Source organism: Penicillium citrinum (assembly GCF_028827155.1).
Source record: "Penicillium citrinum strain IBT 23319 chromosome Unknown utg000001l:1.0-4955037.0:1.0-4956770.0, whole genome shotgun sequence".
Taxonomy (NCBI): Eukaryota; Fungi; Ascomycota; class Eurotiomycetes; order Eurotiales; family Aspergillaceae; genus Penicillium; species Penicillium citrinum.
In genome coordinates, this window is record NW_026622686.1 from 1,579,101 (window position 1) to 2,664,337 (window position 1,085,237).

A 1,085,237-nucleotide genomic window follows, 5' to 3' on the forward strand; every position below is an offset into this window, starting at 1 on the left:
ACAATTTTTTTGTAAATATTTTGCACATAAAATATTTGTAACGGTACTAAGATACAAGCTAGCACTTTTTGACTAGGTGAGAGGATAATGGAAGAAGAAGAACAGGAGATCAATTAAATCACTTAGTAGGATATACAGAGAGACTGTTCTTGACAAGCAATCAGGATAACACAAGCGATGTCATTCAACCTTTTCCTCACGTGCCTTCTTCGAGGAAGAAGCGGTGTCGAATCGGTGTCACGGGGTTAGAAATATACAACACCCCGAGCACTCGATATCGGTCCGAAGTCTAAACCCTTTCGAATCACCTGCATATAGAGGCCCACCCGAACCCTAGTGTATATAAGATCACACACATGTTCAGAATTCTTGAGCTCTTCAAGAATCAGTCTGTGTACCAATCTATCCTACCTGGTCCCTACCATCTGATATCCTTGCCTAGTCATAGGTCTCTAGCCTGACAACTTAGTAACCATTACAATCGGGTTCGAAGCGTGAAGATCAGTAGCTTCACCGAAAGAGGTAAGCTCTATGGCTTCACCGTATTATCCTTCAGATTCTTTGTCAGGATCCCGTGACAGTACAGAATAACTGAAAAAATTTGCTGTCAGTAATAGCAATTGCAATCAATAATTGTAATATCAGATCAATAGAAATAATTTTTATATAAATTGTTGACAATTTGAAATTTTTTTTAATTGAAATAGATAACAAAGTATAATAGCAGATAGATAGAATGCTAGAAATATATACGAAATACAGAAAATATAGAATACTAGTAAAATAGACAAACTTTACAGAATCTATATAGAAATCTCTAGAAAACATACATTTTAGATATATTTGAAATCCAATACGGTAGTTTTTGGCCACAAATCAGATTCTACCGAGAAGATTAGCGAAAAATATTTTATGTCGAATAGATTGTTTATATCTATTTAGAAGAGAAAAGATACTGTAACAGATCAGAATTCGATATAGGGTCATATATATACTATATAATCTTGTTGAATTTATTTTTATTCCAGATGCCTTCGGAACGGGAACAATGTAGTACTGAAGCTATACTGTATCTAATTCGCGTCGGCCACTGTATTTATATTTCTTCAAGTTTGACAATAACAGTTTGCAGACAATGAATTGTTGAAATTAAATCTTGTCTTAGCCCTTCACAATATCTGTATAAAAAACTACAAAATTGAAAGTGTATTTTTTGGAAAAATTCTCATTTAAAGAATTTGATTTCCGTTGTCTATTTTTCTGCTATCTACAACAATTTCTGAAATTGACTGGTTATTTTATAAATTTGTGAAGACTAGTAGTAGGGATGACTAATAGTCTTAGTAGCAGAGGGGAGTAGTCCCAAATAGGAAATTTTCAAATTGTCAAGATTGAAATAAAATAGAGAAGATGGTTCTAATCATCTAGGCTGGGGTGATGGCCCTATTTATGTTAATTTGATGATAGTGAATAGAATGGTCATTTGACCTAAATTGCCACATAGTGGCAATTAATGATATCACTATCGGTAGTTGCAGTGAATACTATAGCCGATATAGTATACTATAGTATTATATAATATATATAATATAATATTCAGAGCCCCCCTTAATCTTTATTTTATATTATTTGTTTATTATAGTATAATATAATACTATAGATATAGTAAAATATAATATAATATAAAGATTATAGTGAATATTATATTTGCCATATTATTTTAGGGCATAACAAATTAAACACATTTTTAGTAGTGTTTTTTGTTATAATATCGGCAATATTATCTTTTGTTGGTATTGGTACAATTTTAATCATATTGTTTTGTATAGCATCTCTGGTATAATGATATATAATATCAATATGCTTAGAGCGTTTGTGGAATTCAGGATTTTCAGCCAGTTTTTTGGCACTTTCATTATCCACTAATATAATAGGTATACTATTAGTAGTATAGTCTAATTTTAGTATATTATTAAAATAATTTAGCATATTGTTCAAATAGATAGCTTCTTTGGTAGCTTCTTTCAATGCCATATATTCTGATTCACATGTTGAGAGGGCAACTGTTGTTTGTAATTGGCTATTCCATGATATAGGATTTGTTATTCCTAGATCATTTGATAAACTGAATAGATAGCCAGTAGTAGATCTTCTATTATTAAGATCATTGCCCCAATCAGCATCACAATAGCCCTTGATATATAAATTATTACCACTACAATTATAGATAATGCCATAATTGCTATGGTGTAAGAGATAACACCAAATATTGGCTAAAGCATCAAAATGATGTGAATCAGGATTTGACATAAAACGGGCACAATTTATAACAGCAAATGTTATATCAGGTCTAGTTTTTAATGCCAAATATAGTAGCGAACCAATTTGTTTTTGGTAGTTTTTAATATCAATATTACTGGCCTGTGTTATATTTTTATAGTATTTAACACCAGGCTTGCCAGGTAGATTGGTTGGTTTATATAATTTGTTATTAATAACAATATTATTATTGTTATTATTGTTATTATTGTTATTATTGTTATTATTGTTATTATTGTTATTATCAATATCACTAATATTATCAATAAATTTATTTAGTATTTTATTGGTATAATTGATTTGTGATATTGTTAGTTGTTTGGTTTTATAGTTTATATTAATATCATTACCTAGAAAGGTAGTAATTTGGCCAATTTCATCTAATTGAATAGTATTAGATATTTGATTGGCCAATTCTTTGATATAAACCAAATCTTTGTGTAATATTAAAATATCATCCACATGGCATATTATAATACAGCCATCTTGTGAATTAATATAAATCCCTTCATCATATATAAATACTTTAAATTGTAAAGCATTTAATATATTTTTTAGATATTTATTCCATAAACGAGGGGATTGTTTTAGGCCATATAGTGCTTTATTTAGTTTAGCACATTTATTGTTATATTGTTTGTTATTGTATAGGCCAATTGGTAGTATTGTATAAATTTCAGTGTCAATATTAGCATGGCAAAACGCATTTTTAACATCATATTGCCATATATATAGCCCTTTGTTAACGGCTATTAATAATAGCATATGCCAGGTTTCTGTTCGGCATGTTGATGAAAAGGTCTCTAAGAAATCGATACCTAATTTCTGATTGAAACCCTGAATAACCCATCTCGCTTTATAGCGAATAGTGTTATTTTTATTTGTAATATAGCTTTTGTTATTATTATTAATTCTCTTTATAATGGGTTTCATCTTGAATACCCAACGGCCTGATATCGGTTTAATATTGAATGGTATGTCAACAATATCCCAGGTATGTTGATTGACTAAGGCTGTATTTTCTTCTAAACAAGCCTTCTCCCAATATGGCCAATCAGGGCTCTTCATAGCATCTTTTAGATTGCTAGGCTCTTGAAGGTTGGCTATTGTTAGAATGAATGGTAATGGGCTTTTAGCCATTGGCCGGCAAATGTCATCAATAATAATAGTATCAGATATAGTATATATATATTGTTTTATACTATTATCATTATTATTGTTATTATTATTATTATCACTACTATTATCAGTAGTAGTATAAATAGTGTTAATATTATTGGTATCTTTTGGTATATGAATTTCAATTTGATGATTTGGATCACTTGCAATTTTAGCATCAACCTGTGCCCTAGTTTTAATATAGGGTTGTTGATTTATTAATTTAGATTTTCTAGATTTAATATCTAGATCTAAATTTATTGATTTATTATTATTATTATTATTGTTATTGTTATTTGATATTGAATCAGCATAAAATTTGTTATTAATAATAGTAGTATCTCTTACTATTATTGTTATTCTTTTATTTGGTATATATAATTTATAGTGACCAAAGTGAGTATAACCCACTAATATAGCTGATTCTTGTTTATTATTCAATTTATTAATCTGTTGATTAATAGTGTAATAAGCAAGTGAACCCCAGGTTTTGATATTATTATATATATTGATACTGGGTTTTATATTATAGTATAATTCAAACGGTGTTTTGAATTTTAATGCTGAATGGGGTGTTATATTACATATATATGTAGCAGCCAGTAAGGCCTCACCCCATAAATAGCTAGGTAATTTGCTATTTATCAGCATTGCCCTGACTTTATTCATTAAAGTAAGATTTATTCGTTCAATTAGGCCATTTGGCTCTTTGGTATAAGCAGGGCTTGTTGAATGAATAATACCCCTTTTGGTAGTAAATTCATTTAACATTTTATTGATATATTCAGTGCCATTGTCAGTAAATAATTCTTTGATATTAACACCAGTTTGATTTTTTATTAATATGGCAATCTTTTTGAATGCTAATAAAGCATCATTTTTGCTTTTTAGTAAACTGACAAATAAATATCTTGATGTTTTATCAACAAATGTTATATAGTATTTGTAATGATTATAGGTAAGTGGATTTATTGGGCCACCAATATCAGAGTGTATTCTTTCACCTATTTTATATATCAAATTGTTATTTGATTGTTTGTTGATATACCGTTTGGCTTTGGCTTTTAAACAAGTATCACAATCATATAATATATTATATAGTATATTATATGGTATATCTTTATTATATATATATTTTATAATATAGGATAATGGCTTAGGGCCTAGATGGCCTAATTTATTATGCCAATCCTTAATATCAGTATTATTACCGATATTATTATTATTATTATTATTATCTAATAACAATAATTTATTTGGTATAGTATTAATAGCATTGTTAGGGTTATTAGATATAGGATATAATATTTTAGTATTGGTATAATATAAATTTGTTTTATAACCCCTTATTGTGCAACGAGTGTCTCTGAATAGAGATACACTGTTGGCTTTAAAAATAGCAATACTATTCAATTTAGTAGTGCTTAATATATTCATACCTAATTCAGGCATGTATAATACATTATGTATTATATATATAAAGTTTTGGTTTGTTAATATAGCAATTGATCCTTTTATATTGATTTGTTTATTTAGCATTTTGCCCCAACGAACAGTTTGTTTTGTTGGTTTTTTAGCATAAAAATAGTTAATATCACTAATAACAGATACAGTAGCAGCCGTATCAATAACAAATTGACAGATTGGACCAATTTTATAAATAGAATCACCATTTTGGTAGATTAAATTATCTGATATTTGGTTATTATTAATATCAATTTGTTTGTTATTAGTATTTGAGATTGTGCTTACTTCAGCATCAATATCAAGCAGCATATTGTCAATATCCATATCAAATTCGTTTTCATTTTGTATAACTGGCTCAGTTTGATCTGTTTGGCCTGATTGGCCTGATTGGCCTGATTGGTCTGATTGGCCTGATTGGCCTATTTGGCCAGTATTATTAGTAGGACTGCTATCATTTAATATAGTATTAATGATAGCCTGGTTCCTTTTCTGATTTTCGAGACTGTACTCGGATTTTGGATATTTTGTTTTGTTTGTATTGTTTGTTCTGTCATTCCACCAGGAAGGACGTTTGTCAGGATATAGATAAAAGCATTGATCTGTCATATGATTAGTCATATGGCAGTTCTGGCAAAATTTACCTTTATAGGGTTGCTTTTTCCATATTCTGCTATTTGACCTAGATTTACCATTAGCCCTAAAAGATTTAGGGTTTAGGGTTTTAGGTCTAGGGTTTTTGTTGTTATTCTTTTTGTTAATACTGTTAATAGTATCAACTTCTTTGCCACGTGATTCATCAATCAAACATTTAACTAATGAATCAAACGTATAGGCAGCAGGATTATCACGTAATGATTGTGTGATATGTTGAATGAAAGCAGTATAATTGTCATCCAAACTGTTCAATACCCATGCTATTATAACCTGATTAGGTAGTATAATATTTTTGGATATTAAATCATTGATTAGCAACTTGATTTCATTCAGATAGGCCTCCATACTGTCGTAATCGGCCAATGAAATATTAAAGAATTGTTTCAATGTGAGGTATTCAGTTGTAAAACCCTTTGGATTATAGATATCTCTTAGGGTTTGCCAAGCTCTAATTGCATTTGTTTCATCCTTTATATACAATAAAGGACTATCCTCACATAACAATTTTATGATAGCTAATGCCATTTGCTGGCACATTATCAAAACCTAGATCATCTTTAACTAATAGAGCATATGCCCTAATAGCCCAAGTGGTATAGTTGTCAGTGCCACTCAATTTGGTAACCTCTATTTTAGGTAGGGTTGCCATATTAATATATATATCGATAGAGATATATATATATATAAAAGGTGATATAATATTATATATATAGATATATATAATATTAGGCTGATATATTATTATATATATATATAATAATAGTTATTGACAGTATCAAGTTTTGATCTTAGATAAGATTAACTTTCAGGTAAGTTTAACCTTAGATAAGATTAACTTTCAGATAAGTTTAACCTTAGATAAGATTAACTTTTAGATAAGATTAAACTTTTAAAATAAAGTTCAACCTTCCGGTAGAATATCGGATAAATAGCGGAGATATATCGGAGAAACTGTGATTGTTCCTCAACTGGAAAACTATATCACACTATATATATCGTGATATATATTGTAGATATAACTTCACAATTGCCTAAATAGGAAATAGTAGATTAGCAGTAGCAATCCGGGCTCATAACCTGTGAAGACTAGTAGTAGGGATGACTAATAGTCTTAGTAGCAGAGGGGAGTAGTCCCAAATAGGAAATTTTCAAATTGTCAAGATTGAAATAAAATAGAGAAGATGGTTCTAATCATCTAGGCGGGGGTGATGGCCCTATTTATGTTAATTTGATGATAGTGAATAGAATGGTCATTTGACCTAAATTGCCACATAGTGGCAATTAATGATATCACTATCGGTAGTTGCAGTGAATACTATAGCCGATATAGTATACTATAGTATTATATAATATATATAATATAATATTCAGAAAATTGTATATTGATTGATAATACAGAAATATAGTTTTCTTCTGTCTGAAATACTATTGGACTGCTGTTCAGTATTATAATATTTTTATTTTACAATATAACCAACAGAACAATCAATACATTATACAGTATAAACTGGTCACTGTAAACTAATATTTTGTAATTCTAATATATATCTCAAATCTACTGATTTACAATTGTACTGTTGCTGTACTAAAATTTAGACAGATTCAGACCTGTAGGATAAATTTTGTAGATATATCAGTTGATAATATCAACTGATATATATCAAATAGATCAGTCCAAAGAACTTCTCTATTCCTAGAATATGATACTGATATTGGTAGAATAATATTTATATTTATATTTATGCCAACTGTTACTTTTTCAAGTACGGTATAAGATACAACAGTTGATAGAAAACTGTTTTCCACTTCTTTTGTTCTGTCTAGCTATATATGTGACTCCAAATCACTATAGTTTGGTTGGCCCTCGGTGGCCCATCCGTAAGTTGCGGTTCCTTGTCGCGGGTTCTGTAACATTTCTGAGTTGATATTGTATAGTTTTTGTATGGTAAATCTACTATAATATTGTATTCAATTAATTTGAATTCGAAACGTCCTGGCATCGAGACAGCCATGAGATCGTTGCCAATTGGGTGATTGGCAGCAAAGTCATAGGGATCTGGCTCGAAATCAGATGGTTGAGTTTCCTCCATATGGATTTCAGTATTAGGGTTCTTGAAATGGATGGGTCCAAACTTGCCTGGTGCAAATCTAGCTGCATGCCTGCGAGCCCACAGGTCAGCCCTTAAAAAAGGTTCTTTGCAGTATCTGTACATTTTCATAGTAGGTATCCGAGACAGCTAAGATGGCCACATCATCCACCCACCCACAACCTTCTGTTTGGCCACGCAGCCGGCCAATCCCACTGGGATTGCAGCATGCCTTCACTAGGGGGGTCATTAAACAGCAAGAAGAGGATAGGGGAGATGGGGAGCCCTGAGGGATACCAGTTGGCGTAAGAAAGGTGCTCACTCAAATAGCCAGGAAGCTTGATCCTGGTGCTTCGTCCTGTTAAGAATTACAGTACCCAGGGGGCCAACTGCCCTAGACCCAGGTCTCTGATATTGGCTATCAACCGTTCGTGGGTTTGTAATAGCTAATATTTTTGTAATCAGGAATCGGACTTTTTGTAAAAGGATTCCATTGAATTTGCAAAATTAATGTGGGACCTGTTTATACTGGAAAATCTTCGACAACAATCAGATCAGGAGTCTCTTTACCAATGTAAAAAACTCTGGAATTTGATTCTAGATTAATAGAAAAGGCTATATGACGATATTAGATCAACATCCAATAGATTTTATTGACCAAAAATTATTATTTACTAAATCTGGCAATAAGAAAACGGACCAAAATCACAATACAGAAAACATTGTTTTACAAAAACAGAATGTTAGAATAAAATTGCCAATTTGAAAACACATAATTCCAAATAGTTTCCAACAACAAATTATTCAAGAATATAGAAAGTTATTCCAGGCAAATAGATATAATATTTCCAGAATATTATGTACAACAGTTGTATAATTAATCATTATGAAAAGAAAATACTAATTCAATTCTGTGTAGATCTAGCAAAATTCAATAGAAACTTTTTTTCGAATCAGTACTATTGAGATAGATTAATATAGGTATACAAACAAAAGAAATTGTAAACTATTTTTTTTGATATCGAAAATAGATTGAAGACTGGATAGAGACATTACAATGTATATATATATATATATATACCCCGTCTATTGACTGAAATCCCGAAGAAAGTTGTCGTAGATTTTCCAAGATGTGCTTCCCCCATTTTCGAATCCCGATGATCCAAGATCTAACTCGTCCCAGACATTTGACCAGAAGTCAAGTGAAACGGAATGACCTGTATCATGAGCAAGCTTTTTGAAGAGATTCGTGTTCGATTTTGAACCCAGTGAAAGGGGGCGAAGTGATCGAGCTTCGAATGCGGTAAGGTCAGCCTCATCTGCAGCACTGCCGCATGACGGTCGGGCCGTCAATTCAGCAACGCCATGACCTAGGTCTTGGCTTTTCTTCGCTCCAATTTCACTCATCAGACTTTCCATGGGTTTTCGTACATTTCCACTCTGTGTATCATTGATGAATGAGCTAGATACAGAGTAGGCCTGCTTCAAAAGTGGGAAATATTGTGCTATAGTGGCCGGATCTTCACACATGCGTAATTCCATCGTGGCCACAGCAAGTCCGTGCCACGGAATCCACATGGATTGAAACCATGCCCACCCAGATGCGCGGGGGTTGCTATATCCCTCTTGCATCCTCTGAATGGTATCAGCGGCGAGTCTCAGCAAGCCATCTCTAGGAATTGTAGGAGGTATGAAGCTCCTACTTTTTATCAATGGTCGAAAAGATATAAGTTGTAACCATGAGTTGATAGTTCGTGCAGATTCTTTCGTGTACCACTGAAAACTCCCCAAGCCTGGGCTGCATCCTTGGAGCAATCTTGAAGCCGACTGTTGGAAACCATGAATAAGACGATGGCGCAAGGCCAGATGTTCTATGGTAGGCTCTGTAAACTCGGAGAAGCCCAGAGATCTGGTGGCTTTTTGAGCCGCTGAGAGGATCAAGGAAAAAGACATGTCTGTGAAAATGCTGTCATCCATTTCCTGGACTGGTCCATCCATATCAAACCAGATGTCATCATCGTTAAGATTGCAAGGTGGGTATGACTGCAACCAGTCGGTCTTCATCATTGGTTCAGTTGCTCGGTTTAGCGACACAGACACGTCCAGTAATCCTATGGCTAACCAGAGCCGTCGACGCATTTCCTGTTCAAAGGGAGACACAGGATATGGAGGGAACGGCATATGCAAATATAGTGCCTGGGCCATTCGCAGAGCCATGCTGAGCATGGTCCATACTCGCCGGCTTTGATCGTAGGAGTAAGTAGCAAGCTAGAAAGTTTGGTCAAACCTTTTTCAAACCATTTCCCGTTTACTCTTAAAGATGAGGTCAAAACAAAGACTGAAAAGGAATATATCTTACTAGGGAGAGAACATATGCTTGTAAGACAGTCAAATGGTTAGATGTAGCGCAGTCTGCCTCCACGAGGGATGCCTCTGTTTGCCTTCGTAATAGTGCCACCATCGTTCCTTTATCTTTGTCGAACAAAAACTGGCATTCTGAATTGCCAAGGGAACAAATGGCGGCAAAGTAAAGAGCTGAGGCAAGTGTAGAGGGCACTGGATGGTTTTTTTCATAGTCAAGGTAGCATTCCCCATCGAGAAGATATTTTTGCACTGAGGGCCGATGGAGGACTTTGAACAAAGGATCAACATTGCGGAAATAAATCTTACAGAGGGTTTGACGCATTTCGGGAGGCAGATGTGGTTCTGTAATTTGATGGTCTGAGGGAAAGGCCGCATCAGTAGACAGGGAACTAGCAAGAAAGACTCCGAACCCTACGTTCATATTTCCTTGTCTCTTCGCGGCAGCGTCAGAGAAAGCACAAAGATGATGACGAAAAATAGAATTTCGGAACAACTTACCTGTCGGGCTGGATACTCATTGTTTGAAAATTCCAAGTCATCCCTCTTCTCTGTCCTATGACTGGTCTCGTCGGCTTTTGTTTGTAACGCCCCGATTCCCTTCGTCAAATGATCCTTTTCTATGGTATCGATTCGGCGAGAACCGGTCATCTCGAGAAGCTGCTGCTCCAGTCTATCTACCCTTTTTAACAGTTCAGAGCTCGAATTGCCCGGCTGATTTCCTGCAGCATTTCTCGTCCGACCTCGTGGTAGGTGGGCCCGCTCAATGGGCACGCAGCGCGCACCAAATCGAAGACAATTCGTACAAGGGTTAGATTTGTCACATCTCGCCTTGCGCTGATAACATCTCTCACATGTAAGTCGTACCAGTGGCCCAGGAGACCTCGAATATGCTGTCGAATAAGCCGAAGCATTTCCATTTTTAGCTTCCTGATCGGGCAGATCACTCATGATGCACACGCTGCCGTTAACGCAACTACAATCACGGATCGAATTGAGATAGAGAGGAAGACCTATCATAAAAGAATAGCGAGCTTAGTGCTGGTACTTTCAGTGTAGTGAGAAGCGTGCCCCCTTGATAAATATGTAACACATAAATAACATGTTGACATCTTACATAACTTACAGTCTAGTTCCAAATATAAGATAGGCCAAGTCTCATTCGCAGGATTGTATTGATATCCGCCGACCGCGGGTTGAAAAATGTACTCCGTTGAGCATAGGACTATCCAAATTTCTAGGCAGTCGAAAAGGTAAAGCGACGGACTTGGGGGGTGGCAGGGCATTAGGAAATGCACGGACTTTCAGGTTTGAGTATGCACACTGTTAGTAAGGAAAAAAGAAGAGAAGAAGAAAAAAGTGGCAGTGTAAGCCTTGTCAAAAGTTCCACTTCAATGGGGGCCTTTGGCAGCTAGGGTGCTAAAATACTTGAGTTGATTACGTTCTCAGAAGCAGGCGGAAGAGATGATGGGTTCAGCTTTCATGCAAGAGGTTGGCCCTAAATTTGCCCGATCTCTAGACCGGCCTATTACGATGACTGAAAGGACAACGCCAAAAGATGCGAGCTAGGGGATGTGTGTAACCTTCCACTTCCGACACCAGTATTTGATAGTGCTGCGTCCATGATTAGGGTGACTATATGAATCTCAGGTAGCTTCAAACTGGACATATCTGGTTTGCTATAGATTGGTATATCATTGAGGTAGAAGTATAAAATCTAAAATGGAACCTGCATTGCTCTCGTAAATTTGAAAATTCAACTAGAACAGAACTATCTAGGTTCAGGAAGGACTCTTTATTTATTCTGCCATGACAATGAAATGCGTAAACGACGTAAACTGGCGATCTTTTCATCCTAGCGAAGTCTACCCACAATCTCTGCCGAGAGGGTACGGAGACGCTTTCGTAAATCGCTCTCAAACTGCTCTAACATATAACGAGGGAAGGGGAACAACCTCTCCATATAAAATAAATTGTCCGAGTTGTCTGATTCGGGGAGATTCCGGCTTTCCCCAGCTCCGCCGTCGGCTTGAAAGCATTGGGAGAGGATGTTCACCACACGTTGCACGCGGTGGAGCTGGCCAAGAACCTGCTGCGCGACTTTCCGGCTTTGCTCCTCACTGTCAGTGCAAGAGGTATTTTCCAACCATGCCATCTGCTCTGAGCCTGGTGAATTCTGGTCGTAACCGTCGTCATCTAATCCCGGTGTTTGGCGCAACACCGCGGCATACCGGGTCAGCACTTTCAAGATGATGACTGATAGTACCGCCAGTAGATACCCATCTTCCGCAGGCTTCTCTTGTAAAATATCACTAATCACCTGGATTGTCTGCTCGTTCTGGGTCATGACGGATCGAACGCTCCGTATGGAGCGGAGTCCGGTATGGCTTTCCACTGGCACTTGGTTCAACGAGGAGGCTGGGGAGGGTGGATCTTTGAGAAGTGTTAGGGCTCGAGCAAAGCTGCAAATCTGCCCCGAGCTCAGCCCTTCGACCGAAGCAGGTCGGATGTTTGTCAGATTTTGCGGCGGAGCAACGTTTGGAGCGACGGCCGCATCAACGGAGGACGAGTCCGTAGGCAATGTGGTAGCCCGACCCCAATCGGATAAATTGTTGGCTCCGTACGGATGATGAAAATGGGACGGATCTATTAGGTTATTCATCGAAAATGAAACACCGGAGGTGGAAAATTCGGCCAAATTGAAGTCCAAGGTGGCCGGAGTCGAGATCGTCGGATCTCCCAAGGATCCTTCTAAGGAAGAAGGCCCCGAAAATATGTCTGGAAAGTCTCCCGGTGGTGATACAGGAGACATCTGCATCATATCCGGCTCCGACAGATCGTTTGTCCAAATAGGTGCCGCCGTTGTGGTCGTCGCCGTCGCCGTCGCCGTCGCAGTCAATGCTGCTATGGTCGTTGGTATCGTAGCCGGTACATCCTGATCCCGGGACACTGGTGGCACGGTAGATTGTGATACTCGGCGCCCGGGTTTGCGGCCTGCACGTTTAGTAGCAAAGTATTCACATGGCCTGCCTTGCTTTGCGCAGCGAGAACAGGTCGGCTTTTCCTTGCTGCATTTGATCTTCGATGCGGCACAGCGGTTGCAGCTATCCCGCAGTTTGAGACTGGTCGGCTCAACACTAGTGCGACAAGGAGTGCGTGGGGATCGCGTTGTGTCCATTTCTAAATCCATGTCTGAAAGATCTGTTCATGAACGCACATATACATAGCAATGGAACCAGACGGCGGCATGTTGAGAGCTCGAAAATAGATGCCACGAAAAAAGGTCAGCGAGCTCGTGGCTTCTCGTAACTTCTGATTGCGCTAGCAAGGGTATAATCCTCTTCAGAGAAATGGCTGCGACCGGTGGGGGCGAAGACGTGAGTAAAAGCCAATATGGAAAAGAAGCATCTTACTCGTTAGGGCCTTCGCCCCCAGAATCACAGGCATGAGAGAGCGGGCCATCAGCAATTGAGATAGAACACTCATTCATGGTACTTCTGACTTTATCATCGTCAGCCTCACGAGATCGTCATCATGTATCGTAATATTCTCATAGCTCCAACACTCCCATATTGAGAAATACCGGAATGTGAGCTTAGGTCTGCTGAGAAAGTCGAACAAGGTTCGTTTTCATGACAGGACAGTACATGAAGGATTGATCTGGGTTATCTCCGAGCCAAGAAACTAACGGAGTACATTTGCAGTTTTGGTGATAGGAACCCTCGAGGCCTGCAGGATTGGGGCGAACAACAATTAATTCTTGATAGACCAACGTGTATGAAATCTTGCGTGATTCGCAGTGCTTACCCCCTCCGGCTACATAAGGTACTTCCCAGATGCTACCATAATATTCGTCATGCAGATCGCTTATGCACATTTGGCTAAATTGTTGCAGATCGCCAATGCATGTTCTATTAGTACTTGACTCGTGTATGCCGTATGTTCAGTCTTGTACTTTCTATTTGTGTGCCTAGGTAGCGTACAGAGAGGGGTTTGGTGCTTCATGACCAATCAGAAACCGTCTGTTCCTCAGTAATCAATAATTTAAATAGTAAGCTGCAGCTCTAGACTCTTTAGACTTGGAATTCCACAGCCATGCCAAGCCCGTCAACAACGGAAGAGGCTGAGAGCCTCGGGGCCAACCGCTGTTGCTTGGCTACTTAATATCCCGAGGTCCCCACAGTTATGCATTTGAGTAGGTAATGATAAGCATGATTCTCCAATTTCAACGTTGTATTGTTCTACTGTGGTATCTTTGATTGGCTACTTTATTGCTCAGCCTCATGAATACGCATGTACATTCCCAACGCAAAGGAATATATAATGTAATGGTATCAGTAATTGTAATTTGATTTCAATATTATTGTTCTTTCATGGATCGTTCACAATATCTATCGGATAATATGTATGTCTCTATCTAATGGTCCGTATATGCCTGATACTTGATCTCCAGCGCGACGGTACCGTGCTTCCCCGGCGACTTGACCCGATTCACCAGTACTAGCCTCCCCTCGCTGTCACTCACCCCACTCAATAGATTGACTACCTTCGAGATCTCTAGTTCCTGATCATTAAATAATTGTAATAATGACAGGTCTCGAATCCGCATCAGGGTTACCGCTTCCGTGCTCTCATGGCTGCCCTCAGATAGGAAAGGAACGATGAGAACCATGGTGGCTGACCGATTCATTCGAAGTACATCCAAGTGGGCCTTAAGCTCGGCACTCGTTTGCGTTACCAAAGAGGGGGATTCTATTCCCGGTATCGGTAAGGGTAAGTTGACGATGTAGATTGCGGCATCGAAGATGATTTGATGGGACCCGAGGACTCGCTGCTGGACGGCCACGCGGGGTGTAGGGCGCACTTGTCGCGCCTTGTCGAAGTCTGAAGATATACTCCCATTTTTGATCGCGGAAAGGTCCCCTATATGGTTCAATTGAACCGTGAAGCACAGTGTAGGGTATTGACTGGCAAGGGCGATTGCGCGCTCGGTGGATCGCGCCCCGACCTGCATGCGTGAAAGAATTGGTTAGAGATAAGGTGCAGAGCTCATGATGACAACAGGAAGAAAGTAGTACCTCTACAACGGTCGCATTGGCCATTCGAAAAGGCTCAAGGCAGGTTAGAACATCCGTAGCCATATCACACGGATGTCCCGTTCCATGACGGAGATATGCATGCCATTGACGCTGCAGTCGGGGCAGACGAATCTCTTCTGGTACGGCACAGACAGTCCAATTAGATATGTTAGAGTCGATATGATGGGATTGTTGAGTCAATTCCTTGGATGACATTGAGCACTGCTTCGTGGTTTCTGCCATTCCCAACGCGGCCGGAGCCACCCGTTCGGCCAGGAATATAGTGGCATCCAGATAGGATGGTTGTAGGACAAAAGACGCAGATAGACTGCTATGGGATACATGACCTGGCTGACATTCTTGTAAAAACCCAGCTGTCGCAACCATTCGTATTACTCGAGTGAGTTGACTCTCAGGAATGCCTATGAGATCTGATACGTCTTTAATCATGGCACTGCCGTCCAGCGGAATGCACGCGGGAACCTGGAACTCTCCCAGCCATTGCACACATGCAAGAAGCTGTGTCTATTAGGACTCAATCAGCTAGCTGCTTCTTCTCACTGAATACATCTTGGAATAATGCTAGGCCGCGAGAAAGGGAGAAGAAAAATTGATGATTTACCTGACTGGCCAATTGCTTTAAGAAGTCGTTTGGGCCAGCCAGCATGACTTGAAGTCTGCTGATAATCGCCAAAACCGACTCTCGAGCTCGATGGACCTCTGCTGGAGCTCCATGTGGGATAATTTGTGGTGGCTTCCCCTGTACTGTACCGTTGGCATAAAGTTGTGCTCTCTGGCAATGTGCTATGAGGTTCTCAATTGCAGAGGAAAGTTCCTTGCTTTGAGACTCGAGTTCTGCTAGAACTTGCATCGCGTGTTTCGTATTTCCAAGTAGAAAAAGTTGTGTTTCGCAGGCAGAACCCGAGTCTCATCTCTAACAGATTGTTCTAAACTTTTAGCCCCCGGGCTATTACTAGTTTGTAGGTCTATGGCTATGTCGGATTTTGAAAATGATCTTGTTCTCTCCCGGATGGAGAGCCATACTAATCAATGATACGGTAAGAACTATAATACGGTAACAACTAGTATTCGTAAGCAACAAATGTCCCGAGGAGTGGATTGAAGATTTGATATACGTATATGCATCATTTAGTATAGCCGAGTAAGGAAACAAGCTGCGAGGAGTAATACTGCATAAAATTGATCATCCCGGCAGAAATTGCCCCAGGAAATCCTCTATCCTAGTCAGTGATATGCCGCGGAAAAATGATATCATGCCTAAATTTATGAGCGATACCGTAGACCATTTTAAGTGGACAGTAGAGAAGAGAGAGTAACATGGATGTTTCAAACTAATGCAACGCCACGCGAACCGCCCCCGGATCCCGCCCCGCCCCGCCATGGGCGTCCCGCCTGATTGTATGTATGTAGACATCGGCCAAACCCGTCCGACCCACAATCCATTGTAGATTTTGGGTCCAACTCTTCAAGCTAGTGCAGATTTTTCCAAATCCAGAATCTACTAAGGAGGCTCGGTAAAAGTCAATTTGATTATTAACAGAGCAGATCGATAACTATATCTCATCTAAAATTAAACATCAAAAGCTATTGAATTTTGGATCAGGATGTTCAATCTATTGTAGATTCTACCAATATTTATACCTGGTATACTAGTAAATCTTAATTTGCATGTTAGGGACTTTATTGACAGAAATATCAGACTGAAATCTATGTGAGGAAACAATCTAGCTGTAATACTCCTCCAGCCAACTCCGCAAGTCTCCAATCGTTGGGTACTCCAGGAAAAGACTTCCCCCGACTACTACCCCAAGATCCGCCCGCAACTTTTCTGCAATCACCAAACTCATCAAGGAATCGACGCCTAAGTCCGCAAAGCTAGCGTCATCGGTGAGATCCGCCAGATCCTGTCCGGACTCCGAGGCGATAACGAGGAGCGCCTTGGCAGTCGTGGTATCCGAGCTCACATCAACCGGCTCTGCGCCATTAGTGCTATTATTTTCTTTGGTGACGGATATAGCTTTCGTATCATTGATGCTGTTGATACCGTTGGTACCAGTGATACCGTTGGTGCCGTTGACGACGGGCGATTCTACCCTCGGGACCAAGGGCTTAGAAGAAGAAGACGCCGTTGCCACAGGTGGCGCATTGGCATCGTCGGGTGCAGAGAAGAAACGGCTGAGTAGGATTCGTGGATACTGACGGAATTTAATTCCACCGACCATGCCGACGATGGTTTCATCTTGAAGAATGTAGACGTCGCCGAGGTACACATTCGGGTCATCGGCGGTTGGAATCATCTTGACGTACGAACGGTACTTGCCTCCTGGCACGAGAGGTTTAGCAAAGCGCATCGAGTGCCAACCTGGCGTGACACAGAAATTATTCTTTGCATCCCCGGCGTCCGTTACGTTCATGATAAAACCAGCAAGATGAGCGACGCTATCAATGAAATTCGGAGGTACTGTCCAGTTGCCGCCTGTCTCGCTAGAGAGCTCGATATCGGCGAACGCCTCGTATTCATGTAGGACCACCGATTGCATTCCCCGATATTTCTTGGCGTAGTTTACTAGGCTGTTTGCGAAAAGAAGATAGGCCATGCCGTTGTTGAAGCGGTTTGCGGTACCCGTTATCGCAAGTCTTTCAAGGTCTTCGACACGACCTTTGATCAGATGGGTGATAGGAACCCAAGAAGCAAGCCATTCCTCTGAATCCCCATAGTAAATAGTTGCAGTAGCGAAAGGTTCATCCAAGGTACCACCGGCTTGCACGTTATACCAAGTCAGCTCTGCTCTGTTGGTGTCAAGGCGGCTCGTTGCCGTGACTTGGATGAGCTGCTGGGAATTAGGGTTTTTGTTGGCAACGAGTCCCTTGCGAACATCCAGGTTGGTGATATTCATGTGAACGTCTTTAGCCTTTGGTCTGAGCTTCTTGTAAATGTATTCACCCAGGGTGAATGAAATATCAGCGTGGATAGACTGCATATAAAGTTAGCTCAATTGGCGACGATAGTTATCAAATCTTCAGGGTGACCTACCGACGTAACCACCCCACAACCGTTCATCTCATGGCCATAAGCGGCAGCGCGGAAATCAGACTGCATCAAGTCAGACTGCATGACAACTGTACCTGATGTCGCGTCGAAGCTTTCATCGATGATGCGATGAACGCTCGACGTGCTGAGACCGGACTTGGGGGGGTTGGACGGAAGCCAGGCCCTTTTCTTTATCGTAGAAATTATTTCCCTTGGTGAGGGACCAGTCGCCCTCATATTGGATCCAGTAGAGTTTCTCATTCCACGCGTATGTTGGGAGATCCAAGAGTCGCAGGTTTCTTTCAAATGGCCTATGGAACGCATTCCAATCGACCGCCACCCCGGCTAGATGGAGAGATGAAAGGCTCTGGGCTAGAGTGGTCCAGTTGTCCTCGCCACGCCGGAGCGATGGGACAGCCACATTAATGGGCGAGAGTGTGGATTTGATAAAGGCGACACTGACGGGATGAGGTCCAATTTCCATCCAGACAGTCTCATTATTCACGATGTCGATCTTTTGTGCCGCTTCCAGAGCTTCTAGGAAGTTGACAGTCTCGCGAGTAGCCCGGCGCAAGTAGTTAGCATTGATGCTCTTATTGTCAAAGATGACCTTGCTGAGCAAAGGGGAGATGACGGGGATATGAGGTGTCTGGAAGACAACGCCACTAGCGAGTGCTTCGAACTCCTCTAGAACGGGATCGGTCTGGGCAGAATGGAATGCAAAGGCAACATCCAAACTAAAGCATTTGTACCCCTCGGCCTCGAGGATAGGGATGATGGCATCCATATCCTGGATTGGGCCACTGAGAACCGTTTCTTTTGGGCCATTAATGCATGCAATCTCATAAGGTTTTTCGTTGGCGGTCTTCTCAATTTGAGTAACAGACGCTCGTACAGCCACCATCTTGTGATCACCCGCATGACATTTCTTTTGAAGTAGCGCGGCTCGCTGGCCAACGAGGAAGATGGCATCGCTAGCTGAAAGGACTCCCGCAACATGTAAAGCCGCGTATTCCCCTAGGCTATGTCCGACAACAACGTCAGGCCTCACGCCTAAAGTGTCCCAGTACTTTGCCAGAGCAATTTCCGTGCAGACTAATGCGAGTTGTGTTTGGACTTGCGAGTGCTGATACTCCTTTTCAAAGCTTCCATCAATCACAGGAACAAAGGAGGGAAATCCCTGGCCTTGAGCAATGGTATCCAAGTGTAGGATTTGGGACCGGAAGTAGGGCGAGTAATGGAACAGCTCGAAATTGGAGGACTTATACATCGCCCCCTGTCCGGTGAAAGCAAATGCTACTGGAGGCGCTCCAGTGCTTGGGATGGGTTTATGAGTTTCGACCGATCCAAGCGCGGTATTCAGTTGCTTCCGAACCTGAGATATACTGGACGCGGCAATGGCCACGCGGTGATTGTGGTGGTATCGGCGGGCAGTGGTAGTGTAGGATAGATGCGCCAGGGAGACCTCAGGGCTTCCCTCCAGATACGCAAGAATTCTTTCAATATTCCCACGGAGAGACACCTTGCTTTTGGCTGACACGGCAACTACATGAGTAGATCGAGGGTCTGGCTTTGCAGCATCCTGCCTTTCGGGAGCATCTTCCAGTAGAATGCTGGTGTTACCTCCAGCCGCACTGAAGTTGTTGACGGCAGCCCTTCGCTTCGTCCCAGGTAATCTAGGCCACTCAGTCTTCTCATATGGGATACGAACTTGGCGCTGGTCCAAATCCTTGGGGAAAATGGGGTTTAGCTTATTCTTGATACCAACATGTGGTGGAATAGCATTCTTCTGCAGCATCAGTAGGACCTTCAATAGAGCCGTTATGCCGGCACCCGCTTCACTATGCCCTACATTTGCCTTGACTGCGCCAATGTAGAGTGGATTTTTCGAGGTGCGGCGCTTGGTATTAGGTGCGTAGACTGCAGTGACAGACTGGATCTCTTCGGCGTCACCCGCCTGGGTACCGGTACCATGCATCTCGACGAAGCCGACATCAAGGGGGTCCACGCCAGCTTGGCTGGCAACAAGCTTGCCTAGGTACGCTTGGTGACCCGCATGAGGATGGGTGATGGAGATTGCTTCGGCGGAGTGATTGGTGGCCGCGCCTACAATAACCCCGAGAATGTTGTCGTTATCGGCCTCGGCATCCTCAAGACGCTTCATGACCACAGAGCCGACGGCATCCGCTCGGACATAACCGTCTGCCTCACTGTCCCATGTCTTGCATGCGTTTGGTGTTTTGGAAAGGAAATGGCCATGACTGAGACCGGCAAAGGCGTCCGAGTTAGTCAAGACATTTGTTCCACCAGCCACCGCAGTATCTAGCTCGCCGTTCCACAATGCGGTGCAGGCAGACTTTAAACGATTGTCAATATTAGTTTTTAATAAGTTAAACCCCTGGGAATGGATCTGGAGCTTACCTGGATAGTTGCTAAACTGGAAGAGCATGCGGTGTCAATGCTGTAGCTCGGCCCAGAGAACTTGAAGAAATAATTAATTCGTCCCGGACCGAATGCACGACATCCACCAGGAATAAAATAAGTGCTGATATGTTGTCCTGTGTTGACTTCTCGATAATCGTCACTCGCCTGTCCATAAAATGTCCCAATGCGGCGTAAATCTGTGGCGGCAGTCCTATTTGCTGTATAGCCAGCTCGTTCAAGTGCCTCGTATGCGGTGACAAGAACAAGTCGCTGCATGGGATCAGTTTGCTCTGCTTCACGTGGCGACATGTTGAAGAATGCGGCATCAAAGAGCCCCGGCTCGTCGATGAAACAGCCGTATGGGGTATGGCTGGCGTTAACTCTCTTTCCGGCAGGGTCGTAGTGGGAATCAACATCGAACCGGTCAGCTGGGATTTTCCTATGAACATCCAAGCCCCTTTCGAGCATATCCCAGAATTTCTCAGTGTCTGTTGCACCACTGGGCATCCTGCAGGACATGCCAACAATGGCGATCTTCGATTGCTGGGGCCGTGATGGTCCACCGTCGTCGTGACGCTGGTTATTGTGCACCCATGGCATGATCTCCTCAGTTGAAATTTCTAAGCTAGTGGAGCTTTTCAACGTTTTGGAAAGATCATGAATAGGAAGTGAAGTTCTAAACACGACAACTTTGCACTCAGTCGCTCTCAGATTCTTGGCCAGCTGAGTCATTCCCTGTGTGACCTTGTCCCATTGGATAGCTTGAGTGAGAATCTCTGTGATAATCCCCTCGAATATTTGGATCGCATTGTCGGCGGGAAACGGTAGGCCAGTACTGGTGGAGTAAATGGGTAAACGTGGTAAGAAGCGAGAGTTCACCACTTTCATCGAGCTTGTGTGTACAATTTCTTTCACATTTTGAGGAGTGTATATGTGCTTTGCGTGGCACAAGCCTCCGTATACTGGCAGGGGATGCACTTGTGATTGTGGAAGAATTGAGCCGTACGGAACATGGACTTCAGCCTTGCCGGTGGACCACTGATAGTTACTGATGTGGCACTCAAAGCGCTAATAAAGATCTTGGCCGTCTCATGAACCCTCTATATATCCAGTCAGAGTTTGAAGAATCCAAGGATACATGTCTAGTATGCAACTTACCTCTTTAGCTTGGAGCAAGTCAAGCTCCTTTTGAACCTCATCGGCAGACACATTAGCCACAACATAGGCCCAAGTATCTGGTGAGCTAGTATCCGTCAAGTCTCTAGTCTCCAGGTTCTGGGAAACTTCGTTGACAAGGACTCCGAGACGGAAAGCCTGCCGAACAACCTGAGCACCCGTAATAGAGATGTCCGCTATCGAAGAGGCCAATGAGACGGCAGCGGTAGCCAAAAGCCCTATTCCTAGGCCGGCCAAAGCTGTATTGGCACTGGAGTTGTCAAAAGCACTGGGGTAGTTCTCATAGTACCTACAGATTCCAGTTACTATATATGATCTTGGAGATCATGTGAAGTTGAGTTGTTTCACTTACCCAATGAGAGTTCCCACTTCAATGACACAGAGGAGGATACCATCTATAGCTCCACAAAGGGGACCGCTTCGCAGTTCGGAAAAATCCGCAAAGTTCAAAATCGTGTTAAAGGGAGGGACCAGTTTCCTTAGAGCCGTGGGCAATTGCCGCAATTCTTCCCGAATAGCGATGGTGGCCTCCTCTAGAAATCGGGCGAGAGTTGAATGTTTTCTATCTTTGCTGTGGTTATGGAGTTCTCGGAAAATAGTTTGTAGGTCATCCTGGGGAAACTCATTACTGAAGTAGATGAGCTTCATCTTGCTGGGGACAGTAGTGTTATTCCTCATGATCAGGGATTGTACCTATTGAACTCTCAAAGAATCTAATGGCCAGCACCATAGTAGACTCGGACGCTAAGAAGTTTTATACCTAGATATACCATAGACAGTCTAGGCCATGTCGGTGTCAATGACGGGGCTAATATGTCTTATACACCGCACTCTTTGCCGATCTCCGAGTGCTGGGGCCTCCAAAAGATAGAAAGATATGGGACTAGATTCATTGTTTCGGGGCATTTCAATGCATACTTGCCATGTAAGGCCAACATACAATTACAGTTGGTAATATTATGCCAAAGGGGCTTAGTTACATTTCACTTTTGCGATATACAGGCTACGATTTTCCTACGCTGTGGGCGTGACTCTAAAAAGCCTTTCGGGACGTATTAACGAATAGAGTACGCTGAGATTTGAGCCCTCCAATCTATGTAGATTATTAGCTAGTTGGTGTATTGCAGCTATCGTAGTTACAAGTATTTACCCGGGGTATGAGAAGGGGCCAGGTCAAAGCGATCTGAGTAGAATCCGAGCGGTTGGTTGGTTCAGGTTTCCCGTAGTCCGAACGAAAGTTGAAGTGTCGTTAGTTTCGCCACCATATATTCAGTATTAAAAGAGCTATGAGCTGGCATAGATTGCTGAACACCATTTTTCAGCGGAGGCTAAAACTATTTAGAAACATGGCATCCATATCCAACAAAGATATGATATGTGGCTAAGTGAATCTAGTCGCGGAGATATGTAATACAGGAGACGGCCCTTTCTCTAATGAAACTACACTTCTTGAGAAGAACGACGGGAGGAATATATATGAAGTGTCTAATTCATAGAGCTATGCCTAAAAATCTTCGAAGCCGTTCACAACCTCACCGTCTCGGATGTACTCTTCGACCCACCCAATTGTCATCCTGCAAAGTGTTAGAAAACTTGGAAAAGCTTCATTAGCAGTAAACGAAAGCGGCACATACATGCTCTTCTTTGTATCAGCAAATTTCTCATGATCCCCCGCCAGATGTTCCTTGTACCACGGATCTTGCTTCATGCGCTTGTAATCCTCAACATTTTTGAAGAAGACCTGACTGAAACAGTCAAAATCGGCCATATTGACCATCTGGTGGTCGAAAAGTTGTGCCATCATGGCCCTTGTCGCGGCTTGGTTGTGAATCTATTTTGTTTTGCTAGTCAGCCATCGACGAAGGGGAAGAATTACGGATTGTACGTCGTACCTGGGTCCATCGTTTGACATTGTACTTGACCATGAGTTCCTTGGTCATAGGTGCAGAAATATTGACCATATGATTACGGTAATCTTCTTCACTCATACCCGGCTTGCGGTAGCCGCAGATAGTCAGGCAGAGATACCGGTTCTCCGTCGACTCTGTCTGCTTCTGAAACTCAGGGTCGCGACAATGTGCCATTATTCACGATGCTGTATTCAATACTTCTTTATTAAAAGATGGGAATAGAATCAAACTGTCAATAGTCTAATAATCGAGGAAGGAGGAAGAGGGAGGTATTCTGGCATTCGGACAGATGTTTCAACCCGAACATTACTATTCCGATAATATACCCGAACAGGCTCGAGCCCATTGATCGGACCTTTCAAAGCTATAACTCAACGAACGATGGTTCTCTACGAAAAAAGACGAGAAAAATAAGATCAAGGTCTTTACAATCCCCAAGCAAAAATGCCGTTTCCAACTGATTCAGTGCCGAGTGTTGGGCCTCAGGCAGCTGCTGTGATCGGTGGCTCTTTTCTCACAGGTGAGTATTCAAACTGTTGCTTCACCTTCACGTAGCTACTGGCATATTAATGTGACATTTTAGGAGCCATGGCCTGCCTTTCAGGTGTAGTAATTCCTGTCTTTCTCGACACAGACACGGATTCCGCCCACCTCCTTCGGCAATGGGTTCGCGTCTATCATTACGGCCATATCTATATGCCAACGCTCTGTGTCGGCACCTTTGGGCTCTACCAGTATACTGCGCTGCACAAGTATCGGAAAAATGGGGATTGGCTCCTTTACGCCGTGGCTGGGGCGACGACGATCGCCATGGTACCGTTCACTTGGATTTTCATGGCGCCCACAAATAACGTTTTATTTGGACTGGATAAATCGGCAACGACATCAACGTTGGTGGAAAATTTTGCTTCCGTGCAGAATATTGTTGTAAAATGGTCATGGTTGCATGATTTCCGCTGCATATTTCCGTTTGTCGGTGTTTTGCTTGGTTTTCGGGGTATTTTGCGGGAGCTCGGTGCTTAGTGAGACCGGAGGTGGAGCACGTCAGGATCGGGGAGAGGCTTTTGAATACCGACTTTCGCAGTCACAATCGGAAGAATTGTTCCAATATTATACCTGCAACTTGGTATCTCCATTCTTATTTTGTGATGCTCGTACCAGTCGCGATATAGTTCAATGTACCATCCTTGTCGGCCTCCCATGCGGAGCATTTAGATGTATATGGACCACCGACAATCAAATCATAACTCTATACTTTAAGAGTAGAACTAAAATCTTCCAAGCCATCACTTATTTTAGAAAACACAAATTTTGAGACAGCATTTGAGCATATTGCCTTCTCTCTGTTCTTTTCTTCCCTCGTCGTTCATTGCAACCCTTCCAAATATCTTCCTGGTAGATTCAGGTCAGCAAAAATGAACCATAACGGTACAATTTTCAAGCAAGACAAGGCTTTCTGGAATAATTACTTGAAAGGTCGACCTCATGCCCCCGACTCTTTCTTCGAACGCATTTTCAGCTACCATGAAGCCCACGGTGGATCTTTTGGCAAAGCCCACGACGTCGGTGCCGGCAACGGTCCTTATTCCGAGACACTACGTTCCAGATTTGAACATGTAATCGTGTCAGATATCGTAGCCAAAAACATCGAATTGGCCCAGGATCGTCTTGGCACCTCTGGATTCAGCTATCGCGTCGCCAAGTTAGAGGAAGTGGATGACATCCCTGCCGAAAGCGTGGATATGGTATTTGCAACAAATGTTATGCATTTCCCTGACCAGGAAGTGGCAATCGCTGCTATATTGAAGCAGCTGAAACCAGGTGGAACTTTTGCCTGTGCAACATTTGGGCCTGCTCGTTTTGCGGATGAGAAACTACAGGATTTGTGGCAGCGTATCAGTTACCAAGGTGGTCGAGAGCTTCTCAAAAAGTCGGAGAACACCACGCAGGTCATTGGTGTTATGGCCAGAACACAGGATGACGCCAATATTGCTCCTCTGAACCCGCAATTCTTTGCACCAGGGGCGAAGCGTTTGCACTTGAATATGGCCAATGGGGGGATTGTTGGACTCCTGCCACCTGAAAAAGCGCATCTAAACAGCGAGCCAAATTATACAGGGGCTGATGATGAGATCTTGTACGAGGAAGAAGATGGATGGAGCTTTGAGAAGGACTTGGGTGGCGTCAAAGAGCATATCTGCTCGTTTCCGTTTATATCTGAGAATCTGGACGCTTTCACAGACCTCTTTGCGGAACTGGACGATATGCTCGGAGATGGGAGATTGGTCAGAGGTTATTGGCCTGCGAAGATAGTACTAGCAACGAAGCTTTGAGAGAATGGGCCTTGGCTTTCATTCAACTTGCGTTCTCTGATTATAGTATACAAAAGTGTCTAAACATTCATTATCTATGTTTGAATCTTTCCTCTGTATGATTGTGAATCTCAACGCAACCAACTTCTCGTAGTGAGCTCTATGACTATGGTTCAACAGAAAGCAACAAGAATAAACAAGCTAACGAGATACAATGTGTTGAATGCTACTTGGATGATAGAGAGACCGAGACAAACGGGAAAGTGGAAAGGCTAGGCCATGGAAATACCATGGACACGGCTGTGCCTGAAACGAGACAGGTTTTCTGGCTCATTCTGTAGTGATATATAGCTGTTAGGTAGTGCAGTCCTTGAGCACCAACCCTTGCTTGCTTGACTCGTCTCACTATCCGTGACCCGTAGTAATTACGTTAGGAAAGGGTTGGGAGGGGGCCACGTAGACTAACTAAATGAACGCTGAGCTGGGAATACCGAAATATATTGGGAAACTTGCTTCATTACCTTTTGGCAGCGAGATTGAAGACCCACATGGACAGATCGGAACATTATCGCGAGGAGAAAGCTTTTGAAATATGCCGGTTTTATAATTGGCCGTGAGTATCGGAATTCGATCATCTAGCCCAGTGGGGGATCCTAGCGCCGCAAGATCTCATTTGGCCGAGGATCCTGTCCTAGAAGTGATTTTAAGGCTAGGCTATGAAAACGCAACTGTAAAAGTGCTTACTGTGGAGCATATCCTTTGCTTATGTCTGAGTATTCACCACGGACGATTCCGTGAGCATCGGTGCCCGCGAGAACCTGCAAGTGCCACCATGATCTAGAGATCTATTATTTTATATGACTCGATTAACTCACTCACTTCCGGACATCGAGGATTCCCAGTTGCCACAAGAACATTTCCAGCCACAAATAGGCAGCTAATGGCCACTTACGCCGTCTTAGGTTCCACTGGGAACTGTGGTACCGCGTTAATTCAATGTCTTCTCCAGCGTCCCGACGTCAACATCAATGCCTATTGCCGCAGTAAAGCGAAGCTGGTGCGCCTCATTCCCGAGGTCCAGGACAACAAGCGGGTAAAAATCTTCGAGGGCAGTATCCACGATGGAGAAGTCCTCACAGCTTGCCTTCGAGACTGCCGTGCTGCCTTCTTGTGTGTCTCGACAAATAATAACCTCCCCGGGTGTCGTCTCGCTCAAGACACGGCCATCAGCGTCATTCAAGCACTCCAAAATATCAAGCAAGCCCCCAAGCTGATCCTACTTTCATCGGCTACAATTGACGACCACTTTTCCCGCCACGTCCCATTCGTTTTAAGGCAAATCCTGTTTCGCTCGGCCTCGTACGTCTACAACGATCTTCTGGAGACTGAAAGGCTTCTCCGTGCAGAGAGTCATTGGTTGACCACGATCTACATGAAACCGGGGGCGTTATCAGTGGACAAGCAGCGAGGCCATGCTTTGAGTCTGACGGAGGAAGGGAGTCCCCTTTCGTACCTCGATCTTGCTGCGGCTATGGTGGAAGCTGTTGACGATCCGGACGGCCGCTACGATATGAAAAACGTCAGCGTGGTGAATACAAACGGACGGGCAAAATTTCCTACTGGCACCCCAATGTGTATTCTTATGGGGCTTATAAGTCATTTCTTTCCATTCTTGCATGTGTATCTGCCATCGACTGGTCCTGGATAAGGTTTCTGCTCGTTGGCTTCAATGAAATTGATCTCGAAATAGTTTAGAAGAATATAAAGCCAGACCGTATGATTCGAAACGTTCTAGTTAAAATGTTATAGTAGTAATAATGTAGCGCTGCAAGCAATCAGTATCCTTAAAACGACATTATATGGTTCGAAATATTCTAATTGAGTCTTTATACTAGTAAGCACGTAGCACTACGACCAATCGCCATCTAGCAAGTCCTCCACTCGTTTCCCTTCAGCAATTTGCTGATGGATCTCTTCAATTGTCCAGGGCAAGAATTTGTGTCCCGAGGGAAAGTTGGTGTTTTGAAATTCAGCACCAGAAATCAAATGAGCAAAAGCCTGCCCGTACTTTTCGTAGGCATAAGCCTCAGGATCATGTCGAAACATCCACTTGGGAAATCGCAGGCGTACCTGCTTCGGATCCTTTTGAATGGCATCCCAATCTGTGGTGGAAGCATTCAGAAGCTGCGAGTTGACGAATGCCATTTTCTGCGTGCAGCTAACACGTTGGTACCGCAGTAGATTGTAGATTTTCGCACCCAGGGGTGCGCCCGCCGAGCCTCCTACCGAGGTAGCAAGTTGCAGACACGAAGCAAGTGTAATAGCGTCCTCAATTGCCAGTGTGGCCCCAGCAGCGGATGCAGGCACACTAGAATGAGCGGCATCACCAAGTTGAACGACGCGTCCACCCTTAGATGTCCATTCGGGGCGCAGGTTGCGCCAGAGCAGCGGCCAGTGAATGACAGTGCCTCGGGGAGCTCGTTTGACCAAGGCCTCGATGGCCGGGTCCCAATCAGGCACTCGCTGTAGCACCTTAATCACCTCGTCTGGGTTCACATCGGGGTCCCATGATTCAACTGGAGGGGTGCTACCCTCTAACAAGAAGCTATCCCGTGGCGTCAGCCCGAAAGCCACCACCTCTGGCGAAATGAAGACACCCATGTGCATTCCCGGCCCGAGCCAGTACTCCTTTGTGGACGCATCGCTGGGCCAGCGCTTCTGCACCACCTCATCTTCTAGAGTCAACTCGCGTGGGTAGACACTACGGTAGACCGACATGCCGCTAGGTCGCGTGGGCATATGCTCACCGGCAACAAGTAGCTCAGAACGAGAGCGGAAAGCATCAGCTGCAACCACGAGATGCGCAACTCGGACTGAGCCGTCGTCGAGCACCACACCACCGAGCCCAGCTGCCTCATCTTCGAAATAACGGTCCACTCGTCGGCCATAATCCACTCGGAGACCAATCTTGGCGAGTTGCCGCAGGAGCATCTGGAAGTACTTTTTGCGAATCTGAACTGGTCCCACGAACGGATAGCCTTCTCGCTCCGCAAGGTGTTCGGGGTCATTGTAGCTGGGGACAGAGGGCCCGTAGATGATTTGGCCGTTGTGCCTCACGTAGTAGCTGGCCGCATCAACTTTGTCTTCCTCCAGCTCGCGGTACATATCGGGCCAGTGACGCATCACGGCAACCGCCGAGGGCTGGATGATGATCAAGTCCCCTATACGATCATAAATATGAGCCCATGCCAACTATGTATATGTAAGGGTATATCTAACCGCTATAATTGGGACCCTGACTTCGTTCGAGGATTCCCACCACATTGTGTCCCTTTCTCCAACACTCCAGCGCCGTCATCAATCCGCCGAAGCCCGCACCAACGATCAACACGTTGACATGTGTTTCTGGGCTACGTTTGGGAAGCGCATTCGAGGAGCTTGACCACTTTTCCGGATCATATTCATGCGGATCACCAGCGACAATAAATTGGTGTTTCGACATTCTTTTGGTATGTGCTTTCACAGTCTGAAATGGCAAACGGATAATATATTGGTACGGTGGAATTTCTATCAGAACTAAGTAAATAGCAGACTTTAAAAAGAACATCACTAGTAGAAAACCCTCGCGGGTTGCTGGTCTTCCAAAACAGGTGCCGAAGGTTCGGGAACATGGCAATGGGCCGATATTTTTAAATGGGGCATAAGCATCCATCGGGATATTTGGTGCTCGGTGCAAAGATACTATATAGTATACTTTGCCAAGCTGTAAATTACAAACTCTCATGTTGCTTGTCTCTTGAGGCCCATGCAGGCCTTTTGAACTTCTTGGACTTTTCCCTGTATTAAAAAATTCATCATTGGCTCGGGTCATCAGTACTTAAGATAGGCATCTTATGATGTTTGGTTCCACGTACGGAGGATGGGCACAGTTAGCACAGTGAACGGCAACGGAAGCCCGGAGCAATCGATCAAAAAGAAGGTGTGTGTTGTATAACTAGGGCGGTTATTACAATTTATAACGAATACATTTCCTTCTAATCAATTGAAGCGAAGACATCCCCCAATACCCAATACCCAGAATGAATCTATTCGTACTAGTTCGTATAGAACCGTGGAGTATTGCCAAGTTACCAATAGACCAGCCTGTATAATTGTTTCCCATTTATAAATTAAAGAACTGCTTTTTGTTCAGCAAGGTTACACAAAACAAGCTGGTCACCCTAAGCAGCCTCGGTCTTTCACGATCGCCTTTTTTGGCCATTTAACGTAGAAGACTCTCATTGTGAGAACAACTCGGCTCGATGTAAAGGCTAATATGTGGTAGGAGTCAAAATTAAAGAATCCCAAAGTGTCCTGAATTCTACAGTTGGATCTAATCTATCACTTGGTAGACGGGTTCTGAACGGCAAAGACTCAACAACGGGGCGTCCTAGTCTCTTCTGTCCCTTCTAATATGCTTTCAAACGCTCCCAAACCAACAACGGGAAGACAAACGTCAAGTCTGGGATGATTGAATCAATAGTGGACCCAAAATTAATACAATAACGGTATTCCTGATATGCATGGCTTGATTCGTTCCCTTCGGATGCGCATACAGAACCTTGGTATCAGCGATGCCCGCCCAAGACCAGCACATCAGGAAAATGCCCAACACCATCCTCTCGCGAAGTATAATCATGGTCCAGACAAAGAATCCAGCACCAAGGTTTCGGCCTGTCGCGCTAGGGAAAAGCACTACATTCTCTGGAGTTGCCGTGGGAAGCCCGAACCCTTTCGCCCCTATTGAAAGCATACGCATCAGCTCGAGGTTTTAGGGGCAGATAGACGATACAAGACCGGCCGGAATGAATCTACTCACAAGCAAGAGGGTCAACAAACGTTCCTTTTACCCCCGAATAGATCAGCAGGGAGCCGATGGCGCAAGTGGCAGCGTCGAGGACATAAGGCAGATATGTTAGGGATCCTGAGCCAGACATAATATAAGAGCTCTTTAGTGAAAGACGCCAATATCAGAAGGTCGATTTTGCTTGAAGAATTCTTTTTCTCGGCACACAAAAAGCCGGAACCTCCGTGTATAAAGGGAATGGGGGCTAATTATACACTTCTGGCATCCAGCAGCCCGCCTCATGCAGGATCGGGATTCGGGGAATTTCAAGGAGTCACTAGTACTACTAGTAGATATAGTATGTCTAGGCAAATAAGAAATAGATTAATCACTGACATACTAGGTATCAGCATTGGTTCTGTTCTAGGTGGATTAACTATTTATCTGTGTATCTAAACCCCTCCGGTACGCTAGTTGACCCCATTCGGTGAGTTGATCTGCGGTTGTTTTTTGCTTGATGTGCTCAGGGTTCATGTGCCCTGCATGATAGTTCAAGAGGCCTTGGCTGCTGCCTCCTTATCCTCAGCTTTCTTGGTCTCGTGAGAAGGAAGTCTCGTGAATGGAATCAAAAGGGCAAGGACTACAGTGAGTGCAGTACCGGCCAGGGCGAATGCAAAGACATCCTTGATTCCAACCATATATGCGTCTCGAATCACAGCCAGCTCCTCCCCTTCGTAGACATTTGCAAGTTCCGACACTCCAATGAACAAGATATCCGCCGAATCAATTTGAGGAGCAGTTCGTGCCAAAGCCTGTAGTAGGTAGTTGTCGAAGATAGAGTTGGCGGAAGTAACAAAATAGGCTCCGCTGATAGATTGCGCCACTGAGAAAGAGTATTAGCGGAGATCATTTATACTAATGGGGTTTGTTAAGGCTCACTGAAAGCTACTCCCATTGTCGCCGCGACTGTTTCCGGCGTCGCGAATCCTTGTAATGCCGTCACTGGAACTTGATTCCCAAGACCGATTCCAAGCCCAAAGGGAATCTGAGCACCGATGTACCACGCCTTCGAGGTATCAACGTCGATGCAGTAGATTAGGGCGCCGCCAAGAACAGCTATGAGTGCACTACCAAGCTCTATTGGCTGCAGGAAACGAGTCTTCCCAACAAGCATACCGCTGAGTACAGCCCCGAAGGTATAGAAAGCCATGAAGGGAAGGCAATAGACGCCACTCTTGATAGCGGACATTCCATGAACGGCCTGGAAGTAGATAGGGAGATAAAACAGTATTTGGAAGTTTGCAAGGTTGGCACTGCCGAACGTAATCACAAGTTAGCTCCGTTGACATCAAAGCAAACATGCCTTTTGTGCAAAGCTAAGTCCAGCATTTACTCACACAAATGCATATAAGAGGTTGGACCACGTAATACGACCAGCCAACATTTTCAAGGGCATGATGGCATAGTCGCCCTGAAACCACTCGACAACCACGAAAGCAATAGTCAAGGCAACCCAAACGGTCAAGGTGGCGATGACAGAGCCATCAGACCATGGTTTCTCCAGGCCTCCCCATTGCAGAGCCAAGGTGAGGCAGATAACCGAGGTGAACAGCAAACTCCAGCCGGGAAGATCAAGATGCAGTAGAATCTCCTTCCACGTCGCGGGAGTGGGCTTAATGTGCTTCGGCATGCGCAAAAAGAGGAATTGAAGTACGAGAGCTGTACCTCCTACCGGGAGATTCACCCAGAAACACCATCTCCATGAGACCTCACTTGTGAATACGCCGCCGATTAGGGGTCCAATGGTTGTGGCTATCATAAAAACGCCCATCCAAAGGCCGATGAGTAGAGGGCGAGTCTTAGGCTGGGCCGTAAAATTAATGATTAGGACAGAACCGCCGAGTGTGCCCGCACATCCCCAGCCTTGTAGAGCTCGGCCCACGATCAACGCAATGCTGTTAGGGGCGGTAGCGGCCACGATACTCCCAATCAGGTACAAGGCAAGTGCCGTCATATATGTCCATTGAGCCGAGAAATATTTGTACATCTTACCCCACGGGGCGGAGGTCGTACCGACGAGAAGGAAGCAGGCGCCGCTATACCATCCAATATCGCCGAGCGCGTGAAAGTCACTGGTGATCTTTGGGATAGCCGTGGCAACGATACCCTGTGGACCAAATTGTTCGAATTAGTTACTTTTTGTACCATGCATAAAGAGGGAAGTCGTATAGGTGTGGATAATACTGACAAGGTCCAAAGCTGCGATTAGAGTACTCAGACTCAAAGTGGCCATGATGATGATCAAACGGAAGGATGTCGCATATTCCGGCTCTTTCTCCTGGTCCAGGTCCTGGCTAAAGCCGCCACTCCCCTCAGTATCATCGCTTCCACGCTCCTTGTCCCTGAGGCTGGAATTATCAGGCGAATTGCCTGCTTCGTCCTTGCTAAGCGTTGGATCGGAAGTGGTTGCCGACATATTGGCTGCGTGATGATAGTAGAGAAATACTGAGAGGTATCAGGCATGTTGAGATATCCATGAGGAAAGCTGTTTATATTTCTACAGCCCCTTAATCACCCAATCACCCCAAATCACCCAAATCCCCCGAAACCCCATGGCGGCGGACGAATATCGTGATTGAATGCCATGCAGGGATCTGTTCCGCCGATATCACGGCGGAGTATTGTAACTGTCAAACACGGCCGCTCCGGGCTTGGCGTGGGTTGCAAAGTGTTAAAGGCTGAATATTACCGGTGCTTTTGTAAGATACGGTCACAAAGATCAGAAAGAAAGATGACAAATCACTGTCGCTCCGCCGACTTTCCGGACTTCCAGGACTATACAACTTCCTTTGACCTTATTTCCCATTTCCCATATCTGAATCGTCTTCCTGCGGACAAAATAACTTGCCAGACAGGCCATACGATCTATTTGTGTTGTCCATCAAGGTGTAACTTGAACAAAGCAGCCAGACCGACCAAACCTATCATGGACGCTGCCTCTGCCCAGCGTATGGCACAGGGTCGGAGGAGTCCCGCCCTCGACCTAGATGATTGGGATTCGGTGCCCCCTTCGAAACGTAAAAAGCTTCGAAGAGGAACTCGCAGCTGCTGGGAATGTAAGCGACGGAAGATGAAATGCGTATTTGAAAGTCCCGATGACGCTGTCTGTGTTGGCTGTCATCGACGTTGGACCAAATGTGTTAGCCAGGAGTTCCCGGAGAAAGTGGGCACCCCCTTAGACAACAGCCGCCATCTAAGGGATCGCTTGCGACGAGTGGAGTCTCAACTTGACCAATTTCTCCGTGAGAAAGATGATGGCCAAGCGATAACGATCGAAGACGGCCCGGGCCGGCCACCAAATCATGGCATCCCCACTCCAGCCTCGATGTATAAAAACGACGCCTCTCCTGCATCGCATCTGCCCATTAACACCCCGGCCGAGGACGAAAATCTTCAGCACCAACTTGTTTTTAACCAACCTTCATCCTCTGCACTGCTAGCCGGTGATATAGGTGCATCCGGGACTGATCCATTGTCCCGGACTCTCTACGATGCCTTGCCCTCGCGGCAAGATACCGCCAAAATATACAAGGCTAGCGGTGGCCATCATTCAATCCCATTCCATGAAATCCTAACTACCCCATACAATATTCTCGAAAGGGATGGTCTTCGGTCGCAAAGTCGCCTACTCGAGATTCCGCGCCCGAACGCACATCCGGTTCTGATAGCGCGTCACATGCTGCATCTAGCAAGCTTCCTCCAGCACCTGCATCCCGATCTTGATGAAGAGATCCGGGGTCTTTCGGAGCCTTCACACGTAATACGGGAACGACTAGCAGATAAAGCGATCAATTTGGTGACCACCAATGACAAGTTCATGGGTAGCATTGAATTTCTGGAATGCATTATGATCACCAGCCTTTATCAAGCTAATTGCGGATATCTACGACGAAGTTGGGTTACTGCGCGGCGAGCCATGGCTATTGCGCAATCGATGGGCTTTCATCGGCCAGGGGCTCGACTCCAATACAAGGTGCTCCACCCTGAGACCAAGGCATACCCACACTTCATGTGGTTTCGCATTGTCTTCTACGATCGACAAATGTGCCTTTTGATCGGTATGCCGCAAGGAACCACTGATCGAAGTATGGCGTCTGATATGATGCTCGCCAAGGATTCGGCTAGCGGTCGTCTTGAGCGAATCCATTGTGTTATCGCATCGCAAATTTTGGAGCGCAACGAATCTTACTCAACTAACTATGATTACGCCTGGACGCAGAAGCTTGATAAGGAACTCCAGCGTTCGGCCCGGAGCTTGCCAAGTCGATGGTGGCTGGTCCCAAACCTCAGCGGCGAGACGAAAGGCTCGCAGGCTTTGTTCTGGGAAATGCGGCGACTATCTCAACAATTATTCCATTACAACCTTCTCAACCAGCTTCACCTTCCCTACATGCTTCGCGACTCGGCCGAGCGCAAATTTGATTACTCCCGAATCACTTGTGTCAACGCCTCGCGAGAGATCTTATCCCGCTTTATCATGCTGCGTCGCTGGAATCAAGTATCTTTTAGCTGCCGCACTATCGACTTTACTGCTCTTATGGCCGCCATGACTCTGTTACTGGCTCATCTGAATAGTCACCGCTCCTCGCAAGCTGACAATTTCCTCGCCGCCCAATATTTAGGGGACCGTGCCATGATCGAGCAGGCACAGGAAAATATGGAGGGGCTGAACCGTCTGAACTCAGACACTCTGAGTGCACGAAGTGCCCAGTTGCTGAGACGATTGCTCGCCATCGAGGCCAAGGCAGCTGAAGGTGACCTCCAAAGTGCCCAAAGCGTAAGCGTACAAGGGCCGGAGACCGAGGACTCACAATCAGACGAGTCAACTAACCCTGGCAAACACGTCTATATTCCATATTTTGGCCTCATTAAAGCTGTGGGAGATAGCCATGCTGACGGGATGATTTCCCAAGCGCAACACGTACCACCGGCATTCAACCAACAGAGCCAACCTCAGGTTGCCATACGAACAGGACAGGAGGCAGAGATGCAAATACAGTCGACCTCTCTTACGACATCAATACCCCCAGATTCCTATAACAACCATTCTCGTAATAAATTCAACAGCAACAGCACCAGCACCAATAATGACGTAACTGCTCTCTTTGCGCCACTACTCTCGGAGGTTCTCTCGGATGATCCCATGCAGCATTTTGAATACCCTGGGACGGCAGCTAAAGTCGATGACAATGCATTTCAGGATTTGGACTTGACCTTCTTGGATAACTTGCTCAGAGGCGCCGGGGAAGATGGACAAGGCGGCACGGAATGGGCCGCGGCATGAGTCAACGCAGCATTCAACCAGTCTGCATTTAATCTTTAGGGTTTGACGTCTATATGACCACATCCACAAGTATCAGCCAACAGCACATGGACTAAAGGGTGTATTGAGAACCGAGAAATTAAGGCATTTACGCAATATATCTATTTCATTTCTGCTTTGTGTTCCAAGCAGCAAGATATTGATTGAATATATTAGGTACTTATTTCGCCATCTCCTCAGATTCGAACCTCGTTCTTTTTCACAAAGATAGAGAACTACTAGACCCATTCTGTATACTGCATTGACATTCCATTGTATAACCCCCAGATGGGACGCCCTAGCGCCCTGAGGTTGGAACCGAGCGCTCGGTGTATTATAAGACAAGGGGAAAATATTACCAGGCACGAGATCCAGGTTAATTTTGGTATTCTTTAGCATTCCATGGTCGGGGTATTTGCATGAATTAGCCCGTGCTCTTGGCATTCATCGGGGGATTGCGAGACCGACTCATTTCAAAGCAGATTCAATGATTAAAGTTGTGGTGATATCAGTTATCGTGTGATTGCACTGGATTCATTCCTCTAGATCTGTAAAAGATAATACCAGTCTGTATCTCAGTTGAACACATTTTTGAGGGCTAAAGGAGTCCGTCTTGGGGTAACTATTTGAAATTCGCATTTTACCGAACCCTGAAGTGCACCAGTCGAAGTGCGTGCGTAGACCTAAAATCCAGATTTAGCGTCATTTAAATGTCCAATCTTCCGCAGCTAAAATCTATACCGAAAAAAAGGAATTGTTTAAGAAGTCCAACTGGGAAATCGAGGATCCACCTCAGTATTCTTCTGGCATACTCCAGATTTGAATTAGATACTGGATACGAAAAGTTCCGTCTTTGGCATAGTGTCCCGTCGGCGAAGGAACAAGAACCAGGTGAAAAGAAAGGACAAGAGTCCGACATGCCGTCGCCGGCCCACATTCAGGCGGCTACACTCCAGAAATTTCTCGCAGGATGGAAGAAATTCACAGCCGAAGAGTGGATGGCTACCTGGTCTACAGACAGTAGACAGAAGCTCCTACCTTTTAGCTTGGGTGTACCGTCGCGCTCGCGGACCGAGGTGCAGCAAGTCTTACCAAAGCTCATTGGTGTTTTGAACAACTATGAAGTGAGTGATATAGGAGACTTTTCAGCTCCACTAAAGTGGCAATTGCTAATTCCACTTTAGATGGAGATTCACGAGGTGGTGCACGATGCTTCCAAGGGTAAGGCTGCTGTCTACATCATATCAAAAGCCGACACCCCCTTTGAAGGGAATTTTAAGTGGACAAACGAATACGCGGTCTTTCTCACATTTACCGAGGATGGACAGGAAATATGCAAGATGGAAGAAATGGTAGATACAGCTTTTTATCAGGAGTTTTTCCCCAGGTTTCAGAAATATTTGACTGAACAGGGGTTGTCTCATTAGAATTTATACATAGCTCAGTCGTCCAACCAGAATGTAGTTTACGTTACCTCGCTTCAAGCGTTTAAGATCACAGTTCAATTTCTCATTTGCAGGATGGAGTAAACTCGACAATCTTCGGTGCTTGCCCAGTGGTAATCCCGGGCTAGAATGTGCTATTAATATCCCGAAGTCGGTCTACGTTATCGACTTCATAGGGTTGTAGCCTCCTTTGTTCTCGGCTATGTCTCGTACGACCCCGATTCCGAATTCCTGAATCGGGAGTATAACTGGGGACTATCAGCCCTGGAAAAACTGACATAGGACCATATATTACTCGCTCGTATCTTCACATATCTCGCTCACAAATTCCAAAACGGCTATAAGGTTATAGCCGTTTTATGGTAAATATCTCACTCCAGCCTTTACGCTGCTATCAGCCAAAGCTCTGTGATCATGGCATCACCATCAAATCCCGTGAACGTCGCGATAATCGGCAGTGGCTTTGCTGGCCTCACTCTCTTGATTGGCCTTCAGAAATACCCACACATCAACGCACATGTCTACGAGTCAGGACTCAAATTTTCTGAGCTTGGCGCTGGTGCCGTCCTTGGTCCTAATTCGCAGCGAGCAATGAAGCTGATTGACCCTCGCATCCATGAAGGATTCGAGCGACGTGCTGCCTTTGATCCGGAAGATGCAGACGAAAATGGCCTTTACCCGTGGGTATCAGTGGCCAAGGGACAGGAGCCGGATTTAGGCGAGAAAGTTGTCGAGTACAAGCATGAGATCAAAGGCTCGACCATTCACCGAGCCCATTTCCTTGATGAGCTGGTCAAGCTTGTCGAGCCGCATCGCGCTCACTTCGGGAAGCGTCTGGTCGAAATTCACGAGAAAGGCGACGCGGACCCAATCACGCTTCATTTCAAGGACGGTACTACTGCCACCGCCGATATTGTCGTTGGTGCCGACGGAATTCACTCGGTGACTCGCAAGCATATTCTTGGAGACCACCCAGCCGCAAGCGCTTTCTTCACCGGTGCCATTATCAACCGTGCGACAGTGCCAATGGAACAGGCAGAGGCCAAATTAGGCGACGTAAAGTCGAAATTTGGCATTCGATGCGGAAAGGATGGTCTCATCTTCGGTTTTCCAATGTCCGAGAGAAGTCTATACTACCTTGGCATAACTACCTTTAACAACGACCCGGTCCCGCATGATGAGTGGGTTCTGCCAGTAGATGTCACAAAACTCAGGAAGACATTCGCCAACTACGGTGACTATGTCCGAAAGCAAGTGGAACTTGTTCCAGATGACGGCACCGCGTTGGGGTGGTCAATCTGGGAAATGCCTCCTGCTCCAACATATTACAAGGGTCGAGTGGTTCTGATGGGCGATGCGGCTCATGCGTCAACTCCATTCCAAGGAGCAGGTGCTGGCCAGGCAATAGAAGATGCGCTAGTACTCGAGAAACTCTTGGGCAAGTACCTGGATACCACCAAGGAGAGTATCTACAGGTTCAGCCCGGTCCAGACAGTTGTGTTGGCTTTACAATCGTACGACACAGTTCGTCGCTTCCGGAGCCAAAAGGTCGTTACTACGAGTGCCGAGACTGGTCGGCTTATAAGCGGCAACGAGCCTAGTGTATCAATGGAAGCACCGGAGCTCCGCGTGCTATTGAAAGGCCGAGAGGACTGGATATGGGATTGTGACCAGCAGCAACAAGTCAAAGACGCCATGCAGATATTTGAAGAAGCCCAAATTGCCGCGGCACGCAGGGCGCTTTAAGGTGCTGCTTGAAACATTTTTGCCTTTTTCCTCTTCATCGGGAGCTAGACAAAACTTTTGGATCTAGATTCCTATATACATCTAAAAATGCAAAGAATTGTTCCTCTGCCCCCTTGACCGGCACTAGTCAGTAAACCCTGGCCATGTCGAAACTGCCCCGTCGAAACATGTCTGCATATCCCATGTTTGAACTTCAATAAAAACGTTGAATGTAAAAAGTCATTGTGAATGGATAGCTAGCTATTCGCCTAGGCGTATTGGGATGAGCGGATATAGTGCTTCATTGAATTAAAGGACCAAACGTTCGGAAGGTCATTGTTCATTTGGAGGCCAAAAATACTCTCAGAATATTCAACACAGTTTCAGTACATCTACAACTGACAGACCATCAAAGAAACATCATTGACAAAGAGCACATATGAAGGGATCCAATCCACAGTATCCGGGAGTATATTCCTTGCAGGATTATCCGCGGAAATTGCCCTTTAAAAACTCTCCAGCAATAATACTGAAGTGAATACAAATCGTAATATACATTATCTTAGGTGCGCCGACAGAAGCATGGGCAGGTGTCGGTAATCGGGGTTCGGACCGGCGAAAATCATACAACACTAGCCCCATCCTCCAGCCAGTAAATGCCCGAAACATAAACAATAGCCCCGACAGTGCAATGCTATATTACGCTCCAGTGGCTCCCGCAAATTGCAAAGCTGAATTATCGAAACAGTACTGGGACTCGACTGAAACCTTAATCGAAGACCTTCTACGATGACTTCCAATATTCAACTTTCTCCTACCTCTCTGGGCATCTTCAAGGCCGCAGATATCGCCCCAGGTTCGATAGAAAAATGTAACACTCTCTTGGATATCAATCATGAAAAATATCATATCTTTTTTCAGGACCCGGCGTTTCATAATCATATGGCACATAGTCTACTCACCAACCTTTCTTTGGGCGCTACACCTCAGGAAATTGAAGACCGGTTTAACGATCTTGTCCCAATTCAGCGCGAAATTCCAGACATTGACCAGGTTTTGTTGAAAGACCTGGGGAATCCGGAAAGCTTTTACAATGCGATTGGTCAAATTCATCAGTACCACACCTTCCTCGAGTTTTTTAAAGGAGAGATTCTGGTTAAAGGATGGAAGGAAGTTCTTCAAACTTTTCTCTTTGCTCGCACGAAGCTAGCCAATCGGATGTTAGCGCAGCTCCTGGAGGGTGTCTATCATCCTCTCATCCACCTGGGCTTTGGAGTGGAATTCGAGCAACCAGCGATCATCGCTGAAGCGCTCGCCCAAGCTGCGTCGCATGACAGGATGAACATCGAGGACCTGTTTTTCGAAGCAGAGAACCTCGCTAGCAAAACCAAGGCACAACAGATCCAAAAACCAAAACCACTCATTGAACTACTCTCCGAGGTACGTGCCAGCGAGACTATCCGTAACGGACCTCGCTGGTCTGACCTTGGGGGAAAGATGAAGAACGGTGTTATAGGTCGTGCTGGAGATGCGTTGGCCAAGATTGCAAGCCAGTTTGCCATTCGCGACGATGATCACGAGGATCTAGAGAGACGAACTGCCGAGATGATCAGTGTCTGCGCGTACCTAGTGGGGTCTGTACTACGCAAAGACCGGAAAAGAAAACTCGACTTTTTCGTCATGCATGCCGTCAACAGCAGCATCTTTTGTACTGTCCTGATCCGCCAAGATTGGATCAAATTGGAAGACAAGATAAGATTAATTGAGTGGAAAGGGAGATTGGACCTGGCTTGGTATGCGGCAGAAGGATGTCCCTCTTTGGATGATGTGGCAATCTCCAACTACACGGGCAGCAGTGAGATGGATTGGCAAGATCTCTATAGCGCTGCTAGGAACGAATGCGACGATGGACATGTCTCTAAGTTTGTTCGGGCACTCAAGCATGGGGAGAATGAGACAAAACCTTACGAGGATGGAGAATGGGGTACCTACTTTCCCATGAAGGGTGATATGTGGCTTAAGTTGGCCAGAATCTGCCTTGATACGACGAAGGGTCTCCCCTGGGAGGTCAAATGGGTATGGTTCGCGGGATTCAATGAAGCGTGGCAGCGACCGGATCTTCAACTTTAGAGAGCTTTCTTTTCCTCAATTTATTGCATGACTTGTTCAATACTCTGAAAAATTTAAACAACCAGGAAAATTCCAAGTGCTTTTGGTCATAGAGTGATTGATGTGATCAGCACTGTATTTTATCAAGCGTAGAGAGTTGCACCAGAAAACCCTAAACCCTGCCCTAGGAGATAAAGGGTTGAACCTTGTAGAATCGCAAATATTTGATGTCTGGTGAAAGAAAATTTTCTATTTAATGCTCTTATTTCAAGCAACGAGCTGAAAATGTCTCTCGGTACCTTATATAAAGAAGACTATCACGCTACCGTGGGGGTGGATGGTAACCTCAAGCAGACTTTTCCTTAGCAGTAGGAATACCCTTAGCAGCAGGAATACGTTGGAAATAAAATTCATCGACGTGATATAGAACTATATGACTCCCATATTACTCCCAGATCTTATCATGGTCATATTCCGACCAACGGATGTCTGGTTGAATCCCAGCAAACCGCCAGTCTCCCTCAACTTTCCGATACCATATAGTGGCCTTGCCATGTGCATGGCCTTTAACTGCAACCTCCTTCAAATCATCATCACCATATTTCTGATGCGCCACTCTCATCTGGTGATATCCTGTTATCTCATCTTCGCCATTCTGAACCCACTTTGTTGCACCGACAAAGTGTTGAGTCTTCAGGCGTTGGTTACCAAGAAACCTCTCGTGGGATGCCATACCAAGAAACTCTTGCGCCGGCATACTTTCCCAGACCTTATTTAGAAATGCACTATAGTCTATCTAAAAAGGGCCCAGTAGAGATATTAGCGCTGAATAAAGTAAGAGGACCTTGGGTTAGCCTACATGGAGAGTAGGTGCAATACACTTAGAGAGACGATCCCAATCTTTTGTGTCGTAGCTCTCGGCCCATTCGTACAAGGCAGCCTGACACCCTAAGACATCTATTTCCTATTAGTAACTTTCCCGACATTTTAAAAAGAAAGCAGGGTACATTCTACCTTGATAATGAGGCTGTTTGGCCATTCTGGAGTGTAGCTTGAAAGAGACCCGGGTGCTTGCAATCACAAATTCGTGAAATCCCTGACGTTGGAAGAAAATCGTTTTTGAGTATTACTGAGGCATCTGCCTTTACACCCATGATATAAATTATGTATTGACCTCAGAAGCGTTGTCATTATTTTATTCCTCGGGACTCATCTCATTTTCCGGGCACCGATGCGGGCCCATTCGGGCAATTCGGACAATTGTTATAAAACAGCTCCATGAACTGTACCGAAGTGGGTTACTCCAACTTTGAAGCAGTTTGTGGTACCTAGTTTATCTCTCCATGGCTTGCGGGGGCTGAGTTTATAACATGGTTCAAAAAGACAACATCACGCACTATAAATCAGAGAGTCAAAGAACAATCGAAAACATCCTCTTCTCTTTCTATACAAAACCACAGCAAGAGTATTGAATTGCCTTATCAACACGCAATAATGACCATCGAGCATATTCCCTATCGTTTAGATAACAAGGTCGCCCTTGTGACTGGTTCTGGTCGAGGCATAGGTGCCGCCATAGCTACGGAGCTGGGCCGTCTGGGTGCGAAGGTCGTTGTCAACTATGCGAACTCGGCAGAATCAGCAGAGAAAGTAGTGGCTGGAATCAAAAGCCTTGGATCTGATGCCATTGCTTTCAAGGCTGATGTCCGTCAAGTCTCCCAAACCGCAAAGCTCATGACCGACGCCGTGGCCCACTTTGGGGGGGCTTGATATCGTTTGTAGCAACTCGGGCGTTGTCAGCTTTGGTCATCTTGCTGACGTGACGGAGGTAAGTACCTTTTTCTAGAGCCCTTAAGCTTTTACAGCGGATATCTATCTTGAAATTATCAGTAATTGTCAAGAAACATCTAACACTCCATCGTTGGCCATAGGAAGAGTTCGACCGCGTCTTCAGCCTAAACACCCGTGGACAGTTCTTTGTCGCTCGAGAGGCGTACAAGAATCTCAATGAAGGTGGACGCATCATCCTAACATCTTCTAACACGTCCAAGGATTTCAGTGTGCCGCGACACTCACTCTATTCCGGGTCTAAAGGCGCAATTGACTCTTTTGTCCGCATTCTGTCCAAAGACTGTGGAGATAAAAAGATCACGGTCAATGCTGTGGCTCCTGGTGGTACTGTCACTGACATGTTCCATGATGTCTCTCATCATTATATCCCTAACGGGGAAAAGTACTCGGCGGAGGAACGTCAACAGGTAAGTTACCCCGGTAGAGTTGCCTTGGGTCAGACTCGAGCTCACCAAGCATCTGTGATTCCAGATGGCAGCACATGCGTCTCCTCTGATCAGGAATGGATTTCCCATCGATGTCGCTCGGGTTGTTTGTTTCTTGGCCAGCGATGAGGCGGAGTGGGTCAATGGGAAAGTCTTGACTCTGGATGGTGGTGCGGCTTGAAGCAGATCACAGTACTTTTCGCAGTATAAAGTACTATCAAATTGTTCTAGAGGCTCTAGATAAACGTTCAGAGATTTGATCACTTGTTCTGTACTTTTGGAGGACTAACCAAGATCCACCCTCGTAATGCGTATTTTAGAAGTCTTTCAATATATAAAATCTTCGCGCCCCATGTCCATAGGGCTTCTACTTTATGTCCTCCAAGACATCTGATTTTCTAGCACCTACCTTAGTAGGTACTAGGTTAGTAAGATTTCTGAATATCCACATCTAGACTCTATTCCCACGAACCCATGAGCATATGATAATATTGTATTGCTCATGCTTGAGAAAATTAATTCTATTCAACTTTGCTCCGTATTATCCATTAACTGGCCGATTGAACGAATCTCAACCACTTAGCTTCTTACACCTGGCTGAATCTACTATAGACATATGGCGCGTGGAGTTTGCTTCTGTTCATCGGATGACAGTCCTGGCCGACCTTCCACCATATGCTTGAGTCCCTGGGTCGTTTTGATATTTCAACATTGTATTTCAAGACATGCAGCCTCAGGCGCAGCTGACATCAACCTCAGTACCCCCACGTTGAATTCCCCCAAACGCAGATTACGGGTATTTCGGGGATGATCTGGGGAAATGGTTTTCTAGGCATAGGAGCTGGGAGATTTTGCAATTCAATATATTTTGGTTGCCTTCACAGTATGCTATTCATAGACGTCTACAGGTACATTGTCAAGTGCAAAAACTGTTTAACGGAAAACTGTTTGGAGGTAAGGCGTTTGTAAGGGCTCTATGTCTTGTATATTGATCACCTGCATACTAGTAAAGCATTTCGACGAGTTTCATGGCCCCCATAGGACGATTATTGGGGGCTTATCAAGACCGATTGGTGGCTGTATTACCCCGATACCTAAGATACATAACTGCCCGATTACCCGAAGGTCTAGAGTATATCGGACACCGGGATATAATATTAGCATACTCTCACCCCACCGTGGAAATTTGTCTCTTCTTGCCATTATAAATAATTACTCTAAGATCTAATCTCCCAAGCTAACTGAAGATCCCTCCGAACTCTGGCATGTGACTTCATCTGCTCTATGCACAATGGGCGAAGGAGGATACCAGCAAATCAACAAAAGCTTGAATGCTTGTGCATTCGATGATTACCTGAACGCTCAGCAGTCGCGTCTCCCTAAGTTACTCGATGTCGATCAACTTAGTCCTCGCGTTCTCCGTATCCTCGGACAGAACGCCGGAAAGGTAAATACAATAAGACGGATTTCTTGATGTCAAACTAACGGCGCTTTTGTCAATAGTTCACACTTCAAGGCACAAACACGTATATTGTCGGTACTGGAAGGCAGCGGCTTATCATAGACACCGCGCAAGGGTACCGCGCATGGGCGGACTTGATTGAAGAAACATTACATGAGCGATCTATCGAATTATCTCATGTATTCCTGACACATTGGCATGGTGATCACACCAAAGGCGTACCGGACTTGCTCCGCCTGTACCCATACTTGGCTGATAGCATATACAAGAATTCTCCTGACAACAGCCAGCAGCCAATTGAGGACGGCCAAATTTTCGCTGTCGAGGGGGCCACGATTCGCGCGGTTCACGCTCCGGGTCACTCGCATGATCATATGTGTTTTGTGCTTGAGGAAGAAAATGCCCTGTTTACGGGCGACAATGTTCTCGGACATGGAACGAGTGCAGTGGAGCATCTGGGCGTGTACATGGACGCATTGCGAAAGATGCAGGCGCAGGGCTGTGTGGTGGGATACCCGGCACATGGTGCGGTTATATCTGATTTACCGGGAAAGATCGAGGCGGAAATTGGGCAGAAGACACGCCGCGAGAAGCAATGCCTCGTCGCGCTGGACCGGCTTCATCGAGAGAAAGGATCGGTTGGACAAGCGGGTAGCGTTACGGTTAACGAGCTGATTGATACGATTCATGGTAACCAGCTAAATGAACAGGTACGGACGAAGGTAATAGGCCCGTTTATGGATGAAGTCCTCTGCAAGCTGGCTGAGGATGGCAAAGTAGGATTTTGTGTGCGGAAGGGAGTAAAGAAATGGTTTTCCCTGATTACAGGATAACACAAGACGATGAATTATGATGCTGTGAAACAAAATTTTGGCGCTCAAGTGTTATGCTCTCCACAAATGGATTTTTGAACAACTGTTCTACAATTAGATATACTGTCATAGGGCCATCAGGTAGGTATTTATATGAGACTCAAGTTACAATCATTACCGGCTTCCTCTATTTCAAAGTTCCATCCATACTACAAATCCAGTTCACACAGAATGGCACAATATGAAATGATATACCAAGCTCGCCTGAGGGACACAGTCGTCTATTGAAACGATTGAAAAGAAATTATCTACCCTAGAAAGTCGAGCTTAATGCCCCATAGGTATATCCATTAGCCATGCTAGTAATTGACTAGGAGTTGCTCGTGGATCCCATTTTATAAGAAATGTCCCGAGTGGCTAATCAACTATTATCCGAGACCCCAGACATTCGCGCACGATCTTCCAAATACGCCGCATGTCTCTATAAATATCAGGTTTAGGACTGACCCTCCTTTTCATAATCCTGAAAATTGCCAGCATCAGCTTCGATCTGTCCTGCTGTGTATTCATAAATATAATCCACGTCGCTATATACGCCATCCAGCTCTACACCCAGTATGCCTGCCTCCCGAGATATCCAGGCAGCTACGCTGCAAAAGTTCATCGACGGGTGGAAGAAGTGGAATGCTGAGGAATGGATGTCCACTTTCGCCGATGACTTCACCCAAGTCACTCTCCCCTTTCAGCTTGGTGTCCCCAACAGAACGCGGACACAAGTTGACCACATTCTTCCCGCTCTCATCGCTACAGTTCAATCATACGAGGTAAGAGGGACCATTGTCATCGTAAACCTGGAGGTAGACTAATTGGATCTTGTCCAAACAAAGCTCACAGTTCACCATGTTGTACACGATCCCGATAGAAACAAAGCCGCAGTATACGCCTTGTCAAAAGGGACCCTTCCATGGGGGCCCTGGCAGCTAGAATACTCGGTGTTTATTACATTCTCGGAAGAAGGTGATAAGGTGGCGGTTCTCGAAGAAATGATGGATTCGGCCTTCTTGCAAGACTTTGGTCCTAAGTTTACCCAATATCTAGAGGATAATGGCGGGCCTATTGCGGTTGCTGCGAGAGCAAGATCGACAGCTTTGAGCTAAGGGATATATAGAAGGGTTTACTTCTAGTATCGTGATGTTGAGAAAAGGCTCTTAGACTAACATAAAGCCTATATCGGTTTTTACATCTGAATATTGAATCTCTGTTAAAATACCAAATTGCTGACATTCAACAACATACATAGCAGAGACGTACATAATACATGTTCCTCCAGATTAAACAATTAAAACTTTGGTATAACCACCTTTGTCCTTAGCTTCTACACTACAACATAATGTATTCTTCACCGCTTTCCCCACACACTTTCATTAACTCTCGGCCCCTTGCGGACGATCATCTTATTTCACTCCACTCCTTTCTTTAATTTAATTTAATGCCAGATTGACATTCGGAGCTAGTGCTAGGAGATCCTGTTTACGATCTCCCGGTCGATCTTGATGATGTCCAGTTGATATTGGAATCAATTTCATTTGATTTTTCTCGCATGATGCAGTTACTAACTTCGTTCTGGCTGACGTATATGTTGATATGACATTCCTCTTTCTTATGCTCTCTTCAAGAATACAGAAGGGTCATGAATTGATTTTGGATACGTACATACAGTACTACTCCAACACTACTGTAAGTACAATGACTACCGAGCATGAGCAAGGGGATCTTCCTTTATACACTCCTTCTTATATCCCAATTGGTGCCAAGGGTATGTCCACCGACTTGCACTGGAGCCTGGACCCCAGGACAACGCCTGCAGATGATAGCTGATGATCCTTGCATGGTCTCCTAGCCGACATGATCCCCGTCTACAACTGAGACGCGGTTTCATCTCGACCTACTGCCCGCATTCCATGCCCTCGGATGATTTTTATCCACTTTTCTTTTTTTCCTTTTCCTTTCCCCCCCCCCCCAATGACACTTGGATCACCGCGCATCCGACTATTACGTATATCAAACCGCAAACTAGACAGATAACAGCAACTCCGTAGAAATTTGCACTCTTTGCACTGTTTATTCTCGCAATCCGAGCGCGAATGGACTACAAAATGGATCTGCGAATTGAACCCACATTAACTTGCTGTACTGTACTATTGACTCTGCAGACCGCAACGGAAGATTCACGGACCACATGGGATGAAAAGGGAGACTACAGGATTGGTTCACCCTCAATTTCCACGTTGACGTATCGGCAAGGTCGCCCTGGTCTAGGATGAGACCTGTACAAAGGTCTAGTTGCGTTGCCAATCCTGCATTGACACAGCCTGCGTCGAACTTTTAATGCCTCTTCTTCCCCCTCCCTCCGCTGAAAATTTATGCTTGATTGTAATGTGATCGCAGCTATCCCCCCCCTGCTCTTTATTATTTCCCACTCTCTTCATTCGTTTCTTACTCTATTAATCTGACTATATACCCCCCCTAATGTCTACATTTTTTAATCCACCCGAGCAACCCAAAGAGGGGATAGTGCTCGGGAATAATACAGCTTCCGACTCAGATAGTCACAGTCGACCACAATCGAAGGGGAAATCCTCAAGAGCAGCAAGTGAGAAGAGTACATTGATTGAAGAGCCGAGAAGTCCCCATGCTGCAGCTGAGGATACAAACAAAGAGGCTACCACTTCCGAATCTCCTAAACAAAAGGAGGTCATTCCCAACGAACATGAAGACTCCAACAAGGAGACTGCCGTCAAAGATGAGGCTGAGAAGGAAGTTAAGGCGGGAGAAAATAAAGAAGACAGCGATACTGATGGGGAAAAGACTGAAGAGCCTGAGATCGAGTATCCAGCCGCTTGGAGATTGACTCTGATTACCATTGCGCTCTGCTTTTGCGTACTTTGCGTGGCATTGGTAAGAACCATTTATTATCCGTCATTCAAGTGATCAATCATTCTAACAATTTCTAGGATAACACCATTCTGGCAACTGCCATCCCTAAAATCACCGATGAATTCAACTCCCTGGAAGATGTTGGCTGGTATGGAAGTTCATACTTGCTCACTACTTGCGCGGTCACTTTGATATTCGGGAAATTCTACACCTACTTTTCTATCAAATGGATTTATCTCGGCGCTCTATCCGTTTTCGAAATTGGATCTCTCGTCTGTGCTACGACTCCCACTTCTGTCGGTCTCATCTGTGGTCGTGCTGTCGCTGGTCTCGGTGCGGCAGGTCTATTCTCTGGATCTGTTTTGATCATCAGCCAAACCGTTCCACTGGACAAACGACCCATGTATACGAGTCTGATCGGTGCCATGTTTGGCGTTGCCAATGTTGCTGGTCCTCTGTATGACTACCTTCCTATCCTAGAAACGATATTCCACTGCTAATTTGATTTATAGTTTGGGAGGTGCTTTCACTGATCGAGTGACCTGGCGTTGGTGCTTTTATATCAATCTGCCAATTGGAGCCGTGACCTTCTTTTTCGTCCTCTTTTTCCTTCCAGCAAACAAAGCTTACAAGCAAATGACATCTTGGAAACAGCTATTGGCTGAGTTTGATATAGCTGGAACAGTCGTCTTTCTGCCATCCGTCATCTGTCTTCTTCTGGCTCTTCAATGGGGCGGTACTAAGTACCCTTGGAGCAATGGACGCGTCATCGCGCTCTTTGTGGTCTTTGGTGTTCTCATGATCGCCTTCCTCTTCCTGCAATGGCATGGTCAGGAGCGAGCCACTGTTCCTCCTCGCATGATGAAGAATCGTAATGTCTGGGGTTCAGCGTGGTATGCGGCTGCTTTGGGTGGTGCATACTTTGTTCTGACCTACTATGTGAGTTTTTCCCAAGTTTTTTACATAGGACATGCAAAATGCTGATAGCCTCACAGCTCCCTATCTGGTTCCAAGCCATCAAAGACGCATCCCCTATCAAGTCTGGTATCATGAATCTGCCAATGATTCTCGCTGTCGTCGTCGTTTCTCTCCTGGCAGGTGGACTTGTCTCAGCCTGTGGCTACTACACACCGTTCATGATCGCCTCTTCTATCATCATGACCATCGGTGCAGGTCTCCTCACCACTTTGGAGGTCGACTCCGGTCACCCCAAATGGATCGGCTACCAGGCTTTATTCGGTATTGGTCTTGGACTGGGTATGCAACAGCCGATGATTGTCATGCAGACGGCGCTGAAATCCGTGGATGTCCCCTGTGGTACAGCGATTGTTATGTTCTCGCAGACTTTGGGAGGTGCCATTTTTGTCTCTGTCGGACAAAATGTCTTCCAGAATCAACTTTTTCAGAATATCGCACACTACGCACCTGATGCTAATGCTGTGAAAGTACTTTCTGCTGGTGCGACCATGGTGCGCAGTGTTGTATCCGGGGCTGCATTGGAGCGTGTTCTTTATGCATATAACGAGGCCATTATGCAGACTTTCTATGTTTCTGTCGCGATGAGCGCCTTGACGCTCGTTGGTCCGATCTTCATTGAGTGGCTTTCTGTGAAGGGCAAGAAGATTGAGATGCCAGCTGCATGAGCAATCTCCTCCACCCTAATGTCTCTCCTTCATGCATATTTTTTTTTTCTTATTTATTTCCTTTTGGCTTGCGGGGTTCGGGTCTCGTCAGGGATAGTATAATATGGGGTTTATATGCCTATGTATTGGCTTGAGTAGTAATACAGTGAATTATGAAAAAGAAAAATCACAATGAAATCCATATCTAAATTTATGCCCGCTGAGATTAACGCTAGAAAAGAAACATTGAGATAAATCAAGACGAAGAGAAAGGTGAGTATCACCATTAAACAGCCGCGTATAAACTGAGATAAACTCCCCAAATAACACCACAGGCGCTGCCAAAAACGACGCGCCGATCAACAGGGATGACAGTGTACATCAGTGTTGACACGACGGGGCGATACTTAAATCGAGCGATCATGATAGGACGAAAATCCTATTCCATGGTTAGTTTCGAAACTCGAGAAGCGACGAAACGCACCAAAATCAAGCTCTCAAGGAACTCAAATACAAACAAAGGCAGATCAAAATGCACAGATGGGTTACAAGTAAACATACCTCAAGAACCAACTCCCACACCCTCCCAAAAGAAGCCCCCTTCAAAAGATTAATCAAAGCAACGAACAAAACAATATTGACCACTCCCGCAATGGTCTGATCGAAAAGAAACTTCATCATAAACGCATGTAGACCCGACTTTCTCACCCGAGGCGCCCACCGACTCGATCCTTGACCCTGAATCTCAGCCATCTTCTCCTTCTCCTTGTCCTGATGATGCGGAAGCGAGACATCACTTGAACCAGCGGACCAAGGCCAAAGAGAACATAAAAAGGCGCGTATAGATGCAAGTGAGAAGAATGTTCTGCATGAACGCGTTGAAAAGAGTGTTGATATTTCTGCGCGCGAGGGAAATCCTGGATATTGGGTTTCCAGGGCGCGTTGCCAGTAAAAGTTCAGGGGCACGATTAAAATGCCATAAGTGATGAACTGTAGTAGAGCCAATGTATTTACTTTGAATGGTGTCTGTGAACAGATTAGCTTGGATCATTTCATTTCTTTTCTTTTCTTTCCCTGATCGAATTCTTTGGGATTCTGGTTATGTGCAGAATGGGGTTGAGGTTTGTTGGGCATGGGAGGAGATTTACGGTGTTGTTGCGCTGATCAATTAACTGTGCTAGAATGTTGGAAATAGCATTTAGCACAGTCGACTGCACAAATGTGATTGTGAGTGCAGATGGCATGATCTTTGAGATGCCATCAAGTTGGTTCTTTGAATATCAAATTGATTCTATTGGAAAGTTAAAGTTGAAGTTGAAGTTGAAGTTGGTCGCGGGCGGTTCTGCTAAACGCGGGCTGCCAAGACGCGCAACCGTGTCCTTGGGGATCGACATGCATTTATGGGTTGAGGTGGTGATTGATTTAATAGGTGAATATAGTCGAATTCTCAGTAGGTTTTATGTATTTTAATTGAATTTATACTTAATATAATTCACGAATTGATCTTGTTATGATTTGTTTTGGTTAGCTGTGATTTTGGTAGTATTTGGTGCTACCCTGGCTCTGATTCAACGTCCAAGGTTCATCTTGGACGTTCCATCACCGTATACTTACTAGTATATATATTGCATTGCATGTACAATTCTATCTGGCTGTAGTTCTAGTAGTCATTATAGTTGAGTAGTAGAAAACTAACTTTGGAGATATATGAGGCGCAAATATCCATGAATTTAAAAGAGCCATTTACTACTATCAACATGCATGTAAAAGGGCATTGGAATACAACACTCTTGTAGTGTACTCTTGAACGGAATGAAACCGCGACGACTCCGAAAAGAATTAAAATATACGAATATAATCCTTACTATGAATCCCAAACAGATTCAACGACCTGCTCCAGATCTACCGTTAAAAATAATAGATCCTGCTCCGCGGCCATGCCGGTATCCATTGGTCTTAGCATCAAGGTTTCAAAGGGAATTCGGAACGGGAGGTTTCCGGTCACGATTGGCCGATTTTTTGGTGTAACTCGAGCGAAGACCACTTGGTTGCGGCGGATGCGAATCCGTTCGTTGTTGTCCTCTGCCCCTTGTCGTATCCAGCTCTCCATACGAAATTCCTTATTTGCCCGGTCAAGACGGATCGTCAAACACATTTTGACATTTCCATCAGTTGGACTCAACCAATAGCGAACATCCAGGTTGAGTTTCTCGTCAGACTCAATGTAAGCTACTTCAAGTGCGACTGAAGGTTTTTTAGGTTCAGCGGGACGAGATTGATGAGGTGGTCTCTTAGGACCCCAACCATAATCAGGCTGTTTGCCTCTATGGCTTGTCTTGCCAATTCTCGTAACCCCTGGAAACCCATGAACAGCATTATAAAGTCCCATAGGCAGCAATTTTTGTCTGATTAGGGTATCCATTTCGTCAGAGGCGAACCCGTGGGCTTAGGATGGCATTTTGAAAAGTACGAGTTTCTCAGCCAGGTCGAAAGATGAGACAAGGCGGGTGGAGCGAGTATTCGATGATAGACATGAACGATAGTTTCAACTGAAGCTTTTCCGGGGTATAGAAGGAAGAAGTCCTGGGTGGCATTTGCAATCTTAGAGTCAATGAGATCTAACAATTGAAGCTCCCCATCGTAGGCGTATGATTTGGTGAATGGGATTAGATGTGTGAGGAAACTTTCACCAAGAATATCCAGCTCTGGGGCATAGCATTCACTGTCAAGTTGATTGTTCATTGTATTGACTATCGTGCTTCTTCACTGAACTGAGTAAGAACGTAATGTGATGAAGGTGGGAGGAAAGGACATCCGATGTTTGAGCCAACGATGACCGTTTTAGCCTCCTATTCATCAGACGTCGTCAGGACTAGGGCTGCGTGCGCGCTTTTTAACCTAGTGACGTACTTTTGACACATTCTTGGTTCGACAGTTATAAACCCGGATGGATATGTTTAAACCATGGATGGTTTAGAAGATATCCGGGTTGATTGTTTAGATGGATCTATACAAGATCTATCACAGTCAAGTTTGAATTTACATAAATGGAGAAAACACCTTGAGAAATATCATGATACTATCATGGTATTATAGTATAATACAGAATCAAAAAAAAAGTGATTGCAGAAAGATCTACCTCTAAACATTCTCTGAGAATGACAACTTATCGGACTTACAACTGCTGATATACTCTACATCCATATACTTCTCATACCACGTCAGACATGTAAATTTTGATAATATTCACCAAGCACATCATATACAAGTACCAACTAACAAACAGGTACAATTTTCCGAAACTCAACATTAGGCCCATCCTTTGCACTAGTAAAATGATCCACAAGAGCCAAATGACCTTTTTCATCTTCACCCCTCCGATCCGCCAAACTCATATCAAATAAGAACACCAATCTCGCCAAGGTCAATCTCATTTCCATAAAAGCCATACTCTTCCCAATACATCCTCGAGGTCCAATACTAAAAGGACAAAATGCCCGACGAGCCGTCTCAACATCTTCTTTACTCGTTTCCCAACTTTGATTTTCGGGTCCGGTACAGGTTTCTCCTTCGATCCAGCGTTCGGGGATATATTGCTGTGCTTCACGGTAATATTTTTCTTGTCGATGAATTGAATATGTAGGTGTTCCACAATCTGTACCAGCAGGTAGGAAAACACCATCGACGACTGCTCCACCTTCCATAACTTCACGGGGTGGTGCACCAGGAACAGCGGGAGCGAGACGAAGAGCCTCGTCAATACAGGCTTTGAGGTAGATTAATTCATTCAATCTGGTTCCACTGACGATATCTTCTACCTCAGTGAAAGCGTTTCGAATTTCCGTCGTCAATTTTTTAAGGGCTGCGGGTGATCGGACGAGGTAGAAGAGGGTTGCGGCGAGGGTGGTGGATGTTGTATCACTTCCTGCAATCATGAGGACATTTGCTTCGCCCCATAGTTCGGGTGTACTTAGACCCTTTCCTGTTTCGGGATCTTTTGCGTTGAGAAGGTAATAGAAGAAATCTTTCTTTGCTTCACGACCCGCTGAGGCTCGTTCTTGGGCACGTTTGTTTGCTTCGACGCGAGAGTTCATGATGAAATTCCAGCGGTCTTGAGTGAGGCGACGAATGAGGATTTGATCGAGGTTCCAGCGGTCCAGAGGCATCCAAAGACCACACTAATTTTTTTTAAATTCCCTTTTGTTAGAGATGAACCAATCCCAATGACCGACTGAAGGAAAGAGACTCACCACATAATGCCGATTCGCAGCACGATCAACCAATCCAATCATATGTCGACGGCTATCAGAAATCAACATATCGAAACTTTTTCCAAAACAAAGTTCACCCATAACATCATAAGAAAGATAACTAAACCAATTTCCCATATTACGCACCAACCCTTTCCTATCCTGATCCTGATCCTGAACCACATCTGCCTCAAATCCATCTCCCGCCAATACAGCACAGAGTTGTCGTACATGTAAAAGCATGACATCTTCCATACCCTTCAACGCGGCGTCAGAAAAAGCCTGACTTAAAACTCTTCTTTTCCGACCATGCATCGTTTTATCAATTGCATTGTGGGTATTGTATACGCCCTTGATGGCCGGGAAAGCATTATAAAAATCCGCCTTTTGCAGACGTTTTCCATGTCCGTAGATATCGTGTAGACCACGGTCGGTATTTACCGAGACAAAGTTTGGTGCGACACGTACATGACTACCGTATTTTTCGTGACACTCGTCGAGCCAGAGGTGTCGATCACCTTTTAGACCGTGGTATAGTTGGACCCAGGGAGTGATGGATGCTAAGTATGGACCTGGAATATGACGGAGTGGATGGACGAATCGATTGTAGAGGATATAAGCAATAGTCTGAACATATCAGTTTGACAGTCTGAATCTGAGTCTGAATCTGACCGAAGGGACAATATCATTTGTGGAGATGGTGGGGGAAGACATTGGGGTTATGGGGGGGGAATGAAGGAGTAGCTTACCAGTACTACCAGCACTGCAGCCAGATCCCTCAGTATCCGATCAACAGTGAGATGATTGAGTACAGGTTCAGCAAGCATGATGCTAAATGCTGTTCTGAAATCCCTGAATATTCCTCCTTAATTTTAAGATGACAATGAAAAGGTCAGCATGAGGTTGTCTCTTCTCTTTGTATTTCCGTCTTTTGTAGGGTTGAAATGTACTTTATACTCGCCGCACCCGCAAATACCCGCGCCCAGCCGAATGTCGATGACGGAATCTGCCAGGAGCGGCGCGGCGCTTAAAAAAAGAGACGAAAAAGGACGAAAAGAGAAAAGAAGGCGGTTGCACGGCTATGACCGGGTATTTTTGATTGGTTTCTTTTTCTTTTCAATCTTGGAAGTACTTTAGACGGGGTGATGTTTTGATGTGGTGGGGGAATGCTGGAATGCTGGGAACTCTGGGGAAGTTATTGTACTTAAATGATGAAAGAAATGGCTAGAATTGACTCAAAGAATATTGGCTAGTAGTACACAGTATATTCAAGTAAGCAATACTACATGGATCAAGGGAACAGTGGCTGAATGGCGTATGCATGGCTTGTAAGAACTACCTTAGGTCTCACTCAGATATCATATCAAGGAAATCTTATAGGTCATCGGTATACAAAGATAGAAATGACCATAGACCGAGACAAACAACCCCTCCAAATAGTTTCCACTCCACCACGGCTGGGGGTGGATTTCACTCCACGGGAGACCGCCAATATCCGTTTTTGATATTGTGGGGATTGGCCTCGATGGAGCATCGACTCAGCAAACTTGCAGTTGGCTCTGCACCTCTCTCTTATCGGTAACGTCAAGAGGGAGATTGGTCTGTTTGATATATTCGCTGCATCTTCTGTTCCGTTCACTGAATGAGGAGTAACCGATAGAGATCCGAGATGTTAGGCTTTTCCAAACATAACCCAGCATAAAGTTGGCAGTCTTCTCAAAGCAGAATTCATCGAGGCTAGGGATAAAAGGAATTGCAGTCTGACTTCAAGTATCATTAAACTGCTAGCTCACGTAGTGAGTACCCGAAAAAGTACTGCCATGTCTCAGAATTCTGGGAAATCCATCAAAAGCCATCTGGATAGCCCGGGGTCCACACTTTCAAGAGAGGCCAGCTTCATCAGGACAGATATAGCAACCCTGTCAGACTCATCCTGATGAAAAACCAATTGGCATTTAGCCAAAGTAAAAAAAACAGGATATTATGTACTATATCCATGTGCTCCACCATCCAAGATCCATTGTTCGTTATCGTCATTGTCATCCTGCACCCGTCTCCATGTTTGTTTTCGCTCGGTCCGCGCCGCCGCGTCGACAGCAGTCTTACTATCTGGAGCCTTCCAGACCGGACGCATGAGCCCGCCCGATGCCAGAAGAGGATTGTTGCTGAATGCATGTCCAGTAGAAGATTGCACAGGCGCAGCATCTTCAACATCCTCTGCAGGCTCTGGTTCGCTGGGTTCAGGGGTGGCCTCGGTTGCAGCAGTATGATATACTCGTCGAACTTTACCTCCCTTAATATCTAAACTCATGAAACTTTTCTTTTTCTCCCACTCCGGTCGGGCCTTTTCTTCCATCTCGCGTTGAATACGCTGTTGCTTCTTAAGCGCTAGTGCTCTTTGCGCGGGACTCATCCAAAGAGTGGAGGCAACATTGGGAGTCTCAAAATCAGCAGCTTCGTCAACAACCTTTGTTCGACGGGCATTCTGGGCCTGGAATGAGAGAAGTTTATCACGATGTGCCTTGGCAGCATCGAGTTTGCTGGGAGATGCGGACCCAGAACCAACCGGACGCGGTCCTCCGGTATGATGAACGCCCTCATTATGAGCACGCATCTTCTCTTGTCCGCGTTCCGCTCGTAATTCTTTAATCATATCCTGCACTTCCTCTGCGGAGAGCAGGGGTGTACCGCAAAATGAGCAGGGTTGTAGTCCCTCTAACGAACAGATGATCTTGCCACAATTCAAGCAATTCGGAGCGGGATCAAATAATGAGTGAATCGAAGCGTAGCAATTGCACTTTCGCTTTTCGCCTAATGTTGGGTTGGTCGATACTTCCAAAGCAGCAATGGCAGCTGTCAGATCGGTGATATCATTTGTTGTGAGAGCCGCGCCACCTTTAGACGCATTGGCAGCCGAGCTCGTTTGTCGAGACTGTTTGCTCACCTTCGACCGTACATTTGGTAGCATATCTGACAGGACTGGGCCGGAGGCTGACGGAGGCGCTTTGGAAGATGCCGAAGGCATGGGCGATTGGGCACGAGACGATCCCGAAGAGCCGGGGTTCGAGGACTGAGGTGGAGGTTGCAAGGTAGATTTGCTGGCTGACATGTAATCCTCTTCATCCTTCTTCATATAGCCACCGCCCACATCGCCATAGTTCTCCGGCCGGCGTGGTGGACCGGCGCTATGTAGCGGAGCCTTTTGCTTCTTTCCTCTCCCCTTCGGTCGGTCTCCCTTTGAGGCATATGTATCATCATTCCGGGAAGAGCTGGTAGCAGGAGGTTGTCGATTATTTTGACGGGAATTGCGGCGGGCGTTAAAGGAGGAAATGAATTCGAAAGCAGCAGGGGAGTCTCCGAGGAGGTTTTTGAGGTGATCGGCACAGGCGTCTGAGGGAAGAGAGGCGGAATACTCGATGACTTGTTTGAGGGATTCTTCATCGAGGGGGAGTAGTTGACTCAGTCGCGGAATAGCCCAGGCTGAGAGGTCGGCCATGGTGAGGAGCGAGGAGTTGAAGAGTTGAAGAGTTGAAGTTGGAGAAAGTCAAAGTTCCCCGCGGGTGGTGGAGCCCCATTTTGGTATTGATTGTGGAACTCTTGAACTTCTTTGATTATACGTAAAATAAGGATGAATCATTTGAATGATCATTACTTGGCTGTTGGTATATTAAACAATTGTAGAGGTGCAGCATAAATTATGTTCTATTCAAATAGTTTGAATAACTGTCATAAGTACGGTGGCACTAAGTATTTCTTGTATAATCTGGGAGATCTCTAAGTATACACTGACGCTCAGATTGATAATTAAATTTTCTATCCATCGACCCTCGTTTACCAATGATCAATAGACAGCCTTGTTGTCAAGAATTAATTTACAACCAGTTCAAATTGCAGATCCTTCGAATATATAGATTTTAGATGCGGGATCTAGGGGTCTAAGAAGCCCTGTATAATCCATACATATATATATATATATCAATCTATTGATACAGACAGAAATGTAGTATTGTAAGATTAGTTTGAAACTCCTCTTGTCTGCTATTCTTTCTACATCTGTCCTCTCAAACTTATAGTACACCACTGTACAGACGGTGATATATAGGAATTACTAACTTGTGCAACATGGCGGCTAAGTTTTCATATTTCTGACCCAATTTGGGCAAAGTGAATTTATGCACAAACTCTATATGAAGCTAGGCCAAATTGGGACAACCATGGACAGATCATATAGAGTAATCTTCTCAGCAATCGTCCTACTACATCTTTTATTACTTTCACTTCTCATTTCCCTTTCCCTTCATCTCTACCATTATCGCAAGAAGCGTTGACGCCTCGAGTTTTTTCTTTTCTTTTTCTTTGTAACATCAATTCCCTGCTGGCAAACGTGATACAAGATGGAAAAGCCCACCGACCCCCCCGATTATACCACGACGAATCTCTTCTTTACTCCCAAAGCACCTTCAGACCGCGTTGGAGACGGAGAAAGTGAGGTCCGTGAGTGCAGCGTCCCGGCTCTCTGAGATGTCGGTGGAGTCATCGATCTCCGACGTTCTTGATGTGAAACTCGAAGCATTAGAAACCGAGCTTGACTACTTTCGTTGTGTCCGAGATGGCCTCACTGAGGCTCGCGAAACTGCAAAAATATCCCACGACGACTTCCAGCGAGAGATTGCCCCCTTATTGAAGTCGTTCCGCTCGTCATCCCAGACCCTCCACGTACTGAAAACTCAACGCCCACTGATCGTTGAGGATATAGACGAAGAGTGCTCAGCAAAACGTCAGAGAGTGGAAGGTCCAGTCGATCAAACTTTACTCGAGCATGCCTATAGGGACGCCATCATTTCCCGTGTGTTGAGTGCCACTGCTAAAAAAAAATCATCCAAGTTTGACCAGTCGGCATTCAAGAAGAAAGTATATTCGTATTACGGGGTCAATGAGGGTTGTCGTCCTGGTTTTGGATGGTGTCATGTACTGGGGATGCCCCTCCCCGAAGAGAATATAAAATCGGCGCATCTGGTTCCAAAGTCAATGTCCCCAAAGGATATTACGCATTTGTTTGGGGTTAGTGATGGTGTGCTAGAAGACCCACGCAACGGTAAGAACATTCTTCTTGTGACCAAAGCATTGACTGACTTGCACAAACCAGGAATCACACTGGCTAGTAGTATCGAATTGCTCTTCGATCAGGGAACGATCGCGATCGTCCCAACGCCGGGTCCGCTGAAAAACCCTACGCGTTGGAGATGTGTCGTCCTAGACGAATCGAAGATGGAGTACACAATCGGTTCCTGGAACCTTCGCGAAAATTGTAGTGACCCTCCTTACACGAAACTAAAGGTTAGTTGTGGAAGAACCACACTTGGAATATTGTACTGATCATATAATAGGAGATTGACAACAGAGAATTGAAATTTTTAACCGACAACCGTCCACGTCGGAGATATGTATACTTTTGTTTTCTCGTGGCCTACCTACAGGCGAAAATGCGGGGCTGTAACAATGCAGTTACTGAGAAGTGCGAAGCGACTAGATTCTGGCCATCAGCGGGAGAGTATCTCAACAAATCGACACTTGTTACTCTTGCTCGCTGCGTATCAGGATCGGAATTGCCTCAAGGTCTCGTGCACAACAAAACCTTCGACTCTGGAGATACCACAAGCCGAGATGAAGACGCTGGTACTGTATTAGGGGCTGATCTCCGCGATGCCACTCTTCCATTCAGAGAATCTTGAATCCTGGATGGCCGGCGGACGAAGGGAATCTTCATGTTGTTTGCTCGATCCCTCCAATGCTTCATATCAATGATTCTTACCACCCCATTGCTTCAACATGGTTTAGCAGAAACCATGATCCTTGCAATTATATTTCTTATTAACAGACATAGGACTGGAACTTCGATTAATGCTCTCATCAATCTATGTACATTGAACTCTGCGTAGCCCACTACACTAGTTTGTAGATATCCGAGATCAAGAGCTTGAGAGTGACCGAGAAATTGTTGTCGCGAGTAAGAAAGTCTCTGCTGCTGTTTTTTCAATGATTTTGCAGTATACAACACAATATCTTGCAGACTAGCTAGTATCATATAGACCTAGGCACAAAAACCCAATAACTTGAATGCAATTAACCTATTTCAAGCCTGAAAGTAATCGAATCAAAGAAATGCACCGTCTACAGCAATGCCAGCTGTAGCCCAGTGCTTAGTATGAAGTAATATACAAGATCCATCCCTCCCGTATCATCATCGTCGTCTATGCAAACTCTTATGTAGAACAGACGAACCCCGAGACGCCATAAATAAACCCCGAAGCAAAGCCCAGAAAAAAAAACGCCCATGAGACCGCGATGCCGCAGAAAAGTAGTAAAAGTGAAGATAATTCTGGGACAGCCTCAGCCATCGGCATTCTCGCTCTTGATATCATCGTCATTCTCCTCTGCCGTAAATGAGTTCTTTAACTTGCTCGGTCCGGGTTTATTGGTAGAGCCCTTCTTATTAGAACCGCTGAGCTTCTTCTTCTTTGTTGGGCTGGGACTACCCTCATCATCGTTATCATGTGGGCGCTTCGGTGCTGAAGATGTCGGACTACTGGCACCACTATTGCCGCTGTCTGTCGGTGTTTTATTGCGAGTACTATTGCGACCAGAAATGTTCATACAGCGATCCAAATGCTGCGCAACTCTGTTCATGACGAAGTATCGCGGACAAATCGGACACTTGCTGGTCGGTATCTCGGGAATGGTACTATCTTTCTGATCTTTTCGTTTCTTAGGATTCGGCATGATGGCGAATAGTTTCCCGTGAACATCATGTCCGGGTAGGGTAATCATCGGTCCATTCTTGCAGTATTTCTTGTTTGGATCTGGGGGTGGCCGATGTCCTGCCCCCACCGGAGGATACGATAGACGTGGTAGACGACAGTCCGGACAGATGATCTCCTTCACAGTATGCAATGGATTTCCCTTGAGGTGTACTTTTCCGTGATCGAAGATAGCGGCATCGGTCTCGAGTCGTGTATTTGCAAGCTTATGAGCATCAATGACAACCTCCCTCGTTTGGTCAGTCACGGATTTGCTGGCGGTCTCCTCGGGAACAGTTGCTTCTTCCTCGGCCCTTTGCCGAGCAACCACGACTGCGGAGCGCATTCGCGCCACCTTTTCTTCGCGATGGACCTTTGCGACGAGATCATGGATGATATTGTGAAAGGTTTCGTTCAATATATCGGTAGACTAGACAAACAAAACAACAGTTAGAAATCAACGCAAGTTCCCTCATCACTGTTTTTTTTTCCGGCAAATCATACCACTTTCGCGATGGTACCGGCAGGATAACTTGGCCGCTGGGCCACGGCATTGGAATCGGTCATCTTCGGAGTCGTCCAATAATGTCGGTCTTCAATATCCAATGTTCAATTTCCGACAACTGTGTCTACCCGCACGACACAGTCAAAACCCTTCTCGCGCCGATACGGGGGCTAGTTCTCCATATGCTGGAAATCTATGCAGAGGTTATGTCCACCGGGTACTAATTAAAACAACCAAGTCGAGATCGGAATCGGTCCGAGGGGAAGGATATCATATAACATAGGATACAAAAAGGAGGGCCACGAGTTGGTTCGGTCTCTACCCTTCACGTAGTCGGGATAGTATATCAGCATCAGTTCACGGGTAAGTGTCTCGGGTATGAAGGTTGAGGCTCAGCCACCTGATCCAACAGGGGTGAGAGAGTCGAGAAAACAACAGTAAGAGAATATCTCGAAGAATATCCCATAGGAGCCATTCAATAAAGGAAAGAGACTCACCCTACCGATTGAGGGAACCTGGACACTTGATCCTTTTTTTTTGTTCTGCTGGACTTGAAGAGAGTCGAAGTTGGGGTTGAAACGAGACTGGCCGAAGTCGATCCGCTCTTATCGGCTTATCGTCTCTCCGCATCCAATTTGGACGAACTTCAACTTTGCAACTTGCAACACTCTTTCATATTCATTCCAGACGAGTATTTATTTAGGGGGGAGGGAAAAGATGACTTCTCATTTATTCTCCAAAGGTCGATCTCAACCCCCAATTCACCCTCCACCAATACAACCTCCAAAGTCTGCCGTCGCAAAGTCACTCCCAAACACCAACAAACCCTCCTTCATACCTTACCCCGATCCTATTCCGGCCCATTATGAGACACCCCACCCTCATGTTACGGTTGAAGCTATAGGGACAGCGCATATACCTTCTCTGACGCGTATTACGGGGTTACTATTACCCATCCGCTACCCAAATTCATTCTACACGGCCACTATAACCGACCCAGTCATCGCGTCTCTATCACGCGTCGCAATCTACCATGATCACCCGGTGGTCTCGACTACGAATATCACAAATGCGATCTCTTCAAAAGGGACAGATAAAGTAATTGGGGGAATTCGGTGTCGACTGGAAGAGATTCCGGGTGGACAAGAAACGAATCTATATATTCAAACACTACACCTTCTTTCGCCGTATCGGGGACATGGCGTGGCAGCGGCATTGTTGAACTCGCTCTTATTTCAAACTCCGCCGAAATCAAAGACACCAAGCCGTATCTCAAAATTGGTCAAACATTACCGCATTCGCTCGGTCACAGCTCACGTCCATGAAGCAAATGAGGATGGTCTAAGGTGGTATATTGCTCGTGGTTTTAAGGTCCAAGACGGTGTCGTGGAAGGGTATTATCGACGTCTAACCCCATCTGGTGCGAGGATTGTTACGTTGGACGTAGACTGGCAGCAAGATGGCCAGTCGAATTCGGTTGAGTCTGCTACAATCCAAAATGAGAGCTCTCAAAGTACAAATCGCAGTGATCCTGATGATGGAGGTTGGGAGAAGATTGAGGCTAAAGACGGTGATGAAGGTGATCATGGAGTTCAACTTTTACCCGACTCTCAATCTTTTGAAAGCGATGATACTCCCTCGCGTAAGCGTAAGGCTGAGGATGATTCGGAGAAGGAGAATGTGTCGCAGAGAAGGTGAAAGCATCATGTGCTCAGGCCGCGCTTTTGACGATTTATATACATCTGATACCCAGACAGTCCAATTAGATATCTACTTGCATGATTCAACAATGCATTCAAGTTTATTAGTGAGACATCCTTTCTACATGATACTGGGAAGATAGGTTGATCGTATAAGGGCAGTACAGTAGTAAATGTAGGCATGGTATTGGGCATGGTTACGTAGGTAATAGTACATGCGGACTAAAAGGTATAAAGCAAAGCTAACAACGCCACGGGTATCGAATCAACATATACAGCATGAAAAGGAGCACCCAAGATGCCCCGTCGCTAAATTAGATGTTATAATTCTCTGCATGTAGGAAAATCTCATCCTGAGAAGAGCCAAACATGACTTGCGTCTGTAATTGGGCCACAGTCCTAGCCACCTCAATACGCATCTCCGGAGGACCACAGACAAAGACACAAGCACGTCGACCGAAGTTCTTGGAATAATCACGAAGTATCTGGGAGATATTGGGCCGGAAGTAATCTGTCTTCCAATTCTCTCTGCGTAGTGGAGGTTGATAATAAGCATAGCGTGGTGTGACGTTTCTCTGAGGCGCATTTTGGATTGATTGACTACCAAATCCAAAATCGAATCCTGGTGAGCTAGCGCCTGAGTGAGGGGCCATTTGAGGGTGTTGGTAATGTCGACTATTGGCAATATGTGAGGCAGTGTATGCATTTGGCAAGGCAGCCAGTCCATCTTCGTTCTCGCGACGTAATTGTTTCTCGATTTCGGCATCACCAGCTGCTTCTTCACGAATGTATGCTGAGTTGCGCTTATCAATTCCTTGTAACATGCCATAAATCTTTTCTTGAACCATATCCCTTCCTGCTTGGTCTTCTTTACCGACGCCAGTGAGGAAGAAATGGCAATTCACAATGTTAGATGGTGCGCTGTCTCGGCAGATGCGTAGTTCTTCTTGAAACCATTCCATCGTCTCTGCTGTTTTCAAGGCCCAAATTACTTTCACTGATTTGGTCACGGCTTTCCCGTCACGAATCTTCTTGATCAAATCCAGGAGTTGACTGGCGATCGCTGTGATTCCACTTCCACCAGCGAAGAAGACCACATCGTCAAAGGCGGCCATTTGACGTTGCATTCCACCATAAGGTCCTTCCAAGAGAGCTGAATAGATTTTATACGGCCCATTTTCCAATGATTTCTTGAAGACTTTTCGTGTGAAGCCCTTAAATGGTCGGAACACTAGCGTTAGATCACGGTATTCTTCACCGTACTCGGATGGAAAGTCGTCACTGCAAAGCGAGGAGATTGTGAAAGGATGACTTTCGAAAAATGCCATTCTAGGCATGCGCAAGAAGACGTATTGACCAGGTCGCCAGCGCATTTTGGTGGGCACAGTCACCTTCAATGCACCTTGCGGGAGAAGAGTGACAGCTGACTCCTCTCCAATCATGAATGAATCCGTGTTGAAGGGATTTGACCAATTCAAATAGAATACTCGGATAATATAAGTGATGATCCAAATGACAACCGTTGCCCAAAGGTAGCCCCAGGAGGAGAGGAAATTCTTCGTATGCCAAAAGAGCATAGCCACAAAAATCCAGGATACTGGGATATGGATCACGATGAACAGCTCGTACATTTTGTGGCGTATAAAGGGGAGAGAATGAATGCAAAGGATGAAAAGAGGAATAATGGCCGCAAGGCCGGTTCCATAGACGTACATAGGCAAAGTGATGAATGTACGGTAGTTAATCATTGCGCCATTCTCCCAGATGGGCGTGATATAGAACGGAATCATGTGCACCAGACTCAAGAAAAGACAAATGTAGGCAGACCAGCGATGCAGTCCATTCAATCGCTCCGGTCCCAGTCCAGTGAGCATACTGATGAAGTTTGCCTTTGTAGCGAGAGCAACAATCCAAGGCACCATGGCGACTGACAGCATGCCAGCACGAATTGCGACTGGTGGTGATCCCAGGGCGATGGAGTAGTAGTAAAGCGGTTGGGGGAGGAAGCAGTATAAAGCGACAAAAATCAAAGCAATTGATACAATCGCAGTTACTGCCAATGAAGGGAAGACCAATTCAAGTTTCCCGATCTTAATCACTGGCATAGGTCGGTAAAAGATCCATCGCATCAAAGCAATCACCTTCTTGAGCGGTACAAATCTTTGGAGGACAGATTCTCGTCGTTTTGGTGGAGCTGGTATTGATGCAGGTGGGAAGAAATGTGCACTTGAAGCATCAGTTCCTGCGCTGGGTAGCTCATATTCCTCCACTATTTCTGACGCTGCTGGCTGTAGATGTGGTCGATGTTCCTTGTGTTCCTTATAATAAGCGATACGCATTTTGTCGCCCCAAATATGATAGAATCGAATAAGCGAAGTACTGACCAGCAGTACTACAGCGAAATAAACAAAGCCATATCCATATTTGCCCGACTGCGACCATAGATCTCGTTGCATTTCAGCAAGCTCTTTTCCTGTCGTCGATGCGGTGATTGGGACATTGACCCGTTTGACGAGGGAAAGGATTGGATTCCGCATGATGATGGATTGATCGATGGCAGACTTGGTGGTTTTCGTTTCGTTCCCTTTCTTCAAGTAAATCTTGTGAGCTCCCATTGCTTCGTAATATCCCAAAGAAGATGGACTTACTATGTTATTGACTACAAGATCGCGCTGCGATTCAATAAATGCACACCCTCGTAGATATTAAACCATCAAAGAGCTCATCTCTTCCCCAGGACCTTTAGCTTGAGCTTGTACAGTATGACTGTCATCAAATTGAAAGCACGGCGAGAAATAAATCACGAGGGGGGGTAATCTGGACTACATGTATGGAACCACAGCCAGTGGGGGGGTCACACTAAATGTGCTCTCACGCTGTGACCAGCTGCACTGATTAGCCATTCCCTCTCACAAAGAACCAATCGACGGTCTTCAAGAGCTCAGCGAGCAGCGTCTCGCCAGGACAACCGTAATAAGTGGTGGTGCGGAGGGATTTCCCCAGTGAAGTGTGATGAATTAGCGCCGTCTGAACTGATCTGCACCAATCGTAGAAGCCATCGCGGTGACTGGGGGTGATCGGGCCGCATTAGCGTGGTGGGTACAATTGAAGAAGTAGTCAAACCATTGCAACATTTTGGTAATGCTGAATTATTATTAGTATCACTATGTAGTTCCCATGAAAAGTAGAGTTCCAAGGTTCGGCCGGTACTTGGCTTAGTTTCTATCACTCGGGAATATCTGCCCGAAATCTTCTCGAAGGGATCCGTAGATAAGATTTGTGCTGTATTTAGTTCCTCGTTCTCGAGAACTGATGGGTAAAGTACCTCGGGTGAAAATCCTTGACCGGTGTGACGATGTGATGAAGACGAGCGAGAGGCAGGAAGAGCGCCTTCGTCAGCCACAGGCTAAAAAATGATAAAATTAGATATTCACCAGAGTTTTGCGATGCCTATGGTGTATTATAACTTTACTAAGTCAAATATTGAGGGATCTTCATCATAAATAAGGCAAACTTGAACTCCTGGAATATGCCAAAAGCTTTGGTATGAGCACAGCTCATCACTAGTTAGTCAGAGCATCTATGTAACTATAACTACGAGTAGTAAATGGCAGACCGAGCCAGGAAGATGAAATGTTCGAAAGAAAATGTAGTAGATACGAGGTCAACTATGAGATTGAAACTAACCAAAGTTCTGCTAAATGGACCATCTCTTTTGCTCCTTGGACCATGGTCTTAGCAATGATAGTATAGTATTAGCCATACAAACCTTTCAAAAGACGTTCCAGATCATCGGCCTTGTTGCTGGTTGTTTCCATAGTAGGGTCTCGTTTTGAGGGCTCCTCAGGACGCCAGCCATCATTCGAGACTTGTTGGTATGAGCGCTTAGTCCTTGTGGCGGAGAAAGCGGCTGCTATGTCGATCGAACTCAGGATAGATATCTTCAACAACAAGTTGTTGGGTGGAGAGCGAATAGTAGTAGTGGGGGTTAAAACGATTCTACTGAAGGGTAGAAGTCTGATTCTGCTAGGCAAATGCCGGAATTGGCTGATTTGCTCTTGAAAACATTCTTCGTTACCTTCAAAAGCTACAGGTGATGTGATCCATCACCATGAATGGTGACGAACGGAGCAAGTTTAGCGCGGTATTAGTGTCGATTTTCACGTACTTCAACACTCCGATTACTCCGAACATTCCGTACTCTATACTCCGATGACTTCTCAAAGCACTTGATCCTCTATTCAATGGAAATAAAAATTCACCGTCATACTTATCACTTCATAATCATCCCTGTTGATTGGATGACTGAAAAAAGATTGATAAAAAAGGGTGAGCCTCTCGGCTATGAATCTGTGCAGCATGAATTTGGCTGATAGCAGCAGGAAAAAGCCGAGCTTATCAAAGATGACACTACTCGCAAAAGCGAAACAATCTATTGGGCGTGAAGAACAACTTCGAGCTAAAATAATCCTTGATCGTGGGCACAATCCCTTTTTTTTTCGGGTGAAGTTGTCTCTGAATATTGCGAAATAGACAGCTTGCAAGAAATCGAGTTTGTTGAAGCTATCATTTCACTGGAGGGTAAGTCATTGATCTCTGTTACCCATCTACATTCGTTTCTAAGGCTTCTAGGGGCTGCTTTTGTCGAAATCATTCGCCCTGGGGAGGTTGCTCGAAGTGCTGTATTCTCATCAGAAGAACAAATGATCTTAAAGCAGGAGCAGCAATTTGCCTGTAATCGGAAATGACCTCCCAAGTTCACAGCCAAAGAGGAGCGCAAAATAATGAGGTTCGAGCTTTGGAATTCCAACGACTGCAAACGGGACATACACTTACTCCATTGTTGACGAAGTGCTCCAAGAAGAGCATCGTCATCTTCCTCCTTCTTTGGCAATTGAGGGTCCGGACACAGTGAAAATCCAATACCAGATCCATTTTACCTGCCAGATTAGATCTGTGGAGAGTCCGATTGCTACGCAGTTTGTGGCTCGTCGCTCAATTACTGTGGCTCCTATACAATACACTCTTCCAATCCCCCCAATCTCAAGATCCGAGGGTCAAAGTATCAAGTTTACGAAGTAAATTTGGTATATCAAAATTGGGCACAATAAAAGTTACCGCATATCAGCCACCAGCAATTGTGCTTAATTCCAGAGAGACAATTCCGTCTCCACCGAAGGCAACGGCTGTGAGCTTGGTATTAGAAGTCACATCTAAGGCCAGAGCAGAACTCCCTCGGCTGTTGAATGTGAAAAACGTGGAATAGTGCAAAAGGATTTCAAATTATCTGAATTCAAACCATCACATGTCTCTTGGAAAAAGCTGAACGTGGATCTTTCAGGGAAAGGAGAGAATGAAAATGAAATATCCCACATGTGTCATTTAACTATCCCTATCCTTCCACCTACCGATTTGGACATGATTCCAACGTTTAACTCCTGTTTGGCTCAATAATAGGTCAACCCTATATATATATATATATATATAAGAACAAAACTCATTGCTAAATCCAGTGAGGGCTCCGGGAGCAAATATTCGATTTCGATCACACAATCAAAAACAATATGACTAAGCACTTGATAAAATGAACCTTTCAATTGGCGTCAAGTATAGGGCCCTTTTTTAGTGGTTCGATTGACCGTCAATTAACATTGTGATGCAGTGCTGCATAAAACTATTTACAATCTACATCCAAGCCCTAAGCTACTTGCCTAATTGGGTCATTCATATAATGCCTACAGTATTAGGCACTAATACTCACCGCCCGATAATGGAAAATATTCTGCCAGTCAATTGGTCTTTTCGAAGAACCTGCCGATCTTCCAATCTTCTCAATTTACAAAAAGCCTCTCTAGAAGTTCTTAACCATGGCTTCTACAGCTGCTCCCCCAGCAGCTCCAAACTCACTTTCCCTTCCACCATCACAATTCGCCCGTCTTCAACCACATGCCTACCTTCTCGCCCACCTTTCCCCTCCACCCGCAACCAATCAACCCTCCATTCGCGCCAATGGTCGTGCCGCCTCTCAATTCCGAGTCACATCTGCGAATGCAGGTTCCCTGACTCATACAAATGGTAGTGCTGTTGTTCGTATCGGAGATACGACCGCTGTCTGTGGCGTTCGGGCCGAAATTCTTCATACCGATGATATTGCCTCGTGGAGTGTTTCGCAGTCCGAAAATGCCAATAAGCGACGACGTCTTGCAGATTCCGAGAAATCGAGTGATGAATCTCAAGACGAGGATGAGGATGATAGTGCTCACGTTGAAGATTTGAACTTACTTGTCCCGAATATCTCGTTGAGTACCGGGTGTGCACCGGGCTTTATTCCCAGTGCACCACCTTCTGCGCTCGCCCAATCACTTTCCCACCAAATCCTCTCCCTCTTGCACACTACCCGTATGGTTCGGGCAGAAGATCTGCGTATCTGGTACCAACCGCCAAACCTGGGCCCGGAAGAATTGGAACGGCATAATGAGGAGGAACAAATGGATATGGACGCTGGATCAGGCGTCGAGGAGGAAAGCAAACCTGCCGAGATCAAGGCTTTCTGGGTCCTCTACATCGATATTATGCTCATCTCGTTAGCCGGAAACCCATTCGACGCAGCCTGGGCGGCTGTCCTAGCTGCTTTACGTGATACGAAGCTTCCTCAGGCATGGTGGGATGTCGATAATGAAACAATTATCTGCTCGGATAAGATTTCGGAATCTCGCAAGCTCTCTTTACGTGGTCTACCTATTGCCAGTTCATTTTGTGTTTTTGAGGCGGACGCTGCGGCGGGCTGGCGTTCCGTTGTCATTCCTGATGCTGAGGAGCAAAAGGTCCGAGAGAAGAAGGGGTCGCAGCAAAAGTGGATTCTTGCTGATCCAGATGGTTATGAAGAAGGGTTGAGTCAGGAGCGGGTTTGCATTGTTGTGGATAAAGAGAAGAATGGTGAGGGGAAGATGGTTGTTGTGAAGATGGAAAAGCATGGTGGTTGGACGGTTGATAGTGATGACCTCCGACAATTAGTTGATGTTTCTGCTTCGAGATGGGAGGAGATGAAGCGGATATTGGATCAATGTTAACAGTAGTACGAGAATATGATACCACTTGGAAATGTTTATGATGTTTGACTCCAGGGTGCACCGCCTAGTAAATCCATACAGCAACATTGGAGTCCAATATTGCTCTATTAGTCTCGATAGATACTACAAAGCTAACAGGTTATAAGTCTCTGAGGGTCATATTTATAACTATAGCAATGGAAGGAGTTTGATCGAATGGCCATAGATATTGCTTGGCCGTGTAGATTTCATGTAAGAGGTTGTTCATTGAATATTCCCGTTCATAGCTATGATTTCTTCACAATGATTTATTTCTTTCGAGGAGAGCCACGTCGCCTTTTGGCTGGTGGTTCCTCATCTCGTCCATCAACCGGAGTGATGGAAATCTCGTCCTTCTGAAGGTTTGTGGAATCGATTTGAGAATCCTTCTTAGAGGCAGCACCGCGTCGGAATGATAACGAGAATGTGACCAAATCGAGATCGTCTTCCTTCTTTTCCTGCTTCCCTTTCTTGTCATCACCGTCCTTCTTCTTTTCCGCCCCGTCCTTCTCGAAACTAGAAGCCTGTGTGCCTTCGTCCTCGGAGGGTGTATCTTTGTTGGCTTTCTGATCTTTATCCTGAGTATTCGATGACGAACCTCCAGCTTTTAGTGCCTTAAGATCCCCAGATAGGATCCGCATGAACAGGCTCTTGTTTTCTTGGGCAGGCTCACTTTTCTTCTCCTCGTCCGATTGAGCATCTTTTTCATTCGTGGGCTTTTCTTCATCTTCATCCTCATCCTCCTCTGCGTCAGAAAAGTTCCACATAAGATGGAGTTCACCCTTGAAGAGGGCAGTGCCCCAGAGAGAGATCAAGACACCAGGGACTAGGTAAAGGAGGGCTGGTTGGGCATGATTGGAATACTGCATGGCGAGGAGGGTGGTGACCATTCCAAGCACGTATCCGACTATACTTGCTTTAAAGTACGTCTTGGAGAAAGCTCGAGCATCATGGTAGGGAGGCTGGACTTCTGGTATCTGCGATGCCCTGGTTGGCGCCCAGAAACGCTCGCCCCAGGAACCAGTCGCAGCTTGATACTGAGGCTTCACGATTGACTCACTCTCTTCGATTTGGGCCTTCTGAATTCCCTTTCGATGATAATAGAGGAAAAGGTCAAATCGTAGCGCCAGCCCCGCCATCATCCCAGGAATGACAATGTCTCCAAGTCCCAGCATTGCCAATGCTTGAACGGTAGGGTCATCATTCGGCCCAGCTGGACGCGGGAAAAGCAACTTGATGGGAACATCCAATTTTGTTGCGACTGTAACCATCAGCGGGGTGAAGAATACAAAATAGATGTCATAGAAGAAGAGGGATCCTAGAATCAAAGTTCCGGTCCAAAATGTCGATGGAGACATAAACTGCAGAGCGCCGTAGCTAAAGCAGAACCCAAGGAAGTTGGTCAGCCACCACGGTTTTGTAATGAATGCAAAATAGCCGACAGCGCCTAGAGCAAAAAGTCCACTAAACAAGTCGAGAAGGCCTATAAGTCCCTTGCCGTCAATGATGCCCCGAACATGAAGACGCAACTGGAGTCGTTGATAGGAGGCATTTCGAGTAGACCACAACAAGGACAGAATCTTGCCTGGTAGCGGGATCCGCCCAAAGATACCAGGAAGTGGTGAGTGTCGGACTTGGCCATCAGCCTGGAAAACACGCTTAGATTGGTTAACACGCCAGAGCTTCCCACCAGACCGATAATATCTCGGAAAAACAAATGATCGAAATATTAACAGAGCATCCTTCAAAAACGCAACGGCGAAAAAAATACCCATCTGCGAGAAGTAGAAGCTGAGAATCTTGTTCAAGATGGCGGGATCTTCCAACCATTTGATCACCAAATACAATCCACCAAGTGTCAGACCAGCGGTCAAGGGAAACATCAGGGCATCCGATGGCTCTAGACCCTCCATCTTCTGAGCAGGTCCTGCCTCCTCCTCATCATCATCCTCGTCTTCAGTGTCATCTCCTTTGTCTTCGTCTTTCTTCGGCGGTTTGGCGGCAGATGAGGGTCTTTGGAGGGAAGCATGTGCGCCGATCCAGATGGGGAAAAGAGCGGATACAAGTAAATGGCCGTATGTCGGGAGAAGAGGTCTCATGCGGTCGAAATGATAGAGTGCTTCACCCAAGACCTCTGCGAGGGGGGCTCACATCATGGACATCAGCCATGTTGTTTTTGTCACGCGAGTGAATAGCTTTGTGTACAAAATGAATGAATTGGGATGAAGGAAAGAGTAGCAATTTAGTCCATGGCGAACGGAACAAAATGAAAGAAGTTGATCAAAAGGTGATTGAAAGATGTTTTGAGGTTGAAATGTCCAAAATGGAAGCTGCCGTGCCAAGCTTTCTTCTTCCGCCTTTCGTTCTTTTCTTTCCCCGCGAACTTCCTCTTCAACAGCAAAAAGAAGCGCCCATCAGCATTTTAAATACGGCAAGATTCTTTGAAAATGGCAACTGACGTGGCGTTTGATACCTCTATGGTAAGAACTTCTTGTTATGGCTCCGTCTCGAGGTTCAGGCTTCTAACTTTCGCAGGGCTCCTTTACAGTTGAGCTCTACAACACTCATGCGCCCAAGGTAAGCCATTGCCCTTTCAAATAATCACCGGCCTGCTATGTACTGATACTTGATTGTTTAGACCTGCAAGAACTTCGCGACTCTGGCACAGAGAGGCTACTACAATGACGTCGTCTTCCATCGTATCATCCCCAACTTCATGGTCCAAACCGGCGATCCTACCGGCACCGGTCGAGGAGGAAGCTCCATCTACGGCGAAAAGTTCGAAGACGAGATCCGTGATGAACTGAAGCATACTGGTGCGGGTGTTCTGAGCATGGCGAACAGTGGTCCCAATACAAACGGCAGTCAATTTTTCGTGACCCTTGCACCTACACCTTGGTTGGATGGAAAACACACGATATTCGGGCGTGTCAAGAGTGGAATGCGAGTCATTCAAAGGATGGGTCTGGTCAAGACTAATGGGGAGGACCGCCCAATGGACGAAGTTAAGATCATTCGTGCTAGGGTGGTGGAAGGTAGTGAGGAGTGAAGCACACATAAAGCCGTAGATAGTACATGCGTTTAAGGCTCGCATGTACTTCGACGTCTCTACGGGCTTGCCACCATCGGATTTGCAATTCCTCCTTGATAAAAGGAATCAAAGCGAGCGTTTGGCCCAGGGACAGCAATATCTGTACCTCCACCTTCAGCACGACTTGAGCTACCGTGTTCTCGAGCTATGAGGCATCGCTCTCACGCCCACAAGAGCATCATCAAGTATGACTCGGGGCTATGCCCATTAATTATAGCTTACTAAGTTGATCGAACTAAAGCGACACCGATATAGATCCAACTATAACCAATACCAATATCATAATAGGCGAAGTAATGTGTCACTACAAAACGAACCGCTTCTATCAAATGAAACCATCTAGAGCAGCAGATACAGAGTGATTATTCTTCTCTCACCCCCATAACAGTTACCAGTGAAGGTTCCCGTCATGAAACCTAAGTCTGTTATGAAATGACAGTCAGGCTGTGCAAGCACTGGGGGTGGGCGTGGAGAAGAAAAGTTGTCGCGCTGCAAAATTTCGTTTTAAGCCGCGATCCACGTGTTGCTGAGTAATCGGTCACGTGGTATCTATGGACTGCGACCGTCTTGATTCAAGTAGAAGTTGGTTGGACTTTATATATACTCTGTGTCTCTAGAGCAGAAGAACCTTATAGTAAGCATATTCTAACGATTTCGGACCATTCCTGTAGTCAGCGGCGGAAGGTGGAAGCCAGTGTAGGGCATACCAAGTTGTTACCTACTCTTTTCAAAGACTACAAGACTTACAAGATCTTTCTCAGCTTTTTTGGTGGAAAAAGAATATTAATTTAAGTCCATTCAACTAATTGACTTGCTATCGCCAATCAATCTATCCAATGCATGCTGAAATGCGCCTCAAAAATTCATCGTGCGATCATTGAAATATCCAATCCAGTCAATGACAAGAATTGTAAATCAAGAAGATCCCGTAACACTCTCTGCATGATATGGTGTAGCTATCTCCCCAGAATCGAAATTTTGACAAAAGGAAGATAATATATCATCGAATTCCTCTGTGCCTGACATAACATGTCCATCAGGATCTGATGTTGAAACAATGTTGATAGGCACAGTTGCTTCTTTGGGCTTACCACCCATGTGTAGATTCATTTCATTTCCAGTCTTCACCTCTAATGTTCTGAATTTCCAGACCTCCTTGTATCTTTTAGTTTGAATTAGCTTGTTTATCTTTATAAAAGGTGTTTCTGCTAATGACTCGGGCCACTCACACAATCCGCTTCCAATTTTCAACGGTTGTTTGCGTATTGTCGAAGGACCAATCGAAAGTTTCCTTGACGACTGGCTCATCGGTTGGATCGTGATATAGTCTCAAGTATGGATGCGACAGAGCGTCTCTTGCGTTAATTCTTTCATTCACATCGAAGACGAGCATCCTCTCAAGTAGATCGTTGGCTTTTCAGATAATTTGTCAATTCCAATTTCATTTTGGATCTAGCGATTCCCGGGTACATACCATCCTTGGCAAAATTGGGGAAAACATCCGCAAATGACCTACGCGGGCATTTTGGTAAACAATCAATGAATCCCCTGGTCTATATGCCCATTAGTCTTGTACTCAATTTTGACGGGGATCTGGTCTCTTCCGAGACCTCAATTCCAGACTTACGTTGGAGTTCGTAACCATATCCCTAATCCACACAGGCGGATTTCCCAAAAGCTTCACAATCTGCTGAAACTGTTCCGCATGGCTAGTAGCAGGGAAGATCGGCTTCCCTAGTAGCATTTCGGCGATAATACAAGCTGAACTCCAAACATCCACCTTGGCAGAATACTTCTGCCAAGTGAGCATGATCTCGGGTGCGCGATACAATCTTGTCACGACATATCCGGTCATCTGTGGCCCTTGCAATCTTGCATGTTCGAAGCCACTTATTTTCAAATCGCAATTTTCATTGACTAGTATACTGCTTGGCTTAAGGTCTCGATGAATGATCCCCGCCGAATGGACATATTTCAGTCCTCGCTGTGAGCATGATCAGTAATATGTAAATTACTTCATTTATTAAAGTTCAGGACGCACCAGAATCTGATAGCTGAAGTACCTCGCAAAGGCGTCTTCCATGGGACCTCGCTCGATGAGTCTTTGTAAGTTTGTCCACATGAGTTCTGTCACAAAATAACTATGAATGAATATTAGCAACGGAGTCAAAGGGTGGAAGAAACTGGAAAATGAGAAAATGCTTGGTTTTCTTTGTTCACGTACAGATCTTCCGCAGGAGATATGAAAATATCATTCAACCCGACAATCTAATTGCTGGTCAGTCTGTGGTAAACTCAATATAATAATATTTGAAATCTCGAACATTTTCATGTCGCAAATATCGAAGTAACTTAATTTCACGAAGGGCTCGCTTTGCAAGAATGGAAGAACCAAAAGGTTTTGTGACCTTTCGAACAGCGACCACACTTCGTAAGATAGAGTCTTCCGCAGAGCTAAAAGTATCCTTGTTAGATTTCTGCTGCTTTTTCATTTGATTTGATTTGATTTGATTCTTTTTTCTCCTCTTCGAACACGGGACTGAACATACCATACAAGTCCATCAGCATCCAGTTCAACCGCCTGCGGTTCAACATATCTGCGACCGAGTTAATGTTTTCCATATAGGCATAACAAAAAAATATGCCAAAATGGCGTGTCAATCATGGTCTTACCTGGTCGGGATGTCGAATGATACACCCATTACCTGGGAGTTGGTAAAATCGGCCATTTTGGGAGAGGGACAAGACAATTAGCCACCCTCCGATTAACGCCTCTCAACGACACCGTAAGATTAGAAGATTAAGGAATGTTAAAAAAAGAAGCTAGAATGAATGACGATCAAAGAGCAAAAGAAGCTTAGGAGTGCAAAAGGAAGGGTGAGGGGCTGGAACGGAGAGAGGAGGTTGCAGCGGAGCCCAGACTCACAAGCTTGTTGGAAGGCCCCGGTATGCCCTAGGCCCTAAACCACCTTCTAGCCCAATGGACTGGCATTGGATTCAGCTAATGAGCTTGCATGTTGTACAAAGATTATTCTATGAACTTCTAAGCTCTCGTTCGTCGGTTTGAAATGATTTGAGGTAATCAATGGCACTTCTACAGGTTCAAATTACAGAATACAGGTAGACATGACGAAGTGCACGATTCTAACAATACAGGACTTATACATATTGCTGAGGCTGCAGACGAGTACTTCCGCTGCTTAGATTCAGCCACCTGATATCAGACAATGCTCCCCCTCTATCGCCACAAGTCATTTGTCCTTCCCTTCCTATTTCCGGTGGATCAGGCCAACCAGAGCCGTTCGAATGAGTGGCAAAGCCGAGATTCGAGCGAGAGAACCCATGGGGGTCCATGGATTTGACAGATTCGATACAGTATAGTGTACTACACTCCGTAGAAGATACCCCGATTGCTATTTTCGATGTGATGATGAAGTCAGACAACATGATCGGCATGCCGCAACGTTAGCTTCATATCCTTGTGAATCAAATGATGATCTAGAACCACGAAGAGGGTAACTCATAAAGAGGTCCTGACCCTTCCGAATCTTCCGGTATCCACGAACTATCATTCTATATCATTCTTGTTCTTCTTCCCTTCTTGTTCCATTTCCCTTTCAAATGAAAATGTTGTTTCTTCTTCACAGGATACTGTACAGTAAACAATAGAAACATACTAACACTGATTCTGTTATATTCCATTGTCCACTTGAGCTTCTCTAGATCGTCCAATACTCTACTCTGATTGGCGGAATGTCAACCCGGCCGTCCAGCACTGTTCAACGACGACGCGGAGATCGCCAATGCGCCAAACTACACTGAGACATGGCATCTCCACGCGTTTCGTCATATTTCTTGGTTCAAACCCCCCTTCCATTCCGATTCTTGGGTCGTCTATACACCAGCCCCCTTTGAGGCGTTCCTCTTATATGCTGAGTTGAACCCACGAATCAGATTTTGTGAATGTTGGTTTTCCGTCTTCATGTACCGCGTAGTACCGAGAACCACATCGAGTACCATCCTGCAAATTTTCTTCCCCAATTCGAAGGAATTTATGATGTTAGAATGCATATGGGGTACCTCAGTATAACCGCCACAGACCCCTGAGTGGCTGGAGACTTTACCATTAGTCCCTGTACAGTATGTGTACAAGTATTTGTAGGAATAAAATTGACTACAGTACACATAGGGTTCCATGTTGGAGAACAGTTCCATTTTGTACCCTAACAAAAGACTCCGTCCACTTTCTCCGGAGTCTCCTTTATAATAATTTTTGACCGTTAATTTAGCCCCTCGGTGCTAGCGCTCCCTTTAAACCGCTTTTTAAATCTTGCTTCTACTAATTCCTTTCCATACGTCAATCCATTCTGATCGCCCGATCAGATCGGCAAATCTCACTTGTTACATACCCCTCCTTCTTTACGGAGTATTTGCTACTGTATAGAGCTTAACTACTTACATCTTCGACCTTGGCATGGACCTGGGGCTTATTACACTAGTGAAGTGTAGGGATTTACTCTTCTATTGCAACACGATTGTCCTCGGACATACAATAACCCAGGATGGAAGAAGACCCCCCTCCGGCGATTATTGAGAGCGATCACAGCGCAGGTCGTCGGGCTCGTGAGGTATATCGGTACTTTAAGCCCGAGCGACTGTCCGCCATCTACGGCGATGCTTCTCCATCTAGTAGTACATCTTCAAGTTCTCGGCGGGGACGAGATTCTCGCGGGAGCTTTGCTACTCATCAGCGCAATGTTCCCTCTGTGTCACCACAGCCAAGCACCTCACTAAACTCGCAAGATTCCACGACATGTGCTCCATTAGAACCTCTCGGGGAGTCGATGACTTTGGGAGATCCTAGTTCGACATTAAATTCATTTGCTCAATTGGCTGCACTTCGATTGGATGTCGATCGCGTCTTCATTAGGTAAGAAATATCATGGAATAATGTGAGCTCAGATAATGGCAGATTGTGTACTCACTAACAATTGATCTTTAGTGTCTCTGATCGTGATTCTCAGTTCATAGTAGCTCAAGCTGCACAGAATTCAGGACATGACAAATATGATTTCCTTGGTGGTGGAGTTTATAATGGTTGCTCGACACTTGACGCTAGCTCATGGAGCATGTGCAGAGTGAGTATTATTCCTACTTTACTGAACCCTACAGTTTTCAAAAGACGTTGCTCCTCTTTGCGGCGTAATACCTGCTAAGTATTCATAGGATACTATTGCACTGGCTCCATCTAATCGATTAAGTGGCGAATACAATTTCCTGGTATCAAACGACCTTAGCCAGGATGATCGCTATAAAGACCTACCTTTTGTTCAAGAAGAGCCAAAGTTCCGTTTTTATGCCGGAACACCTCTTACTACAGAAAGCAACATCAATATGGGCTGCTTTTTTGTACTAGATACTAAACCCCATGATGAATTCACCTTTCTCGAAAGAGAGACCATGGGACACATGGGTATGCTCATTATGGACTTCCTCAAGACTAGTCGGTTGGCTGCTGAAGGTCACCGAGCTACGCGATTATCCCATGGCTTAAGTTTATTTGTGGAGGGTCGCTCGGCCTTCGCAGATGATTCACAAAGCCCAGTTACTGAAAATGCCGATCAGACATCACTATCTGAGAAGAATACAAGTCGCAGCCCCAGGAATCGATCTCGGACCAGCGATACCTCATCCAGTCGATCTCCTTCTCGAAGCAATGGTATCAAGTCCTTTGACTTCGCCTCTGGACAGGAAAACGAAGAATCAACCGTGCCCAGCTTGACTTCCACCCATGAGAATAGGTCACACCAATCAAAAGCGAAATTAAACCGAGAAACTCAGCGCGGAAATACTTGGACATTTCGACGAGCAGCTAATTTGATTCGCGAAAGTCTCGAACTCGATGGGAATGATGGAGTTGTCTTCGTGGAAGCCGGTAATGATCCCATACCTCAAAACGGATCTGACAGCGACCGTTCCAGTTCGTTTGACTCGGCCGACACGAACAAGGCTGTCCATGTTTTAGCATTATCAACAGAATCGGAGAACAACTTCGATGGGATGAAGAATAAATCTCCAGTTCACTGCTCCATTTCCAATCTTGATGAGGATTTTCTACGCATTTTGCTTCGTCGATACAACAAAGGCCGTATCTGGTCCATACATCGGGATGGCATGTTGTCCAGCTCGGACAGTGAAGAGACAGACGCGCCACCGGATGGTCAGGAAACGAAGAGCTCATCGTCAAGACAGATCAAGCTGAACAGGAGGAAAACCAGGGAGACCTCTATGCTCAACAAATGTTTCCCAGGAGCAACTCAAGTTCTTTTTGTGCCTTTATGGAATTCTGCCAGTTCGCAATGGTTTGGAGGCTTTTTCTGTTGGAACACGGTGGAAAGCAATGTGTTTAACCCATGCGTGGAACTTAGTTCTTTGTTAGGATTTGGGTCTTCGATCATGTCAGAATGCAATAGGGTTGATTCCCTCATCGCTGACCGACAGAAGGGTGACTTCCTGGGCAGTATTTCGTATGATTGATCGTCGTCACACCCCCTTCTTAATATGAACTAATTTGAACTTGCAGCCACGAATTACGGAGTCCTCTCCATGGCGTATTAGCAGCAGCAGAGATCATGCAGGGCACAGAGTTAACCCCATTTCAAGCTTCACTTATGGAAACCATCGATGCGTGCGGTCGAACCCTGCTCGACACGATGAACCAAGTCCTGGACTATAGCAAGATTGTGTCACTCGAAAGACAATTTCGATCCTTGAACAAGAAACGAGGAGACCGATCACCCAAGCGTCGATACAAGCATCGCTCTGCTGCTCATCTTGATGCATATAAGGTGACTGACGTGTCAGTCCTGGCTGAAGAGGTGGTAGAAGGCGTGTGTCTCGGGCATCTTCAAATGGCGAAACCTCTGGGTTTCCAGACACCTCTTCCGAACGAAAATAATGATCTTGATCTTTCTCGCCCTCCAGTCAAGGTAGATCTCAATTTTGCAAATCACGATTGGGTCTATCAAACCGCGCCGGGTGCTCTCCGACGCATAATAATGAATATATTCAGCAACTCAATGAAATACACCACTCAAGGTCAAATATCACTCCGGCTCGACGTGAACGAGTCTTCTGAAAGTGGACATCAGCAAGGTCAAAAGACTGATCTGGTGACTTTGACGGTATCTGATACTGGCAAGGGCATCTCTGATGATTTCCTACGCGGGAGACTATTTGTCCCGTTCGCGCAGGAGAATACACTTGCCAGTGGATCTGGTCTTGGCCTTTCTATTGTTCGCAGTCTTCTCAAATCATTGGGAGGAAATATAAATGTTCAATCGCAACCAGGTAATGGGACTACTGTCAAAGTGACAATTCCACTGTCCCGTGCAGAGCCAGAGGATTGTGCAGATAATCAAAGCTCAGTGGACCCGATGGAGAAAGAGTCTACGACGAACGATTTGAGACACATGGGAAGGGATTTTCCAGGACGCAAGATTGCAATTTGGGGACAAGAGCCTGAAAATGCTTCAAAACACCCGTTCTGGTCAGCTGTATACTTCTATTTGACCGATTGGTACGGTCTGGAAGTAGTCTCACCATCATCGGGAGAGACTATTGACCTCCTCTTGGCCGAGGAGGTTCCTTCGGAGAATGATTTTAACGAACATCTCGCTTGTAAACCCTCGGTCTTGGTTATGAGTAGTAATGGGGCTGGACACGAAACTATGAGGGTCAATTGGCTACCAGCCACCAAAACTGTGAACATCATCCATCGTCCTTTTGGTCCAAACAAATTTGGAAAGATTCTTCGAAAATGCCTTGAGGAACAAGTCTTGCCTCCTATTGATGCCGAATCATCTCATGTGTCCGAATTGCCAGAAAGGCCGCAAACTCACGAGCAAGACGAGACAAATCACAGCGTCATCACACAATCAGAAGCCAGCAGCAACACCACACCTCTCACACCTCCCACTGACAACGATCAATCGAATGAATCAACCAAAGTCTCGGAAACCAAGCCCGAAGCACGTATCCTTGTTGTTGAAGACAATATCGTCAATCTCAAATTAATGCTCACCTTCCTCCAAAAACGCAAGATCCCGACTCTCGACTCGGCTGAGAATGGTGAAATGGCCGTTGCAGCTGTAAAGAAGGGCCTTCAAAACTATGATATCATCTTCATGGGTAAGTGTTGTTCACCGATGCTAGAGAAGGAAAGCCGATGGAAAGCTAAAGCTAATCATTCCATGAACAGATATTTCGATGCCTGTGATGGACGGGTTTGAAGCAACACGCAACATCCGAGCAATCGAAAAAGCGCGTAATGGTGGTGGAAAGCCCGCCACCATCATTGCTTTGACGGGTTTAAGCAGTGAGAAGGACGAATCTGCCGCTTTAGAGTCCGGGATGGATCTGTTTTTGACGAAGCCGGTGACATTCAAACAAGTCACCAAGTTGCTCAACGAATGGGAAGAGTCCAATTCAGAGAAACAAGGTTAGACCTTGGCAGTATAGGCTTTTCTGTTCTCTGTTTTCATGAGCTTTCATCTTGTATATAATAGCATTTGCTTACTACTATGTGATACCCAGCATGGCAATTTTCACGATCGTTGCATTATCTGATCCCCTTATGATACCGACTCGGGTGTAGACAACATCAATATTCTAGCTGCACATATTGATTAGTGTCAGAACAGTAAATTACAACATATTCGACTCACCAATTTTTAGTCAATAGTCGTCAACTATCCATTAGCAATTCTGACTGTACATAGATGTGTAGATATTTAGATGAAGTGAATATCTCGTCTGTTTACTCCACCGCTATCCTCACCGCTTTCCCACACAAAAGAGCTCCGCCTCGATTTTTCTTTCTTCCTTTTTTTCCCCTCCACTCACTGCCAAACAGCTTCCCTTTTTCTCTTCGGAACTTGGGGTTGCTCGTCAGGGCTTGGATCATCATTTTCTGAAGATTATGAGATAGATGGTGAAGAACACTGTAGATCTCTTATTGACCTGGTACAGCTCAAGCCCTGAATCGTGATACTCCGCCATAATGGAGTCTCTGGCTGACACCACTTGGGATGTCATAATTGCAGGCACTGGGCTGTCCCAGTCCCTGTTGGCATTGTGAGATTCTCATCTTCCTGTTGAGGTGAAAATTCACAGCTACTGACTCCGCTCAGGGCACTCTCGAGATCTGGGAAGAAAGTTCTTCAATTGGACCAGAATCCACACTATGGAGGACCGGACGCGGCGTTCAGTCTGGATGAGGCTCAAGAGTGGGTGACCAGCGTCAATCAACGTGGGTAAACTACATAATGTGTCTTTCATCTCGGCCTGTCGCTGATTTCTGTCCTCTGGTGTAGATCCGGGTCGGTCTCCGTTTGAAGATGCCAAGATATGCACATATCAACACCCCCCGGATTCTCCGCGTTCGCCTCAATCGCAGAATGATTCGGAGGGGAGTGAACGTCCAGCAGGCACACCAGATATTCGCCCCAAGCTGGCTGCCAGTCGGACCTATACACTTTCCTTGTCCCCCTATTTCCTCTACACCCGCTCAGCACTAATCTCCATCCTGGTTTCCTCTAAGGTCTATCGCCAGCTCGAATTCGTTGCACTGGGTAGTTGGTGGATTCACACTGGCATTCAGGCTGCTGATGCGAATCAGTCCGGTGCTACAAGCATCTTTCACCGTGTGCCTGGTAATCGGGAGGATGTCTTTGCTGATACACATATCAGTATGAAGTCCAAGAGGACCTTGATGCGGTTCTTGCGACACATCAGCAAGTCCCCAGATGATGGCGACCGTGACTCGGCCGAGGAATTGTCGGTACCGTTTAGCGAATATCTGTCTTCTAAGTTCAGCGTTCCGGGTGATCTACTTCATGCACTGCATTCGTTGTCGCTATCCCAGAAGTCTACCCAGGATACATCTGCGGAATATGCTGTCCCTCGAGTACAGCGACATCTGTCATCCATAGGAACTATGGGACCTGGCTTTGGAGGTGTGGTTTCAAAATACGGTGGTGCTTCCGAGATTCTTCAGGTTGCTTGTCGTGCTTGTGCCGTTGGCGGAGGTGCCGTTGCCCTAGCCATTGGGATTCAATCGTTGAAAGATGAGGCCTCGGCTGATGAAGAGCACCCAGTCGAGGTGCAGCTCACCACCGGAGAATCGGTACGGAGTAAAATTGTCGTTGGCTCTGTCTGGGATCTCCCCGGTCAAGAACAATCACTTCCTAGTGCTCAAGTGGCCCGCTCGATTACTATTGTCTCTTCGAGCTTCACATCATTGTTTCCTATTACTACCGAGGGTCAACCTCTCCCAGCCAGTACCATCCTCATGTTCCCTGGCGATACATTAAGCCATCCACAGTCGCCTCCAGTGTACCTCCAGATCAATTCGAGTGACACGGGCGACTGTCCTCGTCAACAGAGTAAGTATCCAGTTCCCTCACTGTCGAACCATTCTTCACCATTACCTTCCACCTCATACTCAGCTCGTATGATGACTACCTTTTACTTATCTACATTGCCTGTAATTGCATTGATGAAACCAATCTATCATCAACTGATCACGAGCCCACCCATTACCATATCATCACTACATAATTTATCGGTTTGGTTCATGGCTAACGTAAGTCATTAGGTGTTATCTACGGCAGTGTCGCCCTTCCAGGACCAGAAGGTCATACTCTCCTCGAATGTGCAGTAGACCGACTTCTCCGCGCCGAGGGTTCCCAGTCTATGATCCTCTGGTCTATGCGATACACTCAATCAGGTCGATTCAGTAATGATGGATCCTTACCTACCATTCACAAACGCTCTGCCCATGTCTACTGTTTTCCGCCATCCAACCTTGACCTTTCATGGGAGGATGAGGTTATTGATATGGTTAAGGAAGCTTGGATTAGGATCGTAGGGGATGAGGTGGATCATGATGATTTTATGATATTTGAGGATCGTGAAGGTACCTCTGACGATTAATTATAGCATAGTTCCATAGTTTCACTGTCATCTTGACGACTTGTACACAATGATACCTAAATATGATAAGACTATAATTTAATGCTTGTCCAATCAAGTAATCCTCTAGCAATTTCTTGATAAGCAAGTCTCGCTACCCATGAATTAAAAAACCTGCACATTCTCAAACACCCCCGAAATAAATCCTTGACTCTGATCGCTCAGGGCAATTCCCAATACAAGGACGACAAGACCCATCCCGATTCCCCATTTCTTCCAACTACGAATAGATAAATCATTGCCCTCACGATCAAAACCAGGCTTAACTGGCGGGAATAATTTCTCCAACTTCATATCTGAGTAAGGAGGATATCTCGTCGCCATCACACCCTCCATCCAAGCAGGAAGAGCATTCGTGTACGTTCTCAAATGTGAGAATTCTCTAATGCCATACGGACCGTGATAATATCCATGACCACTACCACCCGTGCCTCCGAATGGTGCGTCCTTGGCAATAACATGCAATGTACAATCATTGAACGTGACGCCGCCAGACTGGGTCTCGGAGAGGATGCGTTGCTTCTCTGTTTCGTCTTGAGTGAAGCCGTAGATTGCGAGGGGAATCTCTGTCTGTTTTGTGAAGCTGATTGCCTGGTCAAGGGTTGATTCGAGAATTGGGAGGATGGGACCGAATAGTTCTGTTGTGAGGAGAGGATCATTCGGTTGAAGATTTGTAACTATCGTCGGGGCGAAGAAGCGAGTTTCGCGATTTCGATGTCCGCCATAAACTATTGTGCCATTTGTCTCGTTGAGAAGTGTGTCGAGGCGATCGAAGTTGCGTGTGTTTATGATATGGGTGTAGTATTCCGGCTGCGGTTCACTGCCCATGAATACGGTGAAATGCTTGATCAAGCTGGTTATCAAGGCCTCTTTAATGGTAGGATCGACGAGAACATGATTGACGTTGAGGCAGATCTGCCATATTCGAAGCTAATCAGATATATCTTCAATGAGCTCTGGGGACATGTTGTGCATACCTGTCCAGCATTGGTAAATTTTGTGGCAGCGATATGCTTGGCTGATAATTCGACGTCGGCGGATGCTGTGACAATTGCCGGTGCAAGGCCTCCCAGCTCGAGTGTAGTCGAAGTAAGATGCTTTGCAGCTGCTGCATGCACAATCTTGCCTACGTTGGCAGAGCCTGTATAGAATATATGGTTGTAACGCTGCTCCAGTATATGCTGCATCTCTTTTGGTCCGGCACTAATGCAGCGAATGGAGTCACGGTCCAAGTACTGTGGAATGATCTTCATAAGCAAGTCTTGCGTGGCAGGTGCCATATCCGAAGGCTTCAGAATCACAGCACAGCCCCCAGCGATGGCGGCAACCATCGGCTGTAGGAGAAGCAAGATGGGGAAATTCCAAGCACCGATAATGAGAGCAACTCCCTTCGGTTCTTGACGTATGACTGTTCCACCCATGAAATTGATCAAGTCTCGCCTTGTTGGCTTTTCATCCTTGGTCCATTCGTCGAGTTGGTTGAGGGTATGCAGGATATCGGCTTGGACCATGGCGAGGTCTGAGAGGAAGCTTTCTTGTCGGTGTCGATGGAGGTCGGTATAGAGAACGTTGCAGATCTCGTCTTTGTTATCTTCAATCATCCACCAGGTGCGTTTGAGCTGTTGTCGTCTCCAATTTTTGTTTCTAGTCGCTCCTGTTGCGAATGCATCGTGTACACTTTTATAGGCCTGGTAGAGTCAACTTGTGGATCTGGGGACTTTGAAGCTATCACGCTCACTTGATCAAATTCTTGTACTGTGCTGAAGCCCATGTTGATCAAAGGATTGCAAAACTGTTAACTTTGAGATGTGAGTGGAAGTTGAAGAAGGTACTGCGTAGTCGATGGAAGGAGCCATAAATGAGGGGACGCTTCTTAGTAGTACATAGTACTAATATACATGATATTTGGTGTATGTACTCATTGGAATCACTTTGCATATATTCTTCATTCATTATCATGTATAATTAAAGAGGAGTAGGTATCGCATGGCCGAGGCAAAAATGTGCATTCATCCGAGCGGACCGAGCTTGAGTATGGCGGATGCACATGCATATACGTAGCCGTACTCCATGCACGATTCAGGCTGTTTTTTTACAAGATCGAGCATTCTATGAAAGTATTGACATGATACGAGGATGCGAGAAGATTAATAAATAGAAAGGGTGTTAGTTTGAAGCTATTGATACCACCCCGAGTTGAAGTACTATAAAATATAAAATGCGCCACTACCAGGAAGTAGACTGGAGATAATGTTGTATATATTGCTATAATGCGTACTAATTGATGGAGTCACTCAAGATGCATAATTCATTCAAAGATGTTAAATGCGATCTTACCGAAAAATATAATAGAATTCTTACAGTACAGCCAAAGGGAGCGCGTTCATTCAGAGCTGACCAGTGAGGTTTCCTTGTATATAAATAACTTGTCTATCTAAAATATATCCATAGGCCACATGGATATAGCGGCAGAGACACGACACATGAGGAAGATGAAAATCTCTTCGTGATCATGACTATATCTTCAGCATTGCGTTGTACTGTAGACTAAGGGAGTCTACTAGTAAATGTTAACGTCAAAATTCTCTTGGATTATTTTGTACATAGTACATAAAAGTAGCACTGTACTGTATACCATCTGAACCTTGGAATATTCTGATATCACTTAAGAATGAACTGTCGCTAAATCCAATAAGATCAATCCTCAAATCTGCAAAATCCACCCACGCCAACTGCGATTGAAGCAAACCATCCTCAACTGAAACACCCGCCCGCACCAATCATCAGATATAGATGACTGCCGAAGCAGCAGCAGCAGGCTCCGCCGCACAGTGGGACAATGGGCAAAGCTTCATTTCCGGTGACAGGGTGAGCACCAATGATAATCTCGGAGTCATTCATCTACCCGGACCATGGTGGGACTGACGAACGCTGATGGTTCCCCGACATTTTGGAATGGATGGATATTTTATTAACTGCAGATAACGGACTTTGGGAATACAGTAGACTGGTTTGAAATTTATCCTTCTGAATACTTCTGTGTAATATTTTTGAGTCTATGTCTATATATTCGTGCGAGTCATTCATCACAACTAGAGATATAGTAGGTAAATTGATTCATTTGTCCTTTCTGTATCATATACTATATGTATCATGCAGTATTTGCATGGCCATCGCACATACTATGTACAATACAGTAGTTTATTCCTGGTATCAACGAACATCCAAGTGGGGGCTTTCCTGTAAGCACCAGACCTAAGCGGGTTAAAAGCCCTGAATACGCCCATGCACAAACGGATGTGCGTGATAAAGGCGTCAGTTGGCGACGAATGGCATCATTGATTGGACCAATTTCGAATGATCCCACTATCATTTGCTGGTTTGGGTTTACAGGGCCGAGATGATTGTCGAAGTATTCTACCGATATCGTCTACATAGTACACTATATACATAGTAGTACCCTAAATTTATGTATACTAACTACTTCGCCAACCCTTGCTGTACATATGTACTGTACACAAGAATACTGATCAGACGGATCCACATGTCGGTTCCGACCCGACCACTGGCATCAGCCCTGGAATATTCGAAGGGCAAAGGAAGGGGACTGACGATCAGGGGCTGAGGTCCACTTAGTCGTAGACTTTTTCAGGGTCTGACCGAATCTTCTCTGCCGTTTCAAGCGGGTCGTCGCCGCTAAACCCCTGAAATTCCTTTTTTCTCTCCCCTCTAATACGGAGTAAATGTGTACTGTACCATAGATTCTGTGTATCTTTAATTTCCCTTTTTTTCTCCTTTCTTTTCCACATTGACAGCATTGCCAAGAACCGTGGCGCTTCGAGCTTAACTTTCCTTCGCACCGTTCAGCGTGTGGTCCGGGAGACTATGCAATACAGAGATCAGGATTGTACTAATGATGCATGTAGTGAGTGCATTTCAAGTTGAAAATACTGATGTGCTCTGTAGTGGTTGGTATTTGGAGGTATTTTCATGATAATTTCCTCAAAATAGTAGACGGAACTGCCAAGTGATCTAATTACTTGGCCACTTGGCTGGTTGAAGTGGCCAGTGACGCCTGCATCGTGCAGTCGTTAAGGTTAAACGTCGCTTAGACTCTCGAACGACTCTAGTATGGAAAGGGAATAGTGAATCTTCCAGTCTGTTTAGTACAGTATTCAATCTAGTCCTTCATCTTATTCAAGTATAGTATGTACTGTACCATCTGTACGTACAGAGTAAGAAGGAAGACTGAAGGATCTAGGCTGTGAAACGAGCCGCCACCAGGTTTAATATATATAGAACAGTGTGATCACGACGCCCATGACGCAGCTGTCTCAATGGCAATGAGGCCGAGGGTCTCATGGCCTGAGCCCAGGGGAGTGAAATGGTGCCTGTGTCGATCGCGACCCACCCAACAAGTACAGGAAGACCAAAGACCACGGCTGAAGAGTCGCCACTGAAGAGGAGCTGACCTGAGTACGGAGTACATACAATACTCCTGAGGTGAGTGGATGTACAGGACAGTAAAGCGAAATGAGAATGGCAAATGGCAATGGACCACTCCGTCGGATAAGCTTTCAGGGTCTCTCACTTCATGGCCACGCAGACACATTGTTCCACCAGGTGAGAGAGTCGTTTGAAGGGGAGCCCTGAAGGACACGCGTCGGTGGGGATGAAGCTGGCCACTCTGGGGCCTCCGGGTGGATTCTTGTTGGTCGAGGCGGTTGGACGCCAGGGCGATCGACTTCAGATCATTTCCTGTACGACGATGTAATGTAAGGACAATACATTTAGTACATATCACTAGATTATGTATCTATCTATATATACATACATACATAGTATATATGTCTGTACATGTTGACATTGGGTATCCATGATGCATTTACATTCTAGGTCATCGATAATAACCATTTAACAGATATATATGTATATACTAGGTAGTATATAGTATATAGTAAGTGGACTAGGTATTTAATGACGTATCAACTTGATATCCGCGCATCATCATGATGCCCTCCTTGAAGGGCCGGAACTCATCACCTGAACATTACCTGGTACCCTATATTACAAGTAATACTATAGCTATACTGTAGATACTATGTATATCATTATCTACAGGACAATCTTGATCGTCCAGAACGGTCCCGGTGATCTCTGGACTCCGTACGGAAGACTCCGTAGCCAAAGTTACATACTCCGTGCAGTATATTGGAGTGGATGAACAGAAAGTATTGTACACTGTACAGTTACGCTGAAGGATCATCATCGCTATAATAGGCCGCGGAGATAGAACTTAGAATAGACAGATCGAACAAGCCAGCTGGTCGATTCGATCCAGCAAGTTGTTTGTCGATCTTTATTGTCTGCATTCCACGAGCACGGAGAATAAACAGAAGAACAGAATAATAGAGAGAAGTATACAGAGTACTTCAACTCCTATGTATACTTACGATCATGATCAATCATAGATTAATATCTATTCTTTATTATACTTACTATATCATTCTCTATAGTATACGATATAGTTGAGATTTGTATACTCAACTGTATAACTGTATAATGTAGACATATAATATAGTAAATTACCGTACGCGTATTCCCCCGTAATAACGTGACCCCCCCCCCCCCCAAAATCCCCCGGCGATTCAAAGTTGACCTGCTCGTCTCCCTTTTTTTCCCTCTTCAACCTTCAACCTCCTCCTTCTCTCCTCCCTCCTCCTCAGTCAAAGCATTGCTTTCGCTTCTGGACAGTGCGTCCAGCCGAGTTGAGATCTCTCGACTCGACTTTGTCTTCCCCTCCCTTTCTACCTAGTTCTACTTTCCCGGCCTCTCTATCTACAAACCTGGTGTCGCAGGTCCCGACGCTGCCAGCCTCTCGTTGATCCCCGGCATTTGATCTGCCAGCCATTCTTTACCAAATAAGAGAGAGAAAAGAAAAAAAAAGCCACGCTTCGGTACATTCTTTCTCGACTTCGGGATTACATTCCTCTCGTTAAGTCTATTTACTACACGAAATCCTTATCTCCCAATTTCCATTTTCAATTCTCCGCCGAATTTGGAACACGCCACGATCCGTTTTTGGCTTCTTCCTCCCCCATCGCCGAATATCACCTTAAAGAGTCTTCCGCTCTCAAAGGGTGTAACCTTCCCCCCCAAAAAATCCGAAAGTCATTCGTCTTCACATCTTTCCCCCCAATTTCGAGTACATGTTTGAGAAGTCGTCGCCATCGACCGTCAAGATGCCTCTCTTTCGGCTCAAGACGGTATTCCCGTTGATTGCTTTGGTGTCGATTGGTGTGTTCTTCTGGTGTATGGAACGCTACGATCGAACCGCCTTCATTCGCTTCAAGAACCCCATTGATCGCGTCAATTTGGCGACCAGCAACACTCCCAACTTAGATCCCTCCAGTCAAGCCACGCTAGACACTGCATCCAACACTTGCGAGGTCGACCCTAAGTTGGCCGCCCCCCCTTCCTTTCTCCGAATGGCTTCCACGCAAGAATTACACTCGCGCCTACTTCCGTCCTCGCCATGTGAACCCCGATGCGGAATTCCACACTTTGGAGGATATTGAGAAACCTGTTCTGCCTCCCATGGTCCAGATGGAACGCGGTATGGTTGTCTCCCCGGTCAATAAGCAGGAGAGTTTCATCTGCCCTGAGATCATTGATGTCGATGTCGCCGCCGATGATGATGTCGAGGAAACCTCCAAGCTGCTGTTTGGTCTGGCGACCACCGTGGACCGTCTCGATCGCTTGCTCCCCTCTCTGCTCTATACCTATGGTAACACCAAGGCTGGTCTGATTGTTCTGGTTCCTGAATCCGACGATGACCTGGAGAAGCAGGAGACCTACTTCCGTAACCGCGGTCTTGATCTGACTCTGATCGCCTCTCCCCTGGACTTCACTGCTCGTTACTTCGGTATGGTCGAGGCGTTCATCGAGCACATCCGCAAGCACCGCCCCCACACCACCTGGGTTGGTTTCAGCGATGATGACACTTTCTTCCTCTCCCTGCCTACAATTGCGAAGGAACTGAAACTTTTCGATGAGAAGAAGAAGCACTACATTGGTTCTCTGTCCGAGGCCAGCTGGCAGGTCGACACTTTCGGCCACATCGCTTTCGGTGGTGCCGGCGTGTTTGTGTCCAAGCCTTTGCTCGATGTCCTCTGGAAGTACTACGATGAGTGCCAGTCTTGGGGTGAGCAGCCCGGTGACCAGAAGCTTGGACAGTGTATCCAGCGATTCGGTGACACCCCTCTGACCCTCTGGCCCTCGCTCTACCAGATGGATATGACCGACCCTGTTGACGGTGTGTACGAGTCTGGTCGCAAGATCGAATCCATGCACCACTGGAACAGCTGGTACTCCAAGGATGTTGTGAAGATGACCACTGTGGCTGCTGCGGCGGGCCGTAAGTCCGTTCTGCGCCGCTGGGTGTTCGACCAAGAGGAGATTGTCGACCCATCTTCTGGTGAGAAGGTTCGCCATTTCTGGGTCTTGACCAACGGTTATTCCCTGGTGAAGTACACCTATGGTAAGAACGTGCCTGATGATGCCATCAACTTTGATGCGACCGAGAAGACCTGGCCCGAGGACCCCCGTGGTTTCGAGGAGCGCCTGGGTCCTCTGCGTCCCGCCGAGAACGAGGGTATCGCCAAGGACCGGTGGTTGCTCTCCAACGCCTACGTGGTTGGTGACAACGTCCACCAATTCTATGTTCGTGAGGAAGATGAGGGCCACAGTGTGATTGAAATTGTCTGGCTCGGCCCCAAGGGTGGCGGTGGTGGTGGTATCAGCGACCACTATATCCAGGGTACCAAGCAGCAATGATCTCATTTCACTGTTCTATTATATTTTCTTCGGCTGATTTACTCGTTGCTCCCCGTTGAAGATAAAAAGCCCCCACCAGTAACTAAAGGCTGGTCCTTGGGTGTTTTCCTATTTCCTCTTCTTTTTTTTTTCACGGCTGTTCGACATCTTCACTTCGCTGCACATGATTCCAGTTCCCTTTACTATTATTTTTTTCCTTATCCCTTATTTACCTTTCTTTTCACCACCCATTTTCTCTATTTTTTCTCCCTACACATCACGACGACAATTCATTTGCATCGACCAAGCCTTCTTATCTAAACCCTCAATATTCGACCTCAACCTCAAAAAACCACCCCCCAACCTATCTCTTTTACCGGATGAGACTCGTGATCGTGACCTGAATTCCGCGTCCTCCAGTTTCTGATATGTCCATTTATCCGGCGTTAGCATTGGCGGAGTCCATTCTGGTGCAGGAACCATGTGGAAATTTATGTACTTCCCTATATCCCGGCCTTGAGTGCCCAAACTGTCTACTCTGAGATCATCGTCTAGTATCGCTTGCTTTGATCTTCGCAGGGACTTGCTTCTTTTCGTCCTTCCTTGTGGTTCTTTTTCAAACCTTTCTTATCTTGGTCGTCTCTTTCTCCATTTATTTTGTCTGGACTTTCCTCGTGAAAGTGATGGACAAACTGCATTTGTAAAAATAGACTTGAACCGGAGACTTTATTTGGTCTTCGTTGGTGATTAGCGTTGAACTGTTGTTCATTATGCCAGAATATGATGAGTCTGCTCGATAATATTGCTATTTCCTTTCCAAATCTTACTCCTACTGTAGTCATATCATCTTTCAACAAGCTATATATAGTCAAGATTCCGGATCGGCCCGCGTGGATAGGCGAGCCACAAGCCATATGAAGAACGGAACTTTCTATACACAATGCACTAGTTACTAGTTACACTAGTAGAGTCCACTACTTGTAAGGTTAACCTTGACGTGGGCACCCGTCTGTCGCTGATAATCCTCCGATGCACTGAGTGTTGTGATACTAGTAACTACCACTGGGCAGTGGTAGTACAACCCGGCCAGCAAGTATATGTGGGCGTCACCAGTACACAAGCAAGCACAATATCACGTATTTGTATTTGTGTACTAGTATTTATTATCTCATCTGAACAGACTGATTCTGTCTGACTCCTTACTAGTGTACCTATCTTTCAATCTAATAGTAGTTGTAATGAATCATTGTGTTATCTATTTATCCATAGTCTCGTTGGCATGTTTGAAATACCCAGTGCATAGTAATAGTATGAGTACCGTGGTATGCTTAATCCGAAGACAAAGGAAATCGACATCCACAAGCTGTAGTACTAATTATTTCTAGAGTAGATTATAGTATAATTGTTATATTTACTGCCAATGAATGAATCAAGTTATCTGCAGGTACATGGTATCTGATGCTGCAGACATGAATATTTCTATACTTAGATACAGTGTGTACATACATACATAGTTTTGGTAGTTAGTACATAGTTCTTCCGCAAGCGGACGATCTCCGGCAGGAGGCGTGCTAGTATTTCCACACATTCCGCGTGAGTAATGTTATACTACCATGTACAGTATTTAGCATGTCAATGTAATATGGATATATTATTAGTGTATATATGAATAATGTAATACTTCAATATTATTTTACCTCTTTGCTAATATATTATATTGTTGATATATACTACTTTACTCTACTCTACATACACTAATTAACTACTAGGATGTACACCCACTGCGGGGCTGGCACGGTCTGGACTGTTCCCGGTGGGGGCCAAATGAGTGCGGCGGAATGCAGAATGCCAGATACTTCCACTCCAGAGTACGGTATTGTATACAAGTGATTTGGTACTTAGTGTTCAGTATGAAGTATGAGTATACTTTATACTTAATACTAGTATTATTTCTTTATTACTCTGTAGATATGATCTTATACTATATCATCATATATTATTACTGTATGAATACGCACAGCTGTAGGATCTATACTGAGTGGACCCAGAGGGGAAAGACACAATACCGTACTGAAACCGACCGCGTTGAATGTCCCAGCACTGAAAATGTAAATTACCGCGTGTTCAATGTAATCGAAGTGTTCTGCCGCTGATACTGAGCTTACCGCCCACTCACCGCCTACCCAGAATCAACCGCACTTTGCCTTCTTCGCTCATCTTTCCCCTCTTCCCTCCCAAATTCATTCAAACTCCCCGACTTTCCTTCTTTTTAACCCTGCGAAGTTCCCCCCCAAAAACGCGTTACTCGATTGGGTATCTACGATTCCCTTCCCCTTTTGGCTATCCTCGAATCTTCTTTCCTCTCCTCCTTTCTACGACTCCAATCTTCTTGTCTATTTTATATCCTCTTTTCTCTCTCTCTTCCTCTTCCCCATCATGGCCGACTTGGCTGCTGTCGACGAGAAACTCTCCCCTGGTCACGATGACCTGCAACAGCCCGGCAACGGCGCTGATGCCCGTGGTACCAAGCGCGGCCGCATTAGTGCCGAAGACGACGACGATGATGATGATAAACCCGGTCGTGAGCGTCGCAAGATTGAGATCAAGTTCATCCAGGATAAGTCGCGTCGCCACATCACCTTCTCCAAGCGCAAGGCCGGTATTATGAAGAAGGTACGCTCGCGTTTCCCCTCTCGGGCCCACCCTATATACAGTACATCTCTATATCTACTCCCCATCTCCAACCAACATCCACCCCCCCCAATCTATATACTTATTACCCACCGCCAACGTGTCTCGACTCTTTTAAAAAAACATTTTATATTCTCGCGTTCATCTGATTTGCATTTAAAACCAAATTAGCTAACTTCTTACCCACTCCCCAGGCATACGAATTGTCGGTCCTCACTGGCACTCAGGTCCTTCTCTTGGTCGTCTCCGAGACCGGCCTGGTCTATACTTTCACCACCCCTAAGCTGCAGCCGCTCGTCACCAAGGCTGAGGGTAAGAACCTAATTCAGGTAAGCTTTGTCTTTTTTATTTTTTATTTTTTTTTTATATTTCTTGCTCCTGTCCTCCTGGCCGCATTTTTTGAGCATCCATCTGACCATACTATTTCCAGGCCTGCTTGAACGCTCCCGACCCTACAACCAGCGAGAATGGCGTCGACGCTGCCGATGTTCCCCCCGAGGCCCCCGAGGACGTGGCGCACAACAATGTCAACGCTCCTCAGCCCAACATGGGTCGCCCCGGAATGCACCCTGGCTATATGACCAACGAGCAGCAGCAACAGATGGCCTACTACCAGAACCTCCAGCAGCAACAGCAAGCCGGTGGTCAATACCCTGGCATGCCCGTGGGCAACCGTATGCCCCCGCAGCACCAGCCTACCGCATAAGCGTTTGACTTTCCCCTTCTTCTTTTGCTGCGCATTGCGGTTCAGAGGGTCTCGGATTGTTGCCTTCTCTTCTCGTCCCTTTCTTTGCGCCAATCTCTCGCGTTCATTTGATACCCGTCACCCGTCCCTCTTGTGCTGATCCTTCCCTCTCCCTCTCCACTTAACCTCTCTCTTACTCTCTTTCTTCCCTAGTGGGACCATACGATTCCCGCCTTGCCCTGTGCGTATGTGTGTGTGTGTGTGTGTGTTTGTGTGCGATGACTTCCATTCTACCAATCCTGTGAAGTGTACATTCTCTCTGGAAACGGTTTACAGAAATCATTTGGCCTTTCACCAATGTTGTGTTCCAACACTGTTTGAACAAGTCGAACAACATGAGTGAATGTCCATCAGCAAAACACACCCCATTTGTCCCTATTTTCGACTTCTTGCTTCCAGTCATGGAAACCCTCGAAAGAAACAAACACGAAAAAAAGAAACGAAAAAAAAGAGAGAAACGAAGAAAAAAAAAGAAGAAACAGAGAAACACGCTTCCAATTTCCCTCGCAATCCAACCCTGTTTGAAAATAAGAGAGATCAAGTGCGCAAGCAAACCAAGCAAACGCAAATTCAGATCTTCAAACGCTATTCTAGCAATGATCTGGTTTTTCTACCCTTTCCCCCTCCTTTATCCCCCTCTCCACTAGACAGTATGGCTGAGGTTGGTGGTGTTCGTGGTGCATTGATTTGTTGGCGTGGTTTACCAGCCCTTCGGAGGGATTCTGGCTTTTCCAAATGGTCTTTTATTATGTCTTTTTTATTTTTTTTATTATCCTATGTTCCATTTTGAAATCTTGTCTTGTTTTTATCTCATATGACCCTCTCCCCCTTCCATTATTTGACTGGTATTATTTCCACCTCTTTCTCGAGTCTAATCCCAACTATGTTTCTTTGAGATTTCCATATTCCTGTTTGCGTCTGTGCTTTTTTTATTGGATTTGGTATGGTATCGTACTATATTTGGTGTAGTTCAAATTGGTTAAGTTTACAAGGTTGTATCTCGTGGTTAGGATTGAGAATTGAGAATCGATGGGTGTATAGTGTATACGATGTATAATTCGGATCAATCAATGCAATCAATCCTTATCCCTTGGAATATTACTGTAATTGACAATTGAAAAGAGTAAAAGGTAAAAGAAGACCCGGTTTATTAATTATTTTCACAAATGGCAGATAAAGAGATGGTATTGGTATCGTAGACGGAAGCAACTTCACTTCATATATGATATAAGAGAATGAGAATGGGAATGCAATGGAACGATCTGCTTTGTCCCTACTGTACAGGCGGGAATGGATTCGAATGAACCGAGGATATATATAAGGAAATGATCTCGTGGATACGGGTCTGATCTAGAGTGATGAGGGCATTTCCTCTGAATCTCTATCTTGTGATGATACCCATGGACAGGCCTCGCGGGCCTCGATACGAGGTAATAATGGTGATGAAGCTTCGTTCTCAATTCGTCTTATTCGACTACCCGCCTGCGGGTTAGTCCGAGAGAAATAATTTCGACCTTGTTGCCAGATTCCCAGTAATGATCTTCTCGGACCTGCGAGAAAACCGGTGGGTGTATTTCGTTGTTCGCCTGGTCTGTGCTGATTGGTTTCGATTTCTTCGAGGGTTCCGTATCCGTTTATTCCTTGTGAATTGGATGAGGGTAATTGGGTTGATATTGCACGTCTGCGTTGGGAACCTATTAATCCGGATAACGGTCCGGAAGCTCGACGCCAGACGTTGTTTTGGTTTACTGGAGTTGAGCGACGATTTCCTCGTCGGCGATGTTGAGGGATTGGACCAATGGTTGAATGACGAGAGAGCCCGTGGCGTCGTCCTACTCCGTTGCTTGAGCTACCCCGGCGAGTTTGAGAGTCGGCAAATTCGTAGTCGGAGTCATCTAGTTCAGCCCAGATGGAGGCTGCATTCAGGTCTGCAGCTTCATGTTTATCGATTGATGGGATATGTGGAAGACTAGGTGCGCGTGTGCGTTGGAATGTAGAGAAATGTCGAGGTCGGATGGAACCGTGGAGGAGAGACTCTCGTTCTCCTGTTTGATCACCTATCCTTGATTCTTCGTCCTCTCTGCCATCCAGTAGACCAGACGCCGAGTCTTGTTCCTCGACAACGGCCATTCCGGGTCCAAGACCGGTTTGTGTAGGCCCCACAACAGTGACGGCGGCATGACTGTCGATATCCTCGAGACGCCAGGATAGACAGAGGACACCGGCCAACAAAATCACTGTTCCTAGGGCAATTAACCCTGCATGGAGTCCCGATAGGTCTCCGAGTTGACGGAAGTAGATCAGGCCATCCATGATGGCGATGACATTGTAAATGCAAAAAACAAACGGATATAAAACACTGGTACTGCACAGCTTCAATCCGCGATGTAGGTAGAACAGTTGTGTTAGAGCTAAGAAAATCATGCCCAGCAAGATCACCCATGACTGCCAGCGATTAAACTGGTTCACGCGATCGACGATCGTGCGTACCAATAGCTCCACCGCTGACTTGGCCAGCAGCAGCGAGTGGGCTGATAGTATTCCACTGACAGAGCCATAACACATACCCCGAAACAGCTTCATACGACTCTGTGCGCGCAAGTTGTGGGCTGTGAAATGTCCGCCTGCGACGGGTTTCGACCGGGATCCTGGAAGACATGTCTTCAACAGTTTTGATCCGATGAGAATAAGGACTACCAAGACAAGTGTGGCTACCATCCATATCAGAAATGGTTGACCATGCAAGAGCTTTAGCAGTTGGTTGAGTGTATGTGCAGGTTCTCCAATAGCGCCGAATGTTGCGATCAAGATAGCACCGATGCAGACTAGGAAGGTCCCAGCAAAAGAATAGCGAGTGAAGGGTTCGCCCAGAATGAGAGTAGCGAAAATAGTATTAAATACGAGTCCAGACTATTTCCCCGGTGATACGTATTAGTCTCGAAATCCGAAATCCCCGATCAAAGGAGAAAGGGGGATGGAGGAGAGAGAACTATTGACTGACCGCTTGAAGTGTAGATAGCACCGGAAGTGGAAGAGTGGTAATTTGGATTGTACTGCCGACAATATTCGAGATGACGAACATAGTCATACCTAACTGCCATCGACGGCGCTTATATGGAGGACGGCGCACATCGTAGAGAGGTTTTTCATCTTCAAGTAGGTGGGATTTGCGCTGAAGGGTGAGTCCGATGGCCTGCAGACTGGTTGAGATGAGCCCCACGATAATGCCGACCTGTAGATATTAGCCAAGACTGTCCATATTGTATTCTCTTATACATATACATATATAGATATATATGTATTCACGGATCTAGTCCACTCACAGCGACACTACCCTGTGGTGACAAGTTCCCCAGGTTTCCCATCTTCACAGTATCCGGAGTATCACGCATGGACCGGGGTCGAAAACAAGACGGATGAGGTGGGACCAATAAATGGAAAGTCGAAGCTACCGGAGCACGGAATCCATTTTAAAGATTTCAACTGAGGGTGAAAAGGGCGAAAAAAGGAACCCAAGGGTTGAGTTAAATTTTCAAAAGGAGGTTGAAGGGGAATGAGAAGAGAAAGAAGAGAAGTTGAAAAGGGAAGAAGAGCAGTTCAAAGGCTTGGCGGGAGGCGGAGAGAGCTTCTCCAAAAGGCGGACGATTTGCACCTTTCAACCTCTCTTCTTCCTCTTCTCATTCCCAACGTCATTCCATCCACTTTTTATATCACAACTTTCTACTTCCACATATTTTCTCTATTCATCATGTCGCAACATGCACTCTCGGATGACCAGGTAAGTCATTTGGTGATACCCCTGCCATTCCAAAACCCTGCAAGGACTAGTTCCGAAGCTGACCCCGTGGTCTTAATTTACCCCCCCAATCTAGGTCGCGGGCGAGCTCCGTAAGATGACCGCCTTCATCCGACAAGAAGCCATGGAAAAGGCTCGAGAGATTCAACTCAAGGCCGATGAGGAATTCGCAATTGAGAAATCGAAACTAGTCCGCCAGGAGACCGCCGCCATCGATACCCTCTACGAGAAGAAGTTTAAACAGGCCGCCATGTCTCAACAGATTACTCGGTCCACTCTGGCGAATCGGACTCGTCTCCGTGTATTGGGTGGTCGTCAGGAACTTCTGGATGAACTGTTTCAAAAGGCTCGCGATCAAGTCTCTAAGGTTGCGGCAAGTGACAAGAAGAAGTATGAAGGCATGCTGCAGAGTCTCATCGTGGAGGGTTTGTACTATCTGAATGAGGATAAGGCTGAGGTCCGCGCACGTAAGAAGGATTATGATAGCGTTAAGAAAGCGTTGGAGGGGGCTGCGAAGGAATTCCAGAAGAATGTTGGTAAAGAGGTTGCTCTCTCTATCGATGAGTCGGAGCCTTTACCGGAGGGGTCGTAAGTGACCACGTCTCAAATTGATCTCTTGGTATTTTTTTTTGGGTCATGGGCTAACTTTTGTACAGCGCTGGTGGTGTGGTTGTTGTTGGTGGACAGGGTAAGATCGAAATCAACAATACCTTTGAGGAGCGTTTGCGATTGTTGGAGATTGATGCTCTCCCCGTCGTTCGGGAGACGCTCTTTGGAAAGAATGAGAACCGTCGGTTCTTTGATTAGTCTGTGTTGTTTGATTATACCTTTTTTTTTCCGGCTTGCCCGGTTTTGTTTCTCTTTTTCCTCTCTTGTTCTATAGTTCCGGGCTCCTACGTTACTCCTCTGGTTGTTTTCCATAGAGAGGGAGGTTTCTTTGCACATCTCATGACCGACCTATCCCACAAGGTCAACTTCTCTCTGAGCGTTCATCTGATTCTCATATCTGGAATAAACTTTTTACAGAAATCTCGGTCTCACAATTGCATGTAAGCAAAAACACTTCAAGCTACTCTGTTCTCTTGATGATCATAAAGTCGTCACGTTCATTAGCCATATGTTCATCCTCCCGGTGTAGTACTATCTATATGCGAGTGTCCTCATCCAAACACCATCAACTCATAGTAATCAATTCGGATGTCAATGTCACCGGAAAGGCATTGTTGTAGGATCCCTTCCAGCACTAGCGCTGGTTTTGTTGAAATAATTGTTAATGCTGCCCCCTTCCTTGGCGAAAGATTTGAATGGCGTCTTCTTGGGTGGTGGCTTAGATCGAACGGAGTAAACCAGTCGATAATGAAGGGTTTCAAGAGCTCCCTTGGCTAGCATTCGTTTAAGATGCGAAGCTCCAGATTCCTTCATCGCGCTAAAGTTTTTCTTGAGTTGCATTGCTAACTGATCAATGGCGGCATTGAACTCCTTTTCCGTGTCGGCCTGTTTGTAACGGATATCGTACAATGAGGTGTTAAGGGCCACTTCGAGAAGTTGGGAAAGGGCAATCACCACACCATAGTCGCAGTCGACTTCATTCCCTTTGTCTATATTAATTTGAAATCGGGGATCTCGGATGATCTGTGTAAGTCTTTCAGGGTTGAGAACCTCCTCGACGGACTCGTTGAGGGGGGGCAGGATCTTGGAGCAAAAATGATACAGCAAGGCGATATCGAAGAAGCGAAATCCAAGGCGATGTAGGCAAGATATGCTGTATCATGCGACTTTGGAACTGTGCATCTTTAACGGTGTTGTAGAGATTGGTACTAAGTTGACGTTCCTGGAGTCAATTAGTGAATATCCTTTGAAAGAAAAGGCGTCGAAGGGTTTGTGCATACCATATCGTCAATATCCACTTCGGAAACATTTTCTAGTAGTGCAGTCAAGGCACTCTGCAGTTTGGCATGGATGGTATAGTCGTGTGCCAACGAATTGTCTAGGGAAATTCGCAACAGAATATGACTTGCATGCGCTCTAACATCGACCGAAAACCTGCATACTGTGAGTCGTAGCCAGCGAGGCTGCACTTGGGAGAAAGCTCACAGCTCAGAAGCGTCTTGAATAAAACATAAAATGGAGAGTAGATTTGGTCGGGCTTTGAAGCGGGAATCGTAGGGCAATTCTAATGATAAGGGAAAAATCAGAACGTTCGCGAATCAGACAAAAATCCGCCGGCAGGTCTTACGATCCACAGGCTCTTCGACAACAACAGTGGTAAGCTCGAGAGCTTGAGGTTTCGCCCCTAATTGTCTAAACAGGGTATCTATATCATTCGGGCGAATATGCGTTTGGATAAACTTGCGGGGAACATTCTATCTCGGTCAGTATCGGGAATAGAGACTCTGGAAGAATGGACTTACTACAATGATTCGGTAATATGCTTTCCTTAGAGCATCGCGAGACTCGTGGGGAACTGTTTGCATGTCAGTTCCACGATCGAAGCAGACAATCGTGGAATTCAATACTCACTGGACCAAAAAAGCCAGAGGATGAATTCATCTGGGAGACGCCCAAGTGAAGCTGCGAATTCAAGAGTGCCCGATAAAATCATACGTGTACGGGACTCGGGCTCTGCACACATCAGTAAAAACTTCAATCCCAACGTTTCATTGAAGCTGACCTCGGAGCGCTGCCAAATTAGACCCTGGTGGAAAACAATGATTCGGAAAGTCGAGTGTGGTAGAGATCTTGGGATCGTGGTCGAAGAATCGCCAAACTCGATCTTGGTCGAGAGCTTCTGTTCTCCGAACAGCTTTCAGTAGACGCTGTAGTCCGGGGCCATCTTCTTCCTCGACATCGCCTAATGCAGACGTCAACATGCCTTCATTGATGCCCGTGCTGTCTCCTGCATTTTCGGGGGTGGCGAGTTTCTTTTTGGGCTGAGCAAAGCTTGCCTTGATCTTGGCGACTTTCGCCTCGATCTCGTCATCATCCACGGCATCGTGAACAAGGGTGTTGATGTCGTTCTTGTATTTCTTTTGCGCCGTAAGCTGGGCGAGGTATGCTCTGTCTGATCGTATGGGCTTTGAAGCGGCGGGCTCAGTCTTCGAAGCGGGCTTTGGCGACGATGCAAAAAGCGTGGATGGGTCTTCAAGATCTTCTAACTCGTCCGTCTCTTCGCCATCGGAGCTAATGACGACCTCCTTCCCTCCTTTGATGATGCGCTGGGAGCTGGCGTCGAAGGTAGACGAGAGCCCAGTCGATGCGGTACTCAGGAAGCTATCTTCTCGAGGGGACGGTCTCGGTACATGATCTGATAGGTTTCTATTTAGAGATTCATGCAGTTGAGCGCTTGGGCCACTTGAAGAATCTGGGATCGGGGTCGATATCGTCGCATTCGAGGATGGTGGGGGATCAGATAGCGGGGACGAGGAAGGTTGGACAGTTGAATCTTCAATCTCAAGGGCACCTTTCTTCCCAGAAGTTACTCCCGTTCGAGTCGCATCGTAAGAAGGTGGAGCAAAATAGCTCTTCAGCGATCTCATCGCGAGAAACATTCAAAGTTGTGAATGAGGAGAATCCAAAGTGCTCACTGCAAGTTGCGACGCTGTTGGATTTACTCCGCGTCGCGCAGCGCGAAGTCACCTGACCGGTCTTTACCAAGTACCCGCACTTACAAAATAATATGGAAAGGTACATCCAGGAGAAACTAAACCATTAAATACTATATACACTATGGATATAAGGTCTAGAAATTCAATTATAATGATAATAGACCTCTATTATCATCTATCATTGAATACGAAGTAAGAAGTAAGAACCTTTAATACTTTTATACTAGAAATTAGAATATTATTACTAATAATTAGTAGTGATGGCACGTAAACATGGATTTGCATATATTTCCAACGCTGAATATCTATATCGATGAACAAGGACTAACTAACCACTACAATGCAACACCATCTTCAATACTTCACATCTACCATTCTCCGCCAAAACCACTTCGAGTTCAAATTCAATTCGAATCTACTACTACCATGTATTGTACTATGTACTCACTAATACTACTATGTATGGATAGTACTGACACTCATCCAGACGTTCAGGGGCAATTACCGTCGATCCGATTTAACTTTACGAATCGCACCGTCTTGCTCCACCGTGGTTCATGGCCGATCCGCGCGGGCTGACGACGCTCTGTCATGTTTTGATTGAACTGAATGGAGATGTCAGGTTTCTATTTGAAGCCAAGTGTCCTGCAATCTCATCCTCCCTTGCAACCTGATCAAAAGTGACCCGCTCCATCTCTTGGTGTTTGCCAACGTGGGTGCCTGTTCAACATCACTCAACACTGCCCGCCTGCTACTATGTACATACATAGTAAGGAGTACAGAAATACATACGGATCCCAGACAGTATGGAGCATAGGATACAGGGATACATAATACGGGGACAAAGGTTTCCGACTGGAGCTACAGGAGCCGGCAAGTTACAGTGATCAACATCGGGGTCCGCTTTGCCTGAGGGGGCCACTGCCACACGATGGATTTTTTTCAGGACAATGGTTTGGAGCCAAGAAGGAACAGTGCATCCATCGTGTGGAAGACAGAAAAGAAACACAACCCCCCCCCCCGGGGGGAAAAAAGGGGTAAAGGGGAGGGGAAAAGGGTAAGACCGACATGATCTATCTAGAGGAGTCTACGGATTCTGCAAAATATTCTCCACGATTGATTTGATTCAATTGTCTACGGAGTACATCTCCGTATAATGAATGCAGTTGCTGTGCAATGCAATGCATATTAACCCAGACAAGAGGCTCCGCTCTGAAAGATCCAGTTTGCGCTAACCGATGACTTGCCCAGAATTCTGCCCAGAAGGGAATGACATTGGACCACCAATGACAACATCTCAAAACCTTCCACATCGAATCTATGGGTGGAGTCGACATGATGAGTCAGGTGGAGTGGACGCTCGTGCCGTGTCGCCGGTCGTTTCAGGTGTGATGCTCCGACCGAGACAGACAGAGAGAGAGGGAGAGAGAGCAAAACATCTTGAACAGCAAGGTGGCCTTTGCGCTTCTGAGGTTATTCCGGGGGTCCGTCTAATACTGAGTCTACATACTCACATACAGAGGGACTATTCGGACTACCGAAGGGATTAAGTCGGTGAAGCTCGGACGAAGTTATAATGTTGCCGAGATGCGCCCCTGTCTAGACCCGATAGTTTGATCCGGTAGACTCGATGGTACTCCGGATGGAGGACGGACCCGGATCTAGAGGAGATTCCAGACGGGGCCGTACGGAGAGGTTGTGGTGAATTGCAGAATACATAGTACATAGTACAACGGAGATAACGGTCTACCTTGTACATAAAAAATTCATACTCCGGACTCCGTACATAACGTGGTAACTAATATGCATATACATAGTATGTACACAATGTATGTCCTATGTATGCACATGGTAGTGCTTAGTGAGGCAGATTAACCAGCTGGCAATACGAGGCTGTGTGCCTCCGCAGAAGGGGCCATTCCCAAAATAACCTGGAGTACATGGTACATTTCATACATTTCACTGCAGAGAGAGAGAGAGATGTGAAGATGTAAACCCCGGAACAACCCTCCCAAGCGTACATCCATAAGGCGTTCAATGCCGAAGATCACCTCCGTTGCCACAGCCAAAAATTCTGTAGATGTGAACCAGACATGAGGCCGGGAGGCTGGTAAAACCCTTTCATACCGGAGTTACGGTATTATTATATTATCAGCATTCATATCTATCAGCGTCGATTAGTATATATTATTATCATTATTATCATGATTGAATATTGACATACTGAACCAATTCAATTAGATAGAGTCAAATAAAATTATGAATACATCTAATATCTCATTAAATAGTGATTACTGATTGCTGATGGATGCTATATTCAATAGTAACAAGCCGCTGACCAAGCCGGCATGTCAGCACCGTTTACAATACGGTACCATACCAACATTGCATTTCCAAGCCGGACAATCTTCACTTTCTGCTCGCCCCTCGAAATTCCCCCATCTTCTTCCATCTCTTCTTTTTGCTTGTTCATCATCCCCTCCTCTCTTTCACTATCCCAACCCCTTTCCCCTTCTATTTTCGACTAGATTGTATGGCCCCGTGTGGGTGATTCAGTATCCTCCCCGTCAATCGTCGACTTCCTTTCTTTCAACTTATACTCGATTCCCCTTGGAACCCGCTCGTATCCGCGCGTTCTTACAATTTCCACCCCCCCCAATACTCGCGACTTCTTCCACTCCCCCCTCCTCCACAAATGATCTCGAACCTATCATCATTTGTTTCTCGGTGAATATTTAAGCTTTACAATCGACGACTCGGCTATATTCGCCATTCGATTTCCGATACCTACAGTGGATGGTCGTCCGTGTCGGATTCCCAAGGACAACATCGTCAAGTTTTATGCCCCCGTTGGGCGCAACAGTAGCCTAGATGGCTTCCGTGCATTTTCCTGGGGATAATAATAATGATGGAGGAGCAGGTGATATTCAGGAAGTTCCAAGTAATGTTCCGAGTAACATTTCGAAGCCAACCAAGCGACAAAGATGGGCTACCACGCGCCAGGCCGGCACCGGTGGCGTGCGGAAACGAGTCTCCATTATTGATCGTTTCCATAAACGATCTGAATTGAGAGATGAGAAGCGAAAGTCCAATGCTACAAGTTCAGCTGGTGACAATGCGTCAACGACGGGGGAAGTTCAACCAGAGAATGAGAATCGAACGATTTACTTCAACATCCCGATCCCTGAATCCGAACGCGATGAAGAAGGACAGTTGAAGATGGCCTATCCCAGAAACAAGATTCGCACCGCTAAATACACCGCGCTTACTTTCGTCCCAAAGAACATCTTTCTGCAGTTCCATAACATCGCCAATATTTACTTCTTGTTTGTTATTATTCTCAACGTACGTCACCCAGAGCTACGAAAACGATCTGGCCCTTCGCTACTCCCCTTTGATCAATTATTTTCTTGCTAACTTAAACTATTGTATTTAGTTCTTCCCCATTTTCGGTGCCAACAACCCTGGTCTCAACGCCGTCCCCTTGATTGTGATTATCGTGGTCACTGCCATTAAGGACGCAATTGAAGATTGGGGACGAACCGTCTCTGACAACCAAGTCAACAACTCACCGGTATATCGCCTGATCGACTGGACAAATGTCAATTCGACCGAGGACAATATTGGCCCATGGCGCCGCTTCAAGAAGGCCTGCACTCGGGGTACAATTTCCTCTTACAAGTGGATGAAGGCCCAATTCAAGAAGAGCCAGGAGTCGGAGGAGGAGGGAGCTGGTCAGCGTCGTGATTCATTCATGACCACTGCTACTCCGCGCCAATCGGGAATGTACTCAAACCGCGATTCGATGGTTACAGGCGAGGTCGCCATTCCAATGACCGATGTGCAGTCGCCCCAGCACGAAGCCCGTGAAGCATGGCCGGCTGCGAGCGAGAACAAGTTCCTTTCTCCCGAAAGCGCCAATCGAGACAATTTGATGTCCCCAACCCATCCCGACAAGAAATCTGGATCAGTGGTTGACTCGTCCAAGCAGACCACCGGCAAGGGACGTTTCAAGCGGGACACATGGAAAAACATTCAAGTCGGTGATTTTGTTCGGTTGTATAACGAAGATCCAATTCCCGCCGATATTGTGATTCTCTCCACATCCGATCCCGATGGCGCGTGTTACGTCGAGACCAAGGGACTGGATGGTGAGACGAATTTAAAGGTCCGTCACGCTCTTCACTGTGGTCGCCAAGTTCGTCATGCCCGAGACTGCGAGAAATCCGAGTTCACCATTGAGAGTGAGGCTCCACACCCTAATCTTTACGCCTATAATGGTGCGATTCGTTGGGACCAGCGTGATCCCAATTATCCAGAAGCCCCTCGCAAGGAAATGGTCGAGCCTATTACCATCAACAATATGCTTCTCCGTGGATGTTCGCTCCGCAGCACTGAATGGGTCCTTGGTGTTGTTGTCTTTACTGGTGGAGAGAGTAAAATCATGCTCAACTCCGGAGCTACCCCTGCTAAGCGTGCCCGCCTTGCGAAGGATCTCAACTGGAATGTCATCTACAACTTCATCATCCTTTTCATCATGTGTCTTGTCGCGGGTATCGTGAACGGTATTGCGTGGGCTGCCCCAGACAAATCGTTGGATTTCTTCGACTATGGTTCTTACGGAGGCACTCCCCCCGTCACTGGTATCGTCACATTCTGGACAGCTGTTATTCTTTTCCAGAACTTGGTTCCCATTTCGCTCTATATCTCACTTGAGATTGTTCGCACGATTCAGGCCGTCTTCATCCATAGTGATTTGTACATGTACTACGAGCGGCTGGGTCTCTACTGTGTACCCAAATCGTGGAACATTTCAGATGACGTTGGCCAAGTCGAGTATATCTTTTCGGACAAGACTGGCACTCTCACGCAAAACGTCATGGAGTTCAAGAAAGCAACGATCAACGGCACTTCCTATGGTGAAGCGTACACTGAAGCACAAGTCGGAATGCGGCGTCGCGAGGGCGTCAATGCCGACGAAGAGGCTGCTCAAGTCCGAGCGCAAATCGCTGCTGATAGCGTGACTATGCTTGACGGTCTGCGCCGTATCCATGATAACCCCTATCTGAAAGATGAGAACCTGACTTTTATCGCTCCGAACTTCGTTACCGACATCTCTGGACAATCTGGCGATGAACAGAAGAAGGCTGCGGAACACTTCATGCTTGCTCTTGCCGTCTGCCATACTGTCATTACAGAGCACACTCCTGGTGATCCCCCTCAAATTGAGTTCAAGGCGCAGTCACCCGATGAGGCGGCTCTTGTCAGTACCGCTCGCGATTGTGGCTTTACAGTTCTTGGTCGCGCTGGCGATGACCTGCTTTTGAATGTCATGGGAGAAGAGCGTACCTATACCGTTCTGAACACTCTTGAGTTCAACTCATCGCGTAAGCGTATGAGTGCGATTATCCGCATGCCAGATGGTACTATTCGTCTCTTCTGCAAGGGTGCCGATAGTATTATCTATTCTCGCCTCGCTCGTGGAAAACAACAGGACCTCCGACGAAAGACGGCAGAGCATTTGGAAGAATATGCCAAGGAGGGTTTGAGAACTTTGTGCATTGCCGATCGTCTCCTTAGTGAGGAGGAGTATCAGGCTTGGAACCGTGAACACGACGTCGCTGCCGCAGCGATTGAGATGCGCGAGGAAAAGCTGGAGAAGGTCTCAAGCCAGATCGAGCAGGAGCTTATGCTTCTTGGTGGTACTGCAATCGAGGATCGTCTACAGGATGGCGTGCCAGATACAATTCAACTGCTCGCGGATGCTGGTATCAAGCTTTGGGTTCTTACTGGCGACAAAGTCGAGACTGCTATCAACATTGGTTTCTCTTGTAATCTGCTGAACAACAACATGGATCTGATTGTCCTCAACGTCGGTGAGGGCCAGAATGACCAGGCATCCGCAGAGCTGGATAAGCATCTTCAAACCTTTGGACTGACCGGTTCGGACGAGGAGCTCATTGCTGCGCGTCAGGATCATACTCCACCTGAAGCTACTCACGCAGTCATTGTGGACGGCGAAACCCTCAAGTTGATGCTCACGGACGAATTGAAGCAGAAATTCCTGCTGCTTTGCAAGCAGTGCAAGGCGGTTCTCTGCTGTCGTGTCAGTCCATCGCAAAAGGCTGCCGTCGTCAATATGGTCCGACATGGTCTGAACATTATGGCCCTCTCCATTGGTGACGGTGCCAACGATGTGGCTATGATTCAAGAGGCTGATGTTGGTGTTGGTATTGCTGGTGAAGAAGGTCGACAGGCTGTGATGTCTTCGGATTACGCTATTGGACAGTTCCGATTCCTTCAGCGTCTGCTTCTTGTCCATGGAAGATGGTCATACCGCCGTTTGGGTGAGTGTACTGCCAACTTCTTCTACAAGAACTTGGTTTGGACATTTGCCCTTTTCTGGTACTGTGTATACAACGATTTCGACGGCTCGTACCTCTTCGACTATACTTACATCATTCTTGTCAACCTGGCATTCACTTCTTTGCCTGTTATTTTCATGGGTATCTTCGACCAAGATGTTGATGACAAAGTTTCTCTTGCAGTGCCTCAGCTTTACATGCGTGGTATTGAGCGCAAGGAATGGTCGCAGTTGAAGTTTTGGATGTATATGGCCGATGGTCTGTACCAGTCAATCATCTGCTTCTTCATGCCTTATGAGCTCTATGCAGTTGCAAACTTCGCCACTGAAAACGGACGCGATATCGCCGACCGCACTCGCATGGGTGTCCTCGTTGCCTCTTGTGCCGTTATCGCAAGTAACGTCTATATCATGATGAACACTTACCGCTGGGACTGGTTCACTTGCCTGATCAATGCTATCAGTTGTCTGCTGATCTTCTTCTGGACTGGTATCTACTCTTGCTTCACTGCCTCTGGTCAATTCTACAACTCGGCTGCTGAGGTTTACGGGGCTCTGAGCTTCTGGATCGTCTTGTTGCTTACTTGCATGATATCTCTGCTGCCTCGCTTCACTTATAATGCCGTTCAAAAGGTATTCTTTCCCCTGGACGTCGATATCATTCGTGAACAGGTCACGCTCGGCAAGTTTAAGCATTTGGAAGATCAGGACGACATCGTTTCCCCAAAAGTGGAGGCCGGGAAGGTCGCACCGAGTGATGACTCGGCGGCCTCTTCAGAGCTGGCTAAGCCGATCCAGCCGCAAATGAAGCAAGACCCCGGCATCCCCGATGACGAGCGGCCTTTTTATCCACCAGCTAGTGTTCATCAAAATGGTCATAACCCGCGCAGCCAGAATGGTAGCAACGGAACCAACTATACTGCAAGTCTCGATCAGTATCCGCGACCCCAGTCAGTGGACTATGTTCGACGTTCCCACGAACGGACGCGACATTCCTTTGAACGTGTGCGACAAAGTTTCGAACAGAGCAATGATTTCACATCAGCTGCTATGCTTCAGCGGATGGAGTCCAGTCACGGACAAGAGCCCGTTCAAGATCCGTTCCGTGCCCCTGGGGAGCCCGTTGCTCATGCGTTCTAAGGATACTTCGGACCTTGTCTTGATCTAATTTGATGATTTGCCAATGACGACCTCCCATCTCTACTTTGGTGACTGGTGTGATCCCTGTCTCTTCGCAGACTCTGTTGATCCCTCCTTTACCATCTTCTCATGAGCAAAATGCTGTGCGATATTCTATTTTTTGCGTTCTTCCTTTCTGCAGTCCGCTTCACTTCATTTCTTCGCCCTTTCCCTTATATTCACACAGCCTTGATATTCCCCCAATAGAAAGCAGGCGTTTGGTATACCTCCACCTGGCGGTGGTTCGGCGCATTTCCTTTTCATTTCTTTCTTCTCACTCCTCTTTCTTTCCCCCTTCCTTTTTTTTTTCTTTTTCATTTCCCATTCCCTCTACATGGAAACCCATGGCGGTTCCTTTTCCTTATTGTCATTTGCATGTCTCATATTGCTCTCTCTCTTTGTACAAAAGCATTGTCGCTCTCCTCCCTCTCTCTATTGTCCTCGACAAAAACATCTCCATCTCCTCCCTCCCGTTTCATCTGAGGTTATTTCCTAAGAGATTTCTTCCTGTGCTTCTTTCCCTTTTGCTTTTTACTTTTGACCGAGTTCATTTTCCCTTGAAGTTGAGGGGGGTGGCCGGTTTGGTTCGGGGATGGTATTCATGTATTCTATTCTATGCCCTTAATGGGGAGAGTTACTTAATGCGAATATCTCATGATAAACATCATCCAGGTAATTATTCATTCATTTACATTTGTAGTTCTCTAATAAATCAGCCCATTAAGATCTTCATTCTATAGATTGATAGTCTAATCTTGTCCATTTCCAACTTGAGTAAAATCGCTCTGGCGCGTCGCGTAGTCACCGCCTTAGTCCCGTGCAGTTGCGTTCTGCCCGCGTTTTGTTGGTGATTTTTGTTCGATTCGACTTCAAAGCAGGAAGGTCTTTGACCAGCTTGACTTGGTGGGTTGATTATACGGCCTTGACTTGTTGTATTGGTTAGTGGGGCTACATCTTTGAGTTGAATTCATGTTATTGTTAATTGCCACTGACAAATGACTGGGGTTTTGTGCAGACATTCACTGCAGTTGATCTGATCTGATCTGATCTACTTTGGCTTAAAAGAGAGCTACTGCAACTGGGGATTTGGAGAAAGAAGATCTTCTTCTTATTGCTTGGGTGGACGCAACCAATAATTATCTCCCTCACTCCATCTTTTCTCGATTCGTTCGTCCGCCAAACGCCGTCGCACAACACAAGCTCATATCCTTTCATTCACAAAGACAATTCTCCGCCACCATTCAGTGAAATGTGTTAGGAGAAACCTGGTCGGAGAAGGGAACATTTGTCGAATGTTGGAGGTTTCAAGTTGATCCCATTTCTTGAGTTTTCCAGCATGGAATTCGTGGATGCTATTGGGTAAGTGCCTCTAGTCTGATTGGACTTCAGTTCCCTCACACTGCTAACTACTGCTGCTTTTTGATAGAGAGTTGAAAGCTCTTCCGGAGGGAACTCACCTCTTATGTCCGCGCCAGAATGACGACGACTACGGCCGATACGATAATCTAGACCATATCGATGAGCAGGGGAAGAGCATCAAGGAGCAAGTGGAGGTGGCAACAGCTCGAAAAGAGAAGTTCCTTTCCTGTATGCGTATTCTCGCATACAACGCAGAGGGTGTCGAAGAACTACAAAGCTGGGTTTTGACTAAGCTCGACGAGAACCTGGAAAAATGCGACCTCTGCATTAAGCAATACTACACGGGGAAAATCTGGCTCATGGATCAGCTTAAGATGGACTATGACGACGGGGATATCGAGACTTTCTTTCAAAGGGTCGATGAGTGGGATATCAAGCGTATCACTCGTAACTTGAGTGCGGCAAGTACTCAGTTGAAAAGTGTACCTGCGGCGCAGATCGCTTTGGATGTCTTGGAGCGAGCAGCTTTGCTTTCAATCTTTGAGACTTTGAGTTGTGATGCAATGTTGCGCAATGATAGTCTCTTGACCGAGCACTTTGACGAGCCCTTTAAATTGATACAGACTAAGCGGACGCTGAAGATTTCAGACTATGTGCCGGCTGTCACTCGATTTCTTTTCGACTCTAATCAACTCCGCAGCTTTTGGGCCATTTCTACTTGGACTCGGTATGCGCGTCCTCCAACGTCCTTGGAATTCGACTGGGCCATTCGTGATGGTCTCCTCAGTGCTTTGCAAGCTGCATCTATTCAACCGCCGCAACTAGCTGTCATCCAACGGCTATGGCGTGGTATGCAATTAATCGTCAGGAAGCTTGATAAAGAGCAAATTACTCACAAACTTCGCGCTCTTGACATTGATCCTCTCCGTCTATCGGTGGATCATCTGAGTTTTCCGACTCCTGGCCTGCGTTTTCTCTTAAACACCATTCAAACGTTCCTGGAGAAGGCCCCAGCTGATTTCTGGGACGCCATGCAGACGATTTCCCCACAGGCCCTCATGGAACACACATTCTTCAACACTCAATTCAACACTTTCTTGATGCAGACCACCGATGGCGAACCTTACGAAAAGTCTGCAATGAAGGACATGCTCTCCTGGATTGATCCGTTTCTGTCATCGTTGAAACCCGCTCATTCGCCTGCTGCATCGCGCTTCCTGGCATTGCAACTTCTGAGACGTCTACAGAATCCTCAATATCCTCAATTATCTCGATATCATTGCTTCCGTGTTGGCCTTACGAGTATTCTCCATACTTTACGCCGGTTTACCGATAATGAAGCCTCCCGAAGCTCCGTGGATCATATTGTGCTGGAAACTACCATGAGTGTTCTTTGTGAGATCATTGAAGTCATCCTCAATACACCGACGTTCGATATTGAGCAAAGCCGCCAACAAGAAATTGTCAGTTTGTGTATGGATGTCGTTCGCAACACCCTTGCCTTGGAATGCCAGTCATTAAAGAGTGATTATGAGGTTATTCTTAAACACGGAACTCTTTCTCACAGAGTATCAACTTACTCCCCTCCGATTTGGGGTGCGGTTGTCAAGCATCTTCACCAAGATAATCCCGCTCTTTCGACAGCTGCTTTGCTTGGAATTCTCCCCCTTGTTGGTCTAGAGAAATTCCCCGTCAAAAGTGAAGACAAGCAGAAGGGCACATTCAATGAAACATACGATAATCTTACGCGGCTTTCCTGCCAAATCATCGAACGCCTGGCGGAATTCAAGCCAGAGCATCTGGAGTCGCTCTTTAAAAGTCAGGATACCAGCAGTGCCCTCGTTTCAACTCTCTTTGCAGCCGATGTGCATACCTATCAGGCTTCTGTCGATTTGATCAAGAACGTTAGCGGTCATTCTGCTCGACGAGATGCTATTTCGTATCTACTACAGACGGCATTCACGACAACCATGTATGGCCTTAGCTGGTCTTTCCGGAGAATATCGAACATGAAAACTTTTGCCCCGGCTCCGCGAATGCTTCATACAGGCACTGACATTGTAGAGATTCTATGTAACAGCCAGACTGGTATGTTACGTACTCGAAATCTCGCCGATCGCCGCGAGGTGCTGTCACTACAAAAACTTTGGGAATTTCTTTGGCAGGCATTGACTACAATCTTTAACGAGACTGAGGCTTGGCATCTTCGGGGTAATGACAAGTCCGTAATGCTCGAGTTCTGTCGAGATACGATCCAATTTGCCGATTTCCTGTTTGATCAGTATGGTGTCTTTCTTGGTGCAGTAGGAGATGCGGATCCTGGTCAGAAGTCAGTATCGGAGAACTTTCTCAAGCCCCCGACGACTACAATGAGTGCGATGGTCAAATGGTTGAGGCTGAAGGATGAATACCTGGCCAATACTTTGGTTGGCCTTGTATCAAAGCTTCTTCGTAGGCTGGGGAGCTTGGATGTTACCACCGTACGCCCGGATGCGTTGGAGTTTATTGAAGGCGTGTCAGTCAATGGTAAAATCCGGACAATCCTGACAACTCGCGATAAGGCCGAATTGGTTCGTTCTTTGGAGGCCTATTACAAAAAGCCAGTTGTCACAGCTTCTACTGCTGCTTTGAAAAAGCAGAGTTCTATCACTGCTTCCTTTTCCAGGACGTCTGACTTCCCCAGCCCGTCATCTCGACCTGCAAGTGCTGCGCCAAGTGACGACGATTTTGAGGAGATCCCTGATAGCACATTGCTTGACCTTTCTCGTTCCGTGGAGCTTAATAAAAATCGCCTGGCCGCTGAAGCTAAGCGTAAAGCTCAGCTGCAGGCGGGCAAAACGTCGTTGGTTGCTCCGAGAGTTCGGCCTCCCATTTCTCAACAGATTGCTGCGCAGCGCCCCAAGGATGATGCTAGCAGCGTTTTGTCATTCCGTGAGAAGCGTGAACGTGAGAAGGAAGCCAAGAAGAAGCGTGATCTGGAGATAGCCGCGCGGTTGAAGAAGAACCTTCCTGCACGTGGTGTTGCGGAGCAGACTGCGGAGCAAGGCTCTGGTCTTAAGGGTATCGGTGTGAAAGGAAAGGACCATGCCCTCCCTGCTGATAGTATGATGGTATCTTCTGGATCAGACACAGACTCCGAGAGCGAAGATGAACTCGACAAGGAGCTGTTTGGAGCGAAGGCAAAGAAGCCCGATGCCGTGGCAGCCTATGAGCTCAGCAAGAAACAGTCACTGCAGCAGCAGCCGGTCAAGAAGACTAAACGCCAACGTTCGGTCAAGGATATGCGTGCTCGGCTGGCACCAGATCTTTCTGGTCTTCACCATTCCATCCTTGCTTGGGATTTCTTCTCAACTGGTGATCTACCCCCCTACGTCTGGTCGCTCCGACTATTCCCTCGTGTCTAGTACATTCCGCACCTCCACTGAATACCAGAACACCTTCGAGCCATTGTTGATACTGGAAGCCTGGCAAGGCTTCCAACAAGCCAAGGAGGAGGGCGGTTTTCGTCCCTTCGAAGTTAAGATTATGTCTCGCCTGACTGTCGATACATGGATCGAGTTCAGTACACAGCCCGTCGGAATGCCCCTCAAAGACTTCAATATGGGTGAAGGCGATCTTGTCTTATTTTCCAGCTCATCAAACCCCACCGGTGACCCTAACGTGGGCCATGTACTCGCTCGCGTAGCTGGAATCAACCGTAAAGGTGGCAAGCAAGAAGTCACATATCGAATGAACATTGGAAACAGCAAGTTCCACTCTTCATTTGGTACTGGCTCAACGGCGTGGGGCGCCAAAATCACATCATTGATTCCCGTTGAACGAGAGTATGGCGCTCTCATGGCTCTGCAGTACTATGATTTATGCGATGAAGTTGTCCAGGCAAAGCCTTCACCTATACTTCCCTACGGTGATGCTAAACTTGACCCCCTGATGAAGAATTACTCAGTCAATCGTGCTCAAGCCAAGGCAATCAGACATGCCATGGATAATGATGCCTTTACTCTGATCCAGGGTCCTCCAGGTTCCGGTAAAACCAAGACAATTACCGCCCTTGTTGGGAGTCTCTTGAGCAATGTCCTCGGCAAGAATTCTGTTTCTATCGGACCAGGGTATCACGCCAACCAGCCAAAGGCGCCTGGAAAGAAGATTTTAATATGTGCACCGAGTAACGCCGCCGTTGACGAGTTGGTGATGAGATTGAAGGAGGGCGTCAAGACGGTTAACGGTAATCATGAACGCCTTTCAGTTGTTCGCTTGGGCCGAAGTGATGCGATCAATTCTAAAGTGCTGGATGTCACCCTTGACGAAATGGTGACTGCACGGCTTAGCCAAAATCCTGGCTCCAAAGATGGCGTTGATATGCAGAAGCTGTATGAGCAGCACAAGGCTACGGATAATCGATTTAAAGAGATTCGCTCTTCGCTGGATGATTGCAGAGCAAAGGGTCTTCCCGCTCCTGAGGAGCTCGAGCGCGAGTTCGAATTGACGAAAAAGAAGAGATCTCAATTGAGTACGGATATTGACAAGTCTCGAGATCAAATACACACTCAGAACCGAAATGCGGAGCTCAACAAGCGACGTGTTCAACAAGAGATTATCGACGGAGCTCACGCTATCTGTACTACTCTCAGCGGCTCTGGACACGAAATCTTCCAGGGAATGAATGTTGAATTCGAAACCGTCATCATTGATGAGGCAGCACAGTGTATCGAGCTGAGTGCTTTGATTCCTCTGAAGTACGGTTGCTCTAAGTGTATTCTCGTTGGTGACCCGAAGCAATTGCCACCTACTGTTCTCTCGAAGATGGCTTCTTCATTCCAGTACGAGCAGAGCTTGTTCGTCCGTATGCAGAAGAACCATCCAAAAGATGTACATTTGCTTGATGTCCAGTATCGTATGCATCCAGAAATCAGTCGTTTCCCCAGTCTCACATTCTACGATGGAAAACTGCAAGATGGCGCCGATATGGCAAAGCTTCGACGACGCCCTTGGCATCAAAGTGATCTGCTTAGTCCCTATCGCTTCTTCGACGTTCAGGGCATGCACCAGAGTGCGACCAAGGGCCACTCTTTGATCAACTATGCAGAATTGCGAGTAGCAATGCAGCTCTATGACCGACTCACCACGGATATGAAGAGCTACGATTTTACTGGCAAAATTGGTATCATCACTCCGTACAAGGGTCAATTGCGAGAAATGAAGATCCAATTCGCTGCCAGATACGGCGAGGAAATTCTTAACAAAGTCGATTTCAACACCACAGATGCCTTCCAAGGCCGCGAGAGTGAAATCATCATCTTTTCCTGTGTCCGTGCTTCGAACAAAGGTATTGGTTTCTTGTCTGATATTCGACGTATGAACGTTGGTCTGACTCGTGCCAAATCATCACTTTGGGTTCTGGGTAATTCCCAGTCGCTGATGCAGGGCCAGTTCTGGAATAGTCTCATTCAGGATGCACGTGGACGACAGGTCTACAGTGAAGGCGATATTTTGCGTATGCTTGATCGTCCGCAGTTTACTGGCTACAAAGAAGTTGAGATGACAGATGTCGACGTGCCTGCTGTACAGTCAATTGAAGAAGCGCCGACGACCGAAGCGCCTGCAGTGACAACCCCCGAGTCACCCGCAGCGGACTCGCCAGCGCCGCCCATTTCCCAACCATCCTCGGCGTCTATTGGGCTCGATTCTCGTTCGGTGTCGGTGTCGGTCTCCGGCCGAGGCACCCCGAATCTCCCACCAGAGGGACCATCAGGTGGCAGAATGGGCTTAGACACCACAAAGAATTGTGGCATCTGCGGCAGCAACGAGCATTTCACCATGAATTGCGACGACGCCGAGGCCAAAGAAGCTGCACGAGGCAAATGTTTCCGATGTGGATTAACTGGTCACTCGAAAGCCTATTGCACAGCTGAACTGTGTGTCCGCTGTGGACAATTTGGCCATTTGACTTCTCAATGCAATTCAAAGATGCTATCCAAGCCGGATCGACAGCGTCTCCAAAACCAAGAACGAAGACATGTCGAGCTGCGAATGCAAACATCCGAACGTCAGCAGCAGAAACAGGTTGCCCGCGCAAATCCACAAGTACCCGTTGTGAAGGTCACAAATGATACGCCAAATGTCAAGACCCAAGAGGGTAATTCCAAAGGTCAACAGAAGCGCAAGCGTAATGATTCGGCGCCTGATGCTCCACAAGCAATGCGACAGCGCACCGATGGGCCTTCGAAGGCTCCGAAAGAACCCAAGGACCACAAAGCCCCTCCAAACCCTCCGAGGGCTCCTAAAGGCCCCAAGGGACTCAACGCTCCTAATGGACCTCACAATCCAGCCCCACCAAGCGTAAGTCACATAATCTGGGAGTACTTTGCACACAGCCTCCGCCACTGACACTGAGTTATAGGATCTCATCAAACCCTCCCGTGACGGACCAGCATATGGACCGACAGGAAAAACACATCCGGTGGGAATCAAGGCGCCAAGTGGGCCATCGGCTGCCAGAGCCGGAGAGGTAAGCATCGATTTGATAGAGATTTCTTTCATCTCTTCTTTTTTTATGATCTATCGCTGATCTGATCTGATTTTAATCTATTTAGGCCCCGCCCAAACCCAGACCACCGCCCATGATGCGCAAGAAGAAAGACGTCGACCCATTTATACGTCCCAAACAGCGACGTAACTAGATGTCGCATGTCTCACAGCCTTGGTCCTACTGTCGCTAGACATTTCCCTTCTCTGTCCCATATTCATTTGCTAGAGAGAGCCACTCTGTTCTAGATGTTCCATCTCTCCGATCGACTTATCCTCCTTGACCAACGAACACGCCACGAACCTGTTCACCCTCCACACCTTGACCCTTGGTCCCACTTGCATTTGCATCGTTCCTCTTTGATTTTTCTTTGTTTGTGTGTTTATGCTGACTTGTGACGACCTCAAGTTGGTAGCATCCGCCATGTAAGCATTAGAAGGCGTCTCCAACAGCCTGGATTGGCCCGGGTTCTTCTCTTCATGTACCCTGTATGTACAATTAACTTCATTCATCGTGGGGGTTTAAAATTCCGCACGGCTACTTTTCTTCTTTATAAATGGGTTGGGTCTTGTAGAACCATGGCCCGTAGGTCATGTTGATTCTGTGACAGACGGGGATTGACAGATCGTCTGGTGTTGTGCAGGAGTGGATATTGGCATGTTTGCCCATCTTTTCGTACTTTTCCCTCTTTCTGCATGATTCCCACTCTGCTATTTTTTTCCATTTTCTTCACATCACTCGGCTTCATCATGTTCGGTCTGTTCCGGCTACGCCACCCGGACGATGCAACAAAATCCAGGAACGACGCGTGAATCATGCAGTATCCGCAAGACCGTTCTCGGAGAATAAAAGCGATGAAGGAGTGTGTGCGAGATCCAAACGCAAGGGCTGGTGGATCCTCCAATGTGGGCTATCAACTGGATATCCTCAATAATCGGCGACACTAAGGTTCGCGGGCATACATCACCTCCTTCCGCTTCTCTATTTGCTCCATGCTGCTAGACTGAAATTATCCAAAGGCGCAGATGGCCTTGTACTTTTCAAAACGAATGACCAACAGGGAATGCAGCTCATCATGATCGACGTTGTCTACCCGCTCCGGGGATCCTTGGGATCTGCGGGTGAAGTCCCGGAGTGGAGAACTGATACCTCACATCTTGACGTCGCTTATACTTTTTCAAAGAGGAGGGGGCAGAAGGAACCCAATGGTTTGGTTCATTTGGCTTAGACCCCTTACATTTTCAACAACTGGGGAACCCCTAAGCAAAGATTAAAAACAAAAAAGACGACGAGAAAGGGCTCATGACTTCAGCTGCTGGAGGTCGTACAATGCAATGCCCACGAAGGGGATTGTGCTGCAGCAGGGCTCGGTGCTTTTGGTGAACTCATTAAATGCCAATCAGAACAGGTGATGAAGGCCGAGGTCAGTCGAAGTCGAAATAGTTTGTCAATCCATCCAAATGCTGTGTCATATTGGCGGCGCTCCGATCCCGAACCACGCCGTGCAGGGTCACACATCCAGATGACCAGGAGCTAACCATGGCCAAGCGTCCTGTTCTCCAGGAACTCGCCCTTGTGTACCCCCTCCCTCACAATGTGAAGGTACTAATGATTTTAGCTTCAACTATATCGGTACCCTTTCCAGGCTATCTGCTTTCGGAGAGCGGGCCCGAACTACTCCTGCGTCTGGATCGTCGATTCTAGGATGGCGTTGACGCCCCTCTTCTCGCTCAAGGAGATGCGACAGCTCAACTCTAAAATCCTGCAGCTTTCTCGCACTTAAACCCGGTTATTTCTCCCTTTCGGTTGCCTCGTCTCAGCTGCGCGTTTTGCTTTCTTTCTTTTCTTTCCACTTTGTGAGCCTTCGCCTCAGACGCCACCCTTTTACCTCGTCTGTATATAGTGGCTTGTGTCTGTACATATTAGTATACCTGTCATTCTGCATTTGCATATGTGCATATATCTGTCTCGCCACAGCCCCCCCTATTCAGCTTGGAGACTTGCCTCTTTCATAATTAGGTGAGCTTTGCCTCGCAGGCATCTTAATTATTCAGAATATCTTGTTCTAATGAAGTAACAGCTTCGTCAATTCTTGCAGACTGCATTTTGCAGACCCTTATGAGCCCGGCGACTAGCCGGATTGCAAAGGCAACCAACTGATGCCCTTATGCATCAGTGGGATCCTGCGTATGAGAGTGATACTAGTATAGCACCAAGTCCTATCGTCAGGACTTACCGGCCAGATCCTCCATCGAAACCAAAGTCCAAACACAGGCATTCCAGCATGTCTACCGGGGGCTCTGGTTCTCCAGAGTCAACCCGTCCCCGAGGAGTAAGCTCCCCAAAGCCCCAAGCCCGCTCTGCGGGCATGGCTGAAAGGGCTCCTCGGAATGAAAGTCTAACGGATCTTGTACGCTTTTTTCAAACTCAGAATGCTCCTGCGGATAGTACTACAGCGCTGCCGATTGTTCAATCACCTGAAAGACCCGACCCTCCTCAAGAGCCGCTCCCAAAGGAAAAGGAAATAAAACCTTTCCATCGACGCCTACTTCACTTCACTCAACGTCCAAAGAAAGAATCGACCCCTAGGACCAAGGAGGAAGAGAAAGCTCGACAAATGGCTGCCCTTCAGCGAGAAGGGTATCTTTTACCAGTGTCCAAAGCGAAAAGCTCCAAGAGTAGCCTTGACCGAACTCTGTCGAAAACGTCAAGGTCCTCGAGGTCATCAACAACTTCTTCGAAGAAGCAAGATATTGAAAAGATTGGACGACCTTGGCTGGAGAATAAGGGTCACAGCAAGCAATCATCTACAGATACGAGAAGTCGCTTAGCCTCTTTTGACCTTAGTGACTTCGGATCACTGGTAGATGTCGCAGTTTCCATGACTGAGTTCAGTGAAAAATCACCTTCGCCATATCCATCTTCGACTACCAGCGGGCCTGCGGCTCGAAGTGATATTGCAATTCAAAGCAATAAAAGCCACAACTCACCACCAGCATCAGCACCAGCACCAGTCCCAGTACCAGCTACGAACCCATCGGGTACTCACCACGCCAGTATCGATCTCCCGGCTTCTTCGACTTCAATGGTAGCCACTCAGGGTAGTGGCTCGAGTAGTTACCATGTTAGACGACCTTCAAACTCCAGCAATTCAAGCAACCGCATCATCGACGAAGATAGAGGCACTATGAAATCAGAGGGCCAACCCCTCCCAGCCAGTATCGACAAACCAGTATCGACAGATAAGTCCAGCGAGGATGTTTCCACTCCAGCTAAAGTCTCAGAGCTGCCCAGATCAAATTCCGAGACATCGACAGCTATCGCCTCTACCGGAGCCCCTTCACAACGCTCATTGAAGCTATTCCCAGATGTTGCGCCACCACGCATGTCCAGTAAGAATGCTTGGAGACTTTCGTCGGTTCCTCAATATCAGAGACCTCCTAGCTATGCACCGTCAGTGAGATCAAATATTTCAACTGAGGCAAAAGATTTAGCCAAACCCGTGGACGAACAGCAGCATAAGTCTGAAGCCCCAGCAATGGCTTCAAAGAAAGAGAAAGAAATAATCTCATGCAATGGAGCACTTATGTCCTCCGAAAATTTGACCGAGTCAGCCCCTGCTGCTGCTAATTCCTCGAAGCCTGTTCAAAAATTACAGAACCAATCTCGACCTTCGTCGTTAGCTTTAGGAACCCTTCAGGCTTTCCCTCTCCCAGCACCTACGAGGCCTTTGCCTTCAATCCCCAAACCTTCTCGTGCGCCACCTGTTGCTCCTGACAAATCCAGTCTCTCGGTACAGGTGGCTCGGCACAAGTCAAAGGGAATGGATCTGCCACCTGGCCAACCTTCCCCTATTGCAGAAGACCCCCATGAACCCGAAAGCCAAGACACACGACCAGCAACTGCATTGGGATTTGCTGGAGAGGTAGACTCTGCAATCGATGAGAATGATGAAAGCCAGTCACCTGCCTCGATTGAAAGACCGCATTCGACATCACCCGAACAGCTATCCCCGAGGAAACGTGCTTCCAGCGTACGCCTCCCCAAGATGCAAGAGTCGCCCAGTCCGGAAGGAAATCCAATTGCCGATTCGCCTGTTCTGGGTCAAATAACACCAGTGAAGCAGCGTGGAAAACGGGCTCCTCGAAAGAGCCTCCAGATCAACTCGAATGTCGATCGTAAGAACCTTCCTTTTGGTCTTCCTTCTCCTCCACCAAGTGGTGCACTTCCACCAGATCCATCAGCACAAATGACCAGCAGCCGTGCCATGGCTCAGCGGAATATCACTGCACCAACAGGAGCCCCTTCTAGGTCATTAGAGGCATCGTTTGGTCCAGCCCACCACCGAGCCTCCATGGTATCACGCAGCAGTAGCTCGCGCAGCAGTCTTCGCCATGAGAGTATTCCTGAGTCATACGAGCCTAGTCGACCTGAATCTCCGCTTCCATCCTCGGACGATGAGGGATTTGGACCGGCTGCAGACACCATTCGCCCTCGTCGCCAGGCCGAAAAACAAAGCAAGCGAGCTTACCCTATCCGCCACAAATACGATACAGTGGATGGGCGCACCGGGCATACCCGGCCTCGCTACGAGCACGTCATGCGGTCACAAACACCGCAAGGTCGTAGCTCCCATGAAGTGGACCAGCTCGCATCTCCAAGATCAATTAATTCACAATCCACTTTCCGTTCGAGAGAGATTCGGAGCAGTCAATGCATTCCACAAGAGCCAAATCATTTCCTCGAAGACCGCGTCGCGAACTTGGAACGTCAGAATCAAATCCTGCAAGCGGCTCTCCTCGCTGCCCTCAACGCCGGCGTCAAAGACAGCGGGATGGAAGGCTTACAGGCTGCATTATCTCCTCTCTCAGCAGCCCCTTCAAATGCTTATCAGCGTCAGGGTCGGTATCATCAACAACAATATACTCATGGTTCTCGCCCAGACAGCTGGGTGAGTTCTTCTCGCAGCAGTGAGCATAGCGGACTCGAAACACCAGGTTCCGTGAGGGACAGCCGTGCGAACATTCGTCAGCTGGACAATATGATTGAGGATATTGAGGCTGGTTGGCTATCTGATAAGTCAACTTTGAGCGCACCTCGTGCCGCTCGCAATCATTAAATTCTATTCCGGCCAACCTTGCTGAAAATTTGGCTCTTTTTCTTTCTTTCTATATCTTTTACTCCACCTTCTTACCACTTACCGTTCTTTCTCATGCCCTGATATGATATTTCGATACCTGAACCACAGTGTTGACGATCTTTTGCGTTCCCCTTTTTTTTCTTTGGTCTAATTTTGACTCTTACCATCTTGACGATACCATTTCTTTCTAATGCAACTGGCTTGCAATTGACTTGAATACAAGCCATCTTTTTGTCTCCTCCATATTTTGACTTGAAGTAATATTTCTGCGTAATAGTATAAGTAGTGGTTTATTAATTGCGCCTTGGCAACTTGAAAGATGTGGAATGTAACCAGTTTCTTCTGAATACATGAAATTTAGCCTGATAGTAAGAGCCTCATCGTAAATGATTCCAGTCTCAAGAGGGACTATCTTCGAGTGTCAGAGCCAACACTTGGAAACAGTCTATAACAATTCAAGCTAAATTATATCTCGTAACATCCCTTGAGCTCGATTGATATTACTTTGAATCAAATTCCATGCTGAATGCATAAAATATAGCAAACTCACTGCCAAGTGGTGGAGATTGATAAGGCTAGACAGGATGCCTGAAACATTGAACTCATGCATTAAATTGAGGCGCATGATTTCTATTTAAAGAATACAAATCTTCAAATCTCTTCACGGTTTGAAAGATCTACAAGTTTAAACCAGCCTCCTCTCCAGATCTTTCTCAATTCCTTTTATTGGCGTTGCTTAGGCCCCCAGTAAAGGCGTCCAGCCTTCTTCACTACATCCACCTTCCTTTGCCCTAAAGACATTCTGATTTGCCAATCCCCAATTTACACAAATTCATAGATGTTGTTCTCTTCTGAAAGGTCTTTTGGTCATGACTTTTGTTCATGACTTTTCTTTTTACTTGTCTGGTTCATCTCCAGTCAAGATACCGTCTATCCCAGCTATAAATTCGCGAAATCCCTCTCTGCCATCCCTCTCTGCCATCCCTCTCTGCCTTCCATCATATCCATTGAATTATATCTTCACAACAGTTTCCCATTCCATCCGAGACTTCAATACCTCACAATGAAGACCACCACCATTTCGGCTATGCTTCTTGCTGCTGCCAGCAGTGCTTCAGCCACGCCCAGCGGGTTCAAGCGCGAAATCAAGCGCGACGCTCAACCTATCCGTATCACAGATATCGACGCCTACATATACGAGCAGTCAGAACCTGCGACGCACTTCGTAAGGCTTAACTTCACAGACCCTATCGGATCTGTCTCAAGCAACTGTCAAGGGTCCTGGTGAGTCTAACCCAACTCTCTTTTTCTCTATGATCAACTCGCTAGACACCTGAAGCTAACTGGTAACTGAATATAGGGCCGATTCTCAAGGACAGCACCCGGATCATTGCACGGATACAAGATACCTGGTTGATTTCCCCAATGGTATCTTTAGTATTGACGATTTCGTACTTCGTGTCTATAGTGAGAACGGCTCTGCGGATTCAAAGGGGTATATTGGTGGCTCGAAATGGAAATGTGAGGCCCGCAATGATCAAACTCCGATAAAGAAGACTTGTAAGTGGATTGGAGGTGACTTCAATCTTGAGTGAGGATAAATTTTTCTGTTTCAAATTACTCGTTAGATCTGATTACTTCCGTCGAGTCTGAGTCGAAGTACAATCACGCTTCACGGAGTCAACAAGCTAAAACCCCATGTATTGACATGCATTAGCTTGAGTGTTTAATTATGTCGTGCGGGTTATTTCTTTTGCAGTCTAGTAGATCTGAAAATTTGCTTTTTTCTCAATTTACTACAGTTTAATCGGACAATTGAATTGTGATGTGTTTTGAAAGTCAATGCCGTATATACTCCACTACTAGGCTAGTAATATCAATAACACGAAGGGATTGTATAACTTAATCCTAATATATTACGTCTTATTATCTTATTTCCAGTCTCGTTATAACTTTGCGCGCCTGTTATTTCCTCAAATAAGTATAGAATGCCATTTGCCCCGCAAGTCTAGAGCCTCTTAGTAAAAACTACTCGTCGTGTTAGCAGATTCGGATCCATTATTGTGCATTAGTCCTTGAAAGGATCTTCGGGGGTAAAAACCAAAGTCTAGGCCAGGCTGGGGGGTAAAAGCCAGCACGGACTTCTGAATACTTTATTTACTAGGTACTACCTAGTAATGGTAACCTAGTAATGATCATCTCTGCACAGAAGTATCAAATGATGCGTTTTACAGCATTTTTATGTGTCTGGCCTACTTCTACTCCTGCAGGAGCAGCAGTATAGTGGTGGTAGTAGGGATTTTCTGATTTTTGTTCAGTAATTTCGAGTTCAAATAGATCGAAGTCTTGTGGCCCGCTTGTCATCCACTCTTCATGGTTCTCAGCCCGTTTACTTAGTTCGGCTTGGTCCCAAGACGTACATTAGCCGATACTTAGTTACTAGGCAGTACTAATGCCCTTTGTACTCCTTAGCTGTTCCAAAGTTGTCCGGGTCATGGGAAGTGGGTTCCGATAGCATTGTATACCCTCAAGCTCGCTGGATTTTCTGAATGTTATCTACTTCGTACATTTCCGTGGCTAGTAGCTAGGATAAATGGTACTACTCAGTGAATGGTAATACAAATTATTGAATAGTTTGAATTCCATTCCATTCCGTTGCATGTATGTAGTAGTACTGATGAGATCTTGGTCTGGTCGTGAGACTTTCGACATGATATCCATGTCACACATCCATATCAAGCTAGTAATAAGGGTTTTCAGCAGATCAAGCCGGTTGTGGGTATCGATATCTTGCACGGTCCATTATTCTCCGTTGGCCAAAGCACCGAAATGGATATAGCTGCGTAATTACTGCTCCTTTTGTGGATGAATGTCAGTGCATCATGTGGAGGTGGCGTTTGATCTATCCACAGCCTCACCACCAGAGTGGATCATTTTATCTTCCGCATATCGCGGCTAGAGCGGCTAGTAAATCAAATGGAACTCGGCCCACAAGATTGAAGGGACGAACCGACCACGATCGTCATAGTTGGTATTCGAATACTACTTTGTCGGGTGTGGTCTCCGAGTTTATGCACTGTATTGAATCGACTACGGTATGTATTCTATATTATCTTCAACTTTGCTTCTCCTTCGTCTGCGAATTGGTCATAGCTTACTTGGAATAGTCCACGCTTCTATAAAGTCCCTTGTGCACGGCCTAATTTGTACTTTATAAACCAGCAGCTCAGCCCAATCTGTACCCACTGGGTAGGACTTTTGGTTGAACTTTGAGTAGAGTCGTGCAATGAACATGGACTTCTTTTACCAAAGTGGATTTGTATTGTAAGTGATTGTACAGAGAATCCCACTTATGTGTCAAAGAAAGACCCGGCCTTGAGCCGTTGCACTAAGTAATTATTATAAGAAGCTAGAAAATTTCTTTTGTGGTATCATTCTTCTACATTTTATCCTTCCTACCTTCACCTATACCGTTTATCCGAAAGAATCACGCAAGAGAATCAAGCTTGCATATTTTTACCCTTCCATATTGACCTTGGAATGTCTCTGATCTCGAATAAAAAATACATCTTCCTCTACGCATTTGCCGAAAGAGTCGACCGACTTTCTAGCCTGCATGAAATATCTGCAGGAAACATATCTCAACTTCCTACTATTTCAAATGAGAACTTTCGACCCAGTAGTACCAGGACAGAGGTTACGTTTGGCGTCGAGGATGGCCTTTCGAGTATTATGGAACAGATTTACTCTCTTCATTTTACTTCCCGGGAAATGCCAAATCTAGAATCACGATTGATTGTGGATGCAGTAGAAATTTGGAAAGATCTTGATGAATCAAAGCCTAAATCCCCTCTTGATACTGAGGATTACTCTGATCTACATGCCTCTTGCGTGTCATCACTTTATACATGGCTCTATCTTGTCATTCACCCTAATGGGATGGAAGATGCAAAACTGCAGTCTGCAGTCCAGGATGGTCTGGCTAGTGCTGAGAATCTTATTTCTTCGAAACTTTCCCCGTTTTTGTTCATTCCAGCATTTTGTATTGGCTTGGCAGCTATCCATCAGAATGATAGGGATTCTGTCAAAGCTATTTTTGAAGATATTGGGCAAATTGCTGCTTTTATCGATATAAGACCATATCGAGGTATTGTGGAAAGCAGTTGGCGCAGGTGGGATAGGGGTGACAAAAGGAGCTGGAACTGGACAGATTAGTTTTAGATTCCAGTCCAACTAATCAGATAATCCCTGGTGGATAAAAAAACTTCGTTCTATTTGTCAGACTGCGCACATTCGGCCACAAAGTCATGATACAAGTAGTATTTGGAGCATAACCCCAAGGAAAAGTTCAACGAAGGATATTGCCCTTAAAAGCTTCGTTATGTGGTCAACATATGAATGAAATGATGTAGGATTTTAAGTCCAATGATACTTATGTGGTAATTTATAACTACTTAAATTTAATAGATCAACGGGGAGCAATAGAGATACTGCTATAGTAGAAGTCGTAGGAGTATCAGCAACAACTGCAATAATTGAACCTTACTAGTACTACTAATAGCCCTAACTACCCAACACAATCTACTAAGTACCCTTCGTTTAAACAAACCTGGAATATAGTTGATTCCCTTGCCATGTGAATATTCATCTTCCTCTACTTCTAGTCGTGCCCTAATGTACGCAATAGCGACACTTGAACTATCTAGGTACCAATCTAACTGAAATTGAAGATTGTATACGATACATCCTTGACTGCTGTTCTACGAGATCTCGGCCGACATTACAAACCTCGGAATAGACCTTCTGCTAGTAAATGAGTCAGATTATCACCGGAGAGCAACGAAAAGGTGGGGTGGATGTTCGGAGATACACGGAGGTGCGATCGAATCACAAACTGCCAATTCCTTGCAGCCCCGCGGAAGGATTGATACACCCAACATTATTTAAACCCGGCAAAGGTGAAGTTGTTTGAATTATATAGCCAGATTTCATCTAAACCTCTGCAATAATACTTCCATCTCGAAAAAATAACAATGGCAAGACCACGGGGTCCTCTAGTCTCTCTCCCTAAGGCTTTATTGCCGTCGAATAGGGCCGTCCTAACAGGACAAACGATCGCTCTGGAGAAGCTCGAACCAAAACATGCGAAAGACCTTTTTGATCTTGTGGGAGGTGATGATGCTACTCGGACTTCTCTTTGGGATTACATGGGAGATGGACCGTACACCGAATTGAATGCTTTCGAAAAGGCCGTCGCAGCAAAGTCAGCCTCCCTCGATCCATTCTTCTTCGCAATCATCGATAAGCGCAGCTCAGCACCTACTGCGGGTAAGCCCATTGGATACTTGACTCTAATGCGTATAACTCCTGAGATGTGGGGTGTTGAGGTTGGAAATGTCATGTATTCGCCTGTGCTTCAACGAACCACGGCTGCCACGGAAGCCATTTACCTCTTGGCACGATATGCCTTTGAGGAATTGAATTATAGACGATTCGAGTGGAAATGTGATTCTCTCAATGCTCCTTCACGCAGAGCTGCCATGCGATTGGGGTTTACTTTTGAGGGTATCTTTAGACAGCATATGGTTGTCAAAGGCCGAAGCAGAGACACTGCCTGGTTCTCTATTGTGCGAGATGAATGGGATGGCAGTGTCAAGGCTGCATTGGAAAAGTGGTTGGATGAAGGGAATTTTGATCAAGATGGTAACCAGAAAAGAACGCTTCAGGAACTGAGATCGGAGTTTACAAGTAAGTAGGGTGAATTTTGTCAGTACCTTAGCGCGCACGCAGCAGACATGATAGTACCTTAGATGCGTGTACTATGATATCCAGGTGTTACATAGATATGATTTATGACGAGAGTTACAAAGTTGAATCAACAATAGGCGAGATGAGAAGATTATTACTGGTAATCCAATCAAGAAAATAGTCTCAAACATTTTGAAGAATGGTGTCTTAATCACCTAGTGCTTTGATTGAAGCTCATATACGGTCTGGTCCAAGAGTACTGCCCAGGAGTGTCCGTCCTGGCTCGAAAGAGTCCAACTTCTATGCTATAATTCAACATCTTCTGTTGACGCAAAAAGCAGTGAGAAGTTAATAATATCCCTCTGCGACACCCGGCAGTTTTCTCATGTCTGCTTCAATGTGGACTTCACATTCAGCAATCAGACCTTTTCGCGCCCACCCCAGGCCCCGCCTCATGCATGACAACGTATAGGAAAAAGTGGGCTAAAGTTCTGAAGGCGACTAGGCAGTGCAAATAGCTAGAGCCCGATCAGTATGTCTTATGAAATTTAGGGTTAAACTGCTTCGATAATGGTATGCCCGAGAATACTCGTAGATCACCTTTGTGAAGATCAAAACTAAGAGCATAAGCAATGATTGCACAACTTTCAAATTGAGGCCGATCTGATTTGATCTGATCTGATCTATCGATCCAATCTCGGATCGACCTGCCAAAGACAGTTTAGTAAGAGTTCTGTGATTGACAACCTAGCCAATCAATTTCTTATAAAAGACGGATGTCCTACGGTAGAAATGTCAATGCATTTATTTCTACAATACTTTTTGATCTTCAATATTCATGTTACAATATGACGACTTCTACTTCTGAACTTAACGCTGATCAAATCAATCAATACTTCACACGAATTGAATTACCCATCAAATTTCACAACGTCTCACCGAATTTAGAACTTCTCACTACTCTCCATGTTCATCATATTTCCAGTATTCCATACGAGAATGCCGCTCTGCATTATACCACGAAACCACATATCTCGTTAGCGATCCCGGATCTGTATCATAAGTTTGTTGAAAGATCGCGAGGAGGGTATTGTATGGAGAATAATATTTTCTTTCATCATGTTCTTCGTTTTCTTGGTTTTCAGGTTTATCTTACTGGGGCCCGTTTATATCGGGAGTCCACGTCTTCTCTTCCGGGGTGGTCAGGTTGGTATGTTTCAATGCGCTTTTTTTTCTTTTCTTTTCTGTTGATTGACTTTAGAAATTGAAGCTGATTATTAATTGTTGTGTTGTGTATGAAAGGGAACATTCTGTAAATATCATCACTATTGATGGCATCAAATACTTGAGTGATGTAGGATACGGAGGTGATGGACCTGGAATGCCGATGCCTTTAATTAAACAATCTACAATCATCCATAATATCGGAACGCAAGAGATCCGACTTTTGCATGGAAGCATGCCTGGCCTCGTGGAAGGCCACGAGGATCTTTGGACATTTCAATTTCGAAATTCCGTCGAGAAACCCTGGCGATGTGGATATGGTTTTTATGAATTGGAATTCTTCCAGCGCGATTTCGAAATCTCGAGTTTCTATTGCAGTCAGAACCCGGCATGTTTCCTTACTTTCAATCTTCTTGTGATGAGGTTCTTACGAGATGAGGGTAAAGTTTATGGGAAAGTGATTTTGGAGCAGAACAAGTTAAAGGAAAATTTGGGTGGAAAGTCAGTACTCGTTCAGACCTGCCAGACTGAGGCAGAGCGGCAAAAGGTATTATCTGATCGATTTGGTATTGTTTTGACTGCAGAGGAGCGGTCTGGAATTGTTGGAAGAAGCACTGCACTTACTGGTTAAGAAGTGTTTGTCTCATTCAATTCACTTCATTATTACCAATATTATTTAGAAGTTCTCTTCATTTTTATCTTCAATCTTCTTTGATATTTCTTTGTATACTTCCTGCCCATGTGATTGCTGAGTCATCCGTGTTTATCAACCTCATTTTAAAGCAATTTCAACTATTTCCCCGTGAAAAATAGCGGCAATTCCATTTAAATAATCCATAACAACAGGTTCAATAGCTATAATCCCCGATTGTAGTTTTATATGACCAGATAACCCAGTTGTGGACGATGAAGTACTCAACTTCTCATTAAATCCACCACTGCTTCACCTCCAACCACCGCTTCTCCGCCTCGTCGAATTCCTTCAACCCTTTTCTCTCCTCCACAAAATATGGCCAACCCACCCCAGGTAAATTTCAGATCACCCATTTTATTCAGATCTGATGTTGTTACTTCACGCTAACATTTTATCCCTTTCCAGCGCTCACAGCAGGTACCTCAACATGTCACCGCGTTACTCTCCCACCTCACCTCCCGCCCAGGGGTGCAATCCACCTTAATTCTCGCCCGGAAAGATGGATCAATCATTCAAAGCACTGGACTCCTCGCACCCCCAGAAAATGGCACCACGACACCACGCTCAAATCCAAATGCCCAAATCACCACCGAACAACCCCTCACACAACCAACCGACCCCTCGTCCCCATCATCTCCAACCCAACCGTCCCCTTCCACATACCAGCCCTCGCAAGCAGAGACGTTAGCAGCGCATATTTTCAATTTCGTTTCTAGCGCCTCTGCTTTGGGAATTTCGCTTTCACGACCATCACTGAAGAATGATGAGCGTGGTCCCGTCAGTATGGAGGCTGGGTATAACTCTGCTGTTAATGGGACGAGTACACCCCGTGAAGAAGTGGATGGAAATGCGGAACGAGATGAAGATGATGAGGTGAAATTATTACGGATGCGTACGCGGAAACATGAGATTGTTGTTGTGCCTGATCGGAAATATTTACTTTGTGTTGTACATGATGCGAACAGTGCTAGTGGTGGGTCTGGGGCTGGAGGTGCTCGATCTCGATGAATCTCGAGGGGATTAATTGAACATATATTCTCTGGTTCTGTCTTTTCTTATTACATGCTGTTTCACTGTCTTGCCCAGTTGTGATGTCTTGTCTGGGGTGACTCGGGGTTTGTTGTCTTTCTACGTGGGCTTTTTGCTTTTGGATTTTACGACTATACCCGATTACGCATGGTTTTCGCATTCATTGTGATCTTGAGTTGGCTCTGTAAAGGGTAATTATTGTATACACTAGTATAAAAGGAAGTTTATCTTCTGCAGTAGTAGTACTAGTATTTGTAGAACAGAGTGCCAATGATATATACTCAAACAGTTCCAGTATATAGCAATGTAAAAGAACTAATCAACTTGTACGGAATATTCACTTATGGAGAAGTGAATAAAAGCACCCGTCTGGTCCATTCCATCGAGTACTATCGCCCTGGATAAAATCAGGTACACGCACTATCAGATCAAATATTTGTCAATGCAGAGAATTGGCGTCTAGACGATGGTTCAAATCGCAGATGCTACGCTGTTCGACGTGGAATGCGTTGGGCAATTCTCCGGGGTAATTTTAAATACGACTCGAGATTTCTTGGGCAAACTTACTCTGCTTCTTAGCCGGAAATGGAGAGATCTGAGAGTCCCAATTCCATAGCAGACAGCGCGTTATTCCAGGGCCAATTCAAACAATCTTTTCTGTCTAGGCTGGACAGAATCTTTGCATATTTCAAGTTGTAGGTGCACACGGCGACTGTCTCATTATCTTCAGATATAGTAATGGGCAGGCAGGTGACAGGAGATGGATAGATACCATAGAGAATGTCCCGCCCAGGTGACAGTACCAATATTCAGCGAGCCAACCTGGAGTATCCTAAAGGTTGTAATAAATTGTCGTGATGAGACTTCTCGTGTCATTCACAGTACCTCTTCAGTTTGCTCCATCATTTGTAGAAGGACAGGAGTTTGATTTCTCCGGTCGAGACTCATAATCAGATAAGACTTTCGGACAGAGTCTGGGATGATACGTCCACTGCCTGTGCGCATCGTCTGAAACCAGGCGCTTCTTCTCCTGCCAGGATCGAGTGTCCTTCTCGCCGTCCATAGCCACTCTTCTTGTCCTTGACTTTTGTATATCCCCAGACAAAGGAACCGGCCGAGAGTTTTGTTGTTTTTTCTGAAGGAGGGGAAAGGTCAATCAGGGGAGGACTCCCCGGAGGAGTACTAGGGGATAAAGCAGAGAGAGGTGACTGTGGCATTACTAGAAGATAGACATTAGTATCGACATCGCGAAAAATGGGAATTCGATGGCTACGTACCGGTTGAGAAGAGTTCGTTCTGCCACTGCAGCACTTGCATGACCTCCTCGTAGTGAGCCTGTTGACGGGACAAGATCTCTGCCTGTCCATCCTGTAGGATCTTCAAGTCTTCATCTTGTCGCGTTTGCCGCTCGAGTAATTTTATCTGTTGATCTCGTAGGGCCCTCAACTCAGCCTGTTGGGTCTCTTGGCGGTCAATTATTTCCGCAAGCTCATCTTGTATTTGCCTCAATAGTGTAAAGATAAGAGGAGCCAAGTCGGTGTTTGAAGAAAGAAACCTCGGGTCCATGGATCAGCTGTTTGACAGGCTGATATTCAAGTAGTTCAATGAAGTGTAGTGGAAATGTAAAGCCAGATTTGTTTAAGTTTGGAATATCCAGCAGACTGTAAGTGCTGATAGACAATGCTGTTTCACCAAAATGAGGATGAGAAAGAAGAGGAAGTTGAAGAAAGAAAAGTGAAGGGTGAGTCCGAGTTGAACTCGGAGGGAAGGAGGGCAACCAAGAACCAACCCTAAGATGAAATACATAAGATACGAGTATAGAATACGATTATAGTGAATCACGCTACACATCTTACCAGTTTATATTATTCTAGACAAATATGCAATATTCAAGATAGGAAAGGCATATCAGATTAATCATCACTATACTTCATATTGACTCCTCTCGACCGGAGTACATCCGGCATCAGATTAGCATCACTCGGTTATCCAGGCACAATGCCTGGCAATATTGCAGAATGATTATCGGAAACTACGGCTCGTTACGACGACATAATTGGACCCTTGTCGAGTATCTTCTGGCTCCAAGGACTGGAGTTCTTGAATGAATTGATTGATGGCCCGGCATATGCTCTGGAGGACGAGATCGTGAATCCACCCCCAAGTTTTCGAACGCCTACCTCGACATCTGACTAAGGTAGCCCTTTCTGGGCAAGATTGTGATACCACTGTCTGTTTTTGGATAGGAGATCCGTTGAGTTCGCCCAGAAAGCAGAGTGCCAGCAATGTGGCAGACAGCAGCAGATATCTTCGAGGGGCAAATTTCTGTAGCTGCGTCAAGTCGGGATTCACGGCGAATTCCAAGACCTGATACACAAGTTGTTGGCATTTCGTTAGAATCTTTCAGAGCATTTCGCTCGGTCATCGAAATGGTCATTTGGGTTGAATAGCTTGGTGATTTTGAAGACAGATATTTTTCTTGTCGTTTCTTTCTGGAAAGAGTCTCACGGCGATCGTTTTCTCTTCTTTGTACTACGTAACTGTCGAATAGTATGCTTCTTTCGTTTTGCTTATGATCAAATGTATCTCCGAATCAGATTGTTTCTGAGTCTTGCTAGCGTGCGAAGATCTCGTATTCAAGTTCTAATCGTAATTTAAAGTGATGGGATTAGGATTTGCGGCCCGCGTAGTGTTCTATTTTCATCGTTTGGATCGAGTATTCCTTTGCTAATTGTAATAGTCAATGGATTGATACTTACTGTTGGAAACCACGGGTTGTACGTAGTACTATTGCAACCAGTCATAATTGGTATGGATTAGTTGGTGGCTATTTTAGGAACCACCATCAACTGGATTCAATTGCTTCGCCTCGGGCTACTAAATATCTCAGGAATAAGTAAAAGTGTACTAACTGTAGATGCAGGTCTTTGAGAAACCTCTATATGCTCACCGCTACGTATTATAGAGTCAAGGTGCTTGCAGGTAAACAAGATTCAGAGCGTGATGCCGTTGCCGGGAATCCCTGGGCAAATGGATCTATGTTTTGGGTACTAGTACTATACAATAGTCAGTACTGGCTGTTGGAAATTATCCTCAGATATTGTTCAGTTAAATAGTTTTCCAGCAAAGGGAGAAGAATATCCTACAGTAAAGACAACCGCTGAATCTACCTCTCAATTCTTCAATATATACAGTCACCAATAAAGACGAACAAACCGTATTCCTCAGTCTGATGGCCTTTGAAAATGATGATTTCCAGTGTTTTTTTCTTTCCCTTGGGTTTATAGATTCCTTGCAGGGTTCGCTCGTATTTGATCAACATGAACATCCAGCTTGGCGCAACATATAAGATTTCCCAAGCTTCCACGACCGGATTCTCCAATGGATACCGCAGCGCAGTAAGTTTCATTAATGCCCAACCCGAGGAGATATACTGAGCCGAGATCAAACGGTCAGCAAATAACTTTGAAACTGATCAACTAATGCGAGTTAGATTAATCTCGGTGTATTAACGACCCAACTCCTCCACCAATCTTTTCACAGCCTTGCAATTTCAACTCGACGAAGAAATCATAGTCTCGAAACTTAACCATGAAGCGAATACTGCGCCGTGGGTACGTATTGGAGAACGATTAGGATTGACGGTGAAATACAGTACTGGGCATCTTCGCACCCAACGAACCCAACGTGCGATGTGGCCGAATTAAAGACGCTACTTTTTCGGATAAGATTCTATTGGTGACTTGTCCGCATGCATCAAATATCACCGGTACGATTAGTCCAATCCGGAAGATCGCCAATGCAGTTCATGTTCACCCACGCATATATTGTGCTTCATGGTTCATGATGTGGTTATTTACATAGTAGCTCGTTACTGGGTGTACTGTGCTAACATTGGGTATCATTAGGCCTTGTTATGTGTGGATGGGGTTGCTCTCGCACCACACCGACAGGTGGATGTTTAGGCATTAGATGTGGATTTCTACGTGAGTACCTTTCTCTACCTAGTACTCCGTACTCCGCATGACCACTGCATCAAGTAGTTATTCTCGGGAGTAATGAAGTACAAGGTAAGACTGGTGATTGACTACCGGATACTCCTGTAGGCCTTTTCGTGATACAAGGTGTATGGTCCTCACATCGCACAACTGTATGCCTTGTCTCGAATTCACGACCAGATCGATTCATTGGCACACCTTTTTCAACCCGACCGATACAATAGATCTCAGGCCTAATCTCGCTTCTACCAACTATGAGCTTCCGAATAGAATTCCCGCGGTAGTGAAGTACTTTGGGGGAAAGGTTCAGCCACGATGGGCAGAGATTGCGGAGTATGAGGAGCGACTACAGAAGATTCTGTTAAATTGTTTGTGCGGGGAATAAACGCATCACGATTATAGGGGAGAATCGGGTGAGTAAGGAGGTTCGGGTGTTGGGTGATTAGTTTTACGGTGGCTGGAGTGGGGGAGTCAACAGTTGGTGGAGGCGGTGGAGAGATAGATGATCGGTGTATGGATTGCCGGAGTGGGCATATGTACAGCCACCGGTTGTTGAAGGAGGTGGAAGCTGTGAAGGATGAAAGTGGTGAGGGTATAATACTGGTGAGTTCTGTCCTTTCACTAGGATATCATTATTATTGTGTATACAGTATACAGTAGTATGTGCAAGTCACGTGATAATAGGCAGCAGGGGTAGATGTGGAGGGGCTCGTTGGAGTTTTGCAGGTCTGAATGAGTACAGCTAGATATATATTATCATTAGAGTAGTATATTTACTGTATTAGGGTCATACTATGACTGTGCTACAGTAGAATATACTATTAGATACTTTGGTATACATGTATACATTCTGGAGTATTAAGTATTCAGAGAACACTACATAGTATACATATATGGTCATGGACACTCTGTACTAGTACCGAGTGCTTGTGAGATACAGGTTTCACAAAACCTTTTGTTAATCCACTGAGTCATTACCGATACTGTAGACTAGTAAGTTGCCACCGTCATGACTACATCCATACTGTATGTACTGTAGATTGCCACTATTGAATCACTGAAGAGAGTGTTGAATGCAAATTTTATGCCCAAACCGGCCAATCGGAGGCCACCTAATCTTGCCACTGTGACTCATTAGGTACATACTGTACAGTCCTCAATATTCAGCAATGAACACAGTATCATGAACAATGTAATAATAATTAACAATCATTTGATATATAATATAATATAATAATAAATAGTCACAATATAATAAGAGTCATACTTTAATACAGTACCTGTATACTATATACGGTGTATAAGTGTATAAGTGTATACAGTAGTGTACTGGGCGACCCTATAATTAATTGCCACTCTTAGTCATTCGAAATCCTCAACTCTCCCCGATTTCGCATCCCCTCTAACTCTCATCTCTCTCTCCTCTCCTCTTCCCTTCTCTCTACACCTCTCCTCTCTTCTCTCCTCTCCTCTATCCTATCCTATCGACTCTCGACTCTCTGTATTTTCATTCACTTCATCCTCTACTTCCGCCCACTTTCACCTTCCCGACCTTCCCGGATACCTGACTGGGCTCTCCAGTCATCCATCCGCAGCCTAGTCACCAAACGCCTGCCTGAACAGTAGCAGCCTTTCTTAGGTCTGCCTGTCCATGCTCCGTTAGGTGCCTTGATCCTTTTCTCTTTTTACTCTTCTGATTCAAAATGTATACTGTCGTCTCTGACCCGATCGCCCGTGTTGCCGCTATCGACTCCCGCCTGATCGTTACCGTCTAAACTTCGGTCGAGTCATCCTCTTTGCCACTTCCGGGGATAGCCTCAACACTGGTCTGATCGGTCCCTGACTCTTTTAATATTTGCCTCCCCTTCTTTCTTCCTTTCACTTTTTTTAAACTTAACTTCCCCACTGTGACTCTTACTCTATTCCCCCCCACTGGTTATTGTCTGCTTCTGCACTTTACTTCTTCACTTCTTCTCTTCTCTCACTACCCTTATCAACCTGGCGCTTCTTTACTAAAGGCTTCACCGTCGCCTCACGCCCAAAGACGGTATCTTGTCTCCTCGGCTTTCGTTCCCGGTTCCTTGCTTAACGGTATCTTGACAACTTCAAACAAAACGGTTCGAAATCGGATCATCCTCTACCTCGGTCGCGCCGATCTACTCTTGAATCTCCGAAATCCTATATTTTACACCATATCACTTTTCTGGTCTTCATGAATCCCTCCGCGCCTCCGGATATGTCGGGGATGGACGTCTTGGGTCTACACATTTCTAACCCAAGCTCAAAAGCGTCTCACGCTCATCCCTATGCCTCCTCGATCTCCTCGTCCGCCTCTTCCTCCTCTTCCTCCGTCTTCTCCCTCGATGCCTCTCAAAGTTCCATCTCTTCTACGGCCACCAACCCGGTCGATGTGATCTGGGAGAATGATGCTGAGGGTCAACAGGCGACGAGACCCGCGGTCGCATGCCCGCGTGCCTTCGTTAAGGGAGCTCATCCCAAAATCGATGGCCCGGTCCCGCCAGAGATGCGGATGCATCCCCGGCGCACTAACACTGCGGCTAGTGGCCCCGCCGCGCGTCCGCCACCCTGTCTGCTTCGCCAGTCGGAGCGCAAAGTCAGCTTCGTCGATAACCTCGTCGGTAAGTCATGCTGGGTGATGTTTCCTGCATTCGTTGGTTCCTCTAGCTAAAGTACATGTGTCCGAAGATACGGCATCGCAAATCGTCGAAAACATCTGGCCGCTCTCTGCCGCCGCATCCCGCTGTGATGCTGCTACTGGCTCTAAAGGTGTCCTGCCTCTCCGGACGTTCATCCAAGAGACTCTTCGTCGGTCGCGTACTAGCTACAGTACTCTCCAAGTGGCCCTTTACTACTTGATTAAGATTAAGCCCCACGTGCCCTGTAATGATTTTACCAAGGAACAATCTCGGGAACAGTCAAAGAATCGGGCCATGCAGTGCGGCCGCCGTATGTTTTTGGCGGCTTTGATCCTTGCCTCTAAGTATCTTCAGGACCGTAACTACTCCGCACGAGCCTGGAGTAAAATTTCGGGCCTGAACACCCTCGAGATTAACCAGAACGAGCTCATGTTCCTTCAAGCGGTCGGCTGGCGTCTGCATATCTCAGAGGCAACCTTCCAGCGATGGACAGACCTGGTTCTCAAGCTGACTCCTGGTGCCGGTGGCCCTCCCGCCAGTGAGGGTCAGTGCTGGCGGACAGTTCTTCCGCGGTTGACCCCGGAGCTGGATTCCGTTGACCCAGCGCCGATGACTCCAGTCTCAGCCATGGGTGGAATGGATTTAGGTCTTTCTGACTCGCCCTCCCCGCGCAGTTCGGCAAGCAATGAGTCGATCCGATCGACTTCGCGCGATCAAACTCCGACCTGCCCGCGCAGTCTGCCCCGGACTTTGGAGCCGACCCCTCGCATGGACTTTGTCAACCTTCCTATGCCATCTCTCCCGCGACCACAGATGCTGCCCACTCCCCAGATGACCCCCCAGACTCACCTTGCTTGCACTCCTGCCGCGAGTGCAGCAACATGCGGTCCCCGTCGCCCTTCTATCGGTACGGCGATGTCCCAAGCGCAAAACATGGGTATGGCGCGATCCACTTTGGATCAGCGCCCGCCCTTCATGTTCTGCCCCCGGACTCAGTCGTTTGACGGTAGATATCCTGCAACGGCCCGTCGGTCCTCTCTGGCTCGGTCGACATCATCAGCCTCGTCGCCAGACTCGATGGTCTCGGATGTTTCCACATTGTCCTCGCGCTCGTCTCGTTCGTCATCAGTCTCATCCAACGCCTCGGGGGCAGGTGCTCCTGCTCCATCCCGACTCGCTGTCAAGGCTACTCTACGTTGCACCAGCAATTCGTTCAAGGAGAACCGCAAGGCTCTGGCCATTGCTTCTCCGATCGATGAAAGCTCGTTGGCTGATCTCCACAGCTCGCCTGAATATTCCGTTACGATGGGCTCAGCACCCGATCTGTCTCAATATTCTTTGGACTCCAGCCTGAGCGCTGCAGCACAAAGTTTGTGCGAGCTCTCTGGTGCAACCCCGGAACGCCGACAGTCGCGCAAACGGGGACGCACTGGTTCTGATGATCTTCTTCTCCAAAATCACGTTCGTAATCTCATTGATGCGGGCGCCACTGGTGGTGTTCCTTCTATTCTTCCAGATGGAAACCTGGCGAACTCATTTCTGATGACAAATGGGCCTTCAGTATCGGGTCCGGCGGGTATGAAAAGAGCCTGCTGCGGCAGTGAAGCGCGAAAGGTCGCTCTCAACCCAAGCATCCGCGCGGACTTGTTAAATTGATTGGAGCTTACAGCAGTTCCTGTTCCTTTTCCTTTGTGCTGAGGTTTAGAAAAAGCAAAGCCCGTCTACTTTAATGATTTGTGTCGGTCGTTTACTTCCTCCTCTTGGCGACCGAACCCGGATTGTCTCTGCTTGTACATATCCCATACCCCCCCCCTTCGTGATTCATCTATTTGAATCTGCTTTCCATTCGGGCTCTCGGTCGCCATGCTAGTCTTACCTTATCTACGGATCTGGTTGACTATGCAAATATGTACGATGTACGTTGGTTTATTCCCCTCGTCATCTTTATCTTCTTGTCCTTTCTTTCCCCCTTTTCATTTTACATTTTATTTTATGTTGCGTACGGAGTGTGTTGGGCATGGGACGGTTTTGTTTTATTTACCCAAGGATATCCACTTTTGAAGGGGGTTAGGACATGGTGAACTTGTGTGCTTCATCTTCTCTTCCTCTTGGCGCTGTGGGCGTCTATGAGGAGATCGGTGTCCGGACCATCTTTCGGAAAGATTCGCATATCGGATAGCCAATCGTACAGTTTTCTTTTCAAATGCTGCACTGCATAGTACTACATAATATTCAACCGTGACTTGAACCCGACTTCTCGTCGTATCTTAGATCGTTGGACTACGCCACTTCAAATTGATGGCTCCGCTGTGACTCACTCGGTCAGCTGGTCCGATCTCGGTTGCCACAATGTTCTAGTCATGTTGATAGTATTTGCTGAACAACATCCGGTTGAGTCATAATAGTTGAGAGATATCGCTGCCTAATTTCTTGAGGATCTACAACCGTGGAAGAGCATCATAAGTATCAAGGGTATACTCTATATTGGAAATGACTCGATATAACCGCCCCACCAATAAGGCAGTGCAGGGCAGTGTTAGGCAGGGATATGGCAGGACTCAAGTAAGCCCTTGCTTTAATGCAGAAGAAATGTCATGCATGCAGTAAGTCATGGTTGCTTAATATGTGGATCTGTCTATACATAGTACTGTACGTATATGGGAGTGTAATATGTCTGATTAACCTAGAAGTAGATGCTAATATAGGTAGGTGGACAGGGTACTAACATGAATCTATAATTAATGACCAACTAACCACTAACTACTAACTTAAGTGTATGCAGGAGTAACTAGGTTAATTCCAAGTCTACAGCTTAATCAATCCATGAATCCATCTAGCGCCTTTCTCATACCAATTTCAAGTGCATTAATTTCTATAGTCTGGGAATATCTGTTTGAATATTGAGGGTTGTAAAAAAATCACCTGACCATTATTATCCTCTTCACTTCATTTCCTTCCTTAACGCAATCCCAAATCCTCCACAGCTCATGCAAAACTCCACACTCCATCAAACCATTCAATCTAGATCCGTCAACTAATCCAACAAGATGCCCGCAACTGACGCACTACGTAAGATTGATCGCTCTGTTCCAAAAGTAAACAAACTAACATGCATAGAACCAATCCTCACCCCCGAACAACGTACCATCGTCAAACAATATGGCGGCTGGACTGCGTTCATGCAATGTTTCGGATTGAAGCCATGGGAGGATGATGATGTCCAGGAGGGTTTGGCTATTCTTCGAGCATTTGCAACTGATGATGACGATGATGATGAAAAATAGGAGGGATATACTACATAGCAATCTTTTCTATCGATGGGCTGGGGTGATATGGTAATTTATGCTTTTGTATGGGATAAGGAGTCAAGGAGTTTTGTCTAGGGCTAGTATTATCATTCCATGGATTGTTTAGTGCAGATATTCTTTTTTTGCTAGTGGTGCTAGTGCTAGTGCTAGTGCTTGGACTCTTATCACCAATTTTAAGATTTATCTTCACTATGTCCAGCCTTACATCCCTCACATAACCATCAATTATGAGGACCATTACTCTTACCAGAGTAATTAGGAACCTCCATCTGAATACCTTCCCATCTTTGGAGACGATATACTACTCGAGTCATCGCGAAAGGGTCTGCTGAGACTATTACTGGATTTACACCGTTGGTGATAAACCCTGGCATTATATTGGTGGCCGTGGTATTTCCGGATGGTGATTGCTAATTTTTTACTGGACCAGCCATTTGGTTTGCAAGACGGGTTGTTGCAAGTGAATTTTCCCATTATGAAGGTGTCGTAGGTTTCAGAAGCTGCTGCATCGTTATCGTTGCGGTAGAATCGATAGATGAGGTTCTCTTCTGCGAGGAGGTTTGCGATTGATGTGCGGAGGGATGGGTACATGGGCCATCTTCTTGATTCTTTATTTTGTCTGTTTCGGGGCATGCTGACTGTAGTGCACTAGCCATGGGTGTGATATTTGAAGATGAGGAAGATGGATAAGATTGGTACTTATTCAAGATTATCGCCGAGGATTTAATACTAGCCGTATAGTCATTGACAAAGAAGTGCTATTTGCAGTGAGTATACTTAGACATACTAGCATACACGCATTGTAATCTTAATGAATTATTCCGAAGTCTACGAGTACCTGGCAGGACAAACGGTGTACAGTGTACACTGTTTGCATGATGGGCATCATGCAAGAGAATACCAATACAATGAACCTTATTATTGACTTGGCTATATGATATCCGATACTGTATATATTATGATATACTAAATATATGCTGAATACACGATATAATATAATTTGGAAACATAAAGAGTATGTACAGCTGATATTTCCCAAAACGGAACGATCTGATAAGATCAGCCGACGCGGGCCGGCGAGATTCTCCGCACCCCACCTTTTCTTCTCTTTCTTCCTTTCTCCTCTTTTCTCTGTTCTCGCTCTTGTTCCCTTCATTCTCTTCTATGACTACTCCAGTTATTGCTGGCTAGTCTAAGCATCATGATCTACAAACCATCTCTTAAGCTGTTCACCGGGCTGCTCGCCTTAGTCACTGCGACCCTCACTTCTGCCTCGGTCATACCACCCAACTCCAAACAGGCCCCTCTACACGAGACAAGCTCTCACTTGCTTCACGAACCCGAAACCCTCAGCCGACCAACATGGTTTGAGTCTGCTCTGATGGCCCGTCGTCTACTTGCCCTCGCACCATCAGGTGTGATCTCGACTGTGTTCCCCGATTCCATCCCTCCCAACTCGCGTACTCCAAGCTCGGTAGCTGGACTTCCCATCGGCCTACGCGAGTACATCGCCGACTGTGGTAGCGCCCTCCCCAAAGAAGTTTCAAATGAAGACAACGGCGACCCTACTATCCTCGCTCTACGCATCGCCACAACCTTCAGGAATATTGGCGCTGGATCTAATCTCTCCCTTGAACTAGACTGGTGGGACCATCTCGACGAGGCCGTGCCAGTTTACCCCGGTTTACCCAGGAGCCCGGCCGCTCTTCCTCGCGTCACCTTATTCGGATACCTGGATCCTCTCCCATCTCTTTCACATCAGGATACAGCGGCTTTGGAGGAATGTTTCTCGCAGTCGCACCCGGATGCGAAGGCGTGGTTCCCCGGTGCATCGGACTCGCCGCATGCTAGTTTCTGGGCTCGGATGGTGGTTACACAAGCGTATTGGATCGGCGGATTTGGTGATGTGCAGCAGATTGGATGGATGGATGTGACGGAGTGGAAGGGAATTCGCCGATGGAAGAGTAGTGTCGGAGATGGACGTGGTTGGGAGGATGTTCGACTCCCGGGAGAATAAGCAGATATTGCTATCAATGTATCTGAATTCCATCAATCAAGGTGGATTGACTTTAACTACACCTTTAATAGTATTATCGTATATCCAAATACTTCGATGTCGTCCAATAAACGCGCGCATCTGAGCTTATCTTCTTATCTTCTCCAATTCTTTTAGGGCTTCCATCTTCCATCTTCTCCTCTCCTCCTTCTTTTCGTTTCTTTTTTTTTGCATGATTTAGTATTCTCCTCATGGTCTCTGCCATTTTTTCGCAAATAATTTGATCCGCTTTTCAACTCCATAAACCATGCCCATACAGCTTCGTCTCTCGCGGCCACATCTCCGCGTTACCCAGCATCGCTCGGCCTTCGCAGAGGGAAATGCTCGCTGGACGAATCAAGATCTCGATCCAATCTCTCGTGCTAATCGTAAATGGGGAGTTGCCAGCTTGATAGGTAATTACCTGCCCTATTCCCCGACTTACACCCCTTAACTTGAACAACCCTGCAGCTGAACGGTTGACTGATGTCATCCCTAGCTTACTGGATCTCCGATGCTTTTAACGCTGCAACCTGGCAGTTCGCCAGCAGTATCATCGCAGTTGGCCTAACCTATCGTGAAGCCCTTGCTATCGTAGCAATCGCCTTCTTCATCATGTCCTTCGTCATTGCAGGAAATGGCGCGGTCGGAGTAATCTACCACGTCCCCTTCCCTGTCATTGCGCGTGCCAGCTGGGGGTTCTGGGGATCTTATATTGCGATTATCTCTCGACTCATTCTGGCGGTCTTTTGGTTTGCCATTCAAAATATGAATGGAGCTTATGCGGTTCAAGTTATGATCGGCGCGATTTGGCCCAGCTTTTTGACTTTGCAGAATCATATCCCCGAATCCCAGGGTATTACTACCAGTACTATGATCGCTTTATTGATCTATTGGATCGTTCAATTTCCTTTTCTCTGCTTGCATCCTAATAAACTCCGCTGGTTATTCACTGTGAAATCGGTGTTGGTTCCCATCGCTTGGATCGCCATTCTGATATGGGCTTTTGTTGCTGAAAAGGGTGCAGGGGGTATCTTCCAACAGCAGAAGGCAACGGTCTCAGGATCCAAGTATAGTTGGTTATTCCTTGCCAACTTGACGAGTGTACTTGGGAACTATGCTACTCTCAGCGTCAATCAAGTAAGTCGGCGGGTCTCTTCGTCTCCACTTGAATTAAGCTTAAATCCGGAGGATCCCCTTCGAGATGTCTGAGATATCGTCACCTTTCGTCTTCCACCCAGCTAACAAGTGCCTAGTCGGATTTCTCTCGTTATTCACGAGTAAGCCCACGATGGCAACTCCTCTATATCCCCATGTTGCCAATTGTCTTCACTTTCATCTCCTTCATTGGCATCGCTGCTTCATCAGCCGGCCAGACCCACTATAACCTGGCGGAAATCCCATGGAATCCAACAGTTCTTATTAGTTACTGGCCTAATAGAGCCTGTCGATTTTTCGGAGCAGCTTCATTCGCACTGGCATCTCTGGGCGTGAATATCTCTGCAAATTCCCTTTCAGCTGCAAACGATTTCACCGCGCTGGCCCCTGAAATCCTCAATATCCGTCGTGGTCAAATTCTATGTGCCCTGTTATCTTGGGCTCTGGTACCCTGGAAAATCCTCGAATCAGCAGGGAATTTCCTCACTTTCATGTCTGCTTATGCAATCTTCCTCGGTCCCATTGCTGCGATCATGCTGTTTGATTTTTGGGTCATTAATCGTCGTCGATATGATTCACTTGCTTTATATCAACCTTCGAACCCGATTTACAGATATACTTGGAGAATTCCCGGTTTTTCAGGACGTTCAATCTCAGGCGTAAATTGGCGTGCGATAGTCGCTTTTCTCGTCGGGGTCGCGCCGAATTTACCTGGTTTGATTAATGCAGTCAATGCAAAGATTGATGTTGGGGTTGGTATTCATCCATTTCAATTTGGTTGGTTATTGGGCTTCTTTGCAACTGCGCTGGTGTATGTATGTCTTTCTTGGTGTTTTCCTGTTGAAGAAACCAAGATAGACTGTGCGATTTTACCAGATGAAATTTACGAAGGGGGACCAGGGACTGTCGTCGAGAGAGTGGAGAGCAACGATAATGAACAATCAGATTTCATGAAGGAGAAGGTGTGAATGTTGAATTGGGTTGGACTTGGACTACTATATATACAAGTGTTGACATTTTCAGGTTATGATACTTCAGTAAATAGAACCTGAAAATGTATCAAGCAAGTCGTTGATCGACTTCGCTGTCAACTGTAATCTATGCATTGCTTTTTGTATATGCACTATAATGGGTATCTTTTGGTTGATTGGCTTGCTCGACTCAGCACTTCTAGATCAGCGAGCGTGTATCGTAGCCAACAAGTGTAGAATAGCTAGATTGAGGCTTCTTTCAAGCATTCGGCGCGTATCCTCCGGCTGCATTGCTTTAGGAGAATGAAGAGCGAAGTCGAATGAGAAAAAATCAATTTTGCTTCATGGCTCATCATAGCTGTAAAACTCAAGCTTCGAGGCCATATGAGCTCGCTTCCTTGAGTACTTTGCTCACTCCAGACGAAGCACGGCCCAATTCTCCACCTTCTTCTCTGGCACTCTTTACGCCACGCTGGATCGCAGGCAAAAAGCGACTGGCGAATACCCGGGCCCGATCCTCGCGTGTCTCGTACATCTCGCCTTCTTCATCACGCGGTTGTCCGAACAGATTCAGATATGCGTATGGCGCAGACGAGTCGGAGATCATATGTTGACCAGTGCATGACAGCGGGAAAGGCCAGGATGAATTGTATTCAGCACCTGCTGATTCATCATCGGCGCTAGGTTGTCCAATTCCAGCCTCGAGAAATTCAGCCAGGGCGCCGAGGACCTTCACCATTGGTCGACCTTGACTTCCAGACTTGCCGAATGAAGCACGATTCGACGACCACCTTGATGACTCTTCTGTGTGCCATCCTAGCACAGAGAGGAAACAATTGAGCGTTTTGATCCATCCACCTGCGCAGGAGACAACTTGTTCACCGGCGGCCTCGACCATCCAGGAAAGAATTTCCACGGCAGATACTCGGATGTCTGCTGCAAGATGGGTCATTCCGGCACGAATATACGGGAGGAGTTGAGCGACGTGGTCCTGGACGTCGTTGCGTGGTAGGGTGCGGAGGAGTTTGAGAAGTTGAGTACGGACATTGCTATTTCCGTCGAGGATGAGAGGGAGAAGTGATGGGAGCATAACGCTGACTGGTTGAGGAAGAGAAGAGTTCACTGGTCTTGAGGCGATCGAGGTAGTAAGATGTGCGAGGGAGTCCCGACGCTGGCTATCGGATTTGGAGGAGAGGAGGGAGAGATGGTGAGTAAATTGACTGTTGGAGGAGGGAGCGGCGACATGCAGAGATTGTTGATTAAGGACAATGGCTATGAGTGAGTTAGAATTGAGCAACACGAGCCCGTGAATATATCCCAGGTGCATACCCTTTGACCGAAAGCTGGTATCGGTGAAGTTCTCCGGTTTGGCCTTGGCCTTGCCGACCTTCAGCTTCGGTTTCTGCGAGCTGTCAGTATGGCTTGTTCAGTTCGCGATGATGATCCTCATTGATTCTCCTACTTGGAAGTCCTTCTGCTTCTCCTTCTTCCGTTTCGAACTGTTTCCCATGATTGCGATCTGATTTTGTGGTGGAGACCATCGAACGCCGCGGAGCTTTTTTTTTTTTGGAGATAGACTCACGTGACTGATAACGGCCTGAGGCATATGTGCATAACACTGTGCAAAAGATTGTGTACATAAGTGTATACTTCAATTGCTTCAACCTTTTGTATTCTTTGAATAGTTCTGTATCTTGTTGATAATATAGATAAGCTGATTAATGCAGAAATTTCTTTTGTCATCTGGAAGCTTGACAGTTTTATTCAAAGTGCCAAACCAAGGATATGCACCCAATCGGAGGCCACTTGGACATCATAGGTTCTAGTAAGATAGACAGAAGCGTTGATGTGTTCTCCTACTCAGATCACGCAGACTGGAAAATACACCGGGAAAATAGGCCTTAAAAGAGAAACTAGACTGATTCAAACCATCTATCTTGGGAGTTTCCACAAATATTGAAACCTACCTCACGCCGAACTGAGCCTTTCTCGGCTATGTAGTGAAATCCAGTGGATCACTGCGCCAGGACGATATTTATAAACTGAGTATTCTAATAATGTAGATACGATCACAGGCCGGCGCTCGTTTCTGCTGTCGAGTACAATCTTTTTCTACAACTCCGAAATATTTAGTGGAATTAGATCTTGCCCGGAGTAATTCTTGTTCAATTCCGGAGCAAGCGTTCCACTCCTTATATCTGATCCTGTGTAAAGGAAGTTTGGCTACTCAAGAAGACGAGAATGAGGAACCCTCCTCATCCTCATCTTTCTCTTCATCCTGGAGGATGAAGAGGGTAAGTGGAAAGTAAAGAGAAGAAGATCAGATCTCTACTGGGAAAATCTATATTCATTCTCTTCTCTTACGAAGATAATACTATATTTTAGTATTCCTTTAGATATTTCATCAATATTCAGTATATTTTAATAATAGATATTCAGACTCTGGTAAATTTTGGCGCAGAAATCAACTTCTATCGTGGAAGTCATACTGCAAAACCCACTTCCATCAGATTATACCAGCACAAGATAGCATAGCCCGAACATTGAAATTGATAATCCACCATTTTTTATAGCTGTGAAATATGGACACACTGAATTAGTCGACAAGTTACTCGAATATGATACTGATCCATAGCGGTATACCCCTTCGCCCGTATACCGCGCGGTTGAAGATAATCATCTGGATATAATATCTGTTCTACTGAAAAGGGATGAACGATCCAAGAGATCAGCTTTGAAACTTGCTGTATTACGAAAGAACTATTCTATAATTGAATGTCCTTTTGTACAATACTTTAGATATTTCAGAACATGGACATACTGGTCTATATATTGTAGAAATGAAAGTGGAAAGTATAAGACAGAGACGGTACTGATCGCCCGTGATATGTGTGGAGCTCTGTTCCATCCTCATACAGGAGAATATCCTGATGAATCTGACTTGTCAGAAATAGAGTCCAGAAATTGTAGAATAGGTTCCAGTGGCTCATAATCTCTTACATTCCGCGGTCGTTGAATCCGAGCACATAGACTTCAGAGCGAGGTCGTAGGCAACCGCCGATCAATGCTGTGACCTAGTAAGAATTTAAATATTGATCATGCAGATACGATCTGTAAATCACTATCTGATTGGACGGGGAACTGCTCCTCAACGTAACCCTTAATACTGTATTGTTGTATTTATCGGTTGCAAAACAAAAGCACGAATCATGCGGATGTATAGCAGAGGTGGCGGTCAGAATAAAACAATTAGATTGTGAAGCTATGATTAAGCTGTTGACTAGTAGGACTGGGATATCAGCGATAATCCCAATAGGAATGAGTGGAACATCTCCTGCAGAGGCAAAGTAGGCTGTCTTGCAGTGCGTCTTCGTGCAATATTTGCAAAAATATGGCTGAACAATTTGGTTTTTGATTGTCTTTCGGTTGTTCGAGTCGATATAAGTCTCCTCGATGTATCAGTGATATCATGATGTACCTGAAAATCCCCGATTGGCACTGCGACTGCGACTTCGTATTCAGGGTTGGGAGGAGGTTAGTGTCATGATGTCCTTTGAATACCATTTTGAGAGCGAATCATGCAGCTTTATCTTCGAACCAATCTGGAACAGAGCGAACGAATAATGGACAAGATAGTCATAACAATCATCAAATTGAGGTCTAAGATAAAAGATTTAGAGAAATCACAAACACACCAGGCTTGCATTGCCCAAGTACCATAAGACATAACCAAAGAAAACCAAGAAAGAAAAAAAAGGAATAAAATATCAAAACCAGAAAGATGCGCACTTCTGACCGGACCCGAGACTGCACAAAAGAAACATTGAAAATAAATAAAAAGCAGAACAGGACAATCAGCTCGGGAACCGGACAGACGCGGTTGTATCAATCAAAACACATAGATCATCAAGCAGACGTAACATGAGGACAAAAATGGGGAAGAGATAAAAAGAGGAGAAATAAAAAAGAAGACACGGCTCAAACCAAAAAGATAAATGGGAGTAAGGGAAATTGAGAAAACGTAGGGATCGCAGATGAGGAATGCCAAAGTGGTCCACCAAAAAAAAAGGACATTATTTCGTGTATGGATGAGATTAGAAGATTGGTGGTCCAGCCCCATCACCTCGAGATCTCGATATACCCAGAAAAAAAATAATTAAAATTGAAACCACTTTCACAGACTCATCGTGAGCCATTCCCATTCCTGGCTTGCACCTTGTCCACCTGCAATACTGTGGTTGGCAGGGTTGGCAGCAGCTGGTGGCATGGCTGGAGCAAGTGGCACCACCTTGGAACGACTGGGTGGAGCGCTCGTCTTGGGGCTTTCTTCATTATCTTGATCAATGCCTGTAGGAGCCTTTTCAAGGCGGCGCTGGCGACGAGGAGCCACTTGAACTCCAGCGCGAGCCTGCGCAACACCAGCCGGGGGTCCGGCCTTGGGTGGAGCAGCGGCGATCGGAACAACGCCTGGTTTGGTTGCTGCGCTAGAGCCAGCGACTGCGGGTGGCGATTCAGATGCATTGTTACTTGAGGCGCGCGAGGCAGCCGAGTTGATAGAAGCCTGCTGTATGGAGTTCTTCCGGGAGGTTTTCTTAGACGAACGAGAAGAGCCAACAGCCAAGGTATTGGCACTGCTGCGGTTTCGCTTCTTGATGACATCCGTTTTCAGGGACAATGGACGGACAACACCGTGAAGCTTCAGGAACAGACCACAGGCATTGCATAGTGGCTGACCTTCAGGGTTACGGCGCCAAAGTGGAGTGGTCGACGTGAAGCAGTTCGTGCACGTAGTGGGACCTGCATTGGGGTCTCCATTCTTAGAACCACCGGGACTGGCTGGACGTGATGGTGCAGTGCTGCTAAGACCGGACTCAGGTGGAGTGCTGGGGGATGGATGGTTGGTGGGAGGTCCACTGATCTGTCCATTCATACTCTGCCGAAGTAATTGCTGTGTATTAGGAGTGGATGAGGTTCGGGCAATTTTCTGCTGGCGGTCGCGATTACGCGCATCGCTGACTGAAGCCGCTGAACCATGTCCACGTCCCAAGCTTCCAGCATGCTGCCAGTCCGCGGGACCGTCGATCATGTCGGTCGAGCCAATGGTAACATGCTTGCGATGCTGACCACCAAAGGCTGGCAAGGACTGAACCGATCCGGAGAATCCTGCATCCCATGTTAACCCCGCACCCATGTCGTTAGGGTCGTCCATAGACGAGAAGTCATTGGGCATAGCGATTCCTCCACGCTCAAATGTGTGGGTGTCATCGTCCTCATTGTCTGAATCACCACCGAAACTGAACATATTGCCCGAGGGAGCAGTGGTGGAATATTCGCCACCGCCAAGCACTTGGGAGGGATCGACATGCTGCTGGGGCATCGAAAAACCGGCTGAGTGCATGTTCGATGGACCCGAAATATTAGACTGGTACTCCCCGTTGGTCGAATTAAAAAGATGGCGCGGTTGCAGGGATGCAGACAGGTTAGATGACCGTTGCTGGATATAGTTGGGAACACGGCGATGAGGCTGAGAATCCGCCGTCGGCGCATCATTAAAGAACAAAGATTGCTCTCCTTCGTAGATTGGCTGAGGGGTTGATACGGCGGATTGATAGCCCGATGGTGGCGGAGAAAAGAACTCGGTCGAGTTCAGCGAAGATGCAAGAGGTGTTTGTGCATATAGATTCGAGAACGGGTTACTGGCGTTCATGGGGGAGTCGGATGGAGAGAACGTGAAGTGCTGCTGGTACGGTCCGGCAGAGTTCATCCCGGCCTCCTCGCCTAAGCCAAACGTATCGAGACTGAAGGGGATGCCCGAGGCTGTATGGTGATGCTGATGACGACGTGGACCACCGCCTACAGTGCCGTTTCCAGGCATTGCGAAGGCGGATGGAGGATCCAAAGAATAGTCGGGCAAGCCAGCTGACAGTCCGGAGTGCTGGGCCATCATGGCATTCGAGACTGGCGGAACTTGAGGAGAAGCGTCTGCAGGTCGTTTCCTGCCAGGCACAGCCAGTCCAGCAAAGAACTGTCTTTCATCCACGCTGGTCTTGCGCACTCGACGAGGTACATAACCAAACTCGCTGTTCTTGCGTTGATCCTGCGGAGGGTGAGGAAATGAGGCCGCAACGGCGGAATCGACCATTTGCTGCGGATGATCCTTACGGGACTTGATGGGGATCGACGCCGTAGGAGTCGCCGTGAAGTGGCGGTCAACCGTAGGTTGGGAAGAATAGTCGACGGGCGAATCGAAAGGGACAATAAAGTCATCCAGGTTCATGGGATCGGACGTAGAATCATCCATTTCTCTCTGGGGGTCCCGGTCGGACAATCGTAACTGCGCAATGCCACTGGGGGCGGGGCTATCGTCCTGCTGCTGGTTTGCTTGTGCGGCGCTGCGGGCGAGATAAGTAAATGCGTCCAACCTGGTCTTTCGCACGGAAGGGAGAAGAGCAAAAGAGGGGGGAAAATAAAAGAGCGGGAGAGGGGAGATTATTATTTCTTCGAGAGGAAGAAAAAGGATGAGGAATATGAGGGAGCACATACCGAGCCTGCTGAGCCAACTGTTCTCTCTCTTTTCGTTTTAAACTCATAGCCATCATCCTCCAGGTCAAATTCTCCATGCGCTCCTGGTTGGGAAGCTGAGATTTTGTTCGAGTGTAGAGCCTCCAGATCTGAGCAGCCAAGGGATCTTGTTTCTGCAAATCATCGGGGTTATCGCCACCGCGCGGGGCGCCGGTTTTCCACTCCGGAAAGATGGGGTCTTGCAGGAAATTATCGTTATTGTTGGAAGTAGTCGGACTAAAAGGCGAACTGAGGGAAAGGTCGTCGGACATCATTTGAGAATCCGAGTCGAGGCCGAAGAAAGGCAGACCGGAATGCTGCGGTCGGGCGGCCCCATTCCCACCATGATTCATGCCCTCCATGGAAGCGGGGGACAAGGAGAGAGAGAAAAAAAGGGTAAGATGATATTTAATAGACAGATCAGAGAGGAGGAGGAGGGAGTGGATAGAAAGAATAATGCTGTCGCGAATAAGAAGTTGGAATACGGCGTGAAATGAAATTCCCCCGTACCCGCCGTAGACGAGACCCTTGTCAAGAAGAACAGTGATCGAGTGACGCCAAGCGAGGCGATTGGCAGAATGGCGCAGCCCGCGACCAGGGTCGACAGCAAAAAGTCCAATCGGTCTTGAAAGAGAGTCTTCTATCTGTTATATCCGCCACTTGATAAAAACACACAATATCAATATGGGAAACTGGTTTATATTCGAGTCGTTGGAGGGGGGGGCTAGACCCTCCAGACGCTCATGCCCCGGTAGAAGATGCGACAGAAGTGGTGTGCGCAGAAAAGAGAAGGACGGGTCCAAAGTGACAGCAGAGAGAGTACAATTGAGTCAACCGAGGGACATCAATTGAGAGAGAGGGAGAGAGAGGGAGAGAAAAAGAAGAGAAGAGGAAGACAGAGATGGATGGAAAAGGGAGAGAAGTGAGAGTAAAAAAGAAGAAAGAGTAGAAGTGATAGTTACGGAGGAGTACGGAGGAGTACAAGACTCCAACAGTCCAACTGGGCGAGGTTTCCGCTTTCGTCACAGCGTGACTGTAAATTACAGTCATATCAATACGCATATTACATCCCATACTATATTACATAGTGAACTATGTACTTAAGTAAAATTAATTAATTCGTTAGTTAGCAGTAGAGTATCCGATTTACGGCAGTTATGTGGAAGATCCCACTTGATCATTATACAGAGTAACGCGTATGTACAGAACTACATAGTGCCCTGACTGCAACGAATCGGAGGAAGTGGATTTGAGGCTAAATTATCTCGCCGCTTGGTCTAGGCTTCGGGCCGAGTCCGAAGATATCGACATATTACATAGTTACATATTGCATAGTATAGAAATGAATAGAGTCTCCGGAGTACTTACTATGTCCATACTAGTAACTATGTACTCCATAGATAGGAACTGTTGTTCTGCGTGTATATCAAGAACCGTCATGACTACATACTTAGTGTATGCTGACTGCGCTAACAAGTAGATACCGGTGGAGTTGGTGGGTCTCAAGTCCGAGTCCTAACTCCGTTCTCGATGTGTCTATCCTGTCACTAACTACCAGTAAACAGTACATCCCACAGTACATAGTAGTCTTTTAATGGAGTAGAATAATAAAAGAATAGAATAATATATATAGACTATATGAATATACTACATTGATATACTATATAGTATAATATATAGTATACTAGTGAGTTAGCATGGGATATGAGTATACTGTATACTCAGACTCATATCCTGCTAGGTAATGCGATATCAAATCGGCGGAATCTTCAGTTGATAAGAATGTTCTTCGGTGCTTCCTAGCGGATCCGCAGTCAATTCACTCCCGTTGTTTGGCGGACAACATCACACCGGGTTCCTAGATTACCCGAAAATACCAGCTGAGTACCATTTGGTACGAGTCAGTACACCAAATACACCCAATACACTCAGTGCAGCAAGTCACAGTAAGTACTTTCCAAGTCAGCAGTTAGGGTACTTCATTTCAATACCCTAATACATACCATATCAACTTCCATTGTATTCCAACTCAAAATCTCTTTCCAATTCATAGCCCTTTCTCACACTCATCATCTCATGACCTCTGTATAATACTCTCATGTTGCCATCACTCAGATCGTACAATAGTACCCAGTACAAGATGCACCTCGAATCCTGCCCAATCCAATATCGGCCTGGATATGCCCCACCAACTCCACCATGGGGCATTGTCCAAGATAAGCCCGTGATAAGAGCGAATCCAACTGCTAATTAGCCGTGGTCATCCTGATAGGCGCGATGATCTTCCATTTCAGTCCAACCGGCTTGCATCTTATCAATGTGGGGGGGGTTCCCAAGTCATCGTGGGAGACCACAACCGGTAATCCGTACATAGTAGTCCGCGGCCAATTTGATACACCACTTTCTCTGATACCGGTTGTTTTGTCCGCTGAATATCATCTTCTCCTGGCTGGTTGTTTCCCCTCCTCTTACTGTACGGTAGCCCCCTGCTCCAGGTGTGGGCCGTCGTGTGCCTTTCGTACTTGTGTCGACAGGATGTTCTGGTGTTGCATGGTGGAAGACTGACAGGGGGGGTGGCTTCGGAACGGGACAGAAGAGGGGGACTCTCATCTCCTAGAGGACACATACCACTTTTTTTTTCCATCGGCTTCTGCGGTTATTAGTGAATATATGGGTTGTCAAGAGATGAAAAAGAGATGACAGGTTCCATATGAGAAATGGATTATCCTCTCCTGAATTTCTCTCGCCACTGCACATAGTTATGTATCACCCACACAAAGCCTGTACTGAGTGTCCTTCCCCATTGGCAGTTAACAGTCCAGCCCAACACCGAGTCTTTGCCTCCTGATAAATAGGAGTACTATTCAACTCTCGCCTCTCCTCTCCTTGAATAAATCATGAGAATGTATCAGATCACCTAGGCAGCCTCGAGAAGTACATTGGAAACCCTAACATGGTATGCCTCCTGGGGAACCGCCCTTTATATGTATGCTTCGGCCGTGCGTTTATCACCCAAAGGCGTTTTGATAAGGTGTGACTCTGCCCAAACAGCAGTGCGAGGCCGACGGTTGGTAGATCCGACGTGTCCTCACAGCCAAGATAAGTTCCCACATTGCATATCTCAGATAACACTCGTAGTTGTCCAGGGTTGGAGTGTTAGTGTTACAGGGTCCAGGGATGATCAATCCTTCACCGACAAATCCCCGTCCCCTTTCAAACTTTCTCCTTGTCAGTCCTCATGAAAAGTGGAAGGATCGTTATCTTTTGACGTGTCCAGAATCTCCATAATCCTAACATTGACAACTCTTCACGATTGAACAAAAAGAAAGACACGTACTCACCGGAATGCCTCCCGATATCATCGACGGAAGGATTCATCCCTTGATAGGCAGCCTCATTCCAAGAGGATAGGCTGTCATTACTACTGTGGCATCGCCTATCTCCAGGTTTCAACCCCAGGATTGTGCCCCGACGGATCCCCCGGGTGATCCACACTGCTTCGCGGCTCAGGCCTTATCTCTCTTGAAGCAGTTCAAGTGATTTGGTAGGTGATGCAGATACGATAATGAAGGCCCAAACTTAGTATTATCGATATTGATAGATTTCGGTGTGTCGTATTGTTTGAACGAAGTTATCATCGGATCTAAGATATTGAAGCAAGGATTGCAGAAGATATGATAAAGAGTGAATATGACGCCATTCACAAGTTCAGCAAATAAGCGTGATGAATATCTCCTCGGAGGTAAACAATTACTTTGTCGCGGGCTTCTTAATGGTTTCTCATAGGTCGATAGATAGTCCCCTATTCCCTATCATGTTGTCACATTCGCTTTTACATAGTAGATACTTGCACTGCGTTCTCAATGCATTTTATAGTAATCTTTCGTAGGATCTCATCGAACTTATCTACCAAGATAGATATCTACGGAGTACAGAGATTTAATTCACGACGGAAAGAAACTGAACATTTAGAGTACTGTGTCCCGGCACTCCCCGATCTCCTTTCTACGTGATTATCAACTTGAAGTCTGTGTCGATAGATATACATACAGCGATTCGATCGGCAGGTATACACCTTCTCCCGTTCACTAAAATCCTTACTGGCGCTATTCAAGATTGATTTTTTCTTTTCCCGAGGCTGGATACATAATATTCGAAAGACTAAAAAGGAAAGACAGGAAAGACAGGAAAGACAGGAGAGAAAGGAGAGAAAGGAGAGAAAGGAGAGAAAGGAGAGAAAGGCGCAGCACACGCCCAATGCCCGATTCTACCACTGGGCATGAACAGGTGACGAAAGCGATCAGCCCCGAAGTTGACCCAGAATCTTACCCTGTCCCCCGGAGAAATATCTCAAATCAGTATTGATGGGCTGTAATCGTCATTGTAAACTGTCCCCTTTATTTGTTGATATGGAGTATGAGATCATAAGAACCGTGCTGAAGACAGCTATCCCTATTGAGGATGGCACCGAGGGCTACGGAGTACTCGGTGCAACATTTGTCTCAGTGTGGCAGTGTTCTTATCTGCAATTAAGTTTATATCCAGCTCCACTTAAATTGGAGATTAGATTCAGAGGGACTTTGATGCACTGGGTCACTATTCCGTTCTCCACGGAGTTTACGGAGTCCTAAGTACTATTGGAGATATACTCTATCATCATCAAGTAGATAAATTTAAAGTAAACACGAAGATCCAGATCCATGAAGAGAATGATAATATATACAATGATGCAATCCCAATCGAGCTCAATCAATAATGTCGTAACATGGCTGTCTCCATTGGAGTGGCTCATAACGGCGTCTTCGGTCTCCGTATCAGCCTTGATGGAATCTGTAGAACTCCAACCATCTTACCGAATGGTAAATGATATTCCATAGCTAACGAAGAACCATGGAGAGGGCGATTCCAGAGACATGCAGATAGAAGATAAGAAATAGAACAGGTCAGAAAAAGAAAGTCTATATGGTGCCCGAAACAAGATTTCCCATGAGACCAGGTGAGGAATGATCACGGGTGAAAAGTGAGAGGTGAAAAAGTAAAATATAAAATGCAAAAAAAAAGAAATCCTCCGGTGCAAATGGGATGAGAAAAGAAACCCGTTAGATAAAGATTGGGCCATGCCATGTGTAATAAATATAGAAAATGCCACCCGAAAACCCTTGCGCCCGCTAATGACTAGCTGCGAAAGCAGATCCGCCACGGTGTATGAGGATAAGGCGAAGAAAATGATAAAAGAAATGGTTGAAAAGGTGGGAAAAGAAGATTGTTGTGAAGATGAAAAGAAAAAAAAAGGCAAATATATCCCACGGGGTATTAGAAATCAAGAAAAAGCCGTCTAGGAATGGTGAAACGTAAATAGAAGACCGGGCCCGAAGAGAAGGAGATTGAGTAGAGAGGGAAAAAAAGGTGAAATTGACCAGCTTTTTTAGGACTCTCTAAAGACTTCCGGAGGATATTTGAATGTGATGAATGGTTGAGAGGGAGCAAATCTCGGATTTCAAACACATGGTGCTTTATAAAATCCAAGATTCGACTCGTGTTAGGGACCTGATCGACCTGGTGGATGTCCCATTGGTGGATTAGGGTAAGGTGGTTGTTGAACCGCTTCGCCGCTATACATTGGGTATGGAACGACGTTCATTCCGGGGTTCATGGCGTTCATTGGCCACTGAGGATATCCCATGCCTGCTTGCGGAGGGTAAGAAACTGCGCCTGGACCGGCTTGCAATTCAGGATTGGATCCGGTAGGGTGCGCTGGAGTTGTCATTCTCCGCTTCAAATCTGGAGGTATCTGTTGCTGTTGGGGAAATTGGGTTGGGTATGAGGAACTCATGTCTGCTTGACCGGGATAACTCATTGTTCGTGATGGTTGTTGTGGAGGGACTGGCCAAACTGAGCCATCAGGTTGCATAGTGTATGTTGGAGTAGATGGGTTCATGGATTGCGCTTGACCGGCCATTGGTGATGTTGGTGGTAAACCTGAAGCTGCAGGCATAGCATTGGGATTCCATACACCAGGTGTGAGATTCATCATTTGCCCTTTATTGGCTGCCATTGTGGCCATCAACTGCGGGTCTGATATTGTTGTGAATTCATCCCAGGGTAATCCTGTTTCCATTGTTGGGTGTCCTGGATATTCGCCGGTAGCCATTGTTGGATCTAGATCAAATTGTCAGTTACAATATAAAACCAGGGACTTAATACGCGCAATTTGAAATTATTGCGCAATTAATAACTCCACCTACCAGGTTGAAATCCGGACATTGGTGTCGCGGGGAATCCACCAGTATTGAAGCCCGTCATATCCTGTCCAGACGAAGCACTCAATGAAATTGGCGAATATGGGTAAAACGCATCAACAGACTCCGGGTTCAAATTAGATGGAGAAGACGAAATTGGTGTTGTCACTGGACGTTCCCCCGGTTGCGACCCCAATCGTGAATTTGGGCGCGATTTCTTCTCAATTGGTGGTTGTTGATCAACTGGGAAGAATTGACATTCTTTGCGCAGTCGTATACAATTCTCACATCGACCTTGCGTATCATCCGCTGCGACTAGACATCGAATCTTGCGACGACGACAATGCACTATAAAGGATGATAATGTATGAGCATGATGATGCACAGAAATGGCGTGCTTAGATATAGGGAAATTCGCATCGCATTTCTCGTATCCGTCGAAAGATAGGTAGAACATGCGCGCAAGAAAACAATAGAAGTAAACAAAGACACAGGATGGAGACTGACCACATGCGACAGACGTTCGATGATACCCCAACTTGTTTCGTTTCTTATCACCATCCATGGCTCCAGAATTCGGTGTTGATGCCATTGCCTCGACGACTGCGGGCATAGCTCCCACGAGCGAAAGCGTAAGATATCACCACCACTTTAACTCGATGCGCATTAAACGCGCGCTCGAGAAGGTAATGAAAATTGAAGATGAGTGAGCGGGACGAAAAAGGTGGGCCATACAGGCCTCTCTGACACACGACGGGAGGAAAGAAGTTGGGGATAGTCGAGGATGGAGGAATAGAAAGATGCGCCGGATTAACCCCCTCTCCAATTATCTTGAATATTACCCCAAGATCCACCGGAAAGTCAAAAGCGACAATGTCTTAATTATTGAGTGTTTCAGATGTTTGTCGTTGTGTATCGCAATGAGCGACAGGGAGTGGACTGAAGAAGGGGGGGAGAAGTCAAGAAGTACACCGTTGGACGATGAGATGAGGGGGGGGTGGACTCCGCCGTGTTTCGAGAGTAAAAGGCGTTGACGATGGAAAATAGTGGTCGAGGATAAATTGAATTGGCCCGTAAAATCCCCGTTGATACCGTAGTACTCTCAAAAATTAATCAATGGGTAATTATAGAGTATATAATTGGGGAAATGGTCATTGAGAGAGGAAGAGGTTGGTTAGGGTCTAGATTGGCGCGTGTGATGGTTGAAGATCGAACAGTTTCAAACGAGAACAATAACCCAGAAGAAGATTAGTAAGGGCTTTAAAAAAATAAGAATAATAAAAAAAGGATATAAAATGAAAATCAGATGATATCAAGAGCCAAAGGAGTGAACGAAGTGGATGGGCAAGCGGAAAAAAAAGGTAAAAAAGAAAAGAGAAAAAAAAAGGTGGAATGGAAAGGATGCCCTATAGTAGAGAGAGTCGAAGAAGAAGAAGAAGAAGAACAAGAAGAAGCTAATCGCGGGGTGAAACGCCTCCAAAAGGCTGGTTGTGTTTTTTGTTTTATTTTATCTTATTTTTTTAAATTATTTTCTATTATTTTCTTTTTGGGAAGACGAGGGGGGGGGGAGTACATTGCTGTTCAAAGAAATATAAAATGATTTTTTTATTCTCAAAAGGAGAAAAAAAAAGGAAAAATGAAAGAGGGAAAAAAAAAGAAATAATAAAAAATTGAAAAAAAAAAAGATTCCACAGTTCTATTCCACTCAGACGTGGAACAGCCTCTGCATCAGACCGACACTAAGACGAAGAGGGATGTATCGACTTGGCCCAATTCAACTACAGGTCATGGAGCGATGATCTCAGGGGAACGTTTGATGACGCTTCATGTGGTTTACTCCGGAGATGTGAATAGTACATTGACTATAGAAAAGTAGTGTATAAAAGGGGGAATTCAAGTAGTATACGCATGTATCATTTTATTTCCATGAATGCTATTTTTAATATCAACCACTGTACTATGTAGACTATACATAGAATAGATTAAATGACTGCATTGTTTCATGTTTCTACTACAATTTGAAGTGAAACTCCAGATGATGAACATTAGCTGCAACGAATAATGCCATGGCCCGATTAGGTAAACCCCAGTAGCCCCTGATTGCGTACGATAGACCCCCAGGGCTGGTTCATGGCAAATGAGGCGAGAAGGAACCATGGTCTGGGAGCCCTGACACAGTGGGGGGGAAGAGTGGATGCATTTGTGGTCAAAGAGACCTTTCCCTTTTTCTCTTTTTTTTTTTTATTCTGCCAGAACAAACTCTAGCTGGATTTTATGCACCTGTCAATCCTTGATGAACTGGGGAATATTTCCATCAAAGTCCCCGGTTGATTGGCGAAGCGAGCTTAGGTCGGCTCTTCGAACCAATGAGATTGCTATTTAAGGGGACCCTCTTCTTTCAAAGAACCTTCTCTCTCTGGTTATTTCCGGAGGTGATCACACGCTAAACTAGAACCTTGGTGGCTTCGAGAAGACAGTTTATCGGTAAACCGGTCTATGCAACACATATTATGACATAGTACACTAGAAGCAGATGTTTTTTGATTCTCATGTGTAGGCAAACCTCCATCAATCCCCGATGAATTGCGTGTATTTAAGATCCTCTGGTACATCGGAGTCCGCCGTGGAGAAAAATTCAAACGGAAAATCCACCATAGCCGAACCAAGAGATGTGATGCTAAAAACAGATTCAGGGTCCACGGCTGATGTTGTATCAGCTCCAAGCCCAGCACGCAATGGATCAGATCGTTTAATTGAGCCTACGTGGTCCTTGTTTTCTCGAATACTACTGGGCTACTGTATGTATGTAAAATGATTAAATTTCTCAGTGATAATGGATACTCCGTCCTCCGTACTGTGCAGTTGTAGGGTTTGCGTAGAAAGGAGATTACCTTCCACTCTTCTTCCCATTTGGCAAAGTCTAGCCTATGCTAACCCCTTTTTCGACGGAGCTTCTTTTCGTTTTCGAAACTTTGAACCGGAGGTGTACTCTTGTAGCTTAATTTCTTTAGTGGATGTCGATGACATCGCCCTCCGTTGGAGAACAAGGTTCGAACTCGTGTATGTAGTTACTCCATAATCCTGTACATACATAGTACAAGAGTACATTTCTGATCTGTCCCCCTCCACGCATCAACTTCCAACTACGGAATACAGTATACACTTGAGGTAAGTCTTTTGCCAACAGCTTCTCCAATTTAATCGCCAATAAGGAAAGTTCGCTACTGCACCTTGCACTGTAGAAGAATATCCGCATACGGAGTCCTGTACCCGCAAGAGTTACGCGGAACCTCCATCGGCCCCCGGTTGTACCTTGGATTGACGGGCTCCAGTCAGTCAATCAGGTAAATCCTAATATCGAATCTACGTACAGTACTGTCCATAGTACAGTAGACGGAGTCCTCACACAGCTAGTCTCCCTTCTACAGTCGTATTATGTACGGAGCACCGTAGAAAGTACTCCGTAGTCTGACATGAAATTCGGAGTATTTTCATAAGGAGCAGTCTAGAGCGCATTCTCAATTGATTTAGTTCGCTTTAGTTCATGGAGGGAATCGAGTATGAAGTCACAATGGGAAACATTTACACTTCGTAGACTACGCCCAAGTTGGAGATCTTTCCGAACGCCTCAAAGGAAGTCATTGGCCACTACTTTCACGCATCAAATTCACTCGCAATGCAGAGAGAGGGGGGGGGGCAACTTGGAGCAACAGATGCAGGAAACGATCGAGTCTGAGTCTGTAACAAGGTCCCACATTGGTGGGTCTAGTGCTTCAAGGTTTAATTAAGGATCGTCACAACGTGGTAGCGTGTTACAGAATTGACCCTTGGCACCCGTCGGAAGAAGGAAAAGGTGTTCCACGATCGTCGTTCTTTTTGGGTTCTTCGAAGCCTCAAGCGAGCTTCCATTTTCCATGGAGCTGACACGAGGAAAGCTGCCTCGGAAGGAAAAGGAAGATTCTACGATCCGACTATCACTGGTACCTCGTTACTACAAAGTACTGTACATACCATACTACTGGGCAGTCCTGTATCTCGTGGAAAGGGGCTAATGATCTGCGATGGAGTCAACCGAAGAAGGGATAAAGTGTGGCAAAGCCTTGCTGTCAGTTCCTCAAATCATAACCCAAAGAGTAAAGAAAAAAAAAGGAAAAAGGGGTGGACATCGGCGAAGTTCCATCTGTCTGTCTCTACTCCGTATAGTCAGAGTAGTATTGTCTACATGCTGTCCAGTGTACTGTACTAGCCCTGGTTGCAGGACAAAGTTGAATCAACAGCCTCTTCGACGAGTTGATCTGCGCCGGTAGTACTATTCAGATGATGATCATGTTATGGTAAATAATTGTTTGGCCTTGGGGTTGATTACATCTGCACTCCATTCTCGTGTATGTCCACCTAGTATATCCTAACTATACATTGTGTGTACAAACGTACTTAGGGTTGAATCCATCAGCTTATGCTTTTTCCTCTCCCACCGCCCTTTGGGAGTCTGTGAGAAGCCCCGCATGGCCACGTTGTAGGTGCACGATCGACAATAACCTGAAGCCAGAAGTCCTGAGATGATTGGTTCTTACGAGGGGCAAATGTCCCAAGAGGTTGGGGTGCATTTGCAGGTGCATGTTGACGCGAGATCTGGCGTGGGACCTTTCCGGTACATCTCCGTATGATGCAAGTACATAGTACTGTAGAATATACTACACTACATACTAGTCAGTCTGTAACTATAGGAAATTGAGTTAGTACAGATAAGTCAAATAGAAAGAATGAATACTAACCACATAGTACATACTGTTGACAGGCAAATGGATACGATTCGGCCTCGGTTGAAACGTGGATCGATTAATGAAACAGGGTCCAGGGCTGAGTCAGATCGCTGGGAGAATCTGAGACAATTCGATAGACTCTACTTTAACTATTGCAGGTATCTCCGTGGCATGGGGACATCTATCCATGTAAAAGTAAGTACCTGCTGAGGAAAATTGGAAGATCAAGATTAAGCATTTCAGTATTCTGTAGGACTCTGGATTAGAGCAATACTGTATATTATGATTCATAGATATACTTGATAGCATCCTTATTAACTACTATGGAGTATTAGGAGTATGTAGTACTTCAACAGATGAATTCTCTTCCACCCAACGAAACGTTTTACCAGGAGATTAGTCGAAGTGGATGGTATTACACCCAAAGATAAAGGCAATCATATCATAAAAATGCAAACTGTAGAATCATCTACTCCGTATACAGAAAATATCTCCGTCCATGGCTGACGTCGACATCTTTGACCCTCTCACTAAACCAGAAATGGTTTAGTAACACTCGCTGTCTGCCCATTTCAACTGCCGGGCGCGGTATTTCTTCTTTTGTATAAGGCCTCCATTTCAACATGGTCTTGTTTTCCCACCAGAAAGTCTCACCTGCCCATCTTTTTCAAGGATCCTTCGGGGTTGGTACTACTTTTAGAGATGAATGTCCGGTGTCTCTTATCCTTGTCCACTGCATAGAACGGACAACTTCCTATAGACTTTTGAGATGTTAATGTCTCTGAACCAAATGCCATTCGTGGGGGTAAATTTCGGATGCTGTTCGGAAGTCCAGATGTTCAACTACATCGGATGCCACGAGACGAGATGTATTGTAGTGTAGTTCCACTAGCGGAGTATACATAAGACATGACCAATGTACATAGTATGTACATCGGAGTAGTCAATATCAGATGATGAAGTATAGTATTCTTACAAAGTATATCAAACAAAACCACTTTCAACAATATCCCACCGTTCATAGAACTTGCTATGTATACTCCGTGCATACTTACCACTAATAGTCTAGTCTACTAAGTCCAATTCTCACACTCTAATTTCCAACTCGCATCTATACGCCCTCTACGGAAAAATACAAGTACATCTACAGTAGTTCAGATCTCCGGCTATTCCGATCGTAGTGGACCCTAATTCCAAAACCCTCACTGGTCCCTATTCGTGGGTCCAACGGGGAATCCGGCGTTTCACCATCTTCGGGCCCTTGTCCCTTTTCAGTCTTTTCGTGTAAACTTGCTACTCGCACTTACGCGTCCTCCTCCCCCCCCCCCTCAAAGGAAGAAAAATTTTCCTCTGGGTCTTGCACTGCCCTATGCGTGGAGCCTACTTATGAGCGTCTGTTGTGGAGGGGGCTTCTTTTTTCCTTGTGATGTTTGATTCGTTTATCTTCTGATATTATCTGTGGGAGTTATGTATGTAGAGTATATGTACAGTACGGAGAAGCGCCAGTGCACGATACGGGTGTTCTGGAACTTCGGTTATTTGGAAATTTTCTTCCTTTCGGGTGTTGCGCGCGTTTAGGAGTACTATGTACAACATAGGGAAACTTCCACACAAGAGAAAGAATCCTTGGACTTTTGGTTCTGTAGACAAAGATTTATGTCCGACTGGTCCGGGTAAAAAAGTGTGGATGACCTCAAAAAATAGGGGGGGTCTCCCGGCGAAATGCCGAAGGTTCCCCACGAACTCAAAACGGGCAAAGAGCCAAGACTGTTGATTGTTGATAATGCATTGCTGCTATGGCACATGTACTGTGAAACTGCTCCAGCTGTATACAACTCTCCATTTTGCCACCGAGTGAGGCCTTTTTTTGCCTTTCAAGCAGTCATCTGGAAGTGATCGTCGTTGGGGAGGGGATGTGGAGGGGAGATCATACTTTGTCCACACTTGTACTGTACTGTAGAGAGGAGATGAATGAGAGTGGAATGGAAGGGAGCAAGTTGATGGCTATGTACAGTACTGTATTCCGTACTGTACTGTACATATCAATGTCCCGAGGGGCAGGCGAAGAATGATGGAGTGATCGCTGGAATGCTCACTCCCCAACTCGCACCACAACTTGAACATCCACAGCTTTCGCCTCTCGTACACAACATGCCACGCATGTTCGCCCCGCCCGTCCGATGAGCGCATGGCTGCCAATTGAAGCGCACCAGGCTCGCACAAAAGTTTCCTTTGTTCGATCTCCGCGAGCATCAATGACGAGCACTTCCTTGTCGGTGCTACTGGTGTCGGTGTCGGTGTTAGACCCTGCGCCTTGCGGACCCTTGTGATTGGGGAGAGCATCCAGTGGCACATGTTTGTACACGAAAGACCGGTGTAAGGGATGCCCGGGGAGACGTATATACTTTCCCCATGGTGAATATGGCTCTTGGCCGTTATCAGCCGCAGCTCCCTCCTCCAATAAGTGGCCGTGCTGCTGCTTCTGCTGCTGTTGGCGTGACGCGAATCCTAATGGTGGACGACATGCATGCGCTGATATAAATCTTACATTATGTTTGAGTGGAAAAGATACTGCAGTCGAGGCCTTGTGTCCTCCTTTTCTTCTCCATGCAAGGTAAAAGAAAGCGATGTATCGTCACTGGTTGTGATGCCTCGTTTGATCAAAGTGCTGACTGACAAGGTTAATGCACCCAAGCTGACGGTAGATGTCGCCGGCGTTGGCAGGTCAGTCGGTAAAGTAAATGCATCGGCTGTGATATCTCCTATCCCCAAAGGTGTAGATTCCGCCGCAAGTTTTCCTCCTTGCTTGATTCTTGGTTTTCCCGACCGCTCAAATGCCTCTTTGACTGTCACTTCAAACCATCCTTCTTCAAAAGTTTCCAGTGTAGTCGCATCTCGGGGAAGTATATTCGCTCCAACCCATCCCATACTTGTCGAAGCACCTTCTAGACTGGAAAGTACACGTCCAACAATGCATGCTTTACTCCACCAACTGCGTCCTGCGTAAGCGAAGCCACCATATAGATTGGCTTTCGTGCCAAGTTGCTGCACCGCCTTCGTATCGTTTTCCAGTAAAGTTCCAATCAATATGTGACAAATAGATTCCCCGGGAATCACGAATCCGGATAGCCAGCTTCGTGATATCCAGCCAAGTGGCTCTTGGTCGTGGATGTCGCCATCTTCCGCGCATGTACTGTGAAGCTGAACGCATCGACGGGATGCACTATAGGAGTACATCTCGTTCTTGGTCAATCGTGTTGCCAATGGCTCGCGAGATGAATTTTCTTTGCGAGCGTTGATGGTGTTTGGCCGAGTCAAGAATAAATGGTCTTTGTTCTGCAACTTCTTTTCAAAAGTAGATCGAAGTGCGTCTATGTCTGGCCATCCGATATTCTCGGCAAAGTTATATAGCCCTTCGAGTTGCTGTCGGGTATGAGGCGAGCTTATATGACAATCCCAGGCGGATTTCAAGTCGGATGGTTCTGTTGAAGATGATATGTGTCGACCAAGTGACTGGAATAGAGAGAACCCGCGCGACTTAATGGGTGATGTTGCGCTAGATTCTTGATTCGGAGGTGTAGCGGTTGGTGATGGTGATGGCGATGGCGATGGCGATGGGCCAGCGATTTCGAGATTGTCAAGAAAACGACGTACAACGATGAGATCCCAGTTGACCTTCCCCTCTCGCAACTTATCAAAATGATACATCTCTTGAGCGGTCATATGGTCGCCTTGGGGGTCATGCAGCATACCGATTCTCACAAAAGCATCTAGGCGGAATAGCAGTTCGGCTGCAAGAAGCAATTGAACAAGCAACCACTTTCTCTCCATGCCATCATTTATCCATGAACCTTTGGATGTCCTCGAGGTCGCTCCATTGCATTCGTTAAGATTAATGAATTGACCATCTCCATGAGGTGGCGTTTCCCACAGCAATTGACCAGCTCGGAAACGCCATTCGGGCACACTAAAATCTACCCAAGCCCCCGGTGTAGCTAACACAGTAGTTAACGTTTTAATTTGAGACTTAAGGCTCTGCGGATGTGCTGGCATCACGTCCGCGAGCGGCGGGCGTGGGTAGAGAAATTGTGAATGCAAGATGTTATGTTGTTCGTGGGCCGATTCGTAGTCGAGCAAGGTCACCGCTGAACCGTCTCGTAAAATACCAAGCCGTATTTGTCGCAGGTATTCAAGTCGTTTGATCAAGGATCGTATATTGATATCGCGCACTCCAATTCGTTTCCAGGCATTGGGGCCATCTCGGATTAATTGCCGTCTATCATAGACAGCACCGCTCAGACATTGCGAGTATGGCTTGTCGTAATTCACCATCAAGTCAAATGCCTCAGTTGCCGGTAAAGATGAGACGCGTTTCAAATCAGGTGCCTCTTGAGGTTCTTTCGGCCCTGTATAACATTTTGCATCCGCCAGAGGAAACTCGAGGAAATGGCGAAACCCGACGGTCCCGGGTTCTCTGCCATTATTCCCGAGCATGTTGGGAACTTCGAATATACCGACATCAAATGTGGCTCGTTTATAAGCGTCACTTTTCCCCCAATCTTCGATTGGAGTTGGAACACCGCCTCTCACCCGCCAGTCGTCCGGTACCGGGAGATGCGCATGAAGAGTGCACAGTGTGAATGCGGGATGAGAAAGGGGTTTGCGATCCAGCATGCGTTGAATAGACGGATTATGTTCATCCCATGGGAAAATCACTTGCGGGTACCATCTTTTATGCTTCCCACGTTCCAACAAGAAATGTGGTGCCCCGGAAAACATCGCCTTGATCTCTTTCTTGGTAAGAATATTCTCAGAAGCAGGGCAGTCATCGGCATTCTCTTTAGGCTTGCTGGCCATGTCTAGTCGGTACTCTAGATAGTCTTGTATATTCCCTGGTTGCTTTGGCTCGGGGTGCATCGCAGACTCTGGTGCTCCTAGAGTCCCTAGAGTGGAATCTCCGCTCCGGCGAGATTCATCCCGACTTTTTCGCCTGGATGAGTCTAGATTCAACGAGCTATCGCTTCTTCTGCGAAATATACCATGGAAGATGCTATGGTTTGAATCACTTGAGTGAGATCCTGAAGGTGGATGTTCCGCAAGCTCTTGTTGTTGTTGCTGTTGCGGTAGCTGCTGCTCTCCAGCGAGGTGCTCATCGGCCAACGATTGAGAGCGACGTCGCCCGAAGAGAGGCATTATGAATGTTCCAGGATCATGGCAAGAGTTTACTGTCCAGTAATAGTGTCAAATATATGCAGAATGGAAATTGAATGGAAATGACTTTTCTTCTCGAGGGGAGTTGAAGTAGTCAAGTTTGCAAGGCGGAAGGGCCCCACTGATCTTCGGCAATCGGCGGAACGGCACAACGGCAGTTTTCATTGAGACAATTACAATTACAGTTGCAGTTGCAGTTACAGTTATTAGTTGGTGAATATGAATGTATTATATGGTAACTAGTATAAAGATATAAGTATGATCTATAGCATGTCATCAATGTGGATGCTATATGGCACATTCATCAGTCACAGCCGGAAATTTAGTATGATCGCATATACATATATAGGAAGATGGTATATACAATGGTTGATCTACATTGACTCTGAAATCATTACTACTCAGTATTAGGACACAACGAATTCAGCATTCATTCATTCATTAAATTGCAGTACTCAGGTGGACGATCGGCAATTTCTCATCGTATCCATCCCAGCTACCGAACAATTGAGTTGCGTTCATTTTTAAGCGTGCTGGTGGAAGAAATCCAGCACGGTCTTGTAACCACGCTCATACTCCTTGACAACCTCGGGGTCTTCCAGGTTCGAACGAGCGGCCATCCAGCCATGAATCTGTGTCGGGAATGTCTCGACATGGTTGGGAACGGTGAGATTAGCCTTGAAGGCACTGACATCATTGGCTGGTTCGTCCTTGGAGGCCAGGCACGCGAAAGGCACGTTGATGGTTTTGGCGTCGTTGGGGTCGACCATGGCAGGGTGAGCTTGGGCGGCGGCCTTGAAGATCTTGTTGTCAGCGCCCGCGGAGAGAGCGGCGATCTTTCCACCCCAGCAGAAACCCAGGATGGACCAGGATTGGAATGCACCGCCTGGGGCAGACTGGTTGGCCTGCTTCACGATCTCAGGGATCTTTGAGAGAGTCTTGGGCGGGGCGGCTTGGGTGGAGAAGAAGTTGCCGAGCTTCTCCTTGTGCTCATCGGTGGTCGGGGGATACCAGGAGATATCGGCGGGGCTGCCTTCAAAGAAATCAGGCATGAAGACGCGGTATTTCTGGTCGTTGGAGGTAGCGAGGATATCGGCGCCTTGAATGGTTTGGTCGAAGAAACCGAAGATGTCTTAAGGAAGTCAGCCGTTGATCAAGGCGGTCGATTCTATGAATGACTGCTATACTCACCGTAGACGACGAGGATGGCTTTGGTGGCCGTCTCAGGGCCAGTAACGTCTGAATGAGTTAGTTTGGTTGAACTGAACATGGGATTGATATGAAACGTACAGGTCTTCAAGCCATTGATAGTTTGGTAGCTTCCCTTGGCGGAGTAGCCCTTAGCCACGACAGGAGGGATACTGGAGCCACATTAGTAGGATGATAGTAAGGGTGGAGGTGTGGACGGACGAGCAGCAGGCCTTGCTAATTCCAGACATGGTGATGCGGTAGTGAACTGGGTATCAATTGAAGTCGAGAAGTGAAAGAAGTTGAAAGAAGAGAAGAAACGAAGGGAAGAGAAAAGGACGAGTTAAACGGAGACCCCGCGATGACATCATCCGAGCAATATTCGGCTATTTGAAGATGCGACAATTCTTTATCATTAATCATTTTATTATTGATGATTTTATTCAAATGAAGTAATGATCAACGAAGAATGAATGAATGAAGGGAATATCAAGAGATATCTACAATTGTAAAGAGTGTACTCTGGTTCAGGAGTTGACTGTTGACCCCGACTTGAGCTATAGCTATGGAATATATATTAATATGATACCACCTAGAACATAAAGTAGGTACTCAAAAGGTTTTACCACCACTAGTAATCGATTAGCAATGTGACTGGAGACTTTTAAAATAAGCTTAACAATACCGAGGTGGACATGTGCGACATTTTTTAAGTAGCATGTACTAGTAAGTAACTATGTTTATAGATACACTGCGTTAGACTGCGCCGCGGTTTTGGTTAGGTCTTAGTTTAACCGCAAACACCGCAGCTAGTGCCGCAGTCTACCTAGACCAAGGTAGCTATAAGTGGATGTATAGTATATATCCACTATATCTACCATTCGTACTAGAAGTACTAGTAGTGTACATGAGAACTAAAGAAAGTAACTAAAACTCCGATGCAAATTGACTTGTAGATATATATACTGCGTGACTGTACCACAACGAGGTGTATCATTGAGGTTTTCTTTGTAGAGGTATTACAGTGACGGATTTTATAAACGGTCTTAACTATTTAGGTAGTGATAGAAGACGAGAATGCAGAGAATACAATCAATCAACAGATGGTGGCAATGGCTACTGCATCAGACTCTTATAAACGAGCGATGAATGGGCCTGGCTGAGCTGGCAACGAGCCTCGGTACTTGGTGGATTCGAAAAGATAGAGGGTGCAAAACCAGTCACATCTTTAATCTCCGGATCTGCGCCGGCCGACAATAGTAAATTAGCTATTTTGGTTATTTGTTCAGTATAGTGCTATGAAGAGGGATATATTTCCAAATATATAAGATAAGGTTATCTTTCTTGCCAACAAATTCTGTATAAATGCTGCAAAATAGTATTTTGGTATATTCATAGTATGCAGCAAAATATATCAGAGTTATACAACTATTGTTGTATATATTTATTTTAATTTTAGGATATACAAAAAGTATTCTGATTATATATGTATATCTGTATTTATTACAATGAACGTTTGAACTAGCGTCGAGTGTTGTCGTTCTGGGCGTTCGATTTACTGCCACTTAGTGTTGTGGCGTAGTCAGTATTCATGGCAGATATTTTCTGATTTAGGGTTATTCTGCGGGTGGCGAGTGTGCCACTTAAAAGTAATTGGTAGAATGGAAATACAGTAGTACTATGTATGCGACCGGTGAAGGTTGAATGTGCTCGGCTAATGCTCGTACTCTGCTGATAAGATGATGGATTTTATTGCCAGCTTTACGGAGAGTTGCCTATTAGTAATGTACATACTAGCATGTGCATATACTATTAGTTATAACTAGAGACTGTGCTGATGCAGGTGACCAGTCTAGGGGTGCAGGTGTATACATACAGTACGGAGTATGTATGTATGTACATAGTGAAGTCAGCTAGAAGGAGGCAAATGACTGGTCTACTGCAGTCTCCACTGTTCAGCTTGAGTGGATAGAAGAATCTGCTAGCCGGACTAGTGGGGGGAGAAAGAAAAAGAAGAAAAAGAAAAGGAGCAAAAGAGGCGATTCTGTAGTACGGAGTACACACTAAGTACATAGTCCATAGTGGTGTTGGTAGTAGTAGGGGATGTACACAGGAGTACTATGGTGAGACATGCTAGAGATAGTAGAGACTAGTAGTTCGGTTAGACGGATCTTATGCCCGATATACCACACATTAATTATCATAAAATACTTACTACGAGTACATATACATAGCATAGTATATACTGTGTATATACATATATACTACTAAATGAACTGATGATACTAACTGACACTGACAGACTCCATACTGATCAAAGCCACTCGCCGATCTCCCGGCTGGATGGCTGTCTGGTGGCAGCGGCTCTGGCAGGGCTCGATCGACGATCGATCCACTGACCTGCATATCTGGATTCTGTACTTATATAGTGAACTGGATATATAATACTAACACTAATGCTAATAAAACAACTAATACTCAGACTCAGCATGTAATAAAAACTAATATTAATGCAATACTATGTAATCACGCTGACTCCGTTCTCGATTCGATTAGTTGACCGAGAATGTCGGTGGAATCCGGCTAGCGGGACTATTGGTAGCGCTAAAATTAGACAGTACATACCTCTGTGCTAGTAGTTCATTACTCAGTATCTATAGTATATCTCTCTCTCTCTATATAGAGTATATATATTTTATAGTAATATTATATAGATAGTATATAGTATATAGTATATACTATGGTATATACTATGCTATCTATATAGTATACAGTATACAGTACAGTACAGGGTGTATACTGTACACACATACTGAATGGGCTTTTCTGATTGGCTCGGCTTGAATTGCAGTGGGGACAGGCAGATGACCGGCGAAATTTGGTTGACCAATCAGATCTGGCCTTCCTCGCTTGGGATGTCTGCTTTGGCATTTCGTATTGACTGAGATATTCCTAGATAAATCACGATGAGTATCTTCATTAGATAGGGAATAGAGAATCAGTGATCGAATATAGAGTATATATATATATATACATATTAGTGTACACTATATATTGTATATTGTATACTGTATATTGTACATTGTACATTGTATACAGTGTATAATGGATACTGTGTTTACTACCATAATAATCAAATAATAATAAAAGTAAATGTCAACCACGTTCCAGACCCGACCGTGGGACTGTCACTACCAAATAATACTAGAAAACTAAACTAAAAGGTCTAGTCCATTCCATCTAATTTATTCTCGTATCAGTCGCGCTTTCCTTTTCTATAAACTCCTCTCCTTCCCCTTCTTCCCCCGCGACGCCACACTCCACTCTTCTTTCTCTTTCCTTTTACATCTCATCTTCTCTCATCTTCTCTTCTCTCATCTCCCTCTTTTCCTCTCTCCCTCTCTCCCACCCCTCAACTCATCTCCCTCATTAATCACACACTTACCTGAATACGATATGATCTTCCCCTGATCGATCGCAACCCTCCGCGATCGACACCGCCCCTCCTGGATCCTTCGAGCCCTTCGGGGGTCCTGCCTGAAGGTCGAGACTGGTCCCTACACCCGGCTTCCTCGTATCCTCTCCCACCAGGTGCTGCCTCCTCGGCCATTCCCGACGAGCTTTTTGCTCGTGAAAATTCCACCCTGGCGACTCTGGCTGTCAATCCGACTCCTGCGATGGGGTCGGGACTGGAACTGTCGGCCCAGTCTTTGAATACTCGTCGTCCCGCGGCTCCAACTCTCCCCAGTTTTGAGTTGCCTCCACCTCCATTCACCAATAACAACATCAACAACAACAATAACCATAACAACCCTCTACACCAACACCAACAACACCAAAATCAAACCTCATCTTCCAAGTGGCCAATCGCAAATACTCATCCCTTGCCACCTGCTTCTCATCCACATCTACCCGCCAATGTGAGTGTGGGCAATTTGCTGACACCCCCGGCCTCAAATCAGTCCGGTGAGACCGCCGTCTCATCTCACCCGTTAGGTCCAGGTCCCGGTCCCGTCTCTGGCATCTCGTCCGATCTCTCCTCTTCATATTGGGGTACTACGCCGACGGGGACCGGCAGTGGAAGTGCCAGTGCTGCAAGTGTACAGAATCCTACCACTCCGTGGGCTTCCGCCTACACACTGCGCAACTCCTACTCACCCTCGGGCATGGTGGGTCGTTCGGCCACCGCGACTGTGATCCCCCAAGTCTCGTCTACGGATGGTCTATCGCAGCCATTCGAGGCTCCTTCATTGACTTTCCCACAGGCTTTGCCCGCTCCCCTTCTTCTATGGCACTCTATCATCCTTCGTCGGGTCACGCCACTTCTCCCGCTCCGTTGCCATCTAACGATCCATATGCGACGCAAAAAGGGCCACCTCCAATGTATGGTGCACCACCTCCCCATATGCCCAGTCCCCATCAAACGGGCTTTTCACCCATGTATGGTCCTCCCGCGATTAGTCCGGCCGGACTAGGCATTCATCCACAAGCACGAATGTCCGCGCAAAGTCCCGGGGGCCAGCCCCCGCTCGCCTTTCCACGTCAACCGTGGCCCTCGTATTCGTTGCCCGCGATGAATGGACCCGTCATGACCAATGTACATAGTCCTAACAGTCCCATGTCGATGATGGGCGGCGGCATGCAACCAGGGCTATTGCCCGGGTTCAACAGCGGCCATGTCGCAAGTACACAACATCTCTATGGGGCACATCCACCACCGCATGGAATGGCTGCTCCGGCCGCAGATCGACCATTTAAATGCGATCAATGCCCGCAAAGTTTCAATCGAAATCACGATCTGAAGCGACATAAGCGAATTCACCTGGCTGTGAAACCTTTCCCTTGTTCTCACTGTGATAAAAGCTTCTCCCGAAAGGATGCCCTTAAGGTATTTCCCCTATTTTCCTCCTTCCTCCCCCTGTCTAACTCGCCAGAAACTAATACATGTTCTTTTTCTGTTTCAGCGCCACATCTTAGTCAAAGGATGTGGCAAAGATGGCGATTCCGATTCGACCAATCACACAACCGAACCCAAGGAAGTGCGCAGTGAAGATGGTAGCCCCGTCCTCAATGGGCGGGTCTAAGTGAATACAGTTCTGCATTCCTGTGGTTCCCATCCACATCTCGCCCCGACCTGTATCTATTCTCATCTATGGGGAAACAGTCATGATGTGGACTGGGGGGACCACAGCGGCCTGGGAGTCGGGAAGGATTTTGATTTAAGTTTGATCTTGGATTGTTTGATTAATTTGCAATTTTTCTTTGTTTGTTCTGGCGAAGGGCGGGCATATTGGGCTGGGCTATGTTCTGTTTTTATTCTGGATTATTTTTGATTTCTAGCCTGACGAGTGACGAGTGTATCTGTTTACTTGACCTGAACACGAAGTTGTTCGATGGTATATAGCAACTGCATGAATGTCTACACATCATGATTACATTCTCTCTTCTCCTCTTCTCCTCTTCTCTCCTATTCTACACGAATAGCTGACTATGCCGAGTTTTAACAATGAAAGAATCTCCACAAATCTCCGAGGTCCCCGAAAACTAAGACCTCTCACAGTCAAATAGTAACGTTATCAGTTCGGATGTTTAAGGTTGTGGCACTATCAATTCAACAGGTTTAGAGGCCTGATTGTCTTATTATGTACTTAGTACTACACGGAATATAAAATATCATATTTTAGGATGATCCCTCCCTGAATCTTCCAGATATCATTTCTCAACAAAGAATCCCCCCCTCAATATCACAATGTATACCCTCAGCTGGACCCTCCTTCGATCAGTCGCATATCTTACATTTGCATTTACGTTTGTATCATCAGCAGGACTCTCCACTTCTTCACTCCATCAGACCTATCGTATTCCCTCGAAAGTCCAGAATGGCACGGCCCATGCAAGATTCGAAGTTGATACTTTTGGTGGAAATCTTAGTCTATCCAGCCGACAGAGTTTCGATGCACCACAAGTTAATCGAATCAATTCTGACTCCTTTGACTGGTGGTATTTCGATGTTGTTGACGAATATAATCCACTTATCTCGCTTGTTGTGACTTTTTTTACGTCTTCTGCGAGTGCGTTTCCATTTTTAGATCCTAATGAGGATTCCGTGCTGACTGCTTATGTCTGGGTTTCGTTTGGGAATGGTTCGTCTTGGGCTGGATATTTACCTGCTTCATTGGCTTTGGTGGATATTGGTGGGAAACAGGCGAGTTTGGGGATATGGGAGGGAAATGGATTTCAATGGAATGCTGTGAAGGAAGATCTTTCTGCTTATGAAGTTGTTATTGATGCACCTGAACTTGAGATTAAGGGGAGGTTGGACTTAGTCGCGGTCAGTATTATTCTTTTTTGGATGATTTTGTTTTGTTACGGGCTCTAATTAAGAGATATTGTAGAGATCACCTCTTCATTTACCTTGTGGTATTCGAGAGAATATTACTTCTTTACAGATAGCTCCTCATATAGGATGGGTTAGTCTTGTTCCTGATGCTGTTGGCTCTGTGGATATGACTATCCTAGATACGCAGATGAAGTTTCAAGGCGTGGCCTATCATGACAAGGTGAGAATAGTTACCAAAATGCGTACTTTGGATTTATTGATGAATTGATTGAAATAGAATTGGTCCGATCGAAACTTCACCGATTCCGTACGAAGCTGGTACTGGGGCCATGGTCGACTGGGCTTATACTCGATTGTCTGGTTCAGCTACCTCGCCATCAATGATCCAACCAACACGACCTACGTGAGCAGCTATGTTGCTCATAATGGAGAGGTCTTGATATCGGAATGTGATGATTCGCTTCTTACCGTTCGTCCGACGGGTCGCTCGAATACAACTGGTGATCGATACCCTGCGTTCGTTGGTGATCTTCCTGATGGATTTAAGCTGGACTTTGTTTTGCCAGAGAATACCAGATTGAGGGTCAATGTATCCACGAGAGTTAAGGTTGCAGGCGATGGAGAATATTATATGCGATGGACTGGGAATATGACAGGCGAAGTGGTAGAGATGAATCCATCGCCTGTCATACAAGAATCTTCCTTGACTGGAGTGGCTGTCTTTGAACAATTTCACATGCAGGAACAAGATCCTTGACTTGTGTAAGTCTTATATAGTCTTGGTTAAAGTGTTTACCAAGTCAATTAGTACATTTTGTACCATGGAAGAGCCTTTGAAGAGCCATTTGGCTGCACTGTTCTTGGAAATGAAGTCTATATCGAGATTCTGTCAAAGTACTTCAAGTTGAAATAGTAACATAATATGGGTATCTCGCGGAATGCGCGAAAAAATGAAAATGAAAAACGAAAAGAGAGAAACCAAAAGAGATACGATACATTATAGACCATGTGATTATTCTTCTCCTACTCACTTCGTGCAAGTCTTTGCCTTCCACTCATCAACCAAACCTCGATAATCCTCAGTACCATATGGATCGAAGCATCGAGCGAGAACACCCTTCTTTCTCTCTGTGGGTAAGCCGAGATCACGCAGCATCAAATCGATGAATGGGATCGCATCAAAGACGAAATCCGGATTTCGACGGCCAAACCCGCCAGGGTAGCGATATTTGCCAAATTCAGAATGTAAAGCAGTTTCCCATGCCAGGTTGAGGTCATTCACGCCCTCATTCTTGGGATCCAGGCTGGAGCGTACGGATTCTGGACATTTCTCTGCAGCGGTAGGAGTAAGATGACCCCCAAAGTATGCTGCGATCCACAATGCCTGAGTCTGCGCGATCAATGTCGTGTTGATTGTCATTGTGATACCCATAAATGCGAGAGATCGATCTTGGACCTGTGAGAGAGGGACCATGAATCGTGCAAGACGGAATGGATGTGGTACCGATGCCTCGGCTTCCTGATTCAATGGGTGATATTTCGGATTCGGCGGAGGGCCATTGCGAAGGCGAGGGAAACGGTTCAAGATCTCTTCATCGGCGGCCTTGACTAGCTTCTCATCCAGAGGATCTTCACTCCATGGAAATCCTAGCTGTCGATCGATGCCTTCGGGTAAGAATCGAAGATTGGGGGTTGCTCGCCAGCCAGTTGAGCAGATCAATGCAGAGGTAGAAAGTGTCTCGCCGGTAGCGAGGTGAACTTTATGATCGGAGAGATGGTCGAGCTCACCAATATGCACTTTGATTGTGCCATCTTTGACGAGATCAAAGAAGTTGGTTGGATAGTTGAGAATACTGAGCGACGAGGCAATCCAGAATGGGCTCACCCATGGCTGCAACTTCTTGACTTCGTCATGTTTATTATATCCATTCAATTGGATCACATCATCTGCTAAAACTGCCCAGAAGGCATCGACAATCTTCCGACCTAACCAGGTTCCATGTAAGAAATTCCGAATCCGAGGATATCCATCGGCTGAGCCCCAAATGCATGGACTGAACCAGGTCAGGAACCGCGTTGTCACCAATTTCTCCAGCCATTTCTTCAAAGGCGTCACATATGGTGGGGCCATCCAATTAGGACCGTGACCAGATTCACGAATAATCCAGTCCACTTTCATTCCCGATGTTGCACAGGCATACGCTGCATCCCAGGCCGATTTGGTACCACCGAAGATCGTCACGCGCTCCCCTTCGTGAAGAATGGTATCTTCGTGTTGGAGGAGATCGCGACAATGAATTAGCGGGGCACCAAAACTTTCTTGACCGGTGAAAGTGGGAAGATAAGCTTGCGAGGTGACCCCAGTTGCGACGATCAATTTCTTCGTGTCGATGGTGACGGAAGATGGAGAGGATGCGGATGGATCATCGTGCAACACCACCAGCTGCCAGCTACCATCCAAGCCATGTTCCGCACTTTCGACTCGGTGATTCAGTCGAATACGATCGAGGAACCCAAATTCCTTAGAATATGCCTCCATATATTTCTGGACGATCTCGCCGGGGATATGTTCGCCGGGCTTGACACCAAAAGTAGCCTCGTCCATGGGGAAATCACTGAACTCATATGTTCCCAACATATTATTTGATTTCAACCCTTTGTATAGTCGGTGCTTTGCCCAGACTCCTCCAATAGAGCTGGCAGCCTCCAGGAGAAGAACATTGCTGTCGGGGTTCAATTCACGATAAGTCTTGACAGCAGCCAGCCCGCTCCAGCCTGTTTGACGGACACCGGTTAGATATCATGATATTGCAAGGTTCACGGGAAGAAAAAAAAATGCGACAGGAAATTCGCCGAGAAGCAGATTGAAATTATTGGGCCTAGGAACATGAGGTTTGAGCTTAACAGGAACCACTCACCAGCGCCAATGACTACAAGATCCAAAACTTCCATCTTTCCAAGGGTTGTAAACTAGGAGTCAACCGACCCGTGCAAAGGAAAATAAGACGGCGAACAAACAGGGTCACTACGAGACTTTTGAAAGTCCGATGAGCCCCGTGGGAGCACAAATGCGCAAGGCTCGAACTAAACCGTCTAGACTTGAGGTAGGACGGTCCCTTTACGGGGTCAGTGGGCCTGTCAATAGGCAATCACCGGGGAAATGAGTCTGACAGTCTTGAATTGGGGCTTGGTCTGGTGTATCCACAGGGGCAAGATGGGCGCAACGAGTTCAACTTTCTTTACGGAGGACTCTGGATTTGATAGTGGTATTTTGTTCACCAACTCAGGAGTTAAGGAGGAGGCTACAATCTGGAGGTTGTGTGGAATGAAGGGCATTCCCCTCCAACAAACAAAGGAGAGAGAAAAAAGAAAAAGAAAACAAGACTATCTGTGTGCCAGTATGTGCCAGTGTGCGAGTGCAAGCAGGGGGGAGGGGGGGGCTTTACTTTCCCCCTGGCTACACTATGCACATCGCTGAATTTGTACCGAGAGAATATGGTAAAAAACCATCATCCTTGGCCTCATTTGAGGGAATCCACACTTTCAAAAAATTCGATCGGCTGTTCGCTTATAAGTCAAAGTCAATTCTTCCTCCGGCGTTTGACATGCACAAGCGTACCGGAGTAGACCCGCCTACTTTCTTGATCCTATTTTTTTTTATTTTCCCTTTTTTTGGGGTCTTTTTCTTTCATTGACACACCACGGGCGTTGCGCTAGCACTTTTAGTCCACTTTTTAGCGCATTTCTCGGAGGCTGTCATTTTGTGGTCCACGAGGAGTAGGGTTATTGCTGTGGGCCTTCATCCCTTCTTTGAAAACTCAAATCCTCAAACTGGTTCGGAGTCAGAAGTGGGGGGGTCATGATTCTGCTTGTACATAATTAAAAGAGCGAGGTACATTGTCTAATTGCTTATTGAACTAACTAGGAGGAATTGAAATTGGGTCTGGGTTGAAGAGATTCGGATGTGGGTTCCCCCTTTCTCCAGGGAGCTCAGACCTCAATCTACCGTACATATCAAGATCCCGGGAATCTACGGAATATCTTTTGATACTAGTACGGAGTATAGCCTCGATTGCATGCTGATCAGATCAGAATGACTGAAATAAACCGCAATTTGGGGACTCAACGGCGCGGGAAGTGCAGGTGCCGGAATTGCGCTCGTCGTTCGCTCCACGGCGGGTCCTAAGCTGCTCCACTGGGCTTGTTTGACTGGATGAACGGGGGGATTCTCCGCCTGTCATGGAATAGGAAGCTTTGCCTTCCGTTCTGAAACATGGAACCTGGTAAGGTTGGGATGGAGAGGGACGGCAAGATTGTTTACATAGTACTATGTACATACATAGAATGACAATTGTGTTGTCGGTGATATCGTAAGAATTTGAAGCTTCAACTGGCCAGGTGAAACTCTGTAAAATTCCATTTTATACTGAAAATTCCAGCAATGATAAAGGGTTTAGATCATTGCAAATTTCAAAAGGAAATATCAGAAAGTATTGGTTGTACTCCGTCATGGAAGCCCACATCCCGAGGTCCGTGAACAACCATCCAGCTTCTTGTATCTGGGACTTTTGCCTGGAATATCTTCCCTAAATTTAATACGATCCACTTCCAGTTACCGGGTCGTTGGATATTCTTAGCGCGCTCACACACACACTCATACACACGAGGTTCCGCGCTCTACTATTTACAGGAAATTCTACTTTCGGATAAAAGTACGTAGCTCATCAATATCAGTTCTATGTAATCTGTCAAACCAACGAATTGCGAGATCTATGACTGGCCCGGGTATTGACAGCTGACCAACGGGTCGCCCTCAGACATAGAAAATCTCATTCCAATCCCAGTTGCAGTTTATCTTTTGTCGGTGTAACCGATTGCATCCGAAGGGATCTGAGTGCTGTCCAGGGACTCTTGAGGTGGAACGGTCCGTTTGAGAGCTGTCAAATCTTCTTCTGCAATGTCGATCGTGCGCTTATGGGGAAATTGGCAGGTCGACCTCGGAAGAACAAGGTGGAGTATTTTCTACTGTACATACCTACTATGTACTTGACTTGCAACGCATCCACTTCCCAAGAACCCGTTAGTCGGGAAAGAAAATATTCCCAGATCAGGCCTGGACCTGGACCTCGAACTCTTGGCCGATACCTTGAAAAGATCCACGGTGGATGGATGGATGTATTCCGCACGGTAGGACGAGTGGACCACTGATCTGTCACTGTCGGTCATTGGACTTGATCTATCTGGGTCCCACGTTGCGTGTTTAGCACGACGCCATCACTCCATGAAGAAAATCTCATTTTTCCAGTGTTCTCCATCCAGAGAAAACGGTTTCAACCTCTACCCGTGGCGGCTAAGCGGCTGGGATCCATTTCTGGGTTATCTTATCCTTGATTAACTGTGCTGTTTATAAATCGACCGGGGGTGCGGACTTGCTTCTTTGTCCGGACTGGTTCCAATGACAAGAGGGCGGAGGGGAACTTGTTCTTTTTCTTTTTGCTTGTACTCCGGTCTCTTTTCATCCTTTATCTGAAGCACGCCTGAATGTGAAACTTTGGAAAGAATACCCCCCCTTCCAAGAATCATGGGTGACTTCAACACAGAGGCATTCACACTACTGGCGGTGGCCATTGTGGTCATTGGTCTGCGTACCACAGCACGATGGATCATGGTTGGACCACGGAATTTCCAACCAGATGACTATCTGATGCTTTTGGCGTGTGTGAGTGGCGCAATGATTTGAAGACTCGATTAATTTGCTGTTGTAGTGCTGATAGATGAGATAGGTGGTGTATGGCCTCGAGACTGGCGCCGCGTATATGGTCGGTGCATGGTTTATGGGACTTGCAAACAATGCAATGACCGACGAGCAGCGCAGGACGCTCTCCCCTAACTCTGAGGAGTATCGCTTGCGTGTCGGGGGCTCGAAGGTGCAGGTAACTGGCTGGTCTTTGTATACACTCCTTTTATGGCTGCTGAAGACCTGCATGGCCATTTTTTATTCTCGATTGACGTGAGTTTCCATGATGAAAGAGAATAGACGTGATATTTGGGATTTTTATTGTTACTGACTGGTACATTAGAGCGGGACTGATCAATATGCGCGTTCGAATTCATGTCGCCTATGTACTGATCGGCGTAACTTATATTGCGACTATTTGTTCAATTCTCTTCGGCTGCCATCCTATGCACAAGAACTGGCAGATATATCCTAATCCCGGGAGTGAGTCACTATTCCCATTCTGAGTGATCGCATATCGGAGACGATGCTTACCATTGATAGACTATTGCCAGCCAGCAGTATCCAAGATTGATATCTATGTGACTGTGGTGCTCAATGTTGCGACCGACATTTACTTAATCAGCATTCCGGCTCCAGTATGTACAGATAGGAACGTATAAGAGTTGCCATATCTCTAATTGCCCCTTAGATGCTATTCAAGGCTCGACTGCGCTGGAGGGAAAAGTTGGAGCTCCTCGTCTTATTTAGTGGCGGTCTGTTTGTTATGATGGCTGGCATTTTGCGGTGTGTTTTGATTTTGACAGTGAGTGAATCTCTCGATGCCTCAAGAGGTAAACTTACTGACATGTAATACTCTTAGGCCGGTGCAAACGGTGCTCAGCAAGCTGGTAGCTGGGCTTGCCGCGAAACCTTCGTGGCGGTCGTCATCGGAAACGTCCCAATGATATATCCACTCTTTCGTCGAGTCGCACGTCGCGCGGGACTATACCTGACAACCAAAAGTGATTCACAGAGTTATCCTGCATATCCATTATCTGAAGGAGAAAACATCAGCGGATATGCCAAACGAAAGAAGTTCCGTCATCCATTATCCATCCCCGCCGATACGCAATGGAACACCACAAGTGATGAACAAATGATCCTTCCGACTTCACGACAACAACCTCCAACATGTACGGCTGGTGATGGTGACTGGGATTCCCAGAGTCATCGCAGTGCTGGTGGGGGAATCAAGGTCATTCACGAAACTATCATACATAGTGCAGAGAAAGGATCCCGGCTATAGATATCAGGAAGTAATATCAAGCAAAACCCTGAATTTTGAACGACCGGAACTGTTGTACTGCTGGTAAAACTTCTGATCGCCATAGTGATGTTTAGTATAAGTCAGTCGTAGGGGGTGAAGGTTGATTGAATCTAAAGCATAAACTTGATGTTTATTGGCGTAGAGTGTACATAGACTAGAAACGACGCGAGGATAAGAAAAAAGATCAATTAAACACACTGATTTACTCACGGCACATGTGGACAGCAATTTTCACTCACTGACGATTGGTTCAATACTATTGAATCCAATAGATATCGATTGAAATCTGCTGAGATAGGAACTCGAAGTCTGCTCTGCTACAACTTTATGCAATAATGCCATGCAAAAGGACTATGATCTTCAGCGCAAGTTTGAATGACATAGATATCTTTATAGATAAATCAAGTTTTTTTCATAGTATGTACTGGGAACTTGAATGGCCTCTCATTTAGAGTGCTTGCAAGGTTGTCCTCATGTCGAATAGTCTAAAATTCCCCGCGCTGCCTTTAAATTCCGTCGAACGCCGAACATTCCGAAACTTCCGTCGTCCCCACTTGAGAGAAAGAAAAGATCCGATCCCGAACCTCCAACTGTCAATGTGGGCAACGGACACCAAGGTGATACTAGCAGGTTGAGCTTTATCGGATCAAGGAAATCAAATCATAGAGTCTATTTGTTCGAGCTCCAATGCCATGCAATGTGCCAATTCTGGTCGTGAATACCAGGATTCGAGTCAGCCACCTCCAAAACGATCCAAAAGGGGCCGATATGCATCAAAAGCCTGGTATGGAAAGAATGAATGCATTAAGTTAAAAACTTTATATGAGAATGGATACTGACTTGAGTGTCAGTGACCAATGCCAGCGCCGGAAAATTAGGGTATGTATATCAACGGCTCTTAGCGAGGAGATGGATAGAGCCTGGCTGAATTCTTAAAGTGTGATGAAAACACTCCTTGCCAGCCCTGCTTAGGCAGAGATCTTGATTGTCAGCGAAACGGAACTGACATGAGAGGGAGATGGCGAACTAGTACTAGCACTCATTTAAATCTGGCAAAGGATGAGCTAGGTTCTCGCTTGACTCGATTGGAGAATGAGATGAACTCGATCAAAAAGCTCGAGTCGAATATTACTGAAACAGGGCATCAGAATCATGATGAGCGCAGCCAGATTGATGTATCAAAAGAAACCGAGAGAAACGAAGTGATTCCTACAAATTCGAATTCTTCACGCAAAGTACAAACCTTCTCCGGGGAAACATCTCTCGCCCATAATCTGACTGTGGTTGAAGGACGCCTGGAGCAGATGGGTGTTGAATATTCACGCTTCAGATCTGATTCACCGAATGGCCAATATAGGTCCAATTTAACACCCTCGCCGGAATTATCACTCCGTCAGTTTCCGGGTAAAGAAATAAGTCTGATCCATAGGGTCTTACGGAACTATGCAATAATTCCGAATAGGGGACAATGGGAAGTCATCATGCATACTTTCTGTGACGAGGTCCACGTTCTTGTCCCCTTTCTACATCTTCCGGGTATGTGGAAAGTCTATGAAAAAACCTGGGAAGTGTCATTTGATCAAATTTCAAGCGGTTATGATCTTGATGGAACTCATCGGATACAGACAGCTCACATTTTGTTGTGCCTTGCAAATGGTAAATGCGTCGAATCATCGCGGTTCGAAGGAGATGAAGGTCCATATTCCGCAGGATGGAGCTTTTATAGCGCTGCAAGGGATATCTTCGGCGATTTGATAGATGGGTTTGGCCAATGTGGGGATCAGATTTTCCTTCTGCAAACCGTGGTCTTAATGGTAAGATGGCCTATTCATACTCCGCGGGATTAAGAAGCTTATCAGTGAATGTAGGTAATATATCTCTTCCGCATCGATTCCCATGGACCTGCCGAAAAAATTTTGGCCCTGTCAATATCTCATGCACACCATCTTGGCCTTCACCGGGAAAAGGTAGTAGAATCAATGAATCCGTTCGAGAGAGAAATGGCTCGTCGAATTTGGTGGTGCATCTACCTATTAGACCGGAGACTAGCAATTGAGACTGGTCGACCGTTCCTCATTCAGGATGTGAATGTTGACGTTGGACTCCCTCGCAACATCAGCGATGAAAGGCTGGAATGTCTGAGAAGAGCCCCGAGATCTACTAGACTGGAGAATATGACTGAGGAACCCACTGCAGTACCCTACTTAATAGCCATGACAAGCTACTCTAGGGTTATTGGGAAGGTCTGGGAGGCTCTTTATGGCGCTGCCACATCTGATAAAACCTCAACAACGCTGCTAAATGAGTATCTTGAGCATCTTATCACGCAGTCTCAGAAATCTATTCAGCATGAGTTTGCCTACGATCCCCTCAACCCAGGCAATGACAGCTCAGAGACATTGGCTTGGTGGCAAGTCAAGCAGCAATTCATAATGCGCATAGTCAGTATCTTCCGTGAAAGCAATTTGCTTCATCTGAAAAGAAGAAGAAACGCTAATAATTTCTCATAGCGTTGGTCATCCATCCATTTACTAATTAGGAAACCAATGCTTCAAAGGTCATGGCGTATCGATCAACCCGAGGCCGTCGAAAATGAAGTGATATGCATGCGAATAGCCCAACGTATAATTGTTGACTTCAGGAACGTTCCTGAGAAACATCCGAAATATACATTTCCGTTCTTGCATTACTTGACCAACGCTACTATTATCGCATTGGGTTTGATAATCAAACAGTCGGCTTTCAGGGACACATATGGAGCAGTGACGATGGAGGCTGCAAAAGCACTCAAAGAGCACTGTCGCAAGACCTGGACGTCCTCGAAGCTATTACGAGCCGTTTGGAGACTAAATGAAATGGCCGAAGCAACCCTATCCACATATGATAAATCCTCTGACGATCCAGGGGTTTTGATGAATAAATCACATTTTCCGTCTTCTTGGAACCATTCTCATTGCATCAACTTAACAGAGGGATCAGTAAGCTCGAATAAGTTTGCAAATAACAGTGAGTCCCTCGGAGGTTGCATTCATTCCACAAAATTGCGGTAAATCTGACTGAATCCAAGTTGATAAGTCCAATTCTAATGCCCGGTTATGCAAAAATGTCAATAAGCAAACGCACCAAGCGACTCGAACATCAACAACAATAAATTCCACCCATTCGGACGCCCAGCAATCAATCGGTCTCCCAAAACACTCGGGCTGTGGAGTCATTCCACGCGGACCTATCGAGGCCGAAGTCGATGATGAATTGCGTACTTTTCGGGGTGATACAAGATATATTCCAGCCAGCCAAATTGGTTCGCTGGAGCCCGAGACCAACACTCATTTTTCAGGGGAAATGATAGATGATGGAATGGAATGGCTTCGGTCACTTTTCGAAAATGATGTTGACACCAATCTTCCTCCTGTCTGGGATTAAATTGGGACGATGGAAAATGAAGTAAAGACTCATCTGCTAGCAAATTCGCTCTTAATTTCTCTTTTGGCTTTTTTTTGGAATACCCTGGATGGAAAGATTCTTTACTATGTACTATTATAGAAGAAATTTGCTTTCTTGCATTCCTCAAACTGAGAGAGCGTCATGCTGCAACTGTTATTTATCTTTGAAGGGAAAATATCCCAAGCTTAGACCCCCTTTGTGATCATTGGACTTTTAAGTCGAATTTTATGACCATTTCGGTAGAAGTAGAAAGGGATTGGGATTAATGCAAATTCAATCAGAGCAAGCATCGTTCCAGCCCAATTTGCCCCCAAGGTGGTATACATTTTTGACCCGGCAAGGGGTAATACACCGGCAAGCCCATATCGAATGATGGAATTACCAGATAATGCTGATGCTGCATAGATTGTGTAACTTCCGGCCAAATAATTTGTAGCGTAAATGAATGTTAATCCATTACCCAGACCAAAAGGCAACCCTGCAAGGATCGGGCAAATCCAATGGACAGATGGACTTGCTGTCCATGCAAACCATATCTCTCCAATTGGAATGAGCAGGCTTCCAACGCAGACTGCGAATACAGCTGCTTCCGGAGGCGGCCTTCCTGATTGCGGGTCATTGGGGTGCAAGGAAATTATCTTTCGAATCAATGGCTCCAGCATCACAGCAATTGCAGTACCTATTCCTATGCCACAGTAACTGAGCCCTGCAAGTCCGGGTGTCCAACCGCGCATTTCCCCAAATACAATTGGGTATGCCACAAAACAAAGGAAGAGAACTGCATAGACTACTCCCACGTAAAGATTCCAAAAGACGCTGGAAACACTTGATGTTAGTATGCCATATCTTCGGGGTTTGAGATGGGATGGTGCTTTCGCATCCGTTGGGGACAAAATACCAGATAGGTTCGAGCACAATCATTCGTACTGGCCTGACGAGGTTAGTCTTCAGCCTTTGAAAGCCGCTATCTTTATGGTCGTATATGCACCACCATCTCTCATCACCGCTTTCAATTTGCAACTTTCTTGTTTTTGCTCGGAGAAGAGCAGGTGCATATGTCTCTTTCACAAGCAGCATTAAGAGCAATGAGACGCCTGTGCAGATGAGGACAAGCCAGTTTATCCATCTCCAACCAAGATACTGATATACAAAGCCGCCAATTATCGGACCTATATGAGTTGTTTATGTGAGTATTCATCATGAAGAACGGAGGACACGGTTTGCTGTTGAGCAGCGTGAGAATACCTAAGACTGGTCCATTCATCGTTCCAAGGCTCCAGCAACTCAGAGCAAGGGCACGATAGCGATCGTCAGTTACATCAGTGACACTTCCAGGAGCACTTGCAATCATCACTCCTCCGAAAAATCCCCCGAAGAATCTGCTTGTTAATACAGCTCCAATATTCTTGGCGAGAGCCACGGGCAGAATTAAGAGACCGAATAACAGAACAGATACTAAGTAAACAGGCCGTCGGCCATAGATCTCCGACAAGGATGAAAGCACAACAGAGCCAAGAGCCAGACCGAAGAGATTTGTTGTCAGCCCTAAAAGAACAACAATCTCGGATGAAATGTCAAAGGCCTCCTGCATCCCTTTTACTCCTGATGTATACATCGTTGTATATATGACCCTGCGGATTTGTTAAGTAAATAAATGTGAGCTTGAGCGACTACATAAAGAAATCAAATAGCAAAGGTGGAATTTCATACACAACTGTTGTCGAGAATGACATGGATGCCACAATGAAGCTTCTGTACCAAACAGGCCATGTCCGTGGGTTTTGTCGGTCGGAGGCTTCCCATGTTACTTCAAATTGTCGATCTCGCGTGAGAGTACGATCATCGTCATTTTGCACGATCATGATTGAATTTTTAGAATTTTCCATTTTATCAAGACATGACTTCGTTTAAAGGAGAATGGAGACTATAAAAGTCCCTGCGGGGAAAGGAAATCTCGGAATCTTAAGATTCCGTTCGGCCAACGAGAGAGTCTCGATGGATAATTTTTCTAGTTATATGTGATATTCGAAGTTTTTTTTTCCTTTTCTACTATCATTCGCCTGGTGTGTATTATTTTGGTCAGTCGAGACTGAGGATGTATCTATTATGAAACGACTTAGAAGATAAGAATCGAGTCATGCATCGAGTTGATCCAAGACATATATGTCTCTTTCGAAATTCCAGCTGCAAAAGGCATTGGATCATAGGTGGGAACAGAAGCTGAAAATTTCAAGAGACCTGCCCAGGAACCATACTGAATGGAGTCCGACCTTCAGAAACAGACGCTAAAGAGCATATGTGAAGAAAGGGTTCTGTCCATCAGTAAGATCATCGAAAGCAATCTTATCACGTTGCACTTCGTCCAACTCCAACAGAGCCCGCTTTCGATTTTCCCTCCATAGAATTACGTATAGCACAACAGCTGCAGCTATCGTTATGCAATAACTGTTGCAATGTTAGATATGCAAAATCCCGTAGATATCGGCAATGTATGTATAACGCACCAGATGATCAGACCCTCCCATAATTCAGGGTAATGCTGAGACTTGGTATTACTCTTGACCAGTTGCGGGCCAATAATGTTGCCTACAGTGTATGCAACGAAGGTGCTACTAGCCATGATAGACTTTTTCGTTGCACCAGCAACATTGCTAGCACCGATCGTAATAATAAGACTTACCACGGGACCAAAAAACCCCGTTAATGCATATCCCACGACTGGAGTTGCAGGCTGATATCCCCAGTCTGATTTCCAGATCATAACGCAGCCAGCAATCACTGGAAGACAACAAGCAATGAGCATGGGAATGCGCGTGTTTGGCACCACAGTTGGGACATAGCCGCAGAGCGGAATAAAAATGATACACACGGCCCCAACTGGAAACTGAAATAAAATGGAGTCTAGAGTATTGTATCCAAATGTTGAGACGATCAGAGGACCAAATCCAGATATGGCACCATTTATTGTGTAGCTGAGAGTCCATTAGAAGAGACAAATATATAACAAGAGGGTCGATGACTTACGCAGCGGCCATCATGATGGCAACTAAGTATAGTTTCGCATCAGTGGCTGCTTCTTTCACGTGGCTCATCTTGATCTGGTGGCATCGGACACCAGTTTGGCCTTTCCGTAGACGCTCTACAGCCACCTTACGTTCTTCAGCAGTCAGGAACCAAGCTGAGACAGGAGAATTTGGCATAGTACAGCACCAAAGACCAAACAGAAAGGTCAATCCGCCAGCAAGAATGTAGATGTACTGCCATCGTGCCAATGACCCCGACGTAATCTGGCCAAACCCGTAGTTCAGAGCGCCACCAATTATGGTAAACCATCCAACGCCAGAAAACCACCAGGCCTGTCGTAGAGCTTGCTCTTTTTGGGTATAATAGCTACTGACAATAGTCATGAAAGCAGTTGGAATGACACTTTCGATGACACCTATAGGCCGTAAGTACAAATTCCTTCTCGCATACTCCAGAAAAGAGACCCACCAAGGAAGAATCGTTGGACAAACAGGCCTTGCCAACTTGTCACCCCCGCAGTCGCCGCACAGGTAATAGCCCAGACCAGCACGACTGGCCCAAGAACATAACGAGTATGGAAGCGTTGGAGAATAAGAGTCATCGGATAGAGGCCTGCCAACATCCCAAAGTAGAATATAGAAGTGGCCCAGCTTAGACGCGAGGTGTCTACCGATGGAGGAGATGTTGAATTGTCAACAACTTGCAACTCTAGATCTGTGGTCATTCCGAACAGAGTCGCACTCCCTAAGATAGCCTAAATTGGTATTCATTAGTACTGAGTCGGAGTTCAATCTCTCAAGGTTATCATGTATTTATCTCACTTTGTCATAGTAAACTATGCCATATCCTGATGTGATCTCTCTTGTTAGCAGCTAGATTTATCAATTGAAGAAAAGAATGGTCCTCGTACCGATTAGCATCGCTGGCATGAAATATAAATCAATTTTTCGCAGTACTCTTTTAGCAATGACTGGGTCGACCTCTATCGCCACATCGCTGACCACTGCTAAGGCAGCATCCTTCTCAGTATCCTGTGCTCGCGTGCTGGCACTACTCAAACCACTAATCTCCATCATCTTGGGGAAAATTGAGATCTTCTCAGGACGGAAGAATCTTCAATATTTCTCCTTTAATAACCTCTTCAAATCAACCAAGCGCCAAATAGACTTTTCTTAGGGCGAGCTTCCCAATCTGGCTGTCCGATATCGCGATTTTCACCGCTTGCAGAATGTCCGGCAGAATTGACTCCGTAGCGAGAATTGGCCAAAGGCGGAAGAATTCAAACTGAAAGACCGAAAAAAGAAGAGTAACTATAGTAAAAATGTATATCACTTTCCAATTGACATTCGAGTAGGGACTGTTAGTTGTGAACGCAAAAATTCCGTTTATCTTGGTTATCGAGCCGAATGCTAGCTTGTAGGCCGACGACTTTCAATACTATTTCTGTGAGAGGCTAAATACGCTATTGACATTTATGCTAGCTCAGTACTCATGGCTATAAGTAAATTAATTTGACGGACCAGATGTGTACCCGTCAGAATATTCGACTGCCTCGTCATATTCCTCCGGCTGGAGCCTCCTCAAATATCCCCCTTCCAGCAAGCCCATGACATTGGTATAGGTAACAAACTGAGTTCCCATACCGGGCTGCTCAAACCAAGGGGCAATAGGGCCCAATCCAACAACAAAGCTTTTCGTCACTTGATAAACATGATAATTGAAAGGATAGTCACCGTCGTAAGTGATAAGATTGCTTGGGGGCAGTGAGCGTTGGATATATGGCGCACCCAGCGGCGCCAAGAAGGATCCATATTCAGACCCGAAACGATCAACTTTTTGCCCAACAGGTAGAGTTGCATTGCCTATGATTGCATCCCCTTTTGTGTTCTCGACATAGCCGTTGGATGGGGGGTACTCGTATGAATCATTAGCATCGGGTGAACCGGCCCATTTTGTGAGGAATTCCGCTGGGCAGAGCGCGCCAAATCGTGCGTAGGTGCGAAGTTGGTTGTTCAATGGGAATTTCTTCGGTACATTGATAGGCCCCAGTCGAGGATCTCCACAAACGTAGGTTTTATTTTGAGACGTGATTCCAGCACAGGGATCTGGGTAGCAGTGAGATGGAAATTGAAACTGTGATTGAACTCTGATTAACTTACAGCCCAATGAAAGAAATATGAGAGAAGTTTTACCTGAGTATCATTGGCATTTCTGGTCTCCCGGGCATGAGGGATGGCCATAGCAGGGAGGGCGAGAGCCAGGATGGCGCTGAGTGTGAAGAATTGCATGGTCCCAGTACTAGTCCTGACACGGAGTATATAGGAGAGCAGCCCTGGGTTTGAAGGGACTGGCCTTGTCAATTGATTTGCACAAGCGTTGCTTAAGACCGTCAAAATGTATTAAGGCTCTCCTTGTTTATATAGTACTCACCACGCTTTCAACTGCACGGCTGGAAATCACTTGGCATCTCACTAGTAAGACTATCATGCATTCAGGTCGCTTGGCACGAGCTCGGATCGAAGATCGAGTTCGTACATGGTGGAGATTTTTTGGCTATACCAAAATGCAATAGGACAGGTACGAAGCTGAATACAAACCTGTGGGCTAGGATCGTCTTAAAAAATTCTACATTACATTAAATAGTAGCGGGTCAAGATCGTCAAGCGGCACAAGGGATCGTCGCATATTTCTCCCTCTGAAGAACTCTGGCGACCGCAAGTGGGGAGGCGCAGCTGAAGGCTTACAAAAGAAATTGAAAAAAAGTCCACTCATGCAGTCATGCTGTGCTGAAGGGCATTTTCACTTTCTGTAGACAGAGTGACACTGCTTGCAATCACTGTACTCATGAAGAGGACATGTTTCCCGACTTCTACATAGATAGTCAATTTGACGGTACTTCGTCATGTCGGTAGACTCAGCCCAGCAGTTAGGTACCCTAGAAGCCATGGCAAGTATGTACAATACCATTGCAAAGGGACGAGGGGCTAGTGCATACTATGTACGAGCTACTGCATCTATCCCATCTAGGAAATACTGATATGTGAGAAATACTACGGAGTACATAGTGCTATGAACATACTATGTACTGTAGGTAAAACTTCGCAAGAATGGCAATCCCGCCGAGTAGAAATCGGATTCAGTAGAATCGGCGACATTAGCGATCAAATAGTGCCATTGCTTTTTTTTTCTTTTGAATTGCACTTACAGGTCGAGACCCGTACCCCAGAAAATACATTCAATGATGTTCAAGAAAGTGTTGGTACTTATCCACGCTTTCGTCTAAGTAGCAAACTAGGTAGTTTGCGGCATATAAGTTAAGATCGCAATATTTGTGCTAGCTCATCAGAAGCTACTGGGCTGTCCCCACAACCCGCAGAAATTTTACTTCTTCAAAGTTCAAGTTGCGATATACGAGTTATTGAATGTCCAGTCGCAGAATTTACAATCCTCAAGCTGCCTTCATCTCGAATGTTCAATTCAAATAAGAGCAATCCATGAGGCATGGCTCTCGTCAACGATTCTGCGATGTCTACTAGGAGATATAGGTATTGCCAGATCTACAGAGCCTTGCCTGGGTCTTAGTTTGTGGAATACAATATGTGGAATCCTTGAGGTGTCGACACAAACGTGGAGCTCTAGATTCATTTGTCACTTTTAAATTGGGATGCAGGGAGTGTGGTGTTTAATAATGAATTTTAAGAGAGGCCGATTTCCACAAACATGTCTAGAATTCCCCGGATACCAAGCAAGACATCAAAATTCAAGGATATCCATCAAAGAAAAACGTTTCAAGGATGAAAGTGTCAAATTAGAGCACCAAATATCCTAGTACCTCCCCATAAGGGCATATTAGCCTCACAACAGCAAACTGCCAGCGAGCTTGAATACATCAACTTTGGTGTCGAACGTTGTTAAATTCGACGATACTAGATTACTATTACTAAACTATCGGCGGAATCAGTCATCACTCCCTTGATACCAAATTGTAGGGCGATTGACAAGAATGTAAGCTCCCAGGAGTGTATAATTTATGGTACACCAACATAGACGTGGAATTAGGATCTGTTTCTAGACGGGTGCCATGTTTACAATCTTTTTGTAAAACCCGCATTATCTAGCCATGCCACAGCACGTGTATGAGCATCCGAATCCACTTATTCAAACAATCTTATTCAGTGACTAAAAGTGATGGGAATATCGAGAAGTCGTCACTTAGTTCTCAGCGGGGGCATATGTAATACCGAAATTGACACTCTTGACAGTATCATAGCCCTTAGGAGAGTGTCGGTCGCCGAAGATCTTCAGAGCACGCACAACCATAGAGTAGTTACCCGGAGGGACGTAAGAGCCATTAGCCAGCTGACCGGTCCAAGAAGTAGAAGAAGGACCACTGATGCCATCGACAGTCCGAGCAACGGCGGTTGACTCGGAGATTGAGAAGATAGCGTGGCTGTTGGCTGGCTTAACACCAACGAGGAGCAAATCTGTGCCCATAGAAAGTTTAGTCTCAAAGATAGGATAGCTGGTGTTCGCGCGGTCCATTGGATCATTCACTCCAGGCAGAGTGAACTGGTGATCGGCCTGAATAGGCTCGTTATCACTACTGTCCACAATGGCGTTGCTTCCGTCAGAGGTATCTAGAATAGTGACATTACGCATATCAGTGGAGACACCCAGGTAGGGCACAGAGAAATGGTCGTTGGGTGAGGTTCCATTGAAGGTGATGTACCCGCTGTAGACAGGAATACGCTGTTCATCGATACCTCTAGGGGGAGTAGCAGTGACGATGAGCACAGCAGATTTGCCAGCACCGATGCTAAGTGTGGAGGAGCTGAAATTCAAAGAGGCCCCATTGGTCGTACGATCAGCGAAATCTCCGAGGTTATTTTCCTGTGGAATAGAACCATTTGTTGAGAGAGTGTACACGGTAGCCGCACCACGGTGACCAATGGTGTAGATATGGGGAGAGCTATCAGTGTTGTTGATCTGGATGTAGGCCGGGGCAATATGAGCAGTGTCATTGAAGGAGATACTGCTGACATTAAACATGGTGGTAGTGTGAACAAGCTTGTAAGCGTCGAGGAGACCACCGCCTTGCTGGGCAACAGATCCCAAGAAAGGCGAAGCAGTGACACCATCGTGGAAAGCGTTGGGATTGGCAGTGGTAGATAGCAGAGACTTGATTTCAGCTGGAGTCACCTTGCCTTTACCGCGGGCCTCCATCAGAAGAGCAATGCAGCCAGCAACGTAGGGGGTGGCCATCGAAGTGCCACTCTCCACGGCATAACTGCCCTCAAGAACAGGCCAAGTCGACAGCATAAACCCACCGACGCCCGAGACAGCAGTGACCGGAAGGATCTCATTGCTAGGACCCCACTGAGTGAACTCACTGATCTGGCCACCGGACTGCGTATTGGTCTCGTTGATGAAAATTGTTTTACCACATTTCTCGCTAGTCATATGCAAGGTGATATTGACACCGGACGCGGCAAGCTGAACCCATTTCTCGCCAGTCTGAGCCGAAACCATTCCAAGCCCGGTAAGACTGTCGTTTACGACAGAAAAAGCATAGGTACCCGGTTCATTGTAGTAGAACAAGATGTTCTTCGCGCCGGCCTTGACCGCGTTTGCTTGTTGCTTACTGCCACGGCAGCCACCGTAGCGGATCAAAACAATTTTGTCCTCTAAGTCGGGGTGATTGCCGGTCCAAGGCTCACAGGAGTCTCCAACGACAGATGAGTTGAGACTGCTAGGATACAGGGAATAAGAGCCGTTCTTGAAGTCGGAAGTTTCGGCTGCTTGCCAGCCAAATACGTGAGTGCCGTTGGGTGTGGAGTAGGTAGCGCCGGTCAAGAGCAAAGGGCTATACTTGTTGTTGAACGACCCGATTCCGATGCCCGCAGAGTTGTCGATACCGTTTGAGGCGAGGAACAAGCCCAAGCTTCCATCATTTCCACTAGCAATGATCGAGGGAAGACCTGCATCCGCCAGCCTCTGGACCAGCTGGCCCCAAGGCTCATCACTCCAACCCCTATAAGTTCCGAAAGAGGCAGAGATGATATCGGCCTTGTCTTCATAGGCTTTCTTGAACGCAGCACTGACAAGATCGGTGCCGAGCTTGACTTTCGGGGTACCCAAAATCTTGTAGTGACCGAGAGTGACATTGGGAGCAACGCCAGTGAAACCATAAGGATTAGGCTGGGCAGCGATAAGTCCGGAGACGTGAGTTCCTGAGGGAATTTAGCAATTGAACCACCAAAAAGTCAGATTAAGTAGAATATACCGTGCCCGCTGTGGCCCTCCCAGGGATCAGTGGTATTTTCCAAGAAATTGAAACCAAACTCGACCAAGCAGCCCTTGCCGAAGCAGCCACCAAGAGCAGGGTGCTTATAATCGACTCCGGAATCGACGACAGCCACGCGAATCCCGGTCCCCAAGTAGCCCTCGCGACGTAACTTGTCTACTCCGGTCATGACATGAGGGTAGTCATTGCTTTCGTGTCCAGCGGTGTCACGGCGGCGAAAGCTGTGAGTATCACGGCGGACAAGTGTGTCGTGGGCCACATTCGAGACTCCTCTCTCAACCTGGTGGATCTCACGAACGGGAGAGATTTTCTTGACGGTAGACCATGAGGAGATTTGCTTCACAATAGCGGCCTGGTTCTTTTCATCATCGAGTTTGAATGAAGCTCCGTGGAAAAGTGCGAAAGAAAGGTCGTGGTTCAAAGTAGCAGAGACACCATGACTGTTCAGGGTGGAGAGAAAAGAAGAAGTAGACTTTATATTAATTTATTAGCATACTACTAGGGAATCACAAGGCGTTCAATAGTTCTCTGGACTGACAGTGTGAGGATCTGCAAACTCGACGATATAGTTCTGGCTGATAGGGTCGCCATGTCCTGCCATAGCTACTGGTAGGGCTGCCAGAATGGCGCCCAACCATGACCGGAGAGGGGCCATGGTGGAACGATCAGATTAATGGTCCTGAAGTAGGAAAAGAGTGACTGAGAACGATATCAAGAAAATAAAGAAGGTCAAGAGTTGGACATGGACAAATTAAGAAAAAAATACTATGCAGTCGTCAAGATCACTCTCGCGATGGGGGCTCATGTTTTCTTTTTATACACTCCGCCCATGTGCCGAAGAAAAAATCGAGAAGAGCCGAATGAAGTTCGTCTGATTTGTGTGCTAATGGAGCCCATCGATGGGATATTGTCCCCGTATTGACTGTGATCAACGGAAATAGTCGTCGATCAGCATCTATTCAGGCTAGTGAATCGGACCCGAGGGAGTGGAACTGGCAATGATTAGCTCTTCGGAGATTAAGACCCTACCACTTCGATCTATCGTTCGATCGTTTGATTTCTCCGTAAAATCTACTGTTTCTCGGCATGGCCGGACCACAAAACCCCTGAGACCCCTGGTGAATTTATTGGTGAGTATGAAAAGCTTTCGATGAGTGCACGGGTACTCTTCAAACACTCCGAGAATGACATGGTACTCTGCTAAATAGTTTAAAGTCAGTGACAGTTCGTTCATCTCAATAGATGGTCAGTTGTACGCAGCAAAAAGAAAGGAAAAAGAAATGACTATAACACAATCTTGAAGAATTGGAGGCATCTTTGTAAAGAAGGGCCTTTATACAGTAAACTCAAGCAGGATGGAGAACTTGACTAACGCGAACCGCATTATGCTCGTGTTGTTCCACCCAAGATGGTGGCCAATCACGAAACCCGCTGTTGGAGAATGTTCTTCGATTCCAGAAATTCATGGATTTGCATGTTATGTATGGAGTATAATACCCTTATTTCATCTCTGTCGAATAGACCTACATAACCTGCTGCAAGTACACCTGACAAACTTACACAGTGCTGGCCTCTATTTCTTGCCTTTCTCGTGAAGACAGAATGGTAGTAACTTTGCTAAGAAAATTGTTGGAATAATACTATATCTCAATCATCAATGGACTCGTTGTTGGGAACATTAGGTTGGGCTTTGTTTGCATACCCTACTCCAACGCCATTTAACAGCGGAGGTGTTACCAGTAGATGACTATACTAGGTGACCCAAAATATGATCATTTACCCGGAGAGCATTTTCCAATTCGGAGAAATACTATGTATACTTAAAAGCAAAGTTTTCCATAATTTCTGTCGCATGTACTACTCTTTGATTTATATCCTCCCCATCAAGGCTCCTGTGCAGATCCACTGTCTTTGCATATTCAGGTAGGATTGCCATCTTTAGCACTACCGAGTACATACGGAACTAATTGAATTGATTGAATTGATTGAACTGATTGAACTGATTGAATTGATTGAATTGATTGAATTGATTGAATTGATTGAATTGATTGAATTGATTGAATTGATTGAATTGATTGAACTGATTGAATTGATTGAATTGATTGAATTGATTGAATTGATTGAATTGATTGAATTGATTGAATTGATTGAACTGATTGAACTGATTGAACTGATTGAACTGATTGAATTGATTGAATTGATTGAACTGATTGAATTGATTGAATTGAGTGAATTGAACTCCAATACAGGGCTGTATACTGTCTAATTTCCAATTGCACTCGCTTAGTAATTTTCACCCAGAAGCAATCCACATGAGCTCGCTGCAATTCCGGTTTCTGCTTTCGTGCGGGTCTGCTGCGTTGGGAGTATCAAATGTATGACCTCACCATTTAACACCACAATTCATCAAGTCATCTTTATCCCATACAAAGACTGCAAAAGCTCTGACAAACCCTGCTCAATTTTGTTCATAGTCTTCTACCTCACCTTTGGCTCTTTCGGCCAAATCTAGTCAATTTGCGGCGAAGTTAGACGCGATGGCTGCCAATGGTATCTGTAGCCCATTGGACTTTGAGAAGGTCTCGGGAATTGCATCACAGACTGTAACCCTCTTAACGGCCGTATGTTTTGAGGAAACCCCAAATCGAAGGAGTAGCCTTGTCGAATCCTGTTCATTGTCTCCATGGTGACGTAAAGAAGCTAGGAGCAGATAGCTGGAACGATATAAGTGGGCTGGATGTCCTCCTTTGAATGCGTAGCTAGCACGAACACTTAGAGTTATCTGCTGCTATATTCTGATTCATTCACCAACCATGCCGATCGAATTTACCGTATTCAAGGGGTCCAAAGATGGCTCCATTCGCGAGGAAAAGACCCGCCGTGATGACCTCAAACACGATGATGTCCTTGTCCGTGTGACCCACTCTGGCGTCTGTTTCACTGATGTTCATTATCGCAACTCGGACATGGCCTTGGGCCACGAAGGAACCGGTGTGGTGGAGGCAATTGGCCCAGATGTGAAGCTATTGAAGAAGGGCGACCGCGTAGGCTGGGGATACGAACATGACTGCTGTGGCCACTGCCGACAGTGCTTGACGGGCTGGGAGACTCTCTGCCCTGAGCGCAAGATGTATGCCATGGCGGACCTTGATCAGGGTTCCTTCGCTAGCCATGCAGTTTGGCGTGAAGCCTTCCTTTTCCAGATTCCCGATGGAATCGCACCTGAAGATGCTGGTCCCTTGATGTGTGGAGGCTCCACCGTATGGAATGCGCTCCACGTCGCTCAGGTCCGCCCGACTGCGCGGGTGGGAATTGTTGGTGTGGGTGGGTTAGGTCATTTGGCCATACAATTTGCAGCTAAAATGGGCTGTCAAGTCATTGTCTTCTCAGGAACCGATAGCAAGAAAGAAGAAGCTTTGAAGCTTGGTGCAACAGAGTTCTTGGCGACAAAGGGCGCAAAGGAATTGAAACTTGAGAAGCCGATTGATAATCTCATTGTCACCACGAGCAGTCAACCGGACTGGCAATTGTACCTCAATGTGATGGCCCCGAATGGTGTCATTTCTCCCTTGTCCGTGGACGCCGGCGACCTCAAGATTCCTTATATGCCGTTGTTGGTGAATGGTCTTCGAGTTCAAGGAGGAATCGTCTCTGCGCGTCAAGTTCATCGGGATATGCTCGAGTTCGCGGCTGTACATGGTATCAAGCCTGTCAAGATGACCTTCCCATTGACCTTGGAAGGTGTCAAGGATAGTCTCAAGACTTTGGAGGACGGTAAAATGCGGTATAGAGGAGTTCTTGTCGCAGGAAAATAGAGAGAAAGGCTCATGTCTAATCTGATTATCCAAGTTCACGATGTCCATTTCAGGATTAAGTGTCGTCGGAATCAGAAGCAATAGTTCCAGAAATGCACCGTTTATACTCAAGACTCCCCGACGAGAGTGAGATTAAGGAAGACAAAATCTAGAAATAGGCGGAAATGATGCATTTATATGAATTGAAGGATTGTGCAAGGATGCGAAATGGATGATGTCAAAATGAGGACCTTGATCGATAGTATCTACGTAGAATAGTACAGTATTTCCGTCTTTGAACCACGGGATAGAACAACATTCCATTGGTAGTTAATTGGGATAATCTGAGTAACTAATAATTGGAGGTGGATTTGAATGATTGGAAAATTTGAGGTTGTCTTGCGTAGAAACTCCAGTGGTATCGTCTGGTTATATTCATAACCGATGTCCATTATGTTTCAACCGTTTGGTGACAAGATCTATAGCTTCACGAGAATTCTCTAGATTCTTCCAAAAGGCAGGGAGTGTCTTTGCGATTTGGATTAGATTTTTCAATCCTTGAATTCCTCTGGCGGCATGAGATGCTGGAATTTCGTTGCCAGCCTCATTCAAAGAGTTATTAAAAACCTCAAGAGAGATAGGGCCTTGGTAACCTGTTGCCAACACAGCAGCTGTGACTAGCTCCACCGGCATATAACCACCTCGATCCTGCTCCAGTGGATAAAGTCGATGTCCTCGGGACCATGGCAGAAGAGAATGGATTGTGGGATCAGACGGTGGAGAGAAAGTTGCAGAGTTCATGAGCTCTGCGTCACCGCATTGATAGAAAAAGATTCGATCTCCGGGTACAGTCAGGGCGAGTGATGTAAGTGAGTCAGTCAGGATTTGTAGAGACTGTTGTAAGCTGGAATAAATTCGTCCATGCCCTTCCTGGTTGTAAGGGTCTGCAAATTCAACTGCTAGGATGTTGAATGCATCTAGAATCAAGCCCACATTAGGGCGATTGGCAAATCTCACGACTTCCCATGAAGAAGACCAGGTGTTTCTAGTTGCCCATGATAGTCCCTCATATCCAATTTTCAGCATCTGGCCACCGTCTGCTTTTGCATAGGCAGCTGCCATGTCACCGAGTTCAGCCAGATCACGGGCCACGGTTTTCAAATCCGAAGTGACCCCAGAGTCGGTACGAATATTGGCACACATGAATACAAGGTCCGTATCAAAGGCTCGCATGAAGGGAAATCGCTTGGCGACCAGATTTAATGTTTCTTGACGTTCGACTGGATCTTTGATTCCTTCGATTTGACGGAGTGGCTGAGTGCAGGCGATTCTCATGCCTAGCGATTTGACAAGATCCCCGAGTTTACGAGCCACTTGTAGATTCTGAGGAGTGGCCTCCCATAACTGATCCCCGGGCAAGCCATGCTCTTCCAGATAAGCCGCCCAACATTCATCGAAGAGGTCGATCCATTGATAGCCAGATTTGGCAGCGGCCTGAAGTCGGGGTTCAAGACGATGTCTTCTCCAATTACCAAGAGACAAGGTGGCAATGCCAAGCTGGTGCGCTTCAGACGACTTAGCCATTATTGAGTTAATCGTACGTGTAGTGGTATGAGAACAATCCTCTTTTGAGGCATGGACTGCATCTTGATTGAAATAGGAAGATGGATGATCGAATACCCGCTGAACCCGTCTTGATTGGAGACTCCACCCCATCAACCCGGGGGCTGTTGATAATCCGGGGTTTAAATTAAGTCTCCGACCATCCCCGAAATCTTTCATTCTATATTGCAGGATGAACAGAGAGAGTGTGTCAAAACTTCGATATATACGTAATCAAAGGTTACCAAATGGAGAAGAACATTCAAAGGTTCATTTGTCAACAATATATATCATTAATTTACTCTACCTAGGCAGAGAGCAGCTTCGTGCAGAGAGTTCCGAAGGTTCAGCGCCTACGCTCTCCCGAGTTACTTCGACCCATGGGGTTTAGACTACAACAAGTACTATTCAAACCGTAACAGTACTGCTTGAGGCAGAAGCAGCTCCTACAGTGGACACACCCACCGTGTCAAGATACCAAAATTGCATGGCCGATACTACGGTCATCACCTCCCAATCCTCGCCCAAGGTCCCAGTCAACCCAGTACCAAAAAATACAAACCGGAAGCCTTTGTTCATGCTCATTGAAGCGTTGTGTGCCATCACAGCTACAATTTCTCGCCTGTCGCTGGAAATACCGACGTCGCGGTCTTTTCTACTACCCCCTGCACCGTGGACTGGCCCTGTCAGCCGCACTAATTTCCAGCCGTACGAATGCCCAGTAGCGAGTTGTTTGATCTCGTTACCGTGACTGCTCCGCCATTCAAATCGTTCACGTTCGGTTCCCTTACAGTCAGTATTGACCTCGAAGGTGAATGCCGCGGACGTGCGACTGGTGGAAGAAGGGATCAGGTGCTCCGTGGAATCGGAGGATCGAGAGTTGCCGGGACGGGGACAAAGGGTGATTTCAATGGGCTTTAAGCGACCCCATTTGTCGCTTCGAGATGTGACTAGGGCTGGGTGTTTATTGGTAGGTCCATCATGAAGGATAATAGAAGGTTTACTGTTGAAAAGACCGGCTGGAAGTGAAACGGCGAAAAGCTTCTCCTCCGCGGTCGGACCGAGATGGAATGTGGTAGTGGATTTCCAGTTGAAGTAGCCATTCATGGCTGGTGGAAATTTGATCGTTGCACTTTGGAGGACTTTCGACCCAGAGGCATCACATTCAAGGGTTTGCCCCGAGTTTGTACTGCCTGGGTGATTTTGATGAATATCATGTTCGGAGTAAGGCGGGGGTAGGGTGTCGTCTGGGTAAGGATGATCTAACAAAGGTGGAATACTGTCAGTTGAATTGTGCATGCTAGACTCAGCAAAACTCTGTCCCATCATCAGTACCCGATCGTGGGAATGCAATTTTTCCATCAAAATGCACGTTCAATTGGAACTGAAGATGAAAAGTCGAAGAGTTGGGGTAACCAAGGTCAGCTGACATGATATTACTAGATTCAGTCATTGGTATTTCTACACATTAAACTGCCTTTAGAGTAGAAGGTACGGGATGAAGAGTAGGAAATACTTAGGTTATTGTTTTAAATGTAAGGAAGTTGAACAGGAGTGGACTGTTTCAATACCACAAAAGTAACAATAACTGGCGGACTATGTACAAACACTCTTGGAGAGGAAACCTTGTCATATTGCATGTGCCAGCTTGCTACTCTCAGCTATATCAAGCCAAACCTGGTTAGGCAATACGAGCAGAGCCCGAGTGGGATATCATTTACTATTGGACGATATCCGGATTGGTGACTGGTTCATTAGAACACCACGAGGTGATCAGACCATCGATTTGACCACTGTTCCAACCCCAGAAAATCTGGATATCAACAAATGAAGAATGATGCCGTGGCTGCACGCCATGTTGCGGAAGGATTCTCGAATAGCTCGAGCCAAGTGTACTCGGCGGCGCCATGTGTCGAAGTGGCTTACGGATAATGTGACATTCACTCCACTATAAGTTGCGTTGTGACATGCGGCCTGACCATTGACAGATCACAGAGACATGCGCGCACTGTACTCCGTACTTTATACGAGATCACACCAGTCGCGTTGCTTGAGACAAGTCGATGTGGAAGAGCTTCGAGATGCCGCGCTTCCCGGAACCTGCGTCGAGATTTGCGAGTATGGGTCGGTAGTCCATCTTTTGAAATGGCTAACCTGACCTATCCTGATCTATTATATGGCTAGAATTTCCAGCAGTAAAAGGTCAGTTACAAGATAAAACGAAACCACGATTTCCTCTTTAGCCTCGCGTTACTCCGCGCGGTAGTCGATTCTCGAGCAACCCCTCATCCGAGTATGAAAAGGGGTTTTAAGAGAACACCCATCAGTACTCTTGATTCAGTCAAAGAGAAGAGTCAGCCATGATTATTGGTGGCTTGGTGGCTGGAAAAGAATTTTCTAGTCGCAGATCCTATACCGATCGGGGGATGGAAGGGACAAACCAGACATAAAGAACTAAAGGGGTGTAACAAATGAGTCTGGCGTCCAATGACACAGCCTTGCCGAGATTTTGGCCAAGTCACCCCGGGCCGGGATATTGGTGTCAGCTCCAATGAGATTAGGACAACCAGCATTGCTGATTTGTCCGTTGTGGATGGCTGCATGATGAGTACTATATTGGATCAAGGGTCTTGCACGGTTCGGGAATAAGTTGACTACCTTTCATTGTCCACCCTCACCTATTGATTTAGAAATTCACCTAAACTCCGATCCTCGAACAGAAACATGTTGTAGAACGACTCGATGAAACCATGTGGCGCTGGCAGTCGACCTTCGAAGTTGCATGCGCGCGTAGGCCCAAGCGGGAGAGAGAGTAAGCTAATTGGATGTATGGCCAAGAAACTCAGATAGACTCGGTAGTGGAACGCTTTTTGGCTGGAGAACGACAGTGTGACCTGGAAGAAGCAAGAGACCCCGGAAAACAGGGTATTCTGGGGAAGTCTGGGGAGGACAGCGGCAGCAAAGTCTGGGGAAATCCTGCGTTAGTTCATGTTGATGGCCAAGTCTATATACGAGTATCCTCGATCTCTTCAGTCAGACTGGCTACGTCCGGCATAGTGTCTTCGCCTCCCAGACAATGACCAAACTTCGATAAGATCATCTGAATGTATTGATATGATTATGTTGTATACGATCAGACAATCGTGCACTTCCGCCCCCGCATGTCCGGAAATTGCCTTGGTCGCGTTTACCATGTTGAGTTAGGCTAATTTTGAAGTCCTGCACCCATTCGCGAGCTGATTTGATGCTTTCTGCGGTAAAGCAGCGTGATGTATCATTATTCTCGGTTTCTTTTAATCAAAATGTCTCGTGATTCATGGAATTAGTGGAGACCCTTATTCTATACTTCAACCCCGTCTGTTCCTGCTCGTCACTGGCTTTTTCCTTTTTTTATCACTCTGATTGCTGCTTCCCTACCATTATCCTCGAGCTCCTGGGCTTTAGAGACTATCAACATGGGGTACACGATCGGGAACATTTATGTGATTACCACAGTGGCCGTCATTGGCGGTGCATTGTTTGGTTTCGATATTTCCTCCATGTCAGCCATGTAAGTTCAGCCATACTAATCACATTGATTTCTGAATACATTGAGATTCGCCTCTTCTAACAGCATCCATTTGTATAGCCTTGGCACGCAGCAGTACAGATGCTTCTTTAACCAGACTGGAGTCAATAAGAAAGGCGAATGTGGAGGGCCTACCTCGAGCACCCAGGGTGGCATCTCCGCTGCGATGCCTGGTGGTTCTTTCGTTGGTGCCCTGGTATCTGGTATTCTGACAGACTGGCTTGGTCGACGACGTGCTATTCAAGTCGGTTCTATTATTTGGTGCATTGGATCTGCTATTTCGTGCTCATCATTCAGTATCGGCCAACTCGTCGTTGGCCGCTTCATCAATGGACTCTCCGTTGGAATTTTGAGTGCCCAAGTCCCTGTATATGTCGCTGAACTAGCCCAGCCTAGCAAGCGTGGAACTGTTGTTGGTGCTCAACAATGGGCAATTACATGGGGTATTCTGATCATGTTCTATGTCTCCTACGGGAGTAGCTTTCTTGACGGTCCATCAGCCTGGCGTCTGCCCTGGGGACTACAAATGATTCCTGCAGTGTTCCTTTTCTTCATGGTATTCATCATGCCTGAGTCCCCTCGTTGGCTTGCCAAACATGATCGTTGGGAGGAAGCCCACGAGGTACTCGCTCTGGTTCACGCAAAGGGTGATCGCAATGACACTTTCGTTCAAACCGAACTTCAAGAGATCCGGGACATGGTAGAGTTCGAGCGCCAAAACTCCGATGCCTCATACTTGGATTTGTTTAAGCCAAACATGATTTATCGCACCCACATTGGAATGTTCACTCAAATCTGGTCTCAGCTAACTGGAATGAACGTTATGATGCTTTATATCACGTAAGTCCATGCTCCAAGTTCCCCTCTTGCCGTGGAATAAATTAACAGTTTGGAAATAGCTATGTATTTGGCATGGCTGGTCTCTCCGGTAATGCCAATTTAGTCGCCTCCTCTATTCAATACGTGATCAATGTTGTGATGACCATCTTTGCATTGCTTTTCATCGATCGATGGGGTCGTCGAGTCCCATTGCTTGTCGGATCGACTTTAATGATGACCTGGATGTTTGCCAATGCCGGCATCATGGCTTCTTACGGCAAACCGGCCCCTCCTGGTGGCTTGAATAATACCCGTGAACAGTCATGGGACCTGGGCGACTCTCCTGCTGCGGCTAAGGGTGTCATTGCCTGCACATACCTCTTTGTTGCAAGTTTTGCACCAACATGGGGCCCAGTTAGTTGGATTTACCCTCCTGAGCTGTATCCTCTCCGACTCCGTGGTAAAGCTGTGGCAGTTTCAACCGCGTCAAATTGGATTTTCAATTTCGCCTTGTCATACTTCGTGCCACCTGCATTTGAAAATATCAAATGGAAGGTCTACCTTGTTTTTGGAGTATTTTGCTTCGCAATGACGATCCATGTCTTCTTTGCATTCCCGAAACGGCCGGCAAAACTCTTGAAGACGTGGATCTTATGTTCACAACTCCGGGCCTCAAGCCTTGGAAAACAAGCGTCCAATTCAAGCACGTTCGACAGCTTGAGACGGGTGCTATCCAGTCGGAGAAAATGGCAGAATTTCGCGAGGAAAGGGCTGGGTCATTGGGCAAAGACACTGCCCCAGTATCCAAGGCAGAAGTCTAGATTCGAAGAAATTCTGGCCCGATATTGGGCTCATGTCCATTCATTCATGTTATTATGCTTATCGAGTAGTCTCAAAGGGTTTGAGAGTTGCCCTCTGTCAATTGTGCACTTTAATTAATACTAAAGACCCGAGCGTCGCTTGAAGGTCTATCGTTTCTTTAATCCGCGTTCAAGTTTGAGTCATGGCCTGGAGCGCAGTATAATTGCTAATACTATGGCTTTCCCATTTTGTATAGTTACACCCAATGACTTGCATTGAAAGCTGCTACGTAAATTAAATTGTAAACTCAGGTCTCTCACATCGGGAATGCAAGCTTCTGTAGTATTTCGGACAGATCAGACCCATGTACCCTAAACAAAACGTTCACAGGGCTTCCAGGCTGGGAGAAGGAGATATGGAGGATGGTATGTGATGCTTCATTTACTGGAGCAAAGTTCTATTAAGTCCTATAGTCGTAGCTGGGTTTTGATCCTATGCCTGGGTGTACTGATACGTCGTCCGGTAGACGGAGAGCATGGTAGTCATTCATAGCTACTTTATTTGAGAAATGAGTTCGCAGTACCAGATTTAATATAATTCAAAATAATTTACGTTTTCAAGATATTTATTCGTGCCTGGGATTTCCGACCGAAGCAGATAATATCGTAGGCGTAGTTGTACGGTCCAAGAATGACCCTTAATGGGCAACCGGGGGCTACCTAGGCATCACAAGTACTGTTGTTCTGTTAGTAAAACGATGAGAAAATCGACGAATCCGACGGCATGGGTCTAGGAGTAAATGGTTCTTGGACTATCACAGCCGTCCAAGTCTGTCGTTGACTGTATGTACATATCTATCACCTGGCAATCATCGGTCATCTTATTGGACCCCGTGCCACACAAGTACACCTCCGTGTGCGCCCTCGATATTGGATTTGACACCTAACCCTTGGACATAAGACATAATTGCAAAGTCAGTTGATTCTTACCGTGAGACACTCGTCAGTCAATGCTAGTACCATTTTTGAAGGCGTCCCAATTCACGCTCAATACCAACTTGAAGGTGGTGTATATTGTGGCTCAACAGGCACCTGACAAATCACAGGTCGAAATAGACGCATGCCTTGTGTATGTCACGCAGTTATATGGCCGACTGGAGGCTTATAAAGGTGCAAAATATTGCATTTCGGTCATCGATATTAAAACTACCAAAGGGTATGATTTCACCCGTGTTCAAAAAGACCGACCGCAATACTGTTTTAGAACAACTGGAATTTCGACCCTCAAAATGCAGACTATCCTATTATATCTTCTTCAAGCAATGCTGGTGCATGCTGCGATGGCCCATCCAGCCATTTATTTCATCCGGCACGGTGAGAAGCCAAAGGACGGGGGTGATGGCCTAAGTGCAAAAGGCCTGGAGCGTGCTCAATGTCTTCGTCAAGTTTTTGGTGCAGGTTCGGGATATAACATCGGACTCATCATGGCACAGAGGCCGAAACCAAGTCTGGAATAAGAGCACATACACGTAAAATAAACATCGGAATCGAAATTCTAACCCCGTTATAGATGGCAAAAGGGCGCGACCATATCAGACTGTCGCTCCATTAGGTAAAGACCTAGGAATTGCAGTTGACATATCCTGCGAGAGGAATGATTACAAATGCGTCAAAAGTCTGGTTGAAAACTATGAAGGAGATGGAAATATCTTGGTTTGCTGGGAACATCGCCGACTATCGCGTATAATAGAAGAGCTGGGGGGGCCACGGCCTTGAAGCCCCTAAATACCCGGAAGATCGGTAGGCTCATCGAGCTAGATATTAAGATAAAAGGCTGAGAATAGGAACTATATACAGTTTTGACATTATATGGACCGATCCCAGTCCGTATAGTGAGATCACGTTGGAGGATAGCGAACGATGCCCCGGCCTCGACCAACCCCATCTCCTTCTACGAGAAGTATGACGGTCTGTGCCAGCGAGCCCGAATACTTGTAAAGATGAATGAGTTGCCTTACACGATTCTTTGAATATTCTTCAGATAGGCGAGACTAAAAATAATCATATCTCTCGGCTATACTACTCGTTGTATTGATGGCCTAGTCATGCGATCTTACTAGTACGGAACGGGAACTGAGAAAAGCTGCTATATCCTAATGTTGTAATGCACTTCCTTTGATGAAGTATCACCAATACCACTGCTCACCACTAGTAAAAGGGACATTTCCATGGATATGCCTCTTCAAGTCCGATTGGGCATCGTAATTCATTAATTGATTACAATGAAACATACTCTTTCACATTGGTTGGAGGGGCAAGCCATTTGAAGCATATTCCTCAGTATTCTTCAAAGCCATTTGACAAGGATATCGTAGAACTTCTAGTCACGTAGACAATGAAAAGGAGACGCGGACCCAGGGACGACTTGTTTCAGACTCAGCATGAAAGATAGAGCTGAGCTTTGTAGAACGAGAAAGCTAGCGTTCGGAGCGGGATAGAATATAAAAGAGACAAGGTACTCGCAGCAATCAGAGCCAACACAGATGTCAATGATGTACCCAATCACTTCAGCCATTATTTCTCAAATGCTCATTCTATTGGCTCTATGTGGGCTCATGCTCACTCTTCCTGCCCACGCTGAGTTCCAGAACACCGAAAGGGGGGGCTGTCAACGTTTACAATGCCGGAGATCGCGAAGGCCAGCACGCCCCTATGGAAACGAATCCTATCATAAACAAGGGAAAACGAGAAGATTCATCCTGGGTACTTTCAATCTACACGGGAGCCAGTTGCGATGATGACTATTATTTTATCGAGGGAAATAATGTGAAAAATCCCGCCAAATGCTTAGATTTGATTGGAGGAATAGACTCTACATATACCGACAGCGGGGTATTCTGTAAATACTATACAGATGGCGGTTTTGACTCGGTGTCTTGCAAAAATAGCATTGCCGTGCCGATAAGATCATGGAGATTGAAAGGTGGGATCTGCATGACCTCAGAGCACAATTGCACTGCATCAGGAGGAGGGGGCATGCTGATGAGACCAACAAGCGGATGTCAAAGGACTGGAGGCGATCTTAGCTCCTACATCACCGTTGAGTCGCTGAGATGCTTTCCGCATTGGTAGAAAGTCCGAGTCAAAAAGGGAATAGGTGTGGCTTGAAGGTGCAGACGGTAGTCTTTCCTTCACCTTGATTAAACTTATAGGTGAACTTGCAAGGGTTTCCTTTCTAATGACATTTCAATTTGAATTTGGAACCATGAGATTGAGAGATCTTAGTCGTATAGTCTACACGACTGAGTTCCATCTGGCCTTACATGAAAAATTGAATTTGCTTATGATCCATCTAATAATCAAGAATATTATTAGTACTAGTAGTAGCTTCGGTGTTTTATACACGAAGTCCGAGGTTCAGTATGAGAAAAGCGTAGATCTAAGCCATCTAAAAATCATCGACCTTCGAAATCTGCCAATTCAAGCTAGGGACATTATAATCAAAGACGTTTGAATTATAATTAGATGAGCCTAAACTCTACGTTCGCTGCTCATCTTCCAGAATCGCCTCATTCCCCCCAAAACGTTCTCTCTCATCCGCGCTGAGACTCGTATTCGAGATCTCAGATCCATGGCGCACCCTCTGGGAGCCGTGTTGATGAAATGTTTCTTGGAAATAGGAAGCTCGCCCAGTGACGACGTTATCTATGGACTGAGATGGTAAAATCGATAATGAAGAAGGCCTCCTGTGGTGCCCTTGCTGGTAGGAATGCCCAGACTCAGATTCTGAAGGGCTTTGCGCAGAGACCGGAGAGTCACATTCGGGCACAGAACTGGGTGGTGGTGGTGGTGGTGCTGCTGTAGGATAGGATGATGAAACGTTGAATTGAGTGGGAAGCTCAGCAGGAGATGAATCTTGAAGTGAACAAAAGTATCGCTATCAGCAATGGAGACTTATGCGCAATTATGGATATCGACTCTTTCTTACCGTGCATTTCATATACTGCACCGCCGCCGGACTCGACCGTTCGCGGGGAGATCGATGTGTTGATTGAGTCCTGCATCATTGAATCATTCGTGCGCGTTTCAATTCCGGTAGAATTAGATACAGGACCCGGGCCTGGAGATGCCGGGCCACTTGCATACATTATTTTTCGCTCTTCGTTGTTGTCAATAGCATGGATATTGTCTGGCTTGGAGGATAGAGGTCCATGGCCACGTCTCCGTCGAAGATAAAACCAAATAGCTGCAAGGATGACACCGACTCCAAATAGCCCGCAAAGTACACCAATAACCGCAGCTGCCCAAGTGGGAAGCCCATGATCTTTCGTTTGCGGTGTTGTGCCTTTTGAAGTACCATAAGGCCAGTATGTTGTGATTGGCTTTGAGTATTTGGTCTGGAAGATGCTTTCAAGGCTTTTGTTGCCCCATGAAGATGGCGCAGTGGTAGTTGCGCCTCCTGAAGTACTAAATGTATATAAGCATTGGTCTGGTTCGTTGAGATGGTACACTTACTCTCCACCGATCTGGGATGTAATTAATCCAGGCACACGATATTCGCTCCACTTCGCGGGATTATAGCTCTCCTCAAAAACTAGCTTGTTCAGGTTGAAGTTTGCCAAAAGCCCACCCTCCAAACATTTTGTACTGTCAATATGTTGACCTCCTATGGCAAACATTTGATCAGGGTATATCTTTATACATCGATGACCACTTCGACCGTGTGTGCTTGTCCCATTATAAACCTTGATCCATTTGAATGACGGTATAGATAAGATATGAACATCATCTGAGGGATTTGAGTCGTACTCAAGCCCATTATAACCACCGTAGATATAAATATTATGGGATGACCCATCGGAGGCACTGGCTAAAACAGAGCAAAATTGTGTGAGCTGTGGAGGTATATCGCCTGTTGTATTCTGCAAATACCAGGCTTTGGAGTCGACATCATAGATCGTGACAGTCTCCATAAACGACGGGCTAGTTCTTTCACTTTTGGATATTTGCTGATCATTTAGATCGGTAGTGCGCCAGAATTCGACTGGCTCGACGACACCTCCGATCGCGACCAACACACCTGATTTCGACACAGGAAGCCAAACAAGCTCCCCCTTCGACCGACCGGCTACATAGTCCGGTAGTGTGTAGTTCACCCATTTTCCTTTGCCCATCTCGGCCATGTTGACCGTGATAAGTGTATCGGCTGTTGTGTTGGATTCCATATCGTCGTAGGTGAATGAACCCCAGTCCGGAGAACGCATACCACTAAAATAGAACCCCATATTTTCGCTTGGCGCAGACACGCCAGCACCATTGGTGATATATCGGGTAACACCAGAGGGAAGATCTTCCGAGAACCACTTAGGTGCCCACATTGAAGCATCGGAATTGTATTGATAGGCTTGATACCCGAGAACGGTATCATCGGCTGGCTCATCGGTGACATTTGTAGACCTCATCATTCCTCTTTATATTGCGAGTTAAAGTGTTGTCAGCTCATACGTGTTGTTTGAGTCTGATCGTTGGATAGAATTAGAGGAAAGCAAGGACTGACTGACCCGTAAAGATAGAATTCTTCTTGATTGGAAAACATTACACCGTCAATATAATTAGGTGCGATATTACTGGCGGCGCCTCCAGCGATGGTACTATTGTCAAGAATTGCAATGAAGTCTGAGGTGTCATTGAATGGTGTGGAAAGATTGAATGAGTAGATGTAACCGCGGAAATTTCCTAAAACATTTTCAAATGATTAGCTCCAAGGGACCTCAGTCATTAGAATAGCAGCAGTGGCCTATATTATCCTAGTAGCACCATGAAAATCTGGGTGGAATTACATACCATCGTTTATCTGGTTGACACAACCGTCATCGTATCCTCTGAACCTGTTAGCAATTTTGACGGGATGCGAGAATAGAAGGGTTGCACGTCGTACTGCTGCAGCCATAAGGAGCCACCGTCTATGTATATGGTATCATGGAGTATATTGGCTAGTTTTGATATCAGCTGATGAAAATTTGGGCCATGTGAATTACTACTAGTTAGGGGAAACGGTATGAAGACATCACGTACCTCGAAGGCCCTGCCAGTTGCACATTGTTAGGTTAACCTGTTTCTGCACGGCATTACACATCGCGGCAGCGCTTTCGAGCATGAAAACAAGCAGTGCGAGTAGAATCCGCGTATGAAACTTCATATCGAGTCTGCTTTCACACTCACTCTACTCACGAAAAGACAACGCTGTGATCAGAATTGACAGGTGAACGCTTCCAAATCCATTGAAAAAGCATAGAAAATGTCCCGGAAGGCAATTCGCGAGTTGCAGACACCGCAGCAACAGAGGAGTAACCGGGCACTCATCGCCAGCCTTAATGGAAACAACAATGAAGAGGGGCACAGCATCCTTTTTTCGCCATATCCTGCGAGAGCCGTCGTAGCTCAGTCAAACCTTGTCAAGTGCGAGTTCTTTGACAAGAGTCCCCACTAGCGCAGCCTCGTCTGCGCTGGACCAGCCAACTGTCAAAGAAATCCAATGCACGGACTCGATCTCTTTCTAAGAAAACTCCCAAGAAGTTCGTTTTTTAAAAGGTGTCCCCACCTAGACTAAGCTCCGCATGTAATACGTTCAAGATCCCGTTCTCTAGTTCATCACTGTGTGGTTTACAAGCATTGTTCGAGCCAAATTGCTAGTGGGGAAATACGAGACTGGACGCCTTACTTGCTGGGCAGTAGAGACAATGGAGTAGAAAAGTACTGGTTAGTGAAAAGCAGAGGGATGAGATTCGTCTAGTTGGCATAGTGTTCAGGCAGGACTGTCGATCAATTGACTCATTGAGAGGCCTGGGAACCCCTCATATGTGCCATGCGGCTGAATTGGCCGGCTTGCGTCTACTAGCTGCATGGAGAACTGCATGAAAAGTTGCCGAGCCGTCAACTTAGCGGCGGTCTGGAATGCCCGATTCGTCGTTGCACTGACCAGGATGCATCCGTTGAATGACAACAATGTAGCGACAAACATTTTTGGTCCATGCAATATTGGCGGTGTCGAGGTTTATTAGGTCTTTCTTTCAAACGAAAAGGGCGTTCTTTCAGCCTCGCACATTCGAGTAATTTCCGGACAGAAAGAAATATTCTGCGGGCTGTGCATACACTCTGGGTTTTCTGTCCCCATGTCCCATGCTCGCCGTGATAATTCTTTGTTTTAATCGCTATTAAGCTCAAGTTCTGCCTGCATCTTTTGCAGCTGGAGGAAAAATGAGACCTTACATTGCATGGCTGTCATTATTAGCAGTTCACGGAGCTGCGATATCTACATCCACAACCTCCAGCAATGATCCAGTTCCCACCACTCTTTCGCTCCAACCAGCGACAACTGCACGTCCCGTGCCTCGGGGACTGTGCCTTCCAGGAACTGTGACAGTTACAGTGACAATTGGTGTTACTATCGGTATTGGAGAGGAAGTAACTCGCACAGTTACTACCACAGCGACGGATACAATTACTGAGAGAGTGACTGATACAACCATCAATACTGTGACTACGAGAATCACTGAAACTATAAGCGCAAGTCAAACCGAAACTGTTACTGATACCTACACCAAGACAGTCAGCACCGGAGAAAGCACAATAGTCACGGATACAATCACCGACACCATTACAGAAACTACTACAAAGACTGAAGCTCAAGGTAGTGGTACCTCTATTGTGACAGTGACGGAGACCATCAACGCACCCGGAAAGACAATTACAGACGTATCCTCGTCAACTATCACAATAGGGGGTTCAACGGTCACTGAAATTTCACCATCGACAGTGACTGTGGATCAAGAGACCCTAACTCTACCAGCATCGACAATCACAATTTCTGGATCACCTTCAGAAAGGATTTCCACCTTGACAGTGACTGCTGATGGATCAACTATAAGTGCTCCAAGGGAACCAGTGGTTGGACCGACCGTCATTGGAACAGAAACTCTGCCAGGAACAACATCAACAATTCCAGCTTCGACAGTAACAACCGTGACGACTATTCCTGCTAGCACTATTACCCTTCAAGAAGGTACTAGCATTATCCCTGGCTCAAGTAAAACCATAGTCATTGCTCAACCTCCCAGCACTGTTACTGTTCCAGGTATTTATAGTCCATCTGTTGCTTCTGCGCTACAGTTAATTGACCCAATGGTTCCAAGGCAGTACAAGGACGGCTACAGTAACTATCATCAACACAACGGGAAGTTCGGGTCCTGAAAATACTCAGACCGTGAGCGCAGGTAGCACTGTGACTCTCCGCGCGTCCGTCTGCTCAACACTGATAGCCAATCCGACCTATACACCCAAGTCTCAGTTACCCAGTGACTATACCTGGGGCTGCCCGCCGGGCTTTCTTTGCTGGCCATCTCGTAACGGTGGCCGAAAGGGATGCAATGTCGAAGCTGGACTCCCGGCCGAGGGATATGTCTGTAATCCTTCGGATTGCATCCTCGCTCCGCCGTTGGTATTGAATCAATCCTGGGCCTTGGACGCAGAGGGCCACCACTACAACTTTTCTCGGGATTATTATAACCTGAGCCCGGAAGATTTCGGCTTGAGGTACGACATATTCGAGACAGCGAGAGAGCATAATGCCACTCAAAGCAAACGTAGTATTCTTTCTTCTGGAAATGATCCGAGGTTATTTGAGACGCCTATTGAGAAGAGAGACTTATCGGACATTCCCGGAGTCTGCTATAATGATTGCAATGATGCTGCCTTGGAACAACAAGCCACGGGAAAAAAGCCGTCACTCTGTGAGAGTGACTCGGCATATCTACTTGACATAGAGAACTGTAAAACATGTATCAGCCACCATGCAGATTCTCACTCGGACGCTTTCTCGTCATCCTTGTTACCATCGTTCGCACAATTTTTGAATTATTGTTCCGACTTGAGTACAACGTCAACCTCTATAACAAGCCAAACGAGTACGACCCAGTCGAGGGCTACAGCAACAACAAGCGAGGAAGAATCAAAAACATCAACGCCGCCAGTCTCAAGCAGCAACAGCCCGGAAACTACAGCTGTATCTACCACAGGAACCACTACATCGACAACAACAACAAATAATGGAATGACAACAATTAGTGAGACGGATACTGCAACGGAGTACGCCAGTACTAGCCAATTGACTGACTCAAGCACTACAATCGGATCCGCCAAAATTGTTGTATCAGTCACGATTCCAAGCTCAAGTACGATCACTGGACCAATGACTATCTTTGGCTTTGAAACCGTAGAAAGTACTACGCCTATCGAATCGACAACTCAGCCCTCCAGTCTGGGTCAAGGTAATACAAAATCCATTTCAACGAATACTGAAAGCAAGACCACAACAATTGAAATCACCGATGGGAGTCAGTCAATATCGGCGACTACGGATACTACTGGCGGTTCGCGAGATTTGCCCACTGAGGTGTCGGAAACACCAAGTCTAACTGGAGGAGAGGAATCGCCTACGACAACAATATCGTTCAATTTGGGAGTTCAAACTTTGCAGCCGCCTCTTGGACTTCTTTTGATGCTTTCCCTGACTTCCCTGGCTCTTTTAACTTAGAAATGTTGGGCGCATGATTGACAAGTCCCAATGAGACTTCGCTCTGTCATCATACACCAAGCCGCAGTTGAGTAATATAATTCAGTTTGAACACAAGTTAATCATATTAGCCGTAATCTGTCTGTGTTTCCTATTCGAGGCTTTAGCATAAAAATTAAAGGATCACATATATTCGAAGGTTATGTGTGCGTTCTACTGACTTCAAGTTGCGAATGCAAATCACAACTCTGACAGTGGACTGATATCCATGTACTTCACTACTAGCAGCTAATTATTGGTTGTGAGGCTCGGAGTGCCTTGACGCCGTTATAAAAGCCTAAGAAGACCAGCGTTGGGAGAGACAAACGATGACAGAGGTAGATCTAGACTTCAAGTCAGAGTCAGGGCAAAATATAATTTCAAAATTTCGTAACTGCTGAAATTTGGCTATTAATAAAAATACGATGAGGTTTGTTTCGATATACTTTCCATATGGTCAGTAATGACCAGTGTTTGTTATCCAGGTTGAAGACCTGCTGAATCCCCTGTTTATTAGCTTCGATATTTATGGCACAGTTCCATGAACATTGTATGTATTCTTCAACTACTTTGTCTACTATGACTAGCCTTCTCATAACTCATTTACACTACCTCAAGCTTAACACTATTGCAGCCGTACCTCAGCCTTCTTGGCCTCGTCCTGGATCTTGCTAACATCTTTGCCCGTAGTCTGCAGGAGCCCAAGCCGCTCCTCATGCTGACAAGCCAACACAGCAAGTGTCGAAGACTTCCACAGGGGAACGCGGCGGCTCTGGCGATTGCTAAAAATACTCAAGATGGCGAACAAAATGGCGAACCCCTCAGTCACAATCGGAACGACAAAGTACCCCCAGCGAATTGAAACAAATGGCTCGCGTTTTACTATCTCTCCATATGCAGATTGGGTATTCGGGCCATATCGTAGATAGTCCGTCATGGCAGTCGCCATTTTGTCGAACCGGTCACTAATGTCCACGTCGCCAGATAGAGCAGCAGCGACACCAAGGTTCGTATTGGCAAAGTTCCCTGCGACCCACTCAGTAACTATTGTCGTAGATTCGAAGAAAGTTTCCAGCGCGGCGAGGCTGGCATAGCTCATTTCAAGCGCAGGAATATGGATATCACCCCTCGTCGACTCGTTGGTGTACATGCGCTCGAATTTCATTTCGGTTGCTTCAGTCCCAAGCGTCCAGGGGTTCTTTACGCCAAAATTGACCTCACGCGTGCTAGCAAAGGAGAAATCGCTACCATTGGCCTTGGCACCTGCGTATTCGTAGGCCATGATAGAGAGCGAGCAGTCTGTGATGTTAATGTCGTGCATTCGGAAATTGCTGTCCGGTGTCGATCTATAGATTGCGAATCGCGTGATTTCGGGAAATGTATCAGGCAATTCAGTTGCCGATGTATTCATAAGCAGTGAGGATGCGTTCATGTAGTATGCTGTCGCCAAATCTGTAAACACATCGCGAGTTGCAAGTCTGACTCCGCCTGGTGTGGTCATGTTGCATTGCCGCAAGGAATCTTCGTCACCGTTGCAGGTTGCCGCTTGCAATGTTTCATGAGTGACGTTTCTGCACTCGGCCTTGAACCCAAGTGACACATACGATTCGGTCCAGCGACATGCCCCGGGGCAGTTAAAAGGTTCAGTGGTGTTGATGCCATATAGACCCCGAATGATGGCGGATTGCATACCGGGATCCTGCGGGATGCTCTCTAGTCAAAATCATGTTAGCTGCACTTATGTTTATGGTTGTATAGATTGGCAACGATACTTACCGATGCCAGAGTTTGCCAGGTCATTCATTATACTCCGGCTGTAATTGTGCGCATATCCGAAGGTCGCGTTGTCGGCAAAAAAGGTGATGTCTCGCTGCTCAATCAGAACTACCTGTTGGGCGAATGGCGAGAAAGCAAGTCGCAAGAGCGTGATGAATGCGCCGATGGTGGCTAGATTCCACTTGACTGTGGTAAGTAGTAGAATAGACCCCCAAACACCGCGACTCGCTCCGTCAAATGTTTCAAAGTCAGCAAGTTTGTGAGGCCCATTCTTGAAGTGAAGCCATTTAGACTGTCCAATAAATGTGCTAACCCCGTGCATCAACGCCGTAGTGCATGCAGTTGTTAGGATAGAAATTGTCGCGTTGAGAGAGACGCGGCCGCGCCAGGCAGACAGAGGCTTGTTGTCCATATACCAGAAGATGATAACAATGCCAATGAGGAGGCCCAAGGCCAACATCGAACTGATCAATTCAAAAAGCCATTCGTGAGGGGAGTACATTGGATGGCGCTTATGCTCAGTGGTTGTCGCAGCCTGTGGCTCGGAGGCTACTACTTCTGTGACCTGAGCAGGTTCATCTGGGTGAGCTTTTGGGTTACTGTCAACTCCGGCCATAGTGACAGCCCGTGGCGATTGGTCTGTGATTGGGATTCTTTTCGACCGATTGTAATCAACATAGAAACGAGAGAACCCGATCGACTGCGGAGCGTCGCCGAAGGGCGGCTAGTTTGATTTATGCCTAGCTTCTCCTTTTGACACGTACATTTTGAATTTTCGGGATTTAGTATCAGCATTCAGGCTGTTAGTTAAGTGATTTTGAGAGGACTCTTAGTCAGAACGTTCGTACATTTGTCCATCTGGTGGAACCTGCCTGGATTCGGCTCCTTCACATTACTTTAGCCTGCCCTCAAAGATCCGACGAATCAGCAACAACGAGCCTCCCGCCCAGACGCGGCCCTAGTCGCGCCTAGAGGCCCTCTGATTTGCGGCACATACAGTACAGGCAATATCACAGCTTTTGTTACTTCCCTGAAGTGCACACACGCTGGTTACTTCTAATCTACTGAAGATTAAAACTTGGCCGCCCCTACCGCCCGGTTGGAGTGTGCGCTTTTCTTCGCACTTGAAAAGGTGAAACTGGATCCAAACGCCAAGAGGTCAGCTGTGCTTATGTCCCTACCGAAGTAGGGGCAAATTATCTTTAATTCGTGGTAGGAAGTTCTGAACCGACCCTCCATGCTGTGAGAAGACAAGCCTAAGAAAATATTTCCCGTTGGTTCTCGTATTGCCCCACCCCACCCGGCAATGCCAGATGCTATAGCGACTGTCTTTCCTCTTTTCGGGTTCGCATTGCCACGTCAACCTCTCAGCGATGGTTGTTTACCCATAAAAAGGGCCAAACGGCTTCACTGGAGTTATCTGAGGCGTTAACTCCGAAAATTTTACCTTACAATTGCTCCAACACCTTTTGTGTCGTCTAACTTATTATAGCCAGTGAGTTGGGTGCAAATGCATCTACCAAGCTAGAGAACTCTTTAGGTCCAATTTGATGAATCAGGCCTTCAATTCGCGGGTGAGCGAAACGAAGCAAGTTCCTGATGGATGACGACAGGTCGCACCCCTCCAGGAATTTCGCGTTACTCGACCTAGTTTTCTTTTATAATGTTCATAGTATTAGAGACCGGAGTTAAATTTCCTTTTTAGGGTTTGGATGGGGTCTTTCAGTTGCTCAGGTCTCAGGCATAAAAGTGTCTTCGAAAGGGGGCCAAGATCAATGCATAAGCGGAAGGTGTGGCTAGGTAAGTCGCAACAAGACCTGCATTAGCATACAGGGGTTAACCTAATTAAACCCCGAAGTAGCGTATATCCGGCGTGTCACGGTGAAGTGATAAGTTAGTGAAGGTCCACGAACCCTAGTTAGGTCAGCAACGCTGTCCAAGCGCAGCCCTGTTCTTGTCATTGGATGAAAATCGAGTGACATTATCCCCTTCCCATCGGCATGCCCTCTGGCTATTTCTAATTCAGGTTAATTACACCACGGGGGAATGACTAGTCGGTGCTGACGCCCTCCGATTGAAGCGGCAGCTAGACCTCTGTCCGCTTGCCAAGTGAGTCGACTCAGCCTTGATTGCTCTGTTCTGTAGCCATGTGCCAGTATTCTCAGCGACAATGCATGATTTAAGCCGCGTTTGCCGGGCCGTTCAGTATTTCAACAGAAAGTGCCCGTACCTGAAAAGTGATAAAATACTCTCAATAAAGTCACATTTGAGGTGCACTCTTCACCGGTGGATTCTTTAGATCAATAGAAGCGACCATGCTACTCTTTCTGCACTACCTCGTGGTGTTTGCCCTTTTACATTTACAGGGTGCAGCAGCACTTCCACAGAGAATAACCCCATCCGAATTTTCGAGCGTAACATCAGCTACACCCACAGGAACGTCCGTTGTAGAGAATGAAGGGACCTGTAGCTTTAACACTATGAACGATTTCTTCGATTATGCCAACAAGAACGATCTAAACATCACCGTGGAGGTCCAGAACTGCCAGAATCTGTGTCTGCTCACATATGGGGTGGGAAACCCTGATCTTTCTGGGATCGGCGTAAGTTCGCAAACACAGGGGTTCTCCATTTTCTCCACAAACGTCGTAGCTAATCGATTGTGCCTCCTTCTAATCTAGATGATGTATGCATATAGCATACAAACCGGACTTACCATCCTCATCGGTCCTGTTTATCGTATACTCTATCTCACCCTGGCGCCAGTGAGCAGCTTCGTCCGAGACTTAAAAGACATTCAAACGAATTTCTTCTCCTCGAATGGCTTTTTCGTCGGTTCTTCCGCCCTAGCCACGCTGGCAAACCTGTCACAGAACCCAGCCACCTTTGAAGTCGCCGAGATGCAGGCTATGGCATTCCTACAAGTCAACAGCATCCTCGTGACCTTCTTCTGCCTAGTCGTCGCGCAACCAATATCCCGTTGGGCCGCGCGAGTGCTGCTCTATTTTGCAGTGTTTGTCCTAGTGATCGTCGCCTTAGGAAAGAGCCACCTGGGCAGTGATAGCAAGGAAAACTGGAGACTTGCTTCTGATGGCTGCGCACACACCTCAAAGGACTACAGCGTCATCAACCCCGTCCCGTATCCATCATGGACTGTCGCTATCTTTGCCGTCGCGGGTACGATTGCATTCTGGATACAGTCTCTCAAGGAGAAATTCCAGGCAGACAAGTTGCACAAGTCGCTGTTTAGGTTATTGATGCTGTTTTGGGTCTTGTTGATTGGACTCTTGACTGCGGGCATGGTGGTCGGCCTGACGATGATGTGGCGACAACGAAGGCATCTGCGAAGCTTGGCGAGAGACCAATTTGAGGATGATCAGTGGGGGTTCGGGCAAATTGCTGCCTTGACGATCTGGGCACCAATACTTGTTGAATTGCTCTATATTCTGAATGGTGAGGAGCTCTTTAAGACTTATTAGTGGTAGTTTGGTCAAGCTGACACGTGCACATTGTTACAGACTTGGTCCAACGGAAGTCCGAAAGATGGAATCGCTTGAATCAGGCTATTAGCATTTTCTTCTCCCCAAAAGCTTCGCAGGAAGACAAAGCTACTTCCAGGTGCAACCCGCAACCTGAAATCAAGGATCAGGGTAGGAGTGGAACGGTGACCATGGTTGCTTGTAGCTAAGCAAATCATGTTGCAAGTGATGACAAGCGCACAGGCCACATAGGGGGGAAAGGAGACTGGAGGTCCCCCAGCAGATCATCAAGGGACTAGACACGCTCTCCCTTCGTTCGTTTCAGGGGACAAGGTTAATTCGCCAATGTATTGTAGTTATGAATCACTGATACATACGCCGATCCTATGGGCCCCGTTCCAGTGAGCCTCACTGGAGGGCGGTCTGGCGGCTTAACTATGGGCAGTATTTGGATCCACCACCCTCACTGGAGCTGATTTTCCCAGGTTGACTGGAAGCACTTTTTGTCATACGATTTATATAAAATGTTGGCCAGTTATAATATTTTTATTGAATTTGTCCCCATCAAAATTTCAGGTCAAACAGTCTATCAGATAGTTATACAATCAAATTCTAATTGTTCTGTTTGTCTAATTCTTTTTGATTGTCACGGGATTCCTGACAAAGGATGTGGAGGATGATACGGTGAAGCTATAGAGCTTATTTCTTTTGGTGAAGCTACTGATCTTCACACTTCGAACCCGATTCGACACCGCTTCTTTCTCGAAGAAGATATGTGAGAAAAAGGTTGAATGACTTCGCTTATGTTATCCTGATTGTTTGAGGACTCTTCAAGAATCAGTCTCTGTGTATTCTACGAAGTGATTGAATTGATCTTCTATTCTTTTTTTTTCTATTATTCTCTTATCTACTTAACAAGTATTAGTTTGTATCTTAGTATTATTACAATTTTGATTCTTTCTTTGACTATCTGAGAAAAATAATAGTACTCTTGATCTGTTGCAATTCTACCACTGATTCTGAGATCTCTACTAAGACTGTATCGATAATCCGACAGAGATTGTATTCGATTTGTATCTAATCTGATCTGATCTCTAAGTCCGAAATTGAATTAGTATCTAAGATTAATCTTGAAAGAGCTATTTAATTATTAATCTGGATATTTTGATTCAATAATAGGGTAATGGTTACTAAGTTGTCAGGCTAGAGACCTGTGATTAGGCAAGGATATCGGACGGTAGGGATCAGGTAGGATGGATTGATACATAGACTGATTCTTGAAGAGCTCAAGAATTCTGAACATGTGGGTGATCTTATATACATTAGGGTTCGAGTGGACCTCTACATGCAAGTGATTCGAAAGGGTTTAGACGTCGGACCGATATCGAGTGCTTGGGGTGTTGTATACTTCACACCCCGTGACAGTCAATAGCAAACAAAGTAGTTTATTTTCGCAATTACTGCCGAATTATATATATTCCATTGGAACTTTCATACTGAAATATCTCGCTAGGGATTCTGCGAAGGACAAGATAGACAGAGATTAGATAGATATTTTCGATTTATTTATTCAAGCAGTCAATCGATACACTGCAAAATAAGATTATTTTTATTTTTTCTCTATAAGTCTGGTCAAGCTCTGTATATACTACTCTAGCTATTCAATAGCCCATAGATAAGAAAGTATTGTAGCTACAAGAGAAAAAATTCAGCCCAGATCAAAAAAAAAGATCACTCAATTAGCTCAATTCAAAATAGTTATTTCTAGATACTTATATTGTAACGGGTCAGAACCCGATATAGGGTCCCGTGTACCACGTGACCTTGTCGTCGTGTTTACCTTTTACCCCAGATGCTGTCGAAACGGAACAATGTAGCACCGAAGCTGCACCGTATCCAAATCGCGTCGGCCACTGTATTCACATTTCTTCAAGTTTTGAGAGGTTTGAGTAATATCGTTTACCGAGATAACCCTTCAATAAAAAATAGGAATTTCATTGGTCATGTAATCCCTTGCTGCGTTAATATTGTTTTATCGATCTTTTGACAATATATGATGAGGAGCCCGACCTGTTGTGTACTTATGCTAATTATAGGAGGATCATCTTCCTTATCAAGAAAGCATACTTGGCGTAAGTCCTTAAAGGATGGACCAGACAAAATAACAGAATAAATCACAGATCAGCTGGGCCACTGCCTGGGCACTTGTGGAAATGATAAAATCGAAAAGAAGTTTCTCTGTGCCGCCTTTTACCTTCCTGAAATGCCACTAGTGCGGCGACGAAGAGACGACAAGCAGCTGAAAGCGTCGGGATACATTTTCAGAAGACCATAACAATACAGGCCAAATTTTGCCTCATTTTGTAGGCCTCGATTTTGATAATCCTATCCGTCCGTGCCGTCAATCAGTCTTGATCATAGCAGTTCTTATAGATCGCTGAGCATAAAACATATGCGATTTTGCAGGGTGGGTATTAGAAGCGAAGTAAATACGCCTTCTGGGGCAACTAAGTGAATGAATATTCAGAGATTAAGGCCTGTGGTAATACTTAAATAGAGTAGTACTTTGTTTCCTTGCCTTGAAACAACTAAATGTAACATAAATCATTGGATTGTCAGTACCCTGTACAAGACACAGATATATCTTGTCATGGTAGTGCTCCATAGAAGACCTCAACAGTACAACTAATGCTTAGTGCTCCTTACTCAATACCACAAGCAAATTACGTTACGATACATAGCAAGCAAATATTTGGTTTACATGGATAAGAATGAATGTCAAGATGCTTGCCATTACCAAGATACGGGAATGAACGTGAACTAGCCAATTAATCCGTGATTTTAATTACACCAAAATCTCATCTTTTTTCAAAGCCAAACTGTCATTCTAATTTCAAGGATGCTTGGCCCTTGTCAAAGATAGACTTCTGGATTTTCTCTTGGTCAAGCCCGACCATCTTTTTCACGGTGCTGTCGAATATCTTTCTCCATCCAACAGCATTCAAGAACCAAATCAACGTAGCTTTGCTGCCTTTCCACAAATACTCACCTTGTCCGTATCTAGGGTTCTTCACCACTAGTTCCTCGACAATTTGTTTGGCAAAAACTTCTGGTTGCAGACTGTTTTTGGAATGTTCTTGACTTCTTTCTTTGGTCCTCTCTTCAGCATCGATGTATATGCTCTTGGAGCCGAAGGAGATATTTTCAGATAACATGAGATTCGTGGCCACTTCACCCATGAATACTGTGACCACTTTAATACCGAGTGGATTAAGCTCGATTCTGAGAGTGTCGCTGTAGGAAGCCACAGCTGCTTTGGAGGCGTTATATGCCGCCGAAAAGACAAACGGAATGCGTGACAGTATTGATGAGGTATTGATGATGACAGGTGGTTTTTGCGTATTCGAAGCGGAGGCTAGAAGAAGAGGAGTAAAGGTTGAAACCATATCAAACAAGCCGAAGACATTGGCATCAAACATCGCACGAGTACGGGCAGGATCGGCTTCGATTGCCGGCGCTTCATACACTGTTAAAGCAAAGAATTCGGTCAGAAGCTGAAAACTATACAGACAAGTACCAGGATGTCAAAAGACCATGCGGAATCACAAGTGGGACATACTTGTGCCGGCATTGTTGAACAGCATATCCAATTTGCCGCCCGTCCGCTTCACAATTTCGTCCCTGAGTGCTGCAATGCTTGCCGCATTCGTCACGTCGAGAGCAAAGGTCTCAATCCCCATATCTTCTAAATTAGATAGGGATCCAGTGGATCGCGCAGTTGCGAAGACGCGCATGCCGTGGGCGGCAAATTCAAGCGCCAGAGCATTTCCCACTCCCCCGCGTGAGCACCTACTCGAAGTAATGTTAAACAGCCCAATTCATTATATAAAAAAAAAGGCAATTTAAAGTGATTTCCATTCAGAGTTACGTACCCAGTGATAAGGATGGAGCGTTTTGGTGAAGTCATTCTGTCTCGAATAATAGGCGAGACCGAGGGTGTTGAAGTCGGGTCTGTATTTGCAGATGGCGGGCGTTTACTGACCTATGTATTTATCGTACGGAAAAAGGCTACTTCTGCGCCGGTTGGAGATTGGTGGCATTATCAAACTAATCTAGAGGCATTGCAACCGGTCAATATATGAGCATAATCGATTTCCCACGGACACATTGATATTTGGAACACCGGCAAACTTTTAAGTTTTGGTCGGCCTCGATTAGTGATCCCACAAAAAGACTGCTAGGCTACTTTAACTATCTCCTTACATAGTCCACATGCTGGTATACTCCCCACTAAACTAGTTAGTTGGTTAGTTATTCATATTCGATTAGTCAACCATCCGTTGGATGATCAAGCAGTATGGTATTTCACTACCGAGTGGATCAGCTCCTCCGACCTTAAAAAAAGCTTACTTGAAAACCTGGCCCACAGGGAGGGTCGGGTTAGGTCTTAGTCAGCAAACAAGTTGGTTTATTAAGTGATGCTTCAATGCTCATGTTATTTTGTGGAGTTGCTTGTCTGTTATCTAAAATACAAGTGAAGTGAGAAGTAGGTTAATGTATGCACGTGATTATAGCCTCATTAATCTCTCAGCAACTGGGATATTCCAACAGGAATGGCTGGAGTGGAGTCGGAAGTGGTGAAATTGTTGGGCGAATATCACATACAATGTTCTGGTTTGTAAGAACGTCATCTTATCCTAGTTGGATTCTAGCAATTTTAATTTTCCGCGCCTCTAAATTTTGTCTGTAACTAGGTTTTAGAACTGCAATCCTCAGTACCGTACTGCTCAACTCTTTTTCACTCCTGCATATCTATTCAACGATCTTCAAGATGGCCGATGCTGAACAGATCTGCCTTACTATCTCAATTGCTGAAAGACTACAGTACTGTACCATATTCAACTACACAATGTTCCTTAATGAACATTGAAAGCTCCCTATCACCCATGAGAGCGAAAGAGATAAGAGACTATGAATATATGAAGTTCTATCTGATGAAAAGGGGGCATATAACACCATTTGTGATGGGAGGTCGCCGTGATCTAATGTTGATCAAAACACCAGGAATAACAAATACCAGAATGGCCCAACTAGGGCTCACCGTATTGTGACAGCCGGGTACTGCTCTTAATTGAGTAAGCTATCTACAGACTGTGATGTTTCTCTGACCAACACAGCCTCTAGACGATGATTGAGCGTCGAGCCGACCTGTGAACTACACCAACGCCCTGTTACTTTAAACTCTGCACCATTTGCTCCCACAAGCCATTTTCGAGGCATCCATGACCATCTTTGCTTTTCCACACAACCAACAAGTCATCCATGACCATGCCTGTCTTTCTCAAGTAGCCACAGAACGCTACGTTCCCGTGCACGGCGACCGGTGTTTTCGTGCCCAGCTTGTATTCAAAAATGGGATGACCTGCCCAAGACGTGACGACAAAATGAGCATCTCTCGCCGCGAAATGCCTAAAGATCATAGGCTTGCCACTTAGAAAGGTATGTTGGCCAATGATTTGGCTGACACACACTGGATTTCTAGCCGAATTGATTGTATGACGAATATGATGAGCCACATTGCTCAGTGAGTCTCTAGTGTTCACTGCTTCAATGGGATCAGAATACCGCGACACTGGCACAAGGATCCATGGATTACCAAAACCTGCATCATTCTGGAGCTGGAGCTGGCGCTGGACATTCATCGTAATACCAAAGTTCGGCGGGGGGTGCACCGTCTTTTGCAAAGTGTCGGTACAGAAAGGATAAAATCAGATCGTGCTCGGTAACATGGTCATCACGTCTCTGGGCTTCGTTGGTCCATTTGTTGATTTGTCTTCGGGGAATTAAAAGCGTCTTTGCAATTCAACGAGATGAGCTATTCATGTAAACTCGAGATTTTTGTCTCCAAGCGCTTTTCAAAAACGAGGCCCAGCCTGCAGCACTTGATTCAGCGTGCAACTTTGCGATTGGATGGACAGAGGTGGCCTCGCCCTGGCCCTCCCCCTCAAGTGGAATCCCTGGTTTCATCTTTAATGGTGACAGAATTAATGACACCGGACCAACAAATCCCTTGTCCACTAAGGTACAGTAAGCCTTAGCTATTTTCATCATTGCTAGGTGTAAAGCGACATGGATTAGCATGGCTCGGAAAATATCCTATCAAAGAAAACGATACCATTTACATCCCCAAAAGAATGCTGAAGCTTGAATCCTATGATACATGCATCGCGCAAGACAACCGTTCTGATAGCGAGGATGTCCTGACGCAAGTGCCAACCGAGTCCGTCATCCGTAATCGACCAAACGCTCCAGGGAGCTAGGATCAAAGAGCTGGACATCTTCATCCTGCTGTGGAAGTTTTGCCATTTCATCTATCCGTTGGTCACATGTCTTGCCTTTCCATATACCACGTGAGGTGTCTTTACGGTCAGTAGGTAGTAGTGATGTGCGCTGAGGACTCGTTAACATAGACCCAAAAGTATAGCCAAACCACAAGGGACCATCCGCACCAGAAAGTCCAACCTGGCGCCTAAAGCAGGCCATTGGAGAATTAGAGCTTTCGCAGCTGTTTTGAATTGTTCTAGGTCGATTTTAATCCTCCATACGACGACGAAATTGTGTTCCAGAAACCGGAAAATACCCAGGTCCAATGCGTTCAACTTTTGATCCATTGGTAGATTTTCGAAACGTTACTGGCCGAGACGCAATGAGGTGGTAACAATTTGCTCTAATGATATGAAATATCGTGGCAACATCGGCAACAAATAGTTAATTTTGGTTCGTCTGATCTATATTCATATTTACGCAACTCCACCCAGTGCTGGAAGGACATGATAATACTAGTGGTTTGAGTCAACTCCCCAACTATTTCTGATTGTCATTTCACGCAAGGGACTTACGATACCCTCAGCAAGATTGAGTAATCGAAAGAGGTATGAATTTTATTCTTGCCAGTGTCTCTCCACCGGAGAAGGATGAATAATCAACCAGACGGCCCGATGAATAAACAAACAAATACACTTTCTCCAAGTAATGGCTGCGCTAAAATGTAACATCTCCTAATGAGCTTAGAGTCGAATTTGGAGATCTTGCTGCTCGGCTTTTTCTGTTTCTTTCGACAGAAAAAGCTTCAGAAGGTCTGTTGGTTTTTGCCTATTCATTCTACGACCTGCTATCATGCCAGAACATATAGCGCCTGTGCTGGTGACTGGCGCCGCAGGCCAAGTTGGAGGAGTGGCAGGCCGTGTTGTCGAACTTCTGAGATCCTCTGGTATACCCGTGCGTGCGCTGGTTCGTCGCCAGGACGAACGTGCTACGCGACTTCAGGAACTCGGCGCGGAAATTGTGGTCGCTGATCTCACCAAATCGGAAGAAATATTTCCGGCTGTCCAAGGCTGTAAATGCATTTTTTTCAGCATGAGTGTATCTTCACAGTACCTGGAGGCATCCACGGTGATGGCCGCGGCTGCGCGAGCCAGTTCCGGGATCAGACTACTGGTCAACATGTCCCAGATGACTCTCTCCGAGATGGACCTTACGCATGTCACCGAATCGCCTCAACACAGATTGCAGTGGCTGAGTGAACAGGTGCTCAATTGGTCAGGAGTGCCTGTGGCTCATCTACGACCGACAGTTTTCCAGGAAAACCCTCTTTTCTGGGTATTTGCGGCCCGGTCTATTGAGAAGTCTGGAGCAATTCGTCTGCCTTTCGGAGAAAGTCGCACGTCTCCAGTAGCCGCCCAGGATGTTGCGGAAGTAGCCGTTAAAGTGTTACTCGACCCTCTTCCATATGTGGGACGAATCTTGGAGATCACTGGCCCCCGTTCCGTTGACTTGAACAGTATAGCAGAGGAGTATTCTGCTGCTCTGGGACGCTCCGTTAACTACGTGAACATCTCGTTTGAGACTTGGGAAGAGGAAACGCTTAAGAAGGCTGATATTCCTGAACATGTTTACCGGCACATTCGGACTATGGCAAGTCTCCATGCTGCAGGGTGCTATGATCGACATACAGACACTGTCGGCCAAATTCTCGGTCGACCGGCCACAAGCTTAGCGGCAACGATCAAGAATGGTGGCAGTCATTTCTCCTTCGTCCCAAATGGCCAATGAATGCGGATTGGATCTACGCTCCAAACACATCGAAGTTGATACTCGACCCCTTCGTTCCACAAATCTCCAGGAAATTCGACTCTGACGTTCCACACTTGCTTCTTTTCTTCTTTTCTTTTTATTATTGGAGAGAAAGCTAGATCAAACAAAAACCTACCGAGGGCCACAAGTTTATCCTATACGTAGCGACGTCCATATCTTGCTAATCGGACGTGCAGTCGGGTTCCAAATCCGGAATTGCTTCCTTTTCCTTTCCTACTACATGTCGTCTAGAACCTACATTCTATAATCTCAGGAATTCTGGACGATATAAATGTAAATGGGAAATAACCGATGGGAAGTTTAGGGCAAGAAGTTGTTGCATAGCGAATGTAAGTTAGTGGTAGACAGTTTCCCCGAAGCCCCAACAGCTACTGCAGAAGAAACACCCTTCTCGGTGATAAGGCTTGAACCGAGGGTTGTCCCTTGCTATCGACATTACCGAAATAACTCCCCTAACCATGCGTGTGTCGGGTGATAATCAAGTAAAGAGGCCTATCCACCTTTTAATGAAAAGCACAAAGTAACAATTTGGATTTTATCACGACGCAATAAATTAGATACATGGATGAGCGTCATCATCTATCACTAGCTAGTTCTTATAAGCCTAATCCCTAGGAGTAGCCAAGCCTGCCTGGTCATGTGTACTCGTTTCCTAGAATGATGGTAGATCTGGCACTCACCCACGGGTAACCCTCCGGACCCTCTACTCTACACGCACCGCGGGTGGGTAAGCGCCTAGTTTATCGACCTGGGGTCGCATAACTAGTGAGGTCCAACCCTAAGAGGGGTACCCACGGGCGAATCTCAGGGTCTACAAACAGAAGAAACAGACAAAAACCGTGACTTATCGCTATTCATAGATTTTGCAAATTAAGAGAGATTTGCTATGTATTTAATTGTAGTTTATAATACAGCAGGGGAGTTCAAAAGCAATGAATAAAACGATACAAGCTTGTTTTCGGGATTGTGTGACATGTTGAAGGGTTAAGCAACGACCGATGTACCCACACTCTGTTGAAACGTATGATTTCCGTGGCTTCACTATTTCAAAGATTAACAAGTGTATCTTATTGATCCAGTTAATTTGAATCAATAACAAGTTGCGCTCGAAAATAATCAGTTCCTATATTTTTATTAGGCTCAGCAGCCAAGTATGAGTAATCTCGATTCGCTAGTTATCTACAAAACATGATTATTCTCTCAATCGAACGCCGAGGCTCTCGTACGACGGAAGTTTTTAATCAACTTCCTCTGTTTCTTCAATTGACAATAGTTAGAGTACTATGAAGTTAGTTTGCTAACCGAGGTTTACCATCCTGATTTTCGCGCACTTATTTTTGCGCTTGAACCACGCCAATTCCTGCTGCAAGGTCATCTCAATTGTAAATTGCGATTGAGAGCTCAGCACCTCGGCGTGATCACTAATCAACCATCTTTGCCAGGGGTTGCCATCCTTTGTCAACTTTATTAATTGAATTGCGGAGTATCATACAAGAAAACCACCTTTTAGCTTCTCCGATTTTGTTACTGCCTTATATGAAGTTTAGAGTCGTTCGACGATGACTGGCAAATCTACCTTCCCAGCTATTGATATTCCAGAGTTCGATCTCTGGACGTTCTTTTTCGAGCGAGAAGACCGAACCTATCCGGACACTAAGGGTAAGGCCTCTAACGAATATCGGATGCAGCGTTTGTGGATTTCTGTAATAACTGTCAACAGTTCTGTGGCAAGATGCCGACACCAGGAGAACGTACACATATGGGCAGACTAAAGATGCGGCCATTGCTTTTGGACGGAGCCTCCGGACACATTTCGGCTGGAAATCCGGTGATACCATGGCTTTATTCACTGTCAATTCTATTGACACTCCGGTTGTCACATTTGGCACTCTATGGGCCGCGGGAATTGTGTCTCCTGCCAGCCCAAGATACACCGCAGAGGAACTTGCTTCCCAATTGAAAGACTGCAGCGCCGCAGCGATTATTACGCAATTCCCGATGCTCAAAATAGCTCTACAAGCAGCAAAGGTAGTTGGCATTCCACGTGAACGCATCATCCTCATCGGCGATGTCCGAGATCCAGAGGCTCGAGTCAGGCATTTCACAGACTTATGCGGTGGCTCGAATTCAGAAGCACAGGAGAGACCTCCTATAACCCCGAAGAAAGACGCGGCGTATCTTATGTACTCTTCAGGTACTACGGGGTACCCGAAGGGCGCATTGCTCTCGCACTACAACATCGTGTCGAATGTGCTTCAAACCCAGGCAGTGGAGGGTCACCAACTTACGCACAATGGTGGAAAAGATGGAAGAGGGGATATGGTCTTGATCTTTCTGCCACTTTTCCATATATACGGTGAGAGGTTGTTCTCAAATCACTGTACCTATAGAAAAGCTGACGCGCAAGTAACAGGGCTGGCATGCGGTGTACATTCTCCCCTGTACAGTGGGTTTCAGGTCGTACTTATGGCTACATTCGACATTCAGAAATTCTGCATTCACGTGCAAAACTTCCAAATCACATATGCGCATATTGTGCCGCCAGTCGCCCTTGCCTTGGGCAGCCTTGATATCATAAGAAAATATGATCTGTCTAGTCTCCGGATGCTGAACTCTAGTGCCGCACCTTTGTCTGCCTCAACGATTCAACGGGCTTCCTCCCGGATCAAAGTAGGTTTAAAGCAGAGTTATGGCCTTACTGAGGCTAGCCCAGCCTCTCATGTACAACCATGGGGAGACTGGGACAGGGCGGCAGGCTCCGTAGGGAAATTGCTACCTAACATGGAGGCAAAGTATATGACAATCCCAGAAAACGACACCGTATCTGTTGAAGTCCCAAGTGGCGAAGTTGGAGAACTATATATTCGTGGGCCCAATATTTTCATGGGATATCATGGTCATCATCAACCCACACTCTCGCCAGACGGATGGTTTAAGACCGGGGATGTCGGCTTCCAGGACATCGATGGGAACCTCTACATCACCGATCGGGTCAAGGAACTCATAAAATATAAAGGCTTCCAGGTAGCACCGGCAGAGCTGGAAGGTATTCTCCTTCAGCATGATGCGATCAGTGATGTCGCGGTCATCGGCGTGAATAGTCCAGAGGAGGGAACAGAGTTACCACGGGCATATGTCGTCCGCAGCTCGAGGATCAAGTCGCGAAACACAGGCCAACAAGTGGAGGCGGAGAAGCTCAGCATAATTAAGTGGTTTGATGGTAAGGTGGCACCCCATAAGCGTCTCCGTGGTGGAATTCGCTTTGTGGATGAAATCCCCAAAAACCCAACCGGAAAGATCCTTCGGCGACAGCTCAGAGAGCTAGCAGAGAAGGAAGAGACTCAAACACCTTCGAAGCTGTAGAACGCCCTCTTGGTTTTGTATTACAAAGCATCCCAATTTACATTTTTCTTTCTCCCATACTTGTCACTTCCATCCCATTCAGATCTAATTCAAAGTCTGTTTCAAAGAAGTGTGACACTACTATATCATCAGTTAGGAAAACCACAGTCCCGTTCGTATGTTTTAAGAACTAAGTCAGGATATTACGTACGCGGTCGGCTCTAATGTGCGTAAGCTAGATCTACTGAATAGCTCTCATAATTTTCTATGCAGTTGGGATGAATGTTCCGGAGGGAATGGGGTGACGGGCGTGAAGGGGACATAGAGGTGTTGAAAATTATAATCCCATCAGTCACTACGTAGAGAATTAGTTTCGCAACAGGTATCATCATGGTTACTTGTCGCTTTGGAGGAGCAGCCTTTCCAATATGTGAACAAAATTCTGATTTTCTTTGTCCTTTGTTCAAACCAGAATCAGAACCGGCGTGGAACAATATAAACCGCGGAACAGCGAGTATTTGGGAATTTATATTTCGGAGCCCTTAGCAGCAATTCTGGGATATAATCTTAGTCTTTATATGAATAGTAGGATGCTTGGTTCCCATCTAGGGTAATGTGAACGGAACCTCAGAGGTAAGAGCAAATATGTATTCCTAAACTTTTTTACAGATCTTCAAGATATTAAACAGCACTTCCGGAAATTTTCTAAATTGACATGGTCACACATTGTTCACTAATCTATTTTGTAAACCTCGGCAGCGAAATTTCAGGAGAGAGTTTCGGTTAGCAAATGATTAGGAAGGACGCCGATCACTGTAAGCTACGTGAAGTGCGAGCTACCAGATAGTTTCTGTATTAGCGTCTTTCAGAGTGGTCTTGCGGATTAGTTCTATGCTTGTCTATACGTAGGAACCCGGAACTTATGTACAGAGTGCATATTCACCATACGATAGGTGGTCTTGTAGCTGAGATAAATAATAATATGAACTAAGAACTGGACTAGACATATCAAAGAGTTTTCTAACTTTGTCACAGTCTACTGCGTAGCTCCTCTTGCATCACGCATTGTGAGAGACCCGAGAGGACCCCCATCGCTTCCCTTTCAATACGTTTCATAAGCTGAGCGCAGGTTGGAATGTCATGTATCAACCCCATCACCTGCCCAGCATACCAGACCTTTTTCTCAGTCAGCTCATCTAATTCCGAAACTTGGAGTGACCGGGGTGTGTATCCTCACTCCATGTTGAATATCTCCGTGCAAAAGAACTTCTCTCCCACGGAATCCACTAACGATAGGGGCAACTTCGATAAATTCTCCACTAGAACTTGTGGACTCGATTTCGATCGCTTTTTCCGTCATTTGGTTAGAGTACATCCGACTCGTGTTCTTCCACCGCCTCAAGATGAGACTTGTTTGATGCTCGTCGGCATTGACGATTGCGAGCTTCACGTTCATGTGGATTGGAGCTTCTATTGTGCACATAAAGCGAGTGCCCATATTGATTCCCGCAGCTCCCAGACTTAGAGCTGCCATCAACCCATACCCATCCGCGAAGCCGCCTGAGGCGATAAACGGAGTGTCACCGAGTTCTTGCCTTGCGCGACCGTTCAGGATTAACGAAGCAATGTCAGACTCGCCGACATGGCCAGCACACTCGAAACCATCGATTGAGAGGATATCGGCCCCGAGTTTGATAGCGGCTTTGGCGTGTCGGATCGTTGTTGCTTTATGGATGATGATTACGCCTGCAGCTTTCAGCTGCTTCATGACGGGGCCCGGGCTGTTTCCTGCAGTTTCGACAATGTTGATCCCTTCATCGATAATTGCCTGTACAAATGCAGGGTAGTCGGGAGGACTCAGAGCGGGGAGAAGGGTAATATTGACACCAAAGGGATTTTTCGTTAGAGACCTGGTTTTTCTGATCTCTTGACGGAGGTGCTCGGGATCCGGTTGTGTCAGGGCATTTATTATGCCCAGTCCTCCGGCATTACTCACCGCAGCAGCGAGTTCAGCGTAGGCGACCCATTGAAGCCCACCTTGCACGACGGGCACTCGGATCCCCAAAGCCCTAGTTAAAGAAGTGTCGAACGGCATACTGGGGGCCAGAAAGGAATAGGGCGGCAAACCAATGGCAGTTGTTTGCTTGGAGGAAGAGTAGTTTAAGAAATGTTGATACACATAGACGAATATAGAATTCGTTTATGTATTAAAATAGACGCCTCCCCTGAAAGGGACATGAACCAAGACCGAGGTGAAAAAGATTCTTCTGCTCACGTCTATCACTAATCAAACTATCTTCGGCTGCATCCTCCTTCGGATTACCGGGTCTTGGAGAAGGAAACAAGGTCCTAGTTATCACCCCTGGTTTGTGATATCGTAATCCATTTATTGCTTTTCTCACAACCCTAGAATAGCTTCGCCCTAAATATAGTCCCTCCCAACACCGGGGATCCAAAGGGGTTGACCCACTTGACAACAACAACAACAACAACAACAACAACAACCCCCTCTAAGTACCTTAAAACATTGGGATTTTTTGATCGGGCCTTTGCAAAATTGTCAATTATGGTCCTGGTTTTGCTGACTTTGCTAATTCGATGGAAAGAAATGTAGCTGAGTAACGACGTTCTCATTGAGCGTACCGTCCCCACCAACGCCTGTGACGGTGAGCTTTACCTGGCCACACCGAGCATTTGGGCTTCTCTCCACCAGCTTCGTCTCGTTTCTGAATCTGGCGCAATTTGGGTGCCATATACTATGATGTTCTGGAACCATATTTTGATACATTTTCTGTATTCTCTTCGATATCCGCTGGCCTCGGAGATTGAGGACTCCGCTACTATATTTGATGCACCAGAGGCCATGTTCGAAGGCAGATGAACGTGGTAAAGATATGAGCGTTTTGAACTGTTCAAGCAGATACCAAATTGCGAAATAATCAGACAATGTCCAGAAAATCAAAGGATGTGGGATCTGTGGTATTATATCTATTATATTGCTTTCTGATCCGGTCAATTCGGATTCATTTTCCAGTTGTAAAATATATATCCGGTGCAACAATCAAGAGAGTTCTTCAACAGTCGCGGCACAAAGATATTTAGTTTCAATTAGTTATAGCATTAAAATCATCAGCAACTGATGGCGCGACAAGTTATTTGACTGTTTTTGTTAGATTTTGAGATATGTTCGATCGGAGTGATTATTATACATTCCAGGGTCGACCTAGTTTACAAAATTACTAGTTCTTGATTGCTGGAACCGTGAGATTGAGTGGATCTTAATCTTAATCTAATCGGCCCCTTGGATTCCAGATGTCTTCTACGGTGGTACTTACTAATCAATGATAACTTCTAAGTTAGGTTAACTATCCACTTTTGAGCGGATTGAGTATATTCATGATTGCCAGCCACACCGATAGTTCCATACCTTTGAGAAGATTTGACGGTGACTCGGCGACGATATATGGCATTTGAAAAAAGAATTCCAATGTTAGATATATAATAATGTATTTGGGATAATTGAAGTTTGACAAATATAGTACATTGTCGTAACAAGGTTATACTGATCTATGATTATGTCCAGTTCTGTCCAGATATCGTGAGCAGTTCCCTTGTCCATAATCTGCGCATAAGAGACCTATTGAAGCTCCGGTTAGTATCAATGCTAAATACCTTCGAACAGTTTACATCCATTGGTAAAGTCAACACTACCAATATTGTAATGAGTACTAGTGTAGTGGGGAGTATCGGCCTGCCTGCCAGTAGGAGGATTATGTAAGAGAATTGGCCTAATTTGGAAGGGGGGTTATATACATTCATTTAGATAGTATCTTTAGCAACATACACACAGCATCAATTACACGAGTTCTAGCCTATACGAGAGAGTACTAGCAGATAGCCCTTGTTGGGGTGTTGTTTACCCTCATCCTTCTGCCCCATTCGACCTGCACGTACTGACCGTGCTGCCTCGAGCATCCTATCCCGCTTCACTAGGAGTTGAATCAAATACCAATTTATCTTGGGCAGCTTCTTTTCTTCGGTACTGCTGAAACTTGCCCGCGCTCGCATGAGATTGGCATTATAACCAGGGACCTCATCACCATAATATTCATAAAGCGAGTCATTTATTACGGCTAACACGGTGGAAAATTAGGTACTGAAAGTAACTAATCACTATCAAGAACCTGAGATTGGTCATTTGTGACATTGAACACGCTTGTCGTCTTTTCTCGGTGTTTTCTAGTTCGGTGACGATTAGAACAATCGGAATCTGTGAGAAGTTGACTCAAATTTGATGGGGATGTCCTGGCACACTCAACTTATTTATCGACTATATACATAAAATACAAATCGCGACAAGGATGAGAATTAGTCGATGGAGATGGCGACGGCGCAAACACGGAGTATTATTTAGCGCCAGTCAAGCTTCGAATCATAACTCAATATCATAAAAATCAGGCTTGCAAGAGCTGACCCTTCAATTGCGCAGTACAATTTCTTGATAACATTTTCTCTTTGAATTAAGAAATTGGTAAATGCAGCTCAAATGATAGAACCCTAATTCCTATATCGGGGATATTTACGGATATTACGAGCTACAAAACTATCGTCATTTAACCGGAGTCTTTCTTATCAGACAGAGATCTTCGAATAGTAACACTACTTGTATCTCAGCGATTAACCGGTAGTGACGGGCACACAATAATGGCTCATTCAGCGCTGGAATCCTTATTCTAGGTAGGAAAATCGACCAAACTTTTGATTTTTCCTGGGAACCAAAACTTATAAAAAATAGTATTAGATATTTGGCTAATAATTACTACGAATTTATCTTCCAACTCTTTTTATCTACTTCCCTTATTTTGTTTTCTGGATTCAAATTGTTGATACCTGGACTGACAGAATCCGGAGCCTATTCTAGATGGTCTGAATTGATCAAAGAATATAGTGGACATATCAGCACTAGACCGCGGATCTTTGTATTTGTACTTATAATTGTAATAAAGATGTGCTATCGAGATAAATTCTCTGTCAATTCTCTATCGAATTGGCTTAGAAATAGTTATCTTCTGCTGCTATTGTCTGGATCTGGTTCGAGGGATAGCTTGAAGGAGAAATACTGTATGTATATCATATTTCAATTATTCCGCTCAAAGATAAGATATAAATAAATAACGCTCAATATCAAATCAAACAGATATATATCCCTAGTACAGCGATTATAACATCTACGTTTCAAAGTGACTCTCTACAAACACCACACAACCAATGTATCACCGCGAGACTCAATCTAGTGTAAGCTCCCAATTATAACCTCCAGGATTTTGTCATGAATCCCCATCGATATCCATTGGATCATCATCGAAGCCATTAGTTAAATCCGAGGTAGTAGTAGTAGTAGTAGTAGCAGTAGTGTGTAACGAAACGGGTACTGATGGTTTGTCCGAATGGGAGGATTGTTGAGTCTTTAATGCTCTGGCCCTTGCTCTTGACTCGATAATTGCCTTTCTTACACTATCTTGTTCCCTCGGAACCGAAAGTGACGAAGGTTCAGTATAAAGTACCAACTCCTTCCCTCGTGACGTATCACGATCATCGTTTAATATAGACTCTGGCACGGTAAGCATGCGTTCAGCAAGCGGCATCAGAATCAGAGCTCCAGGTGGAGAATCCGACTCGATCAATTCCCGATCCAAATCGTGAATATAAGTGGTATGTTTTGTATCGTCTAAGAGCATGGAATCGTTGTGTTGAGGTTGAATTGGTGGACAATGCGGGAAGGGATTCTTCGAATTCTGCCGATCCGATTCAACGTCTGCAAAGAAACAGCAGCAAGACACGGTCAGTTCTGTCCAACTCCACGAAACCACACACACACCATCATCTCTTTATTTTTTTTTTTTCACGTAATAAGAGTCACCTACCTAACTGAAGTCGCCCGAATCTCTTGGTCAGTGGTTGCGCGCCATCCGGGTCACCCTCCGCGGGACGCTTTCTGCCATACTGCGGTCTCTCATCACTCGCCATCCACGACACCCCCTTCTTTAAATCTTTTCAAACGATCACGAGATAGGATATCCTCTCCTAGATCCTTTTTATTGTTGCAGATATAAGGAAGAGAGGGAGAGAGAGAGAGGTGGGTGTGGTAGAGAATATCGATGTGGGTGTCCTTAATAAAAAGGGAGGCGGCTTTGAGTCGGAAAGTCTTTGAACGACAAACTCCCAGAACTTTCCATTCTTCTTCTTCTCGCTTTGTCCACTCCGCTTCTTCTTTACTTTTTCAGCCAACTTTCCCCATGGCTACTAATACTTCTCCTCCTGTTGAGTGGTCTGCTCCACGAGTGAGAGAGACTTTTCTTAATTTCTTTAAGGAAAATGGTCATACTTTTGGTGAGTGAATCATCTTTATCTCTCTTCCCCCCACTATCTCTGATTCTTGTGCCCCTCGTTTGCCCCTCGTCCCCCTCGGTCCCCCTTCGATGTTCTTTGAAGATTTATATATCTATATATCTATAATCTTATGGATCACGGCTAATCGCGCACTTTTTTTTTCACTCTTCTAGTCCCCTCCTCGGCTGTTGCGCCTCTGTCCGATCCTACTCTTCTCTTCACCAATGCTGGTATGAACCAGTTCAAGTCCATCTTCCTCGGCACCGTGGACCCGCAGTCAGACTTTGCAAAGTTGCGCAGTGCTGTCAATTCGCAAAAGGTAGACAGTGCCTGGATATATTCTGCGACGAACATCTTGCGCTAACACTTCTTTCTAGTGTATCCGTGCCGGTGGCAAACATAATGTGAGTAGGAGGAATTCGGAATCGCCAAACTCTACCATATCCCTTTCAGCTTGTTGATCGCCTGTTACTTTTTAGGATTTGGATGATGTGGGCAAGGACAGTTACCACCATGTGAGTATCATGAGTATCAGTTTTCTGGATTGTGTATCTACCTAGGTATGACTAACATCGCATCCCAATCTAGACCTTCTTCGAGATGCTCGGTAACTGGAGTTTTGGCGACTATTTCAAAAAAGAAGCTATCTCATACTCGTGGACTCTTCTCACAAAGGTCTATGGTCTCCAGCCGGACCGTCTTTATGTCACCTACTTCGAGGGTGATGCCGCCGGCGGCTTGGAACCTGACCTCGAGGCCAAGGAGCTCTGGAAGTCTGTCGGTGTTCCCGAATCGCAAATCCTCCCCGGAAACATGAAGGATAACTTCTGGGAAATGGGTGATCAAGGCCCTTGTGGACCTTGCAGTGAAATCCACTATGACCGTATCGGCGGCCGCAATGCTGCTCACCTAGTCAACATGGATGACCCTAATGTGCTGGAGATCTGGAACAACGTTTTCATTCAATATAACCGTGAGGCCGATCGATCCTTGAAATCTCTCCCCAACAAGCACGTCGACACCGGCATGGGTTTCGAGCGTCTGGTCTCAATTCTCCAGGATAAGTCATCCAACTACGACACCGACGTCTTCACTCCCATCTTCCAAGCCATTCAAAATACCACAGGTGCTCGAGAATACCGTGGTAAGTTCGGCGCCGAGGATCCTGATGGTATTGACACTGCCTATCGTGTGGTGGCCGATCATGTGCGTACTCTCATGTTCGCCATCTCTGATGGCGTCGTCCCCAACAACGAGGGTCGTGGATATGTTATTCGTCGCGTTCTTCGCCGAGGAGCTCGATTCGCTCGTAAATATTTCCAGGTCGAGATTGGCAGTTTCTTCTCCAAGCTTGTCCCCACTGTTGTCGATCAGCTGGGTGAGATGTTCCCTGAGCTGAAGAGAAAGCAGCAGGATGTCATGGAGATTCTGGATGAAGAAGAACTTTCCTTCGCTAAAACTCTTGATCGGGGTGAGCGCCAGTTTGAACAATATGCCCAGCAGGTCAAGGCCAAGGGAGGTGACAAACTCCACGGTGCTGATGTGTGGAGATTGTATGATACTTTCGGTTTCCCCGTTGATCTGACCCAAATCATGGCTGAAGAGCGTGGTCTGCGTATCGATGATGCTGAGTTCGAGGAGGCCCGTTTGAAGGCCAAGGAAGCCAGTAAAGGACAGAAGAAGGCTGCTGCTAATGCTGTCAAGCTCGACGTTCATGACTTGAACAACCTGGAGAAGATGGGCAATGTTTCCAAGACTGATGACTCTGCTAAATTTGGCCGAAGCAACATCACCGCCCATGTCAAGGCCATCTACCACAGCAGAAGCTTCCACGACAACACCGATAAGATCCCTGAAGGCGAACAACTGGGTATAATTCTTGATTGCACCAACTTCTATGCTGAGCAAGGTGGCCAGGAAAGCGATACTGGTAAGATTGTCATTGACGGTCAGGCTGAACTGGAGGTTGGTGATGTCCAGACATATGCGGGATACGTTCTCCACACTGGATTCATGAAATATGGTAAACTCTCCGTCGGTGACTCCGTCATCTGCGAATATGACGAGCTCCGCCGCTGGCCAATTCGGAACAACCACACCGGTACCCATATCCTCAACTTTGCACTGAAGGCAGTCCTAGGCGATGGGATTGACCAGAAGGGCTCCCTGGTCGCGGCCGAGAAGCTCCGATTTGACTTCTCTCACAAAGCTGCCGTCTCAGATGCTGATCTGGAGAAGATCGAAGCAAAGTCCACCGAGTACATCCGTCAAAATTGTACTGTCTATTCACAAGAGGTTCCCCTCGCCACCGCTCAGCAGATTTCTGGTGTCCGCGCCGTCTTCGGCGAAACGTACCCGGATCCTGTCCGTGTAGTCTCTGTCGGTGTTGAGCTGGAAGAGATCCTGCGGGATGTGAAGAACCCCCACTGGAACGACGTCAGTATCGAATTCTGTGGTGGAACCCACGTTCAAAAGACCGGGGATATCAAAGACTTGATCATCTTGGAAGAAAGTGGTATTGCTAAGGGAACTCGCCGTATCATTGCTGTCACCGGCGAGGAGGCCCACGAGGTCCAACGTCTTGCGCAGGAATTCGGACAGCGTCTGGATCGATTGGACGCCATGCCTCTTGGCTCCGAGAAAGAGCGCGAGGCTAAGCAAGTTCAAGTTGACCTTAACCAGCTTGTGATTTCGGCTGTTCAGAAGGCACGACTCCGTGAGCGCTTTACCGCTATCAACAAGCAGGTCCTTGATGGCCAGAAAGCCCAGCAGAAATTGGAAGTCAAGCAGGCCGTTGAAGCGATCACCACCTATTTCCAATCTCCGGATAGCAAGGACTCTTCATGGCTTGTTGTGAAGCTGCCCAACCCTGCAAGCGCTAAGGCTGTCAGTGAATCCATCAACCACGTCAAGTCGAAGATGCAGAACAAGAACGTGTATGTGATGGCTGTGGATTCTGAGCAAACCCGTGTTGCTCACGGCTGCCACGTATCTAAGGTAAGTCTACGTCTTGAAATGCTGAATGTGGAATCCAGAATCCAAATAGGGACTAATCTTGAACCTGTAGGAACTTGGCGAGCAAGGTGCCTCCGCAACCGAATGGGCCGCTGTTGTTTCTGGCGTTGTCGGTGGCAAGGCCGGAGGTAAAGGACCAACCTCCCTTGGCAATGGCACCAACCCAGACAAGGTGGATGAAGCTGTCTCGCTTGCGTCTGAATATTTGAGCAAATTCAAGCTCTAAATTGATTTGATGATATCTCTAGTTATGTCATTATTTTGGGGGTCAAATTGTACCTTATCAAAAATTATCAGAAAGTTTGGGAATATTTAAGCATGAATTCTGGTGAATAGCTAGATTCCGGTTGGAGTTTATTATGTTTCTTCTTTTCTTCTTCTTGTTTAGATAGATATTCGGTAGATTGGGAAATAAAAAAGCAAGACCAAGTATATACCCATTACATCTCTCCACATTGCACAATCGAAACATCTTGATTGGGCTTGTCACGATTGGTACGAGTATGTTCAATCATACGAACAACATCCATCCCATCAATGACTTGACCAAAAACAACATGTTTGTTGTTTAGAAACGGAGTTGGAACAGTCGTAATAAAGAATTGACAACCATTCGTATTTGGGCCAGAATTCTACCAACATCATTAGCTTATTCTCTGCGAAATAGCTGCGGGGAAGAAGAAGAAAAGAGGTAGGATCTCAATCTTACAGCCATGCTCAACAAACCAGGACGATCATGCTTCAATGAGAAATTTTCATCTGCAAATTTGGGAGTACCATAGATGGTACAACTTCCCGTACCATCACCATTGATGAAATCACCTCCTTGAATCATAAAATCTTTAATCTATAGATAAATTAGTGATTCTGTCCATGTCCAGTGTTGAATTCGCCATGCTGATGATAATAACAGAAGGGATATATGATTCACGTACAACCCGATGAAACTTGCACCCTTTGTACCCTTGAGGTTGACCCTTTGAATTCTTGCTCTCTCCTGTACAAAATTGTCGGAAATTTTCTGCGGTTCGAGGAGTTACATTGGCGAATAGTTCCATTTTGACTCGACCGAGTGGCTCGCCTGTGGATGTTAGCTGGATGTTTTTGTCTTTTCACTTTATTAAACCCAAACCTACCTGCCAGGGCAATGTCGAAGAAGACTACCGGGTTGGTAGCTTCAGATGGAGTGATAGCTTCGGTCATGGTTGACAATTGCTGGGTGTTAAGAAATAGCAGCGAAGTTTCCAATATCAAAAAGGGAAAAAAAAGGGTTGGAGGAGGTTTCCCTTGCCGCCTTTTCAATTCAATCTTGACGTTTACACTTTGCTCTACTCTACACTATACAACACTCTACAATCTACACTCTACACATTATCATACACATATATTATTATTCTCTGTAATAATAATTATTATTATTATAATAAATGATTTATCTCTATATTCCCCCGCCCTTCCGCCCTTCCAACTTCCTCTTCCCCGTCGATTCGCTCAATCCCAGCCAAGATCCCGTGACCTCAGCCTCAGGCCTCAAACTAGTCCAGCCTTCTTTTTGCTCTCCTCTTTCTCTTTGAACGAACTCCACTCTTGACCAAAAAAGAAGAGAAAAAGAGAGAGAGAGAGAGAGAGAGAGATGAGGACGTCACTGGGTTGATTCAAAAGAGGTTGGAGTCATTTCAAGCCTTGCGCATCCTTTCTTCAACTCTCCATCAATATCATTATTATCTCCATCCTTCCCTGCTTTACCCCGACCGTCTCCTGCATGCAGCGAGCTGCACCGGCATAAGCAGCACTCAACCACCGACCTCCAACCAGCCACAGTTCTTGGGAAATAACCCCCCCCCTTGAAACAACTCGATAATACCTCGTCGACACTGTATACATCGAACAATCTTATTGAAACCAACGCCGGGAGGAATGATTATCGAGTATCTTGTCATCCTGATACCCGGTGGGACTTAAGCATTTGATTTGCATTTGCATCCCTGCGATCTCCCATAAACCACCAACCCCTACCTTTTCTTACTTCCAAAATGTCCCCGTCGACCACCACCGCTGCGAGTGCTGCTGCGACTACAACTAGCAGCAGTGGAAACTCTGGGGGCTCTGGTGCAACAAGTTCGCCTCTTCTGTTCTTCGTTGCGCTAGGGTTTGGCGTCGTCTTCACCAATCTATGGTATGTCAAAACAAGTCTACAGGCTTTCCTGCAATCGCCTTCCCCCGCCTCTTTGTCCCCCTTTTTGCCTGTGCGTATTTCAAGTGACTAACTGATATATTCCTGGTAGGATTATTGTTGGTGTAAAATACTGCTTTCGATATAATCAGCGAAACCGTCGATTACGCGGCGAGGAGACTGGCGACCCAATCGATCTGGTAGCTATGCCACGTCCACATCGGCGCCGCCGCGAGAAGAAGTTGATGTCGATGGATGAAGTAAATGAGCGATTCCCTTTGGTCAAGTACAAAGTATGGAGATCATCTCGTGCCAATGAGGGTCTTCCAACTGAAGGTGGTATCACGGCCCCGACTAGTAGGCCCCAAAGTCTGGATGCCGACAGTGGTACTATTTCTGCCCCGATTACAACTACTGCAACTGCGCAAACGAATTCGAGTTCGGTAAAGGATGCTACACTGGTACCATCTCATTCCCATGACGACTCTTCACCTACACACCTTGACCCAACTTCACACCCAACTGGAGGGAAATCCGTACCAGCCACAGAAGTATCGCCAACTCGCCCCGACAAAGATACAGCCGTTGAAGAAGAACAATGGCGACACTCTTTAGTAAAAGAAGGCATTGAGGCGGAGGAAGATGAAGAAGAAGATGGTGATCACATTCGAAAAGCTGTTCCTTCGGAGCTACTTCCCAACCCCGGTGATACATGTGCAATCTGTCTAGATATTATCGAAGACGACGATGATATTCGTGGATTAACCTGTGGACATGCTTTCCACGCCTCATGCGTCGATCCGTGGTTAACCAGTAGAAGGGCCTGCTGTCCTCTGTGCAAAGCCGACTACTACGTCCCTAAACCTCGGACGCAAGCACCCGAAGGAACTTCCAATACAGATCGTAATGGACGACGTGCTGCATCAAGTGGTGTCGAACTTCTCGCCAGACCTTCACGCACAGCACAGCCTGGTAGTCGATCAAGTCCATTACGATTACACATGATATTTCCCAGTCGATTTTTCCAACCTTCCTCCCCATCCCAATACCCACCAGATGATACTCCGCGAGCAGGCACTCGCGCAACACCGGAAACAACCAACGCGAATAATACCTCACAATCAAGATGGAATCGTGTAATTCCATCTCGTCTTCGTCGTTCTTCACCAGCCCCAATCACAACTACAAACCATGGTGAATCATCACCAGGACAATCCACTGATAATCGAACTCCTGCACAACTTGAAGCCGGTACAACTTGATAATTGGCCCATAATAATGAATTCAAATATCCCCCATTTTATTCCATGGGAAATCATCTACGACTTATTGATGTCAACAAAAAAACACTTTGCATATCCAATCAACATCTGGAATGTATGGATTATGGCAAATGATTCCCCTGTTCATGTCTTCTATTTCCATTTCTTTGACTCTTTATGTAATTAGTCGATTTCGGTCTATAGCATGTACACACATCCTTGCGAAAGTAGGGAAATTCGTGATCTTTCGCTTGTGTTTGGAGGGAAGGGTAGTTTTGGTCTCAAACTCCTGCAAATATAGCCATTTCTTAACAGTTCAATGGTTTCCTCTGTAATTATGATCTAGATTGGATCTTTTTACCTATTTACTGAAATACTGTTGTGCTATCTGTCAATGTATATTTATGCTGAAGAATACAATTCAATAATTCTAAGCTGTTACATGATATAGATTCGGATTGCGTACATGTCCAGAGAAAGCAAAGCAAATCACCCAATCCACATATAAAAAAGAAACAAACAAAGAAACCGAACACCGAAACATCCCACTAGGGATTCATCACAATCAAGTCTGTGTCTTCGAAGTTCCAACTCCCGCTCCAATCACACTAGGAAGTTCCTCACTACCCATACTAAACAACATCCCGATAGCACTACCAACCAGAATAATAGCAAAGACAGTGACACCAGCAATCAGGAAGAAAGGAGAACTAATATCCTCCTTCTGACAAGCAACACCACCCCACTGAATCTTCTTGGTAGTTCCGTCACTATTCTTAACGGTTGTAGACTTGCATCGACAAGCGTAGCAATCACTGGCGGAATCATCCTTCTTACCAGAACTATACTTCAGATAACAAGATCCGTGACCGGAGCAGTTGTTTGTTGCCTCTGCACAGGAAGAGTTGGAGGCGTGGCAGACAGGTGCCAAATTTGAGTGTAAGAAACCTGATTCGGATCTTGACAGATCTTCACTTGCATCGGAGCGAACTTGCACACTCCGTCGCTGGACACGAGACGAAGTCTCGATGTTTTCGATGGTGGGGAAAGTCACGACTGTGATCTCAGTGTTTGTTGACTGGGCTTTCTTGACAAGGTCGGCGAAGATCAGGTCAAGGGATTTGGTGATCTTTGGGTTTTGACTAGACTTTTTTTAGGACGGTAAGTTAGCTATAAGCCCCCCCTATTTGGTGGTCGTTGTGGATATATGAAGATCGTTCTTACCTCAAAGACAAATCTTGAAGTAGTCAATTTCGAGTCCTGGCTTACGGATGTATCCATTGAGTCGACCAGGTCTAGAAGGTCCTGACTCAAAATACCATTATCATTGGACAACACGGGGTTGTTGGCGAGACATTCTCGAAGGGGCTAGAATTAGAATATCAGCCAACCATCCCAATTCGTGAAAAGCGAAATAGATATTTCGATACCTGAGTGTTTTCACCGCCATCCTTATTATATGTGCAAAGTTTCCCCCTCTTCATGTTCAAGGGCTCTAGAGCCTCACTAACTAGCTCAGAGGAAGTCTGCGGAACAAAAATGCTATCGTACTGAGCTTTGCGAAGGGTCGAGGCTATTGATAAAATCAACTTGTAAGCTAACCAGTTCTTAACACGAATCTCGATCCATACATACCAACTTCAGAATCAAGTCCCTCCAAAAAGATTATGTTTCGACCAGCCAGCTCTTGTGAATCAGTTCCTCCAAAAAGAGCGTACTGTGAATCCGCATATTGATTCAAATGGCCCACAACATCAGGTTCCATGCTCCCTAACTTCGAATGCGAAGGTGACCTCATACGTAGCTCCAGGATAAGTCGAGCCATATCCTCCGAAACAGTCTCACGTTCAACGACAGATTTGTCTGAGATCTGGTCACCGGCATGGAATGTGAAAATCGAAGTTTCAAAAGCATTTGTCCCTACTGCACTCGTGGCCGCCAGGGCCAGGAGCTTCGAAAACCAATGCATTGCGCAATCAACTCAAGGGGTTTCAGGAAAGCCAGGTTATTCAGCGAGGAGAGATTGTCGTAGCATCCAGACAAGAACCCTCAATCCTGAACTGACGGGAAGACAGTCTTTCGAAATAGATGAACAACTCAAGAGGAAGCAATAAAGTCCAAAGTGTAGCTTGGCCGGGCGGGAGTTGCGATAACGCGTCACGTGGTTATCGCCCCGTGATCGGCGGCTTTCTGCCCGTTCTCTTTTTGATATTCTCGATCCCATTTGTCTATTTATCCATCTATTTCCTTTAATGTCAATAACCCGTGGAGATTCTTGTGGTTGAGGGATTTTCGGACGGATTTTCTCAATGCTTCGGCTCAGGCACATTCTGCGAAGTAAAGCACGTCCCTCTCGCTTTTATACTGGGCCTCAAACGATCACCGCTCCCCCCGCGATTCGACATGTGAGATTTCGACGACCATGGTTGAGGTGAGTAGTATTTGTTGTATAGAGGGACTCATACACGCTTGTGCTGTTGGGATCGGGTCTATTTTGCTTGTTCAAGACGTCTTCTGTTCTTGGTCTAGACTCTGTTGACCCGCTTATGCCCATTTTCCTGAAGAATAAGCCGAGTGAAGGAGTGCGTGGGCAGCCTTTTGAGAGTCTGCTTCGCGGTTGAGACAAAAATCAGTTTCTTATTGATTCATTGGAGAATATTTCCTCGCTGACAACTATGCAATAGGTCCTTTATAGGGAAATGTTTACTTTACGGCGCGGCCTTCCACCTTTGGAGCTCCTTTGTTTTACTTCGATTCGACGATGATACACAAGACGATGAGTCATCCACTCAAAAAACCATCGAAGCAAATGATTCACGGGAATCTCTTCGTCGAAATCAGGGCAAAGAGGGGCAACAAGAAGAGGATGATGACCTTTTATTCATTCCACTCTCTTGGTCTCGTGTAGAGGAGGATGAAGTCTATTCCACATCAGGCCCGGAATGGCAAGAGTTCTGCAAGATATCCGGTGATGAAGAGAAATACAAAAAGTTGAAAAGTACGTCTCAGATTGTCTATCGGAGTTGGGATTAAGTCGATACTTACTTGTTTTGCTAGATGAACTTTTGGCCATCATACTCAAGACCGCCACGGAACAAATGCAGCCTTTTCTCGGAAGTCCATTGGCATTAACTGCAGATTGGTTACAACCCAACTTTCCATCCCGTCCTCCTCCAGGATACATGCGCTCAGGGTATGTCTCGCCCAGGGTAAAACGGTTAGCTGCAATCACACTGACTCTATTTAGTATCGCACTTACAGATGATGGGATATCATGGGTGACGCAGCCTCTAGATCCTGAGATAGGCGATAGACTGCAAACCTTCATGAAACCAGTCCATGTGGCGCTCGCGATCAAAGATGCCTATTATGTTCTATTAAAGAGACAAATGGACCGACTAAGGAATCCTGACGGACAACCGGGCTCGGTAAAGTTGCTGGACGGAAGGGTAACTCTCTCAGGCCATGAAAGGACCAATGCTCTAAGTACCCAAGAACAAGCCAAGCTGCAACCGCCAGTATCTGATGCCCCGACGGAAACCGTCTCGAACGATGAACCACAACTCCACCCATCGTCTATCATCTCATTCCTGCAACGATTACCCTTACCTGACCTAGGACCAGGGTCTGATTTGCATTTGGCATCTATAGCATTCAAGTTACGTCTCCATGAACATCAAGCCAAGTCTCCCCGGACACCGAACCGAGGCTCTTTCTTCCTTGTCGGGCCGGTAGGCTTACAAGGGCCAAAGGGGGCTTGTAGATTTGAAGTACGAGGCGAGTATGATCCAGCGAAGCCCGGGTGGCGAACAGTGGACATGAAACTTCGAGACTGGAGCTACTACGTGCACAAGCCGCGCAGGTGAGGATGAAAGCAATACAGAGTATATCTGGTCTTGATCTTCCTGGTGGATTCGATTTGACCGGAAGGCATATATCATGTACACAGAAGGTGGAAACTAGCTGAAGAATACCTCTTATACCCAAGATCATGTACATTTGCATTGAATCAATCTACTCCAAATATCATCAAGTCTTTCACTTAGGTGATCATCAGTAGGACTGGTCCTGCCTCCATAGTAGCATACTATCCTAGTATGGATGATATATATCATGGTCAATAAATCGATTGATGATCTACCATCTGTGTATATTTGAACAGTCGATTCAGTAGTATACCATTAACTAATTATTAATTCCTTGAATCAGGATATCCCTACGAGTATATATTGTAAAAAATATCATGATGCTCATTATATACTTATAGCACTGTAATACTGCGGGGTAATCAAGTATGACGCGATATCCACCCACTTCTTTATCAACTTGCAACTTGCAACTTTCAACTTTCAACCCTCGACTTACTTTCTCTCAATTCTCAAGCACACATTACACCATCGTCATGTCTGTCCCTCCTCAATATGCCGGGATCAAGCTCTCTGGAAGCACTCCTCAAGAGACACAGCATACACTTGAATTATGTACGTTGGTTTATACTTTTCATAACGGAAACTCACGCTAACCAAAGCTTAGATCTTGACTATGTTTGTCCGGTTAGTATTATCCTACGTCTCTTTAAACCAGAACAATCTAACTAATATCTTCATTTAGTTTTCCGCTAAAATGTTCAACACATTCTATTCTCTAAGTGATACAATTGCCCAACGATACGGCTCCCAACTTCGAGTAGTCTTCAGGCAACATATCCAACCCTGGCACCCATCCTCTACACTTACCCACGAAGCCGGTGCCGCCGTTCTTCGCCTGGCACCAGAGAAATTCTGGGAATTCAGTTCTGCTCTCTTCAAAGCGCAGACAGAATTCTTCGACGTGAGCGTTGTGAACGAGACTCGTAATCAGACATATGCACGATTGGCTCGACTTGCAGGATCCGTTGGTGTGGATGAAAAGAAAGTATTGGATCTCTTGAAGATCCCCGATACACCCGGAGAAAACGGACAATTGAATTCGGGTAATCAAGTCACGAATGACATCAAGTGGATCGTCAAAGTTGGTCAAACCTTTCGCTTTCCTTTTCCTCCCTCGATATTTGTTCCCGCATCGGAAGATCTGACTATTTTTAGACGGACCGAGTCATTGGTGTTCATGTATCGCCGACTGTATTTTTCAACGTAAGGCAATCCCTCGAAAACAAAGAAAAGCACGAATCAGTATTAACACTTGATCACTTGATCCAGGGAGTCGAAGAACGTGGAATCAGCAGTGGTTTCAGTACAGCTCAGTGGGAAGAATGGTTGGCGAAGAACGTGGTGTAAAGGTGCATATAGGCTACCTGGAGCGAAGAGACACATTCTCCATCCCTGTACACATTCGAAATTCAGACCGGCGCCTGTTCATAGAAATTTCAAGGGAGGAAAAAAGAATCATATCTCATTCCGGAACTTCCATTACGAAGCTGATGTGGGCCCTAGTGAACATACAAGCTATGCATGTCCATGCAAATCATAAGAAAAGAAGAAGAAAATAAAAATAATAAACAAACAAAATCGGAAGACCACAGTCGAGCGTCTGCAAGGTGCAGGAGGGGAGTAAATTTTCCAAATGCAACAACATGAATTCGTAAGGTGACGAGCTTATTGAGCCATCGGAGGCTGGTAATTAAGAGGACGCCTAAAAGAAGGACTAGTTAATCGAAAAAAATTCCTAGTCCATAGTCCAGAGTCCTTTTGAGAATTGCGATTTCACTTACTTGAAAAGCAGAATATGAGGCTCCGGTTCATGCACCTCGTAATGTTCCCATCCCAAGCTCTAAAACGGTAAAAGAGATATGTGAGCTAGATGACCCTCTATTCATCCATCAATCTTTCCCATTCGAATCAACGCACCTGTGTAATACCCAATGCTCGCCACTCTTCCTCCCAAAGCAACTTCAACGTTCCCTTCGCACTATCGAAATAATCTTGGGGGATTTTCTTGAGCATGTTCTTCGGCAGCTGGACGTGTCGGTATTCGAATTTATCATCGGAATAACTGAACTGAGTCAATAAAAAAAAAACAGATCCCCCAAAAAAGAATACAACCACCCAGGTCATAACGGATCATGTCAATTCCATACCGGGCAGAGTAATGAATAGAATCAATGAACTCATCGAGGCGCTCACGCTCAGACTCCAACAGGAGACGAGGCTTCTTGTTTCGTCGGACAGGATCGATATCCATTGAGAAAAGTGGACAAGCTCGAGGCTTGGTGGAATGTTCGGAGGAGGGGGAGGGGGGATTGGAATCTGTAACCGCACGTGGCAGAGGTTAATCGGATGGGTTCACGAGAAACAATAAGAGGATGGGGTGGCGCCAGCTTACGAGAGGAAGAACTCCAATAGATAAGAATTCTAAAGGAAGGTATGAGAAATCCCTGGGGAAATGTGGGTGGGGGGAAAAGAGGAAGAAGAGAGAAAGATGGGGTTCGCGTTTTGCGTTGTTTTCGGGAGGGTAAATAGTGCCTGATATTTAAGGCATCAGGTCTGGTAACTACGTAAGTTAACTAAGTAACTAGTCAACTAGGTTAGTATAGACAGTAACTATAGACCGTATAACTATATCATATGCTGGAGAGATAGAGAAAATAGCCTATTTTGTCGTATCTGATTGTTAAGATCAGAGTAATTATAGGCAAATACAATGATACATGATCACTACATATATTAGAGCCGCAATAATGAACTATCTGATATAGCCTTGTTCTCTTTCTGAATGTATCTGAGTACATACGAGGTATACTATATTTCTGAATACTGATTCTATCATTTCATGAACCTCACCTACAACAATCCCACTGTTTTACTATTACGCTGTTTACTGTACTATGTAACTAACTATGTATACCATAGTTAGTAGTACTGTAATGCCTTAAATGCCACTTACCTAAGGCGGCGAGTGGGCCCGGGCAGATCGCCGCGCGCGCGTCTGCTGCACCCCTCGAGGTATGATAACCCTCGTCATTCAGTACTTTGACATATAACCAGATCCTGCGCATTGAGTGTCAGTCTGTACAATGAGTACAAAACGACGTTCGGCGGTTGCTGCCTCACCAGAAGTGAAGGTCCGCAGTGGAAAACGACGTAAGGTGTCTGTAAGTCATTACGCGCTCCCCCGACGTTTAAGTGCCTGTTTGTTGCGGCGTTGCTGCGGACCCTGACCGCAGTGGACTGTCTCTTCATTGAGATTTGCCCAGGCACGGGTATCGGGCTTCCTCCCATTATGCGACTCTGCTTTGCGACGAGCTCCGACCACGTCAAGCCCAGACTTGACGACCCCCCCCTCCCCCATCCTCTCCTCTATTGCGATGTTCTCTGTCGTGTGTCGCATTGTGAAAGAAATGGAAACTAATACTTCAAGCGTTATAACAGGACGAAAGTATTGTGGAACCGGAAGACTTCCAACTAGCGGACGAAGCAGATGATGCAGAGGAGGAAGACTTAAAATCGGAAGAGGAAGGTGACCCAGAGAGCTTCGAGGGCAATACGATCCAAGCTGCGCAGGATAAGATTGTTTCGGAATTGACCAGGTTGAAGGATTCCGAGTAAGCAATTTTTTTCCTCATGAGTGCGTGAGGATGAAGTTGAGGCTAACTCTTCTCGGCAGTGGTGAAGAAGTAGCATACCCGTTTGTTGGCAAGCCGGACCGAAATTTGTACCGCGACTATTACGAGATTATCCAACATCCGGTTTCGTTGCGAAGTATACAAGCCAAAGTGCGCGGCAATGATAGTCGCAAAAATCCTACCAGAATAACCGCATTTCCCACTTGGCAATCCTTTGAAGAGGAGGTCAGTTATCTTTGGCGAAATGCTAGGGAATATAACGAAGAAGGTAGCGATATAACAGTCCTTGCGGGAATTCTCGAGGTGAGATTTGTCTATGTCTTGTACACTCGCGACGCATATAACTAACACCAAACCAGGACTATTTCAAACGAAGGGTGATTGAAGCCAAAAAGCTAGTGCCGGATTCCATTCAGGTAGATGGTGACCCCGAAACACCTCGAATCAAGTTAAAAATGGGTACAAAAGATTCGGAGCCCTCAGCGCAAAGGTTAACATTAAAGATGTCTGGCCAGACCTCCGAGACCCCATCCAAAGAAAAGCCACCGTCCGGCGTTGCTGTTGATAACGATGCCCTTAAACGCCAAAAAGAACATGTGAGGACTGGATCGACTAGTCAAGATATCGAGGCACCACGTTCTCCTCGAACAAGGTCTCTTCGACGACATCCCGCTAGCCCTCGATCAAGTGTAGCCACTACACCATCCGCTTCCGAGCAACCCTCAAATGGACGGGCCAGCGCACACGTAAAAGACGAAAGTGTCGCGACTTCGTCTCAGCAACCTGACACCCGTTCTTCTCATGGCCCTCAAGGCACTTCTCACGGGTCCACCGGTGGACTTCCTCCACATGAAGGTACAGTAATACACCCGCTGACGATTGCAATAGCAATATAAGTTCAATTTGGCTGACTTTGAACGTTGCCCAGCTCCAGTTCCCGTACCAGCTCCAGTCCAACCACCCCCGGAAGTATCACCATTGGACTCGATCTGGAGACGCCCGGGTCAAAGTAAGCACCGGAATACCGAACCGGCCGAAAGAAATCAAAATCAATTTACTAACAATGATATAGATGCAAGCGCTGCTTTGATTCAGAATGTGCAGATATCGACGCACCCATCATTATCTCTTCGACAAGATCTATGTTTGGAGATCCCACCCTCGGCCACAGTCCGCCAACAAACAATCACAATTACACTTCCACCATCACACCGCATATTGACGGTCAAACCCACACTGATAGCCAGTACAGCAGAAAGACAAACCAAACTTGTGGCTCTGATGGGCACGCATCGACTTCACTCATCTGGAGATGCATCTACGCTGGCGTACGACATCCAACTCCACCCGGGCACTACAAAGGTTGATCTTGAGGCGATTGCCGGACCGCCAAGAGGTGCACCGAAAACCGGACCCCCGGGCTCAGATTTGGATTACGAGCGGGTCACTATTTTCTTCAACTTACTTCGGTGAGGCCCACTGTATAACATTTTGGATAGAAACAGAATTCCGAAAATGGGGTTTGCATGGAAGTTCCAGCGAACTTCTATCAAGCAGCAGTTCTGTGTGTTTTTTCTCCTTTCTTTTTTCTCTCATGCTGTTTAGTTATTTTTTTCTCCCTCGTTTGCTCTATGAATTTGGTCTGCAATATAATTTTAAACTCTCTCCAATTCTTCCATAAAATTTCCAATCTCATATCCAAATCCCAACTGTCTAGTTTTTTACCCGAGCGCTCCCCCATAAACACGTGACTCACCGCTCCCGCAAAATTTTCTGCCCTTTCGATGTGCGGCGCTGCGTTTATAAAAAATTTCGACCCGTCACCAACCCCTCTTTCCCACCTATTCCCACTCTCTCATTTCCACTACATATCTTTCACAATGGCCGAGTCTGAGGTCTACGACGGGGCGATCGGTATCGATCTTGGTATGAATTGCTGCTCTTTTGCCTAAATTTTGATTGGAATTGGTCACTAATTGGAATTTTTTTTCTTTTGTGCGCAGGTACCACCTACTCTTGCGTTGCCAACTATGAGGGCACCAACGTTGAGATCAGTGCGTTTTGAATCGACAACCTAATACAATCCTTCTCGTTCTTCCAAACTAACCTGCAAATCAGTCGCCAACGACCAGGGTAGCTACACCACCCCCTCTTTCGTTTCCTTCACCGAGAAGGAGCGTCTGATTGGTGAGGCCGCCAAGAACGCTGCTGCTATGAACCCGAAGAACACCATCTTCGATATCAAGTGAGTGCTAGAAGAATACCTGCAATTTTTTCTCTTTAAGGATTATCCTTGAAAATAAGTGGAAAATTGAAAGAATAAAATTTCTGACTGGAATTTTCCCAGGCGTCTGATTGGTCGCCGTTTCGATGACCCCATTGTCAAGAAGGATGTTGAGTCCTGGCCCTTCAAGGTCGTTGACCAGGGTACCTCCCCTGCCGTCGAGGTCGAGTACCTCGGTGAGAACAAGACCTTCACTCCCCAGGAGATCTCCTCCATGGTCCTCATGAAGGCAAGTTTTCCCCATAACCTCGGCTCAAGTTCCATTCCAACCAGACCACAATTTACTAACAAATCAAACAGATGAAGGAGGTTGCTGAGACCAAGCTCGGCAAGAAGGTTGAGAAGGCCGTCATCACTGTCCCCGCCTACTTCAACGACAACCAGCGTCAGGCTACCAAGGATGCCGGTGCCATTGCTGGCCTGAACGTTCTCCGTATCATCAACGAGCCCACTGCTGCCGCTATTGCTTACGGTCTGGGCTCCGGCAAGTCCGACAAGGAGCGCAACGTCCTCATCTACGATCTGGGTGGTGGTACTTTCGATGTTTCCCTGCTGAACATCCAGGGTGGTGTCTTCACCGTCAAGGCCACCGCTGGTGACACTCACCTTGGTGGTCAGGATTTCGACACCAACCTCCTTGACCACTTCAAGAAGGAGTTCCAGCGTAAGACCAAGAAGGATCTGTCCGGCGATGCCCGTGCCCTTCGTCGTCTCCGTACCGCCTGCGAGCGTGCCAAGCGTACTCTCTCCAACGCTACCCAGACCACCGTCGAGATTGACTCTCTCTTCGATGGTGAGGACTTCAACTCCTCCATCACCCGTGCCCGTTTCGAGGACCTGAACGCCAAGTCCTTCTCCGGCACCCTTGACCCTGTCCAGCAGGTCCTGAAGGACTCTGGTATCGAGAAGTCCAAGGTCGATGAGATCGTCCTTGTCGGTGGTTCCACCCGTATCCCCCGTATCCAGAAGCTCCTGTCCGACTTCTTCGATGGCAAGAAGCTCGAGAAGAGCATCAACCCCGATGAGGCCGTTGCCTACGGTGCCGCCGTCCAGGCCGGTATCCTCTCCGGCAAGGCTACCTCCGCCGAGACCCAGGACCTTCTGCTTCTGGATGTCGTTCCTCTCTCCCTTGGTGTCGCCATGGAGGGCAACATCTTCGCCCCCGTCGTTCCCCGTGGCCAGACCGTCCCTACCATCAAGAAGCGTACCTTCACCACTGTTGTTGACAACCAGAGCACCGTCCAGTTCCCCGTCTACCAGGGTGAGCGTACCAACTGTGCCGACAACACCTCCCTGGGAGAGTTCACCCTCGCTCCCCTTCCCCCCATGCGCGCCGGTGAGGCCGCTCTGGAGACCGTCTTCGAGGTTGATGTCAACGGTATCCTGAAGGTCACCGCCACTGAGAAGTCCTCCGGCCGTACCGCCAACATCACCATCTCCAACGCTGTCGGCAAGCTGTCCAGCGGTGAGATCGAGCAGATGATTGACGACGCCAACAAGTTCAAGAGCTCCGACGAGGCTTTCACCAAGAAGTTCGAGTCCCGCCAGCAGCTCGAGTCCTACATCTCCCGTGTTGAGGAGATGATCTCCGAGCCTACCCTGGCCATGAAGCTGAAGCGTGGCAACAAGGAGCGCATCGAGTCTGCTCTTTCTGACGCCATGGCCCAGCTTGAGGTTGAGGACTCCACCCCCGAGGACCTCAAGAAGAAGGAGCTTGCTCTCAAGCGTCTCATGACCAAGGCTATGTCTACCCGCTAAGCGAAGCGATGAACATAGGATCGGCCAACATATGAACCCCTTCCTCGGATACCGGAAGGTCTGCGCCGCATAGATCTTGGGGCAGTGTTGGCCCATGCTTTTTGTGTTTAAAGCCGGGCACACTTGGGCGCAGTATTTCTTTTTTACCCCTTTCCATTTGTCTTTAAAAAGTATGCTTCCTGTAGACGAAGATTTAACGTTGCAAATTTAATGTGTGACGACCTGTTCTACGTGTTCCTGTTCACTGTAGCATAATCAATAAAGGTTACTTGCACTTTCATAAAAGGGTAATCAACCAACATCTAAAAACAACTACATCGATAGTAGACTATCAATTGACTTGAGTTAATTGACTGAAGTTTGTAACTATACCAAGTTGACAAGTAGACCGCCTTCCCAATATATCTTTCTGCCATCCGGGGTCCAACAGTAGAACAACTTCATTCTCCCTCCAAACATATTCCAAATCTCAATCCATACCATTGTTACCCACCATGCTACGAATTGTGACTCGTTTACCGAGCCGCCTGACCTATCAATGTCGCCCTAATAGACAACTGACTCTCCCACTCTTGAACTCCACGCCCGCTTCGCAAGCCCGTACCTTCGCAAATTCACCAATCCTATACAAAAAGAAAGACAAGGGCAAAAAGGCGCCCGCTGCCTCTGAAACACAATCGAGTCCCGCTACACCTTCCGAGGACCCATTCGATCTTACACCCCTTCAAACGGGTATATCAAACGCCGTCTCACGATTGAAGGATGACCTCTCGAAACTTCGCGCCGGAGGTCGATTCAATACCGCTAATCTTGAAGGGCTAAAGGTCCAACTGAGCAAGGACAGTCATGATACAGTTAAATTGGGCGATCTAGCACAAGTCGTTCCCAAGAGCGGAAGAATGGTTACCATCCTAGCGGCCGAAGAGGAGGTAAGTTTAATACCTTCACATTCTTCAATTCAATCTTTTACAAGAATTATCCCAAGGCTAATTGAATCTACTCGGGAGTACAGCATATCAAACCCGTTTCTTCAGCAATCGTCTCATCAAATCTATCTCTCACTCCACAATCAGATCCTCACAATCCACTTCAACTGAATATTCCCATTCCCCCACCAACCAAAGAATCCCGCGATCAAAGCGTCAATATCGCCAAGCAGGCCTTTGAAAAGGCTGCTAATACAGTCCGCGATGCACGAGGTAGCATGCACAAAAAGCTACAAGATATGCAAAAGAAGAAAACAGCCCGACCAGATGACGTTCGCAAGGCCCATGATCAAATGGAAAAGGCTACAGAAAAGGGTCACAAAGAAGTTAAGGATCTATTTGAAGCTGCGAGAAAAACATTGGAACAGGCGTGATTGGGGGGGGAGTGAAATTCAATGTTGACTATAGCTTTCTGAGTGGTACAGTGGGAAGTATGTAAATCTAGATACATGAAAGCCATGCTAGGAGCAAAGAGTATCACGCCGGATGGGAAAAAAAGGAGACAGAAGAAAATGGAAACAAGAGAACCCCATGTATAATACAAAAGCACAAATGGCATCAAAAAGGAACATACAACCCCAAATCCATCGTCTCAAGTACGCTTCACACGACTAGATGAGAGCAAAGATTCCACCTTCGCAATAAACTGCGGCCGTTTACCCGCCGTCTCATAAGTCCCATTGTTCCGAAGATTCCTCAAAACATCTCCCATGGCAGCTGGTTGATCCTTTCCAACTGTCAGGGCAGGATACTTCCCTTGAGCCCATTTCTCAATCAAAATCTTCGAATCCTCAGCACTAACAGGACTAAATTTAACCTCCTTAGGCTCAACAAGTTCCCCCTTCTTCTGAGAAATCTTATCAGCCCGAACCTGAGACAACCTCTTAACCTCCGCCAAAGCCTCGGATCGCTCAATCTCATTCTCAAAAAGAACACTCTCCCCCTTCCAAACTCGTCGACCAAGTTCATAAGGCGGGATATACCCATTCGCATAACGATCACTCAATCCAGAAAGTTTCTGCAACACAGCAACAGAGCGCGCATTCGCATCGGATGGGATAGAAGGCCAGGTAGCCTTCAACGAAGCAAAGTCAATATCCCGAGGTTCATAACGAACAGGAACAGGACGTTCTTTCAAAGCCTGATCCTGTTCAATCTGATTGATAGCAGCTTCTTCTGCTTCTTCAAGGGCAATATCACCATCATCCTTCTTCGCCTCACGAGGCCGACGTTGACGGGGTTTCTGATTTTTGCCCTTACCCTTAGCCATGGGCTTACGTGGACCTTGACCTGGGCCCTGATTCCCACGGACATTTCGTAGTCTAGGACTCCGGATGATACGGGGTTGGTCTGTTCCTGCAGTGGGAGCAGCGAATGATCTCGCATCAATTGGTTTTGCAGGACGACGATTCGGGGGACCGGATGGACCACGCGATTGTGTTGGATTCTTGCGCGGCGTATTGGGGATATTCTTTCTCTGTGCGGGTGAACCTATTACAAAACCAGAAAGATATATTAGAACTTGATCAATTGCACATTACTTCGTAGGCCAATGGCTTATACTCGAGTATAAATATGATGTATTTGGGGGATGAATGACTTACTTGAGGGTTTACTCTTGTCTTCCAAAGCAACGGAAGAAACAGAGAAAGGACGGACCGAAGCAGCGAGACCCAGCCTCACGGATTCCGTGTGCTGGAATAGCTGCCTGAGCTGTGGCCGCATCATCTTGGGTGCAGTTGAGGAGATGGTGGAAATCCAACGGGGAACAACTTTTGGAAAAGACTCAGTTGGGGTCTCACCGCTTTGGTCGCCGCTTTCTTACTGCGTGATTGTATTCAGCCATACTTATATAGTATATTAATCAATATTGTACAATATCATTAATCATTTTAATTCTTCTCATATCCTGCGATTGCATTAATTAGGTTTTAAAGCTGCTAACAGGGAGGTTTCTAGGAATTGTAGGTAAAAATATCTTTCTAGCTCAGTTTATAGGCGTAGCATAGTAGTGGCTGTTACTATGCACATACTTCTACATAACATGTAAGTATGTAGTTATCTCAAACACTTAACCAATATATTTTAGAATTTCCAGATTAAATCCAAATCTACCAGTTTAGCCTTCACCCGATCAAGACAAATCAACAACACCAGCTAACACCAACTAAACATCCATAATCACACACAAAACCGAATCCGCCAAACCGGCAGAAAATAATCCGCACATGACTAACCCACCGCCGCATAACCACAACACCAAATCATCTCTCTACACCATAAACAGACAAAGAACAGTCCATTCCAGTCCAGTCCAGTCCACAACACTCAACCCAACCAATCAAAACCAAGGAATAAACCAAAACGAAAGAGAATATACTTCATACTCAAAATGCTCCGCCGAAAACCCACCGCTATAACAATCACAATCGAAGACATCGCCTCATTCGAAGAATCCCGACTCCGCAAACAAGAAGAAAACAGACAACCAGAAAAAGGACAAATAAACCCAACTTACGACCCAAGTGATGAATTAAAACCTCTTCCGGGAGATAAAGCACGAATTGTACGTTCTCGCGAGGAGAGGATTGGACTTGGTCGACATGGGTGATATACAGTATATTACGACTATGTGATGATACATCTGGGTTTTCTTTTTTTTTTATTTCATTGGAACTTTGGATAATATCTTTGGACGATGAATTTGGGGGGTTATGATTTGGGGAATTCGAAATTTGGAATTCGATTTCATGTTTGATTCATTTTGATTTGAGATTTTGCATCATGGCTAGACTGTGAAATGCCATTGAACGAAAATAAATACAGACAAGCACATCAAGATTGGACACATTGCTGGAATACTCGCTACGTTTTACACTATATTGGAAAATCCAGGAAATGTTGAAAATGAACCAATATCCCGTCTTTTAACAGACGAGACATTTAAGGAAAAAAAGAGCATATTTTGTTCAGTTCATGATATACAAGGGTGTTTGAACAATGGATATTTCAAATCCATAACTTCCACTCCAGCCAAATTAATGGCGGGTATTTTAGACAAAATAAACCTTCACATCACTTTTATGTACCCGTCATTTTCGTAAATCCATAACACCGCGCATCGTATTATGCGATGTCGAATAAAAGTGTAAATATGAACACAAGACCAAAATTCCATGGTGATGAATGGAAATGAAGAAGGTTGAATGGCGGAGGATATTTTCGAAATGATGATTGTGAAGAAAGACAAGAAGATTGAGATGTGAAAACTGTCTCAACCTCTTTGTCGCTTTGACATGTTGTCAGAGGTCATATCAACGGAGTAATTCCAGCGTCGTTTCAATCCCTGCGGGTCAAATACACTGGCTACACTTTGTTGCCAATCTCTGGCGCTAAAGACGACGGGGGGAGCCTGGAATTGAGGCGGGGAAACTGATTGTGTTGGTGGGACGGTTCTGGAGGGTGAATCGTACTGTATAGGATATTGTTGATTGACCATGTTGCCCATTGGTTGTGTAGTATTGCTCATGTTCATCGGAGGTGAGTTGGTGCTGACGGTTGAAGGATTGACGGAGAATGCCATGTCCCATTGACTAAGAAGTAAAGAGATCATCATAAGTAAATGCGATTGTATCATAGCCAAGCATGTGGCTAGCGGTATCAAAGATGGACATACTTGATAATGCGGGTTGGGTCCCAGCTATTTTCATCCACCAAGGGAGCAGCATCAAGGGGATGGGTTGAGGGTGGTTGGTGAGGGACCATTCCTAAGGACTGCAACTGAGAGGATGTGTCGGACTTCGAATCTTCAGCAACAATAGATATCGGAGGAGTAATTGGATGTGCGTTGGGACCCACTCTGGATTGGACATTGCTTAGATGCGGATGATAATGTGCGTCCATTGGAGGACTGGGCTGATATGGCTCTGACGGACTACCATAGGGGAAGCTAGGTTTGAGCTCGAATGGTCGATGAGTGTCGGCAGAGAACGCTAGTCTCAAGGAATCGATTTGTGCTTGGATTTCAGGCATAGGCCAGGCGGTCGAACAACGTTCCAATATGCGCATATGACGCGTGAAGAACTCTCTGGCATCGGAATTGAATTCGGGATCCGGTGACGTGATAGCAACCTATTCAATAGTTTAATGTTAGAGAGGACTTTGCCGGAGAAGAGTTCGACATCGTCGTTCAAATCACATACCAAGTGTAACATGGTACAAGTCAGAATACAGTAGATAGCGAAATTGATCCCACGTTGCATGTAAAGGAGCCCAGAAAGTCCAAACCGCTCAAGAATAGCTTCTTGAAGACGGCAAATATTCTTAGCTGAGGCATAGCACAGCGAGAAGTGTATCTTCCATTCACCACCTGCCGCAAAGGACTGAGACGCCACAAGTTGCGGGCGATGCAACAAAATGATAGCCAAATGACAGTGGGAATGCATATTACCCACAAAGTGAGACGGAATCCAAGGTGGAGAGCCATCGGCTGGATAATTCACTTGAAGATCAGGTGGTAGGCTGTGCAGCCAGTCTGCAAAAAGCGGATTCTTTTGCGCAAACTGGGGGGTTGGCACCCCAGTCTTTCTGCTTTTTGATCTTATGATATATGTCCGTGATAATCCGAATATGATGGGCGTTGCGAACGAAATATGCATATTGCCTTGACCGATCTGTTTCATACGCATCAAGACCCCTAATATCGAGCGTAGTGCGCATATCCACAGTTTCGGTATCAACTCCATAGTCAGAACGACCTGATGTCATAAGTCAGCCATTGATCAGCCAGTCTTCCATAAGAACGCAACTTGATTGCTTACCCTGAGGGGCCCCAATCATTATCTCCACTACCAAAATAGCTTGCCAGACTCGAGTATGAATCAAGCATTCAATCGGGCTCAAATCGCATGGTCTTCCTTCGGCGTGAGTGCTGTAATGTTCATGGATATCTAAATCCTTGGCCATTGATACTATGGTTTTCACCGTCTGCCAGGATCGGTAGTAATAACCCTTCTTGGGTAGAGACTCTCGTGCTTTCAATAAAAGCAGTAATGCCTGAATAGTACTTAAACGGGGGACATCCATGAAGCTGGTCTCGTGTCCTTGAAATCGAAATTAGTACGACGCGCAATGAATTAATGAATGATCGGTAGAGCTGAGCTTACTATTTGCTAAAGCAAGCCATTGAGCACCTTCTGCAGGCTCATCCGACAAGCGTCCAGCACATGCAAATAAGGCTTCGAGGAGGAGAGGAGAGATGGAGCGGCGATCATTCTGCCATTGGTAATATAAATGCGCACGTGGTATGATGGGAAGGTAGGGATGAATCTCGTCGAAATAGATTTTGAAATAGTTCATCACGTCTTCTTCGTCGGGCATCAGTTCGGGTGGGATTCGGATCATGGCGCCGGCTCCTGTGCTCAGGGGTGGGAGTCTTTCCTCCACATCTTCTTGTATGGGTACTTCGGGTTCAACACGGTCTGTCCTTTGTCGCCGAATATATGGAGCTAGTATTTGTGAGCAACTCAACTGCTGTGCAAGGAGAAATTAAAAAGGGAACAAAAGTTCCATACCAATTCCCGTCTCGTCAATCTTCAATTCTCCAAGGACATCACTCAAATTCTCGGCTGTAGACGGTTCACTCTCCGCATATACTCCTCTATCTGCAGTCCCTAGCGATGGATGTTGCGTCCTTTGGTAGATTTGGGGTTGCTGGTAAGACTGTGGAGGCATGACCATTGGTGGTGATCGCATCTCATTATATAGCCCATGTTGACTCGGTGGCGCTTGAACGAATTGTGAATACATTCCCATTGATTCATATGAAGGCACGGAGGTCATCGTCGGCTGGTTTCCATCTCTATATGTCGGAGGTACCGGGAAGGAATGATGAGAAGGCTCGGAAGTGTTGGAAGGTCCGCCCATATCTTGTTGAACCGACTCTCCACCTTGTCCATCCAGAAATTCACCATCCTGTCCGATCGTAGGAGGGACACAGACAAGCTTAAGGCGCGTGCAAGCGGAACAAGGCCATGTATTTGTAGTCGCAGCATCGCATTTAATTTTTCTCTTCCGGCAACCATTGCATGCGCGCATCACTGTTCAGAGTGAGCATTTACATCGACAATGGAAGTAAAACAAGCACAATATCACCTACCCTTGAGTCTTTTGTGTCGATTATGCTCATCAACAAACACGTAGTCTAAAACGTCCAAAAATTAGCATTCGTTTCACATCAACCCCAGTGGAGACTCAATATGCGGGATAATCTACTTTTTTGGCCTTCTCGAGGAGGCCCCGACGGAGGGGCAAACGAGTAACCCTGCATTTCTTTCTCCGAAATCTCCAGAAAGAAAAAAAAAAAGGAAAGGGGGAGGAGTTTCGAAAGTCGAATTATAAGTATAAGTTGAGATGGGCCACAACCAGAAGAGAAGAGAGACGAGAGAGAATCAAAAAGAAAGGCCCGCAACCCCGGCTAAATCGATCTACAAGGACCTGCCTCGAGACCGGGAACGATAGTGAGTGGTATCAAATGGAGAAAGAAAAATAAGAAAAAAGCACATCAACAAGAAAGAAAAGATGAAGGCTATCGTCGAAGAAAAGAGATTCACAAAATGAATTGCGAATGGAACTCCCAAGTCGGCACGAGCGGTAAACCAACAGAGCTGACACGGGGGAAAGTAAAAGGAATAGCGTCTTCGTAGCGCGCAAAAGGGTGGTCCGGGCGATGGGAGAGTCAAACAGCTAGCTTGACTAGCGAACTGTAAGATCAGACAATGCCGGCGCTATGGGCCGGCGCAAGTCGGGGGTGTGTGTGAAAGTGTGTGTGTGTGTGTGTCGCACCAGCCTCCGCAATGATTCCCGAATTTCCAAGATTGGCGTACTTTAACAGTATCAGTCTGGGCCATGTGCATGTGCGCAATGCAATTCGCACGTCCTCGAGATCGATTTGCAAAAATAATGGGAAAAAGCGGAAAATGAGGACTGGAATAGTAAGAGATACAACGAGTTAGCGAGTCATGCGATCGATGCATCCAGAGATGATGATTTAATTGATTGGATTGAAGCAGGATGGGAGGGGAGAGGAGATGATACGTACCGTTTAGATTAAAGTCGATGGGGATGACGAAACGGCGAAAAGGACATAGAGCATCGTGACGAAGTGGGGGGTTTAGATATTTTACAATAGAAAGAAGAGGAGAACAAAAGCTGAGGGAAGAGGAGAGGAGAGGAGAGGGGTGGATGCCAAGACTGATGGATGAACATCCAATAGTGCCGACTTTCTGCTTAAAGTGGAGAAGGGCGATCAAAAGATGGTCCGTAATAAATGATTTGTTAAGCCCTATAATCATCAAATAATAAATTAGGAAGAGGATCCTCCCCCCGAACTCCACGAGGGTCAAACACATGGCCAATTATTAACGAAATCCGCTCAGTGTATCCTGCTGGAGTCGATGGATCTTTATTTCTTAGCCTGTTCTACTAGTACGGAGTCCACGGATAATATCGATTATCTTACCTTATGTTAATTTCAGTTATTTTTAACCCTTAGTATCTTACATAGTACATCGTCAATTTATTTCCGTTCATTTCTCCATTTGTGAGATGTACAACGTACTACTGTACAATGTATTCTCTGTATGGATGAATTGGATAGGCACTGGGATATGGGATATCACTAAGGTTCATTCGGGATATGGATATGAAAGACTCCTCATTCAGTTGAAACACTTCAAACACTCCTAAACCCCCCTCCCCTCTTCCCTGGTTCTTAGGATTGGTGCCCTGGGTTTCACAAAACCCTAGGCCGCGAGACATGCAGAACTAAAAAGATGAGGAGTGGAGACAGGCAGATTCTGGAAGGCCACGAACTGGAACGACCACGGTTACAAGCCGGGTTCGGTGGGTGGAGGTCCATGCAGCAATCCTGATCGACTTCGGTAACTTGCCCAGGTCAAAATACCCGACCTTGTTAAACCCTTGTCGATCCCAAACCCAAGCTTTCGGGACGTGGGGAGTGCGCGCGTGTGTGTGTATGTTGTGTGGTAGTTAGTGTCTGCGTGTGTGCGTATGTATGTGGGAGACAGACATAATTTGAAATCGCAAAAGGGGCAGATGAGGATCGGCTGGATGTTCTTCAGCTGAGATTCGAGGAAAAGCAAAACACAAATTTCCTTGGAAGTGAAGTACGAAAAGGAGGCAAATTGCTGGCGTGGGGACGATCAACATTTGAGCCGAGGTTCTTCCGAATAACTTTGGCTTAGTGAGCATACATAATGCATACACTTACGGTATGTATAGTAGGCATTCCGTTGTAGAATTAATTGAGTAACTACTGTAATACTGGATGTGATTAGCACGTGTCAAATGAATATATTAATGCCAAACACACCAAGACTTTAGCCATGATCCTTAACCAAGTCTAACCTCTTTCTCTTCTACCTTCACCGTTTCTGGTAAGATTAGGTAAGCTTGGCAAAATATGTAAGATTTGTGGCGGCATTATATAGTCACGTGATACAACACCCGCATCACGTGCGATAAGCCTATCGGGCCGACGGGCTGCCAAATCGGGATTCACCAGGAATTTGCCCCTCCACCATCATCATCATCACTAGCATCACCAGCAACGAACATCAACGACCAGCACAATGGCGGAAATGCAGAATTCAAACCCCACGATCCTGAATGTGGCGGATCTCCCTACTAGAAGTAGATCAGTGAAAAAGACCACCGACTACGACTCCGGAATCTTCGCCGCCATTCCCAACCCAGCGGATTTCCTCTCATCAGACTCAGAAAGCGACGATGATTTACTAGAAGAGCCCATCGACGAACAAGAGATATACGGTATTTTTCCTTATTCAAAATAACACCACTAGTCTATAGTTCAATCACTAACATAGTCTATCACAGATCTAATCAAATCAATTTCCGACCCAGAACATCCCCTCTCCCTCGGCGAATTAGCCGTAGTATCTTTACCCGATATATTCATCAAACCAACCCTACCAAACGTACCTACATCCCCCCTCCAAACCGTCACAGTCCTCATCACTCCAACAATTACGCACTGCAGTCTAGCAACCGTTATTGGGCTAGGTGTTCGCGTCCGTTTGGAACAATCTCTCCCCCCACGTTTCAGAGTCGACGTTCGCATTAAAGAGGGAACTCACAGTACTGGCGATGAAGTGAATAAACAACTTGCTGATAAGGAACGTGTTGCTGCAGCTTTGGAAAACGGAGCTTTGATGCAAGTTATTGCTAAAATGATGGAAACTTGTCAATGATTTTATATCCGCCGCATTTCATGTACAATTATCATACCACTTGTTGTTCATTCTTTTTATATATCCCTACGAAATAGAAAAGTTGGTTCTAATTGAAATCTGACCTGTTACGAAATATTGATCACATTACACTTACACTTACGACAAGACTTGATTAAGCGGTAAAATGCGGTGCAATGAGGTTACGAGACCATTAGAAATACATAAATAATGCACCGCACATCGACTCCGACCCATCCCATCCTTATCCAAGTCATTGACGAGCATTTCCTTTTCTTTTCAACGAGAAAGAAGGGAAAGGGGGAAAAAAAAGTAAAACGCTATTATCATGAGTCCAAAACACCACTCTCCTTCAATCCCTTCCACAATTCCGGTTCCAGGAACTTGCTAACTGTAACATCCTCCGCCAAACCCTTACGACGTCTGGTTTTAAGAACAAAGTCTCGAGCTGTAGCCATAGCACCGGCCATCTCGAGAGGTTTCAATTTGACGTCACGGTCCAAAGGATCACCAGGGACAACGCTCCATTTGTCAAAGGTAAGATTAACAGCAGCTTGACCTTGAGTATGGATGCGAAGATCTGTCTCAAAACCGAAAGAGTCGATGACTGGGATTAGACCGCGGACGGAATACAAAGGTGTACCCGCGATGGGACCGTCTGATAGTACGTGTCCACGGCGGCGAGAGAGAACAGTATAGACAGAGGCCACTGCATCAGCTGGTCCAGTCATAGTGCAGGAGTAGATGGGTTCCATGAGACGGGGAGAAGCCATTAGGAATGAAGAATAGACGGCACGACGAGCAGTTGGGATAATTTGACCACCTCCTCGGTAGATTGCTTGCTCAGCAAGAGAAACGTCGGTGAGTCGGAATTTGGTGTTACGAATGGCTAAGAGTAAATATTAATATCAACATTCAATCCAGAATTGAACCAAATAGGCGTGCAAGACTTACGTTCTTCACAAAGGGGACCCTCTCTAGTTCCCCAGCTGAAACCCTGGGTGATGGAGTCCCGGACACTTCCAAGGAGCTTCTTGTCCACTTGCGATGGGAGAGTATCATCTTGGAGAATATTGGGTCCCATCTCGTCGGGTCCAAAAGCCCAGATACTACGGGCTGCAAGTTTATCCCAATCGTAGTTGTCCTCGAAGTAGCGAGCAACCTTGCGGATGGGGTCCTTGATGCTGACTCGGCCGCTTTCAATATCCTCAGCAATACCATCATCCAAGGGCTCAGCAATCATAGTGATTTTGTTCTTTTTGTTCGGCGTGATAGAGTAGCACATAATTGCGGAGGTCTCTACCACTGTCTCACAGAAACGTGTTACTGGATCAGAGACCTTGATCTCCATTTCGGAGTACAGGCGTCGGAGGTCGTGCAGCACACAATCCATGTACAGCTCACCTGTTCCCAGCACGATGTGTTCACCTGATTCTTCGACCTTGGTTGAGATCAAAGGGTAACTCTTGTTGATCTTGCGTAGACCATCCAGCATCTTCGGCAGCTCGGAGGGGTTGACAGGCTCAACAGCAACCTTGAACACCGACTCGGTCATATGCCGAATGGGCTGGAAAATATATGGCTCCTCGTCATCCTCAAGTTTCAGGGGAACCAGTGTAGCTGTTTTGACGATCGAGTTATCCACGCCGCCCAAAAGAACCCAATTACCGGCGGGGACACCATCTGTTGGAATATTGTAGCAGGTCTCTGCGATCCAGGTGTCGGAAATAGTCGCGACAACCATATCCTCTTCGTCCTCGGGTGTATATCCTTCTCCCAAGACGCGGATTTGTTGGCCTGGACGGGCTGTACCACTCAAGATTCTTCCAAAGGAGTAGAAGCCAGTAGCATCAGTGCTACTGAAGAGCTTGGTAACATGTACCACGAGGGGACCGTCTTGGTCACAGGCCGTCATGGAGGCTGCAATCTTTGAGTCCAATGGACCTGTATAGTAGCGCTCCAACATACGCTGGGCCCCTTCCACTGGCGAAGGTACATGTTGCACTGCCATGTCCACAAATCCAGTTGGAGGTCCGAAGAATTGCTCACAGACAAGATTGAGCAGCTCCTTTGCGTCTAGCTTCAACTGCGATGGCTTCAGACTGACACCAACCGAAGCTAATGTCTCTTTAAGGTCTTCGGGGCTTTCACTAAGAGTATGAGAGTAAAGCTTATAGATAGGTTCCAGAACGAATTTCACGAAGGCCCGCTTAGAATTCTCTTCCACGCCCTTGCGAGTGAACTTTCGGCTTCGAGGGTTGTAAAAGATATCTCCCCACAGTCGCGCAGCAAACTCTGTAGAGTCAAGTCGGGGGTAAGTGTCTGCGTACATTCTGGCGAATGATTGTAAAGTGAAACACCAGTTCATCGAGCTAGATGCGAACGCAACATTTCCCTTCTCAGGACTCAATCGTCGACGTTCGCCCTGGCCCGGCAGTACATTCTCGATAACAGTGTTGATTTCTTCAATCACATGCTTCAACTTGAAATAGGCATCATTGGGAGGTAGCTTGAGTTCCAGGATGAGGCGGTCCATTTTGTTCACGACCAAAGTCATGGGGATATCCTCCAGCACCGCATGCTTGATGATCTGCTCAGTGTTCGCCTGAACACCCTCAACCACATCGACGACAAGTACAACTCCATCTGCTAAACGAACGGAGGCGGCGACTTCATCAACGAAATTCACGTGTCCGGGGGTATCGATAATGTTGAGAAGGTGGGATTTGCCTTTAGTTCCTTGAAGAACCAAGCTCATGGGAGCAGCCTTCACTGAAAGACCACGTTCCCGTTCGAGGAAATGAATATCTGTATATCGCAATTGTTCCTCCTTGCGTTTCCCAATGCGCTTGTTTAATCTTTCCGTCAAGTCGTGAGTCTGTCTGACCAGCATGTCCATAAATGCCGTTTTGCCATGATGTAAATGGCCTACCAGAGCCACATTCCTTGTTTGTTCGGGGAAATTGAGCAGATCTGTCATAAATTCACGCGAAAAATGAACGGGTGGGAGCTCGGTTTCAGCTATAGCAAATTTCTTTTGTTGCACCGGGGCGATGATCGGTTCCGACAGAGGCTGCGCATCCTCTTCCTGGACAAGAGTTTCGACATCGGTACCATATAACTGTTGAGCGCTAGGATAATATTGCTTGTCTTCGTGTAAAATGACGGCGTTGGAAGGACCGTCTACGGCGCGCGCGCGAACACGCGGAGCGTTAGCTAATGCACTGGGAATTGAAGAGTAACATCGCAAACTTACCATCGACCTCCATTAACTGTTGATGATTCACATCTTCCTCCTCTTCATCATCATCGAACGCTTCATCAAATTTGAAGGCCGCGGGGACCTGATCAGTCTGCTCCTCATCTGAATCGGCCTCTCCAATGTAGTTACCAAACCTATGCCCTGGTCAGAGATGTATCTCAAGCAATAATTGAAGGGCATGAGACGCAAGAAAAGAAAAGAAAAAACAAAGACACAAATCACTTACTCATCATAAAGGTCATCCATGGTGGGCAAGAGGATGATGATGGGGGGAATATCAAAAGGTCAAGATGGGCTCCGCAGCAAAGCGGGAAGTTCTGAACTTTTTTGGACTTGGTCCGAGCGTCCTCAAGTACTCGCGCCTACACCGTACAGCTAGTCACTCCTCCATATTATTTAATTGCCCCTCCACCTTCTTTTCTACTCTTCCCCTCCACTCCCCTTTTTCTCTCTCCTTCATAGATCCTCCTTATCTGATCCGTCTTTATTTTGCTTTTTGATCTTCAATTGCCCAAAATGTCTTCCTCTCTCCCTCCCGTTTACATTGTTTCTACTGCCCGTACTCCCGTCGGTGGCTTCCTTGGGTAAGAGACAGAAAAGATGCTGAGCAGAGCAGAGCAACAACATGATCTAGGTGTATACTGACAATGGCATAGCTCTCTTTCAAGCCTGGCTGCCCCTAAGCTCGGTGCCCACGCTATCAAGTGTGAGTTTTGATTCGTCCTATTCGTCTTTCAATTGCAATTGCAATTGCGAAGTTGTATATGGTTCTATTTGTACTGACATGAAACTATAGCTGCCGTTGACCGGGCCGAGGGTATCAACGCTTCTGATGTCGAGGAGGTCTTCTTCGGCAATGTTCTGTCTGCTGGGTAAGTCAAGAGAATACAAGGTTTTGATTGAATTGTCACTAACAAACTAAACAGTGTTGGACAGAACCCTGCCCGCCAATGCGCTATCGGCGCTGGTCTCTCCGACTCCACCGTCTGCACCACTGTCAACAAGGTCTGCGCTTCCGGCCTGAAGGCCGTCATCCTTGGTGCTCAGACTATCATGACCGGAAACGCCGATATCGTTGTTGCTGGTGGTACTGAGTCCATGTCCAACACCCCCCCACTACCTGCCCAACATGCGTACTGGTGCCAAGTACGGCAACCAAAGCCTCGTTGATGGTATTCAGAAGGACGGTCTCCAGGATGCTTACGGCAAGCAAGAGCTGATGGGCTTCGCTGCTGAGGAGTGTGCCCAAGACCATGGCTTCGGTCGTGAGGCCCAGGACGACTACGCCATTCGCAGCTACGAGAAGGCCCAGGCTGCCCAAAAGGCCGGTGTCTTCGACTACGAGATCTCCCCCATTGAGATTCCTGGTTTCCGTGGCAAGCCCGGTGTGACTGTCTCCCAGGATGATGAGCCCAAGAACGTAAGTTTATATGATCCTACTATCTACTTTGTCGGTAAACGTGATCCGGCTAACATATTCCAGCTCAACCCCGAGAAGCTGCGTGCTATGAAGCCCGCTTTCATTCCCGGCACTGGTACAGTCACTGCCCCCAACGCTTCCCCCCTGAACGACGGTGCTGCTGCCCACGTTCTGGTTTCCGAGGCCAAGGTCAAGGAGCTCGGTCTTAAGCCTATTGCCAAGATTCTCGGCTGGGGTGATGCTGCTCACGCCCCTAACAAGTTCACTACTGCCCCTGCTCTGGCTATCCCTAAGGCTCTCAAGCACGCTGGCGTGACTCAGGAGTCTATTGATGCTTTCGAGATCAACGAGGCTTTCAGTGTTGTGTCCTTGGCCAACATGAAGCTGCTTGGTCTCTCCGAGGACAAGGTCAACATCCACGGTGGCGCCGTTGCCATTGGTCATCCTCTGGGTGCTAGCGGTGCTCGCATTCTGTCTACCCTGATTGGTGTCCTCAAGGCCAAGCAGGGCAAGCTCGGCTGCGTCGGTATCTGCAACGGTGGTGGCGGTGCCAGCGCCCTGGTTATTGAGTCCCTTCTCTAAACCGCTTTTAATGATGTATGGATATGAAATGATTTGCAATAGCATGTGAGATACCACTCAAAAATAGCTGGTACTGGATACTTCGATTCTATTGAATCAACCAAAATTTAGGGAATACAAAACTTAATATTTGTACCTTTTGGAAAACCGTAAATGCATCCATTGCTCAAAGAAAGCTGTGACTAGTATCATCTCTACGGCCCGGTAGCCTAGTCTGCCTCCCATCTGAGAAAACGGGCCTATTTACGCAGTCAATACTCAAAATTGTAGATGTAGAGAAGGCGCCTGGCCAGAGATTCATTCGCTATTCTAATAGTGAAACAGTAACAAAAATATGAAATCGCATAAAATAATGCCACATTTTGATTTCGACTTTAGGCAAAAGCACCAACAAGTGCCATCAAGATCGCACCACAGGCCACTGATACACAAGCCTCGAATCGCCGTCTTCCCTGAAGAGTCTCATAGCTAGATTCGCTCAAGAAATCTTCAGCGAGAAGTTCAACAAGACCAGCAAATAAGAGCAGTCCGCTACTAATCGCATTGGTAATACCAACCATGAGCAAACCCGTTGCACTCGCAGGGTCATACATATTATGTAAAATCAGACCAATTGCCTGGCCGAGGGGTGTAGTAGTTCCATAGGCAAGTGACATAAGCCAAGGTTTCATGGAGGATGGTCCAAAAAGATCAGGGATTAGTGAGGCAATGCGCGAACCCAGCGCGAAACCCTCAAAAGTTTGATGAAAACTGATCGCAATAAGGAGAACAACAAATGATGTCCCAGTAGCGACACTCAGCGCCATACCAATGAAGATACTGTGAAACAGAATACCAGCTTCCAAGAGCAGGCACTGTAAAAGCTGGCGTTGTGGATTTTGCATAGGAGCTTCGGAGCCCGCTTGCGAGTGGAAATGCTCACTTAATCGTGGTCGATGACGATGTGCAGAATGCATCGAGGAACGCGGTTGTCCATTAATAGGGACATCATCAGCGTAATCATCAAGTCCATCAATATCAGCATCATCATCTTCCTCTTTATCCGATTGAGAACCAACGATATGTTGATCTGATTCATGCGAGGAAGCCGGGTCATTTTGCCGTAATCCTTCCATACGAATATTACCTGATGGATTGCGAGAATGGAACTGACCATCTGTATGATCTTGAATGTCATGTCGGAAATTCTCCAGTGATTCACGACCCATTAAAGTATCGTAATCATTTCCATGGACATGCCCCGCCCCCTTCATAGCAAAGAACATCTCCACCAGAACGACAGCGAATACAGACATCATCGCAACAAATCCGGCCATAGCTCGATATGATTGACTCCAGAAGCGGGGGAGACATGGATCCGTCAAGGACATAAAAGCCGTAGGAAGAAGGTGTACAAATGCCGTAGCGATCAAAACACCTGTCCCAAAATGTCTGGAAATGAAGAGGAATCGACGTGGAATAGGTAGACGAGGAAATCGACGAGCAAGTACCGGGAAAGAGCATGCTATAATCAAAGTATAGAGTCAATCATCAGTATCGAACCTGTCCAAAGAGAGAAAAAAAGGGGAGAAGATACGCACCGAATGTACTCAAGACCAGAATGAGGAAGAGAGCCATAACATGCAAAGGCGTATTATATGTTCCTCGCTGTCCAGAGCCACAACTTGACCTATCGTCATCATTCTCATCTCGTATAAAGTTCCCATTTCGTCGTTTAAGCTCAGCTCTCAGGAGAGATTCGGGGATTTGAGAAATGGCATCGAGGGCGAAATCTGTCAAGAATCAGAAAACAATTCTTCCCCGCGAAGCTAAAGCTGAATATCTCTGGTGCAAAGGGCTGCAACCAACCGAAAGACTTCTCGCCTATACCCCAGACCTGCGCATCCTGCATTTTTTTGGATCGGGGAGAGCTTGATATCACTTAGGTCCGAGCCACATCCGCAAGCACGGAAAGTTCAATTCGGAGGGTCCGGTGAAGGGGCTATTGTTCCGCTAATTGCCAAGACTGATATCACGCAATCAGATTCGGGCGAAATTTGGATATCTTGCAATTTATTAGCACCGTACGGGCAATCCCGATTGCGGGCGCATCGTTTGTTGCGAAATGGAGTGGTTCGGGCCACGCGTTAACTGATGAATTTCCATCTTATCTCGGCAGCTTACTAACCCGTTCCCCCAGCCTTGTAGATGGGGTAGATTGATATACTTACGGTGTATGTAGGCATGTATACGTTTGAATTCTACATTAATTATCACTTCAATTTGATGGACTGTAGTAAATGAACAGTAATAGTGTGTTGATTATTGACAGCTCGTTTAGTATTCTATCTATTATTTAGCTTCATCCAGCCACTATTGCCCTTAGAGCGACGAGCCTCATCTCCCACTCTGGAGGGATCAATACCCCCCCTCTCTCGACTGACTAGGGGCCGTGGTAGAGGCGGATGTACTAGGCTGTTGTATATTGGGTGGCTTCTGAGGCTCCGCAGCCTCATCATCCCATTCATTCTCTTCTAACAGTTCCCATTCCGCACTGGTCATCTCTCCGAGGAGATTAGCCTTTAGTTTGTCGACAATCCTGGTGGGCGTTGGTAGCTTCCAGGAACGCACGTATTCAGACCCTTCGGATGCGGCTAGGAAAGAGTGTACCGTGCCGTGTGAATAATGGCCGAGCATTGGGAAGGATTTCCTTCGTTGTATAGTCGTTTGCGGGGAGTCTTTGCTCGGCTTGATTTTAGTCTGAGCATCACGGCTTGCAAAGGCTCGCATGAGTGAGGATGGCTGCGCCGGTGGTGCAACTAGTAGCTGATACATGCTCTTCCCAATATCACAAACCTCTTCCCAAGAGTCGGAAGTTAGGTTAATCCCTTGAGTTCGACATAACCATGCCACATCCCAGGCCAACAAAGTAGCCCCTTCAAGGAATAAAGCATAGGTTCCGGGATCCTCTTTCGCTAGCCGCTGAAGGGATTTATCAATGAATAGCGGCCGAGGACGAGACTGTGTGCGTATATCTCCTGGTCTTGACGCATTCTGGCTCGGCGGCGATGACTGAGCACGAGTTTTCCTAGTCACACCCCGCGAGTCATACGATGAAGCCGGAAAATATATCGTCGGAGTTGGATAATCTCGATGAGGAAGTGTAATTTCGGCCGGTAGTCTCAGAGAAAGGTAATGTGAGACTAAAACAAGCAGCTGGGCAACATTCGAGAAGGACGTAGATATTTGAGCGGCAGTGGCACCTTGAAGTATATTAGTAAATTGCGGATAAAACTAACACATAAGGAACCTTGCCATTCATGTCCCTCAAATCCACAATCGGCATGCCTCCTAACACGTAGAGTTGGCGAGGATCGCCCTTTCTCACGGTTTTCTGCCGTAAGCCATAAAGGTGGGCAGCTTCTCGACAAAGAAAGATCCGTGCCTCTGCCGTCTTACTATGGAGGAAGTGCCATAGATGCTCGGTTCTTTTATTGTTATTTTGGACACCTGTCAGTGTCGCTGCCTCCCGCTCCTTGAGCTGATACTGCGCAGATTCAGCATCGGCGCGTCTGCGAGACAAGGTTGCTCTCCTTCCCGCAAGACCGGCCTTTTTAACTCTGATCTCCTCTTTCAATCTCTCAATATTCCTTGACAAATCTTCTCGTCTTGATGAAGAGGCTGCCTGTTTGTTGGAGGTCAGCTCTAAGGACCAAGTACGACAGCCTTGAGAGGTCGATTCCGAGGGCCGATCCGCAGGTACCCGGTGCCGCGCTTCTAAATCTACCTGGGCAACCGTTGCTTCAATCTGTTTTCCCAAGTGTTCTTTCTCCAAAAGGGCCCGGGTTATTTCCAAGCGTAGTTGATACAGACGGTTGCGGGCACATGTTGGACAGAGGAATGGCAGGCGGGAGTGGGTAGAGTCGCATATATGACAGCTCATCGCAGATAAGTTAGATAATTCTCAACGATAATTCAGAGGCGACATTTCCACGGCGTATCGAAGAAGCTACCAGAGCTACCACCGAAAGCCATACAAATGAATGAAAGGGTAATGAAGGATGCGGTGTCGGAGTTGGCGCGGTGATGTCACCTGACGCGAGCATCCGCGCGGGTCATTCGTTTTCGTTTCCGTTTGTATCAATCCACAAGTCCAAACATTGTTGAGATCTCCACATCAACTTCCAAATACTGTATACGTTGATCAGGGACCTACTCACGCTGGATGATGCGAAGCAAACCTATCTGATACTTGCTGTCAGGGAAAAGTAATCGCAGATTCATCATGGAAACAGGCGGTGATTCCCAAGTCAATATGACATCTCAGTCCACGGGTACCAGCCATACTCCCAATTCCCAGCCAATCGAGCCTGTTGCGAACGATGAATTCCCTATTGTTGCTCGTCTCACTCAAGGTCTAACAGAATGTGACTGGGATCAACTACAAGAAAAATACACAGATGCCATGGATGAGCATAGTCGCGTCGAGGAGGAACTTCGTGTCGAGACCGCAAGATTGCTTGAGGTAATCACTGATTTGCTTTTTGCAAGAGACTGAAATGCCTTTAATACTAAGTCTATCTAGATTTTCACAGCCTGGTCCCAAACGACTGTACAGCAAGATGAGAAACGAGCTTTGAAACGGTATGAGATAATATCCAGGGATATCCTCACTCGCGATGAATATCACTTCTCACAATCACATAGATTCAAGACACAAGTGCAACACGTACAAAATTCCGAAGTGAGCGTGGAAAATAAGAAGAAGCACTGTGAGTCCAAAGTACCCCCTCCATCATATGAATTGCCAGAGCTAACAACTTCTGCTAAGACAATGATGTTGTTAAGGCATTCCAAAGCGCCTTGGCCCTTCTCAATGATCAGATGAAGGCTTGATCATGATGAAATCAAGTTTCAAATCACTCTGGCTTAGTCTACGCTGGCGCATGCTGAGCTATTCATTTCATTCGATACGACCACTCTGTTTCACAAGGCCGCAAAGTATGTATTAAATACCCTAGAATAGTTTTGTTTAATCAATTTCAGTGAACGCTGGAGGATTCCGTATTCGTCTTAAAAGTCGCTAGCATTGAAAACAAAAGGTCCATCAAAAAACAGTGCAAGGCATATTAAGGAGGACATCGACTTATGACTGTCAACCCGTTGGCAGATCAATTATTGGAACGTCCAATCCCTGAACTTCTACCAGTGATGTCCTGCCAGTTGGCATTCAGCCTTCGCCCAGTGTTAGCTAAAAGACCCTCTTCTTCAGCCTCCTCAGCATCCTCGTCAAGTTGTCTCTCATCCAATTTCGGAGACCGGAATAGAGTAGTGATGAAAACAATGAGGTATACACCTAGATTGGTATCAGTTTAACAAGCAAACCAACTATCCAGGGCTGGGAAACTTAGGTACTCACCCAGGAAGAAGAATTGTGCCCAGAAAAATACCACACCAAAGAAGGGGAAATTCAAAGTGATGCGGTTCAAGAATGTACTGACCACGCTGGGCGTGCAAACCCGCTTTGCGGCAGGATTGTCTGCCAGCTCAGAGCACGGTTTGATGAGCTCCTTACTGTTCGAACAATCTGGTTGACCTAAGGGCGTCCGGGATTCCCGATCACAGAATGTCTGTGGACCAAAAGTTGCATATTGCGGAGCAACTAGCATGGAAATGGAGTAATTCAAAGCCAATGTCATCAGCATTAACATGGAGGTTGCTAGAAGCAAAGCCTGCGGTGATGTATGGCCTTTTCGAATCTGGAAAAGTCGGATCCAGAGGAATCGAATACCGACCACGGTAACACCAACGACAGAGCTGCAGAATAGAAGTAACACCAAAGCCGTAAAGATGGCGTAGTCGACTGGAAATACTTTGGCAGACTGAACCAAAGCCCAATTGACAGGGTTGAAAATATTGACATGCCCTAGAATATATCCACACCGGTTCTTACAGATCGAATTTTTGGCTTTGTCAATAGCTGTCAGAAGCATGGAGACCCACACGACAAAGGCAATCAAGAGCAGTAGAATGCCTCCAAGTAGTTTAAAAGGACGGAAAATTGCTTCGATCTTGAACCAAACTCGCATGAGCCAGCCTCGACTACCGCCTTGAGATTCTTCAACTAAACGTTGACGTCGGATTAGCGTTCTCTCCTCCCGGGAAAGAGTGTCAAGCTCTCGACGATCCTTAGATGATAGAAGGTCCGGATTTCCGCCACATCGACCCTCCAGCTGGCGTTGACGTTCTTGGTTCGCCTCAAGTTGCTGGGCCGTGTTTGCACGCAAGGTAGGGTTTGATATCGACGGGGCTGTCTTGATCAAGCCAATCGGAAGGAGTGCAAGCCCAGATGATGTATATAGGACATAGAGGCAGAGACCAAGAGTCATAAGTAGACCAAGTGCAAATGTTAAGGCACGTTCACCATCTATAGATATGTTAGATTAGCTCTCAATTTCGTGCTTTGAAATAAAACTCACGATTCTCAGTCAGTAGCTTTTTGAAGTAGTCGAAGTCCAAGCCACTCTTGTCACCAGGTACCGGAGCAAAGAATCCGACTAGGAAAAGAATCACGACGATTGCAATGAACAAGATTGTGTATTTGAAGGCACCCCAGAATCGTTGGCTCAACGTCTGCTCGCCGCCCTCACTGGCCACTTCATCATATTCTTCATACCAGAAGTAAGTGAAGGGAATAACTAGGAGGCAAAGCAGAGCATCGAGGGAATAAAGGATATAATAAATGATGGTTAAAGAGTAAGTGATGCGGTCAACGGTCTCTTGAGTTGCCCATTCTTTTCGTTGGCCCAGTTTAGACGAAGTAGTTGATGATACGAGTGCAACATCTACCGGAAGCAACAGCACGGTAGCCAGAAGACTAGTTATTGCTATGATGCACGTCAGAGTTACAGACGGCGAACGATCTCGAGGAGTTTGATAAACATAAATGAAAACCGAAGCTGCCGCCAATAAGATAGCTATTACGACAGCGTAGACAATCCAGATAAGAGATGTCTGAAGAAGTGCCATTATGAAGTGTATGAGTCCTGCATAAGAAGCAGGATTCTATCACCGGCCGTCAAAAGAATCAAAAATATCAAGTGTTGAATGAATCAACTGGATGTTTCACCGTTCGAGTTTCCCGCGCAAGTAGACCTTCGTGCCTGTCGTCATACGCTAAACCCGATAAGGATGATATATGACACGTGACTTTGTTTGCTTAAGGTCACGTGGACATCTTTTCGGTCCGCCCTGCAACAAGCGAAGCCAGCGAGATATTCAAAGCGACGTGAGTCTACATCAAACAGTGCTCACTTTTTGACGGGCAGAGGAGCTTCAAGCGTGGTGAAAATCCCACTTGCAATGCTCATCGGCCATAACGAGCGCAGAAAATAGACCATTGGAAACGGCATCTCCTGAAAGAAAGAAACAGCATTTCCAATGCAGTGCTATACGGAGTTGCTGCCCCCAACTGGGGTTACCCATGCATTGGCAGTACCATTCATCTCTGCGACAGAAAATAATTTGATTGTGGTGCGATCATCTTTGCTGCAAGTGTTCTCTCTGGTCAAAGTCTCCGCCCAACCACAAGATGAAGTCCCAGAGGCCCACTCGCCAGTCTCTCATCAGCAAGAGACAAAGCTAGTCCTGGAGAAGGAGTATAATCTACCCGGAACGGTCACAGATTTAAGCCGAGTCAAAACCCTCAACTCTAAAAGTGGCGGGGAGGCTATTCTTTTGGCACTTCGCAATGCCAAGCTCTCCTTGATTGAGTGGGACCCCGAGCGATATGGAATCTCTACGGTTTCAATTCACTACTACGAGAGAGATGATTTGACCAGAAGTCCTTGGGTACCTGATTTAAGTCAATGTGGAAGTATTCTTAGCGTGGACCCAAGCAGCCGCTGTGCGGTCTTCAACTTCGGGATTCGTAATCTCGCAATTCTACCCTTTCATCAAGCAGGCGACGATCTCGTGATGGATGACTATGATTCAGAGTTTGATGGAGAGCGTCCAGGCCAAGGGACTGGCAATGACCTTTCCGTTGAGAAGAACAAAGATGGAGCCGCATATCAAACACCATATGCGGCATCATTCGTCTTGTCCTTGACAGCATTCGACCCTTCGCTACTGCATCCAGTCAGTCTTGAATTCCTCTATGAGTATCGAGAGCCAACATTTGGCATTCTGTATTCACAGATTGCAACTTCCAGTGCCTTGCTTCATGAGAGGAAAGATGTGATGTTTTATACTGTCTTCACCATCGATCTAGAGCAACGCGCATCGACTACCCTCCTTTCTGTCTCCAGGCTGCCCAGTGACTTATTCAAGGTAGTGGCACTTCCACCCCCCGTGGGAGGTGCCTTACTCATTGGATCCAACGAAATTGTGCACGTGGACCAGGCCGGTAAAACAAACGCAGTGGGCGTAAACGAGTTCTCTCGCCAGGTTTCGTCGTTCTCCATGGCTGACCAATCTGATCTGGCATTCCGACTGGAGGGATGTGTTGTTGAACGACTTGGAGATGACAGTGGCGATCTCCTACTTGCACTCGCCTCCGGAGATATGGCATTAATACAATTCAAACTTGACGGCCGATCTGTTTCAGGAATGACAGTTCATCGCTTGCCCGCATCTTTAGGTGGAAGCCTATTGAAATCAGCTGCTTCGTGTTCGGCATGCTTCGGCGATGGCAATGTCTTTATCGGTAGCGAGGAAGCTGATTCGATCCTTGTTGGATGGTCTCATTCGTCTGCATCTGCGAAGAAGGCCAGGTTGGAATCGAAGCACGCGTCTGATGACTTGGAAGATGTTTCCGACGACGATCAATTTGAGGACGATGACCTTTACTCCTCTGCGCCAGAACCTAGTCGAGCCGGCAAACACACGGGCTCAGACAATACGGCCGCTGAATACTATCATCTTCATCTCAATGACCGACTTTCTAACATCGGGCCTTTGCGAGATATCACTCTAGGCAAAAACTTCACGGTTCCTCAGAAAGAAGGTCAAAACAAGCCATCTGAACTAGCTGCCGAGCTAGAGTTGGTTGCATCACAGGGGTCTGACAGGGCCGGTGGACTGGTTGTACTCAAGCGTGAAGTCGACCCTATCGTAAAAATCTCCACCGAAATTGATGGAGCTGATGCGGTTTGGTCTGCTAAAATGACCTCCAAGGAAGGGCCTGTGGATACCTCGTATCAATATATCATAGTCTCCCGCCCCACGGAATCGAACGAGGTGTCCGAGGTTCTCAAGATTGAAGGATCCTCCTTACAAGCATTCAAGGCCCCCGATTTCAATCCCAATGAGGATTACACCATCGACATTGGATCTATAACAGGATCCACTCGTCTCGTTCAAGTCTTACAGAATGAAGTACGAAGTTATGATGCGGGTAAGTCTGATCTGGAAAGCAACCCAAACAAGAACTTTAATATTGACAGGAATCTCTACTAGAACTGGGGCTCTCTCAAATTTATCCCATCTGGGATGAAGACACGGATGAAGAACGTGTGGCTGTTAATGCGAGCTTGGTGGATCCTTACATTGCCATATTACGAGATGATGCGTCTCTTTTGCTCCTTCAAGCGGATGCAAGTGGAGACCTTGATGAAGTTTCGTTGCCTGATGATATTGCAAACGTGAAATGTCGCTCTATTTGTCTCTATCATGACAAAAAACACACATTTACTGCGACATCAAGGGGCGACGCTGGGGATGCTGGTGACATGCTCCTGTTCCTTCTGACCTCAGACCACAAAATTTCGGTCAGTACCCATACAGACCCGATGATATAGAAGTCAATAACTAACGCCGGCCTGTTCAGATCATTCGTCTTCCCGACATGAAGCAAATCTCTATCATCGATGGCATTGATTGTTTACAGCCGACACTATCGAGCGAACCACCTAAACGGTCCAATGCGAAAGAAACCATTAATGAGCTACTAATTGCCGATCTTGGTGACCGTTCGAATACCTCACCGTACTTAATTGTATGATATTAAATGTCCCGCCCTGGTGAAGCTCTTCTAACCCAGAATAGGCTCGAACCGAGAACGACGATGTGGTTGTCTACAAGCCAGTCACATTTGCGAGGTCAACTGGTGATCAACAATCGCAAGATCTACGATTCTTCCGCGAAGCTCATCACAGCCTTTCCAACATCTCTTCTAAATCACCTTCAGACGATCTGCAGAGCCGAGCAAGGCCATTGCGGATTTTCCATGACGTATCAGGTCTCAGTGGGGTCTTCCTACCAGGAATCTCGTCTGGATTCATTGTTAAAACGTCAACAAGCTTGCCACATTTGATACGTCTTCGAGGAGAATATACAAAATGGCTGAGTGGCCTTGACTCTGCAGGCCTCGGCTGCGAAAAGGGATTCATCTATGTGGATTCAGAAAATCGTATCCACGCCTGTCAACTACCTCCCGACACTCAATTCGAACGTTCATGGACTTCACGCAAGATCCCACTGAATGAACAAGTAGACTTCCTGGCGTACTCCACCTCCTCTGAGACCTACGTGGTAGCTACAAGCACGAATGTTGATTTCAAACTACCAGAGAATGACGAATTACACCCCGAATGGCGGAATGAATCCATCTCCTTCCTGCCTCAAGTTCCTCAGAGCTCGATCAAGGTAGTCAGTCCCAAGTCATGGTCTGTCATCGACAGTTATCCCTTGGAACCAGCCGAGCATGTGACAGCCGTGAAAAACATCAACATAGAAGTCTCAGAAAACACCCACGAACGAAAGGATCTCATTGTCGTCGGTACAGCCACAGCCAAGGGTGAAGATATTCCCGCACGAGGATGCATTTACGTCTTCGATGTAATCGAAGTAGTCCCAGAACCAGACCGACCAGAAACAGGCCGCAAATTGAAATTAATTGGCCAGGAAACCGTGAAAGGCGCCGTGACTGCGCTTTCAGGGATCGGCGGACAAGGATTCGTGATCGTGGCACAGGGACAAAAGTGCATGGTCCGAGGCCTGAAAGAAGACGGCAGTCTACTCCCTGTTGCTTTCATGGATATGCAGTGCTATGTCACTGTAGCGAAGGAACTCAGGGGTACAGGAATGTGTATACTCGGCGATGCAATGAAGGGTCTTTGGTTCGCAGGTTACTCGGTAAGACCCTTTCCCTAAAATATACACATAGTTGGGTTCATAGTCCATAAAGCTAACCACAGTCCACTTTCAGGAAGAACCATATAAAATGGCTCTCTTCGGCAAAGACCCAGAATACCTCGAGGTCGTCGCCGCAGATTTCCTCCCAGATGGCAATAAACTATACATGATAGTCGCCGACAGTGACTGCAATTTACATGTACTGCAGTACGACCCCGAAGGTACGAAATCACCACAAAACCACCACCACCAACCCAAACCCAACCGAAACAAAACTAACTAAACCCCCAATCTAGATCCCAAATCCTCCAACGGCGACCGCCTCCTAAACCGCAGTAAATTCCATACCGGGAACTTCGCCTCCACAATTAACCTACTCCCACGCACAGCAGTATCATCCGAAAGAAATCCCTCCGAACCAAACGAAATGGAAATAGACACAGACACAAATCATCACCCCCATCACCCTACCAAGTCCTAATAACCTCAACAAACGGCTCATTAGCACTAATCACCTCTATAGCAGAGGATTCCTATCGTCGATTATCCGCGCTACAATCACAATTAACCAACACAATCGAACACGCGGGTGGATTGAATCCACGAGCTTTCCGAGCCGTTGAGAGTGATGGAGCTGGGGGGAGAGGAATGGTTGACGGGACTTTGTTACTTCAGTGGTTGAATTTGGGGAAACAGCGTCAGACAGAAATTGCTGGACGAGTTGGGGCTACAGAGTGGGAAATTAGAGCCGATTTGGAAGTTATTGGTGGTGGTGGATTGGGATATTTGTGATATAGCTAGCTACATGAAGAGCAGGACAGAGCAGAGCAAAATACAGAAAAAACGGATGTGATCTACGATTTTTTGTTTTTTTTTTTTAAAAAAAAGAGGGAAAAAAAAAAGGTATCTTGTTTTAATTTTAATGCCAAATAATAAAATGGCAAATTCCGAATCTAATTTGATTCAGAATAGATCAGTAAATAAAACCGATCCAACATAAAAAAAACCGCATAGCATCATAACACAATGGGATATAACCAGGACATTGAAATACATGAATCAAATCAAAGCAAGGCCAACTTCCAAATATCAATCGAAATTGAACAAAACCAAGACCAATTCATCCATCGAAGAACTGCTGATCTTGACAAGTCCAACCCCCCTCAAAGAAAACGCCCGAATCGCCGATTTTGCAAAAAATCCCTAAGCAAATGAGCAAAACACCTTCACACCATAGCACACAATATCATAACTCTTATGCTGAAAGTATTTGATAAAGTTGAGATCAGGTCACAACTCAACAAAACACTGAAAGCCGAGTAATGAAAAGGAGTATCTCCAATGAATATCAGAGACGAAAATCAAACCCAACCCAAAACCCAAACCCAAAGACCGAACCAAACAAAACCCAAAAAAGAGAACAAAAGAACCCTCCAATCCGATGTAAATGCGATGAAACATTCAAAAGATCAAGAAAGAAAAAAAACGCCACTCTAGCGCCGGTGCTGTGACCGTACCTATGCCATAACCATAACCATAACCATAACCCAAGTCCGAATCAAGTCGAAAAGACTATAACCCATTCAAATCTAGAATACATCCTCAGCAGCAAAATATCTTTTACTGCGACCTCTTGAAGCAACAAATTTCATCTCCGGCATGTTGGTATGATGAACGACGTGAGGTCTATAAACCGCATCGACGGGGGCTTGCCAGTCATCTAACCCGAGAGGGAAATATTCATAAAGAAAGTCGGTACTCTCATTTGGAAACGGAAGTGACGAGACAAATTGTTGGGGGAGGTTTGCCGTTTCCAACAGAGGGATTGAAGAAGATGCGCTTCTTGATGGGGCCTGGGGAATGGCATGAGATAATTTTCGCATTTTTGAAGGAGGAGCGGTTGATTGGTCCAGATTTATTGATCGTTGATGAGAGAGGTCAGAATTAGCGTATGGTGGGATAATCTTCTGATCGAGTTGTAAACTTGGGTCGGCACTTTCGTCGTCGTCCAGGAGTGAGAGATTAATGGGCGCAGCTGCTGCTGCAGCCGACGGTCCGCTAACGCGGCGCTGCTGGTCAGCATGGGAAAGTTGTTCTGGACTTGAATGTGGAAAGATGGATTGGTGGGCATGAGACATCATGGCGGTGGAGGCTTGTGGGATTGGAGTCCAGTCGGTGGGTTGTTGCATCATGGTTGGGGGAGGAACGGAGGTTGTTTCTGGCGAGCTACTATGCACTGTCGTTGAAGGGGCCTTTGCTTTGGCTGGAGTCACACTGGGGCGACGCGGTACCGAGTCGTTAGTCGGCGTGCGGTTGAGCGCAGCGGCCGAGTTAGCCTGGTTCTTTCGAGACGCCGCGGCACTGCCGCTGAGAGGTAGGTCCTTTCGAGATTGAAAATTGCGTGGACTGCGGCCACGGACAATGACAGGACCCGATTGGACCTCGGAGATGGAGATCTTTGCACCGGTAGACAGGGTCGCGACAACCTTGAGCCGAACGACAAAGTGTTGCTGTAACTCCTTGCGCCGACCATTGTTGGCGGTTGCGACACGGAATTGCAAGCGCTTCCAGGCAATCGGGAATGTCGCATAATCAGTGTCCAAATCTTGGCCCGCCATGATATCCAAGGGGATTGGGGGCGGTTCCTTCTCGATCTTGGCCGCTGTGCCTGTACTTGTCTCGTCGAGGGCAGTTCCGGAGTTAGCAGCCGCGGCTGATGGGGTCTTCCATGGCACGGAAATAATCTTGACGGGATTTCCTTCAACGGATTCGGTGGCTGAGACGGTGAGCTCCTGCGCCAGAATGGGAATTCGATCTCCTTGGTCTGTCATAATATACCGCAAGCCTCGTGGGATGGTCACCGAGCCTGTGATCTGAAAAAGGTTACGGCGATAGCAGGTAAGCTCGGCCCCTTGCTGGGGTGGGGCGTTTTCGGATGGAGAAGTCGTATATGGAGACTCGGCTAGAAAGAACATGCCATGAAGTTGAGCGGAGACGGACAAGGTGGTACTGCGCATGGAGTAATCGAGCAAGGTGAAGTGATAAGCGGGCATTGAGAAGCTCAGCAACTTGTTATTGCGGTCTATGGAAGAATCCTGGGATTGTTCTTGTGGTACCGGGTCGAAGGGAGCGACCATATCGGTGAAAGTCTCATCATAACCCGAGGGGAAACGACTCAAGGAGTGTGGTAAACCATTTTGAGTAAAAGCAAGATCATCACTAGACAAGCAAGGCGCGCGCGAACGTGCGGTTTTGGTTAGTCTTTCGGGCCGACGCAGACACGAGGGAAGTAGGCGTTGTGAATGATACCTCACAAAGGTCTCTGAATCAAAGTTGGATCGATGATCAGGTAAATCGAGACCGGACATGGCATTGAGATAATCGGTACCCTGAAGATTGCCGAGGGACAACGGACTGGCCAGATAGGGCGGCATGGCCATAGTGTCGAAGCCCTCCATGGCGGGGAGGGAGAGAAGGGGTGTAAGAGGTGGGGTGAGATATTCAAGTGATTATCTTCAGGAAGGGAGGGAAAGAGAAGGATAGGTGGAGAGGATGAGAGGGTGAGAAGGGAAAAGGAAGAAAGAAGAGAGACGAGAGAGAGAGTGAGAGAGAGAGAGAGACGAGAGGGGGAAAGATGGAATGCACTTGCGGATGGACGGATTCGGGGAAAAGTGGAGCCGTCGAGTTTGCGGAGAAGACGAGAACAGCGGAATATCAGAATAGATTAGAGAATAGATTAGAGAGGGAGTAGATAGCGAGGGAGAGTAGTTTAGAGAGATGACGAGAGAGATTGTGTTTGAGAAAAAGAGAGAAAAGAAGAAAACGAAAGATGGGGCGAGAGGCAAATCAGGAGTAATCTATACAGTATTATTCTATACAATCTTCTACATACATCGTAGCAGTCTGCGTATACTGTTTTAGTAGAGTATAGTCAGTACTGTATGTATATGAAGTATTATTTTTATCTATAAATTGTTTCATACTCTATTTAAATATTAATATTATTCTGAATATTCTCGATCTATAATATTTTGTATAAACTGTAAATAACAGAGAATACTGATTCTTGACTATTGTATGAGCTCGGCTGACTATACTTCTCTACTATCCTCTCTCTCTCTCCTCCTCCTCTTCTCCCTATTCCATACTGACCACTCCATACTGTACACTAACACTCCATACACTCTAATCACTTTACTCTACACTCCACCTCTTCTCCACTCGGCCAACTCCGTCCACCGTGAATGGCCCATGATCTGCAAGTTCGCGAATGATGCATCCAGTCGTCGTGTAATCCGAAACGGCATCACGAGCATGTGGAACAACTAGCCATTGTCAGGGGTACACTATGTACTATTACACCTGGACTTGGGCCATACAGTACTGCAGTATGCACATAGTACACTGTGTACACTCACACACGGCTGTGGCGGCCGAAAGGCAAAGAAGCTTGAAGGATCATCTCGCCCTTCATCTCCCCGTGCATTTACCCGATTCGACTGGCTTTGCACCGAGCCTTCTCACTGGCTGGCATTTTGTCCACTTCCCACCGTGTGGATCAGGGTCTTTGACATGGTCCACAATGTCCATGTTCGTCGAGTCTGTCCTGCCCATCCACTGGCTGTCCCTGGATCGCCTTACTCGATGCGTCAAGGGAGCTGAGCTGGGCAGAGCAATGCAGCCAGAGCAGCAGCAGCAGAGCATAGCCAGAACCAGCCATCAGCCATCAGCCATCACAATCGCAGCTCAGTCAAGCTTGTTCTGATTTACTTCCCGATAAACAGGAATATACCCTCCGGTGATCACCGAGTCGATCGATCTAGATGAATCATCATTCGCCTCTTTCAGTAACTATCAGGTCTTTTTTCTTTTTCTTCTTTCTGTCTACGGTACTCTGCTCTGTACTATTGTACTTGGTCCTCCGGATTCTAGGTCACTCGCATCTGCGACCGTCCGCATCCGCCGCACTGCTGCGCTGCAATGGGATCAAGATAAGGAATGTGGATCATCTGAGTCTCCCTCTCCTCTCCCTCTGCTTTCCCTCTTCTTTCTTCTCCCCCTCTCTTCAACGGGGGTCCAACGAGGTCAACCAGCCCATTGAATAGTGGATCTCCTCTAACCAGCCAAGGTTCATCCAACATCTGTGCGACTTGCGGCATTTCCCAATCAAATCCAGCCAAACTCTACTAAATTGACCTTGTCCCCATTTTGGCAAATCACCGAAGTACTTTCCCACCACCCCCGGATGCAAATCTGACCCCGACACTCCGGTCTAGTCTGTTCTACTAACCGATTGCATTTTATTTTTCCTTTTCACCCCATTTCTTAGTACAGTACTTTACACCCGCTGACTACTGCAGAACTCTCCGTCCACTCCTGCATTTGTGACGCCGTCTCGGGTTCTTCTAGAATCTGCAGAACTGCAGAACATTCCCCCCCCCCCTTTCTCCCCACCTCTCATCATCGGAGTAAACTAATTCAGTTATTCCGTCCTCTCCCTTCTTTCCGTGTTGCCCTGTCTCTTGACTTTCTTTAAGTGGATGCTTGACTTTTCGCCCTTTCTTGATTCTTTGTTCGCCTCCGGCGCCAAGCGGAGACCATCAAGCCCACCTCCTCCCCATGTCGACTTTCTTAGTACATACGCCCGTAGACCCTACGGACGTCCGGTCCAGTAAGCAAACGGGAATACCCTGGTGCCTCCCAGGGATCCACTCCCCTTCCCCATGTACGATTTGCGAAATGAGGCGTTGATGAACCGAGGTTGTTGATTTAGCTTAGCTCTAGGGTAGGGTGAATATACGAGCAGTGGAGGTGTAGTCCGTATTTGTATAGTACTCACATCCAATAAGATCGGGTTATAATCATTTAATTAATAACAATAAATCAAAATGAATGAGAAACACAAAAAGTAAAAAAAAAAAAGTTGATTCGAGAGGAAAAAGAAAAGAATCTTACCGGGCGCAAGCAAGTTGCGGATCTCCCGTGATCGACAATTGATTTAATCCAAGACATCAAAATATATCCACAAAACCCTCTCACAAAAGTACTCTCGCAACCAATACTCGACATAATCTACACTACTGTAATAGTATTAGACTATCTTGAGTAAATACTATATACTGGCATTTTCTTATTACTACATAGAACAGTACATATTACTGGTCAAGACCAATGTAAACTTCAAATGATGTAAGATTGATCCGAATGACGCCCAGCCAAACCGTCCTACCCACCGCAAGACCCCCGAATCACGCCTGAAAGCGAGCGTCACACGAAAGGGCAGCACAGAAAAGCAAAAAAAAAGTGAGACACGCCAATGAGAAAATTCCTCAAGGGAGTGCATGCACCTGCATCAAAAAAATCCTAGACATCCCCCTGCTTGACCATTGCGGAATAAAATAAAAAAAAGGCACAACCCTATAATCAATGGATATCATAATGCAACAAATCGGAACACATCAGAGTAGGAAACCCAAAAAAAGACCAGCACAAGAAAAGATCAACAGAAGAAAGAAACACCCTTATCCAGAATAAGTAATAGGAAGGAAAAATGGTGTATGAAGAAGGATAGAGAAGAATTGCGCCTTATTCATATGAACACTTATGAAGGATGCATCATGGACCAAGTGGCTGCGTCACAATTAATCTCTTCGAAACTGTGTAGCATGCTAAAGCCCATTGAAGAAAGACAGTCGAAATTACCGTCACCGTCAACCTATTAAGGTTAGTATTCATTAAATCCCATCCGCAATCGTGAATCACAAAGGCAACGAAACATACACAGTCCATCACAACAACATTGGCATTTAGTTTTCGAATCTGACGAATAGCCAACATAATCAAACCCTTCATGATTGCAGAATAATCATCCGCAAAAGGTGCAATAACAGGTGACGAAATCCCACCAACAGAACTCTGCGCACGAAAAGCAGGCATATGTTCCGCCAGAGCAGACCGATCATTATAAACCACCACACTTCCAACAATCAAATCATCAATCTTTCGTTTCGCCCGAATAATTCCACAATTCGGAGCTCCCCCCCAACGCCATCCGGTAAATATCAGTAACACCCTGTCGAGCATTCGTCTTAATGTGATCGAGAATCGAACTAGCAAAGTCCCACCCGTAAGCAAGGTCGTAGACAACATCGGCATTCTGCAGCATTGCCGTAAGTCCATCTGGCGGAGACCAAGCCGATAGGTTGCGCAGCACGACACTGCAAACCGGCCTCGCAAGCGAAGTGTTCCACCCCAAATTAGCAAACCATTGTCGAAGCCGTTTTCTCTCCACAGGATCAGCAGTTGGTATTCCCAGATAGATACCCGGAAGTCTAGAACCGAGCTGAAATCTTCTCATAGATTTCCGTTGAACAAGGGAACGAATAGCTCTACTATGAAGAGAATGTCCAATTGAAAGTTTCCGTCTCGCCGGATCAACAATTAAACATCCAATAACACCCGTACCCGATGATCGAAAGAAGTAAGTCGCACAGAATCCATAAAGAGCCTGTGTACTGCTATTCCGAACAACAAAATGCGCCTCGTCAATATCTTCTTTCCGTAAAAGGAAATTGCTAGACGTAGCACCTAGAAGTTCCGAACTCTGTCCTTGTGCACAATCTTCCCGCATCGCATCAAGTAGTGCATCCAAAGCATGACCATCACGTTCTTCATTCCAATTCTCCACCAACCAATGCTGTCTCGATTGATGGATTTTCTGACTCCGACTAATAGACCCGGGTAATGTCCCCGACGGTTCCAACTCACCATACAAAACTTTGACCAAAGCCTGCAAAGCTGTTTCGGTGAAATCATATGTGCAGACGTAAGTTCCAATCGAAGAGTCCATGGCAAAATCAAACGGTGAGCTAACAGATACCACAATCAAAGGTCTTTCGACCCTGTCCCGATTCCCGACGGACAAAGTTTGTGTTTGACAAAGTAGCGAGATGTGTTTCGAAAACGATTGTTGGTACTTATTTCGATAACCATCTGCCGTCACAACAATCACAGCACTAGCACGCTTGACGAGGTCTTCATGGATAGGTCGTACACCATTTGCTGTATAAGAGGTATGCAGTACGCGACCATTGCGCTGTCGAGAAAGGGATCTACCGAGTTCTTTGAAAACACTCTCTCCACTCATAACAGACGAGGTTTTCTCCCAAGATGAAGAGTCCAAACCGCCGTGTCCCGATTCATTCGCTGAGAGAGTAACAGCCGACGCCGCGAGTGGTTTGACAAGTGGCGTAAGTAGTAAAAGTTCCTCAGTGGGATCAATGATATTCGAAAGAGGAAGGAGATTCTTCCTATCTCGCATCACGGTGATAGAATCATTATAAGCGCGAGTAGAAAGATTCGTATGAGCAGGCTGCATCTCCGTAAGCGATAATAAACCCGGAGGATTCAAAGCTTGATCCCACGAAGTAACGCGTGATTTGAGATTAAGCACACGACGTAAAGATTGCTCAATACGTGAACGACCAATAATCCCATTTTCAACACCCAATTTCAACCCATTGATCGCTTCCTGCTGTACAGGAAATGATCGACAAAGAAGGACAACATCACAGCCTGCATTTTTAGCCATGACCGTCCCACCTCCAACTCCAATATTATGAGTTAAAGCTTCCATCTCCAAACACTCCGACACAACGACACCCTGGAACTTCATTTCTTTTCGTAGAAGTTCGTCAACAACCTGATCACTCAAACAAGCATGCATAACATTCATTCCAGCCGAGGACATCGATACACCACCAACCATCATTGCATCAAGACCGTGATTAATAGCATTTCGAAACGGCACCAATGCGCTCAAACTCAATTGTTCAAGAGACTCCGTGATAATCGGAACATCAGAATGAGAACCGAGAAATTCTAAATTTCCATAAGAAGGGAAATGTTTGCCGCAAGTAGCCAGTCCAGCTTGTTGATATCCCTTCATAAACTGAACTCCATACTGAGAAGCTTCCTGCGGATCATCACCAGTCGTTCGAACTCCTAAGGGTTGATTCCGAACATTCGTCAACACATCCAAGACAGGACCCAAAATCCAATTGATGCCGACAGCTTTTAATTCTTGAGCAGTAGCAACAGCCACCTCGTGAGCTAAGGGTTTTGAACCCGTCGCTGCTATCCCCATTGCACTGGGAAATTGTCGTATATAGATCTCATCATATAAACTGTTGACTCCGCCATTTTCTTGATCTAGAGCGATCAGTAATGGTACGGGGTGACCGGCATTGCGGGCAATGGTTTGCAATTCGCAAACCAATCGTGTTGCTTCCTCCGCAGCTATAAGAGAAAAGGAAAAGAAAATAGAAGATCAGTAAGAGATCAGTAGAATTGCGTGCGAGAAAAAAAAAGAATCAAAGCAAGAGGAAAACCAAGGGGGAGAGGAGAAAGATTTGTTCCTAGGCTAGGGAATAGAAAGTAGATACATTTAAGATTTTTGGCGGAGAGAAGGACTGATCCTAGATGATAGTCTTCGATGAGGGAACGAATCTGGGGGCTGACTGTTGTGCCATCGAAGCCCATCATAAAGAGCTGACCCATTTGCCTAACATATTATGAATTAGCATAAGCATACAGTAGCGCGGTGAGAGTAATTGCGCATGATCTGCACCATCCTCAGCTCCTCGCCTACAGCATCATCCCTTCAGAGCTTGATTTCCTAAAAAGGAAATAGCTTAATTGTCCGAAGGGAGAACTGGAGAAGAGGAAAACAGACAGGAGGACATCTTAGGTGATCGCTGGGTTCCACAGGGTCGATGAGATGGGGATAGGAGATGGGGTACTGTAGGTGGTGATGGAGTGCGGTGACTGGGATAGGGTGTGCACCGGAAGAGGAAGATCAACATACCTATCGGGATCCTCCCAGCCCTGGGGCAGCATGTCCTCTTTCGGGGCCATGGCCCTGGGAGAGGGGAATCTGGAATGCCTACAATGCCCAAGCCCAGTCCAAGTCCAACCAGTGAAGGATGGTGAATGGCAAGGAAGGGAGTGCGACTGCTCGAGATGTGCTGCAACCAAGCCTGGGATGGGATGTCGAGGTTGTGGTGGTTGATGGGGGGGGGAACTCTCCGAGGTCGCAGTCAGGTGACCGTCACAACAGAAACAGAAGAGCAGTACAGTGTAGTGTACTATGTAAGTACGCGGGCCAGAGTACAGTGCAGATAGAGTGCAGACAGAGATGAAGAACTCAGCCGCAATCGGGAGTGTCAGATAAGGGGGAGATTACCTTGGCGGGTCTTCTCCGACTTTCCGCCCGTCAGGCGAAGTCTATTACGGAGTACACTACACTATGTACATATGTGCATACAGTAGATTGATTATGATGGATTATCTAGGTTAGCCACGTTTGTTCCCCAGATACCCCAGATTCCGATATTCTGGATGATCTATTGAGTAGGTCACTATTCATCATAATGAATATAATTAATTATTATAGTTACTACAGATATAACTACTATGTATAGTTAGCTTGGTTACCGAGATGTGGTATCTGATGTGACTGTGAACCTTAGTCAGCGTAATTTTCCCGGTTGTCACGTGGGTCCATACCATACATGACAATACCAGACTGCGACGCTAAGGTTACACTCTCTCTCCCCAGTTTTCCAACTTCGGCTTCGTCTTTGCCGATTTCGCCGGATGCAACTTCTTGTGGATGGAACCTTTCAAGTTCCAACAGCCCGCTTTTGATAGAAATGATACCAATCGGGCTAATTCTGTGATATTCATTGATAATGAATTCATCCTGTTGTTGGCTACCACATGGTTGAATTGCGGATTCGACGATCCCGGAGATACAGTGTACTCTTACCACCATACACTATGAGTGTATACACATACTTAGTCTACTATGTACATAGTATATCAATGCGCGTATCTCCACATCGACGTCAACGGTCAGCCACATGGGAGATTGTGACAATGACATTTGCGGAGAATAATACAGTGAATACATACATCCACCAGTGCAGACAAGTGCAGAATAGACGTAGCAGTGATAGTCAAAGCGGATCCCCTCAACATAGTCAATTGTTACTGTTGTACACTCTCGACGTAACCGACCCAGATTCATCGCTGTCCATCCTTTCTTCTTTCTTTTCTTCGCTTTAATCGAATCTTTCCTTCCCTTTCATCCTCCAACTTCATCTTGTTTTGTCCACTTCCATCCCACAACTCAACTCTCTTCATTCTCCTATCAGCCCTAAATAACTAAACATATCAACTTTATTCCTCTGACGTCCGCTGACGTAACTACTCACCATGTATGTTTACCCCTTCACTTCTCACTCTTTCACTTCCTTCCTCGATTCATCGAGCTAACCAGTTCGTAGGCGTGTCATCATTCGTGACGATCCTCAGCAGGCGTCGGTCTATATCGCCGACTACATTGTCAGTAAGTTGACTACGAAATTGCCCTCACAGAATCAGTCCAGATAAGAGACTGACAGATTCATACTAGGCCGCATCAAGGGTTTCAACCCGACTGAAGCGCATCCGTTCGTCCTGGGTCTTCCTACTGGCAGCAGTCCCGAGATTATCTACAAGATTCTCGTCCAGCGCCACCGTGCTGGCGAGATCTCCTTCAAGAATGTCGTGACTTTCAATATGGTATGCTTCCTCCGTCTTCCCCGCTACCTGATCAAACTAACATCAACTATAGGATGAATACGTGGGCCTTCCTCGCGATCACCCAGAGTCTTACCACAGCTTTATGTACAAGCACTTCTTCTCCCACGTCGACATCCCACCTCAAAATATCCACATCCTGAACGGAAACGCCGAGGATCTCGCCGCAGAATGCGCCGCATTCGATGCCAGCATCGCCCGCTATGGTGGAATCGAGCTATTCCTCGGCGGCGTCGGTCCGGACGGCCACATCGCCTTCAACGAACCAGGATCATCTCTGGCCAGTCGTACCCGTGTCAAGACTCTAGCTTACGACACCATCCTAGCCAACTCTCGCTTCTTCGACAATGATGTGAACAAAGTTCCCCGCATGGCCATGACAGTCGGTGTCCAAACAATCATGGACTCCCGCGAAGTCGTAATCGTCGCTACAGGCGCTCACAAGGCCATCGCCGTACAAAAGGGTCTAGAAGAAGGTGTGAATCACATGTGGACTCTCTCCGCTCTCCAACTTCACCCCCACCCTCTCATCGTCTGTGACTGTGACGCTACCCTTGAGTTGAAGGTCAAGACGGTTCGTTACTTCGAGTCAATTGAGAACTCCGGTACAGATGCTCGTACCCAGGGTCCTGCTCTCGTTTATCGTCCTCGCGAATATGCGCCTGCGCCCACCTCTACCAAGAAGACTTCTCCACGTCAGCAACCTACTCCAGACCGAACCCCAACGAAGGTTCCAAAAGATTTGCGCATCAACACTGAGTTATACCGGACTGTGGAAGACGATGAATTGACCCCGGATAGCATGTCATCGCGAATGGTCGACTCCGCTATTGGCGGTTTGGATGGAGCTTTGAAGAACGACCTGATTTTTGATCGTATGGGTGCTCGAATGACCGCTCTATGAGGATCACATGGAATGAAGTGGACATCACCGGTACTCCGCTCGAGTGAATGCGAATACGAGCCGTGCTTTCACTTCTCCCCTCTATTGTTGTTTTCTTCTTTCATTACATTTATTTTTCGGGCTATTGCTTAGGAATACTTGCATGGTGTTTTGTCTTCTTTTGTTTTTTTTTTTGGTTATCGGATAATTCGCGGCGTTTGTTTCTCTCGTTATTCGATAGATGGATGGGCTATGGTGGATATGATATCCTTCTTTGAATATGCATTCAATTTGTCACTTAGGCGCCAGCGGATAAACAGCATCACATAATTCGAGGCGCATAGGATATGGCTAGATTGTTAAGAATTAAGTTCAATCAGATTTCTCCGTGTATTATGTATTGTGTAGTGTGTAATATGTTGGGTTGTACTATGTAGTGTGCGTAAAAGGTTAGCTTGTACTAATATCGCTAGTGCTGCAGCTAACTGCGAGTCTGTCTTGGCAATATAATTTGTATATACATACTACTAGTATGCACCACTAGGTACTAGTAGATGATGGGATGCTGTAACATTCAATAAAATTTTATGCACCTCTAACCAACTATTTTGAGTATAACATGAATCATTAAAATTACAACTTGGCAAAAACAGTCGCCACAGAACCACACATATCAACAAGGGTACTCTTATTCTGCACCCAAGCCTCAATACCACGACGACCATTCTCAACACCAAGACCACTCTTCTTCCATCCACCAACAGCCATCTCAGCCGGACTCTCACCCCAAGTATTAACCCAAGTAATACCAGCCTGAAGCTGATCAATGACACGATGAGCCTGATTCAAATCCTTAGTGAAGACACCCGCGGCAAGACCCAGCTCAGTGGCATTAGCCCGCTGAACAGCCTCATCAACGGTATCATAGTAAAGAATAGACATGACAGGACCGAAAATCTCCTCCTTAACAATCCGCATATCATCAGTACAATCCGTGAAAATAGTCGGTTTCACCCAGAACCCATCCAGCAGATCCTTGGGGACATCAGGTTTACCAGTACCACCACAAAGCAAAGTCGCCTTATCAGACTCAATTCCATGACGAATATAAGAAAGGACCTTCTCCTGATGAACCTTGGAACTAAGCGGACCGAAATTAGTCTGATCATCGAATAACGGACCAGCACGAATAAAAGGAATTTTCTCTAAAAGACGTTTCTCAAAGGGAGTCTTCAATGAACGCGGTACAAAGACTCGTGTTCCATTCGTACAGACTTGTCCAGTACTGTAGAAATTGGCCATCATAGCTCCATCGACGGCACTCTCAAGATCGGCATCCGGGCAGATGATAAGAGGACTCTTACCACCCAGTTCCATCGTGACGTACTTCATGTTACCGGCAGCGGAACCAGCAACCTTTTGACCTGTTGAGACTTGGCCTGTGAAGGAGACCTTTGCGATAGAGGGGTGGGAGGTCAAGTAAGCGCCTACATCACCGGCGCCGTTGACAACGTTGAAAACACCGGCGGGTAGACCGGCTTCAGTGTAGATTTGTGCTAGGGTTTGAGCGTGGAGAGGGGTAAATTCACTTGGCTTGTAGACCATGGTGTTACCAGCAGCGAGACAAGCAGCGGATTTCCAAAGGGCACTAGATGAATTAGATTAGTGAAATTCTCCAAAATCCGGACAAAAGGAGAGGAATACATTTGAATAGGATAGTTCCAAGCACCAATACCGGCACAAACACCTAGAGCCGCCTTCTTGGTATAAACCCAAGCATCCTCACGAAGCTGAGTAGTTTCACCATTCAGACCACCACCACCAATAAAATTGGCATAATACTCCAAAACATCCGCACCAGTAACAACATCCACAGTACTAGTCTCAGTAAAAGCCTTTCCAGAATCTAAAGTCTCAACACGAGCAATTTCATCATTTCGTTCCCGCAACAACGAAGCCGCCTTGTGAAGAATTCGAGCACGAGCAATAGCCGGAGTCTGGGACCAGGCTGGGAATGCACGTTCACCTGCTGCGATTGCAGCATCGATATCAGCGTGTGAGGCGATTTGGATATCTGCCAACGGGGTTGCGGTGGCGGGGTTGATGGTTTGGAAAGTTTTGCCGGAGGAGGCGGGATGAGTTTGGCCGTTGTAGTATAGTTCACGAGGAGGGAAAGTGAGAGCCATGATTGCGGTACGTATACTCTGCACTGAGTAGTCCGTGGAATGAATAGAGATAGAGGGGGTGAAAGGAAGTAGATAGTGAGTTGATTAGGAGTAGTTTATCTGCATATACTCTCATTCATCATGCTGGAATCAAGTGGATACTCACTAGAAACTCACCGCCTGATCGGACTTGACCCGACGAAACGCGGTGGAACCGGCGCTTATCCCAAAGCGGCCAGTCAGCCGGCCCAACCGCCGGAATTGCGGGGAATTTGCGACTGCAGAATTCGTCTAGGCAGCGCGGTATCGAACATCCGTGGCCAGTTTGAATTATGGACCCACAGAACCAGATGGCGAGAAATGCACTAAAGACGGGAAATCGACAATAGTCTCTTTCTCTATTTTCATTACTCACTTTCACACAGAGTTCTGTTGCTGAAAAGTGACGTAGTCAGCCTCGTGTCTCTCATCGCTTTGTTGGAGATATCACGCTCGGTCTCCTCCGGATTGAATTCTCCCTCCTGATCCGGATTAAATTTCCCTTATCTTACACATCATCTCCCCCTCCCCTCTTCATCCCTTCTATCCCGAGTTAGAACCTTCCTGATACAAAGTACTCTCTCGGAAACACGAGGAACACCGTTGGCAAATCCGAGTGGATCTTCTCTCCAAAAGGATCCACTTGGACTCGATCGCCGCCACTCACAATCGTTCAATTCGCCCCAGCAACAGTCGAGAGAGAAAAAAAAAGGTTGAACCACCAAGCCTACACCTAATCAAGGCACTCGATTGAGAAGGATTGGATTGGTTCTTTTCAAATCAGACCACCCGTGGCCCCATCACTTACATTTCTCGTCTCTCTTGGATTTAAAATATAGAAAGAGATCTTCCCTTCTTCTCCTCTTTCTCCAACCTCTTATCATCATCATCCTTCAAATCTCATCATGGCCACCACTAACGATCTCCCCGGCATCGATGTCAACAGCTACGACTACATTGTCGTGGGTGGCGGCACTGCTGGCTGTGTCATTGCTTCACGACTGGCTCAGTATTTGCCCAACAAGCGCACTCTGGTGATTGAGGGCGGTCCTAGCGACTTCATGGATGATCGCGTTCTCAACCTGAAGGAATGGCTCAACCTTCTTGGCGGTGAACTCGACTATGACTATCCCACCGTTGAGCAGCCTATGGGTACGACATCTCCCTTGCGACACTCCATCCCAACAACCTTCCTATTCCACCCTACCAATCCCATCTAGATCTTCTAGTTCTAAAGCCCACTACGAATCCATAACTAACTCCCCGTAGGCAATAGTCACATCCGTCACTCCCGTGCCAAGGTCCTGGGTGGTTGCTCTAGCCACAACACTCTGATCTCATTCCGTCCTTTCGAGTATGACTGCCGCAACTGGGTATCCAAGGGTTGCAAGGGTTGGGACTTTGAGACCTTCACCCGTTTGATCGATGGTCTGCGCAACACCATTCAACCCGTGCACGCCCGTCACCGGAACCAGCTCTGCAAGGACTGGGTTCAAGCCTGCTCCAGTGCTATGGACATCCCCGTCATTGAGAACTTTAACGATGACATCCGTAACAAGGGTGAATTGACCGAGGGTGTCGGTTTCTTCAACGTCTCCTATAACCCCGATGATGGCCGCCGAAGCAGTGCCAGTGTTGCTTATATCCACCCCATCCTGCGCGGTGAGGAGAAGCGTCCTAACCTGACCATCCTCACCAACGCCTGGGTCTCCAAGGTCAACGTTGAAGGCGACACCGTCACTGGTGTTAACGTCACTCTTCAAAATGGCGTCAAGCACACTCTCCGCGCCAAGAAGGAGACCATCCTCTGCGCCGGTGCCGTAGACACCCCTCGTCTAATGATGCTTTCCGGCCTGGGTCCCCGCGAGCAACTCTCTGCCCTCGGTATCCCCGTCATCAAAGACATCCCCGGTGTCGGTGAGAACCTGATCGACCACCCCGAGTCAATCATCATGTGGGAACTGAACCAACCCGTCCCTCCCAACCAAACAACCATGGACTCCGACGCAGGCATTTTCCTCCGTCGCGAACCCGCCAACGCCGCCGGTTTCGACGGCCGAGCCGCAGACGTAATGATGCACTGCTACCAAATCCCCTTCACCCTAAACACAACCCGACTAGGCTACGACGAACCCATCAACGCCTTCTGCATGACCCCCAATATTCCCCGCCCCCGTTCCCGAGGCCGTCTCTACCTAACCTCCTCCGATCCATCCGTCAAACCCGCTCTGGACTTCCGCTACTTCACCGATCCAGAGGGTTACGACGCAGCCACCATCGTCGAAGGTCTAAAGGTCGCCCGAAAGGTCGCCCAACAATCCCCCTTCAAGGACTGGATCAAGCGTGAAGTCGCACCTGGACCAAGCGTTACTTCCGATGAAGCTCTCTCCGAGTACGGTCGTCGCGTAGCTCACACCGTCTACCATCCCGCCGGTACCACCAAAATGGGCGATATCACCCGTGACCCTCTAGCCGTCGTTGATCCCAAGTTGAAAATCCGCGGCCTGAAGGGCGTTCGTATCGCTGATGCCGGTGTTTTCCCCGATATGCCATCCATCAACCCCATGCTTACAGTCCTGACTATCGGTGAACGTGCCGCTGAATTGATTGCCGAGGAGGCAGGCTGGACTCGTTCCCAGCCTCGTCTGTAAGCGTCGCCTGTCACCTTGCCCCCTTACTTCTCTGGGTGTGGTGTAGTGTGCCTTTCATGACCCGTATGCCGTGAAAAGTTGTATTTTTGTTCATTTGTTTGTTTTTGAAATGGATATCTTTTTTCTTTGTTTAGCATCTCAGCGAGCGAAGAGCTGGGCTGGACTGGACTGGGCTGAGCTCGAGCTAGTGTTATGGATATTAGGGTTCTGCGAAGCGGAGCCGATTTGAAATTGGAATATATAAATGAATATATGAGTGTTCAAGTCAGTGATATCATGTGTGGTAGTTCATAGAGTGTAGTGATATTTTCAAGTCAGGTATGATCTAAGATAATTCAGGTAGACTAGTGTTCCGCCATTGAATACACTAGTTGATTAGCTACCACACTGATTAATTACACTGGTATCATTGAGCTACATGTAAGCATTCACTAGTGCGCATTAGTGTAATAACTAATCCCTGCAAGATATATTGGTGCGATAAGAACTTGACTACAACCTTGTAGTTATTGGAATACATGTAGGTACACATACTGGAAATACATTTAAAATCTAAATGATCAAATCTATGCGATAATGATAGAAAACTAAATAAAAATAGATAAATGCCACAATCCATAAAGATAATCCCTAACGCCAATCCACTATAAAGTAGATATCATGCGCATGCATCTGGCAACTAAAAGCAAAACAAACTATCGAAATCACATACTGATAAACAACTGACAACTTGAAAACAGAAAATCAAACAACAGCTTTCATCTCTGAATCAAAAATCTTCTCCCCAAGTTTCCAAACCTGATCAACCGTCAAAGTCGCCCCAGAATAAGGATCATCCACTTCACCCAAAACCACCAAATCCGCATCAGCACCACTATCCAACGACCCCTTGACCCCCTCTAACCCCAACAATTTCGCCGGGACAGCCGTAGCAGCATTAATTGCTTGCGCTGTAGACGCACTCGACCATCTCCGGAAATTATTCACACACTCAATCAGTGTCGCCGACGAACCTGCAATCTTATCCGATCCTTCAAGAGTCAATTTCGCCCCAGTCTTAACGATTCTCTCCCCATTGGTCCACTCATAAACACCATCCGGTAATCCACACAATCTCATCGCATCAGTAACAAGTACCAACCCATCCGGGTGGGCATTATACGCGATCTTGATGGATGTAGGGTGAAGATGAACACCATCGGCAATAATACCATAATAAGGACGACGACGTTCACTCTGACCCAAAAGGCCGAAAATACCCGGATTCCGATGATAAAAGGGTCGCATCGCATTAAAAAGGTGAGTAACCATCCTTGCACCTTGATGTGTAGCAGAAACCGCTTGTTCAAACGTCGCGTCCGAATGACCGATCGAATAAATGATGTCTCGATTCGCAATCTCCGGAATCTGAGCCATCATATTTCCTACTTCTGGTGCGGCGGTGATCATTTTGATTGGACTGGGATTTGTAGCTGAGGTTGATGTTGATAGATTTTCTTTTCCGTAGCAGGTTATTAGGTCTTCGAAGGTTTGAGCTGCGCGGAGGACTTCGGATTTGTGAATTCCATTACGACCTGGGCTAATGAAGGGACCTTCAGCGTGGGCACCGAGGGATTCAGCTCCATCTTGGGATTGGTGAGATCCAGCTGTTGGACCGAGGGAGGGTAGGACCTGATCTTGTTAGTTTGATACTTATACTTTGCACACACACACAGAGAGACAGAGAGAGACAGAGAAAGAGAGGGGGGGAGAGAGAGAGAGAGAGAGAGAGAGACTAACCTTGTGGTAAACTTCGGCGGTAGAACTAACAACAGTCGGCAAGTAAGATGTCACACCAGTCCTCGCCAAACCACGATTCACCATTCGCAAACCTTCATCATACTCTTCCTTTGTCTCACAAGGAACCGAGAAGTCAAAGCCTTGGGCACCATTCAACTGAACATCAATCAAACCAGGTGCGAGAATCCGACCACCGAGATCAATGATTTCATCCGGAGAAATGTGGAATTCATAGAAGGCTTCTTGATCTTTGAGAATCTTGCCTGAGAGTGAATCAATCCAGAGATCTTGTTCGATTAGACTGGAACCGCGCACCAAGCGACAGTTGGTAAACTTGGTGATGCGGGGAGTTGGGGTTGTTTTGCCCGGCATACTGCAGAGTGATGATGAATGTTTATTCACGGCAGTAGAAACAGGAACAAACAAGAGAAACAGGATCAACAGGAAGTACAAAAGGAAAAAACAAGAAGAGATAAGAAAGTTGAAGACGGCGATGATGTAACACTCTTTTCTCCCAAGGACAAAAAAAGGTGACATTCGGCATGCCGATGTGGTACTTCCTCTTTTAGGCAGGAACGGGTGTAGTATGTATTATATTACATAGGGTGTATTGTACTGTAATTTACAGATGCTATGGAGTTGTACGTGTATTGTCACCCCGCATGCGGAGTGTTGCACGCGGGAATGCAACTCTGTTTGCAGTCGCATTCGAGCGGATCTCTTGTATCCAGCGGAAAAGATGAAATGACTTGGTGATTAGTCAATTCTACAGAAACCAACGGTTGGTTTCTCCAGATTGTCTCCATCTTTTTGACTCCCCGCAACTCAGCCGACCTGCAAATTTCATCGAATCTGCCCACTTTTAGCCCCAGTTCATTCCCTAGCGTCATTCATTTTTCTCCACGATTGGTTGAGAACTTATCTGGTTAGAGACAAATGATAAGGCTAGTCTCGGCTACAATAGGTCTACTTTTTGTTCTCTTTTTTTTTTTTTAAGAGCTACCCCCGTCACTTGAGAATTATTTTTTATATTTCTTCTCTTCTCATTTTACTCAGTGTCCAATTGATTTATCCTCATTCTTCCCAATCTTCATACCACGTGGATTGAGTCAATCGGATTCGGAAATCTCCAACATTCCTTCCATTCATCCTCTTGGAACTTCAAACTTCAGAATTACCCGAAACCATCTCCAATTCCGCCCCCTTTTCCTTTACTGATCGGATCAGTATCACCTCCACTCAATCACCTCTTTCAAGGATCTGATCTACATCTACATCTATACAACACGCAATTGACCTCTCTCTCGGTCTCTTATCGCTAACGGATATGACTACCGAGCCGGAGCAGCAGTCACCTCCACCGGCGTCGACAGAGACGCCGATCACAAGCACACCCCCATCTACACCTTCCACACAAGAGAAAACAATGCCATCCGTACAAGACGAAGCAGCCCCAGATGATTCCGTCGTCGGTCCAGCTTGGATGTACAAGCCCATGATTAAGATTGGCAAATGGCAAGCTCCATGGTTCGCATCGCCTGAAACCCAGCTATACCTCGTCTCATTCGTGTGTTTCCTTTGTCCTGGCATGTACAATGCTGTGACGGGATTGGGTGGTGGTGGTCAAGTCAATGCCACAGATGTGAATAACGCCAATACCGCTCTATATAGTACTTTTGCCGTCGTCGGATTCTTTGCTGGTTCCATTGCGAATCGGATTGGTCTTCGTTTGACTTTATCACTTGGTGGTTTTGGCTACTTTCTTTACGTGGCTGCGTTGCTTTCGTACAATATTAATCAGAATGCGGGTTTCCTCATCTTTGCCGGTGCTTTGTTGGGTGTTTGTGCTGGGTTATTGTGGTGTGCTCAAGGTGCTGTGATGATGAGTTATCCTCATGAGCACGAGAAAGGGAAATATATTGCTGTTTTCTGGGTTATCTTTAACCTGGGTGGTGTCATTGGCAGTTTGGTAAGACGCCTCCGGGGAGAAGTTGCAAAACACTCCGAAAATCATACTAATGTGTTGACTAGGTCCCCCTCGGCCAAAATATGCACTCTGACACTGGAAATGTGAACAATGGTACTTACATTGCCTTCCTCGTCTTGATGGCCGTGGGTTTCTTTTTGTGCTGGGGTCTCGCGGATTCAAAGTACATCAAGCGAGCAGATGGTTCCCGCGTGATCGTGATTAAGAATCCGACCTGGAAATCGGAATTTCTAGGTCTATGGGAGACACTTCTCAGCGACTCATATATCGTCCTACTCTTCCCCATGTTCTTGGCCAGTAATTGGTTTTATGGATATCACTTCAACGCAGTGAACATGGCCTACTTCAACGTTCGCACTCGAGCCTTGAATAGTCTGCTATACTGGTTGATGCAGATGGTCGGTGCTTTGATTTTCGGCCAACTCCTCGACATGAAGTGGTTCTCTCGTCCTACTCGTGCTAAGATCAACTTTGGTATTCTTCTCGCTATTACAATGGGTATCTGGGGTGGTGGTTATGCTTTCCAGAGACGATATACTCGTGAAACCGTGAGTCCAGATATGGATTTCATGGATAGCGGTTATGTCGGTCCTATGTTCTTGTACATGTTTTATGGTTTCTATGATGCTTCCTTCCAAACCTGCACCTACTGGTAAGTCCGAATCTGACATAGAACTATCTGATTCTCCCATTACCATAGTACTGACCTTGACTTAGGTATATGGGTTCTCTCTCGAACAATGCCCGCAAGCTGGCCAATTTCGCTGGTTTCTACAAGGGTATCCAGTCCGCCGGTGGAGCTGGAATGTGGCGGTAAGTTTTGAACATTATATCCCTCCGGATGAGTCAGGACATTGACTAACGTTTTCTCAGCATGGATGCCGTCAAGACTCCATTCATGACCGAATTCGCTTCCTGCTGGGCTCTCCTAGTCGGAAGTATGTTCATCGCCACACCTGTCATCTTCTTCAAAGTGAAGGACAGCACCGACGTCGAAGATGATCTCCGTTTCTCCGACGAAACAGCCGCCGATATCCTCGGCGATTCCGCCGAGGGAACTGATATCTCAGAGAAACCCCGTGCCCACGAGGATGCCTCGGACAAGGCATGAGCAATACGGTACCCAGTATTAACATGGTGTATCAATTGCAATGTAACACCATCATTCTTTCCTTCCCTGCATTATTTTTATCCCGTTCGATTTTTTTTGCATTCGTCATGAATGCCACGAACGTATGCATTTACGAGGCGCGTTCTTTTTTTTTTCTAACGTTTTTATGGCCTTATTCCTGGCTGAATTGTGTGATATGATCCCGATAGATAATCCATGGTATTCAACCCAGCCATGGAAGAAGCTATGAACAGATAATATTCGAGTGAATAATATATCCATGTTTCAAATCTTTAATCTACCAGCTTCTGCTGAGTACCCGTAACCCTCTACTAGTATATACAGCAACCCCATCTTCACACTCCTTCTTCTTCTTCTTTTCCTACCTCATCCAAGGAACAGCAGCTTTAGTACTTCCCACCTTAGTCGAACTAGGCAAAGGAACAGAAGACTGCGTATGCGTCGCCGAAGCAGGCCCATCTGATCCCTCATCAGACCTAATCTTCCTCTCACCCTTAGGAATCTCCCACCCATTCAAAGTCCGATTAAAAAGTTGCAACGAAGCAACAGGTTGATAAAACGGAACTTCATGGCCAGCCTCATAAACCCTAGTAAAACTAAAATTTCCAAATTCCCTCGTCTCTCCAAATTCAACCCCATCAACAAGGAAAGGCGCATACCCCGATTCCCGAAATTTCTTCGAATCCTTATACTCCGTCGCAAGACTGACTGCTTCCCCACCGAACCAGTTACAGATGTAATCTGCGTCACCGTAGATGAGAGCTACACGGACGGGTCGGGAGAGAATATCTTCTAGGTCTGAGATGAAGTTTGGCCAGACAAAGTCGCCGGTTTGTTGGAAGGCGTAGTAGATTTCGGAGTTTGAGCTTGTGTAGTTTAGGTCTACGCCTAGGGCGTTTAGGACGGAGTCTTTTGCAAGGTATTTCTCGTAGTAACTTGGTGGGGTTGGGTCATCTGCTGGATGGCGAATATCGTATGTGCCTCGGCCGCTGAAGGCGTAGTATGGGCTTTCTATGATGTATTAGTACTAAAAGTCGTATAATAAATGTGGATGAGAAGATTCGGGGAGGAATAGATGATACGTACCGACATTATCGCGACACATGTTTCCTGCCTCTGTACAGATTGCATAGTCGGTTAGGGAAGTTCGGTTGGTGTATTTGCAGTTTTGAATCATGGATTGACACCCGTTAGGCATTTCGTTGGCGAATTTCATATAATTATAGACCGTCTCATTGACCTATACCTCTTTAGTCAGGACCATTTTTTCTTTATATCTGGTACGAAGCTCTGGTGAATTACCGCTTTAATGCCGTATGTGTTATGAACAGCAAATTCCGGATAATGGGGAGCCTGAATAGACTCATCGATAATACCATTGATTATTCCAAGTGTGTTGAATTCAAGTTCGATACCATCAATCGATCCATTGGCGATTTTCTGATTTTGTTCATAGAAATGATCGAAGAACTGAAGTGACAATTAATTAGTTCAAGGTTGAGACTGGGCTTGTTTGTCAGTGGTACTTACAGCCGGACCATAGTGTCTATTATTTCCATTAGCATTGCATGACAGAGACGGATTGGTTAGGATCTTACCCTCCATAGCTCTCAGTCCACAGATTGAAGCTCTTTGATTTAATCTTCGAATCCAATTTGGGCAGACCCCCGAGGAATCCCTGCAGGACTTCCCAAGTGGCTTCGGCAGCGAGGTTGGTGGTATCTTGGCATCATTAGATTGATATTTCTACACGTTTTCACCCCATGAATCCAACTTACCAATCATAGTGGCATTGATGACAGGATAGCGGCCTTGAACCCCGGCAACGCTCTCATCCTGAAAGGCACCGGTCAATTGATTTAGAGAACCAGGTTCTTTCTCCGAATACGAGAAGCCTATACATACAAGAAGTTGTCAGTTATGTTTATACTACTTCTTTGATAGTAATCTACTACATACCGGTCCCAAGAGGCTGAGAAATGAAAAGTAGATTTGAAATCTCATTCCATGAGTGAGGATTAACGACCGTTTCAAACGTCTCATTAACCCGACAAGGTCCCAACTCTATAATAGTCAGCACAGAGCTTCGTAAAAAAAAGAAAAAAAGAAAAAAACATCCAAAGTTCAATCTCACCCTCAAAAAGCCCAATAAGCGAATCGCTACCAGGTCCACCATTCAACCACAACGTGATTGGCGCATTCTCCGGGTCATGGCGTGCCTCGAAGAACCAAAAGAAAGTATGCTCGGTTGGCGACAAATCAACATAACCCGCATAAGAGTTCACACCGGGTGTCGTCTCACAAACGCCTTCTTTACCAGGTTCCTTGTATCGAATAGTCACATTATTGGCTGTTTTAATTGTCTTTACACCAGTGGGTGAGTTAGGCAATTGTCGACGAGCAAACTCCGTACCGAAAGGGATGAAGCTTGCGGTGGCGGGCAGCACGAAGGGAATTAACGTGGTTATACGCATTATGTCTCCACGTTGGTACAAAACCCAATAAAGAAGCAGGTCAACAATGTGGTAAGAATATCTTAGATCAGGGGGCACATGGCTACTTTTAAAGAGGTCCTGAGATATCTCAATCAGGCTACCCACTACAGCACATCATCCAGTCAAAAGTAGACAAAGACAGCGGAGATATCCGCGGGGCGAGAAATGATCACCAGTCGTCATTCCCCTGGAATAAGAAGGAGGATAAGGGGAAGCCAAGAATCTATCAGCCAACGAGAAGTGCAAAGATAGTATCAACGGCCGTATATCGTGGAGATCGCTAGGTATCTCCGCAGGAGCTCCGAGCCAGGGTCACATCCTTCATACGAGGATCACAATCAATCATGATAGCCTGGAGAGGTACTTTGCAGGGTTATTGTGGACACAGTCGAGAATGAAAGACTATGATTGATCCGATTTATTGTTGAGTGAGGGGAAGATCGGCATGCGCTAATTGATGCGTGAGGCGGACTGGCGGATTGAATTGTTTGGGTGGGGGTTTACTTTCAGGGATGTGAGATGGGCACAGCCAGTCATCATTATTTGAGAATGATTCGATTCAGAGAGAAGTGATAGATTCAGTGGCACTTGTAGTGCGGCAAATTGAGGTAGAAGATGAGTTATCTAAGTGTTTGAGGGTGTGTAGGTACCTATAGGAGGGAGTATGTAAGTGCTGTGGCTCTTCTGAAAAATATACATATTGTAGTACGGAAATGCTTCGCTGATAACAATGGCTGGGATATAAAAGTGGAACTTGGTAAACTTCGACGTTAGTCTGGAATATCCCCGCATTTTCTAGTGAAGTTGCACTGAACAGGCTACCATTTTTATTTCTGTTAGCAAAATTTCGAGCTTTTTGGCGCTATACTCGAAGTGTTCCTGACCTCACCAGGTTGTGAGATCAGCTTTAGTGTTGCAATGCTAAAGCAATGCCAGAATGTCGTCATTTGACTAGTGAGAACTGCTAGAATGGAACTGGGATCAGAATTCTGAGCTGTGTTATTTTCATGGGAACCTCAGTGTGGTATAGGAGTATCCATTCACTTAGTCTAGATACCTTGTATTCGCCGCGTACCTTCAAGTAGGTTAGTATGACTTTCTCAGCAATATTATCAATACAGTGTTAGGAAAACGAAGAATAGTATAGGTAGAAAGATGGTCTATCCTTCGGCATCAAGATCAAATTCAATGCACGAACTCCGAAAAAAAAAATAGTTGAAACCAGCGAACTGGTCACTTCAAAATGCATCATGTCTGGTCTGCATGAGGCTGTGCTGTGCGCTGTGATACCTCAGCCAGGCGCCCCAACTGCTGCGACTTGTCACTGGACACCCACCAACTTGTACAATGATCTATAGTTCTCTGACAATGACACATTAAAGTGAAGATTCGTACTTTATGAGCCATATAGAGTCTACGGATAGCACTAATGGGTCTTCTGGGTGCGAACTCAAACTACAGGTACAAGCGACGGTATCCGACCGATTGGTTCTCAGTTATCCCCTGTGGCGATCAATTGTTTCAAGATTCAGGGTAGCTAGATCTGGAACTTTGGATACTTTCTATATATCTGAAACATGTTACAGAGAGATGTCAAGGTGAAGTCTCACAGCCATTGCGCTGTAGGGTTGTTCATGGGATATCTTTGTGATATCTCATATTCTTAGCTAGGAAATTGTGTGAAAAGCTTGTGTTTAACACTCAATTTGAGAATATCCTCACGAGATATAATGCAATATCATGTACCGTAATCCACGAGGAACTTCCACTTATCTCAATTCAGAATAGTATACTGCAATAATTGCAGTAGTTGAAAAACAATCAGCTTGCACCTGTTGAATAAAAGTCTATGCGACAATAATAATATAGTATGCTTACTCTAGATACTTCAACAACAATTATCTGTATACTTCAAGAAATTGTTTCCGAGACAGATCTTTTGAAGATCTGTTCGGTCTTGGACTTATCGTTACCTTCCAAGCTCGGTTTCTTCCGCGACTAACCTGTTGGCTGATACGGTAGAGCTAGGCGACTTTTACCCCAGACTATACGAGTAGAATCTTCTACGCAGTAAAGAGTCAGAAATACAGACCTGAGCTTTATCATGCTTTAATATTTGCTCTAGTAACAAAAACATCATCTACTGCGGCTGTGGCGCATTGCAGAACCAACGCAGTCCTCGAATGGATGGAGTGAAAAAGTATTCACCACCACGCTGATCAACCCAGGGGCTAGTGCCAAGCTCAAGTTTATGAGTCTTCTCCGGGTCCTTGCCATCATACAAACTAATATGACCTTCAGGATGATCCTTACGCTGTCTCTGATTGATAAATGGATCCATTCCAGGACCATCCTCATGAGCTCTCTTCTTGGACGTCGGGAAAACGCTGTTACTTGCCCAACCTTCACAACTGTCAGAAATTGCGCTAGCTGTAATCATGAAAAGAGAACTTACGCGTCATAAGAAGATTGAATCCGTCTCGAATATCACTCTGATAGCAGGTGAAATAGATACCACGGCTCTTGGTCGTCTTTTCCGTCTCATCGGGTCCAAGTTCAGGTCCGAATGTGATGCCACGACGCAGGATCACACTCGCATCTTCCTTATCAGGCCCCTGATCAGGCTCTTCGTCACTATCATACTCCATGTCCGGGGGGTTGCTGGTATCGTGAACCAATGGGTCGGTGAATTTTCCTTTTTCGAAATCATCGTCTTTGCCTAGGTCACGCTTGTGGTCTGCTCTAGGGCGCATTTTACGAGCATGCGCAGCGAACGGACAACCCAAAATGCTCTGCTTGGGACGGAAGTCAAAGTCATTTCTGAATGCAAGACTCTTGTCATCCTTATCAGGCGTCAAAGCGACGGGTGCACCTATAAACCATCAGCACAGTGAATATGACAAGGAGAGATAGGCCACAATACCGCTCTTCCAACGTCCCATCATATGAGCCGCTAGTTTCTCGGCACCGTTTTCTCCGGCGTAGTTGGGAATATTCTTTGCGGCGTTCTCAATGAATCTGTGCACGGTCAGTATAACTACCACTGCTAAAGTCCTGGAAAGTCTGAGAAGCATACTTATTGAACTCAGGGACCTTCTCGTCTAGTTGACGAAATACCAGGAAACTACCCTCCACGGACCAAGGAGGCGTGGTATCTTTCCGTGGATCACCCTCATGACCGACAAAGATGTATCTGATTTGGTCAGCTTATTCCATAACAGATGTTGGGAAGATATCTTACCCCGGAAGACAAGAAAGAGGTTCACGCGGACCTGGTTTCGGATCCAAACCCTCAATCTGAGGCTGTGAAATATGATCCTCAAAGCCAAAACTGCGAATGAAGTTAAAATATCGTCCCTAGAAATACTAGGACGCGCAAGAAGCGGACTCACTGCTCTCGACCACGCATATCTCCAGGCCGACGCTGTCCGTGCTTGACAACCACAGACTCCATACTCGTCTTGTTCAAGTCTCTCAGGTGGAAATTGGTCTCAATCTTGGCAATTCCCTCGTTCAGAGTTTTTTCGCTGGAAGCAGCCACGATGAAGACTAAGTCAATACGCCAGCTGTCATCGCCTGCAGGGTGTCCGGGGGGAGGTTTGAACTCGGGAAGCAGTCTCTCTGGGATATCGGCGCCTTCGAAAATAAGATCGCTGTACATGCCCTTCTCGAAAAGGCCATCGTTGATTTGGGCTAAATTCAGCTGTTCAATTGTATTAACTTTCCTCCTTTCTTTCAGGATAAGAAAATAGAACGGTCATTGAGATTTCAAACAAAAATAACAAAACGTACTTTTTGCAATCCCTTCTGGGTAAATGACACATTAATGCCCGACATAGGAATTTTCACAGGTCTACCATTTTCCGCCGCTAAGCTGATTTCAGCCAGACGCTTCTCACATTGATCTCCAGTAGTGATCTCGCTGATGAACTCCTTGAGGTCATTGCGGAATCTGTTCACGTTTGTGATCTTGTAGAAGAGATACGACTCAAACTCCTTCGGCATACGCGGCCAAATGCCGCCTTGGATATTACACTTATCCACTTGGTGACTCATTTTCCTAGCACCCAAACAAACAAGAGCAAGTAATCTTGGAAATTGAGACGAAAAAAAAAATAAGGACGGACTGGAGTTCTTATGCCCAACCTCCTACATCCATTGATTGTTCCGACAGTACATTTAGTACACACAGTTGCATCCAATAAGACACCTTCAATTTCAATACTCTGGGCTCACGGCCTATCAACTTGAATAATATGAATTTCTACCCGCTTCACTTTCCTTCCAAGTTACCTACGTCGATGGCTGCCCGTGAGTGTACCCTCAACACTGCCAAAACGGGATTTTCGCTGATACTCGGTGGACATTGTCCCCACTCCATTCAGCTAGCTCTGGTTTATCAGCGGAGTATTGGATTGAACGACGAGTGATGCTTGCGATGAGATAGTCGCCTATCAAAGACGAAATTCGGGCGACCTTCCTCCCTGGGGATATCCGTGAATGTACATTTCTTTCTTCATGATGTCAAAAACATGCAAAACGCCACCAGATATGGAGTGCATTGTGAAGAAACCCACAATTCGTGCCGTGATAAACTCCATATTGACGAAAATATTGAACATGTCACATTTTGAAGAAACTTAATTCGCACCAAAGTTGCGGACCGCTGGCGCGCGCCCTGGCCCGGTCCTATTGTGGGTCGATGTCGATAACTAACCTGTACTTTGTACATGCTCGATCATGAACCAGTTCATTAGTCGATCGTCGATCGCTGTGTCTGTCAATTAGCGTCGTGATCTACAAGAAGGCAACAAATTAAAACTTCCTTCCTTCTAAGCGATGTTCTTTCATTCGCTTTTTCTTGACGAGTTGGCTATCACAGGCACGAACTGGTGATGGGTAGGGTTTCAAGGTCTCCATACCCTACGTCGACCTAAGAACTACACTGGCTACAGACCCAACAACTAGTTGCGCTAGCATCTTCCCCGAAGGACCCCCTGTGGGCCTACAAGCTGAATCAAAATTCAGGCTCTGGAATGGAGATTCCTCTGATAGCCGATGGCTCCATCCTGAATTTAATATGGAGTTGTTATCCAGTTCTTGGTCAGGTACATATTTCATTCCACGTGTAAGCATTGAATTCCTACCGCTGATAGTTCGGAGAAAAGGACAAGAAACATGCTTATGACTGCATTATGCAGGATATTTGATTTCTGCATTGTGTCTACTCTAGATGACATACTGCAGTCGAACAGAACGATCCTGGGTCTTCCACTGATACATAATGTGGCGTCCCCGATTGATCCACAGCCGAAGATCAACATACAGCTGCATACCCAGCGGAGATGGATCCTCTGCTGCAAGGTTCAGTCTCCATAGCAGATACTGTGGAGTCTACGATGATCGCATCCATCGAGAAATCCACATCGCCCGCACTACGTTGGCGTGGCGCTCATGAACTATACCCCTTCGTGTATTGGCTGCTTTGATCCAGCTCCACTGCTCCGATCGACCTCGCCTGAGCTTCCTCTTCCTGTTTTGCTTTCCATTATAAGATCTCCCAACGAAGAGGAAATACAATGCAACCAAACAATTTTTCCTCCTTTCACAATGAAAGTCCCATACGCAGCCAGTCTCCTTCTCGGAGCTGTCTCCGTTGGAGCCCATAAACCCGCTGAATACTCCTACGAGTCGACGGAGAATAACCGCCCTGATATCAATGGCCAAGTCACTGGTGAAATCCAATGGCAATCACCACCGGTCAACTCAACTCTGTTGAATGTCAAGCAATTTCGTGTCACTTGCACTGGCCGGAAATGGGGTCACTACTGTGAACATGCCACCGACGGCAAAAGCGATACATACTGGGAGAGTGATAACCTTGGCAATGGGGTACCATGGATCTCAATCGATCTGAAATCAGTGCACAATGTCAGCGGTCTGACTATGTTACCCCGGCTGGATGAGAGTGTTACTGGTGGCCAGATCGCCAACCACCGTGTCTACCTGAGCAAGGATGAGCGAAACTGGGGCGAGCCAGTAGCCTATGGAACATGGGGCAAAAACAAAGGCATGAAGCTAGCTGCTTTTAATCCCACGCCTGCACGCTATGTCAAGCTTGTTGGTGATACCCCTCCCATCCCCGATGCACCTGGCTGGCACGAGCCTGTCTCGATCGTCAACCTTGGTATCTACGCTGCCGAGTATACTCTCCCGATCGAACCCGGCAAGGGTCTTTGGGGACCAACCCTCGATTTACCCGTCATTCCAGTCGGTGCTGCCCAGGAACAGAATGGTCAGATCATCCTCTGGTCTGCTTGGGCCGATGACCAGTTCTTTGCCTCCCCTGGTGGCAAGACACTGACCACTACTTGGAACCCCAAGACTGAGAAGATCGAGCAGACTGTGGTTGCCAATACCCACCATGACATGTTCTGTCCGGGCATGTCCATGGACTTCAATGGAAGCATAGTCGTCAGTGGTGGCGGCGACGCTGGCCGAACAAGTATATTCAATGGAAAGACCTGGGAGTATGGCCCTGACATGCGTCAGCCTCGAGGATACCACGCAACAACTACTCTATCTGACGGTCGAATTTTCGCGATCGGTGGTTCTTGGAGTGGTGGAAACAAGATCGAGAAGAATGGCGAAGTGTACAATCCTATCAAGAGGAAATGGTACACCCGCTCCGGCGCAAAGGTTGACCCTATGTTAACGAATGACCGACTAGGTCGCTGGCGTGCCGATAACCACGCCTGGTTATTCGGATGGAAGGATGGAAGTGCTTTCCAGGCTGGTCCTAGTGTAAAAATGAACTGGTACACAGTTGATGGTGCCGGTAGCACTATTTCCGCAGGAAGACGAATGGACGATGTAGACTCCATGTCGGGCAACGCCGTGATGTACGATGCTGTTAAGGGTAAAATCCTCACTTTCGGAGGTCAGCCCTCCTATGATGGTTCTTATGCAAACAAGAATGCCCACGTCATTACACTCGATACTCCACTTGAAGAACCTCTTGTCCAGGTCGCTGGCAAGGGTTCTGGCAATGGCATGAACTTCCCTCGTGTCTACCACACCTCTGTGGTTCTGCCCGATGGCAAGGTCTTCATTGCTGGTGGACAGGCCTGGGGACAGCCATTCAACGAGCACACAGTTCAGTTTTACCCAGAACTGTACGACCCCAAGACAGATACCTTCGAGGTTATGAATGGTCACAACATCATCCGTGTCTACCACAGTATCTCCATGTTGCTTCCTGATGCGACTGTCCTGAATGGCGGTGGTGGTCTCTGCGGAAATTGCTCTGCAAACCACTACGATGCCCAGATCTTCGTTCCTCCATACCTTCTAACCGCCACTGGCGAACGGCGCGAGCGTCCCAAGATCCTGAGTGCTGATAAGAAGGTCACCGTGGGGAATGTCTTGAAATTCACCGCTGACAAGCACATTGGATCTGCATCTCTTGTTCGTCAGGGAACCACCACCCACACGGTCAACACTGACCAGCGTCGTGTGCCTCTCAAACTGGACGCACATGATGGACATATCTTCACCGCGAACCTCCCCGATGCCGCTGGCATTCTACTCCCCGGTTGGTACATGCTTTTCGCCTTTGATGCCGACGACACACCTAGTGAGGCCTCCCTGGTTAAGGTGGAACTGCCTCAGTATGCAACTATCGAGCTCGAGGAAAAGTTAGAGCAAGAAAGTGATCAGGAAGATATTGAAGGGATGGGTTCTCATGGAGACTGCGACGAAGAGAAAATGATGGGCATGCTGTCTTCTATCCTGTCCTCCCCTGGCCGAGTCTGGAAAGCGTGGAAGCCTCTTCTTGTGGCGCAGGGCCTCTAAATTATGTAGTAGCTGAGACTGCTTCTACTATCATGTATACAAATCTGCTATCTGTAACGGACCTTTCCATCTTTCTGAACAATGTAGGTGTAAAGCTCGTTGTCCCGGCTTTCACTTGGCATTTATCCAATATCAACAATCGAGAAATCAAATAGCATTTACAGTTGTATTTATATTTCTACGCTTATACTAAAATAGTTGCAAGCCTAATACAAAGAGCTAGATCCCTCGAGATCCTAAGAACTCAAAATACATAGGCCTGGCACTAAAGGCGTCTAATCAGGCACATATAAGTGTTCGAAGTCATTTAGATCTGTAGTCCTCCCCCGAACCGTTCAACACGCCGGAGAGGAAAAATTTAATAGAATGATTCCTCCGAGGATATCAGGTCTCTCGCCATCCTAAAAGAACGATCAAGGGTGAGAGGAGATAATGCATAGCTCATGATATTCCTTTATCTGTTAGGACTTCTCTTTCGTCGACGCTTGGCTTAGATATAAATATCTCCCCGGCTTGTCTGGAGGCTGATACTGATTGATTTTGACTGATTGCTCATTCATTATCTACTCGGATTCGCTCGGCATCATTACATGTTGTGCTTCTGTAATTCGATATATGAGAACGAAATTTTGAAGGACGGACAGTGCCTTTGTTGAAATCAACATATCCCGATAGACCACGAGGTCGTGGTGGAAGAGCTAGGAATACCAACTCATATTAGGTTCACATTTTTGGTATACAAATGAACGCGCCACAGTTCAACTATTCGATCAAAATATAGCGAAGATATTCGAGCACACAGAATTGTCAACCTACAGCTTATGCAAGATATTGAGCCATAATCCCAAGAATTGCTGTAATGTCCGAGTCAGAGAGGGTTTTCGAAGATAGTTCTACGAATCTGTCAGTCGGATGGAATATTTGTTCTAATTAGCGTTTAAGAATGCATTGATACCTTCGGAAACTCTCCTACCGGACATTTTCCGATGGAATAATTTGTACTGGTCACTAGTATCGTGTCTGTGCTATAAGTCTAGAGGCAACTTAGGATCCCCAGTCTAGCTTGGGTGGAGATTGATCTTCTATACGTCCAAATAGCCGATATCAGACCATCTTTTTCTCTTAAATGAACAAAGCTTGCCAACCTTTGCGGCATGACACTCGGATCTTTATTCACTGATTCGCTTTTCGGGAAAAGTCCGCCTGGGCAATATGCCGGTGTCTAGTCCGAAGAGCTTGGCATGGCCAGAATACTTTCTGGGGTTTCTAATTTTCTGGGGTATAGCGGACGCACGTTCATTTCAAAGACGCGGGGTATAGCGATATGATTCACTTTCAAAACAAAATCAAAGCAATAGGAATACTTTTAGGACTAACTCCTCGTCCAGTTCAAGTCTAATTTCGCCAAGCAAGGGCTGTGCAAAATCTATAAATCGAGCGACATTTCCAGCTTCTTGCTGTTATTCCTAGCACTGCTGTAAAAAAGGCTATTTTTCACAAGATCCAATCTAACGAGATGCCTTCATCAGTAAAATCCAAACGCCATTCCCTGGACATTAAGGGTAATGTGGAGCTCGAAGAGTTCGCCCCAGAGAGGGACCCCATTTTGGAGCGATACGAGATAATAAGAGACAAACCACAAGAAGAGTTACGGGTAATTGAGAAATCTCTTGTTCGAAAGCTAGACTGGAAATTTCTACCGATGGTCACGGCAATGCTGCTGATGAAGTGAGTATAGCATTTCCAATCGATATATCTTGACATTTATTAATATGAATTTTAGTTATCTTGATCGCATTAACGTATCAAATGCGCGATTAGCTGGTATGCAAGAAGATCTGGGAATGAACGATACTCAATGGTCTGCCGGAATCTCCCTGTTCTATGTGGGATATATTATCTCTCAAATACCAGCGAATGTCATCGTTGCGAAAGGAAGCCCTCGTTTTCTTCTACCTGCTTGCATGCTTGCCTGGTCCATCATCACCATATGCATGCCTGCTGTTACGGCAGGATGGGGATTTATTTTATGTCGTTTTCTTATCGGCCTTGTTGAGGGGCCATTTGTACCTGCAGTATCCTTGATGACTTCGTCCTGGTATACTAAGAACGAATCACCCCTTCGGATGAGTATATGGCATGCCGGTAACACTATTTCACAAGCCCTTTCTGGTCTGTTGGCGGCTGGCATTCTTGATAATATGGAGGGAGTCGCGAACATTAGGGCATGGAAATGGTTTCTTTTACTCGAAGGTAGGCCTTGGCTAATCTTCCCCCAGAAGCTAAGCTCTAACCTATATGAATTAGGCATAGTCAGTATACTCGTCGCTCTTGTGAGCTTTTGGTTCATCCCAAATTTCCCTGACTCAACCGGCACATACTTTCTTACCGAGGAGGAGTTGGCCATGGCTCAATATCGGCAGACAGTCTCGGCTGGTGGGCTGTCTGAAGATGATTCAGGGGGTCATTGGGATGGATTCTGGAAAGCTATGAAAGATCCTTTCTCGCATCTTTTTGCGGGTATCCATTTTTCGTTAATCATTGCCCAGTCATATAAAGACTTCTTTCCCTCAGTAAGGTCTTTCTTTTTCAGAGACCAAAGAGCTATACGCCCCGCTGACAAACTCTCAGATTGTGAAAACTCTCGGATTTAGTAACAACATCACATACCTCATTCAAGCACCTCCCCCTGTCATTGCTTTCTTAGTGACCTTAGGAATCTCATGGTCATCAGGGAGAAGGCTAGAACATGGCTTCCACATAATAGTGCCTATTCTAGTGACCCTTGTCGGTGCTGTGGTAATGATCACAACCCTGAATGTTGGCGCCCGCTACTTTGCCATGATCCTCCTTGTCGTAGGTCCCTTTGCTGGTCTCAGTGTAGGTTAACACAGTCATCCCACACACAAAGCATAAACTGACTTTTTCATCCTCAGGTGCAAATTTCGTGGGAAACAACTGTCGTTCCTCGCCCTCGCACTAAACGTGCTGCTTTGATTGCTTATGCCAACTGTGTCTCCTCGGTTTCCCACTGGTTTACTCCATACTTCTTTTTAACCAACCAAGAGCCCTACTACCAGACGGGCGGAGGTGCTATTATTGCTGGTTGTGGCCTAACTACAACCTTTGCTCTCATGACAAAGTGGTATTGCGCTAGGAAAAATAAAGCTCTCAAAGCAGCTGAAGATGCCGCTGGCGAGCCAGAAGGATGGAGATATGCTGGCTAAACAGATACCCCGAGGTGATAGGATAGCAGTAATGCGAGAAGTATTATTTACACGATCTTCATTATTTCATCTTGTGCCCCAAGTTATCTCTAAACTGCTTTTTGTTGATTCAATAAGATAAAATGATTTCAGAAAAGGTAAACTGGATTCACAGAATATTGCTATCTTGTTTTAGCCTAGCACATTTGAACAACCTACAAGGTACTCCAATTTGGAGAGTGAATTCAGCCGAATGTTGTGAGGATCATGGAAATGACAGTTGCTGTTCTCATCGTAGAACACAGTATCAATCCCTGCCGCTCGCGCTGGAAGGATATCACGCTGGTGGTTGTCGCCTACGTAGACCAAATCTCCCGGGGAAATATTGTGCCTGGTCAGTACAGCAGAAAAAAGTCCATCCACTTTAGATTTCCCAACCTCATTGGTAGTTATGAGAATGTCGATGAATGGCTTTAATCCGAGCTCTGCGACTGTCCATTCCTGGGAATCCTGAGGGCCCTCGGTTATTATGGTGACTCTCTTACCGAGAGCCTTGAGTTTCTTCAGAAGGTGAAGCGCACCTGCTTTCAAAGCCAGAGCTGCGCGTAAACTGGTCCGGTACACGACTAAGACCTGTTCGAGGGTCTGAAAAGATGGATTATGTCCGTGAGCTTCCAGAAGACGCGAAAATCGTTCGCGGCGGTAGTCCTCGGAGCTTCGTCCATCGGTAAAAGCATTTGCGGTTTTGGAGCGGAGAATCTCGCGGTATGTGGCTTCAAGGTCATCGATTGTGCTGGTGAAATCTGGATGAATGGCTTGGATTTCCTCAAATACACATCGTGCGGCATGAGCGGATGCTTTGCGGAACTCGTGCAATGTATCATCCAAGTCAAACCCAAACCAAGCCTTTTTGGCGAACAGCGCAACGACAGATTCTAACCTTGGACCCCAAGCTCCAAGATATAGATGACCAACCTCGGTTTCGATACGTTCGACTTCGAGGGCAGATAGTAGTCCATGGCCACGAAATTCTTCTACAAGGGTGTGCGACTTGACACGTTCGAATAGACCATTCGGGGCGACGCCTTCACAGATCGATTTCTCTCGGTCATCTTTGAAGACGTAATCGCCAAAGGGCTGCTTGAGCTTCAGGCAGATATCATGGAATTGGATACCCCAATATCTTGTTAATTCAGCGACAGTGGGTTTGGCGTCTTGTACGAGCTGCTCGTAGACCACCACATAGGGCACTGGGCTGGCTTTCAGCATATCGAACAGGGATCGATAGCAGATTAAAAAGCTAGAAAAATCACCCCAGCCCATTTTTTTCCAGCTGTCAAAAATTCGCACGGGGTCTCGCACGAGAAACACCGGCCGTGTCATCTCGTAAGCAGCCTTGCTAGGGAAGATGTTGAGATCACATTTGCCCTCGTAGAAGTCATGGCCCAAATCCTCTTTGGTAACCAAGGTGGTATACCCCTCAGCTATCGCTTGCTGATAGACAGGGTGTGATTCAGGGTCTAAGTAGATACTATAATCTGGGTCGATGCGAGACAGACTCTTGTCGCCAAACTCCTGATAATTTCCTGGTAGAATGAGGCTGCTAGTGACTACACAGCGAGGCAGTTCACGAAAGATACGCATAAAAAGCGTGGAACCTGACCGAGGACATGTGACAAGGACCCTGATTTGCGTTTCTTCCTGGGTTGGCTATTAGCAAACCCTGGCTTGATCTGGAATTTCTGTTCAAATATACCTTTGGGTCGTCACTTGTCATTTTGTTGGGGGATTGCCGGTGGGACATCTTCTCTCTTTTGGCTCGGTTATTGCTATTTTAATGTAAATTTAAATTTATTTTCATTCAGAGGCGTTATCGGATACAAAATTAGGATGGAGAAGCTAGGATTGAACTGATACCAAAAATTCGAAAAATCATAACGAGCTCTCCTGCAGCGATGGTGTCATCGCGCCAGGTCGCTCGGACCAAGACTAACTCCTCGAAGGCTTATTGGACATTCAGTATTCAAACAACCGGGACCAGCTGTCGATCTCCCTACATTCTGGGCCTTTTTCGCGCCGTTCTGATTATGTAGTAGAGCTGAGAAGATGCCACGACGTCGTTCCTATATAGCTGTATGATCTTAGTTATGCCTTTGTTCCTAGGACCATTTGATACCTCAAAAAGACAGTCACGACATGACCTTTGGAATTGTATTTTCTTTTCTCAATTTAGCTGGCTAATATACATATGAACGCACGTGTCGCGATTATTCGTGAATAACCGAAACAGTTCCGTACAAGTGACGTGCTCTCTTGATCGAGATACGATGTCTTCAAACAGAAAGTGTCATTGTAAATACTACTACAAATTGACTGTCTAGTATGTTCCAGGCTCTATAGATTTGCTTTCAAGTTCCAAGGGGTCAGTTCAGGACCATCAATATCTAGTGAAATATTTGAAGAAAGAGATACTGAAACCGCGCCGCACATAGCAGCAGCGAGTTAAGCAGCAAATTGAGCAGGGTCTTCATTATGCACTGAAAGGAAAGCTTCTGTCGCTTGTAGCTAATTTCATGCACGGTTCTGCTGAACATACATCCGTAAAAGATCAACCAACAACTTTCCTTTTGGTAGAACCCTGTGCTTCATACTTTGGTGGGATATCAATATGATCAAACGAATTTTTGTTGCTTTCAGTAGTTATACCATAGATTGAAGCCAGCATACTTGTATATCTGCAGATATAACCCTACAACCCTAAAGCCACCAGAAGCCAGTCAAAAAAGGGTAATGTGGAGGCATCGGAACGAACATCATAGTCCTATTGAAATGGCGTGACTCTCGATCTGGTCAAGAATCTCCTGCTCCCGGGATTCCACTTTTCGTGCCTTCTCTGTGGCGGAGCCCGAGTTGATTCCATTCCATGCCTCAGAAGACAAACCATCCCAGTAAAGCTCCCACAAATTGTCTATCTCAGCAGCCAAGTTATTAGCCAGCTCCGTATGTGCAATAAAATTCTCAATGAAAACACTGTCTGCGAGCCCAAAAATCAAAAAGAACCTCGTCAATTCCCTGAAACATCCAGTAAAAATGATCGAAATCAATATCTCTGTTTCTGACGATTTCGTATTTACCACTTTCGTTGTTTTCTGTGACTCTCCATTTCACATCCAGATTTTCCTCTTTTGCATAGATATGAGTCGGTGAGTCGATGCAAAGTTTATATGCGATTTCTTTCACAGGGGCTCTAGCACCAAAACATTTTGCTATTCGACCTAGTTCTCTCCCAACCGAATATCCGTCCAAAGAAAGGCTAAAGATCATTTCGGACATCGAAAATCGGAATTCTTGAAGGCCTGGCAAACGATCATTTTGTGTATAGGAATCCAGGTTCAACCCACGGTCAAGAAGTGTCTTAACAGAAACTATCTCGACATATTGCTCTTCAATCTCCCATTCAAATATATATTCGTGGTTGAATTCCTTCTCTCTTCAGGACAATATTCTAGATCAAGGGCAAGTCTCTCGGCATGATGATAGGGTAGCCTATCATTTTCACTCTCCGGAACCGAAACGATAGCGATGTAAATATCACTAGGTTCCTCTTTATGATTGTAGTATTTCACGAACGCACGATGAAGAGCTTCTATAGGACGGTCAGTTGCGGAGACCAGAGCGGTGCCAATATTTGGATCGAATATTATATGCTTCTTGAAATTTGATAGAAGGTCCGATTTTGAAAGTCGAGGACCGGTAGAATCTAAACCGCATTTCAAGGCTCCTCCACTGCTCTTCGAGAAGCAGCGATAAAAACATCTTTGCGGGATGTTGTATATCATGTTTGCAAAGAAGTATAGCACGAGGAAATAGGGTTTGACGACAAGAAGCGATTAATTGCTACAACTTTAGACCAAGAAGCTCTCCCATACCCCTGGGATTAAGGACTAGCCAAAACATTGCGAAGGCAACTGTGATCACATCTGCTACTGACACGAGATGTAAGATCTCGTGCGGGGGGGGAACAACATGGGCCATTCCGCTAACCGGAATAGGCCCAAGTTGCAAGCCTCACAATTGAAACTGAAAGCCACCTCAAAACAACCACAATTGTCTCGGCCATCTAGACGAAATATGAGGCGCTGTATTCTTATGTGCATTTTCCGCGCAATCATGTTTTTTTCATTGTTTTCTTCTTCTTGGTATCGAGCACCAGTATTCGTTTAGTCCGGATATCTCTTATGGCGGCAAAGTTTTGTTTGTTACCAACTGTGGTCTCCAGTCTTCCAAGGCCGGACAGGGTTTCGTTGATCTTGGCCAAGCCAGGCAACAGCTCTTGAGCCTCATTTGGCTTGCTGTCTATCGGTGCCATGAAATCAACTTACTACTAGAAATTATCAGTAACTCCTACTTTACAAGGCTGAGGAGGATACGATACATATAACCAGGTTGATATTTGTATAATGCAATGTGTACCCAAATTACGTGGTATAGAAAAGCGAGAGCGATGCAAAGCATTTAATAAAATTTGAGTGGCATATTGGAGTCTAGGTCAAAATATTATACCATGGCGAGGCAGGCACCATGGAGGATCAGTACTACCCACGACCCGAAGGTAGGCATCTAGTAGAACCAATACTATATCAAGAGCGGTCAAAAATACTACTATGTGCCGAGTAGCTGTTAAAGGATTGAGCAGATACCTTAGGTGGGCTTTGTATGGTAATGGATGCTATTTTTGATACGCTTTTGTCCATCAGTCACCTATGCTTATAAAGTAATGCCAATTGATATGACGCTCCTTCTGGTTCTTGATCATAAATGGGAGATTTGTTTGATGCCTGACCCTTTTGGTAATTGTACCACTATCTTTACTGCTTTGGCCATCGGCTGTCCACATCTAGATTAGCAGATGCTTGCCATATTTATCCAGATTTGCGTTATTTGGTTTGATTTACATCTTTGTTATAAACATTGGCAGAAAGTGGAAATCCCGTAACAAAAAATGGCCAGCCCGATTCAACATATAATTTGACTTGCGCTGACCATGTTGTCTCTTGGTCGAATGTTAACCCTTCCCTGCAATATTTGGTAGTATTGCTGTGAATTCTTCTGGTTGATAAACGAGTAGATCTGAGAAACAATGGAACAAGAATCTCATCGTTATACATTCGAGCCATAACGTACTGAAGTTTTTGGTATACACGCAACTATATAGATTGGATAATGTCTGGTTTCCCGTCTACGCCACTGCCGCTTTTATGAGGGCGCTCAGGCTCAGGCTCACTGAGTAGATATCAGAAGAGACTCACGCTTAGTGATCAGCTCAGTAGAGTTTGTCAGCAATGACTAACGAATCAGTTAGTTAACTAATCTGGCATGAGATGTGTGGACATATGTATGTACCTACTATGTATGTATGTATGTACGCAACCCAGTAAAGTGAGGCAACCAGTGAGGCTACCAATGAGCCACACACGGTAACAAACATTTGGTTGTAACATGCAAAACAGCATTACACTAATATACCATCCATGCACAAACCAGGTACCTGATTGCTGAATGAAGCAAACATTCTCCCTGGAAATACCTCATATGGACTAGTACATATGTATGTACTTCACCCGGGTGAATCTTGGCGGGTATTTTATTTCAGGGGATGTGTGAAAAATAAGCCATGATCTGCACTTTAATCTTGTCGTGCGGAGCCTCGAGGGCTAATTCAGACTCGCCCTGGCAAATCAAATCCCGCGGGCTAATAATCGGGTATCACATACCAGGGATTCAGATGAGGCTGATGTGAGTATGGGGAGGGGAGACGAGTCGGATTTTCCTTAAATTGTGCGGCCCTCCTGTTTTCTACTGACTACATGATTGGAAAAGTACATTTTATTGCCAGTCATTTCATGAGAATCTCTACTTTGCCTATAAGACAAATCGACCGAATAGGGAAGCAGAAGTGATCGGTCTGACGCATATCTTGGGTGCAGACATCCGTTATATACGCTCATCCACCAGGCCAGGACTTGGTAACTCTCTGCTTACTCTGTGGAGATGTCGCAGTCTTCAAATTCTGCCATGCATCAAGCTGAGCCCTCGACCTCGTCGAAAGGCCTTCCTCTCTTTCGACACTTCACCGTCGGCTGGATCACCGCAATCGAGACCGAATTCCTAGCCGCCAAACAACTTCTGGACATGGAATATGACGCCAGGAAAATCGCGCTTCCGACCGGCGACAAGAACATCTATACACTGGGGCGTATTGGCGAGCACAATGTAGTAATTGCCACACTACCCCCCGCGATCTACGGTACACGATCTGCTACAGGAGTGGCCCATAATTTGCAGCGCCATTTTCCCATGGTGCGAGTCGTACTGATGGTTGGCGTTGGCGGAGGGGCACCGACAGTAAGAGCAGGAACAGGAAGTGATGTGCGTCTAGGGGACGTGGTTGTGGGCACACGAGTTGTGTCCTACGATTTCGGCAAACAGCATCCTAATTATGTCGAATACACTGGCGATGTCAAGTTGTCCAACTCTACCCTTCTCAGTATGACGCGTCAGGTCACAAGGGACATGATGCATGATAAGCTTGACCTAGAAAGCACGATAGCAGCAGGTTTCACCAAGACTGCGAGGATTCAAGATCTGTTTAGTCGTCCAGGGGAAGAATCTGATCGCTTATATCGACCTGACTATTGTCATAATGACTCGGAGATTTGTGACTGCCTCTGCGAGACACCTCGTGAACTGGATATGATCATTCCTCGAGCAAAGCGAAAATCATATGATCGAATCAAAGTTCATTATGGCAGTATTGGATCGGCGGACACAGTAGTAAAAGATGCTATCACCCGAGACAAGCTGGCTCTTCAGCATAACCTCCTCTGTTTCGAGATGGAAACTGCGGGAATAATACCCATTTTCAGGCATATAATCCCGATTCGAGGGATATGTGACTATTCAGATTCGCACAAGGCAAAGCAGTGGCAGGGATATGCCGCTGCTGCTGCTGCCACCTATGCAAAGTGTTTTTTGAACGTTATTGATCCGCACAACTTGGATGCAGACATACCTCCTAATGTGGATGAAATGGAAAGATATGTTCAACTTGTTATTCAAATGGTGGAGCGAGTGACATCTTCTCGTTCGTATGGGCCTGGTTCTGGCAGTGGACTCAATGAAGCGGATAATGCGATGAGAGAGATTAGAGAAAGCGTGGCTATGTTAACGACGATGGCAGAACACAACTCTGACTCTATTAGGGGAGTCCAGAAAGGTTACACAGAGCATTCTGCCGCACTGAAGAATGCTGAGGATGGCATCAAAAGGATCGAAGAGGGACAAAGGGACATGCGCAAGATATTGGATGATATGATGGACTATATCTCGACCCAGCATGCAGTCAGCACGGAGGAGCAGAAGCCAGGATGGGAAAACTTACGGCATGAAGCCACGGAAGAGACATCATCTCTTGAAAAGGCCACCAAAATAACTGAGAATGCCAGGGAAGCTATGGGCAAGGTGGCTGACTTTACCCGTGACGCAAGCTGGGTGACCAATTCGGGAACAATAGCGAGAATTAGCGATACGCTAGGCAGAGGGAGTGTAGCTGCTGAGATAGGTGTCAATGGGTTCAAGAAAGTGAAGAAATGGTTTAGCTTTGATGATCCTTCGCCTGATCCGAGCAGTCCTCGCTCCTCATCAAGTCCTGAAATACAAAGAAGAATCCCCAAGCCTGTTCCATCTACCGAACATCCTTTGCCCCCACCGACTCGTATCAAGAATCCCACACCTCTCCAGACATCTTCTCCACCGAAATCATCTTCACGAACCTCTTCGCGCGTATCATCAGGAGTACCTCAGCGTCCGCCACTTCCACCTCGGGATAGCTTGCCATCAGCACGAAGTCCATCCAGTGGAAGGCAATCAACAGAGAGACATAGAATTCCTGAAGCAAGGTCCCGTGATATAGCAGCTCACGTCTCCGGGGAAGCAAGCAGAAGATTACAATGCCCCCCAGCGCTACCAGACAGACCGCGGTCCGTTTCAAGGATCTCGAGCTCGCAGTCTGAAGGGATATCTGGAGTCACTTTACCAAGACTTCCACCACGTCCACAATCAAGCCTCCAAGGCAGCCAGCAACCAATGTCTCGCGGTCGGTCCGGGAACCCACTTGCCTTCGAAGCTGCCTTTAGGGCACAGTGTCGTTTATCCGTATGATTACAACTACTGTATAATACAATTTGAACTCTTCAAAACTAATTTCATTATTAGGGATCCCCTGGCAGTGACTCGAGTATCCTGAGTGGCAATTCAACCGGCAACTCTGAAATGACAAGGTCATCAAGGGCATAGTCGCCTCCAAAAACACCTCGGAAGATTCCTCCAAAGCCACCTGCGAAGGCTCCTCATCTCTCCAGTACATCGGTTTATCGGAAGTGAAGAATTCTAAATAACTTCAGCAATTGCGCCATCGCCATGATTTGACCTAGACTATATTTAATGATAATAAATAGCTCGGGTGCTTCCTCAGATTGTTTGTTCTTACGTCCGTCCTTGCTTTTATTTGACTTATAGAGGGCCTCATGAAATGGTCCCATCATTTTTCAGGTAAAAAGAAAAAAAAAAAAGCACAGAAAAAGAAAGAAAGTAAGAAAAGAAAGTGATAAGAATCCGCTGTGCTCACTCTAGTCATACCTGGTAACTGCTATCGCCTTCTCTATCTATATGTATATAAATTGGGCCGGTGATAGTATATCTGATGAGGACAGAGGGCCTTACCGTACTTTAGCGGGCCTCGGTTTACATCAATCCCAGACGCAATGACAACAGCACATTGATTGTCTTGTCACTAGATTGAGCCAAAGAGGGCCAATTTGGACACGGTATGGTGGGTAATAGCAACCAGAGAGCTGTCATGTAATTGGTGGAGTATAATATTTCGAGATTAAATACAACAAGGCATAGAAAACGGCTGTAGATATTATATAGGGTCTTTGGGCCAGTCATTCACCCTAAGTAACTTGGTATCAAAATGTAATATTTGTATATTATTTACATGGAAAACTCTAAACGATTCCCCGCATAGTCTCGGGCAAAAAACCTATTAGGATACTCCTTCCCTTTTGTTCCTGTGGGATTCATTACTTAGCTGAAGCTTCACTGGATGTTATCAACATTTGAAATGACATACCTGAATCTACTTCCCCAGGCTTATCGGCCGCTAGCGGGGCAGCCGGTCCTCCTCGAACGTGGTGATCATAAATGGCCTTCTTGAGCTCCTCAAGCTCTTCACAAGAGTTGACCTTGAAGCATGGATGCCGGGTTGAGTCTGGATTTTCGGGGGCGTGGTCGGTAACATGGACCTGTTGCCCGCTGGAGCCGATATTGAACCTGTGGATGAATAGTTAGCTGATAACTCATACCAGAAGCTAGCCAGGAGAATTTATATGTTCTTACCAGCAGATTGTTCCAATTTGAAGCTCAGGAACAGGTGCTGATGTTAAACCAAGGGTCTTCACATAGAACTCCTCTGCCTGCGCCAATGTGCCAGGCGTCACAGTGAGGTTGATGTGTGCAATACCAGAAATCATGATCGATATATTATAGACTAATAGACAATGATAGATAGTCACTAATGGAAATTGCTTCAAGTTTGACCAGCAGCGTGGCCCAAGCAATGTTATATTCTTGAACGCGCGGGGTCATACAAGTCGAATCGGAAACCAAATCCCGCTGATTGGTGATCGGGCAAATCCACCTCGGGCCGATCTTTCGGATATAATTCGACAGTGAGTCACATTGAAGTTGTCTTATGGTAGTTATGTATGATTCCAACGGAATTCCAAATGGGCATGCGCGTAACGGATATTTTTTCCAATGAGCCAGATCCGAGTTGCCCAAGCTAGCAACATGGGAAAATTTAGGGGTTAGAGTATAATCAATATGTTAATTTTGCGGTATCTAATTCTTGGATTTTGGCTACCATAAGGGTGACAGGAACTTTGTTCTATGCCAAGATGGTGACGTGACACGAACGTGAAGTGGCCAAAGCCAAGATTCAATACTCCAACTGCTGCTGTTACACCGGAAATTGAAAGAAAGATGATGTGCGCAAACATCTACATGCTGCTGATAGAGAAATTAAGTTTTGATAGCAGTCCTTATCGAATGCAAGGGACCTGAACGAGAAGCCAAGGAATCTGGATAACTCATAGACCCAAAACAGGGACCCTGCTGTCTATACAAACCAGAGGTTCAGCAAATCCTCCAGGTACGATCATACTCTGAATGGGTCGGCTTGACCAGAGGGTTTTCGATCATGCCCAAGCGCCGACAATGCTCATGCAAAAGGCACCTAGAAAGACCAAAATGCAAGCATAAACTCTTCTTCTTCCGCGAAGAACTCGCCAACTTTCATCGCTGAGAAAGTCCTCAGACATGAGCTCAACCAAAGACGCGAAAATCAGAAGACCCGATGAAATAGCATTCATGCATCCAACAACCAGCAAGCCAACCTCGGAATCGGGGCTGTACAGAGTATGAGTTGCAAGGCCAATAGCCTGTCCAATAGGGGTTCTAAGAATTGAAGTCAGCTTATGAGGGGCATTGAGGATATTCATGTAAAAGGAACGTACGTGCATCCGTATGCAAGAGACATGATCCACGGCTGGAGCTGATCTTTCCTCCAGGGCAAAGAGGCGATTCTCGAACCCAAGGCCAGACCCTCAAAGGTTTCTGGTTGATGACTTTGTTAGACGAGCCGGCATACTGAGGTACCGTAGGAAATATCTTGAGAACTTACGGTGAAAGACTATAGCGATCAACAAAACGACAAATTCGTTGCCGACTGAGACACTGAGTGACATGCCGATGAAGACACTGTGGAAGAGAATACCCATCTCCAAAAGATAAACTTGCATGGTCTCCTTTTTCTGCTTCTGGTCCGGTGTCAGTGTGAGCGAATCATCTTTACGCTCGACATCAGTTTGGATAGCCCCCTCGTCCTTCTCGTAATGTGTTTGCATATTGGGAGCCGATGCAACGCGGAAAATTTGCTCGTTCTCTTCGCCCATTCGGTTGATGGCCCTGCTGATACTCGCCGATCTTCCGACAAGAGGACCCATATCCCGCAGATGGGACCCAGCATCTAGCCCCACTGTATGAGATACAGACATGGTAGGAGGCCTTGGGTTTGAAGAGGAAGAATTACCATTCAACCTTGGCAGAAAATTTTCCTTTTGGCGAGAGCTGGTGAGCTCAGAGTCAGGATTGGCGATGCGGTTTCCACCCCTGCAGACATGTCTCGCTGGACTGAAGACCATTTCAATGACAGTGACAAGGAATATACCACCCAATGCAATTGCCCCCGGCATTGCCGGATAGTCCTTTGTCCAAAAGTCTGAAAGACATGGATTTCCTAAAGATTCAAAAGCAGTCGGAAGGAGGTGCACAAAGGCCGTGGCGATGAGAACACCGGTTCCAAAGTGGCTCACGAAGAAGAGGAAGGAAGAAGGTACATGTAATCGAGGGAAACGGGTTGCGAGAATGGGAAATGCGCATCCTAGCCCAGATACGAAGAAGATAATAAAGACAGCGGCAACATGCAGAGGCAGATCATACTCAGCGCCGCCGACTCCCCCTGAAGCGCACTGCGATCGCTTCTCTGGCACCGCGAAAGATCTCTCAACCGGCTCGCCTACAAGAATTGGCTCTGCTACTATCTGTTGCGTGGCAATATGATGTGTCGAGACCTGATGTTTGCCGCTGCTAATGCGGGAAATGAGAACTGACATGCAGATAACCGAGAGAAGCCATAGTCCCCAATCCTTGACGCGTTTGGATGAAATGAAGGTTTTGGTGATGGGAGTACCTTCCGGGGAACCCAGTTTAACTGAGCTCTTCCCATAGGCGAGGCGTCCTGTGAAAGTTGTTAGATATCACATCGATTCGCGAAGAAGATAGTGAAGGTTTCCCGATACCTGACTTTGTCAGGGACGCCCCGCCCAGCAGAAGGGGATCATCCCGATCGTCGTTTTTTCCTAGAGATGGCTGCCATGGACAATTCGATCCACCACCTAGTATGTCAGGCCCTTTGGCTTCAGATTGATCCTCGCGTGCGTTCGAAATTCCAATGAGATCTTGGCGGGTTGTCAAGTCCGGGGCAAAGCGTGGCGGATTCTGGTGCCACTCCTTGTGCTTTAGAGTGTCGTCGGTGCGCGAAGGGCAGTTCATGGCGTCCGATATGATCTATAACCTTGTCTATCTATTCGCAACCAGGATCAATACAGGGGTGCTATTTGTGTGTCGTCGTCGATATAAGGCAACATCGATTCCGAGGGCTTGGCATGCCGGCCCGACTTTGCTTGGCGGCGGAGGCAGCGGAGCCTGTTTTGCCTCCGTTGCGAAATCTGATTGAATCTTCGGGCCGATTACGCAAGCTTGGTATCTCTTTGCCTATATTAATTGATTGAGGTCGAAGGAGCGAGATTCATGAATTGGTTGATTTACTACCTGTCCTGGTCTAGACGAGGACCTTCTTAAATCTTTAGAGCTATGGGGCTCTAGTTATAGATCATCTGGCCACCATTAAAGGAATATTGGACCTTTGAAGTACAACTTCCAAGGTCACATATAACCCTAAAACGGGGATTACGCCATTTCGATAGAATGTTTGCTCTTCCAGATCAGATCGCATGACAAAATTAGCAAATAGGATTGATTTTTCTACTTTTGAAACGGTCACTTGGTGATGGGCGATGCCGAGAAGGTATGAGCAGATTATCCGTTATCAAAACATGTACCGATACTGGTATATTGTGAACACCACAGGCCCATATAGAGTAGACAACTACCGGCTGTCAAACGCAAAACCGAAGCCATACTGTGAGAAAATCCCAACAGATCGCTCGTTTGAACTCTTTTCGACTTCTGTGTCAATGCGAAGCGTGATCCACTATTTTTATTCCTGCAAATCCCACACAGTATATGCGATTAAACGTGTGTCTGGTTAACGAGACGGATATCCTTTGCACGTACCCTAGAAATAACGAACTCCTGGTATGTATCGGGTACCCCCATCAGATGCTAACCTCGCAGAGTAAAAGGTATCAACCCAAATGACCATGAGAGATACTATTCTCTATGATCTTTAAGTCTTCAGGAGCTATGTGGGAGTTACAGTGAAAGGTCGAGTATACTATTTTTTTTCAGAAGACTTCGCCCTTGAGTATTCATTTGTCTATGCATATTTTCCCTTCTCTTTTGGAAGCTTTGTACAGAAGTGGGAAGATTTGATAGATTAAATTAACAGGAAATCCTTCCGATATAGGGCCTCTGCGTAAGGAAATGTTCCATCCCGCGTTGTTCTTTGCTTCCTTATTATGCCATGTTGATACCCCATAAACCGAGTTTGAGCTCTTAGATCTCTGCATTTCCTGGAAAATCTTCAAGGCAGGTGCCTTTTTGTACGACGTATCGCTATGTCTAGATAGTAAGATAGTGGCACCATGTAGATGTCCGCTTGAAGTTGTCCGAACGGGCAGGAGAATTCAATATTGTATAATCAGAAAAAGAATCAATAATCTGTTTTGAGATAAATGCTGGTGAATGTCCGGGACGATCGGATCTATATCACGGCTGAACTTTTTGCAACTTATGTCCCTGGATGGCAAGGCTGACCACTTGAATCTTGTACCAATTTCTGCGCGGTGATAGTCCAGGAACATGCCATTGGAATCAGTAGGAAGACTAGAAAGCGCCCGCGCGTCATCAGACAAGAAATGGCAATTCCCTAAGTAATCCTGGATCACAACCGGCACAAAGTCAAGCCCCGATACGTTGACAGGACTTGGTAGCCCGTTGGAGATGCAAGAAAAAGCTCCGTGGTTGGTCGGTGAATGCCGATACTTCCACTAAAAGCACTAAAACCAGCCGGGTTTAGCTTGACCCGAAGACAATAAAACTTGATGCACGATCCTTTGCCGAATTGGGAATTGTATTCCCGTGCTTGGTCTCTGCATCGCTGACTTTTGTGCTATCATTGACAGGTCACTTGGTCGGGACAAGACTACCTCTATAGTTCACAACATGCGTTGCTTGGCTGATAAGATGATGTACAGTACTTCCCCTCCCCCAGAAACGATCAGCCTCCGCAAACAAGGGGGGGTAGCAGCATCCACGGTTGGCTCCGCTAACGAGGGGCAAGCGACGACAAGAAGTGGAGCAAATGCTTAGCGAAAGAATGGCTGGCCTCGGCAAAGACTTAAAGCGCGCCTCCTCTTGCCCTAATCTAGCCGTGTTTTTTTCTCTTCTTGTTTTCAGCAACAGCACCTGTTGATGCATTTCGATTATATATTCTTGAGATAATGCTCATAATATAGACGCGACTGATATTTTTCTGCTTTGCCATCTTCTCATAAAAAGCCTCGGATAGCCGTCCCGATCATCCCTTATCATGGAGTCCGGTCTTGAACGGTCCGATGATCAGGCCGCGCTGGCCCGACTCGGCAAGAAACAAGTGCTGAAACGTCGGTTCGGGTTTCTTTCGATCGTCGGATTTGCTATGGCTGAGCTGATTACTTGGGAAACTGTTCTGACACTGTTTAATCAGGCATTCGAGAATGGCGGACCGGCGGGAGCATTCTACGGCTATATCATTGCATGTTTATCAACTTTGTCTACCTATACTGTGATCGCAGAACTGTCGTCTATGGCGCCCATTGCTGGTGGTCAGTACTATTGGGTATATATGCTAGCACCCATGCGGTGGAAAAAAGTTTCCAGCTACTTGATCGGATGGCTTACGTCTCTCGCATGGATTGCGACAATCGCTACCGAGACAATTTTCTTGGGTACTATGATTGAAGGCCTTATTACTCTTAATGATCTTGGATTTGCTCAGAAGCGTTGGCAAAACACCCTGCTTGCCTGGGCTAGTATATTCTGCACATTCTTCATCAATGTCGTACTCCCCAACGCGCTTCCAAGATTCGAAATCGCAATGCTTGTCCTGCATTTAGCGGGTTTTATCGCAATTATGGCCACATTACTGGCTTTGTCTCCAAAGAGTTCTGCCGATTTTGTTTTTCATACAAGCCTGAACGAGGGAGGTTGGCCTACTCAAGGTTTATCATATTGTGTCGGTTTCATCGGCAATATCGCAACCTTTGTCGGAGCAGACGCCAGCGTCCACATGGCTGAGGAGGTTGCTAATGCGGCTGTTGTGATTCCTCGTGCGATCATAACAGGAATGACGCTGAACAGTGCCCTTGGCTTCGCAATGATGCTAACTGTTCTCTTCTGCATTGGCGACGTTTCTGCTGTCCTTAGCTCCGACACTGGATTCCCTTTCATCCAAATTTTCTACAACAGCACAAAATCATATGCAGGTGCATCTGTCATGACTGCAGTGATTATGGTCTTAACCATGGCCTGCTCGACTGGCATTACTGCCACTGCATCTCGTATGACTTGGTCTTTCGCACGAGACCAAGGCCTACCCTTCTCCCGCTTCTTGAAGCAAGTGAACCATCGCACCAAAGTCCCCATCGTATCTGTTTCCGTAGTCTGCGGATTTGCCGCAGCCCTGACGCTCATCTACATTGGCTCTACAACTGCCTTCAACGATGTCATTTCCCTTACGGTCACCGGATTTTACAGTACCTATTTCCTCCCCAGCGCCTTTCTACTATACCACCGGATTAAAGGACACGTTTTGCCCCATGGCACAATGTTGGATGGCCTCCCAGATGCACCTGCCAGCGCCAGCACCAGTATCAAGGAGAAACCCGCTGCCCCGGCGCGCCCCAAATCCCCTGATGCAGATCAACCCAGTCCAGGACCCTCTTCTAGCCCCGAACGCAACCCTTCTGAAAAGACTACCAAGCAACTGGAATACGAGATCTCTCAGGCACCTCTCATCTGGGGTCCGTGGAAAGTCCCAGGCGTACTCGGTACCATCAATAACCTTTACGCCTGTACATACATGCTTTTCGTTATCTTCTGGAGCGTCTGGCCTCCTAGCACACCAGTCGACTATACGACTATGAACTACAGCATTGTAGTCACGGCCGGTGTACTCATTCTCAGTGGTATTTGGTACTTCATCCGTGCCCGAAAGGAATATTCCGGTCCTCTGATCGATGAGGAGGTTGCTGAGATCATGCACCTTACCCCGGCTGCAATCAAGGCGACCCAAAAAGCTGAAGCTTAAGGAGGACTGGAGAAGGCTACTGAGTTTGTTTTCTGAGGGAGGGTTTGTATAATGGAGATACCTTGTATTCTAAGAATTGACGACAAAAATGAATAAGTCACCATAAATCTATGAAGATCGTACCAGCCCTGAACCTGGCCCTAGCCTAGAGTGAACTAATCTTCTCGTAGAGCCGCCTTACCGTCAGCCGGCCAATTTCTCGCTGATAATGCCTCTTGTAGCATCTGCTCGATTTCTTCTAGAGGCCCAGACTCTGCTAAATCAAGCGCCGTGCATTTTTCAAATGAAAGGATGTTAGGATCGACATCAGCGTCTAATAGGATGCGGACAGTGATCACATCTTCGTTCACAACTGCCCAATGCAGAGCCGTCCAGCCACTATCGTCCTGAAGATTCTTTAGCTCACTTATTCCCGAAAGAACCTTGGCGATTTCATCCTCGCCCTGCTCGGCGGCAAGATGCAAAGCCGTCTTTCCGTCATTGTCCCGGGCAGACCTATCAGCCTCTGTATCGAGAATAAGTTCAACGATTTCAAGTTGACTCCCCAGAACGGCTCGATGTAACACTGTATACCCGCTTGAATCCCTGAAAGACAGGTCGATGCCATGCTCGATCAGAAATTGCACTACCAGTTCGTGCCCAGCTTCTGCAGCCTCTAAAAAGGCATCCTTGACAGTCTCATCTACGACGCTACCGAGCTCAAGGAGTATCTCTGTGATTTTCACATGTCCATGGAGTATTGCATAGTATAATGGAGTCCGACCATCGGTATCTCTGATGTCTGGCCTGATTTTCATACTCAGCAACAATATGACCGTTTCCTCGTGACCTTGGTCAGCTGCATAATGAAAAACCGTGCGATGTTTATTGTCGGTGAGACGTGGATCGCTTCCCCATTGGATAAGCAATTGAACGACAGCTTCGTGGCCCTTTTGGGCGGCCAAGTGCAGTGCTAATTCCCCATGTTGATTTTGAATCTGGTCGAGAGCTCCCGCTTCTAACAGGGCTGTCGTGATATCAACATGGCCCTCGTTACCTGCCCAATGTAACGGAGTCCATCCTGTATGGCTAAGAGCATGTATATCAGCCTTGTGGTTTATCAAGATATGAACCATCTCTTCATGCCCTTTCGCTGCCCAGTGTAAAGGAGTCTGCTTTTCATCATTTATGCCATTGACAGGCGCCCCGGCCTCTATCAGCATATTGACGATTGTCGCATTCTCGGAAAGAACAGCGAAGTGCAGTGGAGTCGTCCCATTCTCGTCTGGAATTGAAAGACCACTTCCGGCATCTAGAAGCAGCCGTACTGTTTCGACCTGGCCGGCGCCAACTGCTTGAAGAAGAGGTGTTTCACCATCTAAACGTTGAGCAAACATGTTCGCCCCAGCTTTTAAAAGAAGCTGAACAATCTCAGTGAAACCCAGTAATGATGCCTGATGCAATGGCGATGCATTGTCGTGGCCCTGGAGAGAAGGATCTGCTCCTTTATTGAGAAGTTCCTGTACAATAGCAATATAACCATTGCCGGCGGCAAAATGTAGTGGTGAGTCGCCGATCTCATCTTGGATGGAGACAGTTGCTCCAGCTGAAAGGAGCGCCCGAACTATCTCAAGATTCTCTTCTGAGACAGCCAAATGTAGAGGCGTATGACCATTGATATCCTTAACATCAACAGGGGCTCCATGGCTTAGTAACATCTCTGCAATCCGGGTATATCCCTTGATAGCAGTGGCATGTAAAGTCGATCTTTGCGACTGACCGATCCTGACATCCGTAATAGTGGCTCTTTTGTTCAGGAGAACCTCCACAACGCGATCATGCCCCGTTATAATGGCAAAATCTAGTGGACTCATGCCATTTTTATGACGTGCATTTATATCAGCTCCAACATCAATGAGCAAGGACGCCACTTTGCAGTGACCAAAAGCAGCGGCCCAGTGCAATGGCGTGTTTCCCTCGTCATCAGAGGCGCAGGGATCAGCTCCTTTCTCCAGATAATGTTGGACGATGCTTACATGTCCACATGTAACTGCTGAAAACAATATTGTTCGTCCATGTTCGCGGAAACTAGATGAGTACGCCGAGACAGCGAGCTCGGCGAATCCCTCCGCGGCTTGCGCGAGAGCCACGACATCCGATGGTTCCAAATAGTCAAATAGTTCCAGAACGATCTCTGGGGGGAGTGGTAGACCCCACCAGCGACCCATGTTGAGTGCTGCTTCCAATGAAAGGATAGAGTATAAGGAAAAATTGAGTCCAAATGGCCAGTGACCCTATCTGGGTGCAATACGAGATTTAGACACATCACGTGCGGGAGGCAATATATGTCAAAAAAAGACGATAATTCGAGGGAGAAATTATTCATAGAGATATTTTTATCCAAAGTAGTCTGGATTGACAATGTGGTAATTGTAGATATAGTTTTTGAAGAACTAGTCATAATGCATGCCACCTGAATAGGCTATGCCCCTAACCACAATCCTCAATTTTCGGATAACAATAGTATTTTGGACCAAGAGTATGGCTACTGTAACTCAAAAATAATTACTTTAGGTTAATCTACGCAAATATTACACTTTTGTTGTTCGGGATTGGCCCAAAAAAAGTAAAAAAACTTCAAATACTAGAATACAAAGATATACTAGATCGTTGTAATCCTACTAACGCCAGCACTCTAGGTGGTGTACTTCTCAAACCCCTGAATTTCTACGTAGTCGAACACAACCTTTCATTTTCATTTGTGATGCTATTCGAAAGTATCAATGCGACCCGTGGGGTATGCCGCGGTCTACGGAGTATGTCTAAATGCACACAGGAGATCGCGTTCATAGTGTTTAGGACTCGTAGAAAAGCGGAAAGGTGCCTTGAAGGCTGCGGAATGATCCACCAGTTCTGCCCAACCACGATGCAATATCAAGCTAATACTCAAGCGGTAAGATGACAAGCCAGCTGATCTACAAGCCAAGCATGGCGTCAAATCAAAAACCGTGCCTGCGCCTTTGTGTTTAATTTGTCCACTCTGTACAGCCTTGTCAAACATTTACGCCCAGGTCCAAGGCATCCCGCAAGGCGTCTTATTGTCATTTACTAAGGACGTACCATGCCCCGATAATAATTTATTATGCTTGGTGTCCTAGAGCTGATCCGGTACCTGGCTAGTTCCCAGCCATACCATTTACAGGATATTCGAAGATGAAGAAACTTGAGGAATACGGGCCGCAACGACAGCCGAAGCAATTTGTCCTGTGCTTTGATGGTACAGGGAACAAGTTTGCTGGTGACACGTCGGACACTAATATTGTGAAAATCTATCGTGTACGACTGATCTCATCCCTGCGCGGATTTATTCACCGAATTTCAGCTAACCCCCCTAATGTTTTACCCTACTAGATGCTCGATCGCAGCCAAAGTCACCAGTATCATTACTATCAGCCCGGAATTGGTACATACGTAACATCACATTCACTTGGGACCACTGGGAGGTTGAATCGTATCAAATCTTCATACAAGAAAGCAAAAGATGCTGCGTTAGGCTCTTCTTTCGACGAACATGTCCTTGGAGGCTACAAATTCCTCATGAGATACTACGACCCAGGCGATGACATATACTTCTTTGGCTTTAGCCGAGGATCTTACACGGCTCGCTTCCTTGCAGAAATGCTTGACTTCGTGGGCCTCCTTCAGCCTGGAAACGAAGAACTTATTCGTTTTGCATGGAAGACGTTTGCAAAGTGGCAGAAACGAAAGGACTTTACCAAGGAGGATAAAGAAGAAAAGCATAGACTATTTGCGTTCATGAAGGCTTTTCGAGAGACCTTTAGTCGACCTGTTAGTCGTATTAGGTTCATGGGCCTGTTTGATACCGTCAACAGTGTACCCATGTTTGAAAATGCGTGGATGGAGCGAAGCAAGTTCCCATATACTGCGCGAACAACTGCACGAGTTATTCGACATGCAGTTTCGATTGATGAGCGCAGAGCCAAATTTCGACAAGACCTGATCTCAGAAATGAAACCTCTGCCTCACGACTCGTGGAATTTGCATCGACTGAGACATTTTCGCTCTCGCGAAGGCCATCAAGAAAAGGCGCAAGTACCCGTGATAAAACTAGATCCGGCAGAAGAGACGAGCGAAAGCTTTGAGACGCGCCGCACCCCGAACACCTCAAATGGCGAAGATGAGGAAAGATATCGCACTCCGTCTCCCTCCCCGAGTCGTCGATATAGCACAGAATTTCGTGGTAAAAATACCCTCTCGCCAGATGGGATATCCTTGAAGAGCACTGTGTCTCGACGGTTTCTCGAGATCCCCCAGGGACAAGCTCCCTTTGAGGAGCCACAAGACTCACAAGATATCGCAGAGGTATGGTTTCCAGGACAGCATGGAGATATTGGAGGTGGTTGGAAACTCGACCCTCAAGACGATTGGCCATTGAGCCATATCCCTCTTGCTTGGATGGTAAAGGAAGCACAACTTGTTGGGTTGGAGTTTGACTCTGCAAAACTCAAGCGCTTCAACTGCTTTGAAGCCGACCAAGCTGTAAAGCCAGTCTACGGTAATACCTTTAATGCTGATTCTGCGAGTAAAACCGATATCATCGGTCCTCGGAACCACTCAGATCCATTTCAAGAAGTTCTTACTCGCACCATGGATCAGGGGGTCGTACACGATTGTCTTACATATGGTGGCGGCCTATCATTCTTTTCTACGCTTGCTTGGAGGCTAATGGAATATCTTCCTTTCCGGAGGATGGACCTTCAACCAGATGGATCATGGAAACCGATTAGCTGGCCCCTTCCCCGTGGTGAAGTCCGCGATATCCCGGACAACGCCCAGATCCACATATCTGCAATATACCGTTTGCATATTGATAATAACTATCGGCCTGGAAACCTCATCATCGGTGGGGGTGGGCGAGGAGTTGCTCGCGCACCTGAGAAACACGGAATTGGCGAATGGGAGATTTTCAGTCATGAAGGGGATATCCTAAGGCAGACTTACATTCGAAAAAAAGGCCAAAACTTCTGTCAGGAAGAGATGGAATAACGAAGCTGCCGGGATTTCTGCTTCAATACTAGTATGACATAGCTAACTAAAATTTTGGGTAATTGTTGCACAGAGACCCTCGCAATCTTGGCGTGGCACTGTCTCATGATCATTTTCATACTGGTATGACAGTACTCCATCGACACAGAGGGATATTCTCAACCATGTGAAAATATTTTGTCGCCTTTGTAAGACATTTTCGACCCTTAATCACTGCCAGTGATTATCAGTGGTAACCCAGAAAGCTAGCAAGCAGGACAGAGTCCATACATCAGTTATTCCCATTTCATACATAATGTAAACAAGAATATGGCGTAGTAGGTACTGGAGATCAAAGTGTGACAATCCCATCATGCACCATTCGTACAACCCTTCCTGAAAAGCCTAATTGAGTTTATTTAAGATGAATGAATTGTCTTCTCCAATTTGTATTCTTTTACTCTTCAACTTTGACTGGCATAACCGCAGGCCTTAGTAATTCCACGCTTAACCCCAATTTCTCAAAATGGGCATCTCCCAGATTCGAAGCCAGATCGCCGCTCTCGACTCTTTGATCGACCAATATGAGTCCACTGGGTCGAGGCATTATCTGGTAGATGCCCAAGAAAAAGCATTCGGTCTTGGGCGAGCACTGGAACATCCTCGCGAAACAATTGCCAAGCTATTTTATTCTGTTGTTATGATACCTTTCGAACAAATACTAGGAAGATATACTGACCATGGAGGAATAAAAATAGCCAATTATATTAGTTGCCGTCAGAGTCGCTCATGACATGGGCATCTTCGCGCTACTCTCGTTGTCAACTTCTCCTGTGCCCTTGACAGAGCTAGCTGCTCTGAAGACAACAGATTCGTTTTTTGTCGGTAAGCGAATTAGTTTAAAAGGGAACCAATTCCAAAACCAAAAGAAAGGGTTGGAATGGAGATGACTAAAATTCAGAATCTATCAGAGCGTATAATGCGACTCTTGGTTGCCAATGGTTTTGCGAATGAGGCTACGCAACATGAATATTCACCAACAGAAATCACCCACGAAATGACACAAAAATCATCAATTGGACTTTCAGAAGCACTGTGAGCTCCAGGAGGCCAATGTCAGGGTAAATACTGACAATTTCTAACATGATAGTCTCACTGACTTTCTCCCTTGCCTTCCCAAAATGCCCGAGTATTTAAAATCAATCAACTACCGCAACCAACCAGAGAAGCCCTCTTCCACATTTCAATACACATATGGCGTGAAAGAAGATGGTTTTACTTGGCTTGGTCAACACCCCGACGTCTCTGCGCGTTTCGACGGGCTTATGGAGGGACACCGTCAACTACACCCTTATTGGTATAACTGGTTTCCTGTTCGCGAACGTATCCTCGATACCCATCCTCTAGTACCTAATGAGATATTACTGGTTGATATAGGTGGAAGAGGGGGACAAGAACTGATAGGTTTCAAAAGGAAATTCCCAGAAGCTGTTGGGAGACTGGTTCTGGAAGATCTGCCGGTCGTGATAGACGAGATCCGGGGGAATCCTGATTTAAAGGCTTCTGGAATCGAGTCAATCGGATACGATTTCTTCGAAGATGTCCAGCCAGTGACAGGTACTTATCCCACCTTGCTACTATTTTACCTTCCATCTTTCTGATTGGTGATCTTGACTACAGATGCAAGGGTATACTATATTAAAAACGTGCTCCATGATTGGCCTGACGACAAGGTTGTTATCATCTTGGAGAACATCAAGCCTGCGATGAAGGCTGGATATTCGAAGCTCATTATCGAAGAGTATATACTTCCGAACAGAAACGCACGCTTGCTGCCCTGTATGGTCGACCTTGGCCTGAGGGTGTTTTGCTCGGGCATGGAACGAACCCGTCAACAATGGAGTGACCTCATCACTTCGGTCGGTTTAACGATTCAGAAATTCTGGATACATGACAGTGATAGGATGGGAATAATAGAGGTAGAGCTATTTTCCGCAAATCGGGGGAAGACTGGCTTCATCTGAAAATCATGAACAGCTTTTTATGGTATCTATATAATGAGATAATCATCTTGATGTAGTGAATCCGAATTTGAAGCCTGGGAGTAATTAGTAATTCAACTCTAGTCAATGGAAATCATTCGAGAAAATGCTCACAAAATTCATCCAAGGAATGTTACTCGTGTCATGTTGTGCTTGTTCTGCACGCGCATGCCAAACCTTTTGGAGTAACGTTAAAGGCGCTGCGTTGCCCATTTCAGACCGGGCCTTTATTTGTTCAAGTCTCAGAATAACATAGTGGCGTGAGTGCGCTGACAGACTATCTGCACCAGCCATGAACAAAGGAAGTACCATGAGTTCTATCAGAGGGCTAGTGGAGGGGATGTTCGCAACCGAGTCCAAGATTTCCAGAACCGAATCTCTGATGCGCGGTTCCGAAGGGGGCTCAGAAGGATCAAGCAAGCGCCAAGCGCGTAAGATGCAAGCATGGCGAAACGCATTGGAGACTGAGACCCAAGTAGTGCTTTCATCGGGAAAGAAACAACGCGAGCCATCCCAGAGATAGAGTTTCCGAATCGATTCTCGAATAGTGTTGTAGAACTCTGTGTGTCCTACTTTTCCAGAGGAATATGCTTTCGCACATTCGAGGATGGCAGCAATGATGAGCACTATATCTCTGGGACAACCGTTGACGGCTTCGAAACGAAGATTACAGAGTGACAAAAGTTTCAAACGAAGTTCTTGTGTGAAGCATAGTCTTTCGGGGGAAGAAAATGCGCGAATGATATCCAGCCTTTGAAATATTCGTCAATACAGAATGAATGTGGCAAAGGGAAGCTGACTCACCAAACAAGATTTCCCAGAAAGAAAACAGTTCTTTCTTGATCAACACGGAGGAATTGGTCGAGCTTTAGCTGAGAACAGATTGACATGGCACCGGAGATGTGAGCACCATGCACAGAAATCCCTGTTTCGCAAATCTACAGACGATCCACATTAGTAAGGCCCGTATAAGAATCAAGGTGTATAGAGCGTACATCATGAAGTAGAAGAATTTGAATGGTTGCAAAGACAGAATCTCTATCACCGCCAGTAAAGTCCCCCGAACAGACCTTACGAATGGTGATACCGAGGGCATTGATCGCCTTTGCACGATAGTCAAGTGCCACTGATTCGTAAAGATGTTTATCCGATTTCAAGTGCCCCAGATGACAGGCTGATAAACCAAGGACTGCATATAAAAGATTGAGTTGCTCATATGCCAATGGGATGACGTAGAGTCGATATGGATTTTCCCCACTATCAACAGGCTGCGCAATTTGGTGAGGACATATGAAACGGTCGTCTGTGATGGTTGGTTAGTAAGACAAAGTTAATGCTCCAAGGGAAGTATTACGAACAGTGAGTGATGAGGGTTTCTGCCTCTTTTGAAGATAGCGTCCTCTGGAGTTCTGACTGCCCACTCGGCGTATTGCTTTGCGACGGCGGGACCAATGAATCGGGGGTGTTCGGATTCGATGGCGTATTACTATCAAAGACCCCGGTCAAGGGTACTTGTGCATTAATATGAGAATCCTGCACGGATCCGATTGTTTTCTCGACGGAGGGATCGGCACTAGCTATAGAAGCAGCGTCCTTGGTTATTGGAGCTTTGTGATTCTTCCATTTACCACGACTAGCGATCCCACAAAAACGAAATTTTTCTGGATAACCGCCGCATTGCAGTCTTTTACTGATACAGCGCTTGCACATGGGCCGCGCGCGGTCACACCGACGCGACTTTTGGCGACATGTCAGACAAGCAGCTTCTGGTTACATTAAACGCTGGCCGGGAAGTGATTTCGCTGCAAATTCAACCTACCGCTATGTCCCATCTTGAGCTCTCTCTAAGACCAAATTATTACCCCTTCATTTTCAAAACGACCGAGCTGAAAATTAGTGCTCTAAACATCGAATTCAATACTTGTTGAGGACGTGGCAAGGGGGATCAATCGGGTGGACGTTGAAACTGCACATAAAAACTACATTACGTAATCATCCATAAGCCCCTACTGTCCTTTCTTCCCAATTTCCTGCACTTTCCACTAACACTTCTGTTTATTTCATTAATGTCAAGTGGAGTTTGAAGGCAGATACTCTGAGCGGAATTTTTGATTTGCTGATGAAATTCTTGATTCGCTGATGAAAATTCAGCGAGAAATGGTAATTGGCACAAAAGCAATGCACTCTTACATTGAATTCCGGAAAGTAATTTCTGCTACACCAGGTAAATCTCGACCTAAGATTACTGTGAGCTGACTAGTAGAAACAATATCTATTTCCGTTTATAGGGCTTTGACGGCTGGGGACTTAGTTCTCGGGGCGACACCGACCCGCAAGACGATATCTGTACTTCCGATTCATCATTGCGTATGTGTTTTCATAGACGGAACGGAAATTTGGCTTTCCCTCAAGATGTGATCTCATTGAAGCTACTCCCCGGAACGACTTTTGAGGATGAAGATCTCATTACTCGAGCACATGGACCCCCATAGCGGGACACTTGCTGCTCTTGGCATCGATGAAGCGTCCGGATCTCTGCGAGGAACACTTGCGGCTCGGGATAGGATCACTATAAGGCAATGTTTTAAAGTCTGAAGGCCACGAGAGGAAGTCTGGAGGGTTCAGGCATCGGATTGTGCAATTTCTTGGCACGAAGAGCGATGGAGATGAATCTGTTTTCGAAGACTGAAGATATTTTGTAGCAGCGTTATCTTGGTCCTTTTGCTCTTTTTATTTTTCCTTTCCACAATGATACCTGTACCTGAAATGGATTGTTTACAGGAAGCATGTTTGTTTTCTCCCGAATATACCCTTCTGAACAGGCGCACGCCGCATTTGTTTTGTAATATTAACCCTAAAGATAGCCCTTTGTGTATTCCTACTACCTATAAGCGCTGGCAGAAAAAGTAAAAAGTATCTTTATACAAACCGTACTCTCTTGATCATATTTTCAGATAATGACGGCTAAATGTTATTTGCCAGCCTATAGGATGAGAGAACATACGATCCGCTAGATGGTTCATTTCACTCTTTCCCTTTCCATACTTCACTAGTGTAGTAGAGTATCCACACTATATCATACTGTCCTAGTATTGTGAGTCAATAAGCAAGGCTTATGCGTTTAGAAAACATCATAATGTTCCATAATGATTACCTACCGTGATTTATACTCGAGTCGCTTGGCTCTCATTGGTCCACTGCTATGTTCCACGTGAGATTTGATACGAGCCTTTGCTGATAACTCGCCGTGTGTTGAGTGGTGCATTCCCGATTGAAAGCACCCCACAAGGCCAGTTTATTCTCGCGTACTTGTTGATAGCTATGATAAGACTTTCTGTTACCCCTCGTAGCCATTTAGTTACATCTATCTGAATAATGACACTCATTTGCTTCAATTCTCCTCAAACTTCTTGACACCCTCGTACAGTATTCAGTGGCGAGCCTTTTGGTACAAACCTTGGAAGACCCGAGCAATTGCCGTGCGGAGACAATCCCGGGTTCTTTTGCGGGGGACTGGGGTATACCAGAATCCCCGGATTTTCTCCGTTCTCATTCTTTTTCCCTTTTTCCAAAATTTCTGGTATCTCCATCAAACTCAACCTCTCTAGCTACAAGTAAATCATGTCTACATTACCAGTAACGGCGAGGAGACCTCCCTATCAACCATTTCAATGTTTGATCTGTCAAAGTCGCTTCACCAGACACGAAAACCTCAAGCGACATTCTGCACTACACAACCGTTCTCAAAATGATACATCACTTCCCTGTGACTATTGCCACGCAACATTTTCGAGACCGGATCTTCGGAATCGGCACATGAAGAGGAAACACCCTGAGCAGGAGGATACCCGCACAAGGAGGGTACAGCGTGATACACAGGCCAGGTCTCGGAATTCACAAAGGGTCTCACCAAGGGAATGTTCTGCTTCACTATCTCCGTCAGATAGTCATAGTGGCTTGCAATCAGTTCCTGGAACAAGCGAGTTGGCAATGAATGGTGAAGCGTGGAACCCGGCCGCACGATACGAACAACGTCGTCTCTACTACAACTCGCAAAGAGAAAAGAGAGGGGAAAATGACGAGGCTATCCCCGCTTCAAGAGGTCCGTCATTCCTGAGCGAGTCAGCATGCATCAGCCAGATTATCCAGGAAGCAACAGATCTTGAGCAGAGCCTACTCCTCGAAACCTCCTTCTTAAAACCCACCCACGCTTTCGGTCTACATCAACGCCAGACAGAACGTACGAATCCCACAGGTGTGGACCTAGTAGGTATGGGTAGCAATCATAGCTCTCCTGACAGACTTTCGTCGAATGGCCTGTTAGAAGCTCAAGGGAATTGGTTTCCTTCTGCGCTCCAGGTCGAACGCGGCTGCGATCTTTTCTTCAGATTTGTCTCACAATACGTCCCTTTTCTCCATGAACCAACTTTTGATGCCTCACAAAGGAGCCCCTATTTAATCCTCAGCATGCTATCTCTGGCCTTTCAACACGGAGAGGACCCGGACTGTGCGGATCAAATAGGCTCGGGCGCAACACTGTCCTTGCATTGCTTTCATCGCGCTCGTGCCCTTCTGCTATCCGACGAAAGAAGCTCTGGTGTACCATCACAAGATATTGCGACCGTCCAAACATACTTGCTACTTCAAATATGCGCCATGATGTACCTTTGTGGAAAAGATTCCGCATATGCTCTGAAAATGCACTCTAGTATGATATCCCTCGCCCGTGCCGGGGGCTTAATGCAACCAGTTTCAGTCGTCCCTTCAGCGAGTACTGATCTGGATTCATTGTGGCGTGAATTCGCTATAGCTGAATCTCACAAGAGAACACTTTTCGCCGTACACCAGGTCGATGCCCTTTGGTATCAATTCCTATCTATTCCTCGATCGATATCGCATCTCGAAATAAAACATAATCTACCATGCCCGGAAATCCAATGGAAAGCATCTTCGTCTGCAGACTGGGCTCACAAACAACTTATCTCTCGAACTACGGGCCCCTCAGTTCAATACGCGGACGCAGTCCGTCGATTTCTCTCCGCGGATCCTGACCTCGGAGACATACCGAATTTTGACCCCTATGGTGCTGTCAACATAGCCCAGTTTCTCATTTCGAGTGCTCGTGAGATATCCGGGTGGTCTACAATGACTGGAATGCTCAGTATGGAGAGATTTAGTGCATTGCGATCTTCTCTATTGGCATTGGGCCCTTTTATCCGTCCCGTGCCGGATGGAGAAGATTTTTCCAATCCCGCGCTTTGCGAAGCAACATGGGAGACAGCAATGATCGAGCTTCAACTCTGGTCACCGTCTCATACAGGGGGAATTGTGGAGGGTAGTATCGATGCGGTGTTAAGCCAGTCAACATACCTAGCCCCCTCAGCTGAATTCTTGTGCGAACCAGATACTGCAAAGGCTGTTCAACCTCATGTTGACTGGTTCCTTCGATACTTGGAGGCTGTGGTCGCGCCAGAAACTGAAGCTCCATGGGTCGCATTGTATGCTTATAAAGCCTTCCTAATAGCGTGGCAACTATTGCGCGGCGGAATAATTGGGGCAATGGAGGTAGTAGGAGTGGTCGATGGCGATGAAAATGGAGCTCTAGAGTGGGCTAGGAAAGTATTTCTGCGAAGACAGAGATGGCAACTGGGGAAACTCATTCTTGACTGTTTAGATGCACTGGGGAAATGATACTACGATAAAAATCCTGTTAATCATTTAACTTATATTCGAAGAACATGTATTAAATTTATTTTTCGAGAATACCAATTCCTTCAGCTAAGATAAATTCATTATAAAGCACGGAGTAGTATTTGCAGTTCGCGTGGAGTAATCAGTACATTTCATATCGCCAGTTAAGTTGAACCATTTCCTCTGTGACTCCCCCTTTCATAGCCTTTGCAATTTGCTCTTCCTCTCCGGAATCAAGGCGTTTATTCTCGCGGAGGATCAACCAGCGGTAGACTGTTATGGTGATCGCAAATAAGAACGCAGCACCCATGAGAGTGCCAAAGGCGGCATAAAAATGCGGAGACGAATAATATAAGTATGATGCCCAAATATTGGAGGTTCCACCGATAGCATTGACCAATGCCGATGCGGCAGCGCGCTTAGAAACAGGGCGTGCAAGGTGCAAATTGATTGTCTTGTAAAGTAGAAGTTGAGGGCCAACGGAGGCAAAGGGGAGAATCATCATGGAGAAATACCGAGCGCCGGTATTGAGTGTTGCCAGTAGGATCACATACATGACAATCGAGATGACGATGCACATCAAGATCAATGGATAAACAGTGTTCTTCCGATCGGAATAGAACATGACCCAATAATAGACAAAGCCAGCGAGAATATAAGGAGGAGCCGTGAGGAGGAGGCTGATGGTACTGTTGAAATTCAACGAGCCAACAAGCGTCGGGAAGTAATTCGCGATAGATCCTTGTGTTTGAGAAAGCATGTTACAGAAAATCAAAAGCAATAACTTGGGATCAGATAGAGCCTTTGCAAATCCGCGTAAAACAGATTCTTTCTCCGATGCCTCTGCTGCACCAGACTCAGACTCGATACGCCAGACAGCGAGGTCGCGTTCCACCTGCGAAAGAATACGACTATTGTGCGGAAACTCGGGCATGATGCAAGCACAGATTACTCCAATGCCTACTGTGGCGCTGCCCTCGATAATGAAGAGCCACTGCCAGCCAGCAATTCCGTGCGTGCCATCCAACTGGAGGATAGCCGCAGCGAAGAGTCCTCCAAAAGCATTTCCGACCTGTTGAGCAATGTATAACCCAGCGATACGTTTGCCTAATTCCGTCTTGGTATACCAAGCAGACAGGTAGTATATAGCACCCGGGAAGAAGACAGCTTCCGCGGCACCGAGGATAGCACGCACGGCAAGGAGCTGCCCGTACGTCTTCACTGCTGATGTCGCAGCCGATATAGCACCCCATATAGCAACGGCAGCACAGATATACATGCCCGGTCGTGCGATTTTGGTGATGATGAGGTTACTCGGTATTTGAAATGGCAGGTATCCAACGAAAAGAATTGAGACGGCCGTTGCAAATTGTTGTGTATCCATATTGAGGTCCTCCATGATTCCCTGGAGCTTTGCCGCAGCTAAATTCTGACGATCGATATAGTTGAGGATATAGAGTATGCCAATAGTTGGCAAGACCATGAGATCGACCTTGCGGACTATCTTCTTGTTCAATTTCTTAATTTCATCTTCACTAAGATCGCGAAGGGAATCCGGCATGCGCCGATAAGCCGCGTCGGTAAGGTCGACTTGTCCTTCCGTAGTGGACATATTGTCTTCAGTCGCTGCCGACAGAGGCCTTTTTTTGGCATCCATGTTGATAGACATTTTGATGAGAGACCAAATGAGCTGTAATGTTGAATGGGGGTGTATATGTTGAAAAGAGCTCAATTACTCAATTTTCTTTGAGTAGTCAATGAGCTGAGTGACTCCTCCCACCGATGCTGATCTATATAACCAACACGGTGTAGACAACCGTTATCTTATTATCACTGCACACTCCTGAGATCACTATAGTGGAGTGCCTTTGCAGCAAGACTGAGTCGACTAATGAACACAGGGCTTTTGCAATTGACCGTGACTCATTGATTCATCGCCAGATAATCAGTCTTCGCAGCTGTAGATAAGGACCGGGAGGAGCGCCCTTGCTGCTATCACGGCCCAATTGGAGCTAAAGTTAATCCCCGGACAGTGTCATTTTGCAGATCTGGGGTACAGCTGGGGTGGATCGGGAGGAGTGTAGTGCATGACGGGTCTGACTAGCACCGGGGAAGATTTGGCGGAAGAGTTGAGTTTGGGGGGGAGCTCCTCCCACCGATAAGCGGAGTGGGTCAGTGGTTATCGAAGCCCTAAGTCACGACGATGTATGCATGCTTCAAGTACGAACTCCAAATCTCCAACTTGGAGGGGTATTCGGACCCCGCAGACTGGAGAGCTCTCAAGAATAAAAATTGTTGCCGAGGTAGATGGTGATAATAAGAAGGAATTGCTCATTCGACTCTGAAGTACTTTCTTCCTACTGTTCTCACACCATCTTCATCAATTTTATATTCCACAGCAAAGAAATCAACAATTCCCAATCTGCAAACATGACTCGGACCTATCCCACTGCACACACTACGAAGATTCAGAACTCTCGATTGAGGGTTTTGAACAAGATCAAGGCAGGCGAATTCCCGCTAATGACCTTCATGGCCCTCCCTTCAGTCAGAATGGCTCAGATCGTAGCCCTGACCGGCGTCGACGGTATCATCATCGACTGCGAGCATGGTCATATTGGCGACGAAGCAATGCACAACTCCGTCGCCGCTATTTCATCCCTCGGGGTTTCCCCGGTCATTCGCATTCGCGGTCCCGCCCACGATATTCTTAAGCGTGCACTCGATACCGGTGCTCACGGTATCATGGTACCTCAAATCAACAACGCAGAGGAAGCGCGACAAGTAGTAGCTTCATCAAAATTCCCACCACAGGGTGTACGCGGTCAAGGGTCCGCTTTCCCGGCTATTGGGCACGCCCTCACAACTCCCGAGTATATGAAATCCGCCAACGAGACAATCGTGACCATGATCCAGATAGAGACGCGGGCTGGCGTTGAGAATGTCGAAGAAATTGCTGCTGTGGATGGCGTTGATTTGATATTTATTGGACCCAATGATCTAGCTCAATCGCTGCTGGGTTATGTCCCTGCTCGTGGTGATGAACCTGAGTTCGTTGCGGCTATTGACAAGATTATCAACGCTGCCCGAAAACATGGCAAGTGGGCTGGACGTATGGTGAACAATGGTACTGCTGCGAAGGAAGCACGCGAGCGCTACGATACTGTTGCTATCACTGGTGATACGAAAGCAATTCAGAACTGGTATATGGCTGAGTTTGACATTGCTCGATCATAGGGTTGGATGAAGCTATTCTAGAATCGCATGAAAGTAATTATAGATTCATTGAAATTTTTATTCGCTTTTTATGTAGTATTTCCATTTGTATCATGGTAACGATTGTCTCGTTGGCGGGGATCATTTATTGTATGCGACGACTAGTTCCTTTGCAAGAAGTCTGATCTGTTGACACAAAGATTGTACAGATGTGGTGTTGAAGAATAATACATTCTTCTGTCAATTTTGGGTCGAGGTGTTATTGGAGTTTAGCCGTCACCGAATTAATTTCGTTACAATCCAAATTCAACAGAACTATATTCAAATATACAATACTCCTTCTGTGCAATTTTTGCATCAACAGATCAGCCTCCTTGCAAAGGAACCAATCGCCGCGTACTTCAGTACAGTTAACGATTTCTGCCAACAAGAGAATTGTGACCATAATGCAAATGGAGATGCGACGTAAAAAACCAAAAAAAAAAGATTATTGTATCGATAATTTCTTTTTCTCTAACAACCCCCGTCTATTCAGCGCCACTATAGGGGCAAAACTTCGATTTAGGGGCTTGTTCCGAAAGATACCCTGTGAATTTGAACTGTATATAACCATATAAGAAGTGCAATGAACTATGGCCCCCAACCTAGCTGCATTTAAACTCGTACTTATTCAAGATGTGATAAATGCTGGCGAGCTTACTACAAGATGGCCAATGCTGCTGGCTGATACATACACAGCCCCCACTCGGTACCCCTCTCCCCTCCTGTTTCATACTGTACCATGGCATTCATTCTTCTGCAGCACACTGGGCACTAAAATTTCACGTCACATCAACTGATGGTCAACTTCAATGAGCCTGAGCCGCTCTCACTCAACTCCGTGTTCTGGAGAGTGCTTCCCCTTGCGCTTTGCCACCTTGAGGATGGCATCAACCTCGTTCGGAGACTCGAATTCCGGGTTTCAAGTCGGGAATAACAATGGTTCGATCGAGGCGCAGTTCCATGTTACAGCAAGTACGTCTAGTAGAGCCTCAAGGTATCATCAGCCTACAAGAGCTAAAAATGACTAACATATAACGACGTTTGAAGAGCGATCAAAATTATATAACACACAAGGCGGCGCTGTATTTAATGGCAATCTTACCGCAAACCGCGATATCAATATTCGTATGAGTCCAAGTGTGGCTGGTCAACACACTGGGTTGCCCTAACCACTTAAACCTCCCTAGATAACATCGTTACCATCCAGCCACTCGCCCAATCTCTCTACAAATCCCTCTTCAATTCATCCGATCTCTTCGCTCAAGTCAGAAATGAGCTGGGTCTTCTCGTTTCCGTGCTTAATCTGACTCAGGAACATACACCAAAATTTCAACCAGACGATCCAAGACTATCGGAACTGGACGATGCGCGTGATAAATTTCATGATGCACTACGTGAACTTGTGCAACTTAAGGATCACTTTGATGATGTTGGCCCTCAATCCCAGATCACCTGGGAACGATTGGGCTGGGGAGTAGAGGAATTGGTGGAAATAAGAACTAAGCTTTCGATATACATCCAAGCACTAAATGTGATAAACTGCAGCATTTCAAGGTTTGATTTACATCAATTCGGTCATGGCCTCGAGAACTCGTGTCGCCGAATACTTCTCCAGACGACCAGAGCCTCCGAATCCAGGCATATCAAGAACAACCACATTGGCCGCTCCCTGGAGATCAGCTGAGCCAGCGATATATCGCCAGATAGCCCAGGAGTCAGGCCAGCCATGGATAAGAATGACCAAAGGCTTTTCGGGGTTCAAGGCAGCAGGAGAGCCCGGAACAGCATTGCTCATAAAGTGAATTTTGAGGCCATTGGTGAGAGTGATGAAGTGGTGGGATAGACCGGAATATTCCTTGGTCAGGTTCCACATGCGATCACGCGCTGAATACATCAGGTGTTAGTATCATTCTTGAGTTTGCATTTCTGCCACGAGGATCCACGAGGATCCAAGAGGCGTGAACAAGAAGGTAGGGATAGATAATTGATTTGCAAACACATACCTAGTTGAAGCTCCAAGGACTCCTTCTTCGAATTCAACTTCGACGTGCTCAGATGTATACTGACAGCGTTCTAGGTCGTCCATAGAAAACGTTGAACGAATGCTGAAAACTTTTATTAGCGAGGTCCGTATCGGGAAACGTGAATCCGCGGCCATATCAAGCGCATCGAATGGCTCGCTCACTGCCGATGAGAGAGAAACTTGGAGACAGCTAAGAAAAGAATTGCAAGATATTGGCATCACCCCCGAAATATTTGCCCAGCACCGTGGTTTCATCCTCGTTTCCCTGCAAACTCTTTTGACAGAGGAGGAAATAGAGGATTACCCTGTCAATCTCGAGACCCCGGGTTCGGCTTTGGAAGAGAGTACATCAGAGAGACTTCCCGGGGCTACAACTCGTGCTTCCAAAATGGCGATTGGGGAAGTATCCCCGGCATTCTCTACAGACCCATCGACAATTTGTGACGAGGTGAAACCTGGTTTATTGGCCCGGCTGCTCAGTAGAAGCACTAGTCTCAGTAACAATAGCTCAGAGACATTCGGAAATGGCTCCTGCAAGCATAAAACTGACAGAGCATGCCAACTCGCCTTTACAGAGCTTTGTTGTGCGTGTACCGATCAAAGACCCATCTCAAAACACTATTCAATTTACGTCGATGGTAAAGGACTCACAAAAACCACAAAAAGGTGGCTGCACTATTGTCCTTCATGTCAAGGTGAGCGTGTTCTACCTAATACAGTGTGATCACCGAGCTAACGGTCTATATAAAGATTACTTTGCGAAAAATAAGTCATTTTTTCAAGCGTAAAATCTTTTTTTTTTGACTGATACGTCTCGGAGCCCGAGAATTTCAGTTGACGATGCATCTCTCGGGCCCCTTGTGACAGAAACCATATTCGAGATCATTACATATAATTTAGGATGCAATGTCGAAAAAAGCGTGAAGATAAATCTGAGTTCGAATATCACTGTAGCTGGGATTATCAAGATCTGCATTTCACATTGTATCTCCGATTTCTGGGACCTAATTGGGTAGCAGCTTTGCGTTCTGAATGAGATTACATAGAATTTTATAGCAGTGAGTTTGAACAGGTTGGCCAGTTTGATACTCATCTAGATTGGGGATGATGATAGACCAAGCAGCGAGGAATATGATTCTTCCAACAACCCTCGCTGACTACATCGGTTGTGGCTACGGAGCGCCGTAAGTAACGAAGCATTCTAGTAACGAAGCAACATAGACATCCTTCTTGAGCTTCTCTATATGCATTTCTTACACAAGTTGTATGTCAGTCTAATATGAGCTTTACACGAGAAATACCATAGATATGGAAAGGATTTCTCAATCCTTGTTTAACATATCACGAAAAATATGATTTTTATCATTCCAGTGCAGTCTATAAATCACAAAACTTGCATTTAAATTCTATCCTCAAGCTTGAGCAATGCACTCAATCTCAATAACAGTTCCATCACCAGGAGGAACAGCCTGCAGGCACGAGCGAGATGGCATAGGCTTGGGAAGAAAATCGATATATACTTCGTTCATCGCGGCGAAATCCTTCATATCGGCAAGATAGACATTGTATTTGACGACTTGTTCGAGTGATGAGCCTGATAGCTCGAGAACCTCTTTTAGGTTTTGTAGGACGGTGCGCTGTAAGGAAAGCGTTCTATCAATGACTGTTATGGGGCTGCGAATTGTCAACAGTTAGAACGTACAGTGGCTTGCTTGATCTCTCCGGTGGCTGTTTGACCGGCGCAGAAGACGAGACCTGGAACTTTCACTGCGGGGCCTAGCAGGAGAAGTCTTCTGTGAGCTTTTCCTGGTATTTTTTATTTTTGAAGTCCACGATCTGTCCTCGAACTTACAGTTATGGGGCTTGGGAGGGAATTTTTCGCTGGAGATGAGCTGGCGAGACATTTTTGGTAGGATTGACGGGAAGAGGAAGTTGGACTTTCGAGTTGATGCTCAATTGATTTCCAGAGGTGATTCGGAATTAGTGAAGAGATCGAGTTAATTGCGGTTGTTTAAATTGTGTCGCTATCTTCATTCTACCCCGCTGTCCTCGACATTCCTCCAACAGCTCCAAAGGCGGAGTGAATCTCCAAAAGATAAGTCGGAGGAGCTCTTAATCGGGGAATATCCAATTTTTCTCTAAATAAAATATCTTGCTAGAATATCTTTCGGTATATGCAGATTAATCCAGCCTCACACGGAGGAGTGGGAGGAGTGGGAGGAGCTCCTCCCCATCAAGCCCCACCATCTGCACGCTGCAAATCCACTTCCTTTGTCGGTTAGAACTGACTGAAATCTTATCTTAGATCTATCTACATTTCAAGGTCTTCACTAAGTTAAAAGGGAGGAGCTCGCCTTGCGGTTCGGGCTTTGATTGGCCAGATATCGCCTTGTCATGCGGAGGAGCAGATGAAACGATGGGCCAAATCCTCATCATGACTATTGTAAAGATAGAACCAAAAGGTGGAGATATTGTGAGAAGACTAACCAGGTCTGTCTTGTGCTCCTCTGGTTCAAACGATGAGCTCGCAGACGGCCTTGGCTATGTCGAATCATATCGTATGTCAATCAGAAGAGAGGTTTTGGGTCCTATGATCGCTCGAGTAAATTAGAATATAAGGCACTATTCAACCTAAGTTAGTATTCCAATACAACCACAACTTTACAATACTCAACAATCATTACTCAAACATGGCACCAGCAGCCCCATTCAACCCACCCCCTGCCGACCTTCCTGGCAAGCCCTTTGTGCCGCAATGGATTCCTCCACCAGTGACAAAAGAGAAGGAAAATTTCGCTACCCTCCAATCTATCGATCTTTCTCTACTGGACTCGGAAGATCCGGCTGTCGTTGGTGGTCTCATCCAGCAAGTGAAAACCGCCATTCGAGATGATGGCTTTCTTTTTTTAGAGAACTATGGCGTCTCCTTAGAACAGGTATGAGACTTTCGCGAAATGGGCCAAAGTACTCGGACACTGACATTTGATACACAATAGCTCCACCGTCAGTTTGGAATTGCACAGTATATGTACAATAATATAAGTGAGGAGGATAAAGAACGTCTTCTTTTCGATCCTGAGACAGGTGTCTGGTCTGGTTACAAACACCCTTACGGATTCAAGGTATGTGGAGCGTATCTCGGCAACTCAAATCCCGGAAATCCGATTCTTTCTAGATTTTTCTAATCAGAAAGATTTTTATAGCGTCACCGTGGACCTCCTGATGGAATCGAGCAATTCAACTGGTACAAGCCTGACTGGGAAGATGTCGAGAATCGCGTTCCGACATGTCTACACCCACTGATGGACGAAATCGAAGCTTTTTGCAACTACCTCACCAAGTCCGTCAACCGCAGACTTCTGACACTTTTCTCCCGTGTCCTGGAATTACCAGACGACTACCTCTGGGACAATGTTCAATCACACGGTAGCCCAACAGGTGAAGGTTACTTCCGACACGCACTTTTCCGTCCCGTCAAGAAAGAAACCCAAGAGGCGTCAAAGGGACTTCGCATGCATGGACACACCGACTTTGGTCTGACAACTCAATTGTTCTCTGTTCCAATTTCCTGCCTTCAGATCTGGGGACGTGATGAGAAGTGGTACTACGTCCCGTACAAGCCAGGCGCGCTGGTTATCAATATTGGCGATACTCTTGAAATCGTTTCCGGTGGACACTTTAAGGCTACACGCCACCGTGTATACAAGCCTCCTGCTGACCAGTTGAATGAGGAACGTCTCTCGCTGGTTCTTTTCAACAGTTCACTCGGAGACCTCAGGATGACACCTGCCGCTGGTAAGTAATATGCCCTCTTATTTCACCCTTTTTTTATTAGCAATACTATTTTACTAATTCCAATCCTAATAGAGTCCCCTCTCATTCAGCGTGAAGGATGTGTCGAAGAGCAAGGTGTCTATAAAGAGTTCAAGAGGCTTACCTCGGAAGGTAGACTCGTTCCTACGAACAAGCAATGGCGTGAAATTCAAATTGCCACCGCAACGGACCCGACAGACCAGGTACACAACCGCGTTGGTGTGCACCAGGTCATGATTGATGGAAAGATCATGCATCAGAGAGAATACATGGGTGTGAAGGTTGTTCTTCCCGTATAGGATATTCTCGGGAGGCATAGAGTTACAATGGGCTCGTTGTATTTTTGACTTTTAGCAAGCAATATCAATTTTTAACATACATTATCCTGGCTGTAATTGCAAATACTCAATCATTCCGGATTCTAGTCAAAGTGGTGTTGTTTGTTCTATCAAAGAGTCTCTTCATCGATAAGCGAATTGATTCCGGCTAAATTCCCGTTGGCCTCGGGAGAAAGACGCCCGACGGGAAATTCCAATAATCATTTCATCTGCTCAGGAATTCATTCACTAGTCTTCAACATTACAAACTATCATTTTCACAGATAAACTCTGATATCGTTGCCTACATCGGATTCATTACTTCCCCAACGTGAATACATCTCCATTCAAAACTCCAGTTACATTTCTAAGACTACGCAGCCCCGCATCCCCGCAAAACAAAAAGCAACATTTTGGGTCATTCGTGAAAAAGACCAGAAAAATCTCAAGAATTCCAAAACAAATCAAAAATGCCAATTCCAGTCGTGGACTCCCACATACATCTCTTTGCAGCATCGCATCTCCCAACACTTGCTTGGTATACCCCACATGGACCCTTAAGTGCGCAACACAGCATCGATGAATACCGGCATGCAACATCCAGCGTTTCCTCAACATCTAACACCAATGACAAAAAGTACCTGAAAGGGTTCATCTTCCTCGAAACGGATCGAATCTCATCGGTCGAAGACTCAAAAGATTCCGACTCTAGCAATAAAGGCTGGAAATACGCGCTTGAAGAAGTCTCCTTCTTATCGCGCATAGTAAAAGGCGAGCCCATCAGTGGAGAAGGACATAATGCCCTGGATAAAGATATGTGTCTAGGGATAGTCCCATGGGCTCCTGTTCCCGGTGGACCTGCTGCATTGGACTCATACATGAGCGAGGTTAAGATCAAAATGGGCCAGGGGTATGCTTATCAAAAAGTTCGTGGTGTGAGGTACTTGGTTCAGGACAAACCTGCGGGTATCATGCTGGAAAATAATTTTATTGAAGGGCTTCGTTGGCTGGGTAAAGAGGGGCTTACTTTTGATTTGGGTGTTGATGCGAGACAAGGAGGGCTTGGTCAATTACGCGAAGCTGTTGAAATGATGGAAAGGCTGTACAGCTCCACAAAAAAGAGCGGTGATATCCCCGTTACTATTGTTATCAGTCAGTTTTGAACCGAGGATACGAATTGTCGTCTCTTTTGCTAACATCTCTCCAGATCACCTCTGCAAACCGAATCTTCGGCTGACGACCGAATCAGTTCGTACACACCCCGAGTATCTAGGGTGGAAAGATTTGATCACTCGGATGGCTCAAATTACCCCGACGACTTACATGAAACTTTCCGGTGCTTTTTCAGAACTACTTCCTCTATCGCCAGAGGAAGATGTAAACTTCAATGATGTGGCTAGACAAATTCAACCATGGACAGACGTCGTCTTCGATGTCTTTGGCCGCGATCGTGTGATGTTTGGCTCTGACTGGCCGGTGGCCAATATTGGTGGCGGAGGAAACGACGTTGCATGGAACAGATGGCGCAGAGTTGTGGAGATCCTGTTAGATAAAAAGGGTTTCAATGATCAAGAAAAGGCCAATGTTTGGGGACAAGTAGCGGTGAAAGCCTACGGTATTGAGCTATGATGCAGAGAATACTTGAGGGCTTCCTTGAAGTTATAAATGCTAGCATAACGTAATTTCTATCCTACTGAAGATTGACAAACAAACCGCCGTCCACTAGTAGCTGTGCGCCAGTCTATAGAAACGGTGAGTATACCAGGGGCCGAGATTAGTCCATATCTCAGGAATTACTCACCACATAGCTACTTAATTCCTCACAAGCCAAGAACACCGCTGGACCTGCCAGGTCAGGCGGTTGACCAAGTCGACCCAATGGAATTCGACCTTCCATATAAGTCCGCTTCACTGGGTCCGCCATATCGGCATCATTAAGTTGAGTGCGAATGGTACCCGGAAGCAAGGCATTGCAACGAATACCGTATTTACCAAGTGCCACTGCACAAGACTGCATCAGGCTAAGAACACCAGCTTTAGTAGGGGTATAATGAGTCTGCTCGCCACCACCAACAAGCGCAGAAATAGAACTGATACCAATAATGGAGCCTCCAGGCGGAGATTGTTCTTTTGCCATTTGACGAGCTGCAGCCTGTGTTGCGAAGAAGGCCCCAGATAAATTGGTCGAGACAGTATGATCCAGAAGTGAGGGCTCAAGTCTAAATTTCCATTGTCAGAATATCAAAATCAAAAAAAAGTATTTATGGTCAAAAGAATGTTCTCACTCAAGGAAATCGGCAAATTGGCACACGCCGGCATTACTAACGAAGACATCTAATCGACCAAATGCCTCAACAGTTTTGGCAACAAAATTACGACCTGTCTCAGGCTGAGAAATATCTCCAGAAACGGCGATAAACCGAGTTTTATCTGTGCCCGCTTCAATTTCATTGATATCTTTCCGCAGAGATTCCAACAGATCATCTTCTTTGGGCCCGCCCAAGTGACTGATTGCAACTTTCGCTCCATGACGGATATAATCGAGGGCAATTGCCTATAACGAGAGAAAAGTTAGAGATTGCTTTAATGTCGAGACTCTCGTCCCAGGGAAAAGTTAACACTCACCCGTCCAATGCCGGTCAAACCGCCAGTGATGGCAGTCACCTTGCCAACAAGCAGCTGAGGAAGAGGCATAGTGTTTTCAGACTCGACTGTATCTTGCAAGGCGTTTTTCTTTGTCGTATCCAATTGATACGCTTGTTTATTGGGAAGAAGCAATTGTTCAAACGTGCTTGAAACTTGACAGCTGGATCTCTAAATCTAAATCCAGTGGGAAATGATAATTTCTCCGCTGATAAGATCTCGGTTTTTCGCGATGATGTTGTCCCGAGTGTGGGGTTACTTCCCCACATCGAGGGGCAGCAGTCTTCCATGTGGCCGACAGCTCCGATGCCCGCGTGCCGAAGGACAATTCCTTGTGATTTGTGGTAGTTCAGAATTTTGAAATGGTGTGTCGCTCAAAGAGAGAAAACTAGAAGCCGGTGATTACTGGAAAAAAATTTTCTGAGGAAGTGTTGGGACAGGCTTTACTAGATTCTCTTCTTCGGGACGTTTCAGTCTATAGGATTGGATTGGAAACTATTTATGTACATGGACATCGTGACCCAACAAAGGTAATAACATAGAAAAATATTTCGAAGTTTATAAAACGCCATGAAAGTGTATGTACTTAAGCGGAAGAGCCGTTTGTGGTCTCTTCGGTGCCCGGGGCTCGCAGGGCCTTCTGGGGCGCAGGGTTCAGGAGAGCAGAGCCGGGGATGAGTGCAGCCGCAGGGTTGAGCTCAAGACCAAATCCAGGCTTGTCCAAAATTGAAACATCCAGGTATCCCTTAGTTGGGATGGGCTCATTGGTGAAGAGGTTGCCGAAAACGGGCAGGACGGACTTGCCATCAGGTGAGTTGGCCAGGTATTCTTGGAACGGGCTGTTGGACTGGGAGACAACAAAATGGTATGAGTAGGGTCCGGAGGCGTGGGGAACGACAGGAATATCGTAGGCAGCGGCGAGAGCGGAAACCTTCAGGAGCTCAGTCAAGCCACCAACCCACATGACATCGGGCTGGACAATGTCGAGGTTGCGACCCTCGACGAGCTTACGGAATCCATAGCGAGAGAATTCGTGCTCACCAGTAGTGAACTTGACGGTGGGATGAGCGCGCTTCAGTAAAGCATGACCATCAAAGTCATCGGGGGACAGACACTCTTCCCACCAGTCAATTCTCAGACCAAGTTCCTCGCACCGCTTCACAAGTTCAATGGTATAAGATACAGTAAGAGACATATAGCAGTCGACACGAAGGGGAAAGTCAGGGCCAACACTAGCCCGCTGCAGACGGAGATACTCGATGTTCTTCAGCAGGCCCTCGGTACCCTCATCTGGACCATGAGGAAGAGCGACCTTGGCACCAGTGAAACCAGCGGCCTTAGCAGATGCAGGTTGGGGACCAGTGCAGTAGAAATCCAGACGCTCACGAGTAGCACCACCAATCAGCTTGTAAACAGGCTCGTTGCGAATCTTTCCTTGGAGATCCCAGAGAGCCAGGTCAATAACCGAGATAACAGCCACGGGAAGACCCTTGCGGCCGTAGAACATGGAGGCACGGTACATCTTCTCGAACAAGTTATTTGTGTCACGAGGGTCTATTTGCTCACAGCGGAAGCGTTAGCTATATCAATTCTCGGGAGGCTACATGTTGCGATGATTTCCATACCGGCGCCGATCAAGAAACGCTCAAAGTGTTGGTGAACAAGCCAGCAAGCTGGAGGACCACCAAAACCAGTCGCGAAACCCTTTGTGCCATCGGTAGCTTCAATCTCAACACAGAAAGATCCCAGCACGTTAATACCCCAAGAAGTACGCGAGCCACGGTACTGCGCCCACTTGGTCATGGGAGTAGAGATGTTGCTGTCGATCAGCCAATGGCCACCCTTGACCTGAGAAGAGCATCAGTATCAGTTTCTCGGGCTCTAAAATATGGCCGTATTCAAAAGAAATATTACTTACATTGTGATAATCACCACCGGAACCAACACCATCAATGATGAAGGTGCGAATCTCCTTGATGCGGGGAAACTCAGTCAAACCCATGATGGCGTATAGGGAAAATTAAGCACAGGTGAGGATTAATTGTCAATGCAAAACTCCTACTTCTATAGAATAGCAGAGATAAAGAAGAAAAAGGAATAATTCCGAGAAAACGTGGGGGAAGCACACTTTTCAAAGTTTCCAAGTCGCGAGGGGAAGACCGAGGGCTTCGGGGCAGCAATGACCCGAGGGGCGAATGCCAAGTTGCAGCAATCACAGAAGATCTTTACATGGGATTTCGCTATTGATTACCTGGATAGAATGTATAATGAATAAATTAGGGCACATATATCTGAAAAATTATGTATTCTGTGCCATCAATTATTTAGGTATAATGCGGTGCCTATTCTGTTTCTGGTGCTCTTCTAGTCGTCTACCCTTCATTTGCACTTGATATTGTTTGATATCCAACAATCTACCGATTTTCTCCAGTCAAATAAATAGTATATCATATCTTTCAGTCCCCAAATACATTCTCATGCACTACGGCATATTCTAATAATTTTATAAATACTGATATGCTTCTAATTCACGCGACACTCCAAATTCACGTGGAAAATGCGGGGTGCCCCGGTTTCTGCCTGAGGCCATCTGCCATTCCCCCGATTTCTTCACTCCTCTTTTTTTTCCAGTCTTCCTCGGTCATGACTTGCCTATTTCTTCAAATTCTCGGACTATCTGCGATCCTCTCGGCTTAGTCCACTCATCATTCCGCGATCGATTCTAGACCCGCGTCATGGTGTCTATCCCCCGCTAGCTTGTCTGCAGGTCCGGCCTATCTCGCTATAGCAAAATGCCGAACAATGCTTCCGTACCCCAGCAACCCCTGTCACGTAGCCAGCAACTCGGGGATGCCGAACGAGATCAAAGTACTGCTGAGTACTCTTCAGGTGTTGATTCAGATAATGATACCGTCGGACTCAATGGCTCTGGGAACCCACGCGCCTTGAAACGGAAACGTCCTCTCACAGTCTCGTACGTATCTGGGTGATTAGCGGTGCTTTGTTTGCTGCTTGCATCCTTCAGCTTGTCCACTCCGTTCCACCCTTGTGAAGTAACTAGGAACTGACTACCACTCAAGATGCGAACTATGCAAGCAAAGAAAGGTTAAATGCGGTAAGTAGGAACGAAAATCCTCAACCTGCAACGCATGACCAGATCTGATCGGGTCCCAAATTGAATAGATCGAATCCAACCAAGTTGTGGCTGGTGCACTCGCAATGGCCAATTATGCGAGTATAAGGAGCGAAAGAAACCTGGCCTGAGAGCGGGTTATGGAAAGGAATTGGAACAGCGTCTTGGTAAGTATTTGGCCAATCTCCGTCTATCCCACGTCTGACCCTCAATCCACCTTGCTAGATCGACTGGAGAAAGTTATACAATCGCAAGCTCGTTTGATCGAGATGCACATCCTTCAAAATCAGTCTTCGCTTCGTCGTGATATGCCTCATTCCGGTTCGATTGCATATAGCTCACCGTCAGAACCCTCGGTGGTACCTGGGCCAAGCCCAAGAGGCGCACTCTATTTCAATGACCCTGCCTCCTCGGTAGCTCTACCTTCCCATCGGACAGATCTGCCTATGACGAGCCCTTCGGATACATCGGTCAAGAATTTAGTGCGGCATAGTCTCCACAATGGTGCGTCCGGGTCATCATTGGGTGCATTACCGGCGGCGCCCAATGCACAGAGAAACGATTACACTGGAAACGAGTCATCCCTGGAGGTACCCGTCAGTCTATATTCCAACCAGGAACAGTCCTTGACTGATCCAGATCTTGATCTCCCGCCATATGATCTGCTATACGCATTGGTGGATTTGTATTTTGAGCATATCAATTCCTGGTGTCCCATCTTACACCGGCGTTCAACACTGGATACCTTTTTCGGTCCATCCCCTCTTGAAGAAGCCGATCGTATGGTTTTATATTCCATCGTCGCAACGACCCTTCGCTTTTCAACAGACAGTCGATTGAATGAACAAAATCGAAAGAGATATCACGACTCTTCAAAGCAGAAAGTGCTTCTCTATGGGCTGGAGAATTCGTCAGTCAAGGCTCTTCAAGCTCTCGTCATCCTAGCATTAGATTTGGTCGGCTCTTCAAATGGTCCTCCTGGATGGAAGCTTCTCGCCCTTATTACGAGGTCTGTGGTCCAGCTCGGATTGGCAGTAGAGTCGAAATCCTCTCTCATTGCGCCAGTGTATCCCTCCATTTATACGCTCCGTGCTGTTACTTTATCAGAACCAGATTCCTGGATCGAAGATGAGAGCAGACGCCGTCTGTTTTGGATGGTCTATCTTTTGGACCGCTACTCGACCATTGCGACGGCTTTCAATTTTGCCTTGGATGACAAAGACATTGATCGCAAGCTCCCATGCAAAGAAGAATTTTTTATGAAAAATCAGCCAGTCGAGACAAGACGATTCCACTGTTCCAGTGATGATCGAACCGACTACCTCAGCCATGCAGATAATGTTGGCTCATTCGGTCTATATATTGAAATATTGGGCATTCTATCCCGCATTCACGTCTTCTTGAAGCGTCCCGTGGACATTGGATCTCTATCAGATGTGGAGGAGTGGCAAGCAACCTATCGAAAACTCGATAGCGAGCTCACGTCGTGGGAATTCAATTTACCTGCGGAATATGCGTATGAGAATTCCTCTCGACTGTTCAGTGGATCAAAGCAAAGTCGAACTCTACACAGTGATTGGGTTCAACTTCACGCTACATATCAAACGTGAGTCCCTACATCAACCCAACAAAATCACACATCATTCTCATTTCCCGACATTCAATGCTAATCGAAATCAGTGCCGTAATTCGCCTCCATTCATCCGCTGCATATCCAACAACCCGGTCCCCAATCTTCACCCCATCATATTCCGCCAGCCAACGCTGCCTCCTCGCAGTCGACAACATCCTCTCAGTAACTCGCTTCGTCGTAGAAAGCAACATGCTCGATAAACTCGGTCCACCCTTCGCCTTCACCCTCTGGGTATCAGCCCGTCTCCTCCTAGTCCACGGCTCCACAATCGCACACACGGTCAGCCCAGACATCCTCCTCTTCGTCGACACACTAGCCCACATGGGCCAACACTGGAAAGTAGCCGAACGCTACAGTAACATCCTCCAACGAGTCCTTGATGAATACGGCGAATATCAACAATCAGCCGCAATAGACAGTGAAAGATCAACGCCCTCAACCGTGAAAATCCTAGCCGACATGCGACGCTGTGCCTTCGATCTAGATTTCTTAATCTCAAGACAACCACGTGAATCACCTTCAACATCAAGTAATCACGGAAATGACCCAACACGTCCTTCTACTTCCGCAATGGCCCCTCGAAACCTTGCACCAAATGAACTTGAATATCTAGATGTATTCGGATTCTTTAACGTCCCTCGAGTCCCACCGACAAGGGCTCCAGATCCAACTTCTGCAAATGCATCAACTGGAAATTCACATTTGGATATTACTGGATCCGTACAAGATCCAATGTCTATTCATGGTCTAACAAGTAATCCACCCGTCGTTGAAGGGAATCCAACCGTCAGCGCGAACGAATTCAATATTACGAATTATCTTATTCCGACGCCGGAAACAGATTGGTTGTTTAGACCGACTGGTTAAGATACTGCGAGTTATTTGATTTGATTTCTTTTTGTTGAATATCTTCTAATTGGGGACACTACGCGATGTCTTCTATTTATACCCACTCCAATCAATGCATGACTTTGTACATAGTCCATACGATCTTCAACTACTTTCAATTTCGCTACACTAGGCTAATCCCAAAGTCGAACTCTATAACAAGAATACTTCTACTAGCACCTACCTTTAAAATGAAGTAAAAGAATAGTATCAAGCCAAAACCAATAATTTCAAGTTGCTCCAGGTACCAGACCCAAACAACAGACTAGCTCGAATTGCGTAGATACATTGCAAAGCAATAATGACATGATAAGGTGGAGATAATACCTGTATCTCCACTTCATTTTCGTTCGTCCAAGTGTATACTTGTAGAATTCTCTCAACGACTGGGACGAGCAGGTTGAACACGCACAAGGATTTCCTCAAGGAATACATCCAAAACAGCATCAACGCCTCCCCCCATCGGGACAGGATCAGACATATCCCATTGATGAAGTCTAGTCATCAGACTAGAAATTTCATTCGCGAAACCCTCCATTTCGTTATGAATCTGTACACGTCGTTCCCAATCTTTACTCTCTTCGAAACTTGGATCCCGCTGGCCTTGGCCGTAATTACGGGCTGGATCGTGGCGGGCGAGGTGACGGCTTCGTCGGTTCATGGCTGTGCGTAAAGCGGGGAGGATAACTGATCCGTAAGCAGTGGCGCGTTCTATCTCGGCGGGAGTTTGTCGAGATGGTAGTTGTCTCGTTTGTTCGGTTGTTTGGGGGGGCTCGGGTTGGTGTTTGAGGACGACTACCGTTTCGCAAGCGAGGATCTTGACGACCAGGAGCGAGTTTAGACTTCAGTCCAGGACTTGATACTGCACTTGTTGGGGAGCCAGTGGCTTGCTGCTGATCAGAGTGTGGAGTAGGGCGAGGTGAGCCGGTGTTGACATTGAGATCTGGTAGGGGGCGCTGGGTTGGCGGGAGCTTGCGAGAAGCATGCCCGGGAGTACGCGGTTGCTCGCTCGCTTGATTTGAGGTAGCCTGAGAGGGACCAGCAAAGGTGGTTTCTGTACGTGAGGGCTTAGGCGATGGTTCGGGTACACTACCAGCGAAATCCATGACAGCCTTTGCGTAACGATCATCATATGTAGCAGTTGGGCTTTTCTGAGGAGTACCGGGAGTTGAAGTTGGGCGAGAGGTGTGAGCAATCGCAGAGGAAACTGGCTGGGCAGCTGGTTTTGATGGTGATAGAGGGAGAGGTGGTAGAGGAGTTCCTGTATTTGTAGACCGCCCTAAGACTTCGCTTGGAGAAGGGTTCGCCTGGCTGGAAGCTGATGTGCCGTGTAACTGTTGTGTCCTTTTCATAGGTGCCGGCGCAGGCGGTTTGACGTCGTCTTGCAAATCCCATTCCTCGGTTTCTTGGGCGCGTGAGTTTGTATCAGAGTCCCTCATGGGCTGAAGAGGAGGCCCATTGGGTCGTCCGGCAGGTCTGACGGTGCCAAAATCCCAAAGATCCTCTTGATTCTCAGAGGGTGCTGCCGCTGGCTCTTCGGGCTCGTCATAGTCATAGTCGTCATCGTCATCTTTTCCTCGATGCGTGGCCTGCCATCGCTCGGCGCGCTCAATTAGCTCGGTCAAGTAAGTTGTTCGCTTGGCCTTCTTTATGAATGGATGCTCAAGCAATTCTCTGGCAGATGGTCTTTCCCTAGGATCCCGTTTCAAGCACATTTCAACAAAATGTTTGAACTGTTTGCTAAAATCACCATCCAGTGTCGGCGGGGGATTCTTAGGAATCAAGAATAATACTTTCATCGGATGAATATCAGCGTACGGTGGCTCTCCACACGCCAATTCGATAGCCGTGATTCCTAGAGACCAAATGTCTGCTTTGTAGTTATATCCTGATTGCTTGATTACTTCTGGAGCCATCCAGAATGGTGTTCCCACAAAAGTATTCTTCTTGGTCATCGTTGCTGACAGCTGGCCCGATACACCGAAGTCGGCTAATTTCACTTGGCCACTAGCGCTTAGAAGGATATTTGCAGCTTGAAGTATATTAGCTTTGCTTGTCCTAGTTCAAGTGTCTCGAACGATATTCGACATACCTTTGATGTCACGGTGCAGTTTATGATCATTATGCAGGTAATCCAATCCATGCAGCAATTCCCGCAGGATAATTGCAATGTACTCCTCGTGGATCACTCCGGGACGAAGCAGTCCATGGCAACTTCCCCCAGAGCAAAACTCCATGATGATCCAAAGGTTGGATCCTTTGAGAAAGGATCCATGATACTTGGTCACATATGGAGACTTGAGTTCGGACAATATGGCAATTTCTTGAATGATATCCTCCACCTCGTCCTCGGCATTTTCGACATCAATGATTTTGATCGCTACCGATTCACCAGTACGTTTATCGACTCTAGACAGAGGTGAAGATTAGTTAGAGCCGAGCTTGTATCAGTGACAATGGCTTTGTCTTACCCTTTATACACTCTGCCGAAGCTTCCACCGCCTGAAACAATGCATTGTCAGCAAACAGATACGCTATGCCAATTGACAAGATTAATCTTGTGATATCTTACCAATGCAAGATTGTTTGGTATAGATAGACTCTGGATCCACTGGACCGGGCATTTTGATGATAGTCCCAGCTATGGGGGAATATCTTGGCGGGCGTACTGCACAACAATGCCGAATACCTCGATCAACAGCGACACCGGCGAAGCTCTCAGGGGAGTGGGGCTCAAAGTTGAAGCGTTGAGTCGGGGAGAATGCAGATGGGCGGTGGAATTAACCCGAGATTCTTGGAATGCGCTCGAGTTATTGAACACGGAAGAGATGCAAGTAGTCACAGCAACGTAGGGACCGGAATTGGACAAGACAAGAATCGGTTGAGATAAAGAGGAGCGGAAGGAGACCTATGGTATCAAGATCCGTTCTGGGGGTTTATCGCCCATTAGCAACAATGATAAATGGTATGACAAAGTGACAAAGGGCACGAATGGGCCGATTTGACATACCGGAAAGCAACAGCACTTGGAGATCAAAGGACATCAACAAAGATGGTAGAGGGAGGTTCACGCGCCAAAAGAGGGATATGGCCCCATTCATGTACCAGTATTCCAACTGTTAGGAACAGAGCATAATATTCTGCCGAGAAAATAGGGATAAAAATGGAATAAGTCACCAATTATCGCATTGGAAGGGGGAGAAGAAGGAGGGAACCCTCTGTTTATCTTCGCGCGGGGGTCAATTCTGCCGGGCGGTGGGTCTTATCTTCCTGATTCGATTAGGGCTTGACTTCATCTTGAGTATAGATGAGTATGTACTACTGGTAGTATGATTTATTCCTCTAGGAATGCAAATGAAAGTAATTTCATGATAGTATTTGGAAGTGATGTTACCCATAGAGATAGGGATTCTAAAGATTCAGTCCATCCACGACTCAGCACTATCTGGATATCTGATTATGGCAAGAATATATCTTGGTTCTGCGGCACATCCCTGGATGAATCCACAGATAGGCCAACCTTGATCTGTGATTGTAATTGATCAGTTCAAAATAACAAATTGTTTACATTGAATGTCACTAATAGCTCGAGAGCTTTCAGGAACCTTGTTGAACCCGAGAAAATTTTTTATTGTTACTGATCGGGCAATAGCACCTACTAATTTGATTGATAGGTATTAATACTAGTAGTACCTACGATCAGCAAGGGTCCCCAGGATTATTAATTTAGAATTTATTGATTGGAACTATTCCATCTACCACACTAGTACAGTGTATTGACAGATAAGCAGCCCGGGGATCTTCCAGTGACAGAAGAAAGAATCATAAAACAAAGGGAAATCATAACAGCGCTCAAACATGAATGATGCAAACCCAACTCCAAAAATGCCAGGTGTTATACGAAATGTAACCCTCAAAGAACGCCAATGGCTACAAACATGATGAAAGAAAGAAAGAAAGAAAGAAAGAAAGAAAGAAAGAAAGAAAGAAAGAAAGAAAGAAAGAAAGACAGAAAGAGCAAGAAAAAGACTAGAGAACCGCTTTCCAGTCAAGGCGAGAAGGTACCCACGAGAACTAAATTAGAGACCTTCGCCCCGAAGAAGTCGTCTTAGGATACCTTCACCAGGACCGGCAATCTGACCTTCAATCTCTGACTGTGAAACAAAACAGAGGAGGCCTTGTTCATCCATACCCTTGTGAGGCGTAGACATGACACTTCCCGACTTAGACGGTGTTCGACGCACATCAGATCCACCTCCGAGAGTGCCACCACGACCACGACCTTGGTAATCTCCAACTAAACCCATCGTCTCCAAATTGCTGAGAACGTCCTTAAACTCGGTCGACGTGAGAGGATGAAGGATGTTGTCGTTTCGACAAAGTGTGCAGTATGTGTCGAATGCTTGCTTGACAGTAGGGGCTCCAGATCGAGATTTAGAGGGTGTGCTAGGAACCTCGAACTCCCGGCGCTTGCGTTCGAGAGCAATCAAAGAGCAGATAGCGGCTTTTTGTTGAAGATTGAGACCCTTCAGTCTTTGAATAGTGCCTTGACCAAACGCAGATGTGGTGATGCGGGCGACGTGAGCAATGCTAGCGCGGGGTGCTGTGACAGGATTGTAGTTTGCCATAGTCGGCGGTCGAGGCGCGGCGACAGGCTTCAAAGATGTAGAGAGATTAGTATTCTCTGCGAGGACTGAAGCATCTTCCGCATCGGCAGCTTGTTTCTCCAATTTTGACTGGGTTTCTTGCTCAATGGCATCGATTGCACGCTTGATCAATTCAAAGGCCTTTCGAAGATCTCCAGTCTGCGAGGCCACTTTCTTTGCACAGAGTTGGATGGCTGCCGGCTGCAGGAATGGGACAAACTTGGGATCTGAGTCTTCTCCAGCTGGAAGCAAGGATCGCAGTTTGTTGGTGATGACATTGACGATGGATGCCGCATTGTATGGTAAGAAAGGTAGGAGAGTGGGTTTCAAGTTCTTCGCCTTGAGCTGTGGCAGAGAACGGTCTGTGAGATCCAAGGCATTGGCGATACCAATTAGAATGAGGCTAGATTTGGCTTGGAGTGACCATTCGAACAATGACTGTAGAACACCCGAGTCTCCTGTGAGCAGATGGTCCATTTCATCTAAAGAGACCAGATAAAGACCCTGAACCTTCGCCGGAAGGAACATGGCCTTCAGACGTTCCGCCTCACTTTTCTTGAACATGTCCGCCTGGTCCCCGAAGTCCTGAATAAGTCTGCTGTAGACATCCCGAGCGCTTCGCATGCTGGCACAATTCACATGAGACACCTTCACGGAAGAAAGATCGATATCCTGACAGACTTCACCGACCATGGCGCTTTTGCCCGTCCCCGGAGGACCACTGATGTACAGACAACCACCTCTCTGGGACCCCACGCAGTCGTTGATAAAAGTCGCAACTTTCTCTCTCTCCGCATCACGCCCGACCAGACGACCTGAATTGGCACCACGCGCAAACAATTGCCGAGCCTGTGAGTAGACCGATTGAGGAATAGTCGGAGTAGCACTCGGACGTGGTGTCGGCGGCAAATCGGAATGTCGTGGGGTTCGAGGTGTTGCCGATTTTGCTCCAACCTGAACACGATGGCGAGGTGTGACGGGTGAATGCTGCAATACATCTCGAAAGCGGGCTTTTTGAGGTGTCTTGAGTTGCGGGGGTGCGAGGTTTTCATTCTCGGTGTCGTTCTCGGTATTTTCAGTATTTTCAGTAGCCTCGGCGCTTTCGCTCTCTTCTTCCTTGATTGGTTTATTCTCTTTCTTGATTGGTACATCCTCTTTCTCCTCTATATCCAAAGATAAAAGTTAGATACACATTCATAGACAATATACACAACACTTCAAGTCACTCTTCACAAGCAGGACCTTGAGATGAGGAGTTGGATATTGACATGGTATGGGCACGGAGACATACCTTTTACTTTCAGTACATTCTGTACAGTTGGTTCTTCGATAATAGTATGCTTCGATCGTCTCTTCTTCTGAACCTCAGTATTGACATTTTTCGCCTCTTCATTTTCTTGGTCCGGCGCTTGACGGGCAAGTCTCGCACTGGATCTTGTCCGAGGAAGTGATGTTTGAGGAGGTGCGCCGACGTCACGGGGAGCTCGAGGTGCTATTGTCCTGCGCTTGCTGGCAGTGCGCACTGGCAAGCCTGAAAGTGGAAGTGTGTCTCGATCAGTCTAACTGGCAAGTGACAAGCAGCAACAGCAACGACTACAAGAGGGACTCACCTTCTGACTCAGTGCCTCGAGAGCGCTTTCCCAGTATTGTAGCTGCCATGATTGATTTGGTAAACAATAAAAAGGCAAGAACAGACTAATAGAATAAACAAGAACAGCAACAACAACAAAAAAAGGAAGTGCAGCGGAGAGGATGGAAATTGGCCGGTGCAGATGCAAGTTGAAAGTGGAACTTGAAGTTCTTCGCAAACGCGGAGGTGCGCGTGTCTTCCACGCGTGACGCGTCGGATTTCCCAAAAGGGTAAAAAAGGGTGTATACGGTGAACTGCGAAGACCAAAGGTGTAGCAATGCACCATTGGTCACTGCGGACTGCTGTAGAAGTACTTTGCGTCATGGCAAATTGCAGATCTACTTTCACACCCACCTCTTCTTCCTTCTTGCTTTCTCACCTTTTCTTTTTTTTTCTTGCTTTCTTCTCCTAGCTTTACACCTGAAGATTCAATCTTATTTTGACAATACACTTGAATGCCATTGTTACTTCTCGGCAGCTTCGTGGGTCTTCGTCGGGCTGATCCTCGTTTGCAGCTGTTTGCATTATCCTAGCTTGCCTCCCCCCACATCAAGTAACAGTTTACTTGACATTTTGAAGATCTGCATCTTTCCCTCTCCTTCTCTTACCCATCGGCATTTTCCTTCACGAGACCTGATTGTTCATCTTCGTTACCGCCAAAAATGGAGGGCGACGTCATAGCCCAGTTCACCGAAATCACCGGCTCCAATCCGGAGCTGGCAACACAGTACCTGCAGCTTGCCGATTTTAACATCGAACAAGCCATGCAGCTGTATTTCGAGAATGGAGGTGCTCCATTGACCGAGGAACCTAGGCAAAATTCTCATACCTCTAACTATGAAGATGAATCGGGTATTGTGCATATCGACTCCGACTCTGACGATGATAATCGTACCGAACGACCAACAAACCCTGCCGGAGGCTCAACATTTGAAGATGATGCCGCCATGGCCCGTCGACTTCAGGAAGAGATGTACGGAGGTGGTGGTACAGGTGGTGGTCCCGGGATAGGAAGAGGAAACGGTGATTTTGATGATGAGGGTGTGCGAGCTCCCATGGCGCGTACCACAGAGACCTTGGTGGGGCCCGGGGCTGATTACGATGATGAGGATGAAATGCATGCCAACATCTTAGGCCAACTACGGGCGCGGCAACATGGTGGTGTGTACAATTTATGAAACCTCTATAGCTTTGAAATCAGCATCACAACTAACACCAAAACTCAGGTCGACCAGGCATTTTCAATCAAAGAGACACAGCATCGATATGGGCCGGCGATTCTCAAGATACCCACCAAGAACGACTCTCCAGAGCGACAGGAGGCGCATCGGAAACATCCTCGAAACAGAATATGCTTGCTGAAATGTACCGGGCTCCGTACGAGATCATGTCGAGGGTACCTTGGGATGTCGCTCGGGAAGAGGGAAAAGCCAACGAGAAATGGCTGCTCGTTAATATCCAGGACTCGTCGGTGTTCGACTGCCAAGTCCTTAATCGGGACTTGTGGAAGGACAAGATGGTCCAAGAAACTGTGCGAGAACATTTTATTTTTCTCCAGTTCTCCAAGGATGATCCAAAGGCGTCTGCCTACATCCAATATTATTTCCAGGGAAGCGATGTCTCCGATAATTACCCGCATATCGCTATTGTCGATCCCCGCACAGGAGAGCAGATGAAGGTCTGGTCAGGACCTCCACTTGTCAAGACGGCAGACTTTCTCATGCAACTCCATGAATTCCTCGATCGATATAGTCTGAAGCATAATGTGCGCAATCCCGTTGCCAAGAGGAAACAAGAGAAGGAGAAGACAGTGGATGCAATGACTGAAGAAGAAATGCTAGAAATGGCAATGAGAAACAGTCTCGGTGAAGGTGGAGCTTCCGGCCAGAAACAGGGTGACCCTGATGATTTGACTCGCAGCACCGGCGATATTAAGGGTAAAGGTAGAGCAACCGATGAAGACGATGTCATGGGTGGAACACAACCCGAAGAGGAAACCGATTCGAATCCAGCATTTTCTTCTATCCCAAGCGACCGACCACACACCGAGCCTGCCGCAGACCAAGCCACCACTACTCGTATTCAATTCCGTCACCCATCCGGTCGTGTCATTCGTCGATTTGCACTTAGCGATCCAGTTCAGCGTATCTATGAATGGCTCAAGGCCGACCCACCTTTGGAAGACAAAGCTGGCGTTGAATTCGATTTGAATGCCATGGGACGAAACCTTATAGATCATCTCTCATCAAGTATCGAAGAGGCAGGACTGAAGAACGGTACAGTGATGATCGGATACCTGGAAGAATAAGTCAATCTCCAAGACTTCGTTCAGTCGAACATTCGTCTCTTTACTACATCTGATATGTCTCGAGACGTAGTGTTCTGATCAGCTTTTACCACCAATAATGCCCACTGATGATGGATGATGGATGACGGATGATGGATGATGGATTATGGGCACCTAGAATTGCATTCCAGTCTCGAACTAGATTTCCAATGGACCATACAATGGATCATAATCAATGACCACGTTGCACTCCTCCAGTAATGTAGGGCAACCACCAATGGTATTAAGTAACTAGCAGATACTCACATGCGGCACTGGTGACGGCGACTTGGATCTCTCGTGAGGACGTATGATAAAGTAGGTATTTAATAATGTTATAGACTCGAAGGCGTAGAACAGGGGAACACAAATAGATGAAAGAAGTTCGTTGATCCACCCTGTAACCGACTAGAAGTAAACACCTACAAGCTACAAGGCAGAAAAAAAAAACAAAGATACGTGAATCATGGACCTAAAAGCCAGATCTAGAAAAAAAAACAAGGAAGATATTAAAACTCCCGATATCGTAGAACACAAAGGGAAAAAAAAGCTGTACTAGACAGACAAATGTATACACAAGCCTTGAGATACGTATACCGGATCCAAACTTCACTCAAACTCAACAAAACAATGAAGATCTATACAAAGAACCCATAAAACACATCCACGGCTTTCCAAAAACAGAAAATCAAAATCAAAACAGAGATAATCGGAACGGGCATCCAAAATGTACAACTCATACAGTTCAAAATCAAACTTTAATCATCCATGGGCTTATCTTCCAGAGTCACACCCTTCGGTTCCTCAACAAGGCTACTACGATTACTCTCGGTCCCTGTAGCAACGACAGTCGGATTGGTAGGGAAACTCGAAAGACTACCTAAACCAGGTTTACGACCTGATCTGCCAGAGGACCGGGGGATAGAGCTTCGCTTATCGAATTCAGCGTAGACGGGGGCCGGAGTTGGAGTTGGAGTTGGCGAGTCATCGGAGACGGTTTCCGGTAAGGGGGGACTGATGGACCCGGACGAGGTTGTGCTTTTCGGGAACTTCGCTTGGAGAATCGACGAGGGCTGTACCATTCATTGCGTTTGCGACTTCAACTTCTTCCTCTGTGACTTGGGTGTCGACGGTGGGGTTTTCGGTGGAGGAGGGTGATTCGTTTGGTACATCTAGACTGGTACGGACTGGGGTACGACGGTCTTGAGGACTTGTCACGTTGATTGGGAAACGAGTGGATTCGGAGGCACCGCTAGATCGGTCACGACGGTGTCGTTGGCGTGGGGCGGGACTTGTAGCGCGGCTCTTACTGGCAATGGCGCGTTGACGGGCTTCCATCGCTGCACGGCGATTGCTCTCATCGGTACTAATTGCACGAGGGCGACTGGCTGAAGAGGAGATTCCTAGTGCGCTGGACTGGCGCTTTAGCTCGCCGAAGATGACATCTTTGTGTGCGAATAGATCCCGAATCAGTCGGTAGCTGTGACGTTCGTCCATGGTGAGACTGCTCTCCACGCGAGGACGAAGGACGCAGGCTGAGAGATTTTGAGCCAGTGCGGTAGTGTACTGCTCATCGGCAGAGGTTAGGTCAAGCAGGCGGGTGAAGTGGGTCATGATAGCATCAAGCGTGGCGATATTGACGAGACGGAGTTGTCCAAGAGTGCTTTGTAAGACCTTGATCCGTCCCTCTTCCGTAGTCTCGTGAGCGGTGGTCGAGTAGATAGTCTTGACGATTTCGTAGACTTGCGAAGAAACAAGAGAGTCTGAGACAGTTAGCCTTGGAGTTCAATAAGATGTGGGCGTTTAAGAATGACATACCTGGTAATTCAAGAAGGTACAATTTCAAAACGCTAGCAACGATGGGTATCTCAAATTTGGGCAAAATTTCGCGATAATCCACCTTGCTGTTATTTAAAGCGGAACGCAGCTGGTGGATAGTGGTCAGAGAAGAGTCATGAAGCCAGATACCACGTCGAGCCTCATCACCCTCGAGTTCAGGATATTCTAAGAAAGTATTAGTCTCATGATGTACCAGAAGGGATTCGCAAAGCGAGACTCACGATTATCGAGATAAGTAAGAATAGTGGTCACCAGAATTGGGACACGTTTACGGTCAACTCGAGCCCTAGCCTCAAGATCGACTCCGAAATTTTGTTCTAGAAAAGTCAGTCTTGGCCTCCAAGAATCTCGTAAGTGGAGAGTTTTACCTTCAACAGAACCATAGTAATTCTCGTATGCCTGCACGCGAGGAACAAAACCACCAGTGCGGTAGTTCTCGAGGAGATAACGCAGATCACCTAGAGGCTGGATAGTCTCTTGATACAGCATCATGTTATCGACGGTGCTTTGCAAATTAGGAATGACATTGCTAATAGCACCGGAGAAATCCAGCACAACTGCCTTGATGGCCTTAAGGCGATCAAGTTCACATTGCTCCATGAAACGCAAGTTATCAATGACTTCCTCTTCCAGACGGCATCGAATCTGATCAAGTCGGCGAATGGCTGCCTTGTACCGCTCATCGGCCTCTGTAGCCTCTCTCCGCAGCTTCTCCGCGGGGGTTTCGTTGGGGTAAGGGTTGTTCAGTGGGTTCCAGCCAGCAATCATTTCAGAAACAGAGGCAATGGGCGAGTCGCTGCCACTGCCATCTTCACTGGAGGCGACAGAGGTAACACGCATCAAGGGACGCTTCTTTTCAGGAATACCAGTGAGCTGGAAGACTCTCGACCGCCATTGGTAGTTCATCCTAGAGCTGTTCGCGAAAGTGTTGCCCATGTTTCCGATCAGACGTAGGAAGCCATTGTCTACCAGGTCCTGTCCGATACGCTCGGCTTGAGCAAGGTTGGTGGCACCCATGTGGTTCTGGAGATACTCGACAATATCTGCACCGGTAGAGGTGTTTTGATATGTTCCAATGATGGGTACCTTCGCTTCACCGAGCTTGATATTGTTCAACATATGGAACAAGAGTCCCTTGATTTCCTCTGGTGGATAGACTCGATCACCCAGCTCAACGGGCTCCTCTTCCTCCTCGGGTTCTTCTTCGGTGGGTAATACGATCTTCGGGGTAGGTTTATTCTTCGGGCTTGACTCGGGATCTTGGAATGCAAGCTTATTCTCTTCCTCGAGATCCTCAACCACACGGCACTTGTTGAAGTAGTGGCTTCGAAGCTTCTTCACAATCTCCACTTGCTTTGAATGTTCCTTGATGCGAGCTTGAAGATTGTCATGCGAAGTTTGCACACGAAATTCGTGACCATCGCACCATCGTCGAAAGGGTGATACGACTAACTCACGAATATTGCTGGCGATTTTCTGGTGATTGCGTGCGGCTTCTACCATCTCGGCCCGCACTCCTTCGTATGCCTAATCCCGCCATTCAAGATTAGTCTCCGTTCATCTCATCGCGATAGAAGAAAAATCCAAATTCAATCGTTTTTTCTCTCTTCTTTTCACACTATTCATGTATTGTGAAACATACCTTCCTAACACTAGCACCGTCGTCTTTTCCGAAGCCCGACGCACTCATGCGATCCACGCTCGGTGCAATCTCACCCATGCGGAGACCATACTGTTCCTCCGCATCCGCGCGCAAGGCCGCAACGGTCAAAATCTGTCTGTTTTCCGTAACACCCTGTTGTAATTTCCCGTACAGGACCCCGAGGCCGCTGGCATAATCGGGGGTCCAGAACGAATCCGCGAAGCCAGGCATTGTGACCGAGACAACGCCGACGGAGGGAACACCACGGAGAGATCACACGAGAACAAAGAAGGTTAAGGGCGTCTGGAAGGTATAAAAAAATCGAAACCGAGAGCTAGGAGTGGGTCGAGTACTCAAAGTCGAAAGAATTGAAGACAGAATCGAGAGCGCAAAATGAAGAAGGCGAGCTCGGGGAGGAGCCGAAAGTTCAGCTCTGGTCGAGTCTGATTGAAAAGATCTACACCGAACTCGAAGCCAACAAACTGACAATGTAGTAGACGACTGGAACAAGAACCAACTATCCCTTGAATGCGCGAAGGTGACAATGAGGAATTGGCGGACACCGGGCGTATTAAGGTGGACGGAGTGTCTGAGGGAATGCGAGTCGCGCGGCACGGTAAGCGCCCGAGGTGGCGTCAAAGTCTGAAGACAGACAGGAGTGTGTGAGTGAGTGAGAGAAAAGAAAGAGAGAGAATGGATGAGCAAAAAATGCACACAAAGAAGAAACAAGGCGAGTCACCAAAGATGAAATAAAGAGGGAAGAGATAAAAGGGGGCGTTGGTTACGGAGAATGATTGATGATGTTGAATTCCCATGTTCGTCAGGTGGCTTGTAATTTAACGAATACGTAGTACGTACAACAGCCTTGTTGACTCCACTACAAACTGCTATTTTTGGTGAAGTCTTGTTGGGGAATTACATTACTAGTATGATAGAATAGAGTGATAGAATGGCAGTGGTAGAAGTAAAATAACCCAATGTACATCTCAATTATTGGAATTTCTCATCACATAGGTAGGTACTGAATAGCTCTATATCCTCGGTGCACGCTGCGTCAGGATTTTCAACGGCCGAATGAACCAGGTGAAGCAGTGTAAGTAATGGAAATACACAGCCCCAGATGTGAACACGCCAATTGTGGAGGTTACCGAGGATCGGCAAGGGCGGTGCATATTCCAGAAGTATACAAGAGTGCGAGAGGTATACAGAAACAGAATATTCTTGCTACTAGATCTATATAATTCCAGTGCCTAGACATTTTAGTATGGCGAGGACACTGGTAGATTACTACTACTAGTAGTATTGGTATCTACCTGCACAGTATGCTTTACAACGGATGTTTTGTATGCTTGATGTCTTGATTATGTATCTGTCATCAAAAGTCATAAGACATCGAAGATGTAGATATAAATAGTGAAAAACAAAATGGTAGTTGAAAGTTTACATAAAGAAGCACAGGCTTTCGAGGACTAACACCCATCTAGACCATCTAACAGAAGAGCTTGTAGACCTTCTTCCAAGCCGGCCAAGCGGCTTGCTCAGCCTGTTCCTGTTCAATCAAGTGCTGTACATCCAGATCACGACGACCAGTCGTCAGATCAACCTCATGGGACCGTACAAACTTGGTCTTGTACCAGAACTTGTACGGGATGTAAAAGCAAATCACAATAGGAGCGGCCAAGTAAGCGTTGAAGAACGACTTGACACGTTCACCGGCAGTCAGTTCGCCATAGCCAACAGGGGCGAAACCAACCCAGAATTGAGCAATCAACACAAGACAGTTAAAGCCAAGTCCAATCCAAGAACCATATACACCCGGAACAGAGCGGAAGGCCAGTTCCTTCAAGCTGTGTCCTTGCAGTCTCCAGGCACGACGGAATCGAATGTGGCACAGACAGATCGAGCCCCAAGTGAAGATGGAAGAAAGACCAGAGATAGCCATCATCCAGTTGAAAGCATCAGTCTGCTTATCCGAGGCAGCCAGGAAGCACAAAAGACCCAGTCCAGAGGCAACAGCAATGGCCCAGATGGGACGACCCTTGCGGTCGATGTAGGCAAGGATGCGAGGGGCCTGGCCCTGTTCAGCCAAAGCAGCCAGTGTACGAGAAGAACCATAGACGGAAGAATTGCCGACAGACAGCACAGCAATCATGATAACAACGTTCATGACGGAAGGCAGGCCCTTAATACCAGCATTCTCAATGGCAATGACGAAGGGAGAAGCCTTAGCATCAGCGGAGGATGATCCACTGAGAAGCTTCTCGTTGGTGTATGGGACCAGAAGACCGACAAGAGTCAGGCAAACAACGTAGAAGAGAGCAATACGCCAGAAAACCTGCTTGATAGCGGTGGGGAGGGACTTGCGGGGATTGGTCGTCTCAGCAGCGGCCAGACCGACCAGTTCGGTTCCGGCAAAAGCGAAAGCAGCATTGACGAAGACACTGCATAGACCCTTGAAGCCATTGTTGAATGCACCAGGGTCGTGCCAGTACTTTCCACCAATATAGCCTCCCTCAGGACCGCCACCGCAGTTCAGGATGATTCCGAGGATACTAGAGTGAAACGAAGATGTTAGCTAGAAGTCATGGAGGGTCATTTTTCCTGACGAGATATCTCTTCGGAGACAAAAATCAAGATGTTTATCAGGGAGGGGAAAGACTCACATAAATCCCACGACAGCAACAACCTTGATAATGGAAAAGACAAACTCAGCCTCACCATAACCACGAACACCAAACAAGTTAATCGTAACAATCATAACCCAGAAAATCGCCACCCAAGCCGCATTCGAAATACCAGGATTCCAATAATCGATCGTGATAGACGCAGCGACAATTTCCAACGGCAAAACAACCAACCACTGCATCGCATAGTTCCAACCCATAGCAAAACCCCACGCAGGATCCACGAAACGAGTCGAGTAATGAGAGAAAGAACCAGCAACAGGGAAGATAACGGCCATTTCACCCAGAGCATGAACTGTGCAATATAACATGATACCGATGAGGCAGTAGGCGATAATTAAGGATGCAGGACCACCGGTTGCCAGGACGGAGCCGGAACCGACGAAGAGACCAGTACCTATGCGCATATTAGATTGACTATTGCGAGACGTTGAATACAAGGGGGCGGGGAAGATGAAGTAAACATCTATAGAGAGGTGAAACGTACCAATTGAACCACCAATGGCAATCATCTGCAAATGACGACCCTTCAGACGACGTTGTAGAGGAGATGCAGCAGTATTAGCAGCAGCACCCTCGATATCGAAGCCCGAGCCATCAGCGCCTTGAGCATGACCACCTGTAACATTGGCATTGGGATCACGCTTAAAGCTGTCTATGAACCTTTGGCTAAAAGAGCCCTTTGTAACTGAAGAGTCTCCATAGGCTGGTAAATGATCCGGAGACGGCGTGGTCTGCACCGTACTTTCCTCGAATTTCTTTTCGTCCATGATGAATGTGGTAGAGTAGTATGTCCTATAAGAGAACTACACCAATGTAGCAGTGAGCACCTGAAATACTCTACTCTAGAGAGTAAAAAGGGTTGCAAGGAGAGGGGGGAGGAGGAGGAGGAGGGCCGAAGCTACAAGAGGAGAGGGGGGGGGGTTGAGGACTGGGGGAGGCGGATTGTATTTAAATACGGGCGAAAATGGCGAGGTCAAGGATTCTCATTAGGTATTTTCTTATTGTCGAGAATCTGGAAATGATATCTAGCCAATGGGTGCCACTGATATCGCGCTTGGGGACAGTATATGGTCGAGACTAGAGTTGGTGGACGAATGATCCCTTGGCGAAGAGCAATCGAGTTCAATTACTTTGGTAGAGAATATCTTGAACAATTTGTATATTTTTGATCTTTCCCCCCCCTTCTTCTTTCTATATAACTTAGTATTCACAAACGCTTCATCTACGTATACACCGTTTGTATGGCATCTCCTAATATCCCTCCTATCTACGTATCATGATCATGGCGATATCTCGACTCGATAAGAATTACCCTCAGTGGAACCGAATCCACCAGAGCAAGCAAGTTCAAACTGTTTCGGACTTTGTTTACGCTAGTGGGACTCTCCGCCACACTTCACTCGCGTGATTCCAGTCTTTTAGAAATGTCAGAACGGGACGATCCCAACCCGGTGTGGCCGATAGCCTCAGCTTACTTTTCTCTACACTACCGTGTTCTATCGGTGTATACTTCATCGTCCATGGATCAACAACTTGACCTCCGAAGTCTGACCCTGGTACATCCTGTCCATTTCCAGAATTCTTTCTCATTTCTCAAGGTTTATTCATCTTCTTCTACTTTTGTCTTTCTCATTTTCATCTTGTTTCCTCTCGACCGCCACCAAAGCAGGGATCGTGCCCTCCCCACTAGTCCCCATCCGGCGGACTCTCCGCACTTTTCTGTGATAGCCGATTTTGGCCCAATCAACGGTTTCAATATAGTCCAATTGCATAACCAGGCTGATAAGGTCCCAAAAAGGTTTCAAAAGGTCAGGGGGGGCCATGACCCATGGCCCTCCCCCATCTCATCTTACTCTCCCAGACAGAAGAACTCTATTATCATAAATTCTTCCAATCATCCTCCTCCAATTCAAACCCACTCCGGTCTAAATCGATTCAATCATGGATGGTGGCGGCCGGACGGGATAAGCACTTCCTTTCAGCCCGCAACCAACCCCTTACCTATGGGGAGTCTTCCCGACGGGGATCCGTTGTTGTTAGGCTGGGCTAGGCTGGGCTACGCATATGTATCATTTCCAGATCCCTGTGTGGAAGGTGGTTAGCAGTATCCCAATACTATTAACTATGTACTATCTAGCTACGAAGTACGGAGAAAGAGATCGTGAGAGGTACATGAACAGTCACATGTTCATGTTCAATACACGCGCTCGGTGTATCCTCTACAAAGTACATATTCCAGCTCATACATAGTACCCGTTAACGGACTCACCCGGTCTCCGTCTTCAGGGTCTTGGATAGACCGGGGTTCCCGGGATGGCCAAGGTATGCCAATACCAGCCGAGGCAACCCAACTAATCCCCTGCTGGAAGAACATGAGATTCTCTCCGTCAACACCCGTGATTCGTTCTAATCGTCGCTGTCTCTGTCCACTGATATGCATAGAAGCACGGGAGAACCAATTCTAAACCTAACGAAACGAGGTTTGGGACCGCCCCGCGCGCACGCGTCCTATTTTATCACGAGGCGTCGCTTCAATCATGATCATTCGATGGTCTTAGTTCTGCTCCTGCTCCTAGTCCTATGGGTCTTGCGAGCTGTTCGAGATATTTCCCAAAGATCCTTCACAGTACTTTGCCCCAAGCTCAGCCGCCCGGTAGGACTTTTCTTAGTTTTCTTTTGGTAAGATGAATCAAATGTGTATCTTAATCTCGTGTTTCTCGTGGTGGCCAATGTAGCCAAGAGGCTTGGTTTTTGCTTTTTGTGTCCAGCTTGTTCTGAGAACAAAGAGAATCGCCACATCTCTAGATTGTACATGGTTGGGCAAGACACGAGTATCAAATCTCAAACGGTGGATCGTAGATCGTACAACCGAAATCCTTCCATTGCGCATTCCTGAAAAGCAGCCCTGTCAGACTAACTGACAAGGGGAGATGGCCAAATCGGCCCTAATATCGGTATCAAAGTAGAATCCTTCGGGTCAAGCTGACATGCACTGCACAACTTGAAACCTAGATCTCGATTCCCTGAGTGTGCCTTCGAACCCAGGAGAAGGGGGGCAAAGAATCAGCTTTGATCAGGTTGTATGCGGCGATATTTGCGCCCGAAAACAGCAGAGTTTGTATATGATGCTTGACTTTCAGCCATGAAAGCCACCCCTTTTTTGATGGCGTGCAGCAGGAGCTATCACTGGCTAGATGTGCTGAATAGATAGCCACGGTAGCATCGGGAAGGGTTGGCGGTGCGCGTGGTCCTTCGGGCGAGCATTGCCTTTGTCGGGGAGCCAAGGCCGGCTGGGGTCACAGTTAATGTTATTCGGTGATTCATTTCGAAGTGTTGATGATGGTTTGATTGTGCTTATGCGATCGTGATGTATCTACTATTCCGTACATGTACATAGATTTGGTGGGACTCAGGGAACTACTTTACCAGTAATTGATACCCTGAAGTCTTTCACTGAGTCCAATGTTCGGTATTCAACTCTTTCTAAATCTTTTACCTTTATCATATACTATCACAACACCTATCATGTAATATTTAGTAGCTCCTAAACAAGTGGATCCACCATAACCCCCCCAACTCGCATCTTAAGTTCCCCCAATTCTCGCTTCACTGTCCAAATCAAATCATGCAATCTCGTCTGCCTAATCGCCACTCGCCAAGGGGAACCCATAGCGCAAGGATTTTATCTGAATCATTTTATTAGCGACCAGGTAAGCGAAATACCTGGGTCGCTTTAGAGTTGTCCCACTCGCCGAAGATGTCAATTTAGCTCTGAATACAAAATGCGGGGAGCGTAAGTTGTTAGGTAACAGTTTCCACCTTTTTGTCCCCAGGTTTCTGGGGTAGACTAAATTCGCGCGGCATGATATGACGAATGATGAAAGTGATGAGGTGAGTTGTTTCTCGGGTTATTTTGCGCGAATTATAGTCCAATCTTGTTGTAGGATACGAATGAATCCCTGGGGAAAAGCGAAATATGCTGTTTCTCAGCGGCAGTGGGATCTTACTATGTACCTGGCACAATTATAGTCACTAGTTAATAATATTTACCATGAAGTTCTGATAAGTATTAAACAAATCTTTTTTTTCTACAAGGCTCATTGTACTGGGTAGTTTAAATCGCATTCTATTGATTGCAAATACCTCAGCAAGCGATTACCCTGCGGGAAGATGTATATGTACACCTCGTTATTCATGTCCACCGGATACAATTATCCTGGCCCTTGCGCGATCTTCAAAACGAGAAGTCTTCATACTGATTCAAGATCATGACACATCATCCAAGCTCTCTTAACCTAATAAAGTTCTATTTTGGTTCTTAACCGGCCCGGTTCGATCTACCCCAGACTGTTTTCTAACATGGTGATCTTTACCCCGGACCGGCAGGTGTTTAGTCTCCGCAATTAGTCCACGCACGTACATAAACACGGGAAATTTGGGGTAGATGCATGTACGATCCATCAGCCGAAACGATGGATCTTTGGAAGAACTATACTGTTAAGTAGTCTAGCTTTACGAATACATCCTGAATCTACGTAGCACGGTGTGCATTCCGGGAGTACATACTGCCTAGGTTGGCATGGGACTGATAGTCACTCTCTCCCGAGGCTATCTTGTCCATATCCTACAAGACTCAAATTACTATTCGGCATCAAGAATCCACTATCTCATTGCGTATGTAATATCACCGTAATTGCGGAGCCTTTACTTCAATATTTCCACTGACAGAATGAGTTAATCAACTCACCGTTGAGATATTAGGTCAATATCCGATTATCGCGCGAAAAAGGCGCACAACAACGTTCCCATGGACCGTCTGTAGCCGCCATTAAGCTGGCGGACATCCGAGGTGGTGGTGGCTTATGGCTGAATGGCTGACCTTGTGCATTGAGGCTTTAGTGGCGTCGAGTTTTGTGATTGGGGGAGATTAGGATGCTTGGGATATCGCATACCAAGAGCTTCCAGATTGGTGTGATGTCGGTGATGCCCTTACAGTAGTAGAACTTGAGTGCCCTTGGCAGCGCGAACTGAAATCATCCTAGAGACCTGTGCAATATTTCCTAGTATCAAGGACAGCCCATCTTCTTTTATCTTTTCTCTTCTTTCACAGATGCAATTTCAAATATACCCGAAACATTATGGCGAAGTGAAAAACACCAATCAATTTGATTGAATCAATTAATTCTATCGATATTTTCATGTCATTGCATTCGGTATCATTAACACACAAACGATTTTTTTTTTTCGTAATTTTGCAAAGAGCAACTCGCTTATGCGCCAGCAGTAGGGCCTTCTCCGCCGGGAATCAACTGGACAGAGTCAGCGAGATTCTGGAAAGTGGGAAATAGATCATACCATGCAGATATTGTTTCCGTTGAGCAAGAGCTTGGGGAGCTTGATTTGGGCACCGGTATAGTCACTAAAAGTCCAGTTAATCGCCGTACCTTGCAACGGAAACCCTTAAGATTGGTGTCTCCGCGGTTGTGACAGCTGCGTAGCATTTTGGCTAAATACACCACGCAAGCTACTTACAATTCAGTTACATCTTCCAGAACCATGTCTGCACAATTAATTAGCATCCTTCAAGGTCATTTGTTACATAGAATCAAGTGATACTTACTAACGTAGTCATCGAAACCGAGTAATGTACCGGAGAACTCTGTCATCCTCGTTAGTCTCTCTATCCATGCCTCATCTATGAGCATTCACCCATACCCTTGTCGCCCTTCATCACAACCCAGATACGGGAGCCGACACACTTGTCGATAAGCTCTATTGAAGGGTTAGCGGGGATTATCTTCACCGATGGCGGGGCACTCGAGGTCTCACCCAGAGGAAGAAGTTGGGAGGCCATGATTATTGGTGTTCAATGGAGTCTTTGTAGTTTAATTATGGTCTCCAACTGCTCTCATGGACAATCCGCCAAGTGTAAGAAAGGAATATCAAATTGAACCTACACTTCCTTCATTCGGGGAAGCTGCGATTCTCTTTGCCCGGAATCCCAGTTTATCCGGGACCGATATACACTATCCCCAATCGGGTAAAGTGTCTCCTCTCCGCAGCGGGACTTGCTTTGCTCGCCGCAGCTCACTTCTTGCCTTTATAGCTCTCAACTTCGATAAGTCTGGCCAATTGCTTGCTACTGGTGGACTTAGCTTCTCATACTGACTGGTCAAGCTAGCCTACATTGTCAACGCTTGGTCTATTAGGCGTCGTTGTCGGGAAACCACTATGCTTGCACCGCAGCATGCTGACTTGGGCGAGTGTTCTGGCGGATCTGAAGCATGCGCCCTCAACGTGGATAGCTCGCCGCAATTTCAGCACTCATCACCGCAGTGAACTGCCTGTGGTAAAACATGTTGGTTTAAGGTTTGTATTCTCTCTCTGTGTCTCTCATATATAGAGTGTGGCTGATGGACATTCGTCAACAGATCTCCTGCTACATGGCCAAATGGACGACGAGCCTGGCGTATAAAGAAAGCTCGAACTGTACGCCCTTTCTCGAATACGCGCTGTGCGCACATCAAACTCGAAGAGGATGACGATGAAGATCAGTCTACCCAGTCCACGCCGCTCTATCCAACCTCTCGGCCGCGGCCACCGGGACGACATATACCACCTGTTCGGGCTGAATTAGGGCGTCTCATCAAATCCCGCCGAAACGTGCCACTTCCGCCCCCGCCGCCGAAACCTTTCAATCCGGCGGAGTTGCGTGCAATCGATCAAAAGGCAAAAAGGGTTTTCACGCTTGACATGCATGAGCTGAACAAGGAGTTCTTACAGCTAAAATGGGCCCATCTCGAAGACCATATTCAATCATGTGCAGAAATAAATAGGCTGCTCCATGCCGAGTATGAGGAGGTCATTTTGGCGCGGGTCGCTCAGATGGAGTCTCTTGTACTGCAGAGCAGAGCAACTTGTCAGAGCCTGGAACACCACTACTGCAAGTTTGTTTTTCGGGGTCTCCCACGCTTGACGAGACAGGTGTTGCAGGCTGAAAATGAAACCACCAAATTGCGGGCAGTGATAAGCGCCGCGCTGGTCAAGGTTTCGTTCAGTACTGTCTTAGACTTACGGAGGGAGGTCCTTCAGTTTGTTCGGCCCCGAGACTCCGCCAGGACTAAGATCGACAAGTTGCTTAATTACTCTACGAATCTTCAGCACAGATACCGTATTTTGCGAGACAAGCACTCTGTTGTCAAAGTGGGCATTCTTGAAATCCAGAATGAATGTCGAAATTTAGGGCCAGACTTCAGAAGATTCTATGAAAAGCTCACAACCCACGAAAATGAATATTCAAATGCGGCACACTGGCATCGCTATGTCTGGCTGGCTAGACAGAAAAGGCTGGACCCTCTCCGTGCGGCTGAGTTATGGGATATGGCAAGGTCGCCGGCTCCCATCGCATCTCCGGATTTCGATCCAATCTCTGCCCTCTTATTCAATGGCAAAAAACATATCGCCGCGAGAAAAAAATTGGAAGAGCGCTGTGTTCACCAGGTAAGGCTTATTCGCACGCTATACATGCGCAAATGGAAACCAGGATTGTCTTCTGAATCGCCAGAGTTGGACATGCATTGGCGTCAACTCGATATCATGGCACCCTTCTTCATGCAATTCTTACATTACACCTTTCTCCTCTCTGAGTGCCGCTACCTGCTCATCACTCTGTCGGGACAGTTAGGTCCGTTGTGGTCAAATCTCAATCCAGACCAGCTGGCGTACCATAAATCAGCAATGTTTGACATGGTAGGTAGAATTCGAGCGGATCAAATCGATTTACTTCGTGAGCTTCAAGCCTACCGGGCCATCAATTGGGTTCGCTTAGGAATCGAGAGGAGGTTGTACAAATTCGATGAGCCGAATGAGATTCGCGAAAATGGATTCTTCGTCGTTCCTAAGCCACTGAGTCAAGACCTTTCACGTTTTGAGCAGTGGATTCGAGATTATGTCTTATGGTCTCATTCCACTTACCTATCTCGCAGAGCCATCCATTATGATAAGCTTGTTACTGGTCAGGCCTGGGAAACAAGGTTTCGAAACATCGACGATATTGAAAGGCATAGAACTCTCACGAAACGTGCTGAGGCTATGGATCTGGGATTTGTGCCTGTGCTACGCCAAAGAAGAATCCGACCTGCTCTGCCTCGGCCCAAGCCTACCAACAGCTCTCAGGGAACAACCCACGAGAGCGATCTTACATACGAAAATAGAGCGAAACCAAGTGATATAGACGACAGTGTTACCAAGCATTCAAATCACTCCGACAAGCGGCTCTATGGCAACTTCTCAAACAAATTGAAGTCCACTCCGCCCGTTTTTCAACGAGAAAGAGGGCGAAAGGCACTTTCTAAAAGCGCGAAACGCCCAAACTACCAGCGTCGAAAGCAGACATCAAAGGCGGCCCCTGTACATACTGCCCCCCGAGAAAAGGTGCCTGCCGCGGTGGTCTCTGGTCCAACTAAGACTCCTCCAGTCTATCGAACGGGCTCTTCCAAGCGAGCGTACAGTACTCTCGCGGTGTCCTCGATAAGGAAGACGAATGACGAACTGAAACGCGAAGTTACGCTTGAACAATCATCGGATCTTAATATCTCAACCACCGAGATCACCAACGCTACTGCCTCATTAACAGAAGAGTCAGCTCCGGCCATTGATGAACCACAACGCCAATTTTGGAGTCATGTCTCCCAACGGGGACCAGATGGCAGAAAGCCCATTGTGCATTATTGCCGGACCCTCGAAAGCACAGAGGAAGTGTCAAAGCTATTTCTCAAAAGCAACGTCATCGGCTTCGACATGGAATGGAAAGCACAAGCCAGTGCCTCAGACACAATCCAAAATAACCTCTCCTTGATACAAATCGCCAATGAGGAACGCATCGCTCTATTCCAAATTTCCCTCTTCAAACCCGCCCGCACACTAGATGACTTCGTCGCGCCTTCATTAAAGCGTCTTCTTGAATCTACAGACATCACAAAAGTCGGTGTCTCGATCAAAGCAGACGCAACACGACTGCGCAAATTCCTCGGTATCGACACCCGTTCAATATTCGAATTAAGCCATTTATTCAAGCTCGTCAAGTATGCTCAGACAGAGCCAAAACTAGTCAATAAGCGAATGATCAATCTCAGCGAGCAAATGCAGGAGCATTTCGGATTGCCGCTTGAGAAAAGTGAGGATGTGCGTTGTGGTGACTGGACTCGGCCGTTAAATTATCGCCAGGTACAGTGTAAGTGCATCTTATAAACCTTCATTCATCCCGGGGCTCTCTCAATTTTGATTTGATACTAACTTTGACTGGTAGACGCCGCAACGGATCCCTACGCTTGTATTTGTCTTTTCAATGTCATGGAGCGGAAGAGGGTTGCTATGGATCCAATGCCACCTCGTCCTGCGCATGCAGAGTTGAATCTTCCGATTCTTCTTTCCGAGGGAAAGGTGGTAAATGTCGAAAAGGGGGAAGATCTTTGTATGACTTCTTATCTTGATGTAAATGGGCGCTCTTGAATCTTGGCTGGTTTTCCCGGCTCATCTTCATTTTGCATTCTCTGGGACATTTGTTGTTCTATCTTATATATTTGTTGATTTCACATAGAAGTGGGTATTGCATCTTGTGTCGATTATTTGTGAGACTGTTCTTATGCCATTGTGGTATATATCGAGGCGAAGGTTTGTATCAAATTCATAGTGAGTATTGCTACTAGCAACATTTACAAGTAGTACTTGTGGTGAGTATCAGACCGGGAAGTTCACTTGTACTTGAGCGTGTATTGAACTCAAGACACGCTGTGTCTTGATCTGGTAAATAGCCCGAGTATAAAAGCGTGAAAGTCGAGCTTGAGGGAATCTCAACTGGGTATATTGATCCAAGATCTAACTAGTATATACAAATGCAAATTATTTCCAGAAAGAAATCACTCAGACGACCCCGGCAGTATCTAGATGATAATGCAGCCTAACCTCTCAACGGCAAAACCTTCGACATCAGAACTTCCTGCCGACAAAGCGGACATTCCGGTTTCTCCCTCACCCAATCCCTCACACAAGTCCAACAGAAAACATGTCCACAAGTCGTAACACTAGGATCCTTAAACACCTCTAAACAGAGTGTACATTTCCGCTGCTGTCCTTCAGGAATCCACGCAACAGCACCCGGTTCTTCTTCCAAATCATATCTAGCCGATGAAGCAGGAAGAACCGGAACTGTAGACGGATGCTGAATGCAGGGGATAAGACCACCGGTCGATTCGGCGCGATTGCCATCAGTACCCGCAGCGAGAGAATCATCTTCGTTCACAGAAGCACTGATCTTGCGCACGTGAAGGAAACCCTGGACGGCAATTTGTAGGACCATCAAGACACCCAGTACTTCATAGCCGACACGTTGTTCGTTTTCGTCGATTTTCTTCGTGAAAACGTAGCGAAGACGCCAGATTCGTTTAGCCAGGTGATAGTAGCTACCGGTAAAGTAAAAAGTGACAATACTCAGGGCATAAATCGGTGAGACGGAAGTGAGGGAATCAAGATGTTCAAGAATATATTGCTGCAGACGCAACTTTGTGAAGAAACGGCGTGGCGCCGTGGAACCCGTCTTATTGGTCGGGGATGGAGCATCGGGAGTTGAAAGAGTTGGTTTATTGAGGAGTGATGCTTGTTGAGCAGCGCGGAATTGCTGTTTTGCGATACTGCGCTCTAATTTTGCACGGACTCGTTGACGAAAAGCTGGTAAGGCCCGTTGTAATGTCCACGGGACTAGAATTGTGCTTAGAATATATCCAACTCGTCTGGATATAGCTGGGAGGCGGAGGGTATCATCTTCCAATTGAACGAGATCGCAGTATTCTTCGCCGAGAGTGCGATTTCCAATTGCGGTTGTGAGGGTGAAGTAGAGAAGCTCGGTCATGTGTTTGATAGCGTCCGAGTGGGTGTGGGCGTAACGGGCTCCGCGGAGAGAGCGTACGATTGTTTGGGCTTGTTGTACAAGTCCACTGGTGCAGAATACATCTTTCTCGTGTGAGCGAATGATGTCCGGTGATGTTGCAAAGGGATAGAAATGAGAGGTTGAGGGGCCGAGGGTGTCGGGCGTGGAGAGGGACAGATGAGGGTCGTCGTCGGCCATGATATGGGTGGGGGTCGATGGGAATCCCGATATCAATCTGGGTGTATGTCTTGTCTCGAATACTATTAGTCTCAAATAGTATGTTTACTCGAGATAAATCAATGCATGCCCCGGGACACAGTCAATCAAAGGGGAAGATCGAGTCAGTTGCGGTGCAGCAGCTTCCCCGGCTCGGCGATGGAGACGGAGACGATCCCCGGACTGCCTCGGTTGATGTCAGGTGACTACACCACGTGATATGGGACATGTCAAATCAGATCACGTGGTCTGTAATATTCATTACATAATATTCCCTTACCTAATCATGCAGAATTGACCGCCAAGAAGACAAAAATAGATGCCGGCGTAGGAAGTACAGACTGTATCCGTCTGCGTGTTCTTTTATTGATATTTCAGTTGGCTATTGAATTGACCCGTATTTGTGCCTGTACCAGTCTTATGGAGTACAAAATAGATTGATCTATCACTGAAACTCCCCTGGTGCTGTTTCGGCAATCTCAGGCGACACACTTCTGACCAGTGGGCATTATCAAAGTGGGTGCAGGGATCACCATGATGCCATTGTGGGTTTAATAACCTCCGTTCAGACGACCTGGATGCGCCCCTGACCGTCGATCGATGCGGATCCTCGCGCTGCATGGCCTTGCAACCGCTTTGGTGTTCAACAATCTCCACTAGGGCCCAGCGAGGGCCCAGACTAGTTGCGTTTTTAGTCGAGGGTTGCGTCCGCAGTGGCCCCGGCCTGAAGTGGATTGGCTTAATAACACTCCCACTCCCCGAAAGCGGACGCGGACGCGGCACTCTCTGCAATTCATATCTTCTTTTACCTCACCCCTAGTCATTCTTTTTTTTAATTCCCCCTAACATTGCGTGCTGCTCCCCCACGGGGATCTTTTGAAAGAAAACTATCCCTTCACACCTTCCTCCCTTTTCCCCATCCATGGAATAATGGGGCCTGATCAACATGCTCAATTGGATGGCTTTGGGCTAACCTTCCCATTCCCCATCCGGGTGGCTGCTCTTCTTGTGGCTGGTACGTGAATCATTCATGGGAAGATCTGGAGATCTCAGCTTTCCAAAGTTGTTGCCAGTGCTAACTTCATATTCAGGCTTCTGGGGGTGGGCCATCATCCTTCAGTATCTCGAAAGGACCGACATTGTAAGTGTGGCGCAAACCGCAACCCCTCTGATCGTCTACATTTACAACATTTCTCCGATTTGGATCTCAGTAACCCTAACAATTTTCTGTCTATAGAACATCTTTAATCTCGTCGGGTATCCTTCGTCTCCTCACTCACGACACCACATCGCCGCCTATCGCTTAGCCTTCCTCTTCACCATTCCCCTGGCCATCTGGCAAATCGCTTTTTGGGTTGCTACACACCGAGTCTTCGAACTAGTCGAACGTTTCGATTTTATTCCGCAATCCGTTTTCGTCATTCTACTCCTCATCCTCATCTGGCCACTCAACAAGGCCTCCCGAGCCGGCCGTGTCCGTTTTCTCCTGACTCTGAAGCGAGTTGCCATCGGTGGATTGGCCGAAGAATCCGGACCCAAGTTTGGTGACATTCTGCTGGCAGACGCACTCACGAGCTATGCCCGTGTATTAGGGGATATCTACGTGTCCTTTTGCATGTTTTTCACTGATGGCTGGCACTCCACCAACAAACCGAACCGGGCCTGTGGAAACGAAATTGTCGTGCCAATAATTCTGGCCGTTCCAAGTATTATTCGACTCCGCCAATGTCTGACGGAATACATCAGAGCACGCCGAGCACCAGCTCGACGAGGTGTGCCCAATAGAGCGAACCAGCATCTGGCTAACGCTCTCAAATACTCCACGGCTTTCCCGGTGATTTGGCTCGGCGCCAAACTCCGCAACTACAGTCCTCTTGATTTCCACGGCTACAGCGAGGTCACTATCATGCGTCTCCTGTAAGATCAACCATCTTTCTATTTAATTCAAATGTACCAAACCTCTAACAAAATTCCGCACAGGTTTATTGCATCGTTTGTCAACTCCGGCTACTCTTTCTGGTGGGATGTGGTTAAGGATTGGGACATGAGTCTCTTCTCCCAGTCCCGGTCTGATTCGAGCCATCCCTACGGAGTACGATTCAACCGTTGCTTCCACTCCGATCGACTTTATCACTTCGTCATCATCGCAGACCTTGCACTCCGATTTTCATGGCTATGGCGCATCATTCCGGGCTTTTCATGGCTTCCCGAAACCGAATTCGGTCTCTTTGTCCTGATGTTCCTAGAAGTGGCACGTCGGTGGATGTGGGTTTTCTTCCGAGTAGAGGCTGAGCATTGTAAGATTCACTCTCCCCTGGCGCCTCTCCTGGGCTCTCTCCCACGTACAGCAACAGATATCTGAGTTTGCCTGCCACGCTTTCGGATTACTCCCGTCTGAACTCATTTGCTAACAAACCATTTCTTGTGCAACAGTTCGGACTAAACTCGGGCCTAATTATGAACAGCTCCGACTTGGCAATTCCAACAAGGTTGATCTGGATTGATTAAAATGTCATTCCCTGACTTGTTTATTTTTGAATTTTCGTCACACTCTACCACATATCGCCTTTGATAAAATCTTTGGACACGAGCATGAGACACAGAAACATTTCATCACATTTACATCTTTACCCACCCTTCTCAAATACTGTCTAGAATATTCATAGATACGAGACGAGACCCTGTCTGACTTACTTTGTATCTGGAAAGCGCATTGATTTCTCCCTGTTACTTATCCGTTTTATCATCCACTTCCTGACTGATACTTTCATCCCCCTACATCTCTCTCCGAGTACCGTCGCCGACTGGCCATTTCTTTACTCTTTCTATCTCGAAATTGGGTTTCATCGGCTTAACTTTCGGCTTATTGGTTAAGTGTGTCTGCAGCGGATACAGCGGATGCATCGAGATGTCCTCGATATCTTGAGGATGTGAGATTGCAACATGATTGATCTCGGCGGCTTCCAATCTGACACATTTCCTGGCTAGCCTGTGTATATATAACTGATATTCTGTTTTCATCTTGCTTTTCGCATTTCCATTTACGCTTTTTATAGGAATTTCATTGGGTTGGGTGTGAATGTACGATATGGAGTTCAGGGACTTCGGTCCTGTGCTAATAACAATGGGATCATTTCGGAGTAACTTGTCTTTCCCTGCAATATTTGTATTATTATTTCATACTTTCAGCTTGAATGAGTTCTGCGTTTTCGAGATTTCATGCCTGTAAAAGGCGATCTCAATACATTCAACTGATCAATTTCATTTTCACAATTCTTTGGATACTCGATCGTCTTTTCTTCAACGGCCTTCTACTACTTTCCATATACAACTCAAAACTTGATTCGGATAGACTGCGTACTGTCAATCCTTTGCTTTCAACGGGGTATATATATATATATATATGCACCGTGAAATGAAATTCCCTATAGATCTTGAGCCGGGTGGGTAGATTAAATGTGATGACGTGGGTACTATCACGACCTTGTGATAGCACCAATCTGTATATTTTCTGGGCTTGGTTTCATCTTGTGGAGATGATAGACTGATTCATTGTTCATGAATATCTAATATTTTACGGTTGGTAAGATATGATACTCGGAACCATCCCGGATGATGTGGTTATGCCAATGGATGCTGAGGTATATAATATAACCTACATTTACATCCAGCATTGGTATCATTCAAGACCTTTGTAGCGCGAGCTATACATTTGGCAAAGACAGCTACTACTATCATTACTGAAAGACACATAGATACTACTATGCTGGCCTGTCTCATGCTTTTAGTGCTAAGGGGTAAATGGAGTAGGAATAACTCCATGGAATATCACCCTCTTTCTGGAGGGGAGAGACAAGAGGCCTGTTGGGATAATTCAATCTTCTATTCAATTACAATTGCCAATTTCAAATATCAATTATTTAAAATCAAAAGAAAACTCCTATATCACCCGGGAAAAAATCACAAAATAAAAATATAGGTATATCACATATAACTATATATAACTGCTAGACTGGATGTCGATATACCAACAACTAGAAAGAGCCCTTCTTATGGACATGCATGTAAAACATGCTTCGCAAGGCAATTCTACTGGCTTGATTGTGATTGCTAAGCCAACGATACCTGAAGATGAATATGTTTGAGAATGACAATAACTATATAAAGCATGAGATATGTAAACCAAAACAACGCCCGCGGAACAAAACTCCTAAATCACCCTGGAAAAATAAACAGAAACAAACATATGAGGAAACTATAGCACATGAGAAAAGCTCAAAACATAGACCCTGAAGTACACCCAAATGAAAAGAGCCAAAATATATATCTTAGATGCTATAATTGAAAAGTCCGCTGATATCATCCCTGTCGTAAGTACCATACCATACACATTCCTCAATGCCTACCATCCCGTCGATCAGATCGACGCGGGGGAGGGGTATGATTCTCAAAAAGATCTTCGAGGTATGCACTCGGAGCCCGACCTTGCTGCGGTTGACTTAAGTTCAATGAGCTGGTTGACGCACCAACATATGAGTGGCGAGGATTATGCGACGCATCATGATATGTACCGGTAGGTGGAAGTGACGGTGAACTGGGTGGGTACCCTGTAGGAGAAGTATACTGGGCATGTCCTCCACCGATCGAATCTCTCGAGTGAGTACCAGCAGCTGTGTAAAATCCAGGAGGAAGGTATGTTGATCCGCGGTTGTTTGTCGCATTGAGACTGTGATGTGATCCTGCGCCGCCAGCTGTGGGAGAGTAGAAAAGACCGCTACTACCACTGGGAGTTCGTTTAGAAGGCTTGTAGCTTGCGCGAGTGGCTGCGCCGAGTTTCTCTAGGGAAACATCGGTCGCTGGAGCCGGCGCATAGGTACCACCAGATCGCTTCTTGCGACTTCCACGAAGCAAGCGCTTTGATTCGGACTGGGCCATGGCTGCGCGCCTTACGGATCTATTGACGGACCATGCTACCATCCCGCGCCAGGCTAGTACGGCCAATCCGATCAACCCGAGTAGAGCGCCGACAGCGATGAATACAGTCCCTTCCGGGGTATTTGTTGTTTGCATGTATGGTGCATTTGCGGTAGGAGGTACGGTAACTATGGGAGCGGCGGTTGTGGTGGAGGATGAAGTCGAAGATGAAGAAGTCGTTGTTGTGGAAACCGATGTTGTGGATGTGCTATCGCTGGTCGATGTTGTACTTTCGGAAGATGTCGACGAGGATGACGTTGTAGTCTCCATACTTGTGGTCTTTTCTGACTTAGTAGAGGAAGAGGAGGATGAAGAGGAAGTCTTGGTGGTTTTGTCAGACGAAGAAGATGAAGTTGATTCTGCAGTTGTCGCAGCAGTGGTCTCGGTCACGCTAGGAGTGCTGTCACTGGTTGAGCGATCGTCGGTGGTCTGGGCGGCCTCGGCCGTGGTATCTGACTTTGTATCCCCCGCTCTCTGGGCGGACACTTGAGCAGTGATGGTGAGAACCAGGAGGAAAAGAATGATGAATCGAGACTGGGAATTGCCCAGTCCTCGTGGTAGAAACCGCATGGTTTCCTAGGCAAGTAAACAAAGAAACCAGTCGATTCTCCACAGCGGGTCTGTGGAGCGTGCTTGTCGACGACGATCAGCCTGGGTGTACAAGGTAAAGAATCGTCTGATCTCAAGCAACTCCAGAAAACCCTTGTCCTTGTTCTTGTTCTTCACAGCCCTAATCAGCGAAAACGGGATTGTAGTTCGTCCTGGTTTGGAGGAGGCCTGGTTCGCCCTTCTATCTGTGTTCCTGGCAGATCAGGGGCTCGAAACGCCAGTTGTCTACGGGGCGTTGCTGGTATGAGGGGTAGACCGTTTATGGTCTCCTCCAGTAAACGAATGACTATTCTCCAACTGGGAGACAACGAGCGTCAAGGAATCGCAAAAAAAGAGAAGAGAAAAAGAAGAGCAGTTTTGGGGTAAGCGAGAATTCGACCGAAGCGAAAAGACAAACGAAGCTAAGCCTGAAGCCTCAGGCAGAAAGCCGGGGATGTCACATGATGATTTGATTCAAAAGGAACAAAAGACGAGGTTGATGTATCATACAAAGATATAATAAAATACGCAAGAACAGTGCCCCTGAGCCCGAAAAAAGGAATAGAACGAGGAGAGATATGAGAATAAGGAAAGGACTGGGTAGGAAACGGACAGTTATGAGTCTAACCCATCCATATATGCATGACTACTGTTGCTTCTTGACAGCCGCAGAAGTGTCCTTCTCAAATGCAGCGTAGGGTACTTGAAGGCTACCCAAAGCACTGACACCGATATAAGTGATGAGGATGAAGATGAAGAACGCAATCAGTCCCATGAAGATACCTGTGCCGATATTAATACATGTGTCTTGCGGTAACTCGTTCAGAAAGGTTACGAACCAGGAGTAAAGTATTGGTATTCATCGAATAGAGAGGACCGACGGTCTGATTTAGAATCATCTGAGCTAGAGTCATATGAGGAGTAATCACGCTTGAGGTCCATATGAATGGAGTCCTGGTAACTACCCCCATCGGACTCGTAGATGACGGAATCGGTCTCGGGGAACTCGCGGGGCGAAGTGACGTAGAGAAGAGTATACTTGGAGTTTGAGGGAATGCGCTCGATGATATCAGAGACCAATCCATCTAGAAAATCGTTAGAAATCAAATATTCATAGCCCTTGACGATGCCATCAACAACGTACCGTTGTCGGATAACTGGTTGGCGCGATCAGATCCCAAGCTGAGCATGGGGAATTCAACATCGATGATTCGAGGACCAGACTCGAAATACGAGGGGTATTCTCCAGCTAATTGCAAAATGTCAGCTTCAAACTTCCAACTCCCATACTAGCAGCACCTTATTCTCCGCTTCAAGAAGGTCCTAAGAATATCTTACAAGATCCATCAATGGCAGTAGTCTGCGCCTTGCACTTCTCCTGAAGAACGCTTTTAATATCCTTTCTATCCAACAGCCCCGCGACTTCGTTGACGCTCATCTTTGAACGAATAGACTTGTCCTTGCCCATCACCTTCGCGCCAAGGCGGGGTGCGGACTTGCGAGTCGAGAAATCGGAGCTGTGAACACCAGGTTGGTAGACAACGACATAGTAGTCAGATGGACAGGTTGCAAGAGAGGAGGTTATATCGTCGAGTAACGAAGCGCTAGTCTTGATGTAGGCGGAGTTCGTCAACAGTCTAGGGAGTGGTTAGCTGGCGGAAGCTCTTGGGAGGTAGACGGGCTAGACAAACTCAGAGGTTGACGCAAGAAAGAATGGAGAAGTATCACGGAATGCATTAACTGCAGTTGCCCCAAGGGCAAGCAGTCCGAACCTGCTTAGATGCATGGTGTGAGGTGGAGAAGTTGGACGGGGGGTAAGTGGAAGGTTGATGTTGTCAACGGGAGAGTCTAATCGGCCGTCAATTCGGAGGCGGTCGACGGGCTCGGCCCGCCTGAGCTTCAGATCCAACCCAACTTTTTTTTTTTCTTTTTGTCGGCCTTGAGAAACTTCTTCCCAGCACACAAATTGGGTGCATTTTGAACGATTATCAATTGATTGATTCGGGACTTTCTATTGTTCTCATCTCCTGGCAAAGAATATTTCTACCATGGGACCCTCTGTCAAGCGACGCAAGGTCTCCAAAACCGAAGAGGTCAATTTCGACCCCGATGCCCGCCATGAATTCTTGACTGGATTCCGCAAGCGAAAGCAAGAGCGCATTAAGCATGCTCAAAATGCTGCAGAGAAGAGATATCGCGAGGAGCGCAGACGTGATCGTGCAAAGGTGTGTCTTAATTTCTCGCAGTCTATTCCAGACATGGGCGGAGACTAATCTAATCTGTTCGATCTAGTTGCGCGAGGATCGTGCCCAGGAATACAAGCAAGCTATGGAAGAACACCAACGACAATTGAAACGTATACAGGAAGAGGATGGCGACAGCAGCGAAAACAACCCAGAGGAGGATGAGGATGAGGAAGAATGGGGCGGTATCGAAGAGCCACCAGCGGTAGACTATGAAGCGGAATATATCGACGAAGACAAATACACAACCGTGACCGTGGAGGAAATGGACGCATCACGAGAGGGTTTACGAAAGGCAGTACGAGGGAGTGACTCCGAAGAAGAGGAAGAAAAGGAAGAGGCATCTGCAGAGGAAGCTACGCCGGCGAAACCCGCTAAAAAGGCAAAGAAGGCCACGGCAGATCGACCAAAGAAGAAGAAGAGACAATTCCGGTACGAAAGCAAGCAGGACCGCAAAGTGAATGCGGCCAAGCAACGGTTATCCAAGTCCAAGAAGGCCAAGGCACGGAGGGAACAGTAATCAAAAGGGAAGATGGCCTTGTCTTGTTTTACTTCTGCTTTTTCTTTCTTCTTCTGTGTCGATTTTATTCTTATACCACACCATATGCAAACATTGCTTGCGCATTATATATCTATGATATCACGAGACTGTTGAGGAGGCACAAAAAGATGGTGAATTAAAACGATTCGAGTGGGCACCATAGTCAATCTGACAATATGACATTTGTGATATGAATGCTGTCTCGAGCACGATAAAGGGAGGGGAAGTACCCTATGGTAACGCAACCGGCCACTGTATGATAACAAAGAAAAACAAAGCAGAGAGCTCGAAAAGGGAAGTGAGCCTGCATCCCATCCGATGTTGTCCCGACACCCTACACCGATACCCAGTGTCCTGCTTAGACGTTGCTGATGGAGACCTCCAGCTCGTGCAGATCCTTCTCCAAAGCGGCGTGCTTCTGTGCCATCTCCTCGTACTTGGACTCCCACTGGTCACGTTCGGTCTCCAGTGCCTGCACCTTGCGCTCGTAGTGACCGGCCTTGACGTCGGTTTGGCGGAGCCTGTTGATCTCAATGTTAGCTGTCTGCCTAACTTTGGAAAGACCATGAATATAATCATAATTGTCATACTTCTCATTTGTCTCACGCAGAGTCTTGTCGTTCTCCTCAGCCTCCTCCTCGAGGAGCTGCACCCGCCGCTGAAGAGCCTCATTTTGGGTATCGTGCTGAGCACTCTGGTTGGCGGCATCCTTGGCGTCCTTGACAGAGGCCTCCAGCTTCTCAACCTCCTCCTCGAGAAGTTGGTTGCGGTGGTTGAGGGATGTGATCTCCTGCTCCTTGGCCAGGTTCTCCTGCTCGAGGGTCTTGACCTTGCCCTTCAGCTCCTCAACCTCATCGTGAGCCTCGTCAGCCTCCACACGGAGGGCGTTCATGCGCTATTCAGAAAAATGGATGATTAGCATTATGATTGTCGGCAGTTGCAGGTTGCAGCAATGATATGCACGGGACGGGGGTAAAGTGGTGCAAAGGGGGACAGCTTTGTCTAAGCTACCCCGCCAGACCAGGGGGCGGCTGAAGGGGAGCGGCAATCCAAAATATTTACCTCCTTAATCTTATCCATGTTTGTGAAAAGTATTTGAAGAGTGGAAAGTAGGGTGGGGGAAAATAAAGAAAGTAATATGTATGGATGAAAAGAAGTTCAAGGCTGTCGCTCAGCGTAGCCGGAGGGGGCGGTGGGTGGATTGGAAATGGTGGGGGGGAAAGAAAGGGAAAGGACTATTTTGGTCTGAGTTGGGAGAAAGATGATCATGAGGCGGTATACAGTACCCGTCCACTAGGCATAAACTACGTGGCAACCAAAGTATCGGGTACTTTACCGGGTGCTACTGTCGTGTCAATGAATGCCCTGAGTGCCTCAGGCACAAAATAGTGTACACAAACGCCAAGGATCTGTCAGCCAATCACGGGACTGCGATCGCCGCGTCTCCACGGGCAACCAGACTGACGCTTCTAGAGCTCTCGTCCTCGGTTGGTGATACTCTTCAATTCAATCTACCACGATTCGAGAGATTATCCGACATAAGCGTTCATGAAAGACTAAATTCGGTACATGATTACAGTCCATTCATACTCGTCGCCATGCTGGCTCTTCGTGACCAGGAAAACCTGGTAAACACCCACCAAACCGCCGCCGCCGCCAAGCCCTTGAACCAAGGCATGAAGCAACTCGCTCCCAAGACCCCCGGCCGACAGATCCCTCTCAGAGATGAAAACAACCCGTTAGTCTTTGGAAAGAATACAGTGAAGGGAAATGGAGCTCGTCAGGAGAATGGGAAACCCGGAAAGCTGGCTCCAGTCACTCCGATGGGTACGCGATGCCTATGTTTTGATGCACAGTGCAAGTGATTCAAGCTGACTGAAATTCCGTGTCAGAGCCTCGCAATCGCGCTCCTCTAGGCGTGAAGACGAACAATCCTAAAGCCAAAGCTCCTCAGACACCCGCTCCCTTCGGTGGAACGCTAAAGCCCGGCAACACCAATCGACGCGCCTCTACAGTCCGCAAGAAGACCGGTCCAGCCGTACAGCCATCCCAGACTAAGGTTTTCACCGAAACTGCCCATGATGATGTGCCTGATATTGAATACATGCCCCCAAAGCCGATAGGTATGCTTTCAGCGTGAAATTGAATTTCAAGATATGAGCGGCTACTAATTGGACTTATAGATTTGCCCGATATTCCAGATGATATCACATATGACACAACATTCCCTCAATTCCGACCCAAGAACCGTGCACTTGGTATGGAGTCAGTGTATGGAAAAGAAGAAGTCGGACGCGATGGTCTCACCCAAAAAGAGCGGAAGTTCCGCGAGAACTCGTTGAAATGTGATCAAATGGCCGAAGAGATGATCATGAAACAACTGGATAGCATTACCTTCAATGAGTCAAGCGAGGACGAATCTCTAAAGGCCCCAGCTCCGCAATCAAGAAATACACGCTCTAGAGCAACCTCAGCTGCTCCGCGTCATACTCGCACTGTCTCCACGCTTCGCTCCCGTGAAGCCGCCAACGCTTTAGCTGCGCCAAAACCCACAGCTGCCCCGGTACGCGTGGCTCCGGCACCTAAGTCTCGACTCCCAGCCGCATTGATGCCAAAGAAGAAGACACGGGTTCCAACCAATCCTTCGTCCATGCGTAACACCGCTGCTGCTGTCACATCCAACAACACTCTTGGATACTCCAAGGGACGAAGCGTGTCATCCACCCTGCACGATAACAGGGAGGAATCCAAGCCCTCCGACACTCACACTACCGTCTCTCCAGAGACATACATCCAACTCTATGGTACACCTCCACTTGGCTCGGAGATGTGGACTCGTTGCAAGGCCGCGGGCTGCTTCGACTCTCCAGAAGAGACCGGTACCGCCCAAGAACTCGACGAAAACTTACCCACTTTCGAGGAAGATGACGAGGCTTTGAACTTCCAGTTGGCTCTGTAGTGGACCCTTTGGGATCAATCACTCTTATGACTATTGACCACTATCATTTGAATTATTTTTTTTGTTATGTACTACATTGGTTCCATTCTACGTTTTTCTTCTCTTTGGATGCGTCACCGAATAGGATTATTGGTGGATTGGGGCGTATGGTAGGGAATTGAACTCTTCATATTTTACATTCTGGGCTATGATTTACGTGTGCTTAGGTATGAAATGTGTAGAAGGGGAGCTCTAGAATAAAAGTCTAGAAGGGACATCGACCGGTGATTAGATGTATGATGTACTCCAGTACACTATGCTCCAGGTGTCGAGCCCGCTGCCTGGAGCATAGTATGTATGATATTCAGGGTCCACTCGATGTAGATCACCCAAGAGCGCACAATTGACTTGCCTGACTGAGAAATATGTTTGGGATTGTCAATATACCACCGAGTATTATTTGCTTAGGTCTATCTTTATTACCAATACTCTGTATTCATCCATCCCCATCGACCATCTACATCGACTAGTTAGTAGTGATGTTAAAACTTGTATACTTCAAGCTTAGAGCTTCACCGCCCCCAACTGCCATCTATTTACTGTGAACTGCTCTCCTTTTACCCTTAATCCTCTCCCTCAATTCGTCCCTTCGCAGCCATGACGACCCTCCATCCGGAGTCCACCGCGGACTTTGAGTTCATTCAAACGCCGGCCGCCTCCGTACAGTCCAAACCTGCTTTCGATTGTGGTGTACCAACTACTCTGGTAAGTACAGTCACCCCGTTAAGCTCCAGAAATCGACCGACATGAAATCAAACTTACTCATGTCGATTATTCCCCTTAGTACCCGGCCATCAAGAATGCTCCTGTCCCGGCCGACTCGCCCGGAAGTGACAGCTTCTCCAATGGGTTGATGTTCTTCTTCCTATTCGTGGTGCCATGGTACCTAGCCCGCCAGGTTGGCGGCGGCTTCTACACCACCATCTTCTTCGCTCTTTTCACGACTATCCCCGTTCTCATGGCGTTCTGGAGTATTTCCTCGTCAATCTCACCCCGCAAGACCGAGAAGGCCAAGTACTGTGGTCGTCCTGTTGAATATTACTTGCAATTCCACTCTGAGCATGATCGTGCGACATACCGCGGCAAGAGCAAGATCCCCATGGAAGTTTTCTATGAAAAGTACTTCAATGGCGAGGTTGACTTCAAGATGGATGCTTTGGAGGCTTTGGAGTACCGTCATGATTGGGCGAACTTCAAGTTTACTATGGGTCTTTTCAAGCACTTCCTTTTTGGGTTCATTCCTGAGATGCTTCTCCACACTCGTTCCCAGGGTATGACGATTCTCCGCTCTGAAGACTGCTTACCACTTGACCCGTTGCTAATCACTCTATAGATGAGGAGCAAGTCCGTGACCACTATGACCGTGGTGATGATTTCTACGCTTGGTTCCTTGGTCCCCGTATGATCTACACCTCCGGCATTATCAGTGATATCAACAAGGAGGAATCTCTCGAGGAGCTACAAGATAACAAGCTCGCTGTTGTTTGCGAAAAGATTGATGTCCAACCTGGCGATAAGATCCTTGACCTTGGTTGCGGCTGGGGTACTCTCGCTAAGTATGCTTCGGTTCACTATGGCGCACACGTTACTGGTATCACCCTTGGTCGTAACCAGACTGCCTGGGGAAACAAGGGTCTCCGCCTTGCCGGTATCGAAGAGGAGCAAAGCCGCATTCTGTGTTCTGACTACCGTGATGCTCCCCGGGTCGAGGGTGGCTACCAAAAGATCACCTGTCTCGAGATGGCCGAGCACGTTGGTGTTCGTCACTTCAGCACTTTCCTCTCCCAGGTTTATGACATGCTTGATGACGACGGTGTCTTCTTTTTGCAGATTGCTGGTCTCCGCAAGTCTTGGCAGTACGAGGACCTTATCTGGGGTCTGTTCATGAACAAGTATATCTTCCCCGGTGCCGATGCTAGCACCCCTCTTGGATTTGTTGTTGACCGCTTGGAGGGCGCTGGCTTTGAGATCAAGGGTGTTGACACCATCGGTGTTCACTACTCTGCTACTCTCTGGCGCTGGTACCGCAACTGGATGGGCAACGAGGAGAAGGTCGTGGCCAAGTACGGCAGAAGATGGTTCCGCGTAAGTCAATGCAATCTTTAATACTCTTGAACCCCTTTTTGAGTTGAATCACTAATGAATTTACTAGATTTGGGAATACTTCCTGGCTGCTTCGACCATCACCTCTCGCCAGGGTGGTGCCACCTGCTGGCAGCTCACTCTTGTCAAGAACATCAACTCCACCCACCGAGTTGAGGGAATCCAGTCCCAGTTCGGTCTCATCGGTGCTCGCCAGGCCGCCATCAGCCGTGCCAACGGCACTCTTCCCACTGCCCACGTCATCAAGAAGGACCTGTAAATATCCTGTCCGAAGTTATTATCTCTGTCTAACTCTCTGAATTTATCTCAACGGATAAATTGGAAAGGTTAGCAGAGTGATGAATGTCTGATGACATGGTGTATCCCTCCGTCGAGGATAGCGAACATACTATTATCAAGCGTCGGATACGATTATGAAGCGAACCAAATATATCAGTGGCCAAAAACCACAAAATAAGGGGACGAATCGTGGAGGAAAGCAGAGATCTAGGCTGGGCCTATCGACCGATGGACTCGATGTGTCCAATTCGATATTTGTATATTCATTTCTATCAAGTTGGCCATCATGGGATCTTGAAGTTGTTTGATATCTACTTGTGTTTTCGGTACTCCGGAATTGCACGATATGAATTACATTCTTGTACCAGTTCCAAATTTTATTTCTACATACTATTTCTCAGACATCCAAGGCTTCATATCATTTTCTCATTCCCATCACTCTTTTATTTTACGCAAAAATGCAATCCACCTTCTCAACCAATGACGTAGCCTTTGAATTGGATCGCGATCTTCACGGTGGGTCATTTGCAGTCCTCAAAATACTCAATTCTGCCCTTAACCACAAACTTCAAGTCAAACATACCAACCGTGAAAACAAACGATTCGAGGCCATCAACCTCAATGAAACTACTCGCACTTTTTGCCCTGACGGCCATTGTCAGCGCTGAATTCACCTGTATCAATCCCGTCAATCCCATCCCTGCCGGTCCTCCCGGTGTATGCTGTGAGGACTTAGACCAAAGTGCTCTCTTGGATTTTGTATATACAGGTAAAACGTGTACGTCCCTTTCATTATTCGTGAAAATAATTAATCATCATTGTAAAACAGGTCCCCAGAGTACTAATTTCGTTTATAGGTACTCGAGCCAATAAAGTGGATGAAGCCGATGATGGAAAGACGACGTATAGTCTCTGCCAAGATGGCAAACGAGCAGCTTGTTGTGATCCGGTATGTATATGTTCTATTTAAAGAAAAAAAAAGTAGATTGAGCTAAGGAGGTGATTATAGCTTTTGACGAAGTTGAGCGAGGCTAGTAATCCCGCTTGTGTTCTTCCGGAGAAAAATTGATGATTTGGTATCATGATATTCAAGCTGATGTACGATATTGCAATATTTCGTGCGGTAGGCTGGCGTTTTGCGAGTTAACAGGACAATCAATGGTTTAATATTCGGTTGTATTGGTATTCAATATGATATCTCGGCTTCATATAAGTATCATGATCAGATTGTTTGGTTGATAGACTGTTTTTGATCTGCTCCATCAGGAGTATCATCAATACCTTGAACAGATCCTGTACACAGAATTGGAATGTTTTCGAATTCCAAGAATTCTTTCATCCTTCATTTGGGGATGGCCTTGAAATGGTTCGACACTGCGATGGTCCAGAAATTCGGGAACGTAGAATTGGCGAGAATACGCAGAGAGGCTTTTATGAAATTAACAGAAGTTTTATTCAAAACCAAATTTGGAAATAATATCTATGATCATAACTCTCAAATGGTTCTAGAGAGTAATACTACCTAACGCTCAACGAAAACCATTCACCACGATTATACTCATTAAGGAATTCGAGAACTCGGCTTCGATAAGATTAGCCCAATTCCATATATCTTGTATTAATAAAGCTCCACCGAAAATACATTGTTCAATGGGACATCACACTGACAATGCCAGAGTCAAGTTGACGAGACTTTCAAGCTTTGGAAACATTCTGGTCGGCGGCGATGGTCTCCTTTTCAATATCCTTCGCAGAGCCAGAGCTCTCGGATTGAGGAAATGGAATGACACCTCCAGAGTGAACGAGTTGCTGATCGATTCGGGCCTTTTCCTCGTCGGTGGCATCGGTAAGGTGTACAGCAACCTCCTCGCCGAAATTTTGCGCAATTTCCTCCAGAGTTAGACGAGCTGTTTCGGGCCAGAAGAAATAGATGACTAGATTGACGATTAGGATTATAAAGAACCACAGGGTAATGAGAGATGTGATGTCTAGACTCACTAGGGAGGAAGAAGGCTGACCAGCAGATGATGACCAGATAGTATTTCCAGCCAACGTTGTTGAAGCCCATGGGTGCGGTTTCCAATAGAATCAATGTAGCTGGTTAAGTTAGAATTTATATTAATCGACATCATTGTGCAATGAGGTGAATATCAGACTTACCAGCAAATTGACCGAAGAGAGAAAAGCCCATTCCAATGGGACGAATCTCTGTGGGGAAAATCTCGGACACGTAAAGGTACATAGTGGTGTCGCAGCATGTGCTTTGGAATTGTTAGCATGTAGATAATAAAGAGCAGGATCATAACTATGGACTTACCCCTGGAAGGCCAGATACAAGTACATGAAGAAGATACCGAATCCGTTTCCAACCTTGTTGGTAGTACCTGCGTACTGAGCTGTCATAGCAGCGAGGCAAGATGTTGTGACAATAATACCAGCAAAACCGGTCATATACATTCCGCGACGAGAGTTCACTTTGTCATGAAGCCAAGCACCCAGAGGGTTATAGATGACACCTATGAAAAGGTTGGTTTGAGATCATCAAGAATATGATAGAAGAGAACTTACCGGCAGTTGTCAACCACACAGCACTCAGGAGTAGAGGCATACTGCCCTCCATACCTAGATTGGTGTAAAGAAGAACGGCATAGTTGTTCTATCACTGTTAGATCACGATAACTGATAAATGAAATTGAAATTGAAAAACTCACAATAATGAGGGGACCTCCGAACTCCGCACCCCACTGGGTCAGGAAACCGATTATCATGCGTCGTCGGTACGAAGCCTTGGTGAAAACGGCCTTCCACACGCTGCCATACGCAGCCAATTTCTCTGCCTCCAGCCGAATCTGTTCTTTCGTCTGATAGAACTCCTCCTTGGCGACGAGGTTGTCAGGGTCATCTGGGGTTTGACGAAGACGCTGAAGCACCATTTCCGCCTCATCGAATTTCCCTTTGGAGATTAGCCAACGGGGTGAGCGTGGCAGCCAGGGAGAACCAGCCAGCAGCACTAATGCGGGCAGACACTGCAGTGCTAGAGGGAATCTCCATCCGAAAGCTGGAATGGTACTTTCAGCATAGTAACAAGCGAATCCAACCCAGCCCGCAAGCATATATCCAAAGACAAGGAAGATAGCGTGGTGACCGACCAGCCAGCCGCGACGCTGGGCACTAGACATCTCGGAGAGGTACATGGGGCAAACAGTGACGAGAATACCGATTCCGAGACCACAGATGAACCGACCTGCCTGGAACATCCTTTGTGATATTAGCATGGTTTATGATTGTGTGCATTAGGAGGGTTAGTCCCATACTCGATTGAATTGGCACCACCCTGCAGTGCTCCTCCGAACAGCGAGAAGAATGCTCCGAATTGAATATTCGCTTTGCGACCAAAGAAATCACAAGACCACATTATGAACAATGTGCCCACAGCACCGCCAGCACTGAAGACACCATTTGCAGTCGAGATGACTGGAGTTGTGATCGTATCATATCCAGGCTTGCCTTCCGCAGGGAGGTTGAAATAAGTATACCATCCTGGTTGACCGATAGTACTGGAGATGATTGAAGCACAATAACCATATGTCTCAATTACAATATGTTAGCTCGAATCACTCGCTTCAACTCTTTCAACAATGGATAAGAAACTAACCATAGACCCAATGGCCACAAAGACAGTCACCAGCCTGTTATAGGTACTGGTTTGGGACCCGAATCTACCCATGATGAAGTGACTCGGGGTCTTGTCCAAGTAAAATGCTCAGGCAGATAATACAGATGAAAAGAAAAAGATACAATTTGACATGTGCTCAGTACTGGCAAGACGCGTTTGAATAAAACGTAAAAGAAAGAACAAAGGTACCAGCCCTCATCCCCCATCCCCCATCGCATCAATCAAGGGGGCAAGCAAATCGTTGACAGCTTTGTGGATCGGCTCCACTGAGATGTGGATTGCATCGTTTTAATAGAGTTCGACCACGAAAAGGAAAAGGTCAGTCGATCTCTCTAAACAGCAGCTAAGGCTGTCACAAGTCGTGGGTCAATTGTACTAGACTTGCCCTAACGTATAGGTTCAGTATTGGCTAGGAAATCCTTCAAAATTACCAGTGCAAATGCAGATCAGTATCACGGCAGAATCAGATAATCGATATTATTGGCAATTCCCAGCCACAATGCGGGGCGAACTGCAACATTGAAACACTTGACTGCGTATTGCAGCTAAAAAAACAAAAACAAAAGGCAAATTCACATTGCACGACGTGGATCTACACTACTGTAAGTTGTGGACTTCAAGTGGAAGTACCCACGAGGGGTCATGCTATGGCCAAGCTCCACTTCAAACATTTCACATGTAGAGTTGACAGTAATGCTACTATTTATCCAGCATTCAATAAATGAGAATCTATCAAACATTTGATTCTCGCAATAGTACTTGACTTACCTCATTCAGCAACACCTTCCGGAATCATGTCTCAATCCCCATATGACATTCCATTCGATGAGCTTCCAAACCCTAGACAGGTCTGGACAGGCAAACCTGGCAGCTATGAGGAGGGATTGGGTAAACTGGCTATCCTAACCCCTGAAGTAGTAGCGAAAGCTGCCGCCAACGAGATCAAAACCGGTCGTCGGGTCACTATGGGATGGGAGCTGACGAAACTGGATTATCCCAATCTCAACCGTCAGTCATGTCATCACCAGATTGTTCCGCTTCTCGGAGGAGTGGCATTTGATGATATCTATACAATGAATCCTCGTAAGTGCCATCATTTACAGCTTCGGTTTTTTCTATCAATTCAAGTATTGAGACAGTGTATAGAACAAAGTAGTCAATGGGATGGACTTCGTCACTTTTCCCAAACAGTCCCTGGTCAGTCCGAGCGTGTCTTCTATGGAGGAACGACCGTTGAAGAAATCAACGATCGCCAAAATGACCGAATCGGTCTTCAGCACTGGGCACGCGAAGGAATTGCCGGTAAGTTTTAATATGTTGCTCACTTCTCATGCAACCAAGCCCCTGGCACTAACGGTTATCACATTACAGGACGTGGAGTATTGATCGACTATGCCACATGGGCTGAAAAAAAGGGGATCAAATATAGCACATTCTCGACGCACCAAGTGCGTCTATCCGATATCCTGGAAATCGCCAAGGAGAAGAATATCACTTTCCAAAAGGGCGATATTCTCTTTGTCCGGGTAGGAGTCACCAAAGAATGGGATACTGTGATGACAGACGAGCAAAAGAAAGCCTACTCCAACAATACGAGTCCTGAACATGCTGGCGTGGAAGCAACTACTGATGTTCTTCGCTGGCTGTGGGATACTAGTTTTGCTGCGATTGCTAGTGATGCCATCAGTTGGGAGGTATGATAACGAAACCCTGACCAATTTTGAGATCATCTCTGGATTCGAAGATCAATTGCCGCAACCCCATGAGAAATGTACTGACTTGCTTAAAAGGTTTATCCTCCTCAATCCCCTGATGTTTTCTTACATGAGTATGTCCTCGCAGGATGGGGTATGCCGATCGGTAAGCATAAATACTCGTTACCCACTGAAAAAATACATCAACTAAAACAGGACCATTCCATACAATCAGGCGAACTTTTTGATCTAGAAGCTCTAGCGCGAACTTGCGAGGACTTGCAGCGATGGAGTTTCTTTGTATCGTCGGTGCCATTGAACATGCCAGGTGGTGTTTCCTCTCCGCCCAACATGATGGCCATCTTTTAGGTGGATATTCATTAGCTATAAGAAATACCAGTACTCCGTACCTAGACTATAGGATCTCCAAGTCTATAAGCAGGCTTTCTTCCTTTACCCGAGAACGAGCCGTCAAGCAAACTCAATATAAATGCCGATAGTAATTACTGCCAAAGTTTGACGTGAGTAACTTAATTGCACGCCCTTTCCAATGAGCTTCTCAATACGATTGAATTAAGTTACCCGAATTTTGAATTTGCCGAGAAAACAGGGATAGTCGATAACTTTGCCCTGTAATAACCTCTTGAACGAATATCAATTCTTGCCACTCTTGAAGATCGGCGAGAAGGTAGGCTGTACTGTACGTACCACATTGCCTATGTAGAACTTGACCCTCTAACAGGACCTCTGAGCTCCATTCACATTCAATATCTCGGCTTACTGTAAACGTCGATCTACAGAGCTAAGACCCTCCTCCCCCAGGCTAGCGGACCGAGAGATCGGGATCATTCCGGTTCCAAGAAAGGCCCCAAAATTAAGACGAGCGGACGAAATATCGACTTGAGGAAATAATCGACCTTTGAACTGCAACAGCGCATCCTCTAAACCAGGATTCCCTTCTAGTTTAGTACTTCTGATGCAGCAAAACATTTGTGAAGAACAAATCAAACTGACAATGTTCCAAGAGCGATTAACGCGACCTTTGCGTAGTGTGTGGAGTTATCTCGTATTCTGACTTCCCCATCATTATCTTCCAATTCGTTAATACTTTGCTATCTGGTGCCCACCAAACTAAACCTTTGACTCCTTCGATCCACCCCGAACTTAAGGGATCCGTTCGCCTGCATTTAGCCCGTCTGAAGAACCCTTGCCCCGGGCAACTGACTGGTGGAGTAGTAGACGTTAAGCTCCACTTTCCGCTTCGTCCCGTTTTATAGCGTGGTCCACTAAGTGCATCTTGGTCTGATTCTTTCGCAAAGAAGTTCCAGACTCGGAGGTACGTAACGCGTTTGAATACCAAGACTGGCATCCCCATTCCTTAAATAGGCAGTCAGTCTACTGTACACGAGTGTAGTGGCAATAGTCGAACAACACTAGATAACCGATCTTTTACTAGTATACTAATGAATGTAGCTTCTCGGCGTATGTCCGAATCAGATGGCCGAATTATATCCGGTACGAGTCGTACATTGTTACAAGTGGTGCTTCGCATGGCCACAAAGGGGGTTCTGGCATTGGAGTTGAATCTGTCACAATGCAATTGTCTCAGTATACTGTATGCCCTATCAAATTACCCTGTACATTTTAGCACTGTAGTAAGCAGGTGCATGATGCAAGCCCTATGGACTTTACCACGAGGAATCGGTAGCAGCCACTCGTATTCGGATACCTAAATTTTATCCTGGTATAATTCTGCTTGATAGATAGATAGAAAGTACACATTGACTCACCCTTGTATGATAACGACTCGGGCAAGCGTCCCTTAATGTAATTCCGATACACGAGAATAGAAGTACAAAGATACATACCCACTCTACTACAAGGGCATGTGCACATCGTCTACATAGTGGGTAAAAGGCAATTTCCCTCGTGGGGCTGTTCTTCCTTGAGAAGTCTCAAAAGCTCGATCGGGGCTTTTTCGTCCACCGGTTCGCCGTAGGTTTGAAGTGGATACATGCCAATCCAGCAGTGAGGAACCCAATTGCCGATGGTGCCATGCTTGTTGTATGTACTATGTACAGTATGGAGTGCTGCTGGCAGGGGTATTGGAGACAATATGATGTTCGAAGTATAATATTTTAAAATAACCCCTACATATCTCGGGCCGTGTTCCTGTGACTTTGCTTCTGCAGCACTGTTTCGACGGTGTTAATATAATGCCATCCATCATGGCTTTATTGCCTCGAGAGCCTGGCGATGTCGATATCGATCGCAGTTTACAGAACTGGAACTATGCTTGCCAGTCATTATGTATTATTTTCATGACTTTGTTCTTCGGCCTACGAGTTTATACTCGTTTCTTTATTCTGAATGGGTTTGGAAAGGAAGACTGTTAGTTTAGTTCGTGGCCATTCTATCGACACAGCGGCTAATTTGTTCCAAACCTGCAGGGGCCTGTATGGCAGCATGGGTATTATTCCGTTTTCTCCATTTTGAGTATCTTCACTAATGCTCTAGCAAAGTTCCTCGGCGTCTGCTATTCCATTATAGGTCTCATTAGTATGGAATTCGATTTCGTTTTACAGGAGACTCCTTTGCTAACGAAATTCTAGTGGGACACTACGGAGGAGGGCTTCACCTCGACGACGTACCAACCGAAAATTTAATTCCTTTTTTAAAAGTAAGTAATACCTAGTAATTTCCGCCTTTTCAGTCCGGTCAATTGACATTCATGCGATGGATCACAGACCGTTTATGTGACAATGGTCATGTACGGACCTACAGCGTATATAACCAAATTTTGCCTTCTATGGATCATGACCCGCGTATTCAGCCCCTTTCGCAAAGCCGTCATCTTCATCTATGTCTTTATGGGAGTGATGCTTGCCTACTACATCCCAGCCGTTATTGTCAAGATCAGACTCTGCAACCCAATATCCAAGTTTTGGAACGATGATATTGAAGGAAGCTGCATGGATCAGAATGCTATCATCATGGCAGATGCTATCATCAGTGTTTCGAGTGACCTGATCGTCCTTTTGCTGCCTCTTCCCCTAACTATTAGTCTTCAAATGCCTGCCAAGAAAAAGATGAGAGTCATCGCTATTCTCGGTGCCGGTGGCTTGGCTGTCGCATCCAGTATCATTCGGTTGGTAATGACCGTGGTAAACGCTGGGAGCAAAGACACCACACTCGCTTTTATGAGAGTCAACATGCTTGGGTAAGTTAGGATCCAACTTTTCAGCTCGTTGGGAAAGCTGTACTGACATTCAAATCCTCACATAGAAATGCTGAGGTTTCCATCGGAGTTATCTGCACCTGTCTTCCCGCACTCTCTGCCTTAATGATGAAGATATACCACGAATACTCGAGTAACAAAGCCACAACCCACCCTTCGGATTACAAACTGGACACCCTACGAAACCAAAGCAAGACCCAACGCAGTACAAAACAAGCCAGTGTTCGAGAGACAGAATCCGATGAAGATGTGCTCATGTTCAATGCACAAGGAAACCCGAGGATTGAGACTACCATTCACGTGGAAAACGAAAGACAAAACAGCTCACGGACTTCGCCTTTTGGGGGCATTGGGATCACTAGAACAGTTGATGTCGATGTTTCTTCCTCTTTAGGTCATTCACAAGCTTAGATGGGGCCATCTCGTAAGTGGAAATCGATGAAATACCAGAGTATTATCAGAAGAACCACCGTTTCCATCATTTGGTCCATTTCTCCGAATCTATACGAGTACGCGTTTACTATAAAAATCGAGATTCATCTACCTTATACCCAACATATAATCGAAAGCGAAACAATCTACCAAATTATTTCAGTTCTTCTTATCAAGAATGCAATGTAATAAAGTCTCGGAAACAGAATCATTCAATTCAAAGCTCAATCAATCCGACGCAGCCTAACTAAGAACGCAACGTCTATGTAGGCACTTGGAACCTGCAAAAAGCCGCGCCAATAAAAATAAGACGAAGGAGGTACGGCGTACAGTCATAGGAAATCAAGTAAAACACGCCCATAGCAGTAAATAAATGGTAAAGACACACACACCAAACATAGATCTCAGTTATTTGACACGGTGGTCATGGATATGCCGGCCCTGACCCTTATTCTTGTCTCTGACCCCCCGCTGACCCTCCCGTTGGTCCTGCCGCTGGCCCTAACCTTAACATTCACGGTACAACACAAACATGTTTCGGCGTAGTCCCTTGTTGGGAAAATTCAGGAAGAGGATACCACATGCCACTCGGCTGGCCTTGCACCCACTCTACAGTAAGAGGTGGACGCAAGAATACGGGTGGTCGTACAAGGTCCGGTCTTATGCGTGGCAGCATATCCCTTGATGTTATATCCATTTTCTTTTCACCAATATATAGAGTCGCATTTTCCTCAGGGGCTGTTGCGGCATATAACATTTTCTGTAACCATGGGCCACTCAATATTTTGGAGGGCAACCAGGTGTATTTGAATCTGCATTGAATACAGCACAGGCTATAGTTGTCTAATCTGCCATTTTCACTTCACGGTCATTGTCATCTTTACCTAACATATTAACTTCTACGGCAATGACTTCATAAACAAGGTCACTGCCGTCTGCTTGATGGAAATCCTGGTAACCCATCAAATGTTTCAATGGAGAAGTGCTGATTTGTATATCGCCTCCCATAAGCTCTACCATATCATCATGATATATGCACATCATAGAGCTTCCTGTATCATCCAAAAACCTCAAGTTATATTCCGGATATGCTTCTCCATTTGCATCCATCGCGCCACTGAATGTATCCAGTCGAACAGCTAGATCTATCTAACATAGAAAATTAGCTATATTCGACGCACAAGGTTGAAAGAAAAAGAATAATTCAAATCCAGAACTTACATGAAACTCCCCGGCGTTGTTGGCAGAAGCTTTGCATTTGCAGACAAGTTGTTTCGGCTCCAGAGGATAGATCTATACAGTTTTGATTAGAGAAAAACTCCAAATAACATTAATTCAATTATCGGTGGTTTGTCAAACAAATATAAATATTTGGAAATCTGTAAACTACTAGAGTAAGTTAGGAACTTATTCTTTCCACCCGAAATCCTCCATCGCCTCAATTTTCCGGAGTATTCAACTTCGCAAATGTTTTAAATGAAGATGGTTCTCCACCTGCAATTATTTTGTCCTAGCACCAGTAAGTTATTTGGTAATATTACTCGAGTCCAAAACTTCCATACCCAGCACCACTAAATTGCATTATCATACCATTCGAGTTCTCCATTGTTGCAAGCATGTTGATAAGCTCTTTACATGGATCCCCGATCTCTTTAAGACGGTTTTGTATTAGTCAGAGAGATGCCATTCATTTAACTAATGAAAGCTCAGCTTTTACCAGGAAACTGATTCATCAACGCGCTAAAAACCATTGTTAGCTATTTTTTTTTTTCAAATAATTAGATGGGGTCCTTACGGCTGTGCATCTCTGGCCCTTTTCAATCTTTCCAGCTACCTCTTGAAGGTTTCCTTGTTGTAGACTACATCCTCGATTCTTTCTTCGCATCTTTGAATCCGTCCATCCCAATCATCGGGAGCGAAATCGGTATCGTCTCGATTGATATTTCTACTAATGGTTCTTCCAGAAGATAATTTGGCATGCTTTCACTTTGGATCGAAAACAGTTTCACCACTTATACACAGAGATTGAATCTCGAACCCTTCTTAGAAACCTACTATACCTATTGCGACCCCGTGTCTTGGCAGAACTTCAATATAAGCGTAAAAAACTGCCTGGAAATAGATTTTCTATTGAACTTGTATGGCGATAGCAGGTTCACGAGTGGTAGCGGTGGGGGCCTTTAGGCTTGAATTGAGCTGACGGGCGGCTTTCTTACAGTAGATTTTCTGATAAGCCAGGGCTACTTCTGCCCAGGTGTAATCAAGTGTTTCACTAATACACTACAATTCTGCCCTACACGCCTGGGCGACTACATTACCGACAAATTTGTATCTACCAATGGGACCTAGTAGTATCTTATCACAGTCGTCGACGTCATGACAAACTTATAACCCGTTTAACTTAATTTTTATAAGCTACGCACCCGGACATTAACTTGCGGGCGATTTCCCGCATCATTGAACTCATGCTACAAAATGTCAGTACAAGCAGAAGCCTACTTTGAAACTCAAACACGACTGACGGCCTGGACCGACGAGCTTGAATTTCTCGGGTACATTCTGTGCGAACTTATCGATGCTGATGGGTTGAGTACGAGAGGATACCGATGCCATCAGGCAGCTGATCTGCCAGCTATAGTTGATATTGTTCGGCTGCAATTGAAGGAACCCAATGGCAGCCTTGCCAAAGTTATGAAAGAAGACGAACTCAAAACTCTCCGTCAGTTATTGACGAAGGCGAAGCAAATTCGAAACAACATGGCGCATCATACAACTCAAAATGAGAACAGACTTGAAGTTCTTGAAAACACAAAGCGGAATTTGTGTGATTTGCTCGAGTACGCTATCAAGATGACTGCAATGGAGCATGGAATAAGCCAGGTTTGCTTTACTATTGAACTAGATTCCAAACTTGTACTCATAACGTCCTTGACAGATCAGTTGGTCTCCGTGCCATCACGTGTGCAAAGCATATACAGAAAGAAATGAGCTCTCAATTGTGATGGTTCCGCTGAATGGAGAATCTTTGCTATCTCTTCGTCAAAGAGTTCTTCGAGATCACGACATCACCCAGTCAAAACCGATTGATCGTCGTCCAAAGAGTATAGCAACTGAAGAAAGCCGTCAAAGACAGAAAGATGACTATGAAGCTGCTGTCACCAGAAGAAGGCAAAAGCAAGAGCGACATATGGCCGTACAGTCCAACCATCTTACCGAAAAGCTTCAAAAACTGGAACAGAGATTCAATAAGTCTCGGGAGCTTCGTTTTACTCAAATAAACGTCGTAAAGGAGCAGATGAGAACAGAAAAGGAAATTTTTCGTCGCCAGAGAACAGAGATCCTTCAAAAGAGGGTATTGCAACCGGTCAGTGGGGAAGAAACCTTGTCAATCACAGTTTTTCTTGCAATCAGCTCCCCACTCTGGATACCTGGTATGGTCATCTACTACCTATACAAGAAATATTATGTTTAGCCACACATTCAATTTGATTTTCTGTCGTGAGACCAATTTTCGGAGATACTGTGATACATTCCAATCTCCTGTAGTTCGTTTATCAAGAACTGTTAGATAGAAGGCATGGCCAAATCCGTATACTTTATCTATCTCACAAACGTTCAATTTGCTCTTGTGCGAAACGGAGATTTTACATATCCATTCTTTGTTTAAAGTATATACTCATCAATTTCACTTTGATACATACTGCACTCTCCGCTATATTTCAACTTTCATACCAGTTTTCAATTTCAATATCGATTACCTAAATGTTGATGCAATGTTGAACAGTAAGACTTATCACTCAATGAGGGTTGCTACCATCTAGGCACGAAGATGAAGCAAACATAGAGGGCGTGCTACCAGGGGCAAAAATGAATGAAGTGAAGTAGGTGTGATCAAGTTTAATGTTATGTATCAAACAGAGCCCCACATGTTGCAGTCTTTCAATACAATTCAGCACATGAAATAAGGCTAAGCAAAATAAAGATTACCGGGTTCCATCAAATGGTTCGAGAAAGAATCTCCGTGTGCAAGTGGAGAAACTGATTTCGATCCTGGTGTAGCATCAGGGTGGTCTAGAGAATCTGTGACTTCACTGAGAGGCCGGATTCTGCCTCTCTTGAAAGATGCATATGATCCTAGTCCGTCTGGCATGTTGGGAAAGACGAATCGAGATGAAAAGTAGTAATAGCAAGCTTGTAAAAGACACTTTAAAACCTGACGAGGCTTTAGAGTAGCTGCTGTTGAGCGAACTCGAGGTTGAAGATACCCCTCGCTACTAGCGATACGAAGGCTCTTATGGCTAGGTATACTCAATTGTGGATAAAGAAGCCAAAAAGTTCTGAGCCAAGATCTCTGATAAATGGCGATCTGAAAGAAGGTCTCTTTTCATTATTTCATTGAATGAGAAGAACAATAGGGCAAAAGTCTTTGGTAGTTTGTCAATGTACGGCTCGGGACTAGAGCAGGTCGTATGGCTCCTGAATCGAATTCATTATCCAACTAGTATCACTTGAGCCATCAAAGCGAGCCATTTTGTATAGTAAATATCCAGATATATACCGAGACAGCGGACGTGCAGGATAACGAAAACTCGACAGGATTCAACTCTTGGGATTAGTATAGTTACAGAATTTCGAAGAACAATGGTTCAAGTAATAAAGACGGTGGTCTAAACAAAAAGAAAGATAATACCTCTAACAACTCCAAGAGAGGCATGAGTGTTTCATTCTATGTGCTCTTTGAACACTAGAATTTGTAAAAGAAGAAACTAAACTCTCTTTCATGTCCACCATCGACGACAAAAACGCCGAGGCTAAACCTGTGTGGACATGGCAGGGGTACTAGATAATTTGCCTCGTTCAATGAATTATCCTCCCACCGGTTCTATCAGATGTCGAGGCCAGTACAATACAATCTTCGGAATTAGCACCAAGGGAATATATGATTTCTTTCAGCTTCAGTCTTAATTTCGATGAAATAGAGTGAAAGATTCCTAAGACTACGGCAGCTAGCTCACCAACCGTGGAATCTTTCGCCGCTAGCTATTCGCAACTTGAAAGAGATGGCCTGTCAAATACCAAGGAGAACGACTTCCAATTCTCAAAGGATCTCGAAGTAAAACCGTCGCATGAAATAGTATCAAAGAAACCCCTTACACAAGAGTATCCGAATATCGAAATGGTACTCGTATGCGCTCCATCGAACAATACTAGGCTTTCAAGCCTAACTTCAATTTCATTCAACTATGTTCATAAATTCATATCTACAATTCCACACCAGAGTCACGAGACCACTGGCCCGAAATTTGAAAAAAAAGGGTATCAAAAGCAGCATATAGCTTAGTCCATGCGCTTGTACAGCTTGGCCTTGCTGGTTCCCGCAGACGGAGCGCAACAAGCACCCGTCGTTTCTGGGTGAAGAGTGGACTTGTTGAAGGTTTGTGCGGATTGCGGGACATCCAAAGCAGGGTTCTTAGTGAAGAATCCATCAGGTTTCAACATGACGCTAACACGCTCCATTGGCATGATTGGAAAGTCTTCAATGCGAGGGTTATGAGTGAGACCGAAAGCTATACGGGAGTTAGTGTATGGGTCCAAGGTGGAGAAAGAAGATCGAATAGAGACTTACTGTGCCAGAGAACTACGTCCTCATTCTCGGTATTGTCCTTACGCTGAATCCATGTTTCGACTCCCTCAGCTCGACGGCTTTGATTGGTGAACTCACCAGCAGCATACAGTTCATCATCCTGATACTTGGTGACCCAAATAGGTTTCGTGGCGAATTCGGCTCGTCGGTAACCGAGGGCATTCTTGTTCACGAGAAGCATTTGGCTGGGTGCTGTTTGAAGCTTATAGGCCACTGGTTTATATGTGATGGGATTATTGATTGAATCGTTGCGAATTTTAAACACGCGGTGACGGTCAACACTGGTATTTGCTGTGCCGGAAGTGTTCATGACCGTGGACTCGGTAGTGTAGCCCACGAGCCAGGGATTACTATCATCTTCCGGCATCGGTACACTGTCTTCGTAGTAGACAGTATTTTTGAACCCATCGATTGCAGGATCAATCCGGAAGGAAAACATATGCTGGTGGAATGGAGCCATGACACCTGGTCCCACATTTGTGCCCCAGGGAACAGTCTGCCCGTTTTCATTATCGAATGGGACGGTAGAGAGGATTCCAGTGGCGCGGACTTCAAGTTCAACATTACCTGCCTGGTCGAAGATGTATGCAAAAATGTATTCGTAGTTTGCAACGGTACAGATCATTTGGAGAACCAATTGGCGATTACGCACGACTGTAGCCGCACCTGAGCGGTAGTTGGTGTGTTTGTGTTGTAAGCCATTGTCTTGTTCGTGCATGCAGATCACGTTCTTGAGTTGGACAGGGTTTCCTTTGGAGTCATTGCGATAGCCATCGAAATATTTGATATGGCCCAGGCAATCACATCCAAGAGAAAGCTGATTGGCATTCATGCCAAAACCGGTGTCACCGACGTCGAATGCCTGTTTTCGGTGATAAGGAGCACGAGGATCTTTAGTTGCATTAGCGAATGAAAGAAAAGAAAGCCGGGGACAAAAGACATACCGCCATATGGCACAGTCATTTCGGAAACTGCAAGACGATAAAAGACATTACGATTATCGTACGTGATGTTATAAATGACAAGACCCTCTCTGATATTGAAACCGAGACGGAAACGCCACTTCTGCCAATATACAGAGTTCCCATCCGCTGTATAAGAGGGTCCCTCTGGCTGTTGAACAATGTAAGGCTTCAGATCTGTTCTCACGGGTTCATCCAAAAGATCATGAGCGTATTGGATACCCTTAACAGGTTTCCATGGCTGTGTTTGAGTGGTTTGGAAATCAGGACCACCGGGGAGATAATCCATACGGACTAGCTCATGGGTAAGGCCATCGAATACAGGAGAGAACTTGCATGGTAGGGAATAGTGGTTATTCTGGGGGTGATCGACCTCAATCAAATACATGAAGCATTGAAAGAGTCTCCGTGACTCGTTCTCGTTATCTGTTCCATACATCCATGGGTCATTGCAAACAGTCACACCGGGAGGTAATTGCATCTTCTCGATTTCAGCAAGGACTGCGGGGTGTCTCATGCACATCTCTTCAATTTCGGTGATTTCATCGGGGTCAATCGGTCCCTAGAACAAACCAATTTATTAGACAGTGATTCTTTACCATGACTCATTCCTTCGACGAGAGGGTTTATACATACTTGCACCTCACGTGGCAGTTCTTTCGCATATACAATGGTCCGCTTGTCGGCGTTCAGAACTGCCTTGTAAAATGCGCCAGTGTCGAGGCGATGGAACAAGGTATAAAGAAGACGGGCTGGCGGAGAAGGAAGAGGACGCCGTAGGCGCTCGGCCTCGATATATGGTAAGACATCTTTCTTTATAGGTTCATTCACATCAATTCGCTTATAGCGTAGCTCCACGCCAGGGAAAGTCGCTTCCAATATACGGACTGCGAGTTTGATCTCGTCCGGAGAGATTGGGTCGAAGGGATGCCGAGCTCCAGTCACCATCGTTAGATACGTATATGTAATCAAAAGACTGAAAAGATTTATTTCAAAGATTAAAGAGGAGAAAGACGAGACAAAAAGACGAAATGCTGCGAGTCTGGGGAAATTGGGGTTTGAGGGGAAAAAGCGGGCAAATTTAAAGGTCGCGCGTATCTTTTTTTTCTTATCGCGGACGATCTGGTTGGACTTTCTCGATTTGGATTAGTGCGGGTTCTCCAAGGGGGTGTGGGTAACCACAGGCGGGGATGGTACAGGCGATTGAATCATAGTCGAGAATGTGCTATGATCTTTCTCGGATTCAGGTCGGAGAAGCCAATCAGCTCTAAACTATTCTTTCACATATCAAATATCAATATATGCAGGCAATAATTCTCCGGTCAAATGTTTGTTTTCCGAACGACGTCCCTGGCAGGCGATAAGATCACGTGATGGCGCATGCTTACCCTAATCGGGAATAGCGGGCTGGCTATCAATTCTATCAATTCGCGGGGAAAAAAAGGTCTCGTTGCGAGCTTCACTCTTCTTCCAGAATGACAACTTACGCCGATACTGGCTGGGTAGAGTCTTCGGAGATTCCCGGAAAGATACCGACAAAGAAGATCCGGAGTCGGCAATCTGGGACTGCATGGACTCGATCAGGATGTATCACTTGTAAGAGACGTCGTAAAGGTTGCGACAAAGCCAAACCGAGGTAAGTATTTTGGGCTGGTTCGATTAACTTCAGAAAATTGCTGACTATTTTATAGCTGCAACAATTGTATCAAGCAGGGTCGAACTTGTGAGGGTTATGGAGATCTTTGGGTACAACCGCTGGGACCGTCGGCGCAAGTCTTCAGCCAGCCGTCTGCAGAAACTCCGAAACGACGACGACTGAGTGGTACATCAGCACAGTCACCTTCATCAACATCATCGCCATGCTCGGAATCATGGTTTCAAATGCAGCTATCACCTAGCACATTCTCGCCAACTCCATCGGTGTCACCTTCACCACGGGGGCGAATTATCGACTTGGACGATAAGGCAGACTACGAGCAGCCAGAAAACTACCCAACCGAAAACTCACCAAGTCCAAACGACATCCTGACAATGATTCCACGTTCACACAGCCTCATCAGCCACCTTGGTGATCACGAAACACATTACCTGCAATACCACGTGGAATTTGGTTCCCGACTTCTCGCCAATCTCGAAAGTGACGATAACCCACTACGATCATTGCTAATCCCCCGCGCAATCTCCTCACCTCTTTTAATGAAAGCTGTATGCGCAGTTTCTGCCCTCCACCTCGCCAACCGTTCGGCGGGGTTCAGCGCACAGACTGCCGCTGCAGGATTTTATGGCCGAGCTCTTAGCGGTATCCGGAGTGCAATCGCCGATAGCTCCGCAAATGGTCTTTCAGATGATACCATGTTAGCAGTTGGACTGCTATGTAAGTATGAAGTTGTCCGTGGAAGTGTGAAACAATGGGTCGTACACTTGAATGCTTTGCAAAGGTTGATTGCCTCTCGTGGTGGATTGGTGGCAATGGACCGTGATGCTGCAGAATTCCTCCGAGGATTGTAAGTCTAGCAATCGGACTAGAACTGACGGATTTCAATGCTAATGAAGGTTCAGATATGTTTATGCATATAATATGGCTCGAATCAGTAATCGTAAACGGATCACACCAAGCGAGGACTTCGCAACACACACAGACCTTGGTCCACCCAGACTCGACATATATATCGGCTATACAGAGCAAATCCTCAACCTCTGCGCAAAAATAGTTGAACTTCCTTTCCTGCAACACGATACCATTTCTCTTCGTCTTGCAGTTGCTTCCATGTACGTATCGTTTCGCCAATCAAACTCGCATTCACTAACTGTCCCAGAAACGACTCCCTCCTCACCTGGTCTCACACAAACACCCATTATATCATTCCCCAAGGACTCACCAACGAAAGTCTAAGCCGCCTCCAACTAGTTGCAGAATGTTTCCGCGACGCAGCATTCATATATCTTCACTCAATCCTCGAACGAATGGCAACACATCCACCACCAGCAGTCAGGTCCGACGTCTCAGATATCCTAAACCTCCAAGACTACAAATCTTTAATCTCACTCCCCAAACAAACCGCCGTGGACAAATGTCTATCCCGCATTGAATCACTCCACTTAGATGATCATTGCGAGTACTCAGCACTTACATTCCCACTTTTCATATCAGGATGTGAGAGCGAAGTTTTCGCGCACAGGGATCTGGTCGTCGAGTCACTTAGCAAATTACAAAGTAATTTCGGAATCGGAAATACCCAGCGTGCAAAGGAAGTTCTTCGAATCCTCTGGTCAAGAAGGGATGGGTATATTCCAGATCCCTCGAATACGATCAGATCAGGAAAGATCAATCTACATTGGTTTGATGTTCTGGAAGAATTACAGTGGGATCTGACTCTGGCATGAAGTCAGCTTATTTCAAGCTGTATTTGCTTTTTTTTCTTGGGAACCCCTCCACAACAAGAATCACGTTTATGTAAATGTACTTGTTTACAGCATAGAATTGTATTATATAGCAATGAGAAATGCGATGTTCAAATACTATAGTAGTGAATTGAATTGAAATTCAGTAGGGTATTTAAAACCGTATTCGAATACTTTCATCCCATCATATCCAAAGAAGACTCCAGCAAAACAACACAAGTCCTCACCCCAAGCAAGGAGATTCATACAATACCAGGATACCATCCGAAATAAAAGACGTACAGGATTACTATCAACTAAGTCCCATATTTACCTCATCACTCAAACCAAACTCTCGCTCTGCTCTTTCAGTACCACCTGCCGCCCGCGTCGCCCATCGATCGAGACGATCTTGAGAACTTGCAATCTCTTTTTCCCGAGCACTCGTACTAGTACTATCACTAGTAGCAATACTCCCCTCACGAGCACTATATTGTGATGGTTTCCGGGAGTTGATCGGGCGTGCCGGTGTGCCTCGTCCATTACTCGCAGGGGCATCTGCCGTAGAGGTGTAATTTGAGCTTGTCGATCGACCAACATCAACAGAACCGCCACTACTAGCACGCTCTTTATCCTTGCTACCACCGCTGCTAAACCAGCGCCGACGGCGGGATTTGAGAGGCGTAGAGTTGGAGAGGGAGGTTGTCGGTTCCTCGGGGTCCTTTTCATTGCTTTCCTTTTCCTTTTCGAGGGCTTGCGTTAAGGCTGAGACTGTCTCTTCAGAGGCGTTGTTGCTTTCTTGTGCCACTTCGACTAGTTCGGCATCTCGGTACCATTTGCGGCGGCGCGTGTATCGGTCCCAACCATCTTGGCCACGGCGTCCATCATTCCACTGGTGGTATTTCTTAGTGATCAAGTAGAGACTTTAAGCTGAAAATGTTCATACCTTATTATCATAGTAGACCCATCCCTCCACATTGGACGTCTTCGAGTCCGATTTATTGGTAGAGCTATCAGCACCCTCGATGCGCCATTCACTTCCCTCCACCCAGCGCCATTTAGAATCCCCGGTCTTAACCTCTGGAAGTTCAAAGGAGTCCTTCGGTGGGACGGAATTCAAGTGTTCGTCAGTCCAAGCACCTCTTTCAGCAGGGAACAAAGAATATGTCCACCCAATTCCCAGCCATCGCCGTTGGTTCTCATATACCACAAAAGTGAAACGAACCCCAGAGGCATCTCCACGTCGCCGTGTCGCGATATTCAAGCCCAACCCCTGGGCTTGGGCCTTTTGCACGCTTGGTCCATCTGCCACCGAAAGACCAGTGAGAAATCCGCAAAGACGGCGTACAGCACGAGACCGCCAGAGAATAACACGTGAGACTCGAGCTGGACGTGAGTGATAGGTGAGAATTATCGTACCGACTGTCATCACAACACGACGGGTGGTAATTAAGTAAAGCGGAGGAAGAGTCAACCCGATCCAAATCGGGGTAACTAGCAAGATACGGAGAAAAAGAGCTGTCAAAGCCGGACGTGTAGTTGCCGACGTTGCTGTACGTTGAGTAGAGAGGAAATCGGTCAAATCGAGTAAAGGTTCAAGTAGGATATTGCATCTTGTTGTGAAGGTGCGAAGTGTCTCAACAATATCATCCAAGCTCTTCTGATGACGCGTCGTTGTATCTGAAGGGACCTTTCCCTGGTGCTTTTCTCCGGTCGTTGTCGTCGATGAGAGGGGCGAGTAACGTCGTCCATACATGCCGAGTATCAACCCAACCACCACGAGAATCGGACCTGCCCAAAGAATCACGGCATCACTATAAAGCACGACTGTCCAAAAGGTAGCCACCATTAGGAAACTTTGCCATGGATCCCCGGTTGTCCATGTTAAGAGACCGGCGAACTTGTTCAACGGTAAGAGGAAAGGATGCGAGTAGGCGAGAGCCCTGGTGATGGGCGGCGGCGTAGCCACCAAAAGAGGTGACTTGCGATGCACGATGACGCTGGAACGTTGGCGGGAGGTCAAGGCTGAACCGGAAATGGTTGAAGGGGAGAAAGCAGCGATTGTCGGAGGCTGAGAATCAGACTGGCCATCCTGCATAGGCGTTGAGGGTGCCATGGAATCGATCCACGGAAGATCTTCTGTGGAAGTCAGTCAGTATATATAAACAAGCAGCAAACAGCGAGCAGCAAGCAGCAGCCTGGGGAAATAGACATACCTAGAGCTGCCATCCAATTATGGAGACTTCATGGGGGAGAATGTGTCAGCTCATCAGGCTGTGGGCGATCATGGCTTCTTAAGAGAAGAAAGGCAGAGAGAGGTTCGTCGGTTCAAAAGTGATCTGCGGGGGGGAAGGTGGGCATGTGACTGGGAAATGCCGAGTATGAGTACCCCATACAAGTTGAAGTATTTACACAAACTGGTTTATAGCTCCTATTTAATAGTATAGAATCATATATTCAATCATTAGTTGAATAAGTGTAATTAATATATTATAATATGATATAATCCAATATATACATTATAAACAATCAAGTTGAATGTATATTGTAAAGTACCACTGTTTACTGGGCTGCTCGCTCTCCGCCGACGCTAAAACGCCCACCCGAAATTTTCCCCTTCTTTTCTTCCCTTCACCTCCTTGTGATCCCCTTGGACCGTTTCCATCCTCCGCCATGGTAAGTTCATTTCCTACTAAATTCAGACCTGGATGAGAATACTTTGATAATATTATCCCTCATCTCTGAATAATTCCCCGCTGACCATCCAGGCGCACCGCATCGTTTCCCAGGTCATCGTCACCGGAGCTCGGGTCTTCGGCCGTGCCTTCACCGAGGCCTACAAACAGGCCCAAGCTGCCGGAAAACACAACGCCGGCAAGAAAGGTGGTAGTGCTTTCAGCAGTGGTTCCGGAATCACTCTCGATGAGGCCTGCAAGATTCTCAATGTCAAGCCTCCCGGTGCCGCGGAAACCAACGTCGAACATGTCATGGAACGATTCAAGAAATTGTTTGATCTGAACGATCCTCAAAAGGGTGGTAGTTTCTATCTTCAAAGCAAGATTCTACGTGCGCGCGAACGGATAGAAATGGAGATTCGTCAGGCGGAACGCAAAGTCGCGCAGGATAAAGAATTGAGTGAAGGTTGGAATCCTAAGGTTTACAAGGACCGGTGAAGCAGTTAATTCTGCACACTTCTGCACTCATGTCCTTGTCGTTTGAATCTTCGACTCTATCTCTGCGACAATTTCTGTGATGCACTGTCCTGCTCCGTGTGCAATTCTCGTCCACCCGATCTACCTTTCGCTGTCCACCCACCGATCGTCTTTTCTCGCGCGACAGAGAACTCCCAGATTCGCTCGTCTTTTGATTTGGCATAGCATGGCGTTTTATCTTTGAGGGGGTTTGTTGGAAAGATGTCTATATCTTTTTTTTATTTTTTATACGTTTTTCCATCTCTTTTCTTATAGAGTGGGAGATCTTCCATTCAGACTGCACACTTTGCAACAGTCTGGAATGATCCGATCTCTCCGGCCTCAACTCCCAAGGCCCTGTGTGTATATCATCTTTGTCCTTTCCCTTCTCCACTCCGGAAAATCTATGTACTATAGCTGTAAACTTGCACATGTTATAATGCTTACTCTAACCTCCATTCTCCAAGTCTCCATTTGCTTCATTCTATTTGATTATATACTCCGACTGTATCTGCACGACATCAAAAAAAAGTACCCGATTCTTTTTTGCCACCGCCATCCACGGCAATTGACCAACTTCCCAACTTCTTCCGAAATGCACGTTCAATTTTCATTCGCGCAGCTTTGCCCATCTAGGTAAAACTTGGCTTTCAAGGAAACTCGGAAATATGTCCTTGCATTGCATTTATTCTCCAGATGCCCACGACGAATGGCGCCATCCGGAGCGGAGTCTCGGCAAGGCAATAGTTGGATGAGAATGCCGTGTCCCACTATAATCTCCGTATCGGGAAGATTTCAATCGAGATACGCTATTCCAGCCTATTCCCTATTCTCTCCTTTCGCCTTCGGTTTTCTCTCTCTCTTTTTTTCTCCTCTCTCTTTCATCTAATTACTACTTTCAAATCCCATATTCCGTCACTCGCTCACTCTCTACAATCGACGCCAAAATGCGCCCCGCAAATCCACTCTCATCAAGCCTCCCCCCATTAATAATGGGCACAGCAACATTCAATTCCCAATATAATTCAGATCCCTACGCTCTCCCCACCACAGAACTCGTACAACGCGCTTTAGCACGCGGTATACGCGCATTCGATACTTCCCCTTATTACGGTCCAGCCGAAGAACTCCTCGGTCAAGCCCTCGCAACACAAACCGTTCAATCAAATTATCCCAGAGAATCCTACCACCTCTTGACAAAAGTAGGTCGTATCGCATCTTCCTCTTTCGATTACTCCCCATCCTGGATCCGTCATAGTGTACGTCGCAGTTTGCGCAGACTACATACTTCCTATCTGGACGTTGTCTATTGTCATGACGTGGAATTCGTTACACCCGATGAAGTCCTCAGCGCAGTCCGGGAATTGCGTCGACTACGTGATGAGGAGGGTGTTTTGCGATATATTGGTATCTCGGGATATCCGGTTGACATACTCTCTGGATTTGCCGAACTGGTTCTGAATGAAACGGGGGAACCACTTGATATCGTGATGAGTTATGCGAATTTCACGTTACAGAATACCAGGCTTCGATCCGAGGCTTTGCCGCGATTATTGAAGGCAGGTGTAGACGTTGTTCCTAATGCTTCACCTTTGGGAATGGGATTACTTCGTCGTGACGGTGTACCGATTGGAGCAATGGGTGATTTCCATCCTGCACCTGATGCATTACGTGGTGTTATTCAGGATGCGGCTAGTTGTGCCGATTCTCGGGGCGAAAAGTTGGAAGTCGTTGCTATTCGATTTGCGCTTGAGTCTTGGTTACGGGCTGGGGCGAGGGCCGGTGGACTTGGTGCGCCATTGGCTAAATCGAAGGATTCTGATCCTGGATTTATTTCTGTGGCGAATGTTGGGGTTGGAAGGAGACTCGGTGTTAGTGTGATGGGTGTTAGCAATGTTGCGGAATTGGAGGAGACGTTGCGGGTGTGGAATAGCATTGTTGATGGACTTGAGAATTGGGAGGAAGATGATGATGATTCGGAGTATTTTGCTCGAAAGTTTCAGTCTCGTGGTCAGTCTACTGGGTCTTCGACTCCAGCTACTGCTGTCGCTTCATCTACGCCTCATGCATCGGATATTTTGACCCCGTCAGAAGGACTTATCACGGATCGTGCTTGGTCTCGTACGCGTCGCGCAAATATTTTGCAACTGGCTGCTGAGATCAGAGATATCATCGGTGAACAGTGGATTGATTATACCTGGGCAAGTCCAGGATCAGACTTTGAGAATTCTTTATCTGAGGAACATTGTACTCTGGTGAAGAGACTCGAGGTTGAAGGGGAAGATATGGGTCCTGCTATTGATGATACGACTCTGGCCGATCCTATGTTGACTCCACCACTTGATGCTGAAAGACAGCTTGAATAGGATAGATGGGGCGATGCTTGGTTTTTATATGCGTTACTCATGGATGATGAAAAATGTCTTATGGGAAAGTTGAGTTGTAAATAAACCGAATCAGTTCTATATACCTGCGACGATATTATGACTACCGGCACTAGCTACGATTAAAATTTCTTGTTGGTATTAACTTGATTCATACATCAATCTTCAAACCTATGCTCTATCAATTCATGATGTGTGTCCATTTGAGTCACTGATAGGTCGACCATGGAGAGTCGATCATTTATACTGACATTGCTATTGTTGATTACCGTTCTTCTCCCACTAAGTGAGGAGTGGTAAAGGGATATGCGAAGTAAAGCATTAAATTGGCAGCTTCGACAAATCTATAATTTCCAGGTATAGGTAAATTCCCAGTCGCATTTACTAGTAGTTATGACGCAAATCTCCTGCCCAGGTGATAGTCTGAAATGAGTATGGGAGTACCACGTACCCCGGGCGATCGACAATGGCTCCAAAGATGAACTCAGCACTCAAATTTAAATTTGTCCCATGGTTATAACTGTCGGCCTACCTTTTTGGGACTTACTAGTAGCATGAGTACATCTCCTTATTTCTATCTCACTTTTGATTCCAAATTTCCTGCTTGATCTCCAGAGTCCACTTTCATCACCATGAAAAATCTAAGATATCGTATCAAGTCCTACCTCGAGCGTACATTTGTTGTTAACAACCATGATTTTGGTCCTCCATGAGATCTCCCAAAAGGTCACCCTGCACGATCTACCCTCCGAATTGCTGCTTGAAATCTATAATTTCCTTCCCCTGGTTGATCTAAATTGCTTTGCTCCTCTGCAATTACCGAATGCACAAGCTATACCTGGCATATTACAGCAGAACCCCCCTTCTCTCACGGGTGCTTGAAAGTTATCACTGCTGACCCGAATAGAAAGAGTCTTACCAGAATACTTCGCTCGCAACATTTGTAATAAGCTTCATCTGTATAATGGATCTGAAAGCTTTGGTCTCAGTGGGCCAGCAAAATTAAAATTTCAACACTTCCGTGTGACTACAAAGGATATGACCCAGAGCATCAATCACCAATGACTTTGAGAACTCACAAGGACTTCGCTCATTCACAAAGTCGGCTTTCATATCTACAGCTTAAGCTTGCAATGAAGAGATTTCATTTTTGGTGCAAAATATGGTATTAGCACTGAATCCCTATCATACACACAAATCCGCAGCTACTCTCTCTTAGCCCGAGCCACCAAATTCACGGATCAGCCTATAGAGAAGGCAACTCTACAATCTCCCAAATACGGATTATTTCCTATATTATTTTCAATAGAAGCACAAATATGTCCCAAACCTCTCGGTTTTATATTCCAATGCAAGATATTCTGCTACTCGAATCATGGGAAGATTTGGAAATTCAACTTAGTATTAATCCTTTGGGGGATATATGATATCTGCTCCCATCGGACACTTTCAGGCATTCGTTATGAAACACGGCTGTTCATTTGTTGCGGATGGAAGAAAAGAAAAAGTAGAATTGTTTACAATTTAACCGTCCTCTTTTGGGCTCGTTCATTCTTCTACAAGATTCAATAACTTGTATGAGGAGCAGCTACAACATTAATTAAAAGGACAGGAACTACTAAAGAAACTAACTGGTTAGCCGTATTCACGGGAGAACTGCAGATTTGACTAAGTATATGTACTTCTTGTATATGGGCACCTTTTCTACGTTGAACTTGTATATTCCCAGTGTAGGAAGGATAGGTGCAGTTAGAGATAAAGCATACTGAAAATAATCTCTACTACATCCTCATCATACTACACTTCCCTGAGTATACCAAAATTAGTACGATGTTAGTAGGAAATATCTATGGATATCTACCAAGCTAGCTTGGGAGATCACATCACCAAGATATTTCTGGATTCCATCTTGAAAGATACCATTTCAATCTATTACTGAACTGCTAGTAGTCCAATTGTTAGTATACCTACCCTAGGTAGGGTGAAGTGATGGTTTCAACTAGTAGGTATTAGTAGACCCAAGCATGGTAGACCTTTTCCATAGCACGGTTACAATTGGGTCCTTTGTTTATATTGATTACTCAATGGATCTTGATGACATTATGCTCGTAGTACCTAGTATAATTGTACTGGACGTACCATGATAACTCCTGAGTTACCTACCGAACTTTGAATGCAAGTATGTGGAAGTATCCTGAAATACTTTGAGAATTTCTGTACAATGTGTCAATACCCTGTATCCTCAAAGGCAGTGCATTCTTCTTCCTGGGAATTAAAGCAAGACATGAAACGGTAAATAAACAACATCCATTGCAGTGAATTCCCAAGTGAGGATCCAATGTATCATCGAGAAGAGAAGAGGCTGGAATAGTCGGCGGGTGAAGTGGCTGCCTGGGTCAACAACATTAACAACTCTTCTTCTCTCACTCTTTCTCTTCCTCTTCTTCGCCAACTCTCAAATCTCACAATCCTTCTCAAGAACATATCTCCATTTACTTCAATCTTTAATCATTCTTTCAATTCTTCACTATCCAATCTCATTGCATCATGTGTGGACCTCCTCCTCCCAGTTGCGCTATCTGCAATAAGAACCAAGGTCTCTTGCTCTGCACTGCATGCAAAATCGTTCATTACTGTTGTCGAGATCACCAGATCGAGCATCGTCCAGCTCACAAAGAAGCCTGTGATGCAATCAAGCGTGCCAACAAGAACGTCGAAATCCAGGAATCTCGTCTTCGACTGACGGAGATAGACTGTGCTACTGCCCTCTCGCTCCCAACCTACAAATTTGGGAAAAATCTCGAAAATGCTAGAGCCGCTCTCTTCGAGGCATTGACGGCAGTCGAGACAAAGGCATTGTTAGAAGCCCAATTCGAAGACATGCATCGTCTATTCCTTCTCGGCCCACATACTGTCCCCTTCGCTCGATACTACGTCCAGTCGCTCATGCTTAGGCTGGGAAAAGACCAAGAATGCTACGATCTTATTGTGTGGTTCAGATCAGTCATTGATACTCATCCTCTCGACTGGGCAAGCGAATGCCAGTATGGCGTAACAGTCAAAGGCGCTGATCCTCTTGAAGCATACAGAATTGCCATTGGAGGTCAAACTGAACTTGACCTCAAGATAAATCGCGCTTTGATAAAGGCCAGACTGTGCATTGACTGGGACACAATCAAAGATATGGCTGCCAAAGGTGCAACCAAGGTGTCTGGTGAGAGCAGCACCAAGATCCAGCCACATGTCTTCGAAAGCTCTATCGTTGCCAACAACCCCAAAATTTTCGATGATAAGGGTGAATTCTTTGGTGGAATAATGCGCGTGCAGACATACATGATGCTGGCTTTTGTCACCGCTGAAAATAAGCATTACTGGCCCGCTCTTTTCGCTCCAGATGCTTTGACAAATCGCAGCAAACGGTTCAAAGTGGAATCCTTCATCGACAAATCCTGGTCATCACACAGTCCAGAGCTGGCGAAAGCTCTAGTGGATCTGACTATCGACGCCTGGCTCTCCACACCGAAAGCCTTTGATTTCATGCGTGAAGAGTACGAAAGAATGATGCGCCTCGAGAAAGAAGAAAATATTCCGCTCCCGCATGACCCATTCAGTGGTAGAACGGCGGATCAACTGCCCCTAGGATTAGATGCGGTGACTGCAAGCCAAAACTGTCCGATAATGTGACCTTTCCTGTTACCGCTTACTGTCAATGTTATGACCCTTGCTTGCCATGCCACTCCAAGAGGTCCTCGTACTCTCGGGTGCAAGGCGGAGTTATGAACAGAGAGAAGGATGGAATGGACACACACACAATGACGTTCATAGAATGGTAAACAACGGGAGATTCGACGAGAAATAGCTAGTCAATTCTATGAAAAATGAAATTTGATCTAAACTTACATACAAAATCATCTATCATAACACTCAAAGCTGATATTCACAAGTATTGAATCGTACACTAGAATCATGCCGCTAGGTTAGTAATGACATGGCATGACTGCGTTAATATGTCCTTACTCTTTTCTTTTCTTTCTTCCAAGGAAACTTCCTTGGACTACCAATCAAAAAGGCCAACCAGCTCTTCAAAATTATATAATTTATATCAACCATTCAGAGTCGTGGGGTCTGCATGATCGGGGCTTTTTAGATAGCCCACTATTGGCCCCCATATGCTCTTACGACCCCGAAGACACCACAGTATCGAACCCATCTTTCGTGCTTTGTGAGGCTTGATGGAACGTTTCAACGATAGGAATAACAGGCCCAATTACGAAGGAGGAGGATTATTCGTAGCAAATTGAGGGTGAATGACAGGTAATATGACATCGGATCAGAGCGCTAAGCTTGAAATTACAAGAGTAACGGCAACAGACTCGGCACTCTGATAGAGAATCTAAACGAAGGATGATATGATACCTGTCATACACCTTTATCAAACTAGTATTGCCAAGCAGCAGCACTAGCACTGACAGGCAGGTAATACTCAAAGGCACCAACGGTGAACGAGACACAGTCATCGACTTTCTGTCCGCGAGGTGGCTTTGCATCGATGCTGTTGACATAGAGTTGGTAGATGTCATTGTTGTACGGGCAGGCTAGAAATCCATCAACCCCATCGTTGCGATACTCCCAGGTTCCATAATTAGAGCCAGCAACGTATTTGAATCCCGCGATGGAGTCGTTGAACTTAAAGGAACCTCCATCGGTTTCGTGGGAGCGACCATCTGGACCACTGGCTCTCACTGCATAGCTGGAATCAACATAGATGACTTGTCCGCCTACGACGCTGTCCTGATTTTGATATGTCAATAAAATTGCGACCTTGAGGTCAGGCGAAGGAGACAAATCTCACTAGTGTGTGCGCATCTTTGAGGACGGTATCTTCGCCAGGCGGGCAGTGACCAGCCTTCTCGACCTTGGGAGGACAGAAAGAGTCGGTGAAACCCTTACCCTCACCCAGGTAAAAGAAGGAGGCTGACTGGGAAATTGCACGGTACTGAACAGGTCCTTCGCTAACGACCACCACATCGAAGCGAGTGGGCTGACCCCCAACGGTCTTCGCGGAAGCGGCTGCCATGAGGGAAGCAAAGGGGATCAAAGTGGAACGTCTCATTGTGATTTCCAGAATAGATAAGAGACAGATTTTGTTTTATACATGGTATTGGTCATTGCTTGTAGTCGTATTTCGAGATATCAGTGAGTCTTTATGCTTCGGAAGGATGTGATCACTTGCCCAGTTGTACAGTCTAGGCAGTTGTCAATTTTACCACACTTGGCAGACCATCTCAATATGTTGTAATTGGCATCACATGTCCCTTGACAAAACACGAGGCAGTTTTCCTGGTTCCACTGGGGCTGAATTTGCTAGGACCGTGCAAAGTATGAACCTCAATTTCCTCACCTCACTTGTACTGCCGGATAACTTCCGGCATTTTGTCTGGCCGTTATCTTGCCGAGTTGATGATAAAGATCATTTTATTGAAAACATTACCTCTCCGGAGTAGAACATCTTTCGCATAGGCCCCAGCTTAGCGGAGATTTTCGTCCTCTAAAGATCGTCTTGGGAGTGAATTCGCCGGCATCTTCTTGGCAATACTATGCACAATACCGTGTATTTCTAGTGGACAGTATAACGATCAATGGAACACATTACGAAATTTTGATTAGACTACATCATGATTGGAAGGACACTCAAATTGAAAAAAATACCATCAAATTTGTAGTAATGAGATCATAAGACTGGATCACCGTTCCTAAAGGTCAGAATGGAAATGGACAATTGATAGCTACTAGCTATCATTCAGACGATCGTCAGTAGCATACCGGGGAGAATAAGTCCTCGAGACAACGGGATAAGTCGAAAATACCTTCTAAGCGACTATAGAACCACAACCGAAATGAATGCGATGTTAAAGAGGCCTAACCATCACAGAAAATGACTCGAATATCATCGTCCAGAAGTAATGATCATTGGGAAGTATGAACGCATTCTCCACATATTTCTCACAGCCTTATACCTGTAATTACTGTAAAATTGGTTTAAATTGCAGGATAGTGTTCTGTGTTATCCTAAAAACTACGTATACAGTACACAACTGAGTCACAGACTAATATGTACATTGTAAAATCTTGTGGAGACAATAGACACCTTCGTATCAGACCATTTCCCCAATTCTGCAGTTGTATAATCATCCCATTACGGAGATAGTCTCTATTTTTTGTACCGGGGATATATGGTCCCATCTCCATTCACTCATTATGCTCTAGTGTGTGCCTTGGTGGTCATTGAATAATTACGCACATGCAGAAGTTCGTTGTATGAATCGCTTGTGACAAAACAGACAAATGGGAAGTGGACGTAAATCTTCAGTCTTGCCATGGTTATGCATGCTTGTGAGACCGATTCTCGAATTTGCTGATATCGATTGCATTTGAACTGGAAAATCGTTTCACTTGAAGCTCGTCTTAAAAAATTCGTATTCTTTGGGTAGTACTCTATAGTCGTTTAGAAAGTATTTTCGACTTATCCCGTTGTCTGGTGGAGGACTTATTCTCCCCAGTATGCTACTGAAGATCAACTGTTTAATTGCATACGAGCATGCTTCAGTGAATCGGTCTGGTAGAGTATCTTGATCCACATCAAAGGCAACTGCCAAGAGATCGATCCCTTTTTTACACATCTCGATCATTCATAGCCACAAGTCCGTGCTAGGGAACCCCTCTTGCCGAATTTAACCAGTGGGATGAAACGGAGTTTAACATCTCAAATCGCGTTATCCATCACGCTTATCGCCTGTGGACAAAATTACCGGGTGAGACCCTGTTTCCTCCATCTCTTACTGCCACTCGTCTTCAACTCCTGAGCATTGCGCTGCCATCTTATGCTTGGATCGCTGTGCGAGGCTTCAGAGATCTGCTGTGGTTACCGTGCTGCTTCATTTGATAGTGCCCTCGGTCCTTAACTCCACTTGCTGATTTACGCGTCTTACACTAAGACGCGACAAAAGTTTGACAGATCAGTAGAGAATACACTATTTCTAATGATCTGTCCAAACTTTTGTCATGTAATTTTATGTTATCCCAGTCAGAATCCGTAGCCACCGAAGTAGATACCATATAATCCGAGATAGAATGCAATACAAATTCCATAAGCCAAGGTATAATAGGCATAGGCAATACGTACTTATGATCTAAGTGATGGATCTAGTGGTTTTATCAAGAGAAGAGTGACTATTCCAACAACCCTCCTCCGTCCATGGTACCGATTGTGGCTATCTAGCGCCAGAGTCTCTTTCTTCCACTTCTATGTCCTCTCCTGGAAGAACGCTATTCGTTCTACTAGTAAGAGTTCGATTTAGATCAAAAGACTGAGTAAATAAGCTGACGAAGAATGTCAACCCAGAAATTCCACAACAAAATGCCCACACAATTTTTAAACTATCAGCATAAGCCTGCTGGAGATCATCCTTGACTGGACCACGCATTCCCCTGATAACTTCCACCATGCTAGCCGCATCGCCGCTGTATTCATCTGCTAGCGATTGTAGAGCAGGATAATGCTGTAGGTTGCTCTTCATTTGATTTTGAAAGATGACACCTCCAATCGCCACACCGATAGACTGTCCAAACCCTCGGAAGGAAGTAGATGTTGCTACTGCAATTGCAAGGTTCTCGGCAGTTGCTGATGCCTGTACTGCTAGGGCTACGGAAGGGAGAACCATTCCGATACCGACACCTGGCACAAGATTCAAGAAAATCCAAGCGACGGTTCCTGTGTTTGCTTTCAATAGACATAACAGTCCCGTGCCCACAGTCGATAGGCACCATCCAATGCAAACAGCCCAGTAGTATTTACCAGTTCGACTAATAATAAGGCCAACAATGACTCCGCTCGGGGCGACTGTGAATGTCTCGGGGAAAAGAGCAATTCCAGACATTATAGGTTTGAATCCTTTCACGGCTTCGTAGTAGAGAGGAAGGAAGTAAAGACAACACCAGACAAGTAGACCAACAACAGCATATCCCCCGAAAGATATGAGGGTCGTTCGATTATGAAAGATTGCTGGTGGAATCATTGGATATCGTGCAGCTCGCCATTCATAGATCGCGAATATGCAGAGCCCAACTGATCCGATAATCAAGGGGGCCAAAGTGTGCCATGAATCCCAGGGGTAAAGCACGCCTCCCCAAGTGAGTGGTATCAAGAACGAAGCAGAGCTTGGAATGAAAACGGCGATTCCAATGAAATCTATTTTTCGCATTTGAGTAGCAAAAGTCTCCCTTCTAATCCGGAACTGGGAAGAATAAGCAATCAAGATTGCCCCAATTCCAATGAAAGGAAAATTGATATAGAATATCCAGCGCTGAACATGATATACATCAGCCCTGCCGTCATAAGTTGGGCTTTGTACATACCCATGTGAGCTTCTCTGCAAAGCAACCGCCAATAACAGGCCCTACCACAGTTCCCAAGCTCCAAATCCCACTTAGCATCCCAAAATATTTCGCTCTTTCACTTAGAGGAACAATATCGGCGATAAGTATAGCAGTAAGGGTGATGACACCGCCGCCTCCAATTCCCTGTAAAGACCGGCCGATGAGCATGTGCATGAAATTGTTAGCGACGCCCGCCACGATTGCTCCAATTGTAAACCATGCGATCGCGACAAAGACCAAAGGTTTTCGACCGAAAAGATCCGATAAAGAAGAGAATACTGGCTGAAATACTACATTTTCTGTTAGTTATATTCTTGTTTCAATTGGTTCTTAACATACCGGCAGAGCATAATGTAAATGATGTTCCGGTCCAGAATGCTTCGATTGCGGTTCCTCCAAGCTCGTGAGATATTGTCTGTACGCATTCAAATCAGTGGTACGCTCGATTTCACGAGAAAGCGATTGATTCAATATGTTACCGGCAAAGCAACCGAAATAGATGTTCCATCCAGTGCAGCCATTAAGCTCAGACAAGCCATTGCCAGAAGTACCAAAGCATCCTGTTTAGAAATGGAAAATTTGGCATTGCTCTCTATCTCCTGTTCATTGACGAATTGGTTTTTGTCGTTTCTGTTGTGCCGATATTGTCCATTTGGATCATGTATTTCCATTTTGCCAACTTCGTGACGCGGGAAATCAGATATTGGACGTGTCGACGATATTTGGGGGGTTTTTGTGAATATTTTGATTGTAAATAACTTTTTACTCTTGAAAATTTGCTTGTTTATTGATATAACACATGCTTATTATGGATTATGGATGAAACCTGTCAATGTGTCTGCATGTCCCTTGCTTATGCGGGCCGTCACTAGTATTTCATACCATTTTTTTAATGTGAGGAGAATTCTATATACACATTGACCTATCAACAAAAAATACAACAAGATGCAGCTGAAGGATTCCAATTTATATCACTGAGTTCGAAACAGAACTGCTCATAGATTGCTGACACTAAATCGAACAGATGGCTGGTTTTGAGATGGTTTAGCCTTCAAAAATAACTTTTGCCTCGTAACGTATTTGATCTATTGTGGCTGGGGCTATGGATATCTTATTCACTAGCTGTTCCGATTTTCTCGGTCAATGTTTGACTCCTCACAATTAGCTTTCTAGTGTCGAATCCGCCTTTATTCTAAAAGGTCTACTTTGGCTGTTGTCTTCTCTCCGCTCTCAATTCACCGGTATCATCGCGTATAACTATCCTATATTATCAAACCAGGCCTATGCACAAACACACCCGCATCTTTCCGCTTGGGAAAATATTATCAATCCTATCAGTGTTCCCTGAGTAAGATGGCCATCACTCATCCTAGGGCCACCATGCGCAAGGTGTTGGGGAATATGAGTGCGCTGAGCGAAAAAACCGACTGGATTCGGTTCTGGTTCACTGGCGGAATTCCCATAGGTGCTATCATAATTGGAAGTCTGTGGGTACCATTACAATTACGGACTGCAATATTTGCATCCATTTACGCGACGGCTTCTGGAATTAGCGTCACTGCTGGTAACTTGAATGAACCACTTTCCTACTGGTTCATCTTCTAACGAGGTGATAGGATATCATCGTTTATGGGCACACCGAGCCTATTCCGCAGGGACGTTTCTCAAAATCATCCTGGCAATTGGAGGAGCAAGTGCAGGACAGGCATCGATCAGGACATGGTGCAGAGACCATCGAGCGCACCATCGCTATACAGATACGGATAAAGACCCGTACTCTGCCCAGAAAGGTCTTTTCTATTCCCATTACGGTTGGGTCGTTCTTAGACGGAAACCGGAGCAAACAGGCCGAGTGGACATTCAAGATCTCTCAAATGATCCCATCGTCATGTGGCAGCGTAAATATTATTTAACGCTGATGTTTCTGACTGTATATGTATTCCCAACAATATTCTGCGGGGTCATGTTTGATGACTTCGCCGGTGGGTTCATATGGGCCAGTTGCATTCGAGTCTTCCTGATCCAGCAAGCAACTTTCTGTGTTAATTCTCTCGCTCACTGGGCCGGGGATCAGCCTTTTGCAAATAAACTGTCGCCGAGAAACTGCTGGTTTGTTGCACTCATTACTTGGGGAGAAGGATATCATAATTTCCATCATGAATTTCCCGTCGACTACCGCAATGGAATCAGGTGGTACCAATGGGACCCGACGAAATGGTTTATCTGGTTTTGTGACAAGATAAATCTAGCCTCAGACTTGAAACGGTTTCCAGAAAATGAAATTCAAAAAGGAAAATTCCAGCAGATTCAGCGCCAGATGGAAATTCAGCGTCAAAAGATTTCTTGGGGAATTCCGATTGATCAATTGCCTATTTGGAACTTTGAGGAGTATACCCTGCATGCCAAGAATGGCCGTTACTTACTTGTTATTGATGGTGTTGTTCATGACGTTGAAGAGTTTATGAGCCATCATCCTGGTGGAGAGAAGTATTTGCTGGAGTATATCGGCAAGGATGCTACTAAGTTATTTCACGGTGGTGCAATCCACGCTCATTCCAACGCGGCTGAGAACCTGCTCTCGACGATGCGGCTGGCGAGGATAGTAGACTCTGATCATTAGCAACGCTAGACTATTTTGTCTATGTCTTGTGGTGTGAGTTCGATGAATCCCTCATTAGTTTGAATCTACGCTTCTTTCTACCGCCTCGAAGTCTTCGCAATAATAGCATAACAGGGAGGGCGGTAGGTCAAAGCGGTGAACAGACTGACTCAAACTTTTGCTACTCTTGTGTATGTGGTGGACTCCTTATGGCCGAGACCCCTGGAACCCGCGGGTACCGACAGTATTTTATAGTGGAGATCAGACTAGAATATCATCAAACAATCCGCAATCCCGTTACTGTCATTGGTGCTGATCACTGTACATAACGAGACCCTGTCCATTTCAGACCCGCTTCATAGCAGTGACTAGCGTCTTCAAGTCCCAAAGATTCCATCATTCGGTTTCTAGACCGGATGAGGCTCGTTCCGCATCGCGCCATTTCGTAAAGGGTAAATCGTAGTACATCGTCGTAATATGCCAGACTATAAAAGTCTCCTGGTCTCGCCGGGATAGAGTAAACAATGGAGTAATTGCCGCCATTGCAATAAAATCTTCAGTCTATCAAGGCTGGGCTACAAGCTGAAGAACGTGCTTCTGGGTCTGGGTAAAGAACCAGAACACTGATGGCTATCAAACACGTCGAATACGAATTTGGTGGCCCGTAAGAATTACCAGTCATCTTTAACGTCTACAAACTCACAATTTACTAGTATCGGGGCCGCTGCCATCATATTCAGTCTACCAATCCTTCTCAACGCTCTATTCCTCGCGTGCAATGATATTAGTGGTTGTCCTGCCCCGGCACTGCTGAGCCCTAGCTCCTTAACCTGGGACAAGCTCAAACCACAGATCCCCTGGCCCGAAAATGGAATTTGGGGACTTGCGAGTTGGTCAGTTACGGGATGGGTGCTAAGTTACTACCTTGTCAGTCTGGTACTTTTTCGCATTCTACCAGCGAAGGAGGTTCTTGGAACCAAGTTACGAGAATCGGGAAAGCCTCTGCGATACAGATTTAATGGTATGTTTGACAGGAACTTATCCACGCTAGGATTCAAGTTGAATAATCCCGCTAATTGTTAAAAAGCCTTTTCGTCTACTATCGCCCAACTTATTCCCTGTGCTATCGGTACATATTTTCAAGGATCGGACTTCTTTCTCTGGGTGTGGATCACGGATCATTACCTCCAAATCCTTTCCGCAAACCTGGCTCTTTCTTTAATAATATCGCTCGTCGTTTATATCCGTAGCTTCTCCGTGAAGCCAGGAAATCCACAACTACGCGAATTAGCACGCGGTGGACAAACCGGGAATGCTATATACGACTTCTTCATCGGACGAGAACTCAATCCACGCATTCATTTCCCTCTCATCGGCGAAGTTGACCTGAAGACCTTTCTGGCAATGAGACCCGGACTAACGGGCTGGGTATTACTCAACGTATCTTTTGCGGCTAAGCAGCACCGTACATACGGATTTCTTTCGAATAGTATGGCATTTCTTGTCGCGGTACAGGCGTATTATGTCCTGGAAGGACAATATGCAGAACAAGGAATTGTGGGAATGATGGATTTCAAAACTGATGGATTGGGATTCATGTTGACATTCGGGGATATCGTTTGGGTACCATTTTTATATACCACGATGTGTCGATATCTAGCAACACATCCGGTACATATGGGACCTTATTTCCTTGTGGCTGTTGGGATTACCTTCTGCCTTGGAGTCTACATCTTTCGCGCGAGTAATGCGCAGAAGATCCTCTTCCGCAAGGATCCTGATGACCCTGCTTTCAAGGATATGCCTTTCATCCAGACAAAGCGTGGAACACGGCTTCTCACCGGTGGTTGGTGGGGATATGCTCGTCACATCAATTATCTGGGTGATTGGTTGCAGTCCTTACCGTTCTGTCTACCAACTGGTATGGCCGGGTATGTTATTCTCCCCGCCGGAGCCGCAGCACAAGCTGGAGCGGCAGTCATGTTGGATGGAAGTCAGGTGGTGCCGGGGGATGCGATGTTCTGGGGAACATTGGTGACTTATCTCTATTCGGCGTGGTTTGGAGTTTTGTTGGTGCATCGGGAGCGGAGGGATAACAGGTTTTGTGCTGAGAAGTATGGCGAGGATTGGGTGAGATATAAGGCGGCTGTGAAGTGGAGGATCGTGCCATTTGTATATTGATACTAAGTAGTGAATGTGAAGCTTGATGCACGCTTCTATTTTCCCCACAAACCTTGAAAAGAGCAAACCATGTATCATAGACTGCCATCACTGTGACCATCAGCGTGGATCCAGGATATCCAGGCTGCATAGTCTTCAGCTTGTTTTGTTCAGTCCATTGGTATTTACTGGCTTGATCTTAACACTTTAGTAGAGTCGTGCCGTCTTCCCAACTGGATAAACAAATGGGTGGCTCACGGCAAATCCTCATGTCCTCTCCAAGAACAAGCATCTAGCTCTTTCTTGATGAGGAGGATAGGAAGGGTTGTAAATACCGGCCAGACAAACAGGTAGGCCAAGTACCACGCGGTCTGAACGGATTCATTGAGACTAGATAAAAATACCTTTGGAAGACAAATAACCCCGTGGGTGGACGTCAAGTTTGAACTTGCTGCATCATGCATGCATCGATATAAAGCAGGACATTGTACAACCGAGTCAGGGAAATTCGACGTCGAATTGCTATAGTGGAAAACCTGTGAGAATGAGTCGTCGATTTGAGGACAAAAGGTAAGGGATAGTATAGCTTCGGGGGAATAATTGATCAAGAAAACAAGAAACAATGAAAGGAAGCGCCATAGATGCACCTGAATGCACGGTGATGTACAACCAAGCCAACAATCGAAAGTCAAAATCGACATTGACATCTTGTAGATGGAGTTTTATTCCGCGGACGTAAGGGAGGGTATCTCGAGTATTTTAATAAAACAGGCAGAAATAATCAGCCGGCGTCATCGAGTCATAAGGATCAAGATGCACGGCATGCGTATTTGCTTAGATGGCACTAATCGGTGGAGGTGGACCAGGAGGGAGAGGAGGGAGATGATGAGCGGAATGAGGAGGCGATGAATGAGGTGGTGGCGGCGGTGGGTTTCGATAGATGGCGAATCGATTTGAGGATTCAAAAACCTCTCTCAATTGGTATCGCTGGATCATGTACTCTTCATAATTTGCAGCAATGATAGAGCCAAGGATACTGGCACCTGAATCAGGGGAATCTGCCAATTGAAGCATCCGTCTGGATAAGGTAGAAAATGCCTGGGAGAAAGTCCGGAAAACTAGGGCAATCTCTTTGGTACCGCCAGAAATATCATTATCAGGGTTATTCGGGTCTTCAATCATCAGACGATCCCGGCTACCGAAAACCTACGCAGGGTGTAAGAAAGAGCTTGGAAATTTGATTTGAGGGAACAGGGTGGCTTACCTTATTGAAGAATTGAGGGGGATTCATTCGAATGCCTGTTTCTTCGAAACGGAAGACATTACCATAAAAGTCGAAGAAGTTCAATAGAATCTTGCCAAGATTCATCTCCTTACGCCGTGGCATATGCATCAGGAGACTCGCCACTAAGCAGGTAATAGAGAAGCCACCGAGACCACCGGTAGGTACCTCATTCAACCCACGAATTAGCAGAAACTGCTTAATAACAGAAACAATCACTGGCATTGCAGGATACTGCTCTTTCCATTTTCTGAATGTCTCATTTGCCAGAAGACCACTGTCATTATCAAAAGAGAGGTCCACTCGCAGGCCCGTTTGCTTATCCACGAATTTGATAATAGGTACACGAGCATGTGCAATACTTTCAATGGAGCCAGGAACTGCAACTCCAAGACCCTTGATAAAAGCGCTGAACGCATAAATCTGCCCGGGCCTTTCGCCAAAGGATCTTCTCCCAGAGCGTAAGAAATCTCGAGACATGAGAACCAAATCCACATCAGCGATTGGCAGATACAGACCAGAGGCAAAGGAGCCAAACGCATGCAGTTCAACGCCTCCATAACGCTTTTTGAACTCTACTTCTAGACGCTGAATTAAATCTTGTCGGACAAGATGTTCAAAGTCATGAGGCTTGATCCAGTTGTAAAAGGAAAGCACTTCTTGGTGAAGTCTCGTGCCCATATGAAGGGCATCGATTCCATCTGTCCAGGGTGTGCCGGATTGTGGGGAGAGTGCCTTCCAAGAGTGAAGTATTGAGCCATCCTTGTTGAATCTCGAAATAGGCTTTCCGACCTTTGTAGAGAACCCCTTTGGTTCATCGTCACGAGTGCGCTTCTTTTGCAGGACGGCAGATTCTTGAGGCTGAGTCTGATTCTGACTCGCCATGCTCTTGGGACCCTTGGGTGCATTCACGGGCGGGCTTTCCCTTTGTTTCTCATCCTCTTCTGGTGGCGCATCTAATGAAATAAAGTCATGATTTTCAGCCACCGATTCTTCCGGCTTTGAGGCATTATTGGCTTCTATCCGGGCCTTGCGAATGAGCTTCACTACATCGATCTTCTTGTTCTGGGACTCATCGGGCGGAGGTAAAACAGTATATGGGTCCGGGTTAGACCATTTCGGCGTTGGAGCTGGGGCTGGGGCAAATGCTGCATCTGCTTTTTTGTCATCAGACGCGATAGCACGTCTTTTGCGCGGTCGAGATTCATCCTCCGAAGAGTCTGAGAGATCCATCTCCGCCTCCTCGCTATCACTTAGTGAGTTGATTGGTGCGAACTTGGGCCCAGCTTTTTCCGCACCATCCGCTGTCAGGAGTTCTGGCGTCGTTTCTCGCTTCTGGCTTAGCAAAGGACGTTCTGAGGTATGAGGGAAGCGAAAGGTGAATTCGTGCTTGGGACGCGACCGACGGTCTCTTCCATTGCCTCTTCCCTTGGGCGCGTCATTCCCTTGGAATCTAAAGGGAGCCATCGCGATTCGGAGAAGAGTCAGCGTAGACTCGAGGTGGGGAGCGTGACTCGCGAAATGAAATTAGCTTGAAGCAAAAGATTTGCTAATTGGAGACTCGCCGGGAAAAAAAAGATGTGCGCTTATCGCCGAGGCGGTGTGAAATGGCAGAATACGCGCCACGCACAAGGTGACATAAGTTTGAAACAACTCTTCTTTCTGCAGTTCTTTCTACGCTCATTTCTACCATCTCAACGCTTTCGAAGTGATAAAAGAAGGAGGGTGTGATATGTCGATCGAAATGTTCGATTGGTCAAAGCGGTCAGCAGGTCATTTCAAACTTGAGCCACACTACTGTATACATCACAGGCCACAAACAACCTTAAAAAAGTACTTCATAGTTGAGATTTCATGGAAATGGACGATGGAGATTAATGCTGGTTGTGGTGGATGAAACTGTCGATGTGCTAGCTGGAAAAGGGATGCCAGATCACTAACCCTCCACGGTCCAACAACTATAAATATCGAAAGAGGCCGAGATCGATCACAACGGACTATTTCCATAATTCCGCAATCCAACTTCTAACATCCCAATGAGGTCTTTTTGTATGGCCAACTCAGCAAAGCTAACTCTCTCAGTGGCCCATTCCAGCCAACCTTCCACTCTCGCCGCATCGCTTTTCAATAATCCCACACTGACATCGACAATTGATGGTCGTTCAGCATTATGCCAAAAGACGTTGGCTCCGCAGCAACTACAGAATTCCCGAAAGACGCCTGGGGAACTGCTATATTGCCGCATAGTTTCCCGGCCAAATATAAGTGGGGACTGGTCCGCATTAAGGATATTTGACTTGGGAATAAAGGCCCATGTTTGAATGGGAAATCCACTGCCTTGTCGACAAGAGGTGCAAGAACAAGTCCCTGCAAGATACTTTGTTTCACCATCGCGTAACCACCACTTGATGGCTTCTGGATTGTCTGATGATCCAGAGTGGTACGGGACTAGTAAATCTGGCCAGGGAGACCATGCCTCGGAAGAAGAGGCATCTGGCGCAGTGATGTAGAATTTAATGCCTCCACAATGACATTGAGCGCGTAATAATTTGATCTGTCGCTCTAGTGAAGTATCTTGGGAATTGGTATTCGAATTGGACCTCGAATTGAGATTCAGGCCTGCGCTGCTACTAGTATCTTCGCAATAAGCCTGTAAAGCGCATGTCTCTGCTGATGGCCAACCTGGAAGAAAGGTACTCAATCCACCATCCACAGTATCTTGGATTTTCCAATGCTGTATGCTCTCGACATGCGGTGTGTCACTTGCACCCAACACTCCTGAGGCAACCAGATATCGATCATTCAATTCCAACCGAGCAAAGATATGAGCACCACAGGTTCTACAAAACAAGCGGCTTACATGAGGGGACTCTTGGTAGATCTGAAGCCCATCTAAAGTGGCGGGTTCATGATGCATGAGGTAATACGATGCAGAGAGCAGACCAGTCGTACTGCGACAGTTGGAACAGTGACATAGTTGGAGATGGGAATGATCTGTCGTTGGATCCAGTTGGATCTTCTGCGTTACGTCTCCGCACAGACAAGAGAGGGAGGCTGCCATTCGTAAAAAAATTTTTCGTTTTGCTTCTGTGTTTCTTTAGTTTCGTTTGGCTTTGCTATTTCCTAATGATTATTGGCTGGTCAGACTTTGTAATGGGAGTTCCCTCGATTTAGATCCTCCGTGAGACTGTGCAGTATAGCGTGCGCTAGGAAATGTGCTCAGGCGGGGACCAGTTACAGAAATCTGCTCGTCCTCCCTCCTCGAAAGTGGATGAATGCAAATAGTAATCTCACTTGCTCGCAAGTATTTGTCGATGTCGGAAAGTCACGGGCGGCCCGAGTATAAAACGGCGGGGTTACTTCTTCTCTTCTTTCTCTTTCCCCCCCCTTTTTCCACCACAACAGCTTCATAACATCATCACTTTTCTACAAAAACCAGCTTCTTAGCTTTATTTCCAAATCTTCAAAATGGGTGAGTTTCAGATTCTGCTTTACTTGGCTTCTTTTCAACTACATCACTCGTGATGCTTTCCAGCACTCAGTCGTTGCTTTCTGGTCCCCATGACTGGACCCTGGCAAGGCGGGGTCATGGCGGGGTTATTATCTGCGATCATTTTTGTTTCCTTTTCTGTTATGAAATGATGCTGACCACCTTCACTTCTAGGTTCCGATCACACCTGCAGCTGCGGCGCTTCCTGCCAGTGCCCTGCCGGCGCATGCCAGTGCCCTGTATGTGATACTCCTTTTCAAACCGAAAACAAAATGACGTGGTAACATTTGTTGACTAACTCCCGCTTTTCTCCGATCATTTTAGAAATAAACAACACATCCACAACCATCATGCTATGACATGAAAATTGTCAGTTCGAAATGCAAGTGGAGATAGTCAGTGAGGGAGAGAAATTTCTCTCCGTCAAGTGGGAGTAATGTGACCTCGGATATGTTGTGGAAATTTATCTATCATTACCACGTTTATTTTTACCTTTCGAGTGAAACAAGCAAGCAATGTCCAAAAAAATGAACACCAAGTCAGTCTCAATAGTCAGTTTTCTGACTATATCGAGCGATTAGTCTACTTTTATTCCTCTCTTTCAAGTACCTTGTGGGCATCGACCCAATATTCGGGTCATTTAGACTCGGTGGAGGTGATGAGCTTAACCGTGCATCATGTCCTCAACTGTAGATCTGCTACGATATGGATGTGATGCATTTCAGATACAAAAATTGAAATACCTGCCCGATCTTCTATCCATGCAGCTGTACATCGCAGGGCAGCAGTACTTACCTGACGTAATCTCTCCGGTGCCTCGGCTGCTGTCTGCCTCAGCAACCTCAGCTCTACTTCTCTAGCACCTGTGGGATATTCTTAATACTCTACTTCTCGTCATAATCACTATATCCGGTAATTAATCCACAGCTCCAAGGTTCGAGGTTCCTAATTTCCATCGGCTTCCGCGGCTGTTGTTTGCCGATGCGCCTTTTTTCCTTCAAGAGTGAACGCCCCATCATCTGCTATTCTCTGAAGAATAGACAGGCATTGGCTCGCACTGACCTTGGAAATGGAGAGCGGGTCATCTGTGACTGGATTGAGTGCCCTGTATTTGTGGTCTTACGCCCAATTAGTATCAGACTGCGTGCATATCGGGGAGGGTCTGTGGGACCAAAAGCATACTATGATACGCTTTAGTAGCTTTGACTTTGTCTGCAGGAGGAAGCAAACCGGTCCACTTTGGTTTCTCGGCGCTTTCGTCTGACTCCAATCTAGCATCGTCGTGCCTGTGCTGGTGTGGACCAATACATGTCTTTGGGCCCGATCTTAGGCCCGGTTCTAGATAACTGGATGTCTTCGGTGAGAGCATGGGACAGGAAGCTCAAGATGTTATACGATCTCTCAAGGAGGACTATGCTATCTCTTCTAGCCTGAAGCAGTATGCTGAGAGGTATCGCGTACTTTCGAATCTTCTAAGTCCCTGCTCATCATTTTACCCGGGGCCTATTGCTCTCGATAATCTACTCGCGGACACTATCCAGTCTATATCCAAAGCGTCTCGATTTGTTCGCTAACAGAAGACATGATTCCTGGAACAGCGAAGAACCACAACACGACTCCACTGCAGTGGGCATCGGAGATGCACCATCTTCCTACCAATAAGCCCTCCTAGCCCCCCCTCCTCCAAGGTCCTCAATCCGCGCAAACACCAGCCTCCTCATAGGCTGCCAGGCCGAGATTCAGTCCATGCGCCGCTCCTGGCGCCAGAAATCCCATCTCGGTTTAACCCCACTGTCTGGCGGACCACGTTGCCCCTATCATCAAGGGCTGTAACTATACATATCCGGTAATGTGAGGCCCGTCCCCGAAATCGACATGGAGATCTAGACGACCTACATACGCCTTTGAGCAGTGATCTACCCTGGATATCCAAAATCTGCCCGTCATCATCATGGTATTATGAAACGCTAGCTTAGATTACCTTCGCTGAAGAAGGAGCAGGTTCCGAGAGATTTCCGTTATATTTCTGCGAAGGGAGGGTGGTATGGTGTCCTCTATCCCAGGTCCACATGGTTTAGACCGCACGAGAAACTTCGTTGTAGCTCCATAATCTTAAGACAATGGTAAACTGCCTGTTTCAAAACTCGCCTCATTATGAGTATCGAAACACTTTTAGTATACATAGTATACTATGTGTCTATGCATGTGCAAGCCACGGGTTCTTACCTCTCTCCGAGTAACGACTAAACTAAGTCCAGACTACACATCATTGGAGAAGTTGTCACTGTCCAAACACAAACAACACCTCAGTTGGACAAATATTACTGATCGTCAAACAAATACATAGATAGCCATAATTTGTCGAAAACTCATGAGACTTCTCCCGATAAATTAGAAAATACTGCCATATTCGCATCTACCTCGTAATCCGCATGAACCTTACAGGTCCAAGCAACACTAATAACGCACCAGATCTGCATACATGGCCGGTTAGAAAGAAATGGAAGACCACTTCCAAAAGAAAATAGACCGAGGACAAAACATTGTGTACATAGTACAGTATGAAGCAAGACTGTACGAAGTATGTACATCCACTATGGACAACCCATCATACAGTACAACAACACCACCTTTCTCCACCACGGAAGACTACTAAATAGCGAAAACCGGCCACTAAAACGAAAACAAACCCCGCTCATTGGCGAGAGCGTTAGAGTTACCCGCTTCCTTGAGCGGGTAGCGCGTGCAAGAATCGGAGAGACAGAGAAAGTGGAGGCCGGCACGAAGGAACAGGGCAATGGCCGCATCATCGGAGGTTGAAAAGTATGGAGTATTATGGGTGCATTTGACTCGACCACGCGACGTGCAGTTTGCCTCATGGATCCTCCTCGGCGGATCAGGCAACGAATGAGGGATTTTGATCATTCTGGTTTTGTCTTTTCTTTTCTTTTTTTTCCCCTGTGGTGGTTGGATATGGAGTAGTTTCGAATGACGATATCGAATCGGGGCCGGCTTACTCCGCACCAAGTGCCAGTAGTAGCCTAGTCAGTGTACTGTATTGAGGAGATATGTACTGCAGGATTTTGATGGGCTATACTATAGCAAGCAAAGAGGCTCGAGAACAAGTACAGACCCATTATCCTAGGAAATATCCGAAGTATAAAGATACCTCCTCCCCCGTCCACAGTCCTTCTTCCATCCAAGCAACAAATCCCCATCTACACCAACTATACTTCACCCTATATTTCCGTGGTTCAATCCATCCAAACAACCAACCATCAACATGTCTCCCTGCTCCTGCAACTGCTGCTCCGGCAACTGCAACTCCTGCTCCTGCTCCAGCTGCACCGTATGTACCCTATTTTCTTGAATCTTCTCCCCCCATCGGTCCTTGTGATAAGAGGAAGGTCTGATCATTCTACCAGCACTAAGCTAGCTCATACACCCTCGCCGCCACCGTCCACCTCCAACTCGTCAACAACTCATACTAGACCCGGGCTCCCATTACTGTCGAACTAGAGACCTGCCTGTGGTAGCTCTAGCCTTCACGTCTTCTCATGTGCCAATATAACGATATCGATATGGGTGGTTTTCCGGGGTCTGTTTGAATCTTGGGGTCTTTGGATGGGGTTTTTGCATTTGTTTGTATATGTTTATGCTTAGTGCCTTGAGCCGTGCAATGTTATATTTGGATTGATCCATAACAGTCTGAGTTATCATGATCATCGTTGTCTTGAGTGTAGACTGAAGTGGTCCTAGCACAGATATTCTCGTAGTACTATCCTGCCAGAAAAGTATAGATCGAATAACAACTTGGACTTCAAGGTTGTCCAACGCTGGGAGGGTGGAATTCCCCATAGCAATGTACTTGCATAGGATACCTGCCAATGGGCACCTTCCGATCTTGAAAATGCTTGGCAGTCTACAACCTTGGATATCGTATACTCATAACCAACGTTAATATAACACGCTTGAATTTATTTGAATCAAAATCTAATGCATATACTTCGAGGTGGAAGCCAAATAGCAAAATCAATCAATACATATGCAATCAGACATCTTAATCCTCAGAATATTCACAGCTCATCCTTCGACCGAGGTGCGTTGTCCCCATCGTCTCCACCAGGGCAGACAGCCGGAGTAGTGACAAGCATGGAATACACACACTTCTCATCTTCGGCTGTCTTGAGAATCTCGTTTTTCTCGCCACACTCCAGGACAACCTTTGTCGAACGGTTAGGACCATTCCAGCAGTGTTGACCGCGATCATATTCGATCGAAACCTTCTCGACCGAAATGACCTCTCCCGCCTCATTCGTCTCCTCGACACTGGTGGAACCGATTCGAACAAATTTGCCCATGGACATAGAAGATCCACCCTTTCTTTGAAGTTGCTTGGTGCCTTCCAAGAAGCAGTGCTCGTAGGTATACTCACCAGCATCCTGCTGAACGCATTGTCCTTTGAGAGCGCGGAAAATACCGCCAGGGCCATAGTCTTGTTCGAGATCGGCATTCTGGTCTCGCAGTTTGTTTTTAAGATCTTTCAAGGTATCTTCCTCGGCCTTAAGAGCATTGCGTGCCTCTGTCAAAGCCTTGGACTCTGAGGCCGAGCCTTCTTCGGGCTTTGCGATAAATCCGCTGGACTCGAGGAAGGACTTTAGAGAGAAGTACTGATCTTCAAGGAAGTTCACGAGGGAAGGCGGAAGCCAGGCTGCCAACTTATATACTGTTGATTTAGTTAGTAAAAGTTGATTGCAGAAACATTCCAGTCCAACTTACGTAGCTCAGAGTCATTGCAACCATCCTCGGTGTTTTCCCAGTGTGCCCAGTCAACCCCGGAGCTCTCATCGTCGGGCTTAACAATTTCATCCAAATCACGCTCCTCGGCCGCATTCTCATCATTACCAAGCTCACGGGCAGCATAATCCTCCCACCCACGAACCGCTCTCTTGACACCCTCATCATTGAAGTTGGGGTTGTATTCAACCTTGAACTTGGAGAGAATATCCTCAAGCTCCTTCAATCGGGAACGAGCCTCATCCCTCTGTCCACGGACCGTGGAGAGCGCACCGCGCAGCTCCTCGACCCGGCCCTTCGCAACGCCCGCAAGAGCATTGACCTTACCCTTACCTTTGCCAGAGTTTCTAACCACCTTGCGCTCCTCTTCCTCGGCCTTCTTTAAAGCTGCCTCGAGGCCCTCAACCTTAACCTCAGAGCCCTTTATCTCGACCTCGAGACGAGAAACCTGATCTTTGATCTCTAGGACTTGTCGGCCAGCATCCACGAGGAGTTCCTTCTTCTTCTTCAGCGCAGCAGTCATCGACTTCTGGCGCTGCTCTTCCTGCTTCCGCCATTGCTTTCCAATTTCCTTGCAACGATCCTCGCACTTGGTGCCGCCAACGCGAGCCCATTCATCACTTCCATCACAGCACTGGTCATAGTCACAGATTCCGTCGTTCACACGTTGGAATGGCACGAAAGAAGGTCGGTGGCCCTTATTCTTGCAGTAGAACCCAGGCAGTGCAACCGAGAGCTTAGAGCTACTATCCCCAGGCCGATCTGCCACCGTCAACGGAGAATTGGGAGAGAGATGTGAGCACGCAGCTGTGCCGGGCTCATCACTGCCATCGGGGCAATCGCAGAAGTCATCATTCACGGAGGAGAATGGAATCTTGACCGAAGGACTCGTAATACAGGTGAAGGTCTCTTGGTCCTGATAGAATTTGGCAACTATAATCTCATATCAATTAACCTACGTCACAGCGAAATACACAGACATGTGCCTTGGACTAGTCCAACGGCTGTGGACACTTCGTCTGGGGGTGGGGATAAACAGATCAGACTTCAGGCACTTACATTCCGGAGCAACACCCCGGGGACGAGCAACTTTGTCACTGCTTGCCCGAGTAGCTGATCCAGCCGCAGCCAGCAAGAAAAGCGACTGAGGAAGTCTCATGTTTTAAGGCATTGAGCTGGGGAAAGTATGAGATTGCGGAGAGAGCTTCGGGCCAGCTGGACCTTATCGCACCGAGACATGCTTAGTCATTCCGCTATCTTTCGTTTTCGCTGGTGGCGACGACGATTGAACTGAGCAACAGTCCTGATTCTGCAGTCAATATGGGTAACGATGGTGGAAGGTAGGCCACACTGATGATTCTAAGAATGCATTTGAGGATTACTGACTTGATTTCTACAGTATTCCCACCCGCCGCGAACTCGTCAAGGAAGCGGCCCGCGCTCCAAGCACTGCCCAAGTTAAAGAAGCGCAGCGCGAACAGCAAGAACATTTTTGGGCCACCTGTCCGTTATCACACAAGGCTCTCGCACGACCGATAGTGTCAGACAGCGTGGGGAATTTATACAATAAAGACGCCGTGCTCCAGTTCTTACTTCCCGGAGACGATGGCGAGGGTATCAGTTCTAAGTCTGACTGCGAGGAGGTCCTTTGCGGCCGAGTGAAGTCTCTGCGAGATGTAGTCGAGCTTCATTTTGAAGTTGACACCGAGTTGAATGAACATCCTTCAGACCGCACCAACGCACACCGACACCAACGACGCGAAGGTTGGATTTGTCCCATCACGGCGAAGCCATTGGGTCCAGGCGTTAAGTCTGTCTATCTCGTACCCTGTGGACACGTTTTTGCCGAGGAAGCCATTCGTCAACTGAAGGGAGACAAATGCCTACAAGTAAGTTTTTTCGAAGTTTTTGCAATTCCTTTATGAGAGATTGGAACGCTAATTCCAGTCTCCAGTGCAATGAATCTTACGCCGAAGAGAATATCATTCCAATCCTGCCCACCAAAGAAGAAGATAAACAACGTCTCATTGCGCGCGCCCAAAAGCTTGCCGAGCAAGGCCTTACTCACAATCTAAAGAAGGTCCCAGGCTCGAAAAAGCGTAAGAAGAATGCCACCGCTGAGACTACGATGGATCCTTCCGAAAAGGTCGATTCTAAGCCGACTACTGAGTCAAAGAATCGAAGTAACACCGGTACGCCTACCCCGAATGCGTCTGGGAATGGTATCAAGAATGCTTCCACTGCGTCACTTGCGGCTCGTGTGCTGGAAGAAGAGAATGAGAAGAAGAAGCGACGCAAGATGATGGGTCGCAATGAGAATATTGACAGTCTCTTCACTAAAAAGGAGGATAGTAAGAAGAGTGCCGATTTCATGACTAGGGGATTCACCATCCCAGCTGCTGCGCGGCGATAAGTGATTTTTTTTTTTTTGAATACATGATGGCGATTTTGTAAGGTGTTAGTTATGGAGTTTGGGGATGTGTCCAATTTCATAATGGGCTATGACTTGTGCTTCGGTACTGTATATTCTTTGGAAATAATGAATTCTTTCAAAACAAATGCAAATAGTTTCTAGTATACACAAAAGATAACCCTGATATCAACCCGACGAACAACTCAATAAATGACAGAAGTCACGTCTCAAGCGTCTTGGTTCATTCTCATCTTTACAGAATTGCCATTCAAGCGGAATTTCTGGATACCACCCGTGGCGAAGTTATACATTGCCTCCTCATTATCAATCCTGCCCGCTCATGCCTGAGGGGAAGTCTTCGGGGCTCTCTTCTTGACCCTTGTATGGGGCACAGCGAGACCACGCTGAATGTACTCGGAATAAATGACCTTCTTGCGGCCGTAATCCTCATCACGATCAGCCTTGCTGATGCGAGAAGAGTGGAAGGCGAGGTTGGGAGGCAATAGACCAGCGTTCAGAGCGCTGGACAGACATTTGGTGACATTCTTGGGTTTCTCCTTCAGGTTGGCTGACATGGCGACAATCAATTCACCGATGGTGTTCGATGAGGTGATGGCCTTGTCGGAGATACGACGGTGGTAAAGCTGGCTCAGGCGCTTAACGTACTATAAAACCTCAATTAGCAAAATTTCCCTAGGAAAAATCCAGATAGGTGGAAGAACTTACGGCAAATTTGAACTCCGGGTCGACTAAAGAAAGAGACCGGTAAGGCTGCACTTCGGCATTACGATCACGCTTGACAAAATCCCCGGATTCGATTTTAGCGTCTCCTTGTCCTCCGATTTGGTTGAAGACAAAGACAAGGGCTTCATGGGTCTTCCCATCAGGGAACTTAATTTCCCATCCCTGGGTTGCAGATGGCTGGACGGTACAGCTCTCAATCATTTCTCGAATCTGAGTGTTATGACGGTTGACTTGGCAAATGCTGGTCAATGGCTTGCCCAGAAGATGCAGCAAGCAAATCTCAACGGCGGCTTGGTGGGCAGCAGGCAGGATAGGACGTGTGCGGGTTTGTTCGCCGAATCTAGAAGCATTAATTGATGAGCATTTCGTTCGGAATGGTCGACGAGACACCTAGCCCCCTATCGTAGTGGAATTTCGAGCGATTCGAAACATACCGTTGATATTTATCGGACTTGGAACGGCCTTGCTGAATCCATTCATCCTCAGGAAGGTATCCAACACTAGCAAGACCCTTCCAATTCTCCGCTTGAACGTAGTTATCGCCCTGAGCGAGCTCGGACTTATCACCTCCAGCTAATTCGCCATCAGTGGCAGTGGGCTTCTGTGCAAGCTGCGATTCCCCAGTGTAAGGGTCCGCGGCACCAGGTGGCTTCTCGGTGTTCCACAACTTCGAACGGGTGCGCTCGAGGAAAGACGGAGAGTCGGAGGCATAGCGCCGGGTCTGATGTTGGAATTGGCGAGCCAGTGGCGAAACACGGGGGAGAGCATCTTGTCTGCAGCTAGAGCAGACATACAATGCCTCTCGCAGAGGCAGGCGTGTGACGGGTCGCATTGTTGAGGTTTGGATGTGCTCAACTCGATGCGCGGGCAACTTTTGTTCGGCGAAACAAATTGAGGTTGGTCACGTGGTATCAATGCTTGGCATTTTTGTATATCACGACCCAACTTCCATTGCAAAGTCAAACCATTAAATGAAAAGTAGAAAAAGACAACTAAAAATTACCAACAACTTTTATTTCATAAGTCATTAACTATTTATCATGAACCATAGCATCTAGGCTTCCAAGATGTCAGTATCAAGATACTACTAGTAAGCAAACATTGTCACGGCTAAGTGAAAAGCAAATTGGCGGATAATTGTCTTATTGGACATAGGCTAATTATAACTTACTCGGTAGAGTAGAAATATTACTAGAAGAAGGTACAATAATGTATTGTATGCGAAATTTATATACACATGCGTCGCTCATATCGTAGTATAACAGAAAAAAGGGAAAACTTCAAGTGACTCGAGGTCTTTTTTACTCCCGAACGAACATACCGGCCATGCCCATACCCGTACCAATGCACATGCTGACGACACCAATGTCCTGGCCACTACGCTCCAGCTCGGGAAGGAGATCAGCCAGCTGGCGAGCACCGGTAGCACCGAGAGGGTGGCCAATAGCGATAGCACCACCGTTGGGGTTAACCTTGGCCTCATCAATGCCGAGCTTGCGGACACTGTACAGAGCCTGCGAGGCGAAAGCCTCGTTAATCTCCCAGACACCGACGTCAGGGACAGTCAGACCAACCTGCTCCAGCAACTTGGGGATAGCAACGGCAGGACCAACACCCATCTCGTCAGGAGCACAGCCAGCAACAGCAGAGGCAACCCAGCGGGCCTTAATGGAGCCGGAAAGACCAAGCTCCTCAGCGGTGGAACGGCGCATCAGCAGAGCGGCGGCGGCACCGTCACTAACCTGGGAGCTGTTACCAGCGGTGCTAGCACCATCAGCAGCGAAGGCAGGCTTGAGAGAAGCCATCTTCTCAACGGAGAGGTTGTGGCGGATACCATCGTCTTGGGAAACGGTGATATCTTGAGGAGGAGCATCGGGATGCTCAGGAGCGTAGAATTTGGTAGTGACGGGAACGATTTCGCTGTCAAAGCGACCAGCCTTCTGCGCGGCAGAAGCCTTCTTGTGAGAATCAGCGGCGAAAGCATCTTGATCCGCACGAGAAATACCGTAGCGCTTAGCGACGTTCTCAGAAGTGAGACCCATGGGCATGATGCAGTCCTGGGCATCTTGGGAGTGCGATGCCTTCAGCTCAGGCCAAAGAACGGTGGGGATAGCACGGGAGCCATAGTTGCGAGTCATAGACTCCATACCACCACCAATACCGACATTAGCGGCGCCAGCGCGAATACCGTTAGCGACGGCGGTAATAGCGGCCAGACCGGAGGAGCATTGACGGTTGATGGTGTTGAAGGGAACGGTGTGAGGGTATCCGGCGTGAATCTGAGCCATACGGCCGGCCTTAGCACCACCCAGCTCTTGCAGAACTGAACCGATGGTGACCTCCTCGATCAGGGCTGGGTCAAGGTTGGGGTTGGCCTTCAGAGTGGCCTTCAGAACGTTGGCGAGCAGCTCCTCAGGGTAAGCATCCTTGAAACCACCCTTCTTAGCGCGGGTAACGGGGGTACGGAGAGACGAGAGAATGACAATATCGTTCGGAGACTTCTGAAGCACCTGCTTCAGACCACGGGGAATTGGGGAAGCCATAATTATGGTATATGTTCGTTTGACGACGGGACTCGGCGTGATATTTAGATTTGCCGATAACGTGTATACCCGGGGAGACAACTGGATTTTCCTTTCCTCGTCGAGAGTAGCCAGGTATGCCTGCACACTGTACAATTGAGCGGGGATATGGAGAAGAAAGATTGAAGCTCGATTAAAAAATCCCCAACAACTCCTCACGGCAACTCTTATAGGAAAATGCCGGGTAAAATTCCGGGGTCGGAAGCTGCGTGGTCGAACAGTCCCGTCGCGAGGACCGGCATTGAAGATCGGCTAAGGGCTCTGCCGGTGTGGGGTGCGAATTGGGTTGGGTTCACCATTTATCATTGAATTCGGTCACGAGATGATCAGGGTATCTCTGATGAGATCTTTACTATCCACACAGTAAATCATGAGCAACTCCTCTCATTATAACACGAGATTTTATGCCTAGCAGTTTTACTCCCACCTTTACCCCATATCCGAAGGTTCCCCGCCGAGCCGACTCGGCCGATTATGTCAGCATCGGATCGGAAGAGATATCGGCTAATAGGCAGGCAATCTATGAGGTTCAAGACAGTAAAATGTTTAGTTATAGAATGAAGTATAGATTGAAGGCAATTTGGGCTGGGGAATACAGTGTGAATATCGCGGATTCCTGAAAAGTGAGCCGGCACCAGCCCTAGAGATCTAGAGATCGAGTTACTGATGAGGCTCTCGAGGGGACCCATGCACTCTCTACCAATCAAGGCGTACAGAGGCTGCCTGTCACCACCATCAAGTCTGAACTGCTAAAAAGAGCATCATCCTCCATCTCAAACAGGGTAACTAGATTAGGATCAAGACCAAATGGGGCGTAGTAAAACGCTATTGTTTGAGCCGATAGTCCACACATTGAACTACTAAGCGAGGTTGCCCCCTGCTGTTGTTAGCTTTCAAATTATCGAATGAGGCTCAAATTGATCATACAGGGATATCTATTAAGCCATATTCCTCAACCATTTAGACTGTACTAGGTGATTTGACTTAAACTATTGAATACAAATCGAAAATTATGCCTAGTATGATGATTCACTCCAACGAAGATGGCGGAGAAAAATATTTGCTCTATAACAAGGCTTAAGTATGCAATTCTGTACTTCTTTCTATACTACTACGAATATTAAGATGGGATCTTGCCTCCTATTCTCGAGGTATCTGATGACCAGTAGCAATCATCGTAAATAGCGATTCAGGCCTTATTAGTATGATGGTCGTGTCTGAAACATTGCCATCTTCTCCGTTTTTGGCCTCGTACTCTTCTCATTAATCAAAGTCTAGACAGACTGTGTGAAGTTTCCACAATTTATTTCGTTGGACTCTTTGCTTTCTATTAAATATGCCTCTAAGATACATAGTAATGTAGTCAATCATCACTCATCAAGCAAAGAAGGAAAAGAAACCCTCAAAGGCTTCCACCGGGAGAGAGGCTACATAATAACCACGACGACTGGGCTCTGGCCTAATAACAAAAATTAATTCCAAAGTGGTCCCTTTCCTTCTTGCTGCAATTTTCAGATACTGAACTTTTAAGCAGAACGATCTACAAGCATCGTCTTATACCGCATAATTCTCATTCTTCATGCTCAATTATCGGTCCATGCTCGCACACAGCAATATAGACATGTAAAAGCCTTCCATAAAGTTAGCCAAAAATGTAGACTATGACGAAATTGCGGCACAATTTAATAAGTCAAACGGTGTTCGCCGTGGTGCGGGTGCTCGGTAGTTGCCGAGGAGTGGACCTTTATCTCGCGTGGCGATCTAGATGCCATAATCTCGAGAAATCAATCACTAGAATCTGGCAGCCTAGGCATAAGACACCGTCGGCTTCTTAAAGTGCAGTGGCTCCATATTGTAACAACCCGCGGGTGAAGCTTAAAAACGCTAAAAACAAATTGGCCGCTTATCGATACTCGCACCCACGATTGAAGCTCTTACCATGAAGTCTAGTGTTGAACACGTAGATTCCACTTGGGACCAAAATCTCAATTCTCACACTGCTAACAGATATACAGATCAGATTTAATGATAAGGAGTTTGTGAACCTAAATTCGATTCATCGTCTGCAATGAATAATTCCCTCAAGTATTCTTGGCATTGGCTGTCATGGAGGCGCAGTTGTCAATTCAATCCATGGATTGTCTTCAGGGACTTGGCAATGTCCTAACTAAGCGAGTACACCGGTCTTCGTGACGTGAATAACAAATTATGCATCTCTGCATTTATCTATATAAACACGCAGAGGCTCTCTGCTTGTTGTGTTCTACCATCATTCCTTACAATTTTAATCGAGAATCTTCTACTCTCGTACTATTATCTCCCACATCACCAATTGAGTTTGACAAATTGAAATCGAGAACACAATCAAATCAGAAACATGACGAAGCTCTGGATCCTCGCTAGCTGCATCGCAGCAGCCTTTTCCACCACGGCATCTGCCAACCTTCTCCAAGAGCAAAACATCCCACTCAACCTCGCTGTTGATATCGCCCAGAACGCCATTGAAGCTTGCACAAAACAGCAATACAGCGTTTCGGCCGCTGTTGTAGACCGTGAAGGGGTCCTTCGTGCCCTTCTCCGAGCGGACAATGCTGCCATTCACACCCCAGACGCCGCACGTCGCAAGGCTTATACAGCTGCCTCCATGCGTTCTGTGACTAGTACAATCGTCAAGAATGTCCAGAATCCCGGTGCTGCTCAGCTTACAGCAATTGATGACTTTTTGGTCCTTGCTGGTGGTGTGCCAATCAAAGTTGGCAACGAGACTATCGGCGCTGTCGGTGTCGGTGGTGCTCCTAGTGGTGATTTTGATGAAGCTTGTGCACAGGCAGCACTAAAGCAGGTGGCGGACCAACTGAAATAAATTAGACGTGATGGAGCGTCCTGATGTTGTAATCGACTATAATCAGATCCAATATATTTCTTTTATTTCATCTTTAAGAGCCTCTCTTTCTATTTGATACGTTAATAGTATTTACCTACTAGGCAATAGGCCAGCTAGTGCAATTATTTTCGGAAAACTGGCGCTGGTCCTTAAACGGGTCTGAGGAATGTAGATAAGCGACCTTTCTTACATCGTACTTTCGAACTTAAACATACACCTGTACACAGGACACAGGGCAGTGTACATTGTGACAAATGAGCCATGCACATACGTTACATATCATTCAAAACATAAGAGTAAGCCAAACGTTTGAATCAGTCTTAAGTAGACAGAGGATCTTATTGTGTCCCAACCCAAAGTCTGAGGTCAGAAGTCAAGAGGCAATGCGCATAGTTCCGTAGCACAATTTATTGTCTATCCGACAGAACTCGTACTCTTTGAACGGTTTTCTTCGCGGATACGTGCGTGGGCAAGCAATCTTGCATCGGAGCGTTCATTGCTTCTTCCACAAGCCAAAATTGGACATTGACATTACTCTCAATCTTTATGAGAGTGTCACCAATTTGCTCCCAAATCTTGCGATTTGCAACAGGTTTGCCCTTGCTGTCTTTCCATCCATTTCCCTTCCTCTTAGGAAGCCACTCTATCACACCCTTGACTAGGAACTCAGAGTCAGACTTGATACAGACAGCATGCAGGGGGCAATGCTTTGCTTTGACTTTAGTAGGGAAGATTCTTGTCCATTCCTCCAGAGAAATAGAAGCCCCTGAAACTCTTGAAGAAAAAGACAAAGGATACAAGCGTGGATACCTCCTCTGTGTAGTGGTATGTTTCCGCCATGGAGCTTGCATTTTGCGGATTGTTGTAGCCATAGAAAATCCCCAATGCAGCTCTCATGTTCTTTTCCGGGCTTTTTAGGAATGCAATGCCAATTGATATCACGATTCAATTAACATGAAAGACACATTCGTTGGGATATACGCGCATTGAGGAGGCATCGGGACAGGCAAGATAGGTCCACCCATCCGTCTTGACCTCGACTTCCTCGGGGCGAATGCTCTGAAGATATCTCTCAATGGGAAATTTTCTTCTTGGTGGTGATTTCTGGAGAACATTTCCTTTCAGGAAGAGAAGGGTGATCAGAGCATCTAGAGTCGACATTTCAAGGCTGGGTAGATCGCCATAGTAGTGCTCAGTCACACTATGGTTTCCCAACTGGGCAAGACAGATCTTTCTCAGTATCTTATATGATTCCTAAAATTCAAATGTCGATTATTGATCGATCTCAAGGTCGCGGAATAAACAGCCCAAATCTCTTACCTCCGGGTCGATAAGTTCCAACCCGGTGCTTTCAACCAGCTGATGACTTTTCTCCTTTGGAACGAAGCTCCCAGGGAAAGTTGGGAGGGCCACAGAAGGTACGGTGGTGGACTTTTCAAGCTCATAAGGGTTGCTTCTATGACGATATCTGTATATCCACATAATTCCACACGGTTATATAGAAAGTGGGTTTCAAGATTAAATTGTACTCTGGATTGAGAGTCCGAAATGAAAGATAGTAATGGTCGAAAATCTCCCGGTGTATCGAATATATTGAACGGATTTGTCTTTGTGATCAACCATAGTGCGTTTGTTAGTTTGTCTTGTTCGTTTGCAGATATTGCCATATATGGTTTACTATCATTCTGCCCAAAGCAAATGGCCTATAGGTCCCCCTACTACTGTGCTAGAGGGTTTCCCGAACCCAGTGGCTTTGGTGGGTAATCTCAGAGATTTGTTCCTCCACAGCAGTCTTCTTGACTTATAGGGCCTTGAGAAGAGTTTCAGCGCGCGCCTTTCTAGGAAAATCACGATAAATCCTGATCCCAAACTAGGAATTTGGCAGAACTAGTAGTCCTTTACAGAATTGACTTGACTAATGAATGTCAAACAGACTGATATTGATCGAAATCCATACTTGTTCTTATTATCACAATCTCAATAGCGTCAACCCTTGAACTCTCTAAACGAAAAATGTTATCACATAAACCATTCAAAGGGTACAATAGTGCTCCCAGGCTTCCAACGCCTGGAACGGAATTCACAACAATGCGTCCCTCGTTGCTGTCATTCACAATATGGATGGGGGCAGCTTCCCCATCGCCGATTCACATATTCAAGCGACGAGCTAAGGACCGAACATATTTCTCCATCCCTGCTTTCCCCAGTACTTATATCTAGAGAACCTCGCTCATCTGGACACATCATGCAGGATTAGTCGATCAACAACCTCCACCGCCAGCAGCCATCATTCCAGCCCCAAGCTGCGCTTGAGAACTCCTCATATGTTTTCGTCTGCGCTTCATTTGTTTTTTCTCTTCTTCGTATTGGGACATGGCTTTCTGGTAGGCTTCGGAGTCACAGCGATATTTATCTTCGTTATCTCCGTAGTTCTTTCGGCGTGGTTGGGAGGGCTTTTGGGGTCCTAGGTTCATATAGTTGCTAAAGCCAAAGCACATGATGAGGAGCCCGTGGTATGGAAAAGATAGTGGTTGAATGTGGATTATGCCTGTGAGGATCTGAAGCAGTGGTTTGCATTAGGTATTCTGTTTCATGGAGAGAATCTTAGTTCCGATCGGGGTCATACGCCTTATAAGCCTGGTCCCAGGTTCACTGCCTCTGGGGCGAAATTCCCCATACTAGTGGATTCTCGGCAGTGAACGAATCGTGGAGAAGCTTTGTTGGTCTCAGCGTTAACCATTTACATCAACTGGTCGATACTCTTCTCGAGCACAGGACGCTGGTCGGCCCGCACTTTCTATGTCCACTTCGCACAGCCCACTCCTCTTCTCGCAGTGGCGGAGACTTGGGCAACAAGCAGCAATCATACATAGCACATACGGCATTTGCTATTTCGGGGGTTGCCCGATGATGTAATGGGATGTGTACGAACTATCTCACGTTACATACATCGATGAACTCCATAGAGTATGAATTATGATTCCTACTACAGTAGACCATCCAATACTTCTACGTACCGGGGCCAATCACAACCTGTGATTCATTTGTAATCGACTTGAGCCCCCGTAGATGTTGCAGCTACTCCAACAAGATCCTTCTTTGATATGTATGTAGAGTTTGACAGTAATCTTGGGTATTTCTAATATACGGCGTGTCTTAAAATAGAGCAACTTCTTTCTTTTGCGCTTCAAAGGTTCCTGCTTCACACTATGATATACAAAGCTGACGGTTAATTGTTCTTCGTCTATGAATATCAGACTTCCGCAAGAAGCCAACACACGGTGAATATCATTTAACTTCTGGACATTTTTGATCTGTCCTTGAAATTAAATGAATTGGATACAGAGCTTTGGGGGTAATATAATCACGATATCGAAGGTTATGCTTTTGTGGAACTTGGCGTATATTAGCATACTATGCTAATATAACCCGTAAGCTAGGTGGAGTAACTATGGATTGACTAGAGAAAATGCATATGCGTGAAATTAGTAAGAATGGATGATTTGATTAAGTACATTTATAAAACCAATGAATACCGTTCAATGAACCTCTGGGTAAAAATATAGAAAGCAATGAGGATATATCCTAAAACCCCCAAACTCCTCCAATCCCGCTACATCCCATGGTATCCCAAACGCCTCCACAATAAGATAAACCAATAAAATACAAAACCGCATACCAGTATGGAAAGAACGAAATCAGGATAGAAATAAACTGAAACTCCTTCCCAACCCATGATCACCCCAGATCTCCACGTTCATCAAGCCCGCTGAACAATATGACTATAGTGACCAGGAACTTTGCACCGACATTTATCACAATCAGCACGATACCCCATAACCAGCGCCGAGCGACGATGTGGAATCGGACACGGTGGCGTGGGTGTATTTTGTCTCGAAGCATGACGCGACATCGGATGAGCAGCGACAGGAATCGGCGAGACGGTACCATAATCTAGACCCGGCGTCGGGACGCGGTAAGGGTAATCATCTACCGTCTGTAGTTGTGGCTCCGGGATGGAATCAGTCATAGCCATATCGGTGTCGCTGACTGGGCTTGGGAGTCTGATTGCTGGGAGGTGGATCTTTTGTGGGACATCTTCCATCATTGTGTCTGGTTGGGGTGGCGGTGCCGCTGCGGAGAGTCTTGGGGCTGAATCTGATTCATCGTGGCCGAAGGCTGGGGCTGTTAGGGCTGATTCGGATATATCGAGGGAGTGATGGATGAGGGCGTGGGGAATTGGAGAGGGCTGGTTGGAGGGTTGTCGTTGCCAGGGGGAGAGATCGTCGGCGGCTAGGAGGAGTTTTGGGTGGTTGGGGTGAAGAGGTGAGGGTTTTGAGTGGGAAAGTTTTGTGATGGTGGCTGTTTGTAATGCATGTTTGGAGTTGTCTTCCTCGTCTGATGAGTCGATGGGGGTTAATGTTGGGGCACGAAATCGGATGGTTTGATCTGTGTCGGGTTGTTCGAGGATGGGGATTGTTGTGGAGATGGAAGTGGATGTATCTTGCCATGGGCGGACTTTCTATTGCCAGTGTGAGTGGATTGTACCTGACAGTATTGTTGTTGTTGACTGTTCCAAAGTGAGCGTACCTTAGAGTCCAAGGGGTGGGAGTCATCCGAGTCATCGCGCGATCGTTTTAAAGAGCGGAACATGATGAGTATACTATGTAGTGGTGGAACTCGGAGGATGCAGGACTCGGGATTAGACTCCAAGGAACTGGGGCTAGGATGGAATCATTGAAGCGATTGAAGCGGATGAAGCAAGGAGATGAGGAAAAGTTAAGTGGAGACTTGGGAATCTAGACTTACATACTCAGCATAATACACTATAGAGTATATAAAGTACAGATATCGTTAACATTTAATGTTATAAAAATATTCATGAATACTATAAATGATAATATTCAATTAATAATTACTATTTCTAATTAATACGGTAATACAATACTGAGCAAACATCTGCACATACCAACTATGTACATACATATCATAGAATTACAGTGTAGTACTCCTTGAATAATGTAGAAATGCACGTCACACAAGTCGATCTGATCTCAGCTGGAGTGACTCAGCTGCATTTTGCATATTCAGCTGTATCTGCAACTACCTACTGTATAGGTAGAACTAAGTACTACTTAATACCTGTAGTGTAATTATCATAATAATAAAATGAACATTCATGAGTACCTACCCAGGACTGTTGATATAACCTCACGCTGATTGGCCAGTACTCCCACTACCTTACATCCTCATATTACATAGTATAGAGTAACTAGAACAACTACAACTATGTAAGTACTTAGTTATAACTAGCTGATGATGCAGGCGATCTATCATATATTTTATTATCATACCGTAATACACTATACATAATTAATGTAACTAATTAATACATATACATATATACTAGTCATATTACACCTTCTCTTCTCTTCTCTTCTCTGCTCTGCTCTATTTAAGTCCCACTTGGCGCCCGCCAATCCACATTTGCCTCCGCGAATTATTCCCTTCCCTTCTCTTCTTCTCTTCTTTTCTCCCTCTTCACCTTCTCGGTATTCTCTCCATTCTCCCTTTTTCTTTTCTTTTTTTCTACTCTTCGCTTCTTTCTTGCGAATTGTATTCCTCAGTTTCCTTCCACAATGCCTCTCGTCAACACCACCGAGGTCAACGAGGACACTCGTGGTAAGTATGCGCTGCTATGACTCGCTACCCTACAATCTTTCTCTATTACTGCCACAATGATTGATTGGAAATATTTCAATAATTCCATCTATATTGAATTTATCTCTAACTGTCTATGTAGTCCTCGGCTACGACCCTCTTCTCCAGCCTCAATTCCTCCAAACTGAAATCCCCGCCGTGAGTCATTTTTTTTTCCCTTTCCCTTCTCCCCTCCCCCACCAATCCACAACCACAACCAAACAAACCTAGCCCTAACAAATTCCTCCAGCCCGAACGCGCAATCAAAGCCGTCCGTCAAGGTCGCAATGAGGCCGTCGAAATTATCGAGCAGCGCGACGACCGTCTCCTCGTCGTCGTCGGTCCCTGCTCCATCCACGACCCAGACACTGCCCTTGAATACGCCCGTCGCCTAAAGGAACTCTCCACCAAACTCTCCAAGGACCTGTGCATCATCATGCGCGCTTACCTCGAGAAACCCCGTACAACCGTCGGATGGAAGGGACTCATCAACGATCCCGATATCGACGAGTCCTACAACATCAACAAGGGTCTCCGCGTTTCCCGTAAACTCTACGTCGACCTAACCAGCACCGGTCTCCCAATCGCCAGCGAAATGCTCGACACCATTTCCCCCCAGTACATGGCCGATTTAATTTCCCTCGGCGCAATCGGTGCCCGAACAACCGAGTCCCAACTTCACCGTGAACTTGCCTCCGGTCTATCCTTCCCAATCGGCTACAAGAATGGTACAGACGGAAACCTGACCGTCGCCATTGACGCCATTGGAGCCGCCGCACACCCGCACCGTTTCCTCGGTGTTACGAAGCAGGGTCTTGCGGCTATTACCAAGACTGCGGGTAACGAGCATGGATTCGTTATCATGCGTGGTGGTAACAAGGGTACGAACTATGATCGGGAGAATATCAAAATTGCCCGTGAAGCTCTTCGCGCTAAGAAGCAGCGCGAGGTTCTCATGGTGGATTGCTCGCATGGTAATTCCAACAAGAATCATCTTAACCAGCCTAAGGTTGCGAAGGACGTTTCTGATCAACTTCGTGAGGGTGAGACTGCTATCATTGGTGTGATGATTGAGTCGAATATCTACGAGGGTAACCAGAAGGTTCCTCCCGAGGGACCTGCTCACCTTCTCCGTGGTGTTTCCATCACTGATGCTTGTATCAACTGGGAGATGACTGTTGATACTTTGAATGACCTTGCTGAAGGTGTTCGTGCTCGTCGTGAGGTTGTCAAGTCTAAACAGAATGGGGCTAATGGCACTCACTAAATGCTGTATCTTTGGCTATTAGTATTTGATGTTTCTACGCGTTTTGGCTGATTGATTTCTGGTGACAAAAAATTTTTCTTGTATGTGTTGTATTGTTGGACGGTGGTTGTGGGATTTGACATAGATACCTATTACTTTTCATGTCCATGAAGTAGCGTTGATTTAGTTCCAAAATGGTGATATTTATCTATCTGGATCATTCATCCATAACTAGTAGGTTACTAATGAATGCGTAGGGTGGCATTCAACTCATCCTATTCCTAAGATAGTAATATCTGCCAGTGTATGTGGTACAGAGTATGCGTATGGCAGTGATGGCACGCTCACCTCCGCATCCTATACTTACCCCAGACCCCGGACCCACCAAAAGCTTCGATTAAAGTCACAGCTTCAAGACCAGAGTTTCCACAGATCTACAATTCCTTTTTTGTCATCCCCACCGTGGCTGGAGAGTTGATTGAGTTGGTGGGTTGACAAAGTCCAAGACCAGGGCAAAGCGCTCTGCCGGCGGGTTTTGCCCAACTTGGAATGGACCAACCCGGTTGGGAATAGCAGGTGGGCCTTATGGAGGACCGTTTTGCCCTTGACTGATTTTGCAGGTAGTGTAGACAGTGATTTTGAATTTCATTATTTCCAAGTTCTCTTAATTCATTGGTAGAAGGCGACGAATTGAAGAGGTTGTGGATACGGGGGTGGAGGTGGACGTTGGAAAAAGAACAGGGATTTTTTTTTCTCTATGTACTGTACACAATATACACGGATCACACCACCTGGGATCACCTGAATCAGATAGAAACACATCCTGGAAAGAAAAAGAAAAAAGAAAAAGAGATAGGAGATATGAGACGGAAATGAAGACGAGAAACATCAAGACAATGCAACGCCGGAAAACCCCCTTTGTCACGATGGAAGCACGCTGCGAGATGGAACTCGTAACATGCCATGCAAGATTATTCAAGAAACGCAGATGTGATGACTTGCGGGCCTGCGAGTAGGAAAGGTATAGTCATTGGATATCAATTGGTGTGTGTGGGTGTGTGTAGTCGATAGACTTCATTCTCCAAACCACAAATCCAAATTCTATATTTTCCACCACCGCAGGAAAACGAAAAGGAAAAACGACTTGGAAGAGATCACCGCACCAGACCGAAAGTCAATCGGTTAGTCCAACTACGAGTCGTTTCCTTCGCAGCTCGTTCCGCATTCTCAGCCATAACATCCAATTGACCCGGCGTAGTAGAACCAGTCTTCGCAGCGGCGGCAGCAGCAGCATTCTTCGCATCCTGCGCTTCCTTCGCCTTAATAGAATCCCAAACACCAGGCTGTAAAGCCTCAACTTCCGAAGAAGCCGATCTAACACTCTGCGCGGCGGTATCTTCTGCGTTCATTTTACCGAAGAGGAATGCCTTAGCTTTAGCCCAGGGCTTTTGAGCCTTCTCCTCTGCACGCTTCTGCTTCACGATTTCGGCAATATCTTCCTTTTTGATGAGTTCAATTTGTTCCTCGGTTGCGGAGCCGTTGGCTTGTGCGATTCGTGCTTCGTTTAGAGTGGCGACTTCTTTTTCGATCCACAGGGTACGTTGACGACGGTTATACATGGTCAGTGAGACCATTGAGTAGACTGTGAGGACACCGCAAACACCTAACACATCACGTCAGTTATACAAGTCAACCATTTAAGATAAGTAGATCAGAGGAAGGCAGGGTCTAGAGGACTTGATCTCTGAATAGACGACTTCCTTAACCTCCGCTCTACCTCCGCGTTCACTCAACACATACCCGAAGCAACAATCAACGAGTAAACCATGCCCTTGTGAGCCTTATTAGCGAATCTCCGTCCAAATTCAATTAATCGATCCGATCCAGATGAAGACTGCGCGATCCGAGCAGCCCGGGCCTGAGCTCGTAGTCGTTCCACCTTCTGCTTCGGTGTCTCGGGCTGTCCATCCGGTCCACGCTGCGGCGTGGAGGACTTGCTGGTAGCATTCTCTTTCTGCATGAAGTTGGGCAAATCGTAAGGAGTTCCACTAGGCTTGGAATTGGCGTATGGCCCTGTGGCCGTGAAGCGCGTTGCGTCCGCGGCTGATCGGGACATCACGGCGGAATGGTCTGATGGTTGGGATTTTGCAGCGAAATCGAATTGAATGACGCCCGGATAAGGGGCGTGTTAAGGAGGATAATAGGAATAAAGTGTACAGCCGTTTCTTTAAGATGACGCGATTGGTTTTAATGCGCGTGTCTTGGTCTCGCGTTTTGGTTTGGGAATCGGGGAGGATGGGAGGTGGTGATGGTTGGTGGAAAGGTAAATTTTCAAGCGGGAGTTGCCAAGACATCATCAGCTTCACCTCTTTACAACTCCGCAATACAAATTACATTCCATCTTACCACTACTCTCATAACTTTACTCTACTTTTTTTTTTTAACGAACCTCTTTTTAAAGTATGCAGTTGGATTGGGAATGAGTCTGTGAACCATACTTCTTTTAATTATTTTCTTACATCTGATCGATCATGGAGTATCCCTACGATAGCTCGAGCCTAGACTCAGTCCTCAAGACATTATCAGGTCTAGCCTCGCAGCATCAATCTGTCCAAAATACATCTACATCTACATCCACAGCTACATCTACATCTACACCCACTCCACATCCATCTTCTAGTCACCCAGAATACCCGCAGCAAAGGACACAACCCCGACAACCAAGAGAATCAAATCCGGCTCCACGACATTCCGATGTACCGCCAAAACAGTCCACTACAAGCAACGCATCAACCATCACCACCTGGCCCGCCGCACTCCGCCATGTAATGCGCACAGTAGGCCAAAATGAAGAAACACAACTTCGCATCCGTGGTCTTATCCGCAGCCAACATACCCACGAACAACAATGGTGGCGTAATCGCGAGGCATTAGTATCAAGACAACAGTCACGGGGTGAGAAAAAGAAAGAACTTGACGCCGTATTGTACGTATCAGCAACTACGTTACCTACCAGTGCTGGACCGAGAGAGAAAAACCTAACCAAGTTAAAATTCTCTAGACGCTCTATCGGTGCACCCGTTGATGAAAAAGCGATAACAGTATGTTTCAACATACAATCTACCAATCATGAACCTCTTATTAACAATTCAACCAGACAACAAAGGAAGAAAAAGCAGAGCTAGACACCTACGATACAAAAGTCTACCAAGCCTCTGCCAAAATGGCGAATGCTCTTATCTCAGAATTGAGAAGCATGGACATTCCTTTCTTTGCGCTGAAGCAGAGCCTAATACTAGAGTCGGATCATCCTGAAACGACATCGGAGCCAGGGAATACCAAGCTGTCTAGGTCAGAGCTTGTGGACTTACAACGTCGGATGCTTGGTTTACTTGAGGATCTGTGTAAGGAGTGAACTGAAGCGAGATGCTGGTCAGCTGTCTCTTCCATCACCTCGATTTGGTTACTCTGATTCGACGGAATTATACTGAATCAGTACCTATCCTCACTATTCCGGATGCCCTCTATAAAGAACCGCTTCCTCATCATTCACGTCGAGTCTCTTCAACCCGAAATCCGGACACGACGGAGCTCCGTCAATCTTTTCGCGAATCGATCAACCACTATAACGACTGATGAATCATTTCTTACCATGCGTCTACTTATTTTTCAACCCTACTACCAAAGTTCAGATCATTAGCCTTCATAATTCATCAAGATCTCAAAAAAATTGCACTGCATCCCTTATACATCATGATCGTGATAGCGGGATCGTCACTTAGAATTACCCTACACGGCATCTCAAGCTTCAGCGCATATAGCTCTGTTGTACTATTATTGAGAGACAGACTGGGATGATACAGGGTTTTATTGGTTTTATTGCTATTACTATGATGGAATCAACAATCCTCTGTGAATTCACCGACAGCTCCTATACTTCACCTCGTATTCATCCCTCATTCCACGGTTATTGATTCCTCCACGTGTAATCGGCGAATATTGCGTGACGTCGGAGCTTGATACGTAGTACAGAATCCATTTTCGCTTATTTACTCGGGAATATATGCAGATCAAGGATATACATATCGAGTTAGTCATAATATTACTACCTGGTAGTGGCAGTACCTACCTGGAGGTAGGTACTACTAACTAGTTAGTATACTATACTAGTAGTATGTATGACATCTCATCTTCGGAATAAGACTCGGACTTGACTATCTGAAAATCATAAATTGCTGAGTGAAGAGTGGTATTAAGCTTGCTATAAGAGCAATCTGACTAAATCATGGTTTCCTCAAATCATAAAAGATCCGTCCTAGGGTAGATTGATCACCCCCTAAATGACAGAATCTGACCGGTTCATCACGCAGTAACATGCTTGACTTCATCGGCCGTAGCGATAATTGGTGGCGGCTTTGGAATATTCTTGCGGAAGATGTGACGCTTGATAAACCAAGGTAACCAGACGGTCAATTCATGATGAATGAAATCCTTCGTCGGTACGGAGAAAACCTCTGTACTACATTTTAGTCGCGGGGATACAATAATAACGATCCTGGTGAAACTTACGGTCCAGTTCTTCTAGGGTCAATTGTTTGGTTTCACGCACGAAACAGAAAATCATGAACCAGGCGAGAAGATTTAATCCCGCATAGAAACCGACTAATATCATAATTAGCAATAATTTGCTGATAACTTGGTGGGAAATACTTACAAGCACCAGTCTGAGTCATGACAGTTTCCATTCGGAACCATGTCAGGCCCAAGATACCAGCTAGAAATCATTAGTCAAAAGCTCAGTGAGGAAACGCTTCTTGTACTCACCAAAGGTATTGTTGATGCAGACAGCCCAGGCCATTCCTTGCTCACGTTGAATGGTGGGGAATACTTCGGCGGAGTATTGGAAAGCAACCGGTCCTTCGCCTAGCGAATAGCAGATCGTGAACAGGTAAACGAATCTATTCCCGCGTTAGCTCTACTTCCAAGCAACAAGAATTCCTTCAGACATACAGCACAACTGGAGCAACATGCAACGAAGGCGTAGATGCTTTGTTCAGAATGGATAAACCGGCGGCCAAGAGGAAGATGCACATAAGGGGGAAAGTCTGTCATAATTAGCTTTGTTATCACAACTTATTACGGTGAATTATCTCACGATCAATGTCAAAGTTCGACGGCCCTTGGTATCGATGAGGAACAGGGTTGGAATAGTGGACACGACCTGAATCGCACCATATCCAAGAGAAGCGTACAATGCCTGTTCATCAGTGTATCCAGCCTTCGTGAAGATAGATGAACTGAAAAACGAAATGACTGGAAAAAGTCAGATATTTTCTTTTGCAGGTGGAGTTCACATAGCTTACTATTGATTCCACACATCTGCTGCGCAATCATGACAGTCGAGGCACCGTAGTTTGCACGTCGAATTCTCGGCACAGCGAAAATATCCCACATACGAGCAAAGTATCCAGCTCCCCGAGCCTCCTTTAATTCCTCCTCGTAGATAATGTATGAGTAGTAGAAATCTCTCGCGCCGATAATGGGGTGTGCTCTAAGACGTAGCATCGATTGGAATGCTTGTGCGTGTTTGCCGTGCTTCATCAGCCAACGTGGAGATTCGGGACAGAAGAAAATTCCAAGACCTAGGACGAACGAAGGAATGAAAGCCGAGCCCAGTTGAAGACGCCATGCGATACGACCAGTATCCTTTACGATGACGTTTGCGCAGAATCCGAGGAAGATGCCTAGAAGACAATCAGCCAATAACCCCCCAAACCAGATATCACCAAATAGATAGATCAGAGAACCATACCAGCAACGACCCAAAGCTGCCAAAACATGACGAGAGCACCTCGAACACGAGCAGGTGCCATCTCAGCAGAGTAAATGGGTACAGTAGCATTCTTTGCACCGATACCGATTCCCATGATAAATCGACAGACAAATAGTTGCTGCCAGTTGTGTGTAAAAGCAGAACCGATCGGGGTAGCAGTTAGACAGAGAGCAGTAACGAAGATTTCTCCTCGACGACCTAGATAATGGTTCAATGGATCAACGATGAATGCACCACTAGAATTAGAAAATAAAGATTAGTCTCAAGATACTTCGCAGAGATATCAGGTCTAACATCACTCACACAAGACCAGCAGTCAAGAAAATAATCGAGTTAACCAGTCCAACGATCCACTCATCATGTCCCTTTCCAGTTAACCCGAATTCTTCAGGGAAAGACAAGTTGGCTCCATTCGCTCCAGTCTGATCCCATCCTTGAGTGGCAGCTCCGATAGCGCAAAGACCGATAGAGTACCACAACATCCAGGGACCATGCCACTTATGGGCCCGTTCATATTCAAGAGCCGCTCTTTCATCGTCTAGGAGGTCGGGAAGTTCATCGAATGTTTTAGGATCGCGGGCTACTTTGGCGGCTCGTGCGAATAGATCGACGTGTTCGGACATGCCATGTGTTTCAGCGAACTGACGGGCATCAAGTGCAGCTTGCTCTGCAGAGATGCGCTATTTATGAAAAATATTAGTTTCTGCTTTCATTTATTTTATTTATTTTTTTTTTCGTTCATAGAATAATTTATTGTTGATTCAAAGTTGCTTTCAATTTGAACTCACCGTCAAAGGATTCTCAACGATGTTGATGCCAGTCGCCTGACGAGGAAGAGTAGCTTCAGTCATGCTGTGATTTCTCTTTTCCACAACATTCTCCTCCTGAATAGGCTCATCAGAGAGCTTTTTCTCACTCATCTTGGTGACACACTCTTTGCTAGTATTGATTGACGGAAAGAGTGATTGGTGAAAGAAGTAGAACAGGTCCTACTTAAGATATCACGTGTAGGCTCTCTCAAAGAAAGAAAAAATTACTCGAAGACAAACCCCATGGGGAAGAAAAGATTGGCACCTGCATCGTACATATACTAGTAACGTTATTTGAGCTCACTCGGGCTGAAGGCCGCTCAAGCCGAAAGGAATAGATTTCTTGGCGGGTCTCAGCCCCCTTGGCTACTTTTCCAATTCCTGCACAGACGCCGGGCGTCAGAGGCTAAGATCCTTGGAACGGGATCCTAGCGGGCGTCGTGGGGTCAAGGACTATAACATTTCTACTTGTGACTTGTCCCTGATGATGAGAGTTCAGTGGCTTGGATGGTGGCTTAATAGCCTCAAAGGGTTGGTATATCATATTCTAGCGTCCCGGATACATCCTTTCTCGCCCCGAATGAGGAGAGTCATGTACCAACATAGCAGATCAAACACATACCTGCAGAGGTAATGTAGAAAAGGGTCGTATTATTTTGCAAGTCTAACCCCAAGTTGACCCACTTAACAGGCTCGAAGCGTAAGCGTCGAAGCGGGGAGACGGAATCTTCGACCAATTGTCTAACGGGCCAAGTCTGGGGGATCCTACATCTTTTGGGCAGCCTAGTTTGGTCATCGGGCCTGACAAGCCATTCAAGCCATGGGGCAATTCGCTAGTCATGCACATCTGACAATTGGGGGAGAGGGGCGGATAAGGTGAGTTCCCTGTGCTGATATAAAGATGACTTGGCGAAGGGAGAGGAGCTCGGTAAAGCCCGAGACTCGGTGGAGTCAGACGCACCACTTACATACATGAAATGATCGAACTAGACCGGGATCTTATGCTACGGTATCCTTGTTGCGCCTTCGAGTCAGCGACGCCCCGGTTAAGTGCTTGCTTTTTGCTGTCAATATTGCATGATTCTGCGTCTTTTCCCCCTGCGGTTTATAATCTCGAAGTCACGTTGAGGCGGAATAGATTTGGGACAGTGATATTATAACCGATGGATAGAAACTCGACCTGCCTTCGTTCTCTTAATCTCAAGATTGTTACTCCGTACACGTGGAGCACACGTGGACATCTTGGACGACCCTTGGCAACACCTAGGGGGGTTTTACCCGGTAGGGCGGAAATCGAAAGACCACAGCGAAGCAAAGTTGCAAGTCATGCAAGGAGGAAGAGAAAAAAAAAAAGTGTTCATTTGAGTTTGGACCTAAGGCCCCCGGACTTTGATCAGCGAATCCGGGATCATTTGGATCCACAGGTGAAATACGGAGAACACGATTTCTAGAGGCTTCCAGAGTAAATAGACCAAATAATGTCCTTGACTGCATCATGCTATCTTTCACACTACAAGGTTGCTCAATACAGAGCCGCCCTTGAACCCTGTACTGATCTTTCATTCCCTCCCAGAGGAAATGCTCTCCCCGCGCATCTTCAACATCTCTCCCGAGAATTGACCAATAGTGACCTCCCCTCTCCCATAGCACCGTCCTAGTGTAAAAACCGTTCAATCTGCATAACAAATCCTTCTACTCATAATCCCGGACCCACTTACAGTTTTCAATGCCGTCGCAGCAAGCTTCCACAACTTGGCTTTCCCTAAATACAGAAAATGGTCATATGCCCCGTCCGGGCTTAACTTTCCCAGGAATGCTGGCGTATGTCCTCGAGCCTTCTTGGCCCCAAGACATGACTTCACGCCATGAATTTCTGCATTGGTCATGATGCTGGGGCGTGAGGGGGGCTCTTGGAGCCAAGCCAAGTTCAAGACGCCACCCTACGTTTATAAAAGGCTTTTTTAGGCCGATTCTCGGCGTTTTGGAGATTCCGTGCTCCCTATTCCCGAAGAGAATTCTTCGGTACGGCTCGTCGGGTGTATAGTATGCCGATAGATTTATCTCGGAGACTGCTGTGCACTACTGGCACTAGTGCCGGTTTGTACATGCTACGCTGGTGTCACGGCGTATATGGACACAATAGACATCTCTCGTTTTTGCTTCACATTGGACAATACGTTTCCTTGATGATTGATAGTGGGCTTCATTAGCCTACCTCTATAAGCTAAATGAAGATAATATGTATAACTCATGAACCATTGCTAGCAGAAGTAGTACATCTCACCCATTCTTTGATCCATCCAATATCGAGGGACTTTCTCAAAATGGGCAGATATAATTCCAGGCCAGGTACTTAGTAGTAATTAAGCTTACTGTATGAATAGAATCAATACTTCAGACTCATTTAGATATCATTGTCCGTAATACTACTCCTACACTACTATGATTAAGCATTCAACTATACCTATAATCCTATCGCACCAAGTTCCTCTCATCCTGGTATCTAAGTTCGCTCGTAGCACAAACACGTTACTCGAACTTCAACTCTCCGAAAGATTCCTGTCTCCTTCCATTCCAACGAAATCTCCTATCTCCATGTCCCTCAACCCTCATAAACACTAATCCAAGACTCAGCTTTTCTCGAGTCCAAAACTACACCATTCACCCGATTCTACCATGGGGGAATTACGAGCCCAATGCACAAAACATCCTAATTCACAAGAAACACAGCTCCCAAGTACACGCAGCATAGCAGTGAAAATGCACAATCTGTCAGCATGGCAGTCAGCAAAGGAGAATCCTAGAGTCGTTCTCTTCAGTCTTGGTACTTGTCTTAATTCTGCGCTTTGGGGGTTCGATGTCTGTGAGTGAGGCTCTTGTATAACCAGTCATCACCAAGTCTCAATTCTAAACTCATTGCTGTTAAAGCCGTCAACGCAGTCATTCTTGCAATGCCGGGGTTTAAAAAAGTTTTCGGATACGAATATAATGGTGAACTTCTTATCTCAGCAACATGGAATGCCCTTTGGTCTGCTATGACATTTCTTGGTATGGGTATAGGTATATCTATTTCATACGATTGAACGAAACACTTTATAAAGTCCCGTGTGAAATACTATGCTAATCTAAATCAGGCAGTCTAATATGTGGATGGTTCTCAGATAAAACAGGACGACGCTCCGGATTCCTCGCAGGATGTATTTTATCTATCTCAGGCATCGGTTTACAATACGCAGCTTCACGTCCTGGAATCCTTCTGGCCGGAAAAATAGTCAGTCCTCCCTCCTCTTTCCTCCACATATATCCGCAAAAATTCCATAAATAAAAAAAAAAAATCCCCCCCTACTAATCCAATTACAACTTAACAGGTCAACGGCTTCGCCCTAGGATTCTTCCTAGCCCTAGCATCAACATATACATCCGAAATCTCCCCTCTACCCCTGCGCCCAATCCTAACAGCCGCAATAAATTTCTTCATGAATAGCGGCCAACTAGCCGCAATGGCAATCGGAGCAACAAGACTCGATATCCTAACACCATCATCATATAAAACCACTTTCGCCGCACAATGGGCATTTCCCTGCGCGATAATTTTATTCGTACTTATCCTCCCCGAAAGTCCTTGGTACCTTATTCGAAATGGGAAGTATAAAGATGCTGAAATTGCTATTCAACGACTTTATGCTAAGTCTCCCGCTTTGACGAGGGGGTATTTAGACGTTTTGCGGGATACGATTGAGTCGGAGAGGAGTACTAGTTCCGGTCCTAGTGGTAGCGAGCGTGTTGGAGCGAGGTATTTGGATTGTTTTCAGGGTACGCAATTTCGAAGAACTCGGATTGCTTGTGGAATGTTTTTGGTCCAACAATTTGCAGGGATTGCATTTTATTCACAATCACTTTATTTTCTGGGAATTTGCGGGTTGGATTTAAAACTCACGTTCAAATTGGCTGTTGCTGGGTTTGGAGTCAGTCTTATTGGGAATATGTTATCATGGATTTTACTCTGTTATATTGGTATATCCCCTTTCTCTCTTGTGCCCTCCCCTCTGTCAGCTCTGTTGAGAGTGCCAGTATAGTACCCTTTTTAAACTAGCCTGATCTATGCTAAAATAATTTCTAGGAAGACGCAGACTCCTACTAGTCGGAACAATGCTAAACAGCGCCCTTCTACTTGGTACAGGAATAGCGGGCTGTTTTCACACCCGTAAATCCTTACTGTTCATGGCATATACAATGAACTTCGCTATCGGATTACACGCTCCAACAATCGGAGCCGTTTGTTGGAGTATATGTTCCGAAATAAGTTCTCTTGAACTCCGTTCTCAAACGCAGGGTCTGGCAATGGTTGCTAATGCCATTGTGAGCTGGTCTTTGAGTTTCGCGACTCCGTACTTGATAAATACTGATCAGGGTGAGTTTGGCTTCTTGCTTTGGTTGCTTTTTTTTTCGCCCCTTTTTTTTCTAGTCTTTCAGAAAATATTCATTTGGTAATGCTAATTAATTTCCCCCCAGCGAATCTCGGCGGGAAAGCTGCTTTCGTATGGCTTGGTCTATGTTTACTCAGTTTTACCTGGATATGGCTTGAAGTTCCAGAAACAAAGGGTCGAACGGCGGATGAATTGGATAGGCTTTTTGCGGAGAGAAAGCCTGCGTGGAGATTTCAGTAGTTCCCGAACTACTGAGAATTCATTGGATTGAGCTTGATATTATTATCGTACTTTGGTGGTTGTACTAAATACAGCTTTCGAATTTCCTCCGATTATGCCTTGAAAGATCTGTTGGAACATGCCATGATAGTATGACGCGCAGTGCAGATGCTACTATATGGCATTATTGCTACGTTAACTCCTGTATCGATTGAGTAAATGAATTCTTATATTAGTATATAACTTTGACTTGATAGGTGCTATTTTGATCACGACCGGGGAGTGTTACTGGTAAGCTTGATCGGGCAATCCTCGACACAAGACTACTATTCATCAGTTATCTAGGATGAACTAGTAGTACGAGTACTAGAGTAACCACGAAGAAGGCCCCTTCTTCATACCATACACTGGATTGCGATGGGAATGGATCATCCCAACCTTGGTTGGAACAGGATGTCAACCATGAAAAGGTAATCCAAAACACCTGCAGCACATACTGTGAATCTTTACGAATGAAAATTAAGACCAATTGAAGTAGCGGTAAAATGATATTTGATAACACTAAACCACCCATTTGAACCAGACACCAGGATCTAAGATCCCTCACGAAAAAGCCGGACACCGCCATCCAGTGATAATAAAAAACAGAGACAAGAAGATACGTGACGATATTTCAGATCAATAAACCATTAACCCATGCAGATGAAACACCTCGCAAATGCTAGAAATTGGTGGGGGATGATGGGGGCCACCGTTTGCTATTGATTTTTTTTTGGAACTATAGCAAGCAACCCCGTCCATGACGCTCTGGGCATTCATGGACGTATCTCCATGATTGAAGGTACCACCACCGCATCCGCCGCAGTGAAAAGAAAAATCCCATGCAAAACCACTCTGGATGCGAAGGAGAAAGGGAGGCCAACCCAGCGCCGCCAATGATGGTAGAAAAAAAAATTGACAGAGAAGGAGGAAACGACGAAATGGGACGCATTAATCATGCATCAAGTACGTTCTGTTGAACGATTCTTGTTTGGATTGTAATGGTACGCTAGAGACGAATCACCTCTGACCATCATTCTCAGCAACTGCCACAGCCACCGCAACTGCGGCACCCAGAATGGCACTCTCGTGCGCGGGAACCAGACGAATCGGTGACGAGGTAGATGAATGGCTTTGCTCGGCTAGTTGGTCGAGGTATTTTTGGCATATATCGCGGAATCCGGGGTACTTGTTGATGACCGTACCGTCGCATGCGATGGTCAGGTTCTGATCCGAATCCTCGCTTTCGACCACAGTGACCTCGGGTGCTTCCTTGGCCAGGAGGTCTGGATTCGGCTTATTGGGGTATTCGACCTCATTGCTTAGACACCACATGCTGTGGATGGCGGTTGCGAGGTATCCAGCGGAGCGACGAGAGACGAATTGGGAGATACGGCGGAGGAAGCGCAGATCCTCGACAGAAGGGTAGCTGGGGAATGTGTGTTCCTTTTGGAGGAGGGCGGCGGAAGCAGCCATTGAGACGGAGGAGTCCTCCTCGATAAATGCGACGATACTGGTGTCGAACGAATAAGGCTCACGCATGGAGTGTGGAAGTTCGCCCTCGAAAAGACCAGCAGTCTCCACGGCCTCGACGATGATCAGACGAACAATCTCGCCGAGGTATCGGCCGGTGATCATGTACTCCAGTGGTTGGTAGTTTGGGCGCAGGTGAGTGCTATTCAAGACATCGTCCCACCGTGTCATGGGAAGAACACCACCTCCAAACATGCTCATTTCGCTGTTGATAATGACGTGCTTCGCATAGTCGAACCAACCATCTGGGCGGGTTCCAAACTTGCTCATGCCAATTTCGTGTACCGGGAAATGAATGGCCATGTTGGTGCCTGTACCCAAGATCAAAGACATGCGGGTCTTGGGGTCGACATAGGCGCGCGAAAGCAAAGCAGCAGAGCTATCATTGACAATAGCAGCCATCTCCACATTCAAATCACGTTTTCGACAGGAATCCATCAATAATTTGCCGATATCCATCCCCTCCGTCCCATCAGAACAATGAAAGCCCTTGCCCATTTGAATCACTTTTCCGCTACCGACGGAGGTCTGATCAATTGGAAACGACCATGACAACCCAATTGGCAACGCCATGTCTCCACGCCCGTAATCCGAGCCAACTTCCTTCAATACGGTATCAATCTTGGAAGCCATCCAGTCGAAGAATTCGGTGCCCTTGAGCAATTTTACGCTATTATCAATATATGAGGAATTGACCTTGACGATGCGCATTTCCTCATCTCGTCCCGATAATTCAATCAGAGCGACTCGAAATGTTGAGCCTCCTACGTCCAATGCCAAGTATGTTCCCTTTTCGGAGCCTGTGGGTAGTGCATGAGTGTATGAGGGGAGCATGCAGTATGGGTTTGTTTGTAGACAGTCGCGAAATTGACCTCGAATTTGCTTGGACATGTCGATCATTTTGTCTGTGGAGAGGGGAGTCGTGAAGAGGGTATCAATCTCGAGGGCAAAATCATCGAGAGTCCGGCGACGCCAATGCGCGCCCAGGAAAGGCTTCTTGCGACGGTGGGAAAAACCGCGGAAGAGGGATGGAAAGAGGATCATAGTCTCGAGGGCCGACACCACATTCTGGAAAATCTCTTGCAGGCGATGCAAGACTTTGACCAGCGGGGCGGCCATGATCAGTTGGTGTGGAGGCGGGAGGGGGGGGAGGAGAGGGTTGTAGTGGTTGCAGATTGAATGTTGAATGGAGGATCAGAATTGGGAGTGGACGAGGCGAGGAAGATTGGAGCGTAGAGGGTGATGACAGAAAGGAGGCGAAACTAGGGCGGAAGGGGCTCCGGTATTTCGGGGGGGAGGAAATGGCGAATGAATGGGATCAAAGCAGCATGGGCTGCAAAGAAGGGATCGATAGAATCATGGAGAGGAAGAGATTGGAGAAGAGCAGATATAGAGCCGACGGAGTAGATGAAAAAAGATTATTAGAAGGTGACGATGGAAAAGTGGCAGAGTGACAGTGGGGAGAGAAGGAGTGGGAGAGAGGAGCCAAGAGGAGTAGAGTAGTAGACAAAGTGGAAAATGAAGTCGGAGGTTGGAGTTGCGAGGTGAGTTCGAAGAGAGACAAGCATGGATCAACAGCATTCCGGTGTGTCACCGGAGTGCAACAATGTGGTATCCCTGTACTGTACTGTATTATCTATATAGTTAGTACAGTTAATCATACTACAGTATATACTCTAGTATTATTGAATACACCAATCACTCTGATAGAATAAAAATTGTGATAATAATAATGATCTTTCATACTATGAGTTATAATATACCTACTTCGTAATAATATCCTATTCTAACTATTCTTCTCTACTCTAATGATCATTGTAATTTATCCGTAAACAGTATACAGATACGGAATATACAGTATGGTATGCCCCTTGAGTGCAACGGTGGTAGTCGGCCCCAACTGGTCGGGACGGTTACACTGGGTGGATCAGTCATCCTACACTTTGCGTATAAAGTAGTATTTGTATGCACTAGTAGTATCATTATTAGTGAGAATATTATGTAGTTAGGTTATTACATTAGTGTATGGCATAATCAACTGCTATCACATCTTGCAGCTATCACTACGGAGTATACATAGGATATATGACTACTGTATACTGTACTATCGTTAGTATAATGTACTGTAGACCCACATAAGTAATGCCCTCTGTACAAAGTAGTTACTACTGATATAAATGTACAATGATACAATCTACCATAGTGGCAAGTACCACCAATCCATTGAAATATGGAAACGGTGCCTGGTATCCCCTAACATGGCCACTACCTACAGTAACTACCATACTGTACCAATTCTTGGCAAAATACTGTTAACACCCAACTCCCCACGGACCAACATGCCATAAGTTAACGTTGGCAATGTATCACGTTTTCTCAACTGCCACAGTGCAATGGATCATCTCGGATAAGCTACAGTACGATCCACGAGAACCTTGAAACCCTGAAACCCTGCATTACCAAGTTGCATCAACATCAATCCAAACCGTCCTGGTAATAACACCCGACACTAACAACTTAGTACAGTCGTCCATACACTACTCCGTACACTGTGTATGTATGCCACTGTGGAGACCCCGGCTGAATGACACATCGCTCGGAGGATCCGTATCAGCCCTGTTGTATATCCCTTGATCCCAATCTGACCCCGGGGGATAAGACGCCCGGATGAATAGAGCCATTGATCGGACCGTACGGGAGATTGGATGTTTACCCCATGGGGCGATGGTCAAAGTGCTAATGCTAGTGCTAATGCTAGTGCTAATGCTAGTGCTTAGTTAGTGTCTCCTTCTATACTGTAGAATGGATGTCGGCGACACCAAAAGGCTAAATCTGACAGTCTGATAGTTAGTTAATATTCTACATTACTAAGTGATGAAGTAGTACGCCATCACTTCGTGTCTTAACACCTGTACCGATTCATGAGAGCCCTGAATGAAGGATCTCGCAAAAGCTTTATTGCGATCGGCCGACGTTTTCAGGTCATAAGTAAAAGCTTTCGATATTATCGATAACACATATTGCCACGGGACGAAGATATGCAATTCTCGCTGCAAAACCATGTTCTGGATCTGGAGGTTGAAACGGGTCGTATCATAAATCAAGTCCGCCAGACTGTGCGTAGGACCTTTCCACTGTTCAGATAATGTACTGAGCCATTCAGAGATATTACTCACAGCTCCACCCTCGAGCAATGTCGGAAACAGAGGAAATTTAAGATAGAACATAGAGAAAATAGCCATATAACTCCACATATCACAAGCAAATTTGGCTCTTGCTTATGAAGTCGATCTGGAGAGTAATAATGCATAGGCGGTAACCGTGTTGAGTGGGAAGGTCGTCAATCTTCTTTACTTGACCGAAATCATTGAAATTGAAATTTTCTGTGCGAAGATTCTCAAGGACTTTAATAGTGACGAGTTCCTTTTTTTTCTGCAGAGATCGATCGAAGGTATTTCCTGCTTCAACGACCGACCGAGTGAGAAGTCTCAGCAGAACCTTCTGCTGAGACTATCGATCGGTCATTACACACATACAGTTCCTGGTATTCAATCTATATCGATTTTCTCACCATATAGTATATTCCGGATAAAAATTCGAAATAAGAGAACATTGACTGACCACGATGTAGAATTCCAGCTTGATATAAGCTTGCCACAGTATCCAGGAATTTCGGAGCAGCTAAAATGCAAGAGGCCATAGAAAATCCCTTGTAAGCTAAAAGTGCAGATCGATGGCCCTTTAACAGGGAACACCAAAGCCCTGTGGTGATTATTTCCATCGTCTCGGGGAAGAAAGAAAGTCGCAAGATATATGACAAGGTGAGAGGTGTCATGGAAAGTCTTGATCATTTTATCCTGGATTCTAGTTTCGTTATCGCTCCACTTCCCTAGAGTCATTCAACCAAGTACCTCTCATTGAGCACATCCCCAAGGCAAATGGGATAGAGAGAGCATATTGATTATCACTCGGCTGAGTACCTATGCCAAGGCTCAACAACCTCTTCGAGATCAACTTCCTCTTCTTCATTATTCACGAAGTCACCAAAGCCTGTCGCGTTTTGGGAAGTGCTTCAGTGTCCGCAATTCGACATTAATGCGTGGATGGCAGAGTCAATCCATTCACTATGATGAGAGCCTTCTCATTATCCAGACTTGGAGTCCACGGCGGAGGGAGTTCAAAGACTGTAGTGTGTTTATCACACCACCGGAGTGCCATGATTAGTATAGCTTCACGCGTTGAACCTCGGATTCCCTGTTTCTGGTTCTCACTACTCGCTTCATTCATTCCAACGATAGCCCCAAGGTTGTGGCCGCTAGAACTTCTTTTTATTGTTGTCTGTGTTGAAGCACGTGGAATAAGGTAAACCGGCACATGCCCGTTTACCCTCAGGCTCTTTACATAGTCCCAGCACACCCAATTAGCACCTAGCATCTTCATCCACTCAGTTCACATGGAAATCCATTTCTTGTAACTCCTTCAAACATGATGCAAACAAAATACCAAGAACAAGGAAACTTTATGTGGGGCGGAGGTGATCATGGCCAAGCAACGCTCATTGGCGCTCATAGCATAATTGCACTTTCGAGGCGGGAAGCGGAACAATCTATGTATACGCAACGATTCCTTTAAATAATTTTTAAGGTATCATAAACACACTACTCCAGGTGTGTTTACAATACCTGATACAAAACTACTGCTAGTAAATATAGGAAATGGCAATCGGATTGAAACAAAAAAAGCCTTTTCATTATAATTTTGACATGACAACCTTTGGCCATGGCGCGTATTGTTGGCCATGAGCATCCACTACATGGCTTGCGAGGTCGCAAGCCATACACTGAACGAAAGCATGAGAGCGATGGGAGAAAACATTCTTTGCAAATGTTACAGACGCCGGAACCCATACTTGTCTGTTGGCGTTTTACCTCGACCGTAGTAGTCTGAAAAACTGAATACATTGATCACGTTGCTAAAAAAGGGTTTACCAGGAGTTGCTGGAGTACGCGTTCAATCTACACTTACCAATGAACTAACGAATTAAAAATATGCCAGTTGTGTGCATTACTTCATATTTGTCTCCGGTCTCAATGGCAATTTTCCTATTCTCGATTCATCGGACATAATTACTCTTTTAATATTCCGTACATGCGCTACCCGGCGTACGGCAGTCGTTAGCCGAGCGTTGCTCAATGGACCGACCATGGACTTACCTAGCAGGGGATAGTATGATATTAGCTATACAAATTCGTATACATATGGATTTATTGTACATCGTAAGTCCTCCGTACAAGGGTATAATAGAAATTTGAGATGGTCTACTAACCGTTTTGACGTATCTTCTTCCATTTCTACTATCATTCCGAAGACTTGAGATGGTAGAAAGAACTGTAGAAAAACGACAGAAAGAAGGGTAGTTTCAAACCATTGTTATGATGCTGTAGACCAAGTGTAGAGTACAAATCGGTATAGCTGATAGTTTACTATCCTATATTAGATGAATCCACGGTCCAAGTAGCAAAAAAGTGGTTCGATTAGCAAAAGGGGGTGGTCCATTTAGCAATACTCCCCGTGGTGTCCAGACGCAGAACACGGGGATCATCACTATATACTAAACTTCACAATTGTAGATCTCAATTCTTCATCTTCAAACAGGCCCTAGCATCTAGAGGTGTATCAACATTCCTATATGTATACTATATATTGTACAGATGATTCCCCAGTCTCCTCATCAACCCTCGAAATCACACCATCCCGTAGACAATGCTTAACCGTGATAGCCTCAGCGCACTAGCCTACATTACTCCTTAAGTGTACAGTGTGGATGCAGATCCACCTCAGCCGTTTCCTTCTCAGCCGATATGAAAAGATTGCTGTGACAGTGTCAAAGTTCTCTGCGAAGTACCGTGCGGAGGACTCTACCGATCGTCATGGTGGAGAACTCCTGAAATGAGCGTATCGAAACAGCTAAAGTGCCAAGGCCTGCCCCTTGGCCGTGGAGTTTGTCCGCCACTCAGATCTGTCCAGCCTCGTGTCCTTCTCCATTTTAGCGGGATTGCGTACTCAACACTGCGTAGGTCTGGTGGGAGTTACGAAATACGCAGTACGGAGTGAACTGATGCTCTGCTCTGTTCTGTTCTGTTCTGGTCCGAGAATAATGATGCATACCTACTCCTGTATCCGATATCGAGAAGCTTCTGAATACTATACCCAGTGTAAGTGCCTACTGACTGACTGAAGAATGCCGGCTGTTTACTGTACCTGTTTGACTGTTCTGGAAAAAGATACGAGTGGAACGAATCCGCCTCCATCACAACTCGGCCCTACGCCACTCAGCGTCGCCATTCGCACGCGGCTCCACCGTCCGAAACAATGCCAAGAGCCTTCGCCTAGAAGGAATTTCACTCTCAGGGGATCGCGTGGGCGCGGCTGGGCCAGAAAAGAAATGTCTTGCGTGGAGTCTCTCCTGTGTGTTTCCTTCTCTGGCCCGGTCTGCTCTCCACAATTCCATTTTGATAGTCGGGACGCCCGTATGCTTCTCCCGACGAAGGAGTGAATGAAGTGGTGTACGGAGAACCGACTATCCCTCTACCTCTCCTTCTCTTTCTTTTCTCCATCCCTGCCGTTTGTTTCTTTCTTCTCCGGTTGTCGCTCTTTTTTCTTTTCTTGTTGCCTGCTTGTCTAGGGGAAGATCGCGTTGTGGACTTCCCTGGCCACTCTTTCGTCATGTTGTTTCCCGCGGTCTTAATACTACTATTATTCCTGCATAATGTGGTTGCGCAGCGCAAGGATGGTGATTTGATGTCCTTTGTGACGGTTGGTAATTCCCTATCTGCATACCTCTACTCCCCCCCTGATAAACTCAATACTAAATAAATTCAATTGTTATAGCTCCCCGAAGTCCGCGCCTTGAAATGGGAAGTCACCTATCATGACCGTGAACGAGTTGCCCCCGGATACTGGTTCGTCGCGCCGTACGGCCAGATCTCCCCCGAAGAACCCACCCAGAAATACCAGCAATATCAAGTCGGTCCGTATATCTACGATGGCGAGGGTAAGCTGGTTTGGGCCGGCTCCGTCCAGTACGATAATCGCAATGTATTCGACTTTCGACCCGTGACAAACATCGACGATGAGGTCGAGCTCTCTTTTATCTTGAATTGGGAGCTCGGGGATTCTGATAAGGTTAGCAAGGGAAGCGGTATTGTCTTGGATAAATATTATAAGGAAACGCACCAGGTCTATCAACCGGATGAGTTACACGACTTCAATATGCACGAGTTCAACATTCTACCCGGTGGTAAGTCCGCCGTGGCGTGCACCTATCACTCGCAGGTAGTTAACCTGGCGGAATTCGGACGTCCTACGGAGGAGAGTTGGGTCGTCACTGGTGGATTTGTCGAATTGGATATGCAAACGAGCGAGGTCCTGTCGCAGTGGAATAGCAAGGATAGCATTGCGCTTACTGAGTCGAATATGTTCCACTCTTGGGATGCTCCCTGGGGTAAACCCGGTTGGGATTACGTTCATATCAACGCTGTCGATAAGAATGAGGCTGGTGACTTTATCATTTCTTTGCGCTTCACCAACACCATCTATGGTATCTCAGGCGAGACCGGCAAAATTATGTGGCGCTTGACCAGTGCTCCCGAGGGTGACTTTGATATGGACTTCACCTTCTCTAAGCAGCACGATGTAAAATTCGTCTCTTCCAATGGTACCCACCATGTTATCTCCATGTTGAACAACGCCTCAGACGAGCGAGGCAACGACGAAACCGTCTCATCGGTCCTCTACATTGAAATGGACACAGTAGCCATGACTGCCCGTGTCATCAACCGAATCAACCGCCCTGACAGCAGTCTGACTCGTCTACGTGGCAGTGCTCAGACTTTGCCTAACGGCAACATTTTCGCTGGATGGAGTGAGCGAGGCTACCAAAGTGAACACGCTCCCAACGGCGATGTCTTGATGACTGCCCGTTTTGCCTCAACCCGCTACTCGACCTACCGAGCATACAAATCCGAGTTCATCGGCCGCCCAACCAACCCTCCAGATGTCGTTGCCTCTGTCTACGGTACCAATGATGACGATACTACCACCATCATCCACGTCAGCTGGAATGGTGCCACCGACGTTGCTGGATGGAATTTCTATGCCAAGGCTTACGATCGCGGCGGCGATATTCTTATCGGTCACGCTGAGAAAACCGATTTCGAAACCATGTATATTGTCGATGGCTACATGGACTGGATCTCCGTCGAGCCAGTTGACGCCGAAGGCAAGGCTATGGGTAAATCTCGTGTCACCCGCAGCGAGATCCCCGATAATTGGAAGGCTGTCGGATTCAAGGGCTCTGACAAGGGCCCTTCTCCCGATGACCCGTCCATCATCAATCGGGTCAAGGAAGAGAACAAAGAAGCAGCCAGTGATAAGGAGGTCGCTGAAAGCAGCAACGATGGCCATGACCATAACTCTATGGACATGGACATGGGATCGGACTCCGGGGCAGCTGAAACATACGCTGACGCTAAGGAAGTCGCTAAGGCCGTGTATCGTGCTTACGATGTTATCCGCGGCGTGGGTGGCCTCTTGATATTCCTTCTCATCGCTTGCTCGCTGGGTGGTATCTTCGTTTTCTTCTGGCGTTTCATTCAGAATCGCAAGCGTCGCTCATACCTACATGTCCCTTCGGAAGAGGGATTACCCGTGGAAGAGATTCATCTGCGATCACAAACGCATAACTAAATCTCCTTCCAGTCATCGCCTTAAGGATGATCATCCACCTGATGATTCCTTTTTATCTTCTTGTTTATTATTATTGTTCCCATCCCCCTTCATTTTTCTTAACATCTCATGATTTATAAGCGGTCGCATCTGCCTTGGCATTTACATTATTGATTTTGTCCATTACTTCTTCCCGGTGAAGTTAGACGGAACAAGTCATATCATTCCCCCACTGTTTTACAGTATACAGATATCCACATCATTTTGTGAAGAACCAAAAAACATTGAAAACTATGCTTTTTCTTAAGAGAGGGTTATGGGTATATACAATCATGTCATGATCGTTCCACGCATATCATACCCCCAATCTGGCGTTTCGATTTTACAAAGTTATGTTTCTGTGACATCTCCGAGATATTTTCGGGTTAATTGTCTCTGGTTTACATTAATTGTTACCTATTTTTCGTCTATTTCGTGGTTATCTCTTTTGTGCACCGGATTAATCTGAAACAAGGACCACTAAGACGAAACAAGACTGGAGTTCACCTATATTTCAGCCCAGCTCAGCGCAGCAGCATCTGCCTTGATTCTTTTGAACCCGGATGAACTACTGCCAGACGCTGTTTATTGCCTTATTTCATTTTCAATCAGTTCATTTTGGGCGTACTCTTCATGGCGTCTGCTTCTCATTCAGTGTACATACAACGCAATACTTGTACAGTTAATACCATCCGTACTACGATTTCAAACTAATCATCACCATAATCACTCAACAAGAATACTTCAAATTAAACGGATATGTATCCTGTACCCCCTCGTATACGTACACAAGCACGAAAATTCATCACCGGAGGGCCCCGCCTCGCCCTGTAGATCAATTCCTGGTTAAAACGGCACTCCGTGCGCAGTGCTTATCACGCCAAGGTAGCCCTAAGCCGCTGCATCAGTTTTATATTGGGGGAGTTGGCATATGAATCCTCCCAGTTTTTTTTGTCAAGGTTGTATGTTAGTGTTCTCTTAAATTTGAAACATTCGACGATGAACAATCTTGTTAGTACGAGGAATGATTGGTATCATTCGTCGTACTAGTGTTATAGAATGTACGGGATGTTGCCCTGCGACCCAAGCTGGAGATGTCTTATTCGTTTGCCAAGAATTCTCTGTTGATCATAGCGACGGTCAGATCCTTCGTGGTTTCGAGGTCTTTCACTATTTCCCCTGTCCTGCGTCCTATACATTATGACTATGTACGGAGGACTAGATGCCAGGTGTCAGAGGAAGATCAGACGAGAGGGAACTTTGATTGGTGGCTCCTATAGATATGTAGCTGCCAGTGCTCCGTATGTGACTAGTAATCCTGCATCATATAAGCCAACCCTGTGATGTATACGATGCCAGTGCGTTTCGACTTACTATGTACACTACATGAAATTATCCAGTAGCTATATCGTTCTGTACACATCTTACTAGTTCAAGTTGGTTTGTGGCCAGTTCAGAAAAATGCGTAGTATAGACATGCATATGTAGATTTCAAGTGCAGAATATAAGCTCGGTCTACTCACCTGAGCAGCATTAAGGGCCGTTTACCATTTAGACACATGTTTGATACCATGCCTGCAGGGTGAATGCGGACGGTCTTTACGAAAGAATTCATGGAGATATTTCTAGCCTTCCAAGATGAATAATGCAGGGCTATCCAAATCTGGCCATCTTCATTTTAGATATAAAGAACTATATGGAAACCTAAGCTGAAAACGGTATAGATTCTGGGAGTCATGTCTCCGTAAATTGGACTATAGTTTGGGTGAATGAAACTCTTGTACATAAGTAGAACCAACATTATTATACAATATCTAAAAAAAAATCTTTATCAGGTGAACCTCAAAAAAATATATCCGCAATTGGGGCCAACGGTCAACTTCTCCTCGGGCCCTGAACACTGTTCAGGGTTCAGTAAAAGGACAAAGACATGATCTATGGATTTATTTGCAGAGAACAGAAAATTGACTTCATGTACCTAAATAGGTAATTCTTCTGCGACTCGATTAGGACAGTCTGCACTTGGCTAGCTCTATACCTTTTCTAATGAGTCCAAATATATGAGAATATAGGTGAATGGCTGCGATGTCCCTGTAATCTACTTCTTTGTACGCGATGATGTGCGTCTTTTCAGTATAAGTACTCGCTAATTATGAATTTGCTTCGCTTTTTGCCCCCAGACTCTTGTGAAAGCCCAAGATTACTCAAGCTGTCTCCCAGAGGTTGTTAAATTATCTCGAGGCTTCCAGTTGCAAGTCCTGACTATATACTAGAGAGGGTTGTATTGGCAGGATTATTCGCGAAAACTGATCCTTATTTATATCCATCTGTCTTCTCATATAGAATATATCCCCCTCAAACTGTCCGTAATATTCTTCAGTGTTTACCCAGCACGTTTAGCTCGAAGTGACCAAATAGGAGATGATATAAACGAACATTGCAACTTGAACCTTGGGTGGTAGTGAAATAGATTGTTATACCGGAGTGGAACATGTTCATCAAGAGAAACCGGGAAGCTTCTAGCCGCCACATGCATGTATACTCAGGCAACTCGACGAACTTCTACATACAGCTAGTATCGATTACCCAATAAGAGCAAAGTTTAGCATTGTAATGCAAGATGATTGCACCATTAAAGTCATGCAATCCATGACTAATCGGTAGCTTCCCCGCAAACACTGGGGTAACAAGGAGGAGTCTCTCCTCTTCCTTTCATTTCTCACTCTCACTCACTCTCACTCCTCACTTCCACTTCCACTTCACTTACTTCCATTATCCACAGAGATAAGACAACCATCATGACAAAAGGATTTGCAACTATCTCGCCCGAGTGCGAGGAAGTCTTCGATGAGGTCAAAGAGACCGACAACCTTGATTACGTCATTTACGAAGCATCAGCACACGACAAGAAGATCTCTGTTGCGGCATCTGGCAAATACAAAGAATACTCAGAGCTTCTCCCCCATTTCAAAGAGGATACCCCTCGATATGCCGTTATCGACTTCAAATACGCCTCTCCTTCTGGCGATGGACAGCGACACAAGCTCGTCTTCATAACATGGTATGTTACATTGTCTTCCCCGCATTTGAGAGCGGCGATCATGCAGATCACCATGTCATGGCATTGTTAACCATCATCTTGTACTGTAATTAGGGTCCCAGAGGCTGCGAGCATTCACGACAAGTCATACTACACCACCAACAAAGATCACCTTTTCAGAGCTCTGTTGGATATTAGCGTTCATGTGCAGGCGCATACTCCGGCAGAGTTGGACCACGCTGCAAGTACGTACTCATGAATTGATATGGACTTATCTCAGTCACATCACAAATGTGAGAACTAATTTTTTTGTCTTTGTAGTCATGAAGCAGTTCAAGGTCCTTTGAGAGATTCCGATGAGATATGGATATGGGGCTTCTGGAAACGGGGAAACCGTGTACCTCCATTCTATTTGAGAATTAATGACAGCAGACATATGGTCTTTTCAAGAACACAATCTCCTACTGAATATTTCTTTCATTCTACACCTTGGGAAATCCCATCAAGATCCGATGTCGGTGACTCCTTTCATCGAAAATTGGGTGTAACCTCAGTGCTTTCATCCTTGAAACTCTTCGTCGCAAAGTCGGGGAGTAACAAGGGAACGGCAATTTATTTTAATTTGTCAAACATTGCTCAATACTCAGAAGCATTTTCTTGCTAGCAGTCCAGAGGTACCAATTGCTTTGAAGGGATGCAAGAATCCCTCCAAGACTTGTCGTCGAGTCGGGGTGACAAAGTTCCAGCAGAATACGTATATCCCTCCGAATTTCCACTACGTTTCCTTGCACGGGTATAACGCCTTGGTTCATAGGAATTGACTCATTCTACGGGCATAAACGTTATTCTGGGATATCAGGCATGCAAGCTATGCAAAGGTCCAGCCCAAAATAAAATGGCCCAATTACCAGAATAGCTTGCATTCGCGGCAAGAAGTCTTATCGAATGGGTTGTTCGGATCTGACAAAGAATGCAGGTGCAGTTCTACGCATAATACCTTACACCAGATATGCTGTGACACACGATATTGTACTCCAAACCCTGCGGTGCTGCCAGATAATTCTTGTTTTCTATTGCCGATTTCGCTCGGGCAACTATTGACTGAAGATCTGAGTAGACTCGTCGTCTCCTCGCTCCTTTGAACGGACCTTCAAAGTTTCTCAGAGTCCAGCTTGGCGGACAATCTTCACAACATATAACCTCCGTAGCGGACATAACAACCAAAAGAGGGTTTACACTGAATCTAGCCAAGCTCATACAAAGGATTGCCAAGTAACTTTAGGCAACGCCTGGAAAATTTGGGTTTGCACACTTAAACCCGCTCATGTCACCTCATTTTTGGCCGAAAAATGTAAACCCAACTCTATTCCCATCTATCTTCCATATCGAGTGCTCGATATCAAATCATGGTGTGTCTAGCACGCAAAACTCTAGCGATATTCGTGCTCATTTTCTTTGCTTCCTCCGGTATCTGTGCCGCTAAACCAATTACTAGAGATGTTGTCATCATCGGCGGTGGCTCTACCGGTGCATACTCTGCCCTGAGACTTCGCGATGAAGGCAAATCTGTCGTCGTCATCGAAAGAGAAAGCGTCTTGGGAGGTCATACCAATACATACGTCGACGAACAAACTAAAACGGCTGTCGATTACGGAGTTATTCTGCTACATAATCTACCAATCGTTCAACAGTATTTTACCAGACTGAATATCTCTTGGGAGGTCAAAAACATGTCTCAGATATTCCCGACTATCACGCAATATTTTGATCCTGACACGGCACAGCCAGTCAATATTACCCCTACAGACTTGTCTGCAGCACTGGCAGCATATTCCCAGTTACTCTCCCAATACTCATATCTCGAGACTGGGTATTTCCTACCGAATCCAGTGCCCGAAGACCTACTACTCCCATACAGATTCTTCATCGCCAAGTACCCCGACATCGCCAATGCGACGTACTTGATCGCTCAATATAATGAGGGCTTCGGTGATATGCTCGACCAACCGACTCTTTACGTCTTGAAAGTTTTCGGTGCCGATGTCTTACAAACTATAGCAAATGGAGGCCTAGTCCCGACTAGCAACAATTTCCACGAGATCTACGATAAGGTTTCGAAAATTCTTGGACCTGATGTACTCTATAGCAGTACCGTAGTATCTACCCAGCAAAGGGATTCAAAGGGCGTTCAAATTAACGTCAACACCCCATACGGTCCCAAAACAATTCAAGCGAAGAAAATCCTCATTACAATCCCTCAAACACTGGTCAACTTCCTCCCTTTTGATCCAGATAATACCGAAGCCCATGTCTTCGGCAGATTCTCATCATCTGGGTACTATACAAGCTTGGTAAGAGGAACAGGACTCGCATCTAACTTCAGCTCGTTCTCTGCAACATCAAACACATCTTTCAACATTTCTCCAATGCCACGCGTTTATTCCATCTATCCGACCGCTGTAAATGGCGTCTTCGGCTTTAGATATGGCAGTGCACAAATTCTTCCAGATACATACGTGCAGCAGAAGATGCTATCGTACCTGAAAAAGTTACAAGAAAATGGCTTCACGGGACAATTTTCTCAAAGCGCCAGTTTCTTACGCTTTAAGAATCACGTTCCGTTCCAACTTACTGCTCCAATTGGATCCATTGCGTCTGGATTCTATGATGATCTTTATGCTTTGCAAGGGTATCGGAGTACTTGGTATACAGGTGCTGCATTTCATGTTCACGATTCGTCTCGGCTCTGGAATTTCACCGAGACAACTGTGTTACCGGGATTATTGAAAAGTTTGTAAAAAAAGAAAAGAAAAAAAAGAAAAGTTATTCAATCTGATTCCTTTTTGGATTGCAACTTTTCCAAAATCCGAAGTCTATCGAATGGTGCAATTCTCGTACATGTTTCGCTAGGGTCGTATCTATAGTGAATGAAAAGCTTAGGTCAAAGAGCCAAATTGACACATGCCCGTGCTTGATGTATGGGGTGCATACAACAAGGCACAGATCATTTGTAGGCACTTGGAAACAATACCCAGGTGCTCGATTCTAGTAATATGGTTGGCACTTCGAAACCAGCTCATACCGATCTAGATCCAGACCTTTCCATGTCCATCCGGCTTTGCCCCAGCCGGGTCGGTCAATTTGATCTAGCAGCTAGCCCTACGGAGCCCTTTAGCAAGCCGAATTTTTCACATGCATCAGGATTGATCTTGATAAGTAATGGTTATCTAAGTGTGACAGCTACTCAATCCTAAGACACTTCCCGTTACAGGATGGCGTGCAAGATATGAGTGAAATGTTTGGCCAAGATATTGTCCGAACTTCGGTTCAGTGGAGACATTGAGTACTACTGTATGTAGATAAGCGTCTAGAGCTCAATTTTATAGATAGATAGATCTTGTCTGAGTGGTCGCTAATAAGTCCCGAGAATCCTTATGTCTTTCCCACCCCGAACTTGTTCATCTAGATGCGACCAACAGAACGAAGAAAACGAACAGGTCGAATTATTCGGAATCCAATCCTTCCCCAACAAAAAGTTCCCACTTTAGTCGAATAACTTGTTTCCCGATTGTTTCTGTTCCTGCAGGGCGTAAGTGATCGTCCCAAGGCACGTCTGTACAAGGTAGGAAACCCGTCCCACCATCGTCAGAGCCCTACCGATGTACAGGATCCCCGGGACAGCACAACCACCAATCAACCCCCAGCGCTCGACAGAGACGATCCGGTATGGAATGACTTTCTTTAAAGCTTGGACAGGACGAGCGTTGTAGCCGAGGTAGATCAACCGTTGTGGATGGAGCCATATTTTGGACAAAGCATTGGCTGGATAGACCTAATTTGAAGAGAAACTTTGCGGGGGTGGCAATAAATTAAAGACGAGTTCTTATCTTGTTTTGTTTTATTCTATTTTTCCGAGAACCTTGGAAGGTCAATTTAGAGAAAGCCGAATTTACTTGCATTTTTTGCATGCATTTTCAGACTCAATTTTGAGGCTGAGAGTAGCTTGAAAACGGTTGTGTCGGAAATTGTTTCAAGTTTAGGATAGCGGAGTTGCCACTCGGTGTACTAGGAAAAGAAATCAAAACTCCAGTATAGTCAGAACAGATTATTCTGACAATGAATAATAGACTTGAAATACTAATAATAAGAAATCATTCTTTCCGAAGATGTCTAAGTTTCGGCAGTTGAGGCTCTATAGATCCGCCTGGAAGTCAATCCGCATTAGGCTATGCGACCCAGGGTTTACTGTCGGCTACAAGATGGCCACAAATTCATGGCAGCGGTAAAACATGGGCACACTGCAGCTGTCACGTCTGATTAACGGGGCTCAAGTCCCAAATTTTGGGTCTGGTCATCAAGTCAGGTTTTTGATGATCTGATATTCAATTGTGTACCTATAGGGTAAATTCCTTCTCCGTAGTTGTCTAACAAATCAATAGTTTTGTGCCTGAAACTTGATCAAACCTTATGAAGATCTCTCTCTTTTTTTGTCTTTCTTGTTCTTTGAATAAGGAAACAAAAGAGAGAGGGAAAAACTAGGTCACTAGTTTCGTGGTTCACTTTCCGATGGAATTCAATTTTACAATACAATTAAAAAACACAGAGATTAATTCAGCTTTAAATTTTGAAAAATAATAATTCCGGTCGCCCCTCCCCTCCACCTACACGATCCCCGATCCTCGATCGCAGAGGCAATCGGGAATAAAATTGCAGTAGGAAGAAAAAAAGAGAGAAAAATGGAAGCTCTGGTTGACGGGGCGGATACCCCGAGATATGCCGAGAGCGAAAGCCTGTCCGCCGCCCCTCTTTAATTTAAAAGCCGCCACTCAGAGAAGGAAGTGGGAATAAGTTGATAAATAAGATAGACAGAGTAAGCGCGCCGCGCGAATCAAGACTATGGGGAGTTATCTTCCTTGCCGTCATGGGAACTAGTGCTTAGTCCACGGCGAATAGAGATCCATCATGAGGGCTCCACCATTTTAGCTAAAGAGTTGAACTAAACTTTGAGTCCAGGGTTCAAAAGGCCCACTTGGTCTGAGCTAACTTAAACCCTATAATTTCGTCACTCTGACTGGTTGCAAGATGCTGAAGAGTGGCAATGTGGCTGGAGAGAATCTCTAAACTGTGCGGATAACTCCGTAAAAGGGTAGTTCTTTAAGTCGCGTCTGATTACGAATGGAATCGATCGCTGAAGTATTGTATCCACATGGTTTAATGGCGGGATTTGTCAAAGCTGAAGAGTGTGGAAAGGGGAAATGAGAAATTTCAACGTATCCACAGGTGTATATTCAATATACATAGGACTGAACGGAATAGAATACGAGCAACAGACATCCTATAGAATACTGAATCAACAACAAACATCCTATTATACTACTAGTACTAATCCTTATTGGACCGCGTCTCGTTGAGTCGGCGTTGAATGAAATGTATAACATCTAAATTGTACTTGACAATGTAGAGGAAGTGAGCAAGATTGTCACCAGGTGGATTGGTAAGACAGCACTCGACATCGCCCACGTCACAATAGCTTCGAAGCGAATGCTTGAATGGATTACATGTCTCCGGATGAATTCGTGGATACAACTAGCGGGATTTGACATCTGGAATTAGACTGGGGCACTTGGAGACATCTCCGGAAGAACAGAATACTAGTAGCGGTACTGGTACTCCAGTACCTCCGTACAGGTACTACTCCAACAGGCTGGAACGAGATAGGTCGGCTTACCCCCGTGCCATTCGTGCAAGAGCCGATGTTCCAAGGCTGTAGCGGGAGAAATGTCTCCTCCCCGTAGCAGACAGCGGCAATCACTGGCGTACCAGATCATCTTAATTAGGGTTCTCCGGACAAACTAGTCAATGCTGGCTGGATACTGTGGATGTGATACGAGAATGAACTTACCACTTTCGTTATACTTTGGCTCCAGCGCAGGAACATCGTATAGCCAGGACGAACTGGTTCCACATAGACCGTCCATCAGGACGATTCCTCCCTAAAGCATCTATATTTCAGCCGTATGCCCGATAGACCGATCAAAAATTGAAGTTTCGGCAGATTCGGCCGGAAAAGCAAAAGTAAAAAGCCCACGGGTTTGCCCCGGTTCTTCCTCCGGTGACATGGATGATACCAACTAGATATGCACAAGAGAGGAGAAGTTGTGTTCGAGAAGGAATGGGGGAAAATGCAGATCTGAAACGGAGACTGTCTGACCATAAACACAAGGAGCTTACCAATGAGTAGCCATGCAGGAAGATCTTCGAGTTCGGGCAGTCAGCGATGTATTCTCGGATATATTCCTGCATCAAATACGCCCCGTCGGCGGCAGCTCTGCGGTGATCATCTAGTCCATGCTTGTAGGGCAGAGCAATACTAGTAGAACCGGGGATAACCTGCAGTATCAGGTTCTGTATGGTCACCATTACATTCAAGTGATCGCCGGGTCCCTGGCCACGGATAAGAATGGCGTGCACTCCAGTCGCGCATTGCTCGGGTAGTGTGGATTGAGCGTGGGCTAAAATGCCACCGAGAGACAACACGAGGTTCTGGAATCGCATGACGGGCACGTCAATTGGATCTCAGGCGTCAAATAGTGGAGGAGGTGGGAAAGAGGGTCGGGGGTTTGCCGTGTCTGACTTTCGATGTGGTGCTAGTATTACCTTCTGAGTGGCTCCCCGTGGGATCTGACTCTGACGCTTTAACTCTGGTTCATATTCCTCCTTGTTTGAATTTCTTTTCTCTCTCTCGCTTTCTTTCTGTTCTCCGGTCGGCTTGTTCCATTTTCACCTTTAATATGAAACGGAAGTACCCAGTTACATCTAGATCTATCACATGGGGTCGTATTTGCCAGGGATATGCCGGACATTATCGAGACATGGACTGAGCGATGATATTAGCCGTGGATGTGCGACACCGAGCTACTGTAGATTTTCGAAATTGGGATCAACTGGACCCATTTGCCTGAATATGAGTGGCTCCCAGACATAAACAGGGTTTTGGTGCTAATGTAGTGGGTCATTTTCTTCAGTTATCGGAACTCTTTAGGTCGATCGGGATCTTCAGAACCCAACATGTGAAGTGTAGTGGAACAACGGAAAAAGGGAAAAAAAATTAAGGAGACGATGAAACAATTTCGAGTCCTAGGTGGCGTCGTAAGAAGTAAAGCAACCATATGTAGGAGAAAAAGAAAGAAGACTTTTTCGTTTCTTTTTCTTGCTCTCGCCATTCGAGTATTGTATGACAGCATCGTGCAGTTGGTACATACTTTGTTGCATCATTTAGGGGATGGAATTAACAATATATAGGAAAATCAATATGATCAATGAGAAATGTAGAAAAATGTAAATTACAATCTTGTAATTCCTATGTAATTCAGATTCCGTACGCCTTGTAAACCCCCCTGGTGATCACAGATCACCTAAACAAATCACAAATGTTATTGACAATACAACAGGTCTCGGCGCAAGGAGTGCACTTGGTCGATCAACGTAAGAATAGAAAAAAACACACACACAATATGAGAAATAAAGTTTCACTCATTCTCCTCACGCGTCTTTTCAACTAGATCGCGCACCGCATTTCCTAGCTCATTAATGACCAGTCCTGAACGGGGAATGGTATGTCCTTTGCCCGTATCAAAGAATGTGGCAGTATCCGGGTCACAGACATTGTAAAGAGCGTATGCACCATGGCGGAAAGGATCTACACGGGGAAATCAGTATTGCCGTGTCAAAAAGATAAAACAGCCAGAAAAAAAAAAAGAAACAAGGGGCCGGGAGCCAATAGTTGGGACATACCGTTCGCACCAACAACATGTAGGGTGGGGACGTCAACCAAATCTTCAACCTCATCCGCCAGGAGAACACCTCTTTCCGGAGACATGGGTGGCCAACCCGTAAAGAACATGGCGCATTTGATTCGACGTTCGCGTCCCTCTTCCTCGAATCGTCGTTGTTCATCCAAAATGAAGGTGGCGGCCATTGAGGCGCCTTCACTGTAGCCGATAATGCCTCCAATATCTGGATGTTCTTCGAGGGTCTGGTAGAGATAGTCCATAACGTCCTTGTAGTTGAGCCAGATAACCTCCTTGTCACCAACCAAGTCGCGCATCACATCTTCTGGATTTTGTCCGACGGGAATTTGACGAACACGACTGATCATGGAGTCTTCGGCAGCACCCCCATCATCGGCCCAGCGATAGTGTGGACCAATGCCAAAGTATTCCTCGAAACCTGTTTATCGTTTGTGAGCTTGCTACTGGTTGAATTCAGCTCGTACGAAGGGAGATAACAACGTACCTTCGGGTGGTGTGATCTTGACGGGGGCATTGATATAGTGGAAAGAGGCAGACTGGTCTCGTTCTAGGTCTTTCTGAAGGGGGGCTGTTGTATCCCTAGTCAGTTGAGATTCTCATGGTATACAATAGTATAGATGATGTTTCTGCTGTCTTGGAAAACATACAAAGTTGAATACTGATGTTCTATGAGAAGGTTAGCCATAAGTTTCTCTCTTCCTTTCTCCTTCTCCTCTCTTCCACCAGCAGACTTTCCAAGTCCAATACTCATAATACTTACGTCGACATTGCCAATGGCACCGTGTAAACAGAGAAACTTCATGGTGTCTAGTGTCTAGAACCGGATGAGAAACGAATGGAATGTTGCACAGGTGTAGATAGAGAAAGAGAAAGGACAAGAAGGACTGCCCTGGCTCCTCATAAATCAGTAATTCCCTCCGAAACAACATGTGATCGACGATCTCCAAATAGCTCCGTGCTTCAATCTCGCGTGGATAGTGGGTTGCATGGGAGGAGGGAGACGTGGGTCGAAACGTACCTGAATTTGTGTCTAACCCCAAGGGGCTTGCACAGCAGACCGAAGTTACGCACTCAATACAGTTATCGCCTCGGCGCAAAAAAGAGGGCGCTGATCGTTTCCAAAGATTCCATGGAGAGGAGCTGCTGGATCGTCCTGTCAATGGAATATTAATTGGATTTTTTTTTTATCATCTCGCCTCCCACTGACTCTCTTTTTAAGAAAAAAAAAGGACAAGTCTTTGGATTTGGATTTATTTCTATTTAATCGTGAATCCCGTCAATTGTTCACCAAATCCACCTACAGCTGCTCCTTGTACATTCTTTTACTCCTCCCCTCTTTCACCCCTCCTCCTCTTCCTCCCCTTTTCTAATTTCCTCTGTTTTTTCTTATCTGTCCTCCTTTCAATTGAAAGGAGTATCACACATACACACATCATGGCCAATCCCGAGAATGGGCCATTGCCCGATGGGATGAATGGGACAAATGAAGCTCGTGAGCCCATTGCCATCATCGGTTACGCCTGTCGTCTCTCCGGCCAAGTCTCTTCGCCCGGCGACTTATGGGAGTTGTGTACACGCGGTCGTAGTGGATGGTGTCCCATACCTAAGGACCGATTTGATTCGGGTGCCTATCATCACCCAAATCCCTCCAAGTCAGGCACTCTAAATCCTGCCGGTGGTTACTTTCTTGACCAGGATGTATCCCGATTCGACGCCCCATTCTTCAATGTTACCGTCCAGGAAGCTATTTCTATGGACCCCCAGCAACGTCTACTTCTAGAAACCTCTTACGAAGCTTTGGAGAGTGCTGGCATTCCCAAAGAATCTCTCGCCGGTCGTAATGTCGGTGTTTTCGTCGGTGGTAATTTTGCCGATTATGAATTGCGCAATTTGCGCGATGTTGAAACTACACCCGTCTATCAGGCTACTGGTAATGCGCCATCACTCCAATCAAACAGAATTTCTTATTTCTTCGATCTGTCGGGTCCGAGTTTGACGGTCGATACCGCTTGCTCTTCTTCACTTGTTGCTCTTCACTATGCTGTACAGAGCTTGCGCAGTGGAGAATCGAAAGAGGCGCTTGTTGGAGGTTGCAGGTTGAATCTTCTTCCTGATTATTTTGTTTCTATGTCCATGTCACAGTATGCGCTCTCCCTCTCTTTAACCAAAATTCAGGACCATGGACTGACACATTACTTTTTTTTCCCCTAGATTGTTCAACGACGACGGACGTACATATGCTTTCGAAGAGAGAGCCAAATCCGGCTTCGCACGAGGTGAAGGTGCCGGCGTGGTTCTCCTCAAACCTCTTTCCGCAGCGATTCGCGATAAAGACCCCATTAGGGCTATAATTGCTAATTCGGGAGTCAACCAAGATGGAAGGACAAAGGGTATCACGCTGCCAAATGAAAAGGCACAGGAAGACCTGATCCGTCGCGTATATGCAGAGGCCAATCTGAATCCCGACGAGTGTGGGTTTGCAGAGATGCACGGAACCGGTACCAAAGCTGGAGATCCCATTGAAGCAGCAGCGGTCCATGCAGCATTAGGACAAAACCGCACGGCTAGAAACCCCCTCTATATTGGATCGGTCAAGTCTAATATTGGCCATCTTGAAGGTGCAAGTGGTATTGCATCAATTATCAAAGCGGCCATGATCTTGGATAATGGACTTTTGCTGCCAAATGCCGACTTCAAGAAACCAAACCCTAATATCCCTCTCAATGAATGGAATATGAAAGTCGTGAATTCGACTCGACCTTGGCCTCGTGGCAAGAAATATGTCAGTGTCTCGAATTACGGTTTCGGAGGAGCAAACGCCCACGTCGTACTGCAGAAACCTCCTCCACCAACTCAAGCTGCAGATGATGCCGAGGCGGACGGAGATCCCAAGCGTCGCCTTTTCCTTATTTCCGCGAATGATAAAGACTCGCTTAAAACTAGAATCAGTGATTTCGGCGTTTATTTCGAACAAAGACCGGAGGTTTTTGAGAATTCGCTTTTCGGAAACTTTGCTTATACTCTTGGAAGCAAACTTTCGCATCTTTCTTACCGTGTTGCTGTCTCCGCAACTACACTCGATGAGCTAGGTATTCGCTTGGCCCAGTTGAAGGTCAATCCGGCTCGTGTTCTGGGTGCACCTACAGTAGCCTTCGTTTTCACTGGACAAGGAGCTCAATGGGCTCAGATGGGTATCCCGCTCATGGCTGATTACCCGGTGTTCAAGTCTGCCGTCGAACGAGCTGATGAGTGCCTTCGTAACCTTGGTGCGGAGTTCTCTCTTCTCGAGGAGCTTCAAAAGGATGCCAGCGAATCCCAGATCAATTCTCCTCACTTGAGTCAGCCAGCCTGTACTGCTCTTCAGGTTGCTCTTACCGATCTGCTTCGATCTTGGGGAATTCTTCCTTCTTCGGTCGTTGGACACAGCTCTGGTGAGATTGGCGCAGCATATGCTGCTGGTATCTATGATCTCGAGGGTGCTATGGCTCTCTCATACCGCCGTGGTCAAATGACCCAGCTCTTGAAGAAGACATTCCCTGACTTGAAGGGTACCATGATTGCCATTGGTGCTGGTCCTGAGGCTGTCAAGCCGATGTTGAAGACCCTGAAGAGTTACGCCACCATTGCCTGTGTGAACAGTCCTTCCAGTGTTACCGTTTCTGGTGATGTTTCAGCGATCGACGAGCTGGAACCCATTCTTCAAGAGAAGTCCCTCTTCAACCGACGCCTCAAGATTGACGTAGCCTATCACTCAGACCACATGAAGAATGTTGCTGAGGCCTACCTTGCTGCCATTGAGTCAATCCAGCCAGCTTCCACCTCCACGGCCACTTTCTTCTCTTCCGTGACTGGCGAGGTTGCCCGGCCATCCGATTTGGGCCCAGCATACTGGATTCAGAACCTGACTTCATCCGTTCTGTTCTCCGATGCTCTGGCCAAGATGTGCGATGATGAAGAGTCCCGACCTAACCTTCTTATCGAGGTTGGCCCTCACTCTGCTCTGAAGGGTCCCATTCTCGATATCCAGAAGAGCCTGGGTCCTGCGGCTTCTAAGATCGGTTACGCCCCAACTGTTGTTCGCAACGCTGATCCAGCTGAGACCGTCATGGACGCCGCTGGTGCAGCTTACGTACGTGGAGCATCTCTCAACATCACTGATGTCAATTTCCCAAAAAGTGGTGCAAAGAACAGATCTTTCTTGAGAGATCTGCCTCGGTACCCGTGGCAACACTCTACTCGCTACTGGCACGAGTCTCGTATTGCAGACAAGCACGCGAAGAGAGATGGAGTTCGAAACGATGTTCTTGGTGCACAAGCTATGTACTCCAACGATCTAGAACCTACATGGCGCAACATTGTTCGTCTTGATGATATTCCCTGGCTTCGGGACCATAAGATGCAGGGAATGGTTGTTTACCCTATGGCTGGTTACGTGAGTTATTCTCTTTCAAAGAGAGAAATTTTGGAAAAATGCTAACAAACCAAAAGCTTTCAATGGCAGTCGAAGCTGCCCGTCGTCGTGCTGCGCAGAAAGAGATTTCATACTCTCAGTTTGAATTCCGAGAGGTTTCGGTTGGAGCAGCTCTTGTTCTCACTGATGACACATACGCTGAGACCTCCATCTCCCTTCGACCATATGCCGAAGGTACTCGCGGTCACTCCGATATCTGGGATCAATTCCGAATCTTTTCATGGTCTGAGAAGCGTGGCTGGACAGAGCATTGCTCTGGTCTTGTACGTGTTCGCACCAACAAGAAGCAGCAGACTTCCGTTTCCAACGTAGCCGAGTCTGAGGAAAAGTTCTTCCGCAGCCAAATTGACAAGGTCAAGGAGTCTGCCACATACAAGATCGACGTTCAGAACATGTATCAAGTTCTCTCGGATGTCGGAGCCGGCTACGGTACTCCATTCCAAGGACTGGAGAACTGCTTCTCTGACCCTCGTCACTCTTGCGCAGACTTACACGTCAGAGATACCAAGAGCATGATGCCCAAGGGCTTCGAAGCTCCATTGACTATCCACCCAACTTTCCTGGATGCTCTTCTGCACCTTGTCTGGCCCATTCTCGGTAAAGGTCGCATGGAGCTTGACACGCTCTACATGCCCACTCTCATCAAGAGCTTGACCATCAGCAACGATATTCCTTCCACACCTGGCGACTTCACCAAGGCCTGGTGCATCGGAGGGCCCAGCCAGCCCTCACCTGAGCCTACCAAGTTCGATATGTGGGTGACTCCCCTCCACTCGAACGATCTTCTGATCAACATGGAGGGTCTGGTCATGACTCCCCTCAAGGACGGTGGTGCATTAGGCTCTGGTCAAAGCCGTGATCTCTGCTACAAGTTTGAATGGCAGCCACTGGCTAGCTTGGAGAGCCCTGTCGTCAACGGCGAGCTTAACGGCCACGTTCCAAATGGTCACATTGTGCCCAACGGCGTTGCAAACGGTCTTCCCACTCCACTCAGCCCCCCCCGATGCCGTCACCATCAATGGCAACGGAATCCTTCATCAAACCGACATGTTGATCACCCAGTTCGGGAAATCAGACGGCAGTGTCGACAAGCTCAAGGAGGCTATCTTCAAGGAGAAAACCAAATGGCATCCTACCATTACCACATTGGAAGATATCGATGCTACCGAGAAGCACGTTGTCGTTCTCCAGACTGGATCCAAGACCCTCCGAGACTTGACAGCAGATGTATTCGACAAGATTCAAAAGACTTTGCTCAACGCCTCTCATCTTCTCTGGGTCTACCGTCTAGACAACCCAGACGCCCAAATGATTGTCGGCCTTATTCGCAGCATTCGTTCCGAGACCCTAGCCAAGATTGCCACCCTTGGACTCGAGACCGAGAACCTCGAGCAACCATCAGCTCCCATCCTAACAGCAATCGATGCTTTGTGGCCTACCAATGGCGCTAAACCCGTCGATGACTTCGAATTCAAGGCCCAGGGCTCTCAGCTCCTGGTTCCCCGTGCTATGGACGACACTGCCACCAATGCATTTGTTCACAACGAGACTCACGAGATGACTATCACATCTCAGCCATTCCAGCAACCTGGTCGCCGATTCAAGCTTCAGATCGGTAACCTCGGTGCATTAGACACTCTGTATTTCACCGACGACAATGCGCCCGAGCTTCCTGACGACGATATCGAGATCGAGGTCAAGGCCACTGGTCTCAACTTCAAGGATATCGTTGTGACAATGGGTCAATTGGCTCAGCCATACATTGGTATTGAGTGCAGTGGTGTCGTTTCATCCGTTGGTAAAAATGTTAAGAGTCTCAAGGTCGGCCAGCGCGTCATGGCTCTACCACTGGGTGCTTACTCGACGTATGCACGATGCCCTGCTACCAGTGCGGCGCCAATCCCAGATAATATGTCCTTCGAGGTCGCAGCTACTGTACCTGTTGTTTTCGCCACTGCTTACTACGCCCTCTTCGATCTGGGTAGATTGCAAGAAGATGAGCGGGTTCTCATCCATGCTGGTGCTGGTGGCGTTGGACAGTCTGCTATCATGTTAGCTCAGATGATTGGTGCTGAAATCTTCGTGACTGTCGGTAGCGTGGAGAAGAAACAGTTCCTCATGACTCAGTATGGTATTCCTGAGGATCACATCTTGTACAGTCGTGACACCTCGTTTGCTCGTGGTATCAAGAGAGCTACGAATGGAGAGGGCGTGGATGTCGTTCTTAATTCGCTGGCGGGTGATCTCCTCCGTGAGACTTGGGAGTGTCTCGCTCCATTTGGTCGCTTTGTTGAGATTGGTAAAGCTGATATCACGAAGAATACTCGTCTGGACATGCTTCCATTCGAATATAACGTCTCGTTTGCCTCAGTTGACCTTACAAAGGTCGCGGCTCGCAAGCCGAAGCTGATGAGACGTCTTCTGGATGATGTTACCAAGCTTCTGGGTCAGGGTACTGTTAACCCTATCCTACCTCTTACTTCTTACCGCATCTCGGAGCTTGAGACTGCCTTCCGCACGTTGCAGACTGGTAAAGCCATGGGTAAGATTGTCGTTGTTCCACACCCAGAGGACCATGTCAAGGTAAGTAATACCCAGCCATAACAAGATAACATGATCACTAACTTACTCTTCTCTAGGCCGTCACTTCAAAGACCGGTCATGTGCTGAAGGCCGATGCTTCGTACATCCTCATCGGTGGTACCGGAGGTCTTGGTCGAAGCATGGCGAGATGGATGTCCTCGAAGGGAGCGAGAAACATCGTCCTCGTATCACGAAGCGCCTCAATCAACGACAAGGTACAAGAGCTCATTGACGAGTTGGCCGTTGACGGCACTCACATCGGCGTGAAGGCTTGCGATGTGAGCAGCCGAACCTCGGTCGAAAAGCTGGTCAAGGAAGACATGAAAGATCTCCCCCCAGTACGCGGTGTCGTTCACGGTGCAATGGTACTACGTGATATTCTCTTCGAGAAGATGACCCTTGATGATTTCCAAGCCGTCGCCGAGAGTAAGGTCGAAGGAGCCTGGAACTTACACGACGTCCTCTCCGACTCACCCCTCGACTTCTTCGTTGCGCTCTCCTCTGTGGCTGGTACAATCGGTAACAGAGGCCAAGGCGCTTACGCTGCTGCCAACGTCTTCCTTGATGCTTTCATGGAATACCGTCGTTCACAGGGTCTTCCTGGAACATCCATTGACCTCACTGCTGTCCGTGACGTCGGATACCTTGCCGAGGTCGATAGTAAGCGTCAGCAAGAAGTTCTCAAGAACATTGGCACGGACGGAATGGACGAGGCCGAGGTGTTGGCCTTATTCGCTGCTGCTATCACCGGTGACTTGACCCGGTCTTGTGGCGGTCACTGCATTACAGGTCTCGAGCTCGGCAGTACACTGGACCACTTCTGGGCGCAGGACGCCAAGTTCAGTATTCTGTACGAGGAGGCTAAGGCGAAGCACGGTAGTGCCGGTGGTGCTGGAGGTGGCCCTTCTGTGCCACTGAACACTCAGCTTGCTAATGCTCCGTCCAAGGAGGAGGCGTTGCAGATTTGTTACGAGGCTCTTGCAGCGAAATTGGCGCAGGTCCTTGTGATTTCGATTGAGGATATGGATCCTTCGATTACAGTTGCCTCATTGGGTCTTGATTCGCTTGTTGCGATTGAGATTCGGAACTGGATTGCTCGTGAAGCGAATGCGAATGTTCAAGTTTTGGAGCTCTTGTCTAGTGGATCTTTGATTGCCCTGGCGGAGATTATTTTGACTAAGTCGCAGGCTTAGGGGGATGAGAATGAGCTTGTAAGAGATATGGCAAGCATGATTGGTATATTTTCCTTTTTTTTTTTACATATTTTTCCTTCTTGTTACATTCTTTATGTTTTGTAATGTCTTCATTTACTTTGCATCTACATGAATACCTATGAATAGAAACTGCTGTGATTTGATATTCCTCAACCACGAATGATTGCTTTAGTTAAGTGTACTACCTGTGTACTCTGGAATAGTGATACTACGTCCTTTCTAATTCTAGTACATTTTCATATAGTCCAGCGTAGTAATATCGCACTCCTGGTTCTAACTCCCAGTACCTTCTCTCCTAGAGTAGTCCGTCTTCCCCAAGCTTCCAAAACTCCACCTAACTGATTATTGATAACTTAAACTAATAGTTTACATTTATCTATTATCATCAAAACAAATTCCCACTTTCCATAATAAAAATCACTTGAATGTTAGTTATTCCTGATTTATACTCGTGTATAACAAGCCCTTCCCAAATCCGATCCGCAACTAACCCTTTCCGGCGTCTCCTTTCCATCTTCCATTCTTCTCTTTCCAAGAACGTCCTCCCTCCAACCTTCATCCTACCTCAACTCAGTCCAATCCAATTCAATCCAACCTCATTTCCTCATGTCTTTCCTCTCTTCCACCCGTTTAATCCCCCTCACCCAATTCACCCACCTCGCCCGACCTCAATTCACCCGCAACAACAACAACATCAACGCAAATCTCATCCGATCGTCAGTTCCCCACCGCCTCAATTCAAGCGGCACTCCAAAGTCCTCACGCCCAACCTCATCCTCCGCTCCAAACCAAAGTCGTTCCAATTTCCCAATTATCCCTCTAGTCATCATTTTCGCCTTGGGCTCCGGCTCCTACGCTTTACTCGTCAAGTCCCGCACGGGTGTCAACCAATCGCGCCCATCCAACTAAAAACTAAGACTAAAGCCTGCTGCATCTTCCCCATCCCGCGCCAAAACAGCCCCTCCACCCGAAACTCTCAACTTTCCTCCTTTTTACTTTCCTTTCCTTCCCTTCCACAACCACCTCCCTCTCCTCTCTTCTCTACATCCCATACCTAGAGATTCCAAATCCAAATTCGAGTCCAATTGCAATCGCAAATATCAACAATGGCATCCACCGAAACCCCCCGTTTCTCCACAAACGATGTCACAGTCGTCTTCTTCCTCGGTGGCCCCGGCAGCGGAAAAGGCACACAATCCGCAAATCTAGTCAAGAATTACTCCTTCGTCCATCTTTCCGCCGGCGACCTCCTCCGCGCCGAACAAATTCGCGAAGGAAGTCAATACGGCGCCATGATCAAAGAATTCATCACTGAAGGCAAGATCGTCCCTATGGAAGTTACCGTCGCTCTACTTTCCAACGCAATGGCCGAATCCCTCGCAACCAACCCCCCCACCCCCGGTACCAAAGCCCGATTCCTGATCGATGGATTCCCCCGTAAACTCGATCAGGCGGTATTCTTCGAGAAAACCGTTTGTCCGTCTGAGTTGGTTCTGTTCTTGGATTGTCCTGAGGATGTTATGGAAAGTCGACTTTTGAAGCGGGGTGAGACTTCTGGTCGGGATGATGATAATGCTGCTTCTATTCGAAAGCGGTTCCGGACTTTCGTGGAGACTTCTATGCCTGTTGTTGAGGCTTTCCGGGCTCAGGATAAGGTTATTACTGTTAAGGCTACGGGGACTGTTGAGGAGGTTTATGAGATTGTTAAGGCTGGTATTGAGGCTCGAGGTGTGCACCCTCGGTAAATCAATTCGATAGAATTGAATTGCGATTGCGTTAGTGGGTGGTGTTATCTGCTTCAGAAGACCTTTGAATATAAATAGCGGTTTTGCGAGTCTAGATCAATAGAGAATGTAATTAATTTTCAGGGGTTCACTGAGATGCAGTGTGTAGGTCATTGCAGTAGTGTAGTTACATGCAGATGTAGATCAATTGAAGCTCGTGATACCTACTGTATCAGTATACCGAAGGACTGCTTCACTCATTCAGATTCTACAAGCAAGCAACAAATAAAGCTTGACCAGGTCTAGTAGATCAGTGCTTACAGTGCAGGATTAAAACACTGATCCCTTCAAACATAATATCTTGCCTTCACCTTAACTAGTCTAGTAATGACTTCACATTTACTCAAAACATCCTCTGTCTACACAAATATAGTCTAGAAATATTGTTATTCTTAATCAAACCAGGAAATAAAGATAAGTTATCCCACCGGGAAAACATAAAACACTCAATAAAAACAGACATGACATGACTCGTGGGGGATCCCAATATCAACGGGGAGGGGCCAGTAGATTCAATCCATCCGTCCCTCAACTGGCCGAGGCAAATAAGAAGGGGGGGAGGAAAGAACCAAATATAAGAAAGAAAAAAAGAAATATGAGGAATGGAGAATAAGGGATTGTCTCTTCAATCACAAAACAGAAGAAAAGAACTTTTTTTTTTTGAAATTCCACTCACTTCTCCAAAGCCTTCATAAAACACCTAATCCAATGCAGGATGGATCACCACAACGGAAAAAATAAAACCAAACATAGATTAGCAACCCTGAGAGAAACAGAGAAAAAAGAAAATAAATCATTTTATTTTGTTTCTGCTTTACTCGGCAACAGCCTCTACCTCACGGGGTTGAGTCTGTTGTGGGTTACGCCGCCGATCACCTGAGCGAGCCTTGTCACCGTTCTTACCGGCAGCAGCGGCAGCCTCCTGATCAGCAGCGGCTTGGATACCCTCACGAACAAAACGTTCACGCTCGGAACGGATAACGCTAAGGACACCCTCAAGAGAGCGACGCCAGACCATCAGACGGCCCTGAACCTCAGCCCACTGCTTCTCGCCGAAAACACGGTAAGTAGCGCGGTGAACAAGGAACTCCGAGCGCAGCTGGGAGAGCTTACCCTCGACCAGACCAGCGCGGATGGTATCAATGACCCACATTTCGACGTCGGAGGCGGAGACACGGAGAGCGGAGGCAATGGCGGCGTAAGGGAGCGAACGCGATGGGGTGGAAGAGGCCAGGGAGGTCAGAGTGAGGAGACGCATCTTAGTCTGCAGGGCATCGGAGGCATCGGCGAGGACACCGTTGGAGATTGAAGCGAGGGGGGTTGGCAGCGACGAATTCCTCGTAAGCGTCGAGGGTGTCGGAGGTGAAGATTTCCAACAGCTCGAAGAGAGTGGTGTCGCTGGTGCGGAGAGCTTGGACTGCATCGGAGGCAGTCAGAGGGGTGAAGTCGAAGACGGCGGGACGACGCAGGGCAGAGGCGAGAGCGCGCACAGCCAGTTCGCGAGCGGCGGGCTTGGTGGACTCAGCGGCAGGAATGGTCTGCAGGGCCTGCACAACGTGTGACTGGGAGAGGTCCTCATCACCGGCAGCGGTGGCAGCATCGGCAATAGCCAGGTGCAGTTTCTGAGACTCCTCACTGTCCAGTTCCCAGGCGGATAACCATGTAGGCAATTGCTCGGCCAATTGTTGCTTCAGGGCCTCGAAGGCATAGCCGGATCCAGACTGGCGAATGACGGCAACAATGGCCAGGAGAACGTGGTAGCGGCTGGAGTCGTTTGCGGAGAGGGTGTTGAAGATGGTGGTGAGGATGGAGATGGCCAGAGTAGAGCCAAATTGGGGAGAGGTGGTGATGGGCTTAGCGAGATAGGTGCAGATGCGAGGGAGGAACATATCAGGGTCGGAAGCCTGGTGAACGAGGTGGACAAGCAAGTTGTAGGAGGGAGTGATCTCTATTCAACATTATCCGCATATGTTAGCCAATTTCTTTTCCTCGATTCGTTTTTTTTGTTCATCTTCCAAGATTTTTCCAACGGCGCGGGCCCAATCTTCAATGAATGATCTAGGCCACAACTTGGCTAGATTTGTCTTGTTTCCCAACTCACCCTTCTCGGGGGCACCGTTCAAAGCGGTGGCAGAGGCCACAATCTTCTTGAGGACCTCATCATATTGCTTGCGGTCGGGTTCGCCTTCGGCTTGTTCCTGCTGGCGGATCGGCTGGAGGAGCGGGGCGATCTCGGACTGAAGGCTGCCCTCCTTGCGAATGGAGTCGACGTAGTTGGCGAACTCCTCGGCGAGCTCGGAGAACGAACCCTCAATGAGGAGGGTAGTAGTCGGAGCGGGCATGATGGGGATGTGGTTGGAGGAAAAGAGGGGAGAGGAAAGAGGAGGAGAGGTTCTTTGATGGTGGAGTCTAATCGATAAGTTGAGAAATTTCAGTGTGTGCCAAAAAAGTCTTGGCGAAAGGAACATCAGTTACCCGCGACACCCTCAAACATAGCACTACACTCTTACACCGCACTCTAATACACCCTACATCAGCAACAAAAAGCTGTATGGATTCTATACACGAATACTTGAAAAAATCGAATGGATGAAATTATAATCCATTGAAGAAAAACCCCGACACAGATACTCCGTTTTGCTACGCTAAGCTGGGACAAGGAAGGACAGGCGGCGCCGAGGGCAGAGATAAATGGGAAAGGTCAACCAAAGCTGACTGAACGGGGAATCAAGCATTCAGAGACAAAAAAGCATTAAGAAACAAGTTCAAACAAAAGGTCGTAATCGCGCTGAAATGAGAGAATAGAAGAATTGAGCGCGAATGACTCCCGAGATAAGATCTGTGATCGACAACCAACAGATTGTACATTCTACCTGAGGGTAACTAGGTGAAATGCTCCATCATTTACAGGAACATGCGCGCAGCCAGGAACATGGCTCCGACCATCACACCGGATGAGTAGCTCTCTCCCATGGCGATAGCGGCGTTGCTGGTGGTAGCGGCGGCAGCCACTGAAGAAGAGGTCTCGCTGGTTGATTCGTCGGTAGAGGTGGTCATGGCGAGAGTGGTAGTTGCCGAAGCAGAAGATGAAGCAGTGGTGGTTGTGCTGATCGAGCTGGCATTCTTGCTACCACACTGAGCAGCCTCCTTGCATTCCTTTTGGCCATCCGCATCATCAGGGTGGTTCTGAATGCACTGGGCGAAGTTGGCCTGGCAGACGTAGAAGGGGACTGTTTGAACGTATTGGCTGACATCGGGGGTCTTGTCATCGCTGCAGACACAGCTGAATTGGAGAGTTTTCTGTGAAAAGGTCAGTCATTGATTCAATGATCAGATCAGATCAGATCTGATCAGATCAGGTCCAAGTTGGAGCCGAGGCATCTTAAAACATACAGGATCGCAGGTGTTTTGCTTTGTGCCAGTGCTACAAATTTCTGGGCAAACATTGCGCTGGCCGGTACACCACGAATCTGGGAACGAAAGTACAGTGGTTAGTGAGAGTCGCCGAGGGAAAAGTGTTTGAGTCAACTCACTCAATTCATCGGGCTTGACCTGGCCAATGTTGAAACCTTGGGGCAAAGTGTAGGTAGTGCCGGTGGAGTTCTGACCCAGAGCCATAGTGGCAAAGGCGGACATGAGAACAATGGAAGAGCGCATGGTGAATGAGATGTGGATGTGTATGGGATGTGTGAGTTAGAGGAATACAAGAATATGGAATGGTGCAGAGGAGGGAAATAAAAGATTTGCAAGGACCAAAAGTAAATAAAAAAAAAAAGAAGGAGAAGAGAAAACAGGAAAACAAAGAGCAACAAATACCGGAAAGCGCCAAGGGCGCGCAGGTACAACAATTCAACTAGAGCAGCAACTAAGCAACTAGGGGAGTCAACTAGGGGATGCCAGGGTAACCGGGGCATGCCACATGATTCATTTACTCTACAGTTAATTAATTATATTATTTGTTTTATATGATATATATTGTATATGCATTTAAGATGATCATGATTATAATTACATCTATCCCATTATTATGATTATCCTGTGGTAAATATGTCTTCTGCATCTACTGAATAATCCCAACTTCGAGTCAGTTACTCCACTTCTTTAGTGGCAGCCTTTGCTTCTTCAAGGTAACCCCAGAGAAGAAAGAACCCTGATAAGCCAGCCCCCAACACTATCTCCCTCTTTCTCGCTTGTTTATCTCCGGAGAAACAAACATTCCCCCCCGAATCCCCCATTCCCATTGTTTTTTGACTTCCCCCTTGCACCTGTCATCCCCGATTTGCATACCCAAGTAAAACCAGCTCCACGCACGGTGTGAGCCCCCAACGCCAAAACTATGAGACATAGGGGAATGGACATGGGCAAAACACACCGGATTCTGCGCCTTGAATAGTATTCAGAGCTCGGACCGATACCCTTCCCCACCTTTCCTCGCGCTAGCTTGAATTAGTTCCTTGTTCGGCTTGAAGTTATCCAGCGTGATCCGAATGACGCTAGTATATATTCAGCATCGGCATAACCAGGACCCTGGCAGGGTCTTCCCTGCCATTGCTGGGGACTTGAAAAGCATTCCGATACGGATCGCAATCTTACCCGGCCGGTTTTAAGGTTGTAGTGAACCTTCACTTGATATTGAAGTCCACTGGCATTTAAAGTAAGTAGATCTTCACTGAAGATCTACCTCGAGGAAGAACCCTCGAGGACGTGGAGATGTTCGATCTGGAAGTCTATTTCCACTTCAGGGTCTGTTTTCATTGGTTCGAGTCTCGTCAGGTAGGCCAACTAGGAATAGGACTGCCTACTCTGTAGGTACGACAACCTTATATATGTCGTTGATCACTAGTATTCAGTCAGAGTAGGTACTCGCTGGAATCCACTAAAATTCAGAAGCTTTTACTGCACTAAACACTAGGTAGTGTTACGAAATACATAAATGAAAGAAAAGGAATGGAACAGGAAAAAAAGAGGATTATGTGCCAATGATTCAAGCTACCCAAAGTTCACCTTTCCCAGTAAAGACTACAATATTACTTTCAAAATTGTTACATTGACCCTCTAGTAGATGAGTCCTATCATCAACTAGAAAGAAGATTGATACTATTTTTCCAGTGAATGCTGCAGGATATAGATCTAGATCTCACGTGATATGATCAACAACCACTTTCCCCATTTGGTCGAACCTCGGTTATCGGTGGAAAGTCCCGCGGCCAAATTGTATGAATACACCTCCATTCTAAACCAGCTTAACTCGAAGCGCAACACATTCAATACACTCAATTCGCACCTCCAATCGCAAAGAAGAAGCAAATATATATATACACAAAAACACATCCCAAAATGGCCGACCCAGCCTCTGCAATCACACATTTCCGCTCCAATCCATGGGCAAATTCACTTATCTCCTCAGAAGACTACAAACCAATCCCAACCGATTCACGAACAATGAAACCATCCGGTGAAGACGGTTACTTCGCAAACACCCTAGGAACCCCCAAAACGATCCCGCACGTCCTAACCCTCCAACGTCGGGACATTCCTGCACCCCCATCAAAACCCCCAACCTGGCTCCCCGCAACAAAACAACAAGTCGAAGACGCAAAGGTTAACCCTACACCCTCCGCCATGCCAGCAGATATAATCATGCTTTTCGACCTCGCTAGTCCCGGTTTATCAGGACATCCCGGAACCGCACACGGTGGGATAATCGCAACATTAATCGATGAGGCGATGTCACTTGCTGTCGCGGCTCACGCAAATGTAAATTCTGGGTCCGACTCGGGGATCGGGTCGAGGTCCAATGTCGAGGATAATCCGCGTGGAAGTATCTTCACTTCTCAATTGGATGTTCGGTACAAGAGGCGAGTGGTTAATCCGGCGTTGCTGGTTGTACGGACGAAGGTTGTTGGTCGGGTTGGTAGGAAGTATTGGGTTCGTGCGCAGGCTTTACAGGAGGATGAGGAGGGTTCTGGTGGTCATCTTGAGTGGGCTAAGAGGAAGATTGTTAAGGCTGAGGCTATGGCTTTTTGGATCGTTATACCGGATGAAAAGCTTTGAGTTGAGCTGTATGATCTGTGAAGCTTGTTAGGATGTCTGGTGCTGATTCTTGTAGATTAGATTATTATTTCCATTTGTCTGGGTTCGTGAAGTATGAGTGTGGATATTGATCGATTTGTACATATTGAAGAAGATACCATTCAGCCCATGAATGTAGTATGAAGATACAACCTTGGAATGCTTCCAAGTATTCCAAGGTTGTATCTCGCGATAGTCATTCTGTATAAACAAGATTGTTTATATAAATCACTATTTTAAAAGATCAGGATATACCCCGTACTATTTCCAGTAAAAGCATACTTAAGCGTGGCACTAATCCAGTATGCACTAGTAAATCTATGACTATATACATCTATGAAGAAAGCCATTCACAACTTCTGCATCTTTCTCGTCCCCAAATTCCGACTCGCACTAACAACCAATCCAACCTGCGTACTCAAAGCAATAACATCCCCATTCTGATCCAAAACAGTAACATCCAAATCCGTCCTCCCATCCCTAACAACCTTAGTAACAATCCTCGAATAAAGCCACTCAACCCCCTCAACCGGTAAATGTTTCTTCATATCAACATTCAAAGTAACAGTCGGATACCAAAACTTCGCCTTATCACCCTCAGAAGCCCCACCCTTCCCTTGTTCCTTAGCCGTAGCATTCGCAGACACGGTATCAAACCCATCTAACGCCATAGGAAACATATCAATTAAATACGGAATAGCCGCGTCCGTCCATCGCCCATTTACATCACCATTCGGTCGAAATCTGGCCCACTGATCAATAGCCATACTACCCGTCTCCTTCTGCTGTTCATCGCCCTTCCCAGGTCCATAAAGCTCCAATTGCGCCGCTGCACGACGAAACTCGGGGAACGGCGGTTCAAGTTTTATCCAACGACCATCTGACCCTTTGGATGCTAGTGCAGAGAAATTGATTTCCCCGCCAGGTCCGGAACCAATTGGTGGTGTTGGATGAGGTTTCCAACCTGTTGATGCGGTGATTCCGATTTCGGCATCTGGTGGACTAACGGTTATGTAGCCCGCGACTTTAATTTCGGATTCATTTGGCTTTTTCTCGGAGGGTTGGAGGAGTTTGATGTGGATTGTGCTTGTGCGAGCCCCGAGTTTCACATCTTCTACTTCCATTGTTGCGGGGCCGGCTAATGTACGGCGGAGGAAGGAGAGTTGTAGGGAGATTGGTGAGGCTGGCGTTGAGTATTTGTTTGGATGGGCGTGGGCGAAGTGGACTAGGGCTAATCGGTATAGAACTGAGGTTGTGTACCCGCCATGAGGAACTATTAATATGATTAGCCAGGGGTGGGCTTGGAAGTTTGCGGGGATGAGGCGTGAGATACCTGCTCCAATGCACCATTCCGGGCGCAGTGTAGCACTGTATTTATTGTTTCCTTCGGGTGTGACGCGGATGGCCTCTTCGAAGGAGGCGTTGAGGGTAGACATTGTGGAGGTGCTGATGGTGAGAAGTTGGAGAGGGAATAAGAGAGCTGGTTGAGTAGTACATGCTTGATTCTTTAAGTAACTCCGCATGCCTCGGTCTACCTCGGCCCTCGAGTTTCCCCAATAGATCCACCAGTCCATCTCCACCTATCAGCATAAAATGAATTTAACTATTCGGCACGATTATGTTATCCCCCGAGCGATCTTTGATCTTGAAGTTATCATATGCAGCTTTAAATAGTTGTACTTAGTATCCAAGAAGGAAATGCCAGTCTACTAGTGGACTAAAAAATACCATACACCAGGTTATATTAAAGAGAAGAAAAGTACAAATTCGAAATTCAAAGAGTAGAGAATGTACCGTGGGTATTTCACAGCGCCTGGAGACGCCATTGATAATGCTGTACTATCACACAATGTTATGGTGTAATAGAAATGGTAGTTGTATGTATCCTAATGACCATGTACTAGTAGAGCCCTCGCAGTATCCACTAGAATAGAACAATCCAAGAACGCCAATTCCTTTTAACTTGCGTTATTAGGTACCCCGAAATGATTCTTCATGCTGAACCATGAAGAAACCAAGTCTCTCCACCACTGAAACTAGCTCTATGCTGCTGTCTTCGTTTCTGCTGGTGCCGCCAGCTGTTGTAGGCAAGATAGGACACCTATATAGGAAGTTAGATCGGCCATTTACATTGTTTTTATATTCTGACACATACCTGTTACACCTTGCGTCAATGTCGCTCGTGCTTCTGTGCTTCGTGATCCCAGGGTGACTGTCATCGTGTAATCCACGCCCTTAGCATCCTCCAGTTTATTAGCCCATTTGAACACAGGCTCATCCTCGCGATTGTCACCAATCACTAATAAGAAATCTGGTCTTGAAAGTTCCTCGCTTTGCTTCGCGGCTTCTAATGACCATTTCCAGACCGTCGCAGCGGCAGATGCCTTATTTGTACTTGAGGTTTCAACGATCAAGGCACCCTCAACTGGAATAGCATGCACTCCATGGCCGGCGCATGCATCATTGATATGATCAGCGCATTCGGCAGCTAATCGCCCAGCACTAAGGGGATCCTCAGCTGATCCATGATGGAACACGAGTGAACAATGTCGCTCTTCGATCCAGCTTCCCTCGCTACGAACTTTGAAGTAAGCCAAGATAGGCGATACCGCCTCCTTCCACTTCTGAATGCGGTTCTTGTCGGCAAGATTCGACCACTCGTCGGAGTCGGGTTTGCGAACGAAACATCCGTTCTCTGCAATGAGTCCTAGATGGTTGACTTGGCGAAACAGGCGCTCCATCTCCTCGGGCATGCGTGAGCTCATCACATAGACAATGTTGGCCGGGTCATCGGTCAATTCCGTCAGTGTGGTGATGGCACGTTGTGGTGTAGTCAAAATGATACTACGTGGTGATCCCCACGATGCAAGTGTGCCTTCGTAGTCGACAATCATAAGACGGCGTTTTGATTGTCGGTATTTCTCCATCAATCTAGGTACCGAAAGCCTCGGTACTGCCATTATTTCTCGCGAAGACTGTTCATTCCAAACTCGGGTCAAGGTTTCATTGAAAGACTTGACCCAATTTGCCGTTGAGTTCTGCAGGACAGCACGGTGTAATTCCTCCCATACCTCCTTTCGCTTTTTCTCGTCCCGAGTGAGCGCCGTATGGATTGCTTCGGAGCATTGCCGGTAATCCCAGGGATTCACCAACAGTGCGTGATTCCCAAATACCGATGCACTTCCTGTGAATTCACTGAGGATAAGGGATCCATATTTCTTGTTGCCGTAGCTGCCATCCTGACAATACACGAATTCGTGACTAGTCAAATTCATTCCCTCACGAAGACTAGTGATCATCAACGCATCTGCGACTGTGATGAGTGCAAGGTATTGAGGGAATGCCAAATCTTGTTTGAGGAAAACCAAGGGTTGGTGGGCCAAGGTTGAATGGTTAGAATTGATACGCATGGCAATATCAGAAATAGTTGCTTCCAACTCGGGTTGCTCTGTAGTACTGGTCGCAACCTGGATAAGAACAACCTTGTCTGCCCACTTCGGATAAGTGTTGAGGAACAACTCATAGCTCAGAAGCTTTTGGCGGATCCCCCGAACAGAGTCAATCTTATCGCGCGAGACGATCAACCGTTTACCCTGATATCTATCGGAGATAGTATCAACCCATCTCTCCACATCGGCTGCCTTGCGACGTTTGTCCCAAGAGGTTGGATCGATACCGATGGGGAAGGTCCCTACATTGATAAATCGATCCTCCATCTGGATACCATCATTTGTGGCCTCCAGGGAAAGAATACGGCTGCAAGTCTGCAAGAAGTGCCGGCAATACTCAGTCGTCTGGAAACCGATCAAGTTGGCACCGAGAATTCCTTCTAATAACTCTTTTCGTGGGGCTAAGCATTTGAAGACTTCCGATGATGGGAAAGCGATATGCAAGAAGAACCCGATTTCAGCGTCGGGTAGCATCTTCCGCAGCATAGCAGGGACAAGGAGTAGGTGATAATCTTGGACCCAGATCGAATCGCCGCGTTTCCAGTTCTTGGCAATGCTCTCCGCGAATTCCTGGTTCAACTTCACATAGTAGATCCATGAGTGATCTTCATAGGCCTTGCTCTTTGGGTTGTCTGGGATCTGATAATGGAAGACGGGCCACAGAATAGTCTTGCAAAAGTGAGTGTAGTGACCATCAAAGTCGCCATCGCTAACGAAAACCGTCATCGAGTCGTATTCTTCCCGTAACCTGTCTGCGATTTCAGTGCGCATGGCATTGACCAATGCGTCGGTGGGCATTCCCAATGTACCGACCCACATCAGCTCACCCAAGTATCCTGACTCCTTTGCCGAACGAACGGCATTCCGCAACCCACCGTTACCTTGCTCGGCCGTTTCAATGGTCCAATTCGCTCGAGAGAAAGACTGCTTCCGCGCGAACATCTCAGGCTTGATGCTTCCAACGTATTGATTGGTCGCCTTCGTCTCTGGGATCTTCGGCGGAAGCAATTCTTTGTTGGGCAGGATAGGATCTTGGTGCTTCAAGATAGACGGTGAAGGTGACAGGACTCCTTGAGGTTTCGGTTGGTTCAACGAGGTGGTAGCTCCCCAGGCCGGAGAGTGACCCTCGCTCTCAGTGAGCAGTTGGCTTTCGGCATTTTCTGGGATGGTAGGCAAAGCAAAGTACCCATCGGCTTGCCCGTTCTGAGCCCCACGGTCAGGGTTACTTGTGAAGATTCGCTCATGATCGGTCGTCGCACCAGGAGTTAGACCCTTCTGAGCTTGGGGATCTTTCTTCTCGAACAGACTGGCGCCCGCACTAGGGTGCAGAGGAGTCGAGTCCGGCCCCGCATGATGAACATCGGTCGAAGTCGGTGGTGGAGCCGCACGATAGCGAGAGTTTTCAACATGAAAGTTGACCGTGTATGGGAGAAAGCTGTATGGAGATCTCGATTAGAATTTACAATTCGGCATTGAGTGGGGTCAAGGTGGGTTTTTTCATGGTGGCTTACAGAGACGCGATGAAGACCGTCATGGTGGGATACCAACCTCGACCGAGGGACACAAATGAGCAACACGGTGCGACAAAGAGCTCGCGTGGAGCGATTGAAGAAGTAAAGTAACAGACAGGTAGAGAGCGGAAAGCGAGAATTGTCGTGCAGGATATAGAGCTGTCATCGACGGAAGCAAGAAAAGAAGATCAGATCAAGAACTGTTTTCTCATGGCTACGTCATGTGAAGGCAGATCAGGTGGGCCGGTGAACATACACTGTAGTATTATAGAACAAAATGTTATTGGAATGCTTTTTGTAGTCACAATCGACGTAGTACAAAAATTCCAAACGCGTAGGTGGGAAGATACTGACTTTATTCCTCCTGGTCGTGTTCTTTTTTTATATTTCTGTGAAACCAGGCCGCGGGGCGGGATTCAAAGCTTTCGAGGACTGCCGGGGTGTATTGAACTAGACAAGGCTGTACGGATATCCGACAGTTCCATGCGGGACAGGATGTTTGATTACTGTATTACATATACAAAAGGAAGAAGGCATTTGACGCTATTGGCGGGATCTTCCTGAACAAAGTGCCTGATCGACAATAGAAGTCCCATGCAGTTGGATTGGAATATTGCATAAACAAGATTTGCAAGTACCATGTCAAACAGATTGTTCACGCTGTCAATGTGACAGAAGACGTGTGCAGTGTCTGACACATTCCTTGGCTGACAATGGTCTCAATGGCGGAGTGTTTGAGGATACTGACATGCAATAAAACCATTTCAACAACTTGTTTACTACTCCGTAGTAGTGACGTATATAGAAATATCAGGTGTATCTTTTTCCATGGATGTTATTTCTTCTATCAGTTTTTCGCCTGAGTCAGGTTCTGTCTTCAAAAAAAAATTCAGTGGTGTCAACATTGCATCTAGCAGCATGCATTGTAGATATCGCCGGACGGCGCCACAACCGCTGTCAGGGTCTACTACTATCTACAGACTAGTATTGTATCATCTGAAAAATAAAATAAACATCAGAAAAGCCAATTGAAACATTATTGATTATGGTGATTAAACCTCAATCAATGATGCACTGGATGTATGCGCCTACGTCTGGCTCTGCCATCCGTTGGAACTACCTCTACAGCACTTGGAAAATGAATCTACAGTATTGTTTTCTTCTCTAGAGCAGACATTTTCGACCATTCTCTCTACACCCTTGTTTCAAAGTTATTTAACATTCACTTCACCTTATTAAGAAACAAATCTACTTTTTCTACCATTTCACAGTACAGTAGTTTTCGAAATCAGTTCGACCTTACACTCTTTCGATTTGATTCCAGGATAATAATTCCAGGATGCACTAATCCTGTTTAGCCTCCCCGCTCCGCTAGTTGGGCAGAAAAGACGTGGCAATGACCATACAAATTATCAGTGTAATGTAATGCACTTGTAATGGTACATCGAATCCCGTAGAATTGCTTTGGCGATCTGGCAAGATCGCCTGCCCGCTCAGTCCTAGTCCTACATTGTCACTTTCCCGTCTTTCTTCCAGCATGCAGCGCAGATTTTCCTGTATCGCTGGAACGCCCGCCCAGTTATAACACAGAAGGCTCTGCTTACGCTGTATAGACTTAATCCTGGTGGGAAGGATATTTATTTTTTTTTTCTGCGGAGCATTCATTCGTGCACTCGTTGCCACTCCCGAATCTACTATGGGCCATGCCGTAAGCTAATATGGGCGTTCCAGATATCCTGACTACTTTGGGTCGGGTTGGGCTGGGTTTATAGGTTGGGTTTGAGCAGTCGAGCTGAAAGGTCTTCCCGCCACTAGATGTGGTATCGATGGGTCATATGATACAGCAGTCCACTTTCTCTGCTGGCATAGAATTCTGATTGACTCGCTCAAGCAACTGTATTGCTCAATTGTAGATAACCTTGTTTATCTGAGCCGGTCTATAAAGTGAGATTTCCAAATTAAGAATTCTCCTTCCACCGCATTCTGAGCTCATAAAGCACGTTCATCAGCTCCGGTCTCTCATCAAGCAGGGATTTCAGATCATTGGGACTGTCTTGGAATATTGCTGAGAGCTCAACCCGTATCTGCTCAGCAGTTCCATTAGTCCAAAGCTGTTTCAGTTTTGAGACTATTTCATCTTGACGCTCGGCCTTCTCCTTCTTGAAGTTCACACCTGCGTCATTTTCATCATCGCTCAACCCAAAGGCTTCCATTCCATCCTCGTCTTCATTATATGCTGACTCGTCGATAGGATCTTCCTCGACCGGAGAGTCAGATCCATCAGGTTTGTTGCTCTCATCCTGTTCGGCAGGGGGTCGAGGCACTGGCAGACTGATCGTTTCATTTGCTACTTCGAGTGGCTGTAGATCAATTAGCTAGGCACGATGACGACGCGAAAGTGAATACATACCACACTCCTGAAGAATTTAGAGAGCCCGCGAGCGGAGTATTGCACGCCCGCAAAAGAGACAACATAGCCCTGAGTTTTCTGTATCAAGTTAGCGTTCTAGGATCAAAGTGAGGTGATCAGACAAAATTTACCTCATCCTTATCGTAGGTCCACCAGCCCTCACGCTGAAGTTTGTCAAAAACTCCCACAGATGTGCCCAGCTTCCCTATTCCTGTAGCCCCCAAATCCATTGACACGTCGACGTCTTGATTTTCGCCGCTACTCATTTTCACTGCAGCCTCATCAGTGACCCATGCACTCATGACAATCCACAGCCCTTGGCTTTTGATGTCACGACAGCTTGCTAGGATATCCTGCGCGTTGCTCTCAACCCAGTCCATCATCGGGCCCTTGAAGTTTCGATCGAATCTATGATTCCGTACAGTAGAAGAAGTAATGAGGGAGGCACTTCCAGTCTTGGATTTCTTAGCCTTGACTTGGAGTGATGCTTCGACTGGGGCGGCTGCCATCGCGCCGGATGCTTCGGTGGAGATACGGGAACTACGTCCAGTCTCCGTTTCTCCAGAAGTGGCTTGCCATTTAGATTCTGTCACCTCCCGTAGGCTCAGGTTTCCGAGGAAAGGCTTAAATCCATCTTTCTCTGCAAGACCAGGCTCGAAAAGGTTGGTTATTTCTTGCCATTCGGCTGTCCGGTCAAAATAGCCAACTGATCCCAGGCGGAGTCTCGTGAAAGGCTGAGGCTTGAACACGTAGGTCCCGAAAGAGCTATCGCGGCCCATGATATCAGCATATTGTTCGCTTTGCTTAGACATGGTGTAGAGCACAGAAATCTAGTATAAAAAGCGTTGAAGAGCACGAATGGAGGGTGATGATAAGCAGTTTCGGGATAACAAAATGTTTCGCGAAAAGATAAAGTCCTGATATATGGCGAAAAAAGATCCTGTGAAGGCAGTCGAAATGAACGGGGTGGGAATAGCTTGTCTATTAATGCGCTAGTGTGATACCTCATGAAATTCTCTATGCTATGGGGCATCATGCGAAAGAATCCAAATGAGGCAACGATATTCTCCATCTCCACGACACACCTCACGAGGAATTGTGGATAATTTCCCGAAAGAGGAGACTTCAGCAACGACGATCTTGATCTAAATATGCTCATTGGGCACTCGAGGCCCAGCTTTCTTCTGCAATGAGTAGCTGAAGACCTATAATAGCCCAGCGGAGACCTTGGAACGAACCAGTGGGTTGCAGAAACACTTTACCTGTGAAGTTTGCGTATCTCAGTACTCATCAGTGTGGAGTCAAGCGTATGGACGGAGACTCCGATATGATGTAATTATGCAGATTGTCCAGAAACTTCGCAAGATCATTCCTTTGTTTGATGAATATTGAACACATCAAACACACATTTCCAGCCGCCGGATGCAGAACTGGCGGATCACATCAATACCAGAAGTTTCAAATAATTCATGTATCAGCGATGACTTTCAGTTTACCTGATAATTCTTAGATTATTGTTACCAGTCAAGCCTTCACCTACAGTCTGAGGCTGAAAATTTTAATCGCACTCATAAATCATCGCACTTCCACTACATCAAGTGGGACTGACTCGAAAACTCGGATTATAGTGGTGCTTGTATACATCATTGAGAGGCCCATCGCTGTGGTACAAACGATGGTAGTGTAATAATGTGATCCCTTGCACGCAATTTGACGACGTCAGTTACATATAAGTTATATGTAAAGTTGACCTGAGACCAATGGTTAATCTACGTTAACCGAAAGCTGTCCACCTTCTCATACCGGCAGATTCGGTGCAACCACCGAGATATTACCGCCATCAAGATCTGGACGGCCGACTCCCAGATCCTCCTCTTTTTATGTGTGTATCCCCCGTGTCCCGCTGTATACCTCGAATAAAGCGTCAGCTTCTGCCACCCGATAGGAAGATCAGCGGTCCACGTGGGGCGGCAACCAGATCCAATCGAGATTTATTGAAGACGCAAGTGAACTCATTACCTTCTTCCAAGACCACAACCTCCATACTTGCCTACCTCGAAAGATTTGCTCTCGATCATATCACGAATGAAAGCAAGCTTTGAAGGTAATGTTCTTGGAGCCATGTCGTCTGCTGCAACAACGGTAAGCAGAAAGACGATGTATTCAGCAAATTTCATGTAAATTACAGCATGAACGGTACTGAAGACGTATTGTAAGATTTATTGACTATAGTGGAAAGCGGTCTGAGCCAGAAGCTTAAAATAAAATCCAATCAGAGCTCGTAAACCAAGGAATTATTGTCCGGGAATCAAGTCGAAAGAGTTTGGGGTCAAACTGATTTCGAAAACTACTGTATGATGCAGTGTTCCGAAGCTCGGCTTGAGACATCTGATGTCAGGATCAGTCACCTGACACCTGATGAGGTAATCATCAAAGGAGGCTCTTTGTGGCAACTCAACTTTCTTCTCATTTTCATCTACGACTTCTTCCAGGCATGCCCTTGCGTCTCACATCAGCTCCAGTATCCGGTGTCAAAAAACGCAAAACCGCGGCCCGCAAACCCCAGGCATCCCCCTTTGCCGCCCATGCGCGCCGCAAACCAAATTCCGCCGCAGCAAGCGGCGTAAAGCTGGCAGCCGAAGAGGGCCAACTTCTTGACGACGATCCACTTCCAGATCTAGGTGCTTCACATTATATATCTGAATCTGCTCCTGTCGAAAATGTCATCCAGGCGATTGAATATATTGGGACGAAAATGTTCGACGAACTTCCCGCTCGGGCTGGGATGAATAGTACACGGATTGCAGAGGTGCTCAACTTGCGACGTTCACTGCCTCCACTTGCCTCTGTCGCGCATGTCCATATGTTGATCAATGCACCGACACAAGTGGAAAGGGAGATTGTTGAGTTGGTCAAAGAAGGTCGAGTTCGGCGTCTTATCGTTCCAGGGCGGGGCAATGATGCAGCAGGACTGGGTGATTGCCTGGTCCTTGCGGACGATTGGGTGAAACTGGTACGTGAGAGCTCGGCTCTCGATGATGAAATTAAGGGTATGTATTTTGGTCTCTCCTGAATGTGTGAGAATGAGAGTGAGAGAATGGGCTGCTGACAATTTTCCAGATAAATTTCTTGAGATACTTCCGCATATTGGGACCAATTCTGCGATCTCGCAAAGCGTGTTTAAGCCGGAAGAGTATAGGGCACTGATGCGCGCAGGATTCCTCGTATCATCCTCATCTTTCACACAAGGGTCGCTTAGTCTAGCGTCTCTTCCAAAATTACCTACTGCGGCTGTCTCGTCCGCCAGTCGGAGTGAGCCGGCAAGACCTTCTGATTCCGACCGATCTGTGCAGACCGATGCCCAATCTCGTGCAGCGACACTATTCCTTTCGCTGCCAAATACTGGGACATATCTTCGTCTGCTAGGTGCTGGTCGTGCTCACCTACTGTCTCTTCTCAAGCGGTCCAGTTGTAGTGAGGTTCCAATGGGACTGCTGAAGGATCGTTGGGATGGGGCTGTAGAAACCGAGAAGAGCTTCCATCTAGCCAAAAGGGCGCGTGGGGAGTTTGCAGGTATACTTCCCGGTAAAACGAAGAAGTGGAAAGATCTTTATGGTATGCAGTTCCGTTGGGTACTGGAGGAGGCATTGGGGGCGGGCCTCGCAGAAATCTTTGAGACAGGCAGTGTAGGACCGGGGATAAGATGCCTCTAGCGTATGAGTACTGCATGATTCCAGAGTTTAGAATATATATATGATACCCCTTTCCTCAATGCATACAAATTTCAATACATAATCCATCCAACAAATAGCAGATCGCCCCACAAATTTAAAGCACGTCACATCGCAAGCTCCAAACTTGAACAAGCTCCGCCGATCCTTTATCCCTCCAAATTAAAAGCTTCCTCAACTTCTCCCCACTTCAACATTCCCCAGATTCCCCATTCCCAGCAAAAATGCCGCTCATCCAACTCCAACCTCATCCATTCACAATCCTACCTTCTCACCCCTCTCTCCCTCCCGAACCAGCACGTTCAGAAGTAAGGCAAGTCGCAAACGCCGCCCTACAAGAAGCTCTTGAGCTACTCAATTCAGACCTTCCCACATGGGAAAAAGACTCCAAGACTCGTCGCTCTCCACCCGCAAATGCAGAAATCCGCCTCCTGCGGAAATTACGCAGACATGAGCCGACGCTTGATACCACTTCTAACCAAAAACCCGAATTCTGGGTCTGTCGTCAAAGTGAACACCATGATGCTACTTTAGCTGGGAGCGCGTCGTGGACTGAATTCGAAGATGGATTGATATCCGAGCATGCGGAGCATGAAATGGAATATACGCCTAGTGTTACTGGTGTTGAACGATTACTTCAATGGACAGAGCAAGAAATTGGAGAATTGGATATGAACGGAGTGAATTTTAAAGATGTGGATGTTGAAGGTAACTTGCTACTCCTCCCCATGCCTACAATGATGGTTTCTCTACTACATCTATCTGTCTTACTTATATTAACAAAACTTCGCAGTAAATCTAATCACCCATACATTCCACCCAACAGCACTTATATCTCCACGTTCCTTTATCTCTTTCACTATATCTGCTACATACGATGCACATAGCAATGAAGCATCCTACCCATCAAAAGGATTTATAACAGTTCAAATCCCCCTTTACGCAGACCAATCAACCACACCAACAACAATATACGAAAAGATCAAATCCACTGTTCCGAAACGGACGATCTTCGCCAATTACGCTAGTGTGGAGCGCGTCGCGAAGAAGAATCGTGCTGCAGAGTCTTCGTCGCAGATAGCTTCAGAAAGACTTGCTCAGCCGTCACTCGTTCAATGGACTATGGCTACTACCTCTGATGCTGGCGGGTTGATACCGCAATGGGTGCAGAAGAATTGGACTCTTGGAGGTGTTCCTCGGGCGGTTGTTGCTGATGTAGGTTTGTTTATTGATTGGACTGCGAAGAGGAGGGCTTCAACATAATATGGTGAAGGCCATTAGTAACTAGTATATTGTGAGAGTCTTACGGAAATTACTCTGTTGGAAATGAACTAGATATCACTTGGAGTTCTAGTAGGCACAATTCATAAATACTGTCATTGCCACATTTTCGCTCCAGTATGCCCCAGCCTTGTCAAAATTAACGGTTCACCATGTCGATAGAGACAAATGTAATCCCTTTGAGTCATTCTTGGAGTATAACTAGTTAAAGTCTCGCCCGGCCAGGCTTAGTCACTGATGGTGGAGTCGCCGAAACGGGAAATTTAAAGGCGCGGGGATTCATCTCGAATGATCCTTGATAGAACTATCTTATAACTCCAATTGAACCTACAAAACACCATACCTCCATGAAAACGACTATAAATGACAATGATCTCCATTATCTCCACACTCAGTCTCTAATACTCCCATCCCCACTGTCAGCAAAAAGTGAATCATCACGATGGCGGATGATCCGGGAAATCAGAACCCCCAGGGGAAGACTCGATTAGTTCAACATTTCGAAAAAAGGTATGCTCTTGCCCCTCACCTTCATTCCACCCAATAACATAAAGCAATTAATTGAAACTCAACTTCAGGGCAATAGAAGGACACAACGAAGCATGGGCAAATCTCTGGGACACAAATAACGACGATATGTGGGATAGAGGAAAACCCTCACCAGCATTGATAGATCTCATCGAGAAAGACGACATTCTCAACCCAATTACAGCTGAAGGTCGAAGAAAGAAAGTCCTTGTACCAGTAAGATATCTCCAGATATTCAAGCGCTGGGATATGCAATCTAACGCTCTTAGGGATGCGGGAAAGGATATGACGTGGTCATGCTCGCGCTTCACGGGTTTGATGTCGTAGGTCTTGAAATATCATCGAAAGGGGTGTCCATCGCAGAGCGGTATGCGATGAAAGAACTTTTTGCCCCGCAACCGTATAATTTTGGTTCTTCCGACCCGGGTGATGCTGGTTCAGTGGGTAGAGGTACGGTGAAGTTTATACAAGGTGATTTTTTCAAAGGGGATTCTGTAGGTGAGAAGTTTGATATTATTTATGATTATACTGTAAGTCTTTGAAATGACATCTGACCAAGTCGACATTCCTCACGTTATGGTACATACATTGACTATTACAGTTCCTTTGCGCTATTCATCCGACGATGCGTATTCAGTGGGCGTCGCGTATGGCAGACCTTCTAGCTACGGGAGGACTTCTTGTTTGTTTGGAATTCCCTCTTTTCAAAGATCCTGGGGCAGTAGGGCCGCCTTGGCCTTTACAGGGTGTGCATTGGAATTTGCTGGTTGAGGGTGGTGATGGAATTGTGTATCCGTCCAAGACGGTTCCGCGGGCTGATGGAGGATCTTTTGAGAGGTTGATGTATATGAAGCCTGAGAGATCTTACGAGAGTGGGAGGGGTACTGACATGTTGGGTGTTTATGTTAGAAAATAAGAATGAATATTCTCTAACTGAAATAAAACTTCGATACCAGACTGTGACTTGTATTCCTTGGATGATTTTTCACTAGTTTCAACCTCGGAATTGGTAGACTAGTGTAAAGCACCAGAGCAATCCCACCATAGTTACAATCCAGAGATCCATTTCCTTACAAGCATATATTCCAATTGAATCAACAACTCAAAATAACCTCCAAAGTCGCGAAAGTATGACATTAAGAACAACCAATTCGGTGACTAAACACATCAAATTCACAAAACAGGCCTCCAAATCCCCTACATCACCCAAAGTAGATACAAAGATACAGCTAGATATTCGAAATCATCCCTCCACTCACAGAATTTCCTTCAAAACAGCAGCACCCTGCAACGCAGCCGAAAGTCCACAAGCAACAGCACTAGGAGTAACCCCATTCTTAACATACCAAGACGAACTAATCCAAAGCAAGACATTAATGATAGCCGCAATGGCTTTATTCAGTGGATCTTGCAGGGTTGCAGGATCACGGGACCATTGGTAGTGTAGAATTCCTAAATAAATAGTCAGTAGTTAGTACGATTAAGAGCCTAACATCCCATATACATGGATGAGGGGAGGGAGGGAAAAAGGTACCGGATATGAAGAAGAATGCGCTTCCCTGTACGGAGTACAATGGTTAGATTGAGAGACTGCAAAAGGAGAAACTCCGGGGATAGACGTACCTGGTACCAACCGACAGTACCACAAGCCCAAGATCTAGAACCCTTGATATTCTTAAAGACTTTATCGGATGTCCATTCCCGGCCGGAGATCTAGATGAGATTCGGATTAATTGATGTTCATTAGAAAATGTTTTCTTAGGGAGAGGAAGGAAATGTACAGTGTGGCCGAGGGATAAGAGGACGAAAGATGCAGCTGATGCTTTGAGAATAGTTGACATTTCGAAATTAAATTCTGAGTGTGATTGTGTTGAATTGAGTGGTTTATCTCCAGATTGAGGCAACGTCAGAAGAGAGGACAATGAAAGTGAAACTTGGAGGTCTTGTAGAAGATGTTCGGGGTAGTGAGCCTCGGTCCAACTGTTGGACCGAGTGGGGGAAGATCTCCACATATGAATTGTGCATGGGGCTTGTGCGTGGAGGTTAAAGATTAAACTAGAGATCCATAGTTGAGTATTGAAGCCTACTGTATAGTCGAATTGAGTAATTGAGTTGTGTGAATATATTGTGTTCGATTTATCATTGGGGTATATTATCACTACCTAAGGTTGAATAGCGCGACAGAGAAGTGAAGAGGTGGGAAAAGAAAAAAAGGAAAACATAGATGGAAAGAGAAAACTCCAAGTCAAGGGCCATTCCATGCATCGTTGGAAACAGTATAAAAGGAAGAGATTGAGGGAAGGAAGTAGAGGAGGTAAAAAAAAAATTAAGATGAAACTTGAAAAGTCGCGGCCATTTCCCTCCGGCTATATTCGTGGAGAAACCCCAATGGAGGCACGGTTCAATGTTGGCCGCAGTTATCCATATTTGGTACGCCAAACTCCGAAATTGACCCTTGGAAAACACCTTGCAAGAAGAGAAGAGGAAAGTATGAAGAAAGGAAAAGAGAAAAGAGAAAAAGGGAATGAGAAGGAGATTAGAATGGGAAAAGTGAACAGATAGGGAATGGAAGACGGCCACCAATGCTGGCCACTAATAGGATGCTAGTCATTGAAATAAAAAGCAACCATTTGTCGCAAAGTGTGCGAGTTGGTAGCATCGTATCGAAAGGAAAGGAGAAAAGCGCGAAGGGGGCGTTCCCTTGTCAGGGTTTTGTAGAACAAGGTTAAGCTATCATACACGATGATCACGTTTTCAAGCCATCATCTTGGACCTGGATTTGATTGGTTCAATTCCGCCGGTTGAGAAGGTGATGTCGAATTTGCCGCGGCGATATGGGCGCGCAGTGATGCGACTTCCTCGCGCAACCCTACCATTTCATCATGCATAGAGCGAACATATTGCCAGAGTTTATCAATTTGGCCGGCGTCATTGTTCGTCTCTGGACCATCGAGACCCACCTTTGGTAAGCCAGGATGGGAACCCGAGAGAACATGTGATGATGTATGTTTTGCTGGAGCCTGCAAGCCGTATCTGGCATCAGGCGAACTAATAACTGGCGGGGGAAGATGAGGCGCGCCGGTTGGTGGTGGCAGGCCTAAGCTCGGTGGCGCATGATTAGGCTGCCCTGCTCGAGGGTATGATGGCTGAGGATGAGGCAAGGATTGGCCCATGCCCGGAGAATGTGCACGGTGAGGTTGCGTATTGTTATCATGATGTGACAGAGCGTTCGGCGAAAGTGGTTTAGGACTATCGCCGGCATTCGTTGAAGTAAAGATAGAAGTCCCAGATGGATGCCCTGCGGGTGGGAATGTCAAATTATTTGGTTGCGAAGTCGCCGCTGTCGATGTTCCGGATCCTCCATGTGAGCCTGTTGGTGGATAGAGAGGACGGCCAGCAGTGATCGGCGGGTATGTGCTGGGTTGGCGCGAGTGTATGGAATCGGATCGGGAGAGAGTATCGACATCGGACTTGCGAATGCTAGGCATGTTGAGTCTACGCTCTTCCTCTTCATCCATTCGCTCCGGCTCAGCGTAGACCAATCCGTCCATTGTATCATCTGCGGGATGGCCATCCCCGTATTCATCCTCCGCCGCGAAGCTACCCATACTCGATCGACGACCAGCACAACCTCCTTGACCCTTATTGTGGCGCGCAAGTGCATCGCCTCGAGCAAAACGACGCCCGCATTTCGGACATATATGGGGTCGTTCACCAGTGTGAAGTTTGGTGTGTCGTTTCAAATCATGTAATCGGCGGAAGCGGGATTGGCAGGTTTGACAGACGAATGGTTTCTCTTGGCTATGGGTGAGCAAATGACTCTTAAGGTTATGCTGCCTTGTGAACTCAGTTGCGCAGTAAGGACAGCGGTGCTTCTTGGCTGATGGCGAGCGCGGGCTGCCTCTATTGTAGCCTGCATCAGGCAAGCTGAGCCCGCGACGCGGATCGCTAATGCTCTGGCGACGGGAACTGACAGGCTGATTGTTTGCGGATAAGATTGCCGGCCCTCCGGACGGCATGGGATATGAGAATGCTTTATTGCTGTCTTGTTCAATATCCGAAACTGCCCGGGGACGCGGTCGATCGCCGTCCTGTGAGGCCGACTCTTCAATGGGCCCTGGGCTGGCGACTGTCGATGTGTGCATGAGGGAATTTGGATTGTGGTCGGCGGATTCATAGGGGTCTGACGCAGCGTCATTTGGTTGTACGTCTACTTGCATCTGTTCCGGGGATTCATGGATTGAAGGCTCATGGATAGATGGAGCCGGAGACCTCTCGCTGGCCCCCAATGCTTCGCGAGCGACTTGTGTGTTATTTCTTTCAGGTTCCCTATCCTGTTCAGCCGACTTATCCGCCGGCAGTGGTACTGGACTCGTCATCTGAGGGGGTTGAGATCGCGAGACGTGTAGACCGGCACTGGCGATGGAGCTTAGGTTTGTGTCGGGCTTTGCGTGACCTTTGAGAAAAGAAATGGGTTCAGGGCTAGAGAGAGCGGTAGATGATGTAGCGATAGGGTTGGAAATGGCGACAGGCTCGTTGTTGGAGTGCATCAATGCCGCCATGGAGGCAGAAGGTTTCGCGCCAGCCTCGATGGGTGGACGAACCAAAGCGATGGCTACTTCCGCAGACATGTTAGAATATACAAAGTCGGAAGTAGGATGGGGGGAATCAGAGGGACATAAGAGAAAAGGAAGAAGACTCACCCGAGATGCTTTTGGAATAGACGAACGAGGATTGGGGGTTAGGCGGAGAGAGGGGGAAGTCGAAGAGAAGTGAAGGATGAAGGCGAAGTCCAGGGCGTGTGGGGCGTTCACTCACACACGCTCACTTCAACTTTCACCTGGTAAGTGTGGCGCAAGCTGACGAGGTTGGTTTCAGCTTTTCCCTTTTGTCAGGCCGAGAGCGAGGATCCACCAGACAGATGGAGAGGGGCTTAGGCCTTGCTTTAAAATAGCAGTCGGGCGTTAAATCAACGAGATTGGCGGGTTTCATAAAACCAGGCCATCTAGATGGGGTGAACTTTGGAACCGTGGCGGGTGCGGTTGCGCAGGAACGAAGTTGAAGACGGAGCTGACTTCTGGGGCGGTGGAGAGGGACGGAAAGAAGAGAGTAGATCTGGCTCCTCTCTTTTTTTTCTGTTTGATTGACAATCAAATTGGATGATGAAAGATGATGAAAGAGAATGAAATTGACACTCAAGATCCGAATATGAACAGAAGAAGAACAACTATGAAGTCAAAACCGGAAGAAACAACAGAGGAGAGTTTGTAGAGTAGGCAGAAACAAGGCAGGGCCGGTCAGCACGCGTACGGTATTTCTGGGGGCTGGCAGTGGCGTGGTGGCGGATTGGATGTATTTTACGGTAAATACAATACATATACTCAGGAGTCCATCAATTACACAGTACGAATCAGATAGCAGAGTACAGTCAGAGTATACATACTGTACGATGTACACACTGATCACTCTTGTCTACTCCAGATGTGGTTTAGTGAAGACTGTCGGTCGAGGCTCTTTCGAACAAAAACAATCCCTCAATGTACTGAGTACTTTAAATTCCATACATTTACAACTGTCAATACGGGTACATCTACTTGAATAAGATTGAGGCTGTGTAGCCACTAAGGCATTTTGTGGCGGTGGGTCCGACACGAGGCTTGCCCTTTTTGACTTGTTCTCCTTTTCCGTACAGTACAATTGACTCTACAAATGTATATACATTTACGGAGTACGAACATGCGGCTGAGGGTCACATTGGTAAGAATTCTGGATCTCTCTTTATGCACCATACCCGCCGGATGATACAACCCATGTACGACTGGCGTACAACCTGTCCTTGCCACAAACGCCAGTGATGTCACCCCCATGAACAACCTCATGCCACTCGCCGGCAGATCTACTTGAATCCACCATGGTTCGAGACTAGACCGTGGATCGAGGAGATTGATGTATCCATTCAGGGTCGTGAAGAGATCATCTTAACATTTAACTATGTACGTACAGTAGTTACTATCGTCCGCAATTAATCTTGTTTCCAATTTTACATACCATCGACAATATCTGGTTCACTCGGCCCTTCCTTGGCCAGGCTACCACACAGTACATAGTATACGCTTATAAGGCACACTGGTGACGATGATCCGCGAAGCATACCCTGGAAACAAGCTAGATGTATAGTAAAGTATCAGGAACCCGATACAGACAGTACAGTACAGACGAGTTTGCACTTACTGTGAGCCACTAGTAGTCGATCAGTCAGATGAGACTTCTCCCAATCTGTATACATATGTACATACAGTGTGTAGAATGTAGGTATCTGACTATTCCACTAGTATCAGGCGAATCCAATGTAACCAGCGTGGCCTAAGCGGGCTACATCCGCATACTAGTGCGATGAGGCTCTTCACGCCTTGCATAGCCCAGTGGCTCGGCATTGCCCAGGGACCATGAGCTACGATCTATCCAAATATACGACTTCGATTAGAAATTCTCGCAGTATTGACTCGTCTTTTTCTTCTCAAAGAGTTACCCAATGTCCCACCTACACTAGTGCAATTTCTGGATAGGCAGAACAAGGGATACAAGAATGAGGGTGGCAAGGGATGACCAGTGATGGAACCATGAGAGATGTGGCGTTACAAATTGTAGACACATGCAATTTATGACAATATAATATCTCTGGCAACGGAAATGAAATAGGACCGACAGACATGATAGTCCTTATGGGAGGAACGAGTTGAATCTCTATATAGTTTTAAACGTATTGACAGTGTTACTGAGTATCGACCCAGGAGTCTAATATCGAATATGGCAATCAATACAATGACACTCAGATTCCTATATGTAGACATTGGAATGTTCTATAAATACTCGCTCTTACAGTATAAATCCACATAATCGCGGAAATAATACCCCCTGGTTCCAGATTCCAGACGGACCGTGGCTTAGCTTGCACTAGTAATGCATCTACCCTGTTGACTCAAATGGTCAATTTGGTCTATATCTTATTTGATTTGCAGTCATCAAATACCAAGCATTTTATTTAAACGGTGTGCGTGGAATATGAGAAGAGGATCGAGTCAATCATCTTTGACTATGTACCAACACTATGGTTAAGGCGTTTCAAGATTCTTGGTGCCTGGCCGTAGTTACATCAGAGATGTGGCTGGTGAGAACAATCGAATGTATCAATGATTGTCCACTTAAGACTTGACTCTTCTATAGTAATCAACAAACCCCTGACACTTTGATTCGGAGAATTCATACATTTTGTTTTTAACCCTCCTTGATGAAGATCCACTACCATGCAATCAAGAATTGAGATCGCTTGATTTACTACACTAGTATCTGCAAAGATAGTGAGTGGCTTTGGTCCAATCGAGGAGGACTTATGTAGATTGATTCGAAACTCTTTGATTGGAACTATTCTACTTAGTCAATTCTCAGTGACAATTTGGAGATGACCCCGAATTATATTGAATCAGCTTGGTGGATACTACTGGTCCAACTTGAAATGTACCTAGGAATTACCCCAGAATACCCTCGCGGCTAGTCAATGGGCTTATTTCAATTTAATTTCCATATTTCTCAACAGACTATCTGACTGAGGTACTCAAGGGAATAAGTCCACGCTGTATATAGGGAGATAAACATATGGCCGCAGTGTCAGGCACCATTACGAATAGTGCCCTATACTCTTCGGTTTGCGTGTGGTTGCATCAGGCCAGCCACCACAACTATACCACAGCATCATCGAAGAGAATAATAGAATATCCATGGAGTGATGACAGCAGAGCCTGAAATTGTCCTACACGAAATAGATGAACTACCTTATAGTTGTACAAGTTCATAATAGATTGAATCTATAAATAAACGAGATTCAAACTTTTATGAAATTGTAAGTATGCTGCTCCTGGCATTAAAGCATTGAGTCTCACTAAGCCGGAGCTGCCAGTTTTGTTGGTCATCACCACTGGTGCCAGAACACGAGTATCGATGTACATGTGTACACCGCGCGGAGGTATGCAGGTGAATTCACAAAAGTCGACAATTAATTGATTTAAGCACTCCAATTTAATGATCTCTCTTATTTACCTCAGACTACGCTTGAAGTCAAGATCAGCAATGGCATTGGCCTGCCTGGACAGTCGTAAGTATATTTAATGTGGTACATCACCCGTGATGTGTGGACACATTATCTCGAAGTGTCGCATTGTTAGTGTGAATTTAGGTAGATTCACCCGACAATCTCTAATTTGATTGACCATCACCCGATACTGGGCCGTATTAAACATAGATGTTTGTTTACTGTACTAGCATAATTATAGTATGTGCCATGATCTGACATATCACGGATCACAAGTTCTCCGCCTGCCACTTTCCGTCCTCAATTTTGAACCACCGTCACTCTTCACCTTCTCACACTTCGAAATACCTTCTCCTCCTCAAGGATTTTGCGCACTGACCTCAACTACATTCGACCCAAAAAAAATCCGGTGAGGCGCCAAGCGAAACATCGCGGTGCTTATTGACCGTGTGTGACAGGCTGGAAAGCACACAACAATGCAGGTTGGCGGGTATTTTAGAACCGGGCTTGAACATTTCGTGCACTGTGATCCTGTCCTTCCATGCCATCCCATTTTCGAGCGGTTCTGCATGAAGTGTGGTTGGCCAGACGATCGGCGGATTAGCGCCGGTTCAAAGGTGATGGGCGTGCATTGTGAGGAGGTGTTTAGAGCCATCTGGGGCATTTCACTGGCTCGATGATCCACTGTGACAAGCTCGACCGATCACCTCTGGCGTCCAGTCACATTTCCCTCACTGCACAACCCGACAGTGTGAAAATGCAGGATCCTCGTTCAGAGAGGGGTTCTGCTCCAATCATGAGCTTTGTTGCACCAGCACTATCCCCCCCGGCGCTTACACTCAATATGGCACGAGTGATGAGCAACCTTCACCTTGCAGTTCTGGGGGCCCCGCCCCCCTCTTGAGCTGGTTCTCGCTGTGATTGATATTCAAGAATGCCATGGCCGGCTCCTGCGTCTTCTCACGTCTTTCTTTCTTCTCATCACCGCCCGTCTTGCCTGGTTTTGTGTTTGTTTAATCCGTGGACAGCAGGTCTCGCTCACGGTTATTCAAGGTGATCCTGCGAAAACGTTCATCTTGCTCAGCAGTTGTTGTATTCACAAACACTCTCTAAGCTGAGATCGCAGAACACAATTTCCTTAGAGAATCCTATTGAGAGCTGGCTCTCTTGGTCGAAACTTGGTTATTTTAATTTGTCTTGCTCTTGCTTGAAAAATGTCAATCTCAGGTGATAGTCACAACGGCTCTCCTCAAACATACGATCCAGTTGTACCAGCAGATCTCACTCGCGGGTCTTATCACAGCGCAATGGGTCCTCCTCCACAACACACAACCAAAGAGACTAGGAGCTCCTCTGAGAGTAGCGGTGCTTCTCTTAAGAGCCCTCGCACAGCTCGATTCGCCGAGGCCACCACAATCCATTCTCCAATTGAACCAAACAAGTCCCCATTTGCTGATCCTCAGAACAAAAAATCTGATGGTGGTGTTGGAGACCTTGGCTTTGGATATGTGTCGGCAAACGATCCAGCAAAGCATGCGGACGACTCGATGCCCCCAGTATCACCTTGGAGGGCTGATATGAAGGTCCCGAATACAGCTCGTTCGTTGAATCCGCTGAGTCCGACGTTCCGTGAAGAATACATGCTTGAAAAGCAGGAGAAAATTACTGAGAAGGAAAATGCCCGAGACTTGGTAAGAACTTTCATTCTCCCCATTCTCATACAAACTGCTTACACTCCACTAGAGGATCAAACTTCGTGTTCGCATCGCCAAGATCTTTCTGCGTTTTATCAACTTTGGCTGCAGTCTCATCGTCCTATGTCTTCTAGCAGTGACCCTTACTGTCTTCAGAGCAACACGGACTCTTCCAACACGCAATGGTCTTCCTGCATGGGCTGAGGGGACCAACCCCTGGGCTCAATACATGCTTTTAGCAATGGCGTGTGTTTCGTTGTTCGCTTGCCTGCTCGTGTTTTACGCTTATTGGAAAGGTGGTCACCATCGAGCCGAGAAAGCCGCCATTTACTATACCGTATTTTCCATATTCTTCTTCCTTTTCAGCTTGATCATGTGGGTTGTGGGTGCCGCCATCTACCAGCATTCGAAATCAACTGGAAATAGTAAGGATATGTGGGGATGGTCCTGTGCCCAAAACACTCGTGAAGAGATCTATCACGACGTGATCGACTACGCACTTCTCTGTCGTCTCCAGGTACGTCTTCTTCTAATTGCGCTCTTACCCGAATTCATAAGACTTACAAAAATCTTCTAGGACTGGGGTCTCGTCTGCGCAATCATCGAGGTCGTCATCGAACTTCTCGCAATAATAATCTACGCCGTAGTCCTGTACCGTATCTGGACAAAACGCCGATTAATGAAGACCATGAACGGCCGCGACCAAGCCCGAGACGATCTCTACCTCGCCCAACTCCGTCTCCAATCAGCACCCAACACTCCAGGCTTCGCAGGATTCTCCTCCAACCCGCCAAAATCTCCCTTCGCCTACGCGGCACAGGTAGATCCCTATTCAGCCGCAGAGAAGGGCCAAGCACCCCGCTCCCCAACAACAACGCAATACGCTTCACCGCGATCTCCAACCCGGCCAGTCCCATCGTTCCAACTACAACCCCCACCCATCCGTGTTCAACAGCCCACACCTAAAACAACTCAAGGGGAATTCTCCGCTCCCTCCCAAACTCCATCTCCGCCTCCGCAATCCGCTCCACAGCATGTTGCTGCGGCACCTGGTGAGACTGAATACGCTGCTGTTCCTATCCCAGGTGGATATTCGAGTCCCATGGGACCTACGTTTCCTGCTGCAGTGCACCAGTAATGGGATTAGCGTGATGTATAGGGATGGAAGGGATCAGAGCAGTTCGATATCTTCCCTCCCAAAAAAAAAATTAAAAAAATTTTCTAAAAAAAACGAATTTATTGATTTCGATCAAATGGTCGGGATCTTGCACATATTTGTTGTACCGTTTCAATGATCCATCCTTTACTATTCCTTAATTTATCTCCCCGGGCTGAGTCTTGGTCAAGACCATCGATTCAATGATGTACATGGGCGTTGGAGTTTGGACATATATACCTAGTCGGAGGGATTATTGTTGATTTTGTGGATTACAGTTTAAACGTGCTTATATCTCATTGTCAGATACACTCAATTGATTCAAGTGTCTATAAGATGCCTCTCTTCATAACCTTATGATATACAGCTACTACTCAATCTATTCCTTAGGCGTATCTGTAATCAAAGATCCCTCCGCATGAAGATAGTCTTCGTATCCCACACCTTCCCATTCTTATCCTTAATATGGTAATAATTCTGCACAATTCCAAGAGATCTATACCCCCGTCTACTATACCAATCCTGATTAGGAACCTGCAGGATCGTCAACACCTAATTCAAGCTTAAACCGGACTATAATTAATGAAACTTACCTTCTGAAGACCTCCATAGGTAGCCTTAGCAAATTCCTCTCTCAATGCATCTCCTCTTTCAACGGTGTCCAGCATCAAAATCCTAGCGTTTAGAGGGTCTTGGGCAGCGATTCGTTCAATTTCATCCATAGCTACTCGTCCAATTCCTTTGCCTTGGAAGTCGTGTAGAACAAAGAAACTTTTAATCCAAAAGGCTCCCTCAGATGGGATTTCGAGATCTAATTCTTCAGCTTTCTTGTTCTTCGAGTCTAAGCCAATATGTCCGATTGGAATAAACTCTGCTTGCGTTGGTTCGCGTTTTGCTGCGTATATGGATGTAGCCGTATCCAGCAGTTTCTCGCGGTCTCCTCCCTCCGAGTGATTGGAAGAGAGAGCCTAGAAACTCGCTGTTAGCCCTTTCTTGGTTTCGCACGCTTTATACCTATAAGTGAACATCACATGCTAGAGCCGTGAACGTAAAACTCACAATCCAATAAATACATTTATCGCCTCGAATTTGTTCATCTCTCCATATTTCTTGTACCAATTCCATGTCCCAAGAGCAATCTACTCGCTGTTTGACGAGAAGCATGCGATGTGACTCAGAGAGCGGATCCCAAGGGATCAATGTTATCTCTGACGTCAAGTCCATCATCGATAATCAAGCCTGTTGCGTCGGTACGGTGTTGAAATACTATAAGCAAAGTATGCCGAGTTTCGGGGAATGGAAGTGGAGGGGAGGAGTTCCGGGAGAATCGTTGTGAATCATAATTCACTATTTATAGAGTGTAGTGTGCCCACACTAGTGTATAATTCAGGGGGGCCTCGGGACCAAAGCGTATGCCGAACTTCAATTCAAGATTGAAGTCAAGTCAAGGCCGCTAGAGCCACTCATAAATGTATAGATCTTATTATACCTATAGCTACTAGAATTTATTGCTAGGTAGTTATACATGTGGGAATGGAAAAGAGAAATTCTCGTGTTGGGAATCAAGAGAGCGGTTAACTTTGGGATTACCATAGTGCTGCCCACGATATAGTTTTTTTTTTTTTTTTTTTTTTTATTGAGATAAGATTGATCAAATCGTACCGTACGATCATCGTTGCGTCGAAGGTTTCTGATTCAAAATAAAATCATTTATCGAATAATCAACTTCATACGAGATCATCTTGTAGAGACTTTAGTCCCTATAAGTGTATCTGCATCGTTTTGTCGAGGGTCGATAAAACGATGCGATTACGATAGAGGACAAATCCGACAATATCGCATCATGGGTAGTCCTAGATTACCAATTAAACACCCTTATATCTCATTGTAAGATACACTTATAGGGACAAAAGACTCTGCAAGATGATCTGGTAGGTGCTTGCTTGATATGACCTTCGTATCGATATCTGCCAGCAACATATCACTGCCTCTACTACTGCTACTAGTAGTAGTAACTAACTAGTAATAGTTAGTATAAGAGTCATTCGTGGTAACACCGCAGGCCTCGAAATCCTGTTTGGTCATCGTAATAGATCTGCACAAGCTGATTATATTCCAACATGGAATGGAAGGAATACATGACAATTAAGAATGGGTAAAATTCAAGAGCATAGCTTTTGTGATCGTGCCTGTGGGCAGAGTATGGTCCTCCATGAGCTGAGGGATTGATGTCCTCAGCTCTTGGCGGAGGCTACTTATTTAAACCCCAAACGCATATCTTTACTTCTTGATTTATCTCTATATCATATCAGACAGGTTCGTATCCAACATGTCCCATTCAGAATCTCTTCAAAGGTTATCTTTGCAAAGATTATGTCTATCCTGTCGTACAGTTGAGCCAAGCGATCACCTTTGCCTTTTGATTCAAGGCCCTGGGTATCATGTAGTGGATTTCTGTTCTTATTGGAACAAGGACATTAATCCAGGATGAATGAGTACGGAGAGATCAAATTTATCCATAGAGAACTACATCCGTATGGCAGTGTATGAAGAAGGAAAATTCTCGTATTGGGAATCAAAAAAGCTGTAATAGACATGAAAAATATCCCCAGCGCCACTCTGCAAATCCAATAAGTAAACAACGCCAGGATCTACAAGATCCAGCCCATTACTACCATGAAATTCATGACCAAGACATGTTCCGATCTTCTTGAGAATCGGCATATGCATATTCTATTGTAGAGGACAAGTGAAATCACATTCCACCTCCCTCCTCCAAAACGGCGTGAACATCCCGACTAACGAAGATCTCTTCCAAAGTGGCCGCGCCACTAGCGATCTTGTTCATGTCACTTTCAAGAACGAGACCCTGTTCGTTGGCGAGATGTAACAAGCAGATGAATCCGAAGGAGGTACTGATGTCCCGTAGTGTCTCGGCGGGGTAGACCGACTTCAAGTTATTCATGATCTTCGTGAATCGAAGTCGGCCATCATCCTTGACGTCCAGCGGTTTCTCGGGGCTGCTTTGCTGGGGCGTAGGTGTAGGGGGTGTTGGGTCAGCTTCACTCTCGGGTTCGGCTGGTGGCTCGCTTGACACGGCACCTGGTTGTGAAGCAGATGCGAAATCGCTAGCGGCGATTAAACGCTCGCCCATACCCTTCCACATCTCGGTCTTGAGTCTTCGAACATCGACTTTCTTCGCCACACGTGCATAGTTCACGTAGTCTGGTCGTGCGCGACGGGCACCTTGGGTGACCAATTGTGACCCGTATCCGCCCTTACTGGGGGTTGCACCAACCATATTCAACAAGGCAGAAAGGCCAGTAGCTCCACCAGCATCACCACCAGCCGCCCCAGCGGAACCGTCACCGGGCGGAGAGAGCATCTCTCGTGCGTCTGTGAAAGGCAGGTTTTCATCGTCATCATCCAGATCCATGCCGTTGGGGAAAGCAAGACCGTCGTCGTCAGCGAAGAAGTTGGCATCGTAAGCACCAGGTACCCCTTCTTCATCTACATCTTCCGTCTTGTGGTTTGCCCAGAATGCCTCGTCCATATCATGGTTGCCCGTGGGTTGGTCGGCCTGGTTATTGTTGGCTCGTCGGGCTGTGAGTTTCCTTGATCCCATTTGAGCCTTGGGCTTTAGGAATAACCGAAGTAATTGACGAGAGTTGAAATGCTTATCATCAGGGAGCAGATTGCGTCCTTTGGTCTTCCATTGAGTTTTGGGCAAAGAAATGGCAGAGTTGGAGCTGGCAGGGGTGTAGATAAGCTCTGCAATAGATGGATCGAGAGGCGCCGAGAAGTCAATCTCAAAAGGCTCTTTCTCTTTTCGTTGCTTAGGAGCCGCGTTGGCATTGACAGCTGTGTGGTCCCTGATTCTTCGGATTTTCCAGTGCTCAGGACCAGCCCAATTTTTGGAAAGAGCGTTGTCAAAGTAACTCAAGATATTCTCGTGGTCTTGCTTGCTGGGTTGATGGGACATTGAAATGGCGTAGGCGTCTTCGTTACCAAGCTCTTCATCGCCATCGGCATTCTCACCATCCTGGTCCATCCGATGAACCTTAAGCATGGGTTCTAAGGCAGCTTCCCGGGCCCAAGCCTCTCCTCCATCACCGAAGCCAGTATCACCACTTAGGTCGAAACCTGCCAAAGTGCCATCGTCATCATCGAAGCCAACCGCATTGTCGTCGTCAAGCATGATACCCGAGGGATCTTCGACTCCTTCTTCAGCATTTTTGTCCTGCCGCCATTCCTCGGGTGCCTTCAGGAGAGGGATATCCAGTGATCCATTGGGGTCACCCAAATTGAAATTCTTGAGGGATGGACAGATGTCTTGCTCCGTCAAATTATCCAGATCAGGGAAGAACTGGTTGGCTAGAGTGGCAAGATCGATGTTTGGGTCATCCTCGAAAGTTTCACTGGGCTGCGACTGGGAGTTCTTCGCTTGGTCCTCGGCCTGTAGCTGCTCTTCAGCTTGCGTATCCGGATCCTCAGACTCTTGTCGGTCACCCTCGGCTGTCTTTGCGTTGTCATCCACCGCGTCATCACTGCTATCGAAGACAATCCTTCCATGTCCATCAATAGCAAGGTGGTTCAGAAGTAATCCCTTAGCACCACCTTCGTCGAAATCAGCAGACGCTTTCTTGAATAGCGGGTCTACCGCAAATTCTAGCTCGAACTTCTTCAATTGTAATGATGCGAATGAAGGGGCCAGTGTAGCCTCATGTGAGCGGTTCTGTAGAGGCCAGTCAGCGTAGGTTCAATCTTATCACTGTACCGAAGCGTGGCGAAACAAACCTTCTTGCGTGATTTCCGAGTTCCTCCATCTTCACCTTCCTCATCCTCATCGCCATCCTCCCCTTCAGCATCAGCTTCGCGGCCTCGCTTATCACGACTATCAGCCAAACCACTCAGAAGCTTTCCAGTTTCAGTCGCGACACTGTCCACACGGCTGGTGTAAATCTTCACACAACCATCAAGGGTACAACTAGCTTTCTGGAAATTGACGCCGTCGCCCTCCTTCAGCAGTGACATATCGTGGAAGTAATCGATCAGTGCGAAATTCCAGGAATTGTTCGCATTGATCTTGTTATCCGTCGCCATCTTCATCCACTCTTCAAAATTGGCCAAGATAGGCACACGTTTCATCGGAGTAACTCCCCGGCCACTGACGTCGCTGTCGCGACCACGGTGACTAGATCCTCGAGGTGTTGCGGGACTGTCGCTCCCTTCGCGATTGTAATTCGTGTATCGACGAGGAGGCATCGGCGTTTTGACGGCGGCCTTGATCTGGTTCATCTGGCGGTCATGAAGGGCCTGACGGGCTTCCTTCCGAGCCGCTTTCTCCCCCATATCATCATTTAGAGGAACCCTGATGGCTTAATTAGATCCCGGTTGCTCCACAATTCACCACTCTGAATGATGCGACATACTTGATAGGAGAGTGCTTCTGAGGTGTAGAGGCGCCATTCGAACGGCGATGATGCGCCTTGTTTACTACACGAGGCATGATTGCGGTTTCCCCCAGCCGGGGTGATCAAAAGGATGGCGTGTTGGTCGTCCAGATGGGCTGGTCGTGGTTGCAGGCGGAGGGGCGGCGACAAACAAAGCAAGGCGTCAACAAACATTGAGCCACGTGATCTGGGATAAGAGGGGGCAGCGACGACCTGCGCGCCTTCCGTGACGGGGAATCACGTGTGTTTGTAGCCTCAAACTTTAGGTGTCGATGGCGGTCATCGCCGGACTTTGGGTCGCTGGAGCCTACCTAGTCGAAGTGAACTGTCATTTAAGACTTGGTTACTACCCAGTTTCCTCTGATAAATCAGCATCTTCAAAGTTCCTCGATTGTTAAACTTAATTCATCTTTGCATGGTCAAGCCTCAGAACATGCAATAGAGAGTGCATTGGCCCACTCTTTGTTGTCCACGCTGACATCACCAAGCTCACCGCATTGGTAGCTCCTCACGCCCACCCCAGGCCGATAGAGGGGGTTTGCACGCGACTCAACTAACCTGCTGCCACGCTTGTTTTTTTTATATATTGAACGAACTACGGGTCAATAGCTAAATTCAGTACTTAATCGATCCACTCGGTCCACAATGCAGCAGCCGTGGAGGTCATAATGCTCCATCCATCATCATTGCTGCGGCCAGTCCGCAAAGTGCCTAGGTACTCCGTACGGCCTTTTTACGCTACGATAGTCGTCTTCACAACTTTAGCGACTTTGAGCACTTTGATAGCTTGGTTTGGAAAAGGACATGTGCATCCTACTTCTACTGGAACACTCCTTTTCAAACGAGAGGATGAACCAGAGGTATGACCAAGATACTGGATTCGCAACGTTGTTCAATACCAATGAGAAGCTAATTTGTACGCTGTGTGACTTGGGTGTAGTGCCGTCTAGTTCGTGAAGTCGCAGATCAATGTGCTTATGTCCGCAAAAATTGTCCAGACCACCAAGATGGATTGTTCTCGTATTTGCAGCTCTACTACTGCGCCCTGCCGAACGCAAAACCGCTTGCCTTCCTCATCTTGATCCTTTGGTTATCACTCCTCTTCAGTACGATTGGAATCGCGGCCAGTGACTTCCTATGTATCGATCTAAGCACTCTGGCAAGTATATTAGGACTGAGCGAGAGTCTGACGGGCGTGACATTCCTTGCATTCGGCAATGGCAGTCCCGATGTTTTCTCGACTTTCGCTGCCATGCGCTCAAATAGTGGCAGCCTAGCCATTGGTGAGCTGATTGGAGCCGCAAGTTTCATCACATCTGTCGTGGCCGGCTCCATGGCATTAGTGCGGCCGTTCAAGGTCGCGCGACGAAGTTTTGTCCGGGATGTTGGTTATTTCATTGTTGCTATTAGCTTCAGCATGTTTTTGTTGGCCGATGGACGGCTTCATGTCTGGGAATCAGCTGCAATGGTTGCTCTTTATGCATTTTACGTTGTGATGGTCGTGACGTGGCATTGGTATCTAGTTCGGCGTCGGAAGCGCCATGAACGAGATATGGCGGCACGGACGCATGCTCATATCCCTGGTAACCAAGAGCTGGACTACGAAATTCCCGTGGATGATGATGATCCAGGTGTCGCTGACTCACGCGAATCTCGAAGTCTTCTCCGCGGCACGTCCACAGATGATTTCAATCTACTGGAGCGCGCCGAGAGAACCCCCAGCTGGAAGGAAGAAGAGGATGAAGATGACGAAACAAGAAACCGGTATTTAGCTGAAATTCGCGATAACATGCATCTGTATCGGCCTCCCAATCGGTCAAGACGGAATACCATGAACCCCATCCGACCAAGTCTTGTTGGTGCCCTGGAGTTTCAGTCTGTGCTTCATTCCCTCGAAAAATCGAGAAATATCAGACACAGACCAACAATAAGTTTAGGCAGCTATTCCGACGATGGCGATGCTTCTTCTCAGACTTGGGACACTAGGTCCGTTGCATCTCATCCTCGTGCAACTCGACCTGCTGGACCCAATGATCGTTTGTCACCGCATAGCGCAGAAGGATCTAGGGCTCGCGCAGTGTCTGCGAATGATGCTGATAGACTGGAACTCGACCCTAGTATTTTGGGACGTCACCAAGGGCAGGCACCTCAGCTCACTGTGAGGCGACCTTCGGGGGAAGTCAACGATCGACCATCCATACAGCCACCACGAATCGATACCAGTGTAGCGATAACGGTCTCCCCCTCGGAAAGTACGCAAGCATCCCCAGGTGGAAGCCCTGTTGCTGCGGCGGCTCCTCAAACGCCCGACCTCCTAGCTCCACCTGGTACATTTAACTCCCCCAACTATCAAACAGGTGCAACACAAGATAGATCACCACAAGCAGTCTCTCCACGGGGTACCAGTGGTAACTCTACCTCTATGCTTGGACTCTCTAGCCCATCAGCGCCTTTCCCCTCATATGTTGAGGAATATTCCGCTCCATCATCGCGTGCCTCTAGCATTCGTTTGCCCAATACGGTTGCCAGTCCATCAGAGCAACTTCTGGTCCATGACAATTTTGATGACATGGTTACAGAGCGTTCGTCGCTCCGGGGTTGGCTGAGAAAATGGTGGCCTAGCTCTGTCCTACCACCTCCTCGGCAAATCGGATACACCCTCTTTCCAACAGTAGTTGGCTGGAAAGGAAAAGGTATTACGGGGCGTTTCTTAGCAGTTGTTGCTGCCCCCAGTGTCTTCCTTTTGACTATCACTGTTCCAGTAGTTGAGCCACAAGGTCCAGAATATGCCGAGCCAGATCCCTTGCCATCTGTTGTCATCGAACAGTTTGATACCCACGAGTCAGTACCAAGAGTTAGACTGCCGGCCGATAGCCCCGTCTTGCACTCCATTGGACATGGCCGCCATGATTCTATTCCCGACATATCTATAGAGCACCCTCATCTTCACAAGGCATCACACCAGAGCCCTCCTAGTAGGCCCCGTTGGGACTCGGAGCTCCCTGCGGCACCTCCGCCTCCTACAATCGAGCCAGAAACGTCAGCAAAGGATTCGAACCGCTGGCTAATCTCAATCCAGCTTTTCACTGGTCCTTTTTTCTTTACCCTCATCGCCTGGATTACCGCAGATACATCGCTCAACCCACGTAACTTCATACTTCCATCCTTGATATCCCTGCTATTTTCTTTTATCTGCCTCGCATTCCTCATTATAACCACGCGCCAACCCTCCCAGCATCGGCCTATTCCAACAAATCCCACATCCGAGTATAGTCATCACGAGCTTTCACCACGACCTCTCCCATACTCATGGCGACCTGTGCTTTCTCTTCTCGGCTTCCTTGTTGCCATATCATGGATCGCAACGATAGCGACAGAAGTCGTATCTCTCCTGAAGACCATTGGTGTCATCTTGGATATATCTGACTCCCTTCTCGGACTAACAGTCTTTGCTGTCGGTAATTCACTCGGCGATCTGGTCGCCGACATCACAGTCGCAAGGCTCGGATATCCGGTCATGGCTCTCAGTGCCTGCTTCGGAGGCCCCATGCTGAACATCCTACTTGGTATCGGTCTAGGTGGGTTATATATGACCCTCAATAGACCCGTGCCATCACGCCGCGACGAAATCTTCCCCGGCAACGTGCAACCGGCTGAGGTTCCTTATGAGATTGAAATCTCCAAGGTCCTGGTGATCAGTGGGGCGACACTACTCATCGTCCTGGTTGGCCTTTTGATTGTCGTCCCGCTGAACAATTGGCGCATGGACCGTAGGATCGGTTGGGGGCTTGTTGTTGTCTGGTGCATCAGTACAATTGGGAATGTGATTGCGGAGATAAACTCATGAACGAGTCTCTTTGCCTCGCTGCAATTGGCAGGTCTACTTTGACATTATGGAATTACGTATCTCTTTTTCTTATGTCCCGTCCAGGGGAAGGCGACGTGGAGTTTGGTCCTGACATGATCATTTATGTACTTTGAGAAGATTGCGCATTGTATCTTACATTCCTGTACTTCTGACCCGCTCTTCTGGTGTGATTTAGTGGGCGGCTAAGCTTCTTTCACTTGTACAGCGCAGGGGCGAGTATATTTGCGATTTTGCATTTTATCACTTTTTCAGAGGTAATTGGCACTTCATACACGATTAACATTGTTACGATTAACTCAGAATTTCTCTCACTACTAAGTCTCCATATCGTACTGTTTTTTTAAACTCGAAGTTATCGCTTCGAAGTCCCCTCCAGGGCTGACGTGATTCCTACAATTGCAAAGATTGCACCGCCCCGTGGTGTACCAGTAGATGGAGGTATTATGATTCAAAGGTTTCAAGAATGTCAGCTAGAATCGCACCCGGTGATGTCCTCCCGGGACATCGATTCAGTAAAATATCATAAAGATACTAGCAATACTAGGAGCTCACATCCCAATCTTCCCAGTCCCAGTATGTACATCCCCCCAGACAGAACTTGAGAATCAACACCTATTTCCTCTCATATCCCATCCCATCATCATCATAAACAAACAATCTCAAAATAGCCTTCGCAACCTCAACCCCATCATGCTCCAAATGTGCCGTTTCAGCCGCCCGATCCGCATGCTCAAGATCCTTAATTCCACCCCCATCAACCCGAATCTGAATCTGTCTCTTAACCATATCCTCATCAAACGCTAAATGCGCCTGAGTAGTAAACAACCTATTTGGAATATACAATCCCTGAATCTTAGTATGTTCACTCTGTCCCCAACACTCAATCTTCGTCCCTGGTTCCAATAACCCATTCCCCCCGGTAAATCAACAACCTGATCCTGATGCATCTGATGAAGAAAAACATAATTCTCCCTCGTCCGGAAAAGTCTCTGTCCAGCCCCCGTAAGCGTAATACGCGAATGACCCAATTCCCAATCCTGCGTCGGCGCAGGTCTAACCTCCCCGCCCAACATTCGAGCAAGAAGTTGATGACCGAAACAAACGCCCAAGAAATGGAAGTCTGGGCGAGTTACCCAGAGTTCTTTTAATAGGGAGAGGAGTTCGAGAATCCAGGGATTATTCCCGTGTGCGTCGTAGACACTGCCTGTTATTAGGAGGCCGTCGAATCGATCGAAGTCGGATACTACGGGCATTTTGCCGCCGGATTCGGTTACCACGAAGATTTGGTCTGTTTCCACGCCCAGTGGTGGGTGATGTGCTTTTCCGGCTTTACTGAAGTGTTCGTGGACGATTTTGCCGAAGGAACCGCGTTCAGAGTATGTGTCTGGGTGTGGTTTGTCGGTTTCTAGGACCATGAGTCGTACGACTGGGGCCTCTGAGGAGGGTTGAGTTGTTTTGTCCATTTCATTCATTGTCATTGTGAAGAGGCGTTGGTTGGAATTTCTTGCGGGGAGAGTTATAAGTGATTCAAGTTCTTGATTCAATGTAGTGGTTAAAGAAAAAAAAAATTCCGGAGGTTTTGCTGGAGTAAATAAGAAAAGGAATTGGGAATAATGAACGATGAGACAGCCCAGACGAAATTGTTTCTACCTAGACACGCCAAGTGACTTGGCTCTTATATATTCGTTGAATCTATCAGTATAATGATGGCATTTCTTTTCAAATGGCCCACTGCCAAGAGGAGTGGATGTCTCGGCTCTTATGGTTGCAACATCTCGTTGGCCCCATTCTATGTGTATCTTGACGTCAGGATAGACATCGGGAGCTCAGACCCACCAAGATCCAAGGCGGAGGAATGATATTCACTGTTTCTAGTGGATCTGATGCGTTCATGGGTTGGATTGTACCTTTTAAGTAGGGCAGAGGTGATATCAGTCACGTGGATATCAAATATCCGGGGTGCATAAACAGTCAACGGCAGCAGGGTCAATTCGGATAATCTACAATGCACCTCATTACCTTCAAGTAAAACAGCATCACACTGTATAAGTACACTGATTGAGCGGCTAATATACGAAGTGAGAAAACAATTGGGTAAACTAATGAGTATTGTAAAAGATTACAGAAACAGTCAACTACCACCGTCCACGCAAATACCAAGCCTGATCCATCCTTCCACTAATCATATTATGTATAGCCGAAGTCCATTCAAGCTCATTCAAAATAGAAACCACCAATCCTCTCTGTACAAATATATTCCAAGGTTTAATCAAAGCTGTTTTAAACGCCTACAACACACGACCAGCAGAGGAGCTGGTACTGCGGTCATTGGTCTGCACCTTCTTGAGTCCCTTGCCTGCCTGAATAGAAGCTAGCAGAGCAGAGCGGTCACCGGGGGGGGGCCGGCGGCAGCTGGAGGGGGGAGGAGGAGGAGCTGCAACTCCAGGGGGAGGTGGAGGAGGTGGAGCACCAGGGGCACCTGCACCAGGGGGAGGAGGTGGTGGTGCAGCGGGTGCAGAGCCCATGCCAGGAGGTGGCGGCGGCGGCGGAGGTGGTGGTGGCAGACCAGCTGGCGGGGCAGGAGATGATACCTCGTCACCAGTGGGTTCGACAGTAGCTGCGGGCACAGGGGGAGGGGGAGGAGGGGCACTAGGGCCGTCCTGGACTGGGGTAGCGGATTGAGAAGCGGGCTTCTCTTCGTCCATTGCGCTTAGAGGGCGAGGAGGGGCCATAGTGCCGAACAAGATACTGGCAAGCTGCTTAGCGCTACCGCCACCCGCACGTTCATCCTCGTCGTCTGATGAGTCGATATCCGACCCGGCAGCAGACCAGTCATCGTCTTCCTCAGGACGGGCACGCGTCTTGCGCTCCAAGGGACCAGCCCCAGTGAAGGTCGGCTTAATAGCTTCCTGTTGTTGGAGGCGGTGGAAGGGGTTGGTTGACTGAGCGGCAGGAGGCGATGTTGTCGGGATTGAGTCTGCAGGTTGCTGACTCAAAGATTTATAGTATGGGTTCTTGGACTCGGCATCAGGTGTAGCCGCCGGCTGGGAGCGAGAGCTCTCAGGGGAAGCTGCCTGCTCAGGGCTAAATGCCTTCTCAACTTCCTGGGCCGGGGGTTCGGGGATTGAGATTGTGGGAACAGGCGGGGGAGCATGAGTTGGAGAATTCTCCCGAGGTGTGGCATATTCAGGGCCCTCGTCATCAGATGAGCTCTCCTCATCAATGCCCTCAAGCTCTAACTGCAATTGCCGTTCGCGTTCCTTCGCAGCTTCAAGTTCAGCACGTTGGGCCGCAAGCTTGGCTTCATTATCCTTAGCTGCCCGGGCAGCTTCTTCCTTGCGGCGCTTCTCCTCTTGCTTCTTCACCTTACCCTGCCGGACCTGCTCCTCAAGAGCACGGAGACGAGCAGCTTGGGCTTCCTTTTCTTTTTGGAACTCGTCCTCTTGTTGTCTAGATTCGCCCCTGGAATTATGTTAGCATAAACATTCGGGTCTAAAGTTGAGGTCAGGTCTGCTTACTCAAGACGCTTAGTCTCTGCCTCTTGCGCCTCCTGTTCTTCCCTGATAGCCTGCTCGCGAGCAGCCTGTTCCTTGGCGGCCTCTTCAGCCTTCTTCGCGTCACCTTGTCCGGCACTATCAGCTCGGGCTCGGCGAGTGGGAGGTGCAGGTGGAGGCTTCTTGCCGGCGGTCTTGGAAGCTGCAGGCGCGGGGGCAGAACCACCCTTCTCCTCTGCCAAACGACGCTGTCTTTCTGCCTCCCGTTTAGCATCTTCCTCCTCAGCACGACGCACACGCTCTTCGCGTTCCTTCTTTTCCCGTTCCTGGCGTTGAGAAAGGGTTTCCTCGGAGGTAGCAGGCTTCAGACCAGCAGCTGCCATACGCTCAGCAATGCGCTTCTGCGCACGTTCCCGAGCAGCTGCAACGCGGTCTTCATGCGTATTTCCAGTGCCAGAGCCTGATGATCCGGTAGATTCAGGCATAGATGGACGAGCCGGGGCCGGCTCGGCTGCAGGAGGGGCACGCTGCTCTTGAAGTGATCGCTCACGGCTAAAAGTTTTGTCAGTAAAATATCATAGAAAATTAGAGCTTATTCGACTTACTCATCTTTGCGCACATGTGCAGTTCGGCTGTTACGGCTCAAGTCGTAGATAAAGTCACGAATAATATCTTCCACGCCAAGGGCATCCTCCCAACGACGTTTCTCGTGTTCACGAGTAGAGTTCTCGCCTTCGCCACGGAGGCTGTCTTCAAGGCTACGAGTGAAGTCTCGGACGCTCTCCTCCACGTCGCGAGTCATGACATCGTTACGCTCTCGCTCCGCCTTAACGTTGGCACTCTCGCTCTCCAAACGGCGAGCGGCCTCGCCGTCATCGTTCTCCGCAGCAGGCGCAGGACGACCAGACAGCTCCGCAGCACGAGCTTGCATACGTGCGCGAGCGCGAGCCTTGATCCGATCGGCCTCGGTAATCGCGCCTCCGGGACCAGTGCCAACAATATTGCCCGCGCTACCGGGATGCGCCTTAGCATCCTTGAGACGGAAAAGTTCAAGCTTGGCCTCAGCAATCTCCCGCTCGACACGTCGAACATCAGAAGCTACTTGCGGGAGTTGGTCTTCATAGCTTTGCAGCTGGCGACGGAGAGATCTACGCTCAGCTCCACTATCAAGCTGACGGAAGCTAGCGTTGGGGTGGGTATCAATGTCATCTTGCACACGTCGAATTCGGTCCATGAGGCTCTCTGCTTCACGGCGGTCACGGCGGTCGAGAGCATCATCATCCTCGGCACGGTTCTCATCTTGGAAATCAACAGCATCCAGCATGACTTTGGTTTCACGGATCTTCTTCTTAAGCTGATCCACGGTGAGTTCGTCACCTTCCGAGTTTTGGGAAGATGCTGCTGGAGATGGGGTACGGGCCTCGTTGCCAACACGACGACGGGCACTTGAGCGATAGCCGCCTGCCGAGTCATTATTCTTGAACATTGTTGCGTCCTTGCGGCCGAAGCCAGGTGTGTTGTTACCACCACCACGGAAGGAATGATCTTTCAAGTAGCTGACTCCGGTTTTCTGGGGTTGCAAGAATGCCCCAGTAGTCTTGCGAGTCTCGGCATCTTGAGACAGAAGCGACTTGACTGTGCCAATGGAGTCATTCAAGTTTCTAGTGGAGGGAGGGGTGAGCTCTGGGGGGAGACGAGCAGGGACAGGATACCCATTCAGGGCTCGGTAGATCAAATGCATGCCAACGGCGAACTCGTCCATGTTGAGACGACCACGGTTGTTGGGATCGGCCAAGGTCCAGATCCGCTCAAGATCCTTTCGGTTCAGACCACTCTGGCCCATGATCTCAATAGCTGTCTCACCACTGATGAAACCTTTACGGAAGCCATCCCAAGCGCGGAACAGATCGTCATAGATCTTCTTCTCCTCCTTGGTGATAGCCCAAGCAACTGTAGCGTTACCAGAAAGATTGGCCGTTGTGAAACCTCCTTCTCGGCCAGGCTGCGGCATGAGCTGCTGCTTCATGGCTTCGATATTGGGAAGGCCCTGGGCGGGAGTGTTAATGAAGCCCCATTGTCCAGGGATACCCGTAGGCTGCGCCTGCAGGCCACCGGTCTGAGCAGGGCTAAGATTAGAGGCAAAACCGGTGGGCATAGGCGGCATTGGGGGTCGGGGTCCACTATAACCTGTAGCCTGGGGGTTTGTCATGAATCCGGTCTGCTGAGGCTGAAGGTATTGCGACTGGTTTTGACCGGGGAAACCAGTTTGCTGGGGCTGCATACCAGTCTGCTGGTTGAAGAAGCCAGTGGGTTGCGCGGTCAACTGGTTCAAGAGCTGGGTGTTGCTTGGTTGTTGAGGCTGAGGTTGCTGAACGATAGGGGGTGTTGATTTGTTCTCGAGAACAGAGCCATCGAAGTTGGGAACATTGGTTCGTGGGGCCGGCTCAGGCTGGGTATCCGGAACGTCGAATGAAATGATATCGACCATGCTAGAGACCTCGTTCTTGATATTCTCGGGCAACACGGATGGCAGCTCACGACCGGTCAGGCGTAAATTACATAGATACATTGCCAATGCGAATTCGGGGAAGAAGAGCTGGCCGGACTTGGTAGAATCCGATAGAACCCAGATCTTAGAAAGATCACTACCCGGCAGCTTCGAGCGCATCAAGAGGTCTCTTGCTTTATCACCATCCATTGTCTTGCTGTCGGTGACCGCAGACTTGAACAGCTGCTCGAACTTGGCCTGGTCCTGAGCAGTGATGAACGACAATCGGATACTGGGAATTCGGGAGCCATTCTTCGGTGGTACTTGAGGGGGTGGACCGGAGGCGCCGGTATCTTGGAAGGAATTCGCGACTTCGCTCGAGGTCTTAGGCCGATTGGGGAGACCCGTCGGTTGGGCGACCTGCATTTGCGGGAGAGGTGGGACAGGCGGCACAGGCGGCTGCGACTGAGTCTGAGTCTGGTTCTGAGGCGGAAATCCAGTATATTGAGGTTGTTGAAAGCCCGTTGGCTGAGGCTGCTGGGGTTGTTGCGGCTGTCCGGGGTATCCAGTGAACTGCGGCTGGAGCTGTTGTCCCGCGGGGAATCCAGTGGGCTGAGGTTGGAGCTGCGCATTACCAAATGGCGAGGGTTGACCAGCAAAACCAGTCGGTTGTGGTGCGAATCCCGTCGGCTGGGGCTGCATTGGTTGCTGCTGTTGCCCCTGAGGGAATTGCGAGTATTGAGGTTGCTGTTGCTGCTGTTGCATGAATGGTGCCTGGCCGGGTCGGCCACCAGCACCACCGCCGAGGAAGGAATTCGACGAGGAGAACATTATAGACACCGCGCTCGCATGGACAAAACAGATACAGAAGAACCGATGAGAGATTGATGCGAAGAAAGAACGAATGCAGAGAGAGGGGGGGGATGTTCAGGAGGGCAACGTAAATGACGCCGTAGCAGGGACGCGGAGGCCCGCCCGGATTATGCTTAGTAAGGGGGTCCACCCAAAAATAGCAGACAGCGACAGCAGGACAAGATGGTAACAATTATATCTGTAATTGGATAGAATACGATATTCTCCGTTTCAAGTATTTATTTGCATTTTCATTTTCATTCTAGGGGGACCACTATCTAAAGATATAGGACTCTCGGACAATTGCTATTCATAACTATCATGAGTCCTCGCCGGGACTGCTGGAACCACAAAGCAAAACAGATTAAGCCTAGCATTGCAATTTTAGCACCGCTCCATGCGCCAAATAAAGAATCAAACGATCATTGCACCAGCAATTGCGAGTCTGCGGGAAGAGTGATCCCTAAATCCATAGAGCCGGAAACACTCGCGTCCATCTACTCGACAGCAGCCTGTTGTTGGTTGGCCGCATTGGCCATTTTGCGAAGCTCATATTCCTTAGTGAATTCCCGCGACAAAATACCCAGGTCTTTGATCAGGGCTTGGGAGGCATTGACCACTGCATCACGGGGAGTGATCTCGCCATCGGTCTGCACTCGCAGCTGGAAGTTAGGAGTGAGAGGGTGGGGGACCTAGACAACCAACATTAATTTTGAGTCCTTTGAAGGACATACGCAAGAACTACTTACGCGGTAGGCGGCGAAGATAACGTGAGCGGTCTTCAGCAGACGAGTACGGAGCAGGTTGCCAAGAGTATGGTCTTCTTTGTGGAATGTGAAAATGGCAGCAGAAGGAAGGCCTGGTAACCAACTATTAGTTTCAACTGTTGTTGGAATTTTGAGCAAACACCATTGGGCATAACTCACGGGTATCAATGTCGACATCGATCTTGTTCTCTCCAGGGGCAAGCAAAATAGCCTCATAGCTAGAGCAGAAAGGTTAGCACGTGTGCATTAATCAACCGGAATGCACATATGACATGAAGTGTGTTCGAAATGAAAGGGCAGAACAAAAGGCAATGACTCAAGGCCTGGGTATTCAAAACTCTGCCACAATGACTAACACATCAACGCCGTTGTTCTGGAGGTCCGGTGGGCCTGAACGGGGAGCCGGGCGGCTTGGACGTCCAGCAAGCTCCCGCGCAAAGGTGATACTGCTCGGCTCAAACGGGATCTCCTCTTCAATGCCTGACATGGATTTTTTCGTAGCACAACCTGCAGCTTCAAGAGATTTTGAACACGTTGGTAGGTCTTGAGGAGAGCTCATTTTGGCAAGAACAGCCAACCCTAAGAAACAGAGGGATCGCCAACCTACGATCCGGGCAAGAACGAGGATGAACAGGTTGAGGAAAGGAAGGCACGATGCAGGGCAAAAAACAACGATGTTCCTGAATTGAGGAAGAGGGGCAAGAACGAAATTGTCCTTGACGCCTTCCCCATCGTGACGGAGATCATTCATTGGGATAATGCATACCCCAAGCAGCCAAATGGTGGAAGGTTGAAGGCTTAGGCAATAAACAGGATACAGTTCAGGCGGCAATATTGCAAAGGTAAAAAAATAGGAAGAAAAACACATCAGGAAAGACAGCTCTACTCACCGATCCGGCGCGTTCATGATGGCGAAGTATTAGATTCCAATCCAAAACGTAATTTGAAAGGAGTGTTAGAAGAGTGAGAGACGATGGATCGTCTTGGCGTGGGTATTATTCTCAATATATGTATGCTCGATTCAAATGACCAGAGAAGTAAAATAATGCAGCGAGATTAGATCAGTCTAGCCAGGTCAACGCCGTTTCCAATCAAGCAATGTTGCTGGTTAATCAAAACGATCTCCAACTCGTCTCGATAAGACGTTCTCAAGACCGAGAATTAGATGGGCCCCAGAGACAATTCGAAATCGCCGGCTTTGATTTAGAGGTTTCGTCTAACAGCAACCTTCGTTGGTTCCTGCAAAATGCCGTGTGGTGTTAGACTTGAATGTCGATATTCGGTTGAAAAGTGTCCCGGCCCGCCGTCAAAGACAGATGCGCGATATCAAGCACGTGACTACACGTGATGTTCATGTCCCGAATTGTACTAGTGTGGAGCAACATGATAGTACATAGTAGGTACTATGTACTATTTAGGTAACTACAATCCCATTGCAAGATGATGAATTAGCTTGCGGTTCGTTGGCCTGCCAGACCTCTACCTCCGGAATTTGCACCAGATGATCTAACACCACGGGCTGGAGATGAGGCTCAGCAGTGATAACTTCGATATTGCAGTGGATCTCATATATTGAAATATATATCTACAAAGGGTATCTGGTGCAATTTTTCACAATGAAGTTGACCAGGTTCGATCAACACTGCAAACACAGTGTGTGCCCACAGGTGTGGGCACAGGCGTTTATTGGAATAGACACAGAAAGCAAAAGGAGGAAAGTTGTTTTATTCTGAGAAATCTACCAAAGGTTCATTAGTACTGGCAATTTCCGTTGCTCATCATAGAATCCATCATAGAATCCATCATCGCAGAACAGGGAGATTTCATAACGCTTTATCTTCACGTAATGATCAATCATGGGACCATACTTAAAACGTCTTGTAAAATCACCAGTAAGATCGTGTGAGCCTGATTCCAGAACGGACAAGGCTTTTTCCAGGTGTTGAGGAAGACGTTTCTTCCTCGGTAGATCTTGGTCATCGTGGAGGGCGAAGTCAGGCCAGACCAATGGTTCGGATTTCGAAACACCAAGGCATCCAGCTGCTAGGATCACAGTCAGCGTCAGATACATATTGGCAGTTGTGTCAATACATCCAATTCCCCAGTGACAGGATTTAATCTTCGCATTAGGACAAGTGGGCGTGGCACCCCCAAGTCAGCTGGGCTATCGGTGAGCTCCCGTATCCTTTCATAATATTTTTCATGTGGCACACCAAAGGCACAGAGAGCTGGTAGACGATTGAGAATACCGGCAAAGTATTTCTCGTCCTGATCAGAGCTGACTTCACACAGGTAGAAATGCATAGTTTGACAGAGATGCACAATATTTTATCCACCGCTTTCGTCATACTCCACTGGTGTTTGTAGCATAGTGACGAAGTAACCATGACTGGTAAAGACGGTTTTAAGAGTATCCTGCACAAATACCAACTGGTCCATTGCCTCCTTTGGTTGGAGTGGCCCGAGAACAATCTGGTATTGTCCCCGACGTCGTCCCGCATGGACTTCCACCACGGACAATCCTTGAGTTTGTAGATGAAATTGCACTCTTTCACGCATAGAAAGCATGGACCTCGCATGCGAGATGCAGCATCGCTTCCCAAATCACAACTATTAATGGCTTTAGGCGAATTGCCCTCCAAATTCATGACAAGGAAGTCGCCCTCGAATCCCACAGGACAAAACTAGCCCAGCTCAGCTTCAAGATGCAATTTCGCCGCCAGCAGGTTCTGACGGGGACACAAACCCCTAGTAGTTGGAGCTCCTGGCTTTACATATTCCGATGCACAAATAACGGTGGCTGTCTTGAGATCAGGAGTCTGGCGTATTGATGACCAGTCTGGAAGAAAGCGGTGATTTCCGTCATGAGGTGTCAATGGAAGAACACTGCCATCGACTGTGTGGTTCATTGCAGCTGGAACAGCTTCGAAAGGCTTTCCTTCTGCAATGAATTGAATTACTGTCGCTTCCGGATAGACAATTGCCCGCATGACACCCGCATAGTCCTGCCATTGCAAGCGTATGAGGCTAACTTCAGGATTTTGGTCGAAAAAGGCTGTCAGCGGAAAGGCCTTGGTCTCGTTGGGGTGCATATCGAACGATGATGTGAAAGGTAGATTGCGTGTACAATGGTCTTCGATTGCAGGGGGAAAAGAAATTTGGTGATGGTGGTGGTGAGGCATGGTGATGGCGATGGAAGAATAAATGCAGGTGAAGGCTATTGAGATAGAAGTCGACGAACAACAAAGAAACCGTCCGGGGCGCCTCAGGCTACAAGTTATCATCGTTCCTGAAGAAAACTGTACATATGGAAGAGTCAAACAGGAAGGTGCAATCAGCCGAAGCGCAAAATCTTACAGAGTCAGAAACTTCAAACGCATAGAAAAGGTCATTGGAAGTGTATCTAAAATGAAAGATCGTATAAGAGACTCATAGTCTCAATATATTATATGAGAGAAAATAAGATGCCCAAAATAATAAAAAACAGACCCAACCTGCAATCCGACATGAAAAATAAACATAGTAATATAAGATAATCAACAAAAACGCCATGCCATCCTGCGCCAATGCCAGAAAGAAAAAAAGAAACATATGAGAATGAGACCAAAAAACAAATTCTCGTACTGTGTTGATTTCTTCGCTTCAGCCATAAATGATGATACATGAGATGAGAGACCGGATGAATGCACCGAGCACTGATTCAAAGATCAAAGCTGATCATATCGAGCGAAGCGAAATATCAAAAATGCATGTCTATACAGCGCGATGGGCATGATTCGAGCTGGATGCAGATTTCTTTATCTTTTCGTGGGGATTAAGCTGGTTGGGCGATATGAGGATATTTTGATGGAAAATTGAACTTAGTGTACGGCACCAAGTAAGTCGCCAAAGGAAGTTGTTCCTCGCTTCATCTTCCAGCTACTCTTCTTCTTATCTCGTTTCTTCATCATCTCGGCCCAGCCTTCATCTTCATCTTCGTCTCCGGAACCGGATTGAGCTCGTCGACCGGATGGAGATTGACCGGCCTGTGAGACGGGTCGGACTGTAACAGTGGCCATGGTTGTTGATTTGGATAGATTGGTGTGGGAATGGGGTGAGAGGTGGTTTTCGTCCATCCAGGGTTTCAGATGTGGTGATGTTCCGGGGCGTTCATTCTCCAGGTTCGCGACCGAGACTGGTCTGTAACGAGATGCTAGGCCTGCGTTACTACGCTCCGAGGGAGCTATAGATGCAGCGTAGCCTGGTTTATTGGGGAATGGGTAGCCGGTCATGGGAGGCATTGGGGAACCCCGTCGTTGTGCGATGTTGTTCGGGTCAAGCAGACCGAGAGTACGCTGATCAAAATTAGGTTGCGCACCACCAGCTGCATTGGGCATGGAGATGGGTCTTCCCGTGACAGACGGCGGACCGCTGGGCATGCCTGGCATACCCGTTCCAGGCATTGGCATACCGGGCATCATTGGCGGCGGAGTCCCTTGTCCACCTTGCATAGACATCATGTTCCGCATGAACTCCATCTGCATCTGTACCATCGCAGACATTTGATTGGAGAGGTTGAGTTGAGCTTGCTCCGCTGGTGTGATCTGAGGCGGCTGCTGATGCTGAGACATCATCGAGTAAGGCCGAGGGACACCTCCCATGCTGCCCATTCCACCCATCGGATCAAACATTGCCTGCGTATTAGGACTGCCTCTTCTCGCAGCTCGGGCTCGCTCTTCATTTGCAATCACGTTAATTAGACCTCCAGGCGGAGGTGCCGGTGAGGATGCACCACCATATACTGAGCCAGAGCCACCACCCAAAGCCAGGGATTCGCGATTAGATTCACGAACCAGATTAGCCCCCACGTAGGGTTCTGGTGGCAAGTTCCGTGCAAATGCAGGCAAGTTGCTTCGGTTATAAGCATCGGTACCGTAAAGAGATTGAGCAGACGACGCATAAGATGGCTGCAAAGACGCGCGAAGGTTTGGGTTAGAACTGGCATTGGCCAGTCGGGTCGGTGGCCGATTACGATTAGGAAATCCGTGAGCCGCAAGAATACCAAGCGGAACTTCATCGTCATCTTCCTCGGTGCTTTTTCCACTGGACGACTTATCGCCTAAGTGGGAAAGGCGATTTGAGTTATGAAGGTTGGGAGTACTGCTGCTCGCACCACTCATTTCAGGTCGCAGTGACGGCGAGGGGGCTTGCTGACCGGTCACCTTCATCATTTGTTGGCGATATACAGAGAGATGGGCTTCTTGCTTGCGACGCTGACGCTCCGCTTCGCGTTGCTTTTCAGTTTCATCTTCTTCGTCTTCGAACTCTTCGTTGCCAGATTCATCATCGCTCTTTGTCGCATTGCTATTGGAGCGCCGTAGCTCTTGTTGTTGACGATAATGTTCGAATTGAGACGGGGTCATGACCTTGTTGCCCGGGGAAGTCGTCTTCGGCAAATTTTCAGCAAACTGAACGGCTAGCCGGGCATGGTCTGCAATAGCAGGATCGGGAGATTGACGTCCTGAGAACATTGATTCAGGCTCTGTATTGAGGTAGTTAGGACTAACTGCCTTGCCTTTGTCGAGATATGAAGGGGCCTCTTCGGTCCAAATCGATGGGGAGTTGTCTTTGCTGAAGAGCAGAGACTTTCTGACCAGGTTGGCGTCTTCGTCTTCAATAGGGCTAGCGTCACTTCCGTAAGAGTATACTCCACTTCGGCGTAATTTTGAGAAATCCGATTGTCTCCTGGTAGGGCGCTCTAGTGCACGATGAGAAGTGGTAGCACCGAGCATCTGGCTGGGACCTGGTGAAGGCCTGCGGAATCCAGTGATGGTATCAGTTGTGGAATGAGCTGGCGAGTCGCCATCATGGTCATTAAGAAGGCCATCCCCAGAATGGTGCCGCGAATGACGACTGTCCCATGAGTAAGGGGAGGGCTCGACGGGGATTGATCGGTCTGTACTAATTGGCGGTGGTCGTGTAGCTCTGTCCTCTTGGTATCCTGAAAGCGGTTGTGTCGGTGGAGATGAGGAGTACTGTATCAGCAATTAGTATAGTGTCCCTTGCATAATAAGTCGAGAAAATCCCCCCCGCGTACCTGATCTGGCCGTTGAGGAGAAGGGTCCCGCAACATGGCACTATCCCTTTTTCCCAGATGATCGAACATCTTTCCAAAATCATCCGACCCTGCCCCTAGATCCCAGTGCGAATCGGGGAGTTTTGGCGGCGTGGCCGTATCATTAGTGCTTCCCGACACGGTGCGTTGTCTCGATGCTTCCGGCGGTGTCGTCTGACGTGGAAGAGGCTGGGATCCCGCATTTTTGCTGAATCGACCGCCGAAAGAAAAAGTCCTACCTGCTGCGCGTAGAGCCCCCGAAAGTGGAGGTGGGACGGGGATATCGTGGAGTCTCGAATGCGGGGATGCAGCCTCTTCGGAAGGGATCTCAGTGGAGGAAGGGAGTGTAGATGAGGAACTTAGGCGGGTTGAAGTCGAACTTTCGTAAGTGACACCGCTGTAATGACTCCGGGTCAGACGTTTCCTGAGGGAGTAGTTCCATGGTCGAGGGTGAGTGTGTTCATACCGGCTCTTATCCAGGGACTGGTTGGTTCCAGCGAAGATATTTTCCTGGTCCTCTATCATTGACGGCACCGCATTTCCTTCACTCATCCGCTTGGTGAGCGGAGCACCGTCGGTCATCGATCGATTCGGCCCAGGGCGTTCAAAGACTCTGAAAGAAGATTGCGGATGTGTCTCCACCTCCTCTAGGATGTTCCCAGAGGATTTGCGTCGTTGAAAGCTTTTAGGCAGCTTGATGGGCATTGTGAGGGAGGACTGAGGGGATCAAAAAAGCCTACAATAGCGCTTTCAAGTTCACAAAAAGTGTATCTAAAAGGACTTCAGGCTGTTTTCTCGGTGTGCGCCCATAAGGATCTACACCCTGCCGATCCTGGAGAGAAGGGAAAAAGTGGAGGTGTCGTTCGGGTACTCGGGAGTTGGACGTGTCAAATGTAAGTCGAGAGCCAGTGATACACAACCAGTCTCGTTCAACGAGAGAATCACAATCGGTCGGCGGTACACAAGGGGGAGGGAGGAGATGAAGACCAGAAACCACGCAAAAGCGGGTGGGTATGGAGTGGTGTGATTATGAGAAAGTGGGGAGGAGATAAAAGAGAGAAGAAGCAAGAGGAGAGACAGGATCAGGGGAAACTAAAGAGAACAAGAAAGACCAGTCAGTCACAAAGGAAGCTTCTGGCACGGAGTTAACTACCCGAAACACAACACAGTTTCCTTAGCGGCTGATCAAGTCCCGTTAAGAATCCACTGTTATGCCGATTGAAGGATGCAGCAGATATGTATGTACACACCTTGCTCTGTTATTGGGATGATCGGGTTGGTTGATGGTATAATGAAGAAGAGAAGTTGAGAAAGAGAGAAGAGAAAAGAAGAAGAAGAAGAGAGAGAAGACACACAGACACACACAGCCCAAAAGAAAAAAACTGAATGAGCGGCTGAGACCTGGGACACTTGGACAAGGACGGTTTCACTTGGGCTCCGCTCGAGATTGACTCCCGAGGAGGACGAGCGAGTCAGATCGGAATGGAGAAGCAGTGGGTGGGGAGTGGATCAGAGGGTCTTGTTTGCCTTCGGGTAGATAAGTGAATTGGGATTTACAGAAGAGGAGAACAGGAGAAGAGAGGAATGAGGCGAGGTCAAGAATGAAGAATGAGGAATGAGGAGGAAAGTGAAAAATCCAGTCTGGTCAAGTCGGGAGGAGAAGAACAGTCTAGTCCCTGCATTATTTGCCTGTGTGGCTTTAGTGCGAGTGCACTATACAATAGTACACAGTAGAATATGTACATAAGTAGAGTATACAGTAATAAGGTAGAGGTAATGAAGTCATACTGTACAGGTGTTTGTATAATACTATAAATATCATGAATATAATATGAATAAAATAAACCATACAGAATATAATGTTAACTGAATAACTGAATCTGAACTTCGACGGTTTTGGACTTTGTTGATGTCTAAAAATAAACATGACTAATCATATACCATCTACGCAGTAGTAAACAATTCCGTATGGAGTAGTAGATAGTAGATACTATAAATACCAGTTCACTAAATATACAGATAGAACAAGTCAAGAACCATACTGCAAGAAGACCAATTCACCTTGAATACTCTCAGTCCAATTTTAGGTATCAACACAATTGGCATCCTACACGGTTCAGTGAAGAGAGATGGTTCATCCTGGCCATTGTACCACCAGTGACACTCGAGTCATAGACTGGTGCAACCAGGCCCACCCACTACGACAAATACAGCTAGCATTATAATGAAAAAATAAGATCAAGCCATCGGAGAAACACGAAGAGAAAAAAAAATATGAAGAAAATATGAAAGTAAATTCAAGTAGATCGCTACAAACATGACAATCAGTGACGAGCCCGAACAACCCTAAACTTGAGAGGCCGAGGACCACTATTCTCTCCCCCATCTCTAAATATCTCACGAATCAATCAATCAAAAAAACATCAATGTATATCGTACAGATTGCAAACATCAAATACAATCTTCCTCTTTTTTTTCTCTTGCAGTTCTTGCACTATCATCTCCGTTTCCCCCTACAGCTAATGACTCATCTAGCTCATCTTCTATTTAGCAAAGTGGAGATCATAATTCAACCACTTACGCGCAAGTACACCATCAACACTCAGACCCGGAGTACCATACGTCAGAGGCGCATAGAAGATAAAGCCCCAAATAGTCACACCAAGAATGACTATAGTCGCCATCCAGGCCGCACAAACAGACTTAGTCCCCATACGTTCCTTCGCAGTGACAAATCGGCGCACGTCCCGACTCACCCGCGCACCCTTGGCCTTACCAGAGGGGTCATCTTCCGGGGGAGCGGCGGTATCGGGATCAAGAGGCTGCAAATTGAAGATAAACTCAATTAGCGCACCAGTTACCATGGTCGAAGCCAGGTGCGAGGGTAAGTAGTGGTGCAGGAAACGTTGGCGACCCATGAGCCAGAATGGGAAGTAATGGGCGGCCCAGCACAGGAACAGGAAGCCCGTGCTGTTATACAGACGAGAGCGGGTACCGGGTCCCCAAACTGTTTAGGGTTGTGATTATTAGTGAATGTGTTCTTTGGATATGTAGATGTGTCACGAGGACAGTTCACTTAAGGGAAGGTATCACTTACTTTCTTCGAGGGCATCCACACCCCGGCGGAGGGACAACTGGTCGGCGCCAACGATACCGGCGAACACAGCCAGCAGACTGCTGGCAATCCACCATCCAATGGGGTTACCAAGGAAGTAAATCTGCTCGCGAGTATCGTTTTTAGTCCAGAAGCTCACACCGCGAAGCAGGAAGGGCCACTGGAAGGGCTCGGTAGCATAGGGGTGGCTGCTAGTCAAGGCATTGTTATGGTGGAACATCGCACCCTGCAGTTCAAAGTACTTGCGGAGGAAGGAGATCTGCTTCGGCTTGCGCTCTTGGCGCTGTAGACGGGGGCTATCAGGCTCAAGTCCGTCGATAGTCTCGGCGAACCAGACATTGCTCGATTGAAGAATGTTCTTGTTTCCGTTGATTTCAGCCTGTTTGAAGCCCCAGTCGGGAAGAGGTGTGGTGTGTGTCCACATGGCAACTCGGGTCGGCACATGGATCAGCTTGAACAAGCTTGCAAAGGTACGGAATTCTTGCTCAGGCTTGCCGCTCTGGATTTGGATCTCGAACAGAGTGTCGTTGTGTCGGTCGCCACTAGCCAGCTCTTGAGAGACGGTGGTGAACTCCTGGTTGGTGGGATAGAAAGGAGATGCCACATCGTGGGTGAGGAGGTAACTGTCAGTGCCAACGTGACGGAGCTGAATGACATCTCCATTGCGCACACTCTTAGGTTGGCCATCATCTGCCAGAGGCTTGGTGGGAAGGACCTGCCACAGGTTGTTGGTGTCGTTGTGCGGGTATCCGGTGACCTGCTGTCCCTGACTAGAGATACGGCCATCATCGTAACGCAGAGGGTATGTCTCGTAGTGGCTGTGGAGAAGGACCTTGGTGTCCTTGTGACGCATAGTGATACTATCGAAGTACTGCACACCGACAGACTGGGCGGTCATAGCATTATCGCTCAGAGTCTCCTGGAATTCGGGAGACATGAATTCATCACCGGGTCCGGAGCGAGTGAGAATAGCGAAGTGAACCTGGAACCAGAACAGGTAGAAGAAGAAAGGAATGACGACAAGGGCGACACCACGGGCGATAAAGTGCTTGGTGAAAGTGACCATATCAATAGCACCCTGGCGACGGTTGATATCCAAGAGGTTCCACAGATCGATCAAGACAGCCGCACCAATAGTCACGAAAGTGAAAACACCAACGTACTTGGTGGAGATGACGCAGCTCAAGCAGAAGCCAGTCAAAAGCAACCACTTCCACCACTTACGGCCAAATGCTTCATGACGCAGCTTGTAGAATCGGACGTAGCACAAAATACTCAGAGCCATACTGAGGACCAGAGTTGAGTCCAGCAGAATGAGGCGGTCCTCTCCAACGTGCGCATTATCGAACACCATAAGACCAGCCGCCAGAACACAGGCGGGCAGAGAATATCCAGATTCCCACATAATCAGGAAAACAACGGGAATAGTCACGGCACCGAGGGCCGCAGGCATACCACGCAACCACAAGTACGGGACATTATTCTCGATGTACGAGTCACCGATGTTCTCGAAAAAGAAGTGGCCATCATATCCAATCAACCAGCCCATGAACGCAAAGAGAAGCTTTCCGAATGGTGGGTGAACATCGAAGAAGTACATGCGCTGCAGATAATAGGAAGCGAACTACATAAAGGCAAACATGTTAGCTTGGACGAATCTCGTTTCTCTCCTTTCCTCATTATTCCCCCTGTTCATCAGATATGTTCCATAGCTCCAGGAGACGTACCTTTCCGAAATGAACCTCATCAAAGACCACCTCATTAGGATAATCAATGCGCCAGAAGCGAGTCGCGAATGCCAGGACAGTGAGAACGGTTATGGCCAGCCAGTAATCCCATTCCGAGTTTCGTTTGCCGGAGGAAACGGTGGCAGTTGAAGCTTCATTGGAGGCCACGGGGGTATATCCATCCCTCTTACCGCCTCTTTTCCGCAGAGAAGGCGAGGAAGACATGATGGAAATAAGAAAAGAAATGTAATAAAAAGGAAAGTAGGGAAATAAAAAGTTATCGAAGAGAGCGACCGTGAAACCACCTAAAGTAAATAGACTTCCGAAAACGCGCGACGTCAGCACCGAATCATGGAATTGTGACAAAGAGGATTTGCTTTTGGCAAATAGAAAGGATAAAAGAGGGACTTACCAGAGCCACCAAAGTACATTTGGCACTCAGTCAGATGAGTGCCAGAATAAGCAGGGTGGAAAAGGAGAGATGCGGGCGACGTGGGAGGGCTGCGTGTCCTTCTGTTCTCTCCGGAAGAGGGCGGTGGACCGTTCATTGCAGCCCTGCCAATCACATTCGCGTTGGCCGGTTTCGAATGTATACAAAAATGAGGTGATGCGTCCATGTTTCAAAGATGAGGAATAAATAGGAAGAAGTCATATACGGCAGAAAGATGTAGAAGGAAATATATAGGATAGCTTGAAAATGTACGGTATTTCTAGACAAGCAACTTTACGTACTTGGTATAGTAGATCATTGATATGATATAACAGGAGCATAATCACGACACATCAACAGACTTGAAAGTATATCAGAAAAATGTGAAAGAAGAGAAAAAGTATGAGCACGCGAGACACTCCCAAACCCCTAAGATGCATCTACAATGATAATTCCGTTTCAAATACATACCGACATATCAAAAGCAAATCTCGTAAACTCGTGGGTATCAAGTCCAGATATAACAAACTAAATCACCTCAAAGAAGAACTTCACTCATCATCTGTCACATTCAACAGTTCAATCTCAGTCTGAACCAAAGATTGGAACTCGGAACGTGACATTCCCGTTGCCTTCGCCAGGCGGAACAGACTTTTAATACTGGTGCCGATATGCTGCTTCACGCCGACTTCATAGGTAGATTGGCTCTCTGCTGTCTGTTCCAATTTCATGACGGCATCAGAGCTACCCGAAGATGCGGAAGCAGGTCGAGGATGGTTGAGAGCATGAGCGGCCGCCTCACTAGGTACTGTATCATGGGCGTAACCATTTGTGCGGGGAGCCTCTGTCGAGTCTGACCCATTCATTTGACGACGTAACAGGTTGGCAAGAATATCACCGTTCAAAGACGACGGGCCAACCTCTGGTTGTTCCTCAGACGGATCGTGATTGTCCATTGCTGGTTGGACATCACCGTACTGAGAGAAATAGGAGGCTTCAGATAGGCCAGAGGGACGCAAGTTTGACGAGCTTGCGGGAGCGGGAGTTTTAACGTTTGGTGTTTGTCCTCCTGGGGTGGCATCATACTGAGCCCAATAATCGTCGTCATCGTCATCTTCTTCCTCGTTCTTAGCTTGTTCGTTGCCTTCTGTCTCATCTTTTTCGTCTAATACATCCGCTAGCATCTTGTCTCTTGCTTGTGTGTCTGCTTCGCTGATAGAAGAGGCCCAGGTATGTTCGTCATCTGCTGGGCTCTCGCGCGGAAGTAGTTCCGCCACCCGCCAGCCGCGACCTTGTTCGTCGTCGGGACACCACAGGTAAATAACAGCTAGACTATATTCCGGAAGCACGACTAATGACTGAAGAGTCTCATCATCAACCCGTTTATAGGTTACCGGCAGATCGTCCGTAAGCTCGATCTCACCCGAGACGGGGTGTGGCTCGAAAGTGGTGCCGTTCACAATACTTTGTAGTCGTTCTGCCTTTGTTGAATCCCAACAGAGAAGTTTTAACCATGATTCATCAGGAGAAGTAGATACTGAAGTCAGAATCTGGAGACGTTGGCGGAGGATCGGAGAGAGTAGTGGGAGGAGAGCTGGCGGTGGGCGTGGAGAGACAAAGGCTGTAGGAAGACAGGCGAGAAGAGGAGGGAGCAGAGCTCGAGAGTCGGGGGCGTTAATAAGTTCGACCATGTTTATAGGAGAAATGACAGAGATAAATTCCGGGGAGTTGTGGAGAGAAGAGAGTATAGTACAGAAAAAAAGAGGGAGGTCATCTGGGGAAGAAGTTCAGTGAAAGCTTCACGAGGACAGATCCATTCCATTCGCCCGAAGACGTGGGGCAGTTGCGGGCCGAAAGCTTACTGGCTGAGGCTGTCGGAGTATATCATCGCTTCTTTTATAGGGAGTACTTTTCTCTATTTCTCTTATTAATATCGTTTTGTTTGGGTCGAATCTGTATTCCCTGTGGCTAATTTACTTAATTTGGTTGTTTGTTTGCTCATGACATGACTGTGGGTAATATCTTCAACTCAATGTCACCTTGTAGACGCATTGAGAAAAGAATCAACAAAGACTACCCAACTTTATTAGAGTTACACTATTATTCAAATTGGCCAACTTCAAGATCACCTGATCTTGAAAATACCAGAGACTCGAGAGTAGCAAATTGCATTATTCGGTGTTCGGTATCGGTTCAATTTCCAACGTCTTTCGTTTGTAATTGATTTGTGTCCCGCTGCGGAGTAAATAGCTTGTGCGACCAACGAGACATCCATTCACTCAATCCTAATTTTATATCCCTGCTTACAGCGTCCAGTCAGTGTACCTGCGGCATGATGCATAGCTCCGATTCGCCTTGCTGAGTGCATCCTGTACATCATGGCAGGGATTATCTTCTCGGTTGGGGCCCAAACGGGGCTGATAACATGGTCGCTGAAGCGGGTCGATAGGTTTCAATATGGTAACAATAGGTCATATTTTAGCTAGGTAGCTATCATAAATCACCAGCTGATGTCCTTCTAGTGCCTACCCCTGTACTGTCTAGGTAGACTTCCGCCTTGTCATTGTGATATCGTGTTAATCTTCCAAGCATGGCATAAGCCAGAGGTGCACGCCAAAATCAAAATACTACAAGTAGAGTAATAACTCACAAGAAAAAAATAAATAAATATATACCCTATAAATCATGTAATAATTCTATTCCCGTAGATATAAGAATATCCCTGAAGCACTAACAGGCAGATTGAAGAGAAAAAAGGGGGTATATGGCAGACAAAATTAGGGTACAGCATGAAGTGAGCATCAAGTGGCATCCAAGACAACGAAAAGTCGAAAGCTAAACACTGGTATTTCCATTTCCCACTAAGCCACCCTATCATTTTGTTCCAGCTTTCCGACGAGTCTCTTCATGCTCGCCCACTCCTCAGCTGGTACTTCTTCCGATGGACCGCCGAGACCCTTGCCCACTTCAAAGACAGTTACCACACCGTTAAGACCACCAGTAGCAAGACGTCTGCCCTCACGTTCTTCCCAAGCAACCTTGTTCAGACTACGCGAGATACCACTATTAGGACCACGAGACGGACTGGCTCGTGCAATTGGAACCTCTGTGTCAGTGTAGAGATCCCACACTTCAAGGTTGCCAGCACCATCGACCAAAGAGAACACGCCAGGCCTGTGCGGGGACCAGCGTGCATCGTATACAACGTCCTCCCGCGTGATATCAAGAATGGGCGAAACAACCTGCGCGGCTGCTGTTCCAGAAGTGGCAGAAGCTGTTGTGGCGGGGGCGCGTACGCGCCAGAGCTTAACACTCCAGTCTAGGCTGGAACTTAGCATGAGATCACCTAGATCGACGGGTCCGCGAGCGGGGTGGAAGGCAGTAGACATGATGGGGGCGGCATGGCCACGGTAGGCCAGACGATGGTCCGTGCCGGCCTTAGCTCCAGCTCGGTCATATCGGTGACAAGGGTAGATGCCTCCCTCTTCAGTGCCGACAATGAAGAATGTCGGGTCCGACTGTGGGAATGACATAGTTGTTGGGGCGAGGTCCTCTGTCTTGGATGGAGGGGGAGTGGTCAATTCTAGATACTCCTGAGGTTGAGAGAGCATATCGACGGTCCAACCGCAGACCACTCCGTCCGTGGAAGAGGTCAGAATGTTGTGCGCATTCTGGGTACCGATTATAGAGATACTGTAAACAGGATGAGTGTGTCCAGATCCGGTCAACGGCGTCTTTTGGACGGGAGCTCCTCCACCAGCACGGGAGGACCGAGTATCCCACAGGAGGACCTGACCTGAGTATGATCCTCCTACAATTAGGTTAGGGTGGAAAGGAGAGAATTTGGCAGTCAGAATGTCGGAAGTCGAGTGGAAGACATATTCAGGGCGAGACTGCAGATGTTGATTCCACACCTGCACCAAGCCATCTGGCTCATGGGGGGGCAGATGGATTTTTGGTGTAAGATGCCAGCACGAGCTCAGGAAACTGCAAAGTAATTTAGCTGTCCTGAATGGCATGGATTTAAATATAGAGCCAACATACCTTAGGAGAGAAACTTATATCACTGATCATGCGTTTCTTGCTCCATCGTTCATCCCAAAATTGGCACACCTCACGAATGCCTCTCCTCTTCTTGCCAGTTTCTTCATCTTCTTCCAGGTCTCCATCTACACCACCTAGTTCATAGTCCGCAAGAACATCATATTCCTCATCGAGAGCCCGCTCAATGACCTTTGAAGAACGCTCCACGAAGTCCAGGAAATCATCTGACGAGGTCACGGCTTTGAGCTCATCATCTTCCAGTGTGCGCATGGGATACCTAAGCTCTGAGACCTGCGCATCAGCTGCATCTTGACCAGTTTGCTTGGCTGCCTGCAATTCCTCTTCAATTTCGGCACGAATCTTTTGACGAATCTCCTCATCCCGCTCGCGCTCACGTCGACTGAGACGTTTACTTGATCGTGAGGCGCCGGCAGATCCTTCGCCATCCGAAGCAATTGAGTCATCCGGACTTTCGGGTTGTTCTAAGTCATCTGTTTGCACGGCCTTGCTGTATGTGACGACTTCTGGTTTTGGCTCAGGGGGCGGCGGGGCATGGCTCTGAAGTTGGGGTTCGGGCGCTGAGGTATCGTAGGGCTCTTCGCCGACAGTTTGAACGGCGATAGACTGGGACTGAGGTCTAGACGATGGCGTATATGTTTCAGCGTTTTCCCCACTCAGCTGGCTGGCGCTGAGTACTGAATTTGGTCGACTTCCTCGACGCGACTGACCCTCAGCTCCATGGCTGAGAGAAGCTGACCCCGGACGGTCCACCAGACGAGAAATCAAATCATCAAGTTCAGCTCTGCTCCCTGAGTGACTGGGAGCAGGGGACACAATCTAATTATGCGGGTTAGTATTTCCCCATATGAGCTCCGTAAGTGATATCTCCGGTGCTGCATACCTCTGAAGCATCTCCGACACTGTTCCGGTTGGTAGTGAATTCCTTCTGACGCAGTTCACGCTGTTTCTTCAGCTCCGCAAGCTTAGCTCGCTTGGCCAAGATCTCATTCTTGCGCTGCTGCATAGAAGACATTGTAAAATCATATGACCCGGTTCATTAAGCACTGCAGCTGTAGTAGCGTGTTGCGCTTTATTTACGGGATGACATAAGCGGGTCCGAACGGCGCCGGAAAAACTCGCGCAGAGAAGGGACTGAACCTCGCCTTGTCCAACCCGAGGATTCACTGCCATTGACGGTTGACTCTTGTTGAACGGTTTTCCGGTTTCCCGCTCCTTAATTTATCGTCGCATTCTTGTTCTCCGGATATTTGCAGAAATGGCTTCTCAAGGTGTCAACGTGAGTATTATTCACTCTCTTTCTCTTCTGCCCGCCCCCCGGGCAATCGCTGTCACGCAGCCCCCTCTCAATGCGAAACGGGATATTGACCACCTATCGCCATTACAGGTCCTCCGCTACTCGGCTCTTGTTGCCGGCCTCGTCTATGGTGTTTACCACCAGTCTTCCCCTCAACTCCCAGGCTAAGCGCAACGAGATTGAGCACGAGTATACCCGCAAGGAGCGTCTGATCGAACAGGCTAAGGCCGAGTGGAGGAAGAAGACTCAGCCCCAGGAGACCAAGACACAAGCCTCTGGCCGTATGTGACCCTTTTAATATTTGTTTGCTTGATCCATCTTTCTAGAATGATGGTATCCGAGGAGGCCGGAATGGCCGAGAACCCAGGAAGAGTGGTGTGCTAACCGATGATTCCTTCGTGACAGTGATTACCGATCCCGAGAACCCCAAGTTCGACCTCGAGGCCTTCCTGCAGGCCAAGGCTGTGGAGAACCCTTAATTGTCATGAATTAAATAGAGCGGAGGAATGAATACGCATCTCTTTGCGAAACTCGCACTTCCCTCCCCCCCAGGGTATTTGAGCATTTGCTCGGGTCCATTTACTGTACGATTGATCGGGTCCGATTTCCCCCCGAGTTGCGACATTGCGAGCGAAAGACGGAATGGTTTCTTTTGGATTCGTTTTCTTTATTTTATCGTTTTAGACGTTATCATTTGGGTCCTGTACATACCCTGGGCTGTGTCGTGCGTCTGTACAATACAGTTGGACCTAAGAGCAAAAGATCGTGTTATGCATTCCGGCGTTTTAATACTGGCTGGTGTACGACTAGCCGGTTCGTAATCAAGTGCTATGCTTTCCTATCCTAAACTCCAATGGTGGGTTGTAGCTATGCCGTTATTCCCCCCTATAGAACCGTTTCGCCGCCTAGTGTGCCCAATTATATACGCTTCACCGGTTCCCTAGCATTGCCATCGTCTCACGAATTCCAGTGGTGGGCTGGGGGTCAGTTGGCGGTACATTGATTGGCGAAGGATGTAGCAGTTGAGTCTCAGTATTCCAGGCCCATCCGCAATTGGTGAACTTTTGGATTATGGCTGGGTCAGCATCCTCCGCGGCTTGAGGATCAAGTCCCAGGTATTTTGCAGCTACAGCTGGTCGAATTGCTTCATATGAGTTGCTGACCGCAATCAAAGTCTGGTCTTGAAAGAAACCTACGCAATGAAAGTCAGTAAAAACAAGAAGCAGGATATCCGACCCAGCAGTTTTTCCGCATACTTTCGTATCTTTTTACCAAAGATTGCAATGTCTCTGGCCATGGCAAGTCACGAAGGATTTGGTAGACATGACTATGTTCGTTCTGCCAAATCGCTCGCAGCAGAGTAAGACAGTTTTGTAAAGATTGATCATGGTGCTTTAATGTTTCGGGCATTCTTTGTGTTAATGCTCGCGATTCCGGTCTGTTGTTGATTGAGCTATCAGTGACTGCTTACTCCATATTGTCGAAGTACTAGGACAGGAAGCACTCACATTTGTTTCGTAAGAAGGTGGGCCAAAAAAAAACCAGTATAGTAAAGGCACAGAATTTCAGGGACCCCCGCCCCCGTTTCTGGGCTTCCACTTCCAGCAGACATTAGACAAGCGTCCGATTCCCATTGCGATAGAATCTCGAAGAGCTGCGAAGGAGGAGCGTTCGAAGCGACCACCTGAATAATGTGCGCCTTATCAAATGGTAGAGGTTGCATCGTTTATCAGAGAGCTTAAATACATCAAAATGCACTCGTAAAACAAGCAATATCTTGAGCCTGACAAGATTCAGGCAGGGTGTCGTGCTGCTGTAGTTGAATCGATGATGCGGGGAGCAGTCGGAGGCGGCGTCGGGGAAAAGATGCCAAGACCCTCAGAAGTGACCACCTTGCGCAGCTCCCTCTCTCTCCTCCAACCTTCCCACCAGGTGAATTCATTGGCAGCTCTGCCCCATTCGTTTCTTGTTTTCATGTGTTATCTTTTTTGATCTGGACTTTGCTCCTTCTTTTTGGCCATTATGGCCCAGTCTTCCCTCGATGTCTTGCTGAAAGGCAGCTCCGGCAGGAATACACGCGGTCTATTGCGGATCATCATCCTCCTCACAATCGCTGCGGCCGCCGTGGCCAGTCGCCTCTTCAGTGTTATCCGTATGTGTTTATGGCACATTCTTACATTAAGAAGCTTATCTGATATCAATTCTAGGATTTGAAAGTATTATCCACGAATGTACGATCTCCCTTTGCCGGCTCATCTAGCCCCGTGGCATCGCAGCGGCCAGATATACCAAGATGAGATATTGACCTTTTCTCCAATTGCAGTCGATCCGTGGTTCAATTTCCGAGCAACAAAATACCTCGTTCAAAATGGTTTCTACAGTTTCTGGGATTGGTTTGATGACCGTATGCTTTTCCCCCTTCTGAATGCTTGCGCGTCGTTGAAGTCCCCCGCCGCAAGACAGAGTAGTACTGATACCATTTGCTTATCCGCTTAGGAACATGGCATCCTCTGGGTCGTGTCACCGGTGGCACGTTATATCCCGGTTTGATGGTTACCAGTGGTGTGATTTACCATATCCTCAGATTCCTCACGATCCCCGTCGATATTCGAAACGTTTGTGTCCTTCTTGCCCCCGGCTTTTCGGGGTTGACTGCCCTGGCCATGTACCTCTTGACTCGTGAGATGTCCCACTCTCCATCCGCGGGTCTTCTTGCAGCTGCATTCATGGGAATTACTCCCGGTTATATCTCCCGTTCCGTGGCTGGAAGTTACGATAATGAGGCCATTGCCATTTTCCTGCTTGTCTTCACCTTCTTCCTGTGGATCAAGGCCGTCAAGAATGGATCTATTATGTGGGGGGGGCATTGACTGCATTGTTCTATGGATACATGGTTTCTGCTTGGGGTGGATATGTCTTTATCACTAACCTCATTCCTCTCCATGTCTTCGTTCTGCTTTGCATGGGTCGTTATAGCTCCCGCCTCTACATCAGCTATACCACTTGGTATGCTCTCGGAACACTGGGCAGTATGCAGATTCCATTCGTTGGTTTCCTGCCTATCCGCAACAGTGACCACATGTCGGCCCTTGGTGTCTTCGGCCTGATTCAGCTCGTTGCGTTTGCTGAATTTGTCCGAGCATACCTGCCCGGCAAGCAGTTCCAGAAGCTTCTCACTTCTATGGTCCTGCTCACCTTTGGTCTTGGGTTTACTGGTCTCATTCTCCTCTCCGTCACAGGCGTGATTGCCCCCTGGAGTGGTCGTTTCTACTCTCTGTGGGATACTGGCTATGCCAAGATTCACATTCCTATCATTGCATCCGTCTCCGAGCACCAGCCTACCGCCTGGCCTGCTTTCTTCTTCGATCTGAACTTCCTTATCTGGCTGTTCCCTGCCGGTGTGTTCATGTGTTTCCAGAACCTGAAGGATGAGCACGTATTTGTGATCATCTATGCCGTCCTTTCCAGCTACTTCGCTGGTGTCATGGTTCGTCTGATGTTGACTTTGACCCCCATTGTCTGTGTTGCTGCTGCTTTGGCTCTGTCGACCATCCTTGATAGCTTCCTGGTCATGTACAAGCCTTCTCCTGAGAGCCAGGCCAAAGCAAACGCGGACAAGGCCACCAAGTCATTCTCGTCAACCAAGAACCCCGTTGTCGGCATCTACTCTTACCTTTCCAAGGGTATCGTAACCGGCTCTCTTACTATCTACCTTCTGATGTTTGTCGCTCACTGCACTTGGGTCACTTCGAATGCGTACTCGTCCCCCTCGGTCGTTCTCGCCAGCCGTCTTCCTGATGGAAGCCAGCATATCATCGATGACTACCGTGAGGCCTATTATTGGCTTCGTCAAAACACCCAGGACAATGCCAAGATCATGTCCTGGTGGGATTATGGTTACCAGATCGGTGGTATGGCTGACCGTCCTACTCTGGTTGACAACAACACTTGGAACAACACCCACATTGCCACCGTTGGTAAAGCCATGAGCTCGCGCGAGGAAGTCAGCTACCCGATCCTGCGCCAACACGACGTCGACTATGTTCTGGTCGTTTTCGGCGGACTTCTCGGCTACTCTGGCGATGATCTCAACAAGTTCTTGTGGATGGTCCGTATTGCCGAGGGTATCTGGCCTGATGAGGTCAAGGAGCGTGATTTCTTCACTGCTCGGGGCGAATATCGTGTTGACGACGAGGCCACTCCCGCCATGAAGAACAGCTTGATGTAGGCTCCCCGCCCCTCAATTTCATGAAAATAGTCTCTTACTAACCTCTCCATAGGTACAAAATGTCCTATTACAACTACAACTCTCTTTTCCCCGCCGGACAAGCCGTTGACCGTGTTCGTGGCGTACGACTGCCTGCGGAAAGCCCTAAACTCGACACCCTCGAGGAGGCATTTACCAGTGAAAACTGGATCATCCGTATCTTCAAAGTCAAGGATCTCGACAACTTTGGTCGTGATCACAGCAACGCCGTCGCTTTTGACAAGGGTCTGAAGCGCAAGCGTGCGACTAAGAAGAAGGGTCCCCGCGTTTTGAGAACCGAGTAAATCCTTTGACATGGAATTGTCTTATGTATTCTTTTTCTCTTTTTTTTTTGTTATTGCTCTACACTTCTCCTAGCACGACGGTAGGGCGATGTTCCCTGTATTTCTCTGCGGGTGATGAATATACTTGAGTACTATAACTTCAGATTAGTATACAATAAGAACCCCTTGGAAAGAATCTCACCTTGTTATGCTAGTAGCAGTACTAGTAACAACTCCAAAACTGAACAAACCTATTACGTTGGAAAAGAGAAGAGAATCTCGGATTTAGATGAAGATCTATGTATACATATTATCCCCCATTCATCCAATCTGTACAAAATAACTTAGATGCCAATGAAATCAAAGCCGCTAAGCTCACAGGTCAACAAACATGACCTGTCCAAAAGACTCCATAACCCCGAAGTGCTCCGTTGCTGTTTTCCCATCGTGTGGGTAAGACCATGTAGGCCAGTCCAGTCCAGTCCAGTCCAGTCCAGTGATTGACTACGCCTCATCCTTGGTGCGGGTATATGACACACGCCAGAATTGCAGGTACTCCCCGCATATTTGACAGAGTATTCTGATAGTGGGAGGGACTCGTCGTAGTGGTGTTTCTTATTTCTTCTCGGACTGGGGCTTCGAGGGAGTATCAGGGATTTGGACGTCGGAGAATTCTTCTTGGCCGACGGCACGAATGGTGTAGGCATCTAGTTAGATTGGTATTGTCAGTTTCGGTTTCACTATTGTATATCTGCTCGAGGTATGGTCGCCCAGCTCTCCGAAGTGTATTGCGTTTGTCTTGATTGTGATAACGGGTGGCATGATCCTCCGCGCAAGGACGACTCGGTTCTGAGGGAAAACCGGGCAACGGAGATAGAAGCATGACGGATCTGAAACATGTAGAATAACATACAGACACCGATTGTGAAAGCGAAGAGTCCAAAACCCGTGATAGCGTTCTTCACCAAGAATGGCCGGCGAGCACGGAGGAGGGCGGCTCCAGCGCGGTAATCCTTGCCGTAGTATGTTGAGTTGAAGCTGGATAAGAAGTTAGATATCAGTGAGAATATGATGTAGGAGGATAATCAAGTTGGCAACAAACATTCCAGCAGCCATAGTGAGGGTAGGTGGTTGTTGCGAAGTTCCAACAGAAACGGAGAATAGGCAAGTCGCAAGTCGACGGGGAAGATTGAGTCTTGGCGGACTGCCTCTTTGGGCGATTTTAAATGTCGAAGTTTGTCGAAGTACTGCAGTTCTTCACAGGGCCAATGCTTGATAATTGCTGGTAATTCCCTCGATTAGTTTTATCTACTATATAACTCAGAACTAGAGAGGGGGTTTCATTGCAGGATACAACGTCAGATTACTTGGACTGGGCAGATTATCACTTCAGCGTGATATTGTCGGCCATTAGACAGAATACCAATAACCGTAATACTCGGATAATTTACAATGTCAAATAGAATCTTATCACATCTGCTTAAATTCATTCTTATATTTCTTTCCTATGAAAATTTGTTCTTTTGCTGGTATTGAATGCCCTGCTGTGGTGGCTGAAGAACCGCGCCGAGCACCAAATCAACTTCGGACTTCCCCAACTTTTCTCGGCCCCTGCGGACCTCTTATGTTTCTTCCATAATCCATCCTTTGTCTTTCTTCGCATTCGACCCCAGCACACACCTGCCACTTTCCCCTCGTCTTTGGCCATTCAGAGTCCATATTCGAGTACTTGCGACATTATTGTCGATCATATGCGCGTGGCTGTCGCCTAACAGCGCGCAGCTTTGTTCGCGTCCCGATCCCGAGTAGCATCCAGTTCCCATTCCTGTTCACCCAATTGCGCCGACCTCCCCTCCTCCTCTGTCGATCCATCGCATCTACTCCGCCTTCTCGTCTCCGTAGCCGCGATGGCTCAAGCGGCTGTGCAGCTCAATCAGCTGAATGCCGCTCGTAACCTTGTCCTCGGTGACGCAGCTCTGTACCCGCAGATCGTGAATGGGATCTTACCTATCATTGGGCCCAATGCGAGGGTAGAAGTGCGAAGATGGGGTGCGGATTTTATTGCTGAGACTTTTGCGAGCCCGGTGCTTTCTGTGGCTCTGAAGGAACAGCTGACGCCCCTCGTGCTGGACACCATTCACGGAATAATGGCCCTTCCTGAGACGGATGTCGCTGTGTTACAGAGCTTGGTTCAAGCGGCAGCAAGCTTATATCCCTTGGTATTCCGGCATATGTAAGTTCTGCAAGGCTATTTGGATCCCGTCTCAGTTACTCACGGTTACCAGTGTGAATCGTCCGGGAGACCGCAAGACATGGGAGACAATGAATGCGATTAAGCTAGAAATTTTGCGAAAGATGGACTCATTTCACTCTTCAGTCAAGATATGTTGTGTGAAGTTCTTGCAACGTGTTGTTCAGGTTCAAACACCAGGTCTGATTGCAGACCCGAGGGTATGTTCTGTAGGAGTGCACTGTACAGCATTTCAATGCTAATTCTACCTTCATTACAGAGGCCCGAACAAAATGAGACGTCTCTCGCCATTGTTCCCCGGACCCATCCGGTTCTTAAGATATCTCATCTTGAAGCTGAAGCGTCTGGGCTGCTCGATCGATTGCTAGGTGTATTTCAAGAAGACATCTGGTATGGCAATATCACGTTGGGAAATTACTAATGAAATGCTAACTTTCATCTAGCGATGCGCTCATAGTAAACGCAACTTTGAATTGTCTGGCGCCACTCATCCGCACTCGCCAATCTATCGCCAACAAGATAATCAATACCATCTTAGACTTCTATCCGACAAAACATGTCCGGCCTCCATTCACACCAACCGTCCGAGTCAATGTTAAATCCATGGAGCGAACAGCCAAAGCGCTCCTTGTCAACATCACGAAGAGAAACCCGAATCATCCTTATGCAGGGAAGATGCAGATGTACATTGAACGTCTCATGCAATCCAAACTGGAAGCTGTTGATGATGCATCCAAGAAACGTGGATTTCCTACTGAGCCCACAGACGGATTGGACTCTGCCAAACGTGCTCGTCTTGATGCAGCTACTCCTCCGATGCTCAAAATCCCGCCACTGCCTTCTGGACCCATAAGCTATGCCCAGCTCTTCACACTTACTCAAGATATTGGCCTTTCGTCATTTGATGTCAAACAACTTCCACCAGATCTCCTCGTAAAGATCACGGTGCCTCTCCTTTCACAAGTCAACCCGTCCATGTTGACACAAGCTGTTGATGTAAAGGCTCACCTTACAGTTATTCCGGAGATTATTAGCTAACTTCATCTTAGGCTGTCCGCAATCGGTATCAAACGAAAACAAAAGAGCAGAATCTCCAACGTCAGCAACAACATCAAAATACTGCACCTGATGATGACGATGATGATTACGAGCCCGAGTATCAACCTATGGATGTAGCAGACGGGGCTGGAGGAGAGACGACTGCTGTGGCGGATGAAGTAGCAGATATGCAGCCAGATTTGGTTTCGCTCGGTCCTTTTACTTTACCTCAACCACCCCCTCTTACCGAAGATGAAGCTGGTGATGTTGGCCGCAGTGCTGTGGCACGCGTCTTCAGTATGATTAACGTTGCCGAGACTGCACCGTCTACTGGACAACCCAAGAATCAACAGCCCGGCTTCTCACGGCTTGCTGGAAGCACTTTTGATCGAGATGCCTGGGTTGTGCTACTCACACGACTTGCCACTCGCGCTCCAGCGGGACTGGAGGCGAGTGACAAAGTCAGCAAGGGAGACTCTAAAATCACCTCTCGTAGACAAACAACCATCTCCGACTCCATTCGTGAGACCTTATATCGGTATATCTTAGAAGATTTCCGCGGACGACTCAATATCGGTATCAGTTGGCTCAATGAGGAATGGTACAATGATCGAGTGCAGATGAAGGCTGCGGCGGCCCAGCGGGATGAGGGCGAGGACTCTGAACCTGCTGTCACACTTCACTATGACACATGGGTATTAAGACTCTTGGATGGATTCCTTCCATACTTGGATTCGCGTGATATCAAAGTCTTAGTCCGCTTCCTGAGTGAAGTTCCAGAGATCACTCCTCCCATCACCCTGCGTGTTGCCAGTTTGGCAAAGGACCCTGAGCGCGTAAATCTCTGCGTTCAAGCGCTAATGTAGGATTCACCTCCCTCACATGTTCTGCGGAGTCAGCTAACCTTTTTCCTTGTTAGGTATCTTGTCATGTTCCGGCCTCCAGCTCGTGAGATGTGTCTCAACACCCTCGAGGATGTCTATCAAACCTGTAAGTTGATCCTCTATTTCACTGACAGAATCGATCCGTTTCTTTCCTTCGACAGTTATATTGACCTATTAATTCACAGACGAAGAATCTCGCCCTGCAGCCGGAAAGGTCTTGTCAAAATGGAGACCAGAAGCTATACAACCAGCAGAGCCAGTCGCCAACGGCACAGCAGCTCCGCAGGCAGAGGCACAGACTACTGCGCCTGAGGGCTCAGCTGAATAGATCATTCCATGGCAGGCCATCAGAGCCTAGCTATCGACGACAATAGGGCTTGATGCTTTGGTTATATTTTGACCTCACGTCTGGATTTGATGCCTGGGGCTTCGGATCGTCAGATTTAGTCTGTTGAATGTGTTACGGTTGAAACTCGCGGGAATTCCTGACTCGTTCTTCTTGTCTGATTCTATTCACAATGTATTAAATGCCAGTTAGGCTCATAATGCCGGTTCAATGTGATTAAATGAAAGTGTAGCAAACGATGCTTTACTAATAAACCAAGTTGAAACATCAACATTTTATTTACAACAACTTCCAAAGTTACAATCTAGATAGTACTATTACTAATAGTACCTAGTAACTAGGTATACACTACTGTGTAGAAGGGGTACCGTAGGGCTACGGTACCACTTTACTGGAATAAGCCAGCGATATCTAAGTGCCTTGCTGCATGCACTTTATATTTGCAAGATGAAATGCCAGCTCTTAACGCCTATAAAATACAAAAATTTCCCTTTTTCAACCCCATTCTTCATTTCGTGCTTCAAAATCATGGCTTCTGGCCACCAGCAGCACGATAAGCCGCAGCACGTTTACTTCCCCGACCCTTAGGCTTACCCTTCGAACCACGACTCTTAGTTTTAACCTTCATACGAGATCCACCCTCCGTGGCACGATGACCCTCGAAAACGAACGAGTTCCCAGCAATACCTCCCTTCCCAGCTTCCTTCATCTTAGCCGCACCAGCCCGACCAAGCAACTTATTCGCCCGACCCTGAAGCGTCTTCTGGGCAAAATCACCCTTACCAGAATCCTTACCACCATCCTCAGATTTCTTAACCATCTTCCGCGCACGAGTCACACGCAATTTACGCGGAAGTAGAGGAGGATAGTGTTTCCCGTTCAAAAGGAGAGCTGCTTCGACATTATTTGCGTCGTAGAATTGGACGTAGGCGAATCCCTTTCCGACACGAGTTGCACGGTCACGAATAACACGCACGAATTCAACGTTCTTCTTCGCCTTTTTGTCTTTCACGTCACCAGTGTTCTGATTGAAGCTTCGCCAAAGACCTTCTTCGATATCAGCCGGTGCCCGAACCTTCTTCTTCTTCCCATTTTCGTCCTCGGTCACACCCTCCTGATCGACAAAATCGAGATTACCCACGAAAACACAGCGTTTATGGTCTATCTCGGCTGGATGAGCGATACTATCCACGCGCAAGTGACGGTCTAGAACGGAAGTTCCATTTAATGCAGAGGGAGCCTTGCGAGCAGCTTGGACGGTGGTGTATACGGCGTAGGCATTAGTGCTGGGCGTAGTTTCGTCGAGAATTTCCCTTCTAGCAAATGATGCGCGTTTGGGTAGACCACCGCCACTGGAGAATGGGACGGAGCGGAATCGAATCGACTCGACTTTGTGCGGGCCAGTGGACTCGGGTAGATTGGGACAATGGGAAGCCAAGTGTCGCAGAAGAGTCTTCTTAGCGGATTTGGATTTGATAGCCTGAGTCGAAACGTTTCCGAGGAAAACGGTGCGGTTGGATTTTTCAACTTCATCCGCCTTTGCGTTTCCAGATACACTCTCGTGAACTGGAGGTGGAGCGTTATCCTCTTCGTCGTCACTGTCTGCTTCGTCTTTGTCTTCGTCCGAGCCAGAGCCAGAGTCATCAGACTCGTCGCTCTTCTCGGACTTGTCTGATTTTTGGCGCTTGGCGTTTTCGGCCTTGCGCTTCTCATCTTCCTTTTGCTCCTCCTTGGCGATGCGGCGCATGTAAGTTTCCTCGACGTCCTCCTCCACGGCACCGCGCTTGCGCTTGCGGCTTTGCGATTTGTCTTCTTTCTCTTCTGCGGACTCGGAGTCACTTTCTTCAGAAGCATCTTCCATCACTTCATCGTCTGAATCAGGGGAGCCCTCCGACACGGCGGCTTCAGCTTCAGCATCCTCGGATTTTCTGGCAGATCTCTTTGCAGTCGTGTACTTCACGGAGGGAGCTTGCACGGGACCAGACTAACACATGAAATATTAGCATATTCAATTTTCATTTATGAAACAGATCAGGACTCACACTTTGGGCGAAGAGCGAGGACAATGTCGGGTCCAAAGATGCGTTACCACTGAGGAATGGAAGTCCGCCCGCACTTGACTGGGTGTCCGATGTGGACTGTGATTTAGATTTCTTGCCCATATTGATTAGAAAATTATATTCCCGCAAGAAAATGATATTCTTCAGGGAAAATCCAAAGGGTGGAGTCGAGTGGAATGGAGGTCAACGCTTCACAATTGTACTTCCGGCCCTTTTTTTTTTCCTTTCCGTAGCTTATCGGAGCGGGTCTTGGCGCGGAGCTGCTGTTGCACATCACATGATTGGCGGAGGATAATTCGAATACACGAACATCACTGAGCAAGGGTGAGGTTAGGCGGTTTAGTTCTATATTTTCTTCTCGCGGTCGGTGAGTGTTTGATCAGCATGGTGGTTTCTTATTGATTGACAGTAATCACTTTTCTATATTCTCCTACTATGTTCATCATGAATATCATCTTATATTATCGCTATTTGACGTATATGGCATGATTTCTCCATTTGCCAATGGAAACCTTCTTTCTGAATGCGCAATATATAATTTACTCAACCAGTTAACCCTTTTTTTCTACCGATATACACCATCTGATGTATCATACTCATGGCATGTCAATTTCTATACACGGCCGTCTCCGGCGACGTCAGCCCCACGTGACCCTGGAGGGTATACGGCGGTGAGCCTCGGGAAGCGGCAGAACGGCAGAACGACAAGACGATTCCTGGGCTGCCCCCATCATAGCAAAGCCCGGCTTTATCCCTCCTCCACGACGAGTCTGCTGCTCGATTTGCTCCCCACATCGCCTTGACGAGCATTGCGAGCGATATTTGTTTTCTTCCAGCTTCTCATGCCGACCGTCCTCCCGCGACCCTCCACACTGATCCTGCCCGCTTCCTAATCGACCTCCCCTCGCTGTTCAGCACCGGCGCATCGGTGACCCGGCAGCTTTTGGTGGAAATACATACTTGCGAGACGCGTGGTATTGGATATAGCTGGTCACTCGTGTCTTTGGAACACACTGGTTGCGAGAATCGTGCTTGGTCGCGAGCAGCTTTGCTCGTTCCCAGCGGCGCTCCCGGCGCATTGTTGAGACGGTACGTCGCTTGAATCTCTACGCCCCGTTTGTGATTCCTTGTCTCGTTTTTATGGTTGCAAGAGCTTCCTGGTCTATGAGGGGATCTACACTATCTTTTGGGCTCGCGAAGACCTCATCTCCTCACAAGCGCTCACCTGTCGGCTCTTGGGGAGGCGAGGTTACCGCGATGATCAGTCTCCGCACCGCCTTCTCTAGAGGCGCTGACCTACCCATTTTCTCCCACCCAACCAACTTCCCCTCCACCTTTGAAACCCAAACTGTTTAGCCCTGCTAGCATGGCAATTGAACTGATCAATTATATGACTGCTCCAGACTCCCAATTCAACCTTTCCCTGGTGGATCGGTGACCTTGCCGCCCTCTCTCTTCCCCACAACCAAAAACGCCGCCAAGCAAACCCTTTGGCACATTACGCCCCGACTTTACCTCCACCCCATCCATACACCGTGACTCTCTGTCTTAGCGCTCCTCGCAATTGCAGATGGAGGTAGCCGAGAGCAATGAACAAGCCACCGTCGGTCCAGCGACGGGGGCGGAAGCTTCCATGACCAATGGCGAACGAAATCGCTTCTTGGATGGGATGGATGATACAGATGATGGACGCTCTAGTAGTCTGAGTGAGATCGACGATGTCTCAGACAACGAGCCGTCTGACTTTGACGAGTCTCCCAAGCCTGAAAGGCAAATGGAGAACGACTCGGAAGCGGAAACAGAGCGCCTCGAAGATTCGCCTCACAACGTCCGAAAGCGAGACATTGTGATAAGTGCTGGCAGTGCTGGTCCCAGCCCTAGCAAGCTCCACCAGTCAACTACTTTGGATGACGTGGACGAAGAGGAAGAGGACGAAGAGGATGATGAAGAGGAAGACGAGGAAGAGCCTTTGCCAGATGACTCGCCGAGCAAGAGACGGCCTTCCCAGAATAATGGAATCATTGACGAGGGCGCAGGACTGCTCGATGAGGTTGAACTTCCGGACAGTATCACGAAAAAACGCAAGCGTCTTGATGCTGGTGACGATACTGGCACCGAGATCGGCGATGACGAGCCCGTAAAGAAACGTCGAAGCTCCATCAAGAGCGATCTGAGCGACCCAGCCGACGATGGCACTCCCCTCTCTCCAGAGCCAATAATGGATGATCCGACTGCGATCATTGACGAAGAACTCCCTGTCGACGATCTCCCGGAATCGGACATACCCACTGTAACGACGAAAGGAAAGAAACCTAAGAGGGGGAAGCGGAAAGGCAAACGGAATGCGGAGGTGGATGAAGAGCCAGAAGTTGGAGGTGATCTTATCGTAGAGGACGCTGTCGATGAAAACCTCGGCGAAGATGATGAGACCGCGGAACGTGTCGAGGGACCCGACAACGCAGAGACCGCCGCCAAAGCTGAAGAAGAGTGTAAGTTGCTTGTCGCTACAGGTCTACTGGCTGCCTGATTTGCTTACATGTGTTTTAGCTGCGAGGAAGATGTTGGCTATGGATTCATTAGCAACGCTAGAGAAGCAATTTGCAACGTTGCGTGACAAGTAAGAGTCTCTATACCTGTCCTGCTTCTCTTCATTTACTAATTGCTTCGCAGGATTTATGATGAGCGGATCTCAAAACTTAATCGTGAGCTAGACTCGCTGAGAGGACCAAACCCGACGCATCCCGAATATGTACGCCAGATCGAGTGCGTGCAACGTTACCGGGATGCCAAGATCCAATACGAACACACCCTGTACCACTATCGCATCAAAGCCCTTGTTAACAAAAGTTTGGCTGAGCGAGCGCAGTCTCTCAGCACTTTCTTCCAAAAGATCCGAGATGTACGCGAAGTACACTCAAGTGCGATCAGCCAACAGTTCTATGCTATCCAGCATGACCGTTTCAAGACGGACGAATTGAGTCCACACCACATCATTCCCTTCCCAACCCGCCGCTCTCAACAAATCGCCCATCAAACCGCTTATAACCAAGAGGTCTCTGTGATGGCAGGTGTTGCAAAATATGTGGGTTTCCCAGCAGCGCCGACTTTACTAGGAGCGCGTCCATCAGAACTCGACGACGATCTAGAGAAGATGGGAATCGCAGTCGAACCTCGTTTCACAGCTCCAAGGCAGTCTTCCTCCGCATTACAGCCACGGGCAGCAATGTCACCCATGCCATCAAACATCTACTCCGCAGCCGAAGCCGAAGAGTCTTTCATGGAACGAAACCCGTGGGCGAACCCACAGCATCCCATTCACCACCAGCAAACACAGCATCAATATCCCCAAGCGCATCGACCTCAACCCCGACCATTCGAAGCTCCTTCTACATCATCATTTGCAACCCCGGCGGCTCAAAAACGAGTTGTAGACGTGCATGCTCCAAATGGGTCAGCATCCACTATTCCCGAAAGTGCCTCGGCAGCCAATTCATCGGCTAATAACACACCTTATGGCACCGAACAAGACCCGCGATATCCGCATCAAGGACCATGGAGGAATCCAGATTACGATGCAGAGCGCAAATCCGGCTTTCAATCGGGCTTTCATTCGGGTTTCCGTTCTCAAAGTTCCTCGCCGCTTGATGTTCGGAAATCTCAAGCACACCCAGGTCATAACATTGAGCACCGCTCTCCAACAGCAGTCTCCTCTGCCCGTAACCCTCTCTTCTCCCCTCCTCCCGCTCGATCCAGTTTGTTCCATCATCCTACCAGTTCAAAACCAGAAACCTCCCCTCTACCCTCAAAAGCCGTTGACGTCGTTCATTATCGTCCTCAGCAGTCTGAGGTATCAACGGGACCAGGAGGAAGTCATATGCCAACACGATAGAATCGGGAGGATATCATAAAGATGAATTCCCCATTCGTGTTGATTTTATGTGATTTAATGGCTGAACAAAAATGCCCGACAGAAATGTATCTCGATCTTACCGAGACCTTTCCATGTTTCTTTTCTTTTTCAAACCTCTAATGAAGATTCCCCATTGTTTTACTCCTGGTATTACTTGACTGCAAATGTATATCTGATGAGCGTTTTAACTAGAGAGCAGTTTTCTCGACTCTTTGGAAGCATAGCCATGGCCAGGTCCTGGATTCCATCCTGTTTGATTTCCAGGACGAGAACGAGGCTTGAAGTGACCTGGTTTGGAAACCGTTCTCTATATTCATATGAGGTGTTGTCGGGACTGGTATTGAACTTGATTCTCTCTTCTCTTCTCTTTCCCTTTGTAGGGTTCATTCTTTCGCCTACTGAGAAGGATCCCCCTCTCTTGCATCGGAGTTTTTCTGGTCTGGTATCATTTCTCAGAAGGTTCTTCTTTCTTTTTCCTTTTCAGTGTCTGTCTTCCTTCTTTTTCTGTTGGCGTCTTCGGTGTATATACCACGCATACATGTTGGTCTTTGGTGTTGGTTGAGTACCTGCGCGTTGGCGAGAAATCTAAACACTGATTTGATTCATTGTGCATCTAGTAATACCTAGGACATGGTGGTGGCACGGTTTATACATGATGTATTAGTTACTGGTAAACAGTAAGTGATCGTGGTATTTGATACTGGAAGAGTAATTGACCGTTCATAACAACACTTACAAAGTAAGATAATAGACTTGGTACTAAGCTACCTGCCAGTATATCAAGGGTATTAGCATACGTTTATAACCAGGCTTGGTCATAGATACTATGGATATCGTGATTTAAGAGTCAGATAGTTCCACCGGCATTCTAAGACCTTTAATCGTAGACTAGCATATCGCCAGGACCGCGAGTGTTCAGAGCTTAGAAACTTTCAATATCCGAATTTTTCATGCTTAGGGCACCTACTAGACAATAAATAGCTCTTATTACACACTATATACTACAGTAGAGGAACTACTATACTATGTACAAGTATTCAGTATTGTGCAGTGGCTGGTAGTCTCCATACCCTATCCTGGGCCCTCTCCATTTTCTCACCAAGTTCGCGCAGTGACGGTATTCATCGAAGTACACTATACTAGCTTAGAGCAGTATTCTTGCCCAGCATGCTCAACTACCACCACGCAAAATTCAATTAATTCTCCTTGCTATTCAGCTATGTATGCTATATTGTCTACTGCAGTTAGAACGTATGTCGCGGTGTAGCAGCAGCCTGACGTCATAAAACAGGTTCAAGTTGGGTCTTCAAATAGACAGATATCCAGCTTTGGCATGCTTCTGTTTCTTGTATGGCAATATTTCACGTTTAGTCCATGAATTTCCAGCTTTTCTATGATCAATATTTGTATCAAGTTAGCCTCTCCGATCCTTCGGATGTTCACACTGAACATTGGTGCAATGCTGTTCAGATGTGACTGCGGGGAAAGATAAGATATACAACCTTCGTGTTGGAATAACACAGCGCAGACCCCATGTCACTTTAGCAAAGGTATACTACATTGTATTCATTTATACTAGTTAGTCATGGTGTCTCAATGCAAAAGTAAATACAATACACCATAAATTCACATGTAAATCTCCAAGTACTTCCTCGTGGCAAGTCGTAAACTCAAACTAAGCGTGGATTCGCAGATGAGCTCTAGTGGGGTTGCAGCCTGATTGTCAACCAGCTCTTTTCTCTTTCATCGTTCACATTAAACCCAAATACAACTCTTGAACTATATCTCAATTCAATATTCAATCTGTCTTCTCTCCCCCTCGCTACACCACTGCAATCCACACAAAAATGCTTCCCCTCCACTTACGCCGGGGCTTCGGTGGCCAGCATCATATCGAAGATGAGATCGACAACAATGAGCCTCCCCCCCCCTTACTCCGAGTCAAGCTCGAGATCTAAATCAGAGTTAGAGTTAGAGGAAGGTGGATTTTTCCCTAGTATATGGGATGTTTTGAAAGTTCGGTTCATTCTACAATGGAAGTTGAAGAAGCTTGTTCCGCCTGAATTGGTGGATTCTATTATCGATGCGGCGGAGTACTGGCCCTCTACAAAGAATGTTATGGACGGACAGAGGACGGTGAGGTTTGATAGAGATCAGGTTTTGTTGAAGACTGTACCGCTTTGCTTTGAGAGAAAGGTTTGTTTATTCTCAGTGGAGAGGTGAATGATTGCTTACTTGATATAGAGTCTTGAAAGATTGGCATCACGAACAGAATCAGAGCCAGAATCAGGATCAGGACCAGGATCAGAATTACAAACAGAATCAGCTAAACCACTTCCACACCGCACTGCTCACCCCTGTCGAAAGATCATTTTCCATATCAAGTCTCACGATCAAGGCAGTGCCCGGATCCACGAGGATATGTATCAGGGGTCATTTACCTGGTTTGACGCAGAGGTTATCCACGAAGCACACAAGAAAAAAATGTATGTGGATGGAACGGAGCAAGAAATTCTAGACGATGAAGGTGGAAGAGTGAAAAAACATTTCGAACCGAGTGATGCGCATCTTCTACCGCGAAGTAAACAGGTACAAATGAATGGGGCGCGGGTATCGGAGACTCAGGACCGGGAAATTACGTGGCATTATCTTGATGGGATTGAGGCTGATTCCACGGCGGCTCATGATATTGAGAGACGATTAGGTCGAGGACGATATACGTTGGATGGACGAGTTGTGCGGGAGTTGGAGGTGGGGGATTCGATTGCACTTTGGGGACGGGCGAGGTTTGGACAGTGGGCGAATCATGTGTTTGAGGCTAGTGTGAGGGTATTCTGGGCTATTTAATCATCATTCTTGTTATATGTTAAGAGTATTCAGCATACATAGTTCAACAGAAGACTACACACGACACATTACATACTACACACTAACTACCCCCTATACTGTACTACGTTGTATACAAGAAGGATATCTGCCTGAGGTGTCCAAATTGCGTGCTCGCCAAGATCGACAGTTGCGGTTTGTATAAGACCCAACTTTGCCCACCAGCTTTCATTCATTCTTTTTTCCCCAGATTTGCTGCAATCAAGCATTTTTGACTCTGATATACCCTATAAATCACCTACTAACTTACTACTAACTTCCAGACTTTCCCAAACATTCCCCAGACCACACCCTCATCGACCAGTACCTCCCAGAATACCTCGCAATGACAATCACCACGCACAGCCGACAGGCCGAGGACAACCGCGTGGGGCCCCCCCCCGTCGCCTTTTGTTCTCTCGGCCGGCTGAAACAGCAAAAGCGCAAAGCCAAACACGCATTTCTCGCAGCTGATTTGAACGAATTCACTCGCATTCGACCGAGAGAATCCACTCTTCGGTCCATGATGTGTCATTTCCTTCCTTTGTCCCGTTTATTAGCGATGACCCGGGTGTGCTTGCGTTATCTGCAATCCCCAAGGTATTACCCTACCAGTGAGGGGGGGATTTGCACGCATTCTTGGGTTGCTTTCAAGTGGTTTGCGGTGTGGGCTGTGGACAGTGTCGGCTTATAATTTAGAGATACCCCCGAATGAATCTGTTTCTCTTCCAATCTCTCTCTCTCTCTTTCCCCTCTTCTATCTGACTTTTCCCAACTTGTTTCCCCCAAACCCTTCGGAACTGATTCTATCATCCGATTCTCCATTTCCACGCACTCAACTTCTACATCCACATTTCATTTTCATTCTCTTCAAAAAAAATGACCACCCGCAAATGCGCCGCCGTGGTCGTCGGTGCTGGTCCCGCCGGCGTCGCAGTCGTCGGAAATCTCCTCGAACGCCAACTCGGCACTATCGCCTGGATTGACCCTAGCTTTGAATCTGGCCGAGTTCATCGCAAATATCGCGAAGTTCCCAGTAACACCAAAGTCTCTCTGTTCCAAGCATACGCCACATCCCTCCAACCCTTCCGAACCGTCATCGAAAATACCCCGCGTCCAAACGCATTCACCACCCTAGCCAAACTGGACCAGGAAAAGACATGTCATCTCCACTACGCAGCAGATATGATCCGCGGTCTAACAAACGGTCTCGTCAAAATGGATCAGGTTCTGGCTTGCCACGGCTTTGTAACTGCTGCTAGTTTATCTGGTTCAAGGGTACATTTTCATCCTACAATCCTCTCTAAAAACCAAGGGGATGATGAAGTAAAACCAGATAAAAGACTAACAGTGACATCACAGGAGAAAGAGTGGACTGTTCGAATTAAACAGAATGGTGGTGAGGAACTTGAACTTCAAACTTCAAGATTGATCCTCTGCACAGGATCTCACCCCACAAACCTTCCCATTCCCATCCCAGACCTCCACATCTCCCCACTAGATCTAGATACTGTTCTCAAACCCTCGGTCCTGACAAAGGCCCTCCCCACTTCAAACCCAACTACAGTCGCCGTCGTCGGTGCCTCTCACAGCGCTATTCTCGCGCTTTTAAACCTCGTCAATCTTGCACAGTCCTCTCATCCTTCTCTGCGAGTAAAGTGGTTCACTCGTCACCCACTCCGATACGCAGAGTACATGGATGGATGGATTCTACGCGATAATACAGGATTGAAGGGTCTAGCTGCAGACTTTGCGAAAACCCAACTGGAAGACTCAGTGCTGACTACCTCGGCTGCCGGAAAGATCATTGAGAAAGTTGATTGTAGTGGTGGAAGGGAGAAAGAGACCGAGATGTATCGGGTTCATTTACCCGATTGTGAGTATATCACTCAAGCCGTGGGATTTACGAGAGATCCCTTGCCCAAGTTACTGGGGGAAAGTGGGGAGTCGTTGAGTTTGGAATTCGATCATGAGACGGGTGCTTTTCATGGTGATGCTGGTGGAGAGAAGATTCCGGGCCTATTTGGGGCAGGAATTGCATTTCCTCAACGCGTTGTTGATCCGTATGGGAATGTGGAGTATGCGGTTGGTTTCTTTAAGTTTATGAAGTTCTTGAAGAAGGTTGTTCCTACATGGTAGATCTCCATCTGCGAGAGATTCCGGATTTTGTGATTCGTTTGCCCTCAGGAGCGATTAGGTGTTACGGCGTTAGATTAGTTTTCGGGATTCAATTCCACTTGATTTTTTTTCTTATCTGATTTACTTATATCTGAGTACACTTTTCAGATGCGCTAGATGTTGATGCCATGATCAGTGCAAAGCCGCGTAGGTAAAGGAAGGCCTGTCCTAATTAATGAAATAAGGGTTTTACCACAGTAGGTCGTTTGTCTACATTATTTACATAACTATAACTTTCCACATATAGCAGCACATGACTCGCATCATCATTCAATACTCTGTTCATATTATATCCAAAAGCCAATTTATAAACCAGCTTGTTCCAGTTTATCCATATCACGTATGGATGTGATCGATATCCATATCCATATCCACATTATACCTCATATACCGTCATCAATTCACACCACCCCGGTCCATGATCATATCACATCCAAAATCATGAATAGCATCACAAAAGAAATAAAAAAAAATCCCCCATCCAAAGATCCACTTTACAACAACAAAGCCCCAACAACACCAACACCCGCCATAACACCCATAGGCGTAACAACACCACCAACATTAGTACCCGTCTGCGTAGCAAAACCCTCCGTCTCGGTGCCCGTCGCCGTAGCCCGATACTCACTCTGACTCTGAACAGCCTTACGATCATACCCCGTTGCAGTAACAGTGTACGTACTAGAAGCCTGAGACCAAGTCAAGACAGTCCCACTAGGCGGAGCCGTAACCGTTCCGCCAACATTATGCAAAGTCGAAGTCCCGTTCGAAGGCAGGTCACCAGGTTTATAGAATTTGTCTGATGCATCACTGAAACCGATTTTCTTGCAGTCGGTGGAGGAAAGTGTTTTGTCACAGCTTGACCATGTCCAGTGTGGAATTGAGGTGTAGAGGTTTGGTAGATCGGATGGGAAGAATAGAGGCCAGAGGTCTGCGCCTGCGAGGCGGGGTTCTGTATGAGGACATACGTCCCAGGATCTGTATATGTTAGTATCGTACTTCATTTTCTTTATTTGAACTTGCACTCTAGGATTGGGTAGGACTTACGCGGAGATCGCGGCACTTGCACCGCAGCAGGCACAATTCGTAGCATCATTCGCTATATCAAGACCATTTGGAAGATCATCTAGATCGCCCAGGTCACTGGGTATTTTATCGAGAGTTTTATCGGTGACATTTCTGACGCAGGAGACTTGTTCCTTGCGAGCCGTGAGGGTTGTTTGAAGGACTTTTCCTAGATCACAGGAGCAGCGGTTCGGCGCGTTATCTGGGGCTGGCCAGAAGGGAATTGGTTCTCTTGCACTTGGGCAGATTGCGAAGTATTGTTGGATGAAGAGTTGGTATTCGCAGGAGTAGACCTTTTCATTGTCAGTGATTTGATTCGAGTAGTATTTATCGCTTGTGGTAGTATTGGCACTGGGCGGGTTATGTTTTATGTACCTGATTCCAACATGTTTGAGCCATGCAATTGATGTAGTTCTGGTGAGAGGTACATCCGCAATCAACGATACAATCACCATTACCATTGCAATCACGGATACAAGAGCTCCAATCATCTGCTACCTTACGGTTACAGGAGTTATACTCTGATCCCGAGGCACAGGCGTGAGAGGTGATGTTTGTTTGGGCATAAGTGAACTGCGCAAAGCCTAATAAGGCTGCCGCTGAGAAGGCGAGTATGGTAGATGGCATAATGAAGGTTTTCAGCTTAATTACTGAAGACTAGTAATCTCTGTCGTGTCACAGGATGCTGAAATCTGCTCGCTTGAAATTAATGAGATGATCGAACTGTTTTTATAGCCCTTGGTCATGAGTTCAGTTCACCGCGTCTCGGATACCGGCTTATGCGCAGTAGCGGGTCGATCATTGTAAACGGAGCTGTCATCATTGGCATTGATCGTATGGTTGTACAGGGGTGTGAGGGGAATCCTATTCCTGGCTGCAGCAAGGTGTGCGTTGAGCATGGACTGCACTAGTGCAGTGTGGACAGACTGTAGTTGCATACTGTAGTTAGCTGGCTAGTGTGTACTGTACAGGGCAGACTATAATGCATGTTCCGTGATGATGCTGGGATCGAAATCGGGCATTGGCCATTTCTTCTGGAGGTAAGATCTAGGGTTTGGGGTTATTGCATATCTCACATGTAGGCAGGCATTTCCTTCGACTGTCAGTTTGACTGATCAAGTTGAATGGTGAATAAGATGCTAGATCATCCCTTGAATTATCTACGAGGAACTGGAGTTAGTACAAATGAGGTTAGTATCAATGTGGTTGTGTGGACTATTATTAAGGGACAGTGTTCATCCTTGCTTTGACACGAGGTGATACTGTCGGGCCCTGCCGAGACTATGCACTACAGTATTTATCGATGATCCTTGCTTGAGTTCATAAGAGTGCAAGACGTATGTTGGGAGATCCTTGGAAAAATAAGATGGAGAGGAAAATATGATGCGGTGTGAAGTGCATAAACGAGGGAGAGTCAGGATTTGTATTCATTCTGCCTGGAGTATTTCGTACATATTTAACAAGAGTCAATCCAGCCTTGGAGGGAGAGGGAAGCAATTGACCATATGACAAGTTAGTCTTGCGTAGAGACGAGGCTGAGTTAGTCCAGATAGAAATTCTCAAAGAATGAAACCTGAAGTCGAGCCGAAACTAAAGTGGGATTTCATCGTGGCAGGATCCGTCGAGTCAAATCGAGTCGAAATTGAATCAGGCACTGAACTGTGCGATGCGTGGAATTCCCATATGTAATTGGCTTTTGTGCCTGAAGCAAGAAACTGGAGACGTCAGATTTAGTTTTGCATTAGCCAGTGCCAGCCTTAAGTACGATACATGGAAGAAGTAGATGCATCACTTTCGCATACTCCGCATACATGGTATGGACTAAGATGTCTACACCATACAGTCACAGCCTCCATCGCCAAGCCAATTTGAAAAATCAAGTGAAATGACGTCGGGTAACAAGAACTCTATCTGCCGATAGATGTACGAAAATTCGTATCTCTTGCAAGTGGAGTAAACTAAATGATTTAGTGAAAAGAGCAAACTTTGGCCGTTGAATCTCCACCGTGTTGATCCTCATTACCTTTCCCCGCCCCTTGCTCTATTCGGACTATTGTGTAGGAAGGGGGTGCATTGTACAGTATTACGTAGGGACCTTGATTTTATCCAAGTTGAACTGAATCAGGATGATGCACTTTGTGCATAGTACTCCACGAAGTGGTTTAATCCGGAGATAAGTGTACATACGTAGAACTGTGTATTTGCGGCGGTGAACAAAGTCGACAAGCTCATTTCCGAGACCCACGCCGATCGCGGCATGTTTACAGTCCCACATACACTACGAGCATACAGTACAGTAGTTATGCATGGGACAGATAAGTAGAGGTGAAGTGAATGTATGAAGTCAAGATGTTAATGAGGGGATATAATAAGACTACGAAGTACAAATCTATAGAATACTATTTTGGACAAATGCCTGAATTATTCCGTACGGAGTACATTAACATCTCATACAAACATACACATTAAACGACCGACACCCCTGTGCATCGTCGAATCGGAGGTAAGTAGCGAAAGATAAAAAATCGAAACAACACTAAACCTATACACTTTCACAAAAGAATACAAGTAATACAACCAATTCACAAAATCCTTTCCATCCCTCATTACCTTACATCATCGCAATAACACCCGCGACAAGAGCCAACATGCCGGCGGAAACACGGTTAGCGACGCTACCATTGGTGTTGGGCACGGCGGTGGAAGAAGCGGATGCACTGGAAGAAGGGCTGCTGGAGCTAGACTCAGTGCTAGAGCTGGAGGTTGAGGTGGAGCTGCTAGCGGTGGTGCTGGGGGTAGATGAAGTGGTGGTAGCAGTGCTGGATGCCTTAGTCAAGGTTGTAGCGGTAGTCTTGGTAGCGGATGAAGAAGTAGTCGCAGTGGTGCTTGCTTCGGTGGTGGTGGTAGCATCGGCAGTAGTAGTAGTAGTAGTAGTAGTAGCCTCCTCAGTAGTACTGGTCTCAGCGGCGCTAGTGCTGGTTGTGCTGGGAGCAGAGGTGGCAGATGCACCTCCCGTAGCACCGGCAACAGTGAAGTAAGGCAGGAAGTTATAGTCATCCGGGTTAGAGTCGTTGATGATTTCAACGGTATACTCGCGACCCTTGACTAGATCAGTAGGAACATTCCAGGTGAAAGAACCGGTGTTGTCAATGTTGGCTGGTGGCACGCTATGTTAGTTCCGCCGGTGACATTTTCCGAAATGGACACGTGATGTGATGTGATATAGAATGAGGCTATACGTACAGGCAATGGCAGTACCGGAATTGGCGGTAGTGACGGAACCCGATTGCAGACGTAGAGAAACGGTGCTGCCGGACTTATGGTCCCAGGTCAGAGTGGTGGATTCTCCGGCCGTGAAGGAATATCCTCCCTTGGGGTTATTGAAGTCATTATTGGTGCTGGCGGCAGCAGCCAGGGCAGCGAAAAGCGAAGTCACAGTAATGAAGTGCATTATGGATACTGTAAGATAGTAGTGTGGGAATTGGGCGGGTATCTCAGAATGAAAGAGCGAGTGATAAAAAAAGGACTTTGCAGTTGAAGGAGAGACAGGGACTATGTCCGAAGAAAAAAGAGAAAGATATATAAAAAAAAAAGGAGCGAACTCGCAAAGGCGAAAAATTGGGACGGGAGAGAGGGAAAAAGAGGCGTAGCTTCGCCCCCCGGAAGTTTAGGGAAACGACAAGCGTTATAAAAGAGAGTGCAGGCTAAAGGACTAAGTGGAATTGCCCGGGAAGGCCCCGGCACTAAAACTAAAAAGTAAACAGAAAATGGAGGCGAATCAAGAAAAAACCACCCAAAGGGACCTCCGGGAATCACGGCGCTAGTCTCGAGTAGTCAACGCTAGGAGACACTTAGGAAGAGGCTGGCCAGTCGTCGGCCCTGGAGTGAGTGCCAAAGTTGGGAATTTCCACCCTCTTCCCCTCGTGGCGGCGATCCACGAGCCTCGCATTGGCTCGCGTTGATTGGGGAGATTTGCTTGGCTTGATGGTTTACCAATGATGATCCTCGCTTGGAGAGGACCTTAAATGATTTGGGGTTCCACTCCTCGGTTAGGCATCACTGAACTATTTACTTATGTACGCCCGTGGTTGTAGGGGTTATTTTTATCCATAGCGCTAGTACGATGTATACATAGTATGGAAGAGAGGAGAGTAGACGAGAAGTGAGGTGAATAAAATATTTCTACAATATTGTTCGATTCTACTTAGGAGGACGCAGAACAGTACAGTCCAGAGTACTGGATGGAGTAGATACTTGATAATCTGTGGAGTATGTAAACTTACTCTGCCGAGTTACTCCTGACGATGACTATCCCTACCACGACGAGATAGTCTAACAAAGAGAGAAGAAAAAAAATACTTTGTGCAATGAAGAATACAGTAGTTGAATTCATGATCTACTGGATAATCCAATCATTCTAATCATGACAGAACTAAGGAATACCTTGCGGGGCTGAACCATGCGCTTCCTCCAATAGTCCATTCTCCCCCAGCCAGACAATCACTTCCATAGCCCGTCGGTCCTCGTCTTCTTTTTGCCGTTCCAGTAACTAAGAGATTAGCATATTAGTATACTATATCAATCAAGAAAAAATATGAAGGGACTCACCGCTGAAAGAATTCCTTTACGCCCCCTCTCTTTCTTCTCCTTTTCCTTCTTCTCGGGCTTCGTCTTTCGTCGCTCTCGCTCACTAACATCATGCGAGAAGTTGCACTGATCCCCCCCGGTTACACTGCCCATTCCGAGCAAAGTGTCGACATAATTGCTTCTTGCCTTCACGAGGCGGCGGGGGAACTCGTTCAGGACCCTGTCGTCGACTGCTAGCCTGCTCAGGTGCCGAGTCACTACCACTATCGCTATCGCTTTCGTTGTCACTGTCACTTTCCTCGTCCGAATCAGAGCCACTAGAAGAGGTCCAATCGCTGGCATTTGACTCCTCCGATGAAAGATTCATCGGGTCATCCAGCTGATTAGCCACAGGATCCGCCCCCGCAGGAACAGAATTAGCGTGAGCGGTCAAAGCACCCGCCTCCGAACGATTCTCTCCCGTATCAAGAGTCATGGGATCAAAGACTTCAGCTGTCTCGGGAATGGTTTCTTTCGGCTCAGCCTCATCGCCATTCCCAATTCCGTCTTCAGTGCCGACCTCGGTTTCGGTTTCTTTACGGCGTTCGTCCGATCCAAGTTGTTTTTGTAGCGCGGCTATCTTGAGACGAGCAGCTTCGGCTTCAGCTTCCGCCTTGGCGATTCGTTTCTGTTCCCGATCCAGGTTGCGCCGAATTTTATCAGCCTTGCGCTGCGCTATCGTTGCTGCATCCATGGCTGATTCCGGATTGGTATCGCTATTCTTTCGATTATCTTTTTGCTTTCCTTTGTGCTCATTTGCCTTTTCGTTCATTTTCTCCTTTCGAGCTGCTTCTCGAGCCTCCTTGGCCTCTTGAATAGCCTTTTTCTTCTCCTCCACGCGTTCTTTCGTAGGGAATTTTTTCTTTCGCTCCGCAATCCACGCTGCAATGTCGGCCGATGATTGTAAAGTTGCCGTCTTACCTCTGTAAGAGAACTGAAGCGGTGCGCACTCGGATCCAGCTGCCGCAAACGTTGATTCCTCGTCTACATCTTCTTCATCCTCGCTAGACTCGTGTTCTTCGGTCTTCGGAGTCAACCCAAGCTGGTTATGCTTTCGTTTTCGCTTTCTCGGCCTTCGGGTCGTAGATGTCACGTCCGCTGCGGGTGGTGGCTTGCACGGTAAAGGATTGCCGAAACTAGGGACTGCGGGTGGTGCTGGAGTTCGTGGGACGCTGGATTGGGGTTTATTAAAGGCAGCGGAATGATCACGCTTGTTTTGAGGCCTTGATTTGGGCCCGTGATTATTATGATTCCCCTGTGCGTGGGAAGACCAGGATCCTCGAGGTCCATGCCCATGTCCATGTCCATGTCCATGTCCATGCGGGTGTCCATGTGTCACTCCTCCATACGGTGTGGTTGCGGATGCAGGAGCAGGCGCAGGCGCAGCTGGTACTTCAGTTCCCCATGGAACCGAGTTCATTAATATGGGATTACTCGGCGGCGATGCATGCTGATGGGCCACATTTGGCTGGTAAGGTGTAGTTTGTGGAGGGTAGGATGCGGAGGGTGTAGTCAGGCTGGGTCCAGCATAGTGTGGAAGAGGTTGGAAGGCGGCCGATCCAGCGGGCTGATGGAAAGTTTGGGGAGGTTGATAGGAAGGTGGATTTTGAGGTTGTTGAAAAGTTGTTTGCGTGTGAGGATAGGGCGGGGGCATGTACGATGTCGCCGACACCGGTTGAGTTGCATAACCATAGTTTCCCGGCCCGTAGTTATAACCGTTGTTAGTATTCTGATATGCCTGACGATTTCCATTTGAGTTGTGATTTCCTCCTCGACCTCGATTTCCCTGGCCTCGTCCGCGTCCTCGTCCACTACCGCGGGCATTCCAGTGTTGACCATGCGACGTAGCGGAGGAGGCCTGAGGGACTGGCGGAGGAGGAGGAGGCGGAGGGAACGAAAACCCCTGGGAACTCATGATCCCTCTTGGAGGTCCCACCGTAGAACGATTTACACCATCGCGCGAAAAGCAACAACAAGTTTTCTAGCAAGAAACAAAAAATCCGAAATCGGGGCCGCGCTTGAAGTTTTCGAAGCTTTCCGTTCTGACAGCTCGCGCGTCACGTGCGGGAAAGATCCACCGGGCCGCTTGATTGGCGACAGGCTTTTTGGTTTCTCGAATCTCTGTGCTGTGATGCCCTGCATGGGCCTGGAATGAAATAGAAAGTCATTGTGTGATATTCTCAAGTCTCTGGTCATACAATTATCATATCTACTGTTCTACTATACCCACCATGTTTATCCTTGTACGTTGATTGTCTGGCTGAAGATGGGATATCATTTTTCACTGACTGCAACTAGACGACCATCTCAGATCTTATCCAAATCTCGCCTGAGGACTTCTCAAAACTCAGTGCAGTAGCGATTGAGGATAATATTAACGAGAAGTATGCCAATAAAGTATGTGCCAAATATTTGAAATGGGTTTGATTCGAGTATTCCGCCTATCATTGCACTGGATTGTTCAGCTATCTGACTTTGCGTCTAGGTAATCCAAAAAGTCGGTCTTTGTGTCAGTTTCTATGATCTGTTGGAGTCTTCAGATGGTCTCATCGGCCATGGAACTGGACTTGTGAACGTGAATGGTACTTCAACCTCTCGCAGACTCCATTTGGCTTGACATAGCTGATACATCCACAGTAAAATTTCGAATGATTGTGTTCCGGCCTTTCAAAGGGGAGATCGTTCTGGGCAAAATTGCCAGTGGAACAGAACATGGCATTAAGAGTAGGGAACTCGTGACTTCGAGTATATGTTGCTTTTTCGGTTTGAGTTAACATTCTCATGACAGTTGCTGTCGAGTTCTTTAACGACATTTTGATTCCGCCAGAGCTTCTGATGCCGGGTGCTAGATTGTGAGTTTCCCTCTGCCTTCTACATTGCTCTTAACCAGAATCTCAATGTCGATTGGTTACTCATTGACAATAGTGATTATCCCGATCAAGTATGGATTTGGGAGAACGAGGAAGGCTCCAGTTTCTATTTCGATGTGGGAGAAGTAGTCCGGTTCCGTGTTGAAGCCGAAGAATGGCACGACCAGATCCCTAATGCCCCAGAGCTCGCAGACGGAGCCACGTCAGAGCGAAAACCGCCTTACTCAATTATTGTATGTTCAGAACGGTGAACGCTGCATACTTTGATATTCTCTTCTAACGAACTACCACATTCTAGGGTTCAATGCAAATGGCAGGACTGGGACCGATCACCTGGTGGTAAGGACCTTCACGATTCTCTTCATGGTCCGATCATGTGATTATCGGTCCATAAAGATCGGACTCGTGTCTCTATGGTATACATGCTAGTGTGTATAGTATACCTCGTGCATTTCTTTGATAGTCAGATTAGATACCCATGTCGGCGGTTGAGCGGAGACCGACGGCGCCAAGTGATTCAGAACATCCCTGCATAAGTCCTCAGTACATTCAAGGCCACGTAGACATATAGCCCGAATACTACGAGAGGTGAGTTTACTCCTGGTACGAAGTACATTTATATATTATGTATAGCACTATTCCCAAAGTCCAATCATCGACAGGGCCAATATTGATTGCATAAGATCCAGGTGAGCAATCGGAGTGTTCTCCGGTGGTGAGTCTGCATATGGCTGAATAACCCCAGTCTAAATCGGATTTAATTAGGAATACAGTTTGATTAATTGCTTCAGGAACAGGTCATAATCAAGCCACAATATTTTTTAGTAATATATTGTTTCCAACTCCACCACGACTCCATTTGTGACTACACATACACTGTTACTTACACAGTGATGAATAGTCCGACACTCCGGCTGATCGGACTAGACTGACTTTTCGCCGACTGTTCGCCGCGGCTACACCCGGCCAGTCCATTCAATTGTGGAGTGTTCAGCTTCTTTCAACCACTCACAATTGATAAATCCATTCGACAACTAAGAAAAAAAAAGCTGTCTTCCATACTTAGAGACCGTCAAACTTTTTTTTTCTTTGCCCCGAAACGGCAGAACAAAGTATTATTCTTTTTCGATCGAATCCGGTCAGTCCGAACGCCTCCCACGTTTTTTTCTTTCTATTTTCTCCCATTTGCTTGATAATCAGGACACTAACAATTTCCAAAGGCGGTGATCTCATCTTATCCTTGATAAATCACATCATACAGCTTTCAAAGCTTGCCTTAAATTCCAAATCTATCGTTCTCTTTTCTTTTCTTTTGCTTTTTCTACAATTGCATTAAGCTCGGCTTGTTATCGACAATATGGGTTCTACTGAGAATCACCACACTACCAACGCTCGGTTCGGAACACTTGCTGTTCACGCCGGTGCTCCTCACGATCCTACCACTGGCGCTGTCATTGCTCCTGTATGTGATGACCTTATCCCTTGATTCAGTGCATCTCAATAACAATTTGTTTTAGATCTCTCTTTCCACCACCTTCGCCCAGACTAGCGTTGGAAGCCCTGTCGGACTGTACGAGTACACTCGTAGCTCCAACCCCAACCGGTGAGTTAATCGCTCCCGCAATGAGACGGTCTCTATGTAGTCAAGAGATTCAGAAAGCTAACTTCTCCCAGTGACAATTTCGAGCAATCTGTCGCCGCCCTCGAGAATGCCAAGTACGCCCTTGCTTTCTCCTCAGGCTCTGCCACTACCGCTGTTGTCCTGCAGTCTCTGGCTGCGGGGTCTCACGTCGTCTCGGTGTCCGATGTCTACGGTGGTACTCACCGATACTTCACTAAGGTTGCCGCCGCTCACGGCGTCAATGTGACTTTCTCGCCTTCCATTGAGCTTCACGTCGAGGATCTGATCCGTCCTAATGAGACTAAGCTCATCTGGATCGAAACTCCTTCCAACCCTACCCTCGGCTTGGTCGATATTCAAGCTGTTGCTGATATCGCCCACCGTCATGGCATCCTGGTCGTTGTCGACAACACTTTCATGAGCCCCTACGTTCAGAACCCGCTCAACCACGGTGCCGACATTGTTGTTCACTCCGTCACTAAGTATATCAACGGTCACTCTGTATGTTATTTAGCTTTACTCGCCCCTGTATCCGCAAAATAGAGGGAAAACAACAGTACTAATACTTTCCCCCCAGGATGTTCTCATGGGCGTTGCTGCCTTCAACTCCGAGTCCTTGAAGGAACGTCTCACTTTCCTGCAGAACGCCATTGGTGCCGTTCCCTCGCCCTTCGACTGCTGGCTCGCTCACCGCGGTCTGAAGACCCTGCACCTCCGTGCCCGCGAAGCCACCAAGAACGCTACAACCATCGCCCAGGCCCTCGAGGCCTCCCAGCACGTCATTTCCGTCAACTACCCCGGCATCGACTCCCACCCTCACCGCGCCATTGCACTGAAGCAGCACCGCGACGGTATGGGCGGTGGTATGCTCAGCTTCCGTATCAAGGGTGGTCAGGCTGCCGCACACAACTTTTGCAAGCATACCAAGATTTTCACATTAGCTGAGAGTCTGGGTGGTGTTGAGAGTCTTTGTGAGGTTCCTTCTAGCATGACTCATGCTGGTATCCCTAAGGATCAGCGTGAGGCGGCGGGTGTCTTTGATGATCTTGTTCGCATGAGCTGTGGTATTGAGGATGCGGAGGATTTGAAGGCTGATGTGCTTAAGGCTTTGGATCTTGTTGCTTCTGGTAAGGCTTAGGATGGAAGCGCTTAAAATGGGGTGGGGTTTGGTTGATGATCTTTTTCACGTTACCCTTTGCATGCATTTTTTTACGAAAATATTAGATAATAGACGATTTTCCTTGGGGTGTTATAATACACCTGACTTTGTTCAATTACCTCCTTCTTATTAGTCGATTCCAATTAGGTATCGATGGTTATATGTACTATGTAAAGAGACGGTCACAATAAGAAACGTTAGTCTGATCCATGGATCCACCACAGCAATTCATTGCCCGGTTGAGACTAGTTCGATCATGAGTTTAAAGTAAGACGTACCCCATCAATCACATCAATCAAACTATCTGATTTAATAATTCAACTCACGAATATCGTCCAGCTCAATCAAAAAGTTCCTCATAACTATTACATTCATTATGAAAATCCCTTGCGCACTAAGAACAATCCTCCTAATAAGATCAAACGACAAAGCTCACGGAAGTACCAAATATGCAATAAGACACTACATCTGCTCAACACAATTCGAACAATGCACAACCTACAAATCAAAACACTTACTAAAGCTAATAGCCGATTACCATTCCGGAAAAATGTCCAGAGTACAACGATTAGAATCAAGGGATATTCTCTGTACTAGAATATCTCTACATGATCGTGCGAATTTCTTCGTCAAGCACCTGGGATGGAGCGCTCATCTTCCCCCAATTGAAAAATGGAAGGAAATGCCACGAAAGAAGGAGCAGCAACAAAAGCAGCAGGAGGAGGGTGAGGAGGATAAGGAATGTGGAAACTATGAGGAAGAATTGTATTTTCGACGTATTTATTGGATGATTGTTGAGTCTGGAATATTGAATATCCCACCTCTACATACTGGTCATTCGGTTCTTTATTATCAGAGACCGGCGAGGTATGTTGCGAGCTGTATGTGTCTTGCTGTGTATAGTGAGGATGATGCCCAGGTGGCGATTAAGAGGTTGTGGGGATGTTATGATCCTGAGTTTGTTTATGTGAAGTCTCATGAGTGGGTTGAGAAGAGGTTGGGGCGTAAGAAATTTGAGGAAAGGGTTGATTGTTGGAAGTTTGTTGGAGATAAGAGTACTGTTAGTGAGAGACCTCCTTTGCGGAAGCGTACTAGGCGGTTTGAGGTCTATAATTGATGAGATGTCTTGTGGTAAATGTATTGTGATTCAGTTTGGCTATTTAGATGTAAGGTGGATATGAGAACTGCTGGCTTTTTTCTTGACTGACATGGGCCAGAGAATTTTCTACTAGATAGTATATGATTGAATCCAACCTGACTGATATGGTATTTCTCGATGCAGACTACGTAGTCTTAAATCATCCATGACCTTTGCTGTCCTTGGTACATCTATGTTCAGCTAGCATAAACTCTATCCTGGGCTGTTCAAGATAATTCCAAATTTATAACTACTTCCTGAACAAGTGGTTCATGTATAACAGTGTCCCATAGTTGATGATTGACTTTTAAATTGTAGCTTGCGCCTACCGAGGGCACGTATTATAAGCAAATCAGCTTTCTTCCGAGAAAACGACACAAGGTTGTCTCGTGCGTTTCCATGAGTGCCGCAGAATTATTCCAATGCTATGTGAACTGTCAATCAATTTAACGAATTGAAATGTGTCTCTTGGATATTCAAAGTTTATAGTTTTTAGTATGGCATGAGCTGGAGTATACAATTTACACTATTCACTATTACAAGAAGTACCACTAAGATTGGGTTTGATCCTTTCTATCTATATTGAAGCTAAACATTAAGGACTCATAAAATATAGAGGCTCGTAAATAAAATATGGAATTGAGCCTCATTCGAGTCTTCCTTGAAATCTTCTCTTCGAATCTTCCTTGGAGGATAATCTTCGACCAAAGCGGTAGGTGGGCAATGCTTAGTCATCACATATGCCCGCCGCAATTTTTGGGAATAACGAGATTCTCGGAGTAAATGGACGCACAGGGGATTTATATCATCAAACCTATTGAGTCTACTCAACTGGATTCAGCTAGTCGATAATACTAGCAGGTATTTGGGAAGCCATATTTTTTCTTCGCCGGTCTACTTCAATAAGCTCAGAGCTGCGTCCATTTTCCATCCGCCTTGAAAATGGCTTTTAGCTTCGGCTTTTCTGGAGATGACATCGATATCGACGACACTGAGATCAATAATGACACATCGGTAGTGGCGCCTATGCCGGGAGTGAACAATTCGTTGCCGGAGTTGGTGAGGGCCAACAAACATGATATGAATGAATGGGTAAGTTTGATATCTTATTCTGTACTGTGTTTTCTTTTCTTCTTCTTTTTGGCTACACTCCTCTGTTGAGCATACCCGGAAACTTGAGGTTCAAAGTAGTTGGATCTACTGGTATTCTGTACTCGATATTTGTATCCCGAGTCAATGTCTTTGGATTGACAAACAGCATATATCACATTCCAAGGTTGTTCCGAGTCTAATCGATTGCAGCTCTCTGTTCTTCCATCACAATTATATTATAACCGACTGGCAATTACTGGCACGCCAATTGTCATTGCACGTCGGGAAATTTTCGATATTCGCACACAGTTGATGGCAGAAGATAACGAAGGTCATGATAACGAAGAACTCATCTCTGGTCTAGAGGAAGGCGATTTGAAGCCCAATTTCTACGAAGGAGGGTTCAAGACATGGGAATGTGCACTGGACCTGGCAAAATTGGTCAGCAGTGAGGATTCGAATATTCAGCCCTCGAATTCACAGAGAGATGCCCATTTCATCGAAGTTCGTATTTTCCTGCATTGATTTCTCCTCTTTTGACTGCATTGTTGACGATATATCCTTGTTCAGCTGGGCGCAGGTACTGCAGTCCCATCACTGGCCCTCTTTGCCCATGCATTGAGCCTGACTCAGACTGTGGAGAATACGCCTGTAACCAGGAAAATTCACTTCACATTCGCGGACTATAATGAATCCGTTCTGCGTCTTGTCACACTCCCAAATCTCATTCTTACCTGGCATAATGCACAGTCACAAACTACTGCGCCAGAAGCCGAGAGCCAGGATGTTCCATCCACCACCCAGGACGAAGAATTGGATATCACCCCCGAACTTCTAGACGCTTTCAAGGCGGATCTGTCGCGACGTGGCATTTCTCTGGACTTTATTTCTGGAGCCTGGTCTCCGGATTTCGTGGAATTTGTCTTTTCTTCTCGCGATGAGAGGGATATTCAAACTTTGGTACTTGCAAGTGAAACGATTTACTCGCCGTTATCCTTGCTCGCCTTCTCTGAGACTCTGTTGGCGTTACTGCGTCGTTCTAGCACTGCTGCCGCTACTGCGCGAGCCTTGGTTGCAGCTAAAAAAGTCTATTTTGGCGTTGGGGGAGGCGTAGATGAGTTCCTTGCTACATTGAAAAATGTATGCGGGGATGGACTGGAAGTGCAGCAGAAGGTAGATATTCAGTCGGAAGGTGTCGGTCGAGTTGTATTGGAGATTACACCGGCTGGGAGTGGTGCTTAGTAGAACATCAAACGTTCAAAGCCATCTTTCCACCACAGCTCGAATCATACGGAATACCAGAGTGACAATTCAAACAAATGAGATTCAAGGGATCAGATGCTGGATTGAACTTCCATCCTAACGTATATGTACATGTTTTGCCTCATTGTGCATGTCTATCATAGACAGCCACCTCAAACAAAGATAAAAGAAAAGACTCCATTCTTTCAATTGTAGAGACCTTTAGGCCTTGGACCGAGCAGCCTGGGCCTCTTCGGCCAGCTTGTTCTCGCGCTGGTAGTGGGCAATAACCTGGCTCAGATCGGCCTGGGAGCCGGGAGAGTTGTTAATGATAGGAGCGACGTTGAACATACTAATTAAGTTTAAGTTAGTCATGCTGTATTTTTCAACGAAAAATGGAGATCATATAAAAGAGCGGTATCAAACGAATAACGGAATCACATACTCGGGCTGTCTCAAGGGAACGAATTCACGGGGTTTTTCACTCTGGAGGATGTGTCGGTCCTCGGCGGCCTTCTCCATAATTGCGGTGTGAATAGCATTACGCTGTTCAAAGGTTTCTTGAGAAGGGGTCCACTTGGCAATGAGGTCGGAGATCCACGACTCCGACCCAGATTCCTGTTGAGCCTTGGTGAAGCGGTAGAGGAGGTAGGCGGAGACGAAGCTACCGGCGGTGACATAAAAACTGCGCTGTTCAGTGGAAACCACAAGTTAGCAATCTGGAATAGTGGCATTGGCGGTCTGTTGAGAGTCTTCGTTTCATCTTCAGACCGTTTGGCGGGGAGTAGCTTACGCCAAAGCCTTCATTCACGGGCTCGGCATGGGCATGAGAAGAACCGAAACGACGGGGGGGCCTGGGTGCGCAGCACCTGCCGCGTCGAGGCAGCACAGCTTCTGGCGGCGAACATGGTTGTTGGGGGATAATTGAGGGAAGTCGAGTTGGTGATGACCCTTTCCGCCGCCATGATAGGATGAGGTTGCGATTCGACCAAGTCACGTGCGTGATGCCATTTCCGGACTAGCGTATTTGTCGGCTGCAAAGTAAACCCGCGCCGTCTTGTTTCTTTCCAGAATACATTCCATCGCGCTATTTCTTGATCAATTCTATGTACGCATTAATTTTTTTTAGAGCAAATGCAATGCAATGTGATCCCCGCTGCGATGGGATATTATCCTGCATATGCAAGCCCATCGGGGATCGAGGCGCCGTATTTCCTGGGGATGGATGCGATGGGCTCAGATGGTGATGCCTCATTTCTTCCTTCTCCCTAACAGCACTAGAGACACTAAAAAGCATTACTGTATGGAGTACAGACCCAGTGGACCCATCGTTTGTGGCCCATAATCGCAATTCTTTGCAGGTCGTGTCAGGCTGTCGATTGAACATGTCACTCTTGGGAGGGTCCCCACTATGGCCCTACTGTTTACTTGTTCATCCTCGCCTGATTTTGTTGGTGCCCAATGCCCCAATGGTGCACACCAATTGGTCTATCTTCGGTCTGAAATCGAATTCCGTTCGCTTCACATTCCGAAGACTGGGTACGCGGATCAGCGTTGAACTACAATATTCGTTCCATTAGGCCTAAAAATGGGGACTCAACGCCCACTAAGGTTCGGTCCGCTGCGCTCTTCCCAATAAGGGTCGCACATTTCAAGTCTCTCATAGTTCGCTTACAACTGAATTTCTTTGTCGCCCTTTGCGCGCCCTTCTGCATTCTTTCATTCTTACTGGAAATTGAAATTTGGACTTGGACTTGAACTTGTCCCGGATTTGTCTGCGTACTCTAACGGGCAGCCTTGCTTTCGTGTATCGCAACTATTTGCGCCCACTCGTCTGACTGGATGACCCAGTAATTGACTCTCTGCCCGATAATCACATATTCCACGCGACTTGACTCCTGTATTCGAGCCGACTGAGCCCTATTGTTTCTTAGTCTGGCTAGCGTTTGGGCTATATCTTGAAGCACCGCCAGGGCAAGTTCCAAATGTACAGTGCAGACTAAACATCCGTGAATCACCCGACCCAAAATTTACTCATCAAGTTACTGTATTTATTCTCGCAGTGATCTTATTGGAAACACGTCTTTTCATATCACTCCATAGACTTGGGCACGCATCACTCAACCATCATGGCAGCCGGTGGCAAGAAGGCCAAAGGCAAAGATAAGAATGCGAAGGGAGGAGCAAAGCAGAAGATTAAGAACAGCAAGAGTCCGGAAGCAACAGATGACCAGACAATAACTCAATCTTCGAATCCTGATACTCCGGCCCTTGTGGTACAAGAACCAGAACTTGACCAACCAGCAGAACCAGAACCAGTACCCGAGCAAATTCCAGAAGCCATTGAACCTCTTGAATCTTCCCCAGTGCCAATCGACCATGAGGAATGTCAGAAAGCCTCATCTCATCCTGACGAACTTGCAAATCAACCATCCTCTGTGAAGGAAGATTGTCCCGAAACCGAGACTCCTGTGTCGATTGATAAAGACACGAAAGAGGCTCCTCTTGAGCTTGAAGAGAGCCAATCACTCATTGAAGACAGTATCCAACCTGTTGAAGAAACGACCAAGCTGGAAACAGAGGATAAAACGCCTGTTTCGTCCCCGGCTGCTGCATATTCGCCCGTACCTTCGCAGGTACCATTACCATCACCTTCTCTGACTGAGGCTCGGTTTGTATCTAGCGCATCACCAGAAGCCCGATTCTACCCTGCGTCTCCAGCAGCGAGACCTTACGCTTCACCGGTGCCATACGCTTCACCGGTGCCATACGCTTCACCAGTGCCGTACGCATCTCCTGTATACGCCTCGCCAGTGCCATATACACCACCGCAGCCATATATTTCGCCTTTCGCATCACCTTACGTCTCACCTGTGCCCAAGGTCAGCAGCCCGCTGGCTCGATCCCATTATCCTTATATGCCCCCCGCCATGCCTCCAACAATGTCCCCAACTGCAACACCTCCACCGCCTCCAGCTCCAGCGGCTCCCGCGATGGCTCCTCCTCCGCCTCCATCGACAAACCAAAGCTATACTACATCTGTCCACTCACCTGTCATGAGCACCGCTGGGATGGTTCCTCCATATGCTCCTTACCCGGGTGGTCCTCAACCAAGTCCTCAATTCATGCACCGAAGCTACAGCGTATCTGATCAGCCATATGCATCATTCCAAGCTCTTCGAGACCTACCCTTGGGCAATGGAGCACCACACGAGAATGGTACTATCTCACCACCTGAGAACGATGCAGAGCATATTGAGCTTCTCAAGAGAATCCAATCTGCCATTCCCGACATCAATCGTCTACTTCATGGATTCCAAAGCACCCACAGCAGACTCAACAGCCGCGAAGCAGAAATGAAACAAATCGGGAACCAACATGAACAAGCCCTGATGCATAAAGAATTCTATATCGAGGCCTTACAATCTCAGATGAAAAAGACAGCCAACGAGAGCGCTGAAGAATGCGCTAAGCTAAAGAACACCATCAACGAACTTCGTCTCGAGCTTGGAAATCTCCAGGAGAAACAAAGAGACCTCGAAGATGGATTGGCTACTCACCAGAGAACAAACGAAGAGCTTTCTCAAAGCAAGAGTGACCTCGAAGCAGACCTCGCCAAATTAAACACCAGCATCGAAGAAGCGCAGGCCGCGCACGAGAAGGAACGTGAGGAACAGAAGGAAGAGCATACCAAGGCCCTTGCGATACAGAAACAAGAACTCACTGAATTATTCGAGGAAATCAAGAATGAAGATGAGAAAGCCGCTGCTGAGGCACTCGAAGCTCGAGAGAAGGATCTTCGTGACCAGCATGAGGCTAATAAAGGCGAATGGGAAAAAGAGAAGACTCTCATGCAGGAAACACTTGAAACCCATCGCAATGAGCTCGAAGCCACAAAGACGGAATTAACTTCTAAGATTTCCACCCTTGAATCTAAGGAGTCTGAGCTAGAAGCGCGCCTTGCCGAACTTAACTCGATTCGCGAAGAAGTCGCGGCCAAAGTGACCGAGCTTGAAAGTCGGGAGAAAGAGCTTCAGGAGACGCGTGAGAAGAATGCTCAGGATATTGAATCACTTCAGAATGGTCATGCCGGTGAATTGGACTCTCTCCGTCAGACTCATGCTGGAGAATTAGCTGCTGCTGCGAAGGAACTCAATGATAAGATTGCTGCTATTGAGACCCAGCTTGCTGAGAAGGAGAAGAGTTGGGAGGCAGAGAAGGCTGGGCTGATGCAGCAGATCTCTGAGAAAGATGGAGAGTTGATGAGTTCTGAGAGGGAGAAGGAGAGGCTGGAGGGTGATGGCCTTGTTAAGGAGCAGCAGCTTCAACGGGCTGTTGATGAGATGAAGTCGACTATCGATCATCTTGATGGTGATTGTGACCGGCTGAGAAAGACACTTCATAGTCTTGGAGAAGCGACTGATCTCAAGACTAAGGGTGATCGATTCTTGTAAGTGATCAGACCGAGTTAATCTCAACTTTCCCCTCTCTCGCTCTCTTTCTCTCCTTTTGGTTGATGATTTTATGATTACGATCATCATGAAGTTCATGTTTTCATTCATTCATTCATTCGCGTTCACGTTCATGCCCCCATCTATCCATTCATTATTACTATTTCTTTTGTCATGTCGAATGCATCAATTGTTTCCCTTCTGTTGTTTCATTTCGTCTATTCCGCTCTATAGAATGTTGATATCGCTATAAAATGTACATGATTCTAATAAGATCTTTTCTTCTCCTTTAGCACGGACTGTTTCAACCAACTCTCGCAAATGATCCACGATCTCTCCCAAGACTACTTCGCCTATCTCCCCATCGACCCTCCAAAAGATATTCTCGCCAAAATTCCCTCTGAACTACCTTCATTCCTAGATAATAGTCCCGCCTCCCGCGATTTACGATGCGCTTACATCCGACATGTGGTATCCAAAACCCTAACTTACCGAGTCTTCCAACCCTTCCTATTCACCCTCGGTCGCCGCTACGATAAAGCCGACACCTTCTTCCAAATGCTTTCTATGGACATTCGTCGCAAGTCTGTTCGTCGCGAGGCATTCTGGAGACAACAAACTCTAAAAGCAGCCTACACGACCTCAGACGCTAAACAATCGATTAATGTTGCGGCCGCGGTGATCGTCGATGAAATTATCGATCATATCAGACACTTTGCAGACCCTAAGCACTTAGACTCACTCTTAATGACGGTACGAAAGATCGTCAAGCTTGCTGCAGAGACATGGCGTCATGCTCGTGTCGAGCGAGAACTTGTTCTGGCCCTCTTACCGGCGCCAGATTCCGAGGACGTCTCGAATGAGGGTTGGTTGGAGTATGGGGTTGCCAAGGAAGTTTCTCCGATTCAAAAGAGTGATCCTACGCGACATGTTGTATTGAGGACATTCCCTTGTGTGATTCGGGAGGCTGCTCATGAAGATTTTGCGTTTGCATCGGGTGAAAGGGCGAATCCGTGCGTTTACTCGGCTGGTGAAGTTCTTTTCTCAGATTCCCCGGTTGTAATGGCTCGATTGCAGGAATTGGCGAAGAAATCTACTGATACGTTAGTCAATGATGGGAGTCAATTGTCTCCGCCTAAGACTCCTAAGGGATCTCAGGAGAATCTTCCGTTGAAGAGTGTTGAGAAGTTGGTTGGTGTTCATACTGCGCCGGCGAAATTGACGGTGCAGTCTGCGCCTAATAGTCCGAAAAGGACAATTCGTGAAAGTATGAATGGCGTCCGTTGAAACTTGACCTTTGTTTTTCTTTTCTCTCTCTCTCTCTCTCTCTCTTTTTTTTTTTTAACTGCTTCTTTTTTGTTGTTCGTGTATCTCTTTGTGTCAATTTCGGAATGTCAGATATAAGGACTCGGGGTGTTTTCTGTTGATTTGCAGCGACTGAGCGACTGAGCGATTGAGCGATTTGAGAAACTTGTGTATTTCGAGTGTAATAGTTAGTTGTATGGATGATTTCAAGTTGTTTATGACTCTAATCAAGAATAATCACTATTTGCTGTAGCACTGCCCAGTATCAAAATGTCTCAGACTTCATTCCCGCGGGACCCGCCAGTGACAGATCCATGGAGCTGGCAGCGCCACCCCGTCTCCCGTCCAGACAAGTTCATAAGTACACGAGTATAAACAAGCTCGTGGGACTTTGAACTCTTCAGCCCTATGTGGCTTTTCACCCTGTTTGGACCCCACGCGCTGGGGAGGATAAGAATAGAACAAGAACACCCTTGGGTGGCTCAGTCTCGTCTGCAAACACTGCAAAAGTGTGCGCACAGCCCGACTGGCGTTTCACGATTGTACTTGGGAGCTTCTTACTTTCTGCCTTGCCATGATCCAAAATCTGATGGTGGAATGTGTAATGAGAATGAAATGTAAAGTGGGATTAACTCTTGCATAATTCGAATAATTAGTATCGGAGTATTTTTGATTACTATGATTATGAGTATTGTAGTAAAATGTAAGAAGATGTAAAAGAGAATCACGCGTGCCGAGCGCGGGGCTCGGCGCTAAATGAGGCTCATTTCCAGGCGCATTGCAATCTCCCACAAGGCTGATCGCTCTTCTCTTTCTCTCTTTCTCTTCTTCTCTTTTTCCTTTTCGTCATGACACAATCTCGATTACAATTTACTTTCAGCCCTTCTTGTCTTTTTCTTGGCATCAATCCTTTTTGTACCCCCTCCCTCCCTTCCCTTCTTTTCTCCGCCCCCCCCTCCTTCGTGCTGACCATCCTAAGCTGACTCTCTTCTTCTTTTTTGGCCCCCTCTAGCCTGGTCGCGCGCGCATTCGATCTACTGAGTGAAAGCTCTTTCTCCGCTCTTTCTACTCTTTTTATAAACTCCCTTTCACCGGGGTTTTTCCCCCCCCAGATGACCGATGACCGGGTATTTGGATCTATATAATTCCCCTGAGCGACGGAGTGGTGGCTTATATGCCAATGCTTTTCCATTTCCTGACCCTCTATCGCCCCCTTCGGATGGTGACTCGCCCCAACTACCTGTCGCTGCTTCTTCATGGGCCAAATTGACTCGCGATCATCTGAAAATGTCGAGTCCCCACACTCTTCAGTCGCCGGCGGGGCATCATCAGTTGGAACTAAACACCTCGGACCCTTATCTCTCCGCAACATCCGATCCTGAAGAGTCTGAATTCCAGGCCAGTGCGATTCGATTAACGCCTATTGGAGGAAGTCCCGGTCACAGCATTTCGTCACCTCATGATGGGTCCGCCTCGAACTCGGGTCATTCTGCCCAAGGACACGAATATCTATCCCCGCAAAATAACACCAATAACAACCAATATATTGACCCTGGGGCTTGTACTTCACCAAGCAATAGCCATTTTCTTGACCCGACGACTATTGATATTGCTGGTGGAGCTGGTGAATGGTCGAATGCGGCTGCCGCCTCTTTTGCTGCGCCTAATATAACTACATCAACTCAGCCTTCAACATGGAATCCAATGATTGGAGTAGACACCTCACAGTATCTGAATCCAGAGAGCACTATTCCGAGTCCAGCGTCGGCAACGGAAGCATCCATGGTGCAAAATAATATTCCTATGACAGCAGCAGCAGCAACAACAGGACCCTTCGTCACATCAACCCAACCAGGCCTCGGCATCTCAAATCAAGCTTATGGACAGCCACGGCTTTCTGTATCCTCGGAGCATCGCGCAGGTCATGGCGGTGCAGTACCACCCGTCACTCGGGGGAGGAGTCCAACTGTCACGGTGGAGTATATCCCACGCGGGGATTCTCCAAAAGCAGAGCCTAGTAGACACCAACGACGTGCAAGCCGTTCGTCGAATCACCTTTCAGTGAATGGGCCCGATGACCAGTCAACCGAATCGGAGGATGAGAATGATGATGATAAGCACTCCATCTCATCGATCTCCGTTCAGCGATCACAACGTGGTCAATGGCACCCCAACCCTGTAACTGGCCTCGGCGGTCTTGATCCACATTCGCGCGGTAATGACTTTGTGCCTAGTCCCAATGACCTTAAGAGTGAAAGGGAGCGCGAGGAGAAGAATGAAGCTATTAGTCGCTGGTCGGAGTGGGTAAGTGAGGCGGGGAGTGAAGCTGGGGATGACCCCGAAATCCCTCCTCCTAGGAGGAATGGAAAAGTCCCGAATAATCGTCTTCGGGCAAGGAGTACAGGTGACCGTCCTCTAGAGCAAGAGGACTATTTTAACCTCAAGTTTGGCCCTACTGGAGAGGCAGTCCCCGGGCCGCGCCTGATGCTGCATGAGTCTAGCGAAGATGAATATAGCGAGACATCGGAGAGCACTGCTGATGCAGATGAACCAGGCCGATATGATCGGTCGACTCCGGAGATGTATACCTCTCTTGAGCAGGAGGGACAAGCTCTTTATCCCTGGAATGACTATCCGCAAGGTCCAGTCCGAACAGAACCGATGCAGCCGGGTAGCTCTACAGCAGCCATGGCGGCATTCGAGAGGCGTGCGAGGGATTTGGAAACAGCATCTCTTACCGCGACTATCGACAATAACAGTATCATCAACTTCGGGGCATTGAGTATCAGTGATGCACCCAAGAAGAGTCTTTTCAAGCGTTCCTACCAACAAGCATCCAATATCCTCAAGCGCCAAAATTCTGATATTTCACTCGCGACAACCAACTCTCATCAAGCACCTCCAGAACCACAGCGCAAAGACAGTGGCTCTCATCGACACCGGTTGAGCTTATCCACAAAACATTCGAGATCTCCTAGTCTGAGCAATGCTCTTCTTTCTATGTCAGGCAAATTGGCGGCGGTCGGTGGTAGCCATTCAGTCCAGGCTGTCTCCCCCAACGCAGAACCAAGCACTGGCAGAAACAGTTTTCAAGGTCGAAATAGCCTTCAGGGCCGAAATAGCCTCCAGGGTCGAAATAGCCTTCAAATGAAGCCCCGTGGACGAAGTAGGAGCGAGGTTCCTCGGCCCCCTTCGCCAGGACTCATAGACCTGATGACCACTCACGGCGGGCCACCCGTCGCTAGTCTGACCCGGTATCAGCAGCAAGAATTAACTGCAGAGCCGGAATCAATAAATGCTGCACTCGAAGTTGCACGAGATATGACCGGTGTTGAAGAGGATGAAGATAAAGATTTGGCTGAAGATAAAGGTCTGGTGATGGAATTCCCACCTGTGACGCGCTTACCGGTACCCACATTCGATGGATTTAAGGCGCAGATCATGCAATTGAATCCTCGATTAGAACCTGCTCTGATTCATCGATTCGCCCAAGCACAAGTCCACCGTTACAAGACTCTGGTAGAACACCAACAGAAGCATGCCGCTGCAGTCGCAAATCGGAACTGCAAGTCTGGCAAGTTCTGCACCGCGCTTGGAGGTCAGCCGGTGCTATTGCAGCAGCAGAAAACGCCAGCCAATACCGAAGCTGGTCAGACCCAATTCCGTATCACAGATTATAGCCAAGGAAGTGATCAACCATATGTTGCAGGCGAAGGAGCGATCGCCGCCGCACAATTTCCACCAGGCGTCCCCCTTCCGCCTGTCAGCAGACTCCCAGCTCAGTTCGAGTGTCCGATTTGCTTTCAAGTGAAGAAGTTCCAAAAGCCATCTGATTGGACCAAACATGTTCATGAGGATGTGCAACCGTTCACGTGCAGCTTTCCTCAGTGTACCGAACCCAAATCGTTTAAGCGGAAAGCAGATTGGGTTCGACATGAAAGTGAGCTACATCGGCAGCTTGAGTGGTGGACATGCTCGTATCACGAATGCACGCATACGTGCTTCCGCAAGAATAACTTTGCCCAGCATCTTGTTCGAGAGCACAAACTACCCGAGCCGAGGATGAAAAAGACGAAAGGGTCTGCGACTAGTCAACAGGAACAGGATTTCTGGCAGCGGGTCGCTGATTGCAGACATGAAGAAGAGCAAACTCCAAGCAAGGAGCCCTGTCGTTTCTGTGGGAACGTTTGTAGCTCCTGGAAGAAGCTAACGGTCCACCTGGGGAAACACATGGAGCAATTAGCCATGCCAGTTCTGGAATTAGCGAAACAAAGCTCAGCCCCTAGTCCTAATTCCATGCCGATTGTGAGCGGGTCCGAATCTCACGCCTCTGTCCTCGGGGGATCTGCACCTGCACCGTTCCAGAGCTATCAGACTCCAGGAGATCCTTCTGCATCGGCACAACTAGCTCAGCAGCAATATTCCACTAATAACACCGGACCAACCAGCCACGCCTTCTGGTCCTCCGACATGCCTATGGCCAATTATTCATCTATATCGGGTACACAACTGTCAATGGAACCGGAATCGATCGACTTCGGCGATCAATACCCTGGCTATGGCATGGGGCAATACAATGACCAAGCCACGCTCCACCCACCAGCCCAGACCCACCCCCTGCATCAGGCCTCGACTTCTTCGTCAACATACCCCCCGCCCTACAACGCAGTCCCACGGCCCCGATCACCCGAGACAGACCCTCTAATGCCGAACTCTTATTCGCTGAGCTCACAACTCTCGCCTCAATCCGCTTCTTCGCGCCAAAACCCTCAATTACAGCAGGGACCCGTGTACTCCGCGCAAACGGGGTATCAGACATACCAGCCCGTGGCGCCTAACGGTTCGTATACCTCTGCGTATACAACAAGCTATTCCTCTCAAATGTGATGAAATGATATACGAATTATCCCTTTTTTTTTCTTCTCACTATCCTGTTCTCTTTTTTTTTTGATCTTCTCTTGCAATGATTTTGATTCTTCTCACTACCAATAACCTTGGTCATGCAATTGCATTTTTTTGGGCGTGTGTCTACATGTATACCCCCCCTTTCGTTTTCTACCATTCTACTTTCTTATTCATTTTCCTTTTTTGGGTAGCTCGGGTTTCTACATTTACCCGATTTCCACTCGGGTGCTTTGCACCAAGTTGTACGTCACGTTTTGGATAATCGTGCATGAAGGAAGGGATGAGAATTTCACAACGTTTTTTTTCTTCTCTTTTTTATGCTCATTTCAATTCCATCACCAACTTTATCTCTACCTAGATTGATAGCTTCGTTTTTCCTTCCTCTTTTTCTTTCTTGGTACTAGCACCCATGCTTTCAAGTAGTCCGAGCAACCATTTACAATTCTGGATTGGGTTTTTTTTTGTTTCTCGTCTAGCCTCTTTCTATCATTGCGCATATTTGCTTTTTTCCCTCATCTTAATTCTTCCAACCACGTATGTATCTATGTATGTATGTGTATGTACATAGTATCTCTCCCACGGATTCGATTATCCAAAAAAAAGGGATCACGTAATCGGAGTTTGACATGTCGGCGATATGTTTGGTATGATGATAACGAGATTGGGGAATTGTGTACATATTTTACGCGGCACTGGGGAATTCTGTCTCAGACTGGTGGCCTGTTCATAAACCATGTGCATGGCATATGAGATATCATATTTTTTTTTTTTTACTTTCGAAAAAATTTCGGAAAGGGAGGAAACTCACCCGTCAATCCTGCATAAGTCTTTTTCGCGTGTTTCAAAAGGGGGTGGATGGGTTTGAAAGGGACGGTTAAAGGTTGATAGCCCTAGATGGATGAAAGTAGGGGGGGTAGAAGTCTCAGTAGCAACGGGTAGTGACTGTACAGTACTGGACGCGTGGATGTCAAGTCTCAGGATGTTTCACGTTCATCCCTTGATTTACGGCATGGCATTGAGGAACGAGGGCGTCGATCGTCCCTGTCACAGCCCGATCTGGTCCTTGCGTTTAGATTCGTAGTCTTATCTACATAACTATGAGATGAAACAGGATGTACGATGTGAAGTAATACTCTACGTCAGCAGTACGAAGTATTCATCAGCTTACAGTAAGTGTATACATACTCCGTAGTAGTATAGTGATCAGGGAGTATGGAGAGGTTCAGCTTCAGCTCAACGCTATGGCCAAGATGCATGATCCATCGTTTTTCTACAGTAGGTATGCCGTAGTTTAGTCGATCATGAGATAATTGCATCGTACTGCCTGGTACTCTGTATTGTACCGTACATATCAACACATCAAACCCCCCAATGACAATCATGAATTTGCGCGGAATCTATATCCGCGACATTTCCATGAACAGGTAGATATACTTCGTAGAACGACCCTAAGATGAACTATGACTCCGATAGAGTGGAAGCGTTGGAACGCCATCTTTTTAGCGTAGATACCACTAATCAAGCACCATCTTAGAGAAGGGGAAATGATCGACTTAGGGTTCGAGTTCAAGTTCATGATTGTGCTTGGATCTACGGAGTACATACATACGTACACTCCCAATCAGTACCATACATATTTAGTAAGTTAGTTACTATGTACAGTACAACCCGGGTGAATCTCGTTTTTTTCTTTCTCCCATGCAGCGGGGCTGTGCAATCAAGGGATGACAATGACATGCACATTCCACCTTCTCCCCCCCCCCCATCCCGTATTAGCGTGCTAAGTTCCACTGAGGGGAGGGGGGAAACTGTTTCTGATTGTCTTTTTTCTGTTTCTGTTTCTCGGTCTCGCTTTTTTTTGGTATTCTTTTTTCGTCATTTGTCTTTTTCTGCCAGGCATAACATAGTTCACCCTTGATTTGTCCGCGTGGTTGAAATCCGGCTCGGGGCGAAAAGTGGAGCTTCCATTTTCCCTTTCTTTTTTGTTTTCTCTCGCGTGTGCTGGGCTTGCATGCACATCGTCCTGTTTTTTTTTTTAATTTTGATTGTCTCGTGAAGGGGGGGGGAAGGATAGAGACAGAAGGCTGCATATAACCCTGTCATCCCCGATTTGATCAGTCGCTTTTTTATTCCCTTCTGGCACATGTTCTCTGGAGATTCGCCTTAATTTCTCTCCCAATCTATACATACACAGATTCATACTTCCTCAAGTTGATACTTGATATTACTTACTTTCTTCTTCATCCACTATTGCCAGCCAGTCAATTCATCAGAACTTACTACTATCTGGTCGTCAGCCGCAAATCCCCAAGATAATCGACGGTGTGGTCTTGGCCTAATCTTACACTAAACTAGATGGAGGTGGGTTTCTTGAAATCATAAGGCGCCTAGCCTTGATCCAACCCCACCTTTTTCGAATATCATTAACCAATTTATTATCCTTCAATAGGATCCCCAAATGACCTGGCAAGATTCAAACGATGCTTTACAGGGCATCATGGTCGGCCCTGATGCTCATCCATCAACGCTGACCATGGGAGACTCGACCTCGAACCCATTACTCGATATCCACCTTAATACCGTGACAGATCTCGGTTCTCTCGAAGCTCATCATCCGCATAGCCAATCATTTCTCAACCCATGGTCTTCATCAACAGAGACTCAGAACTACTACTATCCAAACTATGCGGCTCGCATGATAAGTGCCCAGGATGCCTGGAATCCGTTGCAGGTCACTGGTGTACCTAATCCAGCACCGTCGACTAGTTTGCATCACCTGAATGTCTCGTCAGCTGGTGATGCAGAGAACCCTTTTCACAAACCTCATTACCGCACACCGTCTGATAGCGGGAGCCAATATATGGGTAGTTTAATGTCGGGGGATTCAGGGTACGGGAGTAATCATGGTGCTGCTCAGTCGGTTGTTGCCTCTTCATATGGTATCGACTCGAGTCCTCATATCAGTGCCAAGGAACATGGTTTTGGCGAAGCTCTCGCTTTATATGATCGGGCTCAGGTGGGGTCTGGACAGATGTTCGTGAGAGATACGGGTGATGCCGCATCGCTCTCATTTGAACCGGTCAAATGTGATCATCCTTCCTGTTCGTGGGTTGGAAAATGTCCATCTGATAAGCGGTGAGTTCAAGTTTTTCCCATGAAACGATGTTGTTTTGGATGATATTGAATACTAATCATTATCCAGGAAACATGAAGCACGACATCGCAAGCTATTTAAATGTGACGAACCTAACTGTCCTCGTAAAGAAGGGTTTGGAACAATCAACGATCTCGCTCGTCACAAGAAATGCGTTCATAATAAAGAACCTGAACGTGGCCCTAAAATGATGTACCTCTGCCTCGGAAAGAATTGTCCCCGTCCCAACAAGCACTGGCCTCGATTGGACAACTTCAAGCAACATTTGAGTCGCATGCACCACGAAGAAGACGCAGATTCTTTATTGAAAAGGTGGGTGCTTTGTTGAAACGGTGTCAGATGGAAATATCAATATGCTAACCATCCCAGGTCCATGGACTGGTACGAGAGTGTTACAGGTCATCGGGGCCAGAAAATAGACGACACGAGCTCCCAGGAAGATTCATCATCTGACATACAGCAAGATACCGTATCCACCCACTCTGGGGAAATGGAAGCAGATCCTATCGACTCTTCATATTGCAGCTACGAAACCGGGGATTTTCCTTCTTCCCAAGGACCCACACCGAACTCGGTGCATAATACCTCAACCCTTGAAGTTCCTCCCAACCAACCCTCTCACTTCCAACTAGGGTCTCTAGGACTCTCTCCATCACTGGCCAGCGATACCCGTGACATGACAATTGAGCGCAATAACGCCAATCCGGAGACTTTCGTCGCAGATGCCGCAGACAATCTCATCACCGCTATGACCAAGAAAATGAACAACCGCCCACGAAGACAAAGTCAACATAGCGACGAAGGGATCGAGCTTGAGGATAATGCAAACCTCTCACAGCCCCAACGCCAAATGCTTCAGAAAGTTCTTCTTGCAGCCCTGGAACGATTATCAGACGAAAACTCCACCGCTCCAGAACCATCCGATAACAAACAAGATTGGTTCCAATGCGAAATATGCTCTAAAAAGACACGATTACGCTGTGAGATGAAGTCAGTAAATTTTTATCAATTCCTTATTCACGACCTTATCACACACACATCTAACATTGCATGTTTACAGAAAACATCAAAAACGACATGAACGCCCTTATGGTTGTACATTCCCTCACTGTGCCAAATCATTCGGTAGCAAAGCAGACTGGAAACGCCACGAGAGTTCTCAACACTTACACATGACAAGTTGGCTCTGTCATTCGCACGATCCCAGCAAAAACGCCTCCTGTGGTCGAATCTTTTACCGTGAGGAAACTTATATCCAGCACCTGAGTCAAATGCACCGAGTTCCGAAGAATAAACTTAAGAGTACGCTTTCTACAAGTCGACTTGATGTAGCGGATTCAGATCGGTTTTGGTGTGGGTTTTGTAACAAGGTTGTTGGGTTGAGTTGTTCTGGGACTGCGGCTTTGGATGAGAGGTTTAATCATATTGACGTGGAGCATTTCAAGAAGGGGGAGCGAGGGGTTGATTGGAGATTTCCTGGAAGCGTGAATAATCCAGGTTTCAGTGTCCGTGGTAATGGCTGTAATGATTTGGAGGACGGATTTCAGGTTAGTGATGGGGATGAGAGGAGGAAGAGAAGGTGTCCTGGTTTATAATTGATGTTGGGACTTCGATTTATCCCATTATTTTGAACGTATGATGTTTTTATTCTTGCATTTGTGGCGGGTCTAAGATGGAAATTGAATATTGTATTATAGCATATTCGGATGAATTATGACTTTATTTTCACAGACTTTGGCTTGTTATTTCTAATGTTTTTTTCATGGGGTAGAAAGTACGATAGAAACAAAAGGTAGTTTCTGACCGTTGTTCCAGCACTGTAGCTAAGGTGCGAGGTGACTCTCTGTATGCAAAACACCCCCAAATTGACAAGAGTTTCTACCTTAACAGCAGTGGTATTCAGAGCAACAGCCATGGCCAGAGCAACAAAAACCCATCTATCCCCCTCTCACAATGAAGAAGACGAATGGTACAGAATCTCCACTCCACACCAGAATTCGCACAGCAGCCTACGATCCTCTGAATCCCCCCAAGAGATATCACACCGGTATATTCATCGAATTGAACGGCAGACTCAAAAAGACGTGATGTTCCATGTTAACGGCGACGTCATCGCTAAAACCCGGGATGCGAGTCGAAGTGAGAGAAGACTTCGTTCTACAAATCGACGACCATCGGATGGATTCGCAAGGCCGATTTCACGAGACTCAGAGTTACCTTGGAATCTTTGCCAAGACCAAGTAAACAGCAGGGTGTTGGTTTTTGGAGTAAAGACCCAGCTAAATGACATAAACTTACGTGGACGAAGGAGAATGGGGATCTTTATAGACCGGACGAAAAACGACGGCCTATTATGAAGTGTAAATGAATGGACACATGAGCTAGCGATTCCGAAGCTAAGACAAGAAGGAATTTTGCATGTGGAGTTGGGCTGTTAGTGGAAATATTGATTTGTGATCCTTATGGCGATGAATTTTCACGGGTCTATCGTTTGGTTAGTTCTGATATAGCAAGTGGGATATTTGAATATTAGCCGAACATGGCTAGATCTCTAAGATTTGCATCATGGCGGTCTCCACAGGAAAGCAGATACTTGAATAAAGTCTTGTACTCGGCAAGACCAGTCTTCATTCCACCGGAGAATGAAGGGTGCGTTGCAGTAACCTTGATCAATTAGCCAATTTTGGTTCTCTATTACCAAGATATTCTTCTGCTGTGCATCTCCATGCTCTCATTGTAGACCGATGACCTTGACCTATTTGGGGAAGGTATTGTTCATGATAGCATGTCCCATAGGAACTTTTGTACCTATTTGAATACGAGTAGGAGGATACAAGTAACCCATTGGTGTTAGTGAGAAATCAAGGCTGTAACACTCAGTGGGCACAGGTAAACAGGTCAACGCGAACAATCCGAAAATCGAATGATGGACTTGACTACCAGTAATGTGACGAAGACAGATAAATGGATGTATATTTTGAGAAAACCGCTCCAAAATGAATATTCAGAGAATAATGTACATGTGTTCATAGGTCTATTGCTGCCATTTCATTTTTGCGCGGCAGCCAGATCACGAGCCTTTTTCTCAAGGCCCGCAACTTCTTCTTAGAGACCATCAGCGTTGACCATGTGTAAAATTGGAATGATTCCAAAGCATACCGTTCTTCTCGAGTTTTGACTCATCCATCTCAAGCTTCAACCAGCACCAATAGATGATCTGGTAGGTAAGCACAGCCCCAAGGAAGACCTTGCCGAAGGGGCCGGTGAAGGTCTTGTATTTGGACATCTAAAAACCCGTCAGTCTGATACTCACACTCAAGGAAAGATGCGTGGATAGCATCAAGATTAGAGGGACGTCTTTCTTGGACAGGTCCTTACCGTCTCCCGGTACGCACTGGGCTTTTCAGAGTTGCGCAGTAACGGCGTTGAAGAAAGGAGGCGCTGTCCCGGCGCCCGAGTGGCTATCCCAAGTCCGAGACGGGATGCAGGGACTAATTTTTGGGCTGATTGTCGGAAGAACATCATCTGTGTTGATATATGATGTATTGTGAAATTGTCTGAAGGTGTTGCTGGCCGGGGGTTTGGGAAGCGCGGATGTGCCGATTGGGTTTAGCGTGGTTTGGATGCGCGTGTCTTGGCGGGCCGCAGTGAGACGACTTCCAAGTTAGATTTCACAAAGGGATGAAATGCGCAATTAAATATCACTTGGTTCGTTTTGAGACAATAGCCTTCTTATGGTTTGCTATGGGATGATATTCAATGGGGAAGTTCGGGTCGAAGCACAAATAAGGGTATTGATGGTGATATAGTGGTTGTATATTGAGGCAGGTGTATATACTTCCCCGGCTTAGCTACGGTAGTCCACCAACTCTCCGATGTTCTTTGGAATAACTAGTCTGTATACTCTCGTGGTAACTCTTAGCACATTTACCACATTTGATTGTGTTAAGTAAAAGAAAAATCATTCTTTTTACTTAACCGAAAAGTTCATTCTAGACTTTTGAATTAATCTTCTGCAGCTCTGTATCCTTGTTCACACTAGCCACACCTGCGATCTACAGATGAGTCAGCAGTCACATGATATCAGGTCCGGTTGAATTCTGGCGGACAAGCATAGGAAGGAGCCACAACCCAAATGTAAGAAAGTGTTCGTCAGTATCTCTTGAAGTCCCTAACTGTCCTCTGACACCACCTTTCGGCGTCATGGTCCCCCGGCCTCCCCAGCGCCTCCAGAAGCCGAGGCACCGAGTTTCTACCTCTACTGTATCAGTGATGATTGTTTCAGGTGATTGATGAGCTCAAATAAGCCCCTCAACTATGGTTTATGGGGGGGGGTGGAACTTGGTCCTTTTTCCAGTAGGGTGAAGTCGAACGTCTTCGCTGAGGATGGCCGAGTGGCCCGTGCTGACTGACTCAGCCACGAGCCACACTGTGGCTGGTGGGCACCGAGATTACGCTGCGCGAGTCCTTTCCGCCCTGGGTCACTTCACTGCTCGTGTTGATTGAGATAGATGGGCCTGATTTCCAGCTGCCCTACAACCCGTCATATCCTGCATTGCATTCCTTTTCTGGTGGCTTTGCTTTGTATAGACACCCTCATTTTGGACGCGTCAAAGCTGAGTCCGTGAGATCTCCACCGAGTTGCTCCCGGTTGCGCCTCACCATCGCTCCTGTTGCCAATCCCGCCTAGTCGATCAGCAATTGTCCCGGAGCGGATGGACTGTCTCTGACCGAAGTCTTTGGTTTGAATTGCGCGCACCTTAACCTAGTCTCTCTTTCATCCCCGTAGGGGCCGCTTTGTACTCTGTAAGCTCCCCCGTTCTGTTTCTTTCTATCGCGATGAACCCGACTCTCGACAAGATCATCGAATTTTGGCCCATTTTCAATCGGTCTATCTTCTACTTTGACTATCTTGCGGCTATCTCGATCCCTAGCTAACCTGAATATCGTCCAGCGAGATACCGTCATCCGTTCCCAACGCCCATAATGCGCGGCGGCAAGCGCACTCTCGAGGAGCTCGCCAACAAATCCGATTCTAACGATGAAGACTACAGCGATTCCCCTGCCCCAAGAAAATCGAAATCCAGCCCTAGAAAGAAACCCGGTCCCGCCAAGAAACGTCGACGTCGTGGTTCAGACATTGTCTCCGATGGCATCGATTTGAGTGAAGAGGATCTATCATTCGATGAATCAGAGCCAGAATCAGATGATCCAAATGTTCCGCGAAATGCTCGAGGCACAGCACGTCGAAGAACGACGCAATCTCGTCCGATGTACGAGGAGCCCTCAGACGAAGAGGAGCCAATAGAGGATGAGGATGAGGATCAGGATGCCGACGCTGACGCTGACGCTGATGTCGATGTTGACGCAGACGAAGAAGATGATCATGCATCTCCCAAGAAAAGCGCAATTGTCACTCTGAAGTTAAACCCTGAAATTCTTCAACAGCCGCAATTCATGCCTGGTCGACGAACAACCCGCCGTACTCGTGGTGCTTCCGAAGATATTTATGCCTTGACCAACTCTGGACGTCATATGGAGACTGTCAGACGAGGGACTCTGAGCCCAGAGGTTGAATCTTCACGTCAAAATCCGAGGGGTCGTCGCTCATCAAAGCAACCAGCAGCCTTGAGCGAGGTGATGGAGACTACTTTGGAAGTCATGGAAAGTGCACCTCAGAGCTTCGTGGAAGGTGATACATCGGCCGTCAAAACTACCGAGAATAACCAGGGCGATGTCGATATGGCCAATGATGATGGCGTCGTCCCAGAATCTGAAAATGGCGACGCGAAGGTCGAAAATGATGAAGATGAGAATGAGGATGATGAAGGACCGACCACACGGCGACGAAGCAGACCGAACCGGAATCAACCCACCGAAGAAGAGGAACAAGAGAATGATGAACCCCAACGGCGTCGTTCCGGCCGCAAGAAGCCTTCTCCACAGCGTAAAAATGACGAAAGTGACTTTGAACCTGACGAAGAGGCTTCTAACGACGACGACTCTGAGAATTCAGAATCTGCCAAATCATCTCCTCGAAAGGCTAGCCGAGCCCGTGATGAAGAAGAAGACAGTACCGCTGGGCGGCGCGCTGGTTTGCGCAAACGACCTTCACGGGCCCAATCCGAGGTCGCAGAGGAGCTTGCCGAAGAATTGCAAGATTTACGAGGTGGTCGTCCCCGGCGTCGTATGGCGCAAGAAATAATATATGAAAAGCCTCGCCGGAGCCGTAAGGATGTCGACTATCGCATTATACGGCCTGATCTGCTTCTGACTGCTGATGATGCCGAAAATGATCTCGTCACTGAGTCTCCATCTCGCCGTGGGCGTGGCGGTGGCGGTGGAGGCTGGCAACGAACATTGTTCCCAACATATGGCCCTTTTGGTGGTGGTGGGCCCGCAGCAATTCTTGCTCCTCCTGGAGCCCCTGCTGCGACTGGAGGCGTAGAGAGCGACAGTAGTGATGACGAACTCCCTCAGCCTCACCACCCTAAGGGCCCTGGGCTGGCTGGTGGTGGTCTCGTACCCCAGGCCCATTCAGGTGATCCTGCCCAGAATACATCTGGTACCCCGGCCAATTTCGGCAAAGTCAAGGACAAACAAGCATTGGCAGACGCTGACCCGCTTGGTGTTGATATGAACGTCAACTTCGACAGTGTTGGTGGCTTACAAGGACATATTGATCAGTTGAAAGAGATGGTCTCCCTTCCGTTGATGTACCCGGAAGTCTTCCAAAGGTTTCATATCGTTCCTCCCAGAGGTGTTTTATTCCATGGACCTCCTGGTACCGGTAAAACACTTTTGGCACGGGCTTTGGCGAACAGTGTCAGCTCTGAAGGCCGCAAGGTTACATTCTATATGAGGAAAGGTGCAGATGCTCTGAGCAAATGGGTCGGTGAAGCTGAACGCCAGCTTCGCCTTCTTTTCGAAGAAGCCCGGAAGACGCAGCCTAGTATTATCTTCTTCGATGAAATTGATGGTGAGTACTATGTCCTATGACCTAGCTTTCAAGCTTCTTTACTAATAGATTCGGCTTAGGATTGGCGCCTGTGCGTTCAAGTAAACAGGAGCAAATCCATGCGTCGATTGTCTCCACCTTATTGGCGCTGATGGATGGTATGGATGGCCGTGGTCAAGTTGTCGTTATTGGTGCGACCAACCGGCCTGACTCCGTAGATCCTGCCCTTCGCCGTCCTGGTCGTTTTGACCGCGAGTTCTACTTTCCACTTCCAAACCTCGAGGGAAGACGTGCGATCCTAGACATTCATACCAAGGGCTGGGACCCTGCGCTCCCGGGTGGTACCAAGGATGAGCTGGCTAAGATCACCAAGGGCTACGGTGGTGCTGACTTGCGTGCTCTCTGCACTGAAGCTGCTCTCAACGCGGTGCAGCGACGTTACCCCCAAATCTATAAATCGGACAAAAAGCTCGTCATTGACCCGAAGAAGATTGATGTCATCCCGAAGGATTTCATGCTGGCAGTCAAGAAGATGGTCCCCTCTTCGGAAAGATCAACTTCCTCAGGCGCAACTGCATTGCCTCAGAACGTTGAGCCCCTCCTTCGTCGGGCATTGGCCGAGGTTGAAACTTCGCTGTCCGAAATTCTACCGCAAAGAAAGAGACTCACTGCTCTTGAGGAAGCTCAGTATGAAGAACCAGACGATGGCAACGGATTTCGACGAGAGCAGATGATGCAGGAGTTCGATCGTTCGCGTGTTTTCAGGCCGCGCTTACTCCTTCGTGGCCCTTACGGGATGGGCCAGCAATATCTTGCTGCTGCCCTTCTGCATCACTTTGAGGGCCTGCATGTTCAGGCATTCGACCTTCCAACCCTTCTCAGCGACTCGACTAGGTCGCCAGAGGCTACGGTCATCCAACTATTCTCCGAAGTGAAGCGACACAAGCCGAGTGTAATTTACATTCCAAATATTCATACATGGTCTGAAACAGTTGGGCCTGCCGTACTATCTACATTCATGGGACTGCTCCGCTCAATACCGCCCTCTGACCCAGTCCTGCTACTTGGCGTTCTTGAAGCGGCCGAGGAGGAAGAGGATGATAACCTGCTTAAACAACTCTTTGGCTTCTCCAAGAAGAATCTGTTCTCTCTAAAGGCTCCTGACCACGCCGCTCGACATGAGTTCTTTGGTAAATTGATCGAATATGTCAAAACCCCCCCTGCGGAATTCCCCGACCCTGAAAATCGCAAGCTCCGGACTCTCGAGGAGCTTGAAGTTGCACCTCCGCCACCCCCAACTCCTGAATCACAGATGACGAAGGAACAGATCAAGGCGCAGAAAAAGAAGGATCGCCAAACCCTCAACCTTCTGAAGATCCGAATTCAGCCGATCATGGACCAGATCAAAAAATATAAGCGATTCAGGGCAGGTGTTATCGATGAAGCACAGATTCGGTATTTATGGGAAGAAGCCGACCCTAATATTGTCACCAGTGATGTTGCTGATGACCCGTACAATTTTCGACCTTTCGAGAAGGATTATGATAAGCACGGCGTACCAGGTCTTCGTGAGACTGTATCTGGAAAATTCTTTTACAATATGGAGATTGTAACGATTGAGAAGCGGTTGTCTAATGGATATTACAAACGCCCAAGTGATTTCTTGGCGGATATCAAGCGAATTGCCAAAGATGCACGTCAATTGGGTGACCAAGAACGATTGTTACGTGCGAATGAACTTCTGTCTAATGTCGAGGTGGATATTTCCACCATTGAACAGGCGGAGCCTGCTCTCATGGCCGAGTGCGAGAATGTTTATCTGCGAGAATTGACTCGCGAGAAGGAGGCGGCTGAACGTGCAAGACTTGCCGCTGAAGAGGAAGAGAAGGCAGAGGCAGCTTCGCGGCCTGTCTCTTCGAACGGGCACATTGGAGCTGTTGAATCAAAGGCCTTGTCCGGATTCGACGCGCGTCCAGTCACGCCTACCAAGCTCTCAAACGTGAGCTTTGCCAATGGAAATTATAATGGTGGCGGCTCGGATTTGAACGATTCCGGTCCTCGTGATCAAAGCAATAGCACCAACCACGATGACGGTGACGGCGACGGCGATGTTTACATGACCAACTCAGAGGATCATTCCGGCAGCAAGGAGACACAGCATAGTTCTTTCGGGCCCTCTGCGCAGCCAAAGCCCGCCTACTCGCATACTGCGCCATCACAGCAACTTCGACGAGAGTCTGGTCTTTCAAGTTTCTCCCAAAAGGGGCCTATGACCCCCATGGCTCCTGGCTCTCAGCCAGCTGACTACACCAATGAAGCCTCCACTACCCAGACAACCTCTGACAAGAAGTCTTCTGAGCAAAACTCCAACCCGCAATATCAAACACAGAGCCCACAGGTTTCTCGGCACGATCATCCCGACCTTACATGGTATCCCGATCGCATCTCTCACGAGGAGCAGCTGCCTGATACCCAGCAAGGAGATAGCAGTCAGCCCTCTCCGCTCCCTCGAGACTCTCAAGCCTTGTCCCATGGTGGCTTGAACGGAAGTCATTCACAGTCTCAACCGAGGCCTCAACCTCCTCTGTTCGACGAACCCGACAAGCCCGCAGCTCATGCATCTGCCAGCTTGCACTCCATATTGAACAATGAACCCACTCCCGAGCTTATCATAGACCATGATTACATTGAGCACTTGCATACTCAGTTGACTCAGCAAACTAGTGGATGCTCTGTCGAACAGCTTGAGCAAGTCAGCACTTCTTTGATGGACTATGTGTGGCGCATGCGTGGAGAGTGGAATCGGACTCTGGTTGCCAGAGGTATCACTGAAACTTTCAATGCTACACTGGAGGATATGCAGCTCATGCAGGAGATCGGCCCAATCAGCTATCATACCAGACAGCAGCTGGCTGACCAGCAGTATGAATAGCTGTTATGATTCCTGTATACCCTTTTCTCATTGTCCTTGCACTTTCCCTCCCTGTTCATACACCTGTCTCTTCTACACTTATCATTATGTCTAGGTCTGGCGCTTTTTCTATGTGATGAATAATTGTTTTTCTACCATGCCGGATTCCTTTCCTTTCCTCTCATTACTGCCTTACCCCTTTTTCTTCTGTATTTCCAATGACCAATGTGAGAATTATTCCAAACGAAATGGAGGGCAGTGGAGAGTCACAACTACGTACGTCTGAAGAAGAATCAAAATGTGATCTAAATCTAATTCTCCAATTAATGCCTAATTCATCGTCTGAATTAAACTAGATCATTGCCATCTTCGAAGCTATAAAATAGATAATGCCCTGGTTATACAGTAAGACCAGGTGGTCTTACTGTATAACCAACAAAGTTGGGCAACTTTGTTGTATACTTCGCGTGGACATGTGACGTCGACCCACTAAACACCTGGCCTTTGCTGCTTGTTTCCGAGTCCCTTCTTTCATTCCTCCAACACCATCACTTTGCGCTATTGAGGTCACTCTTGAATACTCTCTCTCTTTCTTTCTGACCATGATCAGAGATTGAAATATTTGATATTCTTCCTTTGACTCCTCAACAACCCGGTGCTCATAAAATCACCTCTCTCCGCCGCACATTTCCCACGCCCGCACCGCAAATATGGTGAACTGGCTCAGTCTCGCCGTGCCCCTGGCCTACTTAGGCGTCTTAATCGGATCTCTCGCAACATTCTCCTCTCTATACCGCAAGCGCAAGGCCCGTACGTAATCACTCGATGGACTCCCAAGACCAGGCATTCGTACCCCTCGCAAAATGTCATAAACTAACTCTCCTCTCTTCGTCCTTGTTTTTAGAAAAAGCCGCTTCATTGGCACCTTGGTTCCCTGCACACCTTCAACGTGATATTTATTTCTCGCTCTTACATCTCGAACCCTCCCAATCCGAGAAAAAGACCCCCAATGTCCCCGAGTCGGTCCTGAAAGCTGCGCTTCTGCGTCGCGCGACGGAGGATATTCGTCGTGTTATGGCGCTTCGTAGCCAGAAACAGGCTCTTTCGGTACTACTGCAACGTGGAAGTGTTGGCGATGACCTGTGGCAGCGATTCATGCGTGCTGAGAAGGAGATGGAGGAGGAAGTACGCGATGTTGTTTCTGAGGTATCTTTCTATCCTTTACTGTTCTACCCCGTGTATTGGGATTTCCCGGTTGCAAGAGTTACTGGAATATACACCAATTGACGGAATGTCTCCGCGAAATAACTTTGATTGCTAACTGATCTACTTTTCTATAGGCAAATGCTTACGCTCCAAACTGGGGCCAGACTATCTTCCAATCCGCCAACGAAATGCTGAATAATGATATCTACCGTCAAAGAATCAAGGAGCATGAAGATAAACTCGCCGAGGAACGTGTTTGGTGGGAAAAGAAGCGCGCCAGTGTGAAGGAGGGTTTTATGAAGGAATTGAATGAGGATGATACTTCGTCACAACAGACCCCCGCCGCTAAAAGTTCCGAGCCTACTACACCCGCCAAGTCAGTGGCTTCGGTACAGGGTAGTGATGATGACGCAGTGTTGGTTGAGGCGGATCCATCAGGAAACAACCAGGCTTCACCCGGTGGTGGTGGGGGCGGAAAGAAGAAAAAGGGCAAGGGAAAGAAATAGATTGCGAACTTGTATTTTTAATTCTTTGACTTGCCTTAGTCAATATGCAATTTCATATAGAAATACTGGGTTTCGGTTAAGCTTTGAAGTCTGAATCAGCTATATGGGATTGCATCGTATGGCTGAAGGTCTGAGATTATGAAACAAGTCTTTGTAGGCATTGATCTAGTATGAACCTGTTGAAGGATAGGAGTAGCGTATGATGGATGGGTGGAGAGGAAATTGTCCATTCCATTAAGATGTTAGACAAGTAATATACAGGCCTGTCTATGAGGCACGAGAATAAGCCAAGCAACGCCGGTCTATGCAGTTAAACAACTTCGCCGAATCATGATATTCAGAGGAGCTTGCTGTCATCCACGCCTAAAGGTGGACCAAGATCGATTCCTTCAACTTGCATCTCCACTGCAGCTGCAACCAGTTTCTTTTCTACTCGAGCAGGGTCAAGATTGTCTGCACGGCTCAACACAATTCGTAGCAAGCTGGCCATGATCTCAAGTTGATACTGTTGTTTCTCGTGGGGATCAAGCTGGTCGACGCTCAAACCTTGGGTGCTTAAAGCTAGGGATTTGCGATCACCAAGCATTTCAAGTAAGCGAGTAACTTGATTGATATTCTCTTTACTTCGGGGAGTTGAGGATAATCGACGGAGACGTCTCTTTGGTGTATCAGCTGGTACGCTGGCGATTCGAGCAACTTGCAATATTATCAAGCGAGCAGTTGTGTCGTCGGGTGCGTAACCGAATAATGCCCGTAGAGAATGTAAAGCAACAAGTGTACCGGCGACGTCTTTAGATAGACAGAAGCAGCGCACGATTTGATCATACAGATTCTTCGAGAATTGGGATAGGACTTCTTGTTTGCCACGCGAAGGCATCTGAGAATACCACTGTATCATGTTGGCATATAGCTGACGTGCGGATGGGAATCCAGCATCAAACGCAGTGCGTCCGCGATCATATTGAATCTTTGCACAGTCCCAAAGACAGGCGTATGTTTCGAGATCGGGACGGACGCTGACGGACATCTTCTGGAATTTCGTCCAGAGGGATTTGATATCTTGTTTTCGTAGTTCTGCGTATAGAAGGTGATTCATAAAATATGAGTTTGGTTGAATCTGAGCGTCTGCGAGACATTTCATCAGATATTTGACCATGTCATCGTCGCCGCGACGGGTGTAGTGAAGAAGAAGAATTGAAAAGGTCTCTATATTGGCAGACGGAACTTCACGCCTGAGGAACTTGGGTATCCGACTAGGATAGACCGATATCTGATTTGTTTCAAGCTGAGGGGACGGTTGAGATGGCTGGAAGCGTTCCCAAACACTGTCGACACGATGTTGGATCATCGCCCAGCCCAGACGCTCGGCCTTATCTCGTGCGGCGGCGTTGCCTTCGCGCAGCCAACCAGCCATTACTCCGTTCAAGTGCTTAGTATCTGGCCTGATTCCACGCTCGTACATGAGCTCGATAACAAGCGCGGCCGAGTCGACTTGGCCCATTCCAATAAGCTTCTTCATCCAGCTTGCATAGAAAAATCGATTCTGAAAACGACGAGGTAGTAGTTTCAGCGCCGAAAGAGAAACCTTGTTGACCGCATTCTCGTCAATGCTCGAGGCGTGGAGATTACCGGCTAACCCTAGAGCTGCTTTATACAAAGCAGTGGAATCATTGGCTGGATCTTGACCTGTAACCATCATATCCTTGAAGATAGCCACAGCGGTATCCAACCGACCAGCAGTAAGAAGTCCGATGCTGACTTTATCATAGTCTTCCATAGTCATATCTGGACCCAGGAATGTTTTCAGCTGTAGATACAAAGCCCATGCCTTGACTTCAGCCTCTTTCTCGGCAGATTTTCCCCAGGCGATAATGACTGGTATCAGCACTCGTGGCTGACGAGTATTGTCATTGGACAGGAAAGCTAGTGCGATATCTTGTGCTCTTTGAGGGTTGTTTTCAGCCGCGAATAGCCGTACGCCGAGCATCCAATACTCTTCCAAATCTTCCTTTTTTTGCGACAAAGCAGTTTGGTAAGCCTCCCATTGTTCCAATGCTTTCCCAGTGTCACCGCCATCATCCAGCACTTTGATGTAAGATAGAATTTGAGGTGTTGAGAGGGGTCTGCCAATAGTGTTTGCATCCTGAACGAGGGTCTGTAAATGTGTGGATCGTGCGGATTTCGCGGATTTATCTGTAGCCTGGGATTCCCATATGGTATCCATGGCGTCCGCTGGGAGACCATCAAGAAAGTCCGGAATGGCCTGCTTACATCGGCGGTAGGATTTCCATACTTCTTGCCTAGCGCGCTCGTCGGATGTATTTGTAGTATATCGCTTTAGAGAGTCCCTCAATCGAATAGCATAGGGATGGGAGTTCGAGCCCGCAAGTTTTGCCTCTGTGGACCTTTTGCTGGCCATTTTGCGACGCTGCCTAGCACCATCTTGCCAGTTCTCTTGCTCCAGAGCCAACCCGTGAAACTCTTCCTTCAGCATATCATCCAATTCTCCATCGAATACATCCTTCAATGACGGCTGCGGCGCTGCCGGGCCGTGCTCCTCTTCGTATTTGCGCAGAGCCTCCAGGGCAATTTTCCGGTCATTCTCCGGCAAGCCTCGAATGAAAGCACTGTCGGGGTCGAAGGGTCCTCTTTCTAGCTCCTTGAGCTCTTCCTCAAGTTTAGCAAGCTCCTGCTCAACCTCCTGTCGCTCTTCATTATCTTCAGCCTCTGGGTCAACTTCACGTCGTCGATTGCCATCTTGTTCGTAGAAGGTTACTTTATCGTTTGGCCCGCCAAAGTCGAGACGGCGTGTAGTTACGGCGGAGAAGGGGCGCCGGGGAATCGATGGGCTGTAAGCCACATTATACCACCGAGCTCCTCGAACAAACTGGCGGAGCATATGGACTTAATCGATCATGGAGGTGGTTGATGTTGAAGAGTCGCTGGAAGTTCGCCGCAACGACTTCCGTTCGATTTCCCCTTTTTGGGTTTAGCGTCTTCCGCCCTCCGCGAAGTTGCGCCTGCGTCAACTTCATCCCTCGACGCGCTTCAAGTGAATCACGTTCAACAATGGATCCAAACGGATTGGAAGAAGCTCTAGACTTGTCTCGAGACAGGTCTCAATATCAGGTAGATCTTGGATCCTTATCAACTATTGGAAAACAAGGCTAATATGCTACTAAATAAGGGCGTTTACATCTACCATCCTGCAAAATCCGGGAAATCCGCCAATGAACCCCCAAATAAACGTCGCAAAGTCTCCTCGGCCGGTGCTAAAGATTCCAAAACCAACTCGCAACATTTTGTTCCGTTGCTGAACGGAGAGGAGAGTGCCGAAGCTGTGCAACAACGTCTGAAGATATACAAGCAACTGTGGACGCAACAAGAACAAAAGATCCAGGTGCGGGGATTCGTGACAAAGTTTTCAGGAGCGTCCTATTGATATTTGATATATAGGGAATTCTGGAAGATGTGGACGCGGGGGTTCTGAAAGACGTGCTGTCTTTTGTAAGAGAAACATCCCCAGAAACGTACGTCCCATTGTTGCTGGAAATTCTGCCCACAGTCTAACCGTGCATATGCAGGTGCAATGGATGTATACCCACAGCTCTCGTGACTGTAGGCTCCAATGTCTCGTCTCTTAGCCGACTGCTCTCTCGTCTCAACGAGCAATTGACATCGAGCGGCGAAGGTGGTGTGGTCGTATTGGAGTCGGGCGACGCACCTAATTTGAAGTCTTCGCTGAAGAATATCATTCGACTTGCGGTAACAAACACGGAAGGCAATGATGGATATCAGAAGTTTCTCACAGACCGTGCTGTATGTCTTTGAACACTGATCATCATTATCATTATGGATCCAGACTAACAGAGCACAAGGGGCCTCGACTACTCGGATATGACCTGGATTTGCTGAATGATTATGTCCAAAGGAAGGGGACGAAGAAGCTAGTTCTTGCGCTACGTGATAGCGAGGCCTTTGACCCAGCGCTATTGACAGATTTGTTGTCACTATTTCAGTGAGAATTACCCTGACGATGACATGGCCCTCATACTAATTTCATTCCCAGGTCGTGGCTTGATCGTATTCCATTCACTGTTCTACTTGGTATCTCGACATCTGTTGAACTTTTCGAAGGTCGGCTTCCTCGATCATGTGTCTCGATGCTCCAGGGAAAGCATTTTGAAGTTCAAGATGCAGGTAACTGTGTCGACCGCATTTATGAAGCACTCCAAACCGATCCCAATGGAAAGCTTTGGATCGGTCGTAATGTTACTAGCACTCTTTTTGAAAGGGCAAGCGACTTTTTCCAGACCCCAGAAGCGTTCAGCCGCATGGTGAAGGTATGAAAACCCATTAAAAGATATTAATTTCACTTGAGTTTCTAATAAGTTTTAGTATGCATGTATGTCACACTTCTTCGCCAACCCTCTCTCCGTATTGCTTGGGGAATCTACACCACCGGACGCGTTCCAGGGCCGATTCATGGAGGCTATCAGAAACTTGCCATCTTTTCGAATGTATGCAAATTCTTCCATAGAGGACTGTGAAGATTCCTGGTTAACAAATACGGCAGGTACTGTGAAGATCTAGTTGAAGCTGGCTCACCAATAGAAGTTCGAAATTTGCTTGAAAATGATCATCACTTGCTTGAAGAGGCCCTAAACCACCTGGAAGTTGGTCAGCAAAAAATGCGAGATATCTTCCAGGCTGTGCTTCTCATTCATACTTGCCTGCAGCATACTCAGGCAACAAAGAAGACGACTGTGTCAGATCTTTCGGTCCGCGCTCTATCCGGAGAATTGAATGAATCGCAAGTCGTTGACGACATGTTAGCTACTGTCAGAGCTATGGATTCTACAAAGCTCGAGGGCGTTCTCAAGATTCTTCCTGTCTCATTATCTAAGGATTCTGTTCTTGCAGATATCAAAGCGGACTTCAGCACACTGCTTGAAACGAGACCCGACTCAGAGCCTCTGCGGAGCGAATATAACATTAACAGCTCCGTAACGAAGACCACGGTTGTTCAACAGCGCATTCAGCTAAGCAAGGGCAAGGCGAATCTTTCTGAACAGGATGTCGAATATACAAAGATTATTGACCGACTCGTTGTCGCATTACAAGACCATTTCGTGGAAACCCTCATTCGACCACAAGAATTGTTCATGCACGAAGCATTTCTGTTTGATCTGCGCAATCCACTCAAGGAAAACTTTGCACCCCGTCCACGCTTTGCCATTGAGCGTGCAATGGCGAGTCCATTCGACTACTTGATTTCCTCGTCTGACAATGATCAAAAGCAAACCAGAATATCTGCTAAGCAGCCTGCCGCTGCTATTCTATACCAGCTTTATTTGGAATCAGGTGCGCTGGTCAACGTACATGATTTGTGGCAGGCCTTCTATGCTGTATTCGAGAGCGAACAAGGCAAGAAATGTGATGATCGTATTGTCATGGCCTTATTCTATGGTGCCCTGTCTGACTTGAAGATGTTTGGAATGGTCAAGAATAGTCGCAAGAAGACTGACCATTTGGCCAAGTCGGCGTGGTTAGGGTTATAATCTGGAACATTTTAATTGTGTACCAACGCCACACTAGTTATAATGAAATTTTAGAACATTCATCAATCATTTTCCCTTTCTGGGATTGGGGTATCATAGACATGCAGTCGGGGTTCACAGAAGAAAGTCCCTTGTCTGTACATTCAGACTTGTTTTGGCTGAGAAACAGAGTAACCTTTTGGACATCATTCCTGAACTGGCCTCTGAATGATATCGTCCCTGCCAAGTGGCCGCCCCCCCTTCACTCAATACCATTGCTTCTCTCCGCCGCCGTCGTAGTGCCTGTTCTTCGGCATTGCCTTCACGGAGCCTTCTTGGAGAATTTTCGAGATACGTCCCAGCTGTGTCTTCCCCGTCTACCATCCACACGTCGCTGTCCGCATCGTCGTCATCGTCATCTTGATCATTCTCCTCTATCATACTACCCATAAGGCCATGTTTGCGAAGTTGCTTGACGCCGTCTGGATGTGAGGTCAATGTTCCAAATATAGAACTCATAACTGCATCATCTGACCACCATGCTTTCATCAGGATAGCCGTGTCCTGTTTGCGAGAAGGATCGGCCAGGGCGCAGGGAAATGGGTATTTGCAGAGCCAGCGACTGACAAGACCGGCCTCAAGAGCGGCAGGAACGTTCTCTGGCAATATAATGTTTAGGATGGTAAGGGCCTTCTTCTCACCCACGGGTCTGAGCTTAGGGGCGATAGGTGAGTTCGAGGTAGACGTTTGCTCAGTATGTTCGTCCAAGAAATTGCATAGACAATTTATTAAGGCTGTATATGTTTGGATGTCCCGGAGTCTTGTGCAAACTGAAGTTCGAGATACTATTGATAGTCAATTAGTCAATGTCAGATACTATGATCAACGGACTATGAACAAACTCACAAGCTCTGTTCCAGACCAGAAAGTGAAGAGCAGTCAATGCCCTGCCTTGTCGGAATTTATCTGTCGAGGAAACATCCTCTAATAACAGATCGCGCGTCGCACCCTTTGTTGATCGCTCTGAAATAATACGCAGGGCTCTATGCAAGATTAGTCGGCGAATATGGCTTCAGATGGGGCTGTCATACGCGGCTCGAAGGTCATGGCTCGTGCTCTCGGAAAGCTTCAAGAGGGTGTCAAGTTTGAGGACTAGAAGCATGTCAGATACTATCATCCTTTTGGAGTGTGCTTGCTCATTTACAACTAACCCTCTTCAGTTCCCTCGCTAATAATCTTATCTTCTCGTTCGACATGTTTGATCTCGGTCAGATCAACGACTTGACGTAGGTCCGTAGCGATGCCACGAACGGCAAAGAAGAGTGATATGCCTAGTCTAGTTAGTTTCAAGCTCCCACAATCATTCTCAGATATCCTCACCAAGGCAAAGCCATAGCACACCGTCCCCGGAGAAAGGCGCCATGATGTGGGTGTATTGAACATTTGGAGATGCGGAGAGGCACTATATGATCGGCAGAATCACACTCACCGCCTTAAGTGGATCCGCGTTTTTTTTTCTGAATTTCAAGCAACGAAAAAAAAGCAACCACTCCGCAAAGTCCTCAATCAACAATGCCTCCTTCACAATTGAAGCAATTGAAGGCTTCGCTGAGGGACAGTGGGGTGATTGGTCCCCAACAGTCCAAGAAGCAAAAGCGCCAAAATGCGAAGACTGGTGCCGCGGCGCAAAATCGGAACCAGCGCAATGCCGCTTTACAAGCAATTCGAGATCGGTTCAACCCTTTCGAGATCAAAGCTCCCAGCAATAGGAGCAAGTTTGAATCGACAACTCGGGATGGGGGTTCAACAGCTGCGAAGGGGTTTCGCCCTGGTGTCACCAAGTCCTTGGGAGAGGAAAGGGTAGGTCTCATGCCTAGAAACTATCTTGACTGGGGAATTCTCAAGCTAACTATCATAAATAGCGCCGTGCCACGCTATTGGAAGAGATGAAGGGCCGTAACAAAGTTGGTGGACTTGTTGATCGCCGATTTGGTGAAAATGATCCTACCATGACCCCCGAAGAGCGAGCCGCCGAACGATTCGCCAGAGAAAGCCAGAAGAAGATGCGCAAGGAATCGATGTTCAACCTTGAAGACGAGGAGGACGAGTTTCAACTTACCCATATGGGCCAGTCTTTGACGCTCGATGGGAAAAATCTTGACGATTTCGATGCTGACGGCCTTGATATCGACGAATCCGATGAGGAAGGATCGAGGAAACGGAAACGAGTTCCTGCCGAAGATGGCGAGGACGAAGATTTCATTGATTATGGTGCCGAAGGCGAAGGCGAAGGTCAGCCTGAACGCAAGAAGTCCAAGGCCGAGGTCATGAAGGAGGTTATCGCCAAGTCCAAATTTCACAAGCACGAGCGACAACAAGCTAAGGAGGATGATGACGATCTACGAGACGAATTGGACAAGGAACTTCCCGGCCTCTTCGATGCTTTGCGCGGCATGAAAGCCCCACCTAAACAACAAGAACCCGCCAAGCAGGATTTGGCAGATATGAACCCAGAGCGTGCAGCCATGATGCAAGAACCGGAGAAGAAGGACGCGGAGAAGGAATACGATCAACGGCTTAAGCAATTCACCTTTGACAAACGATCAGCGCCTACTGATCGTACGAAGACTGAGGAAGAGAAGGCCGAGGAGGAAGCTGAACGATTGAAGAAACTGGAGGAAGACAGAGTCAAGCGAATGCGCGGAGAGAAGGTCAGCGATGATGAAGAGGAAGACGATGATAAAGATTCCTTCTTCGCAGGCGACGAGTCAGAGGAAGAAGAAGATGACGCTATGGCTTTTGGTCTTCCCACTTCCTCCCAGCAGCCGCGCGCCGAAATGGGCGTTGAGGATGAGGATGACTTTATCATTGACGACGACCTTGTCGAGACGAGGTCAAATGTCAGTCTTTCTTTGGACGACAGTGATATGGAGGAGGAAGAGCTCTCAGAAGACGAAGAGCCCGATGTGCCTGAGCAGGAAGATGAGCTCATCAACGGAATGACTCTCCCAACATCGACCGCAGAGACAGCCGTTGGAATCAGTCAATCCGCCAGTGGAAAACTGGCCTTCACATACCCCTGTCCGTCTGATCATGACGAATTTCTTGAGATTATTAAGAACGTTCCTACCCAGGATGTCCCAACGATTGTCCAGCGCATTCGTGCCCTTCACCACCCTCGTCTTAAGCCTGGCAACAAGGACAAGCTCGGCAAATTCTCCGAGATCCTTGTAGAGCATGTTGCTTATATGGCCGATGAGACCGAGCAGCCTTCATTTGCCGTGATTGAAAACATTCTGCGTCACATTCATTCGCTGGCCAAAAGCCATGCTATCAACGTGGCGACAGCTTTCCGTGCACGTCTTCGCGAGATATCGAAAGAACGCCCTCTCGAGCTTACCCCTGGTGACCTGGTTGTCTTGATGGGCATTTCCACAATCTTCCCTACCTCAGACCACTTCCACGCTGTCTCTACCCCTGCTCATCTCTGCATTGCACGCTACTTGGGCCAGTGCAATGTTACTACCTTGACTGATCTGGCAAGTGGTGCATTCGCTGCCAGTCTGATCGTTCAGTACCAGGCTGTATCCAAAAGATACATGCCCGAATTCATCAACTATGTGTTGAACGCTCTTTGCAATCTCTCTCCCACACCGGTGGCTACCGACATTGGAGCTTTCCCTTCACGAAAGACCGCAGAGTCTCTTCGCTTGACATCATTTAAGAAAATCGCGTCACGAAAGTTACAATTCAACGATGTCATCAACTCTCCCACTGATCCTAAGGCAGAGGAAGAACTGAAGATGTCACTCGTTGCTACCTTTGCCTCTCTCCTCAGTTCCTCGTCAGACATTTGGGCCGAGAAGTCCGCTTTCATCGAGATCTTTACGCCAGCTCAGACCGTCCTCCAACACCTTAATCAATCCTTCAAGAACAAGGTTTTGCCCGTCAAATCTTCTCTTGATAAAATTACCGCCCATATATCTGAGTCTGGCCTTGCCCGTCGCCCCTTATTCCTACACGACCACCGCCCATTGGCAATTAAGTCCGCCATTCCGAAATTCGAGGAGAACTTCAACCCGGACAAGCACTACGATCCAGACCGCGAGCGCGCCGAGACCAACCGCCTCAAGAAAGAGTACAAGCGCGAGAAGAAGGGCGCCATGCGCGAGCTGCGCAAGGATGCCAGCTTCATTGCTCGCGAGAAGTTGCGCGAGAAGAAGGAGCGCGATTCCGAGTACGAGAAGAAATACAGGAAGCTTATTGCCGAGATCCAAAGCGAAGAAGGTCGTGCGGCAAACGATTACGAGCGAGCGAAGCGAGCGCGTCAAGGCAAGCACTAATTTACTCCTTAGTTTGGAGTCATTGCTTTTCTTGGTTTTTATTCGTATAGATTCTCTTGGTGGATACTTTGCATATGCCTTTTCTTTGCACATGTTCTGGATGTAAATACTCTTCTTCGTTTTGCCTATGGGCTGGTGCATGGCTGGGAATTAAAAGTGAATGCATTGCACATTATCATCCCCTACAATCTGTATCTTCAAGAATAGCTATAATCCGTATCTGAAGGGTCAGGCGCTTCGTTGAATGACAATTACCCCTTCATAGGAGGCCAATTATCCCTATGGGGTTACACTCCGGTTCATTGGACTCAAAATGGTATTTCTCCTCCTGTTGAGAAATTGATTTCTACTCTCACATCATCAAATATCCATCTATCGGCTTCAGGGTTTGAGCAGATGTCCTCAGAAGCATAAAACAAACTTGGAAGTCATTCTTCATGCTACCTGTACATCTCACAGGTGTGCTATACTGTTATCAAAGGCTGCCCAGTCTTTGATAACTGACCCTAGTTATTGGAATGTTTGCAAGGTGAGAGCCCTCTCACCTTGCAAACATTAATAGACTGGAGTCTATTAACCACGGTCATTCGCTATTTCTACGTGTCCACTCTCAAGTATATAGAGTATATGTACTGTTGTCTTACTCGGTGACACGGCAGGATTGGGATTATAACTGGAAAAAATGGATTCAACATAAGGTTGTCCCAAATTCTATTCATCAACAAATCCTCTTGAGATACTACTCATAGCTCTAACCAGAAGTAACGTGGAGAGGGCCATTGCCATCATCCTTGGGACATCCGCCATCAGTGTCATCAGAATCGAACTCGATCACACAGCTGGCGTCTTGTCCGATAGAAATACCAATGAAAGTAGTGTCGGTCTGTCCCTTTCCAGTACCCAGACTGTTTCCATCGCCATCCTTCACTTCGCAGTTGTCAGGGTGACCTCCGAAATCAGCCTCACAATGGAAAGTGCGAGGACTGCTCCAGCAGTCTCCTTCAATGGTGAAGGTACGGCCACCGTCGGTGTTGTAGCAAGGCGAGTGATCGTCTGGGAATCCATTGTCGTAAATGGCATCACCGTTGTCGTTGACGATGGCGAATCCTGAGTAGTGACCGTTGGTGTTGCCGCCGGCTGGTCCAGAGATAGTGGAAAAGTCGCCTGATGAGAAGATGACCTTGAGGTGCTCAGCGTAGATGGGAGCGGAAACTGCTAGGAGGCAGAGAAAAGTGCGTAGAGGAGCCATGTTTGAAGGTATAGATTGAGATGTTGTGGATGGAATGGATTGTGAACTGATATTATCCTCGATCTTGTTCTCAAGGGCCTTTTTATATTCAATCGAGAGCTGTGGCAACTGGTACTGCCGATCTATGTCTATACCAGGAGGGTTGCATCCTTTTTCCTCTCTTGTGATATCAGGAGATCCTTCACAATATGGAAGAGTCTGTGGAGACATCGTCAGCGATATAAAGTTTGCAGGAATGTTTGGGTCCACACCCGACTACATTGTGTCTTCTATCGAATACAAATAGCTCCAGGTGTATACTTCGATGAAGCAGTATTCTCTTATACATAGCGCTTTGGTGCTTTACTCGAATGTTTGATGCCCGAGAAGAACAATGCAGTTATCCAGAACAACTAGCATGGCTCTCACCAGATACGCCACGAAATGCCATCGTTGAGGGGAACAATCTCACAGACATCATGCTAGAGATTGCTAAATACTCCACTCAGTAGTAGGGGCCAAATTATGGATCCAGCCATTGTAATCCAACGAAAGGTTGGCTAACCCTGTCAGTTGCAAGACTGAAGTGAATAATATAATCGCCGATCCAAGACGGAATCGAAAATGCCAAGCGTCTGTACACGAACGTGCGAATGAGACCGAAAATAGAGGGAAATCACTGGCTCCTACTGGAATTTTAAAAACGCTTACCCTGGATGGAAACTGCTTAGATTAGCCAAAGTCTTCAAAGAATCTCTTTTGTCAAGTATAGATCTGACAACGATATCCTCCTCAAAGCCCTTTTTGCTCTTCATAGTCTAACACTCGCACTTTAGCCTACAATTGTGTAGGGTTCGAGCCTTGATACCTGCTTTCCCATCTCATAGCACGTAAATGACGTAGGATCTACATTGTCGTTTCTAAATGCCGACGACTCAGAGCCATGTGCCTCGCAACATTCTACCCCACTGTGCCCTGAAGAATAAGCACTAACGCCCGGGCTATCATTAGTTCAGAGCAATTTCAAATTGAGTCGTGAAGTCAAATACCCCCAATACCTCTTCCGTACTACAACTTGCTATGGTCCGTCTGATCCTGCAGATTCTTAAGAAGGTTGAAGATAGTGTTCCACTGCTGATTATCTTTTCAGCTTGACTCTCGCAATTTTATGTTACGTTGATCTCGGCGGAAATACCACAAGTGTGTGGACCTATTATATTCAGCTTAGTCTACTTTCATTCGTACAACGAGTATGCTCACCATTTAGTCCCACTCAAAGTTAGTTCTACATAATGCTCTCTTTGAAGCAAGTTTATAGCTAAACTGGCAATTCTAGTGCTTATTACCAGGATATAATCCATGTAGTCTTGGCGAGTGGACCTGCCAAGCCGTTTCTGACTGGGGGCCATAAACTACGGTATGTCTCCTACCCTGAGAAGGTCCTCATCTCAAGTTGTACCGGCAGCTTGACCCCGAACCCTAAGTAGCTTTATGATGTTATGATGCTATATGGCCCCTGGGTGAGACATCTACTCTATTTTGGATATTCTCCGTTTACTGGTAATGGAAGGGATGAGCCTTCGCCAACGTCTATCACATACCTACAATCAGATCATTTCTGTATTCAACGATGAAAAATGCCTCAACATGGTGAGTGACTGTTGTGTCCTCGGGTTCTCTGATAATTCCATGGCGTGAGGACTACCAGCCCAAGTGCAAATGGTTTATATCTCACATTGCGCCGTGTCCTTAATCTATACTATCAGTCACACAACCTAAATACTTTGTGAGTGACCAGTTACAAAATGTGTCAGGCGGAGACATTGTCTACTGGTAAGATTGATCAAGTGAATGTTTTGATTCCAATGACGATATTCCCCTGAAGAGATCCGCGCACGGAAACTGGATATTTCTATTGATCAGCAGCCAGACCTAGCATACACAACAGCGTTTTGCGAGCTTCGATGTGGAACGAGCACAAGAATTCAAAATTGATTGCGGGAAGATCAAACGGAGAGTCGAAAAGTGGAGTGATCTTATATTATACAGCCTTGGAAGATCATTAAGAAACGTCTGTAACAACTACTATGCCACGCTTTCATTCGTTTCTTCCTCCGAAAGTACCTTTCGCACTTCATCAGCAACATTATACTCCAAAACTGCTTTTGCAGGATTCGCAGAAGCAAAACAACCTAATCAAAGAAGAAATTAGCAACCACCAGGATAGCCAACACCCAGCTGTGAATCAACTTACCAACCAAATACAGAATCAGATACATCATGAATTCCTGCACAATATTCATGTTCTTCTTACTCTGTTGTCTCTGTCTCGCTTCATCCAAAATAGCCTTCACATGTGGTTCCCTCAAGGCCATATGATTCTTTGCAGCGAGCTGAATAGCCTCTTTCTCGGAGCTCTCCACTTGGCCATCTTGATAAGCCTTCTTCAGGTAATGCGACAGGAATAGTGAGAATGACTCAACATCTTCCAACGCTTGTCCCGACCCCTGCCCTGAAGTCGGAGGCAATGCGTGAGCCGCGTCGCCAAGTAATACAATCCCATCTTTGTACCACACTGGTAAATCCGGCGTTGTCCAGGTTGGCCACATGGTTTCTACCTCGACGGATGCAATGATCTCTTGAATAACAGGATCCTTCCAATGCGCATGCCGCGTTCTTAGATCCTGATTGATGGCAGCTTTATCAACGGCTTTGGGATCGGGGCATTCGTCTATACCATATGTTGACCACCAAGTGATGGTGTCGCCTGGGGTTGGAAGATGACTTGGCGAGTCTCGATGGTCGTCTGTAACTGCGCTAGACGAGTACATGTAGCCAAAGAACCCATTACCACCAAACGTAATAGTCATAGTTCCTTTTGGAATGTGCTTGCGCAGGCTTTCAGTGACGGTATGGAAGCCACCGACTCCTGTCAAACCTCTAAATGAGTCCTTAACATCAAAATACAGCTCCCTAGTTATGATTGTGCTGGGTGGAAGCTTACTCATATTGCGGGGGATATGGATCTTGGCCACCAGCTTCGGCATCAAATAATGCGCACTTCACGGTAGACTTCAACCCATCGGCACCAAGCACTAAATCAGCTTCAACAGACTCACTTCCATCCGTGAACTCAATGAGATGTTTTCCGGAGGAGGATCCGCGTGGAATAACTCGTGCGACTTTCTTGTTCACGATCACATCATCCGGAACACGGTCTCGCAAGGCTTTCCATATGGAATGGCGACTCATCGCGACGGAATTCATTGTTTGTCCATTCACATCTGCGGTAGCTGCCACATCCATCAAGGTCCAGCCATAAGCACTTTTAATCTTGAAGTTTGAATATGGATATCCGCTGCGCACAGCATCTCGAAATAAGGATTCGTCGAGTCGTTTCAGCACGTTGAGTCCATTTGGACCGATGCCCAGGCCGCCACCCACAACCAGTGTTGCAGAGCGGGTGCTTTCTTCGCCTGAGGCGGCATCAGCGCGCTCCCGAAAGGTTGTATCTCTTAATGTGTCATAAGCCTCGTAGATTTTGTAGCTGTGTGTGTCTCCTGCGGACTGGGGGAGATGTTTCTGCAGAGAGAGGTAGGCGGCACAGCCACTTATACCAGCGCCAACAATGACGATCTTCATGGTATCCGTGGTTTGATCACTTGAGGAAAGGATATCGCATACAATATTTTGAGGGAGTAATCAAGTTCTCGGTTCTCTTGTATGGTTGCAATTTGGCTGCCTTGCCATCATAGAATGAAGTCAAATTTCGACTTGGAATAATATTATACGAGGTCAGCTGATCTGTACCGGCAAACCCTAAGATGGCAATTATTTTCGTTACAATTGATATTATCAAGATAGCATATGGAAGAGAAGCTATTGAGTAGTATAGAATAGAATCTACCACCATACTCATCATAGACTGCAGTTCGATGACATGCCAAGATATAGTGATCCTCAGGTATCGATTGCTCCAAGGCCCAAGGCCCAATTATTCTTTCTGCAGCACCCCAATCATATCCAACCACCCAACCCGCCACCAACCAAGAAATCCTGACGAATCAGTCTCCGGGTGAAACCCGAGTGAATCCCGCATTCCACGATCGCAAACGCAAACCCCGGGTTTTGCCCCAACCTAGCAGAAATCACAAATCATCAGAAAATTCCCGGGGTGCCGATTGCCTTCGGAGGGTTGTGCCTAAACTGGAACCGATCCCCCTTCGTCCGGCCCCGGATCCAAGGAACTATTTTGATTTTCTTGGATTTTAATTCTTCATTTCCTTTTCTGTGGTCACGCAAGCTCAATCTGGACTAGCGTGTTTAATGTACAATGCATCGCAGTAATGTACACACCATTTTTCAGTTGGCCGTTTTAGAGGGGCACTGCGCTATGACGAATAAACAATCCACTACTCTTGTTCCCCCCCCCCCTCATTCTACTGCTTGATCAACCTTTCCTAGTATATCCTTCCTATAGAATCATCCAGCACTTAGTGGGGGAGGGGGTGCAACCACCGGACGTTCAATTCCTGTCGCGCTGACAGGTTGAATACTATCTGATAAACAACGCTGCTTTTCCGCAGTCGGCATTCCTCCGTGCGTGGGGGAAACATCTCTCTGCTTCTATCCCCTCCAGCCCGTGCAAGCCACTAAACAACCCGCGTGACCAGATGCTCTTTGATTTGTTCCTTTCACTGGGCTCGGACCGTATAGACAACTCCTTCGCCAGCCGGCGCGATGGCCGAAGTGGGACACTCCGCATTCCAGTCCTGCCTGTTCTTTGCCAAGGTTTTCAACGCACCGTGACTGCATAACATCGTGCTGGGTACGGTTCTCTCCGGACCGTACTCCATTCTCCGGGGTACTGAGTGACATTGAGACTCGTGAATTGTAGCAGTCTATAATCACGATATTTGGATGAATATACAGTCTCCGCTGATAATTATCATACCCACTCATTTTGACGTGGATAATCATTGCCCCTAAAATATTCTATCCCCTCAACAGAGTACAATTCTTACGTAGCTCAACCCGCCTCAATCGGGAGTCTATCTCGGCAAGTACTGCGTTGGCCTAAGCTCCCGGCTCGGCTCCTGCGAGTGGCAGATTGGTACATCCGTAGCGCCAACTCCCTGCAGGGCTTTGACGCCTTAGAATGTTACTTGAACTTTCGACTCCTGTTTCTGGATTGTAATTAGGCGACAATTAATCCCGCAATAATCTACAGAGTTATCCAAATCACAAGACAATCTAAAATGAAATCATATACTCACTCCCTTGCTGAGTCCATCAGCGTCCGTTCAATCCTTCATCTTGGTAGAAAAGGAAGGATTTTTTTTTGTAATTCATTCTTTTGTGCTAATGCTACCGAGCGTGTCCCAGAAACCAAATAATGCTATGACTATTACGAACAATGTTCGGAACAGGATTTAGGACCTGACCTACGCCAGATTCATGATTGGGGCCGCCGGATCCGCTTTCGAGCGCGTGAGAGCTGACCTGAGTGGATTCTTTGTTTCCAAGCTCAGCCCTCGACAAAGTTAGCAGTCCCCGCATATCCCCGATGTGGCTGTCGTAGGATTTCCCCATACGAGTCTCGTCATTTGGTATTTGGTCTAGTAATTTGAGGCTAGACAAATCGCCAAATTGAATACATTTCTAGATTGATTTTTTGTGTCTTGTCAATAACTTAAGGATATGTGGGCCTTCTCGATCATTTATTACCCTGGGACTTACATTATATCATATCTTTCTCTCAATAATATTGCACATCAATCAATTGAGAACTATACTTGCTCACATGCGGAGTATAATGGGTGTGAATCCCGCACCCGCACTCCCGCACATCCGACAATCGGCATTTTCGAATCACCCTTGCTCAGAAATGTAGGAATATCCTCCGTAGGGAAATTTACATCTCGGAAATGATCGGATAGTATTTTCTACCCTTACTAATTTACATAGTACAGAAATTTACCCATGTTTAATTTAGGTACGGGATGGAAGAGAAGAGAATGGCAAACTTACATATTGTACATTTGTACTGTTTGTACACCAATGCTTGCCTGCCGGACCGGACGGATGTTTAAGTTTACAGAAAGAGGGCTGAGCTCCGGTCGTCGGTAGTTTCGGTTTGTCACGGGGCCTATCAGGGGCAACCAGACGGTTCTGGATTCTGTGGGGGTTCCGAGTTCCATCGAGGCCGTTGGCGTTGGCGTTCGTGTCTGGGGGGTGAGACAGTCGTGTTGTTGCATTGGGCTGGACCCGCTCTTATTAATGAAATAATCGACATTGATTGAATCGCACCTGTGAGGGCATTCAATCAATGTGAATGTATTCTGTATACAATATATAACAGTACAGTAATGTAGATTATTTGAATTTCAATTTTTTATACTAAGATTTATCTCAATTCCTTCAGGATCTTATATTTCCCTCTGTTATGTTAACACCCTGTTGCACATACTGGCGCCTGCTACATAGTACGGTGATTTATGCTCGGTGCTCAGCATCACAATATCAATGTTAGTACTCGTAGCTTTTATACTTTTACTTGACTGTCTATGTACATAGTAGTACAATATATGTATGTACATATGCAAGATAGATCACCAGAGGCATCAATACACGATTATTCCCGCACGAGTGGAGAGTACAATGATCAGCGAAATGAGTGAATGAAGACTCCGTACGTGCAGATCAAGTCATTCTCCAGGGCCTCCCAAAGTGGTAAGCTTGCGACAAGCCTCCACTCTGGGGGCCCGCTTCTTCTCCGCCATCGGCGACTGGAGACACCCGTAGACTGCTCCAGTCCTGGCCGGACCGGTGCAGGTTGGTACTTTGAAGCAGTCCTTCCTCCACTTGAAAGCCACTAGAGGCTGCGATCTTCCATCTGTCCTGCGGTTACGGTGCCGCGGACCTTTGGGGTCGGTGTATTTCGGAGTTCTGATGATAAATGAATATGGCGATGAATAGAGAATTCTTCCGCTTTCTCCTTGAAGATCATCATGGACTACTACATATCTGAGTAGACTATAAGTACTCTCAGTATGTCGCAAATCCTCAATTCTATTAAATTGTTTAAAGAGTTATATCCATATAGCCGACTGTAGCCACTGTAATGTGTGGTGTATGAATGTGTAACGTGTATTGTACCGGACCCGCCAAATTCCCTGGCTCCACAGCAGAAATTTCAGACTCAGGGGATTCTTGTTCTACGACTTTACATCATCGCAGCTGATTATTATGGTATTTTCTAGGCGCTACATATTACAGTATCTTGGTAGTTCTGAACATAAGTGGTTGATTCTCTTAATTCGTACTATCCCACACTGTGATCATAACTGTATATAGTCTGTAGATGTAGAAGTAACGTGACCGGCCCGATAGCCACTAGCCCGATTTGGGCCATGACGCAGTGCCCGCCACGAGTCCCAACTGCAAAGTCCAACGACATCCAACGGGGTTTAGTGAGGGGAACTAACACTTACAAGTGTTAGTCATGAAGGAGCAAATGCCTCGAGTGTGGGGAAGACGGCATCCTCTTGGACGAATGATCGTCACTGGATTTAGGGGGGATTTATTTGGCTGGGTCTGCCCCAACCCTGAGTTCGTCAAGTGGGACCTGGGGGGAACAATTTGGGACATTTAGGACATTTAGGACATTTTGGAAGACTTTCAAGTAGAAAGTCTTGCGACTCATACTTAAATGCATGTGCCCCCCCTTCCGGCGCGCGCCTCCCCCGGTTTTTTTCTTAGTTCTTTGACCCTCTCCACTCTTCTCGCCCTTGTGGCATTCCTTTGCCTTCTTGTCTGATTTTAGATATTTTCTCAGTTGTTCATTAACTTATCTCTTCTTTGATTTCCCCATTCTCCAACTGGATCATCTTTTTTCTGCCCTTCCTCCTCCCCCAACTCGGATGTACCCCCCCATTCGTCCCCGCTCATTGGAGATCATGAGTACCGCCACTACAACTATGACTGAAGAGTCTGGGAAACGCAAGGCCTCCGCCGCTGGTCTAAATGCCAATCGTCCCGTGAAACGCAGAGCTTCCAAAGCTTGCTGCTGCTGTCGTGCCCGCAAGGTCCGCTGCGATGTGGTAGAAAATGGCTCTCCGTGTACCAACTGCCGACTAGATCAGGTCGAGTGTGTCGTAACGGAGAGCAAACGAAGAAAGTTCGTCTTAGCTGCAGAAAGAAACAAACAAACCCATATATTTTGTTTTGCGTTTTCCAGATTATACTAATGGTAGAACTTGCGTGCAGAAAGTCACGCGTGGAAGTGGAAAATGCACCACCATCCGAGTCCCCCGAGGCTTCAGAAGAAAACCCACTGCACCGACTTGATATGGGCTTCCCCGATTTAGCTCCCACTTCGCCTTCCCAGGCCTCTGTCGATGTCGACCATGGCCAACATATGCCGCATCTACTATGTACGCCCTCTTTGCATTGGACCTCAAGAATTGATTGAATTGCAAGCTAACAACTACCGCAGACCAGTCACAGGCAACTCGCACTGGCTCCGACGATCGTTTCAGTCGTCGAATGGCTCCAAATCCAGCGGTTCCCTCGTCAATGCCTCTAGCTAATGCTACCCTACAAATCCAACAGCTGCTTGATCCCAACTTTGGTAGCCCGCGTGCCACCGCCAGCTGCTATCTGCCCGACTATATCCGCGGTCTACCCGGCCGACTACAAAAAGAAGATATCGATTATTTAGCCGCCAAAGGAGCCCTCTCAGTTCCTGACGTGACTCTGAGAAACGAGTTGCTAAAAGCCTATATTCACTACGTTCACACGTACATGCCTCTGCTCGATCTGGAAGAGTTCCTGCAGACAATTGTGCAAAATGATGGTATTCATCGTATCAGCCTGCTACTCTTCCAGGCCGTCATGTTCGCTGGAATGGCTTTTGTGGATATCAAACATCTCCAGGCCGCTGGATATCAGACTCGAAAAGTCGCGCGGAAGATCTTTTTCCAGCGTGCTCGACTGTTGTATGATTTCGACTACGAGGTCGATCGCATCTCTTTGGTGCAATCGCTTCTTCTCATGACCTATTGGTACGAGACACCCGATGACCAAAAAGACACCTGGCATTGGATGGGTGTCAGCCTTTCTCTGGCTCACACCATTGGCCTCCACCGTGACCCCGGCAACTCACGGATGGACCTGCGCCGACAGCGGATGTGGAAACGGATCTGGTGGAGCACTTATACCCGTGATCGACTGATTGCCTTAGGCATGCGACGACCTATGCGTGTGAAGGATGACGACTGCGATGTCCCAATGTTAACATTGGATGACTTTGAATTCCAGTCTTTCTCGCCTGAGATTGTGCAGATGGTAGGAGACTCGGAAATTTTGCAAAATGTGAGCCATCAGCGTGAACTCGCGCTCATGTTTATCGAGAAAGCCAAGCTATGCCTCGGCGTGAGCCATGTCCTCTCCGCACAGTACTCGGTTCTCAGCCATAAATTCGGCGGTACGATGGAGACAACCATGATGCTTGTACCAAAGAAGTCGACGGCAGAGAGCTTCGAGGTGCGGCATTGTGATCAGGAGTTGGAGGATTGGCTGGCCAATCTCCCGGTGGAAACACAATACAAACCGTCTGGCGGTGCAAAGCTATCTGAAGCCCAGGAGGTGCTTCACTCGCATCGTGCTCTCTTGAAGATGGTCTACCTCACTACTTCCAGTGCCCTGCATCGCCCACAAGTCCTCCCAGCAATCCCATACCCATCCATGGACGCCGAATTACAAGAAATGTCCCGCAAAAAGGTCCGATACGCCGCGGTAGAAATTACCAATATCGCTCAAGACTTGCACATCCTAGACTTGACAAGATACTACCCTACGACAGGCGTGACAGTCCTTCTACCCGCGGTAATCATCCACCTCCTCGACATCAAATCCAGCGACGCAAGTGTACGAATGACCAGTCTCCAACGTTTCTACCAATGCATGCGCATCCTCCAACGTCTCCGCGAAATCTACGCCTCAGCAGACTTCGCAACCTCCTTCCTAGAGGCCGCCATCCGAAAAGCCGGTATCCAACTCACCGTCGCCCCTCAAGACGTCCACTCTTCTCGTCCCCGTACCCAAAAGCGTCCCAGTTCCACAACAAATGACCCTTTCGACGCCCTCACTCGCAGTCACACCCTCACTCCACCCCCAGACTCCCTCGCCCAGAAAATCCCAGACTTGACCTATCCTAAGGCAACCCCCGCAGGCGGGCGATCTGCCACAATATCCACCGGTATCGGAGATCTCTTCGCATCAACACCTCCTCAATCAGACGGAAGCGAGAACGGCAGCACTCAAAATCTCAATACAAAATACCCGTCCAACCACGATGCCTTCGCAATTCCAGATCTTAACGCTGATCTCAGTCTTACGGAGTTAATGGATCTGGCCAACGACGCGGAAGTAACACAAAATGACTTCGATGCTCTAATTAACTTCGAAGACGCGGGCAATGACTATTTCGCAGAAGATACTACAGCCCAGGGTGCCAATGCCAATGCCAATGGCACTGCTGGTACAGGTGCCACTCCAGATGACAAAAAAGGATTCAGCTTCAACCTCGATAATTCCAATCTCATGGGGTTCGAAGATCCAAAACCTATCGACTTCGCAATGTCCGATTCCCGCGCCGATCATACCCTTGTGGGTACGGGAGAGAATCCATCTGCCGAGGCTCATGCGCGACCCAGTCTGACAACTGATTTGGATACGGATCTCGGGATGAACTTGGGTGAATAAACACATGCTGCAAAAGTAGATGTTACGGAATTTTGTCTTTTTCTGCTTTTCTTTTTCTCTTATTCTTTTTCCATTTCGTTTCCGCTTATGCTATGCTATGTCATGCTTATGCTGAATTAGCGGGTACATCGGGTTATATTTTTTCTTTTTACTTTTTTAATCACTGTGTTAATACGGTGCCTGATGGTAACAACCGGTGTTTGGAGGGGGCTTCTTTTCTTTTTCTTCTTCTCTTTTTGTGGATATGCTTTTCTTCTTTGACATACTGGGTTTTGCTCTCTGATGACCACCACGACAACGTCCACAATAGATGGATTCATTCCAAAAGCATGAGCTATGTGAAATAACGCTATCTCTAAATGAAACCCATTCTTTTACAATTCATAGTGAACGCCATCCTACAATCCGTAGATATTCAGCTGTTCTAAGCATGGAAACATGACAGCATCAGTACTTCGTCGCTCTCCACACATACTGTATCCAATCCAATCCAATCCAAGCTAGTCCAACCACCTTTCCATTTTCATTCCCACTTCCATTCAAACTCCATCTTCCTAGTCAATACCAATACATGTGATACATACACCGCCAGTCCCACAGATTTTCATTAATTTTCCGATCAGTTGGGCCGGATCGACGGGGCTCGGTTTGGTCCGACGCCGACTCCGATGATATCGGTATCACATGTGTTCAGCACATATTACACAAGTCTCGGCTTGCCTTTTTTTCGAGGACGAGCCGATGTCATTCTGCATGGGGATCTACTAGTCTACTGTACATACTTCGCTTGGTGCACGAGGTCTATTTCGTCATGGACTTGGCTTGTAGAATGATCGGCAGGGGTTTACTGGTTGTACTACGGAGTATAATCTATTGTATGGTGATTTCTTGGCGGAATAGTCATTATGTACCCCGTTTTTATGTATCTAATGATTTTGTATCTCATTATTCCATACACTCTAAGTCTTCCAAGACTTAGAGTAGAAGGTTCTTGAGTATCTTGGCGAACTCATCGATTTCCAAATCGAGGTTGACGGGCTTTATCGAGGATCCTCGATGATTACCTCTAGGGCTATTACAATAATAAGTGTATCGCTGCCCCTAGACATCCCTGTCTTCTGACTACCTGGACGTAGGTAGCCACACCATCTTGCACATCCTACTCCAGAGAAAAGCACACTTAATAGTAAAGATATATTCAATATTGATGATTGCGGTCATAAACCACTCATAACACATTGTAGCATAAACATCGTAAACCAAAAAAATAATACATCAAAAAATGGGGAATCAAAACAAAGACCCAAAAAAGCGAGAATCCCTCCCATACATAACCCCGAATCACCCTAACCATAACCAAACCAAGAATCGTATCTATGCACCACCCCGACCCATCCGTTCAATAGAGCTCATGATTCCACCACGACCAGGTGTAAATACTGCAATTCCAGATTTACCACCGCTATTCCCACGAGAGTGGCCACTAGGAGCCCCGAAACGTCTCTTCTCGCCGGTGACAGGAGCACGGATACCGCTGGATCCAGAACGACTGACGCTTCGGCGGTGATTTTCGGTAGGAGCTTCGTTCGATGAAAGATATTCTTCTCCATGCCCGGTAGAAGAGACTGAAGGCTCACGAGTTTCCTGTTGAAGGGGCGGTGGAGGCTGAGTTTGTTGAATGGCAAGCCATTCATCAACTGCAGCGACAAGTTCACCCTTTTCAGCACGTTCGAGTTTAAGATCGGAGCGGAGACGATCACTGTCTTCCTTCAGAGAGGCCATCTCATGCTGTAGACCCTTAATCTGTGCTTCGAAAACACGTTTCTCAGCCTCGTGCTCGTCATTCTCGCGTGCCATCATACTGGCATTAGCATTGGCCATGCCGTCCGATTGAGCGGCATTGAGCTCGCTTCGCAGACGGTCATTCTCTTCCTTGGCAGCGCTCAACTTTTTCTCTGCCTCACGCAGTCGCTTCTCCCAACGAGTCTCGTAGCTCTTCTTGAGCGCCGCAACCTTGGTCTCATGCTTGCCCTTGTATAAGGTGTGAAGCTCCCTGGCAACCTTTTCCACTGCATCCTGCACTTCCCGTGCGGTAGCTTCTGCCGATTGAGAGGCCTGGCGAGAGCTGGAAGCCGTGCTAGACTCTGAAGGTGCGGCAGAGCGAGCGGCCGATAGTTGGCTTTCAATTTCGACTACCCGACCCTCAAGCTGCTCTTTGCCCTTCTCTGCCTCCTCGGCCTTTCGTGCTAAACGCTCACGTTCACGCTCCCCTTCAACCAACTCAGATCGAACTGAGCGCAAGATATTTTCCATTTCGTTTCCACGGCGATCCCATTCTGCCTGTTCTATCTCCAAAGCTTCCCTACGAGCGGCCTCGTTGCGAACCTCTTCCAGAGCTTCGCCAACACGACGTTCAGCATCAGAAATGGCTGTCTTCAAGCTGGCAACCTCCGCATCTTTCCCACTCAGAGTAGCTTTCAGCGAAGAGATCTCTGACATGAACCCGGATTTAAGGGATTCGAGTTCTCGAGGTGTGATGCTCGGAAGGGAACGCGGAGTCGGCGCTGGCGCTACATCAAAGTCCAAGTCCAAAAGTGAGGAAAAATTCGATGGAGATCTGATAGACTGCCGCATAGGCCTCATTGGCGAACGACGAGATGGAGAGTAACGGCCACTTTGCTGCATAGACTGATGAGGGAAGAAATTCACGGAGTCCCCGAAGTCAAGCAAGTTAGGTGTTGCGCGGGGATTTTGGATATCGCGAGATGCTCGACGCCTGGGTGTAGGTGTTCCGGTAGGCGAGTCATTATCCAGGAGCGCGCTCACTCTGTGGCCTCGTTGGGCCGTACCAGGGGTATGGCCACCGACACTTTGTCGATACCTATCGGCTCTATGAGCCGAGCTAGGCCCAGCGCTGCCAACCATGGACTTAAGAGGCGATTCAGCACGCAGCTTTGCGAAAGAAGTCATATCAGGCAAGACTGAGAAAGTACTTAAGCCAGTCTCATCCATAGAATCGTGATAATCGTCGCCCAAGACGGATTGCTCATCTGGTTCGGCGTTTTCGTCCTCGTGGAGTACTGTGGACATGCCCTCGTTGCGCTTGTCTTCCATGATACTGTTTGCGATGGTAGACCGGTCTTGGGTAGCACATGTCATTGACAGCGAGCTCTCGTTATGGATAACGCTAGGGTCTTCATCGAGTTCGACGTGAATATCAGGGTTCTCAGACCGGCTAACCATTCCCTTCTTGTGCGATGAATGGGCCTGCGCTTCTTCTTGGCCCCTTGGTGTTTCATCAAATGACCGCTTACGAGGCGTGGCTGAGAGCCCATCCAAACCAAGAGAAGATCGATGCAACGACCGACGGGATGAACGTAGTTTCTGCACTTCGAGTCTCTCCTCGGGAGACTTTTGCTTGGAGGGCGAAGTCTTTGAAATAATCGGCGTTGGTGATTGAATGCTTCCAATGGACTCGCGAGGGGGTTTTTGCAGTTCCTTGGGGCTGTCAATGCCTTGGATTGAACCCTTTTGATTATCATACCGCAATGGTAAATCTTGTTTGTCGATCGGCGAGGAATGTTTGGTCTGAGAGGTTGGCTGAGGTGATTCTTGCGGAAGCTCCTCAGGCTCAACGCCATCCTGCTGTACATCTTCCTCGGCTTCAGCTTTCAATGGAGAGCTGTAAGCCGCGACTGGAGGCGAGTGCTCAACGCCCCCGATTGACAGACGCGGGGCCTCGATCTCTTCTTGTGGCTGTGGATCAATATCATCCGCCTCAGGCATGTCTTCTTGAACATTCGCTCTGAACGGCGAACTTTCAGGGTGAACCGGCTCTTCTCCCACATCAGGCGAAAGCCGCTGCACCTCACGCAATTTCGCAAAATCAACAGTCTCATCTCGGGCATCGGGTCGGAAAGGCGAGCTTGCAGGGTCTTCAGCCGTGAACCTGTTATCTAGGTCCGGTGACAGAGGCGGAACTTCTCGCAAATCTGGTGAATCAACTGCCTCATCTCTGACATTCGGCCGGAACGGTGAGCTGGCAGGGTCTTCTACTGCAAGTCTCTTATCCAGGCCTGGAGACAAAGGTTGCACCTCGCGCAATCTCTGAAAGTCCACCGTTTCATCCCGTGCATCTGGTCGGAAAGGAGAACTCTCTGGATCATTCGGCCCTGGGGCTCCAAAATTGCGTCGAGGCGTAGTTGTGCTCGTCTGTTGGTATTCTTGCAGTCTCTTTAAATCGACCGTGTCTTCGCGAGCTTCGTTGCGGAAGGGCGAGCTAGCGGGCTCTTGGAAGTCGTCGGCGTCGTCATATTCGTTGTTACCGTGGTATCCGTCGTCGGGGATATAGTTCTCGTTCTCATTTGCGTAGGAAGGGGTTGGACTTTGCGCATCGCGATCCGTCCAGGTTTGTTTTAGTGGACTTGAAGGAACAGCATCTGGGACTGTGTGTTCATCGAGTGTTTTTGTGAGAAATGGCGACGAGCCGATCTTGGGAGAACGAGCTCGCGCATTCTGAAAGGAGGATGAGAGAGGTGATAAAGGATTTGACATGGCAAGTTGGTTGCGCTGAGGATTGTCTTCAGCGTTGTGGGCTAAGAAAGTCTTCTGTTTGTGTCGAGGCGGTCGTTGCTGGGTAAACAAAGCTAAACCGCTTTGGGATATTGAAGTATACCGCCCGATCGGGAAGACGTGGGGAAGTCATTGTTGAATCAATGGGTGTTCGAGATATTACATAGATGAACAACCAATAGAGGAAAAGGTATCTCAAGGAATTATTAGCCTGTGCCATCACCTGTGAGTCTTCAAATTCTTGGGACGAGGACAATAAACAGCCTACAAGCAACTCGACGCTGTAAAAGGCCAATTGGAGTGTTGCTAGAAGGACCACCAATTTTACTGATTGTATCACCATCTTCACCATTTGGACCATAGTAATGGCCCATTTCGCTATCAAAAGCATATAAAAATGAAATCTTACAGTCCTAGTACCAAGGAAAGGTGAAAGTTCATGATATAATTCATTAGTTCTAACGCTCAGTTATAAACGCTAGGAAGGTACTCTCGCTAAAAATGCCCATCGCTAATCTAATAAACAATAAGAATAACCCCCCAACACCAAAAAAAGCAGCGCAAGAAAAGAGTAACACAAAGAATTCCAGTTCTTTTGTGATGACATATGTTCAAATAATGAAAAGTTTCGTAAAGCGCGTCACTCAACTCAGCATTAAGCCAGTTCAAACCTGCAGCGAAAGATCGCAGGGTTAGAAGTACTTCAATCGGTTCTCGCATCAGCATCAGTCACAATAATATGTACCGATTGCTTCGGGGGTTCTGGAACCGGAATATAATGACAAGCCGTTGCTTCAATAGTTGCAGTTGAATTCTTCTTTTGCTGAATGAACCAGAGCTGCGAGACTCCAAGTAAAGCGACGAATGTACTTCCCCACCAAGCGACAGCAGTACATCCCAACTCGGCACCAGTACTGTACAAATATCCAGCAATTGGAGGTGCAAGGGTACGGGCTGCGGCTCCGGCTGATGCAGCGAGGCCATTGATTTTGCCAAGGACCGAGTCGGAGGGACTGGCTTGTTTGAGGAGAATTAGGAGGACTGGGTAGTCGATGATGGAGAGGATGTTGCGGACGATAAGACAGGCGTAGATGCCTATGTAGGTGAGGTTTGATGGAAGGAAAGCTAGGAATGGAACCATGAAGTATGCGATAGGGTGGAGGGTTGTCACAAGAATGAAAAGTTTCCATACACCAAGCCATCCAGCTAGAGTTGGAAAAATGAGACTTTGAATGATGAGCGCGATAATGCCGTCTGTTGACATTATAACACCCACGGTTCGAGTTGAAAGGCCCATTCCACCTGGAATGTCGAAGAGGGAATTTGGACTAGCCAAGGGACCTCTGGGATTCTTGTCCTGAAGGAAGATAGGAAGCAAGTGATCATAAGTCATTGAGTGGTATGTGAAAATAGTCAATGCAATGACGAGCATAATCACCCGCCATGTGAACGCCTTCGGCTTTGGAGTCTTTTTCTTCCACGCAGGAGATGTACCGTCGGAATTGACATCCCAACTTTCATCTTCATGCAAGTGGACTTCATTGAAGGTGCCGTATGATTCAGCTCGAAGGTCAACTCCTGCATTGGCCGTTGCTCCGGATGTAGCCAAAAGAGGCTGCTCGACAGACGTATGCTCGAAGAAACGGTGGTTGTTACCGGGCTGCATGTCAGGGTGTGTCTCTTGCAAGAACAGCCAACCTCCGATGATACTCAAGAAAAGCAGGACGGAGCAGACAAGATTAGGGAGCAAGTAGGGGAAACGGCCAAAAAGACCGTCGGCAGGAAAAAGAGAGGGGTATGCCTCTGCTGGCTTCGCGAGAAGGCCTCCGATAGCTAGTTCACAGTCAGCATTTATTTTGGTCATTGCGACAGACCCGGTTCTAGGAATGACTTACCAGGTCCAATGATAGTACCAATTGACCAAACAAACGGCATAATAGCATAAGCCCTAGCTATAACCCAATTAGCGCCAAGTCAAACAAATATTCAAACACTTCGACAAAGATGGTATACATACGCTCATGCTCTGGCCTCTTAACCAACTCGCCAACCATCGTCTGAATAACCCCAATATTCCCATTCAAAGCACCACCAAACGCCCGTCCGATAAGGGCAACCCAGAAATTAGGCGCGAACCCTACCATAAGTAGCGAAAGCATTGTTCCAAAGCACCCAGATAAAAGAATGGGCTTTCGACCAAGTCGGTCTGAGAGACTACCCCAGAACATACCCGTCAGGGCCTCAGCGAGGGAAAAAGCGGAAATCAGAATTCCTGCATAGAGCGAGGCATCGGCGCCTTCAGCCATGTTGAAATCCTTAATCATTACCCATGAGTATGGGAAGATGGAGGTGAGGGCGATTGGTTCGGCCACGCGACATATTGCTGATAGCTGTTAGTGGAGGTGACTGGGGAGGTAAAGGTGGGGGAGGGGGATAATTGACTGGAGGGGGTCACTTACAGAGGAGGAATAGTTGAGTAGTGGGGAAACTGTCGTCGTGGGAGGGAGATCTTGGTGGTGTTAATACCATCGTTCTGTAGATTTATTTTGAACCTTACGACAATCCGTCCTCCACAGTCTATGCTTGACACTTTGAAATTGGTGGGTGGGTGTTCGTGTTCAGAGCAAAGTGGGTTGATGGAAAGGTCGAATTTCTCGAGAGAAATTTGCGAGTGGATAGTGGGTGTAGAGAGTGTAAATTGAAAAGTTTGAAATGAAGAAGAAGATTATGAGAGGGAAAAAAGAAGAAGAAGAAGTAGAAGAGGATGAGTGGAGGAAGAGGGGGTTAAGAATCTGCGTCGGGTTCGTTACCCAACTTTGAACCGGGAGCGGTACGCTCAGATACGTATAAACCGAGTTCGGTATCCCTTGATTGGGGGGGATTGGGGAAGCTATAAATGGACAAAAATACTAGAAGAGGATACCAATTTGCATAGACTAGACCAATATTGGAATTCTGCTCCGTATAATGTAGATTATATTTACGATAATGGGATAGCATTGCAAATATTTGTAGGTCGTGTGACAATTGTGCCTGTGCCTGAAGTGTAAAAACTTTGCGTGGCGAGGGGTCGAGCTCGGACCATCTCACTATCTTTCCATATACTTCGGTGAGTGCCGAGATCCGATGTCCGACTTATACAGTTTGGTTTCATATGAGGACCTTCTGAACAAACTCAGAGTATATTTGTAGTATCAGGCCATCGAATTATCACATTTGAATTCACTAAAATACCCTCACTGCTCTACTTTCCCTATGATGTATAGGAATACTGTCCATACTCCCACGCACGGAGCCTCGCCCCACGCCCATCCACGTTTGGGCTTAGTGCCCGTTGGTGGGGTTTCTTAATGGCTTATCGTCCAATAAAAATTCGCCCATTGACTGCCGGACCCGCAGCGAAAACAAGATTAGCATTGCACCACACGTGCATGCTCATTATGCAGAGACGGGAGATTATATGTATGGCCGACACTTTGTGGGAAACAAAGTAGTTTGAAAAGATGTCATACAAGTATCATAGGTACAAGGAGGTATATAATTCCACTACTACTTGGTAGAATTACTGAGATAGTACAAAGATAGTCGGCTGATATAGAAATCTATTGATTCAAGGATGAGTAGTTGCTCTCGATAACAAACAATTCTGACGAAAACAAAATAACTGAAACCTCAAGGGTAGAGAGAATTGAATGCTAGAAACTACGACCAATTCCCCAACTGCGCCAGCTAATCGATTTCATGCAGCGTGGTGTCACACGGAAAACCAAGGAAAAGAAGATAAGAGAGAAGGGGGGGGGGGAGAAATGATGGAGAGAAAGTAGGGAGAGAAAGTAGGGAGAGAAACACAAAGCAAGAAGGAAAAAGGAAATGTAGGTGGAAAAAGTGAATGGAGCACGGCCTGGAACAGACGAAATTTAGGCAGTGTTCGTGGAATCGCTTGTGATTTCAACCGAGCGGGTCTCTAACTCTTTGGGCAAAATGCTCCCGGAACCCTCCTTATCCTCCACATGAGCAATCGTATTCGAATCAGTGGTCGATTCAGGGTTGTTCTGTTCAGAATATGGCTGGTGAATCGATGGGTTTGCACTAGAAGAGCCCTCGCCATGAGGCTGGTGAGAGGTATCTTCCACATGCTCCGACTCGTGACCCTTTTCCTCGTCGCCAATGACAGCGGCTAAACTGCGAAAGTTGAACATAGGCTCCAAGGACGGGTTGCTACCATCCGCAGTATTGTCGCCAGTGGATCGCTCATCTGGAGTAGTTTCCATGACCGAGGAGACCGAAGAAGCTGCGCTCGAAACGTGACGCAGTTGAGATTGTTTTGAAGGTTCCGCTAAAGTTTCATCCTGTTCGCCAATGCTATCATGAGCAGTCGAAGTAGGCCCGCGTTCAACACCTTTGCCCTTGCCCGCTGTGGATGATGGCTCTTCGCCGATAGACGAGGCGCTACTGGCAACCTTGTTATATGAAGTGTCCCCGGGGACTTGCAATGCGGCACTGCTGGCATTATTGCTAGTATTGCTGCTATACAAGCCGGTCTTACGAGCCGCCTTGTCAGCTGCCTTATCGGCCTTCTTGGCTTCCTTCTCTCTCCTCTTAGCCTCTTTCCGAACTTCCTTTTCATCTCTTCGCCGTCGCTCTTCCTCGCTGGCCAGGCTCAACCGAATGGCTTCCATCATCATCATTTCTTCAAGATCATCGATTCGGGTTCGTCTTGAACTGTCACGAGGGGGCGCAATGTTGCCGGATCCTTCTTCATTGGAATCCGTATCAGGAGCCGGAGCTGCAGCCCGAGGTGTTCGCTCCTGCCGCTCACTGAGAAACGCCAGCGCATTGAGAGCAGGGGATCCGGACCGGCCGGAGTCACCGTGTGTAGCTCGTCGAAGACCTCTTCGCCCTAAACCGAGACCACGAGAATCATTACTAGAACCAGAGTTCATCAGATAAGCTGCCGTATGAAGTGCAGTTGCAGCCGCAGAACGACGTGCAGCATGTGCACGGGCATTGGCCAATTTCTGAGCCCAATCTGGGCGAATCTTGTCCGTCGTGACCACGGTGGGATCAGTAGCCGACAAAGATGTTGCGCGACGACGACCAGTTACTGGAGCAAGGTTTGCAGAGGAAAGAGATGAGGTAGAAGATACTGGAGAGGTGACATTGGGAGAGAATCGGGCGTTCGGGTCGGCTGCGTAGGTCAGGCCTCGTCGGAAGGCAGGTGGTGCGTAGGTAACTCCAAATTCAGGCTGAACACAGAAAGGACAGGCAGATGGTTCAGAGATAAGCTGTCCTTCCTCCTGTTCAGCTCGTTCGCCCTCGGTCGGCGCGGGTGCGTTCGGATCGGGTTCGCCATGCTCTGGGGGATGGGGATCCGGTCGCTTAATCTGCACAAAGCATTCGGAACAAATCGGCTGATCGCAGCACCGCGTACGATTCAGGTACGGCGGATAGTATAAGAAACAGATCGGACACTCGCTCGCATCTTTATAAAGATTCACTTCAATTGGTTGACCATTGACGAAAGGGTCCCGGGGAAGTTGCAACTCCCGGGGAGTCAGATCGGTCTGCGAGCCATGCTTTGATGTCGTGAGAGCTGCCAGGGTCTTCGCACGAGTGCGGAAGAGAGGAGATGCTGATGTACCAGATGCGATAGGTGAAGTCGCCGACGGTAATGATGTTGCAGGGTTCGATACCTGTGAAACATCTGAGTTGTCGGATTGTGAGCGGGATGTTATGGGAACAGTGAGATGTTGAATGTTTGTTGTATCGGTAGGCTCCTTTGTGTCGGCGGCCTTGGGAGGTGTATACTCTAGCTCAGCTGGTATCTCATCAGGTGGAGGGATATCCATTCCCCGAGCTGCCGCCATTAGTTGATGCTCCGCCCATGATTCGGAGAAGTCATTCAAGCCTCTCCAGAATGGAGCGAGTCGACGTTCAATCTAGCCCAGGGAACCGTTAGACCCTCGACGCTTTGCGAGCATAGTATACCGAGAAGAGAGATTCAAACTCACCATCAACTGTCTGACGACTGCTTTGTTAAAGTCCTCGGTTCCCACATAGACACCTTGTGTTACTAGATAGCCACCATCAACATGCTCATCTCTCATACTGCGCTCTCGTTCTTTGATACGAGCCACTCGCTCCTTCTCCAAACGACGTGCTTCTCGCTCTTGTTTAGTTTCCCTTCGATGCTCTAGAGTCGCTACTTCACGATCATGACTACTGCTGCTTCCAATACCCAGCAAAGACAGGTCGGGTCGACTACTTCTGCCCGACCGAGGTCCCTGATATGGAGGGCGGGCGGGGCCTTCGGAAGCACCAGAGGACCATTGTTGACTTCGACGATGTGGCGCCGAAGCTCGCGATTCCTTAGTCTGGGAGTTTCCCATGGTGATGATGGGGGATACTTGATGAGAGGAGGGGTTGAGGCTGAGGCTGAGGCTGAGAGCCGATGTCAAGACACACACTCTCCCCCAACGGCACGCGGCGGCGTAACTCCGATCGGAGAGGAAAGGGCCCCCAAAGGGGAGAAAGGTCGGAGTGGGTACTTTCAGACAAGAGAACGTTCAGGTTTAAAAGAAGCACCGCACGGATGCAGGGGACAGGGACAGGGACAGCATCGGAGGGGGAGGATGGGGGGGAAGTGGAGGAGGGAAAGAGTAGGAAGCGGGGGAGGGAGGGATGAGATGGTATAAGATCTGGGGAAAGGGTTGAAAAGGAAAGGGAGGATGAACTAATGAGGTAAAGAGAAGACCAGATCGGAAGTGGCGGATAGAGTAGAGTGTTAGTACTAATTAGTCAATTAACTATTTAATCATGAATTCACTGATAGAATCAATCACAATCTACTAGTGATGGCCATTATATTAGTTACTCTAGAGTAAACATGTCGAGCTGAATGCTTTGAGGATTGTCGTGTGCTTGTCTCGTCATCACCAGATCATGCGATTACTCAGCTCTCCTATTGACTACTGAGTATAGTTATAGTTTAGCTGTCCAATACTATGTACTATGATGCTGTATCACCTGCAGTGTGTCGATCTGAGAGAGGGGAAATACTCTATCCGCAACTTAGCCTCAATAAATGGGCCAGTGCTTCGGTCAATCGTACAGTTGAAGTGTTCTTTTGATTTATTGGATGTTTCGTTGATAGACTCCATTTGGCCTTACTGCAAAAAGTATTAGCTGCGGATGTCAAAATTGGAAGGCGGTGTGTTTTATACCATGCGGAGTCCGCAAAGGAAAAAAAAAGAAACGGGAGGAGAAGAGCTGCTTGTAAAACATTTCAATTTTTACAGAGACTCCCCAGTCGGGAGATTCCCGATTTGATTTCTCTCTGCAATGACAGAGTCAACTACCAGACTACATATCACTCCTTTGAATCCCGATCTTCTTCCCTCCGTTCTACCTCCTTCAGTCCGTCCTTCGGCCACCGACATTTCCTTCCACAGTCTTCCCACATTCCCCGAAAACAACTACGGATATATCACATTGCCGACAATGGAGGCGGAGAAGATTCAGAAGAAGTTGAATGGCAAGATTCTCAAGGGGAAGAAATTTAAAATTGAGACGGCTCGTCCATCTAAGAGACAGAGACACGAGGAAGAGATCGCCGATGAACCACCCGCAGAAAAGAAAAAGTCTAAGAAGTCCAAACCGGAAGATGGTGTCCTGGAAGGCTTTGAGCTACCGGCAGACCGTAAAGTGAAGAGAGGGTGGACGGAGTCTTCCAAAAAGGATAAACACAGGTCCGACAAGAAGAAGAGCAAGAACGACAAGAAGGAAAAGCCTCAGCCTAAGTCCAAGTATACCGATAAGTCGGAGCTACTCTTCCGCACAAATCTCCCGCCTAATCGAGCCGCAGAGGAATCCGAGGACAAAAAGGCCAAGAAAAAGAAGAAGTCTTCAAAGGAGACTATTGTTCACGAGTTTGAGAAGACGTATACGCAGCCAAGCTTCTTGCGGTCGAGTGGGGAGGAGACGAAACCAACAACCGCGTTCGACGAGGAGAAGGGTTGGATTGATGCTTCGGGGGATGTGAAAGAATCTGCGAGTAAAAAGAGTCGAAAGGACAATTATCGACCTGGCCAGGTCGCTGGAACGAAGGAGAAACGCTCGGCAAAGAAGTCTAAGGTTCCTGAAAGCAAACCGGAAAGCTCCAGCGAATCCGAAGATTGGACATCGTCCAGTGGTTCGTCGGACGAGAGCTCTGATTCAGACAGCGACGACGACTCATCTGGTGATTCCTCTGATGATTCTGCCATGGAGGAAGCTCCTACAGACCAAGAACCTCCAAAGACAACCCCTTCCAAGGCTACACCACCCACCTCAGAGGATTCAGATTCAGACTCCAACTCAGAATCGGAGTCACAATCGGTAAACAAACAGGAGGAGAAAACAGAGGAACCTGTGTCTCAAGAAGTCCACCCATTAGAAGCTCTATTCAAGCGACCAGCCCCAAATGCTGAACAACAACCAGCAGAGGACACCAACGCTGGATTCAGTTTCTTCGGAAACGGCGACATCGAATCGGAAGATGAGACACAATCTGTCGCACCCCAAACGCCATTCACAAAGAGGGACCTTCAAGATCGCGGTCTTCGAAGTGCAGCGCCCACCCCAGACACGACGATGATCAACCGACGCATTAACTGGAATGAGGAAGATGGCATGGACGACGACGCGTCGATCGATACTCCCGTTTCTAAATCCCGAAGCTCTACTGTGGATGCCAAGGATGATACGGAGTTTACGAAGTGGTTTTGGGAGAATCGTGGTGATAACAATCGTGCTTGGAAGAAAAGGCGGCGGGATGCAGCCAAGGAACAGAGACAGAGAGAGAATCGTAAGAAGGGTATGAAGGGGAGGTCATAATAGCATTTTCAGCGATCGCTGTTTGTACTAGTATTGCATAGAGTATAATTCATTCTACTAGTAATGATATACTATATCATTTCAGGGATTGTCGAATGTCGAATGCCGAATACCAATATTATTTGATTTGGGATTGAGGATGGAAAGGGTTGGTAGTCTTGATGAAGACCATATAAGGAGAATTTCAATAAATTTAGACTTAAATGACGAGTTGACCTGGGAAGTTGCCCAAGTTTCAAGTGGAACATGGTTAACCCTAGGCAGAATCGGGTTTAATCATCTAAGGAAGGTGAGTATGGAAGTGTATGAATAATACTTTTAATCTGTCATATCAAAGCGTGTATACTGATATACCCTACATATGGTATGTAGTAGTGTCGGCGTTGGCGCTACAATGGGATGACTGACCGCCTACTCCGATAATAACTGCGATAACGACGCCGGCAGACAGCGACGATAATCCAACTTCCATCGCGATGCAGGTCCATGGGAGTAAACAGGGAAACAGAATGCACTGGCTGCTTCTGCTAACCCTCCTCTTCTCCATCACAACATTAACAAGAGCATCCAGTAAGTAAACCGATACGCGTCCGACCTTCACTCAGAGTCCGCGTAGCCTCACAGCTACCCAGCTTGACATTGGAAGACACTAGCTCACATATACGCCCATGTAGCACCGACATCATTTTGCAAATGTACATGTTTCTCCAATAGCACAATCATCCCACTCGACCCCGCGAAATCCGGATCCGACCCCTTGGACAATGTGATGAATTTGTACCATCGCGCGATAGATAGGCTGGAGTCCGAATTTGATTCTGAGATTACGGCGCCGGCGCTAGAAGATCGCGATGATACCATTGATGAATCAGTCGAGGGGACTGAGGGCGGTGATGGAGGTGATCTATCGAAACGGGCGACATCAAAGAGTAAAGGGTATCGCCAACTCACCTGCAACGACTGTAATCGGAAATTCTGCCTAAACTACGAATTACCGACTTGTAAAGGGGCTAAGGAGGAGGATGTTGTTACTACTTGTTTCCGTGAGTTTTTTTTTTTTCTTTTATCTGTGTCTGTGTCTGGTTGATAGGAATTGGGTGCGGTGTACGGAGGATTCCGTACTTCGCACACCGTATACTCATGAGTTGAGTATATGAAGATCGACATATCAAGCAGGATGCAATACGAGCTAGTACTAACTATTGAACGTTGATAGAGCGTGATTCGCGGAAAGACGAAGCGGTTGTTTTTATCTTCATCTTTGCGACGGGAGGATTACTTGCTTGGGCAGCGTGTAAGCCGTGGATTGAGCGATATCTTGAGGTGAGCATTCTTGGTTGATTGCACAGTACAGCAGAGTTTGTGGATGGAAGTGGAAGTGGTGACTAACAACCCTTCTTTAGGCTGCACGGGAACGCCGATCGTATATGCCTGTTGGTGAAGAGAATTAAATTATATTCTTCATCTAAATTATAGCCAAAATGATATACAATATTGAGTATTACTGTACTATACTGTGTATGATTATTATTGAGGGATTTGCTATGACGAAACCAGCCACGCCCGGCAGATCGTGGAATGTGAAGACCGTTTGATTGTTGGCTGTTGGCTGTTGACTGTGGAAGTTTCAGGGGATACTCGATCTATTGACATTAGTGCATCTCATTTCTTTCCGATGGGTCCAATTTAGTCCAATCGCCCCCACTGCGCCATGGTTAGATGAAACTCGGCAAAGATTAAAATGAGATGAGATACACCAAACAAATACACCATGTGTACCCCTACACGGTGAATGGTGTGTACCCACTGCAATCAAATTGCCCATTCCGGTCAAACGGCTGATCGGGGGATGATCTGGCTGATCCCGGCGATGAGGTCAAATTCCAGTACTCCGTAATGGATGATGGCATAGGAATGGAAGCAGTACACTGTACTTATTGACGGATTGTGCTGCACATGGTAATTTTGTGTGTACTTTACTATGTACTATGTACTAATTCATTGGATGCAATCAGAGACGGTTTTGGCTCCGAAAGTGGATTCACCGCGAACGAAAACTTGCTTCCCTAAGATTAACGGAGTCAACTCATTTTTCTCCTCTTTTGATTTTCTATTTTCTATTTTCTATTTTCTGATCGGTTCATTCTTTTTCTGATCTCTCACAACTCTCTCTTCTCTTCTTCTCTCCTCTGTCCTCTCTCTACTACTAGGATATACACATCACACACACACACTCAGCCACATCGTGATCGTCCTTATCTGCCGGTGGCGCCGATAGCTGCAGTACAGTATAGCCTCATACTTCTTCACCGGAGAACCCTCGCTACTCTTGCCCTCTAAACTCTCCGGCGCATAATTTTTTGTCGTATCCACTGGCTGCTTGCGTCCACAATGGCCATTTTTGATTCGGAAAAACGCCCTCGTGGTCTGCGCGTCCCATCTCTCACGGCTATGAAAGCCGGTACTGCCGCCTCAGTCTCGCAATTCTCCTTTCACAGATCTAAATCCAATGAGTCGCGCACTCCTGAAGAAGAATCTGTTCCCGTAATTCCATCCACGGGCTCATCTTATCCTCCACCTGCTCCTCCCCCAACCAAGGACCTTCCAATCCCTCCATCGGGCCCAAAGAAGGAACTGCCCCCGCGGCCCAGTCTCTCTACCAAAGTCCCTCCTCGCAAATCTGTCGGAAGTAATACTACTACTACGACTTCTACTCCTCGTCCGACTGAAACTTCTCCCTCGGAGGCACACGGTCTTCGTTCCGCTTTCTCTGCTATCTCTCCGGCTATCTCGACTTCCCCGCCAAAACAGGAACAACCCTTGCCGCCAACTCCATCTCTAGGGTTGCGACAAGCTGGATCTACGACAACTCCGGTCTCACCTCCACTAGAACAAGATCCAGAGTCTCCTGCTACAATTAAAGCTCCTCAGGGTATCCGTCAGACAGAAACTCCTGTTTCACCGCAGCTATCAAAGCCGCAGCCGGTACCTGTGCAGCAGCAACAGCAGCAGCAGCAGTCACTCCCACCTACTCCCCCAGTCGCACCACAAAACACACCTCCAGAAATCGAAGCCAAAGCTCCGATTCCAGCTAGAGTTCCCGTCGCAGTTCCAGCTCCAGCCCAACAATTACAAAACCAACAACTCCCACCAACTCCACCACCAGTCACCCTCTCTACACCTCCAACAGAAGAGGAATCCGAAGCCCTAACCCCACTGGAAGACTTCATTCCAACACCCGAAGGCGCAACAACCCCTCTAGAACTAGACCCCATGTCCAGCAACGAAGCATCAGGCCCACCAGGCCTAGCAGACATCGAGCCCGTGGCAGCACCACTGAATAAAGTCCATTTCGCCTGTTTCCAGGAACATCGCAATATGCCGATTGCGCAGAATGTCTGGTGTCCCGTTCCCTGTATGACGTGTCATAAACATGATCAGGAGATTCGACATCGGTGTGTGTTTTGTTCGTTGCGAATTTGTGAGGGTTGCTATCGGTCTTTGCAGAAGATGAAGAGTCGCTCTTTGACTGCTTTGATGGATTCTCTTGGTTCAACCTCTGCTCAATGAGTACATATGTTTTGAGATTCAGTGCGAATTGTCATTTTTGTGCTTGGATGGAAAGGAACAAGTTGATTGTTTTGTTCAGTTTTGGGTTTGGATTTTTTTTTATATATGATACCAGGACTCATTTGTATATTAGGATTACCCCGGAGTCAATCGGTTTTTGTATCATTTATATCGTGAAAGCAAATGGATTTCCGCACGTGTATACGGTGTACTTTTCTCTGACCTCATCTGATCCAATCTTATATCCATAATTTAGTGCAAATAAACTAATTAATCATGATCCTCCTCCGTAATACCAGGACACCCCTCAAACTCCTGATCATTCTCATACCGAAACTTACACCAAAAGCAGTACCGAAAACGTTCTCTCAAGTAAAGAACTATTTTCATCAAGCGCTCCGAAGCAGGAAGTTCATTGAAAGCATCGAGTTCCGGATCTTCTTCTTCAATTTCTTGTTCCACGGCAGACGTGTATGGCTCGAGATCGACTGAATCTCGTTGTCCGAGAGCTGTTTGGTCATTAAGTGAATATTCATTTTCGGAAAAGCCGGGGAGTCGAGCTTTTGGGAAAAATGATGATGGGAGTGATGATTGGAGGATATGACGGGCTTGAATTGTTCGGTCTTTTTCTTCGCGTTCGCGGATTAGACCTCGGTATAGAATGTTGATTTGGGATGTTGGTTTGTATTGTTGTTTTTGTTTTTGTTTTGCGGGGTTAGATGAGGCGGATTCATTATTTTTATGATCGTTGGATTGATCTCGATCTTCATTTTGACCTTCTTTTTGATCCGATTCATTCTTGTCGGGATTTGGCTGTGACTCCTCAGTATCTAATCGTTCAGCAACTTTCTGCGCCGCGCGAAATTGTGCTTCTGTCCGACGTGTTTCACGTTCTTCGCGGACACGATCACGATAATCTCCTTCATCTTGTTTGATTTTCTTGCTTGCTTCTTCCGCTTCTTCGCGAATCTTGCGCTTTTTCTCATTATCTAGACCGATTCCACCTCGATCTTCCTTGAATACTAAATTCAAGGGTTCGGATCGATGACTTGTTTGATGTTGGGCGGTATTATCTTTGTTTGTGCTTTCATCTGATGGGGCTTTGCCAAGTGATTGTCCTGCTTTGAAACCTAGTTTTGCCATCATCTTGAACCCTTTATTCGTTGGGTCTAAGGTACTTTTTGAAAGAGCTTCATCGCGGCGGGCGGCTTCTTGGGCGGCGCGTTCGGCTTTGGAGGGGACTTTTCCGCGGGCTTCGGCCTAGACAAAACGAGGTCATGGGTTAGTGGGATGATCGTCAATCCTGGTGACCAGGGGATGCAGAGGAGGTGCAGAGGTGAGGAGAGGGACGAGAAGAGGAGAAGAGGGGGAGCTCACTTCGCGTTGTTCTCGGCGCTTTTTCTGAGAGAAAGTTTCCTTTTGCTTAGGCTCCTCGATGATCATGGACATGTAATCATCCTCATCCGCCTCATTTTCATGATTGGGTGACATGGTTGGAAGATGCATGATGCAAACAAGCTGGACGGACGTTAATGGGAATATTTTTACTTTTGCGGGGAGAAAGTGGAGATCGACTTGGCCGAAAATGGAAGAGCTTTGCTTGTTTTTGTTTGTTCTTGTCTTTTCTTTTCTTTTTTCCTCCCCTGCAAGCTGCCAACGCAAGGGAGGGAAAATAACCCGGAATTGATTTGTTCTTTTTTTCGGCCAGGCCTTAAAGGGGGCTTTGGTCTAGTCGGGTCTTGATGATGCCTCCTTTATTAGACGAGGCTTTGAGTCTCGTCCTTTTCGTCTGGTCTTGTGCCTCTTCTGCAGCTCTCGGTTCTTCTTTTATCTCCCGACCTTCCTTTATTACATGGTTATGCTGCCAGAATCAGTCTCTCAAAGCTGCATTTGACTCCATGATGGAGTTATTATACCTCTTTTTCTGGTTCTCTCTAGCCTTTGCGCAATCCCCAGTCGTTAATCTGGGATATGCGAGTTACCAAGGACGTTCGTTGCCAAATGGTGTCTCGCAGTGGCTGGGAATGCGCTTTGCTGCTCCTCCAGTCGGGAATTTACGATTTGCTGCTCCTCAAGATCCTCCAACACAGCAAGGGGTGCAGAAAGCAAATAATGTATGTGTTGGAAGTCTACAGTATATAGGGTGAGTGAGCGAGTGGGAAGATGTGTAACTAATCATCTTTATTCTATAGCATGGCTTCGTATGCCTCCCAGTCGCAAATAATCTCAATACACCAATTCCAAGATTGAAATCCGAAGATTGTCTCTTTTTAGATGTCTACGCCCCAACAAATGCGTTAAAGGCCAAGAAGAAGCTACCCGTCTACTTTTTCATCCAAGGTGGGGGCTTCGCTGAGCTTTCGAATGCCAACTATAATGGCACGGGCCTAGTCGAAGCGTCCGATCATAAGATGCTTGTCGTCACATTCAACTACCGAGTGGGGCCTTACGGCTTTCTCGCCGGTGATGAAGTGGAGAAGGAGGGCAATCTCAATAACGGATTGAAGGACCAAATCAAAGCTTTGAAATGGGTAAAAAAGCATATCAGCAAGGTAATCCCAGGAAACTTGCCCCATGGCTTGCAATGCTCTAATTATTTTTGAATAGTTTGGAGGTGATCCTGATCACATTGTCATCGGCGGTGATAGCGCTGGAGGCGCATCAGTAACCCTATTACTATCTGCATATGGCGGTCGTGATGATGGCCTGTTTGTCGGCGCTGCAGCCGAATCGCAAAGCTTTGGAACAATGCTTAATGTTTCTGAAAGCCAATTTTCTTACAACAAATTAGTCAGTCGAACAGGGTGCAGCGGGAGACAGGATACCCTGGCATGTCTACGCAGCCTCGATATAACAACCCTCCAAAATAACAATATCAAAACACCCCTACCAGGAGGCAAGAATAATCCGCTTTACCTATACAGCCCGACGATTGATGGCGATCTCGTCCAAGATCATACGCTGAGCCTCTTCCGCGAAGGGAAATTTATTAAAGTACCTGTCATTTTCGGTGACGACACAGACGAAGGTACTATCTTCGTACCAAAGAATACATCCACAGTCGCAGCCGCCGACCAATTCCTCATCGACAATTTTCCAAGTGTATCCAAAGACCAAATCTCACGAATTAACGACATTTACCTCACACCAGATAAGAAAAAAGTCTACCCAGGTTCAGGACCCTACTGGCCTCCAGCAAGTACTGCATACGGCGAACTCCGCTACATATGCCCAGGAGTCGAAATGTCCAGCATATATGCTAAAGCAGGTGCTCCAAGCTGGAACTACCATTATGCCGTGCAAGATCCACACCACGAGGCCATCGGCGAAGGAACGACTCATACAGTCGAAGTAAATGCCATCTGGGGCCCAGATCATGTCAGTGGCGTCGCGCCTGATTCATATTATACTACGAATGCACCGATCATTCCGGTGATGCAGGGGTATTGGACTAGTTTTGTGCGAAGTTTGAATCCGAATACGTATCGGTATCCAGGGGAGTCCCAAGTGGGAGACTTGGGGTGATTATCGGCGAGTTTTTATTAGGACGAATGAGAGTCGGATGGAGAGTGTTTCGCAGGCTCAGAGGGAGAGGTGTGAGTATTTGGCTAGTATTGGAGTGGATTTGAGGCAGTAAATTGTTCGTGGATTTCGTGGATGTTTATACATATACCTTATATCATATATGGATTTGAATATATTTGGATGAGAATATGAATACATCTGATAAGATTTCATGATCTTGAGCTTTCCATTAGTAGTATCCAATCCATATTTTAGTAGGCCATATGACGAGATCATGATTTGAAGCAAAAGTGAGACTTGAATGGTCCATTCGTGCTGGTGTATCTCATAGTAGTATAATAGGTATTTCAAACGATCTCAATGTTTGCTGGCCATTCTTATCATTGGTACCTTTCCAATTGAGATTACACAATGCTCAATAGTTAATTCCTTAAGCACGGATTAGATCTTGCCAGCCAAACATCTTCACTAAAGAGTGCCTGAACAACATGATCCAACTCCTCCTTCTCCAGTCCCAAGCTCTCATTCCATGATCCGCCAGGCACCTTGCTCCAATCACCATATGGTCCATCCGGAATCTTTGCATGTCCAACCGCCAAGTTCAAGATACGAGCAGCCGCGAGGCCTCCTTGGTTGAAAATTTTGGTGGTTTCTTCGATTAAGGGTTTAAGATCAACATTCTGAACTTTTCATTTCTGGCCAGTGGCCTTCTCAAGAGCCCCGAGGACCTCGTTTTGGGTGACTGTGAACGATTCCACGTAGACTTAATTATTTGTCGTGATTTCAGGATTTTGGAGGATAGCAACCAAAGCACGGCCGATTTGAGGGAGGGTGCTGACGGATGTGGGAATGATACCATTGTCGTAAATGGTTCCTTCGTGGGATTTGGTGTCGAATCCTAAAAATCCGATTCGGATAGCCTGCCAAGTGAGCGTGTCAGGAGCTTTCATGCCAGTGGAAAAAAGAAAACATTAACAGATCATAGATTTTCCCCAGTGAGTTAATCAAAGTCCAGACCACCGCGAATAAGACAATGGACCCCAATATATGGAGGGTTGAGTGAACCCGGTGATTTCAAACTTACATAGTCGAAAAACGCACCCGTGATGACAGTGGTCCAACTCATCTGATGTTCATGCTGCTTCAGGTAATCGATTTTCGCTCTTTTTACCTTCCAGAATTGGAGCCAGAGCTTTGACTCTCTCATCATTATTACCAAACTCGCTAGCAGTGAATCTTTTAACCCCGGCAGCGAGTGCAGCATCGACTAGCTTCTTCTGGTGGTATAGCCGGCTCTTCCAACAATACTGATAACAGCATCCTGGCTCTGGAAAGCAGAAACAAGGGATTCATGGCTATAGTCGAATTTGACAATTCAAGGACTAGTAGGGAAGACACCAGTGGACGATTTCCTCGATAGAATGGTTATGTTGAATTTGCTAGAGGTAAGAAATGCTTCGAGAACATGTGAACCAAACTTGCCTCCGGCCTAGAGAACCTTAGTATCACGATAAGGATAGGTATCCCGTGGAAGACTCCAGAGGTCTCGATATCATTGTCGAAAGGGTGTCAATGTCCTTACTCCAACTAAGACTCCATTCTTTATGTTAGATATTTTGTCTGGTGTTTGCTGAGATGGACTTATTGCTTGACAAGCTTTCATTTGTTTTGTTAATGCTGTGATCATGATTGACAGAAAGAGGATATTCTGAAATGCAAACAAGCCGTTACCCAACCGAGCGCTTATATAGCTGAAGTTATATTTCGCATTTGTAAGCATATGAATGATGCTATCCGGCAAGTTTGCGTTGATTTAACACGATTTTGTCATTTCCGGACAGGCCGGCATTTCCAAATTGGCAATCAAAGCAGAAAATGAGGAAATTCATTACAAACGTGACTGATGGTTCGAAACAAACGTGGAACTAAGCATTTTTCCCTGCTGGGACCATCGCCGTTGTGGTTAGCGCGAATACATATATTCATCCAATGATCCACTCGTATACAATGGTATCATTTTTTGGATATTCTTCATTAGTAGGCTTATTATTAGTAGTTGTGCTCGTAACGAATCTTAGTATTGGTAGTTTCATAGTGACTGTGCATAAAATCCTACACCCGCATGGTACAAATACCTCTATGGACTGGCAAAATACCTTTTTTGCCAGTCCATATATCCTTTCAATAAAGGACGGAAGGCGATGCAGGGAAGACGATGTAGCATATCTATAACGTCATGCCTATCGAGGCCATTCCCAATCCTTTTCTAATCTTCTTTGTTTTGTTCTTTCTTATAAAGTCTGTTCAGCCAGTTACTTTGACTCGAATAGGCACCACAGGAAATGACGTAACAAGACCGTACATATTTCGGCTTTCCATAGCTTGCTCGCTCTTTTGTATAGAAGACACAAAAGTTTCAAATCATCATGTCTTGCTTGAAATCACTTGCTGGAGTTTCATATCTTCTGGCGAGTCGCGGTCAGGAGATTTTGAGCAGCGCAACCGTCACAATTGTGAGGTATAGACAGACACAAAGATACAGAATACTGGTTCGATGGACATTCTTGTGGATACTACGGTGCCTTGTCTTCTGTCTACTATGATAATCATGTCACCGGGGCTAACTCGGTTATCCTTGTGACATCTGAAGCCAAATAGTCTGTATTTTCTGCAACGACAGCAATTACACTACTGTGCGTCTTATATTCTTCTTTAAAATCGTTTCTTTCTTTACGAAAAGATCATCACACGCTTTCTTTCATGGCTTAACTTTTTATTACCACGATATCTTGAGATTTGGTTCTTTTTAAAATTTGTGGAAAATGGGAGGCAGAAAGTATGGGCTTCGGGCTTTCATAGATGTCAAGTTTCTATCACTTAATTGAATAGCGCTGCTCTACAGTATTTCCGAAAATCGGTGTCACCCCTAAACTCTCTAATTGTTCCGAAACCCCTAAATGCCAATAAACGCTAAGTCATTTGGAATAGCCATATTTCGCTGCCTTAGTTTCGATGCTGTATTGTAAATAACCGGACTATTGTAGTAGCGGGAAGCGCGTTTATGGCCGACCATCTGTCTGGCCCCTTTCCCGGAGCTAACCTCGGTCCCATCTACCTCTGGTCGTGAACCCCATGTCTCTATTTTGTAATTGTTTGATAGTGCGTGAAATGATATTTCAAAAATGCAGGAATCAACAAGAAATTTCTCCACCAAACGCAACCGCCCCAAAGTACCTTTGGATCAACGAAAACGAACTATCGAAGCCTGCACCCAATGCCGCCTGCGCAAGCGTCGATGCATACTGGATTCTTCCAACACATGCAGGAATTGCAGGAACAGCAGTCTGACCTGCATTTTTGAAATGAGGAGTGAAAGCTCCGCTGATTCAGGATCTAGGTATTTCACACAGGAGAAAGATCCCCGTTTTGGTGCAATCTAATCGGCGCAGTCAGACTCGCATTGATCATGAGGATGTTTTAGCGCAATTTAATATATCATACCCAGAGATCGGTCTCAAGGCCCACCATTTATCTTTCCTCTTGGGAATACTGACTGACTCGCAACAAACCTTTGGAAAAGTCTCCTCAAAAAAGAGGAATGCACCTCGTCATATTACTACACAACCATCGCAAAATGGAACTAGACCTACACCATCGGAAGGTTCTCTCTTTAATGAGGGACAGAAGTCTGGTAACGCAAGATTCAGCCACAATTGTGCATTTGATTTTACTGCTAATCCTACTAAAGGTGAGGATATTTTGTCTCACAGCGACTTTCTTGCACGTGCCGCTGCGGCAGTTTCCCAGTCCGAGGGACTGGACTTCACAGAAGACACCGTATGTACAATGACAAACAGCGTCATATAGGGTTCTCTCTCTGATATTGAATGACCTTCTCAATTAGCCATTTTATTCCACATATGAATCATGTTATGGAAATCAGTCTATTCTCAGGCAGCGGATCTTGAAAGATTTCCCCTCACGAGCCGCAGCCGAAGTTCTCATGTCGGCCTTCTTCTCCTATGCTGAGGCCAACTGGTACTATTTTGATGAAATTTCGTTCAGAAAACAGCTAACTGGACTTTATGACGGTGGTTTATCCACGTCCTACTACCGTCTCGATTTCATTTGTTTGTCCCTCAATGTATTCGCTATGGGCAGCCAGTTTGTTCACCTACATGATAGTGGCCATTCGAGTAACTTGGAAGCCATGAATGCGGCCCACGCAGGAATTCCAGGGGCGATATTTTTCCAACGCGCGCAGACACTTGTGCCGTGGATAATAGCTTCCCCTTCCCTGGAGGGCTTGCTGAGTTGTCTGCTGCTCGCTCTGTATGTTCTGCCGATTTACAGCAGTGAAACATGCTACAGTTATCTTGGACTTGCTTTGCGCATTGCGATTGCCCTCCGCCTTCATCGAAAATCAGCTAGCTCAGCATCATCTCGGTCACGTTCAGAGGTCCGCAACCGTGTTTTCTGGACTATTTATAGCATTGAACGGTATTGCTCTCGAAGCAACATTGACATTTAAATTTACCTAATAAAGCTTTAGACAGGTTGCTCTCTCCCTTGGCTACCCCGAGATGCTACAGGGCAAGGATATCGACTGCCCCCTCCCCCAGCCGCTGCCTGATCTAGATTTTCTGGGCCCACATAGAGCAGAAAGACTGATAGCGTATACAAAGTTGACTCTCTTGCTCAATCAAGTGACCAGTTTAAAGTGAGAAGCCTGTTTTATTCCAAATGCAGGAAGCCGGTTATTATTTGCAGTTGACATGCTAATCCTCATCAGGTCCCTGAGTAAGGGTTCGACAAAGGATATCCGAAATCAGCTTTTGTCTTGGAAATCAGGTCTGCCTTCTCAATTAGCATCACTTGACGATAATTGCATACGAATGAACGTGCATTTACAACTCCACTACTCCATGGTCTGGATCTATATGGGTCGCACTTTCCTGATCGATAAGGTTCGAAGTTTACTCAGCAAGGAGCCCATAAAAGATGGCCATGAGATAGACGGAGACAGTCAAGGACTATCGGACGCTTGCGCGGAACATGCAGCGAGGATAATTGATCTGATTGATCTCCTCAAAAGATCGGGTCAACTAGGTCTATTTTCCTATACTGATTTCCATACCTGCAGCGCCGCAACCATCATTGTTCTCCTGGATAGTGTCTTAAACCCACGTCTAGCATCATTCCCAAAAGTCAGGATGGCAATGAGTGCTCTACAATTCATGGCCACTGGTAGTGACTTGGCCAGAAATTGTCTTAAGTATGTCGAGAATTTCCAATGCGTGGTCAACCAAGCCTTGGCATCTATTTCCTGTTCGCAATATGAGAAGTCTCACTCCCAGAGAGAGGGTAGCTTACGTCTGCTTGGAGAGCCATGTGAAGACAGAGTTTTGGAAAATGTGGACATGTCACACCAGCATGAGGGAGAAGGCCCCAACATGGGCCTGTTTCACGACATAGGCTCCGTGCTTGAGGACTGTTCGTTCACAGAGTTACATTTCCTTGGGCTTGACAGCCTGCATTTAGGAAATATGTAATGTTGAAATGGTTGAATATGGACTACATATTCTGTATCTAGTATGAATGGCAAATTTTTCTTCTTCTTTTCCATCTTAATTTCAATGACTTGCTGTACATCACCTATCATTGTCCAGTCACTACAAGTGAACATGTCCAAGACCCAACGGCATGAGTCAAAGGGTATATCGGAAATGCATGTCTTCTTTGTCTGTCAAATCTCTTCCAGTAGGCCCCGCAGCACATTGGCAAGGATCTACCTCTACCCGAGACCGGTGCTTGTTCTCATGAGCACATACATACCAATATACCACCACGGTGGGAATGAAAACAATCCAGCTAATCAGAGCCAATATGAGACCACTACGATACCTGGGTGCATTTTCAGCGTTCCAGAGTAGTGGTCCACATATAGCACCAAGAGCATAGCCAACAAAGAATAAAGCGTTGATAATGGCTTTTTTGGTATTTCCGCGGGTATTGGATGCGTACAGGCTGAGTAGAATTGAGAAGATGTTTGAGATGACAGAGGCCTATGGGAGAAAAAAAATCATTGACGTCAGCACGTTGGGAAAAAAAAAGGTTAGGGGGAGGGAGATTAAGGGATAAGGAGTTCAGCCATCAACATACCAGCCATGACGCAGCAATCATACCCCACCCTGATGATAATGGAAGCACAAACAATAGGATGATTCCAGTGAGTGGGATGATTGTAAGGCTGATTATGATAGCACACCGACGATTCGGCCATAAGAAGCAGAGAAATATTCCAACCCAAACAAATATAATCTGAACTGCACCTGCCGGTGAGGTGTAAAGCATGGTTTCAAAGTTTGAATATCCTAAAGAGTAGATGATAAGTGAAGCAAACTATCTCGGAAACAGAGTCAACAATTACACAAGATGCGACTTCTTTCAAAGAACTGTGCGACTCACTGCAATGACCGGCGAAGGAAGTGTTATGAGAACACCGAATAGGAAACTCAAATACGCTCGGATATCCCTGACCGTTTCTTTCAGTTGAGGGATGGAAAAGTTCGTTTGGTCTCCACCTTCTGTTTCTGCTTTCAGTCGTTGCATAGCTATTAGCCGCTCTTGGTTATTGAGAAACCACGCCGACTCAGGCCCAGCCGGCATTAAAAAAAAGAATAGAACTCCAAGGAAGATCGTGAGAGCTCCGCAGACCATGAACATTGCCTTCCATCTGGAAATGGCCATATGATTGTGGCCGATGCCATACATTATCAAAGCACCCAGGATCTGAGCCAGTCCATTGCAGCTGATCCATAGACTAAAATTCAAATTTGATGATCAGGTTAAGACTTAATACTAGATTTGGGCATTTTGAAGATATCCTACCCAATTCGTAGTGGATGCTCGCTTTTTTTATACCAGATACTAGTGAGGGTCACGAAGGCAGGTGAAACAGCACCTTCAGCCAACCCAAGGGCAAACCGAACACCCATGAAAGATGAAAAGGTGGTTGCTGCTGCTAGGCACTATTTTGATTTCAGTGAGCTTTAGAACACGCATATGTTTGACACATAATATATAGGTAAATTACCATGCAAATTCCACCCCATAGTATGCTAGATCCAGCCAGTGTTTGTTAGTATTATCACGGCATTTCCAGTATAAAACTCACATCAGACAGGATACAAATTTGGCAAGGGGCAAACGGCTCATCAAATACATGGCTGGGAACTCCGCCACCAGCTGTCCAACGTAAAATATGGACCCTAACCAGGCGAACTGGGTGCCGTGAAGTTGTAGGTCATCTATCAATCCAAACACGCCGGCGTAACTTAGACTCTGTTTGTCAAGGTCTGAATAAGACATTAGCGGGTATCCAAAAGCAAAGCAACATGAGCTCCTTAGAACCTGAATAACTTACACTGGGAAAAGAATACCAAGCACATCTTTATGTCTCTTGCCATCAGTATGTCATTCTCACGGTCTTCTATTGGCGGGATGCCAAACGCCTTACCAATGGCAAAACAATTGCATCAATCTTCCTTTTGACACGGCTCTCCATCTCATGGTCAACAAGTATTGTTGATATGCCTGCTTGAGGGCCAGCCTCCGGGTTGGACTGATCCAACTTCAATTTTGAGGCTTTGGCTTCGGTTTGAATCATGATGGCTTGACTGGTTGGTACTGGTTGATTGAACTAATAATTGACATGCAACTTGAAGGAGTGTGAAACTCGAATTTCATTAAGCAGAGAGAGGCAACTCGGAGAAGATAGTTTTAGGAGGCTTTATATATATTTAAAGCTGTTGTGTAACCCCAGACCCCAGATCTGCCTATCTCTCGACATTTATTGATAGTGAGTGGCTGCGTGGGTCCCCAAGGAGAGCAAAGTATCGTCTTAGCCCTTGACTTTAGCTTTATCTTTCGCTGCTTTATCGGTTATGGGACAGCGGACAGAGAACTTGTGATAGGTAGGCGGTAGGCGGTGAAATTTGCGGGTACAAGTACCCGCAGTCTCGCCCGTCACCTTTGGCAACTCGTGCAGGTTTGGTATGCGGGTACGTGTACCCGCACGTCAAATTATGGCATAAAAGCTTTTATTTATCGATTTAGGGAAAAAATGCCGAAACTGGGAGTGGATCCATTTATACTAGCAATCAATCGGCCTCCTGCTTATATCCTGTGCAGACTACATTATAAGAGCTGCTGACGCTGCAGTGGCAAAGGCTGTATTTTTCTCTTTTATCCTATTATCTGCCTATAGAATCAAGAACGAGTCTTCGAGATATATCTAAACCTGACTTATCATTTATAACTTCCGTTACATGCTTTGCCTTGTCACCATTTCACCATGACAACTGATTCTACCAACCTTCAGTATATTGCCAAGCCTTGGCAGCCAAAACCTCAACGGACATACATCTTCACGTCTGCCAACTTGGTTGACACCGACAGTGGTACAGTCTTGAAAAACATGACGGTCAAACTCTCTGATGGACTTATATCATCAGTCAGCACCCACGGAGATGAAACTACCGACAATAACGACTTTGAAGCAGTGAAGGTCGACATGGGAGGCAAATACATCTGCCCGGGTTTGATTGATTCCCATGTCCACATCGCTGCAGTTCCTGGGTCTTTGAGCCTTCGGGAAATGAAAGAAATAAGTAACGACCAAAGTCTCTTGCGGCAACCGAGCGTTTGCAAGTCCATGCTGGCCCGTGGGTTCACAACGGTCCGAGATTGCGGAGGAGCCTCCCTTGCTTTGAAGGAAGCACTCCAAGAGGGCATCATATGTGGGCCGAGGTTATTCATTGCTGGACATGCCCTCTCTCAAACGGGTGGCCATGGAGATCGTCGTCAACGACAAGATCCAAACGAATGCTGCGCGGGGCATGTCAATGGAATTGGGCGTATCGTGGATGGGGTTGATCAGTGTCTGAAATATGCCCGCGAGGAGCTGCGACAGGGCTCAGACTTCATCAAAATCATGGGTGGCGGTGGGGTCGCTAGTCCTACAGACCAAATTCAACACCTTCAATTCTCCGATGAGGAAATCAGGGCGATTGTAACAGTGGCCAATAATGCGGGCACATACGTTACTTCCCACGCATATACACCGCAGGCGATCCAGCAGGCTATCAAACAAGGAGTCAAGGGGATTGAACATGGTAATCTCATTGACGAAAAAACAGCCGAAATGATGAAGCAAAATTGCGTCTTCCTCACGCCCACTTTAGTGACATATGCAACGATGGCCGCTCCAGAGTTCAGCGGGTTCCTCCCCTCTGTTTCTGCGAACAAAAACCGCGAAGTTCTAGACAAAGGGCTCCGCGCCCTGGAAATAGCCAATAAGGTGGGGGTAGATATATGCTTTGGCACAGATCTCTTAGGTCCCTTGCATTATGCCCAAAGTAAAGAATTTGCCATTCGAGGCAATATCCAAACACCGGCGGAGATTCTTCGAAGTGCCACCACGACTCCTGCGCGAATGCTGAGACAGGATAGCTTTCTCGGCAAGATTGCTCCAGGGTTTGCCGCCGACATGCTGATTTTGAATGCTAACCCCCTGAATGATATCACCGTTCTTGATCGACCGGACCAACATTTGCTAGCAACCATCAAAGAGGGCCGTGTTTTGAGCTCGCGTTGGAGTTTCTTAGATGCTGAAGCAAGCCATCTGCCAAGGATCGAATGACGGAAGATGTATATGAGGGGAAAATACGTCCATTGGAAATGAAGAAAACGCTGTAAGGATCCTTTAAAAGGTGTTCGTAGTAGCGGCGGTCTGTATCTGGTAAACGAGAGCAAAACATTTGGCACACGAATTCAATTCCCGTACACAGCGTGCGAGAGATGGCACTGGAGGCAAGATATTCAAGTATCAACAAGATAAAATTATACATAGGTTCATGGTCGAGATCAAATCCTCCTTCTGGCTCGCGTATAATAATGAACCTTGGCCATGACCAGTTGCCCGTTAGAAGAGTGGACTAGGATATTGTGTTGAGCCGATGCTTACGAAACCTTATCCAGGGGTTTAGTTAATACGACTCAATCACAGTGGACAAATGAAGTTATCTGCTCTAGATATAACGCAATTAACATCTTATAGTATCTCACAGTGGTGAAAGTCGCTTAGTTAGTACAAGGACGGGCTAGGAACAATTTGATAATCAAAGGTAGATTTGCGAATTTAACTGGAGTAGACGCGCTTTCCGCTATCACGATAATCCGATTATTTACGATACAGCATCGACGCCAAGGCAGCGAAACATGACCATCAAAAACAGTTTAGCATTTATTGGCATTAAGGGTTTGGGGAACAATTCAAGAGTTTAGGGGTTACACCAATTTCCGGAAATACTGTATAGGAATATTAAATTTGATTAGAGCCGACAAGTGGACCTAATGGTTGACAAAGCCTCCAACTGCAACGTAATCCACGGGCGAGCGGTCAACTCCTACTATATCTATTTTCTTTAAAGAAGATACTACTACCCAAATCGCATTAATCAATTTAAATACAGCAATTTTTATATGAATTGATTCTGTGGCCAATCTCCCTACATCCACTATACCCAGGCGGAGCCCTGGTAGCCGATCCAGCTGCCTGATTAGGCAGTTTGCTCTGTATATGCGAATCTATCTGAATAGCTTTGTCTAGCAAATCTAGTTGCCGAACTAGCTGTAAATCCTCTTCAACTGTTATATCACTATCGCAGAGTATTTGCCTATTAGGTCAGAGGTGTGTCTGCTACTGTTTCTCATTTGTGGTGTATAAATATGTGTTTTCTTGTGCCAGTAGTGCAGTGTTGTGTAGTGCTATACAGTGGTCTTTGATAGTCTGATTTAGTATTGTTTTTGATGGGCTCGATAGAGTGTTTGATGGTTTTCTTAATAGATCTCTAAGTATTAAAATTTGTTACTGTAGCAGAACAACAGTTTTTGGTGTTTTTGGTATATCGTTTCTTTAAGACAATCATGGAATCAAAGATCGAAACGCTCAATTTTACGTAAAAGATACAGTACACCGTGACAAATCCCTTTCTAATCAAACCAGCACTATTTTCGTAGCCCGGATAATAGGAAGGAAGCGGCTACCTCTCAACATGTAGAGGGGGTATAATCCCCATTCTGGTGTTCTCGGGGCTATATTTATTACAATTTACTGTCGTTAACTATGTATACTGTGGCTAGTGTATGTAGAATAAGATAATAACTAAAATTGAGATATAGTGATAAAATAATGCATCTAGAAAAGTCTATTGGTATTGCATTTGCGAAATTGCTATGGAATCTTGATCGGGTCTATAACTCCAGTACTATGATATTGTACATTACAGTATAATGTCAGCTATCTTCAAATTTAGAAAATGAAGGACTATGCTATCAAAGGAGCTCATATTGATCGAAAGCTAGACCTCATAAAAAGCGAGATCACAAATCCTTTGTTGCATTGTCCACTATAGCGCGGTACTCTCGCTGCCTCAAAAATTGATCCTTAAATACCTCGTATTTTGCTTGAAGGAGCGCCCTTTCATGCTCATTTTTTGAAGGATAAAATGCCTGGCCTGGCTGACTCATGCGATTGATCACATCCCACAAATCGTCTGTTGTACCCTGTGCATTCACACTAGCCGCTTTAACGCCTAACATTGCGGCCCCATGGCAAACAGCCGCATGGACATAGCGAGGAATCACAACAGGCATATCGCATGCCGAGGCAATCAAGTTGACCAGGATATCATTCTGGCACTGCGATCCTGACATGAAGACTGACCGGATTTGGTGCCCTGATTTGTTCATGGTGTCCACGATCTGTTTAGTTTGTAAGGCAATGAATTCCAAGGTGCCATAATAATGGAGTGCAAGGCCTTCGATGGAAATATCACTCGAAAGACCAACCACAGACCCTGTCATTTTGGAATCGGCCAAAGGGGATCGATTACCAAACAGATCTCCGTAAAAGAAGAAATGCCGTGCCAAATCCGCCACACATGGCATCTTCCGCTCGATCGCTAATTCGTGAAGCCGAGTATTGAGGAATTGAAAGATACTCAACTCACGCCCTTTGGCATTCAGCTGGGCTTGTTCAAAAGCTGGATGTGTTTCAATCACATGTTTGAGTAGCTGACCAGTAGCAGACTGGCCACCCTCGGCCATCCAGCAGTCGGGAAAAATGGTATCTCGGTATGGGCCCCAGATTCCAGGGACAAACACAGGATCAGGCGACATAGCCAGGTGGCATGATGACGTTCCAGCAACGACAGCCAGACGCGAGAAAACTCCACTTTTTCCATTTGAGCCATTTATAAGCGGGTTTGAATCTGGGTTGAGTACGTGCTCTTCAATATCGACTTTAGCACCGACGGTGCCTATCCATCCGGCATATGCATCAATCACGCCAGCTCCAATGGCAATTCCTTGCCTAAGCCCCAGTTCGCTAGCAGCTTCTTTACAAAGGGTTCCCGCAAATTCACCCGCGTGAAGATGGCGACCAGACTAATCATATAAAGTTAGCTTTTTGCTCTGTCAAAGGGGTTCCTGCTTGGCTACCCGCAGGTGAAGATGTGTACCTCCCCATCAATACCCCCAAGACGATCAAATGAGTGATCCCCCAATTCACCCAGACCAATCTCCTGTAGGAATTCTTCCTGCCATCCAATAACGCTGCCTTCAACGCCTTTCGGTAGGTATGCCTGTTTACAAACCATACTGGAGAAGCTTCTTGTTTCTCCACCAGTGGCAATATGCGTCAAAGCATCAACAAGGTCGAAGAACTTGCAGTCAGAAAAAACCTTCTTTGGCATATTATTTTTCAACCACAGAATCTTGGGTACTTCCATTTCGAGAGACATCTTCCCACCAACATAGCGTAAAACCTTATGGCCAGTGGCATTGATTCTTTCTGTCTCTTCAGCGGCACGATGATCTAACCAAAGAATAACATTGCGATCACTGTTGAAGTAGGGGCCTGTGACAGAGACCGGTTTGTTGGTCTCGGCTGAGAAAAGTGCCAAGGAGCAAGTTGCGTCAAACCCAATGCCGTGAACAAGATCTGGCGAGATTTGCTTATTTTCGAGCGTGCGACGGACCACCGAGCAGATACATCGCCAGATGTCCGAGGTTGATTGCTCCTAAATAGAGAAGATACATTAATGCCGGGTTTTTCCAAAAAGAAATGTAAATGATAGAATAGAGCACATTATCCATATGTTAGGATGTGAAACATACGTAATATTCCTGCTGTGGTTGCCAAAGCCCAATATTTTCTGATGCTACATCAACAATCTCGCCAGTTTCATCAATGAGGCATGCACGTGCACTGCCTGTTCCGACATCAATGCCAATATAGTAGCGTTCCATAGTCTGAATCAATCCAAAGTAAAGAACATAGATAAACAGGACCTGGGAAGTCAGGCGAACTCCTAACCGCAATGGCCTATTATTGCTCTAGACCTCTTGTTAGACTCCCTTCGATATTGAAGTTGGAACTGCACCGTAATTTTGAAAGAGTCGTTGAGATGAATTTATCCCTCTGAGAGGAGTAAACTTGATCACGATGCAATTGTCCACATCCTTGGGAGCTCGGCGAGTTCGCCGTTTTCCCCGAGGAGTCCACAACAGCCCAAGTAGAGTCCCGGGACCACCCCACATAAAAGATTAACTACGTACACTGGATTTGGTTAATTGGAAATATCATCATTCGAGGAAACATTCCCGTAAGGAAACTAGCATGGTCCTTAAGAGATCTTGGCGGGCGAGATGGATATGGTTCCTTACCGAACAATGGAATTATCTTCATTGACATGAGTCCCCTGCTGAACGACGCAGGACCTATTGGAATCTGGGAATAGGATAATTGGGCCCGATTAATGCCCTAAGATCCTTTTGTAGTAGTTTTGTTTGAATTCTATTTACGACCCGACGATATACAAGTTATTTCTGTAGTAAAAACCTTTCTATTTCATCGAATTCCTCTATATGCGCCAATCCCGCAAATATATCTCGATTTGCTCATTGGAAATACTTTCGGCCCTCTTTTCTCTGAAATACTACTCCTTTGGCCCTTCAATTAGAACCTTTATGCCCTTTCCAGCCTTAGCCTGCTGAAAAGCCCGCTCGGCATCCTCAAACCTCACGACATCTGTAATCAAATCGCGGGCTTTGACTTGTTGAGTGGCAATAAGCTGAACAGCAAGCTTATAATCACCACTAGAATACCGAAAGCTACCCTTAATGTTCAATTCTTTCGTGCAGGCGGTCGTGATAGGGAAATTAACTTCATCACGGCCCATGCCTCCTTGGACGTAAGTACCACCTGGGCGAAGAACGTGAATGCCGGAATTGATCGATGCTTCCACTCCAGACGCGTCGATAACAATATCTGCACCCGTTCCGAGCTTGTTTTCCATCTGTAGACGCGCAGCGTTTTCTGCAGCCGAGTTGGTGTCGGGTAGAAAGGTTGACGTCGCCTCAAATTGTCCGGCAACTTCCAACCTGGCAGGCTGAATGTCGACAGCGATAATCTTTTTGGCTCCAAATGCCTTTGCAACGGCGCAGCAGAGCAGTCCAACCGGTCCAGCACCGTAAATGACAATTGATTTACCAGGCGATACGGCTGCCTGCCGCACAAGATGGACTGCAACACTGAGTGGCTCAACGAGTGCACCCTCCTCCAGACTCATACTATCTGGCAGCCGATAACATAAGTCTTCGGGAAGACGATAATACTTGGTGAGGGTGCCATCATAGGGAGGAGTAGCGGCAAATGCCATTGCAGGGCAAAGATTGTATTTTCCAATCTTGCACATATCGCATCGACGGCATGGCTCCCCAGGCTCCATGGCCACCCGATCACCCACTTTTAGTGTCATAACATTACTACCTACTCGCTCGACGGTTCCAGAGGACTCATGTCCGAGAATCATGGGCTGTTCGACTTTGAACGGCCCGATTTTGCCACATTTCCAATAGTGTACCTGCAATTAAATTAGAATAGGATTTATCTAGATCAAAAAAAAATGGACTACTCACGTCGCTTCCACAGATTCCAGTGAATTGCACTCTAACCAAAACATCGTTGGGATCTTGCAACTCAGGAATTGGTCTATCTTCAAATTCCAATTTTTGGATGTCCTTGAGGACGAATGACAAGTTCTGCGAGCTTGATATTAATAGCTGCAAATTTTAAAGGAAGAGAGGGCAAATCGAATTGACGCACCTCGGATTTCCGCATTGACAGATTTATTCAATATTGGCGCTGTCTTTTTGAAAGATAGAAAACAGGCTAGCAGAGAACTTGCTGAAGTTGAAATCAAACGTAAGAATATTTGAAGTTGCTATATAATATAAGCCTCGTCTTTAAATAAGATAAGAAGTGATATCCAATTTTGTACCTCAGCTGTCTCTCCGTTGAGATTCACGGAGTTTTCGCCGTTCTCGCCGGCCTGCGACTCCATCTTTTTGATATGGTCAACTCCACACCTTCGGTTGATCGGAGTTTACCTTGGAACACGGACTGTCGAACGGTTTTGAAATGACTTCCGGGTAGCTAGGCTTCTCGCAAAATATCCAGAGACTCTTGGAGGTCTTCGTCATCTAATTTTTTTGGCGAGGTCTAATACAAAGGGATGGAACATTCTTCGAAGCTTTGAATGAACACTTAGAATATCTGGCCTTCATGATGAAAATGGTGAATGGGGAAATATTAAAGACAAAGAAATTATGGTAAGTGATAGAGTCAGTGTTGATGCTGGATTTGTCTATTGAATAGAAAACTGCCATTCAATCAGCCAATCTCTATAGTGAAAGTTCGCTTTATTCGGGCCTGATAAATGTTGCATCAAGAGCCTGAGTTTGATGGTTTGCTCCTCTTCCTTCTATTAAGGCGCCGATCTACTGGTTGCTACCACGAATCCCTGCTAAATCAAAATTCCTCAACCCACAGGGCTATCCTTCGTGGAGACCTTCTTCGTCCACCGCCAATCATCGTTTCCTTTCTTTTTAATGTTTTTACTGCCCACGAACACATTGTAACTCCCAGCATTTTCAAAGAAAACATCCATCTGTTCCAGCCTTCGACCAGCTGTTTCTGGATAGAAGAGAACGATGAATGGGATTACGAAGAAGTTTAGACCGGCGAGGAGCAAGAGAGTGCCATAGCCAATAGCCTGGAATAAGAAAGGCGTGATCATTGTCACGACGCCATTCCCGATAGACCAGCCAACGACAGACCATGCACCTCCTTTGGCACGCACGGTGAGTGGGAAAATCTATCTCAGGTGAGTATCGTATCTCAGAGACCAAAAATCAATCATACCTCAGTTGGATAAAGCCAAGGCGTAGTCAGCCACGTAGCGCCGAATGTAGCAGTATAAAAAAAAGTCATGGCTGCAACGCCGGCTCCAAATTTCCTCTGATTTAGTCCACCTTCCTGTGCGTACATATCTAGAATTCCGGCAACAAGAAGAGTGAGCCCCATCACGGTAGCACCCCAGACCATTGTTTCTGCTAGAGTTAGCAATGAAATCATGAACAGGTCGTCTATATACTTACGTCGGCGACCATAGCGATCTAGTGTAATCACTGCAAAGAAGACTGAGAACATATAACTGATATTGTTAAACCCAGCCAATAGTTTGGATAAATTGTCGTCAAAGCCTGCGGTGGAAAACAAGTCGACTGCGTAGACAGTGACCACTCCAATACCGACAAGCTCTTGCATGATTTGCAGCCATACAGCAAGGACTACCCTCCATCGCAAAGATCTTGTATATGCATCATGTGGGAAAATCATGGAGAGGTACTGGTTCGCTGAGGATACTTTCAGTTCGTGTTGTACAGTCTGCATGATCTCTTCTGCTTCAGGTTCGATATCCCCGGTTCTGATGGTCTGTAAGATATCTCGTGCCTGCTGACAGCGTCCCATCTTCATTAGCCAACGAGGCGATTCGGGGAAGAAATTGATGCCAACTCCGATCACAAAGATAAAAACCAGTTGAAGGGCAAGTGGTGTGCGCCAAGCCATGGCCTCGTTCGAGTTCAAAGAGGCAAAGTATTCTATCCAGTAGGCCAATGCCAAGCCACCGATATTCTGGAGAGCGTTTAGAACAGATAAAAAAGCCAGCGTGCTTAGTGTAATATTGTTGACAAAAGTCTTACCATAACGAATTCGAGGGCCAGAAATGCTCCTCGAGCAGAATGACTGCTGACCTCCGCTGACCAGACTGGAATGACACAATCGATCGCACCGACCCCAATACCAGCTAGATTCAATTGTTACATTATTTTCGAAAGCCAAAGTCCATCCCAAACCCATCGACTCACCGATCACACGTCCAAAGCACATCCAAGTAATATTGTAAGCGGATGTCTGAAGTACGGCGCCGAGCGCAGCCCAGAGGCAGCCAAAGACGATTGATTTGATGCGTCCACATCGATCTGCCAAACATCCTGCCATGAGCGATCCAATAATGGTGCCACCGTAATAGACAGCCACGATACCACCCTCAGCAGCCGTGTTTCGAGAGCTTCCTTGCATTAATGAGATAGACTGTTTATTTTATTTTAAAGAGATAATGGAAAGACCTTACCCGCGAGAGGATAAATTCCCATAAGCTTTTGGTAGTCTGGGTTGAGATTGACCATGGACATCACACCTTGGTCATATCCATAGAAGCAAATGGCGATACCTTCAGAACAAGTTAGTGAAAATTGTCCGGGGCAACTAGATCAAGGTGTCTGGTACCAGCAAACAAGTTGATCGTCTTGCACATCGTCGAAGGATTTTTGCATTTCAACATTCTGGATTGGCTGTACCCTCCAGGGATCCAATTCTCAAACCGCCATGTCTCTGGATAGATTGCGTGGGAAATCTCATTATCTGGAGTCGTATCTGCGTAGGATTTCGATTTTTCCGTTTTATTAAACGAGACTTCCTGGGTTGCATCTGAGATTTCCTCAATGTGATCCGCTACCGAATCTGCCATCATTCATAGCATAGATAGTGTGTGCTTTGCAATGTGTGTAACATGCAATTGACTCGTGCAGATTGTAATTCAGAGACGATTAATGGGGACCTAGAAATGATGAATGATACTTTAATAAAATCAACTAATAAGGAAGTATAGGGAGACTTACGTCGTTTCTCCATCCTTCTCCACTAAACACAATTCCCCAAGAGCTCAGGATTGTAGAAATCACGTGGGCATTTCGGCGTTATCCCCGTTCTCTCCACATCAGTCGCGGTCCACATGAAAATGGGTACAACTCGATTTACCACCAGATGAAGTCGTACTGGACAGGTTTTTTTTTTTTTGAAACAATTTTGTGCAGTACTGTTTGAATCACTCAGTACCGACTTAGGTAGCTTTAATGGAAGGAAGTTCCACCAATGGAAAGTTCCCATTTGAATATGGGGTTGATTGTCGCCATTTTGAATATCACACGCCCTCAACCTCAGAAAACCAGGTCTTCGATGGCTCCCACAATGCTTTCATCTAGTCAGAATGAACTACGAAAGCTTACTATAATCCTCTCCTTATTACAATGTTTTGGTAATATACAAAGACCAGAAACCCACTAACCCGATCACATACCCCTTACATCCCTGATGATTTCCTCTAAGACTTTCCTATATCGCGACATATCCGGGGCTTCTGATGCCCAAAATTCGAACTGTTCTAAGACTTTTGCAAACTTTCCCGCAATAGGCACAGGCAAATCCCTGGTGTGCATATCAACGGGTTTCGGGCCCCAAAGCACCTCTGCTCCACCGGGGATCCACGCCGCATTCCCACTCTTGACTACAGCCAGAAGAGTGAGTGATGCACACATGATACTTCGCAGATCAAACCACAAGCCATGATGCCGATGGCCTACCGAGCGAACATCCAAGGTTTTCAGGTTGCACTCTATACCAGAGACAACCATAGAGCGAAGGAAAGCCAGATCTTCTTTGTCTATCGACGAAGCAGAGCCAACACTAGGTTGCGTGCTGGGGAAACCGATGTTGTCAGAGTTGGTACGTGGAGATTCAGTTGAGGGAAATGAATTTGGAAAGGAGTCGTATTGACCGTTGGGAACGTATTGATCAGTCGCCGTTTGCTGGTAGTATGAACGATGGTTCAATTCTGGTGGGAGGAGGCTGACTCCCACGTGTACCACATAATAAAGGAACGGTTGATACAGCCAGGTTTGCATCTCAAGAAGTCTGTTATCAACTGCCCAGCTAAGCTCGCGCGAGACATGATTGCCTTTATTCCCACTCTGGGAATTAAGATGCGGAGCCCGAATAACAGAAGTGGTTTCAAAATGTTGCATTGCGGGAGGAAGATGCGCCGACCATGATGAAACTTGGACCTCAAACTCCTGGGCGATACGAATAAAGGGTTTTATCTTAATCCAGGTCGAACGATCTCGACAGAAGAAAGAGTTGATGATGCGATTGCCGATCCGTCGTAGAGCAATTTCTGTGAGATAGTAATACCAACTTTCTTCCTCATTGTATAGGTGCTTCGCCTGTTGCTTCGGTCCATGGCTGTCAGGTGTATCAGAATAGGAATTGAAAGTGTCCAAGGGAGCTAAGACTCTGTCACTATGACCAGACGAGTCTGCGAAAACCGGAAGTGATGTTGTAGCCTCGCCTTCATTTGTGGCTTCGGGAGACGGAGGAGAAGGGAAAAGGTTAGGATAGTCGCCTAAGCTGAGTTCGGATTGTGGAAATGGGAGTTCTACGCGGAACTCGCACTCAGACTTGAAGCATGACCAATACAGACTTTGCTCGAGCCTTTTGATCTTTCGGTGCTCGGCACTCAAGATTCCGGATGGTTCTTTCAGCAGCCCTGTATGACCTTCTCCGATACCGTAGGTCGTCTTTAGATGCAGCTGGAGGAGGGTTGAGGCGTGAAAGAAGTATTGCCATGCCAAAACCGGTCGCAGAGTGTACATAAGGAAAACTTCAAGACCTTATATTAATAAATCTGGTAGTCTAGAACCTTCAAAGTATGACTTACCTCCAGCAAAAAAGTGACACTGTGCTCCTATCATTGTGGGCTTCAACAGGCCCAGGCGACGACAGGCCAGAGCAAAGTACGACTCGCCTTGGTGCAGCTCTTGGGCGTGTATGTCGAGAGAGCGCACTGATGGCGATTCTTTTTCAAGATTCGCTTGTGGTAAGGCAGTCTGCTGTGCAATCGCTGTATCAAATGGCCTCGCTATACTTCCCAGCGCGCATGCAAGAAGTACAAGACATGAGAGTCCATCCCAACCAACACCATGTTCCGCACACTTGCGTCCGTGTTTGACGAGAGACTCCACATCAAGAATAGGATTCTTCGTATGTATATTTTGGAGAAATCTGTCAATTATGGACGGTATTCGCTCGTCATCAAGAGCCAGTAGCCCTCGGGATCGTATGAAGTCATCAACTGGAGCAACATTCGAGCTCTCCCCGGCTGAGGGCTCAGTATTTTCCCTTGGTTGAAAAAGACCGCCGATTAATGCCTCACGAGGGTATTTCTCTTGGAATATCGGCCATTCCAAAATAGTATCCGCGCTCATTAGATGAGGTGGAATTTGGAGAAAGTCCCTCGAGGGCTCCAACACATTAGAGCTCTGCGTCGCTTGACCAGTGTCCCGGGATGCAACGTGTAAATGTGCATGGGAGCTTTCCGATTCGTGGGTTTCATCTATTAAGAATGCTTCATATTAGCTAGGAGTTTAGTTAGGCGGCATTTATTTTCCTTTTCTTTGGAGCTTGCGTTTTCTGATAGGTCAGTCTGTCGTTATTGCAGATGTCTGCTCTTACCTCTACGATAAAAAGATCGCTTCAGTCCGTCAATGTCTCCCTGGAGCTGATCAAGCCTATCTAGAATGGTCTGAGTGGCAGTTCCCAGTCTGAAGTAACTTTCGTCAGTTTGAAAACAATTCCGGTCAAATATCAAGGGACTATTCACGTCAGATCACCTGCAACTTTATCGGGATATTCGCATGTAGAACCGTTGAAGTCGCAAAGAGAACAACAAGGTCTTTTTTTATCACATTTAACTTTTCGTGTTCGACAAGGACGGCAGGCTGGTTGGCGTTGCTAAATGCCCAAGAGATATCAGTCTCTGTCCGCAAAATGCAGGAAATAGCTGTTGATCATAAACTTTCATGCCAATGAGGTGGACACATACGCGGGCGAGATGATGAGCTCCATTCCGTTTCCGCTTCTTCGCCGTCTGTTCTCCTGGGCCGCTGCTGCTTGGGCATGGCGATGGGTCTCTTTGATTGATTGCCGAATCAAGAGAAGGAGTTGTGGCCATATCAATCACAATTTAGAAAGAATAGTCTATCAAAAAGTATGGCGTATAACACCGTGAAACATCTCGAGAAGGGAGGGCGTTTGCTTCGGTCGAATTCGCCGTGAGATGCGGCTTGGCACTCGGGGAGTTCGGCGAAACTCGCCGCGTGTGGCGATCGTTCAAAATTACAAAATTACAAAGTTTACAAGAATTACAAATATGACAAGAGTTAAAATGTATAGATTGCGATGTACAAACGAATCAGTATCATTCAATGTTTACTTTGTCACACTTCAACCATGTCTTCGTGTTTCCGCTATCTACTATATCCGGCATAGCTTTTTCGGAAATAATCTGCTTCAATACGAGGTGGATACTCTGCCAACCCCATGGGGTTTATTGATGTAGAATCATGTCGTCGGGGTTGAAATTACGGAGAAATTTTCTCATAGGCTGTCATCTCCAGTCTGCAATGGCCAAAAAAGCCGCGCTGTGTTTAAAAGACGACTTACCCCCCTCGCTGTTGGTCTCTATTTCATGAATTTGCCCAAATTTGTTCAGTGAACATTGAATTCGCACCAAGTCCGCACGCCGCAATCCATTTACTTTCAGCCTTTGATTTATTATCCTTAATATACTGTTGAAGGGAGCTGTTGAAAGCATAACCCGTGCCTACAATGGCTTACGACGGCCCCTTATCCAAGTACAACGTCGCCGGCAGGCTATACAAACAATCTCTGCTCAATTCTATCATCCTGGTAGCTGGCACTTCGATTTTCTTCTTTGGCTACGATCAAGGTTTGATGGGTGGTGTGAATACTAATCGAAGCTATGCCGAGTTAATGCAATTTGGATATTATGATGATCAATCGGGAAATGTTATTGTCACGAAACCTTTGCTTCAAGGAAGCCTTGTAAGAATCTCCCGCCTGCTTCAAATTCGCAAGTTATGTAGTCATTGGGATCTTCCAAATTGACACATCCCTAGGTTGCGGTTTACTATCTACCAGGTACTTTGTTTGGCTGCTTCTTTGGCGGTTGGCTGGGCGATCGCCATGGCCGCATCCCTACAATTGGTGTGGGAGCGATCTGGTCAGTGATTGGCGCATGCTTGCAATGTTCGGCTCAAAATGCAAACTGGATGTATTGTGGTTCGTCATAATGACCTGAATCTATCAGTGAATGAGCTGACAACCAGTTACAGCTCGTGTCTTTAATGGCATAGGGACTGGTATTTTGAACGCCATCACTCCAGTTTGGGTGACTGAAACAGTAGGACATACTTCACGAGGTCAATTCATCGCTTTAGAGTTCACGCTCAATATCTTCGGAGTTGTAGTTGCATATTGGCTCGAATTGTGAGTAGTATCTACAATTATCCATCCTCGCAACAGGCCTGACCAGACATCTAGTGGAACCTCAAAGTACTTTGATCCGCTATCATCATTTATCTGGAGGTTTCCTGTTGCCTTTCAAATTGTGCCCCTCATCATGTTATCTCTTGTCATCTGGTTCATGCCCGAGTCTCCTCGATGGCTCGTTAAAGTCGGGCGTGATCAGGAGGCCCGCTACATCCTCGAACGTTTGCGAGGCGCAGATGACGAACATGATGGACTAGCGGGATGTGAATTCCAAGATATTATCAATATCAACAATATGGAAAAAGACACTTCCAAACAGCAGGGCTATTTTCAAATGTTTTTTGGCATTGGATCCGGCAAACTCCACACAGCTCGTCGCGTACAGCTCGTGATTTGGCTACAGATCTTACAGGAATGGATTGGGATTGCAGGTATCACCATTTATGGTCCGACCATTTTCCAGCTTGCTGGAATCTCTCTCAAGGACCGCCTTTGGGTGACTGGCCTTAATAATATTACATACATGGTGAGCTCACTCCCTTTCGGCCAACCGGTACTGGAATGAATACAGTCGGCTGATTGACCCAACATAGTTTGCGACATTGATCTGCGTCTTCACAGTGGACCGCATCGGTCGACGCTGGACACTGTATTGGGGTGCAATTGGACAGGGTATTTGCATGTTCATTGCAGGAGGTCTTGCCCGAGCTACCATCGAAGCCAGTCCTGGTTCTCGTAGTGGTGTCGGGGCTGCAGCGACGGTCTTTGTTTTCCTCTACACTATGATCTTCGGTGCAACCTGGTTAACAGTTCCATGGCTTTACCCTGCCGAGATTTTCCCTCTTCAAGTTCGTGCTCGCGGTAACGCGTGGGGAGTAGTGGGGTGGTCGATCGGTAATGGTTGGACAGTGAGTTTTCTTGCTATCAGGACAATCCATGGATTTTATTAACATGATATAGGTACTTCTTCTTCCTACAATATTCAAACGGCTCAATGAAAAGACTTTGTATATCTTTGGCGGGGTTAACTTCTTGAGTATCCTCATCGTGTGGGCACTTTACCCCGAGTCTAATCAGAGGACATTGGAAGAAATGGACCTGGTCTTTGCCAGCGATAAGATCTGGAACTGGGAAGCCGAGAAGACATTTGCTCGACTCAAAGCAGAGCACCCGGAGTTGACACAGGCAGAGAAAAGCGTGAGTGATAGCGTTGAGGCGGAGAAGGGAGCTTTGCAGCCTCTGGGGGATGTCTCTACTTTGGAGGATGGTCACTCTTTTGGGAGTCTCAAAGTGCCCAAGCCAAAGGCCGGTGCATGCGAAGAGACTTGCGTTGAGCACGTATAGGGTCATACCTCATAAGATCCCACAGACTGCCAAGATACGTCTCAATATATCAAGGTTGATGGAAGTTACAGTGTTTTAAGTAGACATGGCTATTGGGCACATCTATGGACGGAGATCTCAAGCTTCACACTTTGAAGTGATTGACAACGCTTACTCAAGGAATAAGCAAGCGACCAATGAAAATGTTCAACCAATTGCGCTCATCAGTAAAACGGATATTTACCCAAAATTAGATTCTACAGAGTGAACTGTTAAACAAGCTCCTGCCCCTGGACAAACATTCGACATTTATAGAAGGCGTAAAATTGAGAATCCAGTCACATTTCGATTTTACACTAAGATTTCCTTGCATCTCATCATTTACTAATACATTCAACTCACGACGTCTGAACTTCAGTCTAAGGACATCATATTCTCGAATTATGCCAGTGGCAACCAAACCTTCATCATTCCCCTGACTTTGATGGTTATAAACGACGCCAAGGGCATCATAACAAGAATCGGATATGGTGACGGTGTCTGGGAATTGAGAGTGGACCTGCTCAGTCCGGCAAAGGAATTTGCGACGTAAATCTGCCACCCTTAGTCTACGTCAAGGACCAATTGGAGGGTCTGCAAACAATGTCTTCCCTGCCAATCCTTTTACTATCCGCTCCAGGTCTCAGGGAGGCGAGTTTCCTGACGGTGCGAGAGCAAGGAAGCTCTGGAGCTCATTTTGCTTGCCGTTGTAACCAGAATAGCCGATGTTGATGTCGAAATTGAGTGGCCTCCGGCTATGCTTGAAAAAATCACGAAGAGGAAAGGCTCTACAAAGGTTGTAGCGTCCTATCATAGCTGGACTGTTGAAGAGGCATGGACATTGACGACTATTTCCGATGGCGAGTGGGAGGCTCAGGTGAGGAGAACTTGGCCAGGGTACAGTCTGAAGATGTCCCACGCATCGAGGAATGGGCGCGACGTACCGGGTCCAGCTTCGCTGCAGAGAAGACTGAGCTCATTCACATCATTAGGGAAAGGCGAGTACATCTCCAAGGACATGTCACTTCTAATGGAAACGATATCGAGCCCATCATCTACAGCCAAGCTGCTGGGAGTGGTATTTGACCAGGAACTTCGCTGGAAGAGTATATTCAGCAAATCATTAAACGCGCCACCAAGACAAATCTCGTATTGAGCGGGCTATGATATCTACGCCCAGGGCAGATGCGACAGCTTTACCAAATACGTGTCGCATCCATAGTAGACTACGCATCGACAGTCTGGTACGATGACCATTTCGATATCCAAGGCTGCAAAGACCTTGCAAGTAGCTGGAAATGGATTGGGCCAGGATTAGTATCTGACTGCAACAGCCTGAGGATTTGACTAGAATTCAAAGATTCTCCAGTCCACGCAGGATAATCAGATCGCGAGATATAATTGGAGTTTTTGCCAGATATATGATAAAAGAAAAGCTAGTATTTAACATCAGTTCTAGTAGTATCAACTTCTAATCAGAGGAATCTTTAAACAAGTTTTTATCAAGGATACTATTGCTATTGCATCTTCCTGCGTGGCCTGTGATGTATCAACTCTCCACGACCTTTTCTTCGCCCAAGTCATCTTCTAAGTTTGATTTACATTTTTTAACTCATTGCCTGATTCCTGTGCTCTACAATCATCAAGAGGTTAAAGGGATTTAATTTCGCTGATGCATCCTTTCGTTTGGGGACAGTATGTACTATGTATGCGGTCGTTACTTGACGGTGAGCCTTGATTCTCCACTGATCATCGCGCACTCCCACTTTCATCCAACTTCAACTTCATATCAGATCTGCCACGCCACGTTCATTCACTTACGATCTCGCAGCCACTCGAGTATCGGCTTTAAGAGAACTCTATAAGTTCACGTGAAATGATAATTTAAAAGATGGTACAGTTCCAACTCACGAGCATGAGGCCTACAAACCCGCCCCCCCTAACCATGGACCCTATAGACAAAACCGACCTTGGAGACACTCCCCAAGGAGCTTCTCATCCAAATTCTACAGAGACTTCCAGATCTGGAGCATGTCCAGAAACTGATCCTCTCATCATCGTCATGTTACGAAGCATACAGAATCTCCCAGTACAGTATTCTACATACGCACGTTGAGAAACTCTTCTCATCTCCATACAATCTACGCGAGGCTCTTCTCGTTATTCGATCCCGAGAATTGAGCTTTTGTTCCCATAAAGAAGAAGCACTCGCTCTTCTCGATGCCTGGAGACGCAGGGAAGAAATCAAACAGCTCACTCTCCGCTCGGCGGCTGAGAAATTCGCCCTGGAACAACCTGTCAATCTAGAAGAGACCATTGATTTGATTCATTTGCATAAGCAACTTCGATTCTTTCTGGACGATTATCCAACCGCTATCTCCCAACCACCATGGTTAGAAAGACAACAGTGGGAAATTGACATTCGGCCACATATCCAAATGTCACCCGTGGAGCAAGTTCGATTTCTCAGAGCCTTGTGTCGCCTTTACATACTGAAGAATCTTTTCGGTCCTATCGACAGAGACTCAGAGACATCTCTTGATGAAGAGCTGAAACTTGGATTTGGCCCTGATCATTCTGTATATTCCGAGGGTTTCCATACGTTTATGGATGCGTATCGGTGTTTCTACGGGATTTTTCCACATTGGGAACATCAAGAGATGGGCTGTGTAAATCGGTACCTTCGGGACAGACTGGACCCCATCTATGAATCCATTTACAATGATTTTGACAAAATAGTCGAGTCCGGAGTCGACGAGACATTAGCCGAGAATGTTGGTCAAAACGAGATTCAAATACCCTTGTCAGCCAGGTCATTCCTTTTGAACGGGTGCTTTTCAAGGAATGCGTCATCTTCGGTCTCTCCTTGGCGACTTTTCGAGCAAAGACGACAACTGACATCGTTCATGATATCCTGGGGGCCGGATCTTGCTTATGAGCTTATTAAAGCCCCGCGTGAGCGCCGTTGGGCTCTGGTTTGGAATCGCTTGCCAATCGGATCCCATCCTAATTACCCTACTCCTCACGAGCTGTTCCCTGGGCGAGAAATTCCTGTGATTACACCAGTGGAGAAGATTCCTCATATTTACCCTGCGGATCAACACGAGCGACGGAGTGACTTTAGGCAGTTTTGGTCTACTCTACCTGCCACAGAGCAGCCTTCTGCGGGATGGAAAGCCTTGTGCCTGGGCCAAGAAGATTTGGGGTTATCCTATGAATGGGCTATGCTTTCAATCGACTTGAATCAAGTTGAGAGGGACAATTGGGGATGGGGGTATGCGTTGTGGGATGAGCAGCGATTGAAGGAATGGGAGTTTCCAAGGCTTGAAGCTCAGAACCAGCCAGCCCAGCTTCTTCTAATGGCTCCGTGAAGCGGTGGATAATTGTATGTTCCTCTTAGCTTCTTAATAGGAGGACTTCTTATGGGAAAAGCGCAGAATACCACCAGCAATATGAACATAAAGAGAACATTCCATGATTTTAAACTCGCTGTACAACCCAATGCTTCTATATACGACATTTTGATTTGCCCGCGTCCCCAAAAACAACGTAAATATTCTGGCAAAAACAAGCCCAATCATGAAATAAATAAAACGAAAACCCCATGAACAAATAACTATCCGATAAAGCAAAAAGCAAACAAAAGAAGAGGCCTTACTGTGCAGGCCTAGAAAGATCATAAAAGATCATAACCTCACGTTTGGCATTAAATAATCGCTCTAATCGGTTCGCGAATTCGCGATATTCAAGACAAGAATATCAGTTGCGCCAACCTTGATCAGCTCGTCCATGACAGTTGCAATGCGCTTCTTCTCCACCATCGAAGAAACAGCCACCCACTCCGGCTCTTCAAGGGCAGTGATAGTTGGCGCACGCTTGCCGGGGGTAATTTTTGATGCGGTTGCCAGTTTGGAGCGAGGAATGTTGTACTGGCACAGGACGAATCGCTGAGCGGTGATAACACCACGAATACGCGAGGTGATGAGGTTCAAGAGGTCTGTATTGGAGTTGCGGGACTTGACGAGGACAGCAGTGCTCTCGACGACGGTGTCGATGGCCTTGAGGCCGGCGGCCTTCATGGTTTCGCCAGATTCTAACAGGATTAGCAGGTGCGTGAAAACATAACAGCAGGGCAAAACAAATCGACGATTAAAACAATCATGAACTCAACCAAAGGCGATTCAAGACGTTCATGGCGATATCATTGTATGGGTTACGAGGAAACGTACCGACAAGATCGACAATACCATCGGCAACACCAAGCGCACAAGCAGCCTCAACACTACCGCCAACGTACTTGATCTTAGTGCTCAGCTTCTCACCAGGCGCGACACCCTCCAACTTGGCGAAAAAGGCCTCAGAGAGCGCAGTGAAGCTAGTCACGACATTGCGACCAACCAACTGGGACGCCTCATTAATGTCACCCTTCTGGGGGACCTGGACCTGCAGCTTGCAGCCACCGAATCCAAGGTCAAGAATCTCTTCGACGCCAGAAACTTCACCAGCGGGCAGGGTAGCATCGTGTTCGGCGACCTGATCGCGGCCGGTGATACCGATATCAACACGGCCCTCACCGACGAAGGTGGGGATGTCGGCGGCAGGCAGGAAGATCAGGGCAATTGGGAGGTTCTTGACGAGAGCGATATCGAGACGGGTTTCACGGCGGAATTGGACATCAGCACCGGAGAGAAGGTCAAGGGTTGCTTGTTGGAGACGGCCCTCTGATAGTCGTTAGTAATTGACTTCGCGGGTTTGACAAAGGACTGCGAAAGGGTGTGATGCGAGCAGTCTTCTTTTATTTTATTAGTTCTGAAGTGGAATTGAGGAACTGACTCTTTTGGGACAGCGAAGAGAAGTCTTCCTTCGAGGCTAGATCAATTGTTAGATGGGAGTATAATATAGCTTCTTTGTTCGAGTGACTCACTGGTTGACGAGATCCATTGCGGCGGAGTGCGGGGTGAGAATTATTCGTTAATATCGTAGAGGGTAGTGGGCAGAATATGGGGAAATCAGAAGATAGAGGAGTAATGGGAAACAATCACTAAATAGAAAGCGAGTCTCTCCGGATTAATGTGCAATTGAGGCTGTTGGAGTGAAGAAAAGAGAGCTCGTTGCGGGCAGAAATTGGAGGGGCAGCCGATGCCGATGCCGGGCCCGGTGAGCCAGTGAAGAGACGGGGCTATCCACGTGTAGATTGAATCAGTATACGTTTATGCAAATATGCAGATTACAGAGAGTATACTAACATACAGTATGAGTATAACATTCGATACTCATTACTATAGCTTATTATTTCATCTTAATCGTATATTATAATTGAAAATTGCAGTCGCAACTAGTCGCAACTAAATTGTATAGTTAGGAATATTCTGCCTGACAATACAGGCGGTCAGTTATTCAGGCAATAAGGTGTCATTCCTGAGTCAGTAATGATGACTCATCTATGCTGACTCATTCATCTTCTAAGTAACTTTCTGCCTGACGGGTCAGGTGTCCGCAGCCCTGAGCCCTCGCGTAATTTGCAACCCACACAAGGCAAAATCATCTTCAACCTCCAACTTCCGTCCACCCCGAAAACTCACCAACCTCGTTCGAGCTCACCACATCCCCTCCAAAATGGATTCCGCAAAGCAGCCCGTCAAGCTCGTCAAGGTGACCCGTGTTCTCGGCCGCACCGGTACGTCTATCCTCTAGATGCTTCAAATAGCAATCTTAAAACTTGTTCCGCACAAATTCGATCTCCCCGCCGGGCTATTGCTACCCCCGTACCGACCGAAAAACACACTTGAACATATCGAATCGCGGAGTTTTCACAAGCAGAGATGGCTAATATTTGTTCGATTAGGCTCCCGTGGTGGTGTCACCCAGGTCCGCGTCGAGTTCATGGACGACACTTCCCGTTCCATCATCCGTAACGTCAAGGGTCCAGGTATGCGATTTCGATTACAATCCGGTGCTGTAGTGTTCGCAATCTCGAAATTTTCTGGAAGAGGAGGAACCGCAATTTAATTGTGAATGAAAATATCGACATCCTACAAAGATCACATTCAAGATCAACGAATCACGAATTTCATTTTTGGGTTTTCCAATCTTTCGAGGAGAAATGGAAATTTCGAGCATCTGCTTTCATGAACAGCACCACTATCCCACCAACAGCAATAATCCCGCTAACACCTCTACAGTCAAGGTTGACGACATCCTCTGCCTGCTTGAGTCCGAGCGTGAGGCCCGCCGTCTCCGTTAAAATCCCTCTTCGACAATTCACTCGCGCCATGTCTTTCGTCTCTCTTCGTCTCTCACATATCCCTCTCGTCCGGTTTCATTGATCGTTCTTCGGCCAAAACTGTGTCCCACGCTTTTTCTTTCTTGCCGTATCTCTGACTCCCCGACCCTCACCACCTCAACCGCCGCGCCGCCCACTTACTTTCGCCTCTTGTTGTCTCGAAATCGTTTCCCTGGAGGTGTCTTAGTAATGGGTGGATGGACTTTTTAAACGGACCTATTGGGCTCCGCTTCTCAAAGTTCCTGAAGTCGATCTTGGTCTCCGTACGGGAGAGAGAGATGGAGAGAAAACGAGCAGATTCAATTTTTCTTTTAAAAAAAAGACCCTGTTGATATGAGAAATGAAATGAGGTTGCGCGATTGCTGGTTTGTGGAATTGTGGGATGGTCTGTTCTGGTCTGGTCTGGTGTTTTAATACATTTCACACGTCCATTTGGCGTGTTTGCATGGGCTCAATGCGACAAACGAGGTTGTGATGTGCATTTTTCTTCTTTCGCTTTTCTACTCTAGCGATGCGAATTTAGATCGAACGCCGTGGCTCGAACCAGGTCTGGCCGACAAAAAGAACAATGGAATCCAAAACAAAAAAATTTGAAAATCCGGTTCTGTCATGTCGAGATTGTAATTGTAATGCCTGGGCTCGGCTGTATACTGTAGATGGACAAATCGCCATTACACCAACTGTAGACTTGGCTATCATCTGGTTGATTCCGTGAATGGGACAACTACGATAGTTGTCCCATTCTAGTGTATGTCACTCAACAGTATAGAGTGGCCAGCTGATAAAGTTAGAATCAACGACAACTCTGCATCAATTACCGTACTACCACCTTTTCAGGAGGGGCCTGGGTATAGATGCTATAAATGTGAAAAATATCCTTAGCCTCGCAATGTTTGTCAGAAATGACAAGTGCAATTAGTATACTATCAATATATACCGGACATCATCGTTTACATGATGTCTGTAGTAAGTTTGTTCTAGGAGAGTCTATGTTGGCGGCTGGGTGTACAACTAGGTAGTTGTAATAAAAGTAATAGTAATATTTAAAGTCATTCATGTCGACTCACTCGATGCAGCTGCCCGTAATTTTTTGATAAACACAAACACCGAGTTCGAAATAATCTACAATGCCTAAATTGAACGGCGATCAAGCTATACCAGCTCAACACTCGCCATCAATCGATCCAGTAAATCATCCTTAAAATCACCATCACCAGACCGCACAACGTGCCCAATATCCCCAACCAACGCAGCCAACCTCTTCCTCCGAATCGATTCCTCAAGCTCAGAACTCTTGCTCCTTGCCACCTCCAACAGAGATGACGGTAAATTCGCCAATCGAGCCACATTCAACCCATAACTCCGATGTGCTACACCCTCAGCAACCTCATACAAGAAAGTAATCTCCTCATCACCCTCAGTCCCAGACTCCGTAAATCGCATATGCACATTCCGCAACTCCTTCCCAGGAAACGACCGTGCCATCCGCGAGAGATGCTGATAATGCGTAATGAATAGTGTCAATGACCGAATTGACCGGACCATATGATCCAGTACAGCCTGTGCAATAGCGACACCATCATGCGTGGACGTGCCGCGGCCAAGTTCGTCTAATATGACCAGGGAACGCGGTGTGGCTTGTTTCAGGATATCTGCTGTTTCGGAGAGTTCGACCATGAACGTTGATTCGCCGGCTAACATGTTATCAAAGGCGCCCATGCGTGTAAATACCGCGTCTAGAAGGCCGAGTTTTGCAGATTCTGCGGGTACATAGGAGCCTATTTGGCCCATGATTGCGATGAGGGCTACTTGTCGGACGTAGCTGGATTTACCGCCCATGTTGGGTCCCGTCACGAGGAGTGCGCGTGTGCCTTCGCTCTCGAGGTTGGTGTCATTTGGTACATATGTATCCGTCAATATGCGTTCGACCATTGGGTGACGACCTTGTTCGACATGCAGGCAGGGTTCGTCAGTGTATTCTGGTTTCACGTAGCCTGGTTGTTGAGCTATGGTTGCGAGGGAGAGGAGACAGTCCAGTGTGGCGAGAGATTGGACACAGTCTCGGAATGATTGGTATTGTGTAGCAATTTCGGCGAGAAGAGCTGTAAAGGCTTTGTCACAGGCTGTGGCGAGTGCTTCCTTGTGCTGGTCACGCTGGCGAATCATTTGAATAACTGCCGGTGTGTGGAAACGAGAGACCTTCTTTGTACCACTAACTTTCACCCACGATGCTGGAATCTTCCGAATAGCCAGCGAATTGTTTTCGATCTCGATGAGATATTCGATTCCTGCAACCGTGGCGTACTCAATTTTCTTGCGGCCTATTTGTTCTTCGGCCACGGCGAGATGTTCTTGGAGATCATGCTCAATGCTGGCAATACCGCATTTTTGATCACTGATGTCCTCGGTTTCCTCTTCCTCGCGAAAGAAGGCATATTTATCGTCATTTCGTGCAGCATGCATATTGATCTTCTCCAGGAAGCGAGTCACATCCTCGCCAATGGTAGGGAGAGAGGCAATTGCGTCACTGATAAGAGAGGAGGTAAAGCCGGTGTCAGCTGGCTTCTTGATGTCTGCGAACTCCATTGCAATTGTCTGCATAGTCTGCAGAACAGTAAGAAGTTCGGGACGGGTGCACTATACTGGGTTAGAGCTAGAGCCAACGATTTATCTTCGCAAGAGATGTTATATCGCTCACCTTGCCATAGTAGATCCGAATCAAACTCTTTTCTAGATCACTCTTGATTTTACTCAACAATCTCCTTATTCGTTCCACGGAAGCAGCTCGAGCAGAGTCTGTCAATTCTTGCACGGCATTCGTTCGTTCCTCTAGCCGACTTTTGTCCAACAAAGGTCGACCGACCCAGTTACGAAGAAGCCGCTGTCCAAACCGAGTTTGTGTCCGATCTAAAGTCCAGAACAAACTGCCCCGTGACGAATGATCATTCTGGTTTTGGTATATTTCCAGGCTGACCAGGGTATTTCCATTCAACAACATGTGTGAACGGGCCGAAAATGGCTGGAAATACTTGGTCAAATCAAACACATGCTCTAAGCCGTACTCTGTCATATGCTCAATCATCGAAGAAAGACAAATTGTAACATTTTCCGGCAAACCAAGGACGTTCTGGAGCAACTTAGCAGCTTGGACATCTTCTTCTGTCCCTGTAGCTTTCATTTTCCCTGCATAAAAGCTAGAGACATGACTATGAGCCTCCGCAGCTGCAGTCTTCTTTTTCGCCATCCGCTCAAGTCGAACTGCATCGCCAAAGACATTCATCTTACTCCCGGATAAATGCCTAACAAGCTTTTCACTAGCCTTAGACATCTCGCCCACAATTAATATCTCACAGGGAGCAATATGCAAAAGTCGGGTTTCAATCTCACTGCGCATGAAACCGTCCTCGAAGTCATCGTAGATCACATCTCCCGTGTTCGGCTGCACAGCGACAATACCAACCTGCACCCGCTCATCATTGCCCCATCCTTTCGCATTGGTCTCCGTGATACATAGCATGTACCCCGTAGCCGGCGACGCACCACCAGCTGCGGGTGCAGGGCCTTGCAATCCCTCGGTATCATCGATATATGTACCCTTTGTGTAGAGATTGGTCAACTTGCGAACGAAAGGTGCATTGCGATTATCACCCGCAGCCTTGAGCGCGGCTGTTTCAATCTGTCTCACAACGCCAACTTTGTGGCCCGCCGTAATGAGTCGTTTGACGTGAACATGCAATCGGTGCACGGGGATGCTCGCTGAAGCAAATCGGTCGATGTGAGCTTCACTTGGATCTAGAGAATAAGTTTAGTAAAATTACAGGTCAGAATACACAAGTCCATGACGAAAAGAGGAAAAAAAAAACATCCCACTTACGTTCATCGAATCGGAACTTTCCTGGTATGCACACAATACCTAGTTCCTTCGCTGCAGTTCTCGCATCCTCTCCGAAAAACCGAAACTTGTACCCGACTTCAACGACCAACACTGTATCCATATGACTACGCTTTATCTCAATGACCTGCTTCTCCATAGGCGTAAGTTTGCTACCGCCCTTCTTGCTTGCTTTGCCCTTTGTTGGTGGTGGTGCGGGTTCATCCTCTTCGTCGCCTTCTTCTGCTTCTCCTCCGACGGGAGCATCGCTTGAAGCCGTACGACCAATTCCAATGAGGCAATCTGCTCCACCTAGTTTGCGGACGAATTTCTGATGCAGTTTCTCCTTTTCTTTCTTCCGTTGTACATCTTCTGAATCGATATCGTCGTTCGTGGGCGCAGAGCTCTGGAACTTGAAGATTTCGGTTCGTTGGCTGCTTATTTCGGAAGTATGGGATGGTTTTGGTGGAAGTATGTCTTTAGAAACTGGAATAGTCCCTTCTTTTTCCTCATTATCGTCTTTTTGTTTCGCTGATCCGTTGGATGTGACTCTGGCACGCTTGGAGGGGGGGCGCCACAATGTCGTCGTCTTCATCATCTTCCTCACAGAGGGTTCCTACTGGTTTCTCTTCCACTGCAGATGCTTCTCGTTTCTTGGTCCTCTTTTCCTGAGTCGAACTGGCATTGTCTGAGGGTCTTTGTGGAGAGGACTTTCCACCAAAGAAACTGGAGATTGTTGGCTGCTTCCGCTTCAGAGATGGCGAAGGAGCCGATGATTGCGAGGAATGGGGCGCCATTCTTTCGTATCACCCCACTCGATGGAGATAATCGAGAATATATGATTCAAAAGCCCAGATGGCCGGCCATACGTGAACGCAAGCTGCAAGCCCCAGTTGACTCCGCAGTCGCCGAGCTCGACGCGTTCACGCGTTAATGAGTTGATGACTAATCTGAGACTATAACTAACTTTAACTAACTTAACGTCGGACTACAACTTCAACTTTTCAATGCTCGAGCGTAAAGAAGTACTCTCTAAACCAGTGTGTTTTGATTATTGGCAGATATTGGTTGCACACAGAAGAGTATTGATATTAGAACTAATCACGGTACATACATAATTTACTGCATTCGCAGTGAAAAAATACACTTTAGCAAACCCAATCTCCAGACTCCTATCACTCGCTAAAAGTCAGAATCAGGTTTCTTGAAAAAAAAAAAGAAATGAAGAAGAAGACAGGAAGGAGAAGGAAGAGGAGAAAAGAAGAAAAAGAGAAAACAAAAAAACTTCGATTCCAAGACAACTCGTCTTGAGTTGATTTGCTGGGCCTTGTCTGATGCGTGACAATCTAGCGTCATCGACGACCCATTCAAATCCAGCACTCGATCTAATCGGTGCCACCGGCCAAATATAGACCAGAAAGTTCTTGTTGGTCCCTTTCAGAGATGGTTGCTTCAGATGATTGTGCTCGTGGAATGTTCCAGCCAGCGCCGGCCACGGTGAAATCTTCATACGAAGGGTCTTCAAGGAGACTAATTCCCATCCTCGAGCTTGGTGCAAACAATGGGTTGCAACGGTTCCCACACTTGACATCGTCATCTTCTTCGTGCTCGGCGAAAAAGAAGTCTGATTGATAATTATGCTGGTTCATGCCACTTCGCTTGGCCAGAGGAGAATTCCAGCCGCTGAAATGTAACTCCCCATTTTGGTGCAGTATGGGCTCGATGTTTTCCTTTCCGGGTACAGTTTGGTCGTCATATCTTCGCCCGGCATTCTTTGAGATGTCTGTTCTGTGGTCCAAGATCAGTCTTGCCGGGTAAGAGTATCCTGTGCTGGATGAATTCTCGCATGCTGCTGATCCCTAAAGGACTCTTTTTCGTGTTGCTCACAGTCTGCGAGAATAGAGAAGTCGTCCCGAGGTCGTTTTGCAAAAGCCCGAACAGTCAAGTCATAGTCCGGATCTTCCTCAGCATAGGGTCGCTGCATGCCGTTCAATCGAGGAGAGCGACGGGGCGATCCGGCACCATCGTACTGTCCAAGATTGTAGCTGAGACTGCGAGCACCTTTCTTGCTGCCTTTTTTGATAAGGCGATTTGCATCTTTCGGACGGAGCGCGTTCTTCTTTTTGCTACGAGTTTGGCGTTCTTTTGGTATTGGAGTCTCTCCTTTCAACGGACTATCTTCGTCCACATTCCCTGAGATCACACGCTCCTTCAACAACTCGCCCTCAAGCGAAAATATCTGTTCGGTGGGCTCCACCAGGGCGGAGGTAATCTCCATGAGCTTCAAAACCGTGCTATCCTTCTTCTGGTTACGCTTGCGTCGCATCTGGTGTGTTGCAGAATCGAAAATGTCCATTCCCGGCCAAAAAACCCCCTTTAACCTGGACATTTCGTCCGATCGTTCCTTATCCTCCGAGTCACCTTCGTTCGATTTCTCGGATTGCTTATTAGATACGAAGAAAGGATCCGGCGTTTCCTCTTTTGAGCGGATTGGCTTACTAAATCGTAGTCCTGCCCGAGTCCTGGTAGGCTTGGGCGTCGCAGGTAAGGTGATGGAATACTCCTGGCCATCATCCGCTGCCCCATCGGTCAAATCTTCAGCACTCACGAACGAGGTGAAACCGCTCTTGGTAGCAAGACGCACGATTTTTGCGGTTCCGTGGATTCTGTGAGAGGATGGAGTCTGGAAATACTCGGGTGGAAGAGCTGCAGTGCTTTCTTGTTCACTTCCAGCGGTTGATTGTGGTTGCATAAGGCGCGGGTCAAGATATTCCAGGATGTCCATCAATGGGGTGGCCGGAGTGACATCGGCTGTCTTTCCTGGGTGTGGCCTTTTAGTAGGCGGTTCTTCATTAGATTCGTCGACGGTCTTGGATTGAGACTTTCGTTTCCTCTTTCGATCATTCTTGGTGTTGATACGATCAGACAGCAGGCTTTGCAGGTCATTGACACAGTACCAATCATTGTACTCTTTCAGCAGTTGAACTGCGTCCTTGTCCTGATGACCGCGGACTTGAAGCTTGAAGTTATTGGCTAGATGGGCTTTCGAGGAGACGTGGGTCAACAAATGTGAGACGTCACTGAATCGAGGCCGGCCTGGGCAAATAATGCAGTGGAGGTTGGAGGCGTCCATTGGTCTATCGGAAGGACTGGGTTGAGCCAATCCAACAGGCGGATGCAAGACCAAACTGTGGTTTCAAAATATCGAAACTCGAAGTGAGAGAACAAAATTCAAAAGAAATATGTATGAACGAATAGAAACGGACACGTCCACGTAGAGAATGTGAGGAAAGAAGTCACAACCACGCGGTGCGTTGAGTCCTTCGCTGCCTCGGAGAGTCACGAGGGAAGAGGGTTTTGATAGGAAGGTGCAAGTGAAGGCAAGCACGACCCTTCATATTGTGACTCTTCAGTGCAACGGGAAGGAGCGACCATGGCAGGACCCAAAATAGTAACATCAAAACACAACGGAACCACTATATTCGTTTGTAGGAGATCTTTTCAAGGATGAATGGTTATTCAGATAGATAACTAATCAGGCTATGCTAGATGTATGTAAATGTGCCACGATGTCTTAACAGCCTTCAGGCTATTGTGGGGGGGGTATGAAGCGGAATAAGTCAAAGTGGAGATGATCTCCTCCCACATTGTATCCCATGATCCATAGGGCAAAAGAATCATGGGTTATTAGATTGTGGGAGGGATAACTGAGAGGTCAAGTAGTTGACGCAGGGTGAGAATTTATACAAGAATCCTTTCACCGAGCGAAACACCGGGCAATCACGGATTTTGGCATACAGCTAAGGGAGGTTAGTCTGGGAAGGCGGGAGTAAAGAAGCATGCTGCTACTTACTATACCGGATCTACTTCTTGTAATCCTTCCACAACGCCCAGGAGACTGAGTCCAGCGAGGCCAAAATGTGTGTGATAAACATCGACCATATTACCAGGTCGATCAGCAAAGCCGCCAGCTTCAGGGTCCTAAATATTTTGGTCAACAAGTTGTACTTCTCGTCTGGACATGAAATATGAACTAACTTGGCATTGCAAGACATATGCAGAAAGCTTTTTACGATCAATCCAGTCTAACCGATCAATCATAGCTAAGCTTGAGCCAACCCACCAAGTATAACAGGCATCAACAAGCTTCTCCGGTCGTCCATTGAAACCGCCATTATCAACTTGACGTTCACTCAGCCAAGCACCCAGGCGGTCTTTATTCACTAGATCTAAGCGACCCGCAATAGAGAGGGCTCCGATACATGTAAATACTTGACCTGAGTGAGATTCCGTGCCAGGAGAGATACCATAGGCACCGTCGAAATTCTCACAGCTCTGGATGTAAGTGACAGCCTTGGGGACATCGACCATATCGAGAAGACCAAGCAATGAAAGTGCATTAAAAGCACCATAGAGGAACCGAGTATCGGTTTCACCCCATTGGTCGCCCATAAAAGAGCCATCGTTCTGGTTCTGTAAGCCGGCAATGACTAAAAGCGTTTAGTATAAGGAGAGAAACAATCCAAGAAAATCATCCATAGCGTAAGGAGAGAACCGTACAAGAGCCAACTTTCTCCTTTCCACCACGACCTGATTTCTCAAGTTCATCCACGGCATCAATGATGACCAGGATTTGGATTGCTGAGACAGTATAAAGCATATGAGCATCGTGACCTGGTGCAGCTCCGAAACCTCCATTTTCACTTTGACATGAGAGAACAAAGTCGATGGTTTCTTGACGGGGCAATGCCTCCGGATGGTCGAGCAAATGCAGCGCAGTCAATCCCCAGTAGACCCCGTTAAGTCGCAAGTGCTCGGTCAACCAGTATTGCAACTCATCCTTGCGCTATTTTCACCGTCAACCGATTGCCCATAGACCGGACCACCCTTATAGGAGAGTAGGACGCACAGTATCCAGGTTCTTGATATATGCCACATGTTTGAGGATGTGGAGTTCCTGGTCTGACGAGGTACCGGAGTTACCTCCAGCCCTTCCAGGGCCTTGTGCCAAAGACATAGTTATGTCTTGTAGGGTGTATGTAGCTGGAGGGGAAATAGAGGACCCTAAGGTAGTGATTGGGCGAAGTTTCAGTTAGTAGCCGCGGGAAAAACAAAAGGAAACAGCTTTCAAGGCTATTATTGTCCGAGCTTAGATCATGCTGTCATTGAGCAGAGATACACAAGCGGGGACTTGTTCAGATAATTCAGAGCCGCGGCGCTAGGCTGGAATCAACCAAGTTCAGGTTGGTCGGTTTTTTTTGGCCGCGAGGCAAATTGTGGCTTTGGGCGATTCGACGAATCGGGACGGTTTTGTGCGAGTGGTCACGTGAGGTCATGTGATTATCAACTGGGATGATCACATGAGTATATCACGTGAAATTGATTGAATGGCTTAGTCGAAGAAGTCGAGAACAATTAGTTAACATATTTGTATACAAAATGAACTGTGGAAAAGCTCACGTTAGAAACAGAAGAGGGAGCACAATTCACAGGGTAACACTTCGCTCGTAGTTCTGGACAATCAATCAGAATACCAAACATCGATCGGTTCACACCATTTGCCAGCCCTCGGCTATCAGATTATCCTCCAGGTAGCATTCAAACAAGTGTTCCCATCGCTCAGCTAGAAAAATCCAGTAACACTGCCAGTGTCACCCTGGAAAATGCTACCTATGGCCGTGTTTGTCGCGGCAAATCTCGCGTTTGTCGCTATCGCCGTCCGTTATTCAAATGGTATTTCGGGGTAATCGGCAGGGCGAGATGGAGGCATAATATAGTTTGTAGATGCCATCGCACCTATTACACCAGATCTCGTAGCATAGATTCCACCCCATGAATACGTCTTGGTCATATGGCCTGATATGAGGCTCTGTGGGAGGTTTGCTTGGAAATAGTATTAATTTGAAAAAATTGCGGAGACTGCAGGGATCAGTCTGACGAACGCAATATCTATCTGTTGACGTATGACTGAGGCTGTGCCGATAATTGCTTCGCATATTTGGAGAGGATAGGCTTTGTCGGGATGTAGAAATTCATCATGAGCTACCGTAAGTCTCTTTCTGTCCTGCACGTTGCGAATTGATTTGGTCGCTCCTTCTTTGGCCTTTTTGAGAAGCATGAATCGCTCTGGGTATCCTCTCGTCGTCGTTGTATCGAAGACGATGTTAGAAATCCTAGCATAGTCGGCTAAATTGCACCCCGTCTTCAGTAACACTAGATGAATTTTCCGTAACAAACTGCGGGAAACAGTCCTGGTATGCAGCAGACACATTTCAGCTGAGAATCACCAAGCGACTGGGCGAGTCAAGCTGGTGAATTCATAGCCGGAATTTGGAGTACAGAATCCATTCTCGATTTTGCGGTCAGTGATTGAACATCAACCCTGTGTTTGGATTTTGACGTTCGAAATCTAGTGTTCATGGAACAACTTGTTCTTTGGATATATATTCCACAGTTGAACATATACATGTCTACAAGGGAAACTAAGTTCACAAGTCACCTGACATCGAGTCTACTTCCGATTTTGCCTACGACATGTGCATTGTGAATGCACAGAATACAGTAGCTACTTATCTCATTCACTTTGGGATGAACACCAGTTCACTACTAGTGTAGGTGAAGTACTACATCTACATGACCAGCTTCCATCCTACTTTATCACATCACATGACTTGAATGCCATCCTGCTGAGGAGTCCCACTTGGAGAATCCACTTGCACTCCACCGCCACCACAATCCTTCACCCCCCCCCCCCTGAAAGGTCGCACTGCACATTGCTCCGTGCACGCGAATTCCCCACTAGTCTCGGATCGGCCATGCCATGTTTCAGAAGGACCGCTGTGGAATGCCCGTGCACCCTCATATCGAAGCACATGGAAAGACAGGCAGAAGAATTCATGTCGAATATTCTACGGACAGAGTGGACACTGGAGGTTGAATTGATGGACGGATATAGAAACAAACAGACTCTGCGAGTCGTTTCGTGGTCTTTGCTGCCGCCGAGGTCACACAGCAAGTCTTTCTTTCTCAGAACAGCTCAGAAGGGAATCGTCATAGTACACCGCATATATATGTATATTTGCAGTTAATTCTCGCCGACCAAAGAGACGTTGCTGCAAGTGTCCAGAGAGGCAGTCAAATCCAAAGGATCCAAAATACGTGAAATCTACGCATATGGAATCCTGAAATAATGAGTCCTGTGCATGTGCATGTCTAGCCAACACATTGATAAACCGGCATGCATACATAAAAACCAAAAGATGCCGGAAAGCCGTGAACATCCCCGGGTCCTCAAGCGCAGACGCTGGCGCCGGCCCCCCCGGCGCCAACACCAACGCCGACACAGACCGCATGTCCGCGACAGGCAAATGGGCCACTCGTATGTTTTCTTAAAAAAGAGGACAAGGCCGGACCCCACTTTAGGGCAGTGTAAAGATGGAGCTTCTGAATGGATATGAGTGGGCATTGACTGAAACTCGGACCACCGATGCATCCAAGTGGATGATGGGTCCGACTCAAGCGCCCGGACACGTTTTGTCTGACGACTGCTTTACCCCTGATGCTGTCAGAAACCAGTGGGATGGAATTGGAACCAAGGGCGATAAGGATCATCGGTACGTACTTCCAAGGATTGACCTCTTGTCAGTCACTGGGGATCAACTAAGAATCATCTTACGATCGACTGGAATTGTCAACGATATTCATTGACTCCATCATACTATGGAGTACTTTCTACTCGGTTACTCCGTACAGTACTGGGTATGGACATAGTAAATTGTACACACAACATCGCTGGTTCGCCCGGCCGAGTTGACCATCGGAACGTCAAATATTAACCGTGGATCACCAACAGGAACAGAATCGTCACTGCGGATTTGTCAATTGCTCTCATTATCTCCACTAAACATCAGCTGATCAACCAATGATCATTCACATCGCTGCAACGCAAGACAAGCACATCATCCCGCCCGTGGCTCTAACTGCCAGACCCAATGGTGAAGTGTGGAGGTCAATCGGTATGAGATTTGTTGTGTACAGGGAACAATAAAAAGAATCGGGGAGGAGATCCATCAAGATCAATATACACAGTACATACATAGAAGATACGACAAATGGGTTTGGAGAAGAAGGCGTTATTCCTATAGAATCTGCAACATATTGTTCAGTCAAGGAGGACTTCTCCGTGGTGGAAATAGCGGACCGGATCGGATTCCCATGATTGACCATTAGATCATCTCCAAGTCTTATCGACGATTGACATGATGCTGGCCACCGTCACTTTTCCGAGCTAAAGGAGGGCGATCCTTGGATGAGCCGGGGAGAGAGCATCAGATTAGCTGGTTGACATACCAAAGATACACAACTGTCTCAACTAATAAGAAGTGGATGTTAAATGGGGAAATTAAACAATATCTCCACCCTTATTTTCTTTTCTTTTCATTCTCAAAAAGAAAAACTGATCCAATATTTCTGTGAATTTCTATATATATATATATATATACTGCGTATATATATAATAAATGTAAAATTATGGTATACAGTACATATTAAGGGAGATCAAAGATCATCTTGAATCCCGTGATTGCTGAACTTCCTTTCTTCCCCGTGGAATGCTTCCAACCTTCACCTCCAATCCTCCTCATCATCCACTACTCCGTACTGACCAGGACTTCAATTTCGAGTGCTGTCTTTCCCCCATTTCCAAATTTCTTGGTTCTATTTTTTTTTCCCACTTTTTTTTTTTTTACGCCGCATCTCCCGGGAGAGGTTAGCGTGTGCCAACCGTCGAATTGGGCTTGTGAATTGTTGCTAGCGTCACTCAGTGCCAACTTTCCCCTACCGCCGCTACGTCCAACGCTAAATCTGCTAATTAGGGGAGACTCTGGTGTGCAGACTCTCTCTTCAGCTGTCATTTGCTTCTTTTCTTTTCTCTTTTTTTCTTCTTCTTCTCTGCTCTTTCCTTTTATCTTCCTTTTCTGGATCACTTCATTCTACCATTCAACCCTACCCATTCCAAGGCCTCTTACGTGAAACGCTCTCGCTATCTTGGGGATTGCCTCCTTGTCCTGTCGATCCCTTGACCCGCTTAAAAAGAGGGGGACATCCAACGCCTTCTCGTTACCTACCGGAAATCACTTTTGCAAAAGGGATTCAAGGTTAATTCTTGTCTTCTTTTTTCAGGCATAACATGAGGGGTCTGGTGAGTTTACCATTTTTCTTTTTTTCTTCCCTTACTCTGTGCTCCCTTGTGAGTTCGCAAAGTGGTCCGTTGTTATTGGAGATTATCCCCGTACCTGTCCTAGTCCATCAACACCTCTTCTCTCGCTATTTTCCCCCGTGCACCCCTCCCCTGCATCTGTCATGACTTTATGCGGTTTCACTGGTCTTTTTTTTAGATGTTCTGGTGACTCTCCACATGTCGTAATGACCCTATTGACTGTATAACCGTACTGGACAGATCCGACACCCTCGATAGCATTTTCTCATCGTCCACCCACGGACAACGAAACATTACAACTCCAATCCCGGTCTTGTAGGCCTCGTTCAGTCCGAACAAGCCCGGTCAAAGTGAGCAGCTGAAGGTCAGATACCATATTGAAGGTGATACTGCAGTGATCTGGAAAGTGATCAGGTACAACTCAGCCCCCCAGCCCTGGTCGCCTGGTTTGAATACACACGCTGACCATATCTTTGCCTACAGCCCAACACCCAGTTCGCAAACCACCATCCACATCGGAAATTGAACATACGTATCGAGTCTGGAAATCGATCACATATAGAATCGATCTATTTCCCACGTTCGAGACCCGGCGTCTCCTCGACCGACATTCAAAATGCCTTCCAGACAGTCAACAGTACCCAATCTCGATTTGGGGTCGTTAAAGACAGACACAAATAACGGCAAACTGTCTTCGCCAGTGACACCTGGAGCCCAGAGCTCCGATCTACCCAGCCCCTTGACACCTCGATCGCCCAAGTCCACATCTAGCTCCCCGTTGTTCAAGGGTGCTACTATTCGTCCCGTCACGCAAGATAGCGGCAAAGTAAACAGTCCAACGATTCCAACCTCGCCTGGGTCTGTCGCCGCCGAGCCCCCTACCCCCGGTCTGACCGCCATTCCTCAGCGTTTTCCGTCTCCTAAAGAATCCTCGAAACATTCTCGCGATGCCTCGAAATCATTCTTCGGGACATTGAAGGCACCCAAAACGTCTCACCGAGCGCAGAGGTCAGATGGATCAGAGCACTCGACTGAACCCCCGAAGAGCCGAGGGAGCTCGAGAGATCGTAAATCGCAGATGCCGCCCAAATTGTGCGAGTCGAGTCCAGACCTGCCAGCTGTCATAGCCCAGGCAGGGGAGAACGAGAAGAGTGAGTCGAGGTCTATTCTTCTGCGCTAGCTCCCATTTGCGAACTTACTAACAAGAATGTGATTTCAATAGATGGAAACGCGACAAGCGAAAAGAGCACACAACAACCCGCTAGCAAGAAGGCCGGGACTGATTCCGATCAAGCTGCCTCGAAAAAGGCCAAACCAAGATTCGCCAATCTCCTGACCCGCTCCCGATCAATTCGTGTCGATGAGTCTTCGGGTAACAAGTCCGCTGGTAGACGTCCTTCGACTGGGTTGGCGAAATTGGAGGAGCTCCAACAAAAGGATGCAAGCAGTGCGCCGCGCTCTGCAACGACGCGCCCTGAGCGACCTCAGCAGAATGGGTTACAACCGCCCCCCAGTCGCCAGGGAGACTCGCATTCCTTGAGGAAAGAGCGAAGCCATGGGGGGATCTATGGTCACCTCGGGCTCGCTGAGTCAAGTCTCAGGTGCATCGGCCGCTATTTTCAACAACCTAAAACAATCCTCATCCGGCGCCGCAGACCGATTAGGCAAGGCTGGGAAGGGATTCTTCGGCAAGATCACTCGAAGCGGCAGCACGAACGAGCGCGAACTGATCAACGACGATACCTATGTCTGTTCAGTAATTAACCTACCCCTGATCGAGCAGGCACGAAAGACCCGCATCTGCAAGAAGTTGGAAGCTTGCCGAGACAAGACCGAATTTTGGATGCCTGCGCTTCCATACCGCTCTATCGATTATCTGAACTTCAAGGGCTGCGAGGAAGAAGGTCTATACCGAGTCCCAGGAAGTGGTCGCGAGGTCAAGCATTGGCAAAGACGATTCGATACAGAACTTGATATTGATCTCTTTGAAGTTCCGGACTTATATGACATCAACACAATCGGGTCCATGTTCAAAGCTTGGCTTCGTGAGCTACCCGACGAGCTTTTCCCCAAAGCAACCCAGGATTTGATCGCAGAGAAGTGTGAGGGCGCCACCACCGCTCCACAAATGTTGAAGGATGAACTCTCGAAATTGCCACCATATAATTACTATCTCCTTTTCGCCATCACCTGTCATCTCAACCTTCTCCATTCATACGTCGATCAAAATAAAATGGACTACCGAAACCTCTGCATTTGCTTTCAACCCTGCATGAAGATCGATGCATTCTGCTTTCAATTCTTAGTCTGCGACTGGAAGAATTGTTGGCAAGGCTGCTGGACCGAGAAGGAATTTGTGCAAAAGGAAAAGGAAATGGACGAGGCGGAGCTGAGAGCTGCAGCAGAACAAGATACCGCCAGCCACAGGTCCGATGCTCCTCAGTCCTCTTCTAGTCATGAACGGGCGATCTCCTCCAGTTCTAGCTCACAGGACGAGGAAGAGCAACCGCGGCCAGAGACCCGTAACGAAACACAAGCAGGGTCCGAAACTCGTGGTGATAATCGACCTCGCAAGGCTAAGCCCAAGAACATCGAGACGGCGCATAGCCGAACAATCTCGCAACTCCCAGAACTTGGACCGCCTCTTTCCCCAATTAAAATCTGAGCGCGATCTGCGGACTAAGACAGATTCTTCACTTCCACCTACTCAATCCATGACTACCATCCTGCTTCATGGACTCACTTCCATCCGATTCATAGAATGAGGGTAACCCTATTCGGCTGGACCGATTGGGAGCTCGCCCTTGGTCATTCAGAGATCTTAAACATCGATACAAACCCATTTATGTTTGTTCATGGGAACCATGTTCAGATCCTCGGAAATTGTTTTTCTCATCTTCTCTCTTTTACATTCCTCTATCCTGCTGCACTGGGCGTTGTTTGACTTACCGGCTGTCATTTGATCTCGGACCTGCATTTGTCAGCATGTCCGGCGTCTCCGGTATTGATTCGCATTTCCTTTTCCATTTCATTGTTGTGAATGTTGTCTTTGACCCATGCACTCAGGCGAAATGGGCTGCTTTATTCTCTTCTGCTTCGTTATACAGTCACACATGCGCTTCATCTTTTCCTGTTTTTCACTCTGCGTTCGCCATCCAAATGCTCTCCTTGACAGCGATCTCTTTGTCGCAAAGGGCTACGCTCTTTGTGTTTCTGTGTTTTGCGGCATTACTGTTTCTCGATTTTCAGATTCCCCTTGACGGTCACCTGTTTATTTCTTTCGTGTCTTTTGATCTTACTTTTTTAGTCTCGCTATTTGGCTTCGAACTTATGGCGTTCTTCTGAGGATTTGTACAATAGCGCTATGGGCAGGCAATCTCTCGGTTCAATGATGACCACCTTGGTTGACATACTATCTGATCTACTTCATCTTCTCTATACTACTTCTATACAATCCTATCTGGCTCAGACTTTAAAAGTGTTTATGCCGCCGCTATACAGGTTACTAGTAATTCGGACCTAATGAGATCGGTAGAAACATGATTTTGAGGAACATGAACGAACTACACCGGACTCGGGTATACCACTGGAATGAGATGATATAAACAATGCTTTTGATGTATGAAGATTCGACCATTAAAATAGGCCCAGACTCCAGCCCCAAACGCCAAGGACATGTTTAAAAAGACATAAACAGATGTACATAAATCCACCTCCAAGTCCAACCAGCTATCAAGCTTTAATTCTTCTTACCCCGACGCTCATTAGCCCGCATCTTCCTCTCATTCCGCTTAATCTTCTCCTTACGTTCCGCACGAGATAATCCCCGAATAGAAGATCCCTTAGCAGCAGCATCCTCCTCCTTCTTCCAGTCCTTCTCGTCAACTTCAACAAGCCACTGATTATCAGCCTCCTTGTTCTTGCCCTTATATCCCCACTTAGGCACCCACTCGCCGCTCGCCTCATCGTAAACCAGATTCTTGCGACGCTCTTTATCGGCCAGGGCTGCGCCGGGCTTGCTGCTGTATTTGCCGATACCCTTCTTGCGAGCGAATAGCTCCCATTTCGTGGGTGGCTTGGGGGGTTGGCAGGGGTTTGTGCCGGGGGAGGGTTGTTGCGGGGGGGTGGAAGGTTGAGTAGGACTCCGTTGGCTGCGTTTGAGGTTATTTGGCAGGTTGTTAGGAGTTGGTTGAGGAGGGATTGTGTTCCATCACGGGCGATTGCTTGGAGGGAGGTATCGAGTGATTGGGAGGTGGGGAGTTCGAGAGGGTTCGGGTCATTGACGAGAATGTTACCCAAGTCGAAGGTGTAAGGGGTTGGCTTTGAGACGGTGATAGGGCTAAGAAATATTTGAATTAGTATTTGTTTTCAGAGACTTGAATTCGGCGTGTAGATATTGGATTTTTTTTTGGAAGTGCCATATTCATGTTGATGTTTGGGGGGGTGAGGGAGTATTTCCGTACAGTTTCTCCGACTTCGAGTCAGCGGTATTGTTGGCCATTTCGACGTCTCCCATTTTGTAAGAAATTTCCAGAAAAAACTGGTTCAATGAAGCAGTTCCAGTCTGAGTTGCTCTGCTTGAAGTTCGAAGAGAAAAAAAAGTTCGGGTTATCGCCCGTTTTCTGCCAGATGACTAAGACAATATATTAGCACACCGCTTACCGTATCCAGGAATGAGGAATTTCATCAAATTATTATGGGAAACTCCGGACTCGCTGAGTTCCTACAGGGCCCTCTCGTCAAACCATCCACCCTCCCACCCCTCAATTCCTTTTTCGAATTGAATACCTACACTGGCACGCCGTGCCGGCGTTTGTTTCTGAATAATGGCTTCCGCCTGGTGCTGGAGCTGTCTTTCGAGACTGCGCCCAACACCCCAAGCAGTTCTCCCTCCGTCGTCCGCCATCCCCCGAGGAACGAGTGCATTCCACTCATCTGCAATTCAATATGCCCCGCCGCTTAAGAAGAAGTCGAACAGCATGACCCAATTGAAGTACCGACAAGGTCAGACTCTGCGGAGGAAGAAGAAGAAGACCGTGGAGAAGGCGCGTCCCCCGGCACCCGGTGAGCGCAAGGCGCTGCGGAAACGCATTGTCTTGAGTAACCCCAATGCTTTGGAGGTTGAGGGTATGCAGGAGATCTCAGCGGAGAATATTGTTGATGCTCGTCTGCGTGGCTCTGTGCTTGGTCTGCCTGTTCCTATGTTGGATCAGTTGCGGGCTGTTCAGGCTTTCAAGCCTAAGCAGGGCTGGTCGATATTCCGTCGTCCTGGTGCGGTTGTGCGTCGTGATACGGTTGAGATGGGTCGTTTGTTTGAGAAGATCTCTGGTGAGGGTGATGCTCCCGAGAAGGGCAAGGTTGTCAAGAAGGTTGTTACTGGTATGAAGGGCTCTGGGAAGACCGTGCATCTGCTGCAGGCTATGTCCATGGCTTTCTTGAAAAAGTGGGTTGTAGTGACAGTCCCTGAAGGTAAGTTGATGCCAATTCCTAGAAGATTGTTTTGCTTTGCTTGGACTTATGCTAATTTTGGTATTATTTAGCTCGCGAGCTTGTTTCCGGTGACACTGCATATGTTCCTGTCGAGGGCTCCAAGCCCACCCAATATATTCAGCCTGGCGCTACCTCCGCTCTCTTAATGCGTACCGTTGAGGCCAATCGCGAGGTTCTCTCCAGCCTCAAGGTCTCTCAGAAGCACGAGATTGCCGGTCTCAAGCCCACTTCCTCCCTTGAAGACCTTGCCAAGCTCGGTTTCCAAGACCCTGCCGTTGCCTGGCCTGTCTTCAAGGCTCTCTGGACTGAGCTGACTGCCACCGCTGCCGCCCCCGGAATGGAGAAGGACTTCCAGCCTCGTCCCCCAATGCTCGTGGCTGTTGACGGCCTCGCTCACTGGATGCAGAACAGCGCCTACCGTGACGTCGATTTCAACCTTATCCACGCTCACGACCTTATTTTCGTCAAGCACTTCCTCTCCCTCCTCCGAAATGGTCAAGCCGAGCTGAAGAACGGCGGCATGCTGCTATATGCCACCTCCACCTCCAACAACCCCGGCGTCTACGCTCTTGAAGTCGGTCTGGATCAGATGGCTGCTCGCCAGGCTGGCATTAGCCCTACCTCCCCCGAGTACCCCTCAGCCGAGGCCTACAGCAACGCTGACCCCCCGTGTCCTGGATCTGTTCAAGCCCATCGAGGGCAAGGAGCCTCAAATGGAGCTGCAGACCCTGGGTGGTCTCACCCGCGACGAGACTCGCGGTTACCTTGAGTACTTCGCTCGCAGCGGTCTGCTGCGTGAACCCATCAATGAGCAGTGGGTTGGTGAGAAATGGAGCTTGTCTGGTGGTGGTATCATTGGCGAGCTGGAGAAACTTGGCCGTCACGTTCGTAGTGCGGCCATTCCTACTCCCACCGCGTGATGTTGAATATATGCATCCTTCCCAATGATTGGAGATCCATCCGTTGGATCTACCATGTTGTACTGTAAATGGGATGTCTGGCTTCTTTTCTCTTTTTCTTCCGTGTACTTTACAAGTTTTATCTCCCTGGTTCATGTTTTGTATGCATATAATGGATATGTTGCGAATAAAAATATTTTTCCCTATCTTTCCAAGTTATACAGTATGTTGCGAACCCGGTGTAACCGCCTCCACTCTTCGAGAGTCTTCTTGGAGTCGCCGCTAAGAGGCACTACAGTACTAATTTTACCTAGTATGTAAAATAATAGATTAGGAATAGCTCCTGAATATCACATACTTTGTAGGCGATAGTATCATTAACCACTTCCCCCCTACCCTTATATTCGATTGACGATTGACGGGTTAGGAGCTTACTCGGCACTAGACCTTGCAAAATAATGGCTTTCATTGCTTACCTACTGTATTGTACCTATAACCTTTTTTTTATTATACTATATAATATTGAGCATGTTAGCTGCTGCCCTCACTCCTGACGCCCAGCAACACACATAGTCGAAGCTACCGCAGAACTATGATAATAGAGCTCTTGGTGGCATATCATTATCTCCCTCAAGGTTTAGGGAGATAATTTACTTCCTTGAGCGATAATAATAATGATACTTAACGACACGAACTGCCTAGTCAACGGGCACGAACCCCCTTCGTATACCCCTATCTTTAATTACCTAGACCGCGAATAGATGCCATCAGTAATCTGGCCTTCACCCAATCTCGAGGATCAATATTCACCTTCTTTACAGTGCGTCCTGGAACTGGCGTCTCTTCTAGCATATACCGGGAAATGTAGTGACAAGTCACGGGCCGTCTCAAATAGTGGAAAGCGGGGTCCTATAACCCATTGTTGGTTAATAAATCTACGATTGAAGGGGGTACTATGTATATGTATATTGAACTATAAACTGACAGAGGTAACGACATGCGGGGTTGTACTAGAGATTCGAAAGCCCGGAAAGATCCCGACACAGGTGACGGAAAATGTCCGACGGAAGTCCGAAGTATATCTCCAGCTTTACCAGTAAGTTAGTTATGGTCAATCAGGATGCATGACTCACTTATGAATGACTCATGGAAGTCGGCTATGATCCTGTCTTCAAAAAGGGACTGATATCTTCCCTCAATCTGCATCCCTAAGCTACACCACAATCATCCCAGAGATTAGCATGTCAAGCGAACGGGAAAATGGCAGAGGTAAGACCATAAACCAATAGAAACATTGATTTTTCTAACTTCGATAGCCTTGTGCTCCAGTCCTATTAACCGCAACCCATACGGCCACGGCAATACAGTGAGCGATTTCTTGAGCAATGTCTCGCGATTCAAAATCATCGAAAGCACCCTGCGCGAAGGCGAGCAGTTTGCCAATGCCTTCTTCGACACGCAGAAAAAGATCGAGATTGCCAGAGCATTAGATGAATTTGGAGTTGACTACATTGAACTCACAAATCCGTGCGCCTCGGATCAGTCGAGACTTGACTGTGAGGCTATCTGCAAGTTGGGTCTTAAGGCAAAGATTTTGACCCATATTCGGTGCCATATGGACGATGCGCGTATTGCCGTGGCAACTGGCGTTGACGGCGTGTAAGGTCTTGCTTCTCTATTTACGGAAATTCTTTTGACTAATATTGAATTAGTGATGTAATGATCGGAACATCGTCGCTTATGCGACAGCACTCTCATGGCAAGGACATCGAGTACATCAAGAAGACCGCTATTGAAGTAATCAACTTCGTCAAGTCGCACGGGATTGAAGTCCGCTTCTCAACCGAAGATTCCTTCCGTTCCGACCTGGTAGACCTTCTTTCAATATACTCTGCCGTCGACCAAGTCGGTGTACACCGAGTCGGTGTTGCCGATACAATTGGCTGTGCCTCTCCGCGACAGGTGTACGAGCTCATCCGTGTTCTCAGAGGTGTCGTCAGCTGCGACATTGAGACACATTTCCACGATGATGCTGGGTGTGCAATTGCTAATGCATACTGTGCCCTGGAAGCGGGTGCAACGCATATTGACACTTCTGTGCTGGGAATTGGCGAACGGAATGGAATCACTCCGCTAGGGGGGCCTGATGGCGCGGATGGTCGCCACGCATCCAGAGTACGTCAAGTCAAAGTACCGGCTTGATAAGCTTAAAGATCTGGAGGATCTTGTAGCCGAGGCCGTGCAGATCAATATCCCGTTCAACAACTACATAACGGGCCTTTGCGCGTTCACTCACAAGGCTGGTACGTCCTGCTCTCTAAGTTCACCAACAATCGAATAGGCTAACATTGATCTAAGGTATCCATGCCAAAGCCATTCTCAATGATCCCAGTACCTACGAAATAATTAACCCCACAGACTTTGGCATGGCCCGCTACGTGCACTTTGCCTCGCGGCTAACCGGTTGGAACGCCATACGATCCCGGGCACAGCAGCTGAACATTAGCATGACTGAAAAACAATACAAGGAGTGCACAGCCAAGATCAAAGCTTTGGCTGATATCCGCCCGATTGCGATGGATGATGCTGACAGTATCATTCGGACATACTATCGGAATATTCAGTCGGGCGAGGACAATCCATTGATGGACCTCAATGCAGATGAAATTGTGCCGTTCGCCGCGAAGAAGAAGGAGCCCAGAGAGGTACCGAGTGCATGATGTTGTTTTCGGTGAAATCAAGGGACAGTGGACTTGGGAATCACGTTCGTCCTATACAGTATGTACGCAGCGATACGGCCATTATCACTCAAAAAGAACAGGAAAATCAAACTTCAGATGAATCAAGCCAGGTGGTTAAGTCTCCCTAGTTTCCTCGCACCTTCGAAAGAGAGCGCGTAATACACGGTTCAACGAATCCGAGATACCTAGCGGTTCTACAACTTGATGGGTGGTCACAGTAACAAATCTATCTGTTGTGAATGACACCGCGGCAGTAATTTCCTTTACAGAATGGTCATAACGCCAGCCGCCTCTGCCATCTTTAGAGACCTCCACTGCGGATCATATAATAAATAAAGTCTTGCTTGGCAAGAGACATGTTTGAAGTCATTCCCGCAGGAGTCAGGAATAGAGGAAGTAGGACATTTTATATGGCAGGGCCCGCAGTGTAAAGTGTGAGTTGTATTAATATTACAAGTGATTATCCCCTACTCTTCTGCCAAATACTCTAACTACAGTAACAAACAATTGAAGAGTGTAAGTGGTTGCAGCGTTTTCGGGACGAACTGTACTAGTGAATAGATTTTACTGAGGCTGTTTTTGATACTAGTCACACTACCTAGACAGCGTACCTAGAACGACGAATAACCTCATTCTCGAAGACCAGCAACGCAAGCACTAGATCTCCTCCAAACTCTTCACCCGGGGAGCTCTCTCCAAATCAGGATAATCGATCCGAGCTGTAGCATTCATGAAGGGAACATTACTAGGATGAGCCTCCTGCTTATATCCTCTGAAAAGGAAATTACCCGGGAATCCAAGATCAAACTCATAAGCACCTTCGATCTCCTCAATATCTTGCTCACTCAACTGAATCTTCAAAGCATCAATATTCGACTGTAAGTGCTCGACTTTACGTCCTCCAACGATAGGATAAACATAAGGAGCCTTGTGCATGACATACGCCAACGCAATACTCGTAATGACCGTATTATATCGTGCAGCCACTTTCTCCAAAACCTTCGACACGGCGATATCAATGTCTCGAGGCTCGGTTTGTCGGCCTGGGTTCCCGTTCTTCGCGATTTCTTCGCGTTGAGCGGCTGTTTTGAATGTACCACCTCCTAATGCGGCCCAGGGTGCGAGACCCATTCCTTCTGCTGCGGCCATGGGGATGATTTCACGTTCGAAGTCTCGGCGTGCGGCGTTCCATTGACCTTGGTAGACGCTGAATGGTCGGAGGTTATGGTCTCTTGCATCTGTGATGTTGTGAGTTTGGTCCTTGACGATGTGTGGTAGTTGGTATCACATACATTGATTCGCTCGGCTGACGACCCAGGCTGGTGTATCGCTGACTCCAAGGTATAGGACCTTGCCAGCGGTAATCAGTTGATTGAGTGCAATCATGACCTCCTCAATTGAAGTACTGAAGTCCCACCAGTGAACATATAGCTAGATAGTAGAGATAAAACCGTTAGTACTCTATCCCATTGACAATATCAACTCGTTGCGAGACTGCTTGATTCTTACCAGGTCGACATAGTCTGTTTGCAGTTTCTCCAAGCTTGCGTTCAAGGATGTCCTTAGGCTCTTCATGTTGTTTCCAACATAATTGGCTTGAATTCCTTTCTTTGTGTATGTTCGGAAAGGCGAGGTATACTTAGTTGCCAGGACGATTTCGTCACGTACGCCGCGGGACTTCATCCATTCGCCGAGCCATTCTTCGGAATCTCCATTTTGATAGTTGTTGGCACTGAAGAAAATTGTATCAGCGATGCTCGATTTTGTCTTGTATTGAGAAATTGACGGGAACTCACGTATCGATGAAGTTGCCTCCGTTTTCATAGAATGTATCGAGCATTTTGAAAGAGTTCTCTTTATCACATTCACCCAGCCTTTCTTTCCTGTTTCTATGGATCAGCCGACTATCCCAACAGTGTACCACAAAGAGGTATACATACCAGCCTTCACCAAAATTCATCGCTCCCAGACATAATGGACTCACCTTAACGCCGGCCGACGGCGCAAGAAGACGGTAGCGGCCGAGGTGAGACTTCGGTGGTGCAGCAGCGGGAAACATTTTCAATACTTAAAAAGGGGTCGATTTGTGTATTCCTTGTGTATCTCCCAGGAAGTAAAAAGTAGAAGTAGTGTTCGAGTGCGAATTTCCATGATTGCGGTGTAACCTGCATGAACTCTTTTATACTCCGCTCCTCCCATTGTGGGGCAATGATGTAAACGCGAGGAGTTAAGCCCGGAGAAGTGCATTATTAATCCCGGTCAAAGATTAAGTACAATACACAGTAGCTCCGGATAAATGCGATTGACTAGTAGCGAATGATGTTTGACTATAGACTGCGGGGCTCATCCAGTTTCATGTCAATACTATGTATGGCTGACAGGCCGCGGAGACTTGGTATCGGACTACTTCATGTTTATCTCCGTTTCTTCTCGAGTCACGGCTTGATTATTATAGCAATTATATCTGGGTTAAGAAGAGGATTCATATTGAGAAACTCATATCCCTGGCTTGTCCCTATGACTTCATCTGACATCAACACACAATATGGATGCATTTGTCATACTCCCAGTGTAGGAAGAACGATTGCACCCTTTATTGCAGGGAACACGGGGTAGGTACTAATCCCAGATACGAGCTTTTCGTCAGTCTTCTGACAACACTCAGCGCCTCTTATCACGCCAAAATGTTTAGAATTGTCGTTGAAGGAGTTAAAGTCGGTTTTAGAGCTAATCTGCGACTCGGAAGTGTTAGGTCTAGACATAGGCTATTTTGAATGGGAAATTTTCCTCGAAGGTAAATCGGGAAGAGGGAACTTCTAATGCAGTTGACGAACTCAAGGATTTTGCCCAATTAGATATCTCACCCATCAAGTATTTGGAATCACCCGGGAGAGGCAAGAAAAAGCATGAGGTACAAGCCCAAGAAATGCAACAAGATTCCAAGGGAAAGAAAGCAGTCAATCCGAGCTCCTCTCAAGCTCCATGTCAATCCAATGATATGAGGGCTATCTCTAGTCGAAACCAAGCAAATACTGCGGAGACTTTGGACGCTCAAGCTCCACAAACAGAAATCAATACTCAAGTCGAGCCTGTCAGAACAAGTGCCCCGTACGTATCTAATAATTTCATCACCAAACATCAAGGCACTAACTTCTCTTTTCAATCTAGTTCGGACGGTGGGTCGTCTGTGTCTAGCAAGGTATCATTCTACTTCGAACCTCCAGTCCGGAGAGTTAAAAGTCTTTGGTATTGTTGTCAATGTACCTTTGGGCCTCACAACTCTCATCTCTACGACAGCTGCGTTACTTGCGGAGAATACAGATGCCCTAACTGTGTCGAAGAAAAGGGTGGGTGCTAATTTATAAACTTGGCTAGTGTAATCTGAATGTTAGAGTAAGTAGCGCGGATATTGTACAACTGAGAATGGCCAACGGCTATGCTTATCGGAAGCTTAAAATTGAAGAACAATATCCGTCGAAATTTACTGGCCAAGTAATACAGTTTAATTTCACCTAATCTTGTAGAAATTGAAAGCCAAGTACGGAGAACCACGTTAGTTTGTCTAAAATGGCGTCGAATGGAGACGACCATCGGCCTATATGCTATGGCGAGTAGCACATCGGCGACGACGCCTGTGATTCAACTCGGCGACATAGTTCGGTGCAGGAAACTCGCTGATGAAAATTGGCTGTCCCGGCTCTCTTGCAATCTGGGGTACCTTTAATTGCCTCGGTATAGCTCCCTTAGCAAGACTCTGCTCTCGGTACTTTTCTCTGTCTCTCTTGAGAGCAAACCGTTCCTTTCCAATCCATCCTTTTTGACTTTCGCCTTCTTCCTTTGGGACCATAGGAAGATACTCATCTTTATTGAATTTACGACGTCTAGATCTTCTCCTTTTGGCGTTTCTCCTACTCCTTTCTTCAAGTCCCTCCAGGTCTTCGAAATTCAATAGGTGTTTAATTGTGACTCGATTATCTTCCATCTCGGCAAAGTCGTCATAATTTCTTTTTTCGACTTGTTGGAAACCCAAAAGTCTGACTCCTGCCCTTGGTTCCTTGATACTCCGTTCCTCTATTCGCACTTCTGGAACTGGTTTATTATCTGGCAACATCCATACTTTCAAAATTTTAGCTTCGTACAGAAGGGGTTACGTGGACTTTGTGGAAATTCTTCTACTTACCTTCCGCCTCTTCAAGCCCGCCATATTCTTCATCAGATGATTCGTCGGGTGATACTGCATTGCTCGCCACTGGCGAAATATCCGTTTCCATTGGCGATACCTCTTCCGAATCCGGCTCGGCGACAATATTGTGCTTAGGCTTATTTGGACAAAGACAAGGCCCACCGAGAAGTCTTATAGCATCATTCTTGGAATCAACCGCATCATGTTGATAGCGAATACGGATTTCCTCGCCAACTCCGATGTTCTTTTTTGCCCAGACAATGACTCGGTTAAGTATTTGATTGTCATAGGCCCATTCGGCATTATGTTTTCCTGCACACGTATGATTGAATAAACTGAGGCCCGGGAAAAGGTATAAGTTCAAAAATGATGGATCCCATTCATTTAAAGAATACCCATTCATGAGTTTCCTCACTTGCTGGGCTGGGCTATCAAGCAACTTTTCTTTGTCCGATTTCAATAGCGCTGGAACTTCTCCGCGACGCTTCATGTCCCACGGCACGGCATTAATAAGTAGGTTCCTCAAAATGACTTGGGTGGCCCAAGTGTCGAAGGAAAAGTCACGGAATATGTTGACTCCTAGGAATGTGAAGATGTCGAAGGGAACTATAATGTTAGCAGACATGGTAAAAGGAAACCAACTAGACCCCCGCGGCTTGCTATTTCCGTTGAGAACGAGAAGCTCATCAATTTCGTACGGTGCGAGGCCCGGCTCATCATAATCCTCACGGCGGAGAAGAGTTATCTCAGTCACGCTTCTCAAAAGTAAGCCCAGGAGAGTCCCGTGAACTTCATTGCTGTGAGAAATATGCTGCATTCCATTCCAGGTCCAAACGTTCGGTCTCATTGTATCATAAAGCCATTTCCAGTCTCTGCCACACCCATCGTAGTGGTACAATTTATATGCAAGTTGGAGACATGATGTTTCCTTAGAACCAGATGGGCAAAACATAAGTCCCCTTTTATCATGCGGATTACGAAGCCAAACTCGGGAACAAGTGCAATATGGAGTTTCTTCGGCGTCGATTTCATCGGAATGTGGTGGGCGAGGCTCATCTATAGAAGGTCGTCTCTCTTTGTCATTTACCAAGTCCAAACAATGCTCACATCGATGGTCGTCCACGAATTTTGTCTGTGTTCTGTCTTTACTCAACCGGCGTGGTGGAAGATGACCTCGGATAGTGGGTTCTTCGAAATGAATAAGTTCCCCTTTGCGAATGCGTCTGTTTGCGAAGACCCCAAACCGTAGCCTGTTCGGTGCCATTCTTACTTTGCAGGTGTCTGTCGGTAGATTCGGATGGTCTGCTCTGGTTTTTGGATGCTGGAATATTTCTTCAGTGAGTCTTGCCAGTAAGGACCTTTTGTCTTGGATCAGCTCTAAAGGATCACTTTCGTATGGATATGGTCCCTTAGCTGAGACAGCTCCTTGGTGCTTCTCAAACCAGAAAAGATCCTGTCCCGATTTCCTTTTCCTCCATGCCTTTGATGCTTTCTTGGATACTTTTTTTCGTAGATCAGCTACAAACTTCTCGGGAAAGATACTGCCCCCTCTAATACTGAGTTGTCTCGTATAGGCATCAAAATCATCCCAGCAGTTCAGTGCTGCCAGACATAGACAGATGAGGTTAAGCACTGCAAGGTGTACGGTGGTAATCATGGACTGAATTCCATGGGGCTTCCGCATGAGGATGATTAACTCGGTCCAATAATTTCCCTCGTCCTTTGGTATGCAAGTATATGCTCATGAATTGCCTGTTGAATGTGCATATAGAATCCATCCTTCGAATTACGTTCTTTTATTTGTTCGACAGTATTGCAAATGATCTGTGCACGGTAGGCGTCTCCGAGGGCAAGGTCAAAGTATCCTTGCATGTAATGGCAATACGCTCGGCTTAGCCAGTAGGTGGGATTGTAGGGACTCAGATGGGGTAGCGAACGTATACATGTCGATCGGAGTCATTGCTGTGTTTGTCGCGGGTTGTAGAGTAAACTTGCTACTGCGCTTGATTCCCCAATGCGACAGATCAGATGTCGGCATGATACCACAGTGATTTTGAACTTCGTCATTAATGAGACGCTCTTGAAGCTTTTTTGGGTTTCCTGCAACCGAGAGATTCCTCTTCTTCAACTCGGTCTTCAGTGCTTGGTTAGTCCAGTTGGTGACTCCACGGATAGGACTGTCTTCTATGATCTTGTCTTTCAACGGCTTAATCATAACCGCAACGTCCCAAGTTTTCTGCAAACCTTGCTGGGCAAACATGAGCGGAGCCTCCCTGCGACCTAAAGGCAGTACCGAGTAGATCATCAAGTGCTCGTATACATTGTTCGCTAGACCCGGTTCATTTGCCTTTGAAGTAGGGAGGTGATGAGGGCGATTCTTCCATGCTTCTCCGACGGTATCGTCCGCCAGTTTCCAGATATCATACGCCAACTTAGCATCTGTCTTCGTAACAAATGGACCAAAATTAAGCATTTTCCCGGTGTTGCCTGGCTTTGGTGGCCATTCTGCAGATTTAATGGTCGTCCATGGAGGGCGGGCCTTGAATGCATCACCAAATCGTTTGAGCCCATCAGCACGAATCCATCTCCAACCTGGATCACAGCCTGTCCCTTTTCCTGGAATAGACTTCCTTTGCTCTGCTATTCCTTGTCTGCCCGCCAAAAAGCAAGTGGATTCATTTGACCTACTGTAGGTCGAGGGTTTATCCGACATGGAGAAAGAATAAACGGTGATGTTGTATCAAATGGCAACTAACGAAGGGCTTCTATAGATGGGTAGGAATAAGGAAGCACTCTTTTTTTCTCTATTCTGAGGCTACGGTGGGTTGAAAATGTATTTGTGGGAATGTATATCAAAGGAGGTCGTTCACAAAGGCAACCCGATTCCTTTCATCTTAACCTCTTGCACTTGGTTCCATGCTTCGAGGGAATATCCTTCAGACCAATACTCCTTCCTCCATTGAAAGAGAAATGGACAAAGAAGACATCGCTTCTCACTTAATTAAACTCGTTCGTTTCAAAAATGGGGCCACGTTTGGGGTCTTGGGGGCTATCAAATGGATGTAACTCGGAGCTTGGGGCTAAATATCACTAGTGGCATGTCTAGTTCGAGTTCTATTTCTGTTCTGTTGCCATTTCGAGTAAGGGATCCTCTTCTATCCCGCATGACAGCAGACTGCCGACTGCATGTGGTCTTCTGCGCACTGTATGTACATTGTACGACATCGGTCTAGTACTACTATAGTATACTTCCTGTCTTATCTGATAGTGGTAGTGTACACCGTATATTGATTCACCCAGGACCTGCCGATATTCGAAAATATATTATTTACTCAGCAAATGTATTCTTACTGTAAATCTGTCTAATTTGTTTAATTTCAATTAATCTTCTCTCTATTTTACTTGAATATTTGGCGTATCTCTTGGAGCCTTCTTGGTGGAGCCTCGTGAATTTCCCCCAAAACAAATCGGAGCAACCGCAGCCTGCCTTGGCTTATCCGCTCCTCCTTTTTTATTCACCTTTCTTCCTCTTCTCTTCTCTCGTTGATTTTCTTGGTATCTTCTCTCAAAATATATTGTCAGAGCTTCGACATATTCCACAGCAATGACCGACTATGTACGGCCAACCACCTCAGTCGGACTCTTCGCAGCCAGAATGGCGACTTCCCCCACGCCCCGCCAGAAATGAAGCTGCTTTACCTCCACCACCTCCTCCACCTCCACCTCCGACCAACACAGGCTATAACCCAGGAACTTATGGCCCGATATCGAGTGCCTCTCCCTCACCGGTAGTGCCTGGGTCGACAAATGATCCGAGGACGTGGGGGGTGCGCTATAATCAACAGGTGCACCAGATTCATGCCCCGCCTCCACTGCCCGTAAGTAGGAGAATGCGGGAGAGTTACCAGGTGAAATTGTGAGAATGAGGTTCATTTGGATACTGATGCGCTCGGAATAGCCTCGACCCTCGAGTACAAATGAACAGCCTTACGCGTATACCTATTCACAGCCATTCTCTCCATCACCTCCGCCGCCGCCTGCTCCGGTCATCAATACAAATGTCTCGCCTGCAGCGCAAAACTATGAGTCCTTTGGAGATATACAGCCTGTTTCGGCATCGAGTACTGTCCCACCGCCATATTCACCCTCTCATCAAAAACCTGCGCCGGCTGTTCCAGCCCCGCCCCCCAAAATTCCTCAGGGGTATCAATATGCGCCAGCGCAACAAAGCAAAGTACCCGAACAGCCTCCACTACTAGCACAGGGCGTAGGCCCCGCTGCTACTCAGGGCTCATATGAATTTCGCCGTCCCAGACTTACTTCGGTCCCTACAAGTTCTTCGGCGTTGGGGCCAGGTACCCCGTCTGACTGGGAGCACCTCGGTCCAACCCCGGGTGATTTTGATGATTCCCCATGGTTCCCACCAAGACAGCCAGAGCCGATGCCCCAAGAAGTGATTCAGACCCCTCCAGGCTATTCGTCTGGTTTTCCCGTTTCCGGCCCGACTTCGGCTTCTACGAGTGGCCGAGAAGGTCACGCGGCAGCTGCACGCCCTCATGTTGATACCAATCATCAGCACCAACGGATTCCCCATAATCAGGCATCTCTTGGCACAGATGATCAATTTGATCATACGCATAGGCATGACTCGATATCGCCGATTAGTCCCATGACTATGCAGGGTACTCATAGCCCCCCCACCTCCTGCCCGAATGGGTAGTACCAGCTCAGGCGCATCCATGAGAAGCCATGCTGATAGCATTGACCATGTCATCGACGCTTGGGTGAGACCCTTAGCATCTACGCCTCGACCAACTTCTTCCGCGCCTGGGGATCCAGATCCTCGGCCAGATCAAGTCTCCCAGGGCAATGTAGACACTCCTGTGGAAGCACCGCTGCCACTCCAAACCAGTGAACCTCCTATCCAAGATCGCGGAGCAAGTCCAGCTGCAGTGAATACCGCGAATACACAAGGTGCTCCGTCTGCGCCCCGAGTTATAGATCCCTATGAAGATCTAGATCCGTGGTTTAAGTCTTCTCTCACGCGCTATGTTGCCACTCTGCGCAAAGAGGCAGTCGCTGATTCGGACGAAGAACGCTATAAGATTTTCACAGCTTTCATGGCCAAGGAAAGTAAGCTACGGGAAATCCTTTACAATATTGAGCCCGTGTCACAGCCCTCTGAAACAGCTCCTCCGGTCCCCGCACCTGCGCAAGAATCATCACCGCGATCAGGGGAACGTGACCGTACTTCAACCTATGAATCCGGTCTCATTCCGGTTGAAACAGAAGAAGATATCCCCTCTGCCACTCCAAACACGGGCACCGAAGATGGCGATGCTGGCGATGATGTAGATGATGCTGGCAGTGAGTATAGTGCAGGAGGGCGTCCCATACTGGGCAAGCAGGCCCGCCGAGGATCGCACTGGACGCCAAAGCTTTCCAGTCTACCCCTTGGACAAGGAACCACGGCTTCTCTTCCCAAGAATTCTGTAGACCAATCGTCAGAAGAGCACGCACAGGTTCATGACTTGGAGCCACTCACCATCAATCCCCCTCGGCCAATCTACACTCCTTTCCAGTACACTGAGGGCCCTCAGCGTGGTTCAGATAAGCTGAGATTTGATCGGCCCGCGTACCAGGCCTACTCTGATCTTCGGGCATCTGCTGTGAATGGTAGAATTATGTCAAATGCACCGGCCCCCACAAATCGGCCTCGATCTGCCACCTTGACCTCTGCAGCCCAGAATGAACATGATGAGACTTTCCTTGGACTTATTCGTCACAAGAGCTCTGGCTACGTGGAAACAGCTAATAGAAAGTCCATGCCATCTTCTCTGCTGCCAGAGGGCCTTCGTCAGGGACAGCAAAAGCCAAACATTGTGGAAGAGCTACGAGCCATGGTTTGGACACCACTAGATAAACAATCCGAAAGCCCATGGCATGTCACCATTCGGGAAGGCTTAGAAAAATTCCCCGATGACTTCTCTTATATCCAACAGGCTATTGACGAGTGGGAGAGTGCTGCAAAGACCCGAAAGCAAGATCTTGAGCAAGAACGTGCAGCTCGGCAGGAAGAGTCTGAGGGGCAGATTGACAGATTGTTCAATGAGAAAGAGATCGGCTATGCAGACATACACACCCTAGAGGAAGATTTCAGACAGACGGAAGCTCGTGTTCAGCTGGATGAAGAGAGGCGGGAAGTAGAGGACTATGTTTCTCATGTCTTCGGTCCTCTTGATGAGAAACTCAAGGGGGAAATCTCCGCTCTTCGCAGGTCTTACGACACTGCGCTTCATCAACTAGACCGGGACCAAAAAGGTAAAACCTCGCCGGTCGAGCAGTGTAGCCCTTCAGTGACTATGAAGATGATCAACGAAATCCACAGCAAACTAGAACTTCGATTTCAGAAGCGGCTAGAAATTGCTTTGGACAGTGAACGTCGTCGAAAGAAGGCCGAACGCCGTCCACTTGTTTTTATAGGCGACATGGCGAGTCTCCGCAAACTGGATGGAGACTTCGATCGAATGGAGAAGCGAAATATCCTGGAGGCTGCCAAGGATCGCGATGATCGTGCTAATCGGCTCATGGATTCATTCGATGATGCAATTTTACACGGCTTAGGTATGAACCAGGGTCTACTGGACGAGCTTGTATCGAAAGTCGCCCGGCTGGAGTTCTCGACCCTTCGCGCATCCGGGGTACCGGATTCTGAAGTTGAACAGATTCTCAAGTCCGCGGCGACCTTCGCCGCATCGCTTCGCACCGATTCCGAGGCTATCCTACACTGTTCAGGAATTGCCGATATGGCTCTGAACGATGCCGACTACAACGTGTCCGTCGCCGAAGCACGGTACGCCAATGCAGACGAAGAAATCTTCAATCGACTGGAAGATGAAAAGAAAAAAGAAGATGCAATTCTCGAGACCGACTTACATTCGAAATTGATTACCATCAAGAAGTCACCAGCGGAAATTGAAGCCAAAATTCAGCTTCTTCTCCAAGATCTCGCTAATGCCCCTCCAGCGGCCATTCCCCCAGCATCATCTCCAGCCCCAGAAGCTACTTCGGCAAGTCAACCTGGTCAACCTCCTGCTGTCTCTCTGCCACCATTGGAGCTTCGGCCCGCCACCGTTGCCCCGAGTCATACACCGGCTCCTCTCCAAACGGGTTCAGGAGGTCGGGCCTCGAACGCAGAAACAGAACACCAAGAAAGGTTGCGCAAGGCACTGGAACAAGCTAAAAAGCGCAATGCGGAAAGACACAATCAATGATGTCCGGGGGCTGAGCGCCCATAATCTACGGTGTACGCCGAGGCTGCTTCCATGAGGCAGCGGATTTCCTTAGTTTCTGAGACATTCTCTTGCCTCGCATGCATCAGCGTGTGCAAAACTATTTCCTTTCACTTAACCAACTACTTTTAATTTCCGGTTTTCATATTGTTCTCAACTGTTTATAGCATCGATACCCATTCGTTCTGTCCAGTACCATTCCGACACCTTAACCACTAGTATATCTCATGCAATATTATCGAACATACATATATCATATACATATAAACCATATTGATGCAGCATTTCCATGATTCGCTGTAGTTTATCGACAAAAGCACCTGTTGGTTGTAGAGCACAGGCCAATCCTGCAGAGTTGGCGCTGGCCGGAGTATTTTTCCCCGGCGTTACACAAAGCATTCGTTGAAAGAAAAAGAAGAAAAAAACCAACCAACCAACCTCCTCTCTCTCCAAACCAAAGCAGCTAAGGGTCTTTACTCTCCATCTTTGTCAGGTTCAATTCTTTTGATCCTGTGCTAGCTTACTGTGCACTGTGTCGCTTTTGTTGTTCCTGCAATGGCAGGGAATGTGCCTCAGGCTGTGGCTGTGAATACCAAGGCGAGGGATGGTCCAAGAACATTTGCAAGAAACCAGGAAGTAAAGACATCAATCGACCGCTTCAGATTCAAGCAATGTCCCCAGTGACACGTGGATCGGGCAATTTATCAAATTTAGGACTCGTCCTCATACTTGTCTGGATGGCCCGTGTGAATCCGATCAGATGCTGTGCAGGCTAGGCACAATTTAGGCGCCCGACCACAGTGATTGGCGGCCGCGAGCCAGTCAGGCTGAATTAGACGCCAGTTTCTCGCCGATCATCATGTCACTGCGCAGATACTGCGCAGACGTTATTGATCACGTCTCATGCTTTTGACTTTTGCTCCACAGACCACTAAAAGAATTGGCCACTTGATAGGGCATCCATACTAACTCACCAAGGAACCACACAAGAAAGACGAAGGCAGAGCATATAGTGGAAAGAATGAAAAATGCAGAATGCGGCCCTGCATTGTATATTCAGACCCTAATCCAGGAATTCGAGCAACTTCTCCTGCGCAGCACAGGCCCAGGCACAGCAATTCTCGAAGGTGCCCGGTTCCCCACGTTCGCTGCACTAAACGTGGGACCTCAGTCCTTAATGGATCTGTAATAGTGAATACGGGATAACCGGCCGAAACGAGCCGAATCGATCGTGCACAGTTCGCGGGTGGAGGAAATCGCCTATCGCCTTGTGCCGCCGCCATCGGATCTCAACTTGATTTCCCTGCCAATTGACCTTGGGGCAATATGCAACCGAATCACCAACTCAAGTTGACTTGGCACAGCTAACACATCTACTATCTGCGGTTTGACATTGATTGCAAGGGAGACAATGAGCAACAGGGATCTTTTCAAGCAAATCACATTCGAGATACCTCGAGCAAACTCTCAGCGGAATAACCCCGTCATGCACATTATAGTGCCATTCACGAAGCAAATACGTACAGTATATTGACAGTGCCAAGGTCCGCCATTTCTTGATCAATTTCTCATTCTGTAATGCCGCCTTGGCCAAAGGTTGATAATCACGGCATGAGAATGATTTTCCCTGCAGCAAATGCCAGTTGAATGCAAGCAAATCCAACAGCAATAATGACTGCCCCACTCTCGCCCATGAACGGCTCAACAGCCAAAGCCAAAGTGAAGGCAAAATGAGAAAAGCGAAGAGGGGAAAGGCAAAGAAGGGGGGGGAGGAATGACGCCTCACACTAAGACGAAAGGGAAGATCGAAATTCTTTCCCCGCTGGGACCGCTGATGGCGATCGCAGCCTGTGCCCCCGAATAGACGGGCAGATCAACAACAGTTCAGCACAGCCTACATGGCACAGTTTCATGACTAACTGTCCCAGATCGAGGCTCATAATGGTTACTCTGATGCTATACTGATGTCAATACAGAAGGCAGCTTCCCAGGAGAATCTTCTGTCCGTCTCTATCAACAGTGTCTAACGTTTCCACTTTAGGTGGCTCCCCCCTGGTTCCCGAGACCAAGCTAAATGGCCAAACAGCTTCGCAAATGGCGTCTACCAAATGCGTGGCATGCATCTAGTCCCTGCGCAGGGCAACAGTAGAACCAAGCCGTGTTATCTTCCCGTCTCTGGAGGATACCTTGACAGATATCACAGCATCAATCAGGCAAATCTCGCGATTATCATGGTGATGTGACCCCCTGATCAAGTGGTATTATTACATGCAGCTGTTTTCACCGCTAGAAAGACTAAGGAATATCGGAAAAAGCACTGATCTGACTGGTATGACCCCGGACTGATTCCCATTCCATGTCTGTGCGCGCAGCATTAGTGTCATGGGTACTCGACCTAATCAAACTGTTCGGCCTTGTCGAGACCTCATCCCTTCAAGCTCCTGTGCACACTTTGATTTCTCCCTTTGCCACCCCTAGAATCCTATCCTTACGCGCCGTTGGACTCTTCTTTCTTTCTGCATCGAACAAGAGTGGAAATTCTTTGAATTTTCCCCCTTGTGACCAACCGCGTCTCTTTTTCGTTTTCTTGGAATTATTATTTCTCTTCAATGTCATTCGTCCTGACAGCTCTATTTTGTTTTTATTGAAAATTTTCTTTTTTGTTCCCACGAACTCGTCTCGCCTCGGGGAATCAAAGCACAGTCAAACAAAACCAAAGCCCAATACACATCCGTCGGCACAGCTTGCATGAGCACAGCAACACTAGCTTCATCTAATCTTTTTGTCTTTTGTCCTGGTGGACCAAAAAGAACAGATGACGAGCCTCCATAACAATTGCTCATAAAATGGGGCCCGAATTATTTAAAGCGGGCGCCAGGGAAGCCCGTTCCATGGTTCACAGTACCCGCTTTGGTCCATGGGTCGGAAGAAACTCTCGTGAATCCAAATCCACCGGCTTTTGTGTGTGTTTAGTGTCAACCCCTTCCATTTTCCTCTCCCTTTTCTATCCTCGACTATAGCATGCCGCCCCCGACGAGGCAGTTTCATCGCCTCTCTATCGGCCAGATGCCTGCGCGGGACTCTACAAGGTCCGCCCGCGCGGGGTGGGCGGACCCTTCCGACGAGAGGGCTCGCGAGGGAGAAGGTAGCTCGCCTGAGTCGAGTGAGGAAGAGGAGGAAAGTGAGGAGAGCAGTGAGGAGGACGACGATGGTGATGACGAGGAGGAAGAAGACGAGGGTTCGATCTCCGCAGGTCTATCCACTATTATGGCGCCTCACTCGGGAATTACCTATGATTTAAGCAATCTAGATACCGAGTCCGAGGCAGAAGCTTTAGTAGGATTGGGACAACAATTTGACGTTGTGAACTCCCATGCTACGTCGACTGGGTATGACTTTGAGCTTTTGGATAGACCTCGGGTTCATATTGGACGGGATGGAACTACTTGTACCTGCTCGTCTTTTCAAAAACGGCCAGGCGCAGCATGTCAGCACATTTTTGTAAGTTTCTTCAAAGGTTTGCGTGAGAGGAGAGAGTGTGAGAGAGCAGGTGGATGCTAGTGAGGTTCGAAAGTAATGCAATAGCCATGCTGATATAGCTCAATCTAGTGGGTTCTTGACCAACTTCATAGTTGCTTCCTGCCCAAACCGCCCTCAAGCGCAGTGGTCCTTTCTCCCGATGGTCGACCACAAGTAGGAAGAAGCATTGAAGAGCTCTTAGGGGGTCAACTGGAGGAAATCTCAGATCGTCTCAATTGGCAATACCTCCGCATTGAAGGGGACTCTAGACAAACCGGTATGACACGCGCGGAAAAAGTACGAGACGTAATGTCTGCCTTCAAACCGAACATTCTCCCCGAAGATTTCCGCCAAGATCTCGTTGAAACAACAACACACTCTCGTACAGCGGAGCAGTGCGTTGTACAGGGTGATCTAGAAGCAACTCTCTTCCGACTAGCCGTTCATGACGATAGCGTCCTAAGTAGTCTCTGCAAGGCCATGCCTGCCGGGGCATGTGCGGCGATCTACTTTGACAAAGTGCAAGACCAGTGCCGACGACTTCTGCGGGATTTCGATCGATACTGTACAACGGGAGAACGTCCTACAGACCCAGTTATCGGCAGAGGAAACGTGGAGGTAAAGGCAGTTGTTGATCAATTACGTCGTCTAGTGAAGCATATTCGTTTGAATATTGCTTTGCGCTCACCGCATGGTTCAGAGGGTGCAGCCAAAGCACTCGTTTCGATTCTCGAGGCCGTTACGGCTCGTAATAAGGATTCGCTGGAGGGTAATACCTGGGGCAGGACATCCTTCAACGGCGAAGATGAAGACCAGCGGAACCTGTATCATCTTCTTATAGGATCTGACGATTCAGTTGATGATTCTGACGAGGATCTTTTCGTCATTGATGCACTGGAAAGACTCGCCCCGTCTGATCTATTCCAGTTCATTAGTCAACTCAAACCTATCCAGCAGCGCTTGGAGGTGAATCGTGCACCTAAAACATTTATATTCCGATTAAGTGCTCTCGTTCGAAAGACCGAGTTAGCTGGTGCTGAACTTGCGTCAGGATCGGGACAGAAACGTCCGGCAGCAGGAAATGGGAATTCAGGAGGTCATACCAAGCGAACTCGATAAATCATTTTCTTTTCCCCTCACTTTCTTGATTTTTTCTATTGCATCATTTCGTGTGGATTTTTGAATATTCCCTCGTTATCATTGTCATTCTTGGGCGGCTATCTATACTATGTATATTTCGAGTGCATTCATTCCCCAATCCAATACCCCCCCCCCCTGCATCGTTTGCTAGACGCACAGCGAAACTCCAAAATCCCCATGTTGTTTCGGATCTTTTACGCTTAGTGTGTGATTTGACCACTACCCCAGATTCTGATATCATGGTCATTCATCTAATCTGATCAATCTTGTCTCAACTATAAACCATATCTTAAAATAATCCCTGCACCCTGCGAGAACTAACTACACTAGCGCAGTACTTAGTAGACAAAAAAGGAAAAAGTTAAGCCACTGCTAAAACCCGTAGCACGAAATTCTCCTTCCTTTTGCAGTATCTCTCAAAATTGGGCACCATGGTATCTATCTACCTTGGAACGAAATCCAGTAAAAGACACCATCATGACCTCTTCTACCAACAAGTATGAAAAGATGTCAGGTGTAGCATGGCGTCATAAGCATTCCCCTAAAAATCCGGTGCGGCGGACTGGGGACGACATTTCCTTGGTTGAGGACGCGCTCGGCTCGTGTCACTTTTCCTGTGGTGGGTGGAAGTAGCCTGATTTGAACGCGCGAACCATGGAAATCTCACCGCGTCTTGGGGATTTTATGACCCACTTTGTTGCATGAGGATTGTGAAGTAATAGCATAATAGCATATTTTGATATTGGCATATTTACTTGCTTTTAAATATTCATGGGTTGGCTTGTCTGTGAATAGTTCCACTGGTTAACTTTGAGGCTCGAGGTTCTCTGGAGGGTAGAAACCATGTTTAGGACGTGGAGAGGCTGAACATGAGATAGGTGGTATAAGTGGCCAAGCTCGTGACCACGATGTATTAGTGCTGCAATTTACTGGTTCATTCACGCTCATGCGCGTACTTATAGCCGTGGATATATTAGCTGTGGGCTGGGAAAAGATAGCCAACAGTTTGAATGGTGAAGAACTGTCCCGTTCGTCTCCAACCGAACTGTCAGATTCAGAAAGTGGTATAGTTTCGAGCCTGTTAATAGCAGATACTTCGTGATTTGGCGCTTGGGAAGACTTCAAAAATCTATCTTGCAGATCAAGTGTCCATATAAGTCAATCAGGGGAGCACTTTTTGATTTCACTATTGACTGGATATGGTGAAGAGCGTGAGAGAAAAATACGGGATATTCAGGCTGACGAAACTATATGATAATTAGGCTAGATACAGACTCAGTGCTACTGGGGCTTGTAGTTGTTGAGTCTTTGATGGCTGTATCTATGAGTGAAGCTTTAAAGTTTTCTATAGTTCTCACGGGAGATTGCATGCACAGCAGAACCTAGGGTTCAAGGGGAGAAAAGGGAGAAGACAAGGTACACGTTTTCCTTCAGCTGTGAATTTACAATGAACTCCATTATATAGGTACTAATCAGCGCAATCATCTAAGAGCATGTCCGTGCCAATATTCTCCTTTCACGCCGTGGCTTCGTCATTCTTTTTTACTCATCTGGAGATCTGACTGTATGCATATTCCCTTGTTGCCTTTGCCGAGTGGTGCTCCTTTTTTTTCTTGTCAAATTCAAAGATCGACAAATCTCGACTAGCAAAACAAAATCAGAGAGGACCCACTGGAATGAACATTTTTGGTGGGTCAACAGCTTCGGGTCTGGTCCGAGCCTTGCCGAGTGTGTGTCCTAAATGAGTGCCATTATTCCCCGCTGGTGAACTCCCAAGGCGAATCTCAATGTGCGGCCATTGGCTGTCTTGGAATATGTCTAGACGAGTGAAATCTTTACTGTATATCCAAATAAAGTAATCGACACCAACCTTGGTATCGATTACTTCCTACTAGTACAGGAACTTCGTCTATCTGGTGCCAAGGTGGGCCAGCTAGCGTATCTGGCGGGGGATCTGAGACCAGGATATGGAACTGCTGTCAAGCGGTCACACCAGTGATGGAAGTTCTTCCAATGTTTGTCTTCTAATCGGACGACAATCAGCAATCTGCTAATTGGAAGGCCTTAGGGGGTTGCTCGAAAGACAAATATTTTTATCTCAACGTTCAACTCATCCCATGATCCAACAGAGTCAGCAGATATTGGGGCATCACCAATGTGGTGATACACCATGCTCAGCATAATATATATTTCCCGTCGCGGAGCATCACTATGTACTTGAAGTTCGAGTCGTGGCACAGCATTCTCCCAGTATTTCAACATTTACGGTATAAAAGTATCTATGACAAAGGGAATGCTAGCAGTGCTATCAATAAACCTGAAATAGCCATTTTAAATAAGCACAGGCAAATTGTACTATGACCGATGAGGATTGTATACTGAATTGTTCGGCGGAAGCTTGGCACTTGGCATTCCGCTTTTTGTAGGTTGATAGTGGCAAAAGTGGAGCACTCAAACATCAATCAGGCCGGCTGGCCCAATGGCAAGGCGCTTGACTACGAATCAAGAGATTGCAGGTTCGACCCCTGCGTCGGTCAATTTTTTGCATCATTTCTTTCCGTATCACACTTTTTACTCGATTGGAGTGACAAGTGAGTGAGATATAGACTTGTATGTCGATCAAATGTCGGAATCGCTCCGCCTCACCGATGTGCTGCTACTAATTTTTATAGTTACAAGGAAACGACGGCGTGAATACTCGTTAAGTTCAAATCATAACTTTCATATAGAACACTACTAATCTGACAATTTCCGATTCAATCCATTGTAGTATCATCCACCTGGATGATACTATTTCAACCCGACAAATCCAATACCACACGGCCTTGTAATTTACCTTCGGCCATCTCCTGGAACACAAATGTCAAGGCATCCATCTTCTCAATCCGATAATGAGCCTGGATAATTCCACGAGCAGCAAACTTCAGAGTTTCAATTGCCTCTGTGCGATTTCCAACCGCCGAGCCCGTGATAGTATAATGCTTATTGATGAACGAAGATGGAAAAGCCGTTGCAATGGCCTGAGGTGCGTGCTCAGGGATTCCCACACAAACAAGCGTGCCGTTGAATCGGAGTAGCGGCAGCGCCTGAGCATATGCAGCATTCGCTGCTGTGCAAACGACAGCGGCGTGGGCACCCAGCCCATCCGTGAAAGATTGGACGTGCTTCTGCAGGGCTGCCCCGTTGTCGTCCTTGGGGAATTGAGTGATATCAACGAAGTGCTCGGCCCCAGAGGCCTTGACGAGCTCAGCCTTGCTACCGTGGTCAATTCCAATAACGCGAAGGCCCATTCCCTTGCTGGCGAGTTGCACGGCAATATGACCGAGACCACCGCCAGCTCCAGAGATGATGACGAATTGGCCTGGCTTCGCATTACTACGCTTAAGGGCCGCGTAAACGGTGACACCGGCGCACAGCATGGGAGCTGCCTGTGCTGAATCTAAACCATCGGGGATGGGAGTGACATAATTGGCGGGGCCAAGTGCATATTGTTGGAATGTGCCGGGGGTATAGTACCCCGAGACCTTTTGGTTAACGCATAATCCATCAAAGCTTGCTCGACAGGGCTCTAGCAATGGTTTAGTTAGAGGCAGATATTCGAAGAGTTATGGACTGAAAGAGGTGAAAGATCATACCGCAATTTCCACATGCACTAGAGACCCATTTGATACCAACGCGATCGCCAACCTTCAAGCCAGAGCTCTCCGCACCTGGGCCGAGCTTCACAATCTTACCTACACCTTCATGACCACCCACTTGACCTGGCTGAGTAGGGAAAGGAAGCATGTCCCACTAGGTAATGTCAGAATGGGGCTAATATCTCCTGCGGAAAGGAAAGAAGCATACGGTGTTGGTCATGATACCATAGTCAGAATGGCAGACGCCGGAATGTGTCCTTTAAACAAGTTAGTCGACATAGCCACTCACGAGATTTACTGGATAGACTCACAGATTAATGAGGACCTCTCCGGTGCCGGGCTCAGGCACATCGATCTCTACAACCTTGGTCGAGACCTTTCCAGGCTGGTCGAAGACCACGGCCTTTTGTTTCTTCGGGATGTCAAACATATTGATAGAGTGTTGATGGATATGAAGAGAATATCAAACAAGGGTGGAAGCTCAGTTCCGATGTAGAAGGAAAAGCAGATGAACAACTTTGGGTCAGCGGCCAGGTATTTAAAGCTTTCCCCGCCAAGTGACGAGGAGACCAGAATTATGTTCATGTGGAGCAGCGGGGGCCTGATGATACGGCGATCTGAAAGTGCACTAATAGGAGTTGTACATATTTGACAAGGCCTCGGAGCCGGAATGGTCTCTCAATAGGGCATATATTATCAGATCTATCATTTTATTGGAAGTTAAGTGGAGGAAATAGCACACTGCTACTTCAACAATGTGGTTGGTAGTGGCCAATGGGTGGAGAAAGGGAGATATCAAAGACCAATCCCGTAGTAAAATCCATTTTCTGACTCAAGATTGTATCCTTATTGTCAGCGAGGCCAGCTCTCTTGTTATTACCTCTTGTAGATGATGATTCAATTGTTGTAACTCAACAAATCCTCGGCATCTTCGCTCTAACCGAAAGAAGGCGCTGGTGAGGGGTGTGAAGTGGAGTCATCTTGGGGCCTCGGTTCCACCGGCGTGACCAACGTTGAATGAAATTATGGGAGAATACATGTAAGGTGATGATCAGAAACGAGGAATGAAGAGTATGAATGATTTAGAAGACTACTTATATAGATATGGACATCAATCAACCTCAAGGTCCTCGATTTGGTTGTAGAAAGAACAGTTACTACTCGCGCAGACAACCCCGCTTCTCCACAATCGTCATATAATATCAGCGAGTATTAATTCAGCTATGAATTATCAGCCCAGACACACATGTTATGCATTCATGGACTTTTTAAAATGACATGGCAGTATCTGCAAAATCTAAATATGTACAGAGAGAATGGACTTTTGGCACGAATCAAAGCTCTCGCCTTCTAGCGAGAATACTAGCTGGAGCTGATATTTCGACTCTGATCGATCTGAGTTTTTGTCAGCGTAACCAGGTCATTGATGTCTGGGCCAAAATGGGTGATCAACGTCGCAAGCAGATCGGAAACGAAATAGCTTGGCTGCGGTAGTGAGCTCCCGGCCACGTGAATAGTTGGCATGCTCTTTGGCCAAAAATTCGGTGCTTCATATCCACGATTCAAGTGCCCGTATCGTTGATAATTTGAATGATCGAGGCTTTTGCTCGAAAACCAGGAGCACGGGAGGACCAGTGCAGCGCCTTTGTCTATCATCATTTTGAGGGCCATGTAATATATTCTTTTGTTGACGAAGGAAGTATGAAGCCCTTCATGTAACCACTGTGTTACAGAGAAGAGGAAACGAGCCCAAATGGAAACGCCATCGTAGAAAGCGTTGGGATCAGCTCCAAAATCAAGAGCCCGTTGCAAAAGGTCTATGTTAGGTACGGAGTTTCCAATCTTCACACTTGAAGAACAACGACCTGCAAACCTTGGACGCAGGATGTAATCCAAGATTGGCCGACCTTTCTTAGATCGAATTTGATGTTTAGTGAGGTATTTCATGCAATACCCTCTCATGTCAAAGTCGATGGCCAGTGTGAGAAAATTACTTTTCTCCTTATACCAACTAGTTAGAACGGGGCTAATGTACCAACCCGCAGAGCCCTGTTTATCAAAGCTCGAGCAAGCTTCTATAGTGGGTTGAAGAAGACATGCGATCTGGATGGCCACTGGCGCTTCTTTCCATTCGGCAACAGAAAGCACGCTAGCAATATAGCTTGCTATTCCCAAGGCGATGCTGCGGCCGAATTGAACCTCCTGTAGCGCTTGAAGCTGTGATGTCCTAGCACCAACAAGTAACATCCTGACGTCGTAGGGGCCTCCAGTATATCGGTGAAGTTCGGCCTGGATCTGTGGAGAAAGGAGAAAATCGCGACAAGATCGATGTAGAAAGTCAATTGTAAGCATGAAAGAGCGCGATAAATCGGGCCCATCAAAGATCTCGGAGTACATCGAGGGCTCAAATTTCAGGCCCTGATAACGTGATAACTCCTCTAAATCGTCGGCATACTCTTCAGTAAATAATTCAAAGAAGTCGTCAGGGTTGTATGTGCATTCAAGGAGGCCCATGCATCGACTATTAAGCCGCCTAGCGGTAGAGTCCAGATGGAATCTCAATTCTTCACGGTCGCTTAATGAGATTCTACCCCTGGAGCTTAAGGCAGAATCCGGGGCTGTCTCGTCAGTGAACGAAAGATCAAGTAAACGGAGAGGGTGTTTTGAAAAAAAGTCATGTTCTTCATGCAAGGCAACCTGCAGGATAATAGACGATTCTCGCCTGTGGCGAGGGTCGATTGAGAAGAACAAGCGCTCGAAATAATCGTTCAACTCGGCGGGCATCTCTTCGAGTTTTTGATTTAAAGTTCTGATACTATCTCCATCACGAATTGCTCTAAGTAAATCGCGGACTACGAGCCGTACCCACAAAAAAACCCCGGCAGCTTTGTCTGTGATCGCGAAGATGAGGGAGTTGGCAGTATTTTGATCGGAAGAGCTTAGATATCGAAATCGCGGAGAATCAAGGAAACTGGATCGAACATATGTGCTGATATCGTCTCGTGTGAGATCCTCTAGTCGTATCTTAGGGAACTCACACAAATCGTCTTGGAAGACATTCCACGGTCTGCCAGACAATATTATCTTCACATTACCAGTGCTGGCCAATTTTCTGAACAATTTCATATGCTCTTCATGGATTTCATCTGAGCATTCAAATTCATCAAGCCCATCAACCAGAAGCAATACGCGGAAAGAGTCGTCGCGTAGGCTCGAGATGCTTCGTTGAACACAAGAAATCAACTCAGAATCATCCCAATCAGGCAGAGCACCCGAAGAGGCTTGTGCAGCAGTCCATCTCGTATCATCAATCACCTCGGATGTCAGACTCGGCTTCTGCTTCAATATCTGCCATAGAATTGAACGCAACAGACCCGTCAGAGACTTCTGGAGTTTATTACCCGCATTCCAAGAGAAATAAGACGCTGGGATTACGGACGAGGTCTGAGCCCATGGAAGCATATGCTGCTTTGCCGTAAGATTTTGCTCCAAGAATCTCATCAACGTAGATTTCCCAGACCCAGGCTTTCCGGATATCCAGAAGATCTTTCTTGTTTCAGTGTCCGAGGAAAGCCACGTAGACAGATCATCCCATCTGCACGCTATTTCTTGGGGACTTAGGACCCAATCATATGTCTTCTCGTGAGCTATCGCAATCTGCTGTCCGCGGTCTTGCATTTGAGGGAATTTGAGACTGGCTAGAATTTGTTGATGGGCACGTATATCACGTTTCTCCCTTTCAGAATCGTTGAGCGGAGTTTCGATGCCCTTCAGAGGTAGATTCTTTGATCCAAAATCTTGAAAGCCATGCAAATTACGAAGACTGCCTTGCGCATAAAGGGAAAACAATTGATAATGGGAAATGAAGCGGCTATCTCCTGCTAGTAGAGCTTGTCCTTATTAGCTTTTTACTTTGAAAACTGATCTCTGGACTTACTGTCAGGCATCATAGGCTGTGGCAATTTTTGTGGCATTACATATTGCCTCAAGATCTCCTTTGTGGCTGCTACAGCACTGGCAGCCGCATAGCCTTGCCAAACTTTGTTCTTGTGGCTATCTGCATAATCACAAACCCCTTTGATAACAAGACAGTTAAATTTGTCCCAAACTCCGACACCCTCCATCTCAAAGGCAATTATTCCTTCGGTATTTGAGTAGTAGTCTCTATGCAGGGCTGATTTCAAGACGGCGTTACTTGTACCAATAGAGCCGATATGTATAGCCGGGCCCGGGATTGCGCTGCTTGCTTCAGCGATTTGAGCCAGGCGATTACGGAAAACCAGTTGACTTTCATCACAGAAAATGTCATTGCATGATGCAGAGATAGCAGATTGACACGCAGCGCCTGTAGTCTCATCGCAGTTCACACAGTTTCCACGATGTCTGTGTACGTAGTCAGATTGGAAGAGCATGTCTTGACAAATGCCCGGATACTCTGAATCCAAACGTTGCAGCAAGGATCTCAGATGCATCACGGATCCACGTTGTAGTGTTTCGAGTATGGTCGGAGCCTTCCAGCGCTGCAAAAGGCCAGTTATCTCTTCATTCGGTCGACCATGCACATCAAGTAATGAATCTTTTCGCTCAAAATTATCGAAATATTGCCGCCCGTAGTCTAATTCCACGATTGCCTCACTGATTATGACATCGCCGAGTAGGATTTCAGATCCATCCTTCTTGAACGGGGCTGCACCACATATACCAACAAGCAAGGCAAGTCTGATCGAATTAAAACTCATTTTCAAGGATTGCGAAGCGCTCGACGACTTCACAGAGCCCATATTAGACAGCGTGACAATGACCACGCAGTGAGAGCCAATTCTACCGAAATCGTAGGAATTATTATCACCAGCGGCTTTCCCATAGTAGTGTCGATAATCATGCCATATCTCATCCATGCCGCAGAGAACGGCGTTAGTTTCGCGGGGTAAAGCACATATTATTGCTATTTCGAATCCATCACGGCTCAGCGGGCGGTACTGAAAGCCCGAGTCGTCTTTAGGCAAAAGATCCAACTCCGACAACATTTTCGGCAGAGCTAGTTGTATAGCATTGGAGGGCCTGTCAAGTTCAAATTAGGTTGAAAGCTTGGCATCATCACAATCCACGGATGCGGAACATCGAATACTGATCCTTTTTCATGACAAACACTTGTGTGTGACTAGAGTAATTAGTTGGCGACTAGAGAAAAGAAGTTATTGGCTGTTCATGACATGGCTCCACCAGAAATATCACTATTTTGAAGCTAATTCGGCTGATCTTTACCTCCAAGTCTCTCTTCAATATGGTGGGGAAAGAGCTTCATACTAATATACAAAATTGCCCTCATTGAGTTCTCATACATGCTAGATATAGAAAGCCTTGATGCCATCTAACTAACAAGACCACGATGACAATGTAGGTTTCAGGGTGAATTAAAAAATGGCCGTGCATGAATAACTTAGCTTCCACAGCCCAATCGAGGCGATGACTAGACATCAGTATCGCAAAGGTGTCTTTCGCCAGTGGAACGAACATGGAGAACGAACGGTGAGGTAAGGTACTTGTCACGATCCGGGCGGATAAGATATGAACCTCTTATATGCCGAATGTTTAGTCCGACCTGACAATGAACAGGAGATTGTATCTTTTATTTTACCCTCTTAACATCGTGTTGAACTGCCAATTTACTTTGTGGATAGCCGTCGAAGATTTCGTGGTACATGAGGAGAATCGTACTCGAATACTTTAATGCTCTGCATACTAAGTAAAAATTGGAGTGAAGATATCATTTTTTATATCGAAATAATTCCTTATTGAAAAGCTAAATGTGCTTGCGCTATGACAATTGGGCCAAGCAAATCAAAATCTAGATGGTACTGACAAGGTTGACTTGGGATTGGTCGAAATTAGCCGATTCCAGCACTGCAAAACTATTCCATGTTGAATTAGCGTTCTTCAAGGCGATCTGGAGAAACAAAGAAGCGCGCTGCGGCGATTCCTCGGACGAGTTCAACTGTTTCTATTGCACAGACCTTGATTCGACTCTTCTTTCTACGAAAAAGCAAGAAAATGGCGTTTCTTCAGAGACACTATTCAATCTCCGAACGTATCAGATTAATAGCATTCAATGTCAGCCTCTACCGATTGCTTGTTGTGTAATTTGCAGCAAGGATATGAAGACACCATCGGAAATTTATCGGGCAAGAGATGCATTAGAAACGAATCGGTTACACTAGGCCCTATACTAGACTGCGTATCCAAGAAATGCCAAGAATTTGGAGGCTTACCAATTTAGTGTTTCTCCGTTTTTCTTCAGGCATACGATCGTCATCTGCCGATTCGTGAAAGCGGACTATATAATGGGGCGTCCCTGGATCAATGTGTAGTATGTATCGATAATTTCACAGAAAAGCTTGAAGACCGTCACAGGCTTCGGCGTAAGAGCTACAAAGAAGCCATGAAGCTCACATCTTTTGCAGTTATTTTCAACCTTGTGGCTTGGGCAGATGCCCATGGCTATCTGACAATTCCATCAAGTCGGACACGGCTCGGCTTTGAGGTAAAGGACTTCACATATGTTAGCACTTGGTAATATTGAATTCCGGTATACTGACCGTGAGAATATCTCTAGGCGGGAATTGATACCTGTCCCGAATGTTCTATCCTGGAGCCGGTAAATGCTTGGCCAGACCTGGAAGAAGCTCAAGTCGGCCGAAGTGGTCCTTGTGGATATAACGCACGCGTGAGTGTTGACTACAATCAACCTGGCGATTACTGGGGTAACTCTGTTGTTGCCACTTACACCGCGGGGGATATTGTCGAAGTGCAGTGGTGCGTCGATAATAACGGCGACCACGGCGGCATGTTCACGTACGGAATTTGCCAGAATCAAACTCTCGTGGACCTTTTCTTAACTCCAGGATATCTACCCACAAACGAAGAAAAGCAAGCCGCGGAGGATTGCTTCCTGGATGGCGAGCTTAAGTGCACCGATGTGGACGGTCAGAAATGTGGCTATAATCCTGACTGTTCTTCTGATGAAGCCTGTTACCGCAACGACTGGTTTACATGTAATGAATTTTCAGCATCCTCAAACCGTGCTTGCCAGGGAGTCGATAGAGCAGCGCTTAATTCTTGCAAAACAACCATTGCCGGTGGTTATACAGTAACCAAGAAGATAAAGATACCCAATTACAGCTCCGATCATACGTTGCTTCGATTCCGATGGAACTCCTTCCAGACTGCCCAGGTTTACCTTCACTGCGCAGACATTGCCATCTCTGGTTCTGGTTCAGCGACCACTTCGTCTTCTACGACGAAATCAACAACCAGTACAACCAGCAAGACTTCAACTACGACTTCCCAAGCAACCACTACGTGCGCCGCAGCCACGAACCTTGCAGTGACATTCACTGAGCTTGTATCAACGACATATGGAGAAAATGTCTACATTACCGGCTCCATCAGTCAGCTCGGATCATGGGATACATCCTCGGCGATTGCGCTATCGGCTGATTCTTATACTACTTCTAACCCCTTGTGGAAGATAACAACCAGCCTACCCGTTGGGACGGCCTTTGAATATAAGTTCATTAAGAAGGAGGCTGATGGCACCGTGGTCTGGGAGAGTGACCCTAACAGAAGCTACACTGTTCCATCTGGATGTTCCGGGGCCACAGCAACCGCTACCGCTACATGGAGATGATAATTAGACCCGCTGTTCTGTTTCCGTATTAAGGTATATGAAGATATGAGGCATACCGGAGGAAACGCAAGTTCTGTTTTAGCTTTCATCTGATCTTCTGTCTTTCAATTCACGTCCGCATGTTAGTGATCTCATTAGGACTTGTTTTAGTCAAAAATTAAATACCTCCCTTCTGTTCATTCGATATTTCGAAACAATCGTTCAGATATCACATCAAACAATTTCGCAACCCAGGCTCCACTCCAAAGTCATATCATTGCTAGAGAGACTCAAAAAATCAGCACAGATATGGAACTGGTAGACAGAAGTACAGGTACGCACCTTTTCGCTTGTAGCTTTCCGGCTATTGAGCAAAGTAGTGTGGATTACTAGTACAAATTGATGCCTACTTGAATGTTCGAAAGGAGATCCGGAGCTGGGTGTCCATATCATACAATAGAAATGATTCGTTAAATGAAATAATAATAACGCTATGCAATGTTTTTCTCGCTTTCGTAAAGACAGATCAATGGTCCTGCGCATTCAAACGCGGGTCAGAAATTTGCGCGAATACATGCAACGAACAGCTATAATTATAAGCATGCCAGCAATCGACATTGCACCGGTGTAGTAAGCTGCTGGTCGATACGCAGCAATGCCGATATCTTTGTCAGCCATAGAATAAAGACCTGCGGCGATCGGAGAGCCCTAGATAAATTGTTAGAGTAATGATTCAAGAAAAAAAAACCGCCAGGAAGCAAATCTTACAAAGAAATAACCAAAGAACCATCCGAGCCATAAAAGAGGAAGAATACCCAACGCATTCTGAGCACCGAACATCGATCCGACAGTCGTTGGTATGAGACTGAAGAAGGCACCGCATCCAATTCCGTTGATGACAATAAAAACTGATAATACGGCAATAGAGCTTGCAAATGGCCAAATGACCAGTGAACTTATGCCAGCCAAAAATAAGGATAAAACGAGACTGTTTAGAGGACCCAATTTTGAATCGGCTAGGAATCCAGCTCCTAGTCGTCCGACAGTCGATGCCACATTCCAGAATGCGAGAATGATGATAGCGACTCGCTGCGAAGCTACGACGCGTGCAAAAATCGGAATAAAGTAAGACGGCACAAATAGCGGGAAACATCCTAAACCACTGCCAATGAACAGGACAAGAAACTTGCGCTCTTTGAACCGGTACCTGTGGAATGGAGATTAGCGTTTGTGATTGTGCTTTGGATTCGATTCGATGGGCATACCATTGCGGTTTTGGGACGCTTGCTTTCGTCTTCGTTGGTTGACGGATGAAAAGGCTTGCTGGGATACAAACTCCCCATAGAAGGAGGCCAAAAATTCGAAATGTCCACGAAGCACCAACTTCTGCAACAAGTAAATTAGCAGCAACACTCATAATCGCTGCTCCGAGACTTCCTCCTCCAAAAACAGCGCCGGTTGCTAGACCGCGATGTTTGCGAAACCACAGAAGGGGCACAGTGGAAGAAGGCTAGATATCCAATTAGTTTGCCGATCTAAACCTTGAGACATATATCAAGATTCCTTCTATAGAAAGCTACATACCAAAATGGTCAAGCCTCCTCCGATGCCAAATATAACGCCGTGGCAGATAAACAAGCCCGCTAGGTTCTTGGTCGTCCAGCTTGCCAGAAATTCCCCAAGTCCCATCAGCAGAGCCCCCACACAAGTAGTGCGCCGATAGCCAATGCGCCGAATCAGCATTCCAACTAAGAATCCAATTGAAACCATGAAAGATGTAGCCAAAGACCCCACGAACGTCATTGTGGTTAGAGAAAAAGATCTCGTGCTAACAAGCTCACTTTCCAAAACACCCCATGAGTAGATAATTCCCAAATAGATGAAGAAGATACATGATGCGGCTGCAACTACCACCCATCCTTCCCATGTATCAAATCTGTCATCTGTATTCTGATCTTCAAGCTTATTTGGAGGTAAGCTGCTTGTGTCATCCGAGTCACTGGCATGGCCTTGTTGAGCAGTTGCACCATTGTCTTTTTCTTCCTTCATTGTGAGTATATTGACTCAATGAAAGACAATTCTCAAAACTCGAAGCACCGATCAATGGATGTAAAAATAGCATTTTTAGATATCAAAGCAAATTCAGTCATTATGAGTAGGTGGATATTGACTTCGGATCTCGGTTTTCAGAAATTTACGGTTTACTTAGAAGTCACACATTAAGATGCCAAAAGCACTTTAAATGTGTATCTTGTAAGTGGTAGGGCCCACTTTTTCGTGATGGTTCAGCCAGTGAAAAGAGGCTCTTCACTGTAACCTGCTTGGATTTCGGGTCTGTCAAGCTCTTCCCGCGCCCGGTTTTCCGAATATTCTCGGGTTTGGCTTTTCAAAGCCGAACCATCTGCGCCGCTCCCCTTGATTGCCTGGCCATTCAGTTCGTGGGTATAGATGTAACTTTGATTCGACAGCGTGATTCGGCAGAGAGATAAAGGCGCAAGGAGATAGAGGAGCGGACATAGATGGAAGCAGCGAGAGCCAATGTCGGAATGAATACAAGTAAGCATAGCAGATCAAGAACATAAGCAGTAGGTAGAAAGTTGATTCGAGGTGCTGAAAAGAGAGAATGGGAGATTTTCATTCCGAACCAATTCAATTCGCAGATTTGGGCTTGGGGAAAGTCATCGTAATGATCGCTACAGCAGAAAGGGCCGATGGGTAGATGGGCGTCTGCGAGCAGCACAGAGGAAGGTTCTTTCCAGGCTTGTTGACTATAGGTTTCACTGAAATCGCGTACTAGATTTGCAGCAAAGAGAATTGGCATCGCCAACAATGGGGGGGGGGGGGATTCTGCCACGGTCTGAAATAATAAAAGGCAGTCATCAACATATATGCTCGGACTCGAATGGCCATCAAAGGCTGCCCAGTACACATTGAGTACTTGTTACAGCGGTGGAGGCTGAAGGTTTGGAAGTGTTGATGTTGCCGGAGTTTTGATGCCGACTGCTGCTCTGGATAGACAGCAACAAAGATTCTCACTGTGCTAGAAAACAGACAACAGTGAGCGAGTTGCTAATTGGTTTCCTTTCTGACGTTTGGATGCCGGTCGCAGTCACTGCAAACGAGGAGAGGTGGTAATGGTACTGAGAGACGGCGAACAGAAAGTGAAAGGTTACCGCTTTTTTTTGATGCTGACGTTTCGATATCGACCGCGGCAACCGTCCACAGGTAGCAAAGACACGCAGTGGATTGGGAGATATATCACAAAAAGCAAGCGGCTAGAGGCGAATCATTGTTGTTTGTATGTCAGTCACAGCTACCTAATAAAATCAGCCTTATGGTGTATAAGAGACAGGCGATCTAACTTAATGGGCTAGTGGCATATCGCTGGAGTCTTGATGCCCACCGTCTCTACTGTTGACCATTCAGAACGGTGCACATTGTATTGAGCAACACCGAACCGAGAGCGAGCGATTGGCGGTATTAGGGTTGTCGCTATATGGGTACTAGCCATGGCTGCTAGTCATCAGTAGCAAAGGCACACGTTGTATCGGAGGGCAGAGGATCAAAAGCAAAGGGCCAATGGTATATATCATTGGTGATCGAATACCAGCTGGAGCTACTGGAAGAAAATGCCGAAGGTATTCATCGTGTATCAAAGGCAGACAATGGGGAACGCAAGGCTAGCGGGATTCTTTTTGTTGGCATTTCGATCTGGGCTGCGGCTACTGAGAGACAGCAGTAAAGGCTTCATTGTACGTGTTCTGGCATCCGTAAATGTAGCCGCCCCCCCTTTCTCCGACCACCACTCCAAGAGAACAGCTATCTTCGGTGTATGGAACTTCTCTTGAGCCATAAACAAAATGGTGGGAAGGTCTCAATGAACAAGGCAGGTGTCGGAGACGAGATGAAGAGGAGGAACCAAAATGCTTGTAATATGTAAGATGCAGGTAGGGCTGAGGAGAGTGGGGGATCAGATAAACGAATATTATGGCCTGAGGCACGAGTATGAACAACGTCACTTCACTGTAACAATCGGCAGTAACATTAACTATAGGTTCTGATGTACGTAACTCTAATCGGGGAAGAATAAGTGCTCAGCTTCCGGTGATCTCATTGGATGTGTTGGATGAACAGTAAAATAAAGGACTTATCTAACCTTGTGTCTAAGGAACTGGAATCCGTGCTCATCGTGAGCCTTCTCTTTTTTCCCTCTTCAACAACCCTCTCACTGCAGGCACTATGAGTGAGATCAACTTTTTTTCTGGGCCCCTTTACAGAAAGAACACTATCATCTCATTTCCTCTTGCACAGCACGGATACAACCAGTGGATCATTGAAACCAAACTCTCCCATTCAAATCATCAGCGTGATGAAGGTCAAGCCAAAGCTGGGCGTGCAACTTCGTACGCTGTAGGCACTTTCCGTGTATACAACCACGAAAGATGTATCCATGCCTATCTGCGTACTTACCTACAAGTCCCTTACATAGGGACTGAATTTGCCTCAGTGGAAGATCGAGCCGGCTAGGCCACTCAAGTCAGACATACCGAGATCACCGCCGTCCAAGATCTCCATCGCCATGGCTCCAGAATCACGCCCGCTCTCTTTGCCATTAAAGAAGGCATCCAGGCTGATCAAGATCCCGTTCCCAGCGGATATGTTACCCATTTTGTGTTTGAGGAAGTAGCGGGAATCCGTCTTGCGGAAGATGATCTTCTGCCGGAAAAAGGAAAAACGCATACATTTTTTCAGAAGTTCACCAGATCACAACGGGATAAGATTCGAGCGAAATTCGATGAGAGTTATCGGAGTTTGGGCTGGTGGCCTGAATTTCCCTGGGCCACGAACCTTGTGTGGAATGACGAAACTTCTACACTGTCAGTCTTTTTTTGCTTAGTGATTCTCCAAAATCGAGACTAATTATTGCAGCAGATATTTCATCGACTTTCGAAACGCAGTCGAGGCGGATCGCCGAGATAGAGAACCTGATTCTCATAGCCGGAGCAGGCAAGGGAAATTGCTGTCCAAATATCATGTCTGGGGAACGTATGGGCTTGCGCTCCCCCTGCAAATCCTCTTTTGGAGGATGATCCTGGAAAATGGGTTCTTTAGCTTGTTGATTACTTGTTCGTTACGTGACCTGGCTCTTTGATATTCTCGAGACCCCTCTATTTTTGCTTTAGATGCCACAATCACAACGCTTTGCCAATGCACTATCTTTAGTAGACCTTGTATCTTGTATCTTGTATCTATATCCATATGGATATTTGCAGTCGAGGAGCCACCAATTGCTACCATCGGCCTCAGCAGCTTCAAGGGCTGATTTCGCTTTCTTGAAATTTTCCAATGATAGACCGGATCATCAGCAGCCAACAGCCACCTCCCGTCAAATGGTAATTCCAGGGTGAAATAGTCTTCAGGGTCGAGAATGGAGAAGACAAATGGAGATGAGCTGCTTTTTTACACTTTGATCATGTCTTGACTCGTTCCTGGAAAAACGCTCCCTAGTCCTTCTCAGGGGTCTTACAGCAATGTTCTGGAGATCGAGAATAAGATTGCCTTACAATAAATTGCCATGTCTCTTGGATGTCCTCATGCTAAGCACAAGGTTCAGTGGAATTTTCCCAGATGCGTCATATTCGCCCGGAGTTGCTCTATTCATTTCCCCTTTAATTGCAAGTTATATTCAGCGTGAGATTCTTCAATATGTCTCAGGGAATAATGAGAATAGAATATAGCAAACTCGAAATGAGTTCGTCGCGACCAAGGCTGCTCGGGATATCTTCTCCAGAAGATATGCTGAAGGGATTAATCATTCATCAAGTAGTCACTCAAATTGCATCACGAGAAATTGGTTTACAGACTATCAAAGGAGTTTTTTTCGGGTCCATCTACGATGATGCCAATATCTTTGACCGACTTGGTTTTATTGGGGTTTAATAAGTTGGTATAGATAAGGTGGAATGTAGATTGACTACGATGTCACCATGACAGTCTTACGCCCTTGGCCAAAATTCTTTGCAGGCAAATCAATAACTAGAGCTTATAGTTCGTCTTGCCTTGGCGTATAACCGATGGAATCGAAAGAGTAAGATGCAGCTGAGAGTACTTCAAGTACTAAGTTTGTGGGTGCCAAGCAGAATTGATATACGACGACATTATTTCTCGGGCTTTTCTTTCCAGATCGAAAAACATTCATTTGGCTGGGGTGGTACGCAGAAGCTACCTAGCCTAAGTATATGAAAAGGCTACTTTAATCAATACAGAGATGCTTCAAGTGTCACTTTTAGGTAAGTGAAATTAGAGTTAAAACAAACTTAGGAAGCTAACTACAGTAGTTAACGTGTCTCTGTTCTGCTTCGTATTGGCAACTTTTATATAACATCAGGGGACGGCTTTGTGGTGTCACTAACCACAATGAAAGGCGCCGCTTCAGAACCTTGCTTCTGCCGGCAAAAACCGTCTCACCATTTTGGCAAAGTTCTCAAAAGCACCGATTTTAAGCGAAGGATATGTAGGTGCCAGTGTTCCTTGTAGTCAATTCTTTAGGAACAATCTCACAAAAGGTTAAGATTTTGACTATGGCAAAGAGTTTCTCAAATATCCGGAGAACATTGTGCATGGTATCCATTTGCGTTCGAAGAAATTTCAACTGCCGTTCTGCAAGGAATGCGATGTCATGTATTATAAAACCCCCGGGGCCTCTCTCGCTGTCGTCCAATATCACGGCTTTTATTTCCACTAAGTCAGCGAGAAACTCTTTTTGCTCTTCATTCAGATCATTGTAGGCGCGAGAAGAAAGACGCCAATCCCTCACACAGTAAAAAAAGAGCCTTCTTCCTTTGGCCTTGAAATCTCGGGCTTTTTTGGAATCAAGGACCGTATTTTTCAACTCGGCATCAAGCAGACATGGAGGTGGCACGTCGTCGATATACCATTAGAAACGGGGATCAAATTCGTTATATGAATACCCTTGTTCAAGAAGGTTGGTCCATTGGTCCGGCCTGAAAGGCTTATACGTGTCGATTGAACGAGTCCTTGGCTCTAGATGAGTAGAAATAGGACCGGTAGCGCCTTGTCGCAGAATAGTAATTATGAAATCTCGACAACGCAATGTGATCCTCAGGCTCCCATCAGATGTGCGTTGTCTTTGGGTGAGTCGTGCCCCGTTTGCATACGCTAGCACAAAAAGACCCCAGGATTCGACGCGTGCGGCAGGTATTGTACAGTACCGACCATTATTGCCTTCCATATCGGGAGTCAAAGGTATGCTATTTTGAATCCTAGTCACGTGATATAATAAGCCAAAAATGGTTAGTCCTGTATTTAAAAGTTCGTTACGCATATACGTGGTAACAAGGATGAAAGTATAAGGTTGTACACTCGTGTACTGTTAAGTTTCCAAAAATGACCACTTTCTATCCCAAATAAACCCCTCCAAAACACCATGGCGTCGTCTGTTAACATTCCTCCAAGCCCAGCAACTGCAGTTTACCAAACCACTAACAAAATGGCAAGAAGCATCAAGTCCTGGCAACGTAAGTTGTTGATATGACATATATCAAAAACAGACTCAATACATCGCAAACGGCAAAGGTGGAAGCACAGTGTATTGAGCCCTCTCTTACAAACACCCCCAAGAAATTGCGGTTTTTCGGTAATGTCAGATCTCCCACAGTCTAGGTCGGCCAACAACGAAGTATCGCCCCTATCATGCTTGACGCCCTCTTTGACCACCTCACCGAAAAGCCTGACATATACGTAGAAGAGATAGCTATCTTCCCTTACGATAAGTTCAGTGTATTACAATCGTTATCTAGCACCGAACGTCTCTTTCGCGGGCTGGCTGGACGAAAAAGAAAGCGCAGCAACGAGCCAAAGAACAGAATTTTCAGCAAAGCAGGGTTTGAATGATGCAACGATCCGTATTATTCACCAGACCCCTGTTAAAGACTCACATGTCTAGACCACTGCGTAATCTCTCTGCGAGCTCCGCGTCTCTTCAAGTTAGTCAGATTGGCTCATTACCGCTCTACTTAATTTCTGGATATTTGATCGCGATTCATTTGCTATCCCCATATACCTGACATGTTAGGTAGCGCAGGACTTGCGGTGTATCTGCAGCCCACTTGATCTTTGACTCCTCGGATAGTAGATGCATTTGAAGTAAGCTCTGGCTGAATTATTTGTTGAATGAAGGGGCCAGTGTCTGGGTTTTAAGAATAAGTTCAAGATCGAACTTCAGCGTCACCTGATCCCAGCCATTTACAGTAGTCCCTTGGTGCTGCTCGAGGCCCAGTGATGATTACGAGAGGGCTCATCGGACACAGTAGTTCCGGAAAAAGATGTCATCGCCTACATTCTTTCCTTGTATCCCGAACCCCAATGCCAAAAAAGTCTAACCTAATTCTGGGATAGTCTGTAAAATGCCCCATAGTACCTGTCCTCTACGTAAATTACCGGATTATTCTGATAGTGTGGCACCTGTTTATTACCTGTCATAGATCGATAGTTACTACAGTAGCTTGGTGTCCCACGACTATTTTCCCGAAACAAACCCGAGCGATTCTCTTGCACCACTGATGCAACAAACCATGGCTCCCAATCTAGCCAAACTACTTGGGCGTGATGGTCAAAATATACATGTAGCAAAATTCAATTCAACTCAACTCAACTCAAAGATAGATTCCAGATTAGGCAACTAGAACCTCAATAAGATAAAAATATTACTCCATTGGAGTAGCAGTTATCTCCCACCATCTCGATTAAGGTTCCCATACCAAGAAATCAAAGTCTATACATTATCGTGCATAGAATGCGGCCGAAAACAGTGTGCGAAGAAATCATTCGCAAGACCAGACAGAACTTCCATTTTTGGTCTAGCAAAGTTCCCAGACTTGACCAGTCTTTTCTTCAGATGCCGAGTCGCCCCAGGCCAATTGAGGGTAACCGATTAACTCAGAGCTCTTCCCATCCTCGAAGACCGAATTACTGATTGGCTTTGAAAAAATTTGTGTCTCAAACGAGCCTTTGAAGCACCCAAATTCAATGGCTCTATTTTTTCCATTCCCAGAAAACAGATAGCCTTCTTCATCGACGGATATGGGGGTTTGGTTGCTGCCCTGGACATGAGATAAAGTGACCATATCTGAATCGACCATCACCAAGTCCTTGATGTTTGAACGTTTTGCTGTCTCAATACGAAACCTCGAACGATTTCTTGTCGATACGCGAACAGTGCCTTTTTCGAAGTACCAAAACTCATTTGGAGCAAACTGGTTGCGGATAAAGAAGGTGTTCCCACTGATATGATCCGCGATTCCGTAATCATGCACATAGGGAAAGACTCTGCTTTCATATTCTCCGCACTTTTGGATGTAGACTTTTCCGCGAAGCGTTCTCAAATATTCCGTTTCCAGCATGATATCACTGGGAGAACCACTGTTGATGCGGTCAATAACCTCCCTAAGGTCATCGGCAGCAGTTGCCTCCCATGTCCACATATTGGCAGCAAGTCGCTCAGGGCGCACCTCAACATTGCTATTCCGGAAAATGACCTGCTCCTGAATTCCACGATAGAACTGATCAGCAATAGCCCTGTTAGGTGTGATGACCACGTAGCGCTCAGTTAAACCAGAGAAGTCATTGCGGCCCCGATATAAAGCATAGCTACAGAACGGCATTTTCGAGGGCGACTGTTCAGATAGTGGATTTGATTTAGATTTCAGGAAGTGAGAGAGACGGAAAAAGGGCTTGGCTTTTATTCCAGGAATGGAAGCAAAGAGGAAGCTAAATGAAATGAAAATGCTTTGCGTTTTCAAAAAAGACACAAAGAATCCATGAGAGCTTATATACACTACATACCTGTATAAAGGTTAATTTTGCAGCACCTCAATAACAGGGGTAAGATTTTGACAAATTCTCATTCGGTCTATACACCAATAAAAAGCTGAATGCGAAATTGCGGTGGCCAATTTTCAGAAAGTCTGTTGACGTAGTAACTGCAGCATGACAATAGTTGGCTGCACACGGTAGATTCTTCGGAAAAACCTTCGTATTAAGCCTACAATATGATATAGTAATGAAAATTTCTAATTCGATTTCAGTTCCTGCCATGTCATCCTTTCAAACAATTAGGTTTATTGTTTCATCACTTTATCCTTACCTACGTCCTATAGACTGGCATCTCGGTTCTTTCAAGCACCCTGTGTGAGCAATTTCAAAATGTAGAAGTTTCCGTTCCCAACCAGGGCAGAATGAGACGTACTAGATGTTGTTTTTTTTTCATTGATTTACGTATAGAGATGTTGGCGAGGTGGATCATTATCATTCCAGGTTTGAGCTACATGCTGTTCAAGCAAGTAACTGGCTATGCTGTCCTGCATTATACGAACACGGCAAAGATAGTGTTAATGTATATACACCGCAAGTTTTGTACAACCATGAGAAATTAAATGGTGCATGTTGTATATTATAGTGTCGTAGTTTACCCCGATCAAACCAGAATTTCTACACCGCAAGGTATATCGTGGACTGAGCTACATTTTTCTTTGTTTCATTCGCTGCGTTGAATGCTCAACGTTTCTGGGACTCGGCGTGACCATTTAACTACTCTCTTTGTTTCTGGAATCCCCATGCCAAAAAACACTAGTCTACTTTCGGTATGGTCTATATACATTTCCGATTCTGAGGTAAAGCTATATATCTCTAGGAACCTTCAAGATAGGTTTATTCATTGTTCATCTAATTTCAAAGAGTAGCTATCCTTGTGATATCGGGTTCAGGTAAAATATCCCGCACCCAAGTTGGTTCTCAGCAGATACACTACAACCTTCCAAAATTCGGGGAAAAAAAGTTCGAATAATTGTACTTTGATAGAGAAGTAAAGTTAGTATATTTACTACCGTACACACCAGACTTGAACATTATTGAAAAAATACTTGGGTCGAAACTTTTATTCGACAACATTAGCAGTCTTACGCCTATAATACGGAGCTGGATTTGTTATTCCTTGACTGTTGTGTTGACAATATTGGAACCAAGGGACCAAATACTAGAAGTCATTTTCAAATTGAACGCCTCGACGTCGAAAAACTGTAGTGGGGAAAATTCACACATAGTGTATATTTCGGCTTTGATAGGTACATTCCATTATTTATTGAGAGGAATATGACACCCAAATATGTCTAAAGCCCCAGATACTGTACCATCATGATCCAGCCTCACACATGCTCTACTGCTCTATCCCCGGTTGGTTGGACCATAAAGAAAGCCTAGCAAAACCCTAAGACGCAGAACCCTCAACCTCGAAATTTAAAACATCACAGACTACAGTATCTGAGAGGTAGGCCTGTTTGTTCCTTATTTGGACAAAGAAACATTTGACATTCATATCCACGTTGCTATCAGACAGTATTTGACGGACGATGTTGACTAACCTGTCACCTTTGGCTCTAGTATCGTCACTTGCTGGGTTCCCAGGCAGTACTTGACCCGAACTCATTTTCGCCAACCCACTTCAAGCATTCGACACTATGATCCGCCCCGAAACCTTCTAGAGCATCCTTGCCCCGCAACATGCCTGTCCCCAACTCAATACCTGACGATAACTCCCCAAAATCAAAGATGAAACGGGTTGCCGGATAATTGTCTGTCTGGAGAAAACCATCGCGACCTTTGTTGATTGGAACGGTGTTGTCATTACGTATAAGTGACAACTTTACACTGTCTTTGTCGATCAGGACCAGGTCGCGTTTGGAATCGGGTTTTTTGGCGAATTCGAGGAGAAACCTCGACCGTTTCTCGGTAGATACTTTGATGACGCCTTCCGAAGCGTACCAGTATTCGTGATGCTTTGATTTGTTGCGGATAAAGCAGGCCATGCGGTCAACATGTTCCACTGCATGCTCCAACGAGGGCAAAATCGGCCAGTGATTGGTCGCATAATTACCGATGAGATGCAGGAAAACTTTACCACGGATCCTTTTCAGATGGTCCAAACCTGACACCTTCGGATCTCCCCTGTGAATCGCTTCCAGTAATTGGCGGAGATGGCTATCGTTTGTTGCTCCGAAAACCCATAACTGTGGGGAATGGCGATCGAGATTCGTGAATTCTGACACTCCTTCGATCTTCATATTTTCTTGGACACCGCGATAGAACAGGTCTGCGGTTACTCTATCCGGTGCGGTAAGAAGGCAATGATTGCTCATTCCGTCTCCCGCATCCCCATTCTTGCAAAAGGCATACGTGATAGCTCATTTTCCTGTAAACGCAATCTTGGTTTAAACGTAAAGTCTTCCTAATAACATTTGAAAACTAGATGCCCCACGGCCTATATATGCCTTTACAAACCCGCAAATTTTGCAGCGTCTCTTTTTCAGCTCTGGACATCGGGTATCATCTTGCAGGGATCATCAGAAGTGATATCAATTGCATACACACCGAATATTCTGTGTAACCCAGACAATAGCGATGAACACACTTAAATGACGTGAAAAAAAGCAAAAGCTCCGCAGGGAACTGTGCATTAACAATCATCGACATTACTACAAGGTAATGCTAGATGTTCATCATGTTGCAGTTACACAACAGAAACAAGGGAAACGCGGGGGAGGTGCTATAGATGTGATTGGTTGACACTCCTTCTCTTAGGCCTATCATTAGCTCTTGGCAGATCAACGAGACCCGGCCTTCTCACTGGTCATCGCACTGACCTACAAGGGCCAGCTATGTATTCATAGCTGAGATGACATATACTAAAGATAATATTATATGGGTTCCAAGGGAACACCGCTTATACCCAAACAGATGTATTGGTAATTAGTGCTCATTGCCCCTTCCGCTCGGCCGCTGGGCGTTAATGAATTGCGGGTGTAGCAGAGTGAGAGGCTGACTTCTTCCCAAGATATTGACGTTCTTTTCACGAAAGGGATACCCAGAACTCGCAATACACATGTTACGAAATTAGTAACCTGAGTTAATCGTAAAAATCAATTCTGGAGTGGTGGTTAGTAGCCGAGAGCTTTGGGGGATGACCACAAGAAGTCACCTTTCAGACAGCCCGCCGAATTTCGTGCATAGCGTTACGTCATAAGACTTTTGACTGTTTCATCCATTAAGCTGGTTCTTACAATAGAGACATATTTTGATGGCCTTCTTTGCCGAACAACGTATCATTGCCAGACATAAATCCAGTCATTTCCAGCAATGTCTGAGTGCGCCTACTAGAAAAGATCTAGATAGAGCGCATAAAGATGGCCGGTCATTGGATATTGGTGTGCTTAGCATGCGTAACCTGCTCCAGATAGTATGAAATTTGTCCTATGGATTATCTTGGCATTTACCTCTCTTCCATTCCACCTACTGTCAGTAATACCTAGCACTTTATCTAAAAAGTTGAATACTGATTGTCTAGTTACAATTCCACCATTTACCTCACCCTCAATTCCTATGAATATGTCGTTTTGGCAGGCAAGGAATCTTTTTCCCGCTTCAGCGTTGATACTTTGAGACAAGCATACGAGGATTTGCCGTGGATGGGTGAGGACGCCCTTACGTTTGAAGCCCTACGCAGGCTGGAGTTAAATGGAGATTTTCGACGACTTGAGATTACCGATTGCATCGACAAATACGAGGTCGACTTTCAGTCTGCCTTTAGCAACGTTCTGCTTATCTCCGAAGATGTGGACCCTGGTAATGGCATCTTTGCTTTCGTCTCGAGGAGTGATCTTTACCAAACTCATAAAGTAAATCCTTGGGGTTGGCTCTGTATGTCAACGAACGAAATATATTGCGAGCCTCATTTGGAGAAGATTCGCGAACACTCTGAGAATCTGACCGTAAGGGGTTATCATACATCATACACAGACATCGATACATTCAGGGTCGATTATTGTCTTGCTCAGGAAGTTCCCGAAAAATGCAGAGTGGAGTACAGCCTGTCGCTGTTAATTACCATTGTAATCTTCAACGTCATTAAGGCAGGAGTCTTGTGGGGAACAACTCTCACGACAGACAACACTCCGCTTCTAACTATTGGAGACGCCATAGCAGAATTTCTTGAGCAACCGGAGTCTTCCACACTTACGTACAACCAATGGAAATTTTATCAGGCGCCCAAAATGTGGCACAGTGGTATCAAAGAGGCGCTGGATTCTCTATTTCCTATTGTGAGTTTCAGACCCGGTCTTATGCTCTTAACGCTTCCTTACAATCAATTCTATTCTACAGATACTGTGCATGCATCGCTACCAGTATCGGCCTCCTAATCTATGCTTTTCACTCTGATAAAGTAGGTAGCTGGACAGCGGCCATGAAGATGGGCCTCGGTACTGCCGACGTTCGATATATGATTCAGGGGGCTTACCAGCCCAAGTCCCTACTTGGCAACTCCATCGAGGCCAATATCCCGCAACTTATTTTTTCAGTCATTTATTTTGTCTCTAATGGAATCCTGACCGCTATGGCTCAAGCAAATGAATAGAGCCAGTATGCTTTGTCTCGTAAGGGCTTGCGAGTCTCCGCGGCCCCGAAAGGCAGCCAGAGAAGCACTTACTTTCTGTCCTTACCTTATAGATATTCGGTACCCTTCCTAGCTTTCAGCATCATCATCCATTGGCTTATCTCCGAGAGTCTATTCTTGATAGCCGTTGAAGTGTATTCGCCAAGTCTTTCCCGAGTCGAGGTACTGGACTTTAAAACATGTGGCTACTCACCAGTTGGGGTGGTGAGTACCCTCGCTGTGGGCTCATTTATGGTGTTCTGCCTCACAGGGATGGCCTGATTTCGCCCATTCCGAAGTGGTATTCCCATTCCGGGCAGCTCTAGCCTGGCAATCTCAGCTGCATGTCACCCTTATCCTTCTGACGAAGCGTCCGGTCAAATGCAAGAGGTCAGAGGCATTGGAGCTCGGAATTACAATGGGGGGGTAATAGCTAGCAGATACCATGGAGTTGAACACTGTTCATTTTCGGACCAAGATGTCACGTTGCCAGTTGATCAACGTTTCTATAAATGAGTGAAGACATGAATATCATTTGCATTCGAAGTAGCAGATATACACCATCATATACTTTTGTGTGCGTGGGCTTGCTTGAAGAGGAGCTAAGCAGGGGAATTGCTCTTGCAGATCTACTGGTCGATTAGAGCTATGGAGTGCCGTCTGGCGATTTCATAGGTGTGCTTTATGGTGGTCTACCTAGTGGCTCGAGTAAAATGTTTTTCGGTGTTCTCTATATTCTTTTACTCTGCGATTTCCAGTACAGAGAAGTGCAAAACCAGCTTCACCGTTCCACACAATTGTCTTGCCTCTGCAATTCATTGCCAACACTCTAGTAAGAAAGTTAGATTTTACTTAGTAGGGCGTGATGTGTACTTGTACTCTCTTGTCCCCTCCCTGTACAATTACAATGCATAGAACTTTCTAATTTGTTATTCAGACCTAAACTGCGGCACCAACCGCAAAAACCGCGGTTAACCGAAAATCTAACCAAAACCGCTGCGGCTTTTGAGGTTAACCGCAATTTTGCAGACAGAATAATGTATCAAGATTTTATAAATTTTATGAATACCAGGCCAAAAATTGACGCTAAAGATTACTCAGATAGTTTAGATCTTTTCTATTTGCAGTATTCAGTTAACCGCAAAATTAACAGTTTTGGATTTAGATAGTATATCCAGAGCGCAAACCAAATCGATTCGGTTCTGGTTAGCATCTCAAGACCAAATCTAAAAACGTGCTGCAGTCTAGGTATAGCTATATGTTCGAGAATCGCCGGCAAAATCTACTGAGTTGATCAAGCCGGATGAAAAGTTTCCTTCCAATTTCGAAATATGCATCTAAGTATCCATAATACTGTGAAATGAAAGAATTCTCGATCGGCTGGCAGAGTTACAATAATATACACTCCAGTGACAGGGCTACCATTGATTAGGAAACTGACCTAATGGATTGGGCTTGCCTAGCATACTATTCCCAACCTGGGAGGTCGTGGCAGTATCACCGCTATTTCCCTTTCTTGCATGTCCTATCCACCCAGAGTGTCCGATCGTTTGCCCACCTCGTGAACTATAGAAGTACGTAGTGCATATCTTGGTCACAAACATGCCTAGGTCCCTACTCCCGGAGGTGTGCATCTTCGTGCTGACTCCGACTCTCTTTTAACCGCGATGGCGGCTAATAAAACAAGAATAAACTTCCTGACATAGGGCTGATTCATCGACTAAACCCTGTGAGATGTAGGTTACCAAGACACGTAATATCGATCCATTAGTAGTTTAGTGAGGTTGCTGTGCTACTCAACGCGAGCTACGGTCGCTATTCGATACAATCAGTGCGACTTTCTTTACTTGTCGCATTCATCGGTGCATAATATCACTCCGTGGTTTGAAAAAGCCGCGCCAAATCCCAAGTCTTGGCATTTCCGCCGAGGCTTGGCATACGACAACATCACGGATTCCAGACTTGGCAAAGGATCTGATTGTCAGTCTTAAGACTAGCAGTGATAGCATGTATAGAACTGCCGTGTAGTGACCACTCACGGAGTTGAGTGTGGTATCTCTTAATACTATACACAAGAGGATGGCGCTGATAATTGATTATATGATCTGGAACAATCAAGTCCATTGCTATTCGCATAGATGATGCTAGCACGATCTTAACTGCGAGTAGAGGGGCGCAGATCTGGTCTGGGCACAAATTACTCTCTGGGCAAATTCCCTAACTTGGGTCAGTCGTACTGAGAATACCAAGACAGTCCACACCTTAATTGATCCTCACTGGCTGAGTAGCATCTTGTTGTCTAACCAGACACCTAGGCGAAGGTGCCAAGTCCTGTGCATAGGCCAGTCTCATCCAATAGCAACCCCATGCGGGGTGAAGAAGATGTCTTTTCTCTCTAAAGAAGAGTATCCACACCGACACTGGGCACGAGAGGAGAAAAAAATCATCTTGGGCCAAGCAATTGAAAAATAAATATATGAATGGCCCCTCGCCCGTTTCAAACCGGAGATTCTTTGCTCTGCAAACTACCGACCGACAACGGCTTTGGTATTACCCGACTTCAAATATCTTGGCGGATCTCATCTACTCATCCAAACCCCAACTTCAATGCCGGACAAAGGCGAACACGTCCCCGATCAGGGGTCGGGCGGTAGTCCGTTAGGACAGCCTGCACACTCTCTTACTTATGAAGCAGTGATCAAAGAGCTCCACACTGAGCTCGATGATGGACTGACCCCCGATGAAGCTAGTCGACGGCTTCAGCAGTATGGTCCAAATAAGCTGGATGAAGGCGAGGGAGTGTCAATCCTCAAGATTTTTGTTCGACAGGTGGCCAATGCAATGATGCTAGTAAGAGGTCCAATGTCTCTACTCCGAGTTCAATGAAAAAAGGTCGAAACATTTCGACGTCTGATCCAGTTCTCTACCAGGTGTTGATTCTGGCTATGGCAGTCAGTTTCGGAATCCAGTCGTGGATCGAGGGTGGAGTTATCTGCGCTGTGATTGTCTTGAACATCGTTGTGGGATTCTTCCAGGAATATGCCGCGGAGAAGACGATGGAATCGTTGCATTCACTGTCATCGCCCACAGGCACTGTCTCGAGAGGTGGACATACTTTCGCGATTCCGTCTTCGGATATTGTGCCGGGTGATATGGTAGAGCTACGGACTGGAGATACTGTTCCAGCAGATATCCGGTGAGTCTATAGAGACCCATTGAAGATCACAGAGATTGTTTGTCACCCTCTCTGACCGTCCCAGTCTGGTTGAAGCAGTCAACTTCGAAACCGACGAAGCACTCCTTACAGGCGAATCTCTTCCAGTCCAAAAGGAATGTGACACAACTTTCAAAGAGGACACTGGCCCTGGAGACCGTCTCAATATCGCTTATAGCTCGAGTACAGTCACTCGTGGCCGTGGCCGTGGCGTTGTCGTCAGCACAGGCATGTTCACAGAGATCGGTTCAATTGCTCTTGCTTTACGAGCAAGTGATACCAAGCGTCGTCCCGTGAAGCGCGGCCAGAATGGAGAAACCAAGAAACGATGGTTTGTTCAAGCTTGGACTCTTACCGGGACCGATGCCGTAGGCAGGTTTCTTGGTGTTAATGTCGGCACCCCTCTGCAAAGGAAGTTATCCAAATTAGCTTGTTTACTCTTCGGAGTTGCTGTTCTATTCGCCATCGTGTGCATGGCGGCCAATCTTTTCAGCAGCAATACCGAGGTTATAATGTACGCCGTTGCAACTGGAATCAGTATGATCCCGGCATGTCTCGTGGTCGTGCTCACGATCACTATGGCGGTGGGAACTAAGCGAATGGTACAGCGAAACGTAATTGTTCGCAAGCTCGACTCGTTGGAAGCACTTGGCGCAGTCACCGATATCTGCTCTGATAAAACTGGTACATTGACTCAAGGCAAAATGGTAGTCAAAAAAGCATGGATTCCATCTCGGGGCACATATTCCGTTGGAACATCCAATGAGCCATTCAATCCAACGAGTGGCGATGTCACTTTCACTCCGCTATCTCCTTCGGATTTTGATGACGAAAAGGAAGGCCCCGCTGTCGAAAATGCAGAGCAGCTAGTACCCGGGAATCCACAGCTTGAAGACTTCTTGAATGTCGCATCTATGGCCAATCTTGCTCATGTTTATACGTCTGAGGATGGCGAATGGAGCGCACGCGGTGAGCCGACTGAAATTGCTATCCAAGTGTTCGCATCGAGATTCAACTGGAATCGTGACCGTTGGACAAAGGGTCAGAAAGTTGTTTGGCACCAAAAGGCCGAATTCCCATTCGACTCAACTGTGAAAAAGATGTCTGTGATCTTCAACAAACCATCCTTGCAGGACGACCGCACAATGGTATTCACTAAGGGCGCTGTTGAGCGTATCGTTGATTCGTGCACCTCTGTCATTTGGAACCAAGATTCGTCAGAGGCTGTGCCAATGACTGATGACCATCGTGAAAAAATCTTTCAAAATATGGAGGATCTCGCGAAACTGGGACTTCGAGTATTGGCACTAGCTCACAGGCCCTACACAGAACAGACACAATTGCTTGAAGATTCCGACCTGGAGCGTGAAAGTATTGAGAAAGATCTGTGTTTCCTAGGATTGATTGGGCTGTACGATCCTCCTCGACCCGAGACAGCTGATTCGATCCAGGCCTGCTACCGAGCTGGCATAGTCGTCCATATGGTCACTGGAGACCACCCCGGAACTGCCAAGGCGATCGCACAGCAAGTCGGAATTTTGCCCGCTGATTTCGGCACGGTAGCAGCTGATGTTGCGGACGCTATGGTGATGACTGCTAGCCAATTCGATAAGCTTACCGATGAGCAGGTCGATGGTCTACCGACCTTGCCTTTGGTAATCGCGCGTTGCGCCCCTCAAACAAAAGTACGCATGATAGACGCCCTACACCGGCGTCGTCGCTTTGCGGCAATGACCGGAGATGGAGTGAATGACTCTCCTTCATTGAAGCATGCCGACGTCGGCATTGCTATGGGGCAGGCTGGGTCAGATGTTGCCAAGGATGCCTCCGATATCATTCTAACAGATGATAACTTTGCCTCGATTCTGAATGCAGTCGAAGAGGGTCGTCGTATCTTTGACAATATTCAGAAATTCGTGCTTCATCTGTTGTCGGAAAATATCGCTCAAGCTTGTACTCTTCTAATCGGGTTGGCTTTCAAAGATGCAGACAATCAATCTGTCTTCCCTCTCTCGCCGGTAGAAATCCTTTGGATTATCATGATCACGTCGGGTATGCCGGACATGGGCCTCGGTATGGAAGTGGCTGCGCCTGATATCATGGACCGGCCTCCTCAGAGCAAACAAGGCATCTTCACCTGGGAAGTCGTGATTGACATTTTGGTATATGGTGTCTGGACGGCAGCACTTTGCCTGGCAGCATTTTCCGTACGAATGTGGGGATTTGGGGATGGCAATCTGGCCCGAGGTTGTAACAAAGAGTGGTCAGATGAGATCACAGACTGCGAATTGGTCTTCCGAGCACGAGCCACTACATTCGTGTGTTTAACATGGTTCGCGCTATTCTTGGCCTGGGAGATGGTGAACATGCGGAGATCATTCTTCCGCATGCAACCAAAGTCCAAGAAGTACTTCACACAGTGGATGTACGATGTCTGGAGAAACAAATTCCTCTTTTGGTCCATCATGGCTGGATGGATCACCATGTTTCCCATCCTCTATATTCCTGTCTTAAATGACGTCGTCTTCAAGCATAAGCCGATTACATGGGAATGGGCAATCGTGGCCGTTGAGGTCGTTTTATTCTTCATTGGTGTCGAAAGCTGGAAATGGGTCAAGCGAGTCTACTTCCGTCGTCAAGCTAAGAAAAGTCCAGGGTTGGCCTCATTGAGAGACGAGCCTGAGCTACCCTAACGAACGCTTTCCCTGGTCTGGCGCTGGTATCGTATGACCTGGGAACAAAATATCACTTGGAAATAGCGCGCGAATTACGGAAACAACTCAACGGATCGATGATTTAAAAGACCCCGAAGCTAAAATTGTGAAAGGGCAATGTAGAGGATTGGGCGAGCTAATGGGATCTCAAGGCTGTCAACTGGACCCGTCTTTTTCATCTTGGAGATTGGTCGTAGATTAGACATGAGTTCTTATGGCGAAACTTAGGTATTGATTGACTTGACAGGTAGGTGCAAGATAGAAAATGAGACGATATCCTATCAGAATAATCAAAATCTACTCCGTACGAACATATCCAAAAGGGTAACACATTTCTTGGCTATCAGTCACTACTAGAAAATACAAGCAATCAAAGTGATAAGAAAGAGTAAAGAATGTCTGGTCAAACCCGAGACAGCCGCAACCTTGCATAGCCACGTGGAAGTATGAGTGTCCTGTCTTCTTGATATATCATCCACCCACTTTGACCGGTTTGTAATATGCGAATAATAATCTAGCTGGAGCACACTAAGGACAAACCGTGGATCTAACAGAAAGCACAAATCGGTCTTAATTGCCTTTCATCCAGTCTCGATGGCTAGCGCCTGGAGCGATGAGGCTGGAATTTGGCCCCCACGGTGATGAAACGTACCTTTGCTATGATATTTGTTAATCCTTGTCTGGTATCTAGACTAATGTATGGATTAGCAAAAAGGAGCTTCCTAATTCATAGTATGCGTCCGAAGATCTACGAACTCGTGATCTTGAGTTCCCCATACTGCGCCAGCACGGAGATGACGATCCAATCGCCTGCCATCAAAATGTGGCTATACCCGCCGGCCTCGTCTGATAACGCTGGTTCTGACCCGCAGCTGTATGTACATTATTTATATACTTACGGATCACTCGAGAGACCAACAGCACTTAATTAAGGAGCACCCTGGTATCCACATTAGTACAGTGTGCCTTGCTGAAAGAGGGGTTGGTAGCTTCCGTTCACCCAAACGTCCCTTATTTGAAGGTATGTGAACCTCCAGTCACCTACCTCTCTCGAGAACCAATCTTTGTCTTTCTTCACAGGAAAATATTTTTCAAAGGTCTGTGAATTCAAGATATGGCATCATCGTTGGACGATTTTTGCACCTTTGCAGAGCTATCCGCCAGGATACCCACACTGCGCTGGTCGAACAAAGTCAAGCAAAAGCCTGTGCAAACGCTCGCTCCCGAAGAACCGAGAACTTATGAAAACACACATCGACGAAATCAAGCAGGAAGCTTTAATTACGGTTGAATCTTTTGCAGCACTCGCAAAGGTCGCCTTATGCCATAGTCACGTGGAAAATGCTTCCCAAGCTCAAATTCAGTGGCACAAAGAATGCAAAGACGCACGGGAGCGCCCTCATCAGGAGAATGAGCATGCCAATCAGACTCAAAAGCAACATATTGCACTTCAAATCAGGACCAAGTCTGAGGATATAACTTCTGATACGTCAGACGAAGACGGAAGTCGCGATACGACGGACGAAGATACTAGTATCCTGATTTCAACACCTTTATCGCCGATCCACTACACTCCCATCGCACGAAATACTTCCCCTGAAAGAATAAAAAAGAGCGTCATCAAAATCATGAAACAGCCAACCGATAAAAATGATAAGACACCAGGATATGTCTATATAATATCTCTGGATGATTCACCTGGATTATTCAAAGTTGGTTACTCGACAAAAACCACCGAGGAGCGCTTCCGAGTCCACCGAAAATGCCACACGAATATAACATTGATTAATGAGACTCCGACACCCTGGGTTAGTCGTATAGAGAAGCTTGTACATGCAGAACTCTCGCAGTCTCACCATCATCAATCCAGGAAATGTCAATGTGGACGTGCCCATAAAGAAATATTTGCCAGTGATCTAAAGGAAATCAAGGAGAGCCTGTTCAAATGGATCAATTTTTTCATGGAAAACACTGATCCATACAACGAAGATGGTACCTTGAAGGAATATATCGTGCTGCCACGCCCTTACGGGCGTGAATGGCGCATGTCTTCGACTTCAACTCCGACCAGAAAGGCTCAACAGATGCAAGGCGAATATACAAAGGAAAAAGGCACTTCCACGCCGGAAACGCCAAACAATAGTAGCATTTGGGAGATCAGCTTCGGTATCAGAAAATTGAGCTTTTGGTAATTGCACATGCTACCCGAGGCGATTATTCTGCCAGTACTCATATTCTCCCAAGTTTACACCAATATGGTACGTGCATATGCCACTGATATTTCGATATCGTATCACAAGTCGTTGAATCCCTCACTAATTGCTCTTGTTTTAAAAGAAGTTCGAAGTTTTTGTGAGGCTATGATCCTTGTAGTATTATCTCACGCTAATGTGCTGCTCATCTTTCCAATCACAGAGGATCTATGTTATCTTCTTGGTCGTTGTTTTATCTGAGAACTCTGAAGTTTTTAATAGTCCAATAATTTACTTTATTCACTCCTCGTTTATACCATGCATCACCTGGTGTATTGGGCAAAAAATTCTTGTAATAGTCGACTAGTACATTCTAAAATAATATAACTTCCAAGAGAATGCTAAGGTGCCTGGACACGAGAGTTTTGATGGAATAAGAACATTCATATAAAACGGATGTTGTTAGAACTTCTAGTAGTAGAAAGGGTGGTCCTTCAAGGACCACCCTTTCTACTATTTGGCATATTGGTGAGTTCCCAAGCCTAAACTACTATGTATTTGCCATACTATTCTAGTTTTAGATCTACACGAATCTTCGTTGCATTGCCCCTCCGGTGCTTAGAATCCACCTGGCCAGATATCTATCCAAAGTATTCTGTGTTCTATAAATATAAGATCAGATAAATTTTATTTGACGAGTTTTTCTATGCTTGTCGGGGTTTATGAAATTAGTCAACAAATTAGCTGAGCCGTTTTACTTCAATATTATGGAACGAGTAATCCATTAAACCAGACAAGTTCGAATCGTACGGTAAATACTTCATTCCCTACACTAGATTACGAGGAAACATGGTCAAATTGATAAAATAATGGCCCGAGGGGTAATAAGGGGTCCTGCCTTCTAGCAACACTCGAAATGGCCACCGGGAGATATTGTACTAGGATCGGACCTTTAAGAATGCCCCGATGGCAAGTATTTGTCAGTTAAGCAACCACTCTTTCTTCGAATTCAAAATATGAAACTATGTATGTCGCCATTCGTCAATTGCACCAGCTTCTGGTGATATGGGTCAGATTAAACCATGTCAAGATTGTCTGGAAACGGGAAGATATCACCAAGGCTCAAGATAACCTGCTGTTTTATTTTCTACTGAAAGCAGACATAACGAGCATATTAAACCCCCGTGGCCATGCACAGATGACTGAGCGCATCAAAGATTAAACAAAAACAGGGAAGGGTTGCTGTATCCCATGATTGGCATATACATAGCTTGTATTGCAGAATAATCGACCAAAAAAGGGCGTATGAAAGAGATTAGCAGTATATCTATCGACCTTTTCGTGGTCCGAGTATTAAGTTCAATCCGAAAAAGTGATCCATTTCTAGATACCTGTTTCCGTATTTAAAGGAGAGGGAAATAATCAAAGTACAAATAACTTCTGATTTTCAGATACGCTCAAAGATGGCCCATCTATTATGACAAGAGCAGAAATTTGACGGACGGCCTGGACTATGGACTATGACTTTTGTGGATAAGGACTACTTTCACGGCCTTCGAGACTGTCCTTGGAAACGAGAAACCAATCACCATCAACCTCGCTTTCTCTCTCAACATCGAGCGATATTTCTCCACGAGTCGACTTCAGTTGAAAAAAATCACATCTTGGAGAACACGAGGAGCCCCAAGACTAAAGTAAGTTCGCCAGGTAACCCCCAATCACCTTACCCATCAGATCATATCCCTCTGGGGTAAGATGAAGGCCATCGTCGAAAATCTTCTCCTGGAATTCTTTAGGGGCCGAGTGGTACGGAATCTCGGCGTGCAAGTCAAAAGCGAAACTAATATCACGTTAACAGGAGCTGCAGATATTTTATGGTGAATATTGACTCACAATCGATCTTCTGTATGGGAGAGTATTAATCGGTTGAGCTCATTGCGTCTAGTGTCTAGGCTGATAACTTTCGCCGCGCACTCTGGAATTGTCAAGGCAAGAACTTTTGCACCTGAGCTAAGTGCCGCGCTCCAAGTCTTCTTCAAAGCATAAAAAATGTCATCGGAAGCTCTGCCATGACCTAGATCGCTAGCGCAAAGTTGAAAATCAGTACAAGAGACAAAGACACAACGATTGTGGGGTGTGGTGGATGATCGACTGAGACTTACTTTGCCCCCCCCTAGACAGATGACCCAGTCATATTTCTTTTTTGCAAGTTGTTTTTCAATTCTGAGGAGAAATGTACCTGGGGAAGTCACTAGATCGCCTGGGCGACCCTCCACATCTGTTGTTATCTCAATGTTTGGTCGCACAGCCTGGATGGTTTCTTTGAGCTTCTCAGCGTATGGATGGTATTCAAGACCGAAGCAGTAATAACCTGCAGTAAGAGAGTTTCCGAAACATAAGATAGAGCGTTTCTCGGTCATTTTTGGCAATGAATTCCTCGAATAGTCAAGATGGATCTGGGGAATGTAGTGTGTAACGATCTGCATCTTACAGGTCTTTCAGTCTTTCAGTCTTTCAGCCGCATGGCACGTGCCGTGGGCTGCCTACATATTGACCTTTTGTACATATTTCCCCCTATTCATTGCATAATATTCCTGCTACCCAATTCCATACACCTACTAGAAGGATTCCCGATGATAATGAAAGGGCCAGCCCCGCCTAATGCTCTCCAGTTCATCTACATTGCGTCCTTCAGAGAACTCCGCTTTGAATGATTCATCTCGTTTGGGCAATTTTGTTCAGCAGTAGTCCCGAAGATTTACAATGACAAGCCTGAGTTTTCTATGCCAAAAACAAATTGTTAATTAAGTAGACTTCAGACTTTGGGATGATCTTTTTCCCCCGTGAACAATTAATATTCCCAAATCGATTGATTCAAATCCTCAATCGCTTGGCTGATATTTGTTGCTTATCCGGACCCATGCGACTAAACCCTTTTAGATATTATTTGCCGCGGATGCTAAAACCTCATCTGTACCTTATGAAATTTTCTTTTTGACAACACATGCGCGTAGTAAAAGTTCGCGGAGCAATTTGGGCTTATCAACTTTCAAGTTAGAGGGCAGATTCACCAATATGATCCTCTCGAAACCAAATGCTGTTGCTGTTCTTACGATCATGATCTCACCGGGAAAAACCAGATATTATACCTTAGCTCTTTTCGCAGCGTCACCGCCCATTGGAGCATTGATTAGGGCGTTAATTGTTGGGAGAATGCACACTTGTCCGGGACAATAAGCCAGGACAGCAAGATCCTTCGTCTATCGTTGCCGTGCCGAAGAGATGTATATCGCTGTGTCCGGTTCGTGACGATTTGTCTGGTTCCTGGACGCTCCATATACTCTCGATATGAAAACTTCTTTCGATCTAATCCCACTAATAAAATTCTTAGTATCTTGGGTAAATAGTCCTGGGAGGGGACTTACGCAATGTAGATGTCTTGGATGGGCGCGAACGTCTTGTAAGATGCTGTTCTTGTGGACCGAGACAATGAATTTTCAAGTCGAGTCACTTGCATAGAGGCAGGAGAGGTTTAAGTTTCATAGATCAGGTTCCATCTTAGTATAGACAGAGATTGAAAGGGCAATGTTTACATTTTCGTGAAGATGGGATTTATAGGAAGGAGTTGGGGGATCTTTGCATTTCCAGGAAAGATCGATGAAGTCTACGAATGCTCAAGGAGTAAAAAACCAACTATACGATATCCACACAATATATCCAAACAGTCCAAGTATCAAGAATGAAACTATTTATTTTCAGAATTATTCCGTATATGTATATGTATAATATTCATCTAATGCATCGCAAAAATCAACAGATGGTATCGTAAAGACATCAATGCAACCGCACATGCAATCACAGTACAGTATAGTATACCGCAATGGATACAGCAAAGTAAAGTCAAAACTAAACAGCAACAGCCGAAGTAGTCCCAAGACCAACACCTTCTCTCCTCCCTCTAACAATAGCCCTAAGACACTGTCCAACACCCTCAAGATCCCCCAACAAACCAACATGACCCCGATCACTCTTCACAAGCCCATTCTTAATAATCCGATAACCAGGTGGTAACATCGCCGCCGAAGCAAGACAGACTCCATCCCCCGCTGCAAATGCGAGGTCATCGTAACAATCTTGTTGTTTGATAGCTTCGCGGGATGTAACCCGTGCTCCGTAGACGGTGGGTACGCTTTTCCCATATAAAACTGCGGCGGGTGGGTATTTGTTTTCGGATTGGTGGGAGGGTTTGAATTCAAGATCTTGTTTGAAGGATTTCACTTCTGATAATGTTCGTTGAAGATACTCTGCTGCCACCGCCCGGGGAATAGTACACGTTGTGGATGTTTTATTAGTTGATGAACTTCCCCTCGGAGCAGATGGCCCAACAATTCCTTCTAATGATGGATGAAGGGCATCATTTGCCTTGTCGTGGGCACTTTCCGCGAGGGCAGACGGGTTTGGAACGCTGATAGGACGCGCGTGACGGGATGAATTGTGTGGGTCGATTTCTTTCGTGCTGGATGCGTTGGGATCATTTAGTTCTTGGAATTCTTGTAAATTGAAATTTTGCGAGTCTCGGGGTCCGAGAGAGAAACGTTTACTGATTGTTGCGAAATCCTTGAATACACTGCCTGCGTTTGGTGGGGGGAGGGCTGGACCCATGCAAGGGGAAAGTCGGTATTCTTCCCAGTTATCGGCGTTGAAGAAGTCGACGCGGAATTCTTCTTTCGATTGCTTGTCGATGAAGCAGTGGCCATCTTCGGGGAGAAGGGCGAAACTGGTGCGGAAGGTGAAATTGACTTGGGCAGTTAAGACGCGCGAGCTGAGGAGGACGTCATCGCCATTGCGAAGAGGACCGAGGATATTGACGCAGTGCTGCGGTACGCCTGCGTAGAGAACACCGGCAAAGAGATCGGGTCGTTTGTTCACGGCGTGCCGAGTGATGAGACCACCCAGACTATGAGCAATGACTGTAGCTCCGCGGTTGCTCTTTGTCGAACCATCCATGGATGGTCTGTTGGACGGAAGACGTTCCAGGAAGGCGATTAGCCTGTCGGAGAGTAGTTCAGGACTCAATCGCCAGTCATATCCATAATCCCAGACGCGAAGGTCTCCGCGCACCGCATTTTCACACTTGCGCAATCTCTTCATCAATCGCCGACAGACGTCAACGGGTCCAACGTGGGACAATACGCCGGATGGAATGATCGACTCTTCCATGCGTTCCTCATCTTCACGAGTCAGTCCGACCTCCAAATCGACCTTTCGCAAATTCAATCCCACTTTCATAGGAACCCATAATTGACGATGCGGTGGTTTCGCAGATCGCAAGATTGAGCCACGGTAGCCGCCCAAAATCACCACGTCGCCTGTCAATTCAGACATGGCTTCTTCCAGAATGGGATGTGTCGATTGGGAATGAGCTTTTGGTGGTGGAGGTGGAGCTGCTGCTGGATGGGCTGATGGACCATTCATCCCTTTGTCCAGCGTATGTGGCTCAGCTGTTCCATTTTCATTGAAGAAGGATGGGCGTGATGACCAGTCATAACGGATATCCTGCAGATGCAATGAAGGCATACTTAATAGCCGACTGCTTGAATCCTGGAGACTATCCTTAATGGCCTTGAACCGACTGTTGACTTGGGAATGGACATTTTCGTAGAGAGGACGTTGTTCGAGAGAAGATGCAGTCGATGAAGCGCGAAGGTACAAGGATTGATCCGAGGACGACCGACGCAGACTCGGAGGTCGTTTTGGCGTCGCGCTCGGCCGGCGTGCGAAGGAATGCTTCGCAGCCGAGGCACCATCGACAGAGCGCAGTTCTGTCAGCGGCAGCGAGTCATCCCCTTCTTCCTCCTCAGAACCATTGGCACGGTGGCCATTAACACTGGTATTGAGAGCACCGTTTGTGTTATTGCCATTGGGCATCTGCGAAGGAGATGACGGGGGTGAATGTCGATCCGGAGAAGAGGTCGTCGATCCTATCTCGGGACTTCGTTTCGTAGCTCCAACCACGGTCTGACTGCGGGCGCGTGGGGCATTATGAGAGCGAAACGACAGAGAAGGTCGTTTCGTCAATGAACCCAAATCCGGCAAAAACTTCTTCAATTCTCCTGACCAAGCTCGCGGTCTCCGTGGTAGTGAAGTTTTCAAGATCGATCGGGTGAAACTGGACCGTTGATTCGCGTCTTTCGAGTCGGTGGAATAACCCACGGGCGCGGATGATTCTTTGTGGGGACCACGAGGGAATTGATGATCCGAAGGAATGAAGGGGGCGGCAGAAGATGAAGGAAGAGGAGGATGCGTGGCGGGTTTTCTGGCGGTGGCCCGCTGATTCTTCAATTGTTGCTGCTGTTGCTCGAACTCGGCCTTGTGGGCGATCTCCTTCGGATCGAGGGATTCTGGTTCGGCAGTGATTTCAGATGTGAAGAGACCATCTTCCCCGACAGTATCGGGGACTGTTGAGAAATAACCTCCCTGTTGTTCGAGAATTCGCGATTTCTCCTCTGCGGGCGTGGCGCGGGCTTTCATGCGGCTCTGAAAGCGACCGATACTGACTCCAACCACGTCGTCTGCGTCATCTTCATTGACCAGGTTAGTCGCGCCGAGAGAGTTCTCATCGACATCGTTGTCAGCGTCACCATCATTTTCAGGATCGGGATCACTGTCGGAGCTGGAGAAGGAGGAATATTGAGAGGGCGAATCGGAGGTGGGGAGAATAGAAGATTCGGAGGAGTAAGGGAGTTGTTGTTTGGGAGATTGCGGTGGTTGAAGATGGGAGGTGGTGGCCATATTAAAGATACAGCACTAGTATACTATTATACTAGTATACTAGTAATGGTATATGCGAGTAGTGTGTATACAGGTACAGCGGTCTATATCGGAATTGGTCAGGGCATGAGGTCGTACAGGTACACATAGGTGTGTATGTGTATGTGCAGTGTGCAGTGTGTAGTGTAGACTCGGTCCGCAGCAATTATATTGCGACGAGTATTAACAGCTGGACTGAATATGACCGATTATTGACAGATAAATATGAACTGAGTACTCCCGTAAAAAAAAAGAAGAGAAAGTTCCAAAGTAAAAAGGACGGAGCGACGAAAACGGGGTCTTTTGGGAATCACGAAGGTTCCACCAGCACAGCCTTCGGGTGCTTCGGATATTTAGTATTCGTACAATTATTAGTGCAGATATTAGTATTGTAGAAAATATAAATTAAAAATATCAAGTAGAATAGAATATATGAATAGAGATATACTACATTAGTAACAGTAATAGTACTATATATGTATACTGTTACTACTGATTTATTCTACGTAATTGTGCATAGACCTGATTTCACCAAGTAAAGCTTAGCCCATCAAGATTATCCTGTATACTATCCCATACTAGGAAGTACTGTCCTATCATATACTACAGTATACTACAGTATACTATAGTACACTATAATACACTAAATTATACTATTTATTTCCAAATTTCCCCGATCGAATCTCCTGCTCGCCTCTTCGTGCAATCTCTTCATTCCACTCGGCACTTTCATCCGATCCAAACGCCCGATCCACCGCAGATGTAAGCGCTCCACGAAGAGATTCTCCAGCGCCCTACAGTGTAAAGAGTCAAGAACTTAGCCTGTTGCCGAGAAATCTCCAAAAAAAAAATAACCATAACTTACATGAACTCCCGCCATCACCCCCCTGTGCCTTACGTCCAAGATCTTGTCCTGCTTGTCCTCCTTTACTCTGATCTCCCACGGCTTTCTCCTGCTGTTGTTCCATCCGCACTCGTTCAGACGTAGAAGGAGGGTGTTGCATCCGAGCATCGCCCGCCCCAGTATCGTAGCTATTTGATGGAGAAGGTCCGCGATCGGGTTTGGAGTAGGAACCCGCGCGAGTCTTACTGTATGCTGCACCTGTGGATGGATTCACACCGGTGGTGTTGGGATCGTATTGTGCTCGCTGATCTTGTACGCCCGTCGGGATGCCGGGGGCTCCGGTCGATGAGCCGTGAGCGAGTCCGGCGCCGGAGGTGTCTGTTGAGCGATTGGCCATTTTCAGCAAGCAGCTAATAAAAGTAAAAGCAATAGTAATAGTAATAGAAGAAGAAGGAGAGTAGAAACGATATTAAAATAATATTTGAACAATATAAAATGGAATGAATGGATGAATGTGGTGTATATCAGATCTATCTGTCATGACGTCAAGTTGATCTCAATACTTGATTCTCCATTAACCTTGGATTATACTATACACTATACACTATATAGTAATATACTATATACTATTTACAGTATACTCCTTAATAGAACATGTTATACAGTATCATTCATCTTGTATAAATGCAGTACACAGCATGAATAATCAAAATTAGACGTTCCCCCACGGCCGAGGTCCATGGAGCAATTTTCCTATTTAGGACCTTCTCCGATCTCCCCAGACGACCTCGGTACCCCAGCATTCACTACAAAATAACTATGTATATTCCCTTCTCCTCATTCCTCAAATCACATCACCCATCACCCTTTCCTACCTAGAGAGGTACCACTCACACAGAGGAAGTCTACAAAAATGTCCTACAAACAGATCATCTACACCACCGCCCCAACCGCCGCAATCGACCCCTCCCTAACATCCGGCACCTTTCGCGTGAAAACCCTCCAAAAACCCCAAAATGTACCATCCGACAAACTCCTCGTACGAGCCCACTACCTCTCCCTCGACCCCGCAATGCGTCAATGGTTAACCGCCAAACGCTCCTACATTGCTCCCGTCGAAATCGGCGCCGTCATGCGCGGTCAAAGTATCGCACAGGTTATCTCCGTTGGCACGGACTTATCTTCTAAATTCCAACCTGGTGATTGGGTCGTTGCATACTCCGGTTGGACCGAGTACGCCATTCTCAGTGCCAAAGAAGTTGAAAAAGTCGTCGTTCCACCCGGTGGTCGTCCAACAGACGCGATGTCCGTCCTCGGTATGACCGGACTCACAGCATATTTCGGTATGATGGAGGTTGGAAAACCCAAGGCTGGAGAAACGGTTGTTGTTTCTGGTGCTGCGGGTGCGACGGGAAGTATTGCGGGACAAATTGCCAAGATCCAGGGTGCGAAGAGAGTTATTGGTCTTGCGGGTAGTAAAGACAAGTGTGAATTTCTGGTTAAAGAACTTGGATTTGATGCGGCGATTAATTATAAAGATCCGGATTGGAAGAAACAGTTGAAGGATGCGACTCCCGAGTATATTGATGTCTTTTTTGATAATACCGGTGGTGAAATTTTGGATGCTTGTCTTGCTAGAGCGGCGAAGGATGCTCGTTTTGCTATTTGTGGGGCTATCAGTCAGTATAATTCGGCGAAACCGCAGGGTCCGACCAGTTTTATGACTGTTATTGTAAGTTTTTTTTTTTACCCCCTGGTGGGCGTGGAATTGTTCAATGCTAATAGGTGCAGTCTCAACGGGTTACTATGAAGGGATTCATTGTTTTCGACTATGCGAAGAAATACTCTGCTGCCCTGCAGGATCTGGGATCCTGGTTGGCGCAGGGTAAACTTAAGCGCAAGGAGCATATTGTTAAGGGTGGAATTGAAGGTGCACCCCAGGCACTGGTTGACTTGTACAAGGGTGCCAATACTGGAAAGATGATGGTGGAGGTTGCTCCTGTGAGCGAAGCTTTGCCGGTCAAGGCTAAGCTGTGAGCTTCCAGCTCCTGGTTTCACTGAGTGGAAGTTTAAAGCTCGTTCATTTATTTCGGGGATTGTATATATGTTAGCGAATGACTGAGATTTGAGGCGAATTATGAACTACTAGTGCAGTATGATTCATTCGTAGACTGGCGCCAGGGCGGTGAATTAGCGTTGATACTCCTTTGATAGTATCAAAATGTCCAAGAAGAAATTTAGCGATTAGAAGGAATAAGGTCTCAAGAATGGACAAGTGAATCTGGAGATCGCGATCTCCAGATTCACTTGGACATCGAAGATCTGATAGGTATATTGAGTAGTGTTATCCCACCAATAATACATATGCGTCGAATCCCAATAAGCCATCTGAATTGGAAACTATTCATTCCATGCATACAAGTTGTATAAAGGCTGTCAGAGATTTCCCTTAATATCCCACTTCCCCTGCCTGACAAATAACCACACCATCCATCCACTCCGATCCCAGCATCGCCATCGCAGTTATTCGCTTGTGGGGAATTGGATTCAACATCGCATAGATAGAATTCCGCCGTCTCTGAAGAATCACAATTAGTACCAATCAATCTTGCATCATTGCATTCTTAGAAAATACCTTTCCCAAAGCCTCGATAGGTGGGTACCCATCTTCCTCCAGTCGCGCCCGCAAATACTCCAGATACCGCGTATCTTCACGACGAGGACGCGTACTGCGCCAGGGAAGACGACCATATATCAACGCCAAGTAGACGATCGCAGTTGACCATATGTCCGCGGGTCGAGGATCATTCTCGTACTCTTCATCAGATTTATCCGAGCCACGGAGACGATATTTAAGACCCTCAGGTGGAATGTAAGGTTGACTGATTCCCGGGAAGGATGCAGTGGAATTCATGAAACCCACAGAGCTATGAAGAGGCTCTCCATCATGGCTTTTGAAAGGCGCAAATAGCCAAGGTAAGGAGAATGACCAAGATGAATGTTGGCGGTTAGATGGAGGAGAGTGTTGAGATGATTCTGACTCTTGTATGGGAATGGCACATTCATTCCATAGTCTTCGAATATGACCGTTGCCAAATCCAGCTAGTTTTACCGCGCCGTGCGCTGTTAACAGAACTGTTTCGAGACGGATGTCGCGGTGAGCGGTGTCGTGTTCGTGGAGGTAGGAGAGGGCGCGGAGGATTTGGGCGATTATACAATCTGCTTCGTTTGATGGTAGAGGTCCATGGCATGAAAGGAGTTCGTGGAGGTCCCCACCTTCGCAGAATGGCATTACTAGACATAGTTCGGAGCGTTCGTTGTAGAGGAGGTCCATTATTTGGAGGATGTTTGGATGGTCTGGGTGGTGATTTGATATTGAGCACGGGGAACATGATGTGCCAGCAACCACGTTGCTGACGTTGTGCGAACGTGAGTTGCTCAAATCGAGGATATTATAACGATATACTTTGATGGCGAGGAGTTGAGAGGATTTAGGAGAGGAAGTAGATGATGTGCTTTGGTGTAGACGGGTTGTACTGTTCGATCCGTAGTGCAGTATTTCGAGACACCGACCATATTTCTCCGTGAAACCTTTCACAGGTGAAGTAGATTCCGGCACCCGAGTAGGTGTATCATCCGTATCTGATCCCATCAATGGCCGGCATTCTGTTGGGACAGATGGGAGTGGAGGCTGTTCGTGCCCACAAAAAGGCCAACTATATTTCCTCGCGCCATGACCGTTTGTGAATTTCCCTTCTTGCGCGCCATGCGACCACTTTGGCCGTTTTAAATAGTGATAATGCTGTGCAGCAATGGGTCGATGCACGGCAGTGTCAGACCAGTAATTTTCGGGTCGGTGATGAGTATGATCCTTCATGTATTACGAGAGGGAAAAGCGATGTAGAAGCCGAGAGAAAAGCAATATAAAGTTAGAACAACGAGATAAGGGGCGTTAGGTGGTAGTAAAAATGTTGCATTATGATGATTGATGAATGACAGCTTTTATAAATGAAATCTACAGCATGACTGTCATTAGTACGAGATAACCATGGATGATTGGGAGTCGTGGACAGATATTCCCTCGTAACACAGGTAAATCCTTGCAGTGGCTATTTCCCATGGTAGGGGAAATTATTGACCGGGGGGACATAAGACCAGCGCCGTTTGCATCACCAATGCGGCGTTGATTGTGAGTCAAATAAAGACCAAACAAAATCAATTCAGATAGAGTAATAAAAAAATAAAAAAGTAGAAAAGTAGAAAAGTCAAAAGGAAGATAAAATCATAACGAGCCACATGGGAAGTATGAAAGCCAGTGATGATTGGCCAACGTAAACCGCGCAGACGATCGCGGCTGTCAGCCACGCTCTTTTCGATCAATGAGCGATTTACCCCCATGAATGAAAGCTGTCAGACAAGCTTTTAGCGTGTTACATCAAATGAAATTTCTTTTCTTTTTACTTTGTTTTTATTTTTTTCCGGGTTTGAAATTTTCTACTAACTAAAATTATTCCCGACAACAGCAGATGATTTCCAGATGCATCGTAGTATCCGCTGGTAAAGAAAAATCGCGCAGCGTAAGAAAATTTGACAGATCTCGAACAGTTTAAGCGAGGTGTCATAGGAAGAGTATTTTTTTTCATTTCGATCATTATGAGGAATTTATTGCATGGATCTTTTTTCTCTGCTCAACACTGCCCTGCTTATTCCCTTGGAACAGTCTATTCTGGTGCAACCAACCTTCAGCTTTTATTTTTCTTAGGGCTGGACTGGGACAGACCTGGTTTTGTATTGTTACGATGTATAAATATAATATTATAATTGGACGGGGGAAGGTTCATCTTGTAATATTACGGTAACAGATGTATATCAATACAGCTCAGCTTTGCATGGCTGAATGGACGGGTACTTCCGTTGACTATACGAAGCTCTCATCTTCTAAGGTACCTTGCTATCATTTGTGCAACCCCCCCGACCACTCTTGTGCTCGTCCATATTTACTCAAATTAGATGATTCTGGATCACTTGCTCATTCTCTCTCATTTCTCCCTGGTAGGACTAAATTCCGCCTGCACCTGCTCGAATGGGTCTCAACGCAGGGCCTCCTCGTGGCGATGGCTCGCGTGGCTCCGCTTGCGTTAGTTGATATGAGGGGCTTTCTGATTTCATTTCCTATTTCATTTTCTTTTTTCTTGTCGGGTAATTAATTAGACTAGTAATAAACTGGACTACGAAATAGAATTACTTGAATGAATCTAGTCATTCCTCCTCGTGCCTGCCTATTTGAGTTGTAATAGCAGTGTCATTCCCAACTCTGGTTTAGTTGACTGCCTACACTCTCCCCAAACTACATAAGTTCTCCTCCCTCCCATCTTTCACTTCCTCTTCCTGCATTCTCTTCTCGACCCTTGAACTCTTTCAGTTTCAATTTCTTTCCTCCCTCGCGGTGCCAGTTTTGGCCATTGGCTGTCTGCCTTCTCCTCTTAGCTAGATCATCTAGCTCCATTACCTACTCTCTTCTTGTCTCGTCCTCCTCCCTCCAAGACAGCATCCGCCATGGAATCCGCCTCCTCCAATAACAGGGTCAGACACTCTCAGACAGAGATTGATACTGAACCAGATGACATTGAGCGCACCGGTCGATCAACGCGGATCACGTTTGAGGATGGTTCAACCACCGATGCTGAAGTCAACCGATCCATCTATCATAATCCGGTGGTCAGACGCACTCGATCCCTCAGCCAAGATACAACTCGCAGTGCTAGTAATGGGTACAGTTCACCTGCCAATGTTGGTCTTCCAATCGAATTCCGGACTCTTTCTTTCCAGATCTCCGAGTCTCAGAATGCACCAAAAGAAGTTGCCCATGAGTCGCCAAAGCAAAAACTACCAAATCAAGACTATTTCGAGACCCTCGACTTCCACTCGATACCACCAGAAAGACTCTGTCAGGAATTCAATGTCGATCAACGTACTGGATTGAGCAGCGATGCTGCGGCGAAGCGTCTCCAGCGAGATGGCAAGAATGTCATCGCCCGTCACCGCGAGAACTATCTCAAGAAGATATTCTTCTATGTCTTCGGCGGCTTTTGCTCTGTTCTATGGGTGGGTGTCGTTATCTTCTTCATCTGTTGGAGACCTCTCAGCAACCCTCCATCTCCGACCAACCTTGCAATGGCGGTCCTCATCCTCATCGTCATTACCTTGCAGGCCAGCTTCTCTGCGTTTCAAGACTGGTCCACTAAGAAGGTTATGAACTCAATCCTTGACCTTCTACCTTCCGAAGCATTGGTAATGCGCGATGAGAAACTGGTCCGAGTTACTGCCACCGATCTGGTGGCCGGTGATATTGTACAGATTGGTGTCGGTAACAAGGTCCCGGCGGATATGCGTCTCCTGCAGACGTCGGGCGATATTCGGTTCGACCGGGCAATTTTGACCGGTGAGTCCGATGAAATTGACGGTGCCACTGATGCTACCGATGGAAACTTCCTGGAAACACGTAATATCGCTATGATGGGAACACTCGTGACGAATGGCAACGCAACTGGCATTGTCGTTCTCACTGGAAGCAACTCGGTTATGGGCCGCATTGCCACGATGACAGCTGGTGTCAAGCAGAAGCCAACCTTGATTCAAAAAGAGATTACTAGATTTGTCACTATCATTGTCATTCTGACAATCTTTCTCGCTCTTCTGATCTTGTTCACTTGGCTTGGATGGCTGCACAAGGATCACCCCACATACATGAGCGTCGTTTCTATGCTGAACAACGTCATGGGTTGTGTTGTTGCATTCATCCCGGAGGGTGTCCCTGTTGCTGTCGCATTGACTCTGATGACCATCGCCAAACGAATGAAGAAAACCAACATTCTACCAAAGGGCCTTGCTACAGTGGAGACTCTTGGTTGCGTTAATGTTATCTGCTCCGACAAAACTGGTACTCTCACACAAAATCGCATGTTCGTCAAGTCTGTCGGCATGGTTGATTGGGAGTATAATATCGATGATCTTGCGTCTGGTATTGAGAACTCCCATGGTCTGGCAAATCTGATGAGGGCTTCCGTTCTGTGCAATGACGCGACCTACGACCCTACAACCTTGGACCGACCTATCTGTGAGCGAATAGTCAATGGAAATGCCACTGATGCAGCTGTTTTGCGTCTTGCAGACGGAACTGGAGCCGCATCCCCGAAAAACCTCGCTTCCTACGATCGCGTCCACCAGATTCCGTTCAACTCAAAGAATAAATGGATGTTGACTATGCACAAAGACCCGACACACACGAAAGAGTACATGGTTTTTGTGAAAGGTGCTCCTGATGTCCTCTTACCTCGCTGCTCTTCATACTGGTCCGCGATCCATAGTTCTATCCGACCAATGGATGATGATGCTCGTCAAAAGTTTTCTGCATTTCAGGCAAAGCTCTCTCGCCGTGCTGAGCGTGTGATAGTCCTTTGTCAGCGCCGTTATTCGCCCAAGCAGGAGCTTGGCACCAATGAATTCAGCGACGAAATTTCTGCTTCGGGAGCACAAGACCTGACAGTTCTCGGTATCTTTGGTATCATTGACCCTCCACGACCGGAGACGGCCCAGACAGTTGCTGCATGCCGCCGTGCTGGTATTCGATTCTTCATGGTCACCGGCGACTTCGGCCTGACTGCTGCTGCCATTGCCAAGGATATTGGCATCTATGATGGCACCTCTGAACCCGATACTATCGAAGATGTGCGTGAGCGAGATAGTGAAGAAAAAACACCCCATTCTCGACACAGTCTGCTTCTTGAGGGAACCAACCTGTCCTCCTTGACGCAAGATGAGTGGTCCACGATTTGTGAATACGATGAGATCGTTTTTGCTCGAACTAGCCCTGAACAGAAGCTCCGAATCGTCTCCGAGCTTCAAGCAAAGGGAAACATTGTTGCAGTCACAGGCGATGGGGTCAATGACGCCCCTGCTCTAAGGTCTGCAGATGTTGGCGTAGCTATCGGTTCTGGTAGCGACGTGGCTATCGAAGCAGCGGACCTGGTTCTGCTGGATCGGTTTGACTCGATCGTGGAAGCTATTCGCCTTGGACGGTTGGTCTTCCAGAACCTGCAAAAAGTCATCGCCTACCTCCTCCCCGCGGGAAGCTGGTCCGAAATCTGGCCAGTCTTGATGAATGTCTTTTTTGGAGTACCCTCCCCATTGAGCACATTCCTGATGATTGTCATTTGCGTCTTTACTGACCTCTTTGTCTCCCTGGCAATCATCATGGAGAAAGAAGAGTATGATCTTCTGAGCATCCCACCTCGCCGTCCGAAGGAGGACCACCTCATCAACTTCCGTATCTATGGTCAATCCTATCTCTTCATCGGTGTCATGGAAGCCTTCAGTGCCCACGCAATGTTCTTCTTGTACATGTGGAAAGCAGCAGGGATTCCCTTTTCTGACCTCGTTTTCGCATTTGAGAAGTACAGCGACGGCTTTCATGGTTATACGCAAGAAGAGCTTACCAATTTCAACAATGTTGGCCAATGTGTCTACTTCGTCACCTTGGTCATCATGCAGTGGGGCAATGTACTCTCTGTCCGCAACAAGCGAATGTCTATTCTTCAGGCAGATCCTATTCGCCCTGCTCGGCGAAACCCCTGGCTTCCACTCGCAATACTCATGTCCTTGATCATCGCTATTTTCGTTACCGAAGTGCCCGGCATCCAGGACCTCTTTGGTACAGCTCGTGTTCCTATCCAGTACTGGTTTATTCCCCTCGGTCTTGCACTTGGCGTTCTCGTTATGGACGAGTTACGCAAAGCGTTGGTACGCATGTTTCCCAAGGGCCCGGTAGCTTGGGTCTCTTGGTAGCGGCCATGATCTACTAGAAAAACCTGGCTTGGCTACCCTGGCGAGACGTCTGGCTTTTTATTCTTCATGTGTAGATACTTACTGTTTGCCTTAAGCTGGGATTGCCGCTTATTTATACTTATCTCAAATTTGATACCTGACACCGGCGAATACAGACCAGCGGCTTACGTGACTATATAGACTAATGAAATTTCCCTAGTACCTTGGTTCTAGGATAATTGAGAAACCGGGGACTGGCTTTACCGGATTAATAGAAGTTTCTTTGAATGAATGAAAATTCGAATTAATGTATACTATTGGATGTGCGTCTCGTCTGTTGACAGAGAAAGTCGATCCAACTTCGTTTGTTGACAAGCAGTCGCCATAGACTTAATGATGATCATGACCGGCTTCAGTTCGACTCTCTCGCTAATAACCAATTCGACGTAATCGCTAATCCATCCAATAGAAACAAGATCCTCTTCGAGATGCGAGTGCTCGGGATTCCCGACAATATCGAGACAAAGTATGAAGAAGGGTATGAACTGATGAAATAATATAAGACTAAACAAGGTTAATACCTGGTACCAGAAAACTTCAAACGGAGATCAGGAATATACCTCACGCCCCAGAAAGCATTACCTGAGGTTTCCAAAAGAGATCGGAAAAGGTTCACTGATTTTCGTGATATTTCCACGGCTTGAGGGGGTAGGATAGGACCCTGTGCGCAGATTTTGGATTGATAAAGAACGATTAGTGTCTTGTAGCTGCTAAACAGTACATCGACACAAAACCAAATATCAACATGATTTTTGGTCATCCGGAGAAGACCCTCCTATAAAAGATCAGCAAAAGATTATAATGAATCACGTCCAACAAAAGGCAAACGACATACCGTATCCCAGTCTACTAAGACAGACTGAACCTCATCGATAAAATCATCAATAATAGAATCATGAGTCACAGGATCCGGATTCTTCCCCGCATCAACCCAATCAAGATACTTCATAACGATAAGAGCCAACCTCATAGAAGCAAGGAAATGGATTTGAATGAATCTCGACGATTCATGATCAACGCCTGTAATAGTCGGATCGGGAAAATTCACCTTCCACGAGCCAGAGGGGATAAGACCCGGTTTTCCAAAGGACATTCGAAAAAGAGAATCCGTCCGAACAAGGTGCCAGAATTCGAATCTTTTTCGATTTTTCTCGATTTCCGCTTGGTGTGGTGCTGAACCGGGTTCGGTTAGATGTAGATTGTCTCCTGAGGAGGGAGTCTCGTCTACGGAGAAATATCCTAATGCTTTTGAGATTCTGATTGCTTGATGCAGAGCTTTCCAGGATAAATCGATGTTGCATCCTTCCAGGGCAATCGATATCTATGAAACTGTTAGATCTGACGTGTTATGATAGTTGAACATGGAAATCTTACTAATGTCAATGCTGCGAAGAAGTCGGCCGGAGTTTCTTTCACGTTCTCCAACCATTTCTCACTTAAAGAGACGCATTTCTGATACAGAAATTGGATATAGTGACCTCTTCTAGGAAGGTCGCCCGGATTCGAGACCATTCCTTGAAGAATGATTGTGTAGTAGATAATCTGAGACGTGTAATCGAGCTGGACGTGAGGAATCTCAAGTAAGTCAGGGATTGAAGATAAAAATGATTGTTCCAATGGAACCCTGAAACCCTCGAACTGGTAAAAACTATAGAAATCTAAAGAAGATGTCAGCAGTAGCACATGTATAAGGGGCCGACCGGGACGATCGAAGTGATTGCATACAGTCTATGAATTGACGTGCTAGCTCCTTTGGTATTGGCTCACGTTCTGGTGGCTCCGTCAACTGAGTATCTTGCATGAATTGAATTTCAGCCATGGCGGAAGTAATGGCTCGAAAGCACTGCTGGTTCGCAAAAAAACATGATTGAACTTGTTGCAAGTGACAGAAGACATTAGAGAGAAGCATCGATCGACTTCCTTCATCTTTGATCCGACTTAATATATCGCGAATTCCGGCCGGAATTATAGTGGTGGTGATTTCAGAGAGAGGCGTTTCTTGAATGCTCTCTGATTCGGTGGTGGATATGGACATCGAATCTGCATCGCCCTCTTGATTTTCTGCAGCTTTATCTAAGCCACAGTGATCTTCTAGACGTTTGAGCCGCTCGAGTACTTCTAGAAGGATACCTCTCTCGGATAGATCGGGTCTGCATTTGTTAATGAAATCTCCGAGGAACGTGTTATTAGTAGAGTAGAGATGCAACAATATACCCTGGCTTCTTGGTTCGTGGCTTTCGCGACTTGTAGGTACATTCCGCCCTTGCTGCTTTACATTTATCGCATTTTGGAGTGTCTCGATCGCATCGAATCTATAGTATCATTATGCTGCCTGAACCTTGAAGGTATTACAATCGCCAAGACTATACCTTCTTGGATTGGCATCGGATACACTGGGAGCCTCAAGTTAGTATCAAATCAAAGCAAAGATATGATTATTACTCACCGCAATAGTTGCCAAAGGACGTCCTGTGGCCAGCATATCTTCAGGTCACACTGTCTCTAACTGGAGATGGATTGTAGTTCGATGTGAACCGGGAAAGGCGAGAGTCCGAAAGTCCGCAGGAAAAGTGATGTGGCTGCTCGTCTCTGATTGGTCGCACGGCCACATCTCGTGTTAAGTGGGTCCGGACATCTTATAATCCCGAAAGCCCGTACACTATCCCCGATTAAGATATACGCTAATCCTATTGGGGGCTCACCCAGCGCCGGGAAGGAGATTAGGGCTTCGGCTTGAGCAGTTGACAGCTTTCCATCAGGCATCTCTTCTAGATTATTCGGATGAAGATGACTGTAGCCTGAAGATTAGACCCATTGGAATGGAGGATTCTCAACCTAGTCTTTCCATTTCGGGAAATATCCGTATTACTTTGTCTGCTGATCTACACGTAATCTCTGGGCATTTTTTTTACCAGAGCTTCCTGGCTGATGTAACATATAACTTCTCAAAGAATCCTTATTTTGAGGATGAGTAATTTTTCTTCACTCGTTTTGAAACAATCACATTGAATGATGGGACTCTCTTCAGATTCCCCTCATGAACCTGTGACGGAGACGCGGTCGAATGCTCGGACGGGAGCGTCGTATTCTCCTTCCGAGTCATCGGCCAATGACCAACAGCCCGATGTCGTCGAAGTCAATGAGGACAACAAGCCGGATGCCGACACCAAAGATGCTAAAGAACAGTCCGCATCACTTAGTGATTATTTTGTATGTTCTAGGTCACTAAGAAGTTTCTTATAACACAACACTGACAATCTATAGAGAATCCTTTCTTACCTAACTACCAAAGACCGCGTGGTGCTGATAGTGGCCCTTGGTTGTTCAATGGCATCTGGTGTGGTAAGTAAAAGGATTTTAAGGCATTGCATGGAAGAAAATATACTGATTGCTCTCAGCCATTGCCTATCATGAATATTGTTTTTGGTCAGTTGGTAGGTAGCTTCAGTGACTACTTTCTCCCCGATTCGACGACTACCGAGAGCGAATTCAAAGCTTCAGTCAGTCGACTAAGGTAAGAGACCAACCATATATTCGATTTTGTTACCATCTGCTAATTGCGAAAGTCTCTATATTGTCTACCTCTTCATCGCGAAATTCGTCTTGACGTATTTTTCAATGGTATGCGACAGCAAAACAAACAATTATGATCAGGTCGAATAAAAGATAACATATTTCATCTCTTTTTAGTACTGCTTCCGTGTTACCAGCCTGCGAGTCTCAGCAGCCTTACGTCTCGAGTATATGGGCTCCCTTTTCGCTCAGCCTATAAGCAAACTGGACCAAGTTTCAGTGGGTACGGTTGTCAATGCTATCACAACTTCGTCAAATTCAATCCAGCAAAGCATTTCCGACAAACTAGCCATATTATTTCAATCCCTTGCCCTGCTGATTGCTGCATACATTATCGCTTTCAAATATTCCTGGGCCTTAACTCTCGCGACCAGTTCAGCCATCCTCTTCATCATAATCGTTTGCTGCCTGACGCTTCCAGCAATCTCCAAAATCCAGCAGAAAGTCGACAAGGCGGACGAGAAGCACTCTGCCATCGCATCAGAAGTTTTTGGCTCCATTCGAACTGTCATTTCCCTCGGCGCTGAAGCACCATTGGCCAAAAAGTACCATCATTGGGTTGAAGAATCTCGAAAGAGGGGATGAGTCTATCAGTCCTCATGGGCTTTCAATTCGGTCTTCTATTCTTTGCTATGTATGCTAGCTATGCGTTGGCATTCTGGTTGGGATTGAGACTATTCCAGCAGGGACACATACCGAACATCAACACAGTCATCACGTATGCTGAACTATTGCACCCGTACCACTCGCATCGCTAACAGATACTCTAGGGTTTTCTTCTCGGTCATGATTGCAGTAAGTGTACTGGGAAGCATTGCATCCCCATTGATGATTATATCCAAGGCAGCAAGTGCTGCAGCTTCATTCTTCGAAATCATTGATGCGGAGAGAATTGCTCCTGGTGGTGATCAAGATTCAAATGCACTGCAGAACGGGGATATCCTCTTCGAAAACGTGCAATTCTCCTACCCATCAAGACCAGATACCAAAATTCTAAGAGGTCTCAATGCACGATTCGCGAGAGGCAAGACGACAGCTATAGTCGGTCCGTCGGGATCCGGTAAAAGCACCATCGTCGCACTCACAGAAAGATGGTATGCCCCCGAGAATGGAACGATTTCGGTCGGCGAGCACGATATCGAACAATTGGATCTCAAGTGGTGGAGATCTAATATTGGACTCGTGCAACAAGAGCCGTTCCTGTTCAATGATTCCATTTTCAAAAATGTCTCTTTCGGACTTATTGGCACTAAGTGGGAGAATGAGCCCGACTCGGAAAAAGCCGTCTTGGTCGAGAAGGCATGCAAAGAAGCGTTCGCTGATGAATTTATCGATCGGTTACCGGATGTATGTACAATGCTGACTTCCAAATTTCTTCGCTAATTTATATCAGGGTTATAACACACTCGTCGGTGAAAACGGCACAAAATTGAGCGGAGGTCAGAAACAACGCCTTGCTATCGCACGAAGTATCATCAAACAGCCTACGATTCTCATTCTGGACGAAGCAACGAGCGCGATTGATGTCCGCGGAGAGAAAATTGTCCAGGCAGCCCTTGATCGTGTATCCAAAAACCGAACTACTATTGTGATTGCTCACCGACTATCAACAGTCCGACGAGCTGATCAGATCATTGTTCTTCGTGGAGGTCTTAATATCGAGCAGGGGAGCCACGATGAGTTACTTTCCATGGAAGACGGCCTCTATCGCAGCCTCGTCAATGCACAAAAACTTGATATTGCCGGAGATGATGAGGATGATACTGCGGATATCACCGAAGCCTTGAAGGAAGAGATTGATCGTACTAACACAAACCTCCCCGAAGAATCACAGGATGAGGTCAAGAAGAAGGCCAAACAGCGTGGATTCTTCACTAGCGTTGGTATTTACATGTATGAGTCGCGCCATCATTGGGTATTCTTTATTCCTGCACTACTTGGCATTCTAGGTGCTGCCTGTAAGTGATACCGCCTCGAAACTTCTGACTTTGGCTAAGAAAGCGATTATAGCGGCCTACCCCTTACAAAGTTGGCTTTTTGCGAAGCTCATTGAAGTATTTAGCTTTACAGGCCAGGAATTGACTGATGCCGCCAACTTCTGGTCTTTGTGGTTCTTTGTACTATCTCTTGGAATTGCAGCTTGTTACTCAGCAGTCGGATTCGCAACCAATAGACTTGGAATTGTGAGTAAATATCCTGCTTCAATCCTATGATGAATGAATCTTCTAATTTATTCCAGGAAATATCCTCGACCTGTCGAACCGAATATTTTGAAAACATCCTCAAGAAGCCCGTCCCATTCTATGATCTGACCGATAATGCCTCCGGATCCCTTGTTTCGCGGTTAGCAACCGATCCCAAGCAGATTCAAGATCTAATTGGTATCAACGGTGTCTTCCCCGTTATATCTCTCTGCAGTATGATTGGCTGCATTGCCATCGCGTTCTCATTCGGATGGAAACTAAGTCTCGTGGCTACTTTTGCCGCACTCCCCTTTGTTTTCCTAGCTGCTTTCATGCGTATTCGGTATGAACTGGAATTTGATTCCATGAACGCCGCCGTTTACTCCGGTAGCTCTCAATTCGCAGCCGAGGCCATCGAAGCCTTTCGCACAGTATCAGCATTGACAATGGAGGACTCGATCCTGAAAAGATATTCTGATCTCTTGCAGGAGCAACAGAACAAGGCTTTTCGAAAGGCATGGCTTGCTACCCTTGTCTTTGCTTTTTCTGATAGCGTTGAGCTCTGTGCTATGGCGCTTACATTCTGGTACGGCGGCCAGCTTCTTGCATCTAGAGAATATCAGCCGACTTCATTCTTCGTTGTGTATATGTCTATCATTCTGGGTGGACAACAAGCGGGTCAGTTCTTTAGCTATGGGCCTAATATCGCACAGGGCACTGCTGCAGCAAACAGAATGCTCGACTTCCGTCCGGACTTGAGTGAATCCGAAAAGGAGTCAGAAAAACTCAAGCTTGATACGAGCAGTCGGTCTGGGGCCCATATTGAGCTGCAAAAGGTTGCCTTCAAATATGATTCGCAGGAAAAACCGTTGTTTACTGGTCTTGATGTCACCATCGAGAGTGGCCAATTTGTCGCATTCGTTGGCGCTTCAGGTTGTGGTAAAACATCGGTGATCTCAATGCTGGAGCGATTCTATGATCCTTATAAAGGCAACATATTCCTGAATGGCGAGAATATCGTCTCGATTGATCGAGCGTCCTATCGTCGGTCTTTATCGCTGGTAGCACAAGAACCTCGGCTCTTCGAAGGCACGATTCGAGACAACATAACCCTTGGTCTCGATCCCCAAGAATACACCGACGAAGAACTGGTTCAGGCGTGCATGGATGCTGAGATTCACAACTTCATCACATCCCTACCTGAAGGATACTCCACGGACCTCGGAATAAAAGCACAGACGGCTTTGAGTGGAGGGCAACGTCAGAGACTTTGCATAGCACGCGCACTGCTACGAAAACCTTCTCTACTACTTCTCGACGAAGCAACCTCCAGTCTCGATTCGCAATCCGAGAAGGTTGTCCAAGGAGCCCTTGAGCGATTGGCTGCGCGCAGGAGTATGACGATTGTTGCCGTTGCGCATAGACTGGCCACAATCCAAAACGCGGACGTCATATTCGTTTTTGGAGAGGGTCAGAATGGTAATGGATCTAAGATCGTGGAGAAAGGGTCTCATCAGGAATTACTTCGCAAGAAGGGGATGTATTGGCAAATGGTTCGTGAAATCCTTCCGTTGTTGCTTCCCTCAATTTTTTTTCTAACGTTTCCTATTCTAGTGTCAAGCAAATGGGCTAGACAGATGAGCTCGGTCGGTTATTTCTACTAATACTTCGCTACTCTGAATTCTCTACTCAATTCCCTACTCAATTCCCCGATTCCAAACTTTGACTCTCCTCTTCTGTTTATATATTTTACTTTCCTGTCAATTTGTCTTAAAACACATTTTTACACCCTTCGTCTTCGAAGAGGAAAAATAGAAAGTCTTTAATATACTAAACAGCCGCGAAGCCAGATCGTCAGTATAATTTCAATAGCTATTAGTAACTGTTAGTAACTGTTTAACTTCCCGTCATAGAAATTCGTTAATATAACTTATTTGAACACCTGTTCAAATAATGCGGCTATTAATGAAGATAGGTATCTTCATTAATAGCCGGATCCAGAATCCCGCGCTCCTCTGTTAGTTATCCTGGTATATTGAGAGCATTGTACATTTTCGTGTCATGCTCGATATAATCCATTATCATGAATGGATTCAATTACAGTGGGCTTTCCTCTTTTGGTACTGAAATTTGAACAAAAGGGATAGGTATAGATCTCTTATCTGTCAGAAAACGAATCACAGCAACTTCATTTGCGACCTTCTCTTGGGGAAAAAGATAGCACCGGGCTGCGATAGGCGGATAATAGAGGCTACACCTTCGTCTTTCAACCGCAAAGAAATGTTATACGAACCCTTTTTGAGTATCGCAAATTCAGTTCGAATGCCCCCGTTGTGGTCAAGCATAAACTTTCCGATAGGCCTCAATATATCATGTCGGAGAAAATGAGCCAGTCAATTATCAGGGGTTTCTTCGGCTTGGTCCCAGGCTACATCGTCGGGACTCATTCGAGCTTGCATATTTATCCGGATGGTCGATGAAACAGCGTCGAAGAAAATTTTTGCGGTGATACTGGTGTCTTCCACATACTGGCAAAGGGGAGAATTGAGGGACCCGTCTGTTTCGCGCGACGAGAGACCACATGAATTATCAGTTGCCCAATAGTAGATGTGTATATCTGAATCCCAGCCCTGGAGAACTTAGAGACATAGCTTGATACGTCACATTTCCCGCCCTCGGGTGCCCAGTGTCTGCAATCAATGTTCTGGGTTATGACAAGGAGCAATTTCTCCTATCTGGCAGGTATGCATATTCATGATTGTTGTTGTCCCTTTTTGCATAAATATCCCCCTTAGCAGGGATGACCAAGCGGTTACCCCTGCTAAATCATGGGCATGATTCGCTGGTTAGGACGTGGACAACTTGTCTATCTCAAAGAATCGATATAACGGGCCCTTTTCGATAATGACTCAGACTGTAATCCGCTGAAGAGATTATATCTCCGCGTAGATCTAATAGGACACAGAAAAATTAAGTCTAATTTAAAAATCAAAAGTTGTGATTCGAATCGATGTATGATGAAATCCAGTATACTGGCAGCTGCAGATAGACTGGGGCACGTTTCCAACCGGGTTTGGATTTGGCCTCGAAATGCTAAGCAAACCGAATCGATTCGGTTTGCGGTCTTGAGATAGTAACCAAAATCTAACCGCAAAATGGTTAATTTTTGATATACTATTAATCAAAATCAACCGGGCCCGCGCAAGGTCGGGAGCCAAAGCTTGTTAGTGGATAATAGCCGAGTTTACAGTGCCGATCCATTCGATTTCGGGGAGGTGCTCGGTCCGGTTCTCGGGTATTCATTCGCGACGAGGTGTAGTTGGGGCCCGATATTGTTGCAAAAAGGCACCACGGGAAAAGTCCGGGGGTGCGGGTGGTCGTGCGGGTGCCGTGGGGGAAATGACGGAGAGGGCTTTTTGAAAAAAGTGGGTTCACAACTTGACCCTCGTGGCATGTAAATAGCGAAATAGAGCACTTTCCTGTGTTAAATTGGAAAGGGTTCGGCGTAGCTTTGTACCGAGATAGAAATTGAAAACAGTGGAACATGTTAGTTCCTGGTATATGGATTGCCTCTTGGCTTCAATAGAAGAAATCAGGATCACCACTCCGGATACCACATCTAGCCCTGGTGCCAGTGATATTTCGGAACTAAGCATTTTTCCGCGAAGACTAGGCGGGGCTTGACTAACATTTGTATAGTTCAACGAATCAACCTCCTCGGCGAGTAGCCGACCTTCTATCCACCGCGCTACGTTAGGCGTTTGAAATTCCTGAATCGAGTTCTCTCTTCCACTAAAATACGTGGAAAGCTAGGGTATTCGATGAACCCGAAATTAGTGGGTATGATGCAACATACCTATAGGTAGTCTTGCTGATGTCTGTGGGGGTTCATGAAGGAAAATATCTCATCCCAGGATGCGCTAGCGGTTTTAGTGCTGGGAATTGAGTATATAGTGACGCTTTTTCCCGTAAACTTTGGATGGATGGGACGTTGTAAAAAAATTCATACTATTCTTCATTGAAAGCAACGATGAAGTTGTGGTTCCTGACTCTTTGGGTTGCTCTGGCAGCAGCCTGGGTTGACAACCAAGGCACAACATGCACTCTATATCCGGAATCCCTTGTCCACCATGGTCAAGCTGTCGATGACTCGCCATCTATCCAGCAGGCCTTTGAAATGTGCGGTAACAATGGTACTGTTATCTTCTCCGAAAACGTTTTCCATGTCAACACCGTCCTCAATACGACCAACCTCGAAAACTGCAATGTCCATCTTCGTGGAGAATTACGCTTCTCCACTAACATTCCCTACTGGAGAACCCATGCCATCAGTGTAGTGCTGCAGGATCAAGTCACTGCTTGGCTTTTCGGAGGCACCAATGTTAGCTTCTTTGGTGAGGGTGGTTTCTATAATGGTCAAGGCCAGGCTTGGTACAATGCAAACAAGAACCAATCGAACCAGCCTGGACGTCCTATGAGTATTACATTTTACAACTCAACCAACTTGCTCGTTGATGGTCTCAGGATTCTTCAGCCTCAGTTCTGGGCCACATTTGTCTGGGGTAGTAAGAATGTATCTGTTACCAATCTGTTCGTGAATGCCACAAGCGACAACGAGTGGGGCACTATGAACTGCGATGGTTATGACTCTTGGCAGAGTGACAATCTTCTCGTTGAGAACGCTACAATTATTACTGGAGATGATTGTATCGCGGCTAAGGGCAACACGACCAACCTTCACGCGAAGAACATCTATTGTGAGGGTGGTACTGGTATTACAATCGGTTCTATCGGACAATACCCCGAAACACCTGATTACAATATGAACACCACTTTTGAGAACGTCCACATCAAGAACGCGATGGACGGAGCCTACATCAAGACTTGGCAAGGAACACGCATCTACACTCCTAGTAATGGAGACTGGGGTGGTGGTGGAACCGGCCTGGTCAAGAACATCACCTTCCGCAACTTCACCATGGAAAATGTTGGACTTCCCATTCAGCTGTCGCAGTGTGTGTACTCAGCCAACTCTGACAAGGGTTGTAATACATCCAAGCTTCAGGTTGAGGATGTTAAGTGGGAAGATATCCGAGGTACATCACGCTTCAACATTGCCGCGTCTCTGTATTGTTCAGATGAGCGCCCATGCCCCAACATCACTTTCGACAAGGTCAACATTACTAGTGTCAACACCACTCTTGGGCTTCCTTACTATGGAACTGATATCCAACGCGAACTATACCAATGCACAAATGTCCTTGGCAAGAAGAACTCCGGTATCCCCTGCAACCAGGCTGCCCCGAGCAACTTCAGCCAATGGATCTATGGAAATGTTGATAGTTCGGGCCTTGCGACCCTGACTTAGTGTGGGAGTATCATTGGGAAATGATCCTTGTGCTCCTTTCTATGATTATACTGGTACTATATGCATGCGCAATGAAATGATGAATAGATCTTCCGAAACTGAAATCGTGTACATGCTAGTGAAACTGAAAGTGTAATGAAGTGAATAGAGACTTGAAAACCACGGTGAAAGCTCTGTCAACAGAGCAGATACTGTAGAATTTAGTACTTGATGTCGTAAAGACAGAGAATTACATAGAATGTGCAGGTGCGTCATTGTAAGTCTCAATGTATGGGAGTCAAGATCTCGTTGTTTGTGAGTGGATTCGGGCCACACCAGCCATAAATATCACAACGACACTGGGCCTCTGAAGCACAACTTTTGTTGTAAGGTCGTATTAGCTTTCTATTCGTTTATCAAGGAGCCTCATGACTTACTAGACGGCAGGCATGCCGAAAATAATATGCCAAAGCTTTTCGATCAACCAGCCAAGGCCGTAATTATCCGTGATATCTGTGGTCGCAATCCAGTTCAAGATGCGGATATAGTCCTCCAGGGGCCTCTCCTGAATACGTTCACGACTGACCGCAAATTGGGCACAGCATTGATGCCCGATGTCATCTGGAGTCTCACTTGGAGGGATTCGAAGAAGATCCCAGAGGATTTGAGGGAGCTGATCAATCATGTACTGATAGTCTTCGTCGATAGTGACCGGGAAGGCCTGATGCATGGTACTTGGGCACCCTGGTCGGTTCGTACACCGTAGGTTCACATAACCGTTAATACTCACTGCCTCGTACCGAAGGTTTGCAAGAACATTGCGAGTATTCGGGCCGGCTACATCATTGTGCCATTGGTCTGTGCGACCATGAATGAAAATGGTATAAGGTGCTAGTCGATGGTAGTTGTCGATGATATAAGTCAGATACGCGCTTGCTTCGTGGCCCCTTCGGGAGTAAGGTGTGAGATAGTCGTCACTGGGGTTCTCGTCTAGGGAGTATAGATATGCGGTGCATCGGCTGTTGAGTGACTGATCAGTATCTTAGGGGGCGTTATAAACTATGGAAGGCTCCTTACTATTCGTCACAGAAATCATAAATCCAATTTGTGTCCTCTGAGCCAGCTTTTGCAGCTACTATTGTGACATCCTCAGCAGTCTCATGAGGTGGCACCCAACGATGGAATGGATTGTTGCCGTTCTGGTTAAATGGTGTTATGCCAGTGCTATCCATGAACTGGTCATCTTCATCAACCGAGAAACTTTCGGCGAGTTTCCCCAATGGTATCTTGAATTTCCCGGTATCCGACCCATCTAATCAAATATCAATAACGAGTACTCGCCAGGGACATTAGAGAGAAACTGTACTGACCTTCATAATGTGAAGTTTCACTTTGGAGTCGCTCCGCTTGAGTTCTTACTGCATTTGACATCCACTCCGTTCGACCCGGCATATAGTAGCGCAATGTCAGGACAGTAAGCGGTATCATTAGAAGAAGTATGATCCTTCTTAAGCCATGAACTGGCTTTCGGAAAGGCATCATAAAGTAAGAAGATGAGTTTGCCCTAAACATTATAGAAAGGCAACGACGTGCCCAGCCGTCGAAAGGATAATCACCGCAATAACCAGGCGTTGGAAGGAAAGGATTTGGATGATAAAGAAACCAAGAAACTCATGTTGCCTGACTTGAATGAACGCTTCGGGTTTCCCGTCGCGCAATCGTCTTTCGTAGAGCTATTTCAAGATATGTTTCTCCACCAGAACGTTTCTGGCCACGTTTGTGGACGAAAGCGGACAATGTAACGCGGCGAACCATTTCTAGGCCATAGTTGCCACAGGTACTCGTCGATGAAACCTATTTCTATTGGTCCGATCTTTGCAATCATCCCTACTCATTTCTGTATGGGATTGTCAGTCGTGAACTTCAGCATGGCAGTCCTTATCGCCTTGCGGGTCTCGCGTTGCAACAGCAGTCACACGGCTTCTTCCGGTCGGAATCCCTTTTCGATGCCTAACATCCCTCCGTAAAACAGTATATGCATTAGAAAGAGTCAACACGAAGGCCGTGACTCTGTAATCTATGCTATCGTACCCCTGTAGCCCCCGCCAAACTGATAAGGTTCAGAAATTGCCCCTGGTGGAAGGGTAGTTGGTCAGTGCCGTTTTCGGCCCGAAGCGAAGCTCTTCGGTCGGGACGTGTTTTGGCAGCTTCGGCGACCTCTCGGCGACACTACCCGAAATTCCGGCCCTTGTTTTCAGTTATATCCCAGCTACAAGTTCTTCAAAAGCATTGAATTTGAGCTCAATAAATTCGTATTGGCGTGCTTTCTGAGTCCATTTGCTCTCCAGTCTGTATGTACTGAGCCGCATTTACGGCCTTTGGTGGGTGGATAGTCTTTTTAATACGTAGTTCATGCAAGCAGAAAAAGAGAACTTTCATGAACTGGTGATTTCTCCATTCAGAAAATATCCAATAATTAATTAGGTTTCAATCTTTAAATGACAGTAATCGTTTGCTCGTATACATGTGTCTCAAATGCAATTGATGGGCGGTGGTCTCTTTTTCCACGGTCGCACCAGGCCCATTCCTCCTGTTGGTATGTTCCGGTTGGTTTTCTCAAGTTGTGAGTAATTGATGAAGTAAAAAATGGCGAAGTGAGGTCGAAGTTCCATATGATTCAATCATCTGCTAGATTCTTAGTAATTGCTTTATTACTTTATCAAGAGGAATACGTACTGACCTTGAACCAACTCAAAATTCATCTCCAATTTTGAAGATTCTCCAAGACCGAATATAAGTTATCTCTATATCCGGATTTGTGCAAGTGTTATTCAATAGAGGTTTGCTCGGTCCCTCACAATGCTCATTGAGATATCCTCGCACCTCTACATCCTCATCGCTGTAGGTAGCTGCATAGGAGTAGGCTCTCTGGCTATTGTCAAAGTTGATGCAGAATTGTTCACCGTTCCCCTGTGTACTGAAAAATACTTGGCCGTTTTGGGGTGCATCTCCGCAGCTCAATCCATCCCAGGCATCAAAGAACCACCAACCAGGATCTGCAGTCGCGAGGGCTGAGAGGAGAGACAGTACGGCGAGGCGCATAATGAGTAGGAATGGCTGTCTGGCACAGCTGGGAAATCAAATGGTAGATCAATGAAATACTTTATATGCCCTGGGCTGTCCCAGGACGGGTTCCGGATTAGGAAATGGAACCATCCGAACTATCGCCAACCTTGGTCCACGTACATCTCCTGATATCATGGTAGTATTCTATCGATGATTGTACCTTTTTCGCGACGGGCCTCGTCCAATAAGGGGTTCTACCAGTCCCATACAGCGTCCATGATCTGGATGAATCTTCTACTCGTTACACCCAACAGCTCCATTGAGCTTCTGACGAAGCAGCCTTACAACCCAAGTTTCAAACTCCTGAGGCTTTTGAGAAAGAATACCGGATGCCTAAATGTGTCTGGAAAGCAGACAAGAGGAGTAAAGCATAGGAGAAAAGGGTAGAGGAAAGGGGTCTGCTACTATCTTGCTCTGGTCAAGTTGAGAGATCTTCTGGTTTTTGGCCAGCGCTGCGTTTTCAAACATGCTCCCTATTTAAGACACCAGTAGGAGATACATTTACATGGGTAATGATACTCAATCCAACATTTAGATATCAAATGGAATGTTTTTTAGTGACATCCCGAGGCCAGGCCAAACATACCCGGAAGGTGTCTTGATTGTGATGCTCAAATTGGCTTATTTATATTCATTTTCGAACCAAAATTCTTCTACTACCTCTAAAAAATAACCCGATCAATCTGTATTTCGGGTGAATTCTGAATCACTACAACTTGAGAGGTCGGAACAAGTGATAACCAAGTGTACTCATGTGCGCTGTCAAAATTCAATAGAACTCATTTAACAGACGAGATAAATCTCAGAAACAAACCAGCAGCAGTCATGCCAAGCTCGTCATAGGGCTGTCCAGTCACCGACTGTGCGTTCTTTTCCTTTCCTTTCCTTCTCCTACAATGCTGATAGTCCATATCTAGCCATAGGAAAAGTATTCTCATGTTACAAACTTCGAATGACTGTACTTAGGTAGGTCCCCGAAAAGTCTTGTGCTATTCAGACTATCTCCTTAGGGTGGTGATGGCGGCGTGCCTCAGGTAGGAGGAGGTGTTAGGTGAGTAGGGTGTGGCGTCGCGGGACTAGGCGCGCTTTTGGGAGCTGGGGGTGTTGGTGCGCCTGGGGCTGGAGTATAGGCAGGGGGTGGCGGTCCGCCTGCACCTGGGCCTGTTCCTCGGCCAGCTCCTCGGCCTGCAACTGGGCCTGCAGCTGGGCCTGGGGTATAGGGAGGGGGTCTCCATGCGCCTGCTCCTCGGCCACAACCTGGACCTCCTATTGGACCTCCTCCTAGACCACGACCTCGGCCACGACCTCGACCTCCAAGTAGATTTGAGGCATATCCAGGAGGATTAACTCTTGGGGGTCCCATAACATCCCTTTCAGTAAGTTTGACGTCGTTATTATAATCACCCACAGGTCTGACTCCATCCATGATTCTTTTCCTGAGATCCTGGTCGAACGCGCTATAATCCAGACCAGGCGGAGGTCCAGACTTTCCGAAGTGAACATTCTTCACATGCCTGAAGCCCGAAATACCGTCATGGATCCATAATCGGTTCTTTCCATCGGGACTTGTTCCTGTATAGTATCGATGGCGAAGCCACGGGCCACAAATTCTTCGGGGGGTAATTGGATGAGGATGTTCGTTCAATACGACGGCCTCAACCCAATCCCAAAAAGACGCCATAGGCTTGTCATGCTCGTTGATCAAATTAACCTCGAGGATTCTCAAAGAATGAGTCGATATCATGCCATTGGCTTGTGTTATCGCGACCAGGCCCAGTAGCGGTGGAAGCTCTGGGCGTGGAAGTCCGTCGGCTACCGTAGCGTTCTGGAGGAGTGTCAGATCATTTGCATAAATCTGCATATGATCAGCCCCTGTGTCATCATCGAGCCAGAAGTGCATGTGGCTATTGGGTGGTGGATTGCCTCGAGGTATCTCAATACGAACAGCAATGTCGGGTTCTCTGTTCTGCCTCGGGTAATATCTTTCTCCAGCGCGGGCTAGCAACGGATCCGTAGGTATACGTGGAACTCGACTAATTCTTATTGGGGCTGGATGTCCAAGAGCACAGAAAGGAGGTATACCTCGTGGGATACGAATGGCAAGTGGTATCTGGGGATGCAGAAACAGTAATTAGCATTGTCTCATCACTATAATCATGCGTTCAAGTAGTACCCTTATACGTGGTGCAGCTGCAGCGACATCAAAAACACTCAGAGGAATCTTTCTGTGGGCCATAAAGTTCCTTGATGGTTCGAGCGAACGAAGCTGATTTCCAGTTACTATTAGCAACCTTCTAGGCACCTTAAACCCCAGGATCTTGAACATACTCCCTCTACCCAAAAGCCCGACGAGCCGTTGTGCTCTTTGTTGACCCTCGCGAATTCCTGTATATCAAATGGCCTCGGTTGACATAGCTGCTTTCCATGCGACCAATATGTGATAAGACCTGGATTCCATTCAAGCATGCCCGATTTATAGGCAGTAATAAGGTTCTCGACGGTAGAGAGCAACTCCAGTTCGTCGTTGGTGTCGATACAGAATTGCCTGTGACTTTCCAATATCTCTAATCTCTCCGCAACTTTCAAGGAAACACCGGGAAATCGAGCCATCAATCTTCTATTTGATTTGTTAGTAAAGGGCATTAATATATTTCTCAACCATGCGCTTGGCTTAGGGGAATTTCATTACTTTTGAACTTCGGCCAGGCCTTTGAGACCCTCTAAGCGACTTTCAAAAAACCAAGGCAAGACCCCATCGCGAATTCTTTCTTTGCATCTTTCAATTTGCGCATCAATATCGCTATCAAAATTTTCTATCATTAGTTTCTATCCTTGCAAGGCGCAGATTTCGATGACAGAGAAGTTTTTTCCTTCAATATTGGACAGGAATCACTTACCTGGGGTCTAGATCAGGCTCCTCATCATTCCAGCCCTCTGGAGCGTCATCAATGTTCATTATTGGTGGGCCTGAATGTTGCCACCTTTGTCTAGGAGGCCGACTCTGCTGAGGCTCGATGACCACATAGGACCTCTTGGGGTCCCAGACACGTTCTTTCGGTGGTGACGCCTTTGAGCGCTTAGAGCTTCTGCTGGAGGAGCCCCCGGACTCTCTTTTTTTGGAACTTTTGCGTGGCATTTATACTCGTTGATTAGTGCAATGATCTAGATCATAAATTTGTAGATATCTAGAAGGAAAATTAAGAACGTGTTAGTTCCCAATCCTTCGTGAAATATTGCAAAACTTTTCGCGTTCCTCTCGAGACTCGTGCCCATTTATGCATGTTTGAATCGTCGACCGAGCCCTTTCGAAAGAATGCAATCTACAAAGAACTTCCTTTGGAATCCTCAGAATCCACGGGATTATGAAAGAGATTTACCAATTGAACCTCTATCGCAACTTGACTTTTCGGTCTTCTTTGTCACTAGCCTACCTTCAACTCTTTCAAAAGCATGAACATCACAGGCAGTTCCAAGAACTCGAAAACCAAAGATGGCAAACCGGGGATCAGTTTCGCTTGGATTTGAGAAATCTGCGCGGAAACATTCAGCACTGATTGCAAGTCTCTATCCTTTGTGGGTAGCTTTCCAGCGTTTGCGGACTTTCTTCTCTTGCTACATTCTATAAGACTCAAAATGATCGAGTAGCCCAAAGAAGCTAAAGGCCTTTCAACCACACAAAGGAGCCCTGGCTCTTGCTTACGAGCATGCCATGGGACTGGAAGGCTCTGCATAGCCATAATAATTGAGAATTGAAATCATATAGAAGTTTGATATCTTTGTCTACCTTGATGTCACTTATTGAACATTGGCTAAGATGTTTCCTGCGCTCTTTTAAGATGAAACCAAAATTTTCATTCATATCTTTCCCATCATCGACCAACTTGCATAGTATTGTGTATCCAAGTCAGAATTTAGAGAAAGCGATTCATTTTCTCCTCGCATCGTGTTTAGAGAAGACTCACTGAAGATTGTTGCTGACACAGGGCGGGGCTGCGAGCAAAGCCTCTAAGCCCTAACTTGTCTGCCGCAGCACTAGCCAGCTTGGCACTCTCATTCCGCACTCGAATGACCAAAAGCTGGATCGCTGCACATTATATCCGATGTTTATTCAATATCCACATGGAGCGCAGTTCATTGCTACTTATTGGGCTTTCCATCGCGAATTTGGTCCCATTGTATCTGGAACATCTCCGATTAAGCTCCACATCTTGCAGAAAGCATGTTGCAGCAAGAAAATACCGGCAGAGCTCTTGCTGAGAGAGGTCTTTGCTGTTTTTAAATTTCTCTGACATGCAGGGTCTAGAAGCAATTGTGGAAGACCCCGCACCATCAACACGAAAAAATGCAGATGACAGGAACAGATCTATAGGATGGAATTGTTCGGAAACATTCCATCTTCCCCCAACACCAGGCCCTGATGCACGATGGGTACTACTGTCTCACCTAAAGACCAATCCAAACTACTGCCAAGGCGGGATTTTTGATCGTATATGCAGGCGTAATGTAATAGTTTAACCACATAAGTGAATCTCGGGCAATGCAGCAAACCTCCCAGTCATGCGATTTGGATAGCTCTTAAGCCCTTGAAGAGATAAAACCCCCCGAGACCCCGCTCTGAGGATAGCTTTTAACGAAGTAAGAGCCACAAGAAGATGGTTTTCAAATTGGCCTTCGCCGTGCTCGTTGGCTTGGCAGCTGGTCAAGATCCAGGTATTTGACCTAGCAATTGTATCTGCTCAAAACTAATACCGAGAAGCCATTACTAGTGACCAATGGCTGATTACTCTCAATTCAACCATTTTCTGGCCAACTTCCACTGACTACTTCTATGGACCTACAACCGGCCCTCAAGCATCCGCTGTATCTTGTAACGCGGAATGGATTGAATACAGTGGTCGCTCTTCAGCCCTGATGTCTCTCGGCGCTACTGCCACTACCACCTCATTCGGCTCCTACGCGACTAGTGAGGGTGCTTGCCGTACCTCTGTTTCATTGGAGGATTGGTCAGACACCCATACTGGCCCTGTCACCACTCTCTGCGATGGGATTCCTCGCGCCCTAGGACCCCGAGAGACCGTCACCAATTATTACCCCGGAACTGGTCCCTGCGTAACGGGATACACGACCTATTCTAATATAGAGCAATTATATCGCAAACCATCTCAGAGTCCTGAATGTACATTGCAAACAAGCGAGTGTATTCCTATCTGGGAGACTTGGTCCACTTTGTCATCGTCCTGGCGCAGCACCGTCGATTCTTCGACATATGGAGATACCAATAGCCCTATAGGCCCTTGGAATTGTCCGCAAACTGCCAGGGCTTATCCAGAGGAAAACCCTTGCTCAGCGTGTCATTTCCTACCAGGGACGGCTACACTATTCTACTGGCCTACAACTACCATTGATGGCGATCTCTGTCTGCAGAACGGAACGACCATCTCCGCAACAGGACCAACCACTGCTATAGTGAATGGTGCAACCTTCACATCACCAACAGTCTATGTGTCCTTTACAACTATCTACGCTTGGAGTAATCGACGCGCTCACCAAGGATTTCAATGCGGCGTTGATCATAGTAACGCTGTCATCTCGGTCAATCCAGAAACCCTTTCCTCCATGCGTAACCACCGAAATGCAAAATATCCAACGATCGGAACAGCCTATCCATTCAACTTTGCCGAATTCATGCCCCAGCTGCTTGGCAATGAAACACAGTCGATAATACCTTGGCCACAGTATCGTGGTGGCCAGCAGTGCCCATTGGCGGATTCCGACAGTTGCACTATGGTTCGTGACGACTACGCTCCTTGGCTTATGCTCCCAGAGGAGGTTCGAGAAATAGATCCTGGCTGGACAGTTTGTGACCGCAGGTGGTATATCCCCACTGTTACAATGATTGCATTGGATAAAGAGGAAATAATAGTCACATCGACACCTGAACCCACCGAACAAGTGGAGGTCTTTGCTGCTGCTGTGCCCGAAGATGCGTTAGCAGCACCAACACCGCAAGCGACCGCAGGTGGATGGTAAACAGGAGATTTGGCTAGAGGTTGATAAATTATGCCTTGAATATAGTCTCCAATTAAATTACCTACTTACCCAAGGCTCCAACTCCTGTTTAATTTCGTGATTGCTTGATCCATTATTGATAACTCGTACAATGTTAAGGTTACACATAGTATATTGGGTCATCCCTCACTCTTACCATAAATGTCTCTATGGAAGAATCTTGGAAAGGACATGTATTATCGCATCGCCAGCCAGCTGTGTCTTTCTTTTCCCCTTGGATTTAGATTTCAGAACCAAAAATCAAGAATGAAAAAAGTGCAGCCTTCATACAGGCTGCAACCGCGTCAGCATAGCCCCACATGATCGCGATGCGGCTCATTAGCCCCCGTGAGACCTGAAAATAAACATCACTTCATCCCATTTAGCCATAATCGAAAATACAAAGTACATGAGTGACATCCTCGTCGACCTAAACTACGACAGAGTACATATACGAGACGCGGATCATCATTGATACACCCTCAAAGAATGGGAACCTCCAAAGCAACAGCCCGCCATGATGCCCTGGCGGTACCAGAAATTCTCAATTTGATACTCGAGGAGCTAGACATGAAAACACTACTCATTTCAGCTCAGCGTGTTTGCCATCTATGGAGAAATATAATCCAAGAAACATCATCCCTTCAAGAAAAGTTATTCCTTGAACCAAGAAACACGAAAATCAACAATGAAATGCGAATTTTTAACCCACTGTTGGCGACCAAATTCCCCACTTTCATCCCTGAAAATGAAAGATTCATAAGCCAACCAATTCAATGTGTAGATCTGTCAAGTGTTGATTTCATCGTTCATCCGGAGAAGCAGTCTGCTTATCTTCGTCCAGATGCAAGCTGGCGCCATATGTTGACGCAACAGCCACCGGCATTCAAACTTGCTTCGATTACGCGCGTTGTGAACTCGCATGGAGTGGATCTCATGAGATCGAGGGCACCTCCTTTTTATACCGAGGGCTTGAGAATGGGTTCACTTTTCGACTTGATTTTGGCCAATCCAGGTTTCTTGTTTACGAGAGGGGTGACGATTTTCCATGGAGGAGCATCACCTGTGAACACGCCCTTTTTTAACTCCGGTGGTGTGATAGCGGATAAATACCAGGAGATTGTGGCTCAAAATGATGTTATTCTATCAATTGAAAGAGGTGTCTCTCCCGAGATATACAACGAGATGGGGGTTGATTCCAATTCTATTCAGGACGAGGAGCTTGAAGATGGGAAGAGTGTGGATGCGATTACGAGGGACTTCATCCATTCGGCTTATCAAGAAGCAGGTTTACGCATGTTGAAATTACCATTAAAAAAGTATGATTAAAGACTACAATCGGAGAACGAAACATTGAAACGAAAGTCGACAGCTGTTGTGGGTTTGTGAGCCAATATGATACTAGGTGATAACTAGAAGCTTGAATACTGGCATGCCATGAAGACCACTTTGATCTTTAGAGTGCTTTGCAATAACATTGGAAGAAATATAGTACTGAACTCAAGCATAATTGACTATGTCTGGAATTCGTACTAGACGAATAGAGAACACGCAATTTCAATGTATTCGGCCGCCCTGAAAAGTCACCTTATTGCTAAAGAGCTAAGACCCCTATGGATGCATGAGTATCGAATATTTTTCGGAATTTTCACGGGTTTCCAGTCTTACAGCATGCCCTGACAATGTGCAACTCCGATCAACTTCGGCAGGATCCACGAATTGGGGAAGTGTGGAGTTTTTGTATCCCAGCTGGACCAAGGTGTTTCTTTTTCCATCGTAATGTGGCCAACCTAGCTTGGAAAGACCGTGGATAGGGTCTTTCGCAAAAGCCGCCCATGCCCTTTGAATGTAGCGGCTGAAGGCAGCTTCTTCGGGGGTGTTGGGACCACCGAGTCTATTTCCGCCCCATGTTTCACCAGTTCCCCAGACTTGTGGAATCTCGCCTATTCGGAAGAGTTAGAAATCATCCGAAATACATTTCGAAGCTGACCTACTGGAATGGTATGCCCCAAGCCAAGGAAGCGGGTTTTGGTTCGGCCACACTCCACGGTAATAATATCTCCATTGGGGAGTCCCATTTCCTGAGCGCTCACTGGCGATCTTCATTAGTTCCCTTTTGGGTATTCCATATTTTCAGTGCCACTTACGTCGCTGAGGCATTAGTAGGACAGTGGAATAGTTTATCGGTTGCGGCAGCCACTAAGGTCTGGTTTGGTCCAGTGGCAATTGAATATGGCCTGACGAGAGTCTCAGCCTCATTCTCGGTGTTGCCGGTCAAGTAGCCCTAAGAGGATTAAGTAAGTATAAGAGGTAGACAGCGCAAAAGAACTCACACCCTTTCCATATTGTCCTCGTCTCCTAAGGTCTTGATAGTTACTAAAGACGGTCTGATTGTCCGACAGAGGGCCGAATTTCAGTTCTTTTCCGCCGTTCAAGGTCGAATTGTAGGAATAAGAAAGTTCAATCAAATCTTCCCATGGAACAGATTGTAAACATTGAAGCTGCTGATCTTCATCACCAGTGCAGTTGAAATGATCGGCCACATAAGTCCAATTCCCGCCTACATAATCTTCACTTGACGATAGGGTTGCGACACCACTCTCCGAAATAAATCCCTTTACAAGAGGATCTGTTGCCCATGCATAGCTGTAGTAGTCAACGTTCTGACCCCCAGCAGATTGACCGAAGAGAATCATATTCTCTGGGTTTCCTCCGAAGAATTTGATATATGTGTAGGTCCATTCAACGGCCTTGCGGATATCAAGTAAGCCGGGATTTAGATTGTTGCCTCCAAATGCAGGGACGCGGCCAGGATAGCCGAAGATATTTAGTCGGTAACTGTTGTGAAGTGTATTAGACATATATAACAAAAAGGGGAAGCCGATAGACATGGGAGCAAGGAGGAGCTACTCTAAAGAAACCACGATGACATTCTGATTCAGCGAGAGAAAAGTGCCTTCTTTGTAAGGCTGAGCAGCATTGCCGCCGGTATTTCTGGAGCCAACCATGTTAGCACTGAAAGAAAAATGGCCAAGGATGTCAAATACCCGCCACCATGAACCCATATCATCACAGTTAGGTCACTGTCATGTGTTGCGTTGATGGGAGTCCAAATGTTAAGATTCAAACAATCCTCTCCCTGCTTCAGGTAGGTATAAGGAGTATTGCCAGTGATATACTCGGTGTAGATGCTGGCACCACCTTGATTCCAGATAGGGCAGATTTCCTTGAACTTTGTGGCATCGATAATCCCAGGTACAGGTCTTTTAGTGACAGGCGGACGGAAACGTAATTCTCCGATAGGTGGTTCAGCATAGGGAATGCCCCGGAAGACGCGCACTGATGAGGAATTATCTGACACCGCACCTTGAACCGTGAATATTGGCAACGAAACCTTGACTGCATCTGTCTCCGATTTGATACTTGGCCTTGCTGCCGCAAGGCAGGCTATCATTAAGAGAAAAAGTTCAAGCAACATGGTTCGCGAGACATCAGAAACTGACATTCTCCTCCCCGAGTTGAGGTCTGGTAGTTGGTTATCTTATAGACATACTCAGGATGAACGCTTTGCCGGTCAGTATAGCACTCGGCATTAGCTCATAATCCCATACCTCATACATAATAGCAGACTAGGCCCCAACGGATAGTATAGAATGATGGCGCATGAAATATTGCGGGGACTGCGGGGATTGCGGGGTGGAAATGGGGCTAGCCATCTTCAATGGAGCCCGCAACAGAATGCACGAACGAGAATTCTTGTCAAATGATCATTATTCATATTCCCAAACCATCTGACTCTTGTTTTGTGGCTTTTGGCTGTTCTCGCAGGCCAATGAGTAGGTGCATATTCAAGATCATCGTCGCAGCACCGAATTTGGACATCCCGGTTGGGTCTCCGAATATTGACCGGCTATCCACATATCCGACTTCCGTTTGACAGATTGGAAGCAATCCCTATACCTAAAGAAAGCAAACTACCTAATTTGCTTTCTTTCCTGGTGCTGGGATAAAAATTTAGAGGAAAACGAAGTTGACCAGTTTTTGATGGCATGGTCTGCCGTAAATAAAGGATATGCGTGCATGCCCCTAGGTGAGTTAATAGATGTCATCTAAGCAATAAACTTCCCAAAGACCAATACAATACCTCTGGTGGTAAATATCGGATGGGCCTTGAGTAAGCCTTTTGTTGAAGGGAAGCTTCGAGGTCGATTATTGCTAGAAACCAACTTCAGTAAGCTTCCAATTCCTTCGTACAGACCTGGGTCGAATGGTTTAGGCTTTGCATTCGATGCGAACAAAAGGCATAAGAGGTTCCATAGCTGCTGAGGCTGCTTCGTTGTATTCCGCTAGATTCTGGGAACACAAGGTGTTGCCGTTGCGGTTATATTCGTCGCTACTTGAAGATCAGTGATCGTCACCGCTGTACTGGCCGCGTCTGTCAGTGATTGGTTGGACGAGATCATGAAATAAGAATCTCAGCGGCTCCGCTCCCAGCTTACCTATCGATATTTAGGAAGGATGGTGTGCATACTGCAGGGCCTGATTGTTCTGTGAATGTATTGAGGGTTCATCATATCAAGATTCCAAAGAAGCGGTCTACCAGACAGGAGGGATTTTCGATCCAAGTGCTGGCAGTGAGAGTACATACATCTGGAACCACAGAGGCCAGAGGCTCCCATTCGAAACTTTCAGCGTGAGAACCCAATTCCCTTTTCAAGTGCCAGAATAAGAGAAGTTTGTATACAAACTACGGCGTGGATATACTGTAGTCCGCTGTGAGCCAATCGGGGAAGAGTACTAGACCAGATTAGGAACTGGATGTGGGGCTGCTATAAGGAAGGAGCGAATGAGCACTGATCACCTGACATGTCCATTGTAGATGTGAGCAAAGATGACCAGCTCTCGCTCAACTCAACTCCTCCAACTTTCATTCTGAACAAATCCTCACCATAGGTAGCTTGACTCAGGCTTATTTTGGCTTCGCTCACTCACGCCTCAAATTTAGCTTACTTGTCAGCTCTGCTCGATAATGGACAATCCACTTGGCACAGCAGTCGATGAACCGGAACTTCCTCCAATGTCTTCGGACCCTTTTCGCAGCCTACGGTGGAAAGAAGACTTATTTGACCTCATTCCAGGGTGGACATACGAGCCCGATATTATCTCCATCGAGAAGACCATGGAGGCCATCCACCTGTCGACCGAAATTCAAGTCAAGTTTCTAACCCAAGGCGGCTTCAACAAGATCTACAAAGTCCACCACAATGAGGAAACATATATCATGCGCGTATCTCTTCCTGTCCAGCCTGTGCACAAAACCAAAAGCTAGGTCGCAACCTTAGACTGGGTCTGCCGCATGACAGATACCCCCTTGCCCAAAGTCCTCGCGTGGGATGCAACTCGAAACAGTGAAATTGGATTTGAATGGATTTTGATGGCAGAAGTGCCAGGAAAGCCTTTGTCCGACTTGTGGAGGAGCCTATCATTTGCAGTCAAGTCGAATTTGGTCCGGCGGGTAGCAGGCCTTTGCTCTTCCTTGTGGAAGAATCAGCTCGAGATGATCGGCAACATCTATCCACCTGGGACAACACCCGAGGATTCAGCTTCAAATTAGAAGCTCACGCCAACAGGGCAGTGCATGTTTTCTTGCAAGCCATCTGCTGGCGCCCCCGGCCACGCTGGAAGATTCCTAGGTTCCCTCGTCTCTCCGTGGGAAAAGCGATGGAACAAAAGTCAGGCAATATCATCACCGTGGAAAAAAAGCCGAAATTCATCTTCAACTTGCGACTCTGATGACACAGACACAGACGCAAGAAAAAATCCCTTTTTGGGTCTCAAATTCCATGGCGAAGAGGCAGTCTAAGATTCTCCCCGATGTGTTCACGTCATGGATGGGTTCTGTCAAGCCAAAATCGCCGACAAGTCACCCGGCAGCTGATACCTCCGAGCCTCGAGATAATATCAAACGTTGGGCGCATAGTGTCTCTTGGATTCCTCTGGGGATCTCACGCTCGACAGAATGTCGATGCAGGGCCTTTCCACTCCAGTCAAGATTGGATGAGCTCCCGGCTTGCTTTCGCTAGAAACGACTGCGAGAAACTACTCGCCAAGTTCCGCACCGAGGAAGGACGCGGTGATGATAGGAAGAGGGAAATCATCCAAATTGAATCGACTCAGGTAATCATATCGAAGCTCGAAGGATTAGTTCATCGTCTCTTCCTCCGGACCTCTCAACTTCCAGAGCCCACAATGATTACCCATGATGACCTCAACAACCATAGTATCATGGTCAATGACAATGGGAAGCTGATGGGTGTACTGGACTGGGCGTGTGTGTCTGCACTGCCACTGTGGAAGGCTTGCTATTATCCTCGATTTTTACAAGGCCCTTCGCGATTCTCCATCTCGGACATCAAAGTGTACGAGGAAATTGAGTCTGAATCAGACGAGGAAGGCTTTGGATACTTTAGTGATTTATGCGAATGGGAAACGATAATTTCTACGACAGATATTCATTGCTGAGATGAAGGAAATGGCCCCCGGGTGGGTTGATGTCTTCAACTCGAGTCAGCTTCAGAGAGATTTCGATGCTGCTTTGCAGTATGTTCATAATGGTATGGCGCGCGAGGAAAGTGAAGAATGGTTAGATGAAGTTCTCGGCGGAAATTCAAGCCCACAAAGTCTTCGTGATCGGCTTGGTCATTGATTTTTGATTACTCGTTACTAGCATGCCTGCTCCTTCATTGTTATGAAGCTAGAATTATTTCGCTGGTTTAATTATCGCGCAATGAAAATTAACCGTTTTCTCTCTCTCTTTTCTTGCTGTCTTCAGTTCACTGGAAATAGAATATAAAACCGCTCTTCCATTTGATACCACTGCATATCTAACCATTTTAGCATGGTACCGTCTGGTAGACCAATCTCTTTATACCGGTCTACTTGCATACTGACGTATTCCATACTGTGGTAGGTGGTGCTCCTTTTCATCGTTCCTTCCTAAATGGGCTCATTCACTCCAATATCAAAGTCGTTCCTTCCTTTCCTGCCATCTATTCACTCACTCATTCACTCACTTCCTTCTTGGTTTATTTTCCATTCTTCTCCTCTATCCTCTCCTCGTCATCTCTGCTCCTCTCATCCTCCCATCCGTCACCTTCCTCTTTTCATTCATCATGTTCTCTTCAATCATCATCTTCTCTCCAATCATTAACCTCACTTCAGCTACAATCTTCTCATCACTGATCAAGTCTCTCTCACATCATCTCAGGACATTAGCATGTACGTCTGAATCTCCCCTCAGGAGTTTTCCATCCATCTCTCGATCCATCCACCTAACGATGTTTCCACCAGCCATCCAAAATGCCTAGCATCGCATTCCACGCTGTCCAAAGATTCATCGACGACCTCACTGATGACCATCTAACTATCCTCTCCCCAACGGGAGGTCTGAGCCGCATCATTGCCGATGATGACTTTGCGCTCATTAGACGCAATATAAGTTCACAAGTCAAACTAGCCAGCTTCAAAGACTAACATGATCATTCTTGTATCTTAGATCACGACCCACGGCCCAATTAACCACAACGTTCAGATTGGGGCGAAAAGTAAAGCCAGGTTCGGATCGACTTACGATTGTCTGTCGGGAAAATGCATCGTCAAGGTGCTCGTGCCCGTCAGTGTAGAATTGACTGCTGACCAAGTCCGCGAGGCTCTAAGAGCCAGCATCCATCCCGGAGTTTAAGGGTCCGATAGCTAAAGGGTCTTACCTGGCATCAGCGTGAAGGCGGCGGTTGGATGGGTGGGTGGGTGGGTTTCTTACTCTGAATGATCTACATTTATCTTTCTCCAGTTGATCAATGAAATATGGCGGGGAGAGTTTTCTCCGGATTCTTGGTTCTTCCATGTAAGATTGATAGTACTGGTAGACAATAGACTACAATTTGGGCGCAGCAAACCACAGTAAATAACACAACTGGTTTCTCAGTTCGAGACCAAGGACTAGGCTATCTCGATGGCTATTACTTTGTCATGTCTCCAGTCATAGGTTTGCATCTCATGGCATGCTGGTTTGATGACAATCGAGTAAACGCAAAGCATCAACTAAATTCAAACAAAAACTCGATATTCGAGACGCAGAAGCCAACGGCGCATGCCTCGTGTTTGACCACGACAAAGGGGACACACGCATAATCACGTATGCTTTCAAATCTTTCCTGTTTTCAGAAAATTGGTACAGTTTTCAAAGACATCAGTTCTTTCTAGATGCAAACTTCCTCAATACATGCGGATATCTTGATTGGAAAATGCTATTCGGAGTGTTGAAATGATGGAATCCATGGGAAAAGCATAGATGAATTCTACATATAACTAGTGTAGTGGGGGAGTATCGGCCTGCCTGCCAGTAGGAGGATTTATGTAAGGGAATTGGCTTAATTTGGAAGGGAGTTTATATACATTCACTTAGATAGTATCTTTAGCATCACACGGAGATCAATTACACGAGTTCCAGCCTATTCGAGAGAGTGCCAGCAGTCAGCCCTAGTTGGGGTGTTGTTTACCCTCATCCTTCTGCCCCATTCGGCCTGCACGTACCGACCGTGCTGCCTCGAGAATCCTATCCCGTTTCACTGGGTAGGTGCGCTATCAATTCTTCGATGTAATCTAGATCTCTGATCTCACATGCATCTATTCTCGAGCTCTTGTAATGTTTATAAAATTATATTAGTCGAGAAATCTATGGTAAATATGTGTTCATCGAATCTGACATATCGGAATCTAGGCATACCGTGGTGAACAAGTCTCTACTGCCCTTTTCTTCTCGTCCTCTCTACTGGCAGTATCTCTCCATTTCTGACCATGAAAATAGATGAACCACAGGATCCCAGACGAGGCTACCCAAACCCCGCTAATGATACTCCCAAACCAACCAAACCCTATCGAAGCAATTGCAGGATTGATACCGGCCGCCACACCAGCCCCTGGCAAACATTTGAATATCGCCATTGCTCCTCGTACTGTTCCCGGCTTATATGCTTCAAGGTCCCCAATCAGCGCAGAAAGCGTGTTTGTCGTGCCAGTCATTGCGTTTCCCAAAAAGAACAACAGAACTAAAGGACATGCGATGTGAACATTGACAGCCGCCGCCCAGCTATAAGCTACCGTAAAGATACAAGCCACATAAACTGCTGGTAAGACAATTTGCAATCGAATGCGTTCAAGTGGGAGTGCTCTGAGCTGCGCCTTGGTTTGCTTGTTAGATTGTATGTCCAAACCAGCTTTCCGGCCAAGACGTCTGAAATTCCAATCACCCAAAGATCCAATGCTCCACCGGGCTGCGATAGCTCCAGTCGCCCACGGAATATAACACAATCCCACTTTGAGTGGATCCAGATGGTACTTTTTTCCCAGTACGACAGGAAGACTGATTTCGATAACAGTCTGCCCCCAGCACATCAGTGACCAGCAGAAGATAAGAAGTCCCACCTCTTGGTTCTTCCAGAAGATCTTAAAGCAGTCCAGAATCCTTGGCGGGCTGGTGAATTTTGTCTTGGTTTCATAGTCTGGTCCAGTCGATGAGTTCTTGAAGTAAAGAGGTTTGTTCCACGCTGGAGGGGGTATACTTCCATTTCCAACAACTGCACGGCAAGTCTCCCGAAGAAGAACGATGATCATTAACGTGGATATTCCGGAGCAGATTGTCAGAAACCAGAAGATACTTCTCCACCCCAATTTATGAGTTAAGACACCTCCAATGATCGGGCCTGTGGATGTCCCGATGGTGCTTCCAATTGTAACATAAGCTAAGTATTTTCCACGCTCAGAGCGAGCAATGATGTCGACTACCAACGCAAATGTGGATGTAAAGGTACCGGAACATCCGATACTCTGCAGGCAACGCAGAAGCATTAATCCAACGAAATCATTTTGACAGGCCAACCCAATGCTGGCGATAACGCAAATGCTCATGCAAACAAAAAGTATCGGCCTTCTACCCCTCCGATCTGAAAGGCTCCCCGTGGCAATGGGAGCTATACCTTGCATGATCTGGCATAGAATTAGATGCAATCTCAGACGTAAGTTCCGAATCATGTCGACGTACCATGTACGATGTGATAGTCAAATACATCTTGCTGGAAGAAACGTTCAAATCTTCCGATATGGAATTCAATGCCGGATAGTATGTAGTATTCGCGAAGAAAGCACTTGCATTTATTGTCGCCACAATTAAGATTGTGCCTTTTTTGGCTCTCTCTGAGAGAATGGTGTATGGCGTTGACGTTGAAAGTTGGGCTGTTTTCCCATCATCGCTCGAATCACATTTTGATGGTTGTTGCATTTCCATCTCTCCTGGCGGGACTTTGGTCTCTGTTGATTTTCTTTCCATAATTCACATCTGCGGCTTTGTTCTCTCGATGGAGGGTTCGGATCATCAGACATGCAGTAATCGTCAGATCCTCTAGGAGAGTAGAAGCGGACCGACATTCGCTTCCTCGGATATCGAAAGTTTCGAATCGTGTAGGATGAGATGCCCAATTTTTCCTTGCTTTGGATTGATCATCATTGGAATTCCAGATGAGATCTACGATGGATGATCCTTGCGTATTGATCTTCGCGCTACTCACGGAGGGAGTGTAACTTTCAATATGGCAACGATCGGCCGTACTTTTTACCTTCTTTCAAGGGGCTTGCCTACTGTAGACTCGGAATATGAGCTAATCTTGGGAGCAAATTTGAACTTTCAAGCTTTGAAACGCTCATGCGTCAGCACATTCCAGAGACTCACATCGTCTAACTTGAAATCACCAGACGGGAATCCCAGTCGGGATTCAAGCTAGAGAATGTATGAACGTTCGTCTACTCGATGAAATACTCAACGGTCCAGGAATCTCATATTATTCCTATTCTATGGTACCATGTACCAAAAAGGTCATTTTGAAATAGTTTTGCCAATTGTAATAACTCGTAATCAAAACCTCACTTAGATGAACCCATCGCGTGTTCCCGAACTCGTTCAAGCAAACTCCCAGCCTCCTTATTATCGCGTCCTCCAATCATCACAACCCCATATCCCATTCGTATTGTCTCCTCATAAGCCCATCCAGTAATAATAATTTGTCCATCTCGGATTTCCGTGGCAAATGCCTTCTCAAATATGTTTCTTGGATACGGGAAGAATCCCTTTTCTATGACTGCAGTGAATAGGTCGCGCTTTGTAAAATGCCCGGTCACCAATCCAAGGCAGAATGAGCCAGTGATGCGAACATTGAGGTCTATGATAAACTGATTTCCAGATCTATCAGTGACAACATCAATACCAGCTGGCCCGTGGTACCCCTTCGCATACAGGAAATGAGCAGCCTTATCGACAATTTCCCGGTATCTATGACTGAGCTCTGTTTGCTTCCGATAGGAGATTGAAGCTCCGATCCAGGATCCTTTGCCGTTCATACTTTGCTTGCAGCAACAGATGAATATCGCACGGCCTTTCGGTGTCACAAATAGTGATATGGCCACAACCTTCCCAGATATGTAGCGCTCCAGTACAAGAGAGCACGGATTCAAGGAGTGACTGGCTTTACTCAATCTGGAGAGCATTTCTGGGAGGCGGATAGCGAGGATCTTCTTGATTTGTGCGAGGCTATCTTCGCATGACACGATGAATGTTCCTGTGCCGCATGATTGTGGAAATTTCGCGACGAAGGGAATGGGCTGAGTATCAAGCTGCTTGATCATGCGAGCAGCTTCGTCCACAATTTCCGAGCTGTTATGAGCTTCGTCATAGCTTAGGAGCGTATCAATAACCAACGATGGTGCAGTTGGTAGGCCAGAGTAAATTAGACCTCTTTTCGAAAGAACCTCGTAGTGTGTCTTTCGATCAACGTGATGTGGTTGGCAAGATAGACAGTCAAGGGGCCGGACCACGGCAATCGAGCCGCCTTCCTCTAAATAAATCTCGGAAGGGTTTGTCGCGAAGCTCAATATTGGTCGTTGACTCGGTTCGAGGTGACAAAAGGTCTGTTTTATCTGAGATTGGTCTCTGGAGATCTCGTCCCAGTGAGGATTTATTGAATCCACCGCAAGGATAACCACCGGCATTGGCCCGGACAGAAAGCCATATCGCTGAGATGTCACCTTCAAGCGTAGGATGCCTTCAGGACTTGCAGGGTCCACATCGGATTGTTGGAGTGCGGAGTGGTAAATAAACTCGGTGGATTTGGATGATCCCGAGTCATTGACACAATATACCAATGTAGGGCAGGCCTTCTCTGAACTATCAAATTCGTATAGATCCTTTAAAGTGAAATCAAGAGAAACAAGTGCTTCGGATGTCATTTTAGTTCCAGAAGGTTGGCTCTGAAAATTCCGATGATTGTGCCGCAGTCTGTATTCATTAATAGATTGTCAAATTCCGATCCCGAAGTATAATCGAAGGCTTACGAATCCTGCATCGACGAACGTCTTGCGGATGGAATGCACGATGGCGGGTAATCAGCCACTGGACGGTCGTGACAATTCCAAGCAAGATAGACCTTTTTGCTTTACTGAAGCCTTCAGGGAGGTCTGAAGAGCTTCAATTGATGGTATAGTTAATGTTTTATTGATCCGGCTACCTGAGCAGTGAGGCATAAGGACCTCAACTACTCAGCAGTGCAAAATTCCTTCATTGCGCGAGACATTGCTTGTCAGATAAAGATGGAATATTCTTCAACGAGTCCAGTAGACACGGGATCTTACAGGTATACTTCATTTATGTGGCTGATCATGCCTGTGATCAAGGTTCTCTCCAATGCCCTTTTTTCTCGTATCGGTGCATGGGCCCCGATCATCAAGCCTGCAATTGGGAATTTCCAGTGGCTAGCGATTTCCTTCTAGTTGTCGCCTGAAGAAGGAAAGGGATGTTATTAAGATTGGTTGACAAGCTGTTTGACCTTGGAAACACTAACTTAATACGAATACTGAGACATTCTTATGCGCGTCGTCATCATACGAGTGTAGAATGATTCCCGACTACTGGAGACGAGGCGACACTCCTTCAAAGTTCAAATTCAATTGAGATCTCCTCGACTACTGGGAATTATCTGGAATGGAAATCTCTGTCTCTTGCAATCCCAGTACTTGATCTCCTTTTATCCCCCTCCAATATGAAGGTTGATCCGCCAGATATACATTTCCCCAATGATCCCGTTCTTGCCAGACTCATTGATGCTGCTCGTCAGACTTCAGCTTCCAAGAAGATAATATACGATGAGCTAGGTTTTGAGAAATCATATTCAGACCTACTTGGTGATATTGTCCAGTTGCGCGAAGCACTCTTTGCACATTTCCCATCATGGGTGGTCTCCTCAAGTGGCAGAGTGGAGGAGCTAAATACATATGTTACCGTGAGCTCTCGTAGTGGCTATGAATTCCTAGTTGCCTTCTTTGCCATCAGAGCCGCTGGAGGGGTTTGCGTGCCAATAGGTAATGATAATTGCATTCAGAATCGTGAATTCTTGAGTCCTCGAATATTTACCGAAAATAGGATCTGGTGCTTTGCCTGAAGAGGCTCATTATATGCTTGAAAAGGCGAAATCAACCATCATGCTGGTTGGGCAAGATTGCATTGAGTCAGGTGAAAATATTCGAACTTACATGTGCGAACACACCAAATCAACCCCGTCGATAGTAATACCCATCCAAACCGGTGCCGACTCGGTCCTCGGCACCCACGTCGAGATTGACAATTCTGTTACTCTTGATCCTGCTGGGCCAGGGATGGTTCTTTTCACTTCAGGTACCACTGGACGCCCCAAGGGAGTCGTGCTACCTCGAATATGCTTCGCAGAGCTTCAAGCTGTTGAGCAAGGTAACGCTGTCCTGAATCATCGACCCGGCCATTGGATAGGTGGGGCGAGAAATCTGATCGAACCGGTCGTGACTGGGGGTATCCTTGTTAGCATCGGAGAGAAAGTTAGAGAGTCTCGCGCGGAGGCTGTCTTGCATGCTCTAGCAAAGCACAAGATCACTGATGTATTCTTCACGCCCGCCTTGCTTCGTTGGATGAAGCATCTTCTTACGGATGAAGATGGCGGGTTGTCTACCCGTTCTTTATCAAAATATTCCGGCGCATTCAACAATTTATCTTCAATCAAATGTACCGGTGGGGTTTGTGAATCGTCGACAATAGAGTTCTGGAAATCTCTGACAGGTCTGCCATTTGAAACTACTTATGCTGGCACGGAGATGGGAGGAATTGCGTGTCGAAGTCGTTCCAATGTGAGGGTAAGTATCCCCCAGGTACCACTTTTTTGTTTACCCTTGCAGGCCTCTGATGGTATTTGAAGGGATCTATTGGGTTGCCATTACCTGGCGTCAAGGTAAGGCTATCAGAAGGTCATCGTGGAGAAATTCTAGTTAAGAGTCCGAGGATGCTCATTGGGTGAGTCTTGATGCAATTCAGAGGTCCCAAATTGCGATGATGATGCTTACCTCGGCTTCAAAGATATATCAGCGATGAGAAAAGTTCAAAGAACGCCTTCGACTCAGAGGGTTACTACAAGACCAATGACCTAGCTGAATACAAAGATGGCGAATACGTCTTCCGTGGACGATCGAACGCCGACTGTAAGTCCATACATCCACGCTGTCTTTCACTGAGATTCAAACGAACATTCTGACAATGCAATCCCAGTTGTTCTTTTTCAGAACTATCGGTTCTCAACAATTCCTATTGAAAGTCTTATTCTGGATCTACCATATTTCGACGAAGCCTGTGTCTTACCCGTGCCAGATCCATTTTCACGACAAGTATGCGCCGTCGTTGCCCGACTAAATACGCAACATCTATTGCCTGAGCGACAAATAGGTCTCTCTCAGATCAGGAAGGATCTATTGGAAAGGGGCATGGCAGTTCACATGCTGCCTATCCTTTTGCGAGTACTCGGAGGTGATGAAGTCCTTCCGCGTACGACATCGAACAAGCCTATGAAGCGAAAGATCGCCGAACAGTATTTTGGATCGATGGACGGGCTAGCGCCTATTCAGCTTCCAGCATGTGTGGAGCGCCTTGATTTACCAAAAGCCAGTAACGCTGACATCAAACCTTGGGACTGGTGCGGTATGCAGTCTGCTGGTTGAGCATTGAATGTTGAATCTATATATGTCCGCACAGAGTGCATAACCCATTGTGTTCTATCATAGAATCTAGGCTGACATGGATTTCAGCATCACTTGGTGACCAAAATCGAGTAGGCTGTATATATCCTCCTGATATATATTAGTGATAGTATCACTTACCTACACTCCGCCTTTGAGATGCTCACTCTGGAATTTTTGCATACTTCGTAAATATGAATTGCTAGAGGGGACCACTTTTCTAGTAACTTTTTAGTGCCGGACAGGTGGAGTGGCGGGATTTTCCGGCATGTGACAGCCATTTGGAGGGGAAATTCAGGATTCAAAGGGACTTAGAATACCACAACGGGGTATTGATCAAAGGAAAGCTTCTGGAATAGAGCTGGGCCTAGAATCTGCTTCATATGCAAACGCAACTTCAAAGATCGGGTTCTTAAAAGGGCTTAATTTCCAAGTGTATCCCGCGATCCTCGGTCCGCGGCATCATCAAAGGCAGACCTTGATATAACTATCTACATAATACATGCACTCTGCAGCAGTGGAACTTGAACACTTTGACGAGAAGCAGACTCACAGTAGCTGAGAGGTTGTATCAAGTTTCTATCCATAATGACAAACAACCAGAACACGTCCGCTGCAAGCACGAACACCACCATATTCCAGACAATCACGGAACCAAAAGAACTACGAAATGTGGTGGAAAATGATATTTACTTACTAGGGGGGACAAGTCGCTATCCTATGCCAGTTTGCACACCCAGCTTTGGCCAAGGGTAGCTTTAAACACTCCAGCTTCGCGACACGGATCCCACAACGTCTCCGAAATACCGCGCGATTCCTTAACGCTGCTGTATGCGGCACCCCCGAAGAGAAAGCCGCCATCTTCTCCGTGATTCATAAATACCATGCCAGAGTCAAAGGCGAAGATTACGATGCCAATGATCCCGAGCTACATAAATGGACCGCAGCAACTCTCTTCTTCTCCATCATTCTCGTCCGCGAAACCTTCTTCGGGAAGATGTCCGAGTCAGAAATGGAATCGCTCCTCAAAGAATCTGCCATCTTCGGTACTTCGCTGCGCATGCCGCCGGAAATGTGGCCGACAAATTTGGCTGAGTTCTGGGAATACTGGAATCATAATATCGAGACGTTAGAGGTCACCGACATGGCGCGGAAGTTAAGTCGAGACCTGCTATACCCAATCAATCTGCCGCTTAGCGTGGCTGCATCGATGCCTCTCGCCCGAATTATCACAGTGAACTGGCTGCCAGAGCGTCTAGCTCAAGAATATGATCTTCATCCCACGCCTGCAAGCCGGGTGGCTTATCAGGCGTTTGTGGCGTCTACTCGATTAATGTACCCGTGGATCCCGCAGAGTATCAAGCAGCGACAGCATGATTTTTACATGGAGGATTTAAGAAAGGCGGTTCAAAGGATCAAACAAACGGGTCATTGGGTTGGAGCTTAAGATTAAGGGTAAACCTTCTGGGCAGGGGGTGTACGTGGCAGAAGCGAAGCCCGGAAACGGGCAAGACATAATGATACCTTTCGAGTTCACACGATCAAGCTGTTATTTAGTATGCTGCACGCAATGCCACTAGTTATGAATAGCAGAAATAGTTATCCAATAGTAAATTTCACGAGAATAAAATGCTCTATATTTTGCTGCAATTTTATGTAGATATGGATAACTAAGACATCTCTGTCCCAGCTACAGGGTATCATTCAAGACATGTCAGCGTCGATCCAATCTTTCGAACGGGGTTGTCCGCAGGAAAAAGTGGAGCTTAAAACGAAAATAAAAGCAAAACGAACACTTCTTTTTTTGACTAGCCCTGCATGCTGTTGCAGCGAAGAAGGGTCAATTAACACAACTTTGCAAATAAATCAACGCCTGACCCAGTCAGGTGAGCGGGCTTCGACGATCGTGAAAATCGATCCCGGATGGCGCAACCGAATACAGCATGAGCGGAGGCATCAACTCGGTACTCCTGGAAAAAGATCAGTCCATAAAATATCAATGTGATGTCTCAGGTGCCGATCGCGCGCAAGACGGCAGAGTGGCCTCTTGTCTCACCCGCGCCACTAAGATCAAGAATAGGTCTAGCCTCTCAAACAGCTCAACATCGGACTTGGGACCGAGGAAGTCAAATGTTTGGATCGTCGGTCTGTGTGTGGGTCGACGGGGAATGGCTGGCCACCGAGACTCGTATGCCTCCACGCGGTCCACCGGGAGGTTACCCCGGAAGATTACAGTCAACAACCGCAGCATCAAGGCCCAGTTGACATCTTGAACAGTTGGGCCTGCAATAATCCCTGCCAGGGAGGGGGGGCCTTGCCACAATTGCCACATTGCCAGTCTTTCCCCAATTCAGTCGGGATAGAACATTTTTACCATCAACAAACCTACATGGACAAAGTACTTTTCAGGCCGGACAACGCCACTACACCCGCGAATAGATGATGGAGTGGGGCGATGCTAAACTTGGAAGCAAAAATCAAGTCAACTGCGTATCAGAAAAGGTCTAAGAGAAACAAAGCAGCAGGGTAACGGGCTTACGTATCAAGTGAACACAGCAGCCAGCCGGTGTGACCCCCAGACCAAACCAAAATAGCAGGCCGGTGCCGACCTTGCAGATCCAGCGCCGCACTAGAACCTGCAGGCCGGGCAGCTTGCATGCTGAGTGGTCCATTGACGAGTCGCTAGGCTAAGCTGAAGCCATTTCAGGGCCGATGGCGGCATATAAGACTGCCCTGTCTCCTGTTGTTTGTTGTGGTCGAAATCTTCTTACCCCAACACTGTCGTTCATCTGCCTTGATTGATACTTTCTACTACTACTTAATACATACACCCTACCTCTAATATCAACACTCGTTACTGTTGACTTCAACTTTCACAATGCGTTCCTCCGTCGTCTTCGCTACTCTCTCTGCCTTCGCCGTTCAGGGTGCTATGGCCCAAGTAAGCTCTTCACTCAGCTAACTCCCTCCATGCAGGTATCGTTCCCTAACCTCAGAGCTAATAGAGCAACCCGGCCACTCAGTACTTGACCCAGACCAATGCCGACGGTGTTGTGACCGGCCAGCCTGTCGCTGTCACCAGCCAGCCTGCGGTCGCTACCTCCCAAGAGCCTGCTGCTAGTATCCCCGCTGGTCTGACCTCCGAGCCCTCAGGTGCCTCTGGATACCCTGGTGATGTTGGTAGCTCCACTGCTACTAGCTCCAGCGGTAGCGCCACTGGCTCTGGCTCTGTTCCCTCCGGCTCTGCTACCGGATCTTCTTCCGGAAGTGCCAGCAAGAGCCTGGTCACCTCCACTCGATCCAAGTCCTCCACTGCTACCTCTACTGGTACCTCCACCGACAGCACAGACTCCTCTTCCACTGGCTCTTCGACTCGTACCTCTGCCTCTGGCACTTCCACTGGTGAAAGCTCTACCTCTACCGGTGCTGCTGCCACCGCTGGCCCTGCCGGTCTCGGCCTCGTTGCCGGTGTTGCCCTGGCTGCTTTCGCTCTGTAAAGGAGTCCATTCGAGGAACTTATTACTTGCTGCGGGTGCAGCTTGAATGCGGACTCGATCTAGCATGACTGAATGACTGGGTCGAGACGGGATATGAAAATGCGAGCGAGATATTGATATTCTTTTTTCTTCCTTTCCTTTGACACTTATTTTAATTATGGGGGACATGTAATCCATTATCTATGAGCCCTTCAAGTTGGCATCTTCCCCCGTCTATTACAGCGAATGGGACAGCATATTCCACGGTGTTTCCATTGCGATTCTTCCTATCTTTGTATCGACTTTTGACACTTATACGATTAACTTAATCCGTGGTGAATCTACTTGAAATACTTGCAACCACTTATTTCTCTCCCATTATGCCCCTGAAAGACCTCCGTAAACACAGGACAAAATTCAGTTGTAGTTGCAGACGATACATCAGCTCCACCTGCATCAACTCTAAATAAATGCAGGCTGTACAAATATCCATTTTACAGTCTAGATCAATATATAGTTAGTATGTCCAATATACTCAACTCCAACAGATCAGCATGGAATGTAGGGCTCAATGCACATGTGATGTCTCCACTCAGCCTTACAGTATGTTTAGCCTCGTTCCTTCCTTCCTGCTTTGACAGACCCTGTCCCTTCCCAATTAGGAAATGTAATTGAAACGCGTCGCGTCCACGCGTCTCCCAAATCGGGACTAGCGTCGGACCCCAACTGGTCGTTGAAGTAACCAGCTCTGTTTGTTTTGTGCAACATCCGACTTCAACAACTTCATCCCATATCACCTTTGATTAAGTGACTGATACTGAGACCATGGTACTGTACTTTGTACACTTCTTGCTCACAAACTTCCACTAATACACTTCCAGCCCTCTAATTTACGCCGGCTGGCCGCCGACCATGCTGCCCTTCACCATGAACTGCCGCCGTATTATATGCTGCTCCCAGATGATGCTCAAGGCGCAGACGACCTCTCCCAGTTAGCAATTCTTTTATCTGGCCCACCTGGAACTCCATACTCGCATGGTCTGTGGCGATTACATCTAAAGATGCCCAGTGACTATCCAAAGAGTCCTCCCAAAGCAACGTTTCGGACCAAAATCTGGCACCCCAATGTCGAAGAGAATACGGGTGCAGTCTGTGTGGACACATTGAAACGTGATTGGCAATCAAAATTGACTCTCCGCGACGTGCTCGTAGTAAGTCATCTTTTTTCATTCTCAGTTTGGAGTCGAATTCTGATATTCCGCCAGACCATCTCATGTCTCCTCATCCACCCCAACCCGGACTCCGCCCTCAACTCCAACGCCGGTACTCTTCTCCAAGAGGATTTTCAAAGCTTTGCCCACCAAGCACGACTGATGACCTCCATCCATGCCCCCATCCCACCAAACCTTGCCACCGCAGTCCGGGAAGCCAAATACAGAGGCGAGGACCTGGTCTCCATCTCCGAAGAGAAAGAAGAGACAACCACCCACCGTCCACGCAAACAACCTCGTCTCAACACCGGAACGACCATGAAATCAACTCGCAGGGCACCCATCCAAGCTCCAGCTCCCGCTCCGCCTCCACCTCAAGACGTGAACATGAGTGACAGCGAAAACGAAGACCCCGCGAGCGCAAGCAAAGAAAACAACCCCTCCCTCTCACCAACACCCGTCCGCCAAACACCCCCAAGTCCGCGCAAAGCTCTGGGTAAACGGCCTCTCTCCGTCATGTCAATTCAATACCCAGACGACCCAGATACAGAAATGATGATCATCGACACAGACGAAGATCAGGAATTTCATCCACACCATAAATACTCCTCATCATCCGAACAAAACATCTGCGCAAACACAAACCACAACACCCGCGCTTGCACCCGCTCTCAATCCCCCCCGTAAATCCCCCAAACGTTCCTCCAAATCAAAACAAACTTCTACCCCCGCCCCCCAAACAATCCCACCTTTCCGATTGCGCGATGATTTACAGATCTACGAGGACGTGCCAGATCGAACCGTCCCCTCTCCCAATGCTCGAGCCAACAATCCACCTCCAAGCCACGCGTTCAAGGCACCCAATAATGTCTCCATGCCCTACACGGCCCCGATTCAGTCCAAGGTTGCGAAGAAGGTTTCTTCAACGCGGAAGGGTCTTCATAAGGCGAAGCCGAGAATAGGGGTGCGAAGACTTTGAACGCATCATCCGTGGATACGGCAGTTCATTGGAGACTTTTTGTTCTTTTTTTTTTAGTTTCTCCTGCGTGCATGGGTGCGGATTGATGGATGAAAGCGACATGATACCCTCGTCCTAGGTTTTATGAGTAGTTTCGCATAAGGGAATATTGCATTTACTGGATCTGAAGCATTTTGATATCTACCAAGTTCGAATTGAAATAATCGAGATGTTGGGTTGTCTATTCAAGTATATAACAAATTGGGAATTGATTATAGTCTACTGTATCCATACAGGTGGTATGGATAGTACCCAGTAATACTTGCTTATCTTGATATTAATATACAGTTATCTAAGAATGTCTCGTCCACCGACTCTACTAGTATACAGATGTAGAAGCCAAGAATGAATATGTAGATACCTGGATTAATTGGACTCCTCCGGAACTATCGAGCGACAATCTTCCCCATCGAATCTCTCTCGCTATGACATGGCATGGAAATGCCTGAAGCCCAAACCAAGTAGAAGAGGACCGAGAAACTAGCCTAAGCGTGGAAAAGTTCCCTCCGGACATTTCAAATGCTGAAAAGAAAAGAAAAAAAAACAACAAACAACCGCTGCACAGGTTACAACAAAAAAAATAAGTATATGAGCCCCGAGGCACGTCGAAGAATTGGCGAATTCGGGGATTTGGATGACCACTGTTCATAAAAGACAATGGGAAATAGGAGTACCAAGACAATCAAGTGGAATGTCTGATAAGAATATGTTCGATCCGCGCGTTGGGGTGAGAATTATGTTCGTGGGTTTCACAATTACCCATTAACAGACACTTGACGACAACCCAGAGAATCTGCAAGATATGCATGCAATGATATTTCTCAAGGAGAATATAACCACCAATGAGACTACCCTTTACAGAGCGTAGGGGTTGACGGACCGGACAGTGAGGCATCTGAAACATATTGTTAGTGACTCTTGAGTAAATCGAAAAAGGCAGAGGGTTCTTACGGTGGGCTCTTGCTCAGATCAGTCTTGAGAATGATAGGGACACGAGTCATCTCAGTAACATCCTGGATGAATTCTCCGTCCTCTTCTCTCAGCTTGAACAACTTGAGGTACTTCTCCTTGTTGGTCAGTTTGTTCTCAGGAGCATCGCTAGTGCTGGAAGCAATCTTAGGGTCCGAGCGGGTTCGGTGAGGTGCTTGCTGAAGGTGACCATTACGGGTTGGCGATGGCGGCATGCTCTGGGTCGACCGGTCAGCCGAGTTCAAAGAAACACCAGCAGCCTGTTCAGTCACCTCATCGACATCCTCATCGTCGTCATCGAACAGGGCATCGACATCATCCGCAGACATGGTGCCGGTCTCTGTCTGCTTACGCATGGCCTCGTCACGCTCGCGAGCACGCTCCTTAGCAGCCTCTGCTTCACGAGCAGCCGCCGCCGCCTGAGCAGCCCGAGAGTTGGCAGGCTTGGGGCGCTCATCTTCAGGAATGTAAGCAGAGGAAGGAACACCCTTCTCCCAGTACAATTCAAGTACACGGGAGTCTTTGCGGAATTCTGCCTTCTTGAGAGGCAGCTGGTCACAGTGCACACGCTTCTCAAAGCCATACTCGGGAATAAGAACATCAAAGGCGGACTCGTAGACACAAAGGACGATACCCTCGCTGATGAGATCACCGCCGATCTCGTGAACCTTTCGGTCCATGTTACGGCAAGCCTCGATGTGAACACTCTGTTCCTGTGCATTGTGAGCCGAGTCCTTCTTGTTGTTACACAAGTCGGCCGTCTTGTTCAAAGACTCAATATCATCAGTGAATTCAATAGCGCCTTCGGATAGGACAGCTTCGAGCTGACGGTGAACAAGCACATCGGAATAGCGGCGAGATGGGTTGGTGAAATGGGTGTAAACGGGCACATTGAATGTGTAGTGCTGGCGCTGTTCGTCTACAGGACCGGAACCGACGAAGTACTTGGCACGTTGCATAGCCTTGCTCAGGAGCGTTTCCATTCCCTAGATAAAAATCGTTAGCGAAATCAAAAAAAAAAAAAATCATAGAATTGAATCATCGACGTACCTTGCGGAGATCAACATCAGACACCTTGCACAGAGAGCTCTGAAGGCTTCCACTGCTGGAGGCATCAAATTCGTAGCCTAGACGGTTCATCCTCTCGACAAACAAAGTAAGGCGGCGAGGGTTGGGAGAAGATTGGCGACGCAGGAAGGCTTTGTCGGGAAGGGCGTTCGCCAGCTTGCGCGCGACAAAGTAGTTGGCCTGGCGACTAAGCTCCTCAACCAATTCGTGGGCCGGGCTGGAGTCAAAGATATTGTATTCGACGGGCACATTCTCATCGTCAAGCTGCTGGAACAAGCGCAAAGATGGAACATTTGGCACACGATTTCCGAAACGAGCATCACGGAACTTGTTAGCAACAGCGCTAAGGAGTTGGATGTTCTCGACGGAAACACTTGAGTCTGTGGAATTTGATTTGCCGGTAATGACAGAGTTGGCGGTCTCGTAGCTGAACCGGCCTGCACTCTTCACAATACCCTTGCCGATCCACACATCGTCATCAATGGCACCGGTTTCAGGGTTGGCGTGGAAGACCACACTGACAGTGAGACGATCCTCGCCAGGAAGAAGAGAGCAAAGCTCGTTGGAAACACGGGGTGGAAGCATGTTCATAACACGGTCCACCAGGTACACCGCAGTGCCTCGCTTCTTGGCCTCACGGTCCACAAGAGAGTTACCCTTGACAAAATGCGCGATGTCAGAAACGTGGACACCGATTTCAACCTTTCCATCAGCAAGCTTCTTGACATGGAATGCATCTTCCAGTGACTTCGTGTTCTCCGGATCAATGGTAAAGGTGGTTTCTTCACGGAAGTCTCGTCTAGAGGCGATAGATTCACCCTCATTGGCGATAGTCCAGTCTTCCCAGCCGATGCTCTTGGTGACAGCATCTGAGAAATCATCAGAGCCAAAGTTGTTGTCACGGAGCAAGGCATCGGTTTCGACACGTAGGTCTCCCATCTCTCCGAGTTGCTCGACAAGAGTTCCGAACGGATGCAGGGACGTGATGGGCCAGCGCTTAATCGATGCGACAAAAATGCGGTTGGCATAATCTTGGTGCTTCTCCACAAAGTCGCGGGGGGCCTGCTCAGTGGGAATGGCGATCAAAGGCACACGCTTATCAGTAGGCTTGAACCAGACAATCTTGGGCTTATCTTGGTGGCGGTCCTGGTGACGACCGTGGGCGCCATCTCTGGCTTGTCGCTCAGCTTCCTGTTTTTCTTTTGTGGCCTGGCTGCTCGGGCGCAGGAGACCCAATGTTCCGGAAAACATCTGACCAGCGATACGCTCGACGACGGCGACGACGTGACCAGCATAGAGGGGCTTCTGCTCATCACTGATTTCATCCTCCTCAACAAGGAGAAGACTCTGACCTTCAACCTCGACATCATCGTTCTTCTTCTGGGTGGGACGCTGACGGAGACTGCCACGGCGACGGATGCTTCCATCCGGACCAATTTCTTGCTTGTCGCCACCATTAGAGTCAGATCTTCCCAGCTTGTCGTTCCCAGCATTGCTTCCAGAACGAGCATCGGTTATATCCTTGCGCTTCTTCTTTTCTTCTTTCTCCTTCTTCTGAGACCAGACCTCATCTACGTCCAGGAGTTCAACTGCGACAAAATCGCCCTCCAGGGCACGATTGCGGTCCTTGCTACCGCAGATGAAAATGTCGGCATCCAAATCCGTAGTGGTAACATATGCATCGGAGCGGTTCTTCTTGTTGACACGTAGAACACCAGCGACAAGCTGGCCGTTACTGATGAGGGCCGGCAGGTTGGCCTGCGGCAGATAAGGAGTGAAAAGCGTCTTGCGCTGTTGTTGTTGCTGCTGTTGCTGTTGCTGAACCGACAGCTGTGGTGGTGCGTGTTGACTGGCCTGGAGACCACCACCTAGGGCCTGGCCATTCTGTTGCTGCATGGCCTGGAGTTGAGCAAGCTGAATCGGGTTCAATTGCTGGTTACCGGCGAACATAGGAGGGGCCATAACAACCCCCTGGGGCAGTTGGATGAGTTGAGGCTGGCCGGGATATTGGAACTGGCCAATGGATCCCATTGACTGGTTCACAGAGCCCCTCGAGCGATGACCAGGCTGGAAACCACCTTGCTGTTGGCCGAAAGACTTCTGCTGATCTTGACCCTGGTTCTGGTTGTTGGGCTGGCGCCAGTTACTGTCAAAGTTTCGGGATCCAGAACGAGCGTGGCCACCGGTCTGGCTGCCCCGGCGTTGACCTTCAGCTGAACCACCATCGCTAGGTGCTGGGAACTGGAATCCACCTGCACCACGTCCGGAGATGGACCCGCGGTTGCCGCCAATAGCCATGGACTGGCTGCGGCCATGACCACCAGCGCGCAAGTTGCCAGCGCGCTGCATACCCAGACCCTGTGGAGCCGGGGACGCACTGGAACCGGGCTTGTCGTCTGATGAGGCCCGGTTTTCTGAGGATGCTCCACCAGGAGAAGGTGCAGGGAACTGGAAGCCAGAGGCAGTTCGTTTCTGCTGAGCAAGCTCAGCCGCCTTCTTAGCCTCAGGCAGGGCGAGGGAGTGACGACGTTGGTGGCCTCCGCCGGGGGGGTCCTCCACGACCGCGTCCGTGGCCGTTGTTCTCGTTCTTCTGGTTTTGTCCTTGCTGGTTGAACTCGGCATACCCAGAAGCTCCAGAGGATGGTGCAGGGGGAGGACCCATGGCCAGGCCGGGGAGAGCGGATTGGTTACGACGGTGTGAATGCTGGCCGGGCTGATTCATGGGAACATTAAGTTGCTGTCCCTGCTGCTGCTGTGGCTGCTGCGGGAATTGGAAGGCATTCACTTGGGGGTTGACACCACCCATATTGCCACCCTGTTGGAAAGCGTTAACCTGGCCCAATTGCTGGGGCTGCAACAATCCCATGTTTACGTATTGTTGGTGTGTAGCTGCAATTTGTTGTTGCTGCTGCTGAAGCAGCTCAATCTGTTGTTGAATGGCCAATTGTTCCACTAGACACACGGTGAAATTTAGTTTCTTGACCCCTTTTGATTTGATGAAGGGTTAGTTTGGGAAAGAACGTACTCATTAAAGGAGTCAGCTCAGAGGGACTTCTCCGGTGAGCGATATGGAGCTTGCGCCCAGCGGGGCCGGGCACCCCGGACTGGCCGCCTTGTTGATCCATGGTCCTAGATGAAGATCGGCAATTGAATGACGAGTGTAAAATGCGAGTAGACGGAAAGGATCCGGAAACAGGAGAGACTGGTGTTGCCGCCAAAGGCAATCGAACCGAGTTATTCAGATCGCAAACCGATCGCAGGTAATTTGGTATGTGCGAGGACGACTTTCAACGCGAATAAAAAGTGGTGAGTTTATACTGAGCAAGCGAACGACAGGATTAGCGGCGACTTTTGGAGGAAAGTTTCTGAGATGAAAACAAACAAAAGTAGGGGAAAGTAGAAGAGAAAGTGGGAAATGTAGTGTCTAAAGAGCGAAGGAGCTACTTAGGGTAGGTGGGGTGGGTTGTTAGTTGCCAGACTTGGTTTTCATGACGGGCAAAGCTCCAAAACAACGAAATTTTTGGGAAAGGCAGACCTGAAAAGGGAAAGAAGGAAAGACTGGGGGGGGAGGGATTGGGGAGGGACGATGGGGCAGGTGGAAACGACAAGGCAGTAGTCAACCGCATGGACGTGGAGTGCGGGAAGGACAACAAGACCAAAGCAGAAAGGCCCTTACCTGCAAAAGACACTAAGGACAAGCTCCGAAGCCTGGCATTCCAATATGACGTCTAAGCTTTGTCCAACGTGGGATGAAATTTGCCAAAGGCCAACGAAGCGGTGAGAAAGAAGTCACCGACCTAGACGTCGAGAGAAGCTCCGACAGTGGTAGTCAATTGCAGACTTAAAGGCTTCCGGGGTGGAGAAAGGCCCTAGAAACCGAATGAAATGAACGAGACTCGCTCGATTCGAGAGATATAGGAGTTGGAAGGACCGGGGCGGCGGATGACGTTGCGGTGCAGAAGAACGCACGGCGACGATGACCGAAGCAGGAATAGGCGTGGATGAAATCGAAAAAGGACAGCTCAATAGTGAGAGCCGGCGGGGTCTAACCTCGAGACGATGAAACAGGAAGCTCTTGAGCTTGCTGGTCGGCGAGGAATGCCGGGATTTCAAGAAAACGGGCAATTATTAGTCGCACGTCCTCGAAGAGAGTGACAACTAGAGCAATGTTGAGTAGATAGAATCGACGATGCAAGCATCGACCGAATCGAACTGAAGGAACGATGAAGAGAGAGGGGGAAGAGAAAGATGGGGGAGAAGGGAGGGGGAAAAAGAAGAGAGAGAAGAGAGAAGAGAAGGAAGTTCGAGGAGGAGGGGGAAAGGAGAAGAAAGAAGGTGATGATGGGATCCATACAGCACGGGTGTGGGGTGTATCCATTCTGTATTGTATTTACATTACTATCAGCAGAGCCTGGGATTGGTGTAAAATACAAATAAATACAGGTTCATACACGCTGCAGAACACCTCCAAGGCGGATGCGGTGGATGATCTCCATTGCCCACCTCATCATCCATCCCAATGCAGCATCCAAATCCGTTATCCATCCCGAGAGATTCCAGTCATGGGAAACAAAGTATCTTTGTATGTACTGCTGCTTGAACTAGATCACCCTTTAATCACATTGGCCTCCGAAAAAATTAGGGTAATGAGTTGGCGCTATTAGGGCCATTAAAGCTGGAGCAACAGATTCGCGCTAAGGGATTGGTCCGAGTGGCTGCCACAGGGTTGGGTGATAGTGGACTCCTTCTGTGAAAGAAGACAGGGTCCCCAATCGACTTGGATACAGAAAAAAAGACTGATAACCCGCATTTGATTCGCATCATCTCTGGTCTTTACTGTACTGTAGCTATCCAAACTGCCCTTCAAGCTCAGAGTATAAAGTGGATGAATGATGCTCACCATGATGCAAACCAACCAGACTTGATGGTGGGTCCAGCTGACTCATCCGTAATTTATTTTGCTGCTTCGACTTCCGCCATAAACACCTTCTTCGCTGGAGCTGCGCCGTATTGCTGAGCTGTGAATGGGATAGAAAGAAGTCAAGGTCTGTTAATCACTGCACTCTTCCAATCCTCATTCACTCGCACGTTTGTGTTTCTGTTCTCTACTATTGCCTTCGCGTAATGCCACCTTCACTTCTGCCCAAAGCGCATTTGCTAACCTTACTCGCTCAAGATAGCTTCACTCCCACCTGTCTACATTTTTCTCGTGTCACTCCCTTATTTATACTACCATTTTTGGTGGTCAATCGAATCACCTGACCTTCTTTTGTTAACGTGGACGGTGAATTGGCTCACTTGGACCACGACGGATAACATCATCATCCTGATCACTCCACACATCTTCGGTCACGAAGTACCGTTCCGGCGCCATTGAATCATGTCCTGGGTTCTTCTCATGTCCCCTTGAATCAATATCTTTTACTTCTATCTTAGCTCGGGTTTTCAAGCTACCCTGACGATCTCCGCTATTCGTCTCGTCTTGTTTTCCTGCGCAGCTCAAACTTTCCTTAATTCGCTATTTTGCAAAGCTCGGGAGTACTACATCCACGCTCTTCCATAATTATCTCATCTCTCTCGGTCCAACACTGCAAAAATGACACGGCCAAAGATCCATGTTCCGCCCTTGGACAGTCCGTCGAAACAACTCGTCCTCGAACTAGCGCGGGACTTCGAGAACGTGAGGCTCTTCAACGAAGATCTCAAAAAAGTCAAGGAATACGAGATCAACGCCTACTATCAAGACCTTGATCGGGTCGATCGTGAACGGGAAGCTGCCCACACAGCTGCCCTCGATGAAGCCGCTGCTTACCACGAACAAATTCGCCAACAGGCCGAGGAAACATTACAAGAACATATTCGAGTGGAGGAAGAAGAGCGCCGAAGGAAGGAAGAGGAAGCTCGCCGAGAAAAGGAACGTCTCGAGCGTGAAAGGGCCGAGAAGCTCCGTCGTGAGCAAGAAGAAGCCGCGAGAGTCGAGGCAGAACGGCAGGCTAAGCTAGCTGCTGAAAAGAAGGCTGCTGAAGAAACCGAGCGGGCTCGCAAGGCTGCTACAGAAGAGAAGGAACGCAAAGAGCGCGAAGAACGCGAGCGGGCAGATGCAGCGAAGCGCAAGGAAATCGAAGCTGCCCAGGAAGCCCAAAGGGTCAAGGAGGAGGCCGAGCGTCAAGCGCAAGCTCAGCAGCAGAGCAAAATCGGCGCCGGCACATTAACCCCTGAGGAGATCCAGCTACACGAGCGGTATCTTCAGCTGCATAAAGATTTGAAGCAATTCCGCAAGTGGCTTATTGACGACTACTCCAAGCAGAATCCTGCGTTCAAAAAGACAGCAGGTCTGATGCGTCGGAATATTACGAAATGTGTTGGACAGCTACGTGATGGAAAGGGTACCAACAAGAAGCAGGTAAGAGTCTTGGTTCCTCATAGATCACATTTTTCAGACTCTAACTCGACCGGATAGACCCAAGATATCAAGGTAGAGCTTGAACAAGCCTTAACCGTCAGAGAACCCACGGTCGACCTTCGGAAATTCCTCGTCTCTCCTCCCGAGAGCATTGCGCAAACAGAGCAACCTGTGCCAGCGCTCCTCATCTACGGCCTTCATATCCTTTCGAAGAAGTTAATCTCCGGTCTCATCAACGAGGCATCCGTTCACCCATCGCACGCTGAACCCATTGGTATCATCGCAGCTCAAATATTCTCCATGCAAAACTTCATGTATAACGGGATCCACATGTCAGATATCCTTTGGGCAAAGATCCGATTCGTCTGCCCCGCACTATGGGGATACAACGGCAACCCCAAAACAGAAGCAGGCCGTGACGCACTCGGCTGGCGTCGCGAATTAGGAAGACATATCAGCGAACAACAACATCTCGACCGAATGACAGCGATGGGTGCCGGTTTCGCAGCCATCACCCTCCGCAATTTCGGCAAAGCTCAACGTCAAAATCCATTTCCCAACACAATATTCTGGAGTTCTATCCAGAAACTTCTCGCCATCCCCGTCTCCGAGATCACAGACACTCATATCATGCTAATTAAGTCAATGTTGTATAACTCTGGAGATCGCATCATTGGTTTCTGGGGCCAGTTTGGCGTTTACATTCTCCATAGAGCGATTATTGATTTGCCCGCATCTCTCTCGGAGTCTATGTCCGTGAGTCAACTGAAGATTCTTCGGGACATTTATCGAGATGAGAGACATATCATTTTTTGAGTTTCTCCTCCCACGTCTAATTTGCACAATAGAAAATGGAGTTTGGGCAAGGATTACTTGGTTCACTGCGGGTTGGCGTTATGGGACTGAACTTGGGCCTATCATTTACGGGCTGCTGCCTCGATGGATATGAACAATATGAATAGCGAATAGTGGCATCTTACTCCATAGCATTGGTGTTTTGTGTCTATCTAGTAGATTATGTCACGACTAAGTAGTCATGACAAGATGCAATACAACTTGAAGCAATCAGTAGACCTGCGGTTCCGTGCTTGGTTTACAGTGCCTGCAGCGATGAAGCTCAGGGGGTACTCAGTAGTTAGCATAGCGAGTCTCGATTTCAACTTCAAGTTGACAATGTAGCCATCATGTGCTACTACTAAAAGTGGTTATACGAGTAGACTACCGGCGTCTATTGCGCACATTCCATTCCGAGTCCGAAGTTCATCCATGGATCGTCATGCGGCTCTGCGCCACCTTCCGCTGGATCTGGGTGAATATAGTGTAGGCCGTTTATTATTGATGTATATCTCGCGTTGTCATATTCTATTGCCCATGTACCAGTTAACTCTTTATTCCTATTCGTATTGCCAGTTGTTCTATGCAGTCAGTCTTTGGAGCCGACAAGTTCTCGGCGATAACAGTAGTCATCAAAGTGAAGACGATCCGGCGTGGTATTAAATTTAACAAGCAACTCAGCAAAGATGGCGGTGCCCTTGGGGTTTGATTGTGGTAGTAAACACAGGTCAGCCTTCAATCCTTGAATGCCGAATCATATGTACTGTTCCACAAACATTGGTCTTGGCTTAATTACCCAGATCCCAAGGGCCAGTCTGATCTCAAGGTGAGTCTAGAAATTGAAGAGATCGATTTGTTCTGTTTAGTGAAAAGGATCAGCGTTTGCATCTGCATCTGCCTGCATCTACAGCAACACAAGTTTGTGAATACAACATAATGTAAACACGGCGTGTATAAAGAAAAGAAAAAAAGGAGTGGAGATCCCTTGAGGAAATGTTTCATCGCCAACTATCCCAAATTGGCAAGGATCAGCCCCCACCCGGAGACCCTGAGTGAAAGCAACTTCCGTTCTCCTCCACGTCTGACGTTTTCCCTTTTTCTAACCCATTCAGTCGTTCCTTTCGTTATTATTTTGACCTTTTTAAAGGTCATCCACTCATTTCTTTTTTTAATTAATTGACTACACACTCTTTTTACTCCCCCGGATCACATCGATTACACGCTTTCTGGATTCTGTGAACCACCATGCGCATTTCTAGCATCTTGCCTTTCCTGTTGGCCATCGCCCCGGCGGTCACCGCGAGAGGTACTTTGGGGTTCTCTCTCGGCGACAAGAAGCATGATGGCCATTGTAAAGAGAAGAAGGATTATTTGAAGGACTTTGCTAAGTTGAAGGATCTTTCTTCTCTCGTTCGCACTTACTCTGGTAGTGAGTGCGACACTTCCAAATACGTCCTCCCTGCTGCCGCGGACTCGGGCTTCAAGGTTGTTTTGGGTATCTGGTAAGCTCCCCCTCACCAAAATGACACTCTTCGTGAAATGCAAAAATAAGGGACCTCCGACGCTAATTTGATTTGTATATAGGGTCGGTAAACAGGACAAGAACGACGATAGCATCAACGATGCTTCTTTCCAAAAGGATTTCGCCGCCCTGAAGGAGTTTATCCCTAAGCACCCGGACGCCGTCGAGGCCATTACCGTTGGCTCTGAGACGCTTTACCGTGGCGACTTGACCGGTCCCCAACTGCACAAGTACATCAGCACCGTTAAGAAGGCCTTCCCTGATATCCCCGTCGGTACCGCCGATTCCTGGAACAAGTTCGCCGATGGTACTGCCGATGACCTCTTCACTACCGACACTGACGAAAACCCCATGGTTACCTACGTTTTGGCCAATGCTTTTGCTTACTGGCAAGGAACTGCCGCTGACAAGGCTCATAAGACTTACTTCAATGATATGGCCGGTGCTATGAAGCATATTCAGAAGCTTACTGGAGACAAGGCCTCTAAGATCAAGGTGATTAACGGCGAGACTGGCTGGCCCACTGGTATGTTCTTTCACCTCCAATTGCTACTTGGCGTGTCGTTATATGCTAAATACTTTTTTTTTTTTGTTTAGATGGTGGTACCGATTACGAGGCCGCTAAGGCTGGCACCAAGAATGCGGAGACCTTCTGGAAGAAGGGTGTCTGTGGTATGCTGGACTGGGGCGTTGATCTCTTCTACTTCGAGGCATTTGATGAGTCCTGGAAGCCTGACAGCACTGGTGACAATGGCCAGCCTCAAAGTGAGAAGTACTGGGGTTTGTTCACCGATGACCGCAGTTCTAAGTTTGATACCTCGTGCCCGAAATAAGCGGTCGGGATAACTATGCTTGACTGGTAGATACATATTTTGCCTGTTTTCTTTTTCGTTTTCTTCTCTTCCGTGTATTTTTGAGTTTCTTTACTGTATGTTCCTTATTCACTTGAGTGCGGATTCCGGATATATGAAAGGGTCCGGGCGAATGGAAATAGTTGTTGGAATGATGCTGTGGTAGTAGAGGAGCATGTAGAGTGTGCCACCTCGACCTGACGTGTACGATGTGAGCTAACCAGTAACTGGTTACATATGTGTTGGGTACGCAGTTGGGTATAGTTACACTTGACCATGCATTTGTATTCTCACACTTTCCACAATATCTACATATAACTATACTCCGCAAATACTAATTACAGTACTATTTGAGGCTATACTAAATTAAATAGTTATATGGTAGTTATCATTAGTCATCAAGAACCACGGTTCGCCCCCCCCTGAATCTCTCCACGAACCGTGAATTGCTTGTTTACTTTGAAGCTACAACGAGCAAAACATTCTGATCAAGTCCTGATGAACTCGATGTTGATGACAAGCAAGGGAGTGGAGCAGTCTGCAGAAAGACAGAAGTGCAGAGAACTCAACTGTATGCAGTAGATCAGACACAAGCATATCCCTTCTTTGTTCGGGGGAGTCGGGGTACCTGCGCAGGTAAGGGTGGGCCAAGTGTAAAGCCAGCGAGGTTCCACTTTGAAGAGTCGATGGAAAAATGAAGAAAAAAAGGAGGAAGTGAAAGATTCAACGGAGTTCATTAAACTAGCATCAAGTAGTTTGTACTTTGCAAATAGCCCCTTTTCACCGCATATCCACAAGTACCAGTGACCTTCGCCGATCCCATTTCCACCCCGTGACGTGACATAACCATTCACGTCTCTCTCTTTTTTCCTTCTCCTTTCCCAATCCTTGCGTGTAATTCCCCGTGAGAGAGTGTGAAGGACTTGTCGTGATTTTTTGTGTTTTGTGATCTCTCGCTCTTTTGGCCAAATCACAATCACTACAGACTCCTTTTTAATACTCCTTTTTTATTTTCTCTTCGGTAGTGCGATCTTTCCACCACCGCCAATCACGGGTTGTCTTTACTTTGCCCGTTCCATGCGTCAACATTCTGGACGATAAGCGGAGCGGCAAGCAAGTGCTTGCTGCAGGAGTCGACACGGAAGGTGTGTATGATTGTTGTTTGGTTGTGATATATTGCTGTTCCAATGTTGCCTATATCAATCAATTGATTGATTGATTGATTTACTCGAATCCCCGTCCCGCGTCTGCCACGCGATTCCTCCCTTTCCATCCCATTCCTCGGACCCCTCCTCCACACCTGTCAAAAGAAAAGAAAAGAAAAATTACAAAGAGACATAGAAGTGCTTGGAATGCTAATGACCCCACTCTTATGGATCATCAGATCTAGATCCCTCTGTCTCTTCCGCCAGTTCGGCAACCTCTCCACCGTTTCATCCCAAGGACGCGCGCAACCGACGTGACATTTCGCGACTGACTACGGCTCCGTCGCTGTTTCTATCCTCTCCGTCCTCAGGAGACGCGAGCCCATCGGACCCCGGCTCTCCCTCTCAGAGAGAATCCCCGAGTATCACTCTCGAGCCGCCACCACTCCCATTCTTCTCGACAAATCGCAGACCCGTGGAGTCTCTAACGGCCTCTCCCGAGAACACCAGAGCAGAAAGTAGTGTTTATTATACCACGGCCTGGGGGTCTCCGTATGCAGCACCTAGTACCCGCCGACTATCTCTGACTCTAAGCCAATACGCGGGTATCGATCGTGGATCTGGGGCAAGCTCTCCCGCTTCGTCTATCGTCAACGCTGAACTTTGCCGAGCTAGCGTCGCTGTCAATTCGGGTGATTTCGAAGGCTCTGTAGATCAAGGAGGCAAGTCAATTCGCGACTTCACTCAGGATTGGATCAATCAGTATCTTTCCGGTCAACCGAGAACCGAGCGCAGTAACTGGTTAAGTGACGACTCTGGAAGTGAAGCACCCTCATTCTTCACCGCAAAGAATCATCTTGCGGACGACTTATCAGACGACTGGTTAGGCTTGGAGGATAATACTCGCGATAACGACCTGCTGAAGACACCGACTCTCTCCGATTTTGTCGGTAAAAGGGCTGCTGCTCGTGCCAAGGGAAAGAAGAACGCGCATAAACGTACAGATACATTACGACAGGAGGACTTTTGGGGCTTTGCATACGATAAAGAACCGTCAAAAAACATGTCCGATACTAAGGAATCTCATCCTCCTGGCGAGGTGATATTCGATGCCGAATCACAATCACCTATAGAAAAGCCTTTACCGGCTCCTCCGGCAAGCAATATTGATGAAAATGCGAAATTAGAGAAACAAGAGTTGAAACCTGAACCTATAAACCGATCTGCGGCTCAAACGCCTAGACGGAGGAAAAAGCTTGTTTGGCGTGGAAAAGCCTGCATTATCGATATACCTGTGGACGATCTACGAGGCTCAGAGCAATCCGGTACTAAACTTATGACCCCGGCTGATGTCGAAGCTCGTTTAAAGAAATGGGAGGATGAGGGATACGATATCCGTGGTTTCACGATTGGCGACGCCGAGGATTCATCACAACCCACTGAGTTAGGCGGTCTCAGCCGTGCTTTATATCCTGACCCTGCTGAATTGTGGGAGGAAACCAGAGGTCAAAAGGCTCATATTCAGTTTCCCGACAAGGCTGTGTGGGATGAGTATGTGAATGAACTTCAAGAGGCAAAACTCAGGGCTCTCGGGGTGGACTTTGGTCAGCCAGAGCCCTCAATTTCACCTGCACCTCCATCAACATCTCAAACACCTTTCCCTGGCCTTGTTGGGTCGCCGCCTATTCCGACTACTTCAGCTGGAAGCAATCCTCTTGCACCGATTCATCCTTTCTCTCCCCACTTCGGTCAGTCAACTACAAATAATGGCATTGGCTCTTTAGCATCACCTGCTTCACAATTCAGTGTGCAGACTCCTTTCATGGGAATGGAACAAAATATGATGCCCGGATTCCCCTTCCAATACCAGCCTACTCCACCTGCACAGGGTGCGATGACACCCCAGAGCTTGATCAATCTCCGTCAAGCAAGCGGATCCGGCGCTCCTGGGGGGGCTACACAATTTCAATTCGATTATGTCGCCAGTATCGCCGTTTAACGACCAGACCGGCTTCCATGGCGGATTTGAAGGCAAAAATGACTTTGATCAATTCGCCAACGTCGGTCACGGCCACGATCAAGGTCTCCCATATCAGACACCCCAAACTCCTGTCAATGCTCCGGATCATTTCCACGCTTCCAACGTCGAGATTGCACACCCAACACCTCGTGGTCATGGCCACAACCTGAGCGAGACCTTACAGAGAGGATTGGACCAAATGAACCATTCTGACTATCAGAACCATTCCGACTATCACTTGGAGCAATCTGTTGATCGTCAATTGGAGGAGGAGGATGATCATGCCCTCAATGCCACCATGCTTAAATCTCGCTGGACCATGCCAGAACACGATCATCAGATGCACGACCCTTCTCGTCACCCTTCGCATTCTTTCTCCCAGCAGCCACACCAGTTTTACCATGAACAATTCGGACAGCAAAACAACCACGAGGGCTCCGACATTGATACCAACCCTAGCCTTGCTGGAACGCCTCAAACTCGCGGAGTTCTGCCAGACCATGGCCCCTGGCATCACACCAAGCCAAGTCATGAATCTTTTGGACATCAATCAAAGCTTTCGGTCTCGTCTCTTAATGTTGATGCGAAGGAGTTTGATCCGACAGCATCCTTCGGATCCCAGCCCCCACAATTCGCCAACAATACTTTCCAGTTTGGTGGCATGAACCCAGGGTTTGGATTTGCTCCTCCTGCGCCTTTCGCTCCCAATGGTATGATGGGCGATCATATAGACCACAACCCCGCGCCCAAGCCGAGCACGTTCAAATTCTCCGCGGCCTCCTTCAACGTTGATGCGCCTGTATTCAACCCTAGTGGCAGCATCAACTCCAATGCTAGCTCCGAGCGACCTGGTGCCAACAAAACCAAGATCTTCGGTGACATTGACATTAATGAGATTTCCAAGCCTTCGAAGCAGTCCAAGGCCATCCCGATTGTGCGACCAGATGAATCTGATCCTACAAAGAAGGATGATGAAGACGTTGAAGATGCTGATCAGGACAATGGTCGGCCAGTCCCTACTGATCGTCACAAACGTGCTCGTCGTGGAATTGGCCATGCTGAAGGAGAGGCTCGCTATAGCATTTCCACTCACCCCTTGGGAGAGACTGGCAATGCCCAGACATCAAGCACACTTCATCCTGTTGCTGAGGGCAAGGAAAACGCCTCTCCGGGTGAAGCCCCCATCGAGCGCAAAGCTACACCTACTAGCGAGGCTGAAACTTGGACTTTGTTTGACTACAAGACTGAGGGTGGTGCTGCTAGATCCCATACTGCCTCCCCCGTCCACGCGGAACACCCCGAGGAGACCAAAGAAAATACCAAGCAACCTCAGCGCAAGCGCTCTGCAGATGGTCTTCAAGTCGACGCCAATACTTCTGCACATGCTCCCTCTAATTCTAAGAGCTCCGCAAAGAGTACTATGCTGTCAGCCACGGCTAAGCCTTTCGAGTTCAAGCCTGCTGTTCCCAACTTTGTCCCTACAAGTGTACCACCATCCAGCTTCGGAGAGTCGACGTCAACCCGTGCGCCCGTCGTGCCCGAATCCAAGCCTGTCCAGAAGAAGCCCGCTGGCGGTCTCATGGCGTCTCGCTTTGCTACTGCCAGCCCGCCAAAGCCTCAACAACCAGCCTTTGAGCCGGAGAAGACCCCTGCTCGTCAACAACACAGGGGATTCCACGATGAATCTGACGAAGGATCCCTTGACGGGGATGAGCTCAATGCTGTCATGGATCAACTCAACGATGATTCGGATGTTGGCATCATGCGTCAAACTACTCCTCTGCCACGCCAGCTCATTTCGGACTCTGTTGGTGGTCCTACAAAGGAGCGACAGTTTGGCCCAGCCGAAGGCCGCAGTGAAGCTCCCAGTCCCAGCCCTGGCGGTGGTCCCAAGACGCACAAGCTCAGCATCCCCCAGATTGGCTCGGATGTCGATGCACAAAGCAACATCACCTTCTCTCCTCCTAAGAGCATTGTCTCTCGTCTTCAATCCCCGGTTCGCCACCTCATTACTGAGAACGACCATGTCAGCGACTGGGATGACATGATTTCCTCCGGCGAGGACGAGAAATTCTTCAACCGCAACCGCTTCTTTGATCGTCGTATCAATGACCTTGTTGGCTCTGCCATTGATGATCGTCTTGGCCCTATGGAGCGTGCTCTTGCCGTTATTCAAACATCCGTTGCAACCATTGCCTCTGGATCTGCTAGCAGAAGAGCGATCCGAAGCGTCTCTGGAGATGTCGAGGACAGTGATGCTGACGATGAAGATGATGGGGAGGAGCACGAAGGATCTACCCGAGATCGCCCCCCCACCATATGCGTGATCGCAAGCTTGAGATGTTGAAGAGTGTTGTCACGGAGGCTCTGCTCACTCACGACCTTCCCCACCGCAATATCCAGCATTCCAGCCACAGTGAAATGGCTCTGTTGAAGGAGAGTATCGCTGAGCTACAAGCTCTCACTATCAAGAAGCTTGCTCAAGATCCAGTCGGTGACATGCGTGAGATCCTTGAGGAGACGCTCGCCAGACAGCTTGCCCAGCAGACTCCTCGGTTGTCGGAGGCTGAGGAGATTGGCGCTGACAGCTTAATGATGCAAATCGATGGATTGAAGAGTATGCTTCGACTGGCTGACGACCGAGCCGAGGCTGAGTACAAGGCTCGTCGTGAGGCATCTGATTCTGTCCTGGAGCTTCAACGTCTTCTCAAGATTGCCGAGGAGGATGCCGCTCATCACAGTGCTGCGGCTGAGAACGCCGAAGCCCGCTTCCTGCAGTTTAAGGAAGAGAAGATGCCTCACTTGGAGAAGATGCAATTCCGTACCGAGTCTTTGACCGAGGAGAGTGAGACTCTCAAGGTTACTATTGCTGAGCTTTCTTCTAAAAATATTGCTCTGGAAGGAACTCTGGATGAGTACCGTGTTTCCAGTGACCATTTCCGCCGCCAGCTTGAGACTACCAAGGAGGAGAACAAATCTCTTCATGAGACTGTTGATCATCTTCGGACTAGGATTGAAGATAGTTTGGCCGCTCGCCAAAATCTTACTGAGAAATTTGATCGTCTGCAGAATGATATGGTGACTGTTACATCTGATGTCACTACCGAACAAGCCAGCTGGCGCAGAAAGGAAGAAGAGCAGCTGGCCAAATACAACGAGCTCCGTGCATCCTATACTCGGGAAGTCAAACTGCGTGAACAGCTTGAGCAGGAGGTTGCTGATCTAGCCAAGCAAGAGAGAGAGGCCGCCAAGATCAAGTTTATCCATGAGCAATCGCAACAAGAAAACGTCAAACTGGAAGAGACTATCGCAGCCCTGCGTGCTGAGAACCATGATCTGCAGGTTACGGCCGCTCGTTTCGAACGCGAATTCAACGAGGCTCGTGAGAGCAGCCGTATTGAGATCCAACGTACACGCACCGCCATGGAGGCTGATATTGAAGCTTCTAACAGTCAAGTTAACATTGTACGAGCCGAACTTGAAGCCCAAATCATTCGTCTTCAAAGTCAACTTGATAGTGTTCGTATGGATGCTGATACCTCTCGTGAACGCTACGAGATGCTTTTGGAGGAAGCCAATGAGACCAAGATCAGCTCTCTGGCTGCTGCTAAAGAATCCAGAGAGCTCGCTCTTGAGGATCAGCGCAAAACTCACGAACGTGTTCTTAACGATCTTCGTGAGCGCCACGCTCGTGCTTTGCACAACTCCTCTGAGGATCGCACACGCGGCGAGGCTCATATGACTGATCGTCTGGCTCTTTCCGATGATAAGGTCAAACATCTGCAAGAGCGTGTCCAACATCTCGAGGAGAAACTTGAACTTGCCCAATCTGCTGCTCGTCATGCTGCTGCCGCTGCTAAAGGAAAGGCTCCTGTCCAGGCCGCTGTCCCCTCGGCACCCGCCCATGCATCTTCGCCCTCAATGTCGTTCAACAAGGGTGAACCCGAGCGTATTTCTCCCCAGGCCCTCCGTGAATCGATCTTTGTTCTCCAGGACCAACTGCAACAACGCGAGACCCGTATCGAGGAGCTCGAGCAGGAAGTCTCTTCTGTGGATAAGGATGCCCCCAACAAAATCAAAGAAAAAGACACCGAAATTAATTGGCTCCGTGAACTGTTGGGCGTTCGGATCGATGATCTTCAAGATATTATCAAAACAGTTTCCCAACCAAACTTCAATCAACACGCTGTCCGTGACGCCGCTATTCGCCTGAAAGCCAATCTGCAAATGCAACAACAAGAACGCGAGCGCGCCAACAGCGGTGTCACATCCCTCCCATCCATCTCTGACATTGCAGCATCCCCACGTGCTCTCCCTCTCGCTGCAGCCGCTGCGTGGGGTAATTGGCGCAAAGGCCGTGACGCAGCCAACAGTTCAGAATCAACCCCTTCGAAATCCAGCAACGCTGGAGCTTTCCTCTCAGGGCTTCTAACTCCACCAAGCTCTCATGTCCGTCCTAATGCACCAAATAATGGACCTAGTCGGTCGACTTTCGAATCTCGTCCTCTGCGAGGAATCAATACACCACGTCGTGGTTCGACGCGTCAGGAGGTTCCTGTAGTCGAACCGCCCAAGACACCTCCATTACTTCGTCGCTCTAGCTATGATCATGATGCTGAGCCGGGGAACTATGAGGAAAGCAACTTCGCGGATGATATTGAAAGTACCGTTGGCGGAATGGTATCTGCTTCCCCTAAGGAGGGTGATGGTCCCTTCGGACCACAGATCACTACTGATGCTGATGCACTGGCTGAGATTGGAGATCAGTATGATGAAGATGAAGGAGACGAGACTGAGACCGAGATTGAATCTCGACAGGTCGAGCCTGAAGTCCATACTGCAGTTTAATCTGCTCATTCACATTATTCCCTTGAAATCCCCTCTTTGATTTTCCTTTAGATTGTCGAAAACGTATCCCCTCTTCCCACTATTTGGTTGATGTCGTTTCAAGATTTGTGATTTACCCTAGCGTTCTCCCTAACCTTTACCCTTACCTATTAAGGTTGTCATTCTTTCACCTCATACATATTTCTTCTACCCTCAGATCTGTGATTTGTGATGTCCTTTCGGATTTGATACCACCCCGTTTTTTTGTGACCATTTGCCTTTTGCCTTTGTTTGGGCTTTATCCTACATGTACATTTCCCGACTTTTGAGTCTTACTTTCATGTCCCATCGTTTCTATTACATATTAATCAATACCTCTGCCACTCTTTATTCTTGTCATTATATTATACCTCACCTTATCTTATCTCTACTTTATCGATTCATAAAATACATTGTCTGCTACAATATGAAAGAGATGTAACATTAGTTTGAAAACACCGTTGTTGTTTTTTTTTTTTCTGCCGTATTTTCTACCATGTTTAAACTCAAGAATTATAGTATACTCGGCGAACGGTGGGTAAAAGCGGTCAGACAATGGTTTCAAACTTATGCTACAATGTAGTCACTCCGCAGTGCACGAATAGACTCGAGATCTCCGGTTCCATAATTTTCATAATTTGATACAATTCTTTATGCACTTATGTGATTTAAGCTTGGCAGTGACATAGGCTTATTTTAATTCATATTGACTATCATTTTCATGTTCATCAATCACGCTAGCCTTGAGAATCACCATAGCCACACTAAGGTTAGTGAGAAGCCTTCCATACTCTGTCTGTGTACTTCGAATATATATCTCCACGGCTTCGTGTCTTCTAGCTTATTTCCAAGGCCAATTCAAAGTGATTTCCACGATTTATCAAACCTAGACTGGGGATTCAAGATATGGCAATGATTGTATTTAATCATGTCTTCAATTTCATCAACAAGAATAACTATATTTATACTTGCGTAAATAAATAACTACTGCCTGTGGTAATGTTTAGGTGGTCCGAGCGTCTCTTGACACCTCGCAACTGCGTAAACTGCCACTCCACGCCAACTTGCACCCCTTCAACTTCCTCCACGTTTACTTCACGACTCTCAATTCATTCCAGTACCCGCTACCTTTTTTTTTCGCTGGTACACCGTCCATCATAATGCGCTTTTCCGCCGCCACGCTCCTGGTTTCGGCGCTGGGGTGGTTCTCCGCCGCGACCGCACACACCATCCAGCTCAAGGCTCACTCACGCGAATGTTTCCATGAATCGTTACACAAGGATGATTTGATGACGGTCACTTTCCAAGTTGGAGATCGGGAGTTTGGTGGTAGTGGAAATCTGGAGATTGACTTCTGGGTACGTTTCGTTGTCACTCACTGTGTTTCCCCTGGTTTTCGTCAGGAGATGAATCGGGGCCATTGAAGTGGACTTTCCAGTCCAGAGAATGAAGCATTGCCCTAGGAGATAGACAATGCCTTCCTTCGTATTCAAATTATCTACTAGAATCTATCTGACCATGTCTCGTTTAGGTCGAGGACCCTCTTCGCAACCGCCAGTATTACAAGCAAGCCATCTCCAACGAGGACTATTCATTCACAGCCCAGGCCGACGGCCAATACAACTACTGCTTTAGTAATGAGGGTTGGACTTCCAACTCAAAGGAGGTCTCCTTCAATGTCCACGGAATCGTCTATGTGCCGGAGTCCGAGATGTCGCAGGATCCTCTGGAGACCGAGGGTAAGACAGACCGATGCCTACCAGTTGCAACGGGGAAGGTGATTTCAATTGGGAGAAGTGCTTTTGGCTAATGGATCTCGATAGTCCGCAAGCTTTCGGAGAGTCTGGCGCAGGTTCGGGATGAACAGGGATACATTGTGGTTCGCGAGCGTGTTCACCGGAATACCGCTGAGAGCACGAATGGCCGAGTCAAGTGGTGGAGTCTCTTCCAGCTGGCCGTGGTCATTGGAGAAGGTGTTTTCCAAGTATGGTGGTTGAAGCGCTTTTTCGAGGTAAGTCTGCGACATACCTACCTTCCCTTAATGTGATGCGAGATTGTAGCAATCGTACTCATTTGCAATTCGATTTAGGTCAAGCGTGTCGTTTAAGCCTCTGGTTTTTCTATCTTCTGCCAGAAAAGAAATGCATCGGTGTTGAATGAGTGATGACGGACTGCATTGTGGATATTGATAGTGTGACCATTTGGTGTTTTTGGACAAGACCAATTCAGCTCTCACGTTTTCCCTCCTATTTCCTTTACTATTTACTCTTTTTTTTATATCATGGTGCCATGCAAACAACATCTGATAGTTTAATATATCCTGTACCACCAGCGTACGCATGACCAGTTTTGTGCTTCAATCTAAGTATAATTATATGCCTCGTGAAGACGTCAGAGCCTGAATGCTAAAAAACAGATGCTTTCATGACTTCTAGTTAAAGATCGAGCTGTTTCGACTTGAGCAGCTTGGCTTTGAACTACTGAGTTGCTTCTGTTTGTCTTCTATAAAATTCCCCGCATTCAAACTTCTTCCACTTTTCTTCTTTCTCCGCACTTCATCAACTCAACTACCAACGTAGCACTCCCCTAGTGTACTGTGACTTTTAATATTGGATCTTTCGACTTTTTTTTTTTCTTTGGGTTGACTACTGTTGATTCTCCCGGACGCTATTCCTTTCTGTCTCTGACACGGCTGCAAGGAGCAGTTCTATGGGCAAATCTTTCAACAGAACGAACCATCCACCACCACCTCCAGCCTCAATCAACCTCCTTCAATCGCGAGTACCTTACATCAACTAGTATCAATCAAAATGGATCTCATATCTAGAAATCACAGCATCTCCACAGAAGCTTTCGATATCGCCGATACTAGCGATCCGCTCTTCCACGTCTGCTGGCGACGCCAATCCTGTTCATCTTGTCTAGCAGGCGATGTCGCCTGTAGTTGGTGTGCAATAGTATGTACGACCAGGTTTCATTTATATTTCATAGTCCATTATCACAACCTCGCTCACACTCACTCGTATTCCCCTTCTTTATTTATTCCCTCGCTCTCGTACTTTTTGCAAAGTCTCACATTCCAAACACATTGTTTGAACGTCCCCCCTTGCATTTTTCACGCCCCATTCCGGATTTCAACCTTCTATCAAACATCCGAATCTAATACGGAGGTACCCCTCTCCTAATATGCCCCCTTCTCAAACTATCGCGGCCCAACATGAACTAAGAACGTACCTAATCCCTGTCACTAATCTCGTATCCAGTCTTCGGTTTGCGTGCCCAATCCCGCCCGTCTCCCTATACTAGCCCCCATGCGCAATGCTCAAATTTGTCCACTAGCCTCTACAGAGCGCTGGGAGCTCAGAGCCTTGCCGTTTGGCTGTAATGTTAGTACATTGACTTTTGTATCTGTTTTGGGTACGGTTATCGGAATTATAGTATTAGGTGTGATTGTGGCCTTAGGGCTTTGGATTGTCAAATCGATACGACGGAGGTGGAAAGAATCTCATTATGAGCGTTTGGATGAGGAGTCGACGTTTACATGGCGGAATTTCCTCAATTTTGGATTATGTGCTCCATCATCTGGGAGTATATCTTGTGAAGTTGAGCACCACGCAGAGTTTAGGGACCAGGACACTTCGGAAGACAATGAAAGGCTGAGCATTGGGGAGACAAGGCCTCTATTACGGCGAACGTGATACACCGGGGCACTTTCATGGATAAAACAATGATCTAAGCAGGGTTTGACATCGAATTTGATTCCACCTTGAGTTACAGGATATTTTGACATGACATGAACAGAGAAGAAAAAAGATAAATAATACATCAACGACTTAAATCAACCAGCCACAATCATGTCCATCTGCTCTCGTACAAAGCTAGCCAGATCATCAACAGTCTTTTTCACGCGAGGGATCATATGGCCACCGCCGTGATCGTAAATCTCCGACGTGTCAGGATCGCACATGTTGTATAGAACCATCGATCCATCAAGGAACGGATCCTGCGCTCCAATGACATGGCAAGTCGGGATAGAGATCTCATATTCATCCGAGTCTTCATCTCCAACCATGATATGGCCTTTAATCGGATCAAGAGGAGGCCAGCCACTGAAAAGAATGGCAAACTTCAAACGGGGTTCTCGTCCTTGTTCTTTTCGTCGACGTTCTTCCTCTATTAGAAGTGTTGCTGCAATCTGGGCACCTTCAGAGTATCCAATCACAGCCTCTATATCCTTATCTTCATCTATGATCTTGATCAAACGATCCAAGACAGGTGCAACATGCAAATATTCCGGGTTGTCTGCAAGTTCAATGGCTTCTCTCATAGAGACTTCTGGTGACTCACGCTTGGGGAAATCGCTCATGTTGAATTTCCCCAAATCACCTTTACCAGCTTGACAGAAGGAGTAGTATGGAGGAGGGCCGAAAAAGGCTGCATGTTCTTCGGGTGGATGAACCTCTATTTCGCCTTGAACGAACTTGAAATTCGCTTCTCCATTCTGCTGCAAAGAAGAAATAAACGGCCCTGGACCCACCAACGGATACTCCCGTTAGTATATGCATCTCCGACCTCGAGCTTGAGGTGGTCAACTTCTAGCTGATCTATGAACTCACCGAGTTGCGCGGTAAATCCCTATTGTATAGTGGGTTAGTCATTTACTAGCCAACCCTCAAACCCTCATTCTCTTTTTTTAAGAAAAAAAACAACGAAACATTGAATCATAGCATACCTTGGCACTACAATAAGCCCCCGGCAAACAGAGAAATTTCATGGTGGCAATTTGAACGAGGTTCAAAGCTTCACAAGGGCCGAGGGCAGCCCGGCTATGTAATAAGGGAACCTAAGGTTCATAAAGGAAATATGCACTGGAAAACTTACCGCCACAAGGTTGTGTTAGGCCCTTGCAAGAATATGGGGAGAGCGGAAGAAAGAAGTCTTTTGCCCCTGTGCTGGAATGCACCCTCACTTCAGCAAGGGCAACCACCAGCAATAACAACAACAACAACAAGCGCTTGAGAGGAGCTTTGCCAAAGAATGGCACTTGGGATATGATGTGATCAGACCCTCGTGGAGCCAGGTCCGCGACCCCAAAGACATACTAGTAAGATTCACGAGGGATTCGATACCCTTCTGCAGCTTGAACCGCGCCAGAATAGCTACTATATTTGTACCGCGTCATCAAGGGAAGAAGGCATGGACCCTCCGATCCACCTATCATTGAGGATTGTCTTGGAAATATCCCCGCTGGAGAGCCTCTGTGGGCCATTGATCTACAGTCATGCACTTGATCGTTATGCAAGGGCGACATTTACCTCTCCATAAACAAGCCCTATCTGGACCAGCCTTCCTGCGATGGCCCATTCTGCCTTTAGTGTCGTGTGTCGCCACATACTACATTGTGCAAAGACTCATGGCTTCCCTGTGAACATACTATTTGCACTCTTTCAAACCCTCCGACTCAATATTCGCCCACTTGTTGCCACTCTTTTCTACCCTTCCCTTTCTTTTTTGTTGTGAAAAGTTTCGTGCTGTACTCTGCAGTACTGGAGGATACATAGTTTCATCTTCGAACCGTCGAAGGCAATCTAACCAACGTCAAGATGCATCTTGAGCCAATAAACGGATCGGGTACACCGGTGCCCGATCCATCTATCAATCAGCCACGGGTAGAGCGGGCAGAAGAGGAGACCGCTAGAGATGCGCCGAAAAAGATGGCCATTATTGGTATGTCGTGTCGACTACCAGGAGAGGTGACGACACCGGACGAGTTATGGGAGCTTTGCTCGCGAGCTCGAAGCGCATGGTCACCCATGCCAAAGAGCCGATTCAACGCCGAAGCATTCTACCACCCGAATCAAGATCGTCCTGGCTCTTTCAACCCCACAGGAGCGCATTTCTTACACGAAGACGTCGGTCTATTCGATGCTCCATTCTTTAACATTACCCTGCAAGAGGCGCGGTCTATGGATCCGCAACATCGAATCATGTTAGAGTGTGTGTATGAAGCGTTGGAAAATGCTGGTATCTCGAATCACTCTGTTACTGGGAAGGATATTGGTGTTTTTGCAGGTGCTTCGTTTCCCGATTACGAGGTCAATAATACGAAGGATGCGGAGTCAATTCCCATGTACGACTCGACTGGAACATCGGTTGCGTTGCAGTCGAATCGGATTTCTTATTACTTCAATCTTCATGGACCGAGTATCACGGTGGACACAGCGTGTTCATCGAGTTTGACAGCTTTGCATTTGGCCGCTCAAAGTATTCGAAATGGGGAATGCTCAATGGCTGTTGTTGGAGGGTGTCATTTGAATTTGGTTCCGGAGATGTTCATATCAATGACAAGATCGAGGTATGGCTGGTTTACGGAATTCGCAGAATTGTCGCGCTTTCAGATACTGATTGGATGATCTACAGACTTCTCGCCGATTCTGGAAAATCATACGCATTTGATAATCGAGGGACGGGATTCGGCCGAGGAGAGGGAGCAGGATGCATCGTTTTAAAGAGCCTCGAAGATGCTCAAGCGGCCGAAGACGCCATTCGCGGCGTGATTGTCAACACCGGAATCAACCAAGATGGTCGGACGAGGGGTATTGCAATGCCGAATGGAGAAGCCCAGGAGGCATTGATTCGCGCCGTGTATAAAGAAGCGAAGGTGGACCCGGCCAATACCGGATTCGTTGAGGCTCATGGAACTGGAACAAAAGTTGGCGATCCACTGGAAGCTACAGCTTTGAACGCTGTATTTGGTAAAGGGAGGACACCGAAACAGCCTTTACTGATAGGTTCTATCAAGTCGAATATGGGTCATTTAGAAGGATCCAGTGGTATAGTCGCAGTCATTAAAACAGCTTTGATGCTGGAACGCGGATTTGTCCTGCCGAACTGCAACTACAACAAGACCAATGAAGAGATTCCCATGGACCAGTGGAACATGAAGGTGGGATATGCATTACGAGAGTGGCTATATGATCTACATGCTAACTTCGAACAGGTTCCGAAAAAGTTGCAACCTTGGCCTCGGGGTAAAAACTACGCGAGCGTGAACAATTTTGGCTTTGGCGGGACCAATGCCCACGTTATAATGGAGCGTGCTCCTCGTCATCAAGGTGAAGGAGCGGAAAACACAGATCCCCTAAAGAGAAAGGTTTTCGTTGCATCTGGTAATGATAAGAAGGCAGCTCTGGATACAATCAAGCAACTGGCGACTTACATGGATTTGAACCCGGTCATCTTCAACGATAGCTTGATGGATAACCTGGCCTATACACTCGGACAAAGACGAAGCTTCCATCCATGGCGTGTTGCCGTGGCCTCGTCTCACAATTCCGATCTAAGTGCTTCCTGGGCGAAAATTCCCGAGCCAGTTCGCTCAATGCGCGAGCCATCTATCGGATTTGTATTTACAGGACAAGGTGCTCAATGGCATGGAATGGGCAAAGAACTGTTGGCGACTTATCCCATCTTCCGGAGAACGATGGAGGATGTCGATACTTGTTTGAAGACTCTTGGATCTACCTTCTCTATAATCGGTATGTTCATCTGAATCTTCACATGTAGGGTATAGGTTTCAGCTGTCTGACTTTGCTTTCCAGATGAGCTTCTCCTTGAAGATGCAACTGCAAGCAGGATATCCGCCGCTTATATGAGTCAGCCAGCATGTACAGCAGTTCAATTGGCGCTGGTGGACTTGCTATCATCTTGGGGTATTCACCCTAAGGCGGTTGTGGGCCATTCTAGCGGGGAGATTGCAGCAGCCTATGCAGCAGGAGTGTTGACTCTGGAGGAATGTGTGCGTGTGGCTTACTGCAGAGGTGTAGCCGCCAATATCGTTGCAAACGACGATTCGGTTCAAGGAGCCATGCTGGCTGTTGGTGCCAACGCCCGAGATATTCAGCAAATATTGGACGCGATTCGAGGAAAGCGTGCAGTGATCGCATGCGAGAACAGTCCTACCAGTGTCACACTTTCTGGAGACAAAGATGTTATTTCGAATCTACAAGTTGCCTTAGACAAGGAAGGAATATTCACTCGAATGCTTCACGTCGACGTCGCATATCACTCGCATCATATGCAACGTGTGTCTCAACAATATCGATCATTGCTTGGAAAAATCGCCCCCGGCCGTCTCGCGTCTCATTCCACTCTACAGTATATGGAAAGCTCGTGCCAGGAAGTATGCTCGATGTATCTTACTGGGTTGAGAACCTTGTCTCTCGTGTGGAATTTGTGAAGGGTGTTCAGAGTTTGCTTGACATCGAAGAACCAACAGGACAGATTGATACGCTGGTCGAAATCGGTCCTCATCCTGCCTTACAAACGCCTACAAAAGATATTGTGAATACCCATGCTCCGACCCGAAGCATGCAGTTTGGACATACTCTCAAGCGAAAGACGGATGCCATAGAAGCCGTTCAACAACTTGCCATCTCCCTCTTTACCTCTGGCATGATGACACTCAACTTCCAAGAAATCAATTTTCCTAATCTCAGCACCAGTCAGCGGAAGCCCGCTCTTTTGACAAACCTGCCCAAGTACCCTTGGAACCATAGCGAGAAGTACTGGATCAATGCAAGGCTATGCGACAATCTCTACCGGCCCCAATTCGCTCGAAATGACATTCTTGGGAAGCTTTGCATCGAGAATATCGACTTTGAGCCTCGATGGAGGAATATAATTCGCGCGGACGACCACCCATGGATTCGACAACATCGTGTTCATGACAGCAACATTTATCCCATGACTGGTTTCCTTGCGATGGCTATGGAGGCAATCTCCCAACAAGCACAATTACATAACCTTGTCCCCGGAAAGATTGACCTCCGTGATATCTTCATTAGCCGCGTTCTTGCGATTCCGGACACTGCCACGGTTGAAACAATGCTCAGCCTCAGGCCCGTACGATCGGACGCTCCAGGAAGGGCTATTCTCGGTTGGCACGAGTTCAAAGTCTTTTCTTGGACAGAAGGCAGAGGCTGGGACCAACATGTTAGCGGTTTTGTCATGGTACAGGAATCGAAAGAAGCCAATCCCGTTAGCGGATCCCGCGAAGAGCTAGAGTTGACACGGAAGTTGCAAGATACGATCCAAGCCATCAACAGCTCTTGCAATGTGACGGTAGAAACGGAAAGCCTGTATAAGGATATCTCCGGCAGTGGAATTCACTACGGTCCGATTTTCCAAGGCCTGAAGAATATTTCTGCTTCTTCACAACAAGCCGTTGCTACCGTTGACATCCCAAATACAAAGGAGTGCATGCCCAACGAACATGAGACCAACTGCATTATCCACCCGGTTACGCTCGACCTCTGCTCCCAGACCATGTGGATTCTGCAGGGATTTGGGCAGCCAGGGCAACATGTGGCGGCTGTTCCTTCGCATGTCAAACACGTTTCTGTATCATTGAAACACCCACTTTGTTCCGGTTCGACACTACAGCTATATGGCACTCAACTACAAGCAGAATCAGCCAGCAAGGCTCCAACGAACCGAATCTTTGCTACCCACTCAGACGACCCTTCAAAGGTTGCCGTCGAAATAAGTGGCCTTACCTTAGTGCCTATTTCCAATGATATGAAGGGTTCGAAGGATAACAGCCCCAGCCAGATCTGCTACAAACTTCACTGGGAGCCTTGTTTCGAATTCCTCTCCGAGGATACTTATCTTCAACTCCCACGACCCGATGTTGATGATGATGGAAAGGGCAGCCAGAGAATGTATCAGCTCGACCGAGTTGCAGAAAATTGGCTACGACGCATGCTTCGTGCCGTCCCGGAAGATCAGGTTGCAGCTCTTCCTCACCACCAACAGAGATTCTATCGCTGGGCTCAACAGACATGCAAAGATGCAAAAGAGTCCGAAGATCTATCCGAAGAAATTATAAATCAGACACGAAAATCTAATGGTGCTGGTGCATTTAACTGCAAAGTCGGAGAGATGCTTCCAAATATTCTTCGGGGAGAAGCTGACGCCCTTACTGTCATGCTTGAAGATGACCTTCTCAGTAGATACTACGAGGATCTCGATGGTCTCCGAGAGGCCTATGCGAATGCGTCAATTTGCATAGACAAGATGGCTCATCAGAACTGCGATATGAACATTTTGGAGATTGGAGCTGGAACCGGAGGAGCTACTCTACCTATCTTGAAGAGCCTAGGTGGAAATGAACCTGGATCGACCCCGAGATTCGGTCACTATACCTATACGGATATATCCCCTGGCTTCTTCGAGAAAGCGAAAACCAAATTCGAGGATTGGGGACATCTCTTGACGTATCAAACATTGGATGTTTCTGCTGATCCTGTTGGCCAAGGCTTCGAACTCGGGTCGTATGATATGGTCATTGCCTGCAATGTTCTACATGCGACTCCCCAGATAAATGAGACCATGGCCAATATTCGATCATTGTTGAAACCCGGTGGTAAAGTCATGCTGATTGAAGAGACTGCGTCCAAGCCCCGTCATTTTCCCTTCGCGCTTTTGCCCGGATGGTGGCTAGCTAGCGATGAAGTCCGTCCGGATGGACCTCTTCTCACTCGAGAAGGATGGAATGATGTTATGAAAGCAAATGATTTCTCTGGTGTCGATCTTTGCGTGGAAGAATATCCAGGAGCTTCTTTCCAGTCAGGATGCTTGATCATGTCAACCGCCAATGGGCCAGTCGGAGGACCCACGAATCCCGGAGATATATTAATAATTGGATCGGACAACATCGGCAGTCTGTCGCTTTTGAGTCTGGAATCTGGACTGTCTGCTGCCACCGGCGTGAAGCCAACAGTGGTGTCCGACCTGAAATTAGTCGACGTGACTGGAAAATGGTGCATTTTCCTCGGTGGAATGGACCAATCATTACTGTCTCATCTCACACCAGAGAAGTTTCAAGAGTTCCAGCGACTCATGAGTCGCGCTCGCGGCCTCCTATGGACTGTACGCCACACCCTGAGTTATCGCCAGTCTCTTGGTGGTAATATGGCAGTTGGTTTGGCGCGCACTGTTAGATCCGAAACTGGTGTGCCATTTGCCACACTCGATCTTGGAGAGAAGGAGAGCATGTCAGATGCTGACGCTGTTCGTCATGTGTTGGATGTATTTCAAGGTGTATTCTGCAAGAGATCTCAACTGATGCAGAGCGATATGGAGTTTGTCATTCGTGATGGCCACGTTTGCGTTCCTCGTCTGATTGATAACCATCCACTCAATCTGAGTGTTCAACAAGAAACGGCAGATGCACCACCAGCACTGCAGCCATTCAAGCAAGCAGATCGACCTCTCCGACTCACTGCCGGAGATAGCAGGACACTAGATGAAATGTACTTTACCGATGATGACGCTCGCAATGATCCACTTCCGGAAGATTATGTCGAGATCAGAGTGACATGCACTGGCCTGAACTTCCGCGATGTTCTGATGGCAATGGGTCAGCTGCGTGGTGACAAGCTCGGTCAAGAATGCAGTGGTGTTGTCTCGAAGGTTGGTTCAGCCGTCACCAATTTCGCTACAGGAGATCGTGTATGTGCCATGTCTCCAGGGTCACTTGCAACATATACACGTTGCCCAGCATCCTGTGCCTGGGTTATCCCAGATGACATGTCTTTCGAGATTGCTGCTTCAATCCCGGCCGTTTTCTGCACGGCGTACTATTCCCTTGTGGACCTTGGACGACTGTCAGAAGGCGAGAGCGTTCTCATTCATGCTGCGGCCGGTGGTGTCGGTCAAGCCGCCATTATCATTGCACAAAGTATCGGCGCTAAAATATTCGCAACAGTTGGAAGTGTCGATAAGAAGAGATTTTTGATGCAAACATATAATCTGAAAGAAGATCAGATTTTCTTCAGTCGGGATACTTCCTTCGCGGATGGGATTCGCCGTTCTACTGGCGGAGAAGGAGTTGATGTTGCATTGAATTCCCTGAGTGGTGATGCTCTCCAGGCCACTTTCGAATGTATTGCGCCATTTGGTCGATTCATTGAACTTGGAAAGCGAGATATTACATCGAACTCCCGACTGGAAATGTCTCATTTCAATGAAAACGTTTCGTTTGCTTCAGTGGATTTGGGTATCGTGAGAGAGAAGCGACCGAAACTGCTAAAGCGTCTGTTCCGCAACTCTTTCCAAATTTTCGGCGACGCTAGAGCATACTCACGATGGCCTGTCACGACGCTTCCAATCTCTGAGTTGGAGGCTGGTTTCCGTGCCCTACAAGGAGGACAAGTCATTGGTAAGATGGTTGTCTCCATCACAGATGACTCCAAGGTTAAGGTGAGACAACGATGATCAATACCCCAAAGATTCAGGCTAATTCAATATATAGGTATATCCGGCACGCAAGGAAGAAAAGCTCCTACGATCCGATGCAACTTACATAGTCGTGGGTGGAACGAGCGGAATTGGTCTCGACATCGCTAGTTGGATGCCGGAGAAGGGTGCTCGCCACATTGTTCTAGTATCTCGAAGCGGTGTTACAACTGAGCTGGCTCAGACTACCGTTTCAGATCTTGAGAAGATGGGAGTGACGGTTGATGTTTGTCGCTGTGATATCTCGAGTCAGCAAAGCGTCGAGGAAAACCTGTCTCCACTCCTGTCAAAGTTGCCTCCTGCACGAGGTGTTGTATATGGTGCAATGGTCCTGCGGGTAAGTATTGAGCATGATTCATTGGAAATGTCGTTGTACTAACTCGAAATTAGGACATGCTCTTCGAGAAACAAAGCTTCGACGATTACGAGACGGTCATGAAACCTCGAGTACATGGTATCTGGAACTTGCAAACCACTTTGCAGAATCTGGAAAAAGGGAATCTCGATTTCTTCATTACCCTATCTTCCGCAGCCAGTTTTGTCGGAAATATGGGCCAGGCAGCATATGCAGCCAGTGGAACTTTCATGGCAGCACTCGCTCAATACTCGCGAGCCTCAAACATCCCTTGCACGACCATTGATCTACCGGTCGTGCGAGGTATTGGATATTTGTCTGACGATCAGAAACGTGAGCAAATTTCCTCACAGCTTGGAACCGAATCAGTCTGCGCGAGCGAGATCCGCGGACTGGTTGCCGCTGCCATGCGCAAAGAGATGATCGATACATGCGCAGGCCACTGCGTTGTAGGATTTGACGGAGTGAAGAAGTATCCTGCCAGCGAGCAACCATTCTGGGTAAATGATACCAAGCTTTCGCACCTGCTGCGTCTGTCTACACTTGCTGGAGCAGGCAATTTGGCCGACGCTGTGCAATCCAGCACAGAAATATCACCCGCTTCTGCAATCCGTCAGTCTCGCAGTCGTGAGAGTGCACAGGCCGTAACTGTAACTGCCCTGACTCACAAAATCTCAAGCATTCTTATGCGTCCCATCGAGGAGATGGACCCCTTGGCACCGATCTCTGTCTATGGTCTTGACTCACTGGTTGCCATCGAAATCAGAAATTGGATCACCCGGGAACTGGAGGCTAATCTCCAGATTCTCGAGATTCTGACGAGTGACTCTTTACCCGCTCTTGCTGAACATATTTTGAAGAAGTCTGGTATCCTCACGCCGGAAGTGAAGTCGGAATGGGGACTGGATGTGGCTGAGGTACGGAATGGCGTTGAGTGATATTGTATTTGTATTTGTATCCTTGACTTTTCTGTATTTGATTTGTTATATTCGCACAAATCAAATTTTTCGTATATCCAAAGAACTTCTAAGTAACAGGCAGGTATTACACAGTAATTCAAACCTTTCCTATTGTTTTGTCTACACCAGGTCCTTCGATATTTTCTCTATAAGTTTTGCAACGACAGGAACCTCCCTTTGTTTTATCTCCATTTTCTATTCCATCAACCGAAATACTATATACAAGAATTCTCAACATTCTTTGCCAGAATAGAAATACAACCTTGCCTTCTATTGGAATAGAGGTAGACGTCCTCAACGCCCGCGAGGACCATGCCGGCTATGGGTTCGGAATGGGCCTGCACACGCAGATGTTTTGACGATTGCAAATTTTGCGCAGGCTTTGATCTTCAAGACCGCTCTCGACGGACTCCTCAAGTATTTTTATAGCGGTACCAAAGTTTGCAGTTTCGTCGAATGTAAATTGGGCACTCGGGAATGCCCAATTCGTAGATGCTCCGCGAAATCTGTGGCGGCCGCTGAGTTGGCTGGTTGAATTATATACAGCAACAACACTGCGAAGAAACTCGAGCATTCATTCGAAGAGATTGGTAAATGCCATCTTTTTTAAACCCCGAATAGTTACTAAAAACTAACTTAGCCAATCATTTCTTTTCCTAGCTGCATGCTAATCTCTCAAGACCGCCACGCAAATCATATCACTCTGGTGGAAGAAGGACGATATCCAGGACTATGTTGACCATCTACACAATCCATCTTTCTGACAAAATCCCCGGTCTAGATATAGATACATGAGTACGGCTCTTTCGCAACCTATCTCATGCCTTCAATCTCAGAGTACTCGCAAAGACTGTGGTATATCGTTCAATCCTCTTCCGATATGACATTCACCACAAGTCCGTTGATTGCCAAATATCCTGGAAAATGTATAGAGCCTGACTGACCAGACCATGTTGACATAGGAAGCTAATTTTGTACTACCCACCCTTATACTTTTCCACTTCAGGTGCTGTTTTTCTCATCGCTGCAATGTATTCATACTCTTTTTCATAGGGCATAGTACCATTCCGTCTTATGGAATTGTATTTTGTGTTATCAAATATGCCATGGTTCAATTCCTCCAAGTAAAAGACGGGAATAAGTTGAGCTTCCAGGATTTGGCTATAAATCGCCCGCAATGAACTATACAGATAAATACTGCCATTCAAAGAACACAAAAAAGTGTCAAGCAAACTTAATTGGCCAATCATCTAGTAATAGGGCTTCATTTGATGACAGAACTAGAATACATAAAGCTCTACTCAGCAGAGACAGAGACGCTTAGAAAACATTCGATGGAGCTGTACGCTGAGTGCAATCAAATGGCTCATCAACGAACCAAGTGTTATGCTGCGAGTCATAGACAATGGGATAACTCGATTTCTGGCCGCAGAGTCTGTCGATTTGCGAGCGGTTACCAGAGCTGATGGTAAACCAGTAGAGATTGGTATCATGGCTGATTTTCTCGCACTTGTAGAAATATCCAATGAGACCCTCGCCAAACACGTCGCTGCGGAAGTCAACAGAAAGCTTCTTGTTCAGGTTGATATTTTCGCAGTCCTCTCGCATGCCCTCCACGCTCGTGACATCCGCTTGTTTCGTGGTATATCCCTTGGCCGTGTGGGTTCCGTTGGCAGACCAAGTGAACATGGGTAGTTGGACCGATTCCGCAATTTGAGTGAGTAGAAGACTGTTTGCTGTTCCCATAGCGGAGCATTCAGTTGCTGCAGCCAGGAGACTCAGTGCTCCGAGCAGCATTCCTTGTGGGGAAAAGAGAGAAGTTCTCATTGTGTAGAGTTCGATTATAGAAATGAATGATGAGGTGGTAGATTCGAGAACGAATTCATATTCTGGGGGCAATTGATGGCTTTATAAATTCTCCAGAAATTAGTTCCACTTCATTGCTACGTTTCTGAATTTCCTGATGAAGGTTAGAGAGAGGTCTTCACGATGATGTAACTAAGTCTAAATGCTGGAAATGGACCGCATACGCGCGGTTGTGCTCCCTCGAAATGAAATTGTGGGTTCTCCCAAACGATCGGCCATAAATTCATCTTTCTGATTGGCGACTCGACATTTGCGCTTGGACTTACTCCATTTTTACTCCGCGATTCCCCAGGTTTTCGTGAGGGTATTTGAATATCTAAATATTAGCCTGCATGCTAGACGTTGTATGACCTTTTGAAAACATCCAATTCCCTAATACCGTGGTAAGTTTTAAAGATTCATCTATTTCTCTGCTGCTTTTTCTCCTTCCTTTTAGTGTATTGTGGAAACGAAGCTGGGATTATAGACACCTCGCCAGCCTTTGAGATTTTCAATCTTAATTTCGCAAGACATCAAACCTGGTTACAACCAACCACTCCTCTTGAGATATTTAGACATTTCAATTTTTTTTTTTTTTGATAAAGAAGTCGAGCGCCCGATCATCTGGCGATTGCATACATACCGACCACTTTTAAAGTGTCCTTGTCTCTCAAAGTTTCCCTCTTTTTCTTGGTTCCGTCTCTGCGTCACACGTGGAAAATGAGCGATGATTTGAAAAATTACTACAATCAATCCAGATCGAGCGGTTCTCCGGTACAGGCTGGAATGCAGAGGATTCAACTCCACGTGAACCATTGTGGGACCGATTTGATCGTTGGAACTAGTCTCCACCAGTCAGTCGAGACAGATTGAGACATCGAGATTGAATCGATTCAATCGTGGCTATAAGCAAACCGCGGTCCATGATCTACAAATTATCCACTATATTCCGGCATCGAAAATGTCCATGTTTGAGCAATTCAAGACCGAGAAACCTGCCTCGTCGCATATCGATTAAACGAAACGAAGAAGAAAACCGTACGATGATTTCCTGGGCTACCGCAAGGCACTCCTTAGTTATATCGGATCTTGACACCTGGTATTTAAAACCAGGCCATTATCGACAGGCTATAGGTGGCAAAGTCTACCTCTTCTTCTTACTGAGCTGAGACTGACTTGACTCAGGAAGACCTGACCCATCGCTTATATGACTTCCATACTTATTCAGGGATGGTGCCCGGCTCATTGATTGTCGGCTTATGTAGGAGGGCGAACTGTCCATTCCCTGACAAAATTCCTAAGAAACCTGTTCTTCACGCGAGACGAATTTGACTTTAGCCTATGATAGGATAGATCAATCCCGGCCAAACGAATAGGTAAAAAACCAAAGGTTGGGGTGGAATCAACTCAATCTTAGCCTTAACCAAGATACTTTAAATCAATACATGAACGCTTAGGGTATTTGTCCGCGACTAGCGAAGTAAAACAGTCTGTGCGACCGGTGTATCCCTAGAGACACCCGACAGATCCAAGGTCTAAAAAAGCCAATCAGCATTTCAACCATTATCAAAGCCCCCTGGCCAAAGAGAATAAGCTTCTACGAAAAGCCCGTGACTCGAGAACTGCCCGATGCGGTCTCTTATCGCGTGGACTATACGCAAGAGGCAAAATGCGGAGACCTCCGAAAAACCCTAATCAACACTGAAATCCATTATTCGAACTGGTGATAATGGATATAAGGAGACCGTGGAGATCTCCGATGGTCGAGATCTTTTATCTCATCCTCAATGATAGCGAAATGATATGATTTTCGGGCATATAGGTCTCGGATTCATGGGTTGATTTTTTTTTTTCCCCCCGGTTTTGGGTTATGCTGGCATGTTCTAATGCAGCATCATCATGGCTCTGTCGCGCAGAAACTCGACATATGATTCCGGCCCTCAATTGCTCAGAGATGTTTGGGCATTAACTGCAGTTGCCATTGTGATTCTCATTTTGAGGATCACTGCGAAATTGAGGATTGGGAAGTTTGGCACGGATGATCTGCTCATGACATTTGCGTTGGTCAGCACGAAACCTTTTCTTGTTTACGATTGAGATGATCGCGATGTAAAAAATTGTCGTGTATCTTGATTTTGATCTACTGAGTCACCCTAACTCTTTTTTGAAATCAGTTCCTTGCCTTGGTTGGATCAAGTCTGATTACACAGGCTATCAAAAAGGGATTTGGTCAACCGGCATCAGATGACGACGCGCAGGTCTCGAATATCATTATGTACGACTATCTCTCACAGACATTTTGCCTCGCAGCAGGAACAGTCGGCCGAGTATCTTTCATAGTCTTCATTGTTGGGTTACTTGTTCAAAGGTTGTCAGAGAGGATCATCCTGTGGGTCTTGGCTGCTCTACAGGTGATCGTCAATGGTATGGTCATCATCATCATGTTCGTCCAATGCCCTGGACATGCATCTGCAATTTGGGACCATTCAGGTAAATCAAAATGCTGGGACCTCCGAGTTCAAGAATATTACGGATACTTTCAAGGAGGTAGGCCTTTCTGATCTTCAAAATGGGAAATTGGTCAGTACTAACTTGAAGGATTGTGAAATAGCTTTCAATGCCACCACAGACCTTTACCTCGCCGTCTTTTCTACCTACATATTTTGGAGCTTAAACCTAAAACTAAGAGTCAAGCTGGGTCTGGTAGCTTTACTTGGAATGGGAATCTTGTATGTCAAAAGACTAAATTTCACCTATGAAAAAGACGACTAACGAAACAAAACCATCCAAGTGCCATGGCTGCAGCGATAATAAAAACAGTCCAAACCCACGTCCTAGGAACGAGCGATACGGACCCAACTATTGCTACCGTGAACTACGACCGGTGGCTATATATCGAAACATACTTGGTCATAATAACAGCTTCCATTCCCTGTATTCGATCTCTCTTTCGCTCGATGGGTAGTCGAAAAATCAGCAGTGGAAATACCCATGAACTCAACTCTCGCTGTGCGACTAGCTCTACGCGCAACACTCGAACAAGAAGACGCGATTCTTCTACTGACGGAAAAAGAATAATAAATGTATCTGAGGATTTTGCGAGTAATGACGATTTCCCCAATCCCCATGATGAAGTTCCCGGATCTCGGCAGTCAAGGGAATCAGTGGCCATGTGTGTATGAAGTTTTGGATCTTACTTTACTCCTTTATTACGACTATACCCCAGATAATAATATACGCAGATACAAGATACGTGCTGTCTGCGTTTTTTTCAGGAAATGGAATATAAACTATATAATACGCGACCGAAGTAATGAAGTGTTTTCCGCGGGAAATTTGTATTCGATCAAATTGATATTCGAACGTTAGCATTTAAATTTTATGAACAAACCTGAACAAAGAGGAATCAATCAATCGTAATGTATGAACTTCCCAGACTGGACACGAGCTTATATCCGAATTTCCATACATTTGATGATTGTTGTCTTTTCATCTTCCTCCTCTTTTCCAACTGCCGATATCAAAGTTCTATTGAAAGAATCAACCCACTCCCACCCCGAATCCGATCTCCAAGTCGAATTCGATCATGCAGGGTAAACTGGTAAACTCGGCAGAGGTCCGCGGTATTCGAGGTCCAATGGCGGCAGTTCGAAACCAATTAGTCTCGTCTGAGGTGACTACATTACCTCAAAAAGCCATTGTTATGTGATAATCGCCTAATAATGGTGGAGCCGGCAAATGACATTCTTGCCGTCGACGGCAATTGAACACTTAGGGTATGATTAGTGGATTGATCGGCACGAAGAGATGGGTTCTCGAGTTTCTTGTCCACAAAATAGAATACTCGAACATGATAAATATACGGGGGATGATGCGGTGGAAAACAAAAACATGCACGCAGAGAAAAGGGATCTCCCATCTTTTAAAAGAACCGAAGATATCAAACCCGAGTGGGCCGACGGACGGACACAATCCCAAAAAATTCCATGAATCACAGAGCTCCCCCTTAAACCCCCGACCACCCGAGAGGCGTAAATTGGTCCGTGTCATGCCTGCCAAGTAGAACTGATTAGGCTCGCAGGGCCAAAGGACCTGAGACCATATATTAACCATTCTAGGCATTATGGGATACGCTGAGTGGACGGAAAATTGAGACTCCAGATTATGGGTCCTTCTCCCCACAGCCTATCCCCGCGCGTCTCTCCCCGCTGAATTTCCCCAATTCGCCCCAGACTCTGCCCCAGTCTACTTTGTAATTGTGATCAGGGCACGGGCGAAAAGTGCCACTAGATTGTGGTGATGCTTAGCATTAGCCGAAGCCGTCATTCGGGTGTCCACTGATACCGTTGCAGAGAATGGAAGCCGATCCGAATATAAAAGAGGATCCCCCTTGGTAGTAACCTCCTGCCTTTTTCTTTCTTTCTTTTTTTTTGCCAATTGACGAGGAGATTCGGACAAGCTTGGCTTATTGTTTCTCCCCGCAATTTCATCTTTTTCTTCTAGCCAAAATAACCAGAGTAGAAGGTGTTTTCTACTGAGCCGTTATCATGGGGCAGGGTCGCTTTATGAAGAACTACCGGGTGTATATCCTCACCTCGGTGGCCTATCTGGGCTCCCTACTTTTCGGTATGTATTTGAAGATGCATTCATCTATGATACTGGGACTTGCTCATTGACACGCGACGGGTTAGGATATGACACTGGTGTAATGGGCTCAGTCCTGGCCCTTGATAGTTTCAAGAAGGACTTCGGTCTACCAGTCGGATCAGGTGGATTTGCCGACAGCGAGAATGCATCTATTTCTTCGAATGTGGTGAGTCTGCTGACGGCAGGCTGCTTCTTCGGGTCGATTTTTGCCGCATATATCAACGATCGCATTGGTCGTCGCTACTCACTTATGTTATTTTCTTTGGTTTTCCTCGTCGGTGCAGCTGTCCAGGTTGGGGCTCACCATCAGATCGGTACTATCTACGCAGGTCGTGTCGTGGCTGGCCTGGGAATTGGTGGCATGTCTAGTATCACCCCTGTATTCGTTAGCGAGAATGCTCCTCCCGAACAGCGAGGCCGAATTGCGGGTCTCTTCCAGGAATTCCTGGTCATTGGAAGTACCTTTGCTTACTGGCTTGATTATGGAGTGGCCCTGCACATCCCTGAGGGTACTAGCCAGTGGCGGATCCCTGTTGCTATTCAGCTTGTGCCGGGAGGTCTGATGCTGATCGGATTGTTCTTCCTGAAGGAATCTCCTCGTTGGCTCATGAAGCAGGGTCGCCAGGAGGAGGCTCTCAATTCTCTGGCTTATATTCGCAATGAGAGTGAAGACAATGAGGATGTTCTCAGAGAGATTGCTGAGATCCGCGCTGCTATCGAGGAAGAGACTGCTTCGACGGAGGGCGTGACTTGGAAAGAATGTCTACAGAAGAGTAACCGATACCGTTTCTTGATTGCTTTTGTCATGATGTTCTGGCAACAATTTTCTGGCACCAACAGTATTGGATATTACGCTCCGCAGATCTTTGCATCTGTTGGTATCAATGCTACAAACACATCACTCTTTGCTACCGGTATCTATGGAACAGTCAAGGTCGTTGCAACTGCGATCTTCCTTTTGATCGGTATTGATCGATGGGGTCGCAAGTACAGTATGATGGGTGGTGCTGCTTGGATGGCCGTCATGATGTTTATCATTGGTGCTGTTCTAGCTACCAACCCTCCCAATCCTGACTCTTCCTCGGTATCATCTGCTTCCATTGCCATGGTGACTATGATCTACCTCTATGTCATCGGCTACTCTTTCTCATGGGGACCTACTCCCTGGGTTTATCTCGGCGAGGTAAGTGACCCTTAGCATCTTTCATTTCACTCGGAGATAGCTTTACTAATCCTCATATAGATCTTCCCTACCCGCCTCCGTTCTTATGGTGTCGGTCTCGGATCTGCCACGCAGTGGCTCTTCAACTTCGTGATCACCGAGATCACCCCGCGTGCCATCAATTCAATCCACTGGAAGACATTCATTATGTTCGGTTGCTTCTGCACTGGCATGGGCGTTTTCGTCACCTTCTTCGTGAAGGAAACCAAGGGCAAGACCTTGGAAGAGATGGATCTTGTCTTCGGCTCAATTGATGAAGCGCAGAGACGCGCTGATGTGGAGGCAACTTTGCACAAGAACAACTTTGAGCACGCAGAACACCAAGAGGAGCGCCAGGGCTCTTCCAGCCGATGATTGGAGAGACCATGATAATCTCTCCAATCATCCTGGATACTGTGAATTTAGCGCTTGATGATTGACTTTGATGATAAGAACCTCTACGGCAAATATAGATTCCCCGGGTCATAAGTTAGAGGCATTGTATACAGACTGAACATGGCATGCACTTTTTATGAAGAATTCACATTTCTTTTCAAGTAATCGTTATTTTAAACATCATTGAGCCCTCAGGTTTTGACTAGATCACCATTAGCTAAGTACTCGTAGTTGTGGTCTCAGTAATAAGTGCTACGTAGTACCTAGTATGAAAAAGGAGTGAGAGGAGCATTTCAGATTTTCACAATATAACATTGAAACTGAAGCTAGAAGCATTATGTGGGAATTTCGCAAGTAATTCGTACAGATACATTTCATATTCATAAGGGTAGTCCAATTTCACGACACCGTGACAGGGGCTTCCTCGAGCCATGACCACTCCATCAAGACTCGACCCTGATCAAGTTCAGCCACCTTCTCAAACACTGCCTCGGTCACATCCAGATCCGTCTCTTTACAGCCGACACAGCGGTCGACAACCTTGACATCAACACTCTTTCCATTTCGTCGCAGTCTCAATTTCATCCCACAAAGCGGATTCTCGTTGGGGTTTGAGCCTGTGGAAGCGGCGTCAAAGAGGACATGCGAGACCGCGCAGATTAAATCGGAGTCGGAATTTGTGTAACCACATGAGCCGAGGGCTGGGTTATAGTACGTGAGATCTCCTTCATATGGACCGCCATGGGAACTTGGTAGCGGGAGATTTGAACTGGAGTTTCTACGAGAGTTGTTAGCTTGTTGATCAGTGTTCAAGATTAGGTTAGATAACTTACTTTTTGCCCACTGTGAGTCCCACGGACAGTCCTATGATCAAGGCGAGGAGAAGAACAATGACAATAGCACCGATGATTAAAACTCTGCGCTTCTTTCTCTGTGATGCATATCGATACCAATCCAGACATAAAAGAGCACCCAGGTCCGCACCGAGGCTTCCTGGCTTTCGCTTGTCTCTGGTTACGTTGGCGCTCGACTCGGTATTAGGGACTGAAGCGTCCCACGGCAATGGTTTGCGCTTGGGTATAGGCTCTCGGCATACACTTCCATTTAGACCATGTGATTTTGGAGGCTCAGATATTGGTGACACGGGAGATTCAACGTCTGCAGCGGAATCATGGAGGTGCTTCTCTGTTTGGGTGTCCATAGCGCCGACAATTCATATCGAGAATCAAGCGGTGATCGACGGTGGAGCTGGCGGAACAGATGAATAGCAACAGCCAAGAACCAGACAATTCCTGATTCTATCTAACCGTCGATATGAACATTGGCATTCAACATTAAAAGATACAGTGGAGGAGAGTGGGGAGAAAAGAGGAGAAACCGAGCAGAGTGGGACGGGCCGTTTTGCAATTTTTCAGGGGGAAGTTCGACTCAATCGAGTTAGACGATTCTATCGGGTTAGACGACATCAGACGAGTTAGACGCCGTGACATCCCATCGACTCCAGTCAGTTCTGTCCTAGCTATCCTTGAAGGTATTCAGTCAAGCTACGATGAATTGGAGTAGATAGATGGAGCATTTTGTGAACTATCAAGTTCATTGGATTTGGCTATCTACTAATGATAAGTATGTCCCCGGTTGGGGGCTGTTTGCCCATGCTTGTCCACCGCAGCCCTTTGCTCTGAATGACCAAAGGGCTAGAAAAAGAAATAGTATATATAAACTAGAAAAGAAACGCCAGCTAATATACATTTTTGTCATCGAAAGTCATGGAAAAGAGAGAGAGAAGTGACGGGACCCATCGGCGGTCGAGGACATTGCCCGAGTGATCCTTGAAGAGTTGCTCAGCGGCAGCGGCGTGGTCAACGGGTTGTGACGCTGGGTTTGATGGACGCCTGGGTGCCGATTTTGTTCGGGTGATTGCGGGCGAGATCTCTGAGACTTGGATTTTGAGCATGGTTGTTGTTGGGAACGATGTTGATCTTCATGAACCCTTGACCATTCTCTGTGTATTTACCGCCGAACTTCATGGTCAAGCCTAGCTTTTCAGTGGCCTTTCCAATCTTGAAAAATGCTTTTTGTCTTGATGGAATGGCCTCGTGCGCCAATGATTCAAGATAGTTCTTCCATTGTTGATGATCCTGAAGGAGAAGAGAGAAGGTTAGCTACTGAGGAAGGTACTCTGGTGACTACGCCACTTGGTGACTAAGTTTCTACACCTCTACGTACCCCAGAAAGTACCAGCCTCTAGGGATTTAATATTGACTAATCCTTGAAGAATCTTTTTCTTATCTACTGCTGGCTGGGAGAACGTGGTAGGTGAACTATAGAGTTCATTACATTTAACTATCTAGCAAGAATATCTTGAACCACCCTTGTCCATCACACCTCTTTAGCCCTAAAGGCCAAAGGCACAACAACGTAAAAATAAAATGAAATGAAAGTAACGGGTATTTGAAGCTAACAACTACTCATTTTTGAATTGGGGAATTGCCCAGACCTTTACCTTTTTAGTTCTCGGTGTCATCTTCATTATCGTCATCGCTGTTGATGTCATCCTCAAAATCGTCAAAAATACCCGTAAGGGTTTCTTTCTTGTCCTCTTCTCTATCATCGGCATTCGTTGGGATGGTTGCTGTCGCCCACTTTTTATTGGGGTGCACTCTCTCAAGCTCTCTAATTGCTCTGTCTTCGGCATTCGTGTTCAGCAGAAGGTGATATTGCTGATGTTCGACACCATCTACCATGATCTTACGACCATAGTTGACGCGGGCTCCGAGTTTAGCGTCGTGTACTGGTGGCGGGGTGGCTCGAGAGCCTGGACTTCCATTGCAGTTTAGGAGCTTTTCCTGTTGTTTCTCACTCCTCATGACGAAGGCCCGGAGCTGGTACATAGTCTGGAGGAGCTTGCGGACCATGTTGACTGCAAATACTTCAGGTCATTGATCAAGAGTTCAGGCCATAGGGCTAAGACTGGGAGCTTACTGTAGTGAGGTGATGATTAGATTTGATGATACGTAGCTCGTAATGATGGGATAGAGCTTGGAGCAAGGGAATGGGAGTCGAACTTGAAAAAAAGGAGCTTCGACTGGCCATCTCTCTGTTTAAGTAGTTCTGGATAAAGGTCTAGCTTGTGAGAACTGTTCACTACGTCTGTTATGACAATACAATTCAGCTATTGTGCTTGTCCTTTGGATAGCTGCCTACCAGAAAGGAGTCAATGAGGCCTGTTGGTAGTATTGTATTCAACTATTGACGATGCTCTCAAGTAGATCGAGTCATACAAGCATTCAATCGGGTTCTCCCATTTGGGGATGAGTGCCTAGTGCTAATTCAGTAAAGATGAATGATGGATTGCGCCGTGGGCAATACTCTGCTATTGTTCTGAACAAGGGCATGAATGCCTGTCGTCAAAAGCTATAATTTACTAGCATTGAATGGCACATTGGAGGAACCCATGCACAATAGCCAATGTTTGTTATTGAGTAAGGTTTTTATCGGTGGTAACATTTCGGTTGACGGAATGATTGCCAGGCGGATACAAGTTGAGAGTGGAGATTGTTTGATTTTGCTATCTCGAAAACTATGGCACTTTTATTGAAGAAATAAACACTTACTCCGAGGTAGCATTAGATTTCCCAGGCCATCTAACTGCAGCTTGAAACAAGACGTCGGGAGTATGCACTTATGCAGGGGTAATTCTCATTCGTCAAAAGGCCAGGTCTTGTCCCACAGGCGTCTTTCCTCCTCGGAACATCCTAATTGATCCATGATATCTCCTTTGAACTTGGCTAGTATTGCTTTCACGGCATCATAATGCTCTTTCCGAACCTCAAAATGGTCCATCATGAGGCCACTCAAGGAGTATTTGAGTTTTTTCATCAGATCTACTGCAAGAGAGACGCCTTTTGCATCCTCTTCGATACTGCGGATCTCATCCTTGGAAAAGTGGATTGGAAATTCAGGGGTCCCCGCCGCTTGAACACCGGGAATCGTTGGCCATTCATCTCGTATGTCTGTCACGGCAAGTTGATAAATTTTTTCAAAGCCTCTTATAATCATCTCGCTCAAGTGTAAAATTGCAAACGGGGTCGTATCTCTGTACTCCATTGCCTTGTAGAGAAGTGGGATTTGACGATTGACAAGCCATCTGTAAAGAGCCGACAATACCCTGTCATGATAGAGAGTTCTGGCTTCCTCTTGCTCATCCGGACACATATCCTGAAAGTTTTCAGGAAGTGTCGGCTTTTCGAGGCCTTCCACCGGTGGCCCTTCATAGTCCAGAAGACTGGGCTGTCCAGCATTCTCAAAAAGGGGGTGTAGTGCATTTTGTTGCCAGTCAATGATGCTCAGAATTTGCCACGGCTTTTCTGGATTGACAAAAATGTTTCTCATGTGAAGGTCGCCGTGCCATAGGAAGGGCACAGAAATAGATGAGTCCGTGGGAAGCATGAAAGGGATCAGACGGAGAAAGTTCTGGAGCGCTGTCAACATCTTGGGCCGGGATGGAATGTATGTGCGCGGTCCATTGAGAGCGACCAGAGGTAACGGAAGATCTGCCATTTTCTCGACGCAGGCAATTTCGCGATAGCCTACTGCTTGTTCATACTGTTCGATAGTATCCCCTATGGGTGCTAGTCAGTATGGTAAACTAAATTATCGACCCTTACTTACATGGACCACGGTCAAAATCAATAGCTCTTCTCCCACCTGAAAACTGGTCTTGGCTGTTTGAAGGCCCGATAGAAAAACGCGATTCTTCCACCTGGGAGCCATCTGCTTTTCTGAGAATGCATGATTTTGGCGTTTCAAGATCAGCCGGGTAGTAGATTGATCCATAGCTGGGGAAGGACATGGATGCCCATGCCTTCTGAATCCGCGCAAGGGATTTAACGACTTTGAACTGGGTTTTAATATCCATCTCAGGCCACATTGTTATAAGTTCCACGCCAGGTGCTTTTTCCATGATAATATATTCCGCACCGACATCGTTCTCAGATGCTTTGGAGCTCCATGCGAGGACCTTTGGGACCGGAGTTTTAAATACTGTCCGGGCCTTGGTCAAGAAAAACAAGTCAGTCTATGAGATTTACAGTGGACAGACATCTTACAAAGTCCATAGTTGCCACCTCACTTGCTGTCGTAAAATGTGGACATCCTGCATTGCGACAAGGAACCTTACCCACCACCTCTGAGCCATCTTCCATCGTGAAAAGGAAGACTTTGTTGAAAAGACCTTCGGCCAGCTTCTTGACATTCGCGCATTCTTCGAAACCGATAGACGCTGCCGCAATCTTGGCCAGGTTGTTCATGTCGAATTGGACATTGCGCATTGCCACCTGGCGCCGTTCATCAGACACGAACCGATAAGACGTAAGATGAAAGAACTCATAATGAGAGTTCCAATCAGTAGAAGGGATAGGCATGATGGCGAGTGCGCTATGTCCTCTTGAGAACCAGAGCAAAGATGAGGACGGTATGAATCTTCTCGGCAAGGAACAAAGATTTCGAAGCATGTTCGGATCTATCTCATCAGGGACACTGAAAGAAACAGGGACGAAAGGTGAAATAGGAAGCAAAAAAAGTGCCAGCTTGGACAAGAAGGGAAAGTGTGCTTGTCAGGTTGACAGGTAACGAGGGCACGTGATATCTAAATAAAGTGAACCCATCCACGAATTTGTACATCGCCAGACTTGCTTGGGGAAGAATCAATTGGTTTCTTGCTATATTTGATGTGAAATACTGAGGCCTTTCCTGCGTATACTGTCTATAAGGTAAACTAATCCACTAGAGCTAGCTCAACCTTATACTCGCACCAATATGAAATATATCAGGACTACTTGCAGCTACTGCTATTTACTAAGTGTATCTAAAGGCGTAAATAACCCAATATGAGACTGGTAGGAGTTGAAAGTATTATAACAAGCTCATTAATAACCTTAGGATCTGATACATGACCATGGGAATACATCGGCATACACATAGATCGATTCGTTGTCCTGGTTGGCCATGAGCTGCCATTGGGTGTATACTGCATACATATCTCCATCGCTAATTCCGAGATATTATTTACAACTCATCGTACAAGCATAGAGGTAGCATAAATGTCCAATTGCTTGAATTGAACAATATAAGCTAATGTCACTAGTAAATCATGCCATTTATATTAGTTTAGGGCTGAAAGACCCGCTTACTTGCATATATCATCTGTCATACAATCGCGACACTAAACTAGAAAGGGATTAAACAATGTCGCTATCTATATCTCTATCCTCTTGTGTACTATCACTCAATTCAAATAATAAAATAAAACAAAATAATAATATAAGTTAGTATAAAATTAAACTGGCTGGTTCCCCGCAGTCTCCACTGCTGCGCCTTCTTCGAATCTCCACCGCCCTCGACTTTCTTCATTTCCGCCTTCCCCGCAAACCGTTTTCTTCCCTGCAACTCCCTTCAGTCCTGGAACTTTGTACATTCTTTGGCTGTGATCGCTTGGCCTCACTTTTACGATCGGCCATGTCGATTCATTCCACGCGTCCCTGAAAGATCGATCCATTCCCGCGTGGCTGCAGCAATAGCGCGCCACTGACCAGCCACCGACATGTTCTACCGGTCGACCTCGCGATCTACAGACGACTCGTCGAATCCCCCATTGTCGCGAAGAGATACTCAGACGACGAAGAAAGAGACACGGACCCTGGGTGGTTGGATTAAGCAAATATGGCAGAAAACCGGCCTCGATCGACAGACCATATTGTTGATGCTCAAGTGAGAACACCCGTATATCGAGATACTATTGCGGACCGCCAAGATTATGTTGAATAAAAGAAGTTGCTAACGTATCTTATAGAGGCGGAATCGCACCAACAATTGCAGTTGCCATGTAGGTCGATATGACTCGCTTACTCCCATTGGGCGATAACCCCTTAAGGCTAACACCGGTCCCTGCAGTTACCAAGCTACTGATGTCGCAAGCGAGTATACAACCCTGGGATATTTGGTTGGGGTGGTCTCCGTCCTGGGATTCTCAATCATGCCCCGCGCCAAGTTCATTCAGATGATCATCTTCGACATCTTGGCTGTCTGTATCGCGGCATGTTTCGCGTTGTTGACGATGTACTCCAGTGTTAAGGCCCGTGAGCACACGTCAAACCATGCAACAGACTCCTATAATTCATCGGCGTCTGCTGTCAGTGGTGTTTGGCTGTTCTTTCAGATTTGGCTGGTCAACACCGCCCGCGCCAAATACCCCCAGTTTCAGTTCCCGGTGATCATATACGCCATCTTCGCCAATGTATCTTCTGTATATGCGCCCCAGATGACCTCTATGTCTGCAGCTATAAGCTTTGTCGAAAGATTGATCAGAACCTTTCTTACTGGTCTGGCCATCTCCGCGGGCGTGTCGCTGCTGATCATGCCAATGACAACTCGCCAAGCTGTGTTTAAGCAGATGGGGGGATATATTGGCAGTCTCCGCTCGGCATTGGGAGCACACGCCGCGTATTTTGAGACTCTTGAAAAGGATGATATGTTTGGCCGAGCTGATACCTATGATGACACGCAAGAAAAGATTGGCGACAAAGGCAAGGTTTACAGCCCAGAAGCCGAGGCTATTCGAGGGGCAATCCGACAGATTACTGATATTCATGCCAAACTTCATGGTGACTTGTCTTTTGCCAAACGAGAAATTGCCCTGGGCAAATTAGGTCCAGATGATATCCAAAGAATCTTCCGTCATTTGCGACAGATCATGATCCCAGTGGTTGGCCTGAGTTTTGTTGTGGATATCTTCCAAAGGCTCTCAGATTACAATAGGTGGAATACCCCAATTGATCCAAACGCGCAACCGATCTCTCAGGATATTCGTGATCGTGTCGTACACGATTGGAATGATATAATGAAAGCTGTCCATGATCCATTTTCGACCATGATTCAGACGATTGACGAAGGATTGCTACACACTGCTTATGTGTTCCGCCTTTCGAAACCACCAAAGCGAGCAGCAGAAGCCAGTTCATCGAATACTGAATCCAATGCAGGGGGCGAGGATGTTGAAGCCAGTGCACAGAGCACAGCGCCCGGTGAACCAGGGTTTGCAGACCATTTTCAAACCAAATTGGGTGATTTCCGAAGTGCTAAACGAATCGCCCTGGAGACGTGGGCGGAAGACAAAGGTATCAACCTTCCCCCAGACTTTTTTGAACATCCTTCATCAGTGGAAAGCTTGAAAGGAGACTTCTTCGACGCGTCGGCTTCGCACCAGGATCGCAGCCGGCGGCAATTATATCTATTCCTCTATGTACGCAGTATCTCTCTATCCTCCCACGAATGACGCTAATGGCTATTTTTTAGATGGAGCAATTGCTCTATTCGACTGGCAAAACGGTCCTTGAATTCGTGCAATTCGCAGACGAAGTTGTTGCAAAGGGCAAGCTCTCGAGAACTCGATTGATCATACCTGGAGCCAAGCGCTCATGGAAATGGGCGAAGACTTTTTTGAATGTGGAGGATAACCACGGAGATGACAATATGGGCGATGTTCATACTCATAACAACATGCTGGAGCTCGGCGAGGCGTATAGGCACCGCAAAGATCCCGAGCACCTACCACCTAATACCTGGTTTGAGAAGTTTGGAGATAAAATCCGAGTTTTCCCTTGGTTTTTGCGCTCGTTCGAATCCAAATACGGCTTCAGAGTTGCTTGTGCCACCATGACCATCGCGATTGTCGCATTCCTTCATGATACGCAGTCGTTCTTCACGAAACAAAGATTGGTCTGGGCGACGATCATGGTCAACATGAGTATGTCTCCGACTTCTGGGCAAAGTATTTTCAGTTTTGTTCTTCGAATCGCTGGAACAACAATTGCAATGGTCGCCACTCTTCTTATCTGGTATATACCGGACCAAAAAACCCCAGGCATCATTGTACTTCTTTTCCTTTTCATTTCCGCTGCATTTTATGTCCCCATCCGAATGTTCCGTCTTCGAGCTATCGGAATTATCAGCATCGTGACAAGCACTATGATCATCGGTTATGAGCTGCAGGTCCGAAAAGTCGGCGAGAAGGTCGCCACATCAAACGGACAGGCATTTTATCCTATATACTTACTCGCACCATACCGTCTGGCTACCGTCGCTGGAGGTATCGCAGTGGCGTTTCTTTGGACTTTCTTCCCCTATCCCATCTCAGAGCATTCGGTCCTCCGACAGAGTCTGGGGGCATCTCTCTATCTTCTTGCGAACTATTATTCTATCATCCACGAGACATTATCTGCTCGGATGCGTGGGGACGAGGGGGATCTGAATCTGAAGACCTCTTCTGGCCGTAAACTTGAAAAGGCTCGTCATAAGGTCTTTTCAAAACAAATGCTCATGCTGAACGGGCTTCGCACATACTCCGACTTCCTCCGGTGGGAAGTACCCATTGGCGGAAGATTTCCCAAGAAGCAGTATGACTCTATCATTGTCTGCGTTGAAAAGTATGTGTTCCTTGATCATATTCGCTAAACAGCACTGACAAAGTCTCCACTAGTATCGTCAGCTATCTCAGTTTGCTTGGTTATGCCTCTGATACCCTGATGCGTCTCGACGAAGACGACGATGAGACAAACTCTATTTGGATGCATGATTTCCGTCGTGTCGTCGGTCATGCCAAGGTGACCACTCACAAGGTCACATCACTGCTTTGTCTTCTTTCGGCTAGCATTACCAATCGCCAGCCCCTCCCACCATATTTGAAAGCCCCAAGGCCATACAGCTTCTCAAAACGCCTGGAAGCACTTGACAAGGACATTTTGAGCATCAAACATATCGCCGAGCCAGGGTTTGCTGCATTTGCAGTTCTACAAATTTCCACAAGATGTATAGTCGGGGACGTGGAACGCCTTGTGAAGTAAGTTACTTTGATTGGATTATACACAGGTTCAGTTTGTTAATTACGCTTGATAGGCACGTTAAAGCACTAGTTGGTGAACTAGACTTCTCTTTCCATGCTGTAAGTACAATGGATTCGAGGATTGCCGAGTCGAGGATGACGTCGCGGGCACCCTCACGAGCTGCATCCCCAGTTCGGAATGCATCAAAGTTGAGTTTGCATGAAACCCAGGCAGCAGATCGTCAAAAGATGGACTGAATTGGCACTTTTGTTCTGAACATGATGTAAATACTTGCATAAAGAGATTATTGAAACGTGGAAATACTTTATCGCCTTCCTCCTTGTCCTTTCTGCACACGCTTGTACAACTAAGGTTGAACCAGATCAACCACCTCACCAACCCAACTTCAAGATCAACTCGAAAGATAAAGTGGTCCCCTATAAGAATACTAGCAGTGCTATTACTCAGTGGACATGATATTATCTGTTTCGATGTCGTATTCTTCGTCTGGGCCAACCCAATGGCAGGAAATGGACGCTCAACCCAGATATCAATGCCCAACCGTCCAAGTCTGACACGGGCTCATGAAAGACGGACCATGAATAAACACCGCCAATTCCAACTGTTTCCCCCGGAATGAGTGGATCCTCCCCGCGTATTCCATCTCGACTTTCCGGGGGCCTCGGCTGGTGCCTCAATCACAAGTCTCGAAGATCCCCCGCGCTAGAAGATTTTAAGCGACCCCAACATTTCCAAGAACGGTCCCTGCGTCTTTATGGAATAATATGATTCGAGAATACTTTTCAAACCGTCTCCAATTCTTCTAGTAAGCGTTGTGGGTGGCGATCATGATCTCACATGCTGGGGCTGTGAGCGCGGAGACACTTCAGATATAAGAACACACTATTTTGTCCTCGTATCATTTTACCTGTAAAGTAACATACCAGGAACCTCTTCAAAATGTCCACTAAGACAACAACCATGAAGCGGAACCCCGCCGACTCTATGGTGTCTACGTGGCGCCATGATCGAACTCAGTGGGGTCTCTGGCACTGGATGATAGAACTTCTCGGTCTACATCTCATCGACCTCAAAGGCGAAGTACCGGTATTTTCAAAGAAACAAAAGATCCCAGCCGTCCGAGAATGGACTCTACATCTATGGATCTTACTCCACGCCGCGATCCCTCTGGCCTTACACCATGCCTTCGTGAAGTACACAGGACAAAATCTCGGTCTCCTTGCTGCGTTTGGGCTCTATTCAACGGCATTCAAACTAAACGGTATACATGAAATGCACATCATGAGACGACTAGGACAGTTATACGGTTTCTTAGATGGAGATAAACACCCCCGAGACGAAATTCCAGACGTAGGCGTTGGAAAAGTCATTCGAGAACTCATATCAACGTCGACATTCCGTATGATAATGGCGATATATTTAACCTACAACGCAAACGAAACACCATCAACAATGCAATGGCAATGGCTCCCTCTCGAAATCGGTGTTTATAGTATTACCGTCGACTTCTGGTTCTACTGGTATCACCGCCTGATGCATTCCACCGGCCCATTATGGAAATTCCATCGTCGTCATCATTTGACAAAGCATCCAAACCCGCTACTATCCGCTTATGCAGATCACGAGCAGGAGTTTATGGATATAACCGGTATCCCGCTCCTAGCGTACGGTACAATGAAAACTATGGGGTTACCGATGGGTTTTTATGAATGGTGGGTATGTTTCCAGTACATTGCGTTCTCGGAATTCATTGGACACAGTGGATTGAGGATTCATGGCGGTGCTCCATCTACACTGAATTGGTTGTTAGAATTATTTGATGCTGAGTTGGTGATTGAAGATCATGATCTTCATCATCGATATGGGTGGAGGAAGAGTCATAATTATGGGAAGCAGACTAGGCTTTGGGATCGGATTTTTGGAACTTGTCTTGATAGGATTGAGAGTGTGAAGGATAACGTTGATTATGAGAATCGTGTTACTATGCCTCTTTTGTGAGATCATGAGGGCGTTCCTTTGATACCAATGGATAGGATGCGTGCTGAAACAAAACGAAAGAGATGGAATTTATGTTTATGGATGACTTGAATGAATCGATGACCAATCTATACAAATACCAAATTGACTGATAAAAAAAAACCTTGTTTTGACCAAGTCCAATACGACCTAGCCCTAACTGGATCATATGCTTTGATCATAGAGATATCCGCGGGCGAATCTGGTGCCTACATGGCGTATTGTTGATATAACGCGTTCCTGGGTACCGCGATGCAGTTTTTTGAGAACATTGGTGGGTATTTGCTTCCATAGAAATACTAAAAGATTCGGGTGCATGGAAAAGAGTAGGGTAGGGGATATAAGATTCATGATTTATGTACATGGCGCGTGTTAAGTCAGAAGGCCAACCCTTGGGAGAACGCTAGAACAAGGGAATATCAAACGAAATGACTCTTCAGATTTTACATTCATAGCATCCATTAAATCGGATTCATCATGGTCACATTCGGGACGGCGGGTGGTACAGCGACAGGCTCGGATCTAGCGCTGACGGGGGTAGACTTAGTAACTGGAACTGGAGAAACAGTTGTGGGAACGCTCGTATCCAAGTGTGACGGGCTGCGACTACTGCGACTGTTGCGACTTCGAGAGCGGTCCCCGTGTGAAGTGCTGCTACCCGCTGTGCTGCTCCCAGGTTTCCCACCACGCTTAACCATTTTGCCTAGAACACCGACAATTTCGGCAGCGTCCTCAAAGCTCTCATCATCCATCCCTTCTTGGGCATTATAAACATCCGCGATAGCATGTTTAGCAAGGCGGCGACAGGCAATTGGGTCTTGCAAACAGTCATACAGATAGGCGGCGTATTCTAGCTTGACAGAGAGCCGGAGTGGGTGGGATCCAGGCAGAAGCTTGTCTGCCAGGAGAGAGACATGATTAAAGCATGCTGTCGCTGTGGCTGTATAGTCGAGTGGGGGTAGGAGAAAAGAGGTGGCGGGTTGGGGTGGTCGGACTGGCGCGAAACCGGGCGGAATGGATGTTTTCCCTACTCCTGAGTTTTGCTTTGGTCCTTGAAACGCATTCAGGGACTCAGGCCCATATATTGAGTCGTGTTTTGCGCTAGCTGGAATTTGCGGTTCTAATGGTTTAACCGCGGGTCGATTATGGAAGAGGACGAAGATGTGATAAAACGAGGCTCGGAGTTTATACGAAAGAACCTTCAATTCGACGAATCGCGATACCATAGGTAATATATACCCCTCAAGTATCAATAGGCCTTCTCGCGCAAGCCAGATTATGTGGTAATACAATTGGAGAGACTTGGTTTCACGGGTATTGTCGAGGCGGCGTAATCGGCGGGCACGAAGCAGCTTTTTAGATAGCATGACAGAGAGTCCAAGAGACTTGTACAGCATTGCCGAGAGAAGAGGGTTTTCGCGGGCTGTCATGGCCGCAAAATTGCCCAGGGCTTTCTGGTCCACCTCGGAGGAGGCCATCCATAAAGTGAGTGATGCGAAGGCTGCAAGATCATCGTCAGTTATTGGAAAGAGTGAGTCAGTGGAGACATCGGTAGAAATGGAGGTCCCATTATAGGAGGTTATCTCAATTGAAGGCATTTTATGAGACAATGTCAAGATGAGGCTAGGAAAGGTGAAATTGAAGCCGAGCTGGGAGACTCACTAGGTGTGCGCGCAAACGAGGACTCAAACACAGCGCGTGCACATCCAAGCGCGTAGACCAAGATGACGGTCTCACCAAATGTGATCAATCAAGATCCGGTTACCTGGGACTCACGATTGTTGTGTGGTCAATTGGATGAATTCGCAGTATGATGCTGCCCCTAACTTAATTAATTGCAGAGAACCAGTGAGACTCTGTCTTGGTTGAGTTCTCCCCCCACTTTTGTCTTTTCTCCTATTTTGTCGCGGGAAGATAATTGCGATATTGGTGATTATATAGATCGACGCTGTTTCCTGCTTCCTACTCGAAAATCAAATCTCTATTCCGCGCAGTGTAATGTGAATCGCTCCGGTAGATAGATCACTCTCAAGTTGGCAAGTTGATCGATCGTTTCGCAGCACCGTATCAAGCAAGATCGGCCGACAAGCTTGCAGCTAGCAACGCAAGGCACAAAGACGAAGAGGTTGAACAATTGAATGCATTGTGTGAGAGACGCGAGGGGCCGAGAAGCAATTTTCAATTGGCAATCTCCGATGCCAACGCACCACCCCGTTGTGTGCGGGGAAGAGTCGGGCACAAGCGGAGATGAGGCAAAACGAGGCGAAGAAGTGAAGGAGGTGAGCTGAGCTGGGTTGAATGAGCTGGGTACTTAAATTGTAATCGTACGCTGTCCGAATAGAAGAAAAAATGAGGTCGGAAGAAGTTGAGAGGTCGAAGAGTCGAAGAGAGTTGAAGGTCACGCAAGCCAGAAGACGCAGAAGAGGAAGGGGCCCACTCGATGCCCGACTTCACCGGGTCGCTCTTTCCTTCTGCAATCACTTTATACTAACTAGTTATCAATCAATGATTAGTCAGAATAGAAGTGTAGTTAACTATCCAAGTATGCATTATGGAGTATTTATATTGTAGTATAACGGTTAGATGAAATAGAAATTGGAACTTCTACTTCAACCAGAATATCTCAACCTAGCCAAATGTCCCATTTCACCCAAATCAGCTCAGCCCGAGCCGCCTCTGAGCCGCCTCGATTTTAGTCGCCTAATCGCGTCAAGATGACGGATTTGATGATTACGTGGCAGTCTTCATTGCCAGTGATGAATTTGCACTGAACACAAATATCTAGCCAGATTGGAAGCACAGACTGCCACGCTGGCAGTGGCGTTATGTTTGCTTGCGCGGGGTGGATCGATCGTGGATTGTCTAGCTCAAATGGAAATGGGGCGCCATTAACCAAAGCAGTTGATGGATTCAATTGTAAACAATTCTCCCCAGGGCTGACAAGATTATTATAGCGTCACAAGAATGCTATTCTGTTACAGCATATGTCTATAATCTATACTGGAAACTAATCAATTCTTCAATTCATAGATCTGATTAAATGTTGACCGTTCCAAGGTTCACCGCCCCACTTAACCGAAGAATACACCGCCACAATGACATAATCCCAGTAGTATAACTACAAAGAATAATCATCAAGCTCCGGAAACAATCAAATATCAGTACAGGTTTTGATCATTATCATTGAATAGTAGTGCTTAAAAGACGTACAAAATATTGAGGGGGCCTGCTCGTATTTATGACTGGTTCATCTGCATATGTAACACTTACATATTTGTGAAATATCAAGATTAGATCCGAAGCCTGCAAATATATACTGTTTGTTAACAGGTATCAACCTATAGTTAGGTGTATATACCTAGTAGGTATGTACCTTACCAAAAAGCATCTGAAAGGTTTAGACTCAATTCTTTGAATTTGGGATGTCATCAACTTGATTGGAAGTAGTACTTGAAACCAGCAAGGAGACATGTCCAGTATTGACAGGCCCAACTTGAAGTTGAACCTTTTATTAGTAGGCTACGGAGCTTCGCTGAGTAACTGCACTACACTGATGTACAGTTCTGCAAGGACCTCCTTTGTATCGGAATTCAATTGTCAGTCAGACTTCAATGCTTCAACACAGCCAATTTCGAATATGGAGAGCAAAGTAACCTGATCATATTTATGACTTGGCATGATCAAGTCAGATACATTTAATGGTAGCCGCTTATAGCAGCATCGAAGAATTGATTTTATATTGACGGTCTCAAGTGGCAGGTAGACTAATAAAATTAGAATATAGGATTTGATTTGACTAAGGATAGGGGTAGTAAGAAGGTATAGTGTCAGGTAAAGACATCGTTATCATGCACAATGATCACCTATTATCAAACTAGTAGATTTCCAGGGTAGTTCCACGGTGAGGTCGCAAATGATGATCTAGGCACCATCGTCGATCTTTTCGGTGACAGTTCCATCATTCTGAACAACGATCTTGTCCAGATTCTTTGACGCTTTGACTGGGTTTGGCTGCTGGTAAACCCATTCCAACTCCTCCAGAGTCCGACCCTGAGACTCAACACAGAAGAAATACCAGCAAACAGATTCAACCAGATCCCATCCAACAAAGATCCAGAAGTAATTTGTGGAGATATTGCCAAGACCAATTGGTGAAGCAAACTGACTGATGAAACTGATGGAGCTGACCATGAATCCAGAAAGTGCCAAACCCTTCGCACGAGTCGTTGTCTCGAGTGCCTCTGCCGGGACCACACCTTGGAGCGGAGTATAGGTGAAGGAGAAAACGACGTTGAACAAATAGTAGAAAGCCAGTGCTGCCTGACCCTTGGTGTGGCTTATCGTTCCGGTGTTTGCGATTGGTAGTGACACAGCGGCATTGATGGCCATGGTGATCGCACAGGCTAGAGTACCCCAGATCAGGACCGGACGACGTGGCATCTTATCCGTTAGGCATACGGCTGTTCCAGCACCAATAGCAGAGACAATCGAGTTAATCAGGTTAAGCAGCAGCTGCGTCGAACTCGAGTTGTAGCCCAGAACCTTGTAGATAGTCGCATTGAAGTATCCCAGACCGTTACCGGACCATTGTCCAAAGACAGAAATCATGATGACTTGAGCAAAGCGCCAGCGGCCGCTGTGGCTGAGGATGAAAGGACGGTCTAGTCACAAAGTAGGGTTAAAACAAATGCAAGCGCGAAATTGGGCTGAAGGGGTAGCTTACAGTCCCACCATCTCTTGTCGATACCGTCAATGCGGATTCCCTCCTTCATTTCTTCAATCTCCAGACGAACTAGTCGAGCATTCTGATCTCCATTTCCGTGGTACTTGACGAGAAAGGCGACAGCTTCCTCCTCGCGACCCTGAGTAAGGAGCCAACGTGGCGATTCGGGAATAAACCAGACGAAGATAATGACCAGAACACAAGCGAAGCACTGAAGGATGAACGGAATTCTCCATTGGTAGTTGTTGTTGATATTGTTCGTTCCGTAAGTAATCGCAGCGGCAGGAATACTGCCTCCAAACCAACCACAGTTGTAGAAACCTTGATAATGTCAGTCCAATCTCATGAAAATCGCGAGAGAGAGCTGAAAATTGATAGTACTGACCGACAGCACGACCACGCCAGTGCGGCGGAGCAATCTCGACTGCATATGCCGGAGCCGAGACCACCATAATCTGGATTCCGACACCGAGAATAAATCGACCGACGACAAATTGTGCCAGGTGCATGGCAGTAGAAATCACAATGGCTCCTATGATAATTACCCAACCACCGACAAACATGCACTTGCGTCGGCCAAGTTTATCGGAGATGACGGCACTGAAAGGGGTTGCGACGATAGATCCACTGAGAAGATCCAGATGTTAGGCTTGTAGCGGAGGGTAGAAAGGGGATGATCAGACTTACACTGTGTAGAGAGAAGTTACCACAGAGACTTTTGATCCGGTCATACCGGCTTTGAATACCTCTTGCCAGTGGTCCATTGCAAGAATGGATCCCATAAGAGATCCTAGAAGATGGAAGTATCAGTTTCATGGCTCCGCAGCTCGGAAGGCAAATCATTCGGGTTGAAGAAACAAAGTATCACTTACCATCGTAACCATTCGCACAAGCACAGAGGAAGGAGACAAAGATACAGACTTCAAGGAATCAAATTATCAGAAACTTTTTGTGCCCGTTTATAAGTGGTGTAGATAGAATGAGACTCACAGTAAAGATGGATGGATGTTTTGCTCCATCTTTCAATTTTGGTAGACTCGATAGCTGCAAAAAGTTCGGCCTGTTGAGATTAGTATATAGCTCTCAAGAAATTAGCCAAGTCAAAAACGAATGACTCACATTGCGGACAGTCTTGGTCTTTGCACCCTCAATCTTGGCAGTCTCTCCATAACCTGAAATAAGATGAGGAGTATCTACCGCAGAGGAGATACCATGAACCTCCTCATGGGCAGTTCCCTTTACATCCGACATTGTGAATCGTCTCTTAATCCCAACTCCTTTAACTTTTCAACGATTGTCGATAATCCGTGTCGAGGGGGTCCTTGAATGCGGCTCGAAATGACAATCCCGGGTAAGGGACAGACTTGCATTCTTATAAGAAACTAGCAGTAATATAACGAGTCTGCATAGACCACAAGTCTGGACCTATAATGGGCTTTGCTTCTTTCCTCGGGCCCGGAAAACGCTAAACCATGCGGTTCTCCAGATTTTTTCCCTCTTGTGACCCCAGACCTCCCCCTGTCGTCCAGTAACGCAGCAGTCAAGCTCGGCGGTGGCGTGCATAAACCGCTCCGTATCCTTATTGGAATCGGCGACGTCCCCAGTAAGAAGATGAACGCTCAAAGCGCCATCGATGAGGCCGCCTAGATCCGAAACGATTCAGGATGGGAACTGGTTCTCTGGATATTCGGCCCTGTGTCCCGTTGGAAAAACGAAACATTCGATGTTTACTCTTCGCTTGTGTTGGTTTGCCCCTTTCTATGCATAGTTTAATTGGCTTGTTTGATTAATTTAGCTCTACTAGTAGTGAGACGGTGTGGTACTCAATATACGCATATTACTCGTATCAGATCGAGGCAAGAAAGCCCCCTAAGGCTGAAATAGAATTAGCAAATGCAGTATTTCCCGGTTTCTCCCTTGTCTCCTGATATTATACAACGTGGCCTACTTCAAAAATACAGAATCCCCTTCATTAAAATACCCCAGCTCGAGATATTTGACCCGGAAAAATCACAAGAATTTGGGAATTACATTCTTGGTATTTGATCTGGTGTGTCTATACCGTGGCACAAAAATGGCCATCAGCTAAATACTCCGTTAGTATCGCGGAGCATTCCTCCGTGCTAAATCCTCCACGGGGGCCCTTCCCCACAAAACGCTAAACTCGTTCCAAACTGTCAGATCAGCTAACTCAAACCCAAAGGAGCCACCCGGGAGAAGCCACCTCGCTTCTGCTAAACTCGGGCCGGGTAGTCCCTCATCAAAGAGGCGAGTTTGGAGAATGCCACAGGCTATCCCGAAAATTTTAGCTTCCGGATTGCGAGACAACCAGTCCAGCATGTTCGTTGGTATGTGGGAGATTGCAGGGCTAAGAGGAAATCATAGGCGAGATGGGCCTTCTCAGAAAGGAAATTATGGCATTCCCAGAACATGATAGATGGCATCAGGCCTCAAATAATCCCAAGACCAGAACGTGAGTCCTTTTGTTGTGGTTGTTGGTCCCTGCAAGTGCTAAGCAACTACTACGGTCTTACCTACTCTTGGATACTAAATTCAAATTTCTGACTAGTTTTGAGATTTTGGGCGCCACTGCTAGCACCATATGGTATGTGGATACGCTAGGGTCGATGCGTAACTGATTTAGCAACGCGATTTGCACTGTGTTGGCCGTCGTGCCGGTGTGGTTTGTGGCTCCTGTTTTGTATACTAAGTGTACCTACCGATTCAGCCACTTCGCGTGATGTGTCATAGACTCTGATATTCCAAATCAAAATTACCTATAAATTCCCGTATGTCACATTGTTAGATTCCAGGTTTACTAGCGGACCGCAATTGGGTTCAGAGCTTCCCCGAGTTCAAGATATTCCCTGTATCGAGTGGAACCTCCGTGACGAACAAGATTAAGAATCAAACGCAACCATCAATTAAAAGATTTGTGAGCTATCCATCATGATCCTGTTTTTGAGTCACTAGGTAAGTACTAATGCTAGTTAGCAGACAGTACCAGAGGGTGACAATCCATCAGATGGGGACGGGAATAAGAATTAGGCATTATATTTCAAATTTTGATACAACTTGGCCAGCATTCATTTCTATGCGTATTTGAAGTGATTTATATTCGTAGTAACAGGACAATACAGCTTTTCTCGTAAAGAAAAAGGAACTGCACCTCGCTAGCTAACACTAGTGCTCGGTAGCACCGAGTAGTGCATGCTATATTATGGTTGTACTAAAAGCGAGTTTATTTCTAAGTTTGAAGCCTCCTTTCCGGGTAGAAGTCTTCGATATTTCGGATCAAATATTCTTTTCAATGTTGCTGAGTAGCCAACCACCATTTTGCTGATTCTGAAATACCCCCTTCGTATCATATTTCCTTGCAATACTTCTCAACCTTTCAAGATTTTCATTGTCATACGTAGACAAGGGGTCCTGGTCTCGCGAGGCGTAAATCGAGTACTTGAATTCAAGGAATGTTCCATTCCTTTTTGCAACGTGATATGCAGACAGATGCGGATAGCTGCAGCGAAAATCACACTATTGCTTTTAGAATAACCAATTAATTGGTAGGATTGGTCTTCCCTTGATCAGGACTGCCATTTAAAGAGGTATCCCGCCATGTAGAAGAAGCTGACTATTTTTGAGTGTCCGCCTATAATCTCATGCTAGATGATGATATTCGTGCAAGAACTTCTACTATTGAGTCATCTGACTCAGATCAGTTTGACTAATAGTATATGCTTAAATATTTCCTCTTCATCCAAGATGGATGTGTTCATAATCTATATTCTCGATATTTTTACTTCTTTAGTGTCTATCGCACAGACTGAAAGGCCACTAGGTTCAACGCATCTTATGAGTAGCACAATGTCTGTCTATCTGGTGGATAGGACTTTGAGGGGCCAACGAGAGGCAGAAATATTATCATGATGGCCATGCGCACAGTTGCCCCTAAAACATGAAACAGGAATCGTATATGGTGCTGCTTTGATAGCATTGCATTGATGTGGTAATTAACACTTCGCGAGGACAGAAACCCGAGGACAGAAATCTTGGTATGAAGTGAGATACATAAATGGCATCGAGTTACCGAGCGTATCTAGTATTAGATAGACTGAGCGGTGTCTCGAAATCTTACCATCAGCTTGATTGCAAGGTTAATTTGGCATGGAAGGAAGAATCAACATGTCCTTGTCGAGCTTTCATGAAGATGACATCGATGCTTATATGGTGGAAGGCACTGAAGTCTGCCGAGTACTTATCGGGGCGAAAAATCTTTTGGACGAAGGGGAGCTCAAGTGGTGAACAAGTCAGACACACGAATAGACCACCTGGTCTAGTTGTGTGAGGCTTAAGCCTGGGCAGGCTTAGCCCTCAGCTGCAGTCTGGCACTTGTGTGCTCTCTTGGAGACCCACAACAAACAAGCGTACCGAAAGTCATCACATCAGGTGAACATCTCAGATCTCAGAATCGCTCCAGGTTGAACTTTATGCTCTATGACTTGAGGAGGTTCCTGAAGATGAAGCTCCTGGCAACTCGTTACGAGTGTAAATCCCAACTTAGCCTTGCTGCTTTCTGTGATGCTGGTCACAAGCACCTGGAAGAGAACTGATGCTAACTTAAAAAGTTGGATTGCCTCGGACTTACCCGCTCAGCCGCTGCCAGGCACGGCCCGCCCCTGAAGAATCGCCACTTCCACCCCCCACAGTTCCCAGCAACGCGTGATGATGCCGAAGAACTAAGAGCAGCCACCTGACGGACTGACTGGAAGATTGATGTATGATAGCCGAGACAAATGTTCCTGTTCGGCTGTGCCGAGCGTGGTATCCAGGGACATTCTTTGAACGTTTACCAAAGTACTGAGCTTTCCTACCTTATGATTCTGTGTCTAACTTTTCGAATCGACTCAAAGCCCTGCTGGGTCTATTTTCAGTCAATCGAATAGCACTTTAGTCCAGGCAAGCCTATAATGGGATCAAAAGAGGGGCATAGATGTAATTTGAGGAAAGAATCATCGTCAGGTAGGAGGAATGATATGCAAGCCCGAAGTGCAACTTAGGATTTTAGGATTATTGCTACAAGTAATATTAACAAGCGAGGAAATCCATACAATGGTCAGAGCGATCGATGATGCTTAGAATAAGCCTCGAATTTGAAGCTGAAAAACTTGATTTAATTAATAGACAGGTGCCCGAGACCTTACACCATCAAGACTCGGAGCTTTGAAGCGATGAGTGGGTGCTGCTAGTGGCCAATAGTCTAATAGTTTAAAACATTCAAGGCATGCGATCACGAGATTCACACACAGAATCATGATTTCTGGGAATAGCAGGCGAGATGGCTCAACTGAACAAGCTTGAAGTTCAGATTTTGGTGCTGTCTAGCGAACGATGTCGCCCCAGTCTATTGCTCCAGCAAATCTAGAGTACATATACCACGTTCCTCTCACCAAATTAAAAAATCAAAACAAATCAGCTTCTTGACAGTCCTTTTGAACCTCGAACATTCTTCCAGTTTCATACTTTTATCTCCCAAAATGGGTCAAGTTATTTCTGCCATCAGAGAGTCTGTTAGGGAAGCAGACAAAGTCGCCGAGGAAAAGGCAAAGCAGGATCTCGACATTCTTCAGAAGCTTGTGGATTCAAAGCTCAATCAATTTCAGCATGAATTGAATGAGTAAGTCAACTACAATGAGTTACTATGTTAGGATGCCGAAGCTGATCTTTCTTTTACCATTAGACGGTTCTTGAACCCCGATGCCACATCCAAGACCCAGGTTCCGGGTATACGTGCCCTCAGATGGGAAAGACGATCCCTAACTAATATCTCCGACAAGGTGGTTGAAGTAATTACTCGAGAAGATGCCAGTCCACTAACCTTGTATAGCCCGCGGATTCGATCGGTGACACTGTTGATCAGTTCTTTAGTGCAGGAGGAGAAAAGACTTCGGAGGCCGTGAAAGATGGCTTCAAGGTAGGCACATTGAACGGCAAAGGCGAAAGAAGATCACTAACAAAAGAAGGGAGTCGTTAAAACCGCTTTGAACGTCTTCTTGTCCAACACTGAGGTGGGAGAGTTCTCGGAAGAGAAATTCTTCGTCTACATGGTTCACAACACCATTATCAGGGTTGATGTCAAGGTATTTCCCCGTGGCGTAGTTCTTATATTTCAATATTCACTAACAAAAAACCCGTAAAAATAGCTTTGGCGCTGGAACTTCGCCGGAGAAGGATTTTCAAGCAAATACAAGAGCGTCCTTGGATGTGAGTATTTCGTGCTGCCAGTGAAATATGAGCTCGCTGACCATAGTCCTGCTAGACGTCATGTGTATTTCGGCGGTTGATCCCAGCAAGCTGCATACAGCTGAATTTATCTACCTTATTAGCGAATATGCCGGTGAGTCGCTCAAGGAGCTCGAAATCTGTTCGATCACGCACTAATCTCATACTAGGTGACGAAGAAGAGAATGTCAACAAGTATATCGATACTATGCAGAAGATGTATGCAGCTGCACGCAAGATGAAGCAGAACGGTCGCATCGCGGATCATGCAAGGGAAGATTGAATGTCTTCGCGACCCTAATGTTCTAATCTAGTTAAGCCTGGGAAGAAGCGAGACTAAATCTCATAGTGATGACCTGAATCAAACATCTTACTATTTTCTTCTGGCAAAATGTCAACATTTAGCGAATGTTCATCAGTGTTAAACTTTTGTGTTCTAATAGTCCCAGAATAACTGATCATGGCCTTTGATAGGGTATAGCATTGTGCATCTAGTCATGAAGCTTGATATACTAGCTAATCATCTGCTGATTTCAGATTAGGCTGGAAATGAACCTATAGTTGGTCCAAATACTTTGGCTAGAATGGATCACGAAGTGTAAGTCACGGTGGTCTCGGCATAAAGCGTGGTAAGCTCGGCCCTGATTTTCTCAAGCTCGGCCTTTTTCTCCTCCTCATTTGGATTCTGCTGGGCTGCCTCGTATTTCTTGGTCAATTCCTGACTCTTTTCCTCGCGGTATCTAGCTTCCTCGGCGGCCTCCTCAGCTGCCTCTTCCTCTGTCATACCGATGGTCTGTGAGCTTTCGAGGGCTTGTTCAGGAGACTCATTGACAAATTCATCCAGTCGTTTCTTCTTTTCCTCTTCAGCAGCCTTTGCCTCGGCCTCCTTGTCGATTATCTCTTCTCCGATTACCTCGCCGTTCTCGCCATAGACGTTTCGGCAGTATACCACTCCGGTTTGGTTCCCGTTCTCGTCGACGGTAATCTTGGCGAATTCATTGGGCTCGAAAGTCCTGTTTGCAGTTTGCTTAAGTGGCTAGATGTGAAAAATACCCGATTAGCCCATGTAGAAAATGAAATGGTTATTTCTGTCACTTACACCTGCACCGAAGAGTTTCGAGAAAGTAGGGACCTTAAAGCCGGTTCCACCGTATGAGACAACTAATGCTTGGTCGGCCTAGGAAGTGTCAGAGTCCAAACTTGTACTATACGATCTAGGTAGCCACAAACCTCGGACGCCGTGTAAACAGTCCATCCCTCACTGTTGGTCTTCACCGAGGATGATCCACTGGCTCCACCCTTTGCAATACCAGTCGCACCAACATTCAAACCACCGCTAGTATCGCGGTTATGGGCGCTCTCCATGTTAATTTTGCACTCCTTGGTGGACCAAGTTTTGGAAATTGCCCAAAGTCCGAACTCGGCAATTTCCTTCCTATAATCACCTTTCACGAGAGCTTTAGCATTCGCCTTCACCCAGGTTTCCAAGGGTCCCCGGGGATAAGATCGGAACTTCTCATTCACGACTACATCTTCAGCAACAAGTGCTGCCTTTCCGGTTTTGCCCCATTTGTTCTTTGCCTCGGCTGAGACATCGATCGGGGCCCCAGACATAGCGCCAGAGAGACCGGCATCGACTCCAAAGCTATGCTCAGCTTCTTTGCCCGAAGCTCTCGTCCTCCATCCCTCTTCTCTTGACGGCGAGCGCTCTAGAGTGCGACCGAAACTGGTGAAACCGTCTTTCTCAGGTCTTCCGGGCTCTGATAGATCAGTGATCTTTTGGAATGTTCCGTGCTGGTCAAAGTACCCAATTGCGCCAGGGTGACACTCGGAGAATGGCTGGGGCCTGAAGAGATAATACCCATCACCATAACTGTTCATGAGCTCGGCATATTCTTCGTGGGGTGCGGGGGCCATGCTGGATACCTAGGTAGGCAATTGAATAGGGAGTTTGGGTTGTGAATCGAAGACAAAGTGTATAATCACGAAAGTGTTGTAAGAGACGATTGCACAACTGGTAAGTGGATCTTTCATATACGTTGAGGTTGTATACAAGCATCGAACGGCCGTAGTGACGACATTTCCTACACAATAGAAAATTCAACCAAGCTGAATGAAGCGTCATAGAATGACTTCATTGTGGTCTTCAACCGGCCTCTCAAATCCTCCGCTAATGCAGATCTACTTCAGACTCCACAAGGTGCAGGTTCATCACAACATAGCCCCTCCATCCCATCGTCACACCGGCCTCTGCCAACCTTCTGACAATATGACCATAGTAACACGGAAAGTGCTAGTGAGGTCGCTTTAATAGGCTCGAATGATAATTAGATTTGTGGGCTATCCTCTCCAAATTTTCAAAGTCCAGCGGAATTAGATATGTGCTGCATCCTGATGATTGTTTTTCCAACACAAGTATAGGTGGGTCGATCCCATCCGGACGGACCATTATAGTATAGATCACCCTCGATCGACTCCACAATTGACGTGAGAGGTTGGTGAATTTATTTTCAAACGAACCAAGATCGACTGCCAGCCATGTGATTTCGAACAGTAGTTTGGTTTATGAGGGATATCTAGCTGAACGATCGATAGATCCTGGTAGGCCAGCGAACCGAGCGTGCGGTACCAATGTTACCATCTGGGTTTGTTGAGGTAAAATAAACCCCACATAATGAGAGGTCCTTTCGGCGCCTTGTTTTATTTTTTCTCCTCTCGGTTGATTAAGTTACGGTGGATAATATGGAAAGAATTTCACCGCACACGAATCATTAGCCCTATACATAGTCTTCCACCAGTTTCGGGATATTATAGGGCTCTTGATATGAACTTCGAATCCATATGCATCTAATTTATGGATAAAGCGAGCCAATTTCTAGAATTTCATCTTTTAGGTAGGCTATAATGCTCCTCTATTAATACACAATGAAATTTTGATACAATAATATCGAATCCCAAACCGTCGGGACGGTGCACTGCGTTGACATGTGTCATTCTCTATACGAGGGAGGTCGTAAATTATTCCAATCGCCTACCACCAACGTCCATGTCAATTTTGAAATATTTGAACTTCCGACTTGGTACTTTTCGTTCGAAGAGGATATCTAGCTCTTCGAACGTACGATCTTTCGTCTCTGGCATGCACCAGAAGCAATATAACGCAGAGAAAAAACTTAACCCAGAGAACAGGAACCCAATTTTACCGCGCCAGTTACCTTCGTCTTCATTCATAGCGTATGGGATGACAACGGCAAAGACTATTGACCAGATGAAGCAGGTCACAGTGGACAAAGCTATAGTGAATCCTCGAAGCTTTGCAGAGGATACTTCAGCCAAAAGGACGTAACAGAATGGACCTAGGGTCAAATCGTATACGAACGTACAAGCCAGCATCAATCCACATTGGGCCCATGTAGTTGATGATTGCCTTGGAGCGAGGTCAACGACACCGATGATCAAAAGCACAATGGCTAAAGTTGAGCATCCGAAGATATAGACGGTTCGTCGACCGACATAAGAAAGTAAAAACCAGGATAAACAAGTACCCACAAGGCCGAGCGCCGTAAGACCGAGATTCATAGAGAATGCATCCGAAGCATCAAGTCCGGCAAGCTCCATAAAGTGCACAGCATAACTGAGGAAAAAAACATTTCCTGTAAAAGCCTGCATATCATATGCCATAACACAAATGACTAGGCGACGAAAGTTAGAGCCTCGAAAGCAATCAAGATAGCTTGGCCGCTGTCCCCGGTCACATTTCTCCAAACTCAAAGTTTCCTTTATATGTGCTAGATGCTTTGGTATGTCCGCAATGGGTGTTCCAAGGCGACGGAGTGAAATAATAGTTTCCTCCTCACGACCTTTACGACACAGCCAGTACGGTGGGTCTGGACACAAAGGCACTAGCAAAAGCATGATACAGGGCAGAGCCCATTGCGTGGCGATTGGTATCTTGTAAGACCATTTGCTATCCATAGACTCGGTTCCTTTCAAAATGCCCGAAGCAATCAGAGATCCAATGGAGAAGGCGAGATTGGTCATAGTAGCCGCGAACCCGCGCAGTACAAGGGGGGTGACCTCTCCAACAAAAGCGGATGCGCAAATAGGGTAAAACGCAATAACACATCCGTTAAGTAACTCTCCAACAAACAATTGAGCTGGTGTATGGCTGAAGAATTGCAAGAAAATGAAGGTGATCGAGAACAGACAGCAGCCTCCTGTCATCCATCGAGGTCCAAATCGATCGTATGCAATCCCAGATAAAAGTGCGCCCACAATAGCACCTAGCAGATTTGCATAGTTAAATGCTGATAACCATTGGGCGGCAATCATAAATTTCCCATTGCTGTTGTATCCATACGTTTCCTTAAACACAGGAAGACCAACTAGGCTGCGAACGACTCCGCCGTCAATGCCTTTCAGAACCGTGGCCTTGAACAATAAGTATACGACCGTCAAGACCTCGACACGCCCCCAATAAGCTTACTGACCAGGTTCATAAAAATACCCCAACCGATGGCGGGGTAATACAGACGGATAGCATCCCACCAGCCAAGAGCATGTTCCTGTTTGGTAAACTCGAATGACAACTCCGCCTCTTCTCTCGCATCAGCAGAGATGGACTGGACAACAGTGCCCTGCTTTTCCGAGACCATAATGAGAGCCCAATACTGTTCTCCATGAGAAAGAAAATCTTTCAGTGGAAAAAATGAAACAAAAAATAAATGTACACATGCAGATGCCAAGGCTTGGCGGTGCACGTCAATTGGTATTGACGGATTGTGTAGATGCTCTGCGGTGGAGAATAGCGGAGGTCGGAGATGGGAATTTTGGCATTAGCCGAAGGACCTTGGAGGCATAACATTACCGTTGATAGTAACTCGGTCATACTACACTGTAATTTCAACTTCACCATATGTTCAGTAGATAGTTCTTGAGGACGCTGAAAAAAAATTCCCAAGAAACATTGACACTGATAGTGCTGATGATGTATGGAGGTTTTTGTCCAAACGCTATGTAAACTATGACCGAGAATCTTCCGGCCAACAGCATCCATTCCATCTTATTCTAAAGTCTCAATGTTCTTAAATTATATAAATCTAGGTTGTCTAGTGATGGAATTTATATCTAGCTACCTAGTAGGTAGCTAGGGTGGTCAATTCCATCACTAGTACCTGGCCAGGCAGATGCTTATAAGAACAAACTTGAAATATACTGCACCCGCAATTGTCGCGATCTAACCTTTATTGTGGCTATCAAAGCCGCGAAAAAAGCAATAGAACGGTATTATATCATGCTATTATATCATGCCATTGAGGGTACATGAAACTCTTCGGAATTTATACAAGTAGTTAGCCGAGAAGTATTCGTAATAGCCATCGCCATAGGAGAATCTGAAAATTGCCGGCAGTCGCAACCCCAGCCGAGGGACGGTTCACCCCAAATTGAGCAAATTTTTTAGATGATGTGGCCCGGAGGTATTCCAAATAGCGCTATAGACAGGTGTCTACATGTCACAGTTGTTCAAAATACTCGAGTTCATCCGAATTTGCGGGACGTCCAGATCTAAACCCAGAAGCAGTATCTAACATTAAAAATTCCACATACATTGACCGACAATGCCACGCATGGGTTTGTTTGACTTACCGTACTGTTCTAGTAGAACGCAGACAGCTTCTTGACGCCTGCTTTTGTCTCATAAATTTCCCACAAGAATCTACTGGAAGTTCCAGTATGTCTCGGTAGCAAAATTAATGGCCCACAATAGGCAAGTGTCCATGAGGAACACACGACGAGTAATTTCTGCAACGATTTAAAATTCGGATAATGTCAGATCTACATCAATAATTTTAACTGGGGATCACATTCCCATTTAGGATCATGTACATGAGCCAATCAGAGAAAATAGAACGATCGCGTTCTATGGCTGCCAAACACTAAAGGTGTCTATGTTTGTTGCAGTAGTGCCATGTATGCGACGCTGTATCATTCGTCAGATTCTGAATGTAGTCAGCTCTGACAGCCGCTAAACAATTACACACACAATTGGCCACGTAAATACACTAGCCTTTTTTGCAGATGACTGCGAGTTGAATGCAGAATATGCACTACTAAGCTCATCACGAACGCATTATCGTAGTGAGGGGTTGCCACCCTGGTTTGATGGGACGGGGGGCCTATTCTGTGCTTATAAAGTTATCATGGAATCAAAGAGGAACACATTCGGAAAATCCTTTCAAGCCATAGAACGAGAAAAAACGAGAAGTTCGGAATGTCGGAGTTTAATACAGATTCAACTTTTGGATTGGAAGATGATTGTTTCGACTTCATCATTATCGGCGGTGGAACATCAGGCCTAGTTGTAGCTAATAGGCTCACTGGGGATCTGCAAACCCGCGTTCTTGTCATAGAAGCTGGAACAAACCGCCTCAGTGACCCTCGAATCACGGTTCCTGCATTAAGTATAAGTGCATTCGAAGATCCAGACTTTGATTGGAATATGATGTCTATTCCTCAGGTATTGAGTCATATCACATCCTCGCGCTGTTGAATTGGATAACTGATCATGATCTAGAAACAATTGAATGGCCGCCAGTTGTTCATCAATCAAGGTCGAACACTTGGTGGCTCTTCAACAATTAACATGGGTATGGTAATATACCCTTCGCGTTCCGGGATGAATTCGTGGGAGAGTCTGGGAAATCCAGGTTGGGGTTGGGACGGTGTATCACCGTATATTCGCAAATTCCACAAAGCAACAGCGCCTTCAGATGCTGGTTTAGAGACACTCAAAGGTGTTTTTTACGAGCAAAAAGATCAGGGCGGCGATGGGCCCGTTAAGATTTCCTTCGGAAATAATTACATGCCATACTACGGAGCATGGACTGAGAGCTTCAAGGCATTAGGGTATCCGCAAAATGAAGACCCGATCAACGGTGCAGGAACTGGTCCTTTCATCTCTCCCGCTGCTGTCGATCCAGTAACCCACACTCGAAGCCATTCCGCCGCATCATATCTCGGGTCGGATGTGCAAACAAGACCCAATATCCGGGTTTTGACTGGTGCGCATGTAGAGAGAATTGTCCTGGAAAAGCGCGGAAGTGAAGTCACCGCGACGGGAGTTTCATTCTGCAAAGGAGAGGAGACTTTCGTTGTTTCAGCCAGTAAAGAAGTGATTCTTGCAGCTGGAGCAATGCAAACACCTAAGATTTTGGAGCTATCTGGTATTGGCGACGAGAAGATCTTGCAATCTAATGGGTTACCGACGATCATCAATAATCCTAGCGTCGGCGAACACTTACAAGAACACGGTATTATCCCATTCTCCTTTGAAGTGGCAGATGGCCAGCCTTCTGGGGACATGATTCACGATCCAGAATTTGCAGCCGCTGCAATGGATGCATATCAGAAAGATGGATCTGGCCCACTCGGCTATATACCATTTGCATCAGCCTTTATGCCATGTGTTGGTTTATCTCGTGAAGAACGGGACGATATGGTGCGTGCTGTGCGAAGTACCATAATGGATCCAGACGCGCCGAAAGTGATACGCAAACAACTCGAGACCCAAATTAAGCTACTTGATGATTCAGAAGAGAATACCGGTCAGTATATTCTAGCTCCTTTCGCGCTACATCCACGAAAGAAGACACCCAAAGAAGCATTCGGTCATCAGCACCATGCGCTCTTCATGACTATCGCTAGCATTCTGAGCTATCCTTTCTCGCGAGGATCAACGCACATTAGCTCGTCTGACTTTCGTGATATGCCTGATATTGATACTGGTATCCTGAAGCACCCTGTTGACCTCGAGCTACATGCGAGACATTGCCAGTGGGCAAATCAACTTGCCGATACGGAGCCTCTGGCTTCATTATTCAAAGCCAACGGTGCTCGTCTGCACTCCTCCGGACCCTTGGAACTAGAAGAGATCAAGGAGTTATGCAAAGAGCTCGTCATGGCAAATTACCACTTCAGTGGGACCTGCGTTATGATGCCGAAGGAGGATGGGGGTGTGGTGGATGCTAAGTTGAAGGTTTATGGGACGACAAATGTCCGGATCGTCGATGCGAGTATTTTCCCGCTAGTTCCAAGGGGAAACATTCAGGCGACTGTCTTCGCAGTTGCAGAAAAGGCGGCGGATATAATCAAGGAAGACTATCGTGCTCCTGTATAGAGTTCTCAGATATTATGTGAGATCAATCAAGTACGGTGACGTGTTCTAATCTGTTCTTCGCGTTCGCTAGTCGCTTTCGATTTATTTCCGTATCCTAGCGCGGATATTCAACAAGACACAGATGGTATTACTTGTTGAACTCTTGATAATACAAAACTTCTATTGACTGCTTATTATATGATACTCGTGGTGACAACGCTCAGCTCTTTGAAGAAGTGGTCGCAAGTACATCATGTACTATGATGTCGTGGCGGTAGCATTATTACTAAATGATGTTGAACTTTAATATTATGAAAAGAGTGTGCTCAGGTAGGAATTTGATATTATAGTTAATGCTATTGAAAAGAATGCCTATAGTATAATTGGAAGATTGGATATGTCGATATAGGATACAAGTATCTATCTACCTGAATACCTACTTTGGTGGGTGGTCGGTATCAGAGAGTACTTACTGAATATGTAGTTTGAGTGGGTCGACAGCGAATTGCGAAGTAGAAAATCAATGAGAACAATTCGCCATTAATAAACATTCTGTTGGGTTAGACATATTCAGGGACAGTGTAGCCTGTGTATAGCATGGATTACTTGGAAAATATGCGGTTATGATATGTCCGGATGCGGTCATACACTGACGTCAGGAAATGGTGAGTCTAGAGCTGCAAAAGACTGAAGGGCAATGGAAATTTGAAAAAGGCCTTTCTGATAATTATATTCACTGTTCAGGAATTCTTGAATGGAAAAAGACACTTTTTTTTGAGAGTTGATCCTGTGTGTTATAAAATAGCCGGGGTCTCTTCGAACGAGTGATGACGCATTTGAATTGATTCCTATCTTCCCATGTTACCATGGCAGCTTCACATAGCCAAAAAGAAGATTTGTGTCAGTAGGATTCAAATAAAATTCTCACTTAAACCAGCAATTGCTGAAATGAATGAAAATATTGAATATAAAGCAGGAAACGCGAGTGATCAAAGCGGGTCTTTGTGTCTGCGGGGAAAGCTTTGACGGAGACAGCCGGAGCTCAATCTTGACGTACTTGACTCTGATTGCCTCAACAATACCATTTGGGCACTTACCAACCATGGTATCAATACAAATCAAGCCAATCAATAGGCTCAATGGGCTGCGCTGGCTGTCACTGAACCTTTTGTGCAAGCCTTAATTCGCCAGTAGAATGCTGGGTCACCCTAGAATTCACGTCGCATCATCGATAGCTGGTCCGTTGCCTGCCGAAGTTGACAGGTTTCAAGTGCAAAATTTGACGCGGAATTCATCTTTTAATCCTTTGACCTTTTCTTGTAGACTCATTTTAAGTTGATGAGGTGTGACACTTCCGTGACTGTCGTGGTTCCCGTGACTGCACTTGCTCTTTCCTCGCCGGCTTCCATCTTTTTTGTCTTTGGAAAATCTCCTCTTCCATTTGACCTCGCCTTTTCTAATCGCGATTGACCTTGAGACTCACTGGGTTCTGCCGAGCTCACGCAACGTGCTGTGCAGTCGAATTCACAGGCTACGCGCTTCTTGACCTTTCGCCGGGTCACCTCGATACACGTTAAACAACATCAGAGTCGCGGACTTGATCATCTCATTTGTATGTTATTCCCTTCCATTAGCTCATATATCTTCTGTTCTGAGGCATTGACTGATCTGATTCACCATCGCTAGCTCGCCAGCTCTGATCTCAACCCCAGCTCACCACCATGCCAGCCCTCCATCTGATCAAGCATGTGGATCCCAATAGCCTCCATACTCTGACGAAGCGGGGAAACTGGGCTGACCGAAACCGTGGGGTCGTCTTGGTCTTTGTCATTGTCTTCATTGTCGTGGTCGGCATTATTTCGCTCTTTGCCTATCGTCGGTGGATGAAGAGGAAGGCCGAGAAAGAGTCGTATGAGACTACCGACTAATGATTGTTGTGATCGGTCTGTCGGAAGACGACTGTCTTTATTTCTTCTGCCTCCAGATTTCTCTCCCCATCCTCAATTTCCTCTTGCTCATACGTGTGCGAAGCTGCGAATTGAGTAGCTGCGTGGGTGCGGCTTCCCATCTTGTGGTACTACCTAAGGCCCGAGGGAGGACGGAGTACGAATGATCTTCTATCCTCGCGGTATCTGCCGTTGCTGTTTCTCTTCTTCCAATTGAATACCCATCTCAATGTGAATTGCAGGTGTTTGCGAACGTGCACCCTCCAATGGAAAGGGGGATTGCCAACGTTGATGTTGATGTCTTTGTTTAGCCACGGGATCCTGTTTTTTTGCAGACGATAATAATGACTGACATGCTTGTCCCTTACCGTGTGTCACGGGTTCCTTTTCCTGCGTGGATCCTCTCTGGTCCAAATTGAATCGCTGATATCCATGGTAGTTACTGGGAGTATACCTCATAATTCAATCCTACCTTTCTCCCCCTTGTGAGGATTGATATCTACGAAACTACAAATCAGATATGAAAGAACGTAGAGACTCTTCTCGCTATTATTATTTCCTAGATCTTCTGGATCATCCGCAAAGAAAGAATTGTCGCTGTTGGTGCAATGGAAAAGACTTCCGGGCGCCACAATGGGAGTTTCTTCCGTTTCTCACCGAATTCTCATCTTTCCATTCAGCATACTCCTTCACTCCAGGTCCAGAGCATTCATCCTATTTGTCTCTACTATAATTCCGCATTCATGATGCCTGCAAATGTCATTGATCATTGTGAAACTGTTCGGCTATCTTATAGGATTTGTATCCCAACGTTGCTAGGAGGTGGGTGAAGGACCTGTCCCAGGGACCTGCTCCTTGGTTTCAACTGAGAGATTACGTTCCATCTCGTCATCAGAATCAGAATCAGAATCATCCTCTTCGTCACTTCCGTCATCTTCATCACTTGATACACCTTCATCACTTTCATCACCTTCGTCACCTGAATCATCCTCAAAATCCTCATATCCCGCAGATAAATCGTCAGAGTCATCAGAGTTCTCAAAATCATCTTTTCCATACTCCTCGAGCATTGCTTCAAGTTCACTTTCGCTTGGAGGCGTCCCATGCTCATCAACGATCTCTTCTTTACCCGATGACTCGATCACATCATCCCCATAGTCCGTGAAATACATCGCATCGAACTTCGCCAGGAACTTATCCAACTCAACTTCATCCACCTCTCCTCGTTTCATCGAATTGGCGAAGTTGGGGTATTGACTGCGGAACATTTTGCCATCATCAAGACTCCAATTATTGGCCTCGAATTTCACCAAGTTACTCCGTGCCTTGGCTGGCAGCGATATCTTCTTCTGCCTGGCAGTCACTTGGAAGATTCGGAGCATACCCTTGCCCAACGACCAGCGATGAGCAAATGATCGAGCCGCGTGAGCGAGGTCACCAATTGCTACCCGGTTTGCGGGAGCGTCAAGACACGGAAGAAGGGTGAACATTGAAACGGTAACCCAATGGATATTCACTCCCGCCATGCGGCTAAGTGTCCAGAGGTCACGATGAACGCTAATCAGTCGTGCTATCTCGCATGCGGAGTTCACACATAGCCTCTTCGCTCTGTCGCGCGTTCTCTGTTCCCACTCTGGATCGATTTTCATGTCTTCAGAATTAGGTACGTCTTTCAAAACTCCATACATGGTCTGGATGATAGTGTGGTACTTCATGCTACGAGAAGTTAACAATGTTCTTGACTCAGGAATAGAAATAAAACGGACTGGAAACTTAACACATGAGGAGGGGCGTGATCGATTTTCAGGGAAGCCGGAAATCCTCTATACCAGGTTTCGAGTCGATCGTAGGCATCATCAACAATCCTTACGAATTCCGGATCCAATACTTGTTTTTTGTCGCCCTTTTCGAACAACGACCAGCTAAGATCATGTGTTATTCGACTCACTTGGCAAAACATATCGAAAAGGTCTTGGGTCTGGGATTGAACAGTATTTGATCGAATGGGGAAGTCTGTCCAGTCATCAGCAACAACTTTGGCCTTGCCATTGTCAGCCTTCGTGAGATATGTCGTTCGTGGGGCCTTCATCATGCATCCTTTTTGATACGACAGAGAGGTCATCCTGTGGCAGTTGAAAGATGTATCAGCATTACTATCCCGTGGAGGAAATGTGTACGAAATGGATAGATCCTACGCCGTCAAATTGAAAACCCCCCCACAGGGTATGTTCTATCGCCCTTGCCTTGCGCAAAATATTTTTGTCGGCATCCTTGGGTGGTGTTCTATGTTTCTGGGAAAGTTCCCGCGCCGCATATGCAAGCTGGCTGATGTAAAGCCAACCAACACGATCGTTCCCTATCATACAAGAGCTGACGATGATCCGAATGTCAACTGATAATAGCTTGCTTCCGGACATTCGAGTGTTATCTTACCAAACGTACATACTAGCAAGCCCCTGGACATATGGTATAGTAATGTTGAGTTGTTCGGTATCAAGGAGGAGTTTGGCTTCTTTATAGAATTGCAGACCCCTGGACCACTCTTGTGCTGCCACTGTGAACGCTCTGGGATCGTCTGAGTACACCTGATATTTTTTCCAGTCAATATCCATATCGCAAACTTGGCGCGGCGGTCTTACAGCAGCTTCAGCCAACATGATATTGACTAGAAAGGGAGAGCAAAATTCAGATTTCAAATCTCCCGACTGCATATCACGAATAAAAAGATCCCGGTCCAACCAATTCAAAAACGGATGTATCCAGGTGAACCAAAGAGAGATCAGATTCGAGACGAACTCATCGTCATCTGTCAACGTCGTCCACGGCCACGCGGGAACATTGAACAAAGGCCTCGTGGCCGGAGACTTTTTGTCATTGGAGGAGGACGCCTCATCCTTTCGATGTTTTAAGTGCCATTCACGTACACCACTAATGGCATCAATTAGCTCCGGCGTTTTTTCCAACCTCGGTCTTTCCCGCAAGTCATCAATAAAGTCACGGAGAGCCTCTGGCTTGGCTTGACTGCGGATCATATTGACCAGATGCATGGCACTGGATCTATCTGCATCGCGAAGTGTTGAAACAAGGCGATCTAACAAATCACCATGATCCTCCACAGTTTCAATCTTGCGTTTGAGAACTTGTTTCCGGCGCTGGTCGCCCTTCTCGTCGATATGGCATCTCGTTCCTGATTTTAAACATTTATCGCACGGTGCTGTTCCTGAACACTTCAAGTACAGTGCATAAATGTCAGTATCCCTCCTGACTTCCGACTGATGGGAGAACTTAGAGGTGCAAGAATATATATATTTACCTTCAGTTTTCGTCTCTTACATTCTGTGCATGCCGTTCGCACATTTCTTCTTCGACCATTTTCGTCTTCGAATAAATCGGACGAAGGACTGTCTTCGTTCGAGGGCCGAAGTGGCCTCAACTCGTCGGCGCCGGACATCGAGCACGGACCACACAATAAAAGCGACACAAACGCTAAGGATCCATGCCCGGCCTTCTCACAATATAACCGATGATGATTTCAGGCAATTTTCGTCGGGGTACACTTGTTAAGCCCCTTGAGCTACGCGCTGATCAAACGCGATGTTCTCAGCCCGTTTGATTGCCTAATTTCTATCTGACGACATTCAACAGAGACCCCGCAGTTGTCAAAGGAACTTTCTAGGACTGGGACTATGCTTCGGTGGAGTGAAAGGCCGCAGAGGCCAAGTTGTTACTCGTCGCGACCGATCCGACTAGTCAACTTTACTTCTCCTCTAATATGATAGTGGCTGGTGGGAAGGGACCGCAATGTCGAGGTTCACGTATGATTATTGGGTCGCGGGGACCATCGTTATGGAGAAATAGTGCGCGAATCTCGAAAAAAAAAAATAAAAAAAATAAAAGTGGGACCGGATGTTGCTTCCAACTATTCACGAAGTGAGACGTCTTGAGAAAAGAGCTGGGCTGTCCCGTTAGGTGCAGAGTCAACAAGAGCAATCTCCGAGATTTTTTTTTTGTCTTGGAGTCCGCGTCAAAAGAAACCTTGGCCTAAATCTTGGTTATAAGACATTTATGTTCCAATTTTCGTTTTCGTATTTTCTCAAAGCAAATACGATTAACAGGGAAGCTGTGAATGTTTCGTTGAGCTACTGTATAGCGCAGATTTCCGATCTTCTAATGTTTCTTCGTGTGGAATAGTTTGCTCCGCGGAGTTATTCAGAGCGATATGTACTGTGACTTCTTCTGTTGGGGTAGTACTCCCTTAGTCCGGGATGGAGATCCGACTAATGAACGCATCAAGGTGTTGGTCTTTTCCGTTGGCACAGTATAAGTCACCTTCAATGCAGAGATTATCCAATCACCATCATGATCCAGTTACCGACGATCCCTATGTGATCAGCGGGGCTGACTTACCGTCCTCGTGGGAATTTTTATTGTCCCACAGTTCTAATCGGGTACCGGTACCATAGTTAATGGGTGAGGCTCATATGTCAAAGGTCCTCCGTCGTCACATACCAACCCTAGCTGCCTTAGCTCTGCACACACGCCTCTTTCACGATTTGCACTACACATAATGTGAAGGTTCATACACTGTAATTTGTCTTGTAGTCTCGAACAAGTGCTTATTGCTTAAATACTTATTCAAACAGGACTTTATGCTGATGGAGACTATGAGTTTGATCTGGATGCTTACTTGCATAAAGGCAACATTGGCAACAATGCTTTCAATCGCTACCTCAAAGAAGCCCAAGCGGCTCAGTGTATTTTTTTCTGGAACGTTCGCTTTGACGCAGCTCATTTCTTCCTGGGCCATGAAATTGCTGCGGCATATTACTGTGATTTTCGACTTATCAATATCCGGGGATCTGCAAGTCCAGAGCTACTGTACACTACCACTTGAAACTTTCAATGCCCCAACAAATATCGGGATCTGCTCAATTTCTCCCCGGCTCCGTAGCCCGAAATTACTGGATCATCGGGGAGGTGTGGATCTCGAATCCAATGAGCAACCATATTTGGCAACTCGGATACGCGGCAGGCTGTACTATCCCCGTCTGCCAGGGAGCTTAGGATGGATGACGGAGCCCTTCACCACTAATGTACTACCGTAGGTAGTAGTATTTGTCAGTGCCCAACGAGCTAAAGCGAGTGGTTCCACCGATCACCCCACGCTTTTGTGCTCCGCAATCAAAACTATCAATTGGCATCCAATTTCCGTTGCTGTAGACGACTTTACACATCCCAATATTTCACGCGCGCATGCTGCTTCACGCGATTACTTCATGTGGCTTTGATAGGAGATTCACATCCAGCTCTTCATTTCTTCGTTACATATTATGTTCAACTAATGATTACTTACCATATTATCCATTCCGGAGTTTTATAACACAGTCCAGTAAGGCAGCGTTGGACGCACTCCTGAAAGTTATCAAATATACAGAACTTCTACGAGTTGAATCGTGCGATTGGTTTGAGGATGTTTCCGATAATAGAGCAGAACACGCACTTGTCGCAATATAGATGACATTGAATAACTTGCGCCGGCTCTTTGGCTCGGAATCGAGATAATTTGCCTGGGATAAGCAAGTGCTGTCACCTCCAGCCTGGGGTATATCCGTTATTTGAGAGCATAATAGAGCTAATCAAGACGAGAGTGAAACTTACGGTGTAAACATGGGTGCGGTGTTCATTATTATTTGCATTTGAAATTTCATATTATCACTATTTACTAACCAATTCCTAGTATAAAGTACCTTTGGTACAATTACCAGCATTTACAAAACCACGAAACTCGTCAATTACAATGGCTTGCCGACGACGGGATCAGCATTCTGGCCCTTCTCATCAGTCACACGCTCCTGCTCGGACGAACCGAAAGAACCATACTCCTCCGGCATAGCCCTCTCCTCATCCGGACGCCAAAAGTCCTTCTTCCCCGAAGCAGCACGCTTCACCCACGGAGGGAAGAATCCACCCGGGACCTTCCAAGACCATGGATCCGACTCATCCTTGTTTGGCGGAACGATACGACCACCAGTGGCCTTCTCGATAATCCAAGCACCACCATTCAGGGTGATATAGCTGAGGATACCCGCGATAAGACCGTATGCAATACTATATGTGAAGGGCATGATGGCGATAGTCAGGAATGCCGGAATTGCGTCGCCGTAGTAGCGCCAGTTGATGTCAGCGGCTGCTTTGGCCATTAGGGCGCCGACGATGACGAGGGTACATCCCGTTGCCCAGGGTGGAATTGAAGCGAAGATGGGGGCGAAGAAAACTGAGATGAAGAAGGCGATTCCAGTCATACAGGATGTCAGGCCTGTTTTGCCACCTTCTGAGATACCTGCACCGGACTCGACGAATGCTGTTACCGGGGGAGTGCCGAAAAGAGAGCCGATGGAGATCGAAATAGCATCGACCATCTGGAGGATGTTAGTTTGGGATTTGAAGTTGAGTTGACAAAGCTGTATCTGCTTACATATGCCATGGCGCTACCCTCAAAGTCCTGTGTCTTCTCGTCGATGGTGCCGGCAAATCGAGCCATAGAGTACATTGTACCGGTGGTGTCCAAAATATCGACATACTGGAAATGGTCAGCGGGAAGATTCAAAAATAAAACGAACGTGTGTATCAGAACGAACCAAGAATGTGATAAATGCTAATCCAAATTGGCCTCCATGACCGGAGATATTCCAATCTTGAGCAAGAAGGGTATGTTTGATAGGATGAAACGTGACGACTTTCTTGAAGAAATCGAAATTGCTCGTCCCGATATCTGTGTACGGGAAATAGGTGACTGGGGTAGTTCGAGGCCAGGAGATGATGGAGACAAGAAGAATTCCTGCGATGACTGCTCCCTTCACGCGATACATCATCAACATAGCAGTGAAAATGCCACCGCAGAAGATACCAACCCACATAGTCGGACTGCGCATCTTTGCACTGCTCATACAAAGACCGGTGTCTGGATCGAAGTTCTCCTCGAGACACCCGGCCAGTTCGATAGGAGTATCAGTTGCACCTTGGACCAAGCCAATACCAGCACTATACGTGAGACCAATGAGTGCAAGATACAACCCGATTCCAACTCCAGTGGCAAGCTTAATGGAGGATGGTAGTGCCCGTGCAAGCCACTGTCGCATTCCAATCAAGGTCAACCCGAAGAATACCCAACCCTCCACAAACACAGCAGTCAGAGCAACCGAGTATGGAATCAGGCCATTGCCATGAAAACCAACGACGGTATAAGCAAAGTACGCGTTCAAGCCCATACCAGGCGCCAACGCGATGGGCAAGTTGGCGAAGAATCCCATGCAGAAAGTAGATAGAGCTGCGATAGCTGCAGTCGCAGTCACAATGTCGCGCTTGATTTCTTGCACGCAGAGAAGATACTCGGGGTTCGTCGCACAGTGGTCTCCCATACTCTCAGCAGGACACACGCATGTTCCACCAGTCTCCGAAGTGATATTACTGTTGACGGAAATGATATATGCCATGGCGAAGAAAGTGGCAAGACCAGCACGTAACTCGGTGAAGAAATAACTTCCTTTTCGCTCCCGGGGCTATTATACAAATTGCGTCAACGTCCATGTTCTCTACTTGGATCTGAAAATCCCAGTTATTCCGTTAAGAAAAGAAAAAAGTACTACTCACATGGCCGGAATTCTCCAGACGAAACCATCTCCCCACGGGGCTGCGCGCAATCCGCAGATTAGTATCGTGGATCCAAGTATTCACACCCATACTGGCAGGACTAGAATGTCAAGACTGCTAATCCACGGCACAGGGGTATGGAGTAACTACTGCAGTCGGTTTGCGACGCAGTATTTAAAGGGAGTTTACACGAAGCAAAAACATTTAAGAGAGCTGCAAAAGCCACTGGAATTAAATCAAAAGTCATCCGGCTTCTCCGCCAACCACACCCCTCTGATAAGCTTTGCCTGAAAAAAAAATTCGCCTGCTCGCCATCCGTCCCAGCTATCTCCGCCTCTGGCTAACTTGGCGGCTTGGCGGTTGGTCTGGGATCTTTTTACCGGCTAAGTAATTGGTTCGTTGGGCGTCCAACTGTTACCCATCCCATGGGTCCAAGCTCGGCAACAGTGGTGGGTCTTTAGCGGGCGAAAAAAAAATTGACAGCCCGAGAGAATCTATATGAAGAATATCAAACATGAATATTGACGTTCTATGCATTTGAAAATTGAAGAATCATCGCTGAGAAATTGTTACTGGTAAAATGGAAGAGAGACTCAACTTGTGTGAAGCACGCAATGAAACGCCAAGGCTGCACCCTAGTGTCTTGGCAACCGTGAGATTCTTTCCAGAATGGAACTCTTATCGTGATGTAAAGATAGAACAACCCATCAGAATGACAGTTGATTAACAGGGTTCATCGATAAGAAGAATCGGACCCTACCGACCGGGTCAGTATATGCAATCAATCCGCAACTGATACGTTCTCATAGGGTATAATCGAGATGCAGGAAGTTAAGCATTATCCGGGGGAATTCAAGTGCATACGATCCTGGAAGATATTCTGATCCCCGAGTCCGGGGATTGAAGATGGACATGAGGTATCTATACTTTACCCATTTAGGTAACTCGGCTATCGGGAGGCATCCGATGAATAAAATCTCCAGTCATCTTTTTCATACTAAGAATTTTCATAACTAGCAATCTGAAAGGAGAGATGGTCTAATATGAGAAATGAATCTGGTGAAATTGAATCATTTAGTCTATTCTAGGCTGACAATATACAAATCACTCTTCTTACGTTTTCCTGCTCCATCAATCATACAGATGCACGCGGTTCTTTCTCGGACGTCTCCATCGGCCCGAAGATCGGTGCAAACTTGGACTTTTTCCTCAAGGCCGGACCCCACTTGATGAAGGCAAGTGGGATAGGGACCATTATGAGAGCGAGGCAGCCAAGTAGCGTGCCAGCCCATTGTACCCCCAGATTTTGAAACATCTGTTTTGAAAATAGAGGAAACGCAGCACCGACCGCCGACCGCATGATTGTATTCGCGGCAAACACAGATGCAGCACTATAAACGGGTTAGTACTAAGAAGTAGACGAATCTCCACAGCGAAATGGAGACATCGGACTAGGAGGATATGACTCACAATGTCAGGTATGAATCAATCAAATAGTTGAAGCATTGTAAGAAGATCACATAGATCCCAAACCCAGTGATAACACCACTCGCAGTCGGTGCCATCCAGTGAATTGACTTCGTCCAGCCTGTCCAACCGAACCAGAAGAGTCCGATCGTAAAGCAAACACCTCCAAGAATCGATGGTGGAAGTCGCCATTCAGGAATTGGGATGTTGTGATTATCGGCCAGCTTTTTGGAGTATGCTCTTTGATCATATAGAATGTAAGCTCCGGCTAGAAATTCACCGATGATAAGTCCGATGAAAGGAAGACTGCCCACGCCAAGGTTCATGCCATGAATTTGCTGGAAAACAACTGGATATGCACTAAGAAGTGCATACATTAAGCCGTATACGAAACTCATCCAAATTGAAATCTTCAATGATACCCCCAAGATTAGCAGAAAATCCACGTAAGTAGTATGCAACAGCAACTTACGAGGAACACAATTGGCTCTGTGAAGAGCATTCGGAATGGTCGACTGAAATTATTGGTGATGAGCTCCTCCCAGTCAAGCTCAACCTCCTCTTGCCTAGCACGGATACCCCAATTATGAGTCTGTCGCCGAAGAGTCTTTGCTTTCTCGACTAGAATTGCCGGTGCGTATGTCTCTTTCAGGAACAGCACGCAAAGTCCGACTGCCAAAAATCCCATAATAGCCGCAATGTACATGGTCCATCTCCAGCCTAGGTAAGACATGGTGATAAATCCTCCAGTGAAAGGTGATGCAAAGGGACCAACGAAAACCGCCATTGCAAACATCGCGATCGCCACACCACGAGTCTGATTATTCCAGATATCCGCAAAGACAGCCGGAACAATTGCGATGGGACTAGCTGAGAAGAATCCAGCAAAGAACCGACTCAACATTAATGTCTGTACATCCTTTGAAGTAGCAGTTGCAATCGTGAAAATAGAATATCCAAACATGCCCACGATAATCGGCATTTTCCTCCCAATCAATTCACTCATAGGAGCCCATAATGTCGGACCCGAAGCAAATCCCAAAACGTATAATGTGACACCGAGGATAGCCACCTCCGTGCTAATGTGAAAGTTTTGTGATATTGCCAATGTAGCAGCGGAATATATTGCACTTGCAAAGGAGGAAACGAACGTGGTATAGGCCAAGGTAGCGGATATTCCGATCCGTTTGTAGAGAGACCAATTCTGAGGATGCAAAGGATCATTCGAGCCAGTGAATTCCACGATGAATTGTTCTGGATCTGGTAGGTCTGGAGGGTAAGGCTTTTCGGCGCCCATCGGTAACCATTCGCTTCGTGGAGCTACTCCGGGTCCAGATCCTACGGTCGACCGGTGTTGTAAACGATAGGTTTCGATGCGCTCGAGTTCGACATTATTTAGATTCGTTTGTCGGCGGGAGAGTGTACCGGAACGAATATCTGCATATTGAGAGTCACAACGGTCTCGACTTGTTGGTACAGCTGTGAGATTGTCACTATCGCTGGAGACGGAGATGGATTCGTGTGGGGATGGAGCGGCTTCATGCTCCATGATCGGAGATATTTTACTGTTGGATCGTAGACTTCTTCGATGGAGAAAAACCTCTTCTCTTTTGTTGACAAGTCCGAGTTCCTTGTCCCTTTTTCTTTCTTTTTCTTTTTCTCTATCTTTTGCTGGCTCATGACTTACCTTTTATACTCGGCGGTCGACGGCGTCATCGATTGATGATTTCTTCCCCGGTTGATCCGATCCACGCCGCTCTAACCGGCCACAGAGTATATTCGGTGGTTTGATTTTTGATTACTTTTCCTATCTTTTAAAACAGGGGATAAATAAAAATGGGAGTAGCTAATTTTCAGAAAAGGATTTAAATCATTTACCATGGAATTAATAGCACTTAAGTTGGTTTTTGGTATGTACAAGACCCAAACAGTGCAGAATCACCCGAGAAATAGCAGTGATCATCATCAGCCGATGGGTCTGCCGCAGCTGTCATCGGGCCGCGGATCGGTAAATATCATTAAATCTCTCTATTTATTTCGTAGTTCAGCCTGGAAGCTTGTAGTTTATCTATATTGCCTGAGTGAAGATACCATCGGTAGAACCAGTTTGTGGGCTTCTCATACATGATTTTTGATTTGGGGTAAGGGGGGCTTAATTGAATGCAAATAACCTGCGCCCTGGCCTTCTTTTTCGTTGGTCATACTTAGCAACGAATCACAGTCTAGGTGGTAGCTTACTTTCACACTCTGGGTTTCAAAAAGTTGCGCGGCGTTGTTCTTTCGCCCAGAATCTCCCCAATCATTCTTCATGATCCTCACAGCCGCAGAATTTCGACCCCAAACGACGACCCACAAAATAGTCAGCATTATTGTATCGTAGTAATCGACTTGTTTTGTCCTAGTCTAGCTCCAAATCCTTCTAGTGCGAGCCGGTTGGCGCTATATTACGAGTTGGAGACATTTATAAGCAACAAGTATCGGTTATGCTAGTATAAATAGTCTCTCATCCAGCGTGCTTTGGCTTTTTATTTAAGTCCAGCTCAAAGTAGGACAATCCTTCATTTCAGTTCACTTAACATCCCTTGGCTTCCCAAAGTCTTGATCATTTAGTGATATTATTGAACGCCATGGCTAGTACCACACACGGTCAATGTGACCCCGCCTTCAAATCTGTCCGCGATCTTCTCGAAAAGAAATTGGCAGAAGGCGAGGAGATTGGCGCATCTCTTTGTGTAAATATCGATGGTAAGAATGTTATCGATATCTGGGGCGGTTATAAAGACGAGGCAAAGACTGTCCCATGGGAAGAAGACACTATAACACCTGTATGGTCATGCTCCAAGGTCGTTTCCAACCTCGCTGCCCTAATTCTCGTCGATCGCGGATTACTGGACGTCAATGAGAATGTAGCAAAATACTGGCCTGAGTTCGGAGTCAATGGGAAAGAAAATGTCAAAGTGTCTCATATCCTAAGTCATTCATCCGGTGTTTCTAGCTGGGATACTTCACATAAGCTGACCTGGAAGGATGTTTTTGACCTCAAATCTACCAATGCAAAACTTGCTACACAGGCACCCTGGCATACTCCCGGTGAACTTAATGCATACCACCTGACTAACCAAGGTCATTTGGTTCATGAGATCGTGGAGCGTGTGAGTGGTAAACCGCTGCATCAATTCATCACGGATGAGATTGCGAAGCCTTTAGGCGCGGATTTCAGTCTTGCAACTCCCGAAAGCGAGTGGCCACGCATTGCACCGGTCTTTTTACCTCCTCCACCTTCTGCTGAAGATTTCGCTCAACTTGATCCCAACGGTGTTACATCGAAAACATATCTTGGCTCATTTCATCTCGGTTCTCCGGAAATTTGCAACACTCCTGAATTCTGGAAAGCTGGGATGGGTGGAGTGGGTGGTGTTTCTAATGCTCGAGCTCTGGCCCGAATCGGTTCAATTATTTCTCAGAATGGAATTGTTGATGGGAAGCAATATCTATCCCCAGAGACCATTGAAAAGGCACTGCAGGAACAGATATCTGGACCAGATGCTGTTCTCTTCTATTTTGTGCGATATGGTCTCGGATTTGCGCTGCCTTCTCCTGATTCCTTTCCCTGGATTCCAAATGGGCGTATTTGTTTCTGGGGTGGATGGGGAGGTTCAATTATAATTATGGACCTTGATCGTCGAGCGACTATCACCTTTACCATGAACAAAATGGAACAAGCTACGGTTGGGAAGGAGACCACGAAAGCATATGTAACGGAGATTTATAAAGTCCTGGACAATCTTTGAATGAAATTCGAGTATCATACAGTTGAGCGTGACAGCAGTAATGCAAACTATTCACGGATGTAGAGTGCTATTGATAGAATTTTGTCATATCAAATTCTCTTTTTTGAGACTGTCAGCAGTGCAAAATCCTTTACCAAGCCTTCAAGCTCGAGTCTGTCGCTCATCCTATCCCATCAATTGCCGGTTGTTCTTTTACAGGTTATCATTTTCTGAAGAATCTGAAAACCATAGAGCCTGAATAAATAGACAGTCTGAAGCACAGCTGTTGGTAATATACTTCACTTAGATCACTCCTTATCCACTTGAATTTGGTTTAGGAAGACTTCTTGGCCTTGGTGACACGTTGCGATTCACTAGTCGCGCTGAAGACTAGCTCATCTCTCTCCCAAATCAGCTCAACGGCAGCACCAGTCGGCCCAGTCAGAGCTGTCAACACACCAACCTTCACCAAAAGACTGATCCAAGATACGTTGTTGAGAAGCTGTCGGTGAGCCACGGTATAGAGGGATAGAGCCCAGACAAGCACACCAGCAGAACCAATCAGATAATCCCAACGCAAGAAAGCATGAACACCTTCAGCGACAGTGTCTACTTGTAGACCAGACCAAGGCAGAGGGATCTCAAAAACCTTGGCCGGGTGTAAGGACTCAACGAATCGATCCTGGAATAGACCTGGGGCCAAGACTGTAGCCAGAGAGACGGTCCAAGAAACAATATGGGAAACTGATGCGTTCAGGAATGCGAAAGCGTAAACCCAGCGCAGGCCGGACATAGAAGCGCGTCGATTATCCGAAAGGAAAGGTGATAGGACGAAGTAAGCAACGGTGCTCAGAATAGAGACATAAGCGGGCCAAGGCTGCCAAATTGCAATGGCAATCTGTTTCCAGTCGACGGAGATCACCTCCGGGGCCGGAAGAATCATTGCATGACTAGGTACCATAAAGCCGACAACGAAGATTGCAGGCAAAACTGCGAGTACAGCTCGAGGAATGCGAATGTTATCCGCATCAGGTCGACGTGCTGTAATTGATGATCCAAGCTGAAGGCCCAAAAAGAGGGGTGTCGCGAATGCAAAAGTCAGGACTTGAGCTGTAAGACCGAAGAGCATAGGGCTATTCAGCTGTGTAAGTTTGACTATACTACATATTACGGTACTCCACAAGGATCACCTACTAAGCAGCCACAGTGCCTGCATTTCCCTTCCTCCATGACTCGAGGACAACCAGTGTCCAAGCCGCGCCAAAAGTGCCGGAAAATCCAATACTGTGTAGAAGGAGACCAGGGCTCTGACCATCCAATGTCGGGTAGAAGAAGACCGTCAGAAGCGTAAGGATGCGATCAATTGGCTCAACGCCGGTATAGAAATTGCGCAGAGGCGCATTGAGACCAGGCAGTTTTCCAGATGCGATAGTCTGCTGACCCAGCGCGTCGAGACCATTGACCTTGGCGAAATAGAAGATGGCGTAAAAGACAAACGCGCTCAGCGAAAATAGTACGTATTTCATGTTGGCGATGGTTGTAGTAAAAGCTTGAAAGATACAGAGACAGACTGGCAACTCCACTAAAATCATAACTCGTAATCGAAGAGGGGGTCGGAGTGGTTTATATTCCAACTATCCGATTCGGTCCGATTTGCACTGTCACGCAGGATCATATGGTTGAGCATGATTGTAAGCCGAGGCTGACAGCCCTGCGATGAACCAAATTGAGCTTCTCCAGACTTTCGTGTGGAGCCAATTGTAGCCGACTGTCGATCCTTGACTTTTCTTGCATTCAGCACGGGCTTCTCGGGGCATCCTGCATACTTAGATGGGCAATTATCTCCACTTTCACATTGTGATCTCTGTTTAACTGAGGGCACCGAACTGGCAGCCAAGAGTAGATGGGAGCCACGGAATTCAATTGTATCCTTAGACTGTACAGTAGGAAATGTTTTATTCAATTCCAATGCATCACTTTTCTTAATTCACAATTTCCATTGAGTAATAGAAAAAGGGCTAGTCTACTGTGATGTTTAGGGAAGGACGGAGATATATTTTTATGATCAGCTCATCCAAATCTACTTAGATTTACTAAATAAGTATTCTATTACAAGAAGGTTATCCTGATGATCTTTATTGACCTGGCAAATTGAATACATCCACCTCAAAAAATCATAATGTAAAGTTTTCTCGAACAGCTCACTAAAACTTCATATGTGAGCCATCAAAGTAGGGGTTAGTAGTAACAGCAAGCATCAATTGAAAGCCTGGCAGGTCTACTTGTTAGTAGCATTTCGGGGTTTGCATAGATACACGAAAGAACAGCGATCGCGTTCAAAAATATTCCATCTCTTTCCAATCCTTTATTTCTCAGGAAAAATCATGAGTGATCTCCGTTATTTGTATTGCTTGCCGGGGAAGGATTGTCCCATCTCTAGGGTTCATCAACGCGCAATATCGTATCTTAGGATTTGGGTTATATCAATAAATTTGACACGCACGAGAGTTGCGACCAACCTGAACCAGAGGGAGCAAATTGCAAGAAATCGCACATTCATTCAGAAGTTCCAGTGAGCTTTTGTTACACTAACAAAAGCTAGTAGACTTTCCATGTGTATAGGCATGGTACTTGGAATTTATATTTAAACCAATAATGGCAACTTCAGCTTCAGGCTGCGGAATCTATATTCCTCCTACTGCCCAATGCACCAACAATTGGAGCCTGCAACCGCATGATGACTTCAGAGCAGATGAAAACGGCATAGAATGGATGATCTGATTAGAAATCATGCGGAGAAATCCAGAGCTCACTCAACTTGAACTTGGATAGTGCGGAGTATTTAATACTCACCGACGTCAAGATTTGGACATCTGTTTGCAAATTCCCAGCTTGAATGTTTTTGCAAATTCTAGACCGGCGAAGAAACAGTACTACTAGTAGTACTTGAAACTAGCACAAATTGCATCCTGAAATCGGAGATCATGACGCAGCTCATTCAATCAAAATCTATCTATCACGGTTTGCCCATTTTCCCCGATGAAGTCGAAGGTCTTACAGCAATTGTCACTGGCAGTAATGGGATCTCAGGCGCTCATCAGTTGAAGGTGCTAGCCGAATCACCTCGCAGATGGAAGAAGATATATGCTCTATCACGTCGGCCACCTTACGGAGCCTGGCCTGATCATGTTGAACATGTCTCGGTAGATCTTCTACAATCACCCGAGGGAATTGCAAAACAACTAAAAGACCGAGGAGTTCATGCTGATCATGTCTTCTTCTTTGCTTATATCCAGCCTGCGCCAAAGGGCGACGGGGGTCTCTGGAGTGATGCGGACGAAATGGTCAGGGTCAACAGTGAGCACCCCATCCCGGACCAAAGAAGAGGACGACATGATTAAGATGATATAGCAAAACTACTGTCCAACTTTTTGCAAAGTTTGGAAATAAATGAAACCATCCCCAAACGGGTCTTACTACAGTTGGGAGCCAAATATTATGGTATACACTTGGGGCCAGCCATGACTCCCCAAGAAGAGACAGACGCGCGTGTCTACACAGAGCCCAATTTCTACTATTCCCAGGAGGACCTGCTGAAGGAATTTTCACAGAAACATAGCATCGGGTGGAATAGTACGCGCCCGTCGCACATCCTAGGCGCCGTTCCTGACGCAGCCATGAACCTGTGTTACCCATTGGCAGTCTACGCGAACGTGCAGAAGCGCCTCGGTCAACCTTTAGACTTCCCTGGCGATTTAGCCGCATGGGAGAATCCTGTGTCACTATCAAGTGCCCAGGCCAATGCCTATCTCTCGGAGTGGATTGTCCTAACATCCCATGCCAAGGACGAGAGCTTCAACGCTGCTGATGATTGCCCATTCACATGGAGTAAATTCTGGCCTAAACTTGCTGCCCATTTTCAGATTCCCTGGAATGGCCCCGACACCAGTGCAGGAGCAAAGTATCACACTATCAGGGGCCATCCTCAACCACCTCGTGGATATGGACCGCCAGGGGAGTTGCGGTCTCGGTTTACTCTTGTCGAATGGGCAAAGCGGCCGGAGGTACAGAAGATGTGGAAGGATATTGCCGAGACATATGGATTGCGGGAAAAAGAGCTCAAAGAAGTTGATCGGGTATTTGGATTTGCGGACCAGGCATTGACGCTGACGTACCCACTTCAGCTCAGGTAAGACGGAATGCCCAAAACTCTGACAGAAGCCAAGTAAGAATGAGAGGGAGCTGACCAAAAGTACTATCAGTATGTCCAAAGCCAAAAAAATGGGATACTTTGGGTTTGTAGATTCCACAGAGTCAATTCTTCAAGTAGTGGATGACTTCGTGGATCTGCAAATGGTGCCACCCTTTACCTAAAAGGAGGATTGACATGACAGGGATAGCTGCAGGGGTGCTACACTCACACCCAAATGTACATACAACAGTCTAGGTAGAGGCCCATGAAGTACAAACACATCAAGCAGCAGCAGCAGCAGCAGCAGCAGAAGAAGCAGCAATCAGAAGAAACGAACAAACGCAAGGAGAATCAGGTGACTTCAGCAGGAAGGCGGGGCGGTCAGCGGGAAATTCCCAAAACTGAACTGTTTTTCTCTTTTTTCTCCACTTCATTTCTTGTCTTTTTTCTTTTTCTTTGTTCTCTTTTGTTTTTCTGATGAGGAGGAGGTCCTTGTCTTTTGTGTGTTCATCTCTTGAATTGTATAAAAAAATCAATTGTACCGTCGTGATCTTCAATTCGCTCGGGACAGGCCTCGGCCTTCCCATCTATCTGCATCATCATCATGCTACTCCGGGATTCTGATATAGATTCCTTGAACAATCAACTGGAATCTCTCTCGGTGGATAATCAAAGACAGCATGATAATTTGCAGTCGGTCCTGGAACGCTTTCGAAATCTCTTGAATGATTATAGTTCATTGAAGAGTGACTATGAAGAGGTCAAGGAAGGCCGTGAAAAGTACAAAAAACAGGCCCGTGGTCAGGTATGATGATGAGGATGATGATGATACCCATAGGTATCTGATCATGTCTAGAGTATGTCAGGCTGATGGTAGCTTCAGGAACGTAATCCTTTTGTTCTTGTCTTGGTAGATGGAGATGGATATCTGGTGAGTGATCATGCTTCGAGTCGTATGTCTTCTCTCCTCCTGACGGTCTTCCTCTAGTTCAAAGAACATTTCATCAGGGCTGGCAGCGATGGTGGAATAAATGCCGCCCGTGAACTCAACGATACCATCAGGGAGCTCATGCACCAGAACATGGGTGCTGAAGCCGATCGTTGTCGCATCATGGTCCGTGTCTATGCTAATGTCCTGGGCCTGTCCAAGGTTTTGGCTCGAAATGGCATGGTGGGACATGAGGCTAGATCTCTCTCGCCATTTTCGTCCGCCTTCAATAGGTCGCAAGATCTTTTTGACTTTGTGGATGCCGCGGAGAAAAAGGAAGGAAGTGATTTTAAGATCAGAGGTAGACAGTGCATTTCCTCGACCGGGTACTACATTCAAGCTGACTCTATCCAGAAATGTTCCGACTCTATGCGGATATGAACCAATGCCGACATATCTATTTTGCAGGCTGTCATGATTCCGGATATGGTTCTCTATTGACCCCATATAGGGGCAGAAGTGATCGTATCACTCTCCTCAAGGCCGCCGGCTTCCATCGTGAATTCGAAGAATTGGGCCTACCAATCAAAGAATTGCCCTCCGTTTTCATGTCTACATCTCTTTCTGGCACCAAACCAGGCCCACCAGTCAACACTAAATCGGCCAATTCCCCTACCAACGGCACCAATGGCTCGAATGGTAATTACGGCGCCAATGGAATTTCTACAAAGGCCATTTGCAAACACTATCAAAAGGTAACATCACACCCCGCACTTATCTCCGTAATTTTGATCGTGTGCTTTTTTTTCCCTACCTTTTGCCAGCACATAATTGACACGTCGACAGGGAATATGCAAGTTTGGAAACGGCTGCAACAAACTACACGTCATGTCCAATCAGCAACTCTCGCGGGCGGAAGATGAATCACCCAAACAGCTTTGGTCAACACCGCACATTACAGGCCGTTCTCAAGAACAACTTTCTCTTCATTTACCACCTTTAAATCTGAAGTCCACTGAATACATCCCCGTCAATAGAGATGGGGACCGACTCGATACCTACTGTCCTGCACCTTCGCCGGAAGCCCTTGACCAATATTATCGCCGGATAAAGGTTGCTAAAATCTGTAACAGTTATCACCTCTCAGGCGAATGTGGGGACATGGGTTGTCAATATGACCACAGCGATGTACCCGAAACCGTCATCGATGTTCTTCGTCATATCGTCCTGCAACACCCCTGTTCTAGAGCGGGATCGTGTCGGTCAATCAAATGTTCCTTGGGCCATCTATGCCAAAAGCCCAACTGCAAGGGTGTTAAGAACTGGCAATGCCGTTTCAATCACAAGGCTCATACCGTGGACCTTGAAGTCAATCGATGGGTCGATCCAATTGAAGTCCCAGGTTCAATTGGAATCCCAGATCACGATGATTCTCCCACGGATGGGGACTCTGAGGGAAATGCAACTTCCCCAAGTACCATTTTCTTCAACTAGGATTCCCGAAAACAGCTTATCCTACAAGTCGATTTCATCGATTTACGTCTGAACAAAATGAAACATTCCGCGTTTACATACGGTCGATGCGTCCGACATGAGTTCTTCAAAAAACAGAGAGGGAAATTGCGTTTAGAAGTTGGCACCCTTGTGAAGTCCATAAATATGCTCTGGTCGATATCTCCATCCACACGGCGAAGAAAAAGCTTTGAATTGCTAGCGGTCGCTATCACCACAGCACTCAAAGAGATAAAAAGGAAAGGCCAAAGTTCCTTCGACTGATTGTCGGCAACCTGATATTGAATCCAATAGCCATTTACTTGCACTGTATAGTGAGCAGCTGCATGATAAAATTAAGAATCAAGAGATAACGACAAAGATATCAATTGCATGGAGCTCAAAATTTGCAGAAATATTGTCTTCTTCTTTTCGCGATCCATTGTCTCTGTCTTACACTCCTTGCTAGCTCATGTGTATTCTTTCATTCACAAAATCAGGATGATATTAATTCCACGCCGTGTTAGAAAAATGTGCACTTCATCCTACATAATTGATCCCGAGTATAGTAAACAGTCTCCATGACCTAGGTTTTATCAGGCTGAAAGTCGTAGACGCAGCACGTAGTCCATGGAGACTTCTATCCAGAGAAAAATAATGATGCAGAAGTCGAATTCATCTCGATACACGACTCCGCAGATGAGTTCCATTAGGTGACCCAACACAGAATCAGTCAAGACTTCGACATCTAGGAATAACTATATTGCCAGTGAAGAGTGAAGGTCCTAATTCGGGAATGCAAATGCAGAGCACATGCTAATACTACTCTAAGTTCCCTTAATCCAAGGTATTCCTAATATGCCCCTGATAGTACAAATGAGCGTAGCCTAGCCCCTTCTATATTTCAGCTTGTGCATGAAACTCGTGGACCGATTCTATTGCATATTAATTCTAAGTGGGAGCTATCAATTGTGAGAACATGGACTCGCTTGCATGAAGAACCTTAGAAAGACTGTGATGGAAGTAGGCAATCTTTGATGGCTCTAGTTCTATTCTTCGGGGAAAGCTCCCACATCAAGACATACTAGTCAGTCCTAACACTATTGTATTTATGACGCTGGCATTTGTTTATTCGGACTGGACATCTTTCCCATGAGAAATGAATAATGACTTATAACTACGTAATGCTGGCCACACCATGACTCGATTCGAGGATCAGAGGACATTTTCCGGCTTGAGACATGGGCCCTGTACAATTTAAATTCTGATGATTTTCTTGACAGTGCATTGGATGAACCCTGCAGAAGAAATGCAGCCCATAATTCACCCGTCCTTTGAGCCCAAGACAGGCACTTGGCAGTACATAGTCGCCTGTCCAAATACCAGAGAAGCAGCAATTATCGACCCCGTCCTTGACTATGAACCATCTGTTTTTACAATTACGAGTTGCTCTGCTGATGCACTTCTCAATATTGTTAGTGAGAATGACTATACCGTGACCTGGATATTGGAAACGCATATACATGGCGACCATCTTAGCGCGGCATATTACATCCAGCGCGCATTATGGAAAACAGGCAATCCATATACACCAATTGCAATAGGCGAGAATGTTACAATCACCCAAAAGACATTTGCACGTCGGTATAATGTTCCGGAAGAAGAGCTCGAAAATGCATTTGGCCACCTCTTCAGTCCAGACGAAAAATTCAAAATTGGCGAATTGACAGCGACGGTTTTACATCTACCAGGGCATACACCAGAGGCCTCGGGGTATCAAGTCGGAGACAACATCTTTGCTGGAGATTCTATATTCAACCCTGATATTGGTAGTGCGCGTTGCGATTTCCCGGGAGGTGACGCGCGAGTTCTTTATCGATCAATGAAGTGTCTCCTGGCGTTTCCTCCCGATACTCGAATCTATACGGGACATGACTATCCACCGACAAATGAAGCAGCGGCCCGAGATCCAATAGCGTGTGTTACGGTTCGTGAGCAGCTAGAGAAGAACAAACATATCAAGAATTGTGCTACGGCAGACGAGTTTGTTCGTTGGAGGACCGAGCGTGATAATGTTCTCACCGACCCCCGAATAGTACATCAAGCGATGCAGGTAAATGTACGTGGGGGTAAGATGCCCGGACGATCGCATGATGGGAAAGCTTTGCTTTTGTACCCTGTCATTGCACCCCAAGGAATCTTGACTGGTGTGGTACACCGCTCTTTTGTGAAGTAATAGACGCAATGATTTCTCTAGTATCTCCATTCTTAATCATGATGTTTGATCCGGACATCGATGCATTGAACATGTACCTATTCGTTTAATTTTTATATCGAAAGTATCAAAAATAGCCAGCTGCAGGATCCGGTGCTTCGAACCCTATGAGCCTTTCAGTTTGACTGGTGTCGATCATTTCTTCTGAATTTTACAATATGCCTCGCGCACCTCCTCGCGACAGCCCATGAGTCCGAGCCATTTTGTGATCAAGGGATAGTTCTCCAAAGAAAGCCCAGCAAATCCGTGCTGTCTCACCCACGGTTCGAAGTGGTAATCAACGGCCGTGACTCTACTTGGAAGGATACTCGATCCACCAGATTTTTTCAGCTGTCCCTCAAGAACGTCATAGCATCGATATGTCTGAGCAACGTATCTCTGGAGTGCATCGTCGTTCTTCTGTGAATGGTAGTGTCTTCGGGACTTAGCCATCACCCAGAAGATAATATGGAGGATAGATAATCAAAATAGCGGGTTAACTATCGTTCTACATACCTGAACCAGTTCACCTGCCCCGTCATTGGACCAAGTGTCGAAAGTAGAAAATATTCCCATTTCTCGAAATCAACTAGATCCTGGGCGGATCCCCCGGGGGGTCCGATCAGATTACCTAGATCGTAGACACGACGAATATAGTTCATACATGCTCCGGATTCCCAAGAGACAACTCCGGTATTGGGATCTTCAAGAGCAGGAACTCGTCCATTCTCATTAATGCTGAGAAAACTCGAGCCCTTGACACCTGTGTTCGGGTCGTCGCTGAAGTCCCAGAATTTGACATTAAATGGGATATGCAACGCCTCCAAGGCGATCGCGATCTTGATCGGATTGGGACCTGTAGCATGTGCATGCAAGAGCAAAGGTTTAATATGAGCCTCCATCTTTTTTTTTCGAACAGTCTCGATGGCAATAGCGAAGTTGTCAAAGATTAAATTGTCAATGAACTGGAGCGGGGATTAAGTAGAACGCGGGGATGAGTTTAACATGATGTCATGTACGTGTTGTATAAGTCAAGTGAACAAACATTTCCATGGGTAAATTATCACATAATATATGATATTAGTATTTTCGGCTGGTTTTAGCCAGCCGTTTAACTTGTCGTGGATCTTTTCTTAAGTTTTCAATTGTTTGATCTACTTCTTATTCATATTGTACATTTGCTGCATCTCCAACCGCGAAGAACTACGTTTAGCCGAATCTACTACTGCCAAAGTATTTTCCTTCAAATACATGGACGGCATCTAACTCCGCTTGTAATCCTCCGCGGGGTAGTATTTATTAAGATGCGGAGGATAATCTATAAATTAATAGCTTGCTTCTAAGGGACTATGATTGACATAATTTTGACAAATTTCAGGATCAGGGCAGGGTGTCCGCTTCGGTCCGGGGAAATGTTACTTTTCAATTCTCTACGGCATGGCGGCTTACTTCTATATGTTTTCTACACTCATATATCTCTATTTTCTAGGCCCTGCAGTAAGGGAAATATCGGAATTAGCAATGACTAACAGAATGTAGTAAGTTTACATAGTACAACCTTTATAAGTAATATAACCCTTCCTGAGTACTGATCATTCAAGGTCACCTGGGATAAACACTCCCTCATTGTTAGAGGCGAGCGAATCATGATTTTCTCCGATGAATTTCATCCTTTCCGACTCCCAGTCCCTGGTCTTTGGCTCAACATCTTTCAGAAGATTAAAAGCATTGGTTTCAATGGTGTATCCTTTTATGTCGACTGGAGCTTGATAGAAGGGAATCCAGGCCAACTTGTAACAGATGGTATATGGAGTCTTGAAAGGTTTTTCTATGCTGCCACTGAATCAGGCATATACTCCATTGCTCGTCCTGGGCCATATATCAATGCGGAAACAACAGCGGGTGGTATTCCGGGATGGGTCTTACGTATCGATGCAACTATTCGTTCCAATGATCCCGAGTATCTCAAGACTACAGAAAATTACATGTCGAAGATACGGAAAATAATAGAAAAGGCGCAGATCACCCACGGAGGTCCAGTCATCATGGTTCAACCTGAAAATGAGTACGGAACCTGGCCCGAGATCTCTGATGAAAATCATCCAACTCAGATGAACCGGGAGTACATGGAATATGTGGGAAAGCAGCTTCTTGATGCTGGAATAATAGTTCCACTCATCGTGAATGGCCACAAAGCTTTGGGCTTCTGGGCTCCAGGCTCCGGTCTGGGAGCTACTGATATCTATGGAATAGATTCATATCCGTTGCATTATGACTGTGAGCTTGGGCGACTTCCTGAATTGACACTTGGATTGCTAATCGTGGATACAACACTAGCGCCAATCCAACATTCTGGCCCACTTATAGATTCCCTTATGACTGGCAGCTTCTCAATGAGAAATATAGTCCCAGCACTCCCTTCTCGATCGTCGAGTTTCAAGGAGGGCCGGGTGGCAGATGGTAAGCAATCACTAACCTAAGTTTTGTCACAACTGTAACTCAAATCTAGCCAGGGAGGGGATAACAGAAGAAAAATGTGCTGAGCTTGTCAATGAAAAAGCGACCAGGATTGTTTACAAGAACAACTACGGATTTGGCGTCAAGCTATTCAATATCTACATGGTTAGTCTGCGTTAAAGAGGTTTACGGCATGGGTAGGTATTATCGTTAATATCTTCCTAGGCTTATGTGGTACGAATTGGGGCAATCTTGGATATCAGGGAGGTTATACGGCCTACGATTACGGAACAGCTGTCGGTGAATCTAGACTGGTCTCGTGCGAGAAATATAGTGAACAGAAGTTGCAAGCCAATTTTTTGAAGGTTTCACCGGCATATCTGACCGCAACGCCAGGCAGGGGCGTCAACGGTTCTCACGGCACTCCATCATCTATCGCCGTGACACCACTATACGGAAACGGGACACACACGAATTTCTATCTTATAAGGCATGCTAACTTCAGCTCTATTTCTAGTACTGAGTATAAATTGCAGCTGTTCATGAGTATCGGAAATATCAGCATATCTCAGCTGGACGGACATCTCACTCTCAACGGGCAAGATTCCAAGTTGCACGTTACAGATTATGATCTCGGCGGCATCAACTTGATCTACTCCACCGCAGACATACTGACATGGGCAAGAGGACATGGCTCGGCACGTGTGCTCATTCTATGTGGTGGGGCCGGCTAAATGTATGAATTTGCGCTGTCTCGTCAACTTGGAAAGACGACTGTTGTGGAAGGTTCCGATGTCACCGTTACCGCAAAAGGCCAAGCATGGGTCATAAAATGGCATGTCGAGAAGAATCGTCGTGTAATCCGTGTATCTGGACTTGAAATCTACCTTCTTTGGCGAAACGATGATTACGAGTATTGGCCATTGGAGCTACCTTCCTAAGATCCGAAAGTTTTTAGGAGATTATCATCGTGAAAGTGGGCTATCTCATGCGAACTGTCAAAATCACAGGAGATCAGATCGAAATCATTGGAGATGTTAATTCTACCACGGTGATCGAAATAATTTTTGTTCCGGTACGCAACCTGAACACCATCAGTTTCAATAAGAAAAAACTGCAGACTTCACGCACAAAGTTGGGGACCTCGACAGCAACTGTTGGGTATAATAAGCCTTGCCTAACGACACCGAACTTGGCTGCTTTGGAATGGAAGTTTCTGAATTCACTCCCCGAAATCGAACCATCATATGACAATTCGGCATGGGCCGATTGTTCTAAAAAGACAACAAACAATCCAAGAGGCTTAGACACTCCTACAAATCTGTATTCCATGGACTACGGATTTCATACATGGTCTCTTATCTATCGTGGCCAATTTGTCTCCAGCGGCATTGAATCATCCTTTTTTTGAAACATATCCGGTGGAAATGGCTTTGGGCATTCTATTTGGCTGAATGGAACTTTTCTCGGATCCTGAACTGGAAGTGGCTCAAATAATACCTTTATGCAAAATATAGAGTTTCCTAACCGACTTATCGAAGGAAAAGCTTACGTTCTCACTATTTTAATCCACGATATGTGTCAAGATGAGGAAGCTCCTGGCACGGATGCGACCAAATTTCCGCACGGTGTTTTGAACTATCAATTGAAAAGTCGAAGTCAAGATTATATTAATTGAAGAATGATCGGGAATCTAGGTGGTGAGAGCTACCATGATTTGATCAGATGTCCGCTCAGTGAAGGCGCAATGTACGCTGAGAGGCAAGGCTATCATTATCCCAAGCCACCGAATTCGCAATGGGCCTCATTGAATCCGATAAGCGATGGGATTTCAGAAGCTGGGGTTGGTTTCTTTACCATTTCATTTAGCTTCGATATTCCTCATGGATGGGACGTGCCAATGAGTATCGTCTTCAATGGAACCGAAGTTCAATCACCTAGGAGCAATAAGGGGTTGAACTATCGGTGCCAGTTTTTTTGTGAATGGTTATCAATTCTGCAAATACAGTGAGTACACAAAAATTGAAAGAAAATACGACAGGGATGGACTAATATGACTTGCAGTCAATAATCTTGGCCCGCAAGTATCCTTCCCAGTCCCGGAAGGAACCTTGAATCACAATGGACTGAACTACATTGCATTGACACTATGGGCTCAGGATGAGCAAGGTGCTACGCTTGGCAATCTGCAATTGACCCCTACAGCAACAATACGTTCCGGTTACAAGAAGCCGGATCCTGTACCAAAACCTTCTTGGTCACTACGCCAAGAGGCATACCAGCAGCTTGGTCGGCGACCATCCTCATTGGTAAGGGCCTTTGGAAGATTTTGGATATTCAATTGAAACTCAAAATTCTATGACATTAACACATATCAATCATCATAGTCATTAAATAGCAGCCGCGGCAACAAGTGCATCGAAAGCAGAGCTATGCGTGGAGGCATCTATTTTCCCAACATTCGCGGGACCAGCCCAGTTAACACCGAATTGACCTTGGTCATTTCTATCCTTTTCCCAGATACTGTTTGCAGAGTTTTCAATGACACTCTTGTAGAGATCACTTGGTGATGCTCGTTGCAACATTTCTAGATTGCGAATGAAGATCCCCTTAAACTGGGTTCCATCAGGTTCGCAGCTACTAGTTTCACACCAGTCATGAATAACATGGTTCGAATCAGCGAGGGTGTCAATCGCAGCTTTGGCAATCGTATTCGCAGATTCTAAATAGGTGTTATCGGGGGCTGCTTTGTTTAGTTCAACAAGGCCGCCGAGAACAACACCTTGATTATAAGACCACCTAGAAACTTGTTAGTATATTCAGATGGCATGGCATTGTCTTTGATGCTCTGAGAACGTACACGGTAGCCCCATTATTCTCGCAATTATCTAATAACCCATCATTGATTGTGTGATTTTGTCCGAAGAATCCCTGGGCCGTGAACCAATCCCATTCCTTGATTGCCCATTGAACGTATTCGGTCTTTTTTGATGGGACACGATTGGCCAGGTGCGCGGCCACGGATAGAAATAGTTCATTCGTGATGGCATTAATGTATGAGTCGGTAGGATTCCAATATATACCGCCACCGCCGCATCGAGTTCCCCAGGCCTTGACCTATAGAATTGTTAGCGGAATGATATCGTTAAAATGAGACCAAATGGAGTACGTACCAAAGCCGCGAATATATCTTCAGCCAGCGTCAGGTAGGTATTATCTTCCGTGACATCGTACGCAGCGATCCATGCCAGGGCCCACCACGCATCGTCGTCATAAGCGGAATCCAGCCATTGTGATGCGTTGACAGGATTGGCGGCTCGAGTGGAGAATGACCGTTTACCAGAATTGGTCTTGACTTCTGGCCCAGGGTTCGGGTTCGACGGTGGAGCCTTATTGAGAGTGTTGTTAAACACGTAGTCTGCAGTCTCTACCACTGATGGATCAATCAACGCTAGATTTGCAATCGCAGTCATGCAATTCGCGCCATTCCACCACCCGATCGTATTCCAAAGTCCAGTGCCATCGTTGTAGTAGCCTTGTAAAGTTCGCAAAGCTTCCTCTGCTCGTTCACGGCCGTCGTTCGCAAAAACGCTTCCTGATAGGGCGATGGGAATGAGTACTGGAGCCAAAAAACCACGAGAAAACAACATCTTGTGAGGGTGTGCCAGCACAAAAGACCTACCAAGGGGAAATTTTGAGGCGAAAACGCACTCCTTAAATATGACAGCGCCAGCGCGCAAAATGCAGGATCCTAAACACCTACCTCAATGGAGAAATCAGGATGCATTCTTCGTCTTGATCTGCTTGATTGGGTAGATCAAAGCGCTGATAGTAGGGCAGGCCCACCTGTGCGAGGGCGGCACCCCTGATCTGCGTGATCGACTCATCACAAGGGATCGAAATATGTAATGCGAGGTGCAGGTTGAACAGGCACCGGATATCGGGGGATTTGAAGTGGGTGGAATTGCTGTGGAGCGAATCGCTGCGTAAGTGGTTGACTTTCAAACCGATGTGATCATATCAAGGGATAGCCAGCTGCTCATTGCTTCCTCCACGGTGTTTTAGATCGGAACCCCTTGCAAGCTCTGTTTGCGCCCGACCTTTGTCTTCCATCTTATTGTACTATGGAAATGGTCTTGTGTGAAGTTTATTCAAGGCCGTCTGACACTCGAATTTGAGACCTGCGATGAGTTTCTGCATTACTTCAAATAATCATTGAATCATTGTCTTGCTAGGCCCAGGCCCTTTCGGTCATGGAATTTATTTTGGGCCCAGGACCATGCGGAAGTTGATTGGACAGAATTATCCTATTCTTGTGGGGTTTCTCATTCAAGTTTTAAGCCTGTCTAGATCTGGATGAGGATTCCTTCATAAGAAGTAAACAGCGATGGGGTCCAAAGCATCCTTTCTTCGGGCATTGGCCGGAATGACGGATTATTTTCCTTTTACTATCGGCTAGGCACGACAGCACATCTTGGGCTGCATGAGACACACATTACTTCTCATGTTCACCACATGTCAATGCGTATATTTTTCCTGACGTCAGAAGAGCCAGTTGTCGCATGTTTTCCATCGATGGGCGTCAAATGCTTCCAGGTTCCACAGGCAGCATGCATACAAAAAAAATCCTAGCAGCTATTCGTTTTGCTTTGACCTACACTACTAATATTCTATGAAATGTCTCTAACTTTGTATCCACCTCTTGAATAGACTATGCTACCATCGCGGTTGGGGTTAGATCACTCTAGTAGGTGTACTAGTATATGTTTGTCTCATGGCCCAGTGAAACAACCATTCAGCACAGAGTGGAACCCCCCTAGGACTAGTTACTAGTTAGTATTAGAACTTGATGTACCCTATTTATGTAAAAGGAATTCATGAATTAATACTAGGTAAAGCAACAACAAGCGGTCTACCGGTACTAATAGAAATGCAGGTGCCCATTGGCAGGTGTTTCAAAGTGAATGCATATATTGCCAGCTGCCAAGTACATATTCCACCAGGGCTATACACTAGTGCACTACAAAAAAAAATGCAAGTCCCCATATTCGCATCCAGGAAAACGATTCTTCTGTCATACGTAACTAGCACTCAGGAAAGCACAATTTGGATGCTAGCCAAATTGGGATGGATCCCAGCCTGAAGACCATCGCCTATGGATGATTCTTTCTTATCGAAAGGGAGAAAGAATCAGAATTCGCAAAGTGGAAAGTAAGATCATGTCTTCGACCATGCAACGTAATTCATTAATTTATCTTGGAACTAATAGTATCTTGTGTCGTCTTGATCTATATACCGAAAAAAAAAAGTTTATATACTTTGACAATATCGAAAACGTGCAATTATTTTCCGAGGTCGGTTTAGGCGCGGCACATACGACCCGACTCGGAAACCGACCAGGCATCACTGCCTACACCCTTGAAAGCATAGAAGAAGGATTCGGGATCCCATTTCTGCTTCACAGCAAGCAAGGGGTTGTAGTTGCTTCCAAAGAAAGTGTCCTTCCAGTTAGGCTGACGGAAGTTGGCCTCGTTCTGGTAGCATCCACTATTGGGAGTAATAGCCTCCAGCTGGGGAACATATTCGTTGGTGATCTTGTACTGATCAGCAACCATTTGGGACCAAGGGGCAGTCTCGTTCCACATAGTTCCAATTTGCATAGTGACAGCAGCATCGCGTAGAGCCGGGAAAATGGCACTGGAGACGTTGCCAGGTTTCGAGACGTCCATACCAACACCAACAGCGATAACGCCGTTTTGGGTCAAATTGCGCAAAGCGCTGCCCATACCGGTAGGGTTGTTCTCCAGCGTATCACGGGGAATAAGACGACCACCGTACTGGAAAGTAGACACGGCCAAATTTCCCCATGGCAAAGGTCCCATGTACTTATTGTAATGGTCGTAGTAAGAGTCGAACTGGGTGAAAGACGCCTTGTACTGGATACCAAGTTTGTTCAAGGTTTTGAGGAAAGGAGTTAGGATGGCCTTTGCTTCAGCGGAAGTCTGATTATAGGCAGTCAGGGGACTGATAATAAAGACACTGGAGGTCATCTGATAAATGACAGTAGCGCCGTGATCGATCATTTTTGGAAGCTGATGGTGGAATTCAGACACAGCTTTGTAAAATGTATCTATAGTCACATTAGCTGCCGTGAATTGAACAGCACCACCGCCGATAATCGTGTCTGGGTAAGCCTTCACGGTCATGGACACAACGACACCATAGTTGCCGCCTCCACCACCGCTGAGAGCCCAGAACAGATCCGCATTATGGGATCGAGAGGCAATAACGCGCTTGCCAGCAGCAGTAATGACCTCAAATTCGAGGGTCTGATCAGCAGCAAGACCGAATTCTGTGCTTAAAGCACTGTGGCCACCTCCTTGGGTGTAGCCACCAGCCAGTCCGACGGTTGGGCATTCGCCTGTGACAATGACATGGCCTTTAGAACGGGCAGCCTCGAGGATTTGGTAGCCCATGACACCAGCTCCAACCTTGAATGCTTTACCTTGGTAGGCAGGGTCCGACCAATCCTTGTATTCAATATCATTCAAATGATGGGTCCACACGGAGAGAGCACCGGCACCGGTCGAACGGCCAAGATAGCTACAGTTGGTTAGATCTTGTTCAGTGGCGCGAGTCCAATTATCAGAACACAGGAAGCTAAGGGGGAACTCACTCATGGCCAGTGTTCTTGATGACAAAACGAATGTTGTTCTCCCGAGCAAAGTTCACTGTAGCAGCCACGTCTTTGGCAGATGAGACATTGACGGCATAGTTGACGAAATTTCCGAGAGTGCAGGGCCGGTTCTTCGCAGTAAAGGGATCACAGCTTTGGTTGGCGAAGTAGGTCTGCATAACAGAAGATGATGACTCAAGACTACATAATGTTAGGTCAATACAATATCACTTCACGGCATTCGATACCAGGTGGCAAGACCATGGAAGATGTGACACTTACTGGGGAAGAGGCACAGTCCAGTTGGATCTGAGAGCCGCACAGGCCACAGCATCATAGTTGGGTGCATGGCAAGGGGTGCCAATGGGCACGGTCGCAATCAGACGACCCCCAACGGTACTGTTTAGTGAAGCCCAGGATGAAGGGGCAGGCCAACAGCTATCCTCGGGCAGACAGTGGCATCGAGACTCAGATGCACCCACCACCGAGGCGACAGCCGCAACCGTTGCTAGCCAAAGCTTCATAGTGGGGATGGAGAAAAAGAGAGAGGCTTGGTTGAGTTTGCCGATCAGCAGGTCTACAGCTATTATATGAGGGAAGCAGACATTCTTCGGATTGAAGATGGCAAACCCCTTGGTCCTAATTTTTCTTTAACGCCTCTCGGAGATGTTCCCAAGTACGTCTAAACCAGGAACGCTATTATAACGCCAGTGGATATTAATATGCATGGGATTAACCGGCAATGAGCCGATCTGGGGGCCAATATATGGCTCGTTGCTCTGGATTATGGAGACTCCCCGAGTGCATTGATACTCGGTAGTTGATCACTCCACGAACCGATCAACCTGTGGCGAAGACTATTGTCATCTGATTATCTCGTCATACCCTGCATCCTATCGACGGAATTGGTATTCTTCCAGAAACCCTTATAAACACACTGTTTGGTTCATCCTGAGGATCAAACGCAAAGAAGCATTTTGCCCGGAAGTTTCGGAGGTTGTACTTCCACAATCCTACGCAATTTCAGGCACACCCGATTTCTAGGCGATCGGGCTGTCTCGGATTTGCGATGTCTAGCCCTATCAAATCAGCCCTGGTGGATCAACTCGTCGATCAGAGTTTAGATGGGCCAGGGAACTTGCTTTCCTGAACAGCCACACAATTTAGTAAAATTGGAGATTCCTTGACCGGTACTCCCAGTTATTGGTCTTCAGAGATATTGTCTGAAGCTCAACCAAGGTGCATATAAGTAAATTTACACTTGGTCAGATATAACCGGGGCAAACCAAATCCGAAGTGCCTCTCCGAAAGCCAATTTTCAGCCACTCTGATCCCCAAATTTACTCTCCAAAGCATAATTTCATCAAGTTCAAGAATGTCATCCTGGCTTCTTCTGCTTTTGTATATCTTTTCAAGTGACACCTGCCCAACGGTTTCAGAAATGTGTTCCTAGAGCACCTGCATATCCCACGCGAATCTGCACACCGGCATCCATATGCAACAGACCACGCCTAACCACGGCCCAGCTCTCGAACGCGGGATCTGGGTCGCGGTGATCATCGCGGCCTTGGTCGTAGTTCTCAGGGTTTTTGCTAAGATTAAGATCAGCCGCTTCTTTGTTGACGATGTCTTGATGATCATTGCATCTGTGAGATCTAGGTGTCCTTATTCGTTGCTCACGCAAAATCCCTTGCTAATTTGTTTATCTCCAGATTTCGGCAATTGTGTCGACCGTTTTCCTCACGCTTTCTGTTGACCACGGCTTCGGTAAACCCTTAGGGGACCCCTTTACCCACGATACCTCGCTGGTTCTGAAATATATTGCCATTCAAATCCCCATCGTTACCCTAAGTACAACGATCGCTCGGTCTTCTTTCATCATATATCTTGTTGCGGTTCTTGGTACGAAGAGGGCGTATAAGATCCTACTATGGGTTATACTCGTTATCCAACTGGCTGGAAACATCGTTTCGGCTGTTCTCCCGTTGAGCATTTGCAAGAATGTGAATATTCTATGGGATCCAACGGTGAAGACTACCTGCATAGATAGCAGGAAAGTTATTCAGTTCGCTTATTTTTCAAATAGTGAGTTTGTTCTCTCAACTTTTGACTTGGATTTATTGCTGATCGAGTTGGCTATAGCCTTCAACTCGGCTGCCGACTTATTCCTAGCGGTATTTCCCACCGTGGTGTTCTGGAATCTTAATCTGAAGTTACGGATCAAAATCAGTTTGATTGGTCTCCTGAGCCTGGGCATTGTGTAAGACCTATTTTCCTATATGTCATCTCTCCACGATATACTGACAATTCAGTGCGATGGTTGCATCTATCATCAAGACTACCAAGCTCGATACCCTCCCTAGTATTACAAATCTTGGCTCGGCCGGTGGAATCGAGTTAATTCGCTGGGGCTACGTTGAGAACGCCATAATTATCATCACCTCGTCGATTCCTTGCATTCGACCCCTGATAATCTCTTCGGTGCGCAAATTTTCCAGTGTTACTCGTTCCTACGAACTCAGTAGCCCTTTCAGCAAGGGCCGTGGAACTGGCCAACAAGAAACCACTCAACCGCGAAAGCCTCACAGCAGATCCGGCAATCCGCACGATCTTGAGTATGGAAGCATCGACCACATTCTCGATGAGAGGCAGAACAGTACGGCGACGGGTGGAGGCCGCCATTCCCCCCATGAAGGAATCACCAAGCAGATTGACATTGAAGTTTTCTCTGATGATGATGAAGTGTCACGATCAAGTTCTACACGACCCCATCATATATCCACATGAATAGAATTGTCCATGTTTTTACGACCCTCAAGTCAATTCACGAAGTTCCGTCTTAAGTACCACTTCCTTAAAGCCATATATTAGTCAAAACACGGATCATACTGCTAATTATCATGGAAATCTTTAATGAAGTTATGCTCTTTAGTGGTTAGCTTTAATGTGGTTTTGCTAAACCTCGCAATTCAACTCTGCAATCCTTACTATCACGCACACCACCAAGTTTAATAGTTACTGATCCTTATTATTCTATCGCATGACCAAGAATCATCTATCTCTTGCCATCTAAACTTGAATTCTGCTTATCTTGAATGATCAGCTTTCTATCACGGAAATATGACGACATAAATTTGGATAAGTTGATCGACATTCCCCACGTGGAGACGACGATCACCGAACAGGCATTAAAGCGTTTCAGACTCGAAGTCTTAAGAGCCTCCGAAAGCTCTTCGGAGATGTTTCTTAATCAAGATACGCCGTAGAAATGGATGAAGCAGTTTGCGTGCATGAGTAGTTAGCAGCTCCTATCATTTCCCTCGGGATTGCGAATATTTTGGGCCAAGTTTTGAAAGTTTCATGATGTTTGCTTCCCTGATAGCGAGTTTGGTAAAAGCCGAGGTACGGTATTTTCCATCTCTCTTCATGTCTCGCTGTGACTCACTGTACCATTGGCAGATAACATACACTACTTGTAATAGTATTGGACCAGCTTTCATAGTTCCTAAATCACCTTTTCGTAGCAAAATGAGTTCTAGCTTTTCTCGCACACCGATGCACTGTCATACTCATCATACAAACACCGGCTCTTGAATTCTGTAATGAAGCAAGCAGAACATGGCTTTTTCCTGTGTTTAGAGGGAGAGGTGATTCAAAGGTCTATTTGTCTTGTACGCAACCCTGCATGGCATGTGGATCACAAACTTTGTAAATTTTCATCATGATAAAGATTGATCGAACTCTGCCCTCTATTATAGTTAGCACATTCTTACCAGGCATCTGCGTGGCATAACATCTTTTCTACCGCTTATTCCTTCTGCAGAGAACCCAGCCGAGATATTCCGTTCATCAACGAGTTATGAGAAAACAGAAGAAGGAAAAGCAAAGAGGATATTTCGAAATGGTACAAAGGTCTTATAGATTCTATCTAATTTTGGACCTTCTATTAGGTTTGGTGCCATGCCCCACTGGAAATCCTTCTCCATCGGTCACTCGTCATCAGGATAGTTATAAGTCCGTCCTACTGTATGTACAGAGTATGACTCAGTCGATCGGATCAATTTCCCCAAGGGCTGCGAAGCTTTTCAAAAAAAAGGATCTAATCTTTGATATCGAAATTTGGGATCAGGTCTATGCTGATGTCAGCTAGGGAGTGCATACTTAATCCGAATCTCAAACCCCGAGACGTAAGAATTGCAGGGATGAGATACGAGATACGACCGTACGAAACTCCTCGATAGCGGCTTCACTTCCATGAAAGTTGGTAACAACAAGAGGATGACATAAAGAGGTTGGCGATTGTGTTTATCTCGCAGGAAAAAGAGGAATAGGGCCATGAATAAGCTATACCGCGTACCTTTCTCATTCCATTTCAGCTGGGGTCATTCAGCACCTTCATCGCTCTCTTTCTCGAGACAAGTGGTCTTATATCGAGCTTTATAAACTCATTAGATAGTACACCTTGAGTGTTCTTGTTTGAACCTTCACGGCGGTATCCAATTCCGGGAATAAATGATTGGCTGTGGAGCTTCTTCCCCGCGTTATCATACTCAACTGATTGTATCAGTCACGATGATCCCTTCTGTGACTCATTTTTGGACTTCGTGGAACTACGATACAATACCCTGGAGACACGTCTTGCTTGTCACACCTCATTTTACAAAAAACACAAGGACTTTTCCGAGACTAGTCTATCCGAACCCCATCGCAAGAGAAGAAATCTCACTTTATCCCCCTTGTAATTTCCACAAGATCGCTCATTAATTCTACTCGACATGGCATCTTCGTTTCCACAATGCAAAAATGGGGAATATATCAATGAAGCCACGGCCGAAGATATCCCAGATATCAGGAAAATGGTTGATAAAGCATATTCAAAATACATCGATCGCATTGGCAAGCCCCCTGCACCAATGACGGAAGATTATCATTCCGAGATTGAGGAAAACTCTGTCTACGTGTTAAAAGACAACAGTGGGAGTTTAATTGGACTACTTGTCCTTGTCTGCAGGCCCGAAAGCGGCACAATGGAAATTAAGAACCTGGTTGTTGATCCAAAAGCGCAGGGGCATGGATATGTCCGTGTTCTTATGAACCATGCCGATAGCATGGCTCTATCACACGGCATCCATACCATCGAGCTATATACAAACGTGAAGATGTACGAGAATATCACATTATACGCTAAGCTGGGGTTTTCAGAGGTTGAAAGGAGGATCGAGAATGGGTTTGAAAGGGTTTACTTCCGTAAGGAATTGAGCCACAAATGAATCTTGCATGTTTGATAGCAACTTTGGATCCTGAAATAATTTATTCAAGCGAGAAAGAAGCATGGATTTATTCATTCCACTAGGCGTATCCATGGTTTAATCTTTACGAAGGTAACAGAAGTCGCGTTCTGTTACGATCAAGTGATACGGCGCATAAGCCGAGTACACACGGCAATAAACACTTTCACCCCAGTTAGCATTGGAAGCGTACGGTTTAGTCTTTGATTCACTTACGCAGACTGCAGGGCCGCCGGGCTGGAGAAGGGCGGGACACACGAATGAATTCGCGCAACATCCAGCGTTGAGTCCTGTTCCGATGCAGGTAAAGTTTGTCGCGCACTTCAGTCTTGTCAGTATTACGAGCAGCTTCGAATTCAATCAAAACTTACGCATTGGCCTGTCACATTGCAATATGTAGTATTGACGGGACATACTCCGCAAGTGCCGTTTATGCAGTTTTGTGATACCGTGCACTAAGAGGAAGAAAAGAGTCAAACTATATCTTTTCCAAACACGCATACGGTGTGAAAATAATAATACTCACATTTCGGCCACATGATCCGCAGTTACGAGGATCGTATGTTGTGTTGGTACAAGCACCTCCACAACAGTTTGATGTAGTTCCATTGCACTGTTAGTTGAATTGATCGATTAGCCTCCCCACTCCAGGCATATCATATCATTCACAAAGCATACCAATGTACCACATGCGCCGCAATTGGATGAGGTACTATTCAAGTTGACACAAACACCGCCGCAACATGTTGGTGATGATGCCGGGCACTTCTCCATGATTAGACCTTCTCAAAACTCTTTTCTGTATATGATACGTACTACTGTGCCACATGTGCCACAATTTTTGGAGTCAGTGATAAGCGTTGTACATTTTCCAGCACAGCAGTTCGGTGTTGAAGCCGGGCACTGGATAAAGAGTCAGTGAGAGGAAGACTGATTCAAATCGAGGATGGTCACAGACAGTTGTATTGCAAGCGCCGCAGTTGAACGAATTCGTATTCAAATTGGTACATATGCCTCCACAGCATGAAGGTGCCGTTATATTGCACTGTCATCGAATGTCAACTTTCGAAGCAAAATCATGTCTATCGAAAATCATAATGAAGGGGCATAAGTAAATCGCGTACCGCAGTTCCACAAGCTCCGCAATTCTTGTTGTCGGTCAATATGCTAGTGCAAAGTGAAGCACAGCAATTCGGAGTTGTGGCTCCGCACTGTGCCAGTTAGTAAACATCTTGGGCATTGTATCCAGCTACTAGGAAAAGCAACTGGTAGTCCGTTGCTGCTTAAAATGGTTATTGCGTACCACTCTGCTACAGACTCCGCAATTAAGAGGATTAGTGGCCAGATTAGTGCATGATCCAGAGCAGCAACTGGGATTTGCGATAGGACACTAAAGTTCATCAGGGTTAGTTGTATAATCCATAAGTACCGGGCACGAAAGATCGCACTATGTTCCCACAGAGTCCACAATTTGTTTGTGATGAGTTTAGGTTTGCACACACCCCGAACAACACGTTGGTTGAGTAACACCGCACTAAGAAACAGTTAGAAGTTACCATTGCTGCACCACGATTGAAGTAATAATGGAAAAGCGCGAATGATACTACTGACCGTAATGTTGCAACTCCCGCAGCGCATAGGAGATGTAAGCAGATTATAACACGCTCCATAGCAACACGTAGGGGCCAATGCTGTACACTGGTCATTTCTTGAGTCAGTTTTGACATTCCGCAGATCAATAAATTGCCAAATTCAATAGGAACGAGTCGATACATACAGTACTATTGCAGGTTCCGCATGTTGACGAATTTGTGTTGAGATTCGTACAAATACCTGAGCAGCAAGTCGGCAACGTTGCTGGACACTAGACATCGATCTCTTGGTTTATATTGCGCTCACTAGAAAATATATGACCTGGACTGAACTCACTGTATTTCCACAACTGCCACATGCCGATGCTGTGTTATTCACATTCACGCATGTCCCTGCGCAGCATGTTGGCTTAGAAACAGTACACTGAAGACAATTAAGTATATCAGCAAATATCTCACTATCAAGAGCGAGAACAACTTACGGTGGTATTGCATGAGCCACATTTCCACGGATTGGTACCCAAATCAGTGCAAACCCCGGAACAACACCCAGGAATTGAGCCAGTGCATGGTGTTCCTGAGCAAGACCCGCAAAATCTTGGGTCACTAGCTACGTTCGTACATGTACCATTGCAACAGGTTGGTTGAGTAACTGAACACTATAATTAAACATGTGAGCTGGCTAAGAAGTTCAGTGAAGAAGTGGAAAGCATACACTGATATTGCACGATCCACATCGCAATGAATTGTTGAATAGGTCTGTGCAAGAGCCACCGCAACAGGCTGGCCTTTGCCCGGTGCATGGTGCAGCTACACAAGAGCCGCAATGGCTCATGTCGGTGTTGAGATTGGTGCATATTCCTGAACAACAAGTGGGAAACGAAGCCGGGCACTTCACTTGTTAGAATAAACCGTTTATCCAGGAAAATGTTTCTTACTGAGGTATTACACGAGCCACAACGAAGTGGGCTGGTGGACAAGTCGGCGCAGACCCCCGAGCAACAGGCTGGATTCACACCGGGGCATGGAGATGCAGTGCAAGAGCCACAGTGATTCGGGTCATTATTAACATTAGTGCAATTTCCTCCGCAGCAATTCGGCGATAGGCCAGTGCATGGTGGTGCTGCACAGGCGCCGCAATTATTCGGATCCGTATTCAAGTTTGTGCAATTGCCGGCACAGCATGTTGAGGCGGAAGGGCCGCACTTGATGAGAAGGTGGATATCAGATTGGGCTCCTGTGATTGGAATTTTGAGGGTTTCTTGGCTTACAGTTACGCTGCATGATCCGCAATGAAGTGAGCTCTTATAGAGGTCATCACATACGCCTGAGCAGCAAGCTGGGATAGTTCCTTGACAAGGTGAAGCTGAGCAAGATCCGCAGTGGCTGGGGTCGTTGTTGAGGTTCGTACAATTTCCGAAGCAACATGTAGGAATAGAAGTGTTGCACTGTGTATACTCAGAGACAACCCTCACTGATGATTAGGGATCTGGAACCTTACCTTAGTATTACATGCTCCGCAATTACTAGGATCAAAGGAAAAATCGCGGCATCGCCCAGTACAACAGCCAGGCAAAATACCGCCGCACTATATCGAGTGGTGAACTATTTATGAAAAGTGACCCGAGAATATCGAGGTTTGAGCTGCGACTTACTGGTGTTCTCTCACAGGAACCGCAATAGACTGGACTAGTATAGAGATTAACGCACAGGCCTGAGCAACACCATGTGCCATTTCCAGTGCACTAGAGTACAGTGATCGATTAGTCACTGTTTTGATATCTTGACCAAAATAAAATTAAGTCTCACAGTAATGTTGCACCCGCCACAGTTGGCGTTATTCCTCGAGATATCGACGCATTTCCCCGAGCAACAACTGGGTTGCTTACCGGGACATAGATTATTGATGCATGATGTGGTACAGACACCACAATGATTTACATCACTTGCCAGATTGACGCATGTCCCAGAGCAACACGCTGGCTGTAAGGCAGGGCACTTTTTGAGGTAAGCTTCAACGAAATGAAATTCACTACCGGCGGCTTGGAAATAGTCTCACAGTTCCATTGCAAGGTTTCAGACCGCTTTCGAATGAAGAGCTTATGGGACCTTCATAGTCGCATTGTGACGGCTGATACCCGTACTATGAACGGTCGTTTCTAGCATTAGTCAGTTTTCTCGGGGGTGAGAGCAAGTAGATACACAAAACTTGGTCTGCTTTATGTGAGATTTACACTCACAATGCCTGCTGAAGATGATGCGCCCCGACCTATTCTCTGTGTTTTTACAGAGGCCACATCTTTCGTTACCGGGTTAGCCCAAGTAACAATGTCTTGGAGACTAAGGAATATTGCTAGAGTACATATATGAGGTTTCTATAATGCATCAATTGAGAACTCTTTCTCGTATTACCGAAGATGATAAGCGGAGGTGACAAGATCTTTGTCAACTCAAGTACTGCCATGATGGAGGTCTAAGAGATGCCGTACTCAGACGGGCGTTTTAAAAATTTCAACTTCACATCATATCACCTAATAAGATAGAGTTAACTATCTGCTCATCATGGCATTTAATGTATTGTTATACTCTATCAACCTTGATTATCCAGTCACGATGTTCCAGTTGAAGATGCAACGGTGCGTTCGATTTAATGCGGTTCACGGAGGTCTTGTGCTATATCCTGAATGTTGTGCGACTGAACATAGCCATTCTGCTAGTTTCAATTGTTGTGCGTGTATCGAAGATTGGTTTTTGTGAAACTCGGGCCGTTCTCGACAGTGTACAAGCGACCTTCTGCTACCCACAAGCTCTTACTTGTACTAGTACCGGCGGAGTAGAATAAATAAGGATTCGTCGACGAAATAAGTCTACAACTGCCAGCAATGAGATGCTATATTTAATCTTCGAGACCAATGATCTCAAAGACTCAGAGGTCAAGCCATTTTGATATTGACAGCTGGTTTGCCAAGCTGTCATTCCTGGGACCTTTCGTTCGATCACGGTATCTTAAATGATCCCAATCCACGGAGATTCAGGGGGGGCCTTGGATATTAGGTTTTAACGATTGATTGACTCCGATTTTCGAGCAGTCTGAAATGCAGCTGCACTACTAGTCTAGCCGTAGACTTAACGTGGACGTTACTAGCCACGCTGCGACCATTGAAATTATTCAAGTATATCACATAATATTATATGCACAGGAAGCCAAGTGCTCATACAATGAGCTAACAGTATTAACGATCGTAGTTTGGTGCAAGAAGCCCAAGGGCCCTGGAGCAAATCAGGAAAGTACTGCTCATAAAAAGAAAGAGTTTATTGTTTGCTAGTCAGATGTCAATCTAAGCAGCTAGATATACATGGGAATCTTCCGAGTACACCGTGCTATTATCCAATCCACGTGAGTGTAATAGAAGTAATCGTCAAGGATATGTACAGAGCTCCACCATAATATGGAGATAGAGAAGGGTAAATGAAGAGTCGTTTCGAGAGAAAGTAGAATGGTGATTTGCAAGGGCTTCGAATCGTCTGTGTAAAGCGTAGAGAAAGTCAAGGCGAGTTGTGAAGTGGTATTAAAGAAATTGAATTTGTGCAGCATCCTTGAAGTAAAATTGAATGCACGAGCATAAACATGACACAGTTTGCGACTGATCCGGGCTGAGAAAAAATAATAATAGGGCCGGTCATGTAAAGTCGCAGGAGAATTATCGTCGCCACATCCGTGAAGGTGAATCATTGAAATCGTCTTTGCTGGAACGTTCGCTAGCACCTTCTGAAGGGTATGCGGGTTCAGTTGTGATCTCAATGGTGGTCTCTTGGTACACTTTTCCAATGGGACCCAGTTCAACGCCGGGTTGCACAATATTGTCGGTCGAGCCATCGCGATCGGGATCATCGTCGTGAATACCTTGTCTGCGTGTCGTGGGATCGGCAGTGATGGTTGTAAGATGCGTGTCACCGCGGCGTCCCATGCTGCTGGCAAATTTGTTATAAGAACGATCATGGCTAGGCTCGGAGTCGATGATGAGGTTGCGGCGGGTAAGGGTATAAAGAACCACGTCGACAAGACCGGAACTGGTAATGATAGCACCTATTTCAGACATTAGTATCTAATTCACTTCCCGTGATAGATGGCCCAATTGGCTCAAAGGATACACTTACCAGCACAGCAGAAAAAGGTGATTGATGGACTATCCCCATTTGCTGTTGCCATACGTCCAGCAGCCAATGGCAGAGAGAGAATGATGTAGACGATGGGATAGATGGTCATGTATCCGACAACACGACGCAGACGCTTCAGACTCTCCAGCTGGCTGTTACCAAGAATGGCGGAAGCCTTGATCTGTCTCCGAAGTTGGAAGAACATGACTGCATAGAGAGCTACTGTTCCAAATTCTGCCAGGAAAATCCAGATATAATGCGTCCAAAGACGAACTGTCTCATGATCCGAATTGATCCAGCACCATGCCCCTGATGGGACGTAGACGTCGGCACCATACATTCCAAGAGGAATAATGACAATAAGGGCTACAAATGCCCAAACGCCGCAAACAAAGCACACGAAAACCTTGTAGGGCATTTTACGCCCCCAAACAACAAGAAGGAAAGTGTGAAACGCAATTGCCAGGACGAAGAGACCGGAGCCGGGATCACCAATCTGAAGCCAAAGACCTTGTAAGAAACAGCCGGCTGTGCCAGACTTGATCTTGTCCGTAACAATCCATTTTAAACAAATCAAAAAGGCGAGTGATTGTTGGAAATCCGCAAGAACGAGATTGTAAATCAGAATAATATACTGGTTATAACCGATGTATCGGGAGTAGCTGGATTTCCAGAAAATAAGTCGGTATGTAATGAATGCAAGTAGACTTCCGGTTGCAAGAAAGGAAAGAAAAGCCATGACCGAAACAGCGATCAGTCCTCGCCGTTGTGCTGTAGGCAATGGATCGATATCCAGTGTCGCATAGTTTGTCAATCGAGGATGAAGACCCTCCTTCGGTAACATGCTGAGTAGAGCGAGGGCAGACATATTGGGAGTAATGAGGGTGGTATGTTCTCTCTCTCAGACGTTGTCAGCAACCATTACGGTCCTAAACCGGGTTGCAATGAATTGTCCAATTCCCTGTCAAGGCAAGTAGATCTTCTTGTTTGGAAAGATCAAACTCAGGCCTTGTCGTTTCAATGACAATGCAAATGCCAGTTCCCCCAGCCGAATGAGAATGGAAGTCGTGGTGAGTTGATAGGGGAAGACTTTTCCACTTTCTCTTCTCTTTTTTTTCCTCTCTTCGATCACAAATGGCCGGGCGGAACAGGGTGGAAAAGACACGATCCAGAATAGCAGGGGTATGGACCAGGATTATTAAAGTAACGAGTGATCAGAGCCCAAGGGGATGGGAATAAACCCACAAAAAATCCATGGTCTGGTTCAGCGAACTCTATTGTCAATAAGTTAAGGAGCAAGATAATGGCATTTTTCTACACACAGGCCATTTTTGGTTAATGGCTCTTTGCTTTCAAGGCATTTCGAAGCTTCTATGCGGGTCCTCCAGGGGATCATCTCCGTTCGGGTGCCGCGAAGTGGGCTTACACCCATGATTGAGGCAAACAACTCCATACATAACTACCTTTAGTCCAGAAGTAGCCATTATTACTGTACATTACTGTACTCCGTACCCACTCCAGGCGACCATGACCCCTCTTTGAACAGGGGCGTGGGTGGGGTTTGGAAGAAGTCTCTGCGACGGGAAGTCGAATGAATGGGGTCAGAGTTTGGTCCAGACGGCTATATCCACTCAAGATCACCGTCCAGGCGTGCGCTGTATGGCATAAAAGGTTGGCAAAAGGAGAGTTTTATGTCTGTGGGAAATTGCGTTCCAATTGCAAATCCCCCAGAAATGCTTACGTTTTTTTTTCTTCTTTGAATTAAGTCGATGAAAACGTGGGAATCGAGGAGAAAGTGAAAAACCACGAAAGCCGCTTTCTCCGCATGAGGCTGACAATTTCCCCGTGCAGACCATTGCATCCCACTGGTATAACACATACTCAGCGTGTCGAGCCAGTCAAAGACCTCAGCTCTTCTATGGTCCCTGTCATTTCGATAAAGGAGCAAGCAGCATGTACTCCGTAGAAGGCAAGAGAAGGCCCGGGCCACGTTCCGCCGCGTGCCCTACTATAATACCCGGGCTTAAAGTTGGTAGCATGTGTTTCATGGACACGGAGTTTATAGTTAGTGCACCGTCAAAACCGACTGCTGCTCTTGGTTAGATCTCCGTGTCTAAACAGGCGGGGCTTGATATTTCTGGTAACGGATTTTAGGTGATGCGACATCTACAACCAATGACTGTGCATTATTACGACGAATCTCCGCAGGAAACCCACGTTTGAGAGCTTCAAACTGACAGTCGCAGCCTATTAATTCATGTGCTTCTGCCGTGAATGACAGTTCTAGAAAAATGCATGTCGATCTTGCACGAGAAAAGCAAAACTCTCTAGCATCAAATAATGGAAGTACATTATTGGTTACTATGGCCATGCCATTGGACCCGATTAAGCTTCGTTCCCACAATCTTCCTCCTGTCCATTGGTTTATTATTACCCCGACCCCATCGGGGCGCCCTGCCGAGATGAGCTGGTCAATTTCTTACTTCCACTTGGCCCGCTAGTAGTATGATCAGGGGGTTTTTCTCCAAAGGCTTGCATGCGTCATTAGAAGCGTTGGGGCTTTCTGGGCAAAAACTCTACCCCGTGTTTTGGCAAAATCTGGATTCATCCGGTGATTTCCGTATGTGGTTTTTTTATGGAGGCAAATTGATGTTGTACAATGTGTGATGATCAACAGTCGAGCTGAACGGACTGACCCGGCTGGGTTGAGTCCTCGGTACTTTGTCACACATGACCCGCCATGGTTATAATATATACACACAAGACAATGTCTCTACGCTGAGCCGACCCGCTGACAAGGGGAAGACAGATGGCAGCCATGTGCCGAGGAGCAATAAGCAGGGGCACAACAGGTCCACAGAGGGCGGTGATTTGCGGTGAGCCTTCTGGCTTGCTAGTGTCAACCATGGCTGCGGATTCGATGGAGCTTGATCATCAAGATGAACCGGCTAAAGATGGTTACGCACAAGCACCATACCTCTTCAAGCCGTTAGCAGCGATCTTGGAGATTGCAATGCGCTCACAACAATCCACTTGTCACCGTTCCGAGGAATGTTCTCCCCGAGCAAGACAGAGACCATCTTTAGGGCGGTGGCGACAACTTGAATGGGGTCTGACAAGGGGGAATTATCGGCAAGTCCGGATTTAAGGGGGTGAGTAGGTGAGCACCGAGTGCCATTGTGTCTCAGCCTCGAGTCCAGAAGTCAACATCGAGGAATCTGTGAATAGTATATCGACACTATTCAAAATGCTTTGCTGATCAACCTCGATCTCGTACCACGATTCAAGGGTCGTGCTTCATAGTTTACGAGGCAGCGGGTCGACATATCTGGGATTCCATGGTTCTGCACCGGCTTTACTCCGTATAGACCACCAGACAATGCACGATGGAGTCTGCTTGACCTGCCTGTTTCTGTTAGGTCCCCCGCCACCGATCTGCATTCAGGACAGCCGCGGGCCTGGCTCTGAAAGGGGTGTCATTGAAATTGTGGATCAATTGGTACCGTGGAATAAACTTCAGTCATCGAAGGTTGAGAAAATTAGCTTTGGTCTATCAACAAACAAAACTTTCAAGCAATGTATACGGAGATTAAACGGGAATAGTTTTCCGATATACTACTATGTATGTACAAATAGTCATGGCGACGGTTGAGACTATCTGTTCATTCTAGACCTTTTTAAGTGATCCTCAACCCTAATCTGGCACCCTTGCCCTAAACATGTGAAAGTTCCTATTTGACTTGGGTGATTTGTGCAAGATCCTTGAATTTCAGAGGCTGGCTGTACCAGCTGCATTAAACGGTATAAATCTACAGCTATGAAGGATGAGTTAGAATTGATGCCCATCGATCCTTATAGGTAAGCCATACTAGGGCTTATACTAGTAGTATGCAACATCTTATCATGCATTCACAGCCTTGGAAGTCTCAATATTGAGAACGACTACCGCTCAACAGCCGTCACGGTTCATGCACGAATGTCGATCTCTATATTGCATCAAGCCGTTCTCCTCATTAGGACATGTGCATACATAAACAACGGCCTTTTATCCCTCGCATGTGAATGTAACTGTACCCCATACTTCCTAGATCGACATGGACTATTAGATAGCCTTAAGATAGGCCATTGTCTTGGCTCGAGAAGAGAATTTTCTGAACTTCATAGTGCAGTATTATAAACGATTAGCGTGTCGCAATGGCGATGATTTGAGTTTGTCCATGCGCGACCGCACTAAAATATCGTCAGAAGGCCCACCTGTCGAGGGAAAATTTAACCCTTCAATAGCTATTCGACTACTGACTATCAAAATGGGACCTGAAGGATTCAATGATCATCATTCAAGAGGGCATGCTCCGCTGTAAGATGCGATAATCCATGGTTTAATTCTTGTTCTAACCTCAAGGCCAGGGTTATCACCAAAGCTAGCATCATGGTGTCTTACATCTATCAAATTCGGGATCTAGATCTTTGCCAGGACCATTTTTGGTCTCCGATACAAACCTCAGTGATAGCTTCATGGTCGATCTCAATACCTTTCTCTTCAGCCCTAGATTTACACGTTGATTGCCACTGGGATGAATAGGGGTATACCCAAATAGGGTCATCAAACCCTTCAAGTGATTGAAAAAAGGTTGCGCTTCGAGATCCAATTTTTAAGTAAAAGCGCAGCTCTCCATTTCTTTTCTAATCACCAGACACAACATCTTGGTCGATCATGGTCTATGCTGAACACCCCCGGATAGACGCGATTTGGATCATGGGATGGACTCAAGTCCTTCGAGTCGATCAAGGAACCGGCCAAGCCTTCTAATGGCCCGGGCGGTTGTATGCGCTTCTCGCTTCTTCCTGAATCGGGTAACAGTACTCACACACGGCATCTTTCCGATCTCTAGATTATCTGAACTAGTGACTACATACCGTAGAACGGTCGCACGATCTCCCCCAGTTTTCTGTTCTTTCATTCGGAGCTCGGTGTCCTTGATCGAACTGGAATTTGGGACTCGATGCCAAGTGATACCAAAAGCATGATATCAAACATATTGGTGGCTCTTACAAATTATCTGAAGACGTACAGGAGCAGGGGCCATGATCATCTTTCGGGTTTGTACGGTATCTCGAGAGACAGTTTTGGGACTATTTAGCAGCTGCCTGAAAAGGCATAGAGCATTGGGGTTATATCAAGGAGATTTTGGTATAGTTGGCTTGATTTTGAGCTGAAAGAACTAGGCAAAAAGAATGAGACATGGACGAGAGGTTTTGGACATGCTGCGGAGTCTGCAAAACATACTGTTAAGTGTGGGTCGATGGATCCTGACTATGTACAGTCTCGAACAAAAGCCCGTGGAGGGCATTGAAGGGACGCCATCCAAGCCTCTTTGCAAAAAGTAGCGGATGTTGCCCGAGCCTCCATGATTTCAAAGAGGAATATTCGGAATGAGCATAGTCCCCAAAGAGTGAATGGACGTGTGCGTACTGATCCATGCAATTTTTGTCGCATCTGAATCCATGGCATCAAGAAACACCTCTTAGAGGGCGAAGGACATAAATATTTCACGGTAAGCGTAGAGCATATTAGCAACATCGACTGGGCAGCAAGAATGAATTTCAACATCCCCAATGGAGGATATGTTGATCAATATAAGCACTCCAATTGCGCGAATGATAGTTCAAAGGATTTTAAGGATTGCATCCCAGGCAGGCCCGTTACACTCTGATTCATGCGTACAGGAAGGTGAAGTTGGTAGGATTTTAGCTACTTCTTCACGATCTGTTGCGAAATCTTGAAAAAGGGCACTCTGAAAACGAGCAAGAGCTAGATAATTGTAGCTACGAAACCACCTCATAGACATCCGCTTTGATGGCATCAGGCAATGGAACTCTTGACATACAGGTACTTTCTATTTGACCTTGAATAGGACACTACAAGTACTTGTCATTTGAAGTGAGTAGAAAGGAGTGATGGGAAGAAAACACACGATCATCCTCACAATGGTTTCGCTGTCACCATCCGTCCATCACATCCTCTGTAACACAGCGTCTGGTGTCACCCAGCCATGTGTTAGACACCAATCTCATTTCGATGAGCAAAGATCCATCACATGAGGGATGTCTTACTAGCTGTTCTCGAAATGTAGTATATTTTCACTTGCTAGTCGAAGATAGCCAATAACCAAGTCAAGAGTCCTCTATGCAAGTGCATGCAATGGAGGTAGGCCATATTATAATCAGACCCCAATGATGGTTTTTCTAAAGAGGCACTGCCTCTTTAGAAAAACCATAGGAGCTGGCAACTCCTATCTAGGTATACAGGAGGAGTGAAGATAAGTAATGTATAGATTCAAGCACAATTGATAGATCAATGAAGAAGGGAAAGCTTGGAATAAGTCAATACAGAGTGTGTTGCTACGAGCTTGAATATATCATTCGTGAACTAGGACTCGCATATATCCCGATATATCGAAATTATGAATCTAGTATGAAGGTTCATACTAGATAGTCATCTAGTCAATTCAAGCCGTTGAATTGTTTGACCTGAAGAATAGGAGATATATTTATCGGGAAAAATGCCACTCAGGATTTGATTGCAAGGGATCAAACTCGGTACTAGCCTGAGTTGTGCAATGCGTAGAAGTAGTGTACTTCTGCCCAGATGTACTTACTTGGAAGTAACTGCTATTCATTATTTAGTAGTTAACCTTACTATATTGGAATAAATGGTGACAAGGGTAATAATTGTACGTTCCTTTGACGCCCTCCACGGTCAAGACGACTAGCAAATGACAGAAATCCCGAGAACTGGGATCATCATTAGCTCTTTTCAAATCGTCAAAAGGATGTTTCTTATATCACGAGATGAAAACTCTTAGGCCCTCTATAGTATACTACCAGTAACAACCACCTAGTCGACTATTCAATCCACAGAATGATATGGGTATCGGCCCTGAGCTACAAAACATAGAGACTACATTGCCAGTACTTAACAATAGGGCTATTGTTAGTCAACAATTCATCGCGCTCCAACGAGCTCATAAAATTCATCAATCATAAACGGCTCAAAGCCCGCAATGCTCAAGAAAAAATCAAAAGATAGCGGCGCCAGTTCCTATAAAGAGGAAATCGGACAAGGTATAGAGGATAGAGGAGTGGGTATCATCAACATCAATCCGCTACATGCCATGCAATATATCCACCTCACAAACTATCCAGGAAGACAAAACACAAACCATTCCTTCAATTCAAATGGTTCTGCTATCTGGTAAATCATCGATTCGTAATAAGCCCAATCCAACCAGGGGTAAAAAAGCTTCCTGTTTTTCTTTTCTTTTCTTTTCTCTTCTTTTCTCAAATTTTTTTTCTCGCCTTTTTTTTTATTTCTTGGATTGGAAGTTTTTTTGCTCGGCTTTGTTTTCATTGTGTTTATCTTCGTCGGGTATTTCTCGAATCACGACGTCCAACGTGAGATCGATCTTCTTCTTCATCCTCCTCCTCCACTGGAGCAGGAGTTCGTCGTTCAGTACGACGTTTCGGTCGTCGACGACGGTTAGAACTGATGTTACTAGCCGAGTCATCAGGAGCCAGCGAACGATCATCATCAAGGAAGCCATCGTCATCACCACTTTCCCACGCATTAACTGAGAAGGGTGTGCCCATTCGCGCTTCGACATAGGAGCCACGACGGCTTTGATTCGCGACTGAGAGGCCGGCACCGCGTTCACGGAGAGCCCGTCGGACAACTTCTGCTTTGAGGTGGAGAGCTTCGAAAGCGTCTTCGAGAGCTTCCATGCCGAGGAAGATGTCTCGCTCGACCTCCGCTAATGCGGCAATCTCCATCTCTTCGTCCAGTGCGATCGGCCCGCCGAAGGAGGCTGGGGATGATGGCCCGCCGTTGGGTTGGCTTGCCGGTCTACCATTGTCCATATAATTTGGAGTTGGGCCTCGGGAAATCCCACCGGTGCTGAAGGGTGTGTTGGAGCGACTGTTATTCCAGCGTGGACCGCCTGGAGGGACAGCATCTTCGGCACCGCTGCGAAGGAAACCGTCGAATCGACCGGAGATCAGGATCTCCCATTCATCATCACTGATTGCGGACAGCGTGGCGAGGACATGATGCAGAGAGTGGTTATTCAGCATGAACATTGCTGTCTCAGGATCACGAGGGTGGGTAGAGAGTCTATATAATCTTTGAATAGCGAGGGACGATGACACAAGGGCTGAGGGCTTTGATCGAGGCTTTTCGTCGTCGGGTCGAGGGACGGGGGTCGAGGAATTGATACCGAGTAGAGCGCAGAACAACGAACGTTGATGAGATTCAAGGTGAGTGAGCATAGCAAATGTCAGGGTCTCATCGTCGACTTCGACGGGTGCACTGCTGGCCTGTTCATTCTGTTCGGAAAGCCATTTGTCCACTGCTACCTTTGTCTTGCGCGATTGGCGGATGAAATGATCACGATACTCTTCGGGCACATCGACATCAAGCTTCTGCATTGGGATATGCTCTTCCTCCGGGATGTCTGATTCGATATTTGAGTGTGCCATAATAAAGGGTGGCCACATGGGAAGTTCACGACGACCAGACACCAATTCCAACACCTCTCCCCAGCTTACACCCTCTTGTGGCTCCTCTTCTTCGCGATCGCACATTAAACAATTGCAAGGTTCAGACGATATATCTCGCGCAAACACAGCTTCTAACCGATCCAGCAACCGTCGAGCTACAGATCGATATCCTGTTGCGACAGCCAAAGAGCCGTTCTTGCTCATTACTTTCTGGTAGTCATCGAGAAGTCGATTATACGGATCGAATACCTTCGCCGCAGCAAGCTGGGGCTGAGTCGCTGGATGGGCGAATGGGTCGGAGATACCAGGATTACCGAGTAAAGTTCTGGGCACTTTGTTTTCCAGTCCGCCATCCTTCAATAAATAATCGACTCTGGGGATAGTCACTGGCATTTCAGGTGGAGGTGGTGGTGGAGGAGGGCCGCCGAAACCAGGACTGTTCATGACAGGTCTGCCATAGTCAATTGAGTCATCGCTCGGGGTGTGTCGATGAGAGTTGGAGGATCGAATTTGATTACGCGAGGGAGGCTTCGTCGGAGGAGTCATCGGTTTTCGGGGAACGGTATACTGTTGGTTGGGGGCGATGGAGGTAGCGTCTGAGCCGTTCGCCGATTCAACGCCTGCATCACGGATTGTTGTGTTTGATCGCGAAGGTGACAAAGTTGAGCGGCTTGACCGTTTGCTCGGCTTTTTCTCTTCAGAGCTTCTTGGCTTGGACGACTTGTGGGCTGATCGCGTGGATGAGGATTCTTTTTCAGCCGACCTCGAGGATGATTTCGATTTGGGTGTCTCTGCGCGAATAGTCTTGCTCGACTTTGTTCCCTCATCTTTCTTGGATCGAAGACTAGAAGAGGACCTATTGACTTCGGCTCTGATTTTGATGTTGGCTTTCTTCTTGGCCCGCTCTTTCTCTTTCTCTTTTTCTTTTTCCTTCTCCTTGTCTGATCCTTTATCGTCCTCGCCTACCGCAGGACTACCTCTTCGAGATGATGATTGATCATCGAGACCTGTCAAGGGCGGACTTGGAGGGGCTTTATGGTTGTCCGTCCGTGCTTGACCCGCACCATTGACCTTGTCATTATCATCAGGTTGGTTTGTTAAATCAGTGGGGTCCGGCGTCGGTATATTGGCTGTGCGGACATCCTCCTTGCTATGAGCTTTCGAAAATGAAGGGTATGGCAGACTCGTCCTCGATTCTAGAAAAGAGGCGGCCCCCGATCGACTGGCAGTGTCAACGCCTGGCATCGAGGCCCTGCGGTGGGGTGCGGTGTGAGATATCGAGGAAGTGGAGGAGGGAACCGGCGGTTCAGGCTCGGGATCCTTGGTTGACACGCGGGAGGAGTGTCCTTGGGACGAACGCTTCAGACCTTGCTTGGTGGTAACGACGGAGGACTTCGAGGATTTGGACTTCTTGGGCTGATTAGGTCTCACCGGAAAAAACATGGCTGGGTCGAGAAATTCGTAGCCGCAGAGGTGGATCCTTCACCAAGGACCCCGTCTCCGCTAGTTCATCGGGCGCAGTCCGTCTGTTTCTTTCCTGTTTGTATCTTGTATCTTGTTGTTTGGTACGTTGAACGTAGTTGATAGTCGATGCTGGCGTGGTATAGCTATCGAACACCGCCACTGGAGATGCTATTTTTGTGAACGGATAACGTGCTGCCTGGCGCTTAAGTTGGGCAGAGGTGAGATATCACTGGCTGCCAACAGCCATTTGGGGGCTCGGCGGTTGTCGATCGTAAAGTTTCGGGGAAAATCCCCGGAATTCCACGGGGGTTCTAGCAGCAAAAGAAAAAAGAAAGCAAACTGTCAGTGGTACTCGAGTGGGAAGTGGATGAGCTTTGAGCAGGGCGATCAGATGGAAATTGAGCAGGGCGAAGTCGGGGGAAACACAAATGGAAATGCGGTGAACCAATCAGCACATTCAGTGGGAGTGTACATAGTATATACATCAACTCAAGTTGTAAGTAGTTGGGATAGTAATTAATATGCCAATAGATATAAGTATATTAGATATTGTTTGAATCACATCAAGTATCTCTATGTTCAAATGGATAATAACTAATACGATAGTTTTATGATCATGGTCTACTGGGAGTATACATCGAAGGTAGATGGGCACGTGATAAACTTCTAGTCAACAAAAGATCATTCGATGTGCAATTCAGAGGGTATCTTCAAATCTGTGCAAATAAAATAAAAGCATAAAAGTACAATTCACATCCAATAGACTCTGGGGTCAATCCTCCGCATGTAATCCATTGGCCACTCGTTTCACGGGTGACGTCTCGAGAATCCAGTTGCCATCCTCTTCATGAGCCACACCACCTTTTTGCGCAGCTCGTCGGGTCTTGTCACTAGCAGGTTCCAGATCACCAGTGTGGTGATCCCAGGTCCATCCTTCTTTCAGCCAAAGCCACGTCAGATACGCCCGTAGCTCCTTATCCTGAGGGAGAACCGACTTCCACTCGGGAACGAAGCCAGTTATTGTTGCCCCAGTACCTTGCCAGTCATTAGCCATTTCTCGCAATTCATCCCGGCAGAAGATGCGCCAGCTGTCGAGAGAATAGGCTCCAACTCCAGGAAGATGTGCAACTTCCCATGCGACGCGCATATCCTCGTCATCGATACATTCATCCCGCCCAACGTCTCGACCATCTAACTTCCGCGGGTAATGTAGTTTGCGATATCGCTTGCCTTTGGCTGGGCGACTGGCCTGCCACGTTCTTGCAAGATCAATACATTTTCTCGCGCGTTGGTTTTGAAACCCAAGGCAGCGGATCATAGATACGAGGTCAGATAACCGTGCATTCGCCATCGCATCGATGGTCGGGTATTGCTCGAATACTTCAAACAAGACAGGCAAAGCAACCCCCCCCGCGAGTCCTGTTAAGAAAGATTGTTGCAATAAGCAGTTTGAAGGGTTCATGTGCAAGTTGTTCCTGAACAAGGCCAAAATATGGGGCCTCGATAGGTGGGAATGGTAAGCATGACTCGGGGTCCGTTGGAAGGCTCGGGAAATAAGGTGAGGTTTTAGTTATTCTAGGCCTTGTAGGTTTTGATACTGGAGTTTCGGGTAGTAAACAGTTAGATTTCTGTGGAGTCGTAGGCTTTGACGTGGGAGCAGGAAATGGAAAGCGTAAACTGTCGTTAACTTCCACGTTGTCCAATGGTTGTAGTCCAAATTTACCGGGTTCCGAATCACTGTCCGTTTGACCCAAGAACGAATCCGAAGACAATAAATCCGGAGAAATTCTCAACCGTATCATCGGATTCCCATCATCGTCAGGCCGTCTTGTTTGTTCTGTACGCCATTCTAGTCTCGATTGGAAATACTTCGACTTCACCTCATCGCTGGGGGTCATCCCTGACGAATCATCGGTTGTCAAAAATCCATGTCCCATTTAGCAGGATCAGGCGATAAAACAGCGAAGGGTGATTGATGAAAGCTGCCGGGAGTGCCACGAGAACGTGGCGTCCGATCAAAGGGCGATGGTCGAATCTGACGTTCAGGTGTCTTGGGACTTGACGGCGGAACCTTGGCTTGGGATTTGACATGATGATGCTTCTGTTTGCGAGCCAACTTTGGGTCGATCTGTATGTCACCGGTTTTTCCACTACTGCAATTTGTTCCGGTTTTGGGTCCCATCGGGGGGGATCTCTGCTGGTTTTGCCGTAGTTTGGGACTTATCTTCATCTGTATTCAGCTTCGAATTGGGTGGGTGATGTCCTGATTTCCGACGCTCGTGTCTTTCACGCCTTCTCTTGTCTCTTCTTTGCTTTGCGATATCAGATGTTCCATGTGAGTCTTGCATGTCTGATGCTCCTCTCTTGCGCTTTTTCTCATTGCACCTTCTGGTCTTTGCCATCGCGATCGGCTGAGCAATGGAGACGTTGGCCTTTGCCTGCGCAGTCGGTATCTCGTCGACAAGCCTAGCATTTGAACTATGCCGAGCAGGATCGATTGGTGCACATAAGGAAGCATTTCTGTCTTCACTTATTTCTCCGGAGACATTCGGATGTTGCTCTCGGGTATCATGACCCTCATATGTTCCCTTGTGCCCGCTCCGACGACTCTTCAGAATAGACTTCTTTGGGCTGTTTCCAATGACCGGGGTTGATGATTGTATGACATCTCCATCCGCAGTCTCCAAATTAGTCTCGGGGATGGAAAGAGCGCTTTGCACCCTAGCATTCTTCCCTGCAGAATGTTGAGGGCTATACTGGGACTGTTTCGAAGACTTGGTAGAAGTATTGAGTTTGGCGCTTTCATTCCTTTGGGCATCATCGCCAACAGGCGGTATGACCATCTGCCGCGCTGGCTTTGATGGCGGATTGTCCGTGCCGAAATAAATCTTTTGTACATAATGTATCAGACGGTCGATCAACAACTCGGATATGCCATATGAGGCTGCCTTGTTGCGCACATCGCCCAGAAATTTTTTTCTGGTGGGAGTTTCCATAGATTGAGGATATTTCAACGGAAGGTCCCGTCCAATGTATTTGATCAAACGCTCCCGCTTAGACGGGTTCAAGGATGAAAATATGTCATTTTCCTCCTCCAAGTCACTGTCCTGTACACTCTCTTGTGGATTTCTTCCTGCGCATCCTTCAAGGGTTGTCGAGTCTTTGCTTTCTTCCGGTCCCTAATGTGACTTGCTTGTTCTTTATTCTCTTTTTGATCACTCGCTCCGTCGGAGGGGAAGTTTGTCGCGGAAGGCGGAGCAGAATCGGGACTTGATTCGGCGTCACTGTCTTCTATGAGATCGATCACGGTAATATGGCGTGTTGCGGGTATTCGTCGACGAGGTCCACTCTTCTTACCCTTGGACGGAGTCGAATCCGTGAAGTAATGAGATTGTCGAGCATGACTTTCACTTCGCGATGAGAATGTGCTTGGCGAGACACTTGGATTATCAGACCCCGTGAACCATGGCCAATCCTCTTCCCTCGACTCTTCCATGCTTGCTTCTTCTGTAAGGATTTTATCGAGTGTACGTTCAAAGTCATCCCCGAACGGCCGGTAAGAGCTGATATCAACGTTGGGAGTCGGAATGACAATAGAGACATTGGCGTTCCCTGAGGCCACCATTCCGGATGTGGACCTTCATGCAGCCGAAAAAATGCTTTACGACGTAGATAAGGTGGGAGTGCATGCGACGAGAGTTGGTAGTAGGGTGGATTATGAGTTGATTGCTCTGACAAGCGATGTTATTAAAACGATGTACTGGTCATGTGAGAAGTTCGATATCACTATACCAATCTTGAGCCACTAGAGCACCACGGTGTACGTGCAAGAACTTGACACTTCGCAATGGCATTCCAGGACGCGGGGAAGTTCCTTGTCGCGTTCCCGAGAGAAGAGCAGTTAGGTACAGCGAGATCGTGGTGCGAAATGACGCAGAATATCAATATTGTCAGGATATGATATGTACGATGAGAAGATTTAAGGAGAAGGAGTGAGTTGGAAGGTAAGTGAGGTAAGCAGTGAGAAGTGAAAGAAACGAAGGACTGAACGGAGCGAAGTGAATGCGATGCATCAATTTGATCAAAAAGGGAAGCAGCGATCGGGTAGTGCACGGACCACTTTACTTATCGGCTTATCGCAGTTGGGTATGTGGGCCTGAGGCAGAAAGTGGTATAAAGATGGTAGATACGGATGAAGAGGTATAGATGACAGGGTTAATATGTAGAAGTACTTGATTGAAGGATCTTGGGAATTGGATTGGGATTGTACCTAAGAGTAGCGAACAGGGGTTTCCGTCTCTATGATTATTTTCTTTGCTCTATCCTAGGTCCAGTATAAAACCAGCCTATCTACAAACGACCTCAGAAATTCATATTCAGTCGCGTGACAACTTGAAGCGTACAAGGAGAGAGAAAGGGACTGAGTGATGGTACACAAAAGCACCAGTGTAGCATAGGATGGTATGATCCTCTATGGAACAGAGTATCCAGCTGAGGCAAGCTGTCTCGGCTCTCCCGCAGCATCAAATGTGCCATTGGGCAAGACTCGGATTAGCTGTGCCGTACTCTGTCCAGGGGCCACCCAGGTGACATTATGGCCAAGACTCTTCATAAAGGCCACAGTGGAGTTGTCGTAGGTATATTCGAAGGTCACCTGGTTGGGAACCAGTTGATCATGGAGTCGAGGCTTGGCCAGTGCTTGTGCGGCGGAGAGATTCTGGTCGATGACATGAATGATGTTTTGGACTGTTGCTGTAATGATTCGGCTTCCACCAGCACTGCCAGCAATTAGGACGAGTGATCCATCTGATCGAGTTACAATGGCGGGAGTAATGGAAGAGAGGGGTCGTTTTCCAGGTCGGATATAGTTAGCCTCCGACGGGATGTATCCGAAGGAATTCGAGGACCCTGGAATTGAGAAATCTGTCACACAATTAGAACAATTGGTAAATAATCCAGTTTTGTCAATAGTATGTTACCGTTCATCTCATTATTCATAATGATACCCGTCTCAGGCACAAGCACCCGGCTGCCGAATAGCGTGTTAATGGTGGTGACAACTGAGATTGCCAGGCCCGTATGATCAGCTGCTGCAAGGTGAGATGTACCGGGGCTAATAAACTGGTCAATTGAGGGCTTATTTTTAGTCGAATGCCATCTTTTACATACGTGTCTAAACTCTCCAGACCTGACGGATCATATGCCGAAACATTAAGTGTATGCTTGTCCGAGATTTTGGACCGAATGTCGGCAATCGTGGACTTTTTTAGCATATCTCGCTCATATTCCGTAACACCCTTCACAAAGGACGGATCGCCAAGCTCGGTTCTCTGGAAGTAAAATTAGTTTAGACATGCAAACTAAAGAGACGGAAGACCATACCTCGCCATATCCAAATCGAATGGCCTCATCCAGTCTGTGAGTACTAAGATTGACAGCATTCTCGCCAGAGAAGAAATCCGAATAAGTGCCCAAGATATCGAGGATGCTCAAAGCAACAACGCCACTCGAGGGCGCTGTTGTACTGGTAACAGTATGTCCACGATAGTCAATCTGAGACGTATTACGGATAGCCAGCGTGTAATTGCGGAGATCGTCAAGAGTCATGGTACCATTCGAAGCCTGCAGTGCATTGATCGTATTCTCCGCAATAGGGCCAGAATAAAATGCGTCAGCTCCATCCTTCGCAATGGCCTCCAGTGTGGCAGCATAGCGCTTGCGGGTGATGGTGTCTCCCAGACCCAAGCGAGTCCCATTTGGAGCAAAGTCTAGAGCCCAGTTTGGATCCTTTGATAGGAAGTCTTCATCATCGCCGACTGCGGAATCCATGTACTTAACCAGATCGTGAGTGACTGGGAATCCATTGCGCGCAGTATGGATCGCAGGCTTTAGCAATGTTGACCATGGGAGAGATCCATAATGTGTATGCAGATACTCGAGAGCTCGAACTTCGCCGGGGACACCACTGTGATTAATCCCGTTAGATGATAAGATATTCGTTTCTTTGGAGTATGCCAAGTTGCTGACCTTGCGAGACCACCATAAAGAGATGCGTCTGTATTGTTTTTGTACATATCCTGGAATGCGGCAGCAGGGGCCGTTTCGCGGAAGTCTACATATTCAAAAGTCCCATTCGGAGATCGAACGAGCATGAAACCACCTCCACCAATTCCACTATGGTACATCCCTATATCAATCAGTCATCATATCCCCGAAATGAAAAGGAGACAAAAGCTCGGGCCAGTACTTACCAATGACTCCGACACAGAACTCAGTCGCAATCAGCTAGCTCCTTGATTAGCCTTCCTGTGCAGGGTCAATGTTTTGTGGAGCTCAAAGATAGACTAACAGCATCAGCAGCATTTCCACCCTGTTCCAAAATTTTGGTACCATGTCCTGAGCAAATGGAGCTTTCACTCGCAACAGCACCTTGCTTTCCAGGGCCGAACTTGCGATTTGAGTCTTTTCCCCCATTCGAAGAACGCGACGAGAATTCCAATGGCTTTGTTGAGGCCCCTGGCAGGTGTACCACGAGAACAATCAAAGTAAGGATGGTCAATAGACCCAATCTCGCTGGGTGAAACATCTTCCTCAATACACCACGTCGATTTGTCCACGAAGCTAGATCAGGCCCAGAGGAATGTTGAATAGCAATTTGAGAAGAAGGCGAAGCACCCCGGGCTAGGAATGCCTGTTTATGGCATTATTCGTTAGTTTATGAGCTCATCTCCAGACAACAAAGAGAGGGGAAGAGTGGAGTCTAGTTCGGAGAATAGACGACTTAATCTGGATAAGGATGGACCTGCATTTTTCTCCGCATCTTGGATTTCACAGCCTCTTTGTTGCATTGCAATGCCTTGGAACCATAACAACACGGCCCTGGCTTTCAACCTCAGTTATCGAAATTAATGACAACCGAGAATGTAAGAATACATCCAAGGAAAAGTGTCATTTCGACTTATCTGGGACATTAATAAGCCCTTATCCGACCAGACAACCATTCTCTCCTTAACCCGGTGACTCGGTCGTGCTGTCAAAGCCAACCCCGCTGATAAGCCACGCCCGAGGTCAACCGTTCCAAAACCCTAATCTTCCGGGAACCCCAGCCTTGGGAAGTAAATTACTAATGACAATCGCCGACTTTTGGAGTCGTGTGATATCTGCTTCGTCAGTTGATCCGGAGTGCTCTTCTGATGATAGTTGGCTGCTTCTGATTTGTTTGAATGCCTTTTCCCTCAATCTCCCCATGGTCTCAACCCATGTCGGGAATTCCAATCGGCGCTTGGATCTGGCCGATCTATCTGCGATTATTAACGCTATGTATGTCCTCTACTCTAATTCGTTAGAAGCTCTCCTGGGGTTCATTGCCCCGGCATTTGCCCAACTCCCATTATACTGTATGGGAGTACGGTACAGAAGTCCGCAAGCTGTCCCAGTTCAGCCCAGCCGCATAAATTTCGTGCGCGATGTACATATGTTAGATTTAGGCCTTGTTTTTTTCCAGAGAAATTCCCGCACTGGGGTATTTCGAGGATACCTAGCCTCGCCACGTGTACACGACACCGCCGTTGAATTACAACTCTTTCAAAAACCTACACATTCGATAAGTGACTTAGTATGAATACCTTAGCCATATACCACATTTGCTAGACCGGAAAACCATTAAATATGTATCTTTCCCACATTTACCTTAGGGAAAGGCCTTTTCTCTTGACTACTCATCACTCCGACTCAGCATGAATGAGTATGCCCAAGGGTAGAGGTAGAAGATAGAAGAATACGAATACAGCATACAGCATACAGCTGCCCAGCCATGGTAATTCAGATAATAGAAGTCTGACTTTTCATCTGCACGGAGGCCTTCGTTCAGTCACAAAACAGGTTCGAACTCTTTTGTCAGGTTTCACCTGGAAAGATTATGGCCGTGCTTTTCTAGGTGCCACACATCGTCCATTTCATCGTCTTGATCAAACATATCTTGGAAGTGAGGAATGTATTCGTCGATTCCCACGATCTCCTTGGGTTTAGATAACCCTGACTCAAAATATGCCAACAATGCATCCATATGTTCATCTTTTGTTTGGCTATGCTCTGGTTTGTAGCCCCAAACGCAAATATATTCCAAATTTTCCAAAATTCAGGCAGTTCATCCGGCGGCATTAATTTCTCCTTTGCCTCACAATTTCCCCCAACTCCCTGATACAACAAAAGCCCGATCCCAATAGTCAGACGCCTCAATGCACGAAAATTTCTCATTGAGCCGTTGTTTTCCCACAAAGTCTTGATAAAGCTTTGCGGCTCTGGAGAATAGTAGTCCTTTTCGAAACCCGGATCTCGGTCGTCAATTTTCCATCCTACATCTTCGTTGATGTCCCAAGGATTGAGATAGTACATGTTTCGCTGGGCATCGATATGGAGTACTTCTAACTTCTCTTTGTGTGGGCAAATGGATTTAATGAAGATCTCGGGATTGAAAGGTACAAATTGCCCGCCCAGACTGTTCTTGTAGACAACATTCCATGTAGGAGAGTGTGATCTTACCTGCTGCAATACCGAGGGTAGTTTTCGATATTATCGGCAATTTCGGTGGAATTTTGCATTAGCATGTTTAGAACTGCATTCGCTTCAGATTCCACAAAGCCCGGCTTGCGCACAGCTGCGCGGAGAAAATCCCTATCACCCGCTTTAAGGTCACGATGCTCTTCAGTCTCAATCCATGGGGTATCGCGCACAAGCCTTTGGTATTGTTCTATTTGTTGAACATAATTTCCCAGATTTGGGTGCTCAAGAATCTTTCATGAGAAGCCCAAAGGCGTGGTTGATACTTCCGGGCGAATGCCAATAAAGTGGAACTTTTCTCGCGTTTTCATGTCGAATAGGGAATGTAATAGACGGCATCATTGGGATAAACCGGCAACATCAGAAATTTGTGAGATATAAAGTATTATCCGCGCATGAATCTCAGAAGGGAGAGATGGGATGGCCATGATATAGAATTGTCACTCCCAGGTGGGTCGTCAAGGGTACTATTTACGAATGTTACCTAATACTTGTAGGTACAAGAACAAAAGCTAATCAGGTAAGCCCCTTCTTGAAAGCCAGAGAATTAAGGGCTATACTACACGGGATTCTGCATGTAGATACTTCTTCCAACTTTCACTTACTTTACCTTCTTCCATGCTGCCGGATCAAGATAAAGTTAGATTTGATATATATGAAATCTTCCATTGAAAAAGTTGCATAGCCCGAAAGACAAATTCCCGATGCTAACCTTGAAAGAAAATATGATGCCGAGAATATACCTATATTATAGGTATACCTATAGTGAACGTGGGCCGCTGCCATGAACAACAACATGTACCAGATACTTGCAACCTTTATTCTTGAACGAAGCCATCTACCAGAATGCTCATACAGGAGTTTCCTTCCTCCGGGTAGGGTACTGCGAAATCTCGAGCGAATTCAATGTCTTTCTCTGTCGTTTGGTATAGACTAAAGTCAAACTGGCGGATGAGAGTTGCGATCGTCAAGTACATTTCGGAGCTAGCCAAGCTAGAAAAGACATTAGCATTGAGTAAATTTGATAATGAGCTGCCACCTACTTCAATCCAATGCAATTCCTGCTTCCCTTGGAGAAATTGACCAAGTAGCGTTCCAAATGATGCCCTTCCGAAGCCGCGTGGATCCATCTTTCTGGGTCAAATACGTAGGGATTTGGAAAGATCGTAGGATCCATTAGAACGAAATAATTTATTTGACTCATGGTCGTCTGATAGGCTGATTAGCAGATAGGCTCGGAGCATGCAATAATTGCGAAAATAGGCCTGTACATACTCCAGGTGGAATGGTATAGTCTCCATAGACGAGTGTCTCGCTTGGTGCAATCCGGGGACATCGCATAGTTACTCCTGTAGCAAGGCGCATAGTTTCTGATATAACACCAGACTGTGACAATATTAGGGACAATCTAGAGAACGAAGTATCTGAGACTGAGGAACTTACCAAGTAAGGTAGTTGCTTGAGTTCATCCCATGTAGGACGAGACTGGGGGGTCGGCATAACAGATTTAAGCTCTTCTCGTAGCTTATCCTTAATACTGGTATCTTTGGTAATGTTGAAAAGGCCTACCACCAGAGCCCTGGCAGTTGTCTCCGTACCAGCGGTCAAAACTGACATTGCATCATTAGAAAGACGACGAGAACCTCGCAAATGCTCGGGAAGACCTTTGTCAAGAACCGAGGCTAGCACAGATCCCTCACTTGTGCGTTTTCCAGAAAGCGCTTCGACGACATGGCCATGAACGCGGATTTTTTCGGCAATGAGGGCATGCATAAATGGATTAATCCATTTCAGGACGGGTAGTGGAAGAACCTCTATGATTTTTGCAATAAATGGAAAGAAGAAGAATAGATGAGAGTTTTGAAGGATTCCGTTTATTCCATCTCGAACACTCTCATTGAAATCTTCTTTGTCCAAATTACCGGTGTTGCAGCCGAGGAAATATTCGTTAATGATGTCCGAGGTAAGGCTTGCGAATCCGGCATCTATTTTAATAACCTTATGAGACTTATAAGCACTATAGAGTTGTGCACAAAGTTTATCCAGATTTTTATGAATAATAGGAATCATATCAGTAGTAGCTGACTTTGAAAACCATTTACTCAAAGGTGTACGTCGTTCGCGATGTAGCTCTGAGGAGACAGTGACAAATGCAGACCCATCGACATCAAATTGGCGGTAGAATTTTTCAGGCTTCTCTCTTCGACGAGAATAAGGAGCATAGATCTCTTCGTAATAGCTAGGGTCTTTGATATGGATTTCCGTCGGTGCTATACGAATAATCGGCCCTATCGCGGCGGAGTTAGATTAAGGTTCGGGCCGAGTCAAGCAAAACTAACCATAAACTTCATGTAAACGTTCAATCTCCCAAATGAACTTTCCTCCTTTGATTACGTTGAAGTAAAATTCATACGCGCTTGATGCTGCTGCTAGTTTCGGTCCAGGGATCTTTCTCAGGGGGTGAAAATAGAGGCGGTAGATTGTTTGGACAGCCAGATATAGCAGCCCGGCGGCAAATAAGGAGCTCACTTGAGTAATCATTTCGCCGTATTGTATCTAACAATTTCCAAGGTGAGACTGCTATCACCTCTCTCATTATACATGCGAGGTTGCTGAAGACATCGGTGTAGGGGGGTAAAAAGGATGGCTGAAAGCGAGCCTTTTTTTAGCTACCAGAAACCGTTACGGCCGCTATGGCTCCCCATGTGCGGGCATTTCTAGTTCCACTTCAACACGAATCATCGGCTCGCTAAAATTTCCTGTGTGTCGAATGTACGCCACTGAGAGGCTTTTGATCCTAGTGAGGTGACTAGTCTCGGCACTAGTACTGTAATATGATTCACATTCCCGTGGTATCCACACAATGAGAGGGGGTTGTGTAGTTTAGTCCGTAAATGACAAAGATATTCAGGCTTGCATACTACTAATGACTCGAGGCTTATTAAATTTTGCTTTTAATTGGCTTAGATAAAACTTCAGCACTATAAGGAGGGTCGGCTAGGTATAACAACATGCACGAACCACTACTTACTTCTCGCTTACATCTTCTGTACAGAAGGAGACTGACCAATAAATGCGTTATAAACAACGATGAGATAAAAGAATTACAACTCATAGCTTGCTGGAAAGAGCTTGAGTATCGATTGCTCTCATGATAGTGTTGCTACTATCTCCATATCAGACTGTCTATCTATAGATCTTGATCAACAATAGTATTACGAGGTCAAATAGAGAAAGCTCCATTGTAATTGATGCTGCTTTGCAAAGTTTTACCAAATGATTGAATTTAAAGATTTGGCTGTTTCCTCTTTGTATCTATAATGAACTACTGGTTGAAAAGCCGCTGCAATAGCATCAACGACCACAAAGATAGCATGGAACGAATATATGACATGTGAACAATCCTATTGTCCTTGCACTTGCGCTTTGTCAGCGACATGGCGCGGTGGACAATTTATCAGGTAACCCTGAGCCCTTTATGTTGATTTTTCTACTCTCAAGATGTAGTCGTTCGTACTGATCGACTCTCAGGCTCTCAAGGTATCCCATCGTACCGATGAAACGACACCGCCATCCAACGACAAGGTCATTGCCTGTGATGAAAGATGACTCGGCACTAGCCAAGAAGGAAACAGCATTAACAAGATCCTGTGGTGTTCCGACACGGTTAACAGGGCTCATATCGATGAATTTCCAGCTGGACCTTCAATCTCCTGGCGTCCTGCTCCTGTTGAGATAACACCCGGACTAACGGAATCGACTCTCCCTCCAACGCACCCCCATGCTTTCGCTGAAGTTTGCACGCGTAGTAAATTCCCACGTTTCGATATCCCATAGGCTCGGGCGGGGCCATGGGGGTCTGCAAGGTCGATCTTGAGAGCAGCGTGATCAACAACTGGTCCCTCTGCGCTGTTGCACGATGGCGCTCCAGCTCTAATGGCAAGCCCGACCCCGTATGACCAGCCATACTGGCAATGCAAATCATACTTGTTCCGAATTACGCTACCTCGACAAAAGCATCGAGGGCATTGGAAGTGCCAAGAACATTGAGTTCGAGGATTCTTTGTGCAGAACCTGCAGACGGGGACAATCCAGCCGTGTGGATGATTGCTTCAATCGGACCATGCGATGCAGCGGCATGTGCAAATCGTCTAACGGATTCGTAGTCGGCAACGTCTAGTTGCATGGTTTCAATCATATAGCCATCTTTTGTCAACGTTTCCCGGGCAGCAGACAGAATTTCGGTCGAGAAATCGGCTAAATAGAGTTGTCGGTCAGCACCAAGGCAACGGGCAATCGCTAAACCCATCCTGCCACATCCTAGGATGACAATGCTGCTGTTCAGTATTAGTGTGATTGAATAGTCGAGGTAAGACGACTCAATGAGCGGCAAATGTATCGGAAAACAAGATATCGAAACAACTTGTGATTGTTATCGTTTTTACATTATATATTTTTACGAAGGCAGTTACTCTCAGACTCCACAAAGCTTGCTAGGCAATTCAGACTGCGGTGGGCTTTACTCTAAGCCCTTGGAATTAACTTTACTTCCAAGTAAGGTTGATTCTAATTCCGAACCCGAACCCGATCACTAACCCGAATATGAGGGATCCTAATCCACAGGTGGAGACAATCATCATAGTCGCCATTCTGTGTGTACTTACATAGTGCACTTCGAGGAAAGTGGATAGCTGATAAGATGGACACTTGTAGTAGGATAGACAGCTGGGTTTGAACACGAATACGCTCGTCCGGACACGATCCGATGTTGGTAGTGAAAACCGCTTTATCGCAGATCCATCAGTACCGTATTCTGTCTTGCTATATCTTCAGAAAAGTCTGCTACACGGAGGTAATGGCCTCAAGGAGATTTTTATTTCTCTCTTTACAGGTATTTTCAGTTTACAACCATGGACAGGCCATCCAAATCTGAAGTTCAGACCCGTGACGTTTCCACTACACTGAATTATACGAGAATCCCTAGCTGCGAGGGACTGCAACCAATCGACCTTGACCACTCTCAAACTGAAAATCGAAACGTGCAGCGTGAAGGTATCACGGATGTGAGAGATGTTGTGATAAAGGACATTCGCGGCAGAGAACACGAATTCACCTTGGACGTTCAAGGCTTTCAATATGTCAAACATCAAGTGTACGGAGTCACAGACTGGAGAGATATCGCTAAAGTGAAGCAAATCGTTCAACCTGCTACAGAGACACTGATCAAGAAAGCGTAAATGCTACTCACAGACACGTTCCACTGACGTACATTTACTGATTTAGTTCCATAGCACTGGTGCATCTGAAGTTTTTGTCTATCTCACTCGCACCAGGTTCGAGGGTAATGATATTGGCGACAAAATGACCACCCCTAACTCGCCCTCATACGGTGTCCACTCAGATATCACGCTTGCGTCTTGTCGGAGCGTTCTTAAGGACCTCCTCACAGAAGCCCAAATCGAGCGACTCATGGGTCATCGCTTCATGGTCGTCAATGTCTGGAGGCCTGTAAAGCCCATTCAAAGAGATCCTCTTGCGGTGTGTGATTGGTGATCTGTTGACCCTGCTACGGACATCATTCCGGACCGCAGAGTGATCTCTGGGCAAATTTTCGAATTTATCTTCAATCAAAAGCATGAATGGTATTATCTGAATGAGCAACGACCAGATGAACCTCTCATTTTCAAGCAGCTCAGCAGTGATCTTGCATCCAAAATCACACTACCCCCCACTCTGCATTTGTTAATCCAGATCATATAGAGGACTCCCCGCGAGAAAGCATAGAGATGAAATGCTTTGCAATTTTCACTTAAGATGCATACCAAGATGGTAGTCAGTTTCGTCCCTGGACAATATTGACTGGCGGAATCGTCGCCTGAGAGAAAATTTACGCCTAACTAAACATCTTCGTGTTAATAGATTCTGCTTGGGGATCAGCGCCAACAAAAGAAGTGCTATTTCTCAAGAAAGAAGTGTAGATGAGGGGAGCCTAGAAGGCTCAAGGGTATCTTCATTAATTAATATCGGCTGCTTTTTTTATCCAAGCTATATCTTCCGCCCACTGAGGGGGTATCTCTTCCAACGGTTCTACTATAGCTAATACCAAGTGTCGACCCCAATCTCGGACATACCAACGATTGCACAGTAACCGCATGGCTAGTCCCCAGTGTAGAAACAAGATCTTGGCTACCCAGTTTCCTTCTTGTAAAAGCGTAAGAAATTGATCCGTGACAAAAAGAGGCCAAGCAATGGGTCCGCCTTGGGCACCAATCTTCGGCCAGGGCTCGATTGCATAGCGTAGTAGTTCCCATGTAGTCGTGAAAACTGCTTGGTGCGGTCTTTGTTCGGAATCAATTTTGATTTTCAAGCGATGGATAGATACCATTAGATCTCTGCGTATTCCTTAGCATCCTTCATAATCGGAAAGATATCCCACAATTGACGGTCGGATGACATACTTGTGAAGATCGAAGAGTTTCTGGTTGTTTTCATGTGATATATCGCTGGATATTAATTAGTAATTGCTAGGAGCAGCTGTTCAAGATAAGAGTATTTACCCATTCGGATTAGATTCGAGAGTCTCAACAGTTTCCGGTGCACAAAGCCAGCCACCCAAGGAGCCATCTGAGCCAACTTCATTAAACCGATTGAAGAGCATAGATGCACCATTAAGCAAAGTCCGAACTTCTAAGACCGGGGAAAATGGATCTCCGGAGTTGCTTTCGGTGGATATTGAATGGAATCCAGTCGCAAAGATAATAATAAAAACGGACGACACGAACGCGGGTTCATAGTGCTGAAGGGTGATTTCGGGCAGAACTTTGCCAAGGCCAGCACAAGCCTGACTTTGATAACGCACGGCGGTATCTAGCCAGGCGAGACGATTGCTATTTTCCTGCGAGGCGAGGTGTAATGCAGATAGAGCAAGCAATGTATCCAGCAAATAAGGGAAGGAAGTGGCCATCTGAGGAATGGCCATTGATAAGTGATATGCCGAAAGCCCATCTTGTGCCAGAGTGTGGTATGTAAATGTCAAATATTGATGCATTAGTTTCATCTCCAGCATGCGCGTTGCCATTGGAAGTTCACTCCCGGTTGCCTCAGAACCATCTCGCGCTGAAGGAGACCCTTGAGAACTCTCATGGTCGCCTTGCGAGGGTGGATAGTTGCAATCTAATCCTCGTCTCTTGCACAATGTACATTTAGGGACATCCTCATCACACTATGAGATGGTAAGCTAGGTTGATCATAGGATCGTGACCAAGGCCCGTGAGAATGCAAGCCAATATGTTGCAAAAGCGAGATATTGTATAATTGATCCAAGGCAAGGCTCAGGTTTGCAGTTTCTCCTTTCTTCCACGGGCAGCTTGGATTTTCGGACATTTCACCCACCTTAACATGTCTCCTTTTACATTCCAAACAGCCCTTACGGGACTTTGTGTGCGTCCGTCGAGATGGCATTGACTACCGCTGATAATACGGGCGCCCATTCACAATGACAGGCAATAAAGAAGAAGCAACTCCTCAAGTCGGAGCCAGCTTGATCAAAGCATCGGTCTTGGTGAAAATCAGTTTTTGATAGATTTGTGGCCTCGGTTTCTTAGACTTCCGCACATGATGCGACCGGATCACGCCCGATTACGTAATGCACGTTAGACCTAATTTTAGCTGTCGATCATCCAAGGAGCTTCTTGAGTGGTGGTTCACAAAATAAATTTGGGTCAAATCGAAAAGAATGAGAGAATGTTGACACTTTCGCAGAAAGAACACAGATTTTTGTATTGAGCTTGATAAGAGAAATGGACAAACCCCTGAAAAGCAAGCCCTAATCTCGACAACATATGCAACTGGTAAATCGGCAATACATATACTTCCTGACTTCATTCCGCCATAATGTTGAGAATATCACAGCAGTTTTCTACCTTCTTGCAAAGTTAGCAAGTCAGCGCCTAGTTTCATGAAGAAAGTGACCAAAAATAAGCATTCTGAATAAACTGTGTATTCAAACTACCTCTCTTTTCCTGCACGCAAGGAATGGATTTGCTCAGTATTAAATGTTGGCTGGCAAAATCTGGCCCCACACATCTAGAAAGGCATCTCCGATCTAGCAGACTGGTACATTGTCCATTTTTGCAGGCAAGCCACTTTCCCTCGGCTTTTTCTAGCGGCTCATTGGCATTTCCCCTCCCTCAGGGATCCCCGCTAGCACTCCGAGCACACTTAACTCACCCTACACTAGTAAATGTGGAGGCGTGGGGCTTTCTACAAGAGTGTCCATGTGGAATGGCGTGGGGAAGCAGTATAATCCAAAAAGAATAAAGAGACAGCCACTGGACAACGAGAAAATTCAAAATTTTCTAGTTATCCAGTGGCTGTTGGTGAATTATATCCTTATTCTAGGGTTCATCCAATTCAAGTATGACATTCCACGCAATGTTTGATAACATTGCAGTGTCCTCCATCACACAGCTCCTAGCATCATGCTCGGTCTCATTCGGCTTTGCCATCGCGGTCTTACTTCCTCTTGCTGGCCTTCTAATCCATGACTTTCTCCTCTATCTTCGTTTACCACCAGGACCTACTCCCCTCCCATTCATAGGAAACAAATTTATTATACCGCCGACTTCCCCATGGATTCAGTTCGAAAAATGGTCGCGAATTTACGGTCCTATCTTCACAATTTGGGTCGGACGAAGGCCAACAATTGTTATATCAGACCCTAACGTTGCAGTCGACCTCCTCGAGAAGCGCAGCATTAAGTACAGCTCTCGACCGAGATTTGTGGTTATGGGTGAACTCTATTGGGATAACGCAGGGATTCTAGTCCAGCCATATGGCAAAGAATGGCAAACTCGTCGCCGAATGTTGCACCAAGCACTTAATCCATCAGCCTTACGTTTATACAAGCCAGTCCAAGAAGCAGAAGCGGCAAGACTCTGTGTATCTATTTTGAAAGATCAGAAATCCTACGAAGGGCTCATTGATCGGTTCACCGCCAGCGTGGTATTCTGCATTGCCTATGGGCATCGGATTGACTCTATGAATTCGAGCATCATTCGTCGGAGATTAGATTATATGCAGTATTCCGCATCACTGAATATTCCGGGGAAGTTTCTAGTCGAGTCGTTTCCCTGGCTGAAACACGTACCAAATTATCTAGCTCCATGGAAAGAAGAAATTCAACGTCGCGGGCGTGGTGAAGCTGCAATGAATCTGGACCTACTACGTCGGGTGAAAGATGACATTCGAAATGCCTCTTCTCCAGACTCCGTACCAAACTCATTGACCAAGTTGCTCCTCGAGGCACAGAAATCAGACTCTGAAACGTTCGATATGCTCAGTGAAAGAGACTTTTCTTTCGTACCAGCATCACTCTTTGGCGCTGGAAGCGATACCACAGCCAGCACTCTCTGCAGTGCCATACTCATGCTTGTGACAAATCCCCAGGTACAGGCCATAGCGCATGCAGAACTGCATCACGTCATTGGTACATCGCGAATGCCAAGTTTCAGCGATGAACCAAATCTGCCGTATATCAAGGCACTTTGCAATGAAGTACTTCGAATTCGGCCGGTGGCCGTTCTGGGGGGCACACCACACGCCAACTCGATTTCCGATACTTACAATGGATACCATATTCCGAAGGGTACAACTATTCTGTCCAACTCTTGGGCCATCAACCTGAATTCATCATACTATCCCAACCCGCATCATTTCAATCCTTTGCGCTTTCTGAAGGTTGACCCGTCAAGTCTCCCTTATATGCCTTCTCTCTCGGCAAATGATATTGTGGAGATGAATCCTCCGCAGACGCATCCTGCAAAAGAAGGACATAGTTCGTTTGGATGGGGACGTCGAATTTGTCCTGGGGCCGGGCTAGCGCAGAATTCACTTTTCATTGCGCTGGCGCGGCTTCTATGGACCTTCGAGTTTACGCCAACGCGAGATGAGAATGGTGTTCCGAGCAAATATGATACATTTGCGTATACGGAAGGATTCAACATTAGACCTCAGCCGTTCCAGTGTGAAATCAACCTTCGAAATGAGAAGCATCTGGAGGCCTTAATGGTAGAACACGAAGAAGCCGAGAGAATTTTGAGTCCGTTCAGTCCATTCAAAGAATTCTGGTCTGAGAACTGATCATTTTATTTTCCCTGGTCGATTGGAGTATTGAATTGGTCTGTCTTCTGACCAAGAACTACAGTTTCCCAGTGTATCGTTACAACACGACCGGGTAACATGTTAGTTGAGTTGCTTTTTTTTGATCAAATAGTATTAGCTCGCTGGAATATTTTTGAAAGGAGAAGATCTAAACAAAGTCCAAAAGAAATTATCAGGCTCTTAAAGATTAATCTGGAACTTCTTGCTTGTCCTGATGCGTTCGCCGAAGACGTAGAAAACAATCGGCAACGGACACAGTGCCAACGCAATAAAGCCAAGCAACGAGTTTCCCCATCCAAGACCAAGCTTCTCATACATCTTGGGCCCCGCAAGTGGAAGAAGACAGCCAGCCAGAGATCGGAATACTGTATTTGCCGCCATCGCACTGGCAGCATAGATTGTAAATGCATCGACAAGGTAAGTACTGACGGTCATCTGGAAGAAACCTCGTTAGTCACGAAGTATATCTGAGAGCCTGATTCAACTTACGAACGAAATCAACATTCCGACTCCAAGAAACGAAGTTCCAATAATTGGCACTATCCAATGTGTCTTGTAGTATGCCGTCCAGCCATACATGAAAAGAGACGCGGGAACAAATAATGAACCAGGAATCATAGGAGGAAGACGATATTCGGGCTTACTGACGCCATTTTTCGCAGTGAGGTATTTCAGTAAGCGATCAGATGTCGCGCCCAGAACCATGAGTCCAATGATAGATCCAATGCCGATTCCAAGATATGATAGACCCACAGATCCTTGAGAGAAGCCATATTGGTCTTCGAAGACGGAGCTGATCGTGGTGAAAAGAAGATAGAGATATCCATATATCACACCAACGTAGAGAGAAAGCAGGAAGACGATGGGCGAAAGGAAGAGCATCTTCGTTGGTCGTACAATGGAGAATACAAAGAGATCTCGGGGACTGCGGCCTGTATCAAGAGCAGAACGCAAGTTCATGTTGCCGGTTTCTTTCTGTAGTCTCTTCGTTTTGCGAGCGAGAAGTGTGGGTGCATATGATTCTTTTATGGTTAATAGTGAGCTGATAGCGACGGCTCCGCTCTAAGATATGATAAAAAGAGTTATTAGGGTTCGAAAGAACAAGAGTAAATATTGATGTATACATACCGCCATGGCCAAGACCCAAAAGGTCCATCTCCAACCCTTTGCCTGGGCGAGATATCCACCGGCTATATAGTAATTAGGATTGGCATTCTATAGGAAGTTTCTGGTGGGACATACCGACGGGACCAACAACAGGCCCAATAAGAGGACCAATAGCCCACGCAGCCATGGCGCTACCCCTTTTTTCTTGAACGAACATATCTGCAATCGACCCAGCTCCAATGGTCAAAGGGCAACTACCTACACAGCCAGCGAAGAAACGGAAAACAGTCAAACTGCCAATATCAGGGGCAACGGCGCAGGTGATTGTCCATATCACATAAAATATGTTGCAGACGTTATAGACCTAGAAATAGCTTAGCCTTTGAATGCTAGTCCACTTGCGGCTCTACCTACCCAACGTCTACCGTAAAGTTCGGAGATAGGAGCGATAAGGAGTGGACCGAAGCAGTATCCGAGGAGGTATACAGAAACGACGAAAGATGCAAGTTCTGTGCTTGTGATTTCGAAATCCTGGACTAGTTGATTGACACCCGGGGCGAACATTGATGAACCGAGAGGGCTGTTGAGATACGTTGTTAGTCAAGACTTACTTGTAAGTAAGAGCTGGGGATTTCCTACGTTAAAAATGTGATCAACGCGATCGAAACGGTTGCGCTTATCTTCTGCTTTTTCGTCCAATTCAAGGGATTTTCGGGGTCATTTGGTCCATCCCAGTCCACAATATTTGGATCACGAGCACTTTCATCTGTTTTAGTGATTGTATGCTCTATTCTGGGCCCTTTTTCGATATCGGTTCCCCCTGGAATAGAGCGTTTGTCTTCATCGATCTCGTGGAAGTCTGCGTTACTTGCTGCTGGTGTAGATCCATCTACGGATGGACTTTCTGGCATTAAATGTTAGCACTTCTGTTAGAAAGCAAAATTTGGGAACCTCGGAGAACATACTTGAGTCTGCCATATGAATCTTTTAGAAGACCCTTTTGAGGGTCAGCACCGTGTCCTCTGCTGGTCTACTATGTAGATCTCTCCCCAGTTGTTTGCCTCGAATGTTCTCGTAACTGACTCTCGGAGATATGCAAGAAAGCCACCAAATAACACTTGCGTTGGACCGGTAAGCTTTCAGAAAAGAAACACTATGCTACAAGACGATTGAGATGAAACTTGGGGCGAAATGGAGTTTGATTCTCAGGGTTGTTTTCAGGGGATACAGGCTGGAAGAGGTAAAAGACAGACAAACGATACTGCATGAGAAAACTTTTACACACTACAAACGAATTGAACCCTGAAAGAGTAGACCGACTTACCTAGACGCATGATCTCGGAGTTTAGACCGATTAACCCCCCGCAGCGAAATCTCCACTTTGAACGAGAACGAGTGTTGTCCATCGCAAGACTTGTGCATCTCGGTTGATGCCGAATGTCCAAAAAGTATACATAAGGAATTGTGCAGGGCTATTTTCTGGTTTTTCTTTGGTGGAATACGAGGGTGAGATTTGCTAGTATCAGGCCCGAGCGCCACGATGGCTGATCATACAGCACAAAGACGGATTTGAAGCTTTCAAGCGGGCCTGGCCGCAATTTTGGGGTGAGACTGGACGGCTTTTGTACGGTAGACTCCGTGCCGATGCGATCGGGTCTTTTCATAGTAGATTAGACGTACATAGTACTACTAACTATGTAAGAAGACATACACCCTAGTTATTTGAAGTGGTTGTAGTCAGCATCAAAAAAGCTATATCTAACCTTCGTGGGGAAGAATGGGTCCCTAGATCATCAATATCCACTCTACGGAGTAGAGTCACTGTGGTTCCATCCTCTTCCCATGTTATCCCAGTACATATCTGTGCATATCTCATGATTGACAAATTTGGTCGGTGGCCCTTTCGGGTTTGAAATGGTCTGATACCATGCCACTTTGCTTTTTCCTGATTGCACACATACCACTACATGATTACGTTCCTAATAGTTTAGTCATGGTGGTGGCAGATAGTTAGCAGTTATTTCACCGCGTACGTACAGAGATGTGCTTACAGCTCGAAAGATCTTCTAACCTCTTCGAATGATTGTCATTCAGCCTCCTACCACCAACATCTACGTTGATAGCTTGGCAATTAATATTTCCTAGAATAATTTCTTGAAACGCCCAGTCTTATACTTCGAGAAACGAGCCAGCAAATTCTTTACAACTCCCAATGCTGATTGACATCATCCAAATGGCTGTGCAAAGCACCTCAAAGACTAATATCGAATAATCTTAGGAAATACCAGCAGTCAACATGAACAAATGACAAAATGAAACATTCCACCAGAATATTTTGGGGGCGAAACACGCGAAAAAGGAGATGTTTCCTTTTGCCAAGAAATTCCCGCGGAGAGGCTCAACTCCGCCTTTTTTCTCCGTCATCACTCCACTTCACTCCACTTCACATCTTGTGTAAATCAACCATCCACTACAACCTATTCTATCTCTTTCGAAGATCATCTTAGGATAGTCTCTACATCCTGCATTATACACTAGCCACCATGCGATCGTTCATACCACTCGTCCTTAGCCTGGTCGCGCTCGCAACAGCAGGCCTCGTCACAACCGAGAAACCAGAACCGGCCGTAGTGTCTTTGACCGAAGACACCTTTTACGATTTCATGGAGGAACACCCGTTAGTTCTGGCAAACTTCTACGCGCCATGGTGTGGACACTCGCGAAGGCTAGCTCCGAAGTATGAAGCAGCGGCCAAGGTGTTAAAGGAGGATGACATTCCTTTGGTTAAGGTAGACTGTACGGTGGAGGAGGGGCTATGTGCAGCCTTTTCCATCCGCGCATATCCTACTCTAAAAGTCTTCCGAGGTGCTTGGTCAGATGAGCCATATGGTGGCACTCGTCATCCTGAATCGTATGTGTTTCCACAGATACTACAGAACTACTCATGGACATACTGACCCTGACACTTTGAATAGTATTATTTCGTATATGATGGAGGAGTCGATGGATTCTGAGACCGGAGATGACTTTTTCTATCAATCTCCTACTGCATAAACATACGCCCAGTCCGGTTGGATTCTCTTATATCCTTTATTCGTGGTCTTATTTGAATTAGCGTTCCAGCCTAAGCAACTTCCAGTTAATCAATTTGACCTGTCTTTTACTGCGACATTTCTCCAGCTCAGATGTATCCCACTTGGGGCTCTAGCGAGTACTAAATGACTTAAATGCCTTTATTCAAAAAAATTCCATTATATTTGAACTTGAACTTCATCATTCTAGGCCCAGCCTGAGACTATGTGCTATCAGTTTCCCGAATTACCAACCAAAGACATTTACGGAATCGATCTTTCCCATCTCCAGCCTGTGACTCATTGAAACGGTCTCGCCTTCTAGGGTTATTATATTTCTTCAGTGCCGAGTTCAACCGAGTCAATCTTGATTTCCCAGTCATGGGCTTAACATCAAGTTCAATATCAGAAATCCACGGTTGAAGTGCCTGGAGTCTCTGCATCTGCAACTCCATTTCTAACTCCTGTCCCTGCGACCCACTAAGATCATCCGGAGACTTTTTAGATAAATCAGCCAGGTGCCGAACAAGGGGAGTTTTCTTGTCGATTTTTCCCGATGCGTCTAGAATAGGTATCTTAGCCAAGTAAGCTAAAGCGTCTAAATTCGCAAGTTCGGCTTTTAACCCATGAGATGCGAAGATCTCTTTATTCGCTTGCTTGATAGCTTGGTCCGATCGACCTTTCGATCTCTCGCCTTCGGTGAAACTGGCAATCCCATTGAACGCAGATCCGAGCCAATGCAATGGGAACAGAATCGGAACGGACTTCAGTATGCCGCCAGTAACTTCGAGGACCTGCATCGGGGGATTGGTCATAACAGTCTCATTGAGTGAATCAAGGAATTTGAGGAATGCGCCCTTGGGGATGTTGTATCTTTCGAGCATTGGCACATATCCGCGAATAAATGGTGAGCCGGGTGTAGAGTCGATTGCTGGGATGGCGATTATTCTATTTTGACTGAGAGGTAATGGTGGACCTCCCGGGCTCTGCATACCCCCTTGGTACGGCGAACCCTCTTGATAAAAGGGCATAGGAGCTCCATTTGGTGGACCTCCTTGATATTGTGAAGCATTTGTATCTTGAGGTTGTCCCGCAAAAGGAGGTCCTTGAAATCCTGGACCTCCAAAATATTGCGGAGTTCCAACGTCCTGTGGTCCCCCTGGATATTGCGAAGGTGGATATTGTGGTGCTCCTGGCGACAGGCCCGAGTACTGGGGAGCTCCTATATCTTGAGGCCCCTCTGGATACTGTGAAGGCGAGTAGTTTGGTGCAGCTGGTGGAGGTCCTTGATAAGCCGGAGCTCCAGGATATTGCGGAGCACCGGGGTTTGGCGCAGAACCGAAATATTCGGAAGTGCTCCCACTATACGGGGCATTTTGGAGCTGCGGAGGTCCTTGGTTTTGCGGGGGTGATTGGTATGGCGAGGATTGATATTGTGGAGCTCCTGGTGAAGGTCCTCGGTATGGTGAAGGTGCTCCTCCAGATGTAGATCTTGAAGCGACGGCTAGAGGAGCAGGGACATCATTAGATGAACTCTCGGGGACGACGACCTCAGGCAATGACGAGTAGTCCATGCTCTCCTTATGGCCATTCTTGGAATCAGAAATTCCAGATGTTTCGAGTGCAGAGTTGCCCACCGCGCTTGAATATGACGGTAGACCTCTATTATGCATTTCTTGCTCGGCATAGTGCCGATCCAAGTCCTCAAAGGGATTGTTCGACTTTTGATCTGACATAGTGTGTATATTCAGATTAAGGTGGCTGAGAAAAACCACAAGACAAGAAAAGTTCTGCTTTGGCTCTGTTCCTCTTATGCTGACGTCGTGAATCAGAAGGGAAATTCTCAATGTCTTTAACTTTGATATGCGACGGTTGGGTTTTAGGGTTAACTGGTAATTCCCGGAGACCACAGCGAGACCCAAGTAGATAACGTAGTTTCTTCGCTTCTTCTTAGAGATGAATACAATCGGATTTTATGACTGTTGTGATTTTTTTTAAAGAGAAGAATTTCAAGAACGAGAAAAACAAGCAACTGAAGACGTTTGGCCCCCAAAAATCAACCTCAGCCACGGCCCCGTTTTTACCTGCAAAGCCGTGCTTATCGATTGGTTGAACTATACTGGATTCGGAATGGAGTGCGAGATCAACTGGGGCCAAAAGATGAAGAATTCAGAAATAGAAACAGTGAATTCAGGAAATGAACTATCGTTGATTTGATGGGGGGTATATGTAGAATTCATCAGTACTAATTACTTCGCAATAATGACACAGTATGAACTTGGTGGAGTAATAAAACAACTTGCACGCGAGAGCAACTTGAACCATGAGTCTCATCTTAAGTGGGGAACTGCAAGTTCCGACGTGTCAAAAAAAAAAAATAATCATAGGATAAAATAAGTTCTAGGCACTAATTTAGGCCATTAAATGAGAGCGATCACACCAAGAGCTGCACCTGCAACCGCCACAAATGATCCAGTCAACGCACCACCAGCGTTGAACGCAGTGGTGGTCTGAGCAGAGGCAGAGTTACTGCCACTACCACTGGCATTAGCACTAGATCCACTACTGCTAGCAGCTCCCTTGCTGGAAGAGAGAAGCAGCCGGGGTTGTAGAAGGAGAAGAGATGGCGGCTCCTTCAGAGGTCGTAGTCGCATGTGTAGTCACGACAGCAGTGGTAGAGGACACAGTCGGGGCGGATGTCTCGGTAACAGTAGTGCTGTCAGAAGTAGAAGAAGTAACTTCAGCGGAGCTTTCGCTCGTTGGTGTAGCAGTTGCAGAGGGCGTCCAGCAGGGTAGGTAAGACTTCGACGTGGCTCTGGTCTCGGTACCGGTGTACATGGGGCATCCAGGGACATCAGTCTTAGGAGGAGCACGGCCACCACCACAGTCAAGTGGGTCACAGATCTCGCCGGTGTCTGGGTCAAACCAGTGGACGATCTTGTCGGCACAGGTGGTGAAGCTATGAGTTGAGCAATCCACGGCCACAGCACTAGATGCGAGCATCAGTAGCGGGAGAGCAGTAGCGAGAGTTTGAGCACGCATTTTGGCGATATCAGATTGATCACTTTGAACGAGTGTGGATCAGTGAGCGACAAAGAGAGTGAAATTGCCTTGTAGGGCTGAATATAATTAGATATGGAATTCGTTGAGGACGGCACACCAAAAAGAATTGAACACCGGAGATCTTCCTCGAGTTTTATATATGGCCCCTTCTTTTTTGCCGCCCCAGAAGAGCCAAATCCAAAAGAGTCATAGTCAAGGCGTCCGTTCCCGGGAAGTCACTGCCGAAATGAAATTTTGAAGTCTCTAACCCTATAGAGGATGAGTGCGAGGCTAAGCGTTACTTCCCCTGGTGAGTGTACTGAGACCTAGCCTATCAGATGGCTTCGCTCAACTTGAGGGATGCGCCAAGCTCAAGGCAAAATTGAAAGGTCACCTGGGCACGGATGTAAAGTTTGATGTTTCTTACTTCCTCGAAAGAGCGCGATGTGCCGAGATCCCGGGTTTGCCTCTTCCCCAGACAAGAATAAACCAGGGGTTCCTATGTGGATCACAGCTTGATCGGTGGGGTGTAGCCAGTGTGCAACAATATATTATGTACAAATAATCCTCATTTTAGATATGTCCGAGAACTCAGAAAATCGTTCACTTGGTAGTAAGACGTGTTTAATTGTACTTTGAACATATGGGAAGATATTAGAGTGGTTCCAATCTTGGAATCTCCGTGCACTTCGATCATTTTCATATTATCACCGCGGAGGCCCTAGGCGCAATTGCAATCAGCTACAAGCAACTAGAGACTATACCGGAATAATAAGTTCGATAAATTTTGCCTAAATTAATGCGGGAACACTCAGTCAGCAAGATTTCCTTAACATTTCTGTGGTATTGATCGATACATATCGCATTCTTTATAGAGGATACAGGTCACTGTTCGACACGCTTACAACTTGAAAAAATGATCCGGAATGCTAGCTGTAAGTTAAAGAGTGAAAGATATACCTTAGCAATACCTATTACTTGGTAGAACACTCAGTCATTCATACTAGTCGTATAACGCCACTTCGAATGCTACACGAAAAATATTTTCAACTTGATAAAGTGGACCGTAAGAGTTGCTTCTGCCGGAGTTTCATCCAGCCTACAAACAAAGTGCAAGAAGCCTCGTGTCGCCATCGGCCCACGGAGCCCCAGAACCTCCTCTTTGACCTTCCATGAAATATTATGGTACAGTAGCTCATCGTTCATATTGGTCACTTGTCTACCTATTGAAGAAATTGTAAGGCTTGTTTATACTCATACCATTCCTGCGGCTTTCGCTTGCTTGTAATGTCTTCCAGCGAGGATATCAATACCAGCTTCTCGAATACTCGGCGGCACTTACACGGTTGTTATCGAGCCAGTTATCTGCAAATCGGTAATAGACTCGAAAGGCACATAGTACAGAGTACCTTCATCGTATTTGAAAGGAATTTTCAATTGAGAAGTGATAGACTATACACTTCATGATCAACTCTCAAGGCTCCAAAACGGGTATCTCACTACTGATGATCATCACGATCATATCTGGGACATGTGACTTGGCAATAGATATGCTAGTACCTTCGGAGGTCAATAAAGTCCGTTCTCGAAATTGAAGTTGGTCATACCGACATGATCCACCACCGAAGCCGGTATATTTCATGTCCAAGGATGGCTTCGTACAGAGACATAGTCAATAAGACGACCCATGAATGAAATTCCTCATTCCCCTTCAATTTTAATACTCGTAATAGTGCATTTATAGTATCTAGTCATCTTAGGGAGGCAACGTAAGAGCGCAGACTGACCTCGTTCTACATCGATATAGCCACGGCTACGGCCCTAGAGTGATACACTTATGACTCGGAATATGAGAATAACGGCTTTGCAATCGTACAATGTAGAAGGCTTTTTCGGGTTCCTCTTCGAATGAACCCCGATACCACTTGAACCCTCGCGACGATCCCCACGCTAGCAACGCTCGCGAAGAGCTGGCACTCCACAATGAAACCCGTTCGCCCCGCTATTCTCGAAGCGACCCTTGCACAGGCGCTCTCTGGGGCCGTTACGTGCGGATGTCATGCAGCCACCCGAGAAGAGTACGAGAGACTCAAACCATAGCTCTACAGACACTTGAAGAATCAACAGATACTATACAGATACCTTCAAGTTGAAATGATCTGATAAAAATCCCCAATAACTGGCAAGCCTGATTAGATAATAATACTGCCTTCAGTGTTTTTTGAAGAACTACTTGTAACGTTGATCTGTACCATGACTTGGCAGTCTACTACTTTGTAGGTTCAAGGTGAATTGTGGATTTCGCCTGGTCAACCCTTCAAGTTTTCATGGCTTTCATCAAATCTATTTCAACTTCATCAACGTCCCGATCAGCTATACGACCATGTACTCCATAGTAAGATCCGATTTGTAGATGATACCCCATACTTTTCACTAAAATACCCGCAGATCAATGGAACAATCCACTCGGGGTACACTTGGAGGTAAGCGAGCGGGTGTGTTCAGGTACCCGGTCATCCTCATTAGCCAGAGACCCATGTTCTCCAATGCCGATCTGCAAGGACACGGCCAACCCCGGACCCTGAAATTCTTGAAGAAAACGGCACGCGAACTCTTGACGTCGCATTTTCCCTTTTCTCTCATTCGTTGTTCTCATCAGACCAAGTCGTTAGCTTCGCTAGTAGTTGAAGTTCATTGGCCGAAAAGGGAACCATAGGTATGGAATGGGACCTTTCGCTTTCGTTCCGACTGAAAGATCTTGAGATGGATATAACACGGGTCGAAAAGGGGAACTACTCCGCTATCGACTACCCAAAAGTTCCCGTAGACTGACATCAGAAAGAAGCACAGGGTCAGAAAGGTGAAGATCTTTACTTATGGAGAATCAGAGTCCTCGGCCTGACCTCTTCCCTGCTAGGGCATAAATAGAGAATACTCCTGCATATCAGTGCCAACTCATTCGAGAGTTTAGCTCCCGGTCAATCCTCTCCAGCGGTGTATTACCTGTTGCATTCTTGCAATTGATACAAGATGCGTTTTTCTGCCGCCTTTATTTCGACACTCGTGCTGTCTGGCACTTCACTGGCTAGCGCTTCCATCCAGTCCAATGCTAGCTCAGAGGCTAGTTCCGATGCCACATCAGTTGCGCATGTCCAAGGTAATGTCGCGCAGGCAGCGAGCACTTCTAGCAGCCCTGCAGAGACTCCAGTAGTCCAGCAGGCTGTCCCAACGACGGATTCCAACGACAACAGCGAGAAGGAGAACGACACGGCTCCTGATGACACCACTGGCTCTTCAGTACCACCACAAAAGAGCAAGGATGTCTCCAAGAACGGTGCTGCAGAGAGCTCATCTTCGGTTTCAGGTTCAGGCTCCGATAAAGAATCTGCAGGCCTTGAGAGTATCATCCCGTCATCCACAGATGCTGGTTCGCAGACTCATGGTCCTATCAATACCGCTTCATCGCAAGCATCCGGAAGCTCGATCAGTAGTATGGCTGGTAGTGCTACATCAAATACTGCTGCAGACAAGACGGCCACTGTCACGCAGTCTGCGAAGTCTTCTGCTACTAGCGGCGGCTATGCGAATAGCATTCATGCAGATGGCGACGATGACGGTAAGCTGCTTTCTTTCGATGGCACTTTCCTTGATTCATTCAAAGACTTCGTAAGCTTCCTTGAGGGTGTGAAGGGCCTTCTTGCACCGACTCTTCTTGGAGATATCGAATCATTCTTTCATCATGTCGCATACCTCCTTGATGATAAGACCACCGACCAAACCAAAGCCCTTATTGAGACAGCCTCGGCTCTTTTGACAAAGAGCCTGATCAATAAGCTCAATGGCTTGCTCGACAATGCCAGTGAGCTCTTGACTAAAGATTTTGTTCACGAGACTAAGAGCCTCATCAACACTGTTGCTCCTGTTCTCACTCCTGAGTTGTTCAAGGAAATCAATGGTCTGCTTGAGAATGGCAATAATCTCTTGAGCCCTGAATTTGTCAAGGAGACAAAGGGCCTAATTAACACTGTTGCTCCTGTCGTGACTCCCGATCTTCTGAAGGAAGTAAACACTTTGCTGAAGAACGGCAATAGTCTCTTATCTCCTGGCTTCATCAAGGAGACTAAGGGTCTTATCAACACCGTTGCACCCGCTGTCACGCCTGAGCTTTTGAAAGAGGTCAACAGCCTTCTTCAAAATGGGAATACGCTTTTGTCTCCAGAGTTTGTCAAGGAGACCAAGGGTCTCATTAATACTGTCGCTCCCGCTGTGACCCCAGAGCTTCTGAAGGAGGTGAACAGTCTTCTCCATAATGGCAACAGCTTGCTCAGCCCAGAATTTGTTAAAGAAACAAGGGGCCTGATCAACACTGTTGCCCCTGTTATAACTCCCGAGCTTCTGAAGGAAGTGAATAGCCTTCTTCAGAACGGTAATAGCCTCCTCAGTCCAGGATTCGTTAAGGAGACCAAGGGCCTCATCAACACAGTGGCCCCTGTGATAACCCCCGAACTGCTGAAGGAGGTCAACGGTCTCCTCTCCAACGCGAACGATCTTCTGACAGGCGACTCGGTCCATAAGATTAACGAATTGCTCACTAACGCCAATGCGCTGTTGACACCATCATTTGTGAAGACGACTGGTGGATTGATCAACGGTATCTCACCGATGGTCACCCCTGAGTTGTTGCACAATGTTTCCTATCTTCTCGGTAACGGAACCAACCTGTTGAGCCCGAGATTCGTGAATGATACTCGTTCGCTGGTCACAGGCGTTGCACCTGTCATCACACCCGATCTCCTAGCTAAAGTCGGAAATCTTCTTGGAAATGCAAATGAGCTTCTTTCGCCCAAGTTTGTGAACGAGACAGAGACTTTAATTGAGGATGCATCTGATGTAAGACCCTTTTTATATGAACATTGACCTGGTTTTGGTTTGCTGACCCACTCTTTAGCTTCTGCCTCTTGTTGTGAAGCTCATTGATTCGTTGTGATAAGTAGTGGGATGAATTGATATTTTTTTCTTTCGCATTTCTGAACGACTAATTACGGTGACCTGACCCCATGGTAATGACCGAGTACGTTAATATGCTTAATATGATTTAATTGAATGACAATACAACGTCCATTGAACAGACAATCTTGTCAGGGCGACTATGATGGTAATTCTCTGTTGCGCTTTCTGGGCAGGATAACCTGAGGAAGGGTAGACAATAGATAAATTTTAGAATTCAGCAACGATTTAGTGAATCCTTTGCATAGACTGCGACATAGTGGACTCCCTCATTGCGGAGAGGCTACACGAGGCGTGAAGAAGCCAGCTGAGGCTAATTCTGTCATGGGCAACTCGTAGATCCAAGCGCGCAATGCGCTCGAATGTGACGGAAGACTATGATAGCAATCGCCAGGGCGTGGATTGGTTTTTCCGTCTTTGAAGGGGCTATACACGACGAGTTCAAGTATGCTTTCCGATTCGTTTGAAACGAGAGTATGACCGATTCTCAATGAACTGCATGTCCGGATGCGGAACCCAGGACCGATATAGTCTTCTGGTACATCCATTTTCGCTCATTTTCGCTCGTGGTGGGTTAGACCTGGCCACTGCAATTCATCGGGAGTGGCGATCTTTAGCTCCTGGGATGACGAGCCCAATGCTCAGCAGGCGCATTCAGTGGGGAATGATGGATGGGCACGGTGCCCCTGAAGAAGCTCCGTGGAGCAGGTCTTCTCATATGAGGAGCTAAGACAAGGCCACAACTATATTATGGAAGGTGACCGTCATGATCCGCTATTGATCGCGTCTTTATGACATTATCGGGAGGTAGCGATTGATTGCCCTCAGGACGGAATGTCTGATGCCTTGACTTCCTGAAACTTGGAAAGAACTTTCATCTCAGTATCTCGCTCTTTGATCTTCTTATCAATTGCCTTTTGAACCTGTTCCTTCTTCTTTTCAGCTTCTTCGATTCTCCGCTTGACTTCTTTCACAGCAATCTCCTGGGCCCTCAAAGCAGTCTCTTTGGTCGGGAACTCTTGCCGCAATTGCTCGATCTCATCGCGAACATCTTTTTCGTCGATCGGTTGGCAAGTCAATGGGTGGTAATGGTAAATTGGCAGTGGATTTCCCGGCAGTTGGACTTCTGGAAGGTCGGGATGAATTGGGGTGTCTCGGATTGGAGAATCTAGCGGGACAATCGCAGCGCTTTCTGCTGGAGGAGATGGAAGAGACGGCTCGGTTCTAACCATGTTTGCAGATTGGAGTGCGTTTTCTCTCACAGATAGACCGAGAGAAGCAGATAGAGATCTGTGTCGAAGTGGCTGGGAGGGTTTGGTCTGAAGTATGCAAGGAAATCGGTCGGAAATGGCTCGGCGGCGGCTTTCAAGATTCTGCCAGCTTTAAAGTTTCACCGCCAAGGAACTGCCTTACGCGGGGAGAGTGACTGGACGACGACATCACGGCAGAATCATTTATTTTATCATCAAAATCGCAGATAAACCCCAGAAAACCCCTTAAGCGGGTCCTAAGTGGGCTATTCGTTGTGCATTTGACGGCAGGTAGTTGGTGAAAGGATCCCACGCAGATTATATTGTCTCATATTGAAGCTTGCTTGGCCGCATACCTTTGAGCCACCATGCAAGCATTTGGTATGTCATATCTTCTAGTCGGGTGTAGAACGTCAAATGCCCGTGGATCGAGCCTAACTAACACTTCGTGATTTTTAGTTCCGAAGAACAGGAGGGTAAGCTTCAGGAATTCCAAGGAAGGTTCCAGTTGAAGCTAATCTGTAACATACACATATAGCCCAGATTTGAGCTAGTCCTCAGAGTATGTTCCCACAGTTGTCACCCCTTTTTTTATTCCTCTATACTAACATGATTTTCAGATTAACGATATCAACAATGTCCCCTTGGGCAATGGTGTTGCGTATGTACGGTGGCGTCTGCCATCCGGCGTGTCTACAGAACATCAAGGACATACAGAAAAGGCACCTCTTAGTGACCACCGTGCATATTGGAATTATGAAAAAGTCCTCAATGTGAGGCTCACTATTGACAGGACTTCAATTCTTCAAGAATGTGATATATTTTTTGAAATCATTCAAGAGTTCAACAACTCATTAGAGAAAAACGTGCTTGGCAAAATCAAGCTCAATCTTGCTGAATACGTGGACAAGGTTGAAGAAGACGAAGGTGTTGTCAGGCGTTATTTGATGTTTGACAGCAAAGTCAACAGTACGGTTAGGATTGGAATTGCGATGCGTCAAACAGAAGGAGATCGGGGCTTCACTACGTACGTTCTACCAAATTACTTCATTTTGATTTGATAGTGTTCCCCAGCTGACTGAGAACAGGCCACATTTAAAATCAGCCACTGTCTTTGGAGGAATTGCAGGTGTCGTCCATTCCTCAGAACCGGTAGACTCCGATGAAGTTGGGCATTTACCTTCGATCAACACCAAAAGCAGAGAGACTGCCGACATGCAAGATTTATATCGCAGGACTTTGGCGGCTTCATGGACTTCTCGCTCATGCGACTTACCCGCTGATAAATTGATTGAAGAGCTTTTCTCCGGTGGCTCTTGCTGGAATAACGAAGCTCATAACGCTATGGATGGTAGCCATGACGGATCTGACCATCGAAATAGTTTCCTGGATCCAGATTCCGGTTCAAGACAGCCACGCTCCAGCAAGAGGCTGTCTCCTGGGTTTGAGAGACGCCCGAAGAGTACATCTAGTAATCACTCACGGAGCGGTTCGAAGACACCCGATTCTATTTCTACCCTTGGGAATTCTCAAAAAGGAAGCAGTCTTGAGCAACAACTTTATGATGGAGCAAAAGGTCGGAGTTGGAAGGGCCGACAGAATGAGAATGAACTGTCGGAATTCCACGTCCGAGATGATCTCCGGAGCTGGGAGGTGTCTTCTAGCAGCTAGTGTATGAATATTATCGCAAAAACCAACCAAGTAATCATGAAGATGGACAGTCCTTGTGTTTCAGTTCTATATAGTCCTATCATACTAGTCAGCGCCAACAATAACAGCTGGGCTAGTTAGTGCTCCATTAACATGACCTTTTTTAAATGTCTAATAGTAATGTTCCCTTTTAATAACTCTCTCCCATACTTTATTTAAAATTCATCTCCCAGACAAGCGTGGCTTTAACTGTGAAGAATGATATTGTTCGAATCATTCCCCAAGATTTGTTCGACTGGTTCCGCCCCACACATGACGCTCCCCCAAACTTCCCGCCTGGACTTGATGTGTAACTGTTTCCCCTTCTCTTCTCCTCCGTCCTGACAAACTCTCTCGTGGGGGATCTTCTGGGATTACATTCAATACAATCAATCTCTTATCATCTTGCACCGTGTCTCCGGTATATCCGACGACCACCACGGTGCCCGCCCCCTACTAAACTCAGAGCTTTCCCCTCTTCCAGGATGAAGATCATGCGCACACAGTGATTCACGCTTTACGGCATGGAGCGAACACGGGTTGCTAAGGTGAGCTTCGTAATATCAAGGATCAGAATGTTTTAGCTCCCATGCTAACGGTTCATTCCATCTCAGGTTGACAATGTGACCTTGGCTCGCCGTGGTGAGCAGGTCGAAGGCGCCCTCCACCTCACCCCTCATCACCTCATCTTCTCCCACGTACCTCCGATTTCAAGCGAGGATCAGGCTAAGGGCGTGACGATCAGACCGAAGGAGCTTTGGATCACCTACCCCATCATTTCATTTTGTACACTGAGGCCGGCTCCCGCGGCGTCCCGCCAGCTTTCCTCCATCCGCCTACGTTGCCGAGACTTCACATTTGTCTGTTTCTATTTCAACAACGAAACCAAGGCCCGAGAGGTCTATGATAGCATCAGACAGTGGACTTGTAAATCTGGTCGTCTTGACAAGCTATACGCATTCTCTTATCAGCCGCCTCCTCCGGAAAAGGAATTTAATGGATGGGATTTATATGACCCTCGGAAGGAGTGGGAACGTCAGGGACTTGACAAAGAAAATTCTGGATGGCGCATATCCGAGATCAATAACAACTATGAGGTATGGGATTGTGTGGACAATGAAGCTGATATTACGTGCTGATTCGATTGATTATAGTTCTCCCCAACGTATCCAGCGTTAATTCCAGTGCCTTCTGCCATTTCCGACAACACTATCAACTACGCTGGACGATATCGCTCCAGGGCGCGCATTCCAGCTTTGACTTATCTTCATCCCGTCAACAATTGTAGCATCACTCGCAGTTCGCAGCCTTTGGTTGGTGTACGCCAGAACCGCAGTATTCAAGATGAAAAGTTGCTGGCTGCTATATTCTCAACCTCTCGTTCAGAGCGACCATTGGCAGGATTCGCTCAATCAAACATCGAGAGGGAGGCGTCTGATTCGAGTCAGGAAAGTGTGGAAATATCCCAGAGTGACCCGGACATGTCCAACGCCGAGGAAATAGAGGACGATATGCTAGCTGCTGCCCGTGGAGATCCCGAAGAGCAGTGTGCGATATATGGAGCTCAACAGTCAAATCTAATCGTCGATGCCCGCCCCACAGTCAATGCATTTGCTATGCAAGCAGTTGGACTTGGTTCGGAAAACATGGACAACTACAAGTTTGCTACTAAAGCATATCTGGGAATCGACAATATCCATGTTATGCGTGACTCACTGAATAAGGTCATTGATGCCTTGAAGGAGACAGATGTTACTCCTCTTGGTCCCAACCGGGATCTGTTGGCTCGGAGTGGGTGGTTGAAACATATCGCCGGCATTTTAGACGGAGCTGGATTGATAGCTCGACAAGTTGGCCTCACGCATTCCCACGTTTTGATCCATTGTTCAGATGGTTGGGATCGGACAAGTCAGCTTAGTGCTCTAAGTCAAATCTGCCTTGATCCATATTTCCGCACTATGGAGGGCTTTATGGTTCTTGTGGAGAAGGATTGGCTTTCATTCGGCCACATGTTCCGACATCGATCTGGACACTTGAATAGCGAGAAGTGGTTCCAGATCGATAACGAGCGTATTGGCGGAGATACCAATCGCGGATTTGGAGACAGTGGTGGTGCTGGAAAAGCAATCGAGAATGCGTTCCTGAGTGCTAAGGGTTTCTTTGGCCGTGATAACAATAGCCGGGACTCATTACCAGACTCCGATGGGGAGCTCCAGAGCTATGACTCCGACAGCCCTGCAGCAAGAAAGCCCAGTTCGTCTCCCCGGTCCGCTATCTCTGAGAAGGAGATAACAAAGGTCAAGGAGACGAGTCCAGTGTTCCATCAATTCCTGGATGCTACCTATCAGCTGCTTTATCAGTATCCAAACCGCTTCGAATTCAACGAGCGCTTCCTTCGACGGCTCCTCTACCACCTCTATGCCTGCCAGTTCGGAACGTTCCTATTCAACAACGAAAAGGAACGGGTGGATACTCAGGCACGAGAGCGAACTCGAAGCGTATGGGATTATTTCCTTGCGCGTCGGGATCAGTTCACTAACCCGCAATATGATCCCGAGGTCGACGATCATAAGCGGGGAAAAGAACGCTTAATCTTTCCCCGAGTCAATGAAGCTAGGTGGTGGGCCGAAGGCTTTGGTCGAGCTGACCACGAAATGAATGGTCCTCTCCGAACGTCCGATTCTTCAACTTTAGGCAGTGAAAGTCCTGGTAACAAGCATGCGCCTATCTTGACTGGCATTGAGACGGCACAGCAGTCCACTAGAACCGGGGCTCACAATGCAGCAGCATCTGGCATTTCTTCCGTTACCTCTGGTATCTCGAATTTGACTACCATGAAAGATCAATCTACAGGGAATGTAGACAATAACCACGCACAGGTGGAGGTGGAAATGCAACGAGGTTGAGATTAGGACTAGGATGAGAAATCTGAACGATGCATGTAACGCACGCAGCTATGAGATGTGGGTTTAGATACAGAAGCAATAAACGGTCATAGCGAATTCAGCTGGATATTATACATACCATCCTCTAACATCTAACTATACTGCATACAAACAACTCTACGCACCCAACTGTATAACTAACTGACCTTGTGTCAGTGTATTACTAATCCTCGGATTGACTAACTAGTTATGTCATCGACACCCCATAAATCGGGCATCAACTCTAGGCCCAAAATTCTCCCAGTGCAAGCGAGGGTTGAGCCCTAACCCAAACGGGCAAGGGAAACCCTACGACCAAAAATCCCCACTAAATCAGAAAACTGAACGACCAACTCTCGACCTCGACCTCGCCCTCCCCCGTCGACCACCCCCCTCCTTTCCAACAACCAGGAAACCGCAAAAATGGCCGCTGTCCAGGGTGCTATCTCCAAGCGTCGGAAGTTCGTCGCCGACGGTGTCTTCTACGCCGAGCTGAACGAGTTCTTCCAGCGCGAGCTCGCTGAGGAGGGCTACTCGGGTGTCGAAGTCCGTGTCACTCCCACCGTCACCGACATCAGTACGTTTTTTCTCTTCGCTTTTTTCGAATCATCCTTTCATTGTGGGAATATGGAATTAGGGATTGCCTGATAAGAGGAGGGAAACAATGCGCCAAATTGTGTCAAAAAAAAAAGAAAAGCTTTTCGAACATGGCGTCGTCGCGGGCATATAATTTTCACGAAGATTTCGGATTGGGAAATTCAATGCTAACGGGTGATTCTTTTTTAGTCGTCCGTGCCACCCACACCCAGGAGGTTCTCGGTGAGCAGGGTCGCCGCATCCGCGAGCTCACCTCCCTCATCCAGAAGCGTTTCAAGTTCCCCGAGAACTCCGTCTCCCTCTATGCCGCCAAGGTCCAGAACCGCGGTCTGTCCGCTGTCGCTCAGTGCGAGTCCCTCCGCTACAAGCTCCTGAACGGTCTCGCCGTCCGTCGTGCCTGCTACGGTGTCCTCCGCTTCATCATGGAGAGCGGTGCTAAGGGTTGTGAGGTTGTTGTGTCCGGAAAGCTCCGTGCCGCCCGTGCCAAGTCCATGAAGTTCACTGTATGTTCACATTGAAGGGGCATTGAGGGGAGAAATGGATGTATTTGAACACGGGTGATCGATGATATTTTCTGCTTTATTGGTCAAATCGGTCGATCCGGCTCAAATTGCTATATCACCCCATCGCCCTACCCATCTGATATACACAAATTTGCGGCACAGACTAACAATGTCCAGGACGGCTTCATGATCCACTCCGGTCAGCCCGCCAAGGAGTTCATCGACTCCGCTACCCGTCACGTTCTCCTCCGCCAGGGTGTCCTTGGTATCAAGGTTAAGATCATGCGCGGCTCCGACCCCGAGGGCAAGGCCGGTCCCCAGAAGACCCTCCCCGACTCGGTCACCATCATCGAGCCCAAGGAGGAGCAGCCCGTTCTCCAGCCCATGAGCCAGGACTACGGTGCCAAGGCTCTGGCCGCCCAGCAGGCTGCCGAGCAGCAGCGTCTGGCCGAGCAACAGGCCGCCGAGGCCGAGGGTGCTGCCGAGGGTTACGCTCAGGAGTAAAAACGTCGTTTTTTATCTCTTCCGCCATATTATCCTTTCCTGTTCTAACCTGAGCCTATACTCTCTACCTCACGCAATCAAAATTACATGAACACTTCCAAACTCTTCCTTATTTTTTTTCCTCGTCTCGCTTCCTAATGGCTGCATTCTCTGGGTGTCTGGGTGGAATGCGCCTTCGGCATGATGTATCAAGATCTTACGTGTAGCGATCACAATCATGATTGAAAAGAGAGCAACTAGTGTTGTGAAAGGTTTTTTTTACTGATAGTAATGTTGCCATTGTACTCGTAGCACCACCAACTCATTGGAACGTGGACATTGAACACGAATGGATTTGATCGCAGTGTGTTGGTGCTTAGAGGACTCCAGTCCTCAATACATACATAGTATGTCATCTTGCCAAGGTTGGCACGGTATATTCCAATACATCACATATATAACATTTCATATGTTATCGTGAAAGCAGGGTTATATAGTCCGTTTTTTTTCACGATTTAAGCTTATCCTGCTGATTCCAAATCGAAGAAAAATTGTCATGGCAATATACCTATACTAGGTAAAGATCATTATAACAATTGTTCAGACCGACTCTACATTTTACAAACTGTTGTAGGTCCATTGCAGTACGAAAATCATACTACGTAGATCCATTTGCGATATGAGTTTCGAAACAAAGGGAAGGGCTTCTTTCAAATCATTTAGCTCTCGTTTGATCATACATAGCACTCCTGCTTACTACTGCGACTATTTTTTACTCGAAATCCTTGAAATACTCGAGTTACAAAGAAACAAGATAGTGTATCTAGAAAGTATCTTTCATTGCTTTTGTCATCTCCGCACTCTAATCGAAACATACTTAAACATTTCGTAGACTCCTCCATCATGTCATCATCTATCTGCGTCAAAGGGTAAAAGGGGGAAAAGAGATGTAGAACGCCTAGATCTACAGGAAGGGCTCAATGTTGATCTCCAGAGTGCTGACGGGGTTCTTAAGGTCGTACTTCTCCAGCACGGTGGGGTGCAGGATACCGAAGGAACCAACGACAATGTCCTTGTTGCCAATACGGAGATGGACGGAGGCAGCGTGGCCGGGGAAATATGTTGGGTCTAGAAGGGATATGTTAGCAAATTGTACATAGAAAGGCTGACGAATGGAAACATACCATCCAATTCCTTGATGTAGTACGAAGAGTCGTTCATGGCGGGGTTGTCAAGAGTCTCCTCGCCAGTAATGAAAGCGCTCTTAAGCATGGCCATAACGCGATCCATGAGACCGTGAACAATCTCGAACCCACTGTTACGGCCGTACCAAGCCGCAGCAAAGTGGCGCTCGTTACGAGACTTGCGCTCCAATGACAGGTCCTTGAATGCAACATCGCTAACTTCGAAGATCTTCATGGGCAGGCTATGGGCCTTGTTCTCACGGATGGTCTTCAGAAGACCGGGGAGAAGGCTTGTGCGGACGATTTGGAACTCGGTGGTCTTGGGGTTGGCCAGACGAACGGCAGTGTTGCCATCGTCCTTGCGGTTCAGCCAGGCGAAGTTCTCGTCGTGCGAGCACAAGATCAGAGGCAGAACCTCAGACCAGCCAGCCATGGCGGCTTCAATTCGAATCACATCGGACAGCTTGTTGATGGCGAGGGGCTGGGCAATAGTGCCAGACTTGCTGGGGAACGAGCGGGGGAGCTTGTTGAAACCATAGGCGATGGCAACATCCTCCATGATGTCGCATTGGTGGAGCACATCAGCGCGAGTGGGGGGGATCTCAACATCAATGGTATCGGGGTTGTTAGTTGAAGGCTTGGCGCGGAAGGACATCTTCTTAAGCAGAGTGCTGATCTCCGCGGCACTGAGGTTCAAGCCACAGCATTGGTTGATGTAGGAAACTTCGGCCTGGGCAACACGGGGAGCGATATCAGGAGTGATGCGGGTCTCATTGTTGTGCTCTGACACAATCTTCACGGGCTCAATACTAACAAAGAATTAGTTTCCCCGAATCTTACTGGGCATGAATGAAGGTAACCAACGTGAAGGGTTCGGAGGTATATTGAGAGAACATAGTGACCATCATACGGTTGACAATCTCAAGCTTAGTGCGGTCGGTAGCGGTCATCTCAATGAAGATGTTTGTGGTGTCCATAGAGATCTTCGAGTGATCGCCGTTGATGATGGGAGGCAAAGAGCAGACGGTTCGATTGGAGTCGTAAATGACTGGGTAGACGGGGGAGTCACGGATGATGTGAAGATACTTGCCCAATTGCTGGTGTTTCTGTTGGAGTTGTTAGTACTCTTGCTATTTCAAAGACTAAAATATGAATCCACGTGCCTCGTAGAAAGTCATCAACTCCTCTCCATCCATCTCTTGGGTCTGGTTCAGAGGAGTGAACTTGATATCCTTGGGTGGCAGGGCCTCGTAGGTGAAAGGACCCTTGATGGTGTCAAGATCGTGAGTTCCGATGGCAACGAGAGATCGTTGGCGGGCCAAGTTCTGGTGAAGTTTGTCTTGAAGCGCAATGAAGGACTCATAGCGGGCCTTGTCGAATTTGACACCGCGCAGAATAGCACCGGAAACGTAGGGTCTGATTTTCGTCGTCTAGTTGTCGTATTAGCGGATTGATCAATTGCAATAACCATAACCCATTTGTGCACCCACATCTTCCTTGACTATGATCTCCTGCAATTGACCGTCGGCGGGTTGGGACAACTTGTACTCGGGCAAAGGCTTCCGGCCCAGGAAGATGTTGAGCATCAGTTGAATTCCCTCAATACACAGCAAATCATATCTAAGGAAAGTTTAGTTGACAAGGCTCTCCCTCCAGTATGGAGATATTTTATCATTCGGCATACCGATTAGCGGGGATCTCGATCTTCAGTTGCGGTGGCTCCTGGACTCCATCGACAATGGGTCGGTCTTGGTCGGTGGTCTGTATATCTCGGTGAGTGTCACTCTTGAAAATGATATAGTATGATAGGGTCAATACATCTTCGTCCAATTCAATGCCTAAATTAAATTTCGCTTGGTCAGTCCATGATCTTCCCATCAGAGAGTCGCACCGGTATTACTCACCAAATTCGAAACAGAGCTCGTCGAATTCCTCAGTAGTATATCTATAGCAGTGCGCATGTGTCGTCAGATATGTCCGATAGTAAAGAAAATCATAGGAAGGCCATACTCTCGGCCCAACTCTTTGAAGAGAGCGGCCTTGTCGACCGAGATAGTGGGCATGGCGGGGGTGAATCTCGATGCGATGCGAGGTGATCTAGTAGGAGAGAAGGAGAGCGGAAAAGGTTAGTTTGATTAAGTACTCAATATTGGCAACAAGCGTAAGTCTAAAGACTCACCACAGAAAACAACAATCAACCGACTGACAACCAAATAGCACGAGGGGCAGCGATGACTCCGAAGCGGAGGAAACCAAGAAATTCTGCGGGCAAGCCACACTTTACGCCACATTATTCCCCTCTTTGTTACAATACAGTATTGTCACACTTCCGCCTCCTTTTAACTATAAACCAGCCACTGTCATGTATGTCATGTACGCATGGCCGCAAAAGTGCACGGCTTTACCTTACACATTGCTGCCCATCTACAACACTTCGTGCTTTCAACATCAAATAGAATCACCATAGAGCTTCTACCAAATCATAAAGTGTTATCTGGGAATTAAATGGAACATTATCTTGAAGATAAATGATGAATATTCAAGTCATTCTCGTCATTCTCCCACTTGTTCCAAACCCAAATTATGCTACCGACGATATTGGAGCGAGTGTTGGCTCCGATATATATATTGCATTGCTACCATAGAAATCACCAAAAACGCATTTGACATCACTAAGCTATTGTAGTTACGAGAGCAAAGCGTTCATGCACACAATCTCCTTTTTCCTAATTGCAAAGCTTTACATCCATCGCCGCATTCTCTATAATCTGTTGTACAGGGCATTGCAACCTCTACTTCTATAGTTGGTTAGTTGATGCTGATAGTGTTGTGCGGAGCAAGAAGTAACTGCCCGGGTGGGCGGTCAGCCAATTTGGTGGGCAAACACGTCAAACAAGTTATTTAATTAGTAGCAAATACTCCATGCAATAAAGAACTTGACTCACCATTTCTTATATTTATTCTGCAAAGGTCCTTTAGCAAGGAGTATAAATTGCAGTGATCCTAAATAGTAAACTGGGCAGATAGAAAGAGTTCAACAAGGTCGATCTCTAGTTGTCCAATACCGGATATGATATGTCGAAAGCAAGGCAGAAATCAAGGTATTAGGGCATTGCTTTCTCTATGTGTGAGAAAAATGACAAAGTTGTGAAGAAATGTAGAAGGAGAAAATTGATTCATTGTTACATTAAACAAACTGATAGAGTTATATGGTTTAATCTCAAAAGAAGTGTGATGGAATGTATATACAAGTACACACAGAAGTAGTAGAAAGATGGAAGGTGCCACTTCTCTTATCGCACCTCAAGATTTCTCCCGTTTCACCTCAAACTCCCCTCCTAGGGCCATCTCCTCTCATCATCCCTCCACCCGCCCCCCAAGCTAACATCCCCCGCTCATTCACCATGGAGGGTCAAAACGAGAATGATGAACTTTACCCGATCGCCGTGCTTATTGATGAATTGAAGGTACGCTCTGAAATCAACCTAATGCCCTCCCCTCCGTTCGGGCGACCGCTGGTGGAGGGGCATGGGCATTGGAAAGTCTACTGGTCCAAGCTTGCTCACTTTTTTTTTATAATCGCAGCATGACGACGTTTTACTCAGACTTAATGCCATCCACCGTCTCTCCACGATTGCTCTGGCCCTTGGCCCCGAGCGAACTCGCGATGAACTGATTCCATTCCTCGATGGTGCGTGACCGCTCCTCCCCGACCCCAGGACGACACGCGCTAACCCATAACTCCGCCTAGATTCTGTTGAGGACGAAGATGAAGTGTTGACCGCCCTGAGCGAAGAATTGGGCAACTTTACAGACTATGTTGGAGGACCGGAACATGCACATGTGCTTCTTTCTCCGTTGGAGAATTTGGCCGCGATCGAGGAGCCTCTGGTTCGAGAGAAGGTAGGGGATCCAATCCATCGAATTGGCTTTGTCGCCCAGTCACTCATCGAACGATTGCTTCTTTAGGCTGTCGAATCTCTCAACAAGGTCTGCGAGCAGCTGTCCGATAGCCAAGTCGAAGAGCACTTTGTTCCCCTCGTCCTGCACCTCTCCAAGGCGGATTGGTTTACCTCCAAGGTTTCCGCAACAGGCCTTTACTCCGCACCATACAAAAAAACCACTTCAGCCCTGCAGCAAAGCCTCCGACAGCACTTCGGAAACCTGGTACACGATGAGACCCCCATGGTCCGCCGACAAGCGGCCAACAACCTCGCCAAGTTTGTCAAGGAAATGCAGACCAACGTTATTATCGACGAAATGATACCCCTCTTCCAATACCTCGCAAATGACGACCAGGATAGTGTGCGTCTTTTGACGGTCGATATTCTCATCGCTATTGCCGAGGAGATCCCTAAGGAGCAGCAGCCCAGCCACGGCGTGTTGCTCACTTCTCTACGAAATCTCTTCGAGGATAAGAGCTGGAGGGTCCGATACATGGTTGCGGATAGATATGAGAAGGTTTGCGATTGTCTCGCCAAGATGTGGAGTTTCATCCTGTCTCTTGAATTAGCACTGACTGCTTGATTTACAGATCGCCAAGGCTGTGCACGAGGAGGTCGTCACTCGTGATATGGTGCCTGCTTTTGTCAAGCTCTTGAAGGATACCGAAGCCGAGGTTCGGACTGCCATTGCTGGTCAGATTCCTGGTACGCTTCCGTCTCATATATCTTCTCTCAGCAAGGCTAAAGACTGACTCCGCCCTAGGCTTCTGCACTTTGATCGACCGCGACACGCTACTTAATGAGATTATGACCAGTGTAGAAGATCTTGTCTCAGACCAATCCCAGCACGTTCGGGCAGCTCTGGGTACTCAGATCAGTGGCCTGGCGCCGATTCTTGGCAAGGATGAGTGAGTCTTGTTTGTCTAGGTCTTCTACAATACCACAGTCGCTAATGCTTGACTAGGACTATTGCCCACCTTCTTCCTATGTTCCTTCAAATGCTCAAGGACGACTTCCCTGATGTTCGTCTGCACATCATTTCCAAGCTGGAACATGTTAACAAAGGTATACTCCACACCTCCACCATCCTACATGAAATCACTATATTCTGACATGCCTCTCAGTCATTGGCATCGACCTTCTTTCTCAATCTCTCCTTCCCGCAATTGTCCAGCTGGCCGAGGACAAGCAGTGGCGAGTGCGTCTCGCTATCATCGAATACATTCCCCTTCTTGCTAGCCAGCTTGGTGTCAAATTTTTCGATGAGCAACTGAGTGATCTCTGCATGGGCTGGCTCGGTGACACCGTTTTTTCCATTCGTGAGGCGGCCACTCAAAATCTCAAGAAGCTCACAGAGGTCTTTGGCGTCGATTGGTCTAAGGAGTCTATTATTCCGAAGGTGATGGCTATGGGCCAACATCCGAACTATCTTTACCGCATGACCACCTGCTTTGCCGTTTCCGTGAGTCGCCAATTCTCTGATATTACTATTTCGAATGAGTAACTGACAGTGTGATAGACTCTCGCCCCTGTTGTGACACTTGATATCATTGAAAGCTCCATCATTCCCATCTTGGACCGACTGGTCACAGACGAAATCCCTAACATCCGCTTCAATGTCGCTAAGTCCTACGCCGTTCTCATTGACACCCTGCGCCGTCTTCCAGCAGATAAGACTCTGGTTGAGGTGGAGAAGTCTGGAGAGACAGTGACTCCTTCACCCAAGAGCCAGGATCTTATCCAGCAAAGAATCTTGCCAAGCCTGGAAAAGCTTCAAGCAGATGATGATGTTGATGTCCGATACTTCGCCACGACCGCGGGCGGTAACCAGGATGAGGTGATGCAGACGTCTCCTTAAAATGCATTCTTTGGCCTGTTCTCCAGACCGCTGGGAATGTGATATTCATGTGTGCAGATGACAACAGAATTAACAGAGTTACATACCGATTGGGGCATTACAATAAACTGTCAGCTTAGAGAATAGCCAGCTCTGGGATGAGATGTCTTGATACCGTCGTTGATGTGGAGGTCTCTCTTTCTGTTCACGATCCAAACACAACTTTTCTCTTTACCTAGTCATAAAAGCATGGCAGCTTAATTACTTTCCTCCCTCCAGAGTGATGTAGTCCGGTCGACATTCAGATATGGCCCACAGCGACTGTAACCACTTGTAATCATCTTAGCTTTCCAATTCTATACTCGTAGTACCTAGTGTGATGGACATCTAACTACTATTTCTATTTACGAGTACCATCCTATCCCCGAGCCTTTTTGCTCGTAGAGTAAAGAGCCCAAAATTTAATAGTACAGAAGACTGTTTTAGACAAATCTATCTAATATCAACATTATTGAATTTCTCAAGATGTGTTGAAGTACTATTCTACTGATCAAATTAGCACGTTCTTGCAGGTCACCCTTAATTTGCGGCCACTTACCGCGCGGCGTTTTGTCAGCGGGGCCCGACATGAACACCTTTCAATCTGCAATTTGCATTGTCAATCCACTCTTGCGACGATATTGCAGTCTTTTTTCAACATGAAACCTTTCAATTGAAAGCGCTTCATTCGTCGTAATTACCAGCGAATATACATACTAATTACATCTCGCACATACCCATTAGAATCGCCATCCTTGTACATCCGCGCATCAGCATTGCAAATACACCAGAAAAGCCCAGTCAATTATATAGACTGATCAACATGTCCGATTCACGTTGGCCCTGGCATTTCATCACTCTATCAGAAGAAGACAAGCTTCGCCGTCGCGAATTACTAGATATACGCGGTTCTTACGCGCAGTGGTCTGTCATTATCGTCATCTCGTTGATTCGTGTATATCAAGCATGGGTTAAAGCAAACTCCACAAATGACCCTCGTTCTTCGAGGACACGCCGAGGTCCAATGTCGTGGTGGGATCGTCCTGTTGTCACTGGATGGATCGAGTCCCGGAGACATTATCTCGTCTGCGGTTTATGGTTGCTCTGGTTAACAGGTCTTTCGATGTGGCAGAGCGGCGACGGTATGTTATGCATCTATCTGCCTTCCATTAACTGCAATGACTTTCAAAAGGGAAAAGAAAAGATCAAATGAATCTAGAAACTAACGACTGTATAGATTATCTTCATTTAACTAAAGCCCTCGGCCACGTCGCACTCTCCCAAGTGCCGCTGCAAATTCTCATGTCCCCGGCAGCGTACATCTCTACCTCAAGACCATCAGCATCTTCAATCTTTTCATATTTGACCTCGACTCCACAAGCAACAGTCACCCCTTATCACCGTCTATTCGGACGGATAGTCATCACCCCTTTACTCTCCGGACACGCAATTTTGTACCTCCTTTTCTTCGTTCAATCTGAACATCCGGAATACGGTACCCTTCTTCTTAAGCGTATCCGTGACTTTGACGTCCAGTGCGGACTACTTGCAATTTCCACGGCAATTCTTCTACTGCTTTTCGCTCGACCTCGCGCTAGTCAGGCTCGGCCTGTGGCGGGATCGATGCAGGAACGCCGACGCTCGTTCTATTATGGCCATCTCTTCTTGGTGATTGTCTTGTGTGCTTCAGCATATGCCCATGTGGCTCAGGCGCAGAAATTTATGCTTCAAGCAGGTGGTGCTTCTTTGCTGAATGGGGCATGTTCCTTCGCGATGGTTCGTTGGGGTGGAAGAAAATAAGACTATAGTCAATGTTATAGGGTGCAGATACCCCTGTCTCTAGATTCCATGCTGAAGAAATCCAATTGGGCGGATGTTGGGATTCGGAAGTCTCGGCTCTTTTATCAGCTTTATTAAAGCTGATCCACTACAGACCCTTTCCTCGGAGTTATTGCTGATTCGCCTCTTCCTCCTACTTTAACTATGACTGGTATTTTTGATAGAAGCTGTCAACTGTTAGCTGCCATTAGAATCTTATTAAGGATCCGCCATCAATGCCAATGTTTAAAACAAGAATTCATCCTCCAGTCAGACAACTTGAACCCCACCAACTCAAGTCAAAATAAAGCAGGCTTTTATGGTAAGCCCTAAGTGGAGGAATGACATTGAAACGTTTCACTAGTCCCGGCTACCGCACCAGTTCAGTCTAACCTCCACTTTATACCAGACAAATGTGCCTGAGACATCAACAATTAAGGACTACCCTTGGCAAAAAGACGATACACCGATTGTGCCAAATAATCCACCTTATACACTCAACCTGATCAACGCCATGGGACCAGGCCATCCGATTGTCAGTCGACTGCGGGAGCTGATAAAGAATGCCGATCACTCGAATATCTACAACTCCTCCCAAAAAGCAGCATCACCGACTAGATTCCTTCTTTACTGCATATTCTAGATCAAGATGCGTGGGGCTTTCATTCTTTCTCTGTTTTCCCTGGCGCTGAGCGCTAATGCTGTGATTTCCAAGTCGAAATTAACGACTTACGTCGATGTGCTGGCACTCGATAACTCTTTCGGTCCTGTCAAGGAAGCCTACTGGACTGGATATCCTCATCATCGTCGAACTCCCTTCGCTGTCTCACCTGATGGGAAATCGGCTTATCTCGCCTATTTGGATTCGAGTGAGACCGACGTTCATGTTCAAAAGGTGAATCCTAAGACCTTTAAGGCGACTGGTACAACGGTAACTGTCACCGGTGGAAAGGAAGGTTAGTGATATTTAGAGCAGAGCTCTTTGTTAAATCCAGCTCCACTCTGTGTCAGATGTATCACGGTAGCTAACTTATAAAGCTGGCGGTCTCGTGGCTCACAATGATGGTTTCGCCGTTCTCGTAAATGAGGCTATGACATCTGGCACGACCAATGCGCCTCCAAGCAACACCCCCGTTCCTGTCCTCTACCGCTACACCAATGGCAAGCAAACATGGAAGACATGGCTAGGCGGACCAGGCGTGCACGACTCCGAAGGCCGTGCCGCCTCCCCCGACATGAACGGCGACCTTGTATACTCCGAAAAGGCCGGTCTCTACGGCGCCTACTTCGTCGTAACCGACTACTCTGGAGACGCATCTGGTCATTACGGTGACAGCATCGAATACGTCAACAAGAATGGAAAATTGGTCACTATCGACGGTGCTACCAGTGCATGGGGATGTAGCCACAACACTGGTATTGCATTTGAAGCCGCTGACGCCGCTCCGTTCGCTAGTATCTGTGCTGAAGACCAGGGAGCAATTTGGCTCAACACTAAAGGTCAAGGAATGATGAATACTGGCGTTAAGATCTCGAATGAAAACACCACCAATGGTGCCTCTGGTGAACCTATGGGTGGTATGTCTGGAAGTTACAGCGCGCTGGCTCGCTTTGCTGATACAAACCGTTATATCTTTGCCTGGGTATCTCGTGGTGCTAAAGATGTGACTGAGAACGAATGGATGGGATCTGGATACACTCACGTACAGAACCGTACGAATGGCCGTAATGTTGCTTTCTCCCTATTCTCGGACAAATACACCAAGATCGGTGCCCAGGCCACTTCCAAGGTTGGTGCCGAGGATGGTGATAGCCAGGTTAACTGGATTACTTCCGGAACAAATGACTGCTCCAATGCTCACGTTGCGGCTTTTGGTCCTGTCAATGCTGTTGTTACCTGGGAGGAGATCTCGAACCCTACCTGTGACTTCATTGCTATGGGTTGCCGGGGTCAATTTGCCGGCACTCATTTCCAGGAAGTGAACAAGAAGGGGGAGAAAGTTGGTGTCTCGTTCAGTAGTGATAATGTCTATGTTGCGGGCGATATGGTCACTTTCAACGAGGGTCTAAATACTGCTAAGATCTGCTGGCCGTATGTCAGTATGGATTGGGATCTTTCGCAGGCTGTTGGATATGGTGGTTCTTCGTCTACCACCAAGAAGATGAGCTTTGCTTGTCTGAACCGTCTGTGATGGATCCTTCCAGCTGATACTATCTCCTAGGGAATAGAGTTTTAGATTCAGCCATCACTGTGCCAAGTGTAGTACTACTTCATTTCAAGTTCTACTTAGCTGGTATACTCCATAAAATGTGGGTAGTGGATTCTGAGAACGAGGCTTTTCGTGAATTGGCATTAATAGTCTAGTGTATTAATCTCCTCGAAGAGAAAGTCGAATGCAGTTACTGTATGAAAACAATACCTTTGCCTCAATATTGTCCACTCATACTGGATCTATAATGAATAGGTGTTCTTTATAGATCCAGTTTTATACGACTCTCCAGTGCTGTTCTCTATAAGTCCTTGTCAACTCAACAGCCACTCAAATAGTCGCCTTTAAAATTAGAAGAAATAACAAATGTGAATATCCCCAGACACAATTAATCAACTAAATATGATTTTAATGATTTAAATCACAAGAGTAATCTTCAAGTCAAAAAATATCAAAAGCTCACGCGATTCTCGGCCTTGGCGTGGTTAGATAAGATTTGCCTTTTCGGCCCCAGAACTTCCTCCAATCTTCAACTTCCTCCCTTCTCCCCTTCTCTTCTCAACTTACGCTTCAAACCCTTCCAGCCCAGCTTTTGCTCGCTTGTTGCCACTGCTTCCAAATGGCACAATGCGCTCTCAACGGTTGAACATCCTGATTGCGATCGTTCTGATCGCATGCTTCTCGCTCTTCTACCTACGTCCCGCCGAACAGACCCGTCCTCCAGTCGACTTGCCTCCCCCCCGAGCCGATCAAACACCCAAAATTGCATCCTGGTCAAGATGCTTACCCTCCAGAGAAGGACCACCCGGTTTCAACTTTGATTGGGAACTCACAGAAGCAATTTGATTATGTCCTCTCAAGGCAATCTAAGACTCTGGCCGAGGCCGTACAGGAGTACAAGCGCCGCTATAAGATGCACCCCCCGCCACACTTCGATGTATGGTTCCAATTCGCCCAGTCCAAGGGTGTGCAGTTAATTGATGAGTTCGATTCGATCTATCACTCGCTGCTTCCATTTTGGGCCGTGAAGCCTCAGACAATTCGCGAGCGCGCCCGAGAGACTCTCGGATTCGACAATGCTGTGATCGGTCTGTTGATTCGGGATGGTAAGGTGACCCTGACCGACGGTGGAGGTGACCAGCGCAAGTGGCAGCGCGATGCTACCGCTGGCATGATGAAGGAATTTGTCAAGTACCTCCCAGATATGGATTTGGTCTTCAACACTCATGACGAGCCCCGCGTCATCATTCCCGGCGAAGATCTCCAACGACTCGTGCAAACCGCGACGGACCGTGTTCTCCCTGCCTCTTTCCAACGGAAGTCTCCAACAAACTCGTGGTCTCCCCGTGCTACTGATCTCAATAAGGGTGATCGCATTGATGAAGTCCGTACCACTCGCTTTAACCGATTCGCCCACCAGCCTACATGGACCAACTCCCGTACCTCCTGCCCGGTCGATAGCCCTGCCCGTTCACTCGACGAAGATGCGCCTGACAATGTCGAGCCTTATGCGATGGGTGAATTGGGATTCGTTTACAACACTACTGCCTTCTCCGATATCTGTCTTACCCCCTCCTTGCGCTATACCTACGGATTTTTCGATCGTCCAAATGCCTTCGATGTTGTTCACGATTTGTTCCCCGTCTTCTCCCAGAGCAAAATCTCGAGTTTCCAGGATATTCTATACCCTAGCCCTTGGTACTGGGTAGAGAAGGTCCCATATGATAAGGGCAAGGACTACGCATGGGATGCGAAGACGGATCGGATGTATTGGCGTGGCTCTACCACTGGTGGTTTTTCGCGTGCCGGTGGCTGGCGCCGACAACACCGCCAGCAATTCGTCGACAACGTCAACTCCCTTGAGTCATCCAAGGTCCTTGCGCGTCAGCAGGATAACTCATGGACATCGCAAGAAGTGGGTCCCGAAGTTTATCGTGATAATTTCGACGTCAAGTTTACTATGATCGGCCAATGTGATCCCGACGACTGCCATGCCCAACAGGAGTACTTTGAGGTGGTCAAAGCCGCAGGCCAACAAGATGCGTGGGCTCATAAATACTTGGTCGACATTGACGGCAATGCTTTTAGTGGCCGATTCTACGCATTCTTGCTCAGCAACAGCTTTGTATACAAGATTGCTCTCTTCCGCGAGTGGCACGACGAGTGGCTCAAACCTTGGGTGCATTACGCCCCTCTCAGTCTAAAGGGCAATGAATATGTGGAAAGTATGCGATACTTCACCAAGGAGGAGGAAGGCAAGAAAGCAGCCTCCCAGATCGCCACACAAGGCCAGCAGTGGGCACAAAAAGTGTTGCGAAACGAGGACTTGGAAGTTTGGTTCTTCCGTCTTCTTCTCGAGTAAGCTTTCTCTCATCATTTACTATTCCTTCTCGAACTAAATGCTAACATTTCCACCTCGCAGATACGGACGTCTTGTGGACGATAACCGTGAGCAACTAGGCTTCTCGCTTTGATTGCCTCAACTCTTTTCTCCCTTAAAACAAACATCGCTTCCCTATATACCCTAATTTCCCTCTTCTACTCGACGACATCACGGTCTCCTTTTTCTATCCCTTTGTTTCAGTCTTCTACTATACCTTGCTGTAGCATTAGTTCTTTCTCAATTTGTGTGAATACCCTTCTTTTGCTTTTCTGGCGAGCTGTGCTTTTCCACCGCGGTGATAATATTCATCTAGATGCATATGACAATGGAATTGGCGTTCTTTTGGCTCTGCTAGATTCTCTAACAGAAATGAATGTTGGTACATGGGTGATAAGCTGCAATTGTTTGTGCTCAATTTGCTGGTAACTCGTAGTTTCATGCCAAGTTGACCTCATTCTGGACAGGAAGGTGACAATAAGACAAACGAATACAAGTCACTTTCGAGCTTTATGCTAATTGTGTACCAATTTTATTGATATTCTGAATATTTTGTCAATACTTGAGACTTCACCCCATACAACGCCGTTCTATTGGATGCATGAATGGTCTAGCATGCCTAAGGGAACACCGAGCTGGAAAAGAGAATAGTTGAACCAATAATGATAGATCAGTAATAGTAGCAACTTTTAGAATAATTATTCGCCTTCGAAAAGAAAAGCGCACTAGATCTATACACTACCAGTAGTACGTTTCAGGATCTCGAAGTATAAGCCATGTCTCAGGCCAATCACCCCAATCGTGATATCCACAGCGCCAATACAAAAGAAATTCAAAGAACCAAACATTCAATATAAGAGAATCACCTAGATTGAATTCTCAATCAACAACTTAGATCCTTCCCGCCAGCCAGAAGTCTCTGCCATATCCAAGACAGTCTGACCCGTCTCATCCTTCTTCGAAAGATCAACAGAGCCACCCTTTTCAACTAATAGTCGTAACAGTATCATATCCCGATTTTCAATAGCTTGCATGATGGCATTCCAATCACGATAACATTTATTCGGATCCGCACCCTTCTCAAGAAGTAATTCAATCATTGAAAGGTCACCATCATCACATCGGCGAATGGCTTTGACAAGGGGAAGATGTTCGCCGGGAGCATTAGGGTCTGCACCACCCTCTTCCAAAAGGAAACGGACGATATCCGCGTGTCTTTCGCGTAGGGCAGTTGTCAATGGAGAAAAAACACCGCCATTCTTCCACTCTATGTTCACTCCGGCTTCGAGGAGGAGTTTGATGTTCTCGAGATTATTCGCTTGAACTGCCTTTTCCATCACACCCTTATGTGCACCTAGGTCCTTGATACCTGGTAGGAGTAATCGCAGTAATGTCGTCGATTGAACTGCCATGTATATAGGCCAGTCCTTACCGCGAACATTCGGGTCTGCTCCGTGTGCTAATAACCATTCCAGGATTTCTGGACGGTTATTTCGGATCGCTGTCGTTATGGCAGTGTGACCTTGTGCATTACGAGCGTTGGGGTCAGCACCACCTTGCTCTACTAGCCAATGTAATGCATCCGTATTATTGTTTTGAACTGCACACTCGACTATACCCGGTGGATGATGGAGATCAGCTCCAGCTTCCACCAATCTGGGAAGGTACTGCAGACGATTATGAGTGATACACTTCCAAGCTGGATACTCCGAAGCCATTAGATTGGGGTCAGCGCCATGGCTAAGTAGAAGAGTGATGATATCAGGACGATCATCACGGATAGCCGAGCAAAGGGGTGTATAGGTTCCGTCCTTTTTGGAATTCGGGCTTATACCAGCTTGAAGGAGGACTCGGACAGCATCAATATTATTAACGCTTGTTGCTTGTTCCATGATTCCGGGGGTTTTGTGAGTATCTGCACCGCGAGCTAGGAGAATGCTTAAACAGGCTGGACGATAGACAGCGGGCCAGAGGGGATGTTCAGGACCGGGTAAATTTGGATTCGCGTTGTGATCTAGTAAGATCGAAACAATTCGCGACTGATCATCATGAATGGCTTCGCATAGAGCTGTTTTGCCATTATTGTCTTTGCGATTCAGATCGCAACCTGCCTCAAGCAATATTTCAAGTAATTGCTCTGGTGCCCGTTTGCGAATCAGATCAATTAATAGTGTTGTACCACTGGGAGCGTTATCATTTGGATTTCCACCGTTGGCTAGCATCGCTTGTACGAGTTTGATGTTTCTTCTGGAAATTGCACAGCTGAGTGGCGACTCTATTTTTGCATTGGCGCGATAATTGGCATCTGCTCCATACTTCAGGAGTAATGTCGCTCCGTCCACGAATCCTTGTTCCACGGTCAAGAGAAGGGGTGTTTTCCCTTGTGCGTCTGAAATATTCGGGTTGGCTTGGAAGACTAGTAATAATCGTAGACTTTCGATGTCTCGCTGGCTCACGGCTTCGTAAAGTGGATAAAAGTCACCATCCTTGTCTGGGGAAACTCCACCATTCAAGACTTTTTCAATCAGATTATGATCACGCTCCCTCATAGCTGATGAAAGATTGTGGTGGAGGGTAGAAGAACTCCCGCCCACGTTCTTTGCCGTAATGTGGTGCGGCAATGTATCTGACTCGGTATCATATCGCATACTAACCTCCGTAATGGACGTAGGCGCATGAGTCTTGATCTGTCGATGTGAAAGCGTCCGGTGATCCTCAGGTAGGGGCGATTGAGGCTGAGAATTCAGGAATTGATTTAAAGAAAGTATCGAAGATACATCATCTCCATAACTACCGCGCTCATGTTGAGGAGTGTTTTGGACACTATCTTCATGCTGAAGCTCTTTAGGATAGCTTCGAGCAGACATGTTCTCTTTCGGTGGTACAGAAGGGGAAGAGCTGTCGGAATTGACGGAGTGACTTCGAAGAGAAGGGCCAGGTCCACTATGGTCGGATGATGCAACTTTGTTTATACCCATGACAGAGCGACCCTTGGATATACGATCCAGTGCAGCAGCCAAGCTAGCATATCCGATACCGACAGATTCCTCCGGTTGAACCTCTCCAAGAGACCAATGAAATGCCATGCCGCTGATCTGTAGAGTTTCATTCGTCTTCTTCAAGGAATCATGGATGCGCTTCAGCTCGTGGGTTGGTCGATGCCATCCCCGCTGAAGTTTCCCCAGTGTTCCACGGTGTTCATATTGAACGAGCTTCAAAATGACCTTGTCAAGTTGTTGGAAATCACGATATGCCACCACGAACTTCTTTTCCACTTCTCCAATAATAACTTCAGGTAATGCACGGTTTGCAGCGGCCAATTCTGTCACTCCAGTTTCAATAGCCCATAAGGTACGACAGGTGTCAAGGAAGGTGTGCGAAAGTTCTCGAAAACCGTCTGGTAAATTCTGAGTTGTACTGAGATAGTTCAGCATATGTACTGAAATCTGGTTACCTAATTGAGTGGCCGAAGCCGAGATCGTGCGAATAGCTTCCTCTGCCTGTGAAGGCATGGCTGGGATCCCTTTTCTTCTTCTTCTTCTTCTTCTTCTTCTTCTTCTTCTTCTTCTTCTTCTTCTTCTTCTTCTTCTCTTGAGTATCTTTTGTCGATTGTGTTCAAGTAGGTAGAATTGAAATAGAGGGGGAAACAGAGAAATCCCGCAGGATCACACTACTGCTTGGATCTTGGTTGATGAGGGTCTAGAACTGTGGGTCTGGGGCCAATCCATACACTTATCGATGATTGCTTGCTTGATCCTTGTATTTCTACAAGGATGTAGAAATTAATTCATAAGCTAGATGGTAGGAAAGAAAGAGAGCATGTCTTATGTACTCCATAAAAACTCAATTGTTACCAATTTCCAACAGCCAGCGTGTTTCTGCAGATACTGAAATTTGGGATCGTCTTGGTACAGCAGTAGCTGTTCACAAGTCTGTTGAAATAATCGATTTAAGGGGGATCTTTGCCCCACAGCAAACTTTACGATGGCCATGAAACCTCCAGGCTAACTTGGGAACCTTCTTAGGGGCAGGAAAATTTACCGCTAGTGTGAACACCGGCGTGATGGTTTGCTGGGGCCATTCTAGCGTTTGTCTCAATGGATCCTTCTAAAACTCTGTCGTGTGAACCGACGATGGATGTGTTTTCAGAAAATCAACCGTTGACACAAAGGATCCAAGAGATCGGCGCTGGTTTAAAGTTATTGGAAGAGGCTGAAACATCATCTTCTTGTTTGTAGATGTTTGCCCTAATTTGGATGTTTTTAGCCGATGACTAATCGTACTCGTGTACGGCGATGGCGAGAAAGTGGGAACAAACAATGATATGACACACAATCGATTTCAATAAATCGGAAGCAATGGACAATTATGGAGCAAAAGCAATGGAAATGCGAGCCGATCTGGATTATCCACAGCCATGTGGACATGCAATCTTGGGTGGGGCTCAAACCGTGGAACTTCTCAGACATTCATTCAGCTGGAGATATCAACGCGGAAGATGAAACAACCGTTATTGTGAATAATGCAGAGCTATGATACCATCATATAAGATCGTCGTATGTACTACTTTGTTCGTTTTAAAAGGAACCAGTTTCAGAATAAACCCCCTTAAAGTTCTGAGGAACTTTCAGGGCTTCAACGGATAAGTGGGCCAGCTGCTGTAACTGCACTAAAAGTCGCTACGAAGCGTAATTGAACAGTGGTTCGTATCTTGCTCTATTTTAGTGGCGTAGCTGAGATTGTCCTTAGCAAGTTTTGAAACATGTCTCTCACGCGTCTAAAAAACTCGGATGCAACGTACTCCTTGACTTTTGACTGTCCAGACTTCTTTGTATGTAGAATTGAACATGAGTTTGAAGATCAGTCAGTTCTATTGCCACTTTGGGAAAGAATCCAATCGGTCACTTTGATACACTCGGAATGTTATTAGAAAGATCATCATCGCTCTGTACTATGTATCCACTGTAGATAAAAAAACAGCTGCTTACTATACAATTAGAGAATTTATCTGCGCTTGATTCAAGTATATTGAATTTTGCGATGTAATTTCAACTTGGTCTTTATGCTGTCGAGCTTTGTATTTCTTTCTTTTCTTTTCCCTTTTCTTTTATGAGCTCAACTATCTCCAGAGAAGAAAGATTCCACCTGTCCAGTGACAGTGAGTGTTTCCTAATTGTTCGAATACTCTGGCTCCAGGATTCTGGTGTTCCCAGAACTACATTTTAAAATCTGATTTTCCTCTAGATTCTTCCAAGGACAGGGCATAAGGTTACCCCCCCCCCATCTCTTTCTCCTTTTCTCTCTCTCCTCATCTGTCTCCAGAGAAAACCCGCCACACTCCCCTTCTTTGATATTGACTACCGCCATGAATATTCTGTGTAGTATGGGTTGTTTCCACAACCATCAAACTATGATCAATCCTAGACCACATTTTGACAACTCCCCGAGAAACGTCATCTCCATAATCAGAGGCATCGTTAGACCGGGTAGCGGTCATCGCGCAGTGCGCCCTCAAGAAGGACCAGACTTCATCAGCATATCGAAGTTGAGGGTGACTCATCTGGATTCTTGCATTCACTCTTGATTGCTGACTGATTCTTTTGACGTGGTTACTTCATTCGGACCAGTTGGCCTTCACTCGTTAATTTTCTGATCCATTGTAGGTAGGTCGTTTTGGACTGTTGGGAGATTTGTGGCTTGATTGGTTGCGATCTCATCGTCGGCTAGGTCCTATGCTCGATTGACGTGCGTATCGACGAGACGACGGATGGTTTGGGAAGTGGATTGGTTGGGCGATGGCCCCGGTGGACATTGGTCATTTCTGTCCATTTAAGCTTTTGCAAATCGATGATTATCCAGATGAGCTGTATCGTTAGATGATGTAGGATCTGTAGTATTGAATGGGTCAGTTGATGCTGTGGGTTATCATTCTATTTGTATCTGTATCTGAGTAGGAGTAAGAGTAGGTTACCTGCGTGGCTCAAGATAAAGGGTGATGAAAGGTTGATAAGAGCCCCCTTATAGAAGAAGGAAGAGAAAAGGAACGAGGAGCTACGTGAGTACCTGCCTGAGTATGTGCCTGAGTAGGCTAGAAGGCAGTGAAATGCTAGAGTGCATTTGCTGGCACGTGATTGCCTAACGAAGCACGAATACCAGTATTATATTTCAGGGCCCGTTATAAGAAGGTTATTGGGAGTATATACTTCTAGATTTGCATGCGAGATAAATGATATGCATCTGCTTATCTGCTCACTAACTATCGTGGAAGATATAACTACTAGGTAGTATACAGTATGTAGGTGCGGTATAACAATGACATCATGCTGTTTAAGAATCTGACTGGCCAGGAATTCTCCATATCTACAGTAGTGTCCCGTTTTATTTCAATACTGTAGAAGCTATATCTAATTTAATACTATAATAACCTCTCATTTAATGATACTAAATTCTTCACTCTACTAATCAAATGGAGTATAAAGTCCGAAGTAAAAGTAGTTCACCGGAGAAAATCAACCGAGGTCTCGTGGGAGCTTCACAGCCAATCAACAAGCTCGATCGCCCGTTTCACCTCGACGTTATAAAAAAGATCGTCCATCTCCCTTCCCCACTTCATCTTGTCTTCATCTTTTGTTCTACCGCCTTTTTCGTGATTCGGAACTTCTTGATACAATGGCATTCTCTCTAGGTAAAGGGCTGGTCGCAGTGGCGGTCTTTGCCTATGGACTATTCACTGTCGTGCTTTATGGTGCCATCGCCACCAAGAAGGGCCTGTTCTTTAGAAAGCGAACGGAGAAGGAGTCCTTGGAGCTTCAACTAGGTATGTGTTTGCAAATCAATTATCTATTCCTACCTTCTTGTTCACGCCTCTTGGATCCTCGGGGATCCTCGTGGTAGAAATGCAAACTCAAGAATGATACTAACACCTGATGTATACAGCGCGTGATCGCATGTGGAACCTGACCAAGGAATATTCCGGTCTATCCCACCACTTCATCACTCTCACCAATGGTCTCAAAATTCACTTTATGAGCAATGCTGTTCCGGGCTCTCCTGCTGCCTTAAACCCCGAAAAGCCTTTGGTCATTCTTATCCATGGCTGGCCTGACTCCTGGGCTATCTGGCGATATATCGCTGGCTCAGCTGATCTCCAGGGAGCGGCCAATGTGGTTGTTCTTGATATGCCTGGATTCGGAGGCTCTGGTCGTCTGGAGAAGTATTCGGCGACACGAGTCCTCGAGGCCATGACCGAATTGATCATCACTCTTCGCCTTCGATATGGCGTGGATGATGATTCAAAGTCTAACAAGAAACGGACGATCATCGCGGCTCATGACTGGGGTTGTGTCGTTGCAATGCGACTGGCAGCCGAAGCACCGGCGCTGGCCGACCGGTGGATTCTGAGCAATGCGCCTTTGGTATGTGAATTCAGAGAGAATCAAGTCTGTTTCTATGAAGGAGTCGCTAACCCTTTTAAAGCCGAAATTAGCGCGCGCTAACGTTGCCCGGCTGTTAATCTCAGCAAAGAAGATGTTCCTCACGGCACTGAATTCGCCTCTCTCCTCTCGCACGCCAATCCTCCAGGCATTCCACACTATCAGCCCGATTCTCCGCCAGGCGTTCCTATCTGGATACATCTTTGCTATGCAGCTTCCCCTTCCACTGGTTCGATTCTTCTTAACTGGCGGAAACAGTTCTCTTATGGTGGGTATTCATCGCAAGTCGTTCGGAACATACAAGCCCACTATCGAGGACAAAGCCGAAGCGATGTCTACCACAATGGGCCCATCTCACGCTGAGTCGACTTCAAAGAACGAATATGGTGAAACTTACCCCACAGAGGTAGACTATCATCGCGAATTTTCCAAGATTCTCGACATGGCCAGTTATTATCGTCACGGTGCCGCAGCTGCAACCTGGCACAAGTCTCTCGAAACCATCACAGCACTACACAGTATTGCCGGTGAGAGCGAATTACGCCGGACAAGCAGCGGAGCAGGTGTATTCGATGAAGGCCTCCCTGGCGCATTCAAGGCCCCCGTCACCGTCATCTGGGGACAAAATGATCTCGCGCTTGATCGACGTATCTGCCTTGATGGGATCGCGGACTACATGGTGAAGGGTAGCCAGGTGATCATGCTGCCACAATCCGGTCATTGGACCCCAGTCGAAAGGGAGAGTCGCGCAGCCCTGGAGGCAGCGATTCAGTGGGGGCTTGTGGGTGAAAAGGGGGATGTTGAAACTGCCGTGCAGGCTGCGTATCCGGATGCCACAGTGACTGTGCGTCGTTGAGGACCAGCTAGGTAAGCTATGCAGCGTCTAACTGCGATAGATTTATTTTGTATTTCTCATCATCTTCTTGATTGGGGCACTGTCCTACCATACCAACCGCAAAGCTTTAATCCAGCTTGAATCGATGTTTTGTCCTGCAGGGAGAATAGTGGACGCCACAGCACACGTATGTTTCATGTAAAGACGAATTGACCTAGTGGTTCACCAGAATACCTTCTATTCTTATAATAATAATCATTATTATAATTATTATTATTATTATCACTCTCACTATCGTGCTACTATAATTCTCTAATTCATCACCAATTCATGTACCTTTTTTTTCCTTGGTAGACTGTTGTAGCTCCGCCTTTCACGCTAACGCGGATCATCCGAGTGGATTTTGCCGGTGAGGAGAAACTTCGAAGGTTTCCCCTCAACAACTTCTCCTCTTTTTCTTCTTGCTCAACCTTGAATTTCCTGGACTGGGAGAGTGTGTTACTGCTCAGCTTCAAACTTCTTGTCTTTTTTGGTTCTTCCGATTGTTGTTATCCCCCCTCCCTCGCATCACACCATGCACTAAACTCTTGTCGTGTTGTTTTCGTCCAGGTACCACGGCGGCTCGACCAGTTCTCCACCAGTCCGGCCTGACATCGGGGGTTAAATTTAGACCTCCCCGCGGGGATTGTTCCTGGTTCCTGGTCTTTTTCACCTTCTTCAACCCGGTAGCATCTTCTTGAAAGTTTCAGAAGGGAACTGAAACACCTCACTCTTGTCTTGTTCTGTTCTGTTGCTGGTTCCTTGATTGATTTGCTCTCCACTGCGCGGCGCAATGGCCTCTGAGCAGAATGCCGTCTACTGCACGGTAAGTGACAGCTATCCCCCCTCGTATTTGCCCGCAGCGAGTCACTTCACAACAGCATTCGAGCTCAAGGCAAAACTAATCATGGCTACGTATACTGTCAATAGCTGCTGCTCAGCGATCATTACCTACCCGGTAAGCTATGGGCTGATCTTCTCGTGGTGGCGCGCCTCTGATTTCCGTTCTAGGAGCAATGGTCCTGGCGCATTCTTTGCGCGACAATGGAGCACGGGCAAAACTAGTCGCCCTGTTCACACCGGATACGCTACGGCAGGAGACAATTGATGAATTACGGGTGTGTGAAATAGCCCTTCCAATGGGACAATGGAGATATTGCGACGGGAAACTCTCCTCAGACTAACCTGGAACCCTGAAAAAAAAAAAGAATACCTATGATGAGTTGATTGCGGTACATTCGCTCATCAATGACCGACCTGCCAACTTGTGGTTGATGGATCGACCCGATCTCATCGCCACCTTCACCAAAATTGAGCTTTGGCGCCTGACTCAATTCGACCGAATTGTTTATATCGACTGTGACGTCGTGTCACTACGAGCTCCCGACGAGCTATTCTCGCTGGAGGTGGATTTTGCCGCAGCTCCCGATGTAGGCTGGCCGGACTGTTTCAATAGTGGCCTGATGGTTCTTCGACCCAATATGCAGGACTATTATGCTCTGAAGGCTCTAGCGGAGCGAGGAATCAGCTTCGATGGAGCCGATCAGGGCTTATTGAATATGCATTTCCGTGACTGGCATAGACTAAGCTTCACGTACAATTGCACCCCCAGTGCAAATTACCAGTATATCCCTGCGTACAAGCATTTTCAAAGTACCATCAGCCTAATTCATTTCATCGGATCACAAAAACCGTGGAATTTACCTAGGCATGTGGTCCCTTTGGAGTCGCCGTACAATCAGCTTCTGAGCAAGTGGTGGAGTGTCTATGATAGACATTATCGTGCGCCTATTGTAAGGTTTCCTAGCAGATGTGGGTATATCGAAGCTAACAAAATAGCAATTTACTCCACAGCAATCCCAAGCTCCACAAGAGCCTTCCACAAAACAGCAAACGTCAAGTATAACCCCGAGCGATGTGGTTCAAATCTGGCCGAAGCCTCATCATTCTGGACATGCTGAGCATAGAGCTACGGTGGTGCATCATGAACATGTTCAATCGAGTGACATTGCGCCTGTACTAACAGCATTGGAAACTCCACGTGCACAATCAACATGGCACGGGGATCCCTCGCATCAGACATCGGATAGTGACCAGGAAGTCGCACAGCCTCCACGGCATCTGATTCATAAACCATTGCTTAGTATCGTTCCTCAATATGTGCGGGGCGAGGAGCACATCTCGACCTATGTTCCTCTGCAAGCAAACCCACCGGTGTCTACTTATCAAGCCGAGCCACGGACTGAAGAACAGCCCGCCCATCATGACCACGATGCACACCATGAAGATCACGAACAGTCTGAGGACACAGGCCATATTCATCATCCCAAGCCTATACCACCGCCTATTACTGAAGTCTTCCATCGGCCTCCATCGCCTGAGCCTGAATCACCCAAGTTCGAGGCGCCAAGGGCGGAATGGGATGCCTCACGGTAAGACCCAAATTGTACTTCCCCAAAATATCATACTTATCTTCCACAGAGAACCACCACCCTTGAATTCGAAGCCCGAAGGTATCAGCCTTCAAGAAAGGACTTACACCATGTCCGAAGACACAAAGCTCTTCCAACCCCCTCCTTCATACCCCGAAGCCCCGAAAAACATGTACTATCAAGTCCCCGCCACAAAGCCCTCGCCTCAAAAGATATCCCAAGTATTCCCATGGGAAAGTCATGCTCCAAAGCCAACCCGCGTCTTCGCGGAAGAGCAATCTCCCCGCATCTCTTCCCCCGAAGAACAAGAACGGGAGGAACCCGCAACCCCGGAACCAACCATTCCAAACCCAGCCCTCGCAACTATCGACACAACTCCCACCCGAGCTCCATTCGAACCATCAGCAGAAACATGGGACAGTTACTCCCGTTCCAACGTCTGGGACGAAGACCCCTCTATCCAGCGCTACATTGAATCAATCCAATCCTCCCGTCGCGCAAGAACACAAGTCCTCACAAACACTCAAACAAGCCCTAATCAGCCCACCGAGGCAACAACTGAACAAAGACGACCAAGTACACTCCTAACAGACTTCCCGACCGAAGTTGAACGTCCCAGTCTACCTGTCACACCGGCACCGGTTGAGCGCCAACCTGGAAATTCCAGTGATGATTATACCTCGGCGGGTCTTCCTGTGGCTGAGGGAATTCCGGATCAAGAGGATTGGGTGGGTGTCACGGTTGATGCGTTTTCTCAACTACTCAACGCAACATACTTATTATGGCGCTCTACAGAATCCCCTCGCTCAACTGGAGGAGCTGCGTCGGAGGCAATCAGAGGGACTAATGTTTCCAGAATAACTCCTTATTGAGCGATGGTCTTGACCCGCGTTCAGTTTTAGGGAGGAGTATTTTGAAGGACGGATTTTGATATGTATCTTTTCTCCCTCTCTTTCTCTCTCTCTCTCTTTTTTTCTTTCTCATTGCATTCGTTTCATTCTATTTTTGGTTCCTGTCGGTAATATCTCTTCTCATTTTGTGACGAATATTCGAATTTGCCTGGCCAGTTCACATTGTACATTGCATTTGCATTGGGCTTTGAAAATTGACATGCATTGCATTCCCTTTTGTTTTCTTTGCGTCTGCATATCCCTGTATCTTTGTCTTTTTTTTTGTCTTTGTCTTTATCTTCTGAATGAAGGACAAACTTAATTGTTCTCAAATGTATCTGAAATTTCGTCAGACCAGACCGTATATGTCCATAGTAGATGCCTCATTTTATACTATGTAAGCAAAGAACAATGATTTTGCCGTAGTACAGAACAATATTTTGGAAATATGACAAGCCTTAATTAGTCAGACTAGATAAGGTAACTAACACTCGAACACCCCGTTCTAATGTGGACAAAGGAACCTTGTCGACCAGCTTGCCCCGGATCAGGCGTGTACGAATCATAGAGCGAAGCAGAACGGGAGATCTCCCCACAAGAACGAAACAGATTGACCTGCCTAATTGAGATTCTGCGCTCCGTCAATAACCACTCCACGGACAGCGGAGTAATAGTAGTACAGTAGGATGATCAGGGGAGAAATGGAGAATGTATTTACCGACACAATACTCCGTATACCAATTCTCTAATTTAATTAATATTCAGTAGATCCCGCTACTCACCAATGAACACATTCAATGAGAAAAGAAAGTCGGGAATTGAATCGGGAATTTCACCCCCAACGAAATTGCTTGTCTGCGCCCCCCCCGAACTAAGACAAACCTAAAATCGGGATTCGGTGAGAGAAATTATCGGATTGCCACCGAGCCGAATTTAGCTATATTGTTACGGAGGACCACAATTGTGTGGATTGTTTATGAGTCAGGTATTGTAGACCGACTATTTGATAGTCAATTTACTCTATACAGTACTCTAGATTCAAGATTCTTTGTCTAGTATCATGATTCCTGGAGCTACAGTAGATATGTACATACTACGTCCACGGAACTACTCGGCTACCCCAGTTTGGGGCCTGCAGATAATTTGGGGTACATACTGCTAACAAAGCATATTAATAATTTGCCTTGAATATACGAAAGAGCCGGGGATCATCGGAAGATGAAGGGAGTGGCTTAGAGGGCCTGAAGGGGGCTGAGAATGAAATGCCTTACTCTCTACTATTAGCAATCATGCTCTTCTAGTAGGCGTGGCATACAGTATTGACTTACATAGCAGCCTTGCTACTTCAGTGCCTACACCCGAAGCAATGAAGACTTGTTACTACGGAGTAGGCTTGGCTGGATTCCGCGCGTCCCGGCGGTTCACCGGCACCTTGAAAAAAATCTCTGCCAGACCCGAACTATACAGAAACTCTACTCCATATAAACGTTTTATCGGTAACACTCATCCGCATTGATCAATCGTACTAGAATCATTTAGTGAGATAATCAAACCCCAGAAAATGGAAAAATAAAGTGTTGTCCGAGTGTTTCCCCTCATCATACGACTGGATTACGGAGTACACCATGGCCAGATCTTTGGGGGGCGTTACATTGGGAATATCGTGAAGACGCCAAATTAGTCACAATGCGGAGAAAGTCTTGGATTCCCGCCACGATGATTGGTGAACCATCCGAGTCTTCGGCCCGATTGACAGAACAAAATCCACTTCTTTTCCACCTTCACCAATGAATCTCAGGCCACCGAATATTCGGCGGGTCTTCTTTCCATGGAGACAATCCATTTTTTTTCTTGGGGGCATTGAGTGGAAAGACAGTTTGCCGTTTGCCTCCTAGAGGGGGCAAATTTAACATCTGTTACGCGGAGACCTGGGGATTCTCCAAAACTCAATATTCCTTCGGTTCCTTCGTTTTTTATTTTTCATTATTAATTGCTTGCTTCCCCATCTTTTGCTCTTGTTCTTGTTTCTATTCTACTCGCGTGGCTGTTGTGTTTGTGTGTGTTTGTGTGTTACCTGTGCCTAATCAATATCTTTTTTTTTTTTTACTTATTCTGCACTTGCATCTACACCCCCTGCACCTCCATCTCATTTTCTATTCTCATTTGTGTCATATTCATCATGGACACGGTTACGCCTCAACCACCCGCGTACGAGAATGACAAGATTGGCGAGAACAAGCACGAACCTACCTTCATGGAAGAAGGTGGTTTGAAGCATGGCGAGGTCTCCGATGCCTTCGGTAATGAAGAGTATGCCGAGATCAAATATAAGACTTTGACTTGGTGGCAATGTGGTCTACTCATGATCTGCGAGTCCGTCTCACTCGGTGTCCTCTCTCTACCCTCTGCAGTCTCAACTCTGGGCATGGTCCCAGGTGTCATCTTGATTGTTGGTCTCGGTCTTCTTGCTACTTACACCGGATATAACATTGGTCTCATGCGTGAACGTTATCCGCACATTCAGAATCTTGCGGATGCTGGTGAGATTCTGATGGGTAGCTTTGGACGGGAATTATTTGGCCTCGGACAGTTCTTGTTCTGTATCTTTGTCATGGGAAGCCATATCTTGACTTTCCGGGTTATGATGAACACCATTACAGAGCATGGTACTTGCTCTGTCGTCTTCAGTCTCGTCGGCATGCTTATTTCCCTCTTCTTGTCGATTCCTCGTACTATGAAAGGAATGACCTGGATTTCTTTTGCCTGTGAGTATAATCACTGCCCTAACACCTACCTTCTACATATCACACTAGGAGATGACGATATACTAATTTTCAATCAGCTTTCCTTTCCATTTTCAGTGCCGTCATGATCACCATGATTTCCGTTGGAGTCGAAGCCCCTCCTACCCGCGTCATTGACGCAACCGTCGAGACAAATCTGTACACAGCATTCCAAGCCGTCTCAAACATCGTCTTCGCTTACTGCGCCCACGTCGCGTTCTTCGGCCTAATCGCCGAGATGGAATCACCCCAAGACTTCAAGAAATCCCTCTTCATGCTCCAAAGCTTCGAAATCTCCCTTTACCTCACAGCCGCCGTCGTCATCTACTACTACGTCGGTACAGATGTTGCTTCTCCCGCTCTGACATCCGCCGGTCCCATTATGAAGAAGGTCGCCTACGGTATCGCCATCCCTACCATCGTCGGTGCCGGTGTTGTCAACGGCCACATTGGTCTGAAGTATATCTACTTCCGTCTCTGCGCCAAATCCGACCTCATTCACCAGCGTAGCTGGAAGTCCATTGGTCTCTGGCTCGGTCTTGGTATTTCCTGCTGGATTGTTGCATGGATTATTGCCGAAGCCATTCCCGTCTTCAGTAACCTGAACTCACTGATTTCCGCACTTTTCGCTAGTTGGTTCAGTTATGGTCTCAGTGGTGTTTACTGGTTACACTTGAACTATGGACAGTGGTTTGCTGGACCTAAGAAGATTGCTTTGACCGTTTTGAATATCGGTATTGCTTGCTTTGGTCTTGCTCTTTGTGTTTTGGGACTTTATGCCTCTGGCACTGCTATTCACAATGATACGAGCAGTGCTAGTTTCACTTGTGCTAACACTGATACTTAAGTGTTTGCGGTGAATGAGCTGTTTTTCTTTCACGATTTGCTGAATGTAGCAATGACATCTCTTGTATATAGAACATTATTTTGCATTGCATGGTTGCGTCTATTGGATAGACCCGACATCGATTACTGGTTAATCAATTATATCTCGATGCTATGATCACTTGTCTTATTAGTCGGTTACTCACTTAGTATTCAGTGCGACATATCCCAGAATATCATGTTTTAAGATATAAGAATGGATTCTTCATATCTTCATCTACCTAGGTGCTACATGTCTAGATAGACAGTATCGTTCTAGTACTACTAGGACAGTAGGACATCACCTGCGAGAACATGCACTAACTGTGTTGTTATCTATATCCCCGCTCTCTCTAGTACTAGTTACTTTCCCCCTTCGATGAAAAGGGAATTGCAATTTTGTTCTAGGTATACTCATTGAGATCGAGGCTTGTTGAATTGCTGCCAAACAGGGAGCTCCTTCATCATGTAATGGTGGTAGGATCAGGGATTGGCCAAATTTCCACCTGGGCAGTACTCCAGGTCAGAAGTAGGCATAGGTGTACGCTGCATTTGATTGAAGACAATCAACCAAATGGCAAGACGTGTATATCAAACCCCAGATTACTGTTCTTTTCCATGATCAATCTGGTCGTTCGACAGTATTGCCCTAAATATGCCTCAGGCAACCAGGCTGAAAATTAGTTAATGCCCTATTATTAAGGCATCAATGACTTCATTGCACAAAACCCTGCCTGAGGCCCGCACCCCGCCGTGACTAAGAAAGTCTGCCACAATTCAAAGATTGCGGACTCCGCAAAATCATCATCGATCAAAAAACGCGCCTGCTCGCAAAACTCTCCAGGGACCCCCATTTTGGCGAGAGCTCCCTTGTATCATTCATTTGGCATTGGCCCTGTCAACAACCCTTTTTTATAATACGTTTATAGTAGTTTACGACCACCAAAATGTCGACCACAATTGACAAGGTTAGTGCGGTGTCCTTGTTTGCTCTTTAAAATTGGAGTACTCGCGTGTTGGAAGATCGCTAATCTTCTTTTCTGTCTTTTAGATCAAGGAGATCGAGTCCGAGATGGCTCGGACTCAAAAGAACAAAAATACATCTTTCCATTTGGGTACGAGCTGATTTCAACCCGATTCTATACCTGCCTCCCAATCGACTCGACTGACAATCGGCAAAGGACAACTGAAGGCCAAGCTTGCTAAACTCAAGCGTGAACTGTTGACTCCATCTGGAGGTGGTGGTGGCGGCGGCGGTGGTGAGTTCTCCCTGGTGAAGTTCTGTATCTATACATCTCATGGCTAATATGGATATTTCTCAGCCGGTTTCGATGTTGCTCGTACGGGTGTCGCCAGTGTGTAAGTTGAGCTTGAATGAACAGCTTTCATCGACATCATGTACTGATACATTTTGCGCAGTGGTTTCATTGGTTTCCCCTCTGTCGGAAAGAGTACCCTGATGAGCAAGCTCACTGGTCAACACTCCGAAGGTACGTGGTTGACTCGATTCGAATCAGATGGATATGGATATATGATGTTGACGCAATACGCCAGCTGCCGCTTACGAGTTCACGACCCTTACGACTGTTCCCGGTCAAGTCATGTACAACGGTGCTAAGATTCAAATTCTGGATCTTCCTGGTATTATTCAAGGTGCTAAGGATGGTAAGGGTCGTGGTCGTCAGGTCATTGCTGTGGCCAAGACTTGCCATTTGATCTTCATCGTTCTTGATGTCAACAAGCCTTTGGTCGACAAGCGTGTCATTGAGAACGAATTGGAGGGATTCGGTATTCGTATCAACAAGTCACCACCTAACATCAACTTCAAGAAGAAGGACAAGGGTGGTATTGCCATCACTAGCACCCAGCCTTTGACTAAGATCAGTCACGACGTAAGCATTTCGTCCCCAGATGTTTCTCCTGGGATTACTTGCTGACAAGCAAATAGGAAATCAAAGCCGTTATGAACGAGTACAAGATTTCTTCTGCTGATATCGCCATTCGTTGCGATGCTACCATCGATGACTTGATTGATGTCCTCGAAGCCAAGAGCCGAAGCTACATTCCCGTTGTCTATGCTCTGAACAAGATTGACGCCATCTCTATCGAGGAATTGGATCTCCTCTACCGTATCCCTAATGCTGTCCCCATCAGTTCCGAGCACGGCTGGAACATTGACGAGCTGCTGGAAATGATGTGGGAGAAGCTCGCTCTCAAGCGAATCTATACTAAGCCCAAGGGCAAGGCTCCTGACTACACTGCTCCCGTCGTTCTTCGGTCTCACAGCTGCACCGTCGAGGATTTCGTAAGGACTCGCAGATTCGTGATATAATCAAGGAACAAGCTAATGCTAACATGCCGCAGTGTAACGCCATTCACCGAACTATCAAAGATCAGTTCAAGCATGCCATCGTGTATGGCCGCTCCGTTAAGCACCAGCCTCAGCGTGTCGGTCTCTCACACGAGCTTGCTGATGAAGACATTGGTACGAGACCAGCCCAAAGCGCAAAATTGCCAATAATCCATGGAAAAAGATCATCAAACTGACCACACTCATCTCTATAGTGTCCATTGTGAAGCGGTAAACAATCAAATCAACCTCCATGGCTGTCACAGCCCGCATACCTGGCGACGAGCTGATCCAAATCGCGCTGGGAATGTGGCCGGCGGGCTGAGGTCTGGATACCTCCATCTCTGTGATGCTGACAGGCACGGGGGGGGTTCTGGGCGACAGCTCTCCGCCAGACGCCACAGAAGGCGAGCGTATTGGACGGCACGAGCTGTTGTTACACGGACAACAAAGTTCATCAAATGGGGTGGCGAAATCTCACAGGGCTCGTGGGGGGATTGAAGCTCGGGCTGTGTGGCCAGAGGCTGGACGGGCCGCGTACGATACAAGTGCTTGCTTACTGCGATGTTCGTTTCTAACTCATGGTGCCTGTCAGGGATCTGAAGCGTGACCATCTTTTTCTTTTTTTGCCAGTGGTCCCCTCTGGTTGGAGAAAAGTCCAAGTCCAATGAGTACGCATCGGCCTCAGGGACATACATCGTTGAGAGGTGGGAAGTGTCGTGGAGGAACGATCTTCTTCCTGGATGGCCTCAGTAAGCCGCCGTGTTTCATTGACTGAATTTTTCTTTTTCTTTTTCTTTTTCTCTTTTCTTTTTTTCTGCCAACTTTGTTTTCAGTTTACTATTGATGACCCTTGGAGCGACCGGCCGATATTGTTATGACTACCCATTCATTTCTTGTCATTGTTGAGGAAACAAATGTCCTCCACATCATCCTGAGCGATAACCCTTCATAGAAAAAGAAATTAAATAAATAAAAGTTCTAGATCAAGGCCCTTCTGTTGGAAACAGACCACTGTTGCATGCATGCATTATACAGGAGATGGAGAAGTTGGAATTATCCATAATTCCAACTTCTCCATCTTCCACCTAAATGCATACATATGTTACTACATACACTAGCACACGGGAATACTTTCAAAGACAGCGAAGCAATCACTCAAATAGGGATGGTGATGGAATAGTGTCTATTTGCTTTTGCTGCCCGAAAAGCCATAGTGCCAACCATCCCGCTCTTCAATATCAATCCTGCATCTTTCCGCGATATGAACAAAGAAATGAAAAAAAAGCCACGCTGTGTCCTGGGGACAACAACCCCCGGCATAGTACATCATGCATGAAGTGCCAGTGTTTGCAAACGAGCCAATAAGCATCCCAGTATATACTACCTTGAGTAATGAACTAGTGTATTTGCACGAGGAAAACAGGCCAAAAATCCTTATCGGCCCTAGACCAGGTGTGGGTTGATTCAGACACTATACTATATGGTGCATATGAGCGACATAAAATACGGGAATTGCTGGTTTTGATGCCAATGTCCATACTCCATACTAATGCGGATGGATGGCTAGATGCAAGTCCCCCGAGCAAGTAATGGGGACTTTTTCACTTTCATTTCATTTTTTTTTTCATTTTATTTTCTCTCTGGTAATGGAGTAGATCTCTTTACGAAGCGAAGTCCGTGCCGTCCGGGCTGGATTCCGTACCGACTACCCTACCTCCATATGTTTGTACATCCTTCAGATCGTTTTAAGAGATTGTATCAACCAAGCGATCATTGCTAATTCTCACGAGAAGAAGGATGTATCGCTCGCCACCGAATCATCGAACTTCCTCCTGGGGTTTGATACCGACGAGGCTGCCGAGTAAGGGGCCCCTGTCAGCAAGCAGCAAGCCTCCGACTCTATTCTCGGAGTAGCCTAGCAAGTCTAGACGGGGCGATGGTCCTCATCCATTTAGTCGATCTACCGACTTTAGTTCACTCTGAAGCCCCCAAGCTTGGTCGAAGAGGGTCGAGGCACAAGGTCAATTGGGGAATCGGAGACCAGTCAAAGCTTCCGGATAGCTATACGGAGTTAGGGGGAATGATAAAAGACGGGTCAAAAGGTAATTATGGTGTGCATACGTACGTACGTTGCAACGAGGAAGGGGGGAATATGGAGGAGCACGACCCGGTGCACTGACCGGTGCTAAATTATTCAGGAGATGAATCATTTGTCGATGACGACGACGCTGAGTGGCTGTTAGTGCGAAGGGAAATTATGGCAAGCTCCATCTTTCGGGGGGAATGCGTCTCCCCGTCATGGTTCGTGGAGGCTAAGGACTCCGATGGAAGTTAATTGCATCCGATAGGATTAGTTTCGAGTAAAAAAGAGGGGATGGTAGAGGAGACATTTTGGGGTTGGACATTGTAAAATTGGATCTGTCAGGTTTAGCACGTTGTGTCCCTGCTAGTGCGTGTGGACCGTGTGTCCCTGCTTTTCTCTTGCTGTGTGTATGCAAACCTTTGCATACTTGGAAGTATATGTGCGTGTGTGTTTCTTTGATTTCTTACTCGATACCAAAATTTGGATCGACGAGAACCTGTCAAAAGTACTGTGCTGCAGTTTTGCTTTTTTTTCCTGCTCACGTTTTCCTTTTTTTGGTGCTATCATTTTAGTTTCTTTGCTGAAGGATCTGCGTGCAGCAGGATTGACATGCTGCAATCTGCGCAACCAGGGCAAGATGATCAAGAATACAGACCGTACTGTATTTATTTTGACGGAGCATCCATGGCTTTGGTTCTGTATGTACAGTGTACGGAGTGCACATAGTGTACGGGATGGTTGAAGTATAGAGTAATCCACCTCCATACATGCGGGAGGGTCTAGTATAGAAGCCGGTTCATACGAATCCATGGTTGAAGAAGAGGGGGGGGCAACAAGCGGTGAATCGTCGGTCTCGTTAACGATCAAAAGGATGTCCAGGTGGATTTTTATTGAATTGAACTCAAGGGAGTGTCGGGATAATGTACAGTACATATGATGAGGGAACTTGTGTACATTATCTGATCAACTCCACCACATTTTGCCATGCTCGCGACCAACGCACGATGATCGCTCGTTCTAAGATAGGATAGCTTTGGCTTTGGCTTGGGGAAGTTCATCCTCTCAAAGAAATCAAAGGGACCACAGCGGAGTCTTACGGGGACCAAGTGGAGCAGCGCCCGCAAATCGCCGATCTCGATAGTCCAAGTCTCGAGGGGGCACGATCTGGTCCGTCCGCAGGTGGCAGATCGGCAGGATGGACTACCTGCAGACCAAGTTCAACTCGCTAAGATGCTCTAGTCAGTATACTTCCGATACCCGAGATGATACCTGAAAGGTCCCCACTGAATACCGCTTCTCCGATTATATACATCTCATCTGAGCATGTACAGGTACAGATACAGGTACAGTACTACAGTAAGTGACTATCTATACCAAGGGCTTTTAATTACATGTAACAACATGTCGTCTATCAGGTGACTGCACCGGCACCGATCCCTTCTCGTGGTCTTGTTGCATTGCATTGCAGCAAGCAACTTCCCCCAGGCACCGTGTCTGCATCCCGATTCTTTAGGCCTATCAGCCAGGATAGTAGTGTACTACTTAGCTTCATTCTTTGCTAGCATACTAGACTCCCTTTCAAACTCACTAGAATGAGCAACCCTTCACTACCACATTATGTCATTGAGAATATACAATTTTTGAATGTAGTAAGGCTGGTTCATCCTTTGGTCTCCACTCGATCGACAAAGCGCGGTCCGGACGAAGGTGCATTCAAACTATCCAAGCCCCAGATACTTACGGCGTAGGCGTGTGCTGCCCGTTGAAAGCTCATGTCGATCGGTACCTGACTCGAACCTGACCATCCTAGAGCATCCACACCGTGGTGCTGTCCCGATACGCTTGTGTTCTTGTGTTCCCTCACAGGCTCGCACAACGCGGTCGAGGAAATCCTCAAGTGGGAACCGCCGAAGAAGCAATAATTGGAATTTCTACCCATCCATAGGATGCTGGTGATTTTGATCCTGACCAGTCTAGCCTTCTTTCTTCTTCTGCTCCGAGGTAAGACCCAGTCGCATTGTGGATGCAGCCACCCCCTCATGGCTTGCCCTAAACCCTCCCGTTAAAACTGGATAGAAGGAAGAGACTGGAGAGATCATCCGAGATTTCTCCCTCTCCTCTCTTAGGAAATGGCGTCAGCCCATACTCCGCTGATTTGATGCGATTGTATTCTCGACCAGCTTCACTCTTGGACAGGAAGGGATTAGCGGTGGATTCAATTCCTTCATTCTCTGCCTTTTATCCTTTCGTTTCGTTTGCCTTATTCTGCCGATATCCACCATCATGACTGGCGCAAATATCATAGAAAGCCCCATTCGACATATGTATGTACATAGGAGTTACATTTGCGATTTAGAAAAAACCCGGCAACATGCAGGATGATTGGTCCTGTTATCGAATCATTGATTTACCCAGGACCGACACGATGATTCGCAGATTCCCCTGGCCATCATAACTGATGATGACACAGAATTTGTCAGACCTCTTCTTCTATTCTCAACTAAGCATGACCACTCTACCATCAATTTCGATTGCATATGTTCGAGAATATGAAAAGGAAACGATCAGGCCGATTTGACAGTCACAATGCCTCGTGGTGAGGTCGAACAAGCGGGGAGACTGCATGTGATCCTTTTACTTCGCTCGTAGCATGGAAGTAAGCGACCTAGACAGTGTCCAAATGGACGTTTTTAACCCCGGATGATATGAGGACCTCTATAGAAATGAACCTGAATTACGGAATATTACCGACATATGATTTTAGCTTATAGATGTGTGTATTGATGCAGTACTCCATACCTACAAACCAGAGATATCTTACATAGAGGATACGACAACAATTCAAGACTCCATGTTCAATTCACGGCTCTCGCTTTCTTACTCTCTCTTTCACTCCTCATAATATCCTCTCCACATCGTTCCATGGGACGCCTTGGAAAGATCCGTGCAGACTTGCGAGACCGTTCTTTGACACTCTTGTTTACATACTGAAGGTTTCCGGGCCGGCGAGGACCGCTGTGGGTCATCTGGTGGAGTACAGAATCAAAAAAACGAGGACTGAGCAGTAAGCGCCTAAGCACCATCGCATCATGGAGTTCCCCCCTCTGGGTCTAAGCCCCCCCTCCCGATTCTGCCCTGTGATAGGGCCGAGGCCTGCAACTTAGTTCGGCCCTTGTATCGACTTCGTATTGATCGCAGGCAAATGGTCGCGGGGGATTCGCTCGAGTTGAGAGGATCCATGCAGCTCCTCATTTGCCTATTAGCCGTGTCATCTTTCGAGGATGTTTAATGCGTTCGAATCCTGGCAGAAAACGAGAGTGATCGGCGCTGTCCTTCAGCGATCCTCATGCTGAATCCGGCAATGGTCCCTAGGCAAAGGGATTTGCTCGTGGGTTGTGCCCCAACCCCCCCAACCCAACCCCATCTATCCTTTTTACGGCTGGTCTTACTTTCAAGGAATCTCCAGTCATGAAAGAGATCGCCTTTTTGCACATTTCATTCGTACTTCCTGCTAACCTTCCTCTTCGTTCAAGTCTGTCCGGCTTTCTCTACACTTTCTCGTCTTGCGCACCGTGCCCTCATCAACGACATCACATGGAGTGGGCTAGAACCTATTGTTCTAGTGCATAGCCCTTCATCAAGGTCATGACATGACTCTTAGGCCACTTCAATTTCAACCGTTGGACCTCCATCTGGGAAAGTGGGCGGGATGAAACGATAGTCAGCACTGCCGCAATCGCCTTGCCCTTGTCCACGCCCACATATGGTCCACATTGATCGTCCTAGTCTGCACTATGTGCGCAGCGGATGTCATGCGGCCTTTAGGTTCAGCGGTTTATCGATCCGCTATCCGGCCCCCAGCAAATCATCACGGATATCTGCCCGTCGATAGAACCTCGTCTGCTCCCCGCGGATGATCTGCTGTGCCTCCATGGTCCGATTAGCTCTCTTATCTGGCCGTGCAATTTCATGAAATGAGGCCGCGTCCACAAACAATCACCACTCATGCTAATAGATTCGTAGTGAGGCATATTCTCCAATTTTATAGGTCAAGGTGTGGAAAAACTAACTAGTATACGACGGACGCCCCGAGGAGGTCCGGCCCCAGACAGTTCCAGGGAACCTCGAGAAATAGAGGGTCTTCTTACTCCGTACAAGCGATGGAGAGGTTGCTGAGTATGCAATGTCGTATTCAATAGAAGCAGAGATTGGGTATTTGGTGTATCCTAGCCTTAACCCAGGACTACGCTAAATCCCGGCCGAGTCGAAAAAGGAAGGGGGTTGGGAGGGAATCAAGATCAAACCGACTTACTTCATAATAGATTCCATGGATAGTAGATATAAAAATTGAAACCGACCACACCTTATACATACACTGAAATATGCCTCATCTATGTAAAGACATACATACTTCCCGCGTATACTTGGTAGAGAAGAGAACAGCCCTTTCAAGTTCTGCTCTTTGACAATACCATTCCATGTAATACACAAACGGGCCTACCGATTGGGCCTAACGGACCTGAGCAGATGCAACCCCTGCGCAGCCAATATATCTCTCCAATGGGCATTGGACCAACCACATATCGTTTCTTCCTCCGTTTTGACAGGAATTTTTTTTTTTTTATAAAAAATTCCTTTTTATTATTTGCTTTTCCAGGAATCTTAAATAGGATGGGATGTACTGAAATATTATATTTCACAAACCCTAAAGAGGTAAAATAAAATAAAATCAAACACTGTAGCCCTCCTTTTCCCTGTCCAAGCAAAAATGAAAATAAAAATTAAAAAGAAGAAATAATAAAAATACATTTTTTTTGCATCGCATTTGGACAGCCATTTCTTTCACAGTGACCAATCAAGCCCTCGTTCGGCTGGATTCCTCTCGGAGCAAGAAGGTTATCACTTTTCTCCGGACTGTCCCTTTCTCGTGCCAGTTGAAATCGAGATTCAACTTGGTCTTTCAATCCATGCGATTTTTTTTTTGGAGATCTGCAGTTTCGGTGGCCCCGATTTTCCTTTTAACTCCGTCCGTTGCCTTACCCGCACTTCGCATCTTTTATCTTCCTCTACCTCTTGTATACTCGTTCGGCGAATACTTAGCTGCATTCCGGCTACTTCGCTCAAGCATTTGGGATAATATCTCTTCAGCTCCGCTTTGGTAGACGATTTCCCCTCTCCCTCGCTTGTGGAAACGGTCTGCATCTAGCTAAAATAGCTCACACAACATTGCCAACAATTCTATACAACTTGAGATCGCGTGGTGTGGAACATGCATAGTCCCTCATTGTCTCACATCTAGAATTGTCGCATTGTTTCCATCCCCGGGGAAAAAACGGATTGTTTTTGATTTTCCACTGTGAGGAAGTATTCATTGTCTCTTTGTCCCTACTTGGGCCTATCAGCTCTGGGGCAAACCCGCCCCCAATCGATACATTCTCGTCACTATGGAAGACCCAACTATGAAAACGGAACCTCATCATGACCCAGATCGTGAATTTACGCATTCGCCCTGGGTTGAACTGGGTCATTTCACTTCTCCTCAACATTCTCCGCCAATGCCTGAATATAGTGGTTTCGACTATGGTCATTCAACGCTGATGGCCGTGGATTCGTACGGCATGTCAATACCGCCGCCATATGCATCACTGCCGCTGCCCATGCCATCGCATTCGTGGCCTAGCATGCTAACTACCCAATCACCATTCCACGAAAGCTTGCCTCCGGTTCCGGCTCCAAGTTCTGTTTCCCCTTCTGTTCCCGCTCCTCCAGGTCGAAAGGCTTCGACGAGTAGTTCAACCCCACGCAGGACCTTGACCGACGAGGACCGTCGTCGAATGTGTCTATACCACGAGGAGCATAAAACGGCTAAACAGACTGATATAGGAGGTAAGTCCCGTACTTAATACAATCTATCATTCTGATCTATAAAAGTGGATCCGGGCTAACTATTGTTGTGTGTAGCATTATTTGGCGTGGAGAGAAGGTAATTTGAACCCTTGTCGCATGACCAGATTGATTGTTTCCTGTTCTTTTTTTTTCCTAACATACTAACATATTGTATGTATATAGTACTGTCTCAAAAGTCCTGCGTCAGAAGGAAAAATATCTCAATCCTGATGATGGAAACCGTTCGCCCATCAAGCGGCCAAAGGGCAGAGTCCCTGATATCGAGAAAGCCTTATCCAACTGGGCCAGAAACTACCAAAGACAAGGATTCAAATTGAACGATGAGATGATCAAGGAGAAAGCTCGATTTTTCGCCATAACTTGTGGATGTCCGCCAGAAGGAAAGGAAAAGGTACTTACCAAGGCATGGCTCGATAAATTCAAACAAAAGAACAGCCTTCTCGGCGCAAAGTCTCGCAAAGGATCTGGTAATCGCAGTGGCTCAAACAGTCCAAGTCGCATCAATACCGACTTGGCAAGCGATTCTACTCTACACAGTCCGAATGGTCATTCACCATTGTCGCCTACTCATGGACTTGGATCACCATTGTCTCCCGCCAGCCAAGACGGCGTCAAGCGAGAACAGATCGATGGATTGCCCGAGTTGGCTGGTGGTTATCAACACGGCCAGTCTCACAGTACTACATCCCTGGACACGACCTCAACAGCAATGACAAGCCCAACATCGACACTGGTTTCAGACTCCCCATTTACTCCAACAAGTCAATCCCGTCTTCCATCATCCGGAGGAAACAACTCTCGTCCACGCAGCCAGACTTTTCCGCTTGTCCCCATAGACCCAACTTTGCTGACAGCAGATGAGTCGATGGATCCAAAGTGTACCAAGGGAGGTGGCACTCAGCAAGTATTGTCTATGGGTATCTTCGAGTCCCCTCTTGAATTGGGAGATGAAACAGGCCGAAATGCTATCAAAGGAGTCGATCCTACGAAGGTGATTAAGCGCAACCGCAGCAACCCCGAAATCAAGACCAAGTCGATGCAACCCCCGTCTTCGCTGCCAACACCCAAGACTCCCGTCGTTTCGCCAATTAGTGCTCCTGGGTCTCCAACCCAAGATGAAGCGCGACGTGCTTTAGAGCTAGTCATGAACTACTTCCAGCATCAACCATCTGGCTTGGCTGCCCAAGAGTATGTCACGATTGGAAAACTCATGGAGCGCCTTGACCTGGCTAAGGCTCAACACAATCCACTCCTGGGTGGCTTGGCCCGGATTGATGAGCACGACGATGTACCTTGCGTTACGAAGAAGCGAAGTATTCACAATATTGGATGAGCAACTGGAAGCTCAAGCCTCCCTTCGCCTTTAAGCGCGGCGCTCATCTATTCTCTCAATTTCTTGTTTCGCAATTTGTTTTCTTTCTCTCTTTACATATGCATCTATTGACTTCCATGATTCCCCCACCCATCTCATTTGTTCATTTTATGCCGAGCGATTTTATCGCTTGCTTCGTTTCACGCATTGTGCTTTTTTCTACTTCTTTTCCGCATTCATGCTGCATTGTTCTGTACGATCCAATCTACGCACATCTACTCATCCGGGCAAAAGAAACAAGATTTGTTAAGCAACAGATATACACAACCTGAGGGCGACCTCAATTGCCTTCGACCGGGGTCTTGTTCGGCGCTGGTACCTGCTTTTTATCTCTATTTACAGTTCTGTCTTGCCATTTTTTTAACGTTTTGATGCATTATACGCTTCCTTTTCAAGGCCATCATCACCATATCCTATCTGGGATATTGAAATTGCGGTACACATGGTTTCATTGGATTTGGAACCTTGGAAGAGGAGGAAGATGATACCTTCAGGAACGATCACGGAGTTCAACTTTGGCCTTTGTTCTAATTTGTTCGGTTTGGGTTATGATTTTCATATACTTCTCTTTTCTCTTTGCTTCTTTCTTGGATCTTTCTCTATTATCCCCCAATGCAGCCATATGTCCTTCATACCCCATTTCCCATACTACCCGCAATACCGATTGCTGATTTTATTATATCCCTTTCACTTTGATTTTCGACATGTCAAGTTTCTTACTTTTCTTGCACTCTTTTCTTTCTGGGATTTCTTCTTTCTTCTCTCTAAACTGGCCCGCTCGCGCGGAAAGATCATAATACGCTGGGTTCCTCCATATACCACGAGGCCAGCTTCCCATCCACTACTAGTATTGGATTAATCCTGTCTTTTTCTATTATACTCGTTCAATCATCTCCAAAATCCATCTTTACAACATGTCTATCTTTCCCTAGTCATTCCATCTTTAACGACAGCGTCCGGGATTTGATATTCGAAACCATTACACTATACCCCAAAGCCCCTGAATGTGCTACATGTTTCTCGCTAATTAAACCATAAAATGACTCAAAAGTGATGTCTCTAGCCTTGATAGGAATGGATTATATGTAAGATTGGCGTAACCTTCATTAAAAGTATACCACAAGGTTTCCCTTATGCAGGAACAGTCAACATGTAATTAGAACCTAGAAACCACCAGGAACCAGAGCAACTCCTCGATCCGCCATCAAATCTAGGACACTCCGTTCCGAGAGCTCCGGTAAGATCTTAGACAGGACAGTTTCTAGGATCGAATAAATCAAATGTTTGTTACAGTACTCGTCGGCAAACAAATCAAGAAGATCTTCCTCGATAGTCTCTAGAAGATACAGACTTTCAGGATCTAGTCCTTCCTGCACAAGATCCGGTTGGTCAGCAGTCGAACCTTCATTGAGGGACTTTTCGCAAGTTGATTTGGAATTTGAAGGCGTAGAAGCTGCTCGAGACAACGGTGACGTCGTCTCAACCCCCCTGAGACAATCGAGAATGGACCCCACAACTCTCATCTGATGATGCGAGTGCGGGTTTCCCGGTAGCAGTGAGCGACGACGAGTAGCTATTGGCGATGCTGAAGACAACTCCACTTCCAGAGGAATATGGAGCAGCGAAAAAGGTTCGTGCGACGATGGGCGGGATCACAGCGAGGAGGCTAGCTGCACATCGCCGCTTGATAGCGGCGATCTCCGAATTAGGGTGTGATATGTCTTGCTTTTTCTCCGAACCCGTTATTGGCGCACTGTTTGAAGGAACTTTGGTTGCATCGATTGCCGGAGTAGGAGATTTAGTAGTTAAGGCCATTGGTGGTGCCGGTGATAATGCTCGGGATGGATGATCGCTGGCATCTTGACCATTGTCCACCGCGAGTTTATCACGTTTGACATTACCATTGCTTTCATTTTGACTTAACTGAGAAGCTTTGCCTTCCTGGGGAAGCACGGGTGACGAATTCGCCGCCGTTGCTAGGACTTCACCTCCAGCGGAAGACTGCACGGATGCTTGCGCAGCCGGAGCGGTCCCTCTAGCGTTTACAACAGACACACCTGAAGATTGTGGCCGGGCATTGGCTGGAAAGAGAGCCGTTCTTGTCGCAAGGAGAAGGTTGGGCAACAAAGTGGGGGTCAGGACGTACTCCTCAATGGTTTCTCGGAGGAATCTGTGGAGTCAGTAAAGCATCTTTAAAAAACACAACATTACAAGATAACATCGGAAGAGCCGTGCAGCGAAGAGCAAAACAGAAGCAATGATGAAAATCCCTCGCGATGAATGATGGTGCTAGGGATCTCGAAGTAGCGTCATGCGCCCGGGGAGTATTTTTTCCCGTTTGAAGTGCCCTGTGCGAGAAGAGCTTCATCCTTCCGCCCTTTTAGGGCGATTGCGAAGTGGGGGAGGCGGAGCCCGATCGGCCCCGTGGAATATGAGGAGCTTGGGCCAATCCTAGCTGTAACAGGGCCTCCACGAAGGACCTCCACGAACCAGGGATATATCTTATGGAGTAGGTGGTGAGGCGGGCTGAACTGCACCTCTCCTCTCCTAGTATACCCAACCTTTTCGTACCTCTTTTTTCTCTCCGCGATAAATGCCAATACAAAAACGGGATCTCTCCGGGGCATATGCGCCAACCTCGGTCGCAATACAGATTTGAAACCTCATGGACGAGGATTTCTCTGATTGGATGCCTGATGGGAAAATCACTAGCTTCGGCCAAGAAGTCTTTCTTCATGCAAGTGCCCAAAGAGGAATGGGTCATTCGACGCCGCAGGGGATCGGCATCAGACGATTTCTGTCCATGCGCCATTTGGATTCCCCTCCTTTAATGCTTCATGGTGCATTTGCTGAGGTTGAACGTGGTTCGGCAGCCAGAAAACTCTGTTTCTCTTTTTGCTTTTTTCATTTCATTTCATTTCTTTCTTTCCGATTTGCTTTTTGGAGTGGGCTGCATTTCTTTTCCCTCTTAGCGGCATGGGCTGTCAACATCAAATCGGATGTCGAGAAAATCCCAAATTCTGGCTTGAGTTTCCCCATAAGCGATTCCCCCGGTCCTCCTGTCATTCACAAAAAAGAGAGGGATTGTGTAGGGAATTAAAGGGAACACGGCACGGAAAGGGCCGGGCCCTGGCGCTATCACACCGAGAGCAGAAAAATGAGACGCAGGAAGGAAGAGGATCCTTGTTCGTAAATCGTACGTCGCTCGGACCAAGTTGAGGCGGCCAATCTGATGTCGAATCCCGCGGTTTTGTATGACCGTAATAGCAGTACCGCCAAGAAGACACACCGTAAGGTGACCATACACATTCGCCGAAAATACGGTAATCAAACGTGGAGATCAAGTGATCGATGCAGTATGCGAGCAAGACGCTTTGCCATCCCACCATGATTTGCACAGAGTCACACTTGACTCTCTCGTAGATCGCAGTTCGGAGATCGCATCGCACCGTTTCCCCACTGCTGAAGGTTCATGCGGTCTTATGGGAGGCTCGAGCCCTAGGGGGCGTACATGGGAAACAGGGCAAATACTCCGGGCATGTGCAGCCATAGCACGCCAAAATATTATAATAGAAGTGAAATGTAGAGATAGACTCACCTGTCAAGGACACCATCTGTGTCACCCAACCTACCCGGTCCCGCAACAATAAAATGTTGGGTAAGTGCTAATAAGCCGGTCAGCCATGGCATTCGTTGAGAGATGCCAAGCAGCCGTGAAGTCATGGATAACATTCGGTAATCAAGAACCGGGCGCTTGCACGCGACGCTGTCTGACGACGACCCAGTACCCTCCTTCCGAGTCTCTGGCGTTGCAGCAGGAAATGAAACACCAGCTCCGTGCGAGGCCCTTGGGCTTGGAGAGGATGCTACACGGAAGAGACCTGTCGTAATGAAACGCAAGGCAACGTAAAGAAGGTAAATATTTTGAAGGACACTCCATATCCAGGTTGTTATTGGCGACTGTATCGAAGGCTGGGAATCAATTGTGTCGTCTTGGTTGTGTAGTAGACCAAATCGTTCCAGTCGACTGGTGGTCATGTGTTCCGACGGACCAGGACCTTGTCCAGCCTGCCGTTTTTGGACCGAAGTAATCAATTTGGTGGTTGTCTCCCAGAAGAACCTGCCTTCACAGATACGACCAGCCACTTCTTTGCCCAATATCAAATCCGCCACTACGTCACCTACTAGGGTACGAAGGCTGCTGTTTTCGAGATCTTCTGTAGGCAACAACAACGCCAAAGTGCCATTGACGAGGAGTCGCCTGTAGATAGCTTCATTCTCACTTTGCTCGCCAATAGTGTCTGGGTCTGTTGGATCCGGAACAGGCGACAGGCCAGGATGAGGATTCAGTTGATGGTAAAGAGCACGATGTGACGTTGGAAGCCCCGAGAGGTACGACTGTTGCTTTGCTTGTCTGTAAGCTAAAAACAAAGGCGACAGGTCAGTAAAGGCGCTTAGTGATGCAATTCAGCAGCAGTTGTTGCCACCATCTTGGGGAATATTTCAAGGATATTCAAAGACTTGGATTCTCACAAAGTATATGTGCCTCCACCAGTGCTGGGACTTCGTCTAAAATCAGCTGTGCAACATCGATCTGCCGAATTCTTTGTTCCAGAGCGCGAGTGCAATGCGCGATGACTTGCAAGACCTCATTGACAAGTGTCTGGTCAGGAGTGATTTTTGAGTACCAAGAGTATAGAAACTCTTTGATTATTATGGCTACTAATGCGTATACCTGACGATCAACGTCATTGGAACTCGTAAGGGGAGGCAGTAACTCTTCTGGAGACTGCGGAGAGGAAGTGCCATGACCGTTTGTTTGCGGACATAATACGCGTCGAATCAGGGCAAGAGTGGCTTTCTCGCTGGCAGGATCTATCAAATCCTCTTTCCCTGACGGCCGTTGTAATCGTAGTCGAGAAGAAGGTCGTGGAACGGGGGATTGGCCAGTTAAGGGGAGAGCAGTCGATCTGGAGCTGGAGGTGGTCGGACTGGCCTTCAGATGGGAAACTGGCTGTAAGCCGGGACGTAAAGGGTCAGACATGGCATTTCAAGAGATTTCACTTTCCCTAGATTCAATGCATATAAGACAACGGCGTGTAAGGGCATCAACCCTTCTCATCAACAATGAGGTTTCGTCGTTGTTGTCACCGCGAAGTTGGATGAGTTGTCTTCCAGATCGGGATATTAGGGCTTAGGGCTTAATTGATAAGGAGCTTATCGCAATGCGGGGAATCCCTCGGCCCGTTTGGGGTGTTTTGTCCAACGTGGATATCTCCTCAACTATCCCTTTGATTAAAATCATCAGAGTTCTGCTGGAATTTATTAAGATTGAACATGACTGTCGATACCAGCATAGATGAACGTACTCCAGTCTGGCTAGACTGTGATCCTGGTAAGTTGCAAGCACCTTATTATAGATATTCTTCGTTCTAGAGGCTGACCCATGAAAAGGACACGATGTAAGTGCATCATTTATGTGCCTGTCTGATTTATTCACTAATGGGAATAGGACGCTTTTGCGATACTACTTGCAGCGCATCATCCATTACTGAATCTTCTGGGAATCACCACGATTCATGGAAATGCCTCCCTTGAAAAAACTACCTACAACGCAGGTAGCATATTGCAAGCTATTGGGCGGCCAGAAGTCCCTGTCTATCCTGGAACTTGTAAACCATTCTCCCGTCCAGCTCTACATGCTCCTGATATTCATGGTGAGTGATCATGGCATATCACTATTACTACAAAAGGGAATATGTAAATACTGACACGTTTTTGCCGAAAGGCTATTCTGGGCTCGATGGTACCGATTTACTACCAAAGCCCTCTCAGCAACCAATTACAACCCTAAATCCGATCTTAGCCATGCGTAATGCGCTCCTCGCGCAACCTAAAGGTACTCCATGGGTTGTTGCAACAGGTACACTAACCAACGTGGCCTTGCTATTCGCAACATTCCCAGAGGTGGCTGAGCATATTCAAGGTCTTAGTATCATGGGTGGTGCCATCGGAGAAGGGTTCACTGATGCTCCCATGAGCAGACTGCCTGGAGAAAACTCTCGGATTGGGAATGTGACCCCTTGGGCTGAGTTCAATATCTATGTGAGTCTATACAAGTGCAGGTCTGCGTATGGGTAACCGATCGCATCTAACTCCTAGGACAGTGTGACCCTGAATCTGCCGAGTCGATCTTCAGTAATCCTATTGTTGCCCCGAAGACATCAATTGCTAGTCTGGATTTGACACACCAAGTACTGGCCTCAAAAGAAGTACAAACTCGCATTTTACACGGATCCAACGACCCTACTAAACCTCCGACAGTTCTTCGACAACTGTTTTATGATCTACTTGTTTTCTTTGCTGAGACATATGATAGAGCCTTTGGCCTGAATACAGGGCCTCCACTTCATGACCCTCTCGCAGTGGCATTTATATTATCAAATCTAAACCCTACGTTTGCCAAGAATTATCCCGATAAGATTCTGAACTTTGAGGACAAGGGAGGTGAGCGGTTTAATGTCAAGATAGTTACAGATGGTAACCATGGAAAAGATGTATCCGTGACTGGCCAGCTCGGACGGTCCATTGCCACGCCCGCTAATGGGCCTGGGGTCGCTATCCCTAGAGGCGTGGATCTTGATGCATTCTGGAACTTGATACTTCACTGTGTGCAGATAGCAGATGACTGCAACGCTAAGCGCTAGCCGTGAAAGCAGTGGCTGTCTTGGTAACATTCGGCGTGGATTAGACCATTTAGACTTTAAATACGAGTACAATTCAACAGACATTGATCATTTTTATAGAAGGGCTAGACAAATATCTAGCACTCAGCCGGAGTGGCGAGGCCAAATTCCTATTTGTTAATACAGTATATTCAAAGGTCTATAGCTTGATCTCTTACAGTTCGCTACTATGCATTTCTTTCAACGCCTTCTCACGCCATCACATAGCTTCTTACCACTCCCTGATGGCGCCATCAGGCCCGAAGAACTCCTTGGGTTGCCAGGGCTGTGTATTTTGAGCCACTTTTCGCACAATATCTTCATCAACTTCAATACCAAGACCCGGTGCGGTTAGGGCATCGACATAACCATCTTTCACGTCAAATACCTTGGGATCCTTCACATAGCTCGTAATATCATATTCTCCAGCTTCTGTGTTATAGTGGATACCTATACTCATCTCCTGGATAACAAAGTTGGGTGTTGAAAGATCGACCTGCATACAGGCCGCCAGGGCGATAGGCCCCAGGGGGCAGTGAGGTGCAATCGCAACGTCATATGTTTCTGCCATGGAGGCGATACGTCGCAGCTCAGAAATACCACCACAATGGCTGATATCAGGCTGGAGGACGTCAACGCTGCCGTCTTCCAAGAATCTCTTCACGTCCCATCGACTGAAAAGGCGTTCACCGAGAGCGATTGGGCAAGAGACTTGGTCTGAAAGCTGCTTTATACCCTCCGGGTGCTCGGAGAGCAGAGGCTCTTCCAGAAACAGGGGTTGGTGCGGCTCAAGGACCTTGGCCAATTGCTTCGCCATAGGCTTGTGAAGGCGGCCATGGAAGTCAAGAGCTGCATCCAGGCCAATTGCCTTGATTGCCTTGAGACGCTCGACGCAGGAGTCTAGGACACTTGGAGAGTCAAGCCAGTTGACATCCTCTGTTGCGTTCATTTTGATGGCCTTGAAGCCTTGTGCAAGGCGGGCCTTTCCGGCTGCCTCAACGTCGGATGGACGATCACCTCCAATCCAGGCATAAACAGACAGCTTATTGCGAACCTTTCCGCCGAGTAGTTGGTAAACAGGCACACCCAAGCGGCGGCCTTTGAGGTCCCAGAGGGCAATATCGATACCGGAGATAGCAGACATGAAGACAGGGCCGCCCCGGTAGAAACCCAGACGCCAGGCCATCTGCCAAATATGTTCAATATCACTGGAAGTTATTAATTAGCCTTGTCAGAGTCCAGCAAAAGGCAATCTTGAACTAAACATACTCTGCCTCATAACCTTCAAAGCGTTTGCAAAGGGCATTAAGCGTTCCCTCAACTGCCTCTGTATGACCCTCTAGAGTACTCTCGCCCCAACCATACTGTCCCTCTTCATCTGTGACTTTGACAAAAAGCCAGCGGGGTAATACTCGGAAGTATTCAATGCTCTTGATCTTGACCATCTTGTCCGGTTGGTGTTGGAAACAAGACTTGACAATGTGGTGTGAAGAAAGAACTAGGGGAACTGAAATGAGAGAAAATGAGTAAACCCGAGAAAAAGGTCGACGAGGGGCACAACAGCTTAGGTTTCAATCGGAGTTACTCCGTCGGGAATCGCGATGAACAAGCGGATTGCGGAACAACGTGGCTCGGGTCGGCTGTCACGGCCCCGCAATATTCAGGGTCTCGGAGTGGACCCCGACCCCGGAATCGGAGATCACGTTTTGTAGCTATACTTGCTATTATACAAGTCTACATATCAGATCAGCAGTATCGATGGGTGGTAGTAGCAATGCTGTACGTTCAGCCATTGAATACGTTGACATAGCTTCGATATGTAGCTAACTCTGGAAACCATGTATCATATCAACACATTCAATATCAAGCCATTCGACAGATGGCTGAACATTGAAGAGCTCAGTCATTAAGCCATCGTCCCAAATAGAAACCCGTTTCCTTGCAGATTCCTCGTTTTCGTGATAGTTTGAGCCGCCCGGCGCGAAGGTTGAAACCCCAGCCGGGACCATATCATCCTGTCCAGGGGTCGGTAGAGCGGTTTGTGTACTAATGTCTGTATTCGCACCAAGGGGGTCACGTCCTGGAACCGTAAGGACCTGTGCTTGATTCCCATCAGGATTGCAAATCAAGCGAGGATACCTGTCGGGGGGCATTTCATGTAGTTCAGCACAAAGCCCGATCAGCTCAGATAGAAGCTTGTGAAGATTCATTCCAATCGTGCACTGCTCCTTTAGTCTCGATATTGTAACTGTGACTTCTTCCAGCAACTTGAGATCATGAAGATTCGAAGTAGCGACAACGTTGCAGAAAATAACAAAAAATGGGGTGAGCGGGTAGAATAAAACGGTCCTGTGGGTTTTTTGCTTAATACATATACGGACAGTCGATGTGGAACCAGGATCATACCAGAAAAGATAATCTGGAGTAATGCTTGACTTGACTGGTATGTATTTTTGACATGCCTGCATTGAATGCAGGGCCTTTCGGGCATATTGTAAGCATTCCTCCCGCCTGGTGACATCCTGCAAAGAGTCCGAATCGAGACGAAGAACCGTAGTAGCTATTGAGAAAAACGTAAAATCGACCGTATCCCACTCAATAAGAACTGATGGCTCATGGGCATTGGGTTGACCTCGGAGCTGGAAAAAATTTAGCTTGGTTGTTAAAAATTATGGGCAGGTTCAATGCTACCTGATGAATTTCATTGCCGATAGATATGAGCTCCGCGTGAATATCCTTAAGCACATGATCCTTGGCTGGAAGTGTTTGTTGAGAGGGGTTGAGCATCAAAGACAAAGCGACATCCTGAACACGGGCCAATTTTACCAGCATCTTGACATGAACTGAAATTGGTTGGTTGATGTCGATGTGCACTAAGTCTGCTGGATTGAACGGTAGGTCTGGCAATGAAGATGGGCGAACGAGGAGCATACTAGATGTCTTGTCCATGTAGTAGCAATAATAAATACAGCGACGAATTTCGTTTGCTTCATTACTTGCAATGTTGAAATTGGTCATTTTGTGGTATCCGAGGGCCACAAGAGCGCGGGATGCCAGAGAGATAAGGAACCAGGACCTTGTTGTGTCCCCATGAAGCTGTACAACAGCCCCCTTTCGAAAAGTCAGCATCACTGTGCATCCGAATGGTCCTATATACATACTCCGGCAAGAAGAGCTTGCAACATTGAAATGCTTGGTGAGCGAGAGAAGTCGATTTTCCGAAGGCATTCTAAAGCAGCAGCAGCGTATTGCTTGCGAGACCGATCCAAGTAGTCGGACATGTGCTCAGACGGGCAGACTCGTAGCCATCGACTGGCATAAACGGTCGCTTTTGATAGTATGCATAGCTTGTAATGAAGTGCGATCTGTCCATGAACAGTGTCACTCATGATTGCCAAGGACATTCGCTCTATGGTCTGAGATGATAGATGGTCTGTCCATTGGAGACCCTCCATCTCCATTCTATTCGCACCTGTAAAACCCTAGGGTCAGTCTGGAACGCGCAATGCTGGGCCAGGAGAAGCATACCGTGTATCATCATGAAATATAGTTCGGGTGGAATCTTTTCCAGTACAAATTTATCCCGGTCTTCATCCTCGGCGTGATGCATTGGATGGTCTCCCTGATGAGACGCTGTCGCGAATGTTTTTACGATGGTTAGGGCATGTTCTAATGCTCGCGTTCGACTCGCGGACAGATTTGAATTCGAGTCTAGTTCTTGTTGGATCAAGGTCGTAGAGTTATTCGGATGCTCAGAATCATTGATCGGTCTTTCATGCGATCTTGACGCTCGGTGAAGAATATCCGACGGAGAAGAGGGACCAGATCCAATACGAGGGCCCTGTCCTCTCTCTTGGAGTCCATTCCTCAAAGGCCGAGCATCAGAAGTCCTGCTTGGCTGTTAGATTCAGCAACTATGCCAGCTCATTGGACGGCTATCAACTTACTCTATCTGCGCTTTGCGGCGAGATCGACGTCCTTTGATGCGTTGTCGAGTGCATGAAACTCCGATTAAAGCACATCTTTCACATTTCGCCTTTTTATCACATTTAATCTATTGAGGTGAAAAAATGAGATTCTGATGTTGTTTGAAATCTCCGAAGAGTAAGGGTTGTCTAAATACCTTTCTTGCATGACATAGATCACACTGTCAGAATTAGTAAAAAAGAAACGTATGCAAGTGACTCTCTATCTTCAAGACATACTGCTTGTAGTTTTTCTTCGGAGAATGGGGTCCCGTGTCGAAATTCCAAGGGCCGACGCATATTAGAACTCGAGTCGCCTTTCTCATACAGGGTCTCCTACACCCTTCCCGAGGAATGCCAGAGACCCGCTGATTGCCAGTGATCAGTAGGCACAACGCTTAATCATAGCTTGGGTTACATGATAGACCTATTTGACACTGTAGGCAGCCACTTACCCTGATGCAGCTAATTGATCAACAAATGAAGTAATACGACCGCGCTAGTGTCATCGAAAGACGGTGTGGACCGTTTTGGATTCCACTGGCCGAGGAGTTTGCGAGAGAAGAAGTTTCGGAATTTTCCATAAAAAGTAAGTACCGGAGAAGCCAATCACGAGTCCTTTTGACGTGAGATTTTCTCCGGTGACCCACTCAGATGTCAACTTGTATGCATGAATTTTGGCGTGATGGACGACATTTCTCAGGAGAATTTCCCTAGGAGATTTTATTGAGATTAGGTAGTCGAAAATCTCCTGGGTTTGGAAATGTGGGCGTTCGATTCTATGTATTGTATGCTCATCATAACTAAAAAAGGAGGATGAAGACCATATAGATATGTGATTTTTTCTCGGCAACAAGAGAAGAGATTTTGAGCTAGTTAAAGAGAAGCCAGACCGCTCAATACTAAAGCCCAATTATATCTGGTAAATGCTTAGAAACATCCTGATCCTGGCACAACATACATAGTAGAAGGTACCGTTCAGGATAAAGCTGATTGTTACTTGGGCATTGATGCGTAGAATCCGTTCCGAAAATCCGAGCCCGCAGGCCGACGGAGACTAATTGTCTGCATTTTGCTATCCACTCAAAGTCCCAGCGAATAGCTCATTTGCCAAGTGAATACCATCGCCCCGCAAACGGGTCTAGTTTTCCATGGCCAAACCTCCGAGTCATACCTTACAAATTTGTAGGTCTTTCCCGATATAGCTTGGCATGGAATCCACACATGCTCTACTGAATATAAAAGTTTTATCCCCCTAAGTCTATGTGTTTCGTGTTTACTGAAATCCCTTGCGACTATGTTTTGAGGCTCTTCCACGGTCTGGAGAGCCTCTATAACTGATATCATGGCTGTTCCACATACTTCAAAACACACCAGCTCAGCATCTTCAACAACCAGTGCATCGGGAGATTTTCAAAAATGGCATTTGGCATCGGCCATAGAAGAGTCTTATCAAAATGATATTCAAGCTGGCTATAATTCGCGAAAACTCGGCGTTACCTGGAACAACTTGACTGTCAAGGGAATTAGCGCCGAGGCGGCAGTCAATGAAAACACGCTATCCCAATTCAATGCTCTGGGGCGTCTAATTCGCCATCGAAAAGAAGAATCGCTCCAAACTATCCTCGACAAAACCCATGGCTGTGTCAAGCCTGGAGAGATGCTGCTCGTTCTGGGTCGTCCGGGCTCGGGATGTACTACATTGCTCAAAATGCTGTCAAATAAACGCGCCGGGTTTCACTCGATTGACGGTGATATCTCCTTTGGCAGCTTGAACCACGATGAAGCGAAGGGCTTTAGGGGACAAATAATTATGAATTCCGAAGAGGAAACTTTCTTTCCCACTCTAAAAGTCGGTCAGACAATGACTTGTGCTACACGGTCAAAAGTGCCATCTCATCTTCCCAACGGTGTATCATCTACGAAAGACCATTATACACAGACTACAGATTTCCTACTTGAGTCTCTCGGTATTCAGCACACAGCAGACACGAAAGTAGGAAATGAATATGTTCGCGGCGTCTCTGGTGGAGAAAGAAAACGAGTATCCATTCTTGAATGCTTAACATCTAGGGCATCTGTGTACTGTTGGGATAACAGCACCCGCGGCCTTGATGCAATCAACGCATTGGAGTGGGCCAAAGGAATCCGCGCTATGACTGATGTTTATGGCCTTTCCACTATTGTTACGCTTTACCAAGCGGGAAACGGCATTTTCGATCTATTCGACAAGGTCCTTGTACTGGATGAAGGAAAAGAGATATTTTATGGACCAAAAGATCAAGCAAAGTCTTTCATGGAGGATCTTGGGTTTTGCTGTGAGGATGGAGGAAACATTGCTGATTTCCTGACTGGCGTCACTGTACCAACTGAGCGTCGAATTCGCCCTGGTTATGAAGGCTCGTTCCCTCGAGATGCTGCTTCTATTCTTTCGCACTATGAAAAGTCGGAGATTTTCCGCTGTATGGTAACCGAATATGACTACCCAGCCACAGAGGAAGCTCGTCTCAACACAAAAAACTTCCAAGAGAATGTTTATCTGGAAAGATATTCCCGCAGCAGTCAATTCACAGTCAATCTTCTTTCCCAAATCTGGATATGTGTCATTCGCCAATACCAGATTATCCGTGGAGACATGACGACTTTCTTCATGAAACAGGGTGCAAACCTCATTCAGGCCCTAGTCGCAGGTTCTATGTACTACATGTCACCAAACGATTCCTCGGGAATTTTCCTCAAAGGTGGCGCACTCTTCTGGTCCGTCTTATACAACTGCATGACTATGATGTCCGAAGTCGTGGACTCATTTACCGGCCGACCCATCATCCTCAAACACAAATCATTCGCTTATATCCATCCATCAGCAATCTGCATCGCCCAGGTGTTCACTGACATTCCGATGGCCTTTCTACAAGTCACGGTATGGTCGCTCATTGTCTACTTCATGGTTGGCCTTTCTGTCGGCGCTTCTGAGTTCTTCACCTATTGGATCGTCCTTTTTGTCACGAACATGTGTTCATGCTCGCTTTTCCGCGCTATTGGTGCCGTTTTCAGCTCATTCAATGCCGCCTCTCAAATCTCTGGCTATGCGATTTCCATCATGGCTATGTATGCTGGGTACCAAATCCATCACACCCAGATGCACCCGTGGTTTGCATGGCTATATTGGTTGAATCCAATCGCATACGGATTCGAAGCCTTGATGGGAAATGAATTCCATTTGAAACATATGCAGTGTGTTGGTCCTAACCTGGTCCCACACGGAGATGGATATCCAACCAACGGTCAATTTGCCTCTTGTGCAGGAGTCGGGGGTGCGAGACAGGGTGCAACCTCACTGACTGGTGATGAGTATCTCGACTCCTTGTCATATAGTCACGCGCATGTATGGCGGAACTTTGGTATTCTCTGCGCATGGTGGGCTTTTTATCTCGGAATCAACATTATCGGAGCAATGCGCTGGCGAGATGCCTCTGATACCGGAGCTCAGCTTTTAATACCCCGCGAAAGACTCAAAACCCACCAGTCCAAGGCAGCTGTTGATGAAGAGTCCCAGCCCACCAAAGAATCGATGAAGTTGCAAGAAGGGAACGCGAACGGATCACCTGAAAGCTCAGTCACTCTTGAACAACAACTGATTCCTAATTCATCCGTTTTTACCTGGAAGAACTTGAACTACACCGTCAAAACTCCATCTGGCCCTCGTGTGTTGCTTGAAAACGTTCAGGGATGGGTTAAACCTGGAACATTGACAGCACTGATGGGCTCATCGGGAGCTGGGAAGACCACTTTACTGGATGTTTTGGCTCAGAGAAAGACAGAAGGAAAAATCGAGGGTTCAGTATTGGTTGATGGTCAGCCTCTGCCCATATCCTTCCAGCGTTCAACCGGCTATGTCGAACAGCTTGATGTCCATGAGCCGTATGCGACTGTTCGAGAAGCGCTAGAATTCTCAGCACTTCTGCGTCAGAGTCGTGATGTATCCCCTGAGCAAAAATTGCAATATGTTGATGTCATTATTGACTTGCTTGAGCTTCAAGATATCGCGAATACATTGATTGGAACTCCGGGATCGGGTTACGGGCTTAATATCGAACAAAGAAAAAGAGTGACCATCGGCGTGGAACTGGTCTCCAAACCAAAAATCCTCATTTTCCTTGATGAACCTACATCGGGTCTAGATGGCCAATCTGCATTCAATACTGTGAGGTTTTTGAGGAAGCTAGCAGATTCCGGACAAGCTGTGCTCGCCACCATTCACCAGCCATCGGCGCAGCTATTCGGACAGTTTGATCGATTGTTGCTGTTGCAAAAAGGCGGCAAAACAGCTTACTTTGGCGATATTGGAAAGTCCTGCCAGACAATCAATGATTATTTCGCTCACTATGGCGCTCATTGTCCACCAGGAGCCAATCCAGCAGAGCATATCATCGATGTCGTATCCGGTCATAGTTCTAGTCAGGATTGGAACAAAGTTTGGCTCAATTCAGTGGAATATCAAGCTGCTGTGGCCGAACTCGAAGATCTTTCGTCTATTGGAAAATCGATCACCCACACAAAGGAAGATACCTTCGAGTATGCTATGCCACTCTCGTTCCAAACCAAGGTCGTTCTTCATCGGATGAACCTGGCTGTCTTCCGGAATACTGGCTATATCAATAACAAACTTCTGCTCCATATCGGACTGGGTCTATTCAATGGATTTACGTATTGGCAAATCGGTGATTCAGTTGGCGATCTCCAGCTAAAACTCTTCACCGTTTTCGTTTGGATGTTCGTCGCCCCCGGTGTCATCAATCAACTCCAGCCACTCTTCATCGAAAGACGAAATATCTATGACGCCCGTGAGAAGAAATCTCGAATCTACTCATGGCAAGCATTTGTCACAGCGTTGATCATCTCGGAGATGCCATATCTTTGTGTATGTGCCATACTCTACTTTTTCTGCTGGTATTTCACCGTTGGATTCTCGAGTGCGCCAAGCAAGGCAGGTCCCGGCTTTTTCGTCGTTTTAGTATATGAATTTTTCTATACTGGACTCGGTCAATTCATTGCAGCTTATTCCCCGGATGCAGTGGGGGCTGCTCTTGTCAATCCATTGATCATTGGAATCATGGTGTCATTCAACGGCATTCTGGTGCCATATGACCAACTCATTGCGTTTTGGAAGTACTGGATGTATTGGCTCAACCCACTGACTTACATGGTTGGAAGCATGCTCACGTTTACCATTTTTGACGCTGAGGTCACTTGCACCGAGGCAGAACTAGCGATTTTTGATCCTCCTTCTGGTAAGACATGCATGGAGTATCTGAATGCCTACCTCGACAGTTCGGGCGCCAACTTGCTCAACCCAGCCGCTGAATCAGGATGTCGGGTTTGTCAATATACAAGAGGTAGTGATTACCTCCGCACTATCAATCTCAATGATTGGTATTATGGGTGGAGAGATGCTGCAATCTTTGTGATTTTCGTTCTCAGTTCTTATGGACTTGTGTATCTGCTGATGAAATTGAGGACCAAATCATCGAAGAAGGCAGAATAGAGAGTTTGAGGTCTGGCGGTGCCTGGTAGTGCCTGGCAGAGCCCTCAAATGATCTCGAATCTTAATTTCATTATAGGTTGTGATTGATCATACTGCATTCCAGCGTTGAACATAGTGCTAGCGTTTTTAGAGTGAACATTCATAGAAGCGTGACTGCATAACTGCATATAAAAAGTTCTGTTTGGCTATTCTTCATCAGCTTCGACTTCTTTGAGCAAACCACTGTAAAACCAGCTACCTAACTAGTTTTTACATAGGTATGTATCTTGAAGTATATACTATACTTCAGGTTCTTTCCCTGGAGTAGTCACTGGTAGGCCGGGGTGTGTTATTATACGGTTATAGTAGAGATTCTCTGCACCGCAGAATATATTTACACCACCACCTTTTATATATTTCTAATAAGATATTCCTCAATGTAAAGCATCACTCCTCCATCTCCAGACCATAAATCTACCCTTCCACTCCTTATTATTCTCATAATTATCCAATATCAAATCCCTAATTCTCCCCGACTTTCCCGGCGGAAGGGAAGACGCCCGTTAGAACGTCTCATTGGGTGAACTCCACATATTCCCTTCGGGGGGAAACGAACTTCATCTTGAATCTTCATGGGAAAAGATAGGAGTAGTTGTGGATGTTCCAAGTGCGACTGATCCTTCTATTTCTATTTCTTCTTTCAACTCATCTTCTTTAACTTTCCACGCCAATCCAACCCCCGAAGTTCTTCTACTTCTTCTACACTTCCACTTCTCCTCAGGTGACTTTCTCCAAGAATGCCGCCTCCCAACTCGGCCTCGGTTTGATCTCCTGAGAAAACTTCTCAATTTTCCCTAATCAACTTCACCCAACTAATTTCTGTCACAGCACGGAACTCCTTCGCGCTCACCTTCTCTGCCTCCTTCGGTTTTACAGAGGGAGTCATCTTCTTCTTCTCGCTCCTCCCATGCGGATTCTCTGATCCCCGGCGACGACGATACCATTCATGACGAGAATGTAAACTTCCTCCGATCGCGATCTTCACTCTATAGTCCCTACAATTCTCTCCTTACTCCTCTCGGTGGAAATTCTCGTCGCCGGAATCCCACTTCACACCCTCAGCCTATGGAAGACGCAGATCAGATGGACCTGGATGACTCTGACGCGAATAACAACTTGCGCCTGTCCGTGGAAATCAACCGCCGTATCCCTATCATCCGTCGACAACGTGACGATCATTTGAATAATCATACCAATATGCCCAACTACGAAACTCACCGTTCGAATCCGCGTTCGCTGTATGGATGGGCCCCGGGATCTGATGATGATGACGATGAGCTCCGACATGCTGAAGACTTCGATGATGACCAGATTCGACCTTTCCTCCATGCTATCACCGATCATACTACGCCACCCAGTGGATTTAGAAGACAGCCAGCAACCGGTCGCTCTGTACCGATCATAGCCGGAGATAGTCATGGTGAAGGAAGCGACCGACTGCGAACTCCACCACTTAATACGATGGGGGCTCTGCTACAGTCCGCGAGACGACAGCCAAGGTTATCACGAACTCGGACTCTGGAGAATTATCTTCTGGCTCGATACACAAATCCGTCGCATGAAGAACCCGATGAGACTGAGCGTACCGCTGGCTCTTCCTCCTCCTCACGCGCCTACCGATACCGTCCCTCTAACCGTGGCGAAAACAATAGTTCCAGACCGTTGTCTCATACTGATCTGCGCGCTCGTACCTCGGCGCATCGACAAATACACTCATCTGGATCTGGGGATGCACTTCTCAAGAATACAATCACCTATCTAGATCGTCTGCGCTATTCGAGCTCGTTTGAGGAAAGCATCAGTTCTGCTGCTGCGACAGGGTTTCTATTTGAGAATTTCCATTGGAAAGATAGCGATTTTATCTTGGATACCAATTCGATAGCTCCGCCAGCGACTTGTTCCTGGCTCCGACCTGGTGTCGTTTTCTCGGGCTCTCAGCGCGCCGCAAATGCGGGTGGCTCTTTACTCTCCCAACGCGCATCGAATTTGCGAGCACCTGGAGAACCGGTGATTGTTAACGGTGGCGATGAACCTCGAATCAGCGTTTACACCACTAATGGCCGACGATATCTCGCAAATAACCACCGGGATGAGAACTGGCCTGTCAAGGTCACCATCCACAACATCAACTACTCCGAAATGACACTTTCCGGTACGATGGAAGCATACAACATACCGGACAAAACATCGCCCACACATGATGCGCACATTGTTACTTTTCTAGAAGGAGAAATCATTGATTTCAACCACCATACATTAGAGACGACAAATTTCAAAGCAGATGCAGATATTGACAGTACTTATTGGAGGGAACTACAACCGTTCAAAGATGTCACTGAATCCCAGATCGCCAAGAATCTGGTGAGCAAGAAATGGATTACTGAAGAGTTGGGCAAGGGATGGATCTTGATGCGATGGAAAGGTGAGCCAAAGTCTTGATTCTCTTTTTAACCGATTTCGTGTACTAATATAGCCAACCAGAGCGATGCTTTATTACTCCCACCGACTCTCGCCAAGGTCTTACGATCTCCGGATTTTACTATATCTCCCTTCGTCGTGAAGATGGTCAAGTCGAAGGTCTCTATTATGACCCCGGCAGTTCTCCATATCAACAACTTTCTCTGAAACCGGAAACCCCGAAAATGGTCCGTCCATCATATACTTTCCGCTAGATGAGCTGTTTTCCTGGCCTTTATTGATTTTTATTGTCTTTTGTTGTTCGTCTCTGCCTTCCAATTCCAGCTCCGACAGCCACTTCATCTGCCGGCCGGAATTGAGCTTGCGTCTCATCTCGGAGTTGAGCATTGTACGCCGATGATTTTTTTTTGAACATGACGATTGGTTCTTTGCATAGCTGGGTGGCGTTGCATATTTCACATTTTGATAATTTCACTTGGTCCCTCCATTTTCGGATCTGGTTTGAGCATTGTACAATTTGGTGGGGATTTATTCATGTTTACTTCACACTATCGTCTTTTCTTTACAATTTTAGGGGAAAGCATCACATTTATTCCACTACTACTATTACTACTACTATACATTCTACTACGGAGTATTCCTATTCCCACCGCTACAATATATCCACCCGTATATCCACTATTCACTGCAATGTCCACTTCCCCATACTCCTCCCTGCGTCATTTCCATCCTCGCTTGTAATTACTCTTGCTGACCTGCCCGGATATCCCCAATCTTCACGTAATGAGAACCACCTCGGGCCTTCCAATTGACTCCATTCAATCCGGGGATGCGGGGTGTTTCTCCACGGTCTCCTCCTCCACAATCCCTCCCCCAAACCCTCCAGCAAAGATTTCATACCAAAAGCATCCCATGAATATTTTTGACCTGCCGATCACAGAAGCCACGCGATAAGCGACTGCATCGTCCGCGTGGACTTACCCGATCGTGTAATGTTACATGACCCTGTCGATCACCACATGCCTCCTCGACTGTTTACCTTTAGCCTTTTCGCATAGCATGATTGCTGTTGTACTTGATCAAAATAGGATAGACTTGATAAGAGTTCCTTAAGAAATACTTAAACTCCTCTCTGGTCTCTCTTCTCTGAGACTTTTGATACACCCATCTATTTTTGCTTGAGCTCTAGCGATGCAGCTACACCATCTTCCTTTCTTGGCAGCCTTGGCTGGTTGGTCAATCCAACCGGCTTTGGGTATGCCGCATTCCCCAAAACATGAGGAAGGACAGTGCAAGAAGACGACTGTTGCTATCTTGTAAGAAGAAATTGATCCATATAGGGTTTATGTTACTCGACTGACTAGATTTAGGGGTGGTGGTATAGCCGGTATTTCCGCTGCGGTGAGTAATGATTTTTATCTATTGTATATTGCCCCATTGAATATGATTTAGTTCTTCTATGGCAATTGCCAGGAATAGAATGACTCTGCACAATATAAGAATGTGTACTGATGAGCATGTAGCAAGCGCTGACCAACGCATCGATCCACGACTTTGCGATCATCGAGTATCGCGACACTATTGGGGGTCGAGCCTGGCACAAGCCGTTCGGTAAAGATCCTGATGGAAAACCATATACCATCGAGATGGGTGCAAATTGGGTATGTCATCAGCGTTTATTATTAATACAAATTTGAAACTGACAGAGCGATGTGTAGGTCCAAGGTCTTGGAAACCCTGGAGGCCCGCAAAATCCCATCTGGACTCTGGTATGTATACCATGTCTCCCATGGCTATCACCCTACGAAAGGCTATCCAATTCTGATATTGCTGTTGGAATAGGCCCAGAAATACAAGCTTAAAACCCACTATTCCAACTATGATAATATCTCGACCTATAATGAGAATGGCTACTCTGACTACAGCCATCTCCTGGATGATTATGACAAGGCCTATGATATTGCTAATAAAAAGGCGGGACAAATTCTGACTGAGAATCTGCAAGATCAGACGGCTCAGACTGGTCTAGCTTTAGCTGGTTGGAACCCAAAGAAGCATGACATGGAGGCACAGGCTGTCGACTGGTGGAAATGGGGTATGTTCAAGCTTGAGATTCAAGTCGACGTAGACGTTCATATTCCTTGTTCAATTCTAATCAGGTCACAACAGATTTCGAAGACAATTTCACCCCATTGGAAAGCTCCCTTGTCTACGGCTGTGCAGGCGATAACTTGACTTCCAACGTTTTCAGTGATCACGACAACTTCGTTATTGATCCTCGTGGCTTCAACACAATTATTAAAGGAATGGCATCCGATTTCCTGAAGGGTGATCATGATCCGCGTCTTCACCTCAATACTCAAATCACTGAGATCGAATATCACAAGGATGGAGTCACTATCCACAATAAAGATGGCAGCTGTATTACCGCCGCGTATGCAATCTGTACCTTCTCCCTAGGCGTCCTGCAGAGTGACGCCGTAAAGTTCACACCCGCCCTTCCAGAGTGGAAGCAAACCGCCATCCAAAAGTTCACGATGGGCACTTATACCAAGATCTTCATGCAATTTAACGAAACCTTCTGGCCGACAGATACTCAATATTTCTTATACGCCGATCCCGTCATGCGTGGCTGGTACCCAGTATTTCAATCACTCTCAATGCCAGAGTTCCTACCAGGATCCAATATCCTCTTCGTGACAGTAACCAACGAACTCGCCTGGCGAGCAGAAAGACAATCGGACGAACAAACCAAGAACGAAATCATGGCCGTTCTCCGCAAAATGTTTCCAGAAAAAGAAATTCCCGAACCAACATCTTTCCTTTATCCACGCTGGAGTCAAGAACCATGGGCTCACGGTAGTTATTCAAACTGGCCACCATCGACAACCCTCGAAATGCACCAGAATCTGCGCGCCAACACAGATCGTCTTTGGTATGCAGGCGAAGCGACTAGTCCGACGTATTTCGGATTCTTGCATGGCGCTTGGTTTGAGGGTCGAGATGCTGGAAGAAATATTGCTGCTATCATGAAGAATCATTGCGTTGATCCTAAGTCGAAGAAGTTGAAGGAATGTGGGCCTCGTCGTCACTATGAGACGCTTCATGGTACTTCTCCTCTGGCAGATTATACTGCTGTCAATGGGTGGACTGCCGATAGCTTTTATGATAGCAACACCGATTAGATGTGGTTTATATAGAAGATTGTTAGAATGTCAATATAGACTGCAAGTGTTGAATTCAAGCACGCTTCAGTTATTATTCTCGAAGACAGAGAATATCATCAAGACTGACATGAACTTTCAATCCTCAATGACTCAATGTAATTGAATCATATATCCGAGGGTCAGTTGGAGTATCCCGGGATAAAACCAATGGTAGGGCCACGGCAGAAGTATCCGCACGAGTTTCGCACAAAGAGAGTAATATCTCCATCGGTCAGAAGAATTTAAGAATATCTACTAACAAACTAATGCAATCAAGATGTATAATTTGAGAAAAAAAAAAGAAAAAGAATCAACGATAAATCAACGATATTATTCCAATATGCTAATTACTGGTATATCTTCATATAACGCTCTCTCACCAGCCAACACCCTATGGCTTCCCAAAGGAAAGACAAAGCATAGAGAGCGTTGAGGAGAAAGAAGCGACTTCACTCTCCAGGGCCGGGAACGGAAAGAAATCCACGAAAGCCGAAGCGATCGAATAACTCTCAGCAAGCCACATTGTGGAGCCCCAATGGATTTACATCGCAATGTAAACTGTAGATGGGAAAGAAAAAAGAAAAAGAGGAAAAGGGGGCGTGGTTTGGTTCAATTTATTCTGGCAGAGAATTCCGCGCTAGTCGTCACTTTCACCGCTCCTTCTTTTGGCTAATCCGGCATTACTTTTTGATTCTTGATTTTTGGGGGTTATTATTTTACGACTAAGAGGATATTTAATGGTTCGAAGAATTGGGGAGAAGTTTCATTAGATTATGGGGTGATTATGATGTTTATAATTCGTGGGTTGCTATCTAGAGATATGCCCTGATTATCATGGTTAGTAGTTTCCCAACAGTTTTGTCATGTAACTAACTTGAAGTCAGTATAAGAGACTCCATGGGATTTGGGGATAAAAGTTACACTATATTGCAGGAGTGTTCTTATACCAACAGCCATTTCATAACCATTAGGTAATAGTGATCTATTCATCACCTGTCGGATATGAGTAACACTGGGAATTGCATAATTGTCGAGTCTGCATTTTCTTCGGAGATTTTCTTTCGATTTTGCCTGGTCCCGACATATATTGTACGTTCCCAGTGGCTCACTACAACTGACTCGTTACTCGACGTAAATAATAGTAGTAAGAAATTGGGACTCTCTATTTGTTTCATTTGAAGCTCTCTTCTTTAGAGTTCCAGTGCCCAGATCATTTACAATACATATTATGCCGAACTCTATCCAGTCTTTTACCTTCAAAAAACCGTTTGTATTGATTCATCAAAGCATGATTACTAGAGTGGGCGGTGTGGGGTGATCTGACGATGAGGTTCGCTACTTGTTGCTAGAGCATAAATTAGATAAATTCCGCATCCCTCGATTACATTCAGGAAAACCCTATGCATTTCATGCTGCTCAAATACTCTTGGTAGCACGCATAAGCTCGCATGATGTCCTTTCAAGTTCACAATAATCGACGATCTTATCAGCGCGTCCGCATTGCCTGCGACTCATGTTTTCGAAGAAAGGTAAGCCTGAAACTTTCAATGTCCATGGAGCAATCCAGACAATAGCCTAATTACTGCCAGATAAAATGCTACCGTGACAGTCTTCCGTGCGAATGGTGTTCCCAACAAGGTCTACAGTGTACTTTTGATCGATCCCATCGCAACAATCGGGTTCCTTCGGCAAATGAGCATTTGTTTGTATATCCAAGCTTTGTACCGTATTCAAGACAGCACCAAAATTTCTGACAATTTACCTGTCAATAAGAGCTGTATTCCATTTGGAAACCCCAATTTCGTCCGCAGACAAACAGACGAGTCAAGTAAAATAAACCCTTCAGCCCTATGAACTGAACCAAGCCTGACATGTCCATAGAATCGCAGCGTTCCAACTCAAGTGCCATCGGGTCAAGACGAGACACCCGTGGCTATAAATAGCCTGCTAGGCCATGTGCCATTTCATCTTCGCGCCTCAACAGGACTCCCGTTCTTCTCTCCTGAAAGTCAAAAGTGGATGGAATCGTGCACCGGACAGAAGATAGATTTTGATCGCTTGAATCCTGCCAGCCTTCAAAAGCCCCGCCAAGCTGACCATAGCCTGGCATCTACACGAGAATACTTCCAACATGAAATACACCCAGACCTCCCGGAAAAGACTACTGTGCTTGCTTTATTCCAGCGTTACATTTCGTTCTCTGCGCATCGTCGATTTCCGTTCATCCACCCGGATCTCTCTCATCATACCTTTGATGCGGCTTATGATGAGAAGATTTCAGATGTCTCGCCTGACTCTCAATGCGCCAGGGCTTGTGTATTTTCTTTTATTGTTTTCGCTGCTTTCGTAATGGGAGATAATTCTTTAATTGGTGGTTTGGACCTGCACAAATATATCCATGAAGCACAATATCTTCTTTGTGGAATCTTGGATGGTCAAGCCACCCTGGATGGGATCCAGGCACTGCTCATGGTGGTGAGTCAACAATGATTCCTCTGTCACCCCGCTAGATGAGTGTACATGAGAAATACCGGTTTATTGTGACTGGGAGTTTTCTGTTGGCTCAAGTTCCAAGGGGCTCAATCACCGCTACCTACGAGTATCGTGTACTATTTTTGACTTCTTTGGGTCTACTATTCCACTGCATACTGATATCATTCTTCACTATAGTGTAATTGTCGATTAGGGCAAATCACCACCATGAACTCGATACAACCTTTATTCACTACCGCGATACGCTTCATCTTTACCCTTGGAGGTCACCTAGATCCGGGTAGTATCCGAAAGCCACCTGGTCTGCTTGAAGTACACTGCCGATCACTCTTCTGGATAGCCTACGTGATGGATAATGAGCTTTGTTTAAGGACCTGTAGGCCACCGGCTATTTGCGCCGACTACTGTGACTTGACCTTGCCAAGTGAAAGTGAACTCTCCATTGAATTTGGTCTTCCTAAATTACAAACCCCATCCGTCCAGAATCTTTCGTTATTTTTCCCCACTGATCTCAGGCTCACCCTTATTCAATCAAGAATCACGAGGGCCCTTCATTCTCCTCAGGCCGCGTTCAAGTCTGATGCAGAGCTTCTCAAGACTATTAGGGAGCTAGATGGTGCAGTCGATGATTGGCACGCAAGCTTGCAACTGCCGAATGACCTTCCGAATTTTCTCGCCTATGGAATAATGTCCCACGAAGAAGCCTTTCGAGACTCACTGATCCTTAAGGTACAACATAAATATCTTATTATCGCCATCCATCAGATGAGTACAGGATGTGCAGCATGGATTGCCGATCCAAGCGGACAGGCTTTGGGCATCAAATTGAGCCTGGAGGTTGCAGCAAACGCAAGTCGTGCTTTACTCTCGCAGGTGTTTTATAATCAGGATGTATTGGAACAACGTCCATTCTGGTAAGCTAATTATTCCAACGGGAACTTTTGGAGCATAGAAAAAAAAAACAATTAACTTAGGATTCATCAAAACGATAGGTTCCAGATTTTTTATGTTCTTACAGGTGTGATGAATCTCTTCTGTCAAATTTTGAAAGAACCGAAAGGTTTAGAAACGGAGAGCGACATCAGTCTCCTTGACAAAATTTCCGAACAATTTACGCGGGCGACAGTTTCGGATGCGATCTTTGGCTTGTCCGATGACTTGAAGTTGATGAAGGAATTTGTGACTACATTGATTTATCTCACTCGGTGTGCTACACAGAGAGCAAATTGAAAAGATAGTTATAATAATATGTAGCATGGTCTTTGGATTATTCTAAACACCGGGATTTGGCGAGACTAAATACATATCATAGCGACACAGGTCATTTCAAAATCACATTTTTCATTATCGAATGATCTTTACTTATGCGAGTCTTCTTTGGCCACCAGCGGGTGCTTCCACTTAATAGGGGCAGAAAATGGTTCGTCTGCGAGGATATAGTTCAAGACCAACGCCTCCTTTAGCAGTCCACTTGCAGAAAACTTTAACATCAACATGACAAGCCATTCACAAGAAATGATATACCGAGCCATAATATAATACTGCATGTTCCTCCATGCGTGCATGCGTGACAAAAATCGTGACTGCTTGTAGTCCGACTTGAGTGGCTCGGATCTAATAGCTTGGTATTCAGAAAAGACTTTGTTCAAGGCGGCCTCGTCGGGCGAGATCCCTTGTTTTGAGTTCAACATCTCATGCAAGCCATTGCACAGCGCAACGACATCCTGTATCCCGTTATTCAGCCCACGACCTGCATTTGGAGTGAACTTGTGGCACGCGTCTCCGGCAAGGACAACTCGGCCCCAACTCCAACGCTTTAAGATACCCTCCTCCAAATCCGCCATTCCTTCGTTTAAACGTGCCTCATAAACATCCTTCACCTTCAGTGTCTCTGTCACCGGGAATTCAGCAAATTGCATAGCAAATGTTCGCATATCACTTTCGGTCCAACGAGCCCGCGTCGCCTTCTCAGGCTTTGTCGTCGCTGTCGATGCTTCTGAAGGCGCGATCCGTTTATATAGAAAGATCCACCCTCGCTCTTTACCAGCCAAGAACATAACCGACATGTCTTTGGACTGAGTATCAGTTGCATAGCCCTGCTCAACCTCCGCTGGTATTGGAAAGCTGCTCCACAAGCATCGATACTCCGTCGAGAACGGTTCCGCAGCCTCTTTCCAATCTGGCGGCGTATCTTGTGAGAGCGCTAGATTACGCATCAATGTACGCGTTTTGCTATGTACTCCATCCGCGCCAAGGACAATTGAACCTTGGAAAGTACTCCCGTCGGTGCACGTTACTTCAACGCTGTCTTTTTCTTTTGATACGTCCATGGACATTATCTTCTTGTTCAGATGATAGTGCGCTTTGGCATCGGAGGGCAGCTCATTGTATAGCACACTAATAAGCTGGGCACGGTGAAAAATGAATGGTGCCATTCCAAAGCTAGGAAGAAAAGTCAGATATAAATTCATCTAGTTACAATCACCTGGCCGATACAATGATGTCCGAACAGAGACATTTGAAACTCCCGGGAACATTATTATGCATTTTTTGAGGCGTCTGTTTCTGAACTTACTTTGCTTTTAAGGTGTGGAAAACGGCAGTATTGTCCCAGAAAACCGACCCGTCGCGTGTGAAAGAAGTACTGCGGTTCATTTCAACTCCAATTTCGGAAAGTCGCTCCCATAAACCGAGTTGGTGCAACACTCTGATGCTAGGAGCTGTCAAGATCAAACTTGCTCCTTGATCCAAGACGACTGAGTCTCGCGCTTCGAGAACCACGAAGTCGATTCCGGCGTGATGGAGAGCATGGGCTGCTATTAGACCAACTGGGCCACCACCAACAACGATGACTTTGAAATTTGAGGCTGCCATTGACTGAGATCGAGAAATATGGGAACCAGATAGTCACTTGGAGGTGTAAAGGTATTTTAGACAAGGAAGGCGTCGTCTTATTTATATACTTCCCTCCGGACTTCTTTTCTGTCTTTTTGACGGAAGCTGAGAAGCCATGACTTTCCAAGTCATATCACGGCTGCTGCCGGCAGAGAATACAATTCGTTCCATTCAAAGGCTAGTCGAAACCCCTTACCTGCTATCTGCAGGTATCGGTGATCATGAATGCATTCTGGAGTACTCGGCATGCAAGGAAACCCGTGCCGTACTCGGCTTCGCCCCAGCCCCCTTTTCTAGTTAGTTCATTCGGAGTAATCTGACCGCTTATTCATCACGATCGGCAATTATAGATCGGTGCTAGCCAATTAAACACTATGGGCTAGTACGAATAAGGAAACCTACCCGCTTTGTCATAATTCCAAAGCAACGCGTTCTTTTATCAGATTTTATTTTATGTCGAAGGCTATCGGGTGATTAAATCTCGTCTTGATAGAGGAAATCGGATTGCTTCCGAGGTCTCAAGTTCAAAGCGGGGTTTTTAAGCAATCCAAATAAACTAGGCAAAGAGAGGCCAAAGCCGGAGCAGTAAGTTTTGATTATTGACACAGGCATTGAAATCTTGTCGAGATTTCCATTTGAGGAGAGTATGCTGTAGTAAGCTCGCGGCTGTTTCGATGGAACGACTGTACTTAGATTTGCTATTGAATTTTGTATTTAAGCCCTACGAAATTGGACTGCGAAGTTGAATTGTTTCTGAGATATCACCGGTATAACGGGAGGTAGATAAGCAAAACAAATACAGAAAAAACGACCTGATAGGCTCAAAGGCTGTCAAGTCCAAATGATTTATGCAAGCTTGGGTGCGTGGTTCAAACTAGAGCAAAATATTGGTTGGAAAGAATCAAGAAATATCAATTCATCAAAAAGTAGAGGGTATTCCGCATGTATCGAAACAAAAATGCGCATCCAATTCATTCAAGCGCCTTGGCCATATATGTCCAATATCCAAGAAAAAAAATGTCCAGAACAAAATCAAATAATATACAAAGGGTAATAATGGGAGAATCCTTAATAGATCCCTGTGCGGACTTTGATTTAAGGTGTGGTTTTGTCCGAGAATTCAAGTGTAGCATAGTAACCGGGAAGTACCAGAACACCACTATCAAGGTTTGAGAATAGCGTCGATGGCTAGAATTTTCTGGGCCACATGGCAACTTCAAAGAGCGAGGCCACTTCCATCACCACTCCAGCGATAGAGTGCGAGAACTTCTCGTCTGCGCTGTTGCTGCTCACCAAAGTCCTCAGGTACACGGCCACGGACTTGGGCGAGAGCCGAACGCATCACCTTTCGGAACGTCCTCTGAGGTAGGAGATATTAGCTATTGAAAAGCATATGGACTGCTATCAAGAATTACTTACCTGATACTCAGTATTAAGGGTCACAACACAAGCTTCATGGGCTCGCACAATAGTTTCACAAGCCCTGACCACGCTTGGACTGGCATCTCCTTGCAATTTGTCCGCGGTCAGAAGTAGCAGGAAACTACCTTGCAATAAATAGATACCGAAGAAGAAAGGCATGAAACTCAAATCTGGATCATAATCGAGGATTTCAGAGGCTGCTTCTGCCGCGCTGACGGCATGGCCCATGGCGGATATGAATGACTCAGACGAAATCCAAAGGTCATTATCATCAAGCAGATTGATCGGATCCCATTTGCCAGCTAGAAGGATATGCAAGACGTGCATTATATGTGTGCCATAAGCAACGACCATCTTGGTGTGGACGATAGACTGGCTAGCATGCGATCCGACCGTGCTACTTGATCTTCCAGATGGACTAACATGGTTAAGGTGAGATCCTTCCATCGCCGTATCGTTGTCGGCGGTCCCGAGGGCAACTGAGCTAGTATATCTAGCTTCGAACTCTTTCAAACTTTGTGCATAGACATCTAGTTGTCGGGTGATTTCCATCGCTTGGACCTCCCATTCGCCACTGTTGCGGAAATGCAGGCCAAATCGCGGGTGATTCCGAGCATGTTGTAGATCTACAATCTCCCCGAGAATGGACATGAGTGGTAAGAAATAGCCGAACGTGCTATGACTTGTGCACTCGAATGCCGGGCCAGCACGTCGATAGTTGGCGGACGAAAAGTCACCGGCCTGCCAAATGTCATCATTCATTGGCTGGAGCAAGCCCTCGCATTCTTTATCCAATAATGTGAGAGGACGGTTGTAGCAAAGTGCTAAATGCCTGTCCATAACATAGAGTAACCACCAAATGCGCCGGCGCTCTTCTCGCTCCTCTTCAGTCAGATTCACCGCTGAGTTGGCAGATCCACCGCCTAGAGGATTGAGGATTGACGATGATGATGGCTTTTTGATACCATTGATATCAATTTCCGATTCGCGCTCAAGTTCACCATCCTGTTTGGACGTGGCATTTGGCGGCAATTCCCGGCCAAGTTTGAGTTCTCGTGCCAGGGACCATGCTGCAGTCCACCAGCGCATACTGGCCGCTTTGTATTCGCTCGCTGACACAACCGTAGCTAAGTGAACATATGTAGCGACATCATCAACGGCACCCGTCGCACTACTTTGCGCACCAAGTTGATCCATGGATACACCAAAGCCTCCTAGCGCGACTCCGTTGATCACCATGTTCGCTGCATAGTTTGGAGATGCTTCTCCAGTGGCAGGCCCATGGATGAGAGGTCGGAGCAATCCAACAGTCAATTCTAACAATTTTTGACAAACCCGCCCTCGTGCGGATGGAGGGGATGTCAAGAATGCAGCCTCGCTCGTTTGTGCTCCTACCCAAAGCATACTTGCGAGTAGTCCAGGACTGCACGTCCTTGGCTTTGTTGGGTGAAGGAAGGACTGCTTGCGAAAAACGAATCCAACAACATACGGAGATAGTGGAGACAAGTGTGAGGAGAAAGAACTGGCAAAATAGACATCCAGAAGATCACATGCAAGCGACTGGGGTATAATCGAGGCGATATGGGGAAGGACAGGCTGAAGAACGGGGTATCTTAATGAACTAGAAAACGGAGCCATGCTGAAAGACGGGAAATTCGCAGGCGAGGGCGAAGGGAGAGGAAGCCAGCTAGGTGATTGGGCCGGCGGAGAAAACCCTAGGAAAGGTGGAGGAGCAGTATCTCCGGGTCCTCCAAGTCGAAATTGCTGCATCGAGGTATTATTGGCATCTTGAGAATTCATCAAATTATATGATCCATCATTGTAGCCTTGTCCGAATCCCTGTGGATTGAGTAACGTCGATGATGACCGAGAATTGCCATTTTGGTGCATCATTTGTATCGAGCGAAGATCGGAGACCATAGGTGGCCGATTTGAGTCGGACCCATTTGCATAATTCAAAGACAGGCCATCCATATTCGAAGCTGCCGGTTGCTGTGGATTCGCGTTCTGTTGCATTCTCAACATTTCAGGGCCGCTAGAATTGCGTATATGGGCTGTCGCTGTATCAGGCATCACTCGCGCAGCGTCGAAGGACACTTCATACGAGTTATTTGTCTCCTGCGGTGGGTCATTTGGCGAATTGTCTTGTCTAGAGATAATGTCTTTGGTCTTTTTATCGCCGTTTGAATGAATCCCAGCTGCCGCAAGATCCTTCTTCGATGCCTTCCCGCGCTTCTTGCGTTCTCGGGCGTACTCACAGCTGAGTCCGAACTCTGAAACTTGTTAGCGCATCCAGAATTGTGTGAGCAGTCGTGGAAAAAGACTACCGAGGCAATGCGCACAGGGTTGCTGCCCGTCGCATTTGGTGCGTAATTGATTACACTGATCACAAGCTCTGCTGATCCTTCGACGGACTGGAGTAGCAGATGACAGCTTCCGAATAGTCGATCGAGCTTCTGTTAGGGTATCACGAGGTTGTGAAGATCCTCTGCCGCCTGGGTGAGGATCATGTTGCTCGCCAAAGGATTGCAAGGTCTCTGGTTCGGCCGAAGGGGTTGAGACCGTGCCCGCTTGTCGCGCTAGCTGTAGCTGCTCGAAGGCATACTGCGACCCCTCTGCTAGAGTGTCGAGACCTGGAGTTTGGGACTGGGCCATTCGATTGGTTTGCGACCGAGACGAGAAAGGGGAGTAAGGAGTGGCGACAGATTGGAGGGGGGGCCGTCGACATGCTTCTCCGTTCGGATTAGGATTCGAGTAGCATAGAGTCGATTATATTAAGACTCATATACACACTCTAGCCACTATCAAGAGTATCAAATGGGAGCGTTAGGACATGGAGGAGTGGGACGTTCAATGGTCAGTTATGTACCCCGGACAACGATAAAGGCGAGCTGAAGGTGATCTTTGAGTCTCAGGCCTGACCGCCGAGACTTGAGATTCAGATTGGGATGGACAATATAACCTGCAGTAAAATATTATACAGTGGGTTCAAAGTATATTAAAGACGCTGGAATCGAAGATGGCGCAAACCCGGGAGTCTTTTCTGCAAGGCTGCGAGGGGAAAATGTGAAAATCTGGAGAAAAGCGGGGGAAATTCATTGCAGGCACGTGGATGATTGGGGCAGCCCTATAAAACACTCCAACCACGTCAAGTTAATATCGTTTATTCGGTATAGTTGCATTGTATTGAACTACTGCACTTCAGTCTGATTGAATCACCATTAGTGAAAAAAAAAAATATACATACTGCGGAGTCCATTCCTTTGCCCATTTGATTCCAGTCTCACCTCGCTACTCCTAATAATCCCGGGGTATTTTGCCGAACTCGGCAGAGTGACATCTCTAGTCGGCACTAAATGTTAGTCGAATATACTATTTCTCTCGGCTACTATTAACTGCTACAATCTACTCCGATATTTCTCAGAAGATCTGAATTGAATCCTCTATATTGTTAGGACAATAGTGGTTTCTAGCGCAATCTTGAAGTTCAAGATTCTAACCATGACATGGCTAGTATATTGACAGTGGTTGGTATAGTTACTTCTACTGCTTAATAGCTGTATGAGATTTCCTGCCCAAATTGCTTGAACTCCACATCATTTAGTTAAACTCTTTTCCTTTGCGCTACCTAGCGCTAAGCACATGGTATGAATGCTGTATATCAAACATCTCTTGATTGTTGATGCTTTTTCCTTTACATGTATCAGAAGGAGATTGATAAAGTTGAATATAGTATCGCGCGGCCCGGTCAGACTAGCAGATGTTCCTGCTTCTTGATCACCATATGATCAACAGGGAACACCGAATTATTATTCAAAGGGTCTTTTCTAGAATAGTCCCCGCTCCATTTGTCTAGCTATTTTGCCTAAATCCGGCTATACTGATGCAGCTTGCGGGAGGGGGGTTGTGGGGCTCAGGGTCCAGGTCAGAGATGATGATCCCTATCGTGTAGGTACTGTAGTACCTAACTCTCGTTTCAAAATGATACTAAATAATACATATAGAGTCTAGACTTTGGATAGTGGACTTCGACAATGGCCACGTCTTCTCTTATTTATATTTCAAGGTCAATGGTACTATCCATAGTACCATTGATGAAGTATACTAGAAGTCATCTTGGTCAACGCAGTATGCACTATCCGCACAAGTTTGAAACCACTATCGTTTTAAGTCTTCGTAAAAACAAGGCCTTTAGCCAACCAACAGCCAATCTTGACATCCACTATACTTCCTTTTTCATTACGATGGAATGCCAATGTCCAATCTCCTGGCGCAGGAGCATCAAGACCACGCTGGCAGGTCAGGGCCCATACATCGTCCCCGAGATATTTCATCGGACTTGCTGGTCCGCGGCCTAAGTACCCATCAAATGAACCATACAGTATCCCTGCATCTCCATCGCAATGGAATGTCGATTCAGTCTCGGAACAGTAGTAGTCTCCTTGAAAAGATGTTTCTTCAAAGATACTTTCCCGACGGACGATCCGTCGTCCATCGAGCTTACGGTTGTCCGAAAAACGATGAACTCTCAAGGTGTCACCGTCCACGCTAGCAGACATGGAATTAGACTTGGCTTCGTTAGAGCTTGTCAGTCGAACCACTTCTGTATCAGGGTGGTAGGCGTAGCTGATGCAGATTTCCCCTGGCTGCGCTCCCTTGCTGACGCTGATTGCCATTTCTGAATCACGATCAAGGAATGTACCAATCCAATCGGGGCTGGCATCAATTTTCTTGGGAGCCGGTTTACTTTTATCTAGCAGTCCTCGGATCACGTCGTCGACAGCCACAGATGCATCAGCTTCGTGGTTGAAAAGAACCACAACCGAAAGTCTCTCGCTGGGTACATGACGTCGATGAAGTCGATATCCACGCAGAGCACCACCATGGCCAACAGTATCTAGTCCCTCGATATTGACATGGCCGAGTCCGTAGTGATATTTAGCTGCATTGCCGTCGCTGAACGTTTGGGGTTGGATCGCAGTGTGATACCAACTCTGTGAGTCTGGGTAGATTCGATCCAAATATGTTTCATATGCAACCATATCCGAAAGCGAAGCTACCAAACCTGCATCCCCGGCCCATTCTATCTTATTGATCGCTGTACGATATCCAGTCTTCTCGCTTCCTTCATATCCCATACACGGTCCTGGATGCTGTGCGGTATCAGGGCAGAGCAACGCAGTTTCCATTCCAGCAGGGATCAAGATTCTCTCTTCAAGCAGCTTTCCCAGTGGCTCTCCAGTGACCTGCTCGATAACACGGGCCAAGATATAGAAATTGACATTGCAATACGAGAATTCCGTACCAGGCTGGAAATGGAAAGATCTTGTCCGCTCGATAGCCGCAGAACCATCCCGTTCAATCAAGAACTGGTCCTCGGGATTGGCGCCCCAGAGTACAGTCATTGCCCAATAGTCCCTAATTCCCGATTGCATATCACATAGATTTTGAATCGTCAGGTTCGTGTCCTGAGTCAATTCGGGACGAAGCAGTTGATGTAATTTTTCCGTGAACTGAGTTCGAATGTCAATCCCTTTATCAGCCATATGTTGGGGTGGATTGCGCTCGAGATCTAGCATCAGGCCACATAGAAATTGCTTTGTTATCGAGCAGATAGGCATCTGGGTTCTAGGCGTCAAAGGAATGCGTTTGTCGAGGTCGGCATATCCCCAGATACGTTGGCCGAGGAGATTGCCATCTTTGATCACGGCGATAGCACCACCTGGTCCTCCGTAGCGCCGAGCAGTCGTTTCAAGCACTTGCTCAATTGACTGGATGGCCATCGTTGCTCTTAAAATTGAAGTTACAATCAATGAGAAATAATTATAATCGGTGAGATGAGTTTGTAAAGGCGAATTTACAAAGAGACAAAGGAGTCAGCGTAGCTATGATCACTCAGAGCAAGCAATACCACAGTACTGCGGTGATAATGATAAAAAAGAGAAATGGCAATTCAAGTCAGACTTCGAGACGAGGCGGGGAAGAAATGCAACGCGGTAAGCGGGTGGAACCGCCTTTTCTTAGAAACGACGATCCTCTCCAGACTAAAGACTGATTGATGGACTTGCTTTGAAATGACTTGAAATGACTCATAATGACTCAAGACAGAACAGGTGCATTGTATTAGAAACTCATATTGATTGAAGACTGGCGAGCGTTTACGGAGACTGTAAATCCCCCCAAGGTATCCCCGGATACACGGCCCCTTGTATCAAAATATGTACCATAGGGCTTGGAAATAAGTATACATTTCCAAGTTGGAAGTAAAAGTAAAAGCAGATCTTCTGTTCTTAGACGCCAGAGTATCATTATTTTCCAAAATATATATTAAGGCCTTAGTCTTTCTAAAAAGCAAACTGCATATCTCAAATTTCAAACTAAACTGTCAAACTTCTACATGAGTATTTCACAAATACTTCTCGTTAGATCACCGTTCCTCCGAGTCCTACATACTATTTACCATACATAGTAGGTAAACGTTATATCACGTAACCCACGTAGTTCCAAGCGCGACTGGCCTAGCCATGCACTTCATACCTATGAATAACCTTCTGTGGCAGTCCTCAAATCAAAGTCGTTATCTTTCACGAGATCCATGACCTCCTCTAACAGATTCAATGCCTCCTCCAACATCTCAATCTCCTCGATTTGTGTACCTCGTGTATCTTCTTGGTCACACATCATTTGCTTTTGTTGCCTCATCATCTCCATTTGGGTTTCCTTCAGAGGATACCTTCCTGATTTCTTTGTAATGGTGCAGGTTTGCCATGAGAAGGTTTTGTATCCGGTCATTCAGGGCTTGGTTGGCGCAGGGTCATCATCGTAATTGAGCAGAATCATCAGAGTTTGAAAGGCCATGAGCTTTTTCAAACTTTTCTCATCGTATTCTTTGTGTCTTTCCCATCCAATCTTCCGTAGTCGAAATATTGTTCCAATGCGGACTAGTTTAATGGGTGACATTCGATTCCAGATCGTCCTCTACAATGGATCACAGTCAAAGCCAGAGGAATACTTCATCGTGCAATCCTATGCAGTATGCTTAAAAACACAAGATTTTATCACTGGAATGACAATAAAAAAGGTGGGATGATTGCAAACCAGCGTGGTAAAGGGATGAACCGAGTCCTCGTAGCACTTGCAAATTGTGTAGAAACCAGAAAGTCTACCTGCAAAGACCAACGAGCATTTCTTAATCCTTAATCGTTGATTGATTGTATAGTTTAATAGGTATTATTGCATGTTTATTGACTTTTCGTTCGCTCTCTCCGATGCTCTCATAATATGCGTAATGTACAGTATATGCAACGAGTCTGCACCCTGGCAGCTCGCAAAAATAAAGATATAGATACAACCCAGGGAACGCCGGGGAAAAAAAACCAAATGGAAATTACAATGACACCAGTCAAATGCGGTTTGAAATGAAAATCCCCAGAGCAAAGCAATCAAGAGAAGAAATACTCACTCTGGCGGATTCGAGAGACATCCCAGGAACCCTTAGTAGGAACATCACGGAATGACATAGGCAGCCATAACCAGATTTCCGAGTATTTACCGCGGGATTTCTTGGCAGGTGCCTTTCCGTCTTCTGTCTCGGCCATCGAGCTAGATTCCGAGTCCATCAGCTCAATGTCTTCGAATAGACTTTGGATAGCGGGATCGCTATTGTCGATGGCCTTGGCACCGGGTCGTCGTTCAGCTACGGCTAGATCCTCGGGGACATGACCGACTTTAGTCTCGCCCAGCGAACCACTGATGACAAGGTCATCTTCGGTTCCGCCCATCTTCTCGAAAATACTAGCCGAAGTAACCATCTCACGGCCTTCGGCCTGCTGTGCCGGGTCGGCGGACCGTAAGAGATTCTGTCGTCGATGCTCATCGAGCAACTCAACGATCTTCGAGTTTTTGGACAAGCCTTGACGGCGGTCACGAATGACCTTTCCAATCTTGCTGTTAACCTTCACCTTGGCAAGGAATATATTCTTGCTGAAACGAACACGGAACTCAGCGGCAAGTCGCCCGATAATGTCGTCCGAATGCATTTTCACGAAGGCATCACGGAGGATTCGATTCATGCTGTCGACATCACAAGCGTGGGTCCAGAAAGAGTCGTGTACAGCGGAGAAAGTAAGACCATTCTCGTGGCATGCGTTGGCGGACAGCATCATGTGTGTAGCATCGAGAGAATGGATGAAATTGGGAGGGAAAGCCTGAAGTTGCTTGCGCTTCGAAACCACATCATTTGAACTTGGATCCACGATGCTGAGATCTTGCAAGGTAGTTGCAACACGTCTGGCCTTGCGAGTTCGGTAAGGCTGGACTACTGGGAGACCCAAGGGAGTTGTCCAAATGACAGTTGAGCGGAATGATTTGGTGGGATCCAGGTTCTTAGTATCAGCCTTTCCGGAACCTTTGGGAAGCAAGGCCTGGTTTGCCAAAGCTTCAATTTCATCAGGTGTAAGAGACTGGGTAATTCTACTAGCACAATCGCCCAACCAGTACTGAATATCGTGAGCGCCGTTGAACATGGTACCAAGAGCTTCAAAAATCTTTCGTGCAATGTACAGGGAAGCGGACTTCTTGGTATCAGTTGACATCTCAGGATAGTGATCCACGAGCTGCTTGCGAACTTGTCTCATCGCACCCATGAATGTAACACCGTAAACATTGGTCATAACAGTCTGCTTGACGATCTTACGCGAAATCTTGCCGTCCAGGATCTTCGCGATCTCAATTCCATTGGCAGCGTCTTCTGCGACGGCAGTCTTCACAAATTCGGAAACACCAGTATAAACATCGGATGGGCGATCAGATGGTTCGAGGTTGACTTGTTTCGCACCGATCAAATCACCACCAAGAGCAGCATAATGCTGAAGACCGTTGCAAGAGCCATCTTGGTGAATTGGTAGACGACATGGATATTCAGTTGGATCGGAATAGCGTAGCGCGTTTCGAAGTTCAATGCAAGCGGCTAAGCATTGCCAAGGGTCGTCAGCCTTGAGCCACCAACGTTTACCATGAAGGCCCTTGTCAGCCGAGTCGGTGATAAGGTCGATGTTGTCCATTGCGAACTGTTCACGTTCCGACATGCTCGCTTTATCAAAGCCAGCCAGGTTGGCGATCTGAATTTTCAACCAGCGAAGGCCACTGACACCCAATGGCTTGGCCTCACTGAACATGAGAAGACCTCGTGAGTTATCAGCGCCCATTTGGTTAAGGTAAGGAGGCAATGGATATGCTCGGCCACGGAAATCCATGTTATGGGGCAAGTAGAAGGTCTCATCGCGGAACGAACGAGCTACCTCGAGTTGAAAGTTTTGGAAGCATCGCACGGAGTGGAAACCAGATCGTAAATTCTCAATCTCGCGCATGCGTAGCTGCCATTCCTTTTCGGCAGCGGGGCCGGCACCAGGATCAGGCTTCGGGGGAACAGGCAGTTCGGGTTCGAGAGGAGCAAGTGTGGCAACGGCCTTACCGGAGTTCCACGCTTCAAGCATGACGTTGAATACCTCACGGTTGATCACCCAGCCTGTACCTCCGAGAACGTCAAGGCCCTTTCGGATATCCTTGAGGCCAGCCTCCTTCAAAGCTGCCTGTATATACTTGGGCTGTAGGTTCTCTCCAGGAGTGGAACGGATGAGGTTGCTCTTGTAGACCATATAGGCGCCTTCCTTCGCACCTGTCCATGGCTTGGGCTTGCATACCATGGGAAGATGACGACCGAGAAGATCAGCCGGGGGGTTCCCTTACGGCCATTTTCACCAGGGAGGGATGCAAATGAATGAGACCAGAGCGTTTCCCGTACGAAATTTGATAGGAGTGGTTGAATGCCGGTTGCATCGTGGTGGTGGTTGCATTGGTTTTGGGATCGGTTGTTCGAACAGGCACTTTGCCAACTTCTAGGAGCAGACTCATCAGAACAGCACCAATCCGGACCTGAACTCTAGGAGTCCAGGATAGTGTGTCGTTCTCTGTCTGCATTCTTTCGCTAACAGCTTTCCACCGCAATCGACCATCTTTCCCCTTGCGGTCCGCGAGCATCTCTTTCACCAGCTTCATGCGGTGAGGGCTTCCATTTGCTTGCTCTTTCAATACTGCTTGAGCAATCAACTCCTGTTGGGCCTCCTTGCCGACTGTCGAAGCAATTGAAGATAACTTAATACCCTTTTCCATACCTCCACGGGTGAATGTAGACATGACAGAAATGATGGTCAAAGCAGCTAAACGGTCGCTGCTCATCGATTGCAAGAAAACGCAGTATTCAATGCGTCGTTTCTGTTCCTCGGTACGAATTGGCTTTCCTTCCTCCTCTGCCGCCAATTTCAATTCCTCTTCAATTTTTGAGACGAGATCGCCATGCCATTGGCTGATGACAGAATTGATGCTTTTCTTTCCAGCAGTCACATCAATTCCGGCTTGAGTTCTTGCTTCGAATTCCGCACGCCAGCGGTTCAACGATGATTTAATTGTATCGGCCTCGAGCTGTTTCTGGCGCATTTTATTCTGTAACTCGATCTTCTCCTCTTCAGTTCCTCTGAAGTTTATAGGGACGGAGAAACGGGAACCATCTGTGAACAAGGACATGGATTCTTTCAGAGAAGACAATCCATGACCTTTTTGTTCTGCGGCAAGTACCTCCGCAATATTATCTTTAGGTTCGGTGGCGGATTCTTCGGCTATCGGAATATCGAGGGCAGGCTCGTACAAATCGGAAAAACAGATCTATGATTATTCTTGCGTTAGTATGGAAACAGCTGACAAGACTTTAAGCGCCGGTAAAACATACTCTAGAGAGTTCACCGAGGTCCAAATCGGTGAGAATTTCCACAGCCAACATATCCTCGTGCAGGTCCGCCTGCTTGGCAAAGTTCCAATACCGACGAACAGAACGGTCTCGTTTCGGCCCGTCCAACATCCGCAGTGCCATGCGAATCATGATGGCGAACGTAGTCGCATCCGGCTTCACACCTGCAGCGGGCATGTCACTTTCAAACCATTTCTGCAAAGGCATGATCAACTCATGTTGACGGTTCGCAATCATATAGGAGACCATTTCCTTCATATAACGGTTATGAAGAGAAAGATGCTGGGGAGAACCCGCGGGGTGATACGACTTCAATCGACCGATCAAAGAGGAAGCTCGATCAAACCGGCCGACTTTTAATGACATATCGAAATTCGCCAGCATTTCATCCTCATCACCACCCATACCCCGAATTTTACGGAAGACCTTCGCTTCGGTTTGCGGTACTTGATCAATGATTACCAAAGAAGAAGTATCGACACCAGAGATGCGGTTCATCGAGGCATCGCTTATAGGCATGTAGGAGTTGTGTTCGAATGTAGACGAGTCGGTAGCGGTGGCAAGATTGCGCTGGGACTGAAAAGAGGGTCTCCGACGTCGCTCGGGTATCGAGGATGGTTGTGATATGGTGACAGGGGTCGGTCGAGCGATGTTTGAAGAAGAACGCAGTGTTGATGATGCGCCCAACGTTCGGAGGGCATTGGCCCTCCTAAGATGGAAGAGCGCATTCTTCTGACGGGAGACTCGTGATAACATGGTGGTTTATGTCTTAATTATAGTGATTCTTGATGGTCTGGTCGATAAAGAGGTCAAACGTGAAGAATTATTAAGAAAGAGATAGGATATAAGATTGAGATGAAATGCATAAATCGCAATGCAGTAGAAGCTGGGGAATGACAAAATGAAGGGCTGTGGAAAAGGCGAACGGGGTAAGTCCAGACTCCTCCAACCGACCTGCAGCCCTTGACCCGAGCAAATAAATGGAAAAAAGAAGAGTCGAGAAAGAAAGAAAGTAAGGTGGATTGACGATGAAAAGGGATGGCGCTGAAAAAAACTGACTTGCGGCGAGCGACGCGGAATCTCACGTGACTGGAGCGGAGATTGGAAGACCCGAGCTGTGATTGGCGGATTGTTTCAAGCGGGCATTTGCCACGGGAAGATTGCCGATTCTATAGAACATTCCAATATCTCAAGTTGACAAAGTACACAGTAACCCATGAGGATTAAGCAGGTATTATGAAACAG

The 1,085,237-nt window shown here is 46.5% G+C and overlaps 406 protein-coding genes across 406 annotated transcripts; 203 read left to right on the top strand and 203 right to left on the bottom strand.

The window, feature by feature from the left end:
- Positions 1-11,901: 11,901 nt before the first annotated feature.
- tpcE (Zn(II)2Cys6 domain-containing transcription factor tpcE) lies at positions 11,902-13,224 on the bottom strand (the record flags this gene model as incomplete). The annotated part of the gene is made up of 1 exon (XM_056639508.1): positions 11,902-13,224. The coding sequence occupies one exon, from the start codon at positions 13,222-13,224 to the stop codon at positions 11,902-11,904; it is 1,323 nt and encodes a 440-aa protein (XP_056505265.1).
- A 1,239-nt stretch (positions 13,225-14,463) lies between these two features.
- tpcD (trypacidin cluster transcriptional coactivator tpcD) lies at positions 14,464-15,995 on the bottom strand (the record flags this gene model as incomplete). Its single annotated transcript, XM_056639509.1, has 3 exons — positions 14,464-15,054; positions 15,125-15,649; positions 15,747-15,995. 3 exons carry the CDS (start codon positions 15,993-15,995, stop codon positions 14,464-14,466), a joined length of 1,365 nt encoding a protein of 454 aa, XP_056505266.1.
- An 874-nt stretch (positions 15,996-16,869) lies between these two features.
- On the bottom strand, positions 16,870-22,454 carry tpcC (non-reducing polyketide synthase tpcC; the record flags this gene model as incomplete). Its single annotated transcript, XM_056639510.1, is given in 7 exon segments — positions 16,870-18,120; positions 18,180-18,332; positions 18,349-20,532; positions 20,598-21,638; positions 21,650-21,700; positions 21,759-22,065; positions 22,129-22,454. The coding sequence occupies 7 exon segments, from the start codon at positions 22,452-22,454 to the stop codon at positions 16,870-16,872; spliced, it is 5,313 nt and encodes a 1,770-aa protein (XP_056505267.1).
- Positions 22,455-23,280: 826 nt separating this feature from the next.
- On the bottom strand, positions 23,281-23,860 carry tpcK (decarboxylase tpcK; the record flags this gene model as incomplete). Its single annotated transcript, XM_056639511.1, has 3 exons — positions 23,281-23,350; positions 23,411-23,607; positions 23,669-23,860. The coding sequence occupies 3 exons, from the start codon at positions 23,858-23,860 to the stop codon at positions 23,281-23,283; spliced, it is 459 nt and encodes a 152-aa protein (XP_056505268.1).
- A 270-nt stretch (positions 23,861-24,130) lies between these two features.
- tpcL (anthrone oxygenase tpcL) lies at positions 24,131-24,709 on the top strand (the record flags this gene model as incomplete). Its single annotated transcript, XM_056639512.1, has 2 exons — positions 24,131-24,206; positions 24,270-24,709. 2 exons carry the CDS (start codon positions 24,131-24,133, stop codon positions 24,707-24,709), a joined length of 516 nt encoding a protein of 171 aa, XP_056505269.1.
- Positions 24,710-25,101: 392 nt separating this feature from the next.
- tpcM (methyltransferase tpcM) lies at positions 25,102-26,019 on the top strand (the record flags this gene model as incomplete). The annotated part of the gene is made up of 1 exon (XM_056639513.1): positions 25,102-26,019. The coding sequence occupies one exon, from the start codon at positions 25,102-25,104 to the stop codon at positions 26,017-26,019; it is 918 nt and encodes a 305-aa protein (XP_056505270.1).
- Positions 26,020-26,938: 919 nt separating this feature from the next.
- tpcG (oxidoreductase tpcG) lies at positions 26,939-27,706 on the top strand (the record flags this gene model as incomplete). Its single annotated transcript, XM_056639514.1, has 1 exon — positions 26,939-27,706. One exon carries the CDS (start codon positions 26,939-26,941, stop codon positions 27,704-27,706), a length of 768 nt encoding a protein of 255 aa, XP_056505271.1.
- Positions 27,707-27,906: 200 nt separating this feature from the next.
- Positions 27,907-29,500, bottom strand: N7469_000595 (uncharacterized protein; the record flags this gene model as incomplete). Its single annotated transcript, XM_056639515.1, has 2 exons — positions 27,907-29,219; positions 29,278-29,500. The coding sequence occupies 2 exons, from the start codon at positions 29,498-29,500 to the stop codon at positions 27,907-27,909; spliced, it is 1,536 nt and encodes a 511-aa protein (XP_056505272.1).
- A 993-nt stretch (positions 29,501-30,493) lies between these two features.
- Positions 30,494-30,974, bottom strand: N7469_000596 (DUF4267 domain-containing protein; the record flags this gene model as incomplete). The annotated part of the gene is made up of 2 exons (XM_056639516.1): positions 30,494-30,777; positions 30,857-30,974. 2 exons carry the CDS (start codon positions 30,972-30,974, stop codon positions 30,494-30,496), a joined length of 402 nt encoding a protein of 133 aa, XP_056505273.1.
- A 400-nt stretch (positions 30,975-31,374) lies between these two features.
- On the bottom strand, positions 31,375-33,299 carry N7469_000597 (MDR family MFS transporter; the record flags this gene model as incomplete). The annotated part of the gene is made up of 4 exons (XM_056639517.1): positions 31,375-31,706; positions 31,763-32,136; positions 32,221-32,990; positions 33,072-33,299. The coding sequence occupies 4 exons, from the start codon at positions 33,297-33,299 to the stop codon at positions 31,375-31,377; spliced, it is 1,704 nt and encodes a 567-aa protein (XP_056505274.1).
- A 510-nt stretch (positions 33,300-33,809) lies between these two features.
- Positions 33,810-36,167, top strand: N7469_000598 (uncharacterized protein; the record flags this gene model as incomplete). Its single annotated transcript, XM_056639518.1, has 1 exon — positions 33,810-36,167. One exon carries the CDS (start codon positions 33,810-33,812, stop codon positions 36,165-36,167), a length of 2,358 nt encoding a protein of 785 aa, XP_056505275.1.
- Positions 36,168-37,102: 935 nt separating this feature from the next.
- Positions 37,103-37,612, top strand: N7469_000599 (uncharacterized protein; the record flags this gene model as incomplete). The annotated part of the gene is made up of 2 exons (XM_056639519.1): positions 37,103-37,309; positions 37,370-37,612. 2 exons carry the CDS (start codon positions 37,103-37,105, stop codon positions 37,610-37,612), a joined length of 450 nt encoding a protein of 149 aa, XP_056505276.1.
- A 432-nt stretch (positions 37,613-38,044) lies between these two features.
- On the top strand, positions 38,045-39,376 carry N7469_000600 (uncharacterized protein; the record flags this gene model as incomplete). The annotated part of the gene is made up of 1 exon (XM_056639520.1): positions 38,045-39,376. One exon carries the CDS (start codon positions 38,045-38,047, stop codon positions 39,374-39,376), a length of 1,332 nt encoding a protein of 443 aa, XP_056505277.1.
- A 768-nt stretch (positions 39,377-40,144) lies between these two features.
- tpcI (questin oxygenase tpcI) lies at positions 40,145-41,485 on the top strand (the record flags this gene model as incomplete). Its single annotated transcript, XM_056639521.1, has 1 exon — positions 40,145-41,485. The coding sequence occupies one exon, from the start codon at positions 40,145-40,147 to the stop codon at positions 41,483-41,485; it is 1,341 nt and encodes a 446-aa protein (XP_056505278.1).
- A 424-nt stretch (positions 41,486-41,909) lies between these two features.
- Positions 41,910-42,503, bottom strand: N7469_000602 (uncharacterized protein; the record flags this gene model as incomplete). Its single annotated transcript, XM_056639522.1, has 3 exons — positions 41,910-42,260; positions 42,324-42,421; positions 42,479-42,503. The coding sequence occupies 3 exons, from the start codon at positions 42,501-42,503 to the stop codon at positions 41,910-41,912; spliced, it is 474 nt and encodes a 157-aa protein (XP_056505279.1).
- Positions 42,504-42,958: 455 nt separating this feature from the next.
- On the top strand, positions 42,959-43,921 carry N7469_000603 (uncharacterized protein; the record flags this gene model as incomplete). Its single annotated transcript, XM_056639523.1, has 3 exons — positions 42,959-43,210; positions 43,396-43,722; positions 43,787-43,921. The coding sequence occupies 3 exons, from the start codon at positions 42,959-42,961 to the stop codon at positions 43,919-43,921; spliced, it is 714 nt and encodes a 237-aa protein (XP_056505280.1).
- A 1,110-nt stretch (positions 43,922-45,031) lies between these two features.
- tpcB (metallo-beta-lactamase type thioesterase tpcB) lies at positions 45,032-46,035 on the top strand (the record flags this gene model as incomplete). The annotated part of the gene is made up of 2 exons (XM_056639524.1): positions 45,032-45,187; positions 45,244-46,035. The coding sequence occupies 2 exons, from the start codon at positions 45,032-45,034 to the stop codon at positions 46,033-46,035; spliced, it is 948 nt and encodes a 315-aa protein (XP_056505281.1).
- A 596-nt stretch (positions 46,036-46,631) lies between these two features.
- N7469_000605 (uncharacterized protein) lies at positions 46,632-47,171 on the top strand (the record flags this gene model as incomplete). The annotated part of the gene is made up of 2 exons (XM_056639525.1): positions 46,632-46,838; positions 46,902-47,171. The coding sequence occupies 2 exons, from the start codon at positions 46,632-46,634 to the stop codon at positions 47,169-47,171; spliced, it is 477 nt and encodes a 158-aa protein (XP_056505282.1).
- A 1,372-nt stretch (positions 47,172-48,543) lies between these two features.
- On the top strand, positions 48,544-50,594 carry N7469_000606 (MDR family MFS transporter; the record flags this gene model as incomplete). Its single annotated transcript, XM_056639526.1, has 4 exons — positions 48,544-48,972; positions 49,029-49,408; positions 49,464-49,890; positions 49,947-50,594. The coding sequence occupies 4 exons, from the start codon at positions 48,544-48,546 to the stop codon at positions 50,592-50,594; spliced, it is 1,884 nt and encodes a 627-aa protein (XP_056505283.1).
- A 265-nt stretch (positions 50,595-50,859) lies between these two features.
- N7469_000607 (Mpv17/PMP22 family protein) lies at positions 50,860-51,817 on the bottom strand (the record flags this gene model as incomplete). Its single annotated transcript, XM_056639527.1, has 3 exons — positions 50,860-51,012; positions 51,135-51,599; positions 51,722-51,817. The coding sequence occupies 3 exons, from the start codon at positions 51,815-51,817 to the stop codon at positions 50,860-50,862; spliced, it is 714 nt and encodes a 237-aa protein (XP_056505284.1).
- A 620-nt stretch (positions 51,818-52,437) lies between these two features.
- Positions 52,438-52,995, bottom strand: N7469_000608 (uncharacterized protein; the record flags this gene model as incomplete). The annotated part of the gene is made up of 1 exon (XM_056639528.1): positions 52,438-52,995. One exon carries the CDS (start codon positions 52,993-52,995, stop codon positions 52,438-52,440), a length of 558 nt encoding a protein of 185 aa, XP_056505285.1.
- Positions 52,996-53,848: 853 nt separating this feature from the next.
- N7469_000609 (cytochrome P450) lies at positions 53,849-55,650 on the bottom strand (the record flags this gene model as incomplete). Its single annotated transcript, XM_056639529.1, has 3 exons — positions 53,849-54,751; positions 54,824-55,450; positions 55,573-55,650. The coding sequence occupies 3 exons, from the start codon at positions 55,648-55,650 to the stop codon at positions 53,849-53,851; spliced, it is 1,608 nt and encodes a 535-aa protein (XP_056505286.1).
- Positions 55,651-56,804: 1,154 nt separating this feature from the next.
- Positions 56,805-58,319, bottom strand: N7469_000610 (C2HC5-type zinc finger protein; the record flags this gene model as incomplete). The annotated part of the gene is made up of 1 exon (XM_056639530.1): positions 56,805-58,319. The coding sequence occupies one exon, from the start codon at positions 58,317-58,319 to the stop codon at positions 56,805-56,807; it is 1,515 nt and encodes a 504-aa protein (XP_056505287.1).
- Positions 58,320-59,218: 899 nt separating this feature from the next.
- N7469_000611 (HNH endonuclease signature motif containing protein) lies at positions 59,219-60,555 on the top strand (the record flags this gene model as incomplete). The annotated part of the gene is made up of 3 exons (XM_056639531.1): positions 59,219-59,918; positions 59,970-60,160; positions 60,211-60,555. Coding segments are annotated over 3 exons (1,236 nt in total), but the record flags the coding sequence as incomplete, so codon positions are not given.
- Positions 60,556-61,213: 658 nt separating this feature from the next.
- On the bottom strand, positions 61,214-62,187 carry N7469_000612 (uncharacterized protein; the record flags this gene model as incomplete). The annotated part of the gene is made up of 2 exons (XM_056639532.1): positions 61,214-62,050; positions 62,125-62,187. The coding sequence occupies 2 exons, from the start codon at positions 62,185-62,187 to the stop codon at positions 61,214-61,216; spliced, it is 900 nt and encodes a 299-aa protein (XP_056505289.1).
- Positions 62,188-62,842: 655 nt separating this feature from the next.
- Positions 62,843-63,823, top strand: N7469_000613 (GNAT family N-acetyltransferase; the record flags this gene model as incomplete). The annotated part of the gene is made up of 1 exon (XM_056639533.1): positions 62,843-63,823. One exon carries the CDS (start codon positions 62,843-62,845, stop codon positions 63,821-63,823), a length of 981 nt encoding a protein of 326 aa, XP_056505290.1.
- Positions 63,824-64,139: 316 nt separating this feature from the next.
- Positions 64,140-66,362, bottom strand: N7469_000614 (putative metalloreductase transmembrane component; the record flags this gene model as incomplete). Its single annotated transcript, XM_056639534.1, has 1 exon — positions 64,140-66,362. One exon carries the CDS (start codon positions 66,360-66,362, stop codon positions 64,140-64,142), a length of 2,223 nt encoding a protein of 740 aa, XP_056505291.1.
- Positions 66,363-69,692: 3,330 nt separating this feature from the next.
- N7469_000615 (3' exoribonuclease family protein) lies at positions 69,693-70,895 on the top strand (the record flags this gene model as incomplete). The annotated part of the gene is made up of 1 exon (XM_056639535.1): positions 69,693-70,895. One exon carries the CDS (start codon positions 69,693-69,695, stop codon positions 70,893-70,895), a length of 1,203 nt encoding a protein of 400 aa, XP_056505292.1.
- A 287-nt stretch (positions 70,896-71,182) lies between these two features.
- Positions 71,183-73,082, bottom strand: N7469_000616 (aspartic endopeptidase; the record flags this gene model as incomplete). The annotated part of the gene is given in 2 exon segments (XM_056639536.1): positions 71,183-73,045; positions 73,065-73,082. 2 exon segments carry the CDS (start codon positions 73,080-73,082, stop codon positions 71,183-71,185), a joined length of 1,881 nt encoding a protein of 626 aa, XP_056505293.1.
- Positions 73,083-73,360: 278 nt separating this feature from the next.
- cyp1 (putative peptidyl prolyl cis-trans isomerase (CypC)) lies at positions 73,361-73,962 on the top strand (the record flags this gene model as incomplete). The annotated part of the gene is made up of 3 exons (XM_056639537.1): positions 73,361-73,393; positions 73,449-73,490; positions 73,552-73,962. 3 exons carry the CDS (start codon positions 73,361-73,363, stop codon positions 73,960-73,962), a joined length of 486 nt encoding a protein of 161 aa, XP_056505294.1.
- Positions 73,963-75,096: 1,134 nt separating this feature from the next.
- On the bottom strand, positions 75,097-76,496 carry N7469_000618 (mitogen-activated protein kinase; the record flags this gene model as incomplete). Its single annotated transcript, XM_056639538.1, has 7 exons — positions 75,097-75,166; positions 75,234-75,417; positions 75,479-75,557; positions 75,632-75,988; positions 76,046-76,145; positions 76,229-76,272; positions 76,329-76,496. Coding segments are annotated over 7 exons (1,002 nt in total), but the record flags the coding sequence as incomplete, so codon positions are not given.
- Positions 76,497-78,566: 2,070 nt separating this feature from the next.
- On the top strand, positions 78,567-82,509 carry N7469_000619 (hybrid sensor histidine kinase/response regulator; the record flags this gene model as incomplete). Its single annotated transcript, XM_056639539.1, has 5 exons — positions 78,567-78,934; positions 79,007-79,175; positions 79,231-80,531; positions 80,588-82,194; positions 82,265-82,509. The coding sequence occupies 5 exons, from the start codon at positions 78,567-78,569 to the stop codon at positions 82,507-82,509; spliced, it is 3,690 nt and encodes a 1,229-aa protein (XP_056505296.1).
- A 556-nt stretch (positions 82,510-83,065) lies between these two features.
- N7469_000620 (putative Rab geranylgeranyl transferase escort protein) lies at positions 83,066-84,999 on the top strand (the record flags this gene model as incomplete). Its single annotated transcript, XM_056639540.1, has 4 exons — positions 83,066-83,139; positions 83,196-83,314; positions 83,379-84,449; positions 84,662-84,999. The coding sequence occupies 4 exons, from the start codon at positions 83,066-83,068 to the stop codon at positions 84,997-84,999; spliced, it is 1,602 nt and encodes a 533-aa protein (XP_056505297.1).
- A 144-nt stretch (positions 85,000-85,143) lies between these two features.
- N7469_000621 (uncharacterized protein) lies at positions 85,144-86,809 on the bottom strand (the record flags this gene model as incomplete). The annotated part of the gene is made up of 3 exons (XM_056639541.1): positions 85,144-85,953; positions 86,016-86,726; positions 86,777-86,809. 3 exons carry the CDS (start codon positions 86,807-86,809, stop codon positions 85,144-85,146), a joined length of 1,554 nt encoding a protein of 517 aa, XP_056505298.1.
- Positions 86,810-91,247: 4,438 nt separating this feature from the next.
- gfsA (glycosyltransferase family 31 protein) lies at positions 91,248-92,874 on the top strand (the record flags this gene model as incomplete). Its single annotated transcript, XM_056639542.1, has 2 exons — positions 91,248-91,487; positions 91,543-92,874. 2 exons carry the CDS (start codon positions 91,248-91,250, stop codon positions 92,872-92,874), a joined length of 1,572 nt encoding a protein of 523 aa, XP_056505299.1.
- Positions 92,875-95,289: 2,415 nt separating this feature from the next.
- N7469_000623 (Transcription factor of morphogenesis MCM1) lies at positions 95,290-96,250 on the top strand (the record flags this gene model as incomplete). The annotated part of the gene is made up of 3 exons (XM_056639543.1): positions 95,290-95,526; positions 95,739-95,873; positions 95,975-96,250. 3 exons carry the CDS (start codon positions 95,290-95,292, stop codon positions 96,248-96,250), a joined length of 648 nt encoding a protein of 215 aa, XP_056505300.1.
- A 1,389-nt stretch (positions 96,251-97,639) lies between these two features.
- N7469_000624 (uncharacterized protein) lies at positions 97,640-99,654 on the bottom strand (the record flags this gene model as incomplete). The annotated part of the gene is made up of 3 exons (XM_056639544.1): positions 97,640-99,199; positions 99,291-99,521; positions 99,613-99,654. The coding sequence occupies 3 exons, from the start codon at positions 99,652-99,654 to the stop codon at positions 97,640-97,642; spliced, it is 1,833 nt and encodes a 610-aa protein (XP_056505301.1).
- A 383-nt stretch (positions 99,655-100,037) lies between these two features.
- N7469_000625 (H(+)-transporting V1 sector ATPase subunit E) lies at positions 100,038-100,892 on the top strand (the record flags this gene model as incomplete). The annotated part of the gene is made up of 3 exons (XM_056639545.1): positions 100,038-100,067; positions 100,162-100,673; positions 100,742-100,892. 3 exons carry the CDS (start codon positions 100,038-100,040, stop codon positions 100,890-100,892), a joined length of 693 nt encoding a protein of 230 aa, XP_056505302.1.
- Positions 100,893-101,291: 399 nt separating this feature from the next.
- N7469_000626 (uncharacterized protein) lies at positions 101,292-103,621 on the bottom strand (the record flags this gene model as incomplete). Its single annotated transcript, XM_056639546.1, has 8 exons — positions 101,292-101,677; positions 101,745-101,916; positions 101,975-102,128; positions 102,180-102,258; positions 102,322-102,448; positions 102,497-102,549; positions 102,606-102,707; positions 102,757-103,621. 8 exons carry the CDS (start codon positions 103,619-103,621, stop codon positions 101,292-101,294), a joined length of 1,938 nt encoding a protein of 645 aa, XP_056505303.1.
- Positions 103,622-106,561: 2,940 nt separating this feature from the next.
- Positions 106,562-111,194, top strand: N7469_000627 (uncharacterized protein; the record flags this gene model as incomplete). The annotated part of the gene is made up of 2 exons (XM_056639547.1): positions 106,562-107,035; positions 107,127-111,194. 2 exons carry the CDS (start codon positions 106,562-106,564, stop codon positions 111,192-111,194), a joined length of 4,542 nt encoding a protein of 1,513 aa, XP_056505304.1.
- Positions 111,195-112,569: 1,375 nt separating this feature from the next.
- Positions 112,570-119,272, top strand: N7469_000628 (putative tRNA-splicing endonuclease; the record flags this gene model as incomplete). The annotated part of the gene is made up of 5 exons (XM_056639548.1): positions 112,570-112,592; positions 112,660-115,963; positions 116,025-118,931; positions 118,993-119,100; positions 119,186-119,272. 5 exons carry the CDS (start codon positions 112,570-112,572, stop codon positions 119,270-119,272), a joined length of 6,429 nt encoding a protein of 2,142 aa, XP_056505305.1.
- A 2,130-nt stretch (positions 119,273-121,402) lies between these two features.
- N7469_000629 (uncharacterized protein) lies at positions 121,403-124,237 on the top strand (the record flags this gene model as incomplete). Its single annotated transcript, XM_056639549.1, has 1 exon — positions 121,403-124,237. The coding sequence occupies one exon, from the start codon at positions 121,403-121,405 to the stop codon at positions 124,235-124,237; it is 2,835 nt and encodes a 944-aa protein (XP_056505306.1).
- A 1,084-nt stretch (positions 124,238-125,321) lies between these two features.
- On the top strand, positions 125,322-125,853 carry N7469_000630 (uncharacterized protein; the record flags this gene model as incomplete). The annotated part of the gene is made up of 2 exons (XM_056639550.1): positions 125,322-125,542; positions 125,619-125,853. 2 exons carry the CDS (start codon positions 125,322-125,324, stop codon positions 125,851-125,853), a joined length of 456 nt encoding a protein of 151 aa, XP_056505307.1.
- A 3,438-nt stretch (positions 125,854-129,291) lies between these two features.
- N7469_000631 (GNAT family N-acetyltransferase) lies at positions 129,292-130,014 on the top strand (the record flags this gene model as incomplete). The annotated part of the gene is made up of 1 exon (XM_056639551.1): positions 129,292-130,014. One exon carries the CDS (start codon positions 129,292-129,294, stop codon positions 130,012-130,014), a length of 723 nt encoding a protein of 240 aa, XP_056505308.1.
- An 840-nt stretch (positions 130,015-130,854) lies between these two features.
- Positions 130,855-131,861, top strand: N7469_000632 (arylamine N-acetyltransferase family protein; the record flags this gene model as incomplete). Its single annotated transcript, XM_056639552.1, has 2 exons — positions 130,855-131,216; positions 131,309-131,861. The coding sequence occupies 2 exons, from the start codon at positions 130,855-130,857 to the stop codon at positions 131,859-131,861; spliced, it is 915 nt and encodes a 304-aa protein (XP_056505309.1).
- Positions 131,862-132,239: 378 nt separating this feature from the next.
- N7469_000633 (uncharacterized protein) lies at positions 132,240-132,932 on the top strand (the record flags this gene model as incomplete). Its single annotated transcript, XM_056639553.1, has 2 exons — positions 132,240-132,257; positions 132,330-132,932. The coding sequence occupies 2 exons, from the start codon at positions 132,240-132,242 to the stop codon at positions 132,930-132,932; spliced, it is 621 nt and encodes a 206-aa protein (XP_056505310.1).
- A 971-nt stretch (positions 132,933-133,903) lies between these two features.
- On the bottom strand, positions 133,904-134,519 carry N7469_000634 (uncharacterized protein; the record flags this gene model as incomplete). Its single annotated transcript, XM_056639554.1, has 2 exons — positions 133,904-134,172; positions 134,231-134,519. The coding sequence occupies 2 exons, from the start codon at positions 134,517-134,519 to the stop codon at positions 133,904-133,906; spliced, it is 558 nt and encodes a 185-aa protein (XP_056505311.1).
- A 610-nt stretch (positions 134,520-135,129) lies between these two features.
- On the bottom strand, positions 135,130-135,390 carry N7469_000635 (uncharacterized protein; the record flags this gene model as incomplete). Its single annotated transcript, XM_056639555.1, has 1 exon — positions 135,130-135,390. The coding sequence occupies one exon, from the start codon at positions 135,388-135,390 to the stop codon at positions 135,130-135,132; it is 261 nt and encodes an 86-aa protein (XP_056505312.1).
- A 1,154-nt stretch (positions 135,391-136,544) lies between these two features.
- On the top strand, positions 136,545-136,817 carry N7469_000636 (putative aminotransferase; the record flags this gene model as incomplete). Its single annotated transcript, XM_056639556.1, has 2 exons — positions 136,545-136,563; positions 136,609-136,817. The coding sequence occupies 2 exons, from the start codon at positions 136,545-136,547 to the stop codon at positions 136,815-136,817; spliced, it is 228 nt and encodes a 75-aa protein (XP_056505313.1).
- A 2,346-nt stretch (positions 136,818-139,163) lies between these two features.
- Positions 139,164-141,264, top strand: N7469_000637 (putative G1/S-specific cyclin Pcl5; the record flags this gene model as incomplete). Its single annotated transcript, XM_056639557.1, has 2 exons — positions 139,164-139,590; positions 139,658-141,264. 2 exons carry the CDS (start codon positions 139,164-139,166, stop codon positions 141,262-141,264), a joined length of 2,034 nt encoding a protein of 677 aa, XP_056505314.1.
- Positions 141,265-142,655: 1,391 nt separating this feature from the next.
- On the top strand, positions 142,656-142,892 carry N7469_000638 (uncharacterized protein; the record flags this gene model as incomplete). Its single annotated transcript, XM_056639558.1, has 2 exons — positions 142,656-142,677; positions 142,726-142,892. 2 exons carry the CDS (start codon positions 142,656-142,658, stop codon positions 142,890-142,892), a joined length of 189 nt encoding a protein of 62 aa, XP_056505315.1.
- A 1,225-nt stretch (positions 142,893-144,117) lies between these two features.
- N7469_000639 (uncharacterized protein) lies at positions 144,118-144,933 on the top strand (the record flags this gene model as incomplete). The annotated part of the gene is made up of 1 exon (XM_056639559.1): positions 144,118-144,933. The coding sequence occupies one exon, from the start codon at positions 144,118-144,120 to the stop codon at positions 144,931-144,933; it is 816 nt and encodes a 271-aa protein (XP_056505316.1).
- Positions 144,934-145,219: 286 nt separating this feature from the next.
- N7469_000640 (nucleobase cation symporter-1 family protein) lies at positions 145,220-147,077 on the top strand (the record flags this gene model as incomplete). Its single annotated transcript, XM_056639560.1, has 3 exons — positions 145,220-145,367; positions 145,451-146,091; positions 146,208-147,077. The coding sequence occupies 3 exons, from the start codon at positions 145,220-145,222 to the stop codon at positions 147,075-147,077; spliced, it is 1,659 nt and encodes a 552-aa protein (XP_056505317.1).
- Positions 147,078-147,447: 370 nt separating this feature from the next.
- N7469_000641 (IPI1/TEX10 family protein) lies at positions 147,448-148,590 on the bottom strand (the record flags this gene model as incomplete). The annotated part of the gene is made up of 3 exons (XM_056639561.1): positions 147,448-148,352; positions 148,410-148,482; positions 148,543-148,590. 3 exons carry the CDS (start codon positions 148,588-148,590, stop codon positions 147,448-147,450), a joined length of 1,026 nt encoding a protein of 341 aa, XP_056505318.1.
- Positions 148,591-151,254: 2,664 nt separating this feature from the next.
- N7469_000642 (Nitrogen regulatory protein nrfA) lies at positions 151,255-154,003 on the bottom strand (the record flags this gene model as incomplete). The annotated part of the gene is made up of 2 exons (XM_056639562.1): positions 151,255-153,472; positions 153,624-154,003. 2 exons carry the CDS (start codon positions 154,001-154,003, stop codon positions 151,255-151,257), a joined length of 2,598 nt encoding a protein of 865 aa, XP_056505319.1.
- A 5,177-nt stretch (positions 154,004-159,180) lies between these two features.
- Positions 159,181-160,493, bottom strand: N7469_000643 (putative C6 finger domain protein; the record flags this gene model as incomplete). Its single annotated transcript, XM_056639563.1, has 2 exons — positions 159,181-159,800; positions 159,887-160,493. 2 exons carry the CDS (start codon positions 160,491-160,493, stop codon positions 159,181-159,183), a joined length of 1,227 nt encoding a protein of 408 aa, XP_056505320.1.
- A 6,694-nt stretch (positions 160,494-167,187) lies between these two features.
- On the bottom strand, positions 167,188-169,836 carry N7469_000644 (uncharacterized protein; the record flags this gene model as incomplete). Its single annotated transcript, XM_056639564.1, has 1 exon — positions 167,188-169,836. The coding sequence occupies one exon, from the start codon at positions 169,834-169,836 to the stop codon at positions 167,188-167,190; it is 2,649 nt and encodes an 882-aa protein (XP_056505321.1).
- A 542-nt stretch (positions 169,837-170,378) lies between these two features.
- Positions 170,379-171,293, bottom strand: N7469_000645 (dienelactone hydrolase family protein; the record flags this gene model as incomplete). The annotated part of the gene is made up of 4 exons (XM_056639565.1): positions 170,379-170,986; positions 171,046-171,093; positions 171,145-171,215; positions 171,265-171,293. The coding sequence occupies 4 exons, from the start codon at positions 171,291-171,293 to the stop codon at positions 170,379-170,381; spliced, it is 756 nt and encodes a 251-aa protein (XP_056505322.1).
- Positions 171,294-174,719: 3,426 nt separating this feature from the next.
- N7469_000646 (putative C2H2 finger domain protein) lies at positions 174,720-176,126 on the top strand (the record flags this gene model as incomplete). Its single annotated transcript, XM_056639566.1, has 3 exons — positions 174,720-175,263; positions 175,308-175,930; positions 176,007-176,126. 3 exons carry the CDS (start codon positions 174,720-174,722, stop codon positions 176,124-176,126), a joined length of 1,287 nt encoding a protein of 428 aa, XP_056505323.1.
- Positions 176,127-176,791: 665 nt separating this feature from the next.
- On the top strand, positions 176,792-178,139 carry N7469_000647 (uncharacterized protein; the record flags this gene model as incomplete). Its single annotated transcript, XM_056639567.1, has 3 exons — positions 176,792-177,373; positions 177,438-177,602; positions 177,660-178,139. The coding sequence occupies 3 exons, from the start codon at positions 176,792-176,794 to the stop codon at positions 178,137-178,139; spliced, it is 1,227 nt and encodes a 408-aa protein (XP_056505324.1).
- Positions 178,140-178,409: 270 nt separating this feature from the next.
- On the bottom strand, positions 178,410-180,334 carry N7469_000648 (uncharacterized protein; the record flags this gene model as incomplete). The annotated part of the gene is made up of 2 exons (XM_056639568.1): positions 178,410-180,157; positions 180,301-180,334. 2 exons carry the CDS (start codon positions 180,332-180,334, stop codon positions 178,410-178,412), a joined length of 1,782 nt encoding a protein of 593 aa, XP_056505325.1.
- Positions 180,335-182,963: 2,629 nt separating this feature from the next.
- On the top strand, positions 182,964-184,407 carry N7469_000649 (uncharacterized protein; the record flags this gene model as incomplete). The annotated part of the gene is made up of 6 exons (XM_056639569.1): positions 182,964-183,101; positions 183,166-183,392; positions 183,463-183,602; positions 183,663-183,757; positions 183,811-183,924; positions 183,982-184,407. 6 exons carry the CDS (start codon positions 182,964-182,966, stop codon positions 184,405-184,407), a joined length of 1,140 nt encoding a protein of 379 aa, XP_056505326.1.
- A 2,021-nt stretch (positions 184,408-186,428) lies between these two features.
- Positions 186,429-187,851, top strand: N7469_000650 (fungal specific transcription factor domain-containing protein; the record flags this gene model as incomplete). The annotated part of the gene is made up of 3 exons (XM_056639570.1): positions 186,429-186,869; positions 186,939-187,434; positions 187,496-187,851. 3 exons carry the CDS (start codon positions 186,429-186,431, stop codon positions 187,849-187,851), a joined length of 1,293 nt encoding a protein of 430 aa, XP_056505327.1.
- A 206-nt stretch (positions 187,852-188,057) lies between these two features.
- On the bottom strand, positions 188,058-189,734 carry N7469_000651 (MFS transporter; the record flags this gene model as incomplete). Its single annotated transcript, XM_056639571.1, has 4 exons — positions 188,058-188,688; positions 188,771-189,041; positions 189,118-189,503; positions 189,583-189,734. The coding sequence occupies 4 exons, from the start codon at positions 189,732-189,734 to the stop codon at positions 188,058-188,060; spliced, it is 1,440 nt and encodes a 479-aa protein (XP_056505328.1).
- A 423-nt stretch (positions 189,735-190,157) lies between these two features.
- Positions 190,158-191,972, bottom strand: N7469_000652 (putative MFS transporter; the record flags this gene model as incomplete). Its single annotated transcript, XM_056639572.1, has 6 exons — positions 190,158-190,317; positions 190,377-190,844; positions 190,897-191,311; positions 191,365-191,650; positions 191,718-191,755; positions 191,807-191,972. The coding sequence occupies 6 exons, from the start codon at positions 191,970-191,972 to the stop codon at positions 190,158-190,160; spliced, it is 1,533 nt and encodes a 510-aa protein (XP_056505329.1).
- A 430-nt stretch (positions 191,973-192,402) lies between these two features.
- On the bottom strand, positions 192,403-193,184 carry N7469_000653 (TNT domain-containing protein; the record flags this gene model as incomplete). The annotated part of the gene is made up of 2 exons (XM_056639573.1): positions 192,403-193,029; positions 193,089-193,184. The coding sequence occupies 2 exons, from the start codon at positions 193,182-193,184 to the stop codon at positions 192,403-192,405; spliced, it is 723 nt and encodes a 240-aa protein (XP_056505330.1).
- A 1,924-nt stretch (positions 193,185-195,108) lies between these two features.
- Positions 195,109-197,855, bottom strand: N7469_000654 (uncharacterized protein; the record flags this gene model as incomplete). The annotated part of the gene is made up of 3 exons (XM_056639574.1): positions 195,109-197,126; positions 197,180-197,672; positions 197,739-197,855. The coding sequence occupies 3 exons, from the start codon at positions 197,853-197,855 to the stop codon at positions 195,109-195,111; spliced, it is 2,628 nt and encodes an 875-aa protein (XP_056505331.1).
- A 2,158-nt stretch (positions 197,856-200,013) lies between these two features.
- N7469_000655 (NAD(P)-dependent alcohol dehydrogenase) lies at positions 200,014-201,015 on the top strand (the record flags this gene model as incomplete). The annotated part of the gene is made up of 1 exon (XM_056639575.1): positions 200,014-201,015. The coding sequence occupies one exon, from the start codon at positions 200,014-200,016 to the stop codon at positions 201,013-201,015; it is 1,002 nt and encodes a 333-aa protein (XP_056505332.1).
- A 414-nt stretch (positions 201,016-201,429) lies between these two features.
- On the bottom strand, positions 201,430-202,578 carry N7469_000656 (sugar phosphate isomerase/epimerase family protein; the record flags this gene model as incomplete). The annotated part of the gene is made up of 1 exon (XM_056639576.1): positions 201,430-202,578. The coding sequence occupies one exon, from the start codon at positions 202,576-202,578 to the stop codon at positions 201,430-201,432; it is 1,149 nt and encodes a 382-aa protein (XP_056505333.1).
- A 426-nt stretch (positions 202,579-203,004) lies between these two features.
- On the bottom strand, positions 203,005-203,895 carry N7469_000657 (uncharacterized protein; the record flags this gene model as incomplete). The annotated part of the gene is made up of 1 exon (XM_056639577.1): positions 203,005-203,895. The coding sequence occupies one exon, from the start codon at positions 203,893-203,895 to the stop codon at positions 203,005-203,007; it is 891 nt and encodes a 296-aa protein (XP_056505334.1).
- Positions 203,896-206,051: 2,156 nt separating this feature from the next.
- N7469_000658 (sugar porter family MFS transporter) lies at positions 206,052-207,804 on the top strand (the record flags this gene model as incomplete). The annotated part of the gene is made up of 4 exons (XM_056639578.1): positions 206,052-206,146; positions 206,225-207,004; positions 207,064-207,556; positions 207,661-207,804. 4 exons carry the CDS (start codon positions 206,052-206,054, stop codon positions 207,802-207,804), a joined length of 1,512 nt encoding a protein of 503 aa, XP_056505335.1.
- Positions 207,805-209,072: 1,268 nt separating this feature from the next.
- N7469_000659 (phosphoglycerate mutase family protein) lies at positions 209,073-209,749 on the top strand (the record flags this gene model as incomplete). The annotated part of the gene is made up of 4 exons (XM_056639579.1): positions 209,073-209,289; positions 209,354-209,496; positions 209,534-209,583; positions 209,641-209,749. The coding sequence occupies 4 exons, from the start codon at positions 209,073-209,075 to the stop codon at positions 209,747-209,749; spliced, it is 519 nt and encodes a 172-aa protein (XP_056505336.1).
- Positions 209,750-211,321: 1,572 nt separating this feature from the next.
- N7469_000660 (uncharacterized protein) lies at positions 211,322-213,982 on the bottom strand (the record flags this gene model as incomplete). The annotated part of the gene is made up of 7 exons (XM_056639580.1): positions 211,322-211,698; positions 211,772-212,250; positions 212,299-213,252; positions 213,345-213,519; positions 213,628-213,665; positions 213,722-213,776; positions 213,859-213,982. 7 exons carry the CDS (start codon positions 213,980-213,982, stop codon positions 211,322-211,324), a joined length of 2,202 nt encoding a protein of 733 aa, XP_056505337.1.
- Positions 213,983-214,081: 99 nt separating this feature from the next.
- On the top strand, positions 214,082-214,273 carry N7469_000661 (uncharacterized protein; the record flags this gene model as incomplete). Its single annotated transcript, XM_056639581.1, has 1 exon — positions 214,082-214,273. The coding sequence occupies one exon, from the start codon at positions 214,082-214,084 to the stop codon at positions 214,271-214,273; it is 192 nt and encodes a 63-aa protein (XP_056505338.1).
- Positions 214,274-215,040: 767 nt separating this feature from the next.
- Positions 215,041-217,375, top strand: N7469_000662 (uncharacterized protein; the record flags this gene model as incomplete). The annotated part of the gene is made up of 2 exons (XM_056639582.1): positions 215,041-215,917; positions 215,976-217,375. The coding sequence occupies 2 exons, from the start codon at positions 215,041-215,043 to the stop codon at positions 217,373-217,375; spliced, it is 2,277 nt and encodes a 758-aa protein (XP_056505339.1).
- Positions 217,376-218,018: 643 nt separating this feature from the next.
- Positions 218,019-219,785, bottom strand: N7469_000663 (DUF3176 domain-containing protein; the record flags this gene model as incomplete). The annotated part of the gene is made up of 2 exons (XM_056639583.1): positions 218,019-219,106; positions 219,170-219,785. The coding sequence occupies 2 exons, from the start codon at positions 219,783-219,785 to the stop codon at positions 218,019-218,021; spliced, it is 1,704 nt and encodes a 567-aa protein (XP_056505340.1).
- Positions 219,786-221,484: 1,699 nt separating this feature from the next.
- N7469_000664 (uncharacterized protein) lies at positions 221,485-222,857 on the top strand (the record flags this gene model as incomplete). The annotated part of the gene is made up of 3 exons (XM_056639584.1): positions 221,485-221,772; positions 221,851-222,622; positions 222,688-222,857. The coding sequence occupies 3 exons, from the start codon at positions 221,485-221,487 to the stop codon at positions 222,855-222,857; spliced, it is 1,230 nt and encodes a 409-aa protein (XP_056505341.1).
- Positions 222,858-225,530: 2,673 nt separating this feature from the next.
- N7469_000665 (Glucose/ribitol dehydrogenase) lies at positions 225,531-226,615 on the bottom strand (the record flags this gene model as incomplete). The annotated part of the gene is made up of 3 exons (XM_056639585.1): positions 225,531-226,174; positions 226,268-226,497; positions 226,581-226,615. 3 exons carry the CDS (start codon positions 226,613-226,615, stop codon positions 225,531-225,533), a joined length of 909 nt encoding a protein of 302 aa, XP_056505342.1.
- A 2,318-nt stretch (positions 226,616-228,933) lies between these two features.
- On the bottom strand, positions 228,934-229,191 carry N7469_000666 (uncharacterized protein; the record flags this gene model as incomplete). The annotated part of the gene is made up of 1 exon (XM_056639586.1): positions 228,934-229,191. One exon carries the CDS (start codon positions 229,189-229,191, stop codon positions 228,934-228,936), a length of 258 nt encoding a protein of 85 aa, XP_056505343.1.
- A 633-nt stretch (positions 229,192-229,824) lies between these two features.
- On the top strand, positions 229,825-230,760 carry N7469_000667 (uncharacterized protein; the record flags this gene model as incomplete). Its single annotated transcript, XM_056639587.1, has 1 exon — positions 229,825-230,760. One exon carries the CDS (start codon positions 229,825-229,827, stop codon positions 230,758-230,760), a length of 936 nt encoding a protein of 311 aa, XP_056505344.1.
- Positions 230,761-232,361: 1,601 nt separating this feature from the next.
- Positions 232,362-234,165, top strand: N7469_000668 (acyl--CoA ligase; the record flags this gene model as incomplete). The annotated part of the gene is made up of 3 exons (XM_056639588.1): positions 232,362-232,461; positions 232,523-233,158; positions 233,216-234,165. The coding sequence occupies 3 exons, from the start codon at positions 232,362-232,364 to the stop codon at positions 234,163-234,165; spliced, it is 1,686 nt and encodes a 561-aa protein (XP_056505345.1).
- Positions 234,166-235,173: 1,008 nt separating this feature from the next.
- Positions 235,174-236,239, bottom strand: N7469_000669 (NAD(P)H-dependent flavin oxidoreductase; the record flags this gene model as incomplete). Its single annotated transcript, XM_056639589.1, has 2 exons — positions 235,174-235,320; positions 235,382-236,239. 2 exons carry the CDS (start codon positions 236,237-236,239, stop codon positions 235,174-235,176), a joined length of 1,005 nt encoding a protein of 334 aa, XP_056505346.1.
- A 3,232-nt stretch (positions 236,240-239,471) lies between these two features.
- On the bottom strand, positions 239,472-240,171 carry N7469_000670 (uncharacterized protein; the record flags this gene model as incomplete). The annotated part of the gene is made up of 2 exons (XM_056639590.1): positions 239,472-239,959; positions 240,069-240,171. The coding sequence occupies 2 exons, from the start codon at positions 240,169-240,171 to the stop codon at positions 239,472-239,474; spliced, it is 591 nt and encodes a 196-aa protein (XP_056505347.1).
- A 269-nt stretch (positions 240,172-240,440) lies between these two features.
- N7469_000671 (alanine--tRNA ligase) lies at positions 240,441-243,775 on the top strand (the record flags this gene model as incomplete). Its single annotated transcript, XM_056639591.1, has 6 exons — positions 240,441-240,534; positions 240,708-240,853; positions 240,912-240,938; positions 241,014-241,049; positions 241,123-243,531; positions 243,602-243,775. 6 exons carry the CDS (start codon positions 240,441-240,443, stop codon positions 243,773-243,775), a joined length of 2,886 nt encoding a protein of 961 aa, XP_056505348.1.
- Positions 243,776-243,989: 214 nt separating this feature from the next.
- On the bottom strand, positions 243,990-244,752 carry cyp3 (putative peptidyl-prolyl cis-trans isomerase; the record flags this gene model as incomplete). Its single annotated transcript, XM_056639592.1, has 4 exons — positions 243,990-244,181; positions 244,259-244,396; positions 244,485-244,630; positions 244,686-244,752. The coding sequence occupies 4 exons, from the start codon at positions 244,750-244,752 to the stop codon at positions 243,990-243,992; spliced, it is 543 nt and encodes a 180-aa protein (XP_056505349.1).
- An 830-nt stretch (positions 244,753-245,582) lies between these two features.
- Positions 245,583-246,984, top strand: N7469_000673 (E3 ubiquitin-protein ligase RNF103; the record flags this gene model as incomplete). Its single annotated transcript, XM_056639593.1, has 2 exons — positions 245,583-245,725; positions 245,835-246,984. The coding sequence occupies 2 exons, from the start codon at positions 245,583-245,585 to the stop codon at positions 246,982-246,984; spliced, it is 1,293 nt and encodes a 430-aa protein (XP_056505350.1).
- Positions 246,985-247,549: 565 nt separating this feature from the next.
- On the bottom strand, positions 247,550-248,953 carry N7469_000674 (DUF3844 domain-containing protein; the record flags this gene model as incomplete). Its single annotated transcript, XM_056639594.1, has 4 exons — positions 247,550-248,131; positions 248,209-248,352; positions 248,415-248,557; positions 248,620-248,953. The coding sequence occupies 4 exons, from the start codon at positions 248,951-248,953 to the stop codon at positions 247,550-247,552; spliced, it is 1,203 nt and encodes a 400-aa protein (XP_056505351.1).
- Positions 248,954-249,293: 340 nt separating this feature from the next.
- Positions 249,294-250,850, top strand: N7469_000675 (uncharacterized protein; the record flags this gene model as incomplete). The annotated part of the gene is made up of 4 exons (XM_056639595.1): positions 249,294-249,415; positions 249,669-249,982; positions 250,042-250,177; positions 250,232-250,850. The coding sequence occupies 4 exons, from the start codon at positions 249,294-249,296 to the stop codon at positions 250,848-250,850; spliced, it is 1,191 nt and encodes a 396-aa protein (XP_056505352.1).
- Positions 250,851-251,386: 536 nt separating this feature from the next.
- Positions 251,387-252,260, top strand: N7469_000676 (DsbA family protein; the record flags this gene model as incomplete). Its single annotated transcript, XM_056639596.1, has 5 exons — positions 251,387-251,465; positions 251,518-251,537; positions 251,596-251,994; positions 252,069-252,116; positions 252,183-252,260. The coding sequence occupies 5 exons, from the start codon at positions 251,387-251,389 to the stop codon at positions 252,258-252,260; spliced, it is 624 nt and encodes a 207-aa protein (XP_056505353.1).
- Positions 252,261-252,690: 430 nt separating this feature from the next.
- On the bottom strand, positions 252,691-253,164 carry N7469_000677 (cyclin-dependent protein kinase regulatory subunit CKS1; the record flags this gene model as incomplete). The annotated part of the gene is made up of 3 exons (XM_056639597.1): positions 252,691-252,753; positions 252,831-252,975; positions 253,061-253,164. The coding sequence occupies 3 exons, from the start codon at positions 253,162-253,164 to the stop codon at positions 252,691-252,693; spliced, it is 312 nt and encodes a 103-aa protein (XP_056505354.1).
- Positions 253,165-253,996: 832 nt separating this feature from the next.
- N7469_000678 (bromodomain-containing protein) lies at positions 253,997-256,018 on the top strand (the record flags this gene model as incomplete). Its single annotated transcript, XM_056639598.1, has 6 exons — positions 253,997-254,074; positions 254,352-254,524; positions 254,587-254,848; positions 254,905-255,400; positions 255,480-255,554; positions 255,618-256,018. The coding sequence occupies 6 exons, from the start codon at positions 253,997-253,999 to the stop codon at positions 256,016-256,018; spliced, it is 1,485 nt and encodes a 494-aa protein (XP_056505355.1).
- A 350-nt stretch (positions 256,019-256,368) lies between these two features.
- On the top strand, positions 256,369-258,817 carry hscA (putative Hsp70 chaperone (HscA)). The gene is made up of 5 exons (XM_056639599.1): positions 256,369-256,471; positions 256,549-256,599; positions 256,664-256,790; positions 256,893-257,058; positions 257,130-258,817. The coding sequence occupies exons 1-5, from the start codon at positions 256,426-256,428 to the stop codon at positions 258,585-258,587; spliced, it is 1,848 nt and encodes a 615-aa protein (XP_056505356.1). The 5' UTR covers positions 256,369-256,425; the 3' UTR covers positions 258,588-258,817.
- A 264-nt stretch (positions 258,818-259,081) lies between these two features.
- On the top strand, positions 259,082-259,947 carry N7469_000680 (ribosome-recycling factor; the record flags this gene model as incomplete). The annotated part of the gene is made up of 2 exons (XM_056639600.1): positions 259,082-259,516; positions 259,600-259,947. 2 exons carry the CDS (start codon positions 259,082-259,084, stop codon positions 259,945-259,947), a joined length of 783 nt encoding a protein of 260 aa, XP_056505357.1.
- Positions 259,948-260,165: 218 nt separating this feature from the next.
- On the bottom strand, positions 260,166-261,301 carry N7469_000681 (uncharacterized protein; the record flags this gene model as incomplete). The annotated part of the gene is made up of 2 exons (XM_056639601.1): positions 260,166-261,064; positions 261,178-261,301. 2 exons carry the CDS (start codon positions 261,299-261,301, stop codon positions 260,166-260,168), a joined length of 1,023 nt encoding a protein of 340 aa, XP_056505358.1.
- A 664-nt stretch (positions 261,302-261,965) lies between these two features.
- On the top strand, positions 261,966-262,184 carry N7469_000682 (CDC26 family anaphase-promoting complex subunit; the record flags this gene model as incomplete). The annotated part of the gene is made up of 1 exon (XM_056639602.1): positions 261,966-262,184. One exon carries the CDS (start codon positions 261,966-261,968, stop codon positions 262,182-262,184), a length of 219 nt encoding a protein of 72 aa, XP_056505359.1.
- A 663-nt stretch (positions 262,185-262,847) lies between these two features.
- Positions 262,848-265,901, bottom strand: N7469_000683 (Zn(II)2Cys6 transcription factor; the record flags this gene model as incomplete). Its single annotated transcript, XM_056639603.1, has 9 exons — positions 262,848-263,166; positions 263,250-263,704; positions 263,776-264,135; positions 264,221-264,330; positions 264,394-264,675; positions 264,739-265,080; positions 265,147-265,671; positions 265,731-265,775; positions 265,847-265,901. The coding sequence occupies 9 exons, from the start codon at positions 265,899-265,901 to the stop codon at positions 262,848-262,850; spliced, it is 2,493 nt and encodes an 830-aa protein (XP_056505360.1).
- Positions 265,902-268,224: 2,323 nt separating this feature from the next.
- N7469_000684 (iron-sulfur cluster assembly protein CIA2) lies at positions 268,225-268,863 on the top strand (the record flags this gene model as incomplete). The annotated part of the gene is made up of 2 exons (XM_056639604.1): positions 268,225-268,423; positions 268,490-268,863. 2 exons carry the CDS (start codon positions 268,225-268,227, stop codon positions 268,861-268,863), a joined length of 573 nt encoding a protein of 190 aa, XP_056505361.1.
- Positions 268,864-269,189: 326 nt separating this feature from the next.
- N7469_000685 (U5 snRNP component Snu114, putative) lies at positions 269,190-272,371 on the bottom strand (the record flags this gene model as incomplete). The annotated part of the gene is made up of 4 exons (XM_056639605.1): positions 269,190-269,752; positions 269,818-272,046; positions 272,120-272,259; positions 272,352-272,371. The coding sequence occupies 4 exons, from the start codon at positions 272,369-272,371 to the stop codon at positions 269,190-269,192; spliced, it is 2,952 nt and encodes a 983-aa protein (XP_056505362.1).
- A 270-nt stretch (positions 272,372-272,641) lies between these two features.
- Positions 272,642-274,127, top strand: erg10B (acetyl-CoA C-acetyltransferase; the record flags this gene model as incomplete). The annotated part of the gene is made up of 6 exons (XM_056639606.1): positions 272,642-272,709; positions 272,782-272,831; positions 272,922-272,997; positions 273,052-273,271; positions 273,306-273,545; positions 273,609-274,127. The coding sequence occupies 6 exons, from the start codon at positions 272,642-272,644 to the stop codon at positions 274,125-274,127; spliced, it is 1,173 nt and encodes a 390-aa protein (XP_056505363.1).
- A 374-nt stretch (positions 274,128-274,501) lies between these two features.
- N7469_000687 (putative ZIP family zinc transporter) lies at positions 274,502-276,018 on the bottom strand (the record flags this gene model as incomplete). Its single annotated transcript, XM_056639607.1, has 3 exons — positions 274,502-275,631; positions 275,708-275,899; positions 275,976-276,018. 3 exons carry the CDS (start codon positions 276,016-276,018, stop codon positions 274,502-274,504), a joined length of 1,365 nt encoding a protein of 454 aa, XP_056505364.1.
- Positions 276,019-276,524: 506 nt separating this feature from the next.
- N7469_000688 (Atg14 domain-containing protein) lies at positions 276,525-278,049 on the bottom strand (the record flags this gene model as incomplete). Its single annotated transcript, XM_056639608.1, has 2 exons — positions 276,525-277,287; positions 277,406-278,049. 2 exons carry the CDS (start codon positions 278,047-278,049, stop codon positions 276,525-276,527), a joined length of 1,407 nt encoding a protein of 468 aa, XP_056505365.1.
- Positions 278,050-278,391: 342 nt separating this feature from the next.
- Positions 278,392-279,002, top strand: N7469_000689 (uncharacterized protein; the record flags this gene model as incomplete). Its single annotated transcript, XM_056639609.1, has 4 exons — positions 278,392-278,631; positions 278,692-278,750; positions 278,814-278,878; positions 278,938-279,002. The coding sequence occupies 4 exons, from the start codon at positions 278,392-278,394 to the stop codon at positions 279,000-279,002; spliced, it is 429 nt and encodes a 142-aa protein (XP_056505366.1).
- Positions 279,003-279,277: 275 nt separating this feature from the next.
- N7469_000690 (uncharacterized protein) lies at positions 279,278-281,135 on the bottom strand (the record flags this gene model as incomplete). Its single annotated transcript, XM_056639610.1, has 3 exons — positions 279,278-279,462; positions 279,526-280,533; positions 280,586-281,135. The coding sequence occupies 3 exons, from the start codon at positions 281,133-281,135 to the stop codon at positions 279,278-279,280; spliced, it is 1,743 nt and encodes a 580-aa protein (XP_056505367.1).
- Positions 281,136-281,546: 411 nt separating this feature from the next.
- On the top strand, positions 281,547-286,034 carry N7469_000691 (cleavage/polyadenylation factor CFT1; the record flags this gene model as incomplete). The annotated part of the gene is given in 7 exon segments (XM_056639611.1): positions 281,547-283,503; positions 283,566-283,876; positions 283,936-284,103; positions 284,154-285,242; positions 285,316-285,463; positions 285,539-285,633; positions 285,648-286,034. 7 exon segments carry the CDS (start codon positions 281,547-281,549, stop codon positions 286,032-286,034), a joined length of 4,155 nt encoding a protein of 1,384 aa, XP_056505368.1.
- A 797-nt stretch (positions 286,035-286,831) lies between these two features.
- On the bottom strand, positions 286,832-288,700 carry N7469_000692 (NDT80/PhoG-like DNA-binding family protein; the record flags this gene model as incomplete). Its single annotated transcript, XM_056639612.1, has 1 exon — positions 286,832-288,700. One exon carries the CDS (start codon positions 288,698-288,700, stop codon positions 286,832-286,834), a length of 1,869 nt encoding a protein of 622 aa, XP_056505369.1.
- A 1,124-nt stretch (positions 288,701-289,824) lies between these two features.
- Positions 289,825-290,007, top strand: N7469_000693 (uncharacterized protein; the record flags this gene model as incomplete). The annotated part of the gene is made up of 1 exon (XM_056639613.1): positions 289,825-290,007. The coding sequence occupies one exon, from the start codon at positions 289,825-289,827 to the stop codon at positions 290,005-290,007; it is 183 nt and encodes a 60-aa protein (XP_056505370.1).
- A 1,836-nt stretch (positions 290,008-291,843) lies between these two features.
- On the bottom strand, positions 291,844-295,157 carry N7469_000694 (putative beta-N-acetylglucosaminidase; the record flags this gene model as incomplete). Its single annotated transcript, XM_056639614.1, has 5 exons — positions 291,844-291,957; positions 292,023-292,276; positions 292,353-294,539; positions 294,686-294,804; positions 295,108-295,157. 5 exons carry the CDS (start codon positions 295,155-295,157, stop codon positions 291,844-291,846), a joined length of 2,724 nt encoding a protein of 907 aa, XP_056505371.1.
- Positions 295,158-296,126: 969 nt separating this feature from the next.
- On the top strand, positions 296,127-297,789 carry N7469_000695 (uncharacterized protein; the record flags this gene model as incomplete). The annotated part of the gene is made up of 4 exons (XM_056639615.1): positions 296,127-296,155; positions 296,591-296,652; positions 296,719-296,867; positions 296,920-297,789. The coding sequence occupies 4 exons, from the start codon at positions 296,127-296,129 to the stop codon at positions 297,787-297,789; spliced, it is 1,110 nt and encodes a 369-aa protein (XP_056505372.1).
- A 612-nt stretch (positions 297,790-298,401) lies between these two features.
- N7469_000696 (betaine-aldehyde dehydrogenase) lies at positions 298,402-299,954 on the bottom strand (the record flags this gene model as incomplete). The annotated part of the gene is made up of 2 exons (XM_056639616.1): positions 298,402-299,416; positions 299,473-299,954. The coding sequence occupies 2 exons, from the start codon at positions 299,952-299,954 to the stop codon at positions 298,402-298,404; spliced, it is 1,497 nt and encodes a 498-aa protein (XP_056505373.1).
- A 923-nt stretch (positions 299,955-300,877) lies between these two features.
- N7469_000697 (GMC family oxidoreductase) lies at positions 300,878-302,623 on the top strand (the record flags this gene model as incomplete). The annotated part of the gene is made up of 2 exons (XM_056639617.1): positions 300,878-301,124; positions 301,242-302,623. 2 exons carry the CDS (start codon positions 300,878-300,880, stop codon positions 302,621-302,623), a joined length of 1,629 nt encoding a protein of 542 aa, XP_056505374.1.
- Positions 302,624-303,367: 744 nt separating this feature from the next.
- Positions 303,368-304,774, bottom strand: N7469_000698 (N-acetylglucosamine-6-phosphate deacetylase; the record flags this gene model as incomplete). Its single annotated transcript, XM_056639618.1, has 2 exons — positions 303,368-304,294; positions 304,403-304,774. The coding sequence occupies 2 exons, from the start codon at positions 304,772-304,774 to the stop codon at positions 303,368-303,370; spliced, it is 1,299 nt and encodes a 432-aa protein (XP_056505375.1).
- A 955-nt stretch (positions 304,775-305,729) lies between these two features.
- Positions 305,730-307,500, top strand: N7469_000699 (unc-93 family MFS transporter; the record flags this gene model as incomplete). Its single annotated transcript, XM_056639619.1, has 4 exons — positions 305,730-306,371; positions 306,434-307,041; positions 307,107-307,202; positions 307,263-307,500. The coding sequence occupies 4 exons, from the start codon at positions 305,730-305,732 to the stop codon at positions 307,498-307,500; spliced, it is 1,584 nt and encodes a 527-aa protein (XP_056505376.1).
- A 382-nt stretch (positions 307,501-307,882) lies between these two features.
- Positions 307,883-309,995, bottom strand: N7469_000700 (S10 family peptidase; the record flags this gene model as incomplete). Its single annotated transcript, XM_056639620.1, has 8 exons — positions 307,883-308,532; positions 308,608-308,761; positions 308,824-308,991; positions 309,052-309,067; positions 309,120-309,243; positions 309,300-309,416; positions 309,481-309,585; positions 309,656-309,995. 8 exons carry the CDS (start codon positions 309,993-309,995, stop codon positions 307,883-307,885), a joined length of 1,674 nt encoding a protein of 557 aa, XP_056505377.1.
- A 2,161-nt stretch (positions 309,996-312,156) lies between these two features.
- N7469_000701 (Dyp-type peroxidase) lies at positions 312,157-314,072 on the bottom strand (the record flags this gene model as incomplete). The annotated part of the gene is made up of 7 exons (XM_056639621.1): positions 312,157-312,446; positions 312,472-312,888; positions 312,940-313,034; positions 313,093-313,209; positions 313,258-313,347; positions 313,409-313,719; positions 313,809-314,072. The coding sequence occupies 7 exons, from the start codon at positions 314,070-314,072 to the stop codon at positions 312,157-312,159; spliced, it is 1,584 nt and encodes a 527-aa protein (XP_056505378.1).
- A 1,554-nt stretch (positions 314,073-315,626) lies between these two features.
- Positions 315,627-317,870, top strand: N7469_000702 (uncharacterized protein; the record flags this gene model as incomplete). Its single annotated transcript, XM_056639622.1, has 1 exon — positions 315,627-317,870. One exon carries the CDS (start codon positions 315,627-315,629, stop codon positions 317,868-317,870), a length of 2,244 nt encoding a protein of 747 aa, XP_056505379.1.
- Positions 317,871-319,386: 1,516 nt separating this feature from the next.
- N7469_000703 (major facilitator superfamily transporter) lies at positions 319,387-321,097 on the top strand (the record flags this gene model as incomplete). Its single annotated transcript, XM_056639623.1, has 5 exons — positions 319,387-319,598; positions 319,654-320,123; positions 320,178-320,443; positions 320,502-320,750; positions 320,807-321,097. 5 exons carry the CDS (start codon positions 319,387-319,389, stop codon positions 321,095-321,097), a joined length of 1,488 nt encoding a protein of 495 aa, XP_056505380.1.
- A 171-nt stretch (positions 321,098-321,268) lies between these two features.
- N7469_000704 (HAD family hydrolase) lies at positions 321,269-322,720 on the bottom strand (the record flags this gene model as incomplete). The annotated part of the gene is made up of 1 exon (XM_056639624.1): positions 321,269-322,720. One exon carries the CDS (start codon positions 322,718-322,720, stop codon positions 321,269-321,271), a length of 1,452 nt encoding a protein of 483 aa, XP_056505381.1.
- A 1,169-nt stretch (positions 322,721-323,889) lies between these two features.
- Positions 323,890-324,915, bottom strand: N7469_000705 (uncharacterized protein; the record flags this gene model as incomplete). Its single annotated transcript, XM_056639625.1, has 3 exons — positions 323,890-324,106; positions 324,156-324,564; positions 324,636-324,915. 3 exons carry the CDS (start codon positions 324,913-324,915, stop codon positions 323,890-323,892), a joined length of 906 nt encoding a protein of 301 aa, XP_056505382.1.
- Positions 324,916-325,244: 329 nt separating this feature from the next.
- Positions 325,245-325,445, bottom strand: N7469_000706 (uncharacterized protein; the record flags this gene model as incomplete). The annotated part of the gene is made up of 1 exon (XM_056639626.1): positions 325,245-325,445. The coding sequence occupies one exon, from the start codon at positions 325,443-325,445 to the stop codon at positions 325,245-325,247; it is 201 nt and encodes a 66-aa protein (XP_056505383.1).
- A 1,706-nt stretch (positions 325,446-327,151) lies between these two features.
- N7469_000707 (nucleoside phosphorylase domain-containing protein) lies at positions 327,152-328,965 on the top strand (the record flags this gene model as incomplete). The annotated part of the gene is made up of 2 exons (XM_056639627.1): positions 327,152-328,763; positions 328,877-328,965. The coding sequence occupies 2 exons, from the start codon at positions 327,152-327,154 to the stop codon at positions 328,963-328,965; spliced, it is 1,701 nt and encodes a 566-aa protein (XP_056505384.1).
- Positions 328,966-330,130: 1,165 nt separating this feature from the next.
- On the bottom strand, positions 330,131-330,669 carry N7469_000708 (putative glyoxalase family protein; the record flags this gene model as incomplete). Its single annotated transcript, XM_056639628.1, has 3 exons — positions 330,131-330,207; positions 330,270-330,469; positions 330,536-330,669. The coding sequence occupies 3 exons, from the start codon at positions 330,667-330,669 to the stop codon at positions 330,131-330,133; spliced, it is 411 nt and encodes a 136-aa protein (XP_056505385.1).
- A 726-nt stretch (positions 330,670-331,395) lies between these two features.
- On the bottom strand, positions 331,396-333,310 carry zrfD (putative plasma membrane zinc ion transporter; the record flags this gene model as incomplete). Its single annotated transcript, XM_056639629.1, has 4 exons — positions 331,396-331,654; positions 331,714-331,813; positions 331,881-332,996; positions 333,058-333,310. 4 exons carry the CDS (start codon positions 333,308-333,310, stop codon positions 331,396-331,398), a joined length of 1,728 nt encoding a protein of 575 aa, XP_056505386.1.
- A 2,221-nt stretch (positions 333,311-335,531) lies between these two features.
- On the top strand, positions 335,532-337,289 carry N7469_000710 (uncharacterized protein; the record flags this gene model as incomplete). The annotated part of the gene is made up of 1 exon (XM_056639630.1): positions 335,532-337,289. One exon carries the CDS (start codon positions 335,532-335,534, stop codon positions 337,287-337,289), a length of 1,758 nt encoding a protein of 585 aa, XP_056505387.1.
- A 155-nt stretch (positions 337,290-337,444) lies between these two features.
- ftmI lies at positions 337,445-339,496 on the bottom strand (the record flags this gene model as incomplete). Its single annotated transcript, XM_056639631.1, has 1 exon — positions 337,445-339,496. One exon carries the CDS (start codon positions 339,494-339,496, stop codon positions 337,445-337,447), a length of 2,052 nt encoding a protein of 683 aa, XP_056505388.1.
- A 985-nt stretch (positions 339,497-340,481) lies between these two features.
- On the top strand, positions 340,482-342,335 carry N7469_000712 (T6SS phospholipase effector Tle1-like catalytic domain-containing protein; the record flags this gene model as incomplete). Its single annotated transcript, XM_056639632.1, has 2 exons — positions 340,482-340,604; positions 340,680-342,335. 2 exons carry the CDS (start codon positions 340,482-340,484, stop codon positions 342,333-342,335), a joined length of 1,779 nt encoding a protein of 592 aa, XP_056505389.1.
- A 505-nt stretch (positions 342,336-342,840) lies between these two features.
- On the top strand, positions 342,841-344,338 carry N7469_000713 (Winged helix-turn-helix transcription repressor DNA-binding; the record flags this gene model as incomplete). Its single annotated transcript, XM_056639633.1, has 5 exons — positions 342,841-343,008; positions 343,073-343,199; positions 343,286-343,409; positions 343,465-343,931; positions 343,995-344,338. The coding sequence occupies 5 exons, from the start codon at positions 342,841-342,843 to the stop codon at positions 344,336-344,338; spliced, it is 1,230 nt and encodes a 409-aa protein (XP_056505390.1).
- Positions 344,339-344,440: 102 nt separating this feature from the next.
- Positions 344,441-346,188, bottom strand: N7469_000714 (Zn(II)2Cys6 transcription factor; the record flags this gene model as incomplete). Its single annotated transcript, XM_056639634.1, has 5 exons — positions 344,441-345,107; positions 345,161-345,294; positions 345,427-345,659; positions 345,715-346,122; positions 346,176-346,188. The coding sequence occupies 5 exons, from the start codon at positions 346,186-346,188 to the stop codon at positions 344,441-344,443; spliced, it is 1,455 nt and encodes a 484-aa protein (XP_056505391.1).
- Positions 346,189-346,534: 346 nt separating this feature from the next.
- N7469_000715 (uncharacterized protein) lies at positions 346,535-346,848 on the top strand (the record flags this gene model as incomplete). The annotated part of the gene is made up of 2 exons (XM_056639635.1): positions 346,535-346,603; positions 346,645-346,848. 2 exons carry the CDS (start codon positions 346,535-346,537, stop codon positions 346,846-346,848), a joined length of 273 nt encoding a protein of 90 aa, XP_056505392.1.
- A 1,129-nt stretch (positions 346,849-347,977) lies between these two features.
- Positions 347,978-350,047, top strand: N7469_000716 (uncharacterized protein; the record flags this gene model as incomplete). Its single annotated transcript, XM_056639636.1, has 1 exon — positions 347,978-350,047. The coding sequence occupies one exon, from the start codon at positions 347,978-347,980 to the stop codon at positions 350,045-350,047; it is 2,070 nt and encodes a 689-aa protein (XP_056505393.1).
- Positions 350,048-350,189: 142 nt separating this feature from the next.
- On the bottom strand, positions 350,190-351,716 carry N7469_000717 (major facilitator superfamily domain-containing protein; the record flags this gene model as incomplete). The annotated part of the gene is made up of 1 exon (XM_056639637.1): positions 350,190-351,716. One exon carries the CDS (start codon positions 351,714-351,716, stop codon positions 350,190-350,192), a length of 1,527 nt encoding a protein of 508 aa, XP_056505394.1.
- Positions 351,717-352,477: 761 nt separating this feature from the next.
- Positions 352,478-353,284, top strand: N7469_000718 (HpcH/HpaI aldolase family protein; the record flags this gene model as incomplete). Its single annotated transcript, XM_056639638.1, has 1 exon — positions 352,478-353,284. One exon carries the CDS (start codon positions 352,478-352,480, stop codon positions 353,282-353,284), a length of 807 nt encoding a protein of 268 aa, XP_056505395.1.
- A 902-nt stretch (positions 353,285-354,186) lies between these two features.
- On the top strand, positions 354,187-354,865 carry N7469_000719 (uncharacterized protein; the record flags this gene model as incomplete). The annotated part of the gene is made up of 4 exons (XM_056639639.1): positions 354,187-354,277; positions 354,353-354,430; positions 354,493-354,791; positions 354,851-354,865. 4 exons carry the CDS (start codon positions 354,187-354,189, stop codon positions 354,863-354,865), a joined length of 483 nt encoding a protein of 160 aa, XP_056505396.1.
- A 1-nt stretch (position 354,866) lies between these two features.
- On the bottom strand, positions 354,867-355,391 carry N7469_000720 (alpha/beta fold hydrolase; the record flags this gene model as incomplete). The annotated part of the gene is made up of 2 exons (XM_056639640.1): positions 354,867-355,189; positions 355,373-355,391. The coding sequence occupies 2 exons, from the start codon at positions 355,389-355,391 to the stop codon at positions 354,867-354,869; spliced, it is 342 nt and encodes a 113-aa protein (XP_056505397.1).
- Positions 355,392-356,740: 1,349 nt separating this feature from the next.
- On the bottom strand, positions 356,741-357,232 carry N7469_000721 (RidA family protein; the record flags this gene model as incomplete). Its single annotated transcript, XM_056639641.1, has 3 exons — positions 356,741-356,965; positions 357,031-357,104; positions 357,181-357,232. The coding sequence occupies 3 exons, from the start codon at positions 357,230-357,232 to the stop codon at positions 356,741-356,743; spliced, it is 351 nt and encodes a 116-aa protein (XP_056505398.1).
- Positions 357,233-358,018: 786 nt separating this feature from the next.
- Positions 358,019-359,440, top strand: N7469_000722 (uncharacterized protein; the record flags this gene model as incomplete). Its single annotated transcript, XM_056639642.1, has 4 exons — positions 358,019-358,264; positions 358,325-358,450; positions 358,532-359,123; positions 359,196-359,440. The coding sequence occupies 4 exons, from the start codon at positions 358,019-358,021 to the stop codon at positions 359,438-359,440; spliced, it is 1,209 nt and encodes a 402-aa protein (XP_056505399.1).
- Positions 359,441-359,928: 488 nt separating this feature from the next.
- Positions 359,929-361,087, top strand: N7469_000723 (uncharacterized protein; the record flags this gene model as incomplete). Its single annotated transcript, XM_056639643.1, has 2 exons — positions 359,929-360,610; positions 360,666-361,087. The coding sequence occupies 2 exons, from the start codon at positions 359,929-359,931 to the stop codon at positions 361,085-361,087; spliced, it is 1,104 nt and encodes a 367-aa protein (XP_056505400.1).
- A 61-nt stretch (positions 361,088-361,148) lies between these two features.
- N7469_000724 (SDR family NAD(P)-dependent oxidoreductase) lies at positions 361,149-362,248 on the bottom strand (the record flags this gene model as incomplete). Its single annotated transcript, XM_056639644.1, has 4 exons — positions 361,149-361,199; positions 361,260-361,677; positions 361,744-362,012; positions 362,084-362,248. Coding segments are annotated over 4 exons (903 nt in total), but the record flags the coding sequence as incomplete, so codon positions are not given.
- A 439-nt stretch (positions 362,249-362,687) lies between these two features.
- Positions 362,688-364,103, bottom strand: N7469_000725 (L-rhamnonate dehydratase; the record flags this gene model as incomplete). The annotated part of the gene is made up of 3 exons (XM_056639645.1): positions 362,688-363,655; positions 363,727-363,949; positions 364,020-364,103. The coding sequence occupies 3 exons, from the start codon at positions 364,101-364,103 to the stop codon at positions 362,688-362,690; spliced, it is 1,275 nt and encodes a 424-aa protein (XP_056505402.1).
- A 790-nt stretch (positions 364,104-364,893) lies between these two features.
- Positions 364,894-367,734, top strand: N7469_000726 (putative C6 transcription factor; the record flags this gene model as incomplete). Its single annotated transcript, XM_056639646.1, has 5 exons — positions 364,894-365,075; positions 365,182-365,216; positions 365,285-365,401; positions 365,460-366,840; positions 366,915-367,734. 5 exons carry the CDS (start codon positions 364,894-364,896, stop codon positions 367,732-367,734), a joined length of 2,535 nt encoding a protein of 844 aa, XP_056505403.1.
- Positions 367,735-368,134: 400 nt separating this feature from the next.
- N7469_000727 (putative Ste20-like serine/threonine protein kinase) lies at positions 368,135-370,379 on the bottom strand (the record flags this gene model as incomplete). Its single annotated transcript, XM_056639647.1, has 5 exons — positions 368,135-368,466; positions 368,549-369,787; positions 369,848-370,164; positions 370,227-370,257; positions 370,328-370,379. The coding sequence occupies 5 exons, from the start codon at positions 370,377-370,379 to the stop codon at positions 368,135-368,137; spliced, it is 1,971 nt and encodes a 656-aa protein (XP_056505404.1).
- Positions 370,380-371,834: 1,455 nt separating this feature from the next.
- On the bottom strand, positions 371,835-374,060 carry N7469_000728 (AAA family ATPase CDC6; the record flags this gene model as incomplete). Its single annotated transcript, XM_056639648.1, has 3 exons — positions 371,835-373,564; positions 373,693-373,932; positions 374,012-374,060. The coding sequence occupies 3 exons, from the start codon at positions 374,058-374,060 to the stop codon at positions 371,835-371,837; spliced, it is 2,019 nt and encodes a 672-aa protein (XP_056505405.1).
- A 633-nt stretch (positions 374,061-374,693) lies between these two features.
- On the top strand, positions 374,694-376,339 carry N7469_000729 (DNA-protein crosslink repair co-factor UBX5; the record flags this gene model as incomplete). The annotated part of the gene is made up of 2 exons (XM_056639649.1): positions 374,694-375,192; positions 375,258-376,339. 2 exons carry the CDS (start codon positions 374,694-374,696, stop codon positions 376,337-376,339), a joined length of 1,581 nt encoding a protein of 526 aa, XP_056505406.1.
- Positions 376,340-377,341: 1,002 nt separating this feature from the next.
- On the bottom strand, positions 377,342-380,069 carry N7469_000730 (GTPase-activating protein RGD2; the record flags this gene model as incomplete). The annotated part of the gene is made up of 5 exons (XM_056639650.1): positions 377,342-378,120; positions 378,176-378,361; positions 378,418-378,513; positions 378,565-379,723; positions 379,839-380,069. 5 exons carry the CDS (start codon positions 380,067-380,069, stop codon positions 377,342-377,344), a joined length of 2,451 nt encoding a protein of 816 aa, XP_056505407.1.
- A 1,258-nt stretch (positions 380,070-381,327) lies between these two features.
- On the bottom strand, positions 381,328-383,292 carry N7469_000731 (amino acid permease GAP1; the record flags this gene model as incomplete). The annotated part of the gene is made up of 3 exons (XM_056639651.1): positions 381,328-382,390; positions 382,502-382,919; positions 383,010-383,292. 3 exons carry the CDS (start codon positions 383,290-383,292, stop codon positions 381,328-381,330), a joined length of 1,764 nt encoding a protein of 587 aa, XP_056505408.1.
- Positions 383,293-387,795: 4,503 nt separating this feature from the next.
- Positions 387,796-388,379, bottom strand: N7469_000732 (RNA-binding protein LSM5; the record flags this gene model as incomplete). The annotated part of the gene is made up of 6 exons (XM_056639652.1): positions 387,796-387,834; positions 387,881-387,944; positions 388,058-388,085; positions 388,146-388,184; positions 388,241-388,297; positions 388,355-388,379. 6 exons carry the CDS (start codon positions 388,377-388,379, stop codon positions 387,796-387,798), a joined length of 252 nt encoding a protein of 83 aa, XP_056505409.1.
- Positions 388,380-388,772: 393 nt separating this feature from the next.
- On the top strand, positions 388,773-392,035 carry N7469_000733 (3'-5' exonuclease; the record flags this gene model as incomplete). The annotated part of the gene is made up of 3 exons (XM_056639653.1): positions 388,773-388,894; positions 388,957-391,757; positions 391,833-392,035. 3 exons carry the CDS (start codon positions 388,773-388,775, stop codon positions 392,033-392,035), a joined length of 3,126 nt encoding a protein of 1,041 aa, XP_056505410.1.
- Positions 392,036-392,483: 448 nt separating this feature from the next.
- On the bottom strand, positions 392,484-393,647 carry pex10 (ubiquitin-protein ligase peroxin 10; the record flags this gene model as incomplete). Its single annotated transcript, XM_056639654.1, has 1 exon — positions 392,484-393,647. The coding sequence occupies one exon, from the start codon at positions 393,645-393,647 to the stop codon at positions 392,484-392,486; it is 1,164 nt and encodes a 387-aa protein (XP_056505411.1).
- Positions 393,648-394,595: 948 nt separating this feature from the next.
- Positions 394,596-396,169, top strand: N7469_000735 (EXS domain-containing protein; the record flags this gene model as incomplete). The annotated part of the gene is made up of 5 exons (XM_056639655.1): positions 394,596-394,680; positions 394,757-394,806; positions 394,903-395,582; positions 395,646-395,962; positions 396,099-396,169. 5 exons carry the CDS (start codon positions 394,596-394,598, stop codon positions 396,167-396,169), a joined length of 1,203 nt encoding a protein of 400 aa, XP_056505412.1.
- A 1,891-nt stretch (positions 396,170-398,060) lies between these two features.
- On the bottom strand, positions 398,061-399,209 carry N7469_000736 (uncharacterized protein; the record flags this gene model as incomplete). The annotated part of the gene is made up of 1 exon (XM_056639656.1): positions 398,061-399,209. One exon carries the CDS (start codon positions 399,207-399,209, stop codon positions 398,061-398,063), a length of 1,149 nt encoding a protein of 382 aa, XP_056505413.1.
- A 664-nt stretch (positions 399,210-399,873) lies between these two features.
- On the bottom strand, positions 399,874-401,013 carry N7469_000737 (Ac45/VOA1 transmembrane domain-containing protein; the record flags this gene model as incomplete). The annotated part of the gene is made up of 5 exons (XM_056639657.1): positions 399,874-400,010; positions 400,067-400,312; positions 400,372-400,476; positions 400,566-400,864; positions 400,919-401,013. 5 exons carry the CDS (start codon positions 401,011-401,013, stop codon positions 399,874-399,876), a joined length of 882 nt encoding a protein of 293 aa, XP_056505414.1.
- A 262-nt stretch (positions 401,014-401,275) lies between these two features.
- Positions 401,276-401,990, top strand: N7469_000738 (rRNA-processing protein RRP17; the record flags this gene model as incomplete). The annotated part of the gene is made up of 2 exons (XM_056639658.1): positions 401,276-401,452; positions 401,520-401,990. The coding sequence occupies 2 exons, from the start codon at positions 401,276-401,278 to the stop codon at positions 401,988-401,990; spliced, it is 648 nt and encodes a 215-aa protein (XP_056505415.1).
- A 379-nt stretch (positions 401,991-402,369) lies between these two features.
- Positions 402,370-403,091, bottom strand: N7469_000739 (tropomyosin; the record flags this gene model as incomplete). Its single annotated transcript, XM_056639659.1, has 3 exons — positions 402,370-402,532; positions 402,602-402,906; positions 403,074-403,091. The coding sequence occupies 3 exons, from the start codon at positions 403,089-403,091 to the stop codon at positions 402,370-402,372; spliced, it is 486 nt and encodes a 161-aa protein (XP_056505416.1).
- A 518-nt stretch (positions 403,092-403,609) lies between these two features.
- On the top strand, positions 403,610-404,970 carry N7469_000740 (uncharacterized protein; the record flags this gene model as incomplete). The annotated part of the gene is made up of 3 exons (XM_056639660.1): positions 403,610-403,838; positions 403,904-404,134; positions 404,195-404,970. 3 exons carry the CDS (start codon positions 403,610-403,612, stop codon positions 404,968-404,970), a joined length of 1,236 nt encoding a protein of 411 aa, XP_056505417.1.
- A 636-nt stretch (positions 404,971-405,606) lies between these two features.
- N7469_000741 (putative cyclopropane-fatty-acyl-phospholipid synthase) lies at positions 405,607-407,371 on the top strand (the record flags this gene model as incomplete). The annotated part of the gene is made up of 4 exons (XM_056639661.1): positions 405,607-405,714; positions 405,794-406,280; positions 406,343-407,094; positions 407,162-407,371. The coding sequence occupies 4 exons, from the start codon at positions 405,607-405,609 to the stop codon at positions 407,369-407,371; spliced, it is 1,557 nt and encodes a 518-aa protein (XP_056505418.1).
- A 641-nt stretch (positions 407,372-408,012) lies between these two features.
- Positions 408,013-408,460, top strand: N7469_000742 (uncharacterized protein; the record flags this gene model as incomplete). Its single annotated transcript, XM_056639662.1, has 3 exons — positions 408,013-408,169; positions 408,249-408,340; positions 408,401-408,460. 3 exons carry the CDS (start codon positions 408,013-408,015, stop codon positions 408,458-408,460), a joined length of 309 nt encoding a protein of 102 aa, XP_056505419.1.
- Positions 408,461-409,086: 626 nt separating this feature from the next.
- N7469_000743 (putative MFS sugar transporter) lies at positions 409,087-410,666 on the bottom strand (the record flags this gene model as incomplete). Its single annotated transcript, XM_056639663.1, has 6 exons — positions 409,087-409,325; positions 409,390-409,488; positions 409,552-409,652; positions 409,709-409,907; positions 409,960-410,047; positions 410,103-410,666. The coding sequence occupies 6 exons, from the start codon at positions 410,664-410,666 to the stop codon at positions 409,087-409,089; spliced, it is 1,290 nt and encodes a 429-aa protein (XP_056505420.1).
- A 1,195-nt stretch (positions 410,667-411,861) lies between these two features.
- Positions 411,862-413,130, top strand: N7469_000744 (uncharacterized protein; the record flags this gene model as incomplete). Its single annotated transcript, XM_056639664.1, has 5 exons — positions 411,862-412,150; positions 412,214-412,369; positions 412,439-412,761; positions 412,858-412,927; positions 412,997-413,130. The coding sequence occupies 5 exons, from the start codon at positions 411,862-411,864 to the stop codon at positions 413,128-413,130; spliced, it is 972 nt and encodes a 323-aa protein (XP_056505421.1).
- Positions 413,131-414,989: 1,859 nt separating this feature from the next.
- N7469_000745 (putative integral membrane protein) lies at positions 414,990-416,410 on the top strand (the record flags this gene model as incomplete). The annotated part of the gene is made up of 6 exons (XM_056639665.1): positions 414,990-415,152; positions 415,212-415,217; positions 415,279-415,320; positions 415,374-415,441; positions 415,509-415,981; positions 416,047-416,410. The coding sequence occupies 6 exons, from the start codon at positions 414,990-414,992 to the stop codon at positions 416,408-416,410; spliced, it is 1,116 nt and encodes a 371-aa protein (XP_056505422.1).
- Positions 416,411-417,274: 864 nt separating this feature from the next.
- On the bottom strand, positions 417,275-418,049 carry N7469_000746 (uncharacterized protein; the record flags this gene model as incomplete). Its single annotated transcript, XM_056639666.1, has 3 exons — positions 417,275-417,576; positions 417,653-417,724; positions 418,022-418,049. 3 exons carry the CDS (start codon positions 418,047-418,049, stop codon positions 417,275-417,277), a joined length of 402 nt encoding a protein of 133 aa, XP_056505423.1.
- Positions 418,050-418,906: 857 nt separating this feature from the next.
- N7469_000747 (uncharacterized protein) lies at positions 418,907-419,903 on the top strand (the record flags this gene model as incomplete). The annotated part of the gene is made up of 2 exons (XM_056639667.1): positions 418,907-419,311; positions 419,367-419,903. 2 exons carry the CDS (start codon positions 418,907-418,909, stop codon positions 419,901-419,903), a joined length of 942 nt encoding a protein of 313 aa, XP_056505424.1.
- A 1,865-nt stretch (positions 419,904-421,768) lies between these two features.
- N7469_000748 (uncharacterized protein) lies at positions 421,769-423,985 on the bottom strand (the record flags this gene model as incomplete). The annotated part of the gene is made up of 4 exons (XM_056639668.1): positions 421,769-421,998; positions 422,058-422,966; positions 423,020-423,599; positions 423,674-423,985. The coding sequence occupies 4 exons, from the start codon at positions 423,983-423,985 to the stop codon at positions 421,769-421,771; spliced, it is 2,031 nt and encodes a 676-aa protein (XP_056505425.1).
- Positions 423,986-424,512: 527 nt separating this feature from the next.
- N7469_000749 (Zn(II)2Cys6 transcription factor) lies at positions 424,513-426,421 on the top strand (the record flags this gene model as incomplete). The annotated part of the gene is made up of 4 exons (XM_056639669.1): positions 424,513-424,673; positions 424,729-425,541; positions 425,597-425,806; positions 425,854-426,421. 4 exons carry the CDS (start codon positions 424,513-424,515, stop codon positions 426,419-426,421), a joined length of 1,752 nt encoding a protein of 583 aa, XP_056505426.1.
- Positions 426,422-426,731: 310 nt separating this feature from the next.
- N7469_000750 (PEX28-32 family peroxisomal membrane protein) lies at positions 426,732-428,647 on the bottom strand (the record flags this gene model as incomplete). The annotated part of the gene is made up of 3 exons (XM_056639670.1): positions 426,732-427,310; positions 427,365-428,557; positions 428,635-428,647. The coding sequence occupies 3 exons, from the start codon at positions 428,645-428,647 to the stop codon at positions 426,732-426,734; spliced, it is 1,785 nt and encodes a 594-aa protein (XP_056505427.1).
- Positions 428,648-429,091: 444 nt separating this feature from the next.
- On the top strand, positions 429,092-429,591 carry N7469_000751 (import motor complex subunit PAM16; the record flags this gene model as incomplete). The annotated part of the gene is made up of 2 exons (XM_056639671.1): positions 429,092-429,094; positions 429,187-429,591. 2 exons carry the CDS (start codon positions 429,092-429,094, stop codon positions 429,589-429,591), a joined length of 408 nt encoding a protein of 135 aa, XP_056505428.1.
- Positions 429,592-430,556: 965 nt separating this feature from the next.
- On the top strand, positions 430,557-431,975 carry N7469_000752 (D-arabinose 1-dehydrogenase (NAD(P)(+)) ARA2; the record flags this gene model as incomplete). Its single annotated transcript, XM_056639672.1, has 1 exon — positions 430,557-431,975. The coding sequence occupies one exon, from the start codon at positions 430,557-430,559 to the stop codon at positions 431,973-431,975; it is 1,419 nt and encodes a 472-aa protein (XP_056505429.1).
- Positions 431,976-434,540: 2,565 nt separating this feature from the next.
- On the top strand, positions 434,541-435,677 carry N7469_000753 (zinc finger MYND domain-containing protein; the record flags this gene model as incomplete). Its single annotated transcript, XM_056639673.1, has 1 exon — positions 434,541-435,677. The coding sequence occupies one exon, from the start codon at positions 434,541-434,543 to the stop codon at positions 435,675-435,677; it is 1,137 nt and encodes a 378-aa protein (XP_056505430.1).
- A 753-nt stretch (positions 435,678-436,430) lies between these two features.
- N7469_000754 (uncharacterized protein) lies at positions 436,431-437,106 on the bottom strand (the record flags this gene model as incomplete). Its single annotated transcript, XM_056639674.1, has 2 exons — positions 436,431-436,784; positions 436,846-437,106. 2 exons carry the CDS (start codon positions 437,104-437,106, stop codon positions 436,431-436,433), a joined length of 615 nt encoding a protein of 204 aa, XP_056505431.1.
- A 2,227-nt stretch (positions 437,107-439,333) lies between these two features.
- On the bottom strand, positions 439,334-441,100 carry N7469_000755 (uncharacterized protein; the record flags this gene model as incomplete). The annotated part of the gene is made up of 4 exons (XM_056639675.1): positions 439,334-440,356; positions 440,409-440,719; positions 440,769-440,844; positions 440,909-441,100. Coding segments are annotated over 4 exons (1,602 nt in total), but the record flags the coding sequence as incomplete, so codon positions are not given.
- Positions 441,101-441,809: 709 nt separating this feature from the next.
- N7469_000756 (acyl-CoA desaturase) lies at positions 441,810-443,049 on the top strand (the record flags this gene model as incomplete). The annotated part of the gene is made up of 2 exons (XM_056639676.1): positions 441,810-441,993; positions 442,046-443,049. 2 exons carry the CDS (start codon positions 441,810-441,812, stop codon positions 443,047-443,049), a joined length of 1,188 nt encoding a protein of 395 aa, XP_056505433.1.
- A 605-nt stretch (positions 443,050-443,654) lies between these two features.
- Positions 443,655-445,209, top strand: N7469_000757 (uncharacterized protein; the record flags this gene model as incomplete). Its single annotated transcript, XM_056639677.1, has 3 exons — positions 443,655-443,692; positions 443,742-444,049; positions 444,116-445,209. The coding sequence occupies 3 exons, from the start codon at positions 443,655-443,657 to the stop codon at positions 445,207-445,209; spliced, it is 1,440 nt and encodes a 479-aa protein (XP_056505434.1).
- Positions 445,210-446,022: 813 nt separating this feature from the next.
- On the bottom strand, positions 446,023-447,937 carry N7469_000758 (putative topoisomerase family protein TRF4; the record flags this gene model as incomplete). The annotated part of the gene is made up of 2 exons (XM_056639678.1): positions 446,023-446,394; positions 446,453-447,937. The coding sequence occupies 2 exons, from the start codon at positions 447,935-447,937 to the stop codon at positions 446,023-446,025; spliced, it is 1,857 nt and encodes a 618-aa protein (XP_056505435.1).
- A 6,099-nt stretch (positions 447,938-454,036) lies between these two features.
- N7469_000759 (uncharacterized protein) lies at positions 454,037-455,916 on the bottom strand (the record flags this gene model as incomplete). The annotated part of the gene is made up of 3 exons (XM_056639679.1): positions 454,037-454,686; positions 454,740-455,690; positions 455,817-455,916. The coding sequence occupies 3 exons, from the start codon at positions 455,914-455,916 to the stop codon at positions 454,037-454,039; spliced, it is 1,701 nt and encodes a 566-aa protein (XP_056505436.1).
- A 161-nt stretch (positions 455,917-456,077) lies between these two features.
- On the top strand, positions 456,078-457,170 carry N7469_000760 (replication termination factor 2; the record flags this gene model as incomplete). The annotated part of the gene is made up of 3 exons (XM_056639680.1): positions 456,078-456,097; positions 456,157-456,646; positions 456,712-457,170. The coding sequence occupies 3 exons, from the start codon at positions 456,078-456,080 to the stop codon at positions 457,168-457,170; spliced, it is 969 nt and encodes a 322-aa protein (XP_056505437.1).
- A 338-nt stretch (positions 457,171-457,508) lies between these two features.
- N7469_000761 (mitochondrial 54S ribosomal mL50 protein) lies at positions 457,509-458,746 on the bottom strand (the record flags this gene model as incomplete). Its single annotated transcript, XM_056639681.1, has 3 exons — positions 457,509-457,835; positions 457,897-458,254; positions 458,349-458,746. The coding sequence occupies 3 exons, from the start codon at positions 458,744-458,746 to the stop codon at positions 457,509-457,511; spliced, it is 1,083 nt and encodes a 360-aa protein (XP_056505438.1).
- A 469-nt stretch (positions 458,747-459,215) lies between these two features.
- Positions 459,216-460,457, bottom strand: N7469_000762 (thiolase family protein; the record flags this gene model as incomplete). The annotated part of the gene is made up of 1 exon (XM_056639682.1): positions 459,216-460,457. One exon carries the CDS (start codon positions 460,455-460,457, stop codon positions 459,216-459,218), a length of 1,242 nt encoding a protein of 413 aa, XP_056505439.1.
- A 2,416-nt stretch (positions 460,458-462,873) lies between these two features.
- Positions 462,874-463,359, top strand: N7469_000763 (GlcG/HbpS family heme-binding protein; the record flags this gene model as incomplete). Its single annotated transcript, XM_056639683.1, has 1 exon — positions 462,874-463,359. One exon carries the CDS (start codon positions 462,874-462,876, stop codon positions 463,357-463,359), a length of 486 nt encoding a protein of 161 aa, XP_056505440.1.
- Positions 463,360-463,787: 428 nt separating this feature from the next.
- On the bottom strand, positions 463,788-464,862 carry N7469_000764 (uncharacterized protein; the record flags this gene model as incomplete). The annotated part of the gene is made up of 3 exons (XM_056639684.1): positions 463,788-464,038; positions 464,346-464,634; positions 464,701-464,862. 3 exons carry the CDS (start codon positions 464,860-464,862, stop codon positions 463,788-463,790), a joined length of 702 nt encoding a protein of 233 aa, XP_056505441.1.
- Positions 464,863-465,641: 779 nt separating this feature from the next.
- On the bottom strand, positions 465,642-465,878 carry N7469_000765 (uncharacterized protein; the record flags this gene model as incomplete). The annotated part of the gene is made up of 1 exon (XM_056639685.1): positions 465,642-465,878. The coding sequence occupies one exon, from the start codon at positions 465,876-465,878 to the stop codon at positions 465,642-465,644; it is 237 nt and encodes a 78-aa protein (XP_056505442.1).
- Positions 465,879-467,140: 1,262 nt separating this feature from the next.
- N7469_000766 (uncharacterized protein) lies at positions 467,141-468,033 on the bottom strand (the record flags this gene model as incomplete). The annotated part of the gene is made up of 2 exons (XM_056639686.1): positions 467,141-467,902; positions 467,971-468,033. 2 exons carry the CDS (start codon positions 468,031-468,033, stop codon positions 467,141-467,143), a joined length of 825 nt encoding a protein of 274 aa, XP_056505443.1.
- A 986-nt stretch (positions 468,034-469,019) lies between these two features.
- N7469_000767 (3-deoxy-7-phosphoheptulonate synthase) lies at positions 469,020-470,347 on the top strand (the record flags this gene model as incomplete). Its single annotated transcript, XM_056639687.1, has 3 exons — positions 469,020-469,062; positions 469,184-469,239; positions 469,331-470,347. 3 exons carry the CDS (start codon positions 469,020-469,022, stop codon positions 470,345-470,347), a joined length of 1,116 nt encoding a protein of 371 aa, XP_056505444.1.
- A 1,133-nt stretch (positions 470,348-471,480) lies between these two features.
- On the bottom strand, positions 471,481-472,442 carry N7469_000768 (cytochrome c oxidase assembly protein COX14; the record flags this gene model as incomplete). Its single annotated transcript, XM_056639688.1, has 2 exons — positions 471,481-471,989; positions 472,127-472,442. The coding sequence occupies 2 exons, from the start codon at positions 472,440-472,442 to the stop codon at positions 471,481-471,483; spliced, it is 825 nt and encodes a 274-aa protein (XP_056505445.1).
- Positions 472,443-472,857: 415 nt separating this feature from the next.
- Positions 472,858-473,741, top strand: N7469_000769 (DUF2458 domain-containing protein; the record flags this gene model as incomplete). The annotated part of the gene is made up of 3 exons (XM_056639689.1): positions 472,858-473,312; positions 473,388-473,427; positions 473,484-473,741. 3 exons carry the CDS (start codon positions 472,858-472,860, stop codon positions 473,739-473,741), a joined length of 753 nt encoding a protein of 250 aa, XP_056505446.1.
- Positions 473,742-474,688: 947 nt separating this feature from the next.
- Positions 474,689-477,079, bottom strand: N7469_000770 (uncharacterized protein; the record flags this gene model as incomplete). Its single annotated transcript, XM_056639690.1, has 10 exons — positions 474,689-474,840; positions 474,896-474,988; positions 475,041-475,100; positions 475,151-475,284; positions 475,337-475,431; positions 475,482-475,639; positions 475,690-476,070; positions 476,139-476,395; positions 476,463-476,839; positions 476,948-477,079. 10 exons carry the CDS (start codon positions 477,077-477,079, stop codon positions 474,689-474,691), a joined length of 1,839 nt encoding a protein of 612 aa, XP_056505447.1.
- Positions 477,080-478,565: 1,486 nt separating this feature from the next.
- Positions 478,566-478,854, bottom strand: N7469_000771 (uncharacterized protein; the record flags this gene model as incomplete). Its single annotated transcript, XM_056639691.1, has 2 exons — positions 478,566-478,622; positions 478,687-478,854. The coding sequence occupies 2 exons, from the start codon at positions 478,852-478,854 to the stop codon at positions 478,566-478,568; spliced, it is 225 nt and encodes a 74-aa protein (XP_056505448.1).
- An 874-nt stretch (positions 478,855-479,728) lies between these two features.
- N7469_000772 (uncharacterized protein) lies at positions 479,729-480,898 on the top strand (the record flags this gene model as incomplete). The annotated part of the gene is given in 5 exon segments (XM_056639692.1): positions 479,729-479,831; positions 479,897-480,028; positions 480,103-480,239; positions 480,337-480,761; positions 480,781-480,898. 5 exon segments carry the CDS (start codon positions 479,729-479,731, stop codon positions 480,896-480,898), a joined length of 915 nt encoding a protein of 304 aa, XP_056505449.1.
- A 303-nt stretch (positions 480,899-481,201) lies between these two features.
- On the top strand, positions 481,202-481,635 carry N7469_000773 (uncharacterized protein; the record flags this gene model as incomplete). The annotated part of the gene is made up of 2 exons (XM_056639693.1): positions 481,202-481,379; positions 481,481-481,635. The coding sequence occupies 2 exons, from the start codon at positions 481,202-481,204 to the stop codon at positions 481,633-481,635; spliced, it is 333 nt and encodes a 110-aa protein (XP_056505450.1).
- Positions 481,636-482,673: 1,038 nt separating this feature from the next.
- N7469_000774 (putative hexokinase) lies at positions 482,674-484,305 on the bottom strand (the record flags this gene model as incomplete). Its single annotated transcript, XM_056639694.1, has 1 exon — positions 482,674-484,305. One exon carries the CDS (start codon positions 484,303-484,305, stop codon positions 482,674-482,676), a length of 1,632 nt encoding a protein of 543 aa, XP_056505451.1.
- A 5,607-nt stretch (positions 484,306-489,912) lies between these two features.
- N7469_000775 (uncharacterized protein) lies at positions 489,913-491,934 on the top strand (the record flags this gene model as incomplete). Its single annotated transcript, XM_056639695.1, has 2 exons — positions 489,913-490,002; positions 490,078-491,934. The coding sequence occupies 2 exons, from the start codon at positions 489,913-489,915 to the stop codon at positions 491,932-491,934; spliced, it is 1,947 nt and encodes a 648-aa protein (XP_056505452.1).
- A 2,816-nt stretch (positions 491,935-494,750) lies between these two features.
- Positions 494,751-495,339, top strand: N7469_000776 (actin-binding ADF family protein; the record flags this gene model as incomplete). The annotated part of the gene is made up of 3 exons (XM_056639696.1): positions 494,751-495,013; positions 495,107-495,237; positions 495,314-495,339. The coding sequence occupies 3 exons, from the start codon at positions 494,751-494,753 to the stop codon at positions 495,337-495,339; spliced, it is 420 nt and encodes a 139-aa protein (XP_056505453.1).
- Positions 495,340-496,398: 1,059 nt separating this feature from the next.
- N7469_000777 (FAD/NAD(P)-binding domain-containing protein) lies at positions 496,399-497,790 on the top strand (the record flags this gene model as incomplete). Its single annotated transcript, XM_056639697.1, has 1 exon — positions 496,399-497,790. One exon carries the CDS (start codon positions 496,399-496,401, stop codon positions 497,788-497,790), a length of 1,392 nt encoding a protein of 463 aa, XP_056505454.1.
- A 2,584-nt stretch (positions 497,791-500,374) lies between these two features.
- N7469_000778 (uncharacterized protein) lies at positions 500,375-501,547 on the bottom strand (the record flags this gene model as incomplete). Its single annotated transcript, XM_056639698.1, has 4 exons — positions 500,375-500,578; positions 500,721-500,803; positions 500,895-500,947; positions 501,204-501,547. The coding sequence occupies 4 exons, from the start codon at positions 501,545-501,547 to the stop codon at positions 500,375-500,377; spliced, it is 684 nt and encodes a 227-aa protein (XP_056505455.1).
- A 974-nt stretch (positions 501,548-502,521) lies between these two features.
- Positions 502,522-503,605, bottom strand: N7469_000779 (uncharacterized protein; the record flags this gene model as incomplete). Its single annotated transcript, XM_056639699.1, has 5 exons — positions 502,522-502,691; positions 502,787-503,221; positions 503,288-503,371; positions 503,451-503,469; positions 503,564-503,605. 5 exons carry the CDS (start codon positions 503,603-503,605, stop codon positions 502,522-502,524), a joined length of 750 nt encoding a protein of 249 aa, XP_056505456.1.
- Positions 503,606-504,237: 632 nt separating this feature from the next.
- Positions 504,238-511,050, top strand: N7469_000780 (type I polyketide synthase; the record flags this gene model as incomplete). Its single annotated transcript, XM_056639700.1, has 5 exons — positions 504,238-504,944; positions 505,015-507,235; positions 507,292-508,282; positions 508,350-509,857; positions 509,914-511,050. The coding sequence occupies 5 exons, from the start codon at positions 504,238-504,240 to the stop codon at positions 511,048-511,050; spliced, it is 6,564 nt and encodes a 2,187-aa protein (XP_056505457.1).
- Positions 511,051-511,677: 627 nt separating this feature from the next.
- N7469_000781 (uncharacterized protein) lies at positions 511,678-511,980 on the top strand (the record flags this gene model as incomplete). The annotated part of the gene is made up of 1 exon (XM_056639701.1): positions 511,678-511,980. One exon carries the CDS (start codon positions 511,678-511,680, stop codon positions 511,978-511,980), a length of 303 nt encoding a protein of 100 aa, XP_056505458.1.
- Positions 511,981-512,177: 197 nt separating this feature from the next.
- On the top strand, positions 512,178-512,816 carry ura6 (uridylate kinase ura6; the record flags this gene model as incomplete). The annotated part of the gene is made up of 1 exon (XM_056639702.1): positions 512,178-512,816. One exon carries the CDS (start codon positions 512,178-512,180, stop codon positions 512,814-512,816), a length of 639 nt encoding a protein of 212 aa, XP_056505459.1.
- Positions 512,817-513,669: 853 nt separating this feature from the next.
- On the bottom strand, positions 513,670-515,197 carry N7469_000783 (PCI domain protein; the record flags this gene model as incomplete). Its single annotated transcript, XM_056639703.1, has 3 exons — positions 513,670-514,119; positions 514,187-514,803; positions 514,957-515,197. The coding sequence occupies 3 exons, from the start codon at positions 515,195-515,197 to the stop codon at positions 513,670-513,672; spliced, it is 1,308 nt and encodes a 435-aa protein (XP_056505460.1).
- Positions 515,198-515,759: 562 nt separating this feature from the next.
- On the bottom strand, positions 515,760-516,512 carry N7469_000784 (uncharacterized protein; the record flags this gene model as incomplete). Its single annotated transcript, XM_056639704.1, has 3 exons — positions 515,760-516,155; positions 516,249-516,325; positions 516,389-516,512. 3 exons carry the CDS (start codon positions 516,510-516,512, stop codon positions 515,760-515,762), a joined length of 597 nt encoding a protein of 198 aa, XP_056505461.1.
- Positions 516,513-518,192: 1,680 nt separating this feature from the next.
- On the top strand, positions 518,193-518,909 carry N7469_000785 (PaaI family thioesterase; the record flags this gene model as incomplete). The annotated part of the gene is made up of 1 exon (XM_056639705.1): positions 518,193-518,909. One exon carries the CDS (start codon positions 518,193-518,195, stop codon positions 518,907-518,909), a length of 717 nt encoding a protein of 238 aa, XP_056505462.1.
- Positions 518,910-519,277: 368 nt separating this feature from the next.
- On the bottom strand, positions 519,278-520,363 carry N7469_000786 (thioesterase family protein; the record flags this gene model as incomplete). The annotated part of the gene is made up of 1 exon (XM_056639706.1): positions 519,278-520,363. The coding sequence occupies one exon, from the start codon at positions 520,361-520,363 to the stop codon at positions 519,278-519,280; it is 1,086 nt and encodes a 361-aa protein (XP_056505463.1).
- A 606-nt stretch (positions 520,364-520,969) lies between these two features.
- On the bottom strand, positions 520,970-523,910 carry N7469_000787 (putative alpha,alpha-trehalose phosphate synthase subunit TPS3; the record flags this gene model as incomplete). The annotated part of the gene is made up of 3 exons (XM_056639707.1): positions 520,970-521,028; positions 521,083-523,811; positions 523,888-523,910. The coding sequence occupies 3 exons, from the start codon at positions 523,908-523,910 to the stop codon at positions 520,970-520,972; spliced, it is 2,811 nt and encodes a 936-aa protein (XP_056505464.1).
- A 1,935-nt stretch (positions 523,911-525,845) lies between these two features.
- N7469_000788 (uncharacterized protein) lies at positions 525,846-527,109 on the bottom strand (the record flags this gene model as incomplete). The annotated part of the gene is made up of 3 exons (XM_056639708.1): positions 525,846-526,247; positions 526,298-526,375; positions 526,429-527,109. The coding sequence occupies 3 exons, from the start codon at positions 527,107-527,109 to the stop codon at positions 525,846-525,848; spliced, it is 1,161 nt and encodes a 386-aa protein (XP_056505465.1).
- A 1,682-nt stretch (positions 527,110-528,791) lies between these two features.
- N7469_000789 (Stk19 family serine/threonine-protein kinase) lies at positions 528,792-530,010 on the top strand (the record flags this gene model as incomplete). Its single annotated transcript, XM_056639709.1, has 2 exons — positions 528,792-529,347; positions 529,418-530,010. The coding sequence occupies 2 exons, from the start codon at positions 528,792-528,794 to the stop codon at positions 530,008-530,010; spliced, it is 1,149 nt and encodes a 382-aa protein (XP_056505466.1).
- Positions 530,011-530,252: 242 nt separating this feature from the next.
- Positions 530,253-531,291, top strand: N7469_000790 (SRPBCC family protein; the record flags this gene model as incomplete). Its single annotated transcript, XM_056639710.1, has 2 exons — positions 530,253-530,736; positions 530,822-531,291. The coding sequence occupies 2 exons, from the start codon at positions 530,253-530,255 to the stop codon at positions 531,289-531,291; spliced, it is 954 nt and encodes a 317-aa protein (XP_056505467.1).
- A 460-nt stretch (positions 531,292-531,751) lies between these two features.
- On the top strand, positions 531,752-532,753 carry N7469_000791 (uncharacterized protein; the record flags this gene model as incomplete). The annotated part of the gene is made up of 4 exons (XM_056639711.1): positions 531,752-531,819; positions 531,888-532,053; positions 532,107-532,367; positions 532,439-532,753. The coding sequence occupies 4 exons, from the start codon at positions 531,752-531,754 to the stop codon at positions 532,751-532,753; spliced, it is 810 nt and encodes a 269-aa protein (XP_056505468.1).
- A 339-nt stretch (positions 532,754-533,092) lies between these two features.
- On the bottom strand, positions 533,093-533,678 carry N7469_000792 (uncharacterized protein; the record flags this gene model as incomplete). Its single annotated transcript, XM_056639712.1, has 4 exons — positions 533,093-533,289; positions 533,372-533,396; positions 533,461-533,550; positions 533,619-533,678. 4 exons carry the CDS (start codon positions 533,676-533,678, stop codon positions 533,093-533,095), a joined length of 372 nt encoding a protein of 123 aa, XP_056505469.1.
- A 921-nt stretch (positions 533,679-534,599) lies between these two features.
- On the bottom strand, positions 534,600-536,468 carry N7469_000793 (C2H2 zinc finger protein; the record flags this gene model as incomplete). Its single annotated transcript, XM_056639713.1, has 1 exon — positions 534,600-536,468. One exon carries the CDS (start codon positions 536,466-536,468, stop codon positions 534,600-534,602), a length of 1,869 nt encoding a protein of 622 aa, XP_056505470.1.
- Positions 536,469-541,137: 4,669 nt separating this feature from the next.
- Positions 541,138-542,755, top strand: N7469_000794 (uncharacterized protein; the record flags this gene model as incomplete). The annotated part of the gene is made up of 3 exons (XM_056639714.1): positions 541,138-541,614; positions 541,667-542,134; positions 542,195-542,755. The coding sequence occupies 3 exons, from the start codon at positions 541,138-541,140 to the stop codon at positions 542,753-542,755; spliced, it is 1,506 nt and encodes a 501-aa protein (XP_056505471.1).
- Positions 542,756-543,175: 420 nt separating this feature from the next.
- On the bottom strand, positions 543,176-543,997 carry N7469_000795 (GNAT family N-acetyltransferase; the record flags this gene model as incomplete). The annotated part of the gene is made up of 3 exons (XM_056639715.1): positions 543,176-543,307; positions 543,367-543,741; positions 543,833-543,997. 3 exons carry the CDS (start codon positions 543,995-543,997, stop codon positions 543,176-543,178), a joined length of 672 nt encoding a protein of 223 aa, XP_056505472.1.
- Positions 543,998-545,528: 1,531 nt separating this feature from the next.
- N7469_000796 (condensin subunit BRN1) lies at positions 545,529-548,282 on the bottom strand (the record flags this gene model as incomplete). The annotated part of the gene is made up of 3 exons (XM_056639716.1): positions 545,529-547,508; positions 547,571-548,144; positions 548,206-548,282. The coding sequence occupies 3 exons, from the start codon at positions 548,280-548,282 to the stop codon at positions 545,529-545,531; spliced, it is 2,631 nt and encodes an 876-aa protein (XP_056505473.1).
- A 612-nt stretch (positions 548,283-548,894) lies between these two features.
- N7469_000797 (sodium/calcium exchanger protein) lies at positions 548,895-552,073 on the top strand (the record flags this gene model as incomplete). The annotated part of the gene is made up of 2 exons (XM_056639717.1): positions 548,895-549,086; positions 549,167-552,073. 2 exons carry the CDS (start codon positions 548,895-548,897, stop codon positions 552,071-552,073), a joined length of 3,099 nt encoding a protein of 1,032 aa, XP_056505474.1.
- Positions 552,074-552,706: 633 nt separating this feature from the next.
- Positions 552,707-553,572, bottom strand: N7469_000798 (uncharacterized protein; the record flags this gene model as incomplete). Its single annotated transcript, XM_056639718.1, has 2 exons — positions 552,707-552,904; positions 552,961-553,572. 2 exons carry the CDS (start codon positions 553,570-553,572, stop codon positions 552,707-552,709), a joined length of 810 nt encoding a protein of 269 aa, XP_056505475.1.
- Positions 553,573-554,382: 810 nt separating this feature from the next.
- pan1 (actin cytoskeleton-regulatory complex protein PAN1) lies at positions 554,383-558,907 on the bottom strand (the record flags this gene model as incomplete). The annotated part of the gene is made up of 3 exons (XM_056639719.1): positions 554,383-555,556; positions 555,613-556,140; positions 556,194-558,907. The coding sequence occupies 3 exons, from the start codon at positions 558,905-558,907 to the stop codon at positions 554,383-554,385; spliced, it is 4,416 nt and encodes a 1,471-aa protein (XP_056505476.1).
- Positions 558,908-559,425: 518 nt separating this feature from the next.
- Positions 559,426-560,182, bottom strand: N7469_000800 (DNA-directed RNA polymerase II core subunit RPB11; the record flags this gene model as incomplete). Its single annotated transcript, XM_056639720.1, has 4 exons — positions 559,426-559,620; positions 559,678-559,787; positions 559,855-559,913; positions 560,052-560,182. The coding sequence occupies 4 exons, from the start codon at positions 560,180-560,182 to the stop codon at positions 559,426-559,428; spliced, it is 495 nt and encodes a 164-aa protein (XP_056505477.1).
- Positions 560,183-561,433: 1,251 nt separating this feature from the next.
- N7469_000801 (glutamine synthetase) lies at positions 561,434-561,766 on the bottom strand (the record flags this gene model as incomplete). Its single annotated transcript, XM_056639721.1, has 1 exon — positions 561,434-561,766. The coding sequence occupies one exon, from the start codon at positions 561,764-561,766 to the stop codon at positions 561,434-561,436; it is 333 nt and encodes a 110-aa protein (XP_056505478.1).
- Positions 561,767-562,379: 613 nt separating this feature from the next.
- On the bottom strand, positions 562,380-562,877 carry N7469_000802 (glutamine synthetase; the record flags this gene model as incomplete). Its single annotated transcript, XM_056639722.1, has 1 exon — positions 562,380-562,877. One exon carries the CDS (start codon positions 562,875-562,877, stop codon positions 562,380-562,382), a length of 498 nt encoding a protein of 165 aa, XP_056505479.1.
- A 678-nt stretch (positions 562,878-563,555) lies between these two features.
- N7469_000803 (uncharacterized protein) lies at positions 563,556-566,494 on the bottom strand (the record flags this gene model as incomplete). Its single annotated transcript, XM_056639723.1, has 2 exons — positions 563,556-565,709; positions 565,772-566,494. 2 exons carry the CDS (start codon positions 566,492-566,494, stop codon positions 563,556-563,558), a joined length of 2,877 nt encoding a protein of 958 aa, XP_056505480.1.
- Positions 566,495-568,332: 1,838 nt separating this feature from the next.
- pmt4 (dolichyl-phosphate-mannose-protein mannosyltransferase) lies at positions 568,333-570,856 on the bottom strand (the record flags this gene model as incomplete). The annotated part of the gene is made up of 3 exons (XM_056639724.1): positions 568,333-568,796; positions 568,887-570,528; positions 570,632-570,856. The coding sequence occupies 3 exons, from the start codon at positions 570,854-570,856 to the stop codon at positions 568,333-568,335; spliced, it is 2,331 nt and encodes a 776-aa protein (XP_056505481.1).
- A 756-nt stretch (positions 570,857-571,612) lies between these two features.
- N7469_000805 (uncharacterized protein) lies at positions 571,613-572,752 on the bottom strand (the record flags this gene model as incomplete). Its single annotated transcript, XM_056639725.1, has 1 exon — positions 571,613-572,752. The coding sequence occupies one exon, from the start codon at positions 572,750-572,752 to the stop codon at positions 571,613-571,615; it is 1,140 nt and encodes a 379-aa protein (XP_056505482.1).
- Positions 572,753-573,922: 1,170 nt separating this feature from the next.
- Positions 573,923-576,138, bottom strand: N7469_000806 (uncharacterized protein; the record flags this gene model as incomplete). Its single annotated transcript, XM_056639726.1, has 3 exons — positions 573,923-574,975; positions 575,106-575,942; positions 576,007-576,138. The coding sequence occupies 3 exons, from the start codon at positions 576,136-576,138 to the stop codon at positions 573,923-573,925; spliced, it is 2,022 nt and encodes a 673-aa protein (XP_056505483.1).
- A 379-nt stretch (positions 576,139-576,517) lies between these two features.
- On the top strand, positions 576,518-576,968 carry N7469_000807 (uncharacterized protein). Its single transcript, XM_056639727.1, has 2 exons — positions 576,518-576,701; positions 576,826-576,968. Exons 1-2 carry the CDS (start codon positions 576,548-576,550, stop codon positions 576,897-576,899), a joined length of 228 nt encoding a protein of 75 aa, XP_056505484.1. The 5' UTR covers positions 576,518-576,547; the 3' UTR covers positions 576,900-576,968.
- Positions 576,969-577,349: 381 nt separating this feature from the next.
- N7469_000808 (CSN8/PSMD8/EIF3K family protein) lies at positions 577,350-578,143 on the bottom strand (the record flags this gene model as incomplete). The annotated part of the gene is made up of 3 exons (XM_056639728.1): positions 577,350-577,612; positions 577,677-577,858; positions 577,929-578,143. 3 exons carry the CDS (start codon positions 578,141-578,143, stop codon positions 577,350-577,352), a joined length of 660 nt encoding a protein of 219 aa, XP_056505485.1.
- Positions 578,144-578,351: 208 nt separating this feature from the next.
- On the top strand, positions 578,352-580,971 carry N7469_000809 (dolichyl-diphosphooligosaccharide--protein glycosyltransferase subunit STT3; the record flags this gene model as incomplete). Its single annotated transcript, XM_056639729.1, has 6 exons — positions 578,352-578,572; positions 578,628-578,651; positions 578,744-578,824; positions 578,917-579,274; positions 579,397-580,644; positions 580,701-580,971. Exons 1-6 carry the CDS (start codon positions 578,443-578,445, stop codon positions 580,969-580,971), a joined length of 2,112 nt encoding a protein of 703 aa, XP_056505486.1. The 5' UTR covers positions 578,352-578,442.
- Positions 580,972-581,565: 594 nt separating this feature from the next.
- Positions 581,566-582,066, bottom strand: N7469_000810 (uncharacterized protein; the record flags this gene model as incomplete). The annotated part of the gene is made up of 3 exons (XM_056639730.1): positions 581,566-581,657; positions 581,864-581,988; positions 582,053-582,066. The coding sequence occupies 3 exons, from the start codon at positions 582,064-582,066 to the stop codon at positions 581,566-581,568; spliced, it is 231 nt and encodes a 76-aa protein (XP_056505487.1).
- A 791-nt stretch (positions 582,067-582,857) lies between these two features.
- On the top strand, positions 582,858-585,451 carry N7469_000811 (RNA-processing protein PTA1; the record flags this gene model as incomplete). The annotated part of the gene is made up of 7 exons (XM_056639731.1): positions 582,858-583,183; positions 583,236-583,401; positions 583,461-583,591; positions 583,645-584,197; positions 584,251-585,101; positions 585,159-585,229; positions 585,309-585,451. The coding sequence occupies 7 exons, from the start codon at positions 582,858-582,860 to the stop codon at positions 585,449-585,451; spliced, it is 2,241 nt and encodes a 746-aa protein (XP_056505488.1).
- A 544-nt stretch (positions 585,452-585,995) lies between these two features.
- Positions 585,996-587,631, bottom strand: nop12 (rRNA-processing protein NOP12; the record flags this gene model as incomplete). Its single annotated transcript, XM_056639732.1, has 2 exons — positions 585,996-587,453; positions 587,512-587,631. 2 exons carry the CDS (start codon positions 587,629-587,631, stop codon positions 585,996-585,998), a joined length of 1,578 nt encoding a protein of 525 aa, XP_056505489.1.
- A 1,468-nt stretch (positions 587,632-589,099) lies between these two features.
- N7469_000813 (uncharacterized protein) lies at positions 589,100-591,418 on the top strand (the record flags this gene model as incomplete). Its single annotated transcript, XM_056639733.1, has 3 exons — positions 589,100-590,018; positions 590,077-590,146; positions 590,200-591,418. The coding sequence occupies 3 exons, from the start codon at positions 589,100-589,102 to the stop codon at positions 591,416-591,418; spliced, it is 2,208 nt and encodes a 735-aa protein (XP_056505490.1).
- A 1,935-nt stretch (positions 591,419-593,353) lies between these two features.
- Positions 593,354-594,286, top strand: N7469_000814 (uncharacterized protein; the record flags this gene model as incomplete). Its single annotated transcript, XM_056639734.1, has 2 exons — positions 593,354-593,635; positions 593,684-594,286. The coding sequence occupies 2 exons, from the start codon at positions 593,354-593,356 to the stop codon at positions 594,284-594,286; spliced, it is 885 nt and encodes a 294-aa protein (XP_056505491.1).
- Positions 594,287-595,183: 897 nt separating this feature from the next.
- On the top strand, positions 595,184-596,443 carry N7469_000815 (uncharacterized protein; the record flags this gene model as incomplete). The annotated part of the gene is made up of 1 exon (XM_056639735.1): positions 595,184-596,443. The coding sequence occupies one exon, from the start codon at positions 595,184-595,186 to the stop codon at positions 596,441-596,443; it is 1,260 nt and encodes a 419-aa protein (XP_056505492.1).
- Positions 596,444-596,976: 533 nt separating this feature from the next.
- Positions 596,977-598,485, bottom strand: N7469_000816 (uncharacterized protein; the record flags this gene model as incomplete). Its single annotated transcript, XM_056639736.1, has 4 exons — positions 596,977-597,460; positions 597,530-597,840; positions 597,923-598,204; positions 598,321-598,485. 4 exons carry the CDS (start codon positions 598,483-598,485, stop codon positions 596,977-596,979), a joined length of 1,242 nt encoding a protein of 413 aa, XP_056505493.1.
- A 1,673-nt stretch (positions 598,486-600,158) lies between these two features.
- N7469_000817 (GPI anchored serine-threonine rich family protein) lies at positions 600,159-600,998 on the bottom strand (the record flags this gene model as incomplete). The annotated part of the gene is made up of 2 exons (XM_056639737.1): positions 600,159-600,703; positions 600,791-600,998. The coding sequence occupies 2 exons, from the start codon at positions 600,996-600,998 to the stop codon at positions 600,159-600,161; spliced, it is 753 nt and encodes a 250-aa protein (XP_056505494.1).
- A 981-nt stretch (positions 600,999-601,979) lies between these two features.
- Positions 601,980-604,088, bottom strand: N7469_000818 (CCCH zinc finger protein; the record flags this gene model as incomplete). Its single annotated transcript, XM_056639738.1, has 3 exons — positions 601,980-602,096; positions 602,156-602,237; positions 602,281-604,088. The coding sequence occupies 3 exons, from the start codon at positions 604,086-604,088 to the stop codon at positions 601,980-601,982; spliced, it is 2,007 nt and encodes a 668-aa protein (XP_056505495.1).
- Positions 604,089-604,404: 316 nt separating this feature from the next.
- Positions 604,405-605,386, top strand: N7469_000819 (DNA-directed RNA polymerase III subunit RPC25; the record flags this gene model as incomplete). The annotated part of the gene is made up of 7 exons (XM_056639739.1): positions 604,405-604,416; positions 604,472-604,570; positions 604,659-604,755; positions 604,811-604,897; positions 604,962-605,025; positions 605,099-605,276; positions 605,342-605,386. The coding sequence occupies 7 exons, from the start codon at positions 604,405-604,407 to the stop codon at positions 605,384-605,386; spliced, it is 582 nt and encodes a 193-aa protein (XP_056505496.1).
- A 1,014-nt stretch (positions 605,387-606,400) lies between these two features.
- On the top strand, positions 606,401-607,802 carry N7469_000820 (cystathionine gamma-lyase CYS3; the record flags this gene model as incomplete). Its single annotated transcript, XM_056639740.1, has 4 exons — positions 606,401-606,505; positions 606,561-606,646; positions 606,718-607,165; positions 607,242-607,802. The coding sequence occupies 4 exons, from the start codon at positions 606,401-606,403 to the stop codon at positions 607,800-607,802; spliced, it is 1,200 nt and encodes a 399-aa protein (XP_056505497.1).
- Positions 607,803-608,373: 571 nt separating this feature from the next.
- Positions 608,374-608,940, top strand: N7469_000821 (uncharacterized protein; the record flags this gene model as incomplete). The annotated part of the gene is made up of 2 exons (XM_056639741.1): positions 608,374-608,690; positions 608,727-608,940. 2 exons carry the CDS (start codon positions 608,374-608,376, stop codon positions 608,938-608,940), a joined length of 531 nt encoding a protein of 176 aa, XP_056505498.1.
- A 963-nt stretch (positions 608,941-609,903) lies between these two features.
- On the top strand, positions 609,904-611,295 carry N7469_000822 (protein-histidine N-methyltransferase; the record flags this gene model as incomplete). The annotated part of the gene is made up of 3 exons (XM_056639742.1): positions 609,904-610,053; positions 610,264-610,557; positions 610,624-611,295. The coding sequence occupies 3 exons, from the start codon at positions 609,904-609,906 to the stop codon at positions 611,293-611,295; spliced, it is 1,116 nt and encodes a 371-aa protein (XP_056505499.1).
- Positions 611,296-611,517: 222 nt separating this feature from the next.
- On the bottom strand, positions 611,518-612,260 carry N7469_000823 (putative NADH-ubiquinone oxidoreductase 178 kDa subunit; the record flags this gene model as incomplete). The annotated part of the gene is made up of 3 exons (XM_056639743.1): positions 611,518-611,647; positions 611,741-611,980; positions 612,133-612,260. 3 exons carry the CDS (start codon positions 612,258-612,260, stop codon positions 611,518-611,520), a joined length of 498 nt encoding a protein of 165 aa, XP_056505500.1.
- A 1,164-nt stretch (positions 612,261-613,424) lies between these two features.
- N7469_000824 (uncharacterized protein) lies at positions 613,425-617,033 on the top strand (the record flags this gene model as incomplete). Its single annotated transcript, XM_056639744.1, has 2 exons — positions 613,425-615,745; positions 616,040-617,033. 2 exons carry the CDS (start codon positions 613,425-613,427, stop codon positions 617,031-617,033), a joined length of 3,315 nt encoding a protein of 1,104 aa, XP_056505501.1.
- A 1,305-nt stretch (positions 617,034-618,338) lies between these two features.
- N7469_000825 (putative C2H2 finger domain protein) lies at positions 618,339-621,938 on the top strand (the record flags this gene model as incomplete). Its single annotated transcript, XM_056639745.1, has 1 exon — positions 618,339-621,938. One exon carries the CDS (start codon positions 618,339-618,341, stop codon positions 621,936-621,938), a length of 3,600 nt encoding a protein of 1,199 aa, XP_056505502.1.
- Positions 621,939-624,311: 2,373 nt separating this feature from the next.
- N7469_000826 (putative C2H2 finger domain protein) lies at positions 624,312-626,705 on the top strand (the record flags this gene model as incomplete). Its single annotated transcript, XM_056639746.1, has 5 exons — positions 624,312-624,317; positions 624,406-625,091; positions 625,159-625,422; positions 625,480-626,100; positions 626,171-626,705. 5 exons carry the CDS (start codon positions 624,312-624,314, stop codon positions 626,703-626,705), a joined length of 2,112 nt encoding a protein of 703 aa, XP_056505503.1.
- A 1,453-nt stretch (positions 626,706-628,158) lies between these two features.
- N7469_000827 (uncharacterized protein) lies at positions 628,159-628,635 on the bottom strand (the record flags this gene model as incomplete). The annotated part of the gene is made up of 3 exons (XM_056639747.1): positions 628,159-628,214; positions 628,270-628,396; positions 628,489-628,635. 3 exons carry the CDS (start codon positions 628,633-628,635, stop codon positions 628,159-628,161), a joined length of 330 nt encoding a protein of 109 aa, XP_056505504.1.
- Positions 628,636-630,096: 1,461 nt separating this feature from the next.
- Positions 630,097-635,000, top strand: N7469_000828 (chromatin segregase YTA7; the record flags this gene model as incomplete). The annotated part of the gene is made up of 2 exons (XM_056639748.1): positions 630,097-632,089; positions 632,149-635,000. The coding sequence occupies 2 exons, from the start codon at positions 630,097-630,099 to the stop codon at positions 634,998-635,000; spliced, it is 4,845 nt and encodes a 1,614-aa protein (XP_056505505.1).
- Positions 635,001-635,689: 689 nt separating this feature from the next.
- Positions 635,690-636,691, top strand: N7469_000829 (Sec63 complex subunit SEC66; the record flags this gene model as incomplete). The annotated part of the gene is made up of 3 exons (XM_056639749.1): positions 635,690-635,789; positions 635,884-636,185; positions 636,320-636,691. The coding sequence occupies 3 exons, from the start codon at positions 635,690-635,692 to the stop codon at positions 636,689-636,691; spliced, it is 774 nt and encodes a 257-aa protein (XP_056505506.1).
- A 337-nt stretch (positions 636,692-637,028) lies between these two features.
- Positions 637,029-639,590, bottom strand: N7469_000830 (pentatricopeptide repeat protein; the record flags this gene model as incomplete). Its single annotated transcript, XM_056639750.1, has 1 exon — positions 637,029-639,590. The coding sequence occupies one exon, from the start codon at positions 639,588-639,590 to the stop codon at positions 637,029-637,031; it is 2,562 nt and encodes an 853-aa protein (XP_056505507.1).
- A 170-nt stretch (positions 639,591-639,760) lies between these two features.
- On the top strand, positions 639,761-642,252 carry N7469_000831 (uncharacterized protein; the record flags this gene model as incomplete). The annotated part of the gene is made up of 8 exons (XM_056639751.1): positions 639,761-639,820; positions 639,879-640,091; positions 640,148-640,221; positions 640,276-640,510; positions 640,570-640,709; positions 640,761-641,034; positions 641,090-641,211; positions 641,268-642,252. 8 exons carry the CDS (start codon positions 639,761-639,763, stop codon positions 642,250-642,252), a joined length of 2,103 nt encoding a protein of 700 aa, XP_056505508.1.
- Positions 642,253-642,366: 114 nt separating this feature from the next.
- Positions 642,367-643,654, bottom strand: N7469_000832 (uncharacterized protein; the record flags this gene model as incomplete). The annotated part of the gene is made up of 5 exons (XM_056639752.1): positions 642,367-643,076; positions 643,138-643,274; positions 643,323-643,383; positions 643,443-643,562; positions 643,612-643,654. The coding sequence occupies 5 exons, from the start codon at positions 643,652-643,654 to the stop codon at positions 642,367-642,369; spliced, it is 1,071 nt and encodes a 356-aa protein (XP_056505509.1).
- A 149-nt stretch (positions 643,655-643,803) lies between these two features.
- On the top strand, positions 643,804-646,574 carry N7469_000833 (snoRNA-binding rRNA-processing protein NOP14; the record flags this gene model as incomplete). The annotated part of the gene is made up of 2 exons (XM_056639753.1): positions 643,804-644,091; positions 644,154-646,574. The coding sequence occupies 2 exons, from the start codon at positions 643,804-643,806 to the stop codon at positions 646,572-646,574; spliced, it is 2,709 nt and encodes a 902-aa protein (XP_056505510.1).
- Positions 646,575-647,325: 751 nt separating this feature from the next.
- Positions 647,326-647,823, bottom strand: N7469_000834 (uncharacterized protein; the record flags this gene model as incomplete). The annotated part of the gene is made up of 1 exon (XM_056639754.1): positions 647,326-647,823. One exon carries the CDS (start codon positions 647,821-647,823, stop codon positions 647,326-647,328), a length of 498 nt encoding a protein of 165 aa, XP_056505511.1.
- Positions 647,824-649,887: 2,064 nt separating this feature from the next.
- On the bottom strand, positions 649,888-651,444 carry N7469_000835 (uncharacterized protein; the record flags this gene model as incomplete). The annotated part of the gene is made up of 3 exons (XM_056639755.1): positions 649,888-649,994; positions 650,057-650,742; positions 650,807-651,444. 3 exons carry the CDS (start codon positions 651,442-651,444, stop codon positions 649,888-649,890), a joined length of 1,431 nt encoding a protein of 476 aa, XP_056505512.1.
- Positions 651,445-655,760: 4,316 nt separating this feature from the next.
- Positions 655,761-658,569, top strand: farB1 (putative C6 transcription factor (Ctf1B); the record flags this gene model as incomplete). The annotated part of the gene is made up of 3 exons (XM_056639756.1): positions 655,761-655,981; positions 656,071-656,237; positions 656,300-658,569. The coding sequence occupies 3 exons, from the start codon at positions 655,761-655,763 to the stop codon at positions 658,567-658,569; spliced, it is 2,658 nt and encodes an 885-aa protein (XP_056505513.1).
- Positions 658,570-659,943: 1,374 nt separating this feature from the next.
- Positions 659,944-663,274, bottom strand: N7469_000837 (uncharacterized protein; the record flags this gene model as incomplete). The annotated part of the gene is made up of 2 exons (XM_056639757.1): positions 659,944-663,201; positions 663,245-663,274. 2 exons carry the CDS (start codon positions 663,272-663,274, stop codon positions 659,944-659,946), a joined length of 3,288 nt encoding a protein of 1,095 aa, XP_056505514.1.
- Positions 663,275-663,844: 570 nt separating this feature from the next.
- N7469_000838 (MFS transporter) lies at positions 663,845-665,670 on the bottom strand (the record flags this gene model as incomplete). The annotated part of the gene is made up of 4 exons (XM_056639758.1): positions 663,845-664,974; positions 665,037-665,093; positions 665,159-665,524; positions 665,601-665,670. The coding sequence occupies 4 exons, from the start codon at positions 665,668-665,670 to the stop codon at positions 663,845-663,847; spliced, it is 1,623 nt and encodes a 540-aa protein (XP_056505515.1).
- A 1,388-nt stretch (positions 665,671-667,058) lies between these two features.
- On the bottom strand, positions 667,059-669,530 carry sip5 (Sip5p; the record flags this gene model as incomplete). The annotated part of the gene is made up of 2 exons (XM_056639759.1): positions 667,059-669,080; positions 669,153-669,530. 2 exons carry the CDS (start codon positions 669,528-669,530, stop codon positions 667,059-667,061), a joined length of 2,400 nt encoding a protein of 799 aa, XP_056505516.1.
- Positions 669,531-670,482: 952 nt separating this feature from the next.
- N7469_000840 (uncharacterized protein) lies at positions 670,483-672,015 on the top strand (the record flags this gene model as incomplete). Its single annotated transcript, XM_056639760.1, has 1 exon — positions 670,483-672,015. One exon carries the CDS (start codon positions 670,483-670,485, stop codon positions 672,013-672,015), a length of 1,533 nt encoding a protein of 510 aa, XP_056505517.1.
- Positions 672,016-672,524: 509 nt separating this feature from the next.
- N7469_000841 (uncharacterized protein) lies at positions 672,525-673,466 on the top strand (the record flags this gene model as incomplete). The annotated part of the gene is made up of 4 exons (XM_056639761.1): positions 672,525-672,585; positions 672,690-673,058; positions 673,232-673,338; positions 673,419-673,466. The coding sequence occupies 4 exons, from the start codon at positions 672,525-672,527 to the stop codon at positions 673,464-673,466; spliced, it is 585 nt and encodes a 194-aa protein (XP_056505518.1).
- A 940-nt stretch (positions 673,467-674,406) lies between these two features.
- On the top strand, positions 674,407-675,585 carry N7469_000842 (uncharacterized protein; the record flags this gene model as incomplete). The annotated part of the gene is made up of 1 exon (XM_056639762.1): positions 674,407-675,585. The coding sequence occupies one exon, from the start codon at positions 674,407-674,409 to the stop codon at positions 675,583-675,585; it is 1,179 nt and encodes a 392-aa protein (XP_056505519.1).
- Positions 675,586-675,855: 270 nt separating this feature from the next.
- On the bottom strand, positions 675,856-677,076 carry N7469_000843 (putative G-patch domain protein; the record flags this gene model as incomplete). Its single annotated transcript, XM_056639763.1, has 2 exons — positions 675,856-676,845; positions 676,897-677,076. 2 exons carry the CDS (start codon positions 677,074-677,076, stop codon positions 675,856-675,858), a joined length of 1,170 nt encoding a protein of 389 aa, XP_056505520.1.
- A 407-nt stretch (positions 677,077-677,483) lies between these two features.
- N7469_000844 (uncharacterized protein) lies at positions 677,484-679,110 on the top strand (the record flags this gene model as incomplete). Its single annotated transcript, XM_056639764.1, has 3 exons — positions 677,484-677,699; positions 677,778-678,137; positions 678,193-679,110. 3 exons carry the CDS (start codon positions 677,484-677,486, stop codon positions 679,108-679,110), a joined length of 1,494 nt encoding a protein of 497 aa, XP_056505521.1.
- A 764-nt stretch (positions 679,111-679,874) lies between these two features.
- N7469_000845 (NAD(P)-binding protein) lies at positions 679,875-680,060 on the bottom strand (the record flags this gene model as incomplete). The annotated part of the gene is made up of 1 exon (XM_056639765.1): positions 679,875-680,060. The coding sequence occupies one exon, from the start codon at positions 680,058-680,060 to the stop codon at positions 679,875-679,877; it is 186 nt and encodes a 61-aa protein (XP_056505522.1).
- Positions 680,061-682,472: 2,412 nt separating this feature from the next.
- On the top strand, positions 682,473-683,641 carry N7469_000846 (fungal specific transcription factor domain-containing protein; the record flags this gene model as incomplete). Its single annotated transcript, XM_056639766.1, is given in 3 exon segments — positions 682,473-682,507; positions 682,521-682,947; positions 683,054-683,641. 3 exon segments carry the CDS (start codon positions 682,473-682,475, stop codon positions 683,639-683,641), a joined length of 1,050 nt encoding a protein of 349 aa, XP_056505523.1.
- A 394-nt stretch (positions 683,642-684,035) lies between these two features.
- Positions 684,036-684,662, top strand: N7469_000847 (fungal specific transcription factor domain-containing protein; the record flags this gene model as incomplete). The annotated part of the gene is made up of 1 exon (XM_056639767.1): positions 684,036-684,662. One exon carries the CDS (start codon positions 684,036-684,038, stop codon positions 684,660-684,662), a length of 627 nt encoding a protein of 208 aa, XP_056505524.1.
- A 156-nt stretch (positions 684,663-684,818) lies between these two features.
- Positions 684,819-686,779, bottom strand: N7469_000848 (uncharacterized protein; the record flags this gene model as incomplete). The annotated part of the gene is made up of 6 exons (XM_056639768.1): positions 684,819-685,175; positions 685,273-685,512; positions 685,579-685,933; positions 686,002-686,141; positions 686,302-686,523; positions 686,630-686,779. 6 exons carry the CDS (start codon positions 686,777-686,779, stop codon positions 684,819-684,821), a joined length of 1,464 nt encoding a protein of 487 aa, XP_056505525.1.
- A 687-nt stretch (positions 686,780-687,466) lies between these two features.
- N7469_000849 (metal-dependent hydrolase family protein) lies at positions 687,467-688,813 on the top strand (the record flags this gene model as incomplete). The annotated part of the gene is made up of 1 exon (XM_056639769.1): positions 687,467-688,813. One exon carries the CDS (start codon positions 687,467-687,469, stop codon positions 688,811-688,813), a length of 1,347 nt encoding a protein of 448 aa, XP_056505526.1.
- Positions 688,814-690,555: 1,742 nt separating this feature from the next.
- N7469_000850 (FGGY-family carbohydrate kinase) lies at positions 690,556-692,484 on the bottom strand (the record flags this gene model as incomplete). The annotated part of the gene is made up of 3 exons (XM_056639770.1): positions 690,556-691,620; positions 691,695-692,255; positions 692,353-692,484. The coding sequence occupies 3 exons, from the start codon at positions 692,482-692,484 to the stop codon at positions 690,556-690,558; spliced, it is 1,758 nt and encodes a 585-aa protein (XP_056505527.1).
- A 689-nt stretch (positions 692,485-693,173) lies between these two features.
- Positions 693,174-694,357, bottom strand: N7469_000851 (NAD(P)-dependent alcohol dehydrogenase; the record flags this gene model as incomplete). Its single annotated transcript, XM_056639771.1, has 3 exons — positions 693,174-694,100; positions 694,156-694,278; positions 694,343-694,357. 3 exons carry the CDS (start codon positions 694,355-694,357, stop codon positions 693,174-693,176), a joined length of 1,065 nt encoding a protein of 354 aa, XP_056505528.1.
- Positions 694,358-695,057: 700 nt separating this feature from the next.
- On the bottom strand, positions 695,058-697,109 carry N7469_000852 (uncharacterized protein; the record flags this gene model as incomplete). The annotated part of the gene is made up of 4 exons (XM_056639772.1): positions 695,058-695,393; positions 695,441-696,673; positions 696,709-696,812; positions 696,869-697,109. The coding sequence occupies 4 exons, from the start codon at positions 697,107-697,109 to the stop codon at positions 695,058-695,060; spliced, it is 1,914 nt and encodes a 637-aa protein (XP_056505529.1).
- Positions 697,110-697,710: 601 nt separating this feature from the next.
- N7469_000853 (fungal specific transcription factor domain-containing protein) lies at positions 697,711-700,374 on the bottom strand (the record flags this gene model as incomplete). The annotated part of the gene is made up of 5 exons (XM_056639773.1): positions 697,711-699,086; positions 699,135-699,809; positions 699,929-700,017; positions 700,169-700,256; positions 700,299-700,374. The coding sequence occupies 5 exons, from the start codon at positions 700,372-700,374 to the stop codon at positions 697,711-697,713; spliced, it is 2,304 nt and encodes a 767-aa protein (XP_056505530.1).
- Positions 700,375-701,083: 709 nt separating this feature from the next.
- Positions 701,084-703,111, top strand: N7469_000854 (sugar porter family MFS transporter; the record flags this gene model as incomplete). Its single annotated transcript, XM_056639774.1, has 6 exons — positions 701,084-701,320; positions 701,395-701,557; positions 701,611-701,764; positions 701,819-702,293; positions 702,361-702,675; positions 702,728-703,111. The coding sequence occupies 6 exons, from the start codon at positions 701,084-701,086 to the stop codon at positions 703,109-703,111; spliced, it is 1,728 nt and encodes a 575-aa protein (XP_056505531.1).
- Positions 703,112-703,963: 852 nt separating this feature from the next.
- N7469_000855 (uncharacterized protein) lies at positions 703,964-704,215 on the top strand (the record flags this gene model as incomplete). Its single annotated transcript, XM_056639775.1, has 1 exon — positions 703,964-704,215. The coding sequence occupies one exon, from the start codon at positions 703,964-703,966 to the stop codon at positions 704,213-704,215; it is 252 nt and encodes an 83-aa protein (XP_056505532.1).
- An 805-nt stretch (positions 704,216-705,020) lies between these two features.
- Positions 705,021-706,500, top strand: N7469_000856 (uncharacterized protein; the record flags this gene model as incomplete). The annotated part of the gene is made up of 2 exons (XM_056639776.1): positions 705,021-705,023; positions 705,088-706,500. The coding sequence occupies 2 exons, from the start codon at positions 705,021-705,023 to the stop codon at positions 706,498-706,500; spliced, it is 1,416 nt and encodes a 471-aa protein (XP_056505533.1).
- A 348-nt stretch (positions 706,501-706,848) lies between these two features.
- Positions 706,849-708,070, bottom strand: N7469_000857 (ATP phosphoribosyltransferase; the record flags this gene model as incomplete). The annotated part of the gene is made up of 4 exons (XM_056639777.1): positions 706,849-707,222; positions 707,359-707,848; positions 707,959-707,998; positions 708,054-708,070. The coding sequence occupies 4 exons, from the start codon at positions 708,068-708,070 to the stop codon at positions 706,849-706,851; spliced, it is 921 nt and encodes a 306-aa protein (XP_056505534.1).
- A 675-nt stretch (positions 708,071-708,745) lies between these two features.
- N7469_000858 (40S ribosomal protein eS28) lies at positions 708,746-709,373 on the top strand (the record flags this gene model as incomplete). The annotated part of the gene is made up of 3 exons (XM_056639778.1): positions 708,746-708,806; positions 708,975-709,058; positions 709,312-709,373. 3 exons carry the CDS (start codon positions 708,746-708,748, stop codon positions 709,371-709,373), a joined length of 207 nt encoding a protein of 68 aa, XP_056505535.1.
- A 1,191-nt stretch (positions 709,374-710,564) lies between these two features.
- msh3 (mismatch repair protein MSH3) lies at positions 710,565-714,080 on the bottom strand (the record flags this gene model as incomplete). Its single annotated transcript, XM_056639779.1, has 4 exons — positions 710,565-712,049; positions 712,111-713,204; positions 713,287-713,717; positions 713,842-714,080. 4 exons carry the CDS (start codon positions 714,078-714,080, stop codon positions 710,565-710,567), a joined length of 3,249 nt encoding a protein of 1,082 aa, XP_056505536.1.
- Positions 714,081-714,668: 588 nt separating this feature from the next.
- On the bottom strand, positions 714,669-716,416 carry N7469_000860 (uncharacterized protein; the record flags this gene model as incomplete). The annotated part of the gene is made up of 2 exons (XM_056639780.1): positions 714,669-715,066; positions 715,171-716,416. The coding sequence occupies 2 exons, from the start codon at positions 716,414-716,416 to the stop codon at positions 714,669-714,671; spliced, it is 1,644 nt and encodes a 547-aa protein (XP_056505537.1).
- A 624-nt stretch (positions 716,417-717,040) lies between these two features.
- Positions 717,041-718,300, bottom strand: N7469_000861 (Rab geranylgeranyltransferase subunit beta BET2; the record flags this gene model as incomplete). Its single annotated transcript, XM_056639781.1, has 5 exons — positions 717,041-717,083; positions 717,137-717,264; positions 717,322-717,773; positions 717,844-718,129; positions 718,193-718,300. The coding sequence occupies 5 exons, from the start codon at positions 718,298-718,300 to the stop codon at positions 717,041-717,043; spliced, it is 1,017 nt and encodes a 338-aa protein (XP_056505538.1).
- Positions 718,301-720,717: 2,417 nt separating this feature from the next.
- On the top strand, positions 720,718-720,990 carry N7469_000862 (uncharacterized protein; the record flags this gene model as incomplete). Its single annotated transcript, XM_056639782.1, is given in 2 exon segments — positions 720,718-720,896; positions 720,912-720,990. The coding sequence occupies 2 exon segments, from the start codon at positions 720,718-720,720 to the stop codon at positions 720,988-720,990; spliced, it is 258 nt and encodes an 85-aa protein (XP_056505539.1).
- A 2,126-nt stretch (positions 720,991-723,116) lies between these two features.
- N7469_000863 (uncharacterized protein) lies at positions 723,117-725,165 on the top strand (the record flags this gene model as incomplete). The annotated part of the gene is made up of 3 exons (XM_056639783.1): positions 723,117-723,651; positions 723,723-724,070; positions 724,102-725,165. The coding sequence occupies 3 exons, from the start codon at positions 723,117-723,119 to the stop codon at positions 725,163-725,165; spliced, it is 1,947 nt and encodes a 648-aa protein (XP_056505540.1).
- Positions 725,166-726,239: 1,074 nt separating this feature from the next.
- On the bottom strand, positions 726,240-727,016 carry N7469_000864 (ribosome biogenesis protein RRS1; the record flags this gene model as incomplete). The annotated part of the gene is made up of 3 exons (XM_056639784.1): positions 726,240-726,575; positions 726,644-726,839; positions 726,964-727,016. The coding sequence occupies 3 exons, from the start codon at positions 727,014-727,016 to the stop codon at positions 726,240-726,242; spliced, it is 585 nt and encodes a 194-aa protein (XP_056505541.1).
- Positions 727,017-727,326: 310 nt separating this feature from the next.
- N7469_000865 (mitochondrial 37S ribosomal protein mS29) lies at positions 727,327-728,910 on the top strand (the record flags this gene model as incomplete). Its single annotated transcript, XM_056639785.1, has 3 exons — positions 727,327-727,969; positions 728,041-728,568; positions 728,606-728,910. 3 exons carry the CDS (start codon positions 727,327-727,329, stop codon positions 728,908-728,910), a joined length of 1,476 nt encoding a protein of 491 aa, XP_056505542.1.
- Positions 728,911-730,130: 1,220 nt separating this feature from the next.
- N7469_000866 (homocitrate synthase) lies at positions 730,131-731,609 on the top strand (the record flags this gene model as incomplete). The annotated part of the gene is given in 5 exon segments (XM_056639786.1): positions 730,131-730,158; positions 730,206-730,548; positions 730,602-731,064; positions 731,075-731,192; positions 731,248-731,609. The coding sequence occupies 5 exon segments, from the start codon at positions 730,131-730,133 to the stop codon at positions 731,607-731,609; spliced, it is 1,314 nt and encodes a 437-aa protein (XP_056505543.1).
- Positions 731,610-732,287: 678 nt separating this feature from the next.
- On the bottom strand, positions 732,288-733,689 carry N7469_000867 (uncharacterized protein; the record flags this gene model as incomplete). The annotated part of the gene is made up of 5 exons (XM_056639787.1): positions 732,288-732,868; positions 732,923-733,061; positions 733,140-733,362; positions 733,427-733,513; positions 733,571-733,689. The coding sequence occupies 5 exons, from the start codon at positions 733,687-733,689 to the stop codon at positions 732,288-732,290; spliced, it is 1,149 nt and encodes a 382-aa protein (XP_056505544.1).
- A 625-nt stretch (positions 733,690-734,314) lies between these two features.
- On the top strand, positions 734,315-734,995 carry N7469_000868 (uncharacterized protein; the record flags this gene model as incomplete). Its single annotated transcript, XM_056639788.1, has 3 exons — positions 734,315-734,344; positions 734,425-734,742; positions 734,855-734,995. The coding sequence occupies 3 exons, from the start codon at positions 734,315-734,317 to the stop codon at positions 734,993-734,995; spliced, it is 489 nt and encodes a 162-aa protein (XP_056505545.1).
- Positions 734,996-735,802: 807 nt separating this feature from the next.
- Positions 735,803-737,497, bottom strand: N7469_000869 (uncharacterized protein; the record flags this gene model as incomplete). The annotated part of the gene is made up of 1 exon (XM_056639789.1): positions 735,803-737,497. The coding sequence occupies one exon, from the start codon at positions 737,495-737,497 to the stop codon at positions 735,803-735,805; it is 1,695 nt and encodes a 564-aa protein (XP_056505546.1).
- Positions 737,498-737,668: 171 nt separating this feature from the next.
- On the bottom strand, positions 737,669-738,286 carry N7469_000870 (SAP domain-containing protein; the record flags this gene model as incomplete). Its single annotated transcript, XM_056639790.1, has 1 exon — positions 737,669-738,286. One exon carries the CDS (start codon positions 738,284-738,286, stop codon positions 737,669-737,671), a length of 618 nt encoding a protein of 205 aa, XP_056505547.1.
- A 1,141-nt stretch (positions 738,287-739,427) lies between these two features.
- N7469_000871 (uncharacterized protein) lies at positions 739,428-743,087 on the top strand (the record flags this gene model as incomplete). Its single annotated transcript, XM_056639791.1, is given in 3 exon segments — positions 739,428-739,691; positions 739,772-740,495; positions 740,506-743,087. The coding sequence occupies 3 exon segments, from the start codon at positions 739,428-739,430 to the stop codon at positions 743,085-743,087; spliced, it is 3,570 nt and encodes a 1,189-aa protein (XP_056505548.1).
- Positions 743,088-746,126: 3,039 nt separating this feature from the next.
- N7469_000872 (uncharacterized protein) lies at positions 746,127-747,743 on the top strand (the record flags this gene model as incomplete). The annotated part of the gene is made up of 2 exons (XM_056639792.1): positions 746,127-746,606; positions 746,715-747,743. The coding sequence occupies 2 exons, from the start codon at positions 746,127-746,129 to the stop codon at positions 747,741-747,743; spliced, it is 1,509 nt and encodes a 502-aa protein (XP_056505549.1).
- A 2,816-nt stretch (positions 747,744-750,559) lies between these two features.
- N7469_000873 (zinc-dependent alcohol dehydrogenase) lies at positions 750,560-751,832 on the bottom strand (the record flags this gene model as incomplete). Its single annotated transcript, XM_056639793.1, has 4 exons — positions 750,560-751,332; positions 751,400-751,556; positions 751,611-751,659; positions 751,714-751,832. 4 exons carry the CDS (start codon positions 751,830-751,832, stop codon positions 750,560-750,562), a joined length of 1,098 nt encoding a protein of 365 aa, XP_056505550.1.
- A 932-nt stretch (positions 751,833-752,764) lies between these two features.
- N7469_000874 (uncharacterized protein) lies at positions 752,765-756,429 on the bottom strand (the record flags this gene model as incomplete). Its single annotated transcript, XM_056639794.1, has 2 exons — positions 752,765-755,283; positions 755,340-756,429. The coding sequence occupies 2 exons, from the start codon at positions 756,427-756,429 to the stop codon at positions 752,765-752,767; spliced, it is 3,609 nt and encodes a 1,202-aa protein (XP_056505551.1).
- A 1,412-nt stretch (positions 756,430-757,841) lies between these two features.
- N7469_000875 (uncharacterized protein) lies at positions 757,842-759,089 on the top strand (the record flags this gene model as incomplete). Its single annotated transcript, XM_056639795.1, has 2 exons — positions 757,842-757,943; positions 758,016-759,089. The coding sequence occupies 2 exons, from the start codon at positions 757,842-757,844 to the stop codon at positions 759,087-759,089; spliced, it is 1,176 nt and encodes a 391-aa protein (XP_056505552.1).
- A 522-nt stretch (positions 759,090-759,611) lies between these two features.
- On the bottom strand, positions 759,612-761,117 carry N7469_000876 (uncharacterized protein; the record flags this gene model as incomplete). Its single annotated transcript, XM_056639796.1, has 4 exons — positions 759,612-759,776; positions 759,837-760,275; positions 760,334-760,578; positions 760,653-761,117. 4 exons carry the CDS (start codon positions 761,115-761,117, stop codon positions 759,612-759,614), a joined length of 1,314 nt encoding a protein of 437 aa, XP_056505553.1.
- A 6,830-nt stretch (positions 761,118-767,947) lies between these two features.
- On the bottom strand, positions 767,948-768,751 carry N7469_000877 (uncharacterized protein; the record flags this gene model as incomplete). Its single annotated transcript, XM_056639797.1, has 1 exon — positions 767,948-768,751. The coding sequence occupies one exon, from the start codon at positions 768,749-768,751 to the stop codon at positions 767,948-767,950; it is 804 nt and encodes a 267-aa protein (XP_056505554.1).
- Positions 768,752-770,530: 1,779 nt separating this feature from the next.
- On the bottom strand, positions 770,531-771,280 carry N7469_000878 (uncharacterized protein; the record flags this gene model as incomplete). Its single annotated transcript, XM_056639798.1, has 1 exon — positions 770,531-771,280. The coding sequence occupies one exon, from the start codon at positions 771,278-771,280 to the stop codon at positions 770,531-770,533; it is 750 nt and encodes a 249-aa protein (XP_056505555.1).
- A 938-nt stretch (positions 771,281-772,218) lies between these two features.
- Positions 772,219-773,553, top strand: N7469_000879 (uncharacterized protein; the record flags this gene model as incomplete). Its single annotated transcript, XM_056639799.1, is given in 3 exon segments — positions 772,219-772,331; positions 772,486-773,239; positions 773,251-773,553. 3 exon segments carry the CDS (start codon positions 772,219-772,221, stop codon positions 773,551-773,553), a joined length of 1,170 nt encoding a protein of 389 aa, XP_056505556.1.
- Positions 773,554-776,178: 2,625 nt separating this feature from the next.
- On the top strand, positions 776,179-779,478 carry N7469_000880 (cation-translocating P-type ATPase; the record flags this gene model as incomplete). The annotated part of the gene is made up of 3 exons (XM_056639800.1): positions 776,179-776,421; positions 776,502-776,767; positions 776,832-779,478. 3 exons carry the CDS (start codon positions 776,179-776,181, stop codon positions 779,476-779,478), a joined length of 3,156 nt encoding a protein of 1,051 aa, XP_056505557.1.
- A 1,262-nt stretch (positions 779,479-780,740) lies between these two features.
- On the top strand, positions 780,741-781,691 carry N7469_000881 (GIY-YIG nuclease family protein; the record flags this gene model as incomplete). Its single annotated transcript, XM_056639801.1, has 1 exon — positions 780,741-781,691. The coding sequence occupies one exon, from the start codon at positions 780,741-780,743 to the stop codon at positions 781,689-781,691; it is 951 nt and encodes a 316-aa protein (XP_056505558.1).
- A 1,689-nt stretch (positions 781,692-783,380) lies between these two features.
- On the bottom strand, positions 783,381-784,111 carry N7469_000882 (SGNH/GDSL hydrolase family protein; the record flags this gene model as incomplete). The annotated part of the gene is made up of 3 exons (XM_056639802.1): positions 783,381-783,531; positions 783,585-783,765; positions 783,931-784,111. 3 exons carry the CDS (start codon positions 784,109-784,111, stop codon positions 783,381-783,383), a joined length of 513 nt encoding a protein of 170 aa, XP_056505559.1.
- A 1,486-nt stretch (positions 784,112-785,597) lies between these two features.
- On the bottom strand, positions 785,598-788,483 carry N7469_000883 (uncharacterized protein; the record flags this gene model as incomplete). Its single annotated transcript, XM_056639803.1, has 1 exon — positions 785,598-788,483. The coding sequence occupies one exon, from the start codon at positions 788,481-788,483 to the stop codon at positions 785,598-785,600; it is 2,886 nt and encodes a 961-aa protein (XP_056505560.1).
- A 747-nt stretch (positions 788,484-789,230) lies between these two features.
- Positions 789,231-789,742, bottom strand: dprC (the record flags this gene model as incomplete). The annotated part of the gene is made up of 2 exons (XM_056639804.1): positions 789,231-789,295; positions 789,367-789,742. 2 exons carry the CDS (start codon positions 789,740-789,742, stop codon positions 789,231-789,233), a joined length of 441 nt encoding a protein of 146 aa, XP_056505561.1.
- Positions 789,743-790,258: 516 nt separating this feature from the next.
- N7469_000885 (NADP-dependent oxidoreductase) lies at positions 790,259-791,382 on the top strand (the record flags this gene model as incomplete). The annotated part of the gene is made up of 2 exons (XM_056639805.1): positions 790,259-791,077; positions 791,137-791,382. 2 exons carry the CDS (start codon positions 790,259-790,261, stop codon positions 791,380-791,382), a joined length of 1,065 nt encoding a protein of 354 aa, XP_056505562.1.
- Positions 791,383-791,947: 565 nt separating this feature from the next.
- N7469_000886 (uncharacterized protein) lies at positions 791,948-793,222 on the bottom strand (the record flags this gene model as incomplete). The annotated part of the gene is made up of 1 exon (XM_056639806.1): positions 791,948-793,222. One exon carries the CDS (start codon positions 793,220-793,222, stop codon positions 791,948-791,950), a length of 1,275 nt encoding a protein of 424 aa, XP_056505563.1.
- Positions 793,223-794,901: 1,679 nt separating this feature from the next.
- On the top strand, positions 794,902-798,189 carry N7469_000887 (cation-translocating P-type ATPase; the record flags this gene model as incomplete). The annotated part of the gene is made up of 1 exon (XM_056639807.1): positions 794,902-798,189. The coding sequence occupies one exon, from the start codon at positions 794,902-794,904 to the stop codon at positions 798,187-798,189; it is 3,288 nt and encodes a 1,095-aa protein (XP_056505564.1).
- A 293-nt stretch (positions 798,190-798,482) lies between these two features.
- Positions 798,483-800,710, bottom strand: N7469_000888 (uncharacterized protein; the record flags this gene model as incomplete). The annotated part of the gene is made up of 8 exons (XM_056639808.1): positions 798,483-798,732; positions 798,789-799,003; positions 799,064-799,549; positions 799,603-799,886; positions 799,954-800,378; positions 800,443-800,540; positions 800,598-800,621; positions 800,675-800,710. The coding sequence occupies 8 exons, from the start codon at positions 800,708-800,710 to the stop codon at positions 798,483-798,485; spliced, it is 1,818 nt and encodes a 605-aa protein (XP_056505565.1).
- Positions 800,711-801,240: 530 nt separating this feature from the next.
- On the top strand, positions 801,241-805,625 carry N7469_000889 (uncharacterized protein; the record flags this gene model as incomplete). Its single annotated transcript, XM_056639809.1, has 11 exons — positions 801,241-801,438; positions 801,493-801,570; positions 801,627-801,742; positions 801,795-801,849; positions 801,919-802,346; positions 802,445-802,519; positions 802,572-803,148; positions 803,195-803,759; positions 803,812-803,984; positions 804,041-805,537; positions 805,599-805,625. 11 exons carry the CDS (start codon positions 801,241-801,243, stop codon positions 805,623-805,625), a joined length of 3,789 nt encoding a protein of 1,262 aa, XP_056505566.1.
- Positions 805,626-808,014: 2,389 nt separating this feature from the next.
- N7469_000890 (uncharacterized protein) lies at positions 808,015-809,352 on the top strand (the record flags this gene model as incomplete). Its single annotated transcript, XM_056639810.1, has 1 exon — positions 808,015-809,352. The coding sequence occupies one exon, from the start codon at positions 808,015-808,017 to the stop codon at positions 809,350-809,352; it is 1,338 nt and encodes a 445-aa protein (XP_056505567.1).
- Positions 809,353-809,767: 415 nt separating this feature from the next.
- N7469_000891 (DUF3431 domain-containing protein) lies at positions 809,768-810,707 on the bottom strand (the record flags this gene model as incomplete). Its single annotated transcript, XM_056639811.1, has 3 exons — positions 809,768-810,350; positions 810,409-810,643; positions 810,698-810,707. 3 exons carry the CDS (start codon positions 810,705-810,707, stop codon positions 809,768-809,770), a joined length of 828 nt encoding a protein of 275 aa, XP_056505568.1.
- Positions 810,708-810,846: 139 nt separating this feature from the next.
- Positions 810,847-811,133, top strand: N7469_000892 (uncharacterized protein; the record flags this gene model as incomplete). Its single annotated transcript, XM_056639812.1, has 2 exons — positions 810,847-810,876; positions 810,909-811,133. The coding sequence occupies 2 exons, from the start codon at positions 810,847-810,849 to the stop codon at positions 811,131-811,133; spliced, it is 255 nt and encodes an 84-aa protein (XP_056505569.1).
- A 949-nt stretch (positions 811,134-812,082) lies between these two features.
- N7469_000893 (uncharacterized protein) lies at positions 812,083-812,433 on the bottom strand (the record flags this gene model as incomplete). The annotated part of the gene is made up of 1 exon (XM_056639813.1): positions 812,083-812,433. One exon carries the CDS (start codon positions 812,431-812,433, stop codon positions 812,083-812,085), a length of 351 nt encoding a protein of 116 aa, XP_056505570.1.
- Positions 812,434-813,487: 1,054 nt separating this feature from the next.
- On the bottom strand, positions 813,488-816,194 carry N7469_000894 (uncharacterized protein; the record flags this gene model as incomplete). Its single annotated transcript, XM_056639814.1, has 6 exons — positions 813,488-814,567; positions 814,631-814,723; positions 814,786-815,074; positions 815,147-815,257; positions 815,355-815,524; positions 815,889-816,194. 6 exons carry the CDS (start codon positions 816,192-816,194, stop codon positions 813,488-813,490), a joined length of 2,049 nt encoding a protein of 682 aa, XP_056505571.1.
- A 1,174-nt stretch (positions 816,195-817,368) lies between these two features.
- On the top strand, positions 817,369-818,487 carry N7469_000895 (uncharacterized protein; the record flags this gene model as incomplete). The annotated part of the gene is made up of 1 exon (XM_056639815.1): positions 817,369-818,487. One exon carries the CDS (start codon positions 817,369-817,371, stop codon positions 818,485-818,487), a length of 1,119 nt encoding a protein of 372 aa, XP_056505572.1.
- A 507-nt stretch (positions 818,488-818,994) lies between these two features.
- Positions 818,995-819,894, top strand: N7469_000896 (uncharacterized protein; the record flags this gene model as incomplete). The annotated part of the gene is given in 2 exon segments (XM_056639816.1): positions 818,995-819,824; positions 819,837-819,894. The coding sequence occupies 2 exon segments, from the start codon at positions 818,995-818,997 to the stop codon at positions 819,892-819,894; spliced, it is 888 nt and encodes a 295-aa protein (XP_056505573.1).
- Positions 819,895-820,116: 222 nt separating this feature from the next.
- On the bottom strand, positions 820,117-821,983 carry N7469_000897 (uncharacterized protein; the record flags this gene model as incomplete). Its single annotated transcript, XM_056639817.1, has 5 exons — positions 820,117-820,448; positions 820,500-820,597; positions 820,653-820,789; positions 820,839-821,343; positions 821,553-821,983. The coding sequence occupies 5 exons, from the start codon at positions 821,981-821,983 to the stop codon at positions 820,117-820,119; spliced, it is 1,503 nt and encodes a 500-aa protein (XP_056505574.1).
- Positions 821,984-823,534: 1,551 nt separating this feature from the next.
- Positions 823,535-824,119, top strand: N7469_000898 (uncharacterized protein; the record flags this gene model as incomplete). Its single annotated transcript, XM_056639818.1, has 2 exons — positions 823,535-823,813; positions 823,835-824,119. 2 exons carry the CDS (start codon positions 823,535-823,537, stop codon positions 824,117-824,119), a joined length of 564 nt encoding a protein of 187 aa, XP_056505575.1.
- Positions 824,120-824,143: 24 nt separating this feature from the next.
- N7469_000899 (uncharacterized protein) lies at positions 824,144-825,027 on the top strand (the record flags this gene model as incomplete). The annotated part of the gene is made up of 2 exons (XM_056639819.1): positions 824,144-824,198; positions 824,486-825,027. 2 exons carry the CDS (start codon positions 824,144-824,146, stop codon positions 825,025-825,027), a joined length of 597 nt encoding a protein of 198 aa, XP_056505576.1.
- A 2,253-nt stretch (positions 825,028-827,280) lies between these two features.
- Positions 827,281-828,471, bottom strand: N7469_000900 (uncharacterized protein; the record flags this gene model as incomplete). Its single annotated transcript, XM_056639820.1, has 1 exon — positions 827,281-828,471. One exon carries the CDS (start codon positions 828,469-828,471, stop codon positions 827,281-827,283), a length of 1,191 nt encoding a protein of 396 aa, XP_056505577.1.
- Positions 828,472-829,479: 1,008 nt separating this feature from the next.
- On the bottom strand, positions 829,480-830,838 carry N7469_000901 (solid-state culture specific protein; the record flags this gene model as incomplete). Its single annotated transcript, XM_056639821.1, has 1 exon — positions 829,480-830,838. The coding sequence occupies one exon, from the start codon at positions 830,836-830,838 to the stop codon at positions 829,480-829,482; it is 1,359 nt and encodes a 452-aa protein (XP_056505578.1).
- Positions 830,839-831,647: 809 nt separating this feature from the next.
- Positions 831,648-833,622, top strand: N7469_000902 (class I adenylate-forming enzyme family protein; the record flags this gene model as incomplete). Its single annotated transcript, XM_056639822.1, has 5 exons — positions 831,648-831,966; positions 832,028-832,767; positions 832,830-832,924; positions 832,988-833,109; positions 833,177-833,622. The coding sequence occupies 5 exons, from the start codon at positions 831,648-831,650 to the stop codon at positions 833,620-833,622; spliced, it is 1,722 nt and encodes a 573-aa protein (XP_056505579.1).
- A 606-nt stretch (positions 833,623-834,228) lies between these two features.
- On the top strand, positions 834,229-835,087 carry N7469_000903 (oxygenase MpaB family protein; the record flags this gene model as incomplete). The annotated part of the gene is made up of 2 exons (XM_056639823.1): positions 834,229-834,312; positions 834,368-835,087. The coding sequence occupies 2 exons, from the start codon at positions 834,229-834,231 to the stop codon at positions 835,085-835,087; spliced, it is 804 nt and encodes a 267-aa protein (XP_056505580.1).
- A 549-nt stretch (positions 835,088-835,636) lies between these two features.
- On the bottom strand, positions 835,637-835,972 carry N7469_000904 (uncharacterized protein; the record flags this gene model as incomplete). The annotated part of the gene is made up of 1 exon (XM_056639824.1): positions 835,637-835,972. One exon carries the CDS (start codon positions 835,970-835,972, stop codon positions 835,637-835,639), a length of 336 nt encoding a protein of 111 aa, XP_056505581.1.
- A 546-nt stretch (positions 835,973-836,518) lies between these two features.
- On the top strand, positions 836,519-837,137 carry N7469_000905 (uncharacterized protein; the record flags this gene model as incomplete). Its single annotated transcript, XM_056639825.1, has 2 exons — positions 836,519-836,581; positions 836,646-837,137. The coding sequence occupies 2 exons, from the start codon at positions 836,519-836,521 to the stop codon at positions 837,135-837,137; spliced, it is 555 nt and encodes a 184-aa protein (XP_056505582.1).
- Positions 837,138-837,941: 804 nt separating this feature from the next.
- N7469_000906 (putative ubiquitin conjugating enzyme E2) lies at positions 837,942-839,014 on the top strand (the record flags this gene model as incomplete). Its single annotated transcript, XM_056639826.1, has 3 exons — positions 837,942-837,944; positions 837,998-838,327; positions 838,382-839,014. 3 exons carry the CDS (start codon positions 837,942-837,944, stop codon positions 839,012-839,014), a joined length of 966 nt encoding a protein of 321 aa, XP_056505583.1.
- Positions 839,015-840,200: 1,186 nt separating this feature from the next.
- On the bottom strand, positions 840,201-844,507 carry ssdA (mRNA-binding translational repressor SSD1; the record flags this gene model as incomplete). The annotated part of the gene is made up of 5 exons (XM_056639827.1): positions 840,201-840,240; positions 840,297-841,300; positions 841,365-843,963; positions 844,007-844,334; positions 844,408-844,507. The coding sequence occupies 5 exons, from the start codon at positions 844,505-844,507 to the stop codon at positions 840,201-840,203; spliced, it is 4,071 nt and encodes a 1,356-aa protein (XP_056505584.1).
- Positions 844,508-846,978: 2,471 nt separating this feature from the next.
- Positions 846,979-848,601, top strand: N7469_000908 (putative RNA export mediator Gle1; the record flags this gene model as incomplete). Its single annotated transcript, XM_056639828.1, has 2 exons — positions 846,979-847,785; positions 847,843-848,601. 2 exons carry the CDS (start codon positions 846,979-846,981, stop codon positions 848,599-848,601), a joined length of 1,566 nt encoding a protein of 521 aa, XP_056505585.1.
- A 1,263-nt stretch (positions 848,602-849,864) lies between these two features.
- Positions 849,865-850,974, top strand: bgt1 (1,3-beta-glucanosyltransferase Bgt1; the record flags this gene model as incomplete). Its single annotated transcript, XM_056639829.1, has 3 exons — positions 849,865-850,121; positions 850,204-850,667; positions 850,739-850,974. 3 exons carry the CDS (start codon positions 849,865-849,867, stop codon positions 850,972-850,974), a joined length of 957 nt encoding a protein of 318 aa, XP_056505586.1.
- A 1,045-nt stretch (positions 850,975-852,019) lies between these two features.
- On the top strand, positions 852,020-859,005 carry N7469_000910 (putative myosin class II heavy chain (MHC); the record flags this gene model as incomplete). Its single annotated transcript, XM_056639830.1, is given in 4 exon segments — positions 852,020-852,137; positions 852,377-854,059; positions 854,124-856,480; positions 856,492-859,005. Coding segments are annotated over 4 exon segments (6,672 nt in total), but the record flags the coding sequence as incomplete, so codon positions are not given.
- A 1,178-nt stretch (positions 859,006-860,183) lies between these two features.
- N7469_000911 (p24 family protein) lies at positions 860,184-861,130 on the top strand (the record flags this gene model as incomplete). Its single annotated transcript, XM_056639831.1, has 4 exons — positions 860,184-860,381; positions 860,555-860,762; positions 860,847-861,034; positions 861,113-861,130. 4 exons carry the CDS (start codon positions 860,184-860,186, stop codon positions 861,128-861,130), a joined length of 612 nt encoding a protein of 203 aa, XP_056505588.1.
- A 703-nt stretch (positions 861,131-861,833) lies between these two features.
- On the top strand, positions 861,834-862,721 carry N7469_000912 (uncharacterized protein; the record flags this gene model as incomplete). Its single annotated transcript, XM_056639832.1, has 2 exons — positions 861,834-861,980; positions 862,287-862,721. 2 exons carry the CDS (start codon positions 861,834-861,836, stop codon positions 862,719-862,721), a joined length of 582 nt encoding a protein of 193 aa, XP_056505589.1.
- Positions 862,722-862,861: 140 nt separating this feature from the next.
- On the bottom strand, positions 862,862-863,797 carry N7469_000913 (uncharacterized protein; the record flags this gene model as incomplete). The annotated part of the gene is made up of 3 exons (XM_056639833.1): positions 862,862-863,550; positions 863,640-863,658; positions 863,756-863,797. The coding sequence occupies 3 exons, from the start codon at positions 863,795-863,797 to the stop codon at positions 862,862-862,864; spliced, it is 750 nt and encodes a 249-aa protein (XP_056505590.1).
- An 829-nt stretch (positions 863,798-864,626) lies between these two features.
- On the top strand, positions 864,627-872,616 carry N7469_000914 (type I polyketide synthase; the record flags this gene model as incomplete). Its single annotated transcript, XM_056639834.1, has 6 exons — positions 864,627-865,378; positions 865,444-866,561; positions 866,625-867,107; positions 867,182-871,287; positions 871,340-871,660; positions 871,714-872,616. The coding sequence occupies 6 exons, from the start codon at positions 864,627-864,629 to the stop codon at positions 872,614-872,616; spliced, it is 7,683 nt and encodes a 2,560-aa protein (XP_056505591.1).
- A 1,341-nt stretch (positions 872,617-873,957) lies between these two features.
- On the bottom strand, positions 873,958-874,434 carry N7469_000915 (uncharacterized protein; the record flags this gene model as incomplete). Its single annotated transcript, XM_056639835.1, has 1 exon — positions 873,958-874,434. The coding sequence occupies one exon, from the start codon at positions 874,432-874,434 to the stop codon at positions 873,958-873,960; it is 477 nt and encodes a 158-aa protein (XP_056505592.1).
- A 1,947-nt stretch (positions 874,435-876,381) lies between these two features.
- Positions 876,382-877,664, top strand: N7469_000916 (uncharacterized protein; the record flags this gene model as incomplete). Its single annotated transcript, XM_056639836.1, has 4 exons — positions 876,382-876,546; positions 876,657-877,029; positions 877,094-877,211; positions 877,274-877,664. The coding sequence occupies 4 exons, from the start codon at positions 876,382-876,384 to the stop codon at positions 877,662-877,664; spliced, it is 1,047 nt and encodes a 348-aa protein (XP_056505593.1).
- Positions 877,665-879,029: 1,365 nt separating this feature from the next.
- On the top strand, positions 879,030-880,705 carry N7469_000917 (sugar porter family MFS transporter; the record flags this gene model as incomplete). The annotated part of the gene is given in 3 exon segments (XM_056639837.1): positions 879,030-879,108; positions 879,123-880,312; positions 880,373-880,705. The coding sequence occupies 3 exon segments, from the start codon at positions 879,030-879,032 to the stop codon at positions 880,703-880,705; spliced, it is 1,602 nt and encodes a 533-aa protein (XP_056505594.1).
- Positions 880,706-881,125: 420 nt separating this feature from the next.
- Positions 881,126-881,927, bottom strand: N7469_000918 (RlpA-like double-psi beta-barrel domain-containing protein; the record flags this gene model as incomplete). The annotated part of the gene is made up of 2 exons (XM_056639838.1): positions 881,126-881,504; positions 881,560-881,927. The coding sequence occupies 2 exons, from the start codon at positions 881,925-881,927 to the stop codon at positions 881,126-881,128; spliced, it is 747 nt and encodes a 248-aa protein (XP_056505595.1).
- Positions 881,928-882,339: 412 nt separating this feature from the next.
- On the bottom strand, positions 882,340-882,680 carry N7469_000919 (uncharacterized protein; the record flags this gene model as incomplete). Its single annotated transcript, XM_056639839.1, has 2 exons — positions 882,340-882,420; positions 882,474-882,680. 2 exons carry the CDS (start codon positions 882,678-882,680, stop codon positions 882,340-882,342), a joined length of 288 nt encoding a protein of 95 aa, XP_056505596.1.
- A 553-nt stretch (positions 882,681-883,233) lies between these two features.
- Positions 883,234-883,641, bottom strand: N7469_000920 (uncharacterized protein; the record flags this gene model as incomplete). The annotated part of the gene is made up of 1 exon (XM_056639840.1): positions 883,234-883,641. One exon carries the CDS (start codon positions 883,639-883,641, stop codon positions 883,234-883,236), a length of 408 nt encoding a protein of 135 aa, XP_056505597.1.
- Positions 883,642-884,425: 784 nt separating this feature from the next.
- N7469_000921 (aminoglycoside phosphotransferase family protein) lies at positions 884,426-886,149 on the bottom strand (the record flags this gene model as incomplete). Its single annotated transcript, XM_056639841.1, has 3 exons — positions 884,426-885,357; positions 885,398-885,779; positions 885,835-886,149. The coding sequence occupies 3 exons, from the start codon at positions 886,147-886,149 to the stop codon at positions 884,426-884,428; spliced, it is 1,629 nt and encodes a 542-aa protein (XP_056505598.1).
- Position 886,150: 1 nt separating this feature from the next.
- N7469_000922 (uncharacterized protein) lies at positions 886,151-886,357 on the top strand (the record flags this gene model as incomplete). Its single annotated transcript, XM_056639842.1, has 1 exon — positions 886,151-886,357. The coding sequence occupies one exon, from the start codon at positions 886,151-886,153 to the stop codon at positions 886,355-886,357; it is 207 nt and encodes a 68-aa protein (XP_056505599.1).
- Positions 886,358-887,327: 970 nt separating this feature from the next.
- N7469_000923 (uncharacterized protein) lies at positions 887,328-890,861 on the top strand (the record flags this gene model as incomplete). Its single annotated transcript, XM_056639843.1, has 6 exons — positions 887,328-887,494; positions 887,577-887,609; positions 887,678-889,025; positions 889,079-890,208; positions 890,262-890,621; positions 890,678-890,861. The coding sequence occupies 6 exons, from the start codon at positions 887,328-887,330 to the stop codon at positions 890,859-890,861; spliced, it is 3,222 nt and encodes a 1,073-aa protein (XP_056505600.1).
- A 703-nt stretch (positions 890,862-891,564) lies between these two features.
- Positions 891,565-892,623, top strand: N7469_000924 (sterol desaturase family protein; the record flags this gene model as incomplete). Its single annotated transcript, XM_056639844.1, has 1 exon — positions 891,565-892,623. The coding sequence occupies one exon, from the start codon at positions 891,565-891,567 to the stop codon at positions 892,621-892,623; it is 1,059 nt and encodes a 352-aa protein (XP_056505601.1).
- A 479-nt stretch (positions 892,624-893,102) lies between these two features.
- erg27 lies at positions 893,103-894,239 on the bottom strand (the record flags this gene model as incomplete). The annotated part of the gene is made up of 1 exon (XM_056639845.1): positions 893,103-894,239. The coding sequence occupies one exon, from the start codon at positions 894,237-894,239 to the stop codon at positions 893,103-893,105; it is 1,137 nt and encodes a 378-aa protein (XP_056505602.1).
- A 2,323-nt stretch (positions 894,240-896,562) lies between these two features.
- On the bottom strand, positions 896,563-898,615 carry N7469_000926 (uncharacterized protein; the record flags this gene model as incomplete). The annotated part of the gene is made up of 7 exons (XM_056639846.1): positions 896,563-897,302; positions 897,365-897,685; positions 897,750-897,991; positions 898,052-898,154; positions 898,237-898,284; positions 898,355-898,424; positions 898,484-898,615. 7 exons carry the CDS (start codon positions 898,613-898,615, stop codon positions 896,563-896,565), a joined length of 1,656 nt encoding a protein of 551 aa, XP_056505603.1.
- Positions 898,616-901,806: 3,191 nt separating this feature from the next.
- N7469_000927 (uncharacterized protein) lies at positions 901,807-902,676 on the bottom strand (the record flags this gene model as incomplete). The annotated part of the gene is made up of 3 exons (XM_056639847.1): positions 901,807-901,959; positions 902,010-902,126; positions 902,566-902,676. 3 exons carry the CDS (start codon positions 902,674-902,676, stop codon positions 901,807-901,809), a joined length of 381 nt encoding a protein of 126 aa, XP_056505604.1.
- A 222-nt stretch (positions 902,677-902,898) lies between these two features.
- Positions 902,899-903,926, top strand: N7469_000928 (uncharacterized protein; the record flags this gene model as incomplete). The annotated part of the gene is made up of 7 exons (XM_056639848.1): positions 902,899-903,038; positions 903,102-903,207; positions 903,249-903,335; positions 903,385-903,501; positions 903,565-903,625; positions 903,672-903,758; positions 903,814-903,926. The coding sequence occupies 7 exons, from the start codon at positions 902,899-902,901 to the stop codon at positions 903,924-903,926; spliced, it is 711 nt and encodes a 236-aa protein (XP_056505605.1).
- Positions 903,927-904,232: 306 nt separating this feature from the next.
- Positions 904,233-905,560, bottom strand: N7469_000929 (uncharacterized protein; the record flags this gene model as incomplete). The annotated part of the gene is made up of 3 exons (XM_056639849.1): positions 904,233-904,679; positions 904,743-904,820; positions 904,874-905,560. The coding sequence occupies 3 exons, from the start codon at positions 905,558-905,560 to the stop codon at positions 904,233-904,235; spliced, it is 1,212 nt and encodes a 403-aa protein (XP_056505606.1).
- Positions 905,561-906,661: 1,101 nt separating this feature from the next.
- Positions 906,662-908,298, bottom strand: N7469_000930 (putative MFS alpha-glucoside transporter; the record flags this gene model as incomplete). Its single annotated transcript, XM_056639850.1, has 2 exons — positions 906,662-908,074; positions 908,134-908,298. 2 exons carry the CDS (start codon positions 908,296-908,298, stop codon positions 906,662-906,664), a joined length of 1,578 nt encoding a protein of 525 aa, XP_056505607.1.
- A 1,616-nt stretch (positions 908,299-909,914) lies between these two features.
- Positions 909,915-911,819, top strand: N7469_000931 (GMC family oxidoreductase; the record flags this gene model as incomplete). The annotated part of the gene is made up of 2 exons (XM_056639851.1): positions 909,915-910,160; positions 910,218-911,819. The coding sequence occupies 2 exons, from the start codon at positions 909,915-909,917 to the stop codon at positions 911,817-911,819; spliced, it is 1,848 nt and encodes a 615-aa protein (XP_056505608.1).
- A 1,700-nt stretch (positions 911,820-913,519) lies between these two features.
- N7469_000932 (uncharacterized protein) lies at positions 913,520-913,726 on the top strand (the record flags this gene model as incomplete). The annotated part of the gene is made up of 1 exon (XM_056639852.1): positions 913,520-913,726. The coding sequence occupies one exon, from the start codon at positions 913,520-913,522 to the stop codon at positions 913,724-913,726; it is 207 nt and encodes a 68-aa protein (XP_056505609.1).
- An 833-nt stretch (positions 913,727-914,559) lies between these two features.
- On the bottom strand, positions 914,560-917,116 carry N7469_000933 (fungal specific transcription factor domain-containing protein; the record flags this gene model as incomplete). The annotated part of the gene is made up of 4 exons (XM_056639853.1): positions 914,560-915,460; positions 915,511-915,867; positions 916,187-917,016; positions 917,078-917,116. The coding sequence occupies 4 exons, from the start codon at positions 917,114-917,116 to the stop codon at positions 914,560-914,562; spliced, it is 2,127 nt and encodes a 708-aa protein (XP_056505610.1).
- Positions 917,117-919,536: 2,420 nt separating this feature from the next.
- On the bottom strand, positions 919,537-921,514 carry N7469_000934 (NCS2 family permease; the record flags this gene model as incomplete). The annotated part of the gene is made up of 4 exons (XM_056639854.1): positions 921,395-921,514; positions 920,383-921,303; positions 920,220-920,324; positions 919,537-920,163 (listed from the first exon to the last, which is right to left on the bottom strand). Exons 1-4 carry the CDS (start codon positions 921,482-921,484, stop codon positions 919,537-919,539), a joined length of 1,743 nt encoding a protein of 580 aa, XP_056505611.1. The 5' UTR covers positions 921,485-921,514.
- A 1,015-nt stretch (positions 921,515-922,529) lies between these two features.
- N7469_000935 (MFS transporter) lies at positions 922,530-924,410 on the bottom strand (the record flags this gene model as incomplete). Its single annotated transcript, XM_056639855.1, has 3 exons — positions 922,530-922,785; positions 922,865-923,271; positions 923,334-924,410. 3 exons carry the CDS (start codon positions 924,408-924,410, stop codon positions 922,530-922,532), a joined length of 1,740 nt encoding a protein of 579 aa, XP_056505612.1.
- Positions 924,411-925,488: 1,078 nt separating this feature from the next.
- On the top strand, positions 925,489-926,652 carry N7469_000936 (serine hydrolase domain-containing protein; the record flags this gene model as incomplete). Its single annotated transcript, XM_056639856.1, has 1 exon — positions 925,489-926,652. The coding sequence occupies one exon, from the start codon at positions 925,489-925,491 to the stop codon at positions 926,650-926,652; it is 1,164 nt and encodes a 387-aa protein (XP_056505613.1).
- Positions 926,653-926,965: 313 nt separating this feature from the next.
- On the bottom strand, positions 926,966-928,157 carry N7469_000937 (uncharacterized protein; the record flags this gene model as incomplete). The annotated part of the gene is made up of 2 exons (XM_056639857.1): positions 926,966-927,764; positions 927,826-928,157. 2 exons carry the CDS (start codon positions 928,155-928,157, stop codon positions 926,966-926,968), a joined length of 1,131 nt encoding a protein of 376 aa, XP_056505614.1.
- Positions 928,158-929,615: 1,458 nt separating this feature from the next.
- Positions 929,616-931,005, top strand: N7469_000938 (SDR family oxidoreductase; the record flags this gene model as incomplete). The annotated part of the gene is made up of 3 exons (XM_056639858.1): positions 929,616-929,988; positions 930,043-930,820; positions 930,858-931,005. The coding sequence occupies 3 exons, from the start codon at positions 929,616-929,618 to the stop codon at positions 931,003-931,005; spliced, it is 1,299 nt and encodes a 432-aa protein (XP_056505615.1).
- A 422-nt stretch (positions 931,006-931,427) lies between these two features.
- N7469_000939 (uncharacterized protein) lies at positions 931,428-933,245 on the top strand (the record flags this gene model as incomplete). The annotated part of the gene is made up of 5 exons (XM_056639859.1): positions 931,428-931,628; positions 931,707-931,754; positions 931,812-932,112; positions 932,166-932,533; positions 932,598-933,245. 5 exons carry the CDS (start codon positions 931,428-931,430, stop codon positions 933,243-933,245), a joined length of 1,566 nt encoding a protein of 521 aa, XP_056505616.1.
- Positions 933,246-934,551: 1,306 nt separating this feature from the next.
- On the top strand, positions 934,552-935,478 carry N7469_000940 (MBL fold metallo-hydrolase; the record flags this gene model as incomplete). The annotated part of the gene is made up of 1 exon (XM_056639860.1): positions 934,552-935,478. One exon carries the CDS (start codon positions 934,552-934,554, stop codon positions 935,476-935,478), a length of 927 nt encoding a protein of 308 aa, XP_056505617.1.
- Positions 935,479-935,652: 174 nt separating this feature from the next.
- On the bottom strand, positions 935,653-936,398 carry N7469_000941 (glutathione S-transferase family protein; the record flags this gene model as incomplete). The annotated part of the gene is made up of 2 exons (XM_056639861.1): positions 935,653-935,932; positions 936,013-936,398. 2 exons carry the CDS (start codon positions 936,396-936,398, stop codon positions 935,653-935,655), a joined length of 666 nt encoding a protein of 221 aa, XP_056505618.1.
- A 744-nt stretch (positions 936,399-937,142) lies between these two features.
- Positions 937,143-938,687, top strand: N7469_000942 (uncharacterized protein; the record flags this gene model as incomplete). The annotated part of the gene is made up of 4 exons (XM_056639862.1): positions 937,143-937,773; positions 937,903-937,956; positions 938,006-938,118; positions 938,217-938,687. The coding sequence occupies 4 exons, from the start codon at positions 937,143-937,145 to the stop codon at positions 938,685-938,687; spliced, it is 1,269 nt and encodes a 422-aa protein (XP_056505619.1).
- On the top strand, positions 938,688-938,894 carry N7469_000943 (uncharacterized protein; the record flags this gene model as incomplete). Its single annotated transcript, XM_056639863.1, has 1 exon — positions 938,688-938,894. The coding sequence occupies one exon, from the start codon at positions 938,688-938,690 to the stop codon at positions 938,892-938,894; it is 207 nt and encodes a 68-aa protein (XP_056505620.1).
- Positions 938,895-939,634: 740 nt separating this feature from the next.
- On the top strand, positions 939,635-940,298 carry N7469_000944 (beta galactosidase jelly roll domain-containing protein; the record flags this gene model as incomplete). The annotated part of the gene is made up of 2 exons (XM_056639864.1): positions 939,635-939,932; positions 940,018-940,298. 2 exons carry the CDS (start codon positions 939,635-939,637, stop codon positions 940,296-940,298), a joined length of 579 nt encoding a protein of 192 aa, XP_056505621.1.
- A 45-nt stretch (positions 940,299-940,343) lies between these two features.
- Positions 940,344-941,603, bottom strand: N7469_000945 (putative glycosyl hydrolase; the record flags this gene model as incomplete). Its single annotated transcript, XM_056639865.1, has 3 exons — positions 940,344-940,752; positions 940,814-941,070; positions 941,127-941,603. The coding sequence occupies 3 exons, from the start codon at positions 941,601-941,603 to the stop codon at positions 940,344-940,346; spliced, it is 1,143 nt and encodes a 380-aa protein (XP_056505622.1).
- A 1,710-nt stretch (positions 941,604-943,313) lies between these two features.
- N7469_000946 (putative isoamyl alcohol oxidase) lies at positions 943,314-945,153 on the bottom strand (the record flags this gene model as incomplete). Its single annotated transcript, XM_056639866.1, has 3 exons — positions 943,314-944,556; positions 944,630-944,830; positions 944,912-945,153. The coding sequence occupies 3 exons, from the start codon at positions 945,151-945,153 to the stop codon at positions 943,314-943,316; spliced, it is 1,686 nt and encodes a 561-aa protein (XP_056505623.1).
- A 971-nt stretch (positions 945,154-946,124) lies between these two features.
- Positions 946,125-947,416, top strand: N7469_000947 (uncharacterized protein; the record flags this gene model as incomplete). The annotated part of the gene is made up of 3 exons (XM_056639867.1): positions 946,125-946,277; positions 946,342-946,889; positions 946,942-947,416. 3 exons carry the CDS (start codon positions 946,125-946,127, stop codon positions 947,414-947,416), a joined length of 1,176 nt encoding a protein of 391 aa, XP_056505624.1.
- Positions 947,417-949,404: 1,988 nt separating this feature from the next.
- Positions 949,405-949,899, top strand: N7469_000948 (GNAT family N-acetyltransferase; the record flags this gene model as incomplete). Its single annotated transcript, XM_056639868.1, has 1 exon — positions 949,405-949,899. The coding sequence occupies one exon, from the start codon at positions 949,405-949,407 to the stop codon at positions 949,897-949,899; it is 495 nt and encodes a 164-aa protein (XP_056505625.1).
- Positions 949,900-951,890: 1,991 nt separating this feature from the next.
- On the bottom strand, positions 951,891-952,312 carry N7469_000949 (uncharacterized protein; the record flags this gene model as incomplete). Its single annotated transcript, XM_056639869.1, has 3 exons — positions 951,891-951,933; positions 951,992-952,115; positions 952,225-952,312. The coding sequence occupies 3 exons, from the start codon at positions 952,310-952,312 to the stop codon at positions 951,891-951,893; spliced, it is 255 nt and encodes an 84-aa protein (XP_056505626.1).
- A 470-nt stretch (positions 952,313-952,782) lies between these two features.
- On the bottom strand, positions 952,783-953,244 carry N7469_000950 (uncharacterized protein; the record flags this gene model as incomplete). Its single annotated transcript, XM_056639870.1, has 3 exons — positions 952,783-952,957; positions 953,011-953,097; positions 953,165-953,244. The coding sequence occupies 3 exons, from the start codon at positions 953,242-953,244 to the stop codon at positions 952,783-952,785; spliced, it is 342 nt and encodes a 113-aa protein (XP_056505627.1).
- Positions 953,245-955,210: 1,966 nt separating this feature from the next.
- gprC lies at positions 955,211-956,565 on the bottom strand (the record flags this gene model as incomplete). The annotated part of the gene is made up of 2 exons (XM_056639871.1): positions 955,211-955,596; positions 955,668-956,565. Coding segments are annotated over 2 exons (1,284 nt in total), but the record flags the coding sequence as incomplete, so codon positions are not given.
- Positions 956,566-963,083: 6,518 nt separating this feature from the next.
- Positions 963,084-965,666, bottom strand: N7469_000952 (uncharacterized protein; the record flags this gene model as incomplete). The annotated part of the gene is made up of 1 exon (XM_056639872.1): positions 963,084-965,666. The coding sequence occupies one exon, from the start codon at positions 965,664-965,666 to the stop codon at positions 963,084-963,086; it is 2,583 nt and encodes an 860-aa protein (XP_056505629.1).
- A 793-nt stretch (positions 965,667-966,459) lies between these two features.
- N7469_000953 (putative pre-mRNA splicing factor) lies at positions 966,460-967,149 on the bottom strand (the record flags this gene model as incomplete). The annotated part of the gene is made up of 1 exon (XM_056639873.1): positions 966,460-967,149. One exon carries the CDS (start codon positions 967,147-967,149, stop codon positions 966,460-966,462), a length of 690 nt encoding a protein of 229 aa, XP_056505630.1.
- Positions 967,150-967,837: 688 nt separating this feature from the next.
- On the bottom strand, positions 967,838-969,312 carry N7469_000954 (uncharacterized protein; the record flags this gene model as incomplete). Its single annotated transcript, XM_056639874.1, has 2 exons — positions 967,838-968,820; positions 968,907-969,312. 2 exons carry the CDS (start codon positions 969,310-969,312, stop codon positions 967,838-967,840), a joined length of 1,389 nt encoding a protein of 462 aa, XP_056505631.1.
- Positions 969,313-970,158: 846 nt separating this feature from the next.
- On the bottom strand, positions 970,159-972,273 carry N7469_000955 (gamma-glutamyltransferase; the record flags this gene model as incomplete). The annotated part of the gene is made up of 7 exons (XM_056639875.1): positions 970,159-970,610; positions 970,667-970,800; positions 970,857-971,017; positions 971,070-971,652; positions 971,715-971,874; positions 971,939-971,972; positions 972,037-972,273. 7 exons carry the CDS (start codon positions 972,271-972,273, stop codon positions 970,159-970,161), a joined length of 1,761 nt encoding a protein of 586 aa, XP_056505632.1.
- Positions 972,274-975,064: 2,791 nt separating this feature from the next.
- On the bottom strand, positions 975,065-976,787 carry N7469_000956 (cytochrome P450; the record flags this gene model as incomplete). The annotated part of the gene is made up of 5 exons (XM_056639876.1): positions 975,065-975,239; positions 975,290-975,456; positions 975,522-975,632; positions 975,690-976,534; positions 976,586-976,787. 5 exons carry the CDS (start codon positions 976,785-976,787, stop codon positions 975,065-975,067), a joined length of 1,500 nt encoding a protein of 499 aa, XP_056505633.1.
- Positions 976,788-977,913: 1,126 nt separating this feature from the next.
- On the bottom strand, positions 977,914-978,213 carry N7469_000957 (uncharacterized protein; the record flags this gene model as incomplete). Its single annotated transcript, XM_056639877.1, has 1 exon — positions 977,914-978,213. One exon carries the CDS (start codon positions 978,211-978,213, stop codon positions 977,914-977,916), a length of 300 nt encoding a protein of 99 aa, XP_056505634.1.
- Positions 978,214-978,243: 30 nt separating this feature from the next.
- N7469_000958 (uncharacterized protein) lies at positions 978,244-978,555 on the bottom strand (the record flags this gene model as incomplete). The annotated part of the gene is made up of 1 exon (XM_056639878.1): positions 978,244-978,555. The coding sequence occupies one exon, from the start codon at positions 978,553-978,555 to the stop codon at positions 978,244-978,246; it is 312 nt and encodes a 103-aa protein (XP_056505635.1).
- Positions 978,556-979,156: 601 nt separating this feature from the next.
- Positions 979,157-979,799, top strand: N7469_000959 (uncharacterized protein; the record flags this gene model as incomplete). The annotated part of the gene is made up of 2 exons (XM_056639879.1): positions 979,157-979,479; positions 979,538-979,799. 2 exons carry the CDS (start codon positions 979,157-979,159, stop codon positions 979,797-979,799), a joined length of 585 nt encoding a protein of 194 aa, XP_056505636.1.
- Positions 979,800-980,649: 850 nt separating this feature from the next.
- On the bottom strand, positions 980,650-981,225 carry N7469_000960 (uncharacterized protein; the record flags this gene model as incomplete). The annotated part of the gene is made up of 2 exons (XM_056639880.1): positions 980,650-980,749; positions 980,804-981,225. The coding sequence occupies 2 exons, from the start codon at positions 981,223-981,225 to the stop codon at positions 980,650-980,652; spliced, it is 522 nt and encodes a 173-aa protein (XP_056505637.1).
- A 1,454-nt stretch (positions 981,226-982,679) lies between these two features.
- On the top strand, positions 982,680-984,386 carry N7469_000961 (cytochrome P450; the record flags this gene model as incomplete). The annotated part of the gene is made up of 1 exon (XM_056639881.1): positions 982,680-984,386. The coding sequence occupies one exon, from the start codon at positions 982,680-982,682 to the stop codon at positions 984,384-984,386; it is 1,707 nt and encodes a 568-aa protein (XP_056505638.1).
- Positions 984,387-984,587: 201 nt separating this feature from the next.
- On the bottom strand, positions 984,588-986,492 carry N7469_000962 (MFS transporter; the record flags this gene model as incomplete). Its single annotated transcript, XM_056639882.1, has 7 exons — positions 984,588-984,842; positions 984,897-985,469; positions 985,536-985,597; positions 985,650-985,878; positions 985,929-986,094; positions 986,154-986,418; positions 986,480-986,492. The coding sequence occupies 7 exons, from the start codon at positions 986,490-986,492 to the stop codon at positions 984,588-984,590; spliced, it is 1,563 nt and encodes a 520-aa protein (XP_056505639.1).
- Positions 986,493-988,057: 1,565 nt separating this feature from the next.
- N7469_000963 (uncharacterized protein) lies at positions 988,058-988,568 on the top strand (the record flags this gene model as incomplete). The annotated part of the gene is made up of 2 exons (XM_056639883.1): positions 988,058-988,425; positions 988,490-988,568. The coding sequence occupies 2 exons, from the start codon at positions 988,058-988,060 to the stop codon at positions 988,566-988,568; spliced, it is 447 nt and encodes a 148-aa protein (XP_056505640.1).
- A 241-nt stretch (positions 988,569-988,809) lies between these two features.
- N7469_000964 (uncharacterized protein) lies at positions 988,810-990,321 on the bottom strand (the record flags this gene model as incomplete). Its single annotated transcript, XM_056639884.1, has 1 exon — positions 988,810-990,321. One exon carries the CDS (start codon positions 990,319-990,321, stop codon positions 988,810-988,812), a length of 1,512 nt encoding a protein of 503 aa, XP_056505641.1.
- Positions 990,322-991,005: 684 nt separating this feature from the next.
- N7469_000965 (Glycoside hydrolase 18 protein) lies at positions 991,006-991,627 on the bottom strand (the record flags this gene model as incomplete). The annotated part of the gene is made up of 2 exons (XM_056639885.1): positions 991,006-991,120; positions 991,170-991,627. The coding sequence occupies 2 exons, from the start codon at positions 991,625-991,627 to the stop codon at positions 991,006-991,008; spliced, it is 573 nt and encodes a 190-aa protein (XP_056505642.1).
- A 3,030-nt stretch (positions 991,628-994,657) lies between these two features.
- N7469_000966 (uncharacterized protein) lies at positions 994,658-996,614 on the top strand (the record flags this gene model as incomplete). The annotated part of the gene is made up of 2 exons (XM_056639886.1): positions 994,658-996,517; positions 996,576-996,614. 2 exons carry the CDS (start codon positions 994,658-994,660, stop codon positions 996,612-996,614), a joined length of 1,899 nt encoding a protein of 632 aa, XP_056505643.1.
- Positions 996,615-997,458: 844 nt separating this feature from the next.
- On the bottom strand, positions 997,459-997,866 carry N7469_000967 (uncharacterized protein; the record flags this gene model as incomplete). Its single annotated transcript, XM_056639887.1, has 1 exon — positions 997,459-997,866. The coding sequence occupies one exon, from the start codon at positions 997,864-997,866 to the stop codon at positions 997,459-997,461; it is 408 nt and encodes a 135-aa protein (XP_056505644.1).
- A 386-nt stretch (positions 997,867-998,252) lies between these two features.
- Positions 998,253-999,555, top strand: N7469_000968 (N-terminal C2 domain-containing protein; the record flags this gene model as incomplete). Its single annotated transcript, XM_056639888.1, has 5 exons — positions 998,253-998,265; positions 998,344-998,360; positions 998,423-998,446; positions 998,505-998,911; positions 998,973-999,555. 5 exons carry the CDS (start codon positions 998,253-998,255, stop codon positions 999,553-999,555), a joined length of 1,044 nt encoding a protein of 347 aa, XP_056505645.1.
- A 542-nt stretch (positions 999,556-1,000,097) lies between these two features.
- N7469_000969 (phosphatidylinositol-3-phosphatase YMR1) lies at positions 1,000,098-1,002,479 on the top strand (the record flags this gene model as incomplete). The annotated part of the gene is made up of 3 exons (XM_056639889.1): positions 1,000,098-1,000,121; positions 1,000,188-1,000,670; positions 1,000,728-1,002,479. The coding sequence occupies 3 exons, from the start codon at positions 1,000,098-1,000,100 to the stop codon at positions 1,002,477-1,002,479; spliced, it is 2,259 nt and encodes a 752-aa protein (XP_056505646.1).
- A 441-nt stretch (positions 1,002,480-1,002,920) lies between these two features.
- N7469_000970 (40S ribosomal protein uS3) lies at positions 1,002,921-1,004,101 on the top strand (the record flags this gene model as incomplete). The annotated part of the gene is made up of 3 exons (XM_056639890.1): positions 1,002,921-1,003,074; positions 1,003,284-1,003,597; positions 1,003,775-1,004,101. The coding sequence occupies 3 exons, from the start codon at positions 1,002,921-1,002,923 to the stop codon at positions 1,004,099-1,004,101; spliced, it is 795 nt and encodes a 264-aa protein (XP_056505647.1).
- Positions 1,004,102-1,005,044: 943 nt separating this feature from the next.
- N7469_000971 (phenylalanine--tRNA ligase subunit beta) lies at positions 1,005,045-1,007,327 on the bottom strand (the record flags this gene model as incomplete). Its single annotated transcript, XM_056639891.1, has 8 exons — positions 1,005,045-1,005,208; positions 1,005,265-1,006,073; positions 1,006,129-1,006,370; positions 1,006,428-1,006,694; positions 1,006,755-1,006,884; positions 1,006,949-1,007,102; positions 1,007,169-1,007,209; positions 1,007,275-1,007,327. The coding sequence occupies 8 exons, from the start codon at positions 1,007,325-1,007,327 to the stop codon at positions 1,005,045-1,005,047; spliced, it is 1,860 nt and encodes a 619-aa protein (XP_056505648.1).
- Positions 1,007,328-1,008,668: 1,341 nt separating this feature from the next.
- Positions 1,008,669-1,011,066, top strand: N7469_000972 (protein phosphatase 2A structural subunit TPD3; the record flags this gene model as incomplete). The annotated part of the gene is made up of 9 exons (XM_056639892.1): positions 1,008,669-1,008,731; positions 1,008,850-1,008,955; positions 1,009,016-1,009,167; positions 1,009,234-1,009,725; positions 1,009,799-1,009,913; positions 1,009,972-1,010,116; positions 1,010,173-1,010,273; positions 1,010,333-1,010,670; positions 1,010,728-1,011,066. The coding sequence occupies 9 exons, from the start codon at positions 1,008,669-1,008,671 to the stop codon at positions 1,011,064-1,011,066; spliced, it is 1,851 nt and encodes a 616-aa protein (XP_056505649.1).
- A 1,042-nt stretch (positions 1,011,067-1,012,108) lies between these two features.
- N7469_000973 (uncharacterized protein) lies at positions 1,012,109-1,015,094 on the top strand (the record flags this gene model as incomplete). The annotated part of the gene is made up of 4 exons (XM_056639893.1): positions 1,012,109-1,012,226; positions 1,012,322-1,012,860; positions 1,013,546-1,013,858; positions 1,013,941-1,015,094. 4 exons carry the CDS (start codon positions 1,012,109-1,012,111, stop codon positions 1,015,092-1,015,094), a joined length of 2,124 nt encoding a protein of 707 aa, XP_056505650.1.
- A 645-nt stretch (positions 1,015,095-1,015,739) lies between these two features.
- Positions 1,015,740-1,017,586, top strand: N7469_000974 (putative capsule-associated protein CAP1; the record flags this gene model as incomplete). The annotated part of the gene is made up of 3 exons (XM_056639894.1): positions 1,015,740-1,015,775; positions 1,015,837-1,017,470; positions 1,017,535-1,017,586. The coding sequence occupies 3 exons, from the start codon at positions 1,015,740-1,015,742 to the stop codon at positions 1,017,584-1,017,586; spliced, it is 1,722 nt and encodes a 573-aa protein (XP_056505651.1).
- A 772-nt stretch (positions 1,017,587-1,018,358) lies between these two features.
- N7469_000975 (uncharacterized protein) lies at positions 1,018,359-1,021,004 on the bottom strand (the record flags this gene model as incomplete). The annotated part of the gene is made up of 1 exon (XM_056639895.1): positions 1,018,359-1,021,004. The coding sequence occupies one exon, from the start codon at positions 1,021,002-1,021,004 to the stop codon at positions 1,018,359-1,018,361; it is 2,646 nt and encodes an 881-aa protein (XP_056505652.1).
- Positions 1,021,005-1,024,161: 3,157 nt separating this feature from the next.
- Positions 1,024,162-1,025,781, top strand: N7469_000976 (alpha/beta fold hydrolase; the record flags this gene model as incomplete). Its single annotated transcript, XM_056639896.1, has 3 exons — positions 1,024,162-1,024,309; positions 1,024,429-1,024,907; positions 1,024,969-1,025,781. 3 exons carry the CDS (start codon positions 1,024,162-1,024,164, stop codon positions 1,025,779-1,025,781), a joined length of 1,440 nt encoding a protein of 479 aa, XP_056505653.1.
- An 811-nt stretch (positions 1,025,782-1,026,592) lies between these two features.
- On the top strand, positions 1,026,593-1,029,103 carry N7469_000977 (uncharacterized protein; the record flags this gene model as incomplete). The annotated part of the gene is made up of 6 exons (XM_056639897.1): positions 1,026,593-1,026,625; positions 1,026,730-1,026,757; positions 1,026,811-1,026,917; positions 1,027,008-1,027,592; positions 1,027,654-1,028,231; positions 1,028,281-1,029,103. The coding sequence occupies 6 exons, from the start codon at positions 1,026,593-1,026,595 to the stop codon at positions 1,029,101-1,029,103; spliced, it is 2,154 nt and encodes a 717-aa protein (XP_056505654.1).
- A 2,197-nt stretch (positions 1,029,104-1,031,300) lies between these two features.
- N7469_000978 (neutral amino acid permease) lies at positions 1,031,301-1,032,751 on the top strand (the record flags this gene model as incomplete). The annotated part of the gene is made up of 2 exons (XM_056639898.1): positions 1,031,301-1,031,886; positions 1,031,964-1,032,751. The coding sequence occupies 2 exons, from the start codon at positions 1,031,301-1,031,303 to the stop codon at positions 1,032,749-1,032,751; spliced, it is 1,374 nt and encodes a 457-aa protein (XP_056505655.1).
- A 964-nt stretch (positions 1,032,752-1,033,715) lies between these two features.
- Positions 1,033,716-1,035,353, top strand: N7469_000979 (GTP-binding protein RBG1; the record flags this gene model as incomplete). The annotated part of the gene is made up of 9 exons (XM_056639899.1): positions 1,033,716-1,033,736; positions 1,033,820-1,033,883; positions 1,033,950-1,034,027; positions 1,034,091-1,034,127; positions 1,034,188-1,034,258; positions 1,034,323-1,034,660; positions 1,034,717-1,035,073; positions 1,035,133-1,035,253; positions 1,035,334-1,035,353. 9 exons carry the CDS (start codon positions 1,033,716-1,033,718, stop codon positions 1,035,351-1,035,353), a joined length of 1,107 nt encoding a protein of 368 aa, XP_056505656.1.
- Positions 1,035,354-1,042,648: 7,295 nt separating this feature from the next.
- On the top strand, positions 1,042,649-1,044,444 carry N7469_000980 (DNA binding HTH domain Psq-type; the record flags this gene model as incomplete). Its single annotated transcript, XM_056639900.1, has 3 exons — positions 1,042,649-1,043,090; positions 1,043,166-1,043,187; positions 1,043,274-1,044,444. The coding sequence occupies 3 exons, from the start codon at positions 1,042,649-1,042,651 to the stop codon at positions 1,044,442-1,044,444; spliced, it is 1,635 nt and encodes a 544-aa protein (XP_056505657.1).
- A 1,202-nt stretch (positions 1,044,445-1,045,646) lies between these two features.
- On the bottom strand, positions 1,045,647-1,049,527 carry N7469_000981 (PXA domain-containing protein; the record flags this gene model as incomplete). Its single annotated transcript, XM_056639901.1, has 4 exons — positions 1,045,647-1,045,936; positions 1,045,998-1,046,653; positions 1,048,082-1,048,904; positions 1,049,017-1,049,527. The coding sequence occupies 4 exons, from the start codon at positions 1,049,525-1,049,527 to the stop codon at positions 1,045,647-1,045,649; spliced, it is 2,280 nt and encodes a 759-aa protein (XP_056505658.1).
- Positions 1,049,528-1,049,838: 311 nt separating this feature from the next.
- Positions 1,049,839-1,051,190, top strand: N7469_000982 (uridine-cytidine N-ribohydrolase; the record flags this gene model as incomplete). The annotated part of the gene is made up of 5 exons (XM_056639902.1): positions 1,049,839-1,049,878; positions 1,049,938-1,049,945; positions 1,049,996-1,050,200; positions 1,050,272-1,050,588; positions 1,050,651-1,051,190. Coding segments are annotated over 5 exons (1,110 nt in total), but the record flags the coding sequence as incomplete, so codon positions are not given.
- A 250-nt stretch (positions 1,051,191-1,051,440) lies between these two features.
- Positions 1,051,441-1,052,653, bottom strand: N7469_000983 (mandelate racemase/muconate lactonizing enzyme family protein; the record flags this gene model as incomplete). The annotated part of the gene is made up of 2 exons (XM_056639903.1): positions 1,051,441-1,052,416; positions 1,052,478-1,052,653. 2 exons carry the CDS (start codon positions 1,052,651-1,052,653, stop codon positions 1,051,441-1,051,443), a joined length of 1,152 nt encoding a protein of 383 aa, XP_056505660.1.
- Positions 1,052,654-1,053,031: 378 nt separating this feature from the next.
- On the bottom strand, positions 1,053,032-1,055,473 carry N7469_000984 (fungal specific transcription factor domain-containing protein; the record flags this gene model as incomplete). Its single annotated transcript, XM_056639904.1, has 6 exons — positions 1,053,032-1,053,847; positions 1,053,900-1,054,319; positions 1,054,370-1,054,680; positions 1,054,737-1,055,098; positions 1,055,156-1,055,262; positions 1,055,414-1,055,473. The coding sequence occupies 6 exons, from the start codon at positions 1,055,471-1,055,473 to the stop codon at positions 1,053,032-1,053,034; spliced, it is 2,076 nt and encodes a 691-aa protein (XP_056505661.1).
- Positions 1,055,474-1,056,518: 1,045 nt separating this feature from the next.
- Positions 1,056,519-1,060,718, top strand: N7469_000985 (uncharacterized protein; the record flags this gene model as incomplete). Its single annotated transcript, XM_056639905.1, has 1 exon — positions 1,056,519-1,060,718. The coding sequence occupies one exon, from the start codon at positions 1,056,519-1,056,521 to the stop codon at positions 1,060,716-1,060,718; it is 4,200 nt and encodes a 1,399-aa protein (XP_056505662.1).
- Positions 1,060,719-1,061,494: 776 nt separating this feature from the next.
- Positions 1,061,495-1,063,429, top strand: N7469_000986 (GID4/VID24 family protein; the record flags this gene model as incomplete). The annotated part of the gene is made up of 3 exons (XM_056639906.1): positions 1,061,495-1,061,518; positions 1,061,586-1,063,179; positions 1,063,239-1,063,429. 3 exons carry the CDS (start codon positions 1,061,495-1,061,497, stop codon positions 1,063,427-1,063,429), a joined length of 1,809 nt encoding a protein of 602 aa, XP_056505663.1.
- A 937-nt stretch (positions 1,063,430-1,064,366) lies between these two features.
- Positions 1,064,367-1,066,360, top strand: N7469_000987 (uncharacterized protein; the record flags this gene model as incomplete). Its single annotated transcript, XM_056639907.1, has 6 exons — positions 1,064,367-1,064,491; positions 1,064,546-1,064,576; positions 1,064,699-1,064,836; positions 1,064,894-1,064,944; positions 1,065,018-1,065,270; positions 1,065,345-1,066,360. The coding sequence occupies 6 exons, from the start codon at positions 1,064,367-1,064,369 to the stop codon at positions 1,066,358-1,066,360; spliced, it is 1,614 nt and encodes a 537-aa protein (XP_056505664.1).
- A 2,721-nt stretch (positions 1,066,361-1,069,081) lies between these two features.
- On the top strand, positions 1,069,082-1,070,104 carry N7469_000988 (fungal specific transcription factor domain-containing protein; the record flags this gene model as incomplete). The annotated part of the gene is made up of 2 exons (XM_056639908.1): positions 1,069,082-1,069,788; positions 1,069,849-1,070,104. 2 exons carry the CDS (start codon positions 1,069,082-1,069,084, stop codon positions 1,070,102-1,070,104), a joined length of 963 nt encoding a protein of 320 aa, XP_056505665.1.
- A 128-nt stretch (positions 1,070,105-1,070,232) lies between these two features.
- Positions 1,070,233-1,071,748, bottom strand: N7469_000989 (FAD-dependent oxidoreductase; the record flags this gene model as incomplete). The annotated part of the gene is made up of 2 exons (XM_056639909.1): positions 1,070,233-1,071,316; positions 1,071,450-1,071,748. The coding sequence occupies 2 exons, from the start codon at positions 1,071,746-1,071,748 to the stop codon at positions 1,070,233-1,070,235; spliced, it is 1,383 nt and encodes a 460-aa protein (XP_056505666.1).
- A 1,237-nt stretch (positions 1,071,749-1,072,985) lies between these two features.
- xlnR (putative C6 transcription factor) lies at positions 1,072,986-1,075,921 on the bottom strand (the record flags this gene model as incomplete). The annotated part of the gene is made up of 3 exons (XM_056639910.1): positions 1,072,986-1,073,129; positions 1,073,189-1,075,464; positions 1,075,519-1,075,921. Coding segments are annotated over 3 exons (2,823 nt in total), but the record flags the coding sequence as incomplete, so codon positions are not given.
- A 1,436-nt stretch (positions 1,075,922-1,077,357) lies between these two features.
- N7469_000991 (Peptidase S12 aminopeptidase DmpB domain C) lies at positions 1,077,358-1,078,974 on the bottom strand (the record flags this gene model as incomplete). Its single annotated transcript, XM_056639911.1, has 1 exon — positions 1,077,358-1,078,974. The coding sequence occupies one exon, from the start codon at positions 1,078,972-1,078,974 to the stop codon at positions 1,077,358-1,077,360; it is 1,617 nt and encodes a 538-aa protein (XP_056505668.1).
- Positions 1,078,975-1,079,613: 639 nt separating this feature from the next.
- Positions 1,079,614-1,079,902, bottom strand: N7469_000992 (uncharacterized protein; the record flags this gene model as incomplete). Its single annotated transcript, XM_056639912.1, has 2 exons — positions 1,079,614-1,079,636; positions 1,079,740-1,079,902. 2 exons carry the CDS (start codon positions 1,079,900-1,079,902, stop codon positions 1,079,614-1,079,616), a joined length of 186 nt encoding a protein of 61 aa, XP_056505669.1.
- Positions 1,079,903-1,080,633: 731 nt separating this feature from the next.
- N7469_000993 (DNA-directed RNA polymerase) lies at positions 1,080,634-1,084,748 on the bottom strand (the record flags this gene model as incomplete). Its single annotated transcript, XM_056639913.1, has 3 exons — positions 1,080,634-1,082,883; positions 1,082,939-1,083,910; positions 1,083,975-1,084,748. 3 exons carry the CDS (start codon positions 1,084,746-1,084,748, stop codon positions 1,080,634-1,080,636), a joined length of 3,996 nt encoding a protein of 1,331 aa, XP_056505670.1.
- Between the last annotated feature and the right edge of the window lie 489 nt (positions 1,084,749-1,085,237).

What these genes read in the sequence shown, in the direction of transcription:
- N7469_000807 (XM_056639727.1), top strand. Translation starts at nt 576,548, where the DNA reads ATGGTGTTTACCACCAGTCTTCCCCTCAACTCCCAGGCTAAGCGCAAC. An exon ending in CAAGACACAAGCCTCTGGCC is followed by an intron (nt 576,702 to 576,825) that starts GTATGTGACCCT and finishes CCTTCGTGACAG; the next exon opens with TGATTACCGATCCCGAGAAC.
- hscA (XM_056639599.1), top strand. Translation starts at nt 256,426, where the DNA reads ATGGCCGAGTCTGAGGTCTACGACGGGGCGATCGGTATCGATCTTG. An exon ending in AACACCATCTTCGATATCAA is followed by an intron (nt 256,791 to 256,892) that starts GTGAGTGCTAGA and finishes GAATTTTCCCAG; the next exon opens with GCGTCTGATTGGTCGCCGTT. An exon ending in CCTCCATGGTCCTCATGAAG is followed by an intron (nt 257,059 to 257,129) that starts GCAAGTTTTCCC and finishes CAAATCAAACAG; the next exon opens with ATGAAGGAGGTTGCTGAGAC.